This window comes from Armigeres subalbatus, chromosome 2, assembly GCF_024139115.2.
Source record: "Armigeres subalbatus isolate Guangzhou_Male chromosome 2, GZ_Asu_2, whole genome shotgun sequence".
NCBI lineage: Eukaryota > Metazoa > Arthropoda > Insecta > Diptera > Culicidae > Armigeres > Armigeres subalbatus.
In genome coordinates this window covers 161,383,436-162,226,607 of record NC_085140.1, presented here as the reverse complement: position 1 = coordinate 162,226,607, position 843,172 = coordinate 161,383,436, and the positions used below count along the sequence as shown (strand labels likewise).

At 39.9% G+C, this 843,172-nt stretch overlaps 1 protein-coding gene and 2 long non-coding RNA genes across 4 annotated transcripts; all 3 read left to right on the top strand.

Annotated features, from left to right (window-relative positions):
• The first annotated feature begins 23,655 nt into the window (after positions 1–23,655).
• LOC134215395 (uncharacterized) lies at positions 23,656–26,156 on the top strand. Its single transcript, XR_009980138.1, has 4 exons — positions 23,656–25,267; positions 25,335–25,411; positions 25,469–25,541; positions 25,624–26,156. It is a non-coding gene; the product is annotated as an uncharacterized LOC134215395 (long non-coding RNA).
• A 73,648-nt stretch (positions 26,157–99,804) lies between these two features.
• On the top strand, positions 99,805–741,390 carry LOC134211100 (potassium voltage-gated channel protein Shal). Of its 2 annotated transcripts, XM_062687713.1 has the most exons (10): positions 99,805–101,754; positions 161,334–161,364; positions 271,188–271,222; positions 399,065–399,099; positions 528,036–528,141; positions 599,268–601,931; positions 675,579–675,741; positions 675,866–676,054; positions 677,913–678,074; positions 740,414–741,390. In XM_062687713.1, exons 6-10 carry the CDS (start codon positions 600,817–600,819, stop codon positions 740,435–740,437), a joined length of 1,653 nt encoding a protein of 550 aa, XP_062543697.1. In that variant the 5' UTR covers positions 99,805–101,754; positions 161,334–161,364; positions 271,188–271,222; positions 399,065–399,099; positions 528,036–528,141; positions 599,268–600,816; the 3' UTR covers positions 740,438–741,390. The 2 variants fall into 2 exon arrangements, with proteins under 2 accessions (XP_062543697.1, XP_062543698.1); XM_062687714.1 differs by lacking the exons at positions 99,805–101,754; positions 161,334–161,364; positions 271,188–271,222 and adding an exon at positions 365,149–365,289.
• Positions 338,087–338,767, top strand: LOC134215394 (uncharacterized). The gene is made up of 3 exons (XR_009980137.1): positions 338,087–338,118; positions 338,199–338,325; positions 338,387–338,767. It is a non-coding gene; the product is annotated as an uncharacterized LOC134215394 (long non-coding RNA).
• Positions 741,391–843,172: the final 101,782 nt, after the last annotated feature.

Below are 843,172 nucleotides of genomic sequence, written 5' to 3'. Positions count from 1 at the left end.
TTACTTTTCAATTCAATTTATTGTTCATATACATATTAAAATTGTTCTTTATTATATTTTGAAGTGTGGCATGAGTCTGTTTTAAACAAATGTTCGGGATTATGACAATTTAAGCGTCATAACAAATGTTAAAATATGTGTATAAATAATAACAAAATAAATGATTGCGCGGCCGTAATAAAGTTAATTGGTTCAGTGCGTGTTGGCTCTTGTTTCGGACGGCAGAACGATCACGCGATTGCCGAAATAATGTGTTCTGCATTGCGCCGTCAGTACTCTGTTTTGTCATGTTTCTGCTCAGTAAGCAGATGGTTCGCGCGGCCAGTGAGTAAACAATTGGTGAGTGATCGGATGTGTTTCAGGTAGGACTTAGAACATTCGTAAAATCGAGTTTTGGGTCTGTTTTAATGTTTGGTGAATAAGTGTGCGGTTGAACGTGTTTGTATATGATGCGAAACATTTGTAAAATCTGGATTACTTTGTCCTCCTTTGGACGGTTCGTAAGTAAACTGATGAATATATTTCAATATTTTTCAGCATATACTGTTACTGGAACACTCTATATTGTCGAATAGAGTTCCCTATTATTCACCTTACCCACTAACACAAATTTTCCTTCCGAGACATCTATGAAGGTAGTATGGGTTTCCTGCATCTTCACTAGTAGATGTTGAACTAACATTCCTTCCTTCCTTTCGTGATTGTAGGACGTAGCCAGGTATACAACTGCTACTGTATAGGAAAGGTACTAATCCCGTCCAATTTGCGACAATATACAGTAGATTGCTCAATTGAGCATTGTATACCACCCACGATTTTTACAATCACATATGCTATCTTATGCTAAATAATAAATAAATGATGTTTCTATCTTCTCAAGCTTCTCAAGATCTTATTTGCGGGATCATTTCTCGGATATTTCATGTGTAAACATTTTGCGTAAATTTACTCGAGAATTCTAATAAACTAACAAAAATCCTAATCTTACTATTTTAATAGCCTTGCCTACGTCAGAAGAAAAAAACACAATTTTCAATAACTTTAAACACAGCTTTGTCACGCATTTGATCTGCACCATCGATCAAATCGAGGTGGTAGAAGAATTCGTGTACTTGGAGCTCACTGGTGTCTGCCGAAAATGATACCAGCAGAAATTCGGAGACTTATAGTGGCTGGAAATCGTACATACTTTGGACTCCGCAAGACGCTCCGATCGAATGAGGTTCGCCGCCGTACCAAACTGACAATCTACAAAACGCTCATTAGACCGGTAGTCCTCTACGGACGAGACCTGGACGATGCTCGTGGAGAACCAACGCGCCATGAAGTTTTCGAAAGAAAGTGCTGCGTACCATCTATGGTGGTGCAGATGGCGGACGGTACGTGGAGGAGCAATGAACCACGAGTTGCATCAGCTGTAGAACCATCCATCGTTCACACCGCGAAAATCGGACGACTGCGTGGGCCGGGCGTAGCCAGAATGTCGGACAATAACCCGGTGAAAATGGTTCTCGACAACGATCCGACGGTACAAGAAGGCGAGGTGCGCAGCGGGCAGGTGGATCGATCAGGTGTAAGATGACTTGCGGACCCTCCGTAGACTGCGTGGCTGGCGACGTGTAGCCATGGACCGAGCCGAATGGAGAGACTCTTATATACCGCATAGGCCACTTCGGCCTTAGTCTGAATAAATAAAATAATAATAATTGATCTGCACCAATATCAAGCGTTCCTTTGTTTCCACCTTGAACCATGTATTGTAGATAAAAATGGATGCATTACAAATAATATCGGTTCAAAACGCATTTGATACTAATTTGGGAGAAATTTATTACATGAGGCGAAATTCGGTTGAGTATGGCGTCTTACATATATGAAGTTGATAATAATGGTCTAAACGTTTCACAATTATGGCGATTGTCATGGTAATCAAGATTGTGAGTAAAATGATTTATTTATTCCATGATGGGACATTATCGTGAAATCAAACCAAATAGTATTAACCATCTCTTTTCTTGTATTTTGACTTCACGTGATTCTTAATATAAAACAACTAAGTTCGGAAAAGCTTCGCTAATTCAATTCTAGTTGCCCCATCTTTCATTCTAGATAGAATCTACGAAAACTGTTTGTTAGCAATTTTTCCATTAAACCACTTTTCTTGAAATCGATACATACAATAATGTATTACGATGAATTGTTTCTTTTTATTGGGATTTTTTCTGCAGTCAGCAAGTATGTTTGCTAATCAAGTGATACTGCTTGTATTTTATTTCTTACAATATGGTGAACCTTGTCAGACGATGTTAATGACATTAGTATTTGTGTTCTTTCTTCTTCATTTTACGTCAGTGAATGGTTTAGATTTTTACTGGTTTTGTTGGATTTGAAGGTCAAAAGTTCCCTGAAGTAAAACTCAGACCCCTTCTCTATGAGTGCTAACATAATGCCGTAATGTATTGTGTACAGCCTCTTATATGATTTAATACATCACAAACCGTCGTAGAACTTTTGTATTGTAGAAGAAAGATTTTCTATATGTGGACAATATTTTTCGTTTATTCGATTCTCATTTCTACGCAAAGTATTGATCAGTAAATAAAATAAAAAACACAAGCAATGCTAAGTAGAAGTTGAAAAGTTCCACACTATCGTTAACCTTTCCGTCCCCGACGTCTGTTTTTAAGGGCTTTCAAAAATCTAAACTGCTGTAAAAAACGCATTTCTTGACCATTTCTTCCATCCAGTTGGATCTTGTGGCATTCCATTCGGATGGATCCCAATTTTCGATTTTTGAAAGCAGACGTCGGGGACGGAAAAGTAGGTAATTTAAGGAAACCATTAAATTAAAAGTATCAATGACATGCCTCATTTGTTAGTATATATATACATCATGCATTACATTAAATATGGAAGTATCGTTCATTTTATAACATCTTTATTCCATATCATAAAAAAAATATGTTGACAAAACCATAAAATTGTTCAACTGATATCCAACATCTTCGATCTACCCATCACGCCTCCGTGTAACTGTTGGATCACTACCGAGATGCACTTCAACATAGCTATTATCGATTTTGCGAATATACAATATTTTTTTCAAGTGGTGATGAGAAGAATTAGAAAACATACCTAGGTATTTTAAACGGAAGAACTCACGTTATTATGTGTGATACTGCTTCGCATCATCTTATCTTTTAGGATTCAAATATTCTATCTTTCAAAACTGTCTCTGCTTATGGAACCACCCCATCCATTTTTGGCCCTTCATACAGAAGTTTGGTGAAATACTAACAATATTATTTAATATAAGCATGGTCAAATCGTTTGTCAGATATGACCAGCGCTACTGGCAGGGGCTTTTCTACAATAGACTACTGTACAGTGTTATCCTGAATTTATCACCCACTTGGTGAATTTTGGGGTGATAAAATAGGAAATGTGACAAAACCGAAAATTTGTTTATTTTCAATTTTTTAATTCAATTCACAAATATGAATCAGTTTATGCCTTGGAAGGGTAAAATGCGTGAACGGTACCCATTATTTCTTGTCGAGAAGGCTTAACAAATCCTTAGCAGGTTCTCAAAAATGATTTTTAATTAACCACAGGCGGTGAAAGTTATTTCATGGAAATCAATGTTGTTTGCGTATTTTACAAAATAAATATAACGACTAATAATTTTTTGCTGTGACAAAATCGGACGTGATAAAATCGCGGGTAGACAAAATCAGGGAGTGACAAAATCAGCGACACTGTATCATCATCATCAATCACCAGAACGATGCAGTTTTGAGCCGCTTCCTATATAAAGACATGTCATGCTGGTCAGATTTCCACTTCCGGAGAAAGCAAATCCTTTTTCCCCATCAGCATACGATCAAAGCTCCCACCAAAATGATTCGATCTTTCCTAAAGTTTCTCTGTCACCACGAGGCGTTAGGGATTATAGATGCACGTTGGCAAAAATCGTGTTTTAGCGCGTTTATTTAATAGTACCTTTATTATGTGATTTAGCGTCTTGGCGTCTTCGAGACATTTTATCAGTAAGTCAATACGCTTCTTTGGAGGTATTCAGCCTTATGATCCACCCCTAAAGTGCGATGAAAATTTTTTTTTCAACTTTACAACATGCAAGAGTTCTCCTGAAAAACTTTGTCGAAGACACCTAGTTCGTAATTTAATTACCTTTGGAGATTTATTGCTGTTTATGCCAAAATGCTTTCAATACCAAATTTTCAAAACAACTTATATGTTTTTGTAAAAGAAATACAATACGTAGGTGAAGCTTCTGCTAGCTGTTGATGGTGTTGGTTTGCGAGGTGCTATCAGATTCGTCAAATTGACGTTTGAATCTTTGTTTACAAAAGCAGATAAGTCGTTTTGAAAATTTGGTGCTGCTTTGTACATGTTCGACGTATAAGCACACAAGCATATGGAGACGCATGGTTCATCAACTCCTTGTTATGGGCGATTGATTTCAGTTTTGCATAGTAGGAAAAGACATTTGATGTAACATTTCCTGACATTCGCTTATAACTCTACAGTTCAAGTATCAAATAAAAGTTCATTACTTGTACTTTGTTTTTCGTATGAGATTAGACACTTGCCGTTGTCATGTTGCAGTTAAATCAAATATGAATAAAAAAAATCTAATAGAACTGTTATAATTTTTTTATTTTTTTTAAGTCGCAATACCTACCCAACATCCTATTTTAATATTATTAAAAACTTTCTAGAACATTCAAAAAATGTAGAAATGAAATTGAAAAAAATGATGCAAAATCATTTTTAAGGGTTATAGCATAAACGTAAAAAAACTCCAGAAGTAAGCAGATACGTAACTGGCTGATGCGGATGTGACCGAAAGATCCACGTGACTTGTGCACTGGTCGATAAGGATATAGGACTTTCGGACTGAACGCAGTCGCAGGATTCCTAGCTGTATGTGCCGCTGGCACTTGTCTTGCTGAGCTAACTTTAAAATATTCATGTTCCAATTCATGTCCTTCTTCTTCTTCTTCTTCTTCTTCTTCTTCTTCTTCTTCTTCTTCTTCTTCTTCTTCTTCTTCTTCTTCTTCTTCTTCAACGGGTCTACATTCTAACTGGAATTTGGCCTGCTTTTCAACTTAGTATTCTATTAGCATTTCCTCAATTTTTAATGAACTATTGAGAAATCGACTGTATATTTTTATTTCGATTTTAAGGACGGCTACGCAGTCTTGAATTATTGAAACAAGATGTTTATTTATCCGACGTTTCGACACGGGGATGGTGTCTTCATCAGGGGAAAAATACGGTAATTTTCCCCTGATGAAGACACCATCCCCGTGTCGAAACGTCGGATAAATAAACATCTTGTTTCAATAATTCAAGACTGCGTAGCCGTCCTTAAAATCGAAATCAATTTTTCATTGAATGCTTTTCTATATGGCGGGCATGGGTATGTATTTTGTGTGGCAAGTACAATGGATACACTATGCATAGGGAGTCAAGAATGTTTCCTACCCGAAAACATTCTGGACCGGACCGAGAATCATACTCGCCATCTCCGGATTGGCAATCCTATGCCTTTGCTCGCAAGGCTACTGGAGACCCAAAATTCGTGTCCTTTGTTTCATGCCAAAAGTCGTCTGCCTCAACCGGTGGGAAACAGGGTGGGAAAAATTTACCCGTGTTTACTTTTTTATTCACATTTATTATTGTTCATATACTTATATTAAAATTATTCTTTATTATATTTTGAAGTGTGGCATGAGTCTGTTTTTAGCAAATTTTTGGGACTATGACATTTTTAGCGCCATAACAAATGTTTAGATATGTATATACATAATAACAAAATAAATGATTGCGCGGCCGGTAATAAAGTTAATTGGCTCAGTGTGTGTTGGCTTTTGTTTCGGACGGCAGAACGATCACGCGATTTGCCGAAATAATGTGTTCTGCATTGCGCGGCCGTCAGTACCTGTTTTGTCATGCTTCTGCTCAGTAAGCAGATAGTTCGCGCGGCCGAGTGAGTAAACAATTGGTGAGTGATCGGATGTGTTTCAGGTAGGACTTAGTTTTGTAGTTTTGTATATGATGCGAAACCTTTGTAAAATCTAGGTTACTTTGTCCTCCTTTGGACGGTTCGTAAGTAAATTATATTCATCAATTTTAATATTTTTTCAGCATATACTGTTATTGACGAATACTCTATATTGTCGAATAGAGCTCCCTATTATTCACCTTACCCACTAACACAAGTTTTCCTTCCCGAGACATCTATGAAGGTAGTATGGGTTTCCTGCATCTTCACTAGTAGATGTTGAACTAACATTCCTTCCCTTCCTTTCGTGATTGTAAGGACGTGACCAGGTATACAACTGCTACTGTATAGGAAAAGGTACTAATCCCAAGTACTAATTTGCGACAATATACAGTAGATTGCTCAATTGAGCATTGTATAGCCACCCACGATTTGTACAATCACATATGCTATGCTATGCTAAATAATAACAAAATAAATGATTTTTCTATCTTCTCAAGCTTCTCAAGATCTTATTTGCGGGATCATTTCTCGGATATTTCATGTGTAAACATTTTGCGTAAATTTACTCGAGAATTCTAATAAACTAACAAAAATCCTAGCCTTGCCTACGTCAGAAGAAAAAACTCAATTTTTAATAACTTTAAACTCAGCTTTGTCAAGCATTTGATCTGCACCAACATCAGGTGTTCCTTGAACCATGTATTGTAGATAAAAATGGCTTCATTAAAAATCATGTCGGTTCAAAAAGCGTTTGAAATCAATTTGGGAGAAATTTATTACATGGGGCAAAATTCGGTTGCGTATGGCGTCTTACATATATAAGTTGATAATAATTTTTAGGGTTCATGGCCTACTCGGATTCAATCCGGCCACAATCCGGGGACCAACGGAATAGCCAACACCATTCCCATTCCATTCAATTTAGTGAATGTTTATTACATAGCTCGTCCGGATTGTGGCCGAGGTGACTAAAGTGAACCCAAGTGGCCTAAGAGCTACAAAAGCATCACTTTCAGCATTGATTCGTGAAATCATGAAAATTGAGACGACACACGACAAATTTTGAATCAATTTAGGAAATGTACATTCCGTAGGTCATCCAGAAATTGACCAAAGTTGAAGGATTGAACCCAAGTGATCAAAGCACTCTAAACATTGTCTTTCCATTATTGCTTTGTGAATTCGTGAGGTTTGGGGTGTCATACGACCTATTTTGAGTCAATTTAGAAAATGGCCATTCCGTGGCGTGCGGTTTTTACAGCAGTTTAGATTTTTGAAAGCCCTTAAAAACGGACGTCGGGGACGGAAAGGTAGGTAATTTAAGGAAACCATTAAATTTAAAGTACCAATGACATGCCTCATTGTTAAAGTATGTATATACATCATGCATTACATTAACTATGGAAGTATCGTTTATTTTATTATATCTTTATTCCATATCATAAAAAAAATCCTTGAAATTGTTCAACTGGTATCCAACATCTTTGATCTACCCATCACGCCTTCATGTAATTGTTGGATCACTACCGAGATGCACTTCAACATAGCTATTATCGATTTCTGGTTATATAACTGGCTCATGATAATTCTAAATACAGTTGATTTTATCACGTTTTCATATCTTCTAATTTTTGCGAATATACAATATTTTTTCAAGTGGTGATGAGTAGAATTAGAAAACATAGGTCTTTTAAACGAAAAAAAATCACGTTATTAGGTGTGATACTGCTTCGCATCTTCTTATCTTATCTTTTAGTATTCAAATATTCTATCTTAAATTTTCAATCAAAACATTCTTCAACTATTTTTAGTTTTTTCTTCTCTGAAGGCAGCAATTTCCAATCATACCGATGTGGAAAGGATCTTGCCTGTCCAGGACTTTCAAAATGAAATTTGATGAGAGAATTCCATTCTATAAATTATTAATTTACATCAAATCTATATTAAACTATCTCACTATATTAAAAAAAACACAGATTAATCCACCTAGCAGCGATTATGCCTTTCTCGTGCATAATAAAATATATTGAAAAAATAACATCAGAAAAGTCAAAAAAGCTCTTTAGGGGGAGTAGACCTCATTTTTCAATCATTTTGTATGCATTGATTCAAATTCATTCATTTTATTTTACACTTCCTATACAGCTACGCAGTCTTTAAGGATTAAAACAAGATTTATATTTGTCCAACGTTTCGACACGGGGTTGGTGTCCCTGATGAAGACACCAACCCCGTGTTGAAACGTTGGACAAATATAAATCTTGTTTTAATCCTTAAAGACTGCGTAGCCGTTTTAAGTTAAAATAACAATTAACAGTCGATCATTCCTATACAGTGACATTCGTGTTGGTGATTAAAGCTTTGGAGAAGTCAATACCCTTTTGGTACAATTTTGTTGTACGAGAAAGGTAAAAAGTTTTTTGGCCATAACTTCTAAACCCATAGTCCGATACAATTTTCAATAGGAAAAATGGGACAGGATCGAATGCAACTTGTTGCAAGTAAATTGGTTGAGAGCAAGTATGAAGAAGTGAACTAGACTTTATGCACTTTTGGTACACACACACATGTAAAAACCATCAGGGCACCAGATTGAAGCGATTTGCATAGGAAGAGTGGGATTGCAAACTTCCTATTGTCAACATTTCGTGGATAAAGAGCGAGCTCTTCTCCCCATCTAATGGGCCAATCCGGGAAACGAGGGCTAGACTGTATTATTGTATGTATGAACTTTCTTCTGGAAGACGATTCTCTATTTATCCCGTGGATTCGCATAAGTGTCTCTGCTTATGGAACCACCCCACCCATTTTGGCCCTTCATACAGAAGTTTGATGAAATTCTAACAATATTATTTCAAGACAAAATTTTCAAAACGACTTATCTGATTTTGTAAACAAAGATTCAAACGACGATTTGACGAATCTGATAGCTCTCCCACGCAAACCAACACCACCAATAGGTAGATGAAGGTTTCCGCTACCTGTTGATGGTGTTAGTTTGCGTGGGAGAGCCATCAGATTCGTCAAATCGTCGTTTGAATCTTTGTTTACAAAAGCAGATAAGTCGTTTTGAAAATTTTGTCTTGAATTAATATAAGCATGGTCAAATCGTTTGTCAGATATGACCAGCGCTACTGGCGGGGGCTTTTCTACAATAGAATTTTGGGGTGATAAAATAGGGAATGTGACAAAACCGAAAATTGGTTTATTTTCAATTTTTTAATTCATTTCACAAATATGAATCAGTTTATGCCTTGGAAAGGTAAAATGCGTGAACGGTACCCGTTATTTCTTTGTCGAAAAGGCTTAACAAATCCTTAACAGGTACTCAAAAATGATTTTGAATTAACCACAGGCGATGAAAATTATTTCATGAAAATCAATGTTATTTGCGGTATTATTAACAAGACTAAATTTTTTTTTTTGGTTGGCAAAATCGGGTCGGAAACGTGACAAAATCGGGACGTGATAAAATCGCGGGTAGACAAAACCGAGGAGTGACAAAATCGGGTCGACACTGTATCATCATCATCATCACCAGAACGGATGCAGTTTTGAGCCGCTTCCAGTATTGAAGACATATGCTCATGCTTTGTCAGATTTCCACTTCCGGAGAGAAGCAAATCCTTTTTCCCCCATCAGCATACGATCAAAGCTCCCACCGAAAATGATTCCCCGATCTTCCCTAAAGTTTCTCTGTCACCACGAGGCGTTAGGGATCATAGGAGTGCACGTTGACAAAAATCGTGCTTTAGCGCGTTTATTTAATAGTACCTTTATTATGTGATTTAGCGTCTTGGTGTCTTCGAGACATTTTATCAGTAAGTCAATACGCTTCTTTGGAGGTATTCAGCCTTATGATCCACCCCCCTAAAAGTGAGATGAAAATTTATTTTTTTTTCAACTTTACAACATGCAAGAATTGTAGCAAAAGTTCTCCTGAAAAACTTCGTCGAAGAAACCTAGTTCGTAATTTAATTACCTTTAAAGATTCATTGCTGTTTATGCCAACATGCTTTCAATACCAAATTTTTAAAACAGCTTAGATATATGTTTTTGTAAAAAAATACAATACGTAGGTGAAGGCTTCTGCTAGCTGTTGATGGTGTTGGTTTGCGAGGGAGTGCTATCAGATTCGTCAAATCGACGTTTGAATTTTTGTTTACAAAAGCAGATAAGCCGTTTTGAAAATTTGGTGCTGCTTTGTACATGTTCGACGTATAGTTCATCAACTCCTTGTTATGGGCGATTGATTTCTGTTTTGCATAGTAGGAAAAGACATCAAATAAAAGTTCATTACTTGTACTTTGTTTTTCGTATGAGATTGACTGCCACAATTTGCCCGTTGTCATGTTGCAGTTAAATCAAATATGAATAAAAAAATCCTATAAAACTGTTATAACTTTTTTATTTTTTTTTAAGTCGCAATACCTACCCAACATCGTATTTTAATATTATTTAAAACTTTCTAGAACATGCAAAAAATGTAGAAATGAAATTGAAAAAAATGATGCAAAAATCATTTTTAAGGGGTTATCAGCATAAACGTAAAAAAAAACTCCAGAAGTAACGGAATTACGAACTTGGTGTCATCGACAACGTTTTCAGGAGATCTTTTGCTACAACTTTCATGAAGAATCAAACCTTATATGTTGTGAAGTGGAAAAAATAAAAAAAAATCATCTCACATTGATCAGTAAGCTGAACACCTCCAAAGAAGCGCATTAACTTGGTGATAAAATGTCTCGAAGACATCATTACGCTAAATAGGATAATAAAGGTAATATTAATAAACGCGCTAAAAACACGACTTTAGCCACTGTGGGTGACTAGATAAGAGGCTATTTTACTTATATTAAATTGTATGAAGATTTATTTGAAAAGTATTTTATGGTTCTTCGACCCACCGTGGTCGTTTTATTCTAATCCCGGCAAATAATAATCTGGCTGGCTTCCACGATTCAACAAGCTTGGAAACATTTACAGTTTTGACTTTACGTGGCAGCCAGATAAACCCGGCTGAGCGGAAAATAATAAATTCTTTGTGATTTATTCCGCTGCTTAATGGGATAAGCTATAAATATAACATTTTCCAACGTCATATGCAATCTGAAAACTTGTTACATTTGATTCATTATTCGCTGTGTGATGTCAAGATTTAAAGCTTATATGATCCCAGTTATTTTTTTTACACGGTTAGGTTTTAGTCGATTATGACCTTTAGCGTCAATGAGTTCAACCCACGAAAAACATATCACAAAAAATCAAAGAAAATGCTGTAAAAGTTCAGGTTAACCGAGAAATTGATAAATACCAACCATGTAAAAAAATATTGAGTGTACTGCAAATTCGAAGGGCCTTTAAGTTCCGCCCTCAGGAAGCATTAAGCAATCATTTCCACGGTCGTATCGTTCTAATTTTCACATTTTTACCAGGATTTATAGTGTGATCGTTTCATGGTAATGGTGCACTTGTACTCAAAGATGTGCAAAATTGAAGGCTAGACTGGTGGATGCCTTCATGCCGTCATCGTGGGAATTGTTGAAAATGAACACATCAACCTGTCCCCACTTCCATCAACGAACAACGTTATCGTCGTCAACGGTGGTATCCGCTGCAGCGAGGAGAAAATTTGCCATTAAAAGCGGAAAATTATTGCGATGACCGTAGGCAGCGTAAAACATTTTAAAGGCTGCCACATTTTGTTTGCATTTATGGTCCCTCGGGGAAATTAGTACCGTCCTGCGAACATTCTTGCCCGGCTCAGCCACACACCGTCCTGCGCTAGTCGTAGGACTGCCTTCGTTCGACCCTCGTAATGGTCTCCGGTCAATGGCGATGTTTAGATATAGTTTCGTAGGGCTTCCCTTCTGTATGTTTTCGCATGGTATTCCAAATGTGTGCGAACGAAGCTTGTTTCTGAATTTATCATGGAAGCTTAACTAAATATATTTTCAGTAGAAATAATCAGGGTTCGGTCATGTACCACGGGAGTAATATGGTGGAGCAGTGTTATGTAAAAAAATGCTGCCCTTAATAAATTGGGTTCTTTTCGAGGGTGAACTACTGAGAATGCCAATCACTAGGAAAAATCAGCACGAATAGGTTCTGGGAAATAAGAGTTCCTTTAAAAGTTCTTCGTGTTATTTTTTTCAATCCAACAGACCCTAGATTATCAGAAATGTTTACTTACTGGTTTATGAATAATATATAGAGGATTCCGACAGTCATGGGATATTGGGTGACTGAGCTCCATATGATTTCCCAAATGAAGAGTAAAGTATAATGCAAATTGATTTTGATGAGAGTTAATTTTATTATGATATAAAACTAGCGTACGGTGGCTCTTTCAGATCATTACAATGAATCATAGTCGACATCAGATTGGCATGATGTTTTGCTTGACGTTTTTGAAATAAGAAACCAGTTAATGCATTTTTGTCGTTTCGATCTGTACACTGTACTGGATCTTTTTCAGCGAATTTATATATTTTTTTAGAGTTTTTGTCAAGCAGGGCTTTGTAACTCTTTAAGTGTGCGTTTCTCCTATTCCGGTAATCTGCAACCGTAAAGTATGTCGTACACATTTAGACCATTGCATGAGTAAACCGATCAGCATGACGGCCAACAGAACAAAAACTAACAGGCGGCCTCCACCGGGCTCAAACGATGCAACGGCGATAGATCCGCAGCGCAACACGCATTGTCAACTTGGTCACATACGCCGCCAACGACATGACAGCGTACCAACAGCAGCAACAACCGACTGAGCGAGCGGTAAGTTGAAGTGTCAAGAGATTCGCACAAGCTTTATCCATTTGAACCGGGGTCGTACGTGTGTTCGTTCACGCTGTCGTGCTTTTCTCCTGCCACTACAAACTTTGCCGGCAAACAACCAGACGGTGAACGAAAGACAAATCTTTCTTCTGTGACTTCTAATGTTTGGGTTTTACGTGCATGAGTACACTCAGTTTCAAATACCATCGGTATTAGTTTAACGGCAGTCGTGCGAATTGAACAAACCTGAGGCATAGAAAAGTGCGCAGTAAAATCAAATATACATACCTACTTTTGGACTTATCACGACTGTTTCGTTATGAGAAAACACGTGTTTTGTGGATTCAAAGTTTGGTTTGAAATTTTAAGGTTTTATTTAGTTTTAATTTTTTCAATAAACTAGTCTTCGCGGCAGTTCTTGTTCTAAACGGTTTTCTAAATGATGTTCGAAAATGTGCGTTGTGTGTATAACTCATGCCAAACTTCCATTAGCACTCCAGCACGCGCGCTTTTATATTTTGCAGGAGAAGGGAGGGGGGACACTATGCCCACTTTTAGCAAAGACTGCTAAAATGTATAAGTTGTAAAGATTTTCATGAGTGTTTTTACCTCATGCAACAGTTGAACAACATAGCTAGCTGATGCCCTCTTAAAATTGTGGAAAATCTCAATCATATTTTCACATTTCAAATAGGTGGTATTACTTTATTGCCAGAAAAATCATGAGGCAAAACATCTTTTACCTGACATTCATTGGCGTAAATAAAGAAAGGCTAGCGGGGCTAAGCCAACCCTAAGATTTTATCAGTTAGCAGTTTTGAATATAACCAAAAAAAGTTTAAAAACAATAGAGTTATTTCCCAAAAATATCAGTCTATTATACATAAAACTATCAATATTCGGCACAATTCTTTCGGATTACAATTACTTAGATTTTGGCGCAAGAAACCCATATAATGCTCTATTAAAAAAAAAATCAAAGTATGCTATAGTTTTCTTCACACTTTGAAGTTTCTCTACAGAACTCAATTCGAAAGTTGTATTCTTTGAATAACTACTCCAGTTGATTGTCGTTGGTTGATTTATGAGAAATGTTCTTCCAGTACGACATGCATGTTACTAAAGTGTACCAACTTCTGGAAAACGAAATCAAATTGAATTTTTCGGACGTTGAAAGTGTCTAGTTTCACAAGCTTCGAAATTGTGTATTCATTGAAATGCAAGACAAAAGATTCTGCAAAGCGCTATGAAAAAGCGCACAATATACCTAATCCCGTGTATAAGGATAGCGGAGCCGTGACTGTTCGTGTACACAATCTTTCTATTTCCACATTTCATGCATCGATTAGTGCAGCGGTTCTCAGCCTGGGGTACATATATCCCTGGGAATAAAGCCTAGATCATTTAGAAATGAGGCACTTCATTTTAGAGATACTGGCGTTCCTAGTGGTCGGATATGCAAGTTTTTTTACAAGGTTTCATAATTAGTAAATCTTATTTTGGGTCTATTTTTTTCACAGTTCGAAACTAACGTGGTTTCAAAATATTCACCATGCAGGAAGAAAAACGATAAATAATTTTGCACAGTCCTGCAAAATCCATCTTTCAGATTTTACCCTTCATTCAGTCGGCCAGCTGACTTTGTAGCAAGGAAGTGCTACAATGGTACTTCAATAGTGGAGTCCAATTAACCCCAAATATTTGAATCCATAAAATTGTCCTCAATTCCATACAACAGAATAATTTTGGGTGATTATTAACCAGAAAGTGAAGATCCAGGGAGCAGTTACCACTGACATGGGCCGGATGAAGAATGGGTGGCATTAGCTAGCCAAAATTATGACTGGAGAAGGTGTGCGCCGGCTAACAAGCGGCATGGACAGGAAACTGCGAGAATTTCTTCGAAACAACGATGCATGATTCGTTTCAGTCATTCATATGAAATAAAGTAATATAATTTTTGTTTCATTCCTGGAAAGTTTTTCGATCGAACTGAAAGTTAAAAAATACACACATTTTAAAGTGCCCCATTTCTATATGATCTGGTTTTTACCTTCGCTGGCCCTAGTAGCACCTTGGACAAAAATGCGTAATGGCGGACGTATTACAGCTCTAATCAAAACTTATTGATAAAGTTTCGATAATTGTGTATTTTTTATTTCAAAATTTTGCCTTGTACATAGTATGCATTGCGACAAAACGTCGAATGCGCAAATTTAAAAATTCTTCAATGCAATCTACCTGATTTAAATGAAATGTTGAATAATAGGTAGAGAATATGCTTTTCAACTAAATTCTAGAATCTAAAGGTTCGAAAGCTTCCGTTTAAGAGGAACGTAATTTTTTTCAGAAAAACTCGGTTGCTTCATTCTTCCTCTTCTTCTTCTTCTTCTTCTTTTTCCAACTGGAACTTGCATTTTCTCAGTTATTAATGGAAAGCTTGCTATGTCCGCCATTGCATGAGTACACCCAACCAGCTGATGGCAGATTTTAATATTGTTCTGCGTAAGACCCTTAAAGAAATTGTATAATAATTTGTCATATACAATTTCGGAAGATTTTAATACAATTGTTGTGTTAAAAACTTACAGATAAATATTATTTTAATACAATATCTGTATAAAAAGCTTGCAGCATTGTATATGCCAAGATTTTATACAATAATTGCCAGATTTTTTCTTTGGGTGTATGTATCTACACTATGCCCCGGGAGTCGAGAATGTTTCCCACCCAACCTCCTAGACCGGACCGAGAATCGAACTCGCCATCTACGGATTGGCAATCCTACGCCTTTGCACGCAAGGCTAATTGGAAACCCCTGGTGCTTAGTTCCAAGAAGCATCCTTCTACGCTTCTCGGAAGCCTTTTCCCAAGCAGCTCGAAGGTCACTTTTCAAGATGTTCAGAAGCCTTCTTTCAAAAGATTCGGAAGCCTCATTTCAAGAAGCTTGGAAGCCTTTTTTCAAGAGACTTGGAAGCCTGCTTTCAAGAGACATGGAAGCCTCCTTTCAAGATACAAGCCTCCTTTCATGAGACTTGGAAGCCTCCTTTCTAGAGACTTGGAAGCCTCCTTTCAAGAGGTATGGAAGCCTCCTTTCAAGAGCCCTGCAAGCCTCTTTTCAAGAGATTCGGTAGCCTCGTTTTAAGAGGGTCGGAAACAATATTTGTTATGACACATATCGCACGACCTTCCTTCTGCTAAACTCCCGTATGAAGGGGCGGGAAGAATATCACTGTGGAAGCCGATATATATCTACTGGTTAGCATTTCCATATCATTGTAAAACGTTTAACTTAACGTAGAAGTAATACACTCAAATAATTAATTAATTTCTTCAATTAAATTGAAAAAATCAACAATCAGAAGCCTAAATGCATTCATTTTCGATAGATTAGAAACCAAAAATAGTTTTAAAAATGAAATTTACATTTTGTTTCAAAATCTGAAAAAAAATCCAAAGAACTTTCAAAATATTGGGAATGCATATAACACTTTTTGCAAGCCTATTCAGACTACGAGTTTGATCATTTGATATGGATTATCTTGATGTCAAAATTGACACATCTTATTGTACGTAGTGGATTATAATGTAAAGTTATAAAGCTTGTAAGTTTAACATACTATAAGTCATTCTCATTCCATTGTTGAAAACTAACAATGTTTACACGTATGGATAATGAATTGTGACAAACTGTAACATATTCAAATTTTTATTCGAGTTTCTTTACCATCGTTGAATAATAGTAAAAGAGTATTTAATTATTTTTACTTGATAACTTTCCCTACAGATGCTCATTATTGATGAAATTTATTCGTTTGGCGATATTTTGAACTACGGACAAATTAGCTCAAAAGCCTATACACGGTTGCGTATGAGGAGCTAGTGATAGATATTTGAGGGTTAAGCCGGAGACTAACCGGATGACTAGATATTTTGAACTGCTCTGGTCAGAACATGTTATCATTTAACCAACAATTTAATTTGTTTCCAAAAAGTTGACTAAGAATCGCTTACACCCGTTACACCGATTTATGTCCAATTAGTTTCACAAATGGTTTTAAAAATCCATCATCCGAGCTACCGAACTACATATAATGCGTGTAGAATAGATTTAATGTATTTGAGGGCAATAAAACTAAATTATAGAAGGCCTTTTTTTTTAACGATTTTGTTATCCGACTTCCATATTGTCGACAAGAGCGCTGACTTATTCTCGCCCCGATGACGGTACCAGATTATGGGTTTTTCTTAACTTGTGGTAGCTGATTATAGAGAGAACATTGGAGAGAACAAATAGATAGATAAAATATAAATATCAATTTCAAAACTATAACAATGTATGAACTATGTCGTCAGAATTATAAATCGACAAGAATAATAAATAATATCATTCCAATTTAAGATAAATAAACGTCATTAGAGGGCTGCAAAATGGTGGGTTGACATCAAGGAAGGAGCGCCCAACAGAGCTCTGGTCCCCACAAGTCCCTATCTCACGCTTCCACGGGTCGTCCGATGACAAAAGACCGCCAGCAAAGGGTTGTGTACTTAGCTGGTAGTGCAGCCTGGGCACTGTTGTCCTTCTGACATCAGCTAGAGTGAGAAGATACGTCTCGAGCGTTTGTTCACCAGGAGATGCGGCTCAAACAGCGTCTGCCTGGTACCCAGCAGCTGATTAACGAAATGCTGTATCGCGTCAGCTATACCTAAGGTGGCAGCCCCATCATCGCGATGTAGGTAACGCGACCCCGGTAAGGTAGCTTACTGAAGCTTCACAAACACCACGAAAAATGGAGATAGAAGAAAAAAAAAAACGTTATTTTTTGCAACTAACCCGGCAACGAAATAAGGACTATGATTGGAAACTCGGTACCTGGAATGTCAGGGCCCTAAATGAACCTGGACGAGTGAGCCTTCTGGCTCGTGAACTGCAGAAGGTTGGAGCGAACGTGATCGCTATTCAAGAAGTCCGATGGCCTAGATCCGGAGAACGTGCCCACGGCCAACACTGCATTTAAATATAACATCTATCACAGCGGCGGCGAAAAAGCAGAGCATGGAGTTAGTTTCGTAGTGATGGGCAAGCAAAAGAAGCAAGTAATGAGGTGGAAATCCATTAGCGAACGGATCTGTATGTTGAGGATACGGGCCAATTCTTTAATTACAGCCTAATCAACGTTTACGCACCGACAAACGATAAATCCGACGACGTGAAGTACACGTTTTATGAATGTCTTGATAAAGCCAAAGGAGAGTGTCCAAAGTATGACGTGAAAATTGTTATCGGAGACGCTAACGCTCAGGTCGGTAGAGAGGACTTTTTCCGTCCCATAATTGGTAGGGGGAGCCTTCACTCCGCTACCAATGACAACGGCCCATTGCTAGTAAATTTCGCTGTTTCCAGAGGGATGGCCATCTTTTTTTTTTTTTTTTTTACAAGGGAGAATGCATTCACACACTAACCCAGTACACGTGCATTGTAGTTGCCAAACTACCACACGGAAGTGTACTGGAGTGTCGGACTCGACCATACCGGTAATACCGACTAAACTCCCTTGGGCTCCACCATCGTTTCCCCAGGAACTACCTCCCAGTACTACTTCTGGGGATGGCAGTACTAAACGTACTCGCTCGTTCTCGCTCACACAGGCCCCGTCCGTGCGAGACTGACTTGGAGTGCTCGCTCTATCGCACCCTCAAACACACCCTACATACTCTGTTGCACCTCTGTCATGCCGTGCGGGTCTAACTTGTGTGCCCACCCTTCTCATGCCATGTGGGTCTAACTTGTATGCCCACCCAAACCCTTGATTCATGCTCATACACTCCATGCTTGCACACACACGCTAACGCTCCTATGGGTCTGACTTGTGTGCCCACCCTTCTCATGCCGTGCAGGACTAACTTTTGTGCCCACCCTTCTCATGCCGTGTGGGACTAATTCTATGCCCACCTTTATCGTACCATGTGAGACTGCTCACCTCTTTCATTCAGTTCGCGCTGACACATACTACTCGAGTCATTCGACCTAACACTCCCTCTGGCATCCCTTGTGGGACTCTTCGCTTAGGTTCCCACTTCTGACATACCATGTGAGTCTGACTCACCTCATTCATGCCATATGAGACTAGCTCAACACGACTCAACTCATTCCCTTCGTACCATGTGAGACTGACTTGGATGCTCCCCCTCACTCCTCTGCCACGCCGCGGGGTATCAGTAGTCGTAGGAACCAACATTCCTGCGCTACTCCCAGCGCGGCGTGTGCAGTCCATACATACACCTATTCATTCACCCTTCTGCCATGCTTCGAGGTGACGATCTCGGTTGCCACCCGCTGCGCCATTACCTCTGCATGGGCAGACCATTCACACACTTCTTCGCGTTCGGCACTTTCGCTCTAACTTACCAATCACAAGTTAGTCATGCTTGTCGATTGTTGCTCGGCGCGCCAGATTCTCTGCAAGCTGCAGGCAATCTGAGTGGTTGCAGTCGAGACTGCGTTCCACTTCTCCACCGCTTGACACATCCTTTGGATAAGATTATCCGGAGTTGTGTCCCGGCCGCAAACGTCTAGCATTGCTCTTCTTTCGACGTCGAAACGAGGACATACGAACAGTATGTGCTTTGCAGTTTCGTCAACACCTGGGCAGTCAGGGCAGACGGAGACCTCCGCGTGCCCAAACCTGTGGTGGTACTGTCGGAAACAGCCATGGCCTGACAGGAATTGTGTCAGATGGAAGTGAACCTCCCCATGGGGTCTCCCCACCCAGCTTGATATGTTAGGAATCAGCCGGTGGGTCCACCTACCTTTCGAGGAGTTATCCCACTCGCGCTGCCATCTGGCAACCGAAGTCACCCTGGTACGCTCGCGGGCTCCTCTGGTGCCACGTAGGTCAAAACACTCCTCGTCCTCCCGGATGACCAGCCCGACTGGCATCATACTCGCTATCACGCAGGATGCGTCGCGCGATACCGTGCGGTAGGCCGATATCACCCTGAGACACATCAAGCGGTAGGTGCTCTCCAGTTTCTGCAGGTAACTGGTTACCCCAGTGCTTTTGCCCAGGACGGGCCGCCGTACCTAAGAATAGATGCGGCAACGCCTGCCAGTAGCCTACGTCTACTGGCGCACACCTTGGATCTGTTGGACGTCATCCTTGATAATGCCGCCACAGTAGTCGAAGCCTTCTTGCACGCATATTCGACATGGCTACCAAAGGTAAGCTTGTCGTCTATGATGACCCCAAGAATCTTCAGACTCCGCTTTGAAGTGATCGCGACGTCTCCCACGTGTACAACTGCATGTTGTGCCGACTTACGGTTGCGGACGATAACCACCTCCGTCTTATGTTGAGCGAGCTCAAGGCCTCTCGTACTCATCCAGTCCGCCACAGTGCTGATCGCGTGTTCTGCGGTTAGCTCTACTTCGGGATTGACTCCCCATAGATCTCTAGGGTTACATCGTCAGCAAAGCCGACGATCTTCACACCAGGAGGAACTTTAGCTTCAGAACCCCGTCATACATCAGGTTCCATAGTACCGGACCCAGGATTGACCCTTGCGGGACTCCTGCGGTAATAGGAACACTTTTCTGACCGGCATCGGTCTCGTATAGCAGCACACGGTTCTGGAAGTAGCATTCCAAGATCCGGTACAGTCCCACCGGCAAGCTAAGCCGGTGTAACGAGAGCGCGATGGCATCCCAGCTTGCGCTGTTGAATGCGTTCTTCACGTCCAGTGTCACCAACGCACAGTATCGAATTCCTCGCCTTTTCCGTTGGATCGCTACCTCTGCAGTCTTGAGGACTGAATTGATAGCGTCCAACGTGGACTTACCCTTCCGAAAACCAAACTGGTTACTCGACAGGCCATCCGTACCCTCTGCATACGGGGTGAGCCTGTTGAGGATGATCCTCTCGAGCAGTTTACCCGTCGTGTCGATCAGGCAAATTGGTCTGTACGCCGATGGGTCACCCGGAGGCTTCCGGCCTTCGGCAGCAGTACCAACTTCTGCCTTTTCCATCTCCTCAGGAAACAACACTCATCCAGGCATCTCTGCATAGCTAGCCTGAACATGTTCGGGTTCGCTATGATCGCTGCCTTAAGTGCACTGTTTGGAACTCCATCGGGGCCTGGAGCTTTGTTCATCGCAAGGGTGTTAGCCACTGCGAGTAACTCTTCGTTCGTCACCGGAGCCACCATTTCGGCCACACTCCCAGCGCCTTGCAGCGCAGGAGGAGGCCAGGGACTTGTGGCTCGGGACGGGAAGAGTACTTCGATAATCCTCGCCAACCGGTCCGGTGACCGTTCGGGGGGTGAAGAGCCCCCTTTGGTCTTGGCCATCACGAACCTATAGGCGTCACCCCACGGATTCGCATTGGCACCCTCGCACAGGCTGTCGAAGCACGCTCTCTTGCTGCTCTTAATGGCCTTGTTAAGGGCCAGTCTCGCAGCTTGAAACACTTCCCGGACCGCTCTTTCCTCCTCGGTGCGGGCTCGTTGCGTCCTACGTCTAGCCTTGAGGCAGGCTGATCGTAGGGCTGCAATTTCGGCACTCCACCAGTATGCCGGGCGTCTGCCATTTCTTGGCAGGGCTTTCCTCGGCATAGTAGCGTCGCACGCGCGTGATAGGACAGCTATCAGCGCATCCCCGCTTAGACTGTCGGTGTTGGCCTCCAGTCCCAGGGCCGCGGTGAAAACTTCGCTGTCGAAGTGTGTAACCGTTCGGTTCCAATATGGACTTGTTGGCTCCACCACAAGTGAATTTCCGTCACCAATCCCTCCCATTACGACCTTTCCAAAGATTACACCTCGGAACTGTCACACTCACTGGTCGAAGATTTATCTCACGAGTGAGTGCGTGTTCCACTTTCACGTCATACCAAGTGTGACCAGATGCGATAGACGTTCGAGCAGTTTGAGTTCGGGCAAAATACGCACAGCCCTGTTCCATTTGAGCTTGCCTATAGAGGGTGCTCAATGCAACAGGATGGGCAAACTAAAAACATAGAACATAATTTATGTAAAAAGGGACTATAAAAGAGGCGGAAGGCGTAGAATCTTTCTCTTTTGTAAAACCAGTGATCCTTGAAAGAAGTAGTAGTGCGCGCGTGTGTAAATAATAGAAGGTTAATTGTATAAATAATTGTTGGTGAAGTTTCTTTTAATTCTGTGTTGTTTCTTTTCTTATAATAGGATCTGTTAGTCGTTAAAATAGTTGTTGTAATGGTAAAGTAGTACGGTTTTGTGTAAATTAAAAGCTATTAGTACGGTTAGTAGTGTCAACATGTAAAACTTAGCCTAAATTAATGTACTACTTAAATTATAGTTTAAATCCTGTAAAACAACACAAGAACAAAAAACGACAGTAACAAACAAATTAAAAGTCAGAGAAAAAGGTAAATGTCATGTGCTGTGAACAGATCAGAATGTTTAGGTTAGGAAGTGACGTCGCAGGGTGCTAATCCGTTGTGTCCAGGTTCATGCCAAAGGGACCTTTTTCTTTTGTACCTTTTTCCAAGGTTTCGAGAGTGCAGTGCCATAGAGGTGATTTCCGGGAAGATTTGGCGAGTGCCCGTTGGCCTCGATAAAGCAGCGTCATCGCTGGCCGAAGTGTGGCCGCCATCTTCCAACACCTATACGGAAAAGCCACGTCATCAACCTCGCAGGGCAACACTCGTTCCGTCCCTGGAATGATTTCCGGACTGAAGCGGCTCCGCAAAGAGCATCAAGCCGGCCAGATCAAAGCTGATCGGTCACATCACCAGAAAACACCGAATCCAACAAGCATGCAAGTACCCCCGAATGTGACGTCACAAAATAAATTGTAAAATGTATGAGCCAGGTGTAGCCATCTTTAAGAAAGAGTAACCCTTGATTTTAAGGTCTTTCACCATTTTCTCTTGTGTCGTTTTCCCGGGTCCACAAAGGGACCACCAAGCCTCGTCTTTCTTGGATCACTGTGAATAGATCCCCCCCCCCTTCGAGTAATAGCTTTGCCCATCCTACCGCATTAGCGCTTTTTATGACGGCTCTGTTTATAGTTCCCTCCTGCGAAGAACCGAATCATCCTCACCTTGAGTAGAGGGGTGATTGAAGAAGTAGCGTAACGACCCGGTAGAATATCCTCCCGTGAGCTAGCGAGTTTCAATTGGCGCCCAGCAAAAATTACATTCCCACCCCATACGGTTCCATTCTTCCCGGAGGGGGAGGTAAAAACAGTGCCCTGTTTTGCAAACGTTTTCGTCCTCCAAACGAAGCATAGCCAAAAAAAAACTGTCGATTCGGACACAAGTGTGATCCGGAATCGCTCATCAAACCCTAGGAATTATTCAAATGCGCTCGGAAAATCTAGAATAACTAATTTAAAATCCCCAAAACTCGACGCGATCACCGCAGAATCTCGAGACTCCCGAAAACTAGAAAAAAAAATTGCACTATGAAAGTCGACGCGATCACAATAAAAATTTCGTCGCGATCCTTAAACCTAGAATAATAAATTTGCATCAGAAACATGTCGACGAGATCATCGGAAAATCTCATCGAGAATATCCAAACCTAGAATAACAAATTTACCACACGAAAGATTCAGTTTTGACGCAAAAAGCCGAAATGTCGCGAATTCCGTTTAGATCTGCACACGATCGACGTGCAAGCCGTCGGAAATTCAAAACTGTCCGGTTTTCCATAGCCGATTCAAGTCGAAAATAATTCTTAAAAGTCGCGAAAAACATGAAGAACAATCCGCGTTCTTCCGTCTCCGAACCCCACGGGACGACAACGACGAACCGCAATAATTTTTATTTCGAACCGATCAACACACGTCGCGAAATCACTATTCCAAATACTTACCGAAATACTTACCCATGATCCGATCATCAATAAAAAATCGTTCACTTCCTGAAAACCACAATCGCGAATCCGCTCAAAGCCGGAGAATAAACGCGCGCCAAAGAGAATTGAAAAAACGGAATGAAATCGCGGAAGACTCGAAATTGTCGATTAAATCTACCTAGTCCTAACTACGGTAGTTGCCGGAATTCTTCTCTCCGTTAAAATCATTCCCAAACCCCCCAAAATGTCATTTATTCTGGTAATTCGAAGTACTACCATTAAAGTACGGATTAAAATATTGTTTTTGCTCGGGTCTTCCACAGCACCCGAGGTAACGGTCCGCGGAGACCATAAACCCGTCGAAGATGCTCGACGAATCCCGGCGAAGAAGTCCGGTGCGAGCTCCATAAATTCTTCCGTCCGTGGGACCAGTTCGTAACGACGAACTGGCGATTTACTTTATCCCACACAGAACGGATGGATGGACGATGAAAGTCCAGTCCAGAGGGCCCAGTCCCTAAAATCAAAATCATCGATGTAAATTTCTTCAAATCAGTCGCAGTAGATTGATTCACTACTTACCATTCATACACATTCATAGGTCCGGACCGCTGAATGAATGCACCCCGAGATGCACTTGTGTACATTCTGCACCTAGAAATGCATTAACACTTAGAAAAAATTCAATGTTTACAAAATCATTACTCACCTGGGCAAACCAAATTATTGCCTCCAGAAGTGAAACCTCTCCATTCCGTTCGATTCTGAAAACAGACAAGAGTAAACGTTGACCGGTAAATAATAAACGAATCACGGTAAATTTTATGTAGGTACCTACCTTTTCGAGAGCTTTCTATTCGCGGACACAATATTTTTGATCACTAACCCGAAACGCGCGAATAATCGTAGAAAAACACTAGAGAAAGTTGAAATCGCGAATCAACAATCTCGAGCCGAAATGTAAACATAAACATTGCACCACATGTGTGTTGGTGATGACAGTTTTCAACACAGCAAATAGTGTTGGTTGAGTACCTTTCTTCTCACGCGAGTGAGAAGGTTAATAGCGTATTCTTTCAAATGGGCATAATTTTTATTCGATTCACCAAATCAATAATTGATGTTGGTTGAAATTGATGAATGCCGTAAATAATTAAATTACTTCAAAACGAAATTCATTCATTTTGAAGGAGGGACGATGGGGTAATGTAACCGTTCGGTTCCAATATGGACTTGTTGGCTCCACCACAAGTGAATTTCCGTCACCAATCCCTCCCATTACGACCTTTCCAAAGATTACACCTCGGAACTGTCACACTCACTGGTCGAAGATTTATCTCACGAGTGAGTGCGTGTTCCACTTTCACGTCATACCAAGTGTGACCAGATGCGATAGACGTTCGAGCAGTTTGAGTTCGGGCAAAATACGCACAGCCCTGTTCCATTTGAGCTTGCCTATAGAGGGTGCTCAATGCAACAGGATGGGCAAACTAAAAACATAGAACATAATTTATGTAAAAAGGGACTATAAAAGAGGCGGAAGGCGTAGAATCTTTCTCTTTTGTAAAACCAGTGATCCTTGAAAGAAGTAGTAGTGCGCGCGTGTGTAAATAATAGAAGGTTAATTGTATAAATAATTGTTGGTGAAGTTTCTTTTAATTCTGTGTTGTTTCTTTTCTTATAATAGGATCTGTTAGTCGTTAAAAATAGTTGTTGTAATGGTAAAGTAGTACGGTTTTGTGTAAATTAAAAGCTATTAGTACGGTTAGTAGTGTCAACATGTAAAACTTAGCCTAAATTAATGTACTACTTAAATTATAGTTTAAATCCTGTAAAACAACACAAGAACAAAAAAACGACAGTAACAAACAAATTAAAAGTCACCGAGAAAAAGGTAAATATCATGTGCTGTGAACAGATCAGAAAGTTTAGAGGTTAGGAAGTGACGTCGCAGGGTGCTAATCCGTTGTGTCCAGGTCCATGCCAAAGGGACCTTTTTCTTTTGTACCTTTTTTCCAAGGTCTCGAGAGTGCAGTGCCACAGTGGTGATTTCCGGGAAGATTTGGCGAGTGCCCGTTGGCTGAGATAAAGCAGCGTCATCGCTGGCCGAAGTGTGGCCGCCATCTTCCAACACCTATACGGAAAAGCCACGTCATCAACCTCGCAGGGCAACACTCGTTCCGTCCCTGGAATGATTTCCGGACTGAAGCGGCTCCGCAAAGAGCATCAAGCCGGCCAGATCAACGCTGATCGGTCACATCACCAGAAAACACCGAATCCAACAAGCATGCAAGTACCCCCGAATGTGACGTCACAAAATAAATTGTAAAATGTATGAGCCAGGTGTAGCCATCTTTAAGAAAGAGTAACCCTTGATTTTAAGGTCTTTCACCATTTTCTCTTGTGTCGTTTTCCCGGGTCCACAAAGGGACCACCAAGCCTCGTCTTTCTTGGATCACTGTGAATAGATCCCCCCCCCCTTCGAGTAATAGCTTTGCCCATCCTACCGCATTAGCGCTTTTTATGACGGCTCTGTTTTTATACTCCTGCGAAGAACAGAATCATCCTCAGCTTGAGTATTGGGGTGATTGAAGTAGCGTTAACGACCCGGTAGAATACCCTCCCGTGAGCTAGCGAGTTTCAAGTGAATGGTCTTCCACCCACGGACCTGACAGGGATCACCCGCCCTCGGACGCTGCACACCATAATTGATCTTGAAGCGAATTGCTAGGTGATCACTATGGGTGTAGCCCTCGTCTACCCTCCAGTCCAGGTCCGAGACCAGACTAGGGCTGACAAACGTTACATCTATCCATGACTCGACCCCATTCCTACGGAATGTGCTACTGGCTCCGTCATTGACAAGCACTGCGTCGAGTTTTGGATGGCCATCTGTAGCACCTACTCTGCACGAAAGAACATCCGAAAGCAGCTGGAGACACCAAAATGGTGAAACTTGCAACCAGATAGACCATGTTCTGGTGGATGGGCGCCATTTCTCGGATGTTATCGATGTGCGGACATTCAGAGGTCCGAACATTGACTCTGATCACTACCTCGTTGTCAGTAAAATTCGATCACGGTTGTCAACTGTATCGAACGAAAGATCACAGCGAACGATGCGTTACAATATCCAGCGATTGTCTGTGTAAGGAGTATCGACTGAGTACCGCCAGAAGCTCGATGAACGGATAAGTGCAAACAACGTAAGCGACAACATCCATGAAGCGGTGAGCACAACATTACGAGAAGTGGTAGGCACTGCACAGAGGCGACCCAGGACGGGTTGGTTCGATGTGGAGTGTCAGAGAGTGACAGACGAGAAGAACGTTGCCAGAAGTTGGATGTTGGTGTCGGGTACCCGATCGAATAGAGAAGTACGAAGAACAAGTTATTAGTGAGGCGCAGGAAATAATGGAGCAGAACGATATGCGGAGGTTTTATGAGTCTGTCAATGGCGTACGGAGAAAGACAGTGCCATCTCCCGTCATGTGCAACGACCAACAAGGGAATTTGCTGACAGATAAAAACGAAATGGCTTCCAGGTGGAAGGAAGTGACGGTGCATCGATGAACAGAATAATTATTAGCGACGATGGACAAGCTGTGGAGTCACCTACACTAGATGAGGTTAAAAAAGCTGTTAAAGAGCTGAAAAACAATAAGGCTGCGGGAAGGACCAGCTCCCGGCTGAACTTCTCAAACATGGCAGAGAGCAGCTTTATGAAGTTCTGCACCATATTATGTCGAAAATATGGGAAGACGAGGAATTGCCTGCTAGCTGGTTGGACGGACTCATTTGCCCTCTCTTCAAGAAAGGGCACAGATTGGAGTGCGCCAATTACCGAGGAATAACCCACCTTAATTCGGCGTACAAAATTATGTCCCGTATTCCGTTCAACATATTGAGACAGCTTGAAGAGTCCTTCGTCGGCGAATACCAAGCAGGTTTTCGTGAGGGCCGATCAACGACGGATCAAATGTTTACCCTGCGACAAATGCTTGATAAATTCTGGGAGTACAACTTCCAGATATATCATCTGTTTATTGATTTCAAGGCGGTGTACGATTCAGTGAAAGGGAATGAATTATGGTAAATTATACTAGAACATGGTTTTCCGGCGAAACTGATACGGCTGATTCGTATAACGTTGGACATGTCGAAATCAAGTGTAAGGGTCGCGGATGAAATATCGACGTCATTTGTTACCTTGATGGATTAAAGCAGGGTAATGCACTTTCGAATCTACTGTTCAATATAGCGCTCGAAGGAGCGATTAGGAGAGCTGGATTGATCACCGAACCGTGGAAGAGGCTTTTGTGCCTTTTAGGAGGGAGACAGCGAGGATTGGACTCACGATCAATACCAGCAAAACGAAGTATATGGTCGCTGGCAATCAACGTGGGTTCATTAGGGGTGGTGGTAGCGAAATGTTGCTGGATGGTGAAAAATTTAAAGTGGTAGAAGAGTTTGTGTATCTTGGAACATTAGTGACATGCGATAATGATGCAACCCGCCAGATGAAAAGGCGTATTGCAGCTGCAAAAAGGGCGTATTACGCACATCGTGACCAGCTTAAGTCCCGTAGTCTGCAAACGAAAACAAAACTCGCGTTGTATACTACTCTGATTCTTCCGGTGGCTTCATACGGGCATGGAACATGTACGTAAAAGGAGGCTTATCGGAGAGCTTTCGCAGTGTTTGAGCGTAAGGTGCTGCGGACAACACTCGGCGATAAACAGGAGAACGGTATCTGACGGCGTTGCATGAATCACGAATTGTACCAGGTGTATAAAGGGCTGGATAGTATTAAGCTTATTCAACACAGCAGACTACTGTGGGCTGGTCACGTTGTTCGTATGCCGGAAGAACGTCAAATGAATATAATATTTAGTAGAGAACACGGAAGAGGCCGCAGGCTTCGTGGAAGGGCGCGTACACGATGGCTTTTTGCAGTTGAAGAGGACCTGAGGGCGCTAAATGTTCAGGGCGACTGGAAGTGGAGAAGGATACTCCATTCGGCGTAGGTCTATCGAAGACCTGTAGCCCATCATTATCAAGTAAGTAAAACGTTATTAGAAAAGGTTCACTGAATTTCCATGTGCATTGAAGTTGCTCCGACACACATTTCATAGAGAGATACGAGACAGCAGAAAAAAATTGCTGCGATCAATGCATTCTGTCTACTCATATCTTTATTCGATCGTGCTCGAAAAATGAGTGAGTTTTTAAAACGCAGTTTAAGTTTGAAATAATAGTTTGTGCAACTAATTGAATGGAACAGTACCATCGAATGCAACTTGTTGCAATAAATCTGTTAAGGACAAATGCCGTTAAAATAAGTAAAATTTTGTAGCGTATTTTGCATACAAAAAGTTGTATTTTCCTCATAACTTCAGAGCCCATAATTCGATCAGGCTCGTTTTCGACAGTAAACAATGAAAAATGATTCCCCATCCATTATAACTTGTTGAAAGTGAATTAGTTAAGAATAAGTGCCCCACAAACGAATGAAAAAAAATTGAAAAAATATTTTACGGCCGTATATTTTGAGCCTTTTGTTCGATCTGACCTGAAGTTTGAATAGCCGTTAAAGGCAACTTGATACGAGTAAATCGGATAAGTGCCGGAAAAATAAATAAGTTTTCTGGCCAAAACTTCCAATCGTATAGTCCGATGTGATCAACTTTTAATAGGAAACAATGAGGTAGAATTCCCCACCGAATGCAATATGCTACGAACAAATCGGTTGAGGATACGTGCCCAAAAAGTGATCTAGACTTTTTTGTCCACCTTTGGTTGATAAAATGTATTTTAGCCATAACTTCTTATTCCATAGTCCGATCTTTTCAACAGAGATGCATCTGAACACGAGAACGCGTGTTCGTGTTTCTGAATACTGTGTTAAATGTGTTGAACTTTACTAAAAAGCATAATGGTAGAAGAAGGAATCAACCCAAGGGAATTCAAGAGAAGATTAGAAGGGATTTCTTTAGTAGGCGAATGAAGTGATTCAAGCTAGGTTTCAGAGTGGACTAACTACATTCATTTTAGCTTTTGGATAGAAGCCCATTGGCGGTAATGAACACGCTATGTATGCGTGAGTTTGTACAATGATTACAGTGGTTCAAATTCACAGGTTCATCACACACTGCACACTGTTCAAGATCATTGACCTAACTTAGCAACTTGTATACTAGGAAAACAAATTCAAGCGACGGCATGCTACTCATTTTTCGTCTAGTAATGGAACACATGGGCATCTAACGGATAGAAAACAAGCATGCTCGTATGTTTTTGCATATATCCAAATCTAAGGAACCTTAGTTACCATAATCGTTTTGCTTGCGTACCAACCCAGTGCACACTGAACTGTGTTCAGAGTTCAAAACTTAGAACACCAAGGCACGCTCTTGGCTCATGTTCTGTTCAGGATGCATCTCTGCTTTTCAATCGGAGACAGGATTCTGCGTCAAATGCAACTTGTTGCGAGCGATTCGGTTGAAGGTGATAAAGAATGGGCGAGACTTTTTTAACGCGTTTTCGACGTAAAAAAATGTATTTTGGCCATAACTTCTGATCCCATTGTTCGATCCGGTTGATTTTCAATAGAAAACAATGGTACAGGATTCTGCGTCGAATGCAACTTGTTGCGAGCAAATCGGTTGGGGGTAAGTGCCTAAAAAATGAACGATACTTTTTTCGCGCGCACACACACACAGACATCACCTCAATTCGTCGAGCTGAGTCGATCGGTATATAACACTATGAGTCTCAGGTTTTCCTATAAAAAAAGTTTAGTTTTGGAACGAACATATAGCCCTTATTTGTATGTATACGAAAAAGGCAAAACAGAATAATTTTCTTAACCGAATATTTATTCGAAAACTTCATAAGTATCAGTTCAATCAAAGATAATTGACTATGTACTGGGTATTAAACTCCCCAACTTGGACATTAATCAGTACTGAGGGTCGTATGTTCGAGTCATTTCCCATTGATGGGAAAGTGGTTACCTCTAATACATTTTTCAAATCAAACTATTCTACATAATGTACATATTTACATCTGAGTTCCAATGATGCAACTAACAGATAAGCAATACCATACCCATTTACATGTATAAATTATTGTTTATGATAACATTTGCGTTTGACACGAATTCACTGTAATAGTGTAAAGTGTCTTAAATAAAATTAAAAAAAAATACATCTGAGTTTTTAGAACATTGTAAATTCGTAAGTATGACTATACGTGATTTATGAATGACCCCTTTTAAAAATTATGACTCTATTATTGGTTTCTTTTTACATTTCCTATGCTTCGTAAACTCGTTGTATTCCTGCATTCTTGTAGTTTTCGGATATATTAACACCAAAATTTAAAAAGAATCTAACGGTCAAAACAAAAACATTCTCGTTCTTCTTAAAAAACAAATATTAGGTATTACATATTGACACGCCGTTTTTAAATACTGGTCTAGATATATTATTTTATTGTGACCATAGACATGCATTCAGAAATTCTCATATCTTCATGGGCCTAATAACATAAATACTTTTGAGGTTTTGAGAGAATATTACTTATTATCCAATTCAGATGCCATCACAGAATCTCATTTTTTCGAGGGAATAGTTCTATTTTAGTGAAATATCACTATTCATAACTTTAACAATACCAAAATCTGTCTGTGAGACACCTTGGGATTTAATGAGTTAAGAAAAATGTCAACGGAACAATATACAGAATAATTTATCGTTGAAAAGTAGAATTTCCCGTTGAAGTCAGACGTGCTCTTCTAAGAAAATTTAGAAAATTTAACGTTCAGAAGAATTTCTCGAGAATATTAAGAAGAATTTTCCGTTGAAATTCAGATGATTTATGTATGTTAATTGCAAGTGACTCAGCTCGACAAACTGAGCACATGTCTGTCTGTCCGTGTGTATGTATGTGTGTATGTGTGTGTATGTGTGTGCACAAAAGCTATAAAAACATTAGACAACTTTTCGTATAGTAATCTTTAACCGATTTTCTCGCAACAAGTTTTATTCGACAGGGGACAAAGCCTTGTTGGTCACTATTGAATTTGATAACGATCGGTCATTGCATCTAAAAGATATGAAGAAAATGGTACATCGGACCATATAAACCCCATATAAGGTTGGTGTCTTAACTAAATGCGAGAAAGGCACTACCAACGTTAGGTGGATTAATCTGGGTTTTTTTCTCAATTTTACAGTGAAATTGTTTACAATTTGCTCTGGAAATTCTTTTTTTATTTTTTATTATAGGAATTTAGTTCAATTAGGCTTGAAAAAAAAATCTAAGGAATTTAAAAGTGTCACTCCGATTCACGCCGTCGTCACCAGCTAAACCAGCATTCAGTGTGACGCCGATCAAAATAGCGACAAACGCCACCGTACACATTTTTTGGAATATAGCCAAAAGTCCAAAGTATATTCAGATGTCAAAAATACATCATTTACCCTACACATTTTTGGAACACACAGTGCAGTGTTTTTTGACCCAGGAATTGGCGAGTTACTTTTTCTACTACTTTCTCGAAAACACCAATGGTTTATCTTTACATTTGGAGAAAAAAAATGTCCATCTCACTTTTAGGAGGATTAATCATAAAGTCACATCAACGCTCGAAGGCCAAAACATTTTCGATCACAAATTCCTGGGTTATACAACACTGTGGACCGGCGGACACCTTGAGCTAGAAGTTAGTAAAAAAACTACATTAAAATAAAAGTGTGGTAAGCTTTCTTCTGCATCTTATATTTTAGAGCACTGTCTATAGTGTAATTATCCAATCGACAAACTTATTTGGATTAAAATTATGCTCTTCAGGTATTTAAGGGAGAGGATAATTTTAAAGTGAAAGTATTACAGTGTTGATACGATTTTATCACCCCCCGGATTTGCCTACACTTGTTTCCGGTTACCACCGATTTTTCACGTTTTCATCTCAATTTGATCATGTTTTCTAACTTGATTTTGTCACGCTGTGAATCTCAGAGATTTCTAGTATTTCTTTTTATTCTAGTAAATAATACCACAATCGACAATGATTTTCCTCAAACAACTTTATTGTGAATAATTTCCAAATGTCTGGTTATAAGGTAATTCACCATATTTTAAAAGGCTAATTCTTCTGTCTTTTGTTGAATGCATGTGGATTTCTTATGGCTGTTCAGCAATAAGCAAAAATTTTGGCTGTTAAATATTTGACTATTTCTCCAATTTATGGTGAGTTCAAAACATAAAAAATTCTCAATTCGGTGACTTTTCATATATTAAATACCCAAAATTTTATCACGGGTGATAAAAACGGAATATAAGTAATATCTTTTGGTTTATCCACGTGTATTATAATGTCAAACTGTGTATAAAAAAATATGAAGCAAAGATTAAACTTACTTAGAAAATGCACTCAACTCCTTGTATCACACACAACATGCTTAGTCCTTCTTAATCACGCGTACCACTCGACCAACGGCGACAACGATGGGTACGACGCGACGATCCATTCAGCAACATCCCAATCCGTTGGATAGCTCGACAGCAGCGTTGGTGAATTGGTGTGGACTCAAGCGAAAACTTAATCCAAGCTGCGAAAGGGAAGAAAAATCCATACGTTCATCCTTGCGTGCTGTTTCGTGAGCAATCTTGGATCATCCCATAAAGCTTAAAATGGTTCAGTATGGGACGGTCGGAACCCAGAAGAAGGGCGCAGAGCTGCAACCATTCTGGAACCTATAAATCTGAAAAGTGTAGGACATTTTGTAAAGAATAAAAGAGTTTCTATGCAGTGGGAACGCCGATTGCTCGATGGTAGCTCGGCAGAGCGGAATGGAAACAAACGAATTGTCTTTTCAAGTTGAGCACCCGATGGATGTGTCGTAAAATAAACTGTTCGGTTTGAAGTAATCCTGATATGTCTAAAGCAAACCAGATGAAGATGGTGGATATAAGATGAAAATGTTATGCCAAAATGTGTTCACGCTTAGACAACATTTCCACTGAATATCAAAACGACTCAAAAACCAATTTCAATAGTTAAAATGTGTTTAAGTGAACATGAAGCTTTAAAACTATAGACATTTATTGGCTGAGTCAAACATTGAAATAGCAACCCTACATTTTTGATTTCAAGTTGAGTGACTAAAAATCATGCAAATTTATATATCGAATGTTTCCATTGAAAGTGAATGAAAAAAAAATCTACTGCAAATAAAAGGAATTGGTCAGAAATTTAAACAAACAATCTTTCGTTGACTCCTTCACTCTATATGAATACCTAATGTTTAAACGCACTGCAGCATAAATGAATATATGGTTGCTCATGAGTTGTTTTCATTTCCACTTATTAACTCAAAACTTTAGAACTAAGAGCAGGTTTTGTCCGACGTTCGTTTGTTTTCCATTTACAGTGCCATTTTTCTCCGGAGCACAGCTGTGAACTATTTCAATTTTAACTTCTTGTAGCCTCACAAAGTTCCACTGAATGTTACCAGAAGGTGCTTGTACCCGGATGCAGCGGAGTTCCTTTTCATTTACTTGGCTTCGCAAGTAAGCTGCACTCCCATAATCTTGCACCACTGCGTCAGGGTTCTACCCCACTTTGCTTGGTTTAGTTTTCGCTCAATAGTGGTACCTCAGCAGCCATTCATTGTTGTCCTACTGTCTAACGATGGGTGTACCAGTACAAATGAGTTTTTGTGATACTTTTCTGCGTTTAGATTCAAAAGAGTTTGTTGGAAATAAACTGCACCCTGTGCAGAGTACTCTACTCGCAGTTTGAAATAGAAATACTTATCAACCTTGAACTTTCAGGGCAGAAGGGCTCCGTGCCGTTTCTGATCTGCCACTGAGGTAGAAAGTTATGAATGGAGCTCTCCCTACTAACTATGAGAGTCACCCTGAAAAGGTACTTACAAAACTACTGCAGAAAACAGTAATTTTTCTCTCATTGAATACCTTGCATTGCAAGAGAACTTTTGTTATTCGGAAAAGGATGCACAAACTGCTGACTAGGTGTTGAAAATTAAATTTCTTCGCGAGACCAAGCAATTTGTAATTTGCAAGCGCGGAAAAGTTCCAGCGTATCGTTTATCATAAAGAAAATGTGGAGAAAAACAAGGTTATTTGATAGAACATTTTCCAGTAAATACTACACAGTTGAACTTAAGATGTTGGAAAATGAGACATTGCTCCATTTCAATGTCGACCAATGACTTTTTCCTTTGAGTAATCATTTCATGTAGTAATGATTCCATTGGTACATACCTAAAGGAATCACTTGGACGAATCAATTGTGGTTTATATTCTCTTTTGGGATAAAATACGGGAATTGCAGTTTGCTTTCAGCTATAAAAAGTCATTGAAATATCACCACTTGAAGTTGAAAAAGGAACACGGGTACCCCGTCGGCCGCATAAGGGTTAAAACTACACCCCGAATTCGAGTTATGACAGATTGATGGTTATTTGGAACAAAATGGATATGGCGCCAATTTTTTCGCGGACAAAAATCAAACTATCAAATCTAAACATGCTCCGCAGCAGGGTTATTTCTAAGGCTCTGTCTCATTTGGAGAATTAAACTTAAAAGTGACAGTTCGAAAATTAGCAAATAACCCAGTCATAAGAATGGCTGGTGCTACCCAGCAATTCCAATAAGACATCGATGCAAAATGATTCGATATCTGTCAAAAGTAATCTTGCTCTGCGAGCAGGGTTATTTGATAATTATTGAAATGTCACTTTTAAGTTTAATTTTAGTTTAATTCTCCAAATGAGACAGACCCTAAGCACACAGAAATGACCATCAAACTGTCAAATTTTAACTAAAAGTGGAATGAATCGGTTGAATGGTTCACAGCCCAATAATACGTTGAGGGTAACTCGCTCAAACCGCTCAAGCAGCACTATTATTTTTTTGTCAATTTGAAAGAAAAACGAAGACAATCAATATTGATCGAAAATGTTCGACTATATTGATATACATCCTCATGAGAGCATGATATGAGATGATACAAAGAAAAATTGATCGATTTCCGAGGTCCTGATCCCAGAGATTTACGATACCCTGCGCGAGGGTGCTGCAACGAGCAGTCACATATTTTTATGCTAATTCCCCTGTGTTGCGTCTTAAGCTACCACGTTTTTGCAACGCACAATTTCTGTTCGTTTTTGCTGCCTGGTTGCGAGATTTCCCTCGGCTCCGCCACCACCTCCCCATCAAATAGACTCCTGCGTTCAATCCACTTTTATCCCTGTGAAAAGGATCGCCCAAAATTCCCCAGAGTTGCGAAGATTTTGTTAAATTTTCTTTCTCCTTTTTATCTTGCCAATGTTTCATTCCGATGGGGTAGGACCTTCCGTGCAAGTATATTTTTAGCATCGCCGACAAGTGCTTTCGAATGAAATAGGCTTTATGTTTATCAACCAGCACGGGAGGAACGTGACGCCTTGCAATTGGAGATCATCAGCATCTGCGATTTTTCTCTGCACTCCGTTGAAGAATGCTGGAAATAGGTTTGGGCTGCCAGCGACGATGACGACAACCGGTCCTACGCAAAAATGGAAAGCCACGAAGGGAACGAGCCCGGAGGAAAGTGAAAATTCAGAATGAGTCTCTAGGATGTGCTCCCGCATGGCAGAGACCGATGCGAGCAAGCAAGCAAGCAAGGGCAGCTTACACAGACCGGGCTTTGAATGAAATGCTACTGCTCTCGGATGAGAGATTCCTTTATTTAGAGATGAAGTCATTTAGCCGACATAATACGGGTTGGGCAATTTCTATTCAGGGTCATTGCCGCTAGGCAGCACTTGGAACAAACTGCAGGATGAATGGGAATGATGTAGTGGAGAATGCAAAAAAGGATATTTTAGTCACGAGTCATTCATTTCGAATGAATGTCGATACGGTTGTAGTAGGGGTTGTTATCTACGATTGAAGTGTTTTGTAAAGCTCTTTTTGAAGTTGTTTGTAGTTGCTACGTGAATGGGACCAAATGTGGAAGCTCAAATTTGTGATGCCTTACATCACCAATGTATTACGATTGTTAATAAAACTCAGTGCAACTACGCTTGCTTCAAAAAGATTAAACAAAATTGATGAAAAACAAATTCTGGAGCTCAAAGTTTAGGCATTTTATTGAACTCGTACTATTAACCCACATTTGTTGCAGATTTCAGTTGTGTTTCCATAATTTAAAACGAAAAAATGACACAATAACGGCTACTGAATGCGCCCAAGATTCCCAAATTGGACGCAAAGTCGAATCACTTCGCAATAGAGGAGAGTATTTAGAATGTCTGACGGCTACACACACGCCGTTAAGTTGCGAAGGCCGACGGAGGTAAATGTTTCCAGGGTAACCTCGCTTTTGTGTTTGTGAATTGTGATTATTCTCGAAATAATCCAGTGGGGTAGGTTGACCGAATTTTGTTTGAACTATTTGGCCGTGTTGAGCATTTTACCCAGCCAACATTTTGGTACGTATAACGTCTTGATATAAGTTATTATATGAGACCCAATTTAATCATATATAATGCACAGATTCGCTATATACGTACCAAAGTGAAGGCGGTATAGGGTAAGGGAGGTATTTTGGACCACCAGTTCGACGGCTCATATTTTGGACCACTGAGTGCAAATTCCTCTTGGTGGTCCAAAATAAGAGCCCCCGTAAGGGTGGTCCAAAATACATCCTTTACCCTAGGTACATTAGGGTGGCTCTGGTTAGTATGGGAAAAACTTTTTTCAATTGTTTTGATGGGCCGCCCTCTTATTCGGTTCTATTTGATGCCTTGATGCCCTGGACAAAATTTCAGCCAAATCGATCAACGTTTGGGCGGTGCTAAGCTTGTTAGAAAATTGTATGCAAAAATGTATGCAGAAACATCCAAAAACAGTGAATTGCAGTTGGACAGCACAACTTACGATGAAGAGCCATGATACTCATTCATATCTTGAAGAATTTGATACAGAATGTTATGCAGAAAACCGCTAGAAGATCAGAGTTTTCCCGGCTAAGTTATTAGCATTTCTCTGAAGTGGGGTTTGATCAAATTTCGTTTCTTTTACCTTTGAAAAGAAACAAATTCACCCCTACAACACTCCAGTAAAATGCTAATATCTTTACCGAATAAACTTTAATCTTCTCGCGATTTTCAGCATAATATTCTGTAGTTAATTCTACAATAACTGAATGAGAATAATGCCCAACCAATGACCGATTAAGGTGAAATTTTGTCCAGAGCATCAGGGCATCAAATAGGACCAAATAAGAGGGCGGCCCATCAAAAAAGTTGAAAAAGTGTTTTTTGAGCCACCCTAAGGTACATACATGTTTTGTTATACGTTTTCTATGACTTCAGAAGAACAGTATTACGATTTGTGAATGTCAATCGACACAAATTTTGACCAATTACCCAAAAAAGCAGCATTGAAGAAAGAGAAAATGATATCAAACGTAAGTATACTCTAACAGGGGAATAGAAAGTAGCGTGGAGTAAAGCTTGTTCGCGCCAAAATCTAGACACATATCTTTAGGAACAAAAATAAGCTGTAGTTGGTTTATGCCGGCACTCTTTTCACTTCAAATGGCTTCATTCATTGTCGATGCTTCGATGTATGCATGAAAGTTGATGACATTTGAATTTCCAGAGAAATAATACGTGCCGAGAGATCATGTGTCCTCAATAGGATTCGTTTCAACTTCGCTTCCTGTTGGCGGTTCATAAAATCCGTTTTTGTTCCACTCTCCGACGTGTTAGATATTGTCAAACAAGTATCGACAAATTTCAAAACGCTATGAGCAGTGTCCACATGAGCATGAGCATGAGCATGAGCATGATTGACCGTCCACGGTTACTACTCCGTTATTGCCAAGCCAGCTGTAATTACACAGAGAACCAACAGATGATGTTTGGGACTAACTGGTGACCCATAAATAAGCAATACCAGTGCCGGCCGTGTCCGAATGCAGGTCAATTAAGGAATAGGTAGGAAATTGTTGGGCCTCCTTAGCCGTGCGGTAAGACGCGCGGCTACAAAACAAGACCATGCTGAGGGTGGCTGGGTTCGATTCCCGGTGCCGGTCTAGGCAATTTTCGGATTGGAAATTGTCTCGACTTCCCTGGGCATAAAAGTATCATCGTGTTAGCCTCATGATATACGAATGCAAAAATGGCAAACTGGCTTAGAAACCTCGCAGTTAATAACTGTGGAAGTGCTCAATGAACACTAAGCTGCGAGGCGGCTCTGTCCCAGTGTGGGGATGTAATGCCAATAAGAAGAAGAAGAAGAAGGAAATTGTTGACGTGATACTCGCTTTGATAGAAGCCGACGAGTCATCTGCACTTCCACGAGAAATCACTGGGATGTTGGATGTATGCGGTAGGGAGTGTGGCACGGTTCGTTTGCGAACTAAATTTTCTTTTTTTAATTTACTTACTCACTCTCACAAAGCAGAACAAAATTTCGGTGACCGGCCGATCGTCTTGCTTTCCGCACAAAGCAAAACTAAATTTCGACGACCGGCCGATCGATTACTGGAGAATCTGAAACACGAGAAATCCCGGACTGAACTGATTAACTTTATTACCGGCCACGCAATGCAGAACACAATATATAGTAGTAGTAGTAGCAGTAGCAGTAGCAGTAGCAGTAGCAGTAGCAGTAGCAGTAGCAGTAGCAGTAGCAGTAGCAGTAGCAGTAGCAGTAGCAGTAGCAGTAGCAGTAGCAGTAGCAGTAGCAGTAGCAGTAGCAGTAGCAGTAGCAGTAGTGATGTAGTAGCAGTGTGTGAGTCAGTAGTAGTGGCAGTGTGGTGTGAGCTGTGATGGCAGTGTGGTGTGGTGGCAGTGTGATGTGATGCAGTGTGGTGTGGTGTGTGGCAGTGTGTGGCAGTGTGTGTGGTGTGGTGGCAGTGTGATTGTGAGTTGGCAGTGTGTGGTGTGATGTGATGGCAGTGTGTTGTGGTGTGCAGTGTTGTGGTGTGTGATGTGTGGCCAGTGGCAGTGTGTGTTGTCAGTGTGATGGTGTGGTGTGTGTGGTGTGGCATGTGGCTGGTGTGGTGTGGTGTGATTGGTGTGCTGGTGCTGTTGCTGTTGTGGTGTGTTGTTGGCAGTGTTGCGGTGTGGCAGCAGTTGTGGTGGCAGTAGTAGCAGTAGCAGTGGCAGTAGCAGTAGCAGTTGGCAGTAGCAGTTGGCAGTAGCAGTAGCAGTAGCAGTGTAGCAATGTGATAGCAGTAGGCAGTAGCGATGTAGCAGTAGGCAGTAGCAGTGTTGTTGTAGCAGTAGCAGTAGCAGTAGCAGTAGCAGTAGCAGTAGCAGTAGCAGTAGCAGTAGTAGTAGTAGTAGTAGTAGTAGTAGTAGTAATAGTAGTAGTAGTAGTAGTAGTAGTAGTTGTTGTAAAAAGTTGTTGAAATAGACTAAAAAGTAAAGAGTTGAGATTTGTTGACCAACCCCAGCCCTGTTTTCCGCCACATTTGTATGTTTATAACTTTTTCCTCAATTTGTTTGCATCGATGGGAGTATATCACAAACAACAGTACAATGGTTTTCAGCAGTATGGATCCGAGAAACCTTTTACAACTGCTGTATTTTTGGATCTTAAACGCGCATTTGAGACAATTTCTAGGCCCTTATTGTTGGAAAAAATAAAGCGCTTTGGAATTTCGGGTTCTGCATATGAATGGTTTAGAAGCTATTTGTCTGACAGAACTCAAAAGACTGCTTTTAATGATTGTGTTTCAAATCCTATGGAAAATAATCTTGGTGTTCCACAAGGAAGTGTATTAGGGCCCGTTTTATTTATTATGTATATTAATGACATGGGACGGGTTTTACGATTTTGTAATATAAATCTATTCGCGGATGACACCGTATTATTCATTGCAGCTAGAACTATCGAAGATGCAGTTTCACGCTTGAATACAGATTTGCGTTCTTTAAGTAGATGGTTGAAGTACAAACAGTTGAAATTGAATGTAAGTAAAACTAAATACATGGTAATTTCGCGAAATCGAGTCATTGGTAATGTTTCCGTTCAAATTGATGATGAAACACTTGATCGCGTTCGGGAAATTAAATATCTTGGCGTGATTATTGATGATAAATTGAAATTTGATTCTCATATCAACAATGTCATCAAGAAAAATAGCCAAGAAGTATGGAATTTTATGTCGATTAAAAACGAATTAACTGTTGCGAGTAAAATACAGTTGTACAAGTCAATCATCTCTCCTCACTTGGACTTTTGTGCTTCCATTTTATTTCTAGCTAATGAAACACAAATATCGAGGTTACAGCGTTTGCAGAATAAAGTAATGCGTTTGATTTTAAGATGCAATAGATTCACTTCCTCCTCCTTTTGTTGGACGCTTTACAATGGTTATCAGTGAAGCAGAGAATTGTTTATTTGACTATGGTGTTCATTTTAAAATAATAAATAGATTGCTGCCACGATATTTGTGTAATCGAATTGAAAGAGGAAGTGACATTCATGGATATAATACTAGAAACGCGGAAGAAATAAGAACACCTTATTTTTTGCATGGTGCTTCACAAAATTCATTGTTTTATAAAGGAATAAATGTTTTCAATTCGATGCCTGCACACATCAAGCGAGCAAGTACACTATCACAGTTCAAGAGACTTTGCATTTCACACGTGAAAGCTGTTTTTAAACAGCTATTTATTTAAGTTTTATTATTGACTAATTGTGTATCTTGGCGGAGTGTGTGATAACGGGTATTTTTGTTTGGACGAGTGTAAAGGAGTTGTTATTTCATTAGGGCGCTTATAGACTAGATGGTTCGCCTCGATGATGGTGATGGTATTTTTATTTGTTGATGTGTTTTAACTTTTATTCTTTATGTGTAGTCTACGAAAGTTTGAGAATCGCGCGCGTAATACAGGTATAAATGACTTTTTGTATTTATCACTACAATTTGAAATATTTGAAACTGTTTGAAAGATACTACAGAAAAGTAGGGAGCTCTCAGATAGAACGCGATTTTCTCGAAACTTTGGTATCTACGGAGAGGTAACACAAGTTTTGAATGTTGTCGAGCTTTGTACAGTAAATTGATTGGTACTAGCGAGAATGGTTTGAGTACGCGCTTCCTGACGAAACTTTTGGCATCATGCGAGAGGTATCACAAGTTTTGTATTTGTATCGGACTCGCTGTATCACTGATGATGCTTGCGAACATCTGCAGTAGAACTCAACGGTTCTTATATTTTTTGCTGGAAAGCGATGATAATTTGTATTGTTGTTTATATCTGTGAAAATAATCGGATCGTTTATTGTTTTGCAAAATCTGATTAAATTGATCACAATTAAATATCTTAAAGATAAATCGTCTAGCTCAAACCTTTGTAGGGGTATGTGGCGGGACCATCATCATCATCATCATCATCAACTTCAGAAATGAAGCCCAGCTGCCTTGTTGCCTAACGCTAAACGGTGCAAATCAAAGGTCATTTTTGATGTAACCGTTCGGGGAATGTTCTCGAGGATTGCTAAAACGGTGGCTTAAGCGCCACTCTCTACGAGAGACCACCGGTCGTGTTTGGTTTGCCCGACTTTTGGAGACCTTTTCGCTCAGGGAAACTTCTCGAACGGTTCGCGGAATAATGTTCAATTTCGTAACGCATGCACTGTTTCTGACTCTCTCTTAACGAAACGAAACTTAGGGAACGCAGAAGGAGTGTTCACTCATTCGAGGAATAACGAAACGTATTTTAATTTAGTGAGAGTGTTTATTATGGTTCAGGCATTAAACGTACTGGAATCCATCCAAGCATAAAACAATTTTTAATCAACACACTATATTTTAGGTCATTCATTCGTACTGGACGCGATTAAATCGTACGGAATGGAAAAGAGCATAACATGGCCATGTAACAAAAAGCTCTTCACGTACCTGCGCAGGATTTCGATGACTCGGTGCTGGCGGGAACGATGAGGCTATCGTTGTCTCGATGATGGCGACGATTACTTCGAAGATGGCGGTAACACGATGGCGGTCACCGGCGGGTCCGTACTGCGATTTGGCGTGCAGCGATGAAGGTGACTCGTTTGCGACATGGCCGATTTAAAGGTGCGGAGAGAGTTGCAGCTGGAACGGATCAAGCTTCCGAATTCGATCGGAGAGAGTATTGTGCCACTTGGCCCGAATTTCCCGGGACGATCGGCTCCGCCAAATAGAGGCACATGTACCAAAACAACCCGGCTTCACGTACCTTTCCGGTACCCCAAGCGACGAGTGGTGTGTCCTCTATCCTTTGGTTATAGGGTCGAGGTTCGTTCGTGCAATTGACGACACGCGGAAAGAACGAACCTACACTATTTAAAACACTGGTCCGAAATTCTAACGGAATGAACCTTTCCGTCGGCAATTAACGATCGACGTGGAATATTCGCTACGATTGACTTAGCGACCTCACTCACCTCCGTTTGGCTACCTACTTGAGGCGGGCCTTCGCTTGGCACACGGGTCGGACGGTCCTCGGACAGTCAACGGACGAAGTCGTGGTAGAATACCACGAACGGAATCTCGATGAGACGATGAATGCCGCCGATTAGCGACAGAAAATCCAGCCGTACGAAAAAAGCGCAGGGCGCTGCGTGTCCAACACGAAATCACATTATTTTAAGAATTGCTCAACTTAATTAAATTTAATTACCTTTTTTCGTATTAATTCACTTCAATAAAATTATCTGAGCAGAAAACGCAATCGATTGGACCTCGGTCCACTAAACTAGGAAGAAAAACACAGAACATTTAACACCACTTATTTTTTTAAAACTCACTCACTAATTTTACCTTCAAATTAACTAAAATTACTCAAGCAAAATCTTAAACTTTCAAGAACTGAACGTAAGTATTTAATTCGCGCACTTCTGCTCTCCAGCCGATTCGTAGACGAAATGAGCGAGTCTGAGTCGTACTTGCGCCAAGAAATTTTGAATCTTTTGAAATCATTTTACTATTCAACTATTCAAATCTGAGCTATCATTCAATTTGATTGTAAAGCATATTCAAATAAAATTGCGCCAACCGATTGGCATGGCGATCGGAGGCATGGCGCCTGTTTGCCGCCTATTTGCAGCTCACATGCGTGCCATAATGAGTTGAGCTTTTATAACAAATACTATAAACTTGAAATTGATACAGGAACGAACAGATTTTATAAACGCAAACGAAACACGACACACGATCATAAATTAAAACAAAATTCAAAATTTATTTTTGTTTTATCGGTTCTCATCGAATATTTTTATTAAAATTTATATCGAAATAAACGTAAAACGTTACATCACCCCAAGCATTTTTATGAAAATTTGATCAAGTATTTGATCAAATTTTCATAACCTACACAAAAAAATAATAAAACGTTGCAAAACTATGAAAAAAAAAACATAACTATAAGGAAATTGATCAAAGTAACAATTGCTAAAGTCATTCGTTCATCAACGTACTAAACTCTATTCGATATTTACTCAACCGCACTGAAAAAAAAAACATGATCAAACAACGGAACTATTTCCATCAGAAACTTGACCACTTAACGAATCGCAGCCAAATGCATTATCAAAATCTTGTTTTGACCTAATCTGCACTTGGAACTGCTCCTAACTTAACCGAACTGCAGTCAAGTGCATCATCAAAATCTTGTTTTGACCTAAAACTGCACTTGAATCTGCTTAAACGTAACGAACTGCAGCCAAATGCATTATCAGAATCTTGTTCTGACTCAAATTGCTCTTGAAACTGCTTAAACGTACTCCTACCAGGTCCACAATACGAATTCCACCATCAAAATTCAAATTTTGACGATACCGTAGAATTCTAACCAAAAGTTGTATGCAAGTAATACCGAACAGACCTATAACATCGCATGAACTACAATGACAGTTTAGCGAACTGTCACTGTCACTGTCAGTCGCTCCAGGTACGAAAAATACTATGCCACCTTGACCTTCATCAAACAGTCAGTCAAAGTGAACTCATCAAAAAGTGAGCTGACCGAAGCAGTGGACGCATCGACTCAAAGGAAAAAAAAAACGGGGGGAGTAATTTTGTTTTATCAGATGGAAAAAATAATTAAACCTATATCTATTTGATACATTAGAAAACTCTTTTTTAAATGAATTTGATGCTTTGTGTGCTTTTTGTTTTGTTTTTACAGGTATCCGGAAAATTACGGGCGGATTTACGATGGTGTACTATGGATGGATGAAATACAAGATGGAGGGCATTTTACCTATTTCTGGATCTACTAACTATACGGATCAAAACTAAGATGGAAGATGAAAGAACGAAATACGGAATTATACTACTAAATCGGAATCTATCATGAACTAATGTACTATATCGGAAAAGTTATGTAAGTTGTATTGCAAAATTTTTAATATTTACTTAGGCTTGACAAAATGATTAGATAATGTGTTTATATTTTAGGACGGACAATATTCTTCAAACAAACTACATACAATTTATGGCATGTGTGACGAAAAAGCTCATCGTGATATTTTAGAGAAGCTTTTAGACATGGACGGTTTCATTTCGCAATCTCGTTAAAAAAAATGGTGTGTACGATACATTTAAGGTCACTAATATTAAGTTTAAGTAGAAACTTAGGTTTTCTTTTAGCCAGACTTTTATTAACTCCGATTATCTTCACTTTTACTGACATTTCCTTCTCCTATACTATTTGTTTACCATCATTTGCGGTGGATTTTCCTGATGTGTTTTGTTTTTATTTTGTGCATTTTCACCAATGTTTCATGCCATAGCTTGATTATCTTTTTTTTTCATTTTCTAAACTTCCATAATTTATACACGATTTTTCCTGCAAAATTTATAAAACTGTCCAAAATTTACGCGATTTTTCATGCAAAATTTAGAAAACTGTCAAATCCTTGTTTTCATGCAAAATTTTTAAAACTGTCTAACATTTTTTCATGAAGTTGGCGTGAAATATCCCTAAGTTATTATTATTTTTGTCCACTAGTTCATAGCTGTCTCCTAAGGCTCGTTTTACGAATGCTTCGGTATATTTAGGAGCTAATTTTGCGCAATAGTCCTTTGATTTATCTGACTGGACAGTATTCTTCTTCAGAACTTTCTCGCCCACCTGATAAGATGGAGCATTCTTATTTGAGCGTAAATTGTAGTATTTGGCCTGTTTTTGGTAGGCTTCCGCTAAATTTACCCTAACTTGCTTATACAATTCCTCTTGTTTTTCCGTATCAGTAGTACAAGCTGGTGTAACATTCACATTTCTCAACCTCTCATACTCTGTTCCATTTGAAACCATATTACGACCAAATGTAAGGAAATAAGGTGAGAATTTTGTGGAATCATGAACTGAATTATTTATTGCTCATGCTATTTCCTTCAAATTGTCCGTCCATTGTTTATGGCTTCCCTTTAATGAAGCCCTAATCGCGGTGGTTACCACTTTATTCACCCTCTCAGTATTATTTACTTGAGGGTGGTAAGAGGGTGTTAACCAATGCTTAATTCCATAGTGCTTCAGTAGTCCAGCAAACTCCTTCGACGTGAACTGTGATCCATTATCAGATAGGATCATTTCTGGTACTCCAAATGTTAGAAAAATCGCTTCCTCAAGAAAATGTACGAGTGATGACGCGGTTGCCTGCCTGAAAGGTTGCACCATGATGAATTTTGAAAAAACATCGGTCACCCAGTGTTGGGAAATGAGTGAGCATGGTTCGTTCCATCCTCACTCACTCACTCATATGAGTTGAACCAGTTCTACTCACGCGTGAGTACTCACAGGTATGGTGAGCACTCACGCGTGAGTAAACTCACGCCTGAGTGAGTAAAACTACTCATTCGATTTTTTTGGTGAGTAAGTGAGGAAATAGGTGTATTAAAAAATATACTGTAAAGTTAGCAATAATTGAAAATGCGAATTTCCTAAGTCAATTGAAGATCATGAAATATACGTGTACAGGTTTGTGTTGAGGTGCGTGTTTGTGTTTAGGTGTGTGCTTGAGTTTAGTTGCGTGTTTGTGTTTAGTTGCGTGTTTGTATTTTGGTGCGTGTTTGTGTTTTGGGTGCGTGTTTCTATTTAGGCGCGTGTTTGTATTTAGATGCGTGTTTGTGTTTATATGCGTGTTCATGTTTTGGGTGCGTGCTTGTGTTAAGTTGCGTGTTTGTATTAAGGTGCGTGTTTGTGTTTAGTAGTGTGTTTATGTTTTGGATGCGTGTTTGTGCTTAGGTGCGTGTTTGTGTTTAGGTGCGTGTTTGTATTTTGGTGCGTGTTTGTATTTAGGTGCGTGCTTGTCTTTAGTTGCGTTTGTGTTTAGTTGTGTGTTTATGTTTTGGGTGCGTGTTTGTGTTTAGGTGCGTGTTCATGTTTTGGGTGCGTGTTTATGTTTCGAGTGCGCGTTTGTGTTTAGTTGCGTGTTTGTATTTTGGTGCGTGTTTGTGTTTATGTTTTGGGTGTGTGTTTGTGTTGAGTTGTGTGTTTATGTTTTAGGTGCGTGTTTGTGTTTAGTTGCGTGTTTGTGTTTAGTTGCGTGTTCATGTTTTTGGTGCGTGTTTGTGTTTAGTTGTGTGTTTATGTTTGGGTGCGTGTTTGTGTTTAGTTGCGTGTTTGTATTTTGGTGTGTGTTTGTGTTTGGGGTGCGTAGACTACGAACATAAAAATAGCTAGAAGGGACATGCGTTATAGTCAAAGCCTTCAATATTATTTAAATTTTCCAATAAATTTCTGTACCACTAGACGTGGTTCGATCATTTAGTTCAAGCACAGACAAACAGACATAACACTGGACAAATTTCCATCGTTCACTGATTTACTGGTCAATTCAAATAATCATTAGTTGGCCAATCGATCACTAGTGGCGTGTGCATCGAATTTACTCTATTTTGACGTTTGCTCACTACCGCTACCTACACTACTAAAAATCCACACATATTTTTTGGCAAAAATCCATAGATTTTACTTATGATGTATATCAGCGCACACATAACCATTCTCCACGCGAACTACTAATAAAATATATATCCAAATAAACTTTATGTGTGGTCTCGAATCAGAAATTATTTAATTTATGTGTGGTTCTACATCGATTATATTAGGGTGGAGCTATTGCAAAAATTTATAACGGCGACACATATATCTTATATAGATTTTGTTGGCAGTGTAGTTCGTGATTAGCCCAGCTAGGTCAACAGATGTCGTTAGTGTTTGAACGACGATGGATTTGATGAATGAATGTTCAATGTATTATGTTTTTTGTCTGTGGTTCAAGTTTTACTCATTTTTTCAGAAGCCGAGTTTTAAAATGTGTTTGTATAGCCAATTGTTTTACTCTAAAATGTTTTATATCAAGTATTTTATTAAATAAATAGTCATTATAAATGAGTCAAATTCGAACTAAATGATCGTATCATGTCGTAAGCATATTATTATTTTATACCTGTTCGTGCAGTGCAGCATGAGAACTAAAGATGCCGGCTTTTAATGTTTAGCACTTTTACAAAAAGACCAACATCATTTTCGAAGCTGGCTAAATTTAATAGTATGGAGCGTCCACACATTACGTGACGCTTAAGGGGAAGGGGTTGGTCAAAGTGTGGCGATCCATACAAAATTTTTAGATAGTTCATACAAAAAGTGTGCCATAGGGGAAGGGGGGGATTGAAAATGCCCAATTTTTGCGTTACGTTATTAATGGATCTTCCCTTTAATGTGTTAATTCAAAAAATATGAGATCTATATATTCTCTAGTTTTGTCAATGTATTTTCGTATAAAGATATGTATATGTATTTCGACTCTTAACTGATCATTTCTACAGTATTTTTCGAATAGTAGAAAATCGTTAATTTATTATTTTTACGAGGGGTTTAAAAATATGACTAAAAGTAAGTATAATAAATAAAGATAATACTACCACCTTATTTAATGAATAAAATTGTTGTAAACAACAAATAAATGCTTTTATTTAGTAATCGTTTCATTCTTAATACCATGCTCCTATATCAATAACATTCGCATCAATTTATGAATTCATGGAGCGGTAACCTCGTATAATATTTTTTATATATTCATTCAGGATTGTTACGGGGACCTTGAAATATTTTCCACGCCGGCCAAAACCAGATCCGCGTCATTTACGCGGCATGAACTTAAATCCGCACGACCTAGAACTGAATTAGTGTCAAATACACGTGAGATGTCATTTTTTATCACTAGAATTGTGACTATTTTCACTTGAATTGCGTTATATAAAAACGATTTTAATACCATCAGATATGTATAGTAGTATATAGTTATATAGTTATAGTAATATAGTTCACTTCGTGAATCTTTCCACATTACGCAACGGACAGCATCTTGCATCTCAAAAGGCCCAAAAGCGAAAGTCGAGGGTGCATTAAGGCTCCCCCAGACCTAAGCGATTTCATCGCCGCGACGGCGACAATTAGTCGCCACGATTCTATCGTTTGGTCGCGGCAGGCAATGTTCTATTTTCACTTTCATACCAACGGCGACAGAATTGCTGTCGCCAAGCGATAGAATCGCGTCGCGACTGTCACATCGCGTGTGTTTGGGGAAGCCTTTAATCGAAAAATTACATAAATTTAACAGTTGTCAACTATTTGAATTACATTTTTCAAAACTTTATTTCCAAACTCAGAAATCAAAACACGATTTCTAGCATATTAGGATTACCACTCCTCGAATTCGTTCCTTGCACCCAAATTAGTAACAAAGAATTTTTGAGATTTTTTCAGCAGTGCTTAAAACGACACATATTAACCCAAAATTGTTCAATTTGCAAATGTTATTGATATAAAAGCCTACCTATCTACCTACCTACCTACAACTACCTTATTTCGACATGGTCTGTTGCATATTACATCATACGTTGAGACACTTCTCCGAATGTCTCTTTACTACTTTGCTTACCTTTTGTGACACCATAGCGCCATAATGGACTATATTGGTAATTTAGTATTCTTGATACCATTCTGATTGGCCGCTCTATGCACACTTGTACCAAAATGAAGTGGAATGATTCTGAACAAATCGCCATTAGTATGACAACCCTTCGCTTTGAAGATATGGTGACTGTTGTGCTTGTCCTTTATATTATTGTTATTAATTTTTTAGTTAAAATTTAATGCCCAAGCCATCTTTCCCCTACAACAATAAATTATGTAATTTGTCTAGATTATGAATTGAAAGACAAACTTGCATAGAGTTTAAGCAATATAATAAACATTCAAGCGCACGTGCATAAACACATACGCGCACAAACAAACACACAAATACACACGCGCGCAAACACAAACACACATGCACGCACACACAAACATACCCAAACACGCGCACACATAAACACACACGCGCACACACAAACACACACGCGCGCACACTCGAACACACACACACAAACACACGCAAACTCAAACCTACGCACACACGCACAAACAAGCACACGCATATGCACAAAAACACGCGCACACAACCATCATCTATATTCGTCAATTGGTATTAACCACAATGAGTCTCGGGGCCTTCTATTAAAAATCGTCTTTGAAGTGAATATATCGCTGTACGAAAAAGGCAAACATATATAAACATTGATTTCATACGTAAATTATATCTCAACATTAACTTCAACACATTTATTCTCAATTATTTTAGATCCATAATTTTATTTATTTAATTTTCACCCGAAGCTAAAGCCGCGCCATATGCGCAAAATCCGCGCAGTCGTAACAATCCTACACTACATTTCGAAATTTATTATTATGCAATTAACATGTTGATAGTAATTCGCAATATATTAGCAATTTCTTATTCGTATAATTTGACAAATTCTTTAGCTTTTTTCATAAATTCATGCCACAAATTTTTACGTACTGCTTGACAACTACCAGAATTGGCCAAAACTTGACATCAACATTGTGGAAGAAACAAAAACTAATCTTATTGGATTACTCATATGAGCAAAAAATCCTCACTCGTGAGTGAGCAAAACCACGTTTGCTCACTTGTGAGTACTCACAGGTCGTGAGTAACTCACGCGTGAGTACTCACGGAAAAATGAGCAATGAGTGTGGAATCTTTACTCATATGAGTGATTTTCTCAACACTGGTCACCACTAAGAGGCACGTGCATCTCCCCTTCCCAGATGCCGGAAACGGTCCAACGTAGTCAAGCGTAAGGAATTGCCACGGATAATCACAAAATTTCTTCTGGGATCCCATGGGAGGAGTAGGGTTTATATTTATACCCTTGGATGTCTTGCATGCTAAACAGTTCTTGCAGTAATTCCTTACATCAGATGCCATTTTAGGCCAGAAATACTTCTGTCTCACTGCACTGAGAGTCTTTTCGTAACCCAGATGGGCCGTTTTATGAATTGACTCGATCAGATTAGTTCTTTCCGATTCCGGTGGATAGTATTTCCATGCGAAGCGTTTGTCCATAAACTCCGAAGAACTTTCGATGAATTTAAAGATTTTATCATCCGCAACTTTGAACGTTTTGTAGTCCTCAGGTGTTTTCGTTATGTTTTCAATTAACGCAGCATAATTATTGTCCATAATTTGAATGGAATCGATGCGCGATAAACAGTCTGCCAATATATTGTCCTTACCTTTCCTGTATTGGAGGACAAAATCATAAGATTGTAATTTCAGGGCCCAACGGAGAAGTCTTGAGTTGCCGTTGGCCGCCGAAATGGTGAATAACCACGTAATACTCCTGCAATCTGTGATGACTGTGAATGTAGTACCCTCAATATAATGCCGAAAGTTTTCGACCGCCAACAATACGGCCAAACACTCCTTTTCGGTGGCCGCATACTTTCTTTGAGTGCCTGAAAGTTTCTTACTATAATAGGCAATTATTCGCTTCTCGTTGACGAACTGCTGTATTAAAGCAGCTCCTAAAGCCAATTGAGAAACATCCGTCTCAATGATGAATGGCCTGGAATAGTCTGGATTCGCCAACACAGGAGCTGATGTCAAAACGGACTTTAATTCCTCAAGCGCTAAATCCGCCACTTCTGACCACTTGAACCTTTTCAAACTTTTCAGTAAGTCCGTAATCGGTGCAGTCAGATGACTGTATCTTGGGATAAACTTCTGATAGAAGCCCATAAGACCCATCAACCTTCTTATGTCCCTTATCGATTTTGGTCTTGGATAGTTCAATATGGGTTCCAATTTCGCACTGTCGATCGACAAGCCATTCTCGGTAAGCAAGTACCCGAGATACTTCACTTGCTTTCGGCAAAATCGACTCTTTTCGACCGAAATAGTAAGTCCAGCCTTTCTTAGCCGAAGAGCAACCTCCTTCAGTAACCGGAAATGTTCTTGCAGCGATTCGGTGGCGATAATAATGTCGTCTGAGTAAATGAAAACGAACGGCTCCAAATCGAACCCTATGGCCAAGTTCATTAAGCGGTTCATTGTGAACGGTGCGTTTTTCAGACCGAAAGGGACCACTTTAAAGCGAAAAAGTCCTTTTGGTGTTCTGAAAGCCGTAAAATTCCTGCAAGATTCCTTCAGCGGAATTTGGAAGTACGCATCCTTGAGGTCCACTATGCTGAAATATTTTGCTTTTTGAAGCCTGTGGAATATCTCAGACATATTCCTCATTGGGTATGCGTCTTTTTTGTCACGGAATTTATGCGTCGTGAATCGAGGCACACTCTAATTTTCCCATTCGCCTTCCTTACAGGGACAAGTGGACTTGCAAACTCTGTTTGTGGTTCTAATGGATTAACGCACTGCACAGAGAGAACAATCATTTCTTCGTTCGCGTCGGCAGATTCTGGTTCTACTCTCAAATGGTTTATCTCGTTTCCTTCCTATGTTGATGTCCACGTGAGTTCCAAATCCTTGGCATTGTCTTCAGATGCCACCATTGGTCGGATTTTGAACGCTCGCCAAAAATCCATACCCAAAATCAAAGGTTTTCGAATTTCAGGGACAATTAGCGTTGGGATTACTTTCGTCAAACTTCCCAGTGTATAAGGAATATTTACATACCCCAAGCAGGTATGCTTTGTATCATCCGCTGTGCAAATCCTAACATTAGATTTTAGTATTTTAAGGCCGTGAGTTTCCAGTAAATTAACTGAACTCAAGACACTGATCGCTGCTCCGGAATCCAACAAGGCGATCACATCTGTGCCCAAAACGTTTACCTTTATGTGAGGGCAAGAGTTAGGGTTTACACGAATCTCAAACAATGACAAGTTTTCAACTTGAGTCAAATTCTCTGCTCTGGGAATCCTTTCAGCAGGCGAGATGTTCAGATTCCCTGGTAAACATCTCGCGCTTAGTTTGTCGATCGCGAATTTTCGTTAATCGACCTCCTCAACAATGGATGATTGTTTTCGCAATTCCTAGTCGTTCTGCCCAATTTTCCGCAAGCGTAACAGAATATCACCTTCTGCTCTCTGCAATCTCTCCAGGTGTGACCTACTTTATGGCAGTTCCAACATGCTATGGGAGCCGAATTGCGTTGTTCTGGCACCTGTAATGACCTATGTGGCTCCTTCTGTGCGGGTCCGCTCTTCGAATGTTCCTTTGTACTCTTTGGATCATCTGTACAGGATTATCTTCCTCCTCTGAATAGCCGTTATTGCTCTTCAGCTTCGACGTGGTGAATTTCATTTCTAGTGGAATTAGGACATCTATAGAAATTCGGATCACTGGCATCTATCTTATGATTGATCCTTATTAAATGCTCCAGGTCTTCGATGTCCATAGTACATAACTTCGATCGATAATATGGCCGCATGTTCTCCCAAACTAGTTCGAACAACGTACTAGAAGAGAACGGACGCTGCAAACATTGATTGAGTTTTTCAACTTCTGTTACGTATGCGATAAACGTTTCCCCTTTCCGTTGCTTCAATTCCCTGATTTGAGCCTTGATTCCCCTATCACGATTTGGATTTCCGTACCGGAATCGAATTTCATCCTCAAACTTACTCCATCTGGTCAGCCTATCTTCACGAGTAAACCACCAATCGTAAGCTTCCCCTTTAAACGATGGTGTATGTTCCTAGTAGCTCCTTCTCTGGAACACCCTCATGCCGCGCAAGTTTCTTTATCTTGTACAAGAAATCTTCAACTTGCATTGCTCTACTGTCTCCCGTAAACGTCAGACTCCAGTTCTCCACTCTCGATTTTCTGTAGCGTACAGCACTACATCTCGATGAGCTGCCACTGGACGATGAGGAATATCGTCTGTGCCTACGCCCTTCGCTATTCTGTTGGCGAGTCCCTTCGTCGGCGATCCACTTCAGAATCACTGTCCGACTCACTGTCGTAATGTCTGCGCCTCGATCTCCTCTCATCACGTTTATCGTGCCGTCTTTCTATTTCTCTCTTTCTTCTGGATCTGTCCTCAGAACGGTCACTTTCATTACGTTTATCGTGCCGTCTTTCTCTTTCTCCCTTTCTTCTGGACCTGTCCTCAGAACGATCACTGTAAAGTGGACTAATAGTTCTCCCACGGTTTTTTCGCTCTATTCTTCTATACTGCTTTTCTTCTTTCTCCCGTTCCCCTGCAGACCGAAACCTCTCGTTTATACACCTTCTGAAGTTATTTTCGCGTTCATATTCTTCTCTAATATCTCTCTTCTTCTTCCTATCTTCCTGTTTCTGACTAGGATAATTTTGAAACAAATTCCCTTCTAGCGTGAACTTCCTATTTTCGTTTTTATCAAAAACTTTCCTCTCTTCTCCTGCATGCCTAGAATCTTTCATTTTTGCCCCTTTACCTTCACATTCACCACATTCGCAATCCCCTTGTAAACACCTTAATTCTAATTTATCAAAATTAAACGATTCGAATGAGCCTTTAGTAGATGTTTTTGGAGTCTTTACCTCCGGAACAATCAGACGATATTTAGAATCTGTTCTGTTCTTTATGCTCCTGCAGAAGTTGGGTCTGGATTTCTCCACGACCCACTTTCCTCTTTTTTCTTCTCTAACTCTTCCATTTCCTGTAAATCTTCTCTAACGTTCTGACCTAATTCAATTAATATTGCCTCTATCTGTTCACAAGCCTCTTTTCTTGCAAGCGCTTGCTCTTCATCTTCAACTTTTGCGATGGAGACTCGAATTAGATAGTGTCTCAATCTTGAGACCAAAACTCTATCGAACTTAATTCGCAAACTTTCAACTATCTCTTCGACAATTTTTGAAACCTCATTAATAACCTCCGCATATTTGTAAGTGCCTTCTCGTGTAGCTTTATATTTCCTATCTTCCATAAATAATCTTCTCAGCAACCTCTTCTTATCTTCCAAACTTTCCTTCCATCTACCGATTGTTTCCGCAAAAGCAATTCAAAGTCCACTTCCTCTTCCAACAAATGATCCACCTTAGGCAGAATATAATTGCGTAGCCATTTTAATTAAGGAGAAAACTTCAATTCAAGGAAATTAAATTCAATTTATGTAATTAGGGACAGAAAAAAACGGATTCAAAATAATGAAAATTTAAAGCAAAATATATATATTGATGAACGAATGATTTTTTAGAAGAAATTCAAGATAACTTAACCTACCAATCCAATTCAATAACTTATAAACTAATAATAAAATTCAATTCAACTTACGACTAGGAAATTCAAAGGAAATAATAAGAAAAATAATAAATTTAATGTAATGCAAGGAAAAAAATTCAATTCATAAACTAAAAACCTAAATAAACTTTCAATTCAAACTTAGAAAGAAAGAAAAGAAAAGAAAGAAAAATGTAACCAAAAAAAAATGGAAATTTCAATAAAACAAAAACGAATTCACTTGAAAATTTCTTGTTGTTTCGCCAGCTAAAATAGCTTTTGAAAGAAATGCAACGTCTTATGATTTTTACGTGGGCGCCACTGTAACCGTTCGGGGAATGTTCTCGAGGATTGCTAAAACGGTGGCTTAAGCGCCACTCTCTACGAGAGACCACCGGTCGTGTTTGGTTTGCCCGACTTTTGGAGACCTTTTCGCTCAGGGAAACTTCTCGAACGGTTCGCGGAATAATGTTCAATTTCGTAACGCATGCACTGTTTCTGACTCTCTCTTAACGAAACGAAACTTAGGGAACGCAGAAGGAGTGTTCACTCATTCGAGGAATAACGAAACGTATTTTAATTTAGTGAGAGTGTTTATTATGGTTCAGGCATTAAACGTACTGGAATCCATCCAAGCATAAAACAATTTTTAATCAACACACTATATTTTAGGTCATTCATTCGTACTGGACGCGATTAAATCGTACGGAATGGAAAAGAGCAAAACATGGCCATGTAACAAAAAGCTCTTCACGTACCTGCGCAGGATTTCGATGACTCGGTGCTGGCGGGAACGATGAGGCTATCGTTGTCTCGATGATGGCGACGATTACTTCGAAGATGGCGGTGACACGATGGCGGTCACCGGCGGGTCCGTACTGCGATTTGGCGCGCAGCGATGGAAGTGACCCGTGTGCGATATGGCCGATCTAAAGGTGCGGAGTGAGTGGCGGCTGGAACGGAAGCTTCCGATTTCGATCGGAGAGAGTGTTGTGGCACTTGGCCTGGATTTCCTGGGACGATCGGCTCCGCCAAATAGAGGCACACGTACCCAAGCGACCCGGCTTCGCGTACCTTTCCGGTTCACCGAGGGGGAGTGGTGTCCTCTATCCTTTGGTTAGGATCGAGGTTCGTGGCGTGCAATTTACGACACGCAGAAAGACGAACCTACACTCTCTAAACACTGGTCCAAAATGTAACGGAATGGACCTTTCCGTCGGCAATTAACGACCGACGTGGAAATTTCGCTACGATTGACTTAGCGACCTCACTCACCTCCGTTTGGCTACCTACTTGAGGCGGGCCTTCGCTTGGCACACGGGTCGGACGGTCCTCGGACAGTCAACGGACGAAGTCGTGGTAGAATACCACGAACGGAATCTCGATGAGACGATGAATGCCGCCGATTAGCGACAGAAAATCCAGCCGTACGAAAAAAGCGCAGGGCGCTGCGTGTCCAACACGAAATCACATTATTTTAAGAATTGTTCAACTTAATTAAATTTAATTACCTTTTTTCGTATTAATTCACTTCAATAAAATTATCTGAGCAGAAAACGCAATCGATTGGACCTCGGTCCACTAAACTAGGAAGAAAAACACAGAACATTTAACACCACTTATTTTTTTTTAAAAACTCGCTCACTAATTTTACCTTCAAATTAACTAAAATTACTCAAGCAAAATCTTAAACTTTCAAGAACTGAACGTAAGTATTTAATTCGCGCACTTCTGCTCTCCAGCCGATTCGTAGACGAAATGAGCGAGTCTGAGTCGTACTTGCGCCAAGAAATTTTGAATCTTTTGAAATCATTTTACTATTCAACTATTCAAATCTGAGCTATCATTCAATTTGATTGTAAAGCATATTCAAATAAAATTGCGCCAACCGATTGGCATGGCGATCGGAGGCATGGCGCCTGTTTGCCGCCTATTTGCAGCTCACATGCGTGCCATAATGAGTTGAGCTTTTATAACAAATACTATAAACTTGAAATTGATACAGGAACGAACAGATTTTATAAACGCAAACGAAACACGACACACGATCATAAATTAAAACAAAATTCAAAATTTATTTTTGTTTTATCGGTTCTCATCGAATATTTTTATTTAAATTTATATCGAAATAAACGTAAAACGTTACATTGAGTCCTGCATGATCCCAAGGTCAATCACAATTGAGACCCTGTCTAGAATTTTACCATCAATATAACAGCGGTTCTCAATCTTTGTCTTGAGAAGTACCCTTTCTAACGTGTGCATTCATTGAGGTACCCCCTATCTTTATCCGCCATCATGAGAATAAGCGGAACTAATTAATTATATGTATGACAAGCGGACCTGAAAATAAACGGTATGTATAGCGCTCCATTCATGATCTTTAACCAAAGTTGTTTGAAATTTTCGATATTCGGTAAAACATTCCAATTCACTTCCAATTCACTCACATTTATTCATCAAGCTTCCGTGCTTCTTGAAAGAAGGCTTTCGAGTATTTCGAAAGGAGGCATCCAAGCTTTATGATAGGAGGCTTTAGTTCTCTTGTAAGAAGGCTTTCGACCCTCTTGAAAGGATGCTTTCGAGCCTCTCGAAATAAGGCTTCTGAGCCTATCGAAAGGAGGCTTTAGAACCTCTGGGAAGACGGCTTCCGACTTTTTCAAAGGATGCTTTCTAATATCTTGAAAAAAAGGCTTCTGAGCCTTTTTGTAGGGAGATCTCTAGAAAATAAGCTTCCGAGCTTCTTGAAAGGTACATCCGAGTCTCTTGAAAGTAGGTTTCTGAAACTCTTGAAAGGAGGCTTCCAAGTCTCCTGGAAAGTGGGTTCCGAAGTCTCTGAATTTCTTGAAAGGTGACCTCTGAGCCTCTTGGAAGGTGGCTTCCCAACCGCTTAAAAAGAGGCTTCTGAGCTTTTTGAAACAAGGCTTCCGAATCTCTTAGAAGGAGACTCACGAGCCGCTTTATGGGGGCTTCCATGCCTCTTGCATCGGTGCTACTCGAATTGTTTGATGTAGGGCTTACGTCTTTCTTTACTATACCGGGTGCCATTTTTTTGGAAATCGAGAGCGAATCATCGTGACTAAAGGGAATATTTTTAACGTTACTAGCGCCTTTATGATTCGATGGATTTTAAAAAGTTATACATATATCAATCGACTCGGTCACTCTCCAGCTATTTGTAAATTTCATTTATTATGTAGATTATTAATCCAGAATTTGCCGTGCCAATCCCGGACAGAAGCCATAAACAAAATAACCCACCTTGGCCTTCATTGATATCAGTGATAAAAAACAGACAAAAATGTCAAAAATTTACTCCGAAATATCCTTTCAATATCAACATATCACATATCACATATCACATTATCAATATATCACATGATATTGGTCACTTCCTACAAATAGCAGAATTAGATCCCTCATAATATTTTAGCACAAAATATTGGCATTGACGTCTGATCTATTATCTCTTTTATCAATCATGCCCATAACTAATTTTGCTATCTGATCAAGATTTGATATTTTTGATATTCGTCTGATCGGGATCTTGTACGTTCATTTTAGTATTCCTCAAAAACCTGAACCAGAATATCGTAAGGACGAAACGTCGAAGGAACAAAAGATTGAACTAATTGTTGGAGGACAAATGGTCGAAGGTCAAAAGGTCAAAGGGTCAAAAGATCGACGGGATAAAAGGTAAAAAAAATAGAGTCACAAGGTCGAAAGGACAAAAGGTCGAAGGGACAAACGGTCGAAACAAAAAAATCTGAGTCAAAAGGACGAAGGACAGAAGCTCGAAGGTCAAAGGTCGGAAGAACAAAAGGTTGAAGGGACAAAAGGTCGAAGGGACAAAAGGTTGAAACAAAAAATATGTGGTAAAAACACAAAAGGTTGAAGGTCAAAAGGTCGAAAAGACAAATGTCTAAGAGCCGAAAGGTCGAAGGGTCAAAAGGACGAAACAAAAAACCTGAGCCGCTAGGTCGAAAGGACGAAACGTCGAAAGAACAAAAAATAGAACTTATGGTTGTAGGACAAAAGATCGAAGGTCAAAAGGTCGAAGGTCAAAAGATCGAAGGATTAAAAGGTGAGATGGGATAAGAGGTCGAAATTATAAAAAATGAGGCAAAACGTCGAGTATTAAACAACCATTCTTTTGCACATTTATGTTTATTTGTGTTTCACCAGCGTCTGTTTAAAATATAAATAAGGCATAACTCGTAAGAACAGTCAATGATTAATAGAATGAAACCTCCAATCTCTGTCTATTCGACTATTTGTTCTGTCGACCTTTTGTCTCTTCGATCTTTCGTCCTTTCGACCTTTTGACCCATTTATTTCTTCCAACCTTCTTTTCCTTCAACCTTCTGTCATTTTTTTACCTTCGACCTCTTGTCATTTCGACCTTTTGACACAGATTCGTATGCGCTGGTATGCGCTGCAAAAAAATATTGTAAGAATCAAGAGTATCAATCAAGCAAATGGAGCTAAATTTGGTATGATGAGGTTTTTGAAGGCAAGAAATGTATCTATGATGGTTGAAACCCCTCCCGGCTCTAAAGGTGCGGGATCCCATACAATTAAAATATAAAATCATTTTTGGCAAGACAAAGTTCGACGGAGCTGCTAGTGGAATATCAATCGGTTCTTTTTAGAAGCACATGTTTATAGAAAAGAAGGTTGAGTAGAAAGAAATTTTCTTAAAACAGCAATTGCTTAGCGACAGCAGAAAGTTGCTTTTGGCAGAAGAATCATAAGTGCACGTCAGAAGGATACAAAAATGCATTCGCAAGGATGGCGCCAAGTGAAATTTTCGGAGAAGATTCTGATTTGGGTCTGTCACTATCAAGCCCCAAACGCAAATCAGCAGAAACGGAAAGATTTAACAGAAAATATATGAGTTAACTGTCAAATCCCGACGCTTTCGTCTACATTCTTGCAGCACTGCGTAGGAGGTCTTTAGTGATTGTTTTTTTAAATTTTATTTACGTGATTTTAAATTTACCAAAAGTTCATCACGGAGTGATTGGAAATTCGCATTAATACATTACATTAAAAAATATACAAATTTGTTCTTTCGTCGTTTTGTTCTTTTGACCCTTTGTCCTACAGCCCTTCATACACTATGCTGGTTGTGATAGGCAAGATTAGCTAGACCTTGAATTTTTGTTGTTCAATTTTTTATTCTAATACTTTGCATTGTACATAATGTTCATGCTGATCGCCATGAACATTATGTACAATGCAAAGTATTAGAATAAAAAATTGAACATTTATCAAAACCCTCCCGAATCCTAATACCCGTCCAAACATTGTAAACCTAACCTCGAGTCACCACGAGTACGTTGGCTTATTTCCCTCTCTTACTAATTTAATAATAAGATTATGTCGATTGTACATATCTCAAAGAAACGTGGCTCCGTAAAGTGTTATACACGCCTGAGCCTACCAAATAAACGAAATTGGAAAAAAAAAAATTTATCAAAACTTTATCAATAAGTTTGTATTGCAATTGTAATACATTCACCATCACGCATTTTTCTGCGAGGTACCTACAAGGGTACATGTACCAATCAAGGAAGTGATGCATAGGCGAAGTATCAACACTTCGTATAAAAATAGGGGAAGTGTATCGGTTTTGGCCACCTTAGTTTCTAATTTGGCCAACCCTGAAAATGCATATTTTCCAAAAATATCAATAAATTTCAACAGCGAATAAGAATAAAGGAATATAGGGTAAATCACTACTTGGGCCTATGGACCCGGTTTCCGGCTCACTGCACAGAAAACTAATGATTTATACTGTTTGGAAGCCGTAGGTTTATGATTGATAATTTTTAAAAAGTCTCCCATTTATTTTTCACAATACTCAATATTTTTAAATCACTTGTTTTACTCCTAATTGATCCAATTGTAGAAAATAAAAATGTAGATTTCAAAATCTCGCTCTCCGATGCCACACCACTGAGCCGGAGTGATTCTTTCCACTTTTACAAAACGGTATCATCAAATAAACACCTACCTGAAAATCGTCCTAGTGCTCGTTACAATCTTTGCTTCAAGCTTTTAATCACCACACCATAATGCCTCACACGCACTTCAATCTAATCACTAGAACGTATCACTAGAACTTATATAAACATAATTAGAATACATTTAAAAAAGTATTCTCAAACCGAACAAAAAACCACCTCGGCCCAAAAACTTCTAGTCGCACCGTGCTGCCAAAAGGCCAGGAGAATGATCCTTCATCGTTAATAGGAAAACTCATTGGCGTAACTACCTCCGACGCCTAGGGGGGGCTATAGCCCCTTTATATTTTTTCTCAAAATTGACCCTCTTTTTGAAAATTCTCTAACATTTTAACATCTCATCAAGTTATCAGCGGTAATGTGACAAATGCAGTCCAATCACCTAAGGCAATTGCGGATCCATCACACTCATTCATATTATTCTCTTTTTTCAAGCACGTGCACGTGTGCACGTGTGAGCAACAACTCACAGTCTATGTTTAATTGCGCTCGACTAGCGTCAGGCAGTGGATATATTTGCATACTTCATAAATATTCTATCTATCTCAAATGAAAAAAAATAGTGCAACTTTCCATGGATTCCGCCGAGAATCTTCCAAGAATTCTGATGAGAATCCTTTAGTGATCCTGACTGGAATGTTCTAGGGACTCCGACGGGAATCTCTAGATATTTCGACCAGAATACCGATGGGAGCCTCCAGGGATCATGAAGGGAATCCACCAGAGATTTCGGAGGGAATATTTCAGGAATTCCAACGGAAAAATTTCAAGGATTCCGACGAGAATGAACCAGGGATCCTTCACCCTCCAGGAATTTCGACGGGAATATTTCAGGAATTTTAAGGGGAATGTTCCAGGGATTTTGTCGAAAACCCTCCAGGAATTCCAATATGATGGTTCCAGGTATTTCATGAGCAATGTTCCAGGGATGAAGACGCATATCGTCGAAGGATTCTGAAGCAATACGTCGAAGAACTTCGAAGCAAATCGTCGAGCGACTACGAATTAATCCTTCAGTTATTTCGAAAAGAATCTTCCAGCGATCCCGAAGGGAATCCTCCAAGAATGTTGAAGCAAATCGTTGAGGGATTCCGATGCAAATCATTGAAGAATTTCGAAGCAAATCGTCGAATGGTTCCAAAAAAATTCGTTAAGGGACTCTGAACAAAATCTATGATAAATTCTGAAGCAAACCGTCGATGTATTCCGTAACGAAACGTCGAATGATTCTGAAGCAACTCTTCGCGGGATTCCAAAGCAAATCGTCAGCCGGATTCCTTATCGTCTAGAGATCCCAACGCAGATCATTTGCAAAACGTCGAGAGACTCCGAATTAAATCTTCAAAGGATTACGAAGCAAATCGCCGAAGGATTCTGATTTGTCAAGGAATTTCTGAACCAATCTTAAAACGAATCTGGAGATGTTCCGGAGCAAATCAACGAGAGATTCTAAAGCAAATCGTCCAGTAGGAATTCTTCTGGATTACGATTGGAATATTTCGATGAATCCGAAAAGAATTCTTTAGATATTGAAGTGAGAATTCTTCTCGGATTCTGATGAGAATCCTTCTCGTATGCTGATGGGAATCTTTCTCAGAATTCAGAAACAAGCTAATTTTTCTTCCACTCATTTCATTAAGTATGATAGAGTGAATATGAGAGATAACTCTTTAGTCTTCAAACTTTTTCGGTAATTCATTATGCTATATGTTGAAAACTGATATCACTGCTAACTAAATTATCAAATCCTAGGGGGGGCTAATTTTTTTCTAGGGAGGGCTTAGCCCCCCCTACCCCCCCCCTTTTTTCCGCCAATGGGAAAACTGTCTAATACGTTGACGCTATCATGTAATCTATAATTTTCTCGATTTCAAAAGGTGAAAAAAAATATTGTTTTTAAGTATTCGGAAAAAAAAATTGGATGAGTAAATATATCTTTTCAACCAAATAAAAATGATTATGAATGATACCATCTGGCATCTTGTTGTCGTGGAACGTGCATATTTTTGTTTACGTCGCATTTTCTACCGTCCCGAGAGAGAATGAGAGTAAAATGTTGAGAGATTGAGTGAAATTTTGCTTAGGCCGGGAACTGGTTTTATGATATGCCGGAATGGGAATCGCTATGACTGAAATGAGTGCTGCACCTCGTTAATTTAAATCAAATAAAAGCTTTTTTGAACGATATTTAGCACGAATAGCTATTTTTTAAGCAAAAGTGAACCCCAATGCAGTATAATACAGCTCACAAAATTCAGGAAAAGTTGCTTCCTGTCATAAATATCAATTGAATAATGCAGTCGTACGCATGTTAGGCCGGGAATGGGGTAAGAAACCCTATCTCAAGTTAGAACAAATAATTCCTCGAAAATGATTTATTATTAATAAATTATTTTTGGAGTTATGCGAGAAACTGGCCAAATTAGGAAAATGCCCAAAGCTGGTGCAGTTACCCTAGTCCCTTTTTGTTCGTTTCGTTCTGTCAATCGATCTCACATTTAGTTAATGATGGGCACATGGATTTAGAATCCGACTGCTTTAATCGACAGTTTCATTTGGATTTCAATAAATCATGCTTTTTTCCGAAAACTTCAATTTTAAGTTCAATACATTCTGATACTAGCACATGGCATTCATCCAACGTTCATACAACAATGTAAAGCTTCATACCATCAGCGTCACCAGTTTAAAACATTCACCAATACTCAAAGGTAGCATCGTTGAAGAAAAAACAAACAGTAGCGGTCCAAGATTGATACACATCAGATCTGTTTGCGAAAAGCGCTGACACAAACCATCGATCTTCACCCGAAGTTGTCGATCCATAAGATAAGGTTTCAACCAAGCTGCGTAGATATTATTTTGCGCTGATCCTCACTGGAGCAAATTCATGGGTTCATCAAATTCTATTTCTATTGATTCATTTATTTATACATGTATTCGCAGCAATAACGTTTTGCGTCTATCTTCGGACGTTTCGGTGTATATTAACACGATGAACGCACGCAGGATGAACACGAGATCATCTTAAATATTTTGATCTAGACGCCTATTAAACTAATTGGTTTCCACGGATACGAGACCTGGAATTATGTGCGTAGCAACTCGGAGATTTATTTAAGAGAAACCTCTGATATTTCGAATCCCTTACCTCTGACTTAATAAAATCTTGACTTCACCGACTAGGCTATCTGTGGAGAATAATCATTTTCGTACGAAATGAAGCCACATTGTTTAAGTACACTTTAGTACACGATAAAGGCCAAGCAAAAAACTCCAATGAAACGTATCTCCCACACCATATCTTCCGGATCCATTACAATTCGTTTTTGGTACCCAGGAGTGCACTGTGGAAAAACACAAACTTGAAAGTAAACTTAATCTCCGATAAAATTTTTATTGCTTGTTCCTTCCTGTGTTGACTCATATATGATTGATCGGTTTTTCGATACATATGTAGAATTCCGATGTTGCCAACCGGGCGTAGAGATGTTCTTCTGCACTTCTACCTCAAGTTATTGCAAGTTGTGTTTGCTGGTAGGATGTTCGAACCGAAATTGAACCCAAAGCAAATAGAATGACGAAATAAATATTTAGCAGGGCGGAACACAATTTCACTGAATACCAACAACCAAAGGCGCATAAAAATGTTAACGTAGAAATTGAGATTTTCTTTTCATTTCCGCACCGGCCGTACGATTGGAGAACTTTGGTCGTTCCGTACGTTTATGCTATTTTGCCTAGAGCAATTTTATGTTGCCGTCCGAAGCATGCCAGACAACAAGGATAGCATCCTCCCGGGAGAGAAGTAGATAAAGGTAGTGGGGTCGGCCAAGACGGGATGCGTGCCCCCCAATAAAAATAGAATACGTTCATGCGGACCTATTCTTAATTTTAGAAAAGGTCGTACATTCTTTATTTGCTACGTTTAACCAGTAGTATAAAACTTCATTTCTTATTTATCTTTATGAATCAAATATTGCTTTTTTCTGAAGAATCGTGGCGTAATTTTAATTTTCAACCCCCTCGCATATTTCATATGAAGCATCTAAACACTTTGTATGTATCACGGTATCCCCTTATTAATATAATGACAAACACTGAATAAAGTGATAGTGCTGAAATGAAATCGATGAAAATGGTAATATTTGGCCTTTCGTTTCAAGACTAGATGATCATGAGAGGCGTATGCCAGAAGGTTCCTTACAACCTTTTCAAATCGCATGCTCGGTTTGTATTCACCTGGCGAACTTCGAAAGCAGTGGAAGGAAGTGGACGTAAAAATATGCAAACGAATATCCGTCGGACAATTTGGAGGAGTGGAAATCTGAACAGAAGGCAACTTTTTGCCATCGTTTTGGTTAGGGCATTTGAATATTTTATCCATTTGTCATCTGGTAGCTCGTAGATGAGGTCAAGAAGGTTCGGTGAAATTGCCTGATATGCTTAGAGTGCCCTAATTACTTGAATGAGAAATGTTAATGATTCGAAATCAGCGTTATTAAGTAGCTCACTTTACTGGTATTTGATTTTATTACACATTCCCAAATGTATAAATCATTTTGCGGTTTTATATTTACATATTAATAAATCAAATATAGAATCCACTTTATTGATTGTTGAAGAACGAAGCACACAACAAAACAATTATAGCTACTTCAGAAGAAATTCACGATTTTTTTAATGCCGTAGGTTTTTGATACGTAATTTTCAGAATGTCTCAACTATTTCGCACAGCTCTGAATATCAATCCTTCGTTAATTCTACACCTGAGTTTTACATGTGAAGTCCATAGTGAATGATGAGCGGATTGTGAATGAGGCATAACAGCTCCTCATAAGATAATGATTTCTCATTAAAACTTACTCACTTACTTATTTACTATCCTTGGTGTGGTTGGCGACTCATCCCTACTTCCGATTCTGACTTTGAGCTATCCAGCTCTGGTTACACCAACGATGGAGCTCGGTATTTGAGATCCAATTGGGAGGCCACCAGGCTCGAATAATCTACCGCAGGCATATCTTGATAAACACCTGTAGCCGTTTTGTGTTCTCCACTGATTCATGTCATATTTCACTATAGCATATAACAGCATTGGATTTAACGTTGAAATTGATAATTCGGATTTTTGTACTTTGACTAATCTGGTTGTTCAAATAAGTAAACTGCTCCTTGAATTCATACCATGTACCCAGATCAATAACATTCGAAAACAAAGAATTGGAGCACAAATTGTTTTGTTTCTTATTTTTGTGATTTTATTCACAATAATAACAACAAAACAAATTGAGCCAAAATTGTCCGTTTTGCGAATGATATTGATATAGGAGCATGTTATTAATAATGGAACGAATACCCTATTTGTTATACTCGGCTCTTGATCCGTGCCTCTTTGTCGATCTTGATACCGCCTTCTGACGTCAATTGACTGCAAAGATATTGGAATCTTTTCACATTATCTACTGATTGCCTTGGAAAGCTGAAAGGGTCGCCGTGTTCACTTCTGATCTTAACTTGTTAAACAGATGTAAGCCCCGATTGGAATATAACACGACCTGACATATTGAGGGTATGTTGCTCTATGTGAAAAATATTAAATAGGGTCGGTGTACCAGTTGTCGCCATACATAAGAACAATTATTTTTTAAGAAATAAGTAAAAGGCATGTGGGTGGACTTTATATATCAAGCGAAAGGTTTTACTTCCTGCTCCTTAGAACAGCTGTGAAAACCACAATAAAATTTGTTATTATCCTCAAAATTGATTAATCCATAATAGAAACGCATGCACCAGTTGTGGCACTATTCTTAATTTTGGTTCCTTATTTGGCAAATCCCATTGTTTTCTTATGGGACTGGCCAAATTGGGACCACTAGTGCGACAACTGGTGCAAAGGACGTTAAAAATTAAGCAAAATCAATTTTTACAATTATGCTTTGCTTGTTTTTGAGGAAATCAAAGGTGTTATCGTGTCATATGAATATGCTTTATCGATATGATTTTGGTTTGCGGCGATTTAATTGGTCATTTGGCATATAAAGCACTAGTGCGACAACTGGTGCTATAGCCACAACTGGTACACCTAGCCTAGTTATTGCTGCTCTACGCAAGAGGCTTACTATTTGTACAATGTCTGTAACTACAGCCCCGAAATAAAGAAACCGTACAGCCCTGTTTTCCATACAAAATGGTCATGTTTCAAGATCAGTATCTCGATTCCTAGCGATAAGATTGGTTTCATTTTTTGTCGTTCAGCCTAAAATGACTTGAATCTTAACCCAATGGGTTTTATTTGTATGTAGTTTTGTTGCTTATGTATATGGGCTGGACGACAAAAAATGAAACCAATCTAATTGATAGGAATCGAGATATTGATCCTGAAACATGACCATTTTGTATATAAAACAGTGAAAATATTATAATTAGGGGAACTGTTCCGATTTCCATCTCACTGAACATATATTCATCTCATCGCGAAACAAAGAAATACGGCACCAATTTCATCGCTTCTTTTTGTTAACATGCGTGCTCACTGCTGAAAAAAATCACAAAAATAATAAACAAACCAAATACCTTTTCATTGCTTTGTTTTTCGTGAGACCAATATCGGAGCTATGAGATGAAGTCCAGGAGCAGTAACCCTATTTCCTCCACTATACTTTGCTTTGCAGACCGTTTTTATGATGCGGCACGTAACTTTAAGGAAATTGAGATAGCTAGCAAAAGACTGAAAAAAGCAGCTAAGCGGATCGGTCAGTACGCAGCACGTCAAAGACAAAGTATGATGCAGGTTCGTTGCGTAAGCAACACTCCCTCCAGTAAGGTCATGATCTTCCATCTGACTAACTTCCTAATGAACCTACTTCAATTAATGATAAATGATTCGCTCTTTCGATAAAAAATCACTTACTGTTTGAACCGATACTCACCGGACTTGGCTTCTTTGGACGTCAGCGATGATACGCCCCTATGGCCAACAATTCCTGGGAAAAAAAATTTCCCTAACGTTTTCGATGTATCCAATCTCCTGAGGTTTAGATGGCTGGACTGGAAGTATTGGTCATTTTTGTTGGGAGGCTATAACTGGGTCGCATACACCAACGACATAAAGGGAATGGGAAGAATGGCCACTAAGTAGCCGGAATGGAAAGAATGGGTCAGGAAGAAAACTACAAAGAAGTATAGTTCAATCTGATATACGTTATATAAAGAATTCTTCTTAGTCTTCAAACTTAGATTAACGAATAATAGCATATGGTCCGCGATTCGCTGTGCGACGTAGTTGGATCTTGCATGCAGATATCACGGGTATCCCATTGATGAGTTGCTTCCTGTCTTTGACCTTTCTTTGTATAACCTTTGTATACAATGGAGCTCAGTAGACCAGAAATCGTTTAACAGTTTTTGAAACATTTTTACGTTTAAAATTGCCCACCGTGTTCTTTTCCACGATCTTTGTTCGCTTGAAATAATTGTACGCAGCGCAGTACTTCCTGTTTTGACGACATGTTATACACCATGGTTTTTTTTACACGGTTTGGTTTTGGTCGGTTAAGACCTTCAGCGTCAATAAAACAATGAATTAACCTCACGAAAAAATTCACAAAAAATCAAAGAAAATTCAGGGGGTATTTAAAAAGCTGTGAAAGTTCAGGTTAACCGAGAAATTAATGAATTCCAACCGCGTAAAAAAAACCTGGGTGTAAACTACTGAACATAAAAGTGTGTGTGCTACAATTTCTGAATATTCTAAGAATTCATTCATAGGAAATATTTCTCTGAAAACATTAATGTTCTCATAGAAATGAATTGAAGCATTGAAATTCCTTCCAAGAGACCCGGAAGCCTCCTTTCAAGAGGCCCGGAAGCCTCCTTTCAAGAGGCCCGGAAGCCTCCTTTCAAGAGGCCCGGAAGCCTCCTTTCAAGAGGCCCGGAAGCCTCCTTTCAAGAGGCCCGGAAGCCTCCTTTCAAGAGGCCCGGAAGCCTCCTTTCAAGAGGCCCGGAAGCCTCCTTTCAAGAGGCCCGGAAGCCTCCTTTCAAGAGGCCCGGAAGCCTCCTTTCAAGAGGCCCGGAGGCCTCCCTTCAAGAGGCCAGGAAGCCTCCTTTCAAGAGGCCAGAAGCCTCCTTTCAAGAGGCCCGGAAGCCTCCTTTCAAGAGGCCGGAAGCCTCCTTTCAAGAGGCCAGGAAGCCTCCTTTCAAGAGGCCCGGAAGCCTCCTTTCAAGAGGCCAGGAAGCCTCCTTTCAAGAGGCCCAGGAAGCCTCCTTTCAAGAGGCCCGGAAGCCTCCTTTCAAGGGGCCCGGAAGCCTCCTTTCAAGAGGCCCGGAAGCCTCCTTTCAAGAGGCCCGGAAGCCTCCTTTTAAGAGGCCCGGAAGCCTCCTTTCAAGAGGCCCAGAAGCCTCCTTTCATGAGACCAGGAGGCCTCCTTTCAAAAAGCCCGGAAGCTTAATTTCAAGAGGCCAGGAAGCCTCCTTTCAAGAGGCCTGGAAGCCTCCTTTCAAGAGGCTAGGAAGCCTCCTTTCAATAGGCCAGGAAGCTTCCTTTCAAAAGGCCCAAGGCCTCCTTTCAAGAGGCCCAGGAAGCCTCCTTTCAAGAGGCTAGGAAGCCTCCTTTCAATAGGCCAGGAAGCTTCCTTTCAAAAGGCCCGGAGCCTCCTTTCAAAAGGACCGAATACCTCCTTTCACAAGGTCCAAATACCTCCTTTCAAGAGGCCCGGATGCATCCTTTCAAGAGGCCCAGGAAGCCTCCTTTCAAGAGGCCCGGAAGCCTCCTTTCAAGAGGCCCGGAAGCCTCCTTTCAAGAGGCCCGAAGCCTCCTTTCAAGAGGCCCGGAAGCCTCCTTTCAAGAGGCCAGGAAGCCTCCTTTCAAGAGGCCAGAGCCTCCTTTCAAGAGGCCAGAGCCTCCTTTCAAGAGGCCCGGAAGCCTCCTTTCAAGAGGCCAGGCCTCCTTTCAAGAGGCCCGGAAGCCTCCTTTCAAGAGGCCCGGAAGCCTCCTTTCAAGAGGCCCGGAAGCCTCCTTTCAAGAGGCCCGGAAGCCTCCTTTCAAGAGGCCAGGAAGCCTCCTTTCAAGAGGCCAGAAGCCTCCTTTCAAGAGGCCAGAAGCCTCCTTTCAAGAGGCCCGGAAGCCTCCTTTCAAGAGGCCAGAAGCCTCCTTTCAAGAGGCCAGGCCTCCTTTCAAGAGGCCAGAAGCCTCCTTTCAAGAGGCCAGGAAGCCTCCTTTCAAGAGGCCAGGCCTCCTTTCAAGAGGCCAGAGCCTCCTTTCAAGAGGCCAGGAAGCCTCCTTTCAAGAGGCAGGAAGCCTCCTTTCAAGAGGCCTGGAAGCCTCCTTTCAAGAGGCCCGGAAGCCTCCTTTCAAGAGGGCCCAGGAAGCCTCCTTTCAAGAGGCCAGAAGCCTCCTTTCAAGAGGCCAGGAAGCCTCCTTTCAAGAGGCCAGAAGCCTCCTTTCAAGAGGCCCAGGCCTCCTTTCAAGAGGCCCGAAGCCTCCTTCAAGAGGCCAGGAAGCCTCCTTTCAAGAGGCCCGAAGCCTCCTTTCAAGAGGCCAGGAAGCCTCCTTTCAAGAGGCAGAAGCCTCCTTTCAAGAGGCCCAGAGCCTCCTTTCAAGAGGCCCAGAAGCCTCCTTTCAAGAGGCCAGAAGCCTCCTTTCAAGAGGCCCGGAAGCCTCCTTTCAAGAGGGCCCGGAAGCCTCCTTTCCGGAGGCCAGGAAGCCTCCTTTCAAGAGGCCAGGAAGCCTCCTTTCAAGAGGCCTGGAAGCCTCCTTTCAAGAGGCCCGGAAGCCTCCTTTCAAGAGGCCCAGAAGCCTCCTTTCAAGAGGCCGGAAGCCTCCTTTCAAGAGGCCAGAGCCTCCTTTCAAGAGGCCCAGGAAGCCTCCTTTCAGGAGGCCCGGAAGCCTCCTTTCAAGAGGCCCGGAAGCCTCCTTTCAAGAGGCCCAGGAAGCCTCCTTTCAAGAGGGCCAGAAGCCTCCTTTCAAGAGGCCAGAAGCCTCCTTTCAAGAGGCCCGGAAGCCTCCTTTCAAGAGGCCCGGAAGCCTCCTTTCAAGAGGCCAGGAAGCCTCCTTTCAAGAGGCCAGGAAGCCTCCTTTCAAGAGGCCAGAAGCCTCCTTTCAAGAGGCCCGGAAGCCTCCTTTCAAGAGGCCAGGAAGCCTCCTTTCCAAGAGGCCCGGAAGCCTCCTTTCAAGAGGCCAGGAAAGCCTCCTTTCAAGAGGCCAGAAGCCTCCTTTCAAGAGGCCAGAAGCCTCCTTTCAAGAGGCCCGGAAGCCTCCTTTCAAGAGGCCCGGAAGCCTCCTTTCAAGAGGCCAGGAAGCCTCCTTTCAAGAGGCCAGGAAGCCTCCTTTCAAGAGGCCCAGGAAGCCTCCCTTTCAAGAGGCCCGGAAGCCTCCTTTCAAGAGGCCAGGAAGCCTCCTTCCAAGAGGGCCAGAAGCCTCCTTCCAAGAGGCCAGGAAGCCTCCTTCCAAGAGGCCAGAAGCCTCCTTCCAAGAGGGCCCGGAAGCCCTCCTTCCAGGAGCCCGGGAAGCCTCCTTCCAAGGGGCCCGGAAGCCTCCTTTCAAGAGGCCAGAAGCCTCCTTCCAAGAGGCCCGGAAGCCTCCTTCCAACAGGCCCGCAAGCCTCCTTCCAAGAGGCCAGGTATCCGCCTTCGACGTGGCACGAAAGCCTCCTTCCAAGAGGCCAGGAAGCCTCCTTCCAAGAGGCCCGGAAGCCTCCTTCCAAGAGGCCCGGAAGCCTCCTTCCAAGAGGCCCGGAAGCCTCCTTCCAAGAGGCCCGGAAGCCTCCTTCCAAGAGGCCCGGAAGCCTCCTTCCAAGAGGCCAGGAAGCCTCCTTCCAAGAGGCCAGGAAGCCTCCTTCAAGAGGCCAGGCCTCCTTCCAAGAGGCCAGAAGCCTCCTTCCTCCTTCCAAGAGGCCAGAGCCTCCTTCCAAGAGGCCAGGAAGCCTCCTTCCAAGAGGCCCGGAAGCCTCCTTCAAGAGGCCAGAAGCCCCCTTCCAAGAGGCCCGGAAGCCTCCTTCCAAGAGGCCCGGAAGCCTCCTTCCAAGAGGCCCGGAAGCCTCCTTCCAAGAGGCCCGGAAGCCTCCTTCCAAGAGGCCCGGAAGCCTCCTTCCAAGAGGCCCGGAAGCCTCCTTACAAGAGGCCCGGAAGCCTCTTTTCAAGAGGCCAGGAAGCCTCCTTCCAAGAGGCCAGGAAGCCTCCTTCCAAGAGGCCAGGAAGCCTCCTTCCAAGAGGCCAGAGCCTCCTTTCCAAGAGGCCCAAGCCTCCTTCAAGAGGCCAGGAAGCCTCCTTCCAAGAGGCCCGGAAGCCTCCTTCCAAGAGGCAAGCCTCCTTCCAAGAGCCCCGGAACCCCCCTTCCAAGAGGCCCGGAAGCCCCCTTCCAAGAGGCCCGGAGCCCCCCTTCAAAAAGCCCCGGAAGCCTCCTTTCAAGAGGCCCGGAAGCCTCCTTTCAAGAGGCCCGGAAGCCTCGTTTCAAGAGGCCCGGAAGCATCCTTCAAGAGGCCCGGAAGCCTCCTTTCAAGAGGCCCAGAGCCTCCTTCAAGAGGCCCAGAGCCTCCTTTCAAGAGGCCAGGAAGCCTCCTTTCAAGAGGCCCGGAAGCCTCCTTCAAGAGGCCCGGAAGCCTCCTTTCAAGAGGCCAGAAGCCTCCTTTCAAGAGGCCCAGGCCTCCTTTCAAGAGGCCCGGAAGCCTCCTTTCAAGAGGCCTGGAAGCCTCCTTTCAAGAGGCCCGGAAGCCTCCTTTCAAGAGGCCCGGAAGCCTCCTTTCAAGAGGCCAGAAGCCTCCTTTCAAGAGGCCCAGAAGCCTCCTTTCAAGAGGCCCTGGAAGCCTCCTTTCAAGAGGCAGGCCTCCTTTCAAGAGGCCCGGAAGCCTCCTTTCAAGAGGCCCAAGCCTCCTTTCAAGAGGCCCAAAGCCTCCTTTCAAGAGGCCCAGGAAGCCTCCTTTCAAGAGGCCAGGAAGCCTCCTTTCAAGAGGCCAGAGCCTCCTTTCAAGAGGCCCGGAAGCCTCCTTTCAAGAGGCCCGAAGCCTCCTTTCAAGAGGCCCAGAAGCCTCCTTTCAAGAGGCCAGAAGCCTCCTTTCAAGAGCCCAGGAAGCCTCCTTTCAAGAGGCCCAGGAAGCCTCCTTTCAAGAGGCTGGAAGCCTCCTTTTAAGAGGCCCGGAAGCCTCCTTTCAAGAAGCCCGTAAGCCTCCTTTCAAGAGGCCCGGAAGCCTCCTTTCAAGAGGCCCGGAAGCCTCTGTTCAAAAGGCCCGGAATCCTCCTTTCAAAAAAGCCCGGAAGCCTCCTTTCAAGAGGCCCGGAAGCCTACTTTCAAGAAGCCCGGAAGCCTCCTTTCAAGAGGCCCAGAAGCCTCCTTTCAAGAGGCCCGGGTGCCTCCTTCCAAGAGGCCCGGAAGCCTTTTTTCAAGAGGCCTGGAAGCCTTCTTTCAAGAGGCCAGAGCCTCCTTTCAAGAGGCCCGGAAGCCTCCTCAAGAGGCCTGGAAGCCTCCTTTCAAGAGGCTCGGAAGCCTCCTTTCAAGAGGCCCGGGAGCCTCCTTTCAAGAGGCCCGGAAGCCTCCTTTCAAGAGGCGGAAGCCTCCTTTCAAGAGGCCAGGAAGCCTCCTTTCAAGAGGCCCAGGAAGCCTGGAAGCCTCCTTTCAAGAGGCGGAAGCCTCCTTTCAAGAGGCCCGGGAGCCTTCTTTCAAGAGGCCCGGAAGCCTCCTTTCAATAGCAAAATTCCGAGGGGGAGACAAAATTGTTTTTAAATATTTGTATCGGACTTACTTTCACAGCAAAACAAGGGGTACCTCAATTGATGCAAAAGTCCGAAGGGGTACCTTTCAAGAAAAAGGTTGAGAACCGCTGGTCTATGCCACTTGTGGCGTCATCAGCGACGTTACTCCTGGTGGATTGCCAATGCCATTTCGATACTTCTGTTAGCTCCAGAATCTCCTCGACTCGACATCCAACAAACAAATCTGATCCGAGTTTAACAAGTAAATTTTATCTCGAAAATCATATCAAAAGTATTACTGCGGCCTGTAGCTAAAGGCGTGGTATTGAGATGCATTGACAGGATGCTACACGACTTTTGGATCTGACTACCCTCCCCTCCCTCTTCAAAGTGTAAATATGCTACAGCAGCGTACCTGTTTTTGGATGCTTCTACCTCCGTCATTAAAGTTCTTAACACCTGTCTTTTCGTGGAAATTATTTGCCCTAGCAATAGCTCAGAGGCAACAAAACCAGAGTCAAGCGAAACCATGAAACTGATTTCGTCGAGAATAGTGGACTACCACATTCCCAACACCATGTCTGATGCATGGCTGTAGAATTCAGATTCCTCTTACTTACTGTGAACATGGTTTTCAGAACACCGTTAAAGTTAGGCAACCAGTTGTGAATTTTAAATCCTGGATATATTTGACTAGTTTCGCTAAAGCTGTTGCTTCAACGTCTGTTTACACACTGGTGAGCATATCCTCTACGTACAATGCTCGTACACCATTGCTTGAATCACTCTAGAGAATTGGCCAGCAGATCGCTGCGAATTGATGATTTTAACATATCGTAAGGAAGCACGAAGCACCGAAAATAATCACTACCATGGTGTACACTTCTGAATTTTTATATTTGTCACATTTTATCCAGTGGAACTTCAACCAATGCTAATCTATTGGGTTCATCAACGCTTGGTGGAACATTTCGAGGATATCTTCTGCCACCGTTACTTTGAACTCTCTGAACTTAGTCTGGTCCCTCGAGGAGAACAGAATTAATGATAAACTATTAAAATTAGCTACAGCGTCCCAAACTATTCAGAGTTTGTTGAGATTCTGAACCGGACATATTGGGAGGTATCACGTTCGCGATTGTTGGTCAGCAGAGAAAACTTTTCCAAGTCATTTGTTTGCTCCGTGGTAGTCTGATTTTATCATACATCCACAATAACCTAGTTTCGTATAGATTCCCTGTCAATTTTGTTGCCGACTCTTGCAGCTGAATGGCCCTCCCGTCATCCTTCGACTGTAGTGGCTTCTCTGATCGTTGCATGGCTATTTTTTGCAAAGCAAAGTATTCTTTGACCTACTTATGTAAATATGCATCACGTTCCTGAAACTAACTGCACGGGATTGCGCTGATACAGCCACCATGACAAATGTAATGAGGCATTATCTTTTGTTTGGTTTCGGTGTTGGCATTGAGTCAGTTTTATCTTCCAGCTGGGAGTCAATAAAGACGTTAATGTCCTCCCTTTACCCAAGTCTCTCGATCTTTGCGGGTGGGAATGTTACACTAGTAGGAACAACCACCGCACACGCCGCATCCACCACTAACCGTTGATTAGCTGCCATGATTCGCCGTTTTAACCAAGGGTTCGTCTATTTCGACATCAGCGCTTCAGGAGTTCGGCAACTACGATTTAACATCGAATGACAAATTTTTAGTTTCAAGTCTTCATGTAAACTACTAAGTCAGACAAAAAACGGAGCAAGTTGAAATGCGGTGTAAGTTGAAACGGGAGCAGTAATTTAGACCAGAAATGACCGAATGCTATGATTCTTTTTTCCAACAATCTTCTCTCCTAAATGGATCTTCTGACTGTCATTTTTGGAAAAGTTCAGCCACTAGACGCCATTGTTTACTTTTCGCCCTTTTCAAAATCCAAACCAACTTTTTAAAGTGGCAATGCAGGGTCGTGGGTTCGAGTCCCATCGAAGAGAAAGTAGTTACCTCCAATACATTTTTCAAATCAAAATCTTCCATATTCACAACTGGGTTTTCAGAAGAGTTTTCAAATTTTCACGTCGCATAATCATTCAACGTTGGATAAGCGTAATGATTTTGAAAAATCGATGGAAGACCTGGTATTTCTTTGGATTTTAGTCGTTCTTGGGCGCCTTGGGAAATGGATAGTTGGTTAAATGAGAATCATGGAAATCGCCTTGGAAAGCATTTTTTTAAATAATTATACTGTACGAAGTTATATTAAATAGTTCTCTTCCCTTCACTTCACCAGCCCCTTCTTCCTCCCATCAAGGAGTATATGAGTCATACGAACAGCCGGATGACACACAGCTATGCTTTTGGCTCCAGCATAAAATTCACGTTATTATTTTGCTGTGGGCGTTATTTTCTGAAACAATATTGTTACCAAATACTTAAATTTGTTTTGCACCGTACTAACCTTGTGTTGAATGACGGTCAATTAAATTGAAAATCGAACACATTTTTCACGGCACGGAATACGTGGTACATAACGATAATAGTAATAATAGTAATTAACAACAATTATTCCATCACAGAAAATTAGTCCTGAAATGATGTTTTTGTTTACTAATTTTGAATTGTCAGTGGGGCCCACCGCGCGCTAACCCCAGAGATGTTAGCCACCATTTTTTACCATTGGAGAGATAGGCGATGACAGTAGGGTGCATACGAAGGATAATTAAAGTGAATTTTTGACGAAGCGACAAACGAATTATCAAGCGCACAATTCAAGCGAACCAAATAATGAACCATCCTGAAAAGAAATCCAAGTGATCACCTGCAGGAGGTTATCAATTGGGTAACTATTCAGCGTAGTGCGTAGTTTGGTTCTCTAGAATTTAGCCCTAGAAAATTCGTTTGTGGCAATGTTGTATAGTCACTTTAACAACCTCGTGCATCTTGAGTCTCACTGAGTACATATTTTGCTTCCATTTTGTTTTTTAATACGGCAATGTTATCTTTTATTTGTATATGGGTTAGTGACAAAAGGTCGAAAGACAGAAGGTCGAAAGACAAAAAGTCGAAAGACAAAAGGTCGAAGGGATAAATGGTCGAGAAGGACAAAAGGTCGAAAGGGACAAAGCTTGAGCTTGATTGACTGCTCGTAGTTGCTACTCCATTATGACCAGATCAGCTGTTCCTGCACAGGGAACCAAGAGATGTTTGCTTGGGACTAGCACACATCTTCAATGTACAAGTACTGGTGATCTCATTTGTTAGGTCATACTGGCGCCTGTCACGTCAGAATGCAAGTCAATGTAGGGAAGGGGGAGGAAATGATGATGCAATCACTCGCCCACTGCAAGCCGAATATACCTCTGCATTTGCCACGAGTTCATGCGGAATTTTGTTGGAATTTTTGGGTTAGGTTCGAGAGGCAGAGGTCCGTCTTGGTTAACGAGCTGCCAATGTGATAGATAGGAGAAAGCAACTGATGGAATTTCTAATTGGATGTAGGAAACGAGCTAGTTCATTTCCAATTCTAGCAGATAACTGCTAGAATACTCAAGCTGAAGTTATAGGATAGAAATGGAAACGGTATGGAAGTCCATTTCCAGTTCTAGCGATTGCTAGAACATGAGAAATAAAGAGAAAGATACGAAGAAAGGAGAAAGGAGGAAACATATATAGTAGGAAAGAGAAAAGAAGAAAGAAAAAGAACAGAACAAAGAAGGAAAGAAGAAGGAAGATGGAAGAAGGAAAAAAGAAGGAAGAAGAAAGAAAGAAAGAAGGAAGAAAAATAGACGAAGGAAGAAAGAAGAAAGGAAGAAGAAGGAGAGAAGACATAATGAAGCAAAACAAAAAAAGGAGGAAGAAGTAACAGTAAAAGAGAAGAAATATGGAAGAAATGAGGAAGAAAGATGAGAGAAATAAGGATGAAAGAAGGAAGAAAGAAGAAATAAAAAAGAAAGATGGAAGAAATAAGGAATAAAGAAGAGATAAATAAGGAAGAAAGAAGAAAGAAAGAAAAAAAGGAAGAAAGAAGGATGAAAGAAGGAAGAAAGGAAGAAGGAAGAGGGAAGAACGAAAGAAAAAAAAAAGAAGAAAAGAAGGAAGAAAGAAAAAGAAAGTAGGAAGAAAAACAGGAAACAAGAAGGAAGATGAAAGAAAGAAGGGAGAAAGAAGGAAGAAAGAGAGTGAAAAAAAGAGAAAAAAAGAGAAAAAAGAAGGAAGCAAGGAGAAAAAAAGAAGAAAGAAAGTAAGAAGAAAGAAGTAAAAAAGAAAAAAAAAGGAGGAAGAAAGAAGGTGGCAAGAAGGAATAAATTCGGAAAAAAGAAAGAAGAAAAAAGGAAGAAAGGAAGAAGAAAGAACGAAGAAAGAAATTAGAAAGAAAGAAGAAAGATAGAAAAAAGAAGGAAGGAAGAGAAAAGTAAGAAGGAAAAAAAATAAGAAAAAAGAAAGAAGAAATACGGAAGAAAAGAAGAAGAAAGGAAGAAAGAAGGAAGAAAGGAGGAAAAAAGAAGAAAGAAAGAAGTAAGCAAGTAGGAAGGAAGAAGGTTAAAAGAAGGAAGAAATAAGGAAGAAAAAGAGTGGAAAGAAGAAAGAAAGATGAGGGAAGGAAGGAAGAAAAAAGGAAAAAAAGAAGTTAGAAATAAAGAAGATGAAATATGGAAGGAAGAAGGAAGAAAGAAGGAAGGAAACATATGAAGTAAGTAGGAAAAAGGAAGAATAAAATAGAAAGAAAAAGGAAGAAGAAATAGGAAAGAAGGAATAAGAAGAAAGACCTTTCATCTTTTCGACCTTTTGTTTTTCGACCTTTTGACGTAGGTTTATTGTTTCGACCTTTTGTCCCTTCGACCTTTTGACCCTTCGACCTTTTGTCCTATCGACCTTTTGACCTTTGACCTTTTGTCCTTCGACCTTTTGACCTTCGACCTTTTGTCCTACAACCACTCAATTTGTTATCAACTTCTTGATCGACCTTTTTTCCCTTTCGACCTTTTGTACTTTTTGACATTCTGTCCTTTTCGACCTTTTGTCCCTTCCTACTTTTTGTCTCTTTCGAACTTTTGACCTTTCGACCTTTTGTCCTTTCGACATTTTGTCCCTTCGACCTTTTGTCATAGATTCTTGTATATAGCGCAGTGTTTCAACTTGCCCCAATATGAGGGGTGCAGGATATGGGAGCGATGCATATAAAAAATTTGGCACGGCAAATGCTGGGTAAAGCGTACCATTGGTACTCCGCGTACCTGAAGGAATAAAATAGACCCCATCTCGCGGTCCTTAGCCTCTTACCCAGCAACTCCTATCCCTACCTCCCCGCAATGCTGGCCGGGATACGAGCAACCTTAGGGAAGATCGGGTAGCCAATCGCGGTGGGAGCTATGGTCGTATGCAGACAGGGAAAGGGGGGGGGAGGGTTTGTTCCTCTCCAGAGGTGCAAATCTTATTGAGCGTCTGTTCTCCATGTCAGGATCGGCTCACAACAGCGTCTGTTCTCCATGTTAGGGGCGGCTGATCATCGTCCGAGTGCCAGCGAGGGATTCTAAGTGAACTCTAAGGGACTCTAAGTGAAACTGTGCACCACGGTCCACCGGAAATAAGGAGGAATGGTCCTCCGGGAATTTAGGGGGTTTGGTGTCAGGCCCTGCAAGCCAGCCTTTAAAAAATCATAAGCAACGAACAATCAACAAGAGAGTACGGACCGGAACCATCGGCGAAGACCACTGCGACGAAAAGGGACTAGCGATTGGAAACTCGGTTCGTGGAACTGCAAATCTCTCAACTTCATCGGGAGCACACGCTTACTCGCCGATGTGCTCAAGGACCGTGGATTCGGCATCGTAGCGCTGCAGGAGGTTTGTTGGAAGGGATCAATGGTGCGAACGTTTAGAGGTAATCATACCATCTACCAGAGCTGCGGCAACACACACGAGCTGGGAACAGCATTTATAGTGATGGGCGAAGGCGCGTGATCGGGTGGTGGCCGATCAATGAAAGAATATGCAGGTTGAAGATCAAAGGCCGGTTCTTCAACTTCAGCATAATCAACGTCCATAGCCCACACTCCGGAAGCACTGATGATGATAAGGACGCATTCTACGCGCAGCTCGAACGTGAGTACGACAGCTGCCCAAGCCACGACGTCAAAATCATCATAGGAGATTTGAACGCTCAGGTTGGCCAAGAGGAGGAGTTTAGACCGACTATTGGAAAGTTCAGCGCTCACCGGCTGACGAACGAAAACGGCCTACGACTAATTGATTTCGCCGCCTCCAAGAATATGGCCATTCGTAGCACCTACTTCCAACACAGCCTCCCGTATCGGTACACCTGAGATCACCACTGCAGACAGAATCACAAATCGACCACGTTCTGATTGATGGACGGCACTTCTCCGACATTATCGACGTCAGGACATATCGTGGCGCTAACATCGACTCTGACCACTAACTGGTGATGGTTAAACTGCGCCCAAAACTATCCGTCATCAACAATGTTCGGTACCGACGACCGCCGCGGTACGACCTAGAGCGACTGAAGCAACCTGATGTCGCCACTGCATACGCGCAGCATCTCGAGGCAGCGTTGCCGGAAGAGGGTGAGCTCGATAAGAACGGAACGGCACGATTGGTTCGACGAAGAGTGCAGACAGATCCTGGAGGAGAAGGACGCAGCGCGGGCGGTCGCGCTGCAGCAAGGTACCCGTCAGAACGTGGAACGTTATAGACGGAAGCGGAGACAGAAGACCCGCCTTTTTCAGGAGAAGAAATGCCGCCTGGAAGAAGCGGTGTGCAAGGAGATGGAGCAGCTGTGCCGTTCTCAAGATACACGCAAGTTCTATCAGAAGCTCAACGCATCCCGCAAAGGCTTCGTGCCGCGAGCCGAAATGTGCCGGGATAAGGATGGGAACATCTTGACGGACGAACGTGTGGTGATCGAAAGGTGGAAGCAACACTACGAGGAACATCTGAATGGCGCTGAGAGTACAGGCAGTGAAAGTCAAGGCAGCGGAGGAGATGACTACGTCAGTTCAGCGGACGATGGAAGCCAACCAGTCCCCACCTTGAGGGAAGTTAAGGATGCCATTCAACAGCTAAAGACCAATAAAGCAGCTGGTAAGGATGGTATCGGAGCTGAGCTCATCAAGATGGGCCCGGAAAAGCTGGCCACTTGCCTGCAGAAACTGATAGTCAGAATCTGGGAGATCGAACAGCTACCGGAAGAGTGGAAGGAAGAGCCTCATCTACAAGAAAGGCGACAAGCTGGAGTGTGAGAACTTTCGAGCGATCACCATCCTTAATGCTGCCTACAAAGTGATATCCCAGATCATTTTCCGTCGTCAGTCAATAGTTAACGAGTTCGTGAGAAGTTATCAAGCCGGCTTCGTTGACGGCCGCTCGACAACGGACCAGATCTTTACTGTACGGCAAATCCTTCAAAAATGCCGTGAATACCAGGTCCCAACGCACCATCTGTTCGTTGATTTCAAGGCGGCATACGACAGTATAGACCGCGTAGAGCTATGGTAAATTATGGACGAGAACATATTCCCTGGAAAGCCTACCAGACAGATCAAAGCAACGGTGGATGATGGCCAAAACTGTGTGAAGATTTCGGGTGAACACTCCACTTCGTTTGAATCGCGCCGGACTAAGACAAGGTGATGAACTTTCGTGCCTGTTGTTCAACATTGCGCTAGAAGGTGTCATGCGGAAAGCCGGGTGTAACAGCCGGGGTACGATTTTCAACAGATTCAGTCAATTTATTTGCTTCGCGGATGACATGGACATTGTCGGCCGAACATTTGCAAAGGTGGCAGAACTGTACACCCGCCTGAAACGTGAAGCAACAAAAGTTGGACTGGTGGTGAATGCGTCAAAGACAAAGTACATGCTTGTGGGCGGAACCGAGCGCGACAGGGCCCGCCTGGGAAGCAGTGTTACGATATACGTGGATACCTTCGAGGTGGTCGAGGAATTCGTCTACCTCGGATCCTTGCTAACGGCTGACAACAACGTTAGTCGTGAAATACGAAGGCGCATCATCTGTGGAAGTCGGGCCTACTACGGGCTCCAGAAGAAACTGCGGTCGAAAAAGATTCGCCACCGCACCAAATGTGCCATGTACAAGACGCTTATAAGACCGGTTGTCCTCTACGGACATAAAACATGGACAATGCTCGAGGAGGACTTGCAAGCACTCGGAGTATTCGAGAGACGGGTGCTTAGGACCATCTTTGGCGGTGTGCAAGAAGACGGTGTATGGCGGCGAAGAATGAACCATGAGCTCGCCCAACTCTACGGCGAACCCAGTATCCAGAAGGTAGCTAAAGCCGGAAGGGTACGATGGGCAGGACATGTTGCAAGAATGCCGGACAGCAACCCTGCAAAGATGGTGTTCGCTTCCGATCCGGCAGGTACGAGACGGCGTGGAGCGCAGCGAGCGAGATGGGCAGACCAGGTGCAGAACGTCTTGGCGAGCGTGGGGCGTATCCGAGGATGGAGAGATGCGGCCTCGAACCGTGCATTGTGGCGTCAAATTGTTGATTCAGTGTTATCTGTTTAGATGTTAACTAAATAAATGAAATGCATATAAAAAAATCCGTATACAAAATATTTTAAAAAACAACGAAACATATTTCTGAATTTCTAACCTCGCTTTGTTGGGTTAAAATTCGACAATGTTGAGGAGTTTTACTTTTATTTTCACGTTTAGTGTTTCTTTATTAAATTATTACGATAAAAAACGATAACCGATAATCGACAGACTTTAGGTGCCAACGACAGATGCTCGAAACTTCAACCTTTGACTTAGCAACCTATGATTCACTAGATTTTTGATAAATGGATGCAAAAATAGTTACTCGGCTCAGAAACCTAGCAGTTAATAATTATTTATAACTGTTTAAGTTGCGTTCTCCAAAGTTGCAATGCCTCAATTGATACATACAACAATCTCATTTTAAAAGAGGTTTTTTTTCAATTGGGTCGAAATTTTTATTAAAACATAATTTCCATTTCAATTATCTTTACGGCACTCGTATAACGAGTCGACTGACCGCCGCAATAAATTTACGTAAACCTTAAACAAAAATCGCTCAACAATTTGGAACACATTGTTAATGCATGCCTCCCAAGACGAGTAGAGCACGAGCAACACCCACGATCACGGGCAATAAACAGCAAACAGCAATTTCACAGTTTTGGTTCGTACTTCTGGTTTCAGGGAGAAAATTGAAAAATGAGGAAAAATTATATTGCTCGACAGGTTCCACATCGGATACACCCTGTTTATGCAGTACATTTTCCGAGACGTGCTTTCATCGTTAATAATTAATAGTTTTATGCGCTACGTTTGACGCTGTTTGTGCACTCTTCACACTGGGAAACTGATAGTGCAGTGAATCCAATATCGCGCTTGCTCGACGGACTGGACGCCGCCGGTGTGGTAGTGGCGTGAGATAAATCCCACTTCCGGGAACAATGCACCGAGAGCGGATGTGGCAGCGATGGGGAAATATCGCTTCGGTTTAATCTACTCCACAATAACGGGACGGTCGGTTAAATTACACGGAATATCCGGCCAACATCAGTGGTGACGCTTTTTCCCCTTTTCACACTTGCCGTCGTTGACGTGCATTGGACCGATCAAAAGCGAAACGGGAATCAGGAAATATGTTTGCTATTGATGTAGGGCGCATTGAAATAAATAATATGAAACGCAGTGAATCGATCATACAATATGGATGGTGATGGAGGCTGCAGTGTAAAGAAATTCAATTATAAGGTTTGAAAATTAATTTGAACATTTTAATTCAATTCCACCACTTTATTTGTATCTTGGTTGATCCGTCTGAAGACGACCTTATAATTGAAATCAAGTTGTACGTACCTATCTGTCAGATTGCGAAAAGAACGTGGTGAAGTATAGACATTTTTCTTGGGGCGAGAATCGAACCCATACTTCTAAGCACACAAATTTGTGCATAGGTTGAGAAAAACGGAATACTACAATGTTCGGTGGCACCGTCTGAACTGTAAGTATTTATTATTTATGGTATGGTCATTTCTAGTGAAAACAATATTAAATGAGTTTCCTCGTCCGATTGTCCCAATTTTACCAAATTAAGATTATGGGTAATTCTCGCTGAAACCGGGCCACTATTTGCACGAGGTTCTTAAAAATGCCTAAATTTACATTTTTTCGAAAGCTTCCGGCGAGTATATTAAGGATCTGAGTTAAATTCTTCAGAAATATGAACCCCTCGTTAGTTATACACGAAATCATTTTAATGGACCCCTCGATTTTTGTCAATTCTTGACTCACCAAAACTGACATAACTCCAACATTTCTCAACCGATCATAGAGATCAGGAAAGAGGAAGAGTGTATCCTCAATTTTCAATAATAAAAATATAAGCAGCCACATTGAATTTGGCCGCCATCTTGGATTTATTTTTAAAAACTATTTTTCCGCCAGATTCGCAACCGCCGATTTTGAATATTAATACAGCGATGGAAAGCTTAGATTATTTTGTGCATTGTGTCCGAAAATCTCAGGTGTATGTTTTTTTCATGACCAACGAATATTATTTTTATGGTTAATGTGGTACTACGACGTCAGTTCCTTGATTTCATACACTATTCTAAGCCAAATATGTTTCAAAAATGAAAAGCATATCTACAACAGTATTTTATTTGAAAGGCTCAAAAGTGTTGAGCATAACGGAGCCGTATTCAAGTTATTGTATTAAATAATTCAAGAATGTTGGTATTGGTAAATCGTACATAACTTTTGATAGAAAAAACATACACCTGAGATTTTCGGACACAATGCACAATATAAGCTAAGCTTTCCATCAATGTATTAATATTCAAAATTGGTGGTTGCGAACCTTACTATACTCGCCGAAAGCTTTCGAAAGAATATAAATTTAGTCTCCTTAATAAAGTCACAAAAAAAATTAAGAATTTCTCAACCTTTTTGTCTCACCTCTGTAGTAGACCGTTTCTTCTCAGACAGTTAAAATAATTACTTCTACATGTTTAATTCTAATTCACTTATCAACTTCAATGGTCATTTTCACATTTACTCAAGTTGCAGTGATCTTCTGATTCCAACTTACCCATTACTAATTGTGTGTTGTATTACGCCAACCAATTGGAAACTTATGGTTACTGAATGCCAATCCTTGCGTCGCACGCATTACAAACAAACATACAGCTTGTATAATCAACAGAACGACATCAAATATGGAAGCAAACGGCTTCAGTATGATGGTAAATATACTGAACCAGGCACCCCGGATATCGGAAGCTGCGCTTTCTCTATCATATCATACGGTATTTGCTCTGTGGCCCACTTTCGGCTCCGTGACTACTACATTTCCGATGTGCGGTTAAGCCCGCCCATTAGGTTTTGGCCACCGATAGTAATTTATATTAATTATAGAGATGCAAATGCTAACCAAACACGGCTAATTAATGGCAATTTAATGTTGATTTTAGACCACACCAGCGAACGAACCAGCAGTGTAGAACCGAGTGCATGTTTTCCATACAAACACAAGAGAAAGGATCAAAAGCTCCTGGAGCGCGCTTGCCACGTGGAAGCAGAGACCTCGTGAACCGTCGGCATAGTCGCGTTTTCCACACCAGGCGACACGTGAAATGTGAATGCAATGACAAGAATCGGTTCCATGCCTGGTTCGATGGAATGTCAAAAATTTTAGCTTGATCTGGAGCAAATTAATTTAATGAGCGCTGACTGCTAGCGGTGTATTGTAGGAGCTGCTTCAAGCTTTATGGAAACCTTAGGTATGTATGTTTTTAATTAAAAATTCAATTGGAGTGGTAATTAAAGATGTAAACTTCTTGATTTTCAGGACCGTCAATGTATGGTTTCATAATATCTTCATACAAAATCTGATTTTCTAAAAAGATTTTTTGCGTTATTGGTCATTTGATTAATGACGTGTTGTATTAATCTTTTCTGTATCTATGAGACTAAAACACAATTCTAAATTAACAAGCTTTTGTGAATATAAGCTCGATTATTACTAAAAACGCGTGCTTTGAATTTGATTATTAATTTTGATAGGAACTTTCACATCCGCAATCTCTGCCATGTATTTATGTACGTTTTCGTCGAAAACGTATACACAAGCTTTTCGCGCTAGAAGTTAAAAGACACTCAACATAATTGAGCTCTCTTACGCATCTGCTCCTTCCTGTCGGTGGCCAGGCAGGAACCTCCGTTCGACGCGCAACACATCGCCAATTTCCATCACGTCTGGTACCTATGCGTAACCGAGAGGAACGTCACCAGCCGAAGCGAGCAACGTCGGCAGTGGTACGTCGCACACATCATAGGCACCCTCAACGAGCTGTAGCATGCCAACAGCATGAACGTTCCACGGACATGTGTGCGTTTTTGTCTGGGATTGCGATTGTGACGTGCTGAGAATGAGAACGATTTCGCCTGCTCTTTCTTGAAATACACAGCGCTTTTGCTCCCCGCAAATAATGTGTTCGCCTGTTTTTCGCCATGCTGTGGAATTTTGCATGCGCGTTCCAATGGACTCCATACACGTGCATTAACTTCGATATCCTGGCAAGAGAATTGTTGACCGCGAAAAAGAACGATCAATGTCGACCAGCACGGGTTAACTGACATTTGGTAACGATGAGAGACTTTGTACCACCGGCGGCTCATGAATTGCTATTTCAGTGCAAATAGGGAGAAAGAACTGCTAAATGCATCGAGAGTTATGTTTCATAGATGTGTTCGCGTTATGTACATTGCTCAATTGAATATGTTATAATGGAGACGCTTGGTACTTAGCAGGATTGTTCCATAAATGCTGAAAGTAGCATCCCTTACTTTGTACCTTCAAATGTGTAAAAACGATTCATGAAAAATGAAAAACTAATCGTAAATAACACCTGTTTGTTCCATAAATCGCTATCATAAATCCATAAATAAGTACAGGAACACCTGTAAAGAATAAATTTAGGATTAATATCTTAGTTAAAATTTAGCAATTAACAGGACAATATGTTCCAGATATGACCAAGAAAAATAATGAAATTCTTGCTATGAACTATGAAGATCCATGTTTAAGTATCTTCTTCTTCTTATTGGTATTACATCTCCCATTGGGACAGATCCGCCTCACAGTTTAGTGTTCATTAAGCACTTCCACAGTTATAAATTGCGAGTTTCCTAAGCCAAGTTACCATTTTCACATTCGTATATCATGATGCTAACACGATGATACCTTTTTATGCCCAAGGAAGCCGAGACAATTTCTGAAACCGAAAAATTTCCTAGACCGGCTTTCGGGAAATCGAACCCAGCCACCCTCAGCATGGTCTTGCTTTGTAGCCGTGCGTCTTACCACACTGCTAAGGAGGGCCCCCATGTTTAAAGATCATTTTACAAATATTTATGGATCATTTGTTTTACGGTCATAGGAGAAAATTAGAAGTTTTTATTTGTCTTGGTTATGTGTAATGGAACATATTGTACTATTTATTGCTAAATTTTAGCTAAGTTCATTTCAACAGTTGAACGTTCGGTAATCGAATCAGGAACTATTACGGATCGTACGGTAATTTCATTTTTTTATTTTTTGATCTGAACACATGTAGTTGTGTAGCAGACGTTTTTATTCTAGTTCTATTTTTAATTGCATGCATTCCAGTCAGAATAAGATAGATGAATATACGATACATGGAGACACCAGTTTCGTCGGAAGATAACCCCCATATCAGAAGTTAAAATTTCGCTTTGGATCAGTGGAATCCATTACACGTAGTTATAGCTTTGAACAACATATGAACAACATTGTAGTAGAACATTTTCCAAGCAGAACATATTTTACTTGATACTTGATTGGCTACAGCTCTTCGTTGAACCTACGCCCAATAAAGTATCCTTCTCCACTGGACTAGAGCTGACGATTTTTATGCGCCGCCGCCGCCACCGTTTTTGACCGGCGCGCCGCTGTAATTTTTTTTGACCGCGCCGCCGGTGAATTTTGAGTGAAAACCATTGAAATAATTTAAAGTTCTGTAGCCTGGGGGTAGTTTTGGGAATTTATTCTCCTCTCCAATTTGTTATACATTTAAGAAGACGAGAAAATTTCGGCTGCGCCGCTGAAAAGAATTTGTTACGCTCAACCGTCTTTTCATGTCACTTTGTTGTTAGGATGCAAAATGATTTTTTGTTAAGATTACTTGTTTTTCATTTAATTGATCTTCGAATTCTTTTAAATACGATACATCCCAAGTAACCACCAAGCATTAATTAATGCATGTAATCATATAGATCAGCATATTAAATGCTAATTGCATTATATCAGTTTTACCGATGTAAAGATGCATTTATTCATCGCCTAGTTCAGCGTTACGAATGCAGCGATGCATCACTTATGTTTTATTTCAACATGTCAAAGTAATAAAGCATTATTTCGGTCGTAATAGGGCCTTTTTCCACTTTAAGTCAGCTTTAAAGGCTGTATTGTTTGCAAGCATATATAGCTCCACGGTTATTTGGGAGGGCAATCCGCGGACCCAAATTAAATTGATTAATTAACTATGTTATCGCCAGGTTCGTTTCAGGTCTTCCAATAATTTCCTGGAGAGATCTCAACGCGTAAACTAATATCTTACGGTCTAAATATCAATATTCCTAGTGATGTATGAATCAAATTGGAAATACATTCAACATGTGTTTCATTACAGGTAACCCAAGAATTCCGTGATCTTAAGGTCTATACGGGTAATGAAAGATCTATTAGCTCCTCATCCTTCTTGAAATTTGACCTCTTGTTTAAGGGTTATCCAATTTGGTTATTTGGATCACATAGAACATGAACCGTTTTTGGACATATCTAAGATCCAATAAGGCGTAAACTCAAGGAAATTCTCGGAAGACCTGCAATAAAATAATTTTTGAGCGGATATCCAATTTGGATCTATGGAATAAAAAGCGCACCAATTTTCAAGGTTTCCCCTAAGACGCTCAATACTAATTAAGCATCCATTGTGAAAAAGAGATAATAGCCTTTTGGGTACGCGAGCAGACCTTCATGCCTAAACTCCAGGGAATTCTTGGATGAACTGGGATGGAAAACTCTCATCAAATTCAATTCTATGGACCACAGTCAGCATAAACGAATAAAAATAAAACTTGCAGCCCTCAAGGAGCTCAAGGCCTATACTTCAGGCAATTCTTGTATGGACTGGGATGCATATTTTTTCTATATCGGTAGGGATGAGTCTTTCCAATTATTATAAAAATTGAAAAACGATCCGTTGCGCTTAAAATTTTATTTGCTAAAGAGAAGCTTAGAAAATGAAAATATTCTGGATCATTGTATTTCAAAGACGTGGGACCCAAAGTCGGACAGAAACATAATTCCTAGTTGCCTAATCAAACGCAATTTTAGAAAATATGATTTTGTAACTGATGACAGACATGATGCAATGTGCCATCAATTGGTTCGATACGGTGAACAGCATAGCATTTCTGACAATGACAAAATCATCGTTGAGGCATTTCGTATATAAGAGAGCTAGAAATATTTTTGAGCAACTTTTTTACATAACTAGTAATATAACGCCCCTGGTGGTTATATGGCTACCACTTTTTCCTTATACGCAGAAGGTCGTGGGTCCAGTCCCAGGCCTGTTCCATTCCTCCTACTTTGTATCTTTTCATATAATTCTCATGTTCTAGCAATCTCCAGAATTGAAAATAGACTGTCATACCTTTTCCATCTTCTATCCCTATACCTACAACTTGATTAGTTCTAGTAGTTAACTGTTAGAATTCGAAATGAGTAAAAAAAAGCTCGTTTCGGCATCCAATTTAAATATACCAACTGGTCAACCACGGAGTAGCAACTACGAAATGCATGGTCATCATGCTCGTGCTTTTAACATAACTGGTAATCCTCCAGGTACATTTTTAGCTAACCCTTCCTAGAAAATTTCTTCTCCCGGAACTCTGGAAAATTCATTTCTGGGATTCTGAAATTTCAGGAACTCCGCCACCAGCGATTATTTCGGGCCAATGACCCTTTCGGCCGTTGGCCGGAGAAGGGAACCCCCTCACAAAGAACAAACAAAACTAGAGTTCCCTCTCTACACCACGGCAGGCTACTGACTGATACTTCTGCCAGCAGCTGCAGTTCTCTTTATTCAACAATAGGTATATACAATAATCCATAACAAACTTCCTTAATCTATACCAAAGAGCAACTACAACTAACCGGCGCCCGCTTCTTATCCATCTTCGATCTACAGCGAAGCGTCGCACACTACCTGATATTCCAACATCGGCCAGATGGGTTTCAGCCTAATAGTTTGTTCGGCCTAGTGGCATTCGGCCAAATGGCTTTCGGCCGAATGGGTTGTGGCCTTCCCCGTTATTTTTCTTTAATTTTGAACAATTTCTCTATGTCTCTAGGAAATTCCTGCTCCATGAATTCTGGGAAACTGCTTTTCCAATCATTCTTGGTTCTTCCATCTCAGGTGGTCTGAGAACTTGCCCATTCAGGAATTATGGGGAATAAATCCACCCCAAAAATCTAAATAAATTCAACAACATCGCCTCCCTTCCAGCAACGCAGGTATTCTTTTATCTCACTGAAAATCTCCCCCAGCTATTTTGGAGAAATTCTCCTCTAGGAATTCTGGGAACTAAAGAACTCTAAGGAACTCTAAGATTAGTATTTTTGGAGAATTCCTTTTTCAGAAGCTCTGGGATATTCCAATTCTAACGCAGTGTTCCATCTCTTTGATTTTAATTCATCGCCAGCTATTCTACAACGACTTTTTGCAGCACACTTTCGAGGCACAAATTAACACAAAAATTGAAGATTGATATGTCCTGTTTAATTGTATTGATGTGTTTCTTATGAATTCTGATTGCTGTATTATGAGCATATTTGTTTGTACATATAATAATTAGATTTGGGGACATTTTTATCCTTATTGTCATTGAAACATAAGAAATAAATTAAAATACTTAAATAAATAAATATTTCTCCTACAATAATTCCTTCTACAAAAATTCCCTAAATACTCATTTAGGAATTTTGCCCCTCCAAAAGTTAGGGCAATTTCTCCCGCACGAATTTTGTAGAATCCCTCCCCCAGAAATTAAAATGAATTCCTCCTTAAGATTCATTTCATTTCATTTATTTAGTATACATCTAAACAGATAACACTGAATCAACAATTGGACTTTTCTGAAAACCAACCATTTCGGTTAAACGGCATTTTCGCCAAAACTACCTATTCGACCAAATGACCAGTTCAGACGAACAACATTTTCAGACGTATGCCCATTCCGACCAAATGACATTCTCGGCCATATGGGCTTCGGCTTGAAGGTTTGTTCGGCCAAATGACATACCAAACAACTTGGTTTGGCCGAAAGTCCTGTGGCGGGAAACTATTTGTTCGAATGTCGAATGGCCGAATAATACGTTTACGGCAGATAGTGTAGTTGTCGGCTGAACTTCATAATTTTCAAGGAAACTCACACGGAATTCCAACGAGAATATATTCGCAATTTGGATTTTTTTATGATTAGGATGATTAGGATAATTCCTTTTGATCATTTGTATATGACAATTTATAGGTTCATAGACCTAAAATGAAATGCTTCAATGATTTTGTTAAGGCAAACATACTTTATCCTTATCAGGTTTAGGCCAAATGGTCAAGCTTTTTATTTTATTTTAAATTAAATCGAATGAGAAGTGAAGTGAGATGTGAAAAACGAGAAGTGAAAAGTGAGAGGCGAGAAATGAGAAAGTAAAAGTAAGAAATGAGAAGGGACACGTTATTCCTTTTTCTTCTTACTTTCTAGTTCTTTCATCGCTCGTCTTTTGTATTCTTCTTTATTCCTTCTTTTTCCTCTCTTCTTCCGTCTTACGTCTTACTTCTTTCTGTTTCCTTCTGTTTCCTCAATTCTTCCTTTTTCCCTCTGACTTTTTTCATCTTTCGTCTTTTATTCTTCTTATTCTTCTTCTGTTTTCTTTTGGCTTGATTTTTCCTTCTTTTTTTCTTTTCTTTTTTTCCCTCTGTTTTCTCATTTTTCCTTCTTACTTCTTCCGTCTTCCAACTCCTCCCATCCTATGTATTCTGTCTTTCATCTTCTGTCAGCAGGGACTATGTCCAAGGGCTTGACGATCCCTCCCCAGGCCATCTGCGAGTTGTGGCGCCTACCTAGGATGTGGTGGGGTTTGACAGTGGGCACTGTTAAACCTCTATTAAAAGCTGCATGTATCCGCAAGTAGGCTCCGCCAAAGCGACCGTGTGCCGCTCAAAGCGCACAAGCCCAAGTCCTGGTGTTAGGTGGGACACTAAACAGCCCTGACTCGTCGGCCCTCCGACGAGACAGGAGGTTTGCGCAGGCCCAATAAGCCGCCTTTAAAAACAACCATTACGAACGACATAGAAGATTTTTTTTTGGGGCGTAGAACCACTGCGTCCATTGAGTTGAACTTTTGTGATATACCCCTGATTACTATTAACTATTCGCATCTGCCAGGTTGATCACCATTTGTCAAGTAAACAACCTTAGACGCTTATTTTCCCTGTCCGGTATAATTGAGTTAATAAAACCCACTACCTTTCCAGGATTTGCAGTCCAAATATCTACTGGTTGCATAAAGCCACTATTTAGAAATTTAGATCTACCCTTGTACAATGCATCACAACTGCAAAGCAGATGTTCCGAGATTTCACGTTCCATGTTACAGAAACGACAGATATCATTCTGAATCTGGCCAATATTTTTCAAGTGATATCTGCTCGGGCAGTGTCCGGTTATTAGGCCAGTAAAGGTGCAAAGAGCTCTCTTGTTGAGCTCCAAGAGCTTTTCGGTTACTTTAACATTGGGAATTATAAATCTCTTTGATTGAGCACACTTTTCGGCAACCAACAAATAGGTCATCAACCTTTCTGCTTCCCAGGATTTTAATTCCATTTTTATGGTACAGTATGATATACCGCAGAAAGGTTCTGGGCCAATATACTGTGTATTTGAACTTCGTTTCGCAAGCTCGTCTACCTTTTCATTACCTCCAATGCCACAGTGCCCTGGAACCCAGTACAGATTTACGGAGTTCTCTTGGCACACTTTTCGCATTGACATAGAAGATAATACGACTCGATACAATCGGCAACGACCTAGGCGACGAATAAAGGATCACGATTGGAAGCTTGGAACATGGAACTGCAAGTCGCTAGGCTTCGCAGATTGCGACATTTACGATGAATTACATCCCCGCAACTTCGACGTCGTAGCGTTGCAGGAAATCTGCTGGACAGGACAGATAGTGTGGAAAAGCGGGCATCGAGCGGCTACCTTCTACCAAAGCTGTTGCACCACCAACGAGCTGGAAACCGGCTTCATAGTGCTGAGAAAGATGCGCCACCACGTGACTGGGTGGCATCCAATCAACGCAAGGATGTGCAAGCTGAGGATAAAAGGCCGTTTCTTCAACTATAACATCATCAACGTGCACTGCCCACACGAAGGGAGACCCGACGACGAGAAAGAAGCGTTCTATGCACAGCTTGAGCAGACATACGATGGATACCCACTGCGGGACGTCAAAATCGTCATCGGTGACATGAACGCTCAGGTAGGAAGGGAGGAAATGTATAGACCGGTCATCGGACCGGATAGTCTGCATACCGTATCGAACGACAACGGCCAACGTTGCATAAACAATGCAGCCTCCCGCGGAATGGTAGTCCGAAGCACTTTCTTCCCCCGCAAGAATATCCACAAGGCCACATGGAGATCACCTAATCAAGTAACGGAAAACCAAATCAACCACGTTCTAATCGACGGTAAATTCTTCTCCAACATCACGAACGTACGCACTTACTGCAGTGCGAATATTGAATCCGACCACTACCTCGTTGCAGTATGTCGCGCTCAAAATTCTCGACGGTGTATAACACGCGTCAGAGTCGTTCACTGCGGCTAAACATGACGATAGACTAGCCCAAGACTACGCGCAGCAGCTGGAAGTGGCACTCCCAACGGAAGAGCAGCTAGGCGCAGCATCTCTTGAAGATGGCTGGAGAGATATTCGATCCGCCATTGGAAGCACCGCAACCGCTACACTAGGCACGGTGCCTCCGGATCAGAGAAACGACTGCACTATGGGGAATCAGGTGGCCGAAAATAAAAAAATCGACTTTCTCTGATTCGTAATTCAAGTTGACCTACTAAATGCTAATGCTTTGGAGCATTAAACCCCAGCATATCAGCACTCTAAGCCATATGGTTATCAAGATATAGGCATTAGAGCCAGACACTTTTTAGTTCTTGAAAAATCAATGCATTATTCAACTGTCAATATCTTCGGCTACAGTAGCTCTTTTCCAACTCTTTAAAAAGTTTCTGAAAGCTTGTTTCATGGACGTATTAGTTATGGGAAAATAGGTAGTGAAACATCCGAAAATGACCCGAAGAAAAAAAAATTTTTTTTTTCATACAAAAAGTTCCATACAAAAAAAGTTTCTCAAAGTTTCGCTTAGCGACTACCACTACGACTTTCTTTGGACCTCCCAGAAGGCATTAAAAGAAATTCCAGCTGCTTATGGCTGCAAATCTGCGATTCCGATCACTTTTTCGAAAAAAAGTCGAGTCAAGTACGAGACACTGAAGACGGCCTTACCTTTGAGGTCAAAATACGTATCTGTCAAGATACAATTAAGTGGTGGAATTCAATGGGATTGTCTAAACTCGTCTTATGACAGGGGAAAAAAAGTTATTAATTTTGAAACATTAAATGTAATTATTCTCATAATACACGGCAGACTGTGATGGGCTGGATACAAATCCCATGCGTATGACAAAAGAGCATCAAGAACAGTTAAAATAGAGATAGTAGATAACACGAAAAGTGTCGTAGGCTTCGTGGTAGGCCATGTACACGATAGCTTATGCAGCTATATGATACTCCATTTGGCGTAGGCTCACCAAGAGGAGGCAACTCATTATCTATCAAGTATTGGTGTGAGAGTCGACCAGCCAAGGCAAGGTGGAGCAGGATCAAGTACAACTGGAAACATTTGTCGACGAGCGTTTTCGAATCCAAATCTGTTAAGTGAAGCATTAAATGTCAACGAAGAGCTAATTCATCGGTTCTGGAACATTCTGATCGCGATAAACTGCCAAGAGCCAATCAATCCTGAAAAGCTAGACAGTTATTGTAAAGCAACCTACCGGTTATATTTGCAGCTGTATGATTGGTATAAAATTCCTGCTACGGTGCATAAAGTCCTTGCCCATGCTGGGGATATAATTATTCATTCACCAGCACCACTTGACTGGTGTGACGGTGAATGTGAGCAGTTAGTTGAGGAGAAGAATGCAGCATGGGCGAGATTGCTGCAACACCGCACGAGGGCCAACGAGGCACGATACAAACGGGCGCGGAAGAGACAAAACTCGATTTTCCGGAAGAAAAAGCACCAGCAGCAAGATCGAGACCGTGAAGAGACGGAGGAATTGTACCCCGCTAATAATGCACGAAAGTTCTATGAGAGGTGAGGTGATCCAAAGGTGACGGCAGCACTACGTAGAGCACCTGAATGGCGATATGGCAGACAACGATGGCGGTATGGTGATGAACCTTGGAGAATGCGCGCAGAACATTATTTTACCGGCTCCGGATCTCCATTAAATCCAGGAGGAGATCAGCCGGTTTAAAAACAACAAAGCCCCTGGGGTTGACCAACTACCAGGAGAGCTGTTTAAACACGGTGGTGAGGCACTGGATAGAGCACTGGGTGATTACCAAGGTTTGGGAGGATGACGTTCTGCCGCAGGAGTTGATGGAAGGTGTCGTGTGTCCCATCTACAAAAAGGGCGGTAAGCTGGATTGTAGCAACTACCGCGCAATCACATTGCTGAACGCCGCCTACAAGATACTCTCCTAAATTTTATGCCGCCGACTAACACTAATTGCAAGAGAGTTCGTGGGGCAGTACCAGGCGGGATTTATGGGTGAACGCTCTACAACAGACCAAGTGTTCGCCATACGTCATAATGCAAGAAAACGGATTTCCGGATAAACTGACACGGTAGATCAAGGCAACGATGGATCGGGTGACATTGATATCAAGGCACGTAACTTTGAGAGGATGGAGGAAGCCTACATCAGACTGAAAAGCGAAGCTAAACGGATTGGACTAGTCGCTAAGCCACTTACCACGAGTTGGTGGTGACGAAATCGAGGTGGTTGAAGAATTCGTGCACTTGGGCTCACTGGTGACCTCCGATAACGATACTTACAGAGAAATTCGGAGACGCATAATGGCTGGAAATCGTACGTACTTTGGACTCCGCAAGACGCTCCGATCGAATATAGTTCGGTGCCGTACCAAACTGACTATCTACAAAACGCTTAGTTCACGAGACCTGGACGATGCTCGAAGAACCAACGCGCACTGGGAGTTTTCGAAAGGAAAGTGTTGCGTACCATCTATGGTGGGGTGCAGATGGCAGACGGTACGTGGAGGAGGCGAATGAACCACGAGTTGCATCAGCTGTTGGGAGAACCATCCATCGTTCACACCGCGAAAATCGGAAGACTGCGGTGGTCGGGCACGTAGCCAGAATGTCGGACAGTAATCCGGTGAAAATGGTTCTCGATAACGATTCGACGGGAACAAGAAAGCGAAGTGCACAGCGGGCAAGGTGGATCGATCAGGTGGAGGACGATTTGCGGACCCTCCGCAGACTGCGTGGTTGGCGAAGTGCAGCCATGGGCCGAGCTGAATGGAGAAGACTTTTATGTATTACATAGGCCACTCTGGCCTTAGTCTGGTAATAAATAAATCTTCTGTCTTCCGTCTCCCATCTTCCGCCTTCCACCTTCCGATCTGCGTCATCCGTCTTTCGTATTTCGTCATTCATTTTTCGCCTTCCGTCTTCCGTCATCCGTCTTTCGTCTTCCGTCTTCCGCGTGTGTGTCTGTGCGCAAGAAAGTCCAGCTCTTACTCTTAACCGATTTGTAATCGATTGAAAATCTTGCCCTATTGTTGCTAATTGAAAATTGTCCAGATCGGAACATGGAGTTAACCGATTTGATCACAAAAAATTGCATTCGGCTGAGAATGCTGTCACATTGTTTTATATTCATATATTTTCATTCATATATTCATATAAATTAGCCAGATCGTACTTAGAAGCTATGACCAAAATACAATTTGTTTAAACCCAAAACACGATTAAATAGAGATCTGAGTAGGCAAAGCCGCGAACTCGATAGCAGTTCTATTCTGCTGTCACGTATTTTTCCATGATTGTTAAAAAATGTCAATTGGTAACTAGTGAAGTCTCAATAGAATATCAAGTGTCATCGACAAAAGAGATTGCGGATTTTCTCAAGTCACGCACCTTTAGTACAGAATATTTCATGAGGGCGAGGCGGAGCCACTTTAATGTTCTTAAAAGTGAGCCTTTTCAATTGCGTTTATTTATCTTAATTTTTTGATCATTATTCATAGCTCTTGTTCAATTCGAATTCCATGGACCTAATTAAAGCCTTGAAATATTATTCCAACAATTTAAAAAAATCCAAAAATCCATAGCTCGTATGTTGAATTTTAAAACCGTTTGTAAGACGAGTTGTCCATACATCGGTGTAAGCGATACATAGTCGACTGTCTAGAAACAAATTAGTGTGTGAGTTACAAGATGACAAGTTCTTCCTAAATCAACACTTCTATCTACCACTATCTTCTTATACGAAACCGTGAAAAGGATTTGAGCAAATTTTGTCTGTAGTTTGAATTATCGTTGAACGAATAAATTTCATCAATAATGAGCATTTGTGGTTTTGAGGGAAAGTTATCAGGTAATCTAATTTTCTACTCTTTAACTATTACCCGATGATGGTGAAGCAGACTCGAATAATAATTTAAATAGGACGTAGTTTGTCAAAAATGCTTTCTGCATCCGTTTAAATATTCTTTGTTTTCTAAAAAATTATGAAAGTAATTATGATACTTATAGTGTGTTTAGATTACGAGTTTAAATTGATGTAATGTTGAAAGACAACTTTGACATCAAGATACTCCTTATCATAGCTTTATCTTGATAAAACTTGTAGTCGGAATAGGCTCTCAAATAAATGTTAGCTACATTCTTAATATTTTAAAGATACGGTGATTTGTGATGTTGGAACATATGTTATATAAAAAGTACACTATTTTTAGTTTCTATTCGTTCAAAAATGGACGCATTCAGCCTTCTTATTGTTTTTGATTATAATTTAACTTCAAATAAGATTATTTTTAATTCTTTGTAATGAAATTGCAATAGCATCATTCCGTAAATGAATATGTGAAGACCCGACTTTAAACATGTTTTAATTTTGTCTGCTCCTGATTTTGTGTACACCCGATTTATGACATTTCTGACATGATTTAATCACGATCCAATTTTGCCACATATTTTTAAACAGAATTTTATACTCAGAAAAATACTGGAAACAACTAATAATTTTCATTACTTGTTGCTTATAATGAATTATTTAAAGAATTTGGAAATCTAAAGAATAATAAGGGATATTACAAATGTTTTGGAAGTCTACATATATGACAGTCAAAACCATTAATTACATTATATTTGAGCCATTTTGACCTCTCCAAAGTACTTTTCTCGATACATTTTATGATGTGCGCCAAAGGCATCACCACCGCTAGGAGGATTAATCTTCCGTCTTCCTTATTTCTTCTGTCTTCCTCATCCATCTTCTTTCTTTTTTTTGTCTTTTCCCTATTTCTCACTTCTTCCTCATTCCTAATTCCTCCTTCCTTCATTCTTATACCGTCTTCTTTGTTCATTTTTATAAATCCGGTCAATGTTAGCACGGACTTATTGAATGCCTTACCTTACACCCATTTTTCCTAATGACAATTCCTTGTCAATTAATCAAAAGTTTTATTGTAAGCGATGTAGATGATAATTTCTCTATTAGTGTTTCAATGTGGTGTTCAAAATTTTAATACTCTTGCAGTGAAAAATAGAATTTAAATTGTTAGTAATGTGGTGTAATTTATGATTTTATTTTTTGAAAGTGTATGTCTTGACATCTATTTTTTTATATGCGATATGAGAACACCATTAAGTGATATAGAGCTATTTCAATCCCCGGAACCTATGTCTTTTAATACTATTCAAATGATGAAAATCCTGCTCAGATGCTAGCCTTATAAAATCAAATCTAGCATCATCTGTTCGCAAAGATCTTATTGAAAGAGTCAGATTGTTTGACAGCACTGCTCCCCCGGTGCTCTTTCGCTTGGTAGGTGGTCCAGAGTGCGAAACCACGTGAGAGAAAAATAATTCTGAGAGTGCGTCCCGCCAGTACCTTCTTAGCCACCCACTGATACAATCGCCAGCAGCACCAGTAGTAAAAGCAACAGCAGATCAGTATAACTCAGTGGCATGATGACGATGATGATGGCTGCTGTGTTGCTATGTTGCATAAATTCTTCTCATCGGATCCACTCCAACTCCCGCTCGCTCTCGATTTTCCGCACTTTTCTCTCACGCTCGGTAACCTCCATGCTAAATCCATTAGCATACAACAGCAATCAGCTTGACCGAGGCGGCGGTGGTGACCCCCACAGGAGGATCCATCCGTCCATCAAGCAGATTTTCGAGAGAGAGAATCCCGTTGACGTTGCCTACTCTTGCGTAGAACTCCGACGTTGGTATTGGTGCGCGCGTAGCAAAATTTTTCCCTCACGCTTTTCCGAGCAAATTTTCCTCTTTTCGCATCAGTTGGTTGAAATTTATGCACCCGTACGGATTCATCCACTGAGAGTGGGCCTCCGCTGGCAGCTGGCGAACCGAAAGTAAAGGAAAAAACAGACTCTGAAGACTAAGGAGATTTTCCATACCTTTGCTGAGTTTGAACTGGGATTTTCATTGTGTCGTTTGATGTGAGATTTGTGGATATTTCATCCGAAAAAAATAACTCCTAGTTCAGTGTTGGGCTTAGTTCGCTTGAAGTAAACGAAGAAGTTCAAACAGATTCATTCGACGATTGATGTTCAATGTGTAATAACTTCTCATAGGATTACATCTTGAGGGATATTTGCGAGAAATTTGCGTGAATAATTGAGTTGTGTCAGTGGGGAATGCTGCTGGTGAATAAATGATAGCACTTAGTCTGCATAGATCGTATCGCTGCTGACTCCAACTGGTGGGTGCCAAAGAAGAAAAAACGGAAGGACACTTTCCCATCCGATTCCAATTTAGAGCGGAGATCGTCAACGAAACCGGACCAGTCCAGACTGGTTTGTGTGTGGGTGCAAAGTGATAAAGACATTGATTTGATATTTCCCTTGCGACGAAAATGAAGAGGAGTTAAGCTCGGTACCTTGGTGATGGTGAATTATTTACTGTCAGCTCTGCATTACTAGAGAGGCCCGGGTCGTGTGATGGGAGCAGCAGCATCTCAGTGATAACTGAAACCAAACGTGGATGGTATTCAATCTGGTGAAACATTTTTGCCATCTGTCAGGAATTTTCCATCAAATCGTAGTCCCATACTAGTGATAAAAGTTCGATTAGGAGGCTTAAAAAGTCGCATATAAATCACAGCTCAGAGGCCACAGAAGCCGAAGTCGAAGTGGTATGGGAATTCGGTGGAACGCTATCCATTCCGAGGAATTTGAGATTTTGACTCCTGTACAGGGGATCGCATTCAGAAATATGTCCTAGTGTGTGGTACGAGTGGAAAATCGAAGAAAAAGTACAACCAATCGAAAGCGAAAACCCGGTGAAAAGTAGAAGAGAAAATACGAGAATAAATATATTTTCTTACATTTCAATCAAAAGCAACACTTTGCGATAGCTTCTGCACAAGTGCTCGGGGTTAAACGTAAATGTGTGCGGGAAGAAAGTAAAAACAGCAGTTCTTATCGTGGAAGCAAAAACGCTATCGAACAGTGTTTGAAAAAAAAAAGAAAAACAAGAAAATATTGTAATTGTTATTGATCGAGATAGGGTGAAAAGGCTGGAAAATATATACTAAACCAAAAAAAATCCTAAACCAAAGTGCGAGCAGCGAATAGAAAGAAAAAAGGAGCTTAAGAAGTGTGCGGGCTCGAAAGTGATTTTCCTCCTTATTGGTCCTTCAGGGTCGTGTCAACAATACATTTGCGTGAACGTCGAACCTGTAATTAATAATAATAGTGTTATGAAGAAAAACCACCCCAACGTGGCAAAAAGCAAGTGGCGACGAGGTGGCAGATAAAGTGGCAACAATTGTGTGCGCTAGTTGTATACTCACTTTTCCTGTGTGTCGGGAATTTATGCTCAGTGAGGCGAAATCAAGTGTAAATCTAAAGGAAGAAAATCAGCGTCACTAGGGAAACCCCGAAGAATTTCCAAGAAACAGAGCAATCTAGCCGTGTGGCGAGCGAATTTCCCTCCGTGCAGTGGCAGCAGCAAGTCAGCAGAGGCAGTGGTGTGAAGACAGTGTTCAACAAGAAGCTAAAAAGGAGGTGAAAAAAGCGAGTTTTTCCCGAGTTCAGCAGCCAGTCGAAGCCGTTCGGTTCAGTGTGTCTGTGCGAGAAAAGTTGGAGAGCACTGGGTTGGTGTTGGTGGCTGCCCCGAGAAGAGTGTAGGAAAGCATCATCGCCAGCATACAGGTTTCCATCGACCGACGACAACGCGGCAGCAGCCAACCCGTCAGCCCAAGATCAGTCAAATCAGGGCAGTGTGTGTATCGAAGAGGTGCGTAATGTTAAAAATAAGTTAATTCCCCGTGGTTTCATACCCCTTTGTTTTCCCGTCCCTTGGTAAATTGAACATATGTATAGCAATTGTAATACGTCTTTGATAGATGCTTGGTAGAAGATGCATAAATAATTTATGCTTTGCAGTACATGGTTAGAATACAGTGGAGATGTTTTCATTTGAGATAACATGCCAGACTCAACAAACCATAGCTTAACCTTAGCTTATGCTCCAAATGAATCTCTCGACAATATTTCCAAGAATATCGAAAACATTGAGAGCTTTTCAAAGCCTTTGCTAGTATCGAAAAAGTATGACTGAAATAAACATTAGAATAAAAAGAAATCTTATTGAAAAAATATAAAATTTGTATTGAGAAAATCAGTGTAAAAGCAATTCATGAAGTATAATTAGCATAAAATATTGATAATGTAAATCAACAAATAAATATTTTTTTACTATTCAAGAATATTCAAAACTTTAATGTCAACATTGCAATCAAATTAGCAAACTAATGATAGGGTAAGACGGTATAATATGCCCCCTCCCCCTCATAAGGCAATACCTATGATAACTTTCTACTTTTCAACGCAATTTATGTAAACTTTGTAATATTTGGTAGTCCAAAAAGTCGCAAATGCATTGTCCGTGAGTAGTCATATAAAAATATTACAGAGAATACGTAATGAAGCTTTTTTGAGAAGTTGTGAAAAAAATGATTTCAACAAGTGCCTGGGCAATCATCCCACCTTAACCAAAGACGTTTCATAGCCCTTCATTGGTATTTCATCAATACCATAATAAAAAGGGTTACAAATCCTTATATGTTTGACATTCAAAAACCAACATAAGTCCATTTAAGCAGGTGTGAATTACATTTCAATATTTTCCATATAATTTGGTAACTGAATAAAATTAAACCACACTGGTGGCAAGTGTATGTTTTCCAATATCTGATGATGGCTGAATGTAGTAAGCCGAAACGTTACTAAAAAACGGAAATTGTGTATTTTTCATCACCGATAAAAGTCAACAAACCAGAAAATATACAGTTTTTGGTGACAGAAACCCCACCCAAAAGTAGTGATTGAATTTTGACAAAGGTTGTGAACAATTTTTATCAGGCTTTACTAGTTGCTTTGCTTGGGATACGCGGCAAACAGTTTATAAAACTAATCATTTAATTAATTTTTAAAGTTTAGCCTCATGAGAAGGGTAACTAATCCGGATCTTCATCACATAGCTGCCATTTCCATTATTTTTGTGATTTATTTCTCAGATGAATTTACATACAGTGAGAATGAAGTTACAATTAACTTTTTATTTTGGTATTTCAACTTTATTCTATTATTCTAGATGAGCTAGTTCAAGAAAGCTTCTGTCATATTTTTTGATTATTGGTGACATTTTTTTGCAAAGATAAACTTAGAGTTGGGTTTGGAGTAGAATCACAATCAGAACCTTGTTACCCTTGAAAATGCGAAACCCCCGGCTTAAGCCCCAAGGGCTATACTCAACCTAATATATTCAATATCAAGACGTGCTAACGCGTAAATAAAGAGATACAACTGTTTTCCATGGATCTACGATTCTATAAACTAAGATCTGATCTTGTGATGCTCGCCACATTTGTACAAGACAGAGATTGCTTTATGAAAGTTCAAAGCGTGCGTGCTCTCTGTCAATGCGCAGGAACTGGACAAAAGTCTCGAAGGAAAACACGAGCCATTTCCAATCCTCTTGATTCATGGTTTCTATGATACTAGGTGGGGAAAAAAGTGTTATCATTTACATTTTACTTCAATAGCATATGGATTCGTGCTGATAAGAAAATACCCTGAGTAATCCCCCCAGCGGTGATGATGTTTTGCTCGTCTATTATAAATTGTGTCAAGAAATAGGATAGGTTGAAATAGCACTTTAGGAAGATTGATCCCATAATTTCCGTCAATTCCCTTTTGTTTGCATTCAATGTTAGGGACACCGCAGGTATTTCCGTCTATCGATTCAGAGGCTAAAACCAACGAATGCAACGTCCATTTGCTATAACTCCACAATAGCAGAACGATTCTCCTGAGCTTACATTTTTGGTCCGGATGAGTTTGGAAAAAAAGTGTTTATTTATTGGAGACGAAAATGCCTGCCTTAAGCCTACATTTTTCCACTCAAACGATTTTTTTTCGATTTTGATTTATTTTTCCAAGGGATATTTTTTTGGGAAAAAAAACTGTAATTTGACAATAAAGCATATAATTTTTTTTTATTCCGTTCTTTATTTGGTAGGCACTCTGTGTTACTTAACCGCTATTGTGCCGAGATCTACTGTGGTATTCTACAGCCAGAATCCACACATATCTTATTTTTAGATTTTTTCAATATTCATGGTGTTCATTTGTCCGTGTCGTGAATCCAATGATCGTTGCATTGTTCGGTTGGCATTTATCCGGGTATGTTGGAGGAATTCCTCCGAGAAGAACAATTTGCCAGTCGTCATCAGGCAGTCGTAACGGTAAGGGCGCTCCCTAATACGCCACCGCATAGGCTGCGTATCCGGCGACTGACGAGGGTTTGGCGGAGGGGTTGGGAATCGAACCCATGATCATTCGCTTGTAAGGCGAACGTGTAGCCAATTACGCTACGGGACCCCCTGTTTTGAAATTAGTATTTTGAGCATAACGTTTGGACCCGTAGCAATGGGTCAGGATTCCCCGATGAATGTAATCTGTTGCGCGAAAGTCTGCTGAGGACATGTTCCTAGAAGACGAGTGAGTTTGTTTGTTTACATACATACGCTCATATCACCTCAATTCATCGAGTCGATTTGTATATGAGTGATAACAGGTTGTGTGACACCTCAAACTTTATGAATTCACAAGGCAATGAAAGGAATGATATTTTTAAGGTTCTTCTAAAACTTCATAATTTCACAGAGCAATGATGGAAATGTGTTTTGATGGTTGCTGGGATACTTGGGATCAATCCGGTCACATCGTATACTGAGGCAGATACCGTGGGGGACCGAAATCCGTACAGCACCGATTTCCATCCACTTCGTGAGAAATCACTAAATCAAAGGGGTTTTTTTCGTTGTTTACAATACAATACATTGGAGCACATAGAAAATAGAGGCCCTCGGGCACCTGTATCAATAACGAACATTCTATTTGAATTATATTCGATTTTTCTAGAGCCATGAGCCATGTGTGTAGATGCACCATGTAGCTGTTTTCGTTCTACAAAATATCGCATGTAAAACTAGGCTTCATATTGATGACCTTTCTTCATCTATGTAACTTAAAAAACTCAACTAGATGAATTTTACTTATTTTAGTAAAACTCATCTAGTTGAGTTTTTACTTACGCCAAACGCTTTTCTTCAAAATTGTTTATTAAACATATAATTCAAAGACACCCATAGTCCGAAAGCGTTCTAGAATCTAGATAGTGCTGATGTTTTTTTTCTCAGGTAAAAGTGTATTAAGATCGATTCTTAAAAAGTACGATTATTAATCTGATCGCGAGGACTGCGAACATTTTTGAAAAATTTAATAGAAGTTATCATAAAATTGTGTCAAAAAGCACTGCGTAGAAATGTATAAATAACTACCGGATGGCAAACGACCACATGCTGCAGCATAAATTCTAGCGAAACATTGTTCAATTGAATAGCCTTAATATAACTAATTGATGATGATGATGGTCCCGCCACATACCCCATACAAATATACATACATACCTACAAAGGTTTTGAGCTGGACGATTTATCTTTAAGATAATCAATTGAAGTTGATATAGTAACAATTTAATCAGATTTGCAAAAAAAAACAAAAACGATCTGATTACCATCACAGATATGAATTACCGTCAACTGGGGGGAAGATGATCATTGAGGTGAAGATGATCATTTGATGTGTCAGTCAAAAGTGCCAATTTTTTTTATGAAACGGTAGTCAACAATATTCAAGTAATGTTACCGCTAGGTAGAAATCCGAGTTTTTCGATTATAATCATGAAAATGTATTTTGTGAAAAAAAGAGAGAGATAGTCATAAATGACGCTATTTTCGTTTCAAATATTGACTTCGTAGACTTCTTTACGTAGTAAATTCAACATTCATACAAATAACCTAGTGCAAAGGTTCCCAAACTTTTGGATATGCGACCCACCTAGCAGAATCCCATATTGCTTGCGACCCACCAGCACCAGGTACCAAATTCATTGATTTTGTGAAATTGGATAAAAATGAGTTCTCGTTAGATTGAACAAATTATAATAAATTGCTTTATATCCCATCATTGTATTTGACAAAAATCCGCCAATTTTTTGGATTGGACGTAGATTCGATTTGGATAGAATTTGAATTGAATTTGGATTGCATTTGAAATTTATTCAAATTGAATTTGAATTGGATTTGAATTAGATTTGGATTAGATTTTTAATTGATTTGGATTTGAGTTAGATCGGATTCGAATTGGATTAGTTTTTGATTGGGTTCGTTGATCTCGTCAAGTTTGTTGTTCTTTAATCATCCAATCTTTAGTTAGATCCTAATTCAAAATATGGATTATATATCTATAGATTTGTGGGACAAAATAGTAACAAAATTATGAATTGATATTTGTCTTTCGCGACCCACCACTGAACAGCCCACGACCCCCCTGGGGGTCGCGACCCACAGTTTGGGAACCTCTGACCTAGTGTATTTTGACTACTAGGTCATAATTATTTTAGCAGAGCTGTCTTGATCAACTTCACCCCAAACCAGATTACTCAAAAAATGTGTGATAATTTAATTTATTTTAATAAATGCGAATGCATTTCAGAAAACTAAAGTTGATTATTGTAACGTATAGCAGTACATGTTTTGAAAATATTTGTTTTGATTAAAAATGTAAACACACATTGTTATTACATGTTTTGTCTTAAAAATGATCTTCCCCCCAGTTGACGGTACATAACTTTCCATTACTATCCAGCAAAAAGGTAAATAAAAAACTGTCGTTTTCATCTACAGATTCTCATAAGCAGCGGTAGTGATACTTCGAGTTTATACTAAAATGTAAAACTTGTGGTACCTCTAGCACAGATTCCAAAAGTTCCACCAAGAATCGCGTTTCATGTTTTACAAGACCATTTAACGCTTATCACTCGTAAGCATCAATAAAATTAATATTCTAAGTCGTCAACAAAACTAAAACTTGTATTACCGCTCCGTCGATATCAAAAGTTTCGGTATCAATCGCGGGAACAAAACTCTACCAGATAGCCAATTACTAATCCGAAGAATCATTCGAACAGTCGGAAATGCGCAAGTCTATACATAATTTAAAAATATCATTCATATCTGCTTTACGCGCGCGAGACTCAAACTTTTGTAGACTACACAAAAAAGGTCAAACTACAATTACGTCAATATATATAAAATCCATCATCATCATCGAGGCGAACAAAATAATTTATCAGTGCCTCAATAAATAAAAAAAATACAATTGTCCAAACAAAAAATCCGTAGGTCAAAATTATTGAATTAAAGGCAGCTTTTAAGCAGCTACTTAGTTGACTTTTTACTTGACTAATTAGAAAGTGGTGGATTTTTTGCCCAGGATTGTTCAAATTTTATTATTGTCGTGCATAAAAATAATATATATTGCGAAAACAGCGATCTGTTGCTATACGAGACGAGCCAGCCTTAGACTGAACCCGATGCAACTGGATTGATGCCAAGTAGCCTTGCAACCATCAAATAACATTTCCATCATTCACACTTAATTTTTTTCGCCGAGATCTCAGCATTTTTTGTTTATTTTCCCGAGGTGGGCACCGCTGATTTTCAGCAAACATGATTTTTGCCGAGATCTCAGTAAAAGTGACGTTTCAGTTACTGAGATACGGTAAATATTTTACCGAAAATCAGTAATAAACCAATTTTTCTGCCGAACTTCAGTTCTGAAATTTACTGAGGTACAGCGGTGCCTGATTTTGCCGAGCTCGAGAAAGAAAAACTTAGTGTGTTGTTGCTCTATGAAATCGTAAATTTTATTATTAACTTTCTTATAGAAATTTGGAGCCCTATAATAACTCATCTATAAAAGTCACTCGACATGTTATGTCTCCATTTACCAAGGTTTTCTTCGATGCATTATTCGGATAGCGGCCAGTGGGACCGGATTTATTCCTATTGGTCCAGGAACCATTTCTCATTTCTAAGAAATGAGGTTTATACAGCAGTTTTAAGCTTCCAAAACAGACGTCAGATGCAGAAAGGTTAAAAAGGTGATCGATGTATTGACGGAGCCGTTTTTTTCTCTGTATGTACGTATATGTCGGTCTAGCAATATTCTTCTTCTATATAAATAAAAATGAATTTCTGTCTGTCTAAACCTTATAGACTCCGAAACTACTGAACCGATCGGAGTGAAAATTTGTATGCCGAGGTTTTTGGGGCCGGAAAAGGATTTTAAGATAGTTCGAGACCCCTCGATAAATAAAAATTAATATGTTTTATTAGGGGAAACTGAACACATATGATCCCCGGAGACATATGTTCGGCCCTTGGTTTCTCAAAAGCAAATCACATGTTTAAACATCTGATATATGTGTGAACAGATCCGTTAGACAAGGGATAAAATTTGAGCAACATTTGGTGTTAGTTTATGTAAATGTACGCGGGTGTAGAGGGGTTTTATTATTTTAGGGCTCATTCCTTTTTTTTTCTTTAAAGGAGAACAGTTTAGAAGCTTCGAATAATAGCAAAATAGAATTCCCAAAAATTGGAATTAAAAAAAAATAGAAAATTTCCAATAAAGAAATCAGGATTTGAGCAATAAATAAATATAAAACTTCCACAAATAATGTAAAATTTCCATAAACAATTGAAAATTTTCCCAAAAATTGCAAAAATTGCAATTATAATAGAAATATTTTTCATAAAGAAATCAAAATGTTTTATGGAAAAAAATACATTTTTTTTTAATAAATCAATATTAGCAATGAAAAATTACATAATTTTCCACAAAATATTTCTTTCTGCATAAAAAAATAAAAAATGTCTACAAAATAATCAATAAAGAGTAATCAAAAAATAAGAAAATTTCCATAAAAAACACAAAAAAGCAATAAAATTGATAAAATTGTCCAAGAACTTTAAATACTTTCAAAGAAGGCACATCTATAGAAAATCAGCTCAGTTTTATTGATTAAAATAAAGCATGTTTCACTTTTGAAAACATTGGCTCCGCTTAATAAACTTTTTATATTCTAGAAAATGATATTTCCGGATGTTTGTGTCCCAATATTGGTGGAAATCGGTCAAGATGTCCCACTAAACTATTTGTTGTAAACAAAGTACAACATTGACACTGAGTTGATCGATAACTAAACAGTACTCTTTTCCCTAACGCGCCTCTCCTTTTGCAATGACTCTCACATCCCCACTATGATCATCTACTAGACACAGCGAATATGTGTTTGTTGGAAATCAGTCATCGGATTCAGAAGTTAATCTGAATTGTTCCTTTTCTGAAGAATACCCCTCTCCCTTCTACAAAGACCATCAAACCCACCATTATTTCATTGCAATTTCAAAATAAAAAGTAGTGGTTCAATTCAACAGATTGAAATGCCGGTATCGCAACTCAACGATGAGCACCATTCACTTGGTGCCCGGAAGGTTGTTGTCTACAATTATTTCGCCGCTGCTGCCAGCTGGAAGTGAATTCTATCAAAGTAGACAGTCGGTACCTCATTGACTTGCCAATAGTTTAACATGTTAAATTTTCTTTTCTATGTGCCAATACGTTCAATTCGAGCGACTTGCTCAATTGATTTTCCCCGTCGAAACGTAGCATTAGATTCGTAGACGCGCATGGAGATCGTAGCAAAAAGTGTTAGCGCACGTTTCGTATCGCAAACAGGGTTTGCAGAAATCGCTCTCAATAGATAAAAGAAAGGCAAAAACTGTTCCGAATCATAACAAGCCATGATAACAAATCGATCTAACTTGTATAGAAGTGAAAAAACAGAATCGAATAGGTTGCCCCCTACAGAAAAAGTGATTTTTTTAGCTTATTTTATTTGCTAATTATCTAATACATGCATTCATCTCTTAGACTAGGTGTTCCGTGTTTTCTTAACACTATCATCCTTATTTGCTATGTTACATTTTTAGTTATTATTAATTCATATCAATTGCCTCTGGCACTAAGTATTTTTCCTCTGGTTGAAATGAAGCATGTAGGAATTACAATGTTTTAAACGTAAACTAAACTTAACCTAATTTATACTGAGGGTACAAGGAGCTAATCGTGGCAATAGAAGATTGCAACGATTTTGTCTAAAATTGGAAATTATTTTGATGGACATTTGTTCCAATGTCTCAATATTATAAATTCTATGAAGTTCATTGGTACTATACCACGGAGGCAATTTCAGAATCATTTTCAAAATTTTATTTTGAATCCTCTTTCTGGTATTGCAGCAACTAGTCCATATTGGCACAGCATACAACATGGCAGGTCTAAAAATTTGTTTGTAAATCATAAGTTTCTTCTTAAGACAAAGTTTTGATTTTCTGTTTATAAGTGGATATAGAAACTTAATGTATTTGTTACATTTGGATTTAAGGCCTTCAATATGATTTTTAAATGTTAATTTTTGGTCCAGCAGAAGTCCTAAATATTTGGCTTCGCTAGACCAATTTATTGGAACCCCATTCATAGTGACAATATGTCTGCTAGAAGGTTTCAAATAAGAAGCTCTCGGCTTATGTGGGAAAATTATAAGCTGAGTTTTGGAAGCATTTGGGGAAATTTTCCATTTTTGCAAGTAAGTGGAGAAAATATCCAAACTTTTTTGCAATCTCCTACAAATGACACGAAGGCTTCGCCCTTTGGCTGAGAGGCCCGTGTCATCTGCAAATGAAGATTTTTGACACCCTGGTGGTAAATCAGGTAAGTTAGAAGTAAAAATGTTATTTAACATGGGCCCCAGTATGCTACCTTGGGGAACAACAGGTCTTACAGTTAATCTATCAAATATTGAATTCTGATAGTTTACCTGCAGTGAGCGATCTGATAAATAATTTTGGATCAGTTTAATAATGTACAGAGGAAAATTAAAATTCATCAATTTTACAATCAAACCTTCATGCCAAACACTGTCAAATGCTTTCTCTATATCAAGAAAAGCAACTCCAGTCGCAACTTCTATTCTACTAATTAGTACGGATATTTTGAATATTATTATTTTCTTACCTTCTTCAACTGTTCATCCTTCGCGATTGAGCGATTGTTCATTTCAGTTTTGAGTCGAGTAACCGCAACATAATTTCTTCAATGCGAGAAAAGTAGAAAATGAACAAAAATATGACACAAACATTAAAACGCGCAGGCTTGAAATTGGGATATAATTCACTCCTCCGCAATCAGATTATTCAGTAATGAATAACATGATCAACTATGAGTTATGAATTCACGAAAGGGAGAACGGGGACAGCCATACCAAGCATTTCACATTCAGTGGGTATTTGAAAAGGAGACATTGATAAGAAGATATAACTTCCAGGGATGGGATACTGGTATTTCTTCCATATGTCTTGGCATTTACGCCTAGGCCAAAGCGTCATTATTTGCTCTGTGGAATTCGATAAAATAAAAAATAAAATAAAAACCCAGATCAATCCACCTAGCAGAGATGATTCCTTTCTTGTGCATTTGAATTGTATTGAAAAAATCACATTAGAAAGGTCGAGAAAGCTCTTTAGGGGAATAGATCACATTTTTTCGGTCATTTTGCATGTTTTTGCATTGATTGCTATTGAAAAATTGCGGTCCCATTGTTTGTTTTTGAAAAATGGCCCGATCGGACAATGCATTTCGGAATTATTGAAAAATCATTGTTTTTTTCCAAACGTCCCCCTTGAAAAAAAAATCAAAACCAAATTTTTGCCTTTCTCGTAAACACGTAAAGGCTATATGTTCGCTCCAAAAACGAACTTTTTATAGGAGGCCCGGAGACCCATGGTGTTATATACCGATCGACTCAGCTCGACGAATTGAGGTGATGTCTCCTAAGTGACAATTTTCATGCTTGTTAGATGTATTTAATTCTTATAGCGGATTTATGACAGCAGTCACCATGGCTAGTTGCTCATTTTTATTGGCGAACTTATTGCTATCAATAAACCTCTAGTAAATCTGCTCGAAAAGCTTCAAACGTCAAATGCCGACTGGTCTTGTTAGCAGTTCTACGGTTATAACAAAGAGCGTAATAAGTCCAATTTTCAAAGCTTGATCAAAGCCATAATTTTTGATCGTAATGTGGTCAAATGAATAACCCCATTAAGAATATTTACTAGCTTTCACCATGAAATCGAGCGCGCACTCCATTTCCATGAAAGTAGGTTGAAAAAAAAACTGAAAAAGTATAATTTTGTAGTCATCCTCTTCATGATTTTCATCAACACTTTAGTTTGTTATTTTTTGTTTGCAAGGTTTTGTTTCTCTTTTTTCAAAGCAATATTTATGACAGCTGCCGCAGCCAAATTCCCTTTTTTGCGGGCGGCTTGAAACGGATTTTTATATACTCTTATAAGAGGTATATAGTGGTAGTCTAGAGAGGGCCATATCTTACTCTTATAGTGATCATCAGAAGGTAATTCTGTAGTATTGGGTTTTATTGTTAGTTCTTGCAATTCGATCTTGAAAACCATTCCTAGAGCGGGATAAAACATGAAATGTTACTTGGGCTGTGTGTGTATGTGTGTGTATGTCCGCAAAAGTTCGCAAAAAGTCTAGCTAATTTTTAGGCACTTACCCTTAACCGATTTGCTCGCAACAAGTTGCATTCGACGCAGAATCGTGTCCCATTTTGGTTAAATTTGGTTAAAGTATACGTAAAGGCTATATGTTCGTTCCAAAAACAAACTTTTTATAGAAGGCCCGGAGGCCCAAAAAAACTAACTCACTTTTCAAGCACTTGTCCTTAGCCGATTCGACGCAGAATCCTGCCCCATTGTTTCTTATTGAAAATTGACCATATCGGACTATGGGCTCAAAAGTTATGGCCAAAATACTATTTTACACATTTACACACTACAACACACAAGAAAGGCTCCTTCGCCGCTAATTGGATTAATCTGTTTTTTTTTTTATATAAATGGTGGCAATGCATTTTAGTTAATGCAAAAACATGTAAAATGATCGAAAAAATGTGATCTGTTCCCCCAAAGAGCTTTTTTGACCTTTCTTATTTGATTTTTCCAATATATTTTATAGTGCCCGTTATATCTATCTCAAACACGAGAAATTTGTGGAAAGATCGAGAAAGAGTTTTGCCTCTGGGGCAGTTATAAGAGTTTTCCCTCTGTTGTATCCAAAAGTGTAATTTATAAGAAATGATGTCTTCTTTTCTAGTCTATTTGCTTCTTATTTACTGCGAAAACCAAGGTTTATATCATGTTATGGAACAACAATAATCATAGAGATCCATTTGCGAATGATTTTATTCTTGACATTTTTCAGTTTTGAAGGTACAGTTCTATTCATACCTTACCATTGATTAATCATTTATTTTATATCACTCATAGAGTGTCGCATTGTAGCTTCGACTTCACAAATATGATTGTCGATAAAACAAAACATAATTATTAAATATCATTATTTTGATGTTGATCGGTTTTTACACACCGTTTTTTTTAAAGATTGAACTTATTCAGAATTTTTTACTGGGTGCATTTATACATAAAGGAAATTCAGTCCAACTGAACACAATTAGTTGGTGGAAACCTCTCAGTCAGAGCCGTACTGGTTGAATTTTCATACCTCAATCTGGTTGGGTAGTGACATAAAAAATGGTAAATTGTGACAAATATACATAAGTTAAATCCTCACCCCTGGTCAATCGCCGCTTTCCTATTTATCGCAATTAAGCTGTAGCCCAATCCTGTGGTTTGGCATAAGAATTATAATTACATATTATATTCATAGCGAGAGCCGCGGTAACCCGCCCGCCCGTAGACGGCCGATAGCGCCAGTCAAATCACCAGAGCCGAACAGAAATGGAATTTATTTTAAGAAAATTGCCACGATCGCACGCAGTGGCCGCAGGGAAGAATGTTTATCTTTTTACTACGAGGTCATAAATTTACGTGATTTCTTCAATTATATTCATGATATCCCAAAGGAATTGGAGTTTTCCTCCGTGCTACGCATTCGAATAAATGTAGCAATGGAAATGTTTGGCAGCCAGAGCTGATCGGAAATGGTATTTAAATAAATGGTGGGAGGCCCCGTCTGTCACTGAACTGAGCTGACTGGCGCTAGCGAGACGCGGATAACGATGACAAATCATGATCGACGCCGTTTTTTGAACGACAGATGGTTGTTATTGAGAACCACGTCATTTTTCGGGGTGAGGTGGAGGTTACTTCGGTATGTTTACTCGCGTTCATCCACGGATGTTTTGATTTTTGGCTAATGATTCACAAGTCCGTATTGGAAGAATGACTAAAATCAAATCAGACCGAAACTGGTTATGGGATACCATTTGGGGAAGCTGGAGGTACAACTTAGGAACATTAGTTTTATTTTCAACCATTAAGGATAAGAACCAGGAATAATAAGCAGTCTCGAGAAAAATGATTTTTTTAGGTTTGTCGAGAATGGTTTGGCGTAAAAGAGTGAAGGTCAGGTAGAAATACGCACATTTTTCAAGTGACATACATAGTTGAAAGTTGTAGTTGAAAACAAAATTGAACAGTTCGAACGTTTTATATATATATGGTAGAAAATTGAAACAAAGTTAGTCAATAGTGTTCAGTTCGCTTGAACTTGTAATCCTTTCTGCCAAAAACGACTCGTGTTCCTGTCATAGGACATTTTAAATTTCTGCGACAATGTTATTAACCTATTCAAATCCACTTATGCTTCATTATGTACGAATTTCATAGAAATTTTACGATCTTTTTATGCGTTCTTGTGCCTTTGGATAGTATTTTATTTCCTCGAATAAAATTCGTTTGTGTATTCGAGTCCGTACAAATGTTCTGCCATTTCACAGCAATAAAGAAATTCTACCATTACAATAGCAAGACAGTCAGCGCGAAGTCCATACCGTGTCACGATGGGTGAATGAATGATGGCTGCTGTCGAAATGACGATAAGTGTCACATATCTCTGGGGACTGAAAGGCAGCTTCTGATTCACTTGCCATTCAGTTCGTGCGCTTGGCCAGTGAGAGTTTGGACACAAGAGAAGGTTGGGCCGTGATTAAGGGTATGCGATAACACACTTTTTCCTAACGAAACGAAACGAAACGAAATTTAAAATGTCTATGTTGATTCGGATCGAAACGAAACGAAATATAGATTTCTTTCGAGACTTCGAAACGATACGAAATCAAGGTTCATTAAATTCGAAATTTTTCGAAACGAAACGAAATTTTGATTTTTTTTCCGCGGAATTTTTATTGAATTGGTTTTACATTATGTACACAATTCTGATTTCACTTTTTCGAAGTCGAATAACTGTTTTGCGACCAAAAGACTTATAATAACTGAAGAGGCAATCTGTGATAAATCGCCACAATCTCGCCGCATATACCATTGGCAATACCCCAGCATTTGTGCCGCTTTCAAAGGAGTTCATCGTGGAGCATGTGCTCCTGAATCTGATCAATTTTATATCAGTTTTATATAAGTAAGTATATAAAAATAAAGAAACTGTGGGATTTTTCATATACGGATTCAAATTTCGTTTAAAATCTTTGTTCACTTAAGAATTATGTAATCATGCTGAAGCATACTTCATATTGTCCCAGTCAACACAAGATCGTATATGATGTCGAATAAGATGCTAAAGTGGAGGCCATATAGGTACTTCCCCATATAATATGTACGTATATCGTCTCCACTTTGGCATCTTATGTTGCATCATATATGATTTTGTGTTGACTGGGGTCTTGTCAGCGTGGTTTTACAGTAATGACTTATGTCGTTTTCGGTTTTAAACCTGGGTCAGGTCCGACCCCGACTCTGAATAACCGAACGAAAAACGAATCGGGATCGAGTCAGTATGATGGTATTAGTGAGAACTCAATCCCTATCATCTGTTTTGTTTTCAATTCGCATTTTTATCAGCTGGCAGAAACAGAAATATTTTATCTATTGAATTTTGTTATTAGTGTTATTTTTTTCTTGTTTTATGAATTATGGGGGAAATCAGACGTTTCTTCTGTTAATTGTTTAATGACTAAAATGACTATTATTTCATCAATAAATTAATGTGATTAGGAGCTTGTGATGACGGCAATGTGGATTGCCGTGAAAGAATTTATGCCAATCCGTGTTTCGCGATAAACAGTTATGCTGATTCTATATGGCTTTTTGGGTAACAGTGGCTGTGTTACAGTAAATTTGAATTATCAATTATGTCATTGAAATGGAACAGAACAAGAAAATATGGAAACACTTTGTAAAAAATCCAATACAACATTTATTGAGATTTGGGGCCTTTTATTTTAAAACAAAGAATCAAATCGTACAAGAGTTGAACAGCATTATTTTTTGCTATTTTTCTCCCAAGAAGAGGGGACCCTTTGGGATAAATTGCGATTTCGTCAAAACTGCAAAAACCAAATATACAAGAGAGGCAAATAATTTTTCACTACATAATCTAAACAGGAGATTCAACATAATCAATATCAATGGGATAAAATATGTCTTTGTCGGTTTTTTAACGAATTACAACTAAAAACCTTTCTTCCATTAAAAAATTATGCTCAATTCGTATAAAAACTGTTCCTAAATAAACATTTGAATTTATTTTTAAATAATCATTTATAAATAAATACAATAAATTTGTTGATGGCAATATAGTTGCCAAAGTCTTATAAATGGTTAATGCCAGGGTTAATACATTACGGGAACCTTCTTACGAACGAGCGTGAGGTGATCCAAAGGTGGCGGCAGCACTACGAAGAGCACCTGAATGGCGATATGGCAGACAACGGTGGCGGTATGGTAATGAACCTAGGAGCACGCGCGCAGGACATGCGACTTCCGGCTCCGAATCTCCAGGAAATCCAGGAGGAGATCGGCCGGCTGAAAAACAACAAAGCCCCTGGAGTTGACCAACTACCAGGAGAGCTGTTTAAACACGGTGGTGAAGCACTGGCTAGAGCGCTGCACTGGGTGATTACCAAGGTTTGGGAGGATGAGGTTCTGCCGCAGGAGTGGATGGAAGGTGTCGTGTGTCCCATCTATAGGGCGATAAGCTGGATTGTAGCAACTACCGCGCAATCACATTGCTGAACGCCGCCTACAAGGTACTCTCTCAAATTTTATGCCGTCGACTAACACCAATTGCAAGAGAGTTCGTGGGGCAGTACCAGGCGGGATTTATGGGTGAACGCTCTACCACAGACCAGGTGTTCGCCATACGTCAGGTATTGCAGAAATGCCGCGAATACAACGTGCCCACACATCATCTATTTATCGACTTCAAAGCCGCATATGATACAATCGATCGGGACCAGCTATGGCAGCTAATGCACGAAAACGGATTTCCGGATAAACTGATACGGTTGATCAAGGCGACGATGGATCGGGTGATGTGCGTAGTTCGAGTTTCAGGGGCATTCTCGAGTCCCTTCGAAACCCGTAGAGGGTTACGGCAAGGTGATGGTCTTTCGTGTCTGCTATTCAACATCGCTTTGGAGGGAGTAATATGAAGGGCAGGGATTGACACGAGTGGTACGATCTTCACGAAGTCCGTCCAGTTATTTGGCTTCGCCGACGACATTGATATCATGGCACGTAACTTTGAGAGGATGGAGGAAGCCTACATCAGACTGAAAAGCGAAGCTAAACGGATTGGACTAGTCATCAACACGTCGAAGACGAAGTACATGATAGGAAGAGGCTCAAGAGAGGTCAATGTGAGCCACCCACCACGAGTTTCTATCGGTGGTGACGAAATCGAGGTGGTTGAAGAATTCGTGTACTTGGGCTCACTGGTGACCGCCGATAACGATACCAGCAGAGAAATTCGGAGACGCATAGTGGCTGGAAATCGTACGTACTTTGGACTCCGCAAGACGCTCCGATCGAATAGAGTTCGCCGCCGTACCAAACTGACTATCTACAAAACGCTTATAAGACCGGTAGTTCTCAACGGACACGAGACCTGGACGATGCTCGTGGAGGACCAACGCGCACTGGGAGTTTTCGAAAGGAAAGTGTTGCGTACCATCTATGGTGGGGTGCAGATGGCGGACGGTACGTGGAGGAGGCGAATGAACCACGAGTTGCATCAGCTGTTGGGAGAACCATCCATCGTTCACACCGCGAAAATCGGAAGACTGCGGTGGGCCGGGCACGTAGCCAGAATGTCGGACAGTAATCCGGTGAAAATGGTTCTCGACAACGATCCGACGGGAACAAGAAGGCGAGGTGCACAGCGGGCAAGGTGGATCGATCAGGTGGAGGACGACTTGCGGACCCTCCGCAGACTGCGTGGTTGGCGAAGTGCAGCCTTAAACCGAGCTGAATGGAGAAGTCTTTTATGTGCAGCACAGGCCACTCCGGCCTTAGTCTGATGATAAATAAATAAAAATACATTATGTTTATATTCTTCAAATCCGTAACCTTGAACAAATTATGCACAGACTGCAATAATGAATAAAATAATGGTATGAACATTTTGATATAAATAACTTCATAGCGGCAGATACTCTGGTACGCTATTTCCCCATTGAAAGAGCAATTATACCTAAAGCATATATTCGAATACACAACGTAATAGTGAACAAACAGCAGCTACCTTCTCGTCACTGCATTTTATAAATCACATTTTCAACCAAATTTTCAACCCTCATTTTGTGGAGCTATCATCTGAGATAATCAGCGAAAAATATGTCGATATCTGAATCCGATTCACCATCAGAGCAACTTGAAGGCAGCACAAAATTAAAATAATCCATTTTTGCGTGGAAGAGCAACAAAATTGATAAATTTAACAAATGAAACAAACAAAATCAAATACCCATCCATGTCTTTTACGTTTTCATTTTCCTTTAGCGTAAACATAAACACAAATTTGACAGTTTGTGTTTGAATGTATTGGTGAACCTTGGTTGGATCTCGATAAATCGGCAGAGCGGACCTCATTCATTTTGGGCCGGATCTGGTGCGGATCGCGATCCAACCTGAACGAATAACCGAACGTTTTGACAGCTGTTAGAGCGGATCCGGTGCAGAACTAGGTTCGACCCAGCAATAACCGAAAACGACATTAGTCAAAATTTGAAAAAGAATGCTTAGATTTATTTTTTTATTTAGTTAGATACTTAACTATGTATCCACATCTGCCAGGCGTATACGCAGATATAGAATTGATATTACTAGATCAACATTTGAAAAGAGTGTATCTGCCAAAATTTATTCCTTCTTATTCCTCGTCTACATATATAGCATATATTTGCTGACTAGAAGAATCCTGTGCACCTTTCTAAAATGCACAAAGATATGAATTGAATTTCACAGACCGATAGTCTTATATACAATCAGCTCGACAAACTGAGCTATTGTGTGTGTGTCTTTGACAGATGAGAACAGCTGTTATAGTCACTATAGCTCACTAGAGATGGGCAAAACAGCTCATTGCAGTGAGCGGATCTGATCCGTTCAGTTCATTGAAAAGAGTCAGCTCCTTGGATCAGATCTTCAGTTCTTTAATGCTACATATAATAAAACATAATTGTTAATATTATTATTTTAATTATTGTTCAAAAATTTGAAAAATTTATGTCATTCATTGATTTATTCATTCGTTCATCATTCATTTATTTACCTTCCTTTGAAATTTTTAAAATGTTTAGCTACAATGAGGTAATAATTTCTATTGAAAAACCGACAATTTTAAACTAATAACATTTATTACGCTTTTTCTGACCGTCTAGTTTTGAAGTCTAGGAGTTCATTTAGAACTATCACATTTATTTCTATACAAAAACTAACTCAACATTATTTTCTATTCATAATTCTAAGTTACATTTTGTTGATAACGTTTCTCAAATCGTTAATTTAAATAATTCAGTCCCTAGGCTCTGATATGTATATGAACCATATCACGTGTCATAAGTTTTCTCTTCATACTGGGTGCAGTAAATCAATGTCTTGTTTGCGCGCGCTTCTAACCCTTCTAACCATGCGTAGTTGACATTTTCATACAAGCGAGCCCATTCATCTATATTGGTTCCCGAAATGCGAGAGAAATAGAAACAAGAGAGTAAAAAAATACAGAGCACGGTGCTACAAACAAACCGAGTGCACATGTAGCAGTATGCTGGCGGGAAAACCCGTCGCAAGTAAAAGATCCGCTCCGTGCAAGACACAGCACCCAGCTCGGTTCGTTTGAACCACACGGTTCGCTTGCTAGAATCGGTCGCGACTGATCCGGTTCGAGATCCGTGTCGCACGGATCTGAGCTAGTGGCGCAGCTCTCGCTTCCATGTCACAGCAATTTCGAGACGGACGACGACATGAGCGGAACTGAGAGTTGTTCGGATCTTCGGATCTTTTGCTTAGTACGGTTCGTTCGCTACCGCACTACTAGGTTTTTTTTGTGTGTCCGTTCGTAGCGCCGAGTATGTGGGTATGGGTTAAGAAATAGGCGGCAAGCTAGATTATTTTTGCTTGTATGTTTCTTATTCCTCTCTGCAGCAGAAATGATTTCTGTTGCTTGGCTAGATGGTTCTGTCGCTTGGCTTGATGGTGCTTGAGGTGCAAATAATAAACGATCAGTAATGCTGTCCAATGAGCAGCTCGAAGTAGCTCGAAGTTGTTCCCGTCCTGCTCGTTCTTTTTTGTCAACAAATGGGCATGAGCAGGACAGGGAGAAACTTCGAGCTACTTCAAGCTCTCATTGGACAGCACTAGTACGTGCGCGGTACTGGACTGGAATGCTCATACAAGCTCGCTTGTGTTGTGTACCGAGAGCGTGGTATTTTCGTTTGTGCTGTACAAAATACAACATCGCGCGTACTCGAGTGCGTACGCTCGAGGGAGTTTCTCTAGGCGCGTGTTTGACAATGATTTCATCAATTTAAAGTGAGCTGCTGAGCTGGGCTTCTTTAAAAAAGATCTATGGCTCATCAGCTCAATGTAAGGAAGCGAATCTTTGGAACAGCTCCTGACCGGAACGCCCATCTCTATAGCTCACTATAGCAATTTTAATGATCTTGCAACCCGTTCTGGATTTTTTTTTGCAAATTCCATGCGAAGATCTAGAAATGCCCACAAATCTGTAATGTTCCTCACATATTGTGCAAATAGTCGAAGAAGAGCTTAATAGCGTTTCTTAACTGTACAACTGTACACATCGTAGTTGCTAATCATGATTGGCCGAGTAACAGCAAATATGCACAGCTCACCAATTAAATAATATTCATGGGATACAAAAAAGTTATTCTTATTGTATACTTGCTTCGGAGTTTCCAATTCATGAACAATAACGATGCTGGTCAATAACGGTGCGTATAGTCAATTTAGTATTAGGAGTGGAAAATAAGTTTAACACTCATTGTTTTAAGAGACCGAGGTATGCTCTGCATCTCCGTGAGCGCTACGGAAAAGGAATCGTTGGTAAGTTGAGAAGGTACCCAAGTAACACCGAAAACATCATTATTAACGAAGATCTAGTATTGTACGTGGATTTCCCTATTGGACCCGACCGTTCGAAATAGTCGCTTCTTGAACGGTTGTTGGAATCGCCGTTTTCACCTTCACACCGGTTTTGCCTTTCTCGTACAACAAAGTTGTACCAGAAGGCTATAATTTCACTCCAAAAGCCAAATTTTGATAGAAGGCTCGAAGACCCATAGTGTTATATACCAATCGACTCAGCTCGAAAAACTGAGCACATGTCTGACTGTGTGTGTGTGTGTGTGTAGCTCCGGGAATTTTTTATTGTTAAACACGTTTCATATAGAAGGACTTGACCGATTCGAGTGCAACTAGTTTCATTCGACGGAGAAACTTTCCTAGTTGGACACTATTGTTTTTGTTTGCTAATATCTCATGCGGTTTGAATAATATTTCTATTTTTCTTTTATCAAATACGCTGTGTACATGCACATTTTAAATCATTAATCAATTTAGCCGTGACGCAATCCATTACTCTCATAGTTGAGTTATTTTTAAGCAGCGTGATATAATCGCATCAAAGCTATTAACCGCCTAAATGTAGGCAATTTACGTTGCATTTACCATACTAATTCGAATTCAACACATTGAATCGAGAAAGGCATAATCACCACTGGGGGATAAATTTGGGTTTTTATAGTAAAATTTGTCAAAACTGACAAGTCTGCCACGTGCTTTTTGCTGTTTCTTTCGGACTTCTCTTTCTTTTTCCGATGTTTTGACATCTGTTTTGATAGACAAGGAGCAAAAACAAGGTATTGCGCAGATTCCGCCTTATTAGACCCCTGCGCGAAAATTATTTGCGTGAATATTTTTCCCGTGTCACACATACAAATGAATTGACACTGTTTATTGTTTATTTGAGTAAACAAAAACATGTGTATTCGATAAATAACAACAACAAGAAACAATTACGAAGATAGTTTGAATGTATTGGTGTGCACGCTAAAAATTCGAAGCAAAACGAAGTTGCGCCAGAGTCTAAAAATTGATGCAACGGGCAATAATCTACCAAACATTTATTGAGTTTGGCAAACCTTGCTGCAAGAGGGAACGTTTGAAATAGGCAAGTAAACCGACCTTCGAATCCATTCGTCAAGTAAATCCACAATAATGATATTGAAAAGAGGTCGGGAAATGAAATACAAAACATGTTATGTTTAAGGAAAGCTATGATAAGGTTTTTGCAAAACATACAACGATTTGATCAGAGAAGAAATTTCATACTACATTATCACAAATTGCTGATAACATGTCGATTTTTGACATTTGTTTGGTTTCTCACAACATAAAACATCTCGCGCTTAGTTTCATAGGGGCGATGTTTTCTTTTTATTATTGTGGATAAATGTATCTTGCACCAGAATCGATAATCACGGTTGTAGCTTTTGAAACAATTGAGTTATAACCAAAATATAAAATTGATTAAGAGAAATCGATCAATACAGTTACGCCCCTATGAAACTAAGCGCGAGGCAGATATTACGAACAATATCATAACATGTTCATTTTTTGACATTTGTCTCGTCAGAATATATACCCCAATGATAGAAGTTTAATGTAATTTTAACATCTTTAAAAATCAATGTTATGAACGTTCTTCATCGACCCTGTTGTTTATCGACAACTCGCCATATTGTTTTTCTTTTGCAGATTCGAGAATTTGTTTACATATCAATTTCAAAATTATGTTTTGGCAGTTATATTTTTCTTCAATCAATACGAATGAATTTAGGAGAAGTAAAATGAAAAGTTAGCCAATGAAACATGAGCCGCATATAATGTCTCGACCGAGACTTCGAAATAAATTTGATTTATTTATTCAGTTTGTATATGTTTATTAATATTATTAAAATGGTGTTCATCATTTCATGCATGCTTGTTTTCATTCGTTTTTGTATAAAAATTATTTCTTTGAACGTGTTGGTCAGCATTTTTGTTTTGGTATTCAATTTGACAGAATAATGTTGATAGTCGGTTATTGAAAACATCCTTAGTACTGAAGTTTAGTCTTGTGAATGTGCAATCAAAAACAAGGTTGCTGAAAACAAGGACTGAAAAATGTTAAAAATATCGATAATTTTTGCGTTGTTTGGGTCGTGTGAAAGTAATCAAAGCAGTTTTTCATACCAAAACGTAACATACTATATGTTCGGAAGATGTATTTTTAACACTTATACAACAAACCGTGTTACTTGGGTAATTCATGTGAAACCCCTTGGTAAGCGACAAAATATTGATTGTGAACTAAGTTATTTTGAAAACAAGAAGACGAAAACTGTGTTTTAAATCAATCCAACGCAAGATTAATGTGCTTCGTTTAATAATCTTCTACAACACGATCGATTCCGCACTAAATAATTTTGTGCTCTTCGATGCAGACATTAGTTTTATCATTTCGTGTTCTCCCACACTAGCTGGCGTGATCAGCATCAAATTTCTGCTACGCGAGGCAGATTTTTATCACTTCGCGTTCTCCCGGACTAGCTGCCGTCCCATGACCAGCAGCAACACGATCGATTCCGCATTCATATTGTGCAAATAGTAAAAAAATATCACAAAATTTTAATCATGGAAACACTGAAGACGTTTTATAGAAGAAAACTACTTACGTATTTGTCGACTAAGAATGGGGTTAGTAAGCGTTAATAGAAGAATTTTGTATAACCTAAAGTTTTGAAAACAACTTAACGATTTTGTTCAGCGGCGCAGCCAAATCTTTTTGATAATATAAAGTATGAATTAGTCTAAATTTGTTTCGAAATTCCGCGGAATTCCGTTAAATTTCGTTAGAAGCTAGTTTTTTCTAGCTAAATTTTTGTAATTTTTCGAAACGAAACGAAATCAAGAAATCACATTTCGCCATGCTCAAATTCCGCGAAATTCCGCGGAATTTCGTTTCGAACCACCTGAAACGAAATTTTTCGAAATACCGCATATGCTTAGCCGTGATACACCACGATGCTACCAGCGGTTGTGACCGAGTGGCGGAAGGCAAAAACCGCGAGCTGAAGTGTGGCTGAAATTTATGACTATTAATTATTAATTAATTTTCTCTTTTATTGGCTGAGTTCACTGCTTCGCTCGTCTCGTCGGACTGTCATTTCCAGTTGGGATTTTGGCCGCGCTTTGGTGAGCTATTCGAAGCACTTTCTCAAATTGACGATAATTGAATTATGCTCCGGGAGATTAAGGCATCAGATGTGCAGTAACTTTCAGGCGTAGTTAATTTCAGCGCATCAATAATTAAAGCCCATAAATCTTCTTCCTTAATCCGAATGCATTGTCGGTAGTTATCACAGGCGCAATAAACACAAACACAACATAATTACCGCCAATAATTTTGATGGCCTCTTTTACGTAATTTGTACCATCCGGTAAGGGTAGCCACACAATACTATGCTCTACCCAAACCACACCGCCTGGTATGATGGGGAGGGAGGAGAATGCCGAGGACTTTTCATTTTCATGGAAATTTCACCAAAGTTATGAGCCGGCAAGCAATTGGGGGAAAGCAGCGTCACAACGACGGCTGCCGCCATCAACGATTGAGATTTAAAATGCACAAAAGAGGGAAGAATGCCTTGAGAAGACGATATCGAGAAGAGACTGAAATGTCTCCCCAAAAGAATGTAACGGCTGACAGGGACATAAAAAGAGGCTATAAACTGTCAAGATCGTCCAGTTCCGCTTTGTTAATGATCCAATTCCACCTTATCTGACCTTGGATTTCGTCTCATGTGATGGTCACATATGCAATATATTATATTTTGTATTTATGGGGGTGTTGGATTTGGTCGCAATGTTGGACAATTTATGAGGATCAGTTCCAAAATAAATGTCATATGGCTCCATAAATACTATAAGCATTTTTAAAGTTTGAAATCACAAGTTTTTCAAAAAGTCAAATTTGAAAAAAAAAATATGTCGAAAGAATTGAGCGAAAAAATCGTACTTAAGTTTTTATACAAAATGTTATCGTTTTACGGCGCAGTTCTAAAGTTCAAGTTTAAAATTGAAAGCGCCCATTTGAGAGGAGTCTTTGTTTTTGCTTTTTTTGCATTTTCCCATTATTTCTAGTTCTACTAAACCCCGAACACCAATTCCTTAAAAATAAAAACGTATTATTCGCTGAATCAAGAGTAGTGCTTGCATAACGATCTGATGTTAATTTTTAGTGCTTCAAAGATGCCCAACTTCCTTATATGTAATTGTATATCTTAGTCCTTGCCATATTTATTTTTGTCCTTGCTACACATTCAGCGATCTAAAAACTTTCTGTTGCTGTTACTATTTTGTTGATTCAACACACTTCTTATTTTATGTAAGTGGCGACAAATGTTGCCCATGGTTTTTGGAAAATGACCTACAAATGCATCCTACCTACCCGACTAGAAGGTCGTATCGGAGTGGTATCAACATGTGTTGTTATGTTGTGCTAGATTTCTGTAGGAAAGTTATTTAGGGGCTTGGTAAGGGTATTGTTGAAATGTCTAAATTTATATAAGGAGTTACACTGCTTGAAACGAAAACCTTTCAAATATTGTTACAATTTGTTCACAAAAGTTACACATTCTGTTGGAGATTCGTAGTAGGATCGGATACTGGATATAATGTTTTGAAAAAATGGAACTATCTGCAATTAGTTTAGTTCCATTTTTTCAAAAAATAATCTTGTTAAGACCCAAATAAAAACTTCTTACTTCCGGTCACAATCTGGAGACCTATTACGACCCATAAAAGCCTCCAACTGCACAGTAAACATTATATCCAGTATCCGATCCTACTACGAATCTCCAACAGAATGTGTAACTTTTGTGGGCAACCTTTTCAAATTTCATCAGCATATTGTGGTCTCTATGGCTGGGAGACTTTGCTGCATTATATTTTATTGCCTGAATTTGACCAGTTCGGTGTTGAGCATTTTTTAATCGTATTGTGATGGAGCCTTGTTGCACCATTTAGATGATGATGGCTACTAGGAAGAGGTTTTTTCAGGGTAGGTTATAGGTATCACAATTGTATTTGGTTTTTGTTATGCTCTTCTAGTCGGGAATACATACATATGATAAATGGTCAGGGTTCAGCCAAACCGCACCAAGCGGCTTTTCGACTGACTTGTGATATTTTGTTCGTTCAAGGACTACGGAAATCGTTTCATATCCATTTAAGCATACATTTGCAGTAGGATATCCTCATTTATGGGGTTGAGGGATATACAATACGATTTGCGATTATTTAAATCTGATAAACAAAAGTATGAGCAGGAAAATCGGTAATTTTTCGTTGACGCTTGGTGTGCTTTGGCTGAACTCCGATCAAATGGTCATGGCTTTCCGATAACTATCAATGTATTTGAACATGAATGAACCCGACAAAAAGAGCATAACAAGGACAGAAAGCAATTTTGATACGTTGACATTTGTGGCTTATTTTGATAGAATTATGTTCTTAGTAGTAGTTATCCTTGTATTTTGACCATAACTTTTGATCTCATTGTCCCATATGGCCAATTTTCAATAGGAAACAATGGGACAGGGGGGAAGGGTCATTTGGCCGAAACCTATTCGGCCGAATGCCACTAGGCCGAACAGACCATTAGGCCGCAACCCATCTGGCCGAAAGTCATTTAGCCGAAAGGGTCATCTGGCCGAGAGGGTCATTTGGCCGAGAGGGTCGTTTGGCCGAAAGGGGCGTTTGGCGAAAGGGTCGTTGGGCCGAAAGGGTCATTTGGCCAAAAAGGCCATTTGGCCGAAAGGGTCGTTTGGCCGAATGGGTCATTTGACCGAAAGGATCATTTGGCCGAAAAGGGCATTTGGCCGAACGAGTCATTTGGCTGAAAAGGTCATTTTGCCGAAAGGGTCATTTTGCCGAAAGGATCATTTGGCCGAAAGGGTCATTTGGCGAAAGGGTCATTTGGCCGAATAGGTCATTTAGCCGAATAGATCATTTGAAAATTGGGAAATAAGGAATAAGAAGAGAGACGTCTCACTTCTCACTCTTCATTTTTCTCTTCTCACTGTAAAAAGTGAGAAGCGCAAAGTGAGTAGTGAGACGTCCCACTACTCACTTAGCGCTTATGTAATGTAATAAATGAGGAGTGAGAAGTGAGACGTCTCACTTCTCCTTCCTCATTTCTCCCTTCTCACTGTGAAAAGTGAGTAGTGCGAAGTGAATAGTGAGTCATCTCACTACTCACTTTTTACGGCTTCCTATAAAAAGTTTGTTCTTGGAGTGAATATATAGCCTTTACGTACCGTCGTTCGGGGTGACATTGGGCCAAAAACGAAAAATGTTTCCGCTCCTAATATCTCAGAAACTGTTACGAATTTTGATGAAAACTTCAAACGGTTCGAAATTATATTAAAATGCACGTCTTGGAAATCACAAAACAAATTCCAAGAACTAATTGTGCTCGTACCATAATGCTTTAAGCTCGAATGTAAAACTATCTATCGAATGAACCTGTATTAAAATGGTGTCAGTTATGCCCCACAAAACTATTACATAACTAGTTTTTAGATCGATGGATACCTGGTTATCATGTTCCGATAATCTGTTGTTGTTTTATCGAAGTTTATGAATATTTATATAGCGGTTCTGGTTTTTCGAGCAATGCACGCTAAAAAGGGGTGAGATTGGGCCAAGCCTTTGGTTGATTTGCCTTACTTAGTTGGTAAGAGCCGTAATGTAGGCAATTATTTTTAATGAACGATTCAATCGTGGCATCATCACCGCTGAACTTAATTTCATTTAGCCCAATATCACCTCCTATGAGGGGTGAGAATGGGCCAATTTTGAACAACATATAGGGGAACTGTTCCGATCTCAATCTCACTGTACATATATAAATCTCATCGCTTAACAAAGAAATATGGCACCAAATTCGTCGCTTCTTTTTGTCAACATCCCAAGTAGCACACGCAACATCTTCCTAAAAGCACCTTGTTTCTATTCAGTTTCATTAAAGGCATTGAAAAAACATCAAAGCACGAATAAGTTGCATCAAGATGTCAAAAACGTTCGAATTGTGATCAATGTTTCATTAAAATTGCAATGCAGTACGTGTTTGACATTTGGAAACAAACAAACAAAGTATACTGCACTTCATGTTGCAAACACGAAACAAAATCATTAAGTTGCATACTTTTTACTATCTAATTTCAATGCGTCTTTCAAAATTTAATTGTTTGTTTAAATTATGTTGCAGATAAGTTGAATGTGTCTTTATGTTTAATTTAGTATCGTTCAACGTTTTGACAACTTACAATTTTTTCCTGTGATGGTGCAATCAAATAACAGAAAACCCGAGTACAAAACTTCATAATCGTATGGTTTTTATTAAGCATATGCGGTATTTCGAAAAATTTCGTTTCAGGTGGTTCGAAACGAAATTCCGCGGAATTTCGCGGAATTTGAGCATGGCGAAATCTGATTTCTTGATTTCGTTTCGTTTCGTAAAATTTCAAAAATTTCGCTAGGAAAAACTAGCTTTTAACGAAATTTAACGGAATTCCGCGAAATTTCGAAACAAATTTAAACTCAACCACACTGTTTTGTAAGGTCGTTTATTATCAAAAATTTGGCTGCGCCGCTGAACAAAATCATAAAGCTGTTTTAAAACTTTATGTTATACAAATTGTTATATTAACGCTTACTGCATAATCCCTTCCTGAGTCAATCAGTTCTTATTTAGTTTTCTTCTATAAAACGTCTTTAGTGTTTTGTTAGAAATGTCTAACAGAAAACGAAAAATATCTTTAACTATTCTATCCCAACTGATCCGACTCAATATTTAAAACGTCAGGTGCTGAGTGTAAATGTAATCAGATATTAATCTGATCAGTATAACTTTGTCAAAGAGGCAAAGCTGTGGCGTGGATTCCGATTCTTTCTAATAAAATGCCGATTGCTTCTCCTGCGCTTAGGTCGCAAACCAGGTTTAAGCGAATGGGTAAGCACCGCTTAAGACCTAAGAAGGCCCGTGGAAAAGAAAATGCAATCTTTTCTCGTTCAAACAACAATTCGATTTCAAGCTAAAAGTACGAATAAAAATTTTAGAGGATTGAAGATTCTCCACAATATTCGGCGAATCATCGAAATATACAGCAAGAGTGGAAGCACGCGAAGTGCTGGAGCTTATGTCTGCATCGAAGAGCACATTATTTAGTGCGGAATCGATCGTGTTGCTGCTGATCACGCGCATGTAGCTAGTCTGGGGAAACGGTAACTAAAAATCATGAATTGACTGTAAGGACGTGATCGCCTCATACTGTCCATAGCAGCTGTTTCTTGCACTAAATTGAAGTCGGTAGAAGATGAAAGCTTGACAACATTTTTTGCATGCCTCATATGCACAAACACATCTACAAGGACAAACAGACAATAGCTCAGTTCGTCGAACTGATTGTATATAAGACTATATGGGTCTCCGGACCTCCTATAAAAAGGTTGAATTTTGAAGGTACATTTTTTTGTATGAGAAAGGAAAAAATATATCTTCATACCTGGTAAACTGATATAAAATTGAACAGATTCGGGAGTACACACTCCACGATGAAGCGACACAAATGCTGGGTGATTGCCTTATCGCCAATGGTATATAAACGAGAACGCGCCGATTTTTCACAGGCTGCTTCCTCTGTTACTATTACTGTATTGATCGCAAAGCAGTGATTTGATTTTGGAAAAAATAAATCAGAATTGCGTTCATAATATAAAACCAATTTAATCAAAATTCCGCGGAAAAAAAAATTAAATTTCGTTTCGTTTCGAAAAATTTCGAATTAAACGGACTTTGATTTCGTATCGTTTCGAAGTCTCGAAAGTAAATCTATATTTCGATTCGTTTCGTTTCGAATCAACATAGATATTTTAAATTTCGTTTCGTTTCGTTTCGTTTGGAAAATGTGTTTTATCGCATACCCTTAGTTTTTATGGTGAATCAACATGCAGTCCCTTCGAAGTGTTGAATGGTGCTGTGGTGGAGTGAAGGACTATCAATCACAAGGTCCATAAATCGAATCCAGTTTTATATTTTTATTTTTTTTTTTTCCGTTGAAGTATTTTGCCACATTATTGCAATTTTGGTGCAATCGAAGGATGTTTCCGTAGACTCCACCTCTTGCGCTTTTTAGATTGCAAAAGAGTTATATTTGATGGCATATACGCAAAGATTGTTTCTTCCCGAATAGTTGCAACACAGTGAAATGTTCAGTAGTGAAACAATTTGTGCTGCTTGGGATGCGTGCTCACTGCTGAAAAAATCACAAAAAAATAAACAAATCAAATTCCTTTCCATTTCTTTGTTTTTGATGGGATGGAAATAGGAGCTATGAGATGAAGTGGCGAACCGTTCCCCTAACTTTGAAGAATTTTCCTCATTTATTATTTTTTCCCCACACAGTTGTAAATTTATTATTCAAGCTTGTATTAAACTAATTAAAACACGATTCCAATGTTAACTACTAGAGCTTTGTAACATTTACTTGGAGCATACCACATTTTGGCTCAATGACATCCCCATTGACGGTATACTTGGTATACGAGAAAGGCAAAAAATGAAAATTAAATGTTTTAAAAGGGTTTTAGAAGCGATGTCCATTTTTCCACCAGGCAGTGTTCATTTTACCCGCACTATTTTTGTACACACGAAATTTTGATGTTTTTTATTATTATGAAAAACTTCATAAAACAATGTTTATTAGCAAGTGCACTAGGCCGAACAGACCATTAGGCCGAAAGTCATTTGGCCGTAAGGGTCGTTTGGCCGTAAGGGTTGTTTTGCCGAAAGGGTCACTTGGCCGAAAAAGTCATTTGGCCGAAAGGGTCGTTTGGCCGAATGGATCATTTGGCTGAAAGGATTATTTAGCCGAAAGGGTCGTTTGACCGTAAGGGTCATTTGGTCGAATAAGAAATTTGGCCAAATAGGTCATTTAGCCGAATAGTTCATTTGAAAAGTGAGAAATAAAGAGTGCAATTCTCTGTGAAATCATGTTTTTTTTCGAGATTTCAATTTTATATATCCTGATTTCTTTGAAATTTAGCCTATACATTCTTTGTGATCAAAAAACATAATTTGCATCATTTGTTTGCCATCTTCAATCTAGCCTAACTTATGACAAGGGCCTAAGCAAAACCACCTAGAACACTTTCAAAAAATTTTAACTTGAAAGCGGATTGTCCGATCGTTTTGATGTCTTCGGCAAAGTTTTAGGTACTCAATGCGGCTATGTGAAAAAAAAATACACAGCAAAAAAAAATCGATTTTCTCAAAAACGAATTTTTCAATATATTTTTTTTTTTTTTATATGTTTTAGCACATAATACTATAAGTCATAATAGTAAAATGATGGACAAAAAAGTTATAATTTTTAAAATAAGTTGGTTTTTCAAAAATGGTGGATTATTTTTTTAATGTTTTTATTGACCCGATTTTTTAAAGTGCGTTAAATGTCCAATGGAAAAGCTACACAATTTTTCTGAGATACAGCAGTTAAAAGATAAAATATACCGATTTTTTTTAAATTTTCAGTAGTTTTCGAATGTTTATCGGTTCTATTCAAACTAGAATCAAATTTTACGGAGTCATTGATATTTATTAACAAATGCTAGTGTTGGAGTAGTGGTTGATTATTTTCATGGTATGAGGTTGTGGAAAAAATACCTTCAACTTTTGCCTATATTTCTTTATTCACGCAAGGCCAAAACAATTTGAATACTAATTCATATACTGCAACGAATGCCAAAAGGTTAAAACTTGCACACAGCATTTCTTCTACTATTGGCCAAGGATAGTGTAGGTTGCCTTTTCATCGTAATTTTGTAATTTTCAAATTTATTTCTTATAGTTGTCTATCACTTGTTGATCCTGATTATTTAATATTAAATGGAAGCCTTTGGCTAAATGATATACCAAACATTAATAAGGTTGAAAGATTCGGATTTAATTTTTTCTAAGTAAAGATTTTTTCTCCACCATCTCATACCATGAAAATGGTGAACCATTACTCCATTACTAGCATTTGTCAATAAATATCAACGGTTCAGTAAAATTTGATTCTAGGTTAACTAGAATCGAAAAAAAAATCAATGATGCAAATTATGTTTTTTTCATCACAAACGACCCTTTCGGCCAAACGACCCTTTCGACCAAACGACCATTTCGGCCTAATGACCCTTTCAGCCAAACAAACCTTTCGGCCGAATGACTTTCGGCCTAAGGTGTGTTCGGCCAAACAACTTTCAGCCCAGTGGCATTGGGCCAAATAGCTTTCGCCCGTATGGGTTTCGGACAAATGACCCTTCCCCCACATACACACACATACACACACATGTTGGTATAGTTTTGATGTGACCCTATAGTCGGGAATCTCTCTATATTTTTAATTTCAAACCCGTTTTTTTACATTCCTGGCCTTGAAGAAATGGTGACGCGATCAAAAATTCAAATGAACAATTGCTTTCTTTGAGCAATTGATTGTTTATCCTCGCAAAGGATGAACAATTGAACAAGATACGGGAATGTTAAAATATCCATACCAATTAGTAGAATAGAAGTTGCATAGGCCACATAACTTTCCATGGTGAAGCACGATTTATATTACCTCACCCAACTAACACAACTTCCTTCCCGTGGTAATTGTGGAGATGCAGAGTTATCTCGATAGAGACACAGCAAATAGTTTTGAAAATTCAACGACGTGTAAAATTGCAGCTAATCCCATCAAACGAATAATTATTCGATATTAAATCAAATTTGATTGAATATTATAATCAAGCACAGTTTAAATTTATTTCGATTTAAGAGTACAGTGAGATCGATTGAATGTTACGTTTTTTTTTGTATGCTCCAAATATGTGCATGAAAACACATTCAAAATCACAACATATTTTTATTTGTGTAGCAGCCATTACTACACTTCAACATTTCCTTTCTTTCCCAACTGACTTTAAGGACTTGGCCGGCGCCGTTATTGATCAACATTTGCGAGCTGCTGCACTTCGAGGATAGATGGTAAACCCCAACCACTGTTCACTAGGATCGAATGATTGTGCACAATTTTTGGTCGATGAGTCGCGCTGGTTATGACTCGTGTTTGATTTGAATCTAATTTCTTAACATTATTGCCTATGAATTTTTAACATTCTTGTTGGTAAGAGAATCGTTTCTGCGTAAAAGTGTTTCTAGTTTCATGCACTAATTTTTCATCACTTTTTTCGTATTTATATTCGTACATATTTCCTCCCATATATCAATCAAAAAGATATCAATTCATATGAAAAAGGCACAATAGTCAATATCCGCTGCCATAACCATGGTGTGCGATTACGTTTTACAGTCATTAATTGCGATGAAAAAGTGTCAATTATTATTCTACCCCGACCCACAGCACCGTTGCTGTTCACATCGAAACACACTTCACCGAAGCCGTAACCACATGGTAAAAGTTATTACCCCACAAACAACATACAATAGAAAAGAGATGTGTACGTGTGTTAGCGACAGCGCGAAATTGACATAAGCTGATTGGAAGCTTGCGCCAAAACTGATAAAAACACGGCACCGCTCGTTGCTGGTAGAGCGGCCTTTGCTCCGGCAGCGATCGATATCTCAATCATTTGAAATTGTCGATTAAAAATGTATATTGCTATCATTCCGGTCACGGAACACGCGGCTTTGTACTGCTGCCAGAGATTGCCTGTTGCTTTGTTGCTCAAATGTGGAGGTGATTGCTCTTACATTATTACTTATGGGAACGTAAGCCTTGGATAATCCTAAGTGGTTATAATTCCTGGCACTGGAAATAGCTGTTCGTAGATGTATTAAAACAGGAATTGGAGCGCTTTATATAAGGGCACACCATTTAATTTATTTAGTCTTGTGTACTATTATTACTTTTGTCAAAACATAAAACACCCTCAACTACTTGATACTTGCTAGGCTACAACTCCTCTTCGATGAGCCTCCACCGAATGGAGCACCTTCTCCACTGGCCTCGATCCTGAGCCAATCATTTCCATTCGTCCTGAACGCTCTGCGCCCTCAGGGTCCCTTCCACTGCGAAAAGTCTCGTGTACGCGGCCTTCACAATACTACGGTCTATTCTATTCTACATTACAGAAGCTTTTAAGTCGAACTACGAAAACGTATCTCGATAATAACTTATAGCAGAAGTCAATGGAATTGTATATGTAATATGTATGTATATTATAAACATTCAATTCATACGTTAATCGATCGACTCTGAAAGTACGCCTTCGCAAACAAATGCAATCAGTTGGCAGCAGAAGTTTTCCGCTGTCTCTAATTTGCGTGGGCCTGCTTTCAGGTTCAACAAATTCAGAGTATGTGCCCAACATCTCTCACAAAAACATATTGTGCAAACATGTACAACATTTGAGAAGAAATTCAATTCATAACCTGTTGTCCTCCCGGCTGATGAATATCTCCATTTCCACCGGCCCGCTGCCAATATTCATCGAAACGATACAAATCTTCAGCACGCCCTGAACACAATCACTGGCACCGGGTCCGCTGCATTAAACTGGGCACTTAACTCTGCAACGGCTGGTATAGTGTTGCGATTTTTGGCCATTTGCCCAGCTATCGCTGCGCCGTTAGTACACCTATCTAGACTCTGGTCTAGAGCTACCGAATCGAAGCCACTGGGCTCCGGACGGTGTGTAGCGTGATGGTAGAACATGTGTCCCTCGGCTGTTGAATTGAGCTCCGATGGTGCTGCCAATAACGGTTGGTGCCAAATAATATGCACTAGTTGGTAACAGTTTTGTCAGCTTTTCCACAGGTTGAATGGCTGTTGCGTGTCGTCTTGTATCATCGGGTGCGGTTAGTTGGTTAGAACAAAAACCTACCAAGCACCTGTAGTTTCACAATGCCGCACACCATCGATTATGCCAGTCCGATGACGTAGATTTGGGTGCCTAACCTTTCGCCGAATGTTCAATTCGCCAATGTGCTGACGCGAGGAATGGCGCTACGTGATTTCGCTTTGGTTCGCTTTCCGAAATTCTGCCAATAGAATCGACCTTGAAACTGTCAGCAACAAGGAAAACACAAAATGTGGGATTTTCGCTCTTTATCGCAGAGACGAGTCCACTTTTCTCGCGTGAATCGCACACCCAGCGTATTCCTAATGGCAAGCAGGGACTAATGACTCGGTGTCGTGTGTTCGGTGCGTGCGTATGCGTTGTTCGGAAGAAGAAAATCGGCAGTAATTTGGCACGATAAACAGATACTCAACGATTTACTCTCACTGCGATGCCAGCTGAACATTTGATATTCTTATTTTGAAGATTTTTAGGCATCAATTTTGATGTGCTACTCATGCATTACTGCTTGCATTGCAAAGCATCTCCTTGAAGTTGTACTAACATTAATATTGATCGACAAAAATCTGTTTTTAAACAAACAAACCATTTCAAGCGGGCACATGTACGAGCATTAAAATAACGACCCCCAATCTTAATGATATGAAGCTGAACTGTTCCACATTAACCTATTTAGTTGAATATGTAATCCATATGAACGGTTGTAAATATATTCAACAAAACATAACATGATCGGTACATGATAACAGCTTTGATAACGGCCTGGCAAACAAATGACAAAAGATCTAGATACTGATGAAATCTAACTGTAATAGATGAGATTGTTTACAAAACTGGTTTGAGTACTAAAATAATAATTATTTTACCTTTACGACTTTTTTACCTTAACGGAATAAGATACTGAATATCTCTAAGATCGAAGTTGCAAATATCAATATTAAAATGTTAAAACACTTTATCTTGTGGTAATAACCTGAACAGGCTATCAAGTTTGTATAAAAGATATTATGGAAATAGCAGCTTTGGTGATGAGTTTGGCAAAAAAGTGTCTCTTTTAATGGTCTTCGAGACTATGACGAAAAGACAAAAATACCTGCCTCAACCCTATGAGTTGTTCGTCTAGGAGTAATTTGCGGCCAAACGGAATTTTTGAGAGTAGGTTCTGTTTATCATGCCACAAGTAAATAAATCATCACATCCAAAAAATCCATACGATTAATCTATAATGGCGATAAATAAATGATTATTCTGAACATTCGAGTTGAATCAGGTGTGACTGGACCGGGGCTTAATATTTCGATATCCATGAACTTGTTTGGGAATATGTTCAGTCACTCTTTGCCTTAGGTTCCCGGTTATTGTGGCATTGAACGAGCTGATATGCTGGCAAGACTTAGTTCGTTTCGACAACTTATAGGTCTCGAACCATTTTGTGGTGTATTTGCGTGTGCTTTTAGAATGGAACATTAAAGAATGAAGGGCATCTGCAAAAACATCTTAATTGTGAGTTAGTTAAAACGTTTCTTTAAATCAAATGTTATTAGTATTCGAAAACCACTATCACCAGATCTAGATCCACCTTGGAGTTTCCGGGAACCACAACCTGGGTATAAATTCCACCCACGGAGGTGTGCGAGCCTCCCTAGTCTTCGCAGGGCTGTAATACCCCACGCTCCCCCACAATCCCCATGGTTGTGTTTCCTTCCTAACCTCGCTAATATCATCTCCTCATCTTGATACCAACCGCCCAAGTCCTAAGTCAATCGCTTAACTGACGTTCTGATCAATTATTTGCGGAAATCCTCCGCTCCGAATATTTTTTGCGGAAGTCCTTCGCTTCGAAAAAATTCCCTTCTCGGTAGATTTTATGGACCGATGTTATGCGCTAAGGTTGGGTTTCCTATCTGGCTGCAGCGATTGAACTCCGGAGAACAGCGCGACTCAACAATTGGATTCTTAGACATCCGCGCCCACCCTTGCCAGTTGCTCCCTTAGCGATGGCAACATCATGACAAGTCTGAAGTCGTTTCAAAATTCACAGAAATAAAGAAAAAATAAAGCACTCGAAAAATTCTAGATCTCACAAAAGAAGATCTTATTACAGACCATTGCCCGAGTCAATATCATTTGAAGGAAAATTTCAAGATGATATATGTCGTTTCTGTAGCATACATCTTTTATGCCATTGCCTGGTAATTTTTAGAAGCAGATTTTAGTTCTTCAGCGGGTAGCAAGGGGCCCCATACACGCTCCGACATTTTGTAAAACCTTGACTCCACCCCCAAGAAATTTGGTTCAGTCGGAGTAAAGTTGGACCGTCTGTGGGCATGTTGTACGACCGTTGAACAGTACAACTTGCCCACAGACGGTCCGACTTTACTCCGACCGGACCAAATTTCCTGGGGGCGGAGTCAAAGTTGTACAACATGTCGGAGCGTGTATGGGGAAATCTATACCATTCCGTCGAAAGACATTTCGTCGAATGACATTTAGTCGAATGACATTTGGTCGAAAGCACATTACGTCGAATGGACATTTGGTCAAAAATGAATTTTTAATCCAGAAGAGACGTAGGACATTTGATCGAAAGAACACTACGTCGAATGGACATTTGTTCGAATTGACATTTAGTCGAAATCAGATTATAGAAAGAAGAATCTTCGTACATTTGGTCATATGACGTTTGGTTGAAAATGGATTTTCGAATTAAAAATCTTAGTACATTTAGTCTAATGACGTTCCGTCAAATGATTAATTGAAAAAAAAGAGAACTTAAGCCAATAACAATTAAAAAATAAATGATTTATTGTGGTGTTCCTAAAAACTAAATAATTATTGTTCCAATTTTGTCCAAAAAATGATGGGTTGATAAAAAGAATAAATAGGGGAAGTGCACCGGTTTTGGCCAACTTAGTGCCTATTTTGGCCAACCCAAAAAAATACATATTTTTCCAAAATAATCGATCAGTTGAAAGCAGCGTTGAAGCGTGAGGGATATATCTCTTGTTGGAACTATTAAAATCCTAATACGAAAACGGTGAATATCCCGATATTAATCCCGACTGGATATTGACTTCCGCGAACCCCTCTAACCGACTACTAACTAACTACTACCTGGTCAAAAGAAATGTAGTCGAATGATGTTTCGTCATTAGACATGCCGCCGAATAGACATTACTACTGTTACACGCATAACTGTCCCAGGTACATCGGGAATTCCAGCAAATATGGGACGAATATGCGTGTGATGGCAGATTGGGTCATATGATCATTTGGTCGTAATTAAATTTACGGCCAATATCTAACGAATCATGGTTGAAAGACCATTTTATACTGAACTAATTATTGTATACATATTGAGTTGAAGAAGGAGTATCAATGAAAAGAATAAGAAAACCATTTCCATTTGATCAAAAGTAAATCAATGAAATGTTCCAAAGCCCACTGCGATGAAGTATTAGTGAAATATCATTGATATCATTGGTTTTTGACCATGTGCCGAAAAATAGAATAGAGGGTATATATTTTGCTATTTCTGTAGGTTTTCAATTTTTCAATAAACCACCAGAAGTTTCTGTTAGCTTGGGTGAAAAATCCCCATTGGCTTCCTTATTCGTTTCTTCAGCTGCTGATTGAAATACCTCATGTCCACTAAATTCCTCTAACCAGTTTACTCATGTATCTTGTGGAATATTTATTAAAATTTAACTAAAAATGTCTAAATGTCCTTTCGACTAAATGTCCATTCGACCAAATATCCATTCGACTAAATGTCCAATTGACTAAATTTGTATTCGACCAAATGTCCATTCGACTAAATGTCCTTTCGACCAAATATCCTTTCGACTAAGTGTCATTCGACGAAATGTCATTCGACGAACTGTCCCAAAGCCGTATGGGGCCCCTAATACAGTAATCGTTTACTAATTGGGGCACGACGTCACCACAACTAGCGAATGCCGTTCGTTAATTGGGGCGTTTTGACAAGCGTCAATGTTGTTCACTTTTTGCATTGAACAAAGGAAATTTTTACGCGCCAGAAAATATCGATCCCGCCAAACACGGAAACAAAACGTTAACGCGTTTTTGACATCACATTCTGACGTTTAGATGCTTGCTTTTTAATTGGGTTTCGCCCCAATAAGGGAGCCCTCAACTAAAAAGTGCCCCAACTATAAAAAACCCAACTAGCGAACGTTCACTGTAGAACCTTTGGAAGTTTGGAGAGTAAATTCCAATACGGTAGTACGATTTATTAGAATCATAATACCGCATTGGGAAAATACTTCTAGTCAAGCCGACACTATTGCTCCTCAGAATAATATTGCGTCATCTTGACAAAGCCAAATGAAGCATCTATCACAATAGATCTAACAAATGGTTACAGTGATTGAAATACCGAATAAGGGAAAAAATCTGTTCTGTCAAATGACCTGTTTGATCGAATATTTGTTCTTGGTGAATCTCTACAATTTCACCGAAATACATTTCGTCGAATGAGATTTTGCTGAGTGACTTTTGGACAAAAGGACATTACGTCGAATTGAAATTTTTGTTGAAAATGATTTGTTAGTTCACTGCACTATGGGGAATCAGGTGGCCGAAAATAAAAAAAATCGACTTTCTCTGATTCGTAATTCAAGTTGACCTACTAATTGCTAATGCTTTGGAGCATTAAACCCCAGCATATCAGCACTCTAAGCCATATGGTTATCAAGATATAGGCATTAGAGCCAGACACTTTTTAGTTCTTGAAAAATCAATGCATTATTCAACTGTCAATATCTTCGGCTACAGTAGCTCTTTTCCAACTCTTTAAAAAGTTTCTGAAAGCTTGTTTCATAGACTTGCGAAGAACGGGTTAGTTATGGGAAAATAGGTAGTGAAACATCCGAAAATGACCCGAAGAAAAAAAAAATTTTTTTCATACAAAAAGTTCCATACAAAAAAAGTTTCTCAAAGTTTCGCTTAGCGACTACCACTACGACTTTCTTTGGACCTCCCAGAAGGCATTAAAACAAATTCCAGCTGTTTATGGCTGCAAATCTGCGATTCCGATCACTTTTTCGAAAAAAAGTCATTAATTTTGAAACATTAAATGTAATTATTCTCATAATACACGGCAGACTGTGATGGGCTGGATACAAATCCCATGCGTATGACAAAAGAGCATCAAGAACAGTTAAAATAGAGATAGTAGATAACACGAAAAGTGTCGTAGGCTTCGTGGTAGGCCGTGTACACGATAGCTTATGCAGCTATATGATACTCCATTTGGCGTAGGCTCACCAAGAGGAGGCAACTCATTATCTATCAAGTATCAAGCAAATAAATATGAAAAAAAAAAACAATATACTCTTGAGGGTTATGAAAATACTCTAGGTTTCATTTGAAATTATTTCATAAAAAGTAAAATTTTGATATTAATTAAAATCCAATATGTGAATACAAGAAGCAAAAATGTCTGTACCTAAGGACATCTTTCGATAATTATTGGTATGTACCTAGGTGAAATAAATAAACAGAACATTTATGAATGTCTATCTGAGTGCATAGTGAGCTGTGATTGCGAAGGTAAATCGTGTGAAGTGTTTGTACTTATTATTTGGTGAATCATGAATTATAGGCAACGCATTGAAGTATTTAGAGCTCACGAGGGACGTCAGGTAGATCGCGTTGAAAAAGCTTTGGAATATATCTGCCAAAGCTTCGCTGTGGATAAACAAAAAAGAGTCAACTCCATACAAAATTGAAAAATCTGCATTTGAAATTTGAAATAAAAATGGCAGGCCGCATCCCGGTCCAAAACTTACTTTGACTCATATAATGAGGAATGGCTTGACACAGAATTTGAATTAGAAGAATTTTATCATGCTGAGCCAGAGCCAGTGGCTTCAACATCTCGTGGAAGGCCATCAAAAATTTTTGAGGATTTAAGTGAGCGTACGAAGCGCAAAAGAATTAATGACGAGCCAATGGATCCAAGAGAGGATACCATAGAAAAAGCGCTACTGGGAGCAAGAAGAACTGCCTACAACAGAAGTGATACGAGTATGGTGAAAGTGATAGGCCATATTAAAGAAAAATATATAAAATTCCTGCTACGGTGAATAAAGTCCTTGCCCATGCTGGGGACATAATTATTCATTCACCAGCACCACTTGGAATGTTGGCTGAACACGGTAGATCACTTTGACGTAGTGTGTTGCGGTGTAAGATCTACCAAACAGAGCCCTAGCCTAATCCATTTTTCTAGCTAGGGCAATAAGTTGTGGTAATTAAGGATTCATCGTATTTAGTCCTCGCTACCAACAGCAGTCTCAGAAATAAAACATAATTAATGTTACCATGCAGACAGTTGAAAGACCTGAATTCCTCTTGTTTGAGGCTAAACTGTATGCAGCGGAAACAACTTTTCAAGCAATTAGTTAAAAACCTCGGTACCCGGTCCTAGGCTGAACTGACTGCTGGAAAAATCGAGTTAGGGGTTTAAATACGTACTAACTCTTCTTGGACTGGTGAACAATGGTAGTGAGAGGAACACACGGAAGTTCTTATTACTGAACAAATTCTCTTGCTTGAAATGGTCTTGTAGACAGAGCTAAATCCCGGATTTTAAGAGTTTCACTGGTGATAATCTAGAAGCAAGACAAGGATGTGGCTAGGGCTCCGATGCATGGCCAAAAACAGTATTACCACATAGTATTACTGTTCTATTTTCTCAAGAAAGGATTGATTTCCTATTGATAAGGGGCGCGCCTTCAATGGGATTGCTTGCTCTCTATGAAGGGTCTAAATAGCGGGACCTTGTCATGGTGGTCTTGAGAAAACAAAACAACAACTGTATCGAAACCGATACTGCATTGCTTTTCAATAGCACTGGAGTAATTCGACATGCACTTAAACACTAAGGATACGGGTAACGCTACAATAGATCTAATAATTGGTCGCTGTGGCACACCCGAACAGGAAAAAAAAAATGTTGGCTGAAGAAGCAGCTGAGTGTCAACACAAGCACTTAAAAAAAAGTCGGACTCATCATGCCAGGAAAGCCTCAAGAGAAGAAAATTTACATGACGTTTTCATTCGTGCTGTGAACTCGTCGGATCCTTTGATAAGCTCCCTCAACTTAGGTAAGCGACTTCAAAATAAATCTAATCTGGAATATCCAGCAGATGTTCAAAGTTTTTTAGTGACTGAAACTTCTTGCAATACAACAGATTCGAGTACAGAAAAATATACCATAGCAGATATTTTAATCGATCTTGAAGAAATAAATGACGATTTTGTTGAGGATGTTCATGTACATAATGAATAAATAAATGTTGTTGCAGTATACTTATATATCTTGAAGCTTTTATTGCATGGAGTTCGTTTAGCTTTAATAGAGCTTTATATTTTATTCCCTTTACTTGTTTTACGGGTTAAGAGCCTGAACCAATCTGAAAAATCCTACAAAGACAACCTGTTACGTATGTAGATGCAATGGCCTGTATTTGACGGAGTCCTTGTGCAACTTAGAACATCTGTACAACTCAATTCACATAAAAACAGTATACAATTTTCTAGTTTGAACTCTACAGGTCTGCGCTGCAATAAAATACACATCTATAGACTGCTGTGTACATGAGACATTCGTAGATAAAAGGGATATATTCCATAGAGATCAAAGGTCTGCATTCCAGGGAGTTTGGAGACCTTAGAAGTAATAACGACCTGCAAAACAAGTATTTCACATCTTTTAGACAATAATCTACGATATAAGTGTGAAATATTGCAGAAATGAAATGAAAATATTTTCGGCCACCTACTTGTATGGAGCCGCCCCATAGTGCACTGGTGACGTGGTTCATTTGGTAGAATGGACATTTGGTTGGAAGCATATTTTAGAATTATGAAAAATCAGACAGAAGTCATCAACAAAATTCTACACAACTCTTTCCTTACTTATTTTCATTCTTTGTTTACATGATCTAACACTGAACTCAAGTCATCCAAGTGATCTCGGAATGCATTCATGGATAGAGCTTACAGGCTCTAGAACATCAATTTTGCATCGAAATCAGAAAAAAAAAATCACCAACAACATTTTATGCAATTCTTCTACCAGAGCTACCAGGCTCTAGAACATCAATCTTGAATAAAAATCGGAAAAAAAATATCAGCAATATCCTACGCAGCTCTTTGTATACATGTTCTACATAGATACCCTCTCGGGGAAATGATTTTTTTTACTTTATCAGGGATACCCTCTCGGGGGAATGATTGTTTTCTTCATCAAAAAAAAAGCAAAGGGTAATGTTTTCAACATAACCGCGAGTAGACGTAGGACTTGTATAAAAGTAACGTATTTACATTTGACTTTTGGATCTATGGAGTTTGAATATAGGTATTGATATTGGAAGCGACAACTTCCATGCTTTGTAGAATTATTAGCAAATTAACTAAATTAATGATTTCGTGTGTGTTACTTCTACGTGAAGTTAAACGATTTACAATGATATGGAAATGCTAATATCATCTTCCAAACTTGGACGTACATGTTCATGATAGCATTAGAGGCGAAAGTATAGAATTGATAGTTCCGTTAGGATACGGCAGGCATGAAGAATGTTTTTATAGAAGTCGATTTGAAAGCGAGCGGAGGGCAATATTTGTGATGGCACATATCACACGACCTTCCTTCTGCCAAGCTCCCGTATGAAGGGGGAGGGAAGAATATCAGTGTGGAAGCTGATATATCTCCACTGGCAAAAGGAAGGTGGTTTGACTTGCTCATATGCCATGGCGTGCGGAAGGATTTGCTATCGACGAGTACTGTCTCCAAATTTCTAATATGACATGTCATGTGATATGTCGTGTGATATGTGATTTCCATTAGCAAATTGTTTATTCAAAACTTCTGGAAATAAAACTAATAATTAAATACATAATTAGAATTGTTTTACTCAAGCAAATGTAGGGCATTTATAGATGTCTTATTGATGATAGTATTTGAAGGTTAAAAATTCTATTTTCAAAATTTTTAGACTTGTGCAAAATGTGCTATTTTAGGGGAATTGTCCCGTTTTCAAAACAAAGAAATACAGCACCATCTTCGTTGCTTCTTTTTGCTAACATGCGTGCTTACTGGTGAAAAAAAAATCACAACAATGAGAAACAAGTCAAGGAGCAGTAACCCTACTATAATAGAGGAGGTACTGCTAATACGTCAACGAAAAATTATTTAATGTTTTGATTCCAAACTCCGAGTCTACGTCAAGTTTAATAATACAATTTCTCAGAAAATGAAAAACAAAGAATAAGATAAAGTTTATTTAAACATTCTTTTGGAAATTATTTTTTGCGGTCTTTTTTTAAAACACAGCGAAATTTTCAAATCTAAAATGGATATTAACACTATTGCTGATTGTGCATCTTTTATTGCTTATGCCTTCTGCAAATAAATGAAAATAATTATTTTAATTAAATTTTTATTTTGATCAGTGTTGATTTTTTCTGCTGGGGAATCAGAACTGTTATAGTATATCACCATGTTTTAATATACATGTTGTTTAGTACCATGCACATCTTAACATATATTCAGTCATATGACATGACTCGCACCCATCCCGGGATCATGTGGATTATGAAACCAATCACTTTTCATGGATGAGCAGACCAAATCTCTCTGATTTTATTCTTCTTCATCCACCACCGCTGCCCTCGCTGCCTTGGCCATCATCGGCCTCTAGCCGTGAACTCCGAGCGATGCGATGGGCGATTGCATCCATCGCAACCGACACCACTGCATCCGACCATCATCAAGCACAGAATGACAAAATATTGCGCCCACTTCTTTCATGCATATTCGCAGACCAACCTGCAGTTCTACCGCTGGTGACTGCATGCTGTCACTGTGAAGGTAAACGAACGAATTAAACGAAAAAATGAGCGAGCAAAAAGCACGTCAGTACGCACTGCGGCGGGCACTGCTTCTTTTATACACATAGAAAATCTTCCGGTACCCCCGAAGGTCCGTAACATACCGCATTCTGATGTCCGTGTTAGGAATGCACGGAATTGGTTATATATGACATTTTTACTGGTTTTGACAAGAATTGAAATTTTCAATAGCTTATTGTTAATAATCTAAAGTTTCAATGAAATAGGCAAAATGGTGGAGAGTTTCCGAGTCGATTGATATATAAATCATAAAAATCCTTCGAAAGATAAAGGCGCTAGTAACGTTCAAAATCTTCCCTTCCAGCGTAACGCTCTCGATTTCCAAAAATCTGAATGACACCCAGTATAGTAAAGAAAGACGTAAGTCCTACGTCAATATACCCTGTCGGGGGAATGATTGTTTACCCTATCAGGGATACCCTCTCGGTGGAATAATTGTTTACCCTATCAGGGATTACCTCTCGGAAAATTGTCTAGTCTACCTACTAATATATCACACTTGGCTATATGTATAATCGATGCAATCAAAAAAATTCATAAGTGCGCACTAAAATATTCTCCATACGATATAAAAATAATAAAAATAATGTGTCTCGGCTAATTTACATTTACCAGACAAAAAAAAATACTCCTTTAGGTCCTTTTAAAAAGTCACGAGAGATTTCTTTAATGGCATAAATTCTATTTTTGCAAACATTTTTTTCAGTGTCACTAATGTCACGAACGAAAACTTTCAAAAATTTATTTTTCCGTGCACTACTTTTCAACCAAAACAAACACACGCGATTTCCGTTTTTTTTCTTTTTCCACACTTTACCGTGACCGAGCTTGTAACTTAGGGAGCGCCACTAATCACAATGTACCGACTTTTACACTGTCGTATCCGGAGGAAACGGCTGCATCCTGCTCGATCCGCAGCAGCTCGGAAGCACTACTATTTCTCGCGAAATACATTAAAAAACTGAAATCTGAATTTGTTCATCTGTAACTCTCGCATCTGGTCCTCATGACTAATGTATATGCCCTCTTATTCAATTCAATCCATATATTTGATTATACCCATCTCAATCCCTACACTTTGTACATTTGGTCGAAAGAGCATTACGTCGAATGGACATTTGGACGAAGAACAGTTGGTCGAATGGGCATTGAGTCGAAAATATTTAAAAATCTAAATGATTTATAGAGGTGTTCCAAAATGTCACGTAACTAATGTTCTAAAATTGAATAAATAATTACAAGTGATCAATAAATATTCCCGATATGATATTGACTTTGGCCAACGCCTCTAATCAACTGCGATGAATCTAATAGATTCATGGTGGTATAATACCACCTGATCAAAAGACATCATGTTTCGTCAGATGACACTTGGGCGAAAATACATTACGTCGAATAGACATTAAGTCGTTCCGGCCAACCATTAACGAATTATGGTTGGAAGTGAATTTTATACTGAACTAATTATTGTATGATTTTTAAGTGAAAGAAAGAGAATTACTGAAAAAATGAAAAACAACTAAATGCCATTCGACTAAATGTCAATCAACGAAATGTCCCAAAGTCGACTACGAGAAGTATGGGCAAAATAGCATTAATGTAATTGGTTATTAGCTTGTATCAAAAACAAAAACAAACCAGGTTCTCCAGAAATATCCTCAGTGTATCTTTTAGTTAATTTGTTATTTTCTCTAGAAAATCATCTGAATTTCATGTTTACTCAAACCATTTTTACACAAAATTTCTTTTAGTTAGAAGAAGCACGTTTCATCTTCACAACAAAAAATATTCAAAACTCCATTGATTAATTATCAATTTTTGCTAAATTACCTATTATGCTGAAATTCACTTCAAGCATTCAACTAAATTTCCCTTCGACTACCAGATGTTCTTTCGATTAAATGTCCATTCAACCAAATGTCATTAGACTAAACGTCATTCGACGAAATGTTATTCGACAAACTGTCCAAAGCCGTTCTTGATCATATCATTTGGCTAAACAAGTTTTTCGACTAAATTATCCGTTTTTTTCGGTCACATGATCCGTTTGGCAAAACATTTTTTCAGCCAGTTTTGTAAAGCATTATTTTCGGCGATATATTTTTGGTCAAATGACTAGATCGAGGAAACGACCGAATCGAGGCAAATCTTTCTTTCGCCTGAATGACTTATTTAGCTGAATAAATAACTTCCTGTTTTCCTGTTTTCGACCAAATGGCTTTCATCCGAATGACATTCAGCCAAATGGCTCTTCCCCTTGTGATTTTGGAATTACAGTGTTGACCCGATTTTGTCACTCCCCGATTTCGTCCACCCCCGATTTCATCACGTTTTCGACCCGATTTTATCACCCTAAAAATTTGAAAATATTAGGGCGGGTGTACCAATTGTCGCCATACATAAGAACAACTATTTTTAAAAAAATAGTAAAAGGCATGCGGGTCGACTTTATATATCAAACGAAAGGTTTTACTTCCTGCTCCTTAGAACAGCTGTGAAAACCACAATAAAATTTGTTATAATCCTCAAAATTGATTCTGTAAGCATTTTCGACAAGAAATAACGGGCACCTTTCACGCATTTTGCCAAACGACTCGATCTGCCAAATGAAATGTTTAGTCAAACGACGTTTTCCGCCGTATGACTTGTCCGACCAAAAGCCCTGTTCGCCTATATGATGTTTGGCTATAGATGATTATCGGGCTTATGACTTTCGCACCTTTCGGCCTTTCCCTGAAGAGCACAAATATACATGAGAGGGACGATTTTCATATGTTCGACAGGAATAATTAATTTTGAAACAAATTACCAAATTCTTATTCTGCAGAGGAACCCAGGAACTCCTGCTGCTGACTAAAGCTAGATGCATGAAAGTACGAGGAAGGTATGGCATGTTTGTTTTATTTGCGGTTGAACTCTTTTCCATGGCTTCTGATGCTAATGTTTGGAGCTTTTTCCTAACTGGAATCCCATTTCGCTATCCCTATCTTTGCAATTGGATAACTGCGGTCATGTTGTTACTTGACCTGTACATCGTTACCAAACCAAAGCTTCCAATTTGTGCGATGCAACAAAACTGACCACAAAGTTTTTTTTCTACTTCCATCTAAATCCATACTCCTACACTCGGGTCAAACACTCTCGCCCCCAGTTTAAAAACCAATCGGTTTTTTGGCTCCGGAATGTTTAAACATTAACACCCCATATGCATTATTGAATGCCGCAATTTCCCTCCCGTTTTTGTGGTTTCGTTTCAATCAGATGCCAGGCCAGATGATTCAACATTCAACTGCCACGGCACGGGTTGTTGGTCTGACGTTCGGTCGGGTGGGTGATTAGCTTAATTAATTTGAATTTATATCTTTTTTAAAAATAAAATTCAGTGCGTGCGCAGAGCGCGGTGTGGCTCCGTACTTTCGAGCAGCAATCACAACAACACATTATGGCCATTACAGTGCACTACTGGTTGAGGGTGTGCGGTATTTGGAAATTTGAAAAGAAGGAAATCCGTGGATGTGATATTCTTGGAAGTTGTAAATAATTGCATAGCTATGTTATAGCAACACATTTGTCTGACTTTCACCCAAGCCCTTCTGGAGTTAAATCTTTTAATATAATGCAGTAGAAATCAAGTACAAAATAATGAAAACTCATTATAAAAAGACAAAACCTAATTTAAGACAATATGCATGTTCAATTCATTAAGACAGTTTAATGGCAGATGAATTATAAATAAACAAATCAATAAATTATTGAAATGGAGAGTGTTCAGCAGCGCAGCGTTGAGATCCATATACAAAAATTAGGGAATTCTAATACAAACCTTGACAATAGGTGGAAGAAATGAAGAAGTAGATAGTCTTCGCCTGACGTTGCTGAGAACAATCGCGGAATTCTAAAATGGCTACCGACCTTGATCTGATCTCATTAGATAGTCTACTTTATAGGAAAATAAATTCAACTGGTTCCTGGTTTATGAATATATGCGCTTTAAAATTTTGAATTGAATTGAAAATATGAAGTCGATATCTGTCCCGTTTCACCTTAATAAATAGTGTTTGGAATTATCATCGATTGTATTCCGGCGAAAATCCCATACATCAATCATGTGACGATCGATCCATTGTAAACATCCTGATGAATAGTATGAATTTGTACTTCATACTTCAGGGAACGGTGATGTAAGAGATGCAGAGAGTCAAATGTTTATTGATAAATGCGAGAACATTCCCAACAAAATCTTAATGTGTTTTCAATGAAATCAGTATTTCGGTCATTAACGGTATTTTATGTTAATTTTTACCACAAAACCGCCAGTAACACATATCCCTGTCTTGTGACGTGATACGGAGCAGTCGGTTTTTATAGTTCTTCGTTGGTTTGCTTTCGGATGGGTGAACCACTGCTCTGCACATGTATGTGGCTGTTAATCACTTTGGCGTGTGTTTAAATATTTGAACACGAAACGTGTGCTTCGGTGGAATTCATGTAAGCAGCCATCATTAATTGAACGCTAAATACTTATTATTGAAGGCCTGTTGACTGAAGGGATTCACTCTCTTGGGATTATGAGTGGTAGAAAAATAGCGGTGTGAATATGTTATCAGTACTCGATCTGGAGAAATAACTAAGTGCCAATAAAATTCAAATCTTGGTAAAAAATGAAATCGTAGAGATTTTTGCAATTCATCCCATTTATTCACATGTTGATCGAATGTACATTGCTATGAAGAGTTTCCCTATTCATTCAATACTACAAACATCTTATAAATTGCTCATCAATCCAGCCACGCTTCATCATCTGAGAAGCAACCCCATTCACATCATTTCGATTGATAAGCAATTCCGTGATTGACAGGAAGCAAAGTGCATTTCCTGCATCTGCTGCTGTTCCTGATGCCACATTTACGAGTGAGAGTTTTCACTTTGCCTGTCAGTACGTCAATCACACGCAAATTCTCAGAATCGATATCGTGTAGCAGCGGAGATTAAATGTAGCACCCATGTGCTAATATCTTTACTAGGAAGTGCCTGTCTCGTATGTGCCATTCCGTTTTTTCAACACCTGTGCCACACATCTCTCGGCTCTGGTTCGAATAGAAGGAAAAAGCAATACCAGTGTGACAGGGCAATACTTCAAGGCTTGAAATGTCGAATGTAAACCAGCCCGTTATGAATGTATGGTCGAAGAATATACTATTCTGCAACTAAATTTCCGCTCCCTGTGACTCTATGTACAGCATGTTGGTGGAGCACAACCGGATTGTGTTGGCATGCGGAATGACATACCTTTGCATGCCGCGTATTCATCGTAATGGGTGGATAGTTCTAATTCTGTTTGAAAAAGACTAATATACGAAAATAAAATAGACAAATATTTTGATTTTTCATGCCTTTATGACCACTTTTGTGGAATCTCGTTGCAGATACGCTATTAAGATTACTCAATAATGGCGGTTTTCCTACCTATGGATTTGCCGACGACTATCTAATATTGATAGTCGATTTGTGTATTACTACTTTATTAGACCTGATGCAAAACGCTCTTCAGGCAGTCGAAAGTTGGAGTCGCCAATATGGCCTTTCGGTTAATCCGATTAAAACATCTATTGTAATTTTCACGGAAAAACGTAACCGTAATTGTATTCGCCCATTACATCTTTTTGACTCTGAAATCAATGTAACGGATCAGGTGAAGTTTGTGGGACTAATTTTTGATTCCAAGGTCTCATGGACACCTAACATTGAATTCAGAGTCAAGAAGGCGTGTATGGCTTTCGACCAATGCCGGCGAACCTTTGGTAAAACTTGGGGTCTTAAACCCAAATATATCAAATGGATTTACACAACAGTTGTACGACCAATTTTGGCTTATGGATGTCTTGTGTGGTGGCAAAAGGTTGAAGTGAGGACAATTCAGACTAAAATAGATCATCTTCAAAGAATGTGCCTAATGGCAATGACTGGAACGCTCTTCGACTCCCGCGGCTGCTCTAGGGGTTTTCTTTAACGTGGCCCTCAAACAAGAAGCACTTTTTTGTACTTACCGATTATGGGCTCTCGGTTTCATGGAAGAGAATCCTGTAAACCGCAGTTTTACACACACTTCGTTATTACAGCTCATGGTTGATTGGGACAGAACTGTCCTCGCTTCAAATGATCTCACACTCGCTAGTAGTTTTCCTTATAGGACATTTTAAACCGAATTCCCCTCGCGGGATGAGTGGACATCTGGCTATTTGGAGAGAAGTATGTCGGACAGCATTGACGGCTCCCTCTTCGAAGGTAGAGCGGGTTCAGGTGTATACTCGCGTGAAATATTTGCCATTATGTGTGGAGTGCAATCCGCACTGCAGAAACACATTAGAAGATAGTAATATACTTTTGTTCAGATAATCAAGCAGCTATCAAAGCTCTCGATTCGGCCAACTCAAGTTAGTAATCGCATGTCGAACTCAAATTGAGGAACTAAATTCAGTGAATACGTTACACCAAATATATTATATTAACAATATGGTTCACTTCGAGCTTTTCCATACAACGAAATGGCGAACCATTTGCCGGTGATAACAACATCATCTAGCGAGCGAAGAGGAATCTAAATGTGTTTTCTTCTTGTTGATTCTAGCAAATGTCCCTGCTAATTTACAGTGACAGTCATGCTGTGGAAAAGTTTTCATACGACAGTGCAGGGATGTCCATACTTTTCTGAATAAATCGATCATCAACAGATCGATTTTTTATTTTGAACGTATTTCGATGATGTAGAGAAAAATTAATTGGGATCCAACTGCTCCAATAGAAGCTGTTCCGCATACAAGAAAATGCTTGAGGCGCGTTAGAAAATATTGATTCAATTTTTTTCGGGTCAAAAATAGTTGAAGATAGTTTTTCGCAAGATTTTTCATCCACAGTTGCCAGCGAGTTCAGTGCGTGATCACTCTTGTTTAAGACAGCAGAACGATCGCGCGGTCGGCCGAATTATTGTGTTTTGCATTGCGCTGCCAGCAATAAAATAAATCAGTTCAGTGCATGATATCTCTTGTTTCGAAGCGGGCTTGGTAGTCACTGCTTCTGCCTCATACGCAGGAGGTCATGGGTTCATTCCCAGGTCCGTTCCATTCTCCTACTTTGTATCTTTCTCTCTATTTCTCATGTTCTAGCAATCGCTAGAACTGGAAATGGACTTCCATACCGTTTCCATTACTATTCCTATACCTTCAACTTGAGTATTCTAACAGTAATCTGCTAGAATTGGAAATGAACTATAGAGCTCGTTTCCTACATCCAATTAGAAATTCCATCAGTTACCTTCTCCTATCTATCACATTGGCAGCTCGTTAACCAAGACGGACCTCTGCCTCTCCAACCTAACCCAGAAATTCCAACAATTTCCGCATGAGCTCGTGAAGTGCAGAGGTATATTCGGCTTGCAGTGGGCGAGTGATTGCATCATCATTTCCTCCCCCTTCCCTACATTGACTTGCATTCTGACGTGGCAGGCACCAGTATGACCTAACACATGAGATCACCAGTACTTGAACATTGAAGATGTGTGCTAGTCCCAAGCAAACATCTATTGGTTCCCTGTGCAAGAACAGCTGATCTGGTCATAATGGAGTAGCAACTACGAGCAGTCAATCAAGCTCAAGCTCAAGGTTTTTCATCCACAGTTGCCAGCATCGAGGTACTAACATATATGTGCTGAAAGCAATATTCAGTAAACCACCAGAAATTTGCATGGCGAAAGCATCACACGCGGGTGCTCTCAACAGTTAGTACTTTTGTTGAAAAAAGTATTTGATGTTAGTTAAGCAGTAAGGTATTTGCAACTTCACCTACCAATAAAATAAATTTGGTTGATTTTAATAATATAATTAATATATTTTATCGTAATATTGATTCCAGAACAAATATTTCTAGTGCCTTTCATTTAAATGCATCAATATTCGCTTTGAGTTAGAATTTCAGTTTTATATCTATGGGTTTGTATCCATGCTTTCACCGAAGGCAAAGTTATTAAAAATTAGTCGAGCTTTTCTCTGCAGTGACTAGACCGATTGATTGTTCGCGATTAATTTGTCACAGGCCTAGCGGCTTCCTTATCATTAATTATATTCCAAAAATCGTCGGCATTCCAAATTCACAACTTGTTTTCTACCCTAAGATCCAAAAGCCGGAATCTGACGTTATAATAGTTGTAGAGTGCTGCAATTAAAGTTGATTGTTCAAAAATCTGTCATTGTTTCATTGTTATGTGCTTTAAGGTCCCTCAGCTCGTGCTCTTGAAAAAGTAAAGGAAAAGCACATGGTTTCTAAGATAACCTATTTGGTTTTGTTGTATAACACATTGGACAGTGTCGAAATGGCGAGGTCTAGAAGCAAAAATAGACGTTGACGAAGAGGTCTTTCAGGTGCATATAGATTTAACTGCGACAGTAGTGTGAGCAGCTTCCCAGCAAACGTAGCTTGAGCGGCGATCCGTCTAAACTCTAGTGGTTCGATGCCAATCAACCGGCACCGCTCCTCGTACGGTGGCAAGTTCACGCCGGATCACGCCACCTTAGGGACTGAAGAGCGTATCTTAGGAACTTCCGTGTATATGTTTAAACCGTGTGACCAATTTAACCAACTGAATATCTAGTTTGCAGTCAACTAAATTCCGAATTTTAGCGCATTTAAAATCTGCCTCTTTAGTTTCATAAAGTATTAGTAAGTATTATAAGTATTTAAATAGTAAGTATGTACGTATTTAAATAGTAAAAATGCATGAACTCCTGACGATTTGTGTATAAAAGTATCTTTTTCAAATTATTATTTCCCAAAAGTATAACATTGTTTTTTTGTCTCAGTCTTTGACTAATTTATTGTCAAATTTCCCAAAAATCATATTATTTGATGCACCTAAATATTTTCAAAATTTAAACAAAAAAATAAATAAATAAAACGAGCTGCAGAACTATCCCAATGTAGGATGAAAACCAGCAAACATTAAAAAAGTGTGAAACAGAGAGCGAGTGTGAACCGAGATGTGAAGAAAGCATAATAACTTCAACAGCAACCTCTTAGCTTTCCAAATGTTTCACCGTATATCATTTTCGATTTGGTGCACCACCGGCGGTTCAACACGAGATTCAACGTGCAAACTCAAATTTATTATGCATATTAGAAAAAACATGTTGTTTGATTTTCCGTTGGCATTCGATTAACTTTAATCGATTATGTGCACAAAAAAACATCAGGCGTCCCAAGTTTTTTTGTGATGACGTTTTGAAGTGTGTGTGTTTAACGATATTCATATTTTGAGTAGTTTCGTTTCAGCGTGTATCGATCCTTTTGGGCACGGATGGCGCCACATGCGGGGTCGCCAAAATTTCGTGAGAGTGAATCATATTGTTAATATAGTCTATTTGGTTACACCTTATATGGGTACGTGGCCATGCTTCCATAGCTGGAAACGAATTGGTTGATGAGTTAGCTCGCACTGGAGTCTCACAAAACTTTATTGGTCCTGAGCCAGCTATTCCAATATCTAAGTGATGGGTGAAGCATTTGATTAGCTCTTGGGCTTCCACTCAGCACAAACGGTATTGGAGTAGTTTAGATTTATGTTGATAAACAAAATTGTATATCCGAGAGCCATCTCCGGCAGTAGCAAACTATTTAGCTAATTTGGCTAAACAGGTGTCTTAGTCAAGGCTTTGACAGGTTACTGCCGACTCAACTCAACAACGTGTTGAATCATTTGTCTGTGATGGTAGTGAATCCGATTATGGGAGTTCTTATCATCTGATATGTAACTGCCCAATTTATGCGCAACTACGTTTCCAAATATTAGGTAAACACTTACTAAGTGAAATAGACTACAGGAACCTGAACCTTCAAAGTATTCTGTTGTTTATAACCCATTGAGGTAAGGAGCTATGAGCTTTTGTACGTGTATATGTACGTTGTATGCCCTCTTCAAGAATTCCCCTCCCAAAGTTATTTCCCATCCATTTTTATTTCCATTTTGTTCACTGCCTTTTCCGTCAGGTGTGTGATGAGAAAGGCTGTGAAGGCGATGGCACAAATCTTCCAAATTGAGGATAACGTGCCCCTGGAGCCGACGTTCTGATACCTGATACCTGATATGCTTTGCTGAAAATTTCTTCGGAAAATCTGGCGTGCCCCTTGGTTCTTCGAACCCCTCCTCGTTTTTCTACTCTTTGTTTTAAAGAAACAGTGATGAACTTTAAATCCTTTTTTTCAAATCACTAATAAAGTTTCATTAAAAAAAAATCATTTAAAAAATTTTCAGGAATGTAATAAAATATACAAAGGATTTAAAGGAATTCCTGGAGGAATTCCCGAAAAAAATCTAGATAAATTTTCCATGGAATTTCCGATGGACTTTTTAAAAGCATCACTGTTGAAGTAGTGTCCAAAGTTTTGCTTCCGTTATTTTATCAATTATTGCTGGAGGAATTTTCAAGGTGAGGCTCCGAAGAATTTTAAAAGAAATTGTAGGAGAAATTAACGAATGAATTTTCGAAAAAAAATCTACAAGAATTTGTGAAGTATTTTCGCTTAAAGAATTTTCGAAAGAATTTCCGAAAAAAAAAATCCGAGTGGATTTTTCAAAAGAATTTCTTAAGCAAAAGATCTTTTAAATAATTCTGAATAAGTTCCCGAAAAAAGTTAGAAAGCAATTTCTACGGGAATTTTGAAGGAATTTCCTAACGTTCAAAGAAAATTCCTAGCGTTCAAAGGAATATCTGAAAGATTTGCTAAAATAAGTTCTCAAGACTCAAGATCTCAAGAAGTTACTGAAGGAATTTCCTTTGAAATATCTGGAACAAGTTTCTTTACAAAATTCAAAAATAATTTCCGAATAAATTCCTGAAGGAATTTATTAAAAATAAAATGAAATCGTAAAGAAATTAGAAACTTTATTTGACCCCGGGAGTCATGCTACGTCCCAGAAGAGGACGTGCCTAAGGGCGGGCACGCAAGACCTCTTATCTCCCGGATTGGGCGTTGCTTGGAAGGGAGAGTTTTCGGTGGGGTAGTCCTAAATAAAAATTATTGTTTTACCTTTTGATTTTTTATTCGGTGGCTACGGGTGACGGTACGCTTCCTAGCACATCAAGAGATGGTTGCGGCCGAAGAGATGGTTACGGCAGCAAAGCGAATAAATCTCGTCGGTGCAGCGGCCAGTTATTGCTAGCGGCCGAAAAACTCCAGTAAAAGCAGGAATAGCAGTGACCGAAGGACGGCCAACGACAAGAGATGGCTTCGATTAGGCTTGTCAGTAGTGGTAGCTGTAGGGTGTTTGTAGTAGCGTGGTGTGCCGAATTGGACTTTCCAGCGGCAGAATAAAGGCTTGTCGAAGGACGGCCACGGTGTCGACGAGGAATAACGTCGGTGCTGGTTTGTTGGCGACCAGATTTCGACCGGCCAAGGGACGGTGATGGCTTATAAGATTTGGTTGGGCGAAGCGCAGAGGCAGGGTGGGCGAAACCGGGCTTCAGAGCGCTAGAATGGCAGCACGATGGCTGTCAGTTGTGAAACGGAAACGGCAACGACAGGTTTGGGTGGCAGTGGCGGGCTGAAACACGCTTTGCGACAGCTAGGTGGCGGCCACTTGGTGGCTTGTCAGCGAGCGATGATGGCTTGGTGTGGAAGGTGTGGTGAAGAATGCTTGGTAGCGGCGAAATGGCGGCTCGTCGGCGGTCGGCTGGTGGCCTGTTAAAGAACGGCGCTGGCTTGAAATAGCCTGGATGGCAGGAAAAACTATGCTGGGGAATGGCGGACCGATGGTTGGCTGCCAAAGCACGGCGATGGAAGGCGGGAAGCGACTTAGTAGTGCAGCCTGTCGAGAGACGCCGATGCGAGGAATCCGATCGAGAAACGTGCTCGAGGCGGCATCTGAAAAGTCTACGATATACATCAATGGCGTCGGCCGCGTTCTCGAGTTACAACCATTCACACCAGTTGCTTTAATTAGTAATCGAATACACTACCGACGAAGCCGTACTATTTTGCACTCGGAGTAAGTTTAATACTTCAAAAAAAAACGATATTTTTTTTCCAATACTTCGCAATCCCCTGATTTCCCTTTCGTCGATAACAAGTCCGTACCCTTGAAATGACTCACGAACAATCCTCTTGCTTTTCTCCTCATCAAAACCATCCCGATCAACAGCGATAAGAGAAACCCTTCCTCTGGTTCTCACTCTCGCTATATCCTATATCTGTTATATGAATGTTGATCGTTAATTTTACATTCTTTTCCCCAACGACCCCACAAGCAATAACAAAAACAGTTACCTTTCGGTAACAAATTTCTGTAGGAATTTTCAAAGGAATTTTCATGGTAATTTCTGGAACAATTCCTTAAGGTGGTTTCAAAAGCTTTTCTGAAGAAATTTTCAAATGAGTTCCTAAAAGAATCCCAAGGAATTTCAAAAGAATTTCTTAAACATTTTCCAAAGGTATTTCCAGTAGAAGCATAGGTAAGTACTAGAACGCAAGTAGCGCTGTAAGCACTGGCCATTTGTTGTCCATCATGTTGTAGTGGATATTTGGTTATATCATCAATATCGGTTTGACGCTTATGGTACCGGTAGTTTGGCTACTAGGTTCAACAAACTAGATGTTGGACAATCGAAAAGGAGCGTCATACGTAGTCTTATACTTTTGCATCAAATGTGTTTCCGAAGCACTAAAGAAATTTTTATGAAGGAGTCTAACTGCACAAGATTTTCAAAAATATTGCCGAGGACATTGTCAAAAGAATTCTGAAGGATCTAGTAATGATATTCTAAAGGAATTATGGTAAGAAGTTCTAAAGGAGTTCCCGAAGAAATTCCGGAACATTTCCTTGAAAAGTTTTCCAATGTTTTTTTTCTGAAGAAATTACCGAGTTAAAAAAAATATCCGCAAAGATTTGTATAAATTTTCGAAGAAATTCCTGAAAGAATTCTCGAAGAAATTTTAAAATAATTTCTGAAAAAATCTTCAAAGTATTTTACGAAGGTATTTCCGAAGAATTTATTAGGAAATTCCGAAAGGAGCTCCTAAAGGAATGTCTTAGGGAATTTCCAAAGAAACTTGTAAAGAAATTGCCAAAGGAATCACTAAAGGAATTTCCTGAACAATTGGTTGAGTTGCTGTCTCTAGTTTTTGTACAGGAACTTCCGAAGCAATTCTTAGAATTTCCTCTTTGAATTCAGTTCTGGAGGATTTTCCAAAGGAATCTATGGGAAAAAAATTGAAGGAATGCCTGGAGGAACTTCTGATGGAATTCCTGAAGCAATTCCTGAATGAACTTGCGAAGGAATTCCTGGAAATGTTTCTTATTATTTACTTGTTTAATTCGATTATTTAGCTGCAAAACCCTAAATAAGACATGGTTGTTTTTACCTGGAAACTAATGAAAAGCACATAGAAAAAGCCTGGAAAATCAAAACATTCAAAGTCGTGCTTAAAATACCGTATTCAATTCGTACAAATTTCCAATGTTCCACATTTTCGCTCCCCGATTGGAACAGCGTCAGCTGACAAGTGACTGGGAAAAACTGCATATGTGTCAGCAATTTTACTGGGGCCGCCACCGTATATTTCCCGGGTTCGTTTTCATATTCATATTTGGCGAACTAATCCATGAAATACAACCGTTTTTACGCTTCCTCGACTGCGTCAGATGTCAATCAACAACCGATATATGGGAACCGGCCCCGCTCAACACTAGACAACAATATATACTGTTTTGGGGATAACTTGTGGTGGGAGGGAAGGACGGGCAGGATTGAATTTTCCGATGCTTTACAAGGGTGGCCGAGTGCGGCGGGTCGCAAATTTGTTGTACGTATTACAGTTTCAACTCTCAGTCAACCGAGAGCGAGTGTGAGCAACGTGGTGTGCGCTTGTTGTAGGTGAAATTCCAACCGGTAGCGTGACTTTGGTTATTTATTTTGTAAGAGAGTGGGAGAAAGTAGGGATGGCTGGCGATATATCGCTGTAAATGGAAGAGTTACGGCATGTATGTAAACTCTCCATGGATGCGTGTTTGTTGTTCTTTATCGACGGGTACACAAAGGATCGAAAAGATCTTTTGTTTGGTGAGTTCCCATGGTTCTTGTGTATGTCAGTCAGCTAATCATCCGTAATGGCTCTATTTATGGAGCTCCGTTGGGAAAAGTTTGAGTTTTAATGTGGGGTCTTGGAGTTTTAGAAACAGAATGAAACATTATGTTGTTCTTCCGAAAAGGTAAAATAAATAAAGATGGGTTCTGATGATATTTAGCAAATTAATTTTCAATTCCAGCTCAAGTAGTGTCTCGTTTTGATGAACCTTATTTTAGGATATGAGTCAATTTTACAATAATACCTACTTGATTAACTACTATTAAGTATAGCTTACGTATTTCTACCTTTATTCTTATTAATGGAAAGTTAATCTTCTTCTTTTTTTATTTTTTATATACATAAAAATGAATTTCTGTCTTTCTGAACCTTATAGACTCGGAAACTACTGAACCGATCGGCGTGAAAATTTGTATGCTCGAAAACTAATCAGTTTTAGGCTAGACGAATTTCGTCGGGTCTGCTAGTATTAAATATAGGGGAACTGTCCCGTTTTCCATATCACTGAACATATATTCATCTCATCGCGAAACAAAGAAATACGGCACCAATTTCTTCGGTTCTTTTTGCTAACATGCATGCTCACTGCTGAAAAAATCACAAAAATAAGAAACAAATCAAATGCCTTTTCATTGCTTTATTATTCATGGGATGAATATCGGAGCTATGAGATGAAGTCCAGGAGCACTAACCCTACTCAACTTCACAAATAAAATTATTTTGGTATTTTCAATTAATTTTTATGCACATATTTTCATGCAAATAAACGCAACTTTCAATCTAACTTGCTGATATTTACGTCGAAATGCATTCACACTGCGCAAGCTTGTGAAATTCAATCTTATTGACTAACGAATTTTAATTTGTTTGTAATCCAAGTTTATATTACTTTTTGCTGTGTTCATGCGAATAACTACTATTTTCAACCTCTTGTATATATTAAGCGTATTTCGTAAACCCTAGCTAAGCTCTATTAAAGTTTACTGCCCTGGGAAAGAAGATTTCACTTGAACCAGTCACGATGATACAAAAAACCGATCGAACAAATCATCACCATCCAAACACCCGACCAAATTAATTCCAATCGGTTGTATTTACAATTTCCCCCAGAGGATTCAAAGGAAACCATACAATTAAACAGAGTGCATCCGGAAATATAAACGCGTCGTTAGGAAAGACTTTAGCTGGATTGCCATTTCTTCTCTGGCTGCGAATATACATTTGTATCCACCGCACAGAGCAAATGGAATTACTCTGGCTATTCAACGCAGAATTCAATTACGTTTGCTGGTCTTTTGTGTGTTTTATGAGATTCAAATGCAATATAGAAATATTGTAGTTCGTTTAATGGATTAAAGAGCTATTATTTTGGTCGGTTCCATACAGAGTGGCATTCAGATTAAAATCCTTTCGTTTGATGAATACTGAGGAGGAAATGCTTATATCTCCCTCAGAACGGCACCAGCCAGCAGGGTATGGTTGAACTGCTGCATATATGTTAGTACGCAATCGAATAAGCGTAGTCTATTCCTTTCGAGCATCGAAACATTGTCGGCAGCTGCTTTTGCTCCACAAGTACGGTCATGTAATGTTTTCATTCAATGATCGCTTTTCATCATGCAGTAGAAGGCCGCCTGATGGCGTGCGGAAAATTTAATCCGAGAACAGAACTGATGTGAATGTAGTTTCGAATAACTTTGTATTTTGTGTCAATAGATGGAAATATTGTTTTTTAGATAGCTATAGAAACGCAAACGATTTTTTTTCTGATGCTGATATTGATTGATATGATATCGAATGATATTAGAAATACTAATTTTCTAATCAAGAAATTTTAAACTTCACATGAAACGAACACATTCATTTTCGATTAACCATATTTGTCCACAATATTATTTAAATTTCAATTGCTCTGAAACTTATTGAGTATTTTGATTTATTTCTTTTGCAGATTCGTGGAGCTCGTGTGAAGAAATGCCTTGGTGAGTATAGATAAGAAAATATTTCAACTTAATAGAAATCACATACTTACTAAGACCTTGTGTGGAGTAAGCGTCTGAGTTAATCCTTAATCCGGTTCACATTCAGGTTAACTTCTCTAATTTAAATATAGCCATCAATATTCGTGTCTGCCTCTGTCATGAGGCCCAATTAAATTCCTTTCCTCTACGTATCGGTATCGGTTTGTTCAGGGCCACTATTTTACCTGATGACCACAGTTCATTTGCAAAGATAGTATAATAAACGATTCCTTTAGCGTACAATCAGCGTTAATTGAATATTTTACTTTTTAAATAATGAGGAAATGCTAATAGAATACTAAGTTGAAAAGCAGACCAAGTTCCAGTTGGAATTTAGAGCCATAGAAGAAGAAGAAGAATGAGCTCCATTGGAAAAAAAATAAACAAAATGCCTTCATATTCACTAAAATTTAACGATATGCGATTCTTCCACCTCACCCGTAAGATTGTAGTTCAGTCCATTAAGAAAAAAACAAACAACCATGCGTTCACCATTATTTTACTTATTGAGTCATTTTACACCACCATTCGGGTGTTTTGCCCCAGGCCTATTTTTGAAACATTTTTTAAATTCGTTAGAAAGTCATGAAAATATTATTGTTTTGAATAGGAGATCATTATGAAATGTAGCTGGGTTTGTAAATTTTGCATTTACACTTAAAATGGTTCGGTATTCTTGTTCATATTGGTGAGAACATTGAAAAAGCTTATTATTATTTATTCAAACTAAGGCCGAAGTGGTCTGTGCGGTATATGAGTCTTATCCATTCGGCTCGGATCGTGGCTACACGTCGCCAACACCACAGTCTACGGAGGGTCCGCAAGTCATCTTCCACCTGATCGATACACCTTGTCCCAGAGCTGATTGTTTCGTAGTAATCCATCCTGGCGAATTAAGAACTACGCACAGCTGGAGCAGACATACGATGGATGCCCACTGCGGGATGTTAAAATCGTCATCGGGGACATGAATGCACAGGTAGGAAGGGAGGAAATATATAGACCGGTCATCGGACCGGATTATCTGCACACCGTATCAAATGATAACGCCCAACGATGCATAAAATTCGCAGCCTCACGCGGAATGGTAGTCCGAAGCACCTTCTTTTCCCGCAAAAATAGAAACGGAAAACCAAATCGACCACGTTCTAATCGACGGAAATTCTTCTCGTACATCACGAACGTCCGCACTTACCGCAGTGCGAATATTGAATCCGACCACTACCTCGTTGCAGTATGCCTGCGCTCAAAACTCTCGACGGTGTACAACAGGCGTCGTAGTCGAACACCACGGCTAAACAATGGGCGGCTACAAGACGGTAGACTAGCCCGAGACTACGCGCAGCAGCTTGAAGAGGCACTCCCAATGGAAGAGCAGCTAGGCGCAGCGCCTCTTGAAGATGACTGGAGAGATATTCGATCCGCCATTGGTAGCACCGCAGCGATTGCGGCACTTGGCCCGGTACCCCCGCTTCAGAGAAACGACTGGTATGACGGCGAATGTGAGCAGTTAGTGGAAGCGAAGAATGCAGCATGGGCGAGATTGGTAAAAGCGAATAATTTTCCGAAGGTATCCAGATGTTGTGGCAAAACATGAACTTCCCAGTTTTCTCGTACGACTTTCTTCATCCAGATTTTTGCGTCTCCTAATTGGACTGATGTCCTAAACCGCTGGCTCTGAAACCCGACTCTGGCAAAGAGATCTGCCTTGATGTTTCCAGGCACTCCGCAGTGCCCGGAATCCAGGCAAAGGTCGTGTTCGGGAGCATGTTTGCCAAGATGTTTTGGGTCCAGGGGTGCTGGCAGAGTCAGATAGGACGAGGATTGGTTTCCTGGATGGAAATGTGGCTGCGATAAATGCGGCGGCTGCTTCGGCCGAAAAGATGCTGCACATATCCGGGAGGCTGTCTGACACAGTGAAATTGGTCCCGGTTAGCCCAATTCCGACTCCATGGCCCGAAACCGACCCATCCGTAAACCTGTGTTCGTGGTTGGGGAAATCTCTGTTAAGGAGCTAAGAGCCACGGAATTGTCACCCCTGCGGAAGTTGCAAGCTATGGAGCTGTTTATAATGGCTATTGAGGAGTGCCAGCGACTGTGAACTCGCGCTACTGGGGAAGACCGACGCCGGAAATCGTGTGCAGAATCCGGTCCCTTAAGTGGCAGATCCGGTCCCAGTATTGTGGCAGATAGCCACCAGCGCGCGGTGGCGAAAAGGCAAGATGCCTGCCTCGGTACAGGCAAACTCGGCTGGTGTTGAGGGTAACAGTCCTGAGGCGGCATAAACGTAGGAATTAAAAGTCGGTGACGGAGTTTCGACGAGGTTACGGTGAGCGATAGGGTGGGTGTACCAATTGTCGCCATACTTAAGAACAACTATTTTTTAGAAAATAAGTAAAAGGCATGTGGGTGGTCTTTATATTTCAAGCGAAAGGTTTTACTTCCTGCTCCTTAGAACAGCTGTGAAAACCACAATAAAATTTGTTATAATCCTTAAAATGGATTAATCCATAATGGAACGCATGCACCAGTTGTGGCACTATTCTTAATTTTGGTTAGATATTTGGCAAATCCCATTGTTTTCTTATGGGATTGGCCAAATAGGGATCACTAGTGCGACAACTGGTGCATAGGACGTCGAAAATTAAGCAAAATCAATTTTTACAATTATGCTTTGCTTGTTTTGGATGGAAATCAAAGGTGTTATCGTATCATATGAATATGTTTTATCGATATGAACTTGGTTTGCGGTGATTTGATTGGCCATTTGACATATAAAGTACTAGTGCGACAACTGGTGCTATATCTAAGGGTATGCGATAAGACACTTTTTCCTAACGAAACGAAACGAAACGAAATTTCAAATGTCTATGTTGATTCGAAACGAATCGAAACGAAATATAGTTTTTCTTTCGATACTTCGAAACGATACGAAATCAAGGTCTATTTAATTCGAAATTTCACGAAACGAAACGAAACTTAATTTTTTTTTTCGCGGAATTTTAAGGAATTGATTTTACTTGATTTTCTTTTGTATTGATTTTACATTAATTCTGATTTCATGTTTTCAAATTCAAATAACTGCTTTGCGATCAATAGGGTTATAGTAACAGAAGAAGCAGTCTGTGATAAATCGCCGGAAATACCCCTGCATTTGTGCCGCTTTCAAAAAAATACATCGTGCAGTGTGTGCTTCCGAATCTGATTCAAATTTGATATAAAAATATATAAATTGTGGGATTTTTTTAGGTATTCTGATTTTAAATTCTGTTTAAAACCTTATTTCACTTAAAATTATGTGATTAGACTGAAGCTTCATATTGACTTACCAGCGTGGTTTATGGTATTGAGCTAACTCAAACCAAAAAATGAATGCATAGATATTATTTTGTATCTAGAGGGATACTCATTTATACACAAACATCTGCCAGGCGTATACGCAACTAGAGAATTGTTAATAGCATACATTAACACCTTTCTTAAATACACAAAGATATGTATTTTAGATTTTATATCAGAAATGTGATCATAAAGTTTTTACGGCAGCAGTTTGCCAGGTATGAAGAAATATTTTTTCCTTTCTCCTAAAGAAACTTGTAACAAAAGGATATCATTTCCTTTCAAATTCAACCTTTTCATAGGAGGCTCGGAGTGTAAGAAACAGCTGCTATGGATAATATCCCGAGTAGCACACTTTTCACATATCGGTCACAGTGATACACATGCGATCAAATCCAGTCACATTGGAGTTGCTGCAACCAAATCGATCTGAACTGTGTTGAACTACATTGAACTACAATGACTTTTAACTGCAACTGCAGTTTTGCAGTTCCGCGAAAAAAAAAATTAAGTTTCGTTTCGTTTCGTGAAATTTCGAATTAAATAGACCTTGATTTGTACGCGACAAAATCTGGACACCTTTAAACACGTATAACTTTTGAAATAGAACATCAACGAGTGAAATATTGCGTAGATTGATGAATGTATGTATGTACTTTCTGAAAATATATTTCTTATAAGTGTTACAAGTTCGTAGTGAATAATGGCGTCGAAGAAATTGCAGGTTCGGAAAGAATTGTGTGCAGTCGCCATTGAAATTCGGGTCTTTCGATCCAGAAACTGACTAAAAACATTTTGTTTTCATGTGAACACTGCTCAAAGCGTTTTAAAATATGTCGATGCTTGTTTGACAATATCAAAAACATCAGAGAGTGGATCAAAAACGGATTTTATGAGCCACCAGAAGAATACGAGCTCGAAACAGATTCTACTGAGGATGTCAAATCATTCGGCACGTATTATTTCTTAGAAAATTCAAATGTCACCAAGTTTCGTGCATACATCGAAGCATCGATAAGGAATGAAGCCATTTGAAGTGAAAAACGTACCGCTTAAACTTCAAAACTATGACAAACTCAATGACAGCTGCATTGCGCTACACAATCAGATGCACTGTTAATTCACCTGACGTTGATTGACAACCGTTTGACGTCTAAAATATGTCGAACAATACAAAATTTCCATAAATAAATTAATAATATTAATAAACAATTACAAAACTTTCCACAAAATAAATATTTTTTCCATAAATATAAAAAAACTTGTACAGAATAATCAAAAAAAAATAAAAATAAAAAAAATAAAAAAATAGGAAATAAAAGATTAAGAAATATGAAAAAGCAATCAAACTGAGCCTTAGCTTTAACCATAAATGACCCCTTCTTTGAAAGTGTTTAAAGTTCATGGAAAATTTTATCAATTTTAGTGCTTTTTTGTATTTTTTTATGGAAAATTTCTTTTCATTGCTCTTTGTTTAGTATTTTTTTATGGAAATTTTCCTTTTTTTTCTCTTTATTGATTATTTTGCGGATTTTTTTTTTTTTATGTTAATTTTGTGGAAAATTTTGTAATTGTTTATGGAAATTTTGCATTATTATTTATTTTTTATTAAATTTTATATTTATTTATTGCTCATACCCTAATTTATTGGCAATTCCCTATTTTATTGGATGTGATATCATTTTGGATATTTTATTTTGCATTTACACTTACACTCTGAGCATGACGTCTTAAATATTGAGTCGGATCACTTTAAAAAAAATAGAATAGAATAGTTAAGGATATTTATCGTTTTCTGCTGGATATTTCTAATAAAACACTGTAGCTATGAACTCTAATTATAAAAAAAAAATCACTTTAATAAAGTTTTAAAAAAATATAACAAAACACGTTTTATAGAAGAAAACTAAATATGTATTTGTCGACTCAGAATGGGCTTATGTAAAAAGCGTTAATAGAAAAATTTGTATAATATTAAGATTTGAAAACAGCTTTATGATCTTGTTCAGCGGCGCAGCCAAAACTTTTGATAATGCACGACCGTACGAGGCAATATGGTTTAAGTCTGAATTAGTTTCGAAATTCCGCGGAATTCCGTTAAATTTCGTTAAAAGCTAGTTTTTTCTAGCGAAATATTTGTAATTTTACGAAACGAAACGAAATCAAGAAATCAAATTTCGCCATGCTCAAATTCCGCGAAATTCCGCGGAATTTCGTTTCGAACCACCTGAAACGAAATTTTTCGAAATACCGCATATGCTTAGCTATATCCACAACTGGTACATCTAGCCTACATGTAAGTTTCAGGCCATAGAATAAGCGGCTATCAATGATAGGCTCCACGATCTTTAACCGGAGCCTCCAGTTTTTGGTTCGATGAGGCTTAGACAAGGTCCGAACCAGGTTGACTCTGGACCGACAACTTACTTTGACTTCGTGGAAGTGCGGTAGGATCGAGAGGTTCCGGTCAATGAAGACTCTGAGAACTTGCAAAAACTTTTTGTTGGGTTGAGCTGGTCACCCAGCTTAAGGCTCGGTCCGGACAGCTGATGTGTCCTCGTGCAGACGTGTCCTCGCACGCATTTGCTGGCTGTCATAGTAAAAGCTACCGAGTTGGACCAACGGAGGACGGCACTGGCAGCAGAATGTGCCTTGATCCGAGTACGCCCGGGTGTGTTGCCAACGACAACCAACAGAATGCCATCTGCATATACGTAGTTATATAATATGTTGGCGGGAAGAGAACGAAACACCCCGTTCATAGCCACGAGGAACAACGTGACGCCTAGATCAATGTGGAACTCCTGTTTCCTCCGGGAAGATCCTCGAACTTTGATTACCAATCATAACTTGAAAAGAGCGTCCTGTGAGGAAATTCCGAACGAAAGCAAGGAGGTTTCCGGAAAATCCCCACTCTTTCAACTGTTGAAGGCCTTAGAGAATCCAAGGAAATTAGATCCACGTTTTTGCCGTCGTTGTAGACGTTCTGCAGCACATCTCCCAGGTTTGCAAAATATGTTCCCGTGCCGTAGCCCGGGCAAATCGCGGGTTGGCGGTAGTCGAACCTACCATCGCGGTCAAATTTGTCCCTCAGACGACGATTCACTAATCTCTCCACGACTTTAGAGACACAGGAGGTTAGTGAGATAGGCCGGAAATTGGTGGAATCTCGGGAGGAAAATATTCTTGGAAATGGGTACAATGAGGCTTTTCCACCACTCGTCCGGAAAGGTTTGATCAGACCATGCTTGGTCAATCAACTCGGGAAATCGGATTTTGGCGCAGGGAGGAAGGTTTTGAATTATGGGACAACCAATCCCATCGGGACCTGATGATTTAAATAATAAAAGCAGCATTTTGTGAATCCTGTGGGACTGTGGTCGGGGTTGGCCAAATCAAAAAAATCCTCCCACTATTTTCTCTTTGCTTCAAGAATCACTGACCTGCATTCGTAGTGTTTTTCTTTATAGTCTTGAATGAAAAACACAATTTTTTTTATCAATAATAAAAACTTCTTCGTAAAATCCGGAGCATCCGAGGCCAATTCCAAAAGTTAGCGTGATAGATCATCATTAGCTAACGACGGCAGCGTCCGCGAATCCCTCCTGAAGTTCATCAAGTAATTCCTTGGGCAGTTCCTAAAGACATTTCTCAGAGTTTTCTTCCGTACGTTGCTTCGGGAGCTCTTCAGAAAGTCTGGAGGAGTTCCTCCATGAATTCTCTTTGGAATTTGCCACTTTCACGGATGTTCCGGATCTCCAAAGTACTATTTCGGGTGCATTAGGGGGTCACAGAAGACGTTCATTATTGATTACATACACAATTCACCAGGATGGGTGGTTTCGAAAAAATCGGGATGCCCTGAGATGAACTTTTGGAATTGGACACTTTTACACATATTCCGGATCTTTCGGAGGATTGTTTTTGCGGCATTTTGCGACAGGCCACAGAAGACTTTCACTATTGATTGCACCCATAATTTGGCAGAATTGATGGCTACGAAAAAATCGCGAAGCTCTGGGATGAACTTTTGAAATTGGCCAATTTTATGGATATTCAGGATCTTCCAGAGAGCCATTTAGGGAGCACTTGGGGGTCACAGAAGACTTTCACTATTGATTGTACCCACAATTTGTTAGGATGGATTGCTACAAAAAATCACCAAGCTCTGGGATGAGTTTTTGGAATTGGCCATTCTACGGATGTTCCGGATCTTCCGGAGTAACTTTTATGTGGCATTTGGAGGTCACAGAAGATTTTTATTATTGATTGCATCCATAATTCGCCTGGATAGATTATTACGAAACAATCGCAAAGCTCTGGGACGAACTTTTGGAATTGTCCAAAATAGACCCAAATGAACTAGGAAGGTCAAGTCCTATAATAAATTGCTCGAGAATAGAGCGTTTGCCTCGTGCGAAATTAAACGTACTCGAACATAATGGACTACGATTCAATGATGATTTCTCAGATGTAAAACTTTGCTTCCGCCAATCGATAACTCTGAACTAGCAAAGCATATTTTTAATTATTATTATTAATAATACATTTTATTTTTGATTTATGTATCAAGTTTAGCTTTAAATGTATACATAGATAATTTAAATATATACCTATCACAATTCTGAAGAAATTATGAGGAAAAATTATCATTGTTCCAACCGAAAGAACATCAGAAATATATTCCATAGCGACTTATCTCATCCAGGAGCCCACCGGTTGGCACAAAATAACAACTGCCACTGTGTGACCCAAACTCTCCAAAGCTGCTACTTCATCACCCACAAAATGATGACGACGACAACGATGATGCTTGACGCTAATGAAGCCGCTTAGGAATTTCCCTCCGACTAATTAATGCTGTACCAACAACGCAATGAAACCCTCTTTGCGCCATCTTGCCTGCTGGTAGGTGGCGGCCCAATTTTGCGATAGGGCGTTGGAAGAACTTTTCTGTCGCATCACTTCCGGAAAGTGCTTACCAAGTAAAATTTGAAGCTTCCTCCCCGTGAAAAGTCGTTGATGATGAATTAAATTTTGAAATGCTCAGCTACACACAGTTCGACTGCGGCAGATTCGCGCTTCCGACTGGCTGCGAATGGGGAACTTCGCCAGAGCGTTGGTGCTTCTCTATTCCCCACCGTAATCCCTAATCTTGGTTGGGATACTTGGGGGATTCGGTCCCGTTCCCACGTGCATCGTACCCGTACTTCGTATTGTTGCGAACTTTTCAACTGAGAAACATCCTTCCGCCCGGTTGGATGGAGGGATATTTTTATTCCTAAATGCAGGAAATGTTCTTAGCTCAGCTTACGGATACAATGGAGCATCCTATAGTCAAATGCGGAGCCCGGCAAAAGGGGATTGCTTCAACATAGCAATTAGGATGCATCCGCTGCCGCATGGATGCGGTGGAGTGAGAAAAAGAAATACATATTCACTAAACATTTCCGGGGTATTTTGAAACAATTTCGCATCAACTGAGGATGCTTACAGAATCAACCAACCAAAGTATGAACACGTTTTCATAAGGATTCTATGGAATACCTAATTGGTATAAATTTACAATCTGTAGAAAGTTTTATTTAAGATTTGACTTTGTTACAGACAGCATTTTTAATTGAACATGAAAAATATGAAAAACTGACCTGTAATAGAACGAGATAGTACTATTCCATTTTTTTTCAACACTTTGTAGTCCTTACAGATACGGATTTTAACATCAACAGTAAGTTGTCTTCAGTGTCTAGTACTAGAATCTCATCCTATTTGCTCGTGACAAGTGTTGTTCGAGGTTTCTTGAAATGAATATAATCTTTTTCTTTCAGTTCTATCCTATTATTTTTGTCCATAGCTAATCAAAATCTCTCAAAGCTATTCCTCTATTCCAAGTTTGTCTTGACATGGCAAGTCATATGCTCACATACAATACTATGGTGACGACTTCGTAAATGGGGTGGCCAAAAACCCTAACTTTCGATTTAGTTTGTAGATCGTTAGGATTAAGCATATGCGGTATTTCGATAAATTTCGTTTCAGGTGACTCGAAATGAAATTCCGTGGAATTTCGCGGAATTTGAGCATGGCGAAATCTGATTTCATGATTTCGTTTCGTTTAGTAAAATTTCAAAAATTTCGCTAGAAAAAATAGCTTCTAACGAAATTTAACGGAATTCCGAAACAAATTTAAACTTAAAATATACTTTGTATTATCAAAAAATTTGGCTGCGCCGCTAAACAAAATCATAAAACTGTTTTCAAATCTTTATGTCAACGTTAACGTTTTCTATATAATGTCGACAAATACGTTTTTATTTATTAAACGTCTTCAATGATTTATTAGAAATATCAAACAGAAAACATTAAAAGAATCCTATCCTATTTTTTATAAAAATGATCCGGCTCAATGTGTAAATGTAATCAATGTAATAGAGTGTACATGTAATCAGATACAAATCAGATCAGTATAATTTTGTTAAAGAGGCCACGCCGTGGCGTGGATTTGTAGGGCCCTTGTGAAGGCTTTTTTGAGCAACTCTTTCCTATTAAAGGCCGATTTCTTCACCATCGCTTAGGCCTCAAACCAGGTTTAAGCGCCGGAGGTGAACTAGCCTTGGGCTAAAAACCTCTTTAATAAAGATTATAATAATAATATGGTTTAAGCGCATGAGAAAGTGCCACTTAAGCGTTAAGTAGGCCATAATGAAAACAAAATGCAACATTTTACGTTCAAACAACAATTTGAATTTTACCTAAAAGTAAGAATAAAACGTTCGTAGGATTGAAGATACTCCACACTAGAGTGATTCAAATTTTGACTTTTTTGCTCCTCTATGCTTAAACGATGGCATTTGCTATTTAAATAATCATCCTAAATTTTTAGCTAATTTGGATGTAATTTGAATGAGCACAAGCAGTTTGAAGCTTATATGAAAATTACTATGAAAACAGTAACTTTTGTGAAAAACCGTTTTCCATCATTACCCATTTAACTGTAAAAATGTATGAATACGTTAGCAACATGGGAAATTTAACAAGGGAAAATATCGTCGTTGACGCTTAACGATTTCATGCTGGCAACAAAAGTTATTAGGGAAATACTGAATTGCGGGAAATTCAATTTAACACGTGAAAGAATAACATCAATATCAATAATGAACATTTCTGTTTTCTTTATAATTTTGCTCACAAAAGTCAGATTGCTTCGCAACAACAACTGACTTTCAGCTTAGGATCTATTGTATGATAGCGATTTGCTAAATATATTCAAATAGATTCTGGGCTACTTCACGAAACAATCCTTTACATAAGTGGCAATTCTCATAGTAATTTTCATATAACCTTCAAATGGCACGTGCACAATCAAATTACATCCAAATCAGCTAAAAATTTGGGAGGACTATTAAAATAGCAAAATCAATCGTTTAAGCACAGGGGAGCGAAAAAGTCAAAATTTGAATCACTCTACTCCACACACCAGTTAATATTCGGCGAATCACGAAATATACATACAGACCCCAAGATTTTAATTAACATTTTGTGATGTTATTTGACTATTTGCGAAATCGATCAGGGGACGGCAGATAATCCATGATAACGCGAACTTCGTGCACAATAAATATTTAGTCACTTACCAAGGTGCGTTCACATAAATTACCTTTTCAACTAACCGACGATTCCTTTCCCATGGCGCTCACGAAGATGCAGAGCATTCATCGGTCTCTTATAACAATGAGTATTAAACTAGTTTTTCTCTCCTAATGCCAAATTTCCTGAAGCAACTACAATGAGAATAATTTTTATTTATCCCAAGAAGATTATTCAATTGGTAAACCGTGCACATTTACTGTTTCTTGGACAATCATGATGAGCAACTACGATGTGTACAGTTAATCAAGCTAAGCTATTCATTTTAAGGGGTCGGGCTTGTTAGTCATATGGCTACTGCTTCTGCCTCATACGCAGGAGGTCGTGGGTTCAATCCCAGGTCCGTTCCATTCTCCTACTTTGTATCTTTCTCTATATTTATCATGTTCTAGCAATCGTTAGAACTGGAAATGGACTTCCATACCGTTTCCATTACTATTTCTATACCTTCAACTTGAGTATTCTAATAGTAATCTGCTAGAATTGGAAATGAACTATAGAGCTCGCTTCCTACATCCAATTATAAATTCCATCAGTTTACTTCTTCTAACTATCACATTGGCAGCTCGTTAACCAAGACGGACCTCTGCCTCTTGAACCTAACCCAAAAATTCCAACAAATTCCGCATGATCTCGTGGCAAGTGCAGAGGTATATTCGGCTTGCATTGGGCGAGTGATTGCATCATCATTTTCCTTCCCCTTCCCTACATTGACAAGCATTCCGACGTGGCAAGCGCCAGTATGACCTAACAAATGAGATCACCAGTACTTGTACATTGAAGTTGTGTGCTAGTCCCAAGCAAAACATCTGTTAATTCCCTGTGCAAGAACAGCTGATCTGGTCATAAAGGAGTAGCAATTACAAGCGTTCAATCAAGCTCAAGCTCAAGCTCAAGCTAAGCTATTCATTTTAAGGAACATTACAGAATCGTGGGCATTTCTAGATCTTCGCATGGAATTTGCAAAAAAAAATCCAGAACGGGTTGAACGATCATTGAAGTTGCTAAAGCTTCTTTTTCATGATTGTTCTCAGCTCATACTGACCAAAACAGCTGTTTATTGCACTTAATTGAAGTCGGTTGATGATGAAAATTTGGCATCGTTTCCCGAGTAGGCGAAAATAGCTCAATAATATCAAATGTTGATAAGATAGCAAAATGAGATATGGACATGATTGATATAAGAGATAAAAGATCAGACGATAATATCAAAATTTTGCACTAAAATATCATGGGAAGATCAAGTTATGCTATTTGTAATAAGTGATCAATATCATGTACCATTAGTTTGTTCTTATCCATATCTTATATCGATATTTAAATGATATTTCGGTGCAATTTTTTGATATTGTTGCCTGTTCTTTTATCTCTTATATCAATCAAATCCATATCATGTTTTGTTATTCTGTTCGTGGCTTCTGCCCGGGTTCTTACATGCCAAATGCTGGGGTATTATCTTATCGCCAATGGTTTATAAACGGGAACGCGGTGATTATCATACCCTGCTTCTTCTGTTATTATAACTCTCTTGGTGGCCAAATAGTTATTTGACTTCAAAAAAGTGAAATCAGAAATGCATACATAATCTAAAACCAATTAAATTAAAATTCGGCTGGAAAAAAAATTTCGTTTCGTTACGTAAAATTTTGAATTGAATGCACTTTGATTTCGTATCATTTCGAAGTCTCGAAAGAAATCTATATTTCGTTTCTTTCCGTTTCGAAAACATTTTAAATTTCGTTTCGTTTCGTATCGTTTGGAAAAAGTGTGTTATCGCATACCCTTAGTTAGGATTAAACTGTATAGAACTCTCGAAAACCAAAAACTTATCCTATGCTGTTTTTATATGGAAATATTTTAAACGGCCATGAAAAGCAATCTACATGCAAATTTTGTGCAAAGTAGCTAAATTTTCGGTTTGGAAATTGTCTCGACTTCCCTGGGCATAAAAGTATCATCGTGTTAGCCTCATGATATACGAATGCAAAAATGGTAACCTGGCTTAGAAACCTCGCGGTTAATAACTGTGGAAGTGCTTAATGAACACTAAGCTGGGAGGCGGCTCTGTCCCAGTGTGGGGATGTAATGCCAATAAGAAGAAGAAGAAGCTAAATTTTTCATTAATCGGCGGATAATTCATAAAACTGTTTTTACACAGATTCTCGTATTTTGAACTGATCACTCTTTTACACGGAACGCATCCCCCGTATAAAAATAGAATCGTGCTTGTACGTCCACCAAACAATTAACCCATTAACGCCCGAATTAACTCACTTTCATGATAATCACATAATTTTTTCATGAACATCTCAACATATTAAAGTAATGCACATAAAATAATTTAATTGAAAATCTACGGCCACAATTTTTTTTAGCACGGTGGGCCATATGTGATGAAAATGATGAAAAAATAATTGAACCGATTGATAGCAATTATAATCGGCACAAGCATCATATAGTTTTTGGGAGATGCAGGGAGACTGGAGAAAGTCCGGCTAGTCGGGGGAGGGGGCGCGTGGGCTCCCTCGCAAATGAACCACAATTTTGTGCCTGACTCGGGAACGAATCAAGTAATTGGAAATTTTACTCTTTCTCTCTCTCTCACTCTTTCTCTCCCTCTAACTCTTTCTCTCTCTCCCTCTCACTCTTTCTCTCTCTCCCTCTCACTCGTTTTCTCTCTCTTCCTCTCACTCATTCTCTCTCTCCCTCTCACTCTTTCTCTCTCTCTCACTCTCTCTCGCTCTTGTCTCTCACTCTTTCTCTCTCACTCTCTCTAGCTCTTCTCTCTCTTTCTCTCTCACTCTCTCACTCTTTCGCTCTCACTCTCTCACTCTTTCCCGCTCACTCTTTCACTCTTTCTCTTTCACTCTCTCACTCTTTCTCTCTCACTCTCTCACTCTTTCTCTTTCACTCTCTCACTCTTTCTCTCTCACTCTCTCTCTCGCTCTTTATCTCTCTCTCACTCACTCTTTATCTCTCTCTCACTCTTTCTCTCTCTCACACTCTTTCTCTCTCTCACTCTATCTCTCTCACACTCACTCTATCTCTCTCTCACTCATTCTCTCTCTATCTCTCGTCCTGCCTCCCCCACACTTTTCCCTACAACATTTGGCTGCACATCGAAATAAACTTCATTGGTGGTTGTTTTGACGCTTTGAAAAAGATTTCTTCTCTACATAACGATCCATACTGCACTGTTTGGTTTTATTACGGCCATGGCGTTCATGACTTGCTCAGTATGGCTGCTTTGAAACCAATATAACATATGACTGCAAACTAGGAACATCATATCAAATTCAATCGGTAGCTCCATTTCGTCAACAAAATGATTTCGTGTATCCCTCCTTGAGCATGTTTACGAAATCGGTCAATGAGAATTATTACGCATATTAGCGAACTGGTTTTTATGTGTTTTTTTCTCCTCTTCCGGTGTTTCACAATGAGTTTGTTTATGGAAGGATCTTTTAGAACTGTGCAGTGGAGTATAATTTGATTATTTTTATCAGCAGTATATATTTATTACTAGAATGATGATGATTCTGATAGCTTGAGATGAAATTCAAAGCAATTGAAGCTGCCATCGATCATATCATCGTTGAAAAGGTTCAACGGGAGATAGTTGCTTTGCCACCAGCACCAGAACAATCCAAGGACGAAAGTTCCGCCGATGAGGAACTAATATTGGATGGAGATATACTCATCGTGTGAAGACCTAAGTGGAAGGAAGCAACGTTGTTTCTAGGTTATCTTCGACATAACCGTCTTCATCACGACATCCTCCAAAAAAGAAATCTAAAAAAGATGGTTCCGCTACTTGGGATAAGAAGGTATCCAAGTATGCCTTTGGAGAATTGGGAGAGGCAGCGCTTCGTAACTTTCAACAGCTTTCTCATTCTGTGCAAGGAAAGTCTGCTATTGAAACTTCTGAGGAGTTCATTTCAGCAGATCCTCTAGAGCAGCGGTTCTCAACCTTTTTCTTGAGAGGTACCCCTTCGAAGTTTTGCATTATTTGAGGTACCCCTCTCGAAAGTAGGCTTCCAATACTCTTGAAAACATAATTTCGAGCCCTTTTGAAGGGAGCTCCTTTATGCTTTTGAGGCTTCCACGCCTCATTATTAGGGGCTTCTGAGCCTCTTGTAGAGAGACTTCCGAGGCTCTTGAAGGCGGTTTTCAAGCCACTTAAAAGGAAGCTTCCATTGCATCTTGAAAGAACGCTTCTGAGCCTATTGATAGAATGCTTCCAAGCCTATTGAAAGAATAATTCTGAGCTTCTTGAAGCGAAGCTTCCGAGCCTCTTGAAAGGAGGCTTCCGAGCCTCTCGAAAAAAGGTTCCGAGCCTCTCAAAAGTAGACTTCCGAGCCTCTTGAAAGAAGGCAACCTAACCACCTGAAAGTAGGCTTCCAAACCTCTTGAAAAGAGGCTTCCGAGCCTCTCGAAAGGAGCCTTCCGATCCTCTTGGAAAAAGGCTTCGAAGCCTCTTGAAAGGAGGCTTTTGAGCCTCTTGAAAGAAGGCTTCCGAGCATCTTGAAATGAGGTTTTTGAGTCTCTAGAAAAGGAAGCTTTTGAGCTTTTTGAAAGGAGGCTTCTGAGCCTCTTGAAAGAAGGCTTCCGAGCCTCTTGGAAGGAAGCTCCCGAACCTCTTGAAAGGATCCATCAAAGCCTCTTGGAAAGAGGCTTCGGGGCCTCTTGAAGGGAGGCTTTTGAGCCTCTTGAAAAGAGGCTTTCGAGCCTCTGGAAAGGCTCTTGAGAGGAGGCTTCTGAGCCTGTTGAGAGGAGGCTTCCGAGCCTCTTGAGAGGAGGCTTCCGAGCCTCTTGAGAGGAGGCTTCCGAGCCTCTTGAGAGGAGGCTTCCGAGCCTCTTGAGAGGAGGCTTCCGAGCCTCTTGAGAGGAGGCTTCCGAGCCTCTTGAGAGCAGGCTTCCGAGCCTCTTGAGAGGAGGCTACTGAGCCTCTTGGAGAGGAGGCTTCCTGAGCCTCTTGAGGAGGAGGCTTCTGAGCCTCTTGAGAGGAGGCTTGAGCCTCTTGAGAGGAGGCTTCCTGAGCCTTTGAGAGGAGGCTTCCAGGCCTCTTGAGGAGGAGGCTTCCGAGCCTCTTGAGAGGAGGCTTCCGAGCCTCTTGAGAGGAGGCTTCCGAGCCTGTAGAGGGGGGGCTTCCGAGCCTCTTGAGAGGAGGCTTCCGAGCCTCTTGGGAGGAGGCTTCCGAGCCTCTTGAGAGGAGGCTTCCGAGCCTCTTGAGAGGAGGCTTCCGAGCCTCTTGACAGGAGGCTTCCGAGCCTCTTGAGAGGAGGCTTCCGAGCCTCTTGAGAGGAGGCTTCGGAGCCTCTTGAGATGAGGCTTCCGAGCCTCTTGAGAGCTTAGAAGCTTGGAAGCTTAGATGCTCATTTGCGTCACCTCATGCAAAAATTCAGAATTATTTCGATCAGTTGATGAGCCGCCAATATACTCTGAACAACATTGCTCAAGACTCCATGTAGCTAACTAATCAGGTTCTTGAGATGCAGATTGATGTTTTATGCAGAAGAAGTTTGAATGCTCACAAGCGCCACCTCATGCAAAAATTCAGAACTATTTGGATCAGTTGTTGAATCGCCAAGATACTATGAACAACTTTGCTAAAGACTCCATATAACTAACTAATCAGGTTCTTGAGATGCAGATTGATGTTTTATGCAAAAGAAGTTGGATGCTCACTAGCGCCACCTCATGCAAAAATTCAGAACTATTTGGATCAGTTGTTGAACCGCCAAGATACTCTGAACAACTTTGCTGAAGACTCTATGTTGCTAACCAGTCAGGGTCTGGAGATGTTGATTGATGTTTTATGCGAAACAAATTCAAACGCTAGCGCCACCTCGTACAAAAATTAAAAGTTATTTGTATCAGTTCTTGACCCGTCAAGGTACTCTGAACAATATTGCCGAATACTCCATGTAGCTAACTAATCAGGTTCTTGAGATACAGATTGATGTTTTATGCAGATGTTGGTTGCTCACTAGCGCCACCTCATGCAAAAATTCAGAATTATTTCGATCAGTTGTTGAGCCGCCAAGATACTCTGAACAACTTTGCTGAAGACTCTATGTTGCTAACTAATCAGGTTCTTGAGATACAGATTGATGTTTTATGCAAAAGAAGTTGGATGCTCACTAGCGCCACCTCATGCAAAGATTCAGAATTCGATCAGTTGTTGAGCCGCCATCATACTGTGATCAACTTTGCTGAAGACTCTATGTTGCTAACTAGTCAGGGTCTGGAGATGCAGATTGATGTTTTATGCGAAACAAATTCAAACGCTCACTATCGCCACCTCGTACAAAAATTCAGAGTTATTTGGATCAGTTCTTGAACCGCCAAGATACTCAGAAAAACTTTCCTGAAGACTCCTTGTAGCTAACTAGTCATGTTCTTGAGGTATAGAGTGATGCTGTTTGGACGTTCACTACTCATTACTTGATTTATGTATGAAAAAGTTCAGTTTTCTATGGACGCTTACGCCACCTAGTGAGTCAGTTCCGATTTATATTGTTCACCATATGAAAGATATTAGTTCATAGAACAATATTGACGAAGACATGTATAACTTCAGAGCTAAAACTCCCCAGCAGATATAAAAAATGTAACTGATATATAAGGGTCTGTTCACAAATTACGTAACGCAAAAATCCGAGTTTTTGACCCCCTCCCTCCCCCTTGTAGCAAAAAGTAACATTTTTGGTACCCCCCCCCCTCCCCCATGTAACGCGTAACTGTGAAAATTTTAAAGGCAGATTTGGTTTTCCTTCACTGATGCATGTGGGTTTTGCTATTTTTGAACAGGTTTTAAATGGTTGAGCTAAAATGTAATTGCTTAGAATGAAAACTCTCTGGGTTGCCTCTGTTAACTTTGGCTTAGTTTGGATGATCTAATCGTGAAGCACAATAACAATCCAAGCGACGTCCCCGAGGTCTTTCCATCAAATAATATAATCTGTAAAAATCGTGAATGTTCTTCGTGAGACAAACAATCCTCGAAATGTTACAGCAATTACTTTAATCAGTGTTAAAAAACATTTAAAATAATTTTTTATTCGCGTTATGCGTAACATTTGGTAGTACCCACCCCTCCCCACCTTTTAGTGTAACAAAGTATAACGCAAGTTGGAGCCCCCCCTCCCCCAAAAGCGTTACGTAATTTGTGAACAGACCCTAAATAGATCACTGGGCGTTAAGGTCGCTCCTGACGGAATCCAAGATTCAAAGTGCTCGCGTTTTCGGGGGCACACCACTCGATTCAGAGGCGGTGCACAACTGTCATTTTTGGTGATTTAGCTTTGCTGCGTTGCTTCCGCATCGAGTGGTGTGCCTCCGAAAACGCGAGCACTTTTAATCTTGGATTCCGTCAGGAGTGACCTTAAGCGCTTCTGATCTGCAAATAGATCACTGGGCGTTAACGGGTTAAAGTCCCAAAGTTCGACTTTTACAGATGTTCGGATCTCAAAGTACCATTTCGGTGCATTTAGGGTCGAAGACTTCATTGATTACATACATTCACCAGGATGGGTGGTTCGAAAAATCGGTATGCCCTGAGATGAACTTTTGGAATTGGTTCTTTCACATATTCGGATCTTTCGGAAGATTGTTTTGCGGCATTTGCGACCACAGAAGACTTTCACTATTGATTGCACCCATAATTGGCAGAATTGATGGTAGAAAAATCATAGCTCTGGGATGAACTTTTGAAATTGGCCAATTTTATGGATATTCAGGATCTTCAAAGAGCCATTTAGACAAGGGGTCTGAAGACTTTCACTTGATTGTACCCATTTGTTAGGATGGATTGCTACAAAAATCACCAAGCTCTGGGATGATTTTGGAATTGGCCATTCTACGGATGTTCCGATCTTCGAGTAACTTTTATGTTGGAGGTCACAGAAGATTTTTATTGATTGCATCCATAATTCGCCGGATAGATTATTACGAAACAATCGCAAATCGGACGAACTTTTGGAATTGTCCAAACAAACCCAGAAATGAACTAGAAGGTCACGATCTTATAGAATTGCTCGAGTATAGAGCGATTTACTCATGCGAAAATTAAACGTACTCAACATAATGGACTACGATTCAATGATGATTTCTCAGATGTAAAACTTTGCTTTTCCGCCAATCGACTGCTCTGACTAGCAAAAGCACATTTTAATTATTATTATTAATAATACATTTAATTTTTGATTTATATATCAAGTTTAGCTTTAAATTGTATACATTTGAAGTACACTATTTAAATATATACCTATCACAATTCTGAAGAAATATAGGAAAATTATCATTGTTCCATCCGAAAGAACATCAGAAATATATTCCATAGCGACTTATCTCATCAAAGCCTACCGGTTGGCACAAAATAACAACTGCTCTGTGGACCCAAACTCTCAAAGCTGCTACTTCATCACCCACAAAATGATGATGACGACAACGATGATGCTTGACGCTAATGAAGCCGCTTAGGAATTTCCTCCGACTAATTAATGCTGTACCAACAACGCAATGAAACCCTCTTTGCGCCATCTTGCCTGCTGGTAGGTGGCGCCCAATTTGCGATAGGGCGTTGGAAGAACTTTTCTGTCGCATCACTTCCGAAAGTGCCCAAGTAAATTGAAGCTTCCTCCCGTGAAAAGTCGTTGATGATGAATTAAATTTTGAAATGCTCAGCTCACACAGTTCGACTGCGGCAGATTCGCGCTTCCGACTGGCTGCGAATGAGGAACTTCGCCAGGGTGGTCTCTCTATTCCCACCGTAATCCCTAATCTTGGTTGGGATACTTGGGGATTCAGTCCCGTCCACGTGCATCGTACCCGTACTTCGTACTGTTCGAACTTTTCAACTGAGAAACATCCTTCCGCCCGGTTGGATGGAGGGATATTTTATTCCTAAATGCAGGAAATGTTCTTACTCAGCTTACGGATACAATGGAGCATCCTATGTCAAATGCGGAGCCCGCAAGGGATTGCTTCAACATAGCAATTAGGATGATCCGCTGCCGCATGGATGCGGTGGAGTGAGAAAAAATACATATTCACTAAACATTTCCGGGTATTTTGAAACAATTTCGCATCACTGAGGATGCTTACAGAATCAACCAACCAAAGTATGAACACGTTTCTAAGGATTCTATAATACCTAATTGGTATAAATTTACAATCTGTAGAAAGTTTTATTTAAGATTTGGCTTTGTTACAGACAGCATTTTTAATTGAACATGAAAATATGAAAAGACCTGTAATAGAACGAGATAGTACTATTCCATTTTTTCAACACTTTGTAGTCTTTACAGATACGGATTTTAACATCAACAGTAAGTTGTCTTCAGTGTCTGGTACTAGAATCTCTCCTATTTGCTCGTGTAATTGTTCGAGGTTTCTTGAAATGAATATAATCTTTTCTTTCAGTTCCCATATATTTTGTCCATAGCTAATCAAAATAAGCTATTCCTCTATTCCAAGTTTGTCTTGACATGGCAAGTCATATGCTCACATACAATACTATGGTGACGACTTCGTAAATGGGGTAAAACCCTAACTTTCGATTCAGTTTGTAGACAGTTAGGATTAAGCATATGCGGTATTTCGATAAATTTCGTTTCAGGTGACTCAAACGAAATTCCTGAATCGCGGAATCTGAGCATGGCAAATCTGATTTCATGATTTCGTTTCGTTTAGTAAAATTCAAAAATTTCGCTAGAAAAAATGCTTCTAACGAAATTTAACGAATTCAAACAAATTACTTAAAATATACTTTGTACTTACATCAAAAATTTGCTGCGCCGCTAAACAAAATCATAAAAAATCTTTATGTCAACGTTAACGTTTTCTATATAATGTCGACAAATACGTTTTTTTATAAACGTCTCATTGGTTTGTTAGAAATATCAAAAGAAAAGCATCTTTAAGTATCCTATCCTATTTTTATAAAATGATCCGCTCAATGTGAAATGTAATCAATGTAATAAATTGTAATCAGATACAAATCAGATCAGTATAATTTTTGTTAAAGAGGCCGCCGTGGATTAGATTTAGGCATGTAAGCTTTTTGAGCAACTCTTTCCTATTAAAGGCCGATTTCTTCACCATCGCTTGAGCCTCAAACCAGGTTTAGCGCCGGAGTGAACTAGCCAGAGCTAAAACCTCTTTAATAAAGATTATAATAATAATATGGTTTAAGCGCATGAGAAAGTGCCATTAAGCGTTAAGTAGGCCATAATGAAAACAAAATGCAACATTTACGTTCAAACAACAATTTGAGATTTTACCTAAAAGTAAGAATAAAACGTTCAGGGATTGAAGATACTCACACTAGAGTGATTCAAATTTTGACTTTTCTCTCTATGCTTAAACGATGGCATTTGCATTTAAATAATCATCCTAAATTTTTAGCTAATTTGGATGTAATTTGAATGAACACAAGCAGTTTGAAACTTATGAAAATTACATAAGAAACAGTAACTTTGTGAAAAACGTTTTCCATCATTACCCATTTAACTGTAAAAATGTATGAATACGTTAGCAAATGGGAAATTTAACAAGGAAAATATCGTCGTTGACGCTTAACGATTTCATGCTGGCAACAAAAGTTATTAGGAAATACTGAATTGGGAAATTCATTTAACACGTGAAAGAATAACATCAATATCAATAATGAACATTTCTTTTTTCTTTATATTTTGCTCACAAAGTCAGATTGCTTCGCAACAACACTGACTTTCAGCTTAGGATCTATTATTATGATAGGATTTGCTAAATATATTCAAATAGATTCGGCTACTTGCTAACAACTTTACATAAGTGGCAATTCATAGTAATTTTCATAACTCCAAATGCATGCACATTTCAAATTACATCCAAATCAGCTAAAATTGGGAGGACTATTAAAATAGCAAAATCAATCGTTTAACTGGGGAGCGAAAAGTAAATTTAATCACTCTCACACCAGTTAATATTCGACGAATCACGAAATATATACGACCCAAGATTTTAATTAACATTTTGTGATGTTATTTGACTATTTACAATCGATCAGGGACGCAGATAATCCATGATAACGCGACTTCGTGCTAATAAATATTTAGTCACTTACCAAGGTGCGTTCCATAAATTACCTTTCAACTAACTGACGATTCCTTTCCTATGGCTCACAAGATGCAGAATTCATCGGTCTCTTATAACATGAGTATTAAAACTTTTTCTCTCCTAATGCCAAATTTCCTGAAGACAACTCAATGAGAATTATATTTATCCCAAGAAGATTATTCAATTGGTAAACCGTACATTTACTTTTCTTGGACAATCATGATGAGCAACTACGATGTGTACAGTTAATCAACTAGCTATTCATTTTAAGGGTCTTGTTAGTCATATATCGCTACACTGCTGCTCATACGCAGGAGGTCTGTTCAATCCAGGTCGTTCATTCTCCTACTTTGTATCTTTCTCTATTTTATCATGTTCTAGCAATCTAGCAATCGAAAATAGACTTCCCTACCGTTTCCATTTCATTTCTATACCTTCAACTTGAGTATTCTAATAGTAATCTGCTAGGTGGAAATGAACACATGAGACTCTTCCTACATCAATTATAAATTCCATCAGTTTCTTCTTCTAACATCACATTGGCAGCTCTTAACCAAGAACGGACTGCCTCTTGAACCTAACCAAAAATTCCAACAAATTCCGCATGATCTCGTGGCAAGTGCAGAGGTATATTCGGCTTGCATTGGGCGAGTGATTGCATCATCATTTCCTTCCCTTCCACATTGACAAGCATTCCATGGCAAGCGCCAGTATGACCTACAAATGGAATCTATACTTGTACATTGAAGATGTGCTGGTCCCAAGCAAAACATCTGTTGGTTCCTATGCAAGAACAGCTGATCTGGTCATAATGAGAAAGCACCAGCGTTCAATTAACTCAAGCTCAACTTAGCTATTCATTTTAAGGAACATTACAAGATCGTGGGCATTTCTAGATCTTCGCATGGAATTTGCAAAAAAATCCAGAACAGGTTGAACGATCATTGAAGTTGCTAGCTTCTTTTCATGATTGTTCTCAGCTCTCTGCCAAAAACACTTTATTGCACTTAATTGAAGTCGGTTGATGATGAAAATTTGCATCGTTTGAAGTAGGCGAAAATAGCAATAATATCAAATTTTGATAAGATATGAAATGAGATATGAATGATTGATATAAGAGATAAAAGATCAGAGATAATATCAAATTTTGCCTAAAATATCATGGGAAGATAGTTTACTTTGTAATAAGTGATCAATATCATGTACCATTAGTTTGTTCTTATCCATTCTATATCGATATTTAAATAGTATTTCGGTAATTTTTTTGATTGTTCATTGTTCTTTACTCTTATATCAATCAAATCCATATCATGTTTTGTTATTCTGTTCGTGGCTCTGCGGTTCTTACATGCACAAATGCTAGGTATTATCTTATCGCCAATGGTTTATAAACGGGAACGCGGTGATTATCATACCCTGTTTCTGCTGTTATTATAACTCTCTTTGGTCCAAATAGTTATTTGACTTCAAAAAGTGAAATCAGAAATGCATACATAATCTAAAACCAATTAAATTAAAATTGCTGGAAAAATTTCGTTTCGTTACGTAAAATTATTGAATGCGCACTTTGATTTCGTATCATTTCGAAGTCTCGAAAGAAATCTATATTTCGTTTCTTTCCGTTTCGAAAACATTTTAAATTTCGTTTCGTTTCATATCGTTTGGAAAAGTGTGTTATCGCACCTTAGTTAGGATTAAACTGTATAACTCTCGAACCAAAAACTTATCCTATGCTGTTTTATATGGAAATATTTTAAACGGCCATGAAAAGCAATCATGCAAATTTTGTGCAAAGTAGCTAAATTTTCGGTTTGAAATGTCTCGCTTCCCTGGGCATAAAAGTATCATCGTTTAGCCATATGATACGAATGCAAAATGGTAACCTGCTTGAAGAAACCTCGTTAATAACTGGAAGTGCTTAATAGACACTAGCTGGGAGGCGCTCTGTCCCAGTGTGGGGATGTAATGCCAATAAGAAGAAGAAGCTAAATTTTTCATTAATCGGCGGATAATTCATAAAACTGTTTTACAAGATTCTCGTATTTTGAATGATCACTCTTTTTACACGGAACGCATCCCCTGTATAAGAAATCATTGCATGTCGTCCACCAAACAATTAACCCATTAACGCCTAATTAACTCCCTGATAATCCAATTTTTATGAACATCTCAACATATTAAAGTAATGCACAAAAATAATTTATGAAAATCTACGGCATACAATTTTTTTAGCACGGTGGGCCATTGTGATGAAATGATGAAAAATAATTAGAATTTAGCAATTATAATCGCACAGCATCATATAGTTTTGGGAGATAGGAGACTGGAGAAAGTCTTAGTCGGGGAGGGGCGGTGGCTCCTCCAAATGAACCATAATTTGGGCTGACTCGAGGAATCAAGTAATTGGAATTTTACTCTTTCTCTCTCTCTCTCTCTCTTCCTCTAACTCTTTCTCTCTCTCCTCCTCTTTCTCTCTCCCTCTCACTCGTTTTCTCTCCTCTTCCTCTATATTCTCTCTCTCCCTCCCTCCTTTCTCTCTCTCTCCTCTCTCTCGCTCTGTCTCACTCTTTCTCTCTCACTCTCTCTAGATCTTCTCTCTCTTTCTCTCTCACTCTCTCACTCTTTCCTCTCCTCTCACTCTTCCCTCTCTTTCACTCTTTCTCTTTCCTTTCTACTCTTTCTCTCTTCTCTCACTCTTTCTCTTTCACTCTCTCACTCTCTCCACTCTCTCTCTCGCTCTTTATCTCTCTCTCCTCCTCTTTATCTCTCTTTCACTCTCTCTCTCACTCTTTCTCTCTCCACTCTATCTCTCTCCTCCATCTATCTCTCTCTCATTCTCTCCTCTCTACTCTCGTCCTGTCTCCTCCACACTTTTCCTACAACATTTGATGCACATCAGAAATAAACTTCATTGGTGGTTGTTTGACGCTTTGAAAAGATTTCTTCCAATACGATCCATACTGCAATGTTTGGTTTTGTGCCATGGCGTTCATGACTTGCTCAGTACGGCTGCTGAAACCAATATAAATATGACTGCAAACTGAACATCTATCAAATTCAATCGTAGCTCCATTTCGTCAACAAAATGATTTCGTATCCCTCCTTGAGCATGTTTGCGAAATCGGTCAATGAATATTACGCATAAGAACTGGTTTTAGTGTTTTTTCTCCTCTTCCGGTGTTTCACAATGAGTTTGTTTATGGAAGGATCTTTTAGAACCGATGGAGTATAATTGATTATTTTTATCAACGTATTTTATTACTGAATGATGATGATTCTGATAGCTGAGATGAAATTCAAACGCATTGAAGCTGCATCAGTCATATCATCGTTGAAAGGTTCAAGAGATATGTTGCCCACCAGCACCAGAACAATCCAAGGACGAAAGTTCCCGATGAGGAACTAATATTGGATGAGGATATACTCATCGTGTGAAGACCTAAGTGGAAGGAAGCAACGTTTTCGGTTATCTTCGCATAACCGTCTTCATCGACATCCTCCAAAAAGAAATCTAAAAGATGGTTCCTACTTGGATAAGAAGGTATCCAAGTATGCTTTGGAGAATTGGAGGCTTCGTAACTTTCAACAGCTTTCTCATTCTTGTAGGAAAGTCTGCTATTGAAAACTTCTGAGGAGTTCATTTCAGCAGATCCTCTAGAGCAGCGTTCTCAACCTTTTCTTGAGAGTACCCTTCGAAGTTTTTGCATTTTGAGTACCCCTCTCAGTAGGCTTCAATACTCTTGAAAACATAATTTCAGCCCTTGAAGGGAGCTCCTTTATGCTTTGACTTCCACGCCTCATTATTAGGGCTTCTAGGCCTCTTGTGAGAGACTTCAGGCTCTTGAGGCGGTTTCAAGCCACTTAAAGGAAGCTTCCATTGCATCTTGAAAGAACGCTTCTGAGCCTATTGATGAATGCTTCCAAGCCTATTGAAGAATAATTCTGAGCTTCTGAGAGGCTTCGAACCTCTTGAAAGGAGGCTTCGAGGCCTCTCGAAAAGGTTCGAGCCTCTCAAAGGACTTAGGCCTCTTGAAAGAGGCACCTAACCACCTGAAAGTAGGCTAACCTCTTGAAAGAGGCTTCCGAGCCTCTCGAAGAGCCTTCCGATCCTCTTGGAAAAGGCTTCGAAGCCTCTTGAAAGGAGGCTTTGGCCTCTTGAAGAACTGAGCATCATCTTGAAATGAGGTTTTGAGTCTCTAGAAAGGAGCTTTTGAGCTTTTTGAAAGGGAGCTTCTGAGCCTCTTGAAAGAGGGCTTCAGCCTCTTGGAAGGCTCCAGACCTCTTGAGGATCCATCAAAGCCTCTTGGAAGGAGCCAGGGCCCTCTGAGGAAGCACGGGCCTCTTGAAAGAGGCTTCAGCCTCTGAAGGCTCTGGAGGAGGCTACTGAGCCTGTTGAGGAGGAGCTTCCCGAGCCTGCCTCCTGCCAGGAGGGAGCTTCGAGGCCTCTTGGAGGGCTTCCAGGCCTCTTGAGGAGGAGGCTTCAGGACCTCTTCGGAGGGCTTCAGGCCTCTTGGAGGAGCATCAGGCCTCGCGAGGGGGCTTCCGGGCCTCTTGGGGAGGCTTCCGACCCTTGAGGAGGCTCAGGCCTCTTGGGAGGAGGCTTCCAGGGCCTCTTGAGAGTTATCAATGATAGGCTCCACGATTCTTAAATCGGAGCCTCCAGTTTTTGGTTCTGATGATATTTAGACAAGGTCCGAACCAGGTTGACTCTGGACCGACAACTTACTTTGACTTCGTGGAAGCGCAGTAAGATCAGAGAGGTTCTGGGTCAATGAAGACTCTGAGAACTTGCAAAAACTTTTTGTTGGGTTGAGCTGGTCACACAGCTTAAGGTTTCATCTCGATAGTTGATAACTCGTGCAGACGTAAGTTCCCTCGCACGCATTTGTTGGCTGTCATAGTAAAAGTTTGAGTTGGACCAATTGAGTACGGTACCGGCAGCAGAATGTGCTCTTGATCCGAGTACGCCTGCAAGTGTGTTGCCAACGACAACCAACAGAATGCCATCTGCATATACGTAGTTATATAATATGTTGGCGGGGAGAGAATGAAACACCCCGTTCATGGAAGCCACGAGGAACAACGTGACGCCTAGATCATCGTGGAACTCCCCTGTTTCCTCCGGGAAGATCCTCGAACTTTGATTACCAATCATAACTTGAAAAGAGCGTCCTGTGGAGTAAACTCTGAACGAAAGCAAGGAGGTTTCCGGAAAATCCCCACCTTTCTTTCAACTGTTGAAGGCCCTAGAGGCAGAATCCAAGGAAATGAGATCCACGTTTTTGCCGTCGTTGTAGACGTTCTGCCGCACATCTCCCAGGTTTGCAAAATATGTTCCCGTAAAAAGGCAGCCTGGGCAAATCGCGGGTTGGCGGTAGTCGAAACTTACCATCGCGGTCAAATTTGGTTCCCTCAGACGACGATTCACTAATCTCTTCACGACTTTAGAGACACAGGAGGTTAGTGGGAGATAGGGCCGGAAATTGGTGGAATCTCGGAGGAAAAATATTCTTGGAAATGTATACAATGAGGCTTTTCCGCCACTCGTCCGGTGCGCCTGATCAGACCATGCTTATCAATCAACTCGGGAAATCGGATTTTGGCGCAGGGAGTGAAGTTGGTTTGAATTATGGGACAAACCAACTTCTACTGGACCTGATGATTTAGCCAATAAAAGCAGTATCAGGTGAATCCTGTGGGACTGTGGTCGGGAAGGCCGAATCAAGAAAAATCCTCCCACTATTTTCTCTTTGCTTCAAGAATCACTGACTCGTGTTCGTAGTGTTTTTCTTGAGAATCTTGAATCGAAAACACAATTTTCTTATCAATAATAAAAACTTCTTCGTAAAATCCGGATCATCCGAGGCCAATTCCAAAAGTTAGCGTAATAGATCATCATTAACCAACGACGGCAGCGTCCGCGAATCCCTCCTGAAGTTCATCAAGTAATTCCTTGGAAAGTTCCTAAAGGCATTTCTCAGAGTATTCTTCCGGACGTTGCTTCGGGAGTTCCTCAGAAAGTTCCTCCGGAAGTTCCTCCACACTCTTCGAGTTTGCCAGTTAATTTTAAACTGGTGGTTGGTAGATTTTCAAACAATGCTGTATAAGAATCTACCAAAACCTCATAAGAATTAAGCACATGCGGAATTGTTAGACCCTCATACAAATATTGTATAAGAATCTAACAATTTTGTAAGGTTTTCTTTACATTTTTGTATAAGAATCTAACAATTTCGCATATGCCCAATTCTTATACAGGTTTTGGTAGATTCTTATACAGAATTGTTAGAAAATCTAAATCGCCGGTTGGGTGCACTTTCACGGATATTCCGGATCTTCCAAAGTACTATTTCGGGTGCATTTAGGAGTCACAGAAGACATTCATTATTGATTACATACACAATTCACCAGGATGGGTGGTTTCGAAAAAATCGGTATGCTCTGAGATGAACTTTTGGATTGGACACTTTTACACATATTCCGGATCTTTCTGAAGATTGTTTTATGGTATTTTTGCGACAGGCCACAGAAGACTTTTCACTATTGATTGCACCCCATTCGGCATTCGGCAGAATTTGATGGTTAGCGAAAAAAATCGCTAAAGCTCTGGGATGAACTTTGAAATTGGCCAATTTTATGGATATTCAGGATCTTCCAGAGGAGCCATTTAGGGAGCATTTGGGGTCACAGAAGGCTTTCACAATTAATTGTACCCACAATTTGCCAGGATGGATTGCTACAAAAAAAAAACCGCGAAGCTATGGGATGATGTTTTGGAATTGGCCACTTTACGGATATTCCGGATCTTCCGAGTAACTTCTTCTGTGGCATTTGGAGGTCACAGAGAATTTGTATTATTGATTGCATCCATGTAATTCGCCAGGATAGATTATTGACGAAAAAATCGCAAAGCTCTGGGATGAACTTTTGGAATTGTTTTTCTACCGTAGGACCGTTTCTGGGACATTTGGGTGTCACCGAAGACTTTCACTATTGATTGCATTCACAATTTGTCTGAATGGATTGTTACGAAAAAATCGCGAAGATCTTCACAAGGACCATTTCTGAGACATTCGTAGGTCACGAAGCTCTGGGATGAAATGGCGATGATAAATGGGATGAGATGAGAAATGGCACATACAAGATAGCAAATACAGTTGGGATCACCAGAGCACATATTATTGCAGGCAATTTCTTTTATGTTTCATAACACGAAACTCGAAAATTAGGTAAATTAAATTGAGAAGCTCAAACAGTACCTCTTTAGTACAGGCTCCCCGGGAACTAGAGAGGTCAATTTGAATGGATGACCATATGGGCTTGTTTTAGGAACCCACAGATTTCGTTTGGTGCCAAAAAATCTAAAATCGGTTGAAATTTGAGTTTTTGTGATCGTGATGAAATCTTTTGTCCAATGTGTCACTTTTTTGTGGCGCCTCTCCTAGTTGTCGCTGGAAGGTGATTTTCTCAGGGAATCTTGGTTTCCTGGAAAGTTGAAGAAAAGTCAGTATTTTTCTCGATGAAGACACCTCAACCTGCGTGTCGAAACAAGTTGGACAAGCTATAAATCTTGTTTTAATCCTTCAAGTAGACTGTGTAGCCGTTTTAAGTTAAAATAAATAATAAACAGTCGATCATTCGAAAGTACATTAATAATACATTTAATTTTTGATTTATATATCAAGTTTAGCTTTAAATGTATATTATACATTTAAAGTACACAAATAATTTAAATATATACCTATCACAATTCTGAAGAAATTATTAGGAAAAATTATCATTGTTCCATCCGGAAAGAACATCAGAAATATATTCCATAGCGACTTATCTCATCCAAAAGCCTACCGGTTGGCAATACTAAAAATAACAACTGCCACTGGGGTGACCCAAACTCTCCAAAGCTGCTACCATCACCCACAAATGATGATGATGACGACAACGATGATGCTTGACGCTAATGAAGCTGCTTAGAATTTCCTCTCGACTAATTATTAATGCTCGTACCAACAACGCAATGAAACCTCTTTGCGCCATCTTGCCTGCTGGTAGGTGGCGGCCCAATTTTGCAGTGATAGGGCGTTGAAGAACTTTTTCGTTTCGCATCACTTCCGGAAAGTGCTTTTCACCAAGTAAAATTTGAAGCTTCCTTCCCCGTGAAAAGTCGTTGATGACATGAATTAAATTTTGAAATGCTCATTGCTACACACAAAGTTTCTCGCTGACTGGGCGGCAGATTCGCGCTTCCGACTGGCTGCGAATGGGGAACTTCGCCAGAGCGTGGGCTCTTCTCTATTCCCCACCGTAATCCCTAATCTTGGTTGGGATACTTGGGGGATTCAGTCCCGTCCCCACGTGCATCGTACCTGTACTTCGGTAACTGTTGCGAACTTTTTCAATCGAGAAACATCCTCTTCCTGCCCGGTTGGATGGAGGGATATTTTTATTCCTAAATGCAGGAAATGTTCTTAGTTCAGCTTACGGCTGCCAATGGAGCATCCTATAGTCAAATGCGTGAGCTCCGGCAAAAGGGATTGCTTCAACATAGCAATTAGGATGCATCCGCTGCCGCATGGATGCGGTGGAGTGAGAAAAAGAAGCCATCACATATTCATATCTAAACATTTCTGGGTATTTTGAACACAATTTCGGCATCCACTGAGGAGTGCTGGGTAACAGAATCAACCAAACCAAAGTATGAAACAACGTTTTCTGCTTAAGGATTCTATTAAATACCTAATTGGTATAAATTTAAGGTAATCTGTAGAAAGTTTTATTTAAGATTTGGCTTTGTTACAGACAGCATTTTTTAATTGAACATGAAAAATATGGAAAACTGACCTGTAATAGAACGAGATAGTACTTCATTCCATTTTTTCAACACTTTGTAGTCTTTATAGATACGGGATTTTAACATCAACAGTAAGTTGTCTTCAGTGTCTAGTACTAGAATCTCAATCCTATTTGCTCGTGACAAGTGTTAATCGAGGTTTCTTTGAAATGAATATAATCTTTTTCTTCTCAGTTCTATCCCATTATTTTTAATCCATAGCTAATCAAAAATAAAAGCTTATTCCTTCTATTCCAAGTTTGTCTTGACATGGCATAAGTCATAAGTGCTCACATACAATACCATGGGTGACGACTTCTGTAAATGGGTGGCCGAAACCCTAACTTTCAATTCAGTTTGTAGACAGTTAGGATTAAGCATATGCGGTATTTCGATAAATTTCGTTTCAGGTGACTCAAAACGAAATTCCGGAATTTCGCGGAATCTGAGCATGGCTAAATCTGATTTCATGATTTCGTTTCGTTTAGTAAAATTACAAAAATTTCGCTAGAAAAGATAGCTTCTAACGAAATTTAACGAAATCTGAAACAAATTTAAACTTAAATATACTTTGTACTATCAAAAAATCTGGCTGCGCCGCTAAACAAAATCATAAAAAAATCTTTATGTCAACGTTAACGTTTTCTGTATAATGTCGACAAATACGTTTTTTTTATAAAACGTCTTCATTGGTTTGTTAGAAATATCAAACAGAAAACAGTAAAAGTATCTTTAACTATCCTATCCTATTTTTTATAAAGTGATCCGGCTCAATGTGTAAATGTAATCGTAGTAGTAGTAAAATTCTTCTTTATTTACACAATTTTTGTTCTACAATTATTTTTAACATGTACAGTGATCGGCCGGCTTGGCCCTCCAACTTCAATTTTAATTATTATTATAGAGTTTTGGCACTTCCTCAGCAAGCGTGCTGGGAATTTTCACCTACCCCGGGCAATCTGAATGCCAAAGGGGATTAGGCTCTGTGGATCTCATTCGCCGGTTGACTATAAATCCTATAATAAACGTTTGCACTGGATGTATTAGTTATGGTGGTTCAGGAACCTTCTTACAATACTGCAAGTTCCCAGAACCACTGTCTTTTGGATGCTATGGAGGTTATGAGATAGTTCCAGCTCTCTTAAGGATCTCAGAAGAGATTTTGGGACGATTTCGGTTGCTGAGATAACAACCGGAATTATACGCACGTCCTCCAGGTACCACATCTGCTTCAACTCCTCCGCCAAGTCTTGATACTTCGTTATCTTGTTGGAGAATGTTGTTTGGACATTATGGTCTACAGCAATGTCAATGAGGGTTACCCGCTTTATCCTTTTGTCGTAGATCACAATATCGGTCAGACTGGCACGAATGAGAACATCCGTTATGATCTCGCGATCCCAGTACAGCTTCACGAAACTATTTTCTAGAACCGAGACAGGCACATATTTGTAATAGACGACAAACTGGTCAACCAAGTAGTGCTTTTAAGCAAGCTGTTGGTGCACAATCTTGCCGACTTCATTATGGCGACCGAGATAGGGCGAATCAGCTAAGGCAGAACACCCGTACACGATATGTTCGATCGTCTCGCCTACGGAATTGCACTTCCTGCAGCGGTCCTCCACGTTTTCGTGCAATATATAGTGCCGATAGTTCTTCGTTGCAATTACCCGGTCCTGGGGGGCTACCATGAATCCTTCCGTTTCGAGAAGAGTTCACCCGCACCAGCCACGTATTCGACGCCGCTTTGTCGATATATTCCAGCTCCAGTTGATGGGGGTGCGTCCCATGTAACTCCTTCTGCTTCCACGATGCGATCATCTCGTCGACAGATTTGATGTCGCAATTCAGCTGATAGTCCTCCTGCGCCAGATGCAGGGCACTGAATCCGTGGTCAGCTTCACACACAGCACGATAGATTTCGTGGCGGTTCTAGCTTTCCACGAAGTATCTTCGCAACTGCACATAGTGTTTGTATATCATTGACGCCTCTTCCTCCTACTGTACGTGGCAGGGTGACTCTCTCAATGGACGATTTTGGATGGCGCATGCGATGCCACTCGTACTGCTCGTTCTAACGCCTCCAACTCAGTCTTGGTTCACTTCACCACCCCGAAACTTTATGTCAACAAGGGCACAGCAAACGTGTTTATCGCCTTCACCTTGTTGCCGGCCGACAAGAGGCTCTTCAAAATACCGTTGACACGATGCAAGAACTTTTCCTGCAGCTCTTTCTTGATCGTCGTATGGCGAATTCCTTTCAGTTGCAGGAAACCTAAGAACTTGTACGTTTCGCCTTCAACCATGTTTCGAATATCCTCCTGTTCGTTGACGCGGAAACTGTTGGCATCCACCAGGTGACCCCGGTGTAGATGTATGGATCGACATTTATCAATACCAAGCTCCATCCGGATGTCGTTGCTGAATACCGTTACAAGCCGCAGAAATTGGTTCAGCTTCTCCACAGATTCCGCAAACAGCTTCAAGTCGTCCATAAAGAAGGTGTGGGTAATGTTTGTACTCATTTCCCCACTCTTCAAATGATAGCCATAGTTGTGTTGGTTGAGTGCTCTGCTAAGAGGGTTCATGGCAAGGCAAAACCATAGAGGACTAAAGGTATCGCCTTGGAATATGCCCTCCTGATGCTGAGGGTCCTTGACCGTAACACTTTTTCTCCATCGGTAATGTGTAGGGATGTGCTCCACATCCCCATGGTGTGCTGCATTAGCCTGATGACGTTACCGTCTATCTTGTACAACTGCAGCACCTCAAGAAGGTACGAGTGAGGTACTGAATCGTACGCCTTCTTGTAGTCGATATTCACCTTGCTCTGGTTTCTTTGCTTGTGTGTGGCCTGCGCAACAACGACTGCATCAATGATGACCTGATCCTTGCAGCCTCGTGTGTTACGTCGACAACCTATTTTTATTATTATTATGTTTTTACTTAATTTTAAAAATATAATGTATCATGACGGTCTTCAGGGAGGCGCTAGTGTGTGTTTTTAAATTTGATAACCTAACTACTATGTACACTAATATTTACAATAAAATTTGATAACCTAGATTGGAACTAGCGCCCTAAGGGCTTCTTGGTCCGAGTGCAAGCAACGGACCCTAAACTTTTCTTTACACTCACCAAAGCGTTCATGTAAGGTTTTTTATTCCGGCAGACGGTGGACCTCGGATGTTCTTTTGTCCTGGAGGGGTGTTGAGGATCATCCTCAGGAATTTGTTTTGGACCCGTTGAAGTTTGAGGTGGTGGGCTTTAGCGCAGCTCTCCCAGACCGGCATGCCATATTCGATCACAGGAGGATGATTTAGTTTGTAGACAGCAAGCTTATTTTTCAGGGACAATGACGACCGGCGGTTGATCGAAGGGTACAGTAGTTTCAACAAGACGTTACACTTTGTCACCGTTTTGTGAACCTGTAGCCTGAAAATAAGCTTGCTGTCTAAGGTCAAGCTTACAGGTAGTCGGCCCATTGGCCCATTCCACAGTCGTGCCATTGAGGATGATTTTACATGGGGGAAAATGATGACCTGGGTCTTCGCCGCGTTGATACAGACTTCCAGCTGGTGAGGTACTCTGTCAGGGCATCCAGGCCTCGTTGGAGTTTTGCCACTCGCGCTCTGATCACTCTACCGTTGTAGACGATGGAGGTGTCATCTGGCGAACAGAGACAGAATGCCGCCTTCTGGAGGTTCTGGCATGTCGGAGGTGAACATATTGAAAGCAGGGCCTGAGGATAATACTGCCCTGGGAGACGCCTGCGACAATGTTCCGCATTGGAACTCGATCCGCTGATTGAGACCCGGAAATGATCCTGTTGCCATAGACAGGTAATTGTTGATGATTTTCACCAGGTAGCTGGGAAGATTGTAAAGCGCTGTAGTTTGTACACCAGGCCATCATGCCATACATTGTCAAATGCCTTCTCGACATCAAGTAAGGCCATGGCGGATATTTTGAGACAAACTTGTTCCGTCTGAGGACGTTGGTAACTCGGGTCAGTTGGTGTACAGTTGACTGACCTCGTCGGGAACCAAACTGTTCCTCGAGCAAGATGTTGAGATTTTCGGCAGACTCAAGTAACCGATGATGAATAGCATTTTCGAATAGCTTTGATAATCCTGAGAGGAGGCTGATGGGACGATAACTTTTGGGGAAGGAAGGATCCTTCGCAGGCTTGCGGATGTGGATGACTTTCGCTGACTTCCAGGACGATGGGAAGTAGCTGAGCCGGAGTCACTGATTAAAGATCATCGAGAGGTGCTCAAAGAACGGAGCACTCATGTGTTTGAGCTCGAGGTTCAGGGTGCTGTCGAAGCCTGGGGCCTTCATGTTCTTTGATGATTTGATATAGGCCGTCAATTCGCCAGCTGAGATCTCCAACTCCTCCGAAAAGTCGTTGGGTATCAAATGGATGTTGTTAGTATGCTCGTTAACGGCTGCTTCGTGTGGACTGACAATGTTTTGCCCAAGATTGTGTGTTCTGTCCAAGTGACGACCTATTTCAACGACCTTCTTTGCAGGAGTTATCAAGTGATCCTGTTATCGACGGTGTTATCGGTGTTATCGACGCACTGCTGGAAACCGCTGCCAGTTCACTCGGTGGTAGTTCCGCCGTAACTGCTAGTGCCGATTGACCGAGGAGCCCAGTTCCGCCACCACCGGATAGTGATCCGAACTGAGCTCCTGGTAGACAACCGGCTGGCGAGACGCGGTCACCAGGTTTGTTATGTAGAGGTCGAGGGTTGTGTGGACACCGGACCGACTCAGCTGGAGGTGGGGGGAATCCGGGCTCAAGATCATGTAGTGGCCTTCCTCCATGTCGTTGCTCCAGATGGTGCCGTTTCGATTGCCGCGACTGTTGCCCCAGGCTTGATGTTTGGCATTCAAGTCGCCGGCAATGATATACTGGCCTTGCTCTCCGCGTCAGCTTCTGACGATGTCCCTCCGAACGGCAGCCGATGATCCATCGCCGGCTTTGGCTTGCGTTGACAGTACGCCACAATGAGCGCGATTGTGCTGACCGAAGTGGTGATTTCTACCCCGATGGCCTCGATTACACTGGAGCTGGAAGCTTGGAAGCCAGACGACAGTTGATGTTGTAGCGAAGAGCGATGGCCACACCACCTCCCTGGTCGGCCGGTCGAGTCGCACGATGCGGAAGTCCGGGATGTTGATGTTCACCTCCGGTTTTAGGTGCGTTTCTGGTGATGAACGCCACGTCTATTTCCTTCTCCTCAAGGAAATCCTTCAGGCTCTATTATTTTGCTCTTGAGCGAGCAAGCGTTCCAGTTGACCAGGCCCACCCTAGCAGCCATTTTCGATGATGAACATTCCAAGAGTGAAGACCTGGTCGAAGCGGAGTTTGCAGCCGCGCAGCCGAGTGGCGAGCTGCGCAAAGATCGGAAATCAGTTGCTCCGGAGTGTACAGCGGAGCAGATTCTTCCGGTGGACGGCTTCTGTTCTCCGACCGCCGATGGAACCCAGGAGGAGGGAGCGGGGGCCATTCGCTGGTGGATGGTGCCGACGATGTAGAAGTTTGACCAATGCAGCTGCTGCTGCCAGTCGCTTGTTCGGCTATAGCGCACTATGGGGCGGCTCCATACAAGTAGGTGGCCGAAAATATTTTCATTTCATTTCTGCAATATTTCACACTTATATCGTAGATTATTGTCTAAAAAGATGTGAAATACTTGTTTTGCATGTCGTTATTACTTCTAAGGTTTCCAAACCCCCTGGAATACAGACCTTTGATCTCTATGGAATATATCCCTTTTATCTACGAATGTCTCAAGTGTACACAGCAGTCTATAGATGTGTATTTTATTGCAGCGCAGACCTGTAGAGTTCAAACTAGAAAATTGTATACTGTTTTTATGTGAATTGAGTTGTACAGATGTTCTAAGTTGCACAAGGACTCTGTCAAATACAGGCCATTGCATCTACATACGTAACAGGTTGTCTTTGTAGGATTTTTCAGATTGGTTCAGGCTCTTAACCCGTAAAACAAGTAAAGGGAATACAATATAAAGCTCTATTAAAGCTAAACGAACTCCATGCAATAAAAGCTTCAAGATATATAAGTATACTGCAACAACATTTATTTATTCATTATGTACACGAACATCCTCAACAAAATCATCATTTATTTCTTCAAGATCGATTAAAATATCTGCTATGGTATATTTTTCTGTACTCGAATCTGTTGTATTGCAAGAAGTTTCAGTCACTAAAAGCTTTGAACATCTTCTGGATATTCCAGATTAGATTTATTTTGAAGTCGCTTACCTAAGTTGAGGGAGCTTATCAAAGGATCCGACGAGTTCATAGCACGAATGAAACGTCATGTAAATTTTCTTCTCTTGAGGCTTTCCTGGCATGATGAGTCCGACTTTTTTCAAGAGCTTGTGTTGACACTCAGCTGCTTCTTCAGCCAACATTCCAAGTGGTGCTGGTGGAATGAATAATTATATCCCCAGCATGGGCAAGGACTTTATGCACCGTAGCAGGAATTTTATACCAATCAAGCGGGCTTGGTAGTCATATGGCTACTGCTTCTGCCTCATACGCAGGAGGTCGTGGGTTCATTCCCAGGTCCGTTCCATTCTCCTACTTTATATCTTTCTTTATTTCTCATGTTCTAGCAATCGCTAGAACTGGAGATGGACTGCCATGGCGTTTCCATTACTATTCCTATACCTTCAACTTGAGTATTCTAACAGTGATCTGCTAGAATTGGAAATGAACTAGCTTCGTTTCCTACATCCAATTAGAAATTCCATCAGTTGCCTTCTCCTATCTATCACATTGGCAGCTCGTTAACCAAGACGGACCTCTGCCTTCTCCAACCTTACCCAGAAAATCCAACTAATTCCGCATGAACTCGTGGCAAGTGCAGAGGTATATTCGGCTTGCAGTGGGCGAGTGATTGCATCATCATTTCCTCCCCATTCCCTACATTGACTTGCATTCTGACGTGGCAGGCGCCAGTGTGACCTAACAAATGAGATCACCAGTGCTTGTACATTGAAGATGTGTGCTAGTCCCAAGCAAACATCTGTTGGTTCCCTGTGCAAGAACAGCTGATCTGGTCATAATGGAGTAGCAACTACGAGCAGTCAATCAAGCTCAAGCTCAAGCTCGTAGTAGGAATTTTATACCTATCATACAGCTGCAAATATAACCGGTAGGTTGCTTTACAATAACTGTCTAGCTTTTCAGGATTGATTGGCTCTTGGCAGTTTATCGCGATCAGAATGTTCCAGAACCGGTGAATTAGCTCTTCGTTGACATTTAATGCTTCACTTAACAGATTTGGATTCGAAAACGCTCGTCGACAAATGTTTCCAGATATATTCCAAAGCTTTTTCAACGCGATCTACCTGACGTCCCTCGTGAGCTCTAAATACTTCAATGAGTTGCCTATAATTCATGATTCACCAAATAATAAGTACAAACACTTCACACGATTTACCTTCGCAATCACAGCTCACTATGCACTCAGATAGACATTCATAAATGTTCTGTTTATTTATTTCACCTAGGTACATACCAATAATTATCGAAAGATGTCCTTGGGTACAGACATTTTTGCTTCTTGTATTCACATATTGGATTTTAATTAATATCAAAATTTTACTTTTTATGAAATAATTTCAAATGAAGCCTAGAGTATTTTCGTAACCCTCAAGAGTATATTGTTTTTTTTTTCTCATATTTATTTGCTTGATACTTGATAGATAATGAGTTGCCTCCTCTTGGTGAGCCTACGCCAAATGGAGTATCATATAGCTGCATAAGCTTATCGTGTACACGGCCTACCACGAAGCCTCACGACACTTTTCGTGTTATCTAATATCTCTATTTTAACTGTTCTTGATGCTCTTTGTCATACGCATGGGATTTGTATCCAGCCCATCACAGTCTGCCGTATTATGAGAATAATTACATTTAATGTTTCAAAATTAATGACTTTTTTTTTCGAAAAAGTGATCGGAATCGCAGATTTGCAGCCATAAGCAGCTGGAATTTGTTTTAATGCCTTCTGGGAGGTCCAAAGAAAGTCGTAGTGGTAGTCGCTAAGCGAAACTTTGAGAAACTTTTTTTATATGGAACTTTTTGTATGAAAAAATTTTTTTTTTCTTCGGGTCATTTTCGGATGTTCCACTACCTATTTTCCCATAACTAACCCGTTCTTCGCAAGTCCATGAAACAAGCTTTAAGAAACTTTTTAAAGAGTTGGAAAAGAGCTGCTGTAGTTGAAGATATTGACAGTTGAATAATGCATTGATTTTTCAAGAACTAAAAAGTGTCTGGCTCTAATGCCTATATCTTGATAACCATATGGCTTAGAGTGCTGATATGCTGGGGTTTAATGCTCCAAAGCATTAGCATTTAGTAGGTCAACTTGAATTACGAATCAGAGAAAGTCGATTTTTTTATTTTCGGCCACCTGATTCCCCATAGTAGCGGTGGGAGTACACACTTGTTGCAGCGTGGCTTCATGCGGCAGTTTCTGGTGCCGTGCCCGAAGTTGAAGCAGTTGGTGCACTGCGTGACGTCACGGTGCACGGGCCGATATCGCTCCCAGTCAACGATGGTGTAATTTATAACGCCTACCAGCTTCAAGTCCTTCAACGTTGTGGAGCCGTGCTCCAGGTGGACTAGAAAAAGCTGGCCGCGATATCCCCTCGTCTTGTCGTGACGAGCGATCTTGCACGGCCACCGGTTTCAATCCGCAACTTTCGAGCTAACCTTTAACTCCACTTCCTTCATGTCGTGGAGTCCTCGCAGCAAAGCCTTTAGCGGCTTCGTGCCGGGGTGGTCATGAGTGTAGTACTCATACTTGTGGACCCTCGAGGAACTCCACGACGGATTGATGATGGTCCTTGTTTGCCGGCATCACTTTCACGCCCTCGCTGCAGAGCTGAATAGTACATTTCAGCCCTTTAGCGATCATCTGGCGAATTTTTGGGCTCAAATCCGTTGGATCGCCCTTGACAAACACGGGCGGGCACATCTCCTTCCGCTCCGGTTGCACCTGCGGCAGCTGCGGTTGCTGCTTCTTCCTCTTTTTTGGCGGATTGCCGGCGTCATCAAGTGGCAACGGAGAGAATACGTTGCTCTGCAAAAGCTGCTTGGAGGGGTTACCTGTGCCTCCAAGAGCAGTGCGCTTAGGCACTTTTCCAGCGACCGAATCGGCCACCGAGTCTCCCATGACAGGTCCGGGACAAAATAACGCCAACGCGACAAGCGAAACTTAAACAGCGAACGAACGAGAAAAACACTTCGAAAAATGCGCGAGCAAAAACACGTCCGTACGTGCTGCAGTCTCGAACTGGAATAAGTAAATGTAATCAATGTAATAGAGTGTACATGTAATCAGACACAAATCAGTAATCACACTTTCTCATGCGCTCAAACCAGGTTTAAGCGCATGAGAAAGTGCCACTTAAGCGTTAAGAAGGCCATAAGGAAAACAAAATGCAACATTTTACGTTCAAACAACAATTTGAATTTTACCTAAAAGTAAGAATAAAACGTTCGTAGGATTGAAGATACTCCACACACCAGTTAATGTTATTTGACTATTTGCATAATCGAAATCGATCATGTTGCTGCTGGTCAGGGGACGGCAGATAATCCATGATAACGCGAACGTCGTGCACAATAAATATTTAGTCACTTACCAAGGTGCCTTCACATAAATTACCTTTCCACTAACCGACGATCCGTTTCCCATGACGCACACGAAGATGCAGAGCATTCATCGGTCTCTTTATAACAATGAGTGTTAAACTCATGCCTCATACGCAGGAGGTCGTGGGTTCAATCCCAGGTCCGTTCCATTCTCCTACTTTGTATCTTTCTCTATATTTATTATGTTCTAGCAATCGCTAGAACTGGAAATGGACTTCCCTACCGTTTCCATTACTATTCCTATACCTTCAATTTGAGTATTCTTTCCGCTGGAAAAAAATAAAATTTCGTTTAGATTCGTAAAATTTTGAATTGAATGCACTTTGATTTCGTATCGTTTCGAAGGCTCGAAAGAAATCTATAATTCGTTTCGTTCCGTTTAGAATCAACATAGACATTTTAAATTTCGTTTCGTTTCGTATCGTTAGGAAAAAGTGTGTTATCGCATACCCTTAGTTAGGATTAAACTATATAAAACTCTCGAAAACCAAAACTTACCCTATGCTGTTTTTTTAAGGACATATTTTAAACGACCGTGAAAAGCAATCTACATGCAAATTTTGTGCAAAGTAGCTAAATTTCACATTAATCGGCGGACAATTCATAAAACTGTTTTTACACAGATTCTCGCATTTTGAACTGATCACTCTTTTACACGGAACGAATCCCCCGTATATCATTCTTGTACGCCCATCAAACAATTAAAGTCCCAAAGTTCGATTCACACTGGGTCGCTTTTGATGCCGTTTGTTTTTGCTTGTTTATGATCTTTAGATTTATCGAAAAAATCCACAAAACGTCAGTTGGTTTAAAAAAATGTTGGGTATAAAAAATGTTAGTTGAACTAAGAAATTGAAAAACCTATCCGCGAACCCGCAAACCCTAGTGTACCATGTTCGCCTTTGTCTCTATACCGATGGAATTGACTTTGTTTCGTCGTCGATTCCTTCGCTCAACTAAAGCAGACTCTATGATACTCAATATACCCTGATTGAATAACTAACGTCAACGATTGAATGAACGTTTGACTGGAAGCGACGCACAAAATTATAATTTATGTGCCGTCCATATTACGCAAGCTTGCGAAATAAATGTCATCAAATCGCCTCCAAATGACAACCAGATATCGTCGCGTCGGTCGTAAAATTAAATTCCCAGCAAGCATCACGATTTTCCGCTCAGCTTCCGTCGGGGCGGGTGGGTTGAATAGAACCGCACCCGAGGAGGCCGCAGAAGAAAATTATTATTAACGTGCTACATAAAAGTTTCCCATTTCCGAAAAAAGTATCATTTTTGACAAATTTCTAGGATGAAAAAGCTCAGCGGAAAAACGTTATTAAAATTCTTCGCAATGCCGTTTATACGGCACCGGGTCGGTTTCAGTTCCCGCAGCTCCGATCTTGGATTCGCACTTGTTTGCCGTTTTCCCACTTTTCAGCCGCATTTATGTATGTGACAGCCTGGGAAGATGAAAGTGGAAAAAAAGTTCCATCCTAGCGCACAACAACGGCGCACCGTGGGCGAAAGATGCACAAAATTATTCCATTATTTCACATAGGCTTTGCATACCGTGGAATATGAAAATTATAAGAGGGGTGTGACGTTTGCCAAACCGTCCCAATTAATGATATACGAGTGGGGTACGGTCCTGTCCCAATTTTCGAACGATCACTGTATCATGATATAGCGGCCTTCTTTGGGTTTGAACTCCATCTCGTTTCGGTGACTTCGTTCCGCGTATTAGTCGGCACTTGAAACTGAACTGACACTTCTTTAACAGCTTTCCAGTAAGACCTCATCGAGGGAATACTTTTATGGCAACTCAGCCTTAAAATTGGGAGGGCATTGTCTTTTAACTGTTCAGTTATCATGAAGACGAGCTCATACTTAGTTGTGTCAAGTATGAGACACTGGAGACGAACTCACTGTTGGAGTAAGAACTTTAAGCTTACTATACGATTTATCTGCAGATTTCACAAAAGCTATCGTTTTGCATGAATTCTATAGCATTATGTAAAATTCCCCATTACAGAATATGGCATTCGTTTCAATTAAGGTTTGTGATTTCAGAACAGTTTTTGGTCCAGATCATGTCCGTCTCTTATTTTGGTGTGTTCTGCTCTGTTCCACTGTGCGGCACCGAAGCTATAATTCTACGGATGAGAAAAACCTGACGCGAATCTACGGACGGCAGGGCTCGGCGTTGCTTATTCCGAAACCTGACACCACCAACGCTGAAAGCATTGAAGCAGTCGAGTCGACGTCGTCGTTTCTTGCCGTCATCGTCTTTTGTCGAGTGCGAGTGAAGATTTGTGCTTTCGCAAGGTTGATGGTGCAATATCGCGAACTAGGCACGTTTTTTCTTAAGTCCAAAGGGGAGATAAATAAATGTCGCTTTTTATAATTTCCTCTGGCGCCTCCAATCATGGGGCTCTTGGTTTCCGTGGGAGAGTGGAAGCTCGCTCAGGTTAGGTGTTAGTGGAGCTATCTGTGTGTCTCATCACCACGGTTATCCCCTGGGGTTTTGGGTTAGAGGGGGACATGAAGAAGAAGGCCAACATTTGACTACTATTCGTTGACGCTGGGTGGAGCTCCGCATTGTGTTTTTTGTCTCCGGAATGCCAGTTGACCCAGAATGTTTTTCAAGATGCGACACAACTACGACGAGTTTTCCTGATTGAGCCGGTATAATTTGTCGATGCTCATACTCGAGTAACGACACCTTGCTTCATCTATTTCGGATTAGTTTTTTTTAAATTTTGAGTTGAATTGAACTCAGAAATGAACTGAGCAGAGCGACAAATGTACTAACCCCTAACTAACATTAGGTAAGACAACAAGAAAATTTAACAAAAATTAAAAAAAAATGTAAAACTGGTTCTACATGAAGGATTTTGAACGTTCTTAGTCCTTGGCGTGAACTATCTGCTTGCTGCACAGAACATGATCGAAAACGAACTCCTCATACGTTGTAGTAGCTCATTTGCAAACAAATTTAATCACATTTGAGTTGCTGTAACCAAATCAGTTTGAGTTGTGCTACTCGGACGTTGCCCAGCACACGACATCCAGCCATAAAGTCACAAGGCCTGAATCGTAAACCGTAGACATCTCTGCAGTCCGAATTATAAGTTTTAGACATGACTTGCGTGATCTCTTTGCCTCTACACACCAGCTATCATGATATTAGAGTAAACATTCGAATATTGGAAATGTTTCCTATTTGGAATTGTTTCTTATTTATTACTTACTATGGGCTCAGAAGTTATGTCATGTCAATACTACGTGCCTCGCCGATTTTACCTCACCTATGCATTCCGGCCGATCCGGGGTCTGTGGAATCGCAAACCTATGCAAGAACTTTTTAAAATAGCCAAGTTGACAATCCCGGAGTCTATGGGTCCGTACTTGACTTGAGTTAAAATTGCTTATAACTCTTGCAGTACTTTTAGAATTGTGGATCTTTGGACCCAACCTTATGGATTCCATCAGCGAAACCAGCACTCTTCCATAAAAAAAAACATAAAATCAGTTGAGGTCAAAATACGTATTTGTAAAAATTACGACCTCAGGCCCCTTTGAGAGGCTGCAATTTTTTTTTTTACCAAATATCCTAATGTTTGAAAGTTTGGTCAATCTCGCCGAGATCTAATCTTACGTTGAAAATTTGCCTAAAAAATCTAGAAAATAATTAGGAAAAGTCTAATTTTACCAAAAAACTATGACGATTGGACAAACTATCCAGTTCTTCAAGGAATATTCAGGACAGCAACGAATCGAATACGTTCAATCAAACCCGCAGTTGTCGGAGTGGATCTGTTGTTGAGCACGGGTATGGCTGACCCTGCTTCCTGTTCCATCGAACTCGCTGGCGTGATTGCCAGATTACTCATCTTGGCTACCATCTTTCTCAGCCAGATATCGTTTTTCTCAGCTTTCTTTGAACACTGTGTAGTGCATATAATCGTATGGAGGCGCGTGGTTCATCGTAGGATAGTGTCGCGAAGGCAATGCTTTTTCACATTTAGCTTACATATTTTCAGTTCAACTTTTGCTTTGTTTGCAAGTTGTAATGAAAGCAAATCTCTGGCAATCTGTTATTCTAAACCTGTTTTCTCCTGCTCGTTTTTAGGTTTCCAGCACATGGCATAAATAACTATTTTATCACTTTATTTAACATCTTTTGTTTCGATTCATGTTTTCTTTTATTACTTTAGGGATAACAATGGGCAGTACTTGGTCAGTGACACCGGAAATGTGTAATACGGGCAGACTCAAAAGCATAAACGAGGTGTCCCCTCAGAGGGCAGTTGAATAAATTACTTCTAGCAGTCCGGAGGCAATAAATATGATTTAAAGAGGTAACACTCCTGCTGTCCCGTTAACCCAAACGGTAGGAGATTTGGATGTATTTCCACATCCTCGAACAAAATTAAAGAAAAGCATAAATGTTGTACAGCGGTACAGCATAATTATGATAATTTATGGAATGTACTGCGGCCAATTAGATCTCACTTGGCGACGCAATTTTCGAATAAATTTTAAATTAACTTAATGACTTTGTACGAGACGCAATTATGGCTGCGGACTGTGTTTCGGATGTAATTCAAATTCGAGAAAAGTGAATTTCCCATGCAAAGTTGTAATTTGAATTATTTGTTATCACAGGCAGTAACTGCGCGAAGAAATGAAAATCAGATTATATAATTCATAGCGTTATATAAAAGATAACAGACAGCATATCTTTTCAGCCTTAAAACGATTTTGAAAGATAATTTCTCAACTATCTTTGTAGAACCTATCCATGCTTCTATTGAACATCATGAAAGAAGACTTCATCATTATTGTACCCACAATTTTCCACTTTTATTGATCGTATCTCTCATTTTCATAACGATATCTTTCCCACTCCATCTGGAAAATTTCCTCTATTTTGCGGTTTGTGCACGACGTAGACTCACTAAAAAGCAACTTCCTCAATAGGCGGTTAAACTACCTGAACTTTTAGCAAGAGAGTGCCATGAAGAAGCGCTGTGTGTAACACCTGGCGAAAGAAGGTGCAGAATGAATGTAACGAGCTATTTCCAACCATTTAGTCGTGCCTCCGACAGACGCGTGGTGTAGTGCGCCATCTTTAGCGCCCCATCCGGGAGGGCTCTTGCTGGGTAGACGACGACGGTTGACGCTCTGATTGCGAAAGTGGAAAAGACTTCCGCTGTAGCGGTAAACTTGCGTGAGGGCGGAAATGAAAGTCGACGAGTGCTCCAGTCAGCACCAAATGGATGGATCGGTTCTATTTTGTACGTTTGTTTGCGAGTGAGCGTAATATTCTCGCTATGCTGTTACTCCATCACTGGTTTTGAGCTGTATTATCATTAGCACGTCATCTGGTTCATCTTAGTGGCATTACGTCTTATTACTAAATGAAAGGATACGCTCTGAGCAGCATAGCAATATAGAAATAGAACAATATGTAGGGGAGGAGGTTCGGTTGTGGGCACCCTTTTTTGTTTGGTCCATAACTTTGGCCCTGGTTGATCCTTTGTCGACATTTGCATAGCAATGGAAAGCTAAACATATAACCTTACTACTAGCAAAGAAATTAGGATTTCATTGATTTGGAAAAAATATTGACAATTTAGAAGATTTGACATTTTGGACATTTTCATTTTGTGGTTCGGTTGTTTGCACCCTTGAAAAGTTAGCTAAATATAAAGAAGTATGAATAAAACCACCCAGATTTAAAGACAAGGAATAGTTTATTCATTCTAAAAGCCAGGAGATGCTAAAAACTCAAATCAATTCACCTAGCAGTGATGATGCCTCCCTCGGTGCTTTAAGGAAGATGTTGGAAAAAATCACATAAGAAAGGTCTAAATAGCACTTTAGGTAAATGGGTTTCAATTTTTCATTGATTTACGTTTTATTGGTATGCATCACAGTAAAAAAAAACCTGATTAATCTTACCTTAGCGGCAATAGTGCCTTTCTCGTTTATTTAAAAAAAAAATGAAATTTTGGCCAAACATTTTGATCCCATAGTCCGATCTGACCAATTTTCAATTGTAAACAATGGGAAAGCATTCCTGTCGAATGCAACTTGTTGCAAGCAAATCGGTTAACACTAAGTTCCAAATAGTATGTGTACAATAACTAGACATGCCCAAATAACAAAAATATTAAATAAACTCATTATTCCGAACAATTAGGGACACGGCAGGTATTTCCGTCCATCGTCGTAGGGGCTAAAACTAACGAAAGCAACGTACATTTGCTAGAACTCCACTATAGCAGAACGTTTCTCCTGAACTTACGGTTTGGTATGTATGAGTTTTACAAAAAAGCGTCTCTTTTATTGGTTTTCGAGACTATGACGAACAGACGAAAATACCTGACGTGTCCCTATATCAAAATAATTATAAAAACTGCAGAAAAACGTTATTAAAAATAAGTTAAGGGACAACTTAAACGATATTGAAGGATTTATCAATAAAATGGGGGTGCCCATAACCGAATTTCGCAGCCTTTTTGGAACGTGAAGAAAAAAAAAATAGCGCTAAAATTTTGATGGCAATCGACATTGGGGCTCAAAATAGATTAAATTTACTGTGTAAATACGCATTAGAACTAACTTTTTGACTTAAATCACTTCAATTAAAAAGGCCAAAAAAAACTTTAGTGTTGTTTTTCTTGTACAAAAAATTTATTTGTTTCTAGTTCAAAGTAGAGATGCCCATCCGCTTTGATATTGAGCACAAACCATCATGCTATTATGGCAAACAAATGACGGTTGTCAGAATGACAGCATCTCTTATCTGTCAAAAGATACATAGGGGTGCCCATAACCGAACGGTGCCCACAACCGAACCTCCTTCCCTACTTTTTTCCTTTCCCATACACTAACTGTGCCGAAAGGCTATATGTTCGCTCCGAACCCGAACTTTTCAAAGGAGGCCTGGAGACCCATAGTGTTATATACAGCCAACCAGCAACTGTTAGATTATCTAACAATTCTGTATAAGAGCCTACCAAAACCTGTATAAGAACTGGTCATAAGCGAAATTGTTAGATTCCTATACAAAAATGTAAGCTTACAAACAAATATTGTAAGAAAAGCTTGCAAAATTGTAAGGTCTCATATATTTGTAGTGGACGTGTACATTTTTACCGTGTATATGCAGTTTATTTTTTTAAAGCCCAAGAAAGACCTTAACACCGCCAGGTGGGTTAAACTGGTTTATTTTTCAGTTCATTTAGTAAATTCAAGAAATTAGAATATCTTTGACGTTTTCCCATTTTTCTGGCAAATATGTCAATTGGATACATTTATTTAATTAGTTAAACGGAAAGTTTTGTATGTAGAAAATACATACCATCGTCATCCGGGGCTTTCATATTTTCCAGTTTCTTAGTAGTGGAGATCGGGGCTGGTTGGCCGAGATTCGCTTTCCGAATGTCTGTACTTATTCTGGTTAGAAGCGAAAATTGCAATTATACAAGAAGAATGTTCCATAAAGAAATCAAAATGATCTACGGAAAAAAATACAAATTTTACACAAATAAATCAATATAACCCATAAACAATTACAAAATTTCCCTCAAAATTAATATTTTTTTCCACAAAAAATTCAAAACTTTCCACGAAAAAAAATAAAGAGCAAAATTTCGATGCGAAAGTGAGGATGCCTGTTGGCACGAAAGCGGTTTCACGATGGACTCAAGAACAACTGGTGACAGAGCTCGCCGCTGGTAGCAGGGCGTCGAATCGCACAACGCTGTAGGTGGTTCGAAGGCAATGATCCGATCGCTTCTTGTTTCGTCGAAACCTTGGTAAGCGTCGGAGCACTATAAATCGTTCCAACTTTTTGTAATTTTGGGATGGCTGCCCCAATTCCGTTTGGGAGTCGGCTCCACCCGTTAGACGTGACCGAACAATCAGTCCGAAAAAGCGATTGACTTGGCAATCCCCACGTGGAATAACGAACTATTTTAACTTTTGTGACAACACTTGCTCGATAAACCGATGTATCACGAACCCCCCACTTTTCGTTTTTCTATCCCCATTTCCTCCTGATTCATCGGTTTTCCAGTCTGGTTAACGGCCAGTATTTCCGCCTATGTAACTGCAGTCGCGGTAGCTCACTTTGGTAGCTACGTTCACTTGACGGTTGTATCTAGCTTAACACTTTTTTCCCTATATTTCAACTCTATACAAATAATAGGTAAATGTTACCATTCGGTAACAATGCTTCAATACTTTTGTATGAGAACAATAATGCTTCCAGAGGAATATTCAGTAAATGGTCGCCCACACACTTTTACACTAACATGTTCAGTTGTTAAAAACATGAAACGTGGAAAAAGTGGGACAGGATTATATGTCGAATGCAACTTGTTGCGAGCAAATAAGTTAAGTTAAGTCCCTGAAAAACGGGCTAGACTTTTCCACTCGTTGTTGTCTAAAAAACCAGATTAATCCACCTAGCGGTAATGTTGCCTATCTCGTGCGGTAAAAAATAGTATTTTGGGCGAGATTTTGGACATTACTTCTGAGCCCATAGTCCGATCCGGCCAATTTTCAATAGGAAATAATGAGACAAGATTCTGCGTCGCGTGCAACCTGTTGCGAGGAACTCGGTTAAGGGTTAGTGCATTAAAAGTAAGCTAGACTTTTTTACGCGCTTTTTTATGAGAAAAAGTATTTTGGCCATAACTACAAAGCCCATTGTCCGATCTGGCAAATTTTCAATAGTGAAAAAAGTGACCTTTTTGCTCTTTTGGTGCGCACACACATACAGACATCATCTCAATTCGTCGAGCTGAGTCGATCGGTATATAACAATGGGTCTCCGAGCCTCCTATAAAAAGTTTGTTTTTGGAGCGAACATATAGCCTTAACGTATACTTTGTATACGAGAAAGGCAAAAAGTGACAAAATATGTCTTGATAATTGTGAAAATTTAAAAAAGATTTGTTGCGATCCAGCCCTGTTTTCTTTGAAGTTGCTGTGTGTAATTTGAAGTGATGGTGTGTCAAAACATCGATGGCTTCTCTGGATCGGTATCTGCCACACTTTAAGTCCATTCGATTGCCACAAGTCCTTTGAAAACAAATTTTTAACAATAATTTATTTAACACAACACAATTTTTTAAATAAATAGTACATTGACTATGACTCAACTATATTTACAGGACGATGATTTCTTCTTCTTCTTGGCATTACATCCCCCACTGGGACTTTTGCGCCTCACAACTTAGTGTTCTCTAAGCACTTCCACAGTTATTAACTGCGAGGTTGCTAAGCCAATTATCATTTTTGCATTCATATATCATGAGGCTAACACAATGATACTTTTTGCTCAGAATAGTGGAGACAATTTTCAAACCGAAAAATGTCTAGACCAGAACCGGGAATTGAACCCAAGCACCCTCAGCATGGTCTTGCTTTGTAGCCGCGCATTTTACCGCTAGGCTAAGGAGGGTCCCACGACGATGATTTACAAAATGATAAAAAGCTTTAACAACACTCATAGTGTTTCCAGTCCTGCTAATTGACAACTATTATACAGTTGCAAGCATTGCACACCTAAAAATAATCATATAATTTTAGGTGCTGTGACAACGACATATTCGAGCGTCACTTTTGACGTAAAATTAGGTGATAATTTAATTTTACATCCTAACAATACAAAAGACAAAAAAATTAAGAATTAGAACGAGGACCGAACATAAGCCCGCTGAGTGAGAGCCCAACACGTTACCACTCAGCTATCTTCGTCTCTTGAAAGAGAGGTGATCGAAGTAAAGCATGTTCTACGATTTGCACTGAACAAGTATTTTACTGCATCAAGGCATCGAGCGTTAGGTGCGTCGCATCGGGTGCTGTGTTTGGGTTTCATGACATGTAATTTTAAATCATCTAACATTGAAAAATATGCGATTCAGTTTATGTCATGTGGTTTTGTGTCATTTTATTCACGTACGTCACCTGTAATATTCATATTTTTTTGGTGTGTGGCGTAACTAGCCTCGACACCTAGGGAGGGCTGTAGCCCCTTCATCTATTTTCGTTATTTTGAGCTTATTTTCAAAAATTGTCGAACATTTGATCACCTCATAAGGTTATTACGGTCTAACCACCTAAGGCAATCGCGCACTGTTCGAACGAATCATGTACATTTACATCAAATATCATGCACATAATTGGAGCATGATAAACGATGGAAATTTACATTTCATTTTATATTTGCATCACTTATGTGTTGTTTTAAATTTACATGTTCTATTATATGCTATATAAATTAAAAAAAAAAGGGTAACATGAGAATCGAACTAAGGTCCGCAGAGTGATAGCCCGTTCTCATACCACTCTACCGTCTTCACTTCTTGAAACCAACGTTGCCTAAAGCATAACAGGTTCTGAGTTGTGGCATTCAAACATACAGTGTCGAACCCGTCGTGATCGGGTTCTAGCTAGGTAATGTAAATTTACATAGGGGAAGGGGGGGCAAAATGCCCTAGCTAAGCAAACACTGCTTTATTGTCTCATGTGTAACGCTATTCATGGGTATTTTTACATTATGCAACAGTTAAACAAGATAGTTAGTTGATGCCATTCAAAAATTGTCAAAAATCTCAATCATATTGATAATATACACATTTCAAAAAAGTGGTGATATTCTGTTGCCGGAAAACTCATGAGGCAAAACGCCTTTTAGCTGGCAGCTACTAGGGAACAAAATACCATGCGTCGGCGAATCAGCATTCTGGTATGGATAGTGCGTGGAGACGCAAGTACATTGTAGGTTAGCGCCACTAGGGCGTTTTGCCTCGCCAAAATGTTACATGTTTCTTCAAAATGTGGAAATTTTCGGTTTTTCCGACCTTCCCATACACTATTTTGAAACTTTTTCCGCCTAACCTACATAATTTTAGATCTAGTTTTGTTACGGCCATCTTAATGACGGTAAATATGAGGGAAACCACAAAAGGCGTTTTGCATCGGGGGGGCGTTTTGGGACCTCTTCCCCTACTCTGAGTAAGCGCATGCGCATCGTCAAGGGGAAACATCTGACTTGATAAAGTGCAAGAATTTGAAGTTTTTCCATCGATTTAGGGGAGGAGGCCCCAAAATGCCCCCCCGATGCAAAACGCCTTTTGTGGTTTCCGTCATATTTACCGTCATTAAGATGGCCGTAACAAAACTAGATCTAAAATTATGTAGGTTGGGCGAAAAAAGTTTCAAAATAGTGTATGGGAAGGTCGGAAAAACCGAAAATTTCCACGATTTGGAGAAACATCTAACATTTTGGCGAGGCAAAACGCCCTAGTGTCGCTAACCTACAATGTACTTGCGTCTCCATGCACTATCCATACCAGAATGCTGATTCGCCGTCGCATGGTACTTTGTTCCCTAGTAGTTGCCAGCTAAAAGGCGTTTTGCCTCATGAGTTTTCCAGCAACAGAATATCACTACTTTTTTGAAATGTGAATATTATCAATATGATTGAGATTTTTGACAATTTTTGAATGGCATCAACTAGTTATCTTGTTTAACAGCTGCATAATGTAAAAATACCCATGAAAAGCGTTACAAATGAGACAATAAAGCAGTGTTTGCTTAGCTAGGGCATTTTGCCCCCCTCTTCCCCTAAGTAAACACCTGATGAAGTACACCTATGAAATGCAGCATCATGGATGCTGCTTTGAAGTAGTAATTAAAAAGCTTCACTTTAGTATGACGGCGATCGAAAACGAAGGTTTCCCGCTGCATTTGCAGCTGCCTTGATGTTTCTGCCCTATGTTTTGTTTACATTGTACCGTGGTCGTCGCAAGCGTGGCCATCTTTAGTTTCGGTTCACATAATATCATGTAAACTTAATGGTTTATAAATGAGGGTGAATAAAGTATTGTTTTCAATAGAAAGTAGTAATAATGGAAAGGTGATGTATTTAAACGGTTTAATCCATGCTCTGTTTATGTGCATTATTTTCAACGCATAATTATACTGAGAAAACGATTACATGATCATGATCAATCAAAAATATTTTTTTTTTTCAAGCACGTGCTTTCTGTTGTAGCCCACAGTATCGAAGTGTGTTTGTTTACCATCCGAGGGTTGCTACAACGACTCAAACTGATAGCGTATGGCTATCGCGCCCAAGTGTAGTAGATCTCAGCTTTGTCCCGCACAATCAAAGGTTAATATGTTACGGATCGCCGTCAGGTTCAAACCGATAGGCCGATGAGAATCCTTTAGTGATTCGACGGGAATGTTTCAGGGATTCCGATGGGATTCTCCAGAGATTTCGACGAGAATGTTCCAGGGATTCCAGTGAGAATTAGGAATCCTGACGGAAATATTACAGGAAATTGAACGCGAATATTCCAGTAGTTCCAACGGGAATGTCCTAGAGATTTCGTTAGAAATCCTTAACGAATTCCAACAGTAATGTTCCAGAGATTCGTGGGCAATGTTTCAGGGATGTAGAAGCAAATCGTCGAAGGATTCCGAAGCTATTTGTCAAGGGATCCCGAAGGAAATCGTTGAGGGACTTCGAATTAAACCTCCAGGGATTCGGTAAAGAATCCTCCAGCAATTCCGAAGGGAATCCTCCTGGGATATTGAAGTGAATCTTCGAAGGATTTCTAAGCAAATCGTCGAGAGATTCCAAAGCCAATTATCGAGAGATTCCGAGGTAAAACGTCAAGAGACTCCGAATTTAATATTGAAGGAATTCTGAAGCAAATAGTCGAAGTATTTTGAAACAATTCTCGAATGCTGATTGGAATTGTGGAGATTGGCATGCTGCTGGCAAGCGGAAGTCTACTGGAAAACTGTCACTTCAGCAGGGATGCCAGATGATATTTTCAAATGTCTTCACAGTCGTTCAAAAATGTCTTCAATATTAAAATTATGATTATCAGCGAGAAATTTCAAAATTCAATAGGTTTGTAAATTCAATCATCTCCCTTAGCCAGTCGACAAACTCAAAGAAAAAAATCATCTCCTTTTTTTACTTATGTGGAATAAAGTTTTTTTTTAACATTCAAATTGTTAGCATTCAAGGGAAATTTCCTTTAAAATTATCATGAGCTAATGAAATTTCTGAAGAAACTTTCGGGGGAATTCTTCGAGGTAGTTCTGGATGAATTCTTGGAGGAGCTTCTTGAGGTATTACTGCAGAAATTTCCCAAAGAAATCCTGGAGGAAATACCAGAAAAATTCAATAGTATACTTCCGGAGGCATTCTTGGAGAATCTTTCACCAATATTCTTGGATAATCTTAGGAATGAATTCATGGAGGAACTTCTGGAGGTATCCCTAGAGGAACTTCCACATGAATTTCTGGATGAAGTTCCGGAGAAATTCCTGGAAGAACTGCTGGAACTACCGAAAGAGTTCTGGAGGAACTTCTGAAGGATCTTCCGAAGGAATTCTAGGATGTACTTTCCCAGGAATTTGTGGGTGATCTTACGGAGGAGCTCCTAGAGGAAATTCCAAGGGAATTCCTGGAGGATTTTCCGGAGAAATACTTGAAACTTGTAACTTACTGGGGCCCAGGGCCGTGTTACTCCCAGCACTGGTGAGATTTTCTTCTACAAGCCTCAGGGTCGGCCCTACGCTCGTGACACTCCGCGATAGAAAAACACTTGAGTTGTATTATGAAAAAAACTCCCACTTTTTTTCGTGCACACTTATTCCGTCCTTGACGTTCTACTTCTTTCCTTTATTCCTGTGTCTATCCTCAAACACCAGACGACGCCTCCCACTTCCTTACGTCTATCTCCTACCTTTCTCTTCCTTACTCCCTAAATTCTCCAACACTTTCTTCTTTGTTCTTCGGGGACCCGCGCACTGCGACTCCGCTACCTGGCGACTCTTCGGTTTCTGTGGCTGGGTCAGTTTCTCCTCGGTGGGCTGCAGCCTCTTGTGGACCTTCTGCTTGTGTCGTGCACCCCTCGAGTGTAGTGACGACTCGAGGCTTCAGCAGTCCGTGGATGTACTGGGAAAAACTGGTCTTATGGCGGACTTGGTCGAGTAGACAGTAGAGATGGGCAAAACGGATCACTTTGATGAACGGATCAGATCTGGGTCATTCATTCTAATGATCCGGATCTTTGAACCGGATCGGATCCTTAGAACAAAACACAAAAAGAATGCAAAATTATGAAACGTTCGTCATTCAGGCTCACACTTTTGAAGCGTACTGACAATAACTTCATCCTTTCTTGTTTGCAAGCGTATGGATTACAAACAATGAACTTTTTATTTTATTATTTCCTAATAACTTGCTGATTGGGTGAACCGGATCTTTTAAAAAAATATCCACGAATCATTCACTCACTTTAGAGATCCAGATCATTTTAACGGTTCCGGATCTGAGCGCCCATCTCTGGTCGACACACTCTCCTAGGGCAGGTATCGAATTTTAGAACCGCGGAAGCCGCGATTTCGTTTTATAATACAACCGCGAGGTGATGGTGGGACCGTGGACCGAGGAGAATACAAAATGGCATTTAGGATCTTTTATGGAATTGGGGGATCCCATTCGGTGATTTTGAACGCTACGGTGACTATCTGGATGTCCAGTTTCCAAATTTCCAAATTTTCCTCTTTCAATTTTCCGACTATATCTCTTCTACGCTTTTGCAAAAACTATACTTTATCTCCTTTCCAATCAACCTTTATTCTCGACTATCACCAAGCTAATGATGAGTCATCTTCGTGATCGTTGACCCCAAGCCTCTGGCTGCTGACCCGTAGTCGCCCATGAATTTCGTCACATGCTGACCACCCAGTTCACCACCCCATGGACGCCCATCCTCGGCGTACCTGGAGGTGAGTAGCGGTAGCACTAACGTCCTTCCAAAAGGTAGTGTATAGTGCTGGCTGCGTTAATGGTTGGGTCGTTTAACATTCAACAACTATAAACGTTTTCTTATTTTTCCAATCAATTGAAACGAATACCACAAAACGGGAAAATCTCACCAATCTTGGACAACACACTGACACTTATTACAAACTTCTGGACAAATTCCAGGAGGAACTTCAGGAGGAATTCAGAAAGAATGCCAGAACGATTTTTTTTTTGAGAAATAGAGGAATTCTCAAAGAAAATACTGGACGAATTTCCAAATATATTTCTAGAAGAATTACCAAAGGACTTCAAGAAACAATTGAACGAAGGTGTGTAACTAGTTTCCACAAAATTTTCTACTGAGTCTTTAATTAAAATTCCACCGATTTGTTTTTGGAATGTCTCTGAATTGTTTAAATAAGATAAGTAGAAATTTACCATAGAAAGTTTGTGAAATATCTATTAAACACCAGAACAACTTCAATTTGTTGTCGACGTTTGTAAGAATTTTCTATGGAAATTAATAGAGACCAGGGTTTGCAGAAATGGCTCTCAATAGATAACAAACAACAATGAAAGAGAGGCAAAAACTGTTCCAAATCATAACAAGCCATGATAACAAATTTATCAAACTTGTAAACAAGTGCGAAAAAACAGAATCGGATAGGCAGCAATGTTACTTAGGTCCTTTTGAAAAGTTAAGCGAGAATTTCCCGTTTGAGTTTTGGAGGATTTTCATTATTTCTTCTTTACGGAAATTATTAATAATTTCCACGATAACTTGTACTGAATTTTCAAGAAATTTCTCATTATTTTCATCGGAAATTTTTTCTCTTTTACTCGAAAAAATCTTTTAAATTTTCACTGAAAATTCCTTTAAAATCCACGGTAAATTCAAACAGCTTCCCGATGGATATTCAGAAGAATGTCACATAGAAATGCCAAAAAAGAATAGATGAATTCAGAAGGAATTTGGAAAAAACAATCTGATTCTAGCTCAACGGTTAAGTATTTGATTTAAGGCCATAGAAGAATTCAGTCTATTTTTGCGGTAAATTAGATCGATCATTGCGCTCTGATGCAATAATCGAAATAACTTTTTTCAGACACTTTAAAAACGTCGTTACCATCGGGAATTTTTAAACCTGCGCATAACTCAAAATTAAGTACATAAGATTTATATAATTTACATATAGAAGTCGCATTATTTATAAGTATATAATCAAATTTTATTTTATATTTGCTGGATTAGTGATTGTCTTCAAATAACTTCAAATAAGTAGAAAAGTCTTCAAATACTTCGAAAAGTCTTCAAAATGTCTTCGCGAAATAAATGTCTTCATAGAGATTCAAATGTCTTCAAATTGAAGACATGTCTTCAAATCTGGCATCTCTGCACTTCAGTCCGTGATGGTTGACTACCACGGCATACAAAAAACAAGGCAGGCTCATCACGTATGTAAACATTCAGTTTGAATGTAAACATGTGACGTCACTGCTATCTTCGCACAAGCTGAACCGAGACGATGCTCTACGGTCGCAGCATGGTTGACTACATTGACTGCGGGCGAAGCACCACGATTGCTTTGATCAATATTTTGATGGCTCCCCGTTGTTGTTCATATCAAGCTTACTTTGATGCTTTCAACTAAAATAGATATTACGCGTTGCAAGAAAAATTTGTATAACATGAAAATTCAATGCCGTTCGATTGCATATCTAATCGAAGTCGACTATTCCAATCGTTCTAATCAGCATGTTTTGATCATAAGTTTTGTGACGTTTCAAAAATGGTCATGACGATGCTCTGGCTGTGGAATATATGGTATAAACAAATCAAGGCGATTATTCACATACATTACAATTCATTAAGGTAAGAATCTCTTCAAGCATGTTTCTCTATTTCAAGTCATAATTTATCTATGGCAAAGTGTTGTTTTCTCACTACAACTTCGGAATTTTAATAATAATGTCACGCGAAATGGTCATTGTTCATCCATATCCTTAACGTGACACAATTTGTTATTGTAAAACACATAAAATCCTTCCTTGGTCCTTATATAGGATTTTACAAAAAAAAACTTTCCCTAAACTTGAAATTTGAAACTGAACTGGATCATCATCATCAAAAGTCTCCAGCTTGGGTAGAGGTGACCAAGGTTTCTAACATTTTTTCACCATGTCTGTCTTCCGTATTTATTTTGTATTCATTTATTTATTTTAATTTACTACAAGATTCAGATTTGTAAAGAAATCCTCACGATTGTTGGTTCCATTAAAATATGCGTGTTCTACTCAGCGAAGCTTTGCATATCTGATCGTTTGACAGTTACTTCTATAGCATAATAACAACTCAATGATCAAAGCATACTGTGGAGCTTTCTTCAGTACGGAAATATCCGCCTGCGCGTTATTTCCGCGGAGCCATCCTATTTTTTCTTTTTCTCCGAAATACTGCCCTTTCATAATTAACACCAAGTGCAATTTCACTGCCACACAGGAATCTTTCTCAGGCATCAGAAACAAGCTCATTTGTCTTTCACTAAATGGAGATAACACTTTTGTCTTCGAACTTTTTCAGTAATTCATTATGCTATAGTTAAAAATTGATGTCACTGTTAACTAACTTTTCAAATCCTAGGATGGGTATGCCCACCTAGCCACCCCCCTCCTATTTATGTCAATGGTTGCAAGAATTGTTCCTTCGGGTGTTAACGAAATTTCTCAAAACCTAATTCTTAAATTTGCAATCAAAAAGTCTATAGTGCAATCAAAAAGATTATATACCTTTCTGCAAATAATGAGGCTTGCTACAATCCCACACGATCCATTGCGCTCAATAATTTACTTGTTAGAAAAAGCTGAAAAAACGCAAAGATTGTGTATCATTAAATTTGAGTGATGTGAGGACGCTAATGCTAATAATTTCCGTAATTCAGACCATCGCACACCTCTATTTTGAACTGATTATGATTATTGTTCCAGTAAGACATAAAATACTGAATGAGGCTTATTGCTTTGTTGGCAGAAGTCGTAAAACAATCCGTGTTTATTTTCGATCTAAGTCTTTGATGCCTTCAAATTCTGAGTAGAACTGTACATGCATTGGATTGTAACTTAAGCCAAACCATTATTTATGGCGACAGATGGTGATCTTGCGTCACTATTTTATCAAACTTCCATTCATCTTCTTACCATTTATTTTAGTCACCACCAGCATCGCCTAACATTGACCGTCGAAGGATTTAAAGAATCAGTTATCCGTTGCTTTCCACTAGCCTCAACCAATGTGCTGTGAACAAAAACAACAACAACAACAACGCTATACTTGACGGTCGGTAAGGGTGACAAAAGTACGAGCCAATAAAGGAGGCGCCACCATTGTAGTTACAAAACGGCAAAACGGAACCAAGCAAACCTTGGAACCAACCGAACCATAGTGCTGGTAGTCTTATCTCGACGAAAGCAGAAGCAAGACACTACCAACAGTGAATAGGTTTTGTTTTATTGGCAGTGTTGTAAACGAAATTCTACGAGATTTACAGGAACTAAAATTAGGTTTTCCTAAAACTGACCTTACCCGTTCAAATGTGTCATCCTGTGATGATTTCCAGACCCTTGAATTAGTTTTGTCACCACAACAGCAGAGATTTCATACGTTATCACTCCTAACCACGCCATTGCTTTGTTGCCATATGATAGTATAGCACTAAAGTATGTAGTGCAAAAAATGCTCGCAAGGAACGCAACCATCCGTTGTATGGATTTGCCGATCGTCTTGTGTGGAAGTCAGAAATAGTATCTCCCGGGTGAAAGCAAACGAACGAGCAGTATGAATAAATCAGGAAACAAAAGGCTTCACTCGTTTTCGGCTCAACGATTGATTTGGCCTCTGGGGGAGGAAGCGGGCCCCAGAGCGAGCGAACCAAACCTATATCCATGTGAATAGCTCCGTAGTTCGTGTGTGAGGTGTTCAGACCAATCTTGGAGTCAAACCACGCAATATATGTGTTGTGTAGCCGCAATCAAGAAGCTTTTGCGGAAATGGTTCGTTATTGGGTTTGGCGCTGGCTCGACGCAGTAACGAGGACAACCGATTGGGGGACCGACTAAAACAGAAACAATGTCAACTTGAACAACCACGAGCAGCTTCTTGGTATCCGGCGACTTTATTGGGCCGAGGTTTTTTTTATTCTGCGGCGCTCCTCTACTCCACTCTTCGGGGACACAGGTGACATCGGTTGTGCGAGATGGGAAATAATATCGAGTGGAGTGAATTTATTTCCATATTTCAATTGGATTTTACTTTTGTTCTTTAGGTGCAAAACTGAGCAGCAATTGTTTCACCCCAAAAACGTGCTTCTAAGGATTTGTGAAGACTCAAAACCAATTATTTGTTCAAACGTCCAACACTTATAATAGCTGGAAGTTTATGTTGCCTATAAATATACATACTATGATTGGTGTCAAATTTCATACAATATGCATTATGTTTTGGCAGCAATGAGAAAAACATTTTCACCGATAGGTAAATTATTCAGAGTTTCGTTACATTCCCTTCAATTCTTGTGCTTCCAGGGAATATGGATAGAAAATGCGATGTAATGTCGACCTCCAACAATTCTCGCTATTTCCCGAGAGGAGGCAATGCCCTTGATAACCAGAGATGGCATTGGGTTGGTGGGAATAAAGTAATGTAAAATAATGGTGTAGAATTTGATAATCAATTGGATTTCTCTGTGGAATTGCGTATTTGAGTTATTTACGATGGTGTCAAAAGATTATGTTTAGTGTTTTATCATTTTTGATTGTGTGAGAAATGATTATTACCAGTTTTGTCATTTTCCTTTAAAAGTCAATCATCAGCAAAACACGAGAGAGTCATGCTGGTCAACATTCAATTGGTTCCAGTGTTAATTGCGTGGTGATTCATCAGTAATCATATGGATTGTATGTTTTTCTCAGAATTTTGTTCACTTCATAGAACGAGTGGTTTTCAGCGTGTTCGAGACAGATTTAAAATCATGCTAGCCAGTCCATCAACCGATCGATTGTCGTATCTTGTTATGAACAATGACAAGAGCAGATAATTGGCTACAAGGTAGACATCGCAAGATGCATAATTGACCAGTTTAGATAAGTTGGTGCTATGATACATTTATTACAATGAACAGCAACGATATGGATCGGTCAAAAAACATTTCGGAAAATAGTGATAAACAAAAATAGTAGAATCTAATCAACAATTGTTTCAATTGAATCATTTGTTTGAGAAACTGCATATATTCATTTTACACAATTTGGAGAAAACCAGAAAACAATAAAAAAAACTGCTTTTGAACTGATTGGCACCGAATCTTTCGACTTCTTCGATACCGATTGAAAAAATCGAGATTTTCCGATACCAGGGATTTTATTTTCGAAATCCCGGGATATCCGGAACAAAAAATCTTTAAGCTAATTCAGTTAATAAACCATTTAGGGTAGATGTACTAGTCGTGGCTATAACACCAGTTGTCGCACTAGTGCATTATACACCAAGTGGCACGTCACATCACCACAAAACGTTATCTGATCAGTAAACCCAAGAAAATACTAATATCTTTGCCTAACAAACTCAAATCTTCTCGCGGTTTTCAGCATAACATTCTGTATTTAATTCTACAAGACCTGAATGAGTATCGTGGTTCTTGATCGTAAATTGTACCGTCCATCTACAAATCACTGTTTTGGGATGTTTCTGCATACATTTTTGCATATGAACTTCCAACATTCCTATCTATTATTTTGATACTTTTTTCGTCTAACCTAAATAATTTCACGTCTAGTTTTATTAAGGCTATCTCAAACATGGTAAATATAAGTGAACACCCGAAAGTCGTTTTGCACCGGGGGGACGTTTTTTGGCCTCTTCTTACAAAACATAATTAACAATATTGCTAAATATATAGAGAAGGTGTCACACATTACCTGATATACGAACAGTTCTCATTAGTGTGTACGACTCGATAATATCCTTGCTCCTCCAAACACAGAACCAGCCATCATGAGCTCTTCGTCTCCTAATCAATTCATGGTCTAATCTGTTGCCGTCATTGCTGTTCGACTTTTGTACAATAACCTATCCAGTACATGCGCCAATACAAGTGGCCCGATGTTTGCGCAGCTCCTGAAGTCCTGAACGCAATGGAATGGAACGGCAACAGTTACGACAGGATTTGACAGAATATAATCAAATCCTGCCGTTACAGTCACCGTTCCATTCCATTGCGTTCAAGGCTTGGATGTTTTGGTTCGAAACACTTCCTGCACTCCTGAATGTCTAGCCCAAATTTTCTATTAGATGCCCGATGACCAGGTTTTTCTCAAATTAACGAAAAAAATCCGTACATTCCTGAACAAAAATATTTTTTTCGTATTTTTTTTGCCAGAATACGTATTTCTGGACGAGGATTCAGAACATATAAAAATCTCATTTTGGCTAAAAATGTTTTAGCATCTGACCGCTAAACTAAAGCCTGTCCACGTTAAATTTCGGACACCCATCGTCCAATGCGATTTTTAAAATTTTACAAACCGCAGTGAAGATCAATTTTGCATAGCTGAATCTATCCGCTTTATGTGATGCATTTAGCACGTTTTCATCTTCGTCCAAATTGATAAAATGGCTAAAAAACATTTGGATATTATCTCAGTGTCCGAAATTTAACGTGGACAGGATTTAAGTAAGATTCCTTGTGCATATGAATAATAATCAACACTTCTAAATAGAAAAATTAGAAGGGTTGTTTACAAAACACGACTGCAAGGTAGCCGTTGGACAACGTAGATCAAACGTTGCGATTGGTCTTCCTGTCGTCTCTAAGCGATTGCGTTTTGAACTTAGGAGACATTTCTTCTTGGACCGGCTTTCTTCTGAAAGATGGTCTTAATTAGAACCGATTTTTTTTTTTAATTTATGTGTCTTTCCAATTACAAAATTTGACTTGATCGCAACAGACACTATCCATGCGAATTGATTTTGGCAACGAGTCCTTCTGATGCGCGCTCGTGATTCTGCTGCCGAAGGCAACATTATGCTGTCGCTAAGCCAATGTGATTCGCACTTAGAATAAAATTACCAGACGTCCCGCGTTTCACTGCATTTTTCAAAGTAATACCAATTTATACGGTCTCACGAATATACTTTTAAATATTTTTTGGCACAAAATCTTTGCGGTTTGCGGCTTACGAGGAAATGAGGTCTGTTATTTACTTATGCTCCATTGAAATTAAAAACATAGTTAAAATGAAAAAAAAAATCTTAGATGGTGAGACGGCGATTCCATAAAAATTCCGGGGAAGGGCCTTTTGGCCGAATACTGTTCGGCCGAATGCAACTAGGCTGAAAATTGTTTGGCCGAACATACCATTTGGCCGAACAGACCATTAGGTCGAAAGTCATTTGGCCGAATAGGTTGTTTGGCCGAAAGGGCCATTTGACTGAAAGGATCATTTGGCCGAAAGGGACATTTGGCCGAAATGGTCATTAAACCGAAAGGGTCGTTTTTTCAAAAGGTTCATTTGGCCGAATGTGACATTTGTCCGAACAGGTCATTTGAAAAGTGAGAAAAAAAGAGTGAGAAAAAGAACGTCTCGCTTCTCACTGCTCATTTCTCACTTCTCACTGTGAAAAGTGAGTAGTGCGAAGTGGGTAGTGAGAGACGTCTCTCTTCTCACTTCTAATTTCTCACTTTTCTAATGCCCTATTCGGCCAAATGTCCGGCCTTTCAGCCAAATGTCCCTTTCGGCTAAATGGCCCTTCCTGCCGAATGACTCTTTCGGCCAAATGACCCCATTGGCCAAATGACCCTTTCGGCCAAACGACCCTTTCGGCCAAATGTCCCTTTCAGTCAATTGTCCCTTTCGGCCAAATGACCCTTCCTACCGAATGACTCTTTCGGCCAAATGACCCTTCCTGCCGAATGACTCTTTCGGCCAAATGACCCTTTCGGCCAAATGACCCGTTCGGCAAAATGACTTTCGACCAGATGGGTTTCGGCCTAATGGGTTGTATACTACATATTTCGCCGAAAATCGCGGATTTTTTTTTCGCGGAGTGTACCAAATCTTCGAAATACATTTCGCGGAATGTACCTTTTTTCCGAAAGACGTTTCGCGGAATGTACCATTTCACCGAATGTCATGCTATTTGGCGGAATTCAGTTAGAATAATTATTATTGAAATATTTACCGATTTTTGCTTAATTACATGCAATCCGGGCTACTTTTTTTGGATTATGATTTAAATAATGAAAGAGGGTAATACTTTCTTTGAGAGACTGCATCCGGTCGGTATAACACAAAGTGAGAAAACAATGCCTTCTTGAAATGGACACGTTTGCTCATTATAAAGAAAAGAAAGGATGTAGTCCCTTCTATGAATTAACGCCACTGCCCGGTATAAAGCAAGGGGAAAGGTTATGTCTACTTCATTAACTCAAGCCTCCTCAAGGTTAAAATGTGAAATCGGAACACAAAACAATTATCTATATAAAAGAAACAAGCAAAAAACTAAAGATGAAGGGCCAGTTGGCCAAACACTTCAACTGAAACACTACTGAAAAAAAATGGAAATAAATTGAATTTAAGTAAAAAAAAATAAAAAAATATGCCTACTTTGAAGGAATGAGTCTGCCCTAGAGATGGTCAGGTTTAACATTTTGCAAATCCGAATTTCTTTCAAACCCGGACTCGACCCGAACCCGGAATATTTTTTTTTGTCAAACCCGGAACCGACCCGTACCCGAAAATTTTTGAATTCGTAAACTCGTACTTAATCCGAAACCGATATAATTTAATTATTTACGTCCGCTCTAAAGTTTTGCGCGGAAAATTAAAATTAGATATTTTTTGGTTCTTTTTAATTCGAAAAAAACTCAGCCCAAACAACGAACAAGTCTAACCATTAACTAAACTGAATAAAATAATATTCAGTATTTAATTTTTTTAACCCGTACCCATCCAGGACCCGATTTTTTTTATCTCACAAACACGTACCCGACCCGAACCCGATATTGTACTAATTTTTCAAACCCGAATCCAACTCAAACTCGTCGGGTTCCGGTTCGATTCGGGTTTCGGGTTCTAAAACCCGAAACCCGACCATCTCTAGTCTGCCCCGTATAAGGCGAAAGGAGTTGATAATGCCTTCTTTAATTGAACGCGTCTGTCGAAAGGAGTTGATAATGCCTTCTTTGAATGGATGCGGCTGTTCGGTATAAGGCGAAAGGAGGGGTAATGCTTTCTTTAAGTGGATGCATCTGCCCGGTATAAGGCGAAGGGAGGGGTAACGCCTTCTTTAAATGGATGCATCTGCCCGGTATAAGGCGAACGGGGTTGACAATACCTTCTTCATAAGAATGCGTCTGCCCGGTGTTAGGCGAAGGGAGAGGTAATGCCTTTTTTAAAACGATGCATCTACCCGGTATAAGGTGAAAGGAGTTGATAATGCCTTCTTTGAATGGATGCGTCTGCCCGGTATAAGGCGAAAGGAGTTGATTAAACCTTTTTTAAAAGAACAAATCTACCCGGTTTAAGGGGAAGGAATAAGTAATGCCTTCTTTAAATGGTAGCGTATGCCCGGTACAAAGTGGACAAACGCTACCATTTCTCGATATTAGGCGAAAGGAATAAATAAATGATTATTCATAAAAACTTCTATCCGTAACAAAGTAAAGAGAGGAGATTATCCCTTCGTTATATCTGGCCCGTCTGCCAGATATAATAAAGGATTTGTAAGGGGCAATTGCAAACGTCTTCTGCATATTCTTGGAGGCCTTCCTTATGCATGTAACTTGGCTTAGCAGGTAAGCAGGTAATAATTGTGGAAATGCTGAATGAACACTAAGCTATTATTATCAATATTCCGCGAAACGGTGCATTCCGCGAAATGGTACATTCCGCCAAAAGTCATTCGGCGAAAAGGTAGGGTAAAAGACCCAATAGTGGAGGAACTAAGCACGTTCCACCACTATTTGTTGCTTCACATCAAGTCTATACTTCATTCCACTTACCTCAAGAGTGTATAAGATAGATCATTAAACATATTTTATCCGAAAAGTGTTGTAATTCCAGCAGCATCTATTATTGTCACCTAAAATAGTACCTCCAATTATTGGTGCAGTGTTCCAATAGTTGCGTTATTTTTAAATTTGTGTTCCTATAGTTGCGAATCCCATTGTTTTTATATGGGACAGGACAGGACAGATAGTGTGGAAAAGCGGCCATCGGGCGGCTACCTTCTACCAAAGCTGTGGCACCACCAACGAGCTGGGAACCGGCTCCATAGTGCTGGGTAAGATGCGTCAACGCGTGATTGGGTGGCAGCCAATCAACGCAAGGATGTGCAAGCTGAGGATTAAAGGCCGTTTCTTCAACTATAGCATCATCAACGTGCACTGCCCACACGAAGGGAGACCCAACGACGAGAAAGAAGCGTTCTACGCACAGCTGGAGCAGACATCCGATGGATGCCCACTGCGGGACGTCAAAATCGTGATCGGTGACATGAACGCGCAGGTAGGAAGGGAGGAAATGTATAGACCGGTCATCGGACCGGATAGTCTGCACACCGTATCGAATGACAACGGCCAACGATGCATAAACTTCGCAGCCTCCCGCGGAATGGTAGTCCGAAGCACCTTCTTTCCCCGCAAAAATATACACAAGGCCACATGGAGATCACCTAACCAAAAAACGGAAAACCAAATCGACCACGTTCTAATCGACGGTAAATTCTTCTCCGACATCACGAACGTCTGTACTTACCGCAGTGCGAATATTGAATCCGACCACTACCTAGTTGCAGTATGCCTGCGCTCAAAACTCTCGACGTTGTACAACACGCGTCGAAGTCGGACGCCGCGGCTTAATATTGGGCGGCTACAAGACGGTAGACTAGCCCAAGAATACGCGCAGCAGCTGGAAGTGGCACTCCCAACGGAAGAGCAGCTAGGCGCAGCGTCTCTTGAAGATGGCTGGAGAGATATTCGATCCGCCATTGGTAGCACCGCAACCGCTGCACTTGGCACGGTGCCTCCGGATAAGAGAAACGACTAGTATGACGGCGAAAGTGAGCAGTTAGTAGAAAAGAAGAATGCAGCATTGGCAAGATTGCTGCAACACCGCACGAGGGCGAACGAGGCACGATATAAACAGGCGTGGAACAGACAAAACTCAATTTTCCGGATGAAAAAGCGTCAGCAGGAAGATCGTGAAGAGACGGAGCAACTGTACCGCGCTAATAACACACGAAAGTTCTATGAGAAGTTGAACCGTTCACGTAAGGGCCACGTGCCACAGCTTGATATATGTAAGGACATAAACGGGAACCTTCTTACGAACGAGCGTAAGGTGATCCAAAGGTGGCGGCAGCACTACGAAGAGCACCTGAATGGCGATGTGGCAGACGAAGATGGCGGTATGGTGATGGACCTGGGGGAACGCGTGCAGGACATAATTCTACCGGCCCCGGATCTCCAGGAAATCTAGGAGGAGATTGGCCGGCTGAAGAACAACAAAGCCCCTGGGGTTGACCAACTACCAGGAGAGCTATTTAAACACGGTGGTGAGGCACTGGCTAGAGCGCTGCACTGGGTCATTACCAAGATTTGGGAGGAGGAAGTTTTGCCGCAGGAGTGGATGGAAGGTGTCGTGTGTCCCATCTACAAAAAGGGCGATAAGCTGGATTGTAGCAACTACCGCGCAATCACTTTGCTGAACGCCGCCTTTAAGGTACTCTCCCAAATTTTATGCCGTCGACTAGCACCAATTGCAAGGGAGTTCGTGGGGCAGTACCAGGCGGGTTTTATGGGCGAACGCTTCACCACGGACCAGGTGTTCGCCATTCGCCAAGTACTGCAGAAGTGCCGCGAATACAACGTGCCCACACATGATCTATTCATTGACTTCAAAGCCGCATATGATACAATCGATCGGGACCAGCTATGGCAGCTAATGACAATCAAAGAAGACATTGAGCGCACTTTGTCTGCAAACCATAAACTGCTTTCTAACTACGAAAGCTTAGCTGCTACTCATGACGAAACGCTTGAACGCGTAGAAAAAATGTTTGGTACTATTAAGCAAAACATTTCTAACGTCGCCAACGGCAGCAAAAATAGTGCTACGGAAATAAAAATAAATTATCAGCCCTACTTGACACACCTTCAGCATTCACCTGTACGACTGTGGAAAGACCGCCAATTCGGCAGCAGCTGCAGCTGTAAAAGCAATAACTAATACAGCAACAACAACAACAACGGAAGCAGAACACTCAACAGACTTGCTGCCGGACCTCATGAATGCAGTCAAGAGCGACTTGGTAACTTTAACCAAGTCAGCTGTGACTGCGGCAATAACTGAAATTACATCAGCAGTAGCAAAACGAAGCACAACTGGAGACTTCCCTCACTTAATTTCTTTGAGTGAGCAACTTTTAGAGGAGGTCAGGTCAGTTTCTGCTGCTATTTCCAATATTGACTGCAGTACTGACAAAATCTCAACGCTCGCAAACAAGACTTTGGCGGATGAACTAGCAGAGGAATCCCAAGACAAAACTCCACTGAAAATAATTTAGTTGCTGGGGCTCACAATCCACAATCTCCACTCAACATCAAAGTAAAACAGCACCAACCAAACCCATCTCCTGCCCGGCAGAAAATTTCGCGTGATGCCATTGCAGAGCTTTTCGCTGAGCGACGCGCAAAATGGCGCAAGTAAAGGGAAGTTGTGTTAGACACCTTAATAAAGCTGGTTGGAAATGCTTTCTGCCAGGAAAAAATGCAGCTGGAGCCCAGACTGGAAAAACTGGAAGAATACCGGCAGCATGAAATCTCCAGAAACACCCTCACCAATAATCCACTGAATGAAAAGGCGACTAACAGTAAAAGACATCATAAACAAAAAGCTCCACCAATAAGAAGCAAAAACAACGTTACAACTTCCTACACCAGCAAAAACAACAACAATAACAACAAATCTACAGACAAACAGCTGCTCGTAATGGCAAAGCATCAATTTTCCGGACCCCCAGCATCTACAGACCACCCAAATGCAGCTCTCTCTGCTCCTGCTGCAAAATCGTTCATCAATTTCAAAAAAGGTGAAACGATAAACCCGGCCAAAAAAACAAAACCCACACCTCCACCAATCCTCAACCAACAGAGTGAACCAAATATCGGAAATCTGCAAAGCCTTCAGCAACAGCACCAGCAACAACAACAACAGCATCTACGACAACAACAAGAACAAAATCATCAAGAACACCAAATATATCAGCAACAACAACAACAACAGGAAACACAAATACCGAATCCAGACAGCCAATTTGAGTTAGATCCGATGAGACCACCCATCGTCCGTCTGACTCAGCAATCCACCGAAGGAGACGGCCGTTTCCTTAAAGCCAGACTACGTGACCCGAGGATTATGAAGGTTGTCCGGTTGTTTTTGGCATACATGAAGGACCAGTCTGCTAATGTATGCGTCGAGGGAATGACTCCAACGAGCATCAGGATGCTCCTTGCATCTGAAGGACTGCCGACTGCACCAGAACATCTACATCAAATATTCATCCAAGTACATCAGGAATACGGAATTGGGCCAGCAGAAGCTGCAGCTGATCTACAGTCATACCGACAATACCTGTCCAGCGAGCGGACACATCGCCTGCAGCAACTACGGGAGAGCACAACGAGGTACCACTCTCCTTCCCCCGGAAATTTTCGCAAGTAAGGACGCCTTCTTCGGCTGAAGAAAATAGCACTATCTTATCGACCAACGGGTAAATATTTTAACAACCAACGTGCTTCCAACAAGTTCTTCATCAAAACAGAATGCCACTGAAGTTTTGATTTACTGTCAAAATTTCAATCGCATGAAAAGCCCAGCTAAAATGAAGGAAATTCATAATAACATCTTAAGCTCGTCCTTCTCGGTTATTTTGGCAACTGAAACCAGCTGGGATGAAAGCGTGAATAGTGAAGAACTTTTTGGAAGCAGCTTTAACGTATTCAGGGACGATCGCGATTTCTTAGAATCAAAAAAAAAAGTCTGGCGGTGGAGTTCTAATCGCAATCTCTAGCAATTTTGATTCAGAAATAATAACTACAAAAAAATATAAGAACTTTGAGCATGTTTGGGTGAAATCTAACATTGCAGGAGAAACCCATGTTTTCTCCTCTGTGTATTTCCACCGGAACATGCGCAAACAACATCTTATGAAAGTTTTTTAAAACTGCAGAAGAAATTTTATCAGGACTTCCACCTGAAGTCAAAGTACATATTTACGGAGACTTTAACCAACGCACCGTTGACTTTATTCCGGATTCAGAGAACGAACAAATTCTACTTCCAGTCGCTGGGGAAAATGAAACACTTATGTTTATATTTGACAGAACTGCTAGCCTAGGACTTAACCAAATCAATCACATTAAAAATCAACAGAACTGTTACCTTGATCTCCTACTAACCAATATTCAAGAAGATTTCTGTGTGACTGAATCATTGAATCCCTTATGGAAAAACGAAACATTCCACACGGCAATCGAATACTCTGTGTTCGTTCATGAATATAAAAAACCCAGCGACTGTGACTTTGAAGAAGTCCTTGAATACAACAAAGCAAACTATGACAACATAAGACATAAGCTAAGTAGATTTAACTGGAAGCAAATTTTAGAGAATGAAGGTAATATTGAATCTTCCGTTGATGTCTTTTATAACATTATTTTTGATATTATTATTGACGAGGTCCCAAAAAGAAGAAAACGACGGAGCGGAAATTCAAAATATCCAATTTGGTACAATAGGCAAATAAAAAATTTAAAGAATCGCAAAAAAAATTACATAAAACTTACAAGCTAGACAAGACGAATGAAAATTTGGAAAAATATTTGAACATCTGCGATCAATTAAAATTGGCAATTGATGTAGCATTTGAAGAACACAACACGAAAACAGAAAACGAAATAAAGTCATGTCCAAAGAACTTCTTCAATTACGTAAAATCAAAATTAAAATCAGACAATTTTCCGTCAACCATGTATTTAGACGAACGCGTCGGTAATTGCTCGGAAGATATCTGTAATCTTTTGGAGATTTCTTCCAAGAAATATACACCACCTTTTCGGAACAAGATCGCGACCTAGATTTTTTGCGCCTATCCCAGAATTCGCTAGGGATATCGGTGTTAATCAGATCATGGTGAACGATATTCTAAACGCTTTAAAAACTTAGATGCATCTAAAGGCCCTGGTCCTGATGGTATTCCACCGATATTCATGAAGAGTCTGGCTAAAGAGCTGACTGCATCTTTGTTTTATCTCTTCAGATTATCATTGAATCCGGAAATTTTCCCAGGGTATGGAAAAGCTCCTATCTTGTGCCTATCTTCAAATCAGGCAAAAAATCTGACATTCGTAATTACCGTGGAATAGCCATTATCTCTTGCATTCCCAAACTTTTTGAATCCATTATCAATGAAAATTATTTTCACAACTTAAAACAGAATTACGAATAAGCAGCATGGATTTTTCAAAGGTCGCTCTACCGCTACAAATTTAATAGAATTCATTGACTATTCTCTTAATGCAATGGATAATGGTAACTACGTGGAAGCTCTATACACTGACTTTAGCAAGGCGTTTGATCGTATTGACATTCCAATGTTACTCTTCAAATTGCAAAAATTGGAATTGAGCCAGGACTCCTTAGATGGCTTGAATCTTATCTCACAGACCGGCAACAAATAATAAAATTTAACGGAAAGAAATCCAATCCCATTCAAGTCACTTCAGGAGTTCCACAAGGCTCTCATCTTGGCCCTCTTTTATTTATATTATATGTAAATGACATTACCTTCATTCTCAAAAATATAAAGATTTTAATTTATGCCGATGACATAAAGCTATTTATGGAAATAAAAAATGAAGACGACATAATCATATTCCAGAATGAAATACACATGTTCTATACATGGTGCAGAAAAAGCCTATTGCAACTAAATGTTAAGAAATGCAACATAATATCATTCAGCAGAAAAAGAATAACACCAAATACACAAATTGTATTAGGGAACAATACTGTAGAAAGACACGAAAGAGTTAGGGATTTAGGAGTGATTTTAGATTCGAAACTAACTCTTGTTGATCACTATAACACAATCATCCACAAAGCTAATAATATGCTAGGCTTTATCAAGCGTTTTTGCTTCAACTTTCAGGATCCCTACACAATCAAAACACTATATATTTCATATGTACGATCTATACTGGAATATTGTAGCATTGTATGGTCGCCTTATACAACCACACATGAAGAAAGAATAGAGTCAGTACAAAACAATTTCTATTATACGCTCTTCGTAAATTAGGTTGGACGTCATTTCCTCTTCCATCTTATGAAGCACGTTGCATGCTTATAAATATACAAACTTTGAAAGAGCGTCGAGAATGTGCAACGGTTTCATTTGTTAACGATATAGTTTCTCAACGTGTTGATTCAACTGAAATTTTATCCAAATTTAACTTTTACATACCTTCTCGGCTACTTCGACATAGAACATTATTTTTAACCAACCACTGCCGAACAAATTACGCCAAATTTGGGCCTCTCAACCGAATGATGGCCGTTTACAATCAACACTGCGAAACTATTGACTTAACAATGTCTCGGCATAACATTAGACAGTATTTCCAAAGAACAAACATTACAAATTCAGCAATATAAATTCAAAATCAAAATTATGCATCACTTTACTAAAAAACCTATTATTTAATTATACTATAGCATTACAAAAACAAACATGTATATGTATATGTACTAGTCTACGTTGGTTGACGAAATAAAATAAACAAATAATGCACGAAAACGGATTTCCGGATAAACTGACACGGTTAATCAAAGCGACGATGGATCGGGTGATGTGCGTAGTTCGAGTTTCAGGGGCATTCTCGAGTCCCTTCGAAACCCGCAGAGGGTTACGGCAAGGTGATGGTCTTTCGTGTCTGCTATTCAACATCGCTTTGGAAGCATATAAGAATGGGAGCCAATACTGTGCGTAAACCCAAAAACAATTGTAACAATTGTTGTATAAAATCATAGCATACACTTTTCTGTAAGGTTCTGATACTATGAATGTAAACTTTTTATACTGGCACTGTATAAAAATAATACAAATTTGTAAGATTTCATTACAACGGTTGTAATAATATCTCCCGAAATTGATAATGCCAAAGTTTTCTACAGTATACGTAAGGTTCTTATGTAGATCTGTAGCCTCCCATGGCCCCCCTTAGATACGCCAATGCAAGGCACCATCGCCGTCCCCCCAGTTTTCGCCCACCAATTTTCAAACCTATATTTTTCGAAAACTAGTTGTTGCATTATTGTTCAATAATTGAATGGAAAAACTTGAACTTCAACTGTTTTTAACAATTAGTTTTCGAGAAATAAAGATTTCAAAATAGGTTGACGAAAACTGGGGGGAGGGCGATTTCTGGGTGCCTTACCTACCATCCATGCGATTTTTGCAGCGTCACCCTCTGACGCGTGCTGATGATTCTGCTACCGACGGAAACTAGGCCGACGCCAAGCAATTATGATTTGCACTTCGAACAAAATTTGTTTAAGCTCAACCTTCTCTTCTATGAAATGGTAAGATAGATTAATTGTCACTGTTGCGTCTTCCCAAACACTAACAGTAGCAAAATGAGAGGAGAATAAATAAAATCCCTCCGTCGAACTTGGTGTCACAAATCATTATCACACAACCACTATAATATCCGCCTATCATCTCTGGATTGTGGTGCCACCTGGAAAAGCCACCAGGAAAAGTTTTTAGAAAAAATAGAATCATAGAAATTTGACATGGCATGATACAGAAAATGAGGATTGAAATGCCTCTAGAATGTCATACAAAATTTTTAGTCAAACAATTTTTAATTTGTTGGGTTAGAAATTCAACAATCTTGAGCATTGACTGCTTATCCAAAAATATATATAAATCGAATTATCACGTCTATTTTGTGTGCTTTCAAAATTCTAACCCCTTAAACCAAGATTTTATTTTGACAAACATCTTTAATTTTTGTTTTATAACAAAACATACTTCATTTCCTATACCACACCGTGTGAAATTTCAATGATTCTACTATGTCTCTCGATGACAGCTGGCGGGCTTCTCCGCCCCTATGGGGAAGAAATTCATGTCTAAGGGGCTCCATACACGCTCCGACATGTTTTATAACTTTGACTTCGCCCCCAGTATAGTTGGTTCGGTCGAACTATAGTCGGATAGTTTGTGAGCAAGTTGTACTGTCCAACAGTCGTATAACGTATCCACAGACGCTGCGACTTTACTCCTTAGGTCAAAGTTGTACAACACGTCGGAGAAGATCAAAATGCACAAATTCTAGCTCTCTTGATTCGTCAAACTGTATAGATTTTGAAACTCTTTGATTTTTTTACCGATCGTTTTCTTAATGAATGCTTCTTCTAACTGCATCTTCTTTCAATATAAGTTTGTTGTATTTATAAGGCCAAGAAAGCGAATTATTCAGCGCAAAATTCTTATAGAATGGCGCCTACGATGACATTAATTTACGAATGCCTCAGGCAACATCAGACAACAAGCTCAAATAATTTAACTCGCAGCTCTAAATCTGTAGTTTGAATCACCGAGAATTAAGTGGCGATAGAAACAAGCTCATGGGGGCATCTCTTTGTGGTAGATGCAATGGAATAACAATTATGTCAGCAAATTGAATGCTAAACCAAATAGCTGCAGGTTCATGCAACGCTAAATCTGAATGTTGTTTGTTAATCTTTGTGGGTAATATCAAATCCGATTTATTAATATTAGCGCGTGATTATTGGCCAGTCTGATAAATGTTTGCTGGTTTAGCATTTGAATAATTTATAGATGGTGAATCATGGCCCCGATTTATTAAACAGCGTGAATCTGTACATCTCTTTAGTAAATCACTTGATTTATAAGCGTTCAAATAATGTTGTACTTGCTTTTTACAAGGATTCCAAAGATAATTAAATGAAATAAAAATATATAATGGAATAACTATTTTGAGCACCTGTTACCTTACCTTATAACCATTTGTTATAAGAAGAGTGGAAGGAAGGAAAGCTAGAACAATCAACAATGTATTGATGCTGCCTTTCGTGTAATTTTTTTGAGGGGAAAGGGGTTTGTAAATAATTCAATGTTTGCCTACAACTCCGGAACACAACGACCGTTCTGACCCCTGGGGAAAATATATCATATACATTTCTGTTGAAACATACAGACTTCATCTCAATTATCAAAATTGCTATTGATACCCAAATCTTATTATGAAAAGTTCACTTTTGCTTTTCCGTACACTTGTGCACTGTAAAACGAAAAAATATACTTTTACTATTTATTACTATAAAAGCTTTCATGCTTAATGTGTGGGACAGAAATAAATCAGAAATAAGATAAAATTCAGGTCGAATAGTACCTGCATACTTGAGTGATTGCCAGCGTATTGACACACAGACACGGTCCAATGGTTGACAGGACTCAAAACGGAAAATACACACCTCGGAAAGGATGGAATCCGGTTCTCACTCATGTGCTACCATCGAAATCTAATGAAATAACTTTTGCAATATATGTGCGGGTATTTCTTCTTCTTTTTTTCTGGCACGAAACCTTCGGATACGTCGTTGGGTATAAAAGGTTGAAGCGGCTGCCCTTCCGTTGAAAAGCCACATCACAGGAATAAATTCCCGGAAAGTTTGTTATTTTTTTTTCTACCATTAACTCCACCGTAACCCAAATATTTCAATATGGATAAAGGAAAAATCGATTGGATTTTCTTTTACTGATTCTTCGCCTTCCCGTATTTCGCAGGTTACCTTTACAATCGAATCCAATTCCGAACGAGCACTTCTAGTGGTACTGTGCTTCAAAGACGGTCAGGTGGTCAGAATAACAAATTTCCGCCGATAAGGATCTGTCAATAACCCCGAATAGAGTAATCTGCCGCATGAATAATAATCAGTAATAAAATAACGCTGAAAGCAGCAGAGGTTTCTTTTTGTCGGAGTGGAAATCTCGACTGTGAGGATAATTCACATCGGACGTGTTGTTGCGTGGTGTTGCTTGCCCTATAATTTTTTATGCTGCGCCATTAACCATGGTGGGGCTATGTGCGCTCCAGAGGGTGGAGGTTATTGTACGATTATAGGTGTGAGTTACCACAAAATGGGGAAAATTTTCTCACCTGTTTGATTAGCCGTAATCATACGTCATTGAGTTCATCGATATAATATTCTATGTTTGAGTTACGAGTTATCGATAGCTTAACTCGCACTTGATGAGTTAGTGGATTCAAGTGATTGGTCAGTGGTCACGTTCACATAAAATATATTGCTGATTTTTTTTAAGTTACGAAAATCAAAAAGTTTGAAATAGGTGATCCCATAAGTAATAAAAATCGCAATAATAATCCTTCAAAATTACTTATTATCAATCACAAATCATCATATTAGTAGTGTGACCAAGCGTCATTCACACATCGGTGAAAAACGTATGACAATTATAATTGCCACTAATGACATAGGTGTAAACAACGAAAGTCAATTAATTTCACCACTCATTTCAAACCAACTGCTAAACGAGAGAAAAAGATGAAAAACTCAAATTTCCACTTTCCTCGGTCATTAAGGTTCCTGGGTTGTTGATCGACATGGTTGAAGTCGTGGTTGTCATCATGGTCGTTGTTATTTTCTTCGCTCTTTCGTGTTCCCTGTCGGAAGAAGGTGCCACGGAATGAGTTTTCTTAAAACGGCAAGCGTTGGAAACGCTTTCCACAGTCGAATATTTTCTTTCGGTCGGTGTCTGTTCAACGTGATGTAAATGGTGATGGGCAACGCCACTCCAACTACTACGGTGCTGATATACAATCGTGTAGCTTTTCGGTACCAACCAATTTGGGCTCGGATTTTCCCTTATTTTATCTCTGTAACAGTAAACAGAACCGAAGTGAATATGTGACAGAACTTAGAATAGGAAATTTTCTAAGCAGCTATTATTTTAAAATCCCCATAACCAAAAGCAATGTTTCGAACAAAAATAGAAACATTCTCAAATTAAACACGACTTTGACCAATTCCGTTTTGACTCACATTCCGAGAACTGAACCAAAAATGGCCTTAATATCATTCAATTAGCAACTCGAGTCATACTTAAAGTTACCTAAACAGTCACGTTTAACTGGTTGTGCGGCATCGAAAATTAAGTTGCCTCACATTACGAAGCATTTAGATGCGAAACTCGAAACAAGCGAGTCGTCGTCTTGTCCTCAATTTCGATTATCGCCATCAGCAGCACAACCTTATTGACGTGGTGTAATGCCCAAACGTCTTAAAATCACCCTTCTCCTTGTTCCAATTAGGCGAACTATTGCCATTCATACCGGTTCGCCAATCACAAGCAGAAGGTCCTTGCTCTTATCTTTTTCATACACTCAAGGTGATTCGTTTGCGTCTCCTTCGAGCTTGAAGGCAAAAAAGCAAAATTCGTTTTCTGGTGCTGCGCTGCTGTTGTCCTGAACCAACTTTAATACAACGTTCTTTTTCTTCTGATTTAATTAAAAGGTCCCTCAGGAAATAGAAATAAGCCGTGTACAGATTTTTTTTAAGGAAATAAGATTTCACACCTTCGGTCTCTGTACCCGCACAATTTGTTACGTTGTCCAGCATGGTAATGAACAACACAAACAGAGCAAAATTAGGTATGTTTAAAAAAGCTAAATTTATGAAATTTTTTAACACCCAGAAAAGTTAGCTCACTGTTTAATAAATAAATTATGCTTTTTAACAAATATTTTCTAAGCGCGTTATTAACAGTTCTTGTGAACATTCAGCGAGCTTGTCTGTACTCCTAGCGCTGTTCGCGTTGAATCACTTTATCTTCAATAACGCTGCGGCTTGCAGCAGAAATGCTTCATTAGTCTTGGTTTGGGTGTATACTCGCTCGCTACTATCATTTCCTTTCGAGATGTCTTGTGGGTGTTCCGGCTAATGAGAGACCGACGACCGACCGATGGGGTAGTAGTGCCAGGCAGAAAAAAAAATGCTGGGTTAAACGTTTTTTTCCTCCTGCCCTGCGAATGACGGTAGAGGAACAGTAATTAGTGTGATTCTTTTCGTGAGGTGCCAACTTGGAAAGACATCGCAACTGGAGGTGGTCAGACGAGACAGAAAGCGAGAGAGATGGCACGGGCGGCAAGGCGGCAGAACAAACTTCTTTCTCGAGAGCTTTGCTACGTGCAATTTTCTTTCCATGGCGTGGTCCTGATTCATGCCGGTTACAACAATGGAAAGGTAATGAGAAAGTTTTGACGGTTCGGCAAAGCTGAATTAATAGCTACGGGGATGGGAGCTCTGAGTGGGTCTTGCAACAGGATCCGACCAATTTGGAAATTTATACGAAAAGTTTTTTGGTTTACTATTGGCTTTGTGGCATGAGATGTGAAATAATTCCTAGACTTGGTGATAAATTTGTTCGATTTAAGGAGCTTGGCAAACAGAGTAGTTTACGCAAGTTTGCCCTTTGAAGTCCCAACAGCTACTCCGTAATCACGAAAGTTTGCCTTACATTGTCGTTGGCTTTTACTACATTCTTGGTTGTTTGATCTCAAACGACGGTACAGCGGGAAAACGAAGCATACACGCTTCGCGTGGTTTAACCAGAGCTGGGAAAATGAGAACGGGGTAACGTGAAACATCAAATGACCAACTGATTAAGGTATGACAATAAATTATCTTCAAACGGAATACCTTACCTTTATGGGTTAACTCATTTAATTTAAATTGAACATCACGCGTAAAGTATGCTTTTTCAACTACCCAAATAATGTATTTCTGTCGTCATAAAAAGAGATTGGGGTTGAATGATTTTTTTTCTTGACATGAATTTTTACTAGCATCTGTCATACGTCTTTTTCCGGTAAAGTTTTATATCAGCCTGAACGTTCCCGAATGTTTAAAATAAAACTAGCCTCTGGAAAATTGAAAAAAAAAACTGTTGCCGGAATTATTTGGGTTTTTTATTGCATGAAATGGATGGTGTGAAAAACTGTATGAAGAATTCCGTCAATAACTACAGTTTATTCGAATCGCACCGGGTACTAAGACAAGGTGATGGATTTTCGTGCCTGTTGTTCAACATTACGCTAGAAGATGTCATGCGGAGAGCTGGGTGTAGCAGCCGGAGTACGATTTTCAACAGATCCAGTCAATTTATTTGTTTCGCGGATGATATGGACATTGTCCGCCGAACATTTGCAAAGGCGGCAGAATGGATCGAAAGCAATGTAAATGCTTGTGGGTGGAACCAAGCGCGACAGCGTCAGGACAAAAATCCGTAATGGTGAATGTATTACAAAGTTTAAATAATTGTGTTATTTCTTAGTCTTAAAATTTGAATTGTGCATAATATGCATGGAGATCAGAATATCATAGCTTATTGAATCCTACCCACCACAATCAGTACACACAGAAATAAATAATGAAAACTAATCAGCGCGTAAAAAATACAGATGCGGAAAATTACACTATTTTGAGCGTACATGAATCTTTCCCATCAATTTCGCCCTAAGTGTATGCAATTTATATAGCATTATACCACTTAATCGACTAAATAGTGACATAATGCGATACAAATTGCATACATCCAAGCAAAAATATCGTTTGAGATTACGCTCTTTTTGGCATTCCCTTTATGTGCATTACTTTCGTGTAAATTTCAACAACATTTTCTATCTGTGCAGTACATGAAGGGTTGTGAGACTAAAGGTCAAAATAACAAAACGTCGAGTGACTAAAATCTAGAATCTTAAGGTTCGGAAGCCTCCTTCCAAGCAGCTAGTAGTCTTTCTTTCAAATGGTTCGAAAGCCTCCTTTCAAGAGGCTCGGAAGCCTCCTTTCAAGAGGCTCGGAAGCCTCCTTTCAAGAGGCTCGGAAGCCTCCTTTCAAGAGGCTCGGAAGCCTCCTTTCAAGAGGCTCGGAAGCCTCCTGCCAAGAGGCTCGGAAGCCTCCTTCCAAGAGGCTCGGAAGCCTCCTTCCAAGAGGCTCGGAAGCCTCCTTCCAAGAGGCTCGGAAGCCTCCTTCCAAGAGGCTCGGAAGCCTCCTTTCAAGAGGCTCAGGAAGCCTCCTTCCAAGAGGCCTGGAAGCCTCCTTCCAAGAGGCTCGGAAGCCTCCTTCCAAGAGGCTCAGGAAGCCTCCTTCCAAGAGGCTGGAAGCCTCCTTCCAAGAGGCTCGGAAGCCTCCTTCCAAGAGGCTCAGAGCCTCCTGCCAAGAGGCTCAGGCCTCCTGCCAAGAGGCTCAGAGCCTCCTGCCAAGAGGCTCGGAAGCCTCCTGCCAAGAGGCTCGGAAGCCTCCTGCCAAGAGGCTCGGAAGCCTCCTGCCAAAAGGCTCGGAAGCCTCCTGCCAAGAGGCTCAGAAGCCTCCTTTCAAGAGGCTCAGAAGCCTCCTTTCAAGAGGCCTCGGAAGCCTCCTTCCAAGAGGCTGGAAGCCTCCTCCAAGAGGCCTGGAAGCCTCCTTCCAAGAGGCCCGGAAGCCTCCTTCCAAGAGGCCCGGAAGCCTCCTTCCAAGAGGCCCGGAAGCCTCCTTCCAAGAGGCCCGGCGCCCGGAAGCCTCCTTCCAATAGGCTGAGAAGCCTCCTTCCAAGAGGCCTGGAAGCCTCCTTCCAAGAGGCCTGGAAGCCTCCTCCAAGAGGCCTGGAAGCCTCCTCCAAGAGGCCTGGAAGCCTCCTTCCAAGAGGCCTGGAAGCCTCCTTCCAAGAGGCCTCGGAAGCCTCCTTCCAAGAGGCTCAGAAGCCTCCTTCCAAGAGGCCTGGAAGCCTCCTTCCAAGAGGCTCGGAAGCCTCCTTCCAAGAGGCTCGGAAGCCTCCTTCCAAGAGGCTCGGAAGCCTCCTTCCAAGAGGCTCGGAAGCCTCCTTCCAAGAGTCTCGGAAACCTCATTCCAAGAGGCTCGGAAGCCTCATTCCAAGAGGCTCGGAAGCCTCCTTCCAAGAGGCTCGGAAGCCTCCTTCCAAGAGGCTCGGAAGCCTCCTTCCAAGAGGCTCGGAAGCCTCCTTCCAAGAGGCTCGGAAGCCTCCTTCCAAGAGGCTCGGAAGCTCGGCCAAATGTCTTATTCGGCCGGTTGACCCTTTCGGCCAATTGGATTCCGGACGAATGAGTTTCGGCCAAACGACCCTTCCCCTGATACGAAAGTTTATAAATATGCAACACCTTTAAAACAGATACTGAAGTCATTGAGCAAAAATTCAATTCACAGTTGAATCATTTGGTTGAGAAACTGTATCGGTGTTGAACTTAATCTAGAATTAAAAAAACACCTAAATAAAGAATAAAAAAAAAAAAAAAAATTTGAGAAACTGCATAAGTCCATTTTACACAATTTCGAGAAAACAACAAAAAACTGTTTTCGAACAAATTGGGACCGAACCTTTCGATTTCTTCGATACAGATCAATAGTTTTTGGCTAAACTCGACACCCTTGTTCACTTCCAGTGCAAAAACTGTGAGCAGTACTCCATAATTGCTCTTCAAAGTGCGTGGACATATATAGTTTCTCAAACAAACGAAAAAAAAATCATACATTCCTGAACAAAAAATTTTTTTTCGTATTTTTTGCCAGAATACGTATTTTTGGAAGAGGATTCAGAATATATAAAAATCTCATTTTGGCCAAAAATGTTACATATGCAGTTTCTCAAACAAACGGTTCAGTTTTATGTCACCTCAATAATTTCAATGAGCTTAACCATTACACATATTTCGTAAATTTTATTTATCATACCTCATTAAGAGTTATGTAATCCACACTAGACAAAGAGAATCTGATCCTATAAAACATTCCGTCACAGACAAACAGTCATAACACGTTGCATATTTTTCAATTAGAATTATCGTTAAAAACAAATGGAATTTATTATTTACTATTTAACCCAGCAGACGTTGTCCTACATAGTAAGCGAAAATGCGCGTTGTGAACTGGCGATATTTCCATATGAATCTTAATTCTATTTTTGACGATTTACTCAACTTTACACGTGATTTCCGCATGGGAAAATATCATATAAACTCGTCGGAAACTATATCGATCATATGGAATGAAGAAAATCCATTCAGCCGTTCTAGAGTTATACGGATACGAACACAGACCATTTCATTTATTTCAGAAGATAGATAAGATTGTATGTACCTTTAGCAAATCAAGAGTAAGATAGCGGTGCTATGTGAACATCCAATTCAAACGTCAAAAGTAGGCAATCACTCCTCGATCACCTATCTGCGTGGGAACTGCATATAATTCGAATTAATTGTTACCAGAAGTTAAAATTAAAAGAGAAACCTTGCTAAGGTATATGAATGCACCGTTCCAATTACTAGGGTCCATGGCATAAACATTTAAGTTCAAACATTTATGCGAACAAGTTGATTAGTTAACTGCTAGCTAACATGTGATGTCTGTTTGTCTGTAATTTCATTGTCTTTGCTGTGATAAATGTCCAAATAAATTTACATTCCGAGCTAAATCGCACGACTGGCAGCCAGCAGTTATCACTGGAAATGATGATGAAAGAAAGTACAGTCAGAGCCCCTACACCGCGATCAACAGGGAAGCACTGCAAACATTCGTTCAAGGATTCGGTCACAGTAGACGCAACAGGCCAATGGAAATCTTACTACATGTACAAGTACATAGATTTCCGTCGAAAATGGGAGATGCGACTGTATGTGGCACACTCGTTTGCACATTTACAACCGTTTCGAATTATTTATCGACGTGGCGTGCGTTCTCGTTTGGAATACAACGCGATAAGCAGTATCAGATTACATGGACCACATATGCCAATATGTGTGTGTGTGAATGTGTGAATTGCCCCGTTAAAGTATTTAGTCAATGAATCATAATCATACAACATGAACTAAATTCCAATCTACTCCCAACGCATTTTAATGAAGATAAATTGCATTTTGCCGCTGAAGAGCGTTCGTGTTATCCATGTTTTCGGGGAACTGAAATTTGACACCGTTTGGACTAATGTACTCATTTATGGCGTTGCGTGCTCGGAAGTCATAGAAAGCACCCCGCATAAAACAAAGCCATTCTTTGATGCTGGATATCTTCTACTGTTTCTACGTACATGCGTCGTTGGGAATCAGCGACGTTCATATTTCAAAAAAATATTTTCTAGTGATTCATCGCTCAATAAGTGCTGTGCGAGGTCTCACTTAACGTTTGTTGGTACAATGTTTTCCAGCATCTGCGCTACAATGTTTCGCCAACAATCTCGTTATTCTACCTACAACACCTGGTTCTGTAATGTCGATGGTACCACAAATTAGTTTAGTTAGAGGAATTCCGAAGCATTTTCAGCACTCGTTCCACCATAAATTTCATTAAATTTGAACAAGTAATGATTCGCACACACCGTTGACTTCCACAACGTTCTTACCCCATCGTCCTTGAACCGGCATTTGCTTTTGAACTCGCCCCTCAAGAGTTCATTTACCGGAAACACTAATGGCGTAGAGTTGGAAGCAAAATATATATAAAAAATGTAGGCATCTGTGATGATGTGCTAACCTACCCCCAACAAGCTAACATCACGGGCAGAAGGCAATGGTCGTCAACAGCGCCACTATAGGCACCGCTACCGACCAACCCTGGAGCCAAGCCAACTACTTAGATCCAACCAGGCCCCGGCCGACAGGGCCAGGCGACCGACGGCATGCCTCGCGCGAAGCTCAGTCACGTCACACACGCAACAATTTATTGATTTTCCTATTTCAATTAAAATGTGCCAGCGCCCGGGAATTGAACTCACTCGGGAAAAGCTGGGAAGCTGCTGCCGCCAAGTTCGGTTGAGTTGGGTTCGGCCCGGTTGCGATTATAATGGAAGACGGGACGGAGCAGTCAGCCAGCCAGAGCCAGCAATGAATGACGCGCGTGCAGCCAAAGCACTGGGATGGGAAATCCCGTCGGCGTCTACTTGGTGCTCCCCAAAAGAACGTGAGATGAGTGTAGAGAAAGTGGAAACTGGTTTTTACTTCGCTATGATTCACTGGCTTTCGATGCGATGGCAACGGCAAGAAATTGATTATTGACGTTTTCTTCTTGAGGGAAGAGGAAATTTCTTTTTTATATTTAAGATTCCAGCAGCAATTTGATTTGATTGACAAGGGTGATAAAAACTTATTTACTGTGCTAGATGCATAAATTGAAAATTGAATCTGTCGAAAAATAGATGTTTTTCTCGGAATCCATTATTCCTATTAATGCTTTGGAGGAGGATTTTTGCTGCTGTGCATGTTAATCAGGTTCTTATAGATACATATCGACAGAATCGTGGGAAATTCGCAAATGGTATTTATGGATAATGGTTATTATCAATTAACATTTTACTATTTGGCACCGGTTCATACCTAGATAGTTATTTAGAATAGTCCTAATATTGTGTGGGACTCAAAACAGACCTGCTGACAGGACGACCCTCCGGCGAAATAGCAAATTTGAACGGGCTCAATAGGCTGCTTGTGAAATCAACAATTACTAACGAAAAAAGAGATAATACGACTCGATACAATCGGCAACAGGGAACTACAAGTCGCTAGGCTTCGCAGATTGCGACAGCATAATTTACAATGAAGTAAATACATCCTCACAAATTCGACGTCGTAGCGCTGCAGGAAAATTGCTGGACAGGATAGAAAGTGTGGAAAAGCCGGTATCTGGCAGCTACTTTCTACCAAAGCTGTGGCATCATCAACAAGCTGGGCAAGATGCACCAACGCGTGATTGGGCGGCAGCCAATTTGCACAAGGATGTGCAAGCTGAGGATAAAAAGCCGTTTATTCAACAACAGCGTCATTAACGTGCATTGTCTACAGGAAGGGCGACTGTAGGAGACATACGATTAATGCTCAATGCGTGACGTTAAAATAATCATCGGCAACATGAACCCACAGGTATGACTTTATCGCACTAATAACGCCGAAAGTTTTATGAGAAGTTAATCCGTTCACGTAATGGCCACGTGCTACAGCCTGATGGGTGTAAGGACATAAACGGGACCTTCTTACTAACGAGCGTGAGGTGATCTAGCGATGTCGTTAGCACTATGAAGAGCACCCAAATGAGTTAGGGACAAAAGGTCGAACGACAAAAGGTCGAAAGGACAAAACGTCGAACGGGTAGAATAGAAAAAAGGTCGAAATAGACAAAAAACTGAAACAGAGAGAATCAATTTCGCACAATACAAGTTTTATTCATTTCTTAAATCAATAATCTCTCTATCTCTAACAGAACTATATAACGATATTCATAGTAATGTTAATTATTTCTTTTTTGAAAATTCCTCATTCTTCTACTTTTATTGATGTGATGAGGCACATTCTATCTTTCGATCTTTTGTGCTTTCCTAGAACATCCGTACCAGTACCTAGTTAATCAACAACACAAAAAGCTTTGAAACGGATTCAAATTTGCTTCACACAAATGCCTGAAACTTTTGTTTATACGAGAGCGTGATTTTAAATTTTGAGCGTTAAAAGAGCGGCGTCAGAAGAGGGAGCGTATAAATGGGGTTTACATCACCGTCAGTAGGGGTGACATTAGGCCAAATGTGATATGGGGCCGTACACTAATAACGTAAGCAATTTTTCTGGGGTTTTCAACCCCCCACCACCCATGTAAGATTTTTCCAATACAAATAATTTTATTTTATTTAAATGGAACGCAAGCAAATGTCGGCACGGCAAATGCTGGGTAAAGCGTACCATTGGTACTTCGCGTACCTGAAGGAATAAAATAGACCCCATTTCGCGGTCCTTAGCCTCTTACCCAGCAACTCCTATCCCTACCTCCCCGCGGTGCTGGCCGGGATACGAGCAACCTTAGGGAAGATCGGGTAACCAACCCCGGTGGGAACTATGGTCGTATGCTGACAGGGAAGGGGGGTTTGCTCCTCTTTGGAGGTGCAAATCTTATTGAGCGTCTGTTCTCCATGTCAGGATCGGCTCACAACAGCGTCTGTTCTCCATGTTAGGGGCGGCTGATCATCGTCCGAGTGCCAGCGAGGGACTCTAAGTGAAACTGTGCACCATGGTCCACCGGAAATAAGGAGGAATGGTCCTCCGGAAATTTAGGGGGTTTGGTGTCAGGCCCTGCAAGCCAGCCTTTAAAAAATCATAAGCAACGAACAATCAACAAGAGAGTACGGACCGGAACCATAGGCGAAGACCACTGCGACGAAAAGGGACTAGCGATTGGAAACTCGGTTCGTGGAACTGCAAATCTCTCAACTTCATCGGGAGCACACGCATACTCGCCGATGTGCTCAAGGACCGTGGATTCGGCATCGTAGCGCTGCAGGAGGTTTGTTGGGAGGGATCAATGGTGCGAACGTTTAGAGGTAATCATACCATCTACCAGAGCTGCGGCAACACACACGAGCTGGGAACAGCTTTCATAGTGATGGGCGATATGCAAAGGCGCGTGATCGGGTGGTGGCCGATCAATGAAAGAATGTGCAGGTTGAGGATCAAAGGCCGGTTCTTCAACTTCAGCATAATCAACGTCCATAGCCCACACTCCGGAAGCACTGATGATGATAAGGACGCATTCTACGCGCAGCTGGAACGTGAGTACGACAGCTGCCCAAGCCACGACGTCAAAATCATCATAGGAGATTTGAACGCTCAGGTTGGCCAAGAGGAGGAGTTTAGACCGACTATTGGAAAGTTCAGCGCTCACCGGCTGACGAACGAAAACGGTCTACGACTAATTGATTTCGCCGCCTCCAAGAATATGGCCATTCGCAGCACCTACTTCCAACACAGCCTCCCGTATCGGTACACCTGGAGATCACCACTGCAGACAGAATCACAAATCGACCACGTTCTGATTGATGGACGGCACTTCTCCGACATTATCGACGTCAGGACATATCGTGGCGCTAACATCGACTCGGACCACTATCTGGTGATGGTTAAACTGCGCCCAAAACTATCCGTCAGGGCTTGTAAAAAGTGCAGATTTGTGAATATACTCCATGATAATTTGTTGCATGGGAATTCTCAGATTCGTCGAAAGAGAGGAGATACACATGTTCGATGTACTGTGTATGTCGCACAAATACTGCACGAGAGAGTTGTCGTGCTTCATTTTTGCGTATGAAGTATTGTTGCTCGGTGTTGCAACCTACTCACAACATCATTTAGCGACAAAGCTTCTCTCTCGCTTTGCTTGTGTTGCTGGCATTATTTACTGGTTTGTTTTGCTCGGAAGTTCCATTTCTACGGGTCGGGACCGAGAAGGATTGCTTCATGCTACAACATGGTACTGAGGAGATACATGTTTAATTCGTTCAGTACTGTAGTAAGAGAGCGTATAGACACAATCAACATACGTTCACAATTCGCATGCTGGAAGCGTGCAATAAAAGAATGGTGGAGTATAGGGAATGCACCTAAATTTTGAACTATGCTTTCAGAGAAATAATATCTTATGTGAAAAAATCCTTAGAATATTTAGAAAATTGTCGCCTACAAACTTTTACTTCAGCATTTTCAGTTATACAGGCCATCAAAACAGGAAGTACTGTGGCACACATTGTAGAGTACTTTTAAGCGAACAAAGGTCGTGGGAAAAGTACACGGTGGACAAGTACAATATTAAGCGTGAAAATGTTTCGAAAACTGTTAAAGTATTTTTGGTCTACTGAGCTCCATTGTATACACACGTGATTGGAAGGCCAAAGACACGAAGCAACTCATCAATAGGATAAGAAGCAGCATCCGGAAATGGCATCCGTCCAGCGGTCATGCAAGATTAAACTACGCCGCACAGCGGACCACGGACCATATACAACCATTCATTAATCTTAGTTTATATACAAAGGATTACTCTTTATAATAACGTAAATCAGATTGAGCTGCACTTCTTTGTAGTTTTCTTCCCGAGCCATTCTTTCCAGCTATTCAGTGGCCACTAATTAGATGGGTTATCTTATTTTGCAATAGAAAATTTTGTCAATATTTATTTAGTAGGCTTTGTATTGTGAGACAACCAGTTGAATAAGATATCTCAGAATCTGTCAAATTCAGACAGTTGTGATATTCTACAAAGTTGTTCGAAAGATCAAACTCATTTAGGAGACCATCTAATTAGTTCGGAATTCATCCACTTGGCAGCGCTAGCGTATAATTATGACACTACCAGTTGAATAAGATATCTCGGAGTGTGTGAAATTTAGACAGTTGTGATATTCTACAAAGTTGTTCGAAAGATCAAACCCATTGTGGACAACATTTAAATAATTTAGAATTCATCCGCATGGTGGCGCTAGCGTCTATGAGACAACCAGTTGAGTAATATATCTCGGAGTGTGTGAAATTTAGACAGTTGTGATATTCTACAAAGTTGCTCGAAAGATCAAACCCATTGTGTACAACATTTAAATAATTCAGAATTCATCCGCATGGTGGCGCTAGCGTCTATGAGACAACCAGTTGAGTGAGATATCTCGGAGTGTGTGAAATTTAGACAGTTGTGATATTCTACAAAGTTGTTCGAAAGATCAAACCCATTGTGGACAACATTTAAATAATTTAGAATTCATCCGCATGGTGGCGCTAGCGTCTATGAGACCACCAGTTGAGTAAGATATCTCGGAGTGTGTGAAAACTAGACAGTTGTGATATTCTACAAAGTTGTTCGAAAGATCAAACCCATTGTGGACAACATTTAAATAATTTAGAATTCATCCGCATTGTGGCGCTAGCGTCTATGAGACAACCAGTTGAGTAATATATCTCGGAGTGTGTGAAATTTAGACAGTTGTGATATTCTACAAAGTTGCTCGAAAGATCAAACCCATTGTGTACAACATTTAAATAATTCAGAATTCATCCGCATGGTGGCGCTAGCGTCTATGAGACAACCAGTTGAGTGAGATATCTCGGAGTGTGTGAAATTTAGACAGTTGTGATATTCTACAAAGTTGTTCGAAAGATCAAACCCATTGTGGACAACATTTAAATAATTTAGAATTCATCCGCATGGTGGCGCTAACGTCTATGAGACAACCAGTTGAGTAAGATATCTCGGAGTCTGTGAAAATTAGACAGTTGTGATATTCTACAAAGCTGTTCGAAACATAAAATCAATTGTGGACAACATCTAATAAATTCGGAATTCATCCACATGGTGGCACTAGCGTCTATGAGACTACCAGTTGAATATCTCGGAGTGTGTGAAATTTGAACAGTTGTGATATTCTACAAAGTTGTTCGAAAGATCAAACCCATTGTGGACAACATTTAAATAATTTAGAATTCATCCGCATGGTGGCGCTAGCGTATATGAGACAACCAGTTGAGTAATATATCTCGGAGTGTGTGAAATTTAGACAGTTGTGATATTCTACAAAGTTGTTCGAAAGATCAAACCCATTGTGGACAACATTTAAATAATTTAGAATTCATCCGCATGGTGGCGCTAGCGTATATGAGACAACCAGTTGAGTAATATATCTCGGAGTGTGTGAAATTTAGACAGTTGTGATATTCTACAAAGTTGTTCGAAAGATCAAATCCATTGTGGACAACATTTAAACAATTTAGAATTCATCCGCATGGTGGCGCTAGCGTCTATGAGACCACCAGTTGAGTAAGATATCTCGGAGTGTGTGAAAACTAGACAGTTGTGATATTCTACAAAGTTGTTCGAAAGATCAAACCCATTGTGGACAACATTTAAATAATTTAGAATTCATCCGCATGGTGGCGCTAGCGTCTATGAGACAACCAGTTGAGTAATATATCTCGGAGTGTGTGAAATTTAGACAGTTGTGATATTCTACAAAGTTGCTCGAAAGATCAAACCCATTGTGTACAACATTTAAATAATTCAGAATTCATCCGCATGGTGGCGCTAGCGTCTATGAGACAACCAGTTGAGTGAGATATTACGGAGTGTGTGAAATTTAGACAGTTGTGAAATTCTACAAAGTTGTTCGAAAGATCAAACCCATTGTGGACAACATTTAAATAATTTAGATTTCATCCACATGGTGGCACTAGCGTCTATGAGACTACCAGTTGAATATCTCGGAGTGTGTGAAATTTGAACAGTTGTGATATTCTACAAAGTTGTTCGAAAGATCAAACCCATTGTGGACAACATTTAAATAATTTGGAATTCATCCGCATGGTGGCACTAGCGTCTATGACAAAACCAGTTGAATAAGATATCTCGGAGTCTGTAAAATTTGGTCAGTTGTGATATTCTACAAAGTTGTTCAAAATATAAAACCAATTGTGGACAACATCTAATTACTTCGGAATTCATCCACATGGTGATACTAGCGTATATGACACTACCAGTTGAATTAGATATCTCGGAATCTGTGAAATTAAGAGAATTGTGATATTCTACAAAGTTGTTCGAAAGATCAAACTCTTTCTGTTTAATTCTGAGAGTTGTGATGTTGTAGGACTAGAAAGCTATTCTCACTGTACATGTTTCGGAGTTTCTTTAATTCAAGACCAATAACGATGCCGGCCACGTCCTCACAGTCAATTAGGATAAGGGGGGAAATTATTTTGACACTCATTGTTACAAGAGATCGAAGAATCCTGTGCATCTCCATGAGCGCACTGGCAAGGAATAGAATGTTAGTTGGGAAGGAAATATTTAGGAAATCGCCTTGGTGAGCGACTAACTATTTCTTTTGAACGACGCCATATACATTATGATACAAAAACGGAAAGGCAACGCGTGCCTTAACTGTTTTGCCGAAGACGAATTCGATATCTTAACTACATCGCGACGCGACGATTAAAACACGCACTGAACTGATTAACTTTATTATCGGCCGCGCAATGCAGAATACAATATTTCGGCAAATCGCGCGATCGTTCTGCTGTCCGAAACAAGAGAAAACACGCACTCAGTTCGAATGATCAAAACCTTACGGTGAATTAACTCATTAACTCGGGATATATCCTTTTGGCGGCGGAAGCGCACATGAGGCTACCAATTGAATAAAATGTCACCGAATATGTGCAATTTATAGAGTTATGATTCTCTACAAAGTTGTGTTGAACTTAATCCTAGAATTAAAAAAACACATAAATAAAGTTTAAAAAAACCATTATATTTCAAATCTCATTATTACGGTATTTATTCGCTTGGTGGAGCTAGCACGCATGAAACTGGTGGAATCTGTTAAATTTAGAGAGCTGTGATATCTTCCCCAAGTAACAATCGCAATGCTTCGAAGATTTATGCTAGTTTTTAGAGGTTTTATTACGGCATGCAGAAATGCTAAAAGTTTTATTTTGGTTTAATACAGTTGTCATTAAATAAGATCTGCAAGAGTACTTGAGACCTACGTTTTGAATTCCAATATAAAACCACAGCTCTTTAGGTTTTATAATGCTCCTGCGTTCCTCCTCAGAGCTAAAAATGGAACTGACATAAAGCCAGTAGTTAAGTTATATGTTGGTTTTTTCGATCCGGAAATAGGTTCTGATTGCTAGATTGACCTAAGAATTGGAAAAACGGCAGTTGGTATGCTACAGAACAATTTCACAGAACATTGTAAGATGATTAAATGAACTTTTATATAGTTTTCGGCTGATTTATTAGGAGCTGAATTGTGTATTTTTGGATTTATTGATCGAATCGTATTAGCCAAAACCTATATAAAAGTTCATTTAATCATCATACAATGTTCTGTGAAATTGTTCTGTAGCATACCAACTGCCGTTTTTGCAATTCTGAGGTCAATCGAGCAATCAGAACCAATTTCCAGATCGGATGAGTGACGGAGGTGTATTTTCCTATACATTTTGGCTGAAATCCCCATACAAACTTCAATTCAAATGCGCCAGCTTCACTGATTTACTGGTCAATTTAAATAATCATTAGTTGGCCAATCGATTACTCGTGGCGCACGCATCGGAATGGCTCTACTTTGACGTTTGCTCACTACCGTCATCTGGTTCGTGATTTGCCCAATTAACTGAAATCAACAGTTGTCGTTAGTGTTTGAACGATGATGAATTTTATGAGTGAATGTTCAATGTGTTATGTCTGTTTGTCTGTGTTTTAACGTAATGATTTTGACCTTTCGAACAAACTTTATAGAAAAAGGCTTCTTTTCCTAAATTGAATAGATTCCGAGATATCCTACCTTACCGAAAGTCTCACGTACACTGGCGCCGTCCGGTGGATGTATTCTGAACTAAACTAATCTTTAACGTGATGGTTTTAACCTTTCGAACAACTTCGTAAAACTTTTTTCTAAATTAAATAGCTTCCGAGATATCCTACCTTGCCGAAAATCTCTTGTACACTAGCGCCATTGAGTGGATGAATTCCGAACTAAACTAATATTCAACATAATGGTTTTGACCTTCCGGCCAACTTTGTAGAAGACGGCTACTTCTAAGTTGAATAGATTCCGAGATATCCTACGTTGCCGAAGGTATCATGTACACTAGCGCCGTTCGGTGGATCAATTCTGAACTAAACTAATCTTCAACATAATGGTTTTGATCTTTTGAACAACTTTGTAGAAGACGGCTTCTTTTTAAATTGAATAGATTCCGAGATATCCTACCTTACCGAGACTCTTGCACACTGGCGCCGTTGGGTGGATGAATTCTAAACTAAACTAAACTTACGGCTACTTGCTAAATTGTATAGATTCCGAGACTTGCCGAAGATCTCATGTACACTAGCGCCGTTGGGTAGATGAATTCTGAACTAAGCTTATCTTTAACATAAGGTACCCCGGGGCAAGTGAAAATACGGGGTAAGTGGGTACTATGGCTGCCGATGAATCGATGAACGTTTTTAATGGTAACAATGTTCTAGAAAGATGAAGCAGGACTATCAACGAATCCACCCGACACGAAAATATTTGTAATCAAAACCATTTGAGGCACCATGCTAATGCTATTGCTTGATCATGACTTTAAACTACCGTGAAAAGCTAATACTTTTATTTTGATTCAATGGATTTCCAACAGAATAGTAGTTTTTAAATTTTTCATTGATGAGGAAAGCGAATAGTTTGAGCAATTCAATAATTATGTGACATCGAAAACTATTTAAAAAGTTTAATTAAAGCCAAAATTTGCAATTTTCTCTTACCCTTGAGTTTTAACATACATGGGGCAAGTGGGACATATTTGAACAACATTTAGATAGAAATATTTAACTGGTTTTACATCTTTGTCTAGTGAAAAATAACTTCGACATTCATATATCATACGGATCTGAATCAGATGCGGTTTGATATCGTTGGTTTCGTTGAAGTATTGAACAGTTCATTAATAGATGTGTATTTTACATTCCAAAACTTATCTCCCGAATAAAAAGAGCAATCGTTATGACTTATGACTATACGATATTTTGCGCTTACAGTGCAAATAATTAATTTATTCTACATAAGGTCAGCAAGTTTTGTTTTGTGTTTTGTTATTTTCAAACTTTGCATCAGATTTAGAGATTTTCAGATAAATAAAGTGCTTAACACATTAATTGGCAATTTCATTCTATTACAAATTTAGAACACTGCGCATTGCCTGAATAAAAACGTTTCTTTTGAAGTACTGATTTATGTAATAATTCGTGTTCTGTACAGAGAAATAATAATTCGGATGGTGAATGAAGATTTGCCTATCCTTTCCACCTAAAACATTTGGTACAAAAGTAAGCTAATGGAAAGCAAGACAAGAGACAATTAAACAGTAAGTCGGCTGTTGTCATGTTTTCATTACAACATTGTAACATTATAAGAAACAAGAAAGCTAAAACACAAGTCCGACAAGCAACCAACCTCCATCCATAATCTAAAAATACTACGACTCAGAAATAATATGAATATTTTATACATATCCCATTAATTAGTTTCGTTCGATAGTATAAAGCCCCGTTTGAAGGGGTAAGTGGGTTTTACAAGTGAATTTATTTCTTTCACTAACAATATTTTTTGTAATTGAATAAATGGCTTCCAACACGTCAACACTTCAACAAAGGAAGCATATAATGATGTATCCGTGGTTAATGTTCTGGAAAACCCTGTTTTCTAAGTATGCGTTAACAATTTCGCTGAACTAGCGTTTTTTTAGGTCCCACTTGCCCCGGGGTACCTTAATGTTTTTAACCTTTTGAACAATTTTGTAGAATATGGTTTCTTTCTGAATTGAATAGATTCCGAGATATTCTACATCATCTTCCAAAAATATTTAGAGTACAATGTATGGATTCCGAGATATCCTATCTTGCAGAAAGTCTCATGAACAATGAATTCCGAACTAAATTAATCTCCAACAAAATGGTTTTGATCTTCCGAAGAACTTTGTAAAAGACGACTACTTTCTAAATATAACCGCTTCCAAGATATATTAGATATGTTCTACCCAATTACTCTCTAACCCTTGGAAATAAACGCATTTTTTCAAAGCGCGTGTGGATCAAACTGCTTCGTAAAAACATGTATTCAGAGAGAAGCGCTACATTTGTCTCGTATATTGCAGCCTGAGAACAGCTGCAAAATTCAGAATTGTTTTGCTTTGTTATGTATCATCTTCTCCCGTAGCACAACGCAGGAGTGACATCAACACAAGAGTTCGTTACAATCGCTTCCCTCGGTAGGCGATCAAACAACGAACATGTATGATTCAGTAGCTTATGTGTGACAAGAGCATCGAAGCTTCGTGTTGCTTGCCGAATTTGTTTCCTCACTACCACTGGCTGCTTGTGAAGCAAGCAAGAGAAGGAGGCATGCGTGGTTTGCTCATCTTCAGTTGGGTTGCAAGCCCTGCTATCCGTCATCAACAATGTTCGGTACTGACGACCGCCGCGGTACGACCTAGAGCGACTGAAGCAACCTGATGTCGCCACTGCATACGCGCAGCATCTCGAGGCAGCGTTGCCGGAAGAGGGTGAGCTCGATGGGGCCCCTCTTGAGGACTGCTGGAGTACAGTTAAAGCAGCCATTAACGACGCAGCGGAGAACAACGTCGGGTATATGGGTCGAAGTCGACGGAACGATTGGTTCGACGAAGAGTGCAGACAGATTCTGGAGGAGAAGGACGCAGCGCGGGCGGTCGCGCTGCAGCAAGGTACCCGGCAGAACGTGGAACGTTATAGACGGAAGCGGAGACAGCAGACCCGCATTTTTCAGGAGAAGAAACGCCGCCTGGAAGAAGCGGAGTGCGAGGAGATGGAACAGCTGTGCCGTTCTCAAGATACACGCAAGTTCTATCAGAAGCTCAACGCATCCCGCAAAGGCTTCGTGCCGCGAGCCGAAATGTGCCGGGATAAGGATGGGAGCATCTTGACGGACGAACGTGTGGTGATCGAAAGGTGGAAGCAGCACTACGAGGAACATCTGAATGGCGCTGAGAGTACAGGCAGTGAAAGTCAAGGCAGCGGAGGAGATGACTACGTCAGTTCAGCGGACGATGGAAGCCAACCAGCCCCCACCTTGAGGGAAGTTAAGGATGCCATTCAACAGCTAAAGACCAATAAAGCAGCTGGTAAGGATGGTATCGGAGCTGAGCTCATCAAGATGGGCCCGGAAAAGCTGGCCACTTGCCTGCACATACTGATAGTCAGAATCTGGGAAACCGAACAGCTACCGGAGGAGTGGAAGGAAGGGGTTCGTTGACGGCCGCTCGACAACGGACCAGATCTTTACTGTACGGCAAATCCTTCAAAAATGCCGTGAATACCAGGTCCCAACGCACCATCTGTTCGTTGATTTTAAGGCGGCATACGACAGTATAGACCGCGTAGAGCTATGGAAAATTATGGACGAGAACAGCTTCCCTGGGAAGCTTACCAGACTGGTCAAAGCAACGGTGGATGGTGTGCAAAACTGTGTGAAGATTTCGGGCGAACACTCCAGTTCGTTCGAATCTCGCCGGGGACTAAGACAAGGTGATGGACTTTCGTGCCTATTGTTCAACATTGCGCTAGAAGGTGTCATGCGGAGAGCCGGGTGTAACAGCCGGGGTACGATTTTCAACAGATCCAGCCAATTTATTTGCTTCGCGGATGACATGGACATTGTCGGCCGAACATTTGCAAAGGTGGCAGAACTGTACACCCGCCTGAAACGTGAAGCAACAAAAGTTGGACTGGCGGTGAATGCGTCAAAGACAAAGTACATGCTTGTGGGCGGAACCGAGCGCGACAGGGCCCGCCTGGGAAGCAGTGTTACGATAGACGGGGATACCTTCGAGGTGGTCGAAGAATTCGTCTACCTCGGATCCTTCCTAACGGCTGACAACAACGTTAGTCGTGAAATACGAAGGCGCATCATCTGTGGAAGTCGGGCCTACTACGGGCTCCAGCAGAAACTGCGGTCGAAAAGATTCGCCACCTCACCAAATGTGTCATGTACAAGACGTTAATAAGACCGGTAGTCCTCTACGGACATGAAACATGGACAATGCTCGAGGAGGACTTGCAAGCACTCGGAGTATTCGAGAGACGGGTGCTTAGGACCATCTTTGGCGGTGTGCAAGAAGACGGTGTGTGGCGGCGAAGAATGAACCATGAGCTCGCCCAACTCTACGGCGAACCCAGTATCCAGAAGGTAGCTAAAGCCGGAAGGGTACGATGGGCAGGACATGTTGCAAGAATGCCGGACAGCAACCCTGCAAAGATGGTGTTCGCTTCCGATCCGGCAGGTACGAGACGGCGTGGAGCGCAGCGAGCGAGATGGGCAGACCAGGTGCAGAACGACTTGGCGAGCGTGGGGCGTATCCGAGGATGGAGAGATGCGGCCTCGAACCGTGCATTGTGGCGTCAAATTGTTGATTCAGTGTTATCTGTTTAGATGTTAACTAAATAAATGAATGCAAGCAAATGTCAAACCCTCCCTCCCCCATAGGTGTTTACGTAATTAGTGTACGACCCCTATGTTCCAAGTAAATGCTATAAAGCTCTTGTAGTTAACCTTGGAATCAAGTTTTATTAGTTTGGTACAATCTTGAATAATAAATTTACCATTGTGTAGAGAAAAAAAAAGAGTGAGGCTCTTCAAAACTCTTCAAAATTATACATAGTTCAAAATTGGCCCATTCTCACCTCTCATAGAGGGTTACATTAGGCCATATAAAAAAAATTTCTTTTGTAGAACACAAGAGATAGAAAAGCATTCCTAATTGGGTTTTCTCTATGAAATAGAACTCCTGATATTATGTAAATAGTCCCGTTTTGGCTCAAATCCTGAACATGACTTATAACACGTTATTGTTCAGTTTTCGGTCAACATAGTGTAACTTTTTAATCCCTTTACCGATTTCAACCAAATTTGGAACACATATTCACTGTCTCAAGAAGACAAATAAAGTGATAGGGAGGGTCATATGGAAAGGAGGAGAAAGTGGAGGGAGCTCAGTGCAATTCCTGAATACCTTGACCGATTTCAACCAAATTTGGAACAAATATTCTCTGTCCGAATGAGACGATTTTAATCGAGGTATGCAGGTCATTGGAAAAGGTTTATATAACATTTTAACAGATGGGTCGTCTTGAACCAAATTTAGAACGTATTCTCTAGCCACAGGAAACGATTATAGAGAAGTTATGAGGGTCGTTTGGAGAGCGGGAGGTTATTAGGGTTTTGCATTGTTTAGAAAACAAACAATTTAATATAAGTTCAGACCCCTTCGATCGATTTTAACCAATATTGGGACACATATTCTCTATCTTTAGCTGTTGATTATAGCTGGAGTCAGACGGTCATTGGAAAAAAACGGGGAGGCCTGTACTGCCGCTAACCGCAAGTCGAGCACATCTGTATATAGAGGCTGTAGGTGGTGTAGAATGCGAGTTTATTCATGAATATGTTAAGCATAACAACGTTAGACATAATGTATGTTATGAATAATTGACCCTAAGCATAATAGCATAAAGCCCCCCGTATGAAGGGGGAGGGAAGAATATCAGTGTGGAAGCTGATATATCTCCACTGGCTCAGCTTCCACACTGATATTCTTCCCTCCCCCTTCATACGGGAGCTTGGCAGAAGGAAGGTCGTGTGATATGTGCCATCACAAATATTGCCCTCCGCTCGCTTTCAAATCGACTTCTATAAACACATTCTTCATGCCTGCCGTATCCTAACGGAACTATCAATTCTATACTTTCGCTTCTAATTCTATCATGAACATGTACGTCCAAGTTAAGAAGATGATATTAGCATTTCCATATCATTGTAAATCGTTTAACTTCACGTAGAAGTAACACACACGAAATCATTAATTTAGTTATTAATGTCTTTCCTTCGGGATGGTGGATGCAGTCTCTACTTCAGAAGTAGAGATTTGTTCGCAATAAGACAATGATGGATGGGATTCTTTCTTCAGTAGTAGTCGTTTGACCGGAATTGGCTTCTCCAAGTGAATAAAAGTGTTTGTAATAGTTTTGCTGCAACTGGATTACCACCCACTTTATTTTATATATCCTACGCAGTGACATTAGTGTTGGTGATTCTGCCGTTGGAGAAGTCAGTAAGGCAATGAATGGTGGGTTTGACACATTCTTTAAAAATAAGCGTTTTCCCGGAATAAGTCATCGGTGGATGTGATAACTTCTCTAGAAACCAGTCGACGTTATGAAAAGTCTGCCTTCTTTTAATCAAATGATGGATTATCAACGACAAAATTCAACTATCCTGTTGAGCAATTGGTTTTTATCATTTTACGATTGTAAAAATACGGCAATTCCGGGCAAGGCTACGGCAAGGCCGGGTACATTCACCTAGTAAATAAATGATAATACAGTCGACTCTCTACATCTTGATGTTCTGTATCTAGATATCTCTCCCTATGTCGATGGTTTCCTCGTTACCTTCAATCTACATACATTTTGCCATTCTACATCTCGATAATCTTTTTTTGTTCTGAATTCACTCTCCTCAAGTCGATATGTTCACATTTTTAGGCTACAACTACAAGAAATGATATTTGTTTTGTTGTCGTTTTCATATAAATGAGCTTTTTCGGATCTATCCCTATCTCGTCGGTCACTTCAGTACAGTATTGACTCGATTTTGTCACTCCCCGATTTTTTCTACTCCCGATTTTATTACGTTTTGGACACGATTTTGTCGCTCAAAAAAAAAAATTGGAAATTTTAGTCATCGTCATGAAATAACTTCCACCGCCTGTGATTTATTACGAATCCATACTGAGTACCGGTCAAGTATTTTGAAAGCCCTTTCGACTAGAAATTACGGGTCCCGTTCACATATTTTTCCTGATCCATATTTGTACCACAATTAAAAAATTGAAAATCAAACTAAAAATTTTAACATATTACACAGCTAAATTTTTGTTGTTTAAAATTACAATTCATCGACTAAGTCGTATGGCTTAGTCACACAAAACAATTAATTTAGTACAAAACAATAGAAAAATGAGGAAAAAGGATCTACAATCAGACTCTCTTTGTGATGCATTTCCTTCCTTGCTCTTGCTACATGGTTCCATGAATTCGGTGTCCAGACAGTCATTTTCTGAAGTATTTTTCTCGTCAAAAAACTAATTGGGAATCTCCAAACCAACTATATACGTCGTTGTCGCTGAGCAATCACAGAGAACAGACGTTCATCTTCATTCGCGTGTTTGTGTAAAGTTTTTACTGGTCATTTTGAAGTATGTCGTTATGCCCCCGTTGCGCGGTGCTAGTGTGCTGATAAATATGGTTAAAATTTGCCGTGTTTTACTTTTTAGCGCTAGTGTTCATTTCGAATTGCTCCTAGGCTCGCTCCTAGGTGGCAGCACTACATTGTTTATGTAGTGTATGCCAACGCCATCACTTAGTGAGATTGAGTTTTTATGTCGGGCAGCCTGCGTTGGCGGCGCTGAGATGCGATTTAAATCTTTACACACGTTTTTACCGAAAATTTGTTCGAGCATCCATGTCTGTTCTCTGTGGAGCAATTCCTATTACTTCGTGTGCTATCGTAGTCACTGTTTGAAGGGCAATCTCCCATAATCTATCGACATCACTGTAGTATAAAAGATTGAGTTGTTGTAAGGAATGGAATAAAGTAAAAATATAATCGGAAAGATTTCAGGAAATTGATGAAAACAATAGAGAATAATAGTCGATTATAAAACACGGCATCTCCCAGTACTGAGTAACAGAAGCGCCCAATACTTTATAGCGCAAAAAAAGTTGTCAAAAAATTGGAGGGGTAATCCAACTGACGCTGACTATAAATACTGCACCCATTTGGTGTTTCGAAGAGGCAATCTCGGTTGTCCGAGGGCAGCATGTCCCGACGGCTCGGCTGGTAAGTAACTCTTTAAACATCGATACACTCACCAGAGATTTGATTCGATTGCGGAATGTCACTCGCAGGCAGTTTCAGGGTACGGCCTATATCAAATCATCGAAGAACATGAAGGCCCCAGGCTGCGACAGCATCCTGAATCTCGAGCTAAAATACATGAGTGCTCCGTTCTTTGGACAAATCTCGCTGATCTTTAATCAGTGTCTCCGGCTCAGCTACTTCCCATCGTCCTGGAAGTCAGCGAAAGTCATCCCCATCCGGAAGCCTGGGAAGGATCCTTCCTCCCCCAAAAGTTATCGTCCCATTAGCTTTCTCTCAGGATTATCCAAGCTATTCGAAAAAACTATTCATCACCGGTTACTTGAGTCTGCCGAAAATCTCAACATCTTGCTTGAGGAACAGTTTGGTTTCCGACGCGGTGTACACCAACTGACTCGAGTTACCAACGTCCTCAGACGGAACAAGTTTGTCTCAAAAATCTCCGCCATGGCTTTACTTACACTGGCTGTTCGGCCACATTGAGAGTAGACGTAAAGTAAATGTCAACTTCTCTCCACGAACAGCCTAGATAGCCGTGTGGTGTCGGCAGCTGGTTACCTGGCTAAGAATAACATTACGGATTGCCTGTTCCAGTGGTAAAAGTCCACCATACAGGTGACTCCTAATTCTCGGTATGATGCGGCTTTATGCTTACCGTGCCTACGAATGAATGGTTAGGGGGGTCTAATAAAAACCTAACCGCAAACGGAGCCTGTGAAGCACCAGGGCCCCCTTCACAGGATTTAGCCCTCGCTGCGCTAACCGGAGCTATGGCGTAGTTGAATTTTTGCTTCTCCGAGATATTCGGCTACTCTTATTCAATCTTAACGTGAAGTTTAATAAGAGTGGGGTTATAAATATGTGTTTTACTTAGTTTTTCAACAAATTGTCACCTATATGGATTCGCATTATGCGTTTTTTCACAGTGTACTCTGTGTCTCGTCCTTGACGTTCGGCTTCGGCTACTTTTGTTTAATCTCAACTTGAGGTTAAATAAGGGTGGGTTTATGAAAATTTTGTTTGCTTAGTTTTTCAACAAATTGTCACCTATATGGATTCGCATTATGCGTTTTTCACAGTGCACTCTGTGTTTCGTCTTTGACGTTCGTCCATTGTTACGTCCTCAGTGTTTTTGTGACACCTCTCTTTAGTCCCTAGCTGAATGCGTGTGAGTCTATATACTTGGCTTTCCTTTAAATGGTATATCATATGCATTTGCATTGTGTGACTTATCCAGATATTTTATGCTTCGCGTTTCATTGCGTTTAACAAAATGCACCGTATGTATGTATTATTGATTGTATCCTCCTTCTCCAGAAACCTGTTCAATTCTCCTTCCCAACTTCACTTCCTCTTCCTTTCCCCTTTTCACTTCCTTTTCCGTCAGGTAAATGATGAGAAAGGCCAGTGAAGGCGATGGCACAAATCTCCCAAATTGAGGGGAACGTGCCTCCTGAGCCGACGTTCTGATACCTGATACCTGATACTCGATGTCGAGAAAGCATTTGACAATGTATGGCATGATGGCCTGGTGTACAAACTACAACGCTACAATCTTCCCAGCTACTTGTGAAAATCATCAAGAAATACCTGTCGGCAAGGACATTCCGGGTCTCAATCTGCGGAGTGAGTTCCAATGCGCACAACATCGTCGCAGGCGTTCCCCAGAGCAGAGCTGTTCACCTCCGACATCTCAGAACCTCCAGAAGGCGGCATTCTGTCTCTGTTTTCAAATGACATCTCCATCGTCTACAACGGTAGAGTGATCAGAGCGCTAATGCAAAACTCCAACGAGGGCTGGATGCCTTGACAGAGTACCTCACCAGCTGGAAGATCTGTATCAACGCGGCGAAGACCCAGGTTATCATTTTCCCCCACTCCAAATCCCCTAAACATCTTCCGCCTGGGAACTGCAAAATCATCCTCAATGGCACGAATGTGGAATGGTCCAATGAGGCCGATTGCTTTTTAAATTTATAAACTAGAGTAAAACTGTGAAAACTTAAAACTATAGCTGAAGGCCCAACTGGCCAAACACTTACCATGTTAAACTAAGTTTTAAGAAAATGCCTGGAAAAAAAAACATGAATTTATTGAAAAAAAATTGTGTTTCGGATCAGTTTTACGACGGATGCAGACAGCGATGGACAGCAGCAGCAGAAACACTCTGTGGTATCCGAGTAGGAGATCGGTTCCGATGGATGAGTGGCACCGCCCTCTGTCCACAAACGCCTCGATCCAACGTAGCAGCTGGAGGCCCTATCTATGGCAGCAGCAGTCCCGGCGTCATCATGAGGAATGTTCCGCTCCGACGATGAGTAAGCGGGTGGCGCCGCCCTCTATTCGTCGGAGCGTTGACTCGGCTCGGCGACACAATCGACCTACGGTCACGACAATCACCAGATCTGTTTGTACCCCTATTCTCTAGTCAAGCTTCCGAAGGCACTGTTCAGCAAACCCTGTCAACTTCCAAACGATGGATATTGAAGCGCACTGTTCTGTTGTCTTGTGAATTCGTGACGCTGGATAGTTGCGTTCGAACATTTGCAACTCAAAAAAGAGGATGCGAGCCAATGTTTGGGCCTTCGAAGAACTACATGTCTATAAAATTCGTCATTCATCATATGGTCTGGCACACATTTTCGCTATTTAGGTATGTTTTTGAATATTCTTACGGGCATGTTTGTGGTGTTTGAATGAAGTGTTTGAGATTTGATTCACCACTCGGAATTTGTTATTGACGATTTTTTATCAGCTTATTTTCTAGAGTTCTGTCTCACTCAATATGACGATCTGCAAGCTCACGATAAGCGAGTCTAACATACGCGAGTTCATTCAAAGTTCTAACGTTCTGAGACACGACTTCCCAATTGCTTTTTAATATTTGACGATATGGAAATGCTAATATCATCTTCCAAACTTGGGCGTACATGTTCATGATAGAATTAGAGGCGAAAGTATAGAATTGATAGTTCCGTTAGGATACGGCAGGCATGAAGAATGTTTTTTATAGAAGTCGATTTGAAGGCGAGTCGATTTGAAATGCTGATGTCATATTAGAAATTTGGAGACAGTACTCGTCGATAGAAAATCCTTCCGCACGCGATGGCATATGAGCAAATCAAACCACCTTCCTTTTGCCAGTGGAGATATATCAGCTTCCACACTGATATTCTTCCCTCCCCTTCATACGGGAGCTTGGCAGAAGGAAGGTCGTGTGATATGTGCCATCACAAATATTGCCCTCCGCTCGCTTTCAAATCGACTTCTATAAAAACATTCTTCATGCCTGCCGTATCCTAACGGAACTATCAATTCTATACTTTCGCCTCTAATACTATCATGAACATGTACGTCCAAGTTTGGAAGATGATATTAGCATTTCCATATCATTGTAAATCGTTTAACTTCACGTAGAAGTAACACACACGAAATCATTAATTTAGTTTTTAATATTTGTTGGCTTTCGTGGTAATTGAGATACCTGCATCGTGCTAAAATGGCTTCCATTTCAATGCTTACACGCTGCAGCGTTTCCCTTTTCCCCTATATTCCTGTGATCCTCTCACCTTTCCGTACCTGGTCATGGGGAGTTAGAAGAAAGACTAATGACTTTCCGAGCAGGAGCGACGACCTCGATAGTGTAATGCGTTTGTTATTGTACTAACAGATTATGTATAATTGAGCTATTTTATCCTGTTTGGGTTTTGACCTATTTTAATTCTTTAGGCACACGAATTGCCAATTTACCATGACTTAGAAAGTAATAAATAGTAATATTCGGGCTCGTATTGTGCTTTGTCCGACAGTCGAATTTTGTTTCGTAAATACAGTATGGAAATGTGTTCATTTTGTGTTATTTCAGACAGACAGGATGAGTTGCCTCAGCTTTCATTAGATATGCTCAGTGTGGTAGTTGCTGAATCACGTACCATTTCTTTCCATTCATGTAATGAAACAGGAAGAACACGATCCAGCTCAACCAATATTATTCTTCGACCAACAAAACATCGCTTTGCTTTCGCTTTCAATAATTAACACATGATTTTAACTACCAGTTAATTACAATTAACCTTCCCACCTGTATGCCATGGATGGCACCGGAACCACCTTTCAACACATTTTACGAACGACGACGACGGTCGTGTTTCTCCAATCATCCAGAGCAGGCACATGCACGAACAGAGGAGGTCGTTGTTGACAGAGCCTCAAAAAAGAGAAAATGTTTGCTAAAGAGACAATCACTTCAATCTACCCAACAGCAGCGGCTTCCACGCATCGTCCTTCTGTTCCCGTGTCCGTTTCATTCATTCAGGTGTAACGAAAGGTTGTAATTTCGTTTCATAATCGAATGAAATACTAAACTATCCGACTAGACAAGTTGAGGTGATGGGTATATGTGACTGTGCGAACAAAACTCATTTATTTTCTTGGTAGTTGCAAATTATTTCGCAAAAAGTTACGTGCGACAAGGAATATTGTCACTTTTCTGCTAGAAATTATTCGATCAAGGCGTACGATATTTAATGGAAAATATTAAGCATATGCGGTATTTCGAAAAATTTCGTTTCAGGTGGTTCGAAACGAAATTCCGCGGAATTTCGCGGAATTTGAGCATGGCGAAATCTGATTTCTTGATTTCGTTTCGTTTCGTAAATTTCCAAAAATTTCGCTAGAAAAAACCAGCTTCTAACGAAATTTAACGGAATTCCGCGGAATTTCGAAACAAATTTAAACTTAAACCATACTTTATGTTATCGAAAATTTTGGCTGCGCCGCTGAACAAAATCGTAAAGTTGTTTTCAAAACTTTATGTTATACTTTTTTATATATTTTATATATTTATATATTTTTTCTATTAATGCTTACTACATAACCCCATTCTTAGTCGACAAATATGCATGTCATTGTTTCCATGATTAAAATTTAAATTTAGTGATATTTTTTTACTATTTGCACAATATGTGTAGCTGCTGGTTATGGGACGGCAGCTAGTCCGGGAGAACGCAAAGTGATACAAATCTACCTCGCGTAGCAGAAATTTGTTTAACTAGTGTGCAATCGATAGTATTGATGCTGATCACGCCATCTAGTGTGGGAGATCGCGAAGTGATAAAACTAATGTCTGCATCGAAGAGCACAAAATTATTTAAAGCAGAATCGATCGTGTTGTAGAAGATTATTAAAAGAAGCACATTGGTCTTGCGTTGGATTGATTCGAAACACAGTTTTCGTCTTCTTGTTTTCAAAATAACTTCGTTCACAATAAATATTTTGTCGCTTACCAAGGAGTTTCACGTGAATTATCTTCTCAACTAACCAACGATTCCTTTCCCGTAGCGCTCACGGAGATGCTGAGCATTCCTCGATCTCTTATAACAATGAGTGATAAACTAATTTTTCTCTCCTAAACCTAAATTGACTATAAGCACGTGACTAGCATCGTTATTGGTCATGAATTGGTAATTGAATTGGGCATTTCTAGATCTTCGCACAGAATTTGCAAAAAAAAATCCAGAACGGGTTGAAAGATCATTAAAATTGCTGAAAGTTCTTTACTTATGATTGCTTTCAGCTTATACTGACCATAACAGCTGTTCTCATATGCCAAGGACACACAGAAGATAGCTCAGTTTGTTGAGCTGATTGTATATAAGACTACGGGTCTGTGAAATTCAATCTGAACTACATATCTTTGTGCATTTTAGAAAGGTGCACAGGATTCTTCTAGTGAGCAAATGTATGCTATTTATGTAGACGAAGAATAAGAAGGAATACATTTTGGCTGGTACGCCCTTTTCAAATGTTGGTCTAGTAATATCAGTTCTCTATCTACTGTTACCGAATATAGTAACAATGGACGAACCATCGGCATACTTGCATAACATGTATATACATAGAAAACAATATCGAGGCGTTTCACCTATTTCATAGTTAAAGTGTACCCACTGTCCTATCCTCTCTCCCTATTTCGGCCCTTGGAGCAAAACTGAAAGAAAGACGGCAACATCATTTCCGCTATACTGAAGTCGAACGTCGAAGGAGGGGTGCATAGAAAGAGCAAATCGAGGGAGCCGAGCGAAAGATCGTGGACTAGTCGAGGAGTCGTATTTTGACTGTGATCGGGTACAGACCTCTCGATTGACCGGAGAAAAGCTGTAAAAGAAGATCCTTGTGAAGCGTTGATTTAGCGAGGACTTAGTGTGCTGGTGAAGGGAGCCTAGAACGTCCCGAATATTGAAGAGTGTGCGCGGTGAACGGCTGCTACCCGCCGGGAGGATTATTTCCGATAAAAAAAGCCCGTAGTGCGTCGTGAGTCCCGCGGAGCCGGAAGAAAAACCTCGACTATTTCTCAAGCTGCATCCACGTGCTAAACGCTACCGTCTCGCCGGCTGTCTATCCCACCGAGCAGGGAACAAACCTCGAAGAATCACCAATCGTCGCAGTTTTCAACGTCGCGGCTCAAACCGCCCACGTGTCCAACATTTCAGCCTCGTCGGCTGCCGGCCCCTTGAGGCTGTGAAAGTGCATTAGGAAGAATCTCAAGCCACCGTCTACGTGTCCAACGCTCCAGATCACTGGCGGCATCCCCGTGGAGCCAAGAGAGCTTCGACATACCGCCCACGTGTACAACATTTCAGCCTCGTCGGCTGCCTGCCCCTTGAGGCCGTGAAAGTGTATCAAAGAGAATTTCAAGACTCCTCCCCCCGTCTACGTGTCCAACGCTGCAGATCACTGGCGGCATCCCCGTGAAGCCGAGAAAAATATTCGACAAATCGCCTATGTGTTCAACGCTGCAGATCTTGAACTAACCCTCTAGCTTCCGCCCACGACGTGGCCAACGCTACGACCGTGTCGGCTGCCTACCTCGCGGAGCCGGAAGTACGAGTCATCGAGCCCTCCCCTCCCTCATGTCAAATATAGTATATTAACAATATAGTCCACTTCGTAAATCCCCATATACTAGGCAAGAGACAGCACATTCACTCCATCTTGCGTCACAAAAGGTAACTAACGCCTGAAAACGTTAGCCAAGGGGTGCGATAATTGCAAAAATTACACTAATTTTCAAAATTTTGGAAATTTTAATTACATTATTCAAAATTTTATTTTTTAACTCAGATATCAAAATGGGGTCAAGGTATGATTTCTAGCATATTATTTCGAAATGTTACACTGCATATAGAATCATACGTTTAAGCACCCCTCGGAATGCCTCTTCATTACAATGCTTGCCTTTTGTGACACCGTAGCGCTACTGCGTTGTCTCACCAAATCGGCCAGAGTGGACTATATTGGTAATAGAGTATATTTGCTCATGTCCAAGACTACAGCCTCGTCGGTAACCTATCCAGAGGACCTGGAGAAGCATAGTCGCTTCAAACTACCAACCACTGTCAGCCCGGTCAGCAATCCACTAGCGGAGCCGGGGAGGAGCTCCTTCAAACCCCGTTGTATGTCAAAACACCTGAGCATGACAATGTCGACCAACTTTGAAAGGGCGGAACCCTTCCTTTCCTCCCACTAATCCAAAACCCAGGAATATCAAATGAAAAATAAAATATAATTAAAAATGTATCTTTAAACCTTCGGTTCTTTCCAAACGCAATCCCTATGTGCATGCAATTGCGTCGAACTCTCGTTGAATTGTCCACTTCTCTTCGCTATTCCGTCGTGTATCCCTTGAGCAAGTAAAGGTAATCCTGAGAACCCCAACGGGGAGCTAGTTTGGGACGTGTGGACGTCCATTGCATAGACGGCGGACGTCACTGGCAGTTACACTACGTATACGCCTGGCAGATGTGGATACATAGGGGAACTGTACCGGTTTTGGCCATGTTCCTAATTTGGCCAGTTTTGCGCATAACTCCAAAAATAAAGCAATTCGCGAGGGATTTATTAGTTCCATCAAAAGATATATCCCTCACGGCGCAACGCTGCTTGCAACTGGTCGATTATTTTGGAAAAATATGTATTTTCCAGGGTTGGCCAAATTAGGCACTAAGTTGGCCAAAACCGGTGCACTTCCCCTAATAGAGTATCTAAATAAGAAAATAAATCTAAGCATTCATTTTCTAATTTTGACTAAGTCAATACTGTAAAACCACGCTGACAAGACAATATGAAGTATGCTTCAGCATAATTACATAATTCCAGTGGCGTCGCGTAACCTGACTTTTTACCTGTGCACTGACACAAAAAATGAAAATTTTGATATTTTGACAGCCTAAATAGAAAATAAAATTATCAGAGTCGTTTAATCTAATCGGAAATTCGCGCACCAAATCCTCAAATTTAAATCCAGTGCACAGGTAGATTGAGGTTAGGGAAACGCCACTGCATAATTCTTAAGTGAACTAAGGTTTTAAGCGAAATTTGAATCCGTATATGAAAAATCCCACAATTTCTTTATTTTCATATTAAGTATATAAAACTGATATGAAATTGAACTGATATAAAATTGATCAGATATGGGAACATACGCTCCACGATGAATTCCTTTGAAAGCGGCACAAATGCTGGGGTATTGTCTTATCGCCAATGGTATATTCGGCGAGAATGTGGCGATTTACCACAGACTGCTTCTTCTGTTACTATAACTCTTCTGGTCACAAAGCCTTTATTTGATTGGAAAAAATGAAATCAGAATTGCGTACATAATGGAAAACCAATTCAATACAAATACCGCGGAAAAAAAAATCAATTTCGTTTCGTTTCGAAAAGTTTCGAATTAAATGAACCTTGATTTCGAATCGTTTCGAAGTCTCGAAAGAAATCTATATTTCGTTTCGTTTCGATCCGAATCAACACAGACATTTTAAATTTCGTTTCGTTTCGTTTCGTTAGGAAAAAGAGTGTTATCGCATACCCTTAGAAAATATGCAAGTTTGGGCTTTGTATCAAACAACTTCAAGGCTTTCGACACTTTTAGATGGATTTCTAAAACAGAGGTGTAAATTAAATGCGAACACCTCCATCACTTCTAGGTGGATTAATTAACATTTTTTGTAAGATATTCACTATACCCAATTCATCCGGATAGTCCTCTCTAGCTGCGATAATCCTGCTGCTCGGAACACCCGCACAGGTTTATCTACTGGGGTTCGCTTCGTCAGCCCGGTGGGTTTCCACGGGATACATCGACGATGGGAAGGAACCGCTGCTTCTGGCTGCTCCGGTGTCACAGGAAGTGAAGAAGGGCCAAACGAAAACCAACAAACTCAACCCACATCATGTGGAAGGTATGTTGGGAAGTTATGCGCGGCGTCAGACCTACATAGTTATAACATGGAATTTCGCTTTACTTGTCAGAGGTTTTTATGGGTTTCGCTACCATAGACTCCGTTTGCCAAGCAAACTGGCCGAGGGCAGCGGCAAACGGGATGATGGTTTGTGTTGTTGTAATCCTTGGCTGAAATGAAAACGGGATAGAATGGGATTCCAACGGAATGCATAGTTAAAATATTGTCGTAGGTTAGAAAAGGGCCAAGTGGTCATTACTTTAATTTTTTATTTAAAACCGTATTTTGTAGAATCAGCCAAAATTATCGCAAAACTGATTTATAATTATATGCGTTGCTGTTAGGGAAGTCGTTTCTAACATTGATATGTCATTTGATGTTTGAAAATAGACAATTTGTCTCATAGTTTCATTGGGTTCCTTACATGAAAGCAAGTCTTATTCAAAATAATACTAGTTCATATACGAAATGTGTTTTAAGTTCATCTATTAGTATAACAACTTTCCCTACTATCCCCTAACACCTATTCGTGGTATAATATTTCACAGAATCTAATCTAAGTGAAATTCTTTTTCATTTCAGATGCTGAAATGCGGCTGTCCATCAATGCCCATCAGGTAACGGTGATGGAACTTTCCACTCGATTTTCAGGAATGCCACCAATTTATATTCTTTTGACCTATTTGGCGAATGTACACAATGGCTTCGAAAGTCACTCGAAGATTGATGAAGTAGTCTCAAGAACAGCCTTAATCTGATAACCAACCCAACAATACCTAATCAAATTCAGACTCGGTTTAGGTTTCGGAGTTAACCGAAACAACCACGTATCACCGTTTTTGTCGAATGGAGCTCTTCCTGAGCCAGCCATACATCCTTGAGGCATTGTTTTCTGCTTGATTCCTACCATTGCCGCTAGTTGTAATTAGGTTTACGATGCGTAATCTACCGTCTGACCGGTCAAGCTAACAACCATTTATATCCCTCTGCCCCATTCGGTTGGCCGTCCTGTCGTCTTCGGTTGTTGGGAGTATGACAGAAGTAATGTACGGTCATGAGGGTGAACAGAACAGGCCTGAATTTTATTATTAATCATTGAGCTTGTTTCTTTATCCGAGTAAAGAATGGAACGAAGAACGATGATTCCTAATCGTGATTCGGTACAAGTTGGACCTTATTGTAATTGCGGGTGCTGCCCACGCAATGAATCATAGAGAAGACAGCTTGTGGTATGCCAAGAGGATCAGAAAGAAAAATGCAAGTCAGTGGTTGAGCAAAAAAAAAGCTACAAAGTGGGTGCCAGTAGAGAAACTTTTGTAATTAATTCCTGAGTTTTATCCACGGAGCACGAACCACAAATGAAGTTTTATCCTAATTTTGCAGCTGCTCATTGCCTGTGGAATATGGGCGGTGACGAGAATGCTGAGAACGGCGGTTGTGCGTGCGTGTTGGTAGTAGTGGAGGCAACCTAATTGCTTCCCTGATAGCAATCATTCAATTGTATTCGTCACATAAAAGAGATTGCATCCAGCGGGGAAATTTGAGTTGACATTGCAATAACAATTATAAAAGGAAGCTGTCAAAAACCTTTCGAGAGTACTGCTCTACCCAAGGATTTTCTCCAACAATAAGTTTTCCTCACCATAATTTTCATTGTGCTACAAAGAACGAGAAACATATTTTATGACATTTATTTTTATGAGCAAGTGATAAATGAGTGAAAATGTCAACCTTTAGCTTAGGTATATATTTGAAGATTCATTCGCAGCAAAAATTGTTGTCATTTGATCCAAGATTTAATTTTTATTAATTCGTATGTGCATCGTTAATCATTTGAACCTATGTGTGTGGGAGCTGAATCATTCATAAATGACAATGATTGGGATTATCATTTGACAATTTTTAAGGTGTGAAAAGTAGGCGAGCTGTTGTCTGCGCTAACTTATCCAATTTTGATATTGTGCCTTGCAACAAAATGACAACTTTCGTGATCATTTTCCAAGGCTCTCATAGATGTGAACATTTTCTCTGCAGTACAAATAGCACGTGTTATCCAAGCATTCACCGCCGGAAAGTACTGCGTGGCGACCAAATTTCAAAAAAATATCGAAGTAGCTTTTTTCCTGGAGGTATGTTTTTCATAGGCGACTATCTGGCGCGTATTTTTCATTACGACCAAAAATGAGCGTAATCTCAAAAAAAAAATTTGAGGGTAATTGTCTTTTTGGGATTTAGAAACTTTTGGAGACTTAAAAAAAATCGAAACCGAATATTTTTATGCCACATGTCTTTCTAAAAATGTTAAGGGGTAACACCCCATTTCGACGTTTCATGCATTTCCAAGACATTTTACAAAAAAAAAATCGATTTCGATTTTTTTATAAGACACCAAAATTTTCTAAGTCTTAAGGAAAAACAAATTCCGAGATTACACCAGAACTCAACGTACCATGCATTTCTAAGACATTTGGCATCAAAAACAAAAAAATTAATTTCGAAAATCTTTCTAGTCCCAAATCAGATCTCGACGTTTCATGCTTTTCTAAGACATTTGGCATCAAAATAAAAATTCGATTTCGAAATTCTTCTGTAAAAAGTTGGGAAATTTCGTGTATGCTGTAAATGAGCAATTCCGTCAGAATGCCGAGTAAATTACCGTGGAGATTTATAATTATTTCTTAAAATAATTTTAAATTTTGGCAGCTACTATCCCGTGGAATTTTAAAAAGGTTTCCGACGATTTTTTTTTTAAATTTACCTTGCAAGTTTTGAGAAAATTCCTGAGGAAATTATAAAGTTTAAATTTTGAAACCGCACAAGGTGTGCGCCGGTCTGAAAATTGCCTGTGGCGTGAATCAGCGTGGATTTTTTTACGTTTGTTTCTTGAAGACTTTTGGATTTTTTTTTCGTAATTTCAACGGAAAAACTTGAATTTTGTTGAAAAAATCTGTTGAACTTCTCCCGAAATTCTCCAAATCATTCATTTGGAAATTATTTTCTGATTTTCCATGGCAACTACTTTAAAGTTTTGAGAATTCTTTGGAGTTTGCAAGGAATATTGTTTGGTATTTCTTTGGGAAATTCTTTGGAATTTATATGAAATTCTGAGTAAAACGGTTATACAACCGAAAACAATTTAGCACGTCGTTTGGCTGAAATGATCGCTTGGCCGAATATGTAAAAACTGTCGATTGGCAGAAATGGTTGTTCGACAGAAAGGGCCATTTTATCGAAAATGTCATTTGGTGAAAAGGCCAAATGTTAATTATTTTACGGATCATTTTCGGCCAAATGGCATTTCTGCCAAACGAAAGAAACCTTCTTGCCAAATGACTTTTTCGGCCAAATAGGCAGTCGCACGAACGACATTTTGGAGGTATGGGCTAAATAATACTTTCGACTAGATGGATTTTGCCTAAAGATTAGCCAAATGACACAATTGGCCAAAACCCTTTCGGCCAAATTACCCTACCTGTCGTCTGGTCGAAAGTCTTTCGGCGAAAAGATAACGTTTTTCCTAAACGGTATTAGGTCGAAAATAGTTTTATCGAAAATGACATTTGGCCGAAAGCGACAAGTAATCGAAAGGCACATTCGAACTGGTAATTTGACCGAGAGGTTGTTTGCCTTAACAGTTCATTTGGCCAAAATGGTCGTACGGCCGAAAAAAAAAATGCCGTTTTGTATTATAAATTGTCGGTTGGCTCTTTCCATTTGGCTCGAAAATATCCTTTCTGCAAAACAACCATTTCGGCCATACGGCATTTCCTGCCAAATGACCTATTCGGCTAAACGACTTTTTTGGAAAAACGATCAATTTACCAGAACGACACCTTCGACCGAATGACCATCTTGTCCAAATGACCCTTTCTGCCACACGACCATTTCAGCCAATCGAGCTATTCGGCCAACTGTTGTTTCAGCCAAAGGAACTGTTTGACCAAATGACATTTTCAGCCAAAAAATTTAGATTTGATGGACTTCAGCCAAATGGTTTCTGGAGCAAAACAAACTTACCAACAAACAATTTTAGCTGTATAAGCTATAGAGAACTATTTTTGGTCATATAAACGCTTTATTCACCTCCAATGTTTGTTTTGTTGTGACATTCGGAAAATTGGTTTTCTGCCAAAGGACTCTTCATTTCATTTATTTAATTTATTTAGTCTACATCTAAACAGATAACACTGAATCAACAATTTGACGCCACAATACACGGTTCGAGGCCACATCTCTCCATCCTCGAATACGCCCCACGCTCGCCAAGTCGTTCTGCACCTGGTCTGCCCATCTCGCTCGCTGCGCGAGTTCGCGATTCCGGGACGGGGATTACTTTTTAAAAAAGAACCGCACTCGTTACTACACTAATTAAGACTAACTTTATTTTGCTATCTGAATGCCACACTTCACTTTCTGCATGCTCAGCGCCTTGTGCTGCCGGGTGCCAAGTCCAATCGGTTGCCCTTGTTGCCAATCGATCGAACTGCTGATGGTGCATCGCCTGTTCTGTTGCCGGTTGACCCATGCTGCTGACGTCGGTTGCGCTGGAATGGAATTTGACCAAGTCCGGCTGGCAACGCCGTTAACTCGCCCTTCTTAGTGTTGACCCTCCAGGGGCATGGTCCCCTTTAGTGAAAACGTTTTGAAGTTTTCGATGTTCTTCCTAGGTTCCGGATTGTATGATGATCGTTGATGCTTGGTATGGTTTCCAATTTTATGTTAGTTATTCTGTGGGAGAAAATGCTGAAGAGAATAACGAAACCAATTATGATAGGGAGGAGGGTTATTCCTCCGAACAGTGACCAATGTGGAAAGTGTAGGCTGTTGTTGGTCAGACGAAGTAGATCCAAATCCTTTCGAGTTTCTGCTTGAAGTTTATGGAGATGTTCCATACTGAGATTTAGTACATCCCCATTTTTGGTAATGGTTATTCCATCTAGAGAAAGGTTGATGGGTTGTCCAGTTATGTTTTTCGGTTTGCTAGTGTACGAAACATTATTGATTCGAATTGTACAGTTTTCGAATTGAATCAAGTATGATCCAAAGAGAATCCTCTCGATTGCGGTACAGTCAGATAACAGTGTGAAATTGTTTGCAGTATTGACAAGTATATGATTCATGTCAAGAGATACAACTTCCTGTTGTACGGGGTTTGAGGTGTAATTGCACATAGCTGGTTTACCGTCTAAGAGACGTGGTATACAGGTGGAATCGGCTGCTTCGATATCTTCAATATGGTAGATGGTTGGTTCTATTGTCTTAACGACGAACTTCTCAGTTTGATGAACCAGGAGAAACTTCTTTGTTGAATGAATTTGCTGTTGATGATGAAAGATAGGGTGTACGTGGATTTTGCGGAAAATTCGGGAGTCTAGTTTGGGCAACTTGATGAATAGTACGATCTCCTGGGTGTTCGTGGCAATTGATGTTTTGGCGTAGTTGACGACTTCTGATGATGAGTGAATTGTGACATTTTCCTTTTCTAAATCCTTCCTAAACATTTCTATCTCATTTTTGGTCAAGATTTTCTCATTTAAAATTCCTAATTTAGCTAACATGATTGTGTCAATTATGTTTTCTATTTTTTCATATAAGTTTTTAAGATTAAAAAGAATATTAATTGAATATAATTCTGACGATTTTGATCTAAACAACTGAATGGCTTCTTTGGTTTTAAATACAGATTCCTTTAATTGTAAAGTCATTTCCCGATTAATTTTAACTTGTTTGTTATTGTTATAAATGAGGTCATTGATACTTGAATTAATTAATTTCAAATCATTCGCGTCAGGTGTTCCGGCTATGAATTTCCAAACGGTACCTACGGCATCCCATCTTTTCTGTCTTTTAGAGGGTAGAATGTTTCCTAAAGCAGTATTAATTTCATCAAATTTCTGTAATATAATTCCTGAGAACTGATTGCTTTCAATTTCGTCGAATCTATTCCTGAGGTCTACAATATGAGTTTTTAACATTTCGATACTGAAATGATGGACATAGTGATATGATTGGTACTGGATCCTACTGATGCCATGATCAAAGATGAAAATTGGTTGGTCGAGTTTTTGCAAGTGTAGTGTCCATGCTTGAGTCAGCAGTGTCGAAAGTCTGGAAAAGATGAAAGGTAGTTGGTCCAGTCAGTGGTCATATTTTTCTGATTTTTATGTCATTCTTATGAACTCGTCTGCCGTCGGCTGTTTTAATTGTGCTTTTGTTGACCTTCGCTATTTGTATCTTTTTGTATCGTGGTGTCGTCTTTACTCTACGTCTAGTCTTTTCGTATGCGTCAATTCCTGTCTCAATTGTGGTGTGTTTGGTTTTTTTGTTGTGTCGTTTCAAATCTTTAGTCTGGGTTGTCGATAGGTTTTGTATTTGTACCGTTTCTATTATATGGGAGCTTTGGGAGCTGGGGATTACTATTTCATATGGGGTATGTTTTGTGGATGAGTGGATAGTGTTGTTGTATTTTATGACAGAGATCTCCATTACTTGTTCTGGGCTTTTTCCGGGGTTTTCCGCCTTTGTAATTCGATAAATTTCCAAAACGGTGGAATGGAAACGTTCTACGATTCCATTCATTTCGCTACGACCCGTAGCTACAATATAGGGTGTAATTTTGTTCTCCGGTCATAAATGCTTTCTCTTGGTCCATTACCAATGTTTCCGGGAATTTGAATTTCGATAACACTTCTTTAACTGCCGGGATAAGGTCTATAGCAGCTCTAGATTCGATTTGACGAACTTGGGCATATTTTGAGAATTTATCGACATAAGTTAAGTATTGGAGATTGTCCATGAAAAGAATGTCAATGTGAGCGATTTGAAAAGGTTGAGTAGGTATGGGAGTTTTTTGGATAGGAAAATGTATTGGATTTCTGTCATATTTGTTCTCATGACAGATTTGACAGTTCGTAACAAAATCGTGCAGTTTTTGAGAAAGTTTTGGAAAATAAAACTTCCTTAAAATCTGCAATTTATTTTCTTCTGCACCTCTGTGGGCGCGGTGGTGCTCTTTACGTATGACTTCCCATTGCTCATCTTCCTGTTGAATGTCCTGTAGTTGATATTGGGCGAAACGGATTTTTAAAGATTTTTGATTTCCGAAGTGTTTTTTATACACTTCTTGCAATGTTCCCATAATATGTTCGGTCGTTAAAATTCCGTTAAGCTTGCTTGGATCAAGGTGGCTTTTTAAAACCTGTAAAAGAGAGGGTTCGTTAATTTCAGGTATGAACACTATTATTCTTGTAAATTTCTCAAATAGCTTTTCCGTAGTGATCTGACTAGGTCCTTGTTTCAGAATTAATTGATGTCGAAAGACATTTATAGGGGATTCAGTCGATTTGATGTAGAAATGATCGCTGTTCTCGGCTGAATGTTGTGTAGCGGTCATTGAACAGACTATCCGGCTGAGAGCATCCGCAACTACGTTGCTTTTGCCAGGTTTATATTCAATAGAATACACAGAAAATAATAATGAAAAATAAACAGCGCGTAAAACTTGACATGCGGTAATTTACGCTGTTCTACGCTGAAATGGTCCTCTTCCTAACAAGATTGCTTACAACTTGTATGCAATATTGACGTTTCACGTCAAATATTGTATACATTTAGGATATATCCCGTATGGAATTACGCTAATAATGGCGTTCCATTTATGTGCATGATTTTTAGCGTAAATTTCAGTGGATTTTTCTATCTGTGTAGTCATGTTCTTCGAGATATGCTTTCCAACGTTTCAGTTTCGCATTGGTATTTTTGGCGGAGAGAGAAAATGTTAAGGGTTGGTGATCAGTGAGAATTTTGAATTTACATCCATATAAATAATTTCTAAATGTTTGCAAGGCCCAATAAATAGCTAACATTTCTTTCTCTGGCACAGAGAAGCCTTCCTCTGACTTCGAGAGAGTTCTTGAAGCAAAATGAATGGGTTTATCTTTACCCATTTCGCCTTGCGACAAGACAGCTCCGATGGCATAGTCCGATGCGTCTGTCGTGAGTATGAATGCTTTGCTATAATCAGGGTAGATCAAAATGTCCGATGAAGATAAAATACTTTTCATCTTCCGAAAGCAAGATTTTTCCGATTCGTTTAAATTCACCTTTTTATTCGACGTGCATCCCTCCCCTCTCAGAAGGCTTGTAAGGGGTTTCGCAATTTTTGCAAAATCCTTTACGAACCGCCTGTAATAGCCCATCATTCCCAGGAATGATCTAAGCTCTTTGATAGTTGAGGGTTCCGGATAGTTTTCAATCGCTTCAATTTTTTTAATGTTCGGTTTAATACCGCCGGAGGTAATCACATAGCCAAGGAATTCGATTTCATTGCGAAGGAATTCTGACTTGTCTAATTGAATTTTCAAATTGGCATCGTTTAACGCCTTCAAAATTGTTTCGAGATTTTTAAGGGTCTCTCCGAGTGTCTTTCCGAAAATAATTACGTCATCAATGTAGACGTAACATATTTTCCCAATATGTTCTCTCAATACGTCATCGATCGCTCGTTGGAATATTGCGGGGGCATTTTTAAGACCAAACGGCATTCGAGTGAACTCGTATTTGCCGTTGTTGATCGAGAATGCAGTTTTCTCGACGTCGCTCTCTTTCATTCTTATCTGGTGAAAACCAGAAGCTAAATCGAGAGTGATAAAATACTGTTGACCTTTCAATTGGTCAATGACATAATTTATTTCAGGCATTGGATACCTGTCCGAAATAGTTTTTTCGTTAAGCTTGCGGTAGTCCACTACCATTCGAAACTTTTTTTCTCCGGAAGCGTCGGATTTTTTGGGAACGATCCACACTGGAGACGTCCATGCGGATCGTGATGGTCTTATGATGCCATCTTGCAGAAGTTTATCAACCTGTTTATTCACCTCTGCAGCATATGCGGCAGGATAGGGGTATACTTTTTGGTGAATGGGTATTTCGTCTATAGTATTAATCGTGCATTCAACGACTGTACTACATGTCAATTTCGCATCAGGTTTATGGAATACTTCCTCATACCGGTTCAACACTCTTAACAGCTGTGTTTTCTCGTCTGGTGAAAGATGAGACGTTCGGTATGCATGCTCAGTTTGGCTTGTTTGACAAGCCGTTTGAGCTTCGTGGGGCACGGTATGGTGAATAATGTTATTTGATGCCTTCGTTACTGTTTGCTGGGGGGAATATTGTAGAAGTGAGACGTTCAGAAAATCATTTCCCTTTTTTAATTGCAACGTATTGCTACCCAGATCAATTCTTGCATTAAGGGCATTTAATATGCCAGTTCCAATAATCCCATGAAAGAATGGGTGGAAATCATGGAGGAGAAATTGGGCACAGTGATCTATTTTAGGGTGGAAAAAGTTTATGTCAATTGCTTTATTAGCCTTGAACTTTCCATTGGCACTTGCGATATTGTTAGCTTCGAAATAATACGGTTTCCTAAGTGTGTAATTGTTGGCTAGCATAGGATGGATGAGATTGATGTTTGCACCTGTATCGATCAAAAATGGGAATTCGCCTATATTAGTTTTCAAATTTATATACGGCATAGTTGGTATTACCAACTCGGGAGCCATTCTAAAAAATTTGCTTCGTCAGATTGGGAGTTACTTGTTGATGGTGGAGTTATTTCAGAGGGTTCTCCTGTTTCTTCATATATGTGTTGGATAGGTTGTTCATATGTATGGTCGTAGGAAGCTTCGTTCCCGTACGGGTCATCGACATAGCCGTAATCGTATCCATCGGTGTAACCGTAGTCATAGCCTTCGGAATGTGGGTATATGCCTTCAAGTGGGTGAGCTTGCCTCTTGAAAGTTTGGAATTGCTGTGATGGTGGATGTGGTCGCTTCATATTCATCGCTGGCCGATTTCCATAATTTAAATGTCTGGTTTGTTGACTGGTGTCAACTTCCATCGGTTCTGGCTTAGAAGGTGTATTATTTCGGAATGGATTTGGACTAAAGGGATTGTATTGTGGTTTTGCATTAAACGGATTACTTTGAGGAACGGATCTGAACGGGTTTGGTTGGAATGGCCTTTGTGGTGGTGCAAAGTTATAAAATGGATTAACAAATGGTTTTCTAGGTGGCAAAGGAGGTTGAGCAAATAATCTAGGCTGTGGAATGTGTGATCTGACAGGGACCTTTGGTGGATCTCGTGGTTTGGGAGCTGATTGTCCACCAAATTCGTTCCTGAAAGGAGCTGACCTTATATCCATGTTTAAATATTCAATACAAAAGTTATATGCTTGTCCTAGAGATTGAGGTTTAGTACTCTTTAGTAAGACACTCAATGGTTTGTCTAAACCTCTGATAAAAGCGTCCAGTGCTTTATCACGGAAATAATCTACATGAACGGCGGCGTTTAATTTCATTTTGGGGTCGGTTTGTATTTGAGCAATCATTAACGACAATAGCTCGTTTACTCTACTATAATAAGTGTTCAATGTCTCGTCGGTGGATTTCTTTATCGATGTTAGTTGGAAATCCAACGTTTTAATATCCCTTTGATCCTTGTAATAAAGGATTAGGGTTGTTTTAACTTCTTCCCAATCAAAATACACATTATTAGCGTTGAGTACGTCCGCTGCTTCTCCCTCAACTTTTCTACGTATGATCCTTTCTAGGACACTTTGTTGGACAGCGGTAGCGCCGTTTTTCTTATAAGTATCTAGAAGCGATTCGGCATCGGATAACCAGTCAACAAGTCTGGTTGGATCACCATAAAAGGTTTTCAAATCTCGGACAACGTCCGGCACTTTTCCTAGGTCTAAAAATTGTTGTGTACTCATTGGAGCAACAGCAGGGGTAGAGGGAGTTCCAGGATTCATTCTGATAACCTCTTTTTTCAAAACTCTAAAACTTCACTATATGACTTTTTCTAAAAACACTTTTTTAACCAAAATCACACACAAAATCACAAAATCACAAAATTTTATATTTCAAAATTTAACCGTTTAAAAAATTTATAAAAAAGTTTTTTGGTACTCACATAAGGATTGCCAACGTCTTCATTGGACTTTTTGAGTTGATGTCGGAACCTTCTCCCGGTGGAGAGAAACCAGGCAGTCACTTCGGGGTTGTCCTGTTTGCAGCTGCTACTGGGGGCCCTGATGACGATTGAGCCGGTTGGCTACGGTGTCCTGATCTCTGCTTTAGTCTGCGGTGGGGCTCGTGGGACCCGTTTGTGATAGGCTTGGCTCCTTGAACCAATTGCTGGGAATATTTGTGATATTCCACTTTTTAGGATTTTCTGCACTAACACTTTTTTTACGATTTTAACCGCGGAACTTTATACTATTTCCACTTCGGAAGGTCCCTATTCGGGCGCCAGTTCGCGATTCCGGGACGGGGATTACTTTTTAAAAAAGAACCGCACTCGTTACTACACTAATTAAGACTAACTTTATTTTGCTATCTGAATGCCACACTTCACTTTCTGCATGCTCAGCGCCTTGTGCTGCCGGGTGCCAAGTCCAATCGGTTGCCCTTGTTGCCAATCGATCGAACTGCTGATGGTGCATCGCCTGTTCTGTTGCCGGTTGACCCATGCTGCTGACGTCGGTTGCGCCGGGAATGGAATTTGACCAAGTCCGGCTGGCAACGCCGTTAACTCGCGCCACGTCGTCTCGTACCTGCCGGATCGGAAGCGAACACCATCTTTGCAGGGTTGCTGTTCGGCATTCTTGCAACATGTCCTGCCCATCGTACCCTTCCGGCTTTAGCTACCTTCTGGATACTGGGTTCGCCGTAGAGTTTGGCGAGCTCATGGTTCATTCTTCGCCGCCACACACCGTCTTCTTGCACACCGCCAAAGATGGTCCTAAGCACCCGTTTCTCGAATACTCCGAGTGCTTGCAAGTTCTCCTCGAGCATTGTCCATGTTTCATGTCCGTAGAGGACTACCGGTCTTATTAACGTCTTGTACATGACACATTTGGTGCGGTGGCGAATCTTTTTTGACCGCAGTTTCTTCTGGAGCCCGTAGTAGGTCCGACTTACACAGATGATGCGCCTTCGTATTTCACGACTGACATTGTTATCAGCCGTTAGCTCCGAGGATCCGAGGTAGACGAATTCCTCGACCACCTCGAAGGTATCCTCGTCTATCGTAACACTGCTTCCCAGGCGGGCTCTGTCGCGCTCGGTTCCGCCCACAAGCATGCACTTTGTCTTTGACGCATTCACCACCAGTCCAACTTTTGCTGCTTCACGTTTCAGGCGGGTGTACAGTTCTGCCACCTTTGCAAATGTTCGGCCGACAATGTCCATGTCATCCGCGAAACAAATAAATTGACTGGATCTATTGAAAATCGTACCCCGTCTGTTACACCCGGCTCTCCGCATGACACCTTCTAGCGCAATGTTGAACAACAGGCACGAAAGTCCATCACCTTGTCTTAGTCCCCGGCGCGATTCGAACGAACTGGAGTGTTCGCCCGAAATCTTCACACAGTTTTGCACACCATCCACCGTTGCTTTGATCAGTCTGGTAAGCTTCCCAGGGAAGCTATTCTCGTCCATAATTTTCCATAGATCTACGCGGTCTATACTGTCGTATGTCGCCTTGAAATCAACGAACAGATGATGCGTTGGGACCTGGTATTCACGGCATTTTTGAAGGATTTGCCGTACAGTAATGATCTGGTCCGTTGTCAAGCGGCCGTCAACGAAGCCGGCTTGATAACTTCCCACGAACTCATTCACTAATGGTGACAGACGACGGAAGATGATCTGGGATATCACTTTGTAGGCGGCATTAAGGATGATGATCGCTCGAAAGTTTTCACACTCCAGCTTGTCGCCTTTCTTGTAAATGGGGCATATAACCCCTTCCTTCCACTCCTCCGGTAGCTGTTCAGTTTCCCAGATTCTGACTATCAATTTGTGCAGGCAAGTGGCTAGCTTTTCCGGGTCCATCTTGATGAGCTCAGCTCCGATACCATCCTTACCAGCTGATTTATTGGTCTTTAGCTGTTGGATGGCATCCTTAACTTCCCTCAAGGTGGGGGCTGGTTGGCTTCCATCGTCAACTGTATTCCAGCAGTCCTCAAGAGGGGCCCCATCGAGCTCACCCTCTTCCGGCAACGCTGCCTCGAGATGCTGCGCGTATGCAGTAGCGACATCAGGTTGCTTCAGTCGCTCTAGGTCGTACCGCGGCGGTCGTCGGTACCGAACATTGTTGGTGACGGATAGTTTTGGGCGCAGTTTAACCATCACCAGATAGTGGTCAGAGTCAATGTTAGCGCCACGATATGTCCTGACGTCGATAATGTCGGAGAAGTGCCGTCCATCAATCAGAACGTGGTCGATTTGTGATTCTGTCTGCAGTGGTGATCTCCAGGTGTATCGATACGGAAGGCTGTGTTGGAAGTAGCTGCTGCGAATGGCCATATTCTTGGAGGCGGCGAAATCTATCAGTCACAGTGCACATTCTCTCGTTGATCGGCCACCACCCGATCACGCGCCTTTGCATATCGCCCATCACTATGAAAGCTGTTCCCAGCTCGTGTGTGTTGCCGCAGCTCTGGTAGATGGTATGATTACCTCTAAACGTTCGCACCATTGATCCAACAAACCTCCTGCAGCGCTACGATGCCGAATCCACGGTCCTTGAGTACATCGGCAAGTATGCGTGTGCTCCCGATGAAGATTTGCAGTTCCACGAACCGAGTTTCCAATCGCTAGTCCCTTTTCGACGCCGTGGTCTTTGCCGATGGTTCCGGTCCGTACTCTCTTGTTGATTGTTCGTTGCGTGAGTTTTTTTTGGCTGGCTTGCAGGGCCTGACACCAGACCCCCTAAATTTCCGGAGGACCATTCCTCCTTTGTTCTTGTGGACCATGGAGCACAGTTTCACTTAGAGTCCCTCGCTGGCACTCGGACGATGATCAGCTGCCCCTAACATGGAGAATAGACGCTGTTGTGAGCCGATCCTGACATGGAGAACAGACGCTCAATAAGATTTGCACCTCCGGAGAGGAGCAACCCCCCCCTTCCCTGTCAGCATACGACCATAGTTCCCACCGGGGTTGGTTACCCGATCTTCCCTAAGGTTGCTTGTATCCCGGCCAGCACCACGAGGAGGTAGGGATAGGAGTTGCTGGGTAACAGTCTGACTACCGCGAGATGGGGTCTATTTTATTCCTTCAGGTACGCGAAGTACTAATGGTACGCTTTACCAAGCATTTGCCGTGCCGCCAAAGGACTCTTATCCGTTCGAAATTTTTATTTCTACGAGCATTTTTTGGACTTCAACGGCAAATCCTTTGAAATTTACACTCGAAGTTTTCTAACGTGAAATAGTATTTAATTTTGAAGAAATTCAATACCGGAATTGAGGCCCGAAAGCCTCCTTTCAAGAGGCCCGGAAGCCTCCTTTCAAGAGGCCCGGAAGCCTCCTTTCAAGAGGCCCGGAAGCCTCCTTTCAAGAGGCCCGGAAGCCTCCTTTCAAGAGGCCCGGAAGCCTCCTTTCAAGAGGCGCGAAAGCCTCCTTTCACGAGGCCGCGAAGCCTCCTTTCAAGAGGCCCGGAAGCCTCCTTTCAAGAGGCCCGGAAGCCTCCTTTCAAGAGGCCCGGAAGCCTCCTTTCAAGAGGCCCGGAAGCCTCCTTTCAAGAGGCCCGGAAGCCTCCTTTCAAGAGGCCCGGAAGCCTCCTTCAAGAGGCCCGGAAGCCTCCTTTCAAGAGGCCCGGAAGCCTCCTTTCAAGAGGCCCGGAAGCCTCCTTTCAAGAGGCCCGGAAGCCTCCTTTCAAGAGGCCCGAAGCCTCCTTTCAAGAGGCCCGAAGCCTCCTTTCAAGAGGTCCGAAGCCTCCTTTCAAGAGGCCCGGAAGCCTCCTTTCAAGAGGCCCGAAGCCTCCTCTCAAGAGGCCCGGAAGCCTCCTTTCCAGAGGTCCCGGAGCCTCCTTTCAAGAGGCCCGGAAGCCTCCTTTCAAGAGGTCCGGAAGCCTCCTTTCAAGAGGCCCGGAAGCCTCCTCTCAAGAGGCCCGGAAGCCTCCTTTCAAGAGGCCCGAAGTCCTCCTTTCAAGAGGCCCGGAAGCCTTCTTCCAAAAGGCCCGGAATCCTCCTTTCAAGAGGCCCGGAAGCCTCCTTTCAAGAGGCCCGGAAGCCTCCTTTCAAGAGGCCCGGAAGCCTCCTTTCAAGAGGCCCGGAAGCCTCCTTTCAATAGGCCTGGAAGCCTCCTTTCAAGAGGCCTGAAAGCCTCCTTTCAAGAGGCCCGGAAGCCTCCTTTCAAGAGGCCCGGAAGCCTCCTTTCAAGAGGCCCGGAAGCCTCCTTTCAAGAGGCCCGGAAGCCTCCATTCAAGAGGCCCGGAAGCCTCCTTTCAAGAGGCCCGGAAGCCTCCTTTCAAGAGGCCCGGAAGCCTCCTTTCAAGAGGCCCGGAAGCCTCCTTTCAAGAGGCCCGGAAGCCTCCTTTCAAGAGGCCCGGAAGCGTCCTTTCAAGAGGCCCGGAAGCCTCCTTTCAAGAGGCCCGGAAGCCTCCTTTCAAGAGGCCCGGAAGCCTCCTTTCAAGAGGCCCGGAAGCCTCCTTTCAAGAGGCCCGGAAGCCTCCTTTCAAGAGGCCTGAAAGCCTCCTTTCAAGAGGCCCGGAAGCCTCCTTTCAAGAGGCCTGGAAGCCTCCTTTCAAGAGGCCCGGAAGCCTCCTTTCAAGAGGCCCGGAAGCCTCCTTTCAAGAGGCCCGGAAGCCTCCTTTCAAGAGGCCCGGAAGCCTCCTTTCAAGAGGCCCAGGCCTCCTTTCAAGAGGCCCGGAAGCCTCCTTTCAAGAGGCCCGAAGCCTCCTTTCAAGAGGCCCGGAAGCCTCCTTTCAAGAGGCCCGGAAGCCTCCTTTCAAGAGGCCCGAAGCCTCCTTTCAAGCGGCCCGAAGCCTCCTTTCAAGAGGCCCGAAGCCTCCTTTCAATAGGCGCGGAAGCCTCCTTTCAAGAGGCTCGGAAGCCGCTTTTCAAGAGGCCCGAAGCCTCCTTTCAAGAGGCCCGGAAGCCTCCTTTCAAGAGGCCCGGAAGCCTCCTTTCAAGAGGCCCGGAAGCCTCCTTTCAAGAGGCCCGGAAGCCTCCTTTCAAGAGGCCCGGAAGCCTCCTGTCAGGGGGCCCGGAAGCCTCCTTTCAAGACCCTCGCTAGCCTCCTTTCAAGAGGCCCGGAAGCCTCCTTTCAAGAGGCCAAGCCTCCTTTCAAGAGGTCCGGAAGCCTCCTTTCAAGAGGCCCGGAAGCCTCCTTTCAAGAGGCCCGAAGCCTCCTTCAAGAGGCCCGAAGCCTCCTTTCAAGAGGCGCGGAAGCCTCCTTCAAGAGGCGCGGAAGCCTCCTTTCAAGAGGCCCGGAAGCCTCCTTTCAAGAGGCCCGGAAGCCTCCTTTCAAGAGGCCCGGAAGCCTCCTTTCAAGAGGCCCGGAAGCCTCCTTCAAGAGGCCCAAGCCTCCTTTCAAGAGGCCCGGAAGCCTCCTTTCAAGAGGCCCGGAAGCCTCCTTTCAAGAGGCCCGGAAGCCTCCTTTCAAGAGGCCCGGAAGCCTCCTTTCAAGAGGCCCGGAAGCCTCCTCTCAAGAGGCGCCGAAGCCTCCTTTCAAGAGGCCCGGAAGCCTCCTTTCAAGAGGCCCGGAAGCCTCCTTTCAAGAGGCCCGGAAGCCTCCTTTCAAGAGGCCCGGAAGCCTCCTTTCAAGAGGCCCGGAAGCCTCCTTTCAAGAGGCCCGGAAGCCTCCTTTCAAGAGGCCCGGAAGCCTCCTTTCAAGAAGCCCGAAGGCCTTCTTTCAAGAGATCTGGAAGCCTCGTTTTAAGAAGCCCGAAGGCCTTCTTTCGAGAGGCCCGGAAGCCTCCTTTCAAGAGGCCCGGAAGCCTCCTTTCAAGAGGCCCGGAAGCCTCCTTTCAAGAGGCCCGGAAGCCTCCTTTCAAGAGGCCCGGAAGCCTCCTTTCAAGAGGCCCGGAAGCCTCCTTTCAAGAGGCCCGGAAGCCTCCTTTCAAGAGGCCCGGAAGCCTCCTTTCAAGAGGCCCGGAAGCCTCCTTTCAAGAGGCCCGGAAGCTTCCTTTCAAGAGGCCCGGAAGTCTCCTTTCAAGAAGCCTCCTTTCAAGAGGCCCGGAAGCCTCCTTTCAAGAGGCCCGGAAGCCTCCTTTCAAGAGGCCCGGAAGCCTCCTTTCAAGAGGCCCGGAAGCCTCCTTTCAAGAGGGCCGAGAGCCTCCTTTCAAGAGGCCCGGAAGCCTCCTTTCAAGAGGCCCGGAAGCCTCCTTTCAAGAGGCCCGAGAGCCTCCTTTCAAGAGGCCCGGAAGCCTCCTTTCAAGAGGCCCGGAAGCCTCCTTTCAAGAGGCCCGGAAGCCTCCTTTCAAGAGGCCCGGAAGCCTCCTTTCAAGAGGCCCGGAAGCCTCCTTCAAGAGGCCCGGAAGCCTCCTTTCAAGAGGCCCGGAAGCCTCCTTTCAAGAGGCCCGGAAGCCTCCTTTCAAGAGGCCCGGAAGCCTCCTTTCAAGAGGCCCGGAAGCCTCCTTTCAAGAGGCCGGAAGCCTCCTTTCAAGAGGCCCGGAAGCCTCCTTTCAAGAGGCCGGAAGCCTCCTTTCAAGAGGCCCGGAAGCCTCCTTTCAAGAGGCCCGGAAGCCTCCTTTCAAGAGGCCCGGAAGCCTCCTTTCAAGAGGCCCGGAAGCCTCCTTTCAAGAGGCCCGGAAGCCTCCTTTCAAGAGGCCCGGAAGCCTCCTTTCAAGTGGCCCAAGAGGAAATCTACAATAGTCATGATTTCCTGTTAGCTTTAACTTTAACTTTAACTTCCAACTTAGCTTAACTGACAATACATATCTATAATTGGTTCCTGTAGGAAGCTTGAACTATAAGCTTACTGAGTAATGAAAATTTCGGCCAACTTTATGGAGAGCTATATATCCCATTAGATTTCAGGTCCATTTTTCATATTTGTTTTATATATATGAGCATGAGCTTTTGTATATATTTTCATTTACAGCAACAAATAGGTGGTACCTCAATTAACGCAAAAGTTAGAAGTCTCAAGAAATAGGTTGAGAGCCGCTGCAATAGATCGAATCCATGTTCATGTTGAATCTATTCCCAGGTAACAATGATGGCTGAACAGTAAGAGTTATTGCTGGATAAAGTTTGATTGATGGTGTTGAAAGCTGATTAACGTAACAGCTGGTTTACAATTTGAAAAGTAGATTATATAAGCCTTATATATTTTCATATTCAGCCAATGATTGGATGCTTAAGAGCAAGCTGAAGAAGGGTATATCCATCTAAGATATACATTCCTGAATAGCTATTGTAGGGAACTCTGAATATTAGCTGATTAGGATATTTATGAACCATTAACAATGTGTTGTACAGATTGGAGTCAAACGCGTAGCTTTTATTGAAATTGTAGGATAACAAAATTCCACGATGAACAAAAAATGTTTTGAAAACTTGAACAAAAATGGGACATACTACCGAAACCGGAAAAAATGCGTGAGCAGTTTGTGAGATGTTTTTAAAAAGCACGTTTTCAGATATTCACGATGTCCCATCTTTCAAAAAAAAATAAGGAAAGGAAGTTCCGCTGTTAAAAGGTATTTTTTTTTTGTTTTCAAAAGTTTGATTGGCATTGTCGTATAACATTCTTAGGTCACACAGAAATCGAAATGGTTTCTACGGACAAAAGCAGACCTCCGATGCAGTGAACGACAATGATTATAAATGCGATTTATTTATTTATCCATACGGCAGATCCAGCGGGATCAGTAACTGGGACAACAGTCTAACAGGAATCAATTCCGTGGTAAAAACTACTATTTTGTAGACTACGCTCTGTTTTTGAAACTACCATGAAATTTCAGTAAATTTTACCATGGTTCCAGAGAAATTCACCACTGTTTCAGTTCATGTGACAACATTCCGCATGGGCCACAGTTGATTTTTACTGCGCGCATGGTAAAATCAAACGGGTTTGTTATCTGCTGAAAATCGTCGGTGCATATTCTTAAAACAACCCTCGGAATGGTAGTTTCGACTGCAATATTTTTTTGCGTGCAGCTGGATGACTACTTCTAGACCCACATTTGAAAAGTGCGTAACAGTCAAAATGTATTCTTTCCTGTTCTTTTCCTTTCCCTTTCCTTTCCTTTCTTTTCTGATCACAATAAATAATCATGGTACGTACATGCCTAGTTGCTGGATCACCGAGGAGGGACAATAATCTTCTTAGCAATATCACTCCCATCGTCACCTTTTCATATACCCCTGAATGTGGAATAGTTGGTATAGCTCTTTCCGATTCTTCCTTTCGTAATTGCCGGTAAGTTATGGATTATCTCCCAATTACAATCCTACTTGGAAATACAATCGCTGAGCTGAGCAGAGACAAGACAAGAACAAGAATAAAAAGAGCGAAATAATTTTCTTGAAGAATAAGTCCCCCATCACGAATACGTGGCGTAACCCTTTCCAATGAAAAAGAAGAAAGAGGAACCTGAACAAATATAAAAGCGTATTCTACTTTCTAAGCTTCCATAAATTTTATTGGTTCTAACTGGCGAATATTCTTCCGCTGTGCTGTCTTCTAGTTCATCAAAGTTCGTGCCTACAGCACAGGACACTACAATGAATATTTGATAGCTTACCGTCAACTTTTTAGAGCCTTTTACCGACGAATGTGGGTAGTAGGACTGACAAAGTTTTGAAGATTGCTCCCGTACTTTTTTTTTAATCAATTCACCACAAACGCTAAAAATAAATGCCTCAGATTTGATTGAAGAGTTTAAGCTGAAAAGTTTTTCCCGGAAAAAACTTTCATGCGAAGTGGTTGCTGTTGGCGGAGCGGTTTTGCATTTTCTATCGTATGTATACTGTTCGCCCAGAAGTGGCAGAGACCGCTACTGTAATCTGCTCATGACGGAAACAATTACATTTCACTGGCAAATTCCAGAAAGCTTTGTGGTGAAACAAATTGTTTTTTCCCCTATCTTTTCTATGCGATGAGCATAGCTAATCCCGTAATCCAACCAAAGTAATGTGTTGGATGAGTGACCGCACTGAGAAAGCTGCACCTACGGACAGCAGCACGATTTATACGGGAAGATATGAAGCATGTTCCCATGTTAGGGTGATCCAAACATATTCAACACCAAACAGGTGAAAATTTAGGAAAATTAATATAGAATTTCATATTAGTGTGAGTAATGGACGAGTTAGATTTACATCTTTTATTGACTGAGGATCAATTATATTTTCAGAGATTAGGATCGTTGACATATAATTTTGAAAACAGCATGTTTTCAATAACCGTATTTAAAAACGTTTCATCACGAACAAAATACTTTATAATTCAACTTCTCAAAAGTTTGGGTATGTAACAATCGATTCTATGATTGATTGCAACTAAGGTTTCACGAGTTATCAATTTTCATTAATTTCGTCACCAGGCTGAATAATGTTCCTGATACATTTTAACTTTGACGAATATTCTGGCGACACCCTAGTGATCATGAATCAGGAAGCACCAGTAAGTCGTTTTTGTGGTGGCCTGAAACGCGAACGAATTGGCGATTAGGTGGATTAGTTCTGCTCGCCCGCACTTGGCGGCATTCGTTTGAGCTCGTTTGCTCGGTGCACTTTGGAGTCACTTTGATTCACTAATTATAGGATTATGCTTTGCATGATGAAAAATTCATTCAGTTCTCTCCTTCTCGTCGGAATCTGACAAAATCTGACTGAAACGGCTAGATTCCGTCTAGTATGGGGAGGGGAGCCTTTTATGTCGTTTGGTACAAGTGTTGGGTACTCGGTTTTGATGGATGAAATTTCCTGAGTGGTAGTGAAATTAAAATTTACATTTTACGATATGGTTCTTCAGAGTCACTCTACTTTTGGTTTATGATTGGTAGTTACACAGCGCCTCGGGATGGATGGGAGCATTTTTGTGCGTTTGGTACACCAGATGAAAGAAGCTTGCCAGCCCAACGAGAGGAGTTTTAGTAGTGTGTGGAACAAAAGAGAGAATTTCCTTTGAATTACCTGTTTTATTGACGAATGTATGTTTTATTTCTATGCTATATTGCTCAAAATGTCACAACCATCTGAGTACGAGATAGAGTTCCAGCAACTGTCGGTAGGGTTACCAACTGAGCCTGAATCGTTTTATATTTTGGACATCCTTGAATAATTGCTAGATATTGCAGCTTCATGAGCATGATGGTTTAGATGTAAAAAGTCTGATTAACCCTAATCAGGCATACACCAGATAAAAGCTATCTTTAGAATTGCTTTTCAAAAAATTATATAGTTTATCAAGTCCAATAAACCGATTCGTATCAAACATCATGTTTGCTATTTAAACTAGATTAAACATAAAATGGTATAAAACCAATGTTGATTTATTTGATTATTTGAAGATCAGTAATAGAAAAACAGCTAACGAAAGATCGAGAGAAGAAATAATGCAAGGGAGCGCAAGACCGAACTTAATTTGAGAACTCAGCTAGGACAATGTGATCAACAGTTAAATGATAAGTTTGCTGTCTTGCTTTGATCGGCTCGGATATTGTTATAAGCAACAATAATTCAAGAAACGAGACGAGCCAGCCTTGGGCTGAAAGTCTCGCTTCTTCTTCTTCTTATTGTCATTACATCCTTACACTGGGACAGAGCCGCCTCGCAGCTTAGTGTTCATTAAGCACTTCCACAGTTATTAACTGCGAGGTTTCTAAGCCAGGTTACCATTTTTGCATTCGTATATCATGAGGCTAACACGATGATACTTTTATGCCCAGGGAATTCGAGACAATTTCCAATCCGAAAATTGCCTAGACCGGCACCGTGAAACGAACCCAGCCACCCTCAGCATGGTATTGCTTTGTAGCCACGCGTCTTACCGCACGGCTAAGGAGGGCTCCGTCTCGCTAATAAAGATATAAAAAAATAATAATAATTCAAGAACATGATAAACTTTTATCCTAAATCTAACATGTAGCTACTGGTAAAATTAATATAAAATTTTTCGTCTGATTCATTTAAAGATCTTTGCAATGATTTAACACTCGTAGACATTTTATGGTTTGGGTGTGCACCGTAGTCGTTGAATTATATTCTAAACAAAAATATGAAAACAAAAATCAAGTAAAAAGAATACAATTTGCATATAGATTAATATGTAGAATATTAATGCTTTTATTCCTCTTCGATGTATATTTCACTAAAAAAATAGACACACACCTCCAAATTTGTTTTTCCCAAAACGCCTAACAAACATCATTTTTCAAATTTCCCCGGTCTCGACGTCATCCGTCGAGCTGGGAATGCAGCAGCGATGAAAAATTCACCCAGCGTGCGGATTCCATCTGCAAAAAAGCGCGAAATCATTAGCATTCTTGATGCCCAACCTCGTATGTGCCGTAAAAAGCACTCCACCCGGTCTGACTAGTGCTGGATTAACGAGAATATGTATCATTAATCCTCATCACAATCTGCGCGGTTGTCTCTGCGGTCTCTTTCTCTCAGTGTTTGGACCATTTCCTGCGAAACAGCTTCATAGTTATGTATGTTGTTGTAGGCATGTTGTGTTGATCACATGTTCGCTTTTCACATCGTGCCACACGGCTGAGTGAGAGACAAGCAGACGTGCGTAATTTATCCTCTCGAGTCGCGAGTCGTGCTACGAAAGAAAAGAAGATAATAGCAGTTTACCCTTCTTGTGTTGTGTTTTCGGAAAACTTGCATTGGAAAGTAATCATACTATTACAAGTATAGAGATTTGTGCGTTTCCCGTGTATAAAGTCCAATTTAGGCTTCTCCATGTTGTACGACTGACCACGCCACACATCTCTCCTTTTCTTTAAAAAATGCCTAACACCTTATACTTAGGTAAGGAAAAACATAACACTTTGAAAAATTATGCATTATGGGGGGAAGGTCCGTTTGGCCGCTTACCGTTCGGCCGAATCCCATTTGACCGCAGGTCATTGGGCCGAAAGTTGTTTGGCCGAAAGAGTCATTTGAAAAAAGGGTCATTTGAAAAGTGAGAAATGAGGAGTGAGAAATGAGATGTCTCACTCACCCCTCATTTCTCACTTCTCACTGTAAAAAATGAGAAGAAGCGTCAAACAAGGAGTGAGAAGTGAGACGTCTCACTACTTACTCCTCATTTCTCACTTCTCACTGTGAAAAGTGAGAAGCGCGAGTGAGTAGTGAGACGTCTCACTGAGTGAAAAGTGAGAAATGAGGAGTGAGTAGTGAGACGTCTGACTTGTCACTCCTCATTCCTCACTTTTCAAATGATCTATTCTTCCAAATGTCCTATTCGGCTTAATGTCCTATTCGGCCAAATGACCTTTTCGGTCAAATGAACTTTTCGGCCAAATGACCCTTTCAGCCAAATGACCCTTCCGACTAAACGACCCTTTCGGCCAAATTACGCTTCCGGCCAAATGACCCTTTCGGCCAAATGAATTTCCAGATGGGTTTCGGCCTAATGGTTTGTTCGGCCAAATAGCTTTCGGCTGAATGGGTTCGGCCAAATAACCCTTCCCCATTATGGGGCTACTTTGCAACTGTGATACAAGGAGATCTTCCAACAAACGATTATTTCGGGCACATTATTGTACTGCGAGCCTCCCACTTCGTAATCGCAGAACACTTTGGATAGAAAATTATGAATGCACTGAACGTCTCGAACAGTTTTGAGAAATGCCACCGAAATGTCGTAGGATTGCTATTGACATTAATGTCATGACATTTCGTGACATTATTGTAATATTTTTTCTAATTTGAGTATTAGCAATAGCATTCTCTCGACGAACAATGGTAGTAATATTTTCAATAACCTATTCGAATTACAAAGATTAACTGCTCTTTGGACTTTGGGCTGTTCAGTCACTTCAGCAATGAAAACAAATTTTTTTTTTCTTGGCTCGACGTTTCAATGGGCTATGTCATCTTTTTCAAGGGTTAGAGAAGAACGTTTTTTTGTCTGGTGGTTTGCTGTTAAACATTGAAAATTGTCTTTCTAACCCTTGAAAAAGATGACATAGCCCATTGAAATGTCGGACAAAGAAAATAAAACCCTGATAAATCCATCTAGCGGTGATGGTGCCTTTCTCGTGCATTATAAAAATAGTATTTTGGCCATTACTCTTGAGCCCATAGTCCGATCTGGCCTATATTCTATAGGAAACAATGGAAGAACATTCTGCGTCGAATACAACTTGTTGCGAGTAAATCGGTTAAGAATAAATGCCTGAAAAATGAGTGACATTTTTTCACTCAATTTTGCTATAAAAAAGTGGTATTTTGGCCATTACTCTTGAGCTCATAGTCCGATCTGGCCAATTTTCGATAGGAAACAATGGGAGAATATCTTGCGTCGAATGCAACTTGTTGCAAGTAAATCGGTTAAGGATAAGTGCCTGAAAAATGAGTGACATTTTTTTTTGGTCGTGTGCGCACAGACACACACACATACACACAGACATCACCTCAATTCGTCAAGCTGAGTCGATCGGTATATAACACTATGGGTCTCCGGGCCTTCTATAAAAAGTTTGTTTTTGGAGCGATCATATAGCCTTTACCGTATATTTAGTATACAAGAAAGGCAAAAACTTTCGTTTTCATTGCTTAAGTGACTGCAAAGCCAACCCAGGCGACATTTTGGTGCGTGTAACTCTTGATATAAATTATTATATAAGAACCAATATGGTATATAATGCACAGATTCGCTAGAAGGACTGTTCAGTTTATAAAGAGGGCACTTTGTATTGTAGATGTTTTTTAAACCATCAATCTTTTTAGTCCTTACACGTACCAAAGTGGAGGCGATATAGGTACATACCAGTTTTGTTATACGATTTCTCTGACTTCAGAAATACAGTATACCAACACTAAGTCTCGAACTTGTGACCTTTGGATCTGCAGGCGGATATTCTACCGCAGTATCACGCTGGTCATCTTGAAGATTAATGGATTTATATCCAAGATAACCTGAGTAATTTATATATTTTTAACTGCTTGATGCTGTCGTATGTCATTGAATCTGAAATTGTCTAACGACTAACAAGCTGTTCCGGGATGATTTTCTTGTTCAAGACACTCCATTTTTACAAAAAATAATTTTCTACTTACTTTCTACTTATTTCTACTTAAGAAAGGAAAAGCAGCTTAGTATATGCTGCATCCGGTCTTGTGGCCTCGAAGGAGTGCTCAATCTACTATGAACGCCTCAGATTAGCCATATTGTATTTAATTTGATACTGTGTCCGCCCTCATAGACCTAGACGAGCGTTCAACTCACTTATCACATCTCAGAGAAACATTGAGACTATGAATGTAGTATCGAATATTCTGTTTTTCAAACCTTTCATAACCCAAATTTTTTTTTTTTGGGATCAGGGGGAGAGTGTTGACCATATTGTCTGCAAAGAGCGAAATAAAAATAGCACCACCATGTCTTTTACTCACCGGTTGGATGTGACGACTGTCAATGGCTAATATTCTGTATGATGATTTTGCCAGATCAGCTTCGTTTATCAAGGCGAGACCTAAAAAACCAACCGAATCGGTGAATTGCACCACCTTACACACTCCAAACCCAATCATTACACGGGATGGTCAACGGTGAATCAAAATAACGCAAGCCAAAAATAAAAAAAAAACTCGGTTATTGATTTTCTCTCCTCGTTCAACAGTTCGAGCGGGCGGAATAAAATGTATTTTTGGTTTCTATAGAATCGCTTAAGCTGCAGGGTTCGGCTCTTCTTTACCGACCCTTCAAAGTAACCTACTTCACTGCAATTGAGTTCAAGTCTCGATTGTGGCAAATCCCTTTTTTATTAATCTAACCTATAAAGAACGACCCCAGTTTTCTGATCCCCCTTGGGGCGGTACCGGTGTTCAAGATTTTGAATAGTTTTAAATACAAAAAAAATGAGATCTCTGACCTGTTCGTGGTGCTTCGCTGACGGATACCTGCTGCTCGATGTGATGCTGTCGGTGGTGGGTGTTTCGGCTCATGGCACGTGCACACTATGGTAGCTCGTTGGCGGGTTCGCTTCTTCCACTCGCGACTGCTGCTTCGAGGGCAACAATGTAGTGTGGCCTATCGACGACCAGCTGACACCCCGGAAGTAGTGGTCACTTCCGATGGCCCGTAGATGCGCTGGGGACTGATAACTAACCCGCCACGAGACCAGCTACGAGTCTTCGAGCCCTCCCAGAAGCCACGCGACGTGCGTAACCCCCTACACCTGCACGGACCAAACACCTTTGCTTGAAGGATGTTTAGTCCTTCAAGCGATAACATATCGCATTAGAAACGTTCAATCGTTACGTAACATATTTTGTTCTTTCACTTAATCAATTACCGTGACCTTGAGCAGGACAAATCACCTGGTCTCTCTGCTATTTTAAACCACACAGCTTTTTTTTTAATCCTACAACATTACAACTAATTAACTAACTTAACAAAGTTATGGAAATGCTAATATCATCTTCCAAACACAAGAAGTAACACACACAAAATCATTAATTTAGTAACTTAACAAAGCTTAACTTTTGGCTCACTTGGGCGTTCTCAACCATTACTAACTTCTCGGTAGCTACGAATAAATGATACGTTACAGACAAGTTAAAATTAAGGATTTAGACAAAGGACTCACATAATAACTTTCGATTGGCTAACACTCTAACTTGATTTCCACTTTTCCACATCCGTTCACTGTGCCGATCGAATCGAGAAAGAGCGATACTCGGACTAAAAATAGATGACCTTTACCTTAGCCATTGCGTAACCGCGAGATTCCCACACATACATCTACTTTAAAATTTAGCAAATCATCTTTTTTCTCTAGACCATTGGCCATACTGTCCAATTCTGGAGCGGAGCGATATGTTCTGCTTCGCGATCCGTTAAAAATGGATGCTTCAAATTCTCGCCACCCATAGCCCTGCGACCGATTAAAATTCTCAAATTCAAATCTAACCCCTATTTGAAAGTGTTGGACTTTCGGCTCTCTCTTAACCCGAGAAGTGGGAAGTCCAACCAAGTTTTTTTATTTAACTATTCAAATTCTTGTAACCTTGTTCACTCTGTTTGAATCCAACAAATTAGTGTCGCAAACGTGCCCGGATTTACGGGTCAATGAAACTTTCACAGTAATCCGCCCAAGCAAATTACCCTTCGAATAATTAGGCGATACACTCAAGAAAATTCAACTGCGATGAGAGTTGTTCAAATCTGCTGTAGATAAATGAAAGGGATTGCAGAATATCACTAATCAATAAGTTGGAGATGTTGGACTGTTGTTTATGAAGTTAGACTGTTCTCGATACTAGGCTATTGTATGGATGATATATGAAGAATGATCAGGCTGAAATAGATTTTCGAACCCTCCTCGGGCTGTGTAAATGTTGATAATTAGTAAAAAAAAATCCCTACTAAGTGAATTCATTCGTATGTTGTTTTGATTTCGTTTCCTTCATAGCTACATTCATTTCGACAAGCGTCTGGTCGTTATCATTGAGTTTGTCTTGAGGATCTCCTCCCCATTAACGACACGAGGTAGACAACCGGCTAGTCTCATTTTCCGGAGATGACACACCACAACACGTGGTCATGTGCAAAACATACGCCCGTTCTGTTGATGACGTACAAGGGAAGGTCTACATGGGTACCTCACGCGTGTTAACATGACGGATTGTGGCAAAAAACGTGTCTCACATTGTACTAAGTGCAGTGAAACACTTTCGCTACCCAAACGGTGCTCACAATCCACATGAGCCGATTAACGTGAAAATCATTAATAACGGGCACAGCGGTACGTCATTGTGGGGAGCCGAAGAAAAACAAACCCTGGTGTGCCCTCAAGTTGTGAAAAACAATACACACAGAACGACGATATTACGTAGACGACGACGTACTGCGCCGTACCGATGAGGTCGCGAAGAATAATATCACATTTCGCCACAGCTCGTGAGGAAAAGAAAATAAACACGAAACAGTGAAGCAAATAAACACAAGAAGGCAGAAATCATAGTGATTTTCTCCGGAGGGAGTTCCGCCTAATACAGTAGTAGTTACCTAATGCCTCTGTACTATGCTTGGAACGAATGAAACTTTCGTCTACATAAGTAATTTAATCAGCAGAAGTTTATAATTGAAGTAGGAAAATATGGTGGCCTCTCCACTGGCGGTTGGTGAGTAATTAAGGCGATGGATTTGCTATTTTAGTATTCACATTTATTTTAATCGTTATATTTTTAGCTCGCATGTGGAAATTAAGATCTAGACGAGTTCATTCCGCTTACTCAGCGTGATGAAAGTAAACTGCTCGGGCTGCTACCGACTGCATATATCTAACATATTCATGGCAGCTGTTCGTCTAGTGTAAACATTGTACTTCGAATGCGTATCTACATCCTGACATAATGATCGTAGCTCGGCTGGTTGCTGCTGGCTGTAGGTACGCTCACTTGGTTCGTGTAAGCTGAACCAGTACCCACTCCTCTGTGTTCAGGTCTTGAACGGAGAGAAGTGTAAGAATATGTAATTTATCTACACCACCGTTGCTCTGCTGGAACAATTTGTTTGAAGCCGCTGAGCATGCTGAATTATGAATGTGCACTGAATGAAATTATTTTTGGACGTCTGGTGAGAATGGAAAAAACGACTCCAGGAAGGTCATTCTAGAACGATTAACCTTATGCAGAACGATTTGTGGTGTCAGTATGTACATGCACCTGAACTTCATTGTTGTCGCCTTTTATCTAGTTTGTCCTAACTTACAGGTGTTATCCACTCGGCACTGCATTTATGTTTCATCTGTATGTTTTTATTATAGATTGATTTGGATTCTGTCTTTTTTAGAATTAAACTTAAAACAATATCAGAAATAAGCAAAAGCTGGGCAGAAGCCATGAACAGATGAACAAAACGAGGCTTCCGAGCCTCTTGAAAGGAGGCTTCCGAGCCTCTTGAAAGGAGGCTTCCGAGCCTCTTGAAAGGAGGCTTCCGAGCCTCTTGAAAGGAGGCTTCCGAGCCTCTTGAAAGGAGGCTTCCGAGCCTCTTGAAAGGAGGCTTCCGAGCCTCTTGAAAGGAGGCTTCCGAGTTTCTTGAAAGGAGGCTTCCGAGCCTCTTGAAAGGAGGCTTCCGAGCCTCTTGAAAGGAGGCTTCCGAGCCTCTTGAAAGGAGGCTTCCGAGCCTCTTGAAAGGAGGCTTCCGAGCCTCTTGAAAGGAAGCTTCTGACCCGTTTGAAAGGAGGCTTCCGAGCCTCTTGAAAGGAGGCTTCCGAGCCTCTTAAAAGGAGGCTTCCGAGCCTCTTGAAAGGAGGCTTCCGAGACTCTTGAAAGGAGGCTTCTGAGCCTCTTGAAAGGAGGCTTCTGAGCCTCTTGAAAGGAGGCTTCTGAGCCTCTTGAAAGGAGGCTTGAGCCTCTTGAAAGGAGGCTTCCTGAGCCTCTTGAAAGGAGGCTCTGAGCCTCTTGAAAGGAGGCTTCTGAGCCTCTTGAAAGGAGGCTCTGAGCCTCTTGAAAGGAGGCTTCCGAGCCTCTTGAAAGGAGGCTCTGAGCCTCTTGAAAGGAGGCTTCTGAGCCTCTTGAAAGGAGGCTTCTGAGCCTCTTGAAAGGAGGCCTGAGCCTCTTGAAAGGAGGCTCTGAGCCTCTTGAAAGGAGGCTTCTGAGCCTCTTGAAAGGAGGCTCTGAGCCTCTTGAAAGGAGGCTTCTGAGCCTCTTGAAAGGAGGCTCTGAGCCTCTTGAAAGGAGGCTTCTGAGCCTCTTGAAAGGAGGCTTCCGAGCCTCTTGAAAGGAGGCTTCTGAGCTCTTGAAAGGAGGCTTCCTGAGCCTCTTGAAAGGAGGCTTCTGAGCCTCTTGAAAGGAGGCTTCTGAGCCTCTTGAAAGGAGGCTTCTGAGCCTCTTGAAAGGAGGCTTCTGAGCCTCTTGAAAGGAGGCTTGAGCCTCTTGAAAGGAGGCTTCTGAGCCTCTTGAAAGGAGGCTTCTGAGCCTCTTGAAAGGAGGCTTCTGAGCCTCTTGAAAGGAGGCTTCTGAGCTCTTGAAAGGAGGCCTGAGCCTCTTGAAAGGAGGCTTGAGCCTCTTGAAAGGAGGCTCTGAGCCTCTTGAAAGGAGGCTTCTGAGCTCTTGAAAGGAGGCTTCCTGAGCCTCTTGAAAGGAGGCTTCTGAGCCTCTTGAAAGGAGGCTCTGAGCCTCTTGAAAGGAGGCTTCCGAGCCTCTGAAAGGAGGCTTCCGAGCCTCTTGAAAGGAGGCTTCCGAGCCTCTTGAAAGGAGGCTTCCGAGCCTCTTGAAAGGAGGCTTCCGAGCCTCTTGAAAGGAGGCTTCCGAGCCTCTTGAAAGGAGGCTTCCGAGCTTCTTGAAAAGGACGCGTTTTTTAAAGGATGCCTCTGAGCCTCTTGAAAGTAGACTTCCAAGCCCCTTGAAAGGAGTCTTCCGAGCTTTTTGAAAGGCGGCTTCCGAGACACTTGAAAGCGTTGGAGCCTCTTGAAATGGGGCTTTCGAGCCACTTAAAAGCCACTTCTGAGCATCTCTTTAAAGCACGTCTCTAAGCCTCTTGATAGTAGCCTTCCAAGCTTCTTGAAATAAGAATTTGAGCTTTTTGAAAGTAAGCTTTCGAGCCTCTTGAAAGAAAACTTCCGAACTTCATGAAAAAAAAACAGGAACACCGTCTTCGACCAGACTGAACACTTAACACCTAGCATGAGACAACGGACAGGACACATAACACCCAGTGGACCAACATCTTGAAAGGAGACTTTTGAGAAGCATAGAAGGATGCTTCTTATTCTATTGCAACGAAGCATTTAAGCTTTTCGGAGAAAAAGCCTTCATGCCTCTCAAATGGAGGCTTCCGTACCTAAAGTCTTTAGATTTTAGTTCAGAAGCATATTCTTAACATATTATTTATCATTTTGTTTCGAATAGGAAGATTGCAATGAGGATTTTTTACATTTTTCCATTAGACGTTTTGTCTTTTTGATTCTTTATCGCACAGCTCTCCATACACTCTTCATGGTTGTGGAAGGCAAGCCTCAATAGGCTTTGATTCACTGATCGCCATGAATATTATGTACAAGTCTTGTACTACAAGACAAAGTTTTGGAATAAAAAAATTACACGATTATAAAAACTTTATGTTTTTAAACTGTTTTAGAACATTCTCCTGGAACTTTATTTAAAGTACTCATTCTTCAATTAATTTTTAGAAGAACTCATACAGAAATCGCGGGAAGAATTCCTTATTTTATATGGCTTTACTAAAGAAATTGCTGAGTAGAATTCCGAAAGATTTTTTAAGATTTTTCAGAGGATTTCCCATAGGAACTTCTTGAAAGGAGGCTTCCGAGGAACTTCTCTAAGAGAATTGCTTAAGGAATATCCGAAGAAGTTTCTAAAAGAATACCTTAAGGTGCTTCCAGATGAATTCCTTTCAATGAAATTTGCGATAGAATGTCGAATAGAATTTTCGAAGATATGGCTTGATCACTCCAAGAATAACTTCGGGAATTACGTCAGGATTTCCTCCAGGAATTCCTTCAAAAATTCCTCCAAGAATTCTTTCGGTAGATTCCTCGGTATTTATAAGAATTGGCAAAACGTATTTTTTTAGAACAATTTTTGCGAAAATATTCAATTTGGCGGATTGCGTGTCCCACTGTGCCCAGTTTAACTCCATCAGTGTAAATGAGTATGCTCAGGGTTATCATGGATGAAAGTTGAAGTATAACTAAGTCGATTTTAATGTGTTCAATGTTACATGTGCAGTGCATGATCCTGTAAATAAATATGGTTTAAGCAATGATGTATATATACTTACGTTTTTTTTTTAATGTTTGAGCTGTCGGACAATGTGTTATGGATTGTGCAATCAAGAATCCAGACTGCTGAGTTTGCTCGAACCTTGAATTACGTTTATGGCGTTAGCGCCCTCTAATTATCTTTCCTCATGATGGAGAGGATCCGGTAATCCAACATAATGGTCCTTCGCATCGAATTTTTGGAATACTATGCGTTTCGAAGGACCAAATGTTGGGTAACCGGCTTACCTCCTTCGATTTCAATTAGTGGAACCTTCCTTTGTTGACTTGTCCATAAATGGTTGAGGGTGATTCCTAAATTCCACATAGATTAGACACACGGTTATTTAAACTTTGCTCCAGGGCTGGAACACAAAACTGTTCTTCAAGAATTTGAATAGAATGTTCGCCTTCCTGAATAAATTAGGTACAAGGTTATTTGCAACCAATTTCACGTATCATACACACGATACACTGGTGATTTAACTCACAGAAATATTTACCGATTGAATTAAATGTGTGCCTTTTAAAAAATCCGTAGATTTCCGCAGACATTTTTAAATTTCCGTAGCTTGTATCTACAGGTCCGTAGATCCGTAGAAAACATTCAATTTCGTAAATCTACGGAAATTTACGTAGATCTGGCATCGCTGTGTGAAATTGCACAAATCGAGTTTCAGACAGAGTAATTAATTCCCACTCCGGGTGGATTATATCCGGAATATAGACGATTAACTTTGACTGTACATTATTCATTGTCAAAAATACTTTAATCGTGGAGCTGAATGATTTAATCATAACAAACTTAATCATTCTTTGGAGGCTTTATTCATTAACGCTCTGATGTTAGATTACAAGCCCCAAAACCTAAATCCACATGACTACGTAACATATGTGAATATTTTCTGAGATGTCATGCTCCAATTATATCCATCATTCAAAACTAACACACCATGTATGGATAGAGCTAGGAATTGCATATCTGTTGAATAAAATGATACAAAAATATTCCTTAGTTGCCAATTTGCTCGACCGCCCATTGATACCTCTTCATTACATCAAACTTTTCCAACATAAATGCACAACACCTAGAATAACGATCGGTAATTTGTGGATGCTATCCATTGCGAGCTTTACGACCAAAGATGACGGCAGAGACGAGGACACAAAATTGCGACAGAATTTTCCTGAACCAATGGGAAACAAAATGATCATGTTTTGCCACAAATTGGTACCTACCAGTAAAGCAAGATGAATGGAAAAGTTGTCCTCTGTGGCTTCGGTACCGTTTCCACCCATCACCACCCATAATCGCTCACTCTGCTGCTCCAACGTGGAATAAGTTACATGCTTTGCCACAGCATAACGATTTTTTCCTCCAGGAGAAAAGCGGGAAACAGCAAAAAGGAGGGTACAGATAAAAGCAAATTGCCTGATTCGGTACAAATGAATCACTAGAGTTGCGGTCGGAAATGTTCCAGGGATGTATGAGATGCAGCCCTAGGGACACACATCCACGAGTATCGGTGTAAGTGATGGGGAGCTTTCGTGAAATAATCTTTGTGTTTTATTGTTCGGTTGTTGGATAAATTGTTCCGTCTTTGCTTTCTCGGAGCATAGAGATGTAGCCTTGAGCAGCTTTGAATCCATGCGAGTATTTTTGGTGCGATTGATGAATGGTATCCTCATTTATCCGTTTTTGTGGATTGGGAAACGTTGGTTGTCTAAATGGCTTATTAGGCAAATGCTACCGTGAACTTGTTTGAGCAGCAATATATTCAACCCTTGTCATAAAATACGAAATATTCAAACAGGCATCTCTTATTTCAAGCTACAATAAAAATGCAATAAAATAAACGATTCCAACGTTTTTTTCTGAGCGGAATGTGTTATTTCCAAACTCCAATATGAATTCAAATTCTTTTTCAGTACTTATCCCTATGCTCATAAAGTGGAATTAAAATGACAAAATCGAAATTCATTTCCCTTATTCTACGCAACCCACATCTATACACTTCTCTAGTTTCAATTACAATAGCGATCTCAAGCTGGAAAATTGGGACAAATCACGAAGTATGACGGCCTTGATACGCCCAACATTTCAGCAAAACAATATGTATATCAAAAAATGTCCAATAGTCCAGCCACGTGTGATTATGATAAACAATGTGACGAAATCAATTCTGTTCCACTTTCTGCGTCCTATTTTCTACACAAATAAACGTACAGGTTTCTATTCCACCGGACACTACACACCGGCATCAAAAGCTCTCTGCTGTCATCGTCGCATCCGTCGTAGTCGTATCATTTTCCCGGAACACTGCTCCATCAGTGCCAGAGGAACACGACCGGCTAAGAGCACATTATTTCCATCCTTCCGTTTTTACGGAATCTCTGCCCCAAATAAGGACGGAGAAAGAAAAAGACCATCGCTGAAATTTGAGAAGATCCATTCACTCCGACTTTGGCAAGCCACCGAAACTTTCGGAAGCACCCCAGGAAGCCGCACCACCAACGGTGTGCATCGGGTCAGCCATCAACGCCTCCCGAGAGACAGAGTGACGTTGACGTGATGCGGAACGATGGCAGGAAGAACCAACTTTCCAGGTGGTCTTCCCCTCCTCGCCACGGAAACTCCAACTGACTGTTTACCTATTATGAGAATGAAGAGATGGAGATATCTAGGTGCTGATGCGCAAAAGCTTCTGGTTTCGTCTTTTGTTGTGGCTACAATTGGTGTGATGCAGATAAACGACTTTTCCAAAGTAGGGTATTGTGTTGCCTCTCTCAGTTTTGGAGTCGTTTCTTCTGAATGCCAGATTTCTCGTGTCAATGGCGGCCGATTTAATGCATCGACGAACTCGGAATAGCTTTTAGTGTCGATGGGATTGGTTTGAAGTACGTACGTTTCCAGTACAAGCAGAAGAGTTTCTGACAGCAGCTGTACGCTACCACACAGGTAGCTATTTGACATTCTAGTTGCTTGTATTACAATTTCAAGCGTCTGGATGGTTGAAGTTTTTCTTTAACCCGTAAATGCCCAGGACGAACTTTTAATTTTAAAACCATGTATCTCGGAGGTTTTTAGAGGTTTTTGCTTGGAATTAATTAATCTTTTAAGTACATGCAAACCCTTCCTCTCGTACGAACTTTTAATTTTAAAGCCATGTATCTCGGAGGTTTTTAGAGGTTTTTGCTTGGAATTAATTAATCTTTTAAGTACATGCAAACCCTTCCTCTCGTACGAACTTTTAATTTTAAAACCATGTATCTCGGAGGTTTTTAGAGATTTTTGCTTGGAATTAATTAATCTTTTATGCACATGCAAACCCTTCCTCCTATTTTGTGGTTCTGAAAACTAGGCTGCCAAAAGAGCAATTTTAGGCAATTATATATAGAACTGGTCATATCTGACTATTTAATGGTCCGTTTATCAGCCAGTATGAAGAGGGCTATTCAATATTATTCAATTGTATGAGATTTGTACAAATAATGTAACAAGAGCAATCGTAAGGCCTTCAATACCTCTGGAAGATTGTGGTGAAGTTGCTCTGAATAAATGAAAATTTTATGTAAACCTACAGTAATCCAGCATGTCCATATAAGTGCTTAGAACCCTTGTGAATGCTTCACAATTCAAATAAGTCCAACGTAGATGTCCTAAGGTCTCCAAATTATCCGGGAGTTGAGTTCAATTGATCTACCAGGACAACTATGCCTAGTATCAAACCGATAGCAACCCAGCGGAACCATCTAAGTCTTTAGAGCCCTTGTGAATGCTTCACCATTCAAATCAGTCCGACGCAGATGTTCTAGGTTCTCCAAATTATCCAGGAGTTAAGTTCAATTGGTCTACCAGGTCAATTACGCCTGGTATCAAACCGATAGCAGCCAAGCGTGTCCATATATTTCCCTAGAGCCTTTGTGAATGCTTTAATATTCAAATAAGTCCAACGCAGAATCTCTAGGGTCTCCAAATTGTCCGGGATTTGAGTTTAATTGGTCCAGGAATTCCGCCTGGAACTGCCCCACGAACTCTCTTGCGATTGGTGTTAGTCGGCGGCATAAAAGTTGGAACAGTACCTTGTAGGTGGCGTTCAGCAATGTTGCGCGCGGTAGTTGCTACAATCCAGCTTATCGCCCTGTTCGTAGATGTGACAAACGACATATTCCATCCAATCGTCCGGCAGAACCTCATCCTCACAAACCTTGGTAATTACCTAGTGCAGCGCTCTAGTCAGCGCCTCACCACCGTGTTTGAACATCGCCATTCATGTGCTCTTCGTAGTGCTGCCGCCATCTTTGGATCACCTCACGCTCGTTTGTAAGATGGTTCCCATTTATGTCCTTGCACACATCGATTTGGATTGGATTTGGATTGGATTTGGATTGGATTTGGATTGGATTTGGATTGGATTTGGATTGGATTTGGATTGGATTTGGATTGGATTTGGATTGATTTGATTGATTTGGATTGATTTGGATTGGTTTGGATTGATTTGGATTGATTTGATTGATTTGGATTGGTTTGATTGATTTGGATTGATTTGGATTGATTTGATTGCATTTGGATTGATTTGGATTGGTTTGGATTGATTTGGATTGATTTGGATTGGTTTGATTGATTTGGATTGATTTGGATTGATTTGATTGATTTGATTGATTTGGATTGATTTGGATTGATTTGATTGATTTGGATTGATTTGGATTGGTTTGATTGGTTTGGATTGATTTGATTGGTTTGATTGATTTGATTGATTTGGATTGGTTTGGATTGATTTGGATTGATTTGGATTGATTTGGATTGATTTGATTGATTTGGATTGATTTGGATTGGATTTGGATTGATTTGGATTGATTTGGATTGATTTGGATTGATTTGGATTGATTTGGATTGATTTGGATTGATTTGGATTGATTTGGATTGGTTTGGATTGGTTTGGATTGATTTGGATTGATTTGATTGATTTGGATTGATTTGGATTGGTTTGGATTGATTTGATTGATTTGGATTGATTTGGATTGGTTTGGATTGATTTGATTGATTTGGATTGATTTGGATTGATTTGGATTGGTTTGGATTGATTTGATTTGGATTTGGATTGGATTTGGATTGGATTTGGATTGGATTTGGATTGGATTTGGATTGGATTTGGATTGGATTTGGATTGGATTTGGATTGGATTTGGATTGGATTTGGATTGGATTTGGATTGGATTTGGATTGGATTTGGGTTTGGATTTGGATTGGATTTGGATTGGATTTGGATTAAATTTGGATGGGAATTAGATGTGGATTGGGTTTGAGTTTGATTTAGACTGGATTTGGATTATTTTTTGATTGGATTTTTGTTGGATTTGAATTGAATTCGGATGTGACTTGAATTTGATTTGGATTAGTTTAGGATGGGATTTGTGTTAAGATTTGGATTGTATTGGACCTTATTCTATTTGCCGAAATATCGTAATACAATAAGGTCATTGATCTCGTAAAGTTTGTTGTTCTCTAATCATCCAATTATTACTTAGATCCTACCTAGTATCCTGTTTTCCGCGAGCGGTAATGGCCGTCAGTTTGCCTGTGATTGCCTGATTTAACGTTTGTGTTGGTCGACTGCACCCACCGTTCCGAGTATTTTGATCATTGTGGTAAATAAGAAGGCGTTAATCCGCTTCATCAGCACCTTTTTATCTACCATATTGGTCAGAATGCTCGGAACGGTGGGTGCAGTTGACCACTACAAACGTTAAATCATAAAATAACAAACAGGCAAACTGGCAGCCATTACCGCCCGCGGAAAACTGGATAGATTTGTGGGACAAAATAATGACTAAAGTATGAATGAAGATTTGTCTTCCACGACCCACTATTGATCTGCCCCCGAGCCCTCCCCTCCCAACGAAATACAAATCTGACTATGTTTCATGATTCTTCAAGATTTGTAAAATTGTTGACGTTATTCCTGAATTCTGCAAATACTTCGATAGTTTTCAATCTAATAAGATTATCACAAAAAACATACGCCCAATAATCTGTCAAGAGGAGCAGTGCTTTCGTTCTATGATTATGTTTCATATCAGGTGTTGGTGTTTGCAGCGCGTGGCAGTACATATATTCACTTAAAATGCATCAAGTTGCTGCCAGCAACACAAAGCACGCTTCTGAAAGTACTAGAGCTGGAAATCTCTTTTTGTGAGAAGCAGCATCGTTTGGAAATGTACCAAGATGTGGAAAAGTGCACCATCCAAATGGTGACCCCCGGTGTTATCCGATAACGGGACCGATGGATCTAGTTTTCATCCATGGATTTTTTTTACTCTCAAAACTCGTAATCTTATTTTTCCTGCGAGGTGGAAAAACTTTTCCACTGATCCGCATCGACATGCGGCTAGCCCTGCACAATCTGCTTCACGCTTGGCATTGCACATTGCGCTCACGAGTAGCCAACCAGAGCTGCAAGCGCAAACATCAAGCAAACAGCCAGGGGTTTCGCCATAACCTCTTCAAGGAAAGAATCAATTCTCACTTTGCACATCGTTCAAGTCTTGCAGCATCAGCATCAGCAGCTGTGGAAGTGGGGCAGGTATCATCTGGCGAATGTGCCACCGCTTTTCAATGAATGCCAAGATAAATATAAGCTATATTCAGACGGATAGCTTCCAGACAGGTTGCTCGGTGTTCTTTCATGATTGATCGATTTTCTCTTTTATGGCTGGGTCATTTGAAAAATTGTTATTGGTTTTCAGTTTCCGTTCTTGAGATGGTGTATTTGGCATATTCCTAGTGCTAGGCAGTCTGTAACAGATTTGTTTCAATGGTTATTTATCTTCTATCGTTTTATTCATGGGCTGATAGCTATTACATGGAATCAATAATACTTCATGACAATTTTCAACTAAGCGAACGTTAAGTACGAGATACTATATGCGACCTCACAGTATTTGTTTCGTCTTCTCTAATTCTTTTGAAATTTTAGGATTTGTAGCTCTGGAGTTAGAAATTTAGAATACATATTAGTCAATTGAGGCTAATTTCAAGAAGTAACGTTCAATATTTAATCACAAAATAAATTGCAAATATAACCAATCAAACATAATACGAGCCTTCCAAGAAGTGCAAATCATGTAAACCAACCGTTCGATGGATATACAGCAATAAACACAACTCGTTTGAGACGTGCTTTGGCAAAGATTTTTACCCATTTGTCATATAACCCTCTTCGAAACAAACTATTTTGAACTTTTCATCGCACATCAAATATAACTTGGGGATCACGTCATAGCTATTAAATCGCTTAGTCAACTCGCTGTTTGCTGTCTATCACACTACGTGATTCAAATGGCCTTTACTTTACCTTTTTTATTTTTGCCTTCTTTATACTACAAACTAGTACCAAAAGGATATCATTCCACTCCAAAAGCGAACTTTTAATAGAAGAATCATAACGTTCGACAAAATTGAAAAATATTTGTTCGTCCGTAATCGTATTCCCTAACACACTACGTATATGTGTCTACCCGGTGGTACGAGATTGTATCTAAATTAGACTCATTAGTCGAAGTACAGTATGATGGATTAAGAATTTTATTTCTGGCACGTTTTGTTATTTAAAAATTCATGTGTTAAAAAAGAAAGGAAATTTACTAACAATTTCGTTGTGGTGTTATTTATAAGGTACTGTGCCGATATTATTCATTAATGACAAGTTGATTGAAAATCAATATAACACATGCTTTTTTGTATTTATCAAATAATGCTTTTTGAAGTGCTAACAATCAGAACAAACTGAGTTATTTTTTATTTATGGATGATGAAATCATCGATAATCTTCCGAATAATCAAAACTACGGATAATCGAGTCCAACATACAGTACTTTCCTGTTGGTCGCGGATTTCTTGCATTTCAAAATTCACAGGACACAATCACTTGCATGAATCAGATTACCAGTGAGCTAACGATCGGAATGCTAACAGTATGGATTATAGATCGGGAAAAACGTGCCACACATTGCTTACCGTTGAAAGATGATGCTAGCACAAATGTATGCACAGCGTTTCATCTCACCATTTGAAATTCCACTGCTATGGAGCTCCCATTCGGCGACTACACAATAGTCAAAGGCAAAAGAATCAGTTTCGCTAGCTTGAATGACGTTCGCGAGGGCGATGGCAGTGGAAAATCCCCTACTATCAGCACGCTATAGGATAAGCCCCGAACCGATCAATTGCTTCAAACTACTTTTCGATTGTTCGCGCAAGATAAAGGCAGCGAAAGCTCTTGAGAGCGATATCGTTTTAAGTTCGCATAGTAATTGAAAACCTAATCCCCGTTTGTGTGGATAATGATCCTTGGAGACATTCGCCATACGCCGACGATTGTAATACAATCCTTTGCAATCCTTCGAGCACGGGACCCGTCCCCTATAATTGAATCACTCGACGAAAGTTTTCGTTCATGCTTGAAATTCCTCACAAGCAACTATCCCCCGCAGCGACTACTGAACGTTAAGTAATTAGCAGTAATTGCTTTTCTCAAAATTGTTCTGTTAAATGGATACAGTCGATATTGAAGGTACCATCGAGGCAGGGAGAGATAGAGAAGTAGAACAAACATTAAAATGAATACTAAATTGAAAATCCTCTCCAGGAAATACCTCGGAAAATGTCAATTAATTAGGGGCCGTTCGAAAACCACGTGGTAGCACGCGCGGAAAGTGTGAGTTTTAGTAAGAGTGAGAAACATATACACATCATAAAATTGCCAAACGCAAAAGTCTTCAGGATCATGGAGATTTAAACAAATCTCCTTGAATTGTGTGAGCAGTGTTAGTACAAAGGAAAGAAAGAAAATTGTTATTATAAGACCTTCGAAGTACCGAGAAAAAAATCTAAATATATGATCATTGTTTGATAGAGAATCCAATTTAAACATCCTACGAATCAAAAAATGTATCTAAAATCTAAATGAAATATCCCACCAGAAACAAACAAATTGGTGGATGCAGAATTTGTTTGCATTTGGAAAATAATTACAATGTTTCTATTCTATTCTATTCTTCTCCATGAGAAAAATTTGGAAAAGATACATAGAATAATGAAAAAATCAGAAGGGTCATGTACTGCCCATGATCGCATATTTGTAACAATCGACAAAAGTAGGCATGGGAGAAATGGAACGATGAAGTTTGTGATATGCATTGGTATGGAAATCTAACTCATTTTCAAAAAAAAAACTAAAAATTGCACAAACACTTTTTGCAGTTAAAATCATCGGCAGCTATATCTGTATCACTTATTATTTGAGTGCAAATCAGTTGTACTGATTTTTGTTCAAGGAACATGGCACATCGGTGAAATAATTTTCCAGTGTTACAATTATGCGGTCACTATGCTCGATGTTACAAAACAACTTGGTAGTTTTTTCAGGATTTTTAGAACAAACTTTCAGATTTCACCAACTTACATGAAAGATCTAACAATTTGAAGACAATTCATGAGCCTAACTCAAAATCGCAAAAAATGCAATTGTTACAAATATGCGATCATGGGCAGTGTACAAGACACGACTGCTCGACGTAAACTACGTAAAATAGTTAGTTAGGCACACTGCGGAATATAGTACCATCTTGCATGAATGTTATAACATAATTGTTCTGATTACTTATGTCACTGGTTTCGAACTAAACGGGCGTTACTCAAAATATTAAAATTGTTGGATACGACAACTTTTAATTTACACTTACGTATTTGTTAAAGTTAACGTTGATAAATTGTAACGCTACGGACGCCATCCATGTCAATCGAAAAACTGATTGCTGCGTCTTCTTCCGACGCGCCGTAGTAATTCCGCTATAGATGGCAACCTTTTGCCATCCCCAGATTTGAAGAATAATCATCTCAGATCAATGCTCTTTTGTACAACATGGTGGTGCTGAAAAAAACCGATTCCATTTCCAACAGGAACAAAACCAAAGTAAAAGTCTTGTGAGAAAATATCACTCCTCGCTGACGACAGCCAAATCGATGCCACCTTAGAAAATAAAGTTCTGCAGCAACCAGCCTCCGACGGCCATCGACCAAAACTGACGCCACGATTCTGCTATATAGACGCCAAACATAATTTGTTATGTGGATGTTACGGACGCCATCGATGTCAATCGAAATAAAATTGATATTCTCAATCCAGTTGAAAACCGAAATTGGGGGATAGCGAAGTTGGATTTTTATCACAATCCGTACGTTAAACCTAACTTCGGAAGTGGTGCGCTGTTTTCATATCGCGAAGCGCTAAGGGTATGCGATAACACACTTTTTCCTAACGAAACGAAACGAAACGAAATTTAAAATGTCTATGTTGATTCGGATCGAAACGAAACGAAATATAGATTTCTTTCGAGACTTCGAAACGATACGAAATCAAGGTTCATTTAATTCGAAATTTTTCGAAACGAAACGAAATTTTGATTTTTTTTTCCGCGGAATTTTTATTGAATTGGTTTTACATTATGTACGCAATTCTGATTCCACTTTTTCGAAGTCGAATAACTGTTTTGCGACCAAAAGAGTTATAATAACTGAAGAGGCAATCTATGATAAATCGTCACATTCTCGCCGCATATACCATTGGCGATAAGGCAATACCCCAGCATTTGTGCCACTTTCAAAGGAATTCATCGTGGAGCGTGTGCTCCCAAATCTGATCAATTTTATATCAGTTTTATATCAGTAAGTATATAAAAATAAAGTCGGGTGAGTAAATTAATTAGAAAGTGAAGATTCAGTTCGCGTCAGTAAGCAGAACGATCGGCCGGTCATCGAAAATGTTTTTCTGCTTTGTGCGGTTGGCATAGAGATCGGCTGGTCATCGACAATTTTGTTCTGCTTAGTGCGGTCGGTAGTTAAAATAATTAGTGTTCGTTCGATTATGTTTTGAATTGATCAAACTACACGCTATACACGGCATACCGTTTACCAAAACGAACCCTGCCACAATACCTACCCCATATATCAGTGATCCCCAAAGTGCGGCCCGCGGGCCGCATGCGGCCCTCGAAGCCTTTTGCTGCGGCCCGCGAAGGATTTCAAAATATACACTTCATGTGACCCGTTGATACGCATTAGATGTCATCAAATGCTTTTCAACATGCCCAATTGTATGTGCTTCTCAGGGAATCTGTCAAGTTTTTTTGTTCATTTTGATGTTTAAGAACCATCGTGATTGATTAAAATCATCACTTCATATGTTACGTAGGACAACAACAAACAACTGTGCTGGTATTGCCCCGGGCTATGAAAATATTTTTTTCCACATATTCAAACGAACTAAATGTTGGATTTGAGGTCAAAATAATGTTGTCATACATTGCTCTGAAATGAAAAATTTTTCAATAGAAGTTAGGATTTATCAAAATTTAAATTTGTTTTTTTTTAACTCCAGAAAAAAAAGCTGAATATCAACGTACTTTTCGCTACCTAAATTGTTTAACAAAGGCAAGATTTTGTACATGCTCCGATTAGTTGATGAAGGGTTCAGTAAATTTCAATTGATCGGAAATCTAAACACGGTAATTAGTGCGGAGTTCAGATTTATTCAACTTCTATTCAAAATTGCTGGCAAGTTCACCTGGCTCCGAAACATGTTTGACGTTATTTGACACGACAAGTTACGATCAGTGGAGTCTCTTATCTTACTTTTAATCTATTCAATGACACAGAATTGAGAGATTTCAATATTTTGACTACCCAAATTGGAAATAAAATTATCAGAGTCAAATCATGGCTAATCAATATCTCTTTATTCCATAAATTTACGCGAATTTTTTTTTGCATATTCAAAGCCCATAGAATGAGGTTAAGGAATCGTTACTTATATTTACTAAAATAATTAAATTATAAAAATAATTTTGTTTTCCCCTTGAAAAAGTCACAATACCCGTGGCGAAACGTCGGGTCAATAATAAACTTGTTGTAAAAATTGTAAGATTGAGTAGCCGTTCAATAAGAATAATTAAAACGTACGTACGATCGTACGATCCATAGTCAGGAATCGTTACTCTTTTGTAGTGAACAATAATCCTTCAATAAAAATTCAAAATCTTAGTATCGGGTGACATTATGCGAAAATATGTTTCTCGTGCCAAGTCCGCTACCACAAAAGTATCTGTTAGTATCAACTAAAAGTCAGCTACGGCAATAAAAACCGTAGAATAAAATGTGCTTACTAGTATGTTATTTGAAGAAGATTCATCGCAACAAGTTTTATTCAAATGTGAAATAGGTGTATTAAAAATAATTTTGATTAAGCTATAAGCATATGTGTATGTACTGCGGCCCGCTTCTGCAGTTCAAAATTGCTATACGGCCCTTGATTGTAAGCATGCTGGGGACCACTGCCATATATCCAACATCCCAGTGATTTCTCGTGGAAGTGCAGATGACTCGTTGGCTTCTATCAAAGCGAGTATCATGTCAACATTTTCCTACCCATTCCTTAATTGACCTGCATTCGGACACAGCCGGTGCTGGTATTGCTTATTTTTGGGTCACCAGTTCTTACACGTTGAAGATGATGTTAGTCCCAAACTTCATCTGTTGGTTCTCTGTGTAATTACAGCTGACCTGGCAATAACGGAGTAGCAACCGTGGGCGGTCAATCATACTCATGCTCAGTAAGTATTTAAAAATAAAGAAATTGTGGGATTTTTTATATACAGATTCAAATTTCGTTTAAGACCTTAGTTCACCTAAGAATTATGTAATTATGCTTAAGCTTGCTTCATATTGTCTTGTCAGCGTGGTTTTACAGTATTGACTTAGTCAAAATTTGAAAAAGGATGCTTGGATTTATTTTTTATTTAGTGGGATACTTAATTATGTATCCACATCTGCCAGAATTTATATTACTAGATCAACATTTGAAAAGGGCGTATCTGCCAAATTTTATTCCTTCTTATTCTACGTCTACATATATAGCAATAGCATAAATTTGCTCGCTGGAAGAATCCTGTGCACCTATCTAAAATGCACAAAGATATGTACATATTTCAGATTGACATCACAAACCCATACTGCCGCTAACCGCATGAGCGTTCATATACAGATGTGCTCGACTTGCGGTTAGCGGCAGCATAGTCTTATATACAATCAGCTCTACAAACTGAGCTATTGTGTGTCTTGGCATATGAGAACAGCTGTTATGGTCAGTATGTGCTGAAAGCAATCATAAGTAAAAAATTCTCAGCAATTTTAATGATCTTTCAACCCGCTCTTATTTTTTTTGCTAATTCCATGCGAAGATCTAGAAATGCCCACAAATCTGCAATGTTCCTCACCAGGGAATCAATTTTTCTGGAATGCGCGTGCGAAAAAAGCGACAAAAGGAAACCAGCGACAAAGCTTTGTTTTTGTCGGAGATAATAATGACAAAGAGCTTGAGCTTGAGCTTGATTGACTGCTCGTAGTTGCTACTCCATTATGACCAGATCAGCTGTTCTTGCACAGGGAACCAACAGATGTTTGCTTGGGAATAGCACACATCTTCAATGTACAAGTACTGGTGATCTCATTTGTTAGGTCATACTGGCGCCTGCCACGTCAGAATGCAAGTCAATGTAGGGAAGAAGGAGGAAATGATGATGCAATCACTCGCCCACTGCAAGCCGAATATACCTCTGCACTTGCCACGAATTCATGCGGATTTTGTTGGAATTTTTAGGTTAGGTTCGAGAGGCAGAGGTCCGTCTTGGTTAACGAGCTGCCAATGTGATAGATAGGAGAAAGCAACTGATGGAATTTCTAATTGGATGTAGGCGAGCTCTATAGTTCATTTCCAATTCTAGCAGATTACTGTTAGAATACTCAAGTTCAAGGTATAGGAATAGTAATGGAAACGGTTTGGAAGTCCATTCCCAGTTCTAGCGATTGCTAGAACATGAGAAATATAGAGAAAGATACAAAGTAGGAGAATGGAACGGACCTGGGACCTCCTCCTGTGTATGAGGCAGAAGCAGTAGCCATATGACTACCAAGCCCGTTTTTTCCGAGATAATAATGACAAAGATCCGAAAAATTTTGTCAGCGACAAAAAAGAAGACAATCTAGTTGCTAACTTTTCAACACGTTATTTTGCATTATTTCTAGAGCAAATTTCGGTGTTATGCTATCATAGTTTCTGCTTTTATGGAAATATTTGAGAATCGAACAATGATTACAAATTACAATATTGTATTCGGCTTCGGATAAAGGTTTGTCGCTAGGTGCGTTTGTCAGTAACAAACTCTGTTGATGACAAAGAGTATATTGTTAGGCGTTGTCCGAATATTGATTCCCTGTTGCTCACATATTGTGCAAATAGTCAAAGAAGAGCTTATTAGCTTAATTAACTGCACACATCATAGTTGCTAATCATGATTGGTTGAGAAACAGCAAACATGCCCAGCTCACCAATTAAATAATATTCTTGGGATACAAAAAAGCTATTCTTATTGTATACTTGCTTTGGAGTATCCAATTCATGACCAACAACGATGCTGGTCACGTGCAAATAGTCAATTTAGGATAAGGAGAGGAAAATTAGTTTAACACTCATTGTTTTAAGAGACCGAGGAATACTCTACATCTCCGTAAGCGCTACGGAAAAGGAATCGTTGGTTGAGAAGGTAATTCATGTGAAACCCCTTGTTAAGCGACAAAATATTTATTGTAAACGAATTTATTTTGAAAGCAAGATGAAAACTGTGTTTCAAATCAATCCAACGCAAGGTCAATGTGCTTCGTTTAATAATCTTCTACAACACGATTGATTCCGCACTAAATTATGTTGTGCTCTTCGATGCAGACATTAGTTTTATCACTTCGCGTTCTCCCACACTAGCTGGCGTGATCAGCATCAACACGATCGATTGCACACTGGTTTAACAAATTTCTGCTACGCGAGGTAGATTTTTTCACTTCGCGTTCTCCCGGACTAGCTGCGGTCCCATGACCAGCAGCAACACGATCGATTCCGCAGACGTTTTATAGAAGAAAACTACTTACGTATTTGTCGACTAAGAATGGGGTTATATAGTAAGCGTTAATAGGAAAAACTGTATAACCTAAAATTTGATATCAACTTAACGATTTAGTTCAGCGGCGCAGCCAAAATTTTTTTAAATATAAAGTATGGATTAGTTTAAATTTGTTTCGAAATTCCGTGGAATTCCGTTAAATTTCGTTAGAAGCTAGTTTTGTCTAGCGAAATTTTTGACTTTTTACGAAACGAAACGAAATCAAGAAATCAGATTTCGCCATGCTTAAATTCCGCGAAATTCCGCGGAATTTCGTTTCGAACCACCTGAAACGAAATTTTTCGAAATACCGCATATGCTTACGAAGCGCTATTCAGCGCACCACTTCCGAAGTTAGGTTTAACGTACGGATTGTGAGAAAAATCCAACTTCGCTAGCACCCAATTTCGGGTTTCAACTGGATTGAGTATATAACTATCCAGTATTTTGCGCTCCATATTAGCGGACGAGTTGATTCCTTTTTGACATTCAAGAGGTAGAAAATATTTACATATTTTAATCAATGTAGGCCTTGATTCATTGAAAAACATCGGCACTCGACCGGTGTCTACAAACAAACAAATGTCAAATGCTTTCAAGATACCTGCTATATCTGTTTTTCAAATATTTGGTATATTTTTAAACTAATTTTATATTATTTCCTAGGAATGTGAAAACTACATGGTATCGAAAATCTAAAATGAAATCAGGGTTTATTTATGGGAAAGGAAATCTGCGACCAGACACCTGGGTACGGCAATACTCAAGTAGTGTGACTCACTGTGAGGCTGGGCTCACTAAACTAGTCTCACTAAAACGTTCCAGACTGAAACCAACTCCCTTAGTACAAGAGAACTACCCTAGCCTATACACCACCAGTTCCACAACATTCATCTACCTTAGGGTGGTGACAATGAACATGCTACGAACTAATAAATGAGTATTTATATCAAATCTAGACCAACATTTGAAGAGGTCGTTACAGCCAAAATTTATTCCTTCTAATTCTTCGTCTACATATAAAGCTGTATATATGGACAAAGAATCAGAAGGAATACATGTTGGCTGTCACACCCTTTTCAAATGTTGGTCTAGAAACGATATCAAGTCATTCGTCCTGATATTTGTATACAAATCCACTCAACATATTTATATGCATCGCAAATGAAACCAGCTGAAAACGCTAAAACAATAACGCTAGCGATATGACGGTTATAATTTAAAACATAGGGGGAAAGACGGCTTTGGCAGGTTTTGCTCTATTATTGGCAGGGGGGTTTTTGTCGACCGAATTTTATGAAATTTGGCCATAATATTCTTTGATATGCAAAGAATGTTTAGGCCAAATTTGAGCCTAGTCAGTCATAAAAAACCCCCCTGCCAATAATAGAACAAAACCTGCCAAAGCCGTCATTCCCCCTATTTGTATTTAGGATTTATACAAAAGTTTGATAAAGGGAAATCGACTATTTGATTTACAAAAGAGCTTCCGTGAAATAGCACCAGTAGTGGTTTGCACCACGCAGTACCAAGAAGCGAGCAAATAAGTTCTGGGCCACGCTTAGATTGAATATGTATTGAACAATAACACAGCTCAACAAGATTTTGTCCCTAACACCAAATAATGTGTCCCTAGTAGATTTTTGCTCGCTGAATCCGCATTTGACTTCAGATTTCCTCTAACATGTCGAGATTTTGAGATATACCTCAATAAATGTCGTAAAATCAATGATTTTGAGCATTTTAGAAAAGCCATCGTTAACCCTATAGAAAGAATTACTAGTCAATCAAGGTCCAAAATGGATCACGAACATCTAATCTATCGAAATGTGGTGCATTTTGAACAAGTTAAACATAATAAGTGTGATTTATCTACAATTAAGTGAAAGTTATTTAAAAATATGTTTTATGCAAGCCTTTTTTGAAGACTTGTATACAAGCCTGGTAATTATCTGTGAACGGTTTTGTGAGGAAAGTAAAAAGAATTCAATATAATAGTTTGTCCAAGCAAAAAAATAATATGTTTTCATTGAAGTAAGTTCTATTGAATGTAAATATGATATTGTATTTCCTCTGGCGCGATAAATTTTCAATAGTTGCTCAAGTTTTCATTTCATTTATTTAGTTAACATCTAAACAGATAACACTGAATCAACAATTTGACGCCACAATACACGGTTCGGGGCCGCATCTCTCCATCCTCGGATACGCCCCACGCTCGCCAAGTCGTTTTGCACCTGGTCTGCCCATCTCGCTCGCTGCGCTCCACGCCGTCTCGTACCTGCCGGATCGGAAGCGAACACCATCTTTGCAGGGTTGCTGTCCGGCATTCTTGCAACATGTCCTGCCCATCGTACCCTTCCGGCTTTAGCTACCTTCTGGATACTGGGTTCGCCGTAGAGTTGGGCGAGCTCATGGTTCATTCTTCGCCGCCACACACCGTCTTCTTGCACACCGCCAAAGATGGTCCTAAGCACCCGTCTCTCGAATACTCCGAGTGCTTGCAAGTCCTCCTTGAGCATTGTCCATGTTTCATGTCCGTAGAGGACAACCGGTCTTATAAGCGTCTTGTACATGACACATTTGGTGCGGTGGCGAATCATTTTCGACCGCAGTTTCTTCTGGAGCCCGTAGTAGGCCCGGCTTCCACAGATGATGCGCCTTCGTATTTCACGACTAACGTTGTTGTCAGCCGTTAGCAAGGATCCGAGGTAGACGAATTCCTCGACCACCTCGAAGGTATCCCCGTCTATCGTAACACTGCTTCCCAGGCGGGCCCTGTCGCGCTCGGTTCCGCCCACAAGCATGTACTTTGTCTTTGACGCATTCACCACCAGTCCAACTTTTGTTGCTTCACGTTTCAGGCGGGTGTACAGTTCTGCCACCTTTGCAAATGTTCGGCCGACAATGTCCATGTCATCCGCGAAGCAAATAAATTGACTGGATCTGTTGAAAATCGTACCCCGGCTGTTACACCCGGCTCTCCGCATGACACCTTCTAGCGCAATGTTGAACAACAGGCACGAAAGTCCATCACCTTGTCTTAGTCCCCGGCGCGATTCGAACGAACTGGAGTGTTCGCCAGAAATCTTCACACAGTTTTGCACACCATCCACCGTTGCTTTGATCAGTCTGGTAAGCTTCCCAGGGAAGCTGTTCTCGTCCATAATTTTCCATAGCTCTACGCGGTCTATACTGTCGTATGCCGCCTTGAAATCAACGAACAGATGGTGCGTTGGGACCTGGTATTCACGGCATTTTTGAAGGATTTGCCGTACAGTAAAGATCTGGTCCGTTGTCGAGCGGCCGTCAACGAAGCTGGCTTGACAACTTCCCACGAACTCATTCACTAATGGTGACAGACGACGGAAGATGATCTGGGATATCACTTTGTAGGCGGCATTAAGGATGGTGATCGCTCGAAAGTTCTCACACTCCAGTTTGTCGCCTTTCTTGTAGATGGGGCATATAACCCCTTCCTTCCACTCCTCCGGTAGCTGTTCGGTTTCCCAGATTCTGACTATCAGTTTGTGCAGGCACGTGGCCAGCTTTTCCGGGCCCATCTTGATGAGCTCAGCTCCGATACCATCCTTACCAGCTGCTTTATTGGTCTTTAGCTGTTGAATGGCATCCTTAACTTCCCTCAAGGTGGGGGCTGGTTGGCTTCCATCGTCCGCTGAACTGACGAAGTCATCTCCTCCGCTGCCTTGACTTTCACTGCCTGTACTCTCAGCGCCATTCAGATGTTCCTCGTAGTGCTGCTTCCACCTTTCGATCACCACACGTTCGTCCGTCAAGATGTTCCCATCCTTATCCCGGCACATTTCGGCTCGCGGCACGAAGCCTTTGCGGGATGCGTTGAGCTTCTGATAGAACTTACGTGTATCTTGAGAACGGCACAGCTGTTCCATCTCCTCGCACTCCGCTTCTTCCAGGCGGCGTTTCTTCTCCTGAAAAAGGCGGGTCTGCTGTCTCCGCTTCCGTCTATAACGTTCCACGTTCTGCCGGGTACCTTGCTGCAGCGCGACCGCCCGCGCTACGTCCTTCTCCTCCAGAATCTGTCAGCACTCTTCGTCGAACCAATCGTTCCGTCGACTTCGACCCATATACCCGACGTTGTTCTCCGCTGCGTCGTTAATGGCTGCTTTGACTGTATTCCAGCAGTCCTCAAGAGGGGCCCCATCGAGCTCACCCTCTTCCGGCAACGCTGCCTCGAGATGCTGCGCGTATGCAGTGGCGACATCAGGTTGCTTCAGTCGCTCTAGGTCGTACCGCGGCGGTCGTCGGTACCGAACATTGTTGATGACGGATAGTTTTGGGCGCAGTTTAACCATCACCAGATAGTGGTCAGAGTCGATGTTAGCGCCACGATATGTCCTGACGTCGATAATGTCGGAGAAGTGCCGTCCATCAATCAGAACGTGGTCGATTTGTGATTCTGTCTGCAGTGGTGATCTCCAGGTGTACCGATACGGGAGGCTGTGTTGTAGGTAGGTGCTGCGAATGGCCATATTCTTAGAGGCGGCGAAATCAATTAGTCGTAGGCCGTTTTCGTTCGTCAGCCGGTGAGCGCTGAACTTTCCAATAGTCGGTCTAAACTCCTCCTCTTGGCCAACCTGAGCGTTCAAATCTCCTATGATGATTTTGACGTCGTGGCTTGGGCAGCTGTCGTACTCACGTTCCAGCTGCTCCATTGCTCAAGTTATATGGTGTATTTACTGTCAATTGAAGCTCCTTTATTATGTTCATTCAAATAAAGCAAGTACGAGAACTGTACGCAGTTCTATATGGTTTGATTATTCCTGCTATTTATGATTATTCCAATATTCCTATGATAGAAATTTGGGTGGAAAATTATCAATTAGCAAAATCAATCAACGAATCGATAAGTTGCATTCGATCGTTCTTGTGTATGATTGCATACAAGCTGAAGCGACGTTGGCGGCTACGCAACAGAAACCGGAAAACGTCAACAACCTACTCGTGCGTGGGGGCTTTTTATCTGATTCGCGTTGAAAATGCTGCATGGATGTTCCAATAATCCCAATGCAATTTCTTTTATCTATGGTCAGTTTATAACAGTGAAACGGGAAAAAGTTCACTAGTTTTATCAACCTTTGTTATGTGCTCAGAAAAAACTTGGACTCCGCTCCACTTGTGTGCTGTTCAACATGTTACAGTTACCCGAGCATATGGTTGAATAATCCGCCAATCCTGCACTCTGATATTTCTCTAATTTAACCCTTATGCGGCCAACAAAAAAAACACACGTCGATGGCCGACAGGGTACCCGTGTTCCACTAAATTGATATTCTCATAACTTCAACAATTTTCAACCGATTTGGATAATTTTGACAGTTTTGGAAACAGAAACTCATATACTTTTAGCATATTGTCATGGTTTACAGCTTATGCCCATGGTTGTTCAAGAAATTTTTGAAGTAAGGCTTAAGAGTCTACACGCGTAACCAAAGGCAATTCAGCCAGTTTCAAATATGCTACAAGCTCTTTGCGCTTCTTAGAATTGAAGGTGTTTACAGTATATGCTTCGGGTAATGCAAAAATCCCTGAAATGAAGTCTTAGTCATCCGAGAAATCCCTGGAGTAAAGCTTAAAGATCTACTCGCGTAACCAAAGGCCTATTATGCAAATTCAAACACGGTACATGCTCTTTGTGGTACTTAGCATAGAATGCGTTCACAGTATATGTTCCGAGTCATCCAAGAAATCTCTGGAGTAAGGCCTTAAGGTCTACACTCGTAACCATGGGTCTATGGACTTGTCTCAAAAGTGGTACATGCTCTTTGCGCATCTTGAAATCAAATGTGATCACTACATATGTTCTGCGCTATCGAAGAAATCTCTCGGATAAGTCCTCTGGCGCCTTCATTTCATATAATCATGGTCATCCAAGAAAACCCTGGAAAAGGCCTTCAGGTCTACACGCGTAACCAGAGATCTTTTAGATTGTTTCAAAACTGGTACATGCCCTTTGTGGTACATAGAATAGAACGCCTTTATTGCATATGTTCATGGTCATCCAAGAAAACCCTGGAAAAGGCCTTAAGATCTACACGCGTAACTAAAGATGTTTCAGATTTTTTCAAAAGTGTTACATGCCCTTTGTGGTACATAGAATAGATTGCGTCCATTGCATAGGTTCATGGTCATCCAAGAAAACCCTGGAATAGGACTTTAAATCTGCATGGGTACCCAGAGATCTTTTGGCTTGTTTCAAAAGTGATACATGCCCTTTGTGGTACATAGAAAAGAATACGTCCATTGCATATGTTTATGGTCTTCCAAGAAAATGCTAAAATAGGCCTCAGGATCTTCACACGTAACCTTTCGGATTGTTTCAAAAGTGGCATATGCGCTTTTTAGTACATTGAATATACCTTTCATTGCATATGTTCATGGGTATCCAAGAGAACACTTGAACAATCAGCAAGAACTTCACGCGTAACCAGAGTTCCTTCGGCCTAGTTAAATAGTTATACATGCCTTTTATAGTACGTAGAATAGAATGCACCCATTTTAAATGTTCATGGTCATCCAAGAAACCCCTGAAGTAAGGCATTAGGATCTACACCAGAGATATATCAGCCTGTTTTAAATTTGGTACATGCCTTTGGGGCCCATGGATAAAATGCGTTCATGGCATATGCTAATGGTCATCCTAGAAATTTATGGAGTTAGACTTCTAGGCTTACACGAATATCTAGAGGGTATTTAAAGGCACTCCTTACGGAATCCAAGTTTCAAAGTGCTCGCGTTTTCGGGGGCACACCACTCGATATGGAAGTAACGCACAACTGTCATTTTTATTATTTCACGCATGCTGCGACACAGCAAAGCTAAATCATCAAAAAATACAGTTGTGCGCCGCCTCCGTATCGATTGGTGTGCCCCCGAAAACGCGAGCACTTTGAAACTTGGATTCCGTGAGAAGTGGCCTTAATCTAATTTTAATATGGTACATGATCTTTGCGATATTAGCCCGTTTTTTCCCTCACGTTCTCGGCGTGAAGTTGTATCGTTCCAATTTATTTACATTTTGCATTTCCAAAGCATAGACTTCATATTAGTGATATCAATGAAGTTTGTATACTACCTGGACCCAACAACAACAAGACAACAATAACTACTTGGAATGCTAATATATCAAGATGAGGTTTCACATCTTGTTTATTCTTCAATAACTGCCCAGAGCTAATGACAACAACTTGAACTACTTGAAATGTAAACATATATCAATATCTTTCCGTTCGTGGGTTGATGTACAGATCATTCCTATATGGAGTTCATAGACTACCTAGTACCATGGCAAAAATAAAACTACAGCAGACGTTCGATAACTGCAAGCCATTTAACTGCAATTCGATAGTTGCAACAGTTTTACAGTTATCGGACCGCTAAACTTCAAACCGATGTCAGACTCAATGACAGCTGCATTGCGCTGCACATTTAGATGCACTTTTCTTGTATTTGACGTCGATTGCCAACCGTTTGACGTCTAGAACGGCATTCGATAACTGAAAAGTAAACATTTTGCAGTTATCGAACGGTTACTGTACTAGGAATGCGTATATTTACTCAGATGAGGTTGACCCGATTTTGTCTACCCCTGATTTTGCCTAACCCGATTTTATCACGTTTTCGATCCAATTTGCGGCAAACAATAAAGATTTTCATGAAATAACTTTCACTGCCTGTAGCTTATTATGAATCATTTATGAGTACCTGTTGATAAGTTTGTACGTCTCTCCGACAAAAAAATACGGATTCCATTCACGTATTTTGCCTTGCCTTCATTACGGAGCCCACGACAATGAAAATAACTACTTAAAATACAAACATATACCAAGAAGGAGTCTCACAACTTGCTTATTTTCAAATAACTGCCTCTATTCAGGAGGTTGATCCATCGACCTTGACTCTATTTCATAGAGTGGAGCTCAAGACAACAACAAGAACTACTTGGAATACAAACATATACCAAGTTGGGGTCACAAAACTTGTTTATTCTTCGACAACTGCCTCCATTACGGAGATTGATCTAGAGAACTTCGGTGGGGTTTGATCCAACGAAACCAGTACGCTAGACAGGTGTTTTTCCTACTAAGCTACGAAGGACCTCCGTCGTCCTCCGCAGCTTAGCGGGTACTGATGAAACCAAATTCACAGCACCGGGCATGTAGCCGAACTCTCGCAATACATTCACAGAACTAACTCTCTCATATATGTTTTTGTACAATGCCAACCAAGTAGGATGAGTATTTAGTGTTATCTGGCTCCTACACATTTGCTTCATCACCAACGGCGCTCGATGAAGTAGGGTTGTGTGAGATTGGGCCAGTTGGTCGTCAGATCCCAACCCGACCACATAAGCGAAGAGAGATCGCCTTTCGAGTTCAGTACATTCACATGAAATACAAACATATACCAAGAAGGGGTCACACAACTTGTTTATTCTTCAATATCTGCCTCCATTACGGAGGTTGATCCACAGACCTTGAATCTATGGAGTTCGTAGACTACCTGGAGCCCACGACAACAAGAACTACTTGGAATACAAACATATACCAACAAGAGGTCACAAAACATGTTTATTCTTCAATAACTGCCTCCATTACGAAGATTGATCCACAGACCTTGACACTATGGAGTTCGTAGACTACCTGGAACCAATGACAACAAGAACTACTTAGAATACAAACAAATACCATGAAGGCGTGACACAACTTGTTTATTCTTCAATAACTGCCTCCGTTAGCAATGTCGAACCCCATACCTTGACTCTATGGAATTCGTAGACTGCCTGGAGTCCTCGACAACAACAAGAATTACTTGGAATACACACATGTACCAAGAAGGGATCACGCAACTTGTTTATTCTTCAATAACTGCCTCCATTATGGAGATAGATCCGAAGATCTTGACTGTATGGAGTTCGTAGACTACCTGGAACTCACGACAACAACAAGAACCACATGAAATACAAACATATACCAAGAAGGGGTCACACAACTTGTTTTTTCTTCAATAACTGCCTCCATTACGGAGGTTGATCCACCGACCTTGAATCTATGGAGTTCGTAGACTACCTGGAGCCAACGACAACAACAAGAACTACTTGGAATACAAACATATATCAAGAAGGGGTCACAAAACTTTTTTATTCTTCAAACGCTGCCTTCGTTACCGAGGTCGATCCCCATACCTTGACTCTATGGAGTTCGTAGACTACCTGGAGTCCTTGACAACAACAAGAACAACTTGGAATATACACATATACCTAGAAGGGGTCACGCAACTTGTTTATTCATCGATAACTGCCTCCATTACGGAGATTGATCCGAAGACCTTGACTGTATGGAGTTCGTAGACTACCTGGAACTGACGGCAACAACAAGAACTGCATTAAAAACAAACATATGCCAAGAAGGGGTCACAAAACATGTTTATTCTTCAATAACTGCCTCCATTATGGAGATAGATCCGAAGATCTTGACTGTATGGAGTTCGTAGACTACCTGGAACTCACGACAACAACAAGAACCACATGAAATACAAACATATACCAAGAAGGGGTCACACAACTTGTTTTTTCTTCAATAACTGCCTCCATTACGGAGGTTGATCCACCGACCTTGAATCTATGAAGTTCGTAGACTACCTACCCACGACAACAACCAGAACTACTTGGAATACAAACATATGCCAAGAAGGGGTCACACAACTTGTTTATTCTTCGATAACTGCCTCCATTACGGAGATTGATCCACAGATCTTGACTCTATGGAGTTCATAGACTACCTGGAGCCCACGACAACAACAAGAAATACTTTGAATACAAACATATACCAAGAAGGGGTCACGCAACTGGTTTATTCTTCGTTAACTGCCTCCATTACGGAGATTGATCCGAAGACCTTGACTGAATGGAGTTCGTAGACTACCTGGAATCAATGACAGCAACAAGAACTTCTTGGAATGCAAACATGTTTTAAGAAAAGGTCATTGGATGACCCGGAACATATACTGCTTTCACAGCTAAGCACCATAAAGAGCATGTGCCGTTTTTGAATTTACACGATAGACCTTTGGTTACGTTAGCAGACCATAAGATCTTATTCCAGGGATTTTTTGGGTGACTTAGGCCTTACTCCAGGGGTTTTTGGAGACCCAGAATGTATACTGTGAACACCGACTATTCTAAGAAGCGCAATGAGCATGATATATATTCGAAACTGGTTGATAGTCCTTCGGTTACGTGTGTAGACTCTTAAGTCTTACTTCAAAGATTTCTTGTATAACCATGGACAAAAGCTGTAAACCTTGACTATGGGCAAAAAGTATATGAGTTTCTGTTTCCAAAACTGTCAAAATTATCTAAATCGGTTGAAAATTGTTAAAGTTATGAAAATATCAATTTAGTGGAACACGGGTACCCTGTCGGCCATCCACGTGGTAAAAAAAATCAGATGCCCTCCCCACGTCCCTCCTCACTGTATCAACGTGATTTTCTCACAGATGCTACATTTTATGGAGTTCTTAGATGTCACCGAGTTTCAGCTTTCAGCTATAAAAATTCATTGAAATATCACCACTTGAATTTGAAAAAGGAACACGGGTACCCCGTCGGCCGCATAAGGGTTAACAAAACAACGGCATGACTTAAACATTTTGTAACTTCATCGTAAATTTTCTCATACGATGAAGTTACAAAATGTTTAAGTTTCAACTTATTTTCCGAGTGCTGGAATGTATTTTATTAGTCAATGTGGCTCGAATGCTCTGGTAGGGGATCTAATAGAGGATTTGAATTTGTTCAAATTGCAATCCGATCTTATTCCTTGTTGATTAAAAGAAAGGAAATTTCTGGATCATCATGTTCACAACACAACACAATTGCAACATGATAACAGATTACGTGTGGTTATTGGAACTTGATCGATAAAAAAACAACCAGAAATCGAGCAGAATAACATTTTAGGAGAAATGTTGAGGATAAAATGAAAAAAAAGTATATTTTATTAAAAGTCGAATGAAACATATATTTACAAACTGACTAGTATCACTATACTTCAATCAACATTTTCATATCCCAGTTTCTCTGGCCGCATGTTGTTGAATTTTTGGTGGCTTCGAACTGGTGCTGATGGCGTTTGCATGCAAGTTTTTGAAACGAACTTGCATGGAATGTTTTTAAATTAAATTCACTGAACTTAAATTCAAGGAAAACCGAATAGAAAACAATTGTAACGTGCAAATCTGATGGAAATTCATTAGATCAGATGTGCTTATACCGTTTCGGGTATTGATTGACCAAAAATTATGTTTATATGCTTCATGAAAGTCCTTCGAAAAATGCCAATTTCTTCAAATTAGCGGTATTAATCTAGCTATATCTCAAAATTTGGACGTGTTAGAGCATATCTGAGGACAGATTCGGATTCAGCGAGCCAAAATCTACTGAAGACACATCAATTGGTTCTGAGGACCCGCAAAAAGTTAAATTTTGTTCCCCTGTGTTATTTATACCAAAATATCAAAAAACTTATGAGAAAATATTTGACATTATTGTTTGTTTGAAAGGTTTGAAGAGTGCCGATGCTTCTTATGGGCCCCACACACGCTCCGATGTGTTGTACAGCTTTGGAAATTTGGTTGAGTCGGAGTAAAGTCGGATCGTCTGTGAACAAGTCGGACTGACGGTTTCAAAGTTGCAAAGCTGGTCGGATGAAATCAAAACAGTTTGATTTTGTTCCGACTTATGGTGGGCTTAGTCAAATGTTGTACAACCAAGTTGTATTGTGTATGGTGTTGTTGTACAACACTATTGCTTTCAATTCTTCTGGTGGAATACCCAGGAGCAGAAAGTGAGTTTAGCGATAATACAGAAAATAAGATAAGTCACAGATTTCATGAAAAATTCCATATGAACTTCATTTGAAAATACCTCCACTATCTGGAACCATCTGGAGATTTTTTTTTTGGATTTTCGGTGGGAAATTCTGTGATTGAGTAGGTAATGTTTTACAATGATATTCACGTAGAAGTAATACACTCAAATCATTATTTAGGTAATGTTTGTTGAGTTGGAGAAGTAATTTGAAAAAAGTTTTAGAGGATTTTCTGGAGAAACTTCAGAGAAACCTTTTATAGAACTTCTCAGAGGAATTGATTGCGGAATCACTGATAGAATTTCCGAGGGAGCATATCTTAAAAAATCCGGGGAAGTTTACGGAAGAATTCACGCTTGAAGAAACTTTTAGTGCAATTCATTGACAGATTCTCAGAAAAAAATCTAAAGAAATTTTGAGCGAACTCCTATGGAAAATCCATAAATTGAAAAAGAAAAAAACTTTCAAAAAAATACAGGAGGAATACATTGAGGACTTTCAAAAGGAACTCAAGGAGGACCTTCCAAAAGGAATACATACTCCTAAAGGAACTTCCAGAGCAATTCATTGAGGAACTTCCGAAGGAATTCCTTCAGGAAATTCTGGAAGAATTCCTGAAAGAACATCCAGAGGAATTCCAGGAAGCACTTTTTGTGGAATTCTTGGAGGAACTTCCGGAGAAATTCTTGGAGGAGCTTCAGGAGTAATTCCTGTAGGAAGCTCCGTAGAATTTTTTTAATGAACTTCCGGAGGAATTTCCATGAGAATTTTCTATGGAATTTCAACTATGAATTTTCAAGCAGTTTCTGGAAGAATTCCGGAAGGAACTACGGAGTAATTAACGAGGGAATTCCTGATGGAGCTTCCGGAGAAATTCTTGGAGGTACTTCTGAAGGATTTCCTGGAGGAACTTCCGGAGGAATTGCTGGAGAAGCTTGGGGAGGAATTGTTGGAGGCACTTCCTGAGGAAATCCAGGAGAATTATCCTGAAGAATTCCTAGAGAAATTTCTTGAGAAATTCCTGGAAGAACTTTGTAGTTCGAAGAGGAACTTCGGAATTCTGGAATTGTGGAATTCTTGGAGGTACTTCCGAAGGAATTCCTGGAGGATTTCCTTGAGGAATTTGGGGAAGAACTCTGAAAGGAATTTGTGGAAGAACTGTCGTAGGAATTCAAGGAATTACTTTCGGAGGAATTCTGGGAGGAACTTGAACTTGGAACTTTGGAGAAATTCCGGGAGACACTTCCAGAGGAATTCCGAGAGAAACTTCCCGAGGAATTCCGGGAGGAACTTCCTGAAAATTCCGAGAGAAATTTTCGGTGGAATTTTGGGAGGAACTTCCCGAGGAATTCCGGGAGTAATTTCCTGAAAATTCCGAGAGGATTTTTTCGAGGTATTCCGAGAGGAAGTTGTGCAAGATTTCCAGGAGAAACTTCCGGTTAAATTCCGGGTGGAGCTTCCGGAGCAATGCTAGGAGGAATTCCAGTGGAATTCTGGGAAGAACTTCCTGGAGGAATTCCGGCAAGAACTCTCGGAGAAATTTCGGGTAGAATTCTCGGGAGGAACTTCCGGAGGAATTCCGGGAAGAACTTCCGGAGTAATTCCGGGAGGTTCTTCCGGAGGAATTACGGGAAGAACTTATGGAGGAATTCAGGGAGGAGCGTCCGGAGGAATTCCAGGATGAACTTGTGGAAAAATTCCAGTAGGAACTTCCGGAAAAAATCCGGGAGGAACTTCTGAAGGTACTTCCCCAGGAATTCCGGGAGTAACCTCCGGAGCAATATTTGGAGGAACTTCGGGTGGAATTCTGGGAAGAACTTCCGGAAGAATTCCGGGAAGAACTTCCGGAAAAATTCCAGGAGAAACTTCTGGAGGAATTTCCAGAGGAATCCCGGGAGGAACTTTTGGAGGAAATGTGGGAAGAACTTTCGGAGGAATTCTGGGAGAAACATGAATTTGGAACTCTGGAGGAATTCCACTAGGCACTTCGGGAGGGATTCCGGGACTTCTGGAGGAATTCCGAGAGAAACTTCAGTTCCGGTTGAATTCCGGGTAGAGCTTCCGGAGCAATGCTTGGAGGAACTTCCGGAGGAATTCCGGGAAGAACTTCCGTAGTAATTCTGGGAAGAACTTCCGGAGGAATCACGGGAAGAACTTATGCAGGTATTTAAAGAGGAGCTTCCGGAGGAATTCCATGAGGAACTTCCGGAGGAATTCTGGAGGAACTTAGCAACCGCTCTTGTTTTGTGTTTGGAGACATGAATATTCCAATCAACTTAGTCAATAATAATGTCGTTAAAGGATATAAGCTGTTATTACAATCATATAACTTTATTTGCGCTAATACCTTTGTAACAAGACCGGCGAGTTCTAATATCTTAGACCACCAGAAAAATATATAAAGCTCTTTTAGTGGAGTCAAGTCAAGTACGAGACACTGAAGACAACCACACAGTTGTGGTCGAAATACGTATCTGCAAAGATATCGAAAATTAACTGGTGGAATTGAATGGAGAGTACTTAATTCGATCTAAAACCACGTTATTTGTAAAATTGTGGATGCATCTCGTATTCGTAATCATACAATTTTTTCGATGGTTATAGTGACCATTTGATAGTGTTGTCCGAGTTTAAATTAACTGTCGATACCAATCATGTAACATTCTCGAGCAACCTTGTCGATCATAATACTCTGCATAATGGATTTAGAGCATATTTGCAAAGCATTAGGGAAGAAGAAAATGTCGATTCATGCATTGAAAATTTGATTATTAAATATAACTATAACTGTTACCGTAACTAGAGCTGCACAACTGAAAGGCACACATTGTCCTTGGATGAATTTTAAAATCCTAATTCCTAATTAAAATCAAAAACAATTATTTGAAAAGACACCGTAGAAATCCGTCAGATGAGAATACTTTAGAGTTACTAAAACACGTTTAAAAAAAAGTAGAAACTCTTAAAAAGAAAGTCAAGAAACAGTACTATGAAAATCTTCTAACCAATACATGTCATTCTAAACTTTGGAAGAATATCAACGCTCTTTTTGGTTCTCCGAAAAAAACTTCATCACCAAATTTAATTCTTAAATGGAATTCAAACAACGTCCAAAGTAGAAGATTGTGAAGTGCTAAATACCCATTTTGCAAGTGTTGGGTCTGCATTAGCCAACACGATTCCAATTAATGGAGAAGACCCTTTGAGAGTAGTGGATTCCATCACGGAATCTATTTTCATTCAACCAGCTAGCATTAATGAGCTTATAATCTTAATTAGGGATTTAAAAAATAATAAAAGTCCTGGACCGGATAACATTCCATCTAGTATAGTAAAAAACAATGTTGACTTATTTGCCAAAATTTTATCTAATTGCTTCAATAAAATAGTAGAAAGTAGAAACTGTGTTCTATTCAAATTAACCAGAATAGTGCCTATTTTTAAAAATGGTGATCCTTGCAAACCGGATAATTATCGGCCCATATCCACGCTATCAGTTTTTTACAAAAAAATTGAAAAGCTTTTAGTCAACCGGCTGTTAACCATCATTGAACGGAATAACGTACTTTATAGTATGCAATATGGCTTTAGAAAAGGCTGTAGTACAACTATAGCCATTACTGAGTTAGTTGATAGTTTGATATCTGATATCGACTCAAAAAAACACGTAGGCGCTCTGTTTCTCGATTTGAAGAAGGCTTTTGATACATTGAATCATGAAATCTTACTTAAGAAGCTCGATCGTTACGGTATCAGATGTAGAGCTAATGACTTAATCTGTAGCTATTTACATAATCGTCAGCAGTTCGTATCATTAGATGGTGAAATAAGCTCTTTCAAGTTAATCAACACGGGAGTTCCACAAGGAAGTAATGTTGGACCGTTACTTTTCATAATTTATGTTGATGATTTATACAAAATTGGTCTGAAAGGAACCCCTAGACTTTTTGCAGATGACACTGCTCTTTTTTACCCCAATAGTAATCCCCAAGTTATAATTTCGCATATCAATCACGATTTAGAAAAACTAAAAAAAATATTTGTCTAGCAACCTATTATCACTTAATATTGGTAAAACTAAGTACATGATATTCCTTTCGTCAAGAAGATCCTTGCCGCAGCTAGAGGATCCAAAACTTGTGCCTAATAAATTTGAATGTGTCTCAGTTTTCAAATATCTGGGCGTTCATTTGGACAATACTCTTTCTTGCTCTAGGGATGTCCATATAAAACATGCTTGTAATAAAGTATCATCATTGTGTGGAGTTTTAAGTCGTGTCAGTAGTTTTGTCCCTCAAAAAAACTTCTACAATTCTATAATGCACATATTCACTCAATATTGAGCTATTTGATTTTGAATTGGGGCCGTGCATGTAAATCGAAACTCAAAAGGTTACAAACTTTACAGAATAGATGCATAAAGGCCTTATTCAAGCTGCCCATACTTTATCCTTCAGTGAACCTATATTCGAACCTACCTCATAAAATACTACCACTAATTGGAGTATGTGAACTACAAGCTCTTATGCTTGTTCATGATGTTATCAATAACACAACTATCCATCATAATTTTGTATTACAAACAACTTCACGAATTCATAACACAAGGCGAGTAAACAATCTTGTACAAATTCGAGCAATCTCCAGTTTAGGTCAGAAACGATTTTCAATTATTGGTCCATCAAAGTTTAACAGTCTTCCCCAAGACTTGCAGCGCATAACAAATAGATACAGCTTTAAAAATAGTGTCAGGCATTATTTGAAAAATAACATTAGTACACTTTTGATATAAATTACCAATGCAATATATTACCCCTCCAAAGATTCATTTTTGTTTAAATATTTGTATTAATTTAAAGTAATGTGTTTTATTTAAAGAACTAATGTCCACTGAAAACACAAGGGCAGTTTTCATGTCCTTTTGCTCCACTGACCTTATTATTTTTGTTAATTTTAGTTCTCAGTCTAACTGTTAGTTTTTTGTGTTGCCAATTTGCTGAGAACATAGATGCGTCCGTTTCCAGGAGGCTCAATCGTAGATCCTTTTGGTGTAGGGGAGAGTATAGGGTCGCATAAAAAAAAAATAAAAAAAAAAATCCTGAGGAATTCCTGGAGGAACTTCCGAAGGGATTCTTGGAGAAACTTGAACTTGGAACAATCCAATTCTATTTTCTGGAGGAACTTCCGGAGCAATTACGAGAAGAACTTCCGGAGAAATTCCGGGAGGAGCTTCCGGAGGAATTCAGGAAGGAACTTATGGAAGAAGTCAGGGAAAGCTTCCGGAGGAATTCCGGATGGAACTTCCAGAGAAATTCCTGTAGGAACTTCTGGAGGAACTCCAGAGTAACTTCCGGAGGAACTCCGGTTGAAACTTCTGGAAGAACTTCCGGAGGAACTTCCGGAGAAATTCCGGGATGAGCATCCGAAGTAATTCCTGTATGAGCTGTGAAAATCCTATTCCAATACAATACACTTTCAATCAAATCAAAATTTCAACTCTAAACAAATTTCTATCGCATTCCAATCCATCATCACTAAAATTTCAATAACATGCGAATCACGTTCCAATAAAATTCAATTCAATCCACAACCAATCTAATTCTAATCCCATTCCAATTCAAATCCAATCTAATTGCACTTCAATCCAATTCCATTCCAATTCAATTAATCCAATTCAGGATTTGTGCAAAAGCACCAAGCACTTCAGCATATACAGAAAGAAAATGACTAAATATTACGTTTGTTGGAGTTTTGATTGTACCAACTGTTCGTCAGACGGTTGTACAAACTGAATTGGTCGCACAAACTTTGGGCCGGAGTCAAAGTTGTACAACATATCGGAGCGTATGTGGGGTCCCTTACTGAATCAAGGCCTACATTGAATAAAACATGTAAATATTTTCTACCTCTTGAATGTCAGTAAGGCATTCATTGGAACTCACTCGGTCGCCATTACCGCGTGCAAAATACTGGATATGTTTTCGTCTTCCAACGTTTCGATCCTTATTGGATCTTTTTGAAGGATTCGAAAATATAGTCGTTTTTTCGTCAAGTATAGTTTTATAACTTTCAACCGTGATTCCCTGTTTGGTGATGGGTATCCAGTAAATTTTGACTTGCTGAATCCCAATCTGTCTGCAGATGTGCCCTAACACGTCCAATTTTGAAATATAGCTAGACGAATACCACAAATTTGGAGAATAGAGCATTTTTCGAAGGTGCGCCTTGTTGTACATAAGTAGAATTTTAAATCAATCATTACCCGAGACGGTCCAAGCATAGCTGATCTAATGTTTTTTCTACCATTTTATACCGTTAAGATGGTTAGAATATGTTTAAATATATTTCTAGGGTTTATAAATACTAACTAATTGACTATTTAAGTCAGAGCTTCAGTTACTTGATAACCTTATTACCGTCGTGCGCGTGCGGGGCTTCTTTTGACTCCGGGGGCTTCTTTGGATTTTTGATTTTCTAAAAAAATTAAAAGAAAAAAAATTCCAAATTTGAAACAAAAAGTTGCCATCCAACTATCAACAAGACACCCGGCTGGTGATAATGGCATTTTGAGAGTAGTTAACGTCGTAATTCATGTTTCAAAATGTCCAAAGTAGCCCCTGATTTGTCAAAAGAAGCCCCGCACGACAGTATTACATAGAAATGTGACGGATAGATTACAATGCAACTTATTGTGTGACAGTATTTTGTTCCAAAGTAGCATCATTTTCTGTGCTTTTTTTACACTACTGTTATAACAATGGTTACCGTAATTAAAATTTCACATGTGTAATTGTCGCTTATCGATAGCCGTGACTCAATTGTGCCAATATGGGATACTTGGGGAATGATCGTACAGCGACTGCCGGGCCGGGCGCTGCGGAGCAATTCGCTCATAAGCTCAACGAAAGAATCGAAGGACACCTAACTGGAGAAAATTTGAGCGCATCGAGGTAACAAGTACACGAGGTGCGTGCTCATATCGGTTACACGCTAAAATAGAGAACGATATAAAAACTAAGGGCTGCTGAGAAAAAACGTAGAGGTGACTGCTGGGTGGAAGGAGCACTGTCCACGAGCTAAAGAACGGTATGGTTGTTGGGAAGGATGGAATCCCGACCGAGCCAAGTTTCTTGAAGTTGGGAGTGACCGGCTGAACGAAAAAAAAATACACCAAGTGATTGACTGAATAATTTGGGACAGAGAATAAATGCCTTCGAGCTGACTTGTTGGCCTCATATGACCTATCTACAAAAAAGGGCACAGACTCGGTTGTGCTTATTAACGAGATATAAAAGGTTTTCTGAGCAAGTTTATTAGGCAGATTGAGCGTCAAAGTATTTGATGAGACATCCGATTCATTTGTCACGTTAGATGGATTGAAGCAGGGCGATGTGCTCTCTAACCTGCTATACAACATATCTCTGGAAGGTACAATTCGAAGATTTGTAATTTCATCCTCAACAAGTCTTACGCTCCCTGATTATGCGGATAAAATCGACTTCATTGGTGTAAATCGCAGAGCAGTAGAATAGGCTTCCGTGCCTTTCAAACGGGAATCTGAAATAATGTAACTGGTCATAAACCTTTTTGAAACTAAGTGTCTGGGTGCTGACAGAGAACGTGGCAGTCCAAACGGTGTAGATCCCAAGGTGGAAATGGATGGGATGCAGTTTGAGGGATGGGACGCATGAATCACGAATTGTATCTTGCAAATGTACACAAATTCAGACATCGGCAGGCAGATAAAATACGGCCGATTACAGTGGGCTGGACATGTAGTGCGAATGCAGGAGGAGAGACCAGCAAGAGTCATGTTTAGCAGTGAACATAGACGTCAGGTCCAGGAGGATGTCGGCCCCGGGGTAGACCCCGCTCGCGCTGGAAATCGAGGAAGATGCACGTGCGGCCGGTGTGCAGGGAGACTGGCGACTGGGCAGCCCAAGAACGGGCCACCTGGAATACGACAACCGGACAACACGGAGTGTACGACCAACTAGCATTTTGTTTCACATTTGAATTATTTCTAAGAGTGGGACTATGTGGCGTAGTGAAAAATGGTACAACACTAGTGGAGCAAAAAGAAATACTTGTATAATCTTCTTTGCGTGTCAACGCGTTTTGGTGCAGTCTTAAAATGCACATTCTGAAATAATGAAACGTGCTACGATTAGAAGATTCCCACGCTGGTTTTTGTGTGTAAGCTAAGCATGCTTCATAATATATACTTTCAGTGTGTCCAAACACCAATTTATTGAGATTTAAGATTGGGCATAAAGAAAAGAGGTAAAACATATTTATTTTGACTGGAAATGCATTCTGTGCTTAATATTAAATCTTGAGCGAGGAGAGATCTCAATTATTAAACCGAGTCATTGAGCAAAATTCAACAATTTCAATTTCCTGCTTTAAATAATTTATAATCCAAAATGAGAATCCAAAGTGAATTCTATCATTGCTGTTTGAATCGCTTGATTGAGTGAATGAAATTTATTAATATAATATTCAATTGTTGGATATTCGAGAAGCCGAATGTATATCATCTTTATTTGTATTATCTTTTATTGCATTATACTTCCCCTGTGTATATCATCCTGGTAACAATCAACAAATCCTATGTCTCAATCCAGTTGACAATCAATAAAAAAGCTTATAAAAATTGTAGAGCTCGTGAAGGGACCATCGACTCATGGAAATATCGAGATGTGGAATAGAAAATTCTTGGAAAGCTGTTTGAAGGAACCATCACAGCAACCCAAAATATATTTTTTACTATGGCATAATTTGCTTACATGAGTCGATATCGAGTCATAGAACATCGACTCATGGAGGTTTGACTGTAACTAATCATATTTTTTATCTTCAATCACACGAATTATGAAAATCATACTTAGAGCATTTTTTCTCTTATCTTTTCAGGTACGTTCCAAGAAATAAACCCGATTTCAATAACGATTGCCCATCAACAACATGAGTAAAAACACGCACGATTTCACTCACCGTTAACACAAAATTGAAGTGAAAGCGCGAATCTACGAATCCATCAGTAAGTCAAAAGAGTGGGTTTTCCGAATTCCAACATTTCTTTCTCATTTCGCGTATCGCAGAATTTCCACCTTTCCTCATTTCCACATTCATAAACCCATCTCTGGTCGCATTAGAAGCTTTGTTGGAAAGAACACTTGAAATAACGAGTCGGTCGGATGGATGAATGCTTTACGTTGTTGGTTGGTTGACACCGACGGTGACGACGACGACGACGACACCGACGTCTGAGGTGCGCAAATATGATGGCAAAGCGGGAGCTCTGTGTTATTCCGGCTGCGACAGCAGGCGATCCGTGTCATGGAAGGAATCTCACACCATCCGACGAATCCGACTGCTCCCGGGAGTGGGAAGATTCATCATCTTGATATAATAAATGTATTAGGTATTGGGAGAGTGTGAGCCGGAATTTTAATAAGATTACTGTTAAGTTTGAGCTCGACTGTTCTGATGCTTGAGAAATCAGGGATGAAGGGACACACTTGATGCCTAATAAATGCTTAAGATGTGAGCAAAAAAAACTAACCCTGAAACTTATGATGTTGACTCAAAATGCTGCAAAATTTTTTAAATCACTAAGCCTCCTTTTCTAATTTCTGGTAGATTTTTTTCCCTCAAAGTTCTGAATCACGATATGCATGGCGTGGTGCTGAATCTGTTTTATCTAATTAATCACTACTTTTTGAAAACATCGATTATATAGATAATCTCCAATTTTCTCCTAACATCCTTACGAAAATCAATCTACAACACTGAAGCAATTGCCCCGAGGACAACGTTCATCGATTGGTGAGCTGAAATCTTCAAGTGGTCCTGTGTGTAACTGTGTAAGAATCGGATGCGAACTGAAGAAGAAAATATACGACGAAAGGAGCTTTGATTGGAAATGCAAATTTGAGTGAAAAGTAACCTATTGAGGAAATTGAGATGAACTCCATAGAAGTTGAGGAAAGAGCCCGGGGTGGTTCCATAAGTTGAAGCTTTTCAGCTCACAGACAGCTTTCCATTGCTGCGAAAGGTGCGGCTCCTTTGGGGACCATTTCTCCATCTCTTGCACGGTGTTCTGGTTCATTTGGATGAGATGAAGATAGCGACAAGATTGAATATTAAGCAGGAATGTGATTCGTGGGTTGTTTGTGTTTGATGCCAATCAACTAACTGGAAGCCACCCGGTTCGTTTTTGTGGAGAAACTGTTTGAGTTACTTTTTAGAGACATAACCGGGAAATGGAAAATAGTGGCTTATAATCGTGATTTGTTTCAGCCGAATTTGCATCAACCTATTCCTTTTAAATCCAACACTTATTTTGTATTTCTATCTTAACAGTAAGACCGTCTGAAGTATCTCATACTTGATCAGATTTATGAGATACGAAAGATGATCTAACTGTTGAGTTCAACATACTTTTCTGTAAAGCTACAATCAAATAGAATAGTACTAACTCGTCTCATGACAAGTAAAAGACACATTAAACTATGTGACTCCGGGTCACATATAAAAAGCTGGGTTTAGAAGCCGAACGTGAGCCTTATTTAGCCGTGCGGTAAGATGCGCAGCTACAAAGTCAATCCCGGTCCAGTCTAGGAAATTTTCGGGTTGAACATTTTCTGGACTGCCGTGGGCATAAATGTATCATCGTGTTAGCCTCATGATATACGAATACAAAAGAAAGGTAACTCGGCTTAAAAACCTCGCAGTTAGTAACTGTGAAAATGCTAAGAGAACGCTAAGCTGCGAGGCGACAATGTCCCAGTGGGGGATGTAATGCCAATAAGAAGAATAATGTAGGCTTCATGTGAACTAAGAGCTGTTGAAAGAGTATTCAATTAGCAATGATAATTAGCTAAATGCCTTAAAACAATGTGTATTCAAGTGGAACTCCACGTTCACCATTCGATATAAAAAGACAACTTAACTGGCTCGCAGTATTATTATCAAAGGCGGCAGTTTCCAGTCCAAACAAAATGTTTAAGTATTTAGCTGCTACCTTACTTCTTACCGCCGTAATTATTCACCTGACAAGTGCAATTGATCAAGGTTACAAAGTGATTCAAATAATTTTTATTATAATTATTGACCACAAATTGTTTGTGTTTTCAGATCAAGACTGTTCGGATCCCAATGCAGTCTATCTGGAATGTGGCACTGCGTGTCCTCGAACTTGTGCTAATATGAACAAACATTTCATGTGCATTGCAATCTGTCGCTCGGGCTGCTTTTGTCGACGAGGATATGTGAAGAACTCGGAAAACATTTGTGTCGAGCCATCCAAGTGTGATTAATAAAATAAGAAAACAAAATTGGACTCTTCGGTAGTAGCTTGTTATAAACAACCAATTAAATTGCAGCACTTTTATGATTTTATATTGTTTTACATTTTTTTGAAATACAGTCGACTTCATTCATCTTATTTTCAACGCAGCACCACTAAAATAGACAAAATAGCGAGTTTGGAAGATATCCGTAGCGCAAGAAAAAAGATAACCTGGATAAACAACATAATATTACAAGAATACATTCTGGCTACGTGCCCGGCCCACCGCAGTCTTCCTATTTTCGCGTTGTGAACGATGGATGGTTCTCCCAACAGCTGATGTAACTCGTGGTTCGTTCGGCTCCTCCACGTACCGTCCGTCATCTGCAGTCCACCATAGATGGTACGCAGCACTTTCCTTTCAAAAACTCCCAGTGCGCGTTGGTCCTCGAGCATCGTCCACGTCTCATGTCCTACCGGTCTAATAAGCGTTTTGTAGATATCCAATTTGGTACGGTGGCGAACTCTATTCGATCAGAGCGTTTTGCGAAGTCCAAAGTACGTACGATTTCCTGCCATGATGCGTCTCCGAATTTCTCAGCTGGTATCGTGATCGGCGGTCACCAGTGAGCCCAACTACACGAATTCTTCAACCACCTCGATTTCGTCAACACCGATAGAAACTCGTGGTGGGTGGCTTACAATGACCCCTCTCGAGCCTCTTCCTATCATGTACTTCGTCTTCGACGTGTTGATGACTAGTCCAATCCGTTTAGCTTCGCTTTTTAGTCTGATATAGGCTTCCTGCATCCTCTCGAAGTAACGTACCATGATATCAATGTCGTCGGCGAACCCAAATAACTGGAAGGACTTCGTGAAAATCGTATCACTCGGGTCAATCCCTGCCCTTCGTATTACTCCCTTCAAAGCGATGTTGAATAGCAGACACGAAAGACGTATCCCTCTGCGCGTTTCGAAGGGACGCGTAAATGCCCCTGAAACTCGAACTACGCACATCACCCGATCCATCGTCGCTTTGATCAACCGTGTCAGTTTATCCGGAAAACCGTGTTCGTGCATTAGCTACCATAGCTGGTCCCGATCGATTGTATCATATGCGGCTTTGAAGTCGATGAATAGATGATGTGTGGGCACGTTGTATTCGCGGCATTTCTGCAGTACTTGGCGAATGGCGAACACCTGGTCCGTGGTGGAGCGTTCGCCCATAAAACCCGCCTGGTACTGCCCCACGAGCTCCCTTGCAGTTGGTGCTAGTCGACGGCATAAAATTTGGGAGAGTACCTTGTAGGCGGCGTTCAGCAATGTGATTGCACGGTAGTTGCTACAATCCAGCTTATCGCCCTTTTTGTAGATGGGACACACGATACCTTCCATCCACTCCTGCGGCAAAACTTCCTCCTCCCAAATCTTGGTAATGACCCAGTGCAGCGCTCTAGCCAGTGCCTCACCCAGGTCCATCACCATACCGCCATCTTCGTCTGCCACATCGCCATTCAGGTGTTCTTCGTAGTGCTGCCGCCACCTTTGGATCACCTCACGCTCGTTCGTAAGAAGGTTCCCGTTTATTTCCTTACACATATCAGGCTGTGGCACGTGACACTTACGTGAACGGTTTAGCTTCTCATAGAGCTTTCGTACGTTATTAGCGCGGTACAGTTGCTCCGTCTCTTCACGGTCTCGATCTTCCTGCTGGCGATTTTTAAAAAGATTTTTAGGAACATGAATTAAAAATACCGAAACATATATTTATTGATCAAAAGATGCAATTGGTTCACATATTAAATGTGTTACGCGAAATAAAATTTAAAAACTTTTAATACACTCTCGAGATTAGTGAATTAAAGTATCGGAGACTATTTGTGATTTGAAATGACTAATTGACTAATGAAATTTGCTTAATTCTTTGGTGTTCCAATCAACATAAATAACCAATAACTCACCTGTCATAAGACGAGTTTATACAATCCCCTTGAATTCCACCACTTAATTGTATCTTGACAGATACGACATTCCACTAAAAAGCTCAAAATAATTTTCTTATCAACCAATAACTACTTGACAGTGACAAAACAATCGTTTTTTTTTTAATTTTGCTTCAAATATATAAGTACTCATATGATACGAGTAGTATCGATTTTTAGTGGTATCGATACTTTTATACGATACTACTTTAAAGTAAAAGTATCGATACCTCAGTGGTATCGTTTCATCCCTACTCATAGAATACTCGGCATACTCAGAAATATAATCAAAAATGAAAAAGAAAATTAGCAAATATTAAATTATTTGAATGGAATTTCATCAATCTTGCGCAAATTTTGCTTGTTGATCGTAAAATAAACAACTCAATGGATGTCATTGGTAACAAGAATATCAACGATTGCTTAGATGAGAATTTCAGTTCAGTGTCTGGAAGCAGTTCTTGTCAAAAAATTTATAGCATCCGCCATTATGGTGAAAATGGAAAGCTGGATTTGCATTATAATTGACGAAGAAATATACGAAGAATTTTCCACGATCATTTCGAGTATGCTCATATGTCTAAACAATTCCTCGCGAAAATTCCGAAAAATTCCGAAATTAAGAAAAAAATCGAGAAAATCTCCAGTGAGTATTCTGAAGGGTTTCTCGCGGAAATTTCGGAGAATTCCTTTTACAAGCTCCAAACAATATCTTTTGAGCATTCTAAAGACTTTTTCTGGGATATTTAAAACGTCTCCTTTGTTAAATAAAAAAAAATCCGTTGAAATACGACATAATTTCCATAGTTTGTAAAGAAGTTCCGAAAATCAAAAGAAATTCTAGTAGAATCTGCAGTAAAATCCAAGTGAGGATGTTGAAAATTTTTCGAAAGTTTTTATAGAATAGTTTGGAGATATTTTCTGCTCAACACAGAGGAACTTCCTGGTGAAATTCATGATAGTTGTAAGCCATGGTTGAGACTTTTACTTCAGTGAAATTCATTACATTTTTATGGAGAAACGCAAGAGATTATTTCGGTCATGTCATGCAAAAAACCCAGATTAATCCACCTAGCGGTGATGGCGCCTTTTTCGTGCAAAAAGGTAATAAATGTAGCCTTTACGCTTACACCTCGATGATGCACAAGAAAGGCAAAACAGTTACACCGTCAAATCAGGGATGCCAGATACAATTTTTAGAAGTCTGTATCAATCTCAGCAAAATGTCTGTATTTGTCTGTATGAAGTTTAGAAGGTACAGGAATTAGAAAATTATTTAAAAATCGTAGAATATCGAGGTTTCAATAATCAAAATGTCGGTATAGGGCACTGTACGGAAACATCTCTTTCTCTTTCGTTCCTCATGAAGTTTGACGTTTACTGGCCTTGCTGTTTTCTAATTTCTTTGCAGCGAGAAAGAGACAAAGTAGCCCGTGCAGTGCCCTATAGGACTTAGTCGAGTCAAGTACGATATACTAAAGACAAGTAGGGTTGTTGTTGAGGTCGAAATACGTATTTTTGGAAATTACTCTAAATTTACAATCAAGTGGTGGAACTAAATGGGATAATACTATCTTGTCAATATGTATGTTATTGCATTAGCATAAATTTATAATATTTACGCAACTTTCTAACTGAAAATCCGTTGGGAAGTACAAAAGAGGTCAGCTCGGAGGAGAGGCACAGAAGGAATAAATCCGTTTTTTTGGGCTTCCGAACGGAACTCTTTTTGTGCTTTTGAACAAAATCGTTTTGGCTTCCGAACGTAGTCTTTTAAGGCTTCGGAATCCCAAAAGGATATCCCTTTTACAGAAACAAAGAAAAAAATGCATTCAGAAGCCCAAATCGCTTCACTCGGAATTCCAAAAGTATTCCTTTCGAAAGTTTGAATCCGATTGAAAGTAAAGTCCAAAATAATTTCGTTCAGAAGCCCAACAAGGTTTCGTTCGGAAATCCAAAAGAATTCTGTTTAGGAAGCCCAAAACAATTTCGTCCAGAAATATAATAGAATTCCTTCCAGAACCCCGAATAATTTCGTTCGTAAGCTCAGAGAAAGGACAAGCGGCAACCAGGTGGGGGTAGTGAGCAAACGTCAAACACAAGCAAAACCGATGGAAGCGCCATCGGTGGCCGATCGACCACCTACAAAAAATTGAATCCACAGTTTAAAAGATCAACGATGGAACATGTGTAGAGTGAGACGTCTGTTTCTCTGTGCCAAATGATTCCGATCGGAAGACCAAAAGTATTTCGTCCAAAAGATTCCGTTCGGAAGACCAGAAGTATTCCGTTCGGAATTCTAGAATGATTTTGTTCAGAATCCCATGAATTCCGTTTGAAAGTCCAAAGGTATTGCTTTGGCAAGCCCAGAGTGATTCCGTTCAAAAGTCCAAAAGAATTTCGTTCAGAAAATCGAATGGATTCCGTTAGTGAACTCAGAAGGATAACGTCCGGAAGTTGACATAATTCTGAACGAAAATCCGTACGATCTGATGTCTTTCGGCCCCCCTTATGGCATTTTTGTGCTTTTGAACGGCTTTAGAATGGATTAATTTTGGACTTCTGAATGCAATCTTTTTAGGTTTCCGAAAGGAATCGAAGAATCTTTCCGTTTGAAATTCTAAAAAGATTCTGTTTGGAACCCAGAAGGGATTCCTGACTAGAAGAGCATAACAGAAACTTAACACAATTTTAACATATTGTGATATTTATAACTTATTTTGATACAATTTTGTTCTAAGTAGCCATTATCTTTCAAATGTATTAACAAGATTTTATCATAATATGATTTAAAAAATTCTGAACACCGAATAGTCCAACAGTAGGCAATTAAAATGAATGTAGCAAAGTCTCCCAGCCATAGATAACACAACGCAGATATAATTTGAAAAGGTTGCCAAATTTGTAATGTTGTTAGTTTCATGTTCTTGAAAAACATTCTTGCTCAGACAAAAACAAAAATTGTGGATTGTTAACCACAATCTGGAGACCTATAACGACCTGTAAAAAATCCAACTGCACAGAAACAATATATTTTGTATCTTATTCTGTTATAAATTTCTAACAAAATGTGTTATTTTTATGATAAAATTGTAACAAAATTTGATAGTTTTTTGTTTCCAGTAGCGTAATTTTTGATAGCAATTTAGATATTTTAACATATGTTGATGTGATTTTGATATAACCTTCTAGTCGGGATGCCGTTCAGAACCCTAAAAGGCTCCGTTCGGAATTCCAAAATTCTGTTTAGTAACCTTATAGAATTTCGTATGAAATCCCCATAACGATTTTGTTTGAAAACCCAAAATAGTTTAATTGGAAAGTCCAACAGGATTCTATTTCCAGCCCAAAGTTTTTAAAAACTGAATGTCTGTAAAAGTCTGTAACTTTAATCAAAAGTCTGTATAATATCTGTAATCTGTATGATGTCTGTATGCAAGACCAAATGTCTGTATAAATACAGACATGTCTGTATGTCTGGCATCCCTGCGTCAAATGAAAAACAAAACGTTACAAGTGTTATGATAGAAAATTTACACTAGTAGACGACAGATGGCGCTGCCAAAAGTTTCTCGAATTTCCTATGTTCGAATTTTGACTTTCGGACAATTTCATAGTACTATGAAACTGAACGAAGAGCATACTTACGCCTAAATGCGTGCAACACGAGCATCTTTATAGTACGATGTAACTCTTAATGGGAGTAAGCCACGGATAAACTTCAAAAATATTCATAGATGCAAGGCATTTTTCATAACACATTATTGTTCTATGTGACTATGTCTCATCGCTATTTTAATATTATCTTTTTTATGCGATTCGCAATTATTATGAAATTCAATAGTGATCAACATCGTTTTAGTCTCTGTCGGATGCAACTTGTTGCAAGAAAATCGGTTAAGAGTTACTAAGTGAAAATTGGCTAATGTTTTTTATAGCATTTTGTGCACACACATACACATACACATACAGACAGACATTTGTTCAGCTCGTCGAGCTGAATCGATTGGTATATAATACTATAGGTCTCCGGAACTCTTATCAAAAGTTCGTTTTCGGAGTGAAATGATAGCCTTTCGGTACAACTTTGTTGTACGAGAAAGGCAAAAACGGAAGATCCTAAAAAAAATCAAACTAGTGTATTCCGCTCAAAGCTGCTGTATATATCGTTTTCAAATAAATAAAAAAAAGTCTACGTAGACTTTTGGTATACCCCTCCGTCCCCCTTCGTAGACTATCGTAGACTTTTTCGAACCCCCCCCCCTCCAGACGCGGTTTATGGACAGCCCCTAAGGCGCAAGAAACAATCCGTTCTCTGCAAGCCAGTTTTTATTTATTCCACAGGAAAGTGAACAGCGAGGATTTTGAAAATGATCTGGGTCCATCAAGTACAAAACACCATCAGCCTAACCGCCGGATCGAAAATGGTGTTGAGCTATCGAAATTCGTTTCATCAATGAATCAGATGTCCGTATCATCGATCAATATACCGGCATGCAAACCGAGTGTAGAAGGAGAAGACATTGTAGTATGGAATTCGAGGCGTATTATTCAAGGTCAAAGCGGGTCAAAAGCTGCCAGATATCTTCCAGGCAACGGAATCTCCTAGTGATGCTCCGGACGGGGAAGTCAAGCCGTATTCGAACACTATGTTTCGACTCAAATTGTACTTCGCTTCTACTTCTGATCTCATGCTTCAGCGTGGGAAGCCTAGCGGCAAGACAATGTGAGTATTCAGAAGGAAAACAATTCGAGGAAACAGTCGCCGAGCAGGCCAAGCATAGGGAAGTCATAGATACGGCCCTCAAATTGATGAGCAAGAAAGGAACAATAGTTGATCTTCTTGACAAAGTGCGTGAAATCAAAACCATTAGTTTGAATTAGCAATACGTTTAAAAAAAAGCAAGGCATTGCGGAATCCTCGTCGGCGTCAATCAATGCAATTCAAGCTACTGCTGGATGCTCACGCTTAGTGACTAGGCGCATAGCTCCTCACTGAGCCAGCTCCTACTGGACTTCTGCTGACCAGCCTGCATCCTATCAACGTTCCAACCTCCCGATAAATTCCGTACGACGCTACCCACGATTTATGCAGCCAATCGATGCTCCTGAGGCACCACGTGACTCATGTAGCCGAGTCACGGATCCCGTACTGCTATTACAGCTTTGTGGCTAATCAATCGACACTGAGTCGGATATTCGGAACCGTTAATTATCCCATAACTAGTTAAAGATAAGAGGGAGCTACTGCTGCTGGCAAAGTATCCGTTACTAGCTTGTCTGTAGTTATCCAGGACTTATCCTACAGGTTATGAGCTCAGTACGCTTTCACTGTACATCTTCCGTCTGCAGTGAGGTGTTGCACACAACCTGATATTCTAACAGAAAATACGTTGCTTCAATAAGACATTAAATGCAAACCCAACAACCGTCTAAATCCAACATATACTCGAAACAATGCAAATAATCAAGCCAACTTCAACAGACAGCTAATGCGTCTCTTAGGACTGGATGAACATCTGTTACAAAAATAACACTTCACTTTCCGTTAGAAACGTGAATATTATTTGCCCCTCGAATTCGTATTTCAAATGAATCGATTCAAATTAAAACTGTCTTTCTGTGATGAATCTCAATTTATGTTCCTAATTACCTAATTCCTTCCCGTTGGTAATTGTGGAGATGCAGAGGTATTTTCGGTCTCTTGTGGAAACAATAACTGAACACTATCATTCCCTACCTTTCCCAACGGAATGTAAGAGTTTGGCCAGCGTCGTTATTGATTAACATATCGGCTCTCAACGCTGAAACGTGCATTTCTTAAATGGATGGTAGGGGAGAACAGTGCAAAACACACCCACGCACAATGGTCGGATTCGTCAAATTTCACGACATAAATCTATAACTCGGAAACCATCAGTGCTAGAGTTTTGACGTCTTCAGAAGAAATGTTCTACAAGAATAGATCTATTTTTGGTGTAAGCTGCCATTAGGGTAGCCCTTTTGTGATTTCTTTTGGAAATGTATATTTTTAATCTTTTGAGTTGCAGTAGAATGCTCAGAAAAATACCACTTTTTCATGAAAAAATGCTTATAATATGCTTGAAAATGAAGCTATCAACCATCTTATGTAACCAAAAGATGCGCTATCCAAAGACCGTGAAGCGTGAAAATATTTCGAATTGATGAACGTGGAAGGTGAAACTATTTTTTCGAGACCACCCTATCAAAATTTTGTAATTTTGTCATAAAAAATTACCTATAGCAGATAAAATAAATGTTTATTAGGCAAAAATCATTAAAATTAAATTCTCTACAATTTTGTAGAATAATATGAACTCCTAACTCAAAAGATTAAAAAAATACATTTTCAAAAAAAAAATCCGAAAGGGCCACCCTAATGGCAGCTTACACTAAAAATAGATCTTTTCTTGTAGATCATTTCTTCTGAAGACGTCAAAACTCTAGCACTTATGGTTTGGTGAAATTTGACGAACCCGACCATTGTGCCACGGGGCAAAATAGCCGCGTGACGGCAATATCTCAGGGGGGGATGTAACGCTAATAATTAGAACAAAGAAGAACAAGTTTCATTTACCTCACCCAAAAGATTTTCGTTCAATCAGTTAAGACAAAATAAACAACCATGCGTTCACCATTATGTCACATGCAGATGAGTCATTTTACATCCATTTTCAGGCATTTTACCCCAGGCCCATTTTAAAGCATATTATAAATAATCCCTCTGTTTTGGCTTTCTAGTTATAGAATTAAAAATAGTGGAATGATTCTACTGCATCCAATGTTTCGAGCCGTAGTGTAGTCCTTCTTTAGGGTCGGCTCGGGCAAAACGTCAGCGTCGGATCCAGTAGAATCACTTCGCTTTTGTTTTCTAATTCTTTGACCAGAAAAGCCAAAACTGAGGGATTATTTGTTAACTACCCTGGTCGTTCTCAACAACAGCATATTTTAATTGTGTTAAAAAGTCTCAAAAACCTTGTTGTTTTGAATAGCAGATCATTGTGAAATGTAGCTTGCTTTGTAAGTTTTGCATCTCCACGTTGAAGTAATTCGAAATTCTTGTTTTTATTGTCGAAAACATCGGAAAAACTTAAGGTGTGCATTTTGGACTGTTCTCCCCTAAACCCCAACCACCATTCATTTGAATCGAAGTGCAATTTGCACCAGCTCTGATCAACCATGGAGTAGCAACCATCGATATGTGCAGCAGACAGTCCAAGCTAAGCTGTAATAAAAAAAATGCTATGATGTTAATGCAACCACATTTTTCCTACTTGTATTACTTGCCAAAAGCTTATTATTCTCAGAAACAAAAAGCAGACAAAGTGTATCACCTACATTTCTAAAAATTGCGTGTGGGACTCAGTATGGTTTGAACCATGTAATTGGATATACATTCTCCAGAAGCTTCTTGAAGTTTGCAAATGGTAACTTTTCGAACATTCTATCCATTCCTTGGAACTTGACATTTTCGCTGCTGCAGCTTGAAGCGTGTTGGCATATATAACACAGTCACTTTTCTGGTATGCATGCATGATATTTTCTTTCTTTGATCTTCCCAAAACAAATAAAATTGAATTATCATTATACATGACTTTACTGCTGATACTTTTCAAACGCGAAGCTTTCTGGTAGATTAATCTCGGAAAATTGAATCTTAATTACAAAATGGTTAAGTTACTTCGTCGTCAACACATACTAACCCCGTGTTCGGTTGCTGGAATGATTTGAAATAGGTAGCTAATTGATCACTTCATGCTAAATTAAATTTTTAGTATACAAAAGTTTCTGATTACTTGTCACAAGACGAGTACTATTCCACATGTTGCCAACACTTGATTCTACTTTACAGATTCGTTTTTCGAGCCCAGAAGTAAGGCAGTCTTCAGCGTCTTGTACGTGACGAAGTCAAGTAGTCTTATGAGAACAAAGACATTTCACTAAAAACCTCTTAATAATTTTTTATTCAAGTTGATTATGTAAAATAGGGTGGAAAATATTACAAAACATGATTTTATTTCAAAAAGGATTCAAAACTAAAATATGACTCTTAATGTTGGGAATTGTGATTTTGAGTGCGACCAACCAAATATTTCTAGCAGCTTTCATGGTAAGCAGCTTCAATGCAGAAATCAAATTTATTATTCTCTATATATGCACAATCTTATTTTCTAATTGACTTATAATTCGGTTTTCAATTCGCGCTCAGAAATGACCTTTCTTCCCAACCTATCTACTTCTCTCTAATAAACTCACATCAGTGCAGCCAGTTTTACTAATAACAAATCCTCTTAACACTTAACCCTTATGCGGCCGACGGGGTACCCGTGTTCCTTTTTCAAATTCAAGTGATGATATTTCAATGATTTTTTATAGCTGAAAGCTGAAACTCGGTGACATCTAAGAACTCCATAAAATGTAGCATCTGTGAGAAAATCACGTTGATACAGTGAGGAGGGACGTGGGGAGGGGCATCAGATTTTTTTTACCACGTGGATGGCCGACAGGGTACCCGTGTTCCACTAAATTGATATTTTCATAACTTTAACAATTTTCAACCGATTTAGATAATTTTGACAGTTTTGGAAACAGAAACTAATATACTTTTTGCAATATATACATTTTACATGGTTATACAAGAAATCATTGAAGTAAGACTTAAGAGTCTACACACGTAACCGAAGGACTATCAACCAGTTTCGAACATATATCATGCATATTGCGCTTCTTAGAATAGTCGATGTTCACAGTATACATTCTGGGTCTCCAAAAACCCCTGGAGTAAGGCCTAAGTCACCCAAAAAATCCCTGGAATAAGATCTTATGGTCTGCTAACGTAACCAAAGGTCTATCGTGTAAATTCAAAAACGGTACATGCTCTTTATGGTGCTTAGCATATAATGCTTTCACAGTATATGTTCCGGGTCATCCAATGACCTTTTCTTAAAACATGTTTGCATTCCAAGTAGTTCTTGTTGCTGTAATTGATTCCAGGTAGTCTACGAACTCCATACAGTCAAAGTCTTCGGATCAATCTCCGTAATGGAGGCAGTTAACGAAGAATAAACCAGTTGCGTGACCCCTTCTTGGTATATGTTTGTATTCAAAGTAGTTCTTATTGTTGTCGTGGGCTCCAGGTAGTCTACGAACTCCATAGAGTCAAGATCTGTGGATCAACCTCAGTAACGGAGGCAGTTATTGAAGAATAAACATGTTTTGTGACCCCTTCTTGGCTATGTTTGTTTTTCATGCAGTTCTTGTTGTTGTCGTCAGTTCCAGGTAGTCTACGAACTCCATACAGTCAAGGTCTTTGGATCAATCTCCGTAATGGAGGCAGTTATCGAAGAATAAACAAGTTGCGTGACCCCTTCTTGGTATATGTGTATATTCCAAGTAGTTCTTGTTGTTGTCGAGGACTCCAGGTAGTCTACGAACTCCATAGATTCAAGGTCGGTGGATCAACCTCCGTAATGGAGGCAGTTATTGAAGAAAAAACAAGTTGTGTGACCCCTTCTTGGTAAATGTTTGTATTTCATGTAGTTCTTGTTGTTGTCGTGAGTTCCAGGTAGTCTACGAACTCCATACAGTCAAGATCTTCGGATCTATCTCCATAATGGAGGCAGTTATCGAAGAATAAACAAGTTGCGTGACCCCTTCTTGGTATATGTGTGTTTTCCAAGTAGTTCTTGTTGTTGTCGAGGACTCCAGGTAGTCTACGAACTCCATAGAGTCAAGGTATGGGGTTCGAAATTGGTAACGGAGGCAGTTATTGAAGAATAAACAAGTTGTGTCACGCCTTCATGGTGTTTGTTTGTATTCTAAGTAGTTCTTGTTGTCATTGGTTCCAGGTAGTCTACGAACTCCATAGAGTCAAGGTCTGTGGATCAATCTTCGTAATGGAGGCAGTTATTGAAGAATAAACATGTTTTGTGACCTCTTCTTGGTATATGTTTGTATTCCAAGTAGTTCTTGTTGTCGTGGGCTCCAGGTAGTCTACGAACTCCATAGATTCAAGGTCTGTGGATCAACCTCCGTAATGGAGGCAGTTATTGAATAATAAACAAGTTGTGTGACCCCTTCTTGGTATATGTTTGTATTCCATGTAGTTCTTGTTGTTGTCGTGGGCTCCAGGTAGTCTACGAACTCCATAGAGTCAAGGTTGGTGGATCAACCTCCGTAACGGATGCAGTTATTGAAGAACAACTGGGAGGGACGGAAGGTAGCGGTTTTCCTCCAATACCTTTTCCGAACTTAATCTATTACATGTTGTGCATATGCATAATCGAGTTTCAGACATAGTAATTAATTTCCACTCCGGGTGGCTCAATACCCGGAACATAGGCAATTAACTTTGAATGTACTGAACTCGAAAGGCGATCTCTCTTCGCTTATGTGGTCGGGTTGGGAACTGACGACCAACTGGCCCAATCTCACATAACCCTACTTCATCGAGCGCCGTTGGTGATGAAGCAAGTGTGTAGGAGCCAGATAACACTAAATACTCATCCTACTTGGTTGGCATTGTACAAAAACATATATGAGAGAGTTAGTTCTGAGAATGTATTGTGAGAGTTCGGCTACATGCCCGGTGCTGTGAATTTGGTTTCATCAGTACCCGCTAAGCTGCGGAGGACGACGGAGGTCCTTCGTAGCTTAGTAGGGAAAACACCTGTTTAGCGTATACTGGTTTCGTTGGATCAAACCCCACCGAAGTTCTCTAAATCAATCTCCGTAATGGAGGCAGTTGTCGAAGAATAAACAAGTTTTGTGACCCCATCTTGGTATATGTTTGTATTCCAAGTAGTTCTTGTTGTTGTCTTGAGCTCCAGGTAGTCTATGAAATAGAGTCAAGGTCGATGGATCAACCTCCTTAATAGAGGCAGTTATTTGAAAATAAGCAAGTTGTGAGACTCCTTCTTGGTATATGTTTGTATTTTAAGTAGCTATTTTCATTGTCGTGGGCTCCGTAATGAAGGCAAGGCAAAATACGTGAATGGAATCCGTATTTTTTGTCGAAGAGACGTACAAACTTATCAACAAGTATTCATAAATGATTCATAATAAGCTACAGGCAGTGAAAGTTATTTCATGAAAATCTTTATTGTTTGCGGCAAATTGGGTCGAAAACGTGATAAAATCGGGTTAGGCAAAATCAGGGGTAGACAAAATCTGGGAGTGACAAAATCGGGTCAACCTCATCTGAGTGAATATACGCATTCCTAGCACAGTAGCCGTTCGATAACCGCAAAATGTTTACTTTTCAGTTATCGAATGCCGTTCGATAACTGCAACGCTTTCTAGACGTCAAACGGTTGTCAATCGAACGTCAAATACAAGAAAAGTGCATCTAAATGTGCAGCGCAATGCAGCTGTCATTGAGTCTGACATCGGTTTGAAGTTTAGCGGTCCGATAACTGTAAAACTGTTGCAACTATCGAATTGCAGTTAAATGACTTGCAGTTATCGAACGCCTGCTGTAGTTTTTGTTTTTGCCATGGTACTAGGTAGTCTATGAACTCCATATAGGAATGATCTGTAGATCAACCCACGAACGGAAGGCTATTGATATATGTTTGCATTTCAAGTAATTATTGTTGTCTTGTTGTTGTTGGTTCCAGGTAGTATACAAACTTCATTGATATCACTAATATGAAGTCTATGCTTTGGAAATGCAAAATGTAAATAAATTGGAACGATACAACTTCACGCCGAGAACGTGAGGGAAAAAACGGGCTAATATCGCAAAGATCATGTACCATATTAAAATTAGATTAAGGCCACTCCTCACAGAATCAAAGTTTCAAAGTGCTCGCGTTTTCGGGGGCACACCAATCGATACGGAGGCGGCGCACAATTGTATTTTTTGTTGATTTAGCTTTGCTGCGTCACAGCATGCGTGAAATAATAAAAATGACAGTTGTGCGTTGCTTCCGTATCGAGTGGTGTGCCCCCGAAAACACGAGCACTTTGAAACTTGGATTCCGTAAGGAGTGACCTTAAAGACCCTCTAGATATTCGTGTAAGCCTAGAAGTCTAACTCCATAAATTTCTAGGATGACCATTAGCATATGCCATGAACGCATTTTATTCATGGGCCCCAAAGGCATGTACCAAATTTAAAACAGGCTGATATATCTCTGGTGTAGATCCTAATGCCTTACTTCAGGGTTTACTTGGATGACCATGAACATTTAAAATGGGTGCATTCTATTCTACGTACTCTAAAAGGCATGTATAACTATTCAACTAGGCCGAAGGAACTCTGCTTACGCGTGAAGTTCTTGCTGATTGTTCAAGTGCTCTCTTGGATACCCATGAACATATGCAATGAAAGCGGTATATTATATGTACCAAAAAGGGCATATGCCACTTTTGAAACAATCCGAAAGGTTACGTGTGAAGATCCTGAGGCCTATTTTAGCATTTTCTTGGAAGACCATAAACATATGCAATTGACGTATTCTATTCTATGTACCACAAAGGGCATGTACCACTTTTGAAACAAGCCAAAAGATCTCTGGGTACCCATGCAGATTTAAAGTCCTATTCCAGGGTTTTCTTGGATGACCATGAACCTATGCAATGGACGCAATCTATTCTATGTACCACAAAGGGCATGTAACACTTTTGAAAAAATCTGAAAGATCTTTGGTTACGCGTGAAGATCTTAAGGCCTTTTCCAGGGTTTTCTTGGATGACCATGAACATATGCAATAAAGGCGTTCTATTCTATGTAGCACAAAGGGCATGTACCAGTTTTGAAACAATCTAAAAGATCTCTGGTTACGCGTGTAGACCTGAAGGCCTTTTCCAGGGTTTTCTTGGATGACCATGAACATATGTAATGAAGGCGCCAGAGGACTTATCCGAGAGATTTCTTCGATAGCGCAGAACATATGTAGTGATCACATTTGATTTCAAGATGCGCAAAGAGCATGTACCACTTTTGAGACAAGTCCATAGACCCATGGTTACGAGTGTAGACCTTAAGGCCTTACTCCAGAGATTTCTTGGATGACTCGGAACATATACTGTGAACGCATTCTATGCTAAGTACCACAAAGAGCATGTATCGTGTTTGAATTTGCATAATAGGCCTTTGGTTACGCGAGTAGATCTTTAGGCTTTACTCCAGGGATTTCTCGGATGACTAGGATTTCATTTCAGGGATTTTTGCATTACCCGAAGCATATACTGTAAACACCTTCAATTCTAAGAAGCGCAAAGAGCTTGTAGCATATTTGAAACTGGCTGAATGGCCTTTGGTTACGCGTGTAGACTCTTAAGCCTTACTTCAAAGATTTCTTGTATAACCATGGGCATAAGCTGTAGACCTTGACAATAAGCAAAAAGTATATGAGTTTCTGTTTCCAAAACTGTCAAAATTATCCAAATCGGTTGAAAATTGTTGAAGTTATGAGAATATCAATTTAGTGGAACACGGGTACCCTGTCGGCCATCGACGTGTGTTTTTTTTGTTGGCCGCATAAGGGTTAATGTAAAAATACATAAAACTATCTGTTAAATATATTTATGAAGGTAATTCTTAATAAGTGATGAGAAACTACCATATATATTCCGCATCATTTAACTCTCGTTAGGATTGCAAAACCATGTTTAATGTCTACAAACAACAATCTTAATTGCAGTTTCAGCACAATAATGCTATGTTTTCCAGCAATCTCCTGCTCTTTGGGGGATCCCACTTGAAATCCCTCACACAAAACCAATTGCCGAATGTAGGGTAGTGAGCTAATTCCCGTCGTAGTAGGTAGTGCTTGGTTTTCAAATCTAATTTATACGCCAGCCCAACTACTTACTCTAACTAAGTTGTATGCAACACGTATTTTAGAGTTCCTAGTTTTCATTGTGTACTATTAGCGCATTGAACAAATCATAGTTTATTGAGAATCGGCAATCAAAAATACCCTTCAAATTTTTCAAATTTGTCTTATGAAAATCTGTTTACGTCCATGAGAATTTTCATTCGTCCAGTCTAAAATTCGATGGATTGCTGTCAAATAAATCTGTTGGTATTGGTGTGCGATTTCTACAAGTACACCAAATTAGTTTTTTATGCGGTATAATACCGTGTTAAATAAAAATAACATAAATTCAATTAATATTGGCCTGTTCTGAATATGATATGTGTACATTGTGAAACATTGAATTGAATATGTGTACGGAGGATGTTCGCGGCTATCCAAGAAAAACCTGAAGTGCAGGTCTTCAGATCTACACGCGTATCCAATGATCTACAGGCCTGTTTTGTAAATGTAATATACCCATTGTGGTACATATAACAGAATCTGCGTATGGAAGATATTCACGGTTATCCAAGAAATCCCTGAAGTGAAGGCCTTCAGGTCTACACGCGTAACCGATGATCTACAGGCCTGTTTTGTAAATGTAGTTTACCCATTGTGGTACATATAACAGAATCTGCGTATGGAAGACGTTCGCGGTTATCCAAGAAATACCGGAAGTGAAGGCCTTCAGGTCTACACGCGTAACCAATGATCTACAGGCCTGTTTTGTAAATGTAATGTACCCATAGTAGTACATATAACAGCATCTGCGTATGGAAGACGTTCGCGGTTAACCAAGAAATACCGGAAGTGAAGGCCTTCAGATCTACACGCGTAACCAATGATCTACAGGCCTATTTTGTTAATGTAATGTACCCATTGTGGTACATATAACAGAATCTGCGTATCGAAGACGTTCGCGGTTATCCAAGAAATACCTGAAGTGGAGGCCTTAGATCTACACGCGTATCCAATGATCTACAGGCCTGTTTTGTAAATGTAATATACCCATTGTGGTACATATAACAGAATCTGCGTATGGAAGACGTTCGCGGTTATCCAAGAAATACCGGAAGTGCAGGCCTTCAGATCTACACGCGTAACCAATGATCTACAGGCCTATTTTGTTAATGTAATATACCCATTGTGGTACATATAACAGAATCTGCGTATCGAAGACGTTCGCGGTTATCCAAGAAATACCTGAAGTGGAGGTCTTCAGATCTACACGCGTATCCAATGATCTACAGGCCTGTTTTGTAAATGCAATATACCCATTGTGGTACATATAATAAAATCTGCATATGGAAGATCTTCACGGTTATCCACAAAATACCGGAAGTGAAGGCCTTCAGGTCTACACGCGTAACCAATGATCTACAGGCCTGTTTTGTAAATGCAATATACCCATTGTGGTACATATAACAGAATCTGCGCATGGAAGATCTTCACGGTTAGCCAAGAAATCCCTGAAGTGAAGGCCTTCAGGTCTACACGCGTAACCAATAATCTACAGGTCTGTTTTGTAAATGTAATATATCCATTGTGGTACATATGATATAATCTGCGTATCGAAGACGTTCGCGGTTATCCAAGAAATACCTGAAGTGGAGGTCTTCAGATCTACACGCTTAACCAATGATCTACAGGCCTGTTTTGTAAATGCAATATACCCATTGTGGTACATATAATAAAATCTGCATATGGAAGATCTTCATGGTTATCCACAAAATACCGGAAGTGAAGGCCTCCAGGTCTACACGCGTAACCAATGATCTACAGGCTTGTTTTTCAAATGTTATGTACCCATTGTAGTACATATAACAGAATCTGCGTATGGAAGACGTTCGTGGTTATCCAAGAAATACCTGAAGTGGAGGCCTTCAGATCTACATGCATAACCAATGATCTACAAGATGGTTTTGTAAATGTAAGGTCCCTTTAATATCGACTCATGGAGGTTTCACAGTAACAGAATCTGCGTATGAAAGCCGTTCGCGGATATCCAAGAAATACCTGAAGTGGATCATTTCAGATCGACACGCGTAAATAACGATCTGAAGGCCTGTTTTGAATATATAATGTACCCATTATTTTTGCCTTTCTCATACAACAAAGTTGTACCGAAAGGCTATCATTTCACTCCAAGAACGAACTTTTTATAGAAGGCCCGGAGACCCATAGTGTTATATACCAATCTACTCGACTCAACGAACTGTATGCATGTGTGTAGGTGTGTGTATGTGTTTGTGTATGTGTGTGTATGTGTGCACAAAAGCTAAGAAAAACATTTGACAACTTTTCTTATAGCAATCCTTAGCCGATTTTCTCGCAACAAGTTATATTCGATAGAAGGCAAAGCCTAGTTGATCGCGTTTGAAAGTTATTACGAAAATGGTACATTAAACCGAGCCATATAAGCGACATATAAGGTTGGTGTCTTGACTAAATGCGAGAAAGGCAGTATCACAATTCGGTGAACTAAGTTGGGTTTTTTTTCTTTGAGGTCGTTCAACAATGATGTCACAGGTTTTAGGAGGGGAGGGGTTTGTAAGATTTTGTGACACTGCATATACAAGGTATACAAAAAAGCGTGACAGAGGAGGGAGGGGGGTCTAGAAATCTAAAATAGTGGACGTCATATTTGAATCATCCCTTTATTTGCGTGTTTTTTAAGTTTAACATCAAGTTCAACACAAATGTATTCAATATGAAGAGAGCATAAACCATATTTATAATCGGAACATTGATCTTCAGCTACGCGTGAAGATCAAATTGCTTACTCCAGGGATTTCTTGAGCGACCAAGAACATATGCTGTGAGGGCATTCTGTTATTCGTACTACAGAGAGCATGTACCTTCTTTGAAACCGGAAAATTGATCATCAGCTACGCGTGTAGATCGGAAGGCCTTACTCCAGGGATTTCTTGGATGACCAAGAACATATGCAGTGAACGCATTCTGTTCTTTGTACTACAGAGAGCATGTACCATATTTGAAACCGGAAAATTGATCTTCAGTTACGCGTGTAGATTGGAAGGCCTTACTCCAGGGATTTCTTGGATGACCAAGAACATATGCAGTGAACGCATTATGTTCTTTGTACTACAGAGAGCATGTACCATATTTGAAACCGGAAAATTGATCTTCAATTACGCGTGTAGATCGAAAGGCCTTACTCCAGGGATTTCTTGGATGACCAAGAACATATGCAGTGAACGCATTCTTTTCTTTGTACTACAGAGAGCCTGTACCATATTTGAAACCGGAAAATTGATCTTCAGTTACACGTGTAGATCGAAAGGCCTTACTTCAGGGATTTCTTGGATGACCAAGAACATATGCAGTGAACGCATTCTGTTCTTTGTACTACAGAGAGCATGTACCATATTTGAAACCGGAAAATTGATCTTCAGTTACGCGTGTAGATCGAAAGGCCTTACTCCAGGGATTTCTTGGATGACCAAGAACATATGCAGTGAACGCATTCTGTTCTTTGTACTACAGAGAGCATGTACCATATTTGAAACCGGAAAATTGATCTTCAGTTACGCGTGTAGATCGAAAGGCCTTACTCCAGGGATTTCTTGGATGACCAAGAACATATGCAGTGAACGTATTCTGTTCTTTGTACTACAGAGAGCATGTACCATATTTGAAACCGGAAAATTGATCTTCAGTTACGCGTGTAGATCGAAAGGCCTTACTCCAGGGATTTCTTGGATGACCAAGAACATATGCAGTGAACGCATTCTGTTCTTTGTACTACAGAGAGCATGTACCATATTTGAAACCGGAAAATTGATCTTCAGTTACGCGTGTAGATCGAAAGGCCTTACTCCAGGGATTTCTTGGATGACCAAGAACATATGCAGTGAGCGTATTCTATTCTTTGTACTACAGAGAGCATGTACCATATTTGAAACCGGAAAATTGATCTTCAGTTACGCGTGTAGATCGAAAGGCTTTACTCCAGGGATTTCTTGGATGACCAAGAACATATGCAGTGAACGCATTCTGTTCTTTGTACTACAGAGACCATGTACCATATTTGAAACCGGAAAATTGATCTTCAGTTACGCGTGTAGATCGGAAGGCCTTACTCCAGGGATTTCTTGGATGACCAAGAACATATGCAGTGAACGCATTCTGTTCTTTGTACTACAAAGAGCATGTACCATATTTGAAACCGGAAAATTGATCTTCAGTTACGCGTGTAAATCGGAAGGCCTTACTCCAGGGATTTCTTGGATGACCAAGAACATATGCAGTGAACGCATTCTGTTCTTTGTACTACAGAGAGCATGTACCATATTTGAAACCGGAAAATTGATCTTCAGTTACACGTGTAGATCGAAAGGCCTTACTCCAGGGATTTTTTGGATGACCAAGAACATATGCAGTGAACGTATTCTGTTCTTTGTACTACAGAGAGCATGTACCATATTTGAAACCGGAAAATTGATCTTCAGTTACGCGTGTAGATCGAAAGGCCTTACTTCAGGGATTTCTTGGATGACCAAGAACATATGCAGTGAACGCATTCTGTTCTTTGTACTACAGAGAGCCTGTACCATATTTGAAACCGGAAAATTGATCTTCAGTTACGCGTGTAGATCGGAAGGCCTTACTCCAGGGATTTCTTGGATGATCAAGAACATATGCAGTGAACGCATTATGTTCTTTGTACTACAGAGAGCATGTACCATATTTGAAACCGGAAAATTGATCATCTACGTATTCTTTCTCTGTACCACAAGGAGCATGTACCATACTTAAAACAGGACTGCAAATCTTTGTTCCTGAGCTCAAGCCATTTCTTGGATAACTGGACGACTTATCTGTGACTTTATGCAGAATAACTATCATTTCGGTCAATTTTGAAAGTCAAACTTAAAAGTTTATTTCGGTTCCAGTTAACAAAAATGTCTTATTGCAATCCCATTTCGACCGCATAAAAATGGTTTCGATTGTGCTGCCATTCAATTAAATGCCTCAGTCTGTCAAACAACTAACACACATGCTTAACATGTACGTGAGTAGTGCTGCCAACTGATTTCTGTTATGAAATTATTTCTCCTATTTCAAACTTTTGGAATAATGGAAAATTTTAGTGTGAATGACGAGTGTGTATGAAAAATATTTATTTGGAAGACTTTTCTTTTATTACACTAGCGGAAAATAATTGAAAAACCCACTTTTATTGACTGCATGATGTATTATCAGATGTGTAACATAAGATTATTTCAGTTCAAACAGCCAGTTTGGCAACGCGTTTTCTGACTATAAACAAGGCGACGAAGAAAATAAATTTCAAACGCTCTAAAGTTTGAAAAAACAGATGATTTGAACGCCTTCCGGTAGTTTTTCAATTATTTTCACTTGAGCAATAAACATTGCTTTTATTTAGTGCGCAGTGAGAAATTTAGGTGAAAAAGTGCGGTGAAAAGCAGTGAATTAAGTTGATTTTGGTGACGGTGTTGCGCGTCTTCTACAGCAGTGAACGAACTGGATTTTCCTTCGTCGCACGGATAACGTAGGAAATTGTGAAAAAGTCACTGCCGCAAAGTTAAATTTATCTGTATTTCAAGTAAGTAACACCGGAATGTAATTTAAATGAATGCAGATCGTAGTGTACACTTTTTTCTATCTCGCCAGATGGTTAGTTCATTATTTTAGTTTACGATTCGCGAGTATTTAGTGATTTAGAATTTGATATGACGAATGCTAGCGCCATGGACGAATTAGCGCATAACCCTACACATCGGAAAAGGTCAGCCTAGCAATCAAAAATTACATTAGCCCCAAAAGCGCGCCAAATCCACTATAATTGTAAAACATAAACCAAACGCAAACCATGTGTTTTATTTAATTAAAATCAAAATCGAAAAACTTCACTCGTATATCGGGGCAAGCCACCCCCGGTTCAGTCAGTGGCCTTTCGGGATCTGACGTACGTCGTCGTTCATCGAGAACAAACTCAGCCGGTTAGTTGCACAATGCACTGTGGTCCGAATGGCCTGGAAGCTGGATTTTATCTTCTTTGTCTCAATTATGTAGATCAAAAATGCCTTTGCAAGGAGCAATATGGAAAAATATATATCCGGCAGATCCAATGAGTCCATTTTTATTTTCATTTTATTTTAAAATAAATTTCAGCGTTGATATAAATAAATAAATTTAATATGTTTGGGATAAGTTGCCTCATGTTATTCAATAAGATGTGTTAGAACTTATAAATGATAGGTGTATGAATACCTTGGGCCATTGCAAGTTACCAATACTCAAACATACATATTCTTAATTTGTCGAGCTGTACCCAGAGCCGTAGCGTGAATTTCCGGCGCCCTAGGCGAACTCTCTTTATTGAGCACTCCTCTCTTACTAAGGAAAAAATGTAATATTTTACATTCAATCTACATAACAATGTACATCGGTATGTTCCGAAAGGCTTAGAAACATTGCGATTTTTTTTCATTGTTTGCAAAATATGGCAAAATTTGTCGAGTCGTATGCTTCTATGGTTCTTCGTATAGACTCAGTAAGAACATCCAGATTGTTAAAATTACTGAAATTTCTTTACTCATAATTCTTTTCAGCTCAATTGAAGGAGTTGACGTACTTTGCAGTACATCACTGAGAAGGAAGATTTGAAAGGCGTGACAAATTATGTACACATTTCTGTTGGTTGAGTCAAAAAAAATCCAACTCTGAAAAGGATCGATTGAAGGTCGAAATCGCTATCGGAAATATTCGGATCAAGAAAATTCTAACTTTAGTGATTTAGAGACACTGTTGTATTTCGTTGGATCAATAAGTCGAAGTAGTCGAAATTACAATCGGAAGCAAGAGGGCCACGTAATTAAGTGAGGCAATAAATGCTTGGATAACACGTGCTGGTTGTATTACGGAAAAAAAAATGCTAATTTCACGGGACCCATGAAAAACCAAACCAAACCAAAGTTATCATTTTCCCATGGTACATTATTACTACCGGGACAAATGCGGCCATGAAGATCGTTTTTCAAACTCAACAAACATGGAGTTTTTTTTCTGAATTATTACTTGCGCTTAGAATCATAAGGGCGTAACTTTATTGATCGACTTCTCTTCATCATCAATCATCATTATCACATCAAACTGTTAAATCTTTGGAAAACTACTGCAATTCACTACATTGGTAAAAAGAAAACATCGACTAAGAGAAATCGATCAATGCAGTTACTCCCTTATGATTCTAAACACGAGATTAGAGCAAAATCTGCCGTAATCTGAAAAAGTGACGTATACGCCATTTTCCAAAAATTGTGTTAACAAGTACTACTCATCGCGCTCTTTAACAGAAAAATGGAAAACATGCATGTTGTAAAATAGCTGTTACGTCACTTTTCCAGATTACGGCAGAAATGACCCTTCGTAATTTGGTCAACTAACCGGTGACAGTAACAGTGTCCAAAAAGGGAAATAATCCGAACCACAAATAACCTATCAAATACACTCATGGAAATAATTATACATAACACCACCACTGACTGGTATTACATACAAAATTATCATGTTTGAGGATATCTCGATGATATCTCGATTTCTAGCGATTAGATTAAGGACATATTTTGCGTGAATTTTCAATTAAGGATTGTTATTTTAAGCATACAAGTAACAATCATTGATTGAAATTTAGGTCATTTCAGGCTGAGATTCAAAATATGTCTTTAAACTAATTGCATCGAGATATTGATCCTCAAACATGATCATTTCTTTGTAAGACCAACGGATGTGTTTTAATTATTTCCATGGGTGGATACGATTTTAAGACTTTTTCTTGGCCCTTTGTACCCGGTTTCGAAGGTCTTAGAAAACCTGAAATAGCGGGTAAAACCAAATTTTTTGACATGTTGAATTGGAATAAAAGTATTAATCTTTGTTTATGTACTCCAAATTACTCAAAATATTCTCAACATAAAACTCTGAAGTTTGTAGTCGGTTTGTTATAATTTGACCTTTCAACTAAAAAAGGGTGTTATTCCTCATAACATAATTCTTAATTTCTGCGCCCCCCTGGGGGCTGGCGCCCTTGGCGGGGGCCAACCCGGCCAACCTCACGCTACGGCGCTGGCTGTACCGTATTGTGTTTCTTATATCGCTAGAAAATCATCATTTTAGAAATGACCAAAAATTCCATTTCGCTTCACCGTGCACTATGTTCCGAAAAGCATCATGCACTGTGTCGTCACATCCACCCAAATGGTTTCCGTTTATGTTCATGCGGCAGAGCCATCTCGAACAAAGCACGAACATCAAAATCGGTTGTCGGTTGTTAGGGAAAAAACCGGCGCCAGGACAGCGATTCTGTTTCGTGGGTTCAGATTCTGGCTGAATGGATGGAACGTGTATGCGCATTTGCTGACCGGGATTAGGGTGAATTGAATCGTCGCGGGAAATACCTCCTAAATTCAATTACTCTGAATGTGAACGGGCAGATAAATGAGGTCCAAACAAGGTTAAGTTTGTTCGGTTGAAATTGATTGCGAATTCTAGAGAAAAAACTAATTTACATCGGTCAGTTCGTAATCTACAATTTAATGTTTGCAAACAACTTTTGAATTTCAATCAAATTGCAAAATTGTAGTGCATAAATTCATTCGACATACCACATTTATCACCAGTTGAACTAACAAGACAACTAGTCATGTGATATCAAATATATATTTTTTTGAAATGCTGGTTTTCCAGTTCACCGAGCTTCGGCATCCAATCCGAATGCAGATAGGAGTTAGTGTCTGCAATGCTGATTTGCACATTTTTCTCGAAACTGGATCGTACCACATTCGAGATGGTGTCGGCACTCTCAATAGCAAAGACAAACGTTGTTAGAATCGATGTACAGCGCATATTTACGGGTATGTATGCCTGTCAGGATTACCGTTTGTGGCTCGTATAACATGTTTCATATGAAAATTGGGTGCCTCCAGTCAGTGTGATATGTTTTTCATTTTAGTTTCTCCGATCGATTTTCACCACCCTTTGTTTTGCTAGTCGCTCAACTACATATCCGTGGTCGTCAAACAGTTTTATCTTCATATTTTACTATCCAACTCACTTCGGATTAGATTTCGTGTTTGTATGTATCATTTTTTACTCCTCACAACGTTTCCAATGGAATACGGTTCTCCTTTGAATCTAGTTGTGACGTGCACACAATCTCGAAAACAGCAATCATATAGTAATACATATTCTATTTTAACAAGCTGTATCGGTACTTCTTAAGTGAGCACAAACTGTTACAGTGAAGTTTTAAACAGGGCATGAATCAAGAATGGTAACATTCTTCCTGTAATAACTTCCTATTACACTGTTCTCAGGTTTTTTACCCGCAGCTTTGTAAACGTAGCACAAGCATGCAATTAAATTTATAACTCAAGCAAACATTTTTAATAGAATTTAAGCAGATTATTAACTTAATTTCAGTAGCAAAACGTCACTTTTTGAGAGCTCAGAAAAGAATTTGTTGCCTCAGTCCACGCCAAATGTTACCAAGATTGCTCATAACTGTCATAACTCGTCAAAACAATTTGTTTTTAGTTTAAGGATCCCCGACCAGTAGATAGTAACAGATTTATATCAGAACTTGTTGTTCTGTTACAGAAGTTTTTTATAACAGCGGTTGTTATAAAACATGTACCATTAGTAGTTAAAATAACAAAAAATGTAACAAAATCTCTTCTAGTTTTAACAAAAATATTACTAAATATGTTATCAGTTGAACAAAAACTCAAAGGTGCAGCCCAATCGGGTTGTACGCAAAGGTGACGTAGGACTACGTAGCTATACGAAATTTATTTATTTATTTATTTTTCATTTATTTATTTATTTTATTGATTCAACTTCATCTGCTTGATGCTTAATGAAGTGTGACGAGGAAAAGCCAGTTTGAGTAGACTAACATCTTACTCAAATTGGCATAAAAACCTCATATCTTTTCAAAACAGTACAGTACATAAATAAGATTTTACAAACAAACAAAGAGATTGAGTCAAAGTTATACTAAAATTAACTTATAAATATTTGAGGTCATCCTGCCTTATCAAACGTCGTCGGGGTTCTCCGGAATCCGTGGAAATATGCTCAGCGATGGTAATTATCGAGAAAAGAAAAGGCATCAAGTAGAACGATTCTTCTTCATAATTAGCATTGGACTGGAACTCACCTATTCAATAGTGATGGTCCCCTTTCCTGAAGTTTGCGTTGAAATGTAGATGCAGAACAGTTGAAGTCAAAAAGATGAAATACTACGTTGAACCTTGCAGACATGAATCGGATAGGGTCGTGAAGACCATACACAGCGCGACGGGGCTGTAGCTGCAGAAAATCACGCTGCCGAAGGTTCCTCTCAGGGGCATATAAGTTCAGCTGGCCTAATATTTCCATCGAATCTATATCTCCCAGCAAGATTTTCCCAACGAAGCTCACTTGACTGATAAATCTTCTGTATTCCAACGTTTGCAATCCTAAGAGGCGACATCGATCTTCATACGGTGGTAGGTTTGTCGGGTCACGCCATGGAAGTCTGCGTAGGGCTTTTCTCACGAATTTTCTTTGTATGGCTTCGATTCTGGCAATCCAGTTGGTGTGATATGGGCACCAGACAACTGAACTAGTCTCCAAAATTGAACGGACTAGTGCACAAAACAATGACCGTAGACATAGAGGATCACGAAATTCGTCGCAAATTTTGAAGATGAACCCCAGCTGTCTATTTGCTTTACTTATCATGTGTTCATAATGTAGACGGATAAAGCTGAGTCTAGAATGACTCCTAGGTCACGAATGTGATCTACGCGCTCCAATCGTTGGTTCAAAATTGTGTAGTCACAAATTATAGGATTTAATTTCCGATGGAATGTTATCACATTGCATTTCGCTATACTTATGGTCAATTTGTTCCTGGTACACCAATCTGCGAATTTGTTGATCAGACCCTGTAATACGTGGCAATCTTGTATGCAGTTTATCACAAAATATAATTTCACATCATCCGCGTAAAATAACCGGCAGCCCGGTGGCAGTATATCGGCTAACCACTCGACTGGCTTTCAGTGGAGGATATCATAACCTTAGAAGACACCATCCTCGAAAATCTCCGAAATAAAGGAGAAATAAGCAGAATCAGAAGTGGCACGAAACCACTTGCAAATATATATTTTTGCAACGTTTGGTTTTTGCCCGCGATGGGAACGTACGTGGCAAAGTGAAGAGAACTTAATTACAGTGAATTAATTACACATAGTTCTTTTCAGGAAACTATTTATCCAAGAAGAGGTATTGGCGTCTTCATCGATTTGGCTGTCATCGGCGGAAAGTGAAATTTTCTGGCAAGATTATTTGGTTCTGTTAGTCATTAGGATTGAAATCAGTTTTCTCCGAGTCATCATTTTATACAAAAGAAGGTCAATCCGAGATAAACTTTCTTCAAAGTGCAAAACTTAATCGTTTTGCGCCGTCAGAAAGCTACTCTTCGGTAGCAGAATCACAAGCGCTCGATTGACGGGATGATGCAATAAATTTGTTGAATGGATGTAATCACTAACATCAACTAAGCTACCACGCTAAACCCGATGCCACCGAAACAGTTCATTTTTGCAATTAACTCTTTCTTTCCATAAAATGTCTTTTTTGTTTTCCCAATGCGCCTTTCCAATAACTAAATGCATCCAAATGTTTGTCGGCACCTTCCGTTGAAATTGTTCGACCGCCACTCGATGATTTTTCGCTAAGCATCCACTATTTGGAATAAATTTCCAGCATTGCCACTGGTGCTACCCACGCTTTCGTGCTGATCGGACGTGTTTTGGTAATCTTGTTCAATACTTCGACTCGGTTCGTTTGTACGAAGGGCACCGCGCGTTGGCGAGTGCTTTTTTCGATCCCGTTATGGGTGACGAAGCAGCCGTTTCGACTGCACATAAGGGTGCAAGGAAAAAAGTGCCACTGAAGAACTACTACTCCACCTTGAAGGACGACGATGCCGGTACCCCACTGGTGAACAAAAGGCAGAAGCTGCAGCAGCAAGAAAACCAACCGGAGCGGAAGGAAAAGTGCCCGCCGATTTTTGTCAAAGGGGATACTCCTACTTTGCGGACCGCATTGCGAGGACGCATAGCAAATGGCACTTTAAAGTGCACCATCAAATTGTGTTCTGGAGGATTGAAACTAATGGCTGAATCGAAACCCCAGTACCAGAGGATGCTGGAGATTTTGAATAATGAGATGTGTGAATATTTCACGCATGATGTCCCCAGCGACAAGCCTTTCAAGGTGGTACTTCGTGGCCTCGACGATAGGCGAACAAACCTGTGCACCGAGATGTCACACAGTGCATGAATTGCTGCGGCTACGGCCATGGTACTAGAAACTGCCACTTGGCTCCTCGATGCGTCAAGTGTGGAGATATGCATCAAACTGAAAAGTGCCTATGGTACATCATCGCCAAAAACCCAGACATCAACGTTGAGGTTGATGTCAAGTGTGCTAACTGCGGAGCGAAACATGAGGCCACCGCTAAGGAGCGGAATTCGTCGAGATACGGAAGAAAGCCAGCTCCAAAAACCGGTGATCAACGACCAGAATTATCCGAACCTAGTACCTGGTACAACAACAGCAAGAACATTGCATCCGATCAACCCATGGCCATCTACTCCCCCTGAATTACGACTGAATGACGAAGAAAAGCCCGTATCCACCGATGAAGCGGCACCACTCTACAAACCTGAACAACTTCTTCCACTGTTCAACCAACTAGTAGCTCGATTGCGTAGCTGCAAAACCCGCATGGATCAGATCGTGTCACTGGGCATGTTTGTCATCGAGAATGGCTGCTAGAGGAGTAAGCTGCGAAACGAAGCGCCAGTGCACTATTCCTGGCAATGTTAGGCTAAGTTAGGTAGGTTATAAAATTTTTAAATTAAAATTACAAACCAAATACCAAAAAAGGTACAAAATGTATAACGTTACTAAACAACAAAAACAACAAAATGAAAAAATAGGATAAAAAACGGAGCTGAAGAACCTTATGGTTAAAACTCTCAAAATGTAAAATTAACTATGTATTCAAAGATGAAAATTGAAATAAAGAGAGAATTTACTACTTTACACGCTTTTGTGCTGCAGTGTCCGATCCGCTGCATCAGATTTTGTCGAATCGTTCCTTGCGGAATCCCTATCAAAATGGCTAGCGCGACGGAAAGCAGCTTTCTTGTATTCAATAAATTAAGCCCGTTAGCCCCGCCCTTTTGTGACTGATATGAGTGTAAATATATTTCGCACTCATAACGATTAATAAAGGGGCGGGGCTAATGAAATAACTTCATTATATATAAGAAAGCTGCTTTTCGGCGCGCGCGAGCCATTTCGATCAGGATTCCACAGACAACGGACCGTTCGGAGAATAACAAATTCTAAGAATCCAGTGAAACTTTCTCGCAAGATTCTTAATTTGGATATTATATGTTGGTTATCGAAGATGCGTATTGTTGCGAAGAATAACAACAGAAATTTGACTCAAGACGAAGTTTCTTCATATTACAAAACATTATCTCTTTGCATCTGTCTGTCCGAACGACGTTTACCGATGGGTGGTTGCTGTAGAAAGTTTCCACTGAGGCGGCGTCTTCATTGAAAGAAGGTTGATCCGACTATCCGAAATAAACTTTCTTTAAAGTGCAAAACTCAATCGTAAATAGCGAATTTGATAGCGCGTCGGAGGGAGATGATGTGAATTTCAATGGATGGAATCACTAACAGCAACCAAACTACCACGCCAAACCCGATGCCACCGAAGAGGTCCATTTTTGCAATTAACTCTTTCTTTTCATAAAATGTTGGTCCTGAGAAGAACCAATTTTCTTTTCCCAATGTTCCTTTCCATTTAACTGACACCACAATTTGTAATAAATTTTCAGCATCGGCACTGGCGATGCGGGATCACCACAGTGCTATTTTTATGGTCAACCTTTTCTTCATATGAAATTCTGGTTCGTTGAGGTTGAATGATCTGCAACAACACATCGAGCACCACCACCAATGCGATGGATTTTCTATGAAAATGTTATTAGCGCCTCCGTGATGCTGTGTCCGCTCCGCTGCGATCGCTTTGATGCGTCTGCTCTGCGTAGAATCTTGTTCAAACTGAGGATTAGATCCAAACCCGCAAGTGATTGATTTTTGATGTCTGTGCTAGTGATGCATGTACGTGATTGGTTAGTTTACCTATTTCTAAACTTTTTAGCAATTATCGATAATTAATAGTTAAAAATCAGTATTTTCAAATAAATACAAAGAAGCGTTGACTCATCCTTGATCGAATGGTCCAAAAAAATTTAAAATCCATCGAGAAACGGCTTAGATATTCAAGTTTGAAGTCTATCATATATTCGTGACGGTCCCCGATTTTCGCAATCGTAAAGTGTACCCCAATATAGAAAACACAGACGTAGTCCTACGTCAAAATATAACTCGATGTGTTACATAAAAAATGTGAAAATAGCTTATACTATAACAAATTATGTTATTGTTTTTGTCCAGCTGGTTCAACTTTGAATGTAGGTTCAAGTAATACTGAAGGTGGTACCTTCGTTTTTTTCCAATTCCTATCTACCAAAAATGTAGGCAATTATATTTCGGTAAAAATAAACATAACACATTATGTTATAATCATGTTATGACGATCATGAAATTTTCATTCATCCATCTTTGACAGAGAATTTATAACAAAATTATTGCAAGTTTTGTTATTTGTAACACATATTGATATAATTGTGATAAAATTTTGTTATGACTAACTGGTCGGGATGTAAACTTGCTTTTGCAGCGTTTCATTTTATACAGTTCAGTGGTGGGCTTCCTGTTCCTTCCACTCCATGCATGGCAGTTTGAGCATCGAAGATTCATTTCGCGAAAGGTTTCAATACGACTCAATGACTTATAAACACGATTTTTTTTGTGTATTTATCAAGGATACTTTCAGCCCGAGACTGGCTCGCCTCCGAACACGAAATTTATTACCGTGCAAATTCAAACTTCGGACGCTTAAGCACTTTCTGCCATAAAATCAGTCTGTTAACCTTCCTATTGCATTGAGGTCCATTTCGACCCAAGCACACCCAAAACACCGCTGTAACTTTGTAACGCAACGAGATAAAAATCTGACTTTTCCTAACTTCCGGAAGCTAAGATTCCCTGAGAAAAAGCTTTCAGCGACCTCTAGGAGAGGCGCCACAAAAAAAGTGACACATTGTTCATTGGGGTCCATTTGGACCCAAGATTTTATCACGATCACAAAAACTCAAATTTCAACCGATTTTCGATCTTTAGGCACCAAACGAAAGCTGTAGGTTTCAATAACAAGCCCATGATTCATCCAAATTGACCACTCTTGTCCCTGGGGAACCTGTACTAAAGAGGTACTGTTTGAGCTTCTCAATTTGGCACCAAATTTTCGAGTTTCGTGTTATGAAACATAAAATTGCTTGCAAATATGTGCTCTGATGATTCCAACTGTATTTGCTATCTTGTACACCCGATTCTTTATTTACACGGGGGATGCGTTCCGTGTAAACAAAGTTTTCAGTTCAAAATTTGAAAATCCGTGTAAAAAAAGTTTTATGATTTCTCGACAAATCATGCAAAATGGAGCAACTTTTCAAAAATTTCGTAAGGGGATTTTTTTTTACACGGCCGTGTAAAAAAAATCCGTGTAAAAACAGAATCGGGTGTATATGCCATTTCTGGGCAAATTTACGCCTCGAGCGGTTATCGGAAAGCCCTCTGGAAGATCCGGAACTTCCGTGAAATTGGCCAATTCTAAAAGTTAATCCCAGAGCCTCGCGATTTTTTCGTAACCATTCATTCTGGAAAATTGTTGGTGCAATCAATAGTTAAAGCCTTCTGTGACCTACAAATGTCCCAGAAACGGAACATCCGTGAAAGGGATCAAAGATCACTCCAGAGTATAACGATTTTTTCATAACCATTCATTCTGACGAATGTAATCAATATTGAAAGTCTTCTGTGGTCTACAAATGTCGAAGAAACAATCCTTCGGAAGATCTGGAACATTCGTCCATAATACTCGTCCGAAATTTGATTATCCACGGTACAAGTTTGTTTCGTTCCGACTATACTATTTTCCGTGAACGATATTTTTTCTAAAATTTATAAATAGAAATCTTTCCATTTTTTTGTATGTGTAAAAACGTTTGAATTTTCATTTAAAAAAGTAAAAAAGTACAGTCGTTGTGATCCAATAGGTGGAGAATAAAAAAAATCAGATATTTTTTTATTATTTAAATATCTTAAAGCTTACTATTTTCCTTGAACGATATTTTTTCTAAAATTTATAAATAGAAATTTTTTTATTCGTGCCAAAAAATTGAAAATCGGTCCATTGGATCAAGAGTTACGAAAGTTAATTATTTTCGGTACAAATCATTCAACCACATATTGAGCAACATAGGAAAATGTATTGCAGGTAACCACGTTCCTTTGATGGGACTCGTACCCACGACCCTCATTACTGTATAGTATTTAAATTGTCTGGCAGCTATATTTACAAACATTCTTCATCAGCAAATGCACTGCTCAAGTAGAGGGTGTGAGTGTGCCGCATTGCGTAGTAAGAGCACGTAACTTAAGTTCAGTTCAATCAAAGTTAATTTCGTGTGCGAAAAGCGGCCGTCATGCAGAAGACCCCAAGCATTCGAATGAAAACTTTTGTGTAAGTTAGCAGAACAAAGACCCGTTGCTGCTAAACAGAATTATATACTGTAGGGTCATGGGTTCGAGTCCCATCGAAGGGAAAGTGGTTACCTCCAATACATTTTTCAAATCAATATCTTCCACATAACGTACATATTCACATATGAGTTTTCATAACATTGTAAAATAAAGAATTATAGCCTTACATCATTCGAATCCCAAACAGTTCTTTTTAGAACTATCAATTATGATTCCAAAAGAGTTGTCAACCGATGAAAATCATCCCCCAGGCAGAGTTGTGTGCTGCTGAAGTCAACGGCAGAAAAGGATTTCCGCTGGGACCGCCACTGATCTACTTTTACAGTCAGTAAAAAGGTGTTGCGCTGTCGTTTCTGCTTGTTTCGAAATATTAATCAAACTGAGGATTAGAACTTAACCTGTAAGTTGCATTAGAACGTCAACGTTCATGCTTGCAATACACTTATAAGATTGGTTGATTTACCGAAACTGATTGTTAAACTGTTAGCAAGTAATTTGATTTAAAGTAATTTGATCGAATGACGTTTGGCACTGTTAGTGCATAGTGAGAAGTGAGTAATGATAAATGAAAGGGAATGATGTAAGAATAGTGAGATGTGTGCAGTAGCAAGTAAGAAGTTAGTACATGCAGGTAAGAAATGAGAAGTGACAAGTGAATTTTAGAAGTGAGATGTGATAGTTGAGAAGTTAGAAGTAGGAAGTGAGTAGTGATGGACACAGAAGCAAGAGGTGAGAAGTGAGAGATGATAATTGGGAAGTAGAAAGCGAGATGTTCAGAAGATAGAAGGAAGAAGAAGAAGGACAAAGTAAGAAAAAATTAAGGAAACAAAAAAAAATATGGGGAAAGAAAATAGGAAAAGAAGGAAGGATGAAAAACAGAGAAAGGATTTGAAAGGAATGAGCATTAATTTAACAATTTTTAGATCTCACATCTGACCTCTTACTTGTCACATCTAACTTTTTCAGAGACGAGCCAGCCTTGGGCTGAAAGTCTCCTAAATAAAGATAAAAAAACTAACTTTCCATTTCTCACTTCTTACCTCGCACTTCTCAATTCTCACTTCCCATTTCTTACTTCATGTTTCTCACTTCTCACTTCTCATTTTTCACTTCTCACTTCTTACTTCGAATTTCTCATTTCTAACTTCCCACTTTTAACTTCTCACTTCGCACTTTTCACTTATCTTATCTTATTTTTTAATTCACTTTCTATTTCTCACGTCTTATTTTTTATATGATGTGAGAAATGTCCCACTCCTTACTTTTTTCTTTACACTTTATGTAATTCTTACTACTCACTTTTCATAACTTACTTTTCACTACTCGCAATCTATGTTTTTTATTTTCTATTCGGATAAACGACCAGTTTAGTCAAACAACATTCAGCCAACATTCAGCGGCTTTTGGCCAAATGCCATTAACCCAACGGAGTTAGGCCAAATGGCCCAACTTCGTATAGGGTAACGGTACCAATAGTAGAGGTATTAGTAGATCCACAATTTTTTTTTTTTAAATTGATAATTATGGGAAATGCACTGCTTTAATATCTTAGTCAATAGATAAACTAATAAATTTGCTAACAAAAATGAGATAGACGTCATTTAACATCCACAATAGACTGGCCCAGATTACTATGGGGAGAAAAAAATGTTGTCGAATTCCACGGGCAGTCTTCAAGATGCAGCCCCGCGCAAATGTTTATCCGTGCTGCCGCACTCGAATGAACATTCGCTTCGGGCTCGAACGTGCACTCGTAAAAATGAGCATGAACCCGAGCGTAGGCTGGATGCGCATGTTTTGCACCGCGCTCACAGCGGCGCTCGAACATTGATGTTTTCAGCGCGGCTGTGAGCGCCGCTTTGAGCACGGTACAAAACATCGGTTACAATCATCAGACATTGCTTGGTTGGCTTGGCTTAGAATTTTGGTGTTGAAACTCTAGTTTTAATATAATTGAATTTCAATCGTTTGATGATACTTTGTTCGTAAAGTTAAAAAGGAACTTATTTATCATCTTATTATGCGCGTAGATATTTGAAATATCCTCAATGACAGAGTGTAAGGACATTCTACGAAAAACATAAGCATAAGAAAAGTCCCGTACTTCTAACCATTTGTAATTGAATAGCCTTTAGACTTGTTAAGAAGAGTTTCAAAAATTCTTTCGGTTGCTTTCCTGTGCAATTTTTTTTTTAATATTATCTTTACGTTTCTTCTTCGACTTTGAAAAAGGTTGGAACTTTAAGTTTTATGTAATTTCCTTTAAAAGTCGCACTACTTGCACTGACTTATCTTTACACAAGTGAGTTATGAATGTGTATACTTGGGTTGCTTTTTAAGCGGATTTCATAATTCACGCGATTTTTTAAGCGAATTACGACATTTACGCCGTTTTTCTACGCAATTGTTTTCACAAAGTTGTTCTACGCGGATGTACGTGGAACGTATTCCCCTCGCAAAGACCGACCTCATTGTATTAGATTCAAGCGAGTAGAAACGCGGTAATATTTTAAAATGCCGCTTAAGTTTACGATATTGGAGGACGGTTTTGTAATCCGTGATTTTTCTTACCTTCAGTCATTATCAAGGTACATCAACGGAAAACATGTTCAAATAATCAAATATGGATCGTATATTTTGTGTATGCAGGGTACCCGAATTTTATAGAATTTTGCGTAATGTGACTAAGTTGTCCGGCACTGAGGGATTTCTCTCTACTTGAGATGGAAATGTGTGTACATATTTTGGCAATTTGACAATGCAATAATCAACAATCAGGAGTATTCATTATATAAGCCTTCATGTGAAATCGGAATTATTGAACAACTAATGCATAAATTTTAACTCACGTGCTTTACTATGTATCTACCTACCAAAGAAAAAAAAACCATTCTATATGTTCGACACATTTAGTTGAGGGTTTGTGGAAACAAAGTAAGTTGACACACAGTCTACAATATCGAAACATTTTTTTTTTCTTCAATGGGTCTACATTTCAACTGCAACTTAACCTGTTTTCAACTAAGGGTTCCCTATTAGCATTTAAAGTAACCGTTATAATTGAGGCTTTTCTATGCCTGCCATTGTATACATGTGTTTTGTGTATCTTATGTAGCAAACACAATGAATATACTGGCAATCAATTAACTAATCCGTTTATTGTACACTTTTTATGTTTTTGTTTTTTAGGAAGATTTTATATTTCATTTGTTTCCCCAATTGAGTTTCATTCTTTCAATGAAGCTGGATAGAAACAATAATGTTATGTATAATCTTTGCTTACAAACTAAATTTTTATTTTAAAGTTAGTTTGCTTCACGTTTTGGATTATTTTCAACAATAAAACATAACACGCTTGCTTTTCACATACTAAAGGGCAATGCAGAATGGGTGCTTTTGCGAACGTTTTGACGCACGCAAATGCAAATGCTGAAACCATAACTTGTGTTCATCTACGAACTCCGATTCGTCTTTTTTTGCTATGCCCCTCAACTATGGCGAATACGAAACATGCCGCATAATCGTAAACTATCGCGCTCGGCTCAAAACCTATTCTCACAGCCTCAGTTCTCAGCCTAAGCACACAGACTGAGCACACAGCATGCTGCATAAGCACACAGCTTAAACACACAGCCCAAGTTTTGAACTTGAGCTCGAGCCTGAGCTGAGCCGCACCGCGTTCATTTTTCGCACCCATGTTCGATGCTGATGGTGAACACGAGCTTGAAGGAGAACGCGCGCTCGGGATGAACATGAACTTGCAAAAACTGCACTCAAGCTCAGCGCCGCTTATGTTTTCGTGAAGACTGTCCACGGGGCACCCCCCAGAATTGTGTCTTTGGGTGAGAAAATTAATCTCTGAAAATTTCAGCTAAATCGCTTGTTGCATAAGCTGGCGCATTTGATTTGAAGTTTGTATGGGGATTTCAGCCAAAATGTATAGGAAAATACACCTCCGTCACTCATTCGATCTGGAAATTGGTTCTGATTGCTCGATTGACCTCAGAATTGCAAAAACGGCAGTTGGTATGCTACAGAACAATTTCACAGAACATTCTTCTTCTTCTTCTTCTTATTGGCATTACATCCCCACACTGGGACAGAGCCGCCTCGCAGCTTAGTGTTCATTAAGCACTTCCACAGTTATTAACTGCGAGGTTTCTAAGCCAAGTTACCATTTTTGCATTCGTATATCATGAGGCTAACACGATGATACTTTTATGCCCAGGGAAGTCGAGATAATTTCCAATCCGAAAATTGTCTAGACCGGCTCCGGGAATTGAACCCAGCCACCCTCAGCATGGTCTTGCTTTGTAGCCGCGCGTCTTACCGCACGGCTAAGGAGGGCCCCAGAACATTGTATGATGATTAAATGAACTTTTATATAGATTTCGGCTGATGCGATTCGATAAAAAAACCCAAAAATACACAAATCAGCTCCTAATAAATCAGCCGAAAATTATATAAAAGTTCATTTAATCATCATGCAATGTTGTGTGAAATTGTTCTGTAGCATACCAACTGCCGTTTTTGCAATTCTGAGGTCAATCGAGCAATCAGAACCAATTTCCAGATCGAATGAGTGACGGAGGTGTATTTTCCTATACATTTTGGCTGAAATCCCCATACAAACTTCAAATCAAATGCGCCAGCTTATGCAACAAGCGATTGAGCTGAAATTTTCAGAGATTGATTTTCTCACCCAAAGACACAATCCTGGGGGGTGCCCCGTGGAATTAGACAACTTTTTGTTTCCTGGGCCAGTCTAATCCACAATTACCAAATATTGCTTGCACCACTATGGGTACACTGTTCCTTTAGTGGCGGTAAAAATTAATTTTGGTTCCTACAGTGGTGCTATCCATTGGTTACAGTTGCACCACTATAGGTGCAGGGGAGCCAATTTTGTTAAGAAAAATCATTGTTTTCAATAGTTTTTCAAGCGAAATCTTAAGATAAGTTGCATTTAACAGGATATCTCATCATCAACTGACACTATCGTAAACTATATAAGTATGATAAATCTCATTAAAGCCTCACTACCTCCACTATTGGTGCTACCTCCACTAATGGTACGGTTACCCTATATCATACATGTGAACTGATTTTGACAACATTGTGTTAGCGAGGTGAAAATGCATTAGAAAATTACTTAGAGAGTATCCAGTAAGGAAGGCATCGACTTACGGAAGAAACGCAGTATGCTAGATTCAAGGGACTTTGAATTTCATCAAGTAAGGGAGAATATCGAGTTACAGAACATCGAGTTAGGGATTAGTAATTATAAATCAATATTTCGATACATTGGATATGAAGCGTACCGGTTACTTTGCAACAATAAATTCTCTGAGTTCTCGATCCATAAATAGGGACCACGAAAGCATACTAATCAATCTTAGTTTTTAGGAAAATCAAGATTTCTTCAAGTTTTACTAATTTAATCCTCAAGTTTTGAAAATACTTTTTTGTTATTCGGTAACTCGATAATTAATTAACAGTATAAGTATACTAAATATATTATTTTGGAAAGTTTATACGGAAAAATCACTCTAATAAAGTATTTTTACAATATTTTAAAAAGTCATCTATTCTATCTTCAAAGCCCATCCGTAAGCTATATCAATCGTAAGCTACTCGAATCGAACCGTTACTGAGAGCAATATTCATCAGAGTGCTTTTGATGCTACCTCATTTAACCTCACGGTTCATTGCCTTTTTCCAGATTGCGTACTACTTTTTCCTTTTCGTAGAACTACTGTAGACGGCTCTTTGTGAGCACAGTCCGTGGCCCTAAGAGGGATATCTGGCCCATCAGTGATTTATCGTTGGTGACGAATTATAAGCATATAAATAAAGGAAACGTTTATGAAGAGAGATCATTCTTACAAACCATTGCAAATGCATCATAATTGCTAGGACGGTTAACATTCTCTTGTTTTTGTTAGAGTGACATACAGCATACAGCTGGTTTATCATCATTGTTCTTATGGTTCAATACACGAAAAAGATATCATCATCGGCACCGCTAGTTGGACCAATATAGACTTTTTCTATTGATATGATAAGCAAGCCTGATTACCCTGCTGACAAATGAAAGCCTTCAAGCAAAACTAAATATGCAGATTAGATTGCTCAAAATTCTGTCTGATTATACAGAGAGCTCCCATTCATTTCCATACTACCTGATCCACCCAAAAAGGTAAGACAACCACCAAAAAAGCGTTCCAAGCTGGGTACTAAATCTCCTTCCATTCTTCTAAGCCAGCTGGTACCCCTCTGGAATCAAGACTCTAATCTCATTCTCGTTTGCCGAACTAGACCAGACAAGTACGTTAAACATTCAAAATCAAACATCAGATCCTGTTAGGGTAGACAGCCTTCGACCCGGACTCTGCCAGTTAGCTTCGTACGTAAGCCTCGGATCCCGCACTAAAAGATTTCCCAGCGACGTCGGCAGTAGCTCAGGCACGGCCACATTCACCTTATTCTTTATTTATTTTCCCTTGGTGTTTTCGGAGCCACATATGTTTTCTCTGCGTATTAAATTAAATTGCATATGAAATCCCCACACTGGTGGCCGGAGTGGCTGGTTGCTTAGGCTCCTATTTTCACCCAGCAGTACGACCACGACGATATAGACGACTGCTCCGAAGTAGACGAGAATGATGACGACGACGACGACGACGCCGACCTCAGTGATGAAGACGTCTTGATGGCTCGGGCTATGTTTGTGCTCTATTTGTGCTACACACAGCTGCCTATTTGTTTATGCAGATCAAACATCAACATCTTCGACGGTTTTGCATATGATTCATCTTCGTTTCCGGGGGAATAATAGATGGGTGTATAAGAGGAGGTAAAAGTGGGCTTTAGTGACGACATTGATGACGGTTGGTGACAACAAAGGCTTTGAGGCTTAACCGTAGTGAGGTGACCATCTCCAGCCAACCCAAAAGCAGCCATTTGTTTCCTTTTATTCCAGACGGTCACTTAGGTCGGGTATTTACTTGGTTTTATATCTCGTTCCAAATATGTATATATTTTTTTTTGTATTCAGGAAGATTAACATGTAAATGGTTGTTCAGCTGGAAGTGATGGTAAAGAATTGCTTGAAGGATTGATGCGCATTAAACACAAGAGGATTTGAGAAAAATATGGTAAGTTGTGACATATGCGCCATAAAAATATACGAATAAAACAAGTCATAAAAAGTAGCTACCATAATATTGCATAATCAGAAGTTTCTGTATAATGCGGAAGCACACATTTTCTACATTTTCACATATTTATGCATGGATCATTGATTACCATAAAGTAGGGCCTTTTTGAGACTAATTTGAGAAACGTGCAGAAAGTTTTTTGGAATAAAGTGAAACAACTCTCAGAATACTCTGAACTAACAAGGTTGTTAGGCACGGGTTGGTCGAGCACCCAGTTTATTTTTTCCGCACGTCCATTACCCATGTGATATGCTGATTGGCTCCACATATGTATAATCAGATGAAACTGGTGCAATATCAGCACTACTGTTCCTCACAATATTACAATCACGACTGTTGCAAATGTGGTGAATATGATTCTCTATTTTTATTGATAGAATTTCCTTGGGAATTTCGAAGAAGTTGCCATCTAGGAATTCTTAGGTTGACACAGAAAAAAGAAATTTCAATCAAAAAATTTAAAAAAAAATCCAATTGGATACAATTACCCATATATTGATTTTTTGATTTATTTTATTCTTAATTGAAAATTTTGAAAGAGGGAAACCCTCATTTGATCGAATTGTTATGAATTCTTTCTCAGAAAAGGCACAGAACAGTTCAGTGCATCCCAAGTGGCGCAAATGGCAATCTTTAAAACTCTTTATCATTTTAAAATCACTCAAAATTAATGATTCATCCGCTTATTTTGTTTATGAAGATACCAAAAACGGAGGATGGAGATGTACATTTGAATTCATCTCGATTTGACAGTTGTAGGAGAACTTTATCAAATTTAAAGTAAGGGAAATTATTAAGACCTTTTTTGTCTTTACTTTTCACTTTAGTATTATCCCATTTATCCCTTTTATTGTAACTTTACAAATACGTATTTCGACTTCATCAGTTAGGTCGACTTCAGTGTCTCGTACTTGACTCGTACGTGAGTCAAATCCATCAATTCAACCACTTTTTTGAAAGGATACTTTCGACTGTTGTGCTCAGTTTTGCTTGACTATTATCGGCTTTTTTAGTCTTATAAAGCAGCTAAAACGTTATTGTATCTATTTTCCGACGTTTCGGTGTATATTTTACCTTCTTCAGGGATTTAGAAGGTGAAATATACACCGAAACGTCGGAAAATAGATGCAATAACGTTTTAGCTGCTTCATAAGACTGAAAGAGCCGATAATAGTTAAACAAAATAAAAAATAACCACGTACATAAATCCCGAAATCCGTGTCAAAAAAGTCGCATAAAGAGACTCTCGTGAAAAACGCGTAGAATAAATGACCAAACAATGCATAAGTTTTGGAAAATAATGTCTCATGTAAAAAAAATCAAAATTGAAAAAAAATCAATCAAAAAATCATCCAACAAAAGGAACTTACGTGTAATTTGAATGAACATTTTTCGAATTTTTATTGGTAAAGAACAATTTAGATAAACTACAACAAAACAGTGGAAATTATGTTCAAGAATTTCGGATTCATGATTTCAAATAACATCGCAATTTGAAGATTTGTTATTTATAAGCTCCAAAAATTATGGAACAGATATGATTGAAGAAAACTTTATTCGGCATTCGGCCAAAACGGAAATTTGGTCAAAATATCGTTTGCGTTTGGCCGGATGACAATGAAATTCCTAAAACTGCTGTTCAATACTTTCTCGCATTTTTCTTGTTACTTATTCAACATACTTAAGTCGTAAATACCCTTTCTGTTGACTATTATTGATATTATTACTATTACTAGCTTTATGTACCCGGCCTTGCTCGGAGTTGCCAGTTTAATTCGCAGTTTTTTTCACCATCGGAATTGGAATAGGTCAAAAGGATAATTGTGTTTTCTTATTGATATTTCATCATTTGATTAAAAGAAGGTAGATTACATTTGAAAACATTGACTGATTTTGAAAATGGGATCAAACCCAAAATCGCTTTATTCCGGGCAAACGTCTATTTCTAAAGAAGGAAAAACATACACCGATGCCTTATTCCGGAAAAACGTCTATTTTTAAAGAAATGATCACATTTACCGTCCAGAAGGAAACACTTTAATCATTGCTTTTCTCTGGGCAAACCATGATTTCGATGAAGTGTTGAGTTGATCGATCCCTGTCATCTTCGCCTTCTTAAGAAAAAGAATGTTTGTTCCAAATTTGGTTGAAATCGGGCAAGGGTACAGAAGTTATGCTGGAACATTGGATCATTGCATACCTTGCTTTTATTTATTAATCTTGAATCATTATCATATAATTATCATACCTTTTAAAATTTGGAATAAAGGTTACTCGATTATGGATCACTATGCAATTTGATCATTCATAATCATCAATCATTAATCATATCGATCGTTAATCATTAACCATACACATAGTGTGTCAACATTTAATCACGATCGGTAATCGTTAATCATAATCCAACGGTTTTTTCATCTATTATTCATAATCGTTAATTATTGTCAAAAATGAATTTAATCATTAATCATTATCAGTCATCATTTTCAAAAATTATAATTCATTAATCATAATCTTTAATCATAGAGTTGAATGATTTAATCATTTAATCTGCTTAGAATTGGTCCTGGGGTCAGGAGTTACACTGAATTGCCCGTTTTCTAAAGACAACCGCTTTCCCTTTACCCTTCCTCTTTTCTCAACGGCCATTTCACCCCTTTGTTATCTTCTCCTAGGGATAGAAAATGTGTACCAAATTTGGTTGAAATCGGTACAGGGGTTCAGAAGTTACACTAAATTGCCCGTTTTCTGAACAATACCCTCCCTTCAGACCCCTACCCCTTATCCAAATTTCCTCCCGTACGATCGGCTCCTCATAGTGAATATGTGTACAAAATTTGATTGAAATCGGTCCTGGGGTTGGGAGTTACACTGAGTTGCTCGTTTTCCAAAGACAACACCTCCCCTATACCCTCCCCTTTTTCCAATGACCATCCCATCCCCTTTGTTATCTTTTCCTTATGATGTAGAATGTGTGTACCAAATTTGGTTGAAATCGGTACAGGGGTTCATGATTTACTTTGAATTGCCCGTTTTCTAAACAAAACCCCTCCCTCCAGACCCCTCCCCCTTTCCCAAATCCCCTCCCATATGATTACCTCCTCGTAGTGAATATGTGTACAAAATTTGGTTGAAATCGGTCCTGGGAGTTGAAAGTTACACAGAATTGTTCGTTTTCTGAACAAAACCCTCCCACCACCCCTCCCCTTTTCTACATGACCATCCCACCCCTTCGTTAACTTCCCCTGCTGATAGTGAATGTGTGTACCAAATTTGGTTGAAATCGGTCCTGGGAGTTGAAAGTTACACAGAATTGTTCGTTTTCTGAACAAAACCCTCCCACCACCCTCCCCTTTTCTACATGACCATCCCACCCCTTTGTTAACTTCCTCTGAGGATAGAGAATGTCTGTACCAAATTTGGTTGAAATCGGTCCTGGGAGTTGAAAGTTACACAGAATTGTTCGTTTTCTGAACAAAACCCCTCCCACCACCCCTCCCCCTTTTCTACATGACCATCCCACCCCTTTGTTAACTTCCTCTGAGGATAGAGAATGTCTGTACCAAATTTGGTTGAAATCGGTCCTGGGAGTTGAAAGTTACACAGAATTGTTCGTTTTCTGAACAAAACCCTCCCACCACCCTCCCCTTTTCTACATGACCATCCCACCCCTTTGTTAACTTCCTCTGAGGATAGAGAATGTCTGTACCAAATTTGGTTGAAATCGGCCAAGTGGTTCAGAAGTAGTTAGCGAACATACATACATAGATTGGTTTTTATATATATAGAAGAATAGAAGATTAAGATTATAGCTCGAATCGAACAATCTTGGTTACCGAATATAACAATAGATGCGTGATTAATAAATCATTTTCCGACTAATGAAGGTCATTTGGTCAAACCAGTTGTTTGGCTGATAAGATCATTTGATTGAAAAACCCGTTTGGTTTAAATGCTTTTTTTTGGCGGGACACGCACACGACCAAGGTTGTCGTTAGGCTGATTTGGTCGTACATGTCAATTGCTAAGGTAAGAAAATGTCGCTTGACCGAACAATAATGAAGATGAAAAGTACGAAGTGATTAATGATAAGTGAGAAGTTAGAAGTAAGAAATGAAAATTTATATATTACGAGTGAGAAGTGAGAAATAAGAAGTAAGAAGTTTCATTGCTCACTTCTAATTCCTCATTTTTTACTTTTCACTGCGAAATGAGAAGTGAGAAATAAGTGAAACGTCACACGTCTACCTTCACATTTCTCAATTAATATTTATTACTTTTCACTTCTCACATCTCATTTCTCACTTGTTACTTTTCAATTCTTAGTTTTTCTTCTCACTTTTTATAATGATAATTGAGAAGTAAGGAAATAGATTTGAGATATGAGAAATAAGAAGTGGAACGTCTCACATTTCAATTCTCACTTCTGGCTTCTCATTTCTCACTTCGCACCTCTCATTTTTCGCAGTGAGAGGTGTGAAATGCGGATTGAGAAATGAGAATTTATATATTACGAGTGAGAAAAAGGAAGTAAGAAGTTTCATTGTTTACTTTTCATTGTGAGAATGATAACTGCAAAATGAGAAGTGAGAAATAAGTGAAACGTCACACGTTTACCATCACACTTCTCACTTTTTACTTATTACTTGTTACTTTTCACTGCTCACTTCTCAAATCTCATTTCTCACTTGTTACGTCTCACTTGTTACTTTTCAATTCTTATTTCTTTTTCTCACTTACCATTGTGATAAGTGAGAAAAAACTGAAGAAATAGATTTGAGGTGTGAGAAATAAGAAGTAAAACGTCTCACTTTCCACTTCTCTTATACTCACTTATAATTTCTCACTTCGCACCTCACATTTTTCGCAGTGAGAGGTGAGAAATGCGGATTGAGAAGCGAAACGTCTCACTTCTTATTTCGCACTTTTCACTTCTCATTTCTCACTTTTGATTTCGCTTTCCAATTATCGTTAATCACCTCATACTTTGCACATTAATTATTTTTTCGTAATGGTGTTGTCGACTGGACTTAGTTCATTTTATAATTTGGCTTTATCAGTCTATAAATTCAAGAACGATTTTTTGGTTACATTCCCGACGTTTCGGCCGATTGGTTTTAGCCTTTCTCAAGGGTCAAGGTCTATCGCCTATCGTTACTTTTGGTTCTCCACATCGGATGTGGAACGAGTTTTAATTCTATGGAGCGGCTTGTTATCGTGGAGGAGGAGAACAGAGTTTTAAAGAAAAAAGTAAGGAGCTATCAGAAAAAATATGTCTAAACAGAAGTCACAGATGGTGTTGCCGAGTAACTGACATTTGTGTTTTTCTTTTTATTTACATTATCGATACACGATAAACAAAGATCTTCAAAATAGTATTAATGTTTGAGTTTTTGTGCAACAGATGGAAGCACTTTCATTGATTTCAGTAACTCTGGTGAGATGTATGAAAAGTTTTGAACTCGGTTATCTTATTGCTACTTGCCATCTTTGATATTATGCCCAAAATGTGTTTATGAAATCAGAAGTTTTAACGACATATTTCGATTCAATTTTAAAACAGGGGATTTTGCAGGTCTTCTGGAATGTGACCGATGTGACCGGATTCAACCCAAGTGGCCCAGGAAATCTGAAAATATTGTTACCATTATTGCTTTGTGGAATCATGAAGTCTGAGGTGTGACATGTTCTGTTTTGTAAATGATATTTGTAAATGGCCACTTATTCCGCAGACAATTGATTCCAACGGATTCTAGATTCATTCTGGAACCGTACTGAAGATTAACCCAAAACTAGCATGAATCGAAAATTAGGATCCATCCAGATGGAATGCAAGTTGTTAAAAGCGGTTAAAACTAGATTTCAGGGACGAAAGTTTTTCAAATTTTAAACTATTTTCCGTGGAAATTATTAATTAAACCATTTATAATTTGCACGGAAAAATCTCAAATTTTAAAAACTGTTTTTGTCGAAGAACGCTAGGAGGTTTTCCAATCTTTCAAAAGGTGAACTTATATTTTTTTGCTGGAATTTCTTTTGAATCTGTGAAAATTTAGAAAAAAATTCTAGGAAGTTTGAGATAATTTTGTTAAACTTCCAAACGATTTTCCATGAAGAATCGGAAATTTGGAATTGAGCATGACGACAGTACACTTCCTAGTTGCTATTCCTTGACCGACCAGAACAATCGTAATTGCATGGATGAATCATGGCTTTCCAACCTCAATGTGCACAGCCCGAGAGCTCTAGACTTTTCAGTGGTCAATTACTGCGCCAGCCACGTCCCTACACGGACAGATAAATCAACCCAAACTTTGAGTTCAATATACGCACTATTGAGAATATCGCAGAAATATTTACCCAAATTTGGGTAGTTTTCCCTTTCTTTCCCATGATTGCTATCAAAACTAGAGCAAGATGCAAACACCTCACCGAGGTTGCTCAGCCCAATAACCCAAATTTGAGTAAATTCAATATTCTCTATTTTGGGTTGATCAAGGTCCGCTTAGGATAAATTAAACTCAGCTTTGGGTAAATTGTTTACATGGGATTAAAGGCAAACTACCTAGTGCCAGAAAAGTCATTTTACTCAAATTTGGTTTATTGGCCCAATCCACGGTTTTGAGTGCAAACAACCCACTTTTGGGTAGTTTTGGTTTTCAGTGTACGGTCTATCGGAGATGGGGATGAATTGATTATGTAATCACTCGCTCAATTAGAAACTGAAAAAAATGTACTGATGAATTAAATACTTGTAATGTTGGTGATTCTCTGGCTGGTAATCCTAGCTCAGTTATGTTCAGTTAAAAATTGATAAGGTACATACCCGTGTATTCTATCGGTATTTTCCCAAAGTAATCCTTTTAACTCCGTGAATAATCAACCATCGAACACACTTTAACTAGATATTGAAACCACAAAAACGATTTTTTTTCTGACCAGCAATCAACTCGTATGACCAAACTCCCTCGATAGCCACATCCCTCAGCGGCATCGACGGAATGACATCGCTGATGTGAGAAAATCCTCACTCGTACCTAAGAGCCCTTTTCACATCAGAAAGCACTCTACATTGTGCGCTTCGCAAATTCCCTCGAAGCCCACGAGAGCATCACTACTGGTCTGCTCTTATGCTTTATGCCAGCGCACTGAGCACATGACAGCCACTTCCAAAGGGACTGCACATGCACTCATATGAACAATAACGGGAGGAATGCATTATGCACCACGAATAATTGATAATTTGCCATTGTATCTCTTTTTTGTTCTCCCCCACCATCGTATGGCACTTGGTCCTCCAGACACGGGGAGTCCTTGCTACGTGGTCCCCATCGCCACCGCTATCGGAGTCGTTCAAAAGTGAATATTTGCACGAACAATTCAATTTTCAATTTCAATTCCCAGCATGGCCCGGGCGCTGATACTGTCAGCAAAAGCATCATCAACGATTTCACTGGCGTAATTGGGGAACATATAGCGCATAGGGTTACTGTTCCGGTGCTTCATCTCGTGGCTCCTTCAATCATATTAGCATTTTATTTTCTTAAGCAATGAATGTGCATGATAGAATTGACGAATTTAGGAATTTATTCAAATTCCCGAGATAAGGTGAATTTGTTTGGTACTCTGAACTGATAAATTAAACAATTGACCCATTTAAAACACACAAAATTTTAAACACTTCTACGCAAAATAAAGAAAGCAATCTCCATTCATTCGGGGTATAAATTTTCGTTGAAGATAATTTTTCATGCACCAAATTGATTGAAGATAACTTTTTCAGCACGAATTCTACGTTTGTCAAATGAAGCCTGCCAAGTTTGATAAATACTACGTGTGCTGGAGGTTAGAATTTAAAATAAGCTGCATACACTAGTTTTTTAGCATAACGTATTCAACTTTAATTTTATTGTTTGAGTTAACAATGCCACTGATTATCTTTTCGCAGAGTATTTGAAACCTTTATGCCCTTTAGAACTTTTCAAGTAATTGTGAGACATTTAGAATACACTCTACAGGAATGCAACTTGTATAACCTATCAGAATATGATTATTAAAGTGACATTTATATGCAATACTTAAATTAGTATTTAAATGATCGTTATGCAATTACCGTTTTAAATATTTGTTTTTGATAACAACAAATAAAATATTCCGTGATGGTTTTATAAAATCTGAGGCAGAATAATAATCTTACCACCATTTTTCCATTTTTCTGTAGTGAGCTTTACTGAAATTATTCACAAAGATAACATTTTTATTGATTTTGTCAAGATAAAGTCAACTCATAATGTGGTTACCCTATATCATTTTTTTTCTGGATCACTTTAATGATTCTTTCCACGTGAATCCTCCAGAATTTCGACAATCGAATTCAACCCTGTGTGCGCCTCGGCATTTGAAAGTTTGCATGACAATTAGGATGGTCGTTTTCACGTTCTCCACAGGGCAGGGCAGGAAAAATGATATACAGTCGCGGCACATGCTCTCCACTCACGTTTCTATTTCACGTTCGGATCCAGCTGACCCAATTAAAATTTTAAGAGATTCCGCAATTGAGCTTCCATCCGCAAAACTTTGCCGCCGCAATTCCCATCCACTGCTGCAGACATCGTGTCACGTCGTCGAGATGTCAGATCGTGAGCAGCATCTACCGGGGCAATCCCGAGTGCCGGTTAGCTTCTGCTCGGATGAACTTTTGACTTATGGAGCCCCCGATCCGTTCTGTGGGCAGGCACCATTTGTGCCTTTTGTGTTACTTTGTCTTTGAATGTTCAATCATAAGCGATGGTGGAGCAGAAGGAGGTTAAGACTGAGCAGAATTCATCAGTGCCGCTCGGTGCCATAGCGCTATTTCTTTGCAATTTTGTTTTATCATCTCTGGGTCAGGCCAGGATGGGAATACTTGAGTGTTCATCTTCGGTGGAAGTGATTGAAATTTTTCAATCCATTTACTGTTTCTCTAATGATGGAACTGGACCATGCGATTTTTAGTTGGTTGGTACAAGTTGAACAATTTGAATTTTTATGTCTGTTATCCCTCACCCAGCTGAAGGTGTTGGTCAAGTAGTACTATAAATAATTCGATCAGATCTCATACTCCGTAATGGTGCCTTTTTTGTTATGAAGACTAGTACTACAAAACGGATTCACTTCTGACACCGTGGCCTACGTCAGAATAAATAGCAAACGACTTCGCACTTGTAAGCTACAGGGATGGAAAATCCGACTAATTAGACACCCGAACGTTAATTGTCCAATCAACCCAATGGATGCTGCAACTTCTTCTTTTTCATGGCATCGATCTGTCGAGCGCAACTCATTCGGTTTAAAGAATACAATCGATCTTCAAAACTTAACACCGTAGCACTTGAAAGTCACAACATCGATCACAATATCTTCATAGTTCGCCATAACCAGAACACCAGCCGAATTGTAATATTTTAGGATTGTTTGGAAAATACAAAAATTTGACAAGCCATTATACTTGTTTCCTCCACCGTAGTATAAAATTCTGTTCACCATCACGCATGCACATGATATTATTTTCTTCACATTCAAACTCGAAACGCGCCTTTTATAAAAACATTCGAGAAAATTCGGGAAAACTGAAGAAAAAACGTGACAGTAAAAAAAGAATGGAACCAACCCCGCCCGTCGCTTATTGGAATCGATCGCAGAGCAGTAGTGGAGGCTTTTGTCCCACTGGGAGACGGCGTGGATGGGTTTAACCATTAACTCTACCAAGACAAAGTACATGGTTGCAGGTAGATATAGAATAGGGCCTTCTACGAATAACGTAACCAGCTTAGGTCCCGGAACATGCAGACGGAAATTAAATTTGCTCTATATAAAACTCTGATTCTACCAGTGGGTTTTTATTGACATTCATGTCCATAAAGAGCCACTGGTAGAATCATAGTTTTATATAGAGCAAATTTATAGTAGAGCATTTTAATAATAGAGCATTGACGTGAAAATAGGCGAACCGGTGAGCGAAAAGTGCTGCGTACAATACTCGGCGGGAAACAAGAAAATTGTGTTTGGCGCAGACGCATTAGTCATAAGCTGTATCAAGTATTCAAAGTAGAAATATTGTGAATCGTTTAAAATATGGCAGTTTTATGTGGGGTGGTCACTTAATTCGAATGTCAGAAGAAAGAATAGCGAAAACAATATTCAACAGAGAACCGGATGGAGGCTTTGAGGAAAGCCGCGAACACGCAATGGAATCTGACCTAGGGACCCTAAACGTTCGGGGAAACTGGAGGAACATTGCCCAAAACCAACGATTATGGAGCTCTACAATACGCCTGACATATGTGTATCGACGCTGTAGACAACCTGGTCTCCAGGTCAGGTCTCAGGGCCAAAAAGCGACAGATGAGAAAAACCAAGCCAGCAGCCGTATGATAGTGGCGGATAAACGACAACATAGAGAAAAATTCCGGGGGGGGGGGGGAAACGGGGGTACAACGAAAAAGTACTCTCGGAGGCAGAGGGAAGGTTTGCCAGAAACGACGCACGGAAGTTCTACAAAACAATGAACAACATGCGCAAGTAAAGCGCACCGGCGCGGCGCCAGTCATGATCAATGACAGCTCCAGAATCTGTTGACCAAGCAGGGTTGACTGCTAGGTGGAAGGAGCACTTTGAGTTATTGTTCATTAGACAATCGGACAGAGTGGGTACAAACAGAACCAGAATGGAGGATGATGGACAAGCAGTAATCTACCGAGTTCTGTTTAGCAAACTGCGTCCGTTTGCGGAGACCTTTGATGGCGAATATCATCAAAGTGGTTTTGAAGAAGGACGATCAACAACGGATCAGATGTTTACTCTGCGACAAGTCCTTGATAAATTCCGGGAACACAACTTGCGGACACATTTCCTGTTTGTAGATTTCAAGGCAGCGTACGACTCAGTGACACTCAGTGAATATACGGCTAAAACATGGCCTTCCGGCAAAGCGTATTAGGCTGGTTCATGCGACGCTGAATGAATCCAAAACACATTATCTCCTTTCTTCGCGTTTTACCTGCTATTCTCGTTGTTTCAACGAGGACATAATCCAGGAGAGTGTCAAGCTGTCAATTGTGTGTTGCCTCCAATCAAGCGAATGCCGACGGCACTAACACTACGCCGTAGTTTATGAAAAATAAACACTGCAGTGAGTGAGAATGTTCTAAAACGCACAAAGTTTTGATAATGCCAGAAACAACTGTTTCTGTCCAGCACAGAGTTTCTTCTACCAACTTAATGATTCATCAGCATATTTCGCGTAAGAAATAAAGTGAAAATACTTCATTTTAACGGATTTGGTGTATTTTTGTTCGTAGCCATCCTTAATTTAATATGTGCTTTCGACACCACTCTCTCTTGTAAAAACGGTAAACAATACAAATTTTTACAAATACCACGGCAATTCATGATAGTATATGAGCATTTTGACATTGGAGTATAAATTTATGCGCCAAATAAGAGGGTACTGTCATACTTGCCAAACTCCATATGAAAAAAAAAATCGTTGTCGCCCCTCTGACATAATGCCATAACTTAGCCTTATACCGGCCAGATGCGTTAATTTATGAAAACATTGTCTCCTTTCATATATCGCACTCAAAAATAAACTCCACGATACTACCCATAATGTCATTACACCGAAGGACACTACTTCGAATGCCATTAACCCGAATGAGAAACCACCCCGAACGGGACACTTCGCTGAATAAGCCAATACCCCAAATTCGTCATTATTTGAAGTTTCAATGAAAATATTTAGTTTATAAGAAAAAATAATTTTGAAACCACATTAACCTTTTGTCTATGATCTGGGCTCAATATGACCCCAGGCTACTGTAAAAGGCTGCCATTTTTTTATTTTTCAACCGATTTTCGTACTTTTTGGTAGTTTGGTAAAACTCGCCGAGATCTTTCCGCCAGGTGCAAATTTGCTTATTTTTTTTTGAAAATAAACGCTACAGTCTAATTTTATTGAAAAACTTACGTTGTCCATTGACCCCAAATTGAAATTGTTATAACTTTTTGGTTGTTTGGTCAATTCTGGATTTTTTGGGCTGTTTCGAAAGATAATTTAATCATCTTTTGGAATGTTACCTAAGATTGACCATAGGTGGGCGGGAGGTACGGTTTTCGTAAAAAAAAAGGTACGAAAACAGTGATTTTTAAGCTTATTTGTGACTATGGACAGCCTTGTGATGGGAGAAATAATTTGGAATTTTACAAATAGGTTTAATAGCCAATAAAAGCCAATGAAAATCAATCAACAAGTTTCTCGCGGTGATGAAACCTCATAAACAAATAGGTTTATAGGTGGCGCTAGTGTGCTTGCAATATTTTTATATGTGTTCAATATGGCTCTAGCTTTAGATCCTTTGTACCTACGTTGTATCTGGCAAAGTTGTTCAGGATGCCCAGGACTACAAAGTGGTGATCAGTATAATGAGTGCTTCTTCTAAAAGACGGCGCTAGTGAGCAGTTAAAATTGATTTTATTGTTCCATGTAAGATCTGTAGCATTTTGATGCATAGTATTGTTGGTATACATGAATGTTGTGGTAGGGTATTCCAAAGGTTTTATTTTCATTCGACTTGCTCTAGTCATGCAAATGATAGAATACGTCCACAGTATATGTTCTCGGCCATCCAAGAGATCCCTGGAGTTAAGGCCTTTGAGTCTACACGCGTAACCAAACGTCAGCCATACTATTTCAAATATGGTACATGCTCTTAGTGATACCAAGATTAAAATGCGTCCACAATATATGTTCTTGGCCATCCAAGAATTACCTGGAGTTAAGGCCTTTGGGTCTACACGCGTAACCAAAGGTCAGCCAGTCCGTTTCAAATATGGTACATGCTCTTAGTGATAAAATGAATAAAATGCGTTCACAGTATATGTTCTTGGCCATCCAAGAATTCCCTGGAATTAAGGCCTTTGAGTCTATAAGCGTTGATCAAACAACCAAAAAGTTATAACAATTTCAATTTGGGGTCAATATGACCCCAGAGCGCAGACAACGTAAGTTTTTTTTAGCACAGACAGAAGGTTAACAATGTTTTAAAGGATTAATCAATAGCACGTCAATTCCAGTCGATTTATCCACACATTTTCTCAACAATCTTGATCATAGATACGTCCTTATTTTTCGAACTGATAGTCCTTCATTACTTCCTTTTTGCGTATTTTTCTTTCATCGTGTAGAACTCGCCAGTACTCAACGGCATAACTGTTTCTTTACAGTATAGATCGAAGTGTAGGGGAATATTTTGCGGCACGCTCCCATACACAATGCAGAAAAGAGATTTTAGTCCGCGTCGACTAGGTTTCAGACGGTCCGTGTGCGTGGGAATATAGTTTCTTCAGTTTATGGTGATATACATTGTTGTAGCAAGAAGTCCAGTTGAGGCAGCTTGAAGGACAACCTGATGAGTTTGAACCTCCTGTATTGATGTCACATGTAACGTATCGATGTTGCAGCGGTTGAGTTGCTTAAGTAAAGGCGTAGTAATTTACAATTACTTTTGACTCTGCAAAGTTTGAAGAGAAAAAATCCCAAACTTTGTTATTAATTTCCGTTACTTTAGGCTTATTGGATTGACTTTTCAAGGTATTGATTTGAACGTTACGTGATTAGATCATTTTTCTTTCTTTAGCATAGCAAAGCATAACATAGTTACGTGGTTACGGTGTACTTCATAGATTGGACACTAGTGATACTCATGTTTTTCTTTTGAAATCGTCATCCAGATTGCTATCAGAAATCAAGGTGGGTGTGACCCTTAATTTAAATCTTTGTACTAGATAATCACAAAAGCATGAAGATTACTACTCCTGGCCACACCCATCTTCACCGTAACTTGGGAGCGGAAGGAAGTGTTGATGTAGTACTAACTTAACGAGAGGCCCCCGACTCAGCGACACCCTCATAAGTACTACGGAGTTGGACAATGAGGGAGGTATTCGTTGGGTCAGGATTTGCCTGTAGCTGGCAATACGACCATAAACACAAGCAACAACAAAAAATGGACGCAAAAAAATCGGTAGCAAAGGAAATAATGTAATAAGTTCTGCCTTATATGTAATCATTACCGATTACACACGATTTTGTTTTTACACGATTTTTTTCGCTCGTATTTTTAATCGTGTGACTTCAATTTACCACCAAAATCTTCGCAACATGTTTCAAAAAATCCTGAATAAATCAAAGAAAAATCACATGATAATTAATATTTATTTTATTTTATTTTACTTTCTTATGTCCATCGGATCTTTAAGTCTACATGGACAACTCCTTATAAAAATACATTTGATCTTCTTAATCTATCGGAAAAACGACTGGATGGCTCATTGAACTCGAAGAGGTCTTCCACTAAGGTGAACGTTCTTATGCAAGCGTCTATCGGTTCGTTAAATCCGAATGAAGTCCTGTGGAAACTGGGCACAAGCAATGTAGAATGCCGCAAATTTCTACTCGGTATACGGAAGCTTAGCATCGATCGGAGTTCTGGGGCATCGATCTCACCGTTTATCAGCTTAGCAATAAGCAACGCCTGTTGTATTTTCCTCCGGCGTTGTAATGTGTCGATTCCCAGTAGTCGACATCTGTCCGGATAAGGGGGCAAATTTACTGGGTCTCGCCAAGGTAAATCTCGCAGCGCTTGGCGAATGTACGTTAAATATTTGAGAAGAGTGCAAAATTGAAAAAAATGTAAATCGCGTAAAAACAGAATCCAGTGTATACTCGATAAGTATTACTCATCAATGTAAACTATCGTACCATACCAATAATAATGCTAAAAAAAATTGGAAAATATTTTCAGTCGTATCAGTCGTAGATCATTTTTCTTTCTTTAAACCCTTTAAGTGTCCAGATGTGAATTTGTATGGTGTTTGAATTATTTAAGAGTTTGCATCAAACTTTTTATTTGAACATAAGACATAGGCTTACGTTTTCAAAATTGAAAACAAGACATGGTAACTATCTATAAATATTCCCATAGGAGCTTCAATCCCGACACACGCTCAAAAACATGATTGAATACTATTTGCTCCTCGTCAACTTGTGTTCCTTATTTATACGTGGAGTGGCAATGACTCATTGCCTCCGGAAATACTCTTCTATTAACTGCCCCGCCGTAAGGAAAATGTGATAGGCAACTAGAGATAATCTGGGATTTACACTTTGAAAGTGATACTCGAACGAGTATAAACTATCGTACATTAGTTTTTACATTGCAGCTTATCGCTTTTTCCAGCACTTGTAGAAAACATATGTCTGACTACAACAACAACAGCTTCAAAAAGATATTCAATATTACCTCATTTGTGCAGCTCTCATTGTAATCGTGTATAACTGAGAAGTTATCGAATTTTGATCCAAATTGTCAATACAAATGTATTTCGCATTTTAAATTTATTCAACTCTGCTGCATCTGCATAAGCTATTTACGTAGCGGTTATTACTTGGCTTCTGATTAAACTTCCATTACAAACAAATCTCCCAACTTTTATTGAAAAAAGAAAAATCGAAGCCCTTCAGTCAATGCCGTGCATCCAATATCAGGTCAACGAAGTTTGCAGTCGCTGGCTGTCGCTAAATATAGATACTTAATTTACATACACTTGCCCTCGGCTAGCAGTCTTGATGCGGATGACAAAAACATTCTTCTTCAATTCCATTTTCCACACAGACCGTTGGTCGATCCCTGCTGGTGGAACTTTTTTCTGATTCGGGAAACAGCCCAATGCAAAAAAAAAGGAAAAGCACTCGAACCCTATGTCAACATAAAAGATCAAACTTCTTATCGTGGAGGGGTTCTGGAGGTGGGTGAATGAAGGTACACAGAGAAGGTCAACCAACAACAGTGGCCGCAGCCTACTCTAACCTGACATTTACGAGACGATCCGGAAATAGGGACTGTTTTTCAGTGACAAAAAGATTACCAAAGTAACAATTGAGGTTGTATTAGAGTTTTATAGCGTTCTTCAAAACCTAATCTCAAAACCTTCCATGCAGTCCTCGCAGTTTCCACAACCTCCTGTAGATTTCTATATAACCATGTTACAGCCAGTTGGCCCAGTTTTATTGCAATCATTAAAACCTGATATGCGTTCCAGTTCAGAACCAACGGTTTTATAATAAACTTCAAATCTCACATAAAACATGCAACACAAAACCTCCTCCAGACTTGGTGGTTTTGAGAACCACTATATAACCATGATACAACCACTTCATGACTATGATATAACAAACAAGCCGATAATCAGACAGCTGTCAACTCTCAGGTCGATTATTTGTTTATCGTTTGTACTCGAATAGGAATATGTTTTTCTTCCTGCATTATATGGATTACATGTCAGCAACAAAAATTTAAGAATTATTATCAGCCATGTTCAATAAAAGTTCATATCTGGCTTTTAGTGTTCTATGCATGTTTGAAGGCGTGCCAGAGATTTTTCATGGTAAAACCATGATAAATAATCAGTATTTTAACAATGCGCTTCGTTAATTTGTTATTATTTAGAAATTTTTATGTTTAATTAATTGCCTTAATTAATTACTTTCAAAATAATTTCAATGAATAACCACTTTGTTTGATCAAATAATCAAAGCATTATTCTTAAAACTTATTTAGATGTTCAATTTTACCGTTTAAAAGTTGAAACAAAAATGTGCATGATATTTCGATTATGTAATTCATGATTTTTCATATCGGCGACATTTTTTTCGAATAAAACTTTGATTGCATAAAATATGCCTCTATATAACCACTACTCCTGAACTGGCCCTATCTTGACATTTGAAACAACTAGAGGTTTTATCTTGGCCTTTATCAAGACCATGTTATGACTAGCAAGTTTTATCTTGGTCAAACTAAAAGCTTGGTAGTTTTATATATAATGACAACATGACAATTCGTAGACAGATACAAGAAAAAATCATAAACATACATTTTTTTGCCCTTGGCATCGCATGCAGGTAATTCTAAAAAAAAGGATTACAATTAAACAGCATATAGTGACAATTGTTAAATGGAACATGTTGAGCCATAAAAGTGTTTTACTGTGTTAAAGTGGTAAAGCATGTATAGTTGAAATACATATTTTCATTCCCCTCATCATCGGCAAATGCTGTTTAAACAGTTTTTTCGACGGCCTAAATATATAAGGGAACTGCTCCTGGATTTCATCTCATGGCTCCGATGTTCATCCCATAAAAAGCAATGGAAAGGTATTTGATTTGTAATTTTTTTTTCAGCAGGAGCACTTATGTTGACAAAAAGAAGCGACGAAATTAATACCGTATTTCTTTGCTTTCCGATGAGATAAATGTATGTTCAGTGAGATGGAGATCAAAACAGTTCCCCTACATCATTCACGACGTAGAAAAAACTGCAGTTGGGATTTTTTTTATTTTCGACTGAAATCGAAATGAAAAGACTTCAGTGGGTCAAACAATTTGTGCTGAATTTGAAATTTGGTTTCTATCCATTGTTGTAGTAGCTGAAAGCTTCGTACTCCTATGCAGGTCTTCTTCAGGATTAAAGGTTATATGTTGGTTTTATACAGGACTTTACGAAGCTTAGTAGCTTTTATAAGTCTTGATCAAAACCAACATATAACTTAACTGTTGGCTTTATGTCAGTTCCATTTTTTAGCTCTGAGGAGGAACTCAGGAGCGTTATAAAACCTAAAGAGCTGTGGTTTTATATTGGAACTCAAAACGTAGTTTTCAAGTACTCTTGCGGATCTGATTAAATGACAACTGTATAAAACCAAAATAAAACTTTAAGCATTTCTACATGCCGTAATAAAACCTCTATAAAACTAGCATAAATCTTCGAAGCATTGCGATTGTTACTTGGGTTGTGAACTCATCAATCGATTATTGGAATTAGGAATAACTTTGATTTTTGGGCACGGTAATATGTACGGCTACGAATAAAAACCATGCTGATAGTGTTTGGGTTCCATTCCCGGTCCCGGTCTAGAAAATTCTCGGTTAAGGAATTTTCTCGACATCCTAGGGCATAAGAGTACCATTGTGTTAGCCTCGTGATATACGAATGCAAAAACGGTAACTTGGCTTGGTAGAATCCTGTTGAAGTGTTTAAGGCATATAATACTAAATATTATACTAAACTGTGAGACGACAATCGCCCCGTGGGGACGTCATGCCAACTAAGAAAATGTATGTATTTTCCAAAAAGATATTGTTTCAAATAAAACTATAATCTACACCCCAAATGTTTTCACTTGAAGTGGACGCTCTACCAATGCAATATGCTTTACATCATATTGCTACCAATGTTCTATATAGTACGACGTATCAAATCCGATATTCGATTTATCGATGAACACAATCTCTATACGAAATTAAAATCACTTTTATTTTACGAAGGTGTAAATATGTCGAAGACTGTAAATAAATAAATAAATAAATAAAAAAGAAAAAAACGATGCCAAGTTCAAGTTGAAATGTGGAGCCATTGAAAAAGAAGAAAAATCAATAAGTAATATTTTATTGTAGAAGTAAATGCAGTGGATTTCTTCAAGAAACGTTAAAATTTAAAAGATGAACAATTCTTCCGAACACTCATTCTGAAAATAATAGTCTCTTGTTTTCTGTTTTCAATTCCAGAATGGTCATTCGATGCGTATAAACCATGATTGACGGTAAGTGAACATCTGCGATAAACCGCTCTTGTTGTTTTGATTGCCATTATTTTTTTTCCAGCCCGACCTTTTGTTTTACGCACAGGTCAAGCAATATAATAAATTATTTAAACAGTGTTATCGTAGTTTAGAACCTAATCCCCAATAATCTGAAGTAACGATTTATGTTCCCATTCAACAACGCCCCCAATGATTGAAGCTAATGAACGAAATAGGAATGAAGCCCATTTACAACTTCATTAAGAGCCATCAATGCGAATGCAATCAGCCTATTGGAACACTCCCATCTAAGTATGAGCAAACAGCAATCCATATTCTGGCACCGGTTCGCAAAGAACACCCAAAAATACCTTTGCTTCTTGATTGCATTAGCAGTAAATCAAGTTGGGAGCCGATACGGATCAACCTTTTCTACCAAATAAATCACTCTGGCCCTAATAGGGAGAATAAATAAATTAAGTATAAACGGATATTAAAAGCAACGCACACGAGACCAGAGCAAGCACGCTCTTCCATTCATGTCGTTCCATTTCTTCGCTCATCCATGAGCTATGTACGAAAGCTTGGTTCGCCCTTCAATATAGTGCCACCGTGCATTCGAGGAAAGCTTTCCATCTTTCTTTTTCTGAACAACAGCCACCCTAACCACGCACGTCACGTTGAGTATCATCGCTTCGGATTATGTCAGTCTTCAGGTAGTTTCCAAACAGAAATCAATTCTATTTTTAAAATGGGATCAAAGCTCAAACAGCATTAAGAGGGTGCGCACTCGTCACACGTACCTACCGAGCCCGCATTTGGCAGTCCCCAATTCGCCGCCCTGGTTTTTCGTTTGGGTGGAGCCCCAGCAGACGACGAAGACGATTGCTGCCGCGCTAATGGAATGACGAACGACAGACCTTGCGATGCTTATCTCCGAGATAGCTACATAAATTACGTCTTTCCGAAGAAGATCCTCAGATCCCCACCCAGAGGGCACAATTTTCTTTGTAGATGCGTCGGTAAATACCGAACACGATATCGAAAGGAAATTGTTATGTCATCCTCGAGCTACGGGCTGTGCTTGACGGGTTGACTTCTTGTGAAAAGCTGAGCCATTTTATGGGATATTTGAATTTTTAACGCCGAATCTTATCCAATTATGTGCTTTGAACATTATTGGCTTTCTGGTTGTTATGCTTCAATATGGGTGTAATTGTTAGTCAAGTAATATAGTTATTTAGATATCAACTGGAAATTTATATACAAATACCTATTTATCTTTAAAAAAAAATCTGCCTCCTCGATTATTACTTTACCAGACATACATTTTCTAGATTATGAATGCTGATAGAAAAATGAACTACCTAACGCTTTTGTTATACGAATATAATCTGAATGTACTTCAAGATGAGAACAATATTTCTAAGCAGTGCTTCCTTCAAACAGATAATTTATTAATGAATTAACACAGGCTGCTGCCAGCAACAGTTGTGTTCATAACACTATCCGTGTGTATTGAAGTTCAACCAGTGATTTAGCCAAGACCAACTGGTCGGTGTCAGTTCCACTTCCAAACGTGGGCGGATAAACTGCAATTTAATGTCAGATGAAAATATGTTTGTGGGAGAAAGATTGCCGAGCTGCTGGAGTAAGAGTGATGCACACGTATGTTCAATTTCAGACACTGCTGCACTGTGATAAAGCTTGTTTTCTGCTTCCGTGCTCTGGCAGCAGATGATTCTTGGGAACTATGCCAAAAGCATCCTTATGGTTCGAGAATAATGCATTATGCCAAGGTGGATTAGACTCAGGTCCAAAAAAGGCAATTAGCAAAAATGTGATAATTCTAGGATATAAGTATGAGTCTAGGCTATTTTAGTAGCATGGATTGTTGAATATGTCATATGGACAAAAAGTCGCCCGGCCGAATAGAATTGGTTTTTGGTTGGTTGAAATGATTTTTGATTACAACTACATTTTTGGCCATATGATGAACGGGTCATACGGCCAAAAATGTTGTTGTATGTAGCCATATGTCGCCTTCAACCAAACCATATTCGACCTAACAACTGATTCGACCAAACGATCAATTTGCCAATTGAATTTCGGCTTGAAGACTTCCGACGTGTTAATCGGCCAAGTTGCTTTCCGTTGATGACTTTCGGTCTAATAACGGGAAGGGCCGTACGGTGGTTTGGTCATATATGTCATTTGATCGATCAAACGGTGGTAGGTCATTTGGCATAAAGTCGTTTGACATAACGCCGATTGGCATATAGATCGTTTGACATAATGGTCATTTGGCATAACAATTGTGAAAGCACAAATTTCGAAACTAATGTAAAATATGTTCAATTCTTCATAGCGACAATAATCGCTTCTACATCAAAGGAGAGATGTTGTGTTTTATATCTGCCACTTACCATCTTTTTTACCCGGCAGAAGACAAGGGAGGATATGGTTCCATATTTTAATTCAGGTATTTGCTCGCTTTAAGGCACGGAAAGGTATGATTCCTTCTTTCAAAGGATGCATTTGTATGGCAGAAAGCAAAAGAAGATGTGGGTGCGTCATTCAATTCAGGCATATGCTCAGTTTTAGGCAAATTGAGACATGATCCTTTCTTTCAACGGATCCATTTTTTCCGGTCGGTGTTGAACTTAATCTTAAATTAAAAAACCTTAACAAATATTTAAAAAAAACGGTAAAAGGAAAAAAAGGATATAACTCCTTCTATTGATTTATCCATTTGCTTGGTTTAAGGCAACGGGAGATATGATCCCTTCTTTGAGAGATGCATTTGCCGATAGAAGGCTAGCAATGATATGACACATTATTTTCATACAGGCATTTCCTCGGTTTCAGGCAAGGGGAGATATGATCCCTTCTTTCAAGGATTGTATTTGCCTGTCAGATGGCAAGAGAGAATATGACTCCTTGTTTCAATTCAGGCATTTGCTAGATTCAAGGCGATGGAAGATGTGATTTTTTCATAGGATGCATTTGCCCACATAAGGCATTCAGTTTAAGGCAAGGGAGATATGATCTCTACTTGATGGATGCATTTGCCTGGTAGAAGGCAAGAGAGAATATGATTTCTTCTTTTAATGCAGGCATTTGCTCAGTTTAAGGAAAGGGAAGATATGATCCCTTCTTTCGAAGAGTGCATTTGCCCGGCTTGCCGGCTTATGTTAAGGTGAGATATGAAGCATATGGTGCCGATGGTGAATAAGATCGACCAACAGAAGTAATGTCTTCATGTATGAGCCAAGAAAATTCTTTTTAAAAAAATATTTTTAGAACGCTTGAGCGAATAGGATTTCTTTAACTAATAAAATCGGGATCTCCAGTAGCCTTGCGAGCAAAGGCGTAGGATTGCCAATCCAAATACGGTGAGTTCGATTCTCGGTTCGGTCTAGAATGGTTTCGAGTTAGAAACATTCTCGACACCCTGGGCATAGTGTATCCATTGTACTTGCCACACAAGATACATATCCATGTCATGGTGGGCATAGAAAAGCTTTCAATTAATAACTGAGGAAACGCTTATAAAAAACTAAGTTGAAAAGCAGGAGAAGTTGCAGTTGGAACGTAGAGCCTTAGAATAAGAAGAACTAATAAAAAGAAGATATGCAAAAATGGCAGGTTTTCCTTACATAGAAAATAAAACAAACCACCAATGATATTGAAATGCTAATATCATCTTCCAAACTTAGACGTACATGGGGAAGGGTCATTTGGCAGACACCCATTCGGCCGAATGCCACTAGGGCGAAAATTGTTTGGCCGAATATACCATTTGGCCGAACTGACCATTAGACCGAAAATAGATTGGGCCGAAAGAACAATTTGGCGGAATGGGTCATTTGGCCGAACGGGTCATTTGACCGAAAGGGTCGTTTGGCCGAAAGGGTAATTTGGCCGAATAGGTCGTTTGGCCGAAAAGGTCATTTGGCCGAAATGGTCGTTTGGCCGAAAGGGTCGTGTGGCCGAAAGGGTCGCGAATAGGACATTTGGCCGAATAGTTCATTTGAAAAGTGAGAAATTAGGAATGAGAAGAGAGACGTCTCACTTCTCGCCATTCACTTTTCTCTCCTCCCTGTGAGTAGTGCGATGTGGGTAGTGAGACATCTCACTACTCCCTTTTCACAGTGGGAAATTTGAAGTGGCTAGTGAGACTTTCGTCCAAACGACTCTTTCTTCCAAATAACCCATTCGGCCAAATGATCCTTTCGGCCAAATGACCCATTCGGCCAAACGACCCTTTCGGCCAAACGACCCTTTCGTCTAAATGACCCTTTCTTCCAAATGACCCTTTCGGTCAAATGACCCTTTCGGCCTAATAACCCTTTCGGCCTAATGACCCTTTCGGCCTAATGGCCCTTTCGGCAAAATGACTCTTCCGGCCAAATGACCCTTTCGGCCTAATGACCCATTCGGCCAAACGAACCTTTCGGCCAAACAACCCTTCCGGCCAAATGATTTTCGCCAGATGGGTTTCGGCCTAATGGTCTGTTCGGTCTAGTGGCATTCGGCCGATTGGGTTTCGGCCAAATGACCCTTCCCCCTTCCCTCTCCCTTCATACGGGAGTTGGGCAGAAGGAAGGTCGTGCGATATGTGCCATCACAAATATTGCCCTCCGCTCGATTTCTAATCGACTTTTATAAAAACATTCTTCATGCCAGCCGTATCCCAACGAAACTATCAATTCTACACTTTGGCCTCTAATTCTATCATGAACATGTACGTCTGAGTTTGGAAGATGATATTAGCATTTCCATATCATTGTAAATCGTTTAACTTCACGTACAAGTAAAACACTCAAATCATTAATAAGCCACCAATGTCAAATTCATTCAAAAAAGATTCATCTTGCTAGTAGGTGTGTCAAAATTTAAAATATTTCAGTTTTTACAGGAACCTCTTTGTAGGATATGAGATTACAAGAAACATAAATTTAATAATTCTGCTAGCCACACTTGTGTTGTTTAGTTTTAAGCTATAAATAAATGTTTTCTGTTAGACGTGTAGAATGTTTGTCAAGCTTCACGATCTGCAAAATCGGCAGCACGCGTCAAATAGAAAAGAAAAGCTCTGACATTAATCGTGAAGCTCCCCGAGAGATGCCATGATGAAACGCACTGGAGAGAAAAAGACAGTGCCAAATGCGAACGAGAGCTTCGAATGCAATCGGCTTTGTTGATTTGTGCCGCGACAGAATCCCGATCTTGAGTTTGTTAGCTACACGGTTAGATCAGACAACCCAAAATGAAGTTCAAACAACTCAAAATTAAGTTCATTTCACTTAATTTGGACCGTTGGTGGGGTTTTGAGTTCGATGGCCCAACTCGGATTTGAGAAGTTTCCGTTTGATCCCGTGTGAAAAGTACCTAAATATTAAGTTGTTTCCACCTAATGTTAAGTTCAAATAGGTTTAAACAACCTAAATTTGAGTTCAACCCCTTTAACCTAGCGTTGGCTTCCCCCATCGAACTGCTATCGTTGGGTGGTTTTCTTTCTCTGTTTTTGACAGCAAAGGATGGAATGAAAGAGATGCCACATCGAAAACAACTCAAAATTTGGGTTGTTTGATCTACCCGTGTAGTTTTGAAGCAGAAGGATCTGCTCTGAGTTTCGTCGCGAAATTATTCCGCTGGTGTAGTTCGGACACCACAATGACGCAGTCGGTACGAAGCGCGAACCGTTTGACTTTCGGTGTTGGAAAAACAATAGTTTCGATCATTTTTTGCGTATTTTTTTCCTTACAATTTTGATTATTTTGGGTGGCAATGAAGTTGAAGAGCATTTGTTTGGTAGGCTGTCTTGCGAGATAGTAGGCCATGAGAATGGAAATGAATTCTTCGATTAAAGGGCATGGATAAAGCGCATCTCCGGTAGGCTGTCTTAGGAGACAGTAGACCGTGAGTAAATGAATTAAATCTCCCCGACGGAAGGGCGGAAGAGAAAGCGCATTTCCGGTAGGCTGTCTTGAGAGGCAGTAGGCCGCGGAAGAAATCCAAACAATCTGCCATAAGAAGAAAAAGCTTTTCCGGTAGGCAGTCCTGAGGGGTAGTAGGCCGAGAAAAGAAACGTTTGCTTGGTAGGCTGTCTTCAGAGGCAGTAGGCCATGAAAAAAAAAATACGAACTACAGAATAAAAGTATGAGGGTGAAAGAGAATCTCCGGCAAGGTGGGTAGAAATGTGTTTTCAGGTGTTATGACAAGTTCTAGATGTAACTAAATATTTCCACGATGATTGAGCGCATCTCAGGTAGATAATAGATAATGGAGCTTAAACAAAAATGTCTCGTCGGGATGACGAAATAAACACTTGTAGAGTGACGTCACTTTAGCTTGAGAGAATTTTTACGTTTTATCTATACGTCATTTATATAGATACGGATAGATTTTCATGATACAAATATGTACATATTTTGAATGAAAGTAGCTACTCAATATCATCATTGAGATCCTGGGGATTAGGGGACGTATCTCTGCCAGACTATGTTGAGAGACATCGAAAAAAAAATTCAATCTCCGGCGAAAGAGAGGAGAAGAGACCACATTGACACTGTTTTGGGAGGCAGTAGGCCGCAAAAATATTCCGAACCCTTGATCACCAAGGTTGAGGCGTTGAGGGACAGATCGGAGAGAAAAAAGAACCTGCTTGTTCCTCCGAGCGGTAATGGTTGATAATAGTGTCTTTCGAATTTAAAACGGACTGCAAGGGAGTGACAGAGCACAGGGCGCGTTGCTGAGGGATGTGGAGAGTAATAAAAGCAAACGTATAACACGCTAGAGACGCTGTTATCCCTTAAAGAGATTGAACCGTGGAAGCCTGTTTTATTTTGATAATGATTGAAACTATACCGAGAATGATGTTTTCTTTGTTTTCATGATGCAGAGTAGGTTACAGTGAAAAACAGGATTTCAGGAACAGTTATTGGAATTCTAAAACTCAAAATTGTATTTTATCACGTAATTTGTTACAAACCAGTGATCTGATAGTTATTGCTTTTGGGCAAAATGTATAAATATGTTTAAATTATGTTAAATTATTTCTTACCTTATCGCATTGAGACATGGATGAATTATCATGCAAATAATTAATGGTTATATTTTGACGAAGGACTTAATTTTTTAATTGTACCGTTTAAATGTTATTTCAAATTTCAGTCTTGGGTGTATGTATTCAACAGATATAGATCGAAACATTGAACCGAAATGTGTTTTCTCTCGTGTTTTCATGATTTTTTCACCAGTGTTTATCTGTTGGCGAATATGAGCAATATTTGAGGATGTTATCAATAATGAAGCAGTTAGCTATTACAATAAAGTACATCATAAGAGTAGAGGAGGGGAAGGATGTAGGATATGAGATTACAAGAAACATAAATTTAATAATTCTGCTAGCCACACTTGTGTTGTTTAGTTTTAAGCTATAAATAAATGTTTTCTGTTAGACGTGTAGAATGTTTGTCAAGCTTCACGATCTGCAAAATCGGCAGCACGCGTCAAATAGAAAAGAAAAGCTCTGACATTAATCGTGAAGCTCCCCGAGAGATGCCATGATGAAACGCACTGGAGAGAAAAAGACAGTGCCAAATGCGAACGAGAGCTTCGAATGCAATCGGCTTTGTTGATTTGTGCCGCGACAGAATCCCGATCTTCAGTTTGTTAGCTAGTTTTGAAGCAGAAGGATCTGCTCTGAGTTTCGTCGCGAAATTATTCCGCTGGTGTAGTTCGGACACCACACTCTTTATTCTTCTTTTGCCGCATCGTACAATAATTCGTCTAATGTTGCATGGTAGAATTAACGAAGCTCAATGGCTCGATATTATGCATCAATCACAAAGCTATAATAACAGTTAAGCCAAACGACTTTATGTCAATCGGGAACAATCGATCAAACTAATAGACCGAAACCCATCCGGCCGAAATATCTTAAGATCGGAATGGGCAACTGGCCATTTCATCTGTGAAGTCGCTTTGGCCAAAACTACCGTTTGTTCGAAATGGTCGTTTGGCAGAAAGTGTCATTTGACTAAAAATGTCATTTAGCTGAAATTGGCACACGGCCGAAAATGTCATTCGGCATAACTGGTCCTTTGGCCAAAAAAAGTAGTTTGTCCGAGAAGTTTATTTGGCCTACATGGTTGTTTTTCAGATTGGACCATTTGACCGAACGGGTCGACATTTTTGACCGTATTACCCGTTTACAAATAACACTTTTGGACGTATGACCAGTTCGACTTAATGACGGCTTTTTTGACCAAATTAGCAGTTCGGCTGTTTCAAAGAATTTTAAAGTATTTCCCAAGAAAACCCAAGAAAAAAAATCAGAATGAATTATTTGGGAAAAATTTCCTGACAAAATTCATTACATTTTTTTGGCGAATAATATTCAAAAAATATTCATAACAAATCCAGAAAAAAAATCTTTTAGAAACCCAATAAAAAATCAACACGTCGATTCACGCTGCCGAAACCGGCTAAAATTTCTTTCCGTGGGACTTTTCTCCGCCGCCGACGTCGATCAAATATTATGACAAACGCAGCCGCCTACTATTTTTTGACCGGAAATATTCCTCACTTCTTACTTCCCTTTTCTCACCAGTACCATTCGGCCAAATTACAATTTCAGACAAATGGACCTTTCTGCGACCATTTCGGCCAACCGGAATTTTCGGTCAAATGACCTATTCGGTCAAACAATGTTCTCTGTCAAATCACTGTTCGGCAAAACGGCATTATGGGCCAGGCAGCATTTCGGCCGAATAACCAGTTCGGTCAAACGACATCTTCGGTCGTATGCCTCTTTAGGTCAAATTACATGACCTTTTCCCGTCTTGATAACTGATTTGGTCAAATGTTTCAATTGGCTAAAAAAAACTTTGGCGAGACGGCTGTCGGCCTGACGTGTGGTTCTGACAAGTGAATTTTGGTGAAATAGCTTTCGGTCAAATTGCTTCCGACCGAATGAATTTCGATCAAACTATCCTTCTCTGCTTGTGACTGAAAAACAAATTCTTTGAAATTCTTTTAAAAAAAATCATAGAAAAACGTAGGAAAATCTTTAAAAAAAAACCTTGGCGAATATTATAGAAAACGTGACCCTCGAGGAAACATTTCGATCTGTATAAAAATGCTAAAAACCTTTGAAATAATGAAATATTATAGAAAAAATAAGGGAATATAAAATAAAATAAATTTGGAAAGAAATCTCCTGAAAAACAAATCTCTACATGTGTAAAAATAAAACGAAAAATTTAGATAATAAAACCGAAGAATTAAAAAGGTGTTAAAATGCAGGTTGTATTCGTATTGCGTTCAATGTAACTTTTGTCTGATCCTCTGTGCTTATTACTTGATGCACTATAGCTCCTTCTTGATGAGTCCACGCCGCATGGAGTATCCGTCGCCACTGAACTCAACCCTGGGCCAAACGATTGCAGTCGCCCTGAAAGTTTAGCGCAAGCAGTACCCTTCGTGTCAATTTGATTTCAGCAGCTCAAATAGGCTGGTGATTCAAGCGTCGCCACTAGTTGTCATTCGTTTCTAAATTTTGTAATTAGGTTCATCACCACTAGATTCGGTAAGATGCGCGGTTTTAAACCAAGACCATGCTGAGGCTGGTTGGGTTCGATTCCCGGTGACAGTTTGAAAATTGTCTCGACTTCCCTGGGCATAAAAGTATCATCGTGTTAGCCTCATGATATACGAAAGCAAAACTGATAACTTGGCTTAGAAACCTCGCAGTTTATAACTGTGGAAGTGCTGATTGAACACTAAGCTGCGAAGCGGCATTGTCCCAGTGGGGGATGCAATGGCAATGAAGAAGAAGACCACTAGATTCTATGAACCAAATCGGGCATGATTGTTTTGTACAGTGCTAAAATTAATTGTTCAGCACAAATAAGCGTCCAACGATCTTCTGTAATTTCGTTCTAACGTGCATAATGTTTATTTAGCTCGTGCTCTTTAAAAATCATTGAAAAAAGCACGTAGTTTCCAAGATAACTGATTTTTGGTTTTGTCGTATATACAGGATTTTGTTTCTATACGATTTTTTTTCGCTCGTATTTTTGATCGTGTGACTTCAATTTGCCACCAAACTCTTCGCAACATGTTTCAAAAAATCCAGAATAAATCAAAGAAAAATCACATGATAATTAATATACGTTTAACATTTATAGCCTATTCAGATTACGCCATTAATGACATAATAATTGGCGTTTCAGGGTAAATACGCTTTATGATGTCATTATTTACGTAATATTTCATACATTTTGTGCTGTCAAAAGATACCCGCTAAAAAGAGTCATAAAGAATTTTTTACGAACAATTATTACGAGAGAGCTTTCGTTCTAACTGGGATGCAGGGAGAAATTCAATAAAATAAAACTAACAAGCGTCACGCTCTCCTTGCCAGAGAGAAAATTCTCTCTGTTTTCATTTCGTTTCGTAGTTGACAGTCATGCTCTTTCTGTCGCAGCAGGGTCGAATGCATGTTAGATGGAAATCTTCTGAGCGCTGAAGAATAACTCGGATTGTGATGGTTTTGTGGAAAGCATTTTATATGATGAAAAATAATGATGATAATTATTTATTCTCCACTTATTCAACACGAATTGTTTAAAAAACAGATGCTCTCTAGAATCAACATGAAGTATTTAATAAGGGTATGCGATAACACACTTTTTACAAACGAAACGAAACGAAACGAAATTTAAAATTTCTATTTTGATTCGAAACGGAACGAAACGAAATATAGATTTACTTTCGAGACTTCGGAACGATACGAAATCAAGATGCATTCAATTCGAAATTTTTCGAAACGAAACGAAATTTAATTTTTTTCCGCGGAATTTTTATTTTGGTTTTACATTATGTATGCAATTCTGATTTCACTTTTTCGAAGTCAAATAACTATCTTGCCACCAATAGAGTTATAATAACAGGCTATTATTAATTCGCCGCGTTCCCGTTTATAAACCATTGCATTGGCGATAAGGCAATACCCCCGTACTTGTGCCGCTTTCAAACGACTTCATCGTGGAGTAAGTGCTCCCGAATTTGTTCATTTTTATATCAGTTCAGTTATATATCATAAAGTATATAAAAATATAGAAATTGTGGGATTTTTCTTATATAGATTCAAATTCTGTTGAAAACCTTATTCCACTTAAGACGTATTAAGATTATGTGATTCATATTGTCTCATATCAGTGTGGTGTTATGGTACTAGGCTAACTCTAACTCTAACTAACTAACTAACTAAAACATTTATAGTACTTTTTTCAAATTGGCCTAATTGATTATGATCTTGATTTTTGGAATGGCGATTGTGTTTTTAATTCAAACTATTTTGGTCAACTAATGTACCTAACAGAAAGAATAGATTGCGATCTATCTGGTAGTAACGTCAGTTGAACAAAATATGCTGAATAGAGAGAGTATGAGACGTTTTAAATTTCAAGGTCAAATACCGTTCCGCCTATTTGAAAAAAGTTCCTAGATATATCCACATCTGTCAGGCGTATACGAAGATAGAGAATTGATAATAATAGCATACATTCCTGTGCAAGATCCTGTGTACCTTTCTAAAATTCACAAAGATATGTATTTCACAAATGTGATCGCAAAATTTTACCGCAGCAGTAATGTCTGGGTATGAAGAAATGATATTTCCTTCTCCATACAAAAAAATGTACCAAAAGGCCATCATTTCCTTCCAAATTCAATTTTTTTATAGGAGGTTCGGAGACCCATACTGCCCATGATCACACATTTGCAACCTTTGCATTTTGGTTGATTTTGTAGATTGTAAATACCGTCAACTGGGGGGAAGATGATCATTTTTAAGACAAAACATGCAATAACAATGTGTGTTTACATTTTAAGGTGATTATAGAATGAAGCCAGCAATCGGCCATTTTGTAAACCATGTGCTTTTCCAATATTTTTTTCTAGAGCACGAGATGAAAGAACCAGATTTTTCTTCTGCTATGTCAATTTTAAACTTTTTAGAAATGGAAAGAAAACGAAAAATTCAAAAGTCCCATTGCCACCTAAAGTGTTTAATTTCCAGTGCCATAGTGATAATCAAGCCAAAGCCATCTTAAAGATATAAAGGAAGATATGAAGTGATCCATTCGGCGCTTTTAAGAAACATTCGGAACAAACTGACAGGACGCATCTGGTGCATTGTTGCTGTATCTCGGGCGCATACGTTCGGCATCATTGATGACTGTTTCTTCAGGATTCTAGTTGCTGAGTTGCTGCATTCGAAAGCGTGTTTCGGGAGGATCAATGAGAATGCACTATTAATTTTGCTGAGCTGAACCTGTTTAACTGCGGAAGCGACACCAGTAATCTTAACATCAGTAGCTACCGAAACAGCTACGAACCCCACTAAAACCTTCGCAACTGCAAAATTGGTCACACAGGAGAAGAAACTATGTCGTTTTCTCGGATATTCCTGATACGTTTCGAACAAAACTGGAACTATTTTGATAGTGGATGACATCAACTGGTGAGCACGTTCCAATACATTCCTTCTTTCTTCCACTGATTTATAAATTTAAAAATTTAAAATTGAACACTAAATACGTACAGGGCATCGTTTGCTGCTATTGCCGCGGATACTGTGGGAGTCCCAGGTATCCGGTTCACGCTTTAGTCGGCAACGGTGGCTCTTCTCGGCCTTCTATTCCCTGAGTAGTTAGTACGAATGAGGGCGTCCTTGTGAAGTTTTGCTGTACCTGTTAAGAACAACTAGTACATCCCGTTCCCTACACTTCCTGAAGAAACCTTTCTTGCTTCAGGAGTGATTCCTTTTTGTAGTACTAGTCTTCATAACAAAAAGGGCACCATTACGGAGCATGAGATATGATCAAATTATTCGTAGTACTACTTGACCAACACCCCCAGCTGGGTGAGGGGTAGAGGATGACACACACACACACAGCACGAGATGAAAGAACCATAACGCGTATGCGGCTGAAATAATGGTAGATCGTTTGCTTAGTTATGCTGAACAATCATGATTTGAGTTTCGGCACTGTACGAAAACTATTACGCCAGATTTGGGCTTTTGGAAATGTATGCAGATAAACGTGTGGTGAATTTGAAATTCACCACGGGCTTCATTCTATAATCACCTTAAATCGAAACAAATATTTTCAAAACATGTACTGCTATACGTTGCAATAATCAACAACTTTAGTTTTCTGAAATGCATTCGCATTTATTAAAATAAATCAAATTATCACACATTTTTTGAGTAATCTGGTTTGGGGTGAAGTTGATCAAGACAGCTCTACTAAAATCATTATGACCTAGTAGTCAAAATACACTAGGTTATTTGTATGAATGTTGAATTTACTACGTAAAGAAGTCTACGAAGTCAATATTTGAAACAAAAATAGCGTCATTTATGACTATCTCTCTCTTTCTTCCACAAAATACATTTTCATGATTATAATCGAAAAACTCGGATTTCTACCTAGCGGTAACATTACTTGAACGAAGAATATTGTTGACTACCGTTTCATAAAAAAATTTGGCACTTTTGACTGACACATCAAATGATCATCTTAACCTCAATGATCATCTTCCCCCCAGTTGACGGTACCACAAATAAACAAGATAGTAAAGCCTATTTTGCTGTGGTGGGATTAGATGCAGTAAATTGAGCTTTCTGGACGATTCACAGGCATTTTACAAAATGAACAAAAATGCAAGTGTTACAAATATGCCATCATGGGCGGCATAGTCTTATATACAATCAGCTCGACGAACTGAGCCATTATCTGTTTGTCCTTGTATATGTGTTTGTGCATATGAGACATGCAAAAATTGATGCCAAATTTTCATCATAAACCGACTTCAATAAAATGCAAGAAACAGCTGTTATGGTCAGTATTAGCTGAAAGCAATCATGAGTAATGAACCTTCAGCAATTTGTATGGCCCTTGAATCAGTTCTGGATTTTTCTTTTGCAAATTCCATGCGAAGATTTAGAAGATCAAGGGACTGTATGGGGAGATCTCCCAGTGGCGGACACATAAGCCGTTTAATGAAAAACTCACTAACTATACGGATTATGTCAACTGGTATACTATATACACAAAATATGATCATTGATGATTCATACAAACTATATATGAGCATTTGAACACGTTTTGCGACGATGTATTGACGAATTTTGGATGAAAAATTATGCCGTTCAGAAAAGCGTATCCTAGTACCGGACACTATTGCATCATGTTCAAATATCACTAAGTTGCTATTACATGAGTAGAGACATCATTCAGAATAGTAATATTTTTCACTTGCTTTGAGTTGAAGATATTTAAATTTGTTAGTAGAGCTTATTCGACTCTCCAGCTTAATTTCTTGCATCCTACTCCCAATTCCCACCTTTTTCAAAACCATCTTCAAATTGTCGTTCTACTTATTTCTGTGGCTTCCTGATACCTTTGTAAGAAAAAGCTATTGAATTGAAGTAAGTTTTAAGAAACAGGTGTAAAAATTACTATTTGCTTACATAAAAATCTAACTGTCCGGAAAGCTGGGGGATAGCTTCCGGATAGACGAAATTGATTCTTCACCACAATTACATGACATATATAGCAAATCATGATCATTATTCAAAATATGGCTCTTATTGACCATCTCTACATGGTTAGAATGCTTCCAAACGAATTAGATCTTGTTGGTTCAAACCTTCTAAAATAAGGCAAAACAATAAAATTTTGTGCATTTTTTTTAAATTTCAATCTTGTACAAAATATTCAACCTAAAGATCTAATTTTCCCTGCAAATAAAGGACTTTGAAAAAGCTTTCCTTTGCACTTCATTAGTTGGTGGGAGGGCCTCTGCAAGTGTCGTTTTGAGAAGTGTCCGGTATTGGGAGGTGTCCGGCGCTAGGGGATCTCCCCCTATGTATATTTTGATAATTCGCCGAATATTGACTGGTGTGTGGAGTATCTTCAATCTTTTGAACTTTCTATTTTTACCTATAGGTAAGATTCCAATTGGTGTTTGAACGTAAAATGTTGCATTTCGTTTTCCTTGGTGCCTTCTTAACATTTAAGCGGTATTTTCCCATGCTCTTAAACCTGGCTTGATGCCTAAGCGAAGGTGAAGAAATCGACTTTTAATAAGAATAAGACGCCAAAAAAGACTTCACAAGGGCCCTGCGAATTTGCTCTTGCTCGGTTTGCCTCTTCGACAAATCTGATCTGATTCATATCTGATTACATTTACACTCTATTTACACATTGAGTCGGATAACTTTTGTAAAAACTAGGGCAGAATATTTAAAGATACTTTTCGTTTTCCGTTAGACATTTCTAACAAACCACTGAAAACGTTTTCTGCTTCTTCTTCTTCTACTTCTTCTTCTTCTTATTGTCATTACATCCCCACACTGGGACCGAGCTGCCTCACAGCTAAGTGTTCATTAAGCGCGTCTTACCGCACGGCTAAGGAGGGCCCTTGAAGACGTTTTATGAAAGAAAAATAAATACGAATTTCTCGACATTTTATAGTAAGCGTTAACAGAAAAATGTGTATAACATAACGAATTGAAAATAGTATTATGATTTTGTTCAGCGGCGCAGCCAAAATTTTTGATAATATAAAGTATGGCTTAAGTTTAAATTTGTCTCGAAATTCCGCGGAATTCCGTTAAATTTCGTTAGAGGCTTGTTTTTTCAAGCGAAATTTTTGAAATTTTACGAAACGAAACGAAATTAAAAAATCAGATTTGGCCATGCTCAAATTCCGCGAAATTCCGCGGAATTTCGTTTCGAACCACCTGAAACGAAATTTTTAGTATTTTTTTAGTATTTAACTTAAACCTAGATTTAATAGAACAAATCGAATAAATTTTCAAAGTTCAAGGGCTAATGCGGAATGTTGTAAAACGTAGGAATGGTTGTAAAACGAATATATTTGATGAATAAACATGATTTCATAAATTGTTTCAATTCTGCTCCTTGAATGGCTTAATATACTTTGGATTTCAACATTTTTCACGTGGGACAACTGTATGATTTGAATGGGATGTATATATAAAGTAGAATAACCTTAAATAAAACATGGATTGGTAATGCATTAATTCATCCAAAATCCAATTTAAATTATATCACATTCACACGATTCGATTTTGTTAGAAGCTGTATCATTGATTGTCGAGTAGAACGCAATGGTTCAGTTTCCATTTTTGAAAAAAAAATTAAATTGCTGAGTTGCCCTTCATACATGGAGATACTGGTGGAAATACATTTTAGTTCGATAATATTTCTTGAAAATTGGTCCAATCGTCCTTTTTTTATTTATTTGTGAGAATTCCCAAAAGTATCTAAATGTTTCTATCAAATCTCCGTTCGATCATAGTACAGAATCAAAGTACTTTTTAAATTTAAAAATAAATTGAGGAATCGTCTGATTCCCCGAAGAACGGCGCACCCAACTAATGAATGTAGCTTCGTTCACTATCCTTAATGAGAGCTTCAAATATTCTTCGAAAATCCCTTTTCATATTTTTTTTCGTAGAAACTTTGTTCAGAAAAAAATGTTCGATTGTCGCCACACAAATGCTTGATTTCGCAAATTAAATTTTTAAACTCTCCTTGAATTCAACCCTGTATTAGCGTGCAAATGAGGAAACATGGAAACGTCAAGATATATTATCTAGCTGCAGTCTGAACACCTCGTAATAATTGGATACCCTCTCACTTAACAAAGTCATAAATAGCCCAATCTGAATAGGCTATTAGGATGAGTGGAAAATTGAGAAAATGTAAATCGTGTAAAAACAGAATCCAGTGTAATCATCTTAAGTTTCCAGTTCTCGTGACCTTAATGCTATTGTATTGAATGTAATTAAAAATCAAGTCATTGTGATTTGAAATTTCAAATCTCAATTGGAATCCAAATTATTATTTTTTTCAAATTCCTCTCCAGACTGAATCCAACCAACTGAATCGAAAAAGTGAATGGGACGGCATAAATAAAACGGTTATTTGAAACAGTCAAACATGTCAAGCGGTAAAAATGTCTGCTTGTGGGTTGAAAATGATTTAAGAAATGCAAGAAGTAAAGTTTTGCATTTCTTCCGTCTACTTGACAACTTGACAAATTTCACTCATGAACAAATCTCAATTACATATTTATTTTGGTCGAGCTAATTCATACGATCACAACAAACAGCAAAACCTGCGTCGGGGTTGCACTCTGTAGAAGGACCATCAGCTGTATGACCTGAGTTGTCAAATATTTGCAGAGCACTACTCATTTGCATAAGCATTACCACTTTTGACAAAACAACATCTCGGCGAGCCCTTAAACGTCTAACCTCCCAGAGGCAAGAAAACGTTAAGCTTTGGATTCTGAGTTAGCGACGAAATGTCGAGGAACCTAAAGTCGAAAATTGGCAGAAACTCTATAGTGATGGAACAAAACCAAATGGACAACAAATGGATGGTTTTTTTCGCAAGATTTAAATTATTCAACAAAGGCAAACAGCTTTGAAAATTTTTACCCATTTTTTCTGTCGACTTCTTGTTCTGCAGACCTTTTCTCGCACTACATTTTAATATTTCGATCCTTCGCCATGGATTCGGTGCTTTACGTGTGCTTAGCTCGTGCTCCAAGCTACGTCGACAACTGTTTTGGGAGCAAACAGTCGAGCTAAACTCCAACGAAACATTAAACAGAGCAACTTACACAGCTGTTTATGGAACGAAAAGCGAACATCTGACTGGTGGCGGTTGTTAAAATGCATTGTTTCGGGGGAGAATATAACGACTGAGTAGGTACACCTTGTTCATAAATATCGAAGCAGCTGCAGCACAGCAGCAGCAGTAGCGTTAATTATCTTGCTTCATGGCGCACTTGAGAGATCCAGGTGAAAGCGCACTTGACCCCGCTCTGTCTGTTTTTGTTATGAATTCAATTTAGCAGAATGCTTCTCGGTCTCAGTTTTAGTATTGTTGAGTGTTTCCATCCGATGAGCTCACATGCTCGAAATAAAATTACTCTGCTCAAAATAAAACGTCAACCATTTCCAAGGCAAAAGAAAATCTCTATGCTTATTTAATTCGAAAAATAAACTTAACCTTTCCAAAATAAATACAATAGTTTACATTACTTTAATAAAGATTAACCCCATGTTGATTATAAATTCTCTCTCCTCTCATAACATTACGGATAAACACAACTCAAGTCCTTCTCGGTTACCTGCTGGAAAAGCACATTCCGTAAGTTCCTCCATAGTAGCAGTTGGGGAAGCGGAAGAAAAGTAATTAATTTTTTCCACTCCTGATAATCCACTTGCTGCAACATCATCTTCCGTATAGCCATCATCGTGATCATTACTCATCGTGATGCAAAAATCCCTCATGAATGTTGTACGGAACGCGCGGATGCAGAAACTTGAGCTGCGAAACTTTTTACCGTAAGCACCGTCTTGTGCACTTCGCCTTCCACTTCAATAATTGTTGAACGAGTCCGCTGGAGTCAGTTTAGTACTATGACGGAACATTTTATAGGGCACAAAAATCTAAGCAAAGACAAATACGCTCGAAAAAGTGTGAAAGTATCCTACCATTGCTACTGCTCAAAGCTCTTGAGCAAACGTTATGATATCAACTGAGGTTTAGCTTGCGATGGCGCCCTTCAGTGGCACCAATATTGAGAGATTATAGACCGAAAAATCAGCATTTTCAAATGTTTTCAACAAACAATTAAATAAAAAAAAACGAATTGAGGCAGAATTTGAATTGTTGACATTTGTGCCTTGTACGTTGCCAAGTTAGATAACGTATGAAACAGGTAAGAGCTTCGTTTCTCTTTAAGGATCACAGAAGAATCTTTTCCACGCAGTAGAATTTTCGGCACATAGTAAATGCATATGGTTCATCACTAATAAAGAAGCAAATACCTAGTTTTATGCTGCTAGAAAAAGTAAGCTAATTCTTTTGAAAATTCCACCAATGCGAGCATAGGTTAACGGGACAAACACAGGGTAATTGCCATAGGAAATTCATCCTCCTTTTCACAGGAAATTCATCAAAATTTCCACAAGAAATTCGACCTCCTTTCCACATTAGATTCATCCGAATTTCCACAGGAAATTCATCCGAATTTCCACAGGAAATTTATCCGAATTTCCACAGGAAATTCATCCGAATTTCATCCGAATTTCCACAGGAAATTCATCCGAATTTCCACAGGAAATTCATCCGAATATCCACAGGAAATTCATCCGAATTTCCACAGGAAATTCATCCGAATTTCCACAGGAAATTCATCCGAATTTCCACAGGAAATTCATCCGAATTTCCACAGGAAATTCATCCGAATTTCCACAGGAAATTCATCCGAATTTCCACAGGAAATTCATCCGAATTCCACAGGAAATTCATCCGATTTCCACAGGAAATTCATCCGAATTTCCACAGGAAATTCATCCGATTTCCACAGGAAATTCATCCGAATTCCACAGGAAATTCATCCGATTTCCACAGGAAATTCATCCGATTTCCACAGGAAATTCATCCGAATTCCACAGGAAATTCATCCGATTTCCACAGGAAATTCATCCGATTTCCACAGGAAATTCATCCGAATTCCACAGGAAATTCATCCGATTTCCACAGGAAATTCATCCGATTTCCACAGGAAATTCATCCGATTTCCACAGGAAATTCATCCGAATTCCACAGGAAATTCATCCGAATTTCCACAGGAAATTCATCCGAATTTCCACAGGAAATTCATCCGAATTTCCACAGGAAATTCATCCGATTTCCACAGGAAATTCATCCGAATTTCCACAGGAAATTCATCCGATTTCCACAGGAAATTCATCCGATTTCCACAGGAAATTCATCCGAATTCCACAGGAAATTCATCCGATTTCCACAGGAAATTCATCCGAATTCCACAGGAAATTCATCCGATTTCCACAGGAAATTCATCCGATTTCCACAGGAAATTCATCCGAATTCCACAGGAAATTCATCCGAAATTCCACAGGAAATTCATCCGAAATTCCACAGGAAATTCATCCGAAATTCCACAGGAAATTCATCCGAATTTCCACAGGAAATTCATCCTTTCACAGGAAATTCATCCGAATTTCCACAGGAAATTCATCCGAATTTCCACAGGAAATTCATCCGAATTTCCACAGGAAATTCATCCGAATTTCCACAGGAAATTCATCCGAATTTCCACAGGAAATTCATCCGAATTTCCACAGGAAATTCATCCGAATTTCCACAGGAAATTCATCCGAATTTCCACAGGAAATTCATCCGAATTTCCACAGGAAATTCATCCGAATTTCCACAGGAAATTCATCCGAATTTCCACAGGAAATTCATCCGAATTTCCACAGGAAATTCATCCGAATTTCCACAGGAAATTCATCCGAATTTCCACAGGAAATTCATCCGAATTTCCACAGGAAATTCATCCGAATTTCCACAGGAAATTCATCCGAATTTCCACAGGAAATTCATCCGAATTTCCACAGGAAATTCATCCGAATTTCCACAGGAAATTCATCCGAGTTTCCACAGGAAATTCATCCGAATTTCCACAGGAAATTCATCCGAATTTCCACAGGAAATTCATCCGAATTTCCACAGGAAATTCATCCGAATTTCCACAGGAAATTCATCCGAATTTCCACAGGAAATTCATCCGATTTCCACAGGAAATTCATCCGAATTTCCACAGGAAATTCATCCGATTTCCACAGGAAATTCATCCGAATTTCCACAGGAAATTCATCCGATTTCCACAGGAAATTCATCCGAATTTCCACAGGAAATTCATCCGAATTCCACAGGAAATTCATCCGAATTCCACAGGAAATTCATCCGAATTTCCACAGGAAATTCATCCAATTTCCACAGGAAATTCATCCGAATTCCACAGGAAATTCATCCGAATTCCACAGGAAATTCATCCGAATTTCACAGGAAATTCATCCGAATTTCCACAGGAAATTCATCCGAATTTCACAGGAAATTCATCCGAATTTCCACAGGAAATTCATCCGAATTCCACAGGAAATTCATTCGAAATTCCATAGAAAATTCATTCGAATTTCAATAGGAAATTCATCCGAATTTCCACAGGAAATTCATTCGAATTTCCACAGGAAACTCATTCGAAATTCCATAGAAAATTCATTCGAATTTCAATAGGAAATTCATCCGAATTTCCACAGGAAATTCATTCGAATTTCCACAGGAAATTCATTCGAATTTCCACAGGAAATTCATTCGAATTTCCACAGGAAATTCATTCGAATTTCCACAGGAAATTCATTCGAATTTCCACAGGAAATTCATTCGAATTTCCAGAGGAAATTCATTCGAATTTCCAGAGGAAATTCATTCGAATTTCCACAGGAAATTCATTCGAATTTCCACAGGAAATTCATTCGAATTTCCACAGGAAATTCATTCGAATTTCCAGAGGAAATTCATTCGAATTTCCAGAGGAAATTCATTCGAATTTCCAGAGGAAATTCATTCGAATTTCCAGAGGAAATTCATTCGAATTTCCAGGGGAAATTCATTCGAATTTCCAGGGGAAATTCCAGAGGAAATTCATTCGAATTTCCAGAGGAAATTCATTCGAATTTCCAGAGGAAATTCATTCGAATTTCCAGAGGAAATTCATTCGAATTTCCACAGGAAATTCATTAGAATTTCCACAGGAAATTCATTAGAATTTCCACAGGAAATTCATTCGAATTTCCACAGGAAATTCATTCGAATTTCCACAGGAAATTCATTCGAATTTCCACAGGAAATTCATTCGAATTTCCACAGGAAATTCATTCGAATTTCCACAGGAAATTCATTCGAATTTCCACAGCAAATTCTTTCGAATATTCATATTTTTCGTCGGAAATTCATCTGAATTTCTGTTGGAAGTTCATCCGATTATCCAAGGATCAGTTATCAAGGAAAACGCGTTCGAATTCCCTCAGAAAATTTTTCCGATTTTCTACGGGTAATCCTAATTCCTAATTAAAAAAAGGAAAGACACCCGACGGGTAATTCTTCTGATTTTCGACGGGAAATAAAAAAAAATTACACGGGTAGTTTATCCTATTTTCCACAAAAATTCATCCGATTTTTCTCGGTGAATTCATTTTCCACGGAAATTTTATTCGAATTTCCATTCAAAATTCTTCCAAATTTCCACGGGAAATTTATCCGAAATTTCACGGGATCCTCATCCGAATTTCCACGGGACATTCATTCGAATGTGCGCAGGAAATTTATTCGTTCTTCCACTGGAAATTCATCCGAAGTTCCACGAAAAGTTCGATGTGAAAAAGTGATATTGTTTTTTCTGTTTAATAAAAACATAGAATTTTCAAACTCGTGTATATTCTAACATTTGGTCAGACTTCAGTCCAAAGTCGAGTCACTGGTGCGCCATACAAACGTGGTCGGCTACGTAAAAAGGACAATACCGGCATTAAAACGGCCCCTATATATTTACCGCAGAAAAAGGTGTGATGTGTTACGTCGTCGTTGCTGGCAGTCACCTTATGGAAGGTGTAAAATAGTTGCCCAACAACGTGCCCCTGTTTATGTAGTAGTCGGTCATAATCGTATTCATAAACCGTTTTACATTCTGAAAATTAAATTAAATGGATGCAGGTACGCCAGAAGCACGCCCAGCAGCAGCGCCGGAGTGGGGTAGGGCCGGTCGGTAACAACTGCAACAACAATTAAGACCGAAGGTTGCGGGCTGGGCCAGAACGCGTTGCCGCCCGAGGGCAACGCTAGCTGAAAGTGTGCCTTCGAGTGCATGTGGCACTTATAGCGCTTTCTGAAAATTGCTATGCTCGAGCACTAATTAGTGGAACTATTTTTGGTTATAAGGGATTGTATTCCACTTCAGATAATTCTTGTTCCGCTAGAGTGGTCGGTGCTGCAAAGCGTGTAGTTGTTTCGGAGTGTATGACTCCCTTCTGCAAATTATGGGCGTTCTCATTTGTGGAACTGAATGGGCTGTGAAATACTAATGGATGCCATTAGGTGTTTAGATCTGTATAAGATGTTATCGTGGCTAATCATTCACAATGAAGTACCTGCTGGGAAACTAGTATTCACTGTTTCTGCAGTTCCATCAGATTATTAATCATTTTCAATGAACATCGTTCCCTAACATACTCATACATGGCCTTCGATGATTTCCAAGCCAAACATTAATGTGCCAGCGTACCGTAACTCAACAGAATTATGTGTATTTGCTTCCCAGTTTAAGTTTCAGGTTACAAATACGTTTGTATATTTTCCGCCAATTATTTCAATTTTTCATTATTGCATAGCTCATTATTGGATAGCTAAGACTCAAGCATGGGGGATTTGTGTCTAAAAAGCTAAAATCATAAAATCTCTGCTCTCCCTTGCCTATCAGTTGAATGCGAACTATCTTTCGATTTGGAACTTTGTATTACAAGAGTTCTGCAGTTTGTGCTAAGACATAAAAAACAAAACAGACTATTTAACTGGATAAGATGTTCTGAAATAATCTGAAAGACTACAACTTAGTCTCCTTCTTTGCTATCAATTCCGACACCATATAAAGCAACCAGAATATTTTAAGCTTTGTAGCCCACATATAACCGCTATTTATGACAAAGCCAATCCATCCAAGAGATGGATCCATCACGCTATCCAAACCCTTAATCGGAAAGTTCAACATTTTCCGCCGTTAGCGACGAAGTCGCCACCGCCGACATCGGGCTCCCCTCCATAAATATTCTGAAATATAACTTCCCAAAGTTGGCATTTCCTGTCAGGCGGTGGTTTCTTCTCATTTGAAGAGCAATAAATTTCCCTCAGCCCAGGTTCCCGATCACGTTCCACGTGGCAGTGGTACTGTTGTTACCTTTGGAATTCTCGCTTCGGCAATCACGTGATACTTATCCCGGTACCCAATGTACTTCCCAGGATGGCATTGAAATATGGTGTAGCGCATTATGACCATCGCCGTCGCTTGGAAGTTTGACTCGTTAGAAGGTTTGTTTATGGCCCGTGCCGCAACGATACGCTACACTACCTTTCACTGTTAATTTCTCAATCAACCGAGTGTCTTCGTGGTTTGATAAATGCTCACCGGAGCAGTGGAGAGCAGTGTACTGCCGCCATGCAAGCCTCGGCGTAGCAAGGAAAAGGACACCGTATTGGATGAAGGGGTCTCCAGTTAGTCTTGTTTGGATATGCGTAGCATTGCAGATCCAAAAATGGTAAATATCCACTGTGATTGTCACATAAGATACATATTGATGCGGTGACAGGCATAGAGAAGTTTTCAATTAATAACTGTGGAAATGCCAAAATAAAAATAAAAATGTAAAACTATTTTTAGTTCTAGTTGCTATGTAGACCGCAGAGTCGATGAGGATAGTTCACTAGTATTGATAGAGTTCCTCACGTGTCGCAGATTTTTTTTAATGTGGACGTACTAGAGACTGAAGAGTATCGTATGCTCCGATTAGGTCAATCCTAATTCCTGATACAGTGTCGTTGTGTCTTTGATTATTGTGAGCGTTACAGCGTTAACATTCTATGCCATTTTGAGGCTCAGGCATTGACTATCATACTTTCGATACAGCATTTGTTTTGATTAAGAAACGGTCAATTTAAATTCCAGTATGTGGTCGAACCGCCACTTTAGGCGCTTCGTTGAGAAATAATGACGTTTGAAACTTCGAAGTTCTTTCGATTATTAGCGAAGTCGAAGCAAATTCTGCTCTTCCCTCTTATGGGAAACTCCATTTCTATCTGTCAGAGTTTGAGTGAAACATAGCCGCCATTTCCTCCTCTCTTTTGCTCTACTGTAAAAACCCATAACGAACTGTCATTCGTTGTGTGAAGAATTTTGCTTTGCTATGAAAAGTTATGAATCCACAGGATTGTTGAAAACGGTTGAAACAAATGTCCATCATGCTTTTCATCTCGAGCTCATCAAATTTCATAGCTGGTGCGTACAACTTTCATTTGTTGCATGGAATCTATAAATTTTCGTCGAATGACACTTTTGATCGAATGAAATTTGGCCAAAAAAACACTAAGTCGAATGTACATTTGATCGAATGGACATTTAGTCGAAATCAGATTTTAGAACTAAGAACCTTCGTACATTTGGTCAAATGACGTTTGGTCAAAAGGACATTTGGTCGGAAGCGGGATTAGAATGAATAATTTTGATACATTTAATCGAATGACGTTTCGTCGAATAGATATTTGAAAGAAATGAATTTTAGTCAATAATAATTGAAAATTAAATGATTTATTGCGGTATTATTGCTCCAATATTGTACAAAGAATGATGGGTTCATAAAAGGATAGTAGGAAAACGGTGAATATTAGACGGGATATTAACTTTGGCGAACACATCTAACCGACTACGATGAATCTATACCACCTGGTCAAAAGATATTTAGTCCAATGATGTTTCGTCAAATGACACTTGGTCGGAAAGACATTACGTCGCATAGACAATAGGTCATATGACCATTTGGCCTACATTCAATTTTAGGTTTTTCTGAATTATGGTTCTAAGTGAATTTTATACTGAACTGGTTATTGTATAAATATTGAGTGGAAGAAAGAGTATAAATGAAAAGGATAGGAATAAGTCTTGTCGAAAAATAGAATTGAGGGTATTTCACCATCAGTACCTAATATTTTGCTATTTCTGTTGGTTTGAATTTTTTCTATAGTCTACCAGGGTCTTCAGAAGTTTTCATTTCTATGGCGAAAGATCATCATTAGCTTCCGCATTCGTTCCTTCCGTTGCTGATTGAACTCCCTCACGTACACTGGATTCCTCCAATCAGCTCATCAATGTTTGGTGGATTTTTAATTCAAGTTTAACAAAAAATCTATTGACGAATTATCCATTCTACTAAATTACCTATTATCGGCTGAAATTTGCTTTCAACATTCGACTAAATGTCCATTCAATCATATGTTCATTCGACCAAACGTCCTTTAGAATAAATGTCCATTCGACGAAATGTCCTTTCGACTAAATGTCATTCGACTAAACGTCATTCGATGAACTGTCTCAAAGCCCGTTGCATAAAGAATTTCATATGACTCCGTTTGATTTTTATTCAAACATAACTTGAAGCAAACCATAAGCCATCGTATAAAAGACATCATGTTCATTCTAAAGTTACCCACAAAAGGAAGTCAATGTTTTTTTTTAAACTTTAAATTCATTTATTTTAATCTTTTTGTTTTTCACAGTCGTTTTTACATTTAAAGTGTTTAGCCTTCTGGCCCTTCATCTTAGGTTATGTGTATTTCTTTTATTTTTTTTAATGTTATTTTTATATAATGAAACTTGTCTTCTATTTCTACCTTTTTCGACATCGATTTTTTGTGAAATTTGATGACCTAACTACTATGTACACTAATATTTACAATAAAAATTTGATAACCTAGATTGGAACTACCGCCCTAAGCGCTTCTTGGTCCGAGTGTAGGCAACGGACCCTAAAATTTTCTTTACACTCACCAAAGCGTTCATGTAAGGTTTCAATCCCAGCCAGACGGTAGACCTCGGATGTTCTTGTCCTGGCAGGGGTGTTGAGGGTCATCCTCAGGAATTTGTTTTGGACCCGTTGAAGCTTGAGGTGGTGGGTTTTATCGCAGCTCTCCCAGACTGGCATGCCGTATTCGATCATAGAGAGGATGATTTGCTTGTAGACAGCAAGCTTATTTTTCAGGGACAATGACGACCGGTGGTTGATCAAAGGGTACAAAAGTTTCAACAAAACGTTACACTTTGTCACCGTTTTGTCAACCTGTTGCCTGAAAATAAGCTTGCTGTCGAGGGTCAAGCCAAGGTAGTCGGCCTCATTGGCCCATTCCACAGTCGTGCCATTGAGGATGATTTTACAGTCCCCAGGCGGAACATGTTTAGGGGATTTAGAGTGAGGGAAAACGATGACCTGGGTCTTCGCCGCGTTGATACAGATCTTCCAGCTGGTGAGACATTCTGTCAGAGCACCCAGGCCTCGTTGGAGGTTTGCCACTAGCGCTCTGATCACTCTACCGTTGTAGACGATGGAGGTGTCATCTGCGAACAGAGACAGAATGCCGCCTTCTAGAGGCTCTGGCATGTCGGAGGTGAACAGATTGAAAAGCAGGGGCCCGAGGATACTGCCCTGGGGGACGCCTGCAACAATGTTGTGCGCATTGGAACTCGCTCCGCTGATTGAGACCCGGAATGTCCTTGCCGACAGGTAATTGTTGATGATTTTCACCAGGTAGCTGGGAAGATTGTAGCGATGTAGTTCGTACACCTGGCCATCATGCCATACATTGTCAAATGCCTTCTTGACATCGAGTAAGGCCATGGTGGATGTTTTAGAGACAAACTTGTTCCGTCCTCAGGTAACTCGTGTCAGTTAGTGTACAGTTGACCGACGGCGTCGGAAACAAAACTGCTTCTCTAGCAAGATATTTTTGGCAGACTCAAGTAACCGGTGATGAATAGCATTTTCGAATAGCTTGGATAATCCTGAGAGAAGGCTGATGGGTCGATAACATTTGGGGGAGGAAGGATCCTTCCCAGGCTTCCGGATGGGGATGATTTTCGCTGACTTCCAGGCCGATGAGAAGTAGCTGAGCCGGAGACACTGATTAAAGATCAGCGAGAGGTGCTCAACGATCGGAGCACTCATGTATTTGAGCTCGAGATTCAGGATGCTGTCGAGGCCTGTCGAAGTTCTTCGATGACTTGATATAGGCCGTCAATTCACCAGCTGAGATTCTCAACTTCTCCGAGAAGTTGTTGGAAATCAAATGGATGTTGTTAGCATGCTCGTTGACGGCTACTTCGTGTGGACTGACGATGTTCTGCCCAAGATTGTGTGAGCTGACGAAGTGACGACCTATTTCGACGACCTTCTTCGCAGGAGTTATCAAGCGATCCTTAGAGTCATTATTGTTTAGTGGTATCAAAGGTGGAATGGGCCGAGGCTTGGATTTTAGTATTTTGGTCATTTTCCAGAACGGCTTAGCATAATCTGGGAGAGTGTGGATCTTATTCGAGAAGTCGTTATTTTTGAGGTCCACCATTCTGACCTTGATAATTTTTGTGATTCAGTACGCTAGAACTGCCTGTGAGTGACATTCCGCAATCGAATCAAATCTTTGGTGAGTGTATCGATGTTTAAGGAGTTGCTTACCTGCCGAGCCCTCGGGACATGCTGCTCTCTGGCCACCGAGATTGCCTCTTCGATGGTGCACAGCTGGCGGTCGATACTTTCCGGCGTCTCCGGACGCACCTCGTAATCGACGGAGTTGTCGACGCACTGCTGGAACCGCTGCCAGTTCACTCGATGATAGTTTCGCCGTAACTGCTGGTGCCGATTGACCGAGAAGCCCACTTCCGCCACCACCGGATAGTGATCCGAGCTGAGCTCCTGGTAGACGACCGGCTGCGAGACGTGGTCGTTTATGTTTGTTATGTAGAGGTCGAGGGTTGCGTGGACACCGGACCGACTCAGCCGAGTGGGGGAATCCAGGCTCAAGATCGTGTAGTGACCTTCCTCCATGTAGTTGCTCCAGATGGTGCCGTTGCGATTGCCGCGACTGTTGCCCCACGCTTGATGTTTGGCATTTAGGTCGCCGGCAATGTTATACTGACCTTGCCTCCGCGTAGGCTTGACGATGTCCCTCCGAAGGGCAGCCGATGATCCAACGCCGGTTTTGGCTTACGTTGGGCAGTACGCCGCGATGAGCGCGATTCTGCCGACAGAAGTGGTGATTTCGACACCGATGGCCGCGATGACACACGATGAGCTGGAAGCTTGGAAGCAGACGACAGTTGATGCTGTAGCGAAGAGCGATGGCCACACCGCCTTCCCTGGTCGGCCGATCAAGTCGCACGATGCGGAAGTCCGGGATGTTGAGTTCACCTCCGGTTTTAGGTGCGTTTCGGTGATGAACGCCACGTCTATTTCCTTCCCCTCAAGGAAATCCTTCAGCTCAATTATTTTACTCTTTAGCGAGCAAGCGTTCCAATTGACCAGGCCTACCCTAGCAGCCATTTTCAATGATCAACATGCCAAGAGTGAAGACCTGGTCGAAGCGGGTTTTGCAGCTGCGCAGCCGAGTGGCGAGCTGCGCGAAGATCGGCATCAGTTGGAATCACACGACGGGGAGCCGGGATGGCTGGAAAGTTCACCTCGTTGATTACAGGAACACGGTTCTTCTTAGGGCCCTCCTTAGCCGTGCGGTAAGACGCGCGGCTACAAAGCAAGACCATGCTGAGGGTGGCTGGGTTCGATTCCCGGTGCCGGTCTAAACAGTTTTCGGATTGGAAATTGTCTCGACTTCCCTGGGCATAAAAGTATCATCGTGTTAGCCTCATGATATACGAATGCAAAAATGGTAACTTGGCTTAGAAACCTCGCAGTTAATAACTGTGGAAGTGCTTAATGAACACTAAGCTGCGAGGCGGCTCTGTCCCAGAATGGGGATGTAATGCCAATAAGAAGAAGAAGAAGGTTCTTCTTCGGAATGGTCCTGGTGGAAGCCTTCTTTCGAATTTCCAGGAACTCGGCTCGCTTTGGGCAGCCCTTTGTGGTGGCCCGATGTTTGTCGCCACAGTTGGTGCACTTGGGATCGGCTACATCCATTTTGTCGCACTCGTCAGTCGGATGGGGTTCGCCACATTTGTTGCAGCGCGGCTTCATGCGGCAGTTCCTGGTGCCGTGCCCGAAATTGAAGCAGTTGGTGCATTACCGCGGTGCACTGGCCGATATCGCTCCCAGTCAACGACGGTGTAATTTATAACGCCAACCAGCTTCAGGTCCTTCCAGGTAGTGGAGCAGTGCTCCAGTTGGATCAGGTAAAGCTGGTCGCGATATCTCCTCGCCTTGTCGTGACAAGCGATCTTGTGCACGGCCACTGGCTTCAGTCCGCAACTTTCAAGCACTGCTTGGAGCTCTTCCTCCTTCATGTCGTTAAGTCCTCGCAGCAGTGTAGTACTCATACTTGTGGACCTCGAGGAACTCCACGACGGATTGATGATGGTCCTTGTTTGCCGGCATCACTTTCACGCCCTCGCTGCAGAGCCGAAAAGTACATTTCAGCCCCTTAGCGATCAGCTGGCGAATTTTTGGGCGTAAATCCGGTGGATCGCCTTTCACAAACACGGGCGGGCACTTCTCCTTCCGCTCCGGTTGCACCTGCGGCAGCTGCGATTGCTGCTTCTTCCTCTTTTTCGGCGGATTGCCAGCGTCATCAAGCGGCAACGGCGAGAACACGTTGCTCTGCAAAAGCTGTTTGGAGGGGTAACCTGCGCCTCCAAGAGCAGTGCGCTTAGGCACTTTTCCAGCGACCGAATCGGCCACCGAGTGTCCCATGACGGGTCTGGGAGAAAATAAAGCCAACGCGACGAAGCGAAAACGTAAACAGCGAACGAACGAAAAAAACAACACTTGGAAAAAATGCGCGAGCAAAAAACACGTCCGTACGTGCTGCTGTCTCGAACTGGAATGAAGGAAGTCAATGCAATCATGTTCTCACCCATTGCTCATGTCCCGCTTATAGGGGTAACGGCTCAAACCTCAAACCCATTATGCTACGGTTGAGCACATTTATCGTTATAAATCTTCATATATTGCATTTCTAACCAGAATTATTCCACCAGCCGGCTTGATTACATTTGGTTTTGATGCCAAATAGCAAAAAACGACGATTAATGTCCGCAATATCTCATTAAAACCAGCGAAAGTCTCGAGTGAAATGGACAAAATGTCGGCATCCTTGTCCCTATCAGGTGAATCATTTTTCAGCCCACTTGTGACGAGTGATTGTTGATTTCGAACATACGAGAGATAAATATGGGTTGCTGTTTATAGTACCAGCCATTTTCCTTGCGTTGAATAAAGGCAGCATGCAAACAAACTGAGAAAATCAAATCATCTTATTGAGCGTGAATTCTAATTCAAGACAAAATTTTCAAAACGACTTATCTGCTTTTGTAAACAAAGATTCAAACGACGATTTGACGAATCTGATAGCTCTCTCACGCAAACCAACACCATCAACAGGTAGCTGAATCCTTATTCTACCTGGTTTCTGGCCGCTCTCTATCTGGTTTGTTTTGATTCCGTTTCACGATGTTTCATTTTTTTTCTCTCGATTGCACGTGCTAAATGACGTTTGAACCATTTTTAATTTGAACGATGTTCAAACCAACGGGGTTCAAATTAAAAAGTGTTCAGATTAAAAGCGGTCATATTACCGGGGGTCCACGGTATTTGCGAAATTATGAAGAAAATGGTGTATCGAACCACGAAAGGTTGATGCTTGAATCGCTTTTGCTTGAATCGTGTTTGGAGGCCGTAAGCCAGGCAATTATTTTTGGTATGTTCTGCGGATAAAAGCGATTATATCGTGATTCGAGAAAAGCATCATGAGGGCCCATTAACAAACTACATGACGTTTTAGGTTGTGGGAAGGTACTTGTCTGAGCGTTAAGGACTTTATAAATTTCAGAACCCTACCATACATGAAGCATTACTAGAGGCTTGGTGTGGGTTGAGTTTAGCGTTATGTTATTTGCGAATGAAACTTAACCGCTGAGTGGATTAACCTGTTTTTACAAAAATTCTTAGCAAACTAATCGCAACAATCGGATATTCCATCTGCAGCTTTCGGTTATTTTCTCCAGTACGGGTTATTGGTGAGAATGTTTTGATTTTAGAGTTTCACCTATACTAACGTAGTGCTACAAATCGAAAGCGCATGCCACCATTTGGCTACGGGTGCCCCCAGTATTGTCCAAAAAAGTTTTGGTTAATTATATCGCTATACTAATGGAAATTGTGAAATAAAAATGATGGCTGACATAGTGTGGTTGTTATCCATTCATCTGATGTGCGCAAGCAGGTATGTTCATTCAGAAAACTTTTTTATTGGGCAAAAGAAGAACTCTAACACAGCCAGCCTGCATAAGTCAACGAAACATGGCTGCTAAAAAGCCGAGTCAAAGTGATTTTTCACGCAAGATAATTGCTTTTCATAGTTTAAGAAGTGTATAAATCTAGAGTTATGAAGCAGATAAATGTTTGATATACTTTTCTATAAAAGCAATGGTTAATATCTCCCTACAAGTCGACGTATTATCGCTGAAATATTGATTAATTTGCGTGATGAGCCAATGTTACACCCAGGGCCAACATTACCGCCGGTTACCCTATATTCGCTAATTCTAGCGAACAATGCACTATTCGACGATTCTTATGACGTCTTGTACGCAACCCTTCTAGTTTTTTAAAAGTATTAACGATGACTTTGTGAAAAATACTAGCATTAACGTTCATGGATATCGATTAGTGTTAAGTAAATTTCAAACGAATAACAGTCTACAGATAGCCTTATCGTTAAAGGCCCAGCCTAAAACGGCGGGTGCGTTCCCCAATTCGGTCTAGGGGATCTTTCTGGTTGGAAATTTGCTTGACTTCTCTGGGCATGAAGTATCGCTAGTCAAGTTGGAAACTGGAATGGAGGACTATCGAAATGGGATTTTTTTTTGCGAACTGTACGTTTAGCCGTTAAGCCTAACTTGACAAATTAGCCCCTAATTAGATTAGCGCAAAACTATCAAAGTTAGGTTGAGTATGGGTTGCGAGAGAAACTCAACTTCGATAGTCCCACATTCCGGTTTTGAACTCGATTGAGTATATGTTCGTGCTTCGTGCTGAGGCCCTTAAGTGCGGTGGATGACAGATTTATGTTTCAACTTTGAGAAATCTGTAATAAGCCTAATTGAGAGATTTCTAGCAGGTGATCTGTAACTCGAAGGGCTTAAATAATAGCTCGAAAGTAAGGAATCGTGTGATACTCGATTTTTTTACTGGATTACACTGGTCGACAGTAAATTTGCATTTGCGATGCTCATGTGTTGCATTTTTAGTTCTCGACCGCTAAAATTGACTGGTTACTGGCGTTTGTTGTTTGATTGGGAAAATCTCGAGATTATTTGGTCACAAAGTAGGAAGGGGATCATCGCCTTAACGGAGTTTAGGGCCCTTGCATGTTCACGTAATTGCATGTTCAGATAAGTTAGAATACTAAGTTATAACGTTAATCTAAGTCTATACGATGAATGTCCACATGAGTATTTTCAGGTAAAAAGGGGCCTCCCAGGGGAAACGATTGGTAAAGTTGTGAAAACTGTTCAGCAGCAAATGAATATAAAAGCATATGGAGACGCATGGTACATTTTTGCGATGATTCATCTTGTGACTAAACTTTTTATGCAATTTTCATCACATCCGTTTTATTTAATTAATGAATAAGTATTAACCTTAATGAATAAGTATAACCTGAATAACCTGAACCTTATTGCATGTTGGGAAGTACATTTCTTGGTTAACATGTCAAATACTGCGATCAAGAAATCTTTAGATCTTCATTCTACGTGATTTTGATCCACCTCATCTTGTTTCCTGTTGTTTGCTAGTTTGTTATGTATCTAGGGATCTCAATTGGTCTATGCTAGATCAGCTGGAGAACGGATGCAGTCATTTAAAATGTAGAAAACTTCGATTCACCAAATTCAATGTGAGTAAAATTTACCGATTAAGAAGAACTTTAAAGCAGAAATCAACCAAGCTTGTCCCTGCATATGTTCTAGGTTCTCCTAAATTTTCTGTAGTTCAGATCAATTGGTCTATAAGGTCAACTACGCCTGGTATGCAACCCTAGCAGCACAATTCGGACCGATTAGGTTGCTGCAACTCAAATGTGACCAAATTCAATTGCATTTAGGTTACATAAATCCCTATACCACATGTGTGCTGCTCGGGAATCGGAATCGAGTCCCTAGAGGTCTTGCATGTTATGTGCAGTCCTGTAATTAGTTTGATGCAGATGTTCTAGGTTCTCCAAACTGTTCTGGAATTTAGATCAATTGGTCTACAAGGTCAACTACGCCTGGCTTTAAACCAAAATCAACCTAACATGTCTATACAAGTCTCTCACAGCTTTGCCTATTATAAACAATTTAAATTCTAGGTTCTAGGTTCTCCAAATCGTCCTGGAGTTCAGATCAATTGGTCCACAATGTCAGCTACGCCTGGTATTCAATCGAAATAAGCCCAGTATGTTCATACAAGTCCTAGAGCCCTTGCGTCAATCTGCAGTAAAAATTAGTTTAATGCAGTTGTTCCAAGTTCTCCAATTTGTTCTAGAGCTCAGAACAATTGGTTCAGCAGGTCATTTCGCCTGGTATACAATCGGAATCAACCAAAAATGGCCATACAAATTCTGAAAGCCCATGCCGATTATATGCAAACCAAATTAGATTCATGCAGATGTTATAGGGTCTCTTAATTGTTCTTTGATATAAAGCAAAACCATTGTCACACTAGTTTTCTTCACCCGCAGACTGTTTGTTTGTGGCTGCTTTCCTTGAACTTCCAGCTCGTGTGTAGCGCTGATTTTGGTTTGAAGCCAGGGTTTGATTCCGATTTCTGAATTCCAGAATAATTTGGAGAACCTAGAACATAAGCATCAAACTAACTTGGAATCCACATAATACGCAATTTTGGGATGTGTATGGACATGATGGGTTGATTTCGGTTTGAAACCAGGCGTAAAACATCTGCATTAAAATAATCTGGACTCCACATTGAAAGCAAGAGCTATATGGACTTGCATGGAGTTCCCGGGCTGATTTCGGTTCGAAACCTGGTGTAGTTGACCTTGTAGACCAAATTATCTGAGTTCCAGAACAATTTGGAGAACCTAGAACATCTTCATCAAACTCATTTGGACTCCATAAAATACGCAAGGGCTCTAGGGACATGTATGGACATACTGGGTTGATTTAGATTGGATACCAGACGTAGTTGACCTGCTAGACCATATGATCTGAATTCCAGAAGGAGACGAGCCAGCCTAGGGCTGAAAATCCGTAACATAACAAACTCGAAAACTACAGGAAACTTGATGAGGTTAATATGACAGCCGTGGAAGAATTGTGAAAATCGCTTAGAAAATGCAAGGGAACCTTCTGTTTTAAATCTAATGATTTTCACATGGGCATCGCGAATACAAACCTTTTTTCCTGATTTTGTTGTCCAGTGTTATCAAATAATGTTATATTAAATATCTAATATTGGCTTTTTCAAACTGGTTATCAATTGATTCCCTTGTTACGGCATTGCATGTTCATGGCTACCAATATTACACATACCTACCTACACAAACAGTACGATAGAACAGCACATTATCTGAATTAGAGAAAAGAAAACGCTTCGATAATGCTGATCGTTGAAAATTGAACTTCCTTTTATCTCCTTCCCCACAGTGCCGGTGGGGTGCCGGAGTAAATCGAAAACGGATGAGCCTCCCCGTAGGAGCTAGAACTTTCCTAATGCTAGTCTTCCGCTGTTGCCGCCAGAAGAATTTGATGAACTCATCAATTTTGTGCCGGAGAATTATAGAGTTTTTCTTTGAAGACAGCCGTACCCTTCCTCCAGTTACTGGCTGGTTCAGTTGGAGAATTTTCCACAGTCATTCCGAGGGAAGAGAAGCATCATCTATGGAGATTGTTCATCAGCGGATCTTTGCCGAAGGGGAGCAACGCAATGAAAGGGGGTCTTGATAAAAGCACTTTTAAGGGTGATCACATAGTTATAGAGAGCGGGAGCACCATTTAGAAGCTGTGGTTTTTGGGAAAGGGGTGGTCAATTGGAGACCATGGAACCACAGTGTGTTCACTGCCTCGCGGGGGAAAGCGTTCTAGAAGACATTAATCAAAGTTTAAAACTGTTTAGATTAGAGAAAATTAAAAGAGCGAAACTCATCCATCATAAACTGCACGGTGGACGGGTTGATGAGTGTGCTTTATATGGTTAGTGGGAGCTAAGTTTATTTTAAGAGGGTAAACTTTGTACATTAGGTGTCAAAGCATAAGAAGTGCCATGCAACAGCTAAAAAAAAGCTTAGAAGACCATAACTGTTGCTATCCTAAGCCTTGCTTAAATATTTCAATCATGTTATAAATAATTTTAAATTAGATGTTCATCATAATTTGCCAATTTAACACAGCTCTATCTACATTACGGTAGTCGAAATTGCACTGCTGTCATAGAAACCAACCTCTAAGAAGAATATTGCATCACTTCCGCTTTAATAATTTAGAAAATCGTAAAAAGAACTACCTGAATGGAACGAAAACTTTCCGTGCGGGGAAACATTTCAGAAGTCTATGCTGACAATGATGCTTGTTGTTCCACTTTTCAGTTACTGCATCCATGGGCAAATAAGTGCACCTGAGTTGCTTGGCGCCTCCTCGCCGGCTCTGCTGGGAAGTCGTAATAAAGTTTTCCGCCTCTTCGTCATTTTTCCGCACCTTCGTACGAGACGGTCCTAACGAGTTTATTTGCGGCAGAGGTCGCTCCATTTATAAAATTGTTATATTTTTCGGGGGGAAGAAATTTCATTACAGACGAGAACAACGGCAAATGTCGTGATCTGGAAGAGCGTGTAAAGTTTTTGCATATCTCATGCAGGAAGGATATTCGGTATAGGCGGAAGTTACTGACCGGGGAGTTGTTGGATACTAGCAAAACAAACGACAGTAGAAGTGTAATTCACTTCGTTTTATATATGTATAAAGTTGTTACGCCGTCAGGCACCTAGGGGTTATGAGCAATCGTGTTAAAAGTTTATGTTTCAATTGACAAATTACTGAATGGTTGCAGAATACAAGTACCTTGAGGAAATTTATGTTCCGAAAATATTATCTCTTTGAACAAGGCTTGAATATATTATGAATCTAAAATAAATGATGATAAATTCATACGAAACATTATTTCAGCATATAGGGGAACAGACGGCTTTGGCAGGTTTTGTTCTATTATTGGCAGGGAGGTTTTTGTCGACCGAATTTTATGAAATTTGGTCACAATATTCTTTGATATGCAAAGAATGTTTGGGCCAAATTTGAGCATAATCAGTCATAAAAAACCCCTCTGCCAATAATAGAACAAAACCTGCCAAAGCCGTCATTACCCCTACCTAAAGGGTTCAAGACAGTTACTCGATAATATCAAAAATATCAAATTGATGGCCAAATCAAGTTTGAGAGAATGTACCTAATGATGTTTAGAAATCGAAAAAATGGCTTTCAAAATAATATTGAAAATCATCTAAAGATCAATGAAGTTCTCAAAAGTACTGGTTCATAGGCAAATATTATTTATCTTTTATTAAATCTTGTGTGGGTCTTATATAGGAATATACCACTCTTAATCCGAGACTCACTCATTGTGGCAATTCCAACAATGCCGTTCTTCTGCTAGCGTGAGAACAAATATTATGAAAAGGATAACACTAATTGAAAACAACCCAAAATGTTTACGTATTCATCGTTTTCACGCGCTGCCTGACTATGTTGCGCTTGAGCGAGCAAAACCATCAAACTTGAGTTTTACTCCCGGTAAAATGAATTGGAGAAGATTAAATCTCCCACCACCCGCGCAGCCAGACCCGAAGCCGACCGTCTAGTCTTCCGGTATGCTATTCAATGCAAGATTGAAACAAAGAAAATTAAATCCCCTTTCATCTCCATCTCTTGACAAAGTGATACCTCTTCATTGAGCAAATAATTCCGCGCATTTCTCCGCGGTAGATGATGATGAGAAGATGCACATCGCAGACAGCCAAGAAGGATGCCAAGCTGCCGGTGATTAAAGTGATACTGACGGGGTCGACCGGGTGGATACTGTGCAGTGGCGTTGCAATTAACCAGTTAGCAGTTAATTTTGCATCGCATTCCAACAATGGATGGTGTGGTAAATTGTGGTGTTGAATGGGTGGTAAATCGTTGGATCTTGATTTACCACCAGCTCAAAACCACAAGCTGTTTACTTCTCTAGAAAATATCAAGTTGTAACTACATTTGAAAAGCCAGCAGCTAGATAACCGCGTTCAGCTCCCACGTTTTCTAGTTTTTGCAACAATTGGTCAATCATCATTCCTAGCTGCGATCTTCTGCGCTTCTCTTGATGTTGGACAATGACTTACCCGAAGATACTGGGTGTCAAATCCGAATCTAAAATTAGAGACCATCACAAAATGATGTAAGTTTTTAACGTTAATAGCGCCTTCTATTTTCAGCTATTTTCGAATGATTTCAAAGATTTATTTATCAATCGACTCGGTAATTCTCCAGCAATTTGTCAATTTCATTGATTACTTACGATAAACTTTTGAAAATTTCAATTCATGTCATACTTAGTAAAATTTTCAGATCCAACCAATCCCGTCCATGCATTCCCAACACGGACATCAGATTGATGTAAGTTATTGGCCTTCTGGTCCACCACAAGATTTTCTTTGTGTATAAAAGAAGCAGTGCCTGCCATGTGTGAGTAATCTCATCGTCATCGTCAACCATCATCCAGCCGTCCTGTACAACAACACGTCCGGAAGCGTATTTGGCTCGCGCTCTCGAAAGAAGTGTTATTGATTCAATTTCTCTCGATGTTTCGTATGTTGGCGTTGTTCTAACCCGATCCCAGTATGGGAGACTCGCTGGTAAAGTGCAGAAGCACACTGTTATTGGAGGTGAGGGAAACACCTCCAAACACATTTTGGCGAACAACGTTTACGCTTTGTTGGCGGATGGCAACGCCGACAATCCGCCGGATAAGAAAGAAAGCGGCGGCGGCTGCGGCTGCAGCTGCCGCAAGTACAACCAGAGCGGAAGGAAAAGTGCCCGCCTGTGTTGGTTTAAGGCGACCCGCTGGACCTGCGTCCGAAAATTCTCCAGCTTATATCCAATGGTCTGATGTGCACCTTCCGGCTCTGCAGCGAGGGTGTCAAGATGATTCCGGGAACAAAGCAGCACCACAAGTCGACCGCAGTTCACAATATCACTCGTCATAACCGGACGAAGAAGTACCGGGATCAGCTTTACCGGATCTATCTAGAACATGGGTCCATCACGTGGAAGCATATTAAACAAATCAGCATCATCCACCAGTGAATGGCTCTCCTTCTCCTGGATTCCTTCGACAATCGAAGAAAAAAGCTTACTATTATAGTTGTCTTTATTTACGAGATTTTCAACCCGGCCGGTTCATCTCGTATTAGAGAACGAAGCTGTCCCCCGGAAGAATCTGGTCCGCTCTACACCCCGTAGGAATTAATGCCGATATTCTCGCTGCTCGCCACTCGGTTGCCTGGTTGCAACACCCGATTCGACCAAGTCTTCACTCTTGGCATGTTCATCATTGAAAATGGCTGCTAGAGTAGGCCTGGTCAACTGATCAAAAGCAAAACTATCGAGCGGAAGGATTTCCTTGAGGAGAAGGAAATAGATGTTTTTTTTTCATGAGCAAGGGTAAACGGAAATCTGCATCCAGACACCTGAGGAGGTAACTCAGGTAGTGTGGGGATGGGTATGTCATGTAACTCTTACTCGACCCACTAAAACCAAAACCCTTTCGCCAGTCCGTACCCCCGGCCCGCATTTAAGCAATACATCAGGAGAAGGAAATAGATGTAGCATCAGTAAAACGCGAATAAAACCGGAGGTGAGCTTCTACATCTCGAACTCGGACTTTCGCATCGTGATACTCTACCGGCCGTCCAGGGGAGGTGGTATGGCCATCGATCTTTGCTGAAACATCAACGGTCACCTACTTCCAAGCTGATTGTCATCGAGGTCATCGATGTCTAAGTTACTAACAGGTCAGATGTCTAAGTTACTAATAAACGCAAGGTCAGCACATCATATAACTACGCAGTCTGCGGAGGGTTGTCTTGCACCTGATCGATCCACCTTGCTTGCTGCGCACCTCGCCTTCTAGTGCCAGTAGTCGGTGAAACCAAATAACTGGACTTCGTGAAAATCGTACCACTCGTGTCGATCCCTGTCCTTCGTAATAGCAGTCACGAACGACCTTCACCCTCTTCACGTTTCAAAAGGACTCGAGAATGCCCCTGAAAATCTAACTATGGACATCACTCGATCCATTGTTGCCTTGACTAAACATATTAGTTTGTCCGGAAATTCATATTGAGACATTAATGAATCATTTATTCATATGTGCATGTGCATATGTGTGAATTTTCAAATTTTCTACCATGTAAATCTCACTCATTTTTTAGGTATTAAGGCGAAATACATGTTATTGTTTTCGTTATCAAAGTCGTCCCATTGTTTGAGTGCTGAGGCCTTAAGATGCTCTTGCTGCGCTAAGAAGACTTGAAATTCTAGCAACTAAACAACAGCTATTTCAAGTGAATTAACAACGGTTATGGGTCCATGTAGATATATGAATACATAATAAGCAAATCTTCCCTATTTTCAAGTATCATGAGTCAGCCAAGAGCCCCATGTAGTTAGGACCTCAGATCTACCAGCTCATCTGAAAGCACTTCAAGCGTATTTATAAGTACTGCAGATCCATGATAACGTACAATAAGCAGTTAATCATCTTTTTCAAGTATTTAAACTTTATCAAGAACCTCCAAGAGCTTGCCCCAGTGTTATAAATGCTCCAGTGGGATACATTGGATGCGTCCATGACTTATGTTCATAGTCATCCAAGAAATCCCTGGAATAAAGCATCTGGTCTACACGCATAACCAGAGACCTTTCGGCTTGTTTCAAAAGTGGTACATGCCCTTTGTGGTACATAGAATAGACTGCGTCCATTGCATATGTTCATGGTCATCCAAGAAAACCCTGAAGTAAGGTCTTAAGATCTACATGCTTAGCTAAAGATCAGTCGGCCTGTTTCAAAAGTGGTGTGGTACATGCCCTTTGTGGTGTATAAAGAAAATCGTTCATGGTATACGCTGATGGTCATTCAAGAAATGTCTGCAGTTGGACACAAGTAACTGCAGGTAGAGCTTTGCGCCGAAAACCAACGGTGGTGGCGCTTGTCAGAATTTTGGTCGGCGGCGGCAGCGTTCTCGGCGTCACGCCGAAAGCCATTTCAACCGGCGGTGGCGGCGCGAATCGGCGTGGCATTTCCAAAGTTTTTCCAAAATATTCATTATTGAACATTATTTTCAAATTTTCCACAGGAACTACTTTGAAGCTCTTTATAATTCCAAAAGAAAATTGTTTGGAATTTACATGAGAAACTATTCAGAATTTTCACGAGAAATTGGTCCAAATTTGGTGCAGGAAATAATTTAGAAAATTCTCGGAAGGTTCCTGTTGAGTTTTTGTTGAGTGTTTTGTGAATTTCGGAATATCCGCGGGATACTCTGAGGAATTTTTATGGGAAACTTGTTGGAATTTTCACCAGAAAATTTAGATTTTTCAAAATGAGGATTTTTTCAAAGGAATATGTAGAAGAGATGCTAGAAGAGACTATCTTGAAATGTCAGAAGGGATTTCCGGATAAGCTACTAGAGAAATTTTCAAAACAAATACCGGAAATAAGCTCCTCTAGGAATGCCAGAAAAAAATTCCAAAGAGATTCCTGAAGTAATTCATTAAAATTTCCAAAGAAATTTATCAAGAAATTAAAAGAAAAAGAAAAAATTTGCCATTTAAAATTGTTTTGCTTTAATAAGCTTAACTTGGCCTATGTTGTCCATCATGTTGTAGTGTATGATTGGTTACATCAACAACATCGGTTTGAAACTTATAGTACCGTTTTTTTGGCTGCTATGTTTGAGCGAATCTGTGTCAAAAGGTCGAAGGACAAAAGGTCGAAAGGACAAAGATCGAAAGAACAAAATGTCGAAAGGACAACATGTCGAAAGGACAAAATGTCGAAAGGACAAAATGGTAAGAGGACGAAAGGTCAAAAGGACAAAAGGACAAAAGGACGAAAGAACAAAAGGTCGAATGGAAAAAAGGTCGAAAGGTCAAAAAGCCGAAATGATAAAAGATCGAAAACATAAGGTCCAAAGGATAAAAGGTTGAAATGGCAAAATGTCGAAAGGAGAAAAGGTCGAAGGTCAAAAGGTCGAAAGTAAAAAAATTTAAAGGACAAATTGTCGAAAGTAAAAAAATGAGAGGATAAAAGGTCGAAAAAAAAGAGAATCAAAAAAAATTACAGAAGGTTGAATGAGAAACAGGTTGAAAAAATCAATTTTGGAATCTGCATAATTAAAAATTAAAAAAAAAATATTACGGTATTCCGTCTTAAAGCAGCGTTTGAGGGTTACTAGTTGACTCGAATGAAATACAAACTTTTACAAATCACGTAAGGGAGTGTCCATAAACTATTTTCAGGAATCACAATTAAAGTTAATAAAGCCTAGCAACACTTTGATAAAAATATTGATTTGACAATATACCTCTGAGGAATACCCTATGTTTAAACAAAAGGAAAATTCTAGAATGAAATATTATCAGAAACTCGAAAGACAAGCCTTTGATTAAAAGAAAGAAAAATTCAACAATAAAATATAATCAGGTGAAACCCAAATGAATACAAATATGCGAATCTCGAAAGAACGGCCTATGACTAAAAGGAGGAAAAATTCAACAATGAAATATATTCAGGTTAAACAGAAATAAATAAAAATGTGCAAAAGAATGGTTGATTAACACACAACGATTTGCCTATTTTTTTCGGCCTTCGACCTTTTGACCTTCGAGTTTTTGATCTTCGGCTTTTTGACCTTCGACCTTTTGTCCAACAACCGCAATTTCTATCTTTTGTTCTTTCGACCTTTTGTTTTTCAACCTTTTTACTTTCGACCATTTGTCATTTCACCTTTTTAATATCGACCTTTTGTCATTCGACATCTTTACTTTCGACCTATTCTGCCGTTCTACGCATAACTGTCCCATGTACATAGGAATCCCAGCAAACATGGGACATATATGCGTATGACGGCAGTATTGTCCTTCGACCTTTTGACTCAGATTTTTTGTTTCGACCTTCTGTCCTTTCGACCTTTTGACTCAGATTTTTTATTTTGACTTTTTGTCCGTTGGACCTTTTGACCCTTCGACCTTTTGCCATTTCGACCTTTAGACCTTCGATTTTTTTACTTAAATTTTTTGTTTCGTCCTTTTGTCCCTTGAACCTTTTGACCCTTCGACCTTTTGTCCTTTCGACCTTTGGACCTTCGACCTTTTGTCATTCGACTTTTTGTGCTTCGACCTTTTGTTCTGCAACCGTTTGAGGTAGATGTTGGTCTCACGAACTGGAACGACATACGGGGTCGTTCACTAATTACGTAAGCACTTGTCATTTTTTCATTTTCTTACTCTTCATATAAACAAAAAATAATTTGTTTGGGAAAAATCTCACATGGGGGGCAGGGGTGGCTCAAACCCCGAAAAAATGATTACGTAATTAGTGTACGACGTCCTAGCAGTTTTATACTTTTGCATCAACTGTATTTCCCAACGATTTTCTTAAAGAATTCCCTAACACATTTCCGAGGAAAGCTCTGAAGGAATATTTGTACGAAGCTCTGAAGGAATTCCCAAACAAATATCCGGAAATTACCGAAGTAAACTCGATCAAATTTACGAAAAAAATTTAAAAGAAACCGTCGCCGGGGGTGACAATGGGTCAAATGGGGGTGAGAATGGGTCACTGTTTCAACTACTTAGAATGCTTATAGAATGAATTGAATGTATCTGAGGGCAAGAAGACTAAAATATGAGAGACCTTTTTGAACGATTTTGCTATACGATCTCCAGGAATTTCTGAATGAAATTTTGGAGGAAGCTCCGAAGGAATTCCTGAAGGATATTTCAAAGCAACTCTCAGAATTTGCGCTTTCATTTCCTGGAGGAAATTTTTCATTTCCTGGAGGAAAAGAAATACCTGAAGGAATTTTTGATTGAATGAATGAGAGAATTTCTGCATTAACTTGCAGAATTTTTTGAGGCATTTTCTAAAGAATGTTCTAAGTAATTTACGACTATAAAGCAAGACCATGCAGAAAATGGCTGGGGTTAATTCCCGTTCAGGTCTAGGAAATTTCGCTGGGCATGTAAATGTATCATCGTGTTAGCCTCATGATATACGAATACAAAAATGGTTAATCGGTTTTGAAACCTCGCAGTTAACAACTGTGGAGGTTAGGGTGGTTCAAACAATCGATTTTGCTCCACAGTGCTTATCTGATTCTTTACCATGTTCCGAGTGTCCTCCGAAAACCTGAGCTAATTTGGAATAAAACTGATTTAGCACAAGCCGTTTCAAGTTTGTATGCAAATTAGTATGGGGAAATTTATTTTTTCATTATACTGTTAATGACGTTTCCCCATCAAGCGCATTTTAAAAGAAAACCTACATAACTAAAAGGAATACTCAACAGCTTTCACTCAGTGAAAACTGCATCTCAAATAATCGTTCCAATAATTAGTAATCGAATTTAATCTATACCGTGGTTTTCTGGAGCTAACTGCATAACTCATCAACAGGCAACATTGCTGCTCGTGGCGCGAAAGATAGCACACACAAATTCAGGCTACTATGTTGCACTGCACATTTCAGTGATGCCCTCAAAGAAGTTTAACGATCATGACTAAAGATTCGCAACCTGTCTTAAAATCGATTACTAATTTTTGGGACGATTAATCAACATGCGGTTTTCGTTAGGTGAAAGCTGTCGAGTATCCCTTTTAGCTATGTAGGTTTTCTTTTAACCTGCGCTTAATGGGGAGATGTCATTAACAGTATAATGAAAAAATAAATTTCCCCATACTAATTTGCATGCAAACTTGAAACGGCTTGTGCTAAATCAGTTTTAATCCAAATAAGCTCAAATTTTCAGAGGACACTCAGAACATGGTAAAGAATCAGATGAGCACTGTGGAGCAAAATCGATTTTTTGAACCATCCTAGTGGAGGTACTTTATGAACACTAAGCTGCGAGGCGGCAATGTCCTAGTGGGAGATGTAATGCTGTCAATAGAAGAAAAAGAAATTTAAAAACGTGTTTCGCAAAATTTAATTGTTTGAATTGATTATTTTGCTGCTATCATCTGTATATGGCAGCTTTGTTCTGGCATGGAAATTGATGTAGAGTACCTGAAGAAAAAACATAAAAAAACAGGGAATTTCATTTCTACAGATGAGTAGACAGCCTATTGCACTAAAATTCTTCAGAATTTATAAGTGAAATTTTCAAATTTTCACGAAAATCCGTTCGGTATTTCAACGGAACATTTCGCGAAAGGATTTTTTTAAATTTCTACGGGAAGTTCTTTGTATTGTCCATAAGAAATTCTTCGAAAGTTCCATGGGGAAATATATAAAAGAGTGAAACGTCATCGACCAAATGACATTTTTGACCAAATAACTTTGGGCTAGATGGACATGGGTTGAATAGTGTGCTCGGTCAAACTACATATTCGTCCTAACAACTTTCGGCCTTTTTCTGTAGTTCAACGTGATGATGTGATATTCTACGGAAATCCGACTGAATCTTCGAAATTTCCACGGAAAATTTTGCGGACTTCTTCAAATGTGAATCGGCGTGGTAATATATATCAGCGGCGTGATAAATTTCAAACGACGGGCGCCGATGCAAAAATGTCGACGGCGGCGGCGCACACCTCTAACAGCGGGACTATCAGTCTGTTTTAAATGTGGGACATGCGCCTTAATTGGGAAATATTTGGCTTCGCAGTCTTGGAGGGAATTGAAAACTATATTTTGAATCTTTTTTCGACGTTTCGGTCCATTTAGGGCCTTTTTCAAGGGGTCTAAAATATATATTGTTGGTTGTAATATTTTTGATGAACGAGAGAAACTCTCGAAGAAGATAGGAATAAAAACAAATCACACAAGGAGAGTTCTCTCACAAAAATTCACTTGTTGCATAAGCTGGCGCATTTCATTTGAAGTTTGTATGGGGACTTCAGCCAAAATATATCAGCGGGGGTTCCCCGTGGAATTCGACAACTTTTTGTTTCCTGGGCCAGTCTACTGTCCCTGCCCACCCCTCTGTTATGTTCCCTTCAAGATAGAGAATGTGTATTCCAAATTTGGTTGGGATCGGTCCAGGGGTTCATATCCTACACTGAGTTGTTCGTTTTCTGACCCTGTTGCTTTTCCCAATAACCCTCCCACATAATCGTCTCCTCATAGTGAATATGTGTTCATAATTTGGTTAGAATCGGTTCTGAGAGTTAAAAGTTACACTGAATTGTTCGTTTTCTGAAAAACAACTAAACAACAATTGGCAAGTAGATTATGTAATTAAAATGCCTTATTGCTGGAAGACTAGCGAAAGACAAATCGATACATATGTAGATGCAACTCGGTATGTCACCTATTGAATTCTCACGTATTTATGTTCTTATTGAACATAAGACCCTAATCTAACCAGATGATAGAAATCCGACGATGAAATTTTGTTGCAAAGAAGCAAGTATTTCCGCCGTTTCCCCATGATGCTTACCTAATTAATTATACTTCTATATGATGAACGAGGAATGCGAATCTGTTATCAGAATACACTGCGTATATCAGCAGCACAACAATAGAGGAACACGCTGGCTAGACCAAAGTATTGCGAATGCTGAAAATTGTGCGCGAATATTTCAACATGAATGCAGCATTGCCGTATGAGGAATATTCAACCACACCATCGAGCCCGGCGTGGCTTTGGCTTTGAATCCATATGAACGCAATTTGGCATGGCGCGGGATTGCTGCACGCGGGCGACGAGGTTCGGTTCGGTTGGTGCAAAGAGAGCGTACACAATGGTACCACACATTTTTGTCATCCTCAACCCGGGAGTCAAGTCGTGCGACAACACACACCACGATAGAAGGAAGGCGTATAGAATCCTGTGGGAAGCAACCGCAAGCATCCGAGTGAAATTATTGTTGGCGAATTTTGATGAAAGTAGAGAGCGGAAACCGAACGAAAGCTGCTACACTGTGCGCTCTTCTGGAAGGGGTGGGAGCATGGGTTGGTTGAACTTGCCTCCATAGCTAGTGCCATAAGCATACACAGTAACCCCATTTTGTGAAAGTGGTATCGAGGAATGCAGCAACTACGACAAGCCGCTTGACAATGTGAAACTTTTGCACCTAGCGGCAGACATATGTACGTGCTTTTTATCTTTTCCCACCAAATTAACTCGAATTTTCTTTCTTTCGCCTCTTCGCTGGAAGGGTGGGAAGTGTTGGTTCGTTATACTTAGATTTCACCGTAGCTGTATGCCAGTGTTTGTCTTGGGCGAACATTGTACTCGAGTTACAATTTAACGCTGGCTGAGGTATTGTACTCTTTAGAGATTTTATTCCATATGTCAATGCAAGCTTTTGGACCGTGAATAAAGTTTTCAGCCAACGATTACTGCAACTGAAATCATTACAGAGGACGAAATGATTTACTTTTACATGCAGTGTCATAGTGAGTAATAAAGTGTTATTCATTCCAGAGCCGCATCGTCAATGGAAGTCAGATATTCTTAATTCATCACCATTTCAGTCTAATTACGATTCGTGGAACCAACGCACCATCCAAGTCAATTTGCACCATTTTAATCACAGCTCATTATGCTTGATACGTGCTTCTAATCTATGCCGCAATTGTGCCCTATTCCTGCAATTTCACGATTGCCCATTTCAACCGGACGATGATTGGTGAAGTCTTCGGAAACACATAAACCACACCATTATGCCACACATCGTAAGCCACGTAGTGAAACGACAGTCATTTGATTCCAAGTGCAGACACGCAGAGAGCTGGCAAATGTCAACCAAATTGCTTCCCGCTATGGGTGTGAAAGAGCATTCGGACAGATTAGCGGCAGAGCAGAGCAGCTGTACCAGCTCGAGAGACCAAGCCCATCAGACAACTCCGGCCGTTGTCCGTCGCCATGCTGGTCGGTCGGTCCGTCCGTAGTCGGAGACTTAATTAATCAAAAACACTAAGGCGTCCCCGAAGACGGATTGGCTGTGTGCCGTCCAGTTCAGGCTCAGGACCATTGCGCGACTATGGCATCGAGCAAATGGTGCTTGCTGGTACGGATGGTTAGATGCGCTGGATTTGCTGGGACCGAGGAGGGAGCAAAAAAGTTGACAATAAATGCTTATCAATCTTGTGCCTGTTTTGCGTATATTTTTTTTTGCATGATTGATGTTAAGAAACCAGTGAAAGCAGGAAGACAGTCAGTCAGACAGAATATACTGATGAAAATAGGGATAACATCATTTCAGTTTGATGTAAACCAAAATATGGAACAGAATGAAAGTCTGAGAATGGCACTGTCCGTTTGGTTGATAAATCACTTTCTACCATCTTCTTCCCACTGAAGTGCTAGTCACTTTTCAATTAAGGCGCCCATTACATTACACGGGTGAAAGCATAAGGGTAGCCAGGATTTCAAACAGGACAAAAAACTTGACTTACGACTTACGAGTTAAGTACGTGACACTAAAACGGCCTTAAAGTTATATTGCCACCAATTTTTCAATGTTTCTGAATTGTTTATTGTATAAAAAACATACGTTTGAGTTTAATACCATGTAAACTTTGTTTCTTATTCTTGTTTTTGTTGATTCATTGTTTAGTTTCTTCTGCCTTATAAAGGGTTAAGTTCATGAATCATCCCCAAATTGTTAAATCTTTCAGCTGACCAGATGAAATCAGAAAAGTTGTTCCAAAAAACTCGAAAAACTGAAAATCAGAAGGGTTGTGTACAAGACACGACTGCAAGGTAGACGTTGGACAACGTAAGGCACTCGTTAAAATTGATGATTCTGCTGTCACCAAACGATTGAGTTTTGAACATTGAACAAAAATTGTTATCAGATCAATTCAATTCCTTCTGCTTGAAATTGTGGTCTTTACAAGAACCGATTCATTTGTAATCACAAGCCTTTCTAATCAGTAACAGCGACAAAACCGAAATCTGAATCTTGCGAGAAAATTTCTCTTGAGTTCTGCTGACTCCGAACACAGTCACTTGTTGATTTACCGTCAAATCGATGAAGACGCTACTCAAGCGAAAGCGTTAATGTATGTAGGAGAAAACCTCTCCGAATAAACTTTATTTTTAAGAAATTGTGTTCCAGAAAAGAACGGATTTATTCCAATATTGCGTCTTTCATCCACTGGCAGCAACAAAATCATATCAGAATCCACGTGATGAACTTGTAATAAAACAAAAAAAAAATCACGAAAATAAAGTAAAAAAAATATCAGTATCTTGCAATAACGCTTTATTGCCACTGACATGACGACAACATCAGCCACTTGATACTTTCCCGCTGAAACGCTAAAGACGCCATTTATTCCATCTACCTCCGACGTGCTCGTGAAACTACTACCGACGGAAACTTTTTGCCGTCGCCAATCGATTATGGTTTAAACTTTGAAGAAAATTCGTTTCGGCTCAACTTTCTCTAAGAAGAAATGGTAGTTCTGAAAAGAACCTATTTCTTTTCAATAGTGCGCGTTTCAATCACGAACAGCAACAAAATCAAAGGTAAAAATTTGATAGAGACTTCACTTGAATGCAGTTGACGTCGCGTCGGCGACAGTCACTGGATAGTTTGCTGCTTGAACGCTACAGATGCAGGAACCACCGTCATCAATGCTGGGATCGCTATCGACGCCATCGTTCGGTTCACTGTCACCTCATGATAAAGAGCTGGTGCGGGAGGCTATACCTCATGATAATTTTCTTTTAAATAGCTAAATAGATCCAAACGCAGGGTGCACTGGTTCTCATGATGAATTTCAACTTGTTTTACGAACTTGTTTGTGCGAAAAACTTGTGGTCCCCAACACCAAATAAGCTTGTCTTAAGACGAGTTTATACAATCCCACTGAGTACGAGACACTGAAGACGGCCTTACTATTGAGGTCGAAATACGTATCTGTCAAGATACAATTAAGTGGTGGAATGGGATTGTATAAACTCGTCTTATGACAAGTGAAAACATTCCACTAAAAAGCTCAAAATAATTTTCTTACCAAATAAGCGTTTTATCATCACTTCTCGATGGCAGCTGCCTATCCGATTCAGTTATTTCGCACTTGTATACTTGTTTTCACGGCATTTGAAAAAAATTTTTACCTCTTCTCTATCGTTGTTTCTTGTCTAATGATTTCTGCAAACCCTGGGTGAGCCAAAATGCCGGTAATTTACATCACAACACGGACATCGGGAATGCATGTACGGGATTGGTTGGTTTTGTTTTTCGTAAATAATTGAAAAGTGTTAATGAAATTGGCAAATTGCTGAAGAGTTTTCGAGTTGATTGATCCATCAGAAGATAAATATGCTATTAACTTTTTATTTACTATTAAATTACACTATTGATATTCTGTTGAATAATAAATAATGGAAGTGCGTTTTTTACACGAATAGCTTTCTATGCGATTTTTTTCACTCGAATCTCGGGATTTCCGCGGTTTATTCAGACGTAGTTTGGGATTTACGCGGTTTTATGTGTGATAATTCTTACTATTGAAAACTTGCTAACAGTTTAAAAATCGGTTTTGGAGAAACAGTCAATCTCGTAAATGCATCGCAAGCTTCTTCTTCCATAGTACTACATTCTATCTGAAACTCGGCCTGCTTTTCAACTTAGTAATTTATTAATATTATTTTAGTTATTAATTGAAAGCTATTTATGCCCGCCAATGCATTAGTATGTGTCTTGTGTGGCAAATACATTGGATACACTACACCCAGGGAGTCGAGAATGTTTCCCACCCGAAAACATAGGATTGAGAATTGATCTCGCCATCTCCGGATTCTGCGCCTTTGCTTGCAAGGTTAACTGAAGATTTCAAGCCAGCATAGACGCCAAAACAATGCAACTTACAGGGCTTCTAACTGGTGCAGTTCGTTTCTGCTAACTTACACGCGTGTTTTCTCTCGGAAGCTTGGGGGCGTTTGACGGCAGCTATAGCTCGGTTGCTTCGTTGCAAGAGAATCAGGGCCCCCATACACGCTCCGACATGTTGTACAACTTTGACTTCACCCCCAGGAAATTTGGTTCAGTCGGAGTAAAGTCGGAGCGTCTGTGGGCAAGTTATATGACCGTTGGGCAATTCAACTTGCCCACAGCCGGTCCGACTTTACTCCGACCGAACCAAATTTCCTGGAGGTGGAGTCAAAGTTGTACAACATGTCGGAGCGTGTATGGGGCCCCTCAGAAGCAACCTCCTTGCAGCTTGAAGAACTCCTTTCAAGAGGCTCGGAAGCCTCCTTTCAAGAGGCTTGGAAGCCTCCTTTCAAGAGGCTTGGAAGCCTCCTATCAAGAGGCTCGGAAGCCTCCTTTCAAGAGGCTCGGAAGCCTCCTTTCAAGAGGCTCGGAAGCCTCCTTTCAAGAGGCTCAGAAGGCCCTTTTTCAAGAGGTTCGGAAGCCTCCTTTCAAGAGGCTCGGAAGCCTCCTTTCAAGAGGCTCAGAAGCCTCCTTTCAAGAGCTCAGAAGCCTCCTTTCAAGAGGCTCAGGAAGCCTCCTTTCAAGAGGCTCAGAAGCCTCCTTTCAAGAGGCTCAGAGCCTCCTTTCAAGAGGCTCAGAAGCCTCCTTTCAAGAGGCTCAGAAGCCTCCTTTCAAGAGGCTCAGAGCCTCCTTTCAAGAGCTCAGAAGCCTCCTTTCAAGAGGCTCAGAAGCCTCCTTTCAAGAGGCTCAGAAGCCTCCTTTCAAGAGCTCAGAGCCTCCTTTCAAGAGCTCAGAGCCTCCTTTCAAGAGGCTCAGAAGCCTCCTTTCAAGAGGCTCAGAAGCCTCCTTTCAAGAGGCTCAGAGCCTCCTTTCAAGAGGCCTCAGAAGCCTCCTTTCAAGAGGCCTCAGAAGCCTCCTTTCAAGAGGCTCAGAAGCCTCCTTTCAAGAGCTCAGAGCCTCCTTTCAAGAGGCTCAAGCCTCCTTTCAAGAAGGCTCAGAAGCCTCCTTTCAAGAGGCTCAGAAGCCTCCTTTCAAGAGGCTCAGAGCCTCCTTTCAAGAGGCTCAGGCCTCCTTTCAAGAGGCTCCAGCCTCCTTTCAAGAGGCTCAGAGCCTCCTTTCAGAAGAGGCTCAGAAGCCTCCTTTCAAGAGGCTCAGAAGCCTCCTTTCAAGAGAGCTCAGAAGCCTCCTTTCAAGAGGCTCAAGCCTCCTTTCAAGAGGCTCAGAAGCCTCCTTTCAAGAGGCTCAGAGCCTCCTTTCAAGAGGCTCAGAAGCCTCCTTTCAAGAGGCTCAGGCCTCCTTTCAAGAGGCTCAGAGCCTCCTTTCAAGAGGCTCAGGCCTCCTTTCAAGAGGCTCAGAGCCTCCTTTCAAGAGGCTCAGGCCTCCTTTCAAGAGGCTCAGAGCCTCCTTTCAAGAGGCTCAGAAGCCTCCTTTCAAGAGCTCAGAAGCCTCCTTTCAAGAGGCTCAGAAGCCTCCTTTCAAGAGGCTCAGAGCCTCCTTTCAAGAGGCTCAGAAGCCTCCTTTCAAGAGGCTCAGAAGCCTCCTTTCAAGAGGCTCAGAGCCTCCTTTCAAGAGGCTCAGAGCCTCCTTTCAAGAGGCTCAGAAGCCTCCTTTCAAGAGGCTCAGAAGCCTCCTTTCAAGAGGCTCAGAGCCTCCTTTCAAGAGGCTCAGCCTCCTTTCAAGAGGCTCAGAAGCCTCCTTTCAAGAGCTCAGAAGCCTCCTTTCAAGAGGCTCAGAAGCCTCCTTTCAAGAGCTCAGAAGCCTCCTTTCAAGAGGCTCAAGCCTCCTTTCAAGAGGCTCAGAAGCCTCCTTTCAAGAGGCTCAGAAGCCTCCTTTCAAGAGGCTCAGAGCCTCCTTTCAAGAGGCTCAGAAGCCTCCTTTCAAGAGCTCAGAGCCTCCTTTCAAGAGGCTCAGAAGCCTCCTTTCAAGAGGCTCAGAAGCCTCCTTTCAAGAGGCCTCAGAAGCCTCCTTTCAAGAGGCTCAGGAAGCCTCCTTTCAAGAGCTCAGAAGCCTCCTTTCAAGAGGCTCAGAAGCCTCCTTTCAAGAGGCTCAGAAGCCTCCTTTCAAGAGGCTCAGAGCCTCCTTTCAAGAGGCTCAGAAGCCTCCTTTCAAGAAACTCAAGCCTCCTTTCAAGAGCTCAGGCCTCCTTTCAAGAGGCTCAGAAGCCTCCTTTCAAGAGGCTCAGAGCCTCCTTTCAAGAGGCTCAGAAGCCTCCTTTCAAGAGCTCAGAGCCTCCTTTCAAGAGGCTCAGAAGCCTCCTTTCAAGAGGCTCCAGCCTCCTTTCAAGAGGCTCAGAGCCTCCTTTCAAGAGGCTCAGAGCCTCCTTTCAAGAGGCTCAGAAGCCTCCTTTCAAGAGGCTCAGGAAGCCTCCTTTCAAGAGGCTCAGAAGCCTCCTTTCAAGAGGCTCAGAGCCTCCTTTCAAGAGGCTCAGAAGCCTCCTTTCAAGAGGCTCAGGAAGCCTCCTTTCAAGAGGCTCAGAAGCCTCCTTTCAAGAGGCTCAGAGCCTCCTTTCCAAGAGGCTCAGAGCCTCCTTTCAAGAGGCTCAGAAGCCTCCTTTCAAGAGGCTCAGAAGCCTCCTTTCAAGAGGCTCAGAGCCTCCTTTCAAGAGGCTCAGAGCCTCCTTTCAAGAGAGCTCAGAGCCTCCTTCAAGAGGCTCAAGAGGCCTCCTTTCAAGAGGCTCAGAAGCCTCCTTTCAAGAGGCTCAGAAGCCTCCTTTCAAGAGGCTCAGGCCTCCTTTCAAGAGGCTCAAGCCTCCTTTCAAGAGGCTCAGAAGCCTCCTTTCAAGAGGCTCAGAAGCCTCCTTTCAAGAGGCTCAGAGCCTCCTTTCAAGAGGCTCAGAAGCCTCCTTTCAAGAGGCTCAGAAGCCTCCTTTCAAGAGCTCAGAAGCCTCCTTTCAAGAGGCTCAGGCCTCCTTTCAAGAGGCTCAGGCCTCCTTTCAAGAGGCTCAGGAAGCCTCCTTTCAAGAGGCTCAGGCCTCCTTTCAAGAGGCTCAGAAGCCTCCTTTCAAGAGGCTCAGAGCCTCCTTTCAAGAGGCTCAGAAGCCTCCTTTCAAGAGGCTCAGAGCCTCCTTTCAAGAGGCTCAGGCCTCCTTTCAAGAGGCTCAGAGCCTCCTTTCAAGAGGCTCAGAAGCCTCCTTTCAAGAGGCTCAGGCCTCCTTTCAAGAGGCTCAGAGCCTCCTTTCAAGAGGCTCAGAGCCTCCTTTCAAGAGGCTCAGAAGCCTCCTTTCAAGAGGCTCAGAAGCCTCCTTTCAAGAGGCTCAGAAGCCTCCTTTCAAGAGGCTCAGAAGCCTCCTTTCAAGAGGCTCAGGCCTCCTTTCAAGAGGCTCAAGCCTCCTTTCAAGAGGCTCAGAAGCCTCCTTTCAAGAGGCTCAGAAGCCTCCTTTCAAGAGGCTCAGAAGCCTCCTTTCAAGAGGCTCAGAAGCCTCCTTTCAAGAGGCTCAGGCCTCCTTTCAAGAGGCTCAGGCCTCCTTTCAAGAGGCTCAGAAGCCTCCTTTCAAGAGGCTCAGAAGCCTCCTTTCAAGAGGCTCAGAAGCCTCCTTTCAAGAGGCTCAGGCCTCCTTTCAAGAGGCTCAGAAGCCTCCTTTCAAGAGGCTCAGAAGCCTCCTTTCAAGAGCTCAGAAGCCTCCTTTCAAGAGGCTCAGGCCTCCTTTCAAGAGGCTCAGAAGCCTCCTTTCAAGAGGCTCAGAAGCCTCCTTTCAAGAGGCTCAGAAGCCTCCTTTCAAGAGGCTCAGAAGCCTCCTTTCAAGAGGCTCAGAAGCCTCCTTTCAAGAGGCTCAGAGCCTCCTTTCAAGAGGCTCAGAAGCCTCCTTTCAAGAGGCTCAGAGCCTCCTTTCAAGAGCTCAGAAGCCTCCTTTCAAGAGGCTCAGAAGCCTCCTTTCAAGAGGCTCAGGCCTCCTTTCAAGAGGCTCAGAAGCCTCCTTTCAAGAGGCTCAGGCCTCCTTTCAAGAGGCTCAGGCCTCCTTTCAAGAGGCTCAGAAGCCTCCTTTCAAGAGGCTCAGAGCCTCCTTTCAAGAGGCTCAGAGCCTCCTTTCAAGAGGCTCAGGCCTCCTTTCAAGAGGCTCAGAAGCCTCCTTTCAAGAGGCTCAGAAGCCTCCTTTCAAGAGGCTCAGGCCTCCTTTCAAGAGGCTCAGGCCTCCTTTCAAGAGGCTCAGAAGCCTCCTTTCAAGAGGCTCAGAAGCCTCCTTTCAAGAGGCTCAGGCCTCCTTTCAAGAGGCTCAGAAGCCTCCTTTCAAGAGCTCAGAAGCCTCCTTTCAAGAGGCTCAGAAGCCTCCTTTCAAGAGGCTCAGAGCCTCCTTTCAAGAGGCTCAGAGCCTCCTTTCAAGAGGCTCAGAAGCCTCCTTTCAAGAGGCTCAGGCCTCCTTTCAAGGCTCAGGCCTCCTTTCAAGAGGCTCAGAGCCTCCTTTCAAGAGGCTCAGAAGCCTCCTTTCAAGAGGCTCAGGCCTCCTTTCAAGAGGCTCAGAAGCCTCCTTTCAAGAGCTCAGGCCTCCTTTCAAGAGGCTCAGGAAGCCTCCTTTCAAGAGGCTCAGAGCCTCCTTTCAAGAGGCTCAGAAGCCTCCTTTCAAGAGGCTCAGAAGCCTCCTTTCAAGAGGCTCAGAAGCCTCCTTTCAAGAGGCTCAGAAGCCTCCTTTCAAGAGGCCTCAGGCCTCCTTTCAAGAGGCTCAGAAGCCTCCTTTCAAGAGGCTCAGAAGCCTCCTTTCAAGAGCTCAGAGCCTCCTTTCAAGAGGCTCAGAAGCCTCCTTTCAAGAGGCTCAGAAGCCTCCTTTCAAGAGGCTCAAGCCTCCTTTCAAGAGGCTCAGAAGCCTCCTTTCAAGAGGCTCAGAAGCCTCCTTTCAAGAGGCTCAGAAGCCTCCTTTCAAGAGGCTCAGGCCTCCTTTCAAGAGGCTCAAGCCTCCTTTCAAGAGGCTCAGAAGCCTCCTTTCAAGAGGCTCAGAAGCCTCCTTTCAAGAGGCTCAAGCCTCCTTTCAAGAGGCTCAGAAGCCTCCTTTCAAGAGGCTCAGAGCCTCCTTTCAAGAGGCTCAGAGCCTCCTTTCCAAGAGGCTCAGAGCCTCCTTTCAAGAGGCTCAGAAGCCTCCTTTCAAGAGGCTCAGAAGCCTCCTTTCAAGAGGCTCAGAGCCTCCTTTCAAGAGGCTCAGAGCCTCCTTTCAAGAGGCTCAGGCCTCCTTTCAAGAGCTCAGAGCCTCCTCCTTTCAAGAGGCTCAGGCCTCCTTTCAAGAGGCTCAGAGCCTCCTTTCAAGAGGCTCAGAGCCTCCTTTCCAAGAGCTCAGGAAGCCTCCTTTCAAGAGGCTCAGAGCCTCCTTTCAAGAGGCTCCAGAGCCTCCTTTCAGAGGCTCAGAGCCTCCTTTCAAGAGGCTCAGGAAGCCTCCTTTCAAGAGGCTCAGAAGCCTCCTTTCAAGAGGCTCAGGCCTCCTTTCAAGAGGCTCAGAAGCCTCCTTTCAAGAGCTCAGAGCCTCCTTTCAAGAGGCTCAGAGCCTCCTTTCAAGAGGCTCAGGAAGCCTCCTTTCAGAGAGCTCAGAGCCTCCTTTCAGAGAGCTCAAAGCCTCCTTTCAAGAGGCTCAGGCCTCCTTTCAAGAGGCCTCAGAAGCCTCCTTTCAAGAGGCTCAGAAGCCTCCTTTCAAGAGGCTCAGGAAGCCTCCTTTCAAGAGGCTCAGAAGCCTCCTTTCAAGAGGCTCAGAGCCTCCTTTCAAGAGGCTCAGAGCCTCCTTTCAAGAGGCTCAGAGCCTCCTTTCAAGAGGCTCAGGCCTCCTTTCAAGAGGCTCAGAGCCTCCTTTCAAGAGGCTCAGAGCCTCCTTTCAAGAGGCTCAGAGCCTCCTTTCAAGAGGCTCAGAAGCCTCCTTTCAAGAGGCTCAGAGCCTCCTTTCAAGAGGCTCAAGCCTCCTTTCAAGAGGCTCAGGCCTCCTTTCAAGAGGCTCAGGCCTCCTTTCAAGAGCTCAGGCCTCCTTTCAAGAAGCTCAGAAGCCTCCTTTCAAGAGGCTCAGGAAGCCTCCTTTCAAGAGGCTCAGAGCCTCCTTTCAAGAGGCTCAGAAGCCTCCTTTCAAGAGGCTCAGGCCTCCCTTTCAAGAGGCTCAGAGCCTCCTTTCAAGAGGCTCAGAGCCTCCTTTCAAGAGGCTCCAGGCCTCCTTTCAAGAGGCTCAGAAGCCTCCTTTCAAGAAGGCTCAGGCCTCCTTTCAAGAGCTCAGAAGCCTCCTTTCAAGAGGCTCAGAAGCCTCCTTTCAAGAGGCTCAGAGCCTCCTTTCAAGAGGCTCAGAAGCCTCCTTTCAAGAGGCTCAGAGCCTCCTTTCAAGAGGCTCAGAGCCTCCTTTCAAGAGCTCAGGCCTCCTTTCAAGAGGCTCAGGCCTCCTTTCAGAGGCTCAAGCCTCCTTTCAAGAGCTCAGAGCCTCCTTTCAAGAGGCTCAGGAAGCCTCCTTTCAAGAGGCTCAGGCCTCCTTTCAAGAGGCTCAGAAGCCTCCTTTCAAGAGGCTCAGAGCCTCCTTTCAAGAGGCTCAGAAGCCTCCTTTCAAGAGGCTCAGAAGCCTCCTTTCAAGAGGCTCAGGCCTCCTTTCAAGAGGCTCAGGCCTCCTTTCAAGAGGCTCAGCCTCCTTTCAAGAGGCTCAGAGCCTCCTTTCAAGAGGCTCCAGAAGCCTCCTTTCAAGAGGCTCAGAGCCTCCTTTCAAGAGGCTCAAGCCTCCTTTCAAGAGGCTCAGAGCTCCTTTCAAGAGGCTCAGGCCTCCTTTCAAGAGGCTCAGAAGCCTCCTTTCAAGAGGCCTCAGGCCTCCTTTCAAGAGGCTCAGCCCTCCTTTCAAGAGGCTCAGAAGCCTCCTTTCAAGAGGCTCAGGCCTCCTTTCAAGAGCTCAGAAGCCTCCTTTCAAGAGCTCAGAAGCCTCCTTTCAAGAGGCTCAGAAGCCTCCTTTCAAGAGGCTCAGGCCTCCTTTCAAGAGGCTCAGAGCCTCCTTTCAAGAGGCTCAGGCCTCCTTTCAGAGGCTCAGGAAGCCTCCTTTCAAGAGGCTCAGAAGCCTCCTTTCAAGAGCTCGAAAGCCTTCTTTCAAGAGGCTCGGAAGCCTCCTTTCAAGAGGCTCGGAAGCCTCCTTTCAAGAGGCTCGGAAGCCTCCTTTCAAGAGGCTCGGAAGCCTCCTTTCAAGAGGCTCGGAAGCCTCCTTTCAACTTTCAAGAGGCGCGGAAGCCTACTTTAAAGGGATTTAAAACCTGAAAGGAGCTTCCCTTCGAATGGCTCGGAATTATTTTTTCAAGAGTATTGGAAGCCTACTTTCGAGAGGGGGTATCTCATTTCATGCAAAAACTCAAAGGGGTACCTCTCAAGAAAAAAGGTTGAAAACCGCTGATCTTGGTATAACTTTTTTGTATAGAGGTTGTTGCGATAGTTTTCGGCATTTATATCTATTGTTAGATTTTTTCCAAAATTAAAATTAGCCCAAAAACACTAAATCGTTTGGAGCCACCTCACAATTTTATCCGAATTAGATGAAAATTTGACAGGATGCTTATTTTAGCATAAAAATTGTGATTCTGGGCTGACCAGTTGAATTTTTGATACTTTTTGAAAACATGAAAAGGTTTAATATACACGGAAAGTTATTCGGAATTTCTGTTAAGTATTCTTCGAAATTCACATAAAAATTTCTTCGAATTATCCGCAGAAAACAAAAATTTTTTCGAAATTTTCCTATATCTATATTTCGCTATATTTATTCTAATCCGAATTGCTTTAACAGAAATGTTTTTGACGAATTGCGCGGAATTTTCGGTTTTACAACACTTCTAGAACTAGCATTAGCCTTAGCATTGAGCAATTCGCACAAATTCGTAGGTGGTACAAGCCTTGACTATTTTATGAGAGTAGCATTACTTTCGTCCTTTACCACAGATATTGATTTGGGACTTATCGCTATCTCTTAGATGGATGCAATGCACTCTCCAATAGTCGAGATCTGTCCTGGCCACGTCTTTGCGAATGCTGAGTAGAGTGATTCAAATTTTGACTTTTTGCTCCCCGATGCTTAAACGATTGCATTTGCTATTTTAATAATCTTCCTAAATTTTTAGCAATTTTGGATGTAATTTGACTGTGCACACGTCATTTGAAGTTTGGATGGAAATTACCGTGAAAACTGACCCTTATGTGGAAGACCGTTCCGTGAGGTGGCCCATGAAGTATTTAAATATAATCAACACATTGCCTACACAGAATACTTCTCAAGCTAAAAGGCAGTTGTTGTTGCGAAGCAATTTCTCGTTTGGAAGTAAAGTTATGAAGAAAACAAAAATGCTCATTATTGATATTTATTTTATTCTTTTACGTGTTAAATTGAATTTCCCACGATTCAGTATTAGACCTCTTCATGTTTTCAAAAAGTATCAAAAATTCAACCGGTCAGCCCAGAATAACAATTCTTATGCTAAAATAAGCCTCCTGTCAAATTTTCAGCTAATTCGGATAAAATTTCGAGGTGGCTCAAGTCGATTTAGTGTTTTTGGGCTATTTTCAATTTTGGAAAAAATCTAACAAGAGATATAAGCGTCGAAAACTATCGCAACAACCTCTATAATGAAGCTTTTGGTGTGCTCTACAAGTCTTGTGAACATTGCTAATAGTTCCGTTCACGTTTTGTCCATGTAAAAGTGATTTTCAAGCTTTTAAGTGCATAAAAATACTGTTTCCCCCAAAAGTCGTTGTTCTACAAAATTCTTGAATTTATGACAAATGATTGCTAATTTATTATATTATTATTCCTCTTTTTTCCCTGAAAATTTGTGTAATATGATTGTCGATGTGCGATTTACCGTTAAATTCTTAAAAATCAGAAGCTGAACATTTGTCATGAATTTGCACGCTGAGATTTCTTCAAACAAGTTGTTCAAACAAAGAAGCTTCGATTTCACTTGTTACTACGATGCAGCTAATGTTAAAAGCATGCAGACATATGGTGAAATTAACAAATTTTGGAAGTCGTTTGTTGTAAGCATCAAGTATCATATGAACTGATTTATGTTTTGTTCGAACAACTTTTTTGAAAAATTCTAACGTGCAAATTTGTGACAAATGTTCAGCTTCTGATTTTTAAGAATTTAACGGTAAATCGCACATCGACAATTATATTACTTTAATATTCAGGGAAAAAAGAGGAATAATAATATAATAAAATAGCAATCATTTATCATAAATTCAATAATTTTGTAGAACAACGACTTTTGGGGGAAACAGTATTTTTATGCACTTGTTGCGATAGTTTTCGACATTTATATCTCTTGTTAGATTTCTTCCAAAATTGAAAATAGCCCAAAAACACTAAATTGACTTGAGCCACCTCGAAATTTTATCGGAATTAGCTGAAAATTTGACAGGAGGCTTATTTTAGCATAAGAATAGTGATTCTGGGCTGACCGGTTGAATTTTCGATACTTTTTGAAAACATGAAGAGGTCTATTCAGTATTTCCCTTATAACTTTTCTTGTGATCATCAAATCGTTTCGCAACAAAGACGGCCTGTTTCCTTGTAAAATTTCTTATGTTGCCGATGTACTCATATGTTTTTAGAGCTTAAAGGGAAGCGTTGGGGAACGGTTTTCCATGAAAGTTACTGTTTTCATAGCAATTTTCATACAAACTTCAAACCGCGCGTGCTCACTCAATTTACATCCAAATTAGCTAAAAATTTAGATGGGTTAATAAAAAGGCAAATGCAATCGTTTAAGCATCGGGGGGCAAACAAGTCAAAATTTGAATCACTCTAATGCTGAGGTTAGTTGGACACCTACTTAAGAAAGATGCAGAGAACTCACAGACCTCTCATAGGTGCCACGGGGAGTTTTTGGAATTGTTAGTGTGGAAGGTTTTATCATAAGGAATCGTTTTGGTAGAGCGTGAAACACAGAAAGAACTAAGATAGAAATACAAAGTAGGAAAGGGACGAGCCTGGAATAGAACTCACGACCTCCTGTTTATAAGGCAGAAGCGGTAGCCACTAGACTACCGAGCTGGTCAGTTTTACAACACTTCTAGAACTGCTTATAAAATAATTTGCTCGTACAAAAATCCGATAAATAGAATGATGAAAAAACATTTACTTTCCTTAAATTCCCCAGTTCCAAAACATGCAGAGTTATCCTTAGCCCTTTCTCTGTCTAATCTAGGGACACATGGATCCCCCTTTTCCCCCATTAAAAAATACAGGATTTTGAAAATTGCGATTTTTTTCAAGAAAAACAGTGATATCTCTGCCATCCACGATGTACTCACTTGTAACCAAGACGTACATTTTTTATGCTCTAAAACTTTGTAGAAGACGTCACTTCGATAAACATTAACACTAAAAAGTTACAATCAAAATATTGATTTTTTGGGTCACCCTAACATTACCATTTGACATTATCATAACTAATTATACAAATAACGTACAACAATGGTTTCTTCAGCAAAGTGGATCAAAATTTAATAAGGAACAACTTTCTAGAGCATCGTACAATGTTAAAATTTTAAATATAGAAGTTTTAAATTTTATCTCAAAATGGAGTTGGACCACCCTATTGCAACAAACTTCAAAATCAAGCTTAAATAATAAACTTCGATTTTGTTGAAGACACTTTGTTCCTACGATATCATCTTCAAGGTGAAAATATGTTTGCCTCTTAATTTCCCGACGTGACCCATCGTGCATTGTCCATGAGAAATTCTCCCCAATTTCACGGAAAATTGTTAAAAAAGAAAAACGGTCGCTTGGCAGAAAATCATTCGGCGGAATGTTATTTGGCTGAATAACACATTAGGTTGAAAGACATCTTGCCGAATTATATTTTAACATTTTGGCGAAACCAGTAAAAACCCTGATCGCTTTGCAAAAACGGACATTTTACCGAATAAGTCACCTGGCCCAAATTGTCGTTTGGTTGAAATGGACGTTTGACAGCAAGACCCATTTGACTGACAATGCCATTTGGCCAAACGGATAATATGATCAAAAATGTCGACCCGTTTGGCCAAATGACATTTTCGGTCAAATGGCATTTCTGCCAAACGATTTTTTTGACCAAATGGCCAGTTCGACCTAACGACATTTTTGACCGCATGTTCATTTATGCTAAACGCTATTTTCAATCAGATGGGTTCCGTCCATATACTATTTTCGAACAAACAACTTTCGGCCTTATGACCCATCCCTTCCTTTGACCAAAAGCCATTCAGCTTTTTTGAATGCTACTTTGCCAAATAACACGTCAAGCCGAAAGTCATCTAGTCGAATTTTATTTGGCTGAATTGAACGTTTGTCCAAAACGGTTATTAGGTCAAAAATTGGCGATGAGGTCGTTCACTTGGACTTTAGAGACACATCGCAGCAGGGAATGAAACTTGATAGAAATAAAACGCTTATAAGATCCTTGTTCCATTTAATTACACCAAGTTGTTATTTTTACAAGTACGTATTTGAACCTGAACTGTAAAGCCGTCTTCAGTGTCAGTACTTAACTCGGCATATGAAGTTGTGTTGTCTATTTTCAAATAATGAGAACGTGTGTTTGAGGTTCAATAGACAGAACCCACGAAGTAGAAACCCCGATTAATCCATCTAGCGGTGTTGGAGCCTTTCTCGTGCAAAAAAATATTAAAAAATACTGACTGTTTTTTAGCGTGTTTTGCGCATATAATATAGTATTTTGGCCATTACTTCTGATTCCATAGTCCAATCTGGCCAATTTTCAAAAGCAAACAATGGGGCAAGATTCTCAGCCGAATGGAACTTGTGGAACCGAATAGAACGAGTAATTCGGCCAATACTAAGTTTTAAAAAGTGTGTCTACAAAATTGTGTACACATACACACACATACATACATACACACAAACAAACATTGGGGGCAGCAGGGACTTTGTCCAAGGGCTTGACGACCCCTCCCCATGGCCACTGCGAGTTAGACCGGGACCATCGTCCCTAACCCCTAATCCCAAGGCGTCAAGCGATCCGTGCCGAGGGATGCATGGCCAGGGGGTGAAATATTGAGCTAGGCCTTTAACGGAGCCTGTGGGGTACCTGGACACCCTCCACAGTAATTTTCCCTTACCGCGTCATACTGGGCTTTGGCGTGGTGGACCGCAACTCGTGGGACCAAAATGGAAAACCAAGTCAATTCTTCAATTAGTGATAGTAGTGTAGGCGACAACCCCCTTCGCAAGAGGTGGGTTGTTCAGGTCTCCGCCTAGGAGGCCAGAGGCAATAGTCGGCAGCTCAGTGTGCAGCGCCAGCGTGGGTCACTCAACCTTCCTCTCGGCTAGAAAAACGCCGGTAGGGGTTATTGACGGCCCATGGCTTGTGGAGGCGATGAACCGCAAACGCGATGGGCTTTCGGCCTTCGAGGTGGCGACGGAACAGATGGACGCCATCATCGACTTCGCGTCATCGAAGCATAATATCAGCAAGGACCTCAAGAGGAGTTTGCAGAAACTTCGAAAGTCGATGCTGGACGCCAAGCTGGAGAGGGCGGTCGGGACGGCCAAGTGTAAACCCGTGAAATCGGTGGAGTCGAGGTCTACCCAGACTGAGGCCCAAGGATTCGCGGACTCGGGCAAGGTCGAATCGACCGAAGGCGTGCCAGCGAAGACGGTGGTGCCAAAGTCTACCCAGACTGAGGCTCAAGTATTTGCGGGTACGTCGGGGGTGACTGTTCCAACGGAGCAGACACAAAAACGGGGGAGACAGTCTCCAGGGGATGAGCTCCCTGGGGGCCGCTCCAAAACGCGGAGGGTTACTACCCCGAACAAGGGTAGTGGGGCTGGGAAGCTGAACCCCGGCCAGGTACCTCCAAAACCGGGGGAGGAAGGACCTGGAAAGGTCCGTCCACTCAGGAAAGACGGTGGCAAGGGGTTACGGCAGGCTGAAAGTTCTCAGCCGCACCAGACCAGGGAAATAGAGGGGGATGACGCCTCCTGGACCCTGGTCAAGAACAAGAGGAAACCGAAGACGTCAAGGGCCGAAAAGAAGGCCCAGGCGAATGAGGGTAGCAAGAAGTCTAGGGTAGGCGCCAATCACTCCAGGGCCGATGCCCTAGTCATCACGGCGGACGAGGCTAAGTACTCGGACGTCTTGAAGGCGATGAGGAGTGACGTCAAGCTCGGTGAACTCGGCGCCGACGTACGTCGAATAAGACGTACCCGGATGGGCGAGATGATCCTCGAGCTGAAGCGGGGCGTCTCGCAAAAGGGCGCCGCCTACAAGAAGTTGGCGGAGGAAGTCCTAGGCGAGACGGTCAAGGTGAGGGCACTCACGACGGAGGTGAATCTAAGGGTTAAAGACCTGGACGAGATCACCGAAGTCGAAGAGCTCGTCACGGCACTGCGGTGACAGTGTGAAGTGGAGACGCCCACCGCAGCCGTTCGGCTACGGAAAGGTCCGGCAAGGACGCAGGTAGCATTGGTTCGGCTATCTGCAGCGGACGCCTCCAAGGTAGTCAAGTTAGGGAGCGTCAAAGTGGGACGGTCGGTATGCCCTGTGCGCATATACGAGCAACCCGAAGTTTTCTTCAAGTGCCTGGAACCGGGGTACAAGCAATGGGACTGCAAAGGCCCTGACAGAAGCAATCTCTGCCGACGCTGCGGATTAGAGGGACATAAGGCACAATGCTGCACGAACCCTCCCAATTGTTTGATTTGTTCCAGCAAAGCTGTGAACAGCAAGCACCCCATGGGGGGTTCGATGTGCCCGGCGTTTAAGCGTGCTGCAAAATCAAAATGCAGGTAACGCAGCTGGCTTGCTCGGCCTCGCCCGAGTGTTTGGTGTGCGCAGGTTTAGAGGAAACGGCGGAACACGTGTTGTTCGTGTGCCCGCGTTTTCGCGCAATGCGTGACCACATGCTTGCCACATGTGGTCTGGACACTACCCTGGACAACCTAGTTCGGAGGATGTGTAAAGATGAAGTTGGCTGGAACGCCGTTTTATCGGCTATCGCCCAAATCGCCTCGGAGCTACACAGAAGGTGGCGCGTGGACTCGAGGGATGGCTAGTTCAGGCGCAAATAAGAGGTGGTCCAAGGGATCGGAGTCGGCTTCATGGGTCATACCGGTGGTCATGCTCTGTGGTCGAACTCGATCCTTTTACCGAACAAGTGGCCGCGCGAAGAACAACATGGTATCGTCGCTTTCGCGGCGTTGGTCAACCGGGCGGGTTCCGAGCCCGAGGACGGAAAGGGATCCTCGTCAAGGCTGGGGCAGGGTAGGCACCGCGTCGGCAAGTCCCTCTGTGTGCTGGCGAATAGGCCCTATAGCAGAAAGGTCAATTTGGGGTGCACGCGGCATCATCATTCTTGATACCAGTCGTGCAGAGGGAAGCAGGCGCGAAGTCGACCCTGCCCACCTTCCGAGGACATAGGGCGTGGTAAGGCCACCTGGAAAGCCGGCAACGCGCTGGCACGATACCATGGTGTTCTTCTAACAAAACGAGTTACGATGTTCGGTGCTGCAAGGACACGCAGCTAACCTCGAGGGTGCGTTGTGCACTGGCCTTTGAAGCATTACTTTCTGGTTGTACCGAAGGGACTATGGGCTTGGCGGCAATGGAAACGGTTTAGCGGGTCGGGAATGTAGTCCTGCCTCCCTCGGTGATCCCTAACCCCGCACTTCCTGGTCAACCCAGGATGTCTGTTGAGCAGATTCCCCCTCCATTGTTTAGGAAGAAAAAAAAAACACACAAACAAACATCACCTCAATTCGCCGAGATGAGTCGATTGATATATAACACTAAGGGTCTCCGAGCCTTCTATCAAAAGTTTGGTTTTGGAGCGAGCATATAGCCTTTACGTATACTTATAGAAAGGCAAAAGGCACCTATAGGCACCATATATGGGTTTTGGGTTAAAAAACACTTTTTACAATATCAAAAATCGCTTATATGCAAAAATGGAATATTTAGTAATATTGAAGGATCGTAAACATTATTGAAGAATCAATATTTATAAACTATTTTTTGTACGGATTAATATGTAACATATCTTTCCTATATTATTAAAACAGACTGCATGGTTCCATTTAAAATGCTTTAAATTACACAAAAAACTAACAATTGTGGATATCCATTCCTGCCAAACTAGCCGTTCCAGATTAATCTATTAAATTCTCTATTTTACATGCTGAAAATAATTACAGTTGCACTTTAATGCACCGCATTTTTTTTACTACCGCTGCCCTAACATGTGAATACCGCTTCCGATTCCGGTCATCGCACAATATGCAAATATGTTTGATTATAGCTTCGTCTCCATCCGTGCGTGCATGCTTACTTCCCATCTGCATATCTAACGAATGTTTTCTTCTACATTCTCCATTTTTTTTTTATTTCCAGGTGAGTGCATTCATCAAACATCATCCTCGACCGTAATTGACAGTGCAGTGGCAGCAGTGACAAACGGCTTGACATCGCCCACAGTCTGTGCATGCTGTGAACATGAGATATGCGCTCAGGGTAATTTATCACGGTCATGATCCTGATGGTTCCACCGCTGCTCCTCGTTCGTTCACTGTTTCACTGTTTCGCACGCTAGTTTGTGTCTAGTACCTACTATTCGCATCAGACAACGAACGCAGCGGAAACATTGTTGAGCAATCATGCATAATTCATCTACAGTAGGTCAGAATGCTGTGGCAATCTGAAATTGTTCTCAGCATCGTAAAGGACAACTCAGATTTCATAACATTGAACAGGAATAAATGTCGACGAACCAGGAATGCCAAATTACTTATTGCCACACTTGATGGATATACATTTTGTATTTTATGACGTTTTTATCGAAACGCGGGATAAAGTTTGAAAACTAATTAGGAGGAATGCTCCTGGATTTCATCTCATAGCTCTGATATTAATCCCACAAAAACAAAGCGATGAATAGAAATTTAATTTTCGTTTTTCATTTTTGTGATTTTTTCAGCAGTGAGCACGTATGTTAGCAAAAAGAAGTGACGAAATTGGTGCTGCATTTCTTTGTTGTGCGATGAGATGAATATATGCTCAGTGAGATGGAAAACAGAACAGTTCCCCTATTTGATTTCAAAATAATGTTGACGAGATGGAAAATTATCTAAGAATAAGACATATTTTGAACAATACGTAAAATATATGTGACTGGCATCGTTGCTTCTAAAAGGCATGTACCATTACCTAAAGTACGCCTTCCCTGTGACTCAACAAGAGCAGATGCCTTGGGAATAATTCAAAGATTTTCGAAGCTCCCACTCGATACGATAGAGAAGGCAGCTAAGAGCCATAAATTATTAATATGACAAAAACAGCGACTTGGGAGCGGCACACGGGGAGTAGTTAGATGTGTGTAGCTTGGCCCAGTGAACGCCTCATTGCTGTGTGGCGTTCATTTATTTGCACGATGGTAACTCAAACCTAAAGCAACAACGTCGCCGGTCGTGTTTCTACGGCTGTTACTGCTCAATGTCCTATACGTGCTTGACCAAAGTCAGAAAATGTCACACCACTAATCGACGGAGTACATTCCTAGAGAAATCTGACGAAGCCGTCTCCGTGCCTGGTAAAGTCAGCGGAACACCGAAATTCGATGTCCAATGTCTTTGGCACCGGTTGACCTGCGGATTGTGCGGTTCCACATGTAGGAGAATATTCCTAATTGATAGTATGTACGAGTAGGCGACAGCAGATGAGATGGTTCGCCGAGATTGTAGATTCATTTGCTGAGTTGTGGTTTCTATGAGGTCACATAACGTCGCATTGTTGTAGTTGTTCCATGTTATATGCACTTAAAGTGCCGACTGTTATAATTTGGACTTGCAATTAGCTTTTTTTGCTACATTTTTTCCATTAAGTACAAGGACATATTACCAGTTCTACCAGAGCTGTTAAAGAATAGTTCTTATTGGACAAATTGGACAGATGAAGAGAATTATAATAAATTATAAACTGATAACCGATCAATTCCGTTGTTTATAATTTGATGAAATTTTAAAAGAAATGTAGGAAATTGTAGAAAAGTAAGCTATTACGTGACATCTGTATCATCTCGATATTTTGATTCCAACCACTTTACAGAGCATCTATGTAAGGTAGACTTCCTGTCACAGTCATGAATTAATTTTTCATTACAAGCTCAAATCAAATATGCTTCCCATAAGTGACTTCTATATTCACAATCGTTAAGTAAGACACTGTACTCAGGCCTTTGCTGTCCATACCAACATTATATTGAACAGCCTCCACTGAACAGCCTTTCAAGCCGAACCAACAAGACATGGGGCGTGGTAAACTCTTGTCCTACACTTAACCGAACTTCAGATGCTGTTCGTCCGAACTTGGAAATTGATCAGCCGCATCTTGCTCTCCGAGAAGCTGATTTGATAATGAACGAACAACCACTACACTTCATAGGGAAAACCGCAAAATTGAATCGACCTCCTAACTATCCTGGACAACCCTAGAGTTGTCCGTTGGAGGGAGCCATTTGCCACCGGCATAATAGTTTCCTGATTCCGCTCTTTCATCCGGTTATTGTTGGCCGGATAGAGCGAACGACCACCCTACGGTGAAACATATGGCAACGATGACGACGACCGACCAACCGTTCCCTGTTCAGTTCATAACCTTACGCGAGCAAGCGGCGGCGAATGACACCCGATAACCGATGATTAATTCGTTTTTGATAATTTCTGTCATTTTTTTCGCCCCGTTGTTTCCCCACCATGTCAAGCGCAGCAATTGCGGGGAAACCTTCACAGGGGTTCCAAACTATGATTAATGATCTTTGTAGTTCTGTCATATTCGACTGTAAATTCTCCATAATTACTGTTTGTTGAGACAAGATAAGATTGCTTCTCTGCTTATTCATACCAAAAAACAATTGTTTGTTTTCGATTCAGCAAAGAAAGCCCGTATAGATCTCCTAAAGTATATATCAATTCTTGACTGGAGCTTCTAGCAATGCCCCAATCAGCGGATGAAAGAACCGTACAGAAACTGTATCAAATTTTGGCATATACAATTTTGGAAGATTTAATTACAACCATTGTATTGAAATCTGACAAGTTTGTATTCATTGTCATAAGACGAGTTTAGCACAATTCCATTTAATTTCATCACCTCATAATACTTTTACATATACGTATTTCGACCTCAACTGTAAGGTCGTCTTCAGTGTCTTGTACTTGACTCGACTTATATTATAGCTTGTATTATTTTTATACAATAGCTGTATAAAAAGCTTACATTTCTTGTATTAAAACCTTGTGGGATTATATACGCCAAGGTTTTATATAATAATTGTAAGATTTTTTTTTTGCAATGAGAACGTGGCTCGCAAAAGATGTTGGAAAGCTTCGGTGGACATTGAAACCTATTCAAGAAATATTAAATGCTGGACACGGTCTGACCACCAGAAACCAGAGATTTGGCAAATTTGTCGAATATAGGTTTAATAACAATTATCAGTTTGAGCTGTTATGGATTCCAACGAATTTTTACAGTTACTTAAAATGTTCAGGTCAGTACAACCGATTGTTCATGATTATGAATTGCTCTCAATTAAATTTATAAAAAAAATGTGCAGATGCATATTAGAAAAAGTTTTTTGGCCATAACTTCTGATCCCATTTTTTTGTCATGTTCGGGTGTGTTACAGCCACCAGTTAATAGATCTATTATAACGTTACCCGTTCATTTAATTTATTTAGCTTACATCTAAACAGACAACACTGAATCTACGATTTGACGCCACAATACACGGTTCGAGGCCGCATCTCTCCATCCTCGAATGCGCCCCTCGCTCGTTGCGCTCCACGCCGTCTCGTATCTGCCAGATGGGAAGCGAACACCATCTTTGCAGGGTTGCTGTCCGGCATTCTTGCAACATGCCCTGCCCATTGAGCTGGGCGAGCTCGTGGTTAATCCTTTGCATCTTCACGTCTTCTTGCACACCGCCAAAGATGGTCCTATGTACCCGCCTCTCGAATACGCCGAGTGCTTGCAAGTCCTCCTCGAGTATAGTGCATGTTTCTTATGTCTTATGAGCGTTATGTTCATGACATATTTGGTGCGGTAAGAATCTTTTTGACCGCAATTTCTTCTGGAGCCTGTAGTAGACCCGACTTAAACAGATGATGTGCCTTCGTATTTCGCGACTAACATTATTATCAGCCATAAGCAAGGATCCAAGGTCGTTTCGCCGATTAGCTCATTTAGTCGAAACTGCCGTTTGCCCGAATGGATGTTTGTTAGAAAGGACATTTTCAAGCCAAAATGCTCTTCTTGACAAAAGACCATTTCTACCAAATGGCATTTTCAACCCAATGGTTTGTTCGGTCAAACGACATTTTCGGCCAAACGACATTTTCGGCTAAACGACCATTTAAGTCAAATGACCATTTTGGCCAAACGATCATTTCGGCTAAACGACACATTCAGCCAAATTACCTGTTAGGGCAGACAATTCCTTCGGCCAAAATTCCTGCTTGACCGAATGTTCCTTTCGGCTGTACGTCACTTTCGGTCAAATGACATTTTCGACATAATAACCGCTTCGGACAAATCAAAAAAATCAATTCAGCCAGATGAAATTCGGCTAGATTACTTTCGGCTTAACGTGCTATTTGGCGAGTGGCATCCAAATAATTTGCTTTCCGCCGAAAAACTTTCGGCCTAAGGACGGCAAGGGCCGTTCGGTCTGAGGCTAGAGGTGTGTGACGGTCCGAAAATCAGCGTCGGCGTTTGACACAATTTTGGTCTCGCCGAAAACCATTTTAGCCGGTGGCGGTGCCGCCGTGGTGATTTTTTATTTTCGTTTCTTAAAGATTTTTTTCTGCATTTTTTTTGGGATATTTCCAAGACTTCTGCGATATAATCTTTCTAATTCCGTAGGAAAAATTATTTTCGGATTGTCCATGGCAACTACTTTGAAGTTTTGAGTTTTTTTTTTTTAATTTTCAAGGAAACACTTTAGAATTTTCAAGGAAAATTGTTTGATATTCCCGTGGGAAATTCTTTGGAAATTTCATGACATTTTCTTGAGAAAAATTGGTCATAGTGTTTGCAGAAAATGTTCGGAAAACCCACTCAAAAACTTATTTTATATGTTGCAACAGTTTCTGAAAAACATTTTCTTTGATTTTGGATTTTTTTGCAAGGAGGTGACCATTAGCAAAAAAAACTATGTGTTTTTTTTCAACAGCTCTGAAGCGTAATGTCCGATGGAGCCAATTTTCAGTAGAAAATAACCAGACCGCATTCCACGTCGATTGTTACTTGTTGTAAGCAAATCAAATATTACTAAGTACCAAAAAGTATGTCTTATATTTGTGTACACACACACACATACATTATTTATTTATTCAGACTAAGGCCGAAGTGGCCTGTGCGGTATATAAGAGTCTTCTCCATTCGGCTCGGTCCATGGCTACACGTCGCCAACCACGCAGTCTACGGAGGGTCCGCAAGTCATCTTCCACCTGATCGATCCACCTTGCCCGCTGCGCACCTCGCCTTCTTGTGCCCGTCGGATCGTTGTCGAGAACCATTTTCACCGGGTTACTGTCCGACATTCTGGCTACGTGCCCGGCCCATCGCAGTCGTCCGATTTTCGCGGTGTGAACGATGGATGGTTCTCCCAACAGCTGATGCAATTCGTGGTTCATTCGCCTCCTCCACGTACGGTCCGCCATCTGCACCCCACCATAGATGGTACGCAGCACTTTCCTTTCGAAAACTCATAGTGCGCGTTGGTCCTCCACGAGCATCGTCCAGGTCTCGTGTCCGTAGAGGACTACCGGTCTAATTAGCGTTTTGTAGATTGTCAGTTTGGTACGGCGGCGAACTCTATTCGATCGGAGCGTCTTGCGGAGTCCAAAGTACGTACGATTTCCAGCCACTATGCGTCTCCGAATTTCTCTGCTGGTGTCATTTTCGGCAGTCACCAGTGAGCCCAAGTACACAAATTCTTCTACCACCTCGATTTCGTCACCACCGATGCAGACTCGCGGTGGGTGGCTCACATTGTCTTCTCTTGAACCTCTTCCTATCATGTACTTCGTCTTCGACGTGTTGATGACTAGTCCGATCCGCTTAGCTTCTCTCTTCAGTCTGATGTAGGCTTCCTCCATCTTCTCAAAGTTACGTGCCATAATATCTATGTCGTCGGCGAAACCAAATAGCTGGACGGACTTATTGAAAATTGTACCACTCGTGTTAATCCCTGCTCTTCGTATTACACCTTCCAAAGCGATGTTGAATAGCAAACACGAAAGACCATCACCTTGCCGTAACCCTCTGCGGGTTTCGAAGGGACTCGAGAATGCAAACACACACATACATGCTTCACCCCAATTCGTCCAGCTGAAACGATTGGTATATAACACTATGGGTCTCCAAGCTTTCCTGGTATATTTTTATCTCTGTAGTTTTCAGTATATAAAAAACAATGTTTTTCGAATGAAAGCTTACATTTCTAAGACCCCCTCCCCCTTTCAGTGTTACGTAATGTAAAAAAAATCCCTAATACACTTTAAATAATCATTAAGCATATGCGGTATTTCGAAAAAAATTGTTTCAGGTGATTCGAAATGAAATTCCGCGGAATTTCGCGGAATTTTAGCATGGCGAAATCTGATTTCTTGATTTCGTTTCGTTTCGTAAAATTACAAAAATTTCGCTAGAAAAAAACTAAACCTAAACGAAATTTAACGGAATTCCGCGGAATTTCGAAACAAATTTAAACTTAAACCATACTGCCTCGTACGGTCGTATATTATCAAAAAATTTAGCTGCGATGTTGTACAAAACCATAAAGCTGTTTTCAAAAATAATGTTATACAATTTTTTCTATTAACGCTTACTACATAATCTTATTCTTAGTCGACAAATACGTAATTAATTTTCTTCTATAAAACGTCTTCAGTGTTTTGTTAGAAATGTCTAACAGAAAACGAAAAGTATCTCTAAGTATTCTATCCTATTTTTTTTCAAAAGTGATCTAACTCAATATTTAAGAGTGTAAATGTAATTAGATATGACTCAGATCATTATGACTTTGTCAAAAAGGCAAAGCCATGGCGCGGACTCCTAGGGCTCTTGTGAGGATTTTTTTAGAGTGCCTCTTTCACATTGATTTTGCGTTGGATTTATTTGAAACACGGCTCGTTTTCGAGTTTTCAAAATAACTTTGCTAACAATAAACATTTAGTCGCTTACCAAGGTGGCTTCACTTGAATTACCTGTTCAGCTAACCAATGATTCCTTTCCCGTGGCGATCATGGAGATGCAGAGCATCCCTCGGTCTCTTATAACTATGAGTGTCAAACTAATTTTTCTCTCCTAATAGCAGTTCGTCGAGTTGATCGTATAAAAGACTGTGGGTCTTCGAGTCTCATATAAAAATTTCGAATTTGGAAGGAAATGATAGCCTTTTGGTGCAACGTTTTGTATGAGAAAGGAAAAATTATTTCTTCATAACTGGCAAGCTGCTGCCGCCTGGTAGATGTGGATATATAAATGAGTATCCCACTAGATAAAAAACAAAATCTTTGCAATCATTTACAAGTTTGATAAGACAATATGAAGTACGCTTCAGCATAATTACATAACTCTTAAGTAAAATAAGTTTTTTTTTACAGGATTTGAATCTAAACACAAAATAAACTCACAATTTCTATATTTTTATATACCTACTGATATAAAACTGAACTGATATAAAATTGATCAGATTGGGGGGCACACACTCCACGATGAATGGGGTATTACCCTACACACTTATTTTTTTACCGGGATCTCAGCAAAATGTTGAACTTTTACCGAGAATCGCTCAGCCGTGCCCCAGCAAACATGTTTTTTGCCGAGATTTCTGTCAAAATTGCTGATAATCAGCAAATAATTTGTCGAAAATCAGCTAACAAACGCTATTTTTGCCGGAATATCAGTAATTTATTTTGCTGGCCCACGGCTGTGCGGATTTTTGCCGAGCTGCAGAAATAAAAACTGAGTGTGTATCACCAATAGTATATAAATGGGAATGCGGCAATTTATCACAGACTGCTTCTTCTGTTACTATAACTCTGTTAGTCGCAATGAAGTTATTTGACTTCGAAAAAATTAAATCAGAATTGCGTACATAATGTAAAACCAATTCAATAAAAACTCCGCGGAAAAAAATTAAATTTCGTTTCGTTTCGTAAAATTTCGAATTAAATAGACCTTGATTTCGTATCGTTCCGAAGTCTCGAAAGTAAATCTATGTTTCGTTTCGATTAGTTTCGAATCAACATTGACATTTTGAATTTCGTTTCGTTCCGTCAGGAAAAAGTGTGTTATCGCATACCCTTAATAATCATCGATTAAGTGTTATTAATTATTATTTGTGTTGATATATACTTAAAACACATGATTGGAAAATTGTGTACTCTCACTCCACCCGAGGTGCACTCTTACCGCACCGGTGGGGTAAGAATGCGTTTTCAAGTGTCTTGCAATAAGGGTTATTCTTCTTCTTCTTATTGGCATTACATCCCCACACTGGGACAAAGCCGCCTCGCAGCTTAGTGTTCATTAAGCACTTCCACAGTTATTAACTACAAGGTTTCTAAGCCAGGTTACCATTTTTGCATTCGTATATCATGAGGCTGGCACGATGATACTTTTATGCTCAGGGAAGTCGAGACAATTTACAATCCGAAAATTGTCTAGACGGGCACCGGGAATCGAAACCAGCCACCCACAGCATGGTCTTGCTTTGTAGCCGCACGTCTTACCTCACGGCTAAGGAGGGCCCCTAACGTCGGAAAGCCATTTGGCCGAATAATACGTCAAGCCGGAAGTCACCAAGCCGATTTGCATTTGGCCGAAATAAACGTTTTGGCGAAACGATCATACAACGGAAAACAGTTCGACTTAAAATTTCATTTGGCAAAAGCGACAAATGGCCGATCTAGTATTTTGGCCAAAAAAGCCCTCTTCCCTAACAGGCCGTTTGACCGAATACTGTCGAAAATGTCGTTTGACCGCAATATTCGTTTGGCAGAAAGAACCGTTTGGCTGAAAATGCCATTTGGCTCAACGGCCAAATGTCTACTACTCAACGGGTAATATGGTCAAAAATACCAATCCGGTTGCCCAAATAATATTTTCAGCGGAATGGCTTTTCTGCCAAACGACTATTACTGTTAAGAATGGTAGTGAGAGGAACACACGGAAATTCTTATTACTGAACTAATTCTTTAGCTAGAAATAGTTTTGTAGATAGAACTAAATCCCGGGTTTGTAGCTTTACTGGTGATATTCTAGAAGCAAGACAAGGATGTGGCTAGGGCTCCGATGCATGGCCAAATAACAGTATTACTGTTCTTTTTTCTCAAGAACGGATTGACAAGGGGCGCGCCTTCAATGGGATTGCTCTCTGTGAAGGGTCTAAATAGCGGGACCTTGTCATTATGTCAATCAAAACAAGAGCTGTATCGAAACTGATACTGCATTGCTTCTCAATAGTAATGGAGAAATTCGACATGCACTTATACACTAAAGGCACGGGTAATGCTACAATAGATCTAATAACTAGTCGCAGTGGCATATCCAGGAACAGGAAAAAAACCATCGTTTGGCCGAAAGTCATTCAGCGAAAAGCCATTTATTTGGATGGAACTTGGCTGAATAACACGTCATCTTGCCAAATTCCATTTAGTCGAATTTGGCCGAAAGTGACAAACAGCCGAGAGGCACATTTGGCCGAACTAATAACTTGACCGAAAAAAGTTGTTTGCCCTTAAAGTTCATTTGGCTGAAAATGGCATTCGACCGAAATAATAGTTTGGCCGAAAAAGTCATTTCGCCCGAAAATGTCCTTTCTGCCGAACTGCTTTTTTTTTTTGGCACTTTATTCACCTCCAATGATTAATTATTTGCGAGCGTCTTGGGAGGAATGTTACACGGTTAAACGACTATTTTCTTCCATTTACTTCCACTAATTAATTTTTATGTATCAAACAGATACGCGTTTCCTCCTCTACTTGAAGACTATTTTTTTTTTATCGATAAACACTGAAGAAGTCCTCAAGTAGAGGACGAAATGCGTATCTGTTTGATACATAAAAAATAATTAGTGGAAGTAAATGGAAGAAAATAGTCGTTTGACCGTCACCTCCACCGTGTTTGTTGTGTTGTGGCCTTCGGCAAAATGGCTTTCTGCCAAACGACTATTCTCCGTTCACAAATTCTATTTCGAAAATTACTATCAAAGTTTCTTTTAGTTTTCACGGAGAGATTTTCGAAATTTGAATAGGAAATTGTATGGGATTTTAAAGGAAATCATTAGTATTTCCATTTAAAAACATCTTTGGAGTTTTATCGCGGTGTTCTAGGGATCAATAGGGAAAATCAACGGGAATTCCACCGAGTCTAATTTCTACGAAAAACTCTGGGGACTTCTTCAAATTTGAATCGGGAAGGAAAATTATTGGCCACCGACGTGACAAATTTTAAACGGCGGCACGCCGATGCCGATGTAGGCGGTGGCGGCGGCGCACACCTCTATCTGAGGCTACAAGGCCAAAAGATGTTCCGAATGAATCATTTGGCCGAAACCTATTTAACTAAAAATGCCATTTGGCCGAAATGGACATACGGCCAAAAATGTCGTTCGGCCGAACTGGTCCCTTGGTCGAAAAAGTCGTTTGCCCAAATAGGTCATTTTACCGAAAATACCGTTTACCGAAATGATACTTTGGCCGATAAGGCCGAAATTGTCGATTGTCTTGACGTGTTATCTGTCCAAATGGCTTTCCGCCAAATGATTTTTTTGCCAATGGACCCTTCCCCCTTTTTGATAATTTCCCATAGAATTGTCGAAGTTATGCACAATACAAAAAAAAAACAAATCCCGTGAAAACCCAAAGAAATACCTTCAAAGTTGAAAAAACCATTCGAATACCAAAAAGTTTCGCGTGAAAATTTAAAGATTTTTTGAAGAAATCCTGAAGAACTTTAGTGGAACTTGATAATAAAAAAAATCGCGTTGTAATTCCGAACAGTTTTCTGTAGAAATCCAAAAACTTATTTTGTAACCCTTTTTTTGTAACCGCAGAAACTCTGAAGAAAATTTCGGAGAATTTCTCGTGATAATTCCAGAGAGATTGCCGTGAAAAATCCTTAGAGTATCCCGTGAATATTTCGAGGAATAATTTTGAATAATGTTCAACAGAAATTCAAAAGGTTTTCTCATGGATATTCTGAACACTTTCCTGAAGAAATTTGGAAAAATCTCCCGAATAAATTCTGAAGAATTTTCCATGGAAATTCCTAAAGATTTTCCTTGAAATGCCATGGAATGTTCCGAAAAAACAGTTTTTTTTTAAAGAAACGATAGCAATAAAAAACTGCCAACGCCAACCAAAATTATAACAAACGCCGCTACTGCCGGTTTTCGGACCGGCGCACACCTCTAGTTCCACGAGCCGAGTTTCCAATCGCTAGTCCCTTTTGGTCGCTGTGATCTTCGCCGATTTTCCCAGTCCGTACTCTCTTGTTGATTATCTCACAAAATTTTCAATATGGGCCAGTGATGAATATGAGTGGAGACTGGATGAAACCTGTGGAGAACTATGACATTCCTTATAACATACGTGAGCCATCACGTATGGACTGGGAAGTCGGAGGTCCCACTGTTCGGGACGGTTCCATAAAATTCTACACAGATGGCTCAAAAATAGGAACAAAAACGGGAGCAGGAATCTTCGGCCCTGGGATATCGATCTCAGTGGCAATGGGAAACTATCCAACGGTGTTCCAAGCGGAGATTTTTGCTATAATGAAATGTGCTAATATCTGTGTAGAGAAGAAATATAGATATGCAAATATTTGTATCTTCACAGATAGTCAAGCGACACTCAAAGCATTGAGTAGCTTTAAATGTACATCAAAACTTGTCTGGAACTGCATTCTTTCATTGCGAAAAGTGTGCCAAGAGAACTCCGTAAATCTGTACTGGGTTCCAGGACACTGTGGCATTGAAGGTAATGAAAAGGCAGACGAGCTTGCAAAACGAGGTTCAAACACACAGTTTATTGGCCCAGAACCTTTCTGCGGTATATCATACTGTACTATAAAAATGGAATTGAAATCCTGGGAAGCACAAAGGTTGATGGCCAACTGGTTGGTTGCCGAAAAGTGTCCTCAATCAAAGAGATTTATAATTCCCAATGTTAAAGTAACCGAAAAGCTCTTGGAGCTCAGCAAGAGAGCTCTTTGCACCTTCACTGGCCTAATAACCGGACACTGCCCGAGCAGATATCACTTGAAAAATATTGGCCAGATACAGAATGATATCTGTCGTTTCTGTAACATGGAACGTGAAACCTCGGAACATCTGCTTTGCAGTTGTGATGCATTGTACAAGGGTAGATCTAAATTTCTAAATAGTGGCTTTATGCAACCAGGAGATATCTTCTTCTTCTTATTGGCATTACATCCCCACACTGGGACAGAGCCGCCTCGCAGCTTAGTGTTTATTAAGCACTTCCACAGTTATTAACTGCGTGGTTTCTAAGCCAGGATACCATTTTTGCATTCGTATATCATGAGGCTAACACGATGATACTTTTATGCCCAGGGAAGTCGAGACAATTTACAATCCGAAAATTGTCTAGACCGGCACCGGGAATCGAACCCAGCCGCCCTCAGCATGGTCTTGCTTTGTAGCCGCGCGTCTTACCGCACGGCTAAGGAGGGCCCCACAAGGAGATATTTGGTCTGCAAATCCTGGAAAGGTAGTGGGTTTCATTAACTCAATTATGCCGGACTGGGAAAAGACGCGTCTTAGGTTGTTTACTTGACAAATGGTGATCAACCTACAAGATGCGTATACATAGTTAAGAGTAATCAGGGGTATACCACAAAAGCTCAACTCAATGGACGCAGTGGTTCTACGCCCCAACAAAAAAAAAAGAAAACACCAGGATTAAGCTAGTGCGCTTTGAGCGGCACACGGTCGCTTTGATATGGCCTGCTTGCGGATACTTGCAGCTTTTTATAGAAGTTCAACAGAGCCACAGTCAAACCCTACCACATCCTAGGCAAGCTCCTCGATCGCCTCCTCGCTCTAGCTCTTGACGAAGTTGTTTTTAAACGGATATTTTGTATGAACAAGTTTATTTACCTAATTATTGGGGCTTTAATGATCTATTAGTTCGCCTCGAGGATGATGATGGATTTTTATATAGTTGACGTAATTTTAATTTGACTTTTTTGTGTAGTCTACAAAAGTTTGAGCCTCGCGCGCGTATTACAGATATAGATGATATTTTCACACTTATTTACAATTGTGCAAGTTTCGAGCTGTTTGAAGGATTCTTTAGATTAGTAGTAAGTCATCTGGTAAATTATTTAACTCGCGACTGAACTCAGAACTTTTGATATCGATTTTGATAACTTCGTAGAAAAGTATGATGCTTACGAGTTGTAGATTGCGGTCTTATAAAATGACATGAATACGGTTTTGGTGAAACTTATGAAATCTGTGCGAGAGGTTTCACAAGTATTGCCTTTTGTAGAGCTCGAAGTATCACTACTGATGCTTGCAAAAGTTTAAAGTTGATATCAGCAGTTAATGTTTAAATTTATGTTTTTGCTGTATAGTAATGGAAAGTTACATGCAAATTTATATCTGTAGAAATAATCGGATCGTTTTTTATTTGTTTGCAAATCTGAATAAATTGATCTTAATTAATTATCTTAAAGATAACTCGTCCAGCTCAAGCCTTTGTAGGGGTATGTGGTGGGACCATCATCATCATCATCTAGCTCAGAAGGACAACAGTGCTTAGGCTACACTACAAGTTGTTGGTCATGGTTTGTGGAATAGCTTCTTTTTAAATTACACTAAACTTGTCATTATAAGTAATCCTGCACACGCGTTTTGTAAGGTAACATCCGCATGTAAAAAATATTAGAAATAATCTTCTAATTTATTCATACGATATGGAAACAATTTGGTAACATCAACAGTTTCATTATTGTTTCACGAATGGTAGCAATACGATCATAGTTTACAATTTGGGAACCATCGGAATCGGTGCGACTGGTATGACATGGCGATGGTTGCTTCGTGTCGAAGTCGAATCCTGTCCGCCCTACTGATTTTCCTTTACTTCCTGTGTGTGGTACAAGTATTACTACGGTCGGTGGCCCTTTCTACTACTACTGGTCTGAACTGGTTTGCATGGAAATCACACAACGGCCAACATCGCAGCCACAGCGCCCCTGGCAGGACTCTGGAGCAGCTGTGCGGTTGAACGGCGGTGAATTATGGTGCTTGTAAATCAAATGTTTTAGGGATTCAATTGGCGTCCGCTGGCGATAAGGACGGGCGTGAACGAGAGGTCCTGGTGGATTGATAAATGACGGGCGGTTGTTTATTTGTTTTCTGAATCATGTCATATTCGCTGAAGTAGCTTTGGCGATAGTAAATTGTCGAAGCTTGGTGATTGGTGGAGGTAGTGTGGTGATTTTTTTGCCTCCATCATCAGTTCCCCGAAGCAATTTGTTTTTGGAAGTTTTGGACGGCCGCTTTCGACATGTGTGAGGTGCTGAGTAATGAGCAGTAATTTGGATGAATGTTATGCTTTTGATCTTTAAAAATATAGAGGTGATATTACCCAATAACTTTCACTGTAAGTCCAATACTGTGAGTTACAGGTGGAAGAAGGGCTTTGAATATGCCTTGTGCTTGTTTTTTTTTTACGGGAATCCTTGAAATTATATACTCAAACTTTCTTGATTGATTCGACTAAGATGGTGACGATAGAGGTATTGGCTTTCTGTCTTTTGGGATCAAAAACGGGGTTTAATGTTTTCATCCGACGTTTCGGACACATGTATTGTGCCTTTTTCAAGGAGTCTGTGGACAATGCATATGTTTATGTTGTGTTTATCTTTTATGCTTAGTGTACTTATTAACTGTACTTACTTAACGACTGTAGAATCTTTAGCTTTAGGAATTTCTTTCAGCCTTGGCAGTGTTTGAAAGCAGCAAAAACGAGTTTGCCCTTACATCCATGTAAAGTTTTTTTTTCAATTTCGTTTATTTGGTAAGCTTAGGCGTGTATAACACTTTACGGAGCCATTGTTCTTTGTGATATATACAATCAATATCATTAAGAAGGGGGTAGAAGCCAGCGTACGTCCATATAAAGTTGTCACATTAGACCTCAGCATAGGACCTATTTGTCACCACAATTCGCTACAACGAAAAAAAAACAACGTTATCCGGAGCACTCAATTTTGGATCAATTAAACTTGCGGTAAATCTTGGATCAATTAAACTTACTTTGCCTTTGAATTGGCCCGGCTCGCAGAAACTTTTGGTGCACCTTTCAATTTGGCGTCACTTTTACTCTTTTTTTTTACAAGGGAGAATGCATTTACACACTAACCCAGCACACGTGCATTGTAGTTGCCAGGCTACCACACGAAAGAGTACTGGAGTGTCCGGACTCGACCGTACCGGTAATACCGACTAAACTCCCTTGGGCTCCGTCATCGTTTCCCCCAGGAACTACCTCCCAGTACTACTTTTGGGGGATGCGCCACTTTTACTCTGGTTGTGTCGAATTGTGTTGTGATGGCTGTCCTATCTGTTGCTCGGCTCTACTACATCTATTGTTTTTCAATGTATGTAGTATGCCGGCGTACGTACTGCTCAAATTGTCTGTGTCTGTATGTTTATTGACTGTGTGTTGTGTGTTTGAATGTGACATGTTTCGAAAACGTGTAAAAGAGTAAAAGTGGCACAAATAGACAAGTGCACCAAAAGTTTCTGCGAGCCGGGTCAATTCAAATTTCCGCACTACCTCACACAAGACAGGGCAAACTAATTGTGGTGACAAATAGGTCCTATGCTGAGGGCTAATGTGACAACAAAACGGAACATAGTTAACTCCTTGAAAAAGGCACAATACATGTGTCCGAAACGTCGGGAACATAAAACCCCGTTTTGATCCAAAAAGACTGAAAGCCAATACCTCTATTTATACTCAAAATCAAATTAGGCCGTTACAAATATTTCATAAAAATTGTGTCCTACTGGCTAAAAAGGGTGATGAAAAATAAATATTAAAATTAAAAAGAAAAAAACAATGTGTTTTGAATGTTTTGAAAATTTTCCGAGAATCTTATTGTTGCCCCCTCAAATTATTATTTGTGAGCAAAAATCCAAGGGGGAGACATAATTGTTTTAAAATATTTGTATCAATAAATACATAAATAAGTAACTACCAAAACACAGGAAAAAAATTTCAGCATGTCTAACGCAAGGCATCTCGGAACTTTTTATATCTTTATTAAGGAGACTTTCAGCCCAAGGCTGGCTCGTCTCGTAGGAAAAAAACATCGGAACTGATATGTTTCTCTCTCATTGTTTTTATGGATAAAATTGCGAATTGGATAAATTCGACAACTTCGTACATGAATCGGCAGATAGTATCCATTACCTCTGATTGATCCACCCAGTGATAATATTACTTCTTTCACAACTATGTATCCATAACAGCAACAACGCATGAACAAATTTTCGTTGAAAATCGTATTTTTACGTCATGGTGATATAACCACATAAAAATAATGGTAATTATAGTGAAAATATGAATGAGAGACTGGTGGAAAACTATTTTCAATACCTGCCTCTAGACTATTTCCCATCCACAGTTTGAAAATGCTAATTCCCTAAAAAGTGCCTACAAAAAACATAAACAATGTTATTAAACATTTATTAAACATACACACGATGCCTTTCTCTCTCTAGACCCTTAATCACAATTTCGGTTTTTGATGTGATTCTTTATCCTTTCCGAACCGTTTGGTGCAATAGGAAAGGCAAACCGGTACCATTGTTGGTAGTTCCCGAAAGTTACACAGAACGAAGCAAACAAAAAACGGATCCGGGCACCATCATGGTAACACGATTGGGCTTCCACCCCGCGGGAAAAGTCGTAACGGGATCGCGTAGCGGTAAACAAGGTAAATATTTACCACTTCGAGTTTCTCCCAATCGCATCACCCGGGCTGCCATCGCTGGCTGATGACTGACTGAGTATAATTTCCTCTGCTGGAACCCTAGGAGGGAAGGGTCCAAAAACAGTTAGCTTTGCTCAGGATTGCGCTTATATTGAAGAACAAGCGAAGGAAAGCGTGGGCGCGTGTGAGTGTGTTCGTGATTTCTGAGTTGGACATTTATAGCGCATTTTACTTCCATTTTACAGCCCGTTTTGCTCGATTTACGAAACCGTCACCAATCGCAATGGGTTCGGTTGGAATGGAACATTCGATTTTTTTTGTCGCGTTCTGTCGGGCGCTCTGATTCGAACAATCCGCATAAACGCTGGCGCTGGCAGGTTGAGCAACCTGGCCCCGTATCAACAAAGGTGTAGGGTCAAACTGTGCGCTCCCGCACATCACATGCCCGTTGAAGAATGCGAAAGGATTTTATGGTGATGCAGTGCCGATAAATTTCTTCCGGCTAAATCGATTCTGTTTATTTTTAATGGAAATTTATTGGAGAAAGCTTACCGACTGACGAAGGTGAACGGTATGGCAGATGGCTATTATGGAGGGGTAAATGGCGTTTTTCTGCGTGAAATGCGTATAGTTGTAGTTTATGAGCTGCACTTTAGCGCGCAGTGATATAAAACCCTTTTTGTGCCGTAAAAGAGAAATGTGGTTAATGCAGTGGAACGCGTGATTGAAAAAAAAAGGTTTAATACAACTGCGTTACTGTTTTTGGTTGCAAATGTTTCATCTTATTAACCACTTTAATTTTTATTTTTATACTGAATTAGAAAGTATACACAAATTGTTTTATCCCAAAGTGGTAGCTTTACATCAGTCTAAAACTAATTTATATGTTATGCAATCATATGTACAATTTTGAATAGTAATTAAGTGAAAACACTAAGCTCAACTATGAACGATACTCAGCTCAAAAAATAAGTGATGAACTCTATACAACATATGAAAAATCACTTTAATAAAGCAACTAATATTTATCAGCTTAAATAATAAGAGCATTTCACCGTGACAGTATACTAAACAAAAGAGATTAGTGAACGAAGCCTCGACGATATGGTCGGACGCAAAAATAAAAGTTTCATGGAAACCCGGAAGTCTGGCCGCTGCCCAAGTAACATTGTAAGTTTTAATCCGCTCTAGGAATGGTTTTCAAGATAAAATTATAAGATCTGACAATAAAACCCATGACTATATAACAACCTTCTGATGACCACTATAAGAGTAAGATATGGCCAAGTGGCCCTCTCTAGATAACCACTATAAACCTATTATAAGAGTTATTTATAAATCCTTTTTAAACCACCCGGAAAAGGGAATTTGGCTGCGGCAGCTGTCAAAAATGTTGCATTAAAAAAGAGAAACAAAACTTTGCTGAAAAATAATAACAAAATAAATTGATGATGACAATCGTGATGAGGATGACTATAAAATAATATTTTTTCAGGTCTGTTTTTCAATTCACTTCTATCCAAATGAGGTGCGCGTTCAATTTCACGGCGAAAGCTAGTGAAAAAATAAGATTGAATACAACGCGCTCTCAAAATAATGTAGTTTTGGGCTTTTGAGTTGAAATAATTATAACAGCAATATCGCAAATTTCCACTGATTCGATTGATACTTCACCCCAAAACATTTGTAATGCACATCAACTACCAAAAAAGTGCTTTACGCGGTGAAACTGTCGTCAATTCATGAATTTCAGTGAAAAATTTTACTGTCTTAAAATGTTTCTCCATTTTCAATATGGCCTTCACACTTTTCGATCAGAAAAGTGTTGCTCTCATTAAATACCGTCATAAGCTCTTTGCAATACAAATATTCTTATTTGGGTAATTCATTTGACCACATTACGACCAAAAATTGTAGCTTTTATCGAGCTTTGAAAATAGGATTTATCACGCTCTTCATCACGACGGTAGCGCTGCTCATAAGGTCAATAAGCGTTTGACGTTTGAAGCTTTTTCAGCATATTTATGAGAGGTTTATTGATAGCAATAAGATCGACAATAAAACTGAGCAACTAGCTATGGCGATTGCTATTATAAATCCACTATAAGAATTAAATAAATCCAAGAAGCATGGAAATTGTTACTTGGGATGTTCACTGTCTGTAAATGGCTGCTGGACTGTCTACAGACAGATGTACGCGAAGTAGTCTGAAGTCAATTTGTTTTGTCACCTTCGGTTCCGAGTGTAATTTGTGAGCTTCAAAATCTATTTGGTCGCTGTTGCAGTAGGAAATAGCGTATTTACAATCGAACGCACAGTAATTAATCAATTTACCGACCGCAAAAAGCAGAGTCAAACACTTCTATGATCGCCCGGCCCTTCTGCATCCAATGCTCATTATTCCTTGAATATAATCCGCTGATTGATAGAGTTTTCCTTTATATGAGGGCGCGATAAGGTTTTGTAACAGCAATTATTGTTGACAGAAAATCAATAATATTACCAATTGAGTCAACATATTATGGAACGTACACACGGTCAAGCAGTTTGACCAACATTGACTCCACCTCTTGTTTATTAAAAAATCCATCAAGTTTTACCAATAGCGACACGAACAATCAATTTATTCGCCCAACAATATCACACACGAACGACCAAAGCGCCAACTTGAGCACCAACTATCAAAAAATATATGGGAGTTTGAGCAACTTTACTACAAATGCTCAAACATGTTCGGCGAACCTTAACTCCACCCCCGACAACTCAAACCAAAATCAAACCGTTTTAATTTTTTTTCAACCGAGCCGCCAACTGTCAAATGGTTGTTCGAACAACTTCACATACGTTCAAACAAAGCAGAAACCGAAGCGTTTTCTTGGGGCGGAGTCAATGTTCGTCAAACTGATTGACTGGTGTGTACGTTGCATTAGTCATTGAATGGATGTCCCAAACTTACAAGTCCTGATTTGAATCTTGACGATAAATACGTCGAATGAAGGTAAACCCAAACGGGAAAGGGTCATTTGAACCGAAAGCCGAAAAACCGAAAGCCATTTGGCCGCATGCCACTAGGCCGAACAGACCTTTAGGGTGAAACCCATCTGCCCGAAAGTCATTTGGCCGAAAGGGTCGTTTGGTCGAAGGGGTCGTTTGGCCGAAAGGGTCGTTTGGCCGAAAGGGTCGTTTGGCCGAATGGGTCATTTAGCCGAAAGGATCATTTAGCCGAAAGGATAATTTAGCCGAAAGGGTCATTTGGCCGAAAAGGTCATTTGGCCGTATAGGTCATTAGGCCGAAAGGGTCATTTAGTCGAAAGGGTATTTTTGACGAGAGGGTCATTTGGCAAAAAAGGGTCATTTGGGCGAATAGGTCATTGAGCTGAATAGTTCATTTGAAAAGTGAGACGTCTCACTACTCACTTCGCGCTTCCCATTTTTGCAGTGAGAAGAGAAAAATGAAGAGTGAGAAGTGAGACGTCTCACTTTTCACTCCTCATTTATCACTTCTCGCTGTAAAAAGTGAAAAGCGTAAAGTGAGTAGTAAAACGTCTCACTACTCACTTCGCTCTCCTTCCACGGAACAGCACACATTGGGTTGATGCAGCTCTTTTTGTTTATAGTATCATTCATGAGAGGGAGTGAGGAAACTACCAAATATTGAGTTTGAAATTTTAACTTTGTACTCAAAGTTGAGTTATTTAAACTTTTTTCAGGTTCTTTATTTTTTCTGTGTACCAACTTTTTGTTATGGCGAAGCAATTTTTATGCACACTTTTGTTTTCGATATTTCATCAAAACCAAACACTCAATCATGCGGAAATGTAACAGTGTGGTATGCTTGAGATACCTGCTGGATTATAACGACTCGAAAAATAATTCATTTGCACTAATTAACCGAATATAAATATGTTTGCATTAACGATTGCGCCCTACTACTGGTTCTAAGCTTCGATCGCTTCGATGCAAGGTACACGAACATTGTTCGCCAATGACATGCGTACAGGGCCGATGGGGTACAGTGATCACTGATATGTTACATGGTTTAAATAATATATACGCCAAGCTGAAATTATTCCCAACAGTAACATAATTTATTGGTGTGTTGAAGGTGAGCAGCTGAAAGAGTCCCAGGGAGGGAAGCTCAAAAGAAGTACGGAGACACAAGATGCCATATAGAAGCACATTATGTCATATGGTCCTACAGTATCGCATTATTGCCGAGAACACGCTCCTAACCGTTACTACCTCCCCTCCGATCTGTCCGGGACAGATATGTATGAGGATTTTCAAAGTATTCATGGAGATATTACTTTTTTAGACGAGATTAGGATACCTAACTCACAATAAGTAATTGAATCAACAGAAACTTATAACTTAATAATTTCTTGAAAATGGTTAAACTGATCAATGATATCCTGGCGATCAAAGTTTCCCCGGATTACGGTACATAACAATAGGCGGATTACATTTATTGAGAAGGGGCCCTCCTTAGCCTAGTGATAAGATGCGCGGCTACAAAGCCAGACCATGTAGACTGCTGTCAGATGAATTAAATAATCTTGATACATAAAAATGAATTTCTGTCTGTCTGACCCTTATAGACTCGGACTGAACCGATCGGCGTGAAAATTTGTGTGCAGAGGTGAGTGGGGTGGGAAAGGTTCTTGATATGGTTCGAGACTCCTTCCACATCTGGAAAGGGGGCTCGCATACAAATAAATCAAAAATGTCTGCATAACTCGAGAACTAATCAGAAAACAAATCAATTTTAGACGAAAGTTTGTCGGGCCTGCGAGTAAATAAATAAAATAAAATACCATTGCCATAAGCGGATGGCTTCAAAGGCAAACAGGGTTTTACCGATTGATATTATCCCAGGTGAGACAAATGCGTGAAACAATCGGCTGTAGAAGGAGTTAATTTTGGATAATACAAAAAAAACGATAGTCTGCCTTCATTAGTGAGTACAATAAACATTAGTGAGTTCAGTTCTTCATCTTTTTCAATGAATTCTAATTTCATTTGTAACTGCTTTTCAACTTGACAATCTATCAGCATTTTTATAGTTATTAATTAAAAGCTTTTTAATCTGCCATTGAGCTCAAAAAACACAAACTTCAAGCGCCAAAAAAAGTGGACAGTAACTACCACAATTGTTAACATTGTTATTATAGGGCGTTTACCCAAGCCGTGGTATATTATTTGTTTTGACGTAGAACTACGTCTGTCTTTTCTATATTGGGGTACACTTTACGATTGCAAAAAACTGAAAAACGTCACGAACATATGATAGACTTTGATCGTTAATAGCTTAGCCGTTTCTCGATGAACTTTCAATTTTCTTGGACCATTCGATCAAGGAAGAGTCAACGCTTCATACCCAATGTACACTGAAGTCGTTTTTTACGCGGTTATTTTTACAGGAATTGTTTTTTATGCGATTTTTTCACTCGAATTTTTGGACTTCCGCGGTTCATCCAGACATATTTTGGAATTTACGCGGCTTTTTACGTTGTTTTCATCTACGCGGCCCATATCCCCTGCATAAAAACCGACTTTAGTGTGTTACAATATCAATGTATGATAATATTTTCAATTAAAAACTTGCTAACAGCTTAGCACTCGGTTTCGGTGATTCAGTCAATCTCGTAAGTGCATCGCAAGCTTCTTCTTCCATAGCACTACTTTCCAACTGGAACTGCTTTTCAACTTAGTAATCTATTGGCATTTCATTATTAATTAAAAGCTTTTTATGTCCACCATTGCAGGGCTTTTAGCTGGTGCAGTTTGTTTCTGCTAACTTAAACGTGCGTTTTCTCTCGAAAGTTTGGGGGCGTTTGACGGCAGCTTCTTGCTTACGTCTATTGATGCCAGTAGAGGGGCTCAAAATCTTCTTCGCTGCTGCAATGATTGCGTTCTGGTAAACTTCCTTCGGCTCGTTTTTGCTGATTCGTAGGTGTCTGCCAGAGAAAACACTAGGTCCGATGCTACTCACGTGAAGGAATAATAATTATTATCAATAAACTGCCAAACTTCTTTGTCGCGTCTACTCGGTCTACTCTGACTTCCTCCATAGGATGACCACCAAACGCCGTTGACAGCCCAGCTTTCGCAATGGGTTTTTCTGTAATGAGCCACCAGGGGTTTAGACTGACTTAGTGACGGGTGCTTAGTCTCTGTTCCAGTTTGCGTCGTACACTATCAGCCAGGGTTGTGCTTTTCAAATTTTTAAATCGATTATCATTTAAATGTAAACCTAACTAATACCAATTTAATGTCAATAATGAAGTTCAATCGGATGTTTGGCATTGTGTTTTGGTGTTAAGTTTTTATTTTTTTTTTTTTTTTTTTTTTTTAACTAATTTTATTTGCTAATTATCTAATACATGCATTCATCTCTTAGACTAGGTGTTCCGTGTTTTCTTAACACTATCATCCTTATTTGCTATGTTACGCTTTTAGTTATTATTAATACATTTCAATTGCCTCTGGCAGTTAGAATTTTTTCCTCTGGTTGAATAGAACCATGTAGGAATTACAATGTTTTCAACTTAAACTAAACTTAACCTATTTTATACTAAGGGTACAAGGAGTTAATCGTTGCAATAGAAGATTGCAACGATTTTTGTCTAAAATTGAAATTATTTTGTTGGACATTTGTTGCAATGTCTCAATATTAGAAATTCTATGAAGTTCATTGGTACTATACCACGGAGGCAACTTCAGAATCATTTTCAAAATTTTATTTTGAATCCTCTGGAGTGCCTTCTTTCTGGTATTGCAGCAACTAGTCCATATTGGCACAGCATACAACATGGCAGGTCTAAAAATTTGTTTGTAAATCAAAAGTTTGTTCTTAAGACAAAGTTTTGATTTTCTGTGTATAAGTGGATATAAACACTTAATATATTTGTTACATTTGGCTTAAAAGCCTTCAATATGATTTTTAAAAGTTTGGTCCAGCAGTAGTCCTAAATATTTAACTTCGCTAAACCAATTAATTGGAACCCCATTCATAGTAAAAATATGTCTGCTAGAAGGTTTCAAATAAGAAGCTCTCGGCTTATGTGGGAAAATTATAAGCTGAGTTTTGGAAGCATTCGGAAATTTTCCATTTTGCAAGTAAGTGGAGAAAATATCCAAACTTTTTGCAATCTACTACAAATGACACGAAGGCTTCGCCCTTTGGCTGAAAGGCCCGTGTCATCTGCAAACAAAGATTTTTGACACCCTGGTGGTAAATCAGGTAAGTCAGAAGTAAAATGTTATACAATATGGGCCCCAGTATGCTGCCTTGGGGGACACCAGCCCTTACAGGTAATCTATCAGATTTAGAATTCTGATAGTTTACCTGCAGTGAGCGATCTGATAAATAATTTTGGATCAGTTTAATAATATACAGAGGAAAATTAAAATTCATCAATTTTACAATCAAACCTTCATGCCAAACACTGTCAAATGCTTTCTCTATATCAAGAAGAGCAACTCCAGTCGAATATCCTTCAGATTTGTTGAGCCGAATTAAGTTCGTAACTCTTAATAACTGATGAGTGGTTGAATGCCCATGGCGAAAACCAAATTGCTCATCAGCAAAAATAGAATTGTCATTAATATGAACCATCATTCTATTTAAAATAATCTTTTCAAACAGTTTGCTTATTGAAGAAAGCAAACTGATTGAGCGATAACTAGAAGCCTCAGCTGGATTTTTGTCCGGCTTCAAAATTGGAACAACTTTGGCGTTTTTCCATTTATCTGGGAAGTATGCCAATTGAAAACATTTGTTAAATAAATTAACCAAAAAGGATAAAGAGCTCTCAGGAAGTTTTTTGATAAGTATGTAGAAAATACCATCATCACCCGGGGCTTTCATATTTTTAAATTTTCTAGTAATAGATCTCACTTCATCCAAATTGGTTCCCAACGAAGGGTCAAAAACATTCTCTTGATTGAGAATGTCTTCGAAGCTCCGTGTAACCTGATCCTCAATTGGACTAGTGAGACCTAGACTAAAATTATGGGCACTCTCGAACTGCTGAGCAAGTTTTTGAGCCTTTTCGCCATTTGTTAATAAAATTTTATTTCCCTCTTTAAGCGCTGGAATTGGCTTTTGAGGTTTTTTAAGAATTTTTGTTAATTTCCAAAAGGGTTTCGAACTGGGATCCAACTTCGAGATATTATTCTCAAAGTTGGTATTTCTCAGAATAGCGAAACGTTTTTTAATTTCATTTTGCAAATCTCGCCAAATAACTTTCAACGCGGGATCACGAGTTCTTTGGTATTGCCTTCTTCTCACATTTTTAAGACGGATCAGTAGCTGAAGATCGTCGTCAATAATAATGGAGTTGAATTTAACTTCACATTTCGGAATTGCAATGCCTCTGGCTTCGACAATTAAATTTGTCAAAGATACGAGAGCATTATCAATATCACTTTTGGTATCGAGAGGAATATCAACATCAAAATTCCTATCGATAAACGTTTTATATAAATCCCAATCAGCTCTATGATAATTAAAAGTAGAGCTGATTGGATTATAAATGGTTTCTTGTGAGATTTCAAATGTCACAGGAAGGTGATCAGAGTCAAAGTCAGCATGAGTTACCAATTGGCCACACAGCTGACTTGAATCCGTTAAAACTAAATCAATTGTAGAAGGATTTCGACTGGAAGAAAAACAAGTTGGCCCATTGGGATATTGAATAGTATAATATCCCGCAGAACAATCTTCAAATAAAATTTTACCATTGGAATTGCTTTGAGCATTATTCCATGAACGGTGTTTGGCATTGAAGTCACCAATTACGAAGAATTTTGATTTGTTGCGAGTCAGAATTTGAAGATCAGCTTTCAACAAATTCTTTAGCTGCCCATTGCATTGAAAAGGCAAGTAGGCTGCAATGAAGGAAAATTGTCCAAAATTTGTTTCAACAGAAACTCCCAAGGTTTCAAAAACTTTGGTTTCAAACGAAGAAAATAATTTATGTTTGATACGTCTATTAATGACAATGGCGACCCCACCACAGGCGCTGTCAAGACGATCATTTCTGTAGATAAAATAGTTTGGATCTCTTTTAATGGAGAGTCCTGGTTTTAAATACGTTTCAGTTATAATGGCAATATGCACATTATGAACTGAAAGGAAGTTGAATAATTCATCTTCCTTACCCTTAAGAGAGCGGGCATTCCAATTTAGAACTTTCACACAATTATTTGGATCCATTGAAACGGAGTCCGATAACAATTTTTGTGTGTACTTTATACCAACCTGAACAGCTTCAGGAATGGTATTTGCTTTGAACATTGCATCAATCATGTGATGCAATTGTTCAGTTAAAAATCAAAATCGGAAGCAGTCATGCTACCTGAATCGGCAACATGACCGTTATTTTCCGTTGGGACATGGGTATAAACCTCATTTTGAGAAGAGAAATTTGGTCTACCAGCAGCGATGTTTGCATACGTAGGTACATTGGAAAAATTGGAATTTACTGAAGTGCTTGCTACCCGCTGACGAGCGGCAAAATTTGTTTGTGAATTGTGGTGGGTATGAATTGCTCGACCGGTAACCGGTTTCGAAATTTGAGCGTTTGAAAAATTTCTACCCGTCGAATCTGGGATCCGATTGGAATTTCCCGTCATCAATTTTGCACGGGAATTCAAAACTTTTTTGCGTGAAGGGCATTCCCAGAAATTGGATTTATGATTGCCCCCACAGTTTGCGCACTTAAATTTATTGGAATCTTCTCTCACAGGACATGCGTCCTTGGCGTGAGAGGTTCCACCACAAATCATGCATTTAGCATCCATGTGACAATGTTTGGTTCCATGACCCCACTTTTGGCACTTACGGCACTGGGTAGGGTTTTGAATTTCCCCAGGCCTGCGGAAATGTTCCCATGTAACACGGACATGAGACATAATACAGGCCTTTTCCAACTTTTCATATTATTTAGATCACTTTTGTTAAAATGAACTAAATAAAATTCTTGAGAAATGTCCCTCTGGGAAGTACCAGAGTGGGATTTCTTTTTCATCTTAATTACTTGGACTGGTGAAAATCCAAGTAATTGAGAAATTTCAATTTTAATCTCATCCAGTGATTTGTCATCACTGGGGAGACCTTTCAAGACGACTTTGAACAATCGCTCAGTTTTGTCGTCGTATGTGAAGAATTTATGGCGCTTCTCAGTTAAATAGTGAAGAAGACGTTTGCGATCGTCAAAGGATCCCGGCAAAACGCGGCAGTCACCCTTCCTAGCAATCTGAAATGAAACCTTGATCCCCTGAAGGTTACTCAAGATTTCATTCCGAAAGCCAGAAAACTCGGCAACAGATACCACAATTGGCGGAATCCTTTGTTTCTTCGCATGAATCGAATCACCTGGGCTAAAGGTAGATTCGATTTGCTCAATTTCATCATTAATCAAATCGAACTGATTGCTCAGTTCGATAGGAGAAGAAACAATGTCAACATTAGATTTAGAAGGAATATCTGAAGTCTCCAGCTTCCTTCTATTTTTTCCGCGCTTGGGCAGGACGGTCTTGAAACCTTGTTTCTTTGAAGGAAGTGGAGAATTCAGAGACTCCCCTTCCTCTTGTTTTTGTTAATACTCATTGCTGAGCGTGGAGACGTGACCTTCTAAGAGGTTTTTTCCCAGAACGGTGTCCCTGCAGGATTACCACCGCTTGTCGGAATTTTACTTCCGCAAACGGGTCCAACGTAAAACGAAGGCACGGGTCCTTGCAAAGATCGTAACGGGATCAGTGGGTACAAATAGCGCTAAGAAGCACCGTCGAAATTAAAATAGCTTCGGGTAGTATTAAAAACTTCCTTCCGCAAAGAGAGAAAGAACCGCACAGCACGAAAGCACGATGCGGTCTGGTTGGTGTTAAGTTTAAAAGAAGCATTTACCAATGCTTCGAATCGAGATACAATTATCGAACGATTCTTACTCTCTAGCAAGTTTTTATCAATTGATAATTTGGATATGTGAACGCTTGAAAGTGTTGTTCATCCTCGATTATTTGAAAATTTTATTTTTATCTTCTTTTTCAAATCAATCTCAGGAGCATAAGATAAACGCTTGCTTTAGTCCAATCGCACAGAATAGTCGAAAGCCCTGTACATTACATACAGCTACGTAGTTCAACGTCACCTTTGCGTACAACCCGATTGGGCTGCGCCTTTGAGTTTTTTTTATTCTGCGTATAAACTGCGCTGAAACCAATGTTATGAAAATAGCAAAATAGCAGACCAACAATATTGTACTACGATCAATAATAGGCAATCTACCACACCTAAAACACCACGTAATCTGCGTCAGCTGTAAAGAAAAGTATGATGTTTCCATGCATATTCATAAAAGCGCTAACACCAAATTAAGTATTCCTTATTTCGAGAAAGAAAATCAATTTACGCATTCCAAATTTCAGTTCGCCGGAGTAAGCGACAAAGGTCATGTTGTCCGCCAAGGACCAAACCAAAGGTTAATAGATTCAAAAACGGAACGACGCCAGAGGGCAAAACTTCTCACTGATATCCAGTAAAATCATCTCGTTCCGCTTCCAACAATTTATATGCCTTACTTCCACGAAGCCATAACTCTTCAAGATTCATTGCCCGTTTCTGGCTATGAACCTAATCAGCACAAACATCAGCTGCAGCCGTCTTCCGCTCGCATTGAGCCATTTGACGATGCCGTTCTGAGATAAACCAGGTTCATACGATACGGGTGTTAAAATAATTGTTCACACATTGTTTACAATTTTTTCTCCCGCACCTTGCCCCACACGGGGAAAGCCTGCTGGTTTGTTCGACCGAATCGTGAAAAATGGGTCCGCTCCAGGCTTCCGGTTTTTGGTGTATGATTTTATTTATGAATAATAATATATTTGATGTTCTCGTGTTTTGATTCGCTGTAAATCCGCGACGATGTTGCTGCAAATCGCCCTGCCGAGTTGAACGATCACATAATAGCAAACACAGGCACCCGCCCCTTGGCCCCGCCCGCGTGTTGAAAATGAAGAAATTTATGAGCTCAAGCTTTTCGCACGGCCAGGCACCAAGGACCCACCGGAAGCGCGACCACATGATGCATTTTCCCGCTCTATGGAAAGTCAGCGCAATGGCGCGGCAGGTCATTATTTGCTCGTTTGGCTGTGTTTATTAAAAGCTTGTGCTCTCAGTCGAGCCCTTCTGAGCCGTGACTAGTGCAATGGAGAACACGAGCAGATCTGCTTACGTTGGTTGGCAGAAATATAAATGGAACCGAAAGGTTTTTCTTGAGGTTCTTACTTGACAGGTGGTATCCATTGTATGAAATTAGTATTCGACTCAGACTAGCAGATTTAAAATTCAACAAGTAAAGGTTCCCCCAAACACATGCGATGCGACAGTCGCGACGCGATTCTATCGCTTGGCAACAGCGATTCTGTCGTCGGCAATATGGAAGCGTAAATACCAAATTGCTCGCAGCGACCCAACGATAGAATCGCGGCGACTAGTTGTCGCCGTCGCGGCGATGGAATCGCTTAGGTTTGGGGGAGCCTTAATGCAATATATTCCATCTTATAACGACTATTCATCAGACTGCCTCCATCGCTCGGTCACGAGCAAGGTCGGTGAGACAGATGGGTGCAGCAGATTTGCCACAAGAAGTGCAAGCAGTTACTCTTCGCATCATGCAGCACAAGGGAACTGTTGTTTATAACATTTTCACAGCTCTAAATGTAAAACATAAGTGGATAAACAGCTCCGATCCGGCGGAAACATCATCCCTCGTTGCATGAAAGCTGCCCGAAGCTTGACCGAAGCCCATTTAGCTTGAGGAGGAAGCGCAGAAAGCTGCAGGCCATAAATTATAACTAGATTATTTGACTTTCAGGTTTTGACGTTGTTGGGTGGTGGCAGCAGTGGTAGGGCCATGGCACTTGCAGCAATAGTCAGTCCTGTTCGCGGCGGTCCATCCAGTTCATTTCCATTAAGTCAACCACTTGTACCCGTTCGTTGCTGCTGCTGTTGCTGCGACAAACGAGCGGTTCAGAGACTGACCCGATCCGTAGATTATTTGAGCGCACACAGCTCCGATCCGGAGGACAACTCAGGCGATTTAATCAACGTGTAATTGGATTAAGCCGGAAATCTACTTTGGTAACGACCGACAGGATAATAATAAACAGAACCCCGGGCGAGTGAACGAGCGGGTGGCTTGGTGCGGAATTACTCTGCGGTACAAACTGCTGATTGTTGTCCATTTATAGGTTCATTAGCGTGTTCGCATCAGTCACGAGTGAGGAAAACATGCGTATGATCGGAATAAATGGTAACACCCCGGAGTATGCAACCGACGACGGGCACTACTCATTAGCTGATTCAGTTTGGTACTATAATTAAGTCAATTGCCCTTTGCTGTTACTTCTGGGTGGACGTTACACAAAAATAATTGTATATGTATATGTATCGATAACACTACAGCAAAATACCTTCGTGAAATGTAATTATCGAAAATAATTTCAACGATTCAAATAATGTTATTAAATAAATGGATGTTAATTCAATCATTGCTTTACAGCTGAAATTTTATTTTATAGACATGTAGGTATAATAAAAACTGTTCTTTTTGAAAATCGTTTGTACATTCTTATCTTGGCTTTGAGTGTCCTCCACGTTGTATGACTGCTATAATACTCTGCGCGATGAATAAAGAAATTGAGAACGTCGCCTTGGTCGATCCTGATCTTTGAAAATGTTCACCGCATTGAGTTGTTATATATAAAATATCCATTTTTATTTTCCTACTTTTTGAATGAAATTTCCAAAAAAAAAATAATATGAGTAGTCACACTTTTAGAAGCCCTCGCCATCCCACTAAAAGCGGGACGTATTTTATGGACGTTCCTTAAGATAAGGTGACATCCGTCGGTAACATAACAATAAGTTTTAAAATATTTGACCTCCTAAACCCTTTCGGGACGGATGGGTCATACATGCCCAGCGTTTCTGATTGACTGTGAAAGAGCTAGGTCCCCAGTTTCTTCAGCAAAAATGTTCATAGGGATGCCGGCTACCCAGAAAAAATACTGGAGGTCAATTTCGACTATAGCTTGAAGACCTAGATATCCAAAACCTTGTGAAGATTTTGCTTCTGACAGCATGCAAATGAATCTGAAATGTGATTTGAAAACAATGCACCACATTGTTTAATAATCTGAACACTCAATCAAGTTTAGTCATCTTGATCATTGAGACAGTGATCAATTTTCTGTAATATGAGATGCTCAAGGTTCTCCAAAACATTCTCGATTCCAGCTCACAATATCTACCAGATCAACCTAGGCATTTGCAATGTCCTCATCATAACCTAACCCTGTCCAATAGGCACATGCACATCATGTTATACCAATTTTCTTGAATACGTGATGGCCAAGGTACAAAACGTTCACAAGTTCAACCCAAAATATCTACCGGACAACCAAGGCTTTTGCAATGTCCTCACCATCGATATGTACCCAACCTGGTTCAATAAGCGTTCCAATCCACCATGCAAACCTAATTTTCTTGAATTAGAGATGTTCAAGGTACTCCAAAACATTCTCGAGTTCAGCTCAAGGTATCTACCAGGTCAATTAATCAAGGTTTTCGCAATATTCTTACGCAATATGTAAACCCAATTTTCTCGATTACGAGGTGTTAATGGTACTCCAAAACGTTTTCGAGTTTAGTTCAAAGTAAGGATGTTATCGATCATTTAGTAATTCGCGTTCGATCATTTAGTAGTTTGTCAATAACTCATTCCAGAAGCTGAATTTCAATGGGGGGTTCCGTATCGTAGTTGGCTACACGTTCGCCTTATAAGCGAATGGTCATGGGTTCGATTCCCAGCCCTTCCACCAAAACCCTCGTCAGTCGCCGGATCAGCAGCCCATATGGTGGCGTTTGGGGTACGCGCCTTACCGTCACGGCTGCCTGATGACGACTGACAACTTGTTCTTCTCGGAGACATTCCTCCAACGTTAACCGGATTAAATGGCAACCGAACAAAGCAACGATCATTGGATACACGACATCGACAAACGGACACAATGAACTCACGACAAAGATGAACTGGCAACGACAACAATAACGAATGATGGATATCTAAAAATAGATTCTGTGTGGATTCTGTACAGCAGAAAACCACAGTAGATCATGGCACAGTAGCGGTTAAGAACACAGAGTGCCTACCAAATAAATATATGAATAAAAAAACCCAACTTAATTCACCGAGTGGTGATACTGCCTTTCTCGCATTTAGCCAAGACACCAACCTTATATGGCGCTTATATAGTTCGATTCCATTTTCTTAATAACTTTTAAACGCAATGGTTTATCGTTATCAAATTCAATAGTGATCAACAAGGCTTTGTCCCCTGTCGAATGCAACTTGTTGCGAGAAAATCGGTTAAGAATTACTATATGAAAAAGTGGCTAATGTTTTTCGGTTTTCGTGCACACACACACACACACACATACACACGGACAGACAGACATTTGTTCAGCTCGACGAGATGAGCCGATTGGTATATAACATCATGGGTCTCCGAGACTTCTATAAAAAATTCGATTTTGGAGTGAAATGATAGCCTTTCGGTACAACTTTGTTGTACGAGAAAGGCAAAAAAGCTGAATTTCAAAATGTGTTGTATGGTGGACTTCTAGTGCGAAAGTTTTTATACAACTTTGCCTAATGATTCGTTGTTAGAATTAAACTAATAACGGAGTTATAGCGCTAGTTGAAGCAACTTAAACTAAATGATTGGAGTTTTGTTATCATTAAGTCTAAGTTAGTGAAAATTTAGCTATAACTCCGTTGCTAGTGGAATTCAAACAGCGAACCATAAGGCAGAGTTGTAGAAAAACCTTCGCACTAGAAGTCCACCATACAAAACATTTTGAAATTCAACTTTTGGAATGAGTTATTGACAAATTACTAAATGATCGAACGCAAATTACTAAATGATCGATAACATCCTTGGTTCAAAGTCTCTACTAGATCAATCATTACTTTTGCAATGTCCTCGTCCTCGTCAGTATATACCAAATCTAGTTCAAAAAGCATAGGATCCTAATTCCCATGAACATAAGATGTCCAAGGGGTCTTCATTTACCCTTGCGAGCATAGGCGTAGGATTTCCAATCCGAAGATGGTGAGTTAACCGGTCCGGTCTAGGATGTTTTCGGGTGGGAAACATTCTCGATTCTCTGGGCATAGCGTTTCCTTTGTACTTATCCCACAAGATACATACTCGTGCAATGGCGGGCATAGAAAAGCTTTCAGTTGATAACTGAGGAAATACTAGTAGAATACTAAGTTGAAAAGCCGGCCGTGTTCCACGTATAATGTAGAGCCATAAAGAAAGAAGAAGATGTTCATAGTCCTCTAAAATGATCTTGAGATAAGATCAAGATATCTACTAGATGCACATTAACTGAGGAGGTGTTTGTGTCGAGCAATTTGGATGCGTACTTTTTGTTGAGGCGTATAACCGACTTGAATGATTACATCAAGCAATACGACTTCCATGATACTTCAGCCATCCGTAAAGACAGCAATGGCTAGTTCAAGTGATGATTGAAGTCATGAAGACTATCAGAGTAACCTGTGTGGTATGAACCTGGCTAAGAACATGGACCGGTCTAATTCCCACTCCTCAACTGTCATATCTCGCATCTTCGGGCATTCGCGCGATCAGCTGAGTGCGTCAAGAGGTGAGCATCATACGCCGCATGTTGGGTGATTTGGTGGAATCATTCGAAGTTGCACATTTGGCGATCCTGCTAGATTTGGAACCAGTGAATTATTAGATAAATCACCCGGCATGTTGGTGTATGGATTGTGCTAAGCGTTTTCGAAAAGGAAGGAATATCCCAACATGCGTGTGTTGCTGCAGTCCGAAGCGATCCGAAAAGGAGCGCAGGTGAGTGAAGTGTTGGGCAATGGCTGTGAAGGGTAATGGCTTATGATTATAAAGATAAACCGAATATTGAATTAATCAGATCAATTAAGAGCCATCATGTACTGTAGGAATTTCTTCCTCTGCGTTGGCGGGGCGCCTGCATGAAGAATGGTGCTATTGTGGATCAGAATGTTCACAATTCTGCGGGGTGGGACGCCCGCATGTACTGAGTGTCGGAATTTCTTCCTCTGTGTTGGTGGGACGCCCGAAAGAAGAATGGTTGTAGTGCGGATCAGAATGATCACAATTCTGCGTGGTGGGACGCCCGCATGTACTGAGTGTCGGAATTTCTTCCTCTGCGTTGGTGGGACGCCCGCAAGAAGAATGGTGTTATTGTGAATCAGAATGATCACAATTCTGCGTGGTGGGACGCTCACATGTATTGAGTGTTGGAATTTCTTCCTCTGCGTTGGTAGGACGCCCGCAAGAGGAATGACGTTATTTTGGATCAGAATGATCACAATTCTGCGTGGTGGGACGCCCACATGTACTAAGTGTAGGAGTTTCTTCCCCTGCGTTGGTGGGACGCCCGCAAGAAGAACGGTCGTTTGGGCGCAATTGCGTGCTGGAGTGTAGATTTGATTCCCATCATATCAACGATACAACTTTTCGTAAAGCGGAACCTTCTTCACTGGGTATTGTGTAGAATGTTTTGTTGGGTGTTCAGTATGCAGTCTGCCCGAGCAGCACAAGTCAGACAAAAATGGTTGCAGCAACTTGATTGTGACTAAATCTGGTCACATATGAGTTGCAGCAACCTATGTGAAGCATGTGTGCTGCTAGGGTGAGCTATCTCTTGTCGACGACTGTGAAACTGTCTTTAAAAATTACACTAGTTCTTAAACCTTATCCAGCACAAAGATCGCAAAATTACATTTATATTTCACTTGATGACTGTGTTAAATAATCATGATATAAAATACATTGAAAAGTTTTTGAAACTTTGACTGTTTAGCAGTTAGCTCACTAGTTGACAGACTCATAGTCAAATCAAGTTAGGGAAGCTCAAAACGCCAATTATTATTTTTGAAAATGATTTAAAATAGCTCCCGTGTACCGAAATTCATAAAATTTTGCATAAGAGGTTCAAGATATGTAATTATCTCAATACCCCAAAAAAATCCAATTGGAATTGGCGTCAAGAGGTGAGCATCATACGCCGCATGTTGAATGATATGGTGGAATCATTCGAAGTTGCACATAACCGTGGAATTTTAGTATGGCATCATTTGTTTCAGTGATTTGATATCGAATATTAGAACAACAACAAAAGGAGGGTCCACTGTAGCTCGTAAAAGAATGAATTGTTGGCTTATTTTTGAGAAACCGAACCTTATATTATTTTTCTGAAATAAATAACTCCCCTTGTTATAATTTTGTAATGCATTCTTGATCGGGTAGATGCCTTTCGCCATACTGATTTCAGAAAGTTAACTCCTAGTGTACCGCTGTAAGCACGTTCAAAGTAGGCGATTCATTAAATGATATCCTACTGGCTCAATGGAACTACTGGGATGTTTAGTGATGCACGGATATATCGTTTAGGACTTGGTTGATCGAGTAGATCACATGTTCCAAACTCCAGGACGTTTTGGAGAACACAACAGGCTCGTAATAGCTTGTAAAAATAATGAGTGAAATACTATCGGCTCAATGGACATGTTGGGATGTTCAACGATGTACTGATACATCGTCCAGAACTTGGTTGATCGAGTAGATCGTGTAGTTCTGATCTGTTTTGAGCTCAAGGGCGATTTGGAAAAACGAAAAGGCCTATAGCTGCGTGTAAAAATAATAGTTGAAATCCTATCAACTCAATGTACTTGCTAAGATGTTCAACGATGCACGAATAAGTCGTTCAGGGCTTGGTTGATCGGGTATATCACATCCTCTGAACTCCAGGACGTTTTGGAGACCCTGAAATAGTTTACGTTGAGCTTGAGCTTGAGCTTGATTGACTGCTCATAGTTGCTACTCCATTATGAACAGATCAGCTGTTCTTGCACAGGGAACCAACAGATGTTTGCTTGGGACTAGCACACATCTTCAATGTACAATAGTGGCGCCTGCCACGTCAGAATGCAAGTCAATGTAGAGAAGGGGGAGGAAATGATGATGCAATCACTCGCCCACTGCAAGCCGAATATACCTCTGCACTTGCCACGACTTCATGCGGAATTTGTTGGAATTTCTGGGTTAGGTTGGAGAGGCAGAGGTCCGTCTTGGTTAACGAGCTGCCAATGTGATAGATAGGAGAAGGCAACTGATGGAATTTTTAATTGGATGTAGGAAACGAGCTCTATAGTTCATTTCCAATTCTAGCAGATTACTGTTGTTAGAATACTCAAGTTGAAGGTATAGGAATAGTAATGGAAACGGTATGAAAGTCAATTTCCAGTTCTAGCGATTGCTAGAACATGAGAAATAAAGTGAAAGATTCAAAGTAGGAGAATGGAACGGACCTGGGATTAAACCCACGACCTCCTGCGTATGAGGCAGGAGCAGTAGCCATATGACTACCAAGCCCGCTACAGACCCTGAAATAGTTTACGTTTATCCAAAACTCGATCAATTCTTGTCTTATGATCACATAGACATTTTTGGGCATATACCTCAGATCAGGACATTTTGTATGTAGACATATTTCCTGATACGTTCGAGGATATGTATTCCAGAACAGTTTGGACGGCCTAGAGCATCCGAAAAAGTATTTCAACGATTTATCAGTTAAATCAGAACGCCAGATAACAATGTAATCCTTCGTTCTAAAGTAATAAAGTGCAAACAAACCCGCATCTTGTCACTTTTATTTCGATAAGGGGAAGGGGTGATCGCAATTGTAATAGAATTAGGAGAGAAAAAAAAGGTGTATAAAACTGCGTAATAATCGTAAAGCTGAGCTTTCCTTAGTAGTGTTGAGTGATCATGAGTTATGTGATTGCCAAATAGTGTTTGTGAGTGCTTCGAGATCCAACAAGATCCCATGGGTACTTCCCGCGAGCATTTGCGAAAACGGATGCTAGCGCACAAAGTTATCAATTGACATTGGTTTATCATCATGGACACTCACAAGCAGTAACAAGAACTTAGTAAGGATTGAATTACAAATCGAATAACACGATAAATTGTTTGATCCTCAGTCCAATACGCAATTTAAAATAAACACATGATTTTTAAATGAAAAAAATAATTAAAGCATTGGCGTAATTAATTAATAAAAGGGGATATAACTGAAAAAATAATCATTTTCAAACAATTTTCCAAATCACGATCGTGAAATCTGTTTCAATTATGAACTACAGTGAGTCCTAAAAGTATTCATCTAGCTGTGTGTTTACTAGAAAAAATCAAAGATAGAATCTAGTAAGCTGAAAAAAAACTATCTATTAGATTGTGTAGCAAATTTATCAATTCATCTTTATTATTATCAATCAATCAGAAAAAAAACAAAACAATAACAAAAACAAGTGTAACAAAACATAAAAATTCATGAAAAATGGGTTCAAAAAGTATTGGCCCCTATACAGGAGTTGTAGAATGGAATTCAATATTTCGTTGGAATCCCCTGAGTATCTATAATAGCTTGTAGTCTTTATGGCATGAGACTGACCAAATTAGCCGTGACGGGGGACAGAATTTTCTCTCATTCTTCTTTTGCTATTTTCAATTCATTGTTGCTGAAAATGTGACTTTTACGAATTTTGTCGTCCAGCACCTTCCAATGGTGTTCAATTGGATTCATATCTGGGCTCTGAAAAGGCGTTTTTAGTTGATTAAAGTATTATAGAGTAGCTACAGCTTTGTATTTTGGAATGTGTGCTTGGGGTAATCATCCTGCCGAAAGATGAATGCCCTTGTAACATTTTAGGTTTATGCTGGTTTTATAACACTCTTGAAGAGTAAATAATGGTCTTCAGGAGCGTTAATGTTACTTGCGTGTGCTTTGTAAGCCTAAATTATCAAATTTTCTTGGCAGCTAAATAAAATTTCCATTTAAAAATAGAAATTTTCCATAAACAATTAGGAAATTGCCAATAAAAAAATCACGGTATGAGCAATAAATAATTATAAAATTTCCACAAATAAAACAAAATTTCCATAAACAATTAAGAATTTTCCACAAAACAAAAATAAATAAGCACTTTTAAAAGCAAAAATAGCAATTATAAAAGAAGAATTTTCCATAAAGAAATAAAAATGTTCCACGAAAAAAATACAAAATTTCCATAAATAAATCAATATTAGCAATAAACAATTACCAAATTTTCCACAAAATAAATTATTTTTTTCCATAAAAAATTAAAAGTTTTCCACAAAATAATAAATAAAGAGCATTAAAAAAAATAAGAAAATTTTCATAAAAAAATACAAGAAAGCAATAAAGCTGATGAAATTTTACATGAACTTTAAATGCTTTTAAAGAAGGGGTCATCTATGGAAAAAAGCACAGTTTGATTGCTTTTTCATTTTTCTTTATGGAAATTTTCCTATTTTTTATTACTCTTCATTGATCATTTTGTGGAAAAATTTTTATTTTGTTATGGAAAAATATATTTATTTTGTGGAAAATTTTGTAATAGTTTATTGCTAATATTGATTTATTCATGGAAATTTCGTATTTTTTTCCGTGGATCAATTTGATTACTTCATGGAAAATTCTCCTTTTATAATTGCAAATTTTGCTTTTAAAATTGCTATTTTTTTGTTTAATGGAAAATTGTTTGTGGAAATTTTGTACTATTTGTGGAAATTTTATATTTATTTATTGCTCATACCCTGATTTCTTTATTGGCAATTTTCTATTTTCTTATGGGAATTTTCTAATTGTTTAGGGGGAGTATTTATTTTAGTCAATTTTCTTTCAAAATTTGGATGACAATTTTGTGATACATTCGGGATTCGCTGGTTGGGATTTTAATACTTGGGTCACTTTTTAGTTGGACCTCCGCTGGTTGGGCCATGGGCCATGGCCCAATTAAAAAGCAACCGTACGTCAAAATTAAATGTAAACACGGAAAACGGGATTGGGCGTCACTGGACATCATTTGTGATGTTCAAGTAAAAATACATGTGTTCAAATGCCCGTCAGTTAACCCAACTAAAAAACCGAATTCGTTAGTTGGGCCGAGGTCGTGGCCCAACCAGCGAATCGCGACTGTACATAATATTTTCATTAATAATTTATTATCACACCGGTTGCACTCAAGCGGTTGTATCTCAATATTCCTTATATTTTATATATTTCTCGGGTACTTTTTCAAAACGGCGTATGTCGCAAATTGTAAACAAACCCGTTTTCAACAGCATATGGCATCAAATTGATCTAAAAATGTGTATATTTTCAAAGCTACATGAAAATGTGTTTTTAAAAATGTAAATCAATTTTTTGCAAAACGGTGTAACATCATTGTTGAAAATATTGCACATACATCGCTTAGCTGAAAATGTACTTTAAAAAGTTTTTCGAACAACTAAATAGTTTAAAACGTGCGTCTGCTTGTACTTTTTCATTACTGATTTCAAAATTAAGCATGTTGCTTGAATATTCTGATTTTGATTTTTACGTTATTTTTCTGCAGCAAATGTTGTTACGTCGTGTTGTAAGTGTTGCAATTTTTTTGTCGCATCTGCGTGAAACGTTTCAACTTGACGCAACATTTCGACGTATCAACAATGCAGCGTACGGAGCAGCGTAACATTTCGACGAAAGTAGCATGACCTCGGTCATGCTGACGTATCAAAACGACGTATGTGTTTTATCTGTTGCACAACGTTGTAACATATATTTTTAACAAAATAACTGAAATGTTCACACGCAGTGCAGATTTCAGAGTCAGTGACGATGGACCTTTTCATAATGTATCGTTGAGGTGTATTCAATTGCAATAAAAATGATTAGTTTCTAAATAGGAATAAAAATGAAATCTGAAAACTTCCAAGCTCATTTTCTCAGCTTGATCAAAATGTTACATACGCCGATTTGAAAAAGTTCCCGAGATTTTTTCTTTTTTTTTTGATCCATTTGATTTGATGATGTAGGGGAAGATGCCCCAGAACGCACCCCCGAGGCATAACTCCTTTTTGGTATTATATTATATTTACTTATATTTACCGGCCAAACGACCCTTTCGGCCAAATGACCCGTTCTGTTATCATGACGAATCGAATAGTAAGAAAATCTTGCAAATCGGTTCATTCGTTCGTGAGTTATATTGCATCAAAGGAAACTCATTTTTATATACATAGAGAAGATAATATATAGAAAAGATACGGATATGCTATTTAAACATTATTAACACGTAGTCAACGTTAACTTCCTCAACGTAGGGTTCAGGCAGGTATTTTCGTCTTTTCGTCATAGTCTCGAAAACCAATAAAAGAGAAACTTTATTGACAAACTCATCCGTATCAAATCGTAAGCTCAGGAGATACGTTCTGCTATAGTGGAGTTCTAGCTAAAGGACGTTCCTTTCGATGGTTTTAGCCCCTATGACGATGGACGGAAATACCTGCCGTGTCCCTACCAAATTTGATGAACTTCAACTTCACTATTGGCACACGTTCAGTGCGAAATACATCATCCCCATTAAGTGCCAATATTTGCGCGAATCCGCTTGATTGAGCTAATGATTGGAACCCCGGCCGGTAGCCGCCGCCGGAGTCGTTTGTTCAGTAAACATCGTTACGCAGTTACGGTTGTGTAAATGACGTCATCCCTGCGCGGAGGATGCACGACGCTGCACAATGGAGGGCAGGCAGGCACAAGATAAACAAACAGCTCATTTTAGTGCTGTTTTTCCTTTCGGTGAGTTTTACTGAATTGTAAACACCGGTGATGATGCTGGGAATATGGGACTTCCACCCAAGCAAATGCGTTTAATTCGAACAGGAACATCATTCGTGGGCGAACAGCCTGGAGTATGCACGAAGATCTTGCTGGTGAAGTGGACAGCTCTCCCTTGTAGTAGGTCGACGATTGACTGCGATGGCGTTTGTTGTTTAGCATAACAGATATTCGATCGGGAAATCTATCCTTTTTGGAAATTTTTTAATTTGTTTGTGCGAAATAAAAAACCCAATGGTATAGGTTTAAGTCTATCTAAAAGATATTAAAAAAGAAAACCAATTCTACATTGCATACGCCTAGTTTTCATTTTATTCTTATGATGAAATACACACATGCCCTTTTGCAAGTTAATTATCACCGGAATCTAATCTTTCCTCGTTCATAAAAATATGGAAGCTTCAATAAATAACATCGTTCATTGGCGATGGAAGAAACAACAATACTTCCTGCAATATTTGTTCCACAAACAAGGATTATCAAAATAGGACCCATGTTTAATAAACCCGAGGCGCTGGTTATCTGACCCATGCAATCTCGCAATTTCCCTGGAAATCATTCATCATGCACGAGACAATAACAACAACAAGACCAGGCCATTCACCTGCACGACATCCTCCACCAGCCAACAGTGACACTGTACCACATACTCCTCATATTCCTCCCACCTAATGACCAACATAAAAGATCTGGGTCAACGCAAAGGAATAGCACTCACTATCTTGATCCGTATCCGGAATGGAATAGTGGTAGCCTACATCACACGGCATGAGACAGCGATTTAGATTCACCACGAAACAGAGCCACCAGCAGACCATCAACAGCAGACCAAGCAAACCGATTGTAATCCACACTCCACAGACGGTACGGTTGTGGCTAATGCCCAGAAACGGTTCCAAATCTTTCAAATCCTCTCCCAAACAACCATCTGCTGACCTCGGCGTCTCCAAGCGGGCTGCAGCGGAATGGACAAACGCCATTATGATTATAGATTGTTCTATTATACGCACATTTTCGGATCCTCCTCGGTCGTTGTGGGATTTGGTATTTGATGTCTTGTTTTGGAAGCTGACTGAATGGGAAGGCGTAGTTTGGCCAAACGTTTGCTTTCTGCATCCGGCCCGAGGCAAACATTTCCGACTAATAAGCCCCTAATATCCATCATGAAAAAAGGTACCGTATTTTTGCCTTTTTGCTAAATTAGGAGCAGGACAACATAGTCCGAAGCTATGGAATTTAATAAGCTTCCAGAAAATCAGAAATTGGAATTATTGATTTTGATCATTACATAGAATACATGAAATTATAAGTTCGACGAATGCAAAAACTCACAACTTCAAATGTATAAACTTAAATTGGCAAGAGGAAAAAAAGTGAAATAAAAATTCCTCTAGTGAATCGGGCTGCAAAATGGTGGGTTGACATCAAGGAAGGAGCGCCCAACAGAGCTCTGGTCCCACAATATCTCACGCTTCCACTGGTCGTCCGATGACAAAAGACCACCAGCTAAGGATTGTGTAGTTAGCTGGTAGTGCAGCCCGGGCACTGTTGTACTTCTGACATCAGCTAGAGTGAGAAGGTAGGCCTCGAGCGTCTATTCACCAGGGGGTGCGGCTCGAACAATGTCTACCTGGTACTAAGGGTATGCGATAACACACTTGTACTTAACGAAACGAAACGAAACGAAATTAAAAATGTATATGTTAATTCGAAACGAAACGAATCGGAAAATAGATTTACTTTCGATATTTCGAAACGATACGAAATCAAGGTTCATTCAATTCGAAATTTTTCGAAACGAAACGAAATTTAGTTTTTTTTCCGCGGAATTTTTATTGAATTGGTTTTACATAAAGTTTTTGATATAATTTTTTCGAAGTCAAGTAACTGTTTGCGACCAATAGAGTTATAGTAAAAGAAGAAGATTGATCTCCCCTCGCTGCTGTTGTTTGGGCTGTACAGTTCTAAATCTGTTTGTTTGAATCGCGTGCGTGGAACGTCGAGTAGATCTATCACAGTGAGATTAAGAATCGGTGATTGTTATTGATTGCTGTAATTACTTTGACCGATGCAGTGCAGTGATGAGTGATTTACGTGCTTTGATGAAGCGTGAGCGCATGCTTCAGCAAAAAGTGGCTACGGTGGCTAAGTTCGTCGAAGCTTTCGACAGGGATCGTGACGAGTGTCAAATGGGTAGGGTATGATAAATCACCGCGTTTCCGTTTATATGCTATTGACGATAAGGCAATACATCAGCATTTGTAGAGTTTCCAAAGGAATTCATCGTGGAGCATGTGCTCCAGAATCTGATCAATTTTTTTTATGTTTGATTACATTAACACTCTTAGCCCGACTTCTTAAATTTTTAGTCGGATCACTTTTGTACAAAATATGATATCCCAAAAATTGAGTTAACCTTCCGGGACTCGCATTGTTGTAAAAAGTACAACATATTGAGTAAAAATGGGATATATTTTTAGTCAGTTGACCAAATTGCACCAAACCACCATGTGTTCCTTTTAAAAATTAGTTCTCCATCACTTGAGAAGAGTGACCAGTAATGAATTATCTATTTATTTCAATAACAATTAATCCTAAAGTAGCGCGATTTTTTCTATATTATTTCTGACAATAACCTTGGAGTTAATTCGTAGTTCTCACTCACCTATGACCGAAGGTGGCCACCTGGCGGCCTTCCGGAAAACCCGGAACGTTTGTAAAAAAATGGTAATTTATGGAAGTTCGTCCTACTGCAGCTCATTTTTTTTCTAAACGATTTCTGACGATTATCTCAGAGTTAATACAGAGTTCTTACTCTGCTATGACCGCAGGTGACCACCTAATAATCAGGAACATCAGTAAAAATGGTCATTTTGGGAAGTTGGTCCTAGAGCAGCGCAATGTTTTCTAAAACCATTTCTGACAGTGATTCTCAGCTTTAACCGCAGGTGGCCACCAGACGCCTTCCGGATAATCCGGAGCGACCGTAAAAATTGTCATTTTGGAAAGTTTGGCTTAGAGTAGCGCATTTTCTTCTATACCATTTCTGACAACAACCTTGAAGTTAAAACATAGTTCTTACTCTGCTATGACCGCCGGTGACCAAGAGATGGCCTTCCGGATAATCCGGAACGACCGAAAAATGGTCATTTTGAGAAGTTCGTCCTAGAGCAACGCAATTTGTTCTAAGCCATTTCTGATGGTGATATTTGAGCTAATGCACAGTTCTTACACTGCTACGAACGCAGGTGGCTACCAGACGGCCTTTCCGCAAATCTGGAACGTCCGTGAAAATGGTCGTTTTGTACAGTTCGTCCTAGACCAACGATTTTCTTCTAAACCATTTGTGATAATGACCAGGAAGTTAGTCAATGCTCTTTACCATCAAATATTGTATAGAGTTTTCCACCTTCACCATAGTTATAATAATAACCCAAGAATATACTACGCAAACAAATGAATGATGAATTTAATCATAATAATACTAAAATAGTAGTCATTGATGAAAATATCCACATCAGATATTGAATACCAAATCAATACCTCGTCTAAGTTAAGTTATTCGACAAGTATGATTTATTTGTAATGGCCATCTCAGTTCCTGAAAATACCTCAATGAGATACCATACCTACTTGATGTACATACAGTACACTTTGCCTTACTCTATGTACTGTAGCTCGATGTGAATCCTGGCTGGTATGATGAGTTTCTTGATAATAATTTCGATAATAATAACGAGTGGCCAACCCCAACAAACATTGAATCCTGGTAAACTGCCGCTAACCGCATGTCGAGCACATCTGTATATGGACGCCATATACATATGTGCTCGACTTGCGGTTAGCGGCAGTAAAGGTCTTATTTAGCCAAAAGGAAGCTATTTCAGCTAAGAAACTAAATTGTTTGTTGGTATGTGATAGGAACGCAAAAGACGGAATTCTAATTGGATGTCAAATGGATTGGAAACGAAATGGAAACGATACGGAAATTCATTTCATGTTCTAGCGATTGCTGGAACATTAGCAATATTGATAAAGATACAAAGTAGATACCAAGATCGAACCCAAGGCCTCCTGCGTATAAGACAAAAACAGTACCCATATGACTACCAAGCACACTTTTCTGAACACATTGGTTATGACGGTGCGTTTAAATGCCACATATCCTGAAATATCTAGCAAAGCTGGTTTATTTATATATCACCACCCAGCGGATGTAATCCAAACTAAACATTTTTTCAGAATATTGGTTTTCATCCTTGAACAGCTGTGTAGAAGATGGCCACTCTCTAATATCACAGATCCGGGGATATATAACCAAAATGGTGATCTCAGATACACTAGCACTACTCTACGGATGAATTTTAAACTTCATAATTTTTCAAAATATTAGTTTACAATCCCCAAACACCTTTGTAGAAGACGACAACTTTCTAAATTCCACAGATCCCGAGATATCGAAGAACTGATCTCTCATATACAGTAGTGCCTCCTTGCGAATGAATTCTAAATTATTCAGTTTCTCAACATATTGGTTTCCAATCCTCGAACAACTTTGTAGAAGACGGCAATTTTCTAAATCCCACAGATCCCGAGATATCGAACTTAACTGATCTTTCATGTACACTAGCGCCGCCTTGCGGATGAATTCTAAGATAAACAGTTTCTCAACATATTGGTCTCCAGTCTTTGAACAACTTCGTAGAAGACGGAAATTTCCTAAATCCCATAGATCCCGAGATATCGAACCACACTGGTATTTTCATATACACTAGCGCCGCTAAGTGGGAGAATTCCAAATCATTTTTTTCTTGACTCATGGCCACATGGGATTAAAGATGGATTTAGATTTTTTTTCACTACGCCAGGGTTTTTTGAATTGTTATAAGAAACATTGCGCCATTTATTGAGAAAATTGTCTTTTTTCCCTGGTGTTCCGTTGGTTCCGGATCTTCCGGAGGACCAGCAGAACATCCATTGGACTTAAAAATGTCCTCAATGAGAGTATATACCCTTTATTTTTTTCCGAAAAAATCACGTTGATATCATTTGAATTGGCTTCATTTTAACGGATTTTCGGCCTGTTGTACTTTTTACAACACGCGAGTTCTCGTGTTATGAAAGTTGAAGCGAGTTGCGGAAGGTTAAACTTTTCGTTTTCTGTTAATCAATTTTTTTTAATCAATTCAACTTTATAAGAAAAAATATTTTAAGCTCTTTTTTAGTGGAATGTTTCGAGTCGAGTAAAGTACGAGACACTGAAGACGACCACACAGTTGTGGTCGAAATACGTATCTGCAAAGATATCGAAATAATTGGTAGAATTAAATGGAGTTACTTAACTCGTCTTAGACGATTGAATTTTTATAAAAAAAAATCACAAATTTGTTTATTAACGCCTACTACATAACCTCATTCTGTCTTCAGTCGTTTTATAGAAGAAACTTAACACGTATTTATCGACTTTGAATGAGGTTATGTAGTAGGCGTTAAAAGACAAATTTGTATAATTTAAAATTTAAAACAGCTTTATAATTTTGTTCAGCGGCGCAGCCGAAATTTTGGATAATATAAAGCAAGCTAAAAGTTTGATTTGCTTCGAAATTCTGCGGAATTCTGTTAAATTTCGTTAAAAGCTAGTTTTTAATGACGAAATTTTTGTAAATTAACGAAACGAAACGAAATCAAGAAATCAGATTTCGTCGTGCTCAAATTCCGCGAAATTCCGCGGAATTTCGTTTCGAACCACCTAAAACGAAATTTTTCGAAATACCGCATATGCTTACCTGGTACCCAGCGGCTGAATAACGAAATGCTGTATCACGTCAGCTATACCTAAGGTGGCAGCACCATTAGCGCGATGTAGGTAACGCGAGTGAAGCTACTGAAGCCTCTCAAATACCACGAAAAATGGAGATAAATAGAATAAAAAGAGAACGTTATTTTTGGCAACCGACCCAGCAACGAAATAAGGACTATGATTGGAAACTCGGTACCTGGAATGTCAGGAACCTAAATGAACCTGAATGAGTGAGCCTTCTGGCTCGCGAACTGCAGAAGGTTGGAGTGAACGTGGCCGCTTTTCAAGAAGTCTGATGGTCCTCAAGTAATGTCGTTTTCGGTTATTGCTGGCTCGAACCTAGTTCTGCCCGGATCCGCCCTAACAGCTGTTAAAACGTTCGGTTATTCGTTCAGGTTGGATCGCGATCAAGATCCAACCTGATCCAACCCAAAATGAATAAGGTTCGCTCTGCCGATTTATCGAGATCCAACCTAGGTTCAGCAATACATTCGAACACAAACTGTCAAACTGGTGTTTATGTTTACGCTAAAGGAAAATGAAAACGTAAAAGACACGGATGGGTATTTGATTTTATTTGTTTCATTTGTTAAATTTATCAATTTTATTGCTGTCTTCCACGCAAAAATGGATTATTTTAATTGTGTGCTGTCTTCAAGTTTATCTGATGGTGAATCGGATTCAGATATCGACAAATTTTTCGCTGATTACCCCAGATGGTAGCTCCATTATAAACAAAATGACGGTTGAAAATTTTGTTGAAAATGAGATTTATAAAATGCAGTAACGAGAAGGTAGCTGCTATTTATTCACTATTACGTTGTGTGTTCGTACTTTAGGTATAATTGCTCTCTCAATGGCCCCAAATGACATAATTGATAATTCAAATCTACTGTAACACAATCACTTTTAACCAAAAAAGCTATATAGAAACAGCATTATAGTTTATCGGGAAACACGGATTGCCTTATTTATCGGCAGTGTTTCGGAGCGCCAAAATTCTTTCACGGCTATCCACATTGCCGTCGTTATTCATCACAAGCTCCTAATCACATAAATGTATTGAACAATTAACAGAAGAAACATCTGATAAACAAGAATAAAAAAATAACACTTATATCAAAATTCAATAAATAAAATATTTTTTTTTGGTAAATATCTTGGCTGTACCTGTGCACAGTACGTGTTTCGAAATGGACAAATTGATATGAAATTTACGAAAAAGAGTCCACGTGTCTTGGAGGGACTCGAACCCTCAACCTCCTACTTTCTAGATAGACGTGATAACCCCTAAACAACAAGACCACTTAAATGTCACGTTTGCGGAAAAGCCATCAGAATCCGAGTATCAACCTCCATCGCGGTTTCGTTACCGCAAGCACAATGAACGGACAAGTATATTTAGAAGAGTATCTCCAAAAGCGGCTTTTCCCACTCCTGCAGGCCTACGATGGTCCGACGATCTTATTAGACCTATGGTAATATATTAGACCTTATGGCCTTAGTCTGAATAAATGAATAAATGAATTCATTCAATCCAACTATCAGCCTTGTGTATAATATCATCATCAAGCTGATCTTCAACATATATCAAGCTCTATCTAGAATAAGGGCGAATGTCGCAAGAGAGAATTCTCTTCGCCGACTTCCCCTCTTTTGAAACAAAGTGACAAGCAGAGGATTTCATCGTGGTTCATCACCTCAGAATGAAAGTTTTCATTGTTTTCTTTCGTTCTGAGGGGAGAAACTGCAAAGAAATCATCTGCTTGTCACTTTAATTCAAAAGAGGGGAAGTCGGCGAAGAGAATTCTCTCTTGCGACATTCGCCCTTATTCTAGATAGAGCTTGATATATGTTGAACTTCTAAACAACCGCCTAGGAAATGATAATTATCTAAAATTTCGCAGATATATCATAATTGAATTATATCTAATACTTGAATTTTAGACTTATGTTCTATTAGCCAACAACTTCAAACTAGTAACTTTCTGAAAGCAGGCAAGGTTTTTTAACTTCATGAATTTAGGATACTTGATCCAACGGTTAATTCCAAAATAAAATTCAAGATAATATATTTTCCCTTCCAAAACATTTTTGTAGCATACGATAGTTCTCCATATTTCTCAGATTTCGTTAGAACTAGCTTAACTAGTAGTCTCATGTACACTGAAGCCGCCAAGTGTGTGAATTTCAAACTAAATTTATTTTAACCAAAATCAATGCTTCCAGGGCTTACCTTGGGTTTTTCTATCTCGTCAACTCTTCTATCGACAGACTTACAGACGTGCTTTGTTGTTTGTAAAACCAACAACCATCTTCCAGCGGTTTTCCAGATGCGCTTTGTGATTTTCCAAACAACAATCCACTTTCCAGTGGTCTTCCAGACGCGCTTTGTAATTTTCGAAACAACAATCCATTTTCCAGCGGTCTTCTAGCCGCGCTTTGTTTTTTTACGTTTTTATTATCGTGTTTTTTATTATTTATAAGTTCATCGCGTAGACGCGCTTTATGATTTTCCAATCCACAATCCACTTTCAAGTGGTCTTCCAAATGCGCTTTGTAATACACTCAACCCTCTTTTTACGGCAGTTTTGCCTTTCTCGTATACTAAGTATACGTAAAGGCTATATGATCGCTACAAAAACAAACTTTTTATAGAAGGCCCGGAGACCCATAGTGTTATATACCGATCGACTCAGCTCGACGAATTGAGGTGATGTCTGTGTGTATGTGTGTGTGTGTGTGTGTGTGTGTGTGTGTGTGTGTGTGTGTGTGTGTGTGTGTATGTGTGTGCGTCTGTGCGCACCCACTCAAAAAAATGTCACTCATTTTTCAGGTACTTATCCTTAACCGATTTACTCGCAACAAGTTGCATTCGACGCAGGACATTCTGCCATTGTTTCATATCGAAAATTGGGCAGATCGGACTATGGGCTCGGAAATTATGGACAAAATACCATTTTTTACAAAAAAAAATGTCACTCATTTTTCAGGTACTTAACCTTAACCGATTTGCTTGCAACAAGTTGCATTCGACGCAGGATACTCTGCCATTGTTTCCTATTGAAAATTGGTCAGATCGGACTATGGGCTCGTAAGTTAAGGCCAAAATACCACATTTTTATAGAAAAATTGAGTAAAAAAATGTCACTCATTTTTCAGGCACTTATCCTTAACCGATTTACTCGCAACAAGTTGCATTCGACGCAGAATGCTCTCCCATTGTTTCCTATTGAAAATTTGCCAGATCGGACTATGGGCTCAAGAGTAATGGCCAAAATACTATTTTTATAATGCACGAGAAAGGCACCATCACCGCTAGGTGGATTAATCAGGGTTTTTTTTACGTCACTTCGTTTTACGGCCTCCTTTTTACGGCACGTGACGTAAAAAGAATTTGAAACATTATTGACATTCAAAAGTAAGCCTATAATAATTCACTCTTAGAAACCCAAAGAACAAAGTAGATGCTTTGTGTACACATCATTTGCCTTCAACAATTGTTCCGTTCCAGGTCATCCAAGAATTTCCTGGAGTCTACACGCGTAACCGAGGACCTAAGGTCTACAAGCGTAGCGAAAGAGCTGTTATCTCTTGTAAAAAATGGTTTATGCCCAATTTGATATGTTGAACCAAATTCCGTTCCAGATCATACAAGAATTCCCTGGGATACAGGTCTTGTGGTGTGCCCGCGTAACCGAAGGGCTGTTATCTCTTTTATTAAATGGTTCATGCTCTATATGATCTATTAAACCAAACTCAATATGCCTTAAGCAGCCGTTCCTTTCCTGGTCATCCGAGAATTCCCTAGACTCCTCAGCCGCGGATTTGTCTTTAACTTGCATCTCAAATGTAGGCATATGAGTTGTACTAAGATCTCCAAATTTCCCTTGAGTTTGAATCAAATGGTCTGCCGAATCAACCAAGGCTTCCATGATGTCCTCAGACGCGGTATCAACCCAATTATGTCCTCCGAGTATTTGTCTTTCACTTGGGTCTCAAATCCAGACATATAAGATGTAGTAAGATCTCCAAATCGTCCTGGAGTTTGAATCAGATGGTCTGCCGAATCCACCAAGGCTTCCATGATGTCCATAGCTGCGGTATCATCCTAATTATGTCCTCCGAGTAATTTTCTCTCGTTTACTTCTCAAATCCAGACATATGAGATGTAGTAAGGTCTCCAAATCGTCCTGGAGTTTGAATCAAATGGTCTGCCGAATCAACCGAGGCTTCCATGATGTCTCCATCCGCGGTATCAACCGAATTATGCCCTCCGAGTATTTTTCTTTCACTTGGGTCTCAAATCCAGACATATAAGATGTATTAGGATCTCCAAATCGTCCTGGAGTTTGAATTAAATGGTCTGCCGAATCAACCGAGGCTTCCATGATGTCCTCGGCCACGGTATCAACCCAATTATGTCCTCCGAGTATTTGTCTTTCACTTGGGTCTCAAATCCAGACATATAAGATGTAGTGAGATCTCCAAATCGTCCTGGAGTTTGAATCAAATGGTCTGCCGAATCCACCAAGGCTTTCATGATGTCCATAGCTGCGGTATCAACCCAATTATGTCCTCCGAGTAATTTTCTTCCACTTGCGTCACAAATCCAGACATATGAGATGTTGTAAGTTCTCCAAATCGTCCTGGAGTTTGAATCAAATGGTCTGCCGAATCAACCAAGGCTTCCATGATGTCCATAGTTGCGGTATCATTCCAATTATGTCCTTCGAGTAATTTTCTTCCACTTGCGTCTCAAATCCAGACATGAGATGTAGTAAGGTCTCCAAATCGTTCTGAAGTTTGAATCAAATGGTCTGCCGAATCAACCAAGGCTTCAATGATGGCCCAAGCTGCGATATCAACCCAATTATGTCCTCCGAGTAGTTTTCTTTCACTTACGTCTCAAATCCAGACATATCCCAAGTAACATTCGTACAGCTCTTTGGCATTCGGTGTTATTTATTGCGGTTTTATTGCAACAATAGTCATGCTCTTCAGTTTAGAGAAAGCATTTAACATGTATGAATTGGAGTCCTTCTATAGGCTGTTTTCAAAATGTTTTGAAGCAGGTTATAAATTCCGGATACTATGAAATTTTAAATATGAATTTATTGAGGCACTCCATGCCTTCATTAAACCAATCAGAGAACTAATAAAAAAGCTCTTTGATTTTTGTTTTATTTGTTATTATGAAATACTTCTTAAAGCTGTTTTGTAACTACAAATGTTACTTTCAAAACAATTGGCTTCACACGATATCTATTGGCATTCATGAATGCTACAAGCTTTGCATTTCTAATTGATTGAGAAAAAAAATGCAAAGTGAAAACGAGTAGTAAGAGCTAAAACTTCATTCTTACAACAAATATAGCCTTTTAATGTTACTATGCTGCGTGCTTACTCACAATATGCATGCTGACACATTTTCAGCTACATCAATCATCTCGATATCGAAATTTTTGTTTCAGAAATCGCGAGGCTATGTAATTGGATAGACACTAACGATAGAGGAAATAACATGGTGCGCGTCACAGCTACCTTAAATGTTTCACATTTTCTTTTACGGTAGCACGGCACTATGCATTACTGTTTCCGATAAAGTGCCGTCACAAGCGACAACTAGCATAGTATTTTATTTTTTACTTACGTGTATTAATCAATTAATTCGGCGTCTTAATCCGTGCCGAAATTTTCCATCCATGCCGTTTGTTTATTTTTGTTTGTCTTTTGAACTGTCAAATTTACTCTTATTATGGTCATCATATATGTTGAAAAATTACTAATCAGCATTTGTAACAGCTAGTCAATATAGTACATAAGCAATTACGCATGGAAAAAAGCTTTTTTTATGTCACATTTAAACATTATGATTTTATAGTTAATTTCATCGAAGCGAAACCATTTGAACAAATGGATATCGAAAAATCATCTCGGATGCCATCGCCATATTTTTTTCACTTAGCATCAGCAAAGACTTTACATCCAAATATGCATTTATACTGCATTACAATCCTCGTCTTATATAAAGGAATTAGCTATGAACAATAAGAAATACATAAATAATAATAATGTAGCACAAAAAGGATTTTTTTTTGTTTTTCCAAAAATAATTGTTTTGAAAAATAATTGTAAAATCGGAGTTTACTGAGAGCGCATCAGTTATATCAATGTTTTTCGCTATATGACACAATAAATCTGATTCGGCACCTAAAAATTATGCACCATACAGCAGCTAGTCAATTATTTTGATTTGAATATTTCATTTGTATATTTGATTATGACATTTTATGGTTTCATGTAAAATAAATTTTCATTTATTTTGTTGAGACTGAACTTATTTTATTATTTCATGTGATTGTTTGAATAAAGCTAGATCTAGAGAATTCCGCAGGCATCGAGATTAAGTAGCTTAGAAAAGGTTTTAAATAATGCCAACTATCTTTTATAACAGTTTGCAAATGGATTTCTAAGGGTTTAGATGCCGTGTTTTTATTCATGTTTTGCCAGATTCTGATCTTGAATTCCGTCTTACATTTACACTTAGAAACCATTGCCAGAGTGGGCCAACTAGGCAGATACTACTCTTCAAGAGGTTTTGGTGTAAGCGATCAAGAAACAAATACCTTGGCCATGGTTTTATTGTCGTAGGATTCAAATACTCTTGTAGCAAATCATAAAACTCAAAATGTTACTTGGGATGAGATGTAGTAAGATCTCCAAATCGTCCTGGAGTTTGAATCAAATGGTCTGCCAAATCAACCGGGGCTTCCATGATGTCCTCAGCTGCGGTATCAACCCAATTATGTCCTCCGAGTATTTGTCTTCCACTTGGGTCTCAAATCCAGACATATAAGATGTAGTAAAATCGCCAAATCGTCCTGGAGTTTGAATCAAATGGTCTGCCGAATCAACCGAGGCTTCCATGGTGTCCTCAGCCGCGGTATCAACTCAATTATGTCCTCCGAGTATTTGTCTTTCACTTGGGTCTCAAATCCAGACATATAAGATGTAGTAAAATCTCTTAATTGTCCAGGAGTTCGAATTTACTGGTCTGCCGGATAAACCAAGGCTCCCATGATGTCCCATGCCGTGGTATCAGCACAGTTATGTTTCCAGGGTATTTGTCTTCCACTTGCGTTTCAATTCCTGGCATATGAGTTGTTTTAAGATCACCAAACTGTCCTGGAGCTTGAATCAAATGGTTTGCCGAATCAACCAAGGCCTTCATGATGTCCCCAGTAGCAACCTGAGCAGCACAAGTCAGACAATCATCCCAAGGAACATTTTTAGTTATATAACGGTCATGAAAACCATTATTTGCTCTACATGCCTTCGGTAAAATCAGCATAAAACTAAAATGTTTGTAGAGATGGTTCTAGCAATTTGATTGTGACTAAATTCGGCAATTCATATGGTCTATGCCCTTTTTCATCCATAGAACCAAAGTAAATACGGCTTCAACTATTTTTCCATTGCAGATCATCCATGAATATCATCCATCCCTGAGATATAAGCTTTACGGTCAACACGCGTAACCAAAAGGCTGTTATCTCTTTAGAAAAAAAAACTAGCTCATACCCGCTTTGATCCATAGGACTAAATTGAATACCTCTTCAACTATTGTTCCATTCCAGGTAATTTAAGAAAGTCATGGAGTACTGGTCTTTAGGTGTACACGATTATTATTTTTAAATGGTTCATCCCATTTTGATCCATATTAGATACGTATTCAACAATTATTCCACTCCAGGTCATCGAAGAAATATCTGAAGTCTAGACTTCGTGGCCGGGGACATAATGGAAGCCTTGTTTGATTCGATAGACCATTTGATGCAATCTCTAGAACAATTGGGAGATCTTACAACATGTTACATGTCAGAATTTGAGACGCAATTCGCAAACTATCCAAATTCCAGGAAAACTTTTAGATCTTACAATACCTCATATGCCTTGATTTGAAACGAGTGAAAGACAAACACTCGGGGAATATAATTAAGTTGATACCGCTAGTGAAGAAATCATGAAAGCCTTGGTTGATTTGGTAGACCATTAATTCAAACTCCAGGACAATTTGAAGATCTTACAACATTTTACATTCTAAAATTTGTTACTCAAATGAAATACTAATACTCAGAAGACAAAATTGGGTTGACACCGTGGTTGGGAGAACCATGGTAGCCTTGGTTGATTCATTAGACCACTTGATTCAAACTCCAGGACAATTTGGAAATCTTACAACACCTCATATGCCTTGTTTTGAGATGCAAGTGAAAGGAAAATATTTATAGAACATTTTGGAGTTGATACCATGGCTTAGGACATCATGAAATCTTTGGTTGATTCGATAGACCATTTGATTCAAACTCCAGGACAATTTGGAGATCTTAGAACATCTCATATTCCTGTATTTGAGACGTTAGTAAAAGACCAATGCTCAGAAGACAAAATTGGGTTGACACCGCAGCTGGGGACATCGTGAAAGCCTTGTTTGATTCGGCAAAACATTTAATTCAAACTCCAGAACAATTTGGAGATCTTAAAACGTATCATATACCTGTATTTGACTCATATACCTGGACTTGAGACGCAAGTGAATGACAGATACTCGGAGGGCATGATTGGGATGATACCGCGGCTTGGGGCACCATGGAAGCCTATGTTGATTCATTACAAAATTTGATTCAAACTCCAGTACAATTGGGAGATCTTACAACACCTCATATGTCTTGTTTTGAGACGCAAGTGAAAGACAAATACTCAGAGAACATAATTGAGTTGATACCACGGCTTAGGACATCATAAAGGCTTTGGTTGATTCGATAGACCATTTTCTTTAAACTCCAGTACAATTTGGAGATCTTCCAATTTCGAATATGCCTGTATTTGAGACGTTAGTAAAATACCAATACTCAGAAGACAAAATTGGGTTGACACCGAGGCTGGGGACATCGTGGAAGCCTTGGTTGATTCTGTAGACCATTTGATTCAAACTCCAGGACAATTTGCAGATCTTAAAACATCTCATATACCTGGACTTGAGACGCAAGTGAAAGACAAACACTCGGAAGGCATGATTGGGATGATACCGCGGCTAAGGACATCATGCAAGCCTCAGTAGTTTCGGTAGACCATTTGATTCAAACTCCAGGACAATTTGGAGATCTTACAACTTCATACATGCAAGAATTGAAGACGGAAGTGAAAGACAAATACTCGGAGGACAAAATTGGGTTGACACCGAAACTGGGGACATCATGGAAGCCTTGGTTGATTCGGTGGACCATTTGATTCAAACTCCAGGACAATTTGGAGATCTTACAACACCTCGTATGTCTTGTTTCGAGACGCAATTGGAAGACAAATCCTCAAAGGTCATAATTGAGTTGATACCACGGCTTGGGACGAATCTATGACAAAAGGTCGAAAGACAAAAGGTCGAAAGGACAAAAGGTCGAAAGACAAAAGGTCGAAAAGACAAAAGGTCGAAAGGACAAAAGGTCGAAAAGACAAAACGTCGAAAGGGACAGAAGGTCGAAAGGACAAAAGGTCGAAAGGCACAGAAGGTCGAACGGGACAAAAGGTCGAAAAGGACAAAAGGTCGAAAAGGACAAAAGGTCGAAAGGGACAAAAGGTCGATCAAGAACAAGTTGATAACAAGTTGGGTGTATTCCAAAAGAATTTATGAAATGCATTTAACTTCAAGCAGAAATAAAACACTCATTACATCAATCAAAGTTGAAGAATGAGCAATTTTCAAAGAAGGAGTAATTACTATGAAACAATATTATGAATATCTAGATAGTTCTGTTAGAGATAAAAAGATTGTTGATTTAGGAAATGAATAAAACTTGTATTGCGCGAGACAGAGTTGTCCTATATAGTTGGCAAAAAAGTTGCTCTTTTATTTTAAACTATTTTTAGCAACTGAATAAAATTCATCCAATGAGTGCAAATAATAGATGAATATCTAGGTTTTCTGAATGTCACTTTGATCTGTCAAAATAGTGTACTCCGCAGCCACTCATGCGCACACATTGAAAATACACCGGCGTGTAATATACGCCGATGTATTTGATGTACGGCGTGCACCATTTTGATAGATCGAAGTGATATTTAGAAAACTCAACATCCATCTGTTAGTTGTACTCACTGAATGAATTTTCCCGAGCAGCACAAATGTTATACATAGCTGACAGTAACTTGTATATGACCAAATTCAGTCACAAATAAGTAGCTGCAACCAGATTCGCTTGACTTGTGTTGCTTGGGTTTATTTAATTGAATAAAATTGTGAAAAATTAAAGAGCAGAGTTTTTGCTAACTGTGTAGGGCAACTCTGCTGGTGCTAGATTGACTCTCTCTGTTTCAGTTCCTTGTCCATTTCGACCCTTTGTCCCTTTCGACCTTTTGATCTTATTGATCTTTAGTTTCTTTCGACCTTTTGTCCCGTTCGACGTTTTGTCCTTTCGACCTTTTGTCCCTTTCGACCTTTTGTCCTTTTCGACCATTTGTCCCATCGACCTTTTGTCTTTCGACGTTTTGTCTTTCGACCATTTGTCCTTTCGACCTTTTGTCTTTCGACTTTTTGTCCCTAACCCGCTTGGGACATCATGAAGGCTTTGGTTGATTCGGTAGACCATTTGATTCAAACTCCAGGACAATTTGGAGATCTTATAACATCTCCTGGATTTGGAGAGATCTTACAATACCTCATGTAAGACGCAAGTGAATGTATTTGAAACTATCCTCACTATCAATAAATTAAGTGAAATACTAGAAATTTTAGCAAAAATTCTTTTTACGTCACATTCGGTTTACGTTCCCCCAATAAGTGACGTAAAAAGAGGGTTGAGTGTATTCTTAATAACAATCCATTTTCAAGCGGTTTTCCAGATGCGCTTTGTGATTTTCCACTCCACAATCCACTTTCAAGTGGTCTTCCAAACGCGCCTTGTGATTTTCCTAACCACGATCCATTTTCCAGCGGTCTTCCAGATACGCTTTGTGATTTTCCAAACCACAACAAAATTTCCCGCGCCCCTCCAGGCGCGCCTTTTGATTTTCCAATCCACTTTCTAGAGGTCTTCCAATTGTGCTTTGTGATTTTCCAAACCACACTCCATTAACTTACTCAAACCCCACAGCCTGATCCTGATTTTATTTAGACGAACCGTAATGCAAAATAACGCACCGTAATGCATATGCATAATAAATACATTCTTCCACATTAACATTGAAATTTTTATATTTCTTGTATGGTGAAAATAAAAATGTTGCTTGGATTGTGACAAAGGCCACATCGCGCCATACACTAGGGGAGACTGGGTAGACTTGATCCCCTTTTCTGATTTCCGATGTATCACAGCCAAAAATAAATAAACATACGCGATTTCCACACAGACTCTCTAAGAAATATTGTATTCAACTTTACTGATGTATGGCAGTCCTTAAATTATTGTTGTTATTGATACACAATCGATTTTTTGGAGTGCTGTCAAAACTCGACTTTTAAAATATTCGGGGGAAATTGATCCCTCTCCAAGAACTTGCTTTGATAAAATTAGAAAGGTGCCCTCAGATTTTTAAAATATTTTTTCTTCAAAATACGCAGAATTTTCGAATTGCTGTGCGTATACATGAACGATTTTTGTTATTGAATTCGACAGCATATGCAATTTTAAAATTTGGGGAGACTTGATCCCCTTTTTATGATATACAGATTTATATTTTTATACTTATACAGATTTATATTTTTTCAATTTTTTCGCCAAATTTTTGTATGGGTGACTAATGGGGGATCAAGTGTCCATTAGGGTGGTTCAAAAAATCGATTTTGCTCCACAGTACTCATCTGATTCTTTATCATGTTCTGAGTGTCCTCTGAAAATTTGAGCTAATTTGGATTAAAACTGATTTAGCACAAGCGATTTCAAGTTTGCATGCAAATTAGTATGGGGAAATTGTTGGTTTCAGTATACTGTAAATGACGCTTCCGCATTAAGCGCAGGTAAAAAGAAAACCTACATAGCTAAAAGGAATACTCAACAGCTTTTACCCAATGAAAAACGCATGTTGATTAATCACCCTAATAATTAGTAATCGATTTTAATACAGGTTGCGAATCTTTAGTAATGATCGATAATCTTCTTTGAGGGCATCACTGAAATGTGCAGTGCAACATAGTAGCCTGAATTAGTGTGTGCTATCTTTCGCGCCACGAGCAGCAATGTTGCCTGTTGATGAGTTACGCAATTAGCTCCAGAAAACCACGGTATAGATTAAATTCGATTACTAATTATTGGAACGATTAATTAAGATGCGGTTTGCGCTGAGTGAAAGCTCTTTAGTATTCCTTTTAGCTATGTAGGTTTTCTTTCAACATGCGCTTAATGAAGAAGCGTTATTATCAATATAATGAATAAATAAATTTCCCCATACTAATTTGCATGCTAACTTGAAACGGCTTGTGCTAAATTAGTTTTTGTCCAAATGCACTCAAATTTTCAGAGGACACTCAGAACATGATTAAGCATCAGATGAACGCTGTGGAGCAAAATCGATTTTTTGAACCACCCTAGTCCCCATATTGAGGCAATAACTTCAAATCCAAATATCCTAAAACTTTGATGGAATTTTGACATTTTCATCAGTACAGATCATTAAGCATATTTATGGCTTTGTGCTGTGAAAAAACGAAAGCGGTCATTGTTATGAAAAGTTGTTCAAATTTTGCGTGGCCAATAAAAAAATCTTTGGGAAGGTCAAAACATACAAACCGCCCTGCAGAATAAATAAGGTTGTCAATCCAAAAAATAACTCACCACATAAAGGTCTATATTAAAAAATACGCTAGAACAAAACTACTTTAGTTCTCGATAAAACAGGGGTGATCAAGTCTCCCCGGGGATCAAGTCTACCCACCTTCCCCTACGGCCAGTACGTTTCACATTCAGATAGGTTCACTTGCAATTAGCGGCAGTACGTTTGGGAAAACATTCTGAAATTCGAATCATGTCTAACAATTGGAAATGACGCCGATTCTTATGTTTCAATATTTCAGGTTCCTCATCGAAATGCTTCAAGTACTATTGATGCTTTTACCGGGATGTAACATGTGCTCCTAGAACATGAATCGTCTGAGTTCTCATGCGCTTCCAAATTAAACTGTTGGAATCCTCACGGGCTTACGATTTTTTTTTACATACATACTTTGAAGGACACACACAGGCTATCACAAACTCTAATTGTCCAAAGGATTAACGAAATTATTTTTTAGCACCCGGTAATATCTTTCAACTTTCAACCATATTTAGTCACTGCAAGATTGCCTGCCGAAGAAACTTTGTAAAAGATAATCGTTTTGGAATAGGTGCTAAAAGAAAGAGCGAGACGTTCTTCACGCGTTTTTGTAGAAAAAAAATGTGCGATGGAAAAATATCATCTGGGAATTCCGGAATACTCGTACGAAAAAGACAACAATGGAAAATCGTTTACCGTCTCGCATAAAATGTCCACGACACGGCTCTGCCATACATGTGGATGCTGTTTTGTCTTTCATATCTTGTGCCGTGACCATTTTTTCATGTTTATGTCAATCAACATAATCGATTTTGTCGTTTTGTTAGGAAACAGTTTCAGAAGAAACCGAAAGAACTGTTCCTATTATTCTAATGTTCTGTTTGTGACCGCATCTTTGTCGTTTTCTTGGTAACATCAATGGGCTGCCTTTCTGCCTTTCTCGTCTAGAGAAGTTGTATAGAAAAGCTATACTTTCATATAAAACAACAAGATTTTTATATGTAACAATTTCAACCAGTCAATTTGTATTATCAATTTAGCTTCGAAGACATCCTTCGAAAATAGGGCAACCGGTTACATTCGACGGGATTTGATTGCAAATTATAACGAAAACCAAGTATTCAACCACAACAGATGGTGTCTTAGCTTACTACGAAAAAGCCACCATAACTACTAGGTGGATAAATCGGGGCTTTTCCGGTATCTATTTGGCCGCCTTCCTTGGGGCACACATCCAATCATCATTATTGAAACAACCTTGCAATGCTTTCAGAAAGCTATCCCCCAAAGATTATGAGTAATGCGATTACCTTCGCCGAATGGGCAGGAAACAATCTCGTTAGGTCGCAAATGGTTTCCAGTTTGTTTATGAGTGGTAGGTACTTGTTCGAGTCAATGTGTTATGAAAATACCTTCTTTCGTCGGTATTATACAAATATCGTTTAGGTGGAGCCTTTTGTGCCCCCGAAAAAAGACTGTTTAATGAGTTTGTTATTTCACTACTGATAAGTGGACAGATACCATGCGAGTTCTGTTAAGTATTGAATTTGTTAAATGTGTTTGATTTCAATCCCAAGCCTATGATTTGCAACAACCATAAAAATGGGTTGATAATTTCCACAGGGGGAAATTCTACAATGGACATTTTTAATTTTCTAACCCAAGGGGTAACCAACTCTAAACTTTACAATAATATTAGTCATTGTCCGGCAATAGTATTTTGAAAGTCTAGTATCCATGATTTTTGTCAAACAAAGAAACGGTTGCCAGCTCGGTTATTATGGATGGCGTTTGTCAGTTAGTTGATGAAACACAGTGCTCCCCGTATTGGAAACACCTGATTTCTACCTTCTATAGATTCTGGAAAACTTTTGAACCGCATTTTATATTTCTAATGCCATCAAACCAAAACGTGGGCCCCAAATATTGCTCAAAAAGTATTAGTAACAGAAATAGTTTTTTTTTGTATTTTTTTTTAATTTAAAAGAGACAAAAATCATGTGTTGCATAAAACTGGGTGGACTAATTGTATTGATTTTTCCAATGAATTATTGGCAGTGGCTGATTTTCTACTCGCCGCTGCCACATCCAGGCGCTATAGTATATGCGCAAAATAGCCAGCAAGAGTTAACCGCCAGAAATTTGTATGGCGAAAGACATCTAACGTGGGTTTTCTCAAAATTAGGAACTTTTCATGAAAAACTATTTGGTACAGGTTATGAAGGATGGTGTCCGCTACTACGCCTACCAAATATTTTTTCGCTGAAGGTGCTTAATTTTGAGAAATCGAACCTTAGATGCCTTTCGCCATACTGATTTCAGAAAGTTAACTCCTAGTGTGCCGCTGTAAGCACGCTCAAAGCAGGCGATTCATTGGGGCTCTTCGATTAATTTACCATAGATACGATGTAGATTTTTGCTAGTATTTACCTATTAGTATTTTTGAATATTGTGCCTTGCAATAAAATGACAACTTTCGTGACCATTTTCCAAGGCTCTCCTAGATGTGTAAAATATATCCGAAGTGCAAATAGCACGTGCTATCAAAGCATTCACCGCCAGAATCCACTACGTGACGACAACATTTTCAAAAATATCAAATTAGCTTTTTTTCTGGAGGTGTATATTTTCTGAAGGCGACTATCTGACGCTTGTTTTTCGTTGCAACTAAAAGTAAGCGGAGGAATACTATCGATAGTTTAGGGTTGGTCTAACCCAAGCACGAAAAAATTGCTTATACATACTTGAGTGGTGATCACATCCAGCAAAAAACTTATATAATGAAATGGAAAGGTACGACTTCATTATCTTATCTGCACAACTCTTATCCTCTGACACCTTTCTCAGCAGCGTCTTTCTAATCGGATTGCGAACGTTTAAAATGTTAAAATCGTGCAATCGGATCCGAACCGAATCCTTGCGACAGCATCCTTTCGGGTAAGCAAATGTCCATCACTTGTTGTCAACCGGTACCCTATATCAGAAGTGTTTTGGCGATACCAGAATAGTTAACTGAAATGGAAACGACTTCTGCCAGTTCGTTACAATGGCTCAGTCATGTTTAATTGTCTCTGTCTTTGATCCAGCTCTAAAATGTCATTCAGGGGGACGTGCCGTAAATCCAATGCACAGTGACACATTGGGACGTTCAGTACCGCATAATCTTCTAATCTTTCCTATGTTATTCAACGCTTCTAGTGCTCAACCGACTCATAGACCCATCCAGATTTTCGGTATAATCGGTATAATGTAAAGAGACTTCTGAAAAAAAAAAAAAATTTCAATACGATAGTTTCGATGCAATTTTAAATTTTGTTAACCACCCATAAAAATCTGAATCTGACAACCGCTCATCATTCGATCAAGTAGCATTGAGCAAGTACATTTCGAAAGGCGAGTTCAGTAAATTGACATTATTTCATATGCGCAATTGGTAGGCAGAGACCCAATGTCGATTTCTATAATAAATTATGATCATGAGATTTAAAAAGTTATTTTTAAATTTTTAGTTCGATTAAATTTTCAAACATCACCACTGCACAATTCTCATCAAACTTCCATTCCCGGGACCTCATTCTCTAGTCTCTCTGTTTCGCAGAACAGGATTAAATTTGCTTCTTCTTGCTGTTGTTTCTATTTTCAGAACTAACTTTGCTCGAACAATCCAACGGCGATGCGATTTGGATTGCCAAGCCAAGCGTCAGTGGAACCGACTTCTGCAACACCGCCAGCTGCTGCTCCGGCTAGAGGTAAGTGTAATTATCTCACTAGAAAAGCAAAGTGCACCCGGTCAAATAACTTCAGAGACACCCGACGATGAATTGTAAATAGCCATTGGGATATCGTGATGTGAATCTAAAATAGTTTCCACAGTTAGTTGCTATTCAGGGAGGAAAACGGCTTAAAGTATTCACCCGAAGAGACCAGATGCCCTGAAGGGATTCCGATTTTCCACTTTTCCATCAGCTCCATTATTATTGAACAAAATTAATCCGCAACGTTGCCATCCCTTTTTTTCACGCCCTATTCTTTTTCTTTCCGTATATCTGAGAAAACCGATCGATACTAATTTATTGAAAGTAATTTAATCTATAATAGCGACGGGAGGAGGAAAACTCGATTGAAAGTAGAAACCGGTCGGCGAACAAAAACACTTCCCTTGCATTGTTGTTGATATGAAACCGTTCAATCAAAATCTTTGAAACCAACACAAAAAAATATTGAAAAGAAATTGATTTTTCTCCGTTTTGCACATTTCTCCACAAAACACATCTAGCTCGAACGTCGAAAAAAAGTATTAGGTTCCGAGAACGTCCAATTGACAAACGTGGGAAAAAGTCCTCCGTTCATCTTGAGCCCCTGTACACTGACGGGAGCTTTTTTGTGTAATCACATTTCCACTTGCATCATTTATCTCCTTCAGAGCGAGTGAGTTTCTCCAAGCCTCGGGATAAGGATATGAGTATCGCATCTCTTCCCGTCTCCAGAAATGAAAAACCACTGTGCCACGAAGCGCACTAAATGGTAATGACATTTTGGACGCTTCAATCTGTTGGTCGATTCATCAGAGCGCAAGGTAAGGTAGAAACATTATTTAAATATCAAACATCGAAACTGATAACATTTTCCATAAATCATGTGAGGATGGACGGGGGCGGAAGAAGTATGTTCTGAATAAATCTCATATTCAGAAGCGTCCATTTGAACCAATTGACTCAGCAAAAAGTAGAAAGCAGAAAATTCAGTTGCATATATAACTGAAGCTGGGTTGGAGAAAAGTTGAATAAAGTTGAGCTTAATAAGTTAACGTAGTTTATATTCATTTCAGTTCAAAATAACAACATATTGACCTTTCCCGTTAAAAATTGTGTCTCGTTTTATTGTTTGTTTTTGCCTATGTAAGATCAACTTTGCTGAACCACCCACTTTTTTTAGACCTTATATTATTTGAAAAAATCTCAAACCAAAAATTAAAATAGCTTTGCAGCGTGAACCGGCCTGAAGAATTGGCCAGACGTTGATAATATATCGAGCAAATGTTAGTGTTATTACGGCCGAATTTTGGAAGACCTTTTTAGTGATATGCGAGTTAGCAGAGTGACGAATTCACTCTAATAGATGATTGAGTTTCCAACCGGTTCGACGGAAATGATGCCTTAAGGACTTAACCGCCGGCTGCCACAGCCCGCCGAAGTTTGTGCTACGGGCAATTTAAACCTAAAGTGTTTATCATCATGCACACACAGTGGTGGACTATTCAAACATGGAGCTGTTGTGATTTGTGAACGAAAGCTTCTGCATGGCGGTGGATTTCTAGCCTAGCGGTACTGGAACGGTCCACAATCGTAACGTAACGTCGGAGTAACCCTCTATGAAAGCAAGTTCTTCATTAGCTGATCGAGATTACGAGCAGCGAAACAGCTTACGAAGGAGTTCACAACACTTTGTGCAACACCCAGGGCTGGATTTAGCCGGAAGGGGGCCCCGGGGCCGACAGCTTGTGGGGGTCCCAAAATGTACAGAAAAGGTTGGTTTTGGTAGATGAGATGTGTGACCATGTTGCTGGTTTGCAAAGTTGTAAAGGTTTTAAAACTGTTGGTTTTAAGCATTATCATTCACTTTTCTTTAATTTTCGATCTCAAAGTCATATTTTCATTTGCGAAAATTTCTCTCTGTTATTCTTTCGCTTCTTTTACATAAATAATGGATGGAACGAAAAGAAAAACATCAAGTTTTTATACATGATATTTGGAAGATTTTGTATCAAATTTATTTGGCAGCACTGGCGACCACCGGACTGCGAAATGGTGAGTTGACATCCGGGAAGGGGCGCCTAACATAGCTCTGGTCCTCACAAGTTCCAATACTCACGCTTCCACGGGTCTTCCGATGACAATTGACCGCCAGCTAAGGGTTGCGTACTTAGCTGGTAGTGCAGCCTGGGCACTGTTGTCCTTCTGACATCAGCTAGAGTGAGAGGGTGCATCCTGTGGGGTCTGCCTAGGATGTGGTGGGGTTCGACAGTGGGCTCTGCTGAACTTCTATAAAAAGCTGCATGTGTCCCCAAGCAGGCCCTATCAAAGCGACCGTGTGCCGCTCAAAGCGCACTAGCCTAGTCCTGGTGTTGGGTGGGACTTTAAACAAATTTGACCCGACCCGACCCGATGTCCACCAAAAACATCAATTTGTTCGAGAATCCGATAATGAAAGAATACGGACTGATTCTACGGCGACGACTCTTAGCGCGAAACAACGGACACGAATAGGAACATGGAACGTTTTAACCCTAGCCCAGCAGGGTAAATTGGCACAACTTGCCAATGAGGCACGCCGCATGAAGCTTGAGATCCTGGGACTAAGGGTATGCGATAAAACACTTTTTCCTGACGAAACGAAACGAAACGAAATTTAAAATGTCTGTGTTGATTCGAAACGAAACGAAACGAAATATATATTTCCTTTGAGACTTCGAAACGGTACGAAATCAACGTCCATTTAATTCGAATTTTTTCGAAACGAAACGAAATTTAAAATTCTTTTCCGCGGATTTTTTATTGAATTGATTTTACATTATGTAGGCAATTCTAATTTCATTTTCTCAAAGTCAAATGACCGCTTTGCGACCAATTGAATTATAGGAACATAATAAGCAGGCTGTGATAAATCGCCGTGTTCCCGTTTACCATTGGTCATAAAGTAATACCAAAGCATTTGTGCCGTCTTCAAAGAAATTCACTGTGGAGTGGGTGCTTCCGAATCTGATCAATTTTATATCAGTTCAGCTTTATATCAATAAGTATGTTTATAAAAATATGGGAATTGTGAGATTTTTTTTCTAATTTAAATTCTATTTAACTTTATTTCGCATTATTTCATTTAAGACTTATGTGATTAAGCTGAAGCATGCTTCATATTCATTTATCAGTGAGGTTTTAAGTATTGAGCTAAAAAAAACTATTTTCTCGCTAGACGAATCCTCTGCTCATTTTCAAAATGCACAAAGATAAGTCTTTCAGATTGCATTTCAGAAATGTGATCGCAAAGTTTTTACGGCAGCAGTTCCTATTGTAAATTAAATAAATTATAATATAATATAATATTTAGTTCATTTATTTATCTTCAGATAATTAGAATTAATTCATACAGTTTTCACCTTAACATATACATAGTTTTTACAAATTCAGAGCACTTTCTTTTAAATTCAATAATAGTTCTTGCATTTTTTATATCTAAAGGTAATTCATTAAAAATTCGTATTCCTCTATAATACATTGACTTTTGATTTGTCGTCATTGTGAATGGTACAACACGTAAATCGTCGTCAATTTGCCTAGTTCTATGCTGATGTAAATTTCGTCCTCTAACAATAATTTTTGTTTGACAGTTTGCCATTGTAGTGCATCCAACATAATATTGATTGGAATATATCTATTGCAATTCAAAATGAATCTCATAAACTTATTCTGCAATTTTTGTAGCCTTTTGAGATGCGTGTCGCCAACCAGAAACAAACAAACAAACTGACGAACAGTAATCCATATGCGGTTCGTTTGTTTTTTTGTTGGTTACAACCATTGATTTTGTTTTTTGTATAGTCAGTTTCAGCTTTTTAAATTTCAACCATTTAGTCAGTGTTACAATATCATCTTTCTTTTTTTCAACTGCTAACAAAGGATCTTTTTCACCAATAAATAATACCGTATCATCAGCAAAGAGATTAACATCGCAATACTTAATACATTGCTATATATCATTGATGTACAGAATGAAAAGCAATGGTCCTAAAACACTGCCCTGAGGTACTCCTAAAGGTACTAATTTGGGTGCTGAAGTTGCATCATTGTATTTACAAATTTGCGTCCGATTCGACAATTAGTTGCCAGGTATGAAGAAATATTTTTTCCTTTTTCATACAAAAAGTTGTACCAAAAGGCTACCAGGTGGGCTTCGTGCCCGTGCGGTTAGCGACGTCAATCGTCTAGACGCATGGGCTATGGAGTGTGGATTCGATTCCCGCCCCGGTAAGGAGGAAACTTTTCGTGATCGAAAAATTCTCCATCGGTCCACTGGGTGTTATATGTCCTGTCCGTTATCTAGGTGTTTAAGTGTTCAGTCTGTACGACCTCTGGTCGAAGACGGTGTTCCTGTCTTTTTCCTTCCAAATTCAACATTTTTATAAGAGGCTCGGAAACCCTTCAATTGAGTAAGAAACAGCTGCTCGAACAGTATGAGCCGGTTACGCCCTTACAGTCAATTTAGGATTAGGAGAGGAGAATTAGTTTGATACTCATTATTGATCATTAATTAACGGCTACGCAGTCTCATATGATTAAAACGAGTTTTTATTCGTCCGACGTTTCGACACGGGATTAGTGTCTTCTTCAGGGGAAGAATGATTTGTTCGTTCGTGTCGAAACGTCGGATGAATAAAAACTCGTTTTAATAATATGAGACTGCGTAGCCGTTAATTATTGATCCATGATTAAACCCCACAGTCGTTTCCCAAAAAAATTGGTAAAAATACTCATTATTATAAGATTATAAGAGGATTGCTCTGTTTCTCCGTAAGCGCCACGGGAAAGGAATCTTTGGTTTGTTGAAAAGGTAATTCATGTGAAGCCACCATGGTAAGCGACTAAATATTTACTGTAAACGAAATTATTTTGAAAACTCGAAGACGATAACCGTGGTACAAATCAATCCAACACAAAATCACGTGCTTCGTTTAATGTTATCCTTTGGGACTTCTTAACCCGTGAGCGGTACTTAGTCATGCGCTTAAATCTGGTTTGAGGCATAAGAGGTAAAGAAGTTGGCCTTTACTAAAAAAGAGGCGCACTAAAAATACTTCACAAGGACCTCGGGAATCCACGCCACGACTTTGCTTCTTTGACAAAGTTGTACTGATCTCATTCATATCTGATTACATTTACACTCTGACCCTAACGTCTTAAATATTGAGTCGGATAACTTTTGAAAAAAATGGGATAGAATAATATAAGAAATTTTTCGTTTTCTGTTGGACATTTCTAACAAAACATCGAAGATTTTTTTTAGAAGAAAACTGAATACGTATTTGTCGACTCAGAATGGAATTTTGTAGTAGGCGTTAATAGAAAAAAATGTATAACATAAAGTTTTGAAAACAGCTTTATGATTTTGTTCAGCGGCGCAGCCAAAATTTTTGATAATACATGACCTACGAGACAGTATGGTTTAAGTCTAAATTTGTTTCGAAATTCCGCGGAATTCCGTTAAATTTCGTTATGAGCTAGTTTTTTCAAGCGAAATTTTTGTAATTTTACGAAACGAAACGAAATCAATAAATCAGATTTCGCCATGCTCAAATTCGGCGAAATTCCGTGGAATTTCGTTTCGAACCACCTGAAACGAAATTTTTCGAAATACCGCATATGCTTACCTGGGACTGAGTGCAGTCCGTTGGCCAAACATTGGAGACCACAGAACGCCGTCGGGACAAGTTCTGCTATACTCTGGTTTACGAGGTGAACACGCTCCCCGGCATCGCGGAGTTGGCTTCCTACTAAGCGCTCAGGCACACTCTGCGCTTATGAAGTGGGAACCTATAAGTGAAAGGATAATCGTTTCCAGATTTATAACACGGGTCCGAAACCTTACTATAATCCAATGTTATGCACCAACCGATGCTGCCGATCTGCAAGACAAAGAGAACTTCCACAGTCAACTCAATGCCGTCGTAGATAGAATTCCGAAGGGTGATATCAAGATCTGTTTGGGCGACTTCAATGCGAAGATCGGATCCGACAACTCGAACCATGAGCGCATTTTGGGACGCCATGGTCTCGGAGAAATGAGCGAAAACGGAGAGCTGTTCGCAGAATTTTGTGGTAATAACGACATGGTGATCGGGGGATTGGAGGGAAGAGCGCCTCATCGACCGGTTCACAAGGTCACGTGGGTCTCCCGTGACGGCTTTACAGAAAATCAAATCGACCACATCTGCATCAGCCGAAAATGGAAACGGAGCCTTCTTGATGTACGGAATAAACGTAGTGCCGATATCGCGTCTGATCATCACCTCCTCATCGGCGAAATACGCCTGCGCATTGAGCGGATTCGTCGGCAGGAGGAAAGAGTTGGACGACGATTCAACACACGCCGACTGGAAGATACCACGGTGAAACGGTCCTTCGTTGAAGAACTGGAGACGCGTGTTGCAGATATTCCGGAAGGTGGCAGCGTGGAAGACGAATGGACCGCCATCAAGAATGCCTTCATCGCTACCAGCGAGAACAATCTGGGTGAACTACGCACCCAGAGAAAACAATGGATCACCGATGAGACCTGGAGGAAGATAGAGGAGCGAAGAGAAGCCAAAGTCGCGATAGAGCGATCGAAAACCAGAAGAGCCAAAGTCTTAGCCCGTCAACTATACGCGGCTCTTGAGAAGGAACTAAAACGCTCATGTCGACGGGATAAGCGAGCGTGGGCAGTCTTACTGGCCGACGAAGGAGAGAGAGCCGCCGCAACCGGGGACATTCGCCTTCTCTACGATATCTCACAACGCTTAAGCGGGGCGAAGATGAATGCAACGATCCCTGTGAAAGACGAGAATGATCAGTTATTGACCGACCCAACTGACCAGCTGAGACACGAGCACTTCTAACAACTTTTTCAAGTGCCAGCCAGGCCATCAACACCTCGGCATGATCTGCCTAGGATCCAACGTATAACACGCGTCAATACCGAAGCTCTATCACTGCTAGAGATTCAAACAGCCATCCAAAGCATGAAATCGAATAAAGCCCCAGAGGTCGACCGCATATCAGCCGAGATGCTCAAAGCTGACCCCATGACATCCGCTCAACTACTGCATCGTTTATTTCGTAATATCTGGGACACCGCAACTTTCCCGGTCGACTGGATGCAAGGTATCTTAGTGAAGGTGCCTAAAAAGGGTGACCTGACTGTATGCGATAACTGACGAGGCATTATGTTGCTGTGTACCGTTCTCAAAGTTCTGTGCAAAACTACCCTAGCCCGGATTCAGGAGAAGATCGATGCGACTCTCCGGCGGCAGCAAGCCGGATTCCGTGCCGGAAGATCCTGTGTGGATCATATTGTCACGCTCCGCATCATTCTGGAGCAGGTCAACGAATTCCAAGAGTCCCTTTACTTGGTATTCATTGACTACGAAAAAGCTTTCGACCGTCTCAATCACGAGAATATGTGGGGCGCCCTGAGACGCAAGGGGGTTCCTGAGAAAATCATCGGCCTCATCGAAGCACAGTACGAGGCCTTTTCGTGTAGAGTGCTGCACAATGGGGTCCTGTCCGACCCTATCCGGGTCGTAGCTGGTGTGAGGCAAGGATGTATTCTATCACCGTTCCTGTTCCTCGTCGTAATCGATGAGATTCTGGTAGATGCAATTGACCGTGAACCAAACCGCGGGCTGTTATGGCAGCCTATAACCATGGAGCACCTAAACGACTTCGAATTGGCTGATGACGTTGCACTCCTCGCGCAACGGCGCTCTGATATGCAGAGTAAGCTTAACGACCTTGCCGAGCGCTCCCCCTCGGCAGGTTTAGTCATCAACGTCAACAAAACCAAATCGTTGGATGTAAACACGGTGACTCCTTTCAGTTTCACAGTAGCCGAGCAACCAGTGGAGAATGTTGAAAGCTTCCAATATCTTGGTAACCAAATGGCGTCAGACGGCGGTACCAATATCGACATAGGCGTAAGGATCAAGAAAGCAAGGGCTGCCTTTGCGAGTTGAGGAATATCTGGAAAAACAGGCAGATAAGTGAACGCACCATAATACGAATTTTCAACTCTAACGTGAAATCTGTGCTGTTATACGTTAGCGAGACATGGTGTGTATCAGTGGAGAACACTCAACGGCTGCAGGTGTTCATCAACAGATGCCTGCGGTATATAATTCAGGGCCTGGTGGCCTCACAGCTGGATCTCAAACAACGAGCTCCATCGTCGTTGTCACCAGAGGCCGATAGCAACATAAATTCGGGATCGGAAGTGGGGCTGGGTCGGCCACGTCTTACGTAGGGGGGGAAACGAAATCTGTAAACAGGAATAAGACTGGAACTTAGCGAGGCACCGCAACAGAGGCAGACCCAGATGCTCATGGCGGCGAAGCCTCAATAAAGAAATAAAAGAAGTCTACCGAAATATAACCTGGCAACAGGTTGAAGCGATAGCCGGGCAACGCTCAGGACGGAGATCTTTCAAGTCGGCCCTTTGCACCACCGGAGGTGTACACTGCCGCTAACCGCAAGTCGAGCACATCTGTATATGGGCCTCCATATACAGATGTGCTCGACTTGCGGTTAGCGGCAGTACAGGATCCATAAGTGAGTAAAGTAAACTGGCGACCACCTCGTCTGAGCAACCGACTAAAAACAGCTGGTCCCAAGACGAATCAATCAGTGAGAAAATTTTGTAAATCGGTCCAACCGTTCCTGAGTTATAATGCCTCAAAGTTTTATATATAAATAGAGATTGTAAGATTTCAGTATAAAAATCTTCCGAACTTGTACATCTAAAACATTATACAGTTTCAAAACTGTAATAAAATCTGCCATCCGCTGGTCAGTTGGTAGGCTTCTACGGAGCTCAAACCAATGCTGTGGTATCGCTTAGTCTGACAAATCGTGAAAATCGGTCTGAATTAAAGGTTTAGCGAGCATTACAGCCGGGCAAGATTTTACCCCCTTATGGGACCATTTGGGTATAGAGGACTGGACGGAATGGACGGATTGGAACACCGGAACGAACTAACGACTTGGATGGACAGGACGGAATGGATGGGATGGACGGACTTGTTGGTCTTCCGTAGTGATTAAAGAACACTTTTTTTTTGTTTTACTTTCGTCCTCTACAAACTCTCTCTCAAAACTAATTTATTCAATGACCTCTGCCAATCGGCCGTTTCCCTCGGAAGATTGGTCCCGAGAACTGCCGTTAAGTGCGCAACAATTTCTATCCGGTTTCGATAGGACTTCGGAGAAGGAGAACCCAACCCAAAATTATTAGTGATTTAAACCACGTGCCGCATAGCCGGCGTCTGAGACGCCATCAGGACTAGCCTTGGCAGCCTCTGACTGACTAGGGCTGACTGTTCCGCGTGTCTGGCAATCTGGTAATATCGATGGATCCTGGTTTTGGCGTTAATTTCTGATCAAATCCTCTGATCGAGCCACCAAGCCACGAGAGTCGCCGTCGAAGCCACTCCACACTGTGGGTTTTTTGCAAAGTTGCAAGCCGCCATCGTATCACCGCCAAGCCACCTTCCGCTATCGTCTCACCGCCAAGTTGTGTCCTGCAACCGTATTACCACCGAGCCATCACCAGACGTCCTTTAACTTTGTTTGGCACCTATTCATCGCGAAGCCGCCCTCCTACGGCCGTGGCCCCCTCAAAAACACCCGGTCTACGACAAAGTCAGCAGCCGGCCTTCGAAACCTCTCCGTAATTCGGAGAGGAGCTACTTCAGTGAGCCTGAATAAAGTAATTGAGTTGACCGTAAGTAACCGTCCACAGATATGTTTCCGTACCTCGTAAGCTTCCCCAGTGTTATTACACCCTGAGACTCGGAGCCCAGAGAGGTCTTTTGTATCCTCCACGGGAGATGTCGTTGGCTCTAGACCAGCAGCCTGGGGTTTGATGTCGATTTTCCTCTGAAATCTGGCTCAGCGGTTCCGGGGTCAGAAAAAGGTCTTATAGTTTTTTTTTTATCAAATTGAAATTCTTAAACAAAAATAATATTCATTAAGTTAAATTTAATGGTACTTTGAATTATTTGTTGGTTTGTTTTTTCTTACTTGATTTTTTAATAAAACTTTTTAACTGCACTACTAAAATTTACTTCAACTTTGAAATCACAACTTAACGACTTGGCGGTCCAAAATGGAGAGAGCCCATCTTTTTTTCTTACCTGCCAAGAAACTTTCTTTTATTTCCATCTCTGTTATCAAGGGTTTCTGGGTTTTCTATTAATAACCATTCTCGTTCTTACAATTTTCCTCAATTCATTTGGTCATACTGGTTGGGGTTTCGTGTTTTTTCCCCTGTTTTCACCCACTCATTCCAAACTAAATTACTACTACTTATATATAATTGATTCGAGCACTCTTATTGCCTGTATCGTCCTGGCTAAATTGGTAGCTAAAGTTATTTTTTGAAACGACGCACTCGAATCTAATCTGCTCGTTTCAAGTTGATGATATGTGTCGATAAAAACCTAGTATGCTTTCATTACTTTGGGGTTGACCTGTATAAAAGCATAACTGTCCTATGTAGAAACGAAATCAAAATAGGACAGCCATTCTAGCAGCGGCTGTGTAATCGTTCGAGAGCGAGTGATCTTTGAGTAGCTATCTTTTTCGATCTTCCTAAAAGGTTTAGTATCGACGAGCACTTGAAAAAAGTAACTACGAACGGACCTGATTTCAAATGCGGCGAAAAAATGTTCTTCGAACGTTGTTACCGCTACGGAAAGAGTGGTAATGTTCCAGCAAGATTTCATAGAAACGAACAAGCTGCGCGTCAGTTGTTAGGTTGGCTTATATCCTTCTGGAGGCAACCAAGCAAAGCACGGTGTTCTGAGCGACAGCTTCTCATTGCACTAAGTTTTTCTTTATCGACATCGGACAAATCGGGCACCACTGTAGCTTAGTAAATTTCAGAAGTTAACCTCGACAAGAAAAAATATTTTATTACATTATTATTTTAATAAATATTTACTGTACCTACGTATCTGAACAAGCAAAAAGTCAATTTCACTGAGACCTCGGCAAAACTCCTCCCTTCGGGAAAATGAACAAAAAATGCTGAAATCCCAGCGAAAAAAAAAAATGTGCTCATGGAATGCCTTAAGAGGCAGAATGACATTTCCATACCGACGAGAAGATCGTTGAGGCCATTGGAACTGAGGGTTCACTAAGGCGTAATAGCACAAATCTGCCACATTGAGGGGAACCTGCCCCTTAGCCGATCGTTCTGATCCCCTAGCCATCAGAAAAGCAGCGTAAATAGAATTTCTGGACGGGGGATTTTTCGTAACCAATATTGACTGTAAAGCGGAATCTAGTAATGCTCGAGAACATTAATGGGAGTCGTAGACCTTGATGTGAATAATTCGGAAGTTTCCGACCAGAGATCGGTAGAAATGAGGCTGAAGGCATTGGCTTGATTTCGATGTCGATGATCGACGAGAATCTTCTGGTTGCGTCGATGAATTCGAGGCCAAATGAAATAAATGAGAGCAGTGCGATCGGCACTGATTGAATGAACGAACAATTGTCGATTGGTGTAGAGTTGCGTGATGTTTTTGTCATCATACTATGTAAAAATTTGCAATACTTTTTCGTGTAGATTCGGAAGAATGACCCGTGGAAATTAACATTTTCTATTGAAAGTCGAAAAAACTTCTCCATGGAAATAAGGAAAAATTGCTCGTGAAAATATGAAAGATTTTCCAGTGAAAGATCGGAACCTGTAGGAACTGGTGACCTAGAAATAAGCAATACCAGCACTGGCCGTGTCAGAATGCAAGTCAATTGAGGAATGGGTAGGAGAATGTTGACATGATACTCGCTCTGATAGAAGCCAACGAGTCATCAAAAGGAGCCTTTTTCAGCTGAAAAACTAGATTATTCAGCTAAAATTGTTTGTTGGGTAATTTGGTCGATGAAAAAACTTATAATTTTAATTAAAGGTTGCACAAAGCAGAACAAAATTTCAATTATCGGCCGATCGTTCTGCTTACTGAAGAAAACATGTCTGGACGCGATCTCCGATCGTTTTACGTCTAATACAAAACACGAACAAACCTGCACTGATTGTTTCACTTTCTAATTAGTTTGCTCGCCAGCACAGCAGAACCGGATATTTAAATAACCACGCGATCGTTCATAAAACACGAACAAACCTGCATTCAGGAAAATTTTCTATGTTGAAATTCCGAAGAATTCAACATGGAAAATCAGAAAAAATAGCCGCGAGAATTCGAAAGCATTTCCCGTCGAAGGTCGGAAAAACTACCCCATGAAAATTCGGAAGAATTTCTAATTCAAGCTCTGAATTTTTTTTTTCTTGGAAATTTGGAAGAATTTTCCGTGAAAATTCAGAAGAAACTATCGTTAAAATCCAAAGATTTTTTCCTGATAATTTGGAAGTTTTTTCCTTGGAAAATCAGAAGTTCCCGTGGTAAATCAGAGGAAATTATTTTCCGTAGAAAAGTCAGAACAATTAGCCGTGTAAATCCAAAGATTTTTACTTGCTAATTTGGAAGATTTTCTCGATGAAATTCGAAAGAATGTCCCATGAAAATTCGGGATAATTTCCCGTGGAAGTTTGAATGAATTTCCAAGGAAAATTTTTACAACATTTTGAACACTCTGTCATCATTTGAGCAATGCTGCTTTATATAACGGCGTCTTAAATTTGCTACAGCCAGCTTTGAACCAATGCAAAAGTATACAATTCAATCTAAACTGTGCAGATATTCACAATCCGCTGAACAGAAGGGTTGGTTGGTGGGTGGTGATCGCTTCAGGAACCAAACAAAGTGAATCCTTTCCGTTCGTTAGGAAGTTGTTACGCTGCACCGGCTATATATGAAACGGGTGAGTGACGACAGTATGTAAGTAGTCTGCGCTTCCCGGAGACACGAATCTCGGGGCAATGCAGCAAAATGCTCCACATGCAAGGGAAGCAGCACACATCGACTGCCAGAGCAATAACAAGCATCGATGTCTCCGGGACAGAGGGAAAAGTCCTTCACAAATGATGATGATGAGGGACGGAAGTTGAAGCTTTTTGTGCCGTCAATCAACGCATGTGGGGCGCTGGAGTACGGTTCGGGGGTTGCCACATGGTACGTTGCTGTGTAGTGTAGTCCGTGAAAGAACACGTCACTTACTGTATCGCAGGAAAAGGATTGAGTTGACTGCTCGACAGACGACCAAATAGAACGTGCCCTTTTTATCGGAGACCCTTTTCACGAGTGATAGATGAAACTTTTGCATTGTGCGATTCAAAAATAGATTGACTTCGAACGGGCACGTTCAATGATTTGTTGCGATGCGATGTATGGGGCTTGTGTGTATCCGTAATTTTATTGTGGGAACTATTACTCGATTGATTTAAATCCCTAATATAATCAAGATAATTAAGTTTGATAAAATTTACGACTCGGAATGTTTGCATACAATCAATTCAGTGTTTTAATCAGTACCATTTTTAAAACCTTCCTTAACATTTCTGTTTTTTTTTTCTCTGCCTACACAGTCTGTACATTAGAAAGATGAAAAGCCTACATGGAAATATTGTTTATCCTATATGTTAGTCTGAATTGAATTGAATAATTTATTCGTAAATGTGAATCATGAAGTAATTTAATAATTATTATATAAAGGAAGACTTTGTTTATAAAACTTATCAAAATCACAATTTGATATACTGGCTGACATGCTATGATATATCATCAATAGGATTTCTGTCTGTCCTCAGATGTGACATGTAAATATTTGCTTCTCCATGGTTAAACGGAAATGGTCCAAATTACACTACGATCCATATTTGGACCAACATGTTTCGTATTCCAACATGTGCATTATTAATAAAGTTATACAAAATAGTGTTTGAGTCTTGTCCCCTAGGGATTGGGATGAAAATCTTTTTCCAACACGACAGTTCATACCGGAACCAACTAGTAATCTACAACAATCCCCTATGGCAGATGCGACCCCGACAATTACGCCCTAGTCAACTATTCAAACCGACAGAATTGGCACATAATTGCGTGCTCACAATACTTCTTTGCGTGATAGAACGACGACACCACGGCAGAGTCAGAAGACACAGATTCTATCGTTTCCAACCGCATCCGTTGCTCACTTTCCTGAAACCCCCAAGAATCGCTTCCTCTTGCAGGCAGCAACGTGTCCCATCTATATGTGATGTTTATCTCCATACGCAAGGGACAAAGTTTTTCCTGCCATCCGAGGTGGTTTGTATCGTGTGCACGAAGTCAGTGTCAGACTGCTGTACAATCTGATACAATTGTTTCGAATGCACGAAGGATGAGCTTCCCACACAGGGCATCTACGTACGTCGCACAAGAATAAGTTCCTACCCACAATACATAGCGTACGAGAAGGATCACAAACGCTATAGGCCAACAGATGACAAGCCCTAGATAAGGAAACCACTCAGCTCTGTTGTTGTACCTGAATGATATTAAAGCATAGTCTATTTTTCCAACATCCCGGTTGCGACGGTTTAGCTTAACCCACTGCCAATTGGAGTTGAGGTCAATTTACCTGCCTGGACTCTGATTCGGGTTTCATTGTTTCGGCAAGAGGCCAAAATTTATCATAATGGGAAATCTACACAACCCCATCATCATCATCGTCATCATCACCGTCGCAGCGTTGTGGACACAAGTCGATTACCGTTTTTTGTGGTACCGAAGAATTGGAAACCAGACCGACAGTAGGGCACGCTTTAGCTAGTTTTCAGTGGTGTGGAAGTGAAGCTAAATCTGAACAATAGACTAGAGTTTAAATTGGTTATTTGCAGGAATAAAAGCATTTCGAAACATAGTTGATCTAAACTCCTAACTGGTTTTTCAATGTTATAATATTTTTTATCAATTTATAGTAAGGCCATCACAAATATTTAATTTAAATTATGTCCTACTGGTCTCCGAAAGGTCAATGGGGGGGGAGGTATAACAGAAAAAATAATTAAATGAAAAATTAAAAAACTCGGATTTGTTAAAAAAATGTTTTGAAAATCCTCAAAATTACCCAATTTTGTTTGTTGACCACCCCTCTCCCCAAAATATTAATTTTGGAAAAAAAAAAAACCGAGGGAGGACGTAATTGTTTTTAAATATTTGTATCGGCCTAAATCAAGAAAAACAAATGGGTTCTTAATTTACAATGTTATGTAATCTCATATGTACAGGGCCGGGTGTAGGGGGGGTCCGGGGGGGGCGTGGCCCCGGGCCCCCACACATCTTATGTATTAAAGCCAACCTTTTCTGTACATATTGGGGCCCCCACATACTGTCGGCCCCGGGGCCCCCTTCCGGCTTAATCCGCCCCTGCATATGTACGTTATGTGGAAGATATTGATTTGGAAAATGTATTGGAGGTAACCACTTTCCCTTCGATGGGACTCGAACCTAGTACTGTAGGGTCATGGGTTCGAGTCCCATCGAAGGGAAAGTGATTACCTCCAATAAATTTTCCAAATCAATATCTTCCATATAATGTACATATTCACATATGAGTTTTCATAACATTGTAAATTAACGTCCAAGTCGGGTGGTTTAATCCCCGGAAATAGCTTAGCTTAGCTTAGCTTAGACTGACTGTACATGTCAATGGTTGCTACTCCGTGATTGATCAGAACTGGTGCAAATTGCACTACGATCCAAGTGAATAGTGGTTGGGGTTTACCAACTATTCTCGAAGTGCACGTTTCAGCACGCTCGAAAATGTTGATAAAGAACGGCGCCGGCCAAGTCCTTACAGTCAGTTGGGAAAATGAGGGAATGTTAGTGTGTGGTAATTGTTGCTACCAGAGACCGAGAATACCTCTGCATCTCCACAATTACCAAGGGAAGGAAGTAGTGTTAGTTGAGTGGGGTAATCAGTAACTTAGATCGGGACTCACCATGGAAAGTGATGTGACCTATGCAACTTCTACACAGTAGTATTAGCATTTCCTTAATTTGTTCAAACGTTCATTCTTCGCGAGAATAAACAATCAATCGGTCAACGTGAGCGATTGTTCATTTGAATTTCGGATTAGGCGCCCGCGTTATCATTTCATTAACGTAAGAAAAGTAAAAAAAACGGGATTGAAAATAATTGATAGTAATCGGAAAGCTAATGTTATTCAGCAACCCTTATTTTATCTCTATTTGACGTTAAGTAAGAATGTAAATTTACGTTCATTTTACATGTCGTTTATTTTGCATTACTTTCGCGCGCGCGTGTGTGTCACTTGCCTTGACCAGTATACCGTAATCAGGATCTCACTGGTATTAATCCTGATGTGCCGGTTGGCACTCGTGTTGGGCTTGTGCGCTTTGAGCGGCACACGGTCGCTTCCCAGTCTACATAAAATCGCACATGGTGCAATAAAAGATGCTAAATTGGAGACGATATACATACATGTTGTGTGGAAAAGTACCTCTATCACCTGCACTTCAGCATCCTACACGACACCATATACGTTCATGTGTTGACTAGGTTTGATAGGGCCTGCTTATGGACACATGCAGCTTTTTGTAGAGGTTTAACAGAGCCCACTGTCAAACCCCACCACATCCTAGGCAGGCCCCCTAACTCGCAGTGGCCATGGGGAGGGGTCGTCAAGCCCTTGGACATAGTCCCTGCTGCCCCTTTCGGGTGGTTTAATCCCCGGAAATAGGCAATTAACTTTGATTGAAATGGGTTCTATTGTGATTTGATAGTAGTAAAGGCATGACCTGACTTGTGAAAGATATTTTTCCCTTATTTTAAAAATACATTTGGTCTAATTCCACTAAAAAGCTCAAAATAATTTTCTTTACATTTAGTCTAAGTAAGGCGTATTTATAAAAACTGAAACACAATTGATGGTTCAAATTTCGGTATTCAAGGCAATATTTTTAAAATGCTTGATAGGAAAGCCGAAAATAAGAGAACATCCATAAATTACGTAACGATATGAGGAGGAGGTGGGGTTGCCTAAAGTGTGACGACCCATACAAAATTATGGAATGGGTCGTTTGGCCGAAACTCATTCGGCCGAATGCCACTAGGCCGAACAAACTATTAGGCCGAAACCCATCTGGTCGAAAGTAATTTTGCCGAAAGTGTCATTTGGTCGAAAAGGCCATTTGGCCGAAAGGGTCATTTGGGGCGATTAATGTTTGAAAAATAAAAAGAAACAGTATTGAGATACAAAAGTAGAAAATAAAGGGGATTTAAATCATCAACGCAACTATAGTAGTTATTACATGACACTGGATCCGGTTTTCTCTTGAGATCAAAACACGCAATTTGAAATCATGTAGAGGAGTTTAATCGTATAAAGCTGACTCGCCTCATAGACAGGAGAAACGTATTTTTGGTTGGTTAAAAAATAGGTCAATCAAGCTCTAGTCTCGAAACCAAGCCGTTCAAATAATGGATATAATAATCTCTTTTTCTTATTCTTAAATAATTACAATACATTTGTTTTGAATCCTATAGTGCAGAAACTTGTCCCCATCGCCTCAACCCAATCTCACCCATGTGACCCATTATCATCCTCAATAATGGTAGTAAAAGTTTGAAATCGATAAAATTATAAATTATGTATGGAATTTTATATCACAGTAGCTTATCGGTAATAAAAAGCATTCTCCAGCAATGAATTATCATGTAAATAGCCTTATTGCCATAACCCAACTGATTTCTGTACACGTCAGGCATTTGCAAAAAAAAAAATCGTGCACCGAACAGTCTCTCCAAAAAGTAGAAAAGCACTGATGCAAAACTTTTCTCATGAAATCAGGTACACAGGATTTTGTTTTTACGCGATTTTTTTTCGCTCGTATTTTTGATCGTGTGACTTTAATTTGCCACCAAACTCTTCGCAACATGTTTCAAAAAATCCAGAATAAATCAAAGAAAAATCACATGATTATTAATATACGTTAAACATTTAGGATGAGTGGAAAATTGAGAAAATGTAAATCGTGTAAAAACAAAATCCAGTGTAAATATAATTTTATTACGTGATTGCACAAACATCATAATCACCAAACGACGAGGAAAGCAAATTTTCACCACCCAAAAGGCGATGTGCGGGTGGCACCGAATGGCACCTACTAATATTTCACACCAACCAGCCAACAGAAAGAAGCTGATGAACCGAGGCACATTGGCTCTTCGCTGGGCCATCGTCCTTGCCGTCACAACCACCACGGACGGGCATGCTTTTGTTGTAGCTATCGCGCGGTCGATTGTGAGGAAGAGTGGGGCTCGAAATTTAGAATGCGAATGGCAAACGTGCATCTATTGTTGTATACCGTCAAGAGGAGCTGCAACTCAGAAAGGCAAGTGATGATGTTTATGAGCTTAAGCAAAAATAGATTCCATGTACCTGCAGTGAATGGATGCGATTGTAATCTCAGACGCACATTCGCTGGTCCTGTGTCGCTTCAATACTCCACGTTTGCTGCAAAAGTTCATTGTGGATGATCGATTTAGATACCTGCAAACATTTGATAAAACATTGCACTTCTTTGTATAATTTGCTATCATAATACACTCGTTCAATGAATGTAAAAATAAGCTATTGTAATTTTTTTTAACACCCGATTTTCTTTGTGAATCAGTACTATGCAATATACAGGTATATTCGTCTTCACAAATACGTTATAAAATATGCGTTATAGAACTCATTAGGGCTATATTTAATATAACTTTCAAGACATAAAGAGAAACTTTTCATTCAACCTCATGTTGCATGAACAGCGAATGTCTAATTGAGACAATTACCAGGGTTTGCAGAAATAGCTCTCAATAGATCAGACCGCATCGTGCTTTCGTGCTGTGCGGTTCTTTCTCTCTTTGCGGAAGGAAGTTTTTAATACTACCCGAAGCTATTTTAATTTCAACGGTACTTCTTAGCGCTATTTGTACCCACTGATCCCGTTACGATCTTTGCAAGGACCCGTGCCTTCGTTTTACGTTGGACCCGTTTGCGGAAGTAAAATTCCGACAAGCGGTGGTAATCCTGCAGGGACACCGTTCTGGGAAAAAACCCCTTAGAAGGTCACGTCTCCACGCTCAGCAATGAGCATTAATAAAAACAAGAGGGAGTCCCTGAATTCTCCACTTCCTTCAAAGAAACAAGGTTTCAAGACCGTCCTGCCAAAGCGCGGAAAAAATAGAAGGAAGCTGGAGAATTCAGATATTCCTTCTAACTCTAATATCGGAAATAATTCTTTTCCAATCGAACTGAGCAATCAGTTCGATTTGATTAATGATGAAATTGAGCAAATCGAATATACCTCTAGCCCAGGTGATTCGATTCATGCGAAAAAGCAAAGGATTCCGCCAATTGTGGTATCTGTTGCCGAGTTTTCTGGCTTCCGGAATGAGATTTTGAGTAACCTTCAGGGGATCAAGGTTTCATTTCAGATTGCTAGGAAGGGTGACTGCCGCGTTTTGCCGGGATCCTTTGACGATCGCAAACGTCTTCTTCAGTATTTAACTGAGAAGCGCCATAAATTCTTCACATACGACGACAAAACTGAGCGATTGTTCAAAGTCGTCTTGAAAGGTCTCCCAGTGATGATAAATCACTGGATGAGATTAAAATTGAAATTTCTCAATTACTTGGATTTTCACCAGTCCAAGTAATTAAGATGAAAAAGAAATTCCACTCTGGTACTTCCCAGAGGGCATTTCAAGAATTTTATTTAGTTCATTTTAACAAAAGTGAACTAAATAATATGAAAAGTTTGGAAAAGGCCTGTATTATGTCCCATGTCCGTGTTACATGGGAACATTTCCGCAGGCCTGGGGGAAATTTCCAAAACCCCACCCAGTGCCGTAAGAGTCAAAAGTGGGGTCATGGAACCAAACATTGTCACATGGATGCTAAATGCATGATTTGTGGTGGAATCTCTCACGCCAAGGACGCATGTCCTGTGAGAGAAGATTCCAATAAATTTAAATGTGCAAATTGTGGGGGCAATCATAAATCCGATTTCTGGGAATGCCCTTCACGCAAAAAAGTTTTGAATTCCCGTGCAAAATTGATGACGGGAAATTCCAATCGGATCCCAGATTCGACGGGTAGAAATTTTTCAAACGCTCAAATTTCGAAACCGGTTACCGGTCGAGCAATTCATACCCACCACAATTCATAAACAAATTTTGCCGCTCGTCAACGGGTAGCAAGCACTTCAGTAAATTCCAATTTTTCGAATGTACCTACGTATGCAAACATCGCTGCTGGTAGACAAAATTTCTCTTCTCAAAATGAGGTTTATACCCATGTCCCAACGGAAAATAATGTTGCCGATTCAGGTAGCATGACTGCTTCCGATTTTGATTTTTTTAACTGAACAATTGCATCACATGATTGATGCTATGTTCAAAGCAAATACCATACCAGAAGCTGTTCAGGTTGGTATAAAGTACACACAAAAAATTGTTATCGGACTTCGTTTTAATGGATCTAAATAATTGTGTGAAAGTTCTAAATTGGAATGCCCGATCTCTAAAGGGTTCAACTTCAACTTCCTAACAGTTCATAATGTGCATATTGCCATTATAACAGAAACTTATTTAAAGCCTGGATTCTCCATTAAAAGAGATCCAAATTATTTTATCTACAGAAATGATCGTCTTGACAGCGCCTGTGGTGGGGTCGCCATTGTCATTAATAGACGTATCAAACATAAATTATTTTCTTCGTTTGAAACCAAAGTTTTTGAAACCTTGGGAGTTTCTGTTGAAACAAATTTTGGTCAATTTTCCTTCATTGCAGCCTATTTGCCTTTTCAATGCAATGAGCAGCAAAAGAATTTGTCAAAATTCTTCGTAATTGGTGACTTCAATGCCAAACACCGCTCATGGAATAATGCTCAAAGCAATTCCAACGGCAACATTTTATTTGAAGATTGTTCTGCGGGATATTATACTATTCAATATCCCAATGGCCCAACTTGTTTTTCATCCACTCGAAATCCTTCGACAATTGATTTGGTTTTAACGGATTCGAGTCAGCTGTGTGGCCAATTGGTAACTCATGCTGACTTCGACTCTGATCACCTTCCTGTGACATTTGAAATCTCACAAGAAGCCATTTATAATCCAATCAGCTCTACTTTTAATTATCATAGAGCTGATTGGGATTTATATAAAACGTATATCGATAGGAATTTTGTTGTTGATATTCCTCTCGATACCAAAAGTGATATTGATAATGCTCTCGTATCTTTGACAAATTTAATTGTCGAAGCCAGAGGCATTGCAATTCCTAAATGTGAAATTAAATTCAACTCCATTATTATTGACGACGATCTTCAGCTACTGATCCGTCTTAAAAATGTGAGGCGAAGGCAATACCAAAGATCTCGCGACCCCGCGTTGAAAGTTATTTGGCGAGATTTGCAAAATGAAATTAAAAAACCCAGATTAATCCACCTAGCGGTGATGGTGCCTTTCTCGTTCGATCAAAAGGTTTGGAAAAATCTAAAATAACACCAATATGTGGATTGGTCTTATTTTTCATATTTGTTTATATGCATAAAAAAATGTCTCGCCAAACGCAACTTTTTGCAAACAAATAGGATGAGCATAAGAGCAAAAAATGGCATTTTATTTTGTAGTTTTAAAATGCGTATTTTTGCCATAACTTCTGACCCAATTGTACGATCCGGCCAAGTTTCTATAGGAAACAATGGGACAAGATTCTGCGTCCAGTGTAGCCACATGTATAGATTTATCTGGAAAGGTACAGATTTTTTGACAAATTTTGGTACAGATTCTGTACGGTACAGATTACAGATTGTTTGCAATAAGTACAGATTGGTACAGATTTTTTTACAAACCAAGCCTTAGAAAAGAATATTTAATTTCATTTTTCTTCAAATGGTTTCTCCTGCTATTGAAAATATTTAATTCATGGAAGTCAAAACAAAAAGTTTGTATTATATAAACCTTAAACCTTTCGATAGATAATTCGCGATAAATGAAATATCAACTCATCATTATTTATTCAGATGAACATCTGAAGGCAAATTTGTTAATATATAAATTCAAACGACACTTCAGTATTTATTATTCGTAGGCTCGATTATCCGTGAAAAATACTTGACTATATCGCTTATATTATTACATTTTCAAAGTAATCTTTTTAGATTCCTAAATCTAAATTTATATTCGATTGTATATAAGGGGATGAGAATCATAAACAGATGCAAAATGAACATTTGGTACTTAAAAAATTGGTGTCTTGGACAATTTATTTTCAAATTTCCAGATAATTGAGTCCGACTTGCATAATACTTTACTCATGTAAACCTTCGCCAATTCTTGTAGAGGTATTTGCTCCAAATAATTGTTGTATTTTTATAATTGTGTTTATTGAAGATAATTGCAGCCCTCGCCTGGCTCATCTTTGAAACAGTACTCCAAATAAGGATATTAACAGATTATTCATCCATTTTTAGATGTTGTGGAGCCCCAAATGGCCGGAGCGAATCGTTATGACAGCAGCTCTCCGTGGGTGCGTGTGCACGCCACGGAGGTCTGACTAGAGAAGGCCAAGTCATGGCTTGCTGCGCACTGATCGACACGCTGAGGTGTTAATGTATAATCACACGCTGATGGTAACTCATTCAAACCCCACATTTCCCTTCTTCTCTCATAAAAAAAGACAAAAAAAAATCCTCTAGCATAGAACGCAACGATTTTTTTTGAAAGTTATTTACGCGAGACGAAGATGAACATATTGCTTTTGAGAAACCGATAATTTCCTTTGAAAACTGAACTCCAAAATAAACTTATCTGTTCACCGTGGTTGTCAATCGCAGAACAATGAAATGCAAGTCAATAGGTTGTATCATTAAAATGTTGAACTAAATTGGTACCTAGTGTGATGGTATTGATCTCCCAAGAAACATTTTATATTGTAGCAATAATCTAAATATCTTATTCCGTCCATTAAATCCAACTATCAGCTTCATATATAGTAATACCAGCAAGCTGACCTTCAATATATCGATGTTGAACTTGCTAACAACCGCTTAGAACATGTGTTCCCAAACTGTGGGCCGCGACTTCCAGGGAGGTCGTGGGCTGATCAATGATGGGTTGCGAAAGATGATTCATACTTTTGTCCCTATTTTGTCCAACAAATCTATCACAGCCATTAGATTTGGATCTATGTAGTGGAAGGAGAACAATAAATTTTGAGATTTTGTGAAATACAATGAAATCCAAACAATTCAAATCCAATCAAAATTCAATCCAATTCCAATAAAAATCCAAGCCACATTCACTACAATTCCAATCAACATCCAATCCTAATCCAATCTAAATCCATTCCACATTCAATCCAAATCCGATCCAAATCCTATCTAAATCCTTTCCAAATCCGTTTCAAATCCATTCCAAATCCAATCCATATCCAATTCAAATCCATTCAAATCAAATCCAACCAAAATCTAATCCAAATCCTATCTAAATCCGTTCGAATTCCAAATCATTTCCAATCCATTCAAAGTAATATAATGATGAAGCATGGGATGGGATATGGTTTGTTCAATCTAACGCGAACTCATTTTTATCCAAATTCTAAAAGCCAATTTGGGAGGGTCGCAAGCAATATGCAATTCTGCTAGGTGGGTCGCATGTACAAGTAGTTTGGGAACATCTGGCCTAGGATATGATATTTATCTAAAATTTCGCAGAGATATCATACTTAAATGAGATAGCATAAGTTTATACCTAAATTTTAGACTTATGTTAACCAGTACTATTAGCCAATAACCCCAAACTTATGACTTTGTGAATGCTGGCAACGTTTTTGAGCTTCATGAATGTTGGATATCTTATCCAACGGGTAATTCCGCTACGACTACTAAGTCAGTAAATTCCAGAATAAACTTCAAGCTAATACATTAAGCCTTCCAAACAACTCTGTAGCATACGATAGATCTCCATATCTCTCAGATTTCGTTAGAACTAGCTTAACTGGTAGTCTCATGTACACTAAAGTCGCCAAGTTATACATTTCAAACTAAATTTTTTTTAACCAAAATCAATGCTTCCATGACCACCCTGGGGATTTTCTAGATTGTCAACCCTTTTCTCGGCAGTCTTCCAGACACGCCTTATGGTATTGCAAACCACAAACAATTTTCCAGCGGTCTCCCTAGCTTTGTGATTTCCCAAACCACAATCCATTTTCCAGTAGTCTTCCAGATGCGCTTTGTGATTTTCCAAACCACAATCCATTTGCCAGCGGTCTTCCAGACATGTTTTTTGATTTTCCAAACCACAATCCATTTTCCAGCGGCCTTCAAGACGCGCTTTGTGATTTTCCAAACCACAATCCATTTTCCAGCGGTCTTCCAGACGCGCTTTGTGATTTTCTAAACCACAATCCATTTTCCAGCGGTCTTCCAGACGCGCTTTGTGATTTTCCAAACCACAATCCATTTTCCAGCGGTCTTCCAGACACGCTTTGTGATTTTCCAAACCACAATCCATTTTCCAGCGGTCTTCCAGACACGCTTTGTGATTTTCCAAACCACAATCAATTTTCCAGCGGTCTTCCAGACACGCTTTGTGATTTTCCACAATCCATTTTCCAGCGGTCTTCCAGACACGCTTTGAGATTTTCCAAACCACAATCCATTTATCAGCGGTCTTCCAGACGCGCTTTGTGATTTTCCAAACCACAATCCATTTTCCAGCGGTCTTCCAGACACGCTTTGTGATTTTCTAAACCACAATCCATTTTCCAGCGTTCTACCAGACGCACTTTGTAGCAGTACAAACCCATTGCCTTGTGTTTTAATCGTCAAATGTTTTAACACATTAGCACATTAACAATTGAATTCAACTCACCTTTTGAAATCAACGTCAGGATCCAACAAATAACCTGGCAGGATCGCCAAAATGTGGAGCCCCAAATGGCCGGAGCGAATCGTTATGACAGCAGCTCTCCGTGGGTGCGTGTGCACGCCACGGAGGTCTGACTAGAGAAGGCCAAGTCATGGCTTGCTGCGCACTGATCGACACGCTGAGGTGTTAATGTATAATCACACGCTGATGGTAACTCATTCAAACCCCACAGATGTTAGGAAAAAAACTTGGAGATACTTTTCAAAAGTTAAGCTCCCATAGCTCCCATCAATACATTATTGGGTTGCATTGCATATTTGTCTTATGATGTTTAGATATTTACTCACAAATTTTTCATACTGTCTGGTACAGATTATGGTACAGATTTTCGTAGATTTCGGTACAGATGAAAAAGATTTTTGAGCCCACGGTACAGATAAAAATGTGGCAACACTGCTGCGTCGAATGTAGAGATGTCGCAAATTAATCGATTACTTCGATTAATCGATTCATCGTTGTGATAATCGATTAATGTTGAATCGATTATTACCCAACGATTAATCGATTCAATAATCGAGAGGAATCGTGAGTAATCGATTAGTTACTAATCGATTAATCAGAATTTTACGACATCATAAGGATGTTATTAATTAATTGATTATTTCGATTAATCGATTCATCGTTGTGATAATCGATTAATTTTGAATCGATTACTATACAATGATTAATTGATTCAATAATCGACAAGAATAAAGAGTAATCGATTAGTAACTAATCGATTAATCGGGATTTTACGACATCTCTAGTCGAATGCAATCTGTTGCGAGCGACCTGAGAAGCACACATATTGCACATCAATCACAGTAACTTATATATGGCCGGGGTTCTGCCAAATCGCACCAAGTGCCAACAAAAAATTACCCGTTTTTCTAACCAAACTTTCGGTTAGCAGATTTAATTGTTCAAAAATCGTATCGGATGTCCCTCTACCTCATAACTGTGGATATCCTGCAACACATGTACGAATGAGTTGATATGAAATGACGTCCGTTTTCTTTTTGCAAGCAAAATACCGGCAGTCAGTCAAAAAGCCGCTTGGTGCGTTTTGGCTGAACCCCGACCATATGACCGGATTCAGTCACAATATGGTTACTGCAACCAAATTTGTTGAACTTGTATTGCTTGGTGAACAGATGAGTTCTAAGTGCTAAAAAAGTGAGCTAGACTTTTTTGACGAAAAGTAAGTTAGTTCTTAATACCTAATATTCTGGCTAAATTTTTTATGGTCAATTTAATACAAAACAATGGGCAGAAACTTAATGAAAACATGAAACAGGATTCGCCGTCCTATACAACTTGTTGTGAGTAAACAAATTAAGACCAAGTGTCCCAAAACTAAGTGAACTTTTTAAATGCATTTTACTAATAAAAAATTAGAAAACAAAACAAAACAATCGGACAGGATTCTCCGTCGAACACAATTTGTTGCGCGCAAATCGGTTGATGAAAATTGATTGAAAAGTTGGCCTGAGTTTCCACGCCTTTTTTGCTTAAAAATGTATTTTGACCATAGTTTCTGATCCCGTCTGCCCAGTTCTCAATAGAAAGCAATGGGACGGGATCCCTCGTCGAACGCTACTTTTGCGAAACAATCGGTGAAGGATAAGTGCCAAAAAAGTGAGCTAGATTTTTTCACTCGTCTTCGTCAAAAGATAAAGTATTTTGACCTTAACCTCTGAGCCCATAGTCCGACCCGGCCAATTTTCAATAGGAAACAATGGGATAGGATTCTGCGACGAATGCATTTCGTTGCGAGCAAATCGGTCAAGGGTAAGTGCCTGAAAAATGGGCTAGACTTTTCCACTCGTTGTTGTCTAAAAAAAAGTATTTTGACCATAACTTCTGAGCCCATAGTCCGACCCGGCCAATTTTCAATAGGAAACAATGAGATAGGATTCTGCGATGAATGCATTTCGTTGCGAGCAAATCGGTCAAGGGTAAGTGCCTGAAAAATGGGCTAGACTTTTCCACTCGTTGTTGTCTAAAAAAAAAGTATTTTGACCATAACTTCTGATCCCATAATCCGATCCGGCCAATTTTCAGTAGGAAATAATGGGACAGGATTCTGCGTCGAATGCAACTTGTTGCGAGTAAATTGGTTAAGGATAAGTGCCTGAAAAATGGGCTAGACTTTTCCACTCGTTGTTGTCTAAAAAAAAGTATTTTGACCATAACTTCTGATCCCATAATCCGATCCGACCAATTTTCAATAGGAAACAATGGGATAGGATTCTGCGTCGAATTCAACTTGTTGCGAGTAAATTGGTTAAGGATAAGTGCCTGAAAAATGGGCTAGACTTTTCCACTCGTTGTTGTCTAAAAAAAAGTATTTTGACCATAACTTCTGATCCCATAATCCGATCCGGCCAATTTTCAATAGGAAACAATGGGATAGGATTCTGCGTCGAATGCAACTTGTTGCGAGTAAATTGGTTAAGGATAAGTGCCTGAAAAATGGGCTAGACTTTTCCACTCGTTGTTGTCTAAAAAAAAGTATTTTGACCATAACTTCTGAGCCCATAGTCCGATCCTGCCAATTTTCAATAGGAAACAATGGGATAGGATTCTGCGTCGAATGCAACTTGTTGCGAGCAAATCGGTTAAGGGTAAGTACCTGAAAAGTGGGCTAGACTTTTTGCGCACATACACACACATACACACACACATACACACACACAGACATCACCTCGATTCGTCGAGCTGAGTCGATCGGTATATAACACTATGGGTCTCCGAGCCTCCTATAAAAAGTTTGTTTTTGGAGCGAACATATAGCCTTTACGTATACTTTGTATACGAGAAAGGCAAAACGTTTCGCTATTCTGAGAAATACCAACTTTGAGAATAATGTCTCGAAGTTGGATCCCAGTTCGAAACCCTTTTGGAAATTAACGAAAATTCTTAAAAAACCTCAAAAGCCAATTCCAGCGCTTAAAGAGGGAAATAAAATTTTATTAACAAATGGCGAAAAGGCTCAAAAACTTGCTCAGCAGTTCGAGAGTGCCCATAATTTTAGTCTAGGTCTCACTAGTCCAATTGAGGATCAGGTTACACGAAGCTTCGAAGACATCCTCAACCAAGATAATGTTTTTGACCCTTCGTTGGGAACTAATTTGGATGAAGTGAGATCTATTACTTGAAAATTTGGTATGGTATTTTCTACATACTTATCAAAAAACTTCCTGAGAGCTCTTTATCCTTTTTGGTTAATTTATTTAACAAATGTTTTCAATTGGCATACTTCCCAGATAAATGGAAAAATGCCAAAGTTGTTCCAATTTTGAAGCCGGACAAAAATCCAGCTGAGGCTTCTAGTTATCGCTCAATCAGTTTGCTTTCTTCAATAAGCAAACTGTTTGAAAAGATTATTTTAAATAGAATGATGGTTCATATTAATGACAATTCTATTTTTGCTGATGAGCAATTTGGTTTTCGCCATGGGCATTCAACCACTCATCAGTTATTAAGAGTTACGAACTTAATTCGGCTCAACAAATCTGAAGGATATTCGACTGGAGTTGCTCTTCTTGATATAGAGAAAGCATTTGACAGTGTTTGGCATGAAGGTTTGATTGTAAAATTGATGAATTTTAATTTTCCTCTGTATATTATTAAACTGATCCAAAATTATTTATCGAATCGCTCACTGCAGGTAAACTATCAGAATTCTAAATCTGATAGATTACCTGTAAGGGCTGGTGTCCCCCAAGGTAGCATACTGGGGCCCATATTGTATAACATTTTTACTTCTGACTTACCTGATTTACCACCAGGGTGTCAAAAATCTTTGTTTACAGATGACACAGGTCTTTCAGCCAAAGGGCGAAGCCTTCGTGTCATTTGTAGTAGATTGCAAAAAAGTTTGGATATTTTCTCCACTTACTTGCAAAAATGGAAAATTTCCCCGAATGCTTCCAAAACTCAGCTTATAATTTTCCCACATAAGCCGAGAGCTTCTTATTTAAAACCTTCTGGCAGACATATTGTCACTATGAATGGGGTTCCAGTTAATTGGTCTAGCGAAGCTAAATATTTAGGACTTCTGCTAGATCAAAAATTAACTTTTAAAAATCACATTGAAGACCTTCAAGCCAAATGTAACAAATATATTAAGTGTCTATATCCACTTATAAACAGGGGCATAGAAAAGCTTTCATTTAATAACTGAGGGAATGCTAATAGAACACTTAGTTGAAAAGCAGGCCAAGCTCCATTTGGAATGTAGAGCCATTGTAGAAGAAGAAGAAGAAGAAAATAACGAACAACGATAAAAAAAAGGCGAAAACCTCTTCGAATCATAACAAGCCATGAAAACAAGTCTAAAAACTAATTAGAATAAGCAGCAACCACCACCGAGGGGGTTTGATAAAACGCTTTATTCTCGCTCAGTTGTATGTTGGGGACCATGTTTTTTTCGCACAGCTGTGTAAAACAAGTTTGAGTCAGCTCAGAACCGGAGCCCCTCGCAATTGGAGCTTTTAAGAAAAAAAATATCATGTAGTCAATCCCCGAATCAGTTCATTATCGTAACTGCTTCCGAAGAACGTCTCTCACGGTATGCTACCTATCGAGAGTGTTAACAGACATGATAAGTGAGCGATGTTTCCATTCTCGTTTGGATTCAAACCCTGACAATTATCAATGACAACAAAATTAATCTCAACTCGCTACAAGTCCCAAACAGAAACAGCTGACATGATTTCAGTTTTGCTTCTGAAATATGTATACAAATAATCGCAGTTCTAAAAGTTCACATTACGAATACTTCACCGTGTTGGTTGCAGATAAAATAGAACGCAAAATACAATTGATACAGTTTGTGATTCATGCATATGTACTACACACAATTTAACTAGTCTTCTTCGCTCCAATACTCTGTTTTGTACATAGCACTTTTTGTTCGAGAAACCCTAAATTTTTCCAACCCGCCTGTTTTAACGTTCACGCTTCATGTACATAAAAAGTTATTTGTAGAATCGGAGTTTTTACAAAGCAAATTCCGATTCCATCTGCATGTGGCGGGACCTAGGCTAGTTGCGTTAGCCGTAAAAGCCCCTATTCTCAGCAGCAATACGTGTCTTCACTTTATGGGAATCGTCAAGACCACATGTCTCAAGGGTTCCAAAGTTTACAAATTCTTCAACAATTTCAAACATATCCACACCAAGCGTTAACTCAGTATCAACACCACTAGGTCTCTCTGTTTCTCTACTCACAACCATGAACTTTGTCTTGATAGGGTTAACGGTTGTGCCTATTCTCGACGTCTCCCTCTTCAGTGGGACAAAAAACTTCCTTTATTGCCATGCGATCGATTCCAATGAGGTTGGTGCTGCCTCCAAAGCCCAGGATAATATGCAATCGTGTGATGATAGTACCGTTCGTCGCCAGATCTGTTGATCGCTGCCTTAGTCCTTTGAGTGCATTGTTGAACAATAAACTCGAAAGTGCAGCACCCTCCTGAAAAAATGAAGGAAACATGGGCAAACAGATTCCGGACATTTAAATGGTTTATTGCGGATCGCCAGCAAAATGAGATCTTCTTCTTCCTCAAAATTCAAAATGAGATCTGTATTGCTTTAAAAAAAAAAGACTGCTGCTGACCGTGAAAAATATGTATGGTATGTAATCATGGGCGTAGCCAGGATTTCGAGAAGGGGGGGGGGGCAACTTTTTTGGTCTTCTAAATCGTAGTTTTATAGTAGTTTTATAAAAACACATGAATATTAACAAATGAAACCAAATCGAAATAATAATGATTAAAACAATAATGGATTTAAAAATGCATGATTTATTGCTCATCAGATATTTTTAAATAAAGTGAGAAAAATATTAACGAACTTAGTCTTCAGAAAGAATATAAAAGAATATTATTATTATTATTAGTATTATAAAATCCTGCATTCTTCCATAAGTTTAAGAAAACTAGCACCATACATCTGAATTTCAAAACAAATCCTCTCTGAAATAATATTTATTACTAGCAGACCCGACGAACTGCGTTTCGCCTAAAATTGATTTACTCTCTGATTAGTTCTCGAGAAAAGCACAAATTTCTGTTTCATTTGTATGGGAGCCCCCCTTTCCAAAGGTGGGAGGGGTCTCGAACCATTTTGAGAACCTTCCCCGGTCCCAAAAACCTCTGCATACAAATTTTCACGCAGATAGGTTTGGTAGTTTCCGAGTCTATAAGGGTCAGACAGACAGAAATTCATTTTTATGTATATAGATAAAATGTATATAGATAAAATAGGCAGAAAAATCAATATGCAAGCTTTCTCCAGGAATTCCTTCGACAATTGCTCCTGGAATTCTATCCGAAATTCTATCAGGGATTTTTTAGGAATGCCTCCAGTAACTTCTTCGGCAGTGTTTTCAGGAATTCCACCATAAATTTTGCCGGGAATTGATTCGAAAATTCCACCATTATTTACTCCAAGAAAATCTTCACGAACTTCTTTATAAGTTCTACAGAATTCCATGCAATAATTCAAATAATTTCGTGCTGTTTCTCATAATTTTTAGGAATAATTCTTAGGAATATTCCTTGGAGATTCCGCAGAATTGCCAGTAAACATTCCTGAGAATTTCACGAAAAATCTTCGAATATCTTGTGTAAATTCCATAAAATTTTCCTTGAATTGTTTCGAATAATTTCATGTGAAAATTTCAAAGAATTTCTCCAGGAACTCCACCGGAAATTTATACAGAAATTATACCGAAAATGAAATCAACAATGGAATTTTCGGAGGAATTCCTAGATTAATTCGCAATGAAATCCTGAAAGAATTCCGGTGGAAACTTCAAGATTTCCACTGGTAGATCCTCCAGGAGTTTCTCCGAAAATTCCTCCTGGAGTTCCACCGGCATTTCGACCAAGAATTTCTCTAGGATTTCCTTCGAGAATAATTCCGGTAGTTCTATCGGCAGTTCCTCTGAAAATTCTTCCGGGAATTTCGGCAAAATTGGAATTTATTTAGGCTTCTTCAGGAATTTATATAGATTTTCCACCAGAAGCTCCTCCGAGAATTTCTCTGCGAGCTCCTCAGGGAATTCTCCGGGAGGTCCTTTGATGATGATGATGGTCCAGCTACAAACCCCAACAAAGGTTTCAGCTAGACGAGATTTGTCTATAAGATGAATTCTCTTGTTTCCGAGAATGCTTCTGGTAGTTTCCCCGGGGTTCCTTTGGAAATTCTCCCGGGAGTTTCTTCAGAAATTCTTCCACAAAATTCCTTCGAGAGTTCCTCCGGGAATTCCACCAGCAATTCATCCGGGAGTTACTCCGGAAATTCCTCCGGGAGTTCCACCAGAAGCTATTCCAGGAAATTATTCAGGCTTTTTCAGGAAATCATTTAGGCTTCTTCAGAAATTAAGCTGAAAATTTCTCCCAAAGTTCTTCCGATAGTTTCTCTGGGAGCTCATCCGGAAGGTCCTCTAGGAATTCTTCTAGGAGTTCCTCCTGAAATTCCTCCGGGAGTTCTTACGGGAGATCTTACGGGAGCTCCTCCGGCAGTTCCTTCGGGAATTCCTCCGGGAGATCCACCAGCAGTTTCTACGAGAATCCCTCCGGGAGTTTCACCGGCAGTTTCTCCGGGTGTTTCTCTGAAAAGGAACTCCCGGAGGAACTCCCGAAGGAACTGCCGGAGGAGCTCCCGTAAGATCTCCCGTAAGAACTCCCGGAGGAATTATCAGAGGAATGCCGGTGGAACTTCTGGAGGAATTTATTGAAGAACTACAGGAAGAATTTCCGGAGGAAATCCTGGAGGAACTCTCGTAAGAATTCTAGGATGAACTCCCAAAGGAACTTCCGTAAGAATTCCAGGAGGAACTCCTGGAAGAATTCTTAAAAGAACCTCCCGGAGGAATTCCCGTAAGAACTCCAGAGAAATTCTTCTAGGAACTTCTGGAGGAATTTGTAGATAAATGCCTAAAAAAATGCTTAATGAATTCCTGGAAGAAATCCTGATTGAATTCCCGAAGGAACTACTGGTGGAACTTCAGAGCAACATCCGGTGGAATACCCTAGAGGAAGAGAAAAATATTTCTGAAGGAACTTCCGAAATCCCATTTCCCGTGAAATTCCTGCCAAATATCGTCCAGGAATTCCTTGTGAAGTTCCTGGAGGTATTACCGGAGAATTTCTTGGAAAAACTCCTGGAAGAACTCCCGGAGGAACTCCCACAAGCACTTCCGGAGGAATTCCCACATGGAAGTCCTGAAATAATTCATAGAGAAGTTCCTAAAGGAATTTCCGAAAAAATATCTGAAGGAATTCCCAGAAAAATACCAGGAGAAATTAATGCAGAAATTCCCAGATGAAATCCTGAAAGTATTCCCAGATGAATTGCTGAAGAAAATCTCTGCGGATTGTTCCGGTGAAATTTCTGGAAGAACTCTTGGCAAATATCCGAGTAAATTCCGAGTGAAATCCGGAAGGAATTCTAGTACACTTCCGCGGAAAATCTCCCGGAGAAATTCCTGAAGGAATTCCTGGAGAAGTACCTGAAGAGACTCCCGAAAAAATACCTGTAAGAATTTCTGGGGAAATACTTGGACGAATTCCAGGAGAAATTTATGAAGAGGATTTCTTGAAAGATATTCTGAAGTAATTGCGAAAAGAATTTCAGATTGGAATGCTAGATGATTTCACTATTGAATGTTTGGAGGTATTCCCGGTAAATTTCCTGGAAGTAATCCCTGAGGAATTAAAGGAAGAGTTCCGAGAGGAATGCCCGGAGAAGTTCCTAAAAGAATTTCCGAAGTAATTTCTTATAGATTTACAAGTGAAATTATGGAGCTGAATCGGAGGATTTCCGTCATAAATTTTTGAATTTCCTAAAAAAAAATAGTGGGGGGTAATAAGGAGGAATTACAATTACATGAGAAGGATTTTCGAACGATTTTCAGAGGAACTTGTGGATAACTGCCTCCCCTTGGCTACGCCCCTGTATCTTGTATGTAATTCGTGAGTTTGTCATCCAAAATATCAAAATAAACAAACTATTACAGTGAACTCTCCCCAACTCGATGTTCTGTAACTCGATATTTTCCTTTACTCAAAGTCCCTTGAATCTAGCAAACTGCATTCCCTCCGTAAGTCGATACCTCCCTTACTAGATATTCTCTAGGTCGAAGTAATTTTCTAATGCCTTTTTATCTAATGACAACATCGAATGTCACATGCATGATTTAAACGGTCTCGGGTCATTTGACTAAATAGTTGAAAATGCACTTAGATAGTGAGTCGTGAAAAGTGAGTAAATGCGAAGTGAGAAGTTTGAAATGAAAGTGCGAAGTGGAAAATGAGTAATAAAAAGAGTGAGAAGCGGAAAGAGAGAAGAGAAAAGTGAGAAGTTTAAAGTGAAAAGTAAGAAGCAGGATTTGAGAATTGAGAATTGAGAAGTAAGTCTTCTTCTTCTTCTTATTGGCATTACACCCCCACTGGGGCATGGCCGCCTCGCTGTGTTCATTCAGCACTTCCACAGTTATGAACCGAGAGGTTTCTAAGTTTAGTTCACATTTTTGCATTCGTGTATCATGAGGCTAACACGATGCTACTGTTATGCCCAGGAAAGTCGAAACAATTTCCAAGAGTGAGAAATGAAAGTGAAGAATGTGAGAAATGAGAAATAAGAAATGGGGTCGTTCGAAAATGATGTCACAGGTTTTAGGGGGGGAGAGGGTCTAAGATTTTGTGACAGTACATGTACTAGGTATACAAAAAGGCGTGACAGAGGGGGGGATGGGGGTCTAGAAATCCCAAAAAGTAGTGGACGTCATATTTGAATCGCCCCAATGAGATGTGAGAAATAGGAAGTGAAAAGTATGCATTGAGAAGTGGGTTTTGAGAAAAGAAAAGTGAGAAGTTCTAAGTGACAAGTAAGTGGTGAGTAGTTAGAAGTGAGAGGTGAAAAATGAGAAGTAGGGGGTGAGAGGTGAGATGTGAAAAAGAAAGAAGTGAGAAGTAAGAACTGAGGACCGAATCGTGAGAAGTGGGTTGTGACTGGTGAAAAGTGAGATGTGAGAATTGAAAATTGTGAAATTATCCTTATTCTTTCCACTTTCCTTCATTCTACTTCTTGCTCACTTTTTCCTTCTTCTTATTATTTTTTCTTTATACTTTCTTCCTTCTCCTTTTGTCCTTCTTCTTCCTTCTTCTACTTCCTCCCATTGCCATCCTTCTTTCTCCTTTTATTTTCCTTATTCTTTCATTCTCCTTCCTTTTTCGTTATTCCTTCGTCCCTTTTCCTTTTCCTTCTTCTTTCTCCCTTCTTCTTTTTTCCTTCTTTTTTCTGTCTTCTAACTCCTTCTTTTTTCCTTCGTCTTTTTTCTTCTTCCTTCTTATTTATTCTTCCACCCTTCTTCCTTCTTCTTTATGCCTTATATCTTCCCACTCACTTCTCGCTTCTCAGCATCTTCTCCTCACATCCTCAATATAATTCCTAACGGCAGTCTGTGGGGCCCCAAAATGTACAAAAAAGGTTGGTTTTGGTACATAAAATCACATCTCACAGCTCACCACCCATTTCTCACTTCCCACTACTCACTTCTCATTTGCTATTGCACACATCTCACTATTTATTTCTCACTACCATTGCTTATTTACTTCTCACTACTCTGTACTCAGTTTCAGCTTCTCATTTATCACTTTTAACTGTTCACTTCGAACATCTCACTTCTTTCTTCGATTAAGAAGGAAACAAATTTAACTAAGGACTGTATTGAAAATAAGTTATCCGTTTTCAAAGTGTTACTACTCAAACGCTCCTGAAGGTTTCGGATTATTTCATCCTGCACTCGATGTATTCATATGTGTATCAGTGTATAAGTATCAAATCAGACTTTTTTGTTCATTGACAAATTTGTGGTTTCCGATGTTTCGCAAATTGAACGTGATATTGAAATTCGAGTTTTGGACACATGGCTCCGTAAGATGTACATCGACATGGATAATTTGACCAAGTATTTCGCTATCCACCCAGCAAAGGTAAAAAATTATGGTCAATAAGCTTGGGAAGTACAAAACGTTCACTAAGCTGTCGAAAAAGAAAGAAAATCAAAATCAACTGACCGGAATTTGGATCAGAAAGTAATCAATTCTGTAAAACGAAGCAATTCAATGCCGATTTGTGACTAGGAAAGAAAACGCTTGGATAAATGTCGGAATAGTGCATTATTTATTCAGGACTAGCAGACCCGACGAACTTCGTTTCACCTAAAATCGATTTATTCTCTGATTAGTTCTTGATTTTCCTTTTCAGAAGAAGGAGGGGTTTCGAACCACCACAGAAACAAATCTTCCCTTCCAAAACCTCCACATGCCGAATCATTCATAGCAAGCCATGATAACAAATTTATCAAACTTGTATACAAGTGCGAAAAAACAGAATCGGATAGGCAGCCCCCACAGAAAAATGTTGATTCTCGCTTTGTTTTTGCTCCTTTCGTGTTGGTTAGTGTTGGTTAGGAATTCTGGAATAACTATAACTTGTCCGGAATGATTCAAATTTCTAAAAATGAACTCAATCTTTACTCTATTATTGTATATGGAAAACTTTAGTGTCTCATGTGTCCTAAGCACCCCTAGCAGTAAATTGGGCGTATGTAAAAGATATCCACCCTTGGCGCATTTTCGGTTTAGTTTTGACCTGGGTCCAGGTCAGATTCCTGTCGACTTCCATTTTTTTGTCGAGGCTATGTTGCCACCAGCCTCTGGGTTTACCTCTGCTGCGATGTCCTGCCGGATTCCAGTCAAGCGCTTACTTGCAGATTTCGTCTCCGTTGTATCGTAATGTAATCGTAACCCACCGTCTGACGCTAATTGGCTGTCGAGATAAAGGAAGTGTTAGACCTTCTCCATTGCTTGTTCGGCTACGGTAAAGTTTGAGGGTTTGTTCGTCTTGATATCCAACGATTTGAACTTGCTGACGTTGATGGTGAGATGGTGAGAGGAGCGTTCGACCAGGTCGTTCAGCTTACTATGCATATAATAGAGTAATATCATCAGCCAAATCGAAGTCATTTAGATACTCCATAGTTATAGCCTGCCAGAGTTTGCCACGGTTTGGTATACGGTTACCATGATCTCGTTGATTACAATGAGAAACAGTAGCGGACTTAGGATACATCCTCGCCTCACTCCAGCGATTACTTGGGTGAGGTCAAACAAAGCTCCCTTATGCACGACTCTACAGTAGAGTCTACACCTAAAATTCGCATTCCGATTAGCTCAACGATTCTGTCCGGAGCTCCCTGCGTCTAACGGCGATTTTCGTAGTTTTGACGATTCAAAGCATTTTCGTAGTCTTGTGAATACCAATATTATTGCCAATACCGTATGAAAACCACATAGAGAAACTTTTGAAATTCGTTGAGCTGCTCCAGGATTATACGGAGCATGACGATATGGTCCACACATGATCTTCCGGAGTAAAATCCTGCCTGCTGCCGTTGGAGAGCCCAGTCTATTTTATCTTTATCTTTATCAACTTAGTATCACTTTGCACTAATCTTTGTGAACAATGCACAGCAACAAGAAGCCCCGCCAATCATCGCACAAATTCAGATTCCCCTTTTTTGGGACTTTCACTAAGACGCCATGCATCCAGACTGCCGGAAATGTCGCGGTTTCCCATATATTGCAGCATAGTTGATGCAACATTTGCGCAGATAGCATATTCGCATATTCGAACATCGCTATTAAAATGCGATCTACTCCGGAAGTCTTGGTGGATTTGGATGATTTTGCTCCGCAATTGACGCGGGTAATGCGTCGCACTGCATAACCTATAGGCATCTTTGCTGTGCAAAGCGGTCGTTCCCTGGTTTTGAAACGCTAGCGAACCTAGCGGTGAAAGTCAGGCTTTACTCAACAACGAGCATAAGAGTGCACAGAGTTCTCTTTTCAGTTTCTTTCTTTCGCCCTTGATATATGGGAGGTCCGTGTTTCGATTATTGATACATCTTGCTGTTTGTTCTATGATGTCTATCGGTTTTGTAGTCGCACCCGAGATGTTGATGGTTGGACGGGCGACAGAACTTGAAGAAGCCGTTCGAAGTATTTGAACCAAGGAACTGTCACGTCTTTCACCGGCATCCTTGGATTAATTCTTCCACTCAGGCGTCGTGAGATATCGTAATTTGAATCCTACAGGCGTTAAAATTACCATCTATTCTCGTATCATTACATACAATTCACCAATTTTCATTATGGGGCGAATCAGCTAATGGTTTAAAAAGCCTACGAACTATCCTGAGCATAAATATCTAGACGACGACAAGACCCTACTAAAAAAAATCTTCCAGATCGTTTACGTGGTTGCCGTTGCAGCCCCGATGAGGAATAAAAACTACCGTGCACGTATTCCTTCCAGTTTGCAAGAACAAAGTTTCTTATGGAAAATCTCATTCATTTCATTCGTGCAATTACTCATGATGAGCCGTGTAGTTGTGAATGGATAGCCAACGCGAACCATAAAAGAAATGGTGGAGGAGGATAGCGTAATATGCATTTAAGAAATCTTTCTCGATGAACTCATGATAGAACAATAAATTTTGAGCTGATTTTATTCTTCCTTCCTCAAATTATTAATTGAAAGATTCGTCATTCTTAATTATTTTATTTTCTCTGCTAGAAATAAAAATTTGGGAATATTCCAAGATTAAAATCAAAATTAGTTCAAAAGATTTCGTTAAGACGCTGGTCATCTTACCCTCTACGGTGCATTTTTGGTCGCATCCTTGGCCCGAGCATCAACGAGGAAACCGGCTTTCAAGTACGGTGATGAATAGGTTGCCTACCGAAGGATAGAAAAAATCCATACTTCTGCTGCATACCGGGATAGGAGAGGGTGTGTCACAGTCCGTGCAGCTCACAAATTGTTCCAAACGGGTGCGTCCTGGTGGTGCCTACCGAAAAAAAAGAACAGACCAGAATTTAAAATTCCTGACTGGACATCAATTTCCAATCACGACAAATTGTGTTGACCGAACTTTGTTGAAAGTAATTGAAAAGTCGTTTTTTCGGCTGGTGTACCTGTGACTGATTTACATTTTGGAGCAACCACACCGGTTGTCGTCGGGACCATTCTGTCCGAGGGTGCAATAAATTTTGCACGATAAACAAAGTCACTTTGCTTCTCGTCTCTTCTCGGAATCGTCGGTGTGAAAAACTTGCATTCAAATGAGAAGTGTTCGCATTGCATTCCTTTCATTCTGATTCTGTTTTTTTAGCAAATGTCCCAATGTCTGAACGCGCTAGTGCATGCAGCTTGTTATTTTGTTGCATAACAGGGGCGTGCTGTAATAGATACGTGCTTGAAACATACTTTCACGTACGGGATCAGGAAAAACTAGACGGCACAGCTCATGTTACTATCAATCATTCGCCGTTTCCGACGTGTGATGACAGCTGTAGTCCACTTGTACATGTGAGGGTCTGTTTCAAAATGAAATATTCAGGAGCTGTTCTTTGTTGAACAAATTGAGCAATTCCAGTTCGTGGCGAATTAGACTTTTTCGAAATCAATAAATTATAACATATTTAAAAGTTTTCACGTGGACTTACGACCCTTATGTGGTTTGAGGACTTCGCAATTATAGTTTAATATCATTTTTCACAATTTAAAAACGGGCACGGTGAAATTGGTAAGTAACATAAATTTAATATCATCTCAATAATTTGTCACTCATGTTCATTAGTATTGAACACAAAAGTGATTAAATATTTTTATGTTCAGTTTCCCATCTGAAAATTTCCTTGGCCAGGTATAAAAGCCAATCAGCTTCAGCATGGTCTTGCTTTGAAGCCGCGCATTGCCGTTAGGGTAGGTTATCTAATGTATATTTTTAAGCAGACACTTGAGAAGAAAGCTCAGGATGTGTGGGGATGGGATTCCATAATCATTCCCATCCGACAACCCTTTACATTTGTCATGAAGCGCGGTGTCTAAATCAATGTCATAGAGCTTACGATCATACTTCTATGCTCAGGGATTTAAAAAAAATCATCCCAGAATTTTCCTTTACAGTTATCACCACCTACTTGCTTTTTGTTTTGCATGCATTAAAGAGCCTTCACTCGTTTATCGAGCTGGAATGTGAAGTGCGGTGAAGAAAACCGAAGCAGGTTCATTGCCAGTGGCAAACATTATTTGCATTGCCACGGACCTCCAACTGCATGGAATTCCAACCACCACACGTGTTCCAGATATGCGCTGGTTTGGTTCACAACTAAAACCACATCAACCAAGTGGGATTTTCATTTCATTAATGCAGCAAGATAGGAATGGAGTGTAGCGCACCTAACCAACGCCATATCCTACTTCAATGCTGCAGTAGGAACCGTTTTCATATCCAATTTTTAGAAATAAAAGTGTGGCAAAATTTCGAGTAGGTAATCGGTTTTTTATTGTGTTCATGAAGCCAAGTGTAAATAAATGCTCTTGGTAAACATATCTGGGCATCATGTGAGTTCCAAATTTTACTCTAGCATAGAGTATGCTGACTAGTTTTGGTGAAATATGGAAAAAATCTTAAGCTGAACGATATTTCGTGGTTTCTGAGATATTCTCTTAATAATTGATAAAATATGTCTTCGATCCAACAATTCAATAACAATCATCTGAACGACAAAATGCTTATCAGACTGCTATTGACATGTGATGAAAGCAAACAGATGATAAGCATTTTGTCGTTTCGGCTGATAACTCTTGTCATCAAACATCCATCACATCCCAATAAGGCACCAATGGCAAAATTCATCCCAATCTCATATGATATTTTGAAGCCCCAAGCGTTGCTTCTTCAGAAGCTGTTGCGCTTCCGGAATCGATAAGTTGAATGAATTTGGCAACCGCTTCGCATCAAATTTGGAGCAAAGCGCAGCACCTGTTGGGCTGCGAAGCCATGCTCTGCGCTGCGGCACGAACACCCTTTTTGGCATCGTACCATTCAGCGTTTTTTGTTTGTTTGATAAATCGAACAGTTTTTCTACAACCGATGAGTAATGGATGTTTGTTGAGTGCCCTCATCTCATGGTGCGGAAAAAAATAACCCTCTATGTCATGATTTATAGTTGCATAACGGGGGATAGGGGCAATAATTTGAGCTTAATTGTGCCATAAAATAGAACAAAGACGATAGAAACAATAAAATTGTCATAATTGTTCTTCATTGATTGGTGGCGTTCGAACAAGAAAAAAACAATCAATGCTAATGAGCCACCGAGAATTGGAACTATCAAGGTCTATTGTTGGGTTTTCCCTGAAGCACCTTAGTGCCATTTTGATTTCATATGGAGAGCTTTTATCGGTTTGTGGCAACGACAAAACTAACACAAAATGGCCATTCAATATCAGTGTAAGTGGGGTTGTTAAATTTTTCATGTTTTAATTGAAATTTGAAGCTGTAACGACTAGAATCGCTCTGAGGATTATAATAGGGTAGTGTGGCATCAAATATATGCATAACAAATTCAACAATTCCATGTTACGGTACAAGGACCAGTGTTTATGTGAAACGAACTATGCTGAATGATATGGACAAAATTGACCACTATAGCTTCTTAATGATTCTATTCGTTGCATACTTTAAACCCTTAGCCCCTAGAATAAGAACAGCGACAACGTACATGATGATGTTCACCATCCACCCTTTCCCAGCGTGAACGACGCATGGCCCAGCAGATTTCGTCTTTGGAATCAGCAAATCCAATGTGTGTATGTGTATGTTGAGAATAAATTTTCATCGAAATGTGAAAAGATAAGATCGACGGAAGCACAAAATGGAAATGATTATGAGCCGGCAAAAGTTCGTTTTCCATTCCAAATGACTGACTGACTGACTGATACTGGCTTTTGGGCTTGCTCGGGAAAATTGTTCCAATCAACGACGCAATCAGAGGGTGTATTTACGATGGAACACTACAATTTGCTATCCAACGGCAGTGTAATTGACATGAGGTAAAACAAAGGTGGAAGAAAATTGGAAGGTGAATATAATCTGCCCCCGAAGCGTTGGTGAAGCCGCAATCATAACATTCACATAGATGTTAACTGTTGAAGCTGCGAACGATATCGTTAGATACTTTGAAACGGAGGATTTGTCTGTTGGGAGTGCTATCAAAGGGATAAAGGGAGACAGGTCTATCATATATTATTCGGACTTAACGCTGTTATTTTCCAAAACCTTACCGCATAAGAAAACCCGGTTTCACTACCACGGGCAGAAGACAAAGTTTTGAAATTGCTTGTTCATACGATATTAAACGTTGTCTCTTTCACATACTAGCTTTGATATACAGATGTTCAGACTAAGAGTGGATTAGAGCAGCACAACCGCAATAATTGCTTTAATTCTCGAGCATACTTTTTGATTAATTGGTCAATTAGAATCATTGTTGATTCTCAGAAGGGGTGGTTTATCAAAATACAATGTTCGGAAATTGAACTGCTACATAAGTGAGTAAAAATAATATAATACAATTTCATATATTTAAAAAATATGAAAAGTCAACTGTGTTTTACATCACGGATTTAGCTTATAAGAATTTCAATTGATAATTCATGATTTTTTTCTCATGATGACTTATCTAACAATCAGCGAGAAATTCTTTGGAGAAAGTTTACCTTGATCGGTTTTAAAACTAAACCATTTTCCAATAGCTTTTTCCCACTGGTATGCATCAATGACAGATTACCTCATCAGCTGGAAAATCTTTATCAACGTGACGAATACCCAGGTCATTCATTTCCAGGTTGTCAAAACGTTTACGAAGCGTAACGTTTTATTGAAACTACTATGCCCTTTTGTCGTGAACGGATGAGGAACTGCGCGCTTCTTCACCGAGTTCTTCCCCTATACGTGCATCCAAGAACAGGAGAGCTTCGGATGAATCGTCACCAGCGGAATATACTATTCCCAGTGTGGACCCAGGATCAGCTGAATACTCAAGGGCATCAGCCGAATCATGACCGACTATTTCGGCGGAACCTCCACCAGCGGAATCGCTTGGATTGAACACCAAGTTGCGTCCGATGCTGCCAGCTGTACTTGTAAGACTGCCTGATTTTTGTCCTGGCCACCTATTCGCAACCGAATTTCCACACTCTCCAACAGCCGACAATTTTTGAATGGATTATTGTCTCTAGCATCTCGTTCAATGACAAACAATTCGTGATCACTACACAACTTGGAGTACGTTAACATAACATTTATTTTATTATTTCTGAGGCACGTTCTGTGAAAAAGTATCATGTTCAGGAATCAGCTGTTTTCGAATTGCTTGGATAACCCTGAGAGAAGGCTGATGGGTCGATAAATTTTGGGGGAGGAAGGATCCTTCTCAGGCTTCCGGATGGGGATGACTTTCGCTGACTTCCAGGACGATGGGAAGTAGCTGAGCCGGTGACACTAATTAAAGATCAGCGAGAGGTGCTTAGAGAACGGAGCATTCATGTGTTTGAGCTCGAAATTCAGGGTGCTGTTGAAGCCTGGGGCCTTCATGTTCTTCGATGATTTTATACAGGCCGTCAATTCGCCAGCTGAGATCTCCAACTCCTCCGAGAAGTCGTTGGGGATCAAATGGATGTTATTAGCATGCTCGTTGACGGCTGCTTCTTGTGGACTGACAATATTCTGCCCAAGATTGTGTGAGCTGACGAAATGATGACCTATTTCAGCGACCTTCTCTGCAGGAGTTATCAAGCGATCCTTAGAGCCATTATTGTCTAGTGGGATCAAAGGTGGAACGGGCCGAGGCTTGGATTTTAGTATTTTGGTCATTTTCCAGAACGGCTTAGCATAATCTGGGAGAGTGCGGATCTTATTCGAGCAATCGTTATTTTTGAGGTCCACCATTCTGGCCTGGATAATTTTTGTGATTCGATTGCAGCGTGCAGCTCAGACAGTCCAGTAAGCTGAAATTGCCTCAGAGTGACATTTCGCAATCGAATCAAATCTTTGGTGAGTGTATCGATGTTTAGGGAGTTGCTTACCTGCCTAGTCGTCGGGACATGCTGCTCTCTGGTCACCGAGATTGCCTCCTCGATGGCACACAGCTGGCGTTCGATACTTTGCGGCGTCTCCGGACGCACCTCGTCGTCGCACTGCTGGAACCGCTGCCAGTTCACTCGATGATAGTTCCTTCTGGTGAGTTGGTGTCGGTTAACCTTCTTCGGATATTAGAAAAAACTTACGAATAAGATGTTGGGGTCATATTGACCCAGAAATGTAAATGCTTATAAAACAGTCAAATTTTAACCGAATTGCAAAGTTTATATACCGTTCGAAAGATAAACTCATCAATTTTGTGGCTATGTGGTGATATGCTGGTTCTGGAGACAATGGCCACCGGAAAACGACTTCCACGGGGACCTTGTCGGTCATATAAGGGGAACATAAAAATCGCTCCATATATGCCATTCGATCGCTAATTCTTAATAGATTCTTTTAAAACGGTAATGTATGGTCCATGAGAGGGCTTCCGATGAAAGTGGCCACTCCTGGTACATGCAAGGTGCCCCCGGGGAACCCGCAGGAAGGGACATTTCCGTTTTAGCACCAAAATATACCGTGCGGCGGCTCTGTCATGATTTTCCACAAAATATATGATAATGCGCTTGAAATCGCTAAGTGACCACATTGGCCACTCTTGGAATTTATGAGGTGCCCCCGTGGAACCCGTAAAAGGGGACATTTCCGTTTTAACACCAAAATATGTCGTGCGATAGCTCTTTCGTCATGATTTTCCACAAAATACCTATGAACCTATGCCCTTGGTGCCCTTGGGGAACCCGTAGAAAGGAATATTTCCGTTTAAACTCCAAAATATGCCATGCGGTGGCTCATTCGTCATGATTTTCCACAAAATAGATGATAATGCGCTCGAAATCAATAAGTGATCACATTGGCCACTCTTGAACCACATTGGCTACATTTGAAACCTATGAGGCTCCCTCGGAGAACACGTAAAAGATGACATTTCCGTTTAACACCGAAATATGTCGTGCGGCGGCTCTTTCGTCATGATTTTCCACAAAATAGATGATTATGCGCTTGAAATCGATAAGTGACCACATTGGCCACTCTTGGAACCAATTAGATGCCCACGGGGAACCCGTAGATGGTGACATTTCCGTTTTTATACCGAAATGAATAAGTGACCACATTTTCCATTTTGGAACCTAATAAGTACCGCCGTGGAGCTCATAGGAGAGGACATTTCCGTTCTTACTCTTACTTAGGGCCGATGCTCACGTAGCGTGTTTTTTCAAGCTGCGTGCACGCCGCGTCCACGCAAGGTATCCGGCATCAAATGTAGTCGTGCACACGTTATTTGATGCTGGGTACTCCATTTGATGCTGGGTACCTTGCGTGAACGCGGCGTGCAAGCAGCGTGAAAAAACTTTACGTGGACATCGGCCCTTAAAGACATGCCGTGCAGCGGCTCTTTCACTATAATTTTCCATCAAATAGTTGGTAATGCTCTTGAATTCTAATATCAACCCGGGGGAACCGCAGGCCCAATTTCGGTAATTGTGGTGTGCCTTGAAGAATTCATTGTCAGTGTCTGGGCACACAAAACCTAACTCACTTTTGAGGAACTTTTCCTCAACCGAATTGCTCGCAGTAAATAGCATTCGACGAAAATCCTGCCCTATTGTTTCCTATTGAAAATTGGCCAGATCGGACTATGGGCTCCGAAGTTATGGCCAAAATACTAATTTCAGCAGCTACATGGGAAAATCACTTTTCTGGCACTTATGCTCATCCGATTGGCTTGCAATAAGTTGCGTTCAGCAGAAAGTTTTAGAATGCAAATAAACAAATATGAAAAATAAGAGCTATCTACCTATTAGTGTTATATTAGACTTTTCTTATATATTTCTCAACCCTTTTGAACGAACGATAAAGGCACCATCACCACTAGGTAGATTAATCTTCACCTGTCATAAGACGAGTTTGAACAATCCCATTGAATTCCACCACTTAATTGTATCCTGACAGATACGTATTTCGACCTCAACAGTAAGGCCGTCTTCAGTGTCTTGTACTTGACTCGACTTAGTCGACTTAGTCGAGTCAAGTACAAGACACTGAAGACGGCCTTACTGTTGAGGTCGAAATACGTATCTGTCAGGATACAATTAAGTGGTGGAATTCAATGGGATTGTTCAAACTCGTCTTATGACAGGTGAAAACATTCCACTAAAAAGCTCAAAATAATTTTCTTATCAGATTAATCTTGTTTTTTTTCTATCAAATAGGTCAGAGGTTCCCAAACTTTTGGATATGCGACCCACCTAGCAGAATCCCATATTGATTGCGACCCACCAGGTACCAAATGCATTGATTTTGTGAAATTAGATAAAAATGAGTTCGCATTAGATTTGACAAAATATAATAAATTGCTTTATATCCCATCATTGTCAATTCGCCAGCTGAGATCTCCAACTCCTCCGAGAAGTCGTTGGGGATCAAATGGATGTTATTAGCATGCTCGTTTACGGCTGCTTCGTGTGGACTGACAATATTCTGCCCAAGATTGTGTGAGCTGACGAAATGATGACCTATTTCAGCGACCTTCTCTGCAGGAGTTATCAAGCGATCCTTAGAGCCATTATTGTCTAGTGGGATCAAAGGTGGAACGGGCCGAGGCTTGGATTTTAGTATTTTGGTCATTTTCCAGAAGCATAATCTGGGAGAGTGCGGATCTTATTCCACCATTCTGGCCTGGATAATTTTTGTGATTCGATTGCAGCGTGCAGCTCAGACAGTCCAGTAAGCTGAAATTGCCTCAGAGTGACATTTCGCAATCGAATCAAATCTTTGGTGAGTGTATCGATGTTTAGGGAGTTGCTTACCTGCCTAGTCGTCGGGACATGCTGCTCTCTGGTCACCGAGATTGCCTCCTCGATGGCACACAGCTGGCGTTCGATACTTTGCGGCGTCTCCGGACGCACCTCGTCGTCGCACTGCTGGAACCGCTGCCAGTTCACTCGATGATAGTTCCTTTTCAATTTCACTTTTCTGGCACTTATGCTCATCCGATTGGCTTGCAATAAGTTGCGTTCAGCAGAAAGTTTTAGAATGCAAATAAACAAATATGAAAAATAAGAGCTATCTACCTATTAGTGTTATATTAGACTTTTCTTATATATTTCTCAACCCTTTTGAACGAACGATAAACACCATCACCACTAGGTAGATTAATCTTCACCTGTCATAAGACGAGTTTGAACAATCCCATTGAATTCCACTTAATTGTATCCTGACAGATACGTATTTCGACCTCAACAGTAAGGCCGTCTTCAGTGTCTTGTACCGGCTCGACTTAGTCGAGTCAAGTACTGTTGAGGTCGAAATACGTATCTGTCAGGATACAATTAATGGTGGAATTCAATGGGATTGTTCAAACTCGTCTTGTGACAGGTGAAAACATTCCATTCCAAAAGCTCAAAATAATTTTCTTATCAGATTAATCTTGTTTTTTTTCTATCAAATAGGTCAGAGGTTCCCAAACTTTTGGATATGCGACCCACCTAGCAGAATCCCATATTGATTGCGACCCACCAGGTACCAAATGCATTGATTTTGTGAAATTAGATAAAAATGAGTTCGCATTAGATTTGACAAAATATAATAAATTGCTTTATATCCCATCATTGTATTGGTCAAAAATTCGTCAATTTTTTGTATTGGATGTGGATTGAATTGGATGGAATTTGAATTAAATTTGGATTGGATTTGGATGGAATTTGAAATTTATTCAGATTGGAATTGAATTAGATTTCGATTTGATTAGGATTGGATTTTGATTGGATTTGAATTAGATTTGGATTGGATTTTAAATATATTTGGATTTGATTTAGATCGGATTTGAATTGGATTAGGTTAAGATTGGTTTTTATTGCATTCGGGGCTTACATTTGGATTATATTGACTATATTCTACTTGCCCAAATATCGTATTACACAAAAAAAGCCGTTGACCTCGTCAGGTTTGTTGTTCTTTAATCATCCAATCATTAGTTAGATCCTTATTCAAAATATGGAATAGATTTGTGGGACAAAATAGTAACAAAATTATAAATTAAGATTTGTCTTTCGCGACCCACCACTGAACAGCCGACGACCCCCCTGGGGGTCGCGACCCACAGTTTGGGAACCTCTGAAATAGGTCATTCATTCTGAACTTAATATCTACAACCTACAAGGTACCCGCAGGATTCTCACAGAAAGAGAGATTTTTTTTTATCAAAATGTTGCGTTTTCTTATCATTGTCCACGGCGATCGGTGAAAACCTCAAACTTCTATGAGTCGATATTGAAGGGACCGAGATGCGGAATAGACAATCCTTGGAGAGCTGTTCGAAGGAATCATCACAGTAGCCCAGAAACTATTTTTTAATTTGACTCAGTATACTCAATTTCAAATGAAGAAAAATTTCAAGCGCATAAGCAACTTTTTGAAGACTTGTGGCCAGGGTAGACAATGATAGAGCTGCGCCAACGGCACAGTACATTTGATATAACCATGAAAATGTCCTCTCCTACGGGTTCGCAGGGCATCTCAAAGGTTCCAAGAGCAGACAATATCACTAATCAACTCCAAGCACATGACCATCTGTTTGGTAGAAAAATCAAAGAAAGAGCCACCGCACGGCATATTTTGGTGTTAAAATGGAAATGTACTCTTCTACGGGCTCCCGGGGGCACCTCATAGGTTCTAAGGGTGGACAATATGTCAATAATCGATTTCGAGGGCACCTATTTGGAGGAAAATCACGACGAAAGAGACGCCGCATGACATATGTTGGTGTAAAAATGGAAATGCCATCTTCTACGTGTTCTCTGAGGGAGCCTCATAGGTTTCAAATGTAGCCAATGTGGTCACTTATCGATTTCGAGCGCACGTCCATCTGTTCGATGGGAAAACACCAAAAGAGCCGCCGTACGGCTTATATTGGTGTAAAAATGGAAATGTCCCCTTCTACGGGAACCCTGGGGCCCCCTCATAGGTTTCAGGCGTTGCAAATGTGGTCACTTATCGATTTCAAGCACATAATCATCTATTTTGTGGAAAATCATGACGAAAAAGACGCCGCACGGCATATTTTGGTGCTAAAACGGAAATGTTCTCTCATACAGAATACCCGGGGGCACCTTGCTTGTACCAGGAGTGGCCAATGTGGTCATTTATCGATTTCAAGCGCATAACCATCTGTTTGGTGGAAAATCATGACAAAAGAGCCGCCGCACGGCATATTTTGGTGCTAAAACGGAAATGTCCCCTCCTGCGGACTCCCTCGGGGCGCCTTGCATGTACCAGGAGTGGCCAATGTGGTCATTTATCGATTTCAAGCGCATAACCAAACTATCTGTTTGGTGGAAAATCATGACAAAAGAGCCGCCGCACGGCATATTTTGGTTCTTAAACGGAAATGTCCCCTCCTGCGGGTTCCCCGGGGGCACCTTGCATGTACCAGGAGTGGCCAATGTGGTCTTTCATCGATTTCAAGCGCATTATCATCTATTTTGTGGAAAATCATGACGACAGAGCTGTCGCACGGTATATTTTGGTGCTAAAACGGGAATGTCCCCTCCTGCGGGTTCCCCGGGGCACCTTGCATGTACCAGGAGTGGCCAATGTGATCATTTATCGATTTCAAGCGCATAACCATCTGTTTGGTGGAAAATCATGACAAAAGAGCCGCCGCACGGCATATTTTGGTGCTAAAACGGAAATATCCCCTCCTGCGGGTTCCCCGGGGCGCCTTGCATGCACCAGGAGTGGCCAATGTGGTCTTTTATCGATTTCAAGCGCATTATCATCTATTTGGTGGAGAATCATGACAAAAGAGCCGCCGCACGGCATATTTTGGTGCTAAAACGGAAATGTCCCCTCCTGCGGGTTCCCCGGGGGCACCTTGCATGTACCAGGAGTGGCCAATGTGGTCTTTCATCGATTTCAAGCGCATTATCATCTATTTTGTGGAAAATCATGACGACAGAGCCGCCGCACGGTATATTTTGGTGCTACAACGGAAATGTCCCCTCCTGCGGATTTCCCGGGGGCACCTTGCATGTACCAGGAGTGGCCAATGTGGTCACTTATCGATTTCAAGCGCATAACCATCTGATTGGTGGAAAATCATGACAAAAGAGCCGCCGCACGGCATATTTTGGTGCTAAAACGGAAATGTCCCCTCCTGCGGGTTCCCCGGGGGCACCTTGCATGTACCAGGAGTGGCCACTTTCGTCGGAAGCCCTCTCATGGACCATACATTACCGTTTTAAGAGAATATATGAAGAATTAGCGATCGAATGGCATATATGGAGCGATTTTTATGCTCCCCTTATATGACCGACAAGGTCCCCGTGGAAGTCGTTTCCCGGTGGCCATTGTCTCCAGAACCAGCATATCACCACATAGCCACAAAATTGATGAGTTTATCTTTAGAACGGTATATAAACTTTGCAATTCGGTTATAATTTGACTGTTTTATAAGCATTTACATTTCTGGGTCAATATGACCCCAACATCTTATTCGTAACTTTTTTTGTGGGGTCGTTCCTGTTGCACCTTAAAATACTTTTTTCATGTCAGATGCTTCATTTCCACAAAATATTAAAAGTCAAGAAATTTCAGAACGATCGGATTATCAGGTAAAAAGTTATTCTACTTTGAAGTTTCGTTTTGGGTCATATTGACCCCAACATCTTACTAAGGTTAATCGAAAAGCCGATTTCGGCCACCATCGATCGTCGAATGTACCCCGGATCTGCTCAAACGGGTGGGTGAGTCCCGGCTTAGGATGGCTTGATGTCCTGCATTCAGATCGCCGGCGATGATGTACTGCCTGCCCTTGACGCCGCGTTAGTTTGACGATGTCTCTGCGGAGGGCGGCCGACGTCCCATCGATCTCCTTGGCTTGCGTTGGACAGTATGGTACGATAAGGGTGATAAGGTCGACGGAAGTAGTAACTTCTACCCCAACGGCCTCGATGAACTTGAGCTGGAGACTTGGTAGCAGACGACAATTGATGTTGCTTCTCAGTGCGATGGCCACACCTCCTCCCCTGGAGTTTGGCCGATCGAGTCTCACCACACGGAAGTCCGGAATATATACGCTCACCTCGGGCTTCAGGTGTGTTTCCGTGATGAACGCCACGTCGATCTCCCTCTCGTCGAGGAAACCAACCAGCTCAATAGTTTTGCTTTTAAGTGAGCAAGCGTTCCAATTGACCAGACCCACCCTAGCAGCCATTTTCGATGACGAACATGCCCAGGGTGAAGATCTGGTCGAAGCGTGTTTTGCACCCGCGTAATCGCGCTGCCAGTTGAGTGAAAATTGGAACTAACTGCTCTGATGTGTAGAGCGGTGGGTCACTATCAGCCAGAAGGGGCTCGTTGTCCTGACGACGGAATCCAGGGGGAGGAAGCAGGGGCCACTGGCTGGGAGTCAATGGTACTTGGGTATCGGGTGCGGCGGATGGAACCGATGCAGCGACAGCAACAAGCCGTTTGTGTGGCTGCAGCAGTGGAAGGACTGGGATCGGTTGAGGAGGAGGCGTAATGGCCGAAAAATTCCTCTCATTCAGCGCCGGGAGTGGAACTGTTCGACGCATAGGCTGATTTTTGGTGGAAGCCCTTTTTCGGATCTCCACGAAGTCGGCGCGCTTGGGACAGTCCTTCGTAGTAGCCCGATGTTTTTCGCCACAGTTGGCGCACTTTAGATCGGCCACCTCCATCTTATCGCACTCATCCGTCGGGTGCAGTTCGCCACACTTGTTGCAGCGCGCGGCCATGTGGCAATTCCGGGTGCCATGCTCGAAGTTGAATCATTTCGTCACTGCATCACGTCACTATGCACGGGCCGGTATCGCTCCCAGCCGACGACGGTGTAGTTGATTACTCCGATCAGCTTCAGGTCCTTGAAGGAGATAGAGCCATGCTCCAGATGGACCAGGTAAAGCTGGTCTCGGTACTTTCTGGCCTTGTTGTGGCGAGCGATTTTGTGCACGGTGATAGGCTTGAGTTCACTGCTTTCTAGCTCGGTGATAAGCTCTTCCTTGAGCGGCTTCGTGCCGGGAAGATCATGAGTGTAAAACTTATACTTGTGGACCTGTAGGAACTCCACGATAGATTTGTGGTGATCTGGGTTGGCAGGTATCACCTTGACTCCCTCACTGCAAAGCCGGAACGTGCATTTGAGTCCCTTTGCAATGATCTGACAGATTTTCGTCCGCAAATCCGGTGAATCGCCCTTAACGAGCACAGGCGGGCACTTTTCCATCCGCTCAGTTTGCACCTGCGGCAGCTGCGATTGCTGCTTCTTTCTCTTTTTCAGCGGATTGGCGGCGTCATAAAAAAAACTAGAAAAATACTTGGAAAAAATGCGCGGGCGAAAAACACGTCCGTACGTGCTGCTGTCTCGAACTGGAATGCTCCTGCAAACATGCGCGCACGAGAATCCAGTTTTCTTGTATCCAATAAAGCAGACCCGTTATGGAACGTACACACGGTCAAGCAGTTTGACCAACATTGACTCCACCTCTCGTTTATTTAAACATCCATCAAGTTATACCAACAGCGGCACGAACAATCAATTTATTCGACCAACAATATCACACACGAACGACTGAAGCGCCAACTTGAGCACCAACCATCAAAAAATATATGGGGGTTTGTGCAACTTCACTACAAATGCTCAAACATGTTCGGCGAACCTTGGCTCCACCCCCGACAACTCAAACCAAAATCAAACCGTTTTAATTTTTTCCAACCGAGTCGCCAACTGTCAAATGGTTGTTCGAACAACTTCTCACACGTTCAAACAAAGCTGCAACCGAAGCGTTTTCTTGGGGGCGGAGTCAATGTTTGTCAAACTGCTTGACTGGTGTGTACGTTGCATTAGCACCGCCCCTTTGTTAATAGTTATGTGGACAAATATTTTGTGCATCTCTAACGATTAACGAAATGGCTAGGTTATACATGTATGATAAAACAGCGTTCCAGCTCGCGTAGGGATAAACGACCCTGTGGGTTAATATTTCTAAAAGGACAAAGTAGCAAACTGGTGCGTGAGCCAATTTGTTCAAGATTCCGTGGAGATTCTAAAAATAAATCGAACCTATGTTATTATATTGCAACGACAAAGTGCTATGTTTTTTCAGTCAAAAGATTCAAAGTGGAAGCTGGCGAAGTGGAAAAAGCTGATGAAAATAAAAAATCATTCCTTACTTTGATTTGTATGTTATGAAGTCATTTTTTCTTCAAATATAAGATTTTATGTACCATTTCAAAGCTTAAAACCTTAGCTTTTAGATAGTTTGATTTGTTTTGCACGCAAAGATTGATATCAAAAAGTTGTAGAAGAAAAACTTTAGTTATCATAATTCTTCGCTATAAAATGGTCCCGCAAACCTAATGTCCTTAAATGCCTCTTCATCTGCGAATGGGGGATTGAAATATAACCCTAATACCACCTTCCAGTGACTGATATGCTTGCGCATATTTGCGCTTTTACAAGAACGCAGCAGTCAAAGTTTTCTTGGAAATTGTGGTTTTTTATTCTCTGTACCTCGTAATGATTAGAAAATGAGCAACATTATCACTAGAAATATGATTGTTGATTACCGGTTCAAATGTTTCTTGGATACGATATTTGCAGTACATTTAAAACGTGCTTTTCACAATTTAACAATTTAACATGAGGAATACGCAAATCGAACATCAGTAGGTTGAGACGGCCATTCATTGTAGCCGCTAAGTTGCGAAGGCCGTCGAAGGTTCTTCGTAGCTTACTTGGTTAAAGCACCAGTCTGGCGTACTGAGGGTCGAGGCTTCGACTTCCATCGAAGGAAAATGGCTACCTCCAACACAATCTTTCAATTCAAAACATTGTAAATGAATGTCCAAGTCGGGTGGTACAATACTCGGAAAATAGATAATAAACTTTGATTGAAATGGTTCCTATACCAGGATCTCGAATCAGCATTCGACCTAGTGGATCACAAAATATTACTTGCAAAACTAAGAAAAAAAAATCTTTTGTATGGGGTGGGAAATTAATTAATTTCCATGAGATGCAATACGCGTCAGATACGCGACCACTGTAAAGTCACTTTCGGTACTTTGTATTTAATTCTACTCCGAGAGTAAGTTTTCAATTAGACCTAACCAATTTTGGGAAGCATGTTTCAGTAGAGTTTACTGTGCACGTCTCGCTCATACTGCTCTTATAAATTTCATTATTATTAGCAACGAAGCGATTGTGGGCTTCACGGCTGTGCGGTAAGCAGCGTCATTCGTCTGGGCGTATTTGCGTGCTGTGGGGTGTGGGTTCGTTTCCCGCCCTAGCAAGGAGAAACTTTATTAGAAAGCGAAAAATTCTCCACGTGTACATTTATTGGGGACGTGTGCACAACACTCAAACTTAAGGTGAAGGTGGATTGAGCTTAGCTTAGCTTAGCTTAGCTTAGACTGACTGTACATATAAATGGTTGCTACTCCGTGATTGATCAGAACTGGTGCAAATTGCACTACGATCCAAGTAAATAGTGGTTGGGATTTACCAACTATTCTCGAAGTGCACGTTTCAGCAGCTCGCAAATATTGATCAATAACGGCGCCGGCCAAGTCCTTACAGTCAGTTGGGAAACGGAGGGAATGTGAGTGTGTGGTAATTGTTGCTACTAGAGACCGAGAATACCTCTGCATCTCCACATTTACCACGGGAAGGAAGTAGTGTTAGTTGGGTGGGGTAATCAGTAACATAGATCGGGATTCACCATGGAAAGTGATGTGACCTATGAAACTTCTACACAGCAGTATTAGCATTTCCTTATTTGTTCAATTGTTCATTCTTCGCGAGAATAAACAATCAATCGCTCAAAGTGAGCAATTGTTCATTTGAATTTCGGATTAGGCGCCCGCGTTATCATTTCATTAACGAAAGAAAAGTAAAAAAGAAACGGGATTGAAAATAATTGGTAGTAAACGGAAAGCTAATGTTATTCAGCAACCCTTATTTTATCTCTATTTGACGTTAAGTAAGAATGTAAATTTACGTTCATTTTACATGTCGTTTATTTTGCATTACTTTCGCGCGCGTGTGTGTCACTTGCCTTGACCAGTATACCGTAATCAGGATCTCACTGGTATTAATCCTGATGTGCCGGTTGGCACTCGTGTTGGGCTTGTGCGCTTTGAGCGGCACACGGTCGCTTCCCAGTCTACATAAAATCGCACATGGTGCAATACAAGATGCTAAATTGGAGACGATATACATACATGTTGTGTGGAAAAGTATCTCTATCGCCTGTACTTCAGCATCCTACACGACACCATATACACGTTCATGTGTTGACTGGGTTTGATAGGGCCTGCTTATGGACACATGCAGCTTTTTGTAGAGGTTTAACAGAGCCCACTGTCAAACCCCACCACATCCTAGGCAGGCCCCCTAACTCGCAGTGGCCATGGGGAGGGGTCGTCAAGCCCTTGGACATAGTCCCTGCTGCCCCTACAAACTTAAGGTGAAGGTGGATTGAGTACCAAAACAAAGCTTTGAAAGTATTGGTACAATAAAAACTATCATATACTGTAGTAGTATTGGTGTCGTATTTATAAAAAAACCCAGATTAATCCACCTAGCAGTGAGTTATAAGGATTTTTTTTCCAGACTCCAGTATTTAAAACGAGATAAAACTGCTAAGCTTCCCACGGCGATTTACCGTGAAAGTGACGAAATAATTGCCTACCCAAAGGCGGATGACATAGGTTAAGTGACAACTCAACGAATGATAACGCACTGTACTTTATGCTGCCTATCTATTAGGCGCTCGTCGAATTGAATAGCTATTGTGACATGGTTAGTAACAATCGTAACGTTGGTTGCATATATTGTACCCGTAATTTCCAGAGACCTAGATATTAATTTATCCAGAACTAAACTAAATTAGTCATTGATCTGAGCGAAACTCAATAGCGTTCAACAAAAACATGTATTTGGCCTTATGGATGCCTCATTTGGTAAAACTAAATTTGTTTAATACCTTAAAAATGAGTGAGATGTATATGGTAGTACATTTCAGAATTTGCACACATACGCACACATACATTCATATAAGTGGTCTATTAGTGTCTCAAAACATGCTCACATTTGCTATCTAGCTTCCACTGAAGAAATTTTTGAAATCCCTTTCAATTTTTACGTTTTTGCTTTTCTGAGAAGATTTTTTTGTACATGCTTCTATATGTTCCTCAATTGAAATCATTTGTTTCTTTGAAACAAATCAGAAAAATAGGCATATATCCATATCATATCATTTGTTATAGTTATATTTGGAATATCAAAGTGAATTTGATTCAAATACCATACATTTTATTTAATAATTCACGAGATTTCTCGATAGATTAATATGTAACACACCTGCGTAACGCATACAAAGTGAAATTATAGACACTTCCGAAGGAAGGGTCAAAACAAAGAATATTAGTAGGGTGGTTCAAAAAACGACCCAGCTCCACCACGCTCACTCGATTCCGTCCCATGCTCCGAGTGTCCTCCAAAAACCGATTTGAACAAAAACTGGTTGAACACAAGCCGGTTCAATTTTGTATGAAAACTAGTATGGGAAACTAAACCCTTCATTACACTGGAAAAGAGAACCCACATAGCTAAAAGCAACATTTCAGAGACTTCACTGAACGAAAGCCGCACCGCAGGAAAGATCCATTGATTACGTAACGCAAAAAATAGCATTTTATACCTCGCTCACCCCCATGTCACACTTTTTGTATGAAGTATCTGCCCCTGGTTCGATAGATATCACAGACAAGGTCTGGCTATTTTGTTGAATTACACGTTTCACTGATGCCTTCTGAGAAGCCTAATTATCATCCTAAAGATTCGCAACCTCGATTAAAATCGACACCCAAACATTGGTACGACCATTCAAGTCAATTGTCTATGGAGCTAAAGCTTTTGAATATTTCATCCAGTCATATGGTATCCCCCCTCGCCAGCGCACAATGACGGAGTGCCATAATCAGAGTAATGTAAAATTCAACCTCGCCATATCAACTGTCATACAAATCTGAAACGACCTGTGCACGGTACGCCTCTATTCAAACCAACCCAAACCATCGGATGACACTTAAATTTTGAATCATAATCGACTGAGCGTGGCGGAGCAAAATCATTTTTTGAACCACCCTAGTTATTAGTTTGCTGCTGTCGGTTCCGGTGTTTACATTCGCTCCGCGATCAGTTTTTAATCGTTTTTTCGGGCAAAAATAGCCGTTTATATTAAGTTTTCGGTTCAAACGAGTGACTGAGTGATGTTGATGTTTGTGATGTTTGATTTACATTCTATCAACATTTCGGGCTGCTCATGTGCGGAGAAGTGAGTAAAAACTTGATTTTTTCAATGCCCTTTTAGAAGAAGTGAAGTGCAGTGATAAACCCACCAAATTGCGAGCGGCTATTAAATTGGCACGAAACTGCTGATTTATAATATAATTCGAGTCGATATACATAGGACTCTTTGGAGAAACATGTTCATTATCACGGGAAGTAAGTAAATATGCTGTGAACAGGTTAGTAATTTGAATATTAAACTTTTGTTCGATGCTGTTCGATGCATTCGAATGTTGGTGGGAGAGGAGTGCGGGAGGGGTGGGGTTGACCCGTGGAAGGTCCGGCGCCATATTGACTGCCATCGTGGTACTCTTCCAACTATGTCCTTAAAGAGTTATTAGATTTCATGCGCGGGAATTCTTACGTATGTAACGCAAAGGAGAGCTTGACGCGAGGAGGGAATAAAAGGAGCACACAATTGAACGGCAACCTTGTTTCTAGATACATTAATTACATTATAAAGACAGTCAAAGTTGTTGAAAACGTGGCCCATTCTATGCCTTATTTGGCCCATTATCACCACCGATGACGGTACCTAAATTATGGTTTTGCTTTGTATTGTTCTAAAGACTATGGCTTTTTAATTTTAACAAACTTTGTGATTTCAAAGTTTTGCTTTTCTTATCTTCAATAAAATCGCAAAGTGGATAAGGCAAAACAATTTATTCACAGTGAATTTCTAATGTTTGTTCTTCATAAAAATCTTAAACCTTCTGGCACAAATTTGTACGGTTTAAAAATCCGCTGATAAAAGCACCGTGGATTCCAAAGTTACTACCAAAGTACATCTATCGAATTATATTTAAGACATGAATCATTTTTTTTTTATTGTCTTTATTAACGAGGTTTTCGGCCCTAGACCGGTTCACCTCAATAGACATGAATCAGATAAATATGTTTTTTGCACAGACGAGGTTTTAATAAGCAAGCCAATGCATCGGTTTATTAAATATTTACGAACATATCGTGTAGGACTCACTGCATAGAGTCGCTGAACCATTGCGCCCTTCACTGACCAAGAAGTGCTTCTTATCTATTCAAACTCCACCTCCGACCATAAAACCACTCGATGGGTAATAAAAATGTAAAGTGAGTGAGGATAAAATTGAAAACTCATTTCCTGTGCAATAAATTTGCATTCCATAGAGGTCATTCGTTTGATGATGGTTGTAGTGTTGATGGCGATGATGGAGCTTTTAGTTTCAGTAGATGACTCAGCTCTATGGAGACGATTCTTCATCTCAACCCCTAACGAGCGGGTTGACCGAATGCATTTCCCAACAGTTCCAGCCCAGATTTCTGACTTTGATGGTTTGGTTAGTGGAACCGGGTGCATTCGTTAGGGGAATTGTTTTGCTTGGGATAAAAAAGTGGAAAGGAAAAAGCATCGTTAGGGCTCAAAGTCGAATCACTTATGGCAGCAAGATCGTTAACTAACTGTGGCACGTTCAGAAAAACAAGAAAGTGTTTATGTACCATTAAAAATGTATGATAATGAATGATATTGACCTAACCGACAGAACTGGTTGTGCTGATGGCTTTAAATATCTGGTAGCATCATTCATGTGCAAATGAAAATGTTTCGTAAATTTGCATCAACCCTGTCAACGGTTAGAACTTCATTGAAAATCTTCTGATGGTACCGTGCCCGAAACTGTGTCAGAAAAATATCAATCCATCGCGTCCACGGGGTGCCATAAACGTGCACCACGCAACGGACGACTCACATCGCTTCGGTGCTGAAGGATGGAATGCGGTTACTCTTCCAAGCATGATGCCAAGCTTCCTTCACTTCTTGGTGGAGAGGTTTTGCTGACATACGATGATCGATTTGGGTGTTGATATTTTCAAAACAAGATTTATCGTGCACAGGTGGTAGTATCCATTTCAAAGAAGTGTCGAAAGCTTGAGAGCTTTCCTATCATTTTAAATACACCCACGTGTATGATATTCGTCTGATGGCCTAGAAAAAGCAACCTTCATCATTTTTGTGATATATGAAACCTACAGTAAGAATCGTGAAAAGAATTCTGGTTCCGGTTCTGCCTATAAATTTCAGACGGCTTTCGTACAATAATCTGCAGTCAGGAACAATAAACGTGATGGCGTCATCGTTTGCTATCATTCTTACTGGACCAGATTGACACCAACTACCGTTACCTGAACCACATAACCGGAACGAGCTAGACAACGGCAATCGGGGGTTCAACCGCTCCAGTTCCCGACTTCGGTCTATAAACTTGTTTCTTTTATTCCTCCAACACAACACTTTTTTCGCAAGGTGTGTGACAAAAGCAACCCCACATTTACTCACCGCTACACAGTGTGTCATGTTACAGATTTTTTTTGCACCAAATGATTTTGACTATCGATGATTTTTATCGAATTACTGGACTATCGGAAAAGCATGTTTAAGTTGATTGTAGAAATAAAAATACCAATACCACATAAGAACGTTATTGAAATGATCGAAACCAATAAAAGGAGCACTGATGTGGGATTATAGTAAATCAGAAATCAGAAATCAGAAATCAGAAATCAGAAATCAGAAATCAGAAATCAGAAATCAGAAATCAGAAATCAGAAATCAGAAATCAGAAATCAGAAATCAGAAATCAGAAATCAGAAATCAGAAATCAGGAATCAGAAATCAGAAATCAGAAATCAGAAATCAGAAATCAGGAATCAGAAATCAGGAATCAGAAATCAGAAATCAGAAATCAGAAATCAGAAATCAGAAATCAAAAATCAGAAATCAGAAATCAGAAATCAGAAATCAGAAATCAGAAATCAGAAATCGGAAATAAAAAATCAGAAATCAGAAATCAGAAATCAGAAATCAGAAATCAGAAATCAGAAATCAGAAATCAGAAATCAGAAATCAGAAATCAGAAATCAGAAATCAGAAATCAGAAATCAGAAATCAGAAATCAGAAATCAGAAATCGGAAACCAGAAATCAGAAATCAGAAATAAAATATAAAATATAAAATCGAATAAAAAAAATATGAATTTATTGAAGAAACGGAAAATCCTAAATTCTTTGAAAACAGCTTTTGAATCACGGTTTTGTACATCCCACCACATTGTGCCTGCCAGGAAGATGGCCTTCTGATAATAATGGAGAGCTAAAGCAAAATGAAAGGAAAACTAGGCACAAACTAACCCAGCCCAGCCTGGTTCGATGGTCGACTGGTGCAGTGCAGCGGTAGGTGGTTGCGATGGCATCGGTTACCGACAACCATTCAAGCAGCACCTTGAGCGCTTTTTGGTATTGTTGTCGCCCAAGAATACAAGAAGAGGCATGGAATGCGACCGCCCGGTGACGATGACGGGATGGGTGTGAACGGAAAATGAAGTCCACGGAACTCTTTTGAGGAAGTTGAACAACCGTTTTGTATAATTTTGTCGTGTTGTTTGCATGTTTAAATTTAGATTCTCCATGTTGGGGTTCGAAGATGTTCGGCTATAGGCAGTGGGCTTTCACTTGAGAGCTAGATTTGCTTGAAGAAAAATATTAAATAACTGATTTGCATGCTACAAAAGCAAGTGCGTTTTATTGGAAGCATGCAGCTAATATCCACATGTCAGTCAAATTATGTAACAGTTCAGTATCATTTTCAATTATATTGATCTGCATCATGTTCAGCATCGGTTTTATTCTGCATGCTGCATGCTTTTTTTACATAGGGGGAATGATGGCTTTGGCAGGTTTTGTTCTATTATTGTCAGGGGTTTTTTGTTGACCAAATTTTATGAAATTTGACCACAATATTGTTTGATATGCAAAGAATGTTTAAGCCAAATTTTAGCATAATTAGTTATTAATATCAGAACAAAACCTGTCGAAGCCGTCATTTCCCCTAATTGAATTTAAAAAAATGTGCAAATACACTCAACCCTCTTTTTACGTCACTTATTAAGGGGACGTAAACCGAATGTGACGTAAAAAGAATTTATGCTAAAATTTCTAATATTTCACTTAATTTATTGATCGTTGGATACTTTTTATTACGTTCACTTGCGTCTTACATGAAGTATTGTAAGATCTCTTCAAATCCAGCCATATGAGATGTTAAAAGATCACCTAATTGTCCTGGAGTTTGAATAAAATGGTCTACCGAATCAACCAATCGTTCATTACGTCCCAAGCCGTGGTATCAACTCAATTATGTTCTCTGAGGATTTGTCTTTCACTTGCTTTCAAAACAAGACATATGAGGTGTTGCAAGATCTCCAAATTGTCCTGAAGTTTAAATCAAATGGTCTACCGAATCAACCAAGGTTTCCATGGTGTCCCCAGCTTCGGTGTCAATCCAATTTTGACCTCCGATTATTTGTCTTTAACTTGCGTCTTCAATTAAGTTGATGAATAATGTATTAAGTTGTAAGATCTCCAAATTGTCCTGGAGTTTGAATCAAATTGTATTCCGAATCTACTGAGGCTTTCATGATGTCCTCAGCCGGGTTGTAAATATCCCAAGGAGCAAAATTAATTTTATGATGCACTTGAAGCACACTTCTAGACATGTGCCTTAAAACCACATTCAAAGCCACTATAAGACGAAAGAGGCCCACTCTTGAGAAGGTGTTCAAGACCATTTTCCAAGGTTCGCTTAAAACTTGTTAGTTTTATCAAAGTGAGCTTATGATGGCATGAAAGATCAGCATAAAACCCTTTTAGGATTACTAAGGAATTTGACAGCATGTGTTTTCGTTATCTAGATCCGCTGATATTTATACTTATTTATATTGAATTTTGTCTGAACCAAATCGAACAGTATCTCATAACGATGAAAATTATTAGGGATACGTTGATAAATTGAAACTTAATTGCATTGTGATCGTGTAATTCCACATGCCACAACCACTTTGTCGATGCTTTTCCGAATAAATGTAACAACTATTGAATGCGCCTTATTTATATTGCAAGATATAATATTATTTTGAAAACTATTTTTATTTAAACAATTGAGCATACACGAAAAAAAAATTTTGCTCTACTTTTTATTTCGCAGATGTAACAATATTTGTTATATGCTCCGATCTATGAAATGACTCATGCATGTAAAATTAAAACAAATAGTTTTCATCGTTCATATAGAAATGGCTTCCATCAAGAAATTTGACGCAGACGATAATCCGCCATGATTTCAATAGTTTTATCGAAAACCATCATAAGATTGGATTAAATCCACTTTATCTCATACAAAACCTGTTAGGTTTATGCAGGAGCATGATAAATTGAACTAGATTTATCGCAATCTTGACGAAGCTTAGTTTGTCTTGAATAAAACTAACTAGTACTAGTCAAAACTAAGAAGTTTTATTGAAGAGCGTTATAAGTTTGGTGCTTTCATTATAACATGTTGTTCACAATTCCAACGAAAACAAGTCGTTCATTTGGAAAGAGTTCGCCGTTAAATATTTACTAAACTAAATATCTGCACAAAATGCTGAATTAAATGAAAACTCAATAGGGTTACTGCTCCTCGTAATACCTATCTATCTATCGAGAACAAATAATTGGAGCGCAAAATGTTTTGATTTCCATGTTTGTGATGGTTTTCAGTAGTGGGCGTTTATCACAAAAATAAAGACAAAAAAAATAGTCAGCACGCATGATTGCAATAAAAAAACGACACAGATTGAGCCGAAATCATCCGTTTTGCGAATATTGTCATATAATGACATGCAATTCAACTGAAAAATAAATGCATACAACTTATTTGTTAACCTGTCAGTTAAACATCTATAGGGTTATTTTTAATAAAAAAGTAATTGTTTAATACTTCTTTATTAAAAATATACCAGCTTCGAAATACGAATAGAGTTGATAGTTCGATAATGATTTTTGGTGGCGATTTTGCCACAATATGTTAAAGATTTCAAAAATCTATCTTGTAAATACTTAACTTGCCAGTATTTGTTGCGTAGCTCAACCGTTCGTTGAAAACTGGAGAAATTCGCCTGTGTATTGTACCCAGGTTATGATTACGAACGCCCAAAAAATCGAGAAAATGTATTTTAAAGAAAATTGATCGATCATATGATAAATGGGAGGATATGAAATCTGCCTGGTATTGGAAGATCAAGACAGCTGATGCAGCTGGTAAATTTGATCCGATAGAAAGAAAACTGCAGCTGATGATCCGATAGAAAGAAAACTTCGATAGAAAAAAACAGATGCTTGCGCAAATGGAGTTTCCATATCTATATACATATAAATGAATTTCTGTCTGTCTGAACCTTATAGACTCCAAAACTACTGAACCGATCGGCGTTAAAATTTGTATCCAGAGGTTTTTGGGCCCGGGGAAGGTTCTTAAGATGGTTCGAAATCCCTCCCTCCTTTGAAAAGGGGGCTCCCATACAATTGAAACTGAAATTTCTGCATAACTCGAGAACTAAAAAGAGAATAAATCAATTTTAGGCGAAACGAAGTTCGTCGGGTCTGCTAGTATGGAATAAATTTACATTATTTTTGCCTTTGATCCACCTGTTTTTAATTTATACACTTGTTTGCGTCTAATTTGACATTATGTTTTGTTTGTTTTGATGTATTCTTCATCAAGAGCACTTTCTCCCACTCAAAACCACATAGTTTTAAGGAAGTTTTATAATGGCATTTTCAAGATCGTTCTTTCTTAATGAAGAGTACCATAAAACTTTCTCAAAACTATTTGGTTTCAATTGGGATATAGTGCTCTTGCTGCACAATTTATCAAAATAAACAGCTTAAGATGGACCTGGAGCATATCATAAAACTATTATAAGAGAATTTAGCTTTGAGGTAATTTGGACTAGATGAAAACTATGATAAAATTCTACAGTTTATGCGAATCCTTGATAAAACTGCAATAAAACTTGAATAAATTCAAAATGTTACTTGGGATTCGTCAGCACTGGATGAAGTTGATGTTTTTTTATATCATTTTTTTATTTTCTTCCTGCTTTGAAATCAACCTCACATTCCCGGAGAGGCAGAAAAGTAAACAACAGAACTCACATCACCCACTGCGTCGCGAAGATGAAATTTACCTCAGCAAAATGTACACATTTACTCAGCAAATTGAAAAAAATCACCACGCGTCATACGGTAAGTCGTGAAATGAGCAGCCTGTCAGAGCGACTTGTGAGTTGCTGAATATGAAATTGAATGGTCGGTATTGGAAATGATTTTTCGGCTGCACCCAGTCGCACTTACCACGGCGGCGATGAAGGCGACTGCAGATTATACTGAGATCCATGTTTTTCACTGCATTGACTGTGAAATATTTCTATCCTGGTCCTCAGCCGCGATATCATCCCAATCATGCCCTCCTAGTATTTGTCTTTCACTTGCGTCTCAAGTCCAGGTGTATGAGATGCTTTGAGATCTCCAAATTATCCTGGAGTTTGAATTAAATAGTCTACCGAATCAAACAAGGCTTTCACGATGTCCCTAGCCGCGGTATCAACCCAATTTTGAATTCTGAGTATTAGTCTTTCACTCGCGTCTAACATTTTAGCATGTAACATGATGTAAAATTTCCAAATTGTCCTGGAGTTTGAATCAAATGGTCTACCAAATAAACCAAAGCTTCCATGATGCCTTCATTCGCGGTATCAACTTATTCGTGACTGTTCGGCCACATTTAAAGTTGACGTAAAGTCAATGTCAACTTCTCTCCATGAACAGCCCAGATAGCCGTGCGGTGTCGGAAGCCGGTGATCTGGCTAAGAATAACGCTACGGATTGCCTGTTCCAGTGGTAGAAGTCCATCATACAGGTGACCCCCAATTATTGGTGTGATGGGGCTTTATGCTCACCGTGCCTACGAATGAATGGTTAGCGGGGTCTAATAAAAACCCAACCGCTAACCGGAGCTATGGCGTAGTTGACTGTTTGCTTCTCCGGAAAAATCGGCTACTCCTATTCAATCTCAACTTGAGGGTAAATAAGGGTGGGATTATGAGTATGTTTTTTATAGTTTTTCATCTAATTGTCACCTATATGGATTCGCTTTATGCGTTTTTCACAGTATACTCGGTGTTTCGACTTTGATGTTCTTGATACGATACCGACTTGGTTTCATCGTTGCTGTTCACATAAATGTTGAAGTTGTGGAGTGTATTATCGTAATTCGCAATGGCTTCAGTTAGGATAGCTCAAATCAATCTTCAGCACAAAAGAACAGCAACGATTAATCTTTGTAGACTTATGCAAAGAAGCAACCCTATTTTCGCAAGGGTAGCTTCTACCTAGGTAACCTAGTGAACCCGGTTTTTGCTGCTTTCAGTAAAGAAATGGCAAACAATCGATCAATGCCTCGTGTATGTATACTTGTTAACAACGCTATCGTTGCTACACTTGTCTCTGAACTAACAACCAGAGATGTATGTGCTGTCACAATTGATGTAACTGGTGAAACGCCAGTCAGAAAATACGACTATTGTTCGGTTTATTTACCATATGATGAACCATCCCCTACGGATGCTTTCAAACAAGTTGTCATTTATTGCACTTCAAAAGGCCTTCCGCTAATTGTCGGCAGTGATGCTAATGCTCATCACATCATCTGGGGTAGCTCGGATATCAATCTGAGAGGCTCCAGCTTGATGGAATACTCAAGTAGTACCGAGCTTGGTTTACTTAACATAGGCAATCGCCCAACCTTTATGGTATCTAATAAAGCATAAGTGTTAGACATAACTCTCTGCTCCAATAGAATCAGTCACGAGTTAACGAATAGGTATGTATCAGATGAAGAATCCATATCTGACCATCACTACATCTTCTTCGATCATTTGAATGTTACTTCGCAGACCTTGCGTTTTAGAAATCCTCGTTCAACCAACTGGGATCTCTATATAGAGTTGCTCTCGACAAAATTTAATGGATATCTACCAACCATTGAAACTCCTACCGACTTGGATGATGCCGTTGATACTACAACGTTGCATATCGTGGAAGCTTTCGAAGAAGCTTGCCCTTTGCGTTCTGTGAAAACCTCAAGAGGAACCCCATGGTGGAATTCCGAATTGGCTAAACTCAGGAAGCAGTGCAGAAGGAGTTGGAACAGACGCCATTCAGCAGGGACGGAGTCTTTCAAGTCGGCTCGGAAAGCCTACAAGAAGGCTCTTCGATCTGCTGAACGATCCGGCTGGAAAAACCTTTGTGCAAATGTTTCCAATTTGAGTGAAGCCAGTAGGTTAAATAAAATTCTTGCGAGATCCAAGGATTTCCAAGTTAGCGAAATTCGCATGCCAAATGGCGACTACACTTCTTCTGACGATTAAGCATTAGAGCACCTATTTGGTACACACTTCCCTGGATGTGTTGATATAGCATCTTCGGATGTTCCTAATGTCTTTTCATGTAGCTACGGGTCTTGGGCTCTGGCTCATAGAATCATAACTACTGAATCGATTCAATGGGCTCTTAACAGTTTTGCTCCTTACAAATCTCCATGGGAAGATGGGATCTATCCCGTTCTTCTTCAGAGGGGTTTTGAGCATATCAAACATGTTTTGAAAAAACTTTTAGTATGCAGTTTTGCTACTGGGTATATTCCCATATCCTGGCGGGATATCACTGTAAAGTTTGTCCCAAAAGGAGGACGTGCTTCGTATGAAGAAGCAAAGAGTTTTAGACCCATCAGTCTGCCCTCATTTCTTCTGAAATGCTTACAACATTTGTGATGACTGTTTGGCAAAAAATCCTCTTCATGTTAATCAACATGCTTATCGATCTGAAAAGTCCAACGAGACTCTTCTTCACAAGGTTGTCTACGACATCGAGAGAGCAATTGCTCAAAAGCAATCATGTTTGGGTGCGTTCTCAGATATTGAGGGTGCTTTTGACAACAGGTCTTTCGCTGCCATATTGGAAGGCTCCCTAATATAATAATCAAAAGGATTCTACTCGACATTACGTTAAGCAACGATTATGAAATTGAGTGTCTGCGGATGTCCCCAAGGCGGAGTATTATCTCCACTTTTGTGGAACCTCGTTGCAGATACGCTATTGAGATTACTCAATAATGGCGGTTTTCCTACCTATGGATTTGCCGACGGCTATCTAATATTGATAGTCGGTTTGTGTATTACTACTTTATTCGACCTGATGCACAACGCTCTTCAGGCAGTTGAAAGTTGGTGTCGCCAATATGGCCTTTCGGTTAATCCGAGTAAAACATCTATTGTACTTTTCACGGAAAAACGTAACCGTAATGGTATTCACCCATCACATCTTTTTGATTCTGAAATCACTGTAACGGATCAGGTAAAGTATGTGGGACTAATTCTTGATTCCAAGCTCTCTTGGACACCTAACATTGAGTTCAGAGTCAAGAAGGCGTGTTAGGCTTTCGACCAATGCCTGCGAACTTTTGGTAAAACTTGGGGTTTTAAACCCAAATATATAAAATGGATGTACTCAACAGTTGTACGACCAACTGTGGCTTATGGATGTCTTGTGTGGTGGCAAAAGGGTGAAGTGAGGACAATTCAGTCTAAATTAGGCCATCTTCAAAGAATGTGCCTAATGGCAATGACTGGTGCGTTCTCTTCGACTCCCACGGCTGCTCTCGAGGTTCTCTTCAACGTGGCCCCACTACACATACATCTCAAACAAGCACTTTCTTGAACTTACCGATTATGAGTTCTTGGTTTCATGGAAGAGAATCCTGTAAACTATAGTTCTACATAGTTACAGTTCCATAGTTACAGCTCATGGTTGATTGGGACAGAACTGTGCTCGCTTCAAGTGATCTCACACTCGCTAGTAGTTTTCCTCATAGAACATTTTCAACACAATTCCCCTCGCGGGATGAGTGGACATCTGGATATTTGGAGAGAAGTATGTCGGACAGCATTGTTTGTTACACTGACAGCTCCCTCCTCGAAGGTAGAGCAGGTGCAGACGTATATTCGCGTGAGTTGAGATTGGAACAGTCCCACTCACTGGGTAGACACTGTACTGTCCTTCAAGCGGAAATATTTGCCATTATGTGTGGAGTGCAATCCGCACTGCAGAAACACATAATGGGCAAAGTAATATACATGTATGTACATTAGGGCAGTTCAAATTTCAAAAATGTTCGAAAATTCCAACTCCCACATGTCTATTAGCATCATTTTAATAATATAGGAGTCCTGGCAAAATTTCAGGCAATTTGGTGGCCATTTAGGGGTGGCGCGAAGTCAATTTATGTTTATATGGAAATTTGTATGGGAAAAACTAAAAAAATATTCAAGTCTCCCTACATCTGTCGAATCGTGATGAATTCAAATAAACATCCCCAACCTCTCTTTTTGGAGTCCATATAAATGAGACCTCCGAATAACACATTAGTTCTGAGTGGATTGAGCGGTTCAATTGACAGCGTGAATATGAGATAAATGGCTAAAATGGTGTATTTAGCCTCAACGTAGCAGTGGAAACATAAATCAAAATCAATGAGTTACCCACTGGTTGAGCTCAAATAGACTCCAAAAATGGAGGTTGGGGATGTTTATTTGAATTCATCACGATTTAAGAGTTGTAGGGGGATTTGAATAAATTTTAAGTCTTTCTCATACAAATTTCCATATAAACATAAATTGACCTCGCGCCACCCCTAAATGGCCACCGAATTGCCTGAAATTTTGCCAGGACTCCTATATTATCAAAATGATTCTTATAGACATATGGGAGTTGGAATTTTCGAGCATTTTTGAAATGTGAACTACCCTAATGTACATCTGTTCAGATAGCCAAGTAGCTATCAAAGCTCTCAAATTGAACTCAAATTGAGGAACTGAATTCAGTTAATACGTTACACCTTATATGGGTACCTGGCCATTCTTCCATAGCTGGAAACGAATTGGCTGATGAGTTAGCTCGCACTGGAGCATCACAAGACTTTATTGGTCATGAGCCAGCTATTCCAATATCTAAGTGTTGGGTGAAGCGTTTGATTAGCTCTTGGGCTTCCACTCAGCACAAACGGTATTGGAGTAGTTTGGATTCATGTCGACAAACAAAATAGTATATCCGAGAGCCATCTCCGGCAGTAGCAAACTATTTAGCTAATCTATCTAAACAGACTTGCAGTGTCTTAGTCAAGGCCTTGACAGGTCACTGCCGACTCAACTATCACATGACAAATATTCAACGTGTTGAATCATTTGTCTGTGGTTGTTGTGAATCCGATTATGGAACTTCTTATCATCTGATATGTAACTGCCCTGTTTATGCGCAACTGCGCTTCCAAATATTTAGTAAACACTTACTAAGTTCATAACCTGTTGTGGTAAGGAGCTATGAGCATTTGTACGTGTTGTATACATTGTATGCCCTTTTCAACTTCCATTTTCCTTCCATCCATATTCCTTTCCTTTTTGTTCACTTCCTTACCCATCAGGTGCGTGATTAGAAAGGCTGTGAAGGTGATGGCACAAATCTACCAAATTGAGGTGAACGTGCCCCTGGAGCCGACGTTCTTATACCTGATACTTACCGAATCAAACAAGGCTTTCACAATGTCGCGGTGTCAACCCAAATTTGAATTCTGAGTATTAGTCTTTCGCTTGCGTCTCAAATTTTAGCATGTAAGATGTTGTAAGATCTCCAAATTTTCTGGAGTTTGAATCAAATGGTCTACCAAATCAACCAAGCCTTCCATGATGTCTTTAGTTGCGATATCAACTCAATTATATTCCCCGAGTATTTGTCTTTCACTTGTCTCAAATCAAGGCATATGAGGTGTTGTAAGATCTCAAAGCTGTCCTGGAGTTTGGATGGCTTGCGTAAGTTTTCCCAATTGTTCTAGAGATTGAATCAAATGGTCTACCGTCTTTGGATGTCAATAATGTTTCAAGTTCTTTTTACGTCACGTGCCATTAGAAAAAGGCCGTAAAACTAAATGACGTATTAAAATATGCCGTGTAGTACAAAGTGTGTAGTACAAAATTGCATCAATATTTCAACAGCAGATGCCATTGAAAAAATAATCCAAACTTGATACATGTTAGACATTTTAAAAAAAGTTACATATTTACGCCACACATCCACTCCACTCAGTTTAGTGGTGATAGCCAGTGCGTGGAAGAGCGTTAGTTAGCGTGAAGTCGATTTGTTTCTCAAATTCAAAATACTTTTCATTTAAATCAGTCAAAATTCAACTGTGATGTTCAACCTAATCTTAACTACTACTACCTGTATAAGTTGAATTAAATTAAATTTAAATATTATAGCGCTCTAGTGATTATAACCAAATCACGATAAATATATGAAAAGGCAATCTAAGAAGTATCCACTTTTGATAAGTCTTCCTCAACACATACTTTCATACATACAAGTTTTTATGTCGGAAGAGGCTTTTTTGATATCGCTTACGAGATAATTCATAATTCACATAATTTAATAAAAATTATGTAGCAACAATAATAATAATAACATTTTTAATAATTTAACAATAATAATAATAATCATAATTCACGAGCGTTTCTCTAACATTCAGTTTCCATAACTGTCATGAGAAATTCCCTAGTCTGTTGACTCGTTTTCTATTGATATTCAATTGTATATTCTATATTTTATTATATTATATTCTATGGTATATTCAGTATCATCTCTGGCATTGCAAAGAAGTGCCTCGAATTTAATATCAAACGTTAGACACAGTCCAAATATTAAGTTTTTTATCCTATTAAGTAGCAATACAATCTCAACCAAAATTCTAATATCAGCTTTTTTTTATTTTTCTTGCCCACAGATCATTACTAAGCACTCAAGTACCATGGAATGAGATGGAAACGCTCTCAACTGCCATAAGAAGCGGACAGCGGAACAAGTTGACAACATCCCACTAACCGTTGGTCGTCGGATGGACTTTTTCCCTAACGAGTATGTTGTTCATGTTTGGGATTCGTCGGAATTGAAACTTGGCATCGTCGAAGTGCTAGCACGGATCTTATGTCGGCTTAACCCGAGAGGGGGAATTATTACTCGCTAGAGTGGTGGGGCTTGGTGAAGTTTTGGGGCAGTGGAGAAAAACAAAATCCCCGCCAGAGCGATAGCTCGGCAGCTCAGAGCCCAGAAAGTGTATCCTTCGTGGAAAGCGGCTAATGGTGGTAGCTAGGACAACTAATATGAGGGCTCGTCGTGCCAAAGCCTCTCGGTAACAAGCGTTTTTCTCCTTGCCATATAAGTGAAGCTGGGGACGTGGAAAAGAGAGGGGAGTGAATGGTGAAAAATTGAAGATCAAGTGTTGCTAGACGGCTGGTTGGAAGAGAAACTTGCCAGTTGAGAAATTGGGTGGTGAAGATTTCGAGATGAAAGTGATTAATCATCACGGCAGTGGCATATGGTTCAAAAAAGCGATTGGTTCAAAAAACGGGAAATGCCAGTGAAGAGGATGGTTTTCTGCTACATTAACAACAGCTTGAAGTTCTCCAGCAGGAAAGTGCTTCACGGTGAATAATTTTCAATATCACCACAATGTTAATCAGATCGTGATGCGTTTAAATCGTCTAGGTTGAATGTCTCGAGGACTGTGTGGTTAGTAAGGGGATTCAAACTTCGCCGACATCAGCGGAAATAGCCGGATGGATTTGTTCAAGCTTGCTTCGTAGGGATCCATCGAGGGAATTTGCATTTGACCCTGGGAACAAAAAGCGGCACAAGAAAAAAACAAATGGAAAATGTAGTCCGAGCACGTTGATTTCGTGGAATTTGCGCTTCTCATTATTTCCCATCTGCATAGAACCGAACTTAGAGCAAAGCCATTACCATTAACAAAGATCGAAAAGAATCGCAAAAATAGGAGAAGCTCCAGCGTACACAAATCCGAGATTTTTTGCCGCTTCCTTCTTGTACTTTGAAACCAAATATTTTTAGCTTGCCGAACAGAAGCCTATTATCCTTTGGACAAAGCCTTCAGAGTCGTTCATGAAAGGAATAATTTTCCTAGGCGGTAAAAGCGAGAGCGGAAAAATTATACGAAAACGGTTATTTATTTGAACCGACGCGTAGAGATTTTTTAGTCTCAGCGGGGCACCCCCGGAACGAATGTCATAATTGGATTTATTTTGTGCCGAGCAGTGGGGATACAATAAGCCCGACAGAGGCGGCCTCCGTCTGCCATTAGACAACGACGATCCACAGCAGCAAGGTCACGTCAGAAATCACAAGAAGAAAAAACGGCAGAACTCATATAGCAGCTGCGGTAGACCGTCTTATCGCACCGGAGGGGGTGTGGATATCATTATCGTGTCGTTTCTCGTGCTCTATTGGGGGCCCATCGAAAAATTCCACCGAATAGCATGGCTTCGGTCGCCGCTTGGTTGCCATTTGCACGGGCGGCGGCCATCGGGTGGGTCCCAATAGCATCCCATCCACTACCAGCACCCCCGGTGTTCAAGGACCGCCTCAGATCAGAAGACGAGAAGCTAATCATAAACGTCTCCGGACGAAGGTTCGAAACCTGGCGAACGACCGTTGAGAAGTACCCAGACACACTATTAGGCTCCAATGAGAGAGACTTCTTCTACGATGAAGATAGCAAAGAGTATTTTTTCGACCGTGATCCGGACATATTTAGGCACATATTAAATTACTACCGAACTGGGAAGCTGCACTATCCTCGACACGAGTGTTTGCTCAGTTACGATGAGGAATTAGCATTCTTCGGAATCATGCCGGACGTGATTGGAGACTGCTGCTACGAAGACTACCGGGATCGGAAGCGGGAGAACGCCGAACGACTGATGGACGACAAACTGTCGGAGAATAGTGATAATAATCTGCAACAGCTTACCAACATCAGACAACGGATGTGGCGAGCATTCGAGAATCCACACACTTCCACTGCCGCCCTCGTGTTCTACTATGTTACGGGCTTCTTCATTGCTGTATCTGTGATGGCCAACGTCGTCGAGACGGTTCCCTGCGGGTTACGGCCGGGCCGTGCCGGCACCTTATCTTGCGGCGAACGGTACAAAATCGTATTCTTCTGCCTGGACACGGCGTGTGTGATGATCTTCACAGCAGAATATCTGCTTCGGTTATTCGCCGCACCGTGCCGGTGTAAATTCATGCGCAGCGTCATGAGCATCATCGATGTGGTCGCCATCCTGCCGTACTACATCGGTCTCGGAATCACCGACAACGACGATGTGTCCGGTGCGTTCGTAACGTTGCGAGTGTTCCGGGTGTTCCGAATCTTCAAGTTTTCGCGCCACTCGCAGGGTCTGCGGATTCTCGGCTACACGCTCAAGTCGTGCGCCTCCGAGCTGGGCTTCCTGGTGTTTTCGCTGGCGATGGCCATCATCATCTTCGCCACGGTCATGTTCTACGCCGAGAAGAACGTGGACGGCACGAACTTCACCTCCATTCCGGCGGCGTTTTGGTATACTATTGTCACGATGACAACGTTAGGGTGAGTATTCACTTTATATTGTTTGTGTTTTATGACGATTGTATCCACCGCTAAAACTAAAAGTTCTATTCGGGAAACCAGCTCAGGTCCGCCTAGCTCAAGACGTTATTTATTGTAAGCTTCGTTTCTTAGGGTATGGTTTATTAAGTTATAATAGGTTTTTTAGAATCAGATATCATGGACAGGTGTTGTACAGAACACGAATAGAGCTCATGAAACATTAACTGTCCATGTGGCATTAAACAGGTCCAAACAATCTTCGGAAAATATCCGGTGCAATGGGCTTAAGGGGCCCTCCTTAGCCGTGCGGTAAGATGCGCGGCTACAAAGCAAGACCATGCTGAGGGTGGCTGGGTTCGATTCCCGGTACCGGTCTAGGCAATTTTCGGATTGGAAATTGTCTCGACTTCCCTGGGCATAAAAGTATCATCGTGTTAGCCTCATGATATACGAATGCGAAAATGGTAACTTGGCTTAGAAACCTCGCAGTTAATAACTGTGGAAGTGCTTAATGAACACTAAGCTGCGAGGCGGCAATGTCCCAGTGGGGGATGTAATGCCAACGAAGAAGAGAAGAAGAATGGGCTTAAAAACCACGAAGACAATAAATGGAACAAACCTGCCTAGTCTATCATTTCGCCTATATCAGAACAAACTTTAAAGTATCCTTTTTGGTGTCATTCGTTTTTGTTTTGAGATTTGCTCAAAAAAAGTATGATCCATATGAATACATGTAGGCATGGATCATTATTTCACTATATTTGCCAAAAATCATTTTGCTGCAATAATTCTCGCGCTTAGTATCATAGGGCCGTAACTGTACTGATAGATTTCTCTGTTTTTCTTTCGTTAATACTCAACTGAATTGGAAGTAACAACCATGATTGTTGCTTCTGGTGAACTATGGTGCAAGCTGCAACTATCCTTTATCGCTCCGAACATAAAATCCGAGGTAAACTGTTGAAAATCGCTATATTTATAAGAAGAAAACATCGATGAAGAGAAATCGATCAATGCAGCTACGCCCCTATGATACTAAGCACGAGAATTAATCTTCAAGCAATGTTGGGAAATGACACAAAAATGTCATGGGATTACCATAGCTAATATGTTAATAACGTTTTTATAAAAATGTGACGAAATATGTCATGACATTGGCCAACAAACATTGGAAACTAAAAATGGCTTATTCCGTTTAAAACAAGCATCTTCAGCTGAAAAACTGGCTTGCTCAGTTTAAATTGTTTGTTGGGTAATATCATTAGATACTAATTTGGCTCTGATGCTGCCGATTTCAGTTTTAGAGCAAGTAACAGGACAAAGTTATTGGATCCTGAAGCGTTAGATGTTCATAAAAATGCAAAATAGTAAAAAACTTGAGAATTATTTTTTAGCAAATTAACGAAATAACGTTTTACAACACTGATCACAGGGGAACCCAGACAACCACTCATCGCATAAGAATGCACAATTAAAATCGTTTATCGATCCAAGTTTCATCGAAATCGCTTTGTGGTGCGAAGTTCATCAGTTTATTTATAAATTTTACCGCACAGTAGGCTATTTTACGAGTTTAAAAAGTATCATTTGTTGGCATCGCATATTCCTGCAAACAAAGTCAAATGAAATCGGATGATCTGTCAAAAAGAGTTGTTATCACAAACTTCATCGCAAAGTTTAAAGAACAAACTCGCTTAAAAAACGTGAACATCGCATACACTACCGTGCAACGTCGGATAAAAAATACACACATATCGCCTCCACTTTTGTACGTAGAAAACGTTTCCGCGACTGGTATGCGATGAAGTTTGTGCGCATAGGCATCGTATAGGGTAAAAGATCCGATAGTCGTGGGTGTTCCTATAGTTGCGGTAGTGTTAATTTTACAAAATCTACGTATTAAACGCAGCAACCCATGTAGTCCATCAATTTGTTGACATATCAGTAGACGAAATAGAAGAAAACAGGTTTGGATTTCCCTTAAAATCGGTAAAGTATCACTAAAATACCTTATCTTTTTCTTGGCTTTGCACCAATAGTTGCGGTAGTGTTCCCATAGTTGCGAGTCCCGTATAAAAACAATGGGATTCGCAACTATAGGAACATGAATTAAAAAATACCGCAACTATTGGAACACTGCACCAATAATTGGAGGTACTATTTTAGGTGGCAATAATGGATGCTGCTGTAATTACAACACTATCAGATGAAATATGTTCAATGATCTATCTATTACACTCTTAAGGTAAGTGAAATGAAGTATAGACTTGATGTGAAGCAACAAATAGTGGTGGAACGTGCTTAGTTCCTCCACTATTGGATCTTTTACCCTAACAGAAAAACAATTCTATTATGAATGCATTCTGGTTGTCTGGGAAGGGACGTTTGGCAGAAAACCATTCGGCTGAATGCCACTTGCCCGAGGGCCACTAGACCGAAAGTTGTTTAGTCGAACAGACCATTAAATCGAAAATCATTTTGCCGAACAGGTCATTTGGCCAAACAGGTCATTCTGCCGAATATGACGTTTAGGTCATTCGGCCGAACAAGTCATTTCGTCGAACAAGTCATTCGGCCGAATATGTCGTTTGGCCCAATAGGTCATTTGGCGTCTCACTTCTCACTTTTCTTCAACCCTTTCAGGACGGATGGGTCATATATGCCCAGATTAGATTGTCTGTGAAAAATCACAGAAGAGATCTAGGTCTCCACTTTCTTCAGCAAAAACGTTCATCAGGATGTCGGCTTCACAGCAGAGATGGATCTGAACACGAGAACCCGTGTTCGTGTTCAAAACGCTCTGATGTTTGTAACAGGATACTTACCACCGAACTCAAACTCCACGGAACGAAACAAAACGATACTAACCAAAGCTTTCGATACGTCTGGTCCGTGGATACCCTGTACGACGGATTCGGGACTAGCAAAGGAGTGGATCTTTACTGTCAATATAAATGGAACTTGAGCTCACGAATACTGCTCTGCTAGTGCGGACAAAGCTGACCAAAACCCGGTAATCACGTAATCCGGTTAAGCGCTAACACGCCTTTCAGCGTGATGCGGACACGCACGTTCAAAGTTTACCCGAACTAACTCACCCAGGGCGGGTCTAACGATGGCGGAACTAATCCCAAAAACTCCCAAACCAAATCACAGGGTGGCCACTCACCCGGGAAAACACGGGAATTTGAAATCACCGGGAGAAAGCCGGGAAAAAACCCGGGAATTTGATCATGTTACCGGGAATTTCTTCAAATTTAGGGGAACTGTTCCATTTTCCATCTCACTGAACATATATTCATCTCATCGCAAAACAAAGAAATACAGCACCAAATTCGTCGCTTCTTTTTCCTTACAAGCATGCTCACTGGGAAAAAAAAAGCACAAAAATAAGAAACAAACCAAATTCCTTTTCATTGCTTTATTTTTAATGAGATGGAAATAGGAGCTAATTATTTATGTACAAATATCAGATTTGCTAATAACGTTAAAACACTTGAATTTGAGGCTGGATTTCGGAACGTCGTAGGTAGTTTGAATACTTTTTTCTTAAATTTTATCAGCAATCCTTTTTGCCTTTAAAATATTCAGACATAATTTCGAAGAGTCGTACACATTTAATTTTTTACTGGGATCTCAGCAAAATGTTAAAATTTTACCAAGATTCGCAAAGCCGTACCACAGCAAACATATTCTTTGCCGAGATATCTGTCAAGATAGCTGAAAGTCAGCAAATAATTGGCCGAAAATCTGCGAAAAAACGCAATTATTAATTAGGAATTAAAGGAATTAAAACTAAGTGTGTACAGACTGCTTTCATAATTTCAGACAATTTTGTGAAGTCCATGCGATTTTTTGGAAATTTGTGGGAGCTTCCTGTAATTTACGCACATTTCCAGGTACCAGTTTACTGTCGCTTGTCGTTTAATATTGCAATTTGATTCATTTTCGACACACTGAACTGTTCAACCTTTATTTCACAATCATTTTTGAATAAAAAAAAATGCTAAGAAGGTACGCCTAAGAAAGATGTGCTAAATGTACTGCAAAATTATAAGATCTTTCGACAGTATCGAGTACAGAACAGTGGAGGACCCTTTTTGCCTTTCTCATACACATTATAATTTCTCCCTTTCTTATAACATTGTATATGGAAAGGCTATTGATCTGGTCCAAAACCGAACTTCCGATAGAAAGCTCAGAGACCCATAGTGTTACATTCCAATCGAATCTGCTTAGCGAATTAAGGTGATCTCTGTATGTGTCTATGTATGTATGTATGTGTGTAATACACACTTATGAGACACACTTTTTGGTATTAAGCATTATTCGATTTGCTCTCACCAAGTTGCATTCGACGCGGAAAGCGTCTGCCTCAAACACCGGACGACGCCTCCCACTTCCTTAGCGCTACCTCCTACCTTTCTCTTCCTCACTACTCCCAACACTTTCTTCTCCGTTCTTCAGGGCCCCGCGCACTGCTACTCCGCTGGGATTCGCTCCGGTTCTAGCGTGATCACCAGCTTCTTCTTCGGCGGTCTGCAGCCCCTTGGACCCTCTGCCTATGCCGTGCGCTCCTCGAGTATGGACTCGAGACTTCAGCAGTTCGTAGACTTGCTTGAAAAACCTGGGTTTTTGGCGCACTAGATCGACACATACCACTAAAGCAGGTATCGGGTTGTGTAACGGCTTTCCCAGAATGGCGTTTATGGGAAACCGCGAGGTCCTGGATGTCTACTGTCCAGTCTTTCACACTAACTCTTTGTAACTTTCTTTTCTACCAACTTCTTCAATTTTCCAACTATAACTTTTCTCTACTAACTTAATAACTTTTTCTGTTGAGAGGCAACCTTTCAAACTTTCCTTTCGACAATCACCAGGCTAATGATTTGTCGTTCTTGTGACCATTGACCCCAAGCCTCTGATCGTTGACCCGTTGTCGCCCATGAATTCCGCCCAGTTCGCCACCCCCATGGCCGCCCATTCGATATCTTTCTAGGCGTCCCTGGTTGAGAGTAGCGGTATCACTGCCGTCCTTTCATGAGGCAGTGTAGTGTTGGCTACGTTCGTAGGCTTTGTGGGAGTAGGGACATTTTACACTTAACAACCACGATTATTTTCCTTTTTTTTGTAATTTACACGAATACAAAACGCGTAAAATCTCACCAATCTTGGACAACACACTAGCACTTTTTACAATCGCTAGAACAGGAAATGGACTTCCATACCGTTTCCATTTCTATCCTACATCTTAAAATTGACTACTTTGGCAGAAACTGCTAGAATTTAAAATGAACGAAAAGCTAGCTTCCTATATCCAATTAGAATTCCATCAATAGCTTTCTCCTACCACACTGGCAACTGGTGAACCAAGGTTAACCTCTGCTCGCCAACCTCACCCAAAAAATTCTATGAAATTCAGCATGAACTAGTGGCAATTGCAGAGGTATACTCAGCTTGCAGTGGGCGAGTGAATGCATAATCAATTTCTCCCCTTCTCTATCAAAACTGTGTTTTCTGTGCAAGAACAGCTGATCTGATCATAATGGAGTAGCAACAACGGTCAGTCAATCAAGCTCAAGAAGCTCAAGCTCAAAGTTTATTGAAAATGAAGTCCTAGCATGCCTTTTTACAGCAAAAGACTGTTAGAGCAAACATGCTGTTGGTACTGTTTAGTATCAAGGCGAGAAGGCAGAGAAACAATTAGCCATATGAACATTATTTAGATAAAAATGGACAAATGACTCATCAATAAACCATGTTGAAATATTTTTATATTTTTGCCTTACTCGTATACTAGGGGAAGGAGGGGCAATATGCCCTAGCTAAGCATAGACTGCTTTTATGCCTTAGCTATAACGATTTTCATGGGTGTTTCTACCTCACGCAACAGTTATACAATATGGCTAGCTGATGCCATATTAAAATTAGAAAAAATCTCAATCATATTGATAATATTCACATTTCAAAAAAGTGGTGATATTTCGTTGCCAGAAAACTCATGAGGCTCATGTAACTTACATGTTCTGATCAGGACGCACCTCTGCTTCACAGGAAAAATATCGGAGTTCAAGTTTGGCTATAAACTGAAGAACCAGAAGATTTTGCTTCTGAGAGCATGCAGATGGATTTGAAATGTTTGGATCCTATACCACATTGTTTGATAATAATAAACACTCAATCAAGTTTAGCCATCTTGATATAGTTGAGACAGTGAGGAATACAAGATGCTCAAGGCTCTCCAAAACGTTCTCGAGTTCACCCCAAGGTATCTAACAGATCAACCAAGGTTTACGCAATGTTCTCATCGTCGGCATATACCCAATCTGATCCACTAGTAACATACGCATTAGTCAACCAAATTATCTTGAATACGAAATGTTCAGGGTACTCCAACACATTCTTAAGTTCAACCCAAAGTATCTACAAGATCAACCATGGATTTTTGCAATGTCCTCAACATCGATATGAACCCAAAACTGATTCCATAAGCATAGGTTAACCATGAAAAATCAATTTTCTAAAACACAAGATGTTCAAGGTACTCCAAAACGTTTTTAAGTTCAACCCAAAGTCTACCAGATCAACCATGGCTTTCTGCAATGTACTCAACATCGATATGAACCCAAACTGATTCCATACGCATATGCGCACCATGCAAAGCCCCCCTCCCCTTGAAAACAAGATATTCAGAGTACTCCAAAACGTTTTTAAGTTCAACCCAAGTTGTCTACCAGATCAACCAAGGCTTTTTGCAATTGTCTCATCGTCAGCATATACCCAATCTGGTCCAAAAGACACATACGCATCATGTAAACTCAATTTGCTTGGAAATGAGATGTTCGAAGTACTCCAAAACGTTATCAAGTTCAACCCAAAGTATCTACCAGATCAACCAAGGCTTTTTGCAATGTCCTCAACAACGATATGTACCCAAATTGATATTGTGAACTTCATTTTCTTGAATACGAGGTGTTCGTGCCACTAAATACTGGCTGTGCATGTACTAAGACAAGACACGACAAGTGTTCATGGTACAATAAAACGTTCTCGAGTTCAGTTCAAAGTAGCCAACCATAAAGGCCTGCAATGCCTAGGACGAGTGATAAGCTCAACGGACCTACTAGGATATCATATCTACTTACTTGATACTTGATGGGCTACAGCTCTTCGATGTACCTATGTCGAATGGAGTATCCTTCTCCACTGGACTCGATCCTGGGCCAATCGCTTCCAGTCGCCCTGGACATTGAGCGCCCTCAGGCCCTCTTCAACTGCAAAAAGCCATCGTGTACGCGGCCTTCCACGAAGCCTGCGGCCTCTTCCGGGTATCATATCTAACATCATTCATAAGTTGCATCATAGGTCAAATGATCTAAGCTCTAGGACGTTTTGAAGAACCAAAAAGGGTATGCAATACAGTCGACCCTCGAGATGTGATACAGCCAGTATCCGGATGTTGAACAGAAGCCCTTGGTAAATTGTTCGAAAGGTGCATCAGAGTAAACGAGAAAATATTTTAGTATGGCATCATTTGTTTTCATGAGAACAAAATAGAACATCGACTCATGGAGGGTCCACTGTAGCTTGTAAAAAAATCAGTGAAATCCCACTAGCTGGATGGAACTGCTGAGATGTTTGGTTATGTCCAGATATATTATTCAGAACTTAGATTATCGAATAGGTCGCATGTTCTAAGCTCCAGGACGATTTGGAGGACCAAACAGGCTTGTACCAGCTTGTAAAAGTAATGAGTGAAATCGAGTAGATCACATATTCTGAAGTTCAGGACGTTCTGGAAAAACCGAAAAGGTCTGTAGTATCTTGCAAAAGTAATGAGTGATATCCTATCGGCTCAATTGACCTGTTGGGATGTTCAGCAATTCACGAATATATCGTTCAGGACTTGGTTGATCGGGTAAATCACATATTCTGAACTCCAGGATAAATTGGAGAACCGAAAAGCTCTGCAGTATCTTGTAAAAATAATGAGTGATATTTTTCGGCTCAATAGACCTGTTGGGATGCTTAGCGATGCACGAATACATCGTTCAGGACTCATTTGATCGGGTAGATCGTATGTTCTGAGCTCCAGGATGTTTTGAAGAATCAAACAGGCCTGTACTAACTTGTAAACGTAATCAGTGAAATTCTATCGGCTCAATAGATCTGCTGGGATGTTCAGCGATGCATGAATATATCGTCCAGTACTTGGTTAATCGGGTAGATCACATATTCTGAACTCCAGGACGATTTGGAGAACCGACCAGCTCTGTAGTATCTTGTAAAAGTAATGACGGTTCAATGAACCTGCTAAGATGTTTAGAGTCATGCATCTCTAAATATCATTCCGGACTTGGTTGATCGGGTAGAGTGCGTGTTCTGAACTCCAGGTCATTTTGGAGGACAAAACAGGCCTGTACTAGCTTGTGAAAGTAATGAGTGAAATCCTATCGGCTCAATGGACTTGCTGCGATGGACGAATACATCGTTCAGGACAGGATATATCGCTTGTTCTAAACTCCAGGACGTTTTGGAGACCCTGAAATAGTTTGCGTTTATTCAAAACTCGATCAATTTATGTCTTATGATCACATAGATATTTTTGGACACATATTTCAGCTTAGGACATTTTGTTTTTAGACACATTTCCTAATACATTCGAGGATATGTACTCCAGAACAGTTTGAACGGCCTAGGAAAAAAAAATATTTCAACGATTTTTCAGTTATATTTATACCAACTAGTTTTGGCAGGATCCAGTAATAAAAACCAAATTTGTACGTAACATCTTCGTAAAAAAGTCATCCTGAACGGGTTAATCATTTCTCACTTTTCACTTCTTACTGTGAAAAGTGAGTAGAGTGAAGTATAAAGTTCTCACTTTACACTTTTCACTGTGACGCTTCTCACTTTCACAGTGAGAAGTGAGAAATGATTAGTGCGAAGCGAAAAAAAGACTAATAATTTCTCACTTCTCAATAGGAAAAGTGAGTAGTGCGAAGTGAGAAGTGAAAAGTTTTACTTCTCACTAATCATTTCTCACTTCTCACTATGAAAAGAGTAAGTAAGAAAGACGACGGCTCTCTTCTCTCTCATCATTTCTAACACCTTATTTCTCACGTGTGGAGTGAGAAGTGCGAAATGATTATTGAGAAGCGCGAAGTGAGACGTTGAATTACCTTTTTGGCCAAATAACATATTTGGCCAAATGATCAATTCGGTCAAATGACCTATTCGTAAAAATGACCTATTTGGCCAAATGACCTGTTCGGCTAAATTCCTTTCTGTCAGATGGTTTTCGGCCTGATGGTTTATTTGGCCTAGTGGCATTCGGCCAAATGGCTTTCGGCCAAACGACCCTTTCCCCTGATCTCATGTGATACATTTGCAAACTCCGTTCTCGTGATCGCCTCGTATTTGTCCAGACATCATCATACATCCTGTTCAAATAAGTTGGAAGAAACAAGCACTTCAACATGTACAGAAATGCCGGGATCACCGATCACAGCTTCAAGTGTTACATTTGGTATTCCACCCGGACCGGCGGATTATTATGATTTGAAAATAAACTATCCTCGTCTGTAGTGCGACCTTCTACATCTTCTTTGAAATACAAAGTGCATATGCAGTCGAGGTCGCCTGGCGGTTATGAAAAAAGCGTATGATTTGTAGACGTAAGAAACAAGGTATCGAACGTTTTGAAACCTTTTTTTTCGTTTGACCAGATGTGGAATCAGACCAGACAAAAGCATTTATTTTTCGTAAAATGCCGAGCAGGGCCACAGGGTGAATATAGGGGAATTGTTCGGCACTTCATCTCATGGCTCTCACAAAAGTTCAACAAGGTTGATTAGTTTACATAAAAAAAATGAACAAATATATAAAAGTTATGCTTCCACATTGTTTGCAGGTGTTGAAGCTTCCATTGGTGAAAAACATGCTTCAGATCATTATACACTGTCTGAACAAAATATAAACAAAACCCAAAGCAAAAAGTCTTGGCGGGTTTCTATTACATGTTCTTTGCCCGTTAGCTAAAAAAAGCCATCGATGTTCGAGCTTTCATCGTTGTTCGCCTCCCTGTCTGACGTTAATTGTTGTGATAAAATATCAAATGTCTTCCTCCCAAAAAATGTCAATGAAATATATTCTTTATGCAAGGATTATAACAGCATAAAACAGTCTGTCTCACCGTTGAAATAATTCTCCATTATGGCTTGATATACAGATGGATGGTACGGTAGCGCATTGAAGCGAAAACGTTTCCACGCTGTAACCATAATTGAGAAAAAGAATACTGTCGCGAATATAACAACTTGACTCGGGAGTCGGGGCCATAATTTTGCGCGGAGTTTTATTTATTTATGCACCGCGAACCATAATCAAGAAAAAGTATATCAGCGTGAATCGGAGGAAAATGAAGAAAAATCATGCTACAATAAGTACCGAACCACTTCTCCGATGAAAAGTATTGCAAGCAGAGTTTCTATTTCTCGGCACAAGCTTGACAACCAATGATTGCTATAATATAATTTTACAAAACTATACGATTACTCGAAAATCTATGAAGCAACACATTAAAGCTTGTTTAAAGCGATTCGTTAATGTCAACCTTGAAACAATGCAGTACCCTTTTTTAATACCAATATTCAACTCCCTTTATCTCAAATCGAATCTCGATTCAGCCCGATATTTTAATGAGAGCGCCTGCGAGGCCAATTCAATTAATTTATTCTAAATATGCCCATTAGAACGGTGAGCAACGCAAAGTCAATCTGACTACCTCAGTAAAATATAGGTGACTTGGGCGGGGCAGATTACCATATCTGCCATCGACAATCTGCCGCCTGATGCCGAGAGAGCATCGCGGCGAAATTGCTGCGGAACGACCATTACCCGACGTGGGCAGCATGGAATTTAAAATTCAACAGAGACCCATTAGAACGATTTACGAATGGTTCCGAAGTTGCCCATTCGACTGGCGAAATGAAAGTCATGAAAATTTCGACTCCGAGAATGCGACTCCCATCCGAAACAATTGCAACGGCTCGGCGCCGGGCCTAGACGTATCGGTTGCCACCAGACACTGGGCGGGGAGAGTTCTAGAACGATACCGTCGCCGTTGTCGTCCGATGAATACTGAGCCATTTTGTCGCAAATTTGGGCGGCACAAGAACATTTCTGGCAGAAAGTAATCAAAACACAATCTGGGACTATGGAAAACTGTTCGGCAGACAGAAACGCGAGCGGCGTTTTGGTTCAACTTCTTTTTTTATGCCGGGGGCCTTTCTGAAAGCGATTACAGGTTATCTGCGGCTTCAATTATGGCAAGCAATTTCCATGAAATGCTAATTAGATTTTCCAAAAGATGTGAATTTAATTATCGTTACTCAATCCAGAAAGGTTTAAACAGCAATTAAAAGAAGCAAGGTTCAGACAGTTATTGTTTCAGGTAACGGTGATTCATGGACTGGAAACCGTTGGGATTGCGCTTGTTGAAATGGTTTAATGATTGCTCCTGCTTGAAATTGGTGCTTGCTGAGGAAGGAATATATTTTCGCTACTCCTGAAATATATTTGAGTTAGCTGTTTGTCGTTTGCAAGAGGAATGAGACGACTTTATTAAAATAATTTCTCTAAAGAACATGATTGACCGCTGGTAGTTGCTATTTTATACTTCTTTTAAGTAATTAGTTAAACGAATCAATACAGATTGTTCAATGTTCATTAAAAAAAGGATGTATAAATTTCGAAAGCAAGCGGAAAAAATTTGGAATTATTTTAGCAGGGGGGCAATCATAAAAACAGCATTGTTCCATAGTATTTTGGCCAAAATTTTGAAGCCAATAGGAAACCATGGGACCGGATTCAACGTCAAATGCAGCATGTTGCGAGCAATTCGAATAAGGATAGGTGCCTAAAAATGAGTAAGTTTTTTGCACCTACATACACACAGAATGACATCACCTCAATTCGTCCAGCTGGGTCGATTGGTATATGAAGTGAACATTCCCTTTTCGTTACACCTTGGTGTGCGAAAAGAAAACGACCGTTTATGCGTAGAATAGCGTGTGGAAATCTTTGCAACTCAGTCACTCACTGGTTCACTGGTTGGAGTACGCCTAGACGTACAACGGGTCATCGTAAAAGATCTCCATTCTAAGCGGCCTGCTTGCTTTCGCCTTGACCTTTCTTGATGAGACTCCGTCGCAATGGACCCACAGGTCCACAATAGCGATGTGCTACCGGGTTCCAATCGAGCGCTTGCTTACAAATTTCTCCATATAATGTGCTGAACCACCAACATTTACGCTCTCGAGTTTCGGTTGATATCGGTTTTTGATGGCAGTGTCTAGCGCTCAGTATTTGAGAATCAGTTTTGAGGCTCCCATATCCGAATAACAAGCCGTAGGCATCTGTCGATGAAAACCATCAGCTTCCACATGATCTCTGCTGATTTACATCACGTCTCGCTGGCACAACAACACAAATTTAAAGTTGGAAAATAGTCGAATTTTGATGCGTTGACTTATCTGATTGGGTCTCCAAAACCCCAGATTGATCCACCTAGCACTGATTGTGCCTTTCTCGTGTTATTGAACAACCCCAATCAATATATTATTCGCGAGTGTGTTTTCAAGAATATTAAGTAAAGTATCATTAGCATGTGCGTTTTATTTGATATTTTTAAGGACAAGCCTCCCGGAATTCAAAGCTAACTGCATTCGCGTTTTCATGTGCACCCCGTTCAAAACGGAACCAACGCACAACTGTCATTTTTATTATTTCACGCATGCAGCGACGCAGCAAAGCTGGAATAATAAAAATGACAGTAGTGCGTTTGCGTTGCTTGCGTTTTAAATGGAGTGCTCATGAAAACGCGAGTGAATTTAGTTTTGAATTACAGGAAGCTTGTCCTTAAATATTATGCGATCAAGCTGTAAAAGCGTTATGGCGTTATGCGTCAAAACTTGCATGCTATCAAAGCTTGGGTTCAATTGTTCTACTAAACTTGTTATTTAGTGACTCTATTAATTGAAAGCTTTTCTAGGCCCGCCATTGCATGAGTATGTATCTTGTGTGGCAAGTACAATGGATACACTATGCCCAGGGAGTCGAGAATGTTTCCCATCCGAAAACAGCTAAGACCGGACCGAGAATCGAACTCGCCAACTCCAGATTGGCAATCCTAAGCCTTTGATCGCAAGGCTGCTGGAGACTCCACTGTTGTACTAAAATCGTATACTAAATCGAGTACAAGAGCCTGCATGGGTTGATTGATTTTATAGCATGATATTACTTAATTACTATGTGTCATAAAAAAAAAGATATTTATGTAGATTTGTTTTTAAATGCGTAATCGTTAAGAAATTCAATAGTGATCAATTACGCTTTATTCTCTGTCGAGAATCAGGGGAGGAGAATTACTATGTAAAAAATATTTAAATGAAGATATTTAAATGAAGAATTGAAAATGTTCCATAAAAAAATGGGAATTTGCCAATAAAGAAATGAGCAATGATGGTATGAGCAATAAATAAATATAAAATTTCCACGAATAATGCAAAACTGCACTTTTAAAAGCAAAAATTGCAATTATGAAGAATTAGCATTAGCATTAGCATTGCGCAATTCGCACAAATTCGTAGGTAGTACAAGCCAAGACTATTGTATGAGCATCACTTTCATTCGTTACCACAGATATTGATTTGGGACTAATCACTATCTCTTAGATGGAAGCAATGCACCCTTCAATAGTCAAGATTTGTCCTGGCCACATCCTTGCGAATGCTGAGGAAGGGGAAGGCTGTTTAGTTGGGCACAAAATTAAGAAAGATGCAGAGAACTTTACGACTTCTCATAGGTGCCACGGGAGGTTTTTGGGATTGTGTGGAAGGTTATAACAGTAGGAATCGTTTTGGTAGAACGTGAAACACAGAAATAACTAAGATAGAAATAAAAAGTTGGAAAGGGACGAGCCTGGAATTGAACCCACGACCTCCTGCTTATAAGGCAGAAGCGGTAGTAACTAGACCACCGTGCTCGTCTAAAATTGCAATTATGAAGAATTTTCCATAAAAAAAAATTAAAATGTTCCACGGAAAAAATACAAAATTTCCATAAATACAGTGAACTCTCCCTTACTCGATATTGAAGGAACCATCGAGTTAGGGAGGTATCGAGATAGGGAACACATTTATATTTGGCCGAATAGTTGAAATTTGTTTCCTTATTAAGTGAAGTTGAAGTGATGTTCGAAGAGAATAGTGAACAGAGAGAGCTGATATGTTCGAAATGAGTACAGAGTAGTGAGAAGTGAGTGGAAAGTGGGAAGAAGTGGGGAAGTGAGTATTGAGGAAAATGAGAAGTTAGTTAGTGAAAAGTTAGATGTGAGTAGTGAGAAAAACAGAAGAAATGAGTGAGAAGTGAGAGAAAATAATTGGGAAGTTAGAAGAGGGATGTTGAGTAGAGAGAATTTAGTGACAGGTATAAGTCAGAAAGAAAAAGAAAAACAAAATAAAGAATAAAATAGAAAGAATCCCGTTTCGTACTTCTCGTCCTTCAATTCTCACTTATTTTATTCTTACTACTTCCTTCTCGTATCTCATTCCTTATTTCTCAATTCTCACTACTTACTTCTTACTTCTTAGCACATCTCGCTTCTCATCTCCCTATTCCCATTACTCACTTCTCATTTTTCTATTCTCACTTCCCATTTGCACTTCTCATTTACAACTTGTTATATCTCACTTCTGACTTCTCATTTCGCACTTATCACTTCTCTTATCTAACTTCTTATCAAGAATGAAAGTAGTAGAAAGTAATTCTTAATCTTCATTATCTGCATGCGAAATTCAATCAAATATTGGAAGGAAGCCAAAAAATTCTATGTCCTTTTTTGTTTTTTGTTTGTCTTTTAATCAGCCTTTGGCTGGTTCGCCTCTTAGTTCTATGTCTTAATGCATAAAAAGAAAATAAGCACAAAAAACTAATCGCCATTCTTTAAAAAAATATTATTTCACTTCGGATATTCTGAAAATGTACAAAAAATATGTAACTGAATATTTTATGGTCAGCCAGCAAGTGGTTTTTCCAATCAACGCAAGGATGTGCAAGCTGAGGATAAATGGCCGATTCTTCAACTATAGCATCATCAACGTGCACTGCCCACACGAAGGGGACCCGATGCCGAGAAAGAAACGTTCTATGCACAGCTGGAGCAGACATACGATGGACGCCCTCTGCTGGACGTCAAAATCGTCATCGGTGACATGCACGCTCAGGTAGGAAGGGAGGAAATGTATAGACCGGTCATCGGACCGGATAGTCTGCATATCGTATCGAACGACAGCGGCCAACGATGCATACACTTTGCAGAATCCCGCGGAATGGTAGTCCGAAGAACTTTCTTTCCCCTGCAAGAATATCCACAAGGCCACATGGAAATCACCTAATCAAGTAACGTAAAACCAAATCGACCAGGTTCTAATCGACGGTAAATTCTTCTCAGATATCACGAACGTACGCACTTAACGCAGTGCGAAAATTGAATCCGTACAACACGCGTCGGAGTCGTCCGCCGCGGCTAAACATTTGGCGGCTACAAGGCTACGTGCAGCAGCTGGAAGTGGGACTCCCAACGGAAGAGCAGCTAGGCGCAGCGTCTCTTGAAGATGGCTGGAGGGATATTCGATCCGCCATTGGCAGCACCGCAACCGCTGCACTAGGCACGGTGCCCCCGGATCAGAGAAACGGCTGGTATTACGGCGAATGTGAGCTGTAAGTTGAGGAGAAGAAGCATGGGCAGCATGGGCGAGATTGCTGCAACACCGCACGAGGGCGAATGAGGCACGATACAAACGGGCACGGAACAGACGAAACTCGATTTTTCGGAGGAAAAAGCGCCAGCAGGAAGATCGGGACCGTGAAGAGACGGAGGAACTGTACCGCGCTAATAACGCACGAAAGTTCTATGAGAAGTTGAACCGTTCACGTAAGGGCCACGTGCCACGACATAAATGGGAACCTTCTTGAAAACGAGCGTGAGGTGATCCAAAGGTGGCGGCAGCACTACTAAGAGCACCTGAATGGCGATATGGTAGACAACGGTGGCGGTATGGTAATGAACCTAGGAGAACGCACGTTGTACATAATTTTGCCGGCTCCGGATCTCCAGGAAACCCAAGAGGAGATTGGCCGGCTGAAGAACAACAAAGCCCCTGGGGTTGACCAACTACCAGGAGAGCTATTTAAGCACGGGGGTGAAGCACTGGCAAGAGCGCTGCACTGGGTGATTGCCAAGGTTTGGGAGGATGAGGTTCTGCCGCAGGAGTCCATGGAAGGTGTCGTGTGTCCCATCTACAAAAAGGGCGATAAGCTGGATTGTAACAACTACCGCGCAATCACATTGCTGAACGCCGCCTACAAGGTACTCTCCCAAATGTTATGCCGCCGACTAACACCAATTGCAAGACAGTTCGTGGGGCAGTACTAGGTGGGATTTATGGGTGAACGCTCTACCACAGGTGTTCGCCGTACGTCAGGTATTGCAGAAATGCCGCGAATACAACGTGCCCACACATCATCTATTTATCGACTTCAAAGCCGCATATGATACAAACGCTATGGCAGCTAATGCACGAAAAGGGATTTCCGGATAAACTGACACGGTTGATCAAGGCGACGATGGATCGGGTGATGTGCGTAGTTCGAGTTTCAAGGGCATTCTCGAGTCCCTTCGAAACGCGCAGAGGGTTACGGCAAGGTGATGGTCTTTCGTGTCTGCTGTTGAACATCGCTTTGGAGGGAGTAATACGAAGGGAAGGAAGTGACACGAGTGGTACGATTTTCACGAATTCCGTCCAGTTATTTGGTTTCGCCGACGACATTGATATCATGTCACGTAAATTTGAGAAGATGGAGGAAGCCTACATCAGAATGAAAAGCGAAGCTAAACGGATTGAACTAGTCATCAACGCATCGAAGACGAAGTACATGATAGTAAGAGGCTCAAGAGAGTTTCTATCGGTGGTGACGAAATCGAGGTGGTTGAAGAATTCGTGTACTTGGGCTCACTGGTGACCGCCGATAAAGATACTAGCAGAGAAATTCGGAGACGCATAATGACAGGAAATCGTACGTACTTTGGACTGTGCAAAACGCTCCGATCGAATAGATTTCGCCGCCGTACCAAACTGACTATCAACAAAACGCTTATTAGACCGGTAGTTCTCTACGGACACGAGACCTGGACGATGCTCGTGAAGGGCCAACGCGCACTAGTAGTTTTCAAAAGGAAGTGCTGCGTACCATCTATGGTGGGGTGCAGATGGCGGTCGGTACGTGGAGGAGGTGAATGAACCACGAGTTGCATCACCTGTTGGGAGAACTATTCATCGTTCACACCGCGAAAATCGGAAGACTGCGGTGGGCCGTGCATGTAGCCAGAATGTTGGACAGTAATCCGGTGAAAATGGTTCTCGACAACGATCCGACGGGAACAAGAAGGCGAGGTGCACAGCGGGCAAGGTGGATCGATCAGGTGGAGGACGATTTGCAGACCCTCCGTTGGCGAAGTGCAGCCATGGACCGAGCTGAATGGAGAAGACTTTTTTGTATTGCACAGGCCACTCCAGCCTTAGTCTGGTAATAAATAAATAAAGCAAGTGGTTTTTCTGAAAATTGGCCCGTGGCTTGAAAAGGTTGGGCAGGCCGCACGGTATTCCGACTGTTGCTTGTAGTTTGATTGAGGTCAAACAAAAAGACAATTGAACGCGTGGAACACGGACAAATTACACTTCGTTACTTCGTGGTCTTCTTGGAACGTGGAACTTTCCTTATCGAAACGAGGCGGAAATTCTTCTCTCGAAAAATTTCATTTCCCAAGTAACATTTCAAGTTTTATAACGCTCTTGAAGATCATAATTCATTCTTAAAGAGTGTTATTGGTAACACCTGTATAAAACCAAAATAATACTAGGGTTCAGAATTCGGATGGTTTGCTTTTCCGTACTTGGACAGTTTGTTCTGCGAAACTCAGAAGTTCAAATAATTTCAATGTGGATCGTGGTCTTCTCGAAACGCGGAAGATTTGAATTCTAAACGGAAGAAAAATCTTCTCGAAATCAAGTCAATTTGTGCCTCGCAACTCGGAAAAAATGTCTTCTGGAGCTTGGACAATTTGCATCGTGGCCGTGCGGGTAGTAGCGTCAGTTGGCTAAGTGCATTTGCGTGTCGTGGAACGTGAATTTGATTCCTGCCCTTGTAAGGAGAAAACTTTTCGTAATGCGAAAATTTCTCCCTGGGTCCATTGGATGTTGTGTAATGCTAGATGTTAAGTATGCAGTCTGTGCGGCCTGAGCCGTTTGGAAAGAATTTCAACGAATGAGGTCCTTATACGCTTGGAACCTGGAACATGGACCTTTTGTGGTAATCGCTCGAGTCTTCGCGGACAGCTTTGGAGGACTTGGAGAAAACTAGCAAAGATAAAAGCCAAACTTCATCTGCCGCCTCTTCTTATTTTGCGAGCTATTGTCCCTAATAAATCCGCTATTCACGCTGTGTCAACTTTGTCTGGTTTGGAGTTACCAACAATCTTCACACGGGAGTAAGATGGTGATTATATGCAGTGGCAGACCTTTCTTCGACACATGCCCAGTATGACCCAGGACATTCGAGACCTTCTTTCGATTAAGATATTCTAGTACTTATTTACGTGCTGCAATTAAGGGAGAAGCTACTCAGACCATTTCCATTAGTGCCGCCATCTATCCACTGGCGTGGCAGGCAGTAATCAATCGCTATGCCAACTGGTACCTGTTCAAGAAGCTCCACCTACAGGACTTACTTGACGTCCCTTGCAAGAAGAACGAGATCGCTTCTTTTCTTCATTCAACTGTACACGACTTCCAATGGCACATCAAAATTTTTCAGTATTTAGGAGAGCCAACCTTCCAGCTTCCTAGTAAACGCCCCAGTCAACCACAGATCGTATATGAAAGTATATTGAATCGCATATATTGCATTTTTCTATCACACTCATATATGTTTAGTTATAAAGATAGCCCAAATATGTTTACTATCGTATCTGCGTGAAGAATATTTACGATTGTGTAACAAAAATCGTAAAACGATATAAACAATATCTACGAGTTGTCTTGAAAATCGTATACTTATGTGCGTTGTACGTATAGAGTATCTAACTGCTACGCGTTGGTCAAAGCCCACTGTATCTGAGGGATAACATAAATTTCGTTTTTACTTACTTCACTCTATCCAATGTCAATAAATTCCATTTTATAAATGCTGTGATTGGGTTCCTTTCCATGAATGCTGCCGATTTGTACTTCGTACCAATGCCAATCATTCAATATGACAACTTAACTTTAACCAATTGAAAATAATTTTGAGGAAATCACGGCAAAATAAAACATCACTGATATTGACATTCCACCATCGTTTATATGTAGAGAGAATCGTTAGGAATGCTGCGGAATCGTTTGTACATTATCGGACCAGTTACAAATAGTTTCCATATACGATTCAAGCAACATTTGTAAGTACAACAACATGGATGATTGTCAAAAAGATGCTGCTTTTCAACAGTTGCTGTATAGCACAATGGTAGAGTAATAGCCTCTAGATCCAGAGGTCAAATGTTCGAGACAATAGCTGTTTACATTTTTTTTTCTTTTTCATAATTACTAGATCGTAATAATGCTTACGAAAACTCAGGAAAGTCGTTGTTTAGTACGTATATGCCCTCCACTTTAGTAGGTATATAGCGATTCAGTGCATTATATACAAGTTATCTTGTTTGTATATAGGGTATCTGTTCCATTATTAATAACATGCTCCTATATCAATAACATTCACAAAACAGGCAATTTAGGCTCAATTTGTGTCGTGTTTTGTTGTTTTCCGACGTGCTCACTGCTGAAAAAAATCACAAAAATGAGAAACAAAACAAATAGCGCACCAATTCTTTGTTTTCGAATGGTATTGATTTGGGTACATGGTATGAATTCAAGGAGCAGTTCCCCTAATAACTTATATCAAAAGCTATACGTATCAAAATGTTGACTGGGCGCTTTGGCGAAAGTTCCCAGATAGGGTTCTAATCTAACGCAAGGCCAATCCAGCAGCCAGCATTAAGCTCCAAGACCAAATCAACGGTTTCGATACAAACGGTCTCAAATTTAAATGAACCGACAATCACTCAGTACGCATTCCCCTACCAACTATTTTTATGTTGACGATTGAAGGAATAGCCAACTGTATAGTGCCTGGCAACCCAACTTGGTGTCGTACAGGCTATCCCAACTTCTAAGACTGAAACGCGAGACTGTAAACATACTCCTTCATGGAGTCGGTGAAAAACTTGACTATGGCACTGCAGTTACCCCGAATATTCTTTCAAGCAACAGAAACATTAGACTTTCGACACGATATTTGAAAAATCAGCAAACACTAACGATTGACCACTTTATGAGCCGAGTTCAGTACGAGACGCTCAAACGGCCTCACCTCAGTTCGTCGATCTGGTTTGATTGAATGGCACTATGAGTCTCCTGGCCTCTTGTCAATATTTCGTTTTTGAAGTGATCCAATAGCCTATGTTTACGAAAAAGGCAAAAATAATCGGTCTATCATTTTTTTTTTCCAAGTATATATAAATCGAATAAAAAGGGCAAGAATCGCCACAAATCTCTTTTCCTCGAACCATAAAAAGAACTAATTACATCATTATTCGTCCTTACCGCCGAAGGTGGCTTGTTTGCTCCCGATTTGGGTCCGATGACTCTCACATTCAATCGTCGCCATAGTTTTTTTGTGGGTGTAGCTTTCCAAAATCCCGTCCTTCTTGTACGCACATCACCATCGGAATTGGTGGCGCGGAAAAGTCGGTCGTCTTCCTTCGCCGTGTCGCCTGGTCGGTCAGCAGAGAAAGTAATTATTGCTAATGGAGAAAAGCATACCGCACCGCAAAAACGCCTCGTAACAGCCAATGATTTGTTCTCGTGTTGAAATTGAATTTAGGGCGATGATGGCCATTCTCTTCCACGGTTCGTTTCTTCCCAATGTTCCGATGATGGCCCGTGCTGTTGGTTGTTGTTTGCACGTGATGGTGACGACCGGTGAAGGTACTTTTTAAAGCTTCGACTGGTGCTGATCGTGTCAAACGAGTTCACGGCTAAATAATAATTAATTACAGCTGGTTTTTCGCCCGGCTTTAGGGTTGTCCAGCTTAAATGGTGCATGTAGTGGTTTGGAAGTTCGCTACAAATGGGAACTGGTTAGGAGTGTTTTTGACAGAAGGATACAGGTAGAATAGGTTTAACAGGATTTTTATGAGATGAAAACCCGTGCCCTGCGATGTCATGTTGTTTTAATGGGACCCTAAGTGGTTTATAATTACTTTTGGGTTAGAAAACAGGTGGAAATGAGCGGGTGCTTTTAGAGACATGATATGACGAGGATGGCTGTATTGGGACAGTTTCCAGATTGCGAGCTTTAAATGAGAAACAATATGGTTCTACGGAACTTTTTCTTGAATTTTGGCTAAACAACAGCAATACAATTTTAACTACTGTTAACGCATTCATACTTCTAAACGACTTTACCAAGTTCATATTGGACATAAATTACTTTTTTTTCTCGTACACAAAGGTCTACTGACAGGTTGTAATCTTGTATGGCTTGGCCATGAACATGAGAAGACCGTACAGTTCGGATTTGGCAATACTTGATTGACCCATATGAATTGGATTATCTTTTATTCAATGTCACAAATCGTAACGAAGTAAGACACTGCCCTTGAAATACGATACTGATTTATAATGAACCTTCAACGAACAGGGAAGGAGCTAAGGAAAGAAACAATCGCCAAATCTTATCACGTATCAATTCTCCGTTCAATCTGTTTATATCCGATTTTCCAACATTCAACCATGGAAACAGCCACGGATTCAAGAATGATTTATGACTAAACGGTTCACCTACCATAACCCATCCTTCGCATACGTCACATTCCATTTATGCGCTCGATCGTCTCACTTAATACTGAACCCAACATTGTTGGTGGCTTCCCACTCCGCCTGTGGTTTCGATTAATAGCCTCAAATTTTGATTCCATCAGTATAGTGTGGCATCGCATTCGGCAACGGCCGTTGGTTGCGTCCCAAGCCACCGCAGTCCAGTTCAATCTCAAGTGGCCATTGGCCGGTGGGGTTTTCCAGTTCGGTTAGCCGGAAAATTTCCCCCATTCCCAGTGGAACGAATTGAAACCGGATGGACGAGTGGTTCGAAATCGATTTCCATCCACACCCGGCCGGACCTCACGATAATGACCCGTACCGTGTTTCAAGCTGGCTCCGCCGGCGGTCGAACGACATTGACGACAAATCAGTGCTGCGATCCGATTCTGTCACATAAATTTTATACTGACCCAAAACGAACGGAGCACCCACAAAGTGACCACCGCACATGTGACATTGGCGTAGCTGGGAACTGTTCCTTAAAGAGGTCTTTGCTGGCAAAGGAAAACCTTTTCAGTAGAAAATCATCGAAAACTTATTAAAAACTGTATAAATCAGAAAATACAAATGTATTTTTGTATTGACTATTTTTCTGCATTTTAAATTCAGAAATAAACGTAAATCATTTGTTTAAAGAAAGTGTTGGCCAAATTATTGCAGTCAATGATTAAAGAGCATGAGATCCTTCCCTGAAATAACTTTTATTTGTAAAAACTAATAAAAATCAACACTAACTTATTGGGAGGATTCGGTACCTGCACATCCCCCATGCATTTTTCTCCTATAAAAACTTCTGTTGGTCAGCCCTGGCCAGCAGGGTAAACATTATCCATTCGCATAATTGGATTCCTTTCATCGATCAATATATTAGCAATAGTATACAAAAAGCCTGTCGGGTTCATCATTTCCAGCGCAGGAATTTGGAATGGGATGATTAATGTATAATCGGATTAAAATTTTGAGATGGGATGTTTTCCGGAAAGATGCCATATCAGCTAATCAGCGAGGAAAACAGCTAGGGGAAAATCCCAAGAACGCTCCTCAGAGAAAAACCGCTTGTCAGAAAATTGAAAATTGTCAGACAGTTAATTGTGAAAAACACATTTAGATGAATTATTTAACAATGTTGAGGAATGAAACGCTTTTGCGACGTTACTTTTAACCATGCGCCTCCATGCGCTTTGTTTCTGATTCAACCAGGGATGGAATGCTCCTCAGAGCGAATCAGGAGAAGAAAAAAATGCTCACTGCTCTCGTCACAAGAATCTTTGCTCTTTTCTTTTGTACTTTTACGTTTCACTCTTTTTCGGGTAGCTCCGAAATAAATACATTTTTCAATAATAACTGAATGATTTGACTCAATGAGGTTAGGAAAATGTTGCTCATTGAGTATCTTTGAGTCTCTTTTCGAAGGACGGAATTGGTGGTGGCGAATAACTTTATGATAATTAGTTGGCTAATCTAACGGTAGCCAGTAGGTTATTGCATTAATCGTGTTTGTTTAGAAAACAATTCAATCACTGACATAAGGCGAGTTTAGGACTGTTTCATTTAATTTCTACACGTTGTTGTAAATGGAATATCACTAAACTTGATTTATGCTAATGAAGACATTCCCTTAAAAGAGCTTAACAATTTTCATTCGAAATTCAAGCAGTCAAACAAATCTTGTATTAATCGATCGAAACGATATACACTAGAGTCGCTTTTCATACGGTTTAGTATAAGGCTTGTTTTTTATGCGGATTTTGGTTGTCATGCGTATTTACGCGTTTACACAATATTTTGGCTTGGTGCCTTTATGCCACTACTTCTTTCCTATAAAAGGAGATCAAGGGATCGCTTCCTTTTTTACATTAGATAATTTCGTCAATAATCTCTTTGCAAATCAAATTCTAATAGCTAGTCAGATAAATGTAGAATTGCCTACATCAAGCTGCCTGTTACTTAGAAGCAGTAAATAATTAATGTAATATAATGGTATTAATTTCTACCCGCTAATGGATGCTATACACGTTCGCTATTCTCATGCTGGTCTCATACAGGTGCGAATTTGTGAAGCTGTTGTGCGGGTAGCGATGGTGTGTGTGAAGTGTGCTTTCATTCCTCTGTTCGTTCAGTTGGAAAGAACAACAAAAATGATGCTCATCAAAGAGGCACATTGAGACAAACGGCTTCTCTCAAAGAGCGCCGCTCCTCATTTTTCCCGCAACGAAGAGCATCTTTTTTTATGTTTTGATCATAACCGTGATGTCTGGTTGCTCATTTTTGATGAACTTTTTTTTGCTCATTGAGCTCATTGTGCGAGTAAATGCCAAGCCTGGATTCAACACTCACAAAAAAATCATGTAGGTACTTTTAGAAACGTGTATGCATTCATAAATAATAATTTTTTCTGCTACTAATTCAGCTATGTTTCTTGATTGTCATATGAGGAGAAAATGCTCATACGAATAATTACACTTTAAAGAGTATATTACCCTGATTTCCCCAAGCGGGTTTTCGAAATTCAGGTAATCACAATGAACACCGATGACGTCCTAGTCCGTTGTCGTGTCTTTCACCGGAACATGGCTTAAATTTCCATCGACACGTTCGACAAATGAGATTCGTCGGTCTGATGGCAAAACGGGCGCTGCTATTCTTCGGGACGGTAAAGTGCTGGCGCAAACAATTCCAAATTTCACTCGTTAGACATAGCGGCTATAATACCACCCACAAAACTTCAGCCAAACCAAAACGGTGTGTAGAATAAACAACTGTCCTACTGCGCGGGTTATTTCCGTGGATGGCGATGGAACGGGTGGTGGAATTCAGCACGGAAAGTAGGTGATAAGTTGTAAATAAGAATTTAAGATTTCAATCTTTCACCAAATTGAGATGAGCCGGAAAATTTCCCCTTGCTGTGTTGTTCACCAGCAGATACGACCGAAGTTTCAACCGGTTCAGCATTGACTGTGAGTGGCAGATAGGATTTTAAACTTTTCATGGATTTTGATATCATGACCGGCAAGGAAAGTATTGCTTAGTACGGATTAGACAAGTGAAGTAAACAACTCAGTGGATTTTAATTGACTTGACAAAAGTTTAACAGGTTCAACTTTATTTTCAATCGGATGTGTAGAATTGTTTCGATAGTAGCTGTTGGAACTAAAAAATAGTTCAATCAAAGGTAATTGCCTATTTCCGGGGATTAAACCACCCGACTTGGACGTTAATTTACAATGTTATGAAAACTCATATGTGGATATGTACGTTATGTGGAAGATATTGATTTGGAAAATGTATTGGAGGTAACCACTTTCCCTTCGATGGGACTCGAACCCATGGGTCATGGGTTCGAGTCCCATCGAAGGGAAAGTGGTTACCTCCAATACATTTTCCAAATCAATATCTTTAACGCATATTATGATATAACAAACTAAAAAATAGTAAGAAAATAATAACATCCACAGATATGTAAAACTGTTTCCGATTTATGGCCGGGATACAGCGAAACCGCACCAAGCGCCTTTTCGACTGACTTTTGATATTTTGTTCATAGAATGAAAACCGAAAAATAATTCATATCAATTCATTCGTACATTTGTTGTTGGATATCCTCAATTATAAGGTAGAAGGACATCTGATACGATTTATGATCAATAAATCGCCTGCTTTGAGCGTGCTTACAGCGGCACACTAGGAGTTAACTTTCGGAAATCAGTATGGCGAAAGGCATCTGAGGTTTAACGTTTCGAAAATAAGCACCTCAATCGAAAAAAAAAAATATTTGGTAGGCGTAATAGGGGACACCTTCCTACAAACCTAGTACCAAATAGTTTTTCGTGAAAAGTTCCTTCTATTGAGAAAACCCGCGTTAGATGTCTTTCGCCATACAAACTTCAGGTGGTTAAGATAACTCCTTAGGGAATCCAAGTTTCAAAGCGCTCGCGTTTTCGGGGGCACACCACTCGATACGGAAGCAATGCACAACTGTCATTTTCATTGTTTCACGCATGCTGCGACGCAGCAAAGCTAAATCAACAAAAATGACAGTTGTGTGCCGCATCCATAACAAGTGGTGTGCTCCCGAAAACGCGAGCAAGCTTACTGAAACAACAACCTACTTTGCACCGTTCAATGTGGAAAAACAATCCATAAAAAAATGAAAAACGATCCATAAATAACATCTGAATGTTCCATAAAACGCTACCATAAATCCATAAAAGAGTTCGAGAGATTCCATAAAGAATATTTTTATGATCCATAAAACTTTGAAAAATGATCCTTAAAAACTATATATTGATCCATAAAATTTCAAATTTGCGCAATTTATATCCTGATGATGATCCATAATTTCAGCCATATGATCCATAATTTTGGTCATATGATCCATAATTTTGATAATGTGATCCATAATGCTTGGAAAGAAGGCCAATGAAACTATATTAATTTATCCACACATTTTATAAAATCTATGGATCATTTATCAAAATTTATGGATCATGTCACCAAAAACTATGGATCATTTGAACAAAGTTATGGATCAAATGGCCAGAATTATGGATCATATGACTAAAATTATGGATCATATTACTGACATTATGGATCATCATCACGATAAAAAAATGCGCAAATTTGAAGTTGTATGGATCAAAATATAGTTTTTTATGGATCATTTTCCAAAGATTTATGGATCATTTGTCATATTATCATGGGAAAATAGCAAGAATTGAATTGTTTTTCTTGACCATGTTAATGGAACATATTTCCCAATTAATTGCTAAATTTTAGCTTAGTTATGGATCGAAAAATTATTCTTTATGGAATCTCATTAACTATTTTATGGATTTATGGTAGCATTTTAAAGAACATTCAGATGTTATTTATGGATCGTTTTTCAGTTTTTTATGGATCCGTCTTTATCGTTTATATGCAAAAGTATGTTTTGCCCTTTGAAACTTGGCTTCTGTGGGAGTGTCCTTAACTCATGCTGGCTATTTTTGCAAATACATTCGTGCCTGCTGCTGGCAGCAGCGGATAGGAAACCAACCACTGTATGTGATTCATTGTATATACTACACGAAAATTTGTGCAAGAAAATGGGTAATTTTTCTTTGAGGCTTGCTTGGTGCGGTTTTGCTGAACCCCGACGTATATTAGTCATCGAAACAGATTCTTTATATTAACTAGGGGAACTGTTCCGATCTCCATCTCACTGTACATATATCCATCTCATCGCTAAACAAAGAAATACGGCACCAAATTCGTCGCTTCTTTTTGTCAACATGTGTGCTCACTGCTGAAAAAAAATATAAAAATAATAAAAAAAAACAAATTCGTTTCCATTGCTTTGTTTTTGATAGGATGGAAATAGGAGCTATGAGATGAAGTGGCGAGCCGTTCCCCTACTACTATTCTAGTAAAATGTGTAAAACTCAATTTATAAAATAATCTGTCTGAACTCTATAGAACTTAAAACGCCCTAGCAGCACACGTGTTCCTCTTAGGTTACTGAAATTCGTATGTAACCAGATTTAGTAACCAGCAAATTGCTGCAACCCTTTTTTTTACTTACCTTACCTGAGCAACAGGCGAGCCATGTAGTGATGAATATGTTGATTCACTTTGCTTAGGTATTAATTTATGATTAATTAATGTTTTGAGTGTATTACTCCTACGCAGGGTTCGTAATGCTCACTCAATCTCAGGAGCACATGATTTTCCCTCAGGAAAGTTTTCGGGGAGAAATCGCTTTTCGGGAAAGAAAAACAGCCTGGAGAGTGATAACAATTTTTCGCTCACTTCGATTGCCGCTAAAAGTTGGTTTGCTCTTTTTCTTTCATATTCGAGTCTTTTCGTGGCATCATAAATGCAAGTGGTAGTAGCTTATGTGGAACGAATAACTTAACGCCTTCATACAGATAGCATGGTGGTGTGGCTAAAGTAAGCGCATCCCCACAGCTATTGTTGTTACTATTCTGGGTTCGAATCCCGGCGCGGCCATGCAATTTTGTAATTGTTCTGCGATAATTCTCACGAAAAGTGAGTGAGAGGTAAAAGTAATGAAACGAAAAAGGATTTTCATCTAACAGGCAAGATTTTCGTTTATCTTCCAATGGTAATTCTAAAGAAAAGATTGATGGGTGAAAGATGATCCTCAACATAAACAACGAAACAAGATTTTCCCTTGGCCCGAAAAACGCTTGCTTTGGTCTCATTGAAACGAAAAGTCGAAACCCTGCTCCTACGTGAAGTTAAACGATTTACAATGATATGGAGATGCTAATATCATCTTCCAAACTTAGACGTACATGTTCAATGTTCATGATAGAATTAGAGGCGAAAGTATAGAACTGATAGTTCCGTTAGGGTACGGCAGGCACGAAGAATGTTTTTATAGAAGCCGATTTAAAAGCGAGCGGAGGGCAATATTTGAGATGGCACATATCGCACGACCTTCCTTCTGCCAAACTCCCGTATGAAGGGGGAGGGAAGAATATCTATCATGAACATGTACATTAGGGTGGCTCAAAAAACACTTTTTCAAATTTTTTGATGGGCCGCCCTCTTATTCGGTTCTATCTGATGCCCTGATGCTCTGGACAAAATTTCAGCCAAATCGGTCAACGTTTGGGCGGTGCTAAACTCGTTGAAAGTTTATATGGAAAAATGTATGCAGAAATATCCAAAAACAGTAATTTGCAGTTAGACGGTACAATTTACGATCAAGAACCATGATACTCATTCAGTTCTTGTAGAATTAAATACAGAATGTTATGCTGAAAACCGGGAGAAGATTAGAGTTTTTTAGGCAAAGATATTAGCATTTTACTGAAGTGTTGTAGGGGTGAATTTATTTCTTTTCAAAGGTAAAAGAAACGAAATTTGCTCAAACACTTCCAAGAAATGTTAATAACGTAACGGGCAAACTCTAATCTTCTCGCATTTCTGCATAACATTCTGTTCAAGATCTGAGTGAGTATCATAGTCATCGTAAGTGCCGTCAACTGCAATTACTGTTTTGGATATTTCTGCATACATTGATATAAACTTCAACAGTTAGCTAAACGTTGACCATTGAAAACTGTCCAGAGCATCAGGCATCAAACAGAACCGAATAAGAGGCCCATCAAATTGAAAAAAGTTTTTCCCATACTAATTTGAGCCACCCTAATGTACGTCTAAGATTGGAAGATTATATTAGCATTTCCATATCATTGTAATTTATGATTGTTATTGTAATAATAATTTTATTTTTCCAAAATGTAAATTGATAAGGTCGGCACGGCAAATGCTGGGTAAAGCGTACCATTGGTACTTCGCGTACCTGAAGGAGTAAAACAGACCATATCTCGCGGTCCTTAGCCTCTTACCCGGCAACTCCTATTCCTACCTCCCCGTGATGCTGGCTGGGATACGAGCAACCTTAGGGAAGATCGGGTAACCAACCCCAGTGGGAAGTATGGTCGTATGCTGACAGGGAAAGGGGGGTTTGCTCCTCTCCGGAGGAGCAAATCTTACAGAGCGTATGTTCTCCATGGCAGGAACGGCCCACAACAGCATCTGTTCTCCATGTTAGGGGCGACTGATCATCGTCCGAGTGCCAGCTAGGGACTCTAAGTGAAACTGTGCACCAAGGTCCACCGGGAATAAGGAGGAATTGTCCTCCGGCAATTTAGGGGGTTTGGTGTCAGGCCCTGCAAGCCAGCCTTTAAAAAAACATACGCAATGAACAATCAACAAGGAAGTACGGACCGGAACCAACGGCGAAGACTACTGCGACGAAAAGAGACTATCGATTGGAAACTCGGTTCGTGGAACTGCAAATCTCTCAACTTCATATTTCGAGCGATCACCATCCTTAATGCCGCCTACAAATTGATATCCCAGATCATCTTCCGTCGTCTATCACCATTAGTAAATGAGTTCGCGGGAAGCTATCAAGCCGGCTTCGTTGACGGCCGCTCGACAACGGACCAAATCTTTACTGTACGGCAAATCCTTCAAAAATGTCGTGAATACCAGGTCCCAACGCACCATCTGTTCGTTGATTTCAAGGCGGCATACGACAGTATAGACCGCGTAGAGCTATGGAAAATTATGGACGAGAACAGCTTCCCTGGGAAGCTTACCAGACTGATCAAAGCAACGGTGGATGGTGTGCAAAACTGTGGTGAAGATTTCGGGCGAACACTCCAGTTCGTTCGAATCGCGCCGGGGACTAAGACAAGGTGACGGACTTTCGCGCCTGTTGTTCAATATTGCGCTAGAAGGTGTCATGCGGAGAGCCGGGTGTAACAGCCGGGGTACGATTTTCAACAGATCCAGTCAATTTATTTGTTTCGCGGATGACATGGACATTGTCGGCCGAACATTTGCAAAGGTGGCAGAACTGTACACCCGCCTGAAACGTGAAGCTACAAAAGTTGGACTGGTGGTGAATGCGTCAAAGACAAAGTACTTGCTGGTGGGCGGAGCCGAATGCGACAAGCCCCGCCTGGAAAGCAGTGTTACGATAGACGGGGATATCTTCGAGGTGGTCGAGGAATTCGTCTATCTTGGATCCTTGCTAACGCCTGATAACGATGTTAGTCGTGAAATACGAAGGCACACCATCGGTGGAAGTCGGGGCTACTGCGGGCTCCAGGAGAAACTGCGGACAAAAAAGATTCACCACCGCACCAAATGTGTCATTAAGACCGGTAGCACATAACATATAGGCATCTTTTCCGTGAAATGTGGTTCTTCCATGATTTTGAAACGCTAGCGAACCTAGCGGTGGAAGTCAAGCTTTACTGAACAACGCGCATAAGACAGAGCAGCATCGCATGCTTTGCTGCCTCTGTCTATCGCCTTGGATATACGAGAGTGCCGTTCGTCGGATGTTGATACACAAAGAGCCTACTTGCAGTTTGTTCTATGATACCTATCTGTTTTGTGCCGGTAGTCCTCTTCGGACATGGAACATGGACAATGCTCGAGGAGGATTTGCAAGTGAGTGAGCGAGATGGGCAGACCAGGTGCAAAACGATTCGGCGAGCGTGGGGCGCATTCGAGGATGGAGAGATGCAGCCTTGAACCGTGTATTGTGGCGAGAAATGGTTGATTCAGTGTTATCTGTTTAGATGTAAACAAAAAAAAAATTTGAACTAAATCCATAATGCACATTATACTTGTTTCCGAATTTTTATTTTTTTCCATAATTGTGAATTTTAGGGTTTCTACCACAGTTTTTCACTATTTCATTTCGCAAAAAATAATATAGATTATCAAATTTCATGTTGACAAAAGCTTTCGAGTTCATTTGAGCGATGACTGCTTTTCAAATAGGAAACATAAATTACGTAACGCCAAAATTTGTAACTTCCATTCCTTTTTCCCTTATGTCACACTATTTGTTTTAGGTGTCCGGAAATTGTGTTTGGATCAACACCATACGTAATTTGTGACGTTTCCTTTGAAGTATTTTTTCACATCATTGTATGACATCAAAATAATCACTAGAAGCAGAATATCACTATACTGCTCACAATCGCATATTTGTCACATATGAATAAGAAATCCAGCAAAGATGAGTCTTATATGCGATCAACATGATTCAGCCATAGTTACCCGGTTTTGAATGAAGAGTTTTAACTGTACCTACCTTTTTTCTTTTTTTTTTAAAATTAACGGTTTGTTTATTAAGACTCATACGTTTTCTTAAAACTTTACGGAGCCAAATAGCATAGCATAGCATTGCATATGTGATTGTACAAATCGTAGGTGGCTATACAATGCTCAATTGAGCAATCTACTGTATATTGTCGCAAAATGGTCTTTTGGATTAGTACCTTTTCCTATACAGTAGAAGTTGTATACCTGGCCACGTCCTTATCACGGAAGTGAAGGAATGTTAGTTCAACACCCACTAGTGAAGATGGAGGGAACACATACTACCTTCATACATGTCTCGGGAAGGAAAATTTGTGTTAGTGGGTAAGGTGAATAATAGTGAGCTCTATTCGACAATATAGAGCGTTTGTCAATAACAGTATATGCTGAAAAAATATTAAAATATATTCATCCATTTACTTACGAACCGTTCAAAAGAGGACAAAGTAACCTGGATTTAACAAATGTTTCGCATCATATACAAAACACGTTCAACCGCACACTTATTCACCGAACAATAAAAAACAGAACCAAAAACTCGGATTTTACGAATGTTCTAAATCCTACCTGAAACACGTCCGATCACGCGAACTACCTATCTGCTTACTGAGCAGAAACACGACAAAACAGGCACTGACGGCCGCGCAATGCAGAACACAATATTTCGGCAAATCGCGCGATCGTTCTGCCGTCCGAAACAAGAGCCAACACGCACTGAACTGATAATTGATAAAACAAATTATTTTGTGCTTTTAAGAGGGCTCTTTCTTGGCGGGGCACATTCGGTGGAGCCTGATGAATCGAATTGTGCCCGACGCTGGGTCGCCTCTAGCTTAGGGGCCGTACACTAATTACGTAAGCATGTTTTCGGGGTTTTTCAAAACCCCCTCCCCCCATGTAAGATTTTTCCCATACAAATTAATTTTTATTTATATGGAGCGTAAGAAAATGGCAGAAACAACTCCCCCCCCCCCTCAGTGCTTACGTAATTAGTGTACGACCCCTTACGAGTCTTTTCCTGCATTACCATCTTGAAATCAGCCACAATCTTGGAGCAATATGTACCTACCTTGAATGACATTATTGTTGTTTTGGTTTGCACAGGGTTTGCATGTTGTCATGTATAAAAATTAAGCAGCGGTGAAATTTCTGATTCCGATTCAGAATGTATTGATTTTGATCATCATCATAATCATATTTTTCGTTGTTTGCAAACCAGTAGACCACATTAAATAAAGGTCTTCTCCGACCAGGGACGGGAACGGTTGACATTTCTTTTTATCATTCAATCTGCCACGAAGTAAAAGAAAAACAAAAACACGGCAGCCGCAGCAGCAGCCACGACCAGGCAGACGACAGTCAGCACATGATTTTATTATTTTCTCTCCCCACAATTAATGTTTGTGTACGCTCATTTCACGACGTATGACCGTTTTTTGTGGTAAATGATTATTTCTTTACTCCTTGCTCATTTTAGAGACTAGAACTAATGAATTAGTACCAACGGCTAGCATTCTTTCTAGGCTTTGCGCCACAGACAATTAAACTCGATTCTGTTTTGTTTGCGAGCGCACGAACCGAAACAAAAAATCTGCTGACTGTACCGACGGCTCGACTCTCACGCAGCAGCAGGCAGGAACATACAAACAGTTTGCCTCATCGGTAAAAAAAATGTCACAATGAGGCGTACATTTTTTTTGGAAAACTGTTTCGGTTTGTGCGGTGCGTGAAATTAGACCGGATAAAATGTAAACATTCGCATAATCACACACTCAGGCAAATGAACATACGAAATACATAAGGCAAAAATTATGAATCCGCAAGATTGTTGTAAACGGTTGAAACATAAGTCCCTTATGCTTTTCATCTTGAGCTCTATAAATTTCATTTTTGGGCATATGTCGTTCATTCGTTGCATATAAAGAATTTCATAAGACACATTAAGGAATTTCGTTCAAAGCTGGTTTGAAGGAAATCATAAAGCATATTATGAAAGACATCGTGCTCATTTTAAAGAAATGCGTTTCAGTCAAGAGAATCACATTCTGACATATTGTAAAGTTTTTCAAGTCGCGCGGTTGGAATTTACATCGAGGAGGACAGAAATAAAAATAAATTTGAAGTGTTCTTAAGTGTCAACGGTGAAATAAAAAGTGTTCAATGGTGAATCAATAATTTCACCAGCATGTGCATCGAAACCGTTTCAAATCGAAAACATGCAATTAACAGATCGTAGACATTTAGGAATGCGTTCAACGCCGCTTTTTATTGATACCTCCTCGATACCCTCGACACAACTCATAAGCGATTTTGAAACTGTACATGTATGCATAACTGTTATGAAAAATGAATGAACTCAATTTTTAATTTATTTTAAACAATAAGCACATGCTTAAAATCAGAGAAAATTTTCATTATACTCAGATAGGAAATTCATAATGCAGCATTTTGAATTGATTAGTTTGCAGTAAAATGCAATAATAATTTCATAAAGCTGCATTATGAATTAACTAAGATGCTTTATTAAAATTACGAATTCCATAAGGCGTGGTTAGGGCCTGCAAATGCTACTTCTGCATTTCATAAGGTAGGGTTATGGATTGAATAATATCCAGCGAACAACGTTCATAATGCTTCTTTGTGATTTCATAAATAAGCCTTAAGAAAATGTTATATTTTGTATTGACCATGAAAATTTATTTCATAATGAGTCCTTTTGAATTTCAAATTCAAAACTTGTGGCAAATTTCCAAAAGGCAGTATTATGATATTCGATAGCCAATTTGCCTGAGTGCAGTGTTTTACTGTACATTTCCCGACACTGTCTCCGACATCACGAACGTCTGCACTTACCACAGTGCGAATTTTGAATTCGATCCGCTCAAAACTTTCGACAGTGTAAACACGCGTCAAAGTCGAACGCCGCAGCGGTAGACTAGTTCAAGATTATGATTATCACTTGAAGACGATTGGTGAGATATTCGCTCCAACCTCAACCACGACATTAGACACGATGTCCTCGGATCAGAGAAATGACTGCTATGAAGGCGAATGTGAGCAGTTAGTGTAGGAGAAGAATCCAGCATGCAATATCGTACGATAGCAAGCGATACTTACAAATGGGCCCGGAATAAACAAAACTCGATTTTTCAGAAGAAAAAGCGCCAACAGGAATATTGAGACCGTGAAAAGACGGAGAAACTGTACCGCACTAATAACACACGAAAGTACTATGAGAGGGCCGCGTGCCACATCCTGACATGTGTAAAGACCGTTTCTAGGACATTTGTAGATCACAGAAGACTTTAACTATTGATTTCACTCACAATTTGCCAGAATGAATGGTTTCAACAAAAATCGCAAAGCTCTGGGATGATCTTTTGGAATGGACATTTAACGGATGTTCCGGATCTTCCAGAGAACTTTCCGATGACCGCTCGAGGATAAATTTGCCCAGAAATGGCATATACAATATAGCAAATACAGTTGGGATCATCAGAGAACATATTTGCAAGCAATTTTATGTTTCATAACACGAAACTCGAAAATTTTGGTGCCAAATTGAGAAGCTCAAACAGTACCTCTTTAGCACAGGTTCCCCGGGGACTAGAGTAGTCAATTAGGATGAACCATGGGATTGTTGTTTTAGTCTACAGCTTTCGTTTGGTGCTTGTAAATCGAAAATCGGTTCAAATTTTAGTTTTTATGATCGTGGTGAAATATTGGGCCCAAATGGACCCCAATGCACAATGTGTCACTTTTTTTGCGGCGCCTCTCCTAGATGTCGCTGGAAGCTGATTTTCTCAGGGAATCGTAGTTTCCGAAATTTGGGAAAAGTCGGAATTTTTCAGATTTTTTCTCGTTGCATTACAAAGGTTCAGCGGTGTTTTGGGTGTGTTTGATTCGAAATGGACCCCAATGCACTACGAAGATTAAAAATCTTAATCACATTGATAATATTAACATTTCAAAAAGTGGTGATATTTCGCTACCGGAAAACTCATGAGGCAAAACGCCTTCAAGCTGGCAGCTCTCAGGGAACAACGAACCATGCGTCGGCGAATCAGCATTCTGGTATGGACCGTGCGTGGAGACGCGTAGTACATTGTAGGTTAGTCCCCCTAGGGCGTTCTGCCTCGCCGAAATGTTAGATGTTTCATCAAAATGTGGATAATTTCGATTTTTCATAGCTTCCTATCAATTAGTTTGCATTTTTCCGCCTAAACAACATAATTTTAGGTCTAGTTTTGTTATGACCATCGCAAATACGGAAAATATTAGGGAACACCCAAAAGGCGTTTTGTCTCGGGGACGTTTTGGGGCCTCCTCCCCTAAATTATAAAATACCATTTTGAAGGATTCGACTACCAGACTGCCGGTGAGATTGGTAACCCATTCATACTCCCGATGACGGTACGCGTTTTAAATATAGTATTTTGGCGATGACATGTTAGACCACAATCCGATCAGACCAGTTTTGAACAGAAAACATTGGGACAAGATTTACCTTCGAATGCAGCTTGTTGCGAACAAAGCGATTAAGTGCCTTAAACATGAGCGAGACTTTGCGCACACACAGACATACAGACATATACATGTCGTTAACGCCCTAACATACAATACATCAATTCAACGAACTAAGTCGATTTAAATCCAACAAAATGGGTCTCAGGGCTTCCTATAACAGGCTTATTTTGGATCGAATTTGTAGCTTTCCACTCAGTGTAAGAAAAATCAAAAACTTTCAATCATCAGTGAACGTTCAGTACAATAACTATTAAAGCATAAACGCCAACAAAACAGACAAATTGAATAACACGTTTAACAAAAAATGCGTGGGTCTATTTATACAAAGAATTTTGTTCCTCATTGAGCTTGTGTTATGTAAGCTGGGTTCCTATTTCGAAGAAGGGTCAGCGCAAAACGTTTTTACCTCTCTGGAAGTAGCATTGCAACAGACTACGGATATCTGAAGGTAAATACGTTCATTAATCATTTGAAGCCATAGCTTTAAAACAAAGTATTTGCTTTTGTTCCTGGATGAATTCATATATTTTACTGCTACATTCCTAATAGCCTTCTTAGATATTGAAAAAATGAACGAATTTGGCATTTTTAAAACCTTTTACTTATGTATAACTGCATAAAGCAAATTGATTTCGAAACGTATCAAAAGCATAATTCTGCCTCACCAATAGAGAAAATTATTTCATCAGTTTTTTTTTTTGAAACCTTTGAGGCTTATAGCTTAGTTAAATAACATGACAGTTATTTTGTAATAGCTTTTTCATCTGATATATGTATAACAGCACAATCACGTTAAAACATTAGTCAAATAGGTGTCATATTACATGAAACCTCAAAAAATCACACTCCGCTTCCACACGGCATGGAAACCATTCTAGTTATGTTTCTGCCGGTGGCACGAACGTCCCCGTTCGGTTATACTGTGCATGTCGTGACTAATGTATTTCCCATAATAGTTTGGAAACCAACCGGCCAACAACCATTCCAACCAGCAGTGCTTGCGAATCCCTCACCCCGTCCAGTGCCAACCATTGCGCAATAATAAATTAAAATATCTCGACTTATGCTTCAATGAGCCGGACACGTCCACTTTCGGAATTGGCAACTAGCACGAGACGTGCGGTCATATTTCGTCGCGTGTGTCGAACATTAGCCGCTGAAAAATGTATGAAACATGCCGCGCCGGTAATTAAGATTGTCACTCATATGTACGAACCCAGCGTCGTCGTCATCGTTGTCGTCCGCCGCTTCGCCGGATGTCGTGAGCAGCGGTCCAAACAGCACCAGCACCATAACCGTCGAATTGGAATGAAAAATAAAAATTGAACCATTCCGCAGTGCATTCTCCCCATTAGTAAAACTGTTGTGACACTTTGGCACGGCTGGCATCCAATGTAAATTGGATGACTATGTAAACTCTGTCGCTTGAAATTGAGCTTTGATATTTAAGGATTGCAACTGTTGGATTCATTTTCTTTGCCACAGTTGATCGGAGGAAATTGGTTAGTAGTTCCTAAGTTTTGAATTATGTTTCGCGATTTAGAGTTTTGCAAAATTATCCTCATAATCTGTTTACAAATCAAACGCATTCATTTGGATAATATACTATACAAAATACCACAAGAAAACATACAAACATAATAAACCTTGACTAAGTTGACTAAATATCTCAAAAGTTTCTTCGCAACAGACCAATCGCAAAATTTAGTTTCGTAACCACTCTAAATATCGCATAGTGTCGAGTGCTCCAAAACAAATTGTCAGTATTTGAGAAGAGTCGTTAGGATTTTTTTTATTAGAGCAGTTTGGAGAAAACTGAATTGTTATGTTAAGATAGCATGTGACGTTAATCTTACATAGATTTCGTGATTATTTTTATGTGAAATGAAGCAATTATGAACTTTTTTAATACTTTATTTGAGCATGAACTGAAAATAAAATAAAAAGTATATTTTAGATCAATTTGACCAATTTTTACTTATTTAGAGTTAAATATCAACAGGTTAGACCAGATGTTGTAATCCATAATTTTATATATGATGTCCTACGAAAAAATAAACGGTGCCAACATGAGAATCATGTCGCCACCGACCTCTGTGCATTGTGACACTGACTAGAGTGGAAAAGCGCGAAAACGTGCAACGAAGTGAATGTGAACTAATTTTCAACATAGCTTTGCAACTAGCATGAGCTGGTAATAATTCACATGGCACGTGATGCTTGCAAACTGTGACTGCGGGAAAATGCCCGAAAGCAGGTGCATATGGGAAATGGCACTGACAGAACGCGACAACGACGTTTTTGGCGGCCGGGCGCGGCTACGGAGGGTTCCGCGCCACAATTAGGCGTGGTTGAGAGCACATATTAAACAAAATTCCTAACGACCGACTGGTTGTTTGCTTGCGAATTTCAATTCGAGATTTTCGGGTGGGAGATGATTTGCGTTTTGTAAATATAATAGAAATAATTGCATGGATATTGACTGCGGCCAAAAATCATTGCAATCATATTGTGTGCGACTATTTTGGGGAATGTTATTTTAAGCGTTTCAATCCGATTAAATGAAAGATGCTCCCTTATTCGGGAGACAGTGTTTGAGTAGGTGTGCTTAATTCTCTAAGAATGTGCTCATTGCTTTGTCGCCTATAGCTGCAATAAATTTCAAATAATAACACTCGCAACCAGTGGATGTTAGATTTTCTTATTAACTCAACGTTTGTATGTTTGTATGTATGCTTCAGCATAAATTCTGAACCCATTGACAATATTCCACCAAATTTGGAACACGCATTATGGGTGAGAGGATATTTGGAAAAGGGGGATGGTGTTGGGGAGGGGTATCTATGGAAACACGAACAATTAAATTTAACTTCGAAGCCCCTTCGACTGATTTCCACCAGATTTAGAACACATATTCTCTGTCCTAAGAAGACAATCATAGCAATGGTGGAAGGGTCTTTCAAAGAGGTGGAGGGGATGTGGAGGAGAAGGGTAGTATTTAGTTATCGATCAACTCAGTGTAACTTCTGAATTCCTTGACCGATTTCAACCAAATTCTGAACACATATTATCTGTCCTAAGGAAACTATTATAGTGATGGTGCGAGGGTTATTGGAAAAGTAAGAGGGTATGAGGGAGGTGTATTGTTTAGTTATAGATCAATTGCATTTAACTTATGAACCCTTTGACCGATTTCCACCAAATGTGGACAACATATTCTACGTCTAAAGAAGACTTATTTATAATGTCATAAATGAAAGGAAGGAAGGGCGAATTTATGAAACGAACACTTTTTAACGCATGGGTCGTTTTAAACCAAATTTGGAAAACGTATTCTATATCCTAAGGAAACGAAGGTCATTTGGAATGAGGAGGTTATTGGGATTGGATATTGTTCAGAAGACGAACAATACAGTATAACTTCTGAGCTCCTTAACAGATTTTCACCAATATTGGGACTCATATTCTCTATGCTTAGCAGACAGTTATAAAAGGGGGTGGTACGGTCACTGGGAAACGAAGAAGTGTGTGGGTGGTGTAGAGTGCGAGTTTATGCATGAGTATGTTAAACATAATAACGTAAGACATAGTGTATGTTAGGCGTAATGGATGTCAGGCATAATTTAAATTACTCATTCTTTGGATCATGCGAGGTTCCTTGAGATTGTACAATTCCCCGAAAACCATTTACCCGAATTTCTGGAAAATAGCAAATCTTTGACAATAATATTTTCCGGCAAACAACATTTCCCCAAAAACTACTTTCAATGAATACATAGAATATGACTGAATATGACATTTCCCTGAAAATTATATATCCCTGAAGGGAGTGGGTAATTTGGCATAAGGTCATTTGGTATAAAGGCCATTTTGCATAACGTTCATTTGGTACAACGGACATTTGGCATAATTGTGAACAGCGTCAAAAGTGATGATAATTTGGCATAACGGACGTTTGGCATATTTTTTGTGTGTTATTTTAAATATTGATTTGAATGAGTCCTGCTGGAATAAAGCCACAATGGTGAAAATAACTCCAGCCGGAGATAATAATAAAAAGTCATAAACCTTTCGTAGAAAGCATGCATTACCTTTGTACAAAGCAATGATAACTTTTATTCCTTTGAAGACGAGCCAGCCTCGGGCTGAAAGTCTCCTTAATAAAGTCAATAAAAAAACTTTTATTCCTGCATCGGAGTCATGGTTTGTCCAGTACCCAGCTATCCCAAGCCCCATTGATTTGGTTCTATGTACATTATCTCAAGTTCTAGTCAACCACGAAGTGGCAACTATGAATGAACTAATGCTCATACTCATGCCCTATTATCCAAAGGCATTCTTGGCGTGATTGTTTTAGGGCAGCGGTTCTCAACCTTTTTCTTGAGAGGTACCCCTTCAAACTTTTGCATTAATTGAGGTACCCCCTATTTTTTTGCTGTAAATGAAAATAAGCGTAGATAAGATATATGAAAAACGAACCTGAAAACTAACGGGATATATGGCTCTCCATGAAGTTGGCTGAAATTTTCATTATTCCGTGAAAAATTTCAATTCAAAGTAATTTTTTACATCAAGCTTCCTACAGGACTTTTTTGACTATTGGAGCCTACCAAGCCTCTTACAGGGAGGCTTCCAAGTCTATCATAAGGAGCCATCCGAGCAGGCGGTATTCGAGCCACTCAAAATTAAGCTTTCAATGTTTTTGAAAGTATACTTCAAGCCTCTTGAAAGTAGAATTCCAAGCCTCTTCAAGGGAAGCTTCCGAGCCCCTTGAAAGATGCTTCTTGAAGGGAGGCTTCCGGGCCTCTTGAAAAAAGGCTTTTGAGCTCTTGGAAGGGGGCTTCCTCTTGATAGGAGGCTTCCGAGCAACTTAAAAGGAGGCTTCTGAGCTTCTTGAAAGGATGCTTACGTCTTGAAAGGAAGCTTGGGGCCTCTTGAAGTGAGGCTTCCAAGCCTCTCGAAAGAAGAATTCCGAGCCTCTTAAAAAGAAGCCTACGAGCTTCTTGAAAGTAGAAGCTTCCGAGCCTTAAAGCAGCCTTCCGAGTCTCTTGAAAGGAGCTATCCCATCTTCTTAAAAGGAGCCTTCCGAGAAAGTAGGCTACCGCGGCTTTTGAAAAGAGGCTTCCGAGCTACTTGAAAGGAGGCTTCTGAGCATTTTAAAATAAGGTTTCGAACCTCTTGAAAGGTGACTTTCGAGTTCCTTAAAAATAGGCTTCAAGCCTTGAAAAAATACGAGCCTCTTTAAGGGAGGCTTCTGAGCATCTTGATAGCAGTCTGTCGAGACTCTTGAAAGGATACTTCTGAACCTCTTGAAAGATGGCTTCCGCACCTCTTGAAAAGCCAAGCCAATCGAAGGGAAGATTCCAAGCTTTTTGAAACGTGGCTTTCGAGCCACTTAAAAGAAAAAAAAGCCTACATGCCTCTCCAATGGAAGCTTCCGTAGTTTCAGAATCTAGACTTTTTTTCAGGAGCATGTTGTTAACATACTATTTGATATTTTGTTTCGAAAAGTAGTTTAGCCCTTCTGATCTTTTGTAGCATAAACCTTTATATACTGTACTGGTTTTGGAGGGAAGTATTAAATAGTCTTTGATTTACTTAACGCCATGTATAATATGTAGAGTAGAGTGGGACAAGAGTACGCACTTAGTTTTCAATCGACCATGGGGACCTTATTAAACAAGCTTCTGCGTATCAAATCAATGCCAACGATTCATATACTCTTACTTTATGTTACCCAGTGGAAAACATATTGGATATAATTAAATTCCAAGACACATAAAAACGCACTCTTACCCCACCGGTGGGGTAAGAGTGCACATTGAGTGGGGTAAGAGTACGTACTTTTCCAATCATATGTTTTAACTATTTATTAACACAAAAAGGATCTAATAACATTTAAATGATGTTTACTGAAAGTATATGGTGAAATGTTTACAGATTACGTAACTCTGAAAGAGAGAGGGGTCCTAGAATGTGAAATTTCATACGGAAAACCAATGTGTTTTTTAAATACCAAAAAACTATGGAGGTAAACATATATCAGGTTTCGCGTGGCGTAAACAAAAGAATTTTCCTTAAAGAAAGTCCACTAATTACGTAACGAAAAATTTGGCCATTTCATCACCCCTCCCCCTATTTGACATTTTTTGTATGAATCCTCTAAAAGATTGCATGGATCGTCATACATCATGCAACCCCCACCCCCACCCCTGCTAAGCGTTGCGTAATTTAAGGATATTGCTTTTGATAAAATGAAATAATCATTTAGATGAAATTGTGTTTTCAGACTTTGATTACATGCTAAACAATACCTAATACAATTTCATGATTTCGCTTCAGCGCATTGTTCGCTAAGTCGCTTCTAACACCAAATGGTTTCAGCTTATGCTTAGAAGGAGAACTTAATTAATAACTTACGATTTCTATCCCTTTTTTCATTGTTGTGGATATTTACGCTTCGGAAGTAGTCTTATTTTGGCTGAAGATACGGGTTTGACATCAGAATTTGAAGATTCATATGCGTACTCTTGCCCCACACGTTCCTGCGTACTTTTACCCCACAGCCCCAAAATTTATACAATTAAAGGTTTTGACCTCTTGGAAAACCAACCCAATTGATGTTCTGCTCCATAAAGTACTCTATACAATAGGTTATCGGAATGGTATAATGTTCATCTGATTGAACGTATATATGGTAATGGAGTACTAGTTCCGGAAACACAATTATTTTTAGCAAAATGACCAAAAAAATATCTTACTTAATATCTTCCTTGTTATTTATTCAAATCGTTTACAATTACACATGACAGTAGTTGGTCAGAACACCTGTCAAACTCTTACCCCACGCGCACTCTTGCCCCACTCTACTCTACAAGACAAAGTTTTGAATTAAAAAATTACACAATTATCTGAACTTTATCAGTAAGAATTGTAATACATCCGCCATTACGCATTCTTGTTCGAGGTACCCCCTGGGGCCAGTGAAGGTACCCCCAGGGGTACATGTACCCCAGGTTGAGAACCGCTGTTTTAGGGGAAATTAAAATAAATTATTGAATGCGAAATGAAAAGCATTTGAAGGGCTCAAAAGTTTTGAGCACAACGGAGCCGTCAAGTTATTCTATTTATTAATTTAAGAATTTTAATATTGGTAAATCGTAAATAACTTTTGATAGAAAAAACATACACCTGAGATTTTCGGACACAATGCACAATATAAGCTAAGCTTTCATTCGATATATTAATATTCAAAATAGATGGTTGCTAACTAGGGTGAAAAATAGTTTTCAAAATGAAATCCAAGATGGCGGCCAAATTAAATAAATTTCCAAAGATATGCTGACCTCTGTGATCGGATGAGAAATGTTGAAGTTATGACAGTTGTGGTGGGTCAAAAATGGACAAGAATCGGTTCCAATAAAATGATTTCATGTTTAACTAACGAGGGGTTCATTTTTCTGAAAAATTGAACTCGGATCTTTAATATACTCGCCGAAAGCTTTCGAATAAATATAAATTTGGGCATTTTTATGAACCTTGTGCAAATACTGGTCTGGTCTGGTGTGTTCTGGACTGGTCTCTTTTAAGAAATAAAAAATTGTTTTACAAAGTTGTTCTGGATACTTGAGCCCTCATTATAGAATTATCGAAAAATAGGGTAGGCCATTTTAAAAAAATGTGGAATTTTTTTTTCATGTTTGGCGAAATATTGACATAAAATGATCTACAAAATTGTAGTATAACTTTGTCCAATCCACTGTGCTTTATAAACCTTTTATGTAGCTCTTAAGCTCACTTGTTTGAAGCAATTTTACTTACCAGAATTAGTGTCCCTCAAAAAACAATATTTTTGATCTGCTCATTTCATTTTTTATTTTTCACGAATGTCACCTTCTGAAAACTTTTGGGGCTTTTCAAAACGTGTGTTTTGTGTTTTTTGAACATCGCCTGTTTCTTCAATCTACCTGAAAATATATAACTTCAGAAGAATTGGTAAAACTCGAGATAAAACACAAAATATCTCCAATTTTTTTGACATAACAAAGAATTAAATTGTTCTTTCAAATGTCGTGTGAGCATTTTTTTTTGGTCTGCCCTAATCGGAGATATCAACTTTTGAAAAAAATGTAATTTTGACAGAAAAACAAATGACTGATCGGAAAAAGATATTAAGCATTAAAATTTGCATTTTTTTAGCTCTAAAAGTCAGTCAAAGACGACTTTTCCGAAAAATCGAAAACAAAAAAAAATAGATCAATAAACTGTTTTTTTAGGTACACCCTAATCCAATTAGGTAAAATTGCTCTAAATCAGCCAACTTAAGAGCTACAAAAAAAAAGCTTTTTTAGCCAAATTAGTTGCAATAAGCTGCGCTACAACTTTGTACAACATTACATGTCAGTATTCCGAGAAATAAAAAAAAATCTATTCTATTCACTCTATTCTTTGATAGCACCATGATGATGGCCTAACCATTCCGAACAATTTTGTAGAAAAACACTTTTTTCCAATTTTTTTTATATGATGGTCCACCCTATTTTTTGTTAGCACCATAATGATGGCCTTCATTTCATTTCATTTTTAATTTATTTAGTCTATATCTACACAGATAAAACTGAATCAACAATATGACGCCACAATACACGGTTCGAGGCCGCATCTCCCCATCCTCGAATACGCCCCACGCTCGCCAAGTCGCTTTGCACCTTGTCTGTCCATCTCGCTCGCTGCGCTCCACGCCGTCTCCTACCTGCCGGATCGGAAGCGAACACCATTTTTGTAGGGTTGCTGTCCGGCATTCTTGCAACATGTCCTGCCCATAGTACCCTTCCGGCTTTAGCTACCTTCTGGATACTGGGTTCGCCGTAGAGCTGGGCGACCTCGAGGTTCATTCTTCGCCGCCACACACCGTCTTTTTGCACACCGCCAAAAACGGTCCTAAGCACCCGTCTTCCGAATACTCCGAGTGCATGCAATTCCTCCTCGAGCATTGTCCATGTTTCATGTCCGTAGAGGACAACCGGTCTTATTAGCGTTCTGTACATGACACATGCGGTGGTGAATCTTTTTTGACCGCAGTTTCTTCTGAAGCCCGTAGTAGACCCGAATTCCACAGATGATGCGCCTTCGTATTTCACGACTAACATTGTTATCAGCCGTTAGCAAGGATCCGAGGTAGACGAATTCCTCGTCCGCCTCGAAGGTATCCCCGTCTATCGTAACACTGCTTCCCAGGCGGGCCTTGTTGCGCTCTGTTCCGCCCACAAGCATGTACTTTGTCTTTGACGCATTCACCACCAGTCCAACTTTCGTTGCTTCACGTTTCAATTCTGCCACCTTGGAAATGTTCGGCCGCGAAACAAATAATTTGACTGGATTTGTTGAAAATCGTACCCCGGCTGTTACACCCGGCTCTCCGCATGACACCTTCTAGCACAATGTTAAACAACAGGAACGAAAGTCCATCTTGTCTTAGTCTCCGGCGCGATTCGAACGAACTGGAGTGTTCACCTGAAATCTTCACACAGTTTTGTACACCATCCACCGTTGCTTTGATCAGTCTGGTAAGCTTCCTGGGAAGCTCCTTCGGTAGCTGTTCAGTTTCCCAGATTCTGACTATCAGTTTGTGCAGGCAAGTGGCTAGCTTTTCCAGACCCATCTCGATGAGCTCAGCTCCGATACCATCCTTACCAGCTGCTTTATTGGTCTTCAGCTGTTGGATGGCATCTTTAGCTTCCCTCAAGGGGGGGCTGGTTGGCTTCCATCGTCCGTTAAACTGACGTAGTCATCTCCTCCACTGCCTTGACTTTTACTGCCTGTACTCTCAGTGCCATTCAAATGTTCTTCGTAGTGCTGCTTCCACCTTTCGATCACCACATGTTCGTCCGTCAAGATGCTCCCATCCTTATCCCGGCACTTTTCGGCTCGCGGCACGAAGCCATTGCCGGATGCGTTGAGCTTCTGGTAGAACTTGCGTGTTTGTTGAGAACGGCACAGCTGTTCCATCTCCTCGCACTCCGCTTCTTCCAAGCGGTGTTCCTTCTGCTGAAAAGGTGGGTCTGCTGTCTCCGCTTCCGCCTATAACGTTCCACGTTCTGCGGGTACCTTGCTGCAGCGCGACCGCCCGCGCTGCGTCCTTCTCCTACACAATCTGTCTGCACTCTTCATCGAACCAATCGTTCCGTCGACTTTGTCCCATATACCCGACGTTGTTCTCCGCTGCGTCGTTAATGGCTGCTTTGACTGTATTCCATCAGTCCTCAAGAGGGGCCCCATCGAGCGCACCCTCTTCTGGCAACGCTGCCTCTAGATACTGCGCATATGCAGTGGCGACATCAGGTTGATTCAGCCGCTCTAAGTCGTACCGCAGCGGTCGTCGGTACCGAACATTGTTGATGACGGATTGTTTTGGGCGCAGTTTCACCATCACCAGATAGTGGTCAGAGTCGACGTTAGCGCCACGATATGTCCTGACGTCGATAATGTCGGAGAAGTGTCGTCCATCAATCAAGGTCGATTTGTGATTCTGACCGATACGGAAAGCTGTGTTGGAAGTAGGTGCTGCGAATGGCCGTATTCTTGAAGGCGGCGAAATCAATTAGTCGTAGGCCATTTTCGTTCGTCAGTCGGTGAGCGCTGAACTTCCGAATGGTCGGTCTAAACTCCTCCTCTTGGCCAACCAGAGCGTTCAAATCTCCTATGATGATTTTCACGTCGTGGCTTGAACAGCTGTCGTGCTCACGTTCCAGCTGCGCGTAGAATCCGTCATTATCATCATCAGTGCTTCCGGAGTGTGGGCTATGGACGTTGATTATGCTGAAGTTGAAGAACCGGCCTTTGATCCTCAACCTGCACATTCTCTCATTGATCGGCCACCACCGATCACGCGCCTTTGCATATCGCCCATCACTATGAATGCTTTTCCCAGCTCGTGTGCGTTGCCGCAGCTCTGCTAGACGGTATGATTACCTCCAAAAGGTTCGCACCATGGATCCCTTCCAACAAACCTCCTGCAGTGCTACGATGCCGAATCCACGGTCCTTGAACACATTGGCGAATATGCGTTTGCACCCGATGAAATTGAGAGATTTGCAGTTCCACGAATCGAGTTTCCAACCGCTAGTCCCTTTTCGTCGCTGTGGTCTTCGCCGATGGTTCCGGTCCGTACTATTTTGTTGATTATTCTTTGCGTAAGTATTTTTTAAGGCTGGCTTGCAGGGCCTGACACCAAACACCCTAAATTTCCGGTGGACCATGGTGCACAATTTCACTTAGAGTCCCTCGCTGGCACTCGGACGATGATCACCTGCCCCTAACATGGAGAACAGACGCTGTTGTGAGCCGATCCTGACATGGAGAACAGACGCTCAGTAAGATTTGCACCTCCGGAGAGGTGCAAATCTCCGGTCTTCCCTAAGGTTGCTCGTATCCCGGCCAGCACCACGGGAAGGAAGGGATAGGAGTAGCTGGGTAAGAGACTAAGGACCGTGAGGTGAGGTCTATTTTATTCCTTTATTTATTTATTTATTTATTTATTTATTTATTTATTTATTTATTTATTTATTTATTTCGTCAACCGACGTAGACTACGCGAAGGTACGCGAAGTACCAATGGTACGCTTGACCCAGCATTTTCCGTGCCACTTTACCCAGCATTTGATGGCCTTACTACTCCGAATAATTTTGTAGAATAACACTTTTCTTTTCTAAAAAATATATCTTTCCACGTAAAACTGTATCCTGGACCATACTGCCATAATCTGAAAAAGTGACGTATACGCCATTTTCCAAAAATGGTGTTAACGAGTAGTACTCATCGACCTCTTTAACAGAAAAATGGAAAAGATGCATGTTGTGATTTGGCGCTCACGTACGTGTGATTTGGCGCTCAAATACGTACTAATAAAATTACTTCCTTCCTGTTCCTGGTTGGCTACATCGTCCTGGCTACACCTATGCCTGGCGTATTGTAGAGCTCCATAATCGTCCATCATGGACGATGTTCCTCCAGTTTCCCCGTACGTTTAGGGTCCCCATGGCCAATTCCACCGCGTGCAGCCAACAGCCTCTATCTCTATCCGGTTCTCTGTTGAGTATCGTTTTCGCTATTATTTCTTCCGACATTCGCACTAAGTGACCATCCCACTGAAGTCTTTACAATATTTTCTTCTTTGTATACTTGATACTGCTCATGATTCATGCGTCTGCGACACACACCATTTTCTAGTTTGCCCTGAGTATTGTGCGCAGCACTTTTCGTTCGAAAACCGGTTCGCCTCTTTTGACGCCCATGCTTTATGTCCATAAAGGGACGCTGGTAGAAAAAAGTTTTATATAGAAAATTTCGTAGAAAGCCTTATTTACCTTTTTATCTCATGGGAAACGTTATAGTCACATGTCACCAATTAATTTACTTACTAGTCGCAAAAAGCGGAACAAAACAAATTGAATGATCGCGTGTGTGAACGAAAACATCGAATGATCGTTGTGTATGCTGCTCAAAACGATCAAACGCACACTTATTAATTAACCTAAAGGCCACATGAAGCAAGACAAAATACTTCGGATGATCATACGATCGTTCTACGTGCTGGTCAAATCACGATCAAACGCGCACTAATTAATTTACTTTCTGGATGTACAAAGCAGAACAAAAGATTTCGGAAGAACGCAGGATTGTTCTGCGTGCTGTTCAAAACACGATAAAACGCGCACTTTTCAGTTATTTTATCGGCCAAACAAAGCAGAATAAAAACACGATAAAACGCGCACTAATTATTTTTATTACCGGTCACACAAAGCTTAACAAAACATTTCGGATGATCGCGCGATCACTCTGCGTATTGTTCAAATTTTGAACTTCAAAATACGATCAAATGCGCACTATGTACTCATCGGCCGCAACAAAACATCAGATAATTGTGCGGTTTTTCTGCGTGCGGCTCAAAACACGTTTAAACGCGTACTAATTGTTTTACTTATTGGCCGCACAAAGCAGGACAAAGCAATCCATTTAATTCCAGCACTTCATTGTACCCTTGACAGATACGTTTTTCGACCACAACAGTAAGGCCGTCTTCAGTGTCTAGTAGTTAACAAGTCGAGTAAAGTAAGAGACACTGAAGACAGCCTTATGACAAGTATGATTATGTACTATGTTATTATATATGTTGATTCTGTAATAATGAGCTATGTGGTCATACTCATACGGCTACCACTTCTGCTTCATATGCAGGTGGTCGTGAGTTCAATTCCAGGCTTGTTTTTACAATGCTTGTTTCTGTCTCTGGACAGCTTCCACAAAGTTCTTCTGAACATCATCGAAACATTCTTCTGCAAGCCCACCAAAAACTATTTTCAGTTTTCACGAAAATTTTCTTTGAATTTACATAAAATATAATCCTTCAACTGGCAAGAGAAATTATTGATAACATATTACAAGCAGTGGAGCGCCGATGCAAAAATGTGTGTTGTGATGTGCTGCCGTACACTGTCATTTTTTTTACGATGGCCTTCTGTAGTGACAGGAATATCAAAATTGCAAACATTTTATTCGTAAGTCTCCATCTATATTGCGAGGAATGGGATGAGAAATATAACATCCATTGCCGTTGGATCAGTTTATATCTTTTTCTCCAATGGTTTGCAATTCGAATAAAACTTGAATGTATTCAAGAAAAATCTTATCTCAGTCCTGTTTAATTTATAATTTTGATAAGAAAAAAATCAGCCAGAGCTTACGTATTCTGTTGGTTGAATATGGATGGATGGACCCTCTTTTCATGTTTTCATCAAAGTAGGTAGTGCAGAAGCACCCTTTCTGAATACCGAACTCCGCAGTAAATTCAACTGAACAAAGGCATTTGTATCGTAATGGTCTGCTTTGTGGCACAACGGTGGCAGTTCTTCCAGCAGCAACGTGGGACCGCTGCGCTGCCAAGAAGCCAGCTGTCGAAGCTGAAACTGAAAATCATGCTTATCGATATTTTCCGTGAAACGTCTGAATTTGGATAAGGCTTCCAGTTGGCCTGCCCGTGTTCTGCTGCAATCGTTCGACGGCAGAGCAGTACTAAATAACAAGGGTCGTACAAGGGTATTAAATGTTCTCAATGTGATTACAACAACACTTTCCATGATGACGACGGTCGATTGAAGTTTAGGAGCACGATGAGAATGTTCGAATGGAAATATTTTCCTTTTGACTGTAGGTACGCTCATAAAGTTTATTTTCACATGTACCAAATTTTATTGATAAGGAATTGCCGTCATTTAAATGAATACTACTATCAAGTGATATTCCTGACATAATAACTAATGAAACTTAACTTTTTGTATGCTAGAAACTCGTGCGTGCAAAGGAAGTAAGAAAAGCTATAAATAATAATTGTATGACTTCACTTAATTTAAAAATAGCGGTCAGAAATAATGATTAATAAGCCTGGACGATATCACAAGTGTTGTCAAATTTTCATTCAATTCATTCAGAGCTGCACTTCCGTATTGAACAGTTTCAAAGAGCTTTAGCTTAATTTTTCATTTTCATTACGGTACAGGTCCCCAAAGCGGAGGACGAATGATTTATTGGCAAACATGAAACAAAGACCTCTATCAAGATCAAAGATAAAATTGCCCGGTGACTTTGCGAGAAACAACAGGAAGCGGGCGGATCGTTGAAAAGCGAAAGGGACTCCTCTGGAAAAGCATGTTCCCCAAAAAAAGCATGGTACGTTGTAAATTTGCGTTTATAACAGAATTCACTGAACATTGCCGCAATTAATCAAGTAAATTTTAATGTAAAGTAGATGCTACTCTTGTGAACCTTAGTACCATAAAAGCGGATGGTGAACATCTTTAGAATGGTCCACGCTTCTCTTGAAGACTCGGATTCCCCATTTAGGGACCGAAAATTGGCTTGCCCCTGTCCTGCCGATAAGCATGACAAATTGCTTTGTTCATGGGACACTGATTTTAAAGTCGTGCTCAGTTATTCCCAGCTAGGGGCAGAAGTTTTCTAAAATGAATAAACTATAGGTTCTACACCGGTCGTCGTGCCGAGCTTTCTGTGCTTGCAGCCAGGTTGTTTGGCTTGTCTTCATGCTCCAAAGGTTTGGGCTTTGGTAGGACGAAGGCTTAGAGCAGCGTCGGGGTGTGAAAATTCAATCCTTGCACTATATCTGCAACCCTAATAGACGATGTGCACACTCGATCGGAAAAGCAACGTAGTTATAATCGGGCACGGAGTTTATAAAATTGAATACAACCCGAGAAAACTAGTTATCCCTTACCGACACGATACAGACCAGACAGACGACCCGGCAGCAGTAGTACAGTCAGTGGTGAGGCTGTGTCCTTACCGAGTGCTGAGCCAAACGAATGATTGGGTAATGCCCTGGAAACTTCATAACGTGGTATAACATTTAAGCCAAAAAGTAACTACAGAGCACAAGTTGAGCGTAGATAATCCTGTACGGTATTGGTTGTACGGAAGACAATGGTCGATAATTTACTAGCTAGGAAGTTGACTTAATTCGGAAATAGATTTGTAACAGGTGATACTTTTCCTGGGTAGGAAATAAATTTGTATTAGGATGTTTAGGCAGTTCGATTATCTGACGTAGAAGAATGCGATTGGATTTTATTTTATTCGAAAGGACGAGAACTGTGTCAAACAAGCGTAAGTAAAAATTCACGAAAAGATTTAAACACGTCGGAAATAGAAAATTTGCGCGTAAATACATCTGTTTGGTACTCAAACATTTGATTATTTCTTTTATTATTTTAGAAATGTGGCAAATATTCGAATGAACAAAATACGTTGACAATAAATAGGTACGTGTGTTATTTTGAAAATCCGTTGAAAAGTGATTCGTGCAACTCCCGGAGCTATAGGGGCACCAATCTAATGTCTAGAACGCTTGCTTGCATTCGTTTCTGGATTTTTTCGGGATATTTTCAATGCATTAAGGACAAGCCTCCAGGAATCCAAATTAGTAGATTTACTCGCGTGTTGAGGGGCGTACCACTCAAAACAGAAACAACACACAATTGTCGTTTTTATTACTCCAGCTTTGCTGCGTCGCAGCATGCGTGAAATAATAAAAATTACAGTTGTGTATCACTTTCGTATTGAGTGGTGTGCACTTGAAAACGTGTACTACCCCCAGAGCAATAGGGGCTAATATTTTAGAGGAAATAGTTAAAAGATTCCATGGTATTTTTTTTTATATTTCCACGAGACATTTTTTCGAATACCCATGGAAAATTGTTTCCAAATATAGCTCTGTGGAATTTTCGAATCAAATTGTTTGAAATTTCAAAAGGAAAGTATTTGGAATTCTCGCAGAAAACTATTCGGTATTTTCATGAGAAACTGTTCAGGTCGAAACCGCTTGAACGGACCCTTTGGCCGAAAATGTCGTTCGGAAGAAAATAAAATCTCGGCTCGTTCGACAAAATAACATTTCCGAATAAATGGCTCTTCTAGTCAAACGATCGGTTCGACCAAATGACCTATTCGGTCGGATGGCTTTTTCGGTGAATGCGCCAGTTCAGCCGAACCAAGGCTGCGCGTCGTTTCGGTCATACAAAGTGCGATCCACCACAGTTTGCACATACTGCCGAGAATGCATGGTGTGGAGTGTGCATTTGATCGTGTTCATTGTCGCACGATCCGGTATCGTTGTGCTTTGTGGAGTTGAAAAGTAAATCAATTGGTGCGCGTTCAGTCACTAAAATCATTGTGTACAAAACTGGTACTTATCAGAGTGAATCCAGATCCAACGATGCCTATCGACTAACTGATAAACCTTCCTTTGGTTTTTGTGGAGACGCAGAGGTAAACACGCTCTTCAAAATTTAAAAACCACCTATTAGTATTCCTTCCTTTTTCCCAACTGACCAATAGGACATGACCGGCGCTGTTGTTGATCATTTGAAAATTTGAGTCATTGAAACTTGCACACTGAGAATGCTTGAACAATCCCAGTCAATCATTCAGTTGATTCCTAATGCAATTTCACTGATTCAGGACAAGGAGTAGCAGCCATAGATATGTGTAGTCAGTCAAAGCTAGGCTAGAAAAACTCCTTTTCTGCTAAACGAACATTTCGGCCAAACAACATTTATGGCCAAATGACTCTTTCGGCCAATAGATCAATTCAGCCGATTGACAATTTCTCCCGTATGTCCATTTCGGCCAAAAAAGTTTCGGTTAGCCAAATGAAAAAAAAAATCATCTAGCCGAAATCCTTTTGGCCGAAATAGGTCATTTGGTTGAAATGGTCGTTTGGTAGTAAGGGCTTTTTGCTCGAAAATGTAATTGAATGAGTCATACGGCTGAAAATGTCAACCCGATCGGCCAAATGGCCCTTTCTGCAACGACCATTTCGGTCAAACGACATTTACGGCCAAAAGATCAATTCGAGCGATTGACAATTTCTGCCGTATGCCCATTTCGGTCAAATGACATTTTCGGCCAGATGAGTTTCGGTCAGCAAAATGACAGATTCGGCCGAAATCCTTTTCGCCGAAAAGGTCTTTCGGCTGAACAGATCTTTTGGTCGAAAAAGACGTTTGGTCGGTTTGATCATTTGATTGAAATGGTCGTTTGGCAGTAAGGGCCATTTGTTCGAAAATGTCATTGAATGAGTAATACGGCTGAAAATGTGAACCCGATTGGTCAAATGACCCTTTCTGCCAAACGACCATTTCGGCCAAACGGTATCTTCGGTCAAATTACCAATTATACCAAAAAACACCACCACTTCTTTATGGGCCACCATACTTTATAATTATTTCCAACTAAGAGCCTTTTCAGTAAACATGCATACAAATATCAATCATTAATTGAAAATTTAGGTCATTATAGGCTTGGAGGCCAATTATGCCCTTTCTCGAATCGCTAGAAATCTAGATTTTGATCCTCAAACATGACCATTTTGTATGAAAAACAGCGATGGTGTGATAATTATTTCCGGGGCCGTATGTGGTACAAGATGATCATATTTTTCAAAATTTTCAATATGTACTTTAACTGGTATCTATTTATACCGAAAGGAAATATTTACTGCATTAGTTCTCACAACGCATCACTGACGCTGTCCACATATTTAGCCCTCAAAGTATGAACGTACGATTCAGGCTTTCATATACAATTCATTTTTTTCATTTATTTAGTTAACATCTAAACAGATAACACTGAATCAACAATTTGACGCCACAATGCACGGTTCGAGGCCGCATCTCTCCATCCTCGGATACGCCCCACGCTCGCCAAGTCGTTCTGCACCTGGTCTGCCCATCTCGCTCGCTGCGCTCCACGCCGTCTCGTACCTGCCGGATCGGAAGCGAACACCATCTTTGCATGTTTGCTGTCCGGCATTCTTGCAACATGTCCTGCCCATCGTACCCTTCCGGCTTTAACTACCTTCTGGATACTGGGTTCGCCGTAGAGTTGGGCGAGCTCATGGTTCATTCTTCGCCGCCACACACCGTCTTCTTGCACACCGCCAAAGATGGTCCTAAGCACCCGTCTCTCGAATACTCCGAGTGCTTGCAAGTCCTCCTCGAGCATTGTCCATGTTTCATGTCCGTAGAGGACAACCGGTCTTATAAGCGTCTTGTACATGACACATTTGGTGCGGTGGCGAATCTTTTTCGACCGCAGTTTCTTCTGGAGCCCGTAGTAGGCCCGACTTCCACAGATGATGCGCCTTCGTATTTCACGACTAACGTTGTTGTCAGCCGTTAGCAAGGATCCGAGGTAGACGAATTCTTCGACCACCTCGAAGGTATCCCCGTCTATCGTAACACTGCTTCCCAGGTGGGCCCTGTCGCGCTCGGTTCCGCCCACAAGCATGTACTTTGTCTTGCATTCACCACTAGTCCAACTTTTGTTGCTTCACGTTTCAGGCGGGTGTACAGTTCTGCCACCTTTGCAAATGTTCGGCCGACAATGTCCATGTCATCCGCGAAACAAATAAATTGACTGGATCTGTTGAAAATCGTACCCCGGCTGTTACACCCGGCTCTCCGCATGACACCTTCTAGCACAATGTTGAACAACAGGCACGAAAGTCCATCACCTTGTCTTAGTCCCCGGCGCGATTCGAACGAACTGGAGTGTTCGCCCGAAATCTTCACACAGTTTTGCACACCATCCACCGTTGCTTTGATCAGTCTGGTAAGCTTCCCAGGGAAGCTGTTCTCGTCCATAATTTTCCATAGCTCTACGCGGTCTATACTGTCGTATGCCGCCTTGAAATCAACGAACAGATGGTGCGTTGGGACCTGGTATTCACGGCATTTTTGAAGGATTTGCCGTACAGTAAAGATCTGGTCCGTTGTCGAGCGGTCGTCAACAAAGCCGGCTTGATAACTTCCCACGAACTCGTTCACTAATGGTGACAGACGACGGAAGATGATCTGGGATATTACTTTGTAGGCGGCATTAAGGATGGTGATCGCTCGAAAGTTCTCACACTCCAGTTTGTCGCCTTTCTTGTAGATGGGGCATATAACCCCTTCCTTCCACTCCTCCGGTAGCTGTTCGGTTTCCCAGATTCTGACTATCAGTTTGTGCAGACAAGTGGCCAGCTTTTCCGGGGCCATCTTGATCTGGGAGGGAGATCCAGATACTACACACGAAATAACAATAAAAATAAACGCCATGACGCAAGAAAATTATCGACGAGCAAACTGTACCAAAGCAAGCGTCACACGGACTGACCAATTTTTGTTTTGCATGTCATCGATGTTTTCGTTGATTTCATTGAAGCCGGTGCGTGACTTTCTCAAGTTTCATATAACGTTCCGAGCGCGGGAATTTAAATTATGAAGTGTTTCGTGAAACTCTCTCTCCCGGAGTATTGTGTCCGGAACATAGTCGTTTTTCGCTTCCCTATGGAGGGAATCATAAAATGCGGCGGATTAAATTCAGTATTAATAAACTTGTACTTTCGAATGATCGACTGTTTATAGTTATTTTAACTTAAAACGGCTACGCAGTCATGAGGATTAAAACAAGATTTATATTTGTCTTAAAGACTGCGTAGCCGTTTTAAGTTAAAATAAGTATAAATAAAATACGAATCTCTTGTCTTGTCTTGTCGACTCATTCAAAGTCATTTATATAAAATTTAATAATTTTATTGATATTTTTTCACACTAATTTATTCCTAATAATGATATAAATTTCAATGAATCGTTATCTAAATTCTCGTAAAGTATGATATCAATGCAATGATATATTTTGGCAAATAATTTCATAAATGATCACCACTACACCTTTATCCCTTTTTGTTCATCGAATCATCGGTATTTTGGCGTTTGTTTATCTCCGTTATCGACATTAGCTTTTTGATTATGAAGGGATAGCCTTGTCGTCATAAAGAACCATTTCACAAGGACATTGCCGGTAATTGATGTTTTGGGGTAAGGAAAATAATTCCCCTACATATTGATTATATTTGAATGAAAAAATTAAAGTTTTTATCAAAAATTCTGACATATCGATAAAGTATAACAAGGAAAAATCATATCGTTTTAACCGTTTTAACGGTATCGATATTTTGGAAAAGATCCTTTGCAATTTTTGAGTAATTTAAAATTCTTCATGAAACGACATCTATCGCTATTGATGGTTCATAAGAAAAGTTTTAAAATTGGATATGAAGAATTTTGAAGAAACTTAAAGAAATGGTTGGAAGGATTGATTATTCATGTTGGCAAATGTGTTTTTGTTTTCTTTTACATTTCTAAGTACCGCCAACGGGGGTGTCATTGGGCCAAAATGTGGTATGCTCCAAATAAATGTTACAAAACTCTAGTAGTTAACATTGGAATCAAACCGTCTAAGACGAATTAAGTACTGTCCATTTAATTCCACTAGTTAATTTTCGTAATCTTTGCATGCAAAGATTACGAAAATTAACTAGTGGAATTAAATGGACAGTACTTAATTCGTCTTAGACGGTTTAATACATTCCACTAAAAGAGCTTAATATATTTTTCTGAAAATTGGAATCAAGTTTTAATTAGTTTGGTACAAGCTTGAACAATGAATTTACCACTGTGTGGGGAAAAATAATAAATGAGGGAAATTCTTCAAAGTTATATGTTGTTTAAAATTGGCCCATTCTCACCCCTCACAGGGGGTGACATTGGGCCAAGTACAATAAAGTTCAGCGGTGACGATGCAACGATTCAATCGTTCATTAAAAATAATTGCCTACATTACGGCTCTTACCAACTATGTATGGCAAATCAACCAAAGGCTTGGCCCAATCTCACCCCTTTTCAGCGTGCATTGCTCGTTGCTACGAAAAACCAGAACCGCTATATAAATATTCATAAAATTCGATAAAACAACAACAGATTATCGTAACATGATAACCAGGTATCCATCGATCTAAAAACTAGTTATGTAATAGATTGTTTTACATTCAAATTCCAAGCATTATGGTACGAGCACAATTAGTTCTTGGAATTTGTGTTAAATTTAAAATTACGAAAAAAAATTTACTGTTGCTGCGGATTGGGTTGATTTTGAAGAACGTAGAACGAGCGATGCAGATAATAAATTAATAAGCGATAAGAAAAGGGAATCATTGCAAGAAGATGTATCCTAGACGTCTCCTTTTCTTTTTACAATGGACACCATTTTCAAACGAGTTTCACAGTTCTATTGTATTAGGCATTTTTTTGTTGTTCAACAACCGTCGTTTCAAATATAGATTGATAATGTTCAATATAATTTTCTGCTTTTTATAGTTTTCAAGCAAATGATCAGTATCGATACTCCCCATTTATTAATGAAAATTTTTCAGCTAGATCTGCGGTGACATTTCATGACAACTAAAGTTAGGTCTGCACTGACATTCATATTTTTGAATCTGAATCTCCTCCCAGATCTTGATGAGCTCAGCCCCAATACCATCCTTACCAGCTGCTTTATTGGTCTTTAGCTGTTGAATGACATCCTTAACTTCCCTCAAGGTGGGGACTGGTTGGCTTCCATCGTCCGCTGAACTGACGTAGTCATCTTCTCCGCTGCCTTGACTTTCACTGCCTGTACTCTCAGCGCCATTCAGATGTTCCTCGTAGTGCTGCTTCCACCTTTCGATCACCGATTTTCTTTTCCTGAAACAGGCGGGTCTGCTGTCTCCGCTTCCGTCTATAACGTTCCACGTTCTGCCGGGTACCTTGCTGCAGCGCGACAGCCCGCGCTGCGTCCTTCCCCTCCAGAATTTGTCTGCACTCTTCGTCGAACCAATCGTTCCGTCGACTTCGTCCCATATACCCGACGTTGTTCTCCGCTGCGTCGTTAATGGCTTCTTTGACTGTATTCCAGCAGTCCTCAAGAGGGGCCCATCGAGCTCACCCTCTTCCGGCAACGCTGTCTTGAGATACTGCGCTTATGCAGTGGCGACATAAGGTTGCTTCAGTCGCACTAGGTAGTACCGCGGCGGTCGTCGGTACCGAACATTGTTGATGACGGATAGTTTTGGGCGCAGTTTCACCATCATTAGATAGTGGTCAGAGTCGATGTTAGCGCCACGATATGTTCTGACGTCGATAATGTCGGAGAAGTGCCGTCCATCAATCAGAACGTGGTCGATTTGTGATTCTGTCTGCAGTGGTGATCTCCAGGTGTACCGATACGGGAGGCTGTGTTGGAAGTAGGTGCTACGAATGGCCATATTCTTGGAGGCGGCGAAATCAATTAGTCGTAGGCCGTTTTCGTTCGTCAGCCGGTGAGCGCTGAACTTTCCAATAGTCGGTCTAAACTCCTCCTCTTGGCCAACCTGAGCGTTCAAATCTCCTATGATGATTTTGACGTCGTGGCTTGGGCAGCTGTCGTACTCACGTTCCAGCTGCGCGTAGAATGCGTCCTTATCATCATCAGTGCTTCCGGAGTGTGGGCTATGGACGTTGATTATGCTGAAGTTGAAGAACCGGCCTTTGATCCTCAACCTGCACATTCTTTCATTGATCGGCCACCACCCGATCACGCGCCTTTGCATACTTATCGCCCATCACTATGAAAGCTGTTCCCAGCTCATGTGTGTTGCCGCAGCTCTGGTAGATGGTATGATTACCTCTAAACGTTCGCACCATTGATCCCTTCCAACAAACCTCCTGCAGCGCTACGATGCCGAATCCACGGTCCTTGAGCACATCGGCGAGTATGCGTGTGCTCCCGATGAAGTTGAGAGATTTGCAGTTCCACGAACCGAGTTTCCAATCGCTAGTCCCTTTTCGTCGCAGTGGTCTTCGCCGATGGTTCCGGTCCGTACTCTCTTGTTGATTGTTCGTTGCTTATGATTTTTTAAAGGCTGGCTTGCAGGGCCTGACACCAAACCCCCTAAATTTCCGGAGGACCATTCCTCCTTATTTCCGGTGGACCATGGTGCACAGTTTCACTTAGAGTCCCTCGCTGGCACTCGGACGATGATCAGCCGCCCTAACATGGAGAACAGACGCTGTTGTGAGCCGATCCTGACATGGAGAACAGACGCTCAATATGATTTGCACCTCCGGAGAGAAGCAAACCCCCCCTTCCCTGTCAGCATACGACCATAGTTCCCACCGGGGTTGGTTACCCGATCTTCCCTAAGGTTGCTCGTATCCCGGCCTTTGCATAGCACCACGGGGAGGTAGGGATAGGAGTTGCTGGGTAAGAGGCTAAGGACCGCGAGATGGGGTCTATTTTATTCCTTCAGGTACGCGAAGTACCAATGGTACGCTTTACCCAGCATTTGCCGAGCTTTCATATACAACAAGGTTTTTCTTACGCGGTTGGAGCTCATTGATTTCTCGGTTATCCCGAACTTCCACAGTTTTTTAAATACCACCTGAATTTTCTTTTATTTTTTGTGAATTTTTTCGTATTGCCGCTCAAGGTCTTAAACGACTAAAACCAAATCGTGTAAAAAAAAAACTAAAAGGTGTAGCCCAATCGGGTTGTACGCAAAGGTGACGTTGAACTACGCAGCTGTATGTAAAGTACCCTCTACTGGCATCAATAGACGTAAGCGAGAAGCTGCCGTCAAACGCCCCCAAGCTTTCGAGAGAAAACGCGCGTGTAAGTTAGCAGAAACGAACTGCACCAGCTAAAAGCCCTGTAAGTTGCATTAATTTGACGTCTATGCTGGCTTGAGGTCTCCAGTTAGCCTTGCGAACAAAGGCGCAGAATCCGGAGATGGCAAGATCGATTCTCGATCTGATCATAGTGTATCCATTGCATTTTCCACACAAGTTGAAAAGCAGGCCAAGTTCCAGTTGGAATGTAGTGCTATATAAAAAGAAGCTTGCGATGCACTTACGAGATTCACTAATTCACCGAAACCGATTGCTAAACTGTTGGAAAGTTTTCAACAGTAAATATTATCATACATACATATTGTAACACACTGGAGTCGGTTCTTACGCGGAGGACATGGGCCGCGTAAATTAAAACAACGCAAAAAACCGTGTGAATCCCTAAATATCCCTGAATAAACCAGGGAAATCACGAAATTCAAGTGACAAAAAATCGCATAAAAACGATTCGTGTAAAAAGAAAAAGCGTAAAAACGAATCCAGTGTACATCGTGTATGAAGCGTTGACTCTTCTTTGATCGTCCATTTTGATGGTCCCAGAAAATTTACGATCAAAGTCTATCATATTTTCGTGACGTTTTTCGATTTTTTGCAATCGTAAAGTGTCCCCCAATATAGAAAAGATAGACGTAGTTCTAAGTCAAAAACCTGGGTGTAATCACTAAAAAGTCATAACTTCTGCATTTCACTCAACCCCTCAAAACAATCGCTCAGATCTCTAGTTTGTGGAAATAAAAAATATATTTTGAATTGGCCACTTGGTTCCGGAAATATTTTGGGATGTACGAGGGTAGGTTTTTTGGGGGGGAAGGGTCGTTAGGCTGAAACCTATTCGGCCGAAAGCCTTTTGGCCGAATGCCACTAGGCCGAACAAACCATTAGGCCGAAAGTCATTTGGCCGAAAGGGTCATTAGGCCGAAAGGGTCATTAGGCTGAAAGGGTCATTTGTCCGAAAGGGTCATTTGGCTGAAAGAGTCGTTTGGCCGAAAGGGACATTTGGCCGAATGAGTCATTAGGCCAAAAGGGTCATTTGACCAAAAGGGACATTTGGCCGAATAGGTCATTTGAAGAGTGAGAAATTAAGAATGGGAAGAGAGACGTCCCACTTCTCACTCTTTATTTTTCTCTTCTCACTGTAAAAAGTTAGAAGCGCGAAATGAGTAGTGAGAACACTTCGCACTACTCACTTTTTACAGTGAAAAGTGAGAAGTGAGAAATAAGGAGTGAGAAGTGAGACGTCTCACTTCTCCCTTCTCATTTCTTACTTCTCGCTGTTAAAAGTGAGAGAAGAAAAATGAAGAGTGAGACGTCTCACTTCTCACTTCGCAGTTATCACTTCTCGCTGTAAAAAGTGAGAAGCGCAAAGTGAGTAGTGAGACGTCTTACTCTTTATTTCACGCTCCTATTTTTTTACAGTGAGAAGTGATACGTCTCACTCCTCATTTATCATTTCTCGCTGTAAAAAGTGAGAAGCGGGAAGTGCGTAGTCTCACTCTTCATTTCGCGCTCTCTATTTTTTACAGTAAGAAGTGAGAAATGAGGAATGATAATTGAGACACCTTTCTTCTTACTCCTAATTCTTCACTCTTCAAATAACCTCTTCGGCCAAATGTCTTATTCCTATTCGGCCAAATGACCCTTTCAGCCAAATGACTTTCGGCCAAACGACCCTTTCGGCCAAATGATCCCTTTCGGCCAAATGACCCTTTCGGCCAAATGACCTTTCGGCTAAATGACCCATTCGGCCGAATGGCTTTCGGCCTAATGGTCAAAAACAAAACTAATGGAGCTCATTTTGAGGGTTTCTGGACAACTTGGACATGTTCCAAAATCTTGCGGAATGGTGCCCCCGGGAAAAATGTCCATTTTTGATCATTTATGAAGCCTCGCATGCGACATCTCAAACTTCATGATTTTGCAAAACAAGACCAGGGGAGCTCATTTTGAGGGATTCTGGACAACTTGGCCATGTTCCGGAATCTTCCGGAATGGTGCCCCAGAGGGAAATGGCCATTTTTGATCTCGTATGAAGCCTCGCTTGTGATATCTCAAACTTCATTATTTTGCAAATCAAGTTCAGTGGAGCTCATTTTGAGGGTTTCTGGACAACATGGACATGTCATTTTTGATCATTCAAAAAGCCTCACTTGCGACATCTCAAACTTCATGATTTTGCTTAACAATACCAATGGGGCACAAACTTCATGATATTGCAAAACGAGATCAATGGAGCTTATTTTGAGGGTTTCTGGACAAGTTGAACATGTTCCGGATTCTTCCGGAATAAAGCCCCCGGGGAGAATGGCCATTTTTAACCTTGCCTTGCTTGCGACACCTCAAAGTACATAATTTTGCACAATAAGATCTATGAGCTCCGAGAAAAATGGCAATTTTTATCAATTATAAAGCCTAATTTGCGTCAGCCAAAACTTCATGATTTTCACTATTCCGGAACATGTCCAATTTGTCCGAAAATCCTTAAAATCAGCTTCATTGATCTTATTTTGTAAAATCATGAAGTTCGAGATGTCGCAAGCTAGGGTTTATAACTAATAGATAATGGCCATGGTAACCGGTGGACCAGGTTTCCGGAACATTCCCACACAACGTCCAACTTGTCCAAAAACTATCAGGATGGTCTTAATTGATTTTATTTTGCAAAATCGTGAAGTTTGACACGTCGCACGTTGACTTACAGAAGTGCTAAATAAGGGCGCCAAAAAACACTGATTGTTTCGAGGGTTGATTGTCTGTCCGGTGCTGGCGAGAGTGGGTTCCTCAGTAAACCGGCATTAGCTGACTACGAGGTAGGCCCGGAAATGTCTGAAGATATCAACTGGCAGTTAAACTCCACAAAAAAGGTGATATTGATGGCCCGAGAGCAACACCTACAAACGACTCGACAGGCACGAATGTTTGATTAAATTACTCAAGCTTTTTTATTTCCTCGTTTCATTGATCTATTCATTCGAATATTTTGCTCATTGGTCATTTTGTTCACCGTGTGAACCCAATATATCAGACAAATCTGTAATTTAATTACACTTTTCTGCATTGTCCAACAAGAATTGCTCTGTAGTAAGAATCACACATCAAAAAGCACGCAAAGACAATCATCGGGGCTTTCAGCAGATTATCACACAGCAATAACCCACCAAACATTAACCCGTCGCATAATGGCTTTCCCACTTGTAGGTACGTAGCCAGTGCAGCGAAGCTGAACCGTCCGGCAAATCGAGAAGAAAAACCAGGTCAGCACCAAATTGCTTTTTAACGAAATTTTCTCCTGCCCGGTTCATAATTTGTTTTCGAGCACACTTTTTTTCACGATATCTACTAAGTGCTAACAGCGGCATCGACTACTACAACTGGCTAAAAGTTGTTTTGCAGCACTGCGCTCCTCAGTTGCAGCAGACTTCGGACATAGAATTGGCCATTTTACTGTTGGTCGTCTTTTTTTGTGAGTTTGGCTTGAGCGGCTTTTTGTTGGCTTCCGTCCAGAAAGATCATCCCGGTGGCGTCGGTTCACTGCGGGGTATCAGGTGGTCAAAAATGGTTGGGTTTGGAATAATCGGCAATTTTTAGCAATATGAATCCGAACGAAACTTTTAAGAAAAGTCTCTCATTAGTTTTCTCACCAAACCGTCCGCATTAAAAATCCAATAGTGCGACAGGCCGTCGTCACTTTCAATGTACGGCGAGCAACCAAACCGCGTCTTATATTTGCCCATTCGTATTGGATTCGCCACCCGACAGAAGTGTTTTTCCACTACCCAATACTAATATTTTCCTTCGGACTGCAGACCAGAGCGGCTCCTCGAGCCAGAATCTGTGCAGGTCACGCTTCATGAACATCATCATAGGCTATCATCATCAACGAACAACCGCCGACGACGATGACGCACAGTGGTTGAAAGCAGTAATATTTTTTTTATTTCTTCAGCTTTTATGATGGCTGATGGCTGGATTCCTTGGAATGATGGCTGGATTCCTTTTTATTTTCTAGTTAATTTTTATTGTATTCAACAATTTCTGTTAGATTCCCACACTGATAGAACTATGTAAATTCAACAGGATAATCAACCAGTAACCAAAATCGAATCGAAATTGAAATGGTCGAGTATTCCAAGACACTTCCCTGTTAACAATTCAATATCAATGTATATATATATATATTTTTGTCTTTATTATCGTGACTTTCAACCCGAAGCTGACTCGTCTCATATAAAGTACATGAACTTACCTCTAAGAAAATAATAGTTTTACATATGTAGTACTAAAATTCAGTTCAATTATGAAAAGTTACTTAAATTTAAGCTGGTAGCTACTAACAGGCTCACCACTGTGCAATGGCGCGACGATGACGTTAGCATCATCTGGTGCAGCACAGCTCCACCCGATGCTCGTTGGCGCTGCTGTCCGCTTGAATCAAGCTTGGAGATAATGTTTGTCGCTCTTATGGGCAGTGGTGAAAGCGGTGGCGGTCACCCATCGAATGGGCGCGCTGTGCGGTTTATTTCACCGAGATTTTCCTCATTTCGGAAAGGGTGCGGTCCATCACTACGTCACATCATTGAGCTGGTGTTCTGGTCTGTGTCATTCATAATGACAGGATAAGATAGTGAAGCAAATTGTACAGCGAGAAAATGTATCATGCTTCGACGGGCGGACGCAACTCATTCAATTGCCAATTAGTGGGTAAAATATTACGACAGATCATGTCAATGGAGCGCATCTGCCGCCACAATATTTGTGCACAGATCATCGCCATGGGAAGGGTTTGAAAGATCAATAAATATTGTGGATGATATTAAGTCTGATGATGAGATGTGTGGTATATTTTAATGTTTTTGCGTCTATTTCTGACTGGCACGAAATCATCAATCTGGAACACTCGCCTGAATACTTCTTTTATCAGAAATTGATTTTTTTTCAAGTTCATTTGGTAGGCTCAGGCGTGTACATATAACACTTTACGAAGCTACGTTTCTTTTTTAATATTCACAATCAATATCATCTTATTTTTATTTTAGTAATAGAGAGATGGAAGGATAGGCATTCGGCGTCAGGGACGGTGTGTTGTATCATCCTGCTCGGGGTGTGGTTTGACTGGGAGCATCTTTCGGATGACCAAAGTTACGGAGCTCTACGGAACAGTTAAACAGAGACAATACAAAAAAGTAAACTTTTTGGAAAGCGAGTTGGAAAGGCTAACGTTAGAACATGCAACGCAATATTCGCAATCAACGGACTCGCTGAGACGAAATTGATCCCCGGAGAAGGCGTGTGTTCAGTGACGGTCTTTTTGCATCTTCTTATGTTACCGGCATCGACATTTCATTTGGTCGATAGAACATTTAGTCGAAAGGATATTTAGACGAAAGCACATTTTCATTCGAAAAGTCATTCAGTGGAAAGAACATTTAGTCGAATGGAAATTTAGTAGAATGTTGAAATTTTTCATAATTTCAGTCGGTAATAGGTAATTTGGTGTTATAGATTTTTGGTTGAATTTGAATCAGCAGTGAAAGAAACGAATAGAGAAGCTAATGAGCAAACGGAAACTTCTGGAGACCTTTGTGGACTATAGAAAAAACTGAAAACCTACCGTAATAGCAGAATAGTAGGTACTGATGGTGAAATACCCTCTATTCTGCTTTTCGGCACAAACACAAAAACCAATGATATCGATGTTATTTTGCTAATACATCGTAGTCGGCATTGGAACATTTTGTTGTTTGACATGTAGTCGAATGACACTTGGTAAAATGGCATTTCGTCGAAAAGATGTTTAGTTGAAGGGTTATTTGATCGAATGGAAATGCTTTTCTTATTCTTTTCAATGAAACTCTTTCTTTCACTCTTTATGTATACTATAATTAGTTTTGATGATGTCGACTGTTTTCGATGTAATTTTCGATGATTTATTTGGCGTTTCAGTCTAATTTTTGAATGAAAAACAACTATATGTTTTCTTCTTCTTACGTATGGAAAATAACCGCATATGAATCCCTTTTCCATTGATAATGGGACTCATATGCGAACATTTTCAAGAATAGACAATTAAGCTTGATGTTTGTTCCTCATTTTCATCATTTGATGTTTTATCAATCATGTAATCATTTTTTTTTTATTATTATTGACATAAGTTTCTTATTATCAAATATCCTTTCGACGGAACGGACGAAAATTTAAAAAAAATGTCTTTCGACGAAATGGTATAGATCCCATCGAAGGATAATATATCGTATGACACGCTATCCACCACACAATGATTCTTTTTTCAAATGGTAAATTTTCCATCCAGGAAAGTATCCGTTATCTTCCATCCAGAGGCAACTGATTCAACCGCTGAACATTAAAAAATAAGGAAACTTTCTGAGGTGTAGCCTTGGGCCTGGGGGGAATGGAACGTTCATTAGTTACGACTATGTAAGGGCGATTCATACGTACATTTGTTGAAGGATATCCTCAAGCAACTATAGGACTCTTTTATTGACGGGGGGCATCGAAATCCGTTCACTTAAGCACTTCAGCATATGTTAACGTCTCTAGAAAATTCGAATCGAATGCAAATAAACCCTTCTTCGTTATTACTGCATCGCAAAGTGTTCCACTTTATGGCATTGAAAACTACGAGAAACTTGATAAAATGATGAACAAAACTAACACCACCTGAATCAAACCACCGTGAACGAATTTCTAATCAAAGGATCAAAACCCGTACAGCTATTTCCTGACTAAATATTCAAACAAAAACAGACCGATTTGCTAAACTATCACTTTAAACACTTCAATACGCACGTTGAGAAGCCATCCCTTCGATGTATATCCCACTGTTCTAATTGTTTTTATTGCAATTTGCATTTAAAAACAGTAACTTTTGGTACGTGTTGACCATAACACGCAAACACCTGAAAGTCCGCGTTTGCTGGGAAGCAATTTGTTTTTAGTTTTGGTTATTTTAATTCCAAAGCCTACTTTCCATTTCAATGGTTGAAAAGCTTACTGTCAAGTATAACGATAGGATGAGATAAATTATTTATAAAATAAATAGGGGGAAAGACGGCTTTGGTAGGTTTTGTTACATTATTGTCGGGGGGTCTTTGTCGACCAAATTTTATGAAATTTGGCCACAATATTCTTTGATTTGCAAAGAATGTTTAGGCCAAATTTGAACATAATCAGTCATAAAAAAAACCCCTGACAATAATAGAACAAAACCTGCCAAAGCCGTCATTCCCCCTACCTCAATCTCCATTTAATTTATTGTTATTTCACGGGGTGGATGGATTTCGGTGCTATACGGATTTTGGCCCTTCACGGTATTTTCCTTTTGGGTGACATTTGTGAAGCCCCAAATGGCCGGAGCGAATCGTTATGACAGCAGCTCTCCGTGGGTGCGTATGCACGCCACGGAGGTCTGACCAGAAGAGGCCGAGTCATGACTTGCTGCGCACTGATCGACACGCTGAGGTGTTAATGTATAATCACACGCTGATGGTAACTGACTCAAACCCCACAACGTTGAAAGCATTTTACAATGATATGGAAGTTTGGCAGAAAGCAGGTACTTCTATTTTTTATCGTCAACAAAAATTACCCTCTGCTTGCTATAGAAATCAACTTTTATATAAAACCAATTCATACTGGCCATATCCTACTGGAACTCAAATCTGTACGTTCGTCTTTAATGTAGGTATTGCCTGATTTTCTCAAAATTGCACGCGGCGAACCCTTCATGAAAGGTACCGCCGCGCTTTCTGCACCCCGTTTACTTGATTCTCATGGGTGAATAGCATTGCGGTGGCGTTTGGCGCGGCCGTACCTTTCGACAGTCATTCGCCGCGTGTAGTTTTGTGCAAGTACCCATTTGAGAATACTACAAAGGCCGCGCAGTGTATCATATCCAGAAAATCTGACTATACTTCTACCTTGGGGGGGATATGTTTCGATATTAAAGGGTCCATCGGGATAAGAAGAATTTGGAGAAGGGTACTAAATCGAAAAAGCTTCTGCTATAAAAAACGACAACAAAAAATGTCATTTCTTGTTCTTGACTGGAACGCATGGAAGATTGATTGGTAAGTTTTTATAAAGCACCGTGTTAGCATATTTCTAGGTTTGAATAAATTATCTATCGAACAGGATTTGTTATGGATGATCGTGTTGCAGTGACTTTATTTTACGTCATAGAGATATGCAGTATATGTCACCCCCACTTTTGAACGAAGAAAGCGTTTTAAGCACAAACCTCCTGGAATCCAAAACTAAATGCACTCGCGTTTTCAAGGGTACGCCATTCAAAACGGAAGCATGAGCACGATTGACCGCCCACGGTTGATACTCCGTTATTGCCAGGCCAGTTATATCTGAGAAACAACAGATAATATTTGGGACTAATATCACCTTTAATGTGTAAGAACTGGTGACAGAAAAATAAGCAATACCGGCGCCGGCCGTGTCCGAATGCTGGTCAATTAAGTAATGGGTAGGAATATGTTGACGTGATACTCGCCGAGGAGTCACCGCACAAAGCAGAACAAAATAACAAAAATAACGAGTCTCGAGACCGTTCTACCCATCCAAATCGTGTTCGATCACGCATAAATTGATGAGCTTTTTGACAGCACTCACCAGAACAAAATAACGCGGATCACGATTCCGCGTCCAATACGCAATATGAACAATCACGAACTCCTGCGCGGTCTTTCTGTGTCCAATACGAAACACGAACAAACCCGCACTGATGGTTTTACTTTCTTATTAATTTACTCGCCCGCACAGCACAACCGGACATTTTGATAACCGCGCGATCGTTTGCCCTGACTCGCCATTCAAAACGGAAGCAACGCAAAACTGTCACAAACTGACGCAGTAAAGCTGAAGTAATGAAAATGGCAGTTGTACGTTGCTTGCGTATTGAGTGGTGCGCCCTTGCAAACGCGAGTGAATTTAGTTCTGGATTCCGGGAGGTTGTTTTAAAAAAGCAGAATTCTCGCTTAACTTTTCAAAAGGACCTAAGTAACATTTTTTTCTTGAATTAATTTGAGCAGGGCTGTACAATGTCAGGATACTCTTTGTACATTCATAGAAAACTTACAATGATACTTTTTCTATATGGCTAACCATCATTGCACAAAGAGCCAACCAAATAGAACGACGCTCGTGCTGATGAAGAACATGCGACAATGTGTATACCCGCTGCACAAGATATTGGGTCGTATGAATAAAAAGTAGTAAGTTCAACTTTACTACATTTTCAGTAGTAAACGTCACTTGTGGAACATGTTCGTATGAATAAAACAAACTTTACTACACTACACATTTCAAACATACTACAAACATTTGATTCGGTATGAGTAAAACAAGATTTTACTACTGATTTCTTGTAGTCTGCCCAAGACGTTGCTACTCATGTTTTAAATGCAGATTATTTATCAGAATCGAAGCGAATCGGTTTTGTTCTTGAAAATAGAAGTCCAATTTAGGGAAAACAAACAAAACAGACATGCCTTTTGTTGATTAGCCGCAAAAAAATGATGAAATCATCATCGTCATCATGGGCTCTATTTTGTTTTGACGTTTCTCTGTGTAGTAAATGGTAGTAAACTGTATAGTAACGGCTAAGTTCGAATGTAGCATATGCCATAAGTTCGAAAATGTTTTTATTCATATCAAACATGTAGTTTTCTATGTGGACTTTATTTTTGAGTAGATACTACAAGCGTTGAGTTTTGCTAATTTTTATTCATACGACCCATTGTGTTCTATGCTTTGCATTAATTTTCACACGATTAGCTTTATATGTGTGCACGGCCCAATGGCAATACAACTGCAAATTGATGGTGATGAGTATCTTTTCGAAGGCAAGTGAAATGATGGTCCGGTATCGTGCCACTCTTTTATATTTTGGAGAATGATGGAAGAAGCAAATCCGATCTTTTCAATAGGCATGTCACAATAAACAGTTTTGTGCCACTATGATGGTTGAGGAGAGTGTGAAATGCAGAAGAATAAGCGTGTCTATATCAGGGTGTTAAAAGGTGTTGATGGTGATGGTGCACAGCCCTGAATTTGAGTACTGCAATCAAAAGCTTTCATGTTTTCCTGTTGATTGCGCTATTCAAATTAATTCATGGAAAAATGTTACTTAGGTCCTTTTCAAAAGTTAAGCGAGAATTGTATGGATCCATTATAAGGGGATGGGGGGTTTCAACATCTTCCTGAGATCTGATTCTCAGTTGCATAGCCATATCGATGTACAAAAACTCAATGATCGACCGCACGAACTGTGAATGTGATTTTCTCTGTTGCGTCATTCAGCTTTGCAAGTGTATTGAAGACTATTATCCCATACTATTTACCCAAAAATCCATTCCGCAAATGAGCCTACGCCATAAATGATACGAATAGACCAAGTATACTGAATGAAAGCATGCGATAATTGACTGATTTACAGATTACTATTGAAAATTATTAGACATCAATGGAGATTTTTAATCTTGCAATCGATTGATTACAAAATCATGAAAATTCGTTGAAAAATTATCAACTTATTAGCTTCCAAAACCTATAATAATTTCGTAACTGTCTCAATTTTCCAAAGTCTGAAATGTACCCCATATCAGTAATCGAACACTAAGCTGTCCCACGTCAAAAACACTGTCACATCATTTAGAGAAATTGATACAGAATCAATGGTGCCTGCTCATTGATAAATGATTCTGAGGCTTCCAAATAGCAAACATAACGTTTTATTGATCCTTCCTTTCTACTAATTGATAGTAAATTAATAACTCTTATTTATAAATTAAAAATCTCAGAATAAACCACCTTGTGGTGCTGGTGCCTTTCTCGTGACAAAAAAAGCACATAAGAGTGGTCAAAATTGCACTTTAGGGAGATAGATTCAGTTATTGCCATCAATTAACATTTATTTGCGTTCATTTGAATCCATTGCAGCAACTCTTGAATTTTTTTTTTTCGTTTTTGATTTTTTTCCCAAGGGGAAAATGGGCAAAAATAATGTTTTTGAAATAACTCCGGAACTCAATGATCGATTATGCCAATTTTCAATCGAACAAGGCTAAGTACAAAAAAGTGTGTCTCACATTTTTTTGTACACACACACATACATACATGCATATACACATACAGACATCATCTCAATTCGTCGAGCTGAGTCGATTGGTATATTACACTATGGGTCTCTGAGCCTTCTATCAATAGTTCGGTTTTCGAGTGGTTCTATAGCCTTTGCGTATACTTAGTTTACGCGAAAGGCAAAAAGTATCACCGTTATTGTTTTTTAATCATTTATTCGCTGAAATATGTTTACTAAAAATGGTCATACGAATAAAATCTGTTTTGATGATAACATCAAATTAAAACCCAAAATTCTCTTCCATTTTTTTATCTTCATGATTTATTATTCATTTGAAACTTGCATGTTTCGTGTGGATTTCTTCATTGTACGGTATGACATTGAACGGATTACTTATTTTATTATTATAGCTATTACAGCTATTGTGGAATCAAAAGCAATTCGAATTTGGTCTTATCTCACCGACAGCAGAAATAGATCTCAAATTGATGCCATTTCTAGAAACGATTGATGTCAACTTCAAAAACGTTTCTGAGAAACCAAAATCAACGAATTCAAAACGCTAAAATTAGTTATCCTATCCTACCCTCAAACTTTTCTCAGGTGATCCATCACATTGCTCAATTATATAATTCTGCTGATCGGTCAACCTATGAAACTAATTTAATAAGTAAAAAAAAAGTTTGATTTTGGAGCGAACATAAGCCTTTACGTATACTTCAATACCAAATTTTCAAAACGACTTATCTGCTTTTGTAAACAAAGATTCAAACGTCGATTTGAAGAATTTGATAGAACTCCCACGCAAACCAACACCATGGTAGGTGAACGTTTATGATTGTATTGGTTTGCGTGTGAATTCTATCAGATCTGCCAATTTGACATTTGAATCCTCGTTTACAAAAGCAGATAAGTCGTTTTAAAAATTTGGTATTGACTTAGTATAGGTGAAAGGCAAAAACATTTTCAGATGTCAATAAGATGTGGTGGTCAATGTCAGACCATTTTCGTATGATTCGATTTACAAATCCTTTCTCATGGAAGAACGGTAACAGAATATCATCCTTTGCTGAAATTTTGATTTTCATATTGCAGTGTAGTTTCTGAAGGAAGAAAATGTTTAGGAATGCAAATCCTGTGAAGATTTACGCTGTTTAAGAGTAAGAAAATTGTGAATATCGAGGTTTTGAATTGTATTTGAAACCTAACTTGTATTACATACTAAAGCCACTCTTAGGACAACCAGAGTGTAGACTTCATAACGTACGTACGTTTGTCAATTGTAATTTGGAACTCTCAATGGTAATGAATTTAGGAGTTGCGAGATGCAAAAAAGTATCATAAATAGAAAGAATCGTTTAATAGTAGTTTGCGCAACAAGTTGCAAAAAGATGATTTTTTTAGCACGAGTTGTACGTGTATCAAAGCAAGCAAGCCTCGTTGAATAAATACTTCTTCTCTTCTTCTTATTGGCATTACATCCCCACATGAATAAATACTACGAGTGCTGAAAACAATAGAGTTTTGCAACGAGACACGCTACTGTTTGCAATGACGAAAAATGGACTTTAATTTGAGGAATCTGTACCAAAATTTTACAGTCTAATTTACTCCACATGATCATACTTGCCAATTAATTGTGTTGCTGCAGAGAACAATCAGATTCCATATTTCCGTGCCAAATTGCATAGTTCGATAAGCCGTGAAGAGATAGATGTACTTGGCTTTGGAAAATTTTCAGTATATTAAAAACAAAGTTTTCATGGCTTAGAATTTTACAATAAATAATGCATCATACCCGCATACCTATTAAGCTATATTGCTTACATTTTCCGCACAAAACGCCTCCCTCGTAACCCTGTTGCGAAAGCTGTAAATCTGCCTTGTCGGTGAGCAATGCAGAAAAAATATCGCACATTATATTTTCGAAGTCCTCTCAATCCACTCAGCCAACTGACGGCTCGCACATTGGTTCACACGTTGCGGCTCAACGCAGTCGATGATTGAAATGTTTTAATTAATAATTAGTTGCCAAATTGGAGGGGCTGTACGGCGTGGGAACGATGCCATCATGGCTGGAAATGGTCCATGATGGTACGGCTGATGAGTACGTGCTGATTTCGTCGACGATAGATTACTCAATTTTTTAGCGGTTGGATATTATCGCTGGAATAATGTATGATTCGGTTGCATTAATTTGATGATTTTCCACGTTTTCCCCTCTGTCCACAGTTACGGTGATATGGTGCCAGAGACAATAGCCGGTAAGATCGTGGGAGGTGTCTGTTCCCTGAGCGGTGTGTTGGTCATCGCGCTACCCGTACCTGTAATCGTGTCCAACTTCAGCCGCATCTACCACCAGAACCAGCGGGCGGACAAGCGGAAAGCACAGCGGGTAGGCATCCGACTGGCGGTCATCCATTCCCATGGACCGGCCGACATTGTCGACTACAAATCGACGTAAGTACTCCCCGGGAGCCCTGTTTAATTTGGCGTCCCTTTTTTTGTCCCTCTTGTAGAAAGCACGTCTCGCACGAATACGAATAGCGAAAGCGGGCGCTAGTGCAGCGTTCGCGAGCAAGAAGAAGGCTGCCGAATCGCGGCTAGCGGCGCAGGAGTCTGGCATCGAACTGGACGACAACTACAACGATGAAGACATCTTCGAGCTACAGCATCACCATCTGTTAAGATGTTTAGAGAAAACTACGGTAGCTATCACCCTGGATCAGAACTCAAATCACTCATCTCAAATTGTCGCTCTCTTTGTCGTTCGTCTTTTTCATGAAAGTTGTGCAACAAAAACTGTCTTTCCGCTCACTCATTAAAATTGATTAAGCCCTCCGGGTGTTCATGTCAAGTCTAATTACTAACTTCTCACTTCACTATTCACCATGCTATGGCAGTGGTTTCTGATGCAACTAAGTTCATTTGTCAACACCTCATCTCCATATATCACCAGTTGTATAGGACATGTTACTAACTCTTGGGATTTATGCTAATTAACGGCTTAGAGTCCTAATGCAAATAGATGATGCTCACTTCTCATGCACTATTTTTAGGTTATCCTTGCTTAGCTTGTTTTGACATGTACAGTTAATCATAATATATTTTCCAGAGAAGAAAATCAGTTTGTTCAAGTGCGCCGTCGTAATACTGTGATTTACGGCCAATTAATTAGTGTAAATAATAAATCGATATGCTGCCTTTTTTCTGGTGACATTCCGATTTCCAAGGAAACATTTCTCGTGCTTCAAATTTTGGAAATCATCTTGAAATGCAGCGATTATTACTATAATGACAATAGATTTTGCAAAAGATTTACGCCGATATAAAATTATTTTTTTCTACCAGCATGGCTGCTACTACACTGTGGGCCATTTTTACGGCCAAACTAACATTTTACATAACTTTTAAATACAATAAATATTTTGCTTCAAGTTGCTGCAATCGGTTCCTTACGATCAGTTCTTCTTCATGAAGGTTCTATATTCAACTGGAACTTTGGCTTGCTTTCCAGAGACACTAAAGACGACCTTACTGTTGAGGTCGAACTACGTATCTGTCAAGGTACAATCAAGTGGTGGAATTTAATGGGATTGTACAAACTCGTCTTATGACAAGTGTTGCTTTTCAACTTTGTGGTCAAGTATTGAAAGCTATTCTGTATCAAATCGTGGTCATTGCACCATTCGTTGTGTATTTGCATTTATACCATTTTAATTTACCGGAAGTTAAAGGATATAGATTGCATGATTTTTATTATCTGTTTCATTTTCAAAAGTGAAATTTGACCAATAAACAACAAAATCTTAAATATGCGAATGCCCAGTTGGGAAAATTGTGTTTATTGTTTTCTTTGCTTAAAATATTTGGGGAACATGGAACAAAAACATCTGTTTTTAGCCATTCGATTGACCATAGTTCACGAAGTTCAACATAAACATTGTGTTCTTGTACAATACCATTATAAACTCAATTAAAACTACTAAGTTTTATTTAGGGTATGCGTAAGACAAGTCTTTGACCAATATATTTGGCTTTATGACAGTTTTCGAAATTGATTTTATTAGAGTCAAACATATTAGATTAGAAGACACTAATATTTAGATACACCCAAAAAACAAATCTGACAATTATTGTATAAAATCTGGACATATACAATTATTATACAGTTTCCCAATTATTATACAGTTTCTGTAAGATTCATATGCAGAACTGTATTAAAATCTGCCATCCTCTGGTTGGGTGTACAAATAGTGCATTAGATGTCACTTACATTCGACCATAATCCTCGAAAAAAAATACATAGTCTCCATTTGACTCGTATGACTTCGAAGCAAATCCCATGTGCACATAATCAAACATTACCTCACGTTCAATATTCTCGCTCATGTATCTATACTCTACGGCGTAACTTTCTTCTTCCTCACTTCATATCCCTGGTGTAGCTTTAAAATGATTTCATTCTTTCGCTTCCTTCACCATCCTCTAAAGCTTGAACCATGTTCTGTAAAGCAACCGACAAGACCTCTCTTATAATTTGTGCTCATTCTATATTTCAATCAGGACCGGGAGTTTGTCGAGCTAGAGACGCAGTACAATGGCCAAACCAAACGGCCCGGATCGCCGTCACCGATGGCCAGCCCATCCCACTCGGCAAACACAACCACCGGGGCTACCGGGCTGCTGCAGTCCTGCTGCGGTCGGTGCTGTTCCCAGCGATATCAGGTAAACCATGCCATCCTCTAGGTTTTATAGCGTACTTTAAAAGAGAAAATCTTTAACCCCAAAAACCAACACAATATATACCAGCTACAGACATCGGGAATAAATTAAAAAAGGAAACTTTAACGGGGCCAATGTGAAGTTGGCATACTTTTTATTCCCACTTGCCATTCGTTCTGATAGCCGAGAGATAGCAAAGGCTCACAATGAAATCCACCGAAACCGAAAATTAATTACCCCGAGGAAAGGAAAAACAATCCCGCCGGAATTGAGCATCACTGAGCAAAGCATAAAAAAGACCACCACATTAATCGTAATCGCACTGCACAGTCAGGGCTGAGCAGGTTTGAAATCTACTTGCTCGTACTTCCGGGCCTAGACCGGCGGGGATGTTAATCGGATTTGGAAATTGTCCCAGTACGAGGACTTATTCCTTCTTCCTAGCACGCGGAGAAAAAACACGGGAAAACCGAAACCACTAGAGCTGTAATCACCAACATGCACCATTACATGGATGTGTACTTCTGTGCTTATTTCAACTGTTCGTTACTGAATTGTGGTCTCACTCGTCCCCTACTACTGCGCCGCATGACTACTGTTTCATTCGGGGCGAAAAATGGGATCGAAATTGTTTTAAAATCTAGATAACCTTTTTTGATTTGTACCAGAATCAAAAATCTAACATTCACTTATTTTATAGGTTTTAAACAAATTTTTAGTACACATTGTAATTAACTGCCCTTGAAATCATTAGTTTCTTTATTGTTTCTGGTACTATATATAATTTGTCAAAGCTAAGCCTTAAAACTTGCAAAACCGAGTGAACATGAACATCGCATTGAAAAAACTGTAATTTAGAATTTAAACAATTTATTCATTATTTCGGATGATTCTCTACTTTTAATTTAAAAATTCAAGTTGAAATAATTTCGATCTATTTATTGCACCTGAGGCAACAGTAAGATATGCGGCGATTGCATCCACCACTCTCCGTTAGCTCCGGCCATGGTTGGTTGCACTATCCCTGTTCAAGTATCCTCATATTTCCTTGTTGGTGTCGGTGTTTTCCCAAACATGGTATATAAATATAGTGAAGCAGGATAAGCAGACTAGTCGTATAAGCTCTACACACGACGTATTAATATATAGGTTTGCCAAGAGAGGAACAAAATAGAAGGTAGACTTAATGTGTCAAGTGTACGTACGCCTCAGTGTTAGAGTGTAATTAGCTGGCTTTTGCTCACTTCGCGTCGTCGGTACGGTTTCAGCTCGACATGCGGGTTGGTTTGCTGGAACCACCATCACCACCACCTCCACCACCATCAACGCCCACTATCGCTCCGCCAGGAATGCACATATTTTCTCAACTAGTGGTTAGATTTCTAAAATAACTGGAATTGTGTGTTTCAAAGGGTGAATACCATGAAAACATTTGTAGACACAGATATGACGATGGTAATATTTGAATACTTCAAAGGAAAGTAACTGCGCTTGTAAAATAATTATGATTTTCTTTGGAGCAAAGGAATGTTTGAGTAAACTGATGAACATAATTAAAATTATGTGCACTATGTGTTGGCATTGGCGGGTTCAATCGTTCACATTCAGATGTTAGCTCATGGATGAAAACCCCGTGGGTGTCGAATTAAGTGTCGACAATAAATGTTGTTTAGTGATTGCATTTCAGCTTCAAATTTAGGAAGTATATAACAATTTGAATAAAACTGGAAAGGGCAATCCATAATTCCAAATAAGTATTAATTTTCCAATATTGACAACCAAACTACAGTTCTAAATTCGAAATCTTACTATTTCACGAATTAAGATTAAATTAAAAGAATGACTGACTTGTAAACTAACAATTTCTACCTTCGGCAAAGGCGAATACAAGAAAAAATCTTACCCTAGCGAAAAGGACATACTTGTTCTTGTCAACGTAAGCGAGCGATTGAGGGCCATGAGAACCCTGAAAGCCTAAAGAAGTTAAATCCAGTAAACGGATTTTAGGTGCCGTTTCTTAACGGTTTCCATTCGTAGTAGAAAAAGGTACACCTAGATTTTTTAAATTTTAATCGGCTGAACTGTGTAAAAAATCTGGGCCTATATTTAGTAATTTTTTGGCACCTTATTTGAGTTCACTCCTTTGGCTCTGTTTATTTGAGTTCACTTTTAGTTTAAAAGTCTAGTAACTTTACGAACTTTTAGTATTGACAAACCAGGGGTGGCATTGTGCACCTCGACTCGAAACGAGCAAAGAATGCAAACTGTCATACGAAAGGACTATCGAAAGGAGATGCACAATGAGGCTCCAGTTTTTGGTGGTCATTTTTGCTGCTTTTTTATTCTGCATTCCATTTCACGAGTTAAATAAAAATGCGCTCAGAAGGAGCCAATTTTGATTTAGCAAGTGTTGGCCTAATATTTAAATAAGCTACAACCGAGTGCAATTATCCGTAGATTCGAAAGCTATATTTTTTTATATCGGAATTTTTTTATCTAAACCAATTATTATGACCACAAGTAGGGGTTATGACAGCTTTGGCAGGTTTTGTTCTATTATTGGCAGATGGGTTTTTTATAACTGATTATGCTCAAATTTGGCCCAAATATTCTTTGCACATCAAAGAATATTGTGGACAAATTTCATAAAATTCGGTCGACAAAAACCCCCCTGCCAATAATAGAACAAAACCTGCCAAAGCCGTCTGTTCTCCTACATTCTAATATTTGTATAAAGAATTATCATGCATTTATAATTTGACATTTTGCAAGAACGTGCTTTCCAGAGAACTTTTATCGCTGGCAAAAGTTTTTTGTTTTTTGGAACAACAATCCATTAATTTTCAATCTTATGATTTTATTAGTGCAATATCCAAAGTTATGGCTGTTATGGGGCCTAATGGATTATATTTATTTTTTGATGGGGGTTTCACTCATCATATATTGACCAATAGGCCAACTCTATCAAAGAAAAACTTTGATTGATTCATTACTCACGGATGTTTGATTTTCCGAATAACTTTGAATAATCGATTTTATCATGTATTTGTTTTATATCGTTAGTAAAAATATTATATTCTAAAAAATAGAGTTATAGGTGTACACCGGTTCAAAAATGTCATAACTTTGGTCAGCGGCGGGGACCTTTTCGGCGAAAACCGGCGGTGGCGAAAGCGTGAATCGGCGTGGAAAATTGTTGATTGTCTTCGGATCCCAAAGATTGTTTTATGGCTTTTCCGAATATTTTGAAGACATTGACGGGAAAATCTGTTAAATATTACTGTAAGTCTAATTTCGTATAAATTTCAATGGGAGATTCGTTGGAACAACTCAGAGAGATCTGATGGGAGTTTCCAAAGAAAATTGATTGATATTTCCAAATGAATGTACGGAATTTTTGATAAAAATAACCTCGTATTTTTTTTGGAATTTCCGTGGCAAAAATGTCTACGAGGAATTGTTTTAAACTTCTACGGGAATTGTTCCAAAGTTTCAACAAATATACTTCGGAAATTCCTTTGCAAATTCATGGGACAAATTTCGCAGGAAACTCAATAAAATTTACACGAGAAATTCTCCGGTAGCTCCAAAAAAATATACAGTAATTCAACAGATTTCTTTTTTGGAATTGTTAAAGAAATTGTTCTAAATTTCCAAGATTTTTTTTAACCCTTATGTGAGTGACGATTTTTCCCACCGTAGATGGGTGACGGGGTACCCAACCGCCTTACAATGGGCATTTATGTGTCTGTGGGTGTTTGTATGTGTGTATGTTGGTGTGTATCGCTGTGTCTATGTATGCGCATGTGTGTGAGTGTGGTTTCAGAGAAGTGTGTGTATTCAGAGGCCACTGGTAACCCCAGGAAGATCCGGAACATCCGTAAAAATGGTCAATTCGTAAAATCCATCGTAAAACAACGGGATTTTTTTAAAACCATTTTCTGTCGTTCCCTGAGCATGGAATCGAAGCTTTGACCCACATTTGTAACATTCTGTCCACTGGGTGGTCCCCTGGAAGATCCGGAACATCCTTAAAAATGGTCAATTCGATTTTTTCCTTCTGGAGCGGTGGGATTTTTTTAGAACCATTTTCTGCCGAACCCTAAGTATGAAATTGATGCTTTGACGCATATAGTTCGAAAAAAATTGGTTTTATGAAAATGACGTCGCTTCAGTTCGCGTATTGACCATTTTTAAGGGAAATCCGGTTTTTCCAGGGGACCTCCCAAAAGACACAATTGTCCGTTTGTGGGTCAAAGCATTAATTTTATGCTCAAGGTTTGACAACAAATGGTTTAAAATAAAAACCTTACGCATCACGATGAAATTTACTAATTGACCATTCCTATGGATGTTCCGGATATTCCAGGGGACAACCCAGTGGACACAATGGTCCGTATGTGGGTCAAAGCATCAATTCCATGCTCAGGGTTCGGCAGAAAATGGTTCTAAAAAATCCCGTCGATTTACTATGGAATATTCGAATTGATCATTTTTACGGATGTTCCGGATCTTTCAGGGGACCAACCAGTGAACACAATGGTCCGTATGTGAATGAAAACATCAATTCTATGTTCAGGATTCGGAAAAAAATGCTTCTAAGAAAATAATTCTAAAAAAATCTCGTCGCTGTGCGATGGATTTTACGAGTTGACCATTTTTAAGGATATTCCGGATCTTCTGGGGACGCCCCAGTGGACACAATGGTCAATAAGCATCAAATCCATACTCAGGGTTCGGCAGAAAATAGTTCTTAAAAAACCCCGTTGCTTTCAGTGGAATTAGCGAATTGACCATTTTCACGGATGTTCTGGATCTTCCTGGGGACCACCCAGTGGACACAATGGGCCATATGTGGGACAAAGCATCAATTTCATAGTCAGGGCTCGGCACAAAATAATTCTAAAAAAAATCTCGTCGCTGTACGATGGAATTTACGAATTGACTATTTTCACGGATGTTCTGGATCTTCCGGGGGACCACCCAGTGGACACAATGGTCCGTATGTAGGTCGAAGCATCAATTCCATACTCAGGGTTCGGCAGAAAATAATTCTAAAAAAATCCCGTCGCTGTACGATGGATTTTACGAGTTGACCATTTTTACGGATATTCTGGATCTTCCGGGGGACCACCCAGTGGACACAATGGTCCGTATGTAGGTCAAAGCATCAATTTTATAGTCAGGGTTCGGTAGAAAATAATTCTAAAAAAATCTCGTCGGGTGTTCTGGATCCCGGTGGCCTTCAACACACACACCTCCAAAAATACATACATGCACTTGAGCACCCTTTGTCCCAGTGACATACGCAAAGATTCATATAATCAAACACTTATATAAATATACAGGCCCACTGTTATATGGTTGGGTACCCGGTACCCCGTCACCCGTTTAAGGGGTATAAATAGTTTTCGACCCCTAATAAGCGCTCTAATAGGAACCTAGACCTCAAACTTTGCCCGTCGCTTCGTCTCAACATTCCACGAGATGTCAGAAAGTTTCATAGTATTTGAACTTACCTTCTTTTCATTTATTTAGTTAACATCTAAACAGATAACACTGAATCAACAATTTGACGCCACAATACACGGTTCGAGGCCGCATCTCTCCATCCTCGGATACGCCCCACGCTCGCCAAGTCGTTCTGCACCTGGTCTGCCCATCTCGCTCGCTGCGCTCCACGCCGTCTCGTACCTGCCGGATCGGAAGCGAACACCATCTTTGCAGGGTTGCTGTCCGGCATTCTTGCAACATGTCCTGCCCATCGTACCCTTCCGGCTTTAGCTACCTTCTGGATACTGGGTTCGCCGTAGAGTTGGGCGAGCTCATGGTTCATTCTTTGCCGCCACACACCGTCTTCTTGCACACCGCCAAAGATGGTCCTAAGCACCCGTCTCTCGAATACCTGAGTGCTTGCAAGTCCTCCTCGAGCGTTGTCCATGTTTCATGTCCGTAGAAGACAACCTGTCTTCCAAGCTTCTTGTACATGACACAGTTGGTGCGGTGTCGAAGCTTTTTCGACCGCAGTTTCTTTCGGAGCCCGTAGTAGGCCCGACTTCCACAGATGATGCGCCTTCGTAATTCACGACCAACGTTGTTGTCAGCCGTTAGCAAGGAACCGAGGTAGACGAATTCCTCGACCACCTCGAAGGTATTTCCGTCTATCGTAACACTGCTTCCCAGGCGGGCCCTGTCGCGCTCTGTTCCGCCCACAAGCATGTACTTTGTCTTTGACGCATTCACCACCAGTCCAACTTTTGTTGCTTCACGTTTCAGGCGGGTGTACAGTTCTGCCACCTTTGCAAATGTTCGGCCAACAATGTCCATGTCATCCGCGAAGCAAATAAATTGACTGGATCTGTTGAAAATCGTACCCCGGCTGTTCCACCCGGCTCTCCGTATGACACCTCCTAGCGCAATGTTGAACAACAGGCACGAAAGTCCATCACCTTGTCTTAGTCCCCGGCGCGATTCGAACGAACTGGAGTGTTCGCCCGAAATCTTCACACAGTTTTGCACACCATCCACTGTTGCTTTGATCAGTCTGGTAAGCTTCCCAGGGATCGTCCATAATTTTCCATAGCTCTAAGCGGTCTATACTGTCGTATGCCGCCTTGAAATCAACGAACAGATGGTGCGTTGGGTCCTGGTATTCACGGCATTTTTGAAGGATTTGCCGTACAGTAAAGATCTGGTCCGTTGTCGAGCGGCCGTCAACGAAGCCGGCTTGATAACTTCCCACGAACTCGTTTACTAATGGTGACAGACGACGGAAGATGATCTTGGATATCACTTTGTAGGCGGCATTAAGGATGGTGATCGCTCGAAAGTTCTCACACTCCAGTTTGTCGCCTTTCTTGTAGATGGGGCATATAACCCCTTCCTTCAACTCCTCCGGTAGCTGTTCGGTTTCCCAGATTCTGACTATCAGTTTGTGCAGGCAAGTGGCCAGCTTTTCCGGGGCCATCTTGATGAGCTCAGCTCCGATACCATCCTTACCAGCTGCTTTATTGGTCTTTAGCTGTTGAATGGCATCCTTAACTTCCCTCAAGGTGGGGGCTGGTTGGCTTCAACTTGTTAAATAACTTGTTGTAGGTAGGTTTTTGAACTTACCTACAACAAGTTATTTAAGTTTCAATATCAGAATGGGTACCCGGGTACCCCGTCACTCACATAAGGGTTAACTATGTAATACTAATTTCTTTCGGCGATAGCAGTCTTAATAAGTTGCAAATACGTTGTTGCTATATCCGACGCGACGTTTCGATTAATTTATATAACCTTCTACAAAATGTTAGGCTAATCCTTTGAAGAAAGTTAAATAAATTAACCGAAACGTCAGATGTAGGAGCAACAAAGCATCTGCTAGGGTTACTTACCCCATTCCCGGCCTAACATGCGTACGATTGCATTATTTAATTAATGTTTATGACATGAAGCAACTTTTCCTGAATTTTGGTAGCCGTGTAATACTGCAATGGGGTTCACTTCTGCTTAAAAATTCTGCAAAAATAGCTATTGCTAAACATCGTTTGAAAAAGCTTTTATTTGATTAAAATTAACGAGGTGTGGCACGTATTTCAGTCACAGCGATTGCTTTTCCGACATACTTCAATTCAATTCCCGGCATAATCGATTTTCTCTCAATCTCTCGACATCTTAATCTCTCATTTTCTTTCTGGACGGTAGAAAATGTGACGTTAACAAAAATATGCACGGTCCACGACAAAATGATGCCAGATGGTATTACTCATAATAATTTTTGTTTTGTTGAGAAGGTATATTCAATCATCCGAATTCCTTCCGAACACTTAAAAACAATATTTATTTCACTTTTTTGAAATCGAGAGAATTATAAATAACATGATAGCGTAAATGTATTAGACAGTATTCCTATTAACGATGAAGGAATATTTTCATACTAAAAAAAGGTTCCTGGCCTAAATGGGAGACTTTTTTGAATTTTCAATCATAAACATACGGTCTCCAAACAGTATAAATCATTAGTTCGTGGCCTAAATGGGAGACTTTTGCCTATATTCCGGGCATTAAACCGGGTAGGGGAAGAGGCCCCAAAACCCCCTCCCCCGGGGCAAAACGCCTTTTGAGTATTCCGTCATATTTACCCTTTTTAGTATGACCGTAACGAAACTAGATATTAAATTATGTAGATTTTGCTAAAAAAGTGCCATAATTAAAGATGGGAAGGTTGGAAAAACCGATATTTTCCACATTTTGATGAAACATCTAACATTTTGGTGAGGCAAAACGCCCTAGGCGGACTAACCTACAATGTACTACGCGTCTCCACACACAATCTATACTAGAATGCTGACTCGCCGTTGCGTAATGCGAGCAAGAGCTGCCAGCTTGAAGGCGTTTTGCCTCATGAGTTTTCCGGCAACGAAATATCACCACTTTTTTGAAATGTGAATATCATCAATACGATTGAGATTTTCTACAATTTTCAAATAGCATCAGCTAGCTATATTGTTGAACTGTTACATGAGGTAATAATACCCATGAAAAGAATACAACTAAGAAATTAGAGCAGTCTTTGCTTAGCTAGGGCATATTGCCCCTTTTTCCCCTAAGTTGCGAAAAGGCCGACGGAGGTCCTTCGTAGCACCAGTCTAGCGTACTGGGGGTCGTGAGTCCCATCGAAGGGAAAGTGGTTACCTCCAATACATTTTTCAAATCAAAAATCTTCCACATATCCACATAATGTACATATTCACATCTGAGTTTTCAGAACATTGCAAATTGTTTGAGAAATTTTTCGGAATTTCCACGGGGAATTTTCTGGAATATCCAATCAACGGGACTTTTTTTCAAAAAGGAGGTTGTCTGACCGGAAGTCAATCGATGGAAAATTATTTATTCGAACATCACATAGTGGAGTGGAATACCATTTGATCGAATAGAACGTTTGGCTGAAACGGTTGAAAACGGTTTAGCCGAAAATGTCATTTGTCCGACATACAGCCGATAGAGTTATGCGGCCTAAAGAGCTATATGCCTCAAGAGCCTAAACGCTCGTTCTATGGCTGCACGTCGCCCACCACGCAGTCTGCGGAGGGTCCGAAAATCGTAATCGATCAATCTTGCTTGCAGCGCACCTCGCCTTCTTGTTTCTATCGGATCGCTTTCAAGAACCATTTTCATCAGATTACTGTCCAACTTTCTGGCAACGTGTCCGGCCCACCACAGTCTTCCGATTTTCGCGGTGTGACCGATGGATGGTTCTCCCAACAGCAGATAGAACTCGTGGTTCATTCGCCTCCTTCACGTACCGTCCGCCATCTGCACCCCACCATAGATCCTTTTGAAAACTCCCAGTGCACGTTGGTCCTCCACGAGCATTGTTTAGGTCTCGTGTTCGTAGAGAACTAACTTTTCTTATTAGCGTTTTGTAAATAGCCAGTTTGCTACGACGCCGAATTTTATGCAATGCGGAGTCCAAAGTACGTACGATTTCCTGTCATGATGCGTTTCCGAATTTCTCCGCTGGTATCGTTATCGGAGCTCAGTGAGCCCAAGTACACGAATTCTTCAGCCACCTCGAACATTGTCCTCTCTTGAGCCTCCATTCGATTCTACTCACTTTCCCATCGCCTTTCAATATTACAGGTTGCCGTTACTGTGGAGCTTGCATTCTAGATTTCAATCAAAAAATGTTAGATGTAAAACAAAAGGTTATTGAACATAAAAATAAGGGTTCAAATATGAATATGGCGTGAAATTTTCATAATTTTTAACTGTGTACACATTTACTCGCAATGCTAACTGAATTGAACCATAAACTCAAAGTTCAAATTACAACGTCTTATATATTCGTTGTTAGGATAAGTTCAGCCTGCTAATTACAGTGATATCAGGTGAAATATGTGGAATTATTGGAAATGCATCAAAGTGTTATTCTACAGCTCGAGAAAATTTCTTATTTTATAATATTTTTATTATAATTTTATCGCATGGGCTATGGAGTGTGGGTTCGATTCCCGCCCCGGTGCACAGTGATTCCACTCCATACAAAAGTTGGCAAAAACCTCTAACAGGTTCCTAAATGATCTTTTTTTTAATTTATTTCCATAACTTTGGGTCTGATAAACTTTGCTGGATCATTTGTTGGGGTCCTGGCATGTTTTAGGAGTGGAGAAAAAGTGGGAGGGTACGTACACCTGTGTTTCGAATACTAGCAGCGGAGGGCGATTTTCATACAAAATGGTCAACTTTGACAAGCTGTAACTTTGTTCCCCGATGACCGATCAGGCTGAAATTTTGGCAGTGAACTACAAATATGTTGAAATTGTTATATACTACGTTTGAATATTTTCGACCCACTAGTCAAAAAATTACACTCTAATTTAAATTGTTCAAATTAACAGCAGTTTTCATAGGAAAATTATTAAAAACTTTTGAGTGGAATATCTGCAGGAGACGAGCTACTACTATCCCATTTAATTCCACCATTTGTTTGTAACTTTTCAGATACGTATTTTGACCTCAACAGTAAGGCCGTCTTCAGTTCCTCGTACTAACTCGTCTTATGGCAGTTAGCAGTTTTTATTTTTGATATGCTGACCAATTCAAATGACTCATTCCACAATTGTTATTACTATTTGCACTTAGTGTCTCTACATGCAAGTTGATGACATCTCAATCAATTGTTTTCAGATATTTCAAAACAATACTTCTGTTATTTTGATTGATTTGATTTTTTTAGTGGTTTAAAATATTTGATGTTTAGTTTAGTTTAGTTTAGCTATTATATGTACCTATACTGTCGTTATGCGCATATAGCCAACACAGAGACAAATATGTGAATGACGGCACTAGATAAAGGTATAAAGCATAAGATAATGATTTTTTAGAATTAGATAACTTATGGATGTTTATACGTATTAATAAAAATATATATATGTTTGGGTATATTTTCGTCCATTTCTTATATCAGTCTCATGTCATTTTCGCATGATCATCAAAATTCATAAAATGAACAGATTACAAGTGTCTATCCATTTATTCTTAGATTTAGCCTTAAGGCGGGATTATACCACTAGGCAAACAAGAAACCATTAAAGTGATTTGTTCGCTTGTGTTGGAAGCTTGATTGTCTTCAAGTTTATAAAAGCATTATTTTATATATTAAATATCATATGGTTTTAAACACTTTAATTTCTTCTCTACCAAAACAATCATCATTTTTTATAAATAATATATACAAAATGAAGTGATTGGAAATATATAAATTTGAAATTAGTTTTACATTTGAACTAAACCGAAAATATTCACTCAAGTATTCTCAGTATTACTTAAACTTTTAAATTTGCTTTCAAGCCGAGATCAGTTCATTTGACATAAAAAGGCTGTTTGACATCACGTTCATTTGGTGTAATTTTGGTGTACTCACCTCTATGAGTCGATCTTGAAGGACCATCGACTCATGGAAATATAGAGATGAGAATAGAAAATCTTTTGTAAAGCTGTTTTGAAGAGGCCATCACAGTAACAGTAAAATATGTTTTAACGTGGTATAATTGGCTTCCATGAGTCGATATACAGTCATAGAACATCGACTCTTAGAGGTTTGACTGATATTGACTTAGAGTGGTGCCAAAATTAAAACAGAATGGTGGATATAACAACAGCCACAATTCCGAATCATGCAGACGTATTTTTTTCACAGAAAGCTTGAATTCGCCGGTTTGAGGCAAAGATAATTGTTAGCCCTTGATTGGGACTAATAGTTTATAGTTTACTCAGGATGGGGTCTCCAGTAGCCTTGCGTGCCAATCCAGAGATGGCGAGTTCGATTCTCGGTCCGGTCTAGGATGTTTTCGGGTTGGAAACATTCTCGACTCCCTGGGTATCCATTGTACTTAATCATGCAAAGGCGGGCATAGAAAAGCTTTCAATTAATAACTGAGGAAATGCTAATATAATACTAAGTTCAAAAGCAGGCCAAGTTCCTGTTGGAATGTAGAGCCATTGAAGAAGAAGAAGTTTACTCATGAAAAAGTTGAATGATTAAGGTGTATTCTTAAAAAAAAATAATGCGTATGTCCGGAACTTCCGCAATGCTCGATGTTATTCCTGTTTCAGAAGTAGACGTATGCCCAGGATAAAGCAATGGAAGATATGATTCATCCTCCCTCTTATTTCCCACATTTCTAAATACTTATTTTTTTCCCTTTTTCTCATTTATCTAAGTTATCTTCACTTCTCAATTTCACCCACTTCTCACTTTCCTTCATTTCTTAGTATTCCTCACTCTTCACTTTTCCTCACTTCTCACTGTTCCTCCTTTTTTCGTGATAAAAATGATTATCGTAAATCACTATTGTTTAGAATTAGTCTGAATACTATTATTTGTTTAAATTTTCTCATTAATTGGGAATTTATTCTTTAAACTAGAAATACGTAGAATAACACGTTTAACCAAAACTAACTAGCACTGGCGGATTTAACCTGGGGCGCGTGCCATACCAAATCCAATATGTTCCATGAAATGTATTTATATACGCCAAAGTTGTACTGAGAAAAAAAAAGGGTCCACTTTAAGTTTTCTTATTACTGACCCACCAGATTGAATATTTTCCTGAAATTTAATTGTATTCATAAAATTAGAGTATTTTTATATGAATTCTCGCAAGGTTTCTCCCAGAAAAATATCGAAAGGATTTTACAAACGAATTCATTAAGAAATTTCTAATGGAATATCCGAAGAAATTTCTAAAAAATTCTTAGAGGGAATTCTCAAAGGATTTCTAAGATGAGTTTTCAAAAGGAATATCTGAAGAAAATGGATTTTCAAAAGATTTTCTGAAACAATATCCGTAAGAGTGTTCTTGAAGGAATTCCTTCAAAATTTTCATTAGGTATTTCGGAAGAATTTCTAAAATTAAGAATTCGTGAAAGGAATTTCCGAACAAATTTCCAAAATAAATTCGGTGAATTTCCAAACATTCTTAAATTTCTGCAAAATTTCTTTGGATATGCCATGAAGATTTGTTTTCAGGCATTTCTTCAGAAAATCCTCAAAGAAATTACTTAGAAGATATATTCATAAATTCCTTTGGATATTCTTCTAGATATTCTTTTGAAAATTCAAAGAAGGAATTATAAGAAATTTCACAAATTCTTTTAGGAATTTCTTCAGAAATACTTTAGAAAATCCTTCAAATTCCTTCAGAATACCTACGAAATTTAATTAAAATACTTTTCGGATTTTTTTGAAAATCCTACCAAATTTTCTTTGAAACACTGCTGGAATTGCTCTAGCAAAGTTTCTCTTCAAAGTTTCTCAGAAAGCCCTTCGGAAAATCTGAAGAAATTCCTTGAATTTTCTCAAAATTTCCCGGAAACAACTTCATCAAGGAAGTCGTTCGAAAGTTCTTTTCCGGCATTCGTCTGGATTTCTTTGTAACTTTTCAAAAATCGTTTAGACCTTCAAAGATTCCTTCTGGATAATCTTTTGATCATTCATTCAGGAATCTCTTCGAAAATCATTGAAACTCTTCCAGAAATCTTTCAGTTTATTTCATGAGGAAATTCTTTCGAAAATTTCTTCAGGAATTTAATTAAAACTTCCTGCTGTACAATGCTTTCGGATTTCTGTCTGTAACTTCTCGAAAATTTCTTTAGGTTCCTATCTCATTTTTATTAATTTTTCAAAAGAATTTTTCAACTAAATTTTCTAATTTCTGGAGATATTTCGGAAGAAATTAAAACTTTAAAACAAAAAATCTAAAATATCAGGATTTACTGTCCTTCAACATCATATGTCATTAGATATTATCCAAAATTCCTTAGAATTTTTATTTACCTTAACTTCAAAATTTTGATCCATATGATATTTTATGTATTTACCTAAAGTTCGTTCGTTAAATCCTCCAGACATTTGTTCGTACAAAAATACGAAATTGATTCAGCTAGTTATTAGTTCAGAGGTCTTTTGAAATACTTTCAGAAATCCTCCAGGTCTTCTTTTTATTGGCATTACATCCCTCACTGAATCATTGTTGCCTCGCAACAATGTTCGTGAGTTCTTCTAAAGTTATTAGGTTTTGTAAGCCAAATGCTCAGATCAAAAAACTTCAACGATTAGCGACCATCTAAATTACAGGTGCAATGAGCAGTACACCATCAAGTGCACTAAATACTGTACTGTACATGCTTCCTCTGCATCAAATTGTACATTAGAAGGTGAAAAGAGTGCTTTAAGGAACAGAAGATCCAAAAAGCTCTTAGGGGGTGACCTTAAGGGTCATCTTCTTCTTCTTCTTCTTCTTCTTCTTCTTCTTCTTCTTCTTATTGGCATTACATCCCCACACTGGGACAGAGCCGCCTCGCAACTTAGTGTTCATTAAGCGAAGTGCTTAACAGTTATTAACTGCGAGGTTTCTAAGCCAGGTTACCATTTTTGCATTTGTATATCATGAGGCTAGCACGATGATACTTTTATGCCCAGGAAGTCGAGACAATTTCCAATCCGAAAATTGCCTAGACCGGCACCGGGAATCGAACCCAGCCACCCTCAGCATGGTCTTGCTTTGTAGCCGCGCGTCTTACCCGCACAAGCTAAGGAGACATAGGGTCATCTTGGCATTCTAAAAAACTTCAGTATAAACTCCCTAGTACTAAACAATGAAGACTGGATGGAGCAAAAGTACAATTTCAATCGACTGTTCAAATCAAAGTAATCGATCACGGGCGTAATACATGGTTAAATGGAGGACCGAAACTTCGCTCAGGATCAATTACGTTTTATACAGGCGGTTCAAAACTGAACAACCAAGTGGGGGCAGAAGTTACTGGCCCTGAGATAGACATATCGATACCCATGGGAAGATGGGCATCCCTATTTCCAGCGGAAGTTCACGCAATTCTATAGTGTTCTGTAATATGTTTGCGTAAATTACAGACACTCACATATATGAATAATGTCCGACAGCCAAGCAGTTTGAATGCTCTATAGTCGGCAACATGCACTTCAAAACAAGTTTGGGAATGCATTCAGTCCTCAAAAACTGTCTTGTCGCAACCAAGTCAATCTATGGATTCAGGACATTGTGGAATAGATAGTAACGAAAAAGCCGATATGCTGGTGAGACTCCGATCATCAGTCAGTTTACAGGACCGGAACCTTTTGCAGCTTGCCAACTTCTTCTCTTAGTATGGACCTGAAGGTATGGGAATCTATGAAAATAAAACCAATTTTAGGAGCACAACCAATGGCAGGCAATCAGGCGCTTTATCACTCGAAATGTTTCCATGACTCGCAACATTTTAGAATTATATAAAAGAGACCTAAAGCACTTTTACGGATCTCATTATGGTGTCATTGTCCGAGCCGATATCATTTGAAGCTTATAGGAAACTTCAAAATGATCTATATCCTTCTGTGACATAGAAAGAAGATTCAGAGCATCTGTTATGTCGTTGGTCGGCAATTTTGATCAAGCTGAAAGTTCTTCACCAAGGGGCTTATAGAACCACTTGAGGTCAGTGAACAAATCCCAATTCAGTGGTGCATTTCATTCAAAAAGCTGAGCCGTGTGTTGGGGAAGATGTTAGTCAAACAATGGCACTCACCTCCAATAGCGATACGCTATAATGACATAGCTGGAAAAAAGGGAGATACATTACTCCCATTCCAAACACTGCGCGAAAAGTGCATAATGTGCTATCCCTGTCTTCCAGGTTTACTTCGATACCTATAAATCTCGATATGTTCCTCCTTTGTTGGACGAATGAACGAATATACATGAGCTGTAGGACCTTATTTCCGAATGTCTTTGGCCGAATGATTGAAAAACATATCTTGTGAGTAAAGACAAATGAGTAATGGAAGTATTTAGTGAGATTACATAAAGTGTAAAAGCGAAGTAAGGGAATGAGACATTTCACATCTCATAATTGGAAGTGAGAGTGAAGTGAGAAGTTAGAATTGAGAAGTGAAAATGAAAAGTGAAAAGTGAGAAGTGCGAAATGAGGGTGGGAAAAGAAGAATTAAAAATAGTGATTTTTTCCTTATTTATTCTTCTTCCTTATTCCTTCTACCTCTTTCTCTGTTTCATATTCCTTCTTCCTTCCTTCTTCTCTTTGTTCCTCCTTCCTTTTCTTTCTCCATCTTTCTTTTTCTTTTTCCAACTTCTTTTTTTCCTTCTTCTTTTTTCATCTTCTTCTTCCTTTATCCTTCCTTATCTTCTTCTTTTTCTTTCTTCTCTTTTTTCCCTCCTTTTTCCTTCCTTCTTTTTTCATTTTCCTACCGCTTCCTTGTTCTTTCCTTCCCATATCTTCCTTCATCTTTCTTTCTTATTTCTTCTAGCTTATTTCTTCTTCTCTACCCTTCTTCAATTTTCTTTTTCCTTCACCTTTCTTTTCCTTCTTTCATCTTCTTTCATATTTCTTCCTTATTTCTTAATCTTTTACTTCTCCCTTCTGCCATTATCTTACTTCCTTCTTCCTCTTTCTTCTACCTTCTTTCTCTTTCTTCTATCTTCTTCCTTCTTCCTTTTCATTCTCCATTCTTTCTTCTTTATTCTCTTATCCTCCTTCTTCCTTAACTTCTAGACATTACACTTCTCACTTTCCAATTATCATCTCCTTTTCACCTCTTCTGCTGTTTTCCTCCACTACCTCTCTTACTTCTCATTTCGAAACTATCACAACTCCGCCTCACCACTTGCGTCTTACTTTCCATATCTCTTTCTCCATTGCTTACTTCAAACAAATCATTTATCATTTTCATTACCGTCAACTGGGGGAAGATGATCATTGAAATTGAAGATGATCATTTGATGTGTCAGTCAAAAGTGACAATTTTTTTTATGAAACAGTAGTCAACAATATTCTCCGTTCAAGTAATGTTACCGCTAGATAGAAATCCGAGTGTTTCGATTATAATCCTTAAAAATGTATTTTTGTGGAAGAAGAGAGAGATAGTCATAAATGACGCTATTTTTCGTTTCAAATATTGACTTCGTAGACTTCTTTACGTAGTAAATTCAACATTCATACAAATAACCTAGTGTATTGTCACTACTAGGTCATAATGATTTAGTAGAGCTGTCTTGATCAATTACACCCAAAACCAGATTACTCAAAAAATGTGTGATAATTTAATTTATTTTAATAAATGCAGAATGCATTTCAGAAAACTAAAGTTGTTTATTATTTGCAACGTATAGCAGTACATGTTTTGAAAATACTTGTTTCGATTTAAAATGTAAACACACATTGTTATTGCATGTTTTGTCTTAAAATGATCATCTTCCCCCAGTTGACGGTACTCATTTTTTCTCAACTCTGTATACTCACATCATGACTTCTAAGTTCTCATGTTCACTATTCACTTCTCCTTCCTTAATAAAACTAATTTCAACTATTCAGATCAAACGGTGTTCGGCTTAAAAGCTACCATTTGAGCATTAATTAATAGAATGTTTGAATAAAATTTTCTCAGAGCAATAACAGTTTTGAATTAAATCTTATATATAAAAATGAAATGGTCTGTGTTCGTATCCACTTAACTCGAAAACAGCTGGATGGATTTTTCATTTCTTCATGAAACATTCGTTATAGTTTCCGACGGGTTTATATGATATTTCCTAATGGGAAAATTACGAGTAAGGATGAGCAAACCGTGAATAACTAAAATTGTGATTTCTATGCGAACTTTGCATGGGCAGTTTGGAATGCACATTCTCGCCTACTATGCAGGACAACATCTGCCGGGTCAACTAGTTATCATATAAAAATCTAATAAAAATAGCACCACTAAGTTTTATATAAACATTTTCAGAAATAATTGAAATTATAAACAAATAATCGTAATTTCGGTTAGGAATGTAACACTCTGTTTCACAACTTTCAGTGCATTACATTGATATTAATGTGGACCACTTGCATTCAACCCTTAAAGGGCGAAAGCGTTTTTTTAGAAATTGCCGAAAATATTTTTAACTTAAATAACCATTAAATTAATTCACATCACAGAAGGCTCAGCAAGCTCTCTTTTTATTGAGCGACAGAAACATAATAGCCTCAATGTTGTTGAGATGCACATTACCTGCCAAACAAATTGATGAATGTAATTCTCTCAGCCTATAAGCTTACTCTTGATGGTTTTGGTGGATGACAATACTATTTTTGTGACCATGCGACCGACGGACTGACGGTCAAAATTAGCCGAAACCTTTGTAAAAAAGTAATGATAACTATGAGAATTTCTAAATTTCGGGTAAATCTTTTATTGGTTTTTAGAAAAAAATCTAGAGAGTTTTGAGAGATTCGACTGTTCTCCGGGCCCTCATTCCTTAGAAAACCTTTGGTTTATACTCGTTGGTGTTATAAAAAGGTAAACGATTCCAAAACATAAATATGATAAAATTTCGTTTTCGTTTTCGTATTTTGAGTCAAACATTTTTGAGAAAATAATCTGTCGAAAAAAAACCAAATTTTTTAAAAGTAATTCTAGAGAATGTCCCGTACTGGCATCTCAAAATACATTATCTTGTATATTTTAAGATGTTCGTGCTAAAATATTACCATATTGATGGAATACTAAAAGTGGGGAGAAGTTTTATTTCACTTTTTTTTTTCGTGATTTTCTTTATCGTTGTGTAAATGGTCAACATTAGTATCAATGTAATGCAACGGATAGTTGTGAAACAGTTGAGCTTACCATGAACTGAAATTACCGTCATCTGTTCATAATAACAGAAAATATAAATTAAAATTTGGTGGTGTTTTTTATTTCGATCAGTGTACTCATCACAATTGATGGTCAAGGTAATATAGGTTTTCAATTTACCCCATTGCACCATGGTTAGTGGAAAAACTACTCCTTAAAAGTCAAACCACTTTTACAAATTTCAAAGGGAATTATTGAAATAATGCATAGTATAATGGTGGTTCAAAAAATCGATTTTGCTCCACAACGCCCATTTCATTGTGACCAAGCCTTGCTTGTTGTTCACATTCTAAGTAAAAAGTGATTGCATCGAGATCGGTTTAACTTATAACTGCTCGAAAACAGGCTATTTTTCACCATACCTTTAGTACTTACACATACACAAATACACATTTACAAACAGGTATAATCCAAAACACACGATCAGACCGATTCAACTACTCGAGCTGAGTCAGATTGTATTTGAGTTGTATACCACAACATTCTAACGGAAAATAGGTTCTGGTGTCAAATGAGAACCTTTCAGTAAAACTTAGTTATAGAAACGGCAAAACATCGAATCCAATGACCGGGCGCAGATTTGCGCAAGTCGTCAATGTGATATCCTGAAACTAGGCAAAAAATGCTACAAAATGATTTAGTGAACGACCAATTTAGCCCTTTCCTTCCTAGTTAAAAGTCAAATAGAATGTTATTATTAATTTCCATATATTTTCTATGGGACAAGAAAAAATACATCAAAACAGCTGAACGTAGAAAGATCCTGGTAATCTCATTTTTCATCCAATATTTTTGAAATTTTTTCTGATGATTCTCGAAGTATTATAGAAGTCGGGAAATATGAAATAATTGTGATATCGGAAAAAAAATTTTTTTGGGTTTTTGCCATCGGGAAATCACTGTGCGGTGATCAAAATCATTATATGTCCTGTCCGTTGTCTAGGTGTTAAGTGTTCAGTCTGTACGACCTCTGGTCGAAGACGGTATTCCTGTCTTTTTTTTATTATTTTCAAACTATCTGGGTTTGACCTATGCGACTGTGATCTAAAAAAAAATAGCCTAAACGAACGAGCCATCTCGCAATTCAAATTCGGAAGAAATGTACCGAAACCTTCAAAATATAAATTGACGAAGGAATCCGCCTTTAAAGCTTCAGAGGACCCTTTAAGGAAGGACCGAACAAGTTGAGCAATAACACCTTATCAGTTGCTTAACATTTTCTAATCAAACTTTTTCTCAGATCATCATTCTATAACCAAGAAAGTTACAATAGATTAGAATATTACTAGAAAAAAAATGTTTCCTTGAACAAAGGAACGAAAAAGATCCACGCAGCACAAAGCCTCAGTTATCGTAAATTGCGTCCCAAAACTTTAATTTTAATTCAGTTTACTTTTCAACTCGTTGTGCGACTTTGTCCGTTACAAGATGCCATCGCCAACCACTCTGGTACTGTTGTTGTCCGCAACCCGCAGCCTCTGTAAAACGGCGAACCAACTGTTCTATTTTAACCAATGTAGTCCTCGGGGCAGCACTACCAAGCCAAGCCAAACGGTGGGGTTACAATAGCCAATCTCGTTGCGCGGCTTGCAACTCTTCCCACAATCCTTTTTTTTATTATCTGCCAACAACTTTGTCTCTTATTTTTTTTTTAATTCAGCCACCCACTGCACTGATCATTTTCATTTTTCGAATGTTCCATAGAAAATTAAAATTGATAAACTTTATATTACATGTTAACACTGGATCTTGATGATGTCCTAACATTATACGGGTCCGCGACGTTAGGCATAAGTACGTTAGGCATGAGGACGGTAGGCATAAGTACGTTAGGCGTAATGAACATTAGGCATAACGGACGATAGGCATAATGTACGATAGGCATAATGGACGTTTGGCAAAATTCTGCCTTCTTTATGTCATAGGCTGTTCTTTGGGTCATTTTATGCCTAACGTACATTATGCCTATCGTCCGTTATGCCTAATGTCCATTATGCCTAACGTACTTATGCCTAACGGGGTATACCCACATTATACAGCATGAGTAAAGCATTATTCAATCACATATTCTTAGAATGTTCAGGATTTAAGCAAAAATTAGTTTTTGCAATCCAACTGATAATGGTGAAACAAAGCATATCAAAGACCTTGTTTACCCTTCATACATATGAACATATAGAATAAACATTCAAAGTATGGTCTAAATTTATCAGCCACATCTCATCAGTCTAAGGACTAAAATATATCGGAAACGTTGCTCTGATAATGTAATTTCGCATTTATGTACGATGTACCATTCAGCTCAGGCGAAGCAACTTGCATTAGGTTTTTTGCCCTCACGACTCGTTATTTTGCCACCACCCGCCCAGTCGGTGGCGGGAAAATTTTCCGTCCTATCTCCACCGTTGTCCTGGTCGGTTGTCAACGAAGACGACCCCGTCCAATACTCTGGGCAAGTGTAAGTGTCAGTAATATGTTCCGTTCTTTATAACTTTGTTAACATGTGGCAAAACCGGCGGCAGGCACACAATGCAGAGAAAACTGAATAACGTAGTGGCGTAACTTTGGCCGAGCATGGCTCATTAGGTACAGTGAAAAAGCTGTACGGGGGTCGTCCATTAACTGTGTGGTCATAGTTTTCGGACACACATATCACCCTTCACGAGAAAAAAAAAAGGAAAATGGTCAATGCCTTCAAAGCAACCGAACCTCGGTCCACTAACTTAAGTACATGATATATGGATGGTCCCACAGGAAAAGTAGAGGAGAAAGAACACCAACCAGAACATATTGTACCGGCGAGGGGCACAAAGGGCCAATATATAAATTTCATTAAAAGTGAAAAAATGGTTGTTTTGTTAAAAACTCCCGAAGGAGATTGTGATTGTAGCAAGAGTAAAAGACGAATGTGGTATGGAACGAGGAAAATACTTGTGCTGCTTGTAATGGTTGGTGGCACCAAACGTAATGAGGCAAGTATCATATGAGAAAAATGAATTGAAGAATTTAACCTTAAATATGTCGAATATAAAGTAAAGCGTGAAGCGAGTCCATGACTGTTTAACTTATTCACATAACATTCATTGAAAGGATATAATCACCGTTCTGAATTCGTTCAATTTTCTAAACGAAATTCATTTAAATTTTCTTTCGAATTTCTAAACAAAATCTCTTTGAGTTACGAAACAGAATTCGTTCAAATTGCCAAAAGAAGATCTCTTTAATTCTTCTTCTTATTGGCATCACATCCCCTACTGGAACATAACCGCCTCGCTGCAAGACAATTTCCAAACTGAAAATTGCCTAGACTGGCATCGGGAATCGAACCCAGCCATCCTCAGCATGGTCTTGCTTGTACAAAATATATATATATATATATATATATATATATATATATATATATAAGCAAGTTTGTATGCAAAATAGTATGGGTAAATTATTTTTTTCATTATACTGTTAATGACGCTTCCCTATTAAGCGCAGGTTAAAAGAAAACCTGCATAGCTAAAAGGAAGGCTCAACAGGTTTCACCCAACGAAAATCACATGTTGATTAATCGCCCCAATAATTAAAATAAATTTTCCCATACTAATTTGCATGCAAACTTGAAACGGCTTGTGCTAAATCAGTTTTAATCCAAATGAGCTTAAATTTTCAGAGGACACTCAGAACATGGTAAAGAATAAGATGAGCACTGTGGAGCAAAATCGATTTTTTGAACCACCCTAATATATACACACAAAATATATATACAAAATTTCCAGCGGAATTCATTGGAATTTCGAAACAAAATACGTTCGTACATCAAAACGAGCTTCGTTCGAATTTCTTTTGAATTTGTTCGAATTTTCAAACGAAGTTCGTTCGAATTTCCAAACGAAACTTATTCATATTTCCAAACAAAATTTATTCAAATTTCCCCACGCAATTCTTTCGAATTTTAGAACAAAATGCGTTTCAATTTTTAAACGAAACTCGCTGGAATTTCCAACCGAAACACGTTCGAATTTTCAAACAAAAGTGTTTGGCTTTTCAAATGAAGCTCATTCGACTTTCCAAAAGAAAATATACAACTTTCCTAGCGAAATTCGTTCAAATTTCCAAACGGATTTTGCTCATTTTTTATCCAATGAATCTTATTAGATTTTTTAAAAGAAAGTCATTTAAATTTCCAAACAAAATGAGTTCAAATTTTCAAACGAAATGCCTTCAAATTTTCAAAAGAAATTCGTTAGAAGTTTTATTCGTAATTCATTTTAAACGTAATTAGTTCGAATTTCCCAACAAATTTCGTTTGAATTACCGAACAAAATTGGTTTGAATTTCCAAACGAAATTAGTTCATCGGAACGAAATACGTTCGAATTCCTTTACGAAGTTCATTCGAATTTTCAAAAGATATTCATCCGATTTTCCAAACAAAATTCGTTCAAATTTTCAAATAAAATTTGTTCGAATTTATAATTGAACTTCGTTCGTATTTCCAATCTAAATTCGTAAAATTTTTAAACGAAATAATTTCGTTTGAATTACCAATACAGAGAATCAACAGATGAAGTTTGGGACTAGCATCATCTTCAATGTGTAAGAACTGGTGACCCAAAAATAAGCAATACCAGCGCCGGCCGTGTCCGAATGCAGGTCAATTGAGGGATGTTGAATATATGGGGTAGGGAGTGTGGCAGGGTTCGTTTTGGTACGAACTATATTTTCACTTTCTGATTAACTTACTCACCCGCACAATGCAGAACAAAATTTCGGTAACCAGCCGATCGTTTTGCTGTTTGCACAAAGCCGGACTAAATTTTCTGCGACCGGCCGATCGCTCTGCTTGCTGGAGAATCACGACTGGAGGAGAAACAAATTTGCACTTTGGGCTTTGGATTTCCTAACCAAGTTAGTTCGATTTTCCAAGTTCGAGTTCCAAAATTCGTTCGAATTTTCAAACGAAATGCTTTCGAATTTCCAAACGAAATGTGTTCAAATTCCCAAACAAGATTTGATTGAATTTTCAAAATAAATTCATTTAACTTTCAAAACAAAATTCGTTCGAATTTCCAAACAATATACGTTCGTGTACCCAAATAAAATGCGTTAAAATTTTCAAAAAAAATTTCATTTATTATTAAAATCGAAATGCGTTCTAAAGTAAATTCATTCGAATTTCTAAACGAAATTCGTTCTACTTCCTAACGAAATTCGTTCGAAATTTAAAAAGAAAATCGTCCGTAAACAAAATTCGTTCAAATTTTAAACGAAATTAGTTCGAATTTCCAAACGAAATGGTTTTTAATTTCCTTACAAAGTTAGTTCGATTTTCCAAGTTCGAGCTCCAAAATTCGTTCGAATTTTTAAAAGAAATTCTTTTGAATTTCCAAACGAAATTCGTTCCAATTTTCATAGGAAATGCGTTCAAGTTTCCTAACGAAGGTTTGAACTTGAGAACATTTTCTTACTTTGAATTTCCATACAAAATTAGTTTAAATTTCCAAACAAAATGCGTTCGAACTTCCAAACGAAATTCGTTTGAATTCCTAAATAAAATGCGTTTAATTTTTCAAACAAAAATCATTTTAATTTTAAACGCAATTCGTTCGAATTTTCAAACGAAATTAGTTTAGTTTTCCAAACGAAACTCGTTAAATTTTTAAACTAATTTAATTATTTCGTTTCGATAAAATAATTCGAATTTCCTAAAGAAATTAGTTTGTTTCTCCAAGCTCGAGCTTCGAGTTTTTTTTTCGATCTGCCAAAAAACTCACTTATTCGAATTTCCAAGCGGAACAAGTTCAAATCTGCAAACGAAATTCGATCGAATTTTTATTAAAATGTGTTCAAATTTGTTCGAATTTTCAAACCAAATTCGTTCGAATTTTCAAACGAAATTCGTTCGAATCCTGAAACGGAATTCGTTTGAGCTTTCAAACAAAATTCGTTTCCTTTCACTTGTCATAAGCCGAGTTTGTATGAAGAGTTAAATGAAGATTGATCGAATTTCCAAACGAAATTTATTCAAATTTTCAAACGAAATTCGTTTGAATTTCCAAAACGACGAGATTCGTTCGAATTTCCAAACGTAGCTCGTTCTAATTTTCAAAAGAAATCCATTCAATTCGAATTTCTACCGGATTTACAATTAAATCTTAGCATACGAAATTTGTTCGAATTTGAGAACAAAATTCCATTAACTATCAAATGAAATTCGTTCGAGTTTCCAAACAAAAATTGTTCGAACTCCCGAACAAATTTTGTTCGATTTGCCAATCGAAATGCATTCGAATTTACAAGCGTAATTTGCAAAAAAAATTTGTTTGACTTTCTTACTAAACATAATTCGAATTTCCAAAACAAAATTCGTTTGAATTTCTAAATGAATTTCGTTCGAAACTAACAAAAAATGTCCGATTATTCCAAGTTATTCATTCGAGCTTCCAAATAACATTCAATTTTTATTCCGTAATGAAATTCGTTCAAATTTCAAAAGAAAATGGTTCCAAATTCTTTCGAATTTCCAAATAAAAATCTTTTGCATTTCCATACGAAAGCCGTTCGAATTTCTAAACAAAATTTGTTCGAGGTTCTAAATAAAAATTCGTTCGAATCTTGGAACGAAATTCGTTCGAGTTTACTACCACTTTTTATCGAATCTTCAAAGATGTTATGTTGGATTTTCCAAACAAAATTTGTTCAATTTTCCAAACAACATTTGCAATTCGTTTGAATTTCCAAACAAAGTTTGTTCGATGTTCCAAACAAAATTCGTTTGACTTTGCAAACAAATTTTGTTTGAATTTCCAACCGATAGTCGTTCGAATTTCCAAACAAATTTTGTTTGGATTGACAATAGATAGTCGTTCAAATTTCCAAATTTCAAACGAAAATAGTTCAAATTTCCAAACGAATTTCCTTTGAATTTCCAAACAAAATGCTTTCAAATTTTCAATCAAAACTCTTTCGATGTTTCATACAAAACTCAATTAGAAATTCTTTCGTATTTCCAAATAAAAATCTTTCGAATTTCCATACTAAAGCCGTTCGAATTTCCAAACAAAATTTGTTCGAGGTTCCAAATGAAATTTTGACTTTGCAAAAAAAATAAATTAATGATTTTGTGTGTGTTACTTCTACGTGAAGTTAAACGATTTACAATGATATGGAAATGCTAATATCGTCTTCCAAACTTAGATGCACATGTTCATGATAGAATTAGAGGCAAAAGTATAGAATTGATAGTTCCGTTAGGATACGGCAGGCATGAAGAATGTTTTTATAGAAGTCGATTTGAAAGGGGAATCTCTCCACTGGCCAGTGGAGATATATCAGCTTCCACACTGATATTCTTCCCTCCCCCTTCATACGGGAGCTTGGCAGAAGGAAGGTCGTGTGATATGTGCCATCACAAATATTGCCCTCCGCTCGCTTTCAAATCGACTTCTATAAAAACATTCTTCATGCCTGCCGTATCTTAATGGAACTATCAATTCTATACTTTCGCCTCTAATTCTATCATGAACATGTGCGTCTAAGTTTGGAAGATAATATTAGCATTTCCATATAAGCATTTCCATTGTTTGAATTTCCAACCGATAATCGTTCGAAATTCCAAACCAAATGCCTTTTGTTTGAATTTCCAAACAATTTTTTTCCATTTTCCAAACGAAATGCGTTCGAATTTGCAAACAAATTTTGTTTGAATTGGCAACCGATAGTCGTTCGAATTTCCAAACGGAATTCGTTTGAATTTCAAAATAAAGTTTATTTGAATTTTCAAACGAAATTACAAACGAATTTCGTTCAAACCTACAAACCAAATTTGTTCGATTTTTCAAAGTTTATTCATTCGAGTTTCCAAACGAAATTCGTTTCAATTCCGTAACGAAATTTGTACAAATCGCATACATAAATAGTTTGAATTTCGAATTTAAAAAGAAATTTCGTTATTGCTTTCAAAATAATTTCGTTCCAATTTCCATGCGAATTCCGCCAAAGCTTCTAAACGATATTAGTGCCTTCTAAAAATGAATCGCATTAAAATTTTCAACCGAACTTCGTTCGAATTTTCAAAAGAAATTCATTCGAATTTTTCAATACAAATTCGTTCGATTTTCCAAGGATAATTTGTTTAAATATCCTGCAAATTGGTTTGAGCATCTAAAAGTAAGACGTTCGAATTTACAAATGCATTTCGATTTTAATTTCGAAATTAAATTTATTATAATTTCCAAACGAAATTTGTTCAAATGTTCAAATAAAATCCGTTCGAACCTCAAGAGAAATTAGTTGGAGTTTCCAATTGAAATATCGTTCGAATTTTCAAACGAAATTTATTTGAATCTCCGAACAAAGTTCGTTCGAATTCCGTAACAAAATTCTTTCGATGCTTCAAATGAAATTCCTTTAAGGTTCCACAAGGAATTTTGGCAAAATTCCCAAGTAACATTTCAAGTTTTATTCCGCTCTAAGAATGGTTTTCAAGATCAATTTACAAGATCTAACAATAAAACCGAATAATACACAGCAACCTTATGATGACCACTACAAGAGTAAGATATTGCCAAGCGGCCCTCTCCAGATAACCACTATAAACCTATTATAAGAGCATTTAGAAACCCTTTTTAAACCACCCGCAAAAAAGGGAATTTGGCTGCGGCAGCTGTCAAAATGTTGCTTTGAAAAAAGAGAAACAAAATTTTGCAGAAAAATAATAACAAAATGGATTGCTGATGGAAATTATGATGATGACAACAAAATAATATTTTTTTTTCAGGTTGTTTTTACGATTCAGTACTATTGAAAAGGAGTGCGCGTTCGGTTTTATGGGCAAACCTGGTGAAAAAATAAGGTTGAACACTACGTGCCGGCAATATAACGTGGTTCAATGAAATAAAACGAAAATGTTTATTACCACAACGTCTAGGATGCCCACTAAATCGATTAGTACTTTTGCTCTAATTATTATTAAGCAGAATTATTTATAAGAAAAAGTATGATACGCGTTGAAAATGTCGTTAAATCATGAATTTCAGTGATATATTTCACTGACTGCGAAATGCTTAGCCATTTTCAATATGGCCATCATGGAATTTGATCAGAAATTTTTTACTTTTATTGAACACCGTCATAAACTCTTCGCAATGCAAATATTCTTATGGGGGTAATTCATTTGACCACATTATGACCAAAATTTGAAGCTTTATTCGAGCGTTGAAAATTGGATTTATTACGCTCTTCAACATAACCATAGATTTATTCATATGGTCAATTGGAATTTGACGTTTGAAGCTTTTTTCAACAGACTTATGAGAGCTTTATTTATAGCAATAAGAGCGCCAATAAAACTGAGCTATTAGCTTGGTGATTGCTGTCATAAATCCGCAATAAGAATTAGATAAATCTAAGAAGCAGGGAAATTGTTACTTGGGTTTGTTCATATAATTCCAGAGAAAATTCGTCGAAATTTTCAAAATAAATTCCACTAAATTATCAGAGGAAATTTGATCTACTATGGAATTTTTTTGAATTTCCAGATGACTAAACGGCGTTGTTTGATTCTATGTCCAAAGTCAACTAATAATCATGGGATCCAGTCATTTGAATAAGTTGTGCGTAAGGCAAAGTTTAACAATCACTCTGAAACAGCTTTGATACTAATTTATTTATTTATTTTATTATTTATTTTTTTATACTTTGTTATATATTATTTATTTGTTTAAAACTTAGGCCGAAGTGGCCTTTCATACTAATTACGCTCCTCAATTGTATGTTGACCTTCGGACCCAATCAATAAATGTCATGTGACACTGTACTTGATACTGGACTAGAGAGTAAATGTTATTCCTAAAATGACACGTGCATGAAAAGATATTGCTCGAGGATTTTAGTCAATAGAAATACATTCCCTAGCAACTCCTATGTACGACGTAAAAGTGTCCTGACCACCTTTCCTTTCCATCCATCACACAATTTCGAATTTATCTTAAATTAAAGGACGAATGTTGCTCAGAGACCACTGAACGATATCACCCAGTGTGCAACAATTCCACCCCTACATAAAGATGAACAGTGCGGTGTGCTGCCAACTGACCAACCAAGTCGGTCGCACACTATTTGCTATCAGCTTCTAACTTATGGGAATATCTGCTTGCCTTTTGCTCCGGACAAATGATAAATATAACGGCAAAAGAGCGTACCACTTTCGAAAAGTAGGAGTTGTTCAACTAGCCCAATAGTATCAGAAATTGGTTGGTCGAACTGTTCTATCTTTAAAGGGGAGAGGCATATAAACGAGATTAGGGAGTACATAGAGGCGTAATAAATTATCAACTTATGATTCGTTACATTTATTGGGAAAAAATCGACCATGTCCATACTTTAATCTTACTTATTATTAGTCAGGCGAATGCGTTATTTGCTTCATTTTATAACACGTTCCTCTCCAACACTACACACCACAGAAGCCACAAAATTGACTGTTCGACTTCATCGAGCTTGCCTTTCCCAACCCAATGTGGGCATCGATCCGGCGGACTGAACAGGGATTGGTAAATTTTGACATTTTTATGAGCCTTATCCTGTGGTATATTAGATCATAAAGGGTGGAAGAAATACGATCTCAGAAATTTCTTCTTGTGTGGTGTAAAGAAAAAAATAACAAACCGCTGGGTACTGATGCGATTGGCAGTCAACAACACACACCCCCTAGGGAGAGGCAAACTGAAAGCGGATGGTACAAATTTGGTTCTTCGTATAAATCCCCGTGCGTTTCCTTGGAAGTATTAGAAGTTATGTCTCGAAAGTAGGTCACTCGCACCCAGTGCCAGTGTGTAGGATAACTCACCAAAGAGATGTAATGGGCTCTTAACGTGATACCGTTGCAAATCCAGAGTTATTTAAATTGATAAAAAGTTTATTTTTCTAAGCACTACCGACAGAAAAAAAATCAATTGAAATATTATAACTTCGAAGGAAAATTGACAGATGTCCTAAGAGAGCTCGGAATCGTTTAAAGTGGAAACTTGCTATCGTTGGTGGGCCTCCAACTTTGTGGGAATTTAACTCAAATCAGATTAAGGAATTCTTCCGAAAAAAGTTTGCATGCCGGAGGACGCCGGTAGACATTTAACCGCAAAATGCCTCGGAGTGAGGAACATTCCGATCGAAAAACTTTTTTTTTGGCAAAAGTTTTCGCCTGCCCAACTGATGATCGCATGCCAGTCCAATTCCTAACAGTTGTAATCAGTTTGCCCAATCAATGACTGGCAGAAGACGCAAAGTAAACGTTTGCTTTTAGATAGAGAAGCCGACTGTTTAGGTCATTTGTATTTTTATCTTCAAGGGCGGTTCTTGTAGGTTGTTTATTTGTGTGAACCAGCCATGAAATACGCTGTTATACAAAGAATCCGGTTGTCCTTTGCAAACTTTGACAAAACATAATCATTTTGGCTGTACAGAGACAATACTATTGTCGTTGGTGGAGGGAAATGAGTATACATTCCATCAGGAAGTGGCATGTTCTAATTTAAATTAACTTTCATCGATTTCTGATAGTGCTAGCTTTAGAGCTGAATAGAAAAAACAAACATGCTCTGGTGAACTTTCAAGCGATGTCCTCGGTGTAGCAGCTTCCGAAACTCCTTGAATGTCTGGTATAAGAGGCCAAAATCGAATAGTGAATGAAAGTGTGCTTCCGAAACTTGAAAATCTTCACATGTTATTAAGAAATTGTTTTCCGAACCGTAAATTCGAGATTCTCTGAAACTCCTGGATAAGATAAAACAAACAAACTTCTCTGGTGAGAAATTCAAATAATATATCTGTTCCTATATCAATCAAAATTTTCGTGTGCTCATAAAATGCATTGATTTCTTACCCAATAATCAAGAACCATGAGAATAATTATAATCAGCTCGCATAATTTTTAATTGAAAAACTGCTTTTCAGATAGCTACGAAAATTTTAGCAGAAAACATTGTTTCTACGATATTTTGCACTGAAGCTATGAAAAAACTTGTTCGTATATAAACGAAATCTGTTTGTAGGGAAAATATCATGAAAATCTAAAATCCTTCGGCCCAATTTGTGCGCCAATAAAAACAATCATTTCCTGATAAATAGACGGATTATTAGTCCTAAAACAAACGCATTTTCCAAGGAAAATTATTGTAACATTATCATAGAAAAAGCTCTCTTCATAATATTATAAATAAATCGTTTCAAGAGTACCCATTTCAATAAAAAATATACCCAAATGAATGAACTATGCCAATCCAATCAATCACATGATTATTTTCAACTTATTGAGCAAATTACTTTTCCATCGGCAATAGCTCAACAACCTTCCAACATCGACTCAGTTTCAAATCGTGAGCCTCGACTTCGAAGATGGTGAACATACGAACAGTGAAAAATGTGCCTCGAATCCGTCTCACGAGAAGATCCAATAATCGCTAAAGCCTATGGCACTTGCAACAATCCACCCGCAAAAAGAATCAATTCCGTGGGAAACGAAGTGGGTACGTCTACCGAGCCCGTCTTTCAATAGATCATCGAGTTATTTCCGCTCCAGTTTGCTTCATCCACTCCGTTGATTTCGCAACCCTCACCGGAGTTACCCAGGTGGAATGTGCCCCCGAGGCATAGTGGTGGTGGTCGTGGTGGTGGTGGGGGATTTCTGCGGCCAGCAGCAGGTGTAGATACCGGAAGCTCCTCCTATGTACATATTGAATGCGAGTCCGTTACTGCATATAGTTGTTGTTTTTTTTTCGCCAGCCAAATACACCTATTCCAAGCGCAGGTAATCATGACGCAAAGCCACGCTCAGCTGCAGTGATAACTGATTAAAATTCTATAATATCTAAACATAAAAATTCTCCATTTAAGCCCGAACATTAATGATGAACATTTTTTAAATTAGCCAAATCTATAATTGGATTTTCAGATACAGGTAGAGTTAGATATCTTTTCGTTAATTTGTGTTTGTTTTTTGGTATTGATGTACTACTTCCTAGCCTCAATCTGAAGAGCAATGTCGTTTTTGTAGATATTTTTCCGCTCTTGTCATTATTTGACCGTAATTGTACAGAAACGGGTTGAAGTAGGCAAAGTGTAACCAAAAATGTCCGTTTTTCTGTTGAAGAATAACTTAATCACGATTGTACTTCAATCTTCAAAGAGATAAAAGTAAAATTTAAAAAATCTACAAAAAAATGCATAAATTGTACACTTTAGTATTTTAGAAACGAACAAAAGCATGTACGCTGGGGTCGCCATTTGCGTGGATTGTTCTTGCTTTCTTCTGTACTTTGCCTTTAATGAAACATTGAGTTGATTCAACGAAAAAACCATAAACAATTGAAGAAATATCAGTTGATATTGAAAACAATGTGCACCGAGAAATTAACGAAATCCATCTACGTAAGAAGGGACCCCAGTGTATTATCATCTCAGTTTTACTCATTATGAAATTTCTATGGTACATTCTTTTGTACAATTTATTGAAAATGTTTCAGTATCTGCTGAGCTTACCCTTTGAGCTTGTGTGCTAAACGAGATTAAGTTCACAGATAGAAAAATGGACAATATATTTTTACATCATACTACAAATCGCTAGAAGCAGTTGATCAAGTAGAATTTTTGATTAAATAATCTGGCATAAGCATTAAGCACATCACACGCTTTTCACCAGCTTTGAATCATTCAGAATGCGTGTAATAAATATTGTACAATATCCATCTAATGAAATAGATCACGAAACCAGAAAAAAAACAAAGCTCAGCATTTGTAGCATGAAAAATAACTCGCAATCGCAATAAACTAATTTGTTTGTACAAACAGCTTTCACAAAACGCACCAATCTGGAGCGCAGGCAATGACTATTCGACAGTTGATTGCACAGAAGGGGTGTTATCCGATTCGCTTCGAACGTGAATGCAACCGGAATGCAAAAAAAAAAAGAATATGGAAAATATGCTGCACCCGGTTGGCATCATATTCAATCAACGATGGGTTTCAGGCGCAAATCCGAGGCTTCATTAAAATAACGTTCCACTGCACAGGCACAGCCAGCCAGAGCGCGCTCCTTCTCGCAAATCTGCATGTATTCTTTTTTAAATGCACATTGGATGAAGTAGGGTAGAGAACCATTTGGGCAGTACCCCCTATTCCCGTCTACAACGATCGTTACTCGAGCGCATTACAACCGAATTACTTGTTATTTAGTACATGGTTAGTTTCTGTCGATATCTAGTGATGTACAAAAAAATAAGCCATTTGGTTGGAACGTGGTCGAGTTATTAACGTTGCGGACGGGAATAGGGGGTGTTGCCCAAATAGTCCCGCTCCCTATAAGCAGCACAACCGACCCTGATCCATCCAACAGCGATGGTGTTAAAGCAAATCAGCAGTAATAAAGCTCCATGAAAGCAGAACAAAACTTTTTGAATTCTTGAGTAAAACTTCGGGAGATGAAAAAAAATACCAAATTTATTTCCAAAGAAACTTTTTTGTTTGCTGTTTCAACTTTTATGATAATTAGTCTTCAGTTCAAGCTAAATTGATTTCTGGGTATTGGTTTTCCGAGTGATATGATAGCAAAAATGTATATTTTTCCCATTGGCTATTTTCAATTTTCACTGAACAAACGCCACCCTATGAAGGTCCATTTATTTTTCCGCAGAAATAAAATACGCTATCAATTGGTTCACACTCGCTTCGAAGGGTGAGAATGCACGATTGTGTCGGCGATATTTATTCGTGAAGTGCATAAAAATATGGGCAATCAGCATCGTAACAGGAAGCAGCGTTTGTGTGACACAGGGATAAAAAAAAATCAATGATTTCAGTTCGACAAATATGATCATTATCGTTATAAAGGATTAAACAAGGGATGGGAAGTGGGGTGTGTTTGCATGTCGGTGTAAGTTCAGCATGTACGGCCCGTTTGCAAATGGTTCCGACAAGGGAAGCTTTTGTTTTTTATGGTCGGGGTGGTTCCCTCGATAGCAGACGAGAAAATTTGAGAACTTCCATCCTCGAACGAATCCAGTCACATGAAAAAGTTTTGTGCATTATTGTAAATAATTTTGACAGCAATTTCGCAATCTCCGAATATTAAGGTCGGGTGGCCTGTGTACTCATTGTAGTACATTAGAGATTTCTCCACTCCGCTCGGTTCAGTCCATGGCTGCATGTCGCCAGTCGCAGTCGTTACGCAATTGAAGGGTCCGTAAATCATATCTCATCTTATCGATCCACCTGGTCGCACCGCGACCCGCCTTCTTATGGTCGTTGTATCGCCAACGAGAGCCCATCACAGTCGTTATATTTTCACGGTGTGAACGATGGATGGTTCTCCAAACAGATAAAACGTCGAAAAACAAAAAGTCGAAAGGATAACAAGTCGAAAGGACAAAACGTCGAACGAGACAAAAGGACGGAAAAACAAAAGATAAAAAAGAAGACAAGGTCTAAAAGCTCGAAATATACAAGAAACTGAAATGGAGAGAATTAATCTCGCACAATAAAAACATATTTAATACGTACTGCTTTCTTGGCTTAGAAGTCTTATTATTGTATAACCTTCTTCAAGGATCTAAAATTTATAGTTGTTGATTATAGATGGGCAAGACGGACAAATTCGCTATACAGATCAGATCTAGGTCATTCACTTTGATGATCCGGATCTTTGAACCGGATCGGAACTTTCGAACATGTCCTACGCATGAATTTGCTTGGGTGGGACAGTCAAAGCATTGTCCTACCCATGATTATGGTAAGATCATATGAAGTCATTGACTGGCAAACATCGTGTGTTATCAAATGGTGATTTCAAAGTGAATCGGAGTCATTAGAATAATCATAGACGTTTCTGGGATTGCCACTTGGATCGCTTCATACCTCGACAACTGTTATGCATCTGTGAAACTCGGGACAGTCAGATCGGTTCTTTTCCGTATTACGTCCGGAGTGCCGCAAAGAAGGCACCTTGGGCCCCTACTTTTTGTGCTTTTTGTGAACGATTTATGCAGCAAATTAAGATCTTCAAAATTAATGTATGCCGACGACTTGAAAATGTTTCGAGCCGTAACGTCGCTGGTGGATTATTGCGCGTTGCAAGCCGATGTTGATAAGCTTTCGGACTGGTGTGACAGAAATGGAATGACGGCGAATGTAAACAAATGTAACATTATCACGTTCACACGTCTGAGCTCTCCAATAATTTTCGAATAGACTATGCATGACTTAACTTTGAATCGAGTCTCGCTCGTCAAAGATCTAGGTGTTTCACTGTACAGTAAACTTCGTTTTAGTGAGCACATCTCAACCACAGCAGCTAAAGCTTTTGCCATATTGGGACTTATGAAACACAACATCCGAGATTTCAGCGATATTTACTGCCTCAGGACGTTGTATACATCGCTGGTTCGCAGTATTCTGGAGTATGGCGTAGTCGTATGGGCACCGTATCACACAACGCAAATAGCTAGAATCGAACATCTTCAGAAAGCTTTCATCAGATTTGCGCTACGAAGGCTTCCCTGGCGTAATAGGCGTGAGCTGCCTCCATATGAGCACCGCTGTGAACTCGTGAGTCTTCCTACATCGAGGAGTAGGAGAATGCTTCTTCAGAGGCTCTTCGTATTCGACCTTCTGCAGAACAACATCGACTGTCCTTATCTCTTGGCGTAACTCCGTTTCAATGCCCCCGAAAGAACAGTAAGAAGAGCAGACTTTTTCTGATGCCCTGCACACCGTACATTGTATGGACAAAAAATCCGTTTGACGTTTGTTGTGAATGTTTTAATGTCATCAGTCATTCGTATGATTTTAATTTAAGTAAACGGATGTTCAAGTCGCGTATTAGTTCTTAAGCTTTTTAGTCTGTACGATGAATAACATAGTCGAAGACTGTAAATAAATAAATAAAGGAATAGAGTACTGATGGACTTTGGGCACTTTATAATCCCGATTGCTCTCAGGATATCTAAAGTAAGGATGTTTTTGATCATTTAGTTATCTGGGCTCGATCATTTAGTAGTTTGTCAATAACTCATTCCACAGGCTAAATTCCTAAATGTGTTGTACGCTGGACTTTTAGCGTGAAGGTTTTTCAACAACTCTGCCTAGCAGGTCAATCTTTGAATTCCACTAATAACGAAGTTAAAGCGCTATTTGCTATATCTTATAATAGATAACCAGGCGAAACGAAGTTCGTCGGGTCTATAGTGATAACAAAATTGCGTTTAAATGGATTATTGGTGGCCCGTGTTTTCTTCTAGTTTTATACAAACCTAAAAAAAATCATTGAAAACTAAAAAAAGGACGTAAATCCTGCGCTCCCATTAAGATTGTCAAACAATCATACGATTTCTTGGATGTTCGCTTTTAATCGGTCGATCCATAACCATGTTTGAAGGTTAATGAAAAATCAAGTAAATTGATTGAAAACATTAAATATTTTTACAAATTTCTGTGGATCTTTCTCTTTCTGTGGAGAGTCATGGATCTTCTACTGGAAGCTTGTAAAAATGTTCAATAATCGTAAGAATTCAAAGATGTATGTCATGCTTTTTAGCAATCCTTACACAATCGATATTTGCTCTGAAAATCGTGGAAATTTTTTCTTGAAAGTCATACCAAAGTCTAGGCTTGTAATACTCACGAATTTGTGTGAATCGACATTTCAAATTTGTCCTACCCATGACTCGGTACGTGGATGCGCCTCTGGTCAAACTCATGATTGATCGCTCTTGTCCTAATACTTTTAGCCTGTCTTGTTGTCTGTATCGGTTGTACATTTGCCAATGTATAAAAACAGACAACTGTACCAATGGAAAGAAACGACCGCAATAATGAAACATGCAGTAACAACAGGACACACAGTTAATTATGACAGTGTTAAAATTCTGAAAAATCCACTAGACTTCCTATTTTTTATAAATATGCCACATTTTAACTACGGATAACATAAACAAACCAACTGATACAGAAGGACTTAGTATTAGTTGCATTGGTATCATGCATACACTGAAAAAGCAAACGAACAAAGCACAAATGTGAATCAAAACACCACCCATCCAACACATACAATAACCCAGGAATAAGAGCCATTTTAGAAATGTTGTACAGATAGACATAATCACATATTCACCAGTGAACAACAAGGTGAACATAAAAGTGAACATTTAGGGAACAAAATTAGAGATCATAACCAATGATAAACCAATATTCCACTCCGGTTTCAGACACTGTGAGTACAAGCAAGACAAAAAACTACCCAAAAATCATATAATAACATAAAAAAAATTGCCGGGTTTCCCAAATGTACATCCGATACAGACAACACGACAGGCTAAAAGTATTAGGACAAGAGCGATTAATTATTTGAAAGTCATTATTTGAACTTGTGTAATTATTTTTTAATAATTGATTGTAAAACTGTGAAAAAAATTGATAAACATAAAACAATAAATTTTAGATCTCTGAAGAAGGTCCCAAATACGGACCGAAACGTCGAAACAAGAACATTATAGTTCGTTTGATACAATAATAAGACTGCTGAGCCATGAAAGCAATACGTGTTAAATAAAATTCAGTCGAAACTCCACAACAGTCGGTTTTTACGCGGAGGATACGTTCCGCGTAAATCCCAAAAACCGCCTAAATTCCAAATACCGCGTAGTAAATGACTTTTATTCGAAAATGGTTTTTTCACGATTTTCAAGCGATCCACCGACCTGTTTGAAATATGGTGCATGCTCCTTGTGGTACATAGAATATAATGGGTACTTAGCATAACTTACTTCTTGGTCATCCAAGAAATTTCTGGAGTAGATTTGTCATTCTGTTTCAAATATGGTCCAACCTCTATATGCCACGAATAATAGGATGCGTTCTTAGCATAATTTCTTGGCCATCCAATAAAATCCTGGAGTAAGGCCTTTACTGGGTGATTGAGGTTGATTATCAGTAAAGTAAATGTACACGCTGCCCGAATAAAAAATACAGTAGAATTACAATACAATTTATTGTAACACTACTATTAATAACATTAAATTGGCAATAGATTATATTGTAAATGAAACCGTAGAAATACATTAGAATGCATTGTTATGAACCATTTACTCAAACGTAAATGAAGTTTACGCAATAGAATGTACGGGTTGTTAAGTATCGTAACTATACAAAATCTGAGATTTTTCCATACATTTTTTTCGTCACACAATAGAGTGTATGGTTAATATATTGTTGAAATATCCGAACAAAACTGTTCAAAATACAATGGATTGTATTGTATTTGTATAGTAAAACAATACGATTTTAAATTTCTTAGTTGGGACAGCTTTACTGTTCAACAATGCAATTTAAAGGGAAAAAAATGCATATTTGGCGCTATGAGGCAAATATTGTTATATAGTTTATATCCAATGTAAAGAAACGTTTAAAAAATTATCAATGTATGAAACTTATGTACGAAAACGTTCCAAAAACAATTGCAAGTATAGTTACATTAGAGAAATATGTTGATGTATTGTATCCTCAGTGTTGATACAATCTGTGCAACCATCAAGAAACAATGTATCCTATTGTATACCGTACATTTTATGGTAATTCAATTGTTTACACTATTGAACCAATAGTACATTTTTATCCGGGTGGCACACAGGATGCTGATCCGTAATATTTTTCATCATCACTTTTTCAATTTCGAAATAATTTATATTTATTTAGTGGCTCACAGCACCAGGCTGTTTGATATGCTGCAGCTGCGTTAAATTTTTAAGTGTGTGAAACATAACAGTTAAGTTTTTCAAACACTGACAAGTAGCAATGCACACCCTGTAGATGTATCGATTTTTTTTTATCATTTTCTGTTCTACAATTATTATTTTTCTTCATGTACAGTGCTCGGCCGGCTTGGCCCTCCAACTTCAATTTTAAATTTTTTGTTTACATTGTTATTTAAGTGTTAATATGATATATCATGACGGCCTTTAGGAGGCGCTGGTGTGTTTTTGCCTTTCTCGTATACAAAGTATACGTAAAGGCTATAGGATCACTCCAAAACCGAACTTTTGATAGAAGGCCCGGGGACCCATAGTGTTATATACCAATCGACTCAGTTCGACGAATTGAGGTGATGTCTGTATGTGTGTATGTATGTGTGTGTGTGTGTGTGTACAAAAATGTGAGACACACTTTTTGGTACTTAGCATTATCCAATTTGCTCGCAACAAGTTCCATTCGACGTAGAATTCAATCCCATTGTTTGCTATTGAAAATTAGATCCATCGGACATTGCGTTCCGAAGTTACGGCGAAAAAACTGTTTTCACGTGCAAAAAAAAAGCAAAACGCCCTACCTCGGATTCGAACTCGTGATCTCTGGGGTGGGAAGCGCATACTATACCACAGCACCATCAATACTCTTAACTTGTGAGAAGATACATGCAAACATAAATCATCGAATTGGAGATATGATTATTGCCTCTATATAGCATTAGAGTTTATCCTGCTAGGGTAAATGTTCCTATACTGGAAATATTAATGAATTGAGAAAAGAAAATATTTGTTTTTATCGTTTGTTGATTGAAACTATACAGTTTCAGCTTAGCTTAGCTTAGCTTAGACTGACTGTACATATCAATGGTTGCTACTCCGTGATTGATCAGAACTGGTGCAAATTGCACTACGATCCAAGTGAATAGTGGTTTGGATTTACCAACTATTCTCGAAGTGCACGTTTCGTGATTGAAAATAAACAGTTTCATTACATTAACTAATAGATAAAATATTGATTTTAAAATAAGATTTATTTCACTTCACCAATTATTCTAAATAGCTTCGTAAAAGTTGCTTCACCATTGATGTGAGGAAGTCAATTTTGTTATGAAAAATTATATTGGTGTGATGGCATAATTACATCATACCGCAACGAAAGGAAACATATGTGTATAATAATGGGAAATATATAATAAGAACCCACTACCTACACTCAAGATACGGGTGCCCTATGGAAATTACAAATATCCGTTATCCGATATCCGTTCAGTAATTGAAAACCCTCTCCTATGTTAAACGTCATACATAACTTTTCTCATGTCTTATTGCTAATGCGCTAAGAAAAACACAAATACCCTAGATCACATACTCATGTATAGCAACTTCAAAATGCATCGTGCTTTGTTCAACGCTCTCCCGTACGAATGTGGGTGAAAAAAGGAATGGCAATGTGCCGTCGCACAGTGGCGGGCCCCCATATAAATGTCAGACTAAAAGAATTTTTCGAATTTAATTTGCCCATACACATTTATTTAGGAGATGCTTTACAGCATCAACTTTTTAACACCAAGTTACCAAAAATTAAATTAACAAGCTACAATCAACAAATTAAGGAATTAGCTCATTCACAATATGTGTGAGCTTCGCGAAAAAAACGTATCTTTCTTTGTACGGGTTTCCGCCACTGCGCATCGGTCGGCATCGCATCGTAGCATCAGCAACACAAGCTTTGACCTTGGCTTTGACTGTTTATTTTCAACTTGCATCAGGCATCGCATTGTACACAGCCCGTACAGCGCGTACAGCAAGCCGTGCATCTGTTCTATTTTTAGCACTGATAGAAGTAAATACCTATACTGCCGTGAATCGCATATCTGTCCCATATGCATAGGAAACCCAGCAAAGATGGGACAGATATGCGATTCATGGCAGTATATGAGGCAAGAAAGCACATAGGTAGTAGATCATTTTGACGTCTGGCGGTCGTCACAAGAACCACGAAAAAAGTGCTGTTGGCGCCGAAGTGCTTGAGCAGCATAGGGGGGTGTATGTTTCTTGCGTTGTCTGCTTGTAAATTGAATGAATTTCAGGAATTTCTGGAAACATTCGCAAAGTGATAGAAAATGTTATGATGGAATAAAATTTGATTTTAATTTTTTTTAAATGATTTCGTATTTAAACAATCGATTTAACAACTATATAATATAATAACATAATTATTATGATTTGCTTTTTGCAGATTCCAAAAGACGAATTCGAGAACGTTTTTGTGGTAGAGTATGCTGTGGGAGATTTGGAGAAAAACTCCCACAGCTTCTACCATACCACAAAAACGTTCTGGAATTCGTCTTTTGGAATTAGCAAAAAAGCAAATCATAATAATTATGATATTATATTATATTGAAAATTGCTTTATTGCATTTGTACATGATTGCATATTCGTACCATCTTCATTTTTCATTTATTTTCCAGTCCATAAATTGTCATTAAAAGCTTTTAAGTATATCATTGATTACACAATGGAATATTTTTTATTCATACGGCGTAAGGCAGGGCGAATATTTTTCTGAATTTTGTCTACCCCTTGAATGTATCAATTTGAAAGAAATACAGTAAAAAGTATTGGTAATTCAACGACATGCGGTCGGTGCTTAGCCAAATCGCACCAAGCGGCTTTTTGACTTGTGGTACTTCGTTCGCAAAAATAAAACGAACATCATACAATATCAAATTTTTATGTATATTTGTTGTAGGATATCCATACGATTTGTTATCAATTAAATCTGCTAATCGAAAATTTGAGTAGAAAAATGGGTTGCCATGTGGAAACACAAATATTCCCAACAAGTGAATATTCATTATTATCGATTAAATTAGATAAATTCTACAAGCGACAAATTTATTCGCATTATAAATAACACTTAGTTTGATTGAATATTGCGATTATTCGCATGCCCCAAATATGTGCATGAAAATTCATTTAAAATTACAAAACACCTTTATCTGAGGAATTATTTACGAAAACTTATTTCTCGTAGGGCTTGAAGACCAAAAGTGTCATAATACAAACGATTAAGTTCGAACAGAGCTGCAAGTCTTTATAATAAACGCACAAAATGAAAATATGCACATTCCAACACTCGATCCAATTGTATGATCTTATTGATTGGGTGACAGAAGCCTAAGCTGGATTCTGACTTCAAACTGGGAAGCACTCGAATGTTTGCCAACTGGAAACATTTTTTGTTCTATATCCCGGGATTTTTTTGTAATACTAAAATAAAACGTCACTGCATTTGCTTCAGTCGCTTGCCGTTGGATGAATATTGCAGAAGGACGCAACACGCCCCATTGACCCATCACCCCGGCAAGGGTGAAGGGCGTCAATTTTAAAATGATTGTTAAAATGTTAAAACACATTTTAGCCGAAAATAGTTAGACTTTTCGGATTTGAAATTTAATTTTCTTTTAGATTGGCAACATGAAAGTCTAATTATTTCGATTAAAAGACATGTGTAGATATGTAGTCTAACATATAGGTAAATACTTCGGCTACCTGTTAGTGGTGCTGGATTGCGTGGGAGTGCTCTCACCTCTCAGATTTGACGAATCGATGTTTTTAACTTTGTTAACAATCGCAGAGAAGTCGTTTCAAAAATTTGGTATTGAGTTTTAGAAAATAAAAATTGTTTATAAATATGTTTTTGAAAAAAAAAAATTAAAATCGTATGAGCGTCGAACACAAACTCTCTGAGTGAGAGCCTAGAATGCTACCCCTCAGCTATCTTTACTTCTTGGATGAGTGGTGATCGAAGTATAACAGGTTATATGCAATTTGCACTAATCATCGGCTTGTCCATTCGTGCGGCAACGCACCTGGAGCTGTGTTTTTAGGTTCCGTGGCATATTTAAATCATCTGACGTTGAAAAACATATACGATTGAGTTTACGTCATGTGCTTTTGTGTCAATTCATTTAAATCGCCTAATATTCATAATGTTTTGGTGTGCAGGGAAGCAACTTCAGAATCAATTTCAACATTTATTTTGAATCCTCTGTAATGCATTCTTCCTGGCGTTTCAGCAAATAATTCATATTGGCACAGTATATGTAAACATGGCTGGTCTAACAATTACTTTGTAAATAAAACAATTTATTTTAGTAAATGGTTTTGATTTTCTATAACTACTTACTATATTCGTACCTTTTCGCTTGTATACCTTCGGTGTGGTTTTTGATAGTTAATTAATTCATGCTATATATAAGTCCTAAATCTTGGACTTCGCAAGTCTAATTGGAACCCCATTCATAGTGACAACACATCTGTTTGAAGATTTCAAATAGCACTCGGATTATCTGGGAGAAGCTGAGTTTCGGAAGGATTTGAAGAGAAAAATTTTTTTGGCAGGTCAATGGAAAATGTGTCCAAACTTTTCTACAATCCAAGCATGTTTTGGATCATGTAGTAATCTAAGTTCGATCATTTAGTTTGTCGATTACTCATACCAGAAGTTAAATTTTAAAACGTGTTTTATGATGGACTTCTGGTGCGGATATTTTTTCGACATTTAACGTCTGGAATGAGTTATTGATTAAATTATCGAACCTATATTACTAAATGATCGAAAACATCCTTGCTATAATCCATAACAAATTACTCTAAGGCAATCAACGATTTTTGATTTCCTGATAGAATAATATCAGGTATGCAATCAGTATGATATAAAGTATTAGACCAGCTCTGTCACGAGTAATCTATCAGATTTTGTACAGGGATAGTTTACCTGTATAGAGTGATCTGATAAATAATTTTAGATCAGTTCATTATAATATATACAAAAACAAATTAATATGAATCAATTTTAATAAAACCTTCGGTTAATCACTCCGAAATGCTCTCCATATGAAGAAAAGCAACCGTAGTAGAATTCTCTTTAGATTTTATTAAGTCGGATCAAATTCGTAAATCTTAGTTGAAAAGTGGTTGAATGTCAATGACAAAAACGGAACTGCTCATCAGCAAAAAATGAATTCTTATCTATGTGAAGAATCATACTATTCAAAACAATAATTTTAAAAAGGCTATCTTATTGATTGGGTGCCAGAAGCCTAAGCTGGATTTTGACTTCAAAACAAGAAACACTCGAAAGTTTGTCAAATGAGCAATACTGTGGATCATATATCCAAAACTATGGATCATATTACCGAAGTTATGGATCATAATCACGATTTTCATTCACAAAATTGTATTTTTATGGATCAAAATGTAGTTTTCTATGGATCATTTTCCAAATGGATGATGGGAAAATATGTAGCAGGAATGATATTGTTTTTCTTGATCATATTTGAAGGTACATACATATTTTTCAATTATTTGGTTTATTTTTTAGCTTAGTTATGGATCTTAAAGTTAATCTTTATGGATACCCCTCCACACCAAAAAAATCTCAATTTTTTAAGGGACGCAATCCTTTAAGCTGACGTAATCAACCGAGATACATATCCAATCATAACATAATATTTTGTCATATTTGCTTCAGACACCCAAAACAATATATTTGCAGTATCATTCTGTCATCAAATACCGAATGCCAGACATTAAATGCTTCTCATTACCAAATGGCTTAAATTTACAGTCAGAATGACTGAAATGCAAAGCTTCCCGAAACAAACAAAGTGACCCATGAATACAAGATTCTTTGCTCACCAGCTGAGCACTGTTTTCGTTTCTCCTTTTTCACCTTCAGCGCAGTTGCAAGGAACAAGCAGTGGATGGGCTGATGCTTCCCTATATTCATGAAATTGTAGAACATGGTAAGCTTCGATCTCCCTTCTGCCAAGCAGCAGGAATGGTAGAGTGGTATCGAACGGGACTCCCACTCATAAGATCTGGTGTTAAATCGACATGCTGGGCCTTACCATTTTTGCTACATACACTAGTTTTTTTTTGGCCGTGTTAAATTTAGGATACACATTTTCAGAGGCTTGTAAAAATTAATTTGGACGCAATAATGCGTCTTTTGGTTGAATTATTTTTTGGATTTAAGGTAGCGTTTTATGGAACATTCAGATGTTTTTTATGGATCGTTTTTCATTTTTTTTTATGGGTCGTTTTTCATTTTTTTTATGGATCGTTTTTGTGCATTTAACGGTACAAAGTAAAGCTGCCCTAAACAAATGTGAAAAATAAGCCTTTTTAGTGTTATATAAGACTTTTCTAATATGTTTGTCAACCCTTTTGAACGAGCGAGAAAGGCATCATCACCGCTAGGTGGATTAATCAGGGTTTTATTTTTAATTTGATAACCTAACTACTATGTACACTAATATTTACAATAAAAATTTGATAACCTAGATTGGAACTAGCGCCCTAATTGGAGCCTGATCCGAATGCAAGCAACGGACCCTAAACTTTTCTTTACACTCACCAAAGCGTTCATGTAAGGTTTTTATTCCGGCCAGACGGTGGACCTCGGATGTTCTTGACCTGGGAGGGGTGTTGAGGATCATCCTCAGGAATTTGTTTTGGACCCGTTGAAGTTTGATGTGGTGGGTTTTAGCGCAGCTCTCCCAGACCGGCATGCCGTATTCGATCACAGGGAGGATGATTTGCTTGTAGACAGCAAGCTTATTTTTCAGGGACAATGACGACCGGCGGTTGATCAAAGGGTACAGTAGTTTCAACAAGACGTTACACTTTGTCACCGTTTTGTCAACCTGTTGCCTGAAAATAAGTTTGCTGTCGAGGGACAAGCCAAGGTAGTCGGCCTCATTGGCCCATTCCATAGTCGTGCCATTGAGGATGATTTTACAGTCCCCAGGCGGAACATGTTTAGGGGATTTAGAGTGGGGGAAAATGATGACCTGGGTCTTCGCCGCGTTGATACAGATCTTCCAGCTGGTGAGGTACTCTGTCAGGGCATCCAGGCCTCGTTGGAGTTTTGCCACTAGCGCTCCGATCACTCTACCGTTGTAGACGATGGAGGTGTCATCTGCGAACAGAGACAGAATGCCGCCTTCTGGAGGTTCTGGCATGTCGGAGGTGAACAGATTGAAAAGCAGGGGCCCGAGGATACTGCCCTGGGGGACGCCGGCGAAGATGTTGTGCGCATTGGAACTCGCTCCGCTGATTGAGACCCGGAATGTCCTTGCCGACAGGTAATTGTTGATGATTTTCACCAGGTAGCTGGGAAGATTGTAGCGTTGTAGTTTGTACACCAGGCCATCATGCCATACATTGTCAAATGCCTTCTTGACATCGAGTAAGGCCATGGCGGATGTTTTCGAGACCAACTTGTTCCGTCTGAGGACGTTGGTAACTCGGGTCAGTTGGTGTACAGTTGACCGACCGCGTCGGAAACCAAACTGTTCCTCGAGCAAAATGTTGAGATTTTCAGCAGACTCAAGTAACCGATGATGAATAGCTTTTTCGAATAGCTTGGATAATGCTGAGAAAAGGCTGATGGGTCGATAACTTTTGGGGGAGGAAGGATCTTTCCCAGGCTTCCGGATGGGGATGACTTTCGCTGACTTCCAGGACGATGGGAAGTAGCTGAGCCGGAGACACTGATTAAAGATCAGCGAGAGGTGCTCAAAGAACGGAGCACTCATGTGTTTGAGCTCGAGATTCAGGATGCTGTCGAAGCCTGGGGCCTTCATGTTCTTCGACGATTTGATATAGGCCGTCAATTCGTCAGCTGAGATCTCCAACTCCTCCGAGAAGTCGTTGGGAATCAAATGGATGTTGTTAGCATGCTCGTTAACGGCAGCTTCGTGTTCTGCACAAGATTGTGTGAGCTGACGAAGTGACGACCTATTTCAGCGACCTTCTCTGCCGGAGTTATCAAGCGATCCTTAGAGCCATTATTGTCTAGTGGGATCAAAGGTGGATTTGTTTTAAATGTGGTATTAACTCTTAAAGACACAAATATTTGGATTCTACGCAATCGAACTTGTATCCATTCGATACGTTCTAGTTACTTTGAATGAAACATCAATACAATTTTGCCAAGTGAATTATACTTACAGATTACCAATTGATCGAAAATTCTCAATTCGTAGTTTCTAGCACTCTGGTAAAAGGGTGTAAGGACGGAAAGAACGGACTATAGGGCCTGCGAATTGTCGAAAAAGCTGGTTAACATGGTGTTCTGTCCAGAATGTGAAGAATGGTCTCATAATCACTACGCAGTTCATATAGGAGCAGAGAGGTATGCAGAAGTTACTCGATTGTACTACGTATGAGCAATCACCCGTCAGAGAGATTACATCGTCTGTTAACCGCCCATCTATCGCGAACAGTGCATCGTCGGATGTGCCATCAATCGTGGTTTCCCATGGAGACTGTATTGGAGTAGATAAAAATAGCTAACGAAGGTATGATGAGACTAATCGTCAGCATAAAGGACTAGATCTTCTATTATTATTATTATTATTTATTTATTATTTTATTTTATTTTATTTTATTTTATATATATATAAAACTCAATGTTTGTATGTTTGTATGTATGTTTGTATGTATGTTCCAGCATAACTTCTGAACCCATTGACCGATTTCAACCAAATTTGGAACACACATACTTTATCTTAAGGAGACGACGATAGGGGGGTTAGGAATGCTCTTTGAAAAAGGGGGAGGGTGTGGGGGGAGGTGTATTGCTTAGTTATCGATCAACTCAGTGTATCTTCTGAACCCCTTGGCCGATTTCAACCAAATTTGGAACACACATTCTTTAACTTAAGGAGACGACAATGGAGGGGGGCTAAGCATGCTCTTTGGAAAAGGGGGAGGATGTGCGGGGAGGGGTATTGCTTAGTTTATAATCAACTCAGTGTAGCCTCTGAACCCCTTGGCCGATTTCAACCAAATTTGGAACACACATTCTTTATCTTAAGGAGACGACGATAGGGGGTTAGGGGGTTATGGATGCTTTTTGGAAAAGGGGGAGGGTGTGGGGGGAGGGGTACTGCTAAGTTATCGATCAACTCAGTGTACCTTTTGAACGCCTTGGCCGATTTCTACCAAATTTGGAACACACATTCTTTGTCTTAAGGAGACGACGATAGGGGGGTTAGGGATGCTCTTTGGAAAAGGGGGAGGGTGTGAGGGGAGGGGTATTGCTAAGTTATTGATCAACTCAGTGTACCTTATGAACCCCTTGGCCGATTTCAACCAAATTTGGAACACACATTCTTTATCTTAAGGAGACGACAATGGAGGGGGGCTAAGCATGTTCTTTGGAAAAGGGGGAGGATGTGCGGGGAGGGGTATTGCTTAGTTATTAATCATCTCAGTGTAGCCTCTGAACCCCTTGGCCGATTTCAACCAAATTTGGAACACACATTCTTTATCTTAAGGAAACGATGATAGAGGGGGTTAGGGATGCTCTTTGAAAAAGGGAGAGGGCGTGGGGGGAGGGGTATTGCTAAGTTATTGATCAACTCAGTGTAGTTTTTGAACCCCTTGGCCGATTTCAACCAAATTTGGAACACACATTCTTTATCTTGAGGAGACGATGATAGGGGGATTATGAATGCTTTTTGGAAAAAGGGGGAGGTTGTGGGGGGAGGGGTATTGCTCAGTTATTGATCAACTCAGTGTAACTTCTGAACCCATTGGCCGTTTTCAACCAAATTAGGAACACACATTCTTATTAAGGAGATATATAGGAGATATATCATATTAAGGAGACGACGATAGCGTGATTAGGGATGCGCTTTGAAAAAGGGAGGGTATGGAGGGAGGGGTATTGTTCAGCATTCGATCAATTAATGGAAGTCTTGAACCCAATGACCGATTTGAACTAAATTTGTATCAAATATTGTATGTCCTAAGGAAACAACTTAAGTGGATGTGGGTAGGTAATTTTAAAAGGGGATGGTGTGAGAGAGGGGTATTGTTTAGTTATCGATCAATTCAGCATAACTTTTGAACCCATTTACCGATGTCCACTAAATTTGGAACCCGTATTCTCTGTTTAAGGAAGACTATATCAGACTGAATAGGAGTGTCATAGCTGAATGAGAGAGATGGTATATTTATTAAACGAACAGTTTAGTATACCTTTTTACCGCATGGGTCAATTCAAACCAATTTTGTAAAAACATATTCTCTGCCCAAAATTATTATATAGAGGCTGGGAGAAACTTTTGGGATGCAGGAGGTTGTTGGGGTTAGGTATTGTTCAGAAAACGTCTTAATTTAAAATCCCTCTTATTTAGTTCATTCGAGGTTCTTTCACATTGTACAATGCACCGAAAACAAATTTCCCGAATTCCTTAAAAATAGCAAATCCTCGACAATAACATTTTCCCGTTAATAACATTTCCCCAAAAATGACTTCAACTTCCCTGAAAATGACATATCCCTGAATGAAGCAGGCCATTAACATAACAATATTTGGCTTTAGGTCATTTGATATGAAGGGCATTTGGGATAATTATGAACAGCATCAGAAAAATCTTTCATAGAAAGCATGCATTTGCTGGGTATAGAGCAATGATTATTGTTACCCTTCATCGGAATCATGGTTTGCCCAGTGAGTAGCAATAATTAATGTGTTTCCTTTTGGATGGTGGATGTGATTGCTTCTTTAAAAGTAGGCATTTGCCCGGAATAAGGCAATGGTGGGTGTGATCCCTTCTTTAAAAATGGGCGTTTGCCCGGAATAAAGCATCGGTGGGTGTTTTTCCTTCTTTAGCAAATGACGTTTGCCAGGAATAAGCATATTCAAACCAAAGATCCCTTTTTCTAGATCAGTCAATGCTTCCAAAAGCCTTTTATTAGTCAAATGACGAAGTATCAATAAGTTAACACAATTACTCTGTTGACCAATTGGTTTTATCTTTTTCTGATTGTAAAAAACTGAAAACCAAACTGGCAATTCCGAGCAAGGCCGGGTACATAAAGCTAGTAGTAGATAGTTTAAACGAGCAGCCTGAAGCAGTAGACGTCAACAAGGAGCAGAACTTGATGCAATAGATAGAAGATCTGAGAGATAAAGAACCTCTTTATTGTTCAATCAAGAGGACAGAACTAGTAGCAACCAGCGTACTGTGTGACATCAGCTCATTTTCGGAGAATTCCAGGTGCGTCGAGCGTCGAGCTCTTCGAAGAGCAAATTAGCTAAATGCGTTTGGTAATAGTAATCTACATTCGCAATTACACCACTGTCAAAAAACAGAGACGAAGTTCTTGATGCAATTCGGCGTTCCGGCAATCCAGAATTGCAGTTTGATCAATTTGTTAATTTAAAGCGGACCGTCTACTTTTTCATGTGTCATCCATTTGGCCATGCTTCCTGAACGGATGTCACTTTCGCAGAGCACCCGGAACCTGTTACAAACTGGCTAGTGATTCTTACAGTCCTCAAAATGTAGCTTCAAAATAGATTCTATTTTCATGGTCTTGGAAAAACATGAAATTTGACACCCATGGTTCCAGAACCGACCCCTTTCCACTGAAGCCCCTGGGACCTGCTCTAAAGACGGCAGTGGACACTATCATCCTAGAAATGTTTCTATAGTCATCTTCTCGCAAACCCAGTAAGTTAGATACCCATTTTCGCGGTATTCCTATTTGTTATAATTTATGATATTTCCGGAACCCTTTTCACTGAAATTTCTTGATGGATTCCTGATCTGCGGCCAGAATTGATCAGCAAATGAGTTCTAGTTTATGGGGAAAGCATAAAATGACAAGTAGAAAACAATGCATTATCAAAATACCCTTGGGAGTCCCGAATCATCTGTGCTGTCTATGGGAAGATCCATAAAGTACGTCACGCAAAAAATTGCGATTTTGACCCCCCTCCCCCCTTTGTCACACTTTTTGTATTAAACCTCTAAATTTTTTGTATGAGTCGTCACAATTATGCGTAGAACGGCAGATCAGCTTGAAGTTAAATGCATTTCACAAATTCCTTTGGATTACACTCAACTTGTTTATTAATTTGTTCTTGATCGACCTTTCGTTCCTTTCGACGTTTTGTCTTTTCGACCTTTTGTCATTTCGACGAAAAAGTCTTTCGACTTTTTGTCCTTTCGATTTTTTGTCTTTCGACCTTTTGTCATGGATTCCCCAATAGCTGATGTAATATGGTTGTTTTTGCGCCTTCTCAATGTCATCAGTTTGTAAGGCTCAGGGTATCCAAGGAGGTTGAATCTTAATGTGTTGCCCCTAGAACCGTTATACCCAAATCAAGGGCCACGGCCCGGTTTTTGTTTCAAAGGGTCTAAATCTCGGCAATTTCCATTTCTCAGTTCCTGTACTCGGCTGAGTAAATTCCTCGAACATAATGATTCGACCCGTACTGTTAGCATTACACTGGCGAGCGGCCAACACCTCCGCCCGGGAGACTTTGAACGACACGTGAACGACAAAGAGCAAGGAATTTATTGGGCCATGTATAACCAGATGGTACCGAAGGCTCCTTGTAGTACCTTCCTTAGGATGGAAACAACCAACCGTTCAAAGACACAGGTTCCTTTTATGCAAAGGACTACAGCCGAAAAAAAACTTGGGAACAAAGATATGTGAAACAGAGAGAGTCACTTAAATAAAATAAACAAAAAACCGAAGCTGATCGACGGTACCGCCATCAAAGGTTCTGGACACCTTCAACTAGGCGGCGTCGTCACAAATTTAGACATCGTCAGCCTGAAGAACGATTACATTCGGCCGCCGTATAGAACTGAACAGATTTACAACCTGAAACTGTTTGTTATCCGAACCAGATGTTGTGCTTTCGCTGCTGGAAATATTAACACACTGCCGAAAGATGAAGCCATAATGTATAGCAAATGCAACTGTAGCTCGAAAGCTTTGCCGCTTCCAAAGCCCCGGACGAAGAAAGGGTTGCGGAGATGGAATAAGCACACCAGAACAAGAGCGTGGTTATTCGAATGGATAAAGTCTGCGGAAAAAGTGAACGAGCACGGAACGATTGAGCAGATGCTCAGACAGATTGATGAATTTACTGCCATAATAAAACAGCTGCAGACCAATCTTGTAAAAGGGGATAAGCCCAGGAAACACTAGAGACAGCTGAAGCGCTTATACAGCCATAAACAGTCTTGTTCAGCTAAAAAGCCATCTTCTTCTCTTCTTATTGGCATTACATCCCCCACTGAGACATTGCCGCCTCGCTGCTTAGCGTTTATTCAGCACTTCCACAGTTATTAACCGCGAGGTTTCTATGCTAAGTTACCATTTTTGGATTCGTATATCACGAGGCTAACACGATGATACTTTTATGCCCAGGGAAGTCGGGACAATTTCCAAACAGAAAATTGCCTAGACCGGCACCGGGAATCGGACCTAGCCACTTCAGCATGGTCTTGCTTTATAGCCGTGCATCTTACTGCTAGGCTTAGAAGGGGCCCAAAAGCTTATTCGGCTTGAAATGTTTGTTTGGGTTTGGAAATGATAGTGGAAAAAGATGAAGAAATCACGTTCCATGTCCTAAAAAAAGAAACCGGAACACGGATGAAAGAAGAAGAGAACAAAAAGATGATGGAGGCGTAATATCTATATTTTTACAGTAGTCAAAACGGACACGATCAAACACCAAATCCACAGCACCAACCATGACTCTACCGGCTCACCTACCGCGAAGCGAAAACAAAGGCCCAGAGCACCACCGAGTTGAAGTAATCATAAGACTTTAACTGATACAGCCAACGACTGAGCAATATTCCATATTCCAATACTTCCTGAGACAATGTCGAATACTAGCGAAGAAAGTACCATAGGTAGCCGGAGTGCCGGCCGACCAGAATTCCTAGCCCGAGTGAAACGGCCGGGTCAATACTGACGCCTGCTGAACAAAGATGGTGAACGGCCGAATTACCCAACAAATCTCTACAGTAGAAACCCAGCCCCTCTCTCGTTTGCAAGCCCCCCTGCCCACTTCATGTTTGCCGCATCAGAACTGGGGAAAACCTTCTTGGTACTTTAGAATAGCGGGACGCAAAGAGGGGCTAGCAAGATCAACTAACGCACTTCAACCAAAGTATGACTTCAACACCGGCAAGCAAGCAGATCTCTACAGTTTTGTCATTAAGGCACCCTTGCCTGTGGCAGATGACCCTGCTTTGTTCGAACTCTGCCACAAATCTTTATCTCTTGAGCATGGAAGTGTCCACTCATACCGGGTGGCCGATTGTGAGAAGAAATCCATACTGGAACTGTCTCAAACAACCAACAACGGCATCCATAGTGCCCCTTTCCGCCACTCTCTTTGAAAGAGCTTATAAATGCAAACATCTATGATGCTCTACACAACGTTCGATATGAACGACCCAGCATAGCCAATGCGCTTGCTGAACACTTTCAAGGACTCTCATTCTGCGTGTTCAACTTTTCCCCGCAATATAGAGGCATTGAAATGCATCGTACAAAACGCAAAAGTTAAACCAGCGAAACCAGATGATGTCATCCAATGCTTGAGGCTCCCCCAGTGGAAATTATTCATTTCTACAAGACATGAACAAAGAATGGCAAAATATTCGAGAGAATTTCCCAAAGAAATTCGAAAGAGTTTCTCAAAGAAGTTTGGAAGAATTTTCCAAGGAAATTCGGAAGAATTTCCCGAAGAAATTCGGAAGAATTTCCCAAGGAAATTCGGAAGAATTTCCCAAGGAAATTCGGAAGAATTTCCCAAGGAAATTCGGAAGAATTTCCCAAGGAAATTCGGAAGAATTTCCCAAGGAAATTCGGAAGAATTTCCCAAGGAAATTTGGAAGAATTTCCCAAGGAAATTCGGAAGAATTTCCCAAGGAAATTCGGAAGAATTTCCCAAGGAAATTCGGAAGAATTTCCCAGGGAAATTCGGAAGAATTTCCCAAGGACATTCGGAAGAATTTCCCAAGGAAATTCGGAAGAATTTCCCAAGGAATTCAGAATTTCCCAAGGAATTGGAAGAATTTCCAAGGAATTCGGAAGAATTTCCCAATGAAATTCGGAAGAATTTCCCAAGGAAATTCGGAAGAATTTCCCAAGGAAATTCGGAAGAATTTCCCAAGGAAATTCGGAAGAATTTCCCAAGGAAATTCGAAAGAATTCCAATTCGGAAGAATTTCCCAAGGAAATTCGGAAGAATTTCCCAAGGAAATTCGGAAGAATTTCCCAAGGAAATTCGGAAGAATTTCCCAAGGAAATTCGGAAGAATTTCCCAAGGAAATTCGGAAGAATTTCCCAAGGAAATTCGGAAGAATTTCCCAAGGAAAATCGGAAGAATTTCCCAAGGAAATTCGGAAGAATTTCCCAAGGAAATTCGGATGAATTTCCCATGGAAATTCGGATGAATTTCCCATGAATTCGGAAGAATTTCCCAAGGAATTCGGAAGAATTTCCAAGGAATTCGGAAGAATTTCCCAAGGAAATTCGGAAGAATTTCCCAAGGAAATTCGGAAGAATTTCCCAAGGAAATTCGGAAGAATTTCCCAAGGAAATTGGAAGAATTTCCCAAGGAATTCGGAAGAATTTCCCATGAAATTCGGAAGAATTTCCCAAGGAAATTGGAAGAATTTCCCAAGGAAATTCGGAAGAATTTCCCAAGGAAATTCGGAAGAATTTCCAAGGAAATTCGGAAGAATTTCCCAAGGAAATTGGAAGAATTTCCCAAGGAAATTGGAAGAATTTCCCAAGGAATTCGGAAGAATTTCCCAAGGAAATTCGGAAGAATTTCCCAAGGAATTCGGAAGAATTTCCAAGGAATTCGGAAGAATTTCCCAAGGAAATTCGGAAGAATTTCCCAAGGAATTCGGAAGAATTTCCCAAGGAAATTCGGAAGAATTTCCCAAGGAATTCGGAAGAATTTCCCAAGGAAATTGGAAGAATTTCCCAAGGAAATTCGGAAGAATTTCCCAAGGAAATTGGAAGAATTTCCCAAGGAAATTCGGAAGAATTTCAAGGAAATTGGAAGAATTTCCCAAGGAATTCGGAAGAATTTCCCAAGGAATTCGGAAGAATTTCCCAAGGAATTCGGAAGAATTTCCCAAGGAAATTCGGAAGAATATTTCAAGGAAATTCGGAAGAATTTCCCAAGGAATTCGGAAGAATTTCCCAAGGAAATTCGGAAGAATTTCTCAAGGAAATTCGGAAGAATTTCCCAAGGAAATTCGGAAGAATTTCCCAAGGAAATTCGGAAGAATTTCCCAAGGAAATTCGGAAGAATTTCTCAAGGAAATTCGGAAGAATTTCCCAAGGAAATTCGGAAGAATTTCCCAAGGAAATTCGGAAGAATTTCCCAAGGAAATTCGGAAGAATTTCCCAAGGAAATTCGGAAGAATTTCCCAAGGAAATTCGGAAGAATTTCCCAAAAATTCAGAAAAATTTCCCAAGAAATTTTGAAAAATTTCCCAAGAAATTTTGAAAAATTTCTCAAGGATATTCGGAAGAATTTCGCAAAGAACTTCGGAAGAATTTCGCAAAGAACTTCGAAAGAATTTCGCAAAGAACTTCGGAAGAATTTCTCAAGGAAACTCGGAAGAATTTCTCAAGGAAATTCGGAAAAAACGCGAGCTGCTAATGTAAAGCCCAGCATCAGCGTTATTATTTTTGTCGAAATTATTGACGATTGATTATTAAACGCTGATAAAGCGTTAAGTGATAGGAACTGTATTGAAATTCGATAAGGGTTCAATCCTAACATATATTATGCCCAAACGCATGTTGAGTTTCGATCTTTCTTATTAATCTCTTATTAAAGAATTGAATCCATCAAACATATTTATTTATCGAACCACCCTCACAGTTAATGTAACGACAAACATATCACTGTATCCGGTTTCAAGAGATCCATAACCTGCACGCCCGGTTCAGTCATATCCTGCAAATCGTTTCCGGATGTAATCGACGAGCCAAGTGCTACCAGGGCGATAAATTGCACCGACAACTGGTGAACAACAGTCGTTTTTACTTCATTCTTCTGACGTGTTTGAACAGCAGCATGTAGGGGAAGCGATCCATTTTTTATCACACACTCCTATGTTTATCTTACGTTGAAACAAAGTATTGAGCTATGTTGCTGCTATGCGTACCCATTCACAATAAAAACTCTTAAATGAGATTCGGATCCATTCTTGTACTTTTAAAAGTCATCAATATCGGTGTGCTGAGATTAAGCACCGGAACGGCTACCCTATGTAGGACAATGTTTTGCAAATTGTGATATCGATAAACGGTGAACAATCGGTGCTCGGTATCGAATAGCTTCTGCGAAATCTACATGCATTTGTATGCTCTTCGGATGGCACTCACGTTCCATTTATTCTTCATGTGGATACCCAAAATGCGTCATGCCCCACCATTCCGAAATGCAATAACAATGGAACCCGCATTGCATTGTTACAGTTTAATTTACATAAACAACCAAACGCTAAATAACACTTCCAATCGATGTGTTGCCCGCTGGGGGCCTCCAAATGACAACGGACGGCGGGTGGTGAATCCGCATCTGAGCTCTGCTGATTGTGCTCCGAGGGAGCCCTCGAAAAGTCCCTACTCGTGTGTTCCATTGGGCAGGGCAACGCTTGCAGCCGGCAGCCATGGGTTGCATTTATTTCCGACCAGAGGCAGAAATACCTTCGATGGCACTTCCCGCATCTCTGAAGGGAGGTGAATTGTTTTGCACATTGCATACTGCACATTTGTTTGAATGCAATTGGCAAATTCGACCCGTCTCCCTGCTCGTGATGGTTCAACTGCGTACAGAGCACGGACGTGTCCCCGTAGCAAACATTTATTTTCTTGGAAAAATGTTATGATCACACAACTATTGCGACCAGCAGTGCCAGCACCGGTAACGAGCTGTGTCCTTGGGGGAACGAAACGGGAAATGGTGCTGCTGCTGCTGTTGCAGGGATGTGTTACTGCTATGGCGAATGGCAATGGGAACGATTTGTAAAACTCGACAACCAGAGAGCTGGTGGCATTTTGGGAAGCATCGGTGGTGGGTTTCACACGATGAGTGCCCTCTTTTGAAGAAGTGCCCAATTACTATGACGTGTTTATTGTCACCAGAGGTTCGTGGAGGAAGCATCAGTATTTTATAGTTTGGCCTGCGTTATTGAGGTAATGAAATTGTTATGGCTTTCGGGTGATAAATTCATACGCAAAAGTTATCTATGAAGTGCGCCAAAACATGGGTTCGGGTGTAATAATAGTTTGACAGATTGTTATTGTCGACAAAAATTGCTATCATTATCATCAGTGATGCAATTAGATCAAATTGTCTGATACGGGAATGGTTCAATCTTTTTAGTGACACTTGTAAATTTTTCCGTTTAGTTGAACTGCAAACAGGAGAAGAATTTGATTGGGATGTATTCTTTTTATTTGGAAATGGAACGATTTCCAATCTACCCTCGAATTTCGAATTCCCAATTCTTTATGGATTTCTGAAAATAATGCATCATCAATGTTAAATATAGCGAAAGAGTATATATTAATAACGACAAAGTGAACAATTCTTTAGAAACATCAAAACGAAACTGAATCTCATTTATAATCTTGATTGATGCTAGATCTAAGTGTAAGTCATTGAACCAAGTTGCGTAAAAACGAGCTTCGTATATAGAGAATTTATAAATAGTTGCAGCTAATATTAAGCCACATTCAGCTTCTGTAAATACACACATCTCCATATCAACTAGATGGTAGAAACGAAACCAAGGCACCGAGAGAAAGAAACAATTTGTAATCAGAGTTTTTCAACTTCAACACAAGAATAACGAGCAACTGCACCTACATTGCAATTAAACAGATCTCGCCACCAACACATGTTCTGCTCTCAGCTGCTGCAAAATTATTCAATTCGCCTGGCAAATGCAACTTCTAAATAAAATTAAAGTTAATTGGAAACACGCGAAAACTTCCTTCTCACCTTCTCTGACAGCAAGCATACATCACGTACTTTCAGGTTCAATTGGAAACAGCCAGACGATTCACAACAAAAATTCGAACAACTTTTGTTTCTTTCCGTCGACCTACCACCTACGTTCCTTGTTGCTTTATTTTTTTTTTTCGACATTTACGCTTTTCCCACCCAAGGCGTTATTTTTATTCCTTCCAAGGCCCCCCATTTACAACGGCTCTAGCCTCATAGATGTTTTGTGTTTATAGATGTTATTTGTTTACCTTGGAATTTATGTAGACTTCCCATTCACCTTATGAAAAGAATTTATTCATTATATTTCAAGAATATTTCTCTTCTTGTGTTTACTTCTGTAGGTTCTCACTCTTTCTCTTAGACCACTCTCCAAATCAATTAATCTTTCCTAGCTTTCTGGTTATTACTATTCTTAAACCAAATAGATTCACTCACCCTAAACATCTACATGTAAATACAAAATTACGTCTCACGAAGAGAAAATAAAACTTTCAAACAGATTTGATGTTAATTGTTGCCAGATAAGGCCTATCGATACTTTCATTCTTTTCTACAAAAAAAAAAACCGAATCAAATTTACCGAACAAAAAAGTGTTACTATCATTGACGTGAATTGGCAAACTTTCCTCTATCTCTCCTTCTCGAACCCCATATTTTAGAACATTTTCTTAGCCTACACCCACTCTTATTAGCTCAACGCAGGAACGCACGGTGATCCGAAACAGGTGAAACAGTGGAACTTTGCCGTGGAAACTATCTTTGGATTTTCAGTCACAATAGTATTTGGGAAACAATCATTGTTAAAGTCATTTTTATTCAGTCGGATGATAAATAAATTAAATTTTGCTCTGATGCGAATTTAAACTCACTTGATTATTAGAAGCTAATTATATCACAAATAGGTATGAAGCTGCAACAATATTTCTAATGGAATAGTGATAATGTATTTGGAGCCAAAGAATTACTTACCCTCGATTTAATATCTTTTTTTTGGTGTGGTATTATTATTGCGCAGATGAAAATATCAATTCTCCCTTGTGTATTCTCAACTTAAAAGTTTCTTCCAAGTTTCTTATTTAAAAAAAATAATGCTGTTATGCAAAATAAACATATCGAGTACCATCGAAAATGGTTTGCTGATATTCCAATAAAACATTTGGTCGACGGCGGTTGAGAAAATCGCATCCAGTCAAGGTGTACGACGGGCATGTTGTGAATCGCACGAGGTTTCTAGGCTCGACCATAAGTCGCAACAATATAAGGCAAACTAATTTTGTCATGAATTTGTTCTAAATCAAACTCGAACCAAACATATTTTCCGACTCCAATTCAATTAAAATCCAAATTTAATCCAAATCCAATCCAAATCCAATCCAAATCCAATCCAAATCCAATCCAAATCCAATCCAAATCCAATCCAAATCCAATCCAAATCCAATCCAAATCCAATCCAAATCCAATCCAAATCCAATCCAAATCCAATCCAAATCCAATCCAAACCAATCCAAACCAATCCAAATCCAATCCAAACCAATCCAAACCAATCCAAATCCAATCCAAACCAATCCAAATCCAATCAAACCAATCCAAACCAATCCAAACCAATCCAAATCCAATCAAACCAATCCAAACCAATCCAAATCCAATCCAAACCAATCCAAACCAATCCAAACCAATCCAAACCAATCAAACCAATCCAAACCAATCCAATCCAATCAAATCCAATCCAAACCAACCAAACCAATCCAAACCAATCCAAACCAATCCAAACCAATCCAAACCAATCAAACCAATCCAAACCAATCAAACCAATCAAATCCAATCCAAACCAATCCAAACCAATCCAAACCAATCAAACCAATCCAAACCAATCCAAACCAATCCAAACCAATCCAACCAATCCAAACCAATCCAAACCAATCCAAACCAATCCAAACCAATCCAAACCAACCAAACCAATCCAAACCAATCCAAACCAATCCAAACCAATCCAAACCAATCCAAACCAATCCAAACCAATCCAAACCAATCCAAACCAATCCAAACCAATCCAAACCAATCCAAACCAATCCAAACCAACCAAACCAATCCAAACCAATCCAAACCAATCCAACCAATCCAAATCCAATCCAACCAATCCAAACCAATCCAAACCAATCCAAACCAATCCAAATCCAATCCAACCAATCAATCCAAACCAATCCAAATCCAACCAAACCAATCCAAACCAACCAAACCAATCCAAACCAACCAAATCCAATCCAATCCAAACCAATCCAAACCAATCCAAACCAACCAAACCAATCCAATCCAATCCAACCAAACCAATCCAATCCAAACCAATCCAAACCAATCCAAACCAATCCAAACCAATCCAAACCAATCCAAACCAATCCAAACCAATCCAATCCAACCAAACCAATCCAAACCAATCCAAACCAATCCAAACCAACCAAACCAATCCAAACCAATCCAAACCAATCCAAACCAATCCAAACCAATCCAAATCCAATCCAAACCAACCAAACCAATCCAAACCAATCCAAACCAATCCAATCCAATCCAATCCAACCAATCCAACCAATCCAACCAAATCCAATCAAATCCAATCCAAACCAATCCAAACCAATCCAAATCCAATCCAAATCCAATCCAAACCAATCAAACCAATCCAAACCAATCAAATCCAATCCAAACCAATCCAAATCCAATCCAAACCAATCCAAACCAATCAAACCAATCCAAACCAATCAAATCCAATCCAAACCAATCCAAATCCAATCCAAACCAATCCAAACCAATCCAAACCAATCCAACCAATCCAAACCAATCCAAACCAATCCAAACCAATCCAAACCAATCAAACCAATCCAAACCAATCCAAACCAATCCAAACCAATCCAAACCAATCCAAACCAATCCAAACCAATCAAATCCAATCCAAACCAATCCAAACCAATCCAAACCAATCCAAACCAATCAAATCCAATCCAAACCAATCCAAATCCAATCAAATCCAATCCAAACCAATCCAAACCAATCCAAACCAATCCAAACCAATCCAAACCAATCAAACCAATCAAACCAATCCAAATCCAATCCAAATCCAATCCAAACCAATCCAAACCAATCCAAACCAATCAAATCCAATCCAAACCAATCCAAACCAATCCAAACCAATCCAACCAATCCAAACCAATCCAATCCAAACCAATCAAATCCAATCCAAACCAATCAAATCCAATCCAAACCAATCCAAATCCAATCCAAACCAATCCAAACCAATCCAAACCAATCCAAATCCAACCAAATCCAATCCAAACCAATCCAATCCAACCAAACCAATCCAAACCAATCCAAACCAACCAAACCAATCCAAATCCAACCAAACCAATCAAATCCAATCCAAACCAATCCAAATCCAATCCAACCAAATCCAATCCAAACCAATCCCAAACCAATCCAAATCCAATCCAAACCAATCAAATCCAATCAAACCAATCCAAACCAATCCAAACCAATCCAAACCAATCCAAACCAATCCAAATCCAATCAAATCCAATCCAAACCAATCAAACCAATCAAACCAATCCAAACCAACCAAACCAACCAAATCCAATCCAAACCAATCCAAACCAATCCAAACCAATCCAAACCAATCAAACCAATCCAAACCAATCCAAACCAATCCAAACCAATCCAAATCCAATCCAAATTCAAATCCAAATCCAATCAAATCCAATCCAAATCCAATCCAAATCCAATCCAAATCCAATCCAAATCCAATCCAAATCCAATCCAAATCCAATCCAAATCCAAATCCAATCCAAATCCAATCCAAATCCAAATACAATCCAAAGCCAAATTCAATCAAAATCCAATCCAAATCAGATACAAATTATATCCTATTTAAGTCCAAACCCAGTCTTAAATCCAATTTAAATTCAATCCACTGCTTCTGCAATTCAGTGGTTCGTTCATTAGTAGATAAAACACACGATGCCATGCATTAACTTTTGCAGAAGTACCTTCTCTTCCTATATCGTGGTATTCATTTGTTGAAGCATTGTACCATCACTACCTAGTTTCAATAATTCTCATGGTAGAGCTTCAATCTCTACTAGAAATTATCCTGAATTTAATTTGCATTGTCATTTAAAAATAATCTATTCAGTGCTGTCAGCAGGATTAACCAGGGATCAGCATTGAATTTGAATGTCATGAACCTAATGAGGTCCTGTTGTCCATATGGTGCGTTGTGAGCATCCGTCAACAGGAAATTTAGCCATCACAATGATCTTTCTGGGATCATTTGCTTAGCTCAGAGAAAATGTCAAGTTCACCTCTTAGTATTTTATTGCATTGTGAAAATTCCTATTTTTCCAGTGTTCCTAGGGCAATTAATATACATTGGTCATCATACGGAGAAAGGCGCACTGGAAGGCACCGAAGTGCTGGGATTCCAGAATGGCACGAACTAATGGAACAGTCAAGTGTTGGGGCGGAAGGGGCATGTGGTAAAATGGTTTCGCATTTTTTTCTACCTGACATTATTTGAATTTGAACGTCGGTGTCCGAGTTTTATTTTCTTCTAGCCTTTTATTTGTCACAAGTTTTTCAAATCCGATTGTGACAAAAAAAATCGCTGAAAGAGTAGGGCTTCCCAATCATTTTGCAGTGAAAACAATCAAAAACGCGATATGAACATGACTCGAGCTTTACGCTCAGTCCAATGCATTATAATTCTAACCACGATTATTTTCGACTAAGTTGTTTTCGTCATAAAACAATCATTCTCCAAGTTTAAAATAAGCATGGCCTTCCTCACGGAATAATCTCCGCAAGATACTAAATGGCTGAAAGTCTAAAGTTTCGCCTCTGCGAGAAAAGTTCCACTTTTCACCCCTTCGGATAACCGTGCGACTTGAGAACCCATACCTAATCAAACCTTTTCTCTTCCGTCTTCCTGCAGAACTACACCTCGGCGAACCAATGATGTCAGGAGGACGACATCCCGCTGCGGGAGAGGAAAAAGTCGTAATAGATTCCGGAGGCCACCGAAGACGATGGAAACCAGTTTGAGTGAGCTCATCATCCGATTATTAGTCCCAGTCTAGAGGACGGGTTCATACCCCTCATGGTCCTATATCAACGTCATCATCGTCGCTGTCGTCGTCATCGTCCGTACCTCGAAACCGGAATGTTTTCTCTCCAGTAGCGATAACGGCCACTCTAGCACACATACAAAAACACACACACAGACACATGAACGCTATCCAGTGTCGCCATCAAGCCAGTCAGCCAGTGTGTCCAACTGTGGGTCCCTAACGGTTGTGTGAACCCACCCACCCAAGCCTCACAACACAACAATGCATCAGTCGTCATCATTACCAAAGTAGAATATTATCAGCGCACCATACGGTCGTCACATTCGGGTGCTCATCGTTCATCGTTCGCCAGTTCGTCCTGCAACGTCGCAACTTCTTGGCAACAAACACTAATTTAATTTAGCATTAATTAACAAATTATAGATGTACAGTGTTATTCTTCCACCCACCCTTGAATGGGGTGAGGAAAGAGGACTTTTGAAAAGTGGAGTACAGAGCCGAACGTTGGAGTTGAGAATGTATAATAAGTATGAAACAGATGAACATTTTTAGGTTTTAGAGATAACCAACCAACAACGTGGAAAGGTAAACAAATTTTAGGGTAGCAATTGAATTTAACTTAATGAGAAACAAAGGCAAAAACCTAGTCGAGATACAGTTACCACGTAGCAAAACGAATACTACTAGAACTATTACTACTGTTACTCTTTACTGCTACTATCCCTAACTACGATTCCTGATTATTATTTTTTTCGTGGAAAGGATCCATTAAGCGAATGAAAGAGAATATTGATACCAAACGAGAAAACCCAGCTTTAATAAACTCGACTATTTTATTTTATAGTTTTTGATTTTATTTATTTTTTTCCGTTGGTGTTCAGAAAATATCACAAACATATTAAGTTTAAGCGGACGAATAAATCTCCTGTTTTCTCGAAGCAAATTAGCGAGACTAACCGATAAGAAATGAAAATAAAATCACATATCAAGTGTGAAGCTATGAATTAAAATACTGCGTAAAAGAAACCGAACAGGAAACAAGCAGTGCATTACTTTCGAGTTTCAAAGAAATTGATTAGTTTATTATACAATTTTTCAACCAAAATAATTTTTTAACAAACTCAGATCGCATATATTTTATCGCCAGCATATTTTATACACACATTTTTTTTTGTATTTTCATGAAGTTTGTTTCAGTGGAAATGGTACACATAATCAAAACAGTAACTTTAAGTGCAGTAAACCAACCTTAAATTTGTCAATAGCTTTTGACAGTAAATATGACACTTTCATTAGACACATTTGTTTATATCACCGCAGTGTAGTGCAGTTATTTCGATCACGGCACTCGGGATTTTGAAAATTTATACAATTTTTGCCGTGATTGGTACCACAGAGTTCTCAATTTTGCTAAGGCGACAGTAAGTTTGTTTATGTTAAAATCTCAGTTGGGATTCTTTTAAGCAAACAGTGAATTAACGAAGATATGTTAAGACAAATGAGGTTTATTTTCAAATTGAAACAAATGCATGAACTATATATTTACGAAATTCCCAGTTTTCTTTTTTCTCCTCCTAATGTTCATTTAAGGATAATTCAATACATATTTTTTTGCGACAAGATCGATGCTAAAGGGTTTAAATTAGCATATGTTTTATCGGTTTCTCAGAAAAAAAATTACGTCTCGTTATTAAAACACGAAACATTAGCTAACCTCATTTTTGACTGTTCAAGCTCCAAATGAAATGTTTTGAAATATGGTGGATCTCAATTTTGCCAGGTCCAAGTTACAGTTAGGATTCTGAGTAGCATTAACCAATGGAACAGTTTTTATATGCATTTATTGCAAAATATTATTACGATTTGTTTTACACAGTTTAACAATGAAGCATTGACACAACTAGACAGTTTTAATTAATATATCTTGCATTTTCTCGGTATATCCGTACGCTGACTGTTTCTGAATTTTCGTTTGCTGGTACTAAGCAACTTGAATTTTTAGCTCGCTTCACAAACTCGTTTCTTGAGACGTACCCCCGATATTTCCAGGTTGAGAGCAGGCTTCCATTGCATTGTAGTAATCTCTGATAATCATCCAACCTTGTCCCTAAGGTAATGTGACCAGCAAGCTTCCTGCGAGGGATATGAGGGATACATTGCTTCAGGTATATCATGCAGCCCATTTCGAGACTCAATTTCTGTGGTTGGTAGGGAGGTGGAGCTCTGCTGGATAATCCTTGTCATCCTGTCATCCATCCATCGATTGATTGTTTGTACTCACTTTTAAAAGCTTTCATGTAATTGATATTCATGTTTTAAAAGCATTCATGTAATTGATATTCATTATTAGTATCAAAATTTGAATTAATTGCATATTATTCGGCAACTCGGTCGTACGAAAACCATTTTTTTTCCCTTGTCCTAAGACGAGTTTATACCATCCCATTGAATTCCACCACTTAATTGTATCTTGACAGATGCTGACCTCAAAGGTAAGGCCATCTTCAGTGTCTCGTACTTGACTGACTCGACTCGACTCGAAGTCGAGTCAAGTACGAGACACTGAAGACGGCCTTACCTTTGAGGTCGAAATACGTATCTGTCAAGATACAATTAAGTGGTGGAATTCAATGGGATGGTATAAACTCGTCTTAGGACAAGTGAAGACATTCCACTAAAAAGCTCAAAATAATTTTCTTAACCATTTTTTTTGTTAAATATCTTGGCTGTGCATATGCACAGCACCAGCACATGTTTCGAATACAACAGTAAAGCACATGTGGAGATTGGACAAATCAAGCATCCGAAAAATATTCAATTTGCAAAAAAGAGCTAACTGCGGTGGAGGTTGGTACTCGGATTCTGATGGGTTTTCCGCAAACGTGACCTTTAAGTGGTCTTTTTGTGTATAGGGGTCACCACGCCTATGTAGAGAGTAGGAGGTTGAGGGTTCGAGAATTTGTCCATTTCGAAACATGTGCTGTGCATATGCACAGCCAAGATATTTAACAAAAAAAATCAAAATTTGGTTCTACAATTTTTCGTGAAGAAATTGCTTTTATCTGGCACTAACGCGAATGACATAGATAGGTGACTTTGGAATAAACAATTATCCAAAACAATTGAAGTAAAACATCATTGAACAAATACTCGGTATGAGTGAATAAACATAATTATTGCCGATAGTTGAGAACAAACAATAGCTTGACCGGAGCAGCTGATTATCTACCCTCACGTAACTTTTTTCTCGTGTCTTTAGACATCAACTGAAAAGATCCAAACTGATAAAACAATAAACATGGCCGAGTCGTCCTTCGAGCAGACTCCAGACGACGGAAAAAGTTTGACAAACTCTTGATTATTGAAGAAAAAGATTGATGGTTTAAGTGCGAACCCAATATATTGAAGTAAATATTCTATTTAATATTTCCCCTCATCTCCCCACGCAGTTCTCCCACAGGAGTCGATAACGGTTGAGTTTTTTGTGGGTTATACCACCATTTGATTCGTATTATAGGGTAACGGTCCAATAGTGGAGGTATTAGTAGATCCGCAAAAGAAATTTTTTTTTTAAATTGATAATTATGGAAAATTTACAGCTTTAATATCTTAATCAATAGATAAACTAATAAATTTGTTAACAAAGATGTCATTTAACATCAACATTTACCAAATATTGCTTGCACCACTTGGCGGTAAAAATTAATTTTGGTTCCCATAGTGGTGCTATCCATTGGTTTCTTATGAGACTCGCCACTATTGGTACAGTTGCACCACTATAGGTGCAAGGGAGTCAATTTTGTTAAGGAAACTCATTGTTTTCAATAGTTTTTCAAGCGAAATCTTAAGGTAAGTTGCATTTAACAGGATATTTAAAGCACGACGCATTAAATGAAACTATCGTAAAGTGAATAAATATGATGAATCTCATTAAAACCCCACTACCTCCACTATTGGTGCTACCTCCACTAAGGGTACGGTTGCCCTAGTTCAAAGAAAAATTTAATTTTTGGCATGGCATGGCTAATCAGTGAAAATATTGAAGAAATGTTTGATGAGAAAAGTATTGTCAATATATCTCGCGTCTGGGGTCTGCTTCGAGTGGTTTATGATGATAAACATCCAGTTCTTTTTTTAGAGGGTTGGTTTTTTGTTGATTGTGGCTTTTTGCGTCAATGAAACTATGAGTTGACCTCATGAAAAAATCACAAAAAATCAAAAAAAAAAAAAATCAGATGGTATTCCAAAAGCTGTGAAATTTCAGGTAACCCAAGAATTTAATGAATACGTGTAAAAAAAATTTTGGATGTAGTTGAAACAACGGCCTTTCATCCTCAGCTTACACATCCTTGCGTTAATTGGCTGATACTCAATCACACGTTGGCGCATCTTGGCCAGAATTATGAAGCTGGTTGCTATTTCGTTGTTGGTTCAGAAGGTAGCTGCTCAATATCCGCTTTTCAACGCTTGCTGTCCTGTACAGCAAATTTCCTGCAGAGTCACGTCGTCGAGCTTGCGGCTAGGTCGTTTCCGATTGTACAGTCGCCTCTCTACATCTTGATATTTAAGGGACCATCGAGATAAGGAGAGATCGATGAATGGAAGGAAACTTTTTAGTGGATACTATATATAGATAGAAAAAGCTCGTTGCTATGAAAAACGACAACAAAACAAATGTCATCCCTTGTTTTTAATGTGTTTGTTATTATTCAAAGATGGTCTAGTAGCCTAGAAATTGGAATATATCGACATAGAGAGAAAGAATTTTGAACCAAATATGACCAGAACACATTAAGGTCACTCCTGACGGAATCCAAGTTCCAAAGTGCTCGCGTTTTCGGGGGCACACCACTCGATTCAGAGGCGGCGTACAACTGTCATTTTTGTTGATTTTGCCTTGCTGCGTCGCAGCATGCGTGAAATGATAAAAATGACAGTTGTGCGTTGCTCCGTATCGAGTGGTGTTCCCCCGAAAACGCGAGCACTTTTAAACTTGGATTCCGTCAGGAGTGACCTTAAGATAGAGAGATATCGAAATAGGGAGGTTATCGAGATGTAGAGAGCCCAAATGTATGGAGATCGAAGGGACCGAGAAAACCATAGACGAGAGATATAGAACATCGAGATGTAGAGAGTCGACTGTATCTCTTATATTGTTCGTAATGATTAGGTATGTTTAAGGTCCCACCCAACTCTAAGACTTGCGCAATTATGCATTGGGCAATACGACCGCTTTGAAGGGACATGTTTGCTTGCCCTTTTTCTGGCCCTGGTCGAGATGTCAGAAGTCTATTTTCAATTACAAGTATCATCCATTGAGCTCCTGATGTGTTTTCATTAAGTTTGAGCTGCCTCGGGGTGAAAGTCGTGGTAATAAAGAATAAAAAAAATTTTGAGCAGCCGCATCATTGTAATTGATGTTAAGGCTCTGTCCTCTCCATTTTGACCCCTGAACAACATTTTAGAAGGTCAATTTCAATTACAAATACCCTTTTGAGCTCCCGATATATTTTCAAAAAATTAGCGCAGCCGCATGCAAAATTTAATTTTTTTTGGTGTTATGAACCCTGATTTTCTCATTTTTCCTCTAAATCTGACTCTGTTCGACGATCAGAAGACCAGTTTCAATTGAAAACGGCATTCATTAAGTTCATGATGTGTTTGCATGAAATTCGAGCTGCCGCATGCTACGTTTCATTATAATTGTTATTAGGGCCCCTGCTCTCGACATTTTGACCCCTGAATCTGGCCCTGGTCTAAATTTTGAATAATTTCAATTGAGTTTCTTATATATTCACATGGCCAGATTTATTGTAGGTAATTGGTGTTTTGGTCCCCGATCTCCCGATTTTACCCCTGAATCTCGCCATGGTTGAAATTTGTGAAAGTCAATTTGCATTGAAAATGGAATTCTTTTCGGTTTTCGCTCATGATATGTTTTTATGGTACTTTACGGGGCTCGGGGGTGTAAATCTAATCGAGCGTCTGTTCTCCATGTTAGAAGCGGCTGACAACAGCGTCTGTTTCTCGTCTTAGAGGTGGCTGATGATCATCCGAGCCCCAACGAGAGACTCTAAGCAAAATTGTGCACCATGGTCCCCCGGCGGAATGGTCCTCCGTAAGTTAAGGGGCTTGTGTGGGCCCTGCAATCCAGCTTTAACAAAAACTGCAATGAATAATCAGTGAAAGAATATATGAACCGGAACAATCGGCGAAGACCACAGCGACGGAAAGGGATTAGCGATTGGAGACTCGGTTCGTAGCAATTTAAATCTCTCAACTTCATCGGGAGCACACGCATACTTGTTGATGTGCTCAAGGACCGTGGATTCGGCATGGTAGCGCTGCAGGAGGTTTGTTGGAAAGGATCAATGGTGCGAACATTTAGAGGTAATCGTAACATCTACCAGAGCTGCGGCAAACCACACGAGCTGGGAACATCTTTCATAGTGATTGGTGATATGCAAAGGCGCGCGATCCGATGGTGGTCGATCAATGAGAGAGTGTACAAGTTGAGGACCAAAGGCAGGTTCGTTAACTTTAGCACAATCAACGTCCATAGCCCACACTCCGGAAGCACTGATGATGATAAGGAAGGACGCATTCTACACGTAGTTGGAACATGAATACGACAGCTGCCCAAGCCCTGCCGTGGCTTGGGCAGCTGTCGTATTCACGTTCCAGCCTTTTTCAGAAAAAGAAACGCCGCCTAGAAGAAGCGGAGTGTGAGGAGATGGAGCAGCTGTGCCGTTCTCAAGAAACACTATCAGTTCTATCAGAAGCTCAACGCATCCCGCAAAGGATTCGTGCCGGGAACTGTGCAGGGATAAGGGATAAGGATGGCATAAGTTGCAGGGATACGGATGGGACGGACTAACGGGCTATGATCGAAAGGAAGCAAAACTACGCTACGAAGCAACACATGACGCTCAGAGTACAGGCAGTGAAAGTCAAGGCAGTGGAGATGATGGCTACGTCAGTTTCGCGAGCGATAGAAAACATCCAACCTCCACCTTGAGGGAAGCCAAGGATGCTATCCAACAGCTAAAGAGCAAAAAAGTAGCTGGTAAGGATGCTATCGGAGCTGAGCTCATCAAGATGGGACCGGAAAAGCTGGCCAAACTGACTGTCAGAATGTGGGAAGCTGAGCAGCTACCGGTGGAGTGGTAGGAAGGGGTCATACGCCCCATCTACAAGTAAGGCGATAAGCTAGAGTGTCATACTCTTTTGCATGAAAGAGGTCAGTCTGATTTAGTATATCGCTATCGGACCTAGTCAGATCAAGAATCACCCAACTCTGAAATGGTTGGGATGAAGGGACTAATTCTGATCAAGATCAATTCCGACTCTGAAGTGTTATTTCAGGAATCGCCTTCGGAACCTACAAGGTCAAGAAAACATTGAAAATTAATCGATGAAGATGGTGCTACATACCTGAGCAAATCTTGAGAGCAAATCGATAACTTGTTTTGATATTATGAAATTGCCGGTTATAAATACTGAAACTAGATTTCTTTTTGATCGTTTAAACATTTAATACTACAAAACGTACAGCAGAAAAATCTTACTGTGACATCAAATCGAAAACTATTGCTACTATCGATGAGAGCAAATCGAAAACTAATTTCGATATTGGTTCCGATATCAAAATAAGTACTCAGTTTGATGTCAGATCATATTTACACAACTACAGCAAAATGAAATCAAAATATGCAATCAATCCTAATGATTCATATTTGTATACAAATTATGATTTCAATTTGTTGTCAAATTCAAAATATGTTTTATATATGCTCTTATTATGTTTTCAGACTTGGCTCGGGTATTTAGCAATACCGTCACATGGGTATCATCATGCCAAATGCGCACCCTTGTTCTAGGCTTTTGACGTCTTAAAGGCATTAGTGAGAAAAAGTGAAAAAGTCGTATTCAAATTATTACTACTCATTAAATATTAGCCGAATCTTTTTTCCCAATATCTCATTAGAAACACCTTAAATGACAAACTTAACTTTGTGTATCCAAACTAAACATATTTTCCAAAAAAGTAAAAATCTGACTTCCCTAACAAGTCATTAATAAAGAAAACGAGAAACGATGATACCCTGCAGTATCACACACCGTAGTTGATCGGACGCACGGTGGCAAGCAAGCCTCTATTGTCGTTGCAGAAGCAAGGCCGCATCAATACGACACGCGGAAGCACATGTTTGTGATTCAAAAGCATCCGCCTGTTGTCCTATTCTGATACACATAGTTGAGTAGAGAGAAAAAGTGTGAAATGTTGCCAAAGCAGATTCGAATGATACTGATTGACTGATATCCTATCGTTATTAGCTAGTTATGGAACAACTTCTCGCAAGGGCAGCTGTTGTATAATTGGTAATACGTCCGTGTACTTAAAAAAATAGTGTGGGTTCAAGTCCCACCGGAAGCCGAATCTTTTTTCGCAATATCTCATAAAAACACATTAAATGGCAAATTTAACTATGTGTATCAAAATTGAACATCTTTTCCAAAACGATTAAATAATTATCGACTTCGATTCATATTTTCATCATTACTCCCATACAAGGTTCTAGTTTGCTAGTTTGTTCAATTCCTTTAATATTACTTACCATTTCTTCTCGGTATTAGTCATTAAAGCAAACGGGCAACATATTGGAAGTGCTTCCTGGCGGAGTTGTCTGGGACCAGGTTGAGACATTTCCAATCAATGAATTTGAAAGTATACTGTCCTCATTGCTGTAGAACATTACGATTCTTGAAGTCTCTCGGTGGCCAATATTATGGCAAATCATGGAACTAAGGCTATATTCGCCGTAGCGTGTGGTTGGCCCGAAAATCGCGTAAAAAATCCGCGTAATAAACGACTTTCAATAAAAAATTCCTGGAGTAAGGCTTTTTGATCTACACGCGTGACCAAAGGTCTGTCGACCTATTTCAAATATGGTGCATGCTTTTTGTGCTACATAGAATAGAACTGGTAAGAAGCATAACTTGTTGGCCATCCAAGAAATTCCAGGAGTACGGCCTTCATGGCTATCAAAGAAAAAAATCCTTGAGTAAGGCCTTTAGATCTACACGCGTAACCAAAGGTCTGTCAACGTGTTTCATATATGGTGCATGTTCATTGTAATACATAGAATAGAATGTGTACACAGCATAGTTTCTTGTCTATCCAAGAAATTCCTGCAGCAAGCCCTTTCGCTCTACACGCGTAAGCCAAGGTCTGTCGATCTGTTTCAAATATATTGCGTGCTCCTTGTGGTACATGGAATAAATTCCGAGATGCGTGAAAATAGTCACGTAAATAGCGACCCGAATCAGAGACGTTATACGGATCGGACAGGAGAGCTATATCGGTCCTCGACTCCGAGACTGACTGCCACAGCAGCTGCTAGGCAGATTCACAGTGGTTAAGATTCAACTGTGTTGCTTGCATGACTTCTTCTTATTTTCCTCTCCGAATGGACATGGAGGTCCACCCATAACGTGATTACATGCTTGCTTTTTGCTGGCGCAGTTGACATTTCCGATACTATTAAACCAGAAACTGGTATGAATTCAATGGCCGAATATTCGATGAGTATTGATAATACGAGCTTGATTTTATCTCTTGGTTTTATATAAACTGGTTAACTTTTAAATGAAGATGCGTATTTAAAATGACGGCACATATCTTACAGCATACAGAAAACAAGAATCACACCATAAACTACCGGCAGGCTGAAGACCATTCTGGCCATTAATCAACCCACTCTAGACTTTTCTTGATACGACTAGGTCCAATCGATATTCCAACCACTCCAGAGTTGAACTTTTCTTAATCAATATGGTGATTCTGAAGGTCACCCAATCCATTCCAATGTAGGTTTTTTGTTCGTCTAGGTTCGATAGCGCTCAAATCACCGACCAGCACACATTGTTTTTGGCCTAGCTAGATCCACTAGTGCGTGAATACACAACAAGTAAGTTTGAAATTTTTTGTCGAGGATCCGCACACTACTGGATCAAGAAGATATTTGCGTAGGTTTATTGAATTCAAAAATTTCAATGCACTTCTAGAAATTTTATGACTTTTAGTAACCTGTATTTCCTACCTCTATATTGGAACATATGAAGGTTATAGAGGCTTAAGAAATTCATGAAAAATAATTAGGTACACCACGCAAAAAATTGATTTAAAATTTCCCTACCTTCATTGCCGTTTTTGTGTTGAGCATCTGCAAGAAAGTAAGGGGCGTCCAGTAAAGTTGTAGCCAAGATCACCACGCTACGACTCTGAATATGAGTATCCAATTTTAAAAATTTCAAAAATAATTTTTAATGTAATACCTTCATATATTAAAAAACGGTTAAGTCCAAGAAAAAATGGATTAGTGGTCAGAATTAATATCAATTCCAATGACATGTTGATGTAAAAATATAGCAACATTTTTTCTGTGACACGCAAATTATCCATGAGTTCGTGACGTCTACAGCTACTGAAAAAGCCCTTTTGCCTTAAGCAAAACTTCGATACGTACATAATATATATAAATAGATAAATAATTATTATTTTGATTACTATTTATTCTGGGTAACCTAAATTATTCTCGTAATCAAGTGTTGCGATCAATAGTTTGTCTTGTCTTGTTTTGTCTTGTCTTGTCTTGCAAGTTTGAGATAGGGCAATAATTCATAGCTCACCGGCAATCATATTATTCAGGAATGAATATCCTATTCAACGGTCTTGCGATCTGATCTAGAAGTTCACAGACATCGCATAGAAAGATAGATATTCTGGATCATCCAAACTGTCCTTCAGGTTGGGACTTGAATCATACAGCTTCTTAAAAATCTTTTTTTAGATTCTCAAAGTTGCTATATGTATGTGACTATCTATTATGGTTGAATAAATATCCAAAGACGGCTTGTTACTCTGGTTAAAGGCAATATTGTCAAAATCTTGGCGTTCTGAATGGGAATGTGAGTAGGATAAATCCTGCGTTGTAGCGGTTTGGTTTGGTTTGGATTTAAAACACAACAAGGAATCAGAAGCAGACTACGCGACAGGATGTAGCGATAACATGCAAATCAAAAATATTATTGCAGACAAAGCTTAACTTCCATGAGAAACTAATCGTATCATGAATCGTTTATAATTAAATTATTGTTTTGCATTTCACTTCAAATTTCATTTTTAGTTGACGTGGTCTGTATTGTTAAAACTTCCATACGAATCTGTGAATAACCGTTATAAGTGTAACTTTTTAAGATGCTTTATTGTTGTTTATTAACTAATAACTTTTTTACAAAACTGAGAGAAAACGATAACAAAAAATGACAAATACAAATAGAATAAGTGAATGTTAATAATAACGAAAACTAGTCAGCATAAGGGCGAAGATCTTTCTATTATGTGAAAAACGAGTTTACAATATGATAGTGTATTTTAATGATCTTATAATGAATCATTAGAAAATCAATCCAAACGAAGGAACAAAACAAAAACTCAACAGAATTTAATTTTACCCGGATAGCTTAGCGAAATGAAACAGCCATTCAAAGTCAAATAGTCAATAGTCGAACAAAGTGAAACAAAAATTGAGGAACAAATCGAAAACTGCTTCTAGTAAGCATACACCAAATAAAATAACTAATAATTGGAGCGTAATAGCAAATATGTTAGATCACATTGTCACAAGTCTGAAACGGAACTGAAATAAAACAAGCACCGTTGGTTGATTGCCAACGGACTTGAGGATCATTCAGGAAGCAGCCTTCTTACGTGCGGTTGAGTTCAGACTAATTGTACATTTTTTGCAGGACCTTTTCAGTTAACAATATTTGACACACACACATAGAGGCAACACAGCCTCATTAGCGGATAAACCGGGATGTAACATAGGAAACCGTCAGTTAGGTATGAACATGAAAGCAAACAACAATTCTAAACGCAAATAAACCCTAGACTAATAATCGGTGTGACGAAACATGTGCGACAGAGGTCTGTTCTTAGAGTAAATAGTAACTAGAACCGTGGATCAAGTAATCAGTAATGGAAAACGTGATCACATTGGAATCACATTGCCGAACGAGCGTCACGAGACCGGCGAAGTGCGTGTGAATATATTATATTAATATGGTGCACTGCGTACTCGTGGGTGACGATCGGTTCAAGATTATTAAGGAAAAGGAATACAATGAACACCAATCGAGGCGATCGTTCGCCTCCTCCGATTAGATTGTCATATTGGCCGAAACTGATGTTGCCAAGACAGACGAACTGTACTGAAGGGGATCATTTGGTCATCGATCGGCACCCGGAACAGCGAATAATTAAAATAATGGAACCACATCGTGAATAGTTGGTTTTCTTTCGATTCATTATTTCATTTATTTAGTAGGTATACATCTAGACAGATAACAAAGATTCAACAATTTGACGCCAAAATGCATTGTTCGAGGCCACATCTCTCCATTCTCGGTAGCGCCCCACACTCGCTAGACCGATTTGTACTTGGTTCTGTTTCTTGGTTTCTATCCTGTTGGTTACTTTGAAAATTAAGGCTAATAAAGCAGAAATCTAATAGAAAATATCCACTCACCTTTCAGCGACAATAATCTAATAATCAAATCTGAATAATCAAATTCTGAAATTTGAAGTAATGCCAGGAATGCTGAGGAAGTCCAACCCCATATAGTGAATTTTATTGAAATTGCAAAAAATTGAAGAATTTTAAGCAATCTCTTGTGGAAACCTGAAAAACTATCAAACCAACAACAACCAAGGCGAATTTCTGGGACTCCAGATTGTTTCGAAGAAAATGTCACTTATCGGAGTGAACTCAGAAATATTATAAAAATTTCCTTCGTGATTACAAAAAGAATTTCATGATAGCTTATCTGCATGGATTCAGCGCTGAATTATCGAAGAAACCTAAAAACTATATATTTTTGCCTTTCTCGTATACTAAGTATACGTAAAGGCTATAGGATCGGTCCAAAAACAAACTTTTTATAGAAGGCCCGGAGACCCATAGTGTTATATACCGATCGACTCAGCTCGACGAATTGAGGTGATGTCTGTGTGTGTGTGTCTGTGCGCACCATCCCAGAAAAAAATGTCACTCATTTTTTAGGTACTTATCCTTAACCGATTTACTCGCAACATGTTGCATTCGACGCAGGGTACTCTACCATTGTTTCCTATTGAAAATTGGTCAGATCGGACTATGGGCTCGGAAGTTATGGCCAAAATACCACTTTTTCATAGAAAAATTTAGTAAAAAATGTCACTCAATTTGCAAGCACTTATCCTTAACCGATTTACTCGTAACAAGTTGCATTCAACGCAGGATACTCTCCCATTGTTTCCTATCGAAAATTGGCCATATCGGACTATGGGCTCAAGAGTAATGGCCAAAAGACTATTTTCATAATGCACGAGAAAGGCACCATCACCGCTAGGTGGATTAATCAGGGTTTTTTATAGAAATTTTCTGAACAAATATATTTTCCAGAATTGAGGTCATCAATAATACCCAAGAAGAACTCATGGTATATTTGATTGTGTATATATGATTGTTGAATCTACAATCACTATTATGCATGATGAAAAAAACTTTTCAGAACATATTTGAAATTTGTTGAATTTGAAACAACCTTTCAAAAGAACAAACAAATTTGTGGACAAACTGTAAATTCTGAAATAATGCTCTAAAAATTTTGTAGAACAATATTAGAAGTTCCTGAATACGTTATCTGGTAAAACATTGGGCAAAATACGGGTGAGAGGAAAATGTAGTGCGCGTTTAATCATGTTTCGTTCAGTACGCAGAAATATCATCAGAAATATTTTTTTTCTACTTTGTTTCAATTTGTGATTTAAGAGTACGGAGATAGTTCGCGTGATCCATGGTTGTGGAAACCATTGGGCATTCATTATTTGAACTTTTATATTAAACGTCGTGCAAAAGTTGATGGCGAATAGTTTATTTGTATTGCGCGTCGATTTGGTCAAAATAACTATGGAAGTTCTTGGAGAACACTAAGCTGTGATGCGGCAATTTCCCAGTGGGAGATGTAATGCTAATAATAAGAAGAATAAACGATATCCAGAGAGCTTGCTGACGTTTACTCATCCTTCTCTTTCAAGCGCATCCTTGTGACGTGAAATCCTGGGAAAAATATGCAAGAAATCTCTAAAGGGATTTATGAGGGAGGATTCATCGAAACAATCCTCGAACAGATTCTTGAATGAATCCATAGGAGGGAAATTTTCGTAGGAATTACTAGCATGGAAGAAATCTTGGGTGAATTAATGAAGGAATATACAAAATGAATTCTAGAGAACTATGTAGAGATTTTGGTTATCTCAGTCTTATAAAACCATTGAACGATTAGCGTTTTACTCTGCCCGATGTTTTGACCGTCGGATGTGGTCTTTTTCAAGGGAAAAAAATTGCTAAATCGTTTTCGTCCTAATTTATATGTCGTTCTAGGTGCCGTTCTAAGTGTAAATTAGGACGAAAACGATTGAGCAATTTTTCTTGAAAGAGACCACATCCGACGGTCGAAACATCGGGCAGAGTAGAACGCTAATCGTTTAATGGTTTTATAAGACTGAGATAACCGAAATCTCTACATAGTTCTCTAGAATTCATACAGGAATTCTTGAATTCTGTCAGGAGTTCCTTTGATAATACCTTCATCAATTTCTCCCGGAATATATTCGGAATTTGCTTCATCAATTTCCTCAAGATTTCTTTTTCCAGATATCTCTCCGAAAATTCATCCAGGAATTCCATCAGAAGTTATTCGATAACCGATTCAAAATCTCTACATAAAAACTATTTCCAGTCGTCTTCAATAACATTCTAGAGAATTTTGAAGAAATTTCTAAATAGATAAATTTCAGGAAAAAAATGTGGAGGAATTCGCGTATGAATTGCTGAAATATATTCGCGAAGGAACTATATTTCTGAGGAATCATTCGTGAGGAAATCAAGAAAACAGTTGTAGTGGCTACAGAAGGTACTTTCCAAGGAAGCCATTATTGAAGGAATAGCCAAAGGACTTCATCGACCCTCCAGCCATATTTGCATTATTACAGCATAATATAAAACTTTTCTTTGATATTCCTTCGGGAGAACTTACCTTGTAATAGAAAATGCTATGGAAAGTAAGCATAGAGCAGTTTTTTTTTACTATTTTGTAAAGTGAGTTGTAGTGTGACAATTATAAGAATATTTTGGCGGGTTCATAATAGGGAAGACGAACATCCCGAAACGGAATAAGAAAATCAAATGAAGTGTCAACTATAGGGAAGCAATTTCCTATTATGGGGCCACAGGTGTTCTATTATTATATTATTTACCGGACTAAGGCCGGAGTAGCCTGTGTAATACACAAAAGTCTTCTCCATTCAGCTCGGACCATGGCTGCACGTCGCCAACGATGCAGTCTGCGGAGGGTCCGCAAACCGTCATCCACCTGATCGATCCACCTTTCCCGCTGTGCACCTCGCCGTCTTGTTCCGGTCGGATCGTTGTCGAGAACCATTTTCACCGGATTACTGTCTGACATTCTGGCTACGTACCCGGCCCACCGCAGATAACTGGACGGACTTCGTGAAAATCGTACCACTCGTGTCGATACCTGCCCTTCGTATTTCGTGTTACCCCTTCCAAAGTGATGTTGAATAGCAGACACGAAAGACCATCACCTTGCCGTAACCCTCTGCGCGTTTCGAAGTCAGTTTTATCCGGAAATCCGTTTTCGTGCTTAGCTGCCATAGCTAGCTCCGATCGATTGTATCATATGCGGCTTTAAAGTCGATAAATAGATGATGTGAGGGCACTTTGTATTCGCAGCAATTCTATAATTCCTGACGTACGGTGAACACCTGATCTGTGGTAGAGCGTTCACCCATAAATCCCGCCTGGTACTGCCCCACAAACTCTTTTGCAATTGGTGTTAGTCGGCGGCATGAAAGTTAGCAGAGTACCTTGTAGGCGGCGTTCAGCAATGGGATTGCGCGGTAGTTGCTACAATCCAGCTTATCGCCCTTTTTGTAGATGGGACACACGACACCCTGTGGCAGAACCTTATCCTCCCAAACCTTGGTAATTACCCAGTGCAGCGCTCTAGTTAGTGCCTCACCACCGTGTTTAAATAGCTCTCCTGGTAGTTGGTCAACTCCAGGGGCTTTGTTGTTTTGCAGGTAGCCGATCTCCTGGATTTCCTGAAGATACGGAGCCAGAAGTCGTATGTCCTGCGCGTGTGTCCCGCGTGTCCCTATGTTTAGCCGCGGCGGACGACTCCTATGCATGGTGTACATCGTCGAGGGTTTTAAGCGCAGACATACTGCAACGAGGTAGTGGTCTACAGGGCGTCTACTAAAGGGCAAATTCAGTCATACTTTGAAATGTTTTTTTTTTATCTTTATTAAGGAAACTTTAAGCCCAAGGCTGTCTCGTCTCTTACTTTGAAATGTTAATTGATACGTTGAAAGTTTTAACTCCTTGTGGCAGGAAGAGCAAAATTACGATACTTGGGGGTCTGCTATTGGACGTTTTACACTAGATAACCCAGAAGTAGAAACTTCTAAAGAAGGAACTGCTGGATGATTATTCAAAAGAATGAATGCAGATTTTAACAAAAGAGTCCAATGGGGCAGTTCTCGATGGTGTGCATGGAGGAGTTTCCAACGGATTCCTTAAAACTGTTTCTCGTAAAAATTGATGAAGCAATTTCTGAGTAAATTTCAGGAGGAAATCACGAAAGAATTTTTGAAGAAAATTCTGGAAAGAATGCCGAAGGAATTGTCCAGGTTACCATCCCTAGTAACATTTTGATTTTAAAACACTCTTGTAGAGTTAATAATGATCTCCAAGAGCGTTACTTGGGATTAGCATTATGGGAAAGGGTCGGTTGGCCGACACTCATTTAGTGGAAATCCATTTGACCGAATGCCACTAGGCCGAACAAGCCATTAGGCTGAAATCCATCTGGCCAAAGGGGTCATACGTCGAATAAGTCATTTGGTCGAATAGGTCATTTGGCCGTAACGGTCGGTTCGCATGTTTGGTTATTGAAACCCCTTCGGATCTTCCGTCGAATAACCATGGAAATAAACAAAGCGTACTTCATTTCATTGGTCTCATTATTACAAAAACTGGTGAGCATTTCCAAAATAACCATTCAAAATGCAAGAAATTATGCGAAAAATGAGACCTTTGTTCTTTCATAATTCCCGGGAACTAAAATTGAAAACTGGAAAAATCAAAATATCCATAAATAATTATATCTTCTAAAAATCTGTGGAATTCCCACTGGAGATTCTTACTAATTTTCATAGCTATCATCAAAATTCCCAAGGAATTCTTTGAAATTTTGTAATACACTACCATATTGATGACGTTGTCATTATTGTACGAGGCAAATTCGAAAGTGTTATCGTGGAAAGAATGCAATCTGCCCTAAATCACACTTTTTCCTGGTGTCAAAAGTATCAACTAGGCATAAATCCTACAAAAACTTCCATTATCCCTTTCACCAAACGGAGAAAGGTACAACTGAAACCCCTTTTCTTGAATCAAACACAATTGGTTTATTCAAGTGAAGTAAAATATCTAGGTGTCATACTCGACTTAGCTTAATTGGAACTCTCATCTCCAATCAGTTGTGCAGAAAGGTCTCAATACACTTTGGGTTTGTTCAAAAACCCTTGGTAAAAGATGGGGCCTAAAACCAAGTATGATCATGTGGATATATAAAACCATTGTCCGTCCCAGGACAACTTATGCTTCCCTTGTCTGGTGGCCTAAAACTAATGAGGCTGCTGCAAGGGCTAAGCTCAACAAAATCCAACGCACCGCTTGCATAGCCATCACTGGTGCAGTTCGTAGTACACCCACTTTGGCCCTAGACGCAATGCTCCACCTGCCCCGGTTAGATCAATTCATAAAGCTGGAAGCGGAAAAAGTGCTCTAAGGTTAAAGAGAACAAAAACACTGCTGTCAGGGAGACCTTACGGGTCACCTCAGCATATTAAATGAATTTGCCATAAATCCCGCAATATGAATTTGTAGTGACTGGATGGAAACAGTAGTCAATTATGACTTACCTTACGATGTGTTCATTCCTTCCCGCCAGGAGTGGGAAGGAGGTGGACCCAGCGTTCCAACAGGCTCTATAAATTTCTTCACAGATGGTTCGAAAATGAATAATCTGACAGGATCCGGAATCTATGGCCATACAACAAAAATTTCTGTCCACTTAGGACAGTGGCCCACAGTATTTCAGGCGGAAATATATGCAATATTAGAATGCGTGTTATTATGCCTGAGGAGAAAGTATAGATTTGCAAAAATATGTATTTTCTCTGACAGCCAAGCGGCACTTGAGTCGCTTAATAACTACACTTGTAACTCAAAGCTAGTGTGGGAATGCATTCTGGCTTTGAAAAACTTATCCATACGCAATCGAGTCTACCTATATTGGATCCCAGGACATACGTGTCTAGAGGGAAACGAGATTGCTGATGAGCTAGCCAGGAATGGATCTAATGAAAGGTTCATTGGCCCTGAGCCCTTCTGCGGGATCTGCTCTGTAAAAATGGAACTGAACAAATATATGGTCAGTCAAATCACATCAAACTGGAATGCACTTCCCCATACGAGCCAATCCAAAAGGCTCGTAACGATTAACCCCAAGAAAACCCAACAACTATTAGGTCTCTACAAAAGGGATCTCAACATCTACACCGGTCTAATAACTGGACACTGCCCCTGCAGATACCATCTACAAAAGATCGGAGCAATCCAAACCTCAAATTGCCGCTTCTGAGACGAGGAGAGAGAAACATCAGAACACATCCTCTGCTATTGCAGTGCACTCACCCAACGTAGGTTCAAAGTTCTCAGCAAGCCCTTTTTAGGGCCTGCTGACATATGGATCTTATCCCCCAAGGACGTGGTTGGCTTCATAAAGCCAGTCTCGCCAGAATGGGGGAGTCACATACTGTAACTCAGGATCTCTATTCATTAATAATAGATGGTCTTGAGTTCAGTCGATACCAAGGTATCTCAGTGACAAACATGTTACTGAGATAACTTGCGTATTTCACAGCAAAAAGGTATATCACAATAGTCCTAAAATCTGGACGCAGTGATCTTCACCCGACAAACGAGGAAAAAAAAACCATATTGAAGAAGAAGTGTCGTTTGGCCGAAACTCATTCGACCGAAAGCCTTTTGGCCGAATACCACTAGACCAAACAAACCATTAGGCCGAAAGCCTTTTGGCTGAATGCCACTAGGCCGAACAAACCAAATAGCCAAATAGCCTATTCGTTAAAACGATGTTTTCGACCAAAAAACTCTTGCTGCTAAATGCCCTATTTGGCCAAAAGACCCTTCCTGCTAAATGACCTATTCGGGCAAATGACTGATTCGGCCAAATGACCTTTTCGGCTGCATGACCCTTTCGGCCAAATTATTTATGATCTAATGGTCTGTTCGGCCAAATTGTATATTCGGTCAAACAACTCTCAGCCTAGTGGCCTTAGGCCAAATGGCATTCGGCCGAGTGTTTTTCGGCCTAACGACCCTTCTCCCATATTGAATAAGATAGACACCTACAGATTTGGACCGGCGTGAGTAATTATAGATCAGCCGTGAACAGTGGTACGCCGATGCAAAAACAAACACAAAACACCTCTAAATGAATCATGCACAATTTAGATTGTATGGTTAATTTTATTCAACCAGTCAGTTAAATGATTCGCTGTGTAATTTCACTGAACCCAGTCCTGTTTGACCAAACGCCATAAATTCATAACAGTCTCACGTTTGCTTGATTTCCTATCTACATGGGACTGTTATGAACTTATGGGCAGCATAGTTGTCTAAGGTAGTCTAAGCTACACTATGCTTAGTAAGTTATAGAAGACACTAAAATAAATTGATATACTTACCCTGTACCTAAATGCATAATTCGGACGCCTAAGGCCTGAATGGGATATAATATTTACGACTGCATCCATATTTACACATTTTTCCAGATCATTTACATAATCTTTAAGGTAAACAAAGATAACAATTTAAGGAAAATTGTCACCCTTTTTATGATTTAATTTTCGGACACTTACTTGTATTGCATTCTTATTTCGGACACTTGATTGAAACTTCGGACAGCTATAAACTAGTACAGGAAAAAGCGACTATTTGCCATTCAATTCTTACTTTATGGAAAACGATGTCTTTGAAGTAAACAGTCCTGTTAAAATGACATGGCTAACTATGATGAAACCATGTTGAATATGTTTTAAACAGGTGCATTTTGATTGAATACATTGAAACTTTTCGAGTGAAATATTTCAAGAACCTCCCCCATACAGAATCAAGCGTCGAAAGATCTTGGGTCGAAAGTATAGATAGTAGAATCTATAGATGAGCGAAAGCATGGCTGAGTTGATTTTTTTGCCCGTGCACACGCGCATATGACGTCACAGCCCTTAACGTTTCCATTGAAATCGTGACGTCATGCTCGTTTGGAGACACGTTTGACAGTTCGTTTGGAGACAGAGGATTTATCTTCGCTCATCTATATATTCCACTATCTATAGTCGAAAGTAAGTATGCGTCCGAAATTTTTATGCGAACGTCCAATTGAATTTTTAGTGACATATTTTTCGACGAATCAAGACTACAATATTTTTTGGAGTTGTTCAAGTATTGATTCTATATAACTTTCATTTGGCTTAATGAATGTCATCCAGTGCCTTAGCATAGAGGCACGCAATTTATTTGCAAGACTTGATTCATTTAATTGAGCTATTTTGTCCTACTTGTTGTTCGTTTATCTTCAGATATAAATAAATATTATACAATATTGAAAGCAACACTTTTGTTAAGAATACCCAATAACTGAAGCCCATTGACAATGATCTCCTTCACTGGAGCCCCCCACGGTTCGTCTGACAAACCTCAACCCGATCGAATACAAGCCGGTAACGGCCATAGTGCTATTGGTATGGAAACCTTTAGCTCAGTTCGCATGGAGTAGGCGGCCAATTTTCGGCTGTGAATTTGCACAACAACTTGTGTAAAACTACGATGTTCAGTACCAAATGTAGCGAATAAAAATACAGCTCAGCGCCAAATAAGAACATTAATGATGAGAATAATGTTTGCTTTGGAACAATCCTAACATAAATTAAAACATTCAAGCCGATGAAAGAACACGCGTAATGAACTGCAGCACATTTGAAATAATTTGAATAATTGACAGGGTCGGATGTGAAAGCCAGAAGTAAATCTCGAAAGCAACGAGTAGCTTTAACGATTGTGCTCTTTGTATGTTGGCGTAGGTATTCAACAGGAATTTCAATGATCCCAGACACACAGGTGAGAGGCAGTTGACAGGTGAAGATGAATGGAGCTTAACTTCCGAACCGTACGATTGGTATGGCAAGTGTATCATAATTCTACGAGCTATAATAGAGCTTAGTTTAGTCTCAGCTGCGAGTACAATTCCATCGTCTGATGAGAATTGTGGTTAGACTATAGACAACCCCGGGGGGAAAGCTCTCAAATGGACAAATATGATAGCAACCACTGATAGCGATAGGGCAAACCAACGAAAGGGGAAACACCATCTCTGTGTAGTAACAAAAGCCACAAGACATAGACAGAATTCATAGAATCCTTAGCATGCAGAAAATGTAGTAACGAAGGAAACTCACTCGATCACACACGAACACTGTAGCGAAAGAATGCCGTAGAATTTGGGTAATAATGTGTGAAATGTGTTGTGCATGACAATTACACCATGAGTAGATTCCACCCGGTAGGGAATACAATTTCATCACGAGAACGGACAAGTGGCGCGGTGGTACACGGGATTTGAGCTTTTAAAGTGACCTATTATAGATCAAATTATATTGGTCAGCACTTTGTGAAGACATCCATAAATTTATCAAAATTCTGAGTTACAGTTCCGGTATTCTTTAATACATGCCTAGTCAATAACTATAATAAAAGAAAAACAGTCATCAATAAGTAATCGTAAATTCATTAACATTCATGATATTTAAAAAATTGAATACCTTTAGGTTGAACCTACAATATATAATTTTAGATTTTTAAAGATGAAAAATAATTTAAAACACTCTTAATTTTTGTTAGCTAGAAAAATTGGAATAAGTTTTCACAAAGTGCATGTCTAAGGCAAGGATCGCTGAAAAGGGTAATTTAGTTTTGTCAAATAGCGCAAAGTGATCAGAAACGACCAGAAACTACGCAAGACGTAACTCGAGTCTAACCATTAGGAATGAGGTACTTCCAACTTTGGCGAGCTACTGAACTGGCTTGTATACGTACATACAATTTAAACCTTTATCAGATGAGAACAAACTTAACACAATACAGATTTCACTCTTGATAGGATGTTAGGAAAAAAACTTGTTACCCCCATCCCCACTCCTAGCAGAACTAAACCGATCAGTTTCGTATCGAGATTGAACATTGTTACTGAAGACGTAGATTTTAGCCTGGTCCTCCAGGTCTTTACCATGCCCCCCACTTTATGATCCACACTGTTCAACACTGAAGTAGATAGATCGTTAAACGAAGTGTAATGTGAAACGGAACACTCGAAATCGTAGTTTAATAATTGTCGAAAATACATCTTCAATCTCTTTCAATGGAATGAACTTATTCCAACCAAGCAAACACCTTGGGACAAACGCAGGAAGCTGCTGCAATGTTTTAACAGAAATCAAGCAGTGAGGTATGTCCTAAAATCGATTTGTATCTTGCTATAGGTAAGTAGAGAATAAATTAATACAAAGTATTTGCTAGAAGTAAAAGTGAAAACAAATATCAAATTAGAACCAAATTGTTGATAGCGAACAAATGTAGAATATATTGTACTATTATTTTTGACAGGGGGAAATAGTAAATATTTTAATAAATCTTGTATGTGGTCAAAGAAAACAGAACATTCGCAAACGTAATTCAAGTGAGAGAACATCCGTGTACATTATTTTATACGATTCAATGATTTTTTGTACATAAACACTTTTACGAATGGAACATGATGCACCCAATTCTTTCTCGGCATGTTTTTCCTACACAAATTGTTTTTTGCACGCATTTTATTCTTCGCGGAATATGTCCTTCGTGAAGGGAAAGGATTGGGTACAATCTGAATTAACGAATACCTAGAAATGGTACATGTAAATAGCAATTTTTGCAATTAGATGTGAAACAAAATTGATCATCTTTCAAAAAGAGGTGACAGCAAAACGTTTATCAAGAGACAACCAAACGGAAGTAAACGAACGAAAAAAAAAATAGAATTCGTCACATCACGTAAACCATTGGGAGCTGTCTACCATACTTCAACTGTTTCTCACGCCAAGCGTTTTTCGTTTATTTTTTAACGTAGAATAAGTATTGAATGCCTCATCACATCGACTGCTGATTTGGTCGGGTTGGTTGCTCTAAAAAACTGTAAATTTACTTACCAGCAAAAAAAATCTAATGTTGTTGAATTGTGTGCGACTTATGAAAAGTTTATTTTTACTACCAAACGAAAAAAAAAACAAATAAAAGAACAAAAGTTGACAGTTGTTTTCTTGATGATAGCTGCCCAGAACACCTCTAGTCGTCGTAAAAGTTGTTAATATTTTAGTTTTCTGGAGTAACGATAGGAAAATGAATAAAGTAATCACTTTTAAGTGTTTAATAATTATGTCTGAAATACATTCAGGAAAAGATATCACAAGTCCATTACTATTTTTTTGCATTCTTCGTTCTACGATTTCATGAAATTGATCTCCAAATCAATGATCTCTTCGATATTGTGATGTGAAGATGCGACTGTATTTCTATTTTCCATTCATAAAAGACTACTTCTTTTATGATTTGTCATATACGAACGATGTAAAACAAAATTATATAATCGGTGGTGATAATAGGTCAGAGTTTGAACTACTTAGATTGCTGATACACCCAACCAGAGACAGCTAGATTTTCAAACAGTTCTGTATAAGAACCGACCAAAAGCTGTTTAAGAACTGGGCATATGCGAAATTGTTAGAAAAAATGTAAGCTCACAAACAAATGAACCGGTGCCAGCGAAAGTGGTACATGTTGCATTGAGTAAATTTTTCAGGAGACGCATTTTCCCAAAAGCATCGAATAATAAATTCATATCTGGAATTTTTTGCAACTAAACTGTACCAACATGTTATGACTGATGTGCCTAAATATAGTAGTGAAAAATAAGCGAAGTTTATGGCAAATTTCAAGTTTATTGGAGAAAATTTCACATGTACCACTATTAATGGGAACAAAAGTAAATCGAAACCGAAAAACGTTGACAGTAAAAGTGGTACATGTATATTTTTGAAATCATTCTAAACGGCAGTAAACTATCTTGAAATTTAAAAAAGGATTAAAATCTGTTGTGAAAACAGTCATGTTGCCGAATTTTCTTTAAAATAAGCTGATTTTAGTGGGTGGAACTGTACATGTACCACTATTTCTGGCAACGAAATGGCCATTGTGATATATACCAGAAAATAAAATGTGCATATCTCCAGATTTAGTTGCCAAAAATCACTTTTTCGTTATTCCCTTACTAGATCTTTGCAAATAGAAGCCGTTGGTGTAAAAAGCTTAAAATTGACAAAAATGGTTTATGTACCACTTTCGCTGGCACCAGTTCAAATATTGTAAGAAAATCTTGCAAAATTGTAAGGTCTCGTACAATATTTGTATAAGAATCTTGTATTTTCGCATATGCCCAGTTCTAATACAGTTTTTGGTAGCTATACTGAATTGTTAGAAAATCCAACAATCACCGCACAGTGGTGCGTTTGGCTAAAATCGTGAACTTTTTATTTTACCACTTCAGGGTGTTATTTTTTGGCATCGGTGTCTTTGGGAATAAATTTTAGAAAAATATGGCGCATCGAATGACAAAAAGTTGTAGTTCCAATTTTTGCCACAGGTGGCGCTGCAAAATGTAACTTCTTTAATAAACGATTTTTAAATATGGTGTCTTTGGCAAAGTTGTAGTGTAATTTATTATGAATTTTATTGCTGAAGACACCGAGTGTCCATCTATCATCGTTTTTGAAATACGGGCGTTTTTTATGGACAGACCCTAAAAAAACAGTATTTAAAGATATTTTCGAAACTAACAGTTTCAGGTCAATACAATGTCAATCATTTCACACAATGCAATTCTGACGTCATACGCTAGAGAGATGTCGTAAAATCCCGAATAATCGATTAGTAACTAATCGATTACTCTTTATTCATGTCGATTATTGAATCGATCCATCGTTGGGTAGTAATCGATTTAAAATTAATCGATTATCACAACGATGAATCGATTAATCGATTAATTTGCGACTTCTTAGAGATGTCGTTAATTCCCGATTAATCTATTAGTAACTCATAAATTATTCTCGATTCTTGTCGATTATTGAATCGATTAATCGTTGGTAAGTAATCGATTCAAAATAATTCGATTATCTCAACGATTAATCGATTAATTGAAATGTATGTAAATGATAGAACCTGAATGCTGGCAGTTGGTGGGTAGAAAACCAGCTACTGCTTGGGATTCATTGTTAAGTGTATAATGTTAAGGTGTCAACTCGTTCATTCTCTCGCTTAGCGTTATAGTGATGTCGCAAATTATTCGATTACTTCGATTAATCGATTCATCGTTGTGATAATCGATTAATTTTAAATCGATTATTAGCCAGCGATGAATCGATTCAATAAGAATAAAGAGTAATCGATTAGTTACTAATCGATTATTCGGGATTTCACGCCATCCCTTAGCGTATGTCGTCAGAATTGCATTATGTAAAATGATTGGATGAAGAGAACAAAAAATAGCTTCACGCTGCACTTCTTTTTACATTAACATTCAACAGCGTGGTATGCAGTGTGGTGAAATCTCAATTATTATATAAATATCAGTGAAAAATGTCGATTTATGAAATTTAGAAATACTTGTTTGGATACACGTGGAGACAGACATAATTATATGCATATGAAACTACAGACCAGATATTTTAAATTTCCTTGCCCCAATTTGCCCCTCTGTTGCATATGAAGTCTTCAAATATCACTATTTTCGACCCTAAATCGCCGATAACATATCATGTTTGCAAAAAACATCCCTGGTTTCTTCCAGAAAGTGGTCTATTTTGATTATATATACATTTTTGTAGATCATTGTATTGACCTGAAACTGTTAGTTTCGAAAATATCTTTAAATACTGTTTTTTTAGGGTCTGTCCATAAAAAACGCCCGTATTTCAAAAACGATGATAGATGGACACTCGGTGTCTTCAGCAATAAAATTCGTAATAAATTACACTACAACTTTGCCAAAGACACCATATTTAAAAATCGTTTATTAAAGAAGTTACATTTTGCAGCGCCACCTGTGGCAAAAATTGGAACTACAACTTTTTGTCATTCGATACGCCATATTTTTCTAAAATTTATTCCCAAAGACACCGATGCCAAAAAATAACACCCTGAAGTGGTAAAATAAAAAGTTCACGATTTTAGCCAAAAGCACCACTGTGCACCGGTTAGGTTTAGAACAACGTGAATGTATTCGAGGACAAGCGATCTTTTTGAGCGATTTTGTTAATCGACTACCAGACTATCCGTGAGAGCGAAGGCGCATTCTCACCCCCGATGACGTTAGTTAATTAATAAATAGAAGATATTTATTATTAGATTATATAATAAAATAAAACCCGTTGCACAGTGGTGAAACTCATGTTTTAGCGTGGTAATTTAAAAGTACTGTCTTATACTTGTCGGTAAGTAAATGCGCTTCTTTGGACGTATTCAGCTTAATGATCGATCCTCCTAAAAGTGAGATGAGTAAACATATTTTCTACACTTTACAACAAACAAGGTTTGTGTCCTGACAACAGTTGTAGCAAAAGTACTCCTGAAAAACTTTGTTGAAGACACCAAGATCGTAATTTAGCTACTTTTGAAGATCTATTACTTTTTGCCAATAAGTTTAAAACATGTTTAGCATATATATAAATGGAGACGCATGGTGCATAACTGACCTTACTGTTACGAAATACACATCTGTCACAGGTACAATAAAGTAGTAGAATTAAATGGAATATGTAGTAAAACTCGTTTCGTGGCAAGTGAAAAATTAAAGGTTTATAATATTCTGCATACCAGTGAGAACACATTTGCATCAAGCTACGATCCAAAAACAACCTGGCCTGAGGTTAAGGCGCACTTGAAGTCGGAGGTAATGGCAGAATGCGGAAGACTGATTTCTGCTTTGAACAATTCGAAATGGCATTTTAATCGTTTACCTCGACAGTTCAGATATCAAATTAAAGTCAATTACTTGCACTTTGTTATGCGTATGAGGTTGTCTGTCACATTTTTTTCCTTCTCAAGTTGCAGTTATATTAAATATGAATAAAAAAATAAAAAAAAAAACTGTTGTAACTATTTTATTTTTCAAGTTTTTAAGTCAGAACAGTTACAAAACGGTGTATTTTAATATTATCTACAATTTTCTAGAACAGCGGTTCTCAACCTTTTTCTTGAGAGGTACCCCTTCAAACTTATGCTTTCATTACCCCTATTATATTTTCGCTGTAAATGAAAATAAGCTTATTTCATAAGAAATATTAAAAACGAACCACAGAACTAAAAAGATGTATGGCTCTCTAAAAAATGTCTGAAGTTTTCGATATTCCTTTCCGATTCAAATTAATTTTATACATCAAGCTTCCCACAAGACTTCTGGAAGCTTCCGAGCCTCTTGAAAGGGAGCTTCCAAGCCTCCTGAAAGCCATATTACGAGCCTCTTGATAAGGAGCTTCCGAGTCTCTGGAAGGGAGGCTTCCAAGCATCTCAAGAGGAGACTTCGGAGCATCTTGAAAGAACGCTTCTCAGCTTCCAAGCTTTTATAAAGGAGGCTTCTCAGAATCTTGAAAGGACGCTTCTCAACATCTTGAAAGGACTCCGAGCCCCTTGAAAAAAAAAATGGTTCCGAGCCTCACAAAAGAAGGCTTCCGAGCTTCTTGGAAGGAGGCTTCCGAACATCTAAAGAGGAAGCTTCTGAGCACCTTGACGGAACGCTTCTCAGTATCTTGAAAGGGGCTTGAGAAATTCCGAACCTCTTGAAGAGCAGCTTCCGAGCCTCTTGAAGAGAGGCTTTCATGCTTCTTTAAAAAAGGCTTTGGAGCTTCTTGAAAGGACGCTTTCGAGTATCTTGAGAGGAGGCTTCTGAGCACCTTGAAGGGACGCTTCTCAAAATGTTGAAAGGAGGCTTCCAAGCCTTCTAAAAAAATCCGAACCTCTTGAAAAGAGGCTTCCGAGCCTATTGAAAGGAGGGTTCAGAGCCTCTTGAAAATAAGCTTCTGACCCTCTTGAAAGGAGGCTTCGGAACCTCATGAAAGGAGGCTATCGAGCCTCTTGAAAAAAAGCTTGGAAACCTCCTTTCAAGAGACTCGAATATTGAAAGGAGGTTTTCGAGCTTTTTGAAACGTGCTTCCGAACCTCTTAAAAAAAAAGGCCTTTTAAAAGAAGGTTTCCGAGCCTCGCAAAAGGAGCTGCTTTAGGGGATCCTCTTGAAAGGAAGCTTGCAAGCTTCTTGCAAAGAAGTTACTGAGCTTTTCGGAAAAAAACCTTCATGTCTCTCAACTGGAGGCTTCCGAACCTCTAGATTCTTGATTTAAAGTCGGAAAAAAATGATTCAATATTTTGTCTCGATTAGGTAGATTGAAGATTTCTTAAATTTGTTCATTCAACGTTTTGTCCTTTTGATCTTTTATCCCATAGCCCTTCATATACTGTACTGCTTGGGGTGGACAAGATTCAAAAGTCTTTGATTAAGTGATTTTCATACATATTATGTACAGTACAACGTTTTGGAATAAGACATTTTAAAACTTTATCAATAAGTATATATTAGAATTGCAATACGTCCGCCATAATGCATTTTTGTTGGAGGAACCTCCTGGCGCCAGCGAAGGTACCCCTAGGGGTACATGTACCCCAGGTTGAGAACCGCTGTTCTAGAACATGTAAAAATTATAGAAATGAAAATTTAAAAAAAAATTGGGTTGTTGGCATGGAACTTAAGATATCGCCAAAAGTAATAATATTACAAACTTGTTTTTAGAAGAACTTTTGCTATAACTTTTGTGAAGACACAAGCAATGTTTTGAAATGGGAAAAAATCATTTCACTTTTAGGTGAATTGATCATTGAACTGAATACATTCAAAGAAGCGCATTAACTTACTGATAAAAATTCTAGAAGGCACTATTACGCTAAATCGCATGATAAAAATACTATCAGAAACGCGCCAAAATATTATTTTAGCCACCTTGCGTTGGTGACATCACCAGTATTTATTTATAGATTTAAATTTTGAAAAGTAAAATATTATAGTTTTAGTTTGTTTAGTTTAAATCTTATCTTTACTAGTGAGATCGAGTTACATATCTATTAAGTGAATTCAAGTAGAATTCAATAAAATAATTATCTTTTAAGGAGATAAAATTTATAAAAAGGCTGGGCATAAGCAACGTACATAAATCTCATTCAAGATTTCGTTGATTTTCAAAACCAAGCACCCAGACCGGGAATCGAAATCTTTCTCTCGTATGGTTGCACCCTATAGTGCAACCAAATGAGCTTTTTCTAAAAGTTTCAAGAAAGCCATCTACAGTACAAGATGTATCATACAACATTGCGTGCAATATTCATCATGAGTGCCATACAATGGACATGAATCTTCTACACAACACAGAAGCTGCGAAAGTTTGATATTACCGACAATTAAGGACATTTTATCCTGCCTGCGAAGCTTCCCATTTTTATTGTACAGAGCAAAACTTCGTTTATGTAGGCAAATGAGCTTACTTTTAACGCATCTGCCCAAAAGTAAACGCGGCGCTCCCTAAATGGAAACGATGCACCGTTCTTTTTGCTGCCCTTATACTCGATTCTTATGGGGAGTTAACATTGCGGCTTTCCCTCTATGGTTAGGGTGACCATATGAAATTTTCCCAAAGGAGGACAATCCACCCGAATCGTAGCGAAAAAGGACATTTGATCAAAAAGGAGGACATAAAAAACATCGATCGGTTTTTGTTTTTAATATGATTTGTTAGACTTACGCACATTAAAGTTTATTGGAAGTAGTTTTTGTAAGTCGATGCAAATACGGCATACTTCATTAACATTACATCTCCAGATGAAACATTTTCAACCCTCATTACCCAAGTGCTTTCCAATTATAAACTGCAACCACCATCTTTGGTATAAAATGGTAGCTTCAACTAATTTTAAGATCAACAATGAACAAATGTTTAATATCTTTATGCTGGCCTTTTCGCCGATATTACACAGAATTTTAACAGGAAAAGCTCATCGCATTGTGAACATTCAGCAATAGATAACATGTCAACATTAGGTTATAATAGAAACAAACACAAGATGTCTAATAGACCAGTGAAGATTTTTTTCAATGCCATTGAGAATCACAATTTAAGGCATGTGAATGGGTAGGTATGATACCGTTAACTGTACGCCCATTCCACAAAGTTCTCAACTAAATAAATTTAAAACTATTTGCATTTAAACAGAAGAAACCCAAAACTGTTTTGATTAGTTCAGATTTCCATTCCACTCTAGGCATAATTTAGCGACTGCCCTTTGCTTTACATATTCAACAAACATACCGTGCGATGCGTGCAAAGGGCAATTCGATGGGTGAGAAGTATAATGCATTTTTTTTCTAATCCATTTTTTACAATTCCGATTCTTTTTGATATCTGCGACACCTGTATTACTGCAAATCACTGATTTATTTAGGATATTTAAATTAAATTTATTCGAAAACTTATGAAGGAAAATATGTCTGATTATAAACCAAAGAAGCATAAACATGTGCAACGTTTTTTTTTTGTTCCGGATGGATCTCTGTTGTAGTATTGTTTATTAATTTAATAATATTCAACTAAAATTTCTCCAGAAAAGGTTATTCATTCAACTGTTTTCTCAAAATATCTAAAAAGGAGGACATTTTTGTGCAAAAGGAGGACATCTGATTTTTAATGAAGAAGGAGGACATGTCCTCCTTTAGGATACCATATGGTCACCCTATCTATGGTGCGGTTGTTTATTTCGAATGTGAAAACATTATAACAGCCGCGCGGTGTATAGTATTGACAGCGCCTTACAATATAAGGTGGAGCAAAATCAGCGCTGCGTGTCACTAGTTGTCTTTTACACTTTCCCGCTGATCTTTATGTAACACAATAGTCCAATAATCCAAAAATGAACTCTCCGAATAAATTCTGACGCTAAAGCGGGTCGTATAATGAACCTTGTTCAAGTGAATACCCCGTTCAAATGTCAATATGGGGAGATGAATCGAATGAACAAGATGCCGTATGAGCGGTGCGCTGTTTACCAAAAATGAACACTCTTCCATAGACCAACGCAAAATGAACTCCCCTAAGATATTATGACGTTTGAGCGGGTCCAAAATGAACGCAAAATGAACCTTTGTTCGAGTTTGCTCATGTGTCAAAATCCATTAGGTGAGTGAATTCGATGAACTGCTGCACAGGTCTATACATCGAGTTCATTCAAAATAAATTTCAGAACCGCTCAAACGTCAAATGATGAACCTATGCACTGCCCCATGGTCCAATGCACCGAATGAACACAATGACGTTTGAGACGGGCGCTGTTTACTAAAAATGAACACTTGCATGAACTCGATGAATGAAAAAGTATTCATTCTTAGTAAACAGCGCCCGTCTCAAACGTCAATGATGAACTCGGTGCATAGGACCATTGGGTGAGTGAATTTGATGAACCCCTACACAGATCTTATAGACAAGAAAATTATTTAAAGCTTTTTAGTGGAATGGAATTAGTAAAGTGGAATTTCTTCTAATCAGAGGCGCATCCACGTTCCGAGTCGTGAGTACGACAACTAGGAAATGTCAATTTGGGTCGATTTCTAATTCTGGTATTAGCATAAGCTTAAATTAATTCGCACAAATTTGTGGGTGTTTCAAGACTAGACTTTGATATAATAATTGCATCACTTCCATTCAAACACACTTCATGTATCACAACTTTCAAAATTTATAATTAATCGCATTTGCTGATTTCAACAACTATTCTGGATCTCGATCATTTAGTAGTTTGTCAATAACTCATTCCAGAGGATGAACGTCAAAATGTAGTATGGTAAACTTCTAGTACGAAGGTTTTCTACAACTCTGTCTAATAGTTCGTTGTTTGCACTAGTTGCAACAACTAAAACTAAACTATTGATGCAGGATCGACTTAATTTTTTTCCCTTGTTGGGTACATTTTCCACTGCGACCAGTTGGTTGATCAATTGTGGCAGGCCCCGTTGTAATGTTTGTGCCTTGTCAGTGGTCATATCACTATGAACTTGAGTGATTTCCACTTGCTGATTATAGGCATTTTCCCAATAAGGTATAACATATCTTATGAAATGTATTGCCTTACTGGGAGAAGTCATCCATATGCGCGAGCTCGAGCGGTTAGTTTTCGGGAAAACAGTCATCACAATTTGAAAAATAAAACACTTGAACAATTCTGATGTGACTTGCTAACTCCAAGTCCAAAATCCGACTCTCTTCTTTATTTACAAAAACGTTATTTATAACTACTGGCTATTGTTTACAATTATTCTCTCATTTTCAATAATGTTGCAGAATGTTGCATGCTACCTACATTTACTCTCATGTGACATTCTGCTCCGAGAGCATTCGTACTCTCTAAATAAACAATTATTTAATAATTGAGTCAGCTACTATTTCTAGGCCAGCTTATTCGCCAAGTTTTGCTTATACTTAAATATCCGTTGTTTATTTTCAACAGCGGTTGCTATTTGATAAACATAAATGGACAGGTTCCAACCTGTCGCATCTTTCCTTTTGTTCTTTTATATGACATACTTTAAAAATTTAAGAAAAATGATGATTATTGCATGGCGTTTAGGGTCGCTACACATACATCTGATGGTTGTATCAGTCCTTTATCGAAAAATGTGCGCCTTTTTTGGAAAACTGCCTCACAGGTATACAATAAATGTCCCGAATCTTCCTTGTCCCTTTCACAGAAACGACAGGTATCATCTTGAAATTTACATAGGGTAAAGTGTCCAATAGTGGACCCCCAACCAATAGTGGACCCTCCAGCCGTTTTTTTCATTATTACAACACATTGTAAATATTTTGCTATGAAATTCCATCGAGAGAACCTATGATTTGTTTACATGTATTGCAAATGCTATGGAAAGTAAAATTAGATGATTTTTTACAATTCCATAAAAAATAAACACAAGAGTGTCCATTATAGGAATATTTTGGGGGGTCCACAATAGGAAACAAGAACGTCCCGAAACGAAACATGAAAATCAAATGAAGTGTCGACTATTGGGAAGTAATTTCCTATTACGGACCCCCAGGGGGTCTACTATAGGGCGAATTCAGTCAGACATTAAAATGTTAATTTCAACTAATAATGTCGTGTATTTGAATGTTTTATGTATGTATCGTGAAGAGGAGATGCAGAACTTGTTATTAGACATAAAGCAGAATTATGATGTTGAAAATGTCTACTCCTTATGACAGGAAGAACAAAACTCCGCTACTAGAGGGTCCACTATTGGGCATTTTACCCTAGTCGTTTCAACTAAAATTTACTCGGGCAGTGTCCTGCTATTAAACCACAGAAGGTATTTACATATTTTTTAGATAGGCTGAGCAGTTTTTGAGTAACAGTTTCGACTGTAACTTTTATATTTTTTTACGGCTACGCAGTCTTTATTTATAGAAACGAGTTTATTCGTTGAACAACGTTTCGACACGGGGATTGTGTCTTCCTCAAGAGGTAATTATTTGTGTCGTTTCACGTCTATCGTTTCGTCTAACTATAACTGTCTGAACAGTTTTATGTTGGTACATTATTACGGAACACTACAAATCGTGGTATCACAAAACTGGCAAATCTACTCCTGGATTTCCTGGAGATTCGGTGCCGGAAGTCGTATGTCCTGCGCTCGTGCTACCAGGTTCGAAACCATACAACCTCCATTGTCTGCCACATCGTCAATTAGGTGCTCTTCGTAGTGCTGCCGCCATCTTTGGATCATCTCACGCTCGTTCGAAAGATCTTCCAATCTTAGCCTGATCCACTGGTTTAATGGGGGAAATTTGTACAATACTCATTTTAAGCGACATAATCACTTGAACCACGTGGATGGTTCACTTCCATGTATAAAGCATGTGGAGATAATGTCAATCGCAGTAATCATTCACGAAATCATGCACTCTACGGGGCTGATAACCACAAAAAAGTGCTCTATTTCTCGACATAACTGTTCCGCCAAACTATTTTCATGATTGTTGTCGAAAATTCTATTTGTGGGTAAAAAAAAAGAATGATTTCAATGGAATTAAGTATTCTGAATGGTTCTGTGATGTTCATTTCATTTATTTAGTTAACATCTAAACAGATAACACTGAATCAACAATTTGACGCCACAATACACGGTTCGAGGCCGCATCTCTCCATCCTCGGATACGCCTCACGCTCGCCAAGTCGTTCTGCACCGGGTCTGCCCATCTCGCTCGCTGCGCTCCACGCCGTCTCGTACCTGCCGGATCGGAAGCGAACACCATCTTTGCAGGGTTGCTGTCCGGCATTCTTGCAACATGTCCGACGATGTCCATGTCATCCGCGAAGCAAATAAATTGACTGGATCTGTTGAAAATCGTACCCCGGCTCTTACACCCGGCTCTCCGCATGACACCTTCTAGCGCAATGTTGAACAACAGGCACGAAAGTTCATCACCTTGTCTTAGTCCCCGGCGCGATTCGAACGAACTGGAGTGTTCGCCCGAAATCTTCACACAGTTTTGCACACCATCCACCGTTGATTTGATCAGTCTGGTAAGCTTCCCAGGGAAGCTGTTCTCGTCCATAATTTTCCATAGCTCTACGCGGTCTATACTGTCGTATGCCGCCTTGAAATCAACGAACAGATGGTGCGTTGGGACCTGGTATTCACGGCATTTTTGAAGGATTTGCCGTACAGTAAAGATCTGGTCCGTTGTCGAGCGGGCGTCAACGAAGCCGGCTTGATAACTTCCCACGAACTCGTTCACTAATGGTGACAGACGGCGGAAGATGATCTGGGATATCACTTTGTAGGCGGCATTAAGGATGGTGATCGCTCGAAAGTTCTCACACTCCAGTTTGTCGCTTTTCTTGTAGATGGGGCATATAACCCCTTCCTTCCACTCCTCCGGTAGCTGTTCGGTTTCCCAGATTCTGACTATCAGTTTGTGCAGGCAAGTGGCCAGCTTTTCCGGGCCCATCTTGATGAGCTCAGCTCCGATACCATCCTTACCAGCTGCTTTATTGGTCTTTAGCTGTTGGATCGCATCCTTAACTTCCCTCAAGGTGGGGCTGGTTGGCTTCCAGCGTCCGCTGAACTGACGTAGTCATTTCCTCCGCTGCTTTGAATTTCACTGCCTGTACTATCAGCGCCATTGCAAAAATGTTCCTCGTAGTGCTGCTTCCACCTTTCGACCACGTTCGTCCGTCAAGATGCTCTCATCCTTATCCACTCGGCGCGCGGCACGAAGCCTTTGCGGGATGCCTTGAGCTTCTGATAGAACTTGCGTGTTTCTTGAGAACGGCACAGCTGTTCCATCTCCTCGCACTCCGCTTCTTCCAGGCGGCGTTTCTTCTCCTGAAAAAGGTGGGTCTGCTGTCTCCGCTTCCGTCTATAACGTTCCACGTTCTGCCGGGTACCTTGCTGCAGCGCGACCGCCCGCGTTGCGTCCTTCTCCTCCAGAATCTGTCTGCACTCTTCGTCGAACCAATCGTTCCGTCGACTTCGACCCATATACCCGACGTTGTTCTCCGCTGCGTCGTTAATGGCTGCTTTGACTGTATTCCAGCAGTCCTCAAAAGAGGCCCCGTCGAGCTCACCCTCTTCCGGCAACGCTGCCTCGAGATGCTGCGCGTATGCAGTGGCGACATCAGGTTGCTTCAGTCGCTCTAGGTCGTACCGCGGCGGTCGTCGGTACCGAACATTGTTGATGACGGATAGTTTTGGGCGCAGTTTAACCATCACCAGATAGTGGTCAGAGTCGATGTTAGCGCCACGATATGTCCTGACGTCGATAATGTCGGAGAAGTGCCGTCCATCGATCAGAACGTGGTCGATTTGTGATTCTGTCTGCAGTGGTGATCTCCAGGTGTACCGATACGGGAGGCTGTGTTGGAAGTAGGTGCTACGAATGGCCATATTCTTGGAGGCGGCGAAATCAATTAGTCGTAGGCCGTTTTCGTTCGTCAGCCGGTGAGCGCTGAACTTTCCAATAGTCGGTCTAAACTCCTCCTCTTGGCCAACCTGAGCGTTCAAATCTCCTATGATGATTTTGACGTCGTGGCTTGGGCAGCTGTCGTACTCACGTTCCAGCTGCGCGTAGAATGCGTCCTTATCATCATCAGTGCTTCCGGAGTGTGGGCTGTGGACGTTGATTATGCTGAAGTTGAAGAACCGGCCTTTGATCCTCAACCTGCACATTCTTTCATATATATAATTTTATAATATATTGTGACAGTCGGAACGGTGTTATTCTGACGCATTTTGGAAAGCTTACACATAGTTATGGTTTACACTGATTCAATAATAGATTAATGAGAAGAGTTGCTCTTGATTTTGACACTTACATCCTTGGGGATTTCTAGGGTGCAGGGTGGACAGGCTCACTCCACTAAATCTAACAAATCGTTAAAAAGAGCTCCTCTGGTCAACATGAAAAATCATTTAACGAATTGCAACGGGATCAAGTGGAGAAGTAGTCGCGCTCAAAACCTTAAAAAAAATCCCAAGGATTTTTTTTACCCCGTCTACGGGAAGATTGTAACCGATCGTTTGAAGGTTACAATATAATCTTGGTTTTCGTGCATGCTAATTTGATTTTGTCGTTTTTTTTTGTTGTTTTTCTTAATTATTATAATTATTTATTTTTTAGTTATTGTTAAATAAAAATAAAATAAATTATGTACAATAAATTTGCATTAACCCTCAAACTGCCGGGACGAATCTTGACAACTTAAAACAGCTCGTTCTCGGTCAATTTTTAACTAAATTGCAATCGGTTTCAACTGTGATCAAGGGGAATAGTAGTTCCAGCATGTAGATGGGTAAAATGCCCAGGATGACCCTCCCTCTTTTAGAGGGGGGAGTTTTGAAGTGTGGCATAAGCCATTTTTTGAGCAAATGTTTAGTATTTTGAAATTTTTAACGTCGTAACAGGTGTTTTAATATAAGTAATTTATGGTCAATGTGAATGGTTGACAACAATGGCCAAATGGATAAAAATTGACCTCCGGATGACCTCCGAATAGGTTCCGGAAACCCGGAATATCCGGTATAAAAGGCCAGCATAGAATTGACGAATATTTCGGTCTTCCGACACCTCAAACTTCTCGGAATCTCATAGGCAACTTAGAAAACGCCATAGTTTCTTGGTAGGGTAAAACTGGCCATTTGATGGCCACGGAACAGATTCCGGAAACCCGAAATTTCCGGTAAAAAATGACCAACATAAAACAACAAAACAAATTAGGCTTCCGACACCTCAAACTTCTCAGAATCTCTTAGGCAACTTAGAAAACGCCATAGTTTCTTGGTAGGGTAAAACTGGCCATTTGATGGCCATGGAACAGGTTCTGGAAACCCGGAGTTTCTGGTAAAAAACGGCCAACATAAAACTACAAAACAAATTGGGCTTCCGACACCTCAAACTTCTCAGAATCTCATGGTAATTTATAAAATTCCCTTATTTCTTGGTAGGGTAAAACTGGCCTTGTGATGGCCACGGAACAGGTTCCGGAAACCCGAAATTTCCGGTAAAAAACGGCCAACATAAAACTACAAACCAAATTAGGCTTCCGACACCTCAAACCTCTCAGAATCTCATGAGTAATCTAGAAAACGCCAAAATTTCTTGGTAGGGTAAAACTGGCCAATTGATGGCCAAGGAACAGGTTTCGGAAACCCGGGATTTCCGGTAAAAAAGACCAATAAAAAAATCAGGAGGGTTATGTACAAGACACAACCGCCCAACGTAAACTACGTAAGGCAGTTTTGTTCATTGAGGATTGTAGTGCCATCATGCATGAATACTTTTAGAAAATTCATTTGATTATTTATGTCACTGGTTTCGAACAAAACTAGCGTATCTTAAGATATGAAAATTGTTGGATACAATTGTTTAAAAAATTTACTATGAAAACCCAAATTTAGTCCTCAGAGGTGATGATGCCTTTCTTGGATCCGAATTGCCTACATTTGGGTTTTGAAGCATTTGATGAAATATTTCAATAGAAGAAGCCCTAGGGAAGCATTCTCTTTTCCGTTTGCAACATTTATTATTCAGAAACATTCCAATCATAGGCATATCTTGTTTTTCGTGCATCACTAGAATCATGTACCAAAACCCAACTAATTTGGTTGTGGTGCGCGCGAGTAGTAAACGTTGCGGACGGGAAAAGATAGTGTGTGTGTTATTACATTCTAACTCCTACTGTCTGGCAGTGTCACCAGTGTTGGTAAAATCTCAAAATCTCAAATCTCATCGGCGATTCAAAGCATGCGTGAGTCAAATCCCATCACAATTATGGCCGAGAGATTTGCTCATGATTTAAATCGCAATTTGCAGCATTGCATGATATTTACGTGTTCTTCATTGAATAAACTATTTTTCGTCTAAAACAATGGCTAATAATTATATATAAACAAAACATACGTCTCGATTGCGTTTTAGCATTAGCATTAGCATTAGCATTAGCATTAGCATTGTTACGGTGTAATTCGTAGATTGGACACTAGTGATACTCATGTTTTACTTTTGAGATCCTTATCTAGAATGCTATCAAAAATCAAGAAGGGGAGTGGTCCTTGATTCCAGTCTTAAACAAAAATAACAAAAGCATGAGGATTACTACTCCTGGCCACGCCCATCTTCACCGTAACTAGGGAGAAGAAGGAAGTGTTGATGTAGTACTTACTTAACGAGCAGTGGCGTTTCCTTAACCTCAATCTACCTGTGCACTGAGTTTAAATTTAAGGAATTGGTGTGCGGAAATGCCTAGAATAACTAGATTTTGATTAGTATAAACGACTCTGATAGTTTTCTTTTGCATTTGGGCTGTCCAAATATCAAAATTTTCACTTTTTGGGTCAGTGCACAGGTAAAAAGTGAGGTTACGCGACGCCACTGTTAACGAGAGGTCACCGACTTAGCGACACCCTCATAAGTACCACGGAGTTGGATAATGAGGAAGGGATTCGTTGGGTCAGGATTTGCCTGTAGCTGGCAATGTAACCGTGGTGGATCTTACCCCGTAACACACCACGTAAAGGTGTCTACCCAGCATTACGGGTCAAACATACGTCTCGATTGCGTTTTGACGTTTTTTAGAACGAAACCATTTTTCGGTGAGTGAGCGAAGCGATGCGATTCTGGCCGAGAAACTCAAGCGCGATGCTTCCCCTACAGAATCGCAGGCGAGTTAGCTCTTGCATGAAACCTCGATGATTCAGATTCGAGTATGATTCTACCAACACTGAGTGTCATTATGGATAAAATATTCGTGCAAACATTTTATTAATATCATTGCAAGACTTTTGAATCAGGGAGCAAGAAGGTGATAGCTCGATTGTATCTCATACTAGTCGACCCGGCAGACGTTGTCCTGCGTAGTAGGCGAAAATGCGCGTTGTGAACCGCCCAAGCAAAATTTACATACGAATCTTTATTTTAGTTTTTCACGATTTACTCAACTTTAGTCGTGATTTTCGTAGGAAGAAATATCATATAAACCCGTCGGAAACAATAATGAACATATCTGCTGAAGGAATGAAGAAAATCCGTCCAGCCGTTTTCGAGTTATGCGGATACGAACACAGACCATTTCATTTTTATTATATAGATAGCCCGTTTCAAGAACGTATGCGTTCCGAAGCTTTTGTCGTGTACAATAAGTTCCGCATTATTGCACCCACGTTAGGGTGGTTCAAAAATCGATTTTGCTCCACAGTGCTCATCTGATTCTTTACCATGTTTTGAGTGACCTCTGAAAATTTGAGCTCATTTGAATTAAAACTGATTTAGCACAAGCCGATTCAAATTTACATGCGAATTAGTATGGGGAAATTTATTTTTTCATTATACTAGTGCTGTCCAATGAGCAGCTCGAAGTAGCTCGAAGTTGTTCCCGTCCTGCTCGTTCTTTTTTGTCAACAAACGGGCCTGAGCGTGACAGGAACAACTTCGAGCTACTTCGAGCTGCTCATTGGACAGCATTACTGTTAATGACGCTTCCCCATCAAGCGCATGTTAAAAGAAAACCTACATAGCTAAAAGGAATACTCAACAGCTTTCACTCAGTGAAAACCGCATCTCAATTAATCGTTCCAATAATTAGTAATCGAATTTCATCTATACCGTGGTTTTCTGGAGCTAATTGCATAACTCATCAACAGGCAACATTGCTGCTCGTGGCGCGAAAGATAGCACACACAAATTCAGGCTACTATGTTGCACTGCACATTTCAGTGATGCCCTCAAAGAAGTTTAATGATCATGACTAAAGATTCACAACCTGTTTTAAAATCGATTACTAATTATTGGGACGATTAATCAACATGCGGTTTTCGTTGGGTGAAAGGTGTTGAGTATCCCTTTTAGCTATGTAGGTTTTCTTTTAACCTGCGCTTAATGGGGAAACATCATTAACAGTATAATGAAAAAATAAATTTCCCCATACTAATTTGCATGCAAATGAGCTCAAATTTTCAGAGGACACTCAGAACATGGTAAAGAATCAGACGAGCACTGTGGAGCAAAATCGATTTTTTGAACCACCCTAGCCCACGTATTATAAAAATATCTTAAGTGCATTCACACTTCCTGAATCAAAGTTAAATCCATCTGATTCAGGCGCGCATTTAATTGGACAAAATATTATTAAGCCGATATAAATATTTTTTTAAATCTGGCTCACCCACACACCCCCCCCTTCGAATTGTTTTGATCAAAAATAACAACTTGAGGGGCATCAAAAAAATTTTCCGGTAAATTTTGAGAACATTCAAAACATTCTTTAACAAATCCGAGGAGTTTTTTAAATTTTTTTTTTTTCATTTTAATATTTATTTTTTACTAGCAGACCCGTCGAACTTTGCTTCGCCTAAAATTGATTTATTCTCTGATTAATTCTCGAGTTATGCAGAAACTTTTGGTTCATTTGTATGGGAGCCCCCCTTTCCAGAAGGGGGAGGCGTTGCAAACCACCACAAAAACATATCTTCTCTTCCAAAACCTCCACACGCCAGATTTGTTTCCATTTGCTTGATCTCGAGTTATGATGAAATTGGTGTTTCATTTGTATAGGAGCCAGGTTTCAAAGAGGAGAGGGGTCTCTAATCATCTTAAGAACCTTCTACGGCCCCAAAAACCTCTGCATTCAAATTTTCATGCCGCTCGATTCAGTAGAAGAAGAAGAAGATTACCTCCTCCCCCTTGACTTTGCGGAGACCATAATTTTTATGTGTAACGGCCTTATTAGTTTTCAGTTTGCAAAAAAATGCATTTTCCATAGTCGTATTTTAATATAAATTGATTGCATTACTAGCAAGGGCATTGGCATTGATAACAATTGATCGTCTCATGCCTGCACAAACATGCCCCTATCTGGATCACTTTTTACACACCATGCACTACATTACGCATTTTTGTTACATATCTTTCGACCGCGGTCACTGGTCCGGCTCCATTGTTCTACTTTTTGTGCGAAACACCGCACAAAAAGGAGAGTCCAAAAGCCAACCGCACTGAACGGCGACGGCCGAAACGAGACTCTTGCGGACAAGAAAAGAGGTTGCTGCCAAAATGCTCCGATACCCTATTTTAACATTCATAACCCAAAGTTTCAATATAATTGACAAATTGGTAGAAAATTTCCGAATCGATTGATATATAAATCTCAAAAATCCATCGGAAGATAAAGGCGCTATTAAAGTTCAAAATCTTACATGATTTCGTGACGGTCTCGAATTTGGAAATTTTCATTTGTCACCCTGTATCCGAGTCTTCCCCTTAGACGTAGTTTACGTCAAAAATTATTGAATTTCCAAAGGGGATTTTTGGAGGAAGCAAAGGAAAACCCTTGGGTATGTCCGTGGTAATTCTGGAATTTCCATGGAATTTCCGAAAGAATTTCGAAAGGAGTTTCCAAAAGAATTCCTGGAAGAATTTTCGAAGATAAAAAGATTTCTAGAAGAATATCTTAGGCAGCTCTTGAGGGAAGTTCATAAACAACATGGAGAAATTTTCGAATGAATCTCGGAAGGATTTCAGGAGGTATTTTCGTTGAAATTCCTGGAGGAATTTCCGAATGAAATTTAGGAAGAATTCCGGATGGAATTTTCGGAATAATTTACGAAAGAACTCCTGGAAAAACACAAAGAAATTTTTCGAGAAATTTCTGAAATAACTGCTTAAGAAACTTCTGAATACGATGGAGTTTATGGAGTAATATTTTCGAAGGAACTTTGGGTAAAATTTTCGATGAAATTCCTGGAGGAACATTTTAATGATCGTCAGGAGGTATTTCGAATGGAATTTCTAGTATAACTTTGGAAGGAATTTTAAAAGGAATTTTGAAGAAACTCGTGGGGAAATTATCGAAGGAATTTGTGAAGAAGGTTCTAAAGTAAATGTCGGAGGAACTCCCGTAGGAGTTTCTGGAAGAATTTCCGAAGTAACTCCCTGAGGAACTTCCTCAAGGATTTCTGGAGGAGTTTCATAAGCAACATCTAAGCAAGATCCTTAAGAATTTTTGAAAAAAGAAATGAGAGTTCCTAATGGAATATATTCCTCTAAAATCCTTTTATATTTCAAAAGAAAGCTCCTGGAGGAATATCCCTTGGAGTTGATGGAGGAGTTTCCGAATCAAATAGTTAACTGTTTAAAAGTAACTATCAGTGTGGTGATTGATAGATTCTTCTTTAAATAATAGTTTTAACTTACGTCAAAATAACTGGTGATAATCGCCTTCAAATAAAAAAATAAATCCACTCAGACCAAACACGAATTTCTCTAAGCCCCAATCATAAACAACAAGGTAAACGTCAAGACTTTTCAAGAATTTACAAGCAACCCTTGCGTGCAGTGCCCTTTATTCAGAATCCTGCTTGCTAGAAATGGGGCACTCCGCGGAGTGATTTATTTGTTTCTTAATGCAAAGAAATTTCAAAACAACAAGGCCACTAGATGTCATAATTGACATTTACTGATTTTGTTGTTTTCTAACTTTCTTGAGGAACGAAAGAGAAAGCGATTTTCACGTGCAGTGCCCTATGACAATTTGATTTGGAAATAGATCAAGGAGATTTATTGGTAACAGAATTATTTAGTATGAAATGACAAATCGGGATCGGGATCGAACCCATGATCTCCTGTTTGTGAGGCAGAAGTAGTGACAAAGGGCACCAAGCCCCCATAAACCTTTACAATGCTGCCCTAATAAAACGAAACTTGTTGCAATCCAATGCTCACTTTGATATTTTTCGCACAATGATTACTATGCAGCATGAAACTGGGACGGAGAAATATTTGCCAAATGCATATTAACTTAGCACTGGTAAATTTCTTTGTTTTCTCTGCAAGCACATATGTCTACTCCTAATATAAAACAATAAAAAAAAATCATACCTACAGTTCCACAGCACATTGTCAATCTTCTTCGACGCGAGTATGTTTTCCGCCTCCATTTCTCTAGAAGCCAATACGCTGCTGCTCGTGCATCGAAGCGAAGCAGCGGAATGGAAGCGTTTATCCACACACATCCAGAAATTCATTTTCCAAATCACATAAAATTTTGTGGTACTATATTACATTATGATGAAAAGGCCCCCGGATATGTAAAATTAAATATTTGACGCTAATTCAATACGAGTCGAAATGTCGAAATGTACACGCACGGGTTCAGCCTTCTCGTTCTCACTGCGGTTGGTTGGGTGGTTCGCACATTGCATATTCACGGTGCTGTGGGGTGGAGGGACTGGAATTCACATGGCGACGACGAGTGTGTGTCGGTTATGAGTAAAGGTGAAAAAATGCTACGAGATCATGATTTAAGCTCTTTTACACTGCAATCCGCTACTGTTCTTAGAGGGTCTGGAAGAATATAGATTTCGAATTGTGTTCTATATGGATCCCCGAGAAGTTCACTTGTTATAAGCGAGCCATTGCAACCTATGTACGAACAAATCCAGTTATATGTGAGTTGCTGCAATCAAATCGGTCTAAATTGTGCCACTTGGTCATAAGTTTTCGAATTTCCTATCAAATGCCTTACACAGACAAACGATTTCTGATCGGCAGCAGTAAGGTCAAAGTTAAAGTGACCAGACGTCCCGGATTATGTAGGAGAGTCCCTGAGAATATTCAGCCTACGTCTTCCGCATTTCCAGGCGTCCCGGAAAACGTCCAGAATTCCATGATAGTTGATTAAGTCTGGGAACTCTATGGAATCCATACCAAACTGGATTACTAAAAAATCTATAACAGATCCGAATAGTCTGATAAGAAGGTTAAATTTGGGCATTAGGGCTACTGAACTTGAAAAACTTTGAGAATTTCTGTAGGTATTATAAAATTGAAACGATTTGACCTTGGGAGAGATTGCTCGGTCCCAGAAGGGAACCCCCTAAGCCCAAAGCAGCTGGCCTTGAGCCAACGGCCGATTCCGGGGACCAAGGACCTCATTTTGTCTACCGATGTTAAAATATGGGAGAGTTTTGGATGTGGGGTTCTAGAACAAAAATATTGATTAGGGAAGATCCATTAATTACGTAACTCAAAAATTGTGCATTTTCAATCCCCCTCGCCCCTATGTCACACTTTTTGTATGAAACGTCTGAAAATTTTGAATGGATCGTCACACTTTGGCCAACCCCCCCCTCCCCCCTCAAAGTGTTACGTAATTTGTGGACGCTCCCTTATTAACTTACTGTTTTATTTAAACGATAACGGTCTGCGGGCGACAGAGAGATTGTCTTTGGAATCGATGCGTGGCGTGATGAGGTTGCGAAAAAGGTTTCAAAAGGATATCGCCGTAGGATTTCGCTTAACCTTCCTACAGTGAAAAAACCCTCGAACTTACGGTGTTCTGGTCAAAATGGACCCGGATTTGACTTAGCAGTATCTCAGGCATTTCTCAGCCAAATTCACATATTTATATACCCAAAATATTCGTCAGCTCATGAATTTTCCAAAACGGACCTCAAATTGTTGATCGGCCACACCTACATCCCGTAATCGTCGGTGGAAGGATCGTCAGTTGGCCACTTTTATATGGACGAAAATTGACGAGAATTGTTACAATACTAATTCAGTGATGACGAATCATGAATACAGACAATATACCTACAGATGTTCTAGGTTCTCCAGACCATTCTGGATTTCAAAGCCTTGCCCTACCAGATCAATTACGCTTGGTGCCAATAGCAACCCATGGTGCCCATACAGGCCCTTAGAGGCCATGCGCATAATTTATGATCTAGATATGTACCAACAGGATGTTCTAACTTCTCCAAATCATTCTGGAGTTCAGAAAAATTGATCTACCAAGATTACTGGGCTCGACATCAAACCAATAAGTTGTTGGCTACACGTTCGCCTTATAAGCGGACGGCCATGGGTTCGATTCCCAGCCCTTTCACCAATGCCTTGTCAGTCACCTGAGGTGCAGCCCAAACTGTGGCGTTTTGGGGTTGCGTCGTACTAACACGGCTGCCCACTAAGAGGTCGTTCAACAATGATGTCACAGGTTATAGGGGGAGGGGGTCTAAGATTTTGTGATAGTACATGTACTAAGTCCCCGGATAAAAGGCAATCGAACAATGCAACGAGCAATTGGATACATGATACGGACAAAGGGACACAATGGACTCACGATGAGATGGACCCGGCAATGATAACAACAACGAATGTCTAAAAATAGATTCTATGTGGATTCTGAATAGCAGAATACCACAGTAGATCACGGCACAGTAGCGGTTAAGAAACACAGAGTACTTAAAGCTATGTCCATTTAGAATCCGAAATCATTTATTGTATTGCAGCGGCACGGAAAGTGACCGCTGCAAGAATTCTTTTACAGCGGTTTGTCTACCTAGGCGCCCACTTGCTGCGGTATAAATTTCACGAAGTTTCGTGCAGCGTGTCAAAAATTATTCCAGATGGAAGCCGAAAGGAGAGAAAAAAGTCTGCACACCCACGTTGATAATCCTGCTCATCGACGATGGAACCTACGTCAAAATGGATTTCGGACAGTTTCCTAGCCAAAAATTCTACATGGTGACGGCACGAGGAGTAGTTCCTGCGAAGTTTAAGGTTGCTTTTTGAACAAACTTGCAAAAAAACGGATGATTTTGGCAAGGGATATGCAACTGTGGGGCAAAGACCTAAGGGTTTGTGACGAATAAGACGATGGACACGAAGCTGTACAAGGAGGAATCTCTCAAAAAACGCGGTCGACCTTCCATAGAGCCCATAAAGGTCCCGTGAAGTTTTGGCCAGATTTGGCGAGTTGCCACTACAGCCGGGAAGTCATCCAGTGGTACCGCGATAATAACGAAGATTTCATCGATAAAAACATAAATCCACGCAACTGTCCACAGCTCCGGCCCATCGAAACATTTTGGGCAGTAATGAAGCGGAAGCTTAAGAAAAGTGGAAAAACAGCTCGGAACGCGACTCAGATGACCAAAATGTGGAACAAATGTGCCAAGGAAGTTGACTCCGGAGGTGTGCAACTTTTGATGAGAGGAATAAAGAAGAAGGTGCGAATTTTCACTAGAAACAAGAAGAAATTATTTGTATCAATATTTTTTCCTTAAAGTACAGTGAAGTACCCTTGTTTTGATGTATTAACCTCATTTGTACTTCAATCCGTTACCGAGATACAGATGGTTTTATTATTCCGGATTCTAAATGGACATAGCTTTACCAAATAAAGAAATGAATAAAAAACAACCCATATAAGCTGTTGCGAACTGGATGCACTGCTTATAAAGTTGATGTTCACTTGCTTGCTGTCAACGAGATATGCCCTTTAGCGTATCAGATTGACTGACTGTGCTATTTATCACATTGAAGTGAGCAGTCCGTCTAACCACGTGTAATGTGCTTATCTAGAATTTAATGAATTTATTACTGAAATTATTATTGATTCTATATTCTATTTCTACAGTTCAAACTACCTTAATCGAAAGCTATCAAACTACCTTAAATCTTAGTATCACAGTGTAAGTAAGCTTATCTATTCTTGTGTAAAACTTCTCCTTACCTACCAATTTAATCAAAGTTTGCGGTACGTGTATTAATTTGAACTACAACGAAGAATCAATGTAAAGCCTCAAACCGAATTATGTAAGCATAATTATCTAAGCTTGAAGCTGTATCAGCATAAAATGTCTTTACTATCAGCTCGTAGACTCGGTGGTGCAGGGGCTCTTGTTCTTCGGAACACAAGCCCTTAGAGGCTATGCGCATGATTTACTATCTAGATATGTCCAAACTGTATGTTCTAAGTTCTCCAAATCATTATGGAGTCCAGACGAATTTGTCTACCAAGAGAACAGAACTCGATACAAAGTCAATAGCAACCTATGATGTCCATACATGCCGTTAGAGTCCTTGTGCATGATTTAAGATTTGGATAATTTAGATATGTCCTTTAGAGCCCATGTGCATGATTTAGGATTTGAATATGTTCAAACCAGATGTTCTAAGTGCTCCAAACGATTCTTAAGTTCAGAACTATTGATCTACCATGTCAACTGGGCTCAACGCCAATCCAATAGGAACTCATACAAGCCCTTAGAGGCCATGTGCAAAATTGACGATTTGAATATATATCCATGATCCATGATATGTTCAAGTCAACTGTGCTTGGTACAAAGCCTGTAGCAATTCATTGCGTCTAGTTATTGGCGCTCAGAGACAATGTACATGGTTTACGATTTATATCTGTCCAAATTGAATGTTCTAATTTATCCAAACCATTCTGGAGTTCAGACCATCTGGTCTACCAAGACAACTGGGCTCGATACAGAACAAATAGGAATCCATGATGTTCATATAGCCGCCTTGAAGCCATGCGCATGATTTACGATTCAGATATTTTCAAATCGGATATTCCAAGCTCTTCAAATCATTCTAGAATTCAAACCAATTGATCTATCATATCAACTGTCCCCGGTACAAAACCAAAAGCAACTTATGGTTCTAAATATTTTAAATCACACAAGAGCTCAGATAAATTGATCTACAATGTCAATTTGGCAAAAAAACGATATCAACTAAACATCTTCAGGCTACTATCAGTCATGCTGTGCAGTACATAAAAGTCTTCTCCATTCAGCACGGTCCATGGCTGCACGTCGCAGAACGTCGTATTCGGTAATTTCTAAACCATAAACCATGCAGATAGTAATCAGGGACCTGATTGATAAAAAGGAGTCGCTATCGATTTTGTACCGAGCGTAGTTGACCTGCTCAACAAATTGGTCTGAACTACGGAATTATTTTGTGAACTTAGATCATCGTTTTTGCATATACTTAAATCGTAAATTGCATGGCTGAAGGCCTATGTAAACACCATGGATCGTCTTTAATTTTGTACTGAGCCCAATTGACTTAGTAGACCAACTGGTCTGAGCTCCAGACTGATTTGAAAAACTTAGAATATCCGATTTGGACATATCCAAAATGTAAATTATGCGCATGGCCTCTAAGGGTCTATGGGGACATCATGGGTTGCTACTGGTTTTAAACCGAGCCCAGTTGATTTGAAAGGTTCATTGATTTAAACTCCACAATGATTTGGAGAACTTCGAACATTCAATTTAGACATAACAAAATCGCAAACCATGCGCATGGCTTCCATGGACCTATATAGACACCATGGGTTGCTATTTATTTTGTAGCGCTCCCAGTTGACTTGGTAGATCAATTGGTCTGAACTCCACCGTGATTTGGAGAACTTAGCTCATCCGGCTTGGACATATCTAAATAAATCCTGGCGTGGGTGGAGAATATGGCTTGCTATTGATTATGTACCGACTTCAGATGACTTGGAATATTAAATTGTCTGAACTCCAGAATGATTTGAAGAACCCAAGATATCCGGTTTGGACATATCTAAATCGTTAGTCATGTGCACGACCTCCAATGCACTGTATGGATACCATGGGTTGCTATTGGCTTTATATCGTGCCCAGTTGTCTTGGTAGACCAATTTGCCTGACATCCAGATTGACTTGAAGAACTTAGAATATCCGGTATTTACATATCCAAGCGGCAAATCATGCACATGGCCTCTCAGTGCCAGTATGGACACCATGGGTTACTATTGGCTTTGCATCGAGTCCAGTTGTCTTAGTAGACTAATTCGTCCAGAATGATTTGGATAACTTAGAACATACGGTTTGAATATATTTATTTATTTATTTATCATCAGACTAAGGCCGGAGTGGCCTGTGCTGCACATAAAAGACTTCTCCATTCAGCTCGGTTCATGGCTGCACTTCCGCAAGTCGTCCTCCACCTGACGATCCACCTTGCCCGCTGTGCACCTCGCCTTCTTGTTCCCGTCGGATCGTTGTCGAGAACCATTTTCACCGGATTACTGTCCGACATTCTGGGTACGTGCCCGGCCCACCGCAGTCTTCCGATTTTCGCGGTGTGAACGATGGATGGTTCTCCCAACAGTTGATGCAACTCGTGGTTCATTCGACTCCTCCACGTACCGTCCGCCATCTGCAACCCACCATAGATGGTACGCAACACTTTCCTTTCGAAAACTCCCAGTGCGCGTTGGTCCTCCACGAGCATCGTCCAGGTCTCGTGTCCGTAGAGAACTACCGGTCTTATAAGCGTTTTGTAGATAGTCAGTTTGGTACGGCGGCGAACTCTATTCGATCGAAGCGTCTTGCGGAGTCCAAAGTACGTACGATTTCCAGCCACTATGCGTCTCCGAATTTCTCTGCTGGTATCGTTATCGGCGGTCACCAGTGAGCCCAAGTACACGAATTCTTCAACCACCTCGATTTCGCCACCACCGATAGAAACTCGTGGTGGGTGGCTCACATTGACCTCTCTTGAGCCTCTTCCTATCATGTACTTCGTCTTCGACGTGTTGATGACTAGTCCAATCCGTTTAGCTTCGCTTTTCAGTCTGATGTAGGCTTCCTCCATCCTCTCAAAGTTACGTGCCATGATATCAATGTCGTCCGCGAAACCAAATAACTGGACGGACTTCGTGAAAATCGTACCACTCGTGTCAATCCCTGCCCTTCGTATTACTCCCTCCAAAGCGATGTTGAATAGCAGACACGAAAGACCATCACCTTGCCGTAACCCTCTACGGGTTTCGAAGGGACTCGAGAATGCCCCTGAAACTCGAACTACGCACATCACCCGATCCATCGTCGCCTTGATCAACCGTATCAGTTTATCCGGAAATCCGTTTTCGTGCATTAGCTGCCATAGCTGCCCGATCGATTGTATCATATGCGGCTTTGAAGTCGATAAATAGATGATGTGTGGGCACGTTGTATTCGCGGCATTTCTGCAATACCTGACGTATGGCGAACACCTGGTCTGTGGTAGAGCGTTCACCCATAAATCCCGCCTGGTACTGCCCCACGAACTCTCTTGCAATTGGTGTTAGTCGACGGCATAAAATTTGGGAGAGTACCTTGTAGGCGGCGTTCAGCAATGTGATTGCGCGGTAGTTGCTACAATCCAGCTCATCGCCCTTTTTGTAGATGGGACACACGACACCTTCCATCCACTCCTGCGGCAGAACCTCATCCTCCCAAACCTTGGTAATCACCCAGTGCAGCGCTCTAGCCAGTGCCTCACCACCGTGTTTAAACAGCTCTCCTGGTAGTTGGTCAACTCCAGGGGCTTTGTTGTTCTTCAGCCGGCCGATCTCCTCCTGGATTTCCTGGAGATTCGGAGCCGGAAGTCGCATGTTCTGCGCGCGTGCTCCTAGGTTCATTACCATACCGACACCGTTGTCTGCCATATCGCCATTCAGGTGCTCTTCGTAGTGCTGCCGCCACCTTTGGATCACCTCACGCTCGTTCGTAAGAAGGGTTCCGTTTATGTCCTTACACATATCGGGCTGTGGCACGTAGCCCTTACGTGAACGGTTCAACTTCTCATAGAACTTTCGTGTGTTATTAGCGCGGTACAGTTCCTCCGTCTCTTCACGGTCTCGATCTTCCTGCTGGCGCTTTTTCCTCCGGAAAATCGAGTTTTGTCTGTTCCGCGCCCGTTTGTATCGTGCCTCGTTCGCCCTCGTGCGGTGTTGCAGCAATCTCGCCCATGCTGCATTCTTCTCCTCAACTAACTGCTCACATTCGCCGTCATACCAGTCGTTTCTCTGATCCGGAGCCACCGTGCCTAGTGCAGCGGTTGCGGTGCTTCCAATGGCGGATCGAATATCTCTCCAACCATCTTCAAGAGATGCTGCGCCTAGCTGCTCTTCCGTTGGGAGTGCCACTTCCAGCTGCTGCGCGTAGTCTTGGGCTAGTCTACCGTCTTGTAGCCGCCCAATGTTAAGCCGCGGCGGACGACTCCGACGCGTGTTGATCACCGTCGAGAGTTTTGAGCGCAGACATACTGCGACGAGGTAGTGGTCGGATTCAATATTCGCACTGCGGTAAGTGCGTACGTTCGTGATGTCGGAGAAGAATTTACCGTCGATTAGAACGTGGTCGATTTGGTTTTCCGTTACTTGAATAGGTGATTTCCATGTGGCAAAGTGCTTCGGACTACCATTCCGCGGGAGGCTGAAAAGTTTATGCATCATTGGCCGTTGTCGTTCGATACGGTATGCAGACTATCCGGTCCGATGACCGGTCTATACATTTCCTCCCTTCCTACCTGAGCGTTCATGTCAGCGATGGCGATTTTGACGTCCCGCAGTGGGCATCCATCGTATGTCTGCTTCAGCTGCGCATAGAATGCTTTTTCTCGTCGTCGGATCTCCCTTCGTGTGGGCAGTGCACGTTGATGGTGCTATAGTTGAAGAAACGGCCTTTTATCTTCAGCTTGCACATCCTTGCGTTGATTGGCTGCCACCCAATTACGCGTTGGCGCATCTTACCCAGCACATTTGTGGTGCCACAGCTTTTGTAGAAGGTATCCGCTCGATGCTCGCTTTGCCACACTTTCTGTCCTGTCCAGCAGATTTCCTGCAGCGCTACGACATCGAAGTTGCGGGGATGTAATTCATCGTAGATTATCCTATCGCAACCTGCGAAGCCTAGCGACTTGCAGTTCCATGTTCCAAGCTTCCAATCGTGATCCTTTATTCGTCGCCTAGGTCGTTGCCGATTGTATCGAGTCGTATTATCTTCTATGTCGTTCGTAATAGTTGTTTTTAAAGGCGGCTTATTGGGCCTGCGCAAACCTCCTGTCTCGTCGGAGGGCCGTCGTGTCAGGGCTGTTTAGCGTCCCATCTAACACCAGGTCTTGGGCTTGTGCGCTTTGAGCGGCACACGGTCGCTTTGGCGGAGCCTACTTACGGATACATGCAGATTTTTATAGAGGTTTAACAGGGCCCACTGTCAAACCCCACCACATCCTAGGCAGGCGCCACAACTCGCAGATGGCCTGGGGAGGGACCGTCAAGCCTTTGGACATAGTCCCTGCTGCCCCCAATATATCTAAATCGTTAATCATGCGGAGGACCTCTAAGGCCAGAATGGATACTTTGGATTGCTATTGGCTTTGTATTGAGCCCAGTTGATCTGGTAGACCAATTCGTCTGATCTTCAGAATGATTTGGAAAACTTGGAACATACGGTTTGAACATATCTAAATTGTAAATCATGTGGATGACCATAGACACCATGGGTTACTATTGGCTTTATATCGTGCTCAGTTGGCGAGGACTAAATACGATGAATCATTAATACCACAACTTATTGTCCAAGCTTGAAAAATAGATACATAAACGTGATCAACCAGCGTTATGGAAAAACACCAATTTAGGTAATAAACCTTTATATACTTCCTCTGAGATGAGATAAGACATTTCGGAGATGATAAATAATTACCGAATGCTGGGATATTCATTTGTACTCTATGATTGCAGTTCTGGCTATGATGACAACAGTTTTATTATTCATTCCATTTCACGTTGAGCTTAGTGATAAAAAAGTTTGTTGGTGTTCTCTTGTTTCTTTAGAAACTGAAGCAGGAAAATCCCCGACTGCTAGCAACACCGCGAAAGTAATAACAAAGCACCCACCAGCAAAATAAAGCAACGCTGCAGTTTCCGGCGTCTGTCAAAAACCCCAATCAAAACTGGCCCTTTATGATAGGAAAACGGTTTCTAAAAGGGACAGTGAAATGTCTTATCTCTTTTATTAGGTACCTCCTATCAGACATGAAAATATTAAAGATAGTAGAACACCTTCACGAAGAAAACACGATATTTGATACCCATTTATTTATAATAAATCGTTAAGAAGCCTCCCGAAATCCAAGTTCCTCCAGGAATCCCTCCGGAAGTTCCTCCAGGAATTCCTCCGTAAGTTCCTCCAGGAATTCTTCCGGAAGTTCCTCCAGGAATTCTTCCGGAAGTTCCTCCAGGAATTCTTCCGGAAGTTCCTCCAAAAATTCTTCCAGAAGTTCCTCCAGGAATCCCTCCGTAAGTTCCTCCAGGAATTCCTCAGGAAGTTTCTCCAGGAATTCCTCCGGAAGCTCCTCCAGGAGTTCCTCAGGAAGTTCCTCCAGGAATTCCTCCGGAAGTTCCTCCAGGAATTCCTCCGGAAGTTCCTCCAGGAATTCCTCCGGAAGTTCCTCCAGGAATTCCTCCGGAAGTTCCTCCAGGAATTCCTCCGGAAGTTCCTCCAGGAATTCCTCCGGAAGTTCCTCCAGGAATTCCTCCGGAAGTTCCTCCAGGAATTCCTGAAGTTCCTCCAGGAATTCCCCGGAAGTTCCTCCAGGAATTCCCCGGAAGTTCCTCCAGGAATTCCCCGGAAGTTCCTCCAGGAATTCCCCGGAAGTTCCTCCAGGAATTCCCCGGGAGTTCCTCCAGGAATTCCTCCGGAAGTTCCTCCAGGAATTCCTCCGGAAGTTCCTCCAGGGATTCCTCCGGAAGTTCCTTCAGGAATTCCTCCGGAAGTTCCTCCAGGAATTCCTCCGGAAGTTCCTCCAGGAATTCCTCCGGAAGTTCCTCCAGGAATTCCTCCGGAAGTTCCTCCAGGAATTCCTCCGGAAGTTCCTCCAGGAATTCCTCCGGATGTTCCTCCAGGAATTCCTCCGGATGTTCCTCCAGGAATTCCTCCGGATGTTCCTCCAGGAATTCCTCCGGAAGTTCCTCCAGGAATTCCTCCGGAAGTTCCTCCAGGAATTCCTCCGGAAGTTCCTCCAGGAATTCCTCCGGAAGTTCCTCCAGGAATTCCTCCGGAAGTTCCTCCAGGAATTCCTCCGGAAGTTCCTCCAGGAATTCCTCCGGAAGTTCCTCCAGGAATACCTCCGGAAGTTCCTCCAGGAATTCCTTCGGGAGTTCCTCCAGGAAGTTCCTCCAGGAATTCCTCCGGAAGTTTCTCCAGTAAAAAAAATCAGTAGGGTTATATACAAGATACGACCGCCCGACGTAAACTACGTAAAACAGATCATAAGATAATAATTTTGGTTAGAGCCTAGAGTGATTGAAATTTTGACTTTTGCGCACCCTTATGCTTGAACGATAACATTTGCTGTTTTGGTGAACCTCCTAAATTTTCAACTGAATTGGTTATAATTTAACTGAGTACGAACAGTTGGAAGTTTGTATGGAAATTACTATAGAAATCGCCCCGTATATGAGAGATCGTTTCGTGAGGCGGATCATTAACTATTTAGGGAGAAATCTCTCAGCGCCGGACACCTCCCAATACCGGACACTTCTTAAAACGACAAAAAGGTTGAGATAGGCAAAAAATTGTCGAAGTTCAAATCAGCATAACTTTGCGTAGAATGATCCGATTTTGATCAAACTGGGACCATCGGACGCGGAAACTCTTCTAGTATACTGGCCCTATGCAAAACCTCTGATTGGCCCATGGCCACCGGTGGTGTTCCGGGTTTTCCGAGGGTATGTTAAAAATGCATTTTTTCTGCTGCTTGTCATTTTATATGACTTTTGCTGCCATCATGTTTTATGTTTTTCCCAGAAACTAGAACTAATATGCTGACCAATGCTGGCTGCAGATTGAAAATCCGTTAGGTATACGCAGTGATATGGCCATTTTCGTGAAAACGATACGGGATTGGCCATACACCCTGAACAAATGTCACTTTCGCAGAACTTCCGGAACCTGTTACAAATTGGCCAAAGAGTCTTACAGTCCTCACAATATATCTCTAATAAAGATCCTATATTCGTCGTCTTGGGAAAACATGAATTTTAACGACCATATATGCATGGTTCCAGATGGTGCCAAAAACGGCCCCTCCTGGAAAGCCCATGGAACCTGCTATAAGGGTGGCAGTGGACACTATCGTTCTGGAAATGTTTCTGTAATAATCGTCTCGCAAATCTATGAAGTCAGATACTCATATTTGCATTATTCCGATCTGTAATCATTTCATCATGTTCCCGGTACCGTTTTTACGGAAATGGCCGTATCTCTGTGTAGTTTAGATGGATTCTCGATCTACAGCCACCATTGGCCGGCATATTAGTTCTAGTTTTCGGAGGAAGCATAAAACATGATGAAAGTTAACGTCACATAAAATGACAAGCAGTGGAAAAAATGCATCTTGAACGTACCCTCGGAAAACCCGGAACATTTCCGGTGGCCATGGACCAATCTCAGGTTTTGCAGGGGGACAGTATACTAGAAGAGTGTGCGCTTCTGATGGTCCTGGTTTTATCATAATCGGATTATTATACGCAAAGTTATGCTGATTTGAATTTCGACTTATTTTTACCTATCTCAACCTTTTTGCCTAACCCCTGTACTTGCAAAGGTCCGTCCAAGGTCCTCCGAGGTCCCGGCAAGGAAAATCATATCTTCATGTGATAAACTTTGTACAAAATTTTAAGTTGAATAAAAATTCTTCACACCTGTTTTGTCACATTTACTTCAATTCAATTGTTTCTTCTTGCTGAGAAAGCCACAGAAATTAGCAGAAACAAAAATTGAAGAGGACTTTGAAAAATGTGGGAGTTTGGATCAGGATTTAAAAAATTTAGCTGAAGAGTCAAATAAGCTCCACAAACAATTTTTAATGTTTACAACTTAAAGCACTTGAATAATATTACTATTCTGAATGATGTCTTTATTCATGTAACAGGAACTTAGTCACATTTGAACATGATGCAATAGCGTCCGGTACTAGAAGACATTTTTCTAAATCGTAAAATTTTTCACCAAAATTCATCGTCGAAAAACGTGTTCAAATGATCAAATTCAAAGTTTGTGTGAATCATCAATGGTCAATGGTCATATTTTGTGTTTCTTTCTTCTATCTATTCTTCCTTTGAGGCATTATAACTCACGAAGAGGATGACCGATTTGCGAGATTTCCTCACTAATCGATTTGTATTGGGATCAGCTGTGTTTCTATATGCAAAAGGTTAGTAAATTTTAAAGGAAAAGTTGGGAAAATTGTCAAAATACAATAGCGAGTTTGGAGAAAACCTAATGCGATCGATCGAAAAATGATCTAGAGTGCGCCGTCGCAATCAACGCAGAAAATGACATTTCGAACGTTAAACGTAAAAACCCGAGCAACGCAGGGTACGTTCTGCTAGTATGGTATAAAAGGAAACATAATCCGGATAGTTAAAGTTTTTTTTTGTTAAATGGCTTATGTGTCCGGCACTGGAGGATTTCCCCCTAAATATAATCAACCTGAAGATTTCGTAGAATATTTCTCAATCTGTAAGACGATTGTTGTTGCAAACCGATCGGATTTTGGTAAGCAAAGTTATAAAGAAAATAACAAGGAAATTGATATGTTATTCTTTTACGTGCTCAATTGAATTTCCCACGATTTAGTATTTCCTTAATAATTTTTCTTGCAAGCAGCGAATTGTTTTGCAATAAAGACGATTTATTCACTTGCTTAGTTTCCTATGTTGCCGACGTACTCATATATTTTTAGATATTAATGACCAACGTTGCAAAACGGTTTTCCGAAAAATTTACTGTTTTCATAGTAATTCTCATACAAACTTCGAACCGCGCGTGCGTGCTTAGTCAAATTACAACCATTGGGATATATGGGGTCGGGAGGTAGCGAGGTTTGTTTTGTTAAACGTTTTGCCGCGTGTAATGTGTAGTTTTTCCGCAAATCATGTTCGATCGCACACCAATGAATTATTTACGGTGGCTGGTTTTCTACCCGCCGCTGACAGCATCCAGGCGCTATCGTATATGCGCAAATAGCCAGCAGGAGTTAACCGCCAGGAATTTGTATGGCGAAAGGCATCTAACGCGAGATTTCTCGAAAGTAGGAACTTTCTCGAGAAAACTATTTGGTACCAGTTATGCAGGAAGGTATCCGCTACTACGCCTACCAAATACTTTTTCGATTAAAGTGTTTAATTTCGAGAAATTGAACCTTAGATGCCTTTCGCCATACTGATTTCAGAAAGTTAACTCCTAGTGTGCCGCTGTAAACACGCTCAAAGCAGGCGATTCATTCATTTATGTTTCGAACAAAATTGGCTCACTACATATGAAAATGGTTGGATATGACAATTTAAAATTTTCTTTTAAAAACCCCAAATTTATTATTCCGCAGTGGTGATGATGCCTTTCTCCGATTGTTATTCGACTTAGAGTGATCAATGCATCTCATAGTTAATTTCCTATTAAATGGCGATTAAATGTTTTTGAAGTGCTATTTTAAAGGGATGCTGCCTAAATAGTAGGATACACGCTAACTTTCACCTACTCAGTAACTGAGTAAAATTGCATTGCTCTCTCTTTCTATCCCACAGAAATTTTACTCAATATCCCTCAAAAAAGTTAGAGTGTAACCTTGTTTAAAGTTGATAATCAATTTTAATATTCACCTCTTGCTTACATGAACATGTCCAGCATCTGTAGCACTTTTCATAAACACTACATTTTTGCTCCGACCGCGGTCACTGCTCTGGTTTTTTGTTGTACTTTTTGTGCGAATCACCGCACAAAAGTAGAGCGCAAGAACCAACTGCAGACGGCGGTCGTAACGAAACTGTGAAATTTTACTGGGTTTTTAAAGATTTGGAATTTTTAATGTTTTTACGTTGATAAACAATAGTTCCAATGGGCTTAAAAAATTGCTGGAGAGTTACCGATTCGATTGATAGTAAAATCTCGAAAATCCATTGAAAGATAAAGGAGCTATTAGCGTTTGAAATCTATCCTAATTTCGTGACGGTCTCGAATTTGGAAATTTCCGTTTTACACCCTGTATCAGAGTCTTCCCCTTAGACGTAGTTTACGTCAAAAATATTGAAGTGTTTGAAGCTGTTTCTTGAACAAGTCCAATACATTTCAATATTTGCGTTTTAATTCGCCATGATAATCATTAGTCGATAACAATACTCCCGCCTTATCAAAAAGCATTTGTTTACTTTACTCGATAGGTAGACGGTTTGACAGTTCAATAGGTAGATTTGGCTTCACTCTTTGCGCAACTAGCATTGACATTAGCATTGAGCAATTCGCACATTCGAAATGGACGAACCTAAAATTGAACCCACGACCACCTGCTTGTAAGGCTACTACGGTTTGCCCGAGCATTATTGTGCAGCAAAAAATGCTCAATGCTAGTTATAGTTGTGGGTAGGTCGCCATCCAATAATACCTCTATACTTGGAAGTAGATATGTGTTATATGAGCTTTACTGAACATATGTTATTCCGATAGGATGAACAGTAAAAAATATCTTTTTACAAAATGTACGAAACCCATTACTCTTTTTATTACTACTAGCCCTTCAATAGCCATCGGCGTGGTAAAAAAACAATCGGCGTGTGAAAAATGTTCTTGCGGCTGCGCGCTGATTCATTTTTAACGACGGTGTCGCATAGGTCTAGCGACGACAGTCGTGCAGGGTACCCGTTTTGAATCGGGTGCCCTTGAAACGTGAGTGCATACAGTTTTGGATTCGGAAGGCTTGCTCTTAACAATTTTTTTTTAATACGGATACAAAAGACTATAGCTATATCTAACTGGCACCTTCTCTTCCGTCTACAGCGAGGATTCGCACACTCCTTGATATTCCAACACTCCTTCTCAGTGTGCACGCCTCACTAATCTCCTCGCTCCTCCTGTCAGTCTTTCTGAGATCCATCCTAGTCCAATTCATTGCCCGAGCAAATGGTCTTCCATTCGTCGCTTGCCCATCAACCTCTCTATACACCTGTACAAGTTGCCCGACCGTAGCGCCAGCCCAGTGCCTCTCGATGCTTTGTCGACAAGCTGCTGAATGTTTTGTTCTGAAGCTCTTTCTTGACTTCTGCTGACCAGCTTCCGACCAAATCTCCTCTTGGACTCCTACTGACCAGCCAACAACCTACCAAAAGTATCAACCTCCCGCTAAATTCCATATGACGCTACCCACGACTTACGCAGCCAATTCGTGTTCCCATGATACCACGCTGCTTAAGCGATCTCAGACTACGGTAACGTCTTTGTTTCTTCATCACCATATTTTAGATCCAAAACCTTTCTTGGCCCATAATCTGTTGAAGAAGTATCGGTCAGTAGCCTGCCATGGAGTAGAGAAAACTCTAACATTGTTTTTAGGTCATTTTTTTCCTGAATTATGAGCCCAGTGCGATTCCACAGTACATCTCCCGCGTACAGAGAGGTGTCACACTACCTAATATTCCAATCAAAAAATATGTTGTTTCAATAGGATATTGATTGCAAATCCAGCAACTGTCTAAATCCAATACATCCTCAATAAATTGATTACAGTTCGACTGGGGTGTTTATTGAAATATTTTGGCTTTTGAATATAAGGTACCCCGGGGCAAGTGGGACCTAAAAAAACGCTAGTTCAGCAAATTGTTAACGCAAACTTAGAAAACAGGCTATTTCAGGACATTAACCACGGATACATCATTATATGCTTCCGTTGTTGAAGTGTAGACGTGTTGTAAGCCATTTATTCAGTTACAAAAAATATTGTTTGTGACATAAATAAATTTACCTGTGGGACCCACTTACCCCTTCAAACGGGGCAAGTGGGACCTATTCTGCTTTATACTGTCGAACGTAACTTATTTGAAGAATGTAGATAAAATGTTCATATAATTTCTGAGTCGTAGTATTTCAGATCATGGATGGAGGTTTATTGTTGGTCAGACTTTTGTTTTTTTTTTTGCAAAAAGAAAGGGATTACAATGTTAGCAAATATAAAAACAAGACAACAGCCGGTTTACTGTTTAATTGTCTGTTTCCTTGCTTTCCATTAGCTTACTTTTTTACCAAATGTGTTGGATGGAAAGGATAAGCAAATCTTTGATCACTTTTCGAATGAATGTTTCTCTGTTTAGAACACAAATTATTACATAAATTAGTACTTCAAAAGGAACGTTTTTTATTCAGGCGATGCGCAGTGATGTGAATTTGTAATAGAACGAAATGGCCAATTTATGTCTTAAGCATTTTATTTATCTGAAAATCTGTTAATCTGATGCGAAGTTTAAAAATAGCAAAACACAAGACAAAACCTGTTGATCTATTGTAGAATAAATGGATTGTTTGCACTGTCAACGGAAAATTTCGCATAGTTATAACCATTGTTTTTTTTCCATGAGGGAGATCATTTTCAGGAAGTAAAATACAGATTTGGTTAATCAACTGTACACTACTTCTTGACAACGAAACCAATGATATCAACTGCATTTGATTCAGATCCATATGATTTATGAGTGTCGAAGTTATTTTTCACTAGACATCAATTTAAAAAGGTAAAATGGCTTTATCGAAAATGTTGTTCAAATATGTCCCACTTGCCCCATGTATGTTAAAACTCAAGGGCAAGTGAAAATTGCAGATTTTGGCTTCAATCAAAACTTTTAAATCGTTTTCGATGTCACACAATTATTTAATTGCTCAAAATATTCACTCTCCACATCAATGATGAATTTAGAAACGACTATTTTGTTGGAAATCCATTGGATTAAAATAAAAGTAATAGCTTTTGCCGGTATTAAACAATACCATTAGTATGGAGCCGCAAATGGTTTTGATTCCAAATATTTTTGTGTCAGGCGAATTCGTTGATAGTTCTGCTTCATCTTTCTAGAACATTGTTATCATTAAAAACGTTCACCGATTAATCGGCAGCCATAATACCCACTTACCCCGTATTTTCACTTGCCCCGGGGTACCTTATCAGACTGAAAAAGCCAAAATATTTCAAAATCCTCAATAAATACTTCAACCGACAGAGAACGCGTATTTTCGGACTCAGCGAACATCTGTTCCAAAAAGCGCACTCTTCCGATTCTAACCTTAATATTATTTAAGTCTTGACGTCGCTTTTCGAAAGAATTGATTTCAATTAAAATTGAATTGAGTTTTAATTTGAGCTCTGTATTATTTGGCCGTGAACATTGAATAAAATCATTTTTAAAGCAAAATATCAGTTTAAAAAAACTCAGATTGGCCACCTAGTGGTGATGATGCCTTTATCGTTCATCATAAAATGTATTGAAAAAATCACATTAAAAAGGTCAAAAAAGCACACGCATTTTTTCTATCATTTTGCATATTTTTACATTAATTACTATGCATTGCCACCATCCTTAAAAAACAAATTTTGTTCGATTTTGATTTTTGAGGGAAAAGAACAATGATTTTTCAATAATTCCGAAATGCAATGTGCGATCGGGTAAATTTTCATTGGCAAATAATGGGACCGCTTTCCCCGTCGAATGCAACTTGTTGAATCGGGTAATGCTAGGTACCAAAATGTATATCTACAAAATTTGTGCACACATTTTGGTACCTAGTAAGGTACACCGGGGCAAGTTAAAACGGTTTTTTCAAAGTTGAAATTCGAAGTGCTGTAAAAAAATCTCCCTTTGATATATTTTGAATCCGTTTACGGTGTTTGCTAGTTCGGGCCAAATATTATACATAAAAAATAAACAACCTTCACAAACTTTTTTTAAATATTTTTTATATTTAAATTATTTTTTTATATGCATCGTTTCAACTTGCCCCGCGAATCGGGGCAAGTTCAAACACTGTGTTATATTCAGACGTAAGCTAATTTTGCCGTATTAATAACAAAATGTATGTACTCAGTGAGACTCAATAAGCACGAGTTGTAAAGGGAACTATAATACTGCCAGGATTCGCATAAGAGTCCCGTGTAAGTTTTTGACGATTTTGATTTTCTTTCAGAAATTTGCTTAAAATTGTCTCCTGTTTAAGAAAAACTGATAAAATAGTAGGCTTTGTTCTAGAAATTTGAAAACAAATCCCACTTCTGTTGTCTCATCTTGATATTTACTAGCATAAAAATCAGATTCCAGATTTTGATAGGTAGGGGAAGGTGGGTAGACTTGATCCCCGGGGAGACTTGATCACCCCCTGTTTTATCGAGAACTAAAGTAGTTTTGTTCTAGCGTATTTTTTAATATAGATCCTCTAAACAAATGACCTTTATGTGGTGAGTTTTTTTTTGGATTGACAACCTTATTTATTCTGCAGGGCGATTTGTATGTTTTGACCTTCCCAAAGATTTTTTTATTGGCCACGCAAAATTTGAACTACTTTTCATAACAATGACCGAATGCTTTCGTTTTTTCACAGCACAAAGCCATAAATATGCTTAATGATCTGTACTGATGAAAATGTCAAAATTCCATCAAAGTTTTAGGATATTTGGATTTGAAGTTATTGCCTCAATATGGGGACACTTGATCCCCGATTAGTCAAACCCATACAAAAATTTGGCGAAAAAATTCAAAAAAATTTAAACCTGTATTCAGGCTTCTAATTTTTGGTAGATTTGACAGTTGTGATGAAGTTTTGGCAGGAAAAAATATTTATTGCGTAGATATCATAAAAAGGGGATCAAGTCTCCCCAAATTTTAAAATTGCATGTGCTGTCGAATTCAATAAAAAAAAATCGTTCATGTATACGCACAGCAATTCGAAAATTCTGTATATTTTGAAGGAAAAATATTTAAAAAATCTGAGGACACCTTTCTAATTTTATCAAAGCAAGTTCTTGGAGAGGGATCAATTTCCCCCGAAAATTCAAAAAGTCGATTTTTGATAGCACTCCAAAAAAACAGTTGTGTATCAATAACAACAATAACTGTCTGTGGACTGTCATCCATCAGTAAAGTTAAATTTTTTATTTCTTAGAGAGTCTGTGTGGAAATCGCGTATGTTTATTTATTTTTGGCTGTGGTACATCGGAAATCAAAAAAGCGGATCAAGTCTACCCAGTCTCCCCTACTCTTTTACACAAAAAATAAACTTAAGTATGGTTCATTTAATTGTCCCACAGCAATAAATACAGATAAAGAATATTATGTAATTTTTTTGGAAAGATATCAATTTTTTTCAATTTATTATTTTTTTTGTATTTCTCCATGTAAAACAAGTTTGATAAATTCAACGGCATATTACTCAAGTCGGCAAAAGTGACATGGGACTCTTATGCGAATAAGGGCAGTGTACAATAAAGTCACAAGCGTATTTTCAGAGACAAAAATCTGGAGAACGCACAACGCTGAAAATGTATCAAATTGATTATCTCATACGGGTGACCACTCGGATTACTATTCAGGATGCTTCATTATTTGGATCACTTGTATATTGCGCAGTTGATTAATTCTGTTGTAGCTTCTTCATAAATGCACATTAATTCCAGCGATCATATCTCTCATACACTCTTCGATTGGAGAACTAGGCAGCTGGGGAAGTGAAAGGTGGAGTTAACGAAATGTTTACATACTCTATGTTTTATTTTCTGAGAGTCAGTGCTCAGAAGATTAAGAATATCAAAACTGCAGTTTAAACATGACCCCTTTTTATTCTAGTGGAGATTGTAGGAAGGTTGCATTCATGACAGAATGGGCGGAAATTAATTAAATTTATGTTCAGAAGTCTGCATGTTTATGTTTTTCGAATGTATTTACGGACCATATTGAGTTTTGAGAAAAAAATACTTTTAATTGCGAGGGTGACGTATTGAATCGTTGTTTCAACTTGCCCCGCACCACGCATTTCTATTTGCCCCGATGAGTTGAACATGCAGAGCAATATCAAACAACCAAAATACAAAAACTAAAACGGGTCTTTCATCGATTTTTCATAATCATTATGCTTATTCAGCATTGAATGATTACCTCCCGTGAAAATTTAATGAAAAAACTCTTCCAAACATCGTTTCGAGACCTGTATTCATTGGCATGTCAAATAGTTGGTTTTGATTTTGAAAAGGGCGAAAAATAAACAATGGCAGGAATTGCTTTTGAAAGCTGCAATCTTTCGGGAATGGCAGTCAGAAGATGCGTTTAGGCGAGTAGTTTGTTGAAAAAAATTATCAGAACATTCGGTCATTTCCTTTCTGAATTACAGCTTCTGTTTCAACTTACCCCGCATTTCAACTTGCCCCGGTGTACCTTATATAACACTATGGGTCTCTAGGCCTTATATACAAAGTTGTTTTTTGGAGTAATCCAATAGCCTTTCGGTACAACTTTGTTATACGAGAATGGCAAAAAACATCGACTAACAACGGGATTCCGAGACTTCCCGATATATACGTAAATAAACTTCCCGAATCCTGGAACAGTGAAAATAAGGCCGGGAAATGGAAAATCTAATTGTGTTTAATCGGTAACGTAGTTCAAGCCGTCCTCGGTTCTATTGAGTATAACAACTGCTGAACGACATCACTGGGCTCCAGAGTCTTTCCCGCCATTTCTGTGCAATTAGTGACACATTCTCGGACAACAACAGACAATTTTCCCAGAAGGGAAGGTTTTCGTTGGATCAGGGGCTACTCTGACGAAGGTTATCAAAGCCGCGATAGCTCGTCAAGAGAAATAGGGAGTCAGAGGATGGATATCATGACGAACATGAAACACCATCCCACCTTTCTTTTAGTTATACTTTTTGTAAGAACCTTTCGAATCATAAACTACCGAAACCGAAACCTACACATCTAAAATTACATTTAATCGCAAAATTAAACACTACTTAACCAATATTTTTTTATTTTTATACATTATAATACCGTATTAATAGCATTAAGAAAATAAAGAAAAACAAGTATATTGTATATGTACTAGTCTACGTCGGTTGACGAAATACATAAATATCAATTAATAAATTAGATTCTCAGTCCGGTCGAGGAGATAGAAATGGATGAAAAATACATCAATGCTTGCCAGACCTTATACAAGCTTATGTTAATAAATTGACATTGGTAAGGTCACAAAAAGCCTAGGAGAAGAAGCAGAAAAAGATGAAAAATCATAAAAAAAATGTGAAATTGTATCTCTACAAAGTCCTTTTGTCATGCCATTTAGATGGATAGCTCAGCACTCGGCACGAGTTGCCAAATATTTCAGCGCATTTAGCTTTCATCCTTATTTTGCATCCTCCGCAGCAGCCCACACCATGCAACCAAAAAATCCTTCGTCCCCATCCCTCCATCCGGTTGGGCTCCAGTTTCATTTGCTTATATTTTTCTTGTTTTTTTTTCACCTTCCCACTTTTCCTGAACCCATATGATCCTGCCCTCCGGATTCTACATCAGCCACCATCGCCAGCTCTCCATCACCTCGGTATGCATGATGTTTACCCCTGCCACACAGTCAGTCGGTGCGAAACTGTGAACCTGAGCTCCAAAATGCCGGCTAATAAAACGTTCCACTTTTCGGCATCCCAACCCAAGCTGCAGCGGCGGCAAAGCTTATATCGACTTAATAATTCATATTCGAATGAGCAGGAAGGGTGGGAGTTTTTTTTCGTCGTTCTGCACCCACTGTACGAAGCAACGAGTGAGCAGTACGTGAAAACGGAGTGTTTATTTTACGATTTTTTATTTAATTTAGATTTCCAGCGCTCCCGATTTTGTTTATCTATATGTGAACGTTTTCATCCGACGTTCATGGAAATGAGCTTACGACTTTGAGTACGCCTGCCGAGTGAATCTAGGATTGTGTGTTTAAGGCCCACCTCGGTTAACTTTTTCGAATCAAAGCTTGAAAGGATTCCTTCAGCTAAGAAGGGTTATAATGTAATGAATTTATGTTACATCAATCAGTTTTGGAATATTAATGGCATCAAGTGATAGAAAATCATTCTTTATTTTTTAGATTTTCTCTTAAGAAACTGGGACATGGACGGCACAAAATATAAACTAACACTGAGAACTCCAGGCCCAGTAAAAACAAAATCAGAATATTTTTGCTAAAAACGATTATTGAACGGTTTCTCGGGACGGAATTACAGGAAATTGTTCAATTTTTCTTTCCTCAAGAGTAGGGTAGAACAGTGAAAAATGTACCCAAGAGGCGAAACGGTTCAAGATTAAGATTTTTATTTTTATTTTCAGCAAAAATAAACAATGTGTGTTTTTTTTTCGTTCATATTTCTCATACACACAAATTTTAAATGCATTACAAAACAATGCTATTTTGAATTGGAGATCATTGTGGTATGTAGCTTACTTACTTGATACCTCATGGGCTACAGCTCTTCGATGAACCTACCCCAAATGGAGGCTCTCTACTAAATATTATCTTCGCTTGACGTTCTTCCGGCTTACGAACAACGTGTCCATCCCACCGTAGTCTGCCGTGTTATATAAGCTTAACAATATCCAGTCCTATATACACCTGGTACAATTCGTGGTTCATGCGACGCCGCCAGATACCGTTCTCCTGTTTACCGCCGAGTATTGTCCGCAGCACCTTACGCTCAAACACTTCGAAAGCTCTCCGATCAGGCTCCTTTAACGTCCATGTTTCATGGCTGTATGAAGCCACCGGAAGAATCAGAGTAGTATACAGCGCGATTTTTGTCTTCGTTTGCAGACTACGGGACTTAAGCTGATTACGAAGTCCGTAATAAGCCCTATTTGCAGCTGCAATACGCCTTTCCACCTCGCGGGCATTATCATTATCGCACGTCAGTAATGTTCCAAGATACACAAATTCTTCTACCACTTAATTTTTTTTTCACCATCCAGCACCATTTCACTGTACTTCGTTTAGCTGGTATTGATCGAGAGTCCAATCCTCGCTGTCTCCCTCTTTTGTTTTTTTTTCTTGAGCAAGGTTAAACGGAAATCTGCAACCAGACACCTGAGGAGGTACTCAGGTAGTGTGGGGATGGGTATGTCATGTAACTCTTACCCGACCCACTAAAACCAAAACCCTTTCGCCAGTCCGTACCCCCGGCCCGCAATTAAGCAATACATCAGGGGGAACTATTGAGAACGCTCACGCCTATGCTAACGCACTTGACGTCAGTACACACAACATTGACTTCACGAGGTTGTCCGGGGTTGTATCCATACCACTAATAAGCAGCATGGCATTGCGTTCTATCTCGAATCGCGGGCATGCGAACATCACATGCTCTGCCGATTCTACCTCACCTACACATTCAGGACACTCCGCAGAATCTGCGAAGCCAAACCTGTGTAGGAATTTCTTAAAGCAGCCATGTTCAGACAACACCTGTGTTAGATGGAAGTTGACTTGACCATGCTTCCTATCAACCCAGTTGGACACATCTGGAATCAGTCTGTGGGTCTAACGACCTTTGACTGCGGTGTCCCATGCTCTTTGCCGTTTAAGCAACGAAGCTGCTCTCTTGACACGTCGCATTTGCACCGAGTCCCTTTCGTTGTAGCACTCCACATCCTCCTCTAAGAGTATGTCGATCGGCATCATTCCAGCTATAACGCACACCGCCTCATATGATATGGTGCGATATGCGCTCGCGACACGTAAACACATCAGCCGGTGTACTCTGATCAATTTCTTTACATTGTACTCGGCTTTTAGTGCTACGGCCCATGCCGGCACGCCATAACGGATGATAGACAATGCTACGCCAGCTATCAGCCTACGCACTTGACTATGCACCGCCGATCTGTTGGACATCATTCGTGATAAAGATTTTATCGCCAATGAAGCCCGCTGACATGCATAATCGACGTGGCTCGTAAAATTGAGCTTATCATCGATCATCACGCTCAGATGCTTGAGAGACCTCACGGAGTTAACTGTGCAGGTCCCTACTCTTATCCTCGCCTGTTGCAGCCCATGACGGTTATGCACTACCACGACTTCCGTCTTGTGATGTGCAAGGGACAACCGCCTCGAGTTGAGCCATTCCTCCACTCTGCCAATCGCGTATGAAGCTTTCAGTTCGACTTCGTCGAGAGTGTCTCCTGTTACCTCCAGCATTACGTCATCCGCGAAGCCTTCTATTTTCACACCGGCCGGGAGACTTAGGCGTAATACTCCATCGTACATAATATTCCACAGAACCGGTCCGAGGATCGATCCCTGTGGAACACCCGCGGACACTACGATCGACTTTTGACCAGCATCAGTGTCGTATAACAGCACCCTATTCTGAAAATAGCTTTTCAGTATCCTGCACAGGTAATCCGGAACTCTCAATCGGTGCAGTGAGTCAGCAATTGCCGCCCAGCTAGCATTGTTAAACGCGTTTTTTACATCAAGTGTAATCAACGCGCAGTACCTAATACCTCTTCTGTTTAAACCTCTCGCTATCTTGACCGTATCCGTTACCGCTCGAATTGCTTCGATGGTAGAACGGCCCTTACGGAAGCCATACTGGTTGCTAGATAAGCCACCAGCACACTCTGTATAAGCCGACAATCTATTCAGAATGACCCTCTCTAGCAGATTTCCAGCTGTGTCGAGTAGGCAAATTGGTCTGTATGCCGAAGGATCCCCCTGCTGTTTGCCAGGCTTCGGTAATAGCACCAATTTCTGCCGTTTCCATCGATATGGGAAGTTTCCTTCGTCCATGCATCTCTGGAGGCAGCTCCTGAACATATCTGGATTGGCAAGAATGGCGTGTTTAAGGGCCAGGTTTGGAATACCATCCGGGCCTGGCGCCTTATTGAGCTTAAGTTTTCTTGCGGCTACGATAAGCTCTTCGTTAGTCACTAGCGGTACCACGTCAACTGACTCGTATGGAGTAGCGGGCCAGTTCGATGATTCATGCCTCGGAAACAACCCGTCGACTATTTTGGCCAACATCCTCGGAGATTTCTCAGGTGGCGTGGTATTGGTCCTAGCCATCACCATCCTGTATGCATCTCCCCATGGATTGTCGTTTGCCATCCTGCACAGCCGCTCGAAGCAGGCTCTCTTACTATATTTGATCTCGTAGTTCAGAGCTCTGCTCGCTGTCTGGAACACCCTGCGTCTCTCGATCTTATCAGCGTCTGTTTTGGCACGTCGCAGCCTTCTTTTTGCTCGAAGACAGGTTCTACGAAGGTCTGCAATTGTGTCAGTCCACCAGTACACAGGTTGCCGGTTTCCGGGAGGTTTGGTCCTCCTAGGCATCGTCACATCGCATGCACGGGTTAGTACATCGATTAACTCGTCGCCACTTAATCCCGTTGTTCGCGTCTCCCATCGTAGTGATTCCTCCAAGAGTTCTGGGTTGAACTGCGAGGTGCGCCATCCTAGATCGGCTTTGCCGATCCGCCTTGTGGTTGCTACGGGGGTATACCGGATCATAAAACGAATTTCCTGATGATCGCTGGAGGTATGCCCCTCATGAACCTCCCATTCTGGCTCCACCGTCCATTCCGCGCTGCAGAAGGTCACATCGATGCATGAATCACCGTTCGGTCCCCTGAACGTTGGCACTTGGCCTTCATTCAGCAGGACTACGTTCAATACCGCTAGCGACTCTAGCAGGGTATGACCTCTGGCGTTTGTGGACCGGAATCCCCAGTCCACTGCCCACGCATTGAAGTCGCCTGCTACAACTAACGGTTTTAAGCCATTTAGTTTTGCTGCAAGAATATCTACTACCCTAGTAAACTGCACTATACTCCACCTGGGAGGACAGCAGCAGCTACAAAAGTAAACACCGTTTACCTTTGCTATAACGAAACCCTCATCATCAGGTGATGATACTATCTCCTGGATGGGATATCGCCCGCAAGTCCAGATGGCCACCATCTGAGACTTATCCGCAATCCAACTACCGTTACCGGCAGGGATGCGGTATGGATCGGACAGCAAAGCTACATCAGCTTTACACTCAGTAACCGACTGTTGTAGCAGCAATTGAGCCGCCTTGCAGTGGTTCAGATTCAGCTGTGTTACCTGCGTGTCTGGATCCTTCTAGAGGCCGGACAAGCCTGGACACCGGTGAGGTGTCTGTTGTCTGTACCGGGGACAGATCAGACACCTTGGTGCAGCCTGACAGGTGCGAGCTTGGTGGCCTTCAGCTCCACACCTACGGCATAGCTTACTGCGATCAGGTCCTTTACAGTCATAAGACTTATGACCGTTGCCAAGACACCTGAAACAGGTCTGAAGCGGTTGGCTTATACTTAGCGGACATACCGACCAACCCACTTTCAGTTTAGCCTTATCCATTACCTTTTTGGCCTCAGCCTGAGGTACTTGGAATGAGGCAACCTGCATTCCCGCGAAGCTTTTGCGTAACCGAACCGTAGCTTCCTGGATCTCGACATTGCACTGAAACTGGACATAGGGCTCTTACTTGAACCCCATCGCCCAGGACTTCCTCCGTCAACTTTTTGTACTCAGTACTCTTCTGAGCAGCATCCCGCTTCAAGACGAGAATCATCTCGCCTCTCCGCGTCCTTCGGATGCAGTTGACATCCTCTCCTAGGCCAGCGAGTTTGTCATTAACTCTCATGGCCTTCAAGACTTCGGCGTAGCTCTTGTCGTCAGTACTGACGATAATCGCCTCGCCTCTGTCTTTACGCTTACCACTGACATTGGAAGGCGCACCCGTCTCCTTCTGGGCTCTACCCTTCTTAACAGTGGCGCGTATCGCTCCACCTGCCGCTTTCTCTGCGGCCTGCTGCCGTTGCCTTCTCGCCTTCTTGGGATTCACGACCTCCCTCCACGGTAGATCTTCCTCCCGGCGAGCTTCAGTTGTCCTCTCTGCTGGAGGCACTGGGTTCACCGGCTTGGGATGGCCATCCTTCTGCTCGACCTTCTTCCTTTTCTCTGGCTTCGGGGCTGCGGACTTCTCGACAGCTGCTTTCAGGTTCGCCTCCTGCGTAACCTTACTCAGCTTCGGGGTCGCCCCTGTTACAGCCATCCTTTTGCGGAGTTCCTCGACCTGGCTCTCCGCCAGTCGTTTGCCCTCGGACAGGAGACGAGTTTTCGATTCTGCCTCCTCTTTGTCCTTATCCGCCTGCTTCCGCTCCTTGACAAGTTTGCGGAGCTCTCTCTCCGCACTCTTGCTGGCCTCTAGTAGGGACCTCCACTCCGATTTGGCCTCAACTACTAGGGCACAAAGTGCCTGCACAGCAAGTTTCAGATCCTTGCTGTACTTAACCCGGTTGTCTAGGAACGACATAATCACGTCGGATACATCCGTGACTACCTCCATCGTGTGACCACCGCGTTCTTCGTGGTTCGCCATCACAGATTTGATGACGCGGGTCAGGGTGGGGCCGTCCATCTTGACTTCAACCGGCACCTCCTCAGACCCTCCACGGGCTTCTCCATCGCCTTTCCCCGGCGATCTTTGGGGAGACCTTTCAAGGCCGCTACGTCTGGTGAAAGGGTTCTCCTTACCACCATTCGCCTCACCTGCATCCCTCGACGTTTTGTGTTTTGTGTTGTTAGAATTCATCGCTGTTGGGTCCCCTTGCGGCTGCTGTCGAATCCTGCTGGTGTAGTCGCCTTCGCGATCCCATGGTTATCTATACATACCTTGCGGCATGCAGGGAGGCCATGCGAGGGTTGACACTTTCGTGTTCAGAGCCAGATCAGCGCTAGTCAGGGAAAAGCATCTGAGCCTACTCCCACTCAGCTGCCAGCTAAGCGACAGGATTGTACCGCGTGCTACAAGGCCGCCACGGTTTTAGGGGACGGAAGACAGCCTGGCCATTAGCCCATTCGCCGTTTCAGGTCGGTGTCACCCGGCCTTACTAAGAGAATAGAATAACCAGACTACCAGCCCTCGCGTTCACAATATCTTAATATCCAAGAACAAGACCAATAACATGCAACCAGTATACCATAATCAGGATCTTACTGGGATCAATCCTGATGTGCCAATGGCACTCCCTGGGCTTGTGCTTTTGAAGCGGCACACAGTCGCTTTGATAGAGTCTGCTTACGGGCACTTGTGGTTTTTTGGGAGGGATTTTAGCAGAGCCCACTGCTAAATCCCACCACGCCCTAGGCAGTTCTCCCTGACTTACAGACAGCTGGGGAGGGATCGTCAAGCCCTTGGACATGGTCCCTGCTGTCCCCGCTGTCTCCCTCTTAAAAGGCACAGAAGTCTATTCCACTGCACGGCGATCAATCCCGATAATATCGATATCGTCCGCAAATCCCTGGAGCATATATAGCTAGTTTTGTAAATTTTGTGACTACACGATGAAATGATTCGATATCTCGGTTCGTATTGGTTAAAATATCGAAAAAGCCCATGTGAGTCATTTTGGACCATCCTCCCCTGCTTTGTATACCCGGTAGATTTTGGCAACCAGTTTTTGTTCTTGGAGTGTGGTAGCTGAAGTGCAGGAAAACATAGATCGAAACGATATGCGTAGGTTTCAAGCAACTGAGTAATTCTCGCTGAGACCGGGCCACTATTTGCACGAAATTCTTTTAAAAAAATGCCTAAATTTATGTTCATTCGAAAGCTTTCAGTGAGTATATTAATGATCCAAGTTAAATTCTTCAAACAGATAAACCCTTCGTTAGTTATACACGAAATCACTTTTATGGACCACTCGATTTTTGTCAATTCTTGACTCACCAAAACTGTTATAACTCCAACATTTCTCAACCGATCTTAGAGATCAACATATCGTTGGAAATAGGAAGAGTGTGTTCTCAATTTGGCCGCCTTCTTGGATTTATTTTTGAAAACTATTTTTCCGCTAGGTTCGCAACCACCAATATTAATACATCGATGGAAAGCTTAGCTTATATTGCGTTTTGTGTCCAAAAATCTCAGATGTATGTTTTTTCTGTCAAAAGCTAAGTATGATTTACCAAATTATTTTTATAGGCACATCTGACCAACGAACATTATTTTCTGGGTTATATTATACTACGACGTCAGTTTCTTGATTTTATACACTATTCTACGCCAAATATGTTTTAAAAATAAAAAGCATATCTACAACAGTATTTTATTTGAAGGGCTCAAAAGTTTTGAGCATAACGGAGTTATTGTATTAAATAATTCAAAAATGTTGGTACTGACAATTAAAAAAGCAAGATAATTTCGACCTATTTTTCCCGTCATGTTACCTATAAAAAATATGAAAATGGTAAAAATGAGGCTATTAGTTTCGCTTGCTTGTTTGTATTGGTATATTTTGTATGAAGAAGCAACAATTCTACCCTTTCCATAGTTAAAGTATTTATTTGCTAGTAGATGAGATACACACTAACTGATTTTTTTCTTGTATACAGTTAAACGTTCATGAATCGATGTTCTATGACTCAATATCGACTTCGACTTCAACAATATAAATTGACTCTCCACTGGTTCTTCAGCCAGTGAACCTATGTGTAGGTGAGTGAATATATATTTCCATACCATTAATTAGACATTCATGAACACTAGCAGGAATTCCATACACTCCGTACTAACTAAAATAATGTTTGACTTTACTTTTGCAATAAACATGTCAAGAATTATTGATTGATATTATGAAATCTCATATTTAGTTCCTCATTAGAATCTAATGAATAGCTCAGAAAGTTATGATTAGAGAATGCTTCAAACCACTTAAGCCCCGAAGTAAACGAAAAAATTTGACAGGAAATATATGAGCGAACTGTCAAATCCTGCTGTTACCGTCGCCGTTGTGCTGCATTGTATTGGGGGTTTTATTCATTTACCCCTTTGAAAAGTTAATTAATTGATGATTCTAAATGAAGTCGAAATTATTACCAATAAATGTATTTTGACCATACATTTTGAGTTCATAGCCCAAACAGGACGAATTAGAACAGGAAACGATGTAACTGCATTTCCCGTCGAATGTAACTTGTTGCGAGAAAATCTGATACAAAAAAGTCAAAATGACGATTGAGATTTGTTTGCGCACACACATACAGACATCACCTCAACTTGTCGAGCTGAGTTGATTGGTATATAACACTAGGGGTCTCCGAGCCTTCTATCAAACATTCGTCTTTGGAGTGAACATTGACCTTGGAGTACGAGAGAGGCAAAAACACGGTAAAAAACCCAGATTAATCCACCTAGCGGTGATGGTGCCTTTCTCGTGCATTTTAAAAATAGTGTTTTGGCCATAATTTTTTATCCCATAGTCCGATCTGGCTCATTTTCAATAGGAAACAATAGGACAGGATTCTGCGTTGAGTGGGACCTATTGAGAGAAAATTGGTTAAGGGTAAGTTGAACAAAAGTGAGCTAAACTCGTACTTAGAGTACGAGAAAGGCAAAAACAAATGCAAAAAAATAATCAAGGTGACTTAATTCTCTTAATTGCAAGTACTGGCAAGAAATTACTTCGGAACATTTAAGTCGAAGCAAGAAGTCGTCTTTGATGGGTATCATAAAAGAACCTGAGGAATATTAAGGAAAAAAAGTTCTCCACTGTCAAAATTGAAATTAGCGTTGTTTTTGAGAAATTTTATTGCATTCGAATTTTTTTTTTCACAGTGTATTCATTAGATTTTGCACATCATTTTAAAGTTTATACCATTACCTTTGTAATGAGGTATTAACATCAGAGAAAAAGCATTAAAAAAATATTTAAAGAAAATTTTTTTTTTCGAAAATTTGCTGAATTGTTTACCCATTTCTGACTTTGACACCCTTTATCTCAGGAGCTAGTGCACCTAGAGACTTCAAATTAGGATTTCTCTTAAAAAGAGTATTGACAATAGAGAGAAAATGTTTAAAAATGATTTGAAAGACATGACATTTTCGATTAATGACCGCCCGAAATCCTATAGTGAATAGGAGGAATTGTCGCTTTGGCATTTATTATTAGGGGAGGAGGTTCGGTTGTGGGCACCGTTCGGTTATGGGCACCCCTACGTATCTTTTGACATATAACAGATGCTGTCATTCTGACAACCGTTATTAGTTTGTTATTGTAACATGATGTTTTGTGCGCAATATCAAACTGTATGGGGATCTCTACTTTGGACTAGGAACAAATCAATTTTTTTTAACAAAAAGAACAACACGAAAGTTTTTTTGGCCTTATTCAAAGTGTCATAAATTGAAGTGATTTAATTCCAAAAGTGAAGTCCAATGCATAACTGAATAGTAAATTTAATATTTTTTGAGGCTCAATGACAATTGCCATTAAAATTTTAGCGCGAATTTTTTTTTCTTCATTTTCCCAAAAGGCTGCGAAATTCGGTTGTGGGCACTTTTATTGGTTCGGTTATGAGCACCCTTATTTTATTGACAAATCATTCAATATTATTTTAGTTATCCCCTAAATAATTGATGGAAATAATGAGTTTAATTCATATTTTTGTACATTGGATATGTATAGTTATTATATCCACACTTTTTGGAACAAATCGTTAGCTGATTTGCTTGCAACAACTTGCATTCGACTGAGAATTCTGTTCCATTGTTTTCTATTGAAAATTGGTCAGATCGGACTATGGGATCAAAATTTATGGCCAAATATTATTTTTTGTAATGAACGAGAAAGGCACTATTAACGCTAGGGTAATTAATCAAGATTTTTTTGACTGTGAGGTATATAAAAAAAGTAAATCAATGAAAAATTGAAACCCATTTACCTAAAGTGCTATTTAAAACTTTTCTTATGTGATTTTTTTCAATATCCCCCCCTAATGCACCTAAGGCATCATCACTGCTAGGTGGATTGATCTGATTTTGTTAGTGCCTCTTGACTATTATAACGAATACATTATTCCTTTTCTTTAAATCTGGGTCGTTTCTATTCATGCTTCTTTATTTTAGCTGAGTTTTCAAGGGTGCCCAAAACCGAACCACAAAACTGAAATGTCCAAAAATTACAAATTTGCGAATTTGTCAATATTGTTTTTTCAAACCGATTAAATCAAACTATTTTTTTCGCTAGTAGCAAGGTTATTAGTCTAGCTTTTCATTAGTATACAAATGTCGGCATAAGATGAACTAGGGCCAAAGTTATGGATCAAACACGAAAGGGTGCCCACAACCGAACCTGTTCCACTATTATTGACAAAAGGTTTTAATACTTATTGCACCCAAATTTGGATCGAAATGTTTTTTTTTCATGTCAAAGGATGTTGTGGCCCAGTTTCAAAATATTGAGGCTTCACGGAAAACTGAAGATGACCTTAAAGTTAGAGAAAAATACGTAAGTGTATAAAATAATGCAAAGTTTTTGGAAAGGTGAAACATACAACTAAACATTCTGAACAGACATCATGCACGCGTACAATAAAGCATGAGATTGAGCTAGATTGAGCAACGACTGCTACACGGTTAGAAAAAAGTACCTAATTTTAGGTACTTTTTTTCTCTTGCATCTCCCTCCCTCTTCCCTTTGTTGTCATAAAATGAAGAGCAAAACCACTCAACAAGGGCATTAAAGTGTGGGAACCCAACGTTAAGTAATCTCATGTTTACAAAAGTTGAGTGAAATTTACATAACTTCTGGTTAGTTTCTATTTAAAATTAAGTATATTTTACTTAATATTAGGTGAATTTTACTTAATTTCAAGACAAATTTACTTAATTTTGGGTTCCCACACTGAACCCCCGATTTGAGTGAAAAGTACCTAATATTAGGTACTTTTTTCTAACCGTGTACGCGCACATAAAATTTAGCGCACGTGAGTCTCACGAAGCTTGTGTACCTCACATTAACATTGGTGAGTCGCATTGAGACATCTCAATGCGATCACCTCATGCGCTGTTTACCATGGCAAACCTTTGCAAACAACAGCGAAGGAGCGTAAAACAGCTTGGGCGGGAAATTTTCATTCAATAAAATCGTCGCCTACACGGAGATTCGAAACAATCCAAAATTAAGTCTTTTTCACTCAACTTGACAGCTAAGTGCAACCACTCAAAATTGAGTTATTCGCTAAGTACTTAATTTCGAGTTATTCCCAAACACTTCGTTTTGGGTGAATTTTACTTATCAAACAAGAGTTGATTTTGGATGAAAATTTTTATATAAATGCTATTGTGATTTATGTTTAAATGAAATTTCAAGCACTATAATTTCTAGGGACTATAAAAAACTGCCCACTCCCATGTTTTGTTTATTATTACATATTCAGTGTATTACATATATACATGTCAATAATTGTTGTCACTATATGGATATCAATTTGCTTCCGGTATGGAAAAAGCACAAATAAATCACAAATGACCTGCATCAGGAATACTATCCTAATTATCGAAGCATTACTGCCGCACAATAATTGCTTCCACCAGAAAGAAGGTTTTGCTATGCAGTGGTGTGAGACAAGAGCGGCCCTGAAAAATCCTTGATTCAATTTGTCATTCCCAGAGTTTTCATCCATCAGTATCAGTAATCCTGAAATGTCGCATAGTAAATTTATAAGTAACACTTTTATTCATAATTAATCAATTGAAACTTACTTGCAATCAAATGATTTTAACGTTTCACTGTAACTAAAAACTGCTTTTATGCTTTCATAATTAACAAATTCAATTCCCGAGTGAAGACAACGATCAATTAAAATGGCGTCAAGTAAGTTTTCAACCGAAACTAAGTGAAGTCCCAACACTTTATTTTGAATATTTACATATAAACCAAAATAACTCAGGCGTGAGTTATTGGACTAGACTTCAAAACAAAGTTAATATCACCCATCAATGGGAACAAAAAACTATCCAAAAAGGAAGTGTTAGTAAAATACTTAATTTTGGATGCTTTCACACTCGATTTTGGATAGTTTAGTTTCACAGTGTAAGTAACGCCAGCTATGCAGTCCTATCGCATGAGATGAGTCTCATGAAACGTACAATGAGACACGCTCACTCAGTTATTTTATGTGCGCGTTAGCTTCTCTCGTCGCACTGAATCGGTGCTACGTGAGCTTTTATGGCTCATAGCACACTGTCTCATCCATATATACACGAGAATTAAGAGACTCTGATTCTGAAGATAATTTTCCTCTCAAGTTAGAAAAGAAATTTTTGATAAAAATCTGTTTTGCAGATTATTTGTCGCTTTTTTATACCTCCTTGAAATATAAGAGTATTAATTGAGTTTAAATTATATAGTTTTAATTATAAATTCTAATTAAATGACACCAGAAAACAAATAATCTAACAAGATTTTTTTTATTCTGCGAATATTATAACATGGCCAGGCAGAAAGAACCATTTTCATTTTTGCCAATGAACACAATAGTTATGGAAAAGAAAAATTTGTTGCTACTTGATTTGTTTATACCAATACAAATGACGAAGACCTCTTTTCACTATTATCGCTTTTTTCATTGATGACATGTTGGGAAAAATAAGTTCAGTATAATCGAAATTAACTTGCTTTTTTAATCATAAATATCAAAATTCTTGAATTATTTAATACAATTACTTAAATACGGCTCCGTTTTGCTCAAAACTTTTGAGCCCTTCAAATAAAATACTGTTGTAGATATGCTTTTCATTTCATTCTCGAGACCGCGACCGACCCCATTTTTGCAATCAACCCATTCTTCTTTTAAAACGTTGGTCCTAAATAAAACCGATTTTCTTTTCACAATGCGCCTTTCTAATCACGACCAGCAACCTAACGATGGTCAGAACATTTGCGTGGAAATTTCACTTGAGTGCTGATACTGTTGGAAACGGGCATGCGATGACTCTTTTTTGCTGGGACTGCTGCTACTGGCGTCATTTTGCGACAGCTGCTGTACGGCCCCCGTATCCGCTCTTCGTGAAGTTTTCATTAAACTGAGGATTAGAGCCCAGCCCGTAAGTTGCATAAATATGATGTACTTGCACGGACGGGATTGGTTGGATTACCGATTTTTAATTGTGCTTGGCAATATTCAATTTTTCAACCGCTTAGTGCCTTCAATACATTGTAATAATTGAAACATCAATAGTTGGACAAAATCTCAAAGTGTTCGTCGATCGATTGACACCAAAATATCCTGAATCGGTTGTAAAACGACTTCCATACTTCCTGACCACTTTTCGTGGCGGTCTCAAATTTGAATCTGCAGGATGATCCTCTATCTTCCCGAAGAACGTAATCCTACGTCAAAAAGCTACTTCGTAGCTTAGTAGGTTAAAGCACCAGTCAAGCATACAGCGGTCGTAGGTTCGAATCCCATCGAAGGAAAGAGGCTACCTCAAATACATTTTTCGAATTAAATATTTCACATACTGTACATATGCACACCAAGCTATAAAAAATTGTAGTGGCCAAGTCCTTACAGTCACTTAGAAAAGGGGTGATGTTAGTGTGTCGTTATTGGGGACCGAGACCTCGGCATCCCCACAACACCACGGAAAGAAGTTGTGTATGTTGGGTGGGTAGGGTAGATAATCAGATGCAATTCATGAGCTTTAGTTGAAATAAGCTGTGAACAAGCGTAATTTTGGTCATTTGGTCAGTGTAACTCATTTGCAACAAGTTTATTCTAGTCGCTAAATTTCAAAATGTTTTGTTTCGTGTGCTTTTGACGCAATGTGTTTCCTAGCACTTTGTCAAGCAGCACATTTCTAATATTCACAGCGTTAGAATGATTTACTGAATGTTTATAAATGTCAATCATTTGACAAAAATTACAGCACACAACACTTTAATTCCATAACTAGAGGTATTCAAGCAACGATGTAGTAGATGTGGAAAAAGCACTACGCTACCAGTCCACCATACAACCTATTTTAAACTTCAACTTCTGCAATGAGTTGTAGGTAAATATGTCAAACTATGACTAAACTAATGGCTGGCTGTAAAAACGAACCAATTTACTAAACTTAAGGAATTAAAGCTTTTACTTTTAGTAAAATTATTAATAAAACTTCTCCTAAAAATTCAAGAACGTTTAATAAAAACAAGGCTTTGTCCAAAAACAGGACTAAACTCGGGTCGGCGGAGTCAACATAATTCCAATCGCATTTTTTTCGTTGAAAAGAACCACAGTGACTGGCTACACCCGTGCCATTTCGGTTTGCCGCAGGGCTCTTTGTGAACCGGGGCTTGCTTTTCAGCGAACTGTAGTGCAAGTCAAAGGAAAACTGCGCACAGAGCACTAGAGGAGAATAAGTTTCCAAGCCCTGGAGCAGAAGTTCTCCGCCGACCGCCGTACTAACCGACCGACTGTTCGACGTGTACGCTTGGTGTTGCCTGATGTGTATTCTACTTGAGACTTCCGAGAGCGCACAGTTCACCACTCCGCAGCGGTCTCTGTACCCGCAATTTCGGTCTCTTGCTCGTCGTACCACCCTGATGTGTTATATCAAAAAACGAACGAAATGAGAATATATTTTATACTTATATATTTATTTTATAACTGCTCCAGGTTAAACTGCGATGGATTTCTGCGTCCCTTGCCCGGCCACCATCCTGCTGTTGCTCCACGGCTCCGACCGTGCCATTGAGCCGCTGTTTGCTGTTGCTTTGGATGCCCAAAGGCGATGTAGTTGTTGTTGCTGGCTTTGCACTGCTTTGCCGCTGCTGATGCTGTTCCTCGGCCAGCCACCACCCAGAGCCAGCCGGAGTGAGGGAAAAAGTCTGGAAATATAATATATGAGGGCCCGGGGCGATTGGATGGCCTCAGGACATTTCAGCTTATAATACACACAACACACTCACTCTGGCCCAGGTTCACTCACCGGCTGCATGCCTGTGCTGCCTCTCAGCTCTCTGCGTTAGTGCTTCGACTCAATTCTCGTTTCATTCTATTTTGGATATGTCTATCGTTAACTGTTGGCTATTATTGTGTGCAAACGTTTGAAGTGAGTTGAAGTCAATCCACCCGCACTTTCATGGTTGGATTTATAGTTCCGGTATCAAATGGTACAATTTTGTTCTGAATTCGAATGAATCATCCGCGGTAATATGAAAACTAAAATATTTACATCCTGTAAAAATGCGAATGAAATAAACTCAGACGAGTTATGAAGCTTACAGCATATATCGTCGTCGAATGAATCCTATCGTAGATCCGGAAAATTTCGCTAATATCACGGCAAAGTTCAACACAGATTCATATTAAAATTCATAAATAAAATCTTCCAACAAACATTTATCTTAGAGCACAAACACACTTCGTTTTCTCATTTCCCATTCGAGCTGACAGATCGACTGTAGAGCGGCGGGAAGGCTCAGGCGGGGAGCGCTTGACGAGTGGGAGCGTGTGTTATCAAAACTTTATCGTGTTCATGCACGCTGCCCTGTATTCCAACTCGCTCCTCCGGTCGGTAGTGATGATGCTGGGCAAAACTTTTCTTCCCATCACCCTTCCGTTGCATCACAAAGCTGCTTTCTCGTCCGAAAAATCAGCAAACCCACCAAGGCAAGGGGTGCAAAAGTCAAGGCTCATCAAGTCGGCATGGCAAACACGGGTTTGTCTATCTGTCGGTTCATTTCGGATGGAGAAAGGGATCGCGGTGTGTTGCGAATCCCTTTCGTTCTGTTTGCAGAAGTTTTTACTTGTTGAATGTTTGTCGATCCGGGTAGGTGAGAATCCAGTTTTCGGAACTGTGAATAATGTTTTCGCTCGTTCGTTTGCATATTTTTTTTAAACGTTCGACCATGGCCTGTCGTTTAATTACCATCATTTAAGTATTGATCTGGTAGAAGGTAGTTATATTTTTATTGAAACAACATTCAGATTCCACGCACTTTTACACAAAAGGGACTAAAATTGCAAACTAAAAATTGGTGTTCCACTGCAAATTAGTTTGGAGACATAGTTTGATGCAAATCATAGAAGAATGAGAAAAAGGCTTTTTATTCAAATTTTCACAAATCTGCTTCATTTATTAAGGTTCAATAAGTGAATACAATGTACAATAAGATATATATGTATTAGGGTCCATCCATAAAGTACGCCACGCCTTTAGGTGGGAGGGGGGTTTCAAGCAGCGTTACGATCCATACAAAAATTTTAGTGGTTTCATATGAAAAGTGTGACGAAGGGGGGAGGGGGGGTTGAAAATCACTAATTTTTGCGTGACGTACTTTATGGATCTTCCCTTAGGGTTAATCTGGGTGAAATATTGAACCACAATTATGAACTGCAACCACCATCTTTATAATAGGAAAATGGTAGCTTCAACTAATTTTAAGATCAACAATGAACAAATGTGTGAATATGTACGTTATGTGGAAGATATTGATTTGGAAAATGTATTGGAGGTAACCACTTTCCCTTCGATGGGACTCGAACCCATGACCCTACAGTACGCTAGACTGGTGCTTTAACCAACTAAGCTACGAAGGACCTCCGTCGGCCTTCGCAACCTAGCGGCTACTGAACGAGCTCGAGATTCCCAAATTGGACGCATAGTCAAATCACTCGCAATCCATTTCTCAAGCCAATACTTCCACATGTGTATTGTACACGTCCACATTAGAGGAGCGTGAGTATTTAGAATGTCTGGCGGCTATACACATTCTTCATCAGCAACGGTACTGATCAAGTGAGGTTGTGTAAGCTATTTGCCAGTCGGTCGTCAAGCTCAGACCCGACCGCATTGCATAGGCAAGAGCACGCAACTCAAGTTCAGTTCAATCAAAGATAATTGCCGCTCAGTAGCCGCTAGGTTGCGAAGGCCGAAGGAGGTCCTTCGTAGCTTAGTTGGTTAAAGCACCAGTCTAGCGTACTGTAGGGTCATGGGTTCGAGTCCCATCGAAGGGAAAGTGGTTACCTCCTATACATTTTCCAAATCAATATCTTCCACATAACGTACATATTCACATATGAGTTTTCATAACATTGTAAATTAACGTCCAAGTCGGGTGGTTTAATCCCCGGAAATAAGCAATTATCTTTTATTGAACTGAATGAACAAATGTTGAATATCCTTATGCTGGCAATATTACACAGAATGTTAAGGTGAAGCGTTGTGACACTCAAATTGCTATGTGATTGTGTCATAAAAATCATCAACCATGGATTTGTAGTGGTGGAAACTTCCAATACCAATTCAGTAAGCATACACGTGGGATTCATTTTTTGTTAACATCCGACAACAGTAAACATTGCACGCATTCGGGAGAATTCAGCCCAATTTAGAAGCAGTATTAATCAATACAGTCTAAGTATGGGATTAACTGTTGGAATATGTCAGAAAAGCATCAGTTTTTCTTTGGTTTAGGTGAACATTTATGAATTATGTTTTCACGATGCTGGCTGTTTATGTTTACATCCTCAACCGTTGTTGCCAGCTGCTCAAATGCACCAATAACAAGATCTTTTTTTGCCCCGATTTTTCAATTTTTATAATGCACCCCAAAACAGAATCAATAAGATATTATCATTGCATCAGTACATAATGCGTTAGGAAAAGATTGATTAATTAAATCGTTATTTTACATGTTTCCGCTATGATTTCACAATAGTTCATATCGACATCACTGTCTGCTGTTGATCAATGATTGCTTGCATACGACGCTACCGACGACGTGCAGAGTGTTGAAACCGGCGACGTCGTTGGCATAGTGCGTTACTGGGGGAATTTTTTCACTTTGTTCATTTGCTTATATATCTTCCCTAAATTAGCGCTTTGTGATAAAATCATCATACCGCCGCGTAGATTGAACATCGAACTAAGTCAAGATTTACTTTTTTAGTAAGAAGATGGTCAGGTATGTAGGCAATGTATGAATTAAATTTATCTGTGCATATCGGGGTGGGTGGGGTGGTTGATTGTTTGACTGTGTTAGTAAGTTGCAAGGCAGCCATTCTGAATGACATGTCATGAAGCCTTAACAGGTAAACCTCTTCGCATTCTGAACATTCAGCATTAGATAACATGTAAACATTAGGTTATAATAGAAACAAACACAAGATGTCTAGTAGACCAGTAAAGATTTTTTCAATGCCATTGAGAATCACAACATGCTTTAATGTGAATGAGTATGATACCGTTAACAATTCGATGGATGAGAACTATAGGCATTTTTTCCTAAGTGGCCTTTCTGAAATAACGTAGCGTTATAGGGAGAGGGAGGGGGTCAGGCCGAGCGTTACGATCCATACAAAAAAATAAACCTTCCATACAAAAAAGTGGTCTAAAAGTATCAAATTTAGCGTTACGTAATTTGTGAAAGAACCCTCAATCCATTTTTCACAATTCCGATGATATCTTCGACACCTGTAATATTTACATTGAATTTATTCGAAAACTTTTTCAGGAAAATATGTCTGGTTAGAATTCAATACCCGCAACTTCGACGTCGTGGCGCTGCAGGAGATTTTCTGGACAGGACAGAAAGTGTGGAAAAGCGGGCATCGAGCGGCTACCTTCTACCAAAGCCGTGGCACCACCAACGAGCTGGGAACCGGCTTCATAGTGCTGGGTAAGATGCGCCATCGTGTGATTGGGTGGCCGCCAATCAACGCAAGGATGTGCAAGCTGAGGATTAAAGGTCGTTTCTTCAACTATAGCATCATCAACGTGCACTGCCCACACGAAGGGAGAACCGACGACGAGAAAGAAGCGTTCTACGTACAGCTGGAGCAGACATACGATGAATGCCCACTGCGGGACGTCAAAATCGTCATAGGTGACATGACTCATGTAGGAAGGGAGGAAATGTATAGACCGGTCATCGAACCGGATAGTCTGCACACCGTATCGAATGGCAATGGCCAACGATGCATAGACTTCACAGCCTCCCGCGGAATGGTAGTCCGAAGCTCCTTCTTTCCCCGCAAAAATATCCACAAGGCCACATGGGGATCACCTAACCAAGAAACGGAAAACCAAATCGACCACGTTCTAATCGACGGTAAATTCTTCTCCGACATCATGAACGTCCGCACCTACCGCAGTGCGAATATTGAATCCGACCACTACCTCGTTGCAGTATGCCTGCGCTCAAAACTCTCGACGACTGGTATGACGGCGAATGTGAGCAGTTAGTGGAAGAGAAGAATGCAGCATGGGCGAGATTGCTGCAACACCGCACGAGGACGAACGAGGCACGATATAAATAGGCGAGGAACAGGCAAAACTCTATTTTCCGGAGGAAAAAGCGCCAGCAGGAAGATCGAGACCGTGAAGAGACGGAGCAACTGTACCGCGCTAATAACACACGAAAGTTCTATGGGAAGTTGAACCGCTCACGTAAGGGCCACGTGCCACAGCCTGATATGTGTAAGGACATAAACGGGAACCTTCTTACGAACGAGTGTGAGGTAATCCAAAGATGGCGGCAGCACTATGAAGAACACCTGAATGGCGATGTGACAGACGAAGATGGCGGTATGGTGATAGACCTAGGAGAACGCGCGCAGGACATAATTTTACCGGCTCCGGATCTCCAGGAAATCCAGGAGGAGATTGGCCGGCTGAAGAACAACAAAGCCCCTGGGATTGACCAACTACCAGGAGAGCTATTTAAACACGGTGGTGAGGCACTAGCTAGAGCGCTGCACTAGGTCATTACCAAGATTTGGGAGGAGGAAGTTTTGCCGCAGGAGTGGATGGAAGGTGTCGTGTGTCCCATCTACAAAAAGGGCGATAAGCTGGATTGTAGCATCTACCGCGCAATAACATTGCTGAACGCTGCCTACAAGCTACTCTCCCAAATTTTATGCCGTCGACTAGCACCAACTGCGAGGGAGCTCGTGGGGTAGTACCAGGCGAGTTTTATGGGCGAACGCTCCACCACGGACCAGGTGTTCGCCATTCACCAAGTACCGCAGAAATGCCGTGAATACAACGTGCCCACACATAATCTATTCATCGACTTTAAAGCCGCATATGATACAATCTATCGGGACCAGCTATGGCAGCTAATGCACGAACACGGTTTTCCGGATAAACTGACACGGTTGATTAAAGCGACGATGGGTCGAGTGATGTGCGTAGTTCGAGTTTTAGGGGCATTCTCGAGTCCCTTCGAAACCTGCAGAGGGTTACGGCAAGGTGATGGTCTTTCGTGTCTGCTATTCAACATCGCTTTGGAAGCAGGGATTAACACGAGTGGTACAATTTTCAATAAGTCCGTCCAGCTATTTTGCTTCGCCGACGACATTGATATCATGGCACGTAACTTTGAGAAGATGGAGAAAGCCTACATCAGACTGAAGAGGGAAGCTAAGCGGATCGGACTAGTCATCAACACGTCCAAGACGAAGTACATGATAGGAAGAGGTCCAAAGACAATGTGAGCCACCCACCGCAAGTTTGCATAGGTGGTGATGAAATCGAGGTGGTAGCAGAATTTGTGTACTTGGGCTCACTGGTGACTGCCGAAAGCAGACACCAGCAGAGAAATTCGGAGACGCATAGTGGCTGGAAATAGTACGTACTTTGGACTCCACAAGACGCTCCGATCGAATAGAGTTCGCCGCAGTTCCAAACTGACTATCTACAAAACGCTCATTAGACCATTAGACTAACAAAAAAAAATCAAAAACAATATTTTTGAAGCAATTTTTGGGCATGTTACCAAAAATATCATGCGATTTCTAAAAACGAGTTTGTAAATCATGAATCATGATGATTGTTTTTCGTCTCATGTGGCTTGTAGTGTGTGTGCGGACTGGCATACAGGCTGTATTGTTCGGGTAGTACTAAATTTTGATATGTCATCTAATTGCTTCGTTTCACTGCTAGAAAAGATTATTTTGATTCTTATGATGTCTGATTTAAATGCGAATTTAATGATTGTTGATGAGCAGAGGATATTAGGCTTAGGCTGCTCTTCTTAATAATATAGCATTTGACAGTATTTGGCATGAAGTTTTAATTGTAGTTTTATTTTTTCTCTGTTGGTCGTAAAACTGATCCACAATTATTCATCAGATCTCTCGCTGCAAGTAAACTACTAGAATCGTAGATCTGATAGGTTACACCAATAATTTTAATATATTATAATATATTATATTTGGTTCCATGTAAGAGCTGGTGATCCTCAAGGTAACATATTGAGGCCCACCCAGACATTTCTACTTCTGACTTACCTGATATACCATCGAGGTGGCGAACATCATTGTTTGCATATGACACGGGCCAGAGGACAAAGGCTTGAAATAATTTGCAGTAGATCGCAGAAAAGTTTGAATATTTTTCAACTTATATGTGGAGATGGAAAATTTTCTCAAATGCTTCCAAAACTAAGTTTATAATTATCCCACATAAGCTGAGAGCATTTTCTTTGAAACCTTCTAGTAGACATTTTGTCACTATGACTGACTATCACTTTCAATTAATTGGCCAATTTTCAATAGGGAACAATGGGACAGGATTTCCCGTCGAATGCAACTTGTTGCGAGCAAATCGGTTAAGGATTAATGCTTTAAAAATGATTGAGTTTTTTGCGCACATACATACACACAGACAGACATCATCTCAATTCGTCAAGCTGAGTTGATTGGTATTTAACAGTCGTCCTTCGGATATACTATGAGGAATTCCATTTTTGGAGTGAGTATAAAGCCTTTTATTACGCCTTGATGTCCGAGAAAGACAGAAAGGCACATAAGATTCAAAATAATTTTTTGAGGATTATTCTTAAGTTACCTCCATGGTATACTGCCCATAATTGCATATTTGTCCCATATTGATAGGAAACCCAGCCGAAATGGGACTTATATGCGATCATAGGCAGTATGCGTCCAATGAATTTCTAATATGTCTAATATTAAGATACTGCAATAAATGTCCAATGAAATAATTTCAAATTCTAAAGGACAATTCCTTCAGTTGGAAAAAAAATCTCTCCAATTAGCATTCATGTGATGATTTTGAAATAGGTTCAAATTACCAAAAAAGCATAAACGTTTGCAACGTTTTTTTGCTCCGGATGGATCTCTTTTGTAGTATTGCTTATTAATTTAATAATATTAAACTAGAATTTCTTCAGAAAAGGTTATTCATGCAACTGTTTTCTCAAAATATCTAAAAAAGGAGGACATTTAAGTGCAAAAGGAGGACATCTGATATTTTATAAAAAACGAAGGACATGTCCTCCTTTAGGATACCATATGGTCACCCTACCCGTTATAACCAAGTGATAAAAACTCACCAGCGATTATGAATCGTTTGAAAATCGTATCTTGATTTGAAGCATTTATCGTTACATGTTGAACTCATTTTCCCTACTACCATGAACCCATAACGCCGAATAGAAGATATAACGGGACTGTTGACAATTAGCTGATAATTAGTAAAGATTAATGTTTGAATGAAAATTCTGTGTTTATTATCGTTTGAGTACAAAATTTGAGAAGTTGCCGCCGGCGACAGCTCGCCTACTGTTTTCACGTGAAAAGTTTCCACATTTATTAATTTGACTGAGTCGAGTCAAGTACGAGACACTGAAGACAACCTTACTGTTGAGGTCGAAATACGTATCTGTCAAGGTACAATTAAGTGGTGGAATTAAATGGGATTGTACAAACTCGTCTTATGACAAGTCATGGAAACTGTTTATTTGGTGAGCTTTCGTTAACTTGTGTTGTAAAAATGGCGTTGATTTACAGGATCTGTTCATCGATCTATTGTTTCAAAGAACTGTAACAGAAACCAATATTCCTCTACATAACTGTTTCGGATTCAATTGCGGATTATCTGTAAGCCAACACGATTCTCGGTCCGCCGTTTGGTCGTTCTATAAATGCTTGTAAAGTGCAGTATATTTGTTCTAAGTAATAAACATTTGTTTGATAAAAGGTCAATAAACTGTGCTATTTTATATATTCAAGATTTTGACCGGTACAAACTTTTTAGAAATATTCTAGTTGGTCTTATGATACTCATCTGTTCTGTTTCATTCTGTTTTACTCCTACGTCTACGTCCTACGTGAATAGTAATTGCATGTCAGTTCGCAGCAACGATTCAAGTTGTTGCAGAAAGGCTTTTAACAAAGACTATATGTACTATTTTTATGTAATGATAATTTTTATGTAAGATTGAAAAATAAAAAAAGGCTCAACATGAGGATCGAACACGATTCCACTGAGTGACAGCTCAAGGCGCTGCTGCTCGGTCGCCTTGCTTTTCAGAAACGGAACAATCGAAGTATAACTGGTTATTAGACTGGTCCAGCTTAGTATGGGGAGAAAAAATGTTGTCGAATTGCACGGGGCACCCCTCAGGATAGTGTCTTTTGGTGAGAAAATCAATCTTTCAAAATTTCTGCTCAATCGCTTGTTGCATAAGCTGGCGCATTAAATTTGAAGTTTGTATGGGGATTTCAGCCAAAATGTATAGGAAAATACACCTCTGTCACTCATTTGATCTGTAAATTGGTTCTGATTGCTCGATTGCGCTCAGAATTGCAGCTCTATCTGGAATAAGGGCCACTGTCACTTTTATTCAAAAGAGGGGAAGTCGACGAAGAGAATTCTCTCTTGCGACATTCGCCCTTTTACCAGATAAAGCTTGAAATGGCAGTTGGTATGCTACAGAACAATTGAACAGAACATTGTATGATAATTAAATGACCTTTTATAAAGTTTTCGGCTGATACGATTCGATCAATAAATCCAAAACTACTCAAACCAGCTCCTAATACATCACTCGAAAACTATATAAAAGTTCATTTAATTATCATACAATGATCTGTGGAATTGTGCCCAATCGAGCAATCAGAACCAATTTCCAGATCAAATGATTGAGATGTATTTTCCTATACATTTTGGCTGAAATCCCCATACAAACTTCAAATTTAATGCGCCAGCTTATGCAACAAGCGATTGAGCTGAAATCTTGAGAGATTGATTTCTCACCCAAATACCGATTAAACTCCCCTGGGCTCCATCCATAGTTTCTTCCAGGAGTTGCCTCCCAGCATTACTTCTGGAGGATAGGTAGTACTGAGTACACAAAAGCCTTGTGCCCTTAAGCGAGAGCTTCCCCGAAACCAGTTGTTTCGCCACGTTCTGCGGCTATGTGCTCGCCACAAGCTAACGACGTTGGTAGCTTGTACTGGCGAGCGTTCCCATCCATTATCGACAAATATTTTCCGCGGTGGAGTACTCATGGCTCGCTATCCGCAATTGCGGTATAAAAATGATACAGCGTATATGATGTAACAAAAAGGCTCCGTTCAATTCGAATCATTTTTCCATCATTTTTTTTAAATTACATGTCGTCGTTACTATGGAGATTGTATTCAATAATGCGTACAAGGAAAAGTTGTATGTAAAATTAAAGGCCATTGAACGCAAAAATACGAGTTTAAATATTTCGATGGCGTGTAATTTTCAGAATTTTTAACTGTGTAGGTCAAGCCAAAGTCCAAGTAGACACACTTGGGACTAGGCTATGGGTCCACCTTTCCTTAGCCGAGTTGTCCGTTTCCCTCTGCCATTTTGGCTACCATTGCCGCCTTGATATTCCTTCGAGCATTACATGTGCCCCTGAGGACGTAGCTCACCTCGTCTTCCTCCACCACCAGTTTGATAGGCATCATACCCGCGAGTACACATGCCGTCTCGTGAGATACGGTGCGATGACTCTCAGGCACATTAGCCTATGAGTACTCTCCTGCTTTCGCACGTTGCAGTTTGCACTCAACGCCGACACCCAAACTGGACCTCCGTATCGCAGTATTGAAAGCGCCACGCTTGCCAGGAGTCTACGTTTGCTTGAGCACACTTTAGAGCCATTCGCTATCGCCATTGCCGCACACTTGCAGACGTAGTCGACATGACTTTAGAAGCTCAACTTATTGTCTTATTGTATTATTGTATTATCAACCTCAATTGGTTCAGAGATCTCTTAGAGGGGATGTCGTAGCCACCGACTTTAATTGTCGCCTCCTGTACCGATTTCCGGTTGTTGAAGACTACATATCATCTCCTTTTCATGATGATCCAACTGTAGCTTCTTACTGCGCAACCATTCCTTTACTAGACTGATGGACTCCCCGTACAAGGACATGGTTACGTCATCGGCGAATCCCACTAACTTGACTCCTGGTGGGAGCTTCAACCTCAGCGCGCCATCATACATCACGTTCCACAGCAATGGACCCAGAATTGATCCCTGTGGGACAACTGCCGCGATGGGTGCGCTAACCAAGCCTTCGTCTATCTCGTAGATCAATACTCGATTATGAAAGAATCTTGTACAGCCCTACCGGTACTCTAAGCCGAAGCAACGATCTCCATCCAGCATACACTGTTTAATGCATTCCGCACGTTGAGTGTTATTACTGCACAGTAACGTATACCTCTCAAGCAACCTCTGGACAATCTGGGCAGACGGGAGACTCCGTAAAGGGTATCAAACACGCAATTACCCAGGCTGCATTCCGTGATACTTTGCGGTAGGCACTCATTACTTTGAGGCTCATCAGCCTATGTGAACTATCCTGCTTCTGAAGATAACGATCGACGCTAACCGCTGAGGCCCCAGCTGGGCCGCCGTATCTGAGGATAGATAAGGCAACGCCAGATAAGCCATTGAGCATCATTATCGATAATACCACAATAGCTGCTGAAGCTGTACATCATCACCACCAAAAGCATCACGTACAACTTTTTTTTTTTTTTTTTTTTTTTTTTTTTAACTAATTTTATTTGCTAATTATCTAATACATGCATTCATCTCTTAGGCTAGGTGTTCCGTGTTTTCTTAACACTATCATCCTTATTTGCTATTTTATATTTTTAGTTATTATTAATACATTTCAATTGCCTCTGGCAGTTAGAATTTTTCCTCTGGTTGAATTGAACCATGTAGGAATTACAATGTTTTCAACTTAAACTAAACTTAACCTATTTTATACTAAGGGTACAAGGAGTTAATCGTTGCAATAGAAGATTGCAACGATGTTTGTCTAAAATTGGAAATTATTTTGTTGGACATTTGTTGCAATGTCTCAATATTAGACATTCTATGAAGTTCATTGGTACTATACCACGGAGGCAACTTCAGAATCATTTTCAAAATTTTATTTTGAATCCTCTGGAGTGCCTTCTTTCTGGTATTGCAGCAACTAATCCATATTGGCACAGCATACAACATGGCAGGTCTAAAAATTTGTTTGTAAATCAAAAGTTTGTTCTTAAGACAAAGTTTTGATTTTCTGTTTATAAGTGGATATAGACACTTAATATATTTGTTACATTTGGCTTGAAGGCCTTCAATGTGATTTTTAAAAGTTAATTTTTGATCTAGCAGAAGTCCTAAGTATTTAGCTTCGCTAGACCAATTGATTGGAACCCCATTCATAGTGACAATATGTCTGCTAGAAGGTTTCAAATAAGAAGCTCTCGGCTTATGTGGGAAAATTATAAGCTGAGTTTTGGAAGCATTCGGGGAAATTTTCCATTTTTGCAAGTAAGTGGAGAAAATATCCAAACTTTTTGCAATCTACTACAAATGACACGAAGGCTTCGCCCTTTGGCTGAGAGACCTGTGTCATCTGCAAACAAAGATTTTTGACACCCTGGTGGTAAATCAGGTAAGTCAGAAGTAAAATGTTATACAATATGGGCCCCAGTATGCTGCCTTGGGGACACCAGCCCTTACAGGTAATCTATCAGATTTAGTATTCTGGTAGTTTACCTGCAGTGAGCGATCTGATAAATAATTTTGGATCAGTTTAATGATGTACAGAGGAAAATTAAAATTCATCAATTTTACAATCAAACCTTCATGCCAAACACTGTCAAATGCTTTCTCTATATCAAGAAGAGCAACTCCAGTCGAATATCCTTCAGATTTGTTGAGCCGAATTAAATTCGTTACTCTTAATAACTGATGGGTGGTTGAATGCCCATGGCGAAAACCAAATTGTTCATCAGCAAAAATAGAATTGTCATTAATATGAACCATCATTCTATTTAAAATAATCTTTTCAAACAGTTTGCTTATTGAAGAAAGCAAACTGATTGGGCGATAACTAGAAGCATCAGCTGGATTTTTGTCCGGCTTCAAAATTGGAACAACTTTGGCGTTTTTCCATTTATCTGGAAAGTATGCCAATTGAAAACATTTGTTAAATAGAGCTCTCAGGAAGTTTTTTGATAAGTATGTAGAAAATACCATCATCACCCGGTGCTTTCATATTTTTAAATTTTCAAGTAATAGATCTTACTTCATCCAAATTAGTTCCCAACGAAGGGTCAAAAACATTATCTTGGTTGAGAATATCTTCGAAGCTCCGTGTAACCTGATCCTCAATTGGACTAGTGAGACCTAGACTAAAATTATGGGCACTCTCGAATTGTTAATAAAATTTTATTTCCCTCTTTAAGCGCTGGAATTGGCTTTTGAGGTTTTTTAAGAATTTTCGTTAATTTCCAAAAGGGTTTCGAACTGGGATCCAACTTCGAGACATTATTCTCAAAGTTGGTATTTCTCAGAATAGCGAAACGTTTTTTAATTTCATTTTGCAAATCTCGCCAAATAACTTTCAACGCGGGATCGCGAGTTCTTTGGTATTGCCTTCTTCTCACATTTTTAAGACGGATCAGTAGCTGAAGATCGTCGTCAATAATAATGGAGTTGAATTTAATTTCACATTTAGGAATTGCAATGCCTCTGGCTTCGACAATTAAATTTGTCAAAGATACGAGCGCATTGTCAATATCACTTTTGGTATCGAGAGGAATATCAACATCAAAATTCCTATCGATATACGTTTTATATAAATCCCAATCAGCTCTATGATAATTAAAAGTAGAGCTGATTGGATTATAAATGGCTTCTTGTGAGATTTCAAATGTTACAGGAAGATGATCAGAGTCAAAGTCAGCATGAGTTACCAATTGGCCACACAGCTGACTTGAATCCGTTAAAACTAAATCAATTGTAGAAGGATTTCGACTGGAGGAAAAACAAGTTGGGCCATTGGGATATTGAATAGTATAATATCCCGCAGAACAATCTTCAAATAAAATTTTACCATTGGAATTGCTTTGAGCATTATTCCATGAACGGTGTTTGGCATTGAAGTCACCAATTACGAAGAATTTTGATTTGTTGCGAGTCAGAATTTGAAGATCAGCTTTCAACAAATTCTTTTGCTGCCCATTGCATTGAAAAGGCAAGTAGGCTGCAATGAAGGAAAATTGTCCAAAATTTGTTTCAACAGAAACTCCCAAGGTTTCAAAAACTTTGGTTTCAAACGAAGAAAATAATTTATGTTTGATACGTCTATTAATGACAATGGCGACCCCACCACAGGCGCTGTCAAGACGATCATTTCTGTAGATAAAATAGTTTGGATCTTTTTTAATGGAGAGTCCTGGTTTTAAATACGTTTCAGTTATAATGGCAATATGCACTTTATGAACTGAAAGGAAGTTGAATAATTCATCTTCCTTACCCTTTAGAGAGCGGGCATTCCAATTTAGAACTTTCACACAATTATTTGGATCCATTGAAACGGAGTCCGATAACAATTTTTTGTGTGTACTTTATACCAACCTGAACAGCTTCAGGAATGGTATTTGCTTTGAACATTGCATCAATCATGTGATGCAATTGTTCAGTTAAAAAATCAAAATCGGAAGCAGTCATGCTACCTGAATCGGCAACATGACCGTTATTTTCCGTTGGGACATGGGTATAAACCTCATTTTGAGAAGAGAAATTTTGTCTACCAGCAGCGATGTTTGCATACGTAGGTACATTGGAAAAATTGGAATTTACTGAAGTGCTTGCTACCCGTTGACGAGCGGCAAAATTTGTTTGTGAATTGTGGTGGGTATGAATTGCTCGACCGGTGACCGGTTTCGAAATTTGAGCGTTTGAGAAATTTCTACCCGTCGAATCTGGGATCCGATTGGAATTTCCGTCATCAATTTTGCACGGAATTCAAAACTTTTTTGCGTGAAGGGCATTCCCAGAAATTGGATTTATGATTGCCCCCACAATTAGCACATTTAAATTTATTGGAATCTTCTCTCACAGGACATGCGTCCTTGGCGTGAGAGGTTCCACCACAAATCATGCATTTAGCATCCATGTGACAATGTTTGGTTCCATGACCCCACTTTTGGCACTTACGGCACTGGGTGGGGTTTTGGAAATTTCCCCCAGGCCTGCGGAAATGTTCCCATGTAACATGGACATGAGACATAATACAGCCCTTTACAAACTTTTCATATTATTTAGTTCACTTTTGTTAAAATGAACTAAATAAAATTCTTGAGAAATGCCCTCTGGGAAGTACCAGAATGGGATTTCTTTTCATCTTAATTACTTGGACTGGTGAAAATCCAAGTAATTGAGAAATATCAATTTTTATCTCATCCAGTGGTTTGTCATCACCATGGAGACCTTTCAAGACGACTTTGAACAATCGCTCAGTTTTGTCGTCGTATGTGAAGAATTTATGCCGCTTCTCAGTTAAATACTAAAGAAGACATTTACGATCGTCAAAGGATCCCGGCAAAACGCGGCAGTCACCCTCCCTGGCAATCTGAAATGAAACCTTGATCCCCTGAAGGTTACTCAAAATTTCATTCCTCAAGCCAGAAAACTCGGCATAAGATACCACAATGGCGGAATCCTTTGCTTCTTCGCATGAATCGAATCACCTGGGCTAGATGTAGATTCGATTTGCTCAATTTCGTCATTAATCAAATCGAACTGATTGCTTAGTTCGATAGGCGAAAATTATTTCCGACATTAGAGTTTGAAGGAATATCTGAATTCTCCAGCTTCCTTCTATTTTTTCCGCGCTTTGGCAGGACGGTCTTGAAACCTTGTTTCTTAGAAGGAAGTGGAGAATTCAAAGACTTCTTCCTCTTGTTTTTGTTAATACTCATTGCTGAGCGTGGAGACGTGACCTTCTAAGAGGTTTTTTCCCAGAACGGTGTCCCTGCAGGATTACCACCGCTTGTCGGAATTTTACTTCCGCAAACGGGTCCAACGTAAAACGAAGGCACGGGTCCTTGCAAAGATCGTAACGGGATCAGTGGGTACAAATAGCGCTGAGAAGCACTGTTGAAATTAAAATAGCTTCGGGTAGTATTAAAAACTTCCTTCCGCAAAGAGAGAAAGAACCGCACAGCACGAAAGCACGATGCGGTCTGATCACGTACAACTAATAATTGACTTCGAACGGGCGCCTCTTGTATCGTCTTATGGTTGTTAACATCAACCACCTCTGTCATATGGCTTGATAAACCGTTCGTACCTTCGATGTACGGGGTAAGCGTGTTGAGAATAATCATAATCAAGCAGCTTTTCCAGTACGCAGATTGGTCTATATGCCGAAATATCGCTGGGTGGCTTTCCAGGCTTTCGATAATATCACCGGTTTTTGTCTCTTCTACCTATCGAGGAAACGATTCGTCCAGGGCATATCTGCATGGCTGCCCTGGACATGTCAGAGTTCGCCATGAAAGCTGCCTTCAGAGTAAGGCTTGGTACTCCGTCGCGTTGCACCTGGAGCTTTGTTCGTATCTAGGGATTTGACCACCACGAGCAACTCTTCTTTCATCACCAATACCATTTCGGCCGCACTTTGCGGTAGACTAGGGACTTGTGGAAGGTGTAACTCGATAATGCGCTTGAACCATGTCGGCGACCGTTTGGGGAGGTGCCAACTCTTCTCTGGTCTTTGTCATTACTATCCATCGGCATCGGAATCTCCACAGGGACTAGCATTGCCGTTCAGGAAAAGGATATCAAAATACTCTTTTTTACTGCTACTAATGGCTTTTTTTTTCGCGACTGTGAATGTTTATTACGCGGAGTTCATAACACTCCTGCTCAGAGTGAGCCTTTCGCATCCTTCGCTTGACTCTAAGGCAGGTTGACCAAAATTTCGCAATCACTGCACTCCACCCGTTTCCTCGGTGGGGCCTTCCTCTGCATACTGACATCACATGCACGTGACAGAACAGCTGTGTTGAACCTTCGGTGTTGGCCTCCAGTTCCAGAGCTGCGGAGAAATCTTCGCTGTCGAAGCTTGTGGTCTTCCACTCACGAATCTGACCGGGGTTCCTCAATTTCGGTGATGCCTGAGTCGTCATTGACTAACACTAAGCGCATTTAATTCTCTTCACAGTCAAAACCAATTGTGAAAAGAAGTGAGCTGGGTACAGGACTGGGGAAGGGACTGGGTATATGCTGCCGCCAAACGTAAAAAAAGCGTTCATGAACTCGACAACTAACATGATCTTGATATATTTTGAGTCACGACTTCGGAAACATCAGTCACGTTTTCCAGAACGTTATGCCGTGATCTTGTTAGTTCACGAGTTTATGAGCGCTTTTTTTTTTTTTTTTGCGTGGGCGTTAGGAAGGGTGCTTGGTGGCCTTGTGTCACTGCTTCTGCCTCATAAGCAGGAGATTAAGGGTTTGATCCCTGGCCCTTTCCAATTTCCTATTAGATAATTTCATTAATCATATAACTCAATCTCTTTGCAAATCAAATTCTCATTGCTAGCAAGTATGATTCTAAATATAGAATTGTTATAAAAAGCTGCCTGTTACTTAGTAGCAGTAAATAAAATGTAAAAATAGATTGGTATTCATTTGTACCCGCATACGAATGCTATATACGGTCGCTATGCTCGTGCAGGCCTCATACAAGTAAGAATGTGTGAGGTTGATGTGCGGGTAGCGATGGTATGGTAGACGTGTGCGTGGTATTAGAATCCAATAGCATTCAAATTCTAATTGTAAAAAATGAATCCCATTAGAATTCACTTTAATACTTTTTCATTACTCTAGTACTTCTGATTCTCATTCATATATTCCTATCCCATAGATCGCATCACTTACCAAAGTGAATCCAGATAATATATCCTTTCAAACTAACACAATATCCTATCCTAAGACTATCGTGGAGATGCAGAGGTATACTCGGTCTCTAGTAGCAACGAGAGTTGAACTAATAATCCTTCCTTCCCTTGATGACCGTAAGGACGTGGCCGGCGCCGTAATTGACTTAGTAAAATGCATTGAATTTCCGAAATTTGCACATTGAGAATGATAGCTAAACCCAAGCTCCATTCAATTGGTTCCCTGTGCAATTTCGCAAGTTCTAGTCAATCACGGAGTAGCAACTACGAATTGTACGGTTATCCTGCTCATGCTCATGCTCATGCTTTTTTTTGCGTGAGCGTTAGGGCCTAGGTTATCCGATGACTATACACCTGAACGGTTACGATTCATTGTCACTCGAAGAATCATAGCAGTCTGGAACAAGATGAATACACCACTAGGTATTCCAATCTGCCAAATTCACGATTCAGCCATCTTGGATTTTAGTATGGGAGAGCCAGCCGGTTTGTTTTCGTTTTGCACTGAAAATGAATTTTTCACCCCCGCCTTCTTCTCTTCCATAAACTTGGCAGATTGGAGCACCTAGTACTGTATTCATCTTGGTCTGGAAGATGTTCACTCTGAAAAAAAAATGGTTGCAAAAAGGAATTAGTGATGCTGGATTTTCAAATGGGTTGTATAGCAGACTTGTGTTATGGCAAATGCTGGGTAATGCGTATCATTGGTTCTTGAAGGTGCCTAAAGGAATAAAATAGACCCCATTACTGCCGTAATCTGAAAAACATGCACCAAATTACAACATACTAGTTTTCCGTTTTTCTGTTAAATGGTTAAAACGTCGCTTTTTCAGATTATGGCAGACTAATGAATTAGTTCGTGGGAAGTTTTCAGCAACGATGGATGGTGTGCAAAATTGGGTGAAGATTTCGGGCGAACACTGAGTCTCAATCTCAAGTAGCCTTGCGAACAAAGGCGTAGGATTGCCAATCCGGAGATGGTGAGTTCGATTCTCGGTCCGGTCTTGGATGTTTTCGGGTTGGAAACTTCCTCGACACCCTGGGCATAGTGTATCCATTGTACTTGCCACACAAGATACATACTCATTAGACCTCTTCATGTTTTCAAAAAGTATCGAAAATTCAACCGGTCATCCCAGCATCACAATTCTTATGCTAAAATAAGTCTCCTGTCAAATTTTCAGCTAATTCGGATAAAATTTCGAGGTGGCTCAAGTCGATTTAGTGTTTTTGGGCTATTTTCAATTTTGGAAAAAATCTAACAAGAGATATACACGTCGAAAACTATCGCAACAACCTCTATACGGAAGCTTTTGGTGTGCTCTACAAGTCTTGTGAACATTGCGATTCGTTCCGTTAACATTTTGTCCATGTTAAAGTGATTTTCAAGCTTTTAAGTACATAAAAATACTGTTTCCCCCAAAAGTCGTTATTCTACAAAATTCTTGAGTTTATGACAAATGATTGTTAATTTATTATTTGATAGTTTCTCTTTTTTCCCTGGAAATTTGAGTAATATAATTGACCATGTGCGATTTACCGTTAAATTCTTAAAAATCAAGAGCTGAACATTTGTCATAAATTTTCACGCTGAGATTTCTTTAAACAAGTTGTTCAAACAAAGAAGCTTCGATCGCACTTGTTACTAAGGTGCACTCAATGTTAAAAGCATGGAGACATATGATGAAATTAACAAAATTTGCACGTCGTTTGTTGTTAGCATCAAATATCATATGATTTAATTTATGTTTTGTTCGAACAACTTGCTTGAAGAAATCCTAACGTGCAAATTTATGACAAATGTTCAGCTTCCGATTTTTAAGAATTTAACGGTAAATCGCACAAGGACAATTATATTACTCAAGTTTTCAGGAAAAAAAGAGGAATAATAATATAATATACTAACAATTTTTTGTCATAAACTCAAGAATTTTGTAGAACAACGACTTTTGGGGGAAACAGTATTTTTATACACTTAAAAGCTTGAAAGTCACTTTAACATGGACAAAACGTGAACGGAACGAATCGCAATGTTCACAAGACTTGTAGAGCACACCGAAAGCTTTCGTATAGAGGTTGTTGCGATAGTTTTTGACGTTTATATCTCTTGTTAGATTTGTTTCAAAATTGAAAATAGCCCAAAAACACTAAATCGACTTGAGACACCTCGAAATTTTATCCGAATTAGCTGAAAATTTGACAGGAGACTTATTTTAGCATAAGAACTGTGATGCTGGTCTGACCGATTGAATGTTTGATACTTTTTGAAAACATGAAGAGGTCTAATACTCATGCAATGGCGGGCATAGAAAAACTTTCAATTAATAACTGAGGGAATGCTAATAGAATACTGAAAAGTGAAAAGCAGGCCAAGTTCCAGTTGGAATGTAGAGCCATAGAAGAAAAGGAAGAAGAAGGAGAAGGAGGAGAAGAAGTAGATACACTCTCTATAGGTAGCGTACTGTGACTCGTGAGCGACGTTTTTGGAAGCTGTTACGATAATGTACTGATTCTTGTGCTTTACCCCATGATTAATTTTCTTCTAAAAAGCCCCAATCGCGAGGGGGGCGGGCGGTTCTTATGATGCATTTCAGCTTGTTTTATACAGCTGTGTGAAAAAATTATGGTCCCCAGCATAAAATAGGCGAGAGCAAAGCGTTTTACCAGTTACCCTCGGCGGGGGCCGCCTATCCCAATCAGCTTTTTGCCTTTCTCGTACACCAAGGTGTAACGAAAAGGCTATATATTCACTTTCAAGACGATTTTGTGATAGAAGGTCCTCAGACCCATAGTGTTATATACCAATCGACTCAGCTCGACGAATTGAGATGATGTCTGTCTGTGTGTATGTGTGTGCGTGTATGTATGTATGTGCGCAAAATAAAACTCACTCATCTTTTAGGCACTTATCTTATCTATCTGAATCGTGTCCCATTGTTTCCTATTGATAATCGGCCAGATCGGACTATGGGATCAAAAGTTATGGCCAAAATACGATTTATGTACAAAAAAACACGCTACGAAATTCTCACTCAATTTTTTTAGTGTATTTAATGTACGAGAGCATGAGCATGAACATTATGACCGTACAATTCGTAGTTGCTACTCCGTGATTGACTGAACTTGCGAAATTGTACAGAGAACACAATGAATGGGGCTTGGGATTAGCTACCCATTCTCAATGTACACGTTTCGGGAGCTCAAATATTTAAAGTCAATAACGGAGCCGACCACGTCCTTACGGTCATATAGGAATGGAAGGATAGTTAGTCCGACTCTCGTTGCTACTAGAGACCGAGTATACCTCTGCATCTCCACGATTGTCTTGGGATAGGATATCGTTTTAGTTACAAAGGATAATTTATCTGGATTCACTTTGGTAAGCGATACGATCTATGGGATGGGAAATAACATTAATTCGAGTTAAAAGTTAAAACATGCACGCCCGGTGGCATATGAAAACTGAGGAGATTCGCGTTTTGGACGACCGCACGGAAGCGCAGCACTCTGTACTCACTTGCTCGACGGCTACAGCAAACTATTGAAGAACGCGCTTTTTCGACTGCGCACGAAATGCGCATGAGCCACCGAACACAAGATAGATAATAGATATTTTATTTCTTTCCCGACGACTAAAACACGTACTGTACTTACTTGTTCGATGGCTGCTCTTATTACCGGCCGCGCAATGCAGAACACAATATTTCGGCCGATCGCGCGATCGTTCTGCAGTCCGAAACAAGAGAAATCACGCACCGAACTGATTAGCTTTATTACCGGCCGCGCAATCTTAGTGTATCTAATGTACGAGAAAGGCACAAACACCGCTAGGTGATTAATTTCTACAGCTCGACCAAAACCCGCACATCCGTGCGCCTGAGGGCGGGCCTAGCAAAATAAAAAACTGATATCCTTGCAAAAATGACGTTTGTTAGCTGATTTTTAGCAAATTATTTGCTAAAAGAAATCTAAGCAAAAACATGTTTGCTGGGGCTCGGCTGTGCGAATCTCGGTAAACGTTTTACTAATTGCTGAGAGCCCGATAAAAAAAATCAATGTGTTTGCTAGTGAGCAGAGACGAGCGGGACATGGCCAGTAGGGTGCCAATGGAATGTATGGGAAAAAAATTGTCATCGAATTTCAAAAAACAACATTGCTCACAAGTTTCATTAACCCAGAATATGATCCCATGCAATATTTGAGCTCAATCGGACATGATTTAGGGGTGCCTAAAATTCATCAAAGTTTTGAAATTTTTACCCATGAAAATTTTCGAAAAGTTGAGAATAGAATTTTTGTTTTTGATGCCA

Coding starts and splice junctions, on each gene's coding strand:
- LOC134211100 (XM_062687713.1), top strand. CDS start 600,817: ATGGCTTCGGTCGCCGCTTGGTTGCCATTTGCACGGGCGGCGGCCATC. Junction 675,742..675,865: donor ACAAGCGGAAAGCACAGCGG/GTAGGCATCCGA, acceptor TCCCTCTTGTAG/AAAGCACGTCTCGCACGAAT. Junction 676,055..677,912: donor GATGTTTAGAGAAAACTACG/GTAGCTATCACC, acceptor TATTTCAATCAG/GACCGGGAGTTTGTCGAGCT.